Source organism: Oryctolagus cuniculus, chromosome 9, assembly GCF_964237555.1.
Source record: "Oryctolagus cuniculus chromosome 9, mOryCun1.1, whole genome shotgun sequence".
Classification (NCBI taxonomy): Eukaryota; Metazoa; Chordata; class Mammalia; order Lagomorpha; family Leporidae; genus Oryctolagus; species Oryctolagus cuniculus.
In genome coordinates, this window is record NC_091440.1 from 99,725,121 (window position 1) to 100,705,960 (window position 980,840).

General features: G+C 47.3%; 4 protein-coding genes, 1 non-coding gene and 1 pseudogene across 37 annotated transcripts; 3 read left to right on the forward strand and 3 right to left on the reverse strand.

Moving 5' to 3' along the window:
- Positions 1–14,805: 14,805 nt before the first annotated feature.
- Positions 14,806–70,567, reverse strand: DCP1B (decapping mRNA 1B). 4 transcript variants are annotated; one of them, XM_051850763.2, is made up of 10 exons: positions 70,242–70,417; positions 64,952–64,992; positions 61,381–61,471; positions 59,915–60,042; positions 38,438–38,504; positions 35,342–35,477; positions 23,098–23,226; positions 20,559–21,389; positions 18,030–18,278; positions 14,806–15,011 (listed from the first exon to the last, which is right to left on the reverse strand). In XM_051850763.2, exons 4-10 carry the CDS (start codon positions 60,009–60,011, stop codon positions 14,931–14,933), a joined length of 1,590 nt encoding a protein of 529 aa, XP_051706723.2. In that variant the 5' UTR covers positions 60,012–60,042; positions 61,381–61,471; positions 64,952–64,992; positions 70,242–70,417; the 3' UTR covers positions 14,806–14,930. The 4 variants fall into 4 exon arrangements, with proteins under 4 accessions (XP_051706723.2, XP_008258030.2, XP_069905380.1 ...); XM_008259808.4 differs by lacking the exon at positions 61,381–61,471 and having other exon boundaries at positions 70,242–70,567; XM_070049279.1 differs by lacking the exon at positions 61,381–61,471 and having other exon boundaries at positions 70,246–70,417.
- Positions 41,142–781,118, forward strand: CACNA1C (calcium voltage-gated channel subunit alpha1 C). 30 transcript variants are annotated; one of them, XM_051849894.2, is made up of 49 exons: positions 41,241–41,471; positions 213,221–213,542; positions 217,141–217,246; positions 556,709–556,848; positions 562,929–563,068; positions 591,626–591,784; positions 598,445–598,641; positions 610,409–610,512; positions 618,515–618,687; positions 649,897–649,971; positions 652,309–652,399; positions 660,226–660,252; positions 667,569–667,729; positions 668,545–668,770; positions 681,972–682,179; positions 683,094–683,214; positions 685,296–685,410; positions 686,123–686,243; positions 686,520–686,589; positions 693,501–693,633; positions 697,078–697,207; positions 698,305–698,364; positions 702,485–702,591; positions 705,835–705,922; positions 706,411–706,518; positions 707,341–707,393; positions 707,696–707,842; positions 709,366–709,567; positions 711,063–711,221; positions 711,859–711,969; positions 727,359–727,442; positions 728,045–728,128; positions 740,070–740,102; positions 743,189–743,317; positions 745,594–745,659; positions 746,808–746,899; positions 757,691–757,856; positions 758,411–758,538; positions 759,516–759,612; positions 761,533–761,635; positions 766,479–766,580; positions 769,527–769,654; positions 770,139–770,273; positions 771,615–771,967; positions 773,657–773,785; positions 776,874–776,980; positions 777,297–777,400; positions 778,525–778,860; positions 780,457–781,118. In XM_051849894.2, the coding sequence occupies exons 1-49, from the start codon at positions 41,333–41,335 to the stop codon at positions 780,760–780,762; spliced, it is 6,675 nt and encodes a 2,224-aa protein (XP_051705854.1). In that variant the 5' UTR covers positions 41,241–41,332; the 3' UTR covers positions 780,763–781,118.
- A 58,794-nt stretch (positions 781,119–839,912) lies between these two features.
- Positions 839,913–899,052, reverse strand: LOC100353846 (alpha-2-macroglobulin). Its single transcript, XM_008259804.4, has 36 exons — positions 898,860–899,052; positions 897,704–897,887; positions 896,763–896,922; positions 896,600–896,652; positions 894,326–894,346; positions 893,869–894,037; positions 893,417–893,501; positions 890,698–890,818; positions 890,031–890,148; positions 889,777–889,886; positions 888,594–888,755; positions 886,225–886,452; positions 885,939–886,002; positions 882,655–882,797; positions 881,565–881,714; positions 875,898–876,047; positions 875,353–875,425; positions 872,423–872,531; positions 866,864–867,092; positions 864,537–864,663; positions 864,157–864,278; positions 863,152–863,203; positions 859,069–859,152; positions 858,619–858,795; positions 858,320–858,407; positions 857,282–857,438; positions 856,513–856,587; positions 855,951–856,131; positions 854,943–855,166; positions 846,304–846,519; positions 846,005–846,132; positions 843,814–843,904; positions 842,690–842,758; positions 841,725–841,827; positions 840,382–840,423; positions 839,913–840,055 (listed from the first exon to the last, which is right to left on the reverse strand). The coding sequence occupies exons 1-36, from the start codon at positions 898,943–898,945 to the stop codon at positions 840,033–840,035; spliced, it is 4,374 nt and encodes a 1,457-aa protein (XP_008258026.2). The 5' UTR covers positions 898,946–899,052; the 3' UTR covers positions 839,913–840,032.
- On the forward strand, positions 853,955–858,796 carry LOC127492046 (uncharacterized). The gene is made up of 2 exons (XR_007921013.2): positions 853,955–854,274; positions 854,917–858,796. It is a non-coding gene; the product is annotated as an uncharacterized protein (transcript).
- Positions 899,053–921,001: 21,949 nt separating the features above from the next.
- Positions 921,002–948,773, reverse strand: LOC138843649 (alpha-2-macroglobulin-like). The gene is made up of 7 exons (XM_070048339.1): positions 948,766–948,773; positions 930,530–930,694; positions 928,387–928,459; positions 924,795–924,863; positions 923,808–923,910; positions 923,305–923,346; positions 921,002–922,964 (listed from the first exon to the last, which is right to left on the reverse strand). The coding sequence occupies exons 1-7, from the start codon at positions 948,771–948,773 to the stop codon at positions 922,948–922,950; spliced, it is 477 nt and encodes a 158-aa protein (XP_069904440.1). The 3' UTR covers positions 921,002–922,947.
- LOC103349050 (zinc finger protein 628-like) lies at positions 925,836–928,366 on the forward strand (annotated as a pseudogene).
- Positions 948,774–980,840: the final 32,067 nt, after the last annotated feature.

Genomic DNA, 980,840 nt, shown 5'->3' on the forward strand with positions numbered 1-980,840 from the left:
GCCCAAGGACTTGAGCCACCTGGTACTGCCTTCCCAGGCCATAGCAGAGAGCTGGATTGGAGTGGAGCAGCCGGGACTCGAACCGGCGCCCATATGGGATGCCGGCACTGCAGGCAGCGGCTTTACCCGCTACACCACTGCGCTCGCCCCTAAACTTACATTTATTTATTTATTTATTTATTTATTTATTTATTTTTGACAGGCAGAGTGGATAGTGAGAGAGAGAGACAGAGAGAAAGGTCTTCCTTTGCTGTTGGTTCACCCTCCAATGGCCACCACGGCCGGCGCGCTGATCCGAAGGCAGGAGCCAGGTGCTTCTCCTGGTCTCCCATGGGGTGCAGGGCCCAAGCACTTGGGCCATCCTCCACTGCACTCCCAGGCCAGAGCAGATTGCTGGCCTGGAAGAGGGGCAACCGGTACAGAATCTGGCGCCCCGACCGGGACTAGAACCCGGTGTGCCGGTGCCGCTAGGTGGAGGATTAGCCTAGTGAGCTGCGGCACCGGCCATAAACTTACTTTTAATTCCAGTTTCCATGAACTTTTTGAGGGACCCTTTAAAATTATCAGCAGGGGCTCATACTGTGGTGTAGAGGGTAAAGCCGCCACTGTGGCGCTGGCATCCCATATGAGCATCAGTTCAAGTCCTGGCTGCTCCACTTCCGATCCAGCTCTCTGCTATGGCTTGGGAAAGCAGTGGAAGATGGCCCAAGTCCTTGAGCCCCCACATGCACATGGGAGACCCAGAGGAAGCTCCTAGCTCATGGCTTCGGATCAGTGCAGCTCTGGCCATTGCGACCAATTGGGGAGTGAACCAGTGGATGGAAGACCCCACCCCCTTTCTCTGCCTCCTTCTCTTTCTGTGTAACTCTGACTTTCAAATAAATAAATTAAAAATAATTATTAGCAGAGAACTTGGTTTTCATTGAAGTTTGGCCAAGACAGAAATTAGGAAAATAGTGGATGTTAAATGAGTGCAATTACAAACACAATATATGCTGTTGTCTTTTTTTAAAAAATGATTTATTTTATTTTCATTTGAAAAGCAGAGTTACAGAATGAGAGACAGGCAGACACACACACACACACACACACACACACACAGATCTTCCATACCCTGATTCACTCCACAGATAGCTACTATGGCTGGGGCAGGGCCAGGCCTAAGCCAGGAGCCTGGGACTCCATCCAGGTCATCCACAGGGTGCAAGGACCCAAGCACTTGGACCATCTTCTGCTGCTTTCCCATACACATTAGCAGGGATCTGGAAAGAAAGTGGAGCAGCTGGGACTTGAATTGGCACTCATAAGAGATGCTGGTGGGACCAGTGCCATGGCACTGCCATTGCCTGCAGTGCCAGCATCCCATATGGGTGCCGGTTCAAGTCCCAGCTACTCCACTTCCAATCCAGTTCTCTGCTATGGCCTGGGAAAGCAGGGGAAAATGGCCCAAGTCCTTGGGCCCCTGCACCCATGTGGGAGACCTGGAAGAAGCTCCTGGCCTTAGATCCGTACAGCTCCGGCCATTGCAGCCAACTGAGGAGTGAACCATTGGATGGAAGACCTCTCTCTCTGCTTCTCCTTCTGTCTCTGTATAACTCTGACTTTCAAATAAATAAATACTAAAAAAAAGAGATGATGGTGTTGCAAGCAGTGGATTAACCCACTATACCTCAGTGCTGGCCCTTGTTTTCTTATCTGATGGGAATTACACAAAGAAGAATTGATCAACATTCTTGTGTAGTAGTACTACAGGCGTGGTATGTGTGGCACCGTACGTTATGTGCATTCCACGAATCAAATTGCTGTGTAACAGAGACATGCTGTCTTGACAAAATCTGGTAGTTCCCACAAAATGGCACACGCAGTCGCCACCGACGCAGTGGAACGGTTGAAGAAGCAAGTGTTCTGGTGACAAAACTCCCACACACGTTCATCAGTAAGCCAATATTGTTGTATCGGAGTAATCTGGCTACACAGATATGTGGCTCAGGACTGCTTGGCAGCAATTCTAAAATACATTTGAACTGTTCTTATGAATGCCTGGATTTCAGATTAACTTTGTGTATTCTTTCAGGGATTACGAATCTGGAAAACACTACAGAGGTGAGCTGGACAGTTAGCATATAAAAAGAATATGGGATTGATTTGCCTAGGTCTTGTGGTTTTGGTGGCATTTGCTTGCTTCTGACAATTTGTAATCGGGGGTACGCAAGGCGGCTCTGCCGCCTGCTGGATGGAGGCGGGTGATGGAGCATCCCCAGACCCTCCTGAGCAGCTCGGTACTGCCCAGCCCCTCTGCCCAGCCCTCAACCGGCTGAGCCCCAGCCCAAGGGACACAGCAAGAAAGCAGCAGACTCTGCCCCACCCCTCCACCCTGCCAGGTGTGAGTCCTGGGAAGCCCCTGGGATCTGCCCACGGGAGCCCTTTGTTTGGCCCTCACCTCTGCCTTCCCCGCCTCATGATCAAGCCCACTGGAGAAAGACATTCAACTACTCCCTCGTAAAGCAGAACCAAACAACTTGTAATTTGGAATAATTTTTTAAAATTCTAAGTAAATATTTACATTTTTCATCTTTTATTGTGGCAAAACACACACAAGACGCATTTTAAGTGCGCGGGTCAGTGTTACTAAGTAACGTCGCGGTGAACGTGGTATAGTCACCACCATAATCCATTCCTGCAACCCTTCATCTTGCCAGATTGAAACTCCATACCCACTAGACGGTAACTTCCCCTTCTCCCCTCTCTCGGCCCTCTGGGTGCTCCATGTAAGTGGACTCCTACGTCCTTTGGCGACTGGTTTGCCTTACATTGCATAGTGCCCTTAAGCTCCCTGCATGCTGTAGCATGTCTCAGAATTTCCTGCCTCTTCAGGGCTGCATAGCCTTCCATTGCATGGATAGACCACATTTTGCTTGTCCACTCAACCCTGGACGGGCATTTGGATCGTTTCTGACTTTTGGCTACTGTGAATAGTGCTACTACTAACATGTGTGGACAATAACTCGTCAAGACCCTGCTTTCTGTAATAAATACCCATTTCTATCGCTATTTTATATGGCTGACTTACGTTTTTTATCTTCTAGACAAGCACCCCCAAATTATACAAACTTCCAGTCCCACAGACTCTGCCCCTGCACCCTGTTCTAGCACCTTGCTCATGAAGGACTCTGACCTACCCTTTCTTTGGAAAAAGATTTATCACATGTATTTGAAAGGCAGGGTTACACAGAAAAAGGCAGAGGGAGAGGGAGAGGGAGAGGGAGAGGGAGAGAGAGAGAGAGAGAGAGAGAGAGAGAGATCTTCTATCTGTTGGTTCATTCCCAAATAACCGCAACGGCCAGGGCTGGGCCAGGTGGAAGCCAGGAGCTTCTTCTGGGTCTCCCACGTGGTGCAGGGGCCCAAGCACTTGGGCCATATTCTGCTCCTTTCCCAGTGCATTAGCAAGGAGCTGGTTTGGAAGAGGAGCAGCTAGGACTCAAACCAACATTCATAGGGGATGCTGGCATTGCACTCTACCACAACGCCAGCCCCTCTGATCTACTTTTTTTTTTCTTTATTTGAGAGATAGAGAGTGTACATGCTTCATCCTCTGACCTGCTCTTAATGTGTTAAGTGTGAGAATTTTCTAGAAAGTCCTATCTGGGGCAGGCATTTAGCCTAGTGGTAAACACATCAGTTAAGATGAACATATCCTGGCTGGCGCCGTGGCTCAATAGGCTAATCCTCCGCCTTTCAGCATCGGCACACCGGGTTCTAGTCCCGGTTGGGACACCGGATTCTGTACTGGCTGCCCCTCTTCCAGGCCAGCTCTCTGCTGTGGCCCGGGAGTGCAGTGGAGGATGGCCCAAGTGCTTGGGCCCTGCACTCCATGGGAGACCAGGAGAAGCACCTGGCTCCTGCCATTGGATCAGCGCGGTGCGCCGGCCACAGCACGCCGGCAGCGGCGGCCATTGTAGGGTGAACCAACGGCAAAGGAAGACCTTTCTCTCTGTCTCTCTCTCTCACTGTCCACTCTGCCTGTCAAAAAAAAAAAAAAAAAAATGAACATATCCCATGTCAGAGTGCCTGGATTCAGCCCCTGCTCTGCTCCTGATGCCAGCTTCCAGTTAATGCAGCCTACAGCAGGCAGGTGGTGAAGGCTCAAGTCATTGGAATCCTCCCACCTGGATGGAGACCTGGATTGAGTTCCCGTCTTACGGCCTTGGCCCTGGACTAGCCTCAGCTGTTGCAGGCACTGGGGGAGTGAACCAGTAAATGGGAGTGCTCTCTCGCTCTTTCTCTCTCTCTGCCCCCTTTCAAATAAATCAATTCACAAATAAATAAAAATTCTCAAAACGAAGTCCTAGCCATGCTTGTTTTGTTCATTTTACAGACACAGTGGTTGCCTGGGTCCCGCACAGTCAGCACCCCCACCCCAGCACGTGTACGTGTATTAGAATGGCGACAGGCTTCTGGAAGCCCTACCAAGGAACTACACCTTGTAAGGGCACCCTCCCCACTCAGGGCAAAATGCCTTTTCAGTAGCTCCCACCTGTGCACCACTGACTCCGGGAAATCCTGGTTTCTCCAGGCCTTGGCCTCTCTTACTGCAATCTACGACACACTAGGGACTCTGGTGGGGTGTGGGGGAGGCAGTAGGGAGAGCAGAGATCCTTCAAGCTGCATAACTTTAGGGAAGTGGCTTCTTAGCAGGAATAAAATGAAATCTGGGAGTATAGCATAGGGCTAAGGGAGCAAGCAATTCTCTTTTGTTCATTTGTTAAAGATTTATTTTATTTGAAAGGCAGAGTTACCATCCACTGGTTCACTCCACAACTGGCCCCAATGGCTGGGGCTGGGCCAGGTGGAAGCCAGGAGCCAGGAGCTTCTTCTGGGTCTCCCACGTGGGTGCAGGGGCCCAAGCACTTGGGCCATCCTCCGCTGCTTTCTCAGGCACATTAGCAGGAAGCTGGATTGGAAATGGAACTGCTGGGACTTGGGTTGGTACCTGTATGGCTTAACCCACTACACCACAGCGCCGGCCCCACTATCAATTCTTAAGACAGATTTTTGACTCTCAGAACCTTCAGGGGCTCATCCATCTATTCCTGAATTTGTAGGGTTGAGGAAGATTTTCCCACCAAGGCACTTGGCAGACTGGGAAGGTCCCTAGGCTAAGGGTTCTGCTCAGAAATGCAAATCATCTGCCTAGGGAAACTTATTAAATCATGGGAAAACTCACCCTAACTAAAAAGAGATTACTGTTACTCTTCAAATTCTAGTGAATGCGGCAACAGCAGTCAGTTTCTAGCTTTCTCATCTGCCTGTGCTCTCGTGCACTGTATTTAATAAATCTAACTGCTCGCTCTGCGCTGGTGAATTCTTTCACCGCCTGTGACAGTGGCCTCAGTCACTTCTCATGAATACTTCAAAAAAGTTTGTGGAAAAGAGAATTAACATTCACTTTGGTGTAAAAAAAATTGAAATTCATGCATATGAGAAGACTTCCAAAAATCATGAATGATGTATCTATCTTTTTAAAAAACAAAATGTACTTATGTTAAATTCCATCATCTACAAGCTTTCTGAAGCATCCTTCCTTGTAGATGTAGTGCTTTTCTTTCTTTTTTTATTTTATTTTTATTTATTTTTATTTATTTAAATTTAATTTTTGTTTTTTATTAGACAGGCAGAGTTAGACAGTGAGAGAGACAGAGAGAAAGGTCTTTCTTCCATTGGTTCACCCCCAAAATGGCCGCTACGGCCGGCGCTGCGCTGATCTGAAGCCAGGAGCCAGGTGCTTCCTCCTGGTCTCCCATGCGGGTGCAGGGCCCAAGCACCTGGGCCATCCTCCACTGCCTTCCCGGGGCCACAACAGAGAGCTGGACTGGAAGGGGAGCAACCGGGACTAGAACCGGCGCCCACATGGGATGCCGGCACCACAGGTGGAGGATTAACCAAGTGATCCACAGCGCCAGCCCTGTGCTTTTATTTCTAAGGACGATAAGAGAAAGGGTGTTCCAACTTTCTCTGGGTCAATCTAGTTGGCGTCTGCAGCCCTTTACAACATAATCACCCCCACCCACATCCATAGGGCACTTTCTGGGCATCAGCTCTTCCCCAGGCCCTGGAGATGTGTTCCCCAGGGTCGGAGTGAAGGCCAGCAGAGTCTGTGCAGGAAGTCGCTCAGCTAAAGCAAGCTCAGTGCCTGGGGAGCACTGCTTTTCCCGAGTGGCTTCCCAGAGAAAGGACTGTTCGAGCTGAGCCTTAATGGAGGAAGAGGCATTCACGAACTGGGGTCTCGGGATGGTGAGAAGGAAGCCCCCTGGGGGCTGCTCTGTATGGGCCACCCAGATGAAGTTCATGGCCATCTGGCTTCCATGGGCCTCAGCCCACAGAGGGTCCTGCAGAAGCCTGGAGGCAGGGCTGAGGGCGAGCTGACCTCTGCTGGCTGTGTGCCTCAATCCAATGCCACGGCCCCCTGCACCCTGCGGCCCCTTGAGGCGTGGTGGCCACTCCCTTCTCTTGACATGAACGGAGGTAACAGCTCAGTGCTCCTGAGTCCTGGATTTCTAAGCCCTTGTGTGTCTTCTACAACCACACCTTTCCAAGAAGTCCTTTGGTACATCGGCTTTGCCTGGTTTGCAGAGCCCTCCCCCACCCCCTGTTTCCTGCCGGGCAGGTCTGGTGGCCGCCTCCCACCCTGCCCTTGTTCCGCTTCAGCCTACTGCATACAGCAACCGAGGGCTACTCTGAAAATCTGAGTCAGCTCTTGTTGCCCTCCTGCTCGGAAGCTCCTGGTGGCTGCTCACCTTACTTAGAGGAGAAGTCAGGTTCCTGCACCTGCTGATCCTGCCTTCCCACTCCCTGCCCTACTCGCAGTGGCTCCTTGCTGCTCCCAGGGCATGGCGGCCATGCTCCACCTCAGGACCTGCCCTTGGAGGCTACAGTCCCTTGCGGAGGCTCTGCCTGTCCTGCTTCCCTATGGCGCCACGCAGCCAGGGTCTGTCTCCGTCCTTTCCTGTGGCTGTCACGGAACACCTGAGATGGGGTGATTTATAGAGAAGAGAGATGTATTCGGCTCCCAGTTCTGCTGGCTGGGAAGTCCCAGAGCACGGCGCCTGCGTCTGCTTGGTCTCCTGCTGCTTCAGCTCGGGGTGGAAGGAGGCAAGGCAAGCAGGTGCGTGCAGAAGAGACAGAGCAGCGGAGAAGCCCTGTTCTAGAGCGAGGCCTCCTCCCTCCTGGTGGAGGGCATGCGTCCACTCAGGAGTGCTCCCCCTGGTGCCCCAAGCGACTCCCACTTGGCCCCACCTCGCAGTCCCGCCCACCTGAGGACCAAGCTCAACATGAGTTTGGATGGGGACATACTCCCCTGAACCCACAGTGCAGTGAGGAGGCGGGAGGCCTGCCGGAAGGAAGGACACACGCAGAGTCAGGGACGTGAGCTGCTCGGAGCAGAGGGACCGTGTACAGAGGTGGGGATGGGGTGTAGGGAAACCCCAGGGCTGGAACAGCCAAGACAGAGCTTCGAGCGCCTGTCTCCTTGGGAGCTCCCCGGCTGCCCTCTGAAGGTGACTGTCGCTGAAAACTCGGGTCCCCAGTTGCTGCCATGTGCAGCATTTCAGTTCTTTGGGGGTCAGCCAAGAGGCCATGACTGCACAGCGAGACAAGACTGAGCCAGCCCTGGCGCTGAAGCACAATGGGTTAAGCTGCTGCCTGTGGCTCCGGCAAACCATATGGGCACCGTTTCGAGTACCAGCTGCTCCACCTCCCTGCTAATGCACCTGGGAAAGCAGCGGAAGAAGGACCAGCTGTTTGGGCCCCTGCACCCATGTGGGAGACCCGGATGAAGCTCTGGGCTCCTGGCTTCAGCCTGACCCAGCTCTCGTGGTTGGGGCGATTTAGGGAGCGAACCAGCAGCTGAAGATCTCTCTGTCTCCTTAACTCTGCCTTTCAAATAAATATCTTTTAAATAAATGGATCTTTATTTTAAGAAGACTGAGAAAAACCGAGAAGGAAAATGGAGGCAGCGGGGTCTCTGGTTTCCCCAGCTGCTCAGGAGGGAGTAGAAAGGGCTCCTGGGAGAACCTAGGAAAGTCCCAATAGCCTGTACTTCTCCCTGGTCTTGCACCTCTGTGGCCGTGCACAGGCGGACGGCTGAAGGCTGCGGGCAGCTCGCACTGGGGAGTCCACGCCAGGAGTGTCAGAAGGGCTCCTGGCCAGGCAGCCAAGTCTGCAGTGGGACTAAGTCCCACAGCCGCACGACAGCCTGGGCCTGCAAAATCACACACGCTTAAATTTAGAATTGTTCCACCGTGGCCTGGCAATGCAGTTCACAAAACCCTGGCCCTGTCAGTAAAAATAACCAGGGCCCATGCCAGCTAGAGAGAGAGGTGTTGGAACAGGCGAGGTGTACAGGGAGCAGCAGCAGGAGCCGAGCCGCCACCCCCACCCCAGGCCACAGCAGGCTGGAGGGGTGCCGGCGCGGTCAGTGTGGGGGTGTTTCCTTGGGGAGCCAGGCCAGGGTCTGCAAGGGATGGCCCGCTCAGAACTTGTGCTCTGACCCAGAAGGGCCCCTGAGTGCCTGTATGTGCGGTGCACCCAGTACCAGCATCATCCAAGGAGGGGCCCAGTGGAAAACACGGCTTCAAACTGCACTGACCTGGGGTCGCCACCAGCTCCTGCTCAGCTCAGGGAGAGTCCATGGCTTCCCCTGAGTGGTGGGGCATACGCAGACAATGCAAGGTTTTCCTGCTGAGAAACGGAATTGGAGTTTCGCATTTTGTGACTAGTCCCTCCCGTCATTGGTGAACTCGTGTTCCACGGGCTGCCATGGTCCGGGGGAACAGTCCAGCCTCCGGACCCAGCCTGGGGCCCTGTGGAAGCAGTCACAGCAGGTGGACCAGCACACACGTTAGAAGCGACAGACGCAACAGGAGACAGAGACTGGCAGTGCTCCAAGGGGCTTCCAGAAACATCTGAGGCTGATCCTCATTTTTCTAGAAATAACTGAAACCAGGAGAGAGGTCCTACCCCATTAACAAAAGAGGCAGGACCAGAGAGCCTGAACTCACTGGACAGTTTGGGCAAGGTGATTCATTTTATTTTATGTTTAAAGATTTATTTTATGGGGCCCGTGTTGTGGCATAGCAGATAAAGCTGCCTCCTGTGACACAGGCATCCCATATGAACCCATATATGGTGTCCTGGCTGCTCCACTTCCGATTCAGCTCCTTACTGACGTGCCTGGGAAAGCAGCAGAAGATAGCCCAAGTGCTTGGGCCCCTGCACCCACGTGGGAGACCTGGATGAAGCTTCTGGCTTCTGACTTTGGCCTGGCCCAACCCTGGCCTTTGTGGTCATTTGGGGAGTGAACCAGAGAATAGAAGACCTTTCTCTCTCCATCTCTCTCTCTCTCTCTCTCTCCCTCTCTCTCTCTTTCTTCCCCTCTCTGTGTAACTCTGCCTCTCAAATAAGTAAATCTTTGTAAAGATCAGGACGCCTGTAGCCCCCCATCAGATTAGAAGGATGCAGAGGGGTCAGCACCCAGGGGTAGCCGCTGAGTCTGCGGGATGACAGATTAGTGGTGTGAACGCCCCACCCAGTGGGCCAGGCAGTAAGGGGCTGAGGGCGCAGCCAGCCTGGCTGTGTGCTCCCAGCATGGTCTCAGTGCCCATCACACCTCTGACTCCCATTCCTCCCCAGTAGAATCACGGGCAGAGGGTCAAGGACATAGCGTGGTGCCGGCACTCGACGAGCACTCATGGGGCCTGTGGCCATTGGGGCCTTCCTCGTCACTGCCACACCCCCACCCCGGCAGCCCAGGCACTGTGGTGCTGGAGACCTGGTCTCACCAAGGAGCCGCGTGTGGGGAGGAGGGGGCAGTGCCACCTGTGCCGCCTTCCCTCTGCTCGCATCACAGCAGCGCAAGTCCTGGCCCTGCAGTGTGTTGGGGGACTGCAGCTAGCACTGGACTCCGCCGGAGTCTCTGCCCCCTGAGCCCAGGCTGTGTCCTGCTTTCAGGGAAGGGCAGACGGGCTGAGAGTGGCGTGTCTGCTTGGGCCTGCTTGCCCATGGCGAGGACCTCTGTCCCTGTGATCCAAGCCTCGGCTTCTCCCGGTGTGCGGCCTCCTTTCGGGTTCCTGACTCCAGCCTCCTGCTAATGCAGACCCCAAGGGGCAGCAGGTGGGTGATGGTTCAGGTCATTGGGTTTCTGCCACCCACATGGAAGACCTGGCTGGGAGTTCTTGGCTCTCAGACCTGGCCATCAGGAACCAGCAATGGGAACTCTTGGCGTCTGTGTGTCTCAAGTAAGTAAAATTTTCAAATGCAATCCTAGCTTGGCTCCTCCTGTTTGCCATCCCTGCTGGATTGTCCTCCTTGGTATTTCTCGCCCTGGCATCCCACACACCCCACTATCCCTCTGACTCTTCTCCGATCATTGTCTCCCCCAGGGCGGAGTGTTCGCTTTCTCTGGTGCCTAGATCGGTGCCTGGCCCCGGGAACTACGGAGGGCGTGACACCGGGCTGCCTACCGCGACACACAGCAAGTGTGTCCAGCCCCCATCCCCCTGGGTTTCCTAGGCGCCGGGAGCATCTTCTGTTCCTCACTTGGTCTCCATTCCTGGTAGCGCTCCCACTCCCACGTCCCTGGGAATTCTCGCGTTTTGATGCGGCAGCTCTTGGTGGGCTCCTGGATGGTGATAATCTTGAAACTTCCAACCCACGCTGTCCTCGGGGTTGAGGAGGGAGAGACTGGGTTCACAGTCATCCACCGTGCGCCGTAAAGCACGGGCGGTGCTGGAGGCTGCTGCACCCCAGGACGCTCCTGTGGCTCACCTCCCCTCCTCCCGGTGTGGCCCCAGGAAGCCGCCTGTGTGTGATTATGTTGTGCCTGTGTGTGTGTGTGCATGTGTGAGTGTGCATGTGTGCAGAAATGTGTGTGCATGCGTGTGCTGTGGGCGTGTGTGAGCACGTGCGTGCTCACACGGTGTTTGTGTGGGGAATGCGTGTGGGCATGTGCCTCTGTGAGCAGCTGTAAGTGCACTGGGTGTGAATGTGCATACGCGTATGAGCGTGCGTGAGTGCAGGTGTGTTGTATAGGTGTGTCTGTGCTCTGAAGACAGAAGCGGAAGGGGCGGCAGCCAGCAGGGGACCTGGGCCTTCTGTGGGTCCAGCCTAGCCCCTGCCCCGTTCACTTCCGGCCACGCTATGCACCTGCCTTCAGGAATGCCTGCGGGCTGCCCTCAGCTGGGCAGAGCAGCAGCAGCCTTAGAAATAAACTCAAGTCTCCAGGCTGACTGAGCCGAGTGCCCAGTGCTGAGTGCAGGGGCGGCCAGCTGTGCTGTGTTGCAGGGAGAGGCACACCAAGTCCCGGGAGGCAGCTGGAGCAGGTGGAGGGGCTCCCAGGGCTCTGCAAATCATCTACATGGCTAAGAGACACAGCTGAGACATGGTCTCTGTCCGCTCGAGGTGGCCAGGAAGCCACCGGGAGAGACTGTGCCGAGACCCGCAGACCATGAAGGGGCCCGGGACGCCGCAGGACCACAGGCTCCCAGGATGGCAGGGCTGTGTCTCTGGGCCTGGGGCACTGACCCTGTCTGCTTCCTGGGCCCCCAGGCGCCAGGTCCAGGCTGGCCTGGGAGCAGGGCTGCTCCGCCTCCTCCCTCCTATCCCAGGCTGTGGGTGGGGCCGCTGGCAGAGGAGAGCTCTGCCCCTTTCCCGCTTCTTTACCAACCGCAGGTCACCAAAGCCTTTATCGATTTTGCCCTGGATTATTTCTTAAGGCGGTCCCTTCCCCCATCCCCTTAAGAAAATCTCAGCCATGGCCTTGGGCCAAGTCAATACCCTTTCTTGCCTGGACCACCGCCCACCTCCCAGCCCTGCCCACCCCCCCAACAGGGTCTCCACAGCCCATCCTGCCCCTCTCGTGTTGCACTGCTCAGTTGCAGAGATGTAGGGGAGCATGGGGTTCCAACCGGGTCCCTTCCTGCATGGACCCAGTGGCCACTGTCCACTCTCTACAGTCCACTCTGGACTGGGCTTTCCAGCCAGTCTCTGTTTTTTAAAAAGATGTATTTATTTATTTGAAAGGCAGAGTGACAGGGAGAGGGAAGGAGGGGGAGAGGGAGAGAGGGAGGGAGGGAGGGAGGGAGAGAGAGAGAGAGAGAGGGAATATCTTCCATCTACTGGTTTATTGGCCTCAGTGGCCAGGGCTGGCCCAGGCTGAAGCCAGGAACTCCATCCAGGTCCCCCCGATGGGTGGCAGGGGCCCATTTTTGGGTCCCGAGGACCTGCTCTGCCTCTATGCCAGCCACAGTGCCCCCTCTAGCAGCCGGCATCCCAGGGCTCCAGTTAGGTTAGAACTGCAACCCGGGGAACCAGGGACACCTGGGAGTAGCACCAGGGACAGTCTCAGAATCTGGGGTAAGAGCGGGAAGAAGAAAAGCTCATTTCCATCCAGGGCCTTGGACAGCCCTTCGGATCTATTTCTTGGGCTCTCTGGAGAGAGCTCTTTGTACGAAGCAGCTCTCGTCTGCTCCGCTATACACACGACACGAGCACTCCAGCACCGCCGCCTTGAAAGGGTGACTTAGTCTTTGGTCTAAATGAATTGGGCCTGTCACTTCTAAAGGATGGAGAATCTGTTATTTTCTCAGAACGGAGCACTGTGGCGTTGCCCTAAGCGCTGGGCCGGGCTTGAGGCTGTGGCGTGAGGACCCCACAGCTCCTTTTCACATCGGGCGCCATTTCTCTCTTGTGCTTATTCAGGGCTGGAGCCCAGGAAGCAGCAGCCCATGGAACCAGCCACTCGCCACTGCGCAGGGCATCACAAGTGGAATTCATCCCTCCCCGGTTACAGCAGCGACTTTAAACTCGTAATGACGATCAAAGAGATTTTGCAAGTTTATTTATTTCATAGGCAGACTGTCAGAAACAGAGAAGGGGAGACAGAGGGGGAGACACAGAGACACACGGAGAGATTTTCCATCCTTACACGGTGGCCAGGCAGGGCTGGGCCCATGTACTGCCCCAGGCCACAGCAGGAACCTGGATCAGAAGCAGGCCACCCTGGACTGCAGGTCGGCACCCAGAGATGGAACGCTGGCAAGCAGTGGCTTAACCCACCGGGGCACCACGCCGCCCCTAAGAGACTTTCTTTAAAGGCTACCCAGCAGTCCAGCATATCACTGATTTTGCTTCCATTTCAGCACACGTGTTGCCGATGTGAACATTGCTTCTGGGATAGAAGATGCAGTCATGTCTTTCTTCTCACCCCCCACTCTCCTTTTAGGAGAGATAGATGAGAGGATTTCAAAAAGTGCATGGAAAAACAGAATTAAGGGGCCGGCACTATGGCTTAGCGGGTAAAGCTGCCGCCTGTAGTACCAGCATCCCATACGGGAGCTGGTTCAACACTTACCTGCTCCACTTCCGACCCAGCTCTCTGCTATGGCCTGGGAAAGCAGTAGAAGATGGCCAAGTGCTTGGGCCCCTGTACCTGCATGGGAATCTGGGAGAAACTCCTGGCTCCGGATTGGCCCAGCTCTGGCCGTTGCAGCCATTTGGGGAATGAGCCAGTGAATGGAAGACCTCTCTCCCTCTCTCTGCCTCTCTGTAACCGCCTTTCAAATAAATAAATAAATAAACAAACAGAACTAAGAGGAAAGTTTATTTTGGTACAAAAAATTTTGAAATCCATAGTTTTTTTTTTTTCCCCTTTTCTCACAATGTGCATTTCCCACGAACTTGTTGAAGATTCTCATTAGTGCAACCATTAATCCCAACTATTTCGTGGAGCTTCACCTGAGTTTCCTAGGTTAGCTGCTGTAGGAGAGAGCAAAGAAACAAAACAGCCGTGTCCTCAGGTCATGCACAAGGGTTAAGGGGAAGTGTGCTTCCCCCCCCCCCCCCATAAGAAAAGGCCTTCCTGCAGGAGAGCAGGGGGCCGTGTTCTGTAACCATCTGAAGCCCAGGGCTCAGAAACTGCAAGGAAACCTGGTTTCTTCCCATGCCCCCTCTACGGCCTGTCTACAGAGCAGGCCTAAGGATACAAAGCAGTCTACTGAAGCTCTATTGTTACTAATACTCATCAGGGCGGAATCCCCGCACGTGCCTTCTCTGGGGCCTGAAGAGCCGGGCAAGGGCTCTTCTGGCTTCCCCCAAAAGGAAGCTCCTCGCCGTGCACTGGAGGAATCCCTCTCCCTGGGCCTGGCCGCGTATCCACTACCTCCTGGCAGACGCTGAGCCAAGGCTCGGGGCCCCGGGCCTCTCCCTCGGCGGCGCGTGCGGCCGGCTCACTGGCAAGCAGAGGCGGGCAGGTCCTGCTGCTCGGGTCCAAAAGAAACAGCAGGAGCTGGGGTGGAGGGAGTGGTGCTGGAAACCCGGGAACAACCTTCCTCTAGATCTAGAAACCGGCTATAAATACCCTCAGCAACCGTTTCCTTTCAAAGGCCTGGGGAAAACATGCCAAGGAGATTTTTACAAATGAAAGGTTTACTTGATCCGGTAGAAGAAAACCATCATTACTTCCATAGGCTCATGAACGTCTTTGAAGGTTCACTTGTGGGGCGAGGCTGCCACCTGGCGGTCAGCACGCACCGTGGCACTAAGAGCTCAGCCACAGGAAAGCGCTCTCCGAGCAATCAGGGCTATTAACAAACACAAGCCGAGCGCTGAGCACAGTCCTCCTCAGAGGACACCTGAGAGAAAGCAGTCGGAGCTCAGCATCTACGGTGTGTCCTGGCAAAGCGCTCCTTCTACCCACTCCATTCTGGGGACCAGGTGTACTGAAGGCTGTGATTTTAAGAAACAAAAACACACTTGGTTGTAGAAAACAATTTATTTCCTATTACACATACTTGTCTAAAAAAAGGCAGAGGCGCTTCGGGCAACACTCCACGGGAAGCGCGCTGCGCTGCGTTCCGGAAGGGCCCGGGGCGCAGTCTTCACACGGCCTTTTTCACGGCCGCCTGCGTCATGCTGAAGAGATAGGCTTCGTAGATTATATTTAAGAAGTTGTCGTCGTTCTGGAAAACAAAATCAGAGACCCAAGGGAATGCGATTGGCCCGCAGGCGCCAAGGGCTTCCTGCGCCGACCTGGGGCTGACCCAGCGTTCAGCTACAGGTTGAGGGTGTCCAGCCGGCCTGGCGGTGAGGCCAGGCAGAGCTGGGGGTCTCCACCTGCCAGTGGGGGTGAGCTAAGTGCTTGCCACACACGGCACGGAGGGGGCCCCAGCCCTGTGGCCTGCGGGGGCGCAGGTTCCTTGTGGACAGCCGGGTCTGCTGCATGAAGACACCTGGCAGCTGGGCGGAGTGGGAGGAAGCCACCTGGGTCGGTGGCTGGCGGAGCTGGGCTCAGAGGCACCCACGTTGCCCACAGTGTGTGTCCTTTCTTCCTGGCATTAACTGGGACTTCTCTTGCAGTCTGCCTCATCCGACCCAGGGTCGTTCTTCCCTGAAGCTCTTCTGCCTGACTAAGCTGCAAGCGAGAACCGTGGCTCTCCCCAGTCTCTCACGGGTCTCCTACATTCTCATTCCAGTCTTCTCCCTCCCCCTCGAATGTTTTAAGGCAATTCGCCACACTTGCCCCACATTCCCCCTTGGCACCCCTCACAGACCTAGCACCACTGCCAGCAACAAAGACAGCCATGCCATCCCTGTTCCTCCTACAAAGCCCCCACCATGACACGTGACCGACACTGCACGTGGACTACAGAGGAACTGGCTCTGAGACGGATGCCTAGAACACAGGCAGAAGCACAACGCATGCTGGGAGTGGAACCAGCAGAAGAGGATTCCTAACCAGCAACGCACAGGGGCTGCTCTAGGCTCCAGAGTCTCGCAACATGATCGGAATGGAATGAACCAGAAAAAAATGATGCATCTTTAAAATTCAGGTCTAAGTTGGTTTTTTTTTTCTCTCTCTCTTTTGTTGCCCACGGTAAAGTTTAGATATGTCCTTTCTAAATTCTCATGAACTTACAGAGCTTTTAAAAAGTGGAAGTATTTTTATCCTGTGAGCTGGCAAGGCCCAGCTGTTTGCTGTGGCCCGTTTCTATCAGATGGCCACTGTGCTTTCACATTCACAGGCTGTTTCTAGGCCCCATCTTTCCATTCTCTCTAAAATAGGCTCCTTCTAAAAACTGACTTCATGGGCTATGTGGGGGGCGCAGTGCTGTAGTGCCAACATCCCATATGGGAGCTGGTTCGAGTCCTGGCTGCTCCACTTCCAATCCAGCTCCCTACTAAGGGAAAGTAGCAGAGGATGGCCCAACTGCTAGGGCCCCTGCATCCTCTTGGGAGACCTGGAGGAAGCCCCTTGCTCCTGGCTTTGGATTAGCTCAGCACCAGCCATTGTAGCAATTTGGGGAGTGAACCAGCGGATGCAAGACTTCTCTCTGACTCTAGCTCTCTCTGGAACTCTTTCAAAATAAAATAAATCTTTTAAAAAATTTAAAAATTAAATAAAAACCCTGACTTTGCTAATAGAGTTCGTGATCACTTCTCAATCGTCATGTCAACATGAATATATTGTAGGATGCTGTGGATTGAGCACATCGTGAGCACCCCCTGCCCCGCTCCACACACACAGCACTTTTTTTTTTTTTAATAGACTTATTTATTTATTTGGAGTTAGTGAGAGAGAGAGAGACAGACAGAAAGATCTTCCTTCCATTGGTTCACTCCCCAAATGGCCACTATGGTCGGCGCTGCGCTGATCCAAAGCCAGGAGCCAGGCGCTTCTTCCCAGTCTCCTATGCGGGTGCAGGGCCCAAGCACTTGGGCCATCCTCCACTGCCTTCCCAGGCCACAGCAGAGAGCTAGACTGGAAGAGGAGCAACTGGAACTAGAACCGGGTGCCCATATGGGATGCCAGCGCCGCAGGCAGAGGATTAACCTAGTGAGCCTTGGCGCCAGCCCCCCCCCCCGCCTTTTTTTTTTAAAGATTTCTTTGAAAGTCAGAGTTACACAGAGGAGAGGCAGAGAGAGAGAGAGAGGTCTTCTATCCGCTGGTTCACTCCCCAATTGGCCGCAATGGCCGGAGCTGCGCCGATCCAAAGCCAGGAGCCCACAGCTTCTTCCGGGTCTCCCAAGCGGGTGCAGGAGCCCAATAACCTGGGCCATCTTCTACTGCTTTTCCAAGCCACAGCTTGGAGCTGGATCAAAAGTGGAGTGGCTAAGTCTCGAACCAGCCATATGGGATGCTGGCGCTTCAGGCCAGGGCATTAACCCGCTGCACCACAGTGCTGACCTCGGCACTTCTTCTTAAGAACCAGTAGGTGGGGCCGGTATCATGGCGCAGTAGGTTAATCCTGACTGCAGTGCCAGCATCCCATATGGACACCAGTTCTAGTCCTGGCTGCTCCACTACCGATCCAGCTCTGCTATGGCCTGGGAAAGCAGTAGAAGATGGCCTGAGTGCTTGGGCCCCTGCACCCACGTGGGAGACCAGGAAGAAGCTCCTGGCTCCTGGCTTCAGATCGGATGGGCTCAGCTCCAGCCGTGGTGGCCTCGGTGTCCTTATCTGTGACACGGGGAAATGGGTTGAAGGAGTTATGCGAGTAGTGCCCAGCACAGAGACTCCATAAGTGGAGCTGTTTTTGTTATGATTATGTTAGAGACAAGTGGCTGACACAGAGGCGCGCCATCCCATCCTACCTAATTAACAGGTTTCAAAATTCGCAAAGCCTGCTTTTGGCAGTCACAGCATCACCTGCTTCCTTACCTGTTTCCTACTAACAGTCTGCTGGGACGCGGCTGTCGGCTGTGCTTCCCAGGGGCCCCCGCGGCGCCTCCTTAACCATCGGGACACCTCCTCTTCTGACAGGTGACAGACTGGTAGCCAGAACCCCCCCCCCCCAATGCTAAAAGCTCTTGCAGAGCTGAGGCACGCAAAGCCCCAGCTGCATCCCAGCTGGGAAGCCCGTGGGGCAAGGGTGAGCTGCTGCGGGGAGGCCCAGGGAAGCACTGCCCGGGTCTCCAGCTCGCAGTCCCGACCCGCAGGGCCCAGCTCGTGGAGGGGCCCGGGAGGGATGTGCCCTTACCTGAATGAGGTACAGCAGGGCCTCCTGAAGCTGTAGCTTGGTGAGCGGGCTGCTGGAGCCCACCAGGGGCTCCGGGCTCTGCAGGGGCACCAGGAGGCTGCTGGAGGTGGCAGGCGGTCCGTGGCCTCCCAGAGGCCAGAGCCCACCGTCCCTCTCCCTGGGCGGGGCAGAGGCGCAGTGTGCGAACACCGTGGGGGCCAGGAGCAGAGCAGGAGCGGCCGTGGCGGGGATGTGCGGAGGTGAGGCGACCTGCTTACGGCAAACACACACACACACACACACACACACACACATATAGAAGGCGCGGTAAGGAACAACTCGGTGCAGCGCAAGGCACCGGGAGACAGAGGGGCAGGACATGTTCTGTGCACACTGTTCCCAGCTGTTGTGTAACGGGCTCCTGGTCCCTTCTCCAGGGTTTCCTCCCAGGGGCCCTAGGCAGCTCGGGGTGATCTGCTGTGCCCGCTGTGCATGGAACGAGGCCTGTGTGTGGTGCTTTGTGCTGCAGGCTCGCCATCACTGCTGGGCAGCGTACACTCAGGCCCACTGGCCTGCCCGGGGCCAGCTGGCCACTGCGCTGGCCTAAGGCCCACAGTGTCCGAGCATGTGGCTCTTACGTGTTAGGGGCAGGCCCCTCAGCCCTACCTTGGGGAGCGGGGGTTGTGGGATAAGCCCCTTGCTCCTCTGCTGCCCTCACCCCTTCTTTCTGCTGTTCCAGGCTGAGGTGTGGGGACAGGCTTGGCATTACTCGGCAGTGCCAGCGACTCACCTGTCTGCGTCTAACTCACTTGGCTAACAGACCTAAAACCAAGTTCTCCAATAACTTTCTGTTACGCAAGTGACATTTTGATCCCCAGCTGAGTGACTCCTACAGCGCTCACTGGTGCAAACTCAGGGAAGAAAAAGGAAAGTCATCGATCAGCCTCCTAATACCCCAAAGAACCTGTGAGAAGGGCACGGAGGCCAGCATGATGCAGGCCCTGTGGCACCCCGCGCAGAAGGAAGCCTACAGGAGCCAGGCGGGTGAGTTGCTTGTGCCTTGGCCCTCGCTGCTGCTCCAGGGAGAGGTGCTGAGAGTGGCTGCCCCAGGGGAGAAGTGGCAGCCGTAAGAAGAGCACAGTGTGGGCTGACAAAATGTACACTTTCCTTACTTGGCTCCTGACATTTGTGAGTACTGGAAGAGAATTATACATGCAGAAATTTAAGTCAAACTATTAACCCCAGTTTTCTGATTCTAAATTACCACAGAGAGGGGGGAAAAAAAGCAAAAAAGTCTTACAAAGGGGACAATGTTCCACTGAAATGAGGGTACTCAGAGTTAGGACTTTCGATAAATAGCGAGAAGGCTCTGTCTCGACATCTCACATACACATGCACTTAGGGTGCACGCCTAAGGTCTTTACTTCCCTAAAGGCAAGATTTTCGAGGCACCGTCAGAAGCTACATGGCCTATAAAACAAGTAGAGCGCACTTCCCAGTTTTGAAACCCAATGCCTGGTCAGCAAATGCACAGGGCTCTGAGCCAGACCTGCAGGTGCTGCCCCCAGGCTGTGGTCTGCGCACTGTTCCAAGTTACTGACCGGCACACGGAGCCACCTGCCCTGAAGAATGGGATCTTTCTGAAATGGACAACATTCCCCTCTGGCACTGGGAGTTGCGGGTGGGTGGCACACGTATCCCTCTCCCGATCTTAACTATTCTGTACTGATGACCTAGGGATAAATAAAAACAGGCTGGACCTTTAAGCATTAATATGTTTCCTGTTTCCTTCAAGAATCTCCAGGATTACAGGCTCCGGAGAGGGAGGGATTTTTCTTCACCATTATATAGCACAAGGCCTGACATGCAGAAAGTGCTCAAAATATTTACTAAGTCAATGAGTAAAAGATCGTTTACTATGGACTGATAAAACAAGGTGGGAGTTGTTTGGTATCGAAGGATGACTTCAAAGCAGACTACATGGACGCTCCACCATCACAGGTGGGAGTGTTTTCCATGTCTACACTGGTCCTCACACCCGGTGACAGTATGAAGTGAGAACTCTTCAAGTAAACTACGGCTAATGGCAGGGGGCGGGAGCAGCAACCGTCCGCCCAGCAGAAAGTTAAGGACGCAATGAGATGCACGCACGGGGTTCTCAGCTCCTGCGCTGAACAGAAATGTGCGTGACGTGCAGTCCCTACAGCACAGGAGGGGAGTCTAAATTTCACTGCAGGGACAAGCGGTTGGCCTAGAGGTTAAGATGTGGGTGTCCCACGTGGGAGTACCTGAGTTCAAGTCCGGGCTCCTGCCCCTGACTCCAGCTTCCTGCTGACGCACACCCTGGGAAGCAGCAGCTGATGGCTCAAGTACTTGGGTCCCTGCCATTCAGCTCCTGGCCTTGGCCTGGCCCAGTCCCAGCTATCGGATGCATTTTGGGGAGTGAGCCATTGGAGGGAGAGCTCTGTCTTTCTGCCTAATAAACAAATACATTTCGCCGCATGACAGTGATCCCTTGTTTTATTTTTCTGGTCCTTGGTCGATAGTTACCTGAAGGAAACGAGCCTGCTTTCCTGTGCCGGATGTCGTCTTGTTGATCCAGGACTCCAAGGGCTTCCCAGTCCGAGAGCCCTGAGCTGCTGCAGGAAACTTAGCTGCCAGGGCTGGCCGGGTGGGCACAGGCAGCTGCTGCTCCTGCGGTACCACCTGCAGCTTCCTCAGTAGCTCCGGAGGGGCTGCCACCCGGGGACTGCTTGCTGGGGTGCTGGAGGGAGGGCCCGTCTGTCTAGGGAACGTGGCCCGCTCTTTCCCATGAGCCTGAGGTCCTAGCGTGTGCGGCGGGAGGGTGCCATTGAAAGATAGCAGTTGCGGCTGCGCCACGCCCTTGGCTGGGGTGGCAGCGGCGAGAGCTGTGCTGCAGCCGGGGGCAACCGGCCCGGCAGGGGCTGCTGTGCCACGGTCATGCTTGTCCGCTGGCCCTGGCGTGCTGTGAAGCTTCTCCAGCAGGGTCTGAGCTCTGCAAGCGCTCTGTGGAGCATGAGCAGCCCTGGCGGTACAGGGTGACCCAGGTGGGATGGCCGGACGGGGGCTTCCCTCTTCACGGGGCCGGCTCTCAGGCAGCTCTGACCATGGGTGGAGGTCTGCGCCCCGGACCATGAGTTTCTGAATAGCTGGACAGAGCTGCTTCTCCACCGGCGGCGACTGCCTTTTGGGTTCCTCATAGGACAGGGAGCGCACGACCCCTTGCCTTACTGGGAGCTTCTCGTGCTGCTGCTGGGCCTGGAGGGCCTGTGGGGGCTCCACGGCTTCTGAACTTGTGGCTCTGTCCTGCTTCCCAAACAGAGCTGTCAAGGATAAGTGTTGGGGTTCAGGGTCTAAGGTCTGGAAAAAATAAAGAAATCTGAAAATGGGTCCACAGAAACTCCTGAGGGGCGGGGTGGAGCCCTAGTGTGCCTGCCTGGTGATTTCTCTACTTATAAAGGATAGCTCGGGCAGCATCAAAACACTTCCTTGTTGAATGACCAAAATTTGAAGCTTCCTTCGTCAAGTGAAAAATCTGCACAGCCTTTTCCCCACAGCCCAAGCCAAGCCCCTGCTGACACCTTAGTGTATGCTATGGGTCAGACAGCACCTGCTCCTTGGAGGCCCGGGCTTGCAGCTGGGACCACTGTGGAAGGAAATTAGACACACTACCCGGGGAATAACCCCTCCAAAGGAAAGTTTATCTAACCCTGCAGACCACAAGAAGATACTGAGAATATACAGGGATGTGAAGGTTTCAGCATTCCTGGTAGTTTTTCTTAGAATCTCTAACTTGTTTGTTCCAAGTATATACCTGTAGCTTTTAAAACATTATCAAGGGGCTGGCACTGTGGCATAGCTGCTACCTGCTGTGCTGGCATCCCATGTGGGCTCCAGTTCAAGACCTGGCTGCTCCACTTCCAATCCAGTTCCCTGTTATGGCCTGGGAAAGCAGTAGAGGATGGCCCAAGTCCTTGGGCCCCTGCACCTGCGTGGGAGACCTGGAGGAAGCTCCTGGCTCCTGGTTTCGGTTCAGCCCAATTCCAACAGCTTTAGCCATTTGAGGAGGAACCAGCAGATGGAAGACCTCTCTTTCTCTCTCTCTGCCTCTGCCTCTCAAATAAATAAATAAATCTTAAAAAAATTCATCAGATAAATACAATATACCTTGGCCTGGCCAATTACCAAGCTACTCCTTTCCTACTCTGTGTCAGGCCCTTCTTCTTGGTGCTTTCTGCACTGTCACATGAAGAACAACATGAGCTTCCTGTCAAAGTCAACATATTCTGGTTTCTCTATTAAAATACAAAGAACATTTCCATAGAAAACCAATAACAAAGGGAAAGTTAAAAGAAAGTGAAAACGCCTTCTTTTTAAAAAAGTTCAATACCGGACTCTCACGAACCAGTCTTTATGTCTGTTGGTTCCATGTTCATTTTCAAAACTGATTTAAATTGATTCCTTCAAAAACCCTTTGATAGGAATAACCACGGTCACATGACACACACAGATGAAATGCAGTCAACAGGAGCCTGCAGATTATCAAGATTTGTTACAGCTGTGCCATACTGAAGACTACACACAGGGTATAAGACCTGTGATTGCATTTCCATTTTAGATTGCAAAAGCAATGGCCAGTCACCAGGTCCCAAGGGGAGTGTGAAGCCACTCCTTTAGACTCGGAGCTCTGAGAACAGGGGACACCTTCAGGCCACACAGAGCCTGGCATGATGCCTGGCCCGAGGGAGGTGCTCAGACATGTGATGCTCGACTCTGCTGCCTCCGCTGCTGGTCCCTTGGTGACCTTGGGAAACCACTGGCCCCAGAACAGGAACCCAAGGGTAATATTCCTGTCACCTCTGACAATGCTATTAGTTGTCTGTTCAGATCCACAAAGGATGGGGACAGAAAGTGGTAAATACCAGAAGTAACCATCTGAGCCCTTTCCCAGGAGGAGTGGGGAATCCGAGACCTCTCTTCCTTGGAGGGACTTGACAGCGTGCCCTGACAGCACCAGGTCCTCCCTAGCTGTTCCCCGGGGAGCCGCTGCACACCAAGGGCCCACTACCTGGCTGGGCCGAAGGATGCACGGCTGCTGGGTTTCACTGGCTTTCACTGGAATTGGTTTGATGAGATTGGGGTTGTCATGGATGGCAGACGAACTGGTTATCTGTTTCGGCTCAGGACAGGTTTTACACTGAAATGGAAAACACACATGTTACTTTTTGGTATTAAAAAAAGGCTTTAGTTTGTAAAAAAGAATATGCTTTCTTGCTTCTTATCTAATTGTTAGAAGGTTATTTTTTGAAGACTTTCTTGCATAAGGGAAAAATCCCTTCAATGTCTCTGACAGAGCTGTATTTCAGTGTAAATCAAATTCAAATTTGATTTTTACTTAGCTGTACAATTCAGAGCCCTAAAATATTACCAACATCAGCCTGACCTAGAGACACTGAGAAATGTGGATAATTGAAAGGCTATTTATATTCTTAAGCAACAGTTTAAATATATTTACTCTAATGCTTTTCAGTGATAACATAATTAAAGAAACTATTCCTTAAATAACATATCTGGACTACTCCATTGGCAGCTGACTTAAAATTGGAGAGTTGCTGAGTGTATTTAGTCAAAGCAACTGAACCTTTTTGGTCTACAAACCAGAAAGGAAAACTGACTGAAACCACTGATTTAAAAATTACTAACATCATCTTTATTTAATAAATGGCTTCGTGCATAAACAGAATAATTCAAATCTGAGTGTTCTGAGACACTCACTACAAATTAGAATTTCATAGAGAAAGAGGCAAGAGACAAGCCTCATCATTTCAAATACTCACTCATTATCATACATTAATGTAACCAACCATGCAATTGCTAACGCAGTAGGGTTCAGAACAAAAGGAGCACAGCAGTGATGCTGGGTGTCTATTTTGTTCTATCAAATAAGACAAAAATGGTACCTTCTCTACTATGAGGGTACTTCAAAAATTCATGGAAAAATGAACTTAAAAAGTATATTTTGGTTTAAAACTCTTTTGAAATCAATGCACAGTTTTCATAATACGTGTTTCCACAAACTTCTTGAAGACACCGTCTATGCCTGGATTTCAAATTCTTTTGCACTAAAGTAAACCTATCTATTCCATTTCCGTAAGTACACGCATACGGCTCCTCTACAGCATTGTGAGTTTCAGCAGTAGAGCCAAAGCCTTGGGCCAGAAAACATTTCCCATGTATCTGACATGGAATGAGCCACAAACCCAATCTTGCCCCTCAGGGACCCAAGGCTCCCTGTGTGTTTTACAGTTCTTGGAGGCATACCTTCTAATTCAAGGGTGTGGGGGTCTGGGACTTATTACCACTGTGTACACTGAGGTCTGTAAGGTAAGCCATATAGAAGATTAATTATTTTCTTCCATGAATTCTGTTAATTGTTCAGATATTTGGCACTAATGTCAACAAGGTTGTGAAATGACATTATAAGTCATCAAGTATTACTGCCAGTTCTTCAGTGGTTACCAGTACGGTTACATGGACCCCAAGATGTGGATGATCAAGACAACACAAGAATTCAGCCTTAAGATACAACCACCGCTGTGGTGTAGTGGGTAAAGCCACTGCCTGCAGTGCCGGCATCCCATATGGGTGCCAGTTTGAGCCCCAGCTGCTCCACTTTCGATCCAGCTCTCTGCTGTGGCCTGGGAAAGCAGTAGAAGATGGCCTGAGTGCTTGGGCCCCTGCACCCACGTGGGAGACCCGGAAGAGGCTCCTGGTGCCAGATCAGCACAGCTCCGGCCGTTGAGGCCTACTGGAGAGTAAACCAGCAGATGGAAGACATCTCCCTCTCTGCCTCTCCCTTTCTCTCTGTGTAACTCTTTCACATAAATAAATCTTAAAAAAAAAAAAAAAAAAAAAAAAAAAAGATACAGCCACTTGCAGAGGGTGAGCATGGAAAGCCTGTAACTTCCCCCTGCTGGTAAAAGGAAGTGAGCTGCCACTCCCTGGACTTCTTCAGGGAAGCTGAGTTCAAGCAAAGAGAAAGATTTTCCCACCCTCCCCACACCCATAGCCATAGGGGCCAATATGTTGCTTTCTCTTTTTAACAAAAAAAATTATGTATTTATTTTAAAGTCAATGAGAGAGAGAGAGAGAGACAGACAGACAGAGACATCTTCCATCTGCTGGATCACTCCTCAAATGGCCACAACAGCAGTGAGTGGGCCAGTCTGAAGATGCCAGGAGCATGGAGCATTTAAGAGACTTAAATGTAAGACTGGGGGAAAGAGAGAGGGGCCTTGTGGTACAGTGGCTAAGTCACCACCTTGGATTCAGGAATCCCATATCTGAGTGCCAGTTCAAGTCCTGTCAGTTTACTTCTGATACAGATCCCTGCTAATGTGCCTGGGAAGGCACAAGTACTCCTGTCACCCACATGGGAGAGCAGGATGGAGTTCCTGGCTTCTGTCTGGCTCAGCCCTGGCTACTGTGGCCATTTGGGGAGTGAACCAGCAGATGGAAGATTCTCTCTCTCTCTCTCTCTCTCTTTCTCTCTCCCTCCCTCCCTCCTTCTCTCCTTCCTTCCTTCTCACTCTGTTATTTGCCTTTCAAATAAATAAATGTATAAAAAACCATGTATAGAAACTGTAAAACTACCAGAGAAAAACACAGGGGAAGAGTTCCAGGATACTGGTCTGGCCAAGAAAGCAACAGACACATGGGATTACATCAGACTAAAAATATCTGCACAGCAGAGGAGGAATTAACAGCATAAGAGACAACCTATGGACTGGGAAATAATATTTGCAAACCAAACATCTGACAGAGGGTGAATATCCAGATATATAAGAAAGTCAATGGTAAGAAAACAACCTGGTTAAAAAATGGGCAACAGAATTGAACAGACATTTATCAAAAGAAGATGTACAAATGGCTGAAAGGTACATGAAAAATTCTCATTATCACTAATCATCAGGGAAATGCGAATCAAAACCATGTGGGCATAGTGTGTAAAGCCACACTGCCTGCAGGGCCAGCATCCCATTTGGGTCCAGCTGCTCCACTTCTGATTCAGTTCTCTGCTGTGGTCTGGGAAAGCAGTAGGAGATGGCTCAAGTGCTTGGGCCCATGGACCTGTGTGGGAGACCTGGAAGAAGCTCCTGGCTCCTACCTTTGGATTGGACCAGCTCTGGCCATTGTGGCCATTTGGGAAGTGAACCAGTGGATAGAAAACTTCTCTATCTCTCTCTAACTCTGCCTTTCAAATAAATAAATAAACCTTAAAAAAAAAAAAAAAAGATAAAAGGTGCCAGCGAGAATGTAGAGGAAAGGGAATGCTTGCACACTGGTGGTAGGAATGTAAATTAGAAGACACTGTGGAAAACAGTATGGGGGCTCCCCAGAGAGTTAAAAATAGATCTACCACGTGATGCAGCAATTCTACCACAGGATATTCATCCAAAGAATCTGAAGTCAGCCTGTCAAGGATATATCTGCCCTCCCATGGTCACTGCAGCATTATCCTCAATAACCAAGATTTGGAATCAACCTAAGTATCCATGAGTGGATGAAAGCAGAGAGAAAATGTGGTATATACACACAATACAACACTATCAGGCCTTCACAAAGGAGGAAATCCTGGTGTGTTTGGCAATGTGGATAAACCTGGCAGACGTTTTATTATGTGAAATGAGCCAGGCACAGAGAGACAGATACCATGTGGCCCTATCTTATGTGTGGAATCTAAAAAGGTTGAACTCCTAGAAGCAGAGGGGAGACCAGTGGTTATCAGAGTCTGGGGGCTGTGGGCCTGGGGCTGTTGGTCAAGGAATATAAAATTCCAGTTAGCAAGAATAGGTTCAAGAGATCTTCTGTGATCACAATTAATAACAGTCTATTATGCATTTGGAAGTTGCTAAAAGCAGATTTTAAGTGTTCTTGTTACAAAAAACAAGCATATGAGATAATACATATATATTACCTTGGTTTAGCCATTCTACAATAAATGCATTAAGTCAATATCATAAACCTTAATTCATAAAATTTTTATTTTTCAGTTAAAAAATATAAACAACTTAACAAAACAGAAAAGTACTCTACAGTTTGAAACAATCTGAGAAATCCAGTTTAGAGGCTGGCATGTGGCCAAGAGGGTTAAGCTGCTGCTCTGACACTGGCATCCCATACTACAGAACCTGTTCAAGTCCCAGCTGTTCTACTTCCAATCCAGCTCCCTGCTACTGTGCCTGGGAAAGCAGCGGACGATGGCCCAGGTCCTTGGGTCCCTGCCACCTATGTGGAAGACCCGGATGGTGTTTCAGGCTCCTGGCTTTGGCTTAGCCCAACCCTGGCCATTTGTGGAGTAAACCGATGAATGGAAGACCTCTCTGTCTCTCTCCCTCTCTTTCTGTCACTATGCAAGTGTGACAGATGTTTTTTAGTTTGATGTAATCCCATTTATCTTTTGTTAGTTTTGTTACCTGTCCTTTAATGTTATATTCAAAAAGTCAATAAATATTAAAAAATTATTTAAAAAGGGGGCTGGCATTGTGGTATTGCGTGTATAACCACTGCTTGTAACACCAGCATCTCATATGGGCATCAGTTTGTGTCTTGGCTGCTCCACTTCTGATCCAGCTCCCTGCTAATGGCCTGGGAGATGCAGCAGAAGATGGTTCAAGTGTTTGAGCACCCTGCCACCCCTGTGGGAAACCTGGAAGAAGCTCCTGGCTCCTGCCCAGCCCAGCACTGGCTGCTGTGGCCATCTGGGGAGTGAACCAGTTGGATCCAAGATCTCTCACTGTGTCTCCCCCTCTCTCCATAACTCTTTCAAATAAATAAATATTTTTAAGAATAAAAACTTATTAAAAAAAGAAACCTTCCAGTATAATACTTACCAAGAGAAAGGAAATTTCTTTATAACATCCCTGGCAAGTAATCATTCAGTTTCTTCTTAAACACTTCCAATTATGGGGATTCCCTACCCTATATCAAAGATTCTGAGGAGAAATCTTGTTTTCTCTCTTACCCTCTTCCCAGTCCCCCCTTGCTTGTATCTCAGAACCATTCATGACATCCAAATTTTCTGACATGTCTGCATTTGGGAGAGCAGACATGACGTGACGGAAAGGACTTTAGAAATGAGTCTTGGAAGACTGATCACATTTTGACAAAGGAAGACAGGGAGGGGACATAAGAAAGGCATGCAGGCACTTTCAGGAAGCAACACTGTTATTTTGATAGGAGTCTCAAACATTTGTAGAAGATGGGCTAGAAGACTGTTCTGAGATCACTTTACGGAAATCTTCAAGAGCCCAGGGCTTCATACAGCAGGCAAGGGCAAACCAAGATGGAAGGCAAGCGATCCTGTGGGTGCTCCCAGAAGGCTACGCTGTATCAACTGGCTGTTCATGGTCAAAGGCACAGTATCTTCTATTCTTTATCTCTCGATTAGAACAACTGATACTATGCTTATAACATTATTTGATTTTTATAGAAAAGTAAGTCTATACAGCAATTAAACAACTCCATTCCATATCAAGTCAATAACAACAAATCTGTAGCAGCGTAAAGATGGATGGAACTTTTGTTTTGACCCCTTTGAGTTTATAGTGTAGTGAGAGAGGCAGACTTAAAGGTAATAAGCGAGGAAGAATAAAATAAGCTCTATTTTTAAAACAGACTGGGGAGTTCAGTGAAAAGACTAATTATTTTGACTGAAAAAGGTTTCGGAAAACTCCACAAGAAAAGCAGCCTTGAAGGAAACGTAGATTCTGAAAGGCAAACTTTTGTTTTGAGGGAGGAATTATTCCCAGGTGTAGGATAGTATAAAGTGAAGGCCTAAGTGAAATAATCAAAAACGTGTACGGTTGTTTCTGCGTTCTTTTATGTAATGGTCAGGCAGGTGAGGCCACGGAGGAGGCCCAGAAAAACAAAGTTGATTCTACTCCCATGTCCTAGAGATGGAGGGGCAGCCACACTCCCATGGCCACAGGCTGAGGTCTTGTGGTAAGCAGGAGCGAGGGGGAAACTGAGGCTCATCTTGTTTCAGGAACCCCTCAGGAAAGGCAAGGCAGGGCATGGTGATGGGTTTGGGATTAATCTGAATAATCAGAATGCACTCTAAGCTAGAAGGGTGGTCCCTGGGCATGTGAACCCATATAGTATGGGTCAGACAGAGGAGGCCCGCTCTGGGTTGTTGAGGTTGCTTATCAGAGGCATGATCATGGCTGAGCCCTTTGCTCCCCATCAGAACTGGCTAGGCCCAAAATGGGCAGTTTCTCCCCAGTCAGAAAGGTCGAAATATTTTCACATAAAGAAGACACAAAAATATAAACAATATTACATGTGTGTGTGTGCATGTGTTTGAGAGGATGTGAGAAATAATTTTGTGTAATATCTGTATTTATTATTTATTTACCACTGTTATCAAAGGACAGAAGTTCTGAGAGGGCAGAAATGTCACCTTTTTAAAAACATTTTATTTCACAGAAAGGCAGAGCCACAGAGAAAGAAAAAGATAGAGCAACAATAGAGAGAGACAGAAAGAGAAAGCTTCCATCTGTTGGCTTACTCCACTCCCCAAGTGGCCTCAATGTCCCAGGTACATTAGCAGAGAGCTGGATCAGAAGTAGAACAATCAGGACTTGAACTCTAGCTGCCAAAATGGGATTCTGGTGTCACAGGGCAGCTTAACCTGCTGTGTAACAGTGCCAGCCCCAGGAATGTCACCTTCTGAAGATTCATCATTAGAGTGCTTGATACATGGCCGGCGCCGCGGCTCAACAGGCTAATCCTCCACCTAGCGGCGCCGGCACCCCGGGTTCTAGTCCCAGTCGGTGCTCCGGATTCTGTCCTGGTTGCCCCTCTTCCAGGCCAGCTCTCTGCTGTGGTCAGGGAGTGCAGTGGAGGATGGCCCAAGTGCTTGAGCCCTGCACCCCATGGGAGACCAGGAGAAGCACCTGGCTCCTGCCTTCGGATCAGTGTGGTGCGCCAGCTGCAGCGCGCCAGCCGCGGCGGCCACTGGAGAGTGAACCAACGGCAAAGGAAGACCTTTCTCTCTGTCTCTCTCACTATCCACTCTGTCAAAAAAAAAAAAAAAAAAAAGCTTGATACAGTACAACTAATAAGGTGCAATTAGTTATTTGACTAGTTGCCAAGTTACTAGGATACCTTTTACGAACTTCTGAAGAATTTTGAAAAATGAAGAACTAACACAGAAATAGTTGCTCTGTCTGAAGCTGGGGTTCAAGTATCTCTGTCTAGGTCCTATAATGGAAAGATAATAAAACTCTCACTTATTCATATTTGTATTCCTTCTTTATTCGGTCAGCAACCATCATGTAGCATCCACCATGTGCTGAGTACTTTGAAGAGACCAGGGATGTAAGACAAGTAAAAAGGATGCTCTTTGTTACTCAGGGTGTTCACAACAATCAAAAGTGAGTCACAGCCAAGGCAAGGGCATATGGCAATTTGGTCAATTGTCTGTAGGTCCCACTGCATTCAGGATTTCTCTGCTTCCTTGTGATATCATTTAATTTGCATTTCTGCCTACCCTCCCCTTGGCTCCATCTGGTCTCACTTTCTATAAACTAGAAAGTTAGAGCTCACAGCTTAATAGATTCAGGATCAATTCTTTCACAAGAGTATTTCAAGGTGGTGCTGCACAGTGCACAGTATATCCTACTGCGAGCCCAGGAAATCTGGTTTTCTAACTTTCCATGTTGCTCACCAGTGGACTCCAGATGGTGGCAGCCCGACCTTAGGTGGTCTCAAGTGCCCATCAACCCTGCTCATAACATTCACGTTAGTGTTGACCACTGCCTGAATCAATTATGTTACCAGGGTGTTTTAAGTTCCATTGTCCCCTCTACATTTAGTAGTTGGAATTCTTCAGTAGGGACATTTTTCACATTGACAGGGCTATGAGGATCCTCTGAAATATATACTCCATGCAGGGCAAGTACACTTCATTCATTCCCCTAGAAATTTTTAAAAAATATTTATTTTATTTGAAAAGCAGAGAGGCAGAGGCAGAGTGAGAGACAGAGAGAAATCTTCCATCTTCTGGCTCACTCTCCAAATGGCTACAGTGGCTGGAGCTGGGTCAATCCAAAGCCAGGAGCCAGGAGTTTCTTCCAGGTCCCCCATGTGGGCGCAGGAGCTCAAGCACTTGGGCCCTCTTCTACTGCTTTCCCAGACCATAGGACAGAGCTGGATCGGAAGAGGGGCAGCTGGGACTTGAACTGATGCCCATATGGGATGCTAGCACTGCAGGCAGAGGCTTTACCTACTATGCCACAGAGGTAGCCCCCACCTTAGCAATTTTTAGAGGTAGAGTATGGCATCTTAGCAACCTTCAAAGGATGGCCAGTAATTATTTTTGGTTTTGTTTTGTATTTTTGGTTTGCTTGCTCTCCTTTCTCATCAGCATCAACACTGAGGTTTCCACATTTTCTCTATGCTTCATTCCACTGTAGTCGTTTTTGTCAATGTTAGAATTTGAGGCTTTGGTCAGTGGTCTTTCAAGCTGACTATATGTCTTTTGTGACATGACCTTACTAGTCCAATTTTACCATCATAGACTTGGAATCAGAAATTCCTTTAAAGAACCCTGCTAGCTTTCAGGAGAAAATACTATTTAGAAATAACAATCTGGGTGATAGAGGGGCTTATTGCTACTGGGTTGTTGCTTATTTTCTAAGTCTTTTCAGGGGAAGAACTGGGAAATCATTCTACTTTTTATTTCTATAGTTCAGAAATGAAACATGAAATAGTTTCCACTTAATACTTAATCTTACACAGTTTTAAGTTTTTTAAAAAATATTTTATTTATTTAATTTGAGAGGTGGAGTTATAGACAGAGAGAGGGAGAGTCAGAGAGAAAGGTCTTCCATCTGCTGGTTCACTCCCCAAATGGCTGCAACAGTCAGAGCTGAGCCGATCCAAAGCTAGAAGCCAGGAGCTTCCTCTGGGTCTCCTACACAGGTACAGTGGCCCAAGCACTTGGGCCATCTTCTACTGCTTTCCCAAGCCATAGCAGAGAGCTGGATGGGAAGAAGAGCAGCTGGGACATGAACTGGTGTCTTTATGGGGTGCTAAGTCCATTATGCCACAGCATTAGCCCCTACAGTTTTAATTTTTCATTTGATTTTTTATCTTACACTGAAGTTTTTATTCCAACTACATCAACATAATTTATATCTATGATAGCTGAAAATTTTTAATGCCAATATTATGATGTAACAATAAAATTTATAATTTGTAGTTTTGTGTTCTTAAAATACACTTCACTATGATTTTTCAGTTCAAATATGTTTTGAAGTCTAAGTAATTATGTCATAATATGATATTTATTCAGTTACATATATTTATTTTAGCCAGTTTCCAAATTCTAGAATTTTTTACCCAATTTTCTAGAGAGTTAATCTTTCACTTCTCAACTTTTAGGAGCTCTTTATAAAATAGAGAAATTAATTCTTCCTGTTATTCAGGTATAAAATGTTTCAGCTTTTTAAATATCTTTTCACTTTGCTTGTGTGTGTGTGTGTGTTTTAAGATGTATTTACAGGGGCAGGCGCTGTGGCCTAGCAGGTAAAGCTGCCACCTGGGGCGCCACAATCCCATATGGGCGCCAGCTCTAGTCCCAGCTGCTCCACTTCTGATCCAGCTCTCTGCTATGGCCTGGGAAAGCAGTAGAAGATGGCCCAAGTCCTTGGGCCCCTGCATGCATGTGGGAATCCCGGAAGAAGTTCCTGGCACCTAGCTTCAGATCAGGGCAGCTCTAACTGTTGCAGTCAATTAGGGAGTGAATCAGTGGATGGAAGACCTCTTTCAGTCTCTCCTCTCTCTGTGTAACTCTGACTTTCAAATAAATAAATTAATTAAAAAAAAAAAAAAAGATGTATTTACAGGGCCGGTGTTGTGGTGTAGTGGGTAAAGTCACCACCTGCAATGCCAGCATTCCATACAGGCGCTGGTTTGAGTCCCAGCTGCTCCATTTCCAATCCAGCTCTCTGCTATGGCCTTGGAAAGCAGTAGAAGATGGTCCAAGCCTTTGGGCCCCTGCACCTGCATGGGAGATCTGGAAGAAGCTCCTGGCTTCGGATTGGCCCAGTTCCAGCTGTTGCAGCTACTTGGGGAGTGAACCAGTGGATGAAGACCTCTCTTTCTCTCTTTTTTTCTCTCTCTCTCTGAAACTCTGCCTTTCAAAAAGATGTATTTACTTATTTGAAAGGCAGAGTTAGAGAGAGGGAAAGACAGAAAAAGAGAGCTTCCATCTGCTGGTTCATTCCCCAAATGGCCACTCCATCTCGATCTCCCATGTGGGTAACAAGGGCTCACGTGCTCAGGTCACCTTCTGCTGCTTTCCCAGACACATTAGCAGGGAGCTGGATTGGAAGCAGAGCAGCTGGTACCGAAACCATAACTCATATGGGATGCTGGCGTTGCACGCCGCAGCTTAACCCACTATGCCAGCCCACTTTTGTTTTTAAAACCTTGCAAAATCATCACTTTTTTATTTTTATGTAGCTGAATTAGTCACTTTTGGGTTTTTAAGGCATAGGTAAAGATCTCCCTTCTCCTAGTTTACAAAGAAATCCACGTAAGTTTTCTAGTAACTAAATGGTTCTGTTTTTACATTTAAAGTTCTAACACATTTGGAATTTATCTTGTATTTAGGATGAAGTACAGAGTCAATTCTGTATTTTTCCAAATGGCTGTCAGTTGCCCCATTTATTTAAAACCCATTCAAATAGCTGATTTGAGGTTGCCACATTTATCATATTGTAAATGCCAAAAAAATAAATATATATGTGTGTGTGTATGTATAGTCTAATTCTGTACTTGCTCATCTGTCCCACTAGTCTATCAGGTTTTTTTTTTTTTTAATACCAATACAACCAGTTAATCCATACTATTTGGTGTGTTTATGTTTTAGAAGAGATTATTCTTTTTTAAAATTTCTTCTTTTTAATTTTTTATCTGAGAGTCAGAGAGACAGGGACTCAGTGTATGTAAGTGCTAGACAGAGCCTGTAGTTGCTGGGTCCTCCCCAGGTGCCTGTAATAGCAGAGCTGGGCCAGGCCAAAGCCAGGAGCCAGGAACCAATTCAGGTGCCAATTCAGGTGTCTGCCTCCCAGGCACAGGAAGCTGGAATCAGGAATCAGGGCTGGGAATGAAAGCCAGGGACTCTCATGTGGAATGGGGGTGTCCTAAAAGGCGGCTTAATCTTAAGGCCAAGTGCTAGTCTCACACTGTTTTAACTGTGCAGATGTCAATCTTTTAATACCAGGTGGGGCTTATTCCCCTGCCCCACCCTCACTTACCTCACCTTCCCCTCATATCCCTCACCTCCGTCCGTCCTCTACCGCCAGAGTATGGCTCTTCTCTGTCAGGGTTTTCCCAGCTATTCTCCCTCATATCCTTCTCTGCACGAACCAACTTGTCTGGCCCCCGGGAAGAAAGAAAGCAGACTGTGCTATTTGTTTGGGGATCACCTTAAACTTACAGATTTCAGAGAACTGGGACCTTTACGTTGACTCTTCTGATCCAAGAACAGGGCATGTATTTCCTATAGTTCAAGTCTATTTTTTATGCCTTTCATGAGTATTTAAAGGTTAAGCCTCTGCCGGGGACAGCATCCTATATGGGTGTCAGTTCAAGCCCCAGCTGCTCCACTTCCAATCCAGCTCCCTGCTAGTGTGCCTGGGAAAGCAGCAGCAAATGACCCAAGTGCTTGGGTCCCTGTACCCATGGAAGAGACCCAGAAGTTGTTCTGGGCTCTTGGCTTTGGCCTGACCCAGCCCCAGCCATTGCAGCCATTTGGGGAGTGCACCAGCAGATGGAAGATCTCTCAAGATCTTTCTCTCTTTCTCTCTCTCTTTCTCTCTCTCTCTCCCTCCCTCCCTCCCTCCCTCCCCCTCTCTAACTCTGCCTTTCAGGTAAATAAAAAATAAATCTTCAAAAAAAAAAGTTTTCCTCATACAAAAAATGAGTTTTGCCCATTTTTTGTGAGTTTTATTACAAAGGCTCCTACAGTCCTTTGTTGCTATTTTAAATACAGTCTTTAAATTACACAGTGTAAGTAAGACTGGTTAGGAACTCAAAGAAGCCAAGTAAGAGCTGAGGTCCTGGATACTGTGCACTATGACAAGGCTATTGATTTCCTAGGCTCCCTTTGAATCGCTTGAAAGCAAGTGGTCTTCATTTTATTTCTCATACAGTTGTACGTGAGTAGCTCTCAGGCTTTCTGAAGGACAGTGTTCTCACTGGGATTTGAGTGTGGATGACAAGGAAGGGCAAACACTCACCTTCGTGTACTCATCCTTGGCCTTGGTGAGCATGCGTAGGATATCCACTTCCTTGCCCTCCCCTGAGCTGGGGAGAACTGGGGAGGCTCCTGCTCCAGTCCCCTGGCAGGCTTTCAACTGTTCATACTGAGTCAGGCTAGAAAAACAGAGGGCAAAGTCCACACAAGGAAGATCCACTCAACACAAGTGGTTTTCAAACCATCCCAATTCTCCTGCAATTGTTTTTAATTCTGTTACAACCCTATCAGAAATAAGGCTGCTCAAGAATTCAAAGGCAACTGAGAGCTGGGGCCCTGGGTTCACCGATCGCATAGGTGAAACATGTAGGTCAGCAGCTCTTACCTGTGGGCCACACTGAGCCCACCACCCATGCTCATCGCCTGTGTCCCAAAGAATGCTGCTAACGCTGCCAAGCTCCTTTGTTTCCGGATTGCTTGTGGCTGTTTTCACACTGCACAGGCAGAGGTAAGGTGTGCAAGAGATGGACTGTGGCCTGAAAGTCTCAAAGGTCCACCTTCTGATGAAGATAATTGGCCAACTCTCAGAACACTTGAAAGGACACCATCCTTAATTATTGAGGCCACCCGATCTGGTGTCCCCAAACACTGAGGGAACTGTGGGCCAAACACAGCCTCTCCTCCCCTCATTCCAGAGTGCCTTGGGCCAAGGCAATGTTGATTCCAGCAACAGGGATCCTGGGCTTCTCTGGTAGTTTAAAAACACAGTGAAGGTTCCATTCCAATTATGAGAAGAGGGACATTTAGAAAACTGCTCAGAAAATGAGTGTCTTTGGTTGCCCTGAAAGGAGGATTGATAAGAAGCTAGCCTGCCTCATTAAGGGGACTTCAAGAAGTTAGTGGAAATCAGAATTCAAAGATGTTCATTTTGGTGAAAAAATTTTGAAAGGTATGCACAGCTTTTACACACTACACATTTCTGTGAACTCTTGGGAGACCAAGCTTACGTGCCGCAGAGTGATGTGGAGAAAATAGATTTTCCTGTTGTTGCTTTGACTTTCAACTCAGATTCTTTTATTATTGCCCTTAAGTTTATGGTGGGGGAGGGGGGAGAGAGAGATACAGAGGGGGGGCATTGTCTGAGAACTTACCCATTCACTTCTCTTTTTTTTTTTTTTTTTTTTGACAGGCAGAGTGGACAGTGAGAGAGAGAGACAGAGAGAAAGGTCTTCCTTTGCTGTTGGTTCACCCTCCAATGGCCACCGCAGCCGGTGCGCTGTGGCCAGCACACCGCGCTGATCTGATGGCAGGAGCCAGGTACTTATCCTGGTCTCCCATGGGGTGCAGGGCCCAAGTACTTGGGCCATCCTCCACTGCACTCCTGGGCCACAGCAGAGAGCTGGCCTGGAAGAGGGGCAACCGGGACAGAATCCGGCGCCCCAACCGGGACTAGAACCTGGTGTGTCGGCGCCGCAAGGCGGAGGATTAGCCTAGTGAGCTGCGGCGCCGGCCACCGATTCACTTCTAACTGGGTAAGAGGTTTGAGTTCATACAAATCAGCTGCTTATTGCTAGTAAATAATCAATTTCCTGCCCGGAGCTGTTAAGCACTTGCTGCAGAACACAGCTCATTTTAGCACAGCTTCTTGGCTGAGCTACAGGGTACTTTTTAATCTACATGAAATTCTGCTGTTGTCTACTGCACAGTTTACAATAATGCCCATGTTCTAGGAACTGGCTGTTACAATAGTAAACACCAACATGGATACACTCAATCACCATCTGCAACTTGAGCTACTCACCTAAAATTAGCTCTCACAAGCTACATTTTCAGGAATCAACCTTACTTATTAAAAGGTGTTGCTCAGTTTTCATTTCCTTGGGGTCACTTGTTAGTCATTTTGTCACCCCAGGATTTAGAGTGGAAATTGGTTCTCAGGCAGACAGCTGCACGGTCACATCCACGCAGGCAGCAGCCATCCTGTGTGTCGCCCAGGCTGAGCACCGCATGTGCAGGAACTCATTTCATTCTGAGGCTCTAATCCATCCCCACAAATAGCATGGAAACACCGCCTCACAGTGTGCGGCCTGGGGCCTACCGGCCACTCACAGAGCAGACAGCAAGCTTACCTGGGCCCTCCTCTCAATGCAATCAGGGAAGCCAAGAGTGGCAAACCCAGAGAGTTCATTTCAAAGTTCCCCAAAATGCAGAATGGGACAAATCACGGTGTAACATGACGTTAGAAGAGTGGCAAGAGACTGTCTACTGAGCAAATTGATATTCACCGGAGATGTAAAAAATGGCTGAAAATGAAGACTATCCGAAGTGCTCAGTATTTGAGACTGCGAGACAATTTGGAGCTTCAATACACGTGGCTGCAGAGTTAAAGGAAAGCATTTAGGATAGAAAGGAAATAGAAGATTTAGAGAATCTGAGTAACCTTTTAGGAGGGCTCCAACTGTTCTTCTTTTTTAAAGGTTTATCTATTTGAAAGGCAGAGTAACAGGGAGAGAGAGAGAGAGAGAGAAAGAAACAAACACAGAGATCTTCCATCTACGGTTCACTGAAGCCAGGAGCTAGGAACTCCAACTGGGTCTCCCGTGTGGGTGGCAGGGGCCCAAGCACTTGGGCTATTCTCTGCTGCCTTCCCAGGTGCATTAGCAGGGAGCTGGATCGGAAGCGGAGCAGCCAGGACTCAAACCGGTGCTAAGATAATGGGATGCTGGAGTTTCAAGTGGTAGCCTAACCGCAGCACCGCAGCACTGGCCCCCTGTGAATGTTCTTTTGACTGCTCTGACATATTGAGAACTTTTCAAAGCAAAAACTGCTAATTTACGAATGAGGAAAATATTAAGAAGAATTGCCATCTGGAACAATTTATATTATACTTGTATATATTTCCCACCGGCAGAGAAAAATGAGTTGAGTCACTTGAGATGATAAATCTTACGCAGTGAAAATATAGCAAGTCATTTCTAATGTCAGTTTTTCATTTAAGCAATGTTAAACATTTCCCTGCCCACTGTGAAAGGGCCGCTGTAAGAGATCTATTCTGTTAAGATTACAGTGTAGTTGCATACACTTAGGAATACAAACAAAAGCACCAGGGCCTGAAAAATATTTAGCTTTCAGCACTTACTTCTTCATAAGCTCCGCAATTCTTTGGCATTCTTCCTTATCATAAAACCAAATTCCATAAATGGACACTGCAAAAAACACATCCAATAAATTATGAGCATCTCCCAGACTACAACATGGAAAAAAAAACTCCTTTTCCAGCTATAGGGGAAAGAAATAATAAATTCTGTATTGAATTAATTTATTCAATAAAACTGAATAAATGAAACCAATCATTGAAGTTAAAGCTTAAAAATCAAGCATTGGAATTTTTTAAGCCCATAGAGAAATCTACATGCACACGTGCATGCACACACACACATACACACATACACACATACACATAGATATGCATACATCTAATAAAATGTGTTTTCCTTAAAAATTTAGCACCTGAACACAACAAGCATTTGATAAATGCCTCTCAAGCAAATGAACACAGATTGAAAATTAACTCAGAATTTCTAAACTTCCTGGCTTCAAGACGTCATTGTTTCTGTACTCCATTTGCACATTTCATGAACACATTCCATCTTTATTTTTAAATATTCAGAAATCTGATGCTCAAATTATGCCTAGAAACCACCCTCCCTTCTTTTCTCAGGAATATGTTAACTGAAAAATTGGCTTTGTAAGCTATAAGTTGGAATGGGGCGCAGGAAAAAATAGAATAATAAATCCCTGACTTCAAAATGTCTGTAACAGAAAATTTGCAACTGTTGAGAGATTAGATATGATAATTATGATTTAATCATTTAGTGATAAAAACAGTATGGTATCACATAGTTGCTATTGATGATTTAGTGATCTTTACCTAAGTGGACAGTAAACTTTGTATGAGTCTATCTATATCATCCTATAGTAAAGGCTAAAATTGTGCCAAAATATATTTGGAGTTGTCCAGTTGAGAATCTGGTGGTAATAATCATGTAAATAACTCATTACCTGCATATATTTTAAGTCTTTATTGAAAGTAGTAGCAATATTATGACAGGGAAACAAAAACAACAAATATACTTTTAAAATGGAAAAGTTTTAAAATGTAATCTTTCAAAACATTCAGTTATATTATTTTGTCATGAAAAGAGCTACAATGTTCTAACTGCACCACGTTTTTCTCTTGCTTACCTGACCCATGTGTAGGCTTGAAATTTCTGCTTCTCGTCAGTAATGATTCAAATATCAAAAGGTCTAAGAAATGTCTCTTTAGTGCTATTTTAAGCAGAGGTCTTTAAGAGGAACTTGGGAAGCTGAATCACTAACTTATTTCTGTAACGATCAGTGTCTCAGGGACATGCAGCTCGTTTACCTACCGGGGCCAGCAGAGCAGACCCCAGCTTTCTCCTGCTCAGGACCGCACAACGCTCTTTGACAGAAATACACACACTCCTCCCTGGCAGACAAACAAGCTTTTCTAGAAAACAGGAACATCTGAGTTCTGAAGCCGATGTGCTATGAGAGCCTTTCCATCAAAACAAAATCCTTTCATCTCAAGACCATTAAATGTGTCTCTCGAGACTTCACATTCCAGGCTGTTTGCTGTCCACCACTTCCAGCTCCGATTCCCTAGCAGAGTCCTACACGCTAACACGGATGCTCTTGTAGGACGTGCACATTGGACCACTTCAGAATTCTGCATCCGTGTGAACCTGTGTGCTGGCGGCTTTAACCTCAGCTACAATACCAGGAGCCTGCTCTGCTTTTCGGTGTTTGTGTGGTGTCTTTTTATTTTTGAAATATTTTTTTTGGTTACAGTGCAAACTTTCTTCCTTGGAGACCGAGTTTTCCAAAAGCATCAGAAGAGAAAGGTGGTAGCAAGGAGGAAAAAACCCACAGCACAGCTAAGAAACTGGAGGCCCCAAGGCAGGGAGGAGCCCAGCCAGTGGTGTCTCATCAGCAGAGTGTGTTAGTAGAAACAGTTTGGGTGGCATTTTTTTGAGGTGACACATTTGTGGCATTTACCCTAAGGTTCTCCTAAGGCGAGGATGACAAGGAAATTGCTGGCACAAATGGGAGAGCAGTCTCTCCATGTCGCTGCCGTGAGGTGACTCCATGGCAGTCAGGGAGGAAGCACCCACAATTTCCAGCCCTCGAACGGCCAAGCAGGGCCGAGAGGCTGCATTTGAGCAAGTATTTAAGACACTGTGGAGAGTGCTTTAGGACCCAACCATTTATCTCACAGATAGCATGGTTTTAGAATTAAAATGGGACCATTTTGAAATAACTGCTCTTATCCCAGTTGACGGTCCCTTTGAAAAAGTTTAAATTGTCAAGGAATGAAGCACATTTACCAGCAGTCCTGGCTCCTGAAAGGGGGCAACAAGATACAATGCAAAACTGAGCCTCATTTTTTCCCTCCCTAAAATAGTTTTGCAACTTGAGCTGCATTCCGCTGGGAAAGGGGCAGTGAATTCCATCAAAGTGCACCTTCCAGCTGCAGTTTTCGGCCCCTTGGGCCCAGGGGCTACCAGCCCCCGGTCAAGCCTATCGCCCTTGCACACAAGAGGGCATATCAGAGCAGCTCGTGGTGATATATAAAACCCAGAGCTCAGCATGCCGTAGGGAGGTGATGAGCTGACAGGCTGACAGGAACCACTACCTTCTCCTTTCAATCCAAGTTTTCCTGTAGAGTCACCAGGGGAGAGGCCTATCCCTGCACAGGCTTAGCAGGGAAGAGAAAGACAAGGCAGAGAAGAGCCAATAAGGAAAGTGTGGTTTTAGAATTCTAAAACGTAAAGTATTACTAAAACCTCAATTTGCAGCAATGCCATATGGCCATGTAAACTTTTGTGGCACTGAAATGACATTACAGGAATAGTTTCTTAGTCTTAAAAAGTTACAAGGAGAAAAGATCACCTGCAGGGTACTTGTTTAGCTTTAAAAATCACCCTGTTTTGTATACAACTGGAAACTGACAATGCTTCGAGCCCTTGTTCAGCCAGCTACGCCCGCATACCAGCCGCTGCCTAGCCACCTGTCTGCTGAAACGGAGAGTACATGTAAAGGTACTGTGGTGCATGAAGCTCAACTCAACCATTTCTACATCTCTCCTGGAGGTAAGATCCCCACCGTGGAGTAAGGAACAGGGAAGAGGAGGGTGAAATTTACTCAAAGTATTCTAGAAATACCAAGAAGGTGATTCCCCCACTCCAAGGACTCATCTCCTTGTACGTAAGCAGGACTTTCAGCAACACATTTGTGAAGTTTTGCCTAGAAGCCCAATGTCCTCATTTATGTCATTGTTTGGAAATTCTCGAAAAAAAAAAAAAAACAACTCTCAAATAAAAAATAAATTTAAAAACATTTAAACCATTTTTGAAGCAACAAGCAAGGATTATATGGCTTTTATATGGCAAAACACCAATCTTCTACTTTCCTTCTCATTCTGTGAGAAAGATGAAAGAAATCCAAATTTTTATATTAGATTTTGTATCTGAATTTTGTTGGTACACACAGACAAGATAGCAAGATAATTATATTCGATAATGATCTTTTCTAATTTTTTAAGTTCTTCAGTGGAAAAAATAGAAAGCTGGTCAATTTTAAGAGGTGGGTAAAGGGTCATTAGAGACAGTATCAGGTGTCATTAAAATTTTGATTTGAAATTGTTTCTTAGCATAGCACTTTAATTAAGTTTGGATGTTTTGGGGGGATTAATCATGTCTTATGTTTCTAATAAATTTATTTTTTATTTATGTTTCTAATAAATCTATTCAATTTGTTCAAGTCATTTATCATTTGTTCTGTATTTTATCCCAGTTACTTTTCAACTCTAATTCTTGAATGATAGCTTGTAGCCATTTAACAAGCATCTGTCTATGCTAATATTTATGCAAATTTGAAAAGATGGCATATATCCATAGTTTATAAGTGTATCAAAATCATAATTATATGAGTAAAATTTAAATGGGCCAGATATCTGATTTGGTGATGCTCTATTTTTTAAAATATGTAATTAATTCCTCAGCAGGGCAGAAATGTGTTTTTCTTAGCATCCATCAGGGAAAGTGGATAAGTTCTCTTTCCTAGGAAAACCACGGGAAACATGGCAGTGTTAAACTACACACATCTCTTCTGGGCATTTCAGGATAATCCAAATTTTACCAATTCCTTTCCTAATGTTTATCTCACAGCAGTAGAGTGACGATCTCAACGTAAGGATGGAGCGACTAGTCATACATTTAGCGTGAATACTTGTAAGGGGGCCAAACTCAGGAGTAATATTTGATTTCCTGTACTTTTTGTCTAGTTCAGGCTTTTGGAATGGTGACCACATTGATGTACACACAGCTACTGTACTCAGAAAGACTACCTAACACCTGCAAATTAGAAAGAGGGGCCCATGAGTGCACAGCTTCGTAAGCTTTGATCAATGAGGAGTCTACTCAACAAGGCTGACTTGGGGAGCGGAACTCATTTCTGCTGGTTCACTCTCTTCTCTGAAACAGACCCCTCCCTCAGACTTACAAATGAAATCCATGAAGCTTTCAAAAACTTTACAGATTTGACTGATTTCTAGACACGCTGAAAAAGATTGCAATTAGTCTTTTTTTCACACGGGGGCTCAGAAAGCAGGAAGGATGGAAGCAAGAGAGAGGACGAGGAGGTGGGACAAAGGCTAGCACGGGCAGTCCTCTGCAGCGCACATGCTGGAGCAGCTACTGTGCGGCGCCCGTAGATGGGGGAGCAGCAACTTCTGGCCAGCTCTCCGCTGACTGTGTGCTTTGCCCCATTTGGAATGTTTGCACGAAAAATGCTTGCCTTTGGCGTGCTTCTCAATGCTTTTAAAGTCATGTTCTTTCATTCAATCCACTGCCTTAGCTTTGCTGACCAAACACGGACACGTCTTGTAAAACGAAATCGCCACTGGCCACAGAGTCTACATAGCAGTGTTATCTTTGGCCCCTGGTCTGGTTCTTTTCATATGACATAGTTTTACTGCACCTCACAAATCAGTGATCCCATGGTCTGGGAACACTGCAAGGTTCTCAGTAGATGAGGAGCAGTTTCTATTTGATGGGTGACTAACACTTACAAACGTTTGGGGGAAAACAGTAGAAAATCTAAACAGTAAAAACTACCCTAATTTTTCTAGAATTGATCCTTAAAAAGTTAACGCAAAGAGAAACCTCTTAACTATGGCAGTATACCAATTTGTATTAAATTAACACATACTGTCCATCTGTTAATGAGACTTCATTAGCTTCAAAGTAAAAGATGGACTTAAACTTTAGCAAGTACTCATTCATGACACATGCATGCTATGTCAACAGACCTCCCTAATCCCCACAGCAACCACTGTCCTCTTCAACTGGGAATCCCCACTTCACCAAAGGTCAGGTGGAATCTTCTTCATTGTACACTAACTTCCTGATTTTATTTGTTTCAGAGAAAAGCACCTTTGTTCTAGAGAAGGAGATAGAACACAGTAAATAAACTTTAAAAAAAATTAGGAAGCATAAAAATCCATAGATAATAATAAATATAAATAAGAACAACACACTCTGGGTTTTTTTTGCTATTGAAATTTATACTTTCATTTTGGTCATAATCTTGGAGATCAAGCTCAAGATCTCGTAGGCCATGAGTATCAAAGAAAGATTCTCTACAACATTGTCCCCCTCTGACTTCGTGCTCATCCTTGAGGATCCAATCTTTTTCACTTTTCCAGGGACAAACCAGTCCCAACTTTTTCTTTGCTCCCAGTTTTTTTTCTTTATCTTTGTACTAAAAATAAGTAATAATTAAGTATTTACACATCTGCTCCCTCCATTAGACTATAAGCTTTTGGAGCCAAGGACTTAGCTAATGCATTCAGCATAACAACCTGCATAGACACAAAACAAGTATTTGCTGGGTTGGACTGAAATCTAAGACGCTAAGCTCTTATGCAGTCAATAACCCTTGTAATTGCTAGTAGCAGTAATTATCAATATTCTGATTTAATTAAACATCGTGGACCAGATATGCTAGAATCTTCTCTCAATTGCTTACACTTTCTACTGCAGATCACAGCATGATTATTCTCCTCACGTTGCCCCTTGCAGTCTCCTGCTAACTTCACTAAGAGTTTATTTTGCTTCAAACAATTTATATTCTTGGATATTAAGTAATGTTGATGGGATCCTGTCATCTGGATATGAGCTCCCAGAGATTATATTTTTCTATTGATCCAACACTGTGTATGCACTTATATATATTCATTTATGTACATTTATTATTATAATTTTACCATATGCCATCCTCCATGATTGACTACTTGTCAGGCCCTGACAACTAAGAGCTCAAAGAATGCCAAAAACCTGCAAAACCACATGCATCTCTCTTCATTATGGAAAAGCACAGGGCAGGGTGTAACTAACAGTACTTTAGCAAGAAAAATGAAGATATTCATATTCTGATATCTTATAATCTATTGTGTCTGATAATAATTTCAAATTTACATGCACAAGTAGTACATTATCTTAAAAATAATAAAGTTTATATAAAATGTCAACTTCAGCAACACACTGAAAATTTATTAAGTGATTCTCAGTGAAGAGAAATAAGTCCAGTTCTTGACTTTCTTACTGCTATTATGTATAACTGCAGTTAGTGAGAAAGATACAGTTAAGCTAAACATAAAATAGTATTTCTTCAGGTCAAAAATTTGTTTCAACAAAGAACAGACTCCCTCATATTTGAATCAGATGATTTAATCAAATGTTTAACAATGACAAAAATAGCTTTGCTGAGAATAGCCTAACTATAAAACACATGATTTTACAGCGCAATGGTCTAGTCAATGAGTCTGTCGCTACTTTCTGATCGAAGACAAGTGAGTCAGAGTTTCTGTACTTTAAAAATTTTGACTTTAATCTGTGAATATGGATATGGGAGATCACTTTTCCAAAAGCCCTTCATGTTGTAAACAGGTAAATCATGTTTTGGTTCTACTATGAAACAAGAGCTCTAAGGTTGTACACAGGATAATTCTAATGCTAGTTCTTGGCCAAAATTGTTTTCTCTAAAACTCCTAAGAACATGGAACAATCATAATTTTTCCTTCTCTAGGTTAAGAAGTAAATTAACCCTGATTCCAGAACTTGATTATCTGAAACTAATTTCTTGTGATTTTTTTGGATTAAAAATCAGTAATATTAAAAACAGAGTAAACATGCCACTCAATATAGCCGTTATAACCACCTACTATATGCAAAGTACTATGTTAGGGTAGGGAGATCGAAGGAATGTCATTCATTAAACAGTTAAGGAAATGAACTGAAATGCAGTTTTTCTATGCCAAGATTTAAACTTCTACTATGCCAAATTAGGTTTCCTCAAATTTAAAATATAAAATACAGTGCATCTCCAAGCCACAGCTGCCATATATGAATCAAAATAGCATTTGGATATATTGATGTTTCCTTGGTAAAACCAAGAATCTTAAGAGGCTTTACAGTTCAGAGTAAAACAAAAGTGGATTCACTTCCAATGTACTCTTACATAATAGCAGTGTATCACCATACAGGACTAGACTACACATGTGAGTTCTTCCTCTTCCAAGCATCCAGAGTATGAGGTTAAATAAGTTTAAAGATGTATATATATTTTCCCACTAGATTCATGTAAATGTCCTAGATGACAGGGCTTCAAAAAGTTCATAGAAAAACAGAATTAAAATATTGGTTTACTTTGGAGCTAAAAATATTCGAAATCTATGCATCATTTGTTCATCATGTGCATCTTCCATAAACTCTCTGAAGACTCCTTGCATATAATTTTCCTGATTATTTATGATGAAAGTACAGATGTTGTATAAATGAGGTTGTCAGAAGAGAAATACTGTTTACCCAAATTTTCTATGTGCTGATGTGGTGTATATTTCACTAAGCTATCAGGTATCACAACTCAACACAAGGAAAAACAAAACTCTGGAATCCAGAGATACCACAAAGCTCAAAAGTGCAATTCTGCTTTACTTGAGGTTTTCCGGAGCCTCCCCTAACTGATAAGATGCCAGTTCTTTTGATAAACAATCGCTTTTAAGAGTTTAGACTCCTCCCTTTCAGCATGAGTGGAGTACCACAGAGAGAGAACAAAAAAGTAATTCTAGATTTAAGGTCAGAGCAGTAAGTTGCATCACTCAAGTCATAGTAGATGTGTAATCTTAATCACATATTGGAACACACTAGCTCTCTAAGCAATGTGAGTACTAAAAAGATCAATTTTTCAGTTAGAATGGCAAGGGAGGCTTATAGACACAAAGTAAGATACAGTGACCACGTTATAATTTTTAAATTCCTGTGGCCTTCTTTCTCATTAGGAAGCACAGGCTTAAAAAGAATTCTTGAAGGTTCCCATGTGCAACCAAGCACTCCTCCCACATACTGCACAAGAGCCTATTCTGAACAGAGATGAAATGTCAAAGTCCTTATCTCCCATTCCACATTGCTTGTGATTTGAATGAGTTTATTTTGAGGATCTTCTATTGTTGGGCAGATCCTGAAGAGAAAGGTATTATATTGTTACTTCTGCAAATACTAAGTTTCTGCCTGGGAAGAATGTAAAATATTTTAGCTGTATAATTAATTACTTTGAAGATGTCTCTCAACCCTAAAGGCCTTTGGGAGTTCAACAAAATCCCTAAAGTTGTATGCAAAACAGCATGCATTTATGCAAAAGGCATTTGGGGTCTAGAAAAGTACAAAGCATAGGACAATGCCTGGCACATAGTAGGCAATCAAAAAATATTTCAGGAAGGGAGCAAAGGAAAGAAAGATGGAAAGAGGAAAGAAGGGAGGTAGGGAGGATGGGAGGGAGGGAAAAATGAAGAGAAAATTCATCAGATTCTCCAAGGTGTTTGTGACCAAAAGAGATTAAGAGCTACAATCCCAGGCTATCAATATAAATATTCAATATAAGTATCAATACAAATCCCAGCCTAGGATGGCAGAATAAGCACTCAATTATCTGTGGGCAGATAATGTGACTTATTTTCCTAGCAATAAACTCCTACAGGTTCACTTTTAACCTTTCAAATAGCTTTTGTAATTGTTGCCTTGGCTGAATCCAAGGTTAAGAAAAGAGGCGACAACTCTCAGTGTGTTAGAATTGGAATTAGAGTTTCCTGCCTGCGGATTTATCAGAGTCCTGTCATGGAAAGGTGAACTGCGCAGCTCGGCTTCGCACGTGCTTGGGAGGTGAAGTGGGAACCCGAGGAGTTGTGGGCACCCGAGGAGTTGTGGCAAGCTGGGCACCTGGGCAGGGCGTCTTCCCAGCACTGTCAGGAGCGTGCTGATGCTATCTCACGCTGCGCAAGGACTATGACACACCCAACATCGTGGCTGTCTCTTATACAGATCTGGTTATTTTCTGTGCTTACGTGGTACCACAGGACACAAGTGGAATCTCAGACCTGGCCTCTGCCTCACGCTGCTGCCTTCTCCGCAGCCCAGATTCAGCAGCCCATGAATGAATGCTTGGATCATGGCAGAGAAAACGCTTAGCAAAGGGCATTCTTAGTGAGCAACGCTGCTTCCAAATTATGACCCACTGTTGTTGGCAAATTTGACTTTCTTACTGCTATTATGTATTACGGATATGTACAGGTACATTTTAGTTGGAGTTCTGGAAGAAATTAAAGTTTGTATTTCATAAATATTTCTATAACATCCATCAAGAAAATATTTACAATTCTACTTTTTAAAAAACTAGCTTAACTGTTTACTACACAGTTTGTTCTATGCAAAGGATTTGCACAATGGGGGCTAGGCCTTCTCTCTGCTAGTAAATAGACTTTTTAAAAACCTGAGTCTTAAGAGAGAAGTGGAAAGTTAATTCCTTCTACTCAGAAACAAGATGAAGTAGCAAAGATTTTCATATTCTCAGCAGAAATAGTTTTCTCTGACATTGTAGACAGAGCAGACGTCCTAAGCAAGACAAAGAGGGCATAGATCTCTAACTGATCTGGAAACTGGAAACGCAAGCTGAACTATTTCTATCACCTTATATTACTTAAGACTTCCAGTTGAGGTCAAGCTACATGAAAGGTTTTGGTACCGTGCTGATTTAAAATACTGGAGATGTGGGTACAGGCATTTGGCATGTCAGTTAAGACACAACTCAGGAAGCTTGCATTCCGTATGGGAGTAGCTGGGTTATCATCCTGGCTCCACTCTAGATCCCAGTTTCCTGCTGATGAGTACCCCAGGAGATAACAGGTGATGTCTTGGGAGGTTGGGTCCCTGTTACTCACAAGGGAGATCTGAACTGAGTTCCCAGCTTTCTCTTTCTCTGTCACTTTGCCTCTTAAATATTTTCTTAAAAAAGAAAGGTAGGGGCCAGCTTTGTGGCACAGAAGGTTAAGTTGCAGCCTGTGATTCCAGGATCCCACATGGGTGTGGGTTCGGGTCACCTGGCTGCTCCACTTCCGATCTAGCTCCTTGTGAACGCACCTGAGAAAGCAGCAGCAGAAGCATCAAGGTTTTGGGTCCCCACACACACATGGAAAAATCGAAAGGAGTTCCAGGCTCTTGGCTTCAGCCTGGCACAACCCCAGATGTTGCAGCCATTTGGGGATTGAACCAGCAAATGAAGATCTCTCTGTCTCTCCATCTCTCTGTTAACTCTGACTTTCAAATAAATAAATCTCCTAAAGAAATAAAGGTAACAAATTATACTTAGGTATTCATTTCTTTAAAATCTTCTTTTTAAATTGAGAAATAATTTATATAATAAAGTACACATATTCTAAATTGTTCTTTTCAGTGAATTTTTAAAAAGTTACATTTATTTGAAAGACAGAGTGACAGAGAGAAAGATCTTCCATCTGCTGGCTCACTCCCCAAATGTCTGCAATAGCCAAGCCAATGCCAGGAGCCTAGAACTCTATCCAGGTCTCCCACATGGGTGGCAGAAATGTAAGTACTTGAGTCATCATCTGCTGCCCTCTTAGGTGCATAAGCAGGAAGCTGGATCAGAAGTGGAGTAGCAGGGACTCAAGCCAGGCACCCTGATATAGGATGCAAGGGTCCTAAGTGATGGCTTAACCCGCTCCACCACAATGCCTGCCCTCATCAGTGAATTTTGAGAATAATACACTCTTGTGTATCTACCACTCAAAACAAGGTATAAATCATTTTTCTCTGCTTTCTAGTCAAGAACCACAGTAAACCTATCTTAGACAATCATCTTCTGACTTCTGTCACCAAACACTAATTTCGCCTGTTCTTAGACGTCATATATATGGGATCATATGGTATACATTCTCTTGTGGATGGCTTTTTTTCTCAGCATGATTCTGAGATTCATGCATGTTAATGAATATATTAGTAGTTCATTTATTTTTATTGCATAGTAATATTCCATTATTTGGAGACCAACATCTATTTGATCACTTATGTAACTGATGGGTGTTTACATTATCCCCTGTTTTTTGTTTGTTTCTGCTATTATAAAAAACTCTGAACATTTGTGTAAAAATATTTGTGTGGACATAGTAAATATCTGTGAGTGGAACTTGGATCATATGATAATTATATGTTTAAGTTTATGGAAACTGTCAAATGGTTCTCCAAAGTCATTGTACTGTATTACTAACCCAGCAGTAATACATGAGTTTCAGTTGCTCCATATCCTAATTTGCGGTGGGTAATATCAGTCTTTTTAAATTTAGCCATTCTAGGGAGTATATGACACTCTCATTCTGGTTTTAATTTGCATATCCATCCAATGTCCAATAAGCATATGAGGGATATATGAAGGACTGCACAATACAATCAGTTATGGCAAAATGCTAACTAAAACTATCGTCAATTATCCCTTTGGAATTCCCATAATAGCTAAAATTAAAACAGCCAATAGTTCCAAGTGTTGACAAAGATATGTTGCCACTGGAACTCTTAGACACTGTTGAAGAGATTAAAAATAAGCACCTGACTTTCATAAACAAGCACACGACCTATTCCAGCTAAACAAACTCCTGACTATGACCCCCACCAGTTCCACACCTAGGCAAAAACTTAAGACTTACTATGTATCCATTTAAAAGACACAATGTTCATGGCAACTTTATTCAGCATAGCTCAAACCTGGAAATAACTCAACTTTCATAACTCAAATTTCCATCCACAGGAGAACAGATTACCACAAACTATTGTTATATCCAATAACTTGGAAGTCCTCACATTTTGGGGCTTACAGTTTCAAAAGTTGGCTTTCTCCCAGGTTTTATTGGTTTTGACTCCAGTTCTGTGACTCAGCCAACTCTTGATTCAAAGCAAGTAGATAAAGGAAGAAAAAAATAAAACCAGGAAAACTCACAACCACATAAGTTTTTCAAGTTCTGACTGCCCTTTGTTATATGCTTGTTATTTTCAAAGCCCTCCTAAGTTGTTTTGCATTCTGTCTAGAACTTAAAAAAAATTTTTTTAAAGATTTACTTATCTGAAAGGCAGAGTGACACACACACACACACACACACACACACACTCTTCCACCCACTGGTTTACTCCCCAAATGACAGCAAAGGGCCAGGCTGAAGCCAAGAGCCCAGAACTCCATCTGAGTCTCCCATACGAGTGACACAGGCCCAAACACCTGGACCATCTTCTCCTGCTTTCCTGGGCTCATTGGCAGGGAGTCATATCGGAAGCAGAGTATCTGGGACTCGAACCAGCATTCATATGGGAGGAGGATACCAGTGTCACAATCAGTGGCTTATTCAGGGGCCCACTGCTCCATAATAGTGGGCCCCTAGAACTTTTAATTGTAACAAGCAGGAGAGATATGCTGTGGTGAACTTACTCTATTTTGGCTGGTGCTAGAAGTTCAAACTCTTTGTTTTGAGGAGTTATGAAATACACCAAGAAATAGGTAATAAAAGCCTGAAGTGGAATCAAGTGTGAATGGAAAGGAGAGAGTTGCAGAATCATTCCAGAATTGAGGCTTAGCAATTGGCTTTGAAGATTGTTTACTACTACTATATACATCAAAACATAAACAAGGCCGACGCCATGGCTCACTAGGCTAATCCTCCGCCGTGCGGCGCCGACACACCGGGTACTAGTCCCGGTCGGGGCGCCGGATTCTGTCCCGGTTGCCCTCTTCCAGGCCAGCTCTCTGCTGTAGCCAGGGAAGTGCAATGGAGGATGGTCCAAGTACTTGGGCAATGCACCCCATGGGAGACCAGGAGAAGCACCTGGTTCCTGCCATCGGATCAGCGCGGTGCGCCGGCCACAGTGCGCCGGCCGCGGCAGCCATTGGAGGGTGAACCAACGGCAAAGGAAGACCTTTCTCTCTGCCTCTCTCTCTCACTGTCCACTCTGCCTGTCAAAAAAACAAACAAACAAAAAACAAAAAAAAAAAAACATAAACAAAAACACCTTATAGTAACTCCTAGTTTTACAAATGATGTCAATACAGACAGGCAATATACAAGCTTTACTCTTGAATTTCCCTACAGAAATAGTGACACACATGTTAGGGTTCTATTTTATATGTATTTCATTATAATGCTAGTATGCTGTTCTTAGGTGTTCACTGGACTATAAAAAGCCTTTTGTGAGTTGACTTAGAAACCTAACCAACTACAATATTGCTTTTGAGTGACTATTTTTCACCATCTTATTACATTCTTAATTCTAATTTTTATAAAAATACATGTACATGATTTTAAAAGTCAAACAATATTATTACATTCATAATAATAGCAGAATTCTTTTCTAGTCATTCTGTTCTTGATTACTGTTCTCCAAAAGCAGCCACAATTACATCCATGACAGTTACTTTTGTTCTTCATTTATTTTCCATCCAACCTTTCTTCTGGTATTTAAATCTTTTTTCATATATCATGTACATAGTACTTGATTTTTAGAATCTATTGCAGATGAGTTAGTTCTTTTATGATTTACATATACTCTCACACCCAAACATAGGCACACTCCCCCATCCTTCCAATACTTGTGTAATTATAACACTATTACATATTTAGTGTTTATAATTTAACTATGTAATTATTGCCATCTGCAGAGCTACATGGTATAATATGATTGCATTTCCTTTCTCCCACAATGTTTTGTTTTCCCAGGAATTAAGAAGTGTCTTCTTTTGTTGTTTGATTCTCCCTCTGTTTCCAATATTCCTTATATCACCACCAAACACTATTAAAAAGTAGTTGTAAATATCCCAGCAGATTCAGACTGTCAGTGGTAATTTAGTCTTGGACAAGCTTCCTGAAGTAGTTCATCTTTTGGCTTTAATTTAGATGGATTACCCTCCAGTTGCACAGACCCCTTCAGGTGCTCAGGGGTTATTATAGGGCAGTGCTCTACCTTTGCTGTCACAATTCCTTCACTTCCATCCTAAGTTTGGATTCCCTTTTTCCTGGATGGTTTGTGTGTCACTCACAATAGACCAAGTTATGCTGCAGTAACAAATGACAAGTGAATCTCGGCCAGCACCGCAGCTCACTAGCTCACCCCAGGTTCTAGCCCTGGTTGGGGCGCCGGTTCTGTCCCGGTTGCTCCTCTTCCAGTCCAGCTCTCTGCTGTGGCCCGGGAGGGCAGTGGAGGATGGCACAAGTGCTTGGGCCCTGCACCCGCATGGGAGACCAGGAGGAAGCACCTGGCTCCTGGCTTTGGATCAGCGCAGCGTGCCGGCCGTAGTGGCCATTTTTGGGGGTGAACCAACACAAGGAAGACCTTTCTCTCTGTCTCTCTCTCACTGTCTAATTCTGCCTGACAAAAACAAAAACAAAAACAAACAAACAAAAAAACAAATGCCAAGCGAATCTCAATGGCTTGCAATGACAAAGGCCTATTTCTTACATTTAATGTCCAGGTCACTTTTACCTCTGTGCCACGTTATCTTCATCCTAGAACCTAGGCTGACAGAGCAGCCTCTGCCACAAACACTGCTAATCATCAGGTCAGAAGGACAAGACGCAGGGTGAATCCTGAGCTAATTTTTAAAATATCTGCTTGGAAGTGACAAGTTTCACTTTCACCCACATTTCACCCGTCAAAACAATTCATGTAGCGACACCTGATTTTAACAGGGTAGACACTTGATATCCTCCTGCAGGGCAGGTCAGTGGAGTGAAGAACCAAAGCACAGATCAAATCTGACATCAACAGGGCAGAAATATCCAATCTTCTGTAGGGAGCCAGAGTTAATCACTGTGTACAGTAAAACTTCATAGCATGTTTCCTCTTTCTTGTGTATTCTTTTTCATGAAGCGTGAGTCTATGTCTTTTCTGTTTCTTTACTGCCATATCAATAGTTCCAACAGAACCAGAGGGAGTATACTTGGTCTGCCATGTTTAACCAACAGGTCACCGACTGCTCTACAGGGGAACTTTTAAAACATGGCCTATTGAGAAGAGATGGGCTATCTGTAATTGTCATTTTCATTCAATCTATCATTTTTATTATTATTTATCAGTTTTCTCAGATCCTACAATAAAGAAATCATTTTTTCTTTTTGTATATAAAAACACACAATGTAGCAAGTTAACTTTAAAACTTAGGAGAAAATTTATAAAACGTCTTTGACCCTAAATACCTTGATTTTTTTCTTTTCTGATTTGATCTAAATTACAGGCTTAAGTCTACAGTGAAACCAAGCACCTAAAATGAATTTCACTCTAGTCCTATAACCAGAGCAAAATATATTCAGCATGTTGGTCTGCTCTGATACCAACCTATCACTCTTGTCTATTACTAATTTTAAGTATTATAATATATTTTGGAAAATACATTCCTTTAAAAAAAAAAAAAGATTTATTTGAAAGGCAGAGTTACAGAGAGAGAGAGTGAGATCTTCTAGCCTCTGGCTCACTTCCCAAATGGCCGCAATGACCGGGGCTGGGCCAATCTGAAGCCAGGAGTTAGGAGCTTCTTCGCAGTCTCCCATGTGGATGCAAGGGCCCAAGTATTTGGGCCATCTTCTTCTGTTTTCCCAGGCATATTAACATTGAACTATATCAGAAGTGGAGCATCTGGGACTCAAGCATATGGGAGCATCCATATGGGATGCTGACACCACAGGCGGAGGCTTTACTGGCTACACCACAGGGCCAGGGCTGGGAAAATATACTTCTAAACTGTATTCCATATACTACAATCTTACTTAGCTGTGGAAAATACAGTAAATGGCTAATGTAGGGAAACACCATAAAAGAAGCAGTCAAATTCACCTTTTCTTTCATTTTTATTTGATAATTTCCTCTTTAATAACTGGAATACAAAAGATTCTCAACTATATTAGCACCACGCTCTAATCAACTGAATTAACTGGCCAGACATTAAATTTTCAGCTTTAAAAAGAAACTTGCAGGATGGATATCTGGTGCGGTGGTAGTCACTGCTTGGGATGCCTGCACCCCATATTGGAGTGCCGAGTTTTGAGTTCTGGCTACTCTGCTTCTAATCCAGCTCCCTGCTAATGCACTTGGGAAAGCAGAAATGATGGCCAAGGACTTGGGTCCCTGCTGCCTACACAGGAGATTCAGATGGAGTTCCTGGCTCCTGGCCTTGGCTTGGCCTGGCCTGGTCCCAGCTCTTGTTGGCATTTGGGGAATGGATCAGCAGATGGAAGACTTCCCTGTCTTTCTCCCTCTGCCTTTTAAAAGAAATAAAAATATTTTTTAAATAATTAATTAAAATTTGCTTTAAAACCTTGCTTTTTGAACTTTGGAATGTACACTCAGAAGATTAAGTATTTCTGAAAAGGCAAACTGTTCCTGTGGCATTATTCACCGCTAATACTTTGACTGCTTGAGCCTGGGGCTGGAAGTTGGGCTGCTTCTGCTTAGTGTCTCCATGTTAAAATAGTCCCAGCCCAGGGTGTGCTATGTGATCTCTTTAACCTCAGTATCACTTATGAAACAGCAACACTGCTATCTCCAAGAAGCAGCTATGACGACTACATGGGATCATCCTTATAAAGGCTTAACATGCCTAGCAGGCAGAAAACATTTGTTAAATGAATGAATGTTTAACTACATTTATTAACTAACTAAGAGTTGCCTTATATTTTAAGTTTATACAGGTCAGACCCCATTATAAAACTTTAAAGACTATAAAGTCTTTTGTAAAACAAAATAATCTATTTTGTGTTTAATCAAAATTCAAGTTACTTTCCTTATCAAACATCTATTTTGGTGGTTAATTAAATGAAGAGTTTGGGATTTTTCACCTCTTTACTCTTCTAAATTCATTCAACTCAAGAGGCACTGATTTTTTTTTTCATTGAATGAATCTAAAAATCTCTGTAAGAAGATGTACCACAGAACTGCATCAACACCACATCAGGCCACTTGAAAGATGGTCTGTGACATACATAGGCCACAGGGAAGTGCCAAGACTGCACAGATCTTGGAGGAAAAGAGTTTTTTGTTGTTGTTGTTGTTTTTTTTTTTTTTTTTTTTTTTTTTTTTGACAGGCAGAGTTATAAACAGTGAGAGAGAGAGACAGAGAGAAAGGTCTTCCTTCCGTTGGTTCACCCCCCAAAATGGCTGCTACGGCCGGCACGCTGCACCGATCCAAAGCCAGGAGCCAGGTGCTTCCTCCTGGTCTCCCATGCAGGTGCAGGGCCCAAGCACTTGTGCCATCCTCCACTGCCCTCCCGGGCCACAGCAGAGAGCTGGACTGGAAGAGGAGCAATCAGGACAGAATCCGGTGCCCATGTGGGATGACAGTGCCACAGGCAGAGGATTAACCAAGTAAGCCATGGCGCCAGCCTGGAGGAAAAGACTTCTTAAAAAACCCAGCCCCGAGTACAGTGAGGTCCCTCGTCTAAAGCATGATGAACTAATATTCTATACTTTGAGAATATGGAAACCATATGCAATTACCATATAAAATTTCCGAGTTATCTGAGCCTCTGGCAAAACCTATACTCACCCTTTCTGTGTACCTCTGATGTCAAGGGTTGATAAGGCTTTTACCAATAAATAAAGTGGAACCAAATGACTATGGCTGCAAAGGTAATCAGTATCAGATACTGAGGAGGAAAATAAAAGCAAAATGAAACCAGAAGAGTAAATGATTCATTTCCTTCCACTCTTCATTGTTCAACTGATTTCATTTCTTTTTAATGGAAATACATTAGAAACATTTTTAATATACTTCCCAAAGGTTGCCCTCAATTTGCATTCATACAATACAAGGTGTGAAAAGCAATGGAATTTAAATCATATTTTGTGGGTCTGTACACAGGTCAGTCACCTTCCTAGCCTCAGTTTTCTCATTTGCAAAAAGGTAGTGAAAATGTCTACTCTCACAAAATTGTGATTATTAAATATGGTAAAATAAATGAACATGATTATTAAGTATGAAAAAATAAACAAAAACAGAACAGTCCTGCTAAAAAGAAAAATAAATGAACCATAAATGTGAGCTATCTATTAATTTTTTAATTAAAAATATAAAGCAGGTGAAATTAATTTTAATAATTGATTGTATTTAACCCAATATATCCAAATATTACAATTCAACACATTAGTAAATATGAAACTATTGAGACTTTTCTAACCATCTCTTTCATTTTTGAACTACATCTCTGAAAACTGACGTGCTACTTTATACTCACTGTGCAGCTCATTTCTGACTAGCCGTGTTTCACATGCCCAGTAGCCACACATAGCTAGTGACACCACACTGAACAGCAGGATTCCAGATTCAGGATGAAGTTTAATATTTGTTTATTAGATTCAAACAGTATTTCCTATCACATAAACCCTGTGAGACCTAGGGAATTTATCTGTAAAATCAGTAACTATAGAGAGTTTGTGTATTTATATTTTTGGTATAGCTTATGATATTATATGTAGTATCTAAGAATGGATTAAGAAAATGTGGTATATATACACAATGGATTATTACTCAGTCAAAAAGAAGAATGAAACTCTGTGTTGGTTAACTGCAGCAACATGGATGGGACTAAGATGGTATTATGTTAAGTGAAGGAAGTAAGGCACAGAAAGACAAATACTGCATGTTCTCACTCATATGTGGAAGCTTAAAAAATTGATTTCATAGAAGTGGAAAGTAGAACAGTGGTTACCAGAGCCTGGGAAGAGTGTAGGGGAGGAGAGGGTAGAGAGAGAATGGTTAATGCATAGTGGGGTGCAGCTAGACAGAAGGAGTTACTTTTAACATTCCATAGCATAGGACAGTAGGATAATTATGGGTGACATCAATTAACTATATATTTCAAAATAGCTAATAGAATTTTGAATGTCCCCAACACACAAAGAAATGGTAAATGTTTGAGGTGATGGATATGCCAATTATCCTAATCTGATCATTAACATATTGTATTCATGTACTGAATCTTAGACTGTACTCCATAAATATGTACACTTAATATATATCAATTAAAATGAAAATGTTTTAAAATGAATTAAAATATTATTAATATTGATTAGACCAAGTTGTTTTTCCAAATTAAAAGCAATCTAAGGGGCCGGTGCTGTGGCTCACTTGGTTAATCCTCCACCTGCGGTGCCAGCATCCCATATGGGCACCAGTTTAAGACTGGCTGCTCCACTTCCAGTCCAGCTCTCTGCTGTGAGCCGGGAGGGCAGTGGAGGATGGCCCAAGTCCACCTGCATGGGAGACCAGGAAGAAGCACCTGGCTCCCAGCTTCGGATCGGCGCAGCACCGGCCGTAGTGGCCATCTGAGGAGTGAACCAACGGAAGAAAGACCTTTCTCTCTGTCTCTCTCTCACTGTCTATAACTCTGTCAAATAAATAAATTTAAAAACTTAAAAAATTAATAAACACATAAAAGAAATCTAAAATGATTATTACAACTCATAATATTCATTTTTTTTTCTTTTTTTTTTCTTTTTTTTTTTTTTTTTTGACAGGCAGAGTGGACAGTGAGAGCGAGAGACAGAGAGAAAGGTCTTCCTTTGCCGTTGGTTCACCCTCCAATGGCCGCCACGGCCAGCGCGCTGCGGCCGGCGCACCGCGCTGATCCGATGGCAGGAGCCAGGAGCCAGGTGCTTTTCCTGGTCTCCCATGGGGTGCAGGGCCCAAGCACTTGGGCCATCCTCCACTGCACTCCCTGGCCACAGCAGAGGGCTGGCCTGGAAGAGGGGCAACCGGGACAGAATCCGGCGCCCCGACCGGGACTAGAACCCAGTGTGCTGGCGCCGCTAGGCGGAGGATTAGCCTAGTGAGCCGCGGCGCCGGTCTACAACTCATAATATTCATTTATTTCATATTTACTGTGTAGCTATTTTAGGTTTTGAATTATATATTAACTTGACATATAATCTAATAATCTCAAAAAAGAAAAGAAAATATAAGCATATAAACAATTCAACCTATAAGCTATAACTGATATAACTGATAAAATATATCTTCTAGAATAGAAATATATCTTATAGAAAAGAAACAGGAACAAAAGTTTTCATTTCATAGTACCGACCATTAGTAATTCATGTTACAGTGTTAAGAGTTTTAATTTTTTTCTCTCCCCAAAATTTGACTGTATTCTCTCAATAACAGAATGACCACCTATCATGACAACTTAATTATATGTAAATATACAAGTAAATACAGAATTGTATTTCATGCATTAAAATGATGCTATAATTACTTTAAAAGATTCACTAGCGTTAAAATGTCAAATATTACTTGCATTAATTAATTAATTATTAACATTACAACATACAGTGGGCTATTCTTGTATCTTGAGCTCAAAGAGTAGGATGGAAAACATTTCTAAACTGCAAGGTCTTTTTGAAAGCTTTCTACAAAGCACAAATCCATCTACACATGTGTGCATGCACGTGCGTGCAAACACACACACACACACTCTTATACTGAATAGTATGTCATGTTTCCTTTTGTATGGAGATGCCGTGAAATGGATATACCTCATCAATCTATCTCTAAGCTGCCCACTAGTCCAACACAAGAGAGTAAAATGGAGATAGAAATCACACAGGTGATTGCCCCTTCACATCTGACAAAATCATTTAGTTCCCTACAATAACTTCAACATTACAAATGGTTATAAAATTCTTAACAACTGAAGCTCTCTGGGTTTTGATTTTTTTGTTTACAGTATATTAAAAAACAGCACTTCTAGAATATAGAGCCTCTTCCTCGAACATTTTATCAGTATTTATCAGAACTGATAAATGAGGAAAAAGTGCCAATAGCTGAATCATTAATTCTAGGTTTGGTGGCACCACCTGTGTGTCCCTCTGCTGTCTCCTGACCATGAAGTTGACTAACTCTGCTCAAGCTTAAAGTCAACAACAGGTTTATGCTGCAAAGTGGTACAGCTGCAAAGTCAGGATTCCAAGCTTATTACATTCATGATCACTAGTTTTCCCAAGAACTATTCACTTATTTAGGCATCCATTTCCCAGGCTAACAAGTGCTGAGCCTCAAGAATCACTGGTATTAAACACAAACGCAAAGGAAGACCATGCACATTTCAAGTACTCGGCCAAAGTTCAGAAATAAAGCACCCAATGTATTAAGAAAGACTTACATCTGGCATTTCTGTAGAGAAGGAAAGGGTCCTGGAGTTGGAAATCCAGGTCTTTAGTAATGGGTTCTGTCCTATTCTCCATGCTCAGCCTATTCATAATGGTGAATCCATGCTTTGGAGAAGCAGATCTAAGAATCACAAAGGGGGAGGGGAACAAAAGACACACCGTTCAGTACACCAGATTTGCAGCACACACTACCCCCGATGTGCTCGGTGGGCTGCACGTGCACCCACACCCTACATCTGGAGCATTTCTCAATCTTGTATGTCCAGGAGCTTTATACAGCAGCCTACAAACACACAGCAATGTGGCTTTGCTATTGCAGTCATCACGTACTGAGTCAAATGTAACACAACATGACCGGCATGACCATTCTTTTGGCAAAATTGAGTGGTACTTACTTAACACAATATTTTTGTGTTTATATACAGATCTCATTTCCCTATCTGGGTTATAAATATGTTTAAGGCACAAAAGATAACTACTTTTTAAAACAGATACTTATAAAGAATCTTGGTAGTTAATATAGAGTGTACATCACAGTTGTACACAGAAAATGTTAAGTGTTGGTCTGAGATTTGAGAGCTTCAAAACCTCTTAAAAGAAATTAAGCAACTCTGTCAATGAATCTGAGGAGATGTATAGCATAGAGCAAAAGGCAGATATTTCATTTTCTTCAACAACAAAGTTTATCCATGACTTCACGGATAAATAACTCTAAGTTTTGCTCAATAAAAAAATGGCATTTGTGACTTTTATTTTTCAATAGACCTTGATGCCTACTCGAGCACACAGGAAAAACCCAAATTATACAGTGTATAAACTCTAAAACCACATGTGCATTTTGTCTACCCTTGGGCGACAGCCACACAGTAATTCAACTGTGCCACTTCTGGTGACAGATCAGCACCACAGATTTGTACACTGAAACTGAAGCAAACAAAATTCACTTATTTACTTAAACCTAGAGTGCTAGGGTCATTATCAACCCACAGAAATGTTATGAACACCGGGAAGAAAAGGTATTTACAACTTAGCTTTATTTCACTTCAAACCATTTGATGCTGACAATGTGGACAAAGAAGTAGAAATAGTTACACTACCACTTACAGGATTTTCTTTCAAAACCTTCAATTTTAAATTAATGGAAAGCAATCCTTGTCTAGCTTATTTTACAAAGAGGTAAGTGGTGGTAGGGATGTAATCAACACCAGAAATAATATGACAATCATTGCAACTTAAATTCAGAGGAGCAAAGAAAATGAACTCCTGAAGAGCTCTAATCAGGAGTCCAAGTGTCCAGTTTGGAAATCCTCAGTGGATGACCCTGTAAACGCTCTTAAGAAAGGAGAACATGGGAGGGAAACAAAGAAAAGACATATTTTTAAAAATGGAATTAGGTGTTTTTAAAACAATAGTAAGAATTTGATTCTTCAAGTATGTCATTATCACAACATGATCTCACCTCTTTAATAGTACATATGGGTACCAGACTCATCTCACAGTTTGTAAAACACACCCAGGGGACAAATGTGCCAACTGCTCTAAAACAACATCTGTAAGAGAAGTCAAAAACCATCACTGGAAGTTCTACTCCCTGAACCAAATACTCCCTTTTGATTTTTTTTTTTTTTTTGTATTTTCTGTCTTCCTCTACAGAAAAATGACCTCAACATACTAGAATTTGGTTGTTTTTTTAAATTTCCTTCTTCTTTTTTTTTAAGATTTGTGGAAGCGATTAAGAAATTATGTTCTTTTTTTCCTAGTTTAATGTCTTGTTTAATTGACAGATCCACTGGAGAGCTGGAATATATTAAGAAGTACTGGAAAATATAAACCTGCATTTGGTTAGGTACAAAAGAGAAAATATTTGTATAATTTATTACTCTTCCATAGTATAAGAAAAATCACACTAAAAATCCCTAGAATTAATCATTAATACATTTTAATACATCTTTTGTTTCACTTCTTAAGAAACTAGTACTTCCTGTGAGCAATGAATGAGAACAATTTGGGGTTGGCACACCTCAGAGTTCAATCATTTGGTTTTCTTTTTTCACTTCTAAGTTCTCAAGAATGGTCATACTCTACAGAATTAATTCACTTGGTATGTTCTAGTCCTTTTGGAACACTCTGGAACTTAATAGAGGCTAATACAACAATGATTCTTAGGCATTCCCACTGCTTTTCCAAGACGCTGAATAATCTGGCCTCGTTACTTGGCTGAGAGTCACTGCCTCTCTTCCAAGCCCGCAGCTGTCTTCACATCCCAAGACCTCCCTTCTCCACTGACAACTGCCCCTGTGTGGACAGCCTGAACCTTACCAGTCTAGTGCTGTTCATACAGCTGACTCTGGGTACTTCTCTGGATACTTTCATTTATTTATTTATTTATCTATCTATCTATCTAGCAATTTATTTATTTATTTATTGACTGACTCTTCTCTGTACCCTTGCTGGCCTTAAAATCCAACCATTAGCCTTCAGTTACCTCTTTATACACACTCTTCCAGGGAACACTTGTTCTTTCAAGATTTCAACTATGAAATTACTCCAGATGACTCCAAGTACCTCAAGCCCAGACCCTATCCTGAGTGGCCAGATACTTCCATTTAAATGCACTGTTGCTCAAAACCATTATGCCAAAAACTTGAAGACCTGTCCCCAAACCAGGTTCTTGACTTCCTATCTCTCATACCCTCAAGTCTTTTGCAAAGTGTTAGTGTTATTTCTAAAAATTTCATCATCCCCTCTACACTTAGAATCTTCCAATGCCCTTTCCATTTCAACTTCATTCTAACTCAAACTCTCATCACCTCTTATCTTTCTTGCTGTAGCAACTGTCTCAATGCCCTGACGCTTCTTCTAGAAGCAATGCATCCTACAAAGTGAACTGACTTTCCCCATACATTTTCTCATAACCCTATTACTCTCCCAAACCTCACTTTTATGACTCCCTACTGGTAAGAAAATACATTTGAAAATACTTTGATATTCCAAGCCAGCAAATCCCATTACCTGCGCTATAATCTACCAAAGGGTCATTTTCCTTACAATCCTCTCAAAGCACTAGGTTCTAGGTCTCTGCTTTGGCCATTCTTCATGTAGAGACTGCCTTTCCTCTCTGTGCAAGGTCTACTTTATTCCTGAGGCCCATCAATGCTGTGGAAACTTCTACAACCACAGCAGCCCATTCACTGCTTACAACCTGCCAACTGGCATTTAGGATAATCTATTCTGTACTATGGTTTATCTTAAGTGTGAATACATGTGTAAAGAAAATACACTCATGTGTCTGTGTCACAATTTCCTGCTTCCCCCCAAAAATGGTTACTCTAAAGGATTGTAATAGACTTTCGTCTTTCATCTTCACATTCCTACTAAAGGTACTGGGCTTTAGCGAAGATATTTTACATGACTTTTTTTAAAAGATTCATTTATTATTTATTTACTTGAAAGGCAGAGTCACAAAGAAAGAGGGAGAGACAGAGAGATCTTCCACCTGCTGGTTCACTCTCCAGGTCGCGATGGCCAGGGCTGAGCCAAGCCAAAGCTAGGAGCCAGGAGCTTCTTCCTGATCTCCCATGTGGGTGCAGGGGCCCAGGCACTCAGGCCATCCTCTGCTGCTTTCCCAAAGGTATTAGCAAGGAGCTGGATCAGAAGTGGAACAATCAGGACACAAACTGGCGCCCCTAAAGGATGCTCAGCTTTTACCTTCTATGCCACAACACCTGCCCCTTTAAATGACTTTTTTTTTTTTTTTTTTTTTTTTTTTGGACAGGCAGAGTGGACAGTGAGACAGAGAAAGAGAGAAAGATCTTCCTTTGCCGTTGGTTCACCCTCCAATGGCCATCGCGGCCGGCACACTGCGGCCGGCGCACCGCGCTGATCCAAAGCCAGAAACCAGGTGCTTCTCCTGGTCTCCCATGGGGTGCAGGGCCCAAGCACTTGGACCATCCTCCCTTACCCTCCCGGGCCACAGCAGAGAGCTGGCCTGGAAAAGGAGCAACCAGGACAGAATCCGGCGCCCCGACCGGGACTAGAACCCGGTGCACCGGTGCCGCAGGCGGAGGATTAGCCTATTGAGCCGTGGTGCCGGCCTCCCTTTACATGACTTTTCATGTGAATAAAAACATGTGCCATTAAGACAACATACATACTGTGTGTATATATAACATTAACAACAGCCAGCAAAAAGAAATGACGAAAAGCACAAGTTCATTAAATCGATTCTGAAACACACACTATAAACTAGATTATGCAAGACTGAAAGCTTAAATTTTGAATCATGTTTTTTAAAACAGTAATGGGTCAGGGAAAGATGATCAGGAAAACTCCTTTCCAAATACTGATTAAATGATCTAATATCCCTTATGGTGTATTTCTAGCTCTTTAACAATGCATTATATTTGCCGGCACCGCAGCTCAATAGGCTAATCCTCCGCCTAGCGGCGCCGGCACACCGGGTTCTATTCCTGGTCGGGGTGCCGGATTCTGTCCCGGTTGCCCCTCTTCCAGGCCAGCTCTCTGCTATGGCCCAGGAGTGCAGTGGAGAATGGCCCAAGTGCTTGGGCCCTGCACCCCATGGGAGACCAGGAGAAGCACCTGGCTCTTGCCTTTGGATCAGTGCGGTGCGCCGGCCGCAGCGCGCCAGCCGCGATGGCCATTGGAGGGTAAACCAACAGCAAAAGGAAGACCTTTCTCTCTGTCTCTCTCTCTCACTGTCCACTCTGCCTGTAAAAAAAAAAAAATGCATTATATTCAAGAACTTTGTACAATGCATTTAATCAAAGGATATTTCATGCACAGATTTAAGTTTATGTACACTGAAGTTTAAATTATATTCTGAAATTAGTATTCATCAGAATATAGCCAGTAACATTATTCAGTATTCTCTCTTGCCAACTGATAATTTCAAACTAAGATTCAGTTCTTTTACTTCTCTGAAATAAAATTGCACTTGAAGAGTGACACAGCTGAACTAAAACATTATTTCAAAGACCGTCAGTTTCTTTATAACAGTAAAATGCTCTTACCTTGTATAAACAAATAAGGTTCCTTCCACATCAGTCTTTTCCTAAAAATAAAAATAAAGCATACAGCTTATGGATGTTCTCTTCATTCACACAGGCGAGAACATAAACAGAGTAGAATAGGAATCACATCCAGTTTCAAACAGGTGATGCTGCAATGTGCAACGTGAGACGCTGTTCTTAGGGAAAGGAGAAATTAGGTTGTCTGCCCCAGCTGTGGCTGTGCTGATTAACAGCAGGAAGCAGCTCTTCTGCCATCACTCTCTCTCCCTAGCAAATACAAACAGCAACACTCCTCTAGCTGAAATGAGGAGAAAACAAGTGTGCCTGTGGATTTCACTAGAAAGAAGAGACTTCCTCCATCCACCAACTTGCGTACATAGCAAGCTACACTCTACAATGCCTGCTTTTCATTATCCTTCACTTTCTTAGTTCATGTGCTCTTGCGAAATCCTGTCACACAGGAGGGCAGATCATCTGTCAATTACTCTACTCTGAATGCTGGATAGAAGGGGGAATGGTGTTGTACTGTTTTCTGACATAAATCATCTCCTTAGTGTGGAATACTTGGAGTCAAACTCTCACCCAAGGCCTCTGAAATAAAGTTAGACAAAAGTATTACACAAGAAAGCTGCCTGCGAAGACCTGTGGGCGGAGGTAAAGTTCAAATGACAGTTTGGTTAGTTCATTTGGCATGTCTTTTGCATTTCTCCAAAGGCAGGAACCCAGGTCCTGATGACAAAGTTTATCAACACAATGCGTATTAAACAGGAGTGTGTGAGTGTGTGTGTGTGTGTGTGTGTGTGAGTTTCCATTTGTTTTATTAGTCAATTACAATTCAGCACTTAAAATGTAACTTTTGCTATGTACTTGAATTTCAATATTCCACTTAATCCCCTGAAAGTTTATTAATAATATTCATTACCATAATCATTCAAAATTATGCAACTTTGGTGAAAATCATGTTCTTTAAGAAAGCATGACCTTTCACATGCTCAGGTCACTTCAGCCACTTTCTTGGTCACCCTAACTCAGCAGGTCTCAAAGCACGGGCCCCAGTTCAGCTGCATCAGCTTCACCTGGAAGAAATGCAAATTCCTGGGCCCTAGCCCAAACCTACTGAGTCCCACGTCCTGGGGATGGTGGCCAGTGATTCATTTTTCATTAAACTGTCCAGGTGATTCAGATGCATGCCAGTTTGCCTTAGTCCAGTAACATACTCTTGCCCATGGAAGTGTATTAGGAGCCACGAAAACAAAACCCACTTTAGCCAAAATCATATCAACTGTTACCAGAGGTTAGGAGTAAATGCCTATGGAAAAACATCATTTCTTAGCAATCAGACTTTTTATCTCAAGATGTTTAGTACTATAGAATGTATAATTATAAATAAGAATATAACAATTAACTTAGACAGTCTTTTCTTTAACATATTAGCTAAGGTAAGAACATAAGAGTTCATCCTGAAACTAGATTTACGATTAAGCTTAGATAAATCACTCCAATGTATTAAGTATCCTTATTTCTCAAATATGGCCCACTTGCCACAGCACTTTGAAAAACACTAGACAAACACACACACCAGGAGATTACTTGTCTTTTTCTGTAAACAAACATGGTCAGTTCCTATCTGTTGAGACACCCATTTCCGGGTGCACTTTGAGCATGAAGAACCACATAACCTCTAGCCACCACATGGTAATCCTTAAGAAACTGGCCACCACACTACAATGCTACCCAGGCTAAGAATATGTGAGCATCCCTCAAGCTTTAATTGGTGACACTGGCAAGTACTTACTAGTTCACAAAATCTTCATGTCCTCAGTTACATTGCTAGGAAACTGAAGCCAGGATGCAGGTGGTGGACTTTGAAGGATCTATGAGCATTGTCAGGATCACTCACTACAAGGCCAGAAGATTTTCCTGTCTTCCAGCATTTGACTTTGGACAGTTTGTACCTCAGAGATCCAAGAGTGTTTATATTCATCAGTGCACAGGGCTAACAGCTTCTGACTTATTCCCTTCCTTCCTTGATGTCAACAGAAATTCCTTTTTCTTAAAAAAACAAAATCTTTAGTTTTGAAAAATCCAGATCAGAAATGTAAAAGGTAGCTTTTCTTGGAATTATTCTTTAACTCATAACAAGTAATTCTTATGACTTTGTTCACAGAAAGGAACAGTTTCAGTTAATTACAACACAGGACCTGGAGTGGGTAGCCCATCACACTGGGATCGCTGCTTCATTATTCTGTCTCAGTTTCTCCACTGAAAAGAGATACCAGTGTTCACCACTCAGATCTTCGAATGAAAAAAAAAATCCTATTTTAAGCAATCAATGATACCTGGATAAAAGGGGCTTTGGAAATGTAAATTTCTGTTCTGTGATGGCTGAACCAGCTGAAATCCACTCGGTTTTCTGGTCCCTCCACAGTTATAAAGGACAACAGGTTTTTTCCTTTTCTTTCTGAGCAAAGTCAGGGTTGGTGATGTGACAAATGACTTAAGGATTTTGTAAGATCTTCCTCAGATATTCCAACTATGGAGGACTTCCATGTTCAAGTATTTAGTTTAGTTGACAGTCCTAGGATATTTTAGCTTAAAATTTAAAAGTACAAACTTAATGATGCGATATTACACACTCTACTACAAAATGCAAGTGCTTTCAAAAGAGCAGCTCAAAATTCAAAATAACAGAATGGAAAATTGTTTTGATTTGCAAATTACTAGGATTCAACAGTATTTGACAGTTTCAAAACAATCTCTATCGACTATTCTAGATTAAAATAATGAGAAAGTGGGTCTCAATTTCTCTTTCCTGATTTGTCTCCCCGTCATGGATGCAGCATCAACTGCCCAGGCCTCGTACTAACCAGGCCCGACCCTGCTTAGCTTCCAAGATCAGATGAGATCAGGCGCTTTCAGGGTGGTATGGCCATAGATGGGATGGGCTGTAATGTCTAACCCTGAGTCACTCTGGCATCCTAGAGCTCAGAAGACCCCTCTGAGGCAGCTTCCCAGGCTCCACATTTCTGCTGTCTGGGATCAGGTAACTCTTTGACCTCGGCTCTGTCCTGTGCAACGTAGGATGTTCAGCAGCTTCCCTGGCCTCTACCCTTAAATGTAAGAATGTCCCCAAGGCACTGCCGTGGCAGAGATACCACCAGGCAGAGATAACTCCAGCTGACGGCCACTTTTTGTAGGACTGAGAAGTGGAAGATAATAATGAGGAGAGTTTTGGTCTTCAGCTGACACACAGGCAAAGGGGAGTAGGTCTACTTCTAAAGCTCTCCCTTGGCCATGAGACCATCCTTCCTGTTCCTTCTCTGTCCTCCCTTCATTCCTAATTTCTCCTCCTCTGAACGCCTAAAGTCACATTCATTTATTGTTAGTGTAGGAATTCCCTCCTTTACACCCCACCTGCCTCCTTGCAATACTTTCTTCTCCATTCTCAAGAATGTTCTTTATATTTGTATTGTGTTTTCATTCAAAAGGCTCCCATCCAGGGACCTGAGAAGTGGCACGCGGTGACAGCTGGCCCCCGGCAGCCGCACTACAGTGAACTGGGTCTCTCCTTTCCTGGAGACCACAGCCTTGAAGATTAGTACTTTGAAAGAATGACCTTTTACTGAATGAATTATGCCTTGTCTGGAGGCAACAAGTCCAGGAGGCAGGAAAACGTAACTCCTGCAAACAATGCAGTGTGACACTTGTGCCTTTTGATGAGGCTTTTGTGGAAGGGCTTCATGGGTAGCTAGCACACTTCCCTGACTGTTGTCAAAGGTACCTATCACACAGGTAACTGTCAAAAGTCCACAGGAAACGATCATTATCAAGAGAAATGCTCTGTTCCCTCTGTTAACAATTCCCCAGCCTTCTCCAGACTCCACTCCCAGTGTCCAATCAGTTGACAGGATATACTGCCAGCCCCAACGGCCCCTACAGAATTATCTTACAGAGCTACGTTATAACTTCGGTGTTTTTCCACAAATAGCCATGTGTAGAATGGCTTTTTATGTATTTTTAATCACCGTGGAAGGTGTCCGCTATGTAGCTCAATGTTTTTTAAAGACTCAGGTGATAAACTCTCCTGGAAACGAGCAGGAAATAATCTCTTTCGGTCAAGTAGTATACTTCGTACTACAGATAAATGAGTATGAAAAACTCCATTTTCCTCAAGGGTTTGGCTATTAGGAGAGCAGACCTAATTCTTTATCCCCTTTCAGTAAACTTCCTCAACTAAGAACTTGAGGCACAACTCTTCTCTACCACTTTTGCTTCTTTTTCAGTGTTAATGGTTTTCAGTGAGTTTTTACCATAGGTTGCTGAGGATTCACGTTGGAGATAAGTAGACTTTTGAACGCGGGTGTTTAAAAACATATGGATTTGCCCAATAGGGATGTTTTCCAATTTTGATGTTTGTCACCAACTCAGAGAGCACATAAAAAATTCATCTGAAATCCATGCACCCAAGCTATGTTCTTTATATCGTTCCGTAACTTTAAAATAATGGCTGGGTGGTTATCAAGTGGACAGGTCCATTTTATTTGGCATCAAAACCATTAGAAGATTAAAAAAAAGGTTATTACGTTTATGTTCAAGTGGGTGGGTTACAAAATTACACTCAATTTCTGCAACAGGACTCGAGGGTCTTGCGTTCCTATCCCCTCATAATTCTGAGCAAAATTAAATTTCATCCCTCTTCTATTTCCCGGGGCAAAGCTTTGAAAAGAGCACCAAAATACTTGGGCTCCCAAACGGACTCCACTATCGGTGGGCTGTGGCGGACTCATCCTCCCAAGGGCGTCAGTCCCAGCCCCATTTTGTCTTGAATTCCCCACCGTTTGCTCTTCTCCCGGCGCTTCCCCCGAGGTTACAACTTCGGAGCCCGCCCCTTCGCCCACGGAGTTCTCTTCCCCGCAGAACGCCCGCCTTCCTTTCGTCCCCACCCCAGCTCCTCCCCAGCCAGGCTGACAGTAACAAGGCTGGGCTTCCCTTTGTGGAGCACACCCGCCTGGCAGCCTCGAGGCACCAAGTCCTTTCTTCCCTTCAGCTGTCAGGATCCCGCACCTGCCCGGGCTGTTCGCCCCCGGCCTGGGGCATCTCACAAATCTAAGTCCCCAGCTCCAGGTGGCGTCCGGAGCAGCCTCCCTTCCCCCAACCCCCCAGGCCTCGTGCCTCAGGTCACCACCATCCACCTTCCAGGGCGTCAGAGTCGCCCCGCTCTCACGGGGCTCCAGCTCCGAGGCTCCCACCCCAGCCCTGCTCTGCACAGCCCCGTCGCGCCCCCACGCACCCACTCGTTGGCTCGATGGCCGAAGGTGTACAGAGCCACCTGGCTGGCCACGTCCACGATGCGGTTGATATAAGGGTCGTGGCGCTGCAGGGCCGCCAGGCTGATGTCGCGCCCCTTTCCCACCAGGCCGCCTGCCGCCACGGCCGCCATCTTCCCTCCCGCCCCAATATCAACACGGGGCTCCCAGAAGCCGCTCTCAATAGATTGCAGAACGAACGAGCCGCCTCACAGCGGAAACCCCACGGCGACCGCCGGTCCGGGGAGGCCTTCCGGCCGCTGCCTTCCCCCACCCCCGCCGTCTTCTCCGGGCGAGCCACGCAGACATCATAAGTCGATCGCCGCGCGCCTCTCAGCGAGGATCGTTGCCAATGGTAACGACAAGCCAGTGCCTTCTGTCTGAATCTTGTTTTTTGTTCTAGGAGCGGTTTGCTTCCTTCTTGAGCCTTTAGGCTGCACCCGTGGTGGGATTATCCCTCTTGAATGTGTTCGACACCTTGTCCTGTCTTTTCTGTGGCGCTTCTGTGATGAAACCTACAATACTAAGTCGCAAGCATTAATAATTTCGAAGAGAAAGAGAACTGGGATTTTTGAATGCGGTAGTACCCAGTTCACATGGGGTCCTCGAATCCCTTGGGCCATTCTGAGACCCTTTCAGGGGCTCTGTAATTTCAAAACAACTTTCGTGGCAGTGTGATGACATTTGAGCCATTGATGCAGAAAAACAGCGGTGGCTCAGCGTGAATCAGGGTAAAGTTACCAAGCCGTGCATTTTCAGCTTAAAAAGGTAGAAAGTAGGGCCGGCGGCAGGGCACTGGGAGATAAGCCGACAGCCCACATAGAAGCTTGGGTTCCAGTCCCAGCTGCTCCTCTTCCTATCTGGCTCCCTGCTAATGCACCTGGGTAAGCAGCAGAAGATGGCCTAGATGCTTGGACCCCTGCATCCTGGTGGGAGATTTGGGTGGAGTTCCTGGCTCCTGGCTTCCACCTGGCTCAGCTCTGAAGTTGTGACCATTTTTCTCCCTCTTTCTCTGTAACTTTGCCTTTCAAATAAATAAATAAATCTTTCTTTTAAAAAGAGGAAAAGAAACAAAGCCTCTGCTACTTGAGAGAGTTCCACACAAAGCAATGAAAGCTATTACTTTTATTAAAGTTCAATCCCTAGGTATACTTCCCGTTAATATTCTGTATAAAGAGAGTACATATGCAGAAAGCATGCCTGCTGCATAACTAAGTGCCTTATTTGTCTCCAGGAAAATACTCTGCCTGAGTTGTGAGCTGAATTCGTGTTTTTTTATTTTTATTTTCAGAGGGTATTTTCTTTGCTTGAAATACCTATGAGCAAACTGTAGTTATGTAGACGTGTATTTTACAGAGATTTTTTTTGGAAAATAAAACACATCTGTCACTTCCAGACAGACCAGGTACAATTATTGTTGCCAATGTGATTTTTAAGACTTCAAGTGGGAGGCCGGCGCCGCGGCTCACTAGGCTAATCCTCCGCCTTGCAGCGCCGGCACACCGGGTTCCAGTCCAGTCGGGGCGCCGGATTCTGTCCCGGTTGCCCCTCTTCCAGGCCAGCTCTCTGCTGTGGCCCGGGAGTGCAGTGGAGGATGGCCCAAGTCCTTGGGCCCTGCACCCCATGGGAGACCAGGATAAGTACCTGGCTCCTGCCATCGGATCAGCGCGGTGTGCCGGCCGCAGTGCGCCGGTCGCGGCGGCCATTGGAGGGTGAACCAACGGCAAAAGGAAGACCTTTCTCTCTGTTTCTCTCTCTCTCTCTCTCTCTCACTGTCCACTCTGCCTGTCAAAAAAAAAAAAAAAAAAAAAGACTTCAAGTGGGAAATAGTAGTTAGAAAATGTGTATCTACTGCTAGAGCTTCACAGTTTCTCAATACTGAAAGTCTTATGATGAGATTGATAGTGAATGAGTACAAATTTTAAAATTATTGTACCATGAAAAGCCAAACCTTTGAAAGATCTGTTTAACTCAGGGACCCTGTGTTTCCCAAATGTCTAATGTCTGATTGCCCATAATCATGTATGAGTAAAGGGGCTGGTGCTCCTTTGCATTCTATCCCAGAACATACATTGACCTATTTGTATCTGATATGAACTAAAACTAAAGTTTTGTGAAGTAATACTAACAGATATGGACAGATGTACATGTATCTAGTTCACATTTTTAAAAAATTCTGCTTGTGACTCTCTAAATTGATTTCTGACCAGTTAATGATTGTGAACAACGGCGGATCATGGCAACTGGGCTATATAGAGCCAATGAGACGACTCTGATGGTTCAGTCTTGTTTAGATTTCCAGTGTCACCGAACTCTCTTTGCTCTTGAGCACATACTCTAGAAACACGCTTAATGTGTCATCTGGGCATTGGAGCACTTGTGGTTAACTGTTGAACTAGTCTTACACTCTCACTTGGCCAGCTCTTCTGATTCTGATTATTCAAGCATGAACCCACAACTCAACTTTGCATTTCCTTCACACATAAAAAAGAGCATTGCCTCCTTTCCCTCCAGCTTTTACCCCTTAAATTCCATGATCCTAAATCATGTTTCCTCTTAATTCCTCAGCCTTCCATCCTTAAAGAATAAATCCTGGCCCCTAAAGAAAAAAAAATTACTTTGTGCTCAATAGAGCAGGCAGTGCATACAGGGAACCCTTATAATATCTTAAATAGGTGTAAAACCAAAATGTCCCGAAGCCAGAGTGACCTGGAGGAGCCCAACTGTAAAGCAGTTACTGAGAGCAAATTGGCTGAAAGGCATTTGTTTGTTCCTCAAGATTTATTGCTGCTTGTTGTGGCAGTGCTGAAACTACTGATATGTCTCTCTGAGTCTGCGAGCTCACAAATAAGTAAGATGAACATACGTGGTTATCTCCGAAAAGTTCATGCAACAGGGATATCATGAGAAAACTATACGTGACGTTCGATATCTTTGCCCCAAAATAAACTTATCTTTATTTATTTATTTATTTATTGGCAGGCAGAGTTAGACAGTGAGAGAGAGAGACAGAGAGAAAGGTCTTCCTTCTGTTGGTTCACCCCCCAAGTGGCCGCTACAGCTGGTGCGTTGCAGCCAGCCGATCCGAAGCCAGGAGCCAGGTGCTTCCTCCTGGTCTCCCAAGTGGGTGCAGGGCCCAAGCACTTGGGCCATCCTCCACTGCCTTCCTGGGCCACAGCAGAGAGCTGGACTAAAAGAGGAGCAACCAGGACAGAATCTGGCGCCCCGACCGGGACTAGAACCCAGGGTGCGGGCGCCGCGGGCGGAGGATTAGCCTTGTGAGCCGCGGCGCTGGCCTAAACTTATCTTTTAATTCTGTTTTTCCTTTGACTTCTTAGTCTCCTTAAATTGTTATCCTGCTTATTGGTAGAGCATAATCAATTAATCAATATGAATCTTTTTTTTTTTTTTTTGGTCTGTGTAGAATTCATGGAGGGAGTGACATTTTCTGGTTTTACATTCTTGTATCAGAATTGGTTTCCCCCAAGTATCTCACACATTCTCAGCTCTATTCCCCTTAGCCTAGATGCCTCTTTCCAGAAACTGCCCTACTCCCCTCATCTCCCACACTATCCTTTATTTCTACAAATCCTCAGTTCACTCTGCTGCTTTTTTCTTGTGGTACATAACTCGTACTATATCAAATAAGGCTGATTTATCCAATTGGTTATGTTACATATATTTTCCCCTGAATTCTGAAAAGGATTTTTTAAAAAGTCACCATAATTAAAGAGAGTTTTTATAGAAACTCTAGTTTGAAAATAGTTACTGCAATTGACCTTTGAGCTTCTTGACAGATAAGCAAAAAGAGAAATAATAAGTATCATAATTTTAAACGTTTATTTTATTTATCTGAGAGCTAAAGACACACATACACACATACACACACACACATACCCCACAGTACCCATCTGCTGGTCCATTCTCCAGATCCCCACAATAACCAGGGTTGGGCCTGGCCTAAGGGAACAAGTAAAAAATGGAAAATTTTTTCATCTTATAACTTTAAATATCATTTAAAAAATCTCTGAAGGTTAGAAATCACACTCAGAAAAAAAGATAAATAATACTGCCATGACTTCAACATTGCATACTATTCATATCCCTGGCTCTCAGAGCTTCATTCTTTTTCTTTTACTCTTTTTTCTCCAAATGCCTAAAGCCTTGATCTTCCAGGATGACGCCAACTTCTGCCTACTTTCTACTTGAATAAACTGTGTTTGCAAAACCAGGTCATCACCACTTATTCAAATATACCAAGTTGTAGGCTTGATATTCATAAAAGGCCATTTCAAATAGGTAAATTCTTTTTTAATTCCTGTAACTTCAAGTTCTATTGGCTTCCATGATGTTGCCAAATTTGCACTGTGTTTCCATAATCCTCATTATGATACCTTAAACAAATTTGGTGATTTACAGTTTCATGATTATTTTACAATTGTCATTATGAGGTTCAATAGTTGCTAACATTGGCTTTATAAAGTTACATACTGCAATTTAAAACAAGTCTGTAGTGTGATAAAAATAATATCTGAGCCTGGGATTTTTATACCATTGCAATGATTATGTAAAATAAAATTCACCACCTAATCAGTTGAAGTAAATTGCAAGCATTTCATAGGGATTTAACTGCAAAACGTTTGACTTTGTAACCAGGTATGAACATTTGTATACAAATATAGATCGACTCTAGGGCTGGGTGTTTGGCTTTTAGTTAAGATGTCCATGTCCCATATCAGAGTGTTTGGGTTCCATATCCACCTCTGGCACCCAATTCCACTTTCCTGCTAAGGATCTGGGAGGCAATGGTAATGACTCAAGTGATAGATTTCTCCCACCCATGTGGAAGACCTGGATTGAGTTTTCAGCTCCCAGCTTCCTCCTAGCTCAGTGCTGGTGGTTGCATTTGGGAAGTGAACCAGAATAAGGAATATCTCTCTTTCTTTCTCTGCCTCTCAAATAAATAAATAAATAAATTTAAATATATACAATTATAGAACATTTCCTTGCATCAAAATAATTTCAAAGTGCAAACACACAATCTGCATTGTTAGTACTGTTTTCTTTGCTTTGTGAATAAGCTTTAAGATTTGCATTTATGCTATAATAGATGTGTTAGAATGTAGGGGAGAAAGGAGCTTCCAGGGTGCCCTTAAGAGTTTGGGATTCCAAATGGCTTAACTCTGATGCTCTTCTTGTGCTATCTGTATGAGATGTTCTTTGTATTAGAAATTTTAAAAATTTCAAAGGACAAAACAATGGAAGTCAAGAATTAACTCCTTCCCAGTGGAGAGACAGTTTGAAGCAGTGTGTGATTAGTTGCTTTCAATGCATGATTCATTTATTTTTTAAGCAGCAGAGTAGAGTAGAAAGGGCAACCCTGGAAAGGGAGGTCCATTTAACTTTCTATCCGTGAGGCCTTCAACAAGCGACCTCACCTGTATCTTGGGGATCATAGTATCTGCCCTACAATGTCACAATGCAAATGAGGTCAAGGAAGAAAATGTTCCTGAAAAAGCTTTACTATCTGTAAAATGTCCTTCAGTGAAAATATTATTAATAATGATAGTAGCATCACTATCATCATCTTCAGTGTTAGTTCTTTACAACTTTGTTGAGATACAATTCTCACAGCATACTATGTTTTTTTTTTTTTCCTGATAGAAGCCATTGCTCAAATCACCCCAACAAAGTTCTTCATTAGATACAAGGAAGATTGTAAATTCCCAAGGCAATCCATTCCCAATATTTTTATAAGATATGAGGAGTTTTCAAAAATTCAAGGAGGACTGGGTGTTTGGCCTAACAGGTAAGACACTCATGTCCTATATCAGAGTGCCTGGCCTAATATTTGCCTCTGGCTTCTGACTCTAGTTTCCCACTCTGGGCACCCTGGGAGGCAGGAGTGATATCTCAAGTGGTCAGGTTCTGGAGAACCACATGGAAGACACGGATTGAGCTTCTGACTCCCAGTCTTAGCCGCTGTCCCGGCCCCCAGCCATTGTGAGCACTTGGGGAGTGAACCAGCAGATGGTAACTCACTCTCTGACTCTCTCTTTCTCAATAAATTTTTTAAAAGTTCACAGAAAATATTATTATGATAAAGCTTCATGGATTTCAAACCTTTTGCATAAAATTAACTTTTAATTCCATTTCCCCACTAACTTTAAAGAATTATTTATTTAATTTGAGAGCCAGAGAAAGTAAGACATTTGAGGGCTGGTGCTGTGGGGCAGCAGGTTAAGCTGCAGCTGTGACACTGGCATCCCATATGGGTGCAGGTTCAAGTCTTGGCTGTTCCACATCCAATCCAGCTCCCTGCTAATGTGTCTGGGTAGGCAGCGGAGGATGGGCCAAGTGCTTGGGCCATGCCACCCACATGAATTTGTACAAAGGGGTTAAGATTGGAAACGCTGATCTGGGAGATGGAGCAGAATCAGAAGGGGTAGATGGGTGGAAGCTGGAGGATGCGAGGAAGGAAGAGACCTGCTGGGGAGGCCCGTGCTAGGGCAGGAGACAACCTGTGATGAGGCTCAGAGCTTGGCCCCGGAGCGCCTTCACTGCATTTCTGTTAACCCAACCTGCAGAGGGATGGGGTGAGCCGAGCTCTTTGGAGTGGAGAGACCAGACGTGACACTCTTTTGATCTCTCTTTGCCTCTCTCTGCCAGTACCAGAGAATATGCTCATTCCATCTCACTTTCAGCAGTCAGGCGAAGGCTTAGTGAGCCTAGGAGTTTTCTACAATAACAACACCGTGTTAGTTGCTTCCCATCACCCAGAGTGCTCTAAGACATGAGGAAGTGCCTTTAATTCCACATGACGAGATAACTGGTTTAAAATGCAAAGACCTAATTTTGGTAACTAATGGCTATGAGTCTTGGTCAAAGTGATCCGTCATTTGATGACTAAGAGGGAGGACAACACACAGAAAGGGGGAGTTGAGGCTGCAGGAGACAGAGCACCCTGTGTGACTCCTAGTGCCCCATGGGAGGGAGGTGGGGAGTTATATGGAGGCCACCTTCACGCCTCTGAAAACGCAGGCAGTTCTGTGTCCCCGCTGGAGGGAGGTGCTGTTTAATGTGGCTGATTTCACCTAAAGGAGTCTCGTCCTGGGTGAGAGAGGAAGTCTGCGGGGTGTGAGCAGATTGCCTTCACATTGACTAAGTGTGTGCTGCCCGGTTCATCGCCATAGCTCCAAGGTCATAGGATGATCTGACTTGAGCAGAAATCGCACAGTTCTGGCCAAGTCGCTTCCCTTCTCAGCGGAATGAGAAGGGAGCTTCCCGGGTCCAGAGTCTGGGGCTCTCTGCTGAACTACGCCTGTTCCCACCAGGTCTTATGAGCACTCAGAGAAGCCCAGGAACAGTCCTGAACACTCCGTTTAAGGACACATTCTACAGAGAAATTGGGTCAGGGAGGCAGCCCAGCAGGATTTGCCAGTGTTATGTCAAAACCAAGAGCTCAATGCCTTGATCAAGAGGAGGAAAAGCCTTTCTTCTTCCATTTGTGTGTTCCTTGTTCTCAAAGGAAAGCAGTCACTGTTGGGAGCAAGGGGTGTTTACCCTGCCCACTTCACGGCTTCCTGCCAGAGGTGACTGGCTCTGTCACCAGGATTTTAAAATAATTTCTGAGGGGCAGAAAGACCGAGAGGGGGAGGAAGAAAGGAGAGGGGCCGGCGCCACAGCTCACTAGGCTAATCCTCCGCCTAGCGGTGCCGGCACACCGGGTTCTAGTCCCGGTTGGGGCGCCGGATTCTGTCCCGGTTGCCCCTCTTCCAGGCCAGCTCTCTGCTGTGGCCAGGGAGTGCAGTGGAGGATGGCCCAGGTGCTTGGGCCCTGCACCCCATGGGAGACCAGGAAAAGCACCTGGCACCTGGCTCCTGGCTCCTGCCATCGGATCAGCGCGGTGTGCCGGCCGCAGCGCGCCAGCCGCGGCGGCCATTGGAGGGTGAACCAACGGCAAAAAGGAAGACCTTTCTCTCTGTCTCTCTCTCTCACTGTCCACTCTGCCTGTCAAAAAAAAAAAAAAAAAAAGAGAGAGAGAGAGAGAGAGAGAGAGAAAGGAGAGAAGGAGGGAGGTGCGGTGGGGGGGGGGTGGAGGGAAAGAAAGAGAGAGAGAGAAAAGAGAGAGAGTGTGTGCATGCCCCTATGCACTAGTTTACTCCCCAAATGCCTGCAAATGGCCAGGACTGAAACCAGGAGCCAGCAACTCAATCCAGGTCTCCCTGGATTGAGGAACGCTACCACTTCAGTCATCACAGCTTCCCTTCCAGGGTCCACGTTAGCAGGGAGCAGGAGTCAGTGGCTGGCACTGGGAATGCAGCCCAAGGTACTCCAGCGTGGGACGCAGACATCTTTTTAACTATTAGGCCAAATGCCTGCTCTGCTCCCTCTTTGTAGTTTTCTAATCCACCTGAATGTATATTGCAAATCGCCTGTGAAGACTGAGATGGCAGTATATGGGAAGTGGTCTAGAAAGAGGGTCAGGGCTTCTGGGTAGAATGTGTTTAAAGAATTTCCTAATTACTGGTTGTTGTTACAACCACTATGTCGGCTTTCACTTTGTCATTGATTTTTCTCCTTTTAAACTGATGTATGAAGCCCCAAAGGAAATTGAATTGAAAAATATTTTTGCTGAACTAAACTTAAGGTGAAAGGCTTTGGAAAAATTCTTGGCTTGGTCAGCAGTGAAAACTCTACTGGTGGGGAGTGGGGACTAAAGGGGTGACGGGAGGTGCAGTCTGTCCACTAACAGGCTGATTGAGAGTATTTCCCTGCCCCTCAAGCCTGTCACAAACAGTTTACAGTGGATGAAGAAATTATAGCTCACAGGCTAAGGCTGGACCTCTGTTTTATAAATAAAGTTGTATTGAGACACAGCCCTGGTCATTGTATTGTCCGAGGCCATTTTGCCCTACAAGACAGCAGAATAGTTACAAAAGAAATGACATGACCAGCAATGCCTAAAAATGTTTATTTTTAAATAAAGATTTACTGGGGCTAGCATGGTGGTGTAGCGGGTTCAGCCTCTGCCTATGACACTGACATGCCATATGGACACTGCTTTGAGTCCCAGCTGCTCCACTTCCAATCCAGCTCCTTGCTAGTGGCCTGGGAAACCAACAGAAGATGCCCCAAGTGCTTGAGCTCCTGCACCCATGTGGGAGACCTGGAAGAAGCTTCTGGCTCCTAGCTCTGGCTTGGTCCAGACCCGGCTGTTGTGGCCATTTGGGGAGTGAACCAGCATATAGAAGACCTCTCTCTCTGTCTCTCTGTCTCTTTCTGTAACCTCGCCTTTCAAATAAATAAAAAATAAAAATAAATAAATAAATAAAAAGATGTATTTGTTTATTTGAAAGGCAGAATTACAAAGAGAGGGACACACACACAGAGAGAGAGAGAGAGAGAGAGAGAGAGATCGTCCACCTGTTGATTCACTCCCCAATGGCTGCAATTACTGGATGGAGCTGGGCAGGTAGAGTCTCCCATGTGGGTGCAGGGGCCCAAGCACTTGGGCCTTCCTCTGTTGCTTTCCTAGGAGCATTAGCAGGGAGCTGGATGGGTAGTGGAACAGCAGGGACTTGAACTAGTAAAACCTAAAACATTTAATAACTGGCCCATTACAGAAAAATGTACTGATCTACATTATTTTTAAAACTTAGGGGCCGGCGCCGCGGCTCACTAGGCTAATCCTCCGCCTTGTGGCGCCGGCACACCGGGTTCTAGTCCCGGTTGGGGCGCCGGATTCTGTCCCGGTTGCCCCTCTTCCAGGCCAGCTCTCTGCTGTGGCCAGGGAGTGCAGTGGAGGATGGCCCAGGTGCTTGGGCCCTGCACCCCATGGGAGACCAGGAAAAGCACCTGGCTCCTGGCTCCTGCCACTGGATCAGCGCGGTGCGCCGGCCGCAGTGCGCCGGCCGCAGGCGGCCATTGGAGGGTGAACCAACGGCAAAAGGAAGACCTTTCTCTCTGTCTCTCTCTCTCACTGTCCACTCCGCCTGTCAAAACAAAACAAAACAAAACAAAACAAAACAAAACTTAGGTGTGGGGGTGGGCATTATGACTCAGTGGGAAGCCCTCGTCCCATTTGGGAGTGGCAGTTCAAATCCTGTCTACTCTGCTTCCGATCTAGCTCCCTGATGATGTGCCTGAAAAGCAGCCAATGATGATCCAAGTACTGGAGTCCCTGTCATCCATGTGGGGATGTGTCACTCCTTCATGTGGGGAACCTGCACGGGGTTCCTGGCTTCTCAGCTTTAGTCTGGAGACAATATAGATAATGATTAAGAGTGTGAGCTTTGGACTCCAAGACCCTCATGTCTAAACCTTGGAGCAGCACCACACGGCAATGTCAACCTTGAGGGGAGCACAACGTGAGGTGCCTCAGTTTCTTCTATAAAATAGAGATGATAGCAATGCCAAGCTCTTAGAGTTGCAGAGGGAATAAGTGTTTAGAGCATCAAGTGTCTGGTACAAACACAGCCCTCCACAAATGTTTAGTCATTGACTGTTGCTCCCAATAACAGTGAGATTTGTATCCTGGACAAGAGGGTCACACTTACTTCCAGAACGAGCATCAGTACTTCACTCTTGCTAAGGGCACTTTGTGCACAGTAGCAAGATGTACACATGAAAAAGGCAGGCTTGCCGCTCCCCAATTTGAGTTTATTGGTGGTGGTCATTTTAAATTTAAGTTTTTAACATTATTGCCATTGCCAGGTCAGTTACTTATTTCTGTAATGTCCTTGGGACCCTTGGAACAGGGAACACTGTAGGAAAACACAAATATGAGGGCGCTTCAAATATTAATGGGGGGGGGCAGGCATTTAGTCCAGCAGTTAAGATGCTGATGTCGGGGCTGGTGCTGTGGATCAGCTCAGCTCCGGCCATTGCTATCGTTTGGAGAGTGAACCAGTGGATGGAGGATCTCTCTCTCTTGCTCTGGCTCTACCTCTCTGTAACTCTGTCTCTCAAATAGATAAAATAAATCTTTTTTTTTTAAATGCCCATGTCCTAAGTGTCTGGTCTTGATTTTTTTAAAAGATTTATTTATTTATTTATTTGAGAGGCAGAGTTATAGACAGAGAGAGGGAGAGACAAAGATCTTCCATCTGCTGATTTACTTCCCAGATAGCTGCAAAGGCCAGAGCTGGGCCAATCAGGATCCAAGAGCTTCTTCTGGATCTCCCACATGGATGCAGGGGCCCAAGCACTTGGGCCATCTTCCGCTGCTTTCCAAGCCATTAGCAGAGAGCTGGATTGGAAGAGGAACAGCCGGGACATGAACTCATGCCCATATGTGATGGTGGCTGTGCAGGCAGAGGCTTAGCCTACTACATCACAGTGCAACCCCTGGTTTTGATTCTTGACTCCGCCTCCGGATTTCAAGCTTTCTGCTAATGCAGACCCTGGGAACCAAGGGTGATGGTTCAAGTAAGTGGGTTCCTGTCACCCTCTATGGAACACCTGCATGGGGTTCCCAGCTCCTGGCTTTGGCCTCAGCCCAACTCCAGTTGTTGAGGGCATTTGGAGAGTGTAGCTGAGGATAAAAACACACACTCTCTCTCTTTCCCTCTCTTTCTCTCTCTCTCTCTCTCTCTGTCTCTTTCTGTCTCTAAGTCCTTCAACAACAATAAAAACAGTAATTGATGGGGCAGGGCTTGGCACAGCAGTTAAATGTTGCTTGATATGTCTGCACCTGTATTGGAATGCCTGGTGTGTGTCCTGGCTACTCTACTTCTGAACTAGCTTCCTGCTATTGCACACAATGGGAGCCAGCAGATGGTGGCTTGGGTTCTTAGATCCCTGCCATCCATGTGGGAGACTCAGATTGAGTTTTAGCTCCTGGGTGCAGCCTGGCCCAGCCCTGGGCATTTGGGGGAGTGAACCAGCTAATGAAAGATGTCTCTGTTTCTGTCTCTGTGTTTGCTTCTCAAATAAAATAAAAATAAGCAAACAGAAAGTTTGAAAAAGAGAGGGAAATGGAACTAAAAGAGAAGTTTGTTTAATGCAAAAAAGAATTGAAATCCACAGATAGGTTTTTCCAAATATCCATTTTCCATGAATTTCAGAAGGCCTCTTGTATGAATTTCTTGTGTGAATTTCAAACTTTTTATAACAAAATAAACTTTTTTTCAAGATTTATTTTATTTAGTTGAAAAGTAGAATGACGGAAGGTGGAGAGAGAGAGAGAGAGAGAGAGAGAGAGAGAGAGAGATCTTTCATCCACTGTTTCACTCGCAAAATGGCCCAGCTGGGGTTGGCCAGTTAATGCCAGGGACCTGGAACTCCTGAGTCTCTCACATGAGTGGCGAGAGTCCAAGTACTTGAGAGAATTTTCTCTGCCTTCACAGGTGGATTAGCAGAGAGCTGGATCAGAGGCGGAGCAGCTGGGGTTTGAACCAGGCCTCCAATATGGGATGCCGTTGTTGTTAGGAAACTGGTGCAGTTGTGGCCAGGTGGCCACATGGCCCAGCTACCTGAACCAGGCTCCACCCGCATCCTAATGGGATTCGCTGCTCGTGCTTCCCTGCCCGCCCTCAGGCAAAGTTTTAAAAGGGCCTGTTCCTGAACACCTGCTCTCTTGGCCCTTCTCTCCTGCTCTCTCTCGGTTCCTCTCTCTAGCCTCCTCCTCTGGTCTCTTGGCTCTGCTCTCCTCTCTCCTCTTCTCTGCTCTATCTTCTCTCCTTGCTAGCTCCTCTCCTCTCTGTTTCCCTCATATTCTCCTTCTCTTTTTCCTTCGCCGCCCCTTCACTCCGGTCTGTAGGGTGTTCCCCAATAAACCCTTTCCCTTACTCTGGTGTCCGGTGTGCTTTGTGACGGCTAACATTAAGATATAACAGTTGTGACAAGCAGCAGCTTAACCCACTGTGCCACAATGCCGGCTCCAAAATCAACATCTATTAATTGCATTTTCCATGAACTTCTTGAAGTAGCATCCCTCATCTTTGCACTCTGAAGTTGCAGCAGGAGAATGGGCAGGTTCAGGACCCGAAGGCGCTGTCTTGGAGGTGCAGCAGCTGGCAGTGGCGCTGGCATTGAGGGCTGGGAGGCAGCATTTGGAGTTCTCATCTCCTTCTGAGGTTGTGGGAGAAATCATGTAGAAACCAGAGCAGTTCTCCTTATCTGTAATAAGGAGATAATGACATTTATTTTTGTGACCACTGTGAGTCTTGCTGAAAGAACTCTTTGAAACGCTTTAAGTGTTTTGATGTAATCATAAAATATGAGGCTTTAAAAGCAGGCTCTGAGCATCCAAGGAAGGCTGTGCTTTCCTGGTGGATAATGTCTGATGATGGCTTTGTTTTCTGTTTTCCTGGAGGTAATTTGAAGATTAAAGGGCAGGGTGTTTTCCACATTTCCTGTTGGTGATAAACGGCCCTTGCCAGGTCTTTGACCTTCACTGCTGGAAGGGAGACTCCTAGGAGCAGTGAACAGGACTCCAGCCAGCCGGGCTCATGTCACTAACACGGTTGCCGCCTCTGAAGGCTTTTAGTATTAATATGTTTATTAAGAATCCCAAACATTAAAACCATTGTTTGGTTTTGTTCGCTCTTATTAAGAATAACATGGACTTCATAAGAAAACAAGAAACTGTCAAAAAAGCAGACATCCTTTTTTAACCCAAACAAGCCGTGTTTAGTCTAAACCAGGAGAGCTCTTATAATAAATACAGCAGCTCATGTCTCAGCGCTTTCCCACGAAGTAGGTAGCAGGTATCGCTGCACTGCCGGCTAACCTTTACGTCAATCATTTGTGCGCCCCAGGGTGATGTTTTAAGCTGGGAGCTGGGAATGTGGCAGTATACAAGACAGGCACACCCCCTGCCTACCTGGAGCTAGAGTCCCTCTGGGGAGATCACCCCACAAGTCGGGGGGTACTACATGAGGAATTTGGGATGCCACGAGAGCATGGCCGAGGCACTAGAGACACTTCCATTTCTTCAAATGAAGTGCCAAGTACAACAGGACGAAAACAGTATGTGCTCTGCCTTTGTTCTAAGAAGTAGGGGCTGGTCCTGGTTATTCTCGGACGTCGGACTTTCCTTGGGTGGTTTGGGCTTTAGGCCTTAGAGAGGAGCTTACAGCCTTGTCTGGATGGTGCCCAAGATGTCACCCTAAAGCCACCTTGGTCCTCGCTGGCCTTGGAACAGATTGCATTAAGCAAGACCCTCCTAGAACCCTGAGAATTAGATCATTTCCTCCTGGGGACACTGGAACTCGGCTCATGTGTTCACCTATGAGAATAGGACATACTCGAACCACCACTAGTTTTTATCTGCTCAGCCTGCTCTCTTTTTTAAACTTTTTTTTTTATTTTATTTTTAGAGCAGCTGGTTAAGCCGCTGTTGGTAATGCCCACACATCCCATATGAGTACCAATTTGAGTCCCAGCTGCTCCACTTCCTATCTGGCTCCCTGCTAATGTACCTGGGAAAGGAATGGAAGATGGCCCAAGTGCTTGGGCCCCTGCACCGACATGGGACACCCAGATGGAGTTCCAGGCTCCTGGCTTTACCTGGTCGAGCCCTGGCCATTGCAGTCATTTGAAATGTGAACCAGCAGGTGAAAGATCTCTCTCTCTCTGTGTGTGTGTGTGTGTGTGTGTGTGTGTCTCCCTCTCTTTTTGTAACTCTTTCAAATAAACAAATCTTTTTAAAAAATAAATTTAAAAAATTTTTCTTTTTTTAAGGATTTATTTATTTGAAAGTCAGAGTTACAGAGGAGAGGTAGAAGCAGAGAGAGAGAGAGAGGAATCTTTTATCCACCAGTTTACTCCACAAATGGCCACAATTATCAAGGCTGGGCCAGGCTGAAGCCAGGAGCCAGGAGCTTCATCTGGGTCTCCCACATGAGTTCAGGGGTCCAAGAACTTGAGCCATCTTCCACTGCTTTCCCAGGTGCATTAGCAGAGAGCTGGATCAGAAGTGGAGCAGCCAGGACTCGAACTGGTGCTCAAAAGGGATGCCATCGCTGCAGGCAGTGGCTTTTACCCACTATACCACAGTCCCAGCCCCTTAGCTTTATCTTTATTTTGTTTAAAGGCAGAGAGTCACACAGAAAAAGATCTTCCATCTACTGTTTCACTTCCCAAATGCTTATAACAACCAGGGCTGGGCCAGGCTAAAGCCAGGAACTTGGAACTCAATCTTGGTCTTCCATGTGGGTGGCAAGGACCCAATTACTTGAGCTGTCACCTGCTGCCTCCAAAGGGTGCACATTGACAGGAAGCTGGGGTTGGGAGCAGAGCTGGCATTTCAACTTAGACGCTGAAATATGGGGCACAGAGGAACCAAGCAGCTTCTCAACTACCCCACTACATACCTTCCTCTCAACCTTCTCTTTTTCTCCTTGGTGGAGTTTCCTTTCTGAGAGTACAGCCTGGAATCTTGACTTCTTCATACCTTGTCCTACTGAGGCAGAGCAGAAGAGCCCAGGCTGGTCTATGACCAGTCCATGAACTCTGTTGTGCTCCCTATCCTTCTATCCAGTGCAGTTGTTTGAATATGATTTGGCCTCCAAATGCATGCAGATATCTATAAACCCCAAAGCCGTATATTAATCATGCTGAGAGGCTGAAAACCTATTGGATTGCATGGGATTGTGAGGGTGAGGTCTATGGGTAAATGCTGGAGGCTGAATGGGGAGAGACCCAGGCAGACACTAGGCTCTCTCACCTTTTGCCATCAATGCTCTGAGCCACCTCTGGACTCCGCCAGCATGAATACAATCCCCAGGGGTGAGCCAAGGGGCCACCCAACCTTGAATCTCCAGGAGCATGAGCCAAAATCATCTATTTCTCTTCCCAAGTGGGTCGTCTCCGGTGTCTTGTATAGTGAACCAGCTGACCGATACCCCCAGGGCTGCAGGATCACCCTAAGGAGGCCACCTGTGTTTTTCCTAAGTAGCTGCTCGGCTTTGGCTTCCTTTGCAGACAGTTTTACCTTATCACAGCCCCAGTTCTTGTGTGTAGAGACAGAAGTCCAGAGGAATGGTGGTTGCAGCCACATGTGGAAATCCCAGAAGCCCTCTCCTCACCTGGGCCTGAGGTTGGGGGTGCAGGAGGAGCAAGGGGAATTGCTGGATGTCCAAGCTAGGATTACTGCAGGAGAAGTGGTGTCAGCTACTGCTTTGTATAGAATACACTGAAGCCCAGAGAAGGTGCTTTGGGGAGGTCACATCAGCTTAGGGCTGAAAGAGCCTGGAGAAGCTCTCAGCCCTGGCCACGCAGGAGCTGCTGCGAGGCGTCTTACAAGTGGCACCCAAGATCAGAGCTCACCCACATGGGATCATCCAACTGCGATTGGGCCCCGGTAAATCTCCCCAAGGTGATTCCCAGTGCAGACTGGTTAGAGACCCACTGGGCAGCCTGCAAGGCAGCCTCTGGGCCACCAACAAGCTTCCTGGGGTCAAATTTGGCTAAGCCAGAGTGGGAACTTGGGCAATTCACTTGTCCTATGCAAGGCTCAGTTTTCTTGTTTATACAAAGAGACTGTTAGTGATACCTACTGTTTTTGCAGATTAGATAAGCAAACACAAGTGCAGCACATGGGATATATCAAGCACTGGATAAATACAAACCACCGACTTTATCATTTGGTGATGGCACAAGGCTAGGCTTCAGGTCTCCTGACAATGGTCTTTCCACTATGAATGCTTATCATCAATTCAGTGGGAAAATCACTTTTTAAATGATTCTCTTTACAAAAAAAGCTATATAAATGACCTTGCTTCTTCAACAAGGAAGAGTATTTTTTCTTTTGAAGCCCCCTTAAACTTCACTCCTGTTCAGTGTTTCCTGCTAGATATCATTCATTCATGTATTTGTTCATTCACCTGTTCTTTGACTTGTTGAATGTATATAGGTGCCGAGAACTATCTAAATGTCATCAGTACCACAAAGATAAACGCAGATTCTGCCTTCCAAGAGCTTAAAGTTTAATGGAGAAACAATACTAAAAATTATTGTAATCAGGATGACACTTGGTTTGCGAAAAAACTTTCTTTCCCTTCTTTTTTAAATTATTTGTTTATTTGAAAGGGAGAATTACAGAGAGAGGGGTGGAGGGAGAGAGAGATCTTCCACCGCTTGTTCACTCCCCAGACATCTGCAACTGGCTGAAGCCAGGAACCAGGAGTTTCATCTGAGTCTCCCAATGGGTGCAGGGGCCCAAGCACTTGAGCCATCTTCTGCTGCTTTCCCAAGCATATTAGCAGGGAGCTGGATTGGAAGTAGAGCAACAAGGACTTGAACGCCACAGTGTAGGCAGCAGTTTAACCTGTTGTGGCACAATGCCAGCCCCAGAAAAAAGAAAATTTTTTTCTTCGGAACAGTGTATCTTCCTCAAGATAAGCTGGGTGACCAAAGTACTTTTATAGAGCTGATGTTACCTAGGATACTAAGTGCTGGTTTTACCCCAAGACCTGGATGGAGTTCCCAGCCACTGTCTCTGGTGCAGCACAGCCCTGGCCATTGTGGACATTTGGAGAGTGAACCAGCAGATGGGAACTCTCTTCTCTGTGTGTGTGTGTCTGTTTGTCTGTCTGTCTCTGTCTCCCTCTCCCTCTGCCTCTGCTTCTCCCCCCTCCTCCTCCCTCTCCCCCTCCCTCTCCCTCTCCCTCTGCCTGTCCTTCTCCCTCTCAAATAAATAAAATGAAATAAATGAAGGCAGTGACACCCAAGTTTCAGAAGCATAATTCTGGCAGACGGGATCTTGGGAGGTGAAGGAGCAAGGACAGGACGTGGCCCCTGCACTCCTAGCTGGCTTGGTCCCGTGCCCTCTATTTGCCACCCCACCCTCTGCATTCTTTTCCGACTAACTGGCCCACAGAGAGGAAGGCTGAGAAGCCCAGCTCCACCCGCTTCCTCCACCGTGGCCCTTACCTGACTTGTGCTGTGTAAACCTAGCCCATTACTAAATTCTGGCTCTCTGTGGCTCTCTGCCACATGTTTGGTCTGTGTGCGTGCCAGCAGTCAGCCACCTCTGCCAGTTTATTTTTTCTTGAATAAATTCATTTTGGCTGTGAGCTCCTACGCCGTCTCCTGTGTTCTGCTCCGCTTTCCTTACATTTGGTGGTCCGCATGGGGAAGGGTATGGATATCGGCCTCTTGCCCACTGTGGTCCATCAGAAACCAGCTGCTCCTTCATCCCCAGGGTAAGAGCCGCGACCCCCACCCCACCCCCACCCCCTGCCTCCTCCAAACTTTCTTCTCCTTTCCGTGGCAAACTGCCTTGGTCACTCATCTCCTCTCCCCCTGCTTGCACTTTCTCACCTCCTGACGCGTTCACCTCTCTGCTACAGGCAACACTGGACATGATTTTCAGCCTGTGGGATGGCTGTTGTTTCCCCAAAGTGCGATGGGGTTCTGGGAGGTCTAAGGTAGACTTTGGTCCCATTCCCCCTTCCCTTTTGTCCCAGGAATAGGGGGAGACCTTACATGGCAGGAGATCTGCCGTGACGGGGGAGGGTTGTCCCATTTTTAGGCAAGGGCGCTTGTCTTAAACCACTCCTCTGGTTGCAGGAGGCTCCTGGGGGATGCCCTCAGTGAGTGGCTCTCCAGCCTCTGGACCCATCCTATCAGATCCGTGGGCTCCAAAATTTCTCACATTTCACCCTACGCCTCTCGGTTCATCTCTTTAAAACCTTGCACAATTTGGGCCTAATGGGGGAGATAAGGCCATAATGATTAATTTTCTTCTGCATTGAAGTTTGGCCTCGATATGAATTGGAAAATGACTCTAAATGGCCAAGAATTTGGTACTTTTCCTCTCAAAATTCTCTACAACCTTAATAGCAACACAGAGAAATGGCAAATGGTCAGAGGTCCCCTACAGCCGATCCTTCGTCCTCCTGCCAGGCCACCTCTCCTCGTTCCAAGTCCTCAGGCAGGAGAAAGGCCTGGAGCCTCCCCTCCAACCCTCCACTTTCCCTTCCTCCTCTTCCTCTTCCCTCGGGGATGCAGCCTTCTCAGGAACGTGGCCCTGGACTTGCCCGGTGCCCCTTTCTCCCTCCCCCCTTTCCCCTCTCTTCCTCACCCTCCTCCTAACCTTTTACCGCTCTCCCCACCGTGGGCACAGATAGTTAGTATAAAGGCTAGTAGAATGTGTATTGCTCTGGAAAGCCCCGCAGCTGGGACACTCCAAACTGCTAACACAGCGCACTGTGACCCTCACTTACATCTTCCCACCCGATCAGGGTCCACACGGCACTCTGCACCTTCCCAACAAGCAACTTCCGAAGGGACTCTGCCTGCTGCTCGAACGGATCCAAGCTTGCTTTCAAACCCTCCACTCTATCAGGGCAGGCTCAACCCCTACTCCCTCTTTCACTTCCTGCCCCCCACTCCGTTCTGTCCCCCCTCAAATAAAGTCTTTTCTACTTTGACTAGTCACCTCCTCTCCTTCTTTGAGCCTTGAAATCCTAAAACCTAACAGGAGGAATGATGGCGGCCCTCATCAGTCATGCTGGTGAGACTGATGCTGGGTATCAGCAGAAATGCTGGCCCATGGGGAAAAGAAGGGAATAGAAGCAACTAAAATGTGTTGCTTCTGGGTGGTTTTCATGTTAAAAATTTGATGGCTGCGTTCTTGGTAAATGTCTCAAGAATTCAGGCAATATCTAGCAAGCAGGCTGACTGTCAATGAGGACAGCCCCTTCAAGACATTTACGGGATTCAGAACGATATGGGATTCAGAACGATATGGGACTCAGAACGATTCAGGGGCCAGCATTTGAAGCAGCCTTGAAGACACTGTTTGGGAGGCCTGCATCCCGTTCTGGAGCCTGGGTTCAGGTCCCAGCTCTGCTTTCGACCCAGCTTCCTGCTAATGCAGACGCTGACAGGCAGCAGGTAACTGCGCAAGTGCTGCAACCTGTGTTGGAGACCTGGATGCAGTTCCAGGCTCCTGGCTTTGGCTTGGCCCAGCCCCAGCTGTTGCAGGCATTTTGGGAGTGAACTAGCAGATGGAATGCCCGTCTCTCTGTGTCTATGCCTCTCTTGTCACTCTACCTTCCAAATAAATAATTTTTAAAAAGAAGGGGCACCATTTGTTAAAAGAATGAATGAGAGATGAGTTGTCACCCTTAGAAAAACAATAACTACCCAGTTAATTTTGGCAATGTGGATCATTAAACTCCCAGAAAGACTTTTCATAGGGAGTTACGGAGAAGGGGGTGGTCTGGCTGCTGTATCCGATCCAATTATCTGGATAATTGCCAAATATCCACTTACCATTGTAAAGTGAAGATGGTTTCAGTAAATGTATCCTTTTTCTTTTTTTTTTTTTCTTATCTAATGCTTCTAAGAATCAAAACATATTTTCACTGTTATTGTTTCTGTGGGGCTAATATGACTGCGGTGGTGAAATGATTGGATTCCATTTGCCTTGTACTCCATCAAGTTCAGCTGTCGGTGGACTCCTAATGCTAGACTCGTGATTATTAGGGAGGAGGTGGGAGAAGAAGAGCAGCTGGAGGCTCCCGTTCTGGCTGGAAGGCATAGCATGCCAAATTAGAAAAAAATCATTGTTTGCCTTCTCCACTGACTCAATGCAATATTGTTGTCTATATCAGAGAGAGGTTCTGAATATTTTTTACAACCCTTTGAAATGTAAAAACCGTTCTTAGCTCAAGGGACACAGAAAAAACAGGCCAAAGGCCAGAGTTTGCAGACCCTTTGTCTAAACAATTAACACAACAATGCGTCAAGCCTGGAGGGATAGCGTTTGCTGAGCTCCCTGCGCAAACACTCTCGCTATTTCTTGATATCAAAATACCAACATGAACGTCACTCAGTGTGCTGTTAGGAAGAGGTGCACACACTATTGCACAGTATTTCGGATACACTAGATGTCCATAACTCGGAGCGCGAAGATGATGGTAAAATAAACTAGAGGGGCACTGCCAAAGGTTCATGAAAAACATGCTTTATGAAAAACCTATGTAAGGATTTCAAAGATTTTTCCAGCAAAATAGCTTGATTTTTATTTAAATTTTCCAAGAACTTTTTGCAGTACCCTTGTAATTAGGAAGTGATGAGTTTTTGAGTAAGTCTTTCTTTTGTTTCTAATATAATTTCTTTAATTGCATAATTTGGTTTTCATACTAGCCACGTTTAACAATTGACTCACAACATTTCTGAAAATGTAACCATCTTCTCTCACAAACAAGCTCAAGTTGGCCTCAACACTTCACTGCTAGGGGAAGGGAAACTGAAATGTCCAGAGGCAGCCCGGATAAAAGCAAGGGAGTGAGGAAAGATGAAGTTCATGGCTGTGAACAAACACTTGATCCATCAGTTGGGATGTAGCCAAGCATGGGTGTTGCACAAGATAGTAGCTGATGTCACAGGGCTAATTTGGGCCCTCTATCTTAATAAGCATGACTCAACTCATTAGGGAAGAAAACTCAGATCACTTTGACCAGTACCTGGCAGGGACAGAGAACTTGACTTAATATAGGGGAAATCTGATTTTAAAAACACAGCACCAGGGGCCTGTGGTATGGTGCGGCATGTTAAGCAAAGATTGGGGTGCCTGGATCCCATACAGAATATTTGGTTTCAGTCCCTGCTATTCTGTGTTTCCCATCCAGCTTCCTAATATACCTGGGAAAGCAGTGGATGATGGCTCAGGTACTTGGGTCCCTGCCACCCACATGATAGACCCATGTGGATTTCCAGGCTCCAAGCTTTAGTCTGTCCTGGCCCAGCCCCAGCTGTTGCTGGCATTTAGAAGGCAAAACAGTGGATGGTAGATTTCTCTCTGTCTTTCCCCCACTCTGTCTCTGCTGTTTAAATAAATAAATAAATCTTAAAAACAACAACAACAACAAAAAACAAAGCACTCAAAATTTACATGTGAGTAGAAACATGGGGGTATTCTGAGGTTTGTAGAAAATGGAATTAAAAGATATTTATTTTGATGCAAAAATTGAAATTCATCCATAGCTTTTTCATAATATGCATTTTTCATGACCTTTTTGAAAATCTCTTGTATGAATGGATTTCAAAAAATTTTGGACCAAAAAAATCTAGCTCTTAATCTCCTTTTATATGAGTAATTTTATATGCCCTAGTATTAAGGTAAAACAAAAGGTAAAGCTTTTCCCTTACCATAATGTTGGGTTTTTCTTTCCTAACCTAGCTTCCTCCAAAACTTACAACTAGACTGAAACCAGATAATAGAGTCCCAGATCCTTCATGCTTTTTAAAAAATATTTATTTATTTATTTGAAAAGCAAGGAGATTTTTCCAGGTCTCACACATAAGTGGCAGGGGTCCAAACACTTAGGTCATCTTCTGCCCGTTAGCAGGGAGCTGGATTGGAAGTAGAGCAGCTGGTACATGTACCAGCGTCCATATGGGATGCTGGTGCAGGAGGTGACTTTACCTGCTATACCACAACACCAGTCCCCCACCCCTCATTTTAAAAAGTTTTAGCCCTCCTTTAAACATTGTCTAATGAGGAAGTAAAATTGTCAGGTAAGATTCCTATGCATGACACTGAAGCAGGAAAGGTAGAGAGGCCAGTCTGGGTGACTGCCTACATGGAGCCTAAACTCTGAGCTTTCCTTTAAGTGCCCTGGAGTAGTGCAGTGCAGGATGGCTTGATAAGTAGGCAAGGGGAAGGAAAGCCGATAATGAGATGGGTGAGGGTAGGAAGTGGGATCCAGATGGCCTGTCATGTAATATGGAATTTTTTTTTTTCAAAATCTAGAGGTTTCAGCCAAGCCTTTTTTTCTTTTTTAAAAAGATGTATTTATTTGAAAGGCAGAGTTCAGAGAAATAGAGAAAGAGAGAGAGAGAGAGAGTGATCCTCCTTCTGCTGGTTTACTCCCCAGATGCTGGCAATGGCCAAGGTTGATCCAGGCCAAACCCAGGAATCTGGAACTCCATCTGGGTCTCCCACATGGGTGCAGGGGCCCAAGCACTTGGACCATCTTCCACTGCCAGGTGCATTAGCAGGGGACTGGGTTGAAAGTGGGTTGGGATGCCAGGGTCACAGGCAGTGGCTCAACCTGCTCTGCCACACCACCCCCAACATGGAATTTTTGGGAGGGAATCCTGTTAACCATAGCAGTCATTTGGTTTGCTCAGATTGATTTAGTTTTTATTGCCAACAATATGTTAAATATTATTTCATGTGAGATATGTACTTATATGTATTTAATATTTACCATTTATCGGTATCCTTAAGATCTCAATGGTAGGGTGATTTTATGTTTCTGTTTTGTATGGTTTGTAAACTTTCTATAGGGAGGAACCATTTGTTAAATAAGTCTTACTGTGTGGCTTTGAGGCATGAACACAGAGGACAATCTTTAAAATTGTGTTAGGGACAAACATAAAAAGGCAGGCGATTCTTTCAGAGAACTTTCAGAGAACTCTCCCTCTTCCTTTGTCTCTATCTTTTGTGTGTGTGTGTGATTTCTTAGCCCCCCGGCCCGCCCCTCCAAAACCATCTCTTACATGCACTTCTCTTGGAAGCCGAAGGAAAGGCAGGAACAGGATCCCATCAGCAATGCCTTTATTAGATATCAACAGGAGTAATTACTAACTGAGGACAACCCATGTGCCAGATACCATGCTAAGCAGTTTCAATCTCAGGAGAACTCTACAAGGTAGATACTGACCTAACCCAGATTTCCCAGATAACACAATGAGAATTAGGGGATTGAACAAGTTGCCCAGGGTGATAGCTCGTAGGTAGGAGAGATGGCATGAGTGCCTAGTGCCATTTGTCTCCAAATCTGTGCTCTGCACCTCCCTCCCTGTGTCATTTGACCAGGGTAGGCTTCCTGGCGCAAGTCTATGTGGAGATAAGCAAGAACAGAGGACTGACAGGAAGGTCCTGTGCAGAGGGGAAGGCAGGCCACCTAAGGCGACAGAGAGCATGGTAGAATGGGAGAAGGAGCCCTCTGGATGCCTGAACGACTCCTGAGTCAGTAAATACGCTTGGCTACAAGGAAAGGGTTGAGCAGGAAAGAAGAGAAGACAGAAGGGCTGCTTTGGTGGAGGGCCATGGAAGGATTAAAATTAGACATTGCAGCAACAGAATAGAAACACGAGACTGCACTGAATCTACAGACTGAGGGATGGAAGAGAGCTTGAATGCCATCTGCCTAATACGTAACTCTGCTCACATCTTGACAAGGTGGTGGTGCAGCCTCCTTGAATGCCCTTGGACATGGAGAACCCATTAGATCCTCTCCACAGACGGTGTATTAGAAAATTCTTCCTTATACGGAATCCATATTTACATACCAGCAACTTCTACCCAGCGGCCAGGAACTGAATTCTTGGGGCCATACACAAGTCTTTCACAGAATCGTTCTCACAGTAAATATGCAAATATCATTGCCTATATTTCCCCAATAGTAAAATTCTTTTTAGATACTGAGCTCGTAAATGCTCCCTAATCACTGATTAACATTCAGTGCATTTTTTAATCAACTGCCTTCCTGCTAGGTAATCATAATAGCTGGTAATAGCCGAATGCCCTCTCTTTATGCCGGTAGCTTTGTAATTGTTGTCACTTCTCCACTTCTGTCTTGGAACGGGGGAAGTTGAGGCTCACAGAGGTAAGCAAGTCTCTCAGGACCACCCAGGCTACAAGCAGAGGAGCTGGGATTTGGGACAGCCAGCTTGAATACAGGAGTAGAAAACTGGTTTTGGTCTGTTTTGTGCTTCTCTTTCAGAGTACTTGACACCGGGTAATTTATAACTAACTAAAATGTATTCTCCACAGTTCTGGAGGCTGGCAAGTCCAAGATCAAGGTGCCATCATCCACTGTGGGCCTCTTACCACGTCCTGACGTGTTGGAAGGCAGAGTGCCAGAGAAAGCAAACCCTCTCCTACACACCCTTTCCATAGCAGCTTCAATTCATTTTCTCCTTAAAATAATTTTTTTTAATTTAAAAGGTTGAATTACAGAGAGAAAGGGAGAGACAGAGATCTTCCATTTGCTGGTTCACTCTCCAAGTAGCTACGACGGTCTGGGCCAGGCCGAAGTCAGGAGCCTAAAACACCATCTGAGTCTCCCATGTGGGTGGAAAGAGTCCAAGGACTCAGTCCACCGTCCACAGCTTCCCCAGGCACATTAGCAGGCAGCTGGATCAGAAGTGGAGCAGCAGGGACTCCAAATGGGGGAGGAGGTTTAACCTGCTGCGCCATAACACCGGCCCCTTATGTATTCTTGAGGGAGGAACCTCACCTCCCAATATTGCTGCTTTGGGGATTACATTACCAACTTGAGATTTCTGGGGGACACATTCAGACTGTGGCAAGCACCTAACAAGCAAAGCATTCATTCTACCCAGTCTAATAGGAGAGTGTTATGGAAGGCGAGGCCTACCCAGGGCTGGCCTCAAGGACATGCAGCTTATAGCATGGCTGGCTAGGAAGAGTTCTTGAGTTTGATTCAACATTCTGCTATTGCAGTCCTGAAATTCTTTATAATACTGATTGTAAAAGATACTGCATTTTTATCTTGAGCTACTTCTCAAAATTTATTAACTTTCTTTGGATCTACTGTCAAAAAGAAAAGAAAGCAAGCTTTTTGTGCTGCACAGTGATCTAGTGTTCTGCAGTCCCGCAGGAGCTCACTCCCCATGCTGTGGCTCCCGACCTTCCTGCCTGGGTCAGCCCTGGTGGGCAGCTGCAGGGTGAGTGTGGGCTGTGCTGAGTGCTCTCCCTCCTTGTACCCCTAACCATGCATGGAGTGCAGGTGGCATCCTGGCACCAATGCTCTTACATTTTTGAGTTTTGTCACTTTCCACCCCTTTGACACCATGTCTCCTATCAAGGGAAACTGTGGGCACATTAAAGCCCTTGACAGGACCCAAGAGCCTCCAGCATTTCCCCAGGAGGAGCTTCTACCTGCCGCATGAGCGCCTTCTCTTGGCTAATGTGGAAGCCTGGGGCTCTCGTCCTTACCTGCTCAGGCTGGTGTGAATGCCAGGGGTGTAGGCTTCACAGAAGCAGGTGGAGGTGCAGTGTGGAACAGCAGTGGGACCATCCTGAAGTCAGCAGCGTCCCTGGGAGGCCTGCCTCCACCATTTAGTACATCCAGTCTCACAAACACGCTTTTCGAAGGCTCAGCCCCTGGCTGACGACAAAGGACAAGCTTAACATGGAAGAATACCCATCCTCCCAGCATCTGCCCTCTAAGACCAGTGCCCAGGCTTAGTTTCCCTGTGTCATCGGCCTCCTGTAGACTATGGATCCCTTCAAAGTGGCAGTAAGGGATGTGAGGACTTGTTTGTGGGGGCAGAAATTATGCACAGCAGGTTAAGCTAACACTTGGGATAGCCACATCCCATATTGGAGGGACTGGTTTGAGTACTGGCACACCACTTCAGATCCAGCTTCCTGCTAATGCATCTTGGGAGGCACCCCATGTTGACTCCTTGCCGTTTACATGGGAGACCTAGATAGAGTTCCGGGCCCCTGGCTTCAGCCAGACCTCATTCTGGTTGTTGCGGGCATTTGGGGAGTGAACCAGCAAATGGAAGATTCCCCTGCCCTGTTGCTCTGCCTTTCAAATAAATAAACAATTAAAAAACAAAAAGTTTATGGAATGGATGGTGCTGTGGTGTAATAGGTAAAGCTGCTGCCTGCAGTACCAGCATCCCTTAAGGGTGCCAATTCAAGACCTAGCTGCTCCACTTCCAATCCAGCTCTCTGCTATGGCCTGGGAAAGCAGTAGAAGATGGCCCAAGTCCTTGGGCCCCTGCACCCACATGGGAGACCCAGAAGAAGCTCCTGGCTCCTGGCTTTGTATTGGCACAGCTCTGGCCATTATTGGCCATCTGGGGAGTGAACCAGTGGATGCAAGATCTCTCTCTCTCTGCCTCTGCTTCTCCGTAACTCTGCCTTTCAAATAAATAAATGAATCTTTTTTTAAAAAAAAAAAAAGTTCATTGAAAATGAAATTAAAAGATGAATTTATGTTGATGCAAAAATTTTGATAGTTTTTTTCATACTATGCATCTTTCATAAACCATTTGAAGATCTCTTGTATCTTCTTTCTGTCTAGTTTACTTTTTTAAAATTGTTTTATTCGAAAGAGACACAGAGAAAGACAAAGATCTGCTGAGTCACTCCCCAAATGTCAACAACATGCAGGGCTGGGCCAGGTTGAAGCCAGAATTCAGAAACTTGATCTGGGTCTCCCATGTCTCACAGGTGGGTGGCAGAGACCCAGGTGCTTGAGCCATCATCTGCTGCTTCACAGGGCGTGCATTAGCAGGATCTAGAATCAGAAGTGGAGCCAGGACTAGCACCCAGGTACTTGAATTTGGAAAGCAGGAATCCCAAGTGCCATCAACTGCTGTACCAAATGTCTGTTCCCTACTTTTTAAATTAATTAGTTAATTGTTTAATTTTTATTTATTTGAAAGGCATAGAGATAGAAAACGTCCATCCACTGGACCCCTCTCATTTCTTAGAACAAGCACTGGATGGGGAGTTTAAGAGAGGTATGCAGAAGACCTGTGTCTTCATCCTCTCACATTAAGTGAGGGGTCTAATGGGGGAATGGCCAGGTTCCATGCTGAGTGTCCAGCCCGGGAATTTCATGAAGCTTCTTTTTTTGGGAATGGACAGATGTTGAGCTTGGGTCTCCTTCTCTTGGCTCAAAGCGAATAGGCTTTCAGTCAATCAGGAGATACTTGGCCGTGCCTTCTCATTTGTTGCACTGTGAGCACTGTGTCAGAGTGATCTGCAGCCTGCCAGGCAAACTCGAGGCTTGTTAGGAGAAAATTGCATAAGAAGCTGCTTTCCTGACGGCCCCGCAGGGCCAGGGAGTCCTGGCTCTGACTGTCAGGCAAGATCCACTTGGGCTGAGTATTTGTATATGATGTCCCTAGATGGGGTGGACAGATTCAGCTGCTGGAGTAGAACCTAAAATTAACTGGGAATTACATAGAAATAGGTATTCCTCTCTCTCTGTCTGTCTGTCTGTCTCTCTCTCTCTCTCTCTCCCTGTCTCAAGCAACCCAGAATTTCTCAGCATCAGCACCCAAGCCCCATCTGGCTTGTTGCTCCTCTTCCTCTTCTGCAAGGCTCCCTACCGTATTCATGGCTAGGCAACAGTGGGAGCCAAGAGCAAGCTGCGCCCACTCTTCCCTCCTAGCTCAGCTACCCCAAGCGAGTCTGTTGGAAGATGGGATACTTCTTCTTTGTTCTGGGTAGCTGGGGGTGGGGGTGGGGGTGAGGACAATGGCTATTGGCAGACAGGCAGCAGGGTTTGACACATGGTCTGTAACTATCTTGGGTCTTGCTTAAGATGAACCAAAGGGGTCACTGAGAGCATCTGCACGCCTGACTTCTCAGGAGAGCTCTGTGCACTTTAGCCTACGAACTCCTATGCAGCGAACTATGAAGACCACAGGAAATTATGGTGGCAACCCCCCAGTCCTCTGAGGAGCAGGTGCAAGCCCTTAGATGGTTGACCATGGCCATGGTTCTGGTGAGGACTGCTCTGGGATTTCTTCCTTCTCAAGTCTCAATGTGTCTTAAGACTTCCTGCGTGCCTTTATCGAAGTGTAATCTCTCAGCACTTACTTCTACAGAACTCTGCTTTGCTTCCTGCTAACATCCTCTCTGAGATGCTGTAGTGCTCAGTCCCGCCAACGTGAATTCTCTGCATTCTTTGTGGAGATCTGTGGCTGTAGTGAAGAGAAGGGGACCCACTTTGCTAGGGAGAGTTACCTCCTCCTTAGATTCAGAGAGGGAAATGACCTCTGGCAGCATGGAGACGTGTTCCACCGTTCCATGTTCCGTGTGGATCGGAGGAACTGATTCCAGGCAGACGTGTCCCTGTGTAGCCTGACACCCAGGGGGTGAGTGACGCTGGGCACTGTGTGTTAGGTCTCTGGAAGTGAACGTGGGGGTAAACTCTCCGCACTGTAACTACGCTCTGTGGTGTGCAGGAGCAGGTGATCACCTCTTGTTGAGGGCCAGTTGACTCCAGGCCTCCAAAATTGGCTCTAGGACTGTTCCACTTGTAGCCTCCAAGCTCAGCGTAGCCTGCCCGCTGGCCTTGTTCGCTCCCCCTCCAGCCTCCTGGAGTGCTATTCTGGCGCTGTCTTCCTATTCAGTCCCTTCAGCCTCTGAAGACTCAAATACTCACTGTTGGAGAAACTTGCCTGCAAAACGCCAGCCTCTGAATTTTTTTGCACTCACTCATTTTCCATTATGTTTCTTTTATTGGTCAAGAATTAATACTTATTTGTGTTGTTATTTAACATTTTGTCTATCTTCCACAGTTTGTGAAAATTTTTGGGCTGGCATAGTGGCACAGAAGGTTAAGCCTCCACTTGTGATGTGGGTGTTTTGTAGAGTGCCTGGTTCAAGTCTCAGCCACTCTGCTTCAGATCCAGTCTCTGGTTAATGCACCTGGAAAGCAGTGGATGATGGCCCAGGTGTGTGGGTCTCTGCCACCCACGTGGAATACTTGCCACACACATGGGAGAATGGGAGACCTGGCTGGAGTTTATGGTTCCTGGCTTTGGCTTGACCCAACCCTGGCTGTTGTATTTGGATGTGAACCAGTGGATGGAAGATATTTCTCTCTCTCCTCCTGCCTTTTGAATAAATATACCATAACAATGTTTCAAAATTTATTTTTATTTATTCAAAAGGTGGAAAGACAGAGACGGACATCTTCCATCTGCTGATTCACTCTCCCAAATGCCACAATAGCCAAGACTAGGCCAGGCTGAAGCCAGGAAGGGAACTCAATCCAAGTCTCCCAAGTGGACAACAGGGACACAACTAGTTGAGCCATCGCCTGCTGCCTCTGGGGTTTGCATTAGCAGGAAGCTGGGATCAGGAATGGTACCGGGGCATGAACCCAGGCATTCTGATATGGGATGCAGGCCCTCCAAATGGAGTCTTAGAACTGCTATGCCAGATGCCTGCTCCAATTCCTGACCTTTTTTAATGCATATATTTAATGGTTGTCTATTTGGGCCTTCTGTGTGCTGCCCAGGACCACCCTAGAATGACTGAGGAGGAAAACAATGTCTGAATGGTGACGGAGGGTGAACCGCCTCCTGGACTGACAAGGAATCCCAAGACCAAGGGATGAAGAGGGAAACTCCATTTAGGAATAGGGAATTTGGACAACTTACATATGGGATTCCAGACCGGGACAGATGGGCAGTCTATCAGAAGCTACAGCAAGATGTTCCTGTGCTGGGTGGCAGAGGATTTTATATGTGTACCAATTGGATAGGAGGTGGGTAGGAGTTGGTTTCACAACCTGTTTTCAGGAATGCTTTGGGAGCCAGCCCCTCAGGCATCCTGCTGGTCTTCCTGGCTTTATCAGAGAGACCTGTGATAGCAGTTAAGCTTTATGACCAGGTCAGGCAGATATGCAGGTGGTCAGTGTCCTTCTGAAACAGAGGGAGAGAAGTGAGACTCAAGATGGTGTCACTGGGATGTGCTGTCACATAGCCAGGTATAAGAAGCAGTAACAGAACAAATGAATAGCTTACTAGTGGAGGTCTGTGAAGATGCTTTGAAAGAGCAGAGAAAGTCAACTGCCTAAGAATGTTGCAAAGTTCCATGGAGGACCTGTCATTTTTATTGGCCTGTAAGATGGCAGAGAAGAGTGGGGACCTTTGCTGGCCAAGCAAAGGAGGCGTAAGGGTCCGTGTTGGGGAGGTGAGAGTTGGCCGGATACAAAGACGAGGATGAGCAGGAGGTAAGGCTGAGAAGGTGAGCTGGGCAAGATTGTGAGGCATGTGGAAGCTCTGCAAGAGCTTTGGGATCAAGACAGACAAGCCAGTTGGATACAAACTCCTGCCAGGGGATGCTTCAAGCAGGGCGAGAGCTGAGTGAGCAGCAGGCCAGCAGATAGGCACGAGGGATGGGAGTGCATTTGAGAGACACTAAATGTACTGATCAGGTTTCGGGGCAGCTTCAGACACTGGACACCTGCAGAGGCCATGTCTCACCTCAGATTCGAAAAGTATCAGTGGTCTAAGCATTATGTATACGCAATATGTGCCCTTGTGAACATTTGATGTTTCATGTTACCACCCCAGTTGAAACAACATGGACATTCTTTTTGTTTAATGTTGACTATGAAGATTTCATGTGAGAGTTTACTGCACCAGAACAAGTCTTTGCAGTGTTGATGAGCTGCCTCGTTCATGGTCAGCCTGTTTTCTTGTTAAGTACTGTTTGGGACATTGCCAGAATACACAATCAAAATGTGTGCTGTGCTGTGTTTGAAAAGAAAGCTTGTAAAAATGAGGCGTTTCCTTCTGGTTTTGTGGATTTGAAAACTGGAGCCTGGAGAGCAGCTTTCTGTCTCTTTGTTGCCATTCCCTCAAGGGAAGGCACTGTGACGGTCACTGAATTCAAACCGTGATCGGAAGGAGGGTTGGGGAAAAGGCAAACCTTTCCTGGTCTGGTCTCTCTTCTAGAATTAAACACTGAGCTGGTCTGGTCTCTCTTCTAGAATTACACACCGAGCGAGGGTGCTGGGAGAGCGGCTCTTGCATTGTGCTTGGTACTGCCCATAACCATGTAATTGTTTTCTAGTTAATTGGCTCAGATGCCACATCGTTTCTAAAGGAGATCCATCTTTCTTCTTTCAGTCTCATCCCTTCTGCCTTTCTCCCACTCGTGAGGCCTCTGCTTTAATGCCTTAAATGCTTAACAGTCTGTCTACTGATTGCTCAGTGCTCAGATGCTGCAAATAAATTACCTTTATGTTGTGGCTGCTATTAATATACTCCTGTTTATTTTGGCCTCTGAGTTATGGGTAGCCGTCTGCCTTGAACATTGCGTCATAACAATCCTATAACCTCTCCAGGCACTGCAGCAAACTTTTGTTGATAAAACGTGTATGAGTGAGAGGAGAGAATGGGTCAGCTTGAGTGTGGACATTTAAAACGGAAGTCCCCTTCTCTGGAGGTCTCTGTCAGCTGATCTCTCTAGAATGAGCATGAGAAACTCATATTCTCTCTGCTTTTTGTTCAAGTGCTCACTGACCAAGTTTAATGGTGGGAACTAGGGGACATAGCAGTGTATGAAGTTTTATGAAGAATTAAGTGGTACTACCTTGATTGATGTAAAACTCTAACAAAAAGGGGCTGTCATTGTTGCACAGTGAGTCAAGTGCTGGTTGCAAGTCCTGGCTGCTCTGCTCCAGCTCCCTGCTAATGTGCCTGGGAAGGCAGCCGATGATGGCCCATGTCCCTGGGTGGCTGCCACACATGTGGGAGACCTGGCTCCTGACTTTAGCCTGGCCCAGACCTAGCTGTTGTGGCCATTTGGGGAGTGAACCAGTGGATAGATCTCCTTCCCTGTCTTTCTCTCTGCTTTTCAAATAAATAACTTAATAAATCTTAAAGCACCCATACCAATCCAGCTTCATAATTTTAGAGAAAACACAGATTCAGAAGCAAACAGCTGTCTCCCAGGAGAGCCTTGTTGAGATGGAAACATTCAGTAGTTAGTTAGAAAGAAGACGAGCCCTTGGGGATGGTTTAGGTCTTAGATATCCTCATATGGCCTCAGAGGGATCCCCTCTTGACTGATACACAAAGCCACCAACCCAAACAAATGTCTTTGGGCAAAGTGACCGAATATCATGTTCCCCATAGTGGTAAAGAAAGCTGAAAGAGGCAGTATTTGAATGTGAGGAACCTTGGGACACCTGCACAAGATCCTGGAGGTCCCAGGACAGGGTCCCAGGAAGTGCCTGGGGCAGGCAGGGAGAGTCTTCGTCCTTTCTCCTGCACCTGAGGCCGTAGCAGTGCCACTTGAGTCTGTTTTAGATATCAGGCTTCTAAGTAAGAAGAAAGTGTTCTTTCTGCTTAAATAAAGGGAAAACAGTTGATCTAGTCCAACTTCTCATTTTATAGAAATGGATGCTGAGGGCCAGAGAAGTTTTACAATCTGAGAAAACTTAGTCTTAGCTTGTTTTTGAATTACTATAACGAAACACCAGAGGTTGAGCGCTTTATAAAGAAAAGAGGTTTTCTTAGCTCACAGTTCCGGACGTGCAAGAGCCTGGTGTCAAGAGCCTCATGCAGGTAGCATCATGGTGTTGGACATGCATAGAGGTGCCACACATGCTCATAAGTACCCATTCTTGAGGGAACAAATCCAGGCCCATGAGACCCGATCTTTTCCCATAAGACAGCATTCCACCCATGAGAGTGGAGTGAGTCCCCATGACTAAATTACCCTCCACCAGGACCCACCTCTTAGAGGTTCTGGTACCTCTGTTAGACCCTCGGAGTGAGGATGCTAACACATCGAGAGACACACCCCAGAGACTCAGACTCCAGACCAGCTAATGCAAAAGCAAGAGGATTTATTTGGCGTCTGCGCAGACGGGCCTCCTGAACTCGGGAGTCCGGAGAGCGCCCCCAGTACAAGCCACACGGTTTATATACCCACAGCAACCAATCAAAAGCACTATAGAGTCCATGCACACAGCAGTCCAATCCGCGAGCTGATCATGTGAAGGGCATGCGTCTTCTATCCAATCAGCTACGGGATCACATGGGAGGCATGCACCTCGTCGCCATTTTGTTGTTTACTTCTTTAGTAGTTCCTTTCCCTGCCAGCGCCATCTTGTTCACCCTGTGTGTGTGGGGGGGGGGGACGACTTCTCGCTCCCTTCGTTCCCCTTGTGGGAGAGCGGCGTCCCGCTTCCCACACCGTTATTTGAGTATTAGGAGGCATATAAACTGGGTTAGGTCTTAGCACAGCCAGGCACAAGTGTCGCAGCTAGCTAAGCATAGGGTCCCTTATTTTTGTAGCTGCACCTAATTTTAGCTTTGGGGGGAAAAAGTTTAGGGCTGTAATTTTAAACTTTAATTTTTTATTTGGGGCAAAGGTGACTTCTTGTTTTTAATAGTGTTAGCTTAAGTCACTCCATCTTGGTTTGATTTTTAAGGTTCTTCACCTCAACACTACCACACAGACCAAACTTCCTGAAGACGAACCCTTGGGGGATAAGCCATAGCCAAACCAGGGCAACCAGTGAACAAGATGGATCCAGAACACTGATCTGTCTACCTGTCCACTGCTCTTTACTTATCCCATTAGCTATTGGATTCCTTGGTTTAGCCAGGAACCAACATGGGTGTATCAGGACCAACCTTAGAATTAAAACTGAACCTATAATAAAATGGATCCTGCCCATGGAAACTCTAGACTTGAACCTCCTGTGCTCAAACCTCTATTCCACAACTTAGTAGTTACGTGGCCCTACATAAGTTACTTAACCTTAACCTCTGCTTTGTCATCTGTAAAAGGGCTGCTATGATGTTGTATACAGAAGCATTGAGGACAGTAGGGGGCCTGCAGTAAATACTCAATAAATATTTGATTTTATTTCAAAGTTTGGATCATGAGTCTTTTTGAATTGTGGGCTTTCCGTAATTTTCCATTAGCTACACCGTGACCTGTCAGCTTTTACCTTTCATACCTAGTATGAGGGTGACTAGCTTCATGAGTGTGTCCCTCATGTCTGTAAAAACCTGTGTTTTGGCGGAGGGAGGAGGAATGGGATCATGGACTGTTTGAACTGGAAGCTTGTCTTATGTCAGAAATTGCTGCATGAGAACTGAAGCCCCTTGCTTGGAAATGACTTGCTCAGTCTTTTTTTTTTTTAAGATGTATTTATTTATTTATTTATTTGAAAGTCAGAATTACACAGATAGAGGAGAGGCAGAGAGAGAGAGAGAGAGAGAGAGAGAGGTCCTCCATCTGATGGTTCACTCCCCAATTGGCTGGAGCTGTGCCGATCCTAAGCCAGAATCCAGGAGCTTCTTCCGGGGTCTACCACACAGGTACAGGGACCCCAGGACTTGGGCCATCTTCTACTGCTTTCCCAGGCTATAGCAGAGAGCTGGATAGGAAGTGGAGCAGCCAGGATTAGAACAGCACCCATATGGGATGCTGGCGCTTCAGACTAGGGCATTAACCTGCTGTGCCACAGCACCAGTCCTGACTTGCTCAGTCTTAGTGGGTTTTCCAAATGGGGGCAGAAGAGATACTTAATGCAATCCCAGGGAACCTGCATTCTGTCATAGAACCTTTTGCATTCATTAGACCAATGCATATGTGTTGTATTTACATTTTAAAATTTTTAAATATTTATTTGAGAGGCAGAGAGAGAGAGAGAGAGAGAGAGATCCCATCTGCTGATTCAGCTCCTAAATGCCCACACAGTGGAGGGTGGATTGGGGCCAGGCCAAGAGTCAAGAACTCAATGCAGGTCTCCCACATGAGTGCCAGGGACCAAGACACCTGAACCAGCGCCTTCTACCTTCCAGAGTCTGCATTAGGAGGAAGTTGAAATTGGAAGTGGAGCCAGGACTCACACCCAAGCACTCTTATATGAGATGTGGGCATCCTTATCAGTGACTTAATCACTAGATTAAATGCTTGCCTAATTTTTTTAAATTTAATTTTTATTTTTTTAAAGATTTATTTTATTTGAAAGGCAGAGTTACAAAGAGGTTCTGCTGGTTCACTTCCCAAATGGCTGCAATGGCCAGAGCTGGGCCAATCTGAAGCCAGAAGCCAGGAGCTTCTTCCGGGTCTGCCACGCAGGTACAGGGGCTCAAGGACTTGGGCCATCTTCTACTGCTTTCCCAGGCCATAGCAGAGAGCTGGATCAGAAGGGAAGCAGTCGGGATTCAAGCTGGCTCCCATTTGGGATGCTGGCACTGCAGGTGGCGGCTTTACCCACTATACTACTATACCGGCCCCTCTTCTAACTTTTGTCTGTGAAAATATCTACAGCACATTGTTGTTAGCCATAGCCACCCTGCTGTGTTTAGCTATAACTCAGCGCTGATCATCAACCGTTCTTCATCTCTCCCTTGCTCCTGCTCTTCCCCACTGATGATCTCATTACTCCGGTAACCACCATTCTGCTCTCAACTTCAAGATCAACTTTTTTCAAGTCCATGGATGAATGAGATTTTTCAGCACTTGTCTTCCTGTGACTGGTTTATTTCACTGTTAAGTGATCTCCAATTCCACCCATGTTGTCACAAACGGCATCATTTCATCCTTTTTAATGGTTGAATGATATTCCATTGTGTGTGGATAGCATATTTCTTTACCTTTTGTTAGTTGATGGACACTTGGGTTGCTTCCATTTCTTGTTTATTGTGAATACTACTGCAAAAACCACAGGAGTGCAGATGTGTCTTTGACAGAGTGACTTAATTTCCCTAGGATATATACCCATAGCTGGGTCATACAGTAGTTCTATTTTTAGTGTTTTCAGGAACTTCCACACTGTGTCTCACAATGATGATCTTTTTTTCTTTTTTAAACATTTATTTATTTGTTTGAAAGGCAGAGTTGGGGGGCAGGGGAGGGGAAGACAGAGAGAGATCTTCCTTCACTAGTCCTCTATCCAAATGGCCTCAACAGCCAATCTGAAGCCAGGAGTCTGGGTCTCCCACCTGGGTGCAGGGGCCCAAGCCCTTGGGCCATTATCTGCTGCCTTCCTATGCTGTTAGCAGGTAGCTGGATCAGAAGTGGAGCAGCTGGGACTCAAACCGACACCTGTAAAGGATGCCAGTGTTGCAGGCAGTGGGTCCACTCGCTAAGCTACATTCCTGACCCCTCACAATGGCTCCCTTAACTTACATTACCACCAGCAGTGTGCAAATGTTCCCTTTGCTCTGCACCCTTGCCAGCTCTTGTTATCTTCTTTTTGATAATAGCCAATCTATCAGACATGAGGTGATATCTCATTGTGGTTTTGATTTGCATTTCACTGATAATTCATGATGTTGAGCATTTTTTCATATATACATATTGATCATTTGTGTTTTTTACTTTGATAACATCTATTCAGATCTGTTATTCATTTTTAATTGAATTTTTTTGCTATAGAGTTGTTTGAATTCCTTATATATTCTAGTTATTGTATCTCTGTCAGATACAATTTGCGAGTATTTTCTCCCACTTTGTGGGTTGTCTCTTCACTCTGTAGTTAGCTTTGCTTGCAGAAGCTCTTTAGTTTGATGAAATCCCATTTGTCTATGCTTGTTTTTGCTTCCTATGCTTTTGGGGTCTTATACAAAAAAATCCTTGTGCATTCCAATGTCCTGAGGAATTTCTCCTTTATTTTCTTATCAAAATTTCATAGTTTCAGTGCCTTATATTTAGCTTTTTAATCAATTTTCAGTTCATTTTTGTACATGGCAAGAGATAGGGGTCTAGTTTCATTCTTTTGCATATGGGTATTTAATTTTCCCAGCACATTTGTTGAAAGAACTGTCCTTTCTCCAATGCATTCTCAGCACTTTTGTCAAAGATAAGTTGGACGTGGATGTGTGGTTTTACTTTCAGGCTCTCTATGAGCCTTCATGCCAATACCTTGCTATTTTTGTTTGTTTGTTTGTTTGTGTGGGGAGCAACTCGGACTAGACTAAGTTACTGGAGTTAAGACTTATTCTATGCATCTGCTCTCCCACAATATGGCGCTGAGAAGGGAGTAACAACTTCTACGCAGCTGCCTCTTGCCAATTTGATTGACTGAGCTGCAGGAGCTGATCTTGCTCCTGATTGGAGGAGAGCAGCGTACTCAGCGTGTGGGCAACCGAGTTGGGATTGGCGGAGGAGGACTATAAAGGAGGAGAGAGACGGCATGCACCAGGAACATCTAAGGGGAACATCTAAGAGGAACACCTGTGCAGCCCCCGAGAGAGCTGGCCGGCGGTGTGCCGCTCCCCTGCGGAAGTGGGGAAAGTGGCCAGGGGGAACCGCCCTTCCACGGAGGTGGAAGGGACAGTAGCCAACCCGGGAAGAACCAGCAGCAAACCCGGGGAGGGCCGAGCAGACGAAAGAACAGCGCAGGGTCCTGTGTCGTTCCTCCACGAAGAGGGGGAGCGACAGTTTGTATTTTTAAGACTCATTTCATCTGTCTGAAAGCCAGAAATACAAAGAGAGAGAGAAGTAGACAGAGAGAAAAGGGGAGAGAGAAAGAGAGAGAGAGAGATATCTTCCATCTGCTGGTTCACTCCCCAGATGGCTGCAATGGCTGGAGCTGCGCTGATCCGAAGCCAGGAGCCAGGAGCTTCTTCTGGGTCTCCCATGTGGGTGCAGAGGCCCATGTACTTAGGCCATCCTCTGCTGCTTTCCCAGGCATATTAGTAGGGATCTGGATCAAAAGTGGAGCAGCTGGGACATGAACCAACATCCATATATGATGCTGGTATCACAGGCAAAGGCCTAACCCACTATGCCCACTATGCTACAGTGCTGGCCCACCATGCTGGTCTTTTTTTTTGTGTGTTTGTTTTTTTTGTTTGTTTGTTTGTTTTTTTGATAGGCAGAGTTAGACAGTAAAAGAGAAAGAGGGAGAGAGAGAGAGAGAGAAAGGTCTTCTTTCCGTTGGTTCACCCCCTGATGGCTGCTAGGGCCGGCGCATTGCGCCAATCTGAAGCCAGGAGCCAGGTGCTTCCTCCTTGTCTCCCATGCTGGTGCAAGGCCTAAGCACTTGGGCCATCTTCCACTTCCTTCCCCCCGTCACAGCAGAGAGCTAGACTGGAAGAGGAGCAACTGGGACAGAATCCAGCGCCCCAACCGGGTCTAGAACCCGGGGTGCCAGCACCACAGGCAGAGGATTAGCCAAGTGAGCAGCCGCACCGGCCCACTGTGCTGTTTTAATTACTATAGCTTTGTAGTATATGTTGAAGTCAGGAAGTATAATGTCTCTTGCTTTGTTCTTTTTGTTTAAGATTGCTCTGGGTTTGTTGTTGTTGTTTTATAATAATTTTTTTTTTTTGACAGGCAGAGTGGACAGTGAGAGAGAGAGACAGAGAGAAAGGTCTTCCTTTGCCGTTGGTTCACCCTCCAATGGCCGCCGCGGCCGGCGCGCTGCGGCCGGCGCACCGCGCTGATCCGATGGCAGGAGCCAGGAGCTAGGTGCTTTTCCTGGTCTCCCATGGGGTGCAGGGCCCAAGCACCTGGGCCATCCTCCACTGCACTCCCTGGCCACAGCAGAGGGCTGGCCTAGAAGAGGGGCAACCGGGACAGAATCCGGCGCCCTGACCGGGACTAGAACCTGGTGTGCCGGTGCCGCTAGGCAGAGGATTAGCCTAGTGAGCCGTGGTGCCGGCCATAATAATTTTTTGATCAGTTTTTCTGGTTCTGTGAAAAATAATATTATTTTGATAGGGTTGCATTGAATCTATATATCACTCTGGGTAGTGTATACATTTTAGCAATATTGATTCTTCCAATCCTTGAACAAAGGATATCTTTCCATTTCTTTGTGTCTACTTCAGTTTCTTCCATCAGTGTTTTATAGTTTTCATTATAAAGATCTTTCAAATTTTTGGTTAATTCTTCCAATCCTTGAACAAAGGATATCTTTCCATTTCTTTGTGTCTACTTCAGTTTCTTCCATCAGTGTTTTATAGTTTTCATTATAAAGATCTTTCAAATTTTTGGTTATTAGTATTTATTTATTTTGGAAATGAGATTACTTTCTTGATTTCTTTTTTCTTTTTTCTTTTTTCTTTCTTTTTTTTTTTTTTTTGACAGGCAGAGTTAGACATTGAGAGAGAGAGACAGAGAGAAAGGTCTTCCTTCCGTTGGTTCACTACCCAAATGGCTGCTGCGGCCGGAACCACACCGATCTGAAGCCAGGAGCCAGGTGCTTCCTCCTGGTCTCCCATGTGGGTGCAGGGGCCCAAGCACTTGGGCCATCCTCCCTTACCCTTCCGGGCCACAGCAGAGAGCTGGACTGGAAGAGGAGCAACTGGGACTAGAACCGGCGCCCATATGGGATGCCGGCACTGCAAGTGAAAGATTAACCAAGTGAGCCAAAGCACCGGCCCCTTGATTTCTTTTTCAGATAATTTGTTATTGGTGTATAACAATATTATGGATTTTTGTAGGTTGACTTTGTATACAGCTACTTTATTGAATTTGTTTGTGAGTTCTGATAGCTTCTTTGGTGCAGTCTTTGGGATTTTCTATATATAAACCCATGTAATCTGAGTTCAGGGGCAACTTGACTTTCTCTTTTTCAGTTTGGAGTCACTTTATGTCTTTCTTTTGACTGATTGCTTTGGTTAGGGCTTCTAGTACAATGTTGAATAAAAGTAATGAAAGTGGGCATACTTGTCTTGTTCCAGATGATGTTACCTGTTGCCTTATTATTATTATTTTTAAAGTTTTTTTAAAAATTTATTTGAGAGGTAAAGTTACAGACAGTGAGAGGAAGAGACAGAGAGAAAGGTCTTCCATCTGCTGGTTCATTCTCCAAATGGTCCCAATGGCTGGAACTTGGCCGATCCGAAGCCAGGAGCCAGGAGCTTCTTCCGGGTCTCCCATGCAGGTGCAGGGGCTCAAACACTTGGGTCATCATTGCACTCACAGGCCATAGCAGAGAGCTGGAATGGAAGTGGAGCCACCTGCTCCAACCGGCACCCATATGGGATGCCGGCACAGCAGGCGGAGGATTAAACTTCTGCGCCACAGCGCCGCCCGCTGTTGGCTTATTATATGGTCCTTGTTACGTTGAGGTATGTATGTTCCTTCTAATTTGGTGTTTCTGTCATGAAGAGATGTGCTGAGTTTTATCAAATGCCTTTTGTGCATGTATCGAAATGGTCGTATTATTTTTGTCCTGCTTCTGTTGATGGGATGTTTCACATTTGCTGACTTGCATATGTTGAATCATCTTTGCAGCCCTAGGATGAATCCTACTTGTTCGTGGGGAATAATCTTTGTAATGTGCTGTTGGATTCCATTTGCTAATATTTTGTTGAAGATTTTTGCATTTGTATTCATCAAGGATATTGGCTTGTAGCTTTCTTTTTCTGTTGTATCCTTGTCTGGTTTTGGTATCAGGGCAATGCTGACCCATAGAATGAATTTGTAAGAAATCATTCCTCCCCTATTTTTTGGAACAATTTAAGAGGAATTGGTATTTATTCTTCCTTTAGTGTTTGGTAGAGTCCAGCAGAGATGCAATCTGATTCTGAGGTTTTCTTTGATGGGAGACTTTATTACTGTTAAAGTAACTCAATGTTACTCATCATTGGTCTGCTTAGGCATTCTATTTCTTCATGTTTCAATCCTGGTAAGGTGTTTTGTCCAGGAATTTGTCCATTTCTTCCAAATTGGATGGCATATAATTGTTCATAATAATCTAAAAATCTTTCTGTGGTGTTATTTCTGTCTCATTTCACCTCCAAACTTACTTATTTGAATCCTTTCACTTTTTTCTTGGTGTATATAAATGCTTGTCCATTTTGTTTATCTACTTAAAGAATCAACTCTTTGCTTCATTGGTCTTTTGTATTTCTTTGTCCCTAATTCACTTATTTCTGCCCTTATACTTATTGTTTCTTCCTTCAATAAATTTTGGATTTAGTTCACTATGACTTTTCTAGTTCTCTTGCAGGTGCAGTGGTAGGTTGTTGGAGATCTTTCTGCTATCTTTTCTTTTCTTTCTTTCTTTCTTTTTTTTTTTTTTTTTTTTAAGATTTACCTATTTGAAAGGCAGAGCAAGAGTGAGAGAGAAGGAAGGAGGTGGGGGGGGGGGGAGACAGAGAGAGATCTTCCATCTGCTAGTTCACTTCCCAAATGGCTGCAGTAGCTAGGGCTTGGCTAGGTGGAAGCTAGGAGGCAAGGACTCCATCCAGGGGCCCACATGAATGGAAGGGGCCCAAGCACTTGAGCCGTCTTCTGCTGCCTTCCTAGGTACATTGTAAGGAAGCTGCATTGGAAGCAGAGAAGCTTGGACTTGAACGTGAGCTCTGATTGGGGATGTAAGTGGCGACTTCACCCATTGCACTATGATGCTGGCCCCGTTTTGACTTTTCAGCTTTCATTGTTACAATCTCCTCTCTTAGTAGTGCTTTTGCTGTGCCTCAGAGGTTTTGGTATGTTGTGTTTCCATTTTCATTTATTTCAACCAACTTTTAAGTTTCTTTCTTTTTTTACAGGCTGAGTGATAGAGAGAGAGAGAGAGAGAGAGAGAGAGAGAGAGAGAGAGAAAGGTCTTACTTCCATTGTTTCACTCCCCAAGTGGCCGCTACGGCCAGCACATTGCGCCAATCCGAAGCCAGGAGCCAGGTGCTTCCTCCTGGTCTCCCATGCAGGTACAGGGCCCAAGCACTTGGGCCATCCTCCACTGCCTTCCCGGGCCACAGCAGAGAGCTGGCCTGGAAGAGGAGCAACCGGGACTAGAACCGGGGGTGCCGGCGCCGCAGGTGGAGGAGAACCGGGTTTCCTGAAACAGAGAGTGGGAATGCAGGGACAAGGATGCAAAGAATGGACCCAAGACAAATCCTGATCAAGGCTCATTTATTCAACAAATCCAGTAGTATTTAAACATGACCAGTTGTATACAAGAAGGCACACAAAAGATTTACAAATCCAAAAGACTTTTGGGGTTACAAAGAGTATCAGGATAAGGTTCTTCCTGCCTCTTCCTGAAATCTCTTTAGCCTAATTGTCTGTATCTCCATTCATATGTTTAAGTGCAAACAAAAGGGGCGACTGCCTGTGGCTGCCCACATTATCCTAGTGAGCCAAGGCGCCAGCCTCTAAGTTTCTTTAATTTCTTCCTTTTATCTCCATTTCTTAATGCAAAGCTGTTCCTCATTTCCCAGTGAGCCACCTGTTATGCTTTGGGGCCCACTTTGCTAGGCCTCCCTGCCTGTCACTGAGACAAGTTCTGGTGCCCAGGTATCAGTGCCTGGGTTGACAGCTGCAGCATCAGGAGGGAGGTGATCCCAGGGGCTGGGCCACTTGGCCCCTGGATGATGCCTGGGTTTTAGGATGCCCTTCCAGGGGCTGTCTCCTCACTGCATGTGTGCCAGCTTGTTTTCATACACTCCCAGCTACTCCTGTAGCCTGAGTAGCCTGTGCCTGAGAGGAGAGCTGTGTGGCTATGTGGGCCCCCCTGGATCTCGGAAGCAATATCCTCACACAGATCACCAGGGCCCAGTGTCATTTTGCGATGCTGAGATGTCCCATTTTTTTTAAAGATTTATTTTATTTATTTGAAAGACAGAGTTATAGAGAGAGGCAGAGACACAGAGAGAGGTCTTCCACCCACTGGTTCACTCCCCAGATAGCCACAACGGCCGGAGCTGTGGTGATCCGAAGCCAGGAGCTTTCTCCGGGTCTCCCATGCAGGTTCAGGGCCCAAGGACCTGGGCCATCTTCTACTGGTTTCCCATGCTGTAGCAGAGAGCTGAATCGGAAAAGGAGCACTGGACTAGAACCGGCACCCATATGGCATGCCGGCGCTTCAGACCAGGGCTGTAACCTGCTGCGCCACAGCGCTGGCCCCAAGATGTTCCATTTGTTAATGGGGTGAATTCCCTGTCTGTCAAGATGAACGTCTGAACTGAAGGAGATGAAAAAAGCAAGATCACCGTCTCAGGCCCAGTAGTTACTCTCTTCAGCTTGGATCTAACACAGGAATTTCTGGCAGACTTCTTTGGAATCAATTACAGTCAATTTCTTCATATTTTACATGGGTTAAAGGAATATTGTCAAGACAAAACCTTGCCCAACATAGATTTAATTTCTTTACTCTCATAAACTAAAAACTTCATAGATTATTCTGCCAAAGTCTGCTTTTAGAGCCAAATTTGTGGGTCATCTTTGGGCTGGGGTGAGGAAAGCCACACCTCCCCTCCTTGGTTCCATAGGGGAGCTGGGCAGCTCTGGCCCCTCGGCTGGTGCTCAGGTGTGCTCTGGGGTCTGCATTTAGTTCTCACATAGGCACCCACATTCTGGGTCCTTGGGTGCATATGAGGTTGTCTCGCTGACGGACTATTTGTGCTAATCTTTCCAGATATGGGCTTGGGCCACAGCAGGGCAGAGTTGCCGGGAAGGAGTCAGGCTGGGAGCCAGAGACTCGGTGGCAGCAGACTCTAGGCCACGTGCCATGGGTGGAAAAGATCAGGCAAGGTTATAAGTCCAGGCACTCTGAACTTGAACTTGGGAAAATTAGCTGTGACTGAAAGGATCACATGGGGACCAGAGGTGAGGTAGGTAGCAGCTGGAGGGTGAGCAGCAGTCTGGGGACACTACTAATGAGTGGAGGCCATAAGGTGGCAGGCAAGCTGTGTCCTGACCTCCTTGACCTTCCCTTTTGTTTTGAGTCAGGCAGGAAGCCCCAGGTGTGTTTCCTCCCTGAAGTTGCCAGTGCAATTGATGGGTAATTAACAATAGACCACCCTCAAGCCCAGCAGTTACCCAATAGGAATTGCAACAAGAGATCTTTGTTCTGTGTAAGGAAGGGAGCAGGAGACCTGAGTCTGAGCTGCCCATGGCTGTCCTTGGACCTCCACTACAAGGCAAACCCTCTGCTCTTCATCAGAATGGGAGGATCCCGCCACTGCATTGAAGATCCAGCCCAGAGTTTGTCTTTCTCAGCATCTCAGCATCTCAGTATGAGGAAACCAACACTCCTGCCCTGTGGGGGTTCCCTTGTGGGAAGCCTTTATAAAACATTTTTTTAAAGATTTATTTATTTGAAAGAGTTACAGTGAGAGAGGGAGAGAGAGGGAACAGAGGTCTTTCATCCACTGATTCACTCCCCACATGTCTTCAATAACCAGGGCTGGGCCAAGCTGAAGCCAGAAGTCAGAAGCCAGGAGCTTCTTCTGGGTGTCCCATGTGGGTGTAAGGGCCCAAGCACTTGGGCTGTTGTGCTTGAGCCATCTTCTGCTGCTTTCCCAGGCCATTACCAGGAAGCTGGATTGGAAGAGGAGTAGCTGGGACTCAAACAGGTGCCCATATGGGATGCCAGTGCTGCAGATGGTGCCTTAACCTGCTGCACCATGTCGCCGGCCCCTGTGGGAGGCCTTTGGTACCCAGGTAGGTTTGAGGTGGTTGAAGAGCAGATTGGATTCCTGGGCACACAGGTGGGCAGCATGGTGAGTAAGGGGTGAGTGAGCCTCTCAGGCTAAACCTTCCAGGAGATCATGTTTTTCTGTCTCTTCCTGCTTCCTATATCTTTTGTTGGAACATAAGAGGCCTGGAGAGTGAGTTTCTTTTTTTTAATTTTATTTAAAAAAAATTTTTTTTTTGACAGGCAGAGTGGACAGTGAGAGAGAGAGAGACAAAGGTCTTCCTTCTGCCGTTGGTTCACCCTCCAATGGCCGCTGCGGCCGGCGCGCTGCGGCCAGCGCGCTGCGGCCAGCGCACCGCACTGATCCGAAGGCAGGAGCCAGGTGCTTCTCCTGGTCTCCCATGGGGTGCAGGGCCCAAGCACTTGGGCCATCCTCCACTGCACTCACTGGCCACAGCAGAGAGCTGGCCTGCAAGAGGGGCAACCGGGACAGAATCTGGTGCCCCGACCGGGACTAGAACCTGGTGTGCCGGCGCCACAAGGTGGAGGATTAGCCTATTGAGCCATGGCGCCGGCCGTGAGTTTCTTTTTAGTTCCATCCTTATTTAAAGGGAAGTAGAGTTGTAGAATTAGTCTGCTTGGGTCTCTTTCTCTCCACCTATCTTGCTTTCCTTACCCTAGAAGAGAGGTTCTGAATGCAAAATAGAACCACTGGGGAGATCCAGAAGTCCTGATGTGGGGTGAGCATTTGTACCTAGCAGTTAAGACGTTGGTTAAGATGCCTGAATCCCACATGGATGTGCTTGGGTTCAATTACTGGCGTTTTTTAAAAAAAGATTTATTTGAAAGGCAGAGTCACACGCACACACATGCAAAGAGGGGGGGTGTCTTCCATCCGCTGGTTCACTCTCCAGTTGGCCACAACGGCCAGAGCTGTGTCAATCTGAAGCCAGGAGCCAGGAGCTTCCTCCATGTCTCCCACGCGGGTGCAGGGGCCCAAGGTCTTGGGCCATCTTCTACTGCTTTCCCAGGTCACAGCAGAGAGCTATTGGAAGTGGAGCAACTGGGTCTCCAACCAGTACCCATATGGGATGCCGGCACTGCAGGTGGCGGCCTTACCTGCTACACCACAGCACTGGCCCCCAATTATCAGCTGTTGACTCCAGTTTCCTGCTAATGGAGACTCTGGGAGGAAGCAGGTGATGGCTCAAATAATGGGGCCCCTGCCACCCACATGGGAGGCCTGGATTGAATTCTCAGCTCCCAGCTTCTCTCCCATCCTGGGGGCTATTATAGGCATTTTGGAGAGTGAACCAATGGATGCCATTTCTCTCTCTCTCTCTCTCTCTGCATCTCAAATAAATCATTAAAAAAATCATTAAAAGCAACTCTTCTGATCCAGCTAATGGCCTGGGAAAGCAGAGGATGGACCAAGTGCTTGAGGCCCTGTACCCACGAGGTAAACCTGGAAGAAGCTCCTGGCTCCTGGTTTCTGCCTGACCCAGCCTTCGGGGCCTGTTGACCAGTGGCGGGCTCTGCAGGAGAGGAGGGCAGTAGCAGACAGCTTGTGTTTAATTTTAGCGGAATATGCAATAGATAGGTTGTCTGTTATTTCTCCATCATGGGGACATGTGTGTTGCTCTGTGTGTGTGTGTGTGTGTGTGTTGCTGTGTGTGTTTGGCCAGGATAAGAGTGCCTTAGCCACAGCTACCAACTGGAGCCCTCATGCTGCAAGGGCTGCAGAGTGTTCGCACCAGGGTGAGTGGGGGCCACTGCCTCCTGGAGCCGGGGTGACCGGAGATGGAGGGCATGTTCTGGGCCCTGCTTGGGGGAACCCCTGTGGCCTTAAACACCCGTCTGTCTTGGCTTGAGCACTCTCACAGTTGTAGGTTGCCTACCAGTATGTGTATCATTATGACTCACATTGGCCTCAGTGTCACGGACATCCCTACAATGAACATCATTCCCTCTGCCACCTGCCACCTGTTGGTCTACAGCACGTAGCACACCCAGCTAGGAGGCTCCTGCCGATGCCAACGGATGGCACTCATGGACAATGGGCCTTGCTGCTCTTGAAGAAGGTTTTCAAAAAGAGAGTTTGCATCTCGTTTTTAATTCCTCTACAAACCAACCTACCAAACGCATCTTTCCTTTAATTTTTTGGAATAATTGACAAAGTGTAAAACCTGCTGAAAACAGGAATGTTCTTTGGCAACTGTGTTTGTGGATGTTCTGATGCGAATTAAACCAGCCAGTTACCCTTATTTGGTGTCCAATGGGACTGCAATATATATATATATATATATATATATATATATATATATATATTTTACAGGCAGAGTGGATAGTGTGAGAGAGAGAAACAGAGAGAAAGGTCTTCCTTTTGCCGATGGTTCACCCTCCAATGGCCGCTGCGGCCGGCGCACCGCACTGATCCGAAGCCAGGAGCCAAGTTCTTCTCCTGGTCTCCCATGTGGGTGCAGGACCCAAGCACTTGGGCCATCCTCCACTGCACTCTCGAGCCATAGCAGAGAGCTGGCCTGGAAGAGGGGCAACCGGGACAGAATCCGGCGCCCCGACCGGGACTAGAACCCCGTGTGCCGGCGCCGCTAGGCAGAGGATTAGCCTAGTGAGCCGCGGCGCCGGCATATGGGACTGCAATATTTTTATGCAGAATCCATGAAAGAGACACAGCTCAGTGGTGTTTATTGGTGACTTTCATCTCGTCCTCTGAATTACGGCGGGCAGCTCCGAGCTTCAGGATCTGGTACTCACCACCAAGCTGTATTTTCTTCCGATGCCACATGCCAGAGATGCTGTTGCCCTCTCAGGCTTGGGTTTAGAAGTAGAGAATGTGAATGCGGCTTCTCAGAAATATCTATAGAGCCGGGTTCTGATTTAATAGTCGCTGGGGTCCCTGTGCTGGACACAGTAATACAAGTCAGGAAAGAAGCGTTTTTTCCACATTAACCCTCAACTCTCCCACAGTTATTGCTTTTGGGGGGAGACTTCTTTGTGAAAAATTGCCAATCTGATAAAAAGGATTTTAAACTGAAGATAGGGGTGGGAGGGGGACAAGGCTAGATGAAGCCTGTGGGTCCGACAGGGAACTTCTGGTTTGGCGTGGTAGGTAGCTGGCTGACCCGTCCCAGGCTGTTCTGCTGGGCCTGGGCCACCTCCAGACAGGAGGCAAGGAGCACCACATTCCTTGACTTTAAAAGGAATCCTGAGGATCGGGTGGGTGGATCTCAGTAATGTGCAGAGTTCGATCTCTGGGGCCAACGGGGCCTGTCTCTGGCTCTTGGTCTTGATGCTTGTGAGATGCCCATTCTGTCACCTTCAGCCTGGTCACAAGTACCACCAGCCCTGGGATGTGAGTCTGCCCTGTGATTTTGAGTGAGGGGCTTAGAACCCAGAACACTGACTCCCCTGCCCCAAATCCAGGCCACTTTTAGGTTTTCAAAATGCTGAAGTCTGACGATACCTTTTTTTCCTGGAAAATTGAGCTTCACTTCCATTCTTCACATCAAATGTCTCCTGGGTTCTCACACTGTCCTTGTGATGCTGGGGGCATTATCTTCAGGGTTTTGAATAGGGCCCATACCATATCCTTAAGGACAGAGGTTTCCTGACAATCTCCTGCTCAAACAACAGGAGATTGAGAAAAACAACAAAACCAACTCCTTCCCATTTTGAATCCCTTCCGAGTCAAATCTCTAGCAGATGAGTATAAGATGATTAAAATGCCCATCATAAACTTAACATCACCTTAGTCGCCATCAACAGAAGTCCTACATCTAAAATGAAGGTGGTGATGGTTGCATAGCCCCGGCCGGGCCACCCTGGAGGACTGCTTCACTCAGGCAGCACATTTTGAACTGATAGAGAAAGGAGGATGAGGATGGCAGAGGATGTTAAAGCATCTCATATTTTGGCCCAGAGAAGAGATGCGTGGGGAGAGCTGGAGATAACAGTTCAGCTACACTTGTACTAACACACTTACTACTACTTAGAACAGCTGCATTTTGAGTATCTACTGCGTCCTAGACCTTGGAACATAGGAGCTCATTTTACTTCTTGCAACGATGCCATTGTTTATTATTATTCTCATTACACTGATGATGAATTGGAAGCTCAGAGGTGCCCGGTGACATGCCCAAACTCACACACGTAGTTAGTGGTAATGTTAGAGTTCAAGTTCAAGTCCTTTTAGACCCAAAGGCAGTGTTACTTTGTTTATGTCTCCCTTGTGCATGGGAAAGACAGTACATATTCTGTGATGCTGGAGAACTGAATTAGGACTGTAGAGAAGACATCAAAGGAACAGGGACTCAACGGAATGAAGAGTTCCTCGTAGGCAGCACTGTCCAGAGGCTAAAGGACAACCACAGCCAGAGCTGGGCTTCCAGGCCCTCAGAAGTCTTCAATGTGGCAGGTGCAGTGCAGGGATTATTTAATATGTAAGAAGAGGAATGAATGACTCCTAATTATCCTTTTTATTCTATTATTCTCAAGTACGTCTCTGCCTCCCAGACATGCAAGATCAAAGCAAAGTCAATATAATGTGCTGGGTCTATATCTGATAAAATTGAAATAAATCAAGGGCTGTGTCAGCTGTTGTTATTAAAGCTCATAATCTTGGGGCCGGTGCTGTGATGTAGCAGGTAAAACTGTTGCCTGTAGTGCTGGCATCCCATATGGATGTTGGTTCGAGTCCCAGCTGCTCCACTTCTGCTCCAGCTCCCTGCTAATGCTCCTGGGAAAGCAGCAGAAGATGGCAGAAGTGCTTAGGCCCTTGTACCCATGTAGGAGAACTGGAAGAAGCTCCAGACTCCCGGCTTTGGATTGGCCCAGCTCTGGCTGTTGTGGCCATTTGAGGAGTGAACCAGTGGATGGAAGACCTCTCTTTCTCTCTCTCTCTCTCTCTCTCTCTCTCTCTACGTCTGCCTTTCACATAAATCAATAAATCTTTAAAAAAAAAAAAAAGCTCATAGTGTTCCATTCATCCATCTTACTGTGAACCGGGCTTAGCAATCATGGTGCTGAATCCCACAGAGTTCCTGTCCCCAAGGAGTCTACAGGTTGCAAGGATAGAGAAACATGTCAATGGATAATTTGGTTCCATTTGCACATATAATTAGCAGAGTACAGGGAACTGTGGGTTCCTAATCCAACTGTAAGAGAAAGAAGACTTAAGGGAGGAGAAAGAGGTGGAGGCACAGAAAACCTCTCATTGAAAAGCCAGAAAGACGTGGGAAACAATGGCCAGCATCAAAGCTGAAGGGAGTGGGAAGCCACTCCAAGGCCAGCACCTCCAGCTGGTGTGTGAAGACCTTGAAGAACCCGAGGACATGTATTCTCCTCCCACCCATCCTGAGTGCCGATGTCACCTCAAGGCAAGGTCTGCCCCACCGTTCCCACCGTCCAAATCCTGAGAGAGGGATGGTTGCTGGAAATTGTCAGTTGTCCAGAGCCAGTCTGGATTCCTTATAGAAATGAGGAGATGCTTTTTCCTCTCGCTGGGTGTTAGAGCGTCGTTTGGAACAGAGCAGGACTGCTGTGTCCCTGTGTTCCCTGGAATCCCTTGGTTTTCCCCAGAATCCACTGCAGTGCACCAGACTCATATAGCAGGCAGTGGGTAGGGTGCTGTAACAAGGGGCCCAGGGAAATAGACATTTCCATTTCTTCCAACTCCCTTCTTCCCCCCAAGGCACCCCAGCACAGATGTCCTCCATGCAGATGCCTCCCCTCCTCATCCAAACAGAGCCTCGTGGGCCTTCTTCCCTCTCAACAGCTTACACTCACCTGAATACCAGTGGGGGCCACAACCCAGACTCCATCTGGGATCCCCATAACCTGGACACCCATGGCCAGGTGTGATGATAGAGCCCCCAGATTGGGCAGGTGAAGGGGGCATCTCATTATTTTCCTACCTCCAAGGCAGGACTGTACTTAAGCCATCTCAGACAGATGGTTAACTGTCCTATTTTAAAAGATCTCCAGGGAGGGCGATTTCACAATTCCCTGTGGCTGTCTGTTCTAGTATTTAATCATCATCATTACCAGAGTGTTCTTCTTTATGCAGATTCTAAATCTCTTTGGCTGTGATTTAAGTCTTCCTTCTTGAGGGTAGATGCTGTGGACCTTCTGCTTCAGGGCAAGGGTGGGTTCTGGTTCTAATTTTGCTGTCTTGGGATTCATCTATTCTAACACCCTTCTTTGGGGTTTATTTCCTTTATTGGTAAACAGGGGTTGGGTTAGGGATGGTTCCAAGGACTCTACAGCTCTGAAAGCTACGATTTCTCCATTTGAAAAGCTACGTAGGTCTCCAGCGCTTTGTGGCATGAACCTCATGGAGCTGAAAGTTGGAATGATGCCCTGTAGCCTTCTTGCAGGAGGTCCTCCTCCATTCAGTGACATGAGGCTGTAGGAAGGAGTGAACACTGGGAGGACCACAACCACTCCAAGTGGGATCGTTCATAAAAATCACCACCGGATGCGTAGCTTGCATCTACTGAACAGGAAAGGGATGGTCACACTGTGTGTACTGCTCTAAGCTCACACTCTGAGGAGCCAAGGAAATGAACAGCCGGTGGGGTGCAGTTGTCTGGTGCGTTACATGTTCACCTGCCCTCCACTCTCCTGTCTTTACAAAGCAAATGCCCCTAGCAGGGTAAGATCTTAGCCGTCATCAGGTAACCTGTAGACAACCCCGAGGAGAAGAAACGGAGCAAGTCACAGAGGGGCTGCTGATTCTGCAGACAAGGTTAGCATGGGCGGATTCAGGGGCCCGGCAGAGGGAGATTTGCCTGTTCTTGCTGCAGGCAGCATTAGTTACCTCGTTCTAGGGGAGGATTGTCAGGCACAGTTCCACCAGCCAAAGCTGGCTGAGCATCCGGGCTCATCTGCACATAGGAGTAAATCCAACTTTAGCCATGACTGGATCACATCATGGGACAGATTAATCTGCCATTTACTTGTATACTTTTACCTCCTCGAGTTCTTTAAAAGGACAGAGGGAAAAAAGACCTCGTTGTTGGGTAAGCATGCGAGGAATTTTAATCTGCTGCACATGTACATGTGAGATTGCAGTCTCTCCTGCCTCCAGGACTGGTGTCATCAAGCACTGCACTGGGCTGCTTGTCTGCTGACGGCAGTTTTTGTACTATTGTTTCAGAGTTAGCTGTGAGGTAGAGTGTGTAGGACTCAACTCACTCTTGAAATTGTTTATTATTAGCATTGGGTGCACCAAAAATGACCTTGGGCCTTGGAGGGGAAGGAGGGGATGGGCTGGCCCCAACCCAGATGTGACAACCCTCCCCCCAACCCAGGGAAGGGACAGCGTGCTCCACTCTGTGAGGATTGGGTGGGGTGCACTGCAGAACTGGTTCTCATCATTGTACCATCAGAGTAGGATTTCCATGTGCTCAGAGTTCTAACTGTGCTTTCTGGGTGAATGATTCAAAGTGTGGAAAATACTTGGGCTTTCTATGGTGCCCACCACTTCTCAAAGGTTTGAAGAATGGCAGCATCTACCTCACCTTGGAGCTAATAGGAAATGCAGGTTTTCAGGTCCCACCCACGTCCACTTGATGTGGGCAGGCCAGCAGCTAGTGAGGAGGCATGGTACACAGAGTTTATGCCACAGTCCTGTGCAGCACACACCCCACCCCATCCCGTGCTGATCTGACATGGCTGCAAGCTTGGCACACCCACTCCCCATCGTTCACCTGAGCCTCACTTCCCATCATGCATGAGTTGCCTTGATGACCACGAATGTGCTGCAGTCCCACACGGAGGCTGCAGCAAATGATACTCCATCTATGCCCAAACTTTACTCTACTTGGATATTCAACGAGGACACCACCCCCTATCCTCTGAAGGGATGACCCCTACTTTGGTAGGGGCTGCTACCCTTCTTTCCTCGTGAAGAGAGATTGCCTGCACTCATGTCTGAGTGTGTGCTGTCCCTTTAAGTTAATCCTGCTTTCCTGTACACTTTTATGTCTCCTCTTTGAATTTTTTCACGCACGGAGACAAGAGCATGCGTAAACCCAGCCAGGGTCCTCCTTACCCACAACATGCTGAATTGGAATCTGTATTTTAACAAGATCCCTGGTGATTTGTATGCATATTAAAGTTTGAGGCACCCCTGGCTAGCTCATGGGGAAATAGGGAAAATAGAGTCCTTCTGCATGGATTTTGCAGGACTGATCCCTGGCAAAACTGTGAAGCAGGCAAGGTTTTCCTTTGGGACCACACACTGTACTTTTTTTTTAAAATATTTATTTTATTTATTTGAAAAACAGAGTTACAGAGAGAGGTAGAGACAGAGGTCTTCCATCCGCTGGTTCACTCCCCAGATAGCCACAATGGCTGGAGCTGTGCTGATCCGAAGCCAGGAGCCAGAAACTTCTTCCAGGTCTCCTTGGGCCATCTTCTACTGCTTTCCCAGGCCATAGCAGAGAGCTGGATTGGAAGAGGAGCAGTCGGGACTAGAACCTGTGCCCATATGGGATGCCGGCGCTTCAAGCCAGGGCTTTAACCTGCTGCGCCACAATGCCGGTCCCACACACTGTACTTTTTAACATTCTTTTTTTCTCATTCAAGCTTCCTTCTCTATTCCCTTCTGTTCCCATTGGCCCCCTAAAAAAGATCCCAGACAGAAAAATCATAGCAAAGACTGTACACTGCACCTGGCCCAGTCCCTTCCATACTGGAGAAATGAGACATAGTTAAGTAATTCTTATGAAGTTGTTAGTGACTTAGAGACTTGAAAAGTTTTTTTCTCATAGGGATATTGCAGTCTAAAATAGGATACTAATGAATCACTACAGAACCTAAGAGTGCATTTCCATTCACAGAATTTAAATCACTGTGACACTTGTTGGAGACTGTAGCTATCCAAGGGATAAGGGGAAATTTTCTTAATCACTCTTAAGATGTTATGTGGGTGACCACTCAATCCAGCTACGAAACAGACTGGCCCTCACTGAAAAGGTGACCCCTAGAACTTTCTTGTTCAGTAAGTCCCCCATCATTCCTGGTGCTGCATCTGAACACTTTATTATTTTGATATGCTTGGCCACTGAAGATACAAAGTCTGGTTTTCAAAATAAGCAATGGATATTAAGAGAGTTTTTGATAAGCCAGAGAAACATGAAAGAAGAGAATTGTTGAGATATGATTCAAGGGCTCTTCCTGGAGGTAGCCGGCCCACATGTAATAGTGTGTGAGGGCTCTGTTGGGCAGCTCTGACACACAGTGACTGCTAATCCATGCTCAAGTTCTGCTTTATTTCCAGTGTCTGTAGGAACAGATTTGACTTGGTTATACGTCTCCTTTTTATTACTTGATCTGATTTTTCTCTCATCCAAGTCACTTTCTAGAGATCCAATCCACCATAACAGCAAACTCCATGATGGTCCTGGGCCAGGTGTTTTCAGAGGGGAATTCCCTCAACATGCGTTTGCGTCCATCAGAGCTTGTAAAAGACAGATGCTGGGAAGAGGAAATGTGTAAATCCAGGTGTTACAGATGGGACACTGGCAAATGCCAGGACTGCAAATGCTATGGGAGTAAACACACACTTTATAGGTAGGAAATTGCAAGAGCCAGAGGCTGTGAAGGATGGTCTGTGTGGCAGCCTGCCCCTTGCCTGTAACAGGGGCCTCTTATTAGTACAATTAGAGCCAAAACATTGCTGCAGAGTGCCAGCCCCCAGTAGAGAGTCTGTTTGGCTAAGTAATTCACCAAACAATGCTGAGAGGACAAGTGAAGCAATGTCCCTTAGCACTCATCTCCCTGGGGAGCCTTCAGGGAGCTTCTCCAGGAACTGTAGCTAACAGCTCAAGGGCAGCCTTTGATGTGGATACTTCTGTGAAATGATTGAGAAAAGTAGGGCAGGTCTCGGGGTCCCAAAATTCCTCCTCTATCATCCTGTAACACTCCTGAGGATGCAGCAGTAGCACTGGAGTCCTTTGGATTAACTGTAGCACCTCCAGGGATTGCTAGAGCAATCATGCATTTGTTCACCAAGTGTTAATTAAGCACTTACCATGAGCCAAACAGCGTTTTGGTAAGGGAAATTCGAAGGTAAGGAGAACATGGTTCTTGCTCTCGAGATGCTCAAAGTCTAGTAGGGACACAGAAGGTAAACTACAGAGATGTAACAGGTACTTTAATGTAGGTAACGAGACTCTGCGGGAACATGGAGAAAGTAGAACTCAATCCATGACTTTTTTTTTTTAAAGACTTATTTTATTTATTTGAACGACAGAGTGACAGAGACATAAGAGAGAGAATTAGAGAGAGATATCTGGTTTACTTCCCAAATGGACTCAATGGCCCAGGCTAGGCAAAGGCAAAGCCAGGAGCCTGGAACTCTGTCTGGGTCTCCCATGTGGCTGGCAGGGGTCCAAGTGCTTGGGTCATCCTCCACTACCTTCCCAGGTTTGTTAGCAGGGAGGAGGATTGGGAGTGCATCAGCTGGGACTCAAACTGGCACTCATATGTGATGTATGTGGCAGCTTAACTTGTTGTGCCACAATGCTGGCCCGTAATCCATGATTCTTGAGCTAAATGTTAAAGGTTAAGTAGGAGCCTACCAGACAGATGCAAAGGAGGGACTGGCAATTTGTGTGTGGTGGGGAGAAAGAACACAGGATGATTTGGGTCCACTGGGCTCTGTGGGTTGGGCGTGATCATCCCTGTGCCTGGGCTGGGGACTCTAGTTCTTTGATTCCCATGGTGGTGGATGTCCATTTGTGTAGAGAGAGTGCTTCTGGAGTTGGGGCAAGATTTGTGCAAAGGAGAGATGGAGGATGGCAGAGATCAACTCATCTACTTGGACCCTGTAGAAAGTATGACAGCACTAGATTTTTCTTTGAAGTCGCCGCCTCTTCATTCAACATTCTTTGCCATCTGGGTGCTTCCCTTCCCGTGACTTCAGTACTGAGAGCGTTAACCAGCAGATTTTTGAGGTTGGACAGCAAGCTCCATCTGTTTTTTGTTTGTTTGTTTTTGTTTTTAGCAGTCATGATTTGGGCATTTAAAAAACTATCAAAGATGGCTTCAGTGAAGGCCTTTGTATGGTGGGAAATGTTTTTAGCCCCATGCTTCCCAAACTTCCGGAACATCGATCAGTCCCAGAAAATGGAGCCGGCTCTGCCCTTCGCAGAACATCTATCTGGATGGGAACTTCACTAAATGCATTGATGTCACAGTAAATGCTGTAACTAATCTACCTACCACTCCAAAAGATTGGCTTTCAGAGTTCTAAGGGAAAATTAAAAAAAAAAAAAGATTTATTTATTTGAAAAGTAGAGTTACAGAGAGAGAGGGAGAGATGAGAAAAAGTGGGGGAGAGAGAGAGGGGTATAACCACTGGTTCGCTTTCCAAATTGCCTCAACAGCTGGGGCTGGGCCAGGCTGGGTCTCCCACATGGGTGCAGGGGCCCAAACACTCAGATAATCTTCCACTGCTTTCCCAGACACATTAGCAGGGAGCTAGATCTGAAGCAGAGTAGCTGGGACTGGAACCTCTGTTCATATGTGATGCTGGCATTGTAGGTGGCAGCCTAACCCATTGTACCACCCACCCCTTTAAGGGAAATTTTCAAGCACAAAATAGTTACTTAGGTAAAACTGCTGAAATTTGACTTTTATGGGAAATTTGGCAGGATTTGGTCATCAAGGAGTATGTGGTAAGCTGGGCAATGTGGCCATGTTGGATGCACTTGACTTCTACTTCTGAACAACCAGTTTCAAATACCCTCTCTTGAAATTCTCTTATGTAAGTGGCTTCTTATATAAGAGGTGGTGACCAACTGTTCTCTTTTTCCAATGAGAAAAAAAAAGCAAAAAATAATAAAAAGAGGTTGGAACTGTAGTTGGTGATATTTAGGTTGGACCAAAGAGAGATTATTTGGTGCAAGAATAGATTGTCAAATATGATGGAAGGTCCAACTTCTTGGTAATAAATACCCTGCTATTTCTATACTTTCCTTACAAATTATTTTCATACTAATATTTCATCTGGAACCCAGAACCTTCTCTCTTGGAGCTCTGCAATTTATAGTTGAGGGAACTGATTTTCAAAGACCATAAGCCAGGCAGTAAATAGACACAAGCTTTGAACCCAGAGTTCATTCTAATACCTAACCCTTTTGGCTTCTAGACTGTAAATAAAACCACGGCAGATTCAGATCTGTCCAATAAATCCTGACTGAAGGCCAGGACTGAAAGAATTTCTTCTGAGTCTGAGAAAAATTCAATCTTAGATAATTGAAAGGGTAGATATAGGCAGTGAAATCCCAGACGCTGCTCTGTTTGGCCTTTCTGGATCAAAAAAATCCCTAAAAATGGGATGATTCTGCCTTTGAACAAAGTACAAATAATCTGGGGTTAAAAGGACTGCCCAAGACTGGTTGGATAGCAGTGTTCCCATGGTAAGGCCCTGACCTCTAGGATGATGGGACCGCACGACACCACATTTCCTACCCCAGGGTTCTCAGGAAGTTAAACACCCAAAGGGGGAGGCACATTGTTCAAGATCATGGTAAGTAAGGATAGAAAACACAGTGAGGGAGGTGGAGGCAAGATGGCGGAATAGGAAGGGAGCACACTGATAGTCCGGGGAGAGATAGTTTAATAAAAGTGGAGATACTGCAGGTTCAAGGAAGAGTAGGGGAGGAAACAGCAGAAGAAACTCTTCCAGAACGCGTGATTCACAGCGGACCTGTGTGGAGAGCGTGGGAGCCCACAGTTCGGGACACCAGCGGCAGACTCAACACACCAGCGCTGGAACGCAAGGTGAGCGAACCTCAATAGCCCGAGACACCGGCAGGCAAGCAGAGAGAGGAGACTAGAGGGAACGACCCCCGGGGGGGAAAAGTTCACCAGGCTAACTGGAAGAGAGAGAGAGAGAGAAAAAAAAAAAAAAGGTGACTGGTACGGACACGGGTTTCTCTCTCTCTGCTCACCTCTCAAGGGCGAGCAAGACAAAGAGCAGGCGCCATCTTGGACATACGTCATAAGCAGAGCGACCTCAGGTCTGCACTGGCCCTGAGCCTAGCAGAAAACCCTGACTCTGGGCGGGGCGAATTAACAGGAGATTAGGACCTAGTAAATTTGTGGTGCTACTGAACTGAGACTGTGAAAAAAGAGACGGTGGGGGAGAGAACTCACGGAATTCACCTGAGTACTCTCCAGAGACGCTACAATTCCGTAACTTTGGCAACCCAGTGGGAGACTGAAGGAGAATTTGAACCCACTCTGAGGGCCAAACAGATTCCCTGTGTGGTCCTTGGGAAAGAGCTTCCGATCTCTGGCTCCTGTGGGTATATCATTTGCCTGCTAACTACCTCCAACTTCGTTCAGCTGTGCGGAATTACTTCCCTTTTGAATCAAAAAAAGAAAGAGAGAGAAAGAGAGATTTACCACTCCTAACCTGGGAGTGTCACCTTTGGGACACCAAACAGAGCTCTCAGGCCACACCCATCTCAAGCCCTAAGGCTCCATCAAAAACAGATAGTCCACTTAATCTAGAGTCATAGTATAACAAGAAAAAGCACCACAGTGAAGAAACCAAATATCTCCAATATGCCAAATAACAAATGCAAAAACCGAGGTAATAAAAACAAGGAAGTCACCATGACGCCCTCAAATGAAAAAGACACCCCAATTCAAGATTATGAAGATGATGACATAGAAGAAATGCAAGAAGCAGATCTCAAAAAATTGATAAGAACATTAAGAAGTTCTCAAAAACAAATTCTTGAACTACATAAAGCCTTAATGGACAAGATAGAAAATCTCTCTCGTGAAAATGAAATATTAAGGAGGAATCAAAATGAAACGAAACAATTAGTACAACAGGAAACTGTGATAGTGACTGAAGTGAAGAATTCAATAGATCAAATGAAAAACACAATAGAGAGCCTTACAAACAGAATGGGTGAAGCAGAAGAGAGAATATCGGACTTAGAAGAGAGAGAACAGGAAAGGATACAGTCAGATCAAAGAAAAGAAGAGGAAATTAGAAATCTAAAACATATTGTCAGGAATCTTCAGGATACTATTAAAAAAACCAACATTCGGGTTCTAGGAGTTCCTGAAGGCATGGAGAGGGAGAAAGGATTAGAAGGCCTTTTTAGTGAGATATTAGCAGAAAATTTCCCAGGTTTGGAGAAGGACAGAGAAATCCTAGTACAGGAAGCTCACAGAACCCCTAATAAACACGACCAAAAGAGATCCTCACCACGACACGTTGTAATTAAACTCTCCACGGTGAAACATAAAGAAAAGATCCTAAAATGTGCAAGAGAGAAACGTCAGATTACTTTCAGAGGATCGCCAATCAGACTCACTGCTGACTTCTCATCAGAAACTCTACAAGCTAGAAGGGAATGGCGAGATATAGCCCAGGTACTAAGAGAGAAAAACTGCCAGCCCAGAATATTATATCCTGCAAAGCTCTCATTTGTGAATGAAGGTGAAATAAAGACGTTTCATAACAAACAGAAATTGAAAGAATTTGTCGCCACTCGTCCAGCCCTGCAACAGGTGCTTAAAGATGTGTTACACACAGAAACACAGAAACACGGTCATCAGTATGAAAGAAGATAAAGGAAGGAAACCTCACAGCAAAAGATCACAGGGAATTCAAAGCATATATTAGAACTTATCTTTGGCAAATGGCAGGGCAAAGTTACCACTTTTCATTAGTCACATTGAACGTTAATGGCCTGAACTGTCCAGTTAAAAGACACTGATTGGGATTTGCTTTTTAACCTGATGCAATTTTAAATGATGCTTAATTTTGTTTTTAAATTTCAAATCCTAGCTCTTACCCATACATGGAACAACAATTAAATTGTACATGTAATTCGCCACTTTGCTACACTAACATTGTTCCAGGGGTACTTATGATGTACTTTTGAATTTTCTATACATGCAATAATGACATTTGCTAGCAGTTTTATGTCTTCCTTCCCAATATGTATGCATTTTGTATCCTTTCTTTGTGTTACTGCACTGTCTAGTAATTCCACCATAATATTGAAAAGTAGTGGTGAGAAAAAGACACTTCCCCCTTTCCCCAACTTAAGGGAAAACTGTCCAATTTCACTATTAAAGTTGGTTTTGGTAGATATTCTTTATCTAGATGAGGAATTTCTCTTCTGTTTCTTGTTTGCTCAGTTTTTTTATGCCAAATATCTTTTACAAAAGTTGATGTAACCATTTAACATTTTTGCAGTTTGTGTAGTATGTCCAATTTATTGATTTTTTAAAATGCTGACAGCCTTGCTTACGTGGGATAAATACCACTTGCTTGTACTACATAAAATTGTTGGATGTTACCTATTATTTAAAAAAAAGAGAGATTTCTAAAGGCAACCCAGAGGAATCCTTAATCCAGTTCTTCATTAGAAGAGATGTGCAATTCGGGACATGCTCAAGCTGACTTACCTCAAACGGTAGAGTTAGAAACATACCAGGGGATTCCAATTCAATCCCATCAAGGTGGCATGTACCAATGCCATCTCACTAGTCCCAGTGATCAATTTCTGTGCACAATTGATCATAATGATAGGACTAAGAACCAAAGGGATCACATAAACAAGAATAGTGTCTGCAAATACTAGCTGATAGAATCAAAAAGGGAGAGAATGATCCAACATGGGAAGTGAGATACACAGCAGACCCATAGAATGGCAGATGTCCTAAACAGCACTCTGGCCTCAGAATCAGCCCTTAAGGCATGTGGATCCAGCTGAAAAGCCCATGAGAGTATTTCAGGCATGGAAAGCCAAGACACTCTGGGGAAAAAAAAAATGAAAGATCTCCACGAGTGAGATCCCAGTGGAAAGAACGGGTCATCAAAGAAGGAGGTACCTTTCTCTGAAGGGAGGAGAGAACTTCCACTTTGACCATGGTCTTGTCTAAATATTATCAGAGTCAGTGAACTCAGGGGGCTTCCATAGCCTTGGAAACTCATGACAAGAGCCTAGGGTGATTACTGATGCCATAAACAAGAGTGTCAATTTGTTAAGTCAACAACAGGAGTCACTGTGTACTTACTCCTCATGTAGGATCTTTGTCCTTAGTGGGCTGTACATTGAGATTTAATGCTATAACTAGTACTCAAATAGTATTTTTCACTTTATGTTTCTGTGTGGGAGCAAACTGTTGAAATCTTTACTTAATGTATGCTAAACTGATCTTCTGTATATAAAGAGAATCGAAAATGAATCTTGATGTGAATGGAAGGGGAAAGGGAGCGGGAAAGGGGAGGGTTGCGGGTGGGAGGGACGTTATGGGGGGCAAGCCATTGTAATCCATAAGCTGTACTTTGGAAATTTATATTCATTAAATAAAAGTTTAAAAAAAAAAAAAAAAAAAAAAAAAAAAAAGAAAACACAGTGAGGACAGGAAACCTGAGACGTTCATTTACTTCATGAACATTTGCTTATATGCCGAGGTCTCCAGACTCAGCCTGCTTTCTGGAGAGTGGCAACCTGCTCAGAGGCAGGGCTGAGCCTGCCGAGGTCTTGACCCGTGCTGAACCCCGTCTGTCCGCTGTTTTGCCTGCAGATCCCCCCAGGAGAGTCTGAAAAGGTGCCTGCTTCATCATAGGGTTTCAAGTTGGCATGCTCACATTGCCACGATAAGTTTAAATGGTTGTAAACGATGCAATTTCTGGTGCTTTGTAAATTTTGACAGTTTAAAATGAAATTGTTGCATCATTCTTTAAAAAGTTTCCAATGAAATATAAACACCAAAGCTATTTGATACCTTCTATTATCTTTTCAAAAATCTACAAAAGCCCTGCTGTTAACAGTCAAGATTTTGTATCATTTCTTTTTTTCTTTGGGAACATATTTATGTTCCATTTCCGCCTAAAATTTTACCCTAATATAGTATATTGTTATGCTTTAAAGTCTTCCGTTACTTCCCCCCCTCCGCCATCTACATGGGAGACTCAGGTAGAATATTCTGGGCTCCTGGCTTCTGTCTGGCTCAGTTCCGACTGTTGCAGCCCTTAGGGCTCCTTGTCTCTTTCTATGTCACTGTGCTGTTCAAATAAACAAAACAAATCTTTGAAGAAAAAAAAAAGTCTTCCACTGATCAGATTATTACACCACTCTGCAACAAAAGGAGGTACATAAATTGAAATTTAAATATAAAAAAATTTCCTGGGACCATATGGCTTTGTGTTACACCTTTTTTTTTTGGATTGAATTATCCTTAAAAATAGGAATGTGGTGCAGTAAGTTAAGCTACTGCCTATGATGTTGGCATCCCACATCGGGCAGAGCATGGGTTTGAGCCCTGGCTGCTCTGCTTCTGATCCAGCTCCCTGCTGATGTGCTCGGGAAGGCAGCAGAAGATGGCTCAAGTATTTGGATCCCTGCCACCACATGGGAGACCCTGTTGGAGTTCCTGGCTCCTGGCTTTGGATAGGCCCAGCCCCAGCCTTTGCAGCCATTTGGAGAATGAGTCAATCAATGCATGGAAGATCTTTTTTTTCCCTCTGTCTCTGTCTCTTTCTGTAACTCTGCCTTTCAAATGAACAAATAAATCTTTAAAAATAAAAATATGTATGTGTAATTGAGTAAAGCAATTTAATTACATCATCAGCTTTAAAAAGTAATCATTAATATAAAATTAAAATTGTTTTGGCAATACATCTTTCAAAAGATTTTTGAAGGGATATGATATCTGATTGAAGAGGCTTTCTGGACAATAGTATTTTACAGATATTCTTGTTTGGTACCCTAGAGGTATTCACATTACAGGGAGAGGGGCAATGGGAGGATATAGGATGGGTAACAAATATATCTATCTTCTGAAGTATAGGAGAAGGATGCCTGTGAGGCAGGTGGGTGCCAGATTGTCCTCCAACCAGTGTTAAGATTGAGTACATATGAAAGCTGAAGCTCTGAAAACAGATTCTATCAAACCACTCACGTCCCAGTAAGGTTACTCTTACATGGTTTTGAAGATGCCCTAAACTACTCCAGATATTTTCCCAGCCCACTTGGGAAATTGCTGACATGAACTTGATACATCCGTACAAGAACCATTTGCATAAGTGATCAGTATAAATGGAGGCATAAGTGTACTACACTTCCAGCAGGTTTTAAGAGAGAACTGTGTTTTTGGGTATTTCATTTCTAGAACCAGTTGCAATGGATATTGTTACTGTTTTATCTAGAACAAATGAAAGTGGTTATGTGCTACATAAATTATAAATGCTCTCAATATTATTCCTTCACAGGATCACATGGTTACAACTTGCTCTCTTAGACACTCATATCATTGACAGATATTATGCTGATTGGAATGGAAGTTGATTCAATTCAACAGAACTTGGCAAATCCCTCGTTACACATGAGTCGCACACACAGAGTTGCTGATTTATACCACTGTCAGCATAGTCAGCCTTATATCTTGGTAATGACTTTTAAACTCTTGGGGCTGAGTATAATTAAAGTTTATTTCTTGATCATAGTCTATGTACAGAAAGGGTTGGTGGGAGGTCCTACTTCACTGAGACTCTCAAGGGTCCAGGCTGACAGACTCATCTCCATCTTCTAGGTGTACACTCTGGATTATGAGCAAAGAAGAGAGAGGCCAAAAAATTACAATGGGTCTTTCATCACTTCAATTTGAAAGTGACATGTGCCACTCTACTTACATTTCATTAGTCAGAACTAGTCCAATAACTGGGTCTAAATGCAGAGTGGTTAAGAAATACACTCTTACATGTGCCCCCAAAGAGAGGAAAAGAGAATGTTCTTGCTATCTAAACTGTAGTAAGAGTTGATATGGGTGGTGCTTTATCAAACAGCATTTTTCTATTGTTTTTTGGAGGGGAGGGAATAATTGTCAAAGCTTGTGATTAATAATAATAAGTTTATATTTACTGAAAAATGATTACATAGCAAGAATAAGCATGCAAAGGATAGAAGATTTGAACTTACTATGGATAAAGGCAAAAAGTGGTAAACTTTGGAAGAACAAAACCTGCCTTTTGAGTAGGATTTCCACCTCAGCTGTCTCTCACAGGGATTTCTACTTCTGTGGGGGCATATGAAAGGGTGGTTGGAAGTAGCCTGCAAACTATGCTAAGTTCCTGGTTCTGCCAGGCTTTACCTAGCCACTGAGTTGGAGTCACGTGACAATTTAATGATAGTCACCATTAATAAGGTTATCCCTTTTGTGGGCATCCCCTTGACTTTACTTTGTCTGAACATTTATCTATACTTATCATGGAGCATAGACCTCACTGTGAGGGCGGTGATGATGACTAATTATAACTTATCCACTCCCCACTCCCCCGCCCCTGCCCTAAAGCCCTGCTCTGAGACTTGGAAAAGGACCTATCCAACAACCTAGAATATAGGGTAAATTAGTACCAAATGTTAATGATTGAAAGGCATTTGGATTTAATGTTCTGAGACTGTAAATCTTTAGAATTATCGCTATCAGTATAGCCTATAGTCTTTTAGATTTGATATAGGGACTGCTGCAGGCTGATCCAACAGTATCTTTACAAAAGATACCTGGAAACTATCAGAGGTTCATCTTCAAAAAACACAGCTTATGGACCAAATATCCATTTTTTGTCTAATGAGGTAGCCGAGCTCCAATTTTTTTTTTTAAGATTTATTTATTTGAAAGTCAGAGTTACACACAGAGAAGGAAAGGCAGAGAGAGAGAGAGAGAGAGAGAGCGAGAGAGAGAGAGAGGTCTTCCATCCGTTGGTTCACTCCCCAATTGGCCGCAATGGCCGGAGCTGTGCTGATCTGAAGCCAGGAGCCAGGAGCTTCTTCCAGGTCTCCCCTGTGGGTGCAGGGGCTCAAGGACTTGAGCCATTGTGTACTGCTATCTCGGGCCATAGCAGAGAGCTGGATAGGAAGTGGAGTAGCCGGGACTCAAATCGGTGCCCATATGGGATGCCAGCACTGCGGACAGCTGCTTTACTTGCTACACCACAGCGCCGGCCCCTCCAAATTTCTTATTAGGCAAAGGGTCACCTGACCTCTGTCAGATTAGGAACCAAGAATGATCAAGGCTACAGAGCTCCACACTGGGGTAATTTCTGACATTGCAGGGAAGCAAGCTGGAAATGAATGCCCTGGGATTCTAAGAGGGATGCATGCAAAGTGACCATTCAGGAAAAAGTTATCTGGAGCACAGATATGAACTCTGCCATCATTTATTTATGCATGAGTAAGAGGGAGAAGAGCCAGACAGAAAGCTGAAATCCTGAAAGAAAGTAAAATCATCAAGAGTTGTATCAACAAGAAAGTTCATAACTGATGGTCAGATAAAGGTGTTTGATCTCAAGCCTGTGTTTTGAAGATGATGGAAAACTTACAATGTGTTCAAAGAAGGGTGGAGGTTCACTCCCCAGTGCCTGGAGCTGGGCCAATTTGAAGCCAGGAGCCAGGAGCCTCCTCCAGGTCTCCCATGTGGGTGCAGGGGCCCAAGGACTTGAGCCATCCTCCACTGCTTTCCCAGGCCATAGTAGAGAGCTGGATCAGAAGAGGAGCAGCCAACATATGAACCGGCACGCATATGGGATGCTGGCACTGCAGGCGGCAGCTTCACTCACTATGCCACAGCTCTGGCCCTGTAACTCTGCCTTTCAAATAAATATTTTTTTAAAAAACTGAGGATAATATTTACCAGGAAGAGTTGTGTGTGTGAGCCTGAACATCAAGGGAAAGGAGTCCCTTCTACTCATACAGTCCAGCAATTACGCTGGGCTTATTGATCATTTAAATCTTAACATATGGTCACATTTTCTACTTTATAAATGAAGGAATGGAGCCTCAGAGAGAGATAAAGTCGTTGGTAACTATTTAGGAACTGGTAAGTGCTGGGCTTGTGATTCAAATGAAGATGGGTGAAGGGATTTGAGTGTAAGTTAGGGCAATGTAGAGGGCTGAATAGTGCCCCCCGGAATACTTGTCTATGTGCTAATTCCCACGATGTGTGATTGTTGACTTATTTGGAAAAAAAAGGTCTCTGTAGATGTAATTAACTTAAGGACCTTGAGGCAACGGCATCATTCTGAATTAGCAGGTGAGTCCTCAGTCCAGTGCCAAGGGTCCTTGTCAGAGTGAGCAGGAGATTTGACAGCCAGGGGTGGAGCAATGTGACCCCAGAGATAGCAGTTGCAGCAGTGTGGCCACCAGATAAGGGTTGCCATCAGCCACCGAAAGTGGGGAGAGGTAAAGAACAGATTCTTCCCTGTGACCCCTAAAGGGAGTGTGATCCTGCAGGGTTTAGGACTTCCAGCCCCCAGGACTGTGAGGGAATACATTTCTGCTGCTTTCTTGGTAATTTGTGAAGGCAGCCCTAAGAATGAAGGCATGCGGGAATAGCTTTCGCTCTGTGATGACCTCGGAACAACTAAAAAAATGGACACAAAGGGAAGGTGTTTGGTGCAGTGGTTAAGATGCCACTTGGGATGCCCTCACCTCACATCCAAATGCCTGGATTCGAGTCCAAGCTCCAAGTCCAATTTCATCTTCCAGATAAAGTGTACCCTGGGAGGCAGTAGGTGATGGATTCCTGCCATCCATGTGGGAGACCTAGATTGAGTTCTGGGCTTCTGGCTTTGGCCTGGCTTAGCATTGGCTGTTGTAGGCACTTGGGGTAAGAACTGGTGGATAAAAGATTTCTGTTTACATCTCTCTCTTTCAAATAAAATAGAATAAATCAATAAATAATAAAATTTTGAGACGTGGACACAAGATTGGTCCAGGTCTGAACCTTGACAGAGTAGTTCCTTCTGGGGGTCAGCAGGTGCCCATGTGAAATGAATGTTCTCAGCTCCTCAGAAGTAATGAATGTTGCCATGGTGATGATTTAGCTCTTCACTTGATGTCTCTTTGCCAAGAGCCACAGGACATGAGGTAACATGTCCCCGTTTTGCAAATGACCAAACAGGGGCACAGGCTAGTGTGTTAGCAAGAGAGTACTGGACGTGGAATTACACATGGCACGCAGATTCTCCCACCAAGGGAGTCAGCCTCCAGGAGCAGGCTGGCCTCCATCGTGCTACATTCTCTCTTTGGGATTAAGTATTGCTGACAATCACAATAGTAGCCATCCACAATGTTGTTATCTTAGCAGTTTAGGCTGCTAAAGAATGAGGATTACATTCCCCCCACACTCCCAACATTCTGGCTTCCCCTTGGGACCAAAACTGGGGCTGAGCTACTAGGACAATTTTCCATAAGTGCAGTGGATAAAGATGGTGGGTTAGCAGGATCCCATCTGTCTTGTGACTGCTGCTTCTTCTTCTTTTTTTTTAAATATTTATTTATTTATTTGAAAGAATTACACAGAGAGAGGAGAGGCAGAGAGAGAGAGAGAGAGAGAGAGAGAGGTCTTGAATCTGCTGGTTCACGCCCCAGTTGGCTGCAACGGCTGAAGCTGCACCAATCCGAAGCCAGCAGCCAGGAGCTTCCTCCAGGTCTTCCCACATGGGTGCAGGGGCCCAAGGACTTAGGCTATCTTCTACTGCTTTCCCAGGGCATAGCAGAGAGCTGGAGTGGAGCAGCTGGGACTTGAACCAGCACCCATATGGGATGCTGGCACTGCAGTAGCGGCTTTATCTGCTATGCCACAGTGCTGGCCCCTCCTATGATTTCTTAACACATAGACTAAGAGGCAAGATGTAGATGTGGTGTAAGGTAGAATGTTGCCAGAAGAGGCTCATAAATATTGGCATTGTCTCTGAAGCCACTGGTGTTACGATGGGTCCTTCCAAAGAAGGAAAAGGGCCACTCTGCATCCTTGTTTACTCTCTCAGTCCTGAGTTTGGGGGGACTTTCTGAAGAGCCTTCTGAGGGAGAAAGAGAGAGAGAGAGAGAGCAAGAGAGAGGGAGAGAGAGAGATCTTCCATCTACTGACACACTCCCCAAGTGTCCACAACAGCCAGGGCTGGACCAAGCTGAAGCATGGAGCTTGGAACTCAATCCAGGTCTACTATATAGACAGCACAGACCCAGCTATTTGACCCACAACATGCTACCTCCAAGAGTGCACATTAGCAGGAAGCTATATTGGAAGTGGAGTAGCTGGGACCCAAACAAGCAGTTTAATATCGGATGTAGGCATCTCAAGGAGTATCTTAACTACTGTGCCAAATGCTCACCCCACCTCAGATGTCTTGTGTCGTAGTGAGTTGTGCACAGCTCTGGATTTGTATGGACATGGATTTAAATCCAGTTCTCTCATTTATTGACCCAGCCATCTTGGGCAAGAAGTTAATCTCTTGGCTACTGATTTACACCAGTGAAATGGGAGTTAGACTCTTTGGCAGGTCTATGGTGAATTCAGGGTGCATAGTGATACTGACTGAATCTTTCTTGTGGGGATGAAGGATGATAATAGCTCACATTAAATGAGCACATTGTGTATGCCATGTATGCTACCTGGATTATATCATTTAATTCTCACAACAATCCCGAGTAGATAAGTAATCTTTTTAGCTCCATTTTGTAGAAACTGGGGGTTGGGAGGTAATGTTAGTCATAATGTTCTCATGGCTTATAACAGGGAGAGCTTGTTTCTATGCCTGGTCTGTCTCCATAGACAGTTCTTAGCTGTGTTCACAGTGACTATCCTAAGTGTTATTAAATGACGATAATCAGTATATGAACCCAACAAATACACATTGAGAACAACTATATTTTCTTCCTAATAAAAACATCTAAGCAAGTAGCCTGTAAAAAGGTGACACTGATATGTCAGAGTTGACCATGGAAGTGCAACCACTGTAAGTGACATGGATAAGGGACTCGATGGAGGGCCAGACTTGCTACTGAGGAACACCGGAAGGCTGGTGCCTCTGCATCTTTTGATGGATCTGAAGTTGCTGTAGATCAACAGTGCCAGCGTGTGGAAAGAAAAGCCGATGTAATACAGGCTACAGTAAGGCCAAGGGGAGCCCACAAGGACAAACAGAAGCCTTATTTGTGTCTCTCCACTAATGACCTGGACTCTGACACATGAAGCTGGGACCCTTTACCACAGAGCTGGACATACGCTTTGCCCAGGACTTGGAGTAATTAAAGGAGGAGATCAGACAGGAGCTGGAGGAGCTGTGAGCCCAACTGTCACCAACAGGATAAGCCAGCAGATGGGTTACAGTGTGTGCAACCCGAAGCAGCCCCTGTAGGCATGCATAGACCATGAAAGCATGAAAGTGATGGCTCCACAAATACCTGTTGTGGACAACCTTATCCTGGAACCACACAGGGAGCTCAGTGGAACCATGGTTCTAGCATGGTTGCATTGACCCAATGCAAAAGCACTGCACTGATGTTCCAGTCTCAGGTCTCTGAGAGGGAATGGTCCTGTGTAGAGATAGAGTAAGTAACTGATTAAAAGGCATATTTAAGCTGGACCTTCTGACTTCTCTCTTCCTACTCTTGGTTTGCCAGTCACTTCTCACCTGGGATTTGAAATACCACCTCTCTATACAGGAGCAATCCTGTGAAATCCCAGAAGGTCACTATTCAAATGTACCTATCACCTTGGTGCTCCTAGCTCTCTATCAACAGCACAGAGTGGCTGGCACTTTAACCAGCTTGAAATACAATGAGGAGGATGCAGTGCATTCGGACTGGAGACCCAGGACAGGTAATTTTTGCAGATGGATGGTGGCATTTATTGCTGAGTTACTGTTGAGGTGGGCAGAGAGAGAGAGAGAGGAAGGGAAGAGACAGCTTAGGTCTATGATGGAAGAGTTATTCCAGAGAGATTCATTAGCAATATCATCCCTGGCTAGAGGAAAAACCCATTTGGCAACTTAGCTATCTGAACCGTTGGGCACAAAGGGAAAAAGAGGAAGAAAAATTGATTTGTAGGTTCACTTCCCAAAGGAAGCTGTTGTCAACATTATCGGGTGAACACCTTTTTAGTCTTTTTCCTAGTTCAAACATACACTTGTCTTTAAAAGAAAAATGGAATCATATCATATATATATATATAACATTTTGTATCTTAGTGGAAATTGTCTTTTCCCATGTCACTACTAGCCTTCCTTGATGTTGTTCACCTCTGTGTAGGGTCTCCTTCTGTGCATGCACCCTGGTTTATTTGTGCAGTGGTTAAGAGAACAGACTGTCAAGGCAGAGTGTGGGGGTCCATACCCCAAGTTTCCCAATGTTTAGGGTTGTGAAAACAGGGACAATGTTTCCTTATCTGTAATAGGTGAGGGTACTTCCAAAAATTCATAGAAAAGGGAATTAAAAGATAAGTGTATTTGGATGCAAAAATGCAAAGTCCTTGCGTTGTTTTCTCATAATATGAATTTCTATGAGGTTTTGGAAGATCACCTCATATATATATACTTCAAATTTTTCTTACATCAAAATAAGCTCATTTATTAATTTTAGTTTCCAAGAACTTTTTTTTTTTCAGTTGAAGAGGAAGAGAGAGAGAGAGCGAGCGAGCGCAATCTGCTGGTTCTCACACGTGTACAACTAGGGCTAGACTGGGCTGGATCTGAGGCTCCTGAGGCTAAACCTGGGCGCTCAGAACTCAGTCCAGGTCTCCTACATGGGTGGTAGGAACACAATTAATTGAGCCAAATCGCTGCTGCCTCCCACGGTCTGCATTAGCAGAAAACTGGGGTCAGGAGTTGGGTATCAAACCCAGGCACTCCAGTGTGGAACGTGGGTGTCTAACCCACGAGGCCACACTCCTGCCCCTTCACAAACTTTTTTTTCCTCTTTAAAGATTTATTTATTTATTTGAAAGGCAGAGTTACAGAGAGGCAGAGGTAGGGAGAGAGAGAGAAAGAAGTCTTCCATCTGCTGGTTCACTCTCCAAATGGCTGCCAAGGCCGGAGCTGAGCTGATCCGAAGCCAGGAGCCAGGAGCCTCCTCTGGGTCTTCCATGTAGGTACAGGGGTTCAAGGACTTGGACCATCTCCTCTGCTGCTTTCCCAGGCCACAGCAGAGAGCTGGATCGGAAGTAGAGCAGCCAGGACTCGAACTGGCACCCACATGGGATGCTGGCACTGCAGGCGGTGGCTTTACGGGCTCTGCCACAGCACCATCCCCTTTATAAAGTGTTTGTAGTAGCTTTGCACTCCCTTCATAAGGCTGTTCTGAGAAGATGCCTCGATGTTATTTCTTAACCAGCATTTTAACTGATTAAAACTGATTTGGACTTGAGACCCAGGACAGGTAATTTTTGCAGATGGATGGTGGCATTTATTGCTGAGTTACTGTTGAGGTGGGCAGAGAGAGAGAGAGGAAGGGAAGAGACACCTTAGGTCTATGATGGAAACATAGATGGTATTATGAAATGTTGCCATGGTATTGAGCAAGACTAATACACTGATTGCAAACTACGAGGGTACTTCAAACAGTTTGACAAAAATGCAATGAAAAGTTTATTTTGGTACAAAAAAATTTGAAATACATACATACGAGTTGCCTTCAAAAAGTTCATGAGGAACACACTATGAAAAATCTATGCATGGATTTCAAAAGCTTTTTTTTATGCCAAAATATACTTACCTTTCCATTCAGTTTTTTCCCCACAAACTTTTTGAAGTAAATGTAGTGCCCAATATTATCCTTAAATAAAAAGGGCAAAGCAGACTGCTGATGCATTTCAGTAGCCAAGGATAAATAGTCCATGACATAATACACTGATTTGGGTTCTGTTTCTGTCCTATCTCAGTCAGAATATTTAGATTATTTCCACTCTTACAAATACACCGTAATTAACAAATTCAGTGCACTCTTAATTGCTTCCAAAAGAAATATTTGTGGTCACATTAAGAAATCTTTTCCATGTAAATCCTGCACTAAATATCCATTGAGTGTCCAAGTGTCCAAAGCATTATGTTACACACAAAGAAGAATGAACACAAATCTTTCTCAAGACCTCCATAGTGTCGTGGGGGAGGGGAGAGAAGCACCCACATGCAAGTTTACCAAGCGAGGCACAAATGAAGGATTTGGGGAGAGAAGAGCAGCACCCGCCTTTAGCCAGGGAATCAATCAAACCATTCAATGGAAGAGAAAGACTCCCTCTGCTCCCACCACTCCCCAAATCCCCAAATCAGAATTCAGAGTGGTCTCTGCGGTCGCTGTGAGAACTCGTCACTGCAGAAGGGGCTATTCCGGGGCTGTGTTCCAAAGCAGCAAGGTGGGACATGGGTGTGCAGTGCAAGCCCAAGTGTTAAGGAATTTTTCTGGAAAGAACACATTTCACAGCTGAAAAGAGAAGTGAAAAATGAAACTAAAGAAGCATGAAGGTAATAAGTACTTGCTAGATTTATACAGTGCCTACCTTCACAAAGCGGGGCTATAAATCCATCATGTGACCCCCTAACACACATATACTCTGTTCTCAATTTCCTGGTTCTTGGCAAATTGTCTGCATCACATTTTTGCAGTCATTATGAACTGTTCCTCTCCTCAGCCCTAAGAGTAGGATCATAGTACAAGCATCAGTTTTTAAAAAAAAATTTTTTTTTTATTTTTTTGACAGGCAGAGTGGACAGTGAGAGAGAGAGACAGAGAGACAGGTCTTCCTTTGCCGTTGGTTCACCCTCCAATGGCCGCTGCGGCTGGCGCACTGCGCTGATCTGAAGGCAGGAGCCAGGTGCTTCTCCTGGTCTCCCATGGGGTGCAGGGCCCAAGCACTTGGGCCATTCTCCACTGCCCTCCCTGGCCATAGCAGAGAGCTGGCCTGGAAGAGGGGCAACCGGGACAGAATCCGGCGCCCTGACCAGGACTAGAACCCGTGTGCCGGCGCCACAAGGCGGAGGATTAGCCTAGTGAGCCGCGGTGCCGGCCACAAGCATCAGTTTGATCTCAGATACTCTTTTTTTTTTTTTTTGTATTTGACAGGCAGAGTTAGACGGTGAGAGAGAGAGACAGAGAGAAAGGTTCGTTGGTTCACTCCCAAATGGCCGCCATGGCTGACGCTGCGCCGATCTGAAGCCAGGAGCCAGGTGCTTCCTCCTGGTCTCCCATGTTGGTGCGGGGACCCAAGCACCTGGGCCATCCTCCACTGCCCTCTCGGGCCACAGCAGACAGCTGGACTGGAAGAGGAGCAAGTGGGACTAGAACCCGGAGCCCATATGGGGTGCCGGCACCGCAGGTGGAGGATTAACCTAGTGAGCTGCGGCACCGGCCCTCAGATACTCTTGAGCTGAGTTCAGACTCCACAGTTTGCCAGCAGGGTGACCCAGGATAAACAACTAAAGTCTCAGCTTCCACATCCATAGAATGGGAATAATCTTACAGGATTGCAATGCAGACTAAATGAGAAAATGCCAATGCAACACCTATAGTTACAACTGTCACACAGCATTTGACAGTGTCAGCTGTTAATGCATCCTAAAGCAAATGGGAAATAGTTGGAATGATGTCACTTCTTATCTTCCCAATTAGTTGAAATTTGAGTAGGAATACACCAGACTGGCAAAGAGGCCAGATTTTTCTTATAAATGACAAAATATAGAGCATTATTCACATTACTTTTTTTTTAAGATTTATTTTTTATTTATTTGAAAGAGTCACAGAGAGAGGAAGAAACAGAGAGGTCTTCCATCTGCTGGTTCACTCCCCAGATGGCCGCAACAGCCGGAGCTGTGCTGATCCGAAGCCAGGAGCCAGGAGCTTCCTCCTGGTCTCCCATGTGGGTGCAGGGGCCCAAGGACTTGGGCCATCTTCTACTGCTTTCCCAGGCCTTAGCAGAGAACTGGATCAGAAGAGGAGCAGCCGGGACCAGAACCGGCGCCCGTATGGGATGCTGGCGCTTCAGGCCAGGGCTTTAACCCGCTGTGCCACAGCGTCAGCCCCAATCAATATTCACATTACAATGAAGATGCCCAGTAAACCTTAATACCTCTCCCAGGAGCACTTACATTATTATTATTATTATTACTTTAAAGATTTTTTTTTCTTTGAAAGGGAGGGAGGGAAGGAAAAAAAGAGAGATAGAGACAGTTATCTTCCCCTGGTTCACTCTCCAAAAGGCCACCACAGCCAGACCTGGGCCAGGCTGCAGCCAGGAGTCAGGAGTTCCATCTGGATCTCCCCACTTGTGTGGCAAGGGCCCACGTACATGAACTATCATCTGCTGCTCTTTCAGGAAGTTGGATTGGAAGTGAAACAACCAGGCTCTATTCTTACTATTTTTTTTAAAAATTATTTATTTGAAATGTACACACACATACACACACACACACATTATCTTATCCACTGGTTCACATCCTAAATGCTTGCAACAGATGGGACTGGGCCAGGCCAAAGCTGAGAGCCAGGAACTCAATCCAGGTCTCCCAGGTGGATGACAGAGACTCAGATACTTGATCCATCATCCGTTGCCTCCCAGGGTGTATATTAACAGGAAGCTGGGAACCAGGGCAGAGCCAGGACTCCACGCACGTTGATAAAGGATGCTGATATTCCAAGCAGTGGCTGCCCTAGCACTTGTGTTAGACAAAGGAGTGAAGCGTTAATGCTGAAGTTTCAGGTATTAACCAGGGGACAGAGGGAAGTATTTTGATACAATGAATTGCAGCCGTCCTGAAGCCATCAGACATTAATTTATTCATTCATTCAACATGTATTTACCATCTGACAGACATTGCTCTAGTACTGGTGAGCAAAGTGCTTGCCCTCATGGGATTTACAATTTAGTGGTGGTTACAGATAATAGGCAATATAATCAATGCGTAAGTAAACTATATAGTATGTTAGTCAAGGATTAAATACCATAAAAAGTAGAGTAAGGAAGGGCGTGTGTTGTTGCATAGCGAGTAAGTCACCAGTTCCAGTCCGAGCTGTTCCTCTTTAGATCCAGCTACCTGCTAACGGCCTAGGAAAAGCAGCCAAAAACTGCCCAAGTGCCAGGGCCCCTGCCACCCACCTGGGAGACATGAATGATGCTTCTGGTTTCTGGCTTCTGCCAGCTCAGCTCCGGCCATTGCGGCCATCTGGATATGAACCAGTTGATGGAAGCTCTCTGTCTCTCTCCATCTCTCTAATTCTGGCTTTTAAATAAATGAATCAATCTTTAAAAAAAAGAGTAAGGGGAGCCTGAAAGTGTTGATGGGGATGGGCACATCACAGCACTAAGCTGGGGTGAAGTCAGGGAGAGCCCCATTCAGAAGGGGAGCCTGGAATTTGCCAAGTGGATATCTGAGGAAGGAGTATTTGGGACGTTGGAGAGAACTGGAACAAAGGGCTCAAGGGGTGTGTGTGCTTGGGGCTCTCATTCCCCCCAGTGTCAGGGACCAGCAAGGAATAGTGTAGTTGGAGCACCTGTACCTGGCCATGAGGTCAGGGGTGGGGAATCTCTCTTCCACCATGAGCCATCTGGATAGTTACAGCATCATTCGTGGGCCATACAAAATTATCAACTTAAAAATCCGCCTGCTGTGGATACACTGAATCTCAAGTCCTTCCTGCAGTTGCCTTGGCAGGGCCGGACCAAATGCTTTTGCCTGCTTTCTGGGGCTGGTGAGCCAGACGTTCCCCACCCCTTGCTGATTGAGGAAAGGTCCTTGTCTCTTTCTAAGAGGAATGAGGAGCCACAGGTGGGTGCTGACAGAGGAGTGCTGTGACCTGACCTTTTGCGTGGATTGCTCCCAGTGTACTGAGAGTAGGGAGGGGGAGGGTAGACTGGGAGACCAACTACTGCAGCAACGCAGGCCCAGGTGGTGACAGTACCAAAGCCAGGAGCCAGGAGTTTCCTACGCGGGTGCAGGGGCCCAAGCACTTCTACTGCTTTCCCAGGCCATAGCAGAGAGCTGGATGGGAAGAGGAGCAGCCGGTACTAGAACCGGCGCCCATATGGAATGCTGGCACTATAGGTGACAGTTTTACCCGCTACACCACAGCGCTGGCTCCTTGATGGGCAGGTTTTCTAAGGAACGTTAAAAATTCAGTATTTAGATACTTTGGGTTGCTCTATAGGACACTGCGGTGGCGTTGTCCGGTTGTCTGTAGTCTTGAAATCAGAGGAAAGGCCTGGACACACTTGATGCTGCACTGGCTTACCGGGGAGTGGATAGGCTCACCCAGGGAATGGGAGTGGATGTGGGCTGTAAAGGCAGGCAGGTGGAGGTTTTCCCCAATGGGGGGCTAGAGGCCCATCTGAAAGGGCTCCGGAAGCCCCACCGCTGGAGAGCCCGGGCCTGCAGGGGGTGCCGTGGAACTTGCTGTGGATACAGCCAAGGATGGATGGAGGGAAGCGTTTGCTTCTCTGGGGAGGAGGGGTGCTTGATGGATTCCTGCCGGCGCGGCAGAAATAATTCAGGGAAGTAGGTAAGGCTATGCTCGCAGAACACGTGCTCGGCCGCCTCCCAGGAATGAGCAAACCTGGGTCTGCCAGTGCGTTCCGCCATCTGGGCACCGCTGCCTCGCCTGCGCGGCTCCGCCTCCTCTCTTCCCAGCCTCGCCGCTGTCACTTCTACAACCGCTCTGATTATAGTTGATCAAACAGAATCGCGGAATCACGGCTCATTTTGCCGTTTTGTTCCGTGGCCCGATCTGCAAAGAGACTCTGGCAGTCGGGCAAATTGTAGTCCCCCTTCTTGGAATTCCACGCACAGAGGCCTTCCCCGCGTGGCCGGCCCCGCAGGGACGCGCCTGGGCCCCGAGGCTCCGGGCGGGCCCCGAGGGGCCACGGGCCGGCGCGGCGGGGCGCAAGGGGGGCGTGCCCGTGCCCCGGCCTTCCCGGCGCGCCTCCCGGGGACCTGCGCCCCTCGCCGTCCGGTGGGCGCAGAGGGCTCTCTCCGGCGGCGCAGCCGCGGGCGCAGAGCCGGTGCTCAACTTCGGGCTCAAGTCCGCCGCCGTGCGCCCCGCGCCGTGCGCCCGGCTGCTTGCGCGCCGCCGCCGCCGAGGCCACATCTGGAAGCGTTCAGCGCGTCTGCCTCCCGCGGGCGGGCGCGGGCAGGGGCGGGCGGCGGCGGCGGGGCCGGGCTGGGCGGGAGGGAGGGAGCGCGGCGCTCTCGCTCGCTCTCTCGCGCCCGCCCGCCCGCCGCCGGTGTCTCCCTCTCCCTGCCTCTGCAGAAGCTGCTCCCTGCCAGAACGGCGCGCGGCGCGGCGCGGCCCGGAGCGGTGGCGGCTCCTCCTGCCTCCTCGCCTCAGGAGTTGGCGGCTCTTTTTGACAGAAGGCAGCCGAGCCGCGGCCTCGGGGGGGTCTCGCCGCGAGCCGGCCGAGACGTCGGAGCCCGCTGCTGGCCCGGGCGGACCCCGCGCCGCCCGCCCCGGGGTCCCTCGCGCGCCCTCGCCCCTCCTTTGCGCCGCCTCGCTCTGTTTTTTCAAACGGTGTGGCCGCCAGAGGTGCGGTGCTCAATTCTTGGAAGGGGCCCGGATGTACCGAGGATGCATTGCAAGCTCACTAGAGGCGGCAGTAGTGGAAAGGAGCAGTTTTTGGTGTTTGATGCAATAATGGGCATCAGGTAATCATCCGAAGGGAGGAAGAGCTGCTGCAGATCCACGGCTTCCTCGCGTTCTGCACGAAAGCCGCCGACCTCGGAGGAGGGATTAATCCAGACCCGCTTTCTTCCCCTTTGTGGCTGCTTCTCCTTTTGACACAATTTTTTGGTCCATGGTCAATGAGAATACGAGGATGTACATTCCTGAGGAAAACCACCAAGGTAAGGCTGGACCCCGCCGCCCAGCCGGGGCTCCAGCCCGCTCTCGCCGCCGTCTCCACCCGCCCGCCCGGCGCGCTGCCGAATGGCCCCGGGGCTGCGGCCGCGAGGGGCGCCGGGCGGCGGGGAGCCCGGCGGGACCCGGGGCCCGAACAGCCGCGCGAGCCGGAGCGGAAAATCCCCGCCCCTCCCCCGGCCCCGGCGCCTCCGGAGCATGTGTTTCCTATGAAATTGCGGGCGAGGGGGGAAAAGTTCCCCAAGTGGCCGCCGCTGCCTCGCCGCCTCGCGTCGGTCGTGCTAGCCCCGCTGCCCGGCCGGCGGCGCGTGGGGGAGGGGGCGCGGGCGCTGCCGAGCCCCGGGGTCCCTTGGCCGTTCCGGGCGCGGCTGGGGGGCGCGCGCACGCACCTCACGCCAGGCCGGCGCCGCGCCCCCCGCCGCCCCCCAGCGTCCAAGGCTGCCAGGCTGCCGGGCTGCCGCTCGCTCCCCTGCGCCCCCTGCCCTGGCGGCCGTTCCAGGTGGCGGGTGGCGGGTGGCGGGTGGGGGCGGGGGGTGCAGATGTGTGGCTCCGCGCGCCTCCCCCTCCGCCTGCCGACCCCCTTTCCCTCCTCATCCCCAGCTCACCTACACCCACCCGCCTCTCCGCACTGCCATTGACCCCCAGTGTGCCCACGCCTCGAGCCTTCTTATTGGGGCTAGCACCTGAGGATGGCAGCGGTTGGAATTCGGACGCGTTGTGGGCTTTGCTTTTCCATGTTTTAAGGAAATAATGAAAGGGTGGGACCGGCTCACGCGCCTGCACACCACTGCCCAGGGCGTTCTGAGCATCGCCGGCCTTGGCACTAGTGCCACCGGCCCCCTCGGTGATGGGGAAGGGCATCCAGGTAACTCCCCACTTTCTGGAAACTTTCTCCCCCCTCCCCCACATTAACAAGTGATTATTTTCGACATTGCTCAGCGACTGAGGCTGTGATGGGCTGTAGACGGCGTGGTCCCGCTGGGTGGCTCGCAGCCTCCAGCTGCATCTTTCTTCTTGGGGAGGCTCCCTCTGTCCCTTTGGGTGTAGCCTCTCCCTTGCCTCTCCCAGGCCCCCCAGCCTCCTTGCCTGCACACCGCCTCTCCCATCTCTTCCCTGAATGCTTTCTGTTGCTTCCCAGGGTGCTTCCAGGGGGACCTGCTGAGGACCAGGCTGGAGGGAGGAGTCGTGCCCAGGTCGCTTTTGTCCACCCTCCTGCTTGATTTTGCTCCCATCTCGACTGTGTGGGGACAGGAGCATTCCCCCAGAGAGTCAGGAGCTGCCGGCCATCCTGCCTGCCTGCCTGGTTTCTGTGCATCCATGAGACTGATTCTGGGTCCAGTCCTGGGTCTCTGTGCTTTCCAGCTTGGGTGGCAGTGTGGGGATTCTGGCTTCCCTTGGAGGAATAGAATCTTGTCAACAAGGGAGATGGGGAATAGGGTGAGCCGGGGCCCTGGGGTCACAGGGGCAGCTTCCATCAGTGGATTTCTCCCGGGCCCCCATGGCTCACCTGTTCCCTTGTGCCCTTCCTAGCTGATGGAGTAGTGGATAGGAAGGAGGGAATGAGACACAAAAGAAGGGGGGCATTTTAAAGAGTGAGGATGGGTTACTTCCCCCCAGGCGCTCCAAGACTGCCCGCTCTGCCCACCTCCCCATCCTGAACAGCCCTGGGGAGAGCTCAGTAGTGCTGTCCCAGCCGTTACTACCGACGGCAGTGTGCTGTGGTTCAACAGTCACTCACATGATGATCATCCGGAATAGTTTACCGGGTTTCCCCTTAGTACAAGGCGAAGCCCCTCCTTAGCCCATCTCCCTTACTTGGATTCTTTCCTTCTGCACCTTGGTCTCTCCCCACTACCCTCATTCCACGTAAGGAGCAGACACTCAAAAGTAGGAGTGCCCACCCGGGAGAGGTTCTGGAGAAAGATGGAGGGAGAGAGAACCAGCGGGTGGCCCGGAGCTCTACCTTTGAGCAGCAAAACGCTATGGCAACCTGAATTCCGCTTCTCTGCCTGGAAGCTGCAGTGGTTATATAATTCACGGGAGCAAGTTTGTCTCCACTCCTAGATGCGGTTCTGGGTGAGAGAGCACTGGGATCCTTGTCTGTTCCCTCAGCCCGGGTTGCTTGGCATTGCCCAGGTTTTGTTTTTGGAGGGGAGGAGGATGATGGAGGTGGAGACGATGGACCAAGAAGAGCATACATGTTTACCATGTCGGGGTTGCTGTGACTTCAATAACTAAAGGGGATGAAACGTAATTGGGGGTTAGAGTTTTAGGAGACAGAGAAGCGGGGAGCCCCATGGTGGCCGCAGGTCAGTAACGGTGACCAACCAAGGAGCAGAGGGCCCAGGAGGTTGCCAGTGGAGGGGCTGTGTTTCTCATCTTCTCACTTGCAGACACTGAGTGCATCAGGCTGCCTTCCCCTCCTGCTCCCCCCCCCCCCCCAGAGGTTTGAGTGTCAGGCTGTGGAGACTGGAGGTGAGTACGTTGGAACAGCCTGGAAGGACTGGCTTCTGACCCTTGGTTACAGGCCGGGGTGGCACACTCGAGCCACCCCTCACCTCGGGTGCTCTCTCTGCTCTAGTTGCACGCCGGCCTCCCACTTTTCTGGGCTGATTTTCCGTGGCAGGCTCCAGCTAGCAAATGAATTTCTTAATAGTCAACGATTTACCAAATAAAACGTCAGAATGTCCCTTATCTGCTGGAGACGAGGCAGAGGGGAGAAACATGTGTTCTGGGAGTGGAAGACACACTGTGCTTTTCTTTTAACTACTTAGCAATGCAGCAGAATAGTAATCATCATAATAAAGTAATAATAATAATGATCACGGTTAACTCTCTTTACAAATGGTCAGAGAACAATGTTGCCTGTGCCTCGGCTTTTGTGGGTAATAGAAAGCTTGGCGTTGGCTTCTCTGTCTCAGGAGGAGTGCGTGAAGGAAACCAGGGAAAAAGGCTGTTAAGAATCAAAACATTGTTCCTAGTATTCCTCAGGCACTTTTGAATGTATCGTAATATGACATGATGGGCGATATTAAAAAGAGTCAGTTCTTACTTATTTCCGTGAAATACGTGCTAACAGTATTTAAGGGCCTGGCCGTAGACGCACATGCACATGTTGAATATGAAACGCTATTTTAAAGAGTGCATGGGGCCTTCAGGGGCCTGGGGTTTACAGAGAGGAGCACTGATAGTGCAGTCTCCTTCGACTTTGGACATTGCTACCTCGTATTCATTGGAGACCTGTTCTGGACAGGTAGAGGCTCCAGGCATAGTATTTTGCAAAAGAAGTGAGCCATGAGCCCCCTGGAGCTGTTCCTAGATGACTTAGGACTCCTCCAGTTTTCTACTTAAAGCTGCTTGAGGTGGCTTCTTCTGTGAATAGGATCTGTTGGAGGACCAGACTGAATGCATATTCTGAGGTCCTGCTGATCTTTGGATCCTCACTCCCTAAGCCTTGGTTCCTACATGATTGAATGCCTGTGAAGGAGTGAGTGCCACCCTGGCAAGGTCTACAGTGCATGTGACTTCTGCCTCTCCCAGTAGGTGGCGCTACAGGGCTTAGGAGTCAGGAAAGGGGCTCCAGGGTCAGATGTCGGGATTTTGGAGACGGGTTGCTGCGAGAGCTGTGCCTCTTTGACCAGGCCCACAGCTGCGCACACACCAGTGTGTGGTTCCATGCCACCCCATATACCAGAGGCCCTCGCGGTGTTAGGGAGGGGCCCAGATCCTTTGGTAACGTTTTATCCTTGGGATTTCTCCCGCTGCATCCCCCTCCCCCCCCAGCATCCGTAGCGTGGGCAGTATCCCCCTGGAGCCTCGAGGCAGCTTTTAGGTGAGGAGCTGAACCTGGTAGGGCTGTCTGTCGATTTTCTCCCTGCTTTCCCGTGGATGGTTCCTCAGCCCAGTGGAGATTTGCAAGGGAAAGTAACCTACGGAGTTCAACCCTTGTCAGCTCGAAGACAAGGAGACATCTTCCAAGCCTTATTAGGGATAAAGTCAGGTCAACAGCTTGGTTCCCTTTGCAGCTGAGTCTGCCCGGGTCTCCTGCTGGGTCACGGCAGAAAAGCTCTGGAGACCTCGCTTAGAAGTGATTGAGCTTGTTCTGATTTCCAGTGGTGTCTTCCAACCCTGGCGTTCTCTCCTTGCCCTGTCTTCCCTAGGTTTTCTTAGCCATGAGGCAAGTTCCCTGAGGCCTGAGAAACCCTAGCCACCGTGGTGGGAGTGAGTGAGCGGCTGGCAGCACTTGCTTCTGTCTTCAGCAATTCTTCCTCCAACTCTTCCCTTGCCTCGCCCCTGAGATCAGAGGGCAGCATTCAAACTCAGGACAGGATTTGATTTTCCAATATGGATGAGTGAAAGGTGCTAGACTGTTTGGAAAATAACCTGGAGACGGAACAACAAAACTAATTAACAAAATAATCACACTGATTTTGCCTGTTTCTCAGTTCCTTCCTCACTGTTGCCTGGATTCATGTTGGACACTGTGGAGGAGGGCAGAAGATTAATTTTTTTTAAAAGGCACGGATAATTGTTTAGCAAAGTATCAGGTGCTAAATATTTAGCGACATAAGTGCTAAACATTCTGATAATGAAGCAACACTCGCAGTCATGGCTGTTGGTATGAAAATAATTTAGTAAACACCTGTTTACATGTACTTCAGGGTTAGAGGCGTAGAAAGCAAGTGAAAGTGACAGGTCCCTCTGGGAAAATGGAATGTTTTCCACGGCTCTCTCAAAAGCCAGCATGTCCAGGTCAACTGGACCCACTGCAGAGAAAGCCCAGTGGGGAGCCTAACGCCCAGGCTCCAGGGGAAGGTGTAACGAGTCCTGAGTCCACAGCAGGGTTTCCTGACCCAGTGTAGACCTGGGCCTGGAGTGTTTCAGCAGACCATGGTTGCTTTCCCAGTCAGGAACCCCTGGAAGCTGCTTATGGCAAGACCGGATGTGGGGCCCACTTCGGCCTGCCCAGCTTGTGTGCACTGTGTGGGTGGGATCCCAGCTAGGGGGCTGGGAGCGGCCTCACAGAGCAGCAGAGTTGTCCGATGGCTGCAGATCTGGGGAGCAGGGGTTGCAGGAGATTGGGGGATCAGGAGAGGACCCAAGGACTGGGGGTCTGTTGGGGGAGTTTGGGGAACGGGTTATAGGTCACTAGAGTTCTCAGTGATACTTGTGAACTGACCCGAGCTTAAGAAGGGATTTAAGGGACATAAGGAGAGAAGTTGGGGCTGGTGTTCAGGAGTCAGAGGTTGAAGATCGGCTCTTACTTCACAGGGCCCGGGAGGTGAAAGGGGTAGTTGATCTGACCTGAACGGAGGGTGAGGAAGAAACCAAACCCCTCAGACCCTCCCCTTCCAAACCCCACAGAGAGGTACTTACGATTGCATGTTGACTTACGTGATCTTGGGTTGCATTGTGTGTGTGTGCTGGGTGGGTGGGTGGTGCAGGGAACAGAGACAAGCAGGCAGAGACAGAAGAGAGAGAAGAAGAGGAGAGGAAAGTTCTGGACTCTTAGAGGAATTTGTCAAACGGATAAATGCAATATCTCTTTGGGAATTTTTAAAAACGTTTATTTATTTCTTTGAAAGGTGAACTTACAGAGAGGGAGAGGCAGAGAGAGAGAAAGAGATGTTTCCCATTTGCTGGTTTAGTCCCCAAATGGCCACAATGGCTGGGCCAGATTGAAGCCATGAGCCAAGAGCTCCGTCTGAGTCTCCCACATGGATGCAGGAGCCCAAGCACTTGAGCCATCGTCCACTGCTTTCGCAGGTGCATTAGCAGGGAGCTGGATCAGAAGAGGAGCAGCTGGGACCCAAGCTGGTGCCCATATGGGATGCTGGTGCTGCAGGCGATGGCTTAACCTGCTGTACCACAGGGCCGGCCTCCTCTCTGGAAATTTACTTCCTAGGGTCAGAACCTTGTATGGGTAAAGGAACATTAGGGACAAACTATTTCCATGTGAGAAAATGGAGGCTCCTAAAAGGTCTACGGACAGGGATTTGACTGAAAATGTGGTCTTCAGTCTGTTTATTCTCCTGCCTCTTCTTGATAACACTTGCTGTGTGTTTTATTTTCATTCTTTATTTGAGAGACAGCAAAGACACACGGAGTAAGCTTCCAGCCCCAGTGTGATCCTCAAATGTCTGTAACGGCCGGGTTGGGTCAGGGCTGGTTCTGGGAGATGGGAACGCACTGTGCGTCTTGCAGATGGGGGGCGGGAGTGCAGTCGTCAGGGCTGTTGCTGCTGCCTCCCAGGCCGTGCAGTAGCAGGAAGCTGGAGGCAGAGCCAGAACCAGGAATGAAACCAGGGACTCTGATGTAGCATTTTGGCAGCTTAGCTGTTGAGTCAAATGCTTGTTCCTTGTGGCAGGTTAAGGAAAGCAGTGCTGAGTGTTTCTGGTTAAACGTTGTTTGACAAGCTTCTCAACCTGTCTCTACTTTCCCAGTTTTGTCTCCACCTTTGTTTTGCCTTAAACTCATTTCTGAGAGGATAGATTTAAGAATAGAGTCAGGATGGGGAGTCTGCCATTGGACAGGTTTAGAAAGAATTTCTCGGACTGATTTCTTAAAGTAAAAGTTCACATGTGTCCTCATGAAATTCCTGTGAAGTTCAGATCACTATTTTGTCTGTAAGCAGATCTGCCTCTGAGTCTTTTTCATTTACTCGCTTCCTTTCTGCCCCAATCTTGGCTTGTTTCACCCTCTTTGGCGGGGTGGTGGGGGTGGTGGGTGGTGGAGTGGAGATGAGAAGCTGAGCTGTGCGGTAGGACTTCCCTTGGCGGGCTGTTAGGAATTCTGCCTGGACTGGCCAGCTCTGCTGCTGGCCAGGGCAGGAGGACAGAGATTAGCTCCTCAGTAGGAGCCACCGGGAAGTTCAGGTTGCAGCTGGCCAGGGGACGCATTGCCCTGGACTCTACCTGCCTTGGGTGGACAGCTGCTTCTTCCAGTCTCCTTGTCAGGGTTGGTCTCCTGTTCCCAGGAGACATTCCCAGGCCTGGTGGTTTAGATTTGGCCCATGAAAGCGTTCACCTCGGCCCTTCCTCTATCATTGCCACCATCCCCACGTGTTCTGTGGTTGTCGTTGGAGACTCTTCGAAGTCATCTTCCAGAAACTGGAAGGCATTTGAGGCTGACTTGGTTTAGTTTTAAGATGGGCCATGAGCCACACGCTTAGAGATGTGGCCTCTGGGTTCCCTGGAGGAAGCCACCATCTCAGAGCACAGTGTTGCTATAATTTCATGAAATATTCAAGCCACCAATTTGCCAACAGGGGTTTCTTTTAATACACTCGGCTACACTTGGCATTGCCCACTTGAACCTAGTGGAAAGGAAAATAAAATAATCTTGTCTCCCGTCCTTTAGAGAATCGAGCCAAAATCTAGACAGTAAATGAATGTTCTCCCCTGTATTGCCTGTGGGCAGAAATGTTGACTTGATTACTCAATTAAGCTCTGTTTACTCTATAACCATTGTGCCATGTTTAGTCATTTATGTCGTTGTTTTCTTTCCTTCCAAAATAGTCCATGTTGGATTAAAACCTTTCAAAGAGATTAGTTAGCAAAAGTCACAAAGTAAGTGACTAAATAAAAATAAGGCTGTAGCTAGAGAAGTGATTTGGGGTACATTCTTTGACTTGCTCTCTGGGAGTTTTGAAGGAATCAAGTCTCACTTTTTCACCTGTAAACTGGGGATAAGCATACTTAGCTGTCAACTTCCCAGGGTCACTATGAGGTTTGAAATGGGAGAATGCCTGTAAAGCATGGTTGCCTTCCTCAGAGAGCAGAGTGGCAGAGTTTGAAAAAGCAGCGCTGGAAAACACCACTTTCCCAACACTGCACACAGCTCTGGAGGTGTTGTTGGAGGGCTGACGTTACTCCAACTCTGAAAGATAAAGCTGGAAAAACTTTGAGAAACAAGATACTAAGTTGATCTGGTTGCTAGCAGTGCAATCAAGGAAGAAGTGAAAACGTTGGCATAAAGTCCAGTGGTTTCCTTGATGGTTGTCAGCCTGCCTCTCGCCAGTAGGGTCCCAGGACTGCTGTTTCCAGCCAGAGGAGCAGGAGCAAGACCTGTGTGTGTGTATGTGTGTGTGTGTGTCTGTGTTATGTGTCTGTGCAGGTTTCCAAGGCCCTGGAGCTGTCCACCTGCAGTGCTGCCCTCTCACAGCCACGGTACCTGGCTCACTATCTTCAGCCTCAAGCATACCTTTTGTGGGTTGAGTGCCTGCAGATAGGACCACTGAGTGTGCAGGAAGGACACCACGTGGACATTTTCCAGCCTGAATTCCCCAAACCTAAATGCAGTTTCCAGGAAAACAGAAGGACAGACTGCATGGAAAAGAAAACCTAGCTTCAAAGAAGTAAATGTTGGCTTTGGAAAATAAACTTTTTTTCTCCTTTAAATCATGGAAGTACTGGATGTTTGTAGATGAAAAGGGAGTAGTTCCACACAGCTCCTTAGACACTTATCAGAACACAGAATGGAAAAGTTCAGGTGTCCCGCAGCATGGTGGGATGACTGTGGTTCACAATAACCTAGTATATATTTTAGGAAGAACTTGGAAGGGCTTTAATATGTGGCATAACTAGCCTTTCGCTTCCCCAGGCAAGAAGATCATCATCAAGAAGTGTGCTGGGGAACATGTATTTCACTTTGCACCCTGCTTTCCTCTCTGCCTCTGAATCCGTGCTCTGTGGAGCCGTACATGCTTCAGTGTTTGTTATAGAGAAGAAATTGTATTGAGGTATCACATCCGCTTTTATGTTTTAGAATGGGGCAGGAGAAATTTCTACCATTTATTGTTCTGGATGCTTCATGTGCTTTATATAATTTCATCCTTATACCAATCCTGCAAAGTGGATATTAATGACATTTTCAGATGGGGAAACTAAGGAATGAACATCTTAAATAATATGACCAAGGTCCCCCAGACAGTATTGGAACTAAGAATTAAATTTAGATCTCTTGGACTTAAAAAACATTTATGCTTTCTATTATTTCTCCAGTTAGGTGAGAGTAGAGAAAGAACCCATTCCCTGTACATATTGGGAAGACTACCTTGTCCTAGCCTTTTGGAACATTGCTTACATTCGCTTTGTTGAACCATCTACTGCTGGACAGGAGCAGTGGATAAATATCTGAATACTTGTTCTTACTTAATGGCTACGATGTGGTTACTCTGCAGAGCCCCTACACCTGGTCTCGTCCTGTAGTCATTCATTCAATCCCATGGCTCTGCCAGAGCTCTCAAGGGTTCTTCAGGTCCCTTTGTCAACCTTCTTGGAGCAGCTGGGCCAGTAAGCCTTATCATGGTGTGGTCTTACTTTACCACCCATTCTTGGGATGTCTCCTCAGTTATCTCCTTCTGGAAAATAGATCCTCAAACAAATTCCAGACAGTGCAGGAAACCATCCTGGCAGTGGAGCTCCCTGAACTTAATGCATTATTGTGAATTTTTTCAAAGATTTATTTATTTACTTGAGAGGAAGAGTTATAGACAGAGAGAGAGAGATCTTCCATCCGCTGCTTCACTCCCCAACTAGTGTAACGGCCAGAGCTGGGCCAATTCAAAGTCAGGAGCCAGGAGCCAGGAGCTTCTTCTAGGTTTCCCACATGGGTGCAGGGCCCAAGCACTTGGGCCATCCTCCACTGCCTTCCCGGGCCACAGCAGAGAGCTGGCCCGGAAGAGGGGCAATCGGGACAGAATCCTGTGCCCCGACCGGGACTAGAACCCATGTGCCGGCGCCGCAAGGCGGAGGATTAGCCTAGTGAGCCGAGGCTCCAGCCGGGTATTTATTTTTAAGTAGCTTTGTTGAGCTATAAATCACATACGTAATAGTCATCCTTTTAGAATCAGCAATTATATGGTTCTTAGGGTTTTTATAGAATTTTGAATCCATCACCACTATTTAGTTCTTAAACGTTTTCATCACCCCAAAAAGAAACTCTGTACTCACTGATGGTCACTCTTTATTTTCCACTCCCTCCAGCTCTTGGAAACCCTGAATTTGTTTTCTTTCTTTTTTAAAAATTTATTTATTTGAAAGGCAGAGTTACAAGGAGAAAAGGAGAAAAAGAGAGAGAAAGAGAGAGCCTTCATCTGCTGGTTCACTCCCCAAATGGCCACAACAGATGGAGCTGGGCTGATCCAAAGCCAGGAGCCTGGAACTTCCTCTGGTTGCACTGGTCCAAGGACTTGGGCCATCCTTTGCTGATCTCCAGGTGCATCACCAGGGAGCTGGATTGGAAGGAGAGCAACCGGGTCTTGAACTGGTGTCCATGTGGGATGCCACTGTTGCAGGTGGAGGCTTAACCCATTATGCCACAACACCGTCTTCCCTGAATTTACTTTTATTTCTATGAATTTTTGTGCATTATGGTAGCAATAGTCATTTGACAGTTTCACCATGTAGTGTAACTGTTGGCAATGCATCTCATAAATTTCAGCCCTAGGTATGTTGTCATAATCTGCATGATAAATCATCGTGTTAGAAAGAAGTACGCATTATTAGGGAGCTGGGTGTAATTTGGAGGGAATCAAGTACTTCTTTTCAAGTATATGAAAAGTGTTTTTTTTTTTTTTTTTTTTTTTTTTTTTTTTGGACAGGCAGAGTGGACAGTGAGAGAGAGAGAGAGACAGCGAGAAAGGTCTTCCTTTTCCGTTGGTTCACCCCACAATGGCTGCTGCGGCCGGCGCACTGCACTGATCTGAAGCCAGGAGCCAGGTGCTTCTCCTGGTATCCCATGCGGGTGCAGGGCCCAAGGACTTAGGCCATCCTCCACAGCCCTCCCAGGCCACAGCAGAGAGCTGGACTGGAAGAGGAGCAACTGGGACAGAATCTGGCGCCCTGACCGGGACCAGAACCCGGGGTACCGGCACCGCAGGCGGAGGATTAGCCTATTGAGCTGCGGTGCCGGCCAGAAAGTGTTTTTAAGATTTTTAAAAATTACATCAAAAAAGCTAAGTCTTCTTTAAGACCTACTAATGGTTGAAGATTTTTGATTCTTAATGTATTTTTCGTTGTGGTAAAAAATTGTGTTATTATAACCACTCTTTTTCAAAAGATTTGGTTATTTATTTGAAAGCCTGAGTTAGAGAGAGAGGGAGAGACAGAGGGAGAGATCTTCCATCTGCTGGTTCACTGCCCAAATGGCTGCAATGGTCAGGGCTAACCAAGATTGAAGTCAGGAGCCCCAGTTGAGTCTTCCAAATGAGCAGCAGGCACCCAAACACTTGGGACTCTTCTGCTAATTTTCCCAGGCCATTAGCTGGGAGCTGCATTGGAAGTGGAGCAGCCAGGATATGAAGTGGTGCCCATGTGGGATGCTGATGTCACAGGTGGTGGCTTAACCTCCAACACCACGGTGCCATCCCCTTTTATAACCATTTTTAAGTTTCCAGTTCAATGGCTTCAAGTATATTCACAGAATTGTGTGGCCATCACTGCCATCTATTCCAAAAACTTTTAAAAAAATCACTCAAATGGAAACTCTGTACCCATGAAGCAATAACTCGCCAATCCTGTTTCCTCAGTTCCTGATAACAGGCACTTCCTATCTGTATGACCTCGCCTCCTCTTGGTATTTCGAATCTGTCCTTTGAGTCTGGTTTCCTTAGTGTAAGGCTTTCAGGATTCATCCGTGTAGCATGTGTTGGAATGTTGTCCCTTTTTATGGCTGAGTAATGTCCCGTCGTAAGCCTGTACCACATTCTGTTGGCAGACACTTGTATTGTTTTCACCTTTTGGCTCTTGTGAATGACACAGCAGTGAGCACTGGGCACACAACTAGCTGACTGAGTCCCCGTTTTCCGTTCTTGCGGGTGTGGCACAGGAGTGGCATTGCTGTTCTCAATGACATCGTTTCAGTTGTTAGTGCCTGCTTGTGCAGCTCCCCAAGTTTGAATCCTGTGTAGGTGAGAAGACAGTCTCAGGAAATTCCACTGTGTCACTTGTGAGGGTCTAGTATTTCCTCTGACTTCCAGTATCTGAATCAGAAATTTGACTCTAATGGGGTGTTTAACAATCCAGCAGCTGCCTTTTGACGAGGAGTGACTGATAATATCCACGTTCCTAGAACAGCACGGGCCCGTCCATCCAGTTCATCTTTCTTTTCTGTGCTGACTGGACTTTGTAACTCGACAGGAAGTAGATGTTTGGCTCTCTCTGTGCCTCCCTGGCCTGTACGTCTTGTCCAGGCCCACGGCTGCCTGTGGACAGACATGCTCAGCCTGGGAAGCGTTGGGACTGTGGAGAGGATGGCTGCCCCGACGTGTGGTAGGGGCCAGACCTCCGTAGAACAGGCAGAAGGCTGTTCTGAACGCCTGCTTTGCTCCAAGGGTGGCTGAATTGAGTAGGGGCCTCCATGTCTAGCCTTAAAACTACCTTTGGGGAAAAAGAAGCATCCCTTGGCTCTTACCTGCTGCTCACACAGCTGTAGTCTAGGTAGCAGGAGAAGGACAGTAAACAGTGAGGGGGCGAGAATGGGGCAAAGAGGAGAGAGAAGGCGGTAGCAGGCAGTGAGGAGTGAGGGGAGGTAGCAACATGCCCTTTGCTATGGATTGATGACTGCAGTAAATGACTCTGGCAGCCCTGTTCCACTTGTGGGAGGGTTGTGTTTTTGGTAATCATTTTACTTATAAGTCATATTCCCGGCTGCATTTTTATCTAAGCCTGCTGATCTGAAGCAGAAATAAACACACACATTGTTGTCTTGGCTGAACCCACCCATCAGAGACCTGGGCACAGGGACGGAGATGCCCAGGCTTCTGGCGGTTGCAGGAAGCCAATGCACATTAATCCATCTCTCAGAAAGTTCCTCTCACGTGGGCTCTGCCTTCACGTCCCCTCCATGGTCCTGCTTACAGCTGTGGCTTGGCCAGTGACCACAGCTGGAGCTGAACAATGCTCCCTCAAGGTCGAAGCTTTTGTCCCATGTCTGGCTGCCTGAGATGTTCTGGGGACCCGAGCTCCACATCTGAGTGGAACATAGTGACTCAGACCTCATATTTGGTCTGCAGTGGATAGGATCTTGTGCCTCTGTTTTTCAATTATTTAAAAGGCAAAAATTTTTGACCTATGCCCAGCTGTCTGAAAGACCAGGAGATAAGAAGCCTTTCCCGGGATAAATTGACTGTGAAATGCCTCTGAAAAGGAGGTGTCTCGTGCCAGTTGTGATAAAAACAACCCTGAGTAGTATCCCTCTCCCTCTAGCCCCCAGAACTGAATGTTAAACGTTAACACAAAGTTACTGAGCATCTTCTCTCTGTAAGGCATTTGCTCACACAATTTCTGAAAGTGGTGGGACTTCAGGATCCCAATGATCCCTTTCTTTAAGGAGTTATAGCCACATTCACAGACACAGAGATAATCACAATTGTGATAAAAGACAGAATATGCTTGATGTTACGAAGAGGTGAAGGACATTAAAAGAAGGGTGATGATACAGTCATGTGGGAGCTTTTCATCACCTTAACTAAAATGCCTGAGAGAAGCTATAAGGAAGGAAGAAGGGTTATTTTGCCTCATGGTTTTGTTAGTTCACAGTCCAATATCAGGCGGCCACATTGGTCTGGTGTTTGATGAAGGTGGTGGATGTCAGAGTGCTTGGGGAGAGAGGATCACATGGTGAGCCTAGAAGCAGAGAGAGAAGTTGGGCTAGACATGGCTTATATGACCAACCTCTCTTGAAAGCTGTCTTCCAAGAGCAAGTTCCCAGTGACCTAAAGACCTCCTACTAGGCCTGCCTTTCAGATGCTGTGATTGGATCAAGCTCCACCTTCAATCCATCAACCATTAACATTAATCCACTGACCATTAATATGAGTTTGTGTTTAAACATCTGTATGAACTGATGTTCAAATCTTGTTCAAACCATAGCAAGTCAGCTGGAAAACATGGAGGAGCTATTTACGAGGTGGTGATATAGCTGAACCTGGAAGGGTGGGCAGAAGTGGGATAGAGAAGAGGGGTGAACTTCCCCAATAGGAAGAATGGAATAGTCAGTGATGTAGTGACAGGCATATGCATTGGATCTTAACAGCTTCAGGAGTGGAGTTTGGCTGCAGCACAGATTATGAGTTGGGTGAAGTAGTGGGGGAAGGCTATTGACTAAGCAGATCTGGAAGGAGGCAAGTAGGCAGTAGGCCAGAGATGGGAGTGAGGGAGATTCAACCCAGCAAATAGGTGGGATTCTGTCTTTGGAGACAGACAGGGTTAGCACAAGATGAGAAAAATATAGAATGGTGTTGGAGTAGGGAAGCCGAAGAGGGGCTGTTAGGGGGCTCAGGTAAGTCCTGGATCCTGAAAAGATGAGGAGACTGAGCTGAGGAACTTGAGTCTTCTCGGGATAGTTTTCATAGGGGACTTGGAATCTGAATCTTCTCACTGTCCCTATGTATATGAGTTATTCATCAGAATAGCTGGTTGGCCCCTTGAAGCTCTGAATGTAGGTGCAGAGAGCAGAGAGACTTTCTTTCAGAAGCATGTGAACAGAAGATAGCAAGCTGGGGCACTGGGTGGCTGGGGAGACTTAGGGTGGTGGAAGAGGAAGTGTGTTGTGTGTTTGCATGTGTATGTGTGTGTTAAAGGTAGGCATATGCAAACAAACTTTACTGGCTTTGTAATTTGGTCTCTCGAGGGTCTTCTGGGCACTGACACCAAAGCAGAGAGCCCATGGCCTAGAGACCTGAGGTCACGTCAAAGACACAGATGGAAGGAAACAGGTGATGGGAGGACTTGAGTGGAGGTGATGGTCAAACATCAGGCTTTTCACAGACTGTCTTGGGCATCTGGGACTAAGAACTTGCACTGCTAATCTTAGTCATGGTGCAGCAGTAGAGAGGAGCAGTGTTCTGGGCAATTCACATGGGAAGTGCCAACCTTGGGGCATACTTACCTCCATGCTCTTCTCACCTCTGTCTCCCTCCACCCTCTCATCCCTAATCCCCACCAGATCCAGCTTCCCAGCCTATGAGAACTGGCTAGCCTTCATAGAGTGTTAAGCCTTTTGATTTTATACCCTTACAATTATATCAGGATATCAAATTCCTGAGAACAGAGCTTTTGTTTCTTTTTCTGAGCCTCTCTCCCCTTCTAACCCGTGACAAAAATGTTAGAAACCACTGGAAAATCTCAGGTTGGATCCTGTTGGAGCTTTGCAATATTTGAATTTCCCTGTAATCAAGAAAAAATGATATCTTGAATGTTTTGTGAAAGGATATGAGTTTCTGGCGCCAAGGCTAAGAACACCCTTTGAATGCCACGGAAATCTACTTTGCTGGGTGACTCTGAGTTTACTCTTGGTGCAGGAAGGAGTTAATGACCAGGAGGCACTGCGCTAGTCCATGTCACATGTGCAGGGAACTCTGACTGTGGGGATCTGGCAGTGTTGGTGGACTGGAGGCCTTTCCAGGGGTGGCAGGAGGGGCAGTGGCTGCCCCAGGTCACTGAGTTGGGAAGGCCAGGCTCCTGCATTTCCATTCAAGTTCCTTGCACTGGCCAGGCTCTGGATCACAGAAGGCCAGTTTCATTCTTTTGCACTGGCTTTATTCCAAAGAGAGGTACCTTATTGACTTCTAAGTCATAGATGCCAATTTGCATGTTGTTGAGAATGGAGTATTATGCTGTCACGCTGAGATGCACAGACAGTCCAGGGACCGCAAGCCATTGCCTTTTTTGTGCTGCTCTTGGCTAGAACAGCAGCCCCAGTCCTCTGTCTGCCTTGCCCAGAAACGGTGTGTGCTGACAGCCCTTGTGGGAGTCGGCATGGCTGGCCTGGTGGCCACCATTTCACCTTGTCTGGCCTCATCTGGAAAACCTACTTGCAGAGTTTGGCCTTATTCTGATGAACCTCAAGGGCAGCAGTGACCCCAGTGTGATCTCTTGCTGGGCCTAGGCGGCAGAAAGCTTTGGGACTTTTCCTTTTTTCCACTCCAGTGAAACTTGGGGCAGAATGGAATGTTTTCCTCTGCGGGTATCGGTTGTGGAATGAACTCAGAGTCCAGATGGACAGGTTTCCTCACTCCCAGCTGCTGTCATGCTCCAGACAACTGCTCCTTGGTGTTTCTTTAGAGTTCGCCTTGCCTTTAATAAAATGAAGGAGAAAAATGCTGAAGAAACTGACCAAAAGCAAGATGTTGTTGTGTTGGGTGGAGCAGTAGAATGGGCTGGCGTCCCTGAGTGGTGGACCCTGCTCCTCTGGGGTTCTGGATGTCCACAGTATCTGGCCATGCATCCTTGCCCAGGAGACTGGCACAGCTTAGCACTTCCTCAGTGCTTGTTCCTAGGTCATGGTCAGTCTGAAAGGGAGAGGCTAAAGTAGCAATAAAGGCTACCTAACTTGTGTCTTAAAGAAGTAAATGAAGAGAAATTTTAAGCCAGAGACTCTGAGGGACAGGTTCCTGTAACACTTGAGGGCCTAATGATTACGAATTCTTTGGTTTGCAACTGCATGTGTGTGTGTGTGTATGTATGTGTAGCTATACATCCATACATGTAAGAGAGAATTTAGCAATAGTGCATGTATGAGAGATAGAAGGGAAGCAGGGAGGAGGAAAGCAGTGTGACTTGAAACCCTGAAAATACCATATGTTGTCCCAATGTGTGGCCATACCTGGGAACAGGGGATCTGTGTTTAGGTGGACCTCTTCCTCTTGCTTTGGCATTTCGCTTGAAACATTTAACTTCCTCAAGTCTGTAGTTCTGAATCTGTCACCTCCTTACCCCTTGTAAGAATCTGTTCATTTTTTAAACTCTATTAATGAATGAGTATTGCAAAGGAACTGCTTCAAATACAAATGCTCCTCAACTTAGAACAGAGTTATATTCCAATTAACTCATTGTAAATAGAAAATGCCGGGAGCTGAAAGTGCATTTAATACACCTAACCTTCCAAACATCATAGCTTAGCTTAGCCTACCTTAAGTATGCTAAGAACAGTTGTGTTATCCTACATTTGGGCAAAATTATCTAACATGAAGCCAATTTTATAATGAAATAGTGGAAGTCTTAAGTGATTTGTTGAATCCTACACTGAAAGAGAGCAGCAGAATGGTTGGATGGAGCTCACCATTAAAGTGCACAGTTGAAAGCACACTGGGCCTGAAGAAAGGTGGAGGCATTGAGCTGAAGTTAATTGCTGGATGATAGGCAGGCTGCGGTGTCAGGGCTGTCCATTTCTGACTAGAGCTGTGGCTCACTGCCACTGTCTAGCATTGTTAGATAGGATTACTCCAGGTATCACTGGCCTGGGAAAAGGTCAAAATTCCAAATTCAAAGTATGGCATCCACTGAATGCCTATTGCTTTCACAATGTCATAATGTCAAAAGATTGTAAGTTGAAGCATCACAAGTCAGGGGCCATGAGTATAGGAGGAGAAAACATTGTGTCACATAAAGAAATTGTCGTGTAGGCTGAGAGATGTAAGGTATATTTCCAATTTTACACTATGAAAGGCTGTCTTGGGAGTGGCATAGGAAGAGTGTAAAATCCTGCTCAACAACTTAAAAAGTAGCACCAGGGAAAAAGAGCTTTTGTTTCAAAGGCCCAGGCATGTCCTGGTGTCCAGGGCCTTGTAGTGGAACCACAGAGTGCTCATCTTGAGATGGAGGTCCTTTCTCTTACCTGAAGTAAGAAGTCACATGGGCAGAAGCTTGATTGCATCTTGGCATTCCTTAATGGCCTATGCAAAGTAAACTTTCTCTTTGTCTTGAATTGTCCTCAGCCGCTGTCTCTCTCTCTCTCTCTTTCTTTCTTTCTCTCTCTCTTTCTTTCTTTCTTTCTTTCTTTCTCTCTCTCTCTCTCTCTCTCTCTGTCTCTGTCTCTCTGTCTCTCTTTCTTTCTTCCTCTCTCTTTCTCTCTTCTTCAATTTATTTTATTTATTTGAAAGGCAGAGTTGAGAGAGAGAGAGAGAGAGAGACAGAGACAGAGACAGAGACAGAGATTGATCTTCCATCCCCTGGTTCATTCTGCAAATGGCTACAATGGACAAGGCTGGGCCTGACTGAAGCTAGGAGCCTGAACTCCATTCAGGTCTCCTATATGGGTAGCAGGGGCCCAAACACTAGGGCCACCTTTCACTGCTTTTCAGGAGCATTAGAAGGGAGCTGGATTGGAAGTGGGATGCTGGGGTCGCAGGCAGTGGCTTAATCTGCTATACCATAATGCAGGCCCCTGGTCCTCACTCTTGAATGATGGTGTAGTCAGGTGTAGGTTTCTGTGTTAGCAGTTATCCTTCCTCAGCAGTTTGAGGCTCCTGCAATATCTTATGGACACTGTTGCTGCTGATGAAAAGTCTGCTGTCTTTCCACATGAGTAATTACAATTTTGATTTTTAAAAATATATTCGTTTTGTCCTTAGTGTTATCAGTTTTTCCATGTTGTGTTTATGTGCGGATTAAAAAAAAAATCTTGCTTAGACTTGGTGATATACTTCCGTCTGAGGATTCATATTGTTCACTAGATCTGAAAGATTCCTTGTCATTAGCTTTTCAAATATGGCCTCTTCCCCAGTCTCTCTATTTTATTCTTCTAGAACTCTTAATGATTAAAACGCATATTGGAATACTTAAAAAATTTATGGAAAATGGAATTGAAAGATAAACTTAATTTGATGCAACAATTTTTGAAATGCATACATAATGTGGGGGGTCTTTTAAAAGTTCATGGAAAATGCATAATATGAAAAAACTAGTCATAGATTTCATAATTTTTTATAACAATATAAATACCTTTAATTACACTTCCCATAAACTTTTGGAAGTTCTTTTATATTGATCTTCCTCATTTTACCCTGTCTTTTAAATGTTCTTTCATATTCTATATTTCATTATCTCTCTTTGCTACATTCTGGGTAATTTCTTCCATTCTGTCTTCCAGTTTGCTAGTTTTGTCTTCATTTATATCTAATCTGCTATTTAACCTTTAAATATGTTTTTATTTAGGTGATTTTTATTTCTTTAAAATCAACTTTTGTTCTTTTTCAAATACTTGGGCTTTTTCATAGAGTATGTTTTTCTCTATGGTTTCTATTCTATATTTTAGATTGTTAACTTCTTTTAAAGATTTATTTATTTATTTGAAAGAAAGAGTTACAGAGAGGCAGAAGCAGAGAGCAACAGAGAGGTCTTCCATCCGCTGGTTTACTCCCCAATTGGCTACAATGGCCTGAGCTGCACAGATCCGAAGCCAGGAGCCAGGAGCCAGGAGCCTCTTCTGGGTCTCCTATGCAGGTGCATAGTAGTGCGCTGAATCAGAAGTGGAACAGCCAGGACTCAAACTGGCTCCCATATGGGATGCCAGCACTGCAGGTGGCAGCTTTATGTGCTACACCACAGGGCTGGCCCCAAGATTGTTAATTTTAAAAAACATGTATTTATAGCCTAATTCAGATTGTTGTATCTGTTTTGGCTCTTGGGGGAATACTTATCCTGTCTGTTGTGCCCATGGCTGTCACTGATGGTGGGTCATTTCCTTCTCTGGCATACACATTTTGCATCTGAGCTCATCTTCACTGTGCTAAGCACTGTGGAACTGTTGTTACAGTGCTGTTTCTCATTGGTTTCTGGTGGGTGTTCTTTGTGGTTTCACTGATCTGGAAACAGTTTTTGAGATTTGCTTCTTAATATGCAGTGCCCACAGCATACTGGTCCTATGTTTTGTCATGAGAGTCATTTTCCATACCCAGGATCTAGGTCAGAGATGAATGTAATGCGGGTGTAGACTGGCCTGAGTTTTGTCTGCACACAGGAAACATTTGAGCTTTTCTCCCCCTGTTGTGTTCAGACTCACTTGGTTGGATCACCCTTTCCTGTTCTTTGATGTAATCTCAGGCCTATTTAGCTTTCCACTCACATTCATTATCAGAGAAGTCTCATGTCAATAATTGGGACTCATTTTACAGATATTAAAAAGCTCAGTCTAATTTGCTAGAAGCTCTAATTTTATCTAAAAATTATTTTAACTTTATTTGAAAGGAGAAAGAGAGAGAGAGAGAGAGAGAGAGAGAGAGATGGAGAGAGATCTTCTATTGGTTCACTGCCTAGATACCTGCAACAGGGCTGGTTCAGGCTGAAGGCAGGAGCCTGAAACTCAGTCAGTTCTCCCAAGCAGGTGACACTTAAGCCATCATGCTGCTGCCTCCCAGTGTATTAGGAAGCTGGATGGGAAGTGGAACAGCCCGGACTTGAACTAGGCACTCTAGTGTGGGATGTGGGCATCTTAAGTGTTGATTTAACCACTGCACTAAACGCCCACCCTCCCAATTTCAACGTTAAGTATTATTTCATTTTAGGCCTTACCCATGGATTACACATTTGTGTGGGAGAAGAGAGCTGGAGCCTGATTTTGCTTCCCTTCTTTAGGCTTGTCTTTCCTTCCCTTGCTTCTGGATCTCCAGAAATAGGCCAGAGGAGAGGGATTGGGAGGAAGCGGGGCTGCTATCTATCCCTGGAGCAGTTTTTGCCTGACAATGACTGGGAGTGCTGCTGGCTGCTATGGTAGCTATCCCAGTAGTGGCTCTTTCCTAGCCACCTCTGTGGTTTCACTGATGATCCCCCTGTTTTTATTTCATTCTATTTTTTTTAAAAAAAGATTTATTTATTTATTTGAGAGGCAGAGTTACAGACAGAGAGAGGGAGGGACACAGACAGAGATCTTCTGATGGTTCACTCCCCAAATGGCTGTTAACAGCTGGAGCTGGGCCGATCCAAAGCTATCAGCCAGGAGCTTCTTCTGGGTCTCCCACACAGTTGCAGGGGCCCAAGGACTTGGGCCATCTTCTACTGCTTTCTCAGGCCATCAGCAGGGAGCTGGATCAGAAGTGGAGCAGCCGGGACTCAAACCGGCTCCCATATGGGATGCTGGTGCTGAGAGTGTATGTTTAACCTACTACATCACAGCACCCCCTCCCCCCAACCCCGTGGGGGTCTTTTATGGTGTGGGTGATGTGGTCTCTTCCAGACTCTCTGTGGTGAGTTTAATTACAACGTGTCGTGGTGAGGATCTCTTTTGGTCATGTTTATTAGGGGTTCTATGAGCTTCCTGTACTAGGATGTCTCTGTCCTTCTCCAAACCTGGGAAATTTTCAGCTAATATCTCACTAAAAAGGCCTTCTAATCCTTTCTCCCTCTCCATGCCTTCAGGAACTCCTAGAACCCGAATGTTGGGGTTTTTAATAGTATCCTGAAGATTCCTGACAATATTTTTTAGATTTCTAATTTCCTCTTCTTTTCTTTGGTTTGACTGTATATTTTCCTGTGCTCTGTCTTCTAAGTCTGATATTCTCTCTTCTGCTTCACCCATTCTGTTTTTAAGGCTCTCTAATGTGTTTGTCATTTATCTATTGAATTCTTCATTTCATTATGATTTCTCGTCACTATCACAGTTTCATTTTCTACTACTTGTTTCATTTCATTTTGATTCCTCCTTAATATTTCATTTTCACGAGAGATTTTGTATCTTGTCCAATAAGGATTTCTGTAGTTTGAGAATTTGTTTTTGAGAACTTCTTAATGTTCTTATCAATTTTTTGAGATCCGCTTCTTGCATTTCTTCTGTCTCATCATCTTCATAATCTTGAATTGGGGTGTCTATTTCATTTGGGGGCGTCATAGTGTCTTGCTTGTTCTTGTTACCTCGGCCTTTGCGTTTCTTTGGCATATTGGAGATATTCTTTGTTTTTTTCTCGTTATACTGTGACTCTAGATTAAGAGGACTGTCTGCTTTTGATGGATCCTTAGAGGCTGTGATGGGTGTGGCCAGAGAGCTCTGGTTCTACAGGGTTAAGGGTGTGCCAAAGGTGATTCACCCTGATTGTTCTCTTTCTCTTGCTCTCTCTCTCTCTCTTTTGACTCAGTTGGGAAGTAATTCCACACAGCTGAGTGGAATTGAGAGTAGTTGATGTATGAAATCTGGCCCCTGTGGGTATTCGTTTGCTTACCAGAGTCAGGTTTTTCTGCTTGGCTAATGAGGGGCACCCGCTTTACATATGCAAAATGGCGAGCACTGCTTTTCTTACGTAAAATGGCGCCTGCCCTTTGTCTTGCTCTGCTTTGTAAGGTGGGTGGAGAGAGGGGCTAAATGTCCGTGCTGGTTCCCCTTATTTATTCGATTTTTTTCTCTCCTCCAGCCAGCCTGGTGAACTTTCCCCAATGGGGTTTCAGGCCTCGTTCTCTGCAGGCTCTTTCTGCCTTTTCCCGCCAATGTCTCGGGTTACCAAGAGGTTTTGTTTCACCTCCCCTTCCAGCGCTGGCGCGCAGACTCTGCAGCTCCGGTGGGTCCGGTGGCTCCTGCAGCTCGGCTTCCACGCGGTGGGCGACCTTGCTCTCCCTGTAGGTCCTCCGAGTCACAGCCACTAGATCCGGAAGAGTTTCCTCTGCAATTTTTCCCTGATCCTTTTCCTGAGGCTACCGTAACTCCACTTTTATTAAACTATCTTTTCCCGGACTATCGGTGCGTGCCCTCACTATTCCGCCATCTTGGCTCCTCCCTCCTCCTCTTCCAGACTCTCACAAGCTCTTTCTGCTGTGGCAGCAGGAACACTTTCCCAGAGGCTTGCATCCAACTCTCTCCACTTCATCCACTCAGCCAGAGGCCCTGCTCTACTTAGTTGAGAATTGGAGTTGCAGGCTGCTGCCTGCCATCTCCCTTTCTCCCTGCCTCGTCAGCACAGCTGCTCTAGTTAGCTTCCTGCCCAGTCTTCAGGTGCCGTCTCTCGGTGTGTGTGCACCTTCTTGGCTAGGGACGACCTGGCTTAAGGCTTTCCTGGGAGTATGTCTCTGCTGGGGTACATAGGAATGTCACTTAGTGGGTGTCAGGCCAGGGGGTGAGAGGCTGGTCTGTTTTCTTGTTGGCAACCCCATCTCAAGAGGTGCTCCTTTGGCTGGGAGGAGTGGGGCGAAGCTCTAAGTCACACCTGCAGGCCTCCAGGCCTCCTAATCTTCTGGACTTTTTCTTATGTAGGCTGGATGGGCTGGTGGAGGGAGGGCCAAAGGACCATCCTGGCTCCTCCTAGTCCTGTCACCAGCTATCTATCCAGTGCTGCTGCTGCCTGAGTGCTGCCTGTCACTGACTGTTCTTAGGTCTGCAGCTTCAGCCATAATTCTAAGACACATAAGGAAATCCCGACAATGTCTGCATACTTCAGTTTTTCTATCTTTCCCTTGGGCAGGTGGGTGGAGGTTTTAGAGCCCTTTTGCTAGGTGCACTTGTTCTGGGTTCCTGGCCTTGTGCAGGATTCCAGTTCCAGCTTCTGTTTTGTGGACTGCCATTGCTGTGTCTCCCATCCCGTGGAGAACTTTCCACCCCGGGCCTGTAATCTGCACGCATCCTCCGGACTGTCATAGCTTTATCACCTCTGCCATTCTCTCAAGGTCCACATTTTCTTTTCTTTCGTGGCCTGAGGTATTCCCTTTCCTCTGTGCTCAACTCCTGGTATTCAGCATTCCTATGTGTTGTAAAGAAAATAAACCCTCCATTCCTTGGTGGTCTAAGCATGGCCTGCTGTCTTGCCAGGACTGGACATTTGCATCTGTTTTATAGACCCCCTTCTATTTCCATCATGGGATGCTGTAAAGACCACTGGGATGAGAGTGTCCATCTACTTTGAAAGTATTGATCCATTTACAAGGAAGGGGTGTTGGTGGGTATGCCTCTACCGATTGGTTACACAATTCTCCCTTGAATTGGACGTTTAGCAAAACGAGGCTTGTAAGAAGAACTCTTGGAGGCAGTGTAAAAGGTGATGTTTAAGAGCTTACGTCCACCTGCTGATTGCCTCTCGTTCGTGGAACCTAGTGACTTCTACTCTGTCCAGTGGAATTTACTGATTTACAGAGTATTTCAGGCTTTCACGATGTTACTCCACTATTTCTCATTCATAATATCATTTTGTGTGAGAAGTATACATTAGTTCTGCATTAAAATATATGTTTGGAGGAGTGGGTAAAGCTGCTGCCCGCAACACCAGCATCCCATATGGGTGTGAGTTTGAATCCTGGCTGCTCCGCTTCCGATGCAGCTCTCTGTTATGGCCTGGGAAAGCAGCAGAAGATAGCCCAAGTGCTTCGGTCCCTGCGCTCACTTGGGAAACCCAGAAGAAGCTCCAGGTTCCTGGCTTCAGCCTGGCCCAGCCCTGTCCATTGCAGTCATCTGGGGAATGAACCAGTGGATGGAAGAACTCTTTGTCTCTCTTTCTCTCTCTCCCTGTAACTCTGCCTTTCAAATAAATAAAATAAATCTTACAAAGAAATAATATACATATATATATATTTGGTACATTAGACGTCTCTTAGGAAAATTAGGTATTACTCATTCTGCTATTTTTGCTTAGGGAATCAAAGAACAGACTATCAATCATCAATCAATCAGTCAATCAACCAGTGAGTTTGGTACTGTAATAGCCACTTGGCAGAGTGTGTAAACAAGCATAACTGATTTTGACAGCCATGTATTAGGTGTCTACTAGATACTAGACAGGCAGCACTAGATATCCTGATGAATGAAACAGCTGGGCATCTGCCATCCTGTGCTTGCAGTGGGGCCACCGGCTGAAATGGCAGTCCAGTATCTCAGTGGTGACAACATAGTCCATTGTTACATTCATATGAGGGTATATTTCAAAATGTTCATGGAAAAAATGGAATTAAAATATGTAACTATTTTGGTGCAAACAATTTAAAAGTTTGTACATAGAGAAATCTTCCAGAAAATGCATGTTATAAAAAAAAGCATGCATGGATTTCAGATTTTTTCACCAAAATAAACTTATCTTTTTTAAAAATTATTTATTTGAAATGAAAAATTGTAGATAGAGAGGGAGAAGATCTTCCATCCGCTGGTTCACTCCCCAAATGACCACAATGGCCAGAGCTGAGCTGATCTAAAGCCAGGAGCCAGAAGATTCTCTCAGTCATTCATATGGGTGCAGGGGCCCAAGCACTTGGGCCATCCTCTGCTGCTTTTCCAGGTGCATTAGCAGGGAGCTGGATTGGAAGTGGAGCAACTGGGACTCAAACTGGTGCCCATATCAGATGCCAGCCACAAGCTCTACCTGGTGCACCATGGTACCGGCCATAATAAACTTATCTTTTTTTAAAAAAGATTTATTAATTTTTTTGAAAGGCAGAGTTATAGAGAGGCAGAGGGAGAGAGAGAGAGAGAGAGAGAGAGATTGATCTCCTCTGTATTGGTTCACTGGATAAATGCCAATGATGGCCAAGGCTGGGCAAGACCAAAGCCTGGAGCTGAGAACTTGATCCCAGTGGGTGGTAGAGACCCAATTACTTGAGCCATCACTGCTGTCTCCCAGGGTCTGCATTAGATGGGAGTTGGGAATCAAACCTAGTATATGAGATATGGATAGCTTAACTTTTAGATCAAATGCCAGCCTACCCCTAGACATATTTTAATTCCATTTATTCACAAACACTTTGAGATTTTTTGAGAAGTATGTCAATTCTCCAGAACATGGAAGGGTTGCATTTTTTTAAAATGAATAAATAAATAATTTTACATGGAGCTGTCGTGCATAGACTGATATCCTGTTCTCATCAAGGACCAAGGTGTTTTTTTTTTTTTTTTTTTAAAGCTAATCCAGCAGTTCACCAGCTTTTGGATAAGGAGGGTGAACCTAATATGACAGATGATTTTTTGTGGGACTGAGATGCTAGCTCTGTGTCTCAAGTCTATTGGTTGTCAGCTTCCCTTTCTCTGCCCTGTCTGTTGCTGTGGGACTCTCCCATTTCAGTCTCAGGAACCAGGGTCTTCCCTTTCACCTCTGCTGCTCTCTGTCTAAACCTGTCTGCACACAAAGGCCCTTGTTGCGCTGCTCTTGCTCACCCTGGCAGTCTCCTCCTGTCTTGGATGAGCTCTGCTCTCCCTGGAGGCCGACTTCGTTAAGAGCCAGCTCAGGGTGGGAAAATGATCCTTTTAAGGAAACAGCTAAGAGCTCCTCCAGCAGGATCCTGGCCACCTGGACCCTGCTCAGAGGGAGGCTGGAACCAACTATTTACATTTTTGTATAAATTTAAGTCGCTTTATCTTCTCTCTGAAGTATTTGCATGTTCAGCCTTTTCTGTAGTTGTGAAAGGGAAGATTTTTGTCTCCTTTCCAGGAACTTCAGGCGTCAGCAAATAAGTTTAGGAAGAATTAGTAGACTAAAATCATTCTATGGATGATTTTACTGAGGCTGTGGTTTCAAATTGAATTGGACAAAGGACTTATCAAATATGGTTGCTGGAATATTGTGTTGAAAAGGTTTCTGAGCTGTTTTCTGATCTCAGGGAAAGGGTCCAGTGATTGATTAGTGATGTCTGCTACAGACATAGGATGGAGGTAATACAAGGCAGCATACCTGCTATTTTATTTTATTTTTTAAAGTTTTATTTATTTATTTGAAAGGCAGAGTTACAGAAAGGCAGAGGAAGAGAGAGAGAGAGAGAGAAAGAGAGAGAGAGGTATTCCATCTGCTGGTTCACTCCCCAAATGACCGTGATGGCCAGAGGTGCACTGGTCCAAAGGCAAGAGCCAGGAGCTACTTCTGGATGTCCCACATGGGTGCAGGGGCCCAGGGACTTGGGCCATCTTCTACTGCTTTCCCAGGTACATTAGCAGGGAGCTGGATCAGAAGTTGAGCAGCCAGAATTCGAACCTGCACCCATATGGGATACTGGTGCTGCAGGCCATGGCTTAAACTTACTGTGCCATAGTTAGATGTGTTTTTAAAGGGGAATTAAACCTGAATGCTCCTGACTTCCAGTATAACTTTCCTGAAGGAATCACTAGATAGTACTTTAGACTTTTATGTACGTTACAAGTATTTTTCAAAAACATCTCGCACATATTACCTCATTTTATTCTCCTCTGACCCCTGTGTTTCTTGTTTTTAGTGCATAGGTAGGGAGACTGAGGCTTGGAGATGCCCTGACTCGCCAATGGTTGCATGACAAGTTGAGCTGATGGAAAATGGACCCTAGTTTCCTTCCTTCGGACCCTGAACTTCCCCTGACTCTTCTGGGATTCCCCTCTAGGAGGCGGAAATTTCCATCCAGGGAGAGGAGGCTGTATGTTGGTGCAGTGACTCAACAGAGCTGTACATTCCCTGCTTGAGAGGTTGGCCTTCCAGCAACAAGCTGATGAATGAGACCCCACTGCTTGATAAAGCACTTTGGGGCTTATAAGATGGAAAATTTCGTTTGGAAATGAAAATAGCTTGTGGCCATTCATACCCTCAAGTTGTCAGCTAGTGCTGTCTGAGTCACCTCTCACCATCTTCTGGCACCCTTGGGGGGCCTCCCTGCCGTGGCCCACCTAGAGTGGTCTGAGCTTGGCCATATTTGGCTTTCTAGAGCTGGTTGGCTTTGGAGTGCCTTTCAAGCTGCCAACACCCAAGTGAGGACCCAGAGCAGAGCATGCGTTTAAATGGCCAGGCTGTGGAGAGAGCTCAAGTGGAGACGGCCCAGGGCTGTGGGGCCATTTACTTAACATAAATCAGCTCTCTGAGTGTGAGCGTCTTAATGCATTCCTGCACTTATAAACAGTTTAGAGTCATGACAGCCAACATCTTCTCACCCCCGCTCTCTTTAGCCCAGGCCTGCATTTGGATTTGTTTCTACAACTAGGGACTTTGATGATTGCAAGGCATGGCAAGGAGACATTTTGGAGCATGAGAAGCTGCAGTTTATTGAGCTTGCACACTCTGATGAGTGAAGCCCCGCTCATCACTATGCTAAGGGCATCACATCCATGCTCCATTTAACCCTTGCCTGCAGTTGATGAGGTGGGAGCTGGTGCTCTCCCCATGTTGCAGGAGAGAAAACCAAGGTTCAAAGTGCTGAAGTACTTTGCCTGGGGTCATACAACTAATAGATGGTGGAGCTGGAATTTGTCTTCAGAGCCTTTGTGCATGAAAGCCATGGCCATGATTATATTGTTCTCCTTCTGATTTGGACAGTTTGTTGTTGGGCTTTTGAGATTTTCCTTGATTGTTTAAATAGCAGCCCATGTGCTGGCAGAACGAGCCTGTGGATACTGCGCAGACCTTCCCCAGCCTGAAGAGGGCTCACATGAGGAATGTGTGTCGTCATGGAAGTGGGGTCAGCATGATGGACTTGTCCTTGTCCCAACCACAGATTTAGGACAGTGAGAACCAGGGTCCCAGGTTCTCCTGGGAGCGGATGTGCCAAGGCTTGTTCTTGGGAGTCTGCCTATACCCATGGAACACTCACAGTCAGGGAGTCCATTTTGGTATAAACAGGGGTGGGTATATTTAGAAATAATCTCCAGAGACTGTCATCTGTGTTTATCTGCATGCTCACAGATAAAAGTCAGGGAGGTGGGTCAGTAAGAAAATGCTTGGGTTGACATCCAGTTGACACATGGCTCTTTCCCAGGGACACAGGGCAGCCTGATACACAGGGCCTATTTTAGGGCCTTTCTTTATCAGTTTGGAATTGTCACTGTCTGCACTGCAGTAAAACAAGCTTAGCCTGGATCTGCCTTTCCTGACTTGAAGAAAAGACTCAGGCTGGCCTTGGAGCTGCAGACTTCCCGCAGCACGCTCCCGTGCTGTAGGCGCTTGGTTTTGCTCTGCCCAACCCACCCGCAGATGTAACCTTCTGATTCACTGCCTAATTTAGGGCAGAAACTCGCAGAGCGATGTCAGGAGGGTCTGTTTTCACTTCTGGATATTACACATGCTTAATGTTCTTGCTTTGAACGCATTCCAAGAGGATATAATAAAAAAAGGAGTATGTACACATCTATTGCAGTGGCTGCTTGTTCATCGTGTTGCTTTGGGGACTAAACCACATTTTTAATAAGACTTCCCTCCCCTCCCCTTCTTCCCTTCCTTTCTTCTTCTCTACCTTGCCTTCCTCCCTCCTTCTTTGCCTCCTTCTCTTCTTCCCTTCCTTCCTTCCTTTGTTAAGCAAAATATATTTTTCATTCATTAGACGTAACAGTTTTCCAAAGGGTAAGGAAGGGCCCCCAAGGCCACATCTCTGGCACCAGATCTTTTGCACAGCCAAAATTACTTGTCTCTGGCTTCTCTTCCAAGTTTGAGTCCCAGTTATCCTAAAGGCAACTACACTGTGTCCAGGACCCTGGCTGTTTTCTCTGAGGCAACCCAGTTAAAGCGAACTCCTGCATTATATAGTGGGATGTCTTAACTGGGCTGTCCTGCCTAGAAGGCCCCAGAAGCCCCCTGTTCTTTGCACCTGGCAGTGGCTGTGTTTGCAGGACAAGGGGCTCTGCTCTACAGTACTTTCCACTGAGAGGGAAATTAAGAAATTGCCTTGGGCCCCAGAGGGACAGAAGCACTGGCTGGAGCAAGACAAACTATCACAATATGTTAGGACTGATAGCTGTAGCTTACCATTGAGCAAAGAGGGAGACCAGTGCTTAGTCTACTTGGTTGCTCCTGCGAGGGATGAACAGATGTTTAATTAAGGTGTGTGTCCATTTATTAGGTACAACTAATAGCTGTGTGAGTGTGGTAGATTGGTGAGAGTTTTGGGCATTTTGTTTAACTTTGAACATTGACTGACCTTGCAGGCAACTGTTGTGCATTTGGGTATCTCATATATACAAATGATATTGGGGTTCAGATTGAAAATTGGTTGCAGACATCTCCTTTTTAAAACATTTTTGTCTCCTGTCTTTTTAAGAGAAAGGAGAAATTTTAATGTATCAGTAGCTCAAGGTACATAATGTTATAGATCACAGGTTTAAATTTTTTTTTTTTTAAGAGGAAAGGAAGTGGTTTTGACTAGACTGGGCTGGGTTGGGATTTGGAAGTAAAAATAGGCACATTTCATGGAAGATCTACTGTATGCCAGTCCTTATATGAGGAGCTTCATATGAATTGTGTAATTTAATTCTTGTAATAGTCCTATACTGTTAATGAGTGTTTTCATTGACCAAAGGAGAGCATGGGTACAAAGTAACTCAGACCACTGTGGCCCATAGAAGTTTGGATTTAGGTATAGGGCAGAGGGTTTGAGATTGAGTGGCAAGAGTTATGGCCTCAGGCCTACGACAGTTGGGGAAGATGGGATGGCCGGAACCTAAAGGACTTCTTGTCCAAGAGAGGAAATGAGAAGGACCTCTTGCTGCTCTGGAATCAGCAGCAGGGCTGCTTGCTCTCTGTTCTGGGTCTGCTGTATCAATTAGGAGAAAGAAAACTCTAGTCCCGGACCACTCACAGGTGTGGAATCCGAAGTTATACTTCTTATACTTCACAGGACCCTTAGGATGAAAAATTAATATGTAAATCCAGGAAGTCGATGGCTGAATGAATGAGGAAAATGTGGTTTATCCATATACATTGGGCTGCCATGGGCTGATTTGTGCCGTGGGTTGGGCAGCTGTGTTCATTGTGTCTTCACTAGCAGAGTAGAAGGGTGATAATGATAGTACTTAAAGGTCCGTGTCTGCCTATTTCTCTCTTTTTTCCTTTTAGTTAATAAAATATCTTACATGGTAGCTCATTATTCCTCTGAAAAATACCAAGACCTCTTAGAGGTCTTCTTAAAGAGATACTAATCTCATCTATCAGCATCCATCCTTATGGTCTCTTCACCTCCCGAATCCCAGGCCAACTAATACATCACAATGGGGTTAGCAATTCAGCTATGAATTTGGGGAATAGTTCATAACAGTGGTAAGTTTCATGTTATGCAATTTTTCAAAAAAACTTCATTAATTTATTTGAAGAGTGGAATTGGGGATGGGTAATGAACAAAGAGGAGTGATAGAGGAGAAAGAGAGAGATCTTCCATGCACTGGTTCACTCTCCAAATGGCCACAACAGCTAGGTCTGGACCAGGCTAAAACCAGGAGCCAGGAACTCCACCTAGTCTCCCACGTGAGTGGTAGGGGCCCAAGTACTTGGGAGACATCTTCTGCTCCTTTCCTTGGTGCATTAGCAAGAAGCTGACCAGAAGCAGAGCAGCTGGGACTTGTACTGTCACTCCAGTATGGGATGTTGGTGTTAATAGGGGCAGCTTAATCTACGGTTTTATTGTGTTTTTGGACACAATAAAAACACAGAAATATTCTTCTCATCTGATGTGTCTGATATTCATAGTGGAGAACATATCTACAGATTAGGGTCATTAAAACTTTAATGGAAGAAACAATCCTGCATGATGATGAGCCAACAATTAAAAAATATAAATCTCATAATTAAGTGCCATGAGGAGGAGTTAGCAGGTACAACAGTCAGAATCGCTATGCCAAGACCCAAAGTAACAAGACCAATTTGAGGAGACTATAAAATAAATTTGTTTAAAAACAAAGGAAGAAATAGAAAGTCATTAAGAATAGGACCACATGAGAAAGAAAAGATTTGAAAAACGGCCCAGTTGTACTTCTAGAATAAAATAACACCTTGAAATAAATAATACAATGAATGAGTTAAAAATCAGATTAGATAATGCAGAAGGTAAAAATCAGTGGATTGGAAGTTAGATCTGAGGAAATTTGCCAGAAGGCAGCACAGAGATAGAAAATACTACATGTATTAAAGTGAAAGAATTGGCGATAGAAGGCAGGGCTTTAGTAGATATCTAAGCAGGGTTCTAGAACCAGTTTGAATGGTGGAAAGACATTACTTTAAAAGGTAATATCAAGAATATTTCGAAATTTAAGAAAGATACTGATTTTTACATGGTAACGGCATACTGAGTGTAGAGCAAGGTAATTAAAAATACATCTTCAGCCAGGGCCCTTTGTTGTGGTACAGCGGGTTAAGCTGCTGCCTGTGACGCCTGCATCTTACATGGGTCCTGGTTGGAGTCCCAGCTGCTCCACTTTGGACCTGGCTCTCTGAAGATGTGCCTGGGAAAGCAGTGGAAGATACCTCAATTACCTGGGCCCTGCCACTCATGTAGGAGACCTGGATGGGGTTCCAGGTTCCTGGTTTTTGCCTGGCCCAGCCCTGCTGGCCTTTGTGGCCATTGAGGAGTAAACCAACAGATGGAAGATCTCTCCCTCTCTCTCTGTAACTCTGCATGTCAAATAAATAAATAAAATCTTTAATAAAGAGAAAAAATACATCTCTATCTAGACACCCAATGTAGACAAAATTTAAAGTGAGAAAATCTCAAGTAAGCAGGGAAAAAGGAGATTATCTTTCTATAAACAGCAGACTTCATCAACCTTAATAGAGGACAGAAGACAATTAAATAGCATCTTCAAAGTGCTCAGTGAATATCAAACCAGAATTCAGTGCAGAGCTAGATTATCATTCAAGAATTAGGATGAAAAGACATTTTTTGCATCAACAGAGTATTTGTCTCTGAAATGATCCTTGCTGAAAGAATTACTAAGGGACACATTTAATGAAGAAGTATTAATTTTTTAAAAGGAAGACTGAAATTTAGGATGATTCAGAATGAAGGTGGTGGCAAACATTGAATGGTCAAGCGGAAGGCCAGTGAGGGATGGGGTGCGTACAAAGATTGGAATTCGAGTGTTCTAAGTCTTAGTATTTTTCAGAGGAATAAAGAGCTATTATTTAAAAACATTTCCCAATTCAAAAGGAATAAGAGAAATATGTAGACATGGACCTTTGGATGCCATCATTATCACTGAGATAGCAACTTGCATATATCGAGGTCTTGCTGGGAGCCAACATGTTTCATTTAGTCTCAAAGCAACCACACGAGAAAGGTAATGTTCTCATTTTTAGAGGCAAGAAAACAGGGGGCTTCTTTACCTTTGTGTCCCCATCACTCAGAATAATGTCCAGTGATGCAATGTGTTTGGTGGTTGTGGGTGAGCACCAAGCTGAGGTTGAAATCTGATAAACAACCCGCCCATGTCTTGGGTTAGAAAAGTGGTAAAATGGTTGTTCCAACTTGGGTCTGTCTGACCGCAAAATCTTGCTCTTTTCTCTCTGTGGCTCTGTCCCTCCCTGCTTCAGTCTGTGGCCTTTCTGGAATAGGCAGCCATTGGCTCTGCACTTCTATAAATTTATGCCCCACTTTCCCCCTCTCACACATTTGTGGGTCCGTGTGGCTTGTCCCCTTCAGACCTGATGCCTGGCTGTGTGGTTTCTGTGTGTCGCACAGCGCAGCTGAGTCTCCTTGATATTTGTTTTGATTTCAGCAAGCCTGGGCTTGCTGTCCTCCGGTTCCCGTAGTGCTTAGACTACATCGCAAGCAGGTGTTGCTAGGAAATTCAGGGATGAGCACAGCATTTAGGGTGGGTGCCTTCTCTCCTCCCTCCCCTGCACACCTGCCTTTACCATCTGCTCCAGGTGCTTCTGGCACCTTGGCCCTGCCACACTGAGCTGCTTCACTGCAATCTGGATTGAGATTCTTTAACCGAAGAACTATCAGTAAGAAAATGAGAGCTTGGGGTTGCTAAGCTGCACCAGGCCCTGTTTTAGTCACACACTAGAGAAGAGGTGCCAAGAGTGAGATGTCCCACATTCTAGGAATTTTCATTCATTTACTATATTTTGAATAAAAAGATTAACTGCTCAAGTGTATTTTAAATCCCAGATATATGAGAGGGCTTCAGAAAGTTCATGGACAGTGTGCATTGTCTTGTAACAAAATACTTATTTATTTGAGAGGCAGAGAGACAGAGGAAGAGAGACAGATGGATAGAGAGAGAGAGTGCTCCTATTCACTGATTCACTCCTCAGATGCCTGACTGGGGTTGGGCCCAGCTGACTTTAGGGGCCAGGAACTCAATCTGTGGTCTTCCATGAAGGTGACAAGGACCAAGCTGGGTCATCACTGCTGCCTCCCAGCGTGTATATTAGTGGGAAACTGGATTTGGGAGCAGAACTGTGACTTGAACCCAACATGGAATGTAGGCATCTTAACCAGTACACCAAATGCCTGTCCCCGTAATATCTTTTAAATCTATTTTCCATGAACTTTTTGATGCCCTCTCTTATGTATATGTGGGTGTGTACACACATACACATACTTAAACACACACACTGAATTGACAGATTAAGTGTGAAAATAGTCTTGTTTGGTTTGTGAAAATAGTTTTGTTTGTCTTTTTTGTCTCTTTGGTTTATTTGGTCATGGACTGTGCTATTTGGTTTTCTGAGTTGCCTGTTAATTTCAGGCTAAAGCAGTTAATAAGGTTGTCCCACATGACCTGGCTTGAATGTAGACTGAAAGGGGAGCTCTGAATGTATTTAGGTTCCTATGACTATCTTCTCACACACTGTCAGCACCCTTCTGAGGGCTTTTCTTGGTGCTTGTGGGTAGAACCAAGGTCCAACTCATATCAGGAGGGTTGCTGACTTAATTGCCAGTGTGAGCAGACCCAATGGGCAGATGGTGTCTTAAAGGCAAACAAAGGCTCTTGGCTCACTGTTGATAGAAGCTGTGTGCCCCTGCAGTCTCTCTGCTTTTCTCCAGAGGGCTTGGCTGTAGATCCCAGCACTGGCAGGGAAGCTTGTGTTGCTGTGGACTGTGTCTGGGGTTCCTAGGCTGAGGTAGGGCATTTTGATTTTCCCAGGGTGGGTACTAGAGGACCCGGTTGTACCTTCCTTAGAAAGGAGGCTGCAGGGGGTGGAAACAGCATCTGCCTTGCTGTTGGAAGCCCTGGGCCCTGTTTTGACTGTGCCTCTCCCCCCTCCACGATGTGGTCTTGGCAAAGCCTTTGATCATCGTTTCTCCAGCTGTGAACTGTTGCTGTTTGTCTCCATGTTGTAGAGAGTTGCATGAGAGGATGCGGGAGAAATGTAAACCTGAAAACATAATACAGGTATAAGGCATCGCTACCCTCAGTGCTTGGAGGATGTATTGTGGGAAGTTAATGGGCCTTGCTGTCCCACATTTCAGTGCACAGAACGATGAGAGCTGTCAATAAATATCGATTAACAGTGAGGTGGGGAAGCTGTTTGACTCAGTGTGGAAGCCAGTGCTTTATAAATTAAATGCATGCATTCATCTGGTCATTCACTGGGAAAATATTTCTTGAGTGCCCACTAAATGCCAGGCACTGGGAATACAGCCGTGAGTAAAACAAGTGGATCATGATGAGTGTTTCCTCTGGCTGTCACGAAGTTAGAAACATTAGGCGTGTGCTTTTCATAAGATTAAACTTAATTGATATGAAGGATTGTTCTTTATGCTGGCAGTATGAGAGTACTTCAAAAGGTTTATGGAAAAAGAGAATTGAAAGGTAAGTTTGGGGTTGGCATTGCGGTGCAGTGGGTTAAGCCATTGCTTGCGATGCCCACATTCCATTATCAGAGTTGAGTTCAAGTCCTAGATGCTCTGCTTCCCATCCAGCTCCCTGCTAATGCTCTCAGGAAAGCAACAGATGATGGCCCAAGTGTTTGGGCCTGTGTACCCACGTAAGAGACTAGGATGGAGTTCCTGGCTCTTGGCTTCAGCCTGGCCCAGACCTGGCCATTGTTGCCATTTGGGGGAGTGAACCAGTCGAAGGAATGTCTTCCTGCCCCTCCGAATGCTCTGCCTTTCAAATAAATAATAAACACATCTTTTACAAAAAGAAAAGTCAGTTTATTTTGGTACAAACTTGAAATCCATGCATAGTTCTTTTCATAATATGCATTTCCATGAACTTTTTGAAGACTCCATGCATATCTACCCTGTTATTTGTTTTGTGCAGTGATAGTGGTAGAAGATGGCAGATGATTTTTCCAAAATTTTTTTTACACAGTAAAATTATATTTATATAAAAGTGTTACTGGTCCTTGAAACCCAAAAGCCTGTGAACTACTGGTCAGCCCAACCTTCTGCCCAATGCAGACTTCTTCTTCTTCTTTTTTTTAAAAAAAATTTTTTTTTTTTTTGACAGGCAGAGTGGACAGTGAGAGAGAGAGACAGAGAGAAAGGTCTTCCTTTTTGCCGTTGGTTCACCCTCCAATGGCCGCCGTGGCTGGCGCGCTGCGGCCGGCGCACCGCGCTGATCCGATGGCAGGAGCCAGGAGCCAGGTGCTTTTCCTGGTCTCCCATGGGGTGCAGGGCCCAAGCACCTGGGCCATCCTCCACTGCACTCCCTGGCCACAGCAGAGAGCTGGCCTGGAAGAGGGGCAACCGGGACAGAATCCGGCGCCCCGACCGGGACTAGAACCCGGTGTGCCGGCGCCGCTAGGCGGAGGATTAGCCTAGTGAGCCGCGGTGCCGGCCTTTTTTTTTTTTTGACAGGCAGAGTGGATAGTGAGAGAGAGAGACAGAGAGAAAGGTCTTCCTTTTTTTTTTCCGTTGGTTCACCCTCCAATGGCTGCTGCGGCTGGCGTGCTGTGGCCGGCACACCGCGCTGATCCGAAGGCAGGAGCCAGGTGTTTCTCCTGGTCTCCCATGGGGTGCAGGGCCCAAGCACTTGGGCCATCCTCCACTGCACTCCCTGGCCACAGCAGAGAGCTGGCCTGGAAGAGGGGCAACCGGGACAGAATCCGGCGCCCCAACCGGGACTAGAACCCGGTGTGCTGGCGCCACTAGGTGGAGGATTAGCCTATTGAGCCGCGGCGCCGGCCTTCTTAGCATTCTTAACAGGGGCCCACCTGATTTCTACTTGGATAGTTCTAGAGCAGGGAAACTCACTACCTTCAAAAAGCAGCCTTCCAGTTTTAAATAGCCTTTATCTTCCTCCAGATTTATGTTTTATTTATTTGAGAGGCAGAGAAAAAAGAGAAGGGAGGGAGAGAAAGAGCAAGAGAGAGTGAGAGAGAGAGAGGGAGAAAGAGAGAGAGAGAACTTCCATCTGCTGGTTCATCCCCCAAATGCCCACAATAGTTGGAAGGGGGCCAGGCCAAAGCAGGGAGCCAGGAACTCAGTCTGGGTCTCCCATATCCACTACTTGAATCATCACCTGTTGCCTCCCCTCCCCGAGTCTGCATTAGCAGGAAGCTGGAATTGGAATCCACAGCTGGGAATTATGCTCAGGTGCCCTGGACCTCAGGCATCCTAACTGGCTTTTTAACCCCTTGGTCCCCGTGTCTGCCCAGCTCTCCTGGCTTTTGAAGCAGGGTACCATGGTCTGTCTAAGCTTATTTCCCAGGCTCTTGTCCCCACTTCCCTTACCCACGTTCTTCTCTCGGTGCTGGTGTTCCTCCTGCACTCTGTTGCCTGGAAGGGACACAGGGCTTCTCTGTGGGCTGACTTGTGCTTTGCTCAGCCTACTCCTTCCCTTATTGTGGGCTTTGAGTGCAGAATAAGGGAGTAAAGATTGCATTTGCCTTTTTGGAAGCTAAGTTATGCTGTTGACTCATACTGAGTTTCAGACTGACTACTAAAACCCCTAGGGTCCTTGTCGTATAAAATGTTGATAAGCCAGATTTCCTCCTACCCTATGTTTAGGCAGTGACTTTTTTTTTTCATCTAAGTGCAGTCCCTTTATAGTCTATGCCTATTATATTTCATCTTGTCAGTTTGGACCATGGTTTCAGCATATTGAGGTCATTTGAGTCCTGATTCAACCTTCCAACTTACTAGCTATTCCTCCCAGATCTGTGTCAGCAGCACATTTGGCAAGTTTGTCTTCATCCCAATTTTTAATTCAGTGTCAGAAGAGCTACAGCCAAAGACAGCCCTGGGTCACATCAGTAGAGACCTTCCAAGTTTAAATGCATCTCTGAATCAATGTTCTAGGCCTCTGTGCATAAAATCAGTATATCTGTGAAGGCGTCAATCACCAGTGTATCCTTGTGTTTTCAAACCACAAATCCTTCTAAGTCTATTACCTCCACTGATTATATGAATTTTATTTCTTTTTTAAAGTAATGTGTGTTTATTTGTTTGAAAGGCAGAGAGAGAGAGAGAGAGAAGGCAAGTAAGAGAGAGAAAGGGAGAGAGATCTCCCAACTTCTGATTCACTCTCCAAATACCTGTAACATCGAGGGCTGGGCCAGGCCAGAACTCCATTTGGATCTCCCACATGGGTGGCAAGGATTCAAGTACTCCAGTCATCATCTTCTGCCCCTTGGGTGCACACTGGGCGGCTGCAGGAGTGTAGTGGAGTAGCCACAACGTGAGCCATGAACTCTGCTATGGGATGAACGTGTCCCAAGCCGGGGCTTAACTTGTTGTGCCATAATGCCCACCCCTGAGTTCTACATTTGACTCACCACTTATGATTTTTTTAAATGAAGAGCATTTTAAATTTTTGTTTGAGAGACAGAGATAGAGTTAGAGTGAGACTGCATGCAAGAGAGAATTCATATCCTCTGATTCACTCCTCATATGCCTGCAACAGCCAGAGCTAGGTTGGGCCTAGGCCAGGAGCTAACAACTCAATCCAGGTCTTCCACATGGATGACAGGAATCCAACTACTTGAACCATCAGCACTGCCTTCCAGGGTCCACATCACTGAGAAGCTGGAGTTGGCAGCCAGAATCAGTCATTGAACTCAGATACTCCAATGTGAGATGCAGGCATTTTTTTTTAACTTTTATTTAGTAAATATAAATTTCCAAAGTACAGTTTATGGATTACAATGGCTCCCCCCCCCCCATAACTTCCCTCCCATTCGCACCCCTCCCATCTCCCACTCCCACTCCCATTCCATTTACATCAAGATTCATTTTCAATTATCTTTATATACAGAAGATCGATTTGGTATATATTAAGGAAAGATTTCATCAGTTTGCACCCACACAGAAACACAAAGTGTAAAATACTGTTTCAGTACTAGTTATAGCATTACTTCACATTGGACAACACATTAAGGACAGAGATCCCATATGAGAAGTAAGTACACAGTGACTCCTGTTGTTGACTTAACAATTTGACACTCTTGTTTATGGCGTCAGTAATCTCCCTAGGCTCTAGTCCTGAGTTGCCAAGGCTATGGAAGCCTTTTGAGTTCGCTGATTTCAATCTTATTCAGACAGGGTCGCAGTCAAAGTGGAAGTTCTCTCCTCCCTTCAGAGAAAGGTACCTCCTTCTTTGATGGCCCTGTTCTTTCCACTGGGATCTCACTTGCAGAGATCTTTCATTTAGGTTTTTTTTTTTTTTTTGCCAGAGTGTCTTGGCTTTCCAGCAGGCATTTTTTTTTAAGATTTATTTTTATTTATTTATTTGAAAGACAGAGTTACAGAGATAAATCGAGACAGAGAGAGAGGTCTTCCATCTGCTGGTTCACTCCCGAGATGGCCACAGTGGCCAGAGCTGCGTTGATCCGAAGCCAGGAGTCAGGAGCTTCCTCTGGGTCTCACATGTGGGTGCAGGGGCCCAAAGACTTGGGCCATCTTCCGCTGCTTTCCCAGGCCATAGCAGAGAGATGGATCAGAAGAGGAGCAACTGGGACTAGAATCAGCGCCTTTATGGGATGCCGGTGCTTCAAGCTAGGGCTTTAACCCGCTGTACCACAGCACTGGCCCCAACACAGGTATTTTAATCTGCCTCTCACTTATTCTTCAGGCAATATCAGCCATGCCCATGATTGATTATGACTTTCCAGTTTACTTTTTCAGTCCAGATACCTGTCTCCAGTCCACATTTAACAATTTCTGTTGGTTATCTGCAGGATGTTTTGGGTTACTCAAAGTCCTCTAAAACCTGCTTATCTTTATGTGATCACCGTTTCAGTGAGGGCACTGCTGAGTTGGCCAAGCTGACACCTAGGAGCCATTCTCCATGTCTAAGTTCTCTGCTCAGTCCACGTTTAAATCATCAGTTGGCCTCGGAAGTTCTTTCTCCTTAATATCTCCTAATCCATTGCTCAGACCTGCTTCTGTTTCACCTATACAATTGTAAGCACCTTTTGGCTTCCCAGCCTTCTGGTACCCTGTCCCCTGGAAGTGATGGCTGTTCCCTCATAGTGTGGCCTTTCCTTGTCAACCTGGACTATCCCTGTCTCTTCTGATAACCACATCCTTGAGATGTAATGTCTGCTGCTGGTTCCCAAATGATGCATTGATTCATGGCTTGCACACGGTGTTGCCCTTTACCCGGAGTACCTCTCCCACTATCATTTCTACCTTTGTCAGGTCTTAAGACAAGTGTGCCCTCCTTTGGGCCCCCATGTGCAGCTGTGGAGTGAGTGAGGAACTTTTTTTTTTTTTTGATAGGCAGAGTGGACAGTGAGAGAGAGACAGACAGAGAGAAAGGTCTTCCTTTTGCCGTTGGTTCACCCTCCAATGGCCGCCGCGGCTGGCGCACCGCACTGATCCGATGGCAGGAGCCAGGTGCTTCTCCTGGTCTCCCATGGGGTGCAGGGCCCAAGCACTTGGGCCATCCTCCACTGCACTCCCTGGCCACAGCAGAGAGCTGGCCTGGAAGAGGGGCAACCGGGACAGAATCCGGCACCCCGATCGGGACTAGAACCTGGTGTGCCGGCGCTGCAAGGCGGAGGATTAGCCTAGTGAGCCACGGCGCCGGCCCGGAACTTTTTTTTAAAGGTGTCCTAACACTGAGCCTGCTCACTAGGTAGCTTATGGTAAATGCTTGCCTGCCTCTCCCACTAGGGCAGTGCTGTACTGTTTTTCCTGATGGCCACAACCCCAGCACAGTAGACTCAGGATTTGTTAACCATGGGGATTAAATGGGTGGCTTCAAAGTCACTGCCAGTGCACCCAGGACTCCATGACCAAGAGCACAAGTAGTGCTCTTGGTATTCTGCGTCTGTGGCATCCTTGGGATTACTGGTTGCAATCTTAGTACAAAAATAACAGGGGCAGGTGTTTGATCTAGTGGTTAAGCTGTTGGTTAGGATACCCACATTCTATACTGGACTGCCTGGATTAGAGTCCCTGCTTCACTCCCCATCCCAGCTTCCTGCTAATGTGCACCTTAGGAGGCAGCAGGTGAAGTCAGGTCATTGGGTCCTTGCCATCCACGTGGGGGACCTGGGTTAAGTTCCTAGCTCCTGGCTTCTGCCTGGCCTAGCCCTGGATAGATCAAGAGAAAGCCCTGCAGATGAGAAAGCAGGGAGAGTGTGTGTGGGAGGGTGTTATGGGCCAGGCCAGGACATGAAAGCACACTGGCACTTCTGCTTCCATATTGTTGGCCGGGATTTACACACATGCCGAATCCAGCAGCCAGGGAGGCAGGAAGGTGTAGGCCGCCAGAACAGGGGCCATTCTCTGCCCTTGTACCTGTTCTTAGAGTCTGTCCTCAGGTTTCCCAGGCTGCATTCCAGAGCCCCTCTTTTCTAGGCCTTTCCCTGTGCTCTAAGCCATTTGACCTCTGTCTCCCAGCCTGGATTTTTCATCTTTGCTTGTTGCCTTTCTGTCCTCTCAAACCTTCTTGTCTGTTGGTACCTAACTCCTCCTTTGCTGACTTGTTTGAACTTGATTCCTCATCTCTCCAGTTTCTGAGCAGAATATCTGCAGCTTATTTATCTGGGCTGGGGCCCTGTGATCCTTGGTACCTGCCTGCCATTGATAGGTGTGCTCCTTGGGTGACAGCTCACCCTATTCCAGGTCCTAGGGTTCAGTCCTCTCCCTTCACTCTATGCCTTCAAGTCCTTCCTATGAGTTCTGGGCTTGGACTTAAACTCTACTTTTAGAGAAGGTTAGAGGACTTAAAGATTCACAAGGAGAGACTTTGGGAAGCCAAAAGAATCAGTACTGTGTATCTTGCGTAGGACAAGCCTGGGGGGAGTCACCAGTCTTTATATCTATGTAAGAAGATGGTTTGAAAAAATTTAAGGAAAATGGTGCTAGAATAGGTGTTCTTTTGTTATTCTGCAAAAGAAGAATGTACCTCATATTTTAGTATGGGATCTTTAGGTAAAAGACAAAGTTCCAGAATTTTGAGTTCCAGAATTTATGAATTCCAGAATTTTGGGTTATGGTTGTGGATTTTGGAGAGGAGTTAAGGAATATACTCTCCTGAAAAGCTGTGAGGTGGAGAGCTCATCTCAGGGCCTGGGAAGTGACCTAGTTAGGGAGAGGGCACAGGGGAGGAGTGAGCAAGCTCAAGATCTTGTCTCATTCTGTGATTATTGAAACGAAGAAGCCACATGTTGTGCTTTGACTCGTACCTCTTTTGAGAGATGCTCATACTTAAAGTATTTGTCTCTGGGTAATATTTCCAAATGGTTTCGGAAACGGAAGGGGTATTGTTTTGTAAGGTTTCAGAAACCACGATGCCTGGATTCCATCACCTGTGTCATCACCCACTCCCGCTGTAGGTTGCTCACCTGAGCAGGCCACTTCCCCTTCTGGTGATCACCTACTGACCTAGTGTGTGGGATGGGGGCAGGGGAAATTTGCAGGAGGTTTGGGGGAGAAGTAATTCATGACTCTAAAATGCTTTAGATTATGTAAGTACAACATTCCATGGGAATTCTAAATACAATTCTACTTTTCTAAGGTGAATTTTTTTGTATCTTGTTTCTTTCATTCTTGCCTTGAGACATGCAGCCTTTTGCAAATACTCCTTTTTAGAAATACTTCCTTAAACTTGTGTGCCTCTCTGGATGTGGGCTGAAAGAAATGACACCCACTGCAGGGGAATTGAGGAGCTAGGGAGGAGGTAGAGGAGGCTGAAAACCAGCCGTGTTAGGGCAGGACCTACCCGTGGGGGCTGTGAGCCTGTGCTCTGTGGTGGGCAGCTGGGTTTGAACTGGTGGCTTTGCACAAGTTAGTTAGTCCCTCTGTGCCTTAGTCTTGTCATCTATGATGTGGGCATAGTGCTAATGCCTTTCTGATGGACATATTGAGAGGATTAAATAAATTAGTTTGCATAACATCATGAGGACAGAAAGGTGCCTTGTTTCAGGTGGTTTTTCCTTTGCTGCTTGCTGAAGGAATGGCCTCCCTGTACATCTTTCACGGGCCCTAGGGTGGACGTTATGATTGCCGACGCCAGGAGAAGGGCCTTTCCTCTGTCCTCATGCTGGCTCCACCGACACTAGATGACCATCAGCTTGCAGTAAACGGGGTTCTGCTTGGTAGGATTTAGTGGAGTTGTCATTGCATGTGACTGCAGCACTGAGGGACGTGGGGACTCCTTACTACGGAAACCCTGCAACTTGCACTCTCTGCACGGGAATTGGGAAGGTGCTGCATGGAAGGGAGGCCGTGCTTCCGCTCCCACGTTGTTGAGCCTGGGAGTCCTGCGCTCTGGGACTTGGCACTTCTCTGTCTCACCAAAGTGAAGCTGGGACCTGTTCCTGGTCATTCTGCTTTGCTCTCTGCATCTGTGTCCTCAAGAGAGTTAACCTGTTGTATACAAGGAAAATGAGGCCTGGAATAGAGGAGTGACATTATTTGAGCACGCAGCCAATAACCATGGTGTGTCACTTACTGTCTGGGCCTCTTCCATAGCCCTTAGCCTCCTTCCTTGCCCCCTAACCCTCGGTAAGCAAGTAGTGGACCGGGCACCACTGGGGAAGAACAAGATCAACCTGTGTGAGCACCTCCTGTGTATGGAGCACTGTGCTGGGTGCTGGGTGAGCTACTGGAGTATTAAGATTTGCAGCCGCGGGCTGGCGCTGTGGAGCTGTGGGGTTAAGTTGCTACCTGCACTGCCAGCATCCCTTATCAGAACATTGTTTTCATTCCTGGGGCTGTTCCACTGCCAATCCAGCTCCCTTTTACTGTGCTTGGGAAAGCAGTGGAAGATGGCTTGATGCTTGGGCCCCTGCCACCCACATGGGAGACCCGGATGGGATTCCAGGCTCCTGGCTTTGACCTATCCCAGCCCTGGCCATTGTAGCCATTTGGGGAGTGAACGAGTGGATGGAAGATTTCTTTCTCTCTGTCACTCTGTCAGATAAATAAGACAAAATCTTTCAAAAAGGAAGACTTGTGGCCTGTCCTCTATGAGCTTATGTTTTCCCTTGGAGAGATGAACACAGAAGTAACACAGGCTGCCGTGAGTGCAGAAACAAAGGCCCAATACTGGGGGCTGTCATCCATGCTGCACTGAGAGTCCTTCGGGCCTGCTGGGATCTTCTGGTGATCTTGTATGTGAATGCAGACACTTAAAAAGTTTATACTTTTTTTTTTTTATTATGATACAAGATTATAATATACAATTTACCATCTGCATCATTTTTAAGTGTTACAGTTCAGTAGTGTTAAGTGTATTCATATTGTGAAAAAGACCTCCAACATCTTGAAAATGGCAATTCTATGCTGATTAAACAGCTCTCCTTCCCTTCCCTGCCCCCCTCTGCTTACCATTTTTGTCGGTTTGTCTACTTTAGGTTCCTCATCTAAGTGGAATCATACAGTTCTGATCTTTCTGTGATGGGCTTATTTCAGTCAGCATCATGTCCTCAGAGCTCATCTATGTTGTAGCAGGCACAGGGATTTTAGTACTTATTTTTTCCCTAAAGATTTATTTTATTTGCTTGAAAGGCAAATGACAGGGAGAAGAGAGACAGAGATCTCCTTCTCTAAACGGCTGCAACAGCTGTGCTAGATGAAGCAGAAGCCAGGATCCTGGTACTCCATCTGGGTCTCCCACATGGGTGGCAGGGGCTCAGGTATTTGGGCCATTTTCTGCTGTCTTCCAAAGAACAGTTGCAGGGAGCTGGATCAGAAGCAGAGCAGTTGGGACTTGAGCTGGTGCTCCAGCATGGGGTGCAAGCATAGCAGTCAGTGGCTTAACTTGCTGTGCCACAATGCCATCCACTTTGGTACGTTTTAAGTCTGTGTTGTATGCCTGTGTATGCACAGACCACATTTTATGTGTCCATTCTCCTGTCAGTGGGTTGTTTCATCACTTAGCTATTGTGAATACTGCTGTTGTGAACATGGATGGGCAAATAGTTCTTGGAGACCTTGCTTGCAGTTCTTCTGGATAGAAATCCAGAAGCGAGATTTGCTGGATTAAATAATAGGTCTAGTTTTATTTCTTGGAGTTGATACCATACTGTTTTTCATAGCAGCTGTACTGTTCTAAGTTCCTACTAATGGGGCACAAAGGTTCCAGTGTCTCCACACCCTCGTCCACACTCACTGTGTTCTGTGTTTAGATAATGGGGGTGGGGTGAGAGTTTATTGTGGTTTTGCTCCATGTTTATCTGATTATTAGTTATGTTGGCCATTTATATGTCATCTTTGGAGAAATGTCTACTCAAGTCCTTTGCTTTTTTAATCAACGTGCAGAGGCTTGTATTTCTGTTCTGCCCAAAGCCTCAGACATCTGGGATCAGCCTGTTCCTACAGAGACAGCCAGACCAGTCCTGCTGCAGCAGATGCTGAGGGCAGCAGGGGCTTCCTCTGGGAGAAGTCCCCAAAATGTGCCCAAATAACCAGCATCCTTGGGAGGTCATGAACCCTGCCCCGTGCCAGCTGCTGTGTTTGTGATGATTGCACACGGAGCTGATGCTGAGTGTATTGGTTGCCTGTTGCTGCTGTAACAATCACTGCACGTCCTAGTGGCTTACAACAACACAGACCCTCAGGTATGCAGGGCTGTGTCCCTTCTGGAGCCTGCGGGTGGGGAAATCTGTTTCCCATCCTTCTAGAGGCCACCTGCATTCCTTGGCCGGTGGATGCTCTCTCTGTGCAAAGCCAGGAGCGCAGCATCTTCTCTCTGCTCTCTTGTCTCCCTCTTAGAAGGAGGTTTTATCAGGCCCCCCGGATAATCCAGAATTCCCTCCCCAACTCAGAATCCTTCATCATATCTGCAGAGTTTCTTTTTAAACTTTTTAAAAAGTTATTTATTTGAGATGCAAATGGACAGAGACAGAGAGAAAGGGAGAGAGAGCTCTCATGTGCAGGTTCATTCCCCAGTTGCTCACAATGGCCCCTGCCAGGGGGCTGAAGCTGACAGCTGGGAGCTCAGTCTGGCTCTCCCACCTGGGTGGCAGGAACCCAATCACTTGAGCTGTCACCGCTGCCTCCCAGAGTCTGCACTAACAGGTCGCTGGAGTCAGGAGTTGGAGCCAGGCATTACACTTGGGCACTCAGATGCGGAACATGGACGTCTTAACTGCTAGGCTAAATGTGTCCCTGCAGAATGTTTTTTTCCCACAGAAGTAATATGTTCACAGGTGCCAGGGATTAGGCAGAGGCATCTTTGAGGTGTGGGGGTTGCCATTTAGCCCAGGATACTGGGTCCTTTCCACGCAGAGGGCTGTGATCAGAGTGGTTTTGGGACAGAGGGCTCTGGTTCCGTGCCTTCCAGCTTAGGCTTTCCTCAGGGTTAATAAAAACCGCATCCAGGAATCTTGGTCTCCAGTTTGGTTTGGCTTTGACCTGAGTGGATCCTCAGGTGAGAATGCTTCCTCTGAGCCTGTGTCCTGGGTTCTGAAAAGGAGGCACTGCACAGATGGGTCTCTCTAGCTCTGCATGGCCGAGTGTGCTTCCTTCCTCAATCTGCTCTCAGTTCTTGTTTGCTTTCCTCTCATTGCTCTCTCTCTCAGCTCAAGGAGAGACTGAGTCTGCTCTGAAGGAGTAGACGGGGAAAGGTACGTGAGGCTTTGGGGGAGTGACTCCTGGGCACCAGTTCATTGGAAGGAGAACAGTAACAGCAGAAATGAAGGGCATTAGCACAGAGCTTTACTGCCAGTCCCTACGTAAATGTCTTTGCAACAAACAAGTGAAAATATTACACGCCCTGTAAGCCTAATTAGGTCATCCGTGAGTTGCACAGTGATTTCATATGAAACTCCAATTATCTTTCATTTGCAGTTAAAACCTGATAAGGTCAAATATTTGTAAACTGGTGGCCAGATGGAAGATGTGTCTCACTGTGGCCCCCAAGTCCCAAACCAGTCTGTGACTGGTATGGGCTATTGTATTCCAGGAAGGCAGAGAGACTTGGAAGCCTGGACGTGGTGCTGAGGACAAGGCATCACGAGGTGTGTTTGTTCTCTTTAGGACAAGGGGTTCATCCATGCTCTGGAGTGGGCTGGGAGGAGTTGCCAGGTGACAGCTGGCATCTTTCGGTGACTAGGGAAGGAGGGTGTAACTCCTGGTGTCTCTGTTTATTATTGCTAATTCTAGAGAGAATGTAGTCTTGAAAAAATTAGCCTTTAGTAAGCTTGTATGGTGTTAATGCACCTATTTAGTTCTTGTTACATTATATTGTTCTTGCTTTACTAGTCAGAAAGGTAAGGATCAAAAAGGTTAAGTTAATGTGGTAAAGATCACACAGTTAAAAAAGAGGATGCTGGTTGAGACACCTGCTCCCCACATCAGAGTGCCTGGTTTTGAGTCCTGGCTCAGTTCTCAGTTCCAGATTCCTGCTGATGCACACACTGATGGCTCAGGCAGTTATGTCCCTGCCGCTCAGGTGGGAGACCTGGATGGAGCTCTTGGCTTTGGCTCAGCTCATCCCTGGCTATTTTGGCATTTGGAGAGTGAGTCAGCAGATGAGGGAACTCTTTCTTTGTATATTTCTCTTTCTGTCTTTCAAATAAATAAACAAAATAAAAAAGTAGAGAGTTGGGGCTCAAACTGAGGTGTGTATGTAATGTCTACTTAGATGTCCAATCCCCAAAGCATACCTTCTTTGCACTACATGGCATCATATCTCTTGGGTTCTTCCCTTCACCTAACACCACTGCTTTTGGGATTGTAATGTGCGAGCCATGGAGCAGGGAGAAGCCGCCCAGTTACTGCGGCACTGAGCCAAGTCTGGAGAGGCCAGCCACATGCTTTAGAAAGCTAACCTGCCTAGAGCTACCCTTTGGTCTGTCTCACCTTGGTTGCTTTGGATTCAAGTCCAAATTTGTGTGATCAAGGTCCCTGGCTGAGCACTGTTACTGGAGCACGCGCATGGCTGTGTGTCTGTGTGCATGTCCAGGAGTAGAGGCAAGGTGTGGCTGAGACCTGTTGTCCTGAGGAGGCTGTGGCGTGTTGTGGCAGGGAGAGTCTTCCCCAGCCGTGCATCTCATGCCTCCATCATCTGCAGACTCCCCATAGCCACAAGATTTGTTAGCCACTTAGCCCGTGCTTGGCACCATGGGGCTGTGAAGTGGAATGAGAGCGGGCTCCGTTCCCTGAGTTCTGCTTGAGCAGGGAGCCTTCTGGAAGTCAGTAGAAAATGCAAATGAAAGGTGTGCTTATTTTGATGCAGTCATTTTATTTGAAATCCCTTTGTTGTTTCTTTCATAATGCATATTCTCCATGAACTTTTTGAGGCCATACTTAGTGTGGGCGTAAGGGAAGCAGTGACAAGGCCATGAGCTGGTGGGCAGATGAAACTGGTGCTGTGCTGGGCCTGTGCATCCCATTCTGGTCACACACTAGTGTGCATACACTCAGGGTGACCGTGTGGCCAAGTGAGGGACTTGCCTCTTACAGCGGGCAGGTGGCAGCCGCTCTGCCCTCCCTGCTACTGATCCCTTTACACAACTGTATGATCGTTACTGATGTGGGGACAGTGGGTGGCAGCTTCCTGACTTCTTTGGCTCAACTGGGAAGTTGGACAGGCATTTGGCTGAGTGTGACCCTAGGACCATAGATTTATAAAGGAAAATGCCTCTTTCATGGCACTCGGCAACCGGTGTGTGCAGCTGCAGGCTGCCAGGGACCACTTGGCAACAGAGCTGTGTTGAGTCCATCTGTGTTTGTGCAGAGACGACATTGTTCTTCAGTAGAATACGGAGTGCACAGAGCGGGCCAAAACAGGTGCCCCCTTTCCCTGCAACCTTCTCTACGTGTGCAGAAACCAGGCAGCTCTCACCTTTAGGAAGGTGTTCCCAGGTCACCCCAAAGACTCTAAAAGTTTGCCCTTATCCCTCTTTACTGCCTCCTTGGGTGTAGTAGCACTGTTTCAGGGATTGGGAAAGCAAAGGCGGGAAGGCTGCCAAAGGAACCTGGTGCTTATGGAAGCTCTTGAGCCGCCGATTATGATTGCAGGGGCATCTTACTTCATGCACTAGAGGGCATCAGAGAGGGCCCGAAAGGGCCGCTTAACACATCAGCAGATTCCTCAGAAGCCCAGCGAGATACTGCTCGTCCCACTCTCAGGGAGCCGTGGCTATCCTGGCCCTGACCCTTCAGCTGTGTTTGTTTAGGGACAGGAGTGGCCCTGGGAAGTGTCCATCTAACTCTGAGGGTGCTCGTCCGCATTAAAGGAAGGAACTCAGGGGTGGGGAGTGGCGAGGGTGGGACCTGCCATCCACCTGGGAAGCCTCTTTCCTTCACAGTATGTTCCACGTAATCAACTCCTCCACTGCCACCTGTGGATTCCAGAATCAAAGGACCTTTGAGATCCTCTGGTGACCCCCTTCATTCTACTGAGAGGTGTCTGAAGCTCAGAGAGGGAGGGGAGCTTGTCCAGAGTCACAGAGAGCTACTTAATCAGGGAGGGAGGAGGAGACCCAGGCATCTAGGCCCTCTCCAAAGAGTGCCTCAAGAAGAGAGCCCACCAGGAGAGCCCAGCAGAGCAGGGCTGGAACCATCTGAGCCCAAGTGGAAAGTATGTGATTGTGAATGCAGACACTCTGGGCTGGCTCCGTGGTAGGGTGCCCACAGCGACCACCCTGGGGCTCAGCCCCTCCCTGTGCCTTTCCTTCATTGCTGCAGACCCCAGGGACTCAGCCTCCTTTAACAAGTAGCAGTGAGGCCAGCTAATGACTGCTGCTCACTGCGAACTTGGTATCTGACTGCACTGTGCTAAGTGTGTAGAAATGTGACAGCTGAGACTTGCCTAAGTCTGGGGGCTGCCAAATCATTAGCCCAAGCTCCAGGGCTTGGCAGCAGCAATTACAGGACAGGGACTTGGGTCTCATGTGACAGCTGCTCTGTGCTTTTAGTCGCTAGGCTGCCCCGTGGTCTCCAGGGAGGGGGCTGCCGTGACTCACTCTGCTCCCTTGCCGTTCTGCCACCCCAAAAACTCAGGATTTCTAGATCCCACACTCCACCTTCTCCCTTTTTCTTTGCTTTTTTCATAGACCAGAACCATATCCAACTTGTCTTAAATAATCTAACCCTCTTAATTACTATGGGGACATAGAGGAGAGGAACATATAAACAGGGTGGCAGAGTTATAGGTTATAGAGTCTTACGGCATTTTTACAGCCCTTGTTTCTGCTTTGTGAATCCTAGGTCCATCCTGAGATGGTAGGGCCATTGCCTTCTGCTGTTAAAGAAGAGCTTCCCCGACTCTTCCTCCTCCTCCCTTTTATCCCAGCCTTTTGGGGCAGCTGAGGCTGGGGAAGGGCCCAGGCAGCACTGTTGGTGCCTTTTGACCAACCTGGGACTTGGATTTCCCAGGACCCTCAACTTCAGTGGCATCCACTGCTCTGTGACTCTGCCGCACCCAAGGGTGACCCCGTCAGGCGATTCCTTAGCCCACCCATGGGGGAAAAGGTGTTGGAGTGGTGGGAGGAGAGGGATCAGATAGCATTGGTTCTAGAAAGTGCCCAGGAAATGTGAGCAGAAAGAAGAGCAAGAACAGCCTGGGGCACAGAGGGATGGAAAATAAATGCCTACTGGAGGGAGAGAATGGGAAGTTTCCTGGCCACCAGAGGGTCTAGGGAAAGAGCATGAACTTAAGATGCCAGGGACAGTGCAGGGTTTGGGGAGTGGACAGGTCAGCCTCATCCTAGACCTCCCTGGACGGATCTCTGGCTTGTTTTCATCGGTGGTTATGGGCATAATGTCTTTTGTCTCCTCATTTGAAATGGTCAGGGTGCTGAGTGGAAATCAGCATCCCCTCGGGAAACCCTTCTTTTTCATACCTGCTGGGCGCCAGAGCGACAGAGATGAACAAGTGGTGGCCTGCCCTGGAGATCCTCACAGGTGCCCAGAGCGGAGCTCTTGACAAAGCAGAAGTTGTGCCAAAGTGTGGGCTTGACTTCACTTCTGAGTTTGCATGTTGGCTGGCCCACGGTCTGACGCTGGATACTTAACGGCGCTTGAGAACACCGTAGATGTCTTTGGATGTGAGTCTGGTTTTACTCAGTTGTGAAGGTGTGTTTGTGTATGTGTATGTGTGATTTATTTGATATTTGAAAACAATTTATGATCCAAATTCTTTGCATCCTTCTCTGGGCCTGTGTCCCGTGCTGGGGGCTGTCAGAGGGCACTCGTGTAGGGGAGAGACATGTCCTGCCCCACAGCTCCCTTTGCGTCCCCTCTCCCCATCCCCTTCCTGAGGGGAAGCTTGTGTATTTTACATTCCAGGTGCCTTCCTTCTCTTCCTATTCATGATCAGCACAGTCTGCCTTCTTCTGGAATGTTCAGAGTCCAACACTCTGCCCTCGTTGGCTTTTTAAAATAAATGAAATGAATTTAAAACATATTTGATATAAAATGTGCTATTTTAACCATTTTTAAAGGATTTGCTTATTAATTGGAAGGCAGAGTTACAAACAGAGATGGAGGGAGGGGAGGAGGGAGGGAGGAAGGGAGAGAGAGAGAGAGGGAGAAAGAGAGAGAGGAAGAAAGAGAGAGACAGAGACAGAGACAGAGACAGAGAAAGTGAGGGCGCTTCTGTCCACTGGTCTGGAGCCAAATGGTGACAACAGCCAGAGCTGGGCAGTCTGAAGCCAGGAGCCAGGAGCTTTCTCTGGGTCCCCATGTGAGTGTAGGAGCCCAAGCACTTGGAACATCTTCTAGGGATTCCCATACAAATCAGCAGGGAGGTGGATCAGAAGTGGAGCAGCCAGGACTCGAACTGGTGCCCATATGGGATGCTGGTGTCGCAGGTGACAGCTTTACCTGCTGTGCCACAGTGCCAGCCTCTATTTTTAAAAGTACAGTTTAGGGACATTAATGGCCTCCAAGTACCTTTACCACTGGCCAGTGCTGGAAGAGTTCACCCCTCCAATCTGAAACTGCATCCAGTTATTCCCCATTGACTCCTCTCCCAGGCTCCAGCAACTTCTGTTCTATTTTCTGTATTTATCCGTGTAACTATTCCAGGTAGCATCATACAGTATTTGGCCTTTTGTGACTGGCATGTTGCTCTTAGCATGATGGCTTTAAGGCTCACCTGTTCAGTAGCATCTTAGAATTTTGTTCAATTTTAAGGCTGAATAATACCCAGTTATATATATGTGAGTCTTCCCCAAGGTTCGTGGAAGATGAAATTAAAAGATAAGTATTATTTTGGTGTGAAAAATGTTGGAGATCCATGCACAGTTTTTTCGTAATATGCCTGGACCAAAGAGTTCTGGAACCTGAGTGTGTGAGCTGGAGGGGCCTGGCATGGTGCCTTTTGAGCCTCCTCATTCCGGAGGTGAGAGCCCTGAGAGCCAAGAAGGAGGGTGACCTGCCTGAGGGCACAGAGACTCGGGGCATGGAGCTGGGACTGGAATTCCGAGCAAGCCCCTGACTTTTGCTGGTTCTCTTCCCACCCAGCGTGGGAGTCAGTGTAGCCCCTTGTGTATAGGAAGTCCAGTGTTTACCAGGGAGCGACTTGCCTCTGGGGAGATGTGCACAGTTTTTCTCTGCATTTCACCTTCTTGTCTGCCTGTCGTCTGGCAGAGGTTTTGTGGGGATTAATGAGATAAATGGCTTTGACTTTTCTAAATGAAAGAAGCATTATATTTTATACAAAGCATCGTTATTAAGTGGCCTGGGAGTCCATGGGAATAAACGCATCCTGTTTCTCTTGTTCTGCCTTGATGAAAATTAGAGACCTCTAGGAGTAGGACAAGCAGGCCTTGTGTGAGTGTGTGTGAGTGTGTGATTTCTGGTGTGCAACTGTGTAGGATGACCCCCTTGTCCATGCAGTGCCGAGCCTCCCCGAGCCTTTCCATAAGTCAGGATGCACTGTTTTCCAGGATCTCCGGAGTTCTGCAGACAGATTGACTTTCTCCTCATCAGCTGACCCCTGAATGTTTGTGTAAGGAATATAGCAGTTTTTAAGAGGTGGTTGCTTAACAGGATGATGTGCTCCCGGGAGAAAGTTGTTTGTTTTCTTAATGAAACAGCTTTCATGTTTTATTTCACTTCATTGAGATGAGGTATTCTTCTTTGGTGCCCTGAGGCTTTTTGTGTGGGATCTGCGGAATGATTCATATTAAATAATACTTCATAGATGTACTCTCCTGGAGGCTTTGTGATTGTCCTGCGAGGAGTGTGCTAGGATGTCATGAGCTCTGGTTTACACATGAGTACATTGAGGCCCAGAGAAATGCCTGTCGCCTGGTCCTGGGCAGTACTGCTGGTGGTGTGAGGGTTGGTCGCTGGAGTCAGGTACCTGCGCTCTGGACCCGGCTAGCTGTGGGACTTGGGGAAAACCACTCACCCCCTGTGTTGTCTGCTTCTGCTCTGAGTCCTTCTAGGGCTTGTGCTTTTTTGGATGGCAAATCTCAGACCTGGAGCCTGACTTGGAGTCCTGGGGTCTTTCCCTGAAAGTGCATGGCTCTGCTCATACTTGTTGGTGGCAAGTGGCTATAAAAGGGAATGGCTTTTTTTTTTTTTTTAAATTTATTTGTTTGACAGGCAGATTACAGAGAGGCAGTGGCAGAGAGAAGTCTTTCATCTGTTGATTTGCTCCCCAGATGGCTGCAATGGCCAGAGCTGAGCTGATCTGAAGTCAGGAGCCGGGAGCTAGGAGCTTTCTCCTGGGTTTCCCATGTGGGTGCAAGGGCCCAAGGACTGGGGCCATCCTCCACTGCTTTCCCAGGCTATAGCAGAGAGCTGGCTTGGAAGTGGAGCAGCTGGGTCTCGAACCAGTGCCCATATGGGATGCCAGCGCTTAAGGCCAGGGTGTTAACCCGCTGCGCCACAGCGCCGGCCCCAGAAGTGGATTTTAAAACTAAGTTGAGGCCAGCGCTGGTGCCGCGGCTCACTAGGCTAATCCTCCGCCTGTGGCGCCGGCACCCCAGGTTCTGGTCTCGGTCGGGGCGCCAGATTCTGTCCCTGTTGCTCCTCTTCCAGTCTAGCTCTCTGCTATGGCCCGGGAGGGCAGTTGAAGATGGCCCAAGTGCTTGGGCCCTGCACCCCATGGGATACCAGGAGAAGCACCTGGCTCCTGCCTTCGGATCAGCGCGGTGTGCCGGCCACAGCGGCCGTTGGAGGGTGAACCAATGGAAAAGGAAGACCTTTCTCTCTGTCTCTCTCTCTCACTGTCTAACTCTGCCTGTCAAAACAAAACAAAACAAAAAAACAAAAAACAAAACACTAAGTTGAAACAAATAGCAAAAGATCTTGCCTGTGATTCTCAGCTGATTTTCGAATCAACCCCAAACCTAGATCCTTGTGTTAACAAAGAGTCCCAGCTGGGAACAGAGGGCTCCAAATTGCCCTTGGCCCAGAGCTGAGGCTGGGATCAGCAGAGGGCATCTCGGAGGTGCAAACTGAGTGTTCACGGCACTGTTTTCTTCTCTGTGGCTGCAGGCAGATGCTCGCATTAGCCCACTGCGTGTGGATCAGGAGGCTGGGCAGCTGGTTTGCCAGGTGGGGTCCGTGTGCCCCCTCCCAGAATTTGACCATCTCCAGATGGGTGAGAATCTGGCACAACGAAACTCAACCACAGCCTTTTTCTTTCCGACTATCAAAGAATTAGATATTATGGCAGAATTTGGAATATGTACTAATAAAAGCAAAGTCTGTCACTGCCCGGCCCTCTTGGGAGAGTTTGCATCTGCTGACTCATTGGGTCGCTACCACAGTGCTGCACGGTGGGCACTGTGACCCCCTTTTCAGATGAGGAGCCTCTGGTTCAGAGAATTTGTTGTCCCAGTCACGCAGCTGCTACTGGCTGAGCCAGCATGTGGAGCCGGTCTGTATGGTTTCCACGTCCTTACCCCTAAGTGCTAGACCTCTGCCAATAAATATCACTTGTCACCGGGAGATAACCCCCGGTCATCTTTTAATGCGTTTCCCTCTAGTCCTCTATGGAAAATACTTCTTTTATGAACTTGGGGTCCTACTGTATATACTTTTTCGAACCTTGTTTCTCTTGCTTCATGTTATGCTGACAGTGGCTTATCTGTGTTCTTTAAGTTTTTCCTCAATCTCATTTTTGTGATTTTCTAAGGTTCTGTCCAATGGCTGTGCACTGAGTTATCTCGCCGGTCCCCCAAGATGGGCTTTTAGGTTATCTCTAGCTTGGCAGTTCTTGCCGTGGTGGGTGTCCAGGTCCATTGCTCGCTGGAGTTTGGGACTAGTCCTTTAAGCTCCCGAGAAGGGTGGTCATGGGTTGCAGCTGCTTACCTCTCAGTATGGGTACTGGGGACTGGCAGCTCACACTTCCCTCTGGTGAAGAGGCACTGGGCAGCGTGCAGGTGCTCAGCCTCCCATTCCCACAGGGGCTCGAGGGGTCGCAGCTGCAGCTCGGTGCTCTAAATGGGAGAGAACAGAAGCACCCCAAGCGTCTGGGTCTCTTGGGAGCCAGTGCCGTTCCCTGAGTCATCCCTGCGGCTGTGTGGCTGGGCTTTCAGAGGCAAGAACTGGAGCTAGAGCAGTTACTGCTGGTCCCCAAAGGTGCCTGCCTGCCTCAGTGTGCGACGGTGCAGGTGCAGGGCGAGTTTCAGCTGCAGCAGCCTGCTCGTCCCCTGTCCTCTCCTCTCCTCAAGAAAGGAGGCTGGGGCTGCTGTGTATACTAACACTGTGGTTTCGCAAGATGGCACTGCCTCCCTGGTTCTGGTTCTGCTACCTGAGAAAGGTGCACTCACACCATGTCTCTGCCAGAAAATGGGCCACAGCAGCCAAGTCCCCAAATGGGGCCAGAGGGCTAGGTAATTAATATTGCTGGGAAAGAGTCTGGGGACAGTTACATTTTGAGATACTCACTCGTCATTGCTCATTCAGTGCATTGCTATTGCCTCCATATCACACTCCAGGCTGTTCTGGACTGTGGGGAATTGAGCGGTGAGTAAAATAGACAGGAGTCCTGCTTCCTGGGACTTCCCTTCTGGTGAAATAAATATTCACTTAACACGTAATAGGAGACAAACATAACATGTGGTAGGCATAGTAATTTAAATACTGGAACTGCACCATCCGTGGAAACACCTGCACGAGAGCCACTGAAGGCTAAATAAGAGTTCTGTAAAAAACTTCCACGCAGCAAGTTTGTTTTGAGCACCTCCTGACAAGCACTGTATTAGGATTTCTGAGGTCACAAAGTTTGTGAATTCTTGGGAGATAAGAGAAGGACTCAAGCCTTTGAGTCTGTCGGTGTCCTGTCAGGCCACAGTGGTGCCCTTTCCTGGATTTCTGCACCCCTGGCCTGTTCCCCAGACTTCGGCGGCCTGGAGGCATTCCTGTTTCTCTGGCTGGGTATCTGCCCTCAGCCAGGACCGGACCCCTATGCTTTCACTACAAAGCCTGCGCAGGCCCAGCAGTTAAAAGGCTAAAACACTGACTTGCCCTAAACTTGAATATGTCTCCAGTGCAGGCCTGCAATTTAAGTTTGCTGTCATCAGGTGGTGCAGATACAAGAGGGCGAGAGGCCACTCCTTTCCATGTGTGGAAATAAGTGGGAGAAGCAGGCTGTGGGTATCACAGTTTATTATCTCGGGTGAGGGTAGTGGCTGTTTCTTCTCTGTTTTTCTTCCTTGTGCTCTGTGATGTCAACAGGAGAACCCCTGAGGACCATGGGGGAAATGGCATCATGATGTAGCTTTCCTAGCCAAGGTGATGTTGGCCTTGTGGTCATCTGAGGTGGTTTCCTGCCAGTGGGATTCCCTACTAGGATTTCTTTCCCTCTTTTCTCCTGCTTTCAACTGTAGCTGCACTGTAAATAAAAGCGAAGAGGTTTAGTTTGCTGGATCGTTAGAAGGTGTGAATGCCAGTAGCTTTGCCACTTTTTCAGTTGATTTGGGCCTCTGCAGTACTCTAGGTTCTCTGCCTTCCTTCCTGCCTCTTCCCAACTCATCAGGAGGATGTAGAACAGAAAAGAGGGTATTTAGCTTGGTGGTTAAGATACTGATTGAGATACCAGGGTCCTATGTTGATACGTCTGAGTTCGATACTTGGTTCTGATTCCTGACCCCAGCTTCCTCCTGCAGTGGTGATGGCTTAAATAGTTGGGTTCCTGCCACCACTTGGGAGACCTGGATTGAGTTCTTGGCTCCCACCTTTGGTCCAGCCCAGTGCTGGTCATTATGGGCATTTGGTGAGTAGACCAGCAGATGGGAGCACTCTCTGTGTCTCTGCATCACCAGTAAAAAGAAGAATAAAGAAAGAAAAGAGGTAGTTTTGTTTCAGGCAGTGCCTGAACAACTGATCTATGGAGATAGCCACATATGTCCTAGGTCCCACATCATGTCTTTGTTTTGTTATTTTTTAAAAGATTTTTATTTATTTATTTGAAAGAGTTACACAGAAAGAGAAGGAGAGGAAGAAGGAGAGGGAGAAGGAAAGGGAGAGGGAGAGGGAGAGGGAGAGAGGTCTTCCATTTGCTGGTTCCACTTCCCAACTGGCTGCAACAGCGGAGCTGCACCCATCTGAAGCCAGGAGCCAGGAGCCTCCCCCTGGTCTCCCATGTGGGTGCAGGGACCCACGGACTTGGGCCATCTTCAACTGCTTTCCCAGGCCAAGGCAGAGAGCTGGATCGGAAGTGGAGCAGCTGAGACTTCAACCAGTGCCCATATGGGATGCTGGCACTGGAGGCAGCAGCTTTACCCACTACGCCACAGCACTGGCTCCCATGTCTTTGTTTTGAAGCAGGTTTGATTACTGTGGTCATAGGCCCTCTTCTGGGCCTCCCCATCTCTTGTGACCAGTGTCTGTAGCAGGTGAGGGAAGGGAAGGCAGAGAGTGAGGAAATGTTCAGCCCGCTGGTGGACACACTCAGAAGACTGCTGTCCTCCATAGCATTCTGGTAGGAGGTCTTCCGTGTCCCAAGGGGCATCCTCGGTCTCCTCATCACTTCGGCTGGTTAGTTTCATTTGTTAAGAGTGTTAGCCCCTGAGAAAGGACTTTTGGTTTCTGTGTTGCTTGTTGGAACCTAGAATTCTTACACCTCCTTGAAAATAAGTCTTTTTGTATAGCTTGATTGTTTCCTGATCAGCAAACCCTTTGCATCAGTTCTTGGTTTCTTGTTAAAATTTTTTTTCGCAATTGGGATCAGATACGCTGATATCTTACCATGCTTGTCCCATTGTGATTTCTTCTCTACATACACCTGTCTTGTCTAATGTGGCAGCCTGTAGCCATGTGTCGCTGTTTAAATATAAATGAGTTTAAATTATATAAAATTTAGAATATGCTCCCACAGTTGTACCAGCTACATTTCAAGTGCTCAGCAGCCACTTAGGTTTTTTGATTACTTAATTGGACTGCCTTAAATGACAATGTCTTTTCTTCGTGTTGGGTGGCAGTGCTTCAGACTGGTATGACTCTCTCAAGGTCCAGACCTATAACAAGAGCTGTTGTAGCCATTTGAAGAGGTAAGACCCTTACAGGAGAGTAAGGGCTTATAAAATCATTGGAAGGGATGGGAAAAGAGGTTGTATGTTGGGTCTGTAGGAATGACTTCCAGAAAAATACCACAGAACAGATCTGCCATGGGAACTGTGGCTCTCATACAATTAGGAGGTAGTAGAATCTAGAAGCCACTGTGCCAAGAGCTGGCTCCAGGATCACACTCCCTTATCCGTGATCCAGGGATCAGGAAGAGATTGGCAGGCCCTTGCCAGCTCTATACTTATGAGTTAGACACCCTCCTCCCCTGGCTTAGTTTCAGTTCAGTTCTCCATCAGCCAGTCCCAAAGTTGCATCAGGAATTCCAGCCATGAGGTAGGCTGGGAGTTGTTCTCAGCTCTCCCAGCCCTGCAGTCCAGGAGGACACAGTGGAGGGAGGCTGAAAGAGCGGCAGAGCCATACAGTCGACCCGTCTCACACCTGCCACGTGAAGTCCAGCTGCTGACTGAGCACCACTGGGCTGGGGATGGACAGGGCCTCAGCTTATCTACTAGGACCGAGAGACAGTCTTCTCTCTGTTTGCATTTTCCAGCTACATGGGTAAAGCAAACAGACAAGGGGAGATGCATGGCCTCCTGCTTTCCAGTCTTTGGGCCATTAATGGGCAGAAAAAAGATGGTTCCTGTTTGAGGTCAGTAATTGCACTCTTAAAGGAAAAGCAGACCCCTTGTCACTACATCTCCTTGAAGTTGTCAGGAATTGAAGAGGAAATTCATTCTCAGCTCTCTCCTTTTTGGTGTGACTGCTGCTTCTTGGTCTCTGTAAGTCACTCCGGGTATCTCTGTACGTGAAGGCCATTCATGAGGCCTGAGCTGCCTCTGTGCACGGTGCAAGGTCCTAGGCTACAGCAGGGGGCTACACTGTTGAAATGGTCAGTGGCCCCACCACACATGGCTGGCTTGGGATCCCTTTATAGTGCCAGGGGTTGGGCATCTTTATTTGGGGTGGCATGGAGGCAGGGAGGTGGGGAGCACACTGGCATCTGGTATTTGAATTCTGCTTGTTCAGATTGGGGGTTTTAAGAATGAATCATTTAAGCCCTAAACTGAACTGTAAAAGGAAATCCCACAAAGAGCAGAGGGAAGAATGTTATTTTTCAAAATTAAAAAAAAATAAATTATTTTCATGTACTTGAAAGTTAGAGCAGCACAGAGAGACACAGAGAGAACTCTGCCATCTATTGATTTACCCCCAATATGGACACAAGAGCCGGAGGCAGGCCAGGGGGAATCAGGACCCAGGAACTCCATCTGGGACTCCCATGTGGGCAGCAGGGGCTCTAGGACTTGAGCAGTCATCTGCTGCCTCCCTTCTTGCATTAGCAGGAAGCTGGATTAGAAACCAAGGAGCAGGGACTTGATCCAGTGCTCTGATTGGGGATGCAAGCATGACATCACAACACCTTCCCCAGGCAGAACATTCTAAGTATATGCAAGGACGCTGTGGCAGACGAGAACTGAACACGTGTAGGCATGAAAAGAGACCAGTGTGTCAGGAATGCATTGGAGCAGGTTGAGGGGAGAGACATATGCTCAGAGAAGTGGGTTCAGCCTGTGCAGGCTTCCTAGGCCATGGCAGAGTTTGGATTTTGAGGGGATTGATTTAGCTAGGGGAATGGCAGAGCCTGGTTTTAGATTCATATTTCTAAAAGGTCACTTGGTTGCTGCGAGGAGATTAGACTGGGGATGGGCAAGAGTGGAAGGGAGAGAAATGTCAGGAGGGGCTGCTGCAGCATGTCCAGACTAAAAAAAAAAAAAAAAAAAAAGATGGTGGCCTGGAGTGGCACGTGACATGGGAGATGGAAAGCACTGTTCACAGTCTCTTTCCACTGCCACAGCCTGGAAGAGCCTGATGGCTTGAGAATGAGCCCATTTTTTGGGGCACAGATGGCCTGACTCCAGCAGCCTTCTTCCTGATGTTTACCTGTAGTCACCATCATCTTTCTCATGGCATCATTTTCATTCTAATCATAATAGCAGATAGATGCGGAGTGTTTTCTGGGACGTGGCCCTGAGTCAGGTGCATGGATAGGGCTGGATTAAAGAAAAAACACCAATTGTTTTCTTAAGGAAAACCTTCCAGGTCCCCAGCATTAAACCTTCCTAGTGTGGGATACCAAGAAGGAAGCATAAAGTGCCATCTGCTGACTTGCTTGGGCCTTTGCACAGTGGGATGACATGGGGCTGTCAGGCTGTGCTGCGGGCTTCCGCTTGTCCTGGCCTTGAGAGCAGCAGCACCTGTGTGCAGGAGGAGGGGGCTGGGCCTATCTTCAGGGGAGCTGGGCCATTTGACAAATGGGAGTCATTTTCTTATGCGCAGGGAAGAGCTTGCCATTGTGGGGCCCCTGCCTGTCTGTATGTGGCCTGATCTGCTAAGCTGCTGCTCTGGGGCTCGTTCAGGGACAAGAGCATCAGTGGAAATAGCCAAGTAAGGCAGGAGCCAGAACAGACGTAAATGGGTGGCATTTTTTCAGCTGGCAGCCAAAAGACAGAGCTTTGAATCAGTTTTATAATTTGAAAATTGGTCTCTTTGCATTGGGTGGTGATTTTGTGCTAACAAAGCTATTGGGGACACATTACTGCCTTCCCTACCTTCATGGTATTATCCTGGCTTCTGAACCATTGAGCCAGAGCTGCAGCTTTCTTTCTTTCTTTCTTTTCTTTTCTTCTTCTTCTTCTTCTTTTTTTTTTTTTTTTTTTTTTTGACAGGCAGAGTGGACAGTGAGAGAGAGAGACAGAGAGAAAGGTCTTCCTTTTGCCATTGGTTCACCCTCCAATGATCCAAAGCCACGAGCCAGCTGCTTATCCTGGTCTCCCATGCGGTGCAGGGCCCAAGCACTTGGACCATCCTCCACTGCACTCCCGGGCCACAGCAGAAAGCTGGCCTGGAAGAGGGGCAACCGGGACAGAATCTGGCGCCCCGACCGGGACTAAAACCTGTTGTGCCGCCGCCGCAAGGTGGAGGATTAGCCCATTGAGTCGCGGCGCCGGCCGAGCTGCAGCTTTCCATATCTGCAATTCTTAGAGATTTTTCCCATCTTTTTGGGGGTGAGAGGAAGATATTCGTGGACCCACAGGTCTGAGTGGGGAACATCACCATGGGAGGGGGGAAATGACTTGAAGAACAGGAGGCTGTGCTGGGCTTAAGCGCAGTCCTAGTGGAGGCCAGCCTAAGAACCACACCTGTCTCACCTGCCCTTGGCCCCCAGTTTACTGTGGCAGTGCCCTCAGTCATGTAGCAACACCTAGAGCTGCCAGGACCCAAACGTTGCAGGCTGTTTTCCTGTCCTCTGGCTAGGGTGAGGCTGACTGTCCCCATAGGTTCCCCACGGGCCTTTCCACATGTGCTTTTTCCAGATGGTGTGCTCCAGAGAGGTCCTTGGGTTCTGGGAAAGGCTCACAACAAAATAAAGTCTCCTGTGGAGTGGGGGCGGGGTGCAACACTCAGGCGTTGGCCTACTCAGGCCTGCTTTTCGCAACGCCTTGGCTCTGTGGGGATAGATGGCATCTTGCTCTCTGGACACCTTTGCCTATGCTTCAGGTAACAGGACACACCCCTCCTGCCCAGCCTTGCTGGAATATGTGTGTGTTCTCAGGACCCCTGCTGCCCTCTGACCAAGTTGGTTTTGGAAACCCTATGTGGGTTTTTGGAATTGGTGGCCGATCTGAGAGAGGGAGATTGAGGACATGTGCGTGGGGTGAGGACAGAGAGTAGAGTTTGAGTGAGAGAGGGAGCCCAGGGGAGGTGTGAGGGGTTGAGGGCCTGTCCTGAGCAGGGTCTGGGGGCTGGAAGACTGACTGCAGGGGACTATGGCTGTATTTATGTATGGGAGCCAAGGGCAGACATTCGTCCTAGAACTAAAATAGATTCTATTACATTCTGTCAATGCCAGAGAGTCTAGGAAGGAAAAATTACAGACCACAGATAAACGGAGCAGGGTGAGAGCTCCTGCTTTCTCTGGTGAACTGAGTAAGACTGGAGATTGGGCCACTTTGGACTGGGCCACCTCAGTGCAGCACATAGAAACGGGGATGCTCTTTGCTTTGCTTTACCCCAGGGTGGGTCTTGTGTGTTAGTACTGGGGCCATCAGCTCGGCAGATGCCGTTACCTGAAGATCAGAGTAAATAGGGAGGATGTTCTTGGGGTCAGAAATGCAGCCCTGTCCCTCTCAAGGCCTGTCAAACCCAGTGGCAGTGTGTGCTTGCTGCATCGCCCTGCCTGTGAGCACACACGTGTGCGTGCATGTGGAACATGTGCGTGTGTGTGAGATGTGAAGAGGCGGGAGTATAGTCTGGCAGTTGACTGTGGGGCCTGTGCTTGCTGCAGAAATCTTCCATTGTCTCACTTGGTGACCTTTAATGAGTCATGCACTCCTTTGTTTTCTTGTGTGAGAAGTGGGGCTCCTCGCGCTCCCTGGCTACGAAAGCAGCGCTTGTGCTTCAGGTGCCTTGATTAATTCACATCCACCCTCCTGGTTTTTTCGTTTGGGCTACCTTGATGGGGTCTTCCTGGTTTTATGCTTGGGATGCACACAGTGGGTGCAGGGGGGCCAGTGACAGGCTACGTAAAAGCCCAGATTTCTCATCTTAGGAAGAGTCAACTGCTCCAGGAGCCTGCTGTTCTGGTTAACACACTGTACCACTGGGGGTTTGGTAGCTGCCCAGAGCAGCTGGGACTGGGAAAAGGAGGAGGGTGATGGGAATATACAGTGAGGTAGAGGTCATGCCACGTTGAGAATAGAGCTTGAACTGGGGGAGCAAAGAAGCAATTTTCCAGGCCCTGGAGGTTGGGGTGGGGCTCTGTTTCTACAGGGACCAGATGACAGCAGTGTACAAGGCAGTTGGTCAGCTGGCAGTAAAGCAGACATGATGTGTGCAGAACATGGCATCCATGTATTTACCAGCCCCTGACCTCTGGGTCCATGGTGGCCATTGCCAATACCGTGATAGACTGTCTTCTTGAAGTATAGCATTTTGGACAACCAGGTCAATCCATCGGCCTACGAGTTGAAAATTAGTGAGACTGGGACAGCAGTCTTAGAAGTATGGCAGAAAGGACAGCCCAGCCAGGTGCAGGCTTTAAATGCAGAGCAGGCACAGGCCAGGTCTTTTTTTTTTTTTTTGTTTGTTTGTTTGTTTTGAGGACAGAGACCCAATTCAAAGGCGCTTAAGCTAAGTTTCTGAAGAACTTAATCATTCTAGTGGGTTGGAAAACAATGTTTGGAAGGGGAGGCTAAGCTGAGCCTTTAAGTCCAGCCCTGTGGAGGCCAGGCTGAGAGCCACACCTGTCTCACTTGTGCATGGCTCACATGAGGGTAATTTCAGGCAGGGCTGGGTACAGAATCCAGTGGAGATATTAGAGATCTGTCTCTGGACGGACTGTGTCTCTGGGCGAGAATGCTCTTTTCCTGTCATGTGCTTTTCCTGTGGGGTGGTGTTGGTGGCAGTGATAGGTTCTGGAAAGCAGGTCATGCCGAGAACAGCGTTATCTTGGAGGCCCAAGATAAACATTGGGAGGCAGCTGGGGGAGTCACCAAGGGTTCATCTGTGTATTAGGGAGTTGCAGATTGGGAAGGGGAAGAAGCCCAACAGCTTGGTTTGTTCTGGGACCAGCAGTTTCCCTGGAAGGAGCCTGGGTATATTGAGCAGAGAAGGTCATTGTGGGTGGGCGTGGAAGTGATGTGTATACAGCTGGGCTGGCTGCTTGCCACAGGCTCCCAAGCAACTGAATTGGCATCTAGAAGCCAAGCTCTTTGCCCACAGTGGTTCCTCATGCTCTGCGGCTTTTCTTGACCTGACTGTACACCACCAGCTGACTTGCAGGACCAAGTCTCAAGGTCATGCAGATGTTCTGATCAGGCTGAACTGATCACCTTGCAAACTTTATGGATTCTAGGGTGAGGCACTGGCCACACTGAGAAATATGTGTTGAGCACCTGTTGTGTCTGAGGGACAGTGTTGAAGGCTTTGGTGCCATTGAGCCAGAGCAGCAGAGCTACCCCTGCTAAGGACAACCCAGGCTGCCATGCATGATGGCTAGCTTCTGCCAGTCACCGTCCCAAGAGAGTCAGGTAGATGTAAGATTTCTTTCCTTTGACCTAGCTTTAGAAGTCACACAGTGTCACTTCTGTTCTATTTTATTGGACAGAACAGTTGCTAGTGCCCCACCTCATTTCAAGAGCAGGGGGCCTTGCTCTTCATTCCTTTTGAGAGGGATCTCAGATGTCAGAGGGTTTGCTGACATGATCAAAAACCATCCCAGCTTCCCTGCTCACTCCTACCCAACCAACACTTATTGCCCACATGGGTGTAAGCTACCTAGATGGGACCTTGCTTTAGGCTAAACCCCTATTTTATTGTTTTTAGATTTTTGGAACTCAGGTGTGGAGAGTAGAGTGAATGACACCCTTCAATTCATTGGACATTTGTCATCATTGATTCATATAGTGACCTTTCACATTCATTCATTCCTATTCCTTCTTATCCTCATGCCTTATTCTTTTCTTCCTCAGTTTTCTTAAAACAACCATAATATTCTGTTTAGTGAAGGCTCTCTTATTTGTGTGTTTTCTTATAATAATAAAGATGTGTTTCTTTTAAAGATTTATTTATTTATCTGAGAGGTAGAGTTACAGACAGAAAGAGAAAGAGAGGTCTTCCATCCACTGGTTCACCCTCCAAATGTTCTCAACAGCTGGTGCTGAGCCAAACTGAAGCCAGGAGCCAGGAGCTTCTTCTGGGTCTCCCACATGGGTTCAGGGGCCCAAGCACTTGGGCCATCTTGCACTGCTTTCCCTGGCCATTGCAGAGAGCTGGATTGGAACAGGAGCAGTTGGGACATAAACTGGCACCCATATGGGATGCCAGCACTTCAGGTGGAGGCTTAGCCCACTATGCCACGGCACTGGTCCCTAAAGATGTGTTTTAATGTACAGTTATTGCATTGTGTTTTCTCTTTTTCTGCACCCTTCTTTGCTCTCTAGTACCGTGCTGTCAAGCTTGCTGCATGTTCTAATGCACATATTTTGTTTCTTGTCCATCTAAGATGAGGTGGGGGAGACCAGAACTCGGCAGAGGTAGGATAGTAAAGAGATTTCTTGGCTGTCTGTCCTCAGCATCTCACCCTGGTGTTTCCAGTTGCTATCCCTCACCTTCCTGCAGTAGCTTGAAATAAGATTTTAAAAATATGGTGAGTCTGGGATCCAAAACGGGTCACTTGTGCTTTTTTTCTCTCCTATAACATGTTGTCTTTCCTCTCTTGTTGCAGGTTCCAACTATGGGAGCCCACGCCCAGCTCATGCCAACATGAATGCCAACGCAGCTGCGGGGCTCGCCCCTGAGCACATCCCCACCCCAGGGGCAGCCCTGTCCTGGCAGGCAGCCATCGATGCGGCCCGGCAGGCCAAGCTGATGGGCAGTGCTGGCAACGCGACTATCTCCACCGTCAGCTCCACGCAGCGGAAGCGGCAGCAGTATGGGAAGCCCAAGAAGCAGGGCAGCACCACTGCCACTCGCCCGCCCCGTGCCCTGCTCTGCCTCACCCTGAAGAACCCCATCCGGAGGGCGTGCATAAGCATCGTCGAGTGGAAGTATCCTTTGTGCTCTGGGCTTGGAGGGGTGCTCTCGTTCCCTCCAGAGCTTACTGGGCAGCGGCTATGTTGACAGTGCAGCGGCTTATAAACTGGTTCTCAGACTGCTGTGTCTGAGTCCCTGGGGGTACTGTTGAAATGCAGAGCTCTAGGCCCTTGCCCAAGACTTGATGAATCAGAATCTCCCAGTACAGGGCCCAGGAATGTGCTTATATAACAAATGGCCCATGGAATTTTTTTTCACATAATAAGCAACATTTGAGAAAATGAACCTATGAGGCTATGAAATAGCATCTCATATGGCCAAGCTTTTCCATGGCTCCACTCACAGGACTGGGTTCATGGTCATTGTGTGCTTCGTCAAAGCCTGCTTTCCCTCATGGCATTGGGGTGGTTTGATGACCACCTCTCCTTGGGGTGAAGGAACATAAGAGATGCAAGAGAGTAATAGTTGGCAACTCTGGCTCTTGGCTCAAGGGCCTGGGATCCCTGGTCTTGGTTGCACATTAGAATCACTTGAAAAGTTTAAAAAAACTACAGACATCTGAACTCTACCCAAGCATTTAAATATTTTATTTGAGAGGCAGAGGGGCAAGACAGAGACAGAGAGCGTGTGAACTCCCATTTCCTGGTTTTCATCACGAATGCCCACAACGGTAGGGACTGGGCCATGGCCAGAGCCAGGAGCTGGGAACTCAGTCTGGTTGCCCTAATGTAGGAGGCAGGAACTCACTTGAGCTATCACCACTGCTTCCCAGGGTGCACATTAGCAGGAAACTAGAGTCAGGAGCTGGAGCCTGGAATTGAACCTAGTTACCCCCGGTGTGGGATGCAGGCATCTTAAACGCTAAATACCTGTCCCTATTCATGCACTTGAAAAATGCTCCAGGTGATTATAATGTCCAGCCAAACTTGTCTGGAGCTTAAAACAGACTCTGGGGTGGGCATTGTGGTGCAGTGGGTTAAGCTCTCACTTGGAATGCCTGCATCCCAAAGTGGAGTAACTGGTTTGAGTCCTGGCTGCTCCACTTCTAGTTCAGCTTCCTGTTAATGTGTCCTGGGAGACAGTGGATGATGGCTCAAGTGGTTGGGCCCCTGCCACCTACTTGGGAGACTTGGATGGAGTTCTAAGCTTCTGGCTTTGGCCTGGTTTAGCTCTCCTGGCTGTGGTGAACATTTGGGGTGTGAACAAGCAGGTGGAAGATCAATCTCTATCACTCTGTCTTTCAAGTAAATGGAAGGAAGGAAGGGAGGGAGGGAGGAGGGAGGGAGGAAGAGAGGAACAGAGGGAGGGAGGAAGGAAGAAAGGAAGGCGAAAGATAAGAGAAAGAGAAAAAAAGAAAGAAAACCCGTAGCCCCACTTTGTATATACAAACAGTACTGGGGGTCCTCCAGAGGAAGTGACTTTGAAGGCGTGAGATCTGAATGTGGAATTCAAAGCCCCTTCACCTCCCAGGGTCCTGGGCTGCAGAGATTGGAAAGGAGGTCCACCCTGACCTTCCCCAGTGATGACTGGAGCCTCACAGGGAGACTCTGAGTCATCAGGTCAGTTACAGATGGGACTAGAACGCTGCCGCTCAGTGCTGGCCATTTCTATCATAAGACTTCATTAGGCAGACTGTCTCCCAGGGTAGGGTAGGAGTGTTCCATTTCATTAATGGGTTTCCACAGAAAGATTTAAAGGTCTTGTCTGGTGGTTGAAAGGTAAAAAAAGATGATCTGGTTATCAAAAGGAGTCTGTGTTGACCAAGAAGTGTTAGAATATTCCAGCCCAACTCTAAACAGTTTGCAACAGGCAGCTCCTGTAGAGCTGGCCAGTCTGTCCTGGGTGGCCAGACATGGTTTTGGTCCCCGGAGACAGGGTGAGTGGCTTGGCTTGGTCAGCCCTGCCCCATCAGGCTGTTTCACAGCTGCTCAAGGCACGATCGTGGAATAGGAGAGCTGGTGGCCCTTTGGGTCAGGTACACCAGAGAGAATGGCAGTGAGGCTCAGAGAAGCCAGGGAAGTGGCCCTAAATCACACAGCTGGCAAGCGACAGAGCTGGGTTTCAAATCCATGTGCTCCTGAATCCAAAGTCCCTGTGCACTGTGGTATGAAGTGGTTCTAGGTAGGACTGGGCAGATTCTGTGTTGGCCTGGATAGGCAACCGGATGGATGCTGGAGGTACCAGCTTGCTCCATTGGGATGCTGTGATACAGCTGCTGCTCCCAGTGGCTCTGGTCTTGGCTGTCCTCCTTGCCAGCTTGGGATCTTGGACAGGCTGTTTTATTTTCTATGTGTATAAAGTGGGGAGGTTGGGCAGGCCCCTGTGTGCCAAGTTGTGCCCATGGCTCAGGGGGAATCAGTCACTTAGATTCTTTCCAGGTCCAGAATTCGGTGACACTGGCCTTGGGTTGCCTGTGGACCCGGCCTCAATGGCCATCGATGGCTTGTGACTGAACACTGGGTTGGGCAGTCGAGAAGTCTGGGTTTTAGTCCCAGCAGGTCACTCAGGCTCTCTCGGCCTCTGAAGTTTGGACCAGACGGTCTCTAAGGCCTCTTCCTGCTTCAGAATTCCTTACCTCTGTGAGTCCGGGTTTCTCTGGGAAAATTGAGTTGGTCTCATCCCTCCTTCTCTTCCTCTTTCTGTCTAGGAAGTAGGCTGGGAGCCTTGGCCATGGGGTAGAGCTTCCTATGAAGTTTCCCCTTCCTGGCCTTCTGTTGTGGGTGTGGGTGGGCTTTGTTGGTAGGGATGTTGCATTAGCTCATCTTTATCCAAGTGCAGCCTGCCCCATATTGTGGTCAAGAAGTCTGGACGCGGGATCCTCAGAGTGCGTTGCCGCTGTGTGTCAAGGTCAGGGTGTCCCTCCAGAGCCCAGCACAAGCCTGTGGAAGTGTCAAGCGGGCCTGCTGTGGAGGCCTTGTCCACGGAAGGCAGGGGTTTTACATGTTCTGTGCTGTGCCGACCCTTGCCTAGACATACCGTGAGCATCCTGCCTTGCTCTGGGGGTCCCCAGCCCCTGGCTGGGCTTCAGTTTCTCTGGAAGCTGTCAGAGAATGAGGGAGAATTCCGGAAAGTGAAAACATACGCCGACCAAACATCTTAATTTTGCTTTCAGAGATTAAAAATAAAGTCTTCAAATGTTAATGAAGAATTTGAAAAGTTTTTCTGTCCTAAAGTCTGGCTCTCCCACTGCAGGAGTGTTTGGGTTCCCTGCCGACAGCTCATCAGCTGCGAGGGAACGGGTTGCGTGGGGTGCCGGGGAGTCCTGCCTGGGGCAGGCGCTGCTCTTTAAAAGCCACCCCAAATACACACGAGGGAAAATGAAGGCAAATGCAATCTAAATAAATAAAAGAATGGAGAAAAAAGTTTTTAGAACTCTGTGTTTACTCTGGCACGCGACTGGCCTCCACTGCTTTTGACATATTAGGAAAAATTTTGGCGGGGACCCACTCGAAGCACTTAAAAAGGCATATGTTTCTTTTCAGAATACAAGGGGCTTGGAATGTGTTGTTTAAACAAAATTCTTCTGAACTTTCTATTCGTTTCTAAAGAACATATAGATGCATGTTTGTTTCACTTGTGTTTTCGGCAGCATTCCTTAACTCCCTTCCTCAGACCATTTGAAATAATTATTTTACTGACTATTTTTGCCAATTGTGTGGCCTTAGCAATCTATATTCCCTTTCCAGAAGATGACTCCAATGCCACCAATTCCAACCTGGTAAGTGCACCGTCCTCCTGCGTCTGCTCTTAACTCGATGGAGAACAGAGCTTGGATCGCATGGATGTGAGCTGGAGTGTGGAAGAGGGATGAGAGGCACTGCGCAGCTCAGACCTGAGTGCTGTGTATTCCAACCGGCACATGTCTTGTTATGGACTGTTTTCAGAAAGAACCTTCTTGTTTGGTGGTGGTGAGCCCTGGGTGCATATGTATGTGTGTGTATGTGTGTGTGTGTGTGTGTGTATGTGTTCAGAATCAAATCCTGTGTTGAAACTGTGCTGCCCAAGTTGCAAGCACAGGTGTTTGCGGGAACGAGCCTTTATTCCGGGAGCAGTTGTTGCTTTTGTTTTCAGCGCCTTTGTTCCGATGGTGGAGTTTGCTCAGGTGATCTGCAGCCTGGCTTTGTGATAAATAACTTCTAGGAAGCGTTTAGCAAAGTTTGCTTTTGCAGCCAGGATGCATTATTGAGTTAAAAAGGCTTTATTTTTTTGGGAAAGGCGGCTTTCCATTTGGCCTGTTGCGAGGCCAGCACTGGCAATTTGGGGTTAGGATTTGTCCATGGAAAAAGTGGAGAGTGTGTTTACTTTTGGCCGAGCGTGAAGTCATTACAAAGGCCTTCGTTCCGTCTGGGCATGTGAGGAAAAGAGCTCTGGAATGCACTTGGCAAAACTAGGGCACTCTGGGATGCCTGGGCCACAGGCGCGTAGGAAAATCCTGTCTCTCTCTCCCCCTCCCCTGCAGACACACCATTACTTTTCATGTGATTTCCATGAAGTCTGTTTGGTCACCAAAGCCACCACCTTTCCCCTGTTGTCAGCACCCTCCTCTTAATTAGTGAGCTCGGACCGTCGGGTGAGGATGTTTCCAAGGGAAGCAGGAATATCAGAGGATTCTCTTTCCCACGACTGCTGGCTGCTGGTGCTATTGTGGATGAATTCTTCGTCTCGTAACCTTTGACATTTTTTTGGACCCTTTAGGCAAATAAATCCAACGGGTGTTTTAAACTTCCTTGCTGTTTCCCCCATTTTTACAATTTGCTGCAGACCCCTGTTCGGTTAGGTGTGCAGTGTGTGCAGGGCTGGTGTGTCTTGTGGCTGGGTGTGGGGCCACCTGCTGGGGACAGGTTCCAAAGGTTCCAGAGCTGGGCGGTGAGCACTGAGTGATGACGGGCAGTTGGCGGGCAGAGCACTAGCTGCAGTCCATGCAGCCATCTCGGGGTGTGACCTTGTCTCTTAACAGGCCAGAAATCTTTACTGGGTCAAGTAAATACAAGCAAAAGAGTCTTCCCAATGCAGGAGCTCCTCCCACTGGTTCTATGTCTTTTCCGCGTGCCCGCCTGCCTCCCCAAATCCCCCTGCAGCTTAACACTTAATCTACAACTTCTAAACAGGGAGCTGGTTACAAATAGATTCCATGTCTTGTTCCTGCGCCAGTGGGGCTCTGGGCTACTCCTGGCCTGGGCTGTGGTGAAAGTGGGCAGAGAGGTTTGGCTTCCCTTAGGCCCTGGAAATGGCCCCATAACAGCCCTCTCACCCCACCCTCCCCAGGAGGATTAGCAGGGCCACTTGGGGTGCTGTTTGCTAGAGAAGTCTTGGGCTGGCCAAGACCTGTTAACCCTTCCCAGGAGGTGAAGGGCCCAACAGGAGACGGGCGGGTCCTCTGAACTTGCTATGGAGCTGGAGTGGAAGTTTCTGGCGCAAGCGCTGCTGGAGGCTGGTGATTGTTTCTGTCACACTACGGAGAAAGAGGTGTCCTGCAAATAGAGGCTGGTGGTGGTCACGTAGTTTCCTTAAAATCACTGAATGGCATACTTGCAATGGGGGGCTCTCCGGGAACATAAAGGACACCTCAATAAAACTGAGCTCTGACTCTTCATTCTCTGTGTTTCACAGTGTTGCATCTTCTTGGGGCAGTGACTGCACCGCTTGTGTGGCATGAGAAGAGGTAATAGTCTGGGGCAGTAGAAAGTCTCTAAAACTGGCCGTTGTTGTGGCACAGTGGGTTAAGCCTCCGTCTGCAATGCCAGCATTCTATATAGGCACTGGTTCAAGTCCTGGCAGCTGCACTTTCGATCCGGCTCCCTGACAGTACGCTTGGGAAAGCAGCGGAAGATGGCCCTCCACCTGCATGGGAGACCTGTGTTGAGTTCCAGGCTTCTGGCTTCGACCTGGCCCGACCCTGGCCATTGTGGACATTTGGGGAGTGAACCGGTGCATGGAAGTTCTGTCTCCTTCTTTGTCACTCTGGCTTTCAAATAAAAATAAATCATAAAAAAGAGAAAACCCTAAAACCGGACACTGAACACAGCGTCTTCTCAGCTGATCAAGCACGGTGCTGCCGTGCTCCGTGGAGATGACAGCTGATGGGCTTGGGGCCCACCCCTCTTCTTCCTCCTTGGCAGGATCTTGTGCAGGTTGATGCCCCTTTTCACCTGGGGCTTTTCCCACCCAGGTCTGTCTGGACCGGCTTGTTGTCATCTGTGCCCTACCCTTGGTGAGCTCGGTGACATCTGCGAGTTTCAGTGTCTTTCTAAGCAAATTGTTCCTAAGACCTCGTTCTCCCGCTCTGTGCTCTCTTCAGGTGCTCGGGCCGATATTTCCTGCGGTGGTGAGGCCCACGGGCCTGGAAGCAGCTTGCAAGGCTGCCTGTCACCACAACCACATGTGGGGTTGACTCCACACGGTTTCCAACACCTGTGGATCGCATTAGATTTAGTAGTTCTGGGCATGGCCTAGCAATATGTATTTTTAAAAAAATTCCCCACGGAGTGGCTATAGATTCGTCAGATTTGGGAACTATGGGCTTCTTGGATGGAGCAAAATTTGAGTCTGACAGATGTGAATTCAAATCTTGACTTTGCCACTTTGCTACTTTGGATTTTAACCTGCACATCTTTAGTGTTTCCGCACCTTGGTGCTCTGGCCTGTAAAGGGGAGGTGTTGTGCTTCTGAGGGTTTTGGGGAAGAGTGAGGCAGACCATGCTGGGATGTCCTGGGGGTCCTCAAACAAACTTCAAGTAGAACTCATTCTGTCTCACACCATACAACCCTGTTCCCCCAGAGTAGTCAGAATTAACCTGAGTGGGCGCCACCCCTCTTCCTTGCCTTTGTTTGCTCAGTGATGGCCTGGGCCACCTTGCTGTCACCCAGCTTTGTCTCTGATGCATTCCTCTCATCTCTGGACCATCTGAGCAGGCATCGGTTCTAGAGAGATTTTGTTTTAAGGATGTATTTGAAAGAGTTACAGAGAAGGGTGGAGAGAGAGAGAGAGAAAGAAAAAGAGAGAGAGAGAGAGAGAGATCTTCCATCTGCTGGTTTACCTCCCAAAATGCTGCAACATCCAGGGCTAGGCCAGGACAAAGCCAGGAGCCTGGAACTCCATCAGGGTCTCCCTTGTGGGTGGCTGGAGAGCAAACACTTGGGCCATCTTCCACTGCTTTCCCAGGTGCATTAGCAGGGAGCCAGATCAGAAGTGGAGCAGCCGGGACTTGAGCTAGCACTCATGTAAGACGCTGGCCTTTCAGGCAGCAGCTTAACTTGATGTACTACAACACTGGCCCAGTCATGGAGATCTTCATTGGCAGTGTATCACGTTTAGCTTCCTTCCCGTTCTCAGAATCATTTGTTTCAGCTCTCTGTGCCTTATTTCCTTCATCTCCAAAATGGAAATCAGGAAACTAAGAGTGTCTGCTTCATCGAGCTGCTGTGAGTATTAAATGAGCTTGGCAAATGATGTTGAGCTTTTAGACGAGTGTTGTGGGAAATTATTCACGTTGGATTCGTTGTTGTTCCCGTCATTTCTGTCATCCTGACGCAGGCCCTCGCTGCCTTTGCCTAGACTGTCACAGTGGCCTCCTTTCTGATGTTCTCCCTCAAGTCTCTCCTTCTCCTGGTCTGTCTCGTGCTTGTGCAGTGTGTTCCAAAAGCCAGGCACCGTGTTCGGGATAATTCAAGGGGCAGACCCTGGAGGGAAAGGTTTGCAAATTGTGAAAGATGTCAGGATGTCGGGAAGGAAGGACTGTTTCGTTTCACCACTGGGAAGGAAGTAACGTTAGGCTTCAAGTAGGTGGAGATATTTGAGTTTTACCTCCCAGTAAGAGGAGGTGTTCAGACCAGTAGAGTCATTTCAGGTTCAGGTATGTGTGTGTGCAAAGGCCTCATGGCCACACTCCTCATGATCAGGGGATGGGGGTGGTGGTTTCCTGTGAATGAGAAGAGCCAGGTGATGGGTGCTTCATGGCCAACAGTTGGCTAAACTGCAGGCGATGAGGGGGCCCTGGAGGCTGCAGGAACAGGAGACTGCTGCTTTTGGAGGCTGGGGAAGATGGCTCAGGTGGAGGCCTCACTGTTTCCAAGGAGAAGAGGAAGCTTTCTGAAAGCCCAGATGATAGTGACAATCAGGACAGCGAGGACATGGTGCATTTAGGAGGTAAGTGTGCCTGTGTCTGTGGCCAGTTGGCTGTTGTGATGTAGGAGGGAGCCGACTCCCAGGATGGTGAGGTCAGTGGCAGGAGAAAAACCGCAGGAGGAAGGGCATTGTGAAGAGGGGCAGGGACTGATGAGGACCCTTACGGATCTGTTAAGTGTGGAGCCCGTGGAACTTGCAGATGGAGAGATCGTAGGGGCCTGGAGCTCATGAGACAGTTGGTGCTGAGGTTGGAAACTTGTGAGTGATAAGAGGGTCAGCAGAAGGGGAGGAGGCCACAGGGATGCACCAGAGCACCTGCAGTGGGGCCAAGACCACACCCTGGACAGCATATTTGGTGCAGCGGGTGGAGAAAGCGGAGCAGAGAATAGATGGGAGGAAGGTTTGGCCTGAGAGATAGGAAGAGGAATTGCAGAGAATGGAGCCTTAGAAAGGAAAGAAACAGTTTAAATGCATAACAGAGGGATGAGTTGTCAGTCTAAAAGCTTGTATTTATAGCCACTTGAGGCCAGTGAGGAGGGGCTCCACCTGGCTGTGACAGGAGCAGGGCTGAGGGCTCAGGGTGGGAGAGGATGTTGATCCACGCATGTGGCCTTCCGGAGGCAAAAAGATAGTAGATGAACAACTAACTAGTGTTCACTGTGCACTGTGGCTCAGCGGCTGAAACAGTCCCCTTGTCATGCCACAGCTCGACTCCCCAGGTCATTATGCTGACCCCTAAAATGAAGCTTGAGAATCCCTCCAGTTGTTCCATAGTTTTAAAAGAGAATTATTTATTTTCGTGGTTTTTTTTTTTTTTTTTTTTTTTTTTTTTTTTTTTTTTAGTTTGAGAGTCAGAGGGACAGAGGCAGGAGTGACCTCCCATCCCTGGCTCATCCCCAAATGTCAATGAGAGCTGGGGCTGGGCCAGCCAAAGCCAGGGATCAAAAAATCAATCCAGGTCACCCATGTGGATGGCAGGGACCTAAATACTTGAGCCATCATCTGCTGCCTCGCAAGGTGTGCATTAGCAGGGAATTGGAATTGTGAGTAGAACTGGGACTCAATCACAGACACCCCCAGTATGGGATGCGAGTTTTCCAAATGGTGAATCAAATACTGTTCCGAATGCTGTCCTTTATAACTTTTTTTTTTTTTATAAGGAGTTGCTATTTCAGAGACCTCTTTTGAGAAATAGTGGTGCACCCACAGCAGTGCTTCTCAAACCTCAGTGGTGAGGCTTTCATGTGTACTCCCAGGGCCTACCCAAGAGGTTCTGGTTCTGAGAGTCTGACAGGACCCCAGGAGTATGCATTTGTGGCAGGCTCCCCTGGTGGCTCTGGTCCGGGTGGCCATAGACTGCCCTTTAGAACAGTGACCTTGATGGTTATCACCACAGGAGGGATCCACCTTCTTCTTTCTCCACAGCCAGTCCTGCTGCCCAGCAGCTCTCTAGAATCCAGACAGAGAGGTGACCCGTGTCCACTGAGAGAGGTGTCCCACTCTGTTGGGTTCCAGGATAATCTACACAGCAAAGCTTGCTCATACTGTCGAATTCCCACATGCCTGTGTTTCTGCTCTTGGTTTCCCTTACTAATTTGTTGTCTTCCTTTCCTTTCTCCCACCTGCTTAATTTAATCCCTATTTGTTTCTCTAACGCGTTGCTTTCTTCTCTTTCCAAGAGATGAAAAATATTCCAGGACAGAGTTTTTAAAAATATCTTTCTCTCATTGTTTAAATAGAAGTCTGTTTGTTTTATGCTCCACCTAACATAGACTTTTGCACCCAAATCCATCATCTTTGTTGTCTTTTCATCATGCAAGTGAAGCATGATGAAACCTTAACTAGTCCATGGCATGACATTTCACAGTCCTGTGGTTGGCAATGCACCTGCCCTACAGGGTGTCATTTAAACAGAGCCACTGTGAACCCGTTCTCGCCATAGGCATTGAACAGTAGGTGGATGGCAGGGGGGCTGCTGAGCAGCTTCTGCCAGACAGCGATCTCATCGTGTGCGGGAAGCTCCCAGTTCTCGGCAAATCTTTATGTTCACAAGGACTTGGCTTGAGTTGAAGTAGGAAGAGAGTATATTTGACCTTTAACCTTGTGCAAAGAACAGTACTGTGTACTTTTCTAGAGAAAGAGCCAGGCTTTAAGTGGAAGTAGAGAGGAGACGCAAGGAAGAGACCAGAAAAGGAATCATTTTGGGCTGAGCTTTTCTCCTTTGTAGGCTATGAGAGGAAGGAGAGGGCCTTCAGAGGCTTGAGCTAGACTAGAAGGAGGTGGGGAGGTCAGATTTTCCCATTTGTTGCTGTAAAGCTGAAGAGTTGCACCTGAAGCTGATTGTGACTCATTGTATGTAAGATGTGTGCAGCAGTGCCCCATGCAGGCACAGGTGGGCTGCCCTCTGGAAGTCAAAGTCAGAGGCTGAGACCCGCTCCCCATGGCCTTATCTCTGGGGGCGAGTCAGGCTCGATGGCATCTCAGGCTAGTTGTTACCTCGGGAAGGAGGGAGAGGAGACCAAAAGGCTCTGCTTCCTGGCAGCTGAGATCTAGCGAGGTTGGTGAGTGGCTGTGTGCGCGAGCACCAGAGGGGAGCTCTGGGTGGCCGGGGCTCCACTCCCCACCTCACAGTTCTTTGTGTCTTGCCAGTCAGCTCAAGGAGGCAGGGTGTGCCCGAGGCTGCGAACCTGAGGCTTCCCATTCACAGGCAGTGCTGGGCTGAAGACGCCCCATGAGGCCCTGCATTGGGACCACCGGTGCTGAGAGGGGGCTTGCTCGGAGAAGTGGATAAAAATGCCGATTTGGGTTTCCTTCACCCCCGCCCCGAGCTGCGACTTCTTTTATCGTAAGGTTTGCCTAAGAGTGAAAAGTCTTTTCGTGGGGCTTTTGTACGTCAACAGTAATGATCATAGCAAAATGGGATTTATTGTTACTATCGTGTATGTGCCGTCCTAACATTCCAGATATGCACACGTTGCTGAAACACTTGCTTATAAAATGCTCTCACAGTTAATCGCAGGCAACAAGCCACCTAGCTCTTGCATTGTGTGCACGCACCCTGTTCTGCCATGCAGTCGGGGGTGGGTGGGTGCCTTGGGCGGGATGGTGGCAGCAGGCTGTTGTTAGGTGTGAGGATGAGCTTGGCAGTGCTCTGGGGAAGCGCTCTACTGAGTAGGTCCTCCTCTCGGAGACTTCCAGTGAGCTGGTCCTACTGGGACTCGATATGGGGGTGCCTTCAACCCAGTGCTGGAGCCAGGTTGCAGGCGCTGACCAAGGAGGAGACATGAACCGTGTGACCCTAGGCCAGTCACTTAGCCTCCTGTTAGCTCTCTTCTGGCAAGTGCTTAGTTGTAACGATCGCGTTTACTGAGCGACCACAGGTTGCTCGGGCTTGGCAGTCGCTGTTTCTAATCCGCATCACAGTAAGTGATGCTGTCTATTTATTTGTGTCCTCCAGGGCAGAGACTTGATCCCCCTTGTTCATTGCGGTATCCTCTGGGCTTTGAGTAGTGATGGGCACATGCTGGGCTCTTGATTCTTGTTGGGTGAGTGAATCCTGCCTGGCATTGATCGATCCCTTTTTAACTTTTTCAGATGAGGAAATACAATCTCAGAAAATGCAAGTTCCTTAGTGAGCTGTAATTTGCAATGAGGCCTGTATGAAACTGTAGCCTGACTTCTTTCCTCTGTCCCCTGGCATGTGGAGGGTGGTTGTGACGATCTAGTGAAGCAGATGTGAAAATGTGTCAGAGATTAAACACTCTGTAGCAGTATAAGCAGGTATTTTAAGGAAACCTATTTGGTTCTGTCACAAAATAAATTTAGTAAATGCTGACTTAACCGAAATAAATTATTCCAAGATTCTCCAGGTCTTTAGTGCAGCAATAATACCTATTTATGAGTTTGTACCATGTGCGGCTGTTGCCCTAAATGCTTTGTGTATATTAATGTACTTAAGCATCATAATGACTGTATGCTATGGATACTGTAATCAGCCCATCTTGTAGAGGGGGGCACCAAAGTTCAGAGCTTGGAAATCATTTGCCCTATGAAACATGGCGATGAAGCGAAGAGTACCTGTGTAGATATAAGCAGTGTGTCTCCAGATTTGGTTCTTCTTCTTATTTTTTTAAGACTTATTTATTTATTCGAAAGTTGGAGTTACAGAGAGAGAAGAGAGAAAGAGAGATCTTCTATCTGCTGGTTCACTCCCCAGATGGCTGGGGCTGGGCCAGGCCAAAGCCAGGAGCTAGGAGCCAAGAGTCAGGAGCTTCTTCCAGATCTCCCACATGAGCGCAGGGGCCCAAGCACTTGGGCTATCTTCTGATGCTTTCCCCAGGCCATTAGCAGGGAATTGGATCAGAAGTGGAGCAGCCAGGACTGGAACGTCATGACACCCATATGGGACGCTGGCATTACAGGTGTTGGCTTTATCCACTATGCCGCAATGCTGGCCCCAAGATCTGGTTCTTAACTACTGTGCAACAGCTGCCTCCCTGTCAAGGTTCCCATGATCCCCTAGATCATGCAGGGTGCTTGACCTTTCAGCACTTACTATCACGTCTTGCCAAATAGTGTTGTTTGGAACACACCTGAGTAAATGCTGCTCTGTAGAGGCAGTGGTTTAAAGCCACAGATAGGGAAAGCTGTCACCCCAGGAACTGAGGGGTTGGGAGAGAGGACCGAGCTGGGTGCACTTCAGGACGTTATTGCAAGACTGGTGCAGGGGAGAGCAGCAAAGGCCACGAGACCGGCCTCATCAGGAACACGCTGCTTCAGATTGGAAGGCAAGCTCGCTGACAGATTTGTGCTTCACCTAATGCTCATAAACCTTCAGGGTGCCTGGGGCAAGTGTTTGACTCAGTGTTTACTCACTAAATATTTCAGAGAGAGGGGAAGGCATTGTGTGCCCTGCGTTTGCCTGTGCATGAGATGAGAGGAGAGGATTCTTTGAAGTCTAAATATGGTGACACCTCTTGCTCCATTTTTATCCGTCTTTATTCATTCTAGGGGGAACATGTTCCATATAAATCCACTTCTTATGTAATGGAACCCCTTTCATGTACCAGGCTCCTTGTAATTTAAGTATATTTGAAGAACGTCTCTCTAGAATATAAAATAAAAATCCCTGGATCCTTGAAAGAAAAATTTGGAGCATATTTCTTCCTTTTTCTGGGACAGCAGATCACTGGGAAGGTCAGTGGCAGGAGCCACTGCAATACTGTGAAGCCATCGGGAGAGCGAGGAACCCCCCCCCCCCCCAAGGCCTCAGGACATGAGGGCCATCTTGTGTGTGCTCTGCCCTGCTGAGGTGTCTGCTCCTGGGCCAACCCTCTTAATTGGCTCTTCCCTCTCTCTTGTGCGCTTGGAAATTGGTTACTTGAACCCACTCTAGTTATATGCACAGCAAGGGTACATTGGTTATGGCCGAGGACTCCTTTATGAATCAAGTGCATTGGCTTTAAGTTATGGATTTTGTAACCTTGGCTTTGGCCTCATCTTCATTGATTCTCTGTAGGGTTGGTGCTTTCTGACTAAATAATAGCGAGAGTAATGTCAGTACTCGCATTGCTGGCGCCGTCCTAATAACAGCACGTGAGTTAAAGCCAGAGTCTTCTCAGCAGCCCTTGGGAGAGTTCCGTTAGAAGTGTAATCAGCCCATTTTCAAGAAGAAGAAGGGGCACAGAGAAGTGAACCAGCTTGCCCAAGGCCACACAGCTTGAAGTGGTGGTGCTGGGATTCCAGCCTGGGTGTAGGGCTCCCAAGTCTCTTTTGCTCCTAACTGCTGAGCAGTGTGGCCTCCCTGTGGGACAACAGGGAGTGCTGTGGTGCTTGAATTATCAGGCCCTCATCTAGAGGGTATGTAATTTACTGGGGGGGGGGGGGGCGGCGGGGCGGCGCTGGGGCGTAGCAGGTAAAGCCGCTGCTTGCAGTGCCGGCATCCCGTATGGGCACCAGTTCGAGTCTTGGCTGCTCCACTTCTGATCCAGCTCTCTGCTATGGCCTGGGAAAGCAGTAGAAGCTGGCCCAAGTCCTTGGGCCCCTGCACCCGCATGGGAGACCTGGAAGAAGCTTCTGGCTCGTGGCTTCGGATCGGCACAGCTCCAACCGTTGCGGCCAATTAGGGAGTAAACCAGCAGATGGAAGACCTCTCTCTCTCTCTTTCCCTCTCTGTCTCTCCTTCTCTCATTGTGTAGCTCTGACTTTCAAGTAAATAAACAAATTTTGAAAAAAAAAATTTACAAGGGGACTCCAAAACATTCGTGGAAACCTGGGATTAAAAGGCCAGTTTATTTTGGTTCAAAGAATTTTTTGAAATTCATGCATAGATTTTTCAGAATACGCATTTCTCACAAACTTTTGAAGGCCCCGCATATGTGGTTTTCTCTTCACCAAGGAGCCATGTTTGAAGTAGGGAGTGTTGTGACTGTGAAGTTGATAGGCGCATAGCAATGGAGTGGCACATAGCCTGTGCCACTTGGAAAATGTGGGTTGGGGGTGGGAGGAGGCCTGAGAGGTAGACTTGGCTTGGAGGTCCCATCTTCCCAATGTTTCCTGGTAGCTGAGATCCTCAACCATGCAGGCCCCAGGGCTTTGTCCTGAGTAGATGAGAAACTCTGGAAGGGGGATGGGGAGCCCAGAGCCAGCCTGACTTCCTGAGATAGTCCTAAAACCCAGATCCTTAAAATCAGAATGACATTTCACTCCCAAAATAACCTTTTCTTTTAAAAAAATTTAAATTTATTTTCACTTATTTGAAAGGCAGAGAGAGACAGACAGAAATCGTCTATCTGTTAGTTCACTTCCCACATGGTAGCAACATCTGGGGCTGCGCCGGGCTGGAGCCAGGAGCTGGGAATTCAATCCAGGTCTCCCATGTGGGTAGCAGGGACCTAACTACTGGGACTGTCATCTGCAGCCTCCCATGGTGCACATTACAGGAAGCTGGAGTCAGGAGTGGAGCCAAAATTCGAACCTAGGTGGTCCGATATGGGATGTGGGTGTCCCAACCTCTGCACCAACACCCAGCCTCAGGAGCAACTTGGGCCCACATCTCAACTTAGGGTCTTCTTGAGATCTCAGTCAGTATTTGTCTGATGTCCGAGCCAGGGGCGTTAGATGTGGGGGACCCCACTATGTGGCCCCCGCTATGAACAGATCCCTTTCATGGGGGAGGCATTAATGGAAGTACCTGAGTGGGCGTGGCTCTGTCGGAGGCATGAGAGCACAGAGCCTTAGCCTCAATGATAGGGCATGTGGTGGGGAGAGCGCTGAGCTGGTTTCTAGTTCTAATTCCACCACTGATGATGGCAGCACAGCCTTGGGACTTCCCTGGACTTCAGATTTCTCAGCTGTAGACTGAAGATAACCATTCCTCCATTCTGGGGTCATGGCAAGGTCACCGAGAGGCCGTACAGAAATGTTCTAGTAAACACTGGGGTCATTCTCACAATGGTGGTTACTGCTGCTGCTATTAAAACTGGACAGATATATCCCCTCTCTGAAATATTTCCTCCTTTTTTTCTGGTACTTTCCTCTGTGAACCTTTCTGCTCAGCCTCTTCTCAAGATAACTTAGAGATGCAAAAAGCGAAAGAGCTAAAAGCCAAGTTCCAAATTTAGTTCCTGACCTTTCCAAGATGGATGGTGAGCGGTGTGGCCCGTAACCTGCTTGCTGCTGAGGACCCGGCTGGGCTGTGGGAGCCTGGGAAAGCCAGGCCGGCTGGACCCTTGGCTTTGTGTGGGTGCCTGAGGCTGACCCTGCCCCTCACACAGGGCGCTGTGGCTGGAGAGTTCGTCCGGCACACTTCTGGTTTCTTCGCTGGGTCTGGTTTATCTCCAGAGCAGCTGAGTATAGCTGTAGAGTAGCTCCTTTCATGCTGTCCTACTGTGTGCAAGGCCTTGCTCAAGGCTGCAACAGAAATGTGTTGGAAGCACTGGGTCTTCTCCTTCTGGGTGCTCTGGCACAGGGTCAGAAATACAGCCTGGGAAAGGCTCCCTTGCTGGGGCCTCTGAGGCCTTGGGAACAGAGATAGGGGTCAAGAAAAGAGAAAATGTGGCAAGTTCAGCAAGAGACCCCGTGGGCTGTGCAGGGCCTTCTTCAGATCTGAGCAGAAGTGCTGTGGTGCTCGCAGTCAGGTGAGGCCCCAGCAGGGCTAAGGTGCACAAAAGCCTGTGCTTTGTGTAGATTCTGGTTGTCTGGGGGAAGGCCGGGGGCTGGGGCAGGTGCAGGTGTGATCTTGAGGGCTGGGTTTGTGCACAGTGCAGAATATAACTGTGAGTGAGCCGGGGCACTGGGGCAGGTTGATGGGGATGGCCTGACGAGGGTGAGAGTGACCCCAGCAGGCTGTGGTATCTGAGGAGTGTTCCCGAGGTTGGCTCCATGGAGGACAGACCTCTGTATGGCCTCTCAGCCCTTGCCAACCACTGGCTTTTGCATACCTAGACACACATGCAGCATAATACAGGGACTGTGCACTGGGTCCCTACCTGGAGCCTGGTCTGTGCTAGGTTCCCCCAGGTTCCTGCACTGCAGGTCTTGGGAGAATGTTTTGAGTGGGGTCAGAGGATGGATACAAGGAGGAAGGCACAGGGAAATGGGTGGTCTTGGTGTGCAGGGTGCTGCTGGCCCACCTTGCCTGCCCACTCTAAGGCTAAGGCCACATTCTAAGGTGATAGCCGATGACCCACACTGTTGCACAGTCCCCTGCCTTGTGTGTGGTGGCTCCTTTGATTATGATGAGGTATTGCTCTTGTGATGAGGGGAAAAAAAAGAAGGGGAAAGAGTCTGACCTAATCAGGTGGTCCCTTGAAAAGGGACTTGGCTCCTCCTGGTTTCACGAACAGAAAAATCAAAGTACAGGGGGATTCAGTATGTGAGAAAATCTCTGTTGCTGGCTTGAAGACAGGAGAGCCATGGAGGAGGGGTGTGAATGTGGCCTCTAGGAGCTAAGAGAGACCCCTGGCCAATAGCCAGCAAAGACCTGAATTCTGCTGACCCCTAGGAGAGCTTGAAAGAGGACTCCATGGTCCAGTGAGAACCTGCAGGCCAGCAGGTTCACCCTTGATATGTGGGCAGAGCGCTCAGCTGCACTGAGCCTGGGCTTCCAACCCATGGGACTGAGAGCCAAGACAGGGCTGTGTCTGTGTCTCAAGATGCTGGGTTTATGGTGATTCATGAAACAGCAGCAGGAAACCTGTATCCACGCTCTCTTTCCACTTCCCTCCAGTGCCTGCACTCCACAATCACTGGACTTGAGCATTGCTCCCTTCACTTTGAGGCTGTTGTTCTTAGTGTTTCCTGCCAGACTGCTCCCCACCCCCCGCCCCCGGCGCGCGCGCCCGCCCGGGCCAGGCTAAATGCTACACAGGTCCTGGGGATCTCAGCCTTGATGTCACCATTTCTGACTCCTGGAGACTGACTGTATTTGTGAACTCCTCTGGCTAACTTCTATTTACTTTTTTTAAAAGATTTATTTATTTTACTTGAAAGTCAGAGTTACACAATGAGAGAAGGAGAGGCAGAGAGAGAGAGAGAGAGAGAGATTGAGAGAGAAAGGTCTTCCATCACTGGTTCACTCCCCAATTGGCTGCAACAGCTGGAGCTGCACCGATCCAAAGCCAGGAGCCAGGAGCTTCTTCCAGTTCTCCCACCTAGGTCCCGGGGCCCAAGGACTTGGGCCGTCTTCTACTGCTTTCCCAGGCCATAGCAGAGAGCTGGATCGGAAGAGGAGCAGCCGGGACTAGAACTGGCGCCCATATGGGATGCTGGCCCCACAGGTGGAGGATTAACCTGTGCCATGGCCCTGCAGACAGCAGCTCTTTAGATGGATCTGAGCGATGGTACCCAGGCTGGGGCTTCAAGGGTGTGGGGCCTCTCTTTCACCCCACCTGGACAAAGGGCTTCCTGGGTGTGAAACAGGTGAAGGTTTTTTTTTACCCAGTGTTATCAGACTGGGTAGGCTGCTTGGTGCTGGGCCGCGAGGATTCTCCTGGGGTGCAGAAAGCTGGATCAGAAGTGGAGCAGCTGGGTCTTGAAATGGCACCCATATAGGATGCCCGCACTGCAGGCAGTGGCTTTACCCACTATGATACAGTGCTGGCCTCCTCTGGCTAACTTTTAAAAAAACATTTATTTGAGAGGTAGGGAAAGAGTGAGCAAGTAAGTGAGTGAGCAAGCAGAGAGCAAGTACATGGGCCCCCATTTGGCTGGTTCATTCCCCAAATCCCCACAATAGCTGAGGCTGGACTGGGGCTGGAACCTTGGAGTCAGGAACTCAATCCAGGTCTCCCATGTGGGAGGCCGATTCCAAACTACTTGAACCATTAACACTGCCTCCGAGGGTTTGCATAAGCTGGTGCCAGACTGCAAACCTGGGCACCCTGAAGTGGGACGTGGACATCCTGGCAGGCGGCTTAATCTCTAGGCCAAATGCCAGCCCCCTGACTCACTCTTACTCCTCCCCAAGGCTGGGGTTAGCAGTCCAAGTGGTTTCCTCTGACCTGTGTGCTGCCCCCTGTGTTAGCCCAGCCCTGTTGGTCACCACTTTGCATCTCTCGCTTGCCTGTAGTTGTCTCTCACTGCTGTAGTTTCCTAGTGCTGCTGTAACAGGATTCCATCTGGCAGCTTAAACAATAGAAAATGGTTGTCTCACAGTCCTGGAGGCCAGAATTCCCAAATCGGCTCGTCGGTGGGGTGGGCCCCTCATGGCCATTTCGAGGGAGATGCTGCTCCCACCTCTCTCTTAGCTTCTTATATTGCCTGCGGTGCTCAGCACTCCTTGGCTTCCAGACACATCACTCGTGCCTCTACCTCCATCTTCCCATGGCGTTCTCCCCTGGGAATTGGTCTCCTAGTGTCAGATTCCCCTCCTCCTGTAAGGACATCTGTGACTGGATTAGGGCTCATCCACTTTCAATAGGATGAGCTCTAATCCAGTGTAACCATGTCTTAACTTGAGTCCATCTACAAAGACTGTTTGCAAATGAACGGCCATGTATATATACGGGAGCCAGGCCTTGAACAACCTTTTTGAGGGGACCCAGTTCAATCCACAGCACACTCTCAAAGAGCGTTCCTCATGAGCAGGACTCATGCCCACACAGTGTGGAGCACAGTGCCTGCATGCAGCAGGTGCTGCATAAGTGTCTGCTGAGTGCTAGGCTGCGAGTGCTTTGCAGTGGGTGGAGTCCTGGCTGGGCTGCTGTCCATCTGTGTTAGCCGCTGTCCATCTGTGTTCACTGCTGTCGGGGTGGACTTGCCTTTTACAGCAGGGCAGCCCGAGCGACGGCAGCTTGTTTGACGGGGTGGTGACTTCCCCACCCAGGGTTTCCAATTTGAGCTCAGACCTGCAGCTCAGGACGCACTCCTCCCTCTCTTTCTTGGCTTCTCTGCCCCCTTGCCTCAGATATGTGCCCCAAAGGAGGGGAAAATGCTGAGTCAGGACAGGGGGGTCCCTGGGCAGAGGTGAGTCTCCAGGCTGCAGCTGACCCGCTGTGGCTGCTTCCTGCTTCCCAGTGACCGGGAAGGAGGGCACCTCCTGCCAGCCCACCAGAATGGAGCCTGACCTTTCACTTCCTGTTCCTAAGTCCTGCAGCTGATCAGGAAGGATGCTGAGAACCAGGCTTGCGGGGGTCCCAGCAGGGGCTTCCCTCTGCCAAGGTTCAGTCTGGACAGTAAGAAGCTCTCAGTGCACAGGTGGCGACTGTGAAGCGCTGACTCTCCCTCTAGACTCTCGCTCATGCCCGTGTGGCTGTGCTGCCCTCACCTTTTGGCAGAGGACCTGTCCCTTAACCAGAGAGTCCTGGGACAAAGACAGGCCTCACAGTTCAGTCTGGGAAGGGTCCCGGTGGGTGGATGGTTTGCAGGATGACTGCAGAGAGCCCCAGCAAGAGGATCCATCATTCATGGCTGCAGGGTGGTGTTTTTGGGACTGCAGACAAGGGGTCATGTTAGAGGAAAGACCAGTTCTCTTCATTGTTCCTTCAGGGGGACTGCTGCTGGCTTAGCACAAGACTCAGGTGTGGAGGAGACAGCACTGAGCTGGGAGGCCCCTGGTCTGGCCCAGGGTCAGCCAGCAGCTGGCTGTATGACCTGGATGGGAATCCTTAGTGTTTGTGAGTGCTTCCAGTGCAGCTGCTTTGTGCCTCACGTTCACTCAATCCTCCCAGTAATCATGGTAGGTAGATGGTACAGTTATCTCTTTGACCAAGAAGGAAACCGGCTGGAAGAGTGGGTGACTTGCCTCGGTGGTGCGGAGCTGTGACCACCCTGAGCCAATGGGAACCAGAATCCCTGCTCTAGGACTTTGCAAGTGGCTTCATTCAGCTGGCTGGGCCTCGGTTTCTGGCTCTGTAAGGTGGGGGTGGAGAGATGATCTCCAAAGTCCTTTCTATGCTAATGTGGCACAGATTGCTCCCACAAACCCAACAGAGCCAAAGCCCACATTCCAAAGGGAAGAGAGCAGGCACGATTAGTGCACAAATACTATTCTCAGGAGTTAGTCAAACAGGGAGCAGATTTTTCAAATGTAGTTGGTATTCTTCCCCTCCCAAATTGTGTAGTTTGAGGCAACCTCTAAAATCCTTTGTTGGAAAGCCCATTAGCATAGGGTGTCCTGGCTCTGAGCGGTCATGGCACCATCCAGGTACACAGAGCTCTGCTAACTTCCCCAGCCCCACCCCGAACCCCATCCCTCTGATGCGACACTCATGTCTATATCTGTGCTGTTGATTGCATCTTTAGTTTATTTATAGGTTACCTAAAGACACTTGATCATATGTTTTTAGTTACTGATATTAGCAGTGTTTGAAAAAAAAAACCCACCATGGTAATTAGTTGGTCCATCCTCTCTGTCACTTGTGGTTAGCCCCATGCGGGCCTACAAGAGCAATAACCATATAAACATGGAGAAAGCAGAACAGAGACATGTGGGGGAATCAAGGGCTAATCTGTAGGATTCTGACTGCAGTATGAGTATGAGCAGGCCAAAAAGGAAGTTGGTAGTGTGAACTGGAGAGGCAGGAAAGGTGTCTTGGAGGGAGCTGGGTCTGAGGGAGGTCTTGAAAGATGTGAGGAATTGGCTGGGCCAGTGGTCAGACTGAAGGGATTATGGGTAAGGGAAAGAGGAGACATACTTCCCTCTAGAAGGTACGATTCTGACATAGCAAAGTGGAATTTCGAAAGTTTAGCTTAAGAATGTTCTTGGGTGGTCTACATGCATTTATTTATTGAGTACCTACTATGTGTAAGACATAGCATGTATCAGATACTTCTCATTCATTGTTCAAGTACAGTTGGGTTCTAAAATATTTATGTTTGTGTTGTGGGTGTGACCACATTTGTTTTCACATTTTACTTATGCTTAGTAGTGAAAGACAAGACCCAAACTATTATCTTTATTGCCTGAAAAGTCAGGGGCTGTTGCATGAGCAGGGCATTGCTCTGCAATTACGATTGAAAAATGTTTCCAGGTAAATGGTTGTGGAACTTTTTTTATACTGCTCAAATGGCCCCTGGGTAAGAAAACTTGAGACTTGTTGAATTAAAGGGACGAACAGTGCAGAGGAAGTTTAAATCTTCATGGGAGAATAGATTATGGCTGCTGGGAGTGAGATCGCACCTCTCAAAAGGACCTCGTGAGGGTGCTGGGAGGAAGGAAAATGTACCCCAGCAAGAAGGACCCAAGCACGTTTTTGAGTTCTGTGTGCTGAGGGCAGAGAGCAGAGCAGCATGGTGCCGGGGAGACTGCGGCGCGGAAGCCACGACAGCTCTGCAGAAAGTCGGCGGGTGCTGAGCCCCTGAGTGCTTCCTGCTGTCATTCCCGATATCCGGAAGATTTTACCGCTGCTTGTCAGTTTCAGTCCTTTCCCTGTATAGCCAGCCATTTCTAGCAAAGCTTATTTTTTTCTGTAAATTATTTTCACTATTATTATTTTGGTTATGGTAAGCTTATCCTTTTGGGATCAAGAGAATTTTCTACCTGAATGATGTTTTTCTCCCCCTTTCCTCCAGAGTAGGATACTCGATTTTCGCCTTTTCAAGTGAAATAATAAACCTCTTTGTTTACTCTGGTGGGCTTTTCTCATTTTGTAAATTGGAATCAGCTTTTCTTAAATTTGGGAATTCTTGTAGATTTGAAATCTGCTCTTGGTTGCATTTATAGTGGCCACACACCTCTTCTTCATTTGTTAGCTTGTTCACTTGTTTTCTGCATCATTTGCTCAATCAGCTGCCATTTATTGAGCACCTATAATGCTCCAGCGCTGGGCAAGGGGCATGTCGATATAGATGACATTGCGTCTGCTGGCCTGAGCAGTTCACAAGCGGATGGCAAGACCGCTAGATTGATCATGGCAAATGTCAGGTATTGCCAAGGATGGGATTTAGGATGGCATGGATTTTCCTGGTATTTATCTGATTCATGCCAGGGGTGCTTTAGGAGAGGGCCTATGGTGTGAAGGTGAATTCCAGGCTGGGGTCTGTGACCTGGCTCTGCCCTTGTGAAGTCGGTTCACCTCTTTGAGCCTCAGTTTCCATCTGCTACTTAGAGCCAATTAGATCCACTTAACTCATGGGCTGTTAGGACATTATCTCTCTAGAGGTTATGTTTGTACAAGCTCCTTGAGCATTGTGGAGCATTATTCCAGTAAACCAACTCATTCAACACCAGGGGAGGTGACAAAGGCAAAGAGGGTCGTCCTGTTTTTCCACCTCTCATGTTACTGAGCTAGGCGTAGTGTGTGTGTGTGTGTGTGTGTGTGTGTGTGTTGGAGCCATGCAAGAAAAGGCCAGAACATGGTTCTTGCCCTTGAGGAGTGATGGTCATGTCGCAAGACAGGAACCCCGCTAAGGCTCATGTACTTGTAGTGGAGAGAAGAGAGAGAGCTCAAGAATCTCTCTGGGTGTTCTTTGCTCCAAAATTCTACAGCTGCCATCAGGAGAGGCTTTACTTGGGTAGGGGTGCTTGAGTTGGGTGATCCTCAGCATGAGACTTGATTGTCTTCTTACTCTCATTGTTAGTAGATATTGATTGAGTAGCAGTGTACGGCAAGGGACATACAGAGGCATTTTGGCTGGGGACTCACAGTACCTGTGTGTGGGTAATGGATGGTACAGAATTTCCTCCCTGGAGGCCGGATGAGGGAAGTGTGTGGTGCTGGGGGAAAGCCCAGGGTGGCCCAGGTCTGAGGTCTTTGGGCATGGGAAGGGCAGCTTGGAGACAGAGCAGAGCCCCCGGGAATGGTATTCATGTTTCTGCTTATTGACAGACTTTAATGATCTGTTTTCCTGTCAAGCTTGAGCAGGTTGGTTTCTACTCTCCATCCCGTATTTTGTTACCTCCCAGTGGGCACAGCACCATGACCCCAGACTCATGTAGCCTTCTTCACCACACTCTGTCTTTTTCGCAGGGACAGTTTTGTAGGAGTGGGACTGATTTTTCTGTCCCTGACTCATTCAAAGAGAATGTCTAAGGGTTAATATGACCCAAGCAAGGCTGAGTGTTGGAGGAGGAGGACAGAGGGAGGGAGGCGGGGAGGAGAATGGGAGAAGGAGAGCCAGAGTTAGTCCAGATATGGGCAAGGAGAGAGAGAGAGAGAGAGAGAGAGAGAACAAATCCTAAGAACTCTTCAGCCCCTCCAGTTAGCAAGCACATTGATTTCAGTATAAGTTATATCTACCCCAGCTCTCTCCTTGACACCCCTCACCCATCTGTAAGATTCAGGACTTCAAGGATGAGGATGGCATCTCCAAGATAGGGTGACAACCTCTCAAATGTTGTGATTCTCTTGTTTTGTGTTTCAGAAGCATCAAAGGAATTGAGCAATTGAGATAAAATTTCAAGCAGTGGGGCCAACTAGAGAGTAGCAAAGTTGAACCAGCACAGTACAGAGGTTGAAGGTGGAAATGAGCTCTGCTCTTGTAGTTAGGCCAGGCTGCCTTCCAGAAAGCTGGTTACTGGGTGGCATTAATGCAATGAGAAAATTGTTGACAACTTCCTTAGTCAACTCTGGTGAGTAAAATGCCAAGTTTAGGCAATGTAGGCTTTTAGCTGTGTTGGTATTGGCCTTATCTGCTATTTTTTTTTTTTTTTTTTTTTTGGCAGAGTGGACAGTGAGAGAGAGAGAGAGACAGAGAGAAAGGTCTTCCTTTGCCGTTGGTTCACCCTCCAATGGCCGCCGCGGCCGGCGCGCTGTGGCTGGCACACCGCGCTGATCCGAAGGCAGGAGCCAGGTGCTTCTCCTGGTCTCCCATGGGGTGCAGGGCCCAAGCACTTGGGCCATCCTCCACTGCACTCCCTGGCCACAGCAGAGAGCTGGCCTGGAAGAGGGGCAACCGGGACAGAATCCGGCGCCCCGACCGGGACTAGAACCCTGTGTGCTGGCGCCGCTAGGCGGAGGATTAGCCTGTTGAGCCATGGCGCCGACCTTTTCTGCTATTAAATACTTACCGAGGACCCGTGGCTTCTTTGTGATGAACATTAGATAATGTCCATGAACTCAGTTACTGATAAAGAAGAAAGGTGAGCTGGTGGATAGAGAAAAAATCAAATGGGGCTCAGCATTATATGCACAAGGAAGAGAAAAACGGACATGGAGGGAAGCATGTGTGTTGGCAGTGATAAAATGCCAAGGGAAGTGATTGAAAGTACCATGACCAGACTGGAAGGAGGAGAAATATGAATTAGGGAGTGAAAGGCTTCTTTCTACCATCTCAAGCCTTACTGAGGACTTTTTTTTGGTAATTAAGTATGTAGCACGTTTTCTCCCAGGTGCATCATTTTGAATGTTTTTCTGCTTACGACTTGGTTTCCAGTGATCCTGATTCCTAAGCCTGGGCTTCCCACTGCCAGTTGTGCAGAATCCTGTTGGAAGGTGGTATGCCATCTGCACATCTGGTAATAGTTAGGAGGATGCTGGGAGCAAGAATATACTTAAGCAATGTCTAGAGCTTTCAAAATTCTTATTGTTTGCATGTTCACATGCACATTCACACATACATACATTTTATATAGAACCTACCAAATCTTTCAAAAGTTTTTTTTTTGCAGGAATTAGCATCGTAAAGTCATAAATACATCTTCAAAGGGACTTCAGAGATGAGAAAGAAGCAAGAAAGCCCAAATATATCACTTTGCAGCAAGCCAATCATTCACGCAACCACAGAAATCTCCAATAAATCTCTAGTGAATTGAATTCCCTCCTCTCTGACAGTTCTTGGAAACCTCAGCTCTGCCTTTCATATTAAAATATTGCATTGAAAAGACCTGCCCCAGAGATATTGATCCCACTATTGGCACCTGAAACTTGTCTTCTAGATGCTGCTCAAAGATTGCACATGTCAGCCCCTGCCACCCACATGTGTGTCCTTTCCATGGTCAGGACAGGCTCCCTATTCTCAGGAATGCATTAGAGTCCAGGGCTTCTGTGTTCCGTCTTCCCTCTAGAAGCCTTTGATTTTTAATCACAGCATTAACGACTACTGCTCTAATTCTGGAGCATGCGTTATGCGCCAGGAACTTTGCGTTTGCACTCTTGAATCCACATAACTTTTTTCAGTTCTAATTTGCAAGAAAGCAAGGAAGCAGGTTTAGAGGCCAGAGTCACACATACGGTAAACGGGGATGCCAGGATTTGAACCAAATTCTGTGTTGGTCACATCATACAAGCCCTTGTCCTTTGCAATGTACAGAGTGTTTTTTGCATGCTTGGCTCTTCAGATACAGCATAAAATGGGCCTGGTGAGGGAAGGGAAGGATGTTCTGGTGTGTGAGACCACAGTGGTGAGCAAGGCAAGCCCCCCTACCCCGCCCCAGGGTTTGGAAACATGCTTCCTTCACCCTGCACAGTACTAGAAGCAATCCCATGGGCAAGCTAATGGTTGTCCCCGAGACGCATTTCTTTGTGTCCTTTCTGGACTAGTCCCAACATTTATTTATGCATATATTTAAAACTGTGTTTAACCTATTTGAAAGGCAGAGAAACAGAGATTGCCCATCCTCTGGTTTTGTCCTCAAATGCCTACAACAACTAGAACAAGGCCAGGCCCAAGCCAGGAGTCAGAAACTTAACACTGGTCTCCTGCGTGGGTGGCAGTGACTCAAAGACTTGATACATCACTCTTTCTATCCCAAGCTGTACATTAGTAGGAAGCTAGACTCAAGAGTGGAACCAGGACTTGAACCCAGGCACTCTGATTTGGGAGGTGGTTGTCCCAAACTGTGTCTTAACTATTGCATCAAATGCCTGTCCCTAAAGTTCATTTTTTGAACTTCCCAGTAGAGATTGCATACAGGATTTGAGTTTTCCCAGGGTCATCTGTAAAGACTTGGAAATCAATGTTTTGCATCTGGGAAGGTATAGTCCTGAGGGTCTCCTGAGCAGAAGAAACCTTGTAAGGTGGAATTTAGGGTGAATATGGAGGTAGGTCGAAAACTGATGAGTCTGCTTGATCTGAGAACGTAGCAAGGACATTTGGATGGCTGAAGTTGAGGAAGCAAGGGCAGCTGTGACACATCTTAGGGTTTTGTGCTTCGTCCTCTGTGGAAATGCTCAGATGAATACCCGTGTTCAGACTCATGGCAGGGCAGCATGAAGAATCCAGCTGAGTACGCATCCATTCTAGGCTCAAAGCCAAAAGAAAGAGAAGGGGCCTGGCAAAATATCATGGGAAATGTCATGGTCTTTTTTATTGAACTCACTTAAAAAGCCCAAGCACCATTTAATATGTTCCCTGCAAGACTGAGCCCTGTGGATGGTGTTTGGAAATCTGGAGTCTAGGAGAGTCCTGGCTGTTGGCATTTTCAGGGTGGTAGCAAGCAGGCTCTGTCTTTTCTGGATTTCAGCAGCCCTTCAATATATTTGACTATTTATTAGCTGTTTGCCACACCACAGAGTTTCTTAGATCAGGCCTGGCCTGGAGTCTCACAGGAGCTGGAAGTGCAAGGTGGGCAAGCGTTCTCTGAGCTGGAGGTAGAAAGTGGGACCTGAAGGAGGATAGAAGGACCTAAGGCTGACTCTCAGCGGCGGTGTGTGTTGCTGGCTGGGGTGACCCCCAAAATAAGGCTTCTGGTGGGGCTGTAGCCTGAGCCCTTGGTGTCGGCCGCAGTGGAGCGTCAGCGCTGACAGCAGCTCGGAGCCTGGGTGCCAGGCAGAGCTTAAGGAACTGCACTGGCTCCCTGAGCAGTAGACAGGAAGCAAGGCTAGGGGTCCAGGTTATGATAACTGGTGAGCAGTGTCCAAGCACAGACACCACAGAGGAAGGGGTCTAGCAGAGAGAGTGGGCAATAGAAAGCTGTGAGAGGCTGTGGAACATGGGCAGGGACAGTAGCAGCCCCTACAAGGGGGACAGTCACCCTCTTTGCCAGCTCAGCATCTTTCCATGTTGGTGAGGAGCCTGGACTCAGGCCCAGTTGGGGAAGAACTGGAGCTTATAGATTGACAATATAAAAATAAAGTGGCAGCAAAAGACAGGTCTCTAGAGGAAACACTGCATAGAAGAAAGAGGTAGAAGGCAGCTGTCCCTCAATTTATTAACCAACAGAACTCAGGAGGAAAAAGGGTCCCTTCCATCCCTCAATCGCCCACCATAACGGGAACAGAGCAGAGAGCAGACAAAGCACTGATGCATTCCATGATGAGGTTCACATGTCCAGGACGTGGAATGCCCACGAGAGAGGAGCAAGAGCCCTGTTCATGCCATGATCTTCTTCCTTCTTAATTTTTGAACTGGGCTGCCACCCACAGCATAGCTTTGCAAACATTACTGCATGCCCTCTACTCTAGAGAGTTAGGTGACGTTGAAATAGGTGAGGCTTATGTCATTCCCTCTGTGAGTTCTGATGGAAGGAGTGTTTGGTGGCAGACTTTGGCATGCAGTGAATACTTACTTACATGGTTGTTTTAAAGACAGTGACACAGAATTAACATTTAACCCACAAGTTTGTTTTCAGTTTCCTTCTGCTTCTCTCCTCCTTTGAGAAGTAAATATGGGGAGCTGTCTCCCTTTCCATTGTTTTCTTGATCTAATAGCACCATCTCACACCTGTGCAGTGTTGTATAATGGACACAGTGCTTGTGGCCTGCCTCTTGGGAAGACGGCATGTAAAACACAGTGGTAAACATTGTCCCTGGGCAGGTGCAAAGGGCCTGGGGAAGTCTGCATCTTTGTGTGCTGCATACTTTCCTTTGTGTTGATTGGTTCTTCTGGCTGAGTTTGATGTTGGTTTGTCCTTGACAATTATGGAGAAATGTGAGTAACACTCACAGGTTTTGTGAGTTTCCCTGAACTCTTGTAGTCTGTTTACAACAGATGCTTTAAGTAGCCTGAGATTCCTGTGGCTATGGCTGAACCCAATGTGGAAGAAATCAAGGTTTTTGGCTCATTGGACCTACAAGAAAACCTGATGATCTTCAAATCTAATTCTCTGACTTTACAGGATAAGGAAACTGAGGCTACATCAAATTATGTTCGGGTCTAAATAAAACTGGAGCCCTGTTTGCCACAGCCAGTGTTCTTTGTGTTTATTGCAGACTGAGCAGTGGTCGGTGGACGATGGGGATTTGGCACAGAGCATAGCCGTTTTTATGGGCTTGGAGTTGCGTTCATCACTCTTAAGACATTTACTTAGGTTTGGAGTAGCAGAACCAAAAATAGTATTTCCCTTTTCAGGAGCAACTCTGCATAAAAGACTTGCTGGCTTTGGATTCTGTCCCTATTACATCCATTTCAGTAGCCAGGCCATGAGATCTGGCCAGGAGGCTGGGTATGTCCCAGCCAGAGAACAAATGCTTGTCATAGACTGGGTTGTGAAGCCGGGCAGAGAGCCAGGTTTGCAGAAATGGCTTTGTATTGACGGAAAAGGGAGATTTATACCTTGTCTTGACCTCCATCACGATGAGAGTGCTACAGAAAAGTAGAGATGACAGCAGGCCACCTTCGTTTGTCTCCAGTACATGCACCAGTAGACCCACAGGAGTGCACGCTGATACACAGTGGATGAGCCAAACAGCAGGCAGGGCCCCACTACAGTAGCTTTTGACCTGCCAGGTAACTCCTGCGCCCGTGCTGCTCCAGGGATATGGCGTGCCCCGAAGAGGTCTGAACCCAACCATGGTGTGGCAGCCACCAGAATGACCAACTGTCAGCAGATTTAGACCCTTGTCTTTCTAGGGCCTTGACTGGTGTGAGACATTCAGAACTCCATCTCTCATTGCTGATTTAGTCTCAGAACAGTGTCAGCTGAGCGCTTCCCTAGATAGCCATGTTATAGTGCACATGTGATGGTGGGGTCGCTCAGAGGAAACGGGGCACAGACTCTACCTGGGCAGAAATTGCCACCCAATATCTGTTTTCCACATCTTTTATAGTAATAGAATTTTCAGCTGGGTGCATGACTCCTTGGAGTTGTGTCCTACCTCCAACCCCTGTTCCTTTCTTCCTTCCTGCTGGTGTGAACGCAGCTGTGGCAATGAGCAGTCTTAGACTGTGCAGGCTAAAGCATGCCCTAGGGATGGTGAAGCAACAATGCAGAAGCTGCCTGGGCCGCTGTGGCTGCTGGGGGACTTTCATGTGACAGAGTAAATAAATAATGCAAGCCCCTGTTATTTTGCTTTCTGTCCACCGCAGCCCAATTTGTAACTTAAGTGATACACTACTTACTGGGAACTTTGATTTTTAGAAGACAAAAACAATAGCAAAAAGGAAATGAAACAAAATACAGCAGTTGGATCAGATGGCCAAGTTCAAGTGACAGGAAAAAGGCAGGGACACCAGTACCCAGGTTGTTACTGTTCTAGCTTTTCCTGGCACCTATCTCACTTGTAGGCCTGGTGTGCTCCGTAGGACCCATGGTAGACTGTGCTGGTACCCACTGTCCCACAGACCTTTGTCTTAGGTCATCCTGGGCCTGGTTTCTCCTAGACACCGGAAGTGGTGACACGTAAGTTAAAATCAGAGGTGAAAGCTCAAGGAGTTAGTTCCAGGACAAACCAGCTTAGGGCACCTGGGCGTGCCTCAGTGTGCGGCTGGTGTGGCACGGACTGGCAGAATGAAGGGCTAGCGTTAGTCATCAGTTTTAGCGTCTGGTGAGTCAGGAAAGCAGTCTCTTCCCTTCTAGTGCCACCTGCGTCTCTTGTTCCTAGAAGAGCCGTGTGGAGCTGTGCCTTCTCGAGACTCAGAGCAGAGAACACTCACCGTATAGATGCATCCTCACAGAGCTCTCCATTTTGGGGTAGAGGCTCTCTTTTTATGGTGGTAAAATATCCATATGTTTTTTTCCTGCCCACTTTGGAGTCTAGTTCATTGGCAGTAAGCACACACATAGTGTTGTGCAGCCCTCACCACCAGCCATCTCCAGACTTTATCTTGTAAAATGGAGAGTGTGCCCCTTAAACAGTTGCTCCTTGTTCCTCCCTGTTAGCTCTGACAACCACCCTTCTACTTTCTGCCTCTATGGATCTGACTATTCCACGTATACCATGTAAGTGCGACCACACGTGTCTGTCCTTTTGCGACTGGAGCTACTTTTGACTAAGGAATGGATGCGTCCCTTGCTACTGTGGAGGAGCTGGGATGGTGTCGATGGGGACCAGGAAGACGCTGGACTAAGCGGCCCTTTTTCTCCATTGTAGGGTACGGCAGGCCTGTGCTCAATAAATATCTTCCATCATTTTATCTTTTAATTTTATGTCCTGAGAGATGAAGAAAAATAGTCTGGCTTCTTAATTTGGAGGTGCATAGGCATAGATCATGAATAAGAGAGTTGGAATGTACTTGGGGAAATATTAAATATTAACTCTCTCAGAAATCATCACAGGATCTCTCCAAGCTCCGAAAATTTTCATCCATCCTATCATGCTCCCCTTCCTCCCCCCACCCCCGCCCCGCTCTCAGAATATTAGGGAAAAATTCTTTTTAAATTCAAGAAGAAAATAACTCCCTTCTCCTCAAGGACACTCCCGCGGCCTCTTCTCTGAGCAGAGGGATTTCTATGTGAAGTTCAACAACTGAGGCCTTCCCAGAGGATTGTTTTTCCCTGAGTTTCTCCATTTAAAACTCTTGGGTTCTTCCTGACAAAGGAGGCTTAGTCATCTCTCCCCGGTGACAGGCTGCACTTAAAAAACAAACAACGAAGAAATCCTGCAGCCCACTCCCAGCACGTGCTGCTGAGTCTGGCCAGGGAGTGAGCAGGGGCTGGTGTGCTGGGAGCGGCAGTCCCGAGGCTCTGGTGATCTGCTGGTGAATCAGAGTGGGCGATCAGAAAACAGAATCTGCCAGGTTATAACAAGAACACCACCTCTAACATGTGCGGCGACTCCTTCCTGCAACCCCAGCGTCTTTCTGCTCAGCACCCCAGTCCATGTAGTCTACTTGGCCATGTCCAGCATCCTGGTGCTCACTTAACAAACAGGGACCCAGAAGCGTTAGAGAAATGAAGTGGCTGTGTTCTTAGGGTGGGGGTGGGGGGTCCATCCTGCATTCCTGGGGTGGAGGTGCCTTTCATGTCTGTTGGGCTATAAGGAGATAAAAGCATTTCTTTTTCCATTTAGGGGCATTATGGGAAGACCCTTCTAGTGCAGATGTAGTTCTCTGTGTGTGCAGTCACACAAGCACACATGGGCACACACATAGTCATACTCCGGTTTTGCATGGAGAATGTGGAGCATGAAGATACACCATTAACTTGGTGTGGGATAGATTCACCTGTAGACAACAGGAGTTAGGATGTCAGTGGGATTGCTCAGTGGACACCTGCCCTCCCCTCAGTGAACAGCCTGCAACCCAGTGGGCTTAGGAGGTGCTGTGATGTAACACAAAGCATTTCACTGCACTTGGGCTTCCATTTCTGTGGATGAAAAGGATTACCCTAAAGGATCTTTTAGGACTTTTTCAGAATTCTGTACTCTGTGAGTTTTTATTGGTATTTCCCCACCCATTCTGTGGCCTTTGAAGAAGTGACAAGAATCACCGGATTGTTTGTTTAAAGAGTTTCTGACCTCAGTCCATTGCTTTCACATGAGGAATTAATCATGGCTCACGCAAAGGCACTATAATATATTCGATAGTTTGCTGGGAGAAGAAACCGACCATGTCTTAGAAGGTATCACTGGTTCACAATCTGGCATTGCCTCTTTTCCTGGAGAAGACAAACTCTAAGACCCACCCAGAGGTGGGAGGAAGAGCCAGACATCCCTGGAAAGCCATTGCAGGGACTCTAAGAGAGAACCACATTTGACTCTAAGGATTTTTCACTTATTCTCTAAGAAATTTACTTTCTCCTTCTTTTCCTTTACATGCCACCTCCAAAGTTCCCCAGTTCCTCTTATTATTATTATTAAGGCTTCTTTTTTTAAAGATTTATTTACTTATTTGGAAAGTCAGGGTTACACAGAAAGAGAAGGAGAGGCAGAGAGAGAGAGAGAGGTCTTCCATCCGCTGGTGCACTCCCCAATTGGCTGCGCACAGCTGCAGCTGCGCCGATTCAAAGCCAGGAGTCAAGAGCTTCCTCTGGGTCTTTCCACAAGGTTGCAGGGGCCCAAGGACTTGGGCCATCTTCCACTGCCTTCCCAGGCCATGGCAGAGAGCTGGATTGGAAGTGGAGCAGCTGAGTCTCAAACCAGTGCCCACATGGGATGCCAGCACTGCAGGTGGCAGCTTTACCTACTATGCCACAGCACCAGCCCCTCATTTTTATTATTAATATTGTGAAGTGTTTTCCCTTAAAGGGCAAAGACAAACCAGTGGCTTAGGCACAGCATCATGGGTGAATCTGACAGACATAAGGTAGAGTGAAAGAAACAAAGCAGAAGAATATGTTCAGTAGGATTTAATTCGTATAAAGCTAAAATGGGCAAAACTAAGCAATCATTTGAGGTACATGTACGGGAAGTGTTACAACCAGAAAGAAAAGTCTGGAAATGATTGCAGCAATAGATAGTTGCACTTACTGGGAGGAAGCCCTCGGTGGTGACGGGGAGGGATACACGGGAAAGGGCTCTGAGAGCTGGCAGTCCTGTTTCTTGATCTGGATGGGAGTTACACGAGGGTTTACTCCATTGTTGTTCCTTAACTCCAACAATATGGCTTGTGCACTTTTCTGAATGTGTGCTATGTTTTACAAAAGTAAAATAAAGTGATAAAGAAATTGGAGAAAAAAGTCATCTGAGAATTGTTGACAAATACGCAGACTGAATGCTCTCTTCCAAAGCTGCGCCAAAATCATGGTAAAGCATAAACCACAGGACAAAATGAATAGGAAAAAGACAACAGCAGGCCAACACACACACACACACACACACACACACATACTTTTTGAGGACTTGTTTTTTTTTTTTTTTTTAAGATTTATTTATGTATTTGAAAGAGTCACAGAGGAGAGGCAGAGAGAGAGATATCAATCTTCTATCTGCTGGATCACTCTCCAGATGACCTCAACGGACAGGGCTGGGCCAAGCTTAAGCCAGGAACCAGGAGCTTCTTCCAGGTTTACCACGTGGGTGCAGGGGCCCAAGCCCTTGGGCCATCTTCCTCTGTTTTCCCAGGAGCATTAGCAGGGAGCTGGATCAGAAGTGGAGCAGCCGGGACTCAAACTGGTGCCCATATGGGATGCCGGTGCTGCAGGCTTTTATTTGTTCATTTTGTAGTTGGAATCTTCTCCGACAGCTGTACAGCTACACCTAATTGCTCCACAGGGCTACACTTCCCTGCTGATTTAGTGAGAAGTAGCCATTTCTCTAGTTTCTGGTTATGGCTGGCCTCAGTTAGGTTGATCTGCTGTTTAGCACACAGTTCCTCTACCTGATTTTTCTAGAGACTTGGGCAGTTGATTATAAGTACACACAGGTTGCACAGGCTGGGCTGTTGTGGATGAGCATGGTCTTTCCTGCTGTTTCTTTTTATTTATTTATTTATTTATTTATTGACAGGCAGAGTGGATAGTGAGAGAGAGAGACAGAGAAAAGTCTTCCTTTTGCGTTGGTTCACCCTCCAATGGCTGCCATGGCTGGCGCGCTGCGGCTGGCGCACTGCGCTGATCCAAAGGCAGGAGCCAGGTGCTTCTCCCGGTCTCCCATGGGGTGCAGGGCCCAAGCATTTGGGCCATCCTCCACTGCACTCCCTGGCCATAGCAGAGAGCTGGCCTGGAAGAGGGGCAACCGGGACAGAATCCAGCGCCCCGACCAGGACTAGAACCCGGTGTGCCGGCGCCGCTAGGTGGAGGATTAGCCTAGTGAGCCACGTCGCCGGCCCCTGCTGTTTCAAAGCAGGGTTGATGCCTGTTTTAACCCCCAGCAGCAGTGTCTTCCTCGCCCATGGAGGTGGTGGGGGCAGGCGTTAAGGTCAGAACTGAACTGAGCCTGCCAGAGAGCTTCTGGCCCCCTGGAACCCAGTAGCACTGACTGGGGAAGGCAGTAGTAGCAGTTTGAAAGCTGCAAGTGGATGGACAAACAGTGCCTGGCCTTGCAGGTGTGAGACAGCCGAGTCTTAAGTTGCAGTGGGGAAAATAAGGACTCAGGTGAACATACCACTCAAAACCCCCAAGTGTTTGAGAAGTAGTGGTATCAGGTTTGATGGAAGTGGTGCTAAAAATGGTGCTAAAATTGGGGAATTGGGTCAAAGTTTGTTAAAGAAGAAATTAGACCCCAGATACCTACTCCTATTCTGAGCAGCCAAAGAACACTATTTACCCATTTTAATGGAAGCTGGGAGAAGAGACTGACCATGTCTTGATGGATACCAGCAGTTCAAAAGCAGGGTATCACCTCTTTTCCTAGAGAAAACAAACTCCCCCACCGCCATGTCACCTTTTAAAGATTGATTGATTTAAAAGGCAGAGTTACAGAGAGAGAGAGATCTTTCATCCATTGGTTTACTCTCCAAATGGCTGCAATGGCTGGCACCGGGCCAGGAGGAAGTCAGGAGCCTGGAACTCTATCCAGGTCTTCCATGTGAGTGCAGGGACCATCATCCTCCTGCATTAGCAGGGAGCTGGATTGGAAGTGGAGCAGCTGGGATTCAAACCAGCGCCCATATGGGATGCCAGCTCTGCAGGCAGTGGCTTGTCCCGTTGCTGCACAAGGCCAACTCCTGTTGTTTCCCCGTTGTAGTGAAGGCTGGAGGGGTCTCCTCTAGCGAGGTGAAGCAGAGGCTCTCGGACTGGGGTGCTGGGGGCAGCAGGATATTCGGGGTGAGGAAGGCTGAGCTGTCCATTCTCAGTACACGCCCATGGGCCTGTGCTCTCTAGGGGAAAGATTTAAACAACCTTTAGGCAGAGTAGAAAGAGCAAAGCTGTACAGATATGCCAAGGCCTGCCTCACGGAGCAGCCTAGCGAAGCCTTGCTGATAAGCCCTGCCTACCACTTACAGTGTCCGGTCCAGTTTTTGGTATTTCACACTTAAATATGACCAGTTGACTGAAGATCCTTAAATATCCAGTGAAGCCCTTTAAAATAAAAACAAAAACAAAACACAAAACAAAACAAAACAAAAAAACAGAAACCGAAGCAAACCAGTCAAGGATGCTTATTTAAAACAGAACGTGCAGAGGCTGGTGTGGAGGCGCAGTAGGTTAACCTTCCACCTGCAGTGCTAGCATCCCATATGGGCGCTGGTTCTAGTCTTGGCTGCTCCTCTTCCGATCCAGCTCTCTGCTATGGCCTGGGAAAGCAGTGGTGGAAGATGGCCCAAGTGCTTGGGCTCCTGCACCCATTTGGGAGACCCTGAAGAAGCTCCTGGCTCCTAGCTTTGGATCGGCTCAGCCCTGGCCGTTGTGGCCATTTAGGGAGTGCACCAGCGGATGGAAGACCTTTCTCTCTCTCTCGCTCTGTCTGTAACTCTGCCTCTCAAATAAATAAATAAAATCTTTTAAAAATATTTTAAAATATTAAAAAAACAGAACATGCACAGAGAAGCTTTGAAAAAATTACTTTCTGCCTTTAGAAAGATAAGACATTATATCCCTAAAACAGAAGCTGATTGATAGGTAATAAAAAGGAACTCTTAGGAATTTAAATTTGTCTGGTGCCGCGGCTCACTAGGCTAATCCTCCGCCTTGTGGCGCCAGCACACCGGGTTCTAGTCCCGGTCGGGGCGCTGGATTCTGTCCCGGTTGCCCCTCTTCCAGGCCAGCCCTCTGCTGTGGCCCAGGAGTGCAGTGGAGGATGGCCCAAATGCTTGGGCCCTGCACCCCATGGGAGACCAGGATAAGTACCTGGTTCCTGCCATTGGATGAGCGCGGTGCGCCGGCCGCGGCGGCCATTGGAGGGTGAACCAACGGCAAAAGGAAGACCTTTCTCTCTGTCTCTCTCTCTCTCTCTCACTGTCCACTCTGTCAAAAAAAAAAAAAAAATTGTCATAGCTGAGGACCGTGAATGGTGGGAAAACAAAATTGAAGAATCTCCAGCAAAGTAGGACAAAAAATAATCAGGGATGGAAATTAGGAGGAAAAACTACGACAATTAGACACCCAGTGCAAGAAATTCAACCTGTGAATACTCAGAGTTCCAGAAACAGATAACGGAAGAAACAGAGGGGAGGGAATCACCAGCGAGATCATTCTAGCACATTTCCTGAAACAGAAGGGCTGTTAGTTTCCAGATTGAAAGGGCTCATTAAAGGCCCACACAAATGGATGAAGCTGGCCTGTGCTAGCGCACATCACCGACATTTCAGAGAAGTGGGCAGCTTGGACCATCTTAGGAGTTTCCAGAAAGAAACAGCATGCTACAAAAGATCAGGAATCCACCGGCTTTCACAGCAGCAGCATGAGAAGCTGCGAGACAATGGGGCAATGCCCTCAAATTCCTAGAGTAAAATGATTTTCAGTGGGAAATTTTACATCCAACCCAGCTATCTCCCAGGCATGAGGACAGAGAGAAGACATCCCCATACAGGTGCACTTCTGTAACAGAAAAGCAGACAGAGCTCCATGCACCTGTGCTCGGAGGAGCATCTTTCCATCAGGAGGGAGAAAACCAAGGAAAATAAGGAACTTAAGAACTAGGGGAAAACCTGAAAGAGAGGCAGATAGATTATGTGAAAGGAGCTCCTTCATGGTCATGAAAATGCATACTCAGGACGTTGATCTCAGATCATCATAATGTGACTATTGCAGAAGACCCAGGAGCAGTGAAAGAGAGCTAGGTCCTTACCTTCCGTAGTAGGGGAAACAGTAGGAAAAGCCCGTAAGGAGCATATTACCTAAGGACATGGAATTAAATGCCAAAAGAGACAGCTAAGGAGTTGAAAGAGTTTGTTGTTGGCAGGGAGGTGTGGTGGAGAGAAGGGGCAGGAAGACACCTGTGGATTTTTTTTTTCTATGAGCCTTTTAAAACTATTTGACTCTTTGAATAAAATTATGTGCACGTATAACAAATACAAATAAATGCTGGAAAAAACTACTGCTAAGTGGCTTTCTTCTCTGCAACTATTTCACATAAGCACAGTAAGAATCCCATGTTGTCCTTTCATTTATTCTGCAAATCTTTTGCTGAGCGTCTGCTCCATGCTAGTCATTGAGGCAATTTCTGTTTCTTTCTTCACTACTTCCCCCCTTGTTGCCTGTGGACTGGACTATCCTGCGGAGACCCCAAGTCTAAGGAGCTAATGATGGCCTGTCCCATGCCCTTGTCTCTTGATGCTTGCTGTGGGGTCTGTGGCTATGTGTCATGTCGGGGAAACCTCACTTGTATTTATTTCTTTCCTTCTCTGTCTTGGGAGCTTGTCAGGGTGGTGTATTTTGCTTTTTCTTCTAAGGGAGCAAAGGTATGTCCAGCCTACAAGTTCCTGGAGAGCACAGTCTGTAGTTTGTTGCTTGGCACGGTGGCTGGCACACTACGCCCTTGGTGGATACATGGGCTGGGCAGCTGTGATATGGGCTTATTTCCTCTCTCCTGCCCCTTGTCCTCACAGTGGGCCAACCATCCACCTTCTGCATCCTCAGGGTGAATGGGGCTACCAGGAGGGGCCTGTGGTCACTTCTCCCAACCCCCTCAGATTCTACTTTTGCTGTCTGCAATCTCGTTGTTCAGTGCTTTGAGTCCTTAAAGGTATTTGGAATTTAAGGAAAGTGCAAATGCTCCTAAGAGAGAAAATACTATGAACCATTATCATAGTAATTTCCATTCTGGAGTTCCCATACCTAGTATCTCGTGAAGGGCACAGTGGCGACCAGAGAGCTCTTTTTAGAATTTCAAAATGCCTAATGGAAATGGCCCATGTATTCAGGATAAGGCTGGGCACAGTCACTGAAATGTCAGATTTCTTTGTTTTTGTCGACTTGGTGCGACCGCTGTGGTTACTCCATGCTGTCTGGAAGCTATGGTTGGTAGCCCTCTCTCTTTGATAAATGTAGCAGTGGAAGAGTGAGAAGCTAATTGCCAATACGCTTATTTGGTTGACAAAATCTTGCCCAAGCAGTGCTGCTGCTGTGTAACATGGAAAAGGTCTTGGGAGTGAAGAGGTGGGGACACTGTGTGCTCCTCACTCATTCTGCTTGGCTGCTGAGCTGAGGGGCAAGGGCCCAGGCAGAGGACAGAACATGGCAGCCAAAGAACAGTGTGAGGGCATCAGAGGTCAGCTTCGGGGCTTCCTTTATCCTTTTGCAGGGGCCTGATCCACGGTACCAGTGTGGCTTACCAGGTTCCCATGTGTCCACCTCCTGCAGTGCCAGCCCACTGTGCAGCCTCATGAGGCAGAGAGAAATGTGCCAACGAGGTGACTGAATCTAGAGGGAGTGGGCACCTCAAGTTGGGAAGAATGATGGAAACTGTGGCCTACTTTCTTGTTTTGTAAAAGTCACCTGTAGTTTTCTGGGACATGGCCACTCCGATCCTGCTACAGAGGGGAGATGTGGGGGAATGACGTCGGTCTGTTGAAGGGTGCCTCCTGGCCTCCAGCACTTACCCAAGCTGGAGATTGTATACACGGCTTTGCCAGCCCATTTACCTCTTTGGTGACTCAGAGGGCAGCCATGGTCGTTGGGGAATTTTGTTTTGTTCTGTTTTGTTTTGGAAGCAGAAGCTCTCAATAAATATCCTGACCTTCCTAGCCCTTAAACCGCCACCATAGACCTTGACACTTGACTGTTCTCTGTTTGTTTTGATATGCCCTAACTTTGTGTTTCCAACCAGATTGTGCAGTCACTGACATCCATTTATTTACGAGTAAGCTTCGGTTTTCTCATCTGTAAAACAAAGATAAAATTGACTATTTTGCAGGTTTGCCATATGTGTGTGAGGTTCAGCGTTTAGTTTTGGTTCTAATTTTTCCCATCTGTCCTTCTTCCCTTCCTGGGCTGTCTCAGAGTGGACCTTACATCCAAAGAACAATAGCCACAAGGGAAAGAGATGATTGCTTTCTTATAAAGCTTGGCAAGCCCCCGATAACCACTCCCTCCTCATTTTAGAACTCCCTCTTCTCTCCCACTGAGTTGAAACCAGGTGCCTGAGGAGTAGCCTTCGGCTCATTGATCCAGCCTGGATGATTCTACCACTGTGGGGACGTGAGCCCCACCCAGTTTGCTTTCCACAGAGAGGCTAGAAGTGCAAGAAAAAGTTGTGGAAATGAGCAAGGAACAGAGGGAAATGGCCCATGCATTCTTTTTTGTATCTATCTTTTTTGTCATCCACAAAGCAAAGATATAAAAGAAGGGCGAGAATTTGGCGCAGTGCCTAAGATATCACTTGGGATGCCTGTATTCCATGTTGGATGCCTGGGTTGGAGTCCCAGCTCAGCTTCCCATTCCAGCTTTCTTTCTTTGTTTCTTTTAAATAATTTTGTTTATTTATTTGAAAGAGTTGCAGTGAGAAGGGAGAGACAGATACACACACACACACACACACACACACACAGATCTTACATTTTTTGGTTCATTCCCCAGATGACCTCAATGGCCAGGGCTGGGTTAGGCTGAAGCCAGTCCCAAGGAGCTCCTTCAGAGTCTCTCACACGGGTGGCAGGTACCCAAACACTTAGCCCATCTTCCACTGCCTTTCCTAGGCCATCAGCAGGGAGCCGGATCAGAAATGAAGCGGCTGGGATACTAACCACCACCCATATGAGATACTGCTGTTGCAGGCAGTAGCTTTACCTGCTATGCCACAATGTTGGGCCCCCATTCCAGCTTTCTGCTGGTGTGTACCCTGGGAGGCAGCAAGTGCCCGCTCAAGTGCTTGGGTGCCTGCTGTTATGGGAATACGTATCCAGATTTTTATATTCCAAGTTCTTGTACCCACAGAGATAAGAATTCAAAGCAGAGCTGCACAAGTAAGAGCAGGACTGATTTAAAAGAGAGAGCATGAATATACATTCATGTGTGTGTGAGCCACCCCACACGGAGAGCTGGGCCAGAGAACTGCCTATGAGGAGAGAGAAAGAGGGAGGAGCCCGAGAAGGATCCAAAAAGCAAAAGGGCTGCTCTCATGTATAACAGTCCCTTTTGTGGGAGAGGGAGTGGTGCCCTAATGGAATATACAAATGGGATGGAGGCTGGGAAAGGTTTAGGGTGCAGGAGGCTTTCTGGAAGTTTCATGGCACCTCCACTTGGAGCTTCCATGTGGCCTTTATGTTGTCATCTCCTTCCTGGTCCTGGATGAGACACAGGTGCATCATGTAAAAGTAGGCTCCGTGGATTGACAGGTAAGGGGTGGAGTTACAATGAAGGGCTAGAGGCAGAAATTATGAAACAAAACAAAATAAACTTCCAGCTCACCTATTCTTACCTAATGTTCCTTCCTATCTCCCAGTATCACTACCACCCATGTGGGAGACCCAAATGGAGTTCCTGGCTCCTGGCATCAGCCTGACCCAGACTCAGCTATTGGAGGCATTTGGAGAGTTCACCAGCAGATGGAAAATCTCCCTGGGATTCTTTTGCTCTGACTTTCTGCCTCTCAAATAAAATGAAAAGAAATGTGAAACAGGGAGGATGTATCTTTAAGGCACAGTAACTCTGCCCATTGACTCTCCCAGGGTGTAACTAATGATGAGTTAAAGTAGGATGAAGAGAGAGATGGAAGTGCCCTCATCCACAGCAGAGGGGGAGACACAAGGGCCTGCAGGAAGTTGCCTTCCTGAGAAGGAGAGTTTGTCCAGCCCTAAGCACACCACCTGGCCCAGGGAGGGGCTCCAGGGGGGACCCGTCATGATTAGGAGCGGCTTTGTCATTCCCAGGCTGTGTGTGCATGCTGACGTCACGGAGTTCTGAGTGAAGTGTCTCTGCCGTGTGCCTCTGTGGATCTCTCTTTTGAGACCCAACACAAAGCAGGGCCTCCCTGAGCATCTTCATAAGAACTGAGCAGATGTGTGCCCCTCCCTTGCCCATGTGTCTGAGAAACTGTGGCTCTACCTTCCCTGTTTAAAAAGAGGGCCACTGGAATGTGTGTGTTGCATTCAGATCAACCATGAGCGTCCTTGTCTGCCATTCAAGCCTCCTACCAGCCGTGTGGGCTAGACGGTAGTAGCGGTGTCACGCTCACAGTAAGGACACTGGTGCTGCAATGTTGCGGGCCCTGTGCCACGTTCCTGTGCTGAGAGAATTACGAGGCAAGATGCAAGCCTGGGCTCCACATCCAGTGCTCTTTTTGTAATCCTTGGTGCTTCTTCAGCCTTGCAGTGGAGAGCTTGGACCCAAGACTTGTTGCTTTTCTTTTCAGCCCTTGATGGGAGCCAGCATGTGTAGACTTTTCTGTTTTCCAAGGGGATGAGGAAATGGCTCTCAGCTTGTGGTGAAGGTTCAAAGAAACATGGGATCCAGAAATGTCTTCAGGCCTGGCCCAGGTGTAGAGGAGTTCGGCAAGTGAGTTCACCAGGGCTGAGTCAGGCCCTTCCTCCCCCTCTCCCTAGAGTTTGGATCGATTTTGCAAGGACTCTGGCTGCTCTGTGTGTTTCCCTTGGCCTCCAAGACATTCCAGTGATGATGATGGCTTGTCAGGGTCGTGGCCCCAGTACAAAGCAAGGGCTATTTGTGGCTGAGCTAAAACACAACTGGAGCCACCTGCGACCCAGGCTGACTTTTCAGCCCCTGGGCCTGTAACTCAGCTGAAGTTGAAAGTTCGTGTCAGCACGCTTAACAGGTAGCAAAAGTAATGTCTTTTTTTTTGGGGGGGGGGGGTGGTGCCCAAGTCATTGGAAACCAGGGTATCTGTTACTTTGTCATGATTGACCAGGCTACTTGGCTTCACATTTCATCCCCTGAGCCGGGAATGCCACTCTTCCCTTTCTATGTCTGTCTAAATCCTACTTGCCTCAAAGGCCCTGCTTTCTCCAGGGAATCTCTTATTCCCAGAATGCACCTGAGTTGGTACCATATTAAATATCCCCTTGTGCCATTTTCCGATTGTTGCAGGGGTGATAATCCTGACTCTGCGTTCTTTGGGGCCAGACACTGGCTCTGGTTTCTTTCTTTTCCCCTGGAGTGCCAGGGTGTGTTGCTTACGAGTAAATGCTGACAGATTAGTTTGATGAAACTTAGTACAGGGTCATTGGAAAAATGGAGACTTGGAAGCCTGGGACCTGGTTTGGTTACCTGGGATGAATTTACTTCCCTGTGTTAGTTTGTTTCTGTTTTCAAAAAAGCTTTATTTATTTATTTGAAAGGCAGAGTTACAGAGAGGCAGAAGCGGGGGCGCTGGGGGATTGGTCTTCTATCAGCTGGTTCACTCCCCAAATGGCCGAAATGGCTGGAGCTATGCCAATCTGATGCCGGCACTGCAGGCTGGAGCTTTAACCCGCTGCGCCACAGCGCCGGCCCCATTTGATAGCATTTTAATAGAGTTCCATAATTTATGGAATTGGGAGAGACTTACAAAAACATGGACTGACTCTCTGGAGTCTCAAATTTCTGGTGAGTGATTCAAACAGTTACTCTTGCTTTCTTTTGCCAGTGTAAACAAGCCAAACATAAACTTTCTTTTTCAACTAAATTGTGAAAAATGAAACAATTCAGTGATAAGAGACTATTTTAATGAGATGCTTCAATTTGAGGTGATTTACTAAGGAGAGTTTCTCCAGTTTGTCCTTGAACTACCAAAAACAACAGACTTACTGTTGAAATCACTTTTCTCTTTCCAGCAGCTCTGGGCTTAAGTAACTGAAGCCTTCTGAAGTATTATAGTTGGAGGTGGCTCAGTGATCCAAGCAATTAATGCTAAAGAAAGACTTTGGGTTTGAATAAAAAATTTCTACCTTGCCCTGAGATGCTGGGAAGGTCACTGACTATAACCTTAGATACCTTAATCTTGCCAATGGAATAAATGCCTTGATAGCAGGGTGTACACAGCCTGACTTTAGAGAATGGAATGGATGGACATAACCTGGCTTTAAATGTAACTTTAGCTGGTATTTTTATATTTAAGCAATAAAAAAGTATCTTGACTGAGTGTTACCTTTCAAACAACTTCTAGAGAGTCTGTGTGTGTGTGTGTATTAGCCTGAAGCTCAAGTGCCTGTAAAAGTTTCCAGCACACACAGTCTTTAAGAAACAGAGAAGTCAGTCTGATCAAAATGCCATTTAAAAAAAAATATTTATTTATTTGAAAGGCAGAGTTACAGAGAGGCAGAGGTAGAGAGAGAGAGAGAAAGAGAGAGAGAGGTGTCTTTCATCTGCTGGTTCAGTCCCCAGATAACCACAACAGTTGGAGCTGGGCTGATCTGAAGCCAGGAGCCAGGCGCCTCCTCCAGGTCTCCCACATGGGTGCAGGGGCCCAAGGACTTGGGCCATCTTCCCTTACTTTACCAGGCCGTAGCAGAGAGCTAGATCGAATGTGGAGCAGCTGGGACTAGAACTGATGGCAATATGGGATACTCGTGCTTCAGGTGGCAGCTTTACCCACTACACAGCACCGGCGCCCAAAGTGTCATTTTATGAGTGGTAGGTGACCTAGACTTGGGCCTTCCAGATCTCCCATGTCTTATCTTGATTTATATTGAACTGCATTTGAACACTGACTCTCAGAATCTGAATGAATGCTAGGAGATAAAGGAGAACAAGAAAGCCAAATTTTAATAAATACTCAGAGAGCAAAGAGAAGTAATGGAAATGGCGTACGTGCAGAGGGGCACGTAGCTCCTGAAGAAATAGCTTTGATAAAACAGAACAGGACGAACTTCAAAGAAGTATCTTCTACTCATTAATCCCATTAGTGTTCCCGTGATTTCTCGGAGATTGATCATCTCTGGGGAAATGTGCTCCATCAGGCCTGGAACTGTTTTCCAGTCCCATTAGGCTTAGCAGACATTCTGTACTGTTAGATGATGGGCTTTAGGCCTGTCTGTCTGTCTTCTCTTGCTTGTTCTCTTCCTCACCAGCCCCAGTGGGGAGCAGAGAGCTGTCTCCACCCTTAGTAGAGAGTCTGGGAGTCTAACTCATGACCCTTTGGAAGACAAACTTACATGGAAGGGGCAGGCAGCAGGTGCTCAAGTTGTTTTGATGTGGCTTCATATGGCTTTTGGTGTTTATTTAGGATTTTCATGATGAGTGGAAACATTGTCCTCAATCAAGTGCATTCTTTAAATTAGCACTAAGTTACTCAAAGAGTGTCAAAAATGATAGGAAAAAAGACTTCTCTGAAAGCTTCTTTCTTTGTCTAGTATGGTGGGCAAAGGAATTTGCCAGTTGCTAACCTTGTAAATAGCCTCCATCAAAAAACTCAGTTTTGTTATAGGTAAAATGGCAACAACAGTAATACCTCCCTTGTAGAGTTGATAGGAGAATTAAATGGGCAGCTGTGTGTTTAATGCTTAGCACCATGCCTGCCTAGCACTGTAGAAGGCACATGATGAAAGTTAGCTGAAATTATGTTCACTATTCTTAGGGGAAGATTGATTACCGGGTATGTTGGAGCCAATATTAAGGAGAATAAGACCCATTTCAGGAGAAGTGAGGAGCATGGGGAAGACTAGTTCGTAGACTTCTGAATGTGGGAATATGCGCTTGTGAGCAAATGTCTGTATTAACTTTCTGCATCTTTGCCATGTTAAGGGATAAAGGACCTATGTGAACATGTGTCAGTGATACTAAACTTTTTAATATTGTTCACTGTTACTTCATTTGTTTTTCCATTAATTCAACTCATATTTACCATCAAATTTTTCCTGTACATTGATGTTACAGGTAAAAATGAACTACTCCTTACCTTTAAGAAAGTTGAAGGAGGAAGTAACCAGAGAATCAGACAACATATTCCTGAGTGATCAGGAGGAATGAAAGGCAGATGGAAAACAAGCACATAGTATTTTAGTGAGGGGAGAAGGCTGTTTTAGGTAGAGGGTGCTGCATGTGCAAAGCCGTGGATGACAGAGCTCTGTGACATGTCTTTGTCTGCCAATTCTAACAGCTGAGTCAACTTAAGATCGAACTCCATTGATTGCCTGTTCTCTTAAGTATGGGTCATATTTGCATATATCTAGTAATTTTGGATTATGTTCTGGAAATTGCCAGTGAAAAATTGTAGAGATATGAATTCTGTTGTGTTTTTAATTTTAGCAGGCATTTGGTTTGACCTGAATACAGACACCAAACTCTATCTTCTCTGTGGTGAGCAGAAACTGAAATCTCTGATCAGTTCTATTAATTTTAGCAGGACTGCTCAAAATGTGCCCTATGCATGTACAGCTCATGAGTCAGCCAAATTTGTAGCTTGCATTCTTAGACTCACTTCTTTCAGGATTTCTCCTCTCATTTTCCAGTTGCTCCAAACTTTTTATTTTTATTCTGCAGGTTTCTATCTAGTTTCCAGCTACTGTACTTGGGGCAACTCTCACATAAAAAGCTTAAAAACCCTATCCAGTAATCTTCTCTTCCAGTTACCTCCTGCATTTGTTTGCTTGCTGGTACATACAAATAGTTATTTTAAATTTTTTGTTAAATAATAGTTAAATAACAGATACTGGAAGCAAAACACCCACAATGTATATTTTAAGAACTTCAAGTCATTCAGCATGGTTGGAAGAGTGTGTGTTTATATGTGTGTGGGGAGGTGGGCAAGGAAGAGGGATGGAGACTAGACAGACACACGTACGACTTGGAGGAAGGCAGAGACCAAATCATCCAGAGCACTGGATGTTAGGGAAAAGATCTGGACTTTATCCTGAATGCTGCCATGGAGAGCTTTAATCAAAATAGGGAAATGATCAGAAGTGTGTCTCAGAAACACTGCTTGGCATCTATATGAAGGGTGACCCAGATGGGTAGAAAGATAGTTGGGAGACTGATTGGCAAAAGAGTTCAGTTTTCTCCTCTGTAAGTTGAGAGGTTGAACCAACTGCTCATTAAGTCTCTTGCAGCTCTAATTCTCTGGTCTTCCCATTAATGCCCTTGCTTGGCCTTACTGGAGCTGGGAGGCCTCACAAGGCTGTTTTTCAGAGCACTATACACAGAGATTTGAGTCCAAGCTTTAAATGATGCCATTAGAAGAAAATGTACTTGGTGGTGTTGTGTGGCTTACAAATAGATTAAGGTAATGTGGGCAACACATATGAACTGCACCGTGGGTGGCTAGTAGCCTTTGAATTTCTCAGACCTCCTGTAACACGATAGAATATTTATTGTGATCTTAAAAAGCTGTCCTCAGAAAGAAGGTATGGGCTTATAGGAACCTGGTGGTGTGGATCTAGTGAATTAGCGGCTAAAGAAGAGTAGGACACATCCTATTGCAGGTACCTGGAGAACCTCAGGAGTTGCTGATGGCAATGTAATTGGACGTGTTTATCTTTTCCTGCTTCTGAACCAATAGTAATGTGAGGCTCCCTGCTCCTTGTAAGGGTTCCTGTAGAGCAGGTAGGGATGAGTCAGGGATTGGATGACACCAAGAAAAGCAACCGGTCCTTGCTCAGGAGGGGAGTCCAGGGCCAAGCAGCTCACCTTCAGCATGGCACATTTCTGTGTGCCTTGCCTCAGTAGGAGGTCAGGTCTTTTAGTGCTTAGGTGGCTGAGTGTACTGCCTTGCCAAATTGATCCTGCATTCGGTTTGTGAAACTTCTGGCCTCAGGAGTTGGAGAGGCAGCAACATAATTGTCGCATGCTGTTGCTTGTGTGCAACTGTGAACCAAGGCTTTCCTCCTGGGATTGCAAGACCTGGTGTGGTGAGTGGTGAATTAATTTCCTGCCTTTTTATTTTGATGAATGTCATTTTACTTAGACTTGGATGAAAGCTGTTATCTTATATGGCTCTAATGTTTTCCTCTGATCTTTTCCCAGTTTGGAGTGTATGAGTATGTTGGCTCAGGTGTTCACCAGGCATTGGGGCCTAGTGTGAAGGCGTATATTCCTTGTCCTCAGTGGGGGCCTGGTCTGAGTACCTGCTCATGTCCTTTCCTTGACTGTGTGGCTTTCTGCTCTGCAAGCTGAGCTTGTGTGTGGGGAGCAACTGGGAGCAACTCGGACTAGACTAAGTTACTGGAATTAAGACTTATTCTATGCATCTGCTTTCCCACAATATGGCGCTGAGAAGGGAAACAGCTTCTACCCAGCTGCCTCCAGTTCAACCAATAAACTGTGGGACCTGCTCCTGATTGGAGGAGAGCAGCGTACTCGGCGTATGGGTAGCAGAGTTGGGATTGGCAGAGGAGGACTATAAAGGAGGAGAGAGACGGCATGCACCAGGAACACCTGTGCAGCCCCCGAGAGAGCCGGCCGGCGGTATGCCGCTCCCCCGCGGAAGTGGGGAAAGTGGCCAGGGGGAACTGCCCTTCCATGGAGGTGGAAGGGTCGGTAGCCAACCCGGGAAGAACCAGCAGCAAACCTGGGAAGGGCCGAGCAGACAGAAGAACAGCGCAGGGTCCTGTGTCGTTCCTCCACGAAGACGGGGAGCGACACTTGTGGACACTGTGTACCTTTCCATACTGGTTCCCCCTCTTCTATCGTGTTGTGGTCACTGAATTGCACTTGGCAAAAATACCAGGAAGTGGGAGACTGTGCTTGTGGCATGTGACGTTCAAGTTAGATCACACTTGACACTTGCCAGCATCTGTTTTATTGGTTCTGATAGAATCAGGCCTATGCTTGGACTCCTCTGCTATTATTTGGGGGTGCTCTGAGGCCTGCTCCGAGTTTGTCTCTTACTTCCTTGCCTCTGTGCCTGACATTTCTTCCATTTAAGGTAGCTCACAGAGGTTTGGGCACTACCTCTAGAAATCTATTTATGAAGGGCCATTACAATGGAAAAAGTCAGTTGAGAAAGCACACTAACTTATTTATGCTGTCCCATCTGGGCACTGTGGACAGCAGAAGTGGGAGGTGGGGATGAGTTTCAGAGATTGAGGGGGAAAGAGAGAGAGAGCGCTCCAGAGAGCGCTCCAGAGAAGCATGGGATAGGAGGAAACTGGAAGTTTTCCCTGGTTGGGTTCTGGCAGGGTTTATGCCTATTTCTTTAGTCTGTTATCCCCAGCACTTAGCCCAGGGTCTGGCATGTAGTAGATGCAAAGCAAATGAAAGCCCCACGCCTAGCTGTGGCTGGCAGTTGGATCTGTGAGTCTCAGCTCTGACTCCGTGTGGCCAGGGCTGAGTCATTAAAAGATTCTTTGTCTTTTTGCATAGTGGAATGTTTGTTCAGTCTCCTTTTTAATATGACTTCCACATGATCAGGACTATGAGAGAAGGGGTGTCCATCTCAATATGGGGCTAAGCCCTCTGTTCTGGTTTACCTGCTGTAATTCAGAGCACATACCTGTGTTTAGAGGGAAAAGAGTATGTTAGAACTAGAGAGAGAGGAGTATGACCTAAAGAGAGGAGAGGGCCCAGACTGACCTGCTGCTTCGTGTTCGGTTGACTAAGCCAACTTTGCTGCAGGACTGAGTCCTGGCCCAGGATGGAGAAGATCTGCTAATGAGGCAAGTGACTTCAGGAAGATCAACATAATTAGTCAGTTTTACTGCAATGTGAATCACCACCTTAAAGACATAATGTTCCACTTTCAGAGTCAGGGAGCTGGGGCCGACTTCTGGTTCCTACTCCCTGGGGAGGAGCCCAAGTATAGGTGCTGAAAGGAAGGGGGACCCGAGTTCCTGTCTTCTACCTGTACTTTTGCTTTCTCCTGCCTGCCTCCACCCCTAAGTTCAGTGAGAAACAGGGTGAAGGACATAGCGAGCCAGATGTTGAGGTGGCTTGAAATGGGCCAGTTGGAGGCAGGTGAGTGGCCTAGCAGAAAAGAATGAGGCTTGTGCTGCTTCTCTGGACTCCTGGCACTTTGGAGGAATATTTGGTGGGCGTAGCTTCCTAGAGGGGTGAGGGGCCCAACTCGTCTTGGAGGCAGGGAGGTCTGCACTTGGACTAAAGAGCCTGCAGGATGTCTGTGCTGGGAGGAATGGATCCTGCTCTGAAAGCACTGGGCTGCATTTCTGAGAATGTTTTTCCCTGCCAGGGTCTGCTCCCTGAACAGAGGAGGTGGACACGGGCCTGGAAGACTCACTGATGTCTTCCCAGAAGGCCAGGGCAGAGGCACGATGACCTGTCGGGGTAATGAGATGTGTAGCTGCTTGGTCAGAGTTGAAGGTGTGACTGATGGAACAGAACTTGCCTTGCAACTGAACAAGTTGGCCCCCATAGAAATTGAGTCTTTGACCTTGGGATTGTCACATGTCTCTTACTCCAGCCAACTCAAAAGCAGGAGCCTGGAGGAGGGAGTGGGTGTGGCTGAGAGCACACAGCACCATTGCTGAGGAAGGCAGATGCATGGTCTCCTTGGCCAGGCTCTGCTGCTCCTGGCCTGGGGAGGGACGAACAGCCTGCTAGGTTTGGGCGATGAGCCCCAGAAGGGAGCTCGCAGACAGAGGATGCTTCTTTCACAGTGTGCTCTTCCTGGATAGGGGGCCTTAGGGACATTGCTTAAACTCACCCTTTGTCTTCCCGAGCCCTCCTTTCTCCCTTTGTCCTTTCTTTCCTTTTTTCCACAAACCTTTGTTGCCAGCCCATAAGGTTTCAAGTCCTGGAAATGCAGAGGAGAATCATAGAGACAAGCCTGACAGTCTTGCGGAAGGGAGAGCAGCGCGGCCAATGAGCAAGTCATGGAGACTTTCAAATGCCAGCAGGTGCTGGGAGGATCCAGAGGTGGTGATGAGGAGAAAGTGGGGCTGTGGCTGCGGGGGATGGGCCGGGAGGCAAGGCCTCCCTGAGGAGCTTGATTTGGGCTCTGACCCTATGATAAAGAGCCCATCGTGACAGGCCTGGGAGAAGGTCACGGTGAGCAGAGGGAGCAGCAGGTGCACTGGCCCTGGGGTGGGGAAGACCAGCATGCAGGTGGCCATGGTGCCCCAGGGGAGGATGGAGCCGTGTCTGAGGCACCGTGTGGAAGACAGCTGAGCCAGAATTGGTGGTGCTTTGTCCATGAGCAAGAAATAAACTCACGTTGTGCTGAGGCACCCAAATGCTGGTGTTTATTTGTTATGGCAGTTAGCGCCATGCTAACGAGTACAGTATGAATCATGGTGTGCAGCAGTGAGAAGACCTGGAGCAAATGTGGAAACTCCAAGGCAGGAAAGTGGAGCCAATTATCACCTCGGCAACGGGAGTCCATGCAGGAGCTAAAGGGGTGCTCATCTGGCCCTGCTGCTCTCTGCTCGAGCAAGTCTGAGCCAGAGGCTCTGTCCTGCTGTACTGTCAACTCTAAAGGCAGCGTCACCAGGAGCACTTAGCCCTCTAATGAAGCAATAATGTGCTTGTCCAATAAGTACCATATGGTTGCAGTGAATCAAGACCAAATTATCTTAGCTCTAAAAATTAATATTAATAATGATGATAATAAGATCTTACCATTTTAGATCCAGTTTTCTTTGAAAGAGCTCAAAATGCAAGCAGTAAGATACACATACAAATATCTTACCAAGTGTATCTTTGGAAGGAATGAGACCCATAGAGAAGTTGAGAAAATGGCTTCAGATCTTAAGATGAAGATCAAATCTTCCCCTTTATCTCTGACTGCATAAAGATAGCTAATCTGTCCTAGCAATTTAATGATAGGATTAGGGAAATGGGATTATCATAATGTCACTGTAGGGAGATGTAGCCCACAAAAGGGACTGGTTAATTAGCTGCTGCAGATTGCCAAGCCTGCAGAACACCATCAGGGACCAACTGACAGTCCTGGCTCTGTAGAGCCCATCCCGGTTAGGACAGGGAGTCGAGGAAGTGAACCGGGCAGTGTTGGTTGGGGTCTTGCTGGACTAGAAGTGACAGGTGACAGCAGGGCTGATGGGAGGTGTGAGATGGATTCATCAGGAAGAAGTGGGTTCTGAAAGGCATAGACCATTCAGGACAGAAGCCTGGACCTGTCCAAGGCAGAGCAGGCTGACGTGAGCCAGGTGAAGGATGGGAGGACAGGGTGTCCAGGGATGTCTTAATTGGGAGTCACAGATAAAAATGCAGGAGGTCCAGTGTTTGGCTCTAACCCAGGTCCACTTCTTCACTGACCCAAGAAATGCTGTGAGTGGCCCCGGGGAGCCTGGAGAACGTGCGTCTATTTAAATGTGAGGGGATGAGTTGCAGGATTCACAAGAGACACCAAGGAAACCAGGAGACCTTTACTTGGTCAGACCCCCATTTCCAGAAGGTTCATCACCATGAGAAGACACTTCATTTGCCTTTTATTCAACAGCGCTTAAGCAGTTGCTATTACATTCCTCCTCCCCAAAGGATCTTAAAGTCAAGATGCTCGTATAAGTTATCATCTGAACTTGGGCCACATTTGAGCAAGAAAAGGGGCATTGTTAATAATTATGAGGAAACAACAGGCCTGCATAGTCACTGACCCAGGGAGCCTGGGACAGTCACTGTACTTCTGGTTTAGGAGGTGAGGTGCCACCCCATTCAACACCAGGTGTAAGGACACGTGTGCTCTGTGTGTGCATCCAACCCGACCCCCGTCTGCTCCAGCCGTGTGGCTCCCTTCCTCCCTGGCACCCACTCCACCACCACTCCAGCTGCTGGCTGGGTGTGTAACTTAACCTTTCTGTGCCTCAGTTTCCTGATCAGTAAAATGGGGATAGCAGTAGTAGCTACCTCATAGTCATAGAGAGGAGGCAGTTTCCCGAGAACAGTGCCTGCGACAGAGGCAGCCATGCATGTGTGGCTGTTGTTAGGATCAGCTCCGGGTTTTGGTTGACTTTCCCAATCTCTTTCACTTTAGTTTCCTTGTCTGAGAAACAGGGACGACTCTACCTGCCTTTTAAGGGCCTGGAATTCAATAAAAGTTAGCCCCCCTTCCCTCTGAGAACCAGTACCAGACATCCTAGGGTGTTTTAATACTTTCCACACAAGTTCACAGATTTATTGCATAATATATTTAGACATGGTTAAGGAACATCTCACTGAAGTGATAGGACTTGCCCAAGGGGAAGGAAGCAGATGAGAGGGATGTGTGGCCTTACATGGAAAAGGTAGACAGGACCCTGATAAATGCCTGCTGATCCTTCACAGTGCTCTGAAGTTGCTGGCGTATCTGGCCTTTGTCTCAGCGTCAAAACCAGGGGGGCTTTCTCTACACCAGGGAAGGCAAGCTCTAAGGTTCATCTGCAGTCATAAAATGACGAGCTCTGTTGCTGCTGGCTTCTGACCTCCCGTTAGCATTGATGGGGCACACAGAACTCTTCTAAGCTACTTTGAATTTTATTATTACTTCATTAAGTTCATTTGCAGAACAGGAAGTCATATTTTAAAAAATGTTTTTATAATGGAAAATTTCAAATATAATCCAAGTAAAGAGGACTTATACAGTGAGTATCCATCTCCCAGCTCCAGCTTCAATAATGACTGACTCTTGCCAATTGGGTTTCTCTGTTTCCCCAGACTTTTTTCCCCCTGGAATATTTGAAAGTAAATTCCAGTGATTATATACTTTTACTTGTAAGTACTTCAGTGTACATCTCTAGCAGACAAGTTGACAAGTGCTTTTTTTTTTAAACATAACCAAATGTCTATGTCACCCCAGATAACGATAACAGCAACAAAATCCAGGAGATCTTTAATGTCATCTAGTATCAGTTCATATTTAAATTCCCCTTATTATCACAAATTGTCTTTGATGGTTGGTTTGAATCAGGAACCTAACAAGGCCTACACATTTCACTTGCTCATATGTCTTGCAAATCTCTGTTTATCATTAATATCCCACTTCCATTTTGCGTGTCCTCTGTTTGCTGAAGGACTTTTGATCTGGTTGATTACTTCCTCATTTTGTTATTTAATTTGTTCCTTTATCTTCCATATTTTCTATAACCTAGAAGTCAGACTCAGGTCCCAATTGTTTTGAAGGGAACATCAAGGAGATTCTGGTTGGGGCTGTGTCCTTCCCGTTGCATTGAACCGGGAAGCACAGGCAGTGATGCTGCCGCTGCTGCACGGGCTCCGGACCACCAGCCCCATCTCTCAGCCATTAGAGAGTGCCCCTTGGGCCTTGCCCCTCCCAGAGTGGGCATCCCTTGGTGATTGTTTGCTCAGATTCCTTACTCCATTAGAGCTTGTGAAATGCTTGTTTTGTGATTCTGTCATTCGTTTTGCATTTAGTAGCTAGGATTCTTCTATAAAGAAAAACACTCCCTCATCAACGATTCAGTTTTCCTGACAGAGCAGGACAGTGCTTTCCCATGATTTATCAGTTTTCAGAGTAATGAGCTGGTGTCCTAGCAAAGGAGGAGAGATTTTTTTAAAAAATAGATCCATTAAACAGATATCTATTGAGTTCCTACTGTATGCTGGACATTATCCTAAATCCTGATCAGTGCAGAACACCACAGAGGAGAGTCCTTGATTTCTTGGAACTTATGTTTTAGTGGAGCAAGGCAGGTGGTGAACCAAAACGTAAGTTTGAATGTTGAGTTAGGTGGGGGCAAGGGCTATGGAGACAAATAAATCAGGACTGGAGTATAGGGACTGCTGGTGGAGTGGAGGTGGCAGGATTTGGACTTGCAATTTTTATTTTTTTTAAAGATTTATTTATTTATTTGAAAGTCAGAGTTACACAGAAAGAGAGGAGAGGCAGAGAGAGAGAGAGAGAGAGAGAGGTCTTCCATCCGATGGTTCACTCTCTAAATGGCCACACCGGAGGAGTTGCACTGATCCAAAGCCAGAAGCCAGGAGCCAGGAGCTTCTTCTGGTTCTCCCACAGGGGTACAGAGGCCAAAGGACTTGGGCCATCTTCTACTGCTTTCCCAGGCCATAGCAGAGAGCTGGATTGGAAGTGGAGTAGCCGAGTCTTGAACCAGCACCCATATGGGTTGCCGGTGCTTCAGGCCAGGGTGTTAACCCACTGAGCCACAGTGCTGGCCCCTGGACTTGCAATTTTTAAATAGGGTTAAGCAGACTCATAAGAAAGTGATAGTATATATGGAGGGTTTGAGGCCAACATTGCCCCCTGCAGCTGGTAAAGGTGAGTGGAGAGAAAGTTAGTGAGAAATGGGGCCAGAGAGGTGGTGAGGGCAGATACTGTAGGGCCTTTTATTATTTTCATTTATTTGAGAAAGAGAAGAGAGAGAATTTTATATATGAGAGCAAGCACACTCCTGTCTAATGGGTTCCTCCCCAAATGCCTGCAATGGCCTGGGCCACAGCTGGGGATCCAGGGACTCAGTATGTGTCTCCCACATGGGTGGCAGGGACCAACTACTTGTACTGTCACCTGCTGCTTCCCAGGGTCTACATTAGCAGAAAGCTGGAATCAGGAGCAAAACCAGGACTTGAACCAGGCACTCTGATATGGGACATGGCCATCACAACTGGTGTTTTAATTGCTAGCCTGAATATCTGCCCCCTGTAGTGTCTTGTAGAATATTTTAAGGGCTTTTTTTTTTTTTTTTCTATTTGAATGAGACTGGCAGCTGCTGGAAGATTCTAAGGGAAATGCAAGGGAAATGCAAATCAGAACCACAATGAAGTATCACCTAACCCTTGTCAGGATGGCTATCATCCAAAATACAGAGAGCAGCAAATGCCCCTGAGGATGTGGGGAAAGGGAAACTCTTATACACTGTGGGTGGGAATGTAAATTAGTGCAGCCCCTGTGGAAAACTATGGGGATTTCTTTAAAAAGCTAGCAAAAGACTTGCCATGTGATCCAGCAATCTCACTGCTGTCTATATAGCCAAATACTTGAACTCATTGTGTCAGATATCTACTCTAACATGTTTATAGCAATGCTGTTCATAGTAGACAAAATATGGTATCAATCTGCCATGATATCCATCATCAGATGAATGGATAAAGAAAATGTGGTATATAGGGGTGTGTGTGTGTGTGTGTGTGAGAGATAGAATATTATTCAGCTATAAAAAAGAATGAAATTCTATCAGTTGCAGTAAATGGTTGGAATTTTTTTTTTTTTTTTTTTTTTTTTTTGACAGGCAGAGTGGACAGTGAGAGAGACAGAGAGAAAGGTCTTCCTTTGCCATTGGTTCACCCTCCAATGGCCGCTGTGGCCGGTGTGCTGAGGCCGGCGCTCCACGCTGATCCCATGGCAGGAGCCAGGTGCTTCTCCTGGTCTCCCATGGGGTGCAGGGCCCAAGCACTTGGGCCATCCTCCACTACACTTCCTGGCCACAGCAGAGAGCTGGCCTGGAAAAGGGGCAACCGGGACAGAATCCAGCGCCCCGACCGGGACTAGAACCTGGTGTGCCGGCACCGCAAGGCGGAGGATTAGCCTAGTGAGCCGCAGTACTGGCCTGGAACTTTTATGTTGAGTGAAATAAGTCAGACAAGAAAGACAAATACCACATCTTCACCCTTATATATGGTAGCTAAAATTTTAAGAAGCAAAAAGAAAAGATTTTAAGCAGAGCTACAACATAGTTTGACTTGTGTTTTATTTTAAGATTTATTTATTTCTTTGAAAGGCAGAGTTCTAGAGAAGCAGAGGCAAAGAGAGAGAGAGAGAAAAAAGGAGAAAGAGAGAGAGTAGGGTCTTCCATATGCTGATTCACTCCCTAATTGGCCGCAACAGCAAGAGCTGTGCCAATCTGAAGCCAGGAGCCAGGAGTTTCTTCCAGGTCTTCCATGCAGGTGCAGGGGCCCAAGGACTTGGTCCATCTTCTACTGCTTTCCCAGGCTGGATTGGAAATAGAACTGCTGGGACTTGAACTGGCACCCATATGGGATGCTGACTCTGCAGGCAGCACTTTACCTGCTATGCCACAGCGCCAGCCACTGACTTGTGGTTTTAAGAGATCTCTCTGGCTGCTTGGAGAGGAGAATAGACTCATCAGGTAAGGGCAGAACGGAGTTTAGAGTTAAAATCAGAAAGCCTTCAGCTCTGGTCAAGTTTCCTTCTGTGCTGGCCTTGCCTGGTGAGGAGGATGGAAGGTGCTTCATCTGTTTGTAGAGGAACTCTGTGTATCCACATGGCTGGATGCTGGATTACAGGAAATGCTTGCCCCTTGATCGCAGTCTTAAACATTCCTTAGCATAGCTCCTGGGTGCTGTTGAATGCTTCATGACTTAAAATCCAAGAGCAAAAACCTTCTTTCCCCAGATTCCAAACAGAACAGCTCTGTGTCCATTGTTCCCAAGAAGTAGAGTGTGTGACACATGGGGAAATGCCTCTAACTGACCCTTTTTTAGGCTGGGTTGCAAGTCTGTTAGAACAGCGTCACTGTCACTGATGAATCAGTGTTGGCTAACCACGTATGGATATCCAGTGGGAATGTCTGACATTTCCAGCGTTTCTCTTGGGGTTGTCCATTCGTCTTCTAAGGGTGGCCACTTTAACCATGGCAAGGATTGGCTCAACTAAGAGGGGCTTTTCCTTTGCATGTGGACTTTTACAGGCAGCTTGGAACACACCTTTTCATTCAAGCTGCCTTCTTGGCATCCAGGAAGCCTGTGTGTGGATGAGCATCTATCTTTGTAACTCCTGCCTATTGTCTGTAACTCCTGCCTATCACAGGCTGCTTATGAATTTATGGGTGCTTAGCAACCAGGAGAAGGTACAATGCAAGCAGCCTCTTTCCCTGTCAAGTAGCTGTTCCCCACCCCCTGCCCCCTGGCTTCTCTTCTTCTCCTCTCTGAGTTTGTATATGCAACAAAAACAACTGGGGAACCACTTAACCTCAACTTAAACAGTGACTTTGTAAATTGAAGCAAAAATTAAACTGAATCTAGTTCAAGCAGATCTTGCCTCAAAGAAAGCTTGCAAACATCCCTTCCTGTCCTTTCTGGTCATTATTGCCAATGCTCCTTTGTATCCCTCTGAGATCTTCCCCACAAGCCTAGCACAAAGATGAGACACCAAGAGAGGCCAGGAGGTGGCAAGAGGACAGGCCTCTTCAAACTGTAAGTTTCTTTTCAAACTGTGGGCTCTGCCAAGAAAAAGGAAGGGCATAGTGAGGGATGTGGATTTGCCAAGGGAGGGATATTGTGACTTAAATGTTAGAGTGCTAGTCCTTGGTAGCTTAATATCCATCAGGTCAGCAGGAGAGGAACTAGAGCCCCCATTCCCAGAGGTTTCTGCAGGATCCAGGACTCTTTGGGAAGGGAGAGTACTAGAGTTTTCTGGGTGTCTGCAAAGGACCAGAAAAAACAGGCTCTTGACGGTGTTTCTTTCTTTCTTTCTTTCTTTCTTTCTTTCTTTCTTTCTTTCTTTCTTTCTTTCTTTCTTTCTTTCTTTCTTTCTTTCTTTCTTTCTTTTTTACAGGCAGAGTGGATAGTGAGAGAGAGAGAGACAGAGAGAAAGGTCTTCCTTTTGCCTTTGGTTCACCCTCCAGTGGCCGCCACAGCTGGCATGCTGCGGCTGGCGCACCGCGCTGATCCGATGGCATGGCAAGAGCCAGGTACTTATCCTGGTCTCCCATGGGGTGCAGGGCCCAAGCACTTGGGCCATCCTCCACTGCACTCCCTGGCCACAGCAGAGAGCTGGCCTGGAAGAGGGGCAACCGGGACAGAATCCGGCACCCTGACTGGGACTAGAACCCCGTGTGCCGGTGCCGCAAGGCGGAGGATTAGCCTAATGAGCCGTGGCGCCAGCTTTGACGGTGTTTCTTAAAAATACCTGTAGGAGGCATGAACCATGCTTTTTGCATGTGATGAACTTACTCAGAGTTGATGCTGCTTGTAGGATTGTGTTCTCAGACAACCTAAGGACTCACAGATGATTGACCTGAGGATCTGAGTTGGAATCTAAGCAGTGGTCTTATAGAATCAAGACATCTATGTCCAAGGAGGTGGAGGCTAGGACCTGGACTCTGGGCCCCTTCTGAGACTTGAAAGAGTGTGAATATCTTTTCGGCCCCTGGGCATACTCTGTGAATTCCTTTCTGATGTGGTTCTCACCAGGGGGCCTTTGGGGTTTCTTGAATATACCATACTTTTAATAGCACCTGTGGGTGTACACTTCTTTCAGACAAATCCCACAGGCCCTGAGAAGAGAAAACTAACAGAAGTGATAAGGGGGTTTTCCTATGGTTAGAACAACTTTGTACCTCTTTAGTGGATTAAACTGCCATTAAAACGAATGTTTGAAAGCTTGGAGCTCAGCCTTGTATTCAAGTGTTCTCCTGTATCCCCAAGCATCCTTGGCCATTACAGGCATTCTGTCTGTTGGAACTGGGAGCACAACAATAATGCAAGAGGAAGGTGCATGGCCAAAGATTTAGGAAGTGTTCCTTGGGCTTACTTATGGTAGGGTAGTGAACTGATGGCCTTAGCTAGGCTCTTGGTTATGTGAGTTGTCCAACATGAGGAAAAGATAGAATCTTATCAATGGAGTCAGCATCCTGGATCCACAGATTCTTTTTTTTTTTATATATATATATATATAAGGATTTATTTATTTATTTTATTTGAAAGAGTTACAGAGAGGCAGAGGCAAGAGAGAGAGAGAGAGAGAGAGAGATATCTTCCATTCGTTGGTTCACTCCCTAAATGGCCACAACAGTCAAGGCTGGGCCAGGCCGAAGCCAGGAGCCAGGAGTTTCATCTGGATCTTCTACGTGGGTATAGGAACCTAAGCACTTGGGTCATCTTCCATTGCTTTCCCAGGCACATTAGCAGGAAGCTGATCCACAGACTCTTTTTTAAAAAGATTTACTTATTTACTTGAAAGTCAGAGTTACACACAGAGAGAAGGGAGGCAGAGAGAGAGAAGGGAGGCAGAGAGAGTGGAGGCGCGAGGGAGAGAGAGAGAGCGAGAGAAAGAGCACGCGCGCCACGAGAAGTCTTCCATCTGTTGGTTCACTCCCCAGATGGCTGCAATGGCCAGAGCTGTGCTAAACCGAAGCCAGCAGTCAGGAGCTTCTTCCAGGTCTCCCATGTGGGTGCAGGAGCCCAAGGATTTGGGCCATCTTCCACTGCTTTCCCAGGCCATAGCAGAGAGCTGGATCGGAAGTGGAGCAGCCGGGAATCGAACTGGTGCCCATATGGGATGCCGGCAATGCAGGTGGCAGCTTTACCTACTATGCCACAGTGCTGGCCCCAGATCCACAGACTCTTAAGGTCTGTTTGAGGTCATTGAACCCATTGCCTCATCAGATGCTTGATTAATAATTACTGCAAAAACTCTGGGCTCTGCCTACCGGAAGTTGACCCAGACCCTATTGTTATGAGAATATTATTGTAATTAGTGGAGTGCTGCTAGGATATTGGCTCCAGACGTGAACCCACAGTTTGGAAGATATTCAGAGTCAAGGATATCCAGAGGAAGCAACGGACGTGACTGAAGTTAGAAAGGAGAAGGATGAACAGGATCATCAGTAGGTCCTGAAGGAGCAGTCCAGCTGCCATGGCCATGCCCCCAGTGTATGCTCGGGTGTTAGGCAGGAAGTATGCTTCTTCTCTCATCTGATGCTTGTCTTCCCTCAGGAAGAATGCTTGCTTTCCTGACTTTGGTTTATTTACCCTCTGACCCACTGTCCACACCACTGCTGGACTGGTCTCTTGATCGTTGGTTTCTACCATGTTCCTTCTGTGCTCCCAAAGAAGCTTCCATGGTTTCTCCGTTGGCCAGAAGAAAGGTAGAACTTTCTTAGCTTGGCTTTTAAGGCCTAACTCTTTTCTCTACCATGCAGCATAAGCTTTTCAGGGGTCAGGTTGGTCCCCCAGCTGCTTCCTCAGCCAGACTTGCCTTGAGTCTTTACTCATGTTGCTGGGATGGGGAGCTTGTCTTCAGTGCCCTGTAACCTCCACTGGCATCTGTCCTAAGGTTCAGCATATGAATGAATGAAGGAAGCCTTCACTTTGAGTAAACAAACATACAGGTAAAAATCTCACCTGTATGCCAGAATCCCATGTACTCCTAAGCATAGAGAGAGAGACGTCTTCTGTCTTCCCACTCTCTGTCAGGCCAAGGGCAAAGGGACAGTGATAGGACTCAGAAACCCTGGCCCTTCATCCTCCCTAGAGCCAGCTTTTGTGAGGAAGCCCAGTGAGGCCCAAGCACCAGCAAGCCTGGCGTGGAGCCCTCTGCTTTCAGAGGAAGCAAATGTCCCGGCAGGATGAGTCAGTGGGAGAGTGGAACCAGCGTGAGTCACTCTGGGAGGAGAGGCTAAAGGATCTTCTCTGCTCAAGGATATTTTAGGTCTTGGGTTTTTCCCACTTCTCTGCTTTAGATGTAAGTTGAGGGTATGTGACTGTAGCGGATAAGTTCTCAGATGTGATGTGAAAAGCCTCGCCCTGACTGTCCACAGGGTTGCGTTCTAGAACATTTTGGCTTATAGGGAGGCAGTGAAGTGAGGGGTTAAGGGGGCTGGCTCTGGAGCCGGGCAGACTGGGTTCTAATCACAGTGCTTCCCAGAACCAGCTGGAGACCTTGTTTAATCTCTTGGTTGGGAATGTCAAACAGATCATGTGTTTGTTTCCTGAACAAGAATGTCCTGAGTGCCTCATGTGTGCCTGGTGAGTGCCTGCCCTCCGGGAGGAGCTCTGTCTAGGGGAGAGCCCGTGGTGAAGCGGGTGGCCAAGCGCCATATGGAAAGAAGGTGCTCACACATGACAGCTGTGCAGTGCTTGTGTCTCCGCATCTCAGTTTCTTCCTCTTGGGACTGAAATGAAATCATCTCACAGAGGCAGTGGCTGAGTCTCTAGTCTTGGACTGAGTCTCTGGTCTTTGAGCTCATGCTGGGAGCTACTTTGAGAACCTCTAGAAGACCACTGAGCCATCGGAAGAGGCAGCCCCCAGGCCTTCATCTGGGACCAGGTGAAGATCAGTAATGATTGTGACACGCCGGGATGGAGAGCTGAGACACACAGGAAGACGTCTGAGGCTGAAGCTTTGATTTCCAAACTCAGTTGCCCAAGCACATGATGGGAAGGAGCAGATTTGAGGGTAGTTCCCCTGAAAACAGTCCAGGTGTTGTCCTTTATTCTTGCTGTGAGCAGGGCTGCTGAAAATATGGCACAATTGCAAGCTGCATCCTTAGATGAATAGTGTTTGGCAAGGAAAAATCAGAGTGAGAGCAGTTAATATTTTGGAGATATTATAGGCCAAGAGTCCTGCACACATGATACTTAATTTTAGCTTATTATTTAATCCCCATAGTAACTCCACGGGGTAGATAGTATTGTTAGAGCCATTTTGTAGATGAGAATACTGAAGCTTGGAGAGGCCCAGTAATGGGCTGCAAGGGATCCTTTGCCCGTAATGAACAGCTGGAGGGCCCAGGCAAGAGGCACTTGAAGAGGGTCATATAGAGAGGGAGTGAACTGGTGCTGGACTACTTGCTAGTGTGGAATGCAGACCAATGGGTGGATGTTAGGGGCTCAGTCAGGAGCTGCTCAGAAGTGGAACACCTTAGGAGGCCATGAATTCTCCATCCCTGTAGACATTTAGCAGAGCTTGGGTGGGTGACGGTCAGGGTTACCAGGGAACGGATTTTGACACTGGGACCAAACTGGCCTGATGACACCTGAGTTTCTGTTGGCAGTCAGTGGTGGTACTGCCTTGCACCCAAGTGGTCTTCTCGAGTGGCATCCACAACAAGAGCCAGCATCACAAAACTGTGTGCATGAATGTGGTCAGACTGGTGGGAGCAAAGCATGAGAATCAGCTCCATGGCGCTGAGTGTGCGGCACCGTGTGTGACGGGAAGGGGCTGTGCACCTGCAAAGTTGTGTTGATGGGTTCTTTTGCTTCTGCTTCTCCTGGTCCCCACTCCTCATGCCTTTCTCAGGTCTCTGTCCTTACTGAAAGGTTTCCCCTCCTACACTCCCTAAGCTGAAATCCACTCATATTTGAGGAGATTTCGCAGCCTCTTTACATAAAGGTCACTGGTTTCTTAAAACATCGTAGTCACAAAATCTAAAGTCACTCTGGGTGAAATGGCTTCTTTCCTGAAGTTCTTATAGGGAGAAGTGATCAACTTAACCCTACACTTCTCTCCTTTCCTTGAATAATTATCCAGAAAGTAATTGTTTAGCACCTGTGTGGGCCAACACTATGCTAGGGGCTGGAGTTTCTTCCTGCCTCCTTAGTCCAAGGGTGGATGAGACAGCTGGGCAGAGGCAGTGTGATGCACCTTGGGGTGATGGCACACAGGGTCCTGGGGCAGCAAGGGGTGGGGGCACTTTCTCAGAAGTCACCTGGGTAGGGAAAGACATTGACAGAAAAGAAAGAAAGAAATTTTCTATCCACTACCCAAAGTGGTTGTAATGACTGGGGCTGGTCCAGGAGCTCAGAGCTTCATCTGAGTCTCCTGCATGGGTGGCAGGGGTCCAAGCACTTGGGCCGTCTTCCTCTGCCTTCCCAGGTGCATTCACAGGGAGCTGGATGGGAAGTGGAGCAGCCGGGACTTGAACTGGCACTCTGATATGGGATGCAGGCGTCATAGGCAGAGCAGCAGCTTAAGCCACTGTGCTACAACGCTGGCCCCTGGGTAGGGTTTTGATGGTGCTGTCATAATTAGGAGAGATTTGGATCCAGCTGTTCTGGGTTTCAGTCCTCAAGCCCTGGCATACTGGGTAACCTTGGGCAAGTTCCTTAACCTTTCTGAGCCTCTGCTGGGTACTTTTGGGTGCAGATGATGTGAATTCCATGGTGTGATTTCTACAAAGATCAAGTTAAACACATTAACTGAGGGAAGCAATTTAGCATAGGCTCACACTGGAAAAGGAATGCTCACTTCCTCCCTGACCTTGGAGGAGAGCAATGGTTAACACAGGACCTATGAGTCCCCGCAGCTGAGGTTCCAAAACTCCTGGGCATAGGTTGGTGTCCGGCTGGGTCTCATAGTTAGCAGAAGTAGTTTCTTATCCCCCGAGTTCGGGTGCCTCCTCTCAAGTGTCTATTTTAGTGAGCGTGGGAAGGGACTGCCTAGGACTCTGAAGAGTTCCCTGAGTGTGTCCAATGCAGAGCTGGGTTTGGAGACCTGCTAAAAATAGGCACAAAAAAGTGTGTGTGTGTGTGTGTGTGTGTGTGTGTGTGTTTCTGGATAGAGGCCCCTGGTCTTCATCAGTGTCTCAAAGTGCTTTATGATCCCCCCCGAAATGAAGAGGCCCTCCTGTGTGCCGTGTGCGAGGGGGCAGGAGTGTGGGCCTGGGGGTCGCAGAGAGGACGTGAAACTGTGCTGCTCTGCACTACCAGTGCCCTCCACTTCCAGAGGCTGCCAGGGAAACACGAGCAGGTGGTGGTTATGGGACTGTCTGCCAGGTAGGTGAGCAGAGAGGGAAATAGTGCCACCTTGCCAGCTCCGCTTGGCTCTAACCAGCTTGAAGAGTTGACATGGGAAAAGGTAGCAGCCTGGGTCCTATGGATGTAAAATGTGTTGTGAGTTATGTCCATTGGAGTGAAAGGCAGAGAGGGGAGGAGAGTGTGCAGGGCAGTCCATGTGGTCTGCATGCTGGTGCAATTTTTCCTTATGACCTCTTTCCACTAAGGTATCTCCTCCCCCTTCTCCATTCCACTCCCCACTGCTTGCAGTTCCTGATTCCCAGAGCTGGGGCTGGCATTTGCAGGGTTTTTGGGTATGCATACTGAAAACAGATAGGATGAGAGTGTGGGGTCTACATTGAGCGGCCCAGAAACTTGGTTTTCAACATGTCCTCTGTGGTGGGGAGCCTTGAAATTGATTGCTTATTTCCTTTATTCCTGATACGACTCCTATGATGTTGCATGGGCAGTGGGAGGAACTCTGACTTCTCCTGGAGCTGACCACTCAAGGGACAGAAGGACACAGCTGCTTCCAGTCACTGTGGAAGATTTGCTTCCCTGAGAGTCTGAGCTATGTCTGTGTGGTTTGCAGTCATTGGTGAAGACTTCGGGATTCATAGGCCTTCACTTCTTCCAGAAAGAACGAGGGACCAGGGCAACCCTACATGCAGCCTGCTTTCTTCTTCCATGTCGTCACATTCCTGCTGTCTCTACCTGCATCTGTGCTCATTAGCACTAGCATCTAAATGTCTTGTAATACACTAAGTGCTACCTGTCTCTTGGATATTTGCTTACTGACTGGGGTTGAAATCTTAAGGGATGTGGAGCCAACTTTTGTATGGGGGGAGGTGGGGCCCCTCCATTTCTCCCCAGTCAGCTGCATATACAGTGTGAAGTAGCTATAGCTCTGCCACCACGCCTATTGCCCAGCAGTGGGAAAGTTTAGATGTCACTATTGCCACCCTCCAAGTTGTTCTCTCTTTCTTGGGCTTCTAGTTCTGTTTTTTTGTCCCTCCCAGTTTGCCATTGGCCCCAAATTCCTTTCTATTTTAGTGGGCAGCAGGCAGGCGAGTTGGACAGACACAGGGAGGGAGGAATCTGCAGTAGGGAAGGGGGCAGTTCTGCACCTGCACCACGGCTCTTGGCTCCCGGTGCTGAATGTGCCTTCAGGACCTTGTTTGGCATAGCAACGCATTCCTGCCCGGCTGTTCTTGGTCAGCTCTTACGGCTTGCGTTGTCATCTATGCCACCCCCTATCCCTGCTACATCCCCATTCACATATCAAAGTTCTAACCTGTTAACTGGGAAAGTGACTAAGTATTTGGAAAGAGTGTTTTTAAAGAGATAATTAAGTGGGGACCAGAGTAGCGGCACAGTGGGTTAAGCTGCTGCCTGTGATGCTAGCACCTTATATAGTTGCCAGTTCAAGTCCTGGCTATTCCACTTCCAATCTATTCCCTGCTAATGCGCCTTGGAGGGCAGTGGAGGATGGCCCAGGTGCTTGGGCCCCTGCACCCACGTGGGAGACCTGGATGTAGTTGCAGTCTCCTGGCTTCCTCCTGGCCTATTCCTGGCCATTGCTGCCACTTGGGGAGTGAACTGCCAAATGCAAGATCTCTCCCTCTCTCTCAGTAATGCTCCCTTTCAAATAAATAAATAAATAAATCTTTGAAAAAAGAGACAATTAAGTGAAAATCAAGAGTGAAAGGTGGGCCCTAATCCAGTATGACTAGTGCCCTTGGAAGAGCAGCAAATGAGGGCACAGACAGAGAGGGAGACCTTGGCTGCTTCCAAGGACAGAGGCTGCAGAAGATTCCAATCCAGCTGACACCTTGGTCTTGGACCTGCAGCCTCCAGAACTGCGAGGAAGCCTATGACTGTGGCGTCAGTCACTTTGCCAGGGTAGCTGTGGCACACTGACACAGGCTCTTCCTTCCTGCCCTGTCTGCAGCCCTGAATCCAGGCTCACCCTCCCCCCAGGCTTCTCTGCTTGCCATGACGCCTGTAGGTTCCCTGAGAACAGCTCCAACTTTGGCAGCATCTTAGACTTCTTCCTGGCCCTAACGGGCTGAGTGCCTGGGAGACACTGGTGACCGGAGGGTCAGCGTCCCGGCCACAGCTGGACTCCTTTCTTCCGATGCGTCTCCCGGGGTCCTCATCCTGTGCTGGGCTGCAGCCAGATACAGGGCAACATCCACTGCCACCTTGGGCTGTGGTTGTCTGTGAGCTGCTCTCTGGGCCTCTCATCTGCACGGACACCTGCCCGGGATGTTAGAACTGGGTTCTTGCATTGTGGTCGAGCACGCGCCCTTTCCTGGTGCCCTTCTTGGGCTCCCGGCTGTGCCCAGCTGGCTGCCAGGTCGGCTGGGAAGGCCGTCTCCTGCTGTGCCCTGGCCTGGGTAACTGCAGGATGGTAACTGACTTATTCCCTGGGAAAAGACTGCTTGTGGCCAGTGAGCTCCTGGAGTGGCAGAAGCCGTGGGGAGAGCCCCTGCGGTGAGCGTGCCTCTCAGGCAGAAGTGTGCCTTCTGCCCAAGAAAGTACAGGTTGAGTTTCATGTTTTAGATAAATGAAGGGAGAAAAGGAGACTAAGAGAACGCTGGGGTCAGGATCTGGGAGAAAACCTGGGATGGAGACAGAAAGAGGAAAAGAAACCTGCACAGGCACAGTGAATGTGTGTGTGTGTGTGTATGTGTGTGTGGGAGAGAGAGAGAGAGGGAGGGAGGGAGGGAGGGAGAGAAGGATAGAGAGAGGGAGGGAGGGAGAGAGAGAGAGAGATAGGGAGGGAGGGGGAGAGAGAGAGAGAGATATCAGGGAGGGAGCCAGAGAGGCAAACGGTAAGCAGAGAGAGGGGACATGGAGAACCTAGAGGGTACAGTGGGTACAGTGGTGATGTTGCTGTGCATTTTCCCATCCTGTGTACCTGCCATCCTCACACAAATTTCCAGAGTAGAGTTTTAAGAACAATGTGTTTTCTTGAGTGAGTACTATATGCCAGGGATTGTATGCTAAGTCACTCCTAACCATGACCTCCTACTGTAATCCTTGTGACAATCCAATGAGGGGACTCTCATCAACCCCACTTTAAAAGGAGGAAGCTGGGGCTGATGCTGTGACGTAGTGGGTAAAGCTGCCGCATGCCACGCTGACGTCCCATATGGGCTTCAGTTTGTCTCCTGGCTGCTCCACCTCCAATCCACACTCCCTGCTAATGTGCCTGGGAAAGAAGTGGTAGATGACCCAAGTGCTTGGACCCATGCATCCATGTGAGAGACCTGGTAGAAGCTCTGGGCTCCTGGCTTCAGCCTGGCCCAGCTCTAGCCATTGTGGCCATTTGAGGAGTGAACCAGTGGATGGAAGATCTCTCTCTCTCTCTCTGTCTGTAACCCTGCCTTTCAAATAAATTAATAAATCTTAAAAAAAATCAAAGAGGAGGCTAAGGCTCAGGGTAGGTCATATGATTAGCTAAAAGAGGAGCTGGGACTGTGACCCCAAAGCTCATCCCTCTGTCACTTGGTGCCAGTCTTGTTAGCAGAAGACTCAAGCACACAGACCCCTGGGGAAAATGAATCTCAGGTTTGTGCCAGTGTCAAGTTTCATTCTCACCACCATTCTGTAACTGGGTGTTATTTTCTACACCGTATAGGTGAGGAAACTGTGGTTTGGGGAGATCAAGGGCTTGCCTGCACTTGCACTGCTCAGCTTCTACGAGGGCACATCAGAAAGCTCATGGGAAAGGAAATGAAAAGCTGTTTATTTTGGTGCAAAAATGTTGAAATCCATGCATAGGTGGAGTCTTTTTTTTTTTTTTTTTGACAGGCAGAGTTAGTGAGAGAGAGAGAGACAGAGACAAAGTCTTCCTTCCATTGATTTACCCCTCAAATGGCTGCTACTGCTGGTACGCTGCGCCGATCTGAAGCCAGGAGCCAGGTGCTTCCTCCTGGTCTCCCATGGGGTGCAGGGCCCAAGCACCTGGGCCATCCTCCACTGCCTTCTTGGGCCATAGCAGAGAGCTGGACTGGAAGAGGGGCAACTGGGACAGAATCCGGCGCCCCGACCGGGACTAGAACCCGGGGTGCCGGCGCCACAGGCGGAGGATTAGCCTAGTGATCTGCGGCACTGGCCAAGGTAGAGTCTTTAAAAAGTTCATGACAACTTTTTTTTCCAAAGTTTATTTATTTATTTGAAAGGCAGATTTAGAGAGAGAGAGAGAGAGATCCTCCATCTGCTGGTTCACTCCTCAAATATCCACAGTGGCTGGAGCTGGGCCAGGCCGAAGCCAGGAGCCAGGAGCTTCTTCCGGGTCTCCCACATGGGTACAGGGGCCCAAGCACTTGGGTCATCCTCTGCTGCTTTCCCAGGTGCATTAGCAGGGAGTATGGATCAGAAGTGGAGCAGCCAGGACTTGAACCGGCACCCATATTGGAAGCAGGCACTGTAGACAGTGGCTTAACCCACTACACCACAGCACCAGCCCCCATGGCAACATTTTCGCACACCATAACTGTACCTTTTCATTCTGTTTTTCCATTGACCCTTTGAATTGTGGTGGTGTCAGAGTTCAGTCCGGCAGCTTTTGCCCTGGTTAGGACCTCTCTGAGAAACACTGGGCACGCGGCATTGGGGTCAGCCTGGCGGTGAGTAGAGAAACTGCAGCATTGAGGGACGAGGGGCATGTGCACACTTCCCTCTGGATTCAGTGACCTCTTCTGGAAGCAGAGGGTCTGAGCAGTGGTTTCACTTGTTCATCCTGGGGGGTAGGCGTGGGGAGCTGCTAAATGTTCCCTCTCAAAAAGCAAAAAGACGGCTCTTCCAGGTGACTGTGAGGAGAGCCACCTTTTGTAGGGTGTGTGTGAGTGACCGGAGGCCCCAGGCCAGGGCATGGCAGGGACTGTGGAGAGAACTGAGAGCAGCCAAAGAAAGCAGTGGCAGTATCCAGCATGGGCGGGGACTTGGCTTGGAGTGTTTGGTCCCTCTCCTTGCGGAAAAATAACCAAGGAGCAGAAGCAGAATTGCTCTGGTGACCTCTCCTGGTGCCACAGCTCTTGGGCCTGTGACAGATGGCTGGAGGCTCCAGAGTCCCTAGCACCTTATCTTGACTTTAGGGTCCAGTCTGTTGACCCCAAGACAGGATCTGAGGCACTCCACCTGCACAGAGCTTGGGGAAGGCACCCAGGAGGGACGGTGGCCCTCAGAGAGCCATCAGCAGCCACCTGGGAGCTGTCTGTCCTTGAACCCCTTGGCTGAGCCACTGGGAAAGAGCAGTCAGAGAGAAGCAAATAACCAAACAGAAGGGCCCTGGGCAGGAGTCTTTCCTCTCAGTATCATGAAAGCCAAAACACAGAAAGAAAACTCGTTATGGACGTGATACCCTAGGGGCCACACATACTAATAACCTCTCTCTTGGCCAGAGTGGTTGGAGACCTATGGGGCCCAGGGCTTTCTGGTGTTTGGCAACTCTGCCTTGAGCACATCAGAAATCTTAAAATATATCCACAGGCCACATCAAATGGAATACATTTGCTCTAATGAAATTGGAAAGAATGGCTGTGTTTTTTATAATGTTGAGTTTTATTAAGAATAAATTATTCATTGTGACATAACCGCTATTAAACGGATAGATAATTCTGTGAGTTGAGCTGCATTTGAATAGTCAACACAGTGTTATATTTTGTCAATGTTGGGTTAAACACTAATTTTGATTTTGCAGTTTTGGGCCCCATCTCATTTTGTTGTTTTTGTTTTTTTTATTTTTAAGTGTTTTTGCAGGATATTGAAAAGCTTATAAATATGGGAGTTGAACCTACCTCCCCTAATGGATTAAATCTCTTTTGTCCCCCTATTCCCCATCTCCAGAGGGAAAGAGAGAGAAAGAAAGAGAGAGAGAGATTAAAATAAAGAGAGAGAGAGAGATTAAAATAAAAAGAGATGATTTCAACAAATTACTAGTCAATTTCTAGGCCTAAGTTACACTGAGTTCTCCAGTCCTTGAATCTCTTTTTTGGTGGTGTTTTTATAGCCATAACATACCAGAAGTCCTTGGAGAAACGAGGAGAGTTGCTGAGTACCCCATAGAGATGATGCTGGTCAGCTGCCTTGAGTCCTTTGCAGAAGGGAGGCTCCCGATTCTACATAGGAGTGTGTTCAACAGCTCAGCCTTTTACTAGTGGAGGCTGGAGAAGCGTGTATCGCGGGGCTGGCTCTCTTAGAGCCTGGGGCGAGCAGCTTTGTGTGGCTCCAGCGTGATATGGAGGCAGGATTTCTCTGCCTGCCCAGTAAGAAAGCCTGCATACAGCCAGGACAGAAACACCTTGCTCTGTGTGTGTGTGTGTGTGCGCGCACGCGTGCGCACAGATACGAAGCATCAAGGAACAGGAAGAAGCAGCTGACTTGGTGGCTAAGTGCCCTGTACATACAAAGAGAGAAGACTTCCCAGGCCGAGAGACCTTGCTCACCCAGAGATGCCAGAAGGGTTTGGTACACAGACATAGGTAGACACTGCTGTAGGGGGGAGCACCATGCCTTTCTGTGTGGGGACTGAGGCTGGGCCCCAGCTGTGCTGCCCCATATGAGGGGCCCAGGTCCAGCTTGCCGAAGTCTGTTTTGAGGTAGCAGCTGCAAACCTGAGAAAGTCTCAGCAAGTGGAGTGAGAGCCTGTGTTGGATCAGGAAAAGGGAGAGCGCTTGGGTATCCTCAGCCACGTGCTGGACCCAATGTGGAAAAAAGCTAACATAGCGTGGAGTTGTGATGGGCCCATTCAAGGGGTGTGCTCACTGAGGGCTCTCCCAAGTGGCAAATTGAATGAAGGAAGAAGGACCTCACAAGGATGTCCAAGGAGATTTACTTCTACAAGGTAGATCCCTTGATCACCGAGGTGAAGGGCACTGAAGGTGGGATCGCTGAAGCTGGCTGCCCTTGATCAAGGTGAGGGCGGAAGTGGCCAAGATCGGCACCAGCACTTCTTAGCCCCAGAGAAAGCATCATGGAGGCTGTGCCTTGTGCTCCTCCATGATGGGAGTGTCTCTCTGTGAGTAGGACCGAATCCCCTTTCTGCACCAGAAGTGAGAATCTGTGAAATCCTTGAAAATTTCTTTGAAGAAGGGAGGGCTTTTCTGTGCATAGTGCAATACCATGAACTGACACGGACTTTCCCCTTATTGCCCAATTAGTAATTTTGTACTTCAGCATGAAATGGTGTGTTTAAACATTGTCAATCAATTTAAACAAAAGATTTCAAAATACTGTAGGAAGAGCACAGTGAAAGGTTCCTGCCAGCCAGCTTCCTCCCAGGTAAGGTTTTTGTTCCAGGTGGGCCTGGGCAGTGGGAACCTAGCAGGAGAGGGAAGGGTGCTCTTGTGTTCTAACCCTCCTTTCCCTTCACCCATGCCTTTGCTTGCTTTGGTATGTTTTTGTTATTTATTTATTTAAGATTTATTTATTTATTTGAAAGTCAGAGTTACAGAGAGAGAGAGACATCTTCCATCCGTTGGTTCATTCCCCAGATGGTCGCAATAGCCAAAGGTGTGGCAGGCTGAAGCCAGGAACCAGGAGCTTCTTCCAGGTCTCCCACATGGGTGCAGGGGCACAGGCACTTGAACAATTTTATACTGACTTCCCAGGCCACTAGCAGGGAGCTGGATTGAAAGTGGAGCAGCCAGGAATCAACTGGTGTCCATATGGGATGCTGGTGTTGCAAGCAGCTTTACTTGCTACACCACAATGCTTGCTTTTTTTTTTTTTTTTAAGTTAATTATGGTAGAGTATTAAAGACATTTGCATTGGGCTTACCTGGGCTGTTTCATTCGCTTATCTATTTTCTTCATTATCCACTTAATGAAGACATAAATTTTGTATTCTAGGTGTTTAAGACCTAGAAATGAGTATAATGCCGTTCATTTCCTTGAGGTCAATCCAAGGGAGAAACATGCATTTTGGTAAAAATGTTGAGGTACAGCCTGGTAGACAAGGACAGTAGAGGGATCAACACACACGTGCTAGTAGGAGTAACAGACCTGCCCTACAGACAGCCCCATCTTGTCTTGGTGGCATGACAGGATGGAGGATTGGTAGGATGCCAACAGGGGTTACACAGGGTCCTAGGCTCCTATCCTGAGGCTGCTACCCTTGGCCTTTGGATCTTCCTCTATGTATTCAACCAATACATACAGGACAAGAAAGAAGCATGGTGGGTTGCACCTGCATTTTAGCGCCCAGGCCCACAAGCGACACCTGTTTCCTACATGTACCATTGGTCAGAACTTAGTCTGTGGCCTGTCTCCTGCAGGGAGTCTAGGAAGTAGGGCTCAGCTGTGTGTCCAGGAGGAGGAGATGCAGCCTTGGGGAAATCAGGAGAGGTGCTCTCAGCTGTGATGTCGTGGTGCTGCATGTTGGATGTGGGGAGAGCAGTCCCAGGAGAAGAGCGACTTGAGCAAAGGAGGGGAAACAGCATGGATGTGTCTTCAGACAGAGCTGGATTTAAGAGCTGGCCCGCAGTCACCAACAACGTGACCCTGGGTTTGGTTCTTTTCTTTTTTTCTTTTTATTTTTTGACAGGCAGAGTGGACAGTGAGAGAGAGAGACAGACAGAAAGGTCTTCCTTTTGCCGTTGGTTCACCCTCCAATGGCCGCCACGGCTGGTGCGCTGCGGTCGGCGCACCACGCTGATCCGAAGGCAGGAGCCAGGTGCTTCTCCTGGTCTCCCATGGAGGTGCAGGGCCCAAGCACTTGGGCCATCCTCCACTGCACTCCCTGGCCATAGCAGAGAGCTGGCCTGGAAGAGGGGCAACCGGACAGAATCCGGCGCCCTGACCGGGACTAGAACCCGGTGTGCCGGCGCCGCTAGGTGGAGGATTAGCCTAGTGAGCCGCGGCGCTGGCCTGGGTTTGGTTCTTAGGCCTCCCAAGCATTGACCTCAGCTCTTCATCCCAAGTGCTCTCTAAGATGTTGATGCTGCTTCGGGGCCCTTCCCTGGTCACTGCTGGCCTCCGTCTTAACAGGACCCTCTCTCTGGCTGTGCCCTTCTCTGTGCTCTGGATTAACCCAGACAAGAACCTGATTTTTTTCTTTCATTTGCACACCCCCACCCCCCACGCTCCTGCATAGGGCTTTGCTTCATTCAGTCTGTGCTTAAATTTTGGGAAGATGGAGGAGATTCTTGTCATTGTAATGTGAATATTGAGGATTTTGACATTTCTGGGCTTAAAAGTCCCTCAGGCATTTTGGTTTTTGCCAGCTTTGGGATCAGTGTTTTTGTGTATTTGTTGCCCTTTCCACCTCTCCCCTTTGCTACTCCTAGACAATGCCCCCTCCACTCCTGCTCTCTCTGGTCCCAGCTCAAGGTCAGCTGGGCTCAGCTCCTTTCTGCAGGGCTATGAATGTCCCTTTCAATTCAAGGGCCCGTCAGCTGTGGGTCTGACCCTGTCTCTTTCCCAAAGACGGGGGGCATGCTTTGAGCTATGTCATCGTCTGGGAAGGGGGAAGCAGGGACGTCAGTTTTTATTTTGAGTGACTTCTTTTCCTTTCATATTTACTTTGATCAGACTTCAGTTTTTGCTTCTGTACAATGGGTGTGCTGCTTTCAGAACTGCAAGAGTGTTGTGGGAATGCAGGAAGATAATGTGTAAGCTGTGGTCAACAGTAGATCCACAGTCAAAAGGCAGCTCTCACGCCCATCCCCTCAACCACCGCCCCCCACCCGCCCCAGTCTCAGTCACAGCATTGGAGGGCCACCCTGCCACTCAAGTGAAAGGTGCATGATGGGAGAAGTGAGAGTGGGTGGAGCCAAAGAGCCCCCAGCTGTGTATCTTTGTAAGGAGAGAGGCATCCCAGAAGTCTGCCAGGATGGGCGGAGGACCTTTAAAAACCGCCACATGCTTCTGCGGAAATGTTTTCCCTTCCATCCAAGGCGTGGCCCCAAGGAGGTTTCCCTGTGCAGGTCCGTTTGGGCAAGCAGTCGGCTGCTGTTAGGTCGCACACCAGGCAGCAGGGGGAGCGGGCAGTGTCTCCTTGCCAGTCGGCCTGGGAGATCTGCAGCAAGCTGGTCACCTCGGGGGAGCTGATCTGCAGGAGGGATCCTGAAGAGAAGAGGCTGACAGCGTTGGAAGCCTCCTCGGCTGCCTCCTCCTTCGCAGGAGGCTGGTGTTGAGAGACCTCCACTGTGACTTCTCCTTAGGGCTGGAGAACTCAGGGCAGCCATGAGCGGCTGGTCTCACTTGGGCAAGGGCCACGTGGATGGAAGCACTTCTGTCCCACGAAGCTGAACAGAGCCTCTGCAGCTCACCCAACTGAGGGGGGCCTTCTCCTGAAGCAGCCTGGACAGGTGTTTGGGGCCCCCCAGCCAATGCCCTGTGATTTCAGCATGGCTGTCCCTGTGAGGATGCCTACCTGTGAGGAGGGAGTTCCTGGAGCTGCCGTTCTTGGTATTCCACCTGCTGTTCCTTCCTTCTTGATGAGGAAGAAGGAGCTCCTGTGCCTCTGCTCATCTTCCTATCCATTACCTGTCCTTACCCTGCAGCCCTGTCACTCTCCTCTGAGTGCTGGTGTTACCTGCCCTCACCCCTGCAGCCCTGTCACTCTCCTCTGAGCGCTGGTGTTACCTGCCCTCACCCCTGCATTCCTGTCACTCTCCTCTGAGCACAGATGTTACCTGCCCTCACCCCTGCAGCCCTGTCACTCTCCTCTGAGTGCTGGTGTTACCTGCCCTCACCCCTGCATTCCTGTCTCTCTCCTCTGAGCTCTGGTGTTACCTGCCCTCACTCCTGCATTCCTGTCTCTCTCCTCTGAGCGCTGGTGTTACCTATCCTCACCTCTGCAGCCTCTGCCTGCAGCCCTGCCACTCTTCTGAGCGCCAGTGTTTGTCGTTGAGCAGGAATTTCAACTGCAGTGGGACTATAGGGAGCAGGGGAGCAAGGAGCCAGGTTTCCTGTTAGGACCACTCATTTCCATCAGCACAGCCCAAGGTTATGTGCTCCTCTTCCCCTTCCGCCCTCCTCCTCCCCTTCCTCATTCCCCTCTTCCTCTTCCTTTTCTTGTCCCTCCTCCTGCCTCTTTACACCCTCTCCCTCCTCTGTTTCTTTTCCTCTTCCAGTTCCTCCTGCTCTCCCTCCTCCCTCACTTTCCTCCCCTTCTCCTCCCCAACCCCCTCCTTCTTGCCTCTTCCTATCTCCCCCTCCTCTTCTTCCTCCCCCTCCTCTACTTCCTCCCTCTCCTTTTCTTCCTCCCCTCCTCTTCTTCCTTGCCTTGCTCATTCTCCTACAATCCCTTCCCCTCCTCCTCTTCCTCCCTCCCCTCCTCCTCTTCTCCCCACCCCACTCTGCTCCCTCCTGCCCCCTCCCCAGCCCCCAGTTGCAGGGTACGCTCCTGTTGACCTGTGGTGCTGGTACAGCTTTGTTCTCTCAGTCTGCTCTTGAACGGTCCCTTCACTTGGAAATTCTCGGCCAAGTGGTTTTCACTGGCAGCCTGGCCTCTCTGTGCTCCCTTGCCTGTCTTCTTCCTCCCCCTTCCTGCCCTGTGACATTTTTGTTTTGTTTCTCCACCATGAGCTCAGTATTTTAGTGCCTGGAGGGCATCATATCTGATTATGTTTCTTTCCCTGCTATCATTTTTGTTCCTTCTGGCTCTATCCCATTTTTGCAGGCAGCAACACTTGTCTCCAAAGTCTTGCCCTGCCTTCCTTACCTGAGGGAGGAGACATGGGCTTTCTCGTCCTCACAGAAGCTCTGTGATTCTCAGGGTTTGTCTTGTATCTTCTCCTGGAATGTCTGAAAATCCCATTCCTGGGATTTGCCAAGCTCTGGTCTTTTTTTTTTTTTTTTTTTTTTTTTTTTTACAGGCAGAGTGGACAGTGAGAGAGAGAGACAGAGAGAAACGTCTTCCTTTTGCCGTTGGTTCACCCTCCAATGGCCGCTGCAGCCGGCGCACCGCGCCTATCCGAAGGCAGGAGCCAGGTGCCTCTCCTGGTCTCCCATGGAGGTGAAGGGCCCAAGCACTTGGGCCATCCTCCACTGCACTCCCGGGCCACAGCAGAGAGCTGACCTGGAAGGGGGGCAACCGGGACAGAATCCGGTGCCCTGACTGGGACTAGAACCCGGTGTGCTGGCGCCACAAGGCAGAGGATTAGCCTATTGAGCCACGGCACCGGCCCCAAGCTCTGGTCTTTTGAAGACACTGGGGACACTTGATTCGCAGAAACAAATGCTAACTAGGATGTCTTTTTGGCCACAGTGGGGTCTGGGAGAGGTCTCAGGTCACTCTGACTGCATTCGAACTTTGTCTCCTACAGAAACCAGACACCCTTTCTGAGTGCAGGAAGGGCTGTGTGTGTTCACATCGCTGGTAGTGATGGCTGGAGGTCAGTGACCGTCACTCACCATGTGCCTGGCTGGGTGCGCGGCTCTGCACACACATGTGGAAAGTAACAAGTGTTCACGTCCAAGGTCTTGGGGCCAAGGGCAAGGACCAAGCCCCAGCCCCAAGCACCTCTCCACGCCCTTCCCTGTGGCAGCAGGGTTCTTCATTAGGAAGTTGTGTTTTCCCACAGGCACAAAGGACAGGCAGGGAGAGGAAGCACTCGGGTTTAGGGCCCCTCTGGTGGCCACTTGGCTGAGTCTCTGGGCCTCAGTTTCTTTGGGTGATGGGATCAGATTAGCCATGCATAGGAGAGTTTCTAGCTCTGCAAATTGGTGATCTAGCGCCTCCTGATCCCTTTGGAAAATAGTGTTGTCACAAGAAAAAAAATTCTTTCACCAAAATGTCTTCTGGTCTTGGACAAACTGAATGAGCTTAGGTTTGTGGTATTTAGGAAACCATTTCTGGGCTAGCTGGGGATGGGGAAGAAGGTGAGAGGAAACAGCGGGCAAGCAAGCTAAACAGAAGAGCAAATAATTTCTGAACTGGTTTTTCTGGGTGACACAAGATTACCTACATATCTCTGACCTTGACAGGGGTTGTCTCCTCTGGTTAGGGTCTTCCACTGAATCTCCCAAATTCAGAATTTGTATGTCAGATCTGGAAAGAGACCCCAATGTGCACTTAATTCATCCCTTTATTTTATGTCAGTCTCAGTGGAGGACCCAGCCCAGAAGCATGAGATCTGTGAGGCCCTGTGGTCCCAGCTCGTAGGGCAGCCACAGCAGAAGAGGCTCTGGGCCAGTGTTGCTCCCACGCTGTGTCCACCATGTGTGCCCTCCTTTGGGAGTGGGTCTTGGTGAATAGGGCTTGCTTTAGGAATGTGGGGCTTATAAGAGTCTTTAAGCTCTCTTCCAATAACTCCTGCTCTTGAGATTCTTGTGCAACGGCTGGGAACTGTCTTGGGACTTGCTGTTTCACTTAGAATGGATGGAGCAGGCTGCTTGGATGCCAGGTGCCTGCACCCTTCTGCTGGGTGAAGGAGGTCCTCTCTCCTACCTGGGCTGAGTGCCGGGGACTGCCCAGCTCGCTTCCACAGTTAGTTACCTTCTCATTGGGGAGTGATGAGTCCAGGATTCTTTGCTACTACTCTGGTGATGCACTGTGAAAAAGTAGTGACAAGCCTAAATGAGGTCTGCTGGGTAAGAGACTTTGCATTTTTTCACACAAAAGTCATTTGTGGATGATACCCGATTTTCATTATTAAGTTGGTGTTTCCAACTTGGGAAACTGTAAATGGCATTTAGTTTTCCAGGCTGGGCTGTTGAACCCACGACAGGGTGGAAACAGTGTGGAACTGGTGTGAATCATACGGGAAGACGAGGCGGTTGTGAATGAACAGCACAGAACTGCAGTCGGGGACGCTGCCTGCAACGCTCCTCTGGAGCCTGAGCGTGTTTTCACCAAAGAGGGAGAAAGACGTCAGGTTCATGGCAACTCTGGCAGGAGGGCTGGCGGGAGGCTGAAAGGAGGTTCTACACTTGAGCAGTCCTCTGCTCCTCCTTGGGGAGGCCTCCTGCCCCACCTTCCCTCCCACCTCCCCATGTCTTGCATCCACCGAAGCCTCTCACTGACCACTAAGAAAGCCCAGTGAAGTCTTGCATGCTTTGCACCAGAAAGCCACATGGTAGCCCAGGAAGTCCCACACAGTCTGTGTTTCCTCTTGATTGAAAAAAAATTAAGACTCAGCGATATAATGTAACTTATTATTATGTAATGAAAGCCTATTATATATAGCAATTTTTCAGTAACTAACTTAATTTTACTTATTAGTGCTCAGTTAAATCTTAGTTTGTAATTTGCTCAATGCCACTTTTCTGTAAAAGTCAGCAATTTGGAATTGTTTCATCAGTTTTGTCAACATGTCTGTCCCTCCCCCTTGCCTCAAAACATTCAAATAATCAAGATTTTTCCATATTTAAGTCACTGATGGAACAGAATGAAAGTGGGGGGTAAGTCATGTTTGAATCAAAAGCATCAAAGCCTAAATGCATTTTATTAATTTCAAAATCTCACGGTTTTGAGGGCACTTTCGTAGAAGCAGAGCTGCTGCAAAGAAGCACCTGCCGAGTCTCTTCATGAACCTGCATCCAGAACTGCAACGTGAGGTTCAGCCCTTTCCAAAACCAGCTGCGATCTCACTGGGAATGTGCCTCTGATTTTCATTTTCTGCATTTAGCAAATGGAATTCAAATTTATTTCCGGTCTAAATGAAGTTTTACCACTGGAAGGCCCTTGTATGGAAATGACCTTCTGTCATTATGTGGTTTGCCCAGCCCAAGGGATGAGTTGGCCTTGAAATCTACGAGCCAGCCCTGGAGAGGATGGCGGGGTCTCCATTCGAGGCTGGGAGTGCGGTGATGTGGGCTCGAGAGACCCCTGTGGGAAGGAAGGTCCTCTTCTTTGTGCCTGGTCCTTTCTGAGCAAATATCCGGGTCAGGCAGCGTTGCCTGACCTCCTGGAGAGCTGCCTACTCTGCCCCCTCTCTGCCTGGCCCCTGTCCCCGCCTCTACCTCTCCCTAGAGAGGTGGCTGCTGTGGAGGCCGCTGGTGGTGGCGGCCAGGAGAATTCCTGGTCTCTTGTGAGCCCAGAGGCGTCCTCTCTGAGGCTATGTAAGTGTGTTCCTCGGGCATCAGGATGACTCACTGTTTAACAATTAGTTACAGCCCGGTGTCTCGTGGGCGCTGCACGTCTGTGGGGTTGTCATCTCAGTGTTGCACAACGGTAATGAGCTTCTCCACTTTACCCACTTATGAGGGCTTCGGTTCTAAGAAATAGAAATCGAACCGGCTTTGGAGGAAAAGGTCGTTGATATTCAGTCTTCATTTACTACACTGTAGCTTGCAGCTTCCCTGAGGGTAAGGTGGGTGCTGGGGCAGGGTGGGGAGTGTGGGGTCAGACAGCAGCAGGTACAGGAAGTTACAGAAGAAGGGCGAGGAAACTCCCCCAAGCGTTGGTGCCCAGCTGCTGCCGTGGCTGGCATTCATTGTCACAGGGCCATCAAGCGGTGACCTCAGGGAGGCAGGCTGCTCTTTGGCACTTCTTCAGTTCTCCATGCGAAGAGCCCTTCTACTGGGCTCAAATGTCTCTTCGTTGTCTATTAATGGCCTAGTGTCCAAAAATCGTTTAAAAACTTTTCCTGAAATAAATATCTTAGCCTTTATAAAAGTGTTGACTGCATAAAGTCGTCTCTCCTGGTATTTATTGCAAGTGTGTCCCATTTGAGCTGTGCTGAGTGACTCCAAGTGGGTACCTGACTCTATCATATCCATGGTGTCCTGGTAGACTTTTAGGCTTGACTTCTCCCAATCCCTGTTCCCTTCTTGCCTCTAATTATACTTCAGCTCTGTTACATTTCTTTTGGTCCCAGGTTAAGGCCAAGCTTGTTTGGGCCCCAGGGACTTTGCACGTGCTGTTCTTTCTGCCTAGATTGCCCTTCCCACAGATGGCACCCACCTCTCTCCATCTCCATTATCAGGTTTCTCAAATGTTCCACAATCTGGCCACCTGTGGAATATGACACCATCTTCCGAACTCCCATTTGGTGTTCTATTACCACCCCCCCAAACCCCCCCCCCCCCCCCCCCAGTGCTTATCGCTCTCTGAAATCATCTCATTTGTTTACTGATTTCTGTTGCTCTGGTCTGCCTCCTACCAGGATGTTCTCTGCTGTATCCCTAGCACTGAGAGCAATGCCTGCGTGTGGTGAATGCATATTAAAACTCATCATAAGAGTGAACAAATGGATGCATGGGTAGGCCCTGGGTTCCTTTTTTTTTTTTTTTTTAAGATTTTATTTATTTATTGAGAGAGAGGGAGAGACAGAGAGAAAGGTCTTTCATCTACTGGTTCACTCCCCAAATGGCTGCAATGGCTGGAGCAGTGCCGATCTGAAGCCAGGAGCCAGGAGCTTCTTCCAGGTCTCCCACACAGGTGCAGGGGCCCAAGTGCTTGGACTATCTTCTACTGCTTTTACAGGCCATAGCAGAGAGCTGGATCGGAATAGAAGTAGCCGGGACTCTAACCCATGCCCATATGGGATGCTGGTACCACAGGCACTGGGCCACAGCACTGGCTCCAGTTTTTTGTTTTAAAATCCAGGCAACATTGCAGAGTTTCACGTCTCAGCCTATCTAGGAGGAAGGCTGGTGTCGTGTAAAGCGCTTCCTGGGAGTGCTCCATTCTGTGCTTTTCTGGTGTCCATCCGGATCTGTAGGGTGAATACTTCAGCAAATATGTGTGGTGTCAGGCACAATTCTAGAATGGTGGTTCCAACCAACTGATGATTTTGGCCTCCACTGTCCATGTCTAGATTTTGGTTGTCATGAGAGGCAGCAGGTTGCTCCTGGCATCTAATGAGTGGAGATCAGGAAGGCCCAGCACAGGGACTAGTGTGTGGTACAGCGTGTTAGGCTGCTGCTTCGGGAGCCTGCGTCCTATACATGAGCGCTGGTTCCAGTCCCACTTCTGCTTCCCATCCGGCTCCCTGTTAATGTGGCTGGGAGGCAGTGAAGGATGGCCTAAGTACTTGCATTCTTGCTACATATGTGGGAGACCCTTGTGGGAATTTTAGGTTCCTGACTGTGGCCTGGCACAACACTGGCTGTTGCCAGCCTTTGGAGTGTGAACCAGCGGATGGACATTCTCAGTTCCTTTCTGCCTTTCCCTCTCTCTCTGTCACTCTGCCTTTCAAATATTTAAATAAATAGAATGTAAAAAGGAAGAAGACACGGCACAGCACCCCCCTCCAACACACCAAGAAGGTGTGGGCACAGGATGTCGATAGTGTGGGATTGGAGTGTGCGGATACAGTGGTAAAGGGGCAAAGCCCTACACTCAAGAAGCTCGTGCTCCATGGACAGAGCTGGAGTGGACAGACAGTGAACCAGTGAGGTGACACCGCCCAGTGACCAGGGCTGAGGAGGAAGTGAAACGGAGCCCCATAGTTGCAGCTCTGGGAGTCCCTCAGAGCCAGCAATCAGGGAAGGCTTTCTGAGGAGGTGACGTCTGCGATGGGACTTCACAGTTGAGCCTTAGGCAGCTGTGGCTAGCCAGCAGGTCTCACCCAGGAGGATGGGCTGTATGTGCTCATGGGGAAGGGCACAGCTTCCCACGGGCCCTGAGGTTCGGATTGCTTGAAAGAGAACCCGTCATTATCTGGCTTAAATGGTGCTTTCCTCCAGTACAGGTAGCCTAGAAATCTGCTGGAAAAACAGATTGAGATGATGATGATGATGGTGATGATGGTGATGATGGGGATGGTGATGGTGATGACAATGGTGATGATGATGACGGTGATGATGGTGAAGATGATGGTGATGGTGATGATGGTTTTTGCCATATTGCATTCCTTGGGAAGAGCTGAGCTTCTTGAAAGAAAAAAAGTGTTTTTTTTTTTTTTTTCCAACATGAGTAGTTTTTTAACTTTAGACTTCATGACGAGTGGTGGTTTATCTCTTTTCTTTTTCCAATATCAGGAGTTTTACAGCTTCCTTTCTTCACTCCTGCACATAGAGTTGCAGGATAGTATATTACAGTAATAAGTCAGGTCACAGAGAACATAAGAGACTTTTCCCAGAACACATTGCTGCTTTGGGATTTTCAATAACTGAGCCATAGACTTCATTATTGTTTCCCTAATAATAGTTTGGTGTTCTTACCTGTTGAGTTCTATGGTGGCTACAGTGAAGCATAATTCACTACCATTGTGCAGCAGGTGCACTGGTAGCTATTCTTGGATGACCAGTCTTGCCGCCCCTCTTAGGAATACCTTGCTGTTCAGAGTCTTAAGTCCCAGGAACTCTGCCTCTCCATGTTCTCCAGGACAAGTCTGTAAATTGTCTTAGCTGCCAATCTTGGAAATGCCAAAGGAATTAGGTATTCATTTTATGCTACTAGAATGTGTTTATCCTTGATATAAATATAGCATTGTTTGCCGTTGGTATGTCATCTAGGCTTCTGTTGGCTGCCAGTGTCCTAACAACTCTGACCACAGAGACGACCCAGGCATCCAGAAGTATTGGGGAGGGGACCTCAAGGCTGCAGAAGTCAGCAGCTCTGCCACATGAGCAAGATCCCAGAGCTGTCTTCCTCTGTGCTCTGCCCTGGTTCGTGTAGCATCTCAGGGAGCTACCTCTGCAATCACTTGTAGGTATCACAGGCAGGGGCTGCAGTGGTGGGAGGCCATGTGAGTATCTCTGAAGGGAGAACAAACATTCCAGGGAGCTTCCAGCATGCTTCATTGGCCAAGGTTTGGGCAGATGTCTCTCCAGGGAGGAGAATGGGAGTATCTTGACTCCATCCCAAAGAGAGGGTTGGCTGCCCCCACAAAATCTAGCCCATCAGCAAGGGAGAAGATGGGATTGTGTCTGTGCAGGTGATGATTCCAGTTTTATCCCTTGTCTTTCACCAGGGGCCAGAGGATTCTGATCATTGCATTTTTCTAGCCTTTTATCATGTGAAAATGATGTTTTTCCTTTTATTAAAGAAAGAAGTTTATGTATTTGAGAGGGAGATACACACACACACACACACACACACACACAGCTCCTATCCATTGGTTTAACCACTTCCCAAATGCCCACAATGGCCATGGTTGAAGTTAGGAGGCAGGAACTTAATTCAGGACTCCCATCTGGGCTGAAGGAGCACAACTGCTTGAACCATCACCGCTGCTTCCCAGATTCCATGTTAGCAGGAAACTAGCCAGTACCAGGAATTGGACCCAGGCACTCTGATGTGGGATGCAGGGATCTCGACCGCTGGGCTCAGTGCCTGCCATCAATTTCCTTTCAGGTTATAAAGATCAGAGAAGTGATGATGATGATGGTCTCTGGCCTGTTTGCCCTTGCCTGAGCTGTGTCTTTGCGTGCACAAAAGCTGCCGTTGATAAGTTGGGGGACAGGAGTTCAGAGTTACAAGGCCTGGGAGGACATTTTCTCCTTTTATAATGGGGACCCAGAGGCTCAAGCAGCCAGGTGGTCTGCCCAGTGTCTCACAGCTCATTTAGCTGAGTTGTGCATGTCTTTGGGGCTCAAGGTCCTCCTTTTGTGTCTTCTTTTTTCTACTTTCCTGATGCTCAATCCCTGTTCCCTCCAGGTAATCAGTGCTATTGTGCGCTTCTAAGTTTTTATCTGAGTTAAAACCTGCACAAGAGCTAAAGAACTAAGTAGCAGTCACTTACAGCTCATCATGAATATTAGCTATTTTATGGTTTTCAGTTCTCACTTGAATCCTCTAAAGACCTGTAGCACGTGTTAGTAGGTGTGGAGATTATTTTGGGGGTCAGGGGATCTTTGGTTCCCTGTACTGTCTTTGTCATTTTCCTCGTCTATGGCGGTCTCCGCCACAACTAACTCAGCAGCCACAGCAGAGGAGAGGAAGGGGCCTTACTTCACATGGGGAGAAGTGTTCTGCTTAACACTACCCTGGGGCTCTCAATTTAATTAATTTTTAAAAATCTATTTGAGAAGGGCCAGTGCTGTGGCATAGCAGGTAGGGCCGCCACCTGCAGTGCCAATATCCCATATGGGCACTGGTTCAGGTCCCAGCTGTTCCACTTCTGATCCAGCGCTATGCTATGGCCTGGGAAGGCAGTGGAGGATGACCCGGGTCCTTGGACTTCTGCACCTGAGTGGGAGACCAAGAGGAAATTCCTGGCTTCTGCCTTTGGATCAGTGCAGCTCTGGTCATTGTGGCCATCTGGGGAGTAAATCAGTGGATTGAGGACCACTCTCTCTCTCTGTCTCTGTCTCTCTGTAACTCTGCCTTTCAAATAAATAAAATAAATCTTTGAAAAAAAAAAACACACACAAAAGTATTCTGACCTCTATAGTGTGATAACATAAAGGTCATTTGTAAGTCATTCAAAAAAATCTATTTGCGAGGCAGAGAAAAGATGGGCGAGGGAAGGACAATGAAAGAGAGAGAGAGGGAGAGAGAAAGAGTGTTCTTATCAGCTGGTTCACTCCCTAAATGCCTGCATTGGTTAGGTCAGGGGCAAGTCTGAGCCAAAACCAGGAGCCAAAAACCCAATCCAGGTTTCCCATGTAGATGGCAGGGACCTAATTACTTGAGCCATAACCTGCTGCCTCCCAGGGTCTGCGTAAACTGGAAGCTGATGGCAGGAGCTAGATCCCGGATTCTAGCCCAGGCCAAATGCCTGCTTCCTTGTTTGAACTAAAAATGTTCTGTGAGTAAATTATGGGCTCTGTGGTCTTCTGTCCCAAGAGCAGAGGTGAGTTGAGGCTCAAGGATAAAGGGCTCTGGGCCCTGAGAATGCTCTGTGCCCACAGATAAAGGCATGTGCCTAGCCAAGGACTCCACACCCCCAGTCAAGTCAGAGCGCTGTTCTCCGTGGGCAGAGGCTTTGCTGCTGGCAATCTGTGTGCTTGATGACAGGCACCTGGGAAGTGGCAACTTATTCTCCAAAAGTTTTCTGTGATTTTCTTTTGCATGCTGAGCCATCATGGGCATTGTAGTCATGTCCCCTGTGGGATTTAGAAAGGGACTTGGATTGTGCACTGAGGGTTGTAGCTGCATGCATCTTGTTTGAAGTGAAGCTAGTGTAGTCTTTCATACAAGGTGGCCACTTGCAGACCATTCTGACCTTTAGGTCATGGAAGCTACTGGCTGCTACCAAGAAGATGGTGCCATGCTCCCCAGTGCAACCATTAGCAGCAGTTACGGATATGTGGCTGCTTCTGCCAGTGTCTATCAGGTTGGATGCTGTTTGGTGTCTTGCCTGTCCCACCCATTAGAGTGTTCAGAGTCCTTGGCTTTCTCCTCTACCTAATTCCCTATCCCAGGTATTGTGACAAGTAAAAGTGGCTCCAGTGACTTCTTGCTACCTGCTAGGGGATAACTGGCTCCAGGTTGAGAACCTCTGAAGACAGCACTAATTAAGAGTCCGAATTGTGGGGCTTGACTTCATCATATGTCTAGGGCCCCCCTTTGGCTTCCTCTGGTCCACTGTTTCAGGACCACTCCTGAGTGGAGGGGACACTAGGTTCATTGTTCCTTGGTGTGTTCCTGGCCATCAGCACATCCTGGCTTCACCCAGCCCATCCATGAAATGAATGCTGAGGAGCCTTCCCCTCCTTTGCTCCTGCCTTCAGCTCCTGGTGGCATCACCCCTGCATTCTTGGTACATTTTTGCATCAGAGAGCTTGTTAAACAGAGCCCACAGGGATGGAATGCAGTGTTGTGACCTAAAGGATCTACATCTTGCCAAATCGCAGGGCCAGAATCCCAGGCTTTGTCCTTCAACACACAGGCCATGAGTGAGTGACGTGTGCATAGTCACCACTTCAAAGAGAAGCAGGGTTATGGAGGCTGGGAAATTGCTGGGACATCAAACAGAGCTTGCAAAACAATAATTTGATGAGTGATGAATGGATTAGAAACAGACAAATTACATTTCTCTCCGAATGCATATTTAAAACTTCTTACACATGCATGCACATATTCACATGTACTCACTCTCTGCCCCAGAGAATGTTCATCTTTTCCCAGGGCAAAGGGGTCTTGGCTGCAGGAGTTGGGGAGGTTGTTAAATCAGCTTTCCCGGCATCCCTTTCCTTCCCTTTTGGTGGCTTCAACTTTCCTAGAAGGAAGCTGTCCATGTGTACCTACTTAAAAGGCTGGGTGAAATTGGGCAACAGGATTCTGCATATCAAACTGGGAAAGTTTCTTCCTGTGGACCTGAGAGCCCAGGTTCTCACATTTCCAACCTGGGAGCTGGCTGGTTGGGGCTGAGGCTGCAGGAAGCCTTCAGTAGCCAAGGGGTGGAGCTTTGGGAGGTGGCAGGCAGCTAGGAGAGAAGGCTGCATGAGGTATCAGGTAGCCATGGGGGGCGGAGCACTCACTCTTGGCTTGGTCTTCAGATCCCATTAAACATCACTTCTTTTGAAAAGTCTTCCCTGACTCCTATTCTAAATCACCTTTCCAGGTTTTTTTTTTTTTTTTTAAAGATTTATTCATTTATTTGAAAATCAGAGTTACGCACAGAGAGAAGGAGAGGCAGAGAGAGAGAAGTCTTCCATCCCCTGGTTCACTCCCCAATTGGCCACAGTGGCTGGAGCTGCACTGATCTGAAGCCAGGAGCCAGGAGCTTCTTCTAGGTCTCCCATCTTGGGGCAGGGGCCCAAGGACTTGGACCATCTTCTACTGCTTTCTCAGGCCACAGCAGAGAGCTGGATCAGAAGTGGAGCAGCCGGGACTCGAACCCGTGCCCATATGGGATGCTGGCACTGCTGGTAGTGGCTTTACCTGCTGCGCCACAGTGCTGGCCCCAACCTTTCCATGTTTTAGCTTTTATTTTGTCCTATTGTGCTCTTGTCCCAGTTAGCACTTAAGACAGTTTGGACCTCTGTGTTGAGCTGTGTGATTGCTGTCACTCCTAGCCAATGGGATTCTTGGCTACTGTCCATGTGGTTTCCCCAACACTGAGCTGGTACTGGCTGTAAGCATCTCTGTGGAATGAGCAAATGCAATAACTGAGTCTCCTGGGCTGCAGGAGGAGTAGGCAGAGTATTTGATGTTGTCTTGGTCTGTCCCTGGTCCTGTAACAGAGCACTGTAGACAGCGTGGCTTATGATCAGGAGAAATTTATGTCTCTGTTTTCTGGATCCTGGGAAATCTGAGCTCAAGGCACCTGGGCAGGGCTGGCTTCCTGGTTCATGGATAGTCATCTTGTTGTGTTCTCCCCTAGTGAAAGCCTGCACAAATATTTAGGAACACCTTTCATGAGGGTTCTGATGCCATTCATGAGGACTTTTCTCTTGTGACCCAGTCATCCACTGGAAGCCCTGCCTCCTCCTCCCATCTGCTTGGAGCTTAGGTTTTCAACAACAGATGGATTTGTAGCTGCACAAATGTTCAGTCTATATCATTGTACCTGGACTGCATTGGAATTAGCCTTGATTTTGGAGGGTGTTAGAGAGGTAGGCAGGTGAATTGGACACACCGGGGACTACTCCGTCTGTAGATGCCTGGTAGCATCCATGGGACCCAGCCCTTCACAGGAGCATTCTGATATGTACAGTCCAGCCTTGAAAGAGACCCCGAGGGAAGCAGTCGAGTGACAGCTTATAAAATGTAGATGTGTGTTTCTGCAAGCTTAGGACAGTATGTTAAAAAAGAGCATGAGACTCTGGCAACAGGGAAACTGAGGGAGCGTGAGTGGAGCCTGCTTGCGCTTGGGAGGAGGCAGTGTGTGCTGGTGGAGAGAGCCCAGGCTTTGCAGGTGAGCCTGCAGTGAAGTCTGTGCTTCTCCACTCATGGGAAGTATGGCTCTGGGCCGAGTGGTTTATCCAGTCTGACACCAGTGTTTTTACTTGTAAGATGGGGCTGGTAATACCTTCCCTCTTTGAGAGATCATGCATCTTCAGTGAGATGATAAATGTGCCTCCCTTCCTACCACAAAGCTTGTTTCGTAGTGAGTGTCCCGGGGATGTTGATTCTTTCTTCCTTCTTCCTCCGGAATAGCCAACATGACCAGCTCTCCAGCTTACTCTAATTTCTAATTTCTCTGACCTTGTCTCATTTTTCCTTTGAATCATCAGATATACTAACTGTTTAGTCCATAACTTCACAGTGTGCATGTGTGGTGCTCTCATTGTTGTGGTAAGGGTGGTGAAGGTTTAGAAAAAATACAGATTTATACTGTAGACTCTCTCACGTGAACACATTCCTGGGAGAATACATCTCGATTTTGAATGGCATTGCTTCATATTTTATACACAGCTCTGAATAAAATGGTTATGTTGATGTTTATATAGAAAATGTTTATATTTTCAGCACCCAGACCTCAAATCAAAGACTTTATATTTTTGTATTTTTAAACTTATTTATTTGAAAAGCAGAAAGACAGGGGACACATGCATGTGTGCATGCACACACACACACACACACAGAGAGAGAGAGAGAGGGAGAGAGAGATTGATCTTTCATCTATTGGTTCACTCCCCAAATGGCCACAACAGCTAGGGCTGGGCCAGGCTGGAGCCAGGAGCCAGGAACTTCCACATGAGTTGCAGGGGCCCAAGGACTTGAACCATCTCTGCTGCTTTCCCAGGCACATTAGCAGGAATCTGGATTGGAAGTGGAGCATCCAGGACTCAAACTGAAGCTCTAATATGGTTTTTTCAGGTGGTGGCTTAACCACTGCACCACAATGCTGGCACCAAGACAACATTTTAAAGAAAGGTCTGCAGTTGTGTTTCACATCCAGTTAGCTGCCCATGAGACCCACTTGCAGGTGTGCGTAAAGCCCGCTAAGTGTCAGCAGTGGGACGTGCTGTGGGGATGTTCCTGGGCTGTGTGACTGAGTCCAAGGAACATTCATTCTTCCCCAGAGTGAGGAGTCTTGGCTGCATGTGGCAGAGTATTGGCCAGACCTGTGTGTTGGGAGGTAGAACAGGCTGCTTTCCCAATCCACAATGCTCCTGCATTCTCTTCCATTCCCCTTTTCTGGCTGCCAGCTTTCCTAGAGGGAGGTTGTCCATTTTGGCCCTTCTGCAGTCTGGGTGAAACCTCCTGATAGAATTCTGCACCAAAAACTTAGAGATCAGGAAGTACTGTGTTGAACATCTTACATACAACTTAAGAGCTTCATGATACTATGTAATAGACAATATATGGCCTTTTGATACATCTTTTAAAAGATTTATTTATTTATTTGAAAGGCAGAGTTACAGAGAGGCAGAGGCAGAAAGAGAGAGAGAGAGGTCTTCCATCTGCTTGTTCACTCCACAAATGGCTGCAATGGCTGGAGCTGGGCAGATCTGAAGCCAGAAGCCTAGAGCTTCTTTTGGGTCTCCTGTGTGTGTGCACTTCCACTGTTTTCCCAGGCACATTAGCAGGGAGTTGGATTGGAAGTGGAGCAGCTGGGACTAGAACTGGTGCCCATATGGGATGCCCTGCCTTTTGCTACATTTTAGGAAATACAATGTGTTTTGGTTACATTTAGGAAATAGTTTTTTTATTGACGTGCAGTATGTTATTGTTTTTTTCCTACTTAAAATAATGAGAAATAAGTTTGCATTTCCCAACTTACAGGAAAGAATGATTGACATGTGTCTGTTTATGTAGGGTCTCTAAATTCAAGAAGTGTTAGGGAGGTGACAGAATGAAGAACAAGAGATGAACTTTTACGTATGTAAGGTGCCAACACAAGGTGGTACCAGTTCAGTTAGGTGTTGACTGCGCAGTGCAGTCCATTGAGTCTGTGGAAATTAAAAAAAGGAAGTATTGCTATGGGGGGTGGGTGGAGTCCAGAGGCATCATGGAGAGGACCAGACCTGGGGGAACTTTAGGAATAGCAGAGCCTGGATAGGGTGGCAAATTTCTTCCAATGAACAACTCCCTAAATATCTGTAATGCACTAGGAACTGCACTAAGCATAAAATATCAGCAAGACATAAAACATAGCCTGATGCCTGCTGTGAACTGCTTTAAGTCTAAGACAAATGGGAAAACATTAATAACATGCTCTTAACACAGTTCAAGGTGGAAAAGTTATAATGTGCTATGAGAGAGGGACAGCTTGATAAAGCCCTGTTCAGAAGAGGGGAGATTACAAATCTAAGAGGGTGCCCAGGCTTTGTCTAGGGTAGTCATGTCAGCTGAGATGGTCTTAATGCAAGATATTGATGAGGGCTATACGTATTAGAGCAACAACTGGTACTACGGCCAACCAGGGGATCTATGCAGACTGTAGCCAGGCATAAACCCTTGACTTACTGTATTGTAGGAAGCATCCGGGGGCATGAGTAAGGATACCTGATTGGTGGGGGGCATTGCAAAGACTTGGGGCAACTGCTGTTGTCTAGCCAAAACAGAAGAGCTTTAATATTTAATGACCATACATCCTTACCATGCACCAGATTCAACTAGGACTCAGGGCTGGATAAACCCAGGTGTAGGTTATCTGTTTCCCTTCACCCCACCCTGAGGTTATTCTGCCTCACTTAATCTGAGGATCTGCCTTAGGGCCTAGGTGCCTGCCTATAGATATAATGGAGACACCTGTTATCTGACCACTGTACACAAGATTCTATACCATGTACCTCCACCACCCTGTCCCACTGCCACAACTCCTGGGCTTCTCCAGCATCCATCAGATAGCAGGCTTAGGTTTGGCAAGGGCAGACGACTCCAGAGCCGTGCACCAGTTGTCCTGGCTGGCAGTGTCCATTCTGGTGAGTGGATACCTGAGCAACCTGAGGTATTGAATGTCCTCCCAGCTTTGGCTCTCACTTCTCAGCTTCTTCTGCCTGTAAGAAGCCACAGACCATATGATGCTGCATTGACATCTTGGTTTTGGAAGTGGTGTACTTGAATTTATTTTCGTTGAAAAATTATCGTAAAACATCTTTAAAATTTTGTAAGCGTCCACTCTATATGGCATGAAAGAAAACCAAAGTGAAACAAACACCAATGATCCTCATGAGCAAGACATGGAAGTGGTGTGTTTGATGGTGGTGATAAGAAGATGTTCACTGGGAGAGCTATCAGGTGCCTAGAATTTCTTGGCTCTCAATAAAAGATAGTATTCTGTGTGTGTGTGTGTGTGCATGTAGCTCTGTGTGTGTGTGTGTGTGTGTGGGAAGCACGCCCCTGTGTGTGCAAGTGTGTGTGTGAGAGGGGAGCATGCCTGTGGTGTGCAGATGTGTACGTGTCAGGGGATTGTGCCTGTGTGTGTACAAGCCTGTCTATGTGAGGGAGGAAGTGTGCCTGTGGAAGTGTGTTCATGTGCAAGCAGGTGTGTGTATGGGGGGAGCATGTCCATGTGTGGGCAATTGTGTGTGTGTGTGTGTGAAGGGGGAAGCATGTCCATGTGTGTGCAAGTGTGTGTGTGTATGAGGGAAGGAAGCGTGCCTGTGCCAGTGCAAGTGTATACTTGTGGAGGAGGGGAAGTGTGCCCCTGCTGTTCTGTGGATTGGCTGCTGTTTCATCTGGTTGTTCACTGATTTGTGCTGCTATATGCACAGAACCCTGTTAGCAGCTGTTTGGGCAAGAATCAAGAATCTCTAATTAAATTTTAGAAATTCAGTTTAAGGAGCTGAAGTCTAAAATAACTGCGTTGAGCCTCAGAAAACTCATCTTTGTCAACAATCCATGGGAGAGTGTCGGCCTTTCCCAGGAGATCTGATGGGGTAAAACGCCAGTCCTGTTTTTCTGTGTTGCACTAGGTGGCCCCCTTAAAGGTGGGTTATTCATGCATTCCTTTAAAATAGTAATTGCTTGATTTTCTCCAGAGCGAAGATCCATTCAGTCCCCAAATCAAATTCTCAACTAAAATCAGAAGGCTTAAAATCCAGTTATTTTAAGTGTTGCATACTCTTAAAAATATGTGTCTGGTTCTGTTGTGTATATAAGTGGCTCATATCAGAGATGCAGTGAGTTAAGCTATATAAATTCAGTGACATGTGCCAGAGAGGAGCTGGTGGTGGTGGCGGGGCTGAGGTGGGGAGAGAAAGATTAGAGAGAGAGGGATGGAGGGAATGAGGATGAGAGAGAGAGAAAGATACACACACACACACACACACACACACTGCCTTATCCTTCTCTCCAAGAGAGTTGGGTTTTACTTTCAACCTGTTTCTAAAAATGGCAGATGCAAAGTAAGAAAAGAAGTTTGTATCTGTTGCAGGAAGGAAGGAAGGGCAGGGAGGGGAGTCAGATCTTCAGCTTGGTGTGGTTTATTTCTATCCAACCGTTTTTGCGGTGAACATCTAGGGCTGCTGCAGACTTGGAATCTGCTTGTGTTTCAACAGCTCCTTTAGGGTCATGGAGATTTCACCAGGGCCATGATGGACAATCGAAGTCTGAGTGAGGATGGGGTAGGCTGAACTGGTGACATGTGAAGGAGTGTGTATTGTCAAGTGGGATGTGATGATGGTGCTAATGACACAGCTTGTGGTTTGGCCATCTTTGTTTGAAGGCATTCAAATAACTTGCCTGGTTTCTCTTTCCTGTGGGGAAACTCCTGTTCTGAATCTTGGGAAACTGATGGGGGTGGAGGTGACTCAGATAGAGAGGGGGCTTTCAACCCTGCTCCCTCAGTGCTTGTTGCCATTTTGTGCCATATGAACTGGAAGTCAGTAACAAGGCAAACATGATCAACCTTAGACTGGAATCACAGAGGACAGGGCCCAAGTTTCAAAGTCTGGAAACCTCCTATTGATGAGAGTGTATTAGAGATACAAACTCTTTTTGTTTTTGTGTTTTTTTTTTTTATTTTTTTTATTTTTTTTTTTATTTTTGACAGGCAGAGTGGACAGTGAGAGAGAGAGACAGAGTCTTCCTTTGCCGTTGGTTCACCCTCCAATGGCCGCTGCAGCCGGCGCACCGCGCTGATCCGATGGCAGGAGCCAGGTGCTTCTCCTGGTCTCCCATGGGGTGCAGGGCCCAAGCACTTGGGCCATCCTCCACTGCACTCCCTGGCCACAGCAGAGAGCTGGCCTGGAAGAGGGGCAACCGGGACAGAATCCGTCGCCCCGACCAGGACTAGAACCCGGTGTGCCGGCGCCGCAAGGTGGAGGATTAGCCTATTGAGCCACGGCGCCGGCCTAGAGATACAAACTCTAAGCTACTTTTTCACGTGTTCAACATGTAATGCTTGCTTACCCACTGAGTGCTCCGCACATTGCTGGAGACAGTATCTGGGGTAGACTGAAGCTGGGTGCAGTGTCACCTGCTCTCTCGTGACTGGCGTTTTATTCCATAGAGAAGGAAGAATACATAAGTACGAGTGGAGGATGAGGTTAAGTTGGGAATTTGTGTATCAGGAGGGTGGCAGAACTGCCTCCTGGAGTGTGTTTCCCAGGAAGGGACATGAGCCATTCAGATGAACCCTATTCCTCCATCAGTGTCAGGGTTAACTTTTCTGTTTGTTCTGTGGTCTAGGGAAGACCCTAGGAAAACCCAGGTGTCAGGTGAGTGTTGGCACAAAGGTCAATAGTGAGACCTGGTAAGTTTTAGCAGCAAGAGCAGTAACTCAGACAGATTTCACTTTTTTTGGAGTCTTCCCAAGGCTGTCAGGTCAAGGTCACATAAAATGTGGGATGTTGTCATTTGCAGGATGTTTCACCTTGTAGAAATTAAATTCCAGCAACAATATCAAACTGGTCTGGGCTGCTCCTGGCCCTGTTTTGTGGACACGTGGTCTCACCAGTAGAGGTCTGGGTGTCTTACTTTAGTAGAGGAGGAGGAGAGAGAGTGTTCCCACCCCTGATTCATTCTTCAAATGCTTGCAAAGGCCAGAGTGGAAGCTGAGAGCTGGGAACACAATCCAGGTTTCCCACATGAGTGACCCATTCCTAGAGTTGTCACTGCTGCCTCCCAGGTCTGTGTGAGCAGGAAACTACAGTCAGGAGCCAGAACGGGGTATGAGACTCAGGCACCTTCCTTTGTGGGATGCAGGTGTCTTAACCACTAGGCTAAATGCTTGCACCCCTCTTCTTTTCTTTTCTCTTTCTTTTCTGACAGGCAGAGTAAGACAGTGAGAGAGAGACAGAGAGAGACAGAGTTATAGACAGTGAGAGAGAGACAGAGAGAAAAGGTCTTCCTTCCATGGGTTCACTCCCAAATGGCTGTCATGGCTGACACTGCGCCGATCTGAAGCCAAGAACCAGGTGCTTCCTCCCAGTCTCCCATGCGGGTGCAGGAACCCAAGCTCTTGGGCCATTCTCCACTGCCTTCCTGGGCCACAGCAGAGAGCTGGACTGGAAGAGGAGCAACTGGCACTAGTACCCAGCGCCCCAACCGGGACTAGAACCCGGGGTTCTGCCACCGGAGATGGAGGATTAGCCAAGTGAGCCACGGCGCTGGCCATCCTTCTATTACTTTCAAGTTATTTGTACAATATTGGAATACCAGAGGTATGAACTGGCATTAGATTCATGACTGGATAATACAGAATAGGGATTATGTGTTTTTATAAGTTATGTGTTGTTATGGAGTGATGGTCAGATACAGATTGTTACATGCTATCTAAAGGAGAAATTAGGCAGGTTTTGTATTTAGGTAAATCTTTTTATGATTATATATAGGAAATCATTACCACCAAAAATCTGAATTTTAATTTATCTGATTTGTTTACACCTATTCACATGATAACTCATTTTTTGAGACTAGAGACCTAGATAGGGAATAGGATTTAATTCTTAGAATTCAGAGCTTAGAATTTTAGAAAGAAGCACATTTATTTAGATCAGATATTATTACTACTTGTATCTTAAAAATTTGTTTCCTTTCTTTTTTTTTTTTAATTTTAAAAGGCAGATTGACAGAGGCACACACAGAGATCTTCCATGTACTGGTTGATTCCTCAAATGCCCACAACATCTGGGGCTGGGCCAGGCCCAAGCCATGAGCATGCAACTCCGTCCGAGTTTCTCAGGGACCCAAATACTTGAGCCATCACCTGCCGCCTCCCTGGCTGTCCATTCCTGGGAACTGAATCAGGACTGTAGCCGGGACTTGAACCAGGCACTCCAATATGGGATGTGAGCATTGTTAGCGACAGTTTAACCACCTCCCCAGATGCCTGTCCCTTGAGTTAAGATCTTCACCATTTGTCTAGAACGTTAATTCTCTTATGTTTGATCACTTGTTCTGTTCCCTCCATTCCTCCATTCACGTATTTATTGTGCTCTCTGTGTCTCAAATACCAGCACATGCTGAGGTGATAAGGGTGTTAGTTGGATTTCTGCCTTGTGGAGGTTGGCATCTGGTGTGAGAGATGGACAAAGGAAACAGATAACTCTTGGACACCATACATTTTCTCCTCTGATACCACAATCAAACCTGAAAATAATTCCATTGCTTGTCCCCTGAAGAGATTAACGCATTGCTCAATGTTTTTTGTTGTTAAAACATCCTGCTTTGGGGAATTGTTGTTGCCGTGATTCTCCTAGTGGTGGTCCTGTTATGTTACAAGAAGCTGTGAGCTGCTCATGCCACCCTATGGGCTCCTGACTGCCCCAGGTGCCCCTGGGCCCTGCGCTTGGCTAAGAATTTTCCAAGAGAGCAGGGGTCTGTTGGGAGAGAGCTCCTGCCATTTCCCATTCTCTAAGAGCCACGGATTTGGGTGACTATCTGACCGCCTGGGGTGGGCCTGTGCTTCAGTCTGGAGTCAAGGTCAATGCCCAGGGTCAGCAAGTTGTCCCTCCCAGATTTTCCCTGAGCCTTTCCTGGAGGTGCCCGTCAGGTGACCTTCAGATTTTAGGCAGCATCTGTCTCCAGGTGCCTCCCTCCTCGTCTCTCCCTCCTGCACAGTGTGTCGCCTCTCCCAGGTGGTGCCCAGGGCTGGGAGCAGCGGTGGGGGCTGGGGTGAGGAGGAGGCGAGATTGTTGCCTGTTACACATGGACATCTAGACGGGGGAAGAAACATAACAGCTTTATTTTTAGGCTTTGCTAATTCTCACTCTTCTCCTAGTTCCCTGCTACCTGGCAACAGCTCATTGTCATGGCAACACCAATGTTAATGAGTGAAGCTCTCAGTGCGCCTGTTTTACCCTGTGCTCTGTGACAGACACTGTGTGCAGCCGTCTTTCTGGCCATCACAAACAGATCGCTGGACTCCCTTCCTTGCCACTGGCCTCCCGGAGCCTGCCCCCAAGAGGAAGGAATGGAGGCAGTGTGGATCAGGGCATTGTGACAGAGGGACCTGTGACTTCACACCACCCCTTCTCCTGGCAGTGTGTTCCTGCCTGCGTGTGTCTAAGTGGCAGCCATCAGCTGGGTTTCTCATGGTGGGGCTCCTTGGGATGTGGGCGGGTTGCCCCAGCAGCTTTTCTACAGTGGGTCAGCAAGGCTCTGTGTCTTAGGTCCCAAGAGAGAAAGAGAGGGACTTGTTGCTAGTCTTGGAGGGGATGGGTGCTCACGTTGGAGCATGCTGGCCTGAACCCCTGGCCCTTCAGACAAAGAGTCTGAACATCACATGGTCCCTTCTTCTCTGGCTTTCCTCCACCTGTCCAGGGTGCCACAGTCAACTAGGGGAAGAGCAGGGTGGGCTGGCACCAGACTCCCTGCTCCTTGGTTGTTCCGTGTCTAGAACAGCAGCTGTATTCTAAAATCCGGAAGGTCCTTAGGCCAGCTGCCAAGGAGGCATTCAGGGGAGGGGCTCTGGGCTCCTGCTCACCAATTCTGTGCTGCAGGTCACTTGCTGGACCTCTCTGACACTATGTCCTCCCTTATAGGCCAAGGATAATAAAAGTGCCTACCTCTGAGCGTTGATGCAAGACTTAAACCACAAACACGCGTTTAGTGCTTCAAGTAGAATTAATATAGTCGAGGCTCAATAAACATTAGTTGTTATTGGGTCTGGTCATTATTTAATCTCCCCATGAATCTTGTGAACTAAAGATTGTTATTGTTTTCCAGTTACAAACAAGGACACCGAGGCATAGAATTTGAGCCACTGTGCAGTCACTGTAAGTGACAGCCTTGGACGCAAAGCGAAGCGTGCTCTTAGCCATCATACGGCACGGGGAGCCTGCCTGAGCTTGCCCTCTACGCCCCTCAGTGAGCTGCTCCCTTCTACTGGGAGGTGGCTTTGGGAGCTCAGGAGCGTGCCTGGCACTTAGCACTCCTTGGATAAAAGGCACTATGTGTATGCAGAGTATGACTGTCTTTGTCAAGTGTTACCTCCAGAGAGGTGGCTTTTAGCTGCTGTGGCTCATCTTGAGGCCCTGTAATGAGCACTGGAGTCAGAGCTCTGTGCAGCCACCTCTGTGTGGCCCTAGGCACAGGATCCCTGTCAAAACCACCTGCAGGTAGGCTAAGGAAGGACATTTCCACTCATTTACTCTGGCTAGCTTCTCCAAGATTTTCAGTCATGTGTACCAGCTATACATATATGTTCTTTTCAGGGTCATAGTTCTTTTAGGGGCAAGGCATTGGTGTAGCAGTTAAGATATTGCTTAGGATACCTGCATCCTATATTGGAGTGCCTGAGATGAAGTCCTTGCTCTGCCAGGGATTCCAGCTTCCTGCTAATGCAAGTGCTTGGAGGAAGCAGGTGATGGCTCAACTGGTTGGATCTCTACCACCCGTGGAAGAGACCTGAATTGACTTCCTAGCTTTGGGCTGGCCCAATCCTGGCTGTTATGGTCTTTTGGAGGAGTGAGCCAGTGGGTGTGAGATCTCTGTCTGTCTCTCTTGCTTTAAGAAAAAAAAAAGATTATATTTTTTCTTTGTATTTTCTTTTTTTAAAAAATTTTTATTTATTTGAGAGGTAGAGTTACAGAAAGTGAGAGGGAGAGACAGAGAGAAAGGTCCTCCATCTGCTGGTTCATTCCCCAAATGGCCGCAACAGGCTGGGCTGATCCGAAGCCAGGATCCAGGAGCTTCTTTCGGGTCTCCCAGGCAGATGCAGGGGCCCAGGTACTTGAGCCATCTTCTACTGCTATCCTAGGCCATAGAAGAGAACTGGATTGGAAAAGGAGCAGCTGGGACTAGAACGGGCACCCATATGGGATGCTGGTACCACAGGTGAAGGATTAATCTGCTGTGCCACAGCGCTGGCCCCTCTATGCATTTTCTTTCTTTCCTTCCTTCCTTCCTTCCTTCCTTCCTTCCTTCCTTCCTTCCTTCCTTCCTTCCTTCCTTCCTTCCTTCCTTCCTTTCTTTCTTTGACAGGCAGAGTGGACAGTGAGAGAGAGACAGAGAGAAAGGTCTTCCTTTGCCGTTGGTTCACCTTCCAATGGCCGGCGCGGCCAGTGCGCTGTGGCCAGTGCACCGCGCTGATCCGATGGCAGGAGCCAGATACTTATCCTGGTCTCCCATGGGGTGCAGGGCCCAAGCACTTGGGCCATCCTCCACTGCACTCCCTGGCCACAGCAGAGAGCTGGCCTGGAAGAGGGGCAACCGGGACAGAATCCGGCGCCCCAACTGGGACTAGAACCTGGTGTGCCAGTGCCGCAAGGCGGAGGATTAGTCTAGTGAGCCGCGGCACCGGCCTCTATGCATTTTCTAACCATTAACTCATCTATATAGTACAAAATTAGAAAAATACACAAAAGGGTATTTGGTGTAAAGGTGGCCTTCTCCCCTTATTGCCAGCCCCCAGTGCCTGGTCTGGAAGAAGATCCATGTCTTAGTGAAAATACACACGTCAATTTCTTAGGTACCCTGAGATGAACACTTGTATATTCCTGCATTATGGCCTTTTTCACTTAGCAATGTATTTGGAAAACTGCTCTGTGTCAGTGTATAATCAATGATTCATTCATTTTCATTAGAAATTCAAACACCATTGTTTTTCCTGCTAAATGAGGGCAAGGTTATGAATCATTGTGCAATAAACTTAAGAAAGCTGAACTACTGCTAATAAGTTAATAGCAATCATAAGGAATTACTGAGCATCACCACAGTAAATACTAGGATTCTTTCTAGCCCATGAAACTGTATTTTATCTCTTATTTTAATGCTGAATTTTTGTGTCACAAAACCTGAGCTGCAGGTTGAATCCAGATCTCTCTGCATCCGTATTCCTGTGCCATTTGTGGTTACACTAGGCTCCTCATGTGTAAGTATACTTGGACATGGCTCTCAGCCACAGGCCTGGGCTGCAGGTGTTATCTAGGAGTGACTATGACTTTCTGTTTTTCTATTTGGTTTATGTGTGCGCATGTGAGAGAAAGAGAGAGAGAGAGAACGAGAGGACTCTCCAATCCACTGATTCAATCCTCAAATGCCCACATGAGTTAGGGCTGGGCCAGGTTGAAGCCAGGAGCTAGGCACTCCATCCGGGTCTCCAGCGTGAGTGGAAGGGACCCAAATACTTGACCCATCACCTGCTTCACATTAACAGGAAGCTAAAATTGGAAACAGGGCTGGGACTCCTACCCAGGTGCTCTGATGAGGGATGCGGGCAGCCCAAGCCACATTTTTGCGGGCAGCCCAAGCCACATTTTAACTGCTTTGCAGAAGCCCTCTTGCCATGGTGTCTTACTTTTATTTTTATGTTTTTAAAGATTTATTTATTTGAAAGGCAGAGTTACAGAGACAGACAGACAGCTTCCATCTGCAGGTTCATTCCCCAAATGGCTGCAACGGCCAGAGTTGGGCCAAGCTGAAGCCAGGAGCTTTCCCCGGGTCTTCCACATGAGTGCAGGGGACCAAGGACTTTGGCCATCCTCTACTGCTTCCCCAGGCGCATTAGCAGGGAGCTGGATTGGAAGTGGAGCAGCTGGACCCCTATCAAGTACTCATATGGGTTGCAGCTTAACCCACTATGCCACAACACATGCCCAGCCTTGGTGTTTTAATTTAGCATGTATAAATAAAAGGGACTTGCAAAAGGTCTTGGGAAAATGGAATTAAAAATGTCTGTTTTGTGCAGAACAGAATTTTCAAAAAAAATCCATGCCCAGAGTTTTCATAATGTGTGCTTTATGTGAACTTTGTGAAGAGCCCAGGTAGTCCTCCCTCCCATCTCCCCTGCCGGCCCAGTGTTAATCCCAGCAGATACTTCCAGCTGGCACATGTCTTTTACTAATGTGTGAGCTTCTTTTGAACTCCTTCCCTTCTTTTTTTTAACTTTTATTTAGTAAATATAAATTTCCAAAGTACAGTTTATGGATTACAATGGCTCCCCCCCATAACTTCCCTCCCACTCGCACCCCTCCCATCTCCCTCTCCCATTCCATTCACATCAAGATTCATTTTCAATTATCTTTATATACAGAAGATCGATTTAGTGTATATTAAGTAAAGATTTCATCAGTTTGCACCCACACAGAACATAAAGTGTAAAATAATGTTTCAGTACTAGTTATATCATTAATTCACATTGGACAACACGTGAACTCCTTCCCTTCTGCCCTTGTGTTTCTTTCCCTAGAAAATGTGCAGGAATGCCTCAGCCTCACCTCCAGGAGGTGCTGAAGGAGAGGTGAAAACAATGCGGAGTGTCTCATCCCTGCCTCTCCCTGCTTCCTTCCCTCTCATGTAGCAGAGGGGATTTGTCTGGGTTTGGACTTAGCTCCTTGGGGGTAGGAGAGAGGTGGCATAAAAACCAGAGACAGGTGTGCAGTAGGTGCTCAACAAATGCATGCTGCATGAATGATCTAGAGACACAGGCCCGTGCTTGGCTGCTTACCTTGGGTTCCCTGTGCAGAGACAGGCTAGAAGCAGATCGGTCTGGTTGTCATGCATTAGTCAGGCCTTTGCCTTTCCCTTTCCTTGTCCTTCTTATTTCTTCCCCTCCCTTGACCGTGAGCTTGCCTGCTCATTAAAACAAACTTTGGCAGCAGCCATGGTGTGGGTGCCCTGTCTGAATGGCTCTGGGGGCTGAGCCTACTTGAGAGAGCTTGGGAAGCATTGAGAGCTGGGCCATCCAGACCCAGCTGCATTCAGGCAGGTCCTGTTCCCAGTGTGCACTGCCTTTCTCCAATGCTGGGCTCCGTCCCATCTGTTGCCACTTGCCTTCTGCAGGGCCCCCTGCACTCTGATCCTCCCCACGGCCCACCTGACTACTAGCTCAGAGCTTGCTTTCTTTCTTCAGAGCTCCTACCATGGTCTCCGTCCCCTGCATAGATTGGTACTCTATGATACTGGCATTTCACAAGGACATTCAGTCCCCTGGGGACAAAGTCAACCTGCCTGCTGGGGATCTGGGCACATCCCAGACCCTCAGATAGAGGCTCCAGGGCGGGCCTGGCAGAAGGAAAGGCTGAACCCTCTGGTCCCAGATGGGCCATTCCCTGGGGTCTCAGAGCTACTGCTGTGACCCTGTGTGGAGAGCTGTCTCCAGGGAGGCAGGGAAGCCCCAGCTAGAGCGGCAAGGCCCTGCCACTGCCCCTCTTGCATCTGCTTGTGGTTGTGGAGTTTCTGACAAAGATGCCTAGAGCTCAGCTTGCTCTTGAGGTCACAGTGCTCCCCTTTCATTGGCACCCTTTGCTGTCAAAAACTCAGTAAGCAGAGATTGTGTAGGCAGCATGGAGATGTATCCTAAGGCTAGTGTCAGATGAGGGGAGCTCATTACCGCCGGGAAATTAGCACATGGCAAACTGGACAAAGCTGCACCAGATGTCCCTGGGAAACACCAAATTAAGTTGCTGGGAGTTCAGGGGATGCAGGTGGTGCAGGACTTGGGTGCTTTCAGAGTGGAGTAGCAGGAGGTACAGGGCCTTTTAGCAGCGGGGGCACTGGAGGTGGCTGGGACCACATCTTCTGCCTCTCTCACTGTGCCTGCTGCCTTATAAGGTCAGGGTTGTAATTACCTGAAGGACTGAGTGGGCCTGGAAATACTTGCCTACCTGCTCGCTCATGTCAGCATTCCTTCTGAGAAGGAAGCCGGCTCTCGTTCCACAATCAGCAATGGAAGCCGTAGCCTGGGAAGGGAATGCTGCCTCGGAGTGTCATGCTGCGGGAATGATGTTGGTCAAACAACTACAAGAAACTGTATCTCCTACTCCTGTCAGTGCATTGGAATGATCGGGGTGGCTTTGGCAACAGACCCAGCTCCTCTGCCTCAACCCATAGGAGTTCAGACTCAGAGGTCTGGGTGGGGCTGGGACCCCCAGGTGACTCTGACGTACAGGTTTACAGGTGCTTTAAGGCAAGGAAGCAGAATGTTTGGGCTCCAGTGTGGAATTTTCTGTTTTCCAGACTGGGGCCCAGTTGGAATGTAGCCCGACTTTGGTCTCCTGTGGCATATCCTGAAAATACACTTTAGGATTTAAAAAGGTTATGTGCTTTAAAATATTTACATACCCATGTTCATATCCATATCATTCACAATAGTCAAAAAAGTAGATGCAAGCCGAGTGGTCCTCAGTGGATTAGCAAAATGTGGTTTGTATCCATGGAATGGGACTTTTTTCAGCCTTAGAAATGAATGAAATTCTCCCACGGACTGTGACGTGGATGAACCTGGAGGACATTGTGCTGAGTGAAGTAAGCCAGTTACGGAAAAAGAAATGTTGTATGATTTCACTTACAGGAGGACCTGGAAGAGGCAAATCCATTGAGGCAGAAAATAGAGTGGTGGTTCCTGGGGACTGGGAGGAGAGAGAGATGGGGAGTTCAGTGGGTACAGAATTCCTGTTTTGCAAGATCAAGAGTGTTCTGGAGATGAATGGTGTTGATGGTTAGCAACAATGCAAATGTTTTCAAGGCTGTTGAACCGTACACTTGAAAATGATTACAGGGACCAGTGCTGTAGTGTAGCAGGTGAAGCCACTGCCTGCAGTGCTGGCACTCTATATGGATGCCGGTTTGAGACCTGGCTGTTCCACTTGTGATCCAGCTATGACCTGGAAAAGCAGTAGAAGATGGCCCAAGTGCTTGGGCCCCAGCACTCTTGTGGGAGACCTGGAAGAAGCTCCTGGCTCCTGTCTTCAGACCAGCTCATTTCCAGCCATTGCAGCCACTTGGGGAGTGAACCAGTGGATGGAAGACCTCTCTCTTTCTGCCTCTGCCTCTCTGTAGCTCTGCCTTTCAAATAAATAAATAAATCTAAAAAAATGGTCATGATGATAAATTTCATGTTTCATGTATTTTACCACAATTAAAAAATTAAACTCAGATGAATATGAATTATGCTTATTTTAATATTTTGGAAAGACAGATTCTTATAAAGGAGAAAATTTAAAAATCAGCACTTGATATGCATACAGGTTCTTTTATCTGGGTTCAAATTGTTTAAACACACACACACAAACACACACAGAGTTTAGGATGATATTGCTTTGTAACCTGGGTTTTCATTTGGACTCGCTTTGGTTTAGTGCTTGTTTCTTACAGAGATGGTTCCATTTTATGGGAATCAGGGGAATAGTGAGTGTGGTGGCACAAAGTTTCTTCAAAATGTTTATGGAGAATGCATATTGTGAAAAAATAACGCATGCAGTTTGAATTCTTTGGTACTGAAGAACATATTATGCAGCTATGTATTATGAAAAAACTATGCATGAGTTTCAAACTTCTTTAGCATTTATTTTTATTTATTGGAAAGGCATAGTGACAGAGAGATAGAAGGAGAGACAGAGAGATCTTCATCTGCTGGTTCACTTCCCAAATGGTCATGACGGTTGGATCTGGGCCAGGCTGAAGCCAGGAGCCAGGAACTCTTACCAGGGTCTCCCACATGGATGGCAGAGGTTTGGGTACTTGGGCCATCTTCTACCATTTCCTCAGGCACATTAGCAGGGAGCTGGATTGGAGGAAAAGGACTTGAGCCAATGCCCACATGGGATGCTGGTGTTGCAGGTGGTGGCTTAACCCACTATGCCGCAATGCCAGCCTGGACTTTCAAACTTTTTTGCATCAAAATAAAGTTATCTTTTAATTCCATTTTCCATGAACTTTTGGAAGTACCTTCTGGTATTACTAGATAGGCAGTGTGGTGTAGACAAGTTTGAAGTCAGAATAAACTGGGTTCAAATGGCAGCTGTAGCATTTACACTCCATGTGATCCAGGCGAGTTTCCTCATTTCTGGGTTGCTTCGCCAACTGAAGATGACTTAGGTGTCAAGTTTTTACTCAGACCCTCAGGAAACAGTAGGTGTCATGGAGGGATCACATTTACCTGCTGTATTTGTTACTCTTTACTAGTCTCCCTGGACTAACTTTAGGAGGGAGAGCTGGGAAAAACCCTAATCTGAGATTTCTGCAGTCATCATGGCTGCTGCCTGGTGTTGCCTACCTGAGTATATCCTTGTCCTTTCTGGGCCTCAGCTGCTGCATCTGTGAAGTGGGCACAGTGGGCTATAGAGACTGTGGGTTCTCCCACTGCACCTGCTCTTGACAGACAGTCTCTTACTCCCTGAGCTGGGGCAGAGCCCTCTGCACAGTCCAGTCAGTGCTTGCTGACCCTGAACTTCCTGGCATGGCTGATGGTGTGGTGGTCTTGTTAGGTTAATCATTAACAACACTATCCTGGATGTGACCCACTCTCTCCATACAGGGAAAGCTGCTTGCTGGCAAACTCAACTCCCCCCTTTTTTTAGGATGTTACTTTCTTATGTTGAAATGCTTTGTTTTGCAGGAACTTGGAGAGGCCCTGCTGGGAGGCGAGGGATATTTTTTCTCCCTAAAAGCAGTGCGCAGGGGCAAAGGGTCAGATTCCCCTCTGTGACTCCTGTGGGGCTTGAAATGGGGCAGGGGATGCAGTTGGATTATCAGGACCATGGAAAGAGGTCCTGAGTCCAGCCTGGAGCTGAGCACATCTTTCAGCTGCCAAATGGAAGGTCTCTTTGTGGCAATGCTGGGAGGGAAAATCGAGTTAGGCTGGCTTGTTCCAAATAAAATGCTATATTTAATTTTGCTCTGGGAAACGTTTGATGTCCGGACTGCTGCAATACGTGAAATATATTTAAGAAGATCTGTTTTGTTAGAACAACAGACAAAAGAAAGTGGGGGTTGGCCCCAGCTCAGCTGCAGGTTTGCACATAGAAATGTGGTCACTGCAATCAGCTTTTCTGTCCTCTGGCAGCTGCTGACTGTGGGTTGACTGACCAGTGCCTAGCAGCCAGGATGTTTTCCTGCAATTTCACGATGTCTCCGGAGTTCTGTCTACAAGATGCCTTTCGAGTAAAGCAAGGCAGGCAGCAAGGGAATGGGAAGCTGTCAGTTTCAAGATGTGTGATGTGCACTTGTGTGCTTGACATGTGGGAGGGAAGGACTGGGTCTAAACTCCTGCTGAGTTAGATTCAGCAGATAGTGTCTGTCTGCACTTTTTAAAACTCAGCCTGGTAGAGTCTCACCTCCAGATTTGGGGGTTCTTTTTTTTTTCTTTCCTTTTTTTTTTTTTTTTTTTTTTTGACAGGCAGAGTTAGACAGTGAGAGAGAGAGAGAGAGGTCTTCCCTTTTTTCCGTTGGTTTACCCCCCAAATGGCCGCTACGGCTGGCACGCTGCAGCTGGCACACTGTGCTGATCCGAGGCCAGGAACCAGGTGTTTCCTCCTGGTCTCCCATGCGGGTGCCCAAACACTTGGGCCATCCTCCACTGCCTTCCCAGGCCACAGCAGAGAGCTGGACTGGAAGAGGAGCAACCAGGACAGAATCTGGAGCCCCAACTGGGACTAGAACCCCGGGGTGCCGGTACCACAGGTGGAGGATTAGCCTAGTGAGCCGCGGTGCTGGCCAATTTGGGGGTTCTGATTGTTATAAATGCAGGGGCTGTTGGCCGCTTCTCCCATCAGTGGAGGCCTGCCCCGCTGCATTTCTGGGCTGCTGGGCCACCTAGGATCTCAGAGGATGAGCCTGCTTCATACCCCCACCCATTTTCTTCCTGATTTCCCTGTGATTTTGGGGGCGATGTCAGAAAAAACTCTCATCCCCTCTTCTGCCTTTGTTTTACTTACCATTCAGAGGCCCTTACTGAAGCAAGGAGTCCAGCAGGTAGGGCTGCTGACTCGGTCCTGGAAATTTGTATTTTACTGGACCAACTAGAAGCCAAGCATTTTATTCTGTGTCCATTCATTTGTTTAAATCCAGAACCAAGTGTGTTTGAGGACTGTGCCACTCTCTTGGGCACAACACCTCTCTCTGGGTCCAGCTTTTCCAGCCTGCTTCCCCACAACCATACCCAATGGTGATGATACAGATGAGAGAGAGAAACCCAGCCTTTGAAGTGACCATGAAGGTTTTTCTTTTGGAGCACCCAAAACCCTGGAAACTCCCCCCCTCCACCTCACACCCCACAGTCACTGCAGGCTTTACTGCACGTGGGCAGGATTTTCAGAGCCTGTATCTCAAGAGAGGCCCTGGAGGGTGAGGGAATTCCAGAAGCTGTGTGGCCTGGTGACAAGGAACCTGCTGACCTTGGGCAGGGGCAAGAGAGCACTGCCCGGAGAGCACTCTCTGACCTTGGATGAGCTTGGGACATAGTGGTTGTCATGGGAATTGTAGGTGGAATGTGTTCTCTGTGGTAGCAAGGAGGTTCTGCTTCTCACAAGTTGAGGCATCACGCATCCAGGATCAGTGTGAGGTGGAGGCAGTAATCAGGGGCTGTCAGCTGGCACCCCTGTTTTTAAACTAGCAGCGCTCTGGGCTCCCCAGGCCCTGATGCAAAAATCACATATGAAAGGACTTCAGAAAGTTTGTGGAAAATGGGAGCAGATGCTTGGTGCAGTGGTTGGGGTGTCTGCCTCCCATGTCCTGGGGTGTGGGTTCAAGCCCTGACTCTGCTCCTAATTCCAGCTTTCTGCCCCCCATGACCCTGGGAGGCAGCAGATGATGTCTTAAGTACTTGGGTCTCTGCCATCCATGGTGAGAGACCTGGATGGAGTTCTGTGTTCCTAGCTTTGGCCTGGCCCAGCCCTGGCTGTTATGGACATATATAGGCTCGGTTATCTCCATACCTTTCATTTAATAAAAAGATAAATGAAAATTTAAAAATTCATGGAAAATTGTACTTAAGAGGTAAGTTTATTTTGGTGCAAAAATTTAAAGCCTATGCATTTTTTTTCATAACATATTTCAATGAAATTTTTGAAGTTCTCACATAAGCATGAATTCCACATTTTGGGGGTACCAAAATAAACTTTTTTAAAAAAAGATTTATTTATTTATTTGAAAGGCAGTTACACAGAGGCTGAGAGAGAGAGAGAGAGAGAGAGAGAAAGAGAGAGAGGTCGTCCATCTGCTGGTATTTTCCCCAGAAGGCCAGAATGGCCGGAGCTGTGCCAATCTGAAACAGGGAGTCAAGAACCTTTTCCGGGTCTCCCACGTGGGTGCAGGGGTCCAAGGACCTGGGCCATCTTCCACTGCCTTCCCAGGCCATAGGAGAAAGCTGAATTGGAAGTGGAGCAGCTGGGACTCGAACCAGCACCCATATGGGATGTAGGCACTGCAGGCAGCGGTTTTATTTGCTACGCCACAGCTCTGGCCCCTAAACTTATGTTTTAATTCCATTTCCTATGAATGTTTTGGGAAAGTGCCCTCGTGTTTAGAGTCAGATATGTGTTGGTGTCAGATATGGCTCTGTAATCCATGCCTCTCTGAACTTCAGTTTTCTTCTCTGTAGGAATTGGGACAAGGATCCTGCATTTGGGTGAAGGTTGTATATGATAATTCACGTGATACACCAAGTGGAGCATGACTGCCTTAAGGGCTTAGTAGTAGGCAACATGTACCAGCATTTCCTCTGTCCTCTGTGGTGTACATGGGGCTGATGTGGTTGGATGTGTGAGAGGGAGCTTCTGCTGGTGGGAACAGTGAGTGCAAAGACCGTGAGTTAGGATAACCTCATTGTGTGTCAGAAAACAGAAGAGCAAAGCTGGCACACAGCAAATGACCCAGAGGGTCACAGGCGAGGAGGTCGGAGGGGTTGACAAGGGATGGATCATGATGGTGATCTATAGATAGATCAACTGGTGGTGGTGGTGGGGGTTGACATGCTTTATTTCTTTATTGAAAAGGTCTTTCTGCTTGTGAGTTAGAAAATGGACTTGGGAGGGGATGAAACACCAGTTGGGTAGCAGAGATGGAGGCTGGGAGCAGGTAGAAGCAGCAGAGGTACGGTGAACAGACCCAGTTGTCCACTGAGGAGAATGGTGTATGCTGGAGGCAGAGCTGCCAGGGCTTGCAGGGCAGGTGAGCAGCTGGACAGGTGGACAAGGAGGCCCAGCGGAGGGCAGGCAGTACAGGTGGATAAATATGGGCACTACAAACATTGATTCAGTGTTTGGGGAAGTTGGATGTTCTGAGACATCCAACTGATGGCAGTACAAATAGTTACATGTTGGAGAGTGCTTTGCAAAATATATAGGCACCTTAAAAAATTCATTCCTTTTGAATTTTATCCTATAAAAATAATCAGAAACTCAAAAAAATTACTTGCAAATATGGTTGTTGCAATCTTACCCTTATTCACAGTGGAGCCAAATTTGGAGTTTGAGGGGGTCTTCAAAAAGTTCACAGAAATGCATATTATGAACAAACTGCATAAAGTTTCCAATTTTTCACACCAAAGTAAGCTTGTCTTACAATTCTGTTTTCCACAAACTTTTGGAAGTACCCTTGTAATTTATTTCCTCATTTCTTCAATCATTTGTTGGTTGAATTAGCTGGAATGCATATGAATATTATAGAATACCACTTAGCCATTCAAGTGATAATTGGAAAGATATTTAATAGCATAAGAAGATGTTCAAATGGATTTTATGTGAAAAAATGTAAAATGTTATCTATAATGTGAGTCCAATTTTATAATACATATAAACTCTATTTAAACTTCATATATTTATAGTCAAGATGTACTGTACTCTGGGAAATCTAATAAGGTGCACATTAAGCCAATTAAAAGAGTTACAAGTTATTTTATTTCTTTTTATGATCATTGATGATTATTCTAAATTTTCTACAGTAAACATTTGAAATATAAAGTTAAGAAAATACTACATTTGAAAACTGATGATGGGTGTTTTGCTATACCTGAACGTAAATCTGAATAGTGACTAAATAGTGAGCTAGTGGCCTTTCTCAATATGAGACCACATATAAGGCAATCAGTTATATTCAGAAAGTTTGTGTTGAGAGGCAGCCATTTGGTTTTAGTTTTTATTTATTTATTTACTTTTAATTATTTTGAAAAGAGGGAGGGAAGGAGAAGGAGAGAAAATGGAGATAGATAGATACACAGATACATAGATAGATAGATATCTTCATTTGCTGGGTCACTGCCCAAGTGCCTATAACAGCGGGGCTGGACCAGGTTGAAGCTGAGAGTCTGGAGACACCTGCACCCTGTGCTGGAGTTTCTGTGCTTGCTTCCAGCTTCGTCTCTCTGCTGATGCACACCCTGGGAGGCAGCAGTGATGCCTCAAGTAGCTGGGTGAACTGGCATAGGGTTCCCACCCACATGGGAGACCCAGATTGAGTTCCAAGGCTCTGACTTCAGCCTGGCCCAGCTCCAGCTATTGTGTGCATTTGGGGCTGTGAACTAATAGGTGGGAGACTTCTCTCTGTTTCTCTCTTCCTCTCTGCTTTTCAAGTAAAATAAACAATTTCTCAAAGTTTGTCTTAAGAAAAGTGTTACATTTGTGTCAGAAACTTGAGTTACAGTCTCATCTCTGCCGTTTGCTGGCTCTAGGATCACATATACTTCTAATAATAAACCTCTAATAATACATAGAATTTTGGCTTCTTTAATTTGCAAATAGAAATAAATGATGGCAATAATAAAAACAGCAATAGTGTTTTCACGGTGTTGTGAGAGTTATATGATAAGGAATGACAAATATTTTGTAAGAGGAAAAGTACAATGTAAATACTAGTGTTTCAGGGCCCCAGTCTTCACCCACAGACTTGACTGTGGGCACAGATGCATTTTTGGGTGGCTGATTCCTGATGCACTGTAGTACCCCAGAGTATGCATCTCATGCAACAGTATGGCATACTATGTCTAAGTGTTAGGCCAGTTCATTTCTGATCCCATGACCTGAAGTAAGTTGGCAATCAGGACTTCAGGTACAATTGAGTTATCCAGAGCAGCAGGCACCTGTCAAACAAGAGGCCTTCTTGTTCCCTGTAAAACTGTAAATGAATGCTATCTCGGCAGTGGCAGCAGCACCCAGAGCCCCTGGGCTACGTTGCTCGGCTGTTTGGTTACATAAACCCAGTGGAAATGAACCCGCAAAGGAGTAAAGCAGAGGCAGGCAGCAGTCAGAGTGAGGATGAAGGAGAAACGCACCACTTCTCCGTTTCAGGGAGACCGTTGCTTTCCAGTGGTTTCTAGACCCTGGGGTCTAAGATGGTATGGTCCTTCCCTACTGAAATGGACATGCGCAGAACTGCTGATGAGCAGCTCACTGGGCATCTGATTTGAATTGTTCAAGGCCAGGGATAGCCTGCTGGGCTTTAGAAGACTCACAGTGTACTGGACTGTGCACAGTTGTCCATTTCTGGATGCTGTAGTGGGAAGTCACCCCTCCAGAAAGAAGCTGTGTGGAGAATGCTTTCAGAGCTAGATCATAAAGGAGATGAAGCAGCCAGATCTGACCAGCCACAGGTGTTTTTTTTTTTTTTTTTTTGAGGGGGTGGGGGGAGGGGAGGAGGGTTGCTCTCAGCTCCACTGAGGTATAGAAAATATAGCACACACCAGTTACCATGAAGGATAACCCCCCGGGTGGAACTACATTGTTCAAGGAACCCTGGTAGTCAGCAGGCCTTTTGACTCTGAGAAGAGAGCCCTGACTGTGTCATCTTGAACAAGTGCCCACACAGCTGCTAATTCAGTGTGTCCATAATATAGGCCCTTTTGATGGAACATGCATCTTCCTTCCCATAGTATGTGACTACGGGAACCCACAGGTTGTCAGCGTATACAAAAGGATACTAGCAATAGTGCTACTGTTAGAAGAGCGTGTAGTCTGTGCCACATGCTCCACCTACAGCGTCTCATTTGAGCTTTACATAAAGCCTGGAATCCAAGAATTCCTGTCCCCATTTTGCAGATGAGGAAACTGAGGCTGTGTAATTTGCCCAGAGTCACAGAGCTGCAAAGTCACTCACCTGGAGTTTTAATCCAGATCACTCTGATTCTAAAGTTCTTGTTCTTGACTCCCCTATTATCTCGCTTCTTACTAAATTATTTTCCCAGCCCTATTGGTTTTGAATTCAGTTGCATCCGATATATGTTAATAAGTATCTACTCTGTACTAAGTGCTGCTTGGTATAGAATGCTAATAAATTGGGATTCTATCTCTTAAGAAAACTGTATATGTTATTATTTTGTAAGAGTTTAAAGTCTGAAGCAAGAACTCCATAAATAATAGTTGAGTAAATGGTTTTTGCAGAAATACCTTCTGGTTTAGTTTATAGATCTCTATGACACTGTTTTGGTTATGATGTATCCTATAAAGGGTGCACACACAAAACCCTTTGAGATTTTAAAGGGAGGGAATAAAAAAATCAGAGAATAAGAAACAAGTTGAATGAAACATTTGACATGGGTCATAGTGAATGGTAGTGACTTTGACAGGTGGCGATGGTTGAAGTTAGTCCCAGCTGACCTTGCCTTTTGGGTTGTGAACTGAACCCACTGCCTGTTGATAAGATTCTGTGTGCCTGGTCTGTTATAATTCCACTTGTCTGTGAGTTCCCAACTAAGATCTTGGAAATGGAGCTTTTATTATAATAAACATGGCTGGTCACAGGAAACCTATTTGAGAAAATAGGATTGCCAATCTTCTTCACTATCACTTGTGTGTGAATGAGTCACACACATCTGTATCTTTGTTCTAGAACTCTCTCCTGGACTTCTAATCTGCCTGGCTAAGTCTCCAAACCTTGTTCTGCAGCATTCTCTTGGACTTTAGTCTGAAATAGAGCACATTACTTTTCCATTCTTCTTCCTTCGTGAGCTTACGTATTCCGACCACCTGCTCAACACCTCATGGGGACAGCAAGGAATGACCTGTTGTACTGTAGTTTAATATTAAGGGAAATGTGTGATTTATCTGACTCTCATGTTAAAAGGTGACTCTGGAGATTAAGTTCTTTTGTTGGCTTACTCTGAGATCTTGGACAGTGGCGTAATTTTGCCATCAATTTCTTGATGAAAAAATTGCAACCTGGCTTCTTTCAAATAAGCAAAGAGCTCTGTATTGGAGATCATTCAATTACAAAGCACCTTGGGGTCGAGTCTGAAGATGGGAGGTGTCCTGTAAATACAAATGTGCTCTTGCCATTGTTGTCACAAGGGGGTGGCAATGTGAGATGTGCTTGTAAGGTAGTTTCCTGATGTTTAGCTGGAAGAGATCGTACATACCTGAGCCAACTGCTGGGGCTATTTTTTTTAAAGATTTATTTTATTTATCTGAAATACAGAGTTACATAAAGAGGTAGAGCCGTGGGTGGGGAGAGGTATTCCATCCAATGGTTCACTCCCCAGATGACTGTAATGGCCAGAGCTGAGCTGGTCCAAAGCCAGGAGCCAGGAGCCTCTTCCAGTTCTCCCACATGAGTTCAAGGGCCCAAGCACTTGGGCCATCTTCCATTGCTTTCCCAGGCCATAGCAGAGCTGGATCTGAAGTGGAGCAGCCAGGACTCGAACCAGTGCTCATATGGGATGCCAACCCTGCAGACCGGGCCTTTAACCCGCTGCACCACAGCGCCGGCCCCTATTTTTTTTTCTAACACAGTTTATAAAGTGCTTTCTGTCATACCCACATTTTGCAGGCCTGGAGAATTTGGATGTTTAAGGTTGTGGCTTTTTTGAATGAATGGATAAGCATTAGCACTCCACAGTGAAGAGTATGAAGGCTGTCAAGGCCCCATTTCTGATTTGCTTTCTGATCTCATGCAAGTCACTTCACCTCTCTGCTTTTTTGTTTCTCCATCTGTGAGACATTGCTCACTTCGCCAGGATATCTTCAATATGAATAACATAATGTGTGCAACCCTTTCAGCTGTGGCATCATTAAAAAGCATTTATTCAGCACTTGTGTAGTGTTGCACAGAGAATTATAAAGACCAGATCTCTGCTTTGCCTGCTGGATTCTATTCTAATATCTTCTCAAAAAGGCAGAAACCAGGCGACTAAGGAGAGCGATAATTCAAATGTTACCTTTTGTATTATACAAATAAAAGTAGCATAAATAATTAATGCGAAATGATACTGAAAGAAATCAGCTCTCAAGATGGGGACGATAGATGAAGTGATCACGGTTCTCCTCCGCTATCTGGAACTGATCCATGCGGGGACTTTGTTTTGTGTAAATGACATCACGAGGCCTGAGTAAGAAGGAACCCCAGTTGGGATGCGGGGAGGGCGGAGATCCTCTGCAGAGTTGGGCTTGGGGCGCTGGTATGTAGGTGTCTGTGTCTGCCTGTGCCCCCTTGAGACACAGGGGCAGACACCTGCAAGGAGAAAGGTGTGCACTTTAGAGAAAAGCTCTAAGCAAGTAGGCAGCCGCTTGTCATGTTCTGAATATCGTGGGCATTGCACTGTGGGCCTCTGTGGAATTGCAGGCCTTTGTGAAAATGAGATCCTGGCTAAGCAGGGCCCAGGGGAGGCCCTGGTGAGCAAGGCCATGATCCCTGCACTGTCTGAGTCATCGTGAGGACCTCCAGCAGGTCTGACCTCTGCCTGCCCCTTGGTGAGACACTGGGATGGCGTGACCTCAAAGGGAAGAAGACCACGTGAATTTCCCACTGCAGGGAGGAGGAAGGAAAGTTGATGATGCTATTTACTGAATTATCCCCTTCTCTTCGAAAGCACCAAAGATCTCTCTCTCTCTCTCTCTCTGTCTCTCTCTCTCTCTCTCTCACACACACACACACACACACACACACGGTTTCCTTTACAAGGGGTAGTAGGACCTATCAGGAAATGAATTAATTAGTTATTATCTGTGCTTCTCTTAAAATTTACAACATTTGACATTTAAAAAATTAGCTTTTAAGGTAGGTGAGCTAATGTTAATTATCCTCATTGTGCAGATGAGGATATCTGTAGAACTCAGAGGCTGAATGACTTGGCCAAGGCCACGGAGCCAGCGTAAATCTTAGGCAGGGGCAGGTCTTTAGCTCTGTGTTTACTCACACACCTTGCCTGTCTCTCTGGGGAGCAGCAGCCTTTGGAAGCCACCTGTGTTTATTAAAGGCCACCTGTCCCTGATGAATGTTGCATACAAAGACATCAAGCCCCATTTAAATATCTGGATTTCTTTTCAATATCTCACATTTCTGAATTCTTATTTTTGTCACTATAGCACACGGTATGGTTAAAACCTGGCTTGTTGCTATTAATAATTATGTAGTGTCACTGTTTCCTCCAAGGAGACTCAACATGGAAGCCAGTGAGCCAGGGACTTGTTCTTGCTTGTACTCGGTCTTAAGCAGCTATGCAGTCCACAGAGCGTGACTCCATCTTCCTCTCGTTCCCAAGCTCTCTCCCTGTTGGTCTTCAGCACGGGCTTCTAGTACTCTATTGGCATAAGGAGGGCTCTTGAGAAGTGGCCCATTTCAGAGCAAACTCCCTCCTAATGGCTGCATCGTGCGGGCAGTCAGCAGGAGGCACTGCACCTGGATCCCTGTCCCAGGAAAAGGAGCTCAACTGACCTTGGGCTTCCAAATACCCCAGTCCCGGGCCTCACTGCAGACCCTGCGGTGCTTGAGGCTGACACCGTGGCCTGCCTGTGCAGGGAGGCGATAGGTCCTACGAGTTTACTGCACAGGAGCCCCCCTGGGTTGGCTGCAGATTCTCCGTTCCCCGGCTCTTCCTCTTAGCTCTCACTCGCCTCTCAGAAATCCTTCCTTCCTTCCTGACTGTAGCCCAGGCTCTCCTTCTTCCTCCAAGATAGGTCTCCACCAAGACCTGCTCTCTGGAAGAATGGGTACTGCACTTCAGTGTCAGTTCTTCCCAAGAACATTAGCATTTCAAGCTTTTCAAGTGAATCGGGAACTGTGTTTGGCCGTGGGGATCTCTCAGTCAGGCGGTGGTAGTTGAGTGATTCGGTCATGGGCATTGTGATCAGAGGAATCTGAGTTTGAATCCCAGGTCTACCTGTTACTAACCTTTGCCGAGTTACTTAACCTTTCCAAATCTGTGGATGAAGATGATGATATTTTTCTCTGTACGAATTAAATAAGATTGTGTAAAGTGCCTGCTGGATCTGCTTGGCTTATGGGAGTCTCTACATTTTCACTCCATTTTCTTCTTTCCCTCTTGGAGAACTCACATGACTTCTTCAAACAGCTTTGCACATGGCATCGGGCAGGAGAAACCACAGGCCATCTGCCCTCAGTGACGGCCCCTCCCTGGCAGTGCACATCAGCTATCAGCTTGCTTCAGGTTTCACCCACAGGTCCAGTCTCTGGAACCCAAACCTCCGAAATCTGAAATGCACCCAATCCAAAACTTTTTTAATGCTGACATGAAGCCACAAGTAGAAAATTCTACAACTGATCATGGTAAAAACACAAGTGCACTGGAAATATTGTGCAACATTACCTTCAACCTATGTATATAAGGTGTGTCTGAAGCATAAATGAATTTCATATGTGGAGTTGGGGCCCATCCTTGAAATATCTCATTATACATATGCAAATATTCCAAAAATTAAAAAAAAAAACAAATCTGAAGCACTTCTGGTCCCATGCGTTTTTGGATAAGGAATACTCAACCTGTGGTGGATTTTATTAATTCTGTTGATCCTAAGACATGCATTTTCCCCACATTTTTTTCTAAGACTGGGATGTATTTTCCAGTGGATGGTATGTTGTATTCAGTTGTCATTATTTTCTCTATTATTGGTACACAAAATAATCTTATAGTCCATGAATTCCTTGAGTTGATGGAAAACCAGTTGTTGTCTTAAAAACTGAGTCCAAATTCCCTGCACCCACGTGGCAAACATCTGCACTGACCTGGTGATGCCTCAGGTAGTGTCTTCCCTGTCCCTGCTTTCAGCCATCTGTCCGGCGTTCCTGTGTGTAGAAGTTTCCAGGCCTCTGGCACACACCTGAAAGGGTAGAAATGGCAGTTAGGATAGCATTTCTGAGTCAGAGTTCAGGTGACTTTCAGTAACTTAGCTTCTGTTTGGCCCCAAATTGCCTTTGTGACTCTTGACACAGGGATTGATTCCCTGTTGTATGATAAGCAGGTTAGGCTTTTTTATAGACATTTATTGAGTGCTTTCTGTGTCAAGCACTTGACATATGTAAACTCTTTTAATTAATACAATAATTTCATAAAATACATACTTCTATATCTTCATCTTACAGATGAAAAAACCAAGGCTTAGGAGTGAATCCTTGCCTAGGTCTTGAACCCAGATCTGTCCCATTCCAAAGTGCATGACTGGAACCATTGTGCCTCACTGCCTCCTTCCCAGCCTGAGGGAGCTAAGTGATTCTTAGCACTCTGCCCACTGCATCCCAGCTGGTGGTGATGATCAGGCAGCCTAGGACCTGAGTCTGACGTTCAGTCCACTGAGAACCTGGTTCATGAGTCATATTCTCAAGATGCCCAGACTTTGGGCCCTGCCTAGTGGGTTTTCAGACTCTCCCCTAAAAGCTGTGCCCCCTCCATCTTTCTACTTCTGGTGTGGTGTCCTCAGGCCCCATGGGTGGGAGTGGCTGTGGTCATCTGGCCCCAGCCGCACCTCACTTTGTCCATTGGGATTTTCTTTCCTTTAGGTCTTAAATCAGACATGTCACAGTTGCTAGGGAAAAGCAAGGAGTAAAGCTTGATGGTTTGTCAGCTCAGGTGGATATAAAGCTAGCATTTCCAACCATGATTGATGTAGGCAGACTATGTGCTGGGAACCGTCCTCTGGCTCCCCTGTGAATGTGTGCATGCATGTGTGTGTATATAATGTATGCGTGTGTGCCGGAGTGTGTATCTGTAGGTATCCTGGGAAAGATGAGATGCAGAAGAAGCTGCCATGGCCTTAGGAGCACCCAGTCCATGAGAAAAGGCAGCAGTTTTCTGGGCTGTTTGCTGGTAGGATGGCAAGTTACCAGGGGGTGAGCTCTGAGAGACCAGGGTAACCAATGGAGGAATACAGAGTTGGGAGTTCTGAAGGGCATAATCAGTATTGTCTGTGCCTTGCTGGCTCACTTGGGGAAGTTCCTTAACTCTGAGCTCCAGGTTTTTCACCTCTCCACTGTGTGGACGTATATTTTTCTTACTGCCCCATTGGAAGGCTTAATCAGACACTCATACAGTGCGGTGCTTCACATAGACCTCAACTGGTTCCTGGGATGTCATTGGATGTCGTGGTAGCTCCACGTGTACATGTAGGAAATACACTTGTGCATTTGTATATGTGTTGACAGATTTTTAAATTCCTTCCTTGCTTCATCAAATATTGATGACCTGTTCTAGGTACCAGAGATTTAGCAATAATTAAAAGAGCCCTAAACTCTTGCCCAAAGGGAGCTTACATTATAGTAAGAAGAGGCAACAAATAAGTAAGCACAGTGCAGTTTGTTGATGATAACTGCTGTGGAGAAGAGTGAGCAGGAAAATGGGGGGAGTTTCATATTTTGCATAAAATGACTAGGGGAGGCCTCCCAAGGGTAGGCTTGGGTGCAGGCAGAGAGGCCTGTGGGGATGAGAGAACCACATGAGCAGGTGTTTGTGAACGAAGCATTCCAGGCACAGGGAATTGCAAGGACATATGATCAGGGTTAGGGGCAAGTGTGTGCGGGGAACAGCAAGGAGACAACATACCTGGAATGGCAGAGCGAGAGGGGGTGTAGGTTGGAGGTAGAGGTGGCCAGGTGGAGCAGCACTTGTAGGCTATGGTTAGGGTGTTGGCTTTCGTGGAGAAAGAGATGGCAGCCATGGAAACTTTGAGCTGAGGAGTGGCTTGGGCTGCCATGTGCCATGACAGGGTGGCTGTGGAATCCCGTGGGGGTTCTGTGTGTGTGTGTGTGTGTGTGTGTGCATGCGCATCTCCCTGGTTATCACAGGAGCTCTGCTGTGAGCTGAGCAAGTGACTCCCTCTGTCCAGAAGTGTAAACGAGAATAGACAGGGCAGGAGGCGGAAGAGGCTGGGGAAATATGGGTCACATTGTGGCTTTGGCCATTCTTTGTTTATTTCCCATCATTGTGGGCTTGGAACACTGCAGCAGGAAGTAAGGGACTGCCTGCCCCTGCCCCGGGTAACATGTCTGGGTTGTGGTGGGCTGGCCAGAAAAGGCACATGGCTGGGCTGTATGTCAGAGACAAGAGTCAGGGCATAGGGTGAGACTGGAGGGCATGCTGGGGACAAGAAGGACACCTCTCACCCTGGCTCTCCCAAGAGGCTGTTACAAGGAGCCATAAAGTTCTCAGGAAAGGCAGGTGGAGCCAGAGGTTGGCTGCACAGTCCCTGATGAGTGAGAAGTCAGAAGTGTGTGTGTGTGTATATATCTCCACTCCTTAGAAGACTTGGGGAACTTAGAAGCCAAGGGTACAACCAGGTGTCTCAAAGGCAAAGAAGGACACAGGTGGGAATGGCGAGTGAGGTCACATGACACCCACGCAGGTTGTCAGTGGCCCTGGGGCTGGCAAGTCCACGCGCCACTGACAGAGCCTCTTCCTTTTCCGGAGAAAAGAGACCTTTGCAATGAGAGTTTTCTGTTTTGATTTGTGTGGGGTTTCGTTTTTCCCTACTGTCCATTACAAAATATTTACATACATTTCCCTAAGACAAGATACCAGTAGCAGCAGCAGCAAGCTAAGTTTTGTATTTATTTTGTGCAAGTATTGTATTTATTTTGTGCAAGGTGCTGTGCTGGGTACTTGGTCTGTATGAACTCCTTTAGACCTCAGAACCCTCCTGAGGGTAGGTGGTGGTGTTTCCCCGTTTTACAGAGCATGAAACCAAGGTGGAGGACCCATAGCTGAGAGGTGCTGAAGTCATTATTCAGACTCACGCTTGTAGCTGTGGAAACTTTATTGGTTTTCCTTGTATCAGCTGTATAATCATTTCCTACCCACCGTGTGGAGTTCTGTGAAAGAGGTTTTAGAAATAATTTGTTCAAGTCCATAAAGGAATTGTGTGGTCAGAAAGGGGGAAAAGAAGCTGGCTGAAGTCCTTTCTCTTCCCCATATCCACGTGGAATGCCTGCTGGACAGCTGGCAATTTCCACTTCCTGTTTTGTGTTTTAATTGACATTTGTGCCACCCTGCGTCCTGAGGCTGGAAGGTCACTGAGGCCAGAGTGCCTGTGGGATGCATGTTAAAATTACCATAGTCTCTAAGTCAATGCCTTGAACGTAGTAGGGCTCAGTGAATATGAAAGAATTTCTGAAGTTGAATGGATGTGTTTAGTATCCGATTCTCACTGGAGCCATTCAGTTTTGAAAACAACAAAAAAGAACATGTCTGTCAGTGAAGTGAGACAGTGACCGTTGAGTGGAGCCTTTACGATTTGCAAACCCTTCCATAGCTTAGCCTCATTTCGTCTTTGCGTGCACCCTGTGAGGGTGGCAGGGCGCACGTGATTTCCCCCACTTAATTTTGAGAAAACTGAGATCAAGGACAAGTGAGCTACCCGAGGTCACTAGTGGGATTTTGGTCTGGTTTTAACGTCAGAGCAACGATCAGAACCTTCATCTCCTGATTTCCTGGTTTATGGGCAATGTCACTGCCCACACCTGCTGGGTACAGAGTTTGAACATAGGACTTTATAATATGTATTAGATATCAATAATAGGGCATTTTGTTTCCTCTCTTTCTGGTCAATTACAGACAGTCTAGATCACAATGTGATCCCGTGACTGGTAGACCAGTTGGTTACCCGTTACTACTCCCTGGCAAGATTAAATTGCTTGTGACAGAATTTAAATCAATCATGTTTATAAACATACTTCGTTTTCCTGACCTTTTTTGGGGAAGGGCATGTATTATTTTGGAATAATTTTATTCTGACATAAAAGCTGAAAAATAGCTTAGAGAGTTTCCATACCCTGTTCCTTGGCAGTGTTAACACCTTTCATAAACATAAAACCATGATCAAAACTGAGGAGTTTCGAAAATTTCATTTGGAAGACACACACACGTACACACACGTGCACACACACACACGCACACACGGAAAGACAGAGAGAGAGGGAGAGAGATGGAGATTTTCCACTCTCTGGTTTACCCCACAAATGCTCGGATCAGCCAGGGCTGGGCCCGGCTTTAGTCAGGAGCTGAGAAAGCAGTACAGATCTCCCATGTGGGTGTCAGAGATCCAACCACTTGAGCCGTCACTGCCATCGCCCAGGTTTCTGAACTGGCAGCGGCTGCAATCAGGAGATGGCAGTGGGAAGTGAACCAGGCACTCTGACATGGGATGCAGGCATCTTAATTGCCAGCTAAATGCTCACCCTGCTGTAGTGCTTTTAGTTACCCTTCAGACTTCATCTTGACCTTACCAGTTTTTCCTTTTTCTGCTCCAGGATTCAATCCTGGGCCCCACGTTGCTTTACGTCACCATGGCTCCTTGTCTCCAACCTATGTTAGTTCTCAGTGCTTCCTTGTGGTTTATGACTTTGACTCTTCTGAAGAGTCACGGGCAGTTATCTTGTAGAATGTTCCTTAATTTCAGTATGTTGCCTCTGAGTTTGCTTCCTTGTGATTAGATTGAGGCGTTGTGCTTTTTGCATACTGAATGTGTGCTTCTGGTTTTCGAAGAACTGATATGTCCTTCATAGGTGCCTGTCTATAGCTAAGTGATGTGGACTCTGCTTTCGGGTGCCATCAGCCTCCACTTAGTGATTGTAGTGTCTGTCGAGTTTCTATGCTATGAAATGGTTTTGTCTCCATTTCTAATAAATATCCTGGGGGAGATATCTTGAGAGAATACAAATATCCTGTTTCTTCTCAAACTTTTCCCCATAATTTTAGCATCATCAGTGGACTCTTTTTTTTTTTTTTTTTTTTTTGACAGGCAGATTGGACAGTGAGAGAGAGAGACAGAGAGAAAGGTCTTCCTTTTTCCGTTGGTTCACCCCTCAGTGGCCACTGCGGCCGGTGCACCACGTTGATCTGAAGCCAGGAGCCAGGTTCTTACCCTGGTCTCCCATGGGGTGCAGGGCCCAAAGACTTGGGCCATCCGCCACTGCACTCCCGGGCCACAGCACAGAGCTGGACTGGAAGAGGAGCAACCAGGACGGAATCCAGCACCCAGACTGGGACCAGAACCTGGGGTGCTGGCGCCACAGGCAGAGGATTAGCCTACTGAGCCACAGTGCTGGCCCAGTGGATTTTTTTAAATAAACTTTTTTAAAAAAGATTTATTTAGTAGAGAGAGAGAGAGAGAGAGACAGACAGACAGACAGACAGGGAAATCAATCTTCCATCCACTGGTTGGCTTTTCAAATAGCTGTAGCAGCCCAGGCTCAAGCAGGCTGAAGCCAGGAGCTTGTAAGAACTTTATCCCAGTCTCCCACATGGATGCAGGAGCCCAAGCACTTGGACAGTCATATGCTGCCCTCCCAGGCACATTAGCAGAAAGCTGGATTGGAAGTAGAGTAGCCAGGACTTGAACTGGTGTTGCAATATGGGATGCTGGTTTCAAGTGGTGACATAACCTGCTGTGCCACAATTGCAGTCCCTCATCAGTGGATCTTGGCTGCAACAGTTATTACTCTGGTGTTTATCTAATAATTTCCTTCTACATTTATTAATTTGGGTTCTTCTGTTAGGAACAGCTGTCCTTTATGCTCCGTTTATTTGTTCAATTATTAATTTATATCAGTATCATGTTTGTTTATTTTGCTCTGTGAGTTATAATCCAATGCTACTGAGAAAACCGAGATAAGAGGCAAGTGAGCTACTCAAGGTCACTAATAAGGTTTTGTTTGCAAAATCAGAGCAGAGATGATTTCCTACTTTGTGAGCAATGTCCATGCTCACACCTCCTGGCTACTTGGATGCAGGGCCCAATGATACTTGTGAAGCAGGAACAATAGGGCAGTGGGGTTGGGCCAGTTCAAAGCCAGGAACTCCATCCAGGTCTCCCCATGGATGGCAGGGGCCCAACCACGCAGGCCATCTTCTGCTGACTTCCCAGTCTCAATAGCAGGAAGCTGGACCAGAAGCAGGTACTATGATATGAGAAGCCCAGCCCACTCTCCACAATGCCAACCCCCAAAATAGGCCGTTTTGATTTCTTTCTTTCTGGTAAGTGGTGAACAGCCTAGCATAGTGCTACTCGAAATGTGATACTGTGGGACTGGCGATGTGGCATAGCAGGTAAAGCTGCTGCCTGCAACACTGGCATCCCATATGGGCACTGGTTTGAGTCCTTACTGCTCTACTTCCAACCAGCTCTCTGCTATGGCCTGGAAAAGCAGGAGAAGATGGCCCAAGTCCTTGGGCCCCTGCACCCATGTAGGAGACCCTGAAGAAGCTCCTGGTTCCTAGTTTTGGATCGGCTCAGCTCCAGCTGTTGGGGCCATCTGGGGAGTGAACTAGTGGATGGAGGACCTCTCTCTCTCTCTCTGCATCTGCCTCTCTGTAACTCTGCCTTTCAAATAAATAAATAAATCTTTAAAAGAATGAGATACCTTGACTGGCAATTTGTTGTTAATTTGTTGCTCAAGTTCTTCTGGCTCTGGCCATTGGGAGCTCTTTTGGGCTGGCGCCTTTTGGGTTGACATATCTACATCCTTTCTCCAGGGTTCTCCTGCTTGTGGACCACAAGGGCCTCTTGGCTCATCTCAGATTTTTCCTACCCTGGTGCTAGAATCAGCCAGTTCTCCAAGGAACCTTGGTTCCTTTTACTGGGGAGTGGTGTGTAATACCCATGACCTGTATACTAGGTATGTACTCTGTTCTCTGTTTTCTTATATCCAGATTTTTCTGATGAAGGAAGCAGTATGTTGCTTCCCATTTTGATGTGGGCTCCCTATCTTGTCATGGGTTAATGACCATTTGTGACTCTCAGTGATTTTTAAAGTCTAATCTGTCACCATTTACCTATGACCCCTCTGGTGGCATTTTAAATTCCATTGAAGTAAATTCATGAATCAGTAATACCCTTTCATTGGCACATTAAGCAAATCTGTGTTGGGTACTTGGTGCACCAGGCCTTGTGATAGGTGTTGGTTTTGCTCTTGTGAGTCAAGTTCTATGTCTTCCATGAAGTCTAGGAAGCATTTTCCTCTTCTTGGCTAGAATAAATTGTGAGAATTCATTTCATATTATTCAGCATTCTAAAACCTTATACATTAGCTTGGGTGATTTTTTTAGAGATTTATTTATTTGAAAGTCAGAGAGAGAGGAGAAGGAGAAGGAGGAGGAAGAGGAGGAAGGGGGGAGGGAGGGAGGGAGGGAGAGAGAGAGAAAGAGAGAGAGAGCGAGAGAGAAAGAGAGTATCTTCCATCCATGGTTCACTCCCCAGATGGCCACAATGGCCAGAGCTGCACAGATCCAAAGCCAGCAGCTTCTTCTGGGTCTCCCACATGGGCGGCAGGGGCCCAAACACTTGGGCCATCCTCTGCTGCTTTTCCCAGGCCATTAGCAGGAAGCTGGATTGTAAGTGGAGCAGTAAGGACACAAACCGGGGCCCATATGGGATGCCAGTGTTGTAGACAGAAGCTTTAACTGCTACACCAAAATGCCCCTGCCTGGGGCAGGGGGTTAAATTTTGATTTCAGTTTCACAGGTTGTGAGAATATGAAAAGGCTGTTTTCTCACACACATGGTACTTCTTAGCACCATTAAACCTTTGCACATGACTTGATTCTGACACATAGTTGGTTGGCTCTTTTAGGCTTCATGCAAAGAAGCTGAAGATGCATCCTTTGACTTGGCAAGACCTTTGGAGCCTAACAGCTCCCTCTGTCCAACATATGGAGTCTGCTGGCAGGAAAAAGAAAAACTGACTGCAAGAACTGGGCTCCATCATGAGTCTCCCTGTCTCCCAGGGGGCTGGGGATGGGGTAGGAGTTCTCCCCGTCAAATTGCTCCCAGACCCCTCAATGATCCTTTCAGCTCAAGTGTGTTTGCAGAGATTCTGTTGCTTGGGCTTAATCTAGTCCACCTACACATCAAGTTGGGTCTGTGTTCAGACTGAAGGAGACTAAGGGTAAGTCAGTTAAGGTCACTTGGACATGACTTATCCTCACTCCCACCTCGTATACTTCCGAGCTGATTCAGTACAATCTGGCATTATGCCAGTGCTTCTCCCTCTGACTGGCTATTAGCCATTTTCTTCAGATTTTTGAAAATAGAGTAAGAATCACTTTTCACAGCCCAAAGAGGTGTCTCTGGTAGGGAGTATTTTCCTGAATGGACAATGCAACCCTTTCCAACAAGTCAGTTGGCTGGACGCATCTGCTGAAAAAGATGGGAATGCCGTAAACTCATGCTAAGGCAGAGTTTTCCATTCATTCCTTTGTGGCATCTGTTAAATCGTGTCTTTTGTGTCACTGAACGAATGTGTGTTCTCTGCATGCAAAATCTGCACACAATGACTGCCCTATTGGCTGTTCTTGGGAGGAAGAGACAATCAAATGTGGTCAAGTTGATTGCTATGCACTCTGTGATCGGAAGAGTGAGGGCTGAAGAGATCACCTGCATTTGACTTAAAAAGCAACACAGGATCCAAGTACCTGAGAGTTCATTTTCCAGATGTGCCAAAGATGTTCCAGAGATAGACAACTAGATACAGGTGCTCCACAGTGTAGAGCCGTGCCCCTAGGCATCTCTGACCCTCTAGCTTTGACCCTAGTAGATGGCTGGGAGCTAGGTTATAGGCATTAATCTTTAATGCCATTCTCCATTTCCATTATGCTGCTTTTCACATAAGTCTGTGTGTGTGTGGTATGTGTGTGTGTTTTACTACATGAAATCTAGCTTATAGATCAGCCTTGTATGGCCCGTTCTGCTTGGAATGCAGTGGTCTGCTCTTGAGAATTTTAAATTAGCTGACCTACATAGCTTAACTATTTCAGTTCAAAGTAACAGTGCAGATTGGCAAGAGGTGGAGGACAGGGAGGGGAATATGCTCCTGGGAGCTCTGGTTCAGGCAGAACAATAGCAGTGGCAGGAGACTGTGGGGAGAAATCTGGATGCACAGTTGCCATGGAATCTGTGACGCCCTTTCTTGGCGGAAGTTCTTGTGATGGTGGTTTCTTGCTATCACCCTGCTATGGACCCATAGTCTCTGCGGAGTTGCACGAGGCAGCTCTCTTCAAGGCAGGGGCTATGGCAACAACACCCCTTAGTTTTCCAAACATCCATTCTTCCATCTCCAGCTCTATCAATATCTGAGTCTTTGAGGGCCAGTATTCTCTCCATCTCTGCAGCCTGCTCCTGAACAGGAAATACTGTTTGTGGTACAAGCTAACCATTCTTGCTTTCTTCTCCCCCACCTTCTCTTTGCCACTCAGAGTTCTGATTCCACAGAAATTCCTAATTAACTCACTTGCTCTACAGTGACAAGCTAGCATCTGGAGCTACCAAGTCAGGAAGGCCATTCGGCCTGGCTCCAGCCCCTTCGCACCCAGCTCAGCAGCTGGGCACCGCTCCAACCCCGGCATTGTAGGGGGAGGATGCCAAGGGCTGGAGCGACTCAGGGCTAATTGTTTCACCCAGAAAATCATGGGTTAGATATTTTTAAATTGCTGGCTTATTTTGAAGCATTTTTTTTCTGGTAGGAGATGGGGAGATCATGTATTCCCCAGAGAGGCAGTCTCTTTTACGTGCTCCCTCTGCAGTACCACTAGACCAAGATCATCTCAGCATGAGGTGAGTTTACTCAGGGCTGTGATAGAGTGAGGTGTAGTACTCTTCAGCTTCTATCTATGGGGCTCCTCAGAAATTGGGAACGAAAGCTGTGTGAGATGGGGAAGGGGGATAAAGGGATAAATGACTAACGAAGAGACTTGTCAGTCTAGCACACAGGAGCTGCAGAGCCCACTTCCAGGTTCCGTTTTTTGGTTCTTCTTCTTCCTTTTTTTAAAGATTTATTTATTTATTTGAACAAAGAGGCAGAGAGGGATGGAGGGGAGAGGTCTTCCATTTGCTGATTCACTCCCCAGATGGCTACAATGGCCAGAGCTGCGCCAATCCAAAGCCAGGAGACAGGAGCTTCTTCCAGGTCTCCCACATGGGTGCAGGGGCCCAAGGACTTGGGCCATCTTCTACTGCTTTCCCAGGCCATAGCAGAGAGCTGGATCAGAAGTGGAGCGGCCAGGACTCGAACCGATACCCATATGGGATGCCAGCACAGGAGGCGGTGGCTTCTGTTCTTGTTCACATCCATCCTATCACCTATCTACTTCCCGTATACAGAGTTGGTTTTGCATTCTTGGATTCAACCAACCAAGGACTAAAATATTTGGACACATATTGTGTCTGTGCTGAACATGCACAGGCTTTTTTTCCTTGTCATTATTCCCTAAACACTATGGTATAACAACTATTTACTCAGCACACACACTGTATTAGGTGTCATCAGTAATCCAGAGATGATACAGAATGTGTGGGAGGAAGTGCATAAATTCTGTGCAAATATGATGCTCTTATAAATGAGGGTCTGGGCACCTGTGGATATGGTCTGTAGAGGGTCTTGGAACTGGTGCTGCTAGGGTGCTGAGGGCAACCGTTGTGTTTTCCACATAACTCGCACAATTCTAAAAGCTTTACATATGTGACCTTGTTTGAGGCTCACAGGCTCATGTGAGGTAGGTATTGCTGTTATCACTGTTATGTAAGTGAGAAAACTGAAGCTTTTGAAGGTTAATACTTTTTCTAATGAGCATTTGCCTTTGGAGCTGGCTGGGCAGATTGGTCTCAGAGTCTTTTCTTGCTATATAAAGTCAATATCAATACATTGATAACGTAGGTCCCTTTCCATTCCAAATGAAAGGATTTACAGATTTGCAGGGGAGGGGAATTGAGATAGTGCTCCTCAAAACCTGTGTGCACATGAATCACTGGGGTCTCTGGTAAAATGTGGTTCTGAGATGTGGGATGTGGCCTGAGAATTCCATTTTCAACAAGCTCCCAGCTGATTGTCAACATGATGAAGTAAGTGGTGGTCCACGTGTCAAGTAGCAAAGCCCTAGTCGACTATTTCGTCTGTTCTCTTCACTGTCAGTACATTGGAATAGAGGGCTCTTTTGGCAACAGAATAATACCAGGAAGAATTTGGGATGAGCATCTAGCCTCGCGGTGAAGACTCTGGTTACGATTAATGCGTTTCCCATTGGAGTCCCTGACTAACACTCAGCTGTGGATTCTAACTCTATGTTCTTGCTAATGCAGAGCCTAGGACTCAGTGGTGATATCTCAGGTGGTTGGGTCTCTGCTACCCATGTGGGAGACCCGGAATGAGTTACCAGCTCCCAGCTGCTACCTAGCCTAGTCCCAGTGCTAGTCATTGTGGGCAATTGGGGGAAGTGAACCAGTGGATAGGCACTTTCTCTCTCTCTCTCTCTTTGCAGCTTTCTACTTCTTAAATAAATAAATGAAAAATAAAAATGAAGAAGAATTTAATGAGATGTCTACTGGAGAAGTAGCAGAGAGTAACCATTTTTAAAAGCTTTAAAACTGATTTTCCTGGGCCCTTTGTGGAAAATGTTGAGATTATATCCCCCAATTTTTTTTTTGTTTCTTAGCCAAGAGTCTTGCTTTTGTCCTCGGGTTTATAGCTTGGCACTCTGGGCTACTTTCAGTCCTTTTTTCTGAGATACTTATTAGATGCAGATCTCTCAACCACACCCAGCAGGGTCAAGGGATCAGACACAAAGTTCGGTGCTTCCACCACAGAAGCAGAATCACCATGGCAACCACTGATTTTTGAGTGTGCCTAGGAACCTGGGCAGAGCTGATGGTTGAAGTGAATCAACTTTTTCTCCGGAGAAATGCAGGGGGTGGTGTCCTGCCCTCATTGGGTTGCTGTGTCTTCACCCCTAGCGTCAGGGAGCTTCCATTTACTCTGAAGATTCCAGACACCCAAAATCTCCTCTGCCCTCGAACCCCTGAAGTTAGTTTCCATGGTGTTTCTGAGCCTAAACGTCCAACACCATGGGGATTATGCAGTGCCTTGGGGTCCTCTTGTTGCTCTGGATTGAGTTTTGGTGGATAACCACATCCGAGGCTTGCTGTGTTAATGGGTCAGCATTTTGGTTTATCTACTTACTGGTGGTGTAGGGCATATGACAAGTCCAGTAGTGAATGGGCCAGGCCAGACCAGACCCAGCCACATGGTGGCCTCGTGGGGAACCATAATTCCAATGCGTGGAACCAGTAAAGTGTGGCTTTCTGGATACGTTAAAGCAAAAAGCAATTTCTTTCACTTGGAACAATCTCTTTTCCTTTCTGTCTTTTTCCATGATGACTAGCATCAAAGAGGGCTTCTGAGTTGGATAACATCATCAGAGAAGCAGTGTGTACCTCTCCACTGAGACCTATGGAGGAGAATAAAGGAACCACAATGACCCCGTGGAATGTAAATGCTGATTATTGTTTGCTGACAAGGAAACTGAATTAAATTGCACTGAATTAAGATGCACATGCATCTTGCCAGCACCTTTCAGATATGGAAGCGCTTCAGAGGGTTGATCTCTAAGAGACGCTGAGCACTTGGCTCCCAGTGATCAATAACTGACCTCTTTTGAGCCACAACCAATGGGGAAGGATTCCCCTGGAATCTCATTTTTAATGATGTTGTCTTAAGGAAGAACTAGGTACTGTGGCATTAATCTTAACCTGTCTTCATGAGCTACACTGCTTCTCTTTGCACGCTCAATCTCTACTCTTATATACTTTCCCCAAAACATTTCAAGTGTATAAGAGTGATGGTAATAGGCTTTAATATTGAAAATCTGAAATTAATAAATGCAGTTTTGAATGCTTCTCCTATCTGTGTGTTCCTTTATGTAGTTTTATTAAAAACCCAAACAATACACTTTGTTCTAGTTCTCATCAGAGCAGACAGCATCAGGTTTGGGAGCAAGGCTCATGGACAGGAAACTGAGAAAATATTATGCAGGAAGAGGATTATTTTTTCAAGAGTAACCAGTACAGATAGTAGGCATGGTGTATCTAAAGAAGTATTTCCCATGAGGGAGTAACTAGGTAACCAGTAGACTCTGACATGATCTTCCCACAGAAATAATGGCTCTGGACCATATGCAGACAGAGATAGTTTCCTGAATTTAGAAAGTACTGGAAATGTGCTTCCTCGCCTTTGCCTTAAATATGATTTCTGAGCTTGCAGACTCAGAAATTTCCATATTCCATTATCTGACTGTCATGGTGGTCATGGGTAAAAGGTGTTGGAACTATGGTAGAAAATCCACCAAAATCACATTGACTTTTATAGCAAAATTGGAAGACTGCCTTGTGAATCATAACCAATACATAACTGATTGGTCCTAAAGGGTCAAGTTAATGCAGTTCCCAGGTTTTGGAATTGACTCACGAGGAAGGACTCAGCTGTTCTCTGGGAGTGGAGGGAATGTGGATCATTTGGTCCTTTGGTTGAAAGGTCACGTGTGACCAAGGACAGGCTTCTTGAAAAGGTGTTCACCATTTTTGTCTTCTCTGAGAAGCACAAAAGAAGGTGGTTGTACTTGCAGGAAGCACAGAAGAAGAAATTAGGAGAAAATCTCCCTGGCTTTGGCTGAAATGTGAGGATTAATGATCCAGAGAGATTCTGGAGTGCCTAAATTTTTGCAAAGGGTGGGCATTTGACCTCACAGTCAAGGTGCCAGTTCAGACACCCGGCATCCCATGTCGGAGTACCTGGGCTCCAGCTTCTGATTCCAACTTCCAAGCAGTGCAGACCAATGACTGAAGTACTTGAGTCCCTGCCACTCATGTGGGAGACCTGGATTGAGTTCTTGGCTCCCAACTTTGACCCTAGATGTTGTGGGCATTTGGGGAGTGAACCTATGGATAGGATCTCTCGCTCACACATTCTTTCTCTTGAATAAAACACAAGCTAGTGGGGAATGGAACTGAAAGATAAATTTATTTTGGTTGAAGAAATTTTATAAACTGTACATATGAGTAGTCTTCAGAAAGTTTACAGAAAGTATTATGAAAAAACTACATAGATTTCACTTTTTTTGCACCAAAATAAACTTAACTTTTAAATCCATTTTTGTTTTATGAACTTTTGTAAGTGGGCAAAAAAAGGAGTTAAGTAGACAATCAAGTGGTAGACATTATACACTGCAATGGAACCATCTGGAAGGAGGTTCCCTACAGAACAACCCCAAAGTGGTTCCATCCACATTTGCCATTAGTGGCCCGAGTGGTGGTCTGGGTTGGAATGATTCTAGCTTGTCCCAGTGACCTGAGTCATAGCCTAGATTGGGGTGACTCCAGCTTATGCCGGTTGCCTGAGGGATGTTGGGCTGGGGTGAGCTTCATCCCAGTGGCCTGAGGGGTGAAGTGACCTGGGTTGGGGTGGCTCCAGCTCACCAGCTCATAGGGCTTTCCTTCCATACATGCTTTCCCCCTATACACGTATTGTATTCTGGAAGGCAGTTGGTGGAAGCCACAGCTGGGGCATGGCTGGAGGATATGGGTTTGGCAATAACACCAGAGTGAGTTGCCGAGATTGCGGAGGGGTCAGCTGCCCAGACCGGATGGCCTTTGTGCTCCATCCCTGATGTCCTAAAGGCCATTTGCTTCCAGAGTCTCTCTCACCAGCCGTGGGGTTTTATCTCCTTTCCTGAGCAGCCTAGTTTCTCACTGGTAAGAGATTTTATTCCAACAGAGTGTTTCGGTTCCCTTCCCTGTTTTTGACTGTCCCTCTTCCCTCCCACCAGCCTCCCACTCTGCCCCACTGCACACCCTGCCTCATTTCCAATTTTAGCGATGTTACCAGGGCAGGTTTTCAGAAAGCTTGCTTCAGTGGCTTTCGCCTGGGCCATTTCCACACAGGCTGTGTGCCCGGGTACCATTCACCGAGCCTCAGCAATTGTGCCCCATCTGTCCCTCTGGCTGCAGCCACCAGGCATCTGCAGGGAGCGGCGAAGGCTGAAGATGCCCAGACAAGGGGCAGGGAGGCCCTGGCCTGCGTGACGGCTGGGCCAGGCAGGGTGGCAGAAGGATGCTCAACATCAGGGGTCCTTGTGGCCTCCACTGGTGGGGGAAAGCACAGAACATGGAAATATTAAAATGTTTTAAAAAGTTATTTGTGAAGAATTGCATTTCTTTCAAACTGCTTTCTTCCACTGGTAGGAATTGAATCAATCACCAGTGAGTGCTAAATTGCTGGATCAGTGAGAAAATATTGTTGGTGCTGACGAATCAATGCTAATTGAGTCATTAGGGCGTTATTACAAGAAACACCAACAGCTCGGTAAGATCGTTCTCTCGACTCCTGTAGTCTCCAAAGCCACCATGAAAATGCCACGGTGCTGCCTGCCCCACCGACTCGGGCGCTCCCCCTCCATTGTCGCCTTTCTCATTGGAGAGAAAGTGGATGAGGAGTGCAGAAATTTCCTCCCTTACATAAAAAGTCGTATTGGACAATTCTGAAATTTAGACATTAAGGAAGAATTTGAGAACTCTTTTGGTGAAGTCCATGATGTGTGCAGAAATGCTGCAACTTTGCAGAGGCAGGCCAGACCCAAACAAAAGCCACAGGCCCAGTTGGGCTGAGGATATGAGGCAGGACCTGCTCGGGGGCAGTGGGTACAGCCTGGACTCTCAGGTCCAAGCTCTAAGCTGGCTGGTCTGACTCCTGAAGAGGTGAGATATTTGGTGAAACCCTGAAGGCCAGTGTGAGAGCTGGATTCTCTGCCCTCCAAGCACTTGGCATTGGCCTTGCTGTGTAGCAGGTGCTGCTCTCTGCTGACCTTAGAAACCGGGTGCCGCCTTCAGCCACGTCCGGTCCCAAGCACACAGTGAAGTGACCGTGTCTGGCTTCCTCACTCCCTCTTCGTCCACCCCTCTTCTGGTCATTTCCCCCATGAGATCTCGGGAAGTTTGGAGTTCCCTTGCAGTGCTCACCTAGTCTGTCCCCAGGGTCTGGATTTCCACGGTGAGAGACCTCTCATCCCATCTTCTTGTGGGAGCTTTGGCCACTGTGGGATCCCTGCCAGGGATTCCATTTGCATTTTAGAGTTTTTGAACCCAAATGGCAGGGAGTTCGAGTATTTCTTTTGAAAGGCCCATAAGAGGCATAGTTTGCATAACCAATCTGTGCTCTGTCCCTCTGGACAAAATGAGGTGATGGCAGTGGGAAGGGGGCATTTCCCTGAGAGGCTCTGCTTTCTGATTTGTAAGCAGTTTGAGCAGCCAACTCCTCCCATGTGATGGGAGCAAGGCAGGAAGGACAGCACATTGCAAACCCACGCAGCCCCAGGTGCTGGGCTGGCTTTGTGCTCTCCTACAGATTACATCTTTTAATCCTCATAAAATTTCTCCAATCTAAGTATTATTACCCCTTACTTATTTATTTGAAAGACAGAGATTCAGAAACAGAGACAGACAGGCAGAGATATTCTTTCTACTTGTTCTCTCTCCAGATGCCTATAACAGCTGGGGCTGGGCCAGGCCAACGCCGGGAGCTGGGAACTCAGTCTGGGTCTCCCATGTGAGTGGTAGGGACCCAACAATAGGAGCTGTCACCTGCCACCTCCCAGGCTGCACATCACCAGGAAACTGGAACTGAGAATGGAGCCAGGACTCGAACCAAGGCATTCCAATTTGGGATGTAGACATCTCAAGTAACATCTTAACTGCTGCTCCAAATGCCCACCCCTCCCCATTTTTCAGTATGAGAAGACAGAAGCTTAGAATTAAGTCATTTAACCAAGGTCATGTAGAAGAGTTCCAGATCTTTCCATTTTACTATGCTATTATTATTATTGTCATTATTTTGCCTCTCCCTTTGTTCATCACCCATCAGACATACTGCAGACAGTGGGCAAGCAGAGGAGCACTTGCGTGTGGAAATGTAGATGTGATCAATCACAAAATGTGAACAGCCTGGAAAAATAGGTCAGAGAAATGACAGGACCCACTGCATCTGCTTGAATGCTGAAGTTCATCCAATGTCTTCAGAAGATTAATGAGTAAGGTGTGGAGCTGCTTTGTGCTTTCAGGGACTGAGCAGTGGCAGGTGGATCATTTTTAAACCCACCTTCTTCCCTTCCTTTCTCCCTCCACTTACAGTGGGTTTTGCCATTTGCCTTTGTGGCTCAAAAACACCTTATGCGTTAACCAGCTGTCCTTGGACATTAGTGGGAATTTTTGTGGAAGGACCCGCCCAGCTTGGCTGCAGATGCCATGAAAACAGGCATTGTTGTTTTGTTTTGTTTCCTGCTGTATTTGCAATGAACATGACATTGGCATCCAGTAGCATACATTGAGTGCTCAATACAATCTTGTTGAATAATTAGTTAGCAAAGGTTACTCATTTTTAACCATCAGCACTCTCATTTCTTCTCTCTTTCCCACCCCCACTGTCTGCCAGGTAGTACTACCACCTGCCACCCCAACCCCCACCGCTGTCATTATCAGCACTCAAACTCCTCACTCCATAATGCCATCTCATTTCTTGGTCCAGATGTCTTCTGGGCTCTCTGCCCGTCCCCTCCCCCATCTGTAAATCCCTTCCTCCAGTCACACTGCTCCCTGGTGGCCTCCTGCGGTCCCTGGCCCACTTTGCTCTTGCTGCCCCCCAGGGCTGTCTTCGTCCTTCAGAGGATGCAAATTCAAATTTCTGCTGGAGCCTGACAAGAAACATCTGTAAGTGGGGGAAAGTCTTCACCTTATCATAGAAATACACTTGGTCCCATTGCTATGTGACAACAGTATATACAAGGGTCATGATGAATGGCCACTGACACTGGCTTCCATGTTGGAGAGAGGGGACTGTGACAAACTGAACAACACTACTTCCCTAAAGGGCAGCTACAGCAGATTAGTGCTGTGGCTGTGAGCTCCTCTGATTTTTCAAGACAGGCAATTGGATCTCATGTGAAACCTACTGCTTTAGAATTTTCATTACTATTGTTTTATTTATTTGAGAGGGACAGGGAGAGGGGAGGATGAGAGAAAGAGAGAAGCATTACCTGGTTCACTCTCCAAATACCTGCAATAGGTAGGGCTGGGCCAGGGCAAGAGCTGGAGCCAGGAACTCAAGTTCAGTCCAGGTCTCTCACATGAGGGCAGGAACCCAGCTACTGGAGCCATTGGACCTGTAGTGAAGAGCAGGGGTTGGGAATCAAACATAGGAATTCCCATGTGGGACATGCGTGCATTAACTGCTAGCAAAATGCTCTGCTCCCCCTACTGCTTCTTAAATGTTGAGTGGAAGAAAAAAACTTTTTACCATCTGTGCCAGCCAAATAAAACACATCTGTGGGTCACACTGGCCTGCTAGCCTCTAATGCATGACCTCTGCTTCCGGGAGTCTTCCCAGATCACCATGTGCCTGTTGACTTCTTCCTTTCCTGGAAAGTGAAGCAGCATCATGGAGTGGAAAGACCACTGGCCAGAGACTCCAAGCACCTGAATTCTATTCCCAGTTCTGTTGCTGATCTCACTTTCCTCATTTGTACATGAGATCAGTAATATTTGACCTGCCCAATACTATATTAGCTTGACTTGCAATGTCACAGTGCTTTCATGGTTTCGTTTGATCCTGAAAAGAGTCCTGTGCACTAGGCCCTTGGAGAGTAGGATTATTCTTAACTGTAGAGGAAAGAGCTGAAGCCCAGAGAGGAAAGGTGACTTACCAAATGCCGTATGTATTCTAAATGATAGATATGGCCTCAGCACTTGGGTCTTTGCTGCATTATGAGGTTTGGCATTTTGTTTTGTTTAAACTCTTGGGTAGAAATGAGATCTTCTGCTTTGTTAAGACGCTAAGTACTGTGCAATATTTAGAAAGGAGTAAGGAGCTCGTTAATACATGCGTTCTTGCTAATACAGCATTTGCCACACCTATGCTCATAGTTTGTCACATAGTTTTACACCACAGTCTTATTTGATTATTTGTTCTGTGACAGGCTTATGTCCCCAATCTGATGTGAGTACTGGGAGGCAGGGCTGAACTGTACTGCAGTGGTGCCTGTAGAGGCACATGGTAAGCAATTGTTGATAAATTGAATGTAAGGAAAATGGGGGTGCCACCTCATAGAGAGCCATGACTTCAAACCAAAGCTAGGCTGGGCCTAAAGACACTCAGGGTCCTGGTGGCTCAGTGACTCTAATCCTTAGTCCCTCGTCTGGAGTAGCTATTAGTCAAATGTGCATGATGGCGTGTGCAGTGGCTGCCATCAATATGGTCACCATCTGAAAAGAGCAAAGTGGGAGAAAAGAAGGGAAGAAATGACAGAGTGGAAATGGTGTTTTAGAGTCAGGTCTGGATCTGACAAATCCTTGGCTGTGGAGCAACTCTATTGAGCTTTGATTCCTTCACCTATAAAATGGGGACAGCTGTATCTTCCTCATATGTGTCTGGCGTAGTTCTTGGAAGAGCAGGAGCTCTAGTGGAAGGCCCAGTCAGAAATTGCTGCATTAGTGTTGTGCTCATAAGGCTGTTGTCTGTTGGGTTTGCCAATACTGGGCATTGAATTCCTCCCTGCATTTGGAAGATGAAGTCCACTCAGTTCAAATAGTCCCTTCCAGCTGTACTTGGAGGAGCCTTTTGACTGGAGATTTTATGAAGATAATAAAGTCAAGTGGAGAATGACTGGGTGCACGTAGTGGAAAGAGAACTATTCTCAATTTACTTAAACTGTGTACAACCACGAATGTACAGCCGAGTTTTGATGTGAATTCTAGTGTCTCTTTACTAAGGAACTGGCTCAAGTCTTTAGCCAGGGAGAGGGTAGTTTCTGGATAGTTCTTAGGAACAGTTCTGCCCACTCTGCAGATCTGGCTTTGGCTGCTTTTTGCTAGGACTCTTTGCTAGGACTCTTTTGCTAGGACTCTTGCATGGTCTTTAGGCCCCCAGTGTGGTTAAGCACTCGCTCCAAGATTGTTTCAGCTATGCAAGGGGGTGGCTTTCACCCCTTCCAGTGTGCTTTGTGAAACCGTGGCTGCATTTACCTGCAGCTAGGGGTGTGGTGTCCTCGGTTGCGGCTCTGCTCTTGAACCTGAGTAGCCTGATCCTGGGTACCTTCTTCACTAGACAGAGAAGGGATTTCCTAAGGGACACCCCTGGTAAAAGCAGACCTCCTTCTTCCCTTATCCAGCACAGGCCTGGCTGTACCCCAGGTTCCTGCAGTGGTTCTGGGTTCTCTTGTCAACCACATTGTGGGCTCACTGTCACTTCAGCAGTACTCACTTCCCACCCAGTGTAGGAGCTGTACGGAATTCTGGTGTGTTGGACTCATGATGTGCAAGGCCATAAGCAGGCTTTTGAAGCTGCTCCTGAGAGCAGAATCATTGCTTGCTTTTGTGTGTGTGAGGGCTCTTGTTCAGCAGTTCAGAGCCTAACATTGAACTCTCCCCACAGAATGCTCTGAGGATTATTGGTTAATGCTGGTGAAGCACTCGGGCTATAAATGTCAAGTTTAATGTTAATAAACAGGGGGCTTAGATTCATTTATGCAAAAGAGAACTCTTCAGAATGGACATTGGAGAAAAGACTTTTATCAACAAAAAACAAACAGAGTAAACTGTAAACCCGGACTCATCGGGCCTGAGGCCTTGATCCTGTCTTCTCGCTCTGACATTCCCACTGGATTTCTCTCCTGCTCTGTAAACTCTGTCCCAATGCTGGGATGATAGCCTAATTGAGTTTGTATATTTTGATGTCTTTTAAAAATAAAAGCATCATAAAGTCTCGCAAGAAGAACTAGGCAGTGGTTAAAATGCCATATGGGATGTCCTCAGTGTTCCTGGGTTTGATTCCTGGCTCCATTTCGGATCCAGTTTCCTGCTAATGCACACCCTGGGAGGTAGCAGGTCATGGCTTAAGTAGGTGAGTTCCTACCACCCACATGGGAGACCCAGACTTAGTTCTGGGTTCCTTGCTTCAGCCTGGCTCAGCCGTGGTCTTGTGGGCACTTGGAGAATGAACTAGCAAATGGAAGATCTCTGTCTCTGTAGTTTTGCCTTTCAAATAAAATGAAAACAGATAAAAATTAAAAAAAAAAGAAAGAGCAGAGATTGTATGGCCATGAGGAGAAGCCCACACCATTTGCGACATAAGTAGAATGTGTGTTCCTACCTGGGGCTTTGCGTCTTCAGTTAATAGTATTGGCTGGAGTGCAATCCTCTGCAACGCTTCTCAGGTAGAGCCTCAGCTTGCTTATCCTTAGAGGACACTTCAGTGCATGTGGGCTCAGCCCCCCAGTGTTTGAATCTTCACTGACTGGCTAAGGAGGGGGAGGAACTAACATGTATGGAATCCTGGCCGGGAGTTTTTGGGTACCCTCGAAACCTCTCCTTGTCAAGTATGTGTCATCCCATTTAAGAGACAAGGCAACTGAGTCTCAGAGGAGGTGCTCTACAGCTTGTTCAGGCTTCTGCTTTTCACTGGGCCTCTTAAAGCCCAGTTATAATGTGCATTTCCTTTCTACATTAGGTTTTTTTTTTTTTTTTTTTTTTTTTTTTTTTTTTTTTTGACAGGCAGAGTTAGACAGTGAGAGAGAGGGACAGAGAGAAAGGTCTTCCTTCCATTGGTTCACTCCTCTAATGGCAGCTACGGCCGGCGTTGTGTGGATCCAAAGCCAGGAGCCAGGTGCTTCCTCCTGGTCTCCCAGGCGGGTGCAGGGCCCACGCACTTGTGCCATCCGACACTGCCTTCCCGGGCCACAGCAGAGAGTTGGACTGAAAGAGGAACTACCGGGACAGAATCTGGCACCCCAACTGGGACTAGAACCCGGTGTGCCGGTGCACAGGTGGAGGACTAGCCTAGTGAGCTGTGGCGCTGGCCAGTTTCTTTCTTTCTTTTTTTTTTTTTTTAAGGTTTATTTATTTGAAAGGTGGAGTTACAGAGAGGCTGAGAGGCAGAGATGCAGAGACAGAGAGAAGTCTTCCATCTGTTGGTTCACTCCCCAAATGGCTGCAATGGCTGGAGCTGAGCTAATCCAAAGCCAGGAGCCAGGAGCTTCTTCTGGGTCTCCCAAGTGGGTGTAGGAGCCCAAGGACTTGGGACATCTACTGCTTTCCCAGGCCACAGAGAGCTGGATCAGAAGTGAAGCAGCCAGGACTTGAACCGGCGCCCATATAGATGCTGGCACTGCAGGTGACTGCTGTACCCGCCACGTCACTGCGCCAGCCCCTCTACATTAGTTTCTATCCACAGAAAATCTAGTACAGATCCAAGTCCTTTCTCTATAATTATGAAATCCAGAGATCTCTGAGAAGCAAAGTTTATTGGTTGTTCATTAAACTCGCCCTATCCCGGGCCTGGTGGCATCCCATTTGGACACTGGTTCGTATCCTGGCTGCTCTTCTTCCAATCTAGCTTTCTGCTATGGCCTGAGAAATCAGTGGAAGATGAACCAAGTGCTTGGGCCCCTGTGCCCACCTGGGAGACCTGGAAGAAGCTCCTGTCTCCTGGCTTTGGATCCACCCAGCTCTGGCTGTTGTGGTTATTTGGGGAGTGAACCAGTGAGTGGAAGAGCTGTCTCTCTCTCTGTCTTTAACTCTGCCTCTCAGATAAGTAAATAAAAAGCTTAAAAAAAAAACTTACTCTATTTCAGACTCATCCAGGGGCAAAGCAGCCCTCATCTGACGTGAGCAGAGTTGTGGTCTGATTTAACCTGCGGGGGAATGGATAATCACAGGCTTCACTCAGGAAACATGTTTGTGTGGCCCCTCGTCCTGTTGTAGTGTTACACTCATTACAAGGGTCTTCAAAAAGTTCATGGAAAATACATAGCCTTTTATGTTATGCATGGATTTAAAATTGTTTTGCAACAAAATAAGCTTATCCTTTAAATTCGCCTTTCTGCAAGCTTTTCAGTGCATGAATTACTTTGCTAAAACATAAAAAATAGTGAGCTCTGAAATGCCCAGCGAACACTACCTACTTGCCATGGCTTCCTTGGTGTGAGTTCTTAGTGCCTTAACTTCTCTGTGTTACCTCCCCATGCTGAGGTGGTCATAACAACCTGGGTGAGTCTTCAGTAGGTGTCTACCGTTAGGATGGGAGAGGAAGGGCCAGCAAGGCAGAACAAGAGGAGATTCTTGGTGCAGGTACCAACAATGCAGGGCAGCCTGTGGGTGCTAGTGAGGACTGCGCAGTGAGTGCCGCAGATGACTGGAGCAGGCTGGTTGCTCAGAGCCAGGCAGAAAGAACAGATTCTGCAGGCCTTGACTGCTTGGCAGGGGGCTGGGACCCTGTTCCGTAGATAGGGCAGCAAGATGGAATTCTGAGCAGGAAAGGTATCTACTGGATAGGGGGCTTTGCTGAGGCCTCTTGAATGATGGCTCCCAGGAGAAATTAGATCCTGAATCTCAGGCTTCCTTTATCCCGCTGAGCACTGTGCTTTTTTCCTGAAACATGACTGAGTAATATCAGCAAATGTTTACCTAGAACTTCCTATACAGTAGGTGCACTCCTTAATGCTTTAGCTATTAAGTCACAATTCCATGAAGTAGATACTATTGTTATCCACATTTTATAGATGAGGGGACTGAGGTACAAGACAGGGTGGTCCCAGGAGTGGTGAATTTGGAGGCTGTGATGAGAATCAGCCACCACTGTTCCATGACTATGCTTTTTTAAAAAAGGAATTGGAAGACAGAGAATCAGAGAGAGAGCTAAAAAGCACCCCCATCTACTAGGTCTCTCCCCAAATGCCCAAAATGGCTAGGGGCTGAAGCCAAGGGTCTGGGAACTCAAGCCACGTATTCCATATGGGTAGCATGAGCCCATTACTTGAGCCATCACCACTGCGTCCTGTGGTCTGCATTAGCAAGAAGCTGAAATCAGGAGCTGGAGCTGAGGAGTGAACCTAGGCACTCTGATAGGGGATACAAGTATCTTCCCTGCCTCACTGTCTGTGTTTTTAACTGCTACCCTCTGCCTTCAGCTGTTTGTCGTGTTCCAGAAGTGAGGCTTTTTCCTGGACAACACTGCCTCCTGGGTATGGAAGAACCATTTAGTTCCATTGGCTTCAGCAAACATTCTGTTCTTCCCCTGGAAAATGTGATGGGGTGGAAGGGGTAGGGTAGGAGAGGTGGTGACCAGGACACAGCAGAAAAGGTTAGGGGTGAACACTGAAGTTCTCAAGTGTGTGATCCAACCAAGAAATGTGGTTTGGTAACTTCAAGGAGACAAGCCCTTGATTGACAGCTTGATGCACAGAGGCTGCTTCTCTGCTTCTGAATGGCTCCCATCCAGTGCCAGGCAGGCCATCTTCCCCAAGCACACACACATTTGGGTACAATCACTTCCTGATAGGCAAAATTCAAATTCTTAAAAGCTTAAGAAAAGCTAAGACTGGCAAGTGAGAAGGGCAACTCCAGTTTCTTTTCTTCAGTCCTTTGATTCATGCAAAACCTTAGTTTCCTTAAATCCATTCTGTGTTTTTTTTAACCCCAGGTTCTACCTTTATTATCCCAGAAACAAATATTTTGTCTTAAAAATATGAAGGACATATGAAGGGGGGGTGGCATTTTATAAATTCTCTTTCTCTGAGTGGTGATAAAGCATTTCCTGGATTTTGGGAGCACCTTTGCCTATTTCCATAAAGTCACCTTTGATTTCGTATATTCTGTCTCTGCCCTGTCAACACCTTAGGGTCCTATAAGTGTAGCACTCTTGCCCTTGAACTTCGTTGTCTGGGTATACTTTAATTAGCTTAAATTTGCATGTGCTAAAATGAGATATAACCTTTGTAGGAAAATTGTTCACAGATTTCTGGGTTGGGAGAAAGCACAACGGTGCCGTATTGTGATGGCGCGTCCCAGTTCAACATGGCAATGTGACTTCAGACTTCATCCTCCTGGCGGGCACTGTGTCCCCATGGCTGGGTTCCAGGCTTCCTGACCTTCCTGGTCAGCAGCCAAAGCAGCATCCAGATTCCCTGGTTGTTCTGCTCCCTATGGACTGTGGTGGCCAGAATTTGCAAAGAGACAAAAGGAAATCATTGCTGAAACTTTTTAAGTCTTTAGTCACGCACTCTTTTCTTCTAAAAATCAGGATGCTTGCCGAGCTTTTTTGCCCTTCTTCTTAATCCTCTCTCATCTCTGCTTACCTTATACCTGCTGTTCTTTCTCTTTGTTCTCCAAGGGAGAGGAAGACAACTTCCTGGGGACATGAGAGAAGGTGTAGAGGGCCCAGGCCCTTTGTAGACCAGAAGGGACTCTTATTTCCTGTCCCTTGCTCGAAAAAATTTAGTGATTTCTAGAAGTGAGCTGGGGCCAGTGTTGTGGCTCAGTGGGTTAAGCTACCACCTCTGAAGCCAGCATCCCATATAAGCAGTTTGAACCTTGCTGCTCCACTTCCTATCCAAAATACTGGTAATGCATCTAGGAAGGCAATGGTAGATGGCTTCAATTCTTGGATGCCTGTCAGTGATGTGGGTGACCCAGATGGAGTTCAAGGCTCCTGGTTTTGGCTTGGTCCAGCCCTGGCCATTGTGGCTGTTTGAAGGAATGAATCAGAGGATAGATGATCTTTGTCTCTCCCTCTCTCTCTGTAACTCTGACTTTCAAACAAACAAACAAATAAAAGAGAGCTGCAATGTGAGTATCTTTTTCCACCCCCAATTTTTTGTAACTCAGAAGTTCTATGTGTATGTGTGCATAAGTGTGGAAGCAATAGCACCCCTCCAGCCCAGGTCACTGAGGAAGCTTTACCTCAAATGTTCATTGCAACATCATTAGGAGGCACTTCCTCTGGGCTCTGTTTGCACTGTGCATTCCCGTAATCTCCACTCCCTGGCTACTTGACTCCCCTGGACAAATACAGCCACTGAGAGGTGATTCTTCTGTGCCTGACTCCTGAGCAGCTAAGGAGAGGAACAGATGGATCTGGGAGCCAGAGCTGGAATGCCGGAAAAGTCTGTGATGTCCTTCCAAGGACATCCTCTGTGCTCCTCTGTGGCTGGCCCAACAACCCAAGAGCCCTTTCCGTGATGAAGGATCCAGGGCCCCATGCCTGGGCTCCATTTTCCTTTCCCATATTTTAATTAGCAGCCTCCAAGTAAGATGTTAAACCCAGGGTGCCATAGAAACTGGCAGATGATGTGTGTTGCTAAGTGACATCCAGGACAAGCAATGATGATGCTGGGAAGGCAGTAGCTGCCGTCGGGAGGGCTTAAACAGGTGGGATTGAGGCCAAGGCAGTGCAGGAAGCTGCTGTGTCCAAAGCCTCAGTGAGTATAAACTCTGGAGAAGAACAATGCCCAATTCCACTTTGCAGAGAAGGGGCCGACCTAGCCTCTTGGCCCTCGTGCATCCTAGCATAAAGGGAAGGCTGGCCCTGGAGGCAGACAGACTCAGGTTCAGGTATGACTCTGCCACTGCTCACCAACTCTGGCAGGACCTTTCACAAGGGACTTCAGCTCCCCACCTCAGTTTCTCCATCTGTAGAAAGAATGTCAACCCAGTCCTGCTCTCTCGGGGCTCCTGTGAAGGTTCTGGCATGGGAAGCATCTGGAACAGTGGCTGGCATGTTAACAGGCACTGGGTACAGTTGGCTGTAATTACCACAGGCGCCTCTGTTCTATGTAGTGTTTGCTACATTGCATTTCTAGTGTGCTGAAGAGTCTATCAGCAGGGAGGTAAAGGCTGTGGAGGCAGACTGCCTTTGTCTGAGTCCCAGCTCTTTCGCTTGCACCTGCATGACCTTGAACCAGTTAATTAACATCTAGGGACCCCATCTTTCTCAGCTGTACAGTGAGTATAAAGTGCTGCATACTTCAGAGGGTCATAGCAAGAGAAAGTGGGTAAAGTTGAATTGATAAACCCTGACCCAGTCCTGCCTCCCATTTGCCTCATAAGAGCATGATGTCAGACAGAGCCCTACTCCTCACCTACGTCCTACCCGTGCCTGCTCTTCTGCTGCAACAGTGGAGGTGAGTAGCTGTGACAGAGACCTCTGGCCAGCAGATCCGGAAACATTTACCATCCGGCCCTTGCAGAAGAAGTTTGCTGACTTCTGGTCATGAGAAGGTTTAAGTTTGCCAGGCAGAGTAAACGTGTGGCAGGTGCTTGCTCTTAGGACAAGTGTCATCCCTTCACAATCTAGGCATCCATTGCTCCTCATGCTACCTGGTGAACCAGGCACCCATGAGTTGCAACCATTCCTTTGTAAGCATCTGGGATTTGTAGGACTCAAAGGATCTGCAAAGTTGGAGTCAGGCCTCCCTCTTCCTCTGCCTTACCTTCTCTCTGGATTTCTCCAAGACAGCGGGCCTGTCTGTCCATCTCTGTACCTGCCCCCCTCCCTGAGGTGCTCAGGCTCAGCCAGCGTCCCCTACTCCCACCCAGCCAGCCCCAACACTGAGCTCCCCTGTAGAGACACTTCCCACTCAGCTGCTTGTCACCACGGTGGATGCTCTGGAGTCATGCAGGGCCACGTTCTCCTCTCTGCCCCCAGACTTGTAGTGAGGACCATGGGTGAGGCTGGCAGTGGTGCCTCTCTGGGTTGGTGTCCTGTCTCCTGAGGCCCTTCACATGTGTGATCATGTTTGCTCTTCATGGCAAAACTTGGGGTGAGTGAGGCGGTGGTGTGCCATGAGCTGTACCTGGAGACTGACGCCAACCATGGCTGTGTATTACACAGATGGCTAAACTAGCAGACCCTGGTCCTCCAGGTGAACCCAGTCTCTCCCTATCTCTCCACAGGCCCTGCTGGCTTGAGCACTGTGGCAGTGCCAACACCATACCCTCCAGGTACTCGTTCCATTGGCTGATGACCATCAGTGGCCAGTGTTTCTTTTTTGGCTATACAGGCCATTCCTGTACTGTAGGGGTTTGTTCTGTTCTCATTGTAGACGAAGAGAATCCACCAAGAATGATTACTTGATTTTCTAGTCTGTGACCTTGAGGGGGTCTTCTTCCAAACCATTCCAGGCCTGGCTTTTCTGTCCTTGTGGAAAAAACACTATCCCATCTCCCATGTCCTGCACTTGGAACAACTTCCTGCATGAGGCAGGAGGTGGGGCAGTTTGTTCTGAGTCAGTTCAGTGTGTCTTTAGGGGAGGCAGTTATGTCAGTTGGGGAGGGCTGTGTGTGTGTGTGTGTGTGTGTGTGACAATGGGACACAGGTACAGTCATCACAAGGCTAAGTTGCTGTTGGGTAACATGGTGCTACCAATGTGTGTCTCTGGGGACTTTAAGGTAGTCAGTGGCTCCACCAATAGCTGGTCAGGGCTGTGTCCAGCTTCCAGTGTAGTCAGGTGAAAGGACCCTGTTGGCCTCTGTTGAGTCCCTTACCCATTTATAATGAAAAGCGGATGCAATAAGGGGAGAAGTAGCTCTGGTGGAATTTCTGGCAAAGATTCCAAACCAGGAGGGTTGAGCTGGTTTAGCAAAGTCTCCAAGGGGTCAGCCAGACACCCTGGGGTTTGTCCACGTGGAGCAGCAGCTGCAGCCCTGTTGTTCCCCACTGGGAACATTCCCGAGTCAGTAGAATCCTTCGAGGCAGTGCCAGTGCCATGTAACCAAGTCCAGCCTGGTCCCATGTGAGTGAATAGACATAGACACAAGTAGCTTTATAACCAAAATACCCTTTTGGTTATGTGTCTTTCTTGGAAAAATAATCAGAAACAGCTGCCCTGCCATTCTCCAGTGAATGGAATCTTCCAAGCTTCCATGAAGTGAAAACATTCAGCGAATCAGTGCCAAAAGGGGGCTGGGGTGAGAGGTAGGGGCTTAGAAGGGACTCTTGGCACCGCTGCGGACTGACCCTAAGTCACTTCCTTTCTCTGGCCTTGGGTTTTGGCGTCTGTTAAACAGGGCTAATGAAACTGCTTTCTTACTGTAACTCTGCACCGTGAAAATTTATTCTGTCATCTGCAGCCAGCTTAAGCTAAGTGGCCAGCTACATAAAACAGCTTGAATCCTTGAACATGGCGGAAGTTGTTTCATGGGTGAAGCTGTATAGCCTACTTTGTGTCTGTCCTACCATTAACATTTTTATTGTTATTTGTGAAGTATCCACTGGAGTTCAGAAGAAGCCCCTACACTGCTAAATCGAGGTGACTGAGCTCCTGTTCAAATGAGTGCTCTAATCCCCGTTAATAATGGTTTTTCCCCCTACCAGAGTTGGCTGTTTGCATGAGTGCCAGGCAGGTCTTGTGGGCTTGCTCCCACATGTGAGCATTTAGTACATCTGACAAGGAAAGCAGGTGTAAGCCAAGTGGCCTCTGCAATGTGGCCGGAGGCAAGGGCTTCTTCAAATAATCAGCTCTGATATCGTACACAAACCTTTGGGTTTCTAGGACAGCGTGGAGAGGGAACGCAAGCTGGAGGGCAAAGTGCCGAGCAGGAGGTGTGAGGGGAAAAGAAAAACCAAACAACAGAGATCTGGGAGCTTGGGAAGCAGTGAAGTCAGGCCAGAGGCTTCTTGTGCTTTGTGGTTTGTCCTGCGTGTCCCTCTTCTGTTCATCAAGAAGCAGCACAGTTCTGCTCTCTGAATTCCAGGGTTGTCTCTGCAGGTGGTGGTGGTGGTGGAGGAGGAGGAGGAGGAGGAGGCCTGGTTTGTCCCAGGAGATTATTCAGTTCTTCCCAGAGCAAATGTCAGATCAGATCAAGGCGTTTATCCATTGACAAGTGTATCCTTTGTAGGACACACCTGTCCAGTAGAGCCCTTTTCTTTTTCCCAAGCTTCTACTCTGCCCCCATTTATTTCTTTTTTTTCCTTCCCAAATCTTCTTGGATCCTTCCAAGGCCTTTTGTGTGATCCTTTAGAGGATGAACCTGTGCTTGGTTCATGGATTAGATTACTCCTGCCTTTCCTGTACACTCGAGCTAGCTTCAAAACTTGGAGGATCACCTCGCCCCCACAAAAAGAGGAAGGCCCCTTACTTGCTACTCATTGTGTTAATGTGGGCAGAGTGAGGGGGAGGGGAGGCCTGGGAGAGGGGGTACACTTTCCACTTGTCCCTGCCTCCTTATGCCCTGGATCTCAGTGGCAGGGGGTAGCATGGGACCTTATCTGATTACAGAGTTTGACAGAGCCCTCTGGGCCTCCCTTTTGAATCAGTTTATACCAAAGAAGTGTTCACCAAGTGACTGTGGCTGCTGGCTCTGGCCCTGTGGGGAAAAATCTACAAAGAGCCCATCTTTTGTTTGGGCGAGTGTGTTTAATTGTGGATGAAATATTAGGAAGCCCTTGGAGTCCATCTAAGCCACTTCTTCCATTTTATAGTTTGCTCATAATAAAGCTCTTAGTTTGATTTTGATCTGTATGCTTCCTCCATCTTATTTCTTAATTGCTCCTGAGCTTTATAGGAGACAAAAGGGACTATTCTTTATTTGCCTCCACCCAAGACCCAGAACTCCTTAGCTGTTCACTGGTGCCTGTTGAAGGCTCTCTCTGGGCAGCTCTGAGTGTGATGGAGCCTACATCTGTGACCCTTTTCTTCCCCAAGGGTCTTTGGAACCAAAGTCTACAGCTCCTATGTTTTAAGAATATCTGCTATTAAAAAAATTGTAGCTTTCCACTTTTTTCATCTCTGAAATAATGATACCTTCTTGACAGGCAGCTGTGAAGGATTAAGTGAAACACACAGAGTCACACACACTAGGTAGTCCATAAGTAATAGGGCCTGCCCCTCTGGTCCCTTGGTTTTACTCATTTCATAGTTAAATGACTCTTGCTGTCAGAACATTCATTTGGATGTCTGGAGCATCCTTCTCATTGGAGTTGAAGGTCTTTCTTTTTATCTCCTTGGGAACAGTTTACAAGCTTAATTCATGATGAGAAAACCTCATATCTCATACACCTGACATACAAGATTGTTTGAGAGAAAGCCTCAAAATCAGTAGAAGTGAATGTGGCTGCTTTTGTCACTATAACATCATACCCAAGACAAGCTATTTATGAAGAAAGGAAGTTTATTTTGGCTTACATTTTGGGAGGTTCATAGTCCAAGATCAGGCAGCCCTGTTGGTTCAGCTGTTTGTTGGCAATGGTGAAGCCTTTATGAAGAAAGGATCACACAAAGAGCCACAAAGCAGAGAGAGATAGCAGGTGGGCCTGAACCAGGCTTTTATAACCATCCATCTTATGAGAACTACCTTCCCAGGGCATGCCTCCAAGGACGTAAAGATGGCCCATTAGACCCACCTCCTGAACACCACCATTGGATTAAGTTCCCATCATGTTAGCACCATTAAACTATGACTTTGGGGGTTAAATTTCTAAAAGAGTTCAGGAGCTATATCCTGTTCAAACCGTAGCCCTAAGAGATGTGTGCTGAGTGGGAGAAGGAACAGGTTAGCGCTCCAGAGGAGGAATGGATCAGGAGCTTGGTTGTTAGTGGTATTGAGTGCACAGTGATGAGCCTTGAGGTAGCCAGTTGGCTGACCTCACTGTGGCATTCCTGAGTTTGGCTGTGCCTGGTGGGTGAGGTCCAAAAGGCGCTTGAGGTGTTCTGTGTGCATGTACAGTTTTCTGTGCCCAACTCAATGCAAAATCAACTGCTCTGGAACGTTACAGTGCGTGTCCAGCACTGTACTCACTCCTGCAGGATGTCTAGATAGGCACTCACGCTCCACTGCTCTCAGGCTGGTGGGGATGAGGATGTGAGCACAGAGGAGTCTTGAAGACCAGGAGCTCTGCCTGAGAATGAGCCTCCTGACATTGGTGAGTCTTCTGTTTCTGACCCCTGAGCAGCTAAGTGGCCCTTCCATTTCATTCTTGCCTAGCCTTCCTTCATTCCTTCTGTTCCCTCTCTGTTTCTCTGAAGCATGGATGGGAACTCTGGCTATAATCTGTATTTTTTACTTGCTTGTTGGTACAAGAATGGAGCTTTGGGATCTGAGAGAACTAACATGCAGAATTGTCTGATGTTCCCGTTGCTGTTTAGTCCTTAGCATTGTTCCCATCCATGGTGCAGAAATAGACACAGGGCCCTGGGCTCCTCACCCTCTGTGTCTTTCTGCCTTTCAAATCAATCATCAGTCAATCAATCAATCAAATGTATCAGAATTCTTCCAGGAAAAAAAAGTTTATTTTTTTCATTAAAATTTTGAAATTCAAACATAGTTTTTTTCATAATAGACATTTCCCATGAAAAATGTATTAGTTTGCATGTATTTGAAAAGGAGAGAGAGAGAGAGCAAGAGAGCATGACAGGGCTGGGCAAGGCCAAAGTCTGGAGCTGGAAACTCAATCCAGGTTTCCCATGTGGGTGGCAGTGACCCAAATGCTTTTGCCTTCACCTGCTGCCTACCGGGATGCACATTAGCAGGAGGCTGGAATCAGCAGCAGAGCCAGGGCCTCTGATATGGAATGTGGGTGTCCCAAGCATTGTCTTCACCACTGTGTCAAACTTCTGGCCCTAAGCTGATTTTACAGTTCCATTTTTCCATGATTTTTTTGAAGTATGGTCATATGTTGAGAAAGTTCCTTAGGTGATTCTGAGACCAACAGGTTTGCTTCCATGGTCAAGGGAAAGGTCTTCCATTATCCCTCTGTCTTCTCTTCACCTTGGATGGCACTTGAGGAATGATCTCTCAGCCGGTGAGTCATCCCGAAGGTCTTTTCAGTGAGGCGACATCAATCTTAGCTTCATGTTTCTTTTCTGAAGATCACACTGTCTCCAAAACACAGCCTCGACTCCAAGCAGCCACGACTCCCTGTGAACCTAAAGGCACTTTGGCTACCTGAAGGCTGTGGCTTTGGATGCTCAGAGCTTGGATGCCCTCCCTGGCCTCATTGCTGACCTGCTGTGTGACCTTGGGCAAGTCAGATTTCCTGTCTGTTTGCCATCTGCAAAATGTGGCTAAGAACTCCTGCTTCCTAATGGTTTGACTGAGTTGCTGTGAGAGCCAGTGAGATCATGGAAGGAGAGTGAATTCAGCTGCATATACCAACCTAGTCGTTAGAGAGGCACCATGGCCCAGGGCAGGGGGCTCTGAGAACGTTTGCAGGGTTTGCTAACGGTCTTGGGGTCATTCCAGGCTTGCATGTCTGGATCCAAGTTTGCTTGTCCATGCCCTTGCCTGTCTGTGCCCACAAGGAGGAATGAATGTCTGAGCTGTCAGGAGGTCCAGATGCTCTCTGGCAGAGTGAGAGGGAAATGCCAATCTTAGGAGGCTGGCCTCACTTAGAACTCTGAGCATATGGGTTTGAGGCCGCCAGGGGCCACTTCCCAGGTGACCGAGTGTGTGACAGTGAGCTAGCAGCTTTCAGGGAGCCAGAGGGGTCACTAAGGTCATTTCCTTTCTTAAGGAAGGGCAGGATTTAAGATAAGTCAGGCAGATGAGTGTCCTCCTCATGCAGGACAGAGTAAGCTTAATGACAAGTGGGGAAGAGATGCCTGGCCCTGCAGATATGGCATCCAGCAAAACAGACCTGATCCGGCCTCACTGATGATGGCGCAGTCACTCCCACTGTCTGATGCCAGTTGTCCAAGGACTGTGGTTGGGGTAGGAGGAGGGATGTCATACATTCAGTTTCCCATATCCCACCTGGGTTTGAGCCCAGGAATCCACATTTTAAGCAAGCTCCCTAGTTTACCCTTGTGCACATGACAGTTTGAGAACTAGCTACCTCCCCACCTCTTTAAAAATGTTTTAAAAACAAGTTTCATGCACTCACACACATTCATGCATGCATACACAGAATTGGAATGGTCTCACTGAATCTAGCCTCCTATGTCTGGGTTGCAAGAAAGCCCTTTTCTCCCTTAATCTGATGATATGGAAAATAACTGCTTGAATCAAATGAATTACAGTGTTGATTGAGCTTTTATTACCTTCCTAGCTTCATGCTGCTCAGGAGAGAAATATAAAAGCTATACTGCTACCCCTGATGAGCATGCAGGGCTTTTGAGAGGGGAAGACATAACTGGTTAACCAGTTAAAGGTGTGAAGGCGGTGTAAGATGAAGGGCTGAGATGCAATGCAGATGAGGAGTGAGTGTTCAGGCATACAGAAATGAAGATGTTGATGGGGATCAGGGTGTGGCCACAACTTTTCCAGCCATCCTCTGATTCCAGACTGATGCCCAGAGTCATAGTTTACTAAATAACTTTAAAGATTTTACTTATTTATTTGAGAGGAAGAGTTACAGAGAAAGAGAGCGAGAGACAGAAAGATCTTCCACCTGCTGGTTTACTCCCTAGATGGCTGCAACGGCCGGAGTTGAGCCATTCCGAGGCCAGGAGCCAAGAGCTTTTTCCAGGTCTCCCACATGTGTGCAGCGGCCCAAGCACTTAAGGCATCTTCCACTGCTTTCCCAGGCCATACCAGAGAGCTGGATTGGAAGAGGAGCAGCTGGGGCTTGAACTGATGCCCATATGGGATTCCGGCACCACAGGTGGAGGCTTAGCCTAATACACACAGCACCGACCCCTACTAAATAACTTTAAAAGAATATTCTATGGAAATTTGAGAGACCCCCATGGGGAGGGGATTGTAGGAATGTGTGCCATGGGTGGTCCTGATAAGTTACCCAGGGTGGGAACTGGTACCGTATCTTTAAACAGTCAGTAAGTAGTGTTCTTTTCCATAGCTCAGTTCTCTCTTGTGAGGGTGTAAGAACTGCCGTTCCTTAATCTGTTCCTCTACCACATTAGCTACGTGACATTGATCTCTGAAAAAGCACAGTGGCTTAAAAAAACATGTTTATTATTCATGTGAATCCAACAAGGCTGGAGGTGGCTCTGCTCCCCATTTGTTGAGAAACCATGGCTCTGTCCTCTTGGACAGTGGCTTCCAAGGCCTCCCTGGGTGTGGACCTCCATCTGCTTATCAGCCCAAGAGGATTAGAGTGGCAGCTCTTACTGGTAAAGCTTGGACATGGTGACTGTCACTTCCTCTGATATTATATTGGCTTGAAATGGGTGTGTGTGTGTGGCCACACCAGTCTGCAAGGAGGCTGGGAAATGCAGGCCAAGAGGAGAGCCCAGGAGGAAAGGGACCTGGGTAGGGTGAACACCTGTCTCATCTCTAACTCATTGCTCATGTACTTGCTTCCTGCACCACAGCCCTTTTCTCATTTTTAGTGATTTCTTCTCAGGTTCCCAAGCAGTGAGGTTCAGAACTGATCTGAACTGTCTAGTCTTGGTAATTTTCTTTTATAATGGTTCGACTGCAAAGGTAGCCTTGAGGTTGTATATTCTTTGTTTTTTAAGATTTATTGTATTTATTTGAAAGTCAGAGTTACAGAGAGAGAGGGAGTGACAGAGAGAGCAAGATCTTCCATCTGCTGGTTCACTTCCCAAGTGGCTGCAATGGCTGGGGCCAGACCAGGCTGAAGCCAGGAGCCTGGAGCTTCTTTTGGGTCTCCCATGAGGGTGCAGGTACCCAAGGACTTGGGCCATCCTCCTTTGCTTTCCCAGGCACACCAACAGGGAGCTGGAACGGAAGTAGAACAGCCGGGACTTGAACCAGCACCCATACAGGATGCGATACCAGCATCGCAGGGAGCAGCATGACCTGCTGCTGCACAGCACCGCTCCCCGATGTTGTATACACTTTATATCCATTCCCTTCTTGTGCCTAGTAGCTCCTCTTCCTCCACTTCACTTGGCCTGTCTGTTGGGCTAACCTCCATGAAACTGCCAATATTGGATTGGATTGGTTTTGACCTATGAATATGGCATTTTCATACAAGTGAATACCACGCTCTCAACTTTTTTTTTCCACTGCCTTCCCGGGCCACAGCAGATAGCTGGACTGGAAGAGGAGCAACCGGGACTAGAACCCGGCGCCCATATGTGATGCGGGCGCCACAGGTGGAGGATTAACCAAGTGAGCCACAGCGCCGGCCCCCACTCTCAAGAGCACCTTGACTCTGCTTTCTGTAATGCACTCCACCATCTGCAGTAGGCAGAGATTTCTCTGGGAATCTAGGCAGAGGGAAGGAGATGTAGAATGTGAGCAGTTTCTCTGCATTCAATGCTGTTTTTTTTTTTTTTTTTTTTCCACGCGGGAGCACGCTTTATTGGGGCTACTTGAGCGGGATGAAGCGGGAGGAGTGCGGATGTGTGTTGAGCCTGCCCTTTCCTACCTTTGGAGCAAGCCCACATCCCACTGCTTCATGAACCTTAATATCGACAAATTATTTCTGCTTATTTACCAAAAGCTTTTGCACACGTTTTCTCATTTTATTGCTTCGAGGAATTTGTTTCTGCCTCTCAATTAATGAGATAATAAAGAGTTAGGTAATCAGTGCCATCTCCAGCGTAGCTGCCAGGAAACTTAGGGCAGCGTATGGATTTAGTCAGAATCATTGAATGATGCTCTTAGTTGGCACCTTTGTATTTTTTTAAAAATATATTTTACTTTTTGATAACTCATTTTTTTCCTCACATTTTTCAAAAAGACATGACATTTTAAAAATTCATGCTCTTTTAAAAACATGAGGTCTATAATAATTAAGGGTGTTTTTTGAGCTCATAAAGCTTCTCAGCTGGGACTAGGTTTGGCTCCACGTCCAATCTAGGGCTCCTTCTGCTGCATAATGCTGCCCTTCCCCGACTGCCCGTTATGGCTTTATTTTTTAAGTAATTAATTTGAGAGGCATAGACACAGAGTGCACTCCCATCCGTTAGCTCACTTCCCAAAGGCCCACAAAAGTTGGAGCTGGACCAGGCTGAAGCTGGGAGCTAGAAACTCATTACAGACATCTTACAGAGTTGGCAGGGGTCCAATTGCTTGCACTGCTTCCTCCCAGGGTCTGCATTAGCAGGAAGCTGGTCAGGAGTGGAGCTGGGGCTTGAACCCAAGCATTCTGCTGGGGATGTGGCCATCCAGCTGGAACCTTCACAAAATGCTCACCCTGTTAAAATCCTGATCTCCTTCCTCTCCATTTCATAGAACTCAGCTTCTAAGAGAGGACAGTTTCCTATAATATTTATTATGACAGAGGCTCCTTAAAGTCACTGACTGTTTCATCAAATCCTGGTTAGTTTTGTCCCATTAAAATGGATTTTTAAGTTTTCCAAAGAGCAAAAAAGAGGGGAAAATCTCCTTTAAAAAGCAATCAGTTTGAGAGATGGATTAATAATAATGTTATGAATTCTATATGCATTAACTTGTACAGTTTGCAATTTCTAAAAATTGGCAGTGGAGATAGAATTACACGAATGAGTTCAGTGTGATTACCAGTTGGGCCCTCCCATAATTGCAAATGATTTACCTGAGTGTGGGGGAAGTCAGAGAGCTCAATATTTCTTTTGCCTGTTTTTCTTTTCTGTCCAGAGAGGAAAAAAAAAAAAAGAAAAAAAACAGGATCTACAGAGATGTCAGGAAACTAGCGTCAAGTAGTAATTCCCAAAATAGGGCCCTGAACTGGCATCATCACAATTACCTGGGAACCCATGTGACGTGCAGATGTCTCAGAACTGGGGGTACCCCTCCCCTGCAGGGGACCCAGCACTCCACCTCTGAGGTCAGTTGGAAGCCACTTGTTCATGCAGATAGTAACTAGGTAGTGGAAACACATTTGAGTAAATTAAAAATGCTAATGAGAGGTGGGTGTTTGGCCAAGCAGTTAGGACCCACTTGGGATGCCCATGTTCCATTACTGGAATGCCTGGTTTCAAGTCTCAGCTCTGCTTCCAATTCTAGCTTCCTGCTAACACATACCCGGGGAGGCAGTGGTAATGGCTCAACTAGTTGGATCCCTGCCACTCAAGTGGGAGACCTGGGTTGAGTTCCTGGCTCCTGGCTCTGCCCCAGCTGTTGTGGGCATTTGGGGAGTGAACTGACAGATAGGAGACCTCTGTCTTTCTGTTTCCCTCTCTCTCAAATAAACTAAATTAAGTTTTCTTAAATGTTAATGAGAAAAATCAATGCTTTTGTCTTAAAACAAAACAATACAACAACAAAAGACCCTCACAAGTTAGTGGTTAAAGACCAGAAATAAGCTGTTTGTCTTCTTTTAAGAAGCAAAACTGCTCTGTAGGATTGAGGTGGAGAGCCAGGAGCAGCACAAAATTTCCCAGGGTCTTGACAGGAGGAAATGGGTGGGAAGGCTTATTTCTGTTGCCCAGAGGTTGCCTTTCAGCATTGGATTAAGCGTTGTTATCAGATCTAAGAGAGTAGCTTTCTTTATATAATTTCAGGCAAGTGTTATACTTTTTTTCCCATTAAAAATCAGCCAATTAATGCAATTTTTATTTTAATCAAATTTCTTTTCAGTTCAGTAGAAAAAGCCTCAGTAACAGCATTGTCTGTGCATCCCTGATCTCCTGGGTGTTCTCTGGTCACAGAGAATTCCTCTTTCTCTGCTGGCTCCCACCAGATTGGACCCTAGTGTCCAGGGGAAAGTGGCTGCCCCAGGAGTGTCTGTCCAACAATGCCTAACTGTCTGAAGACAGCAGACACACAGCTCCTCCAGGAGGTCATTAGCTCCCTGCTATGCTAGGCATTGTAGCCTCAAGTAGGCCCTTGACTGCTACCATCTGGGGAAGAAAAGACTGGTGCAGATCACCCGATCCCAATAGGCAAAAACCCCCTTCTGCTTGTTAGGTCAGTGCCATCCTGGAGTGAGGGTAGCACAATGGTCAAGAGCATGGCATTGGGTCCACCCAGGCTCTGGCCCAAGTCACGTTCCCAATACTTGTTAGCTGTGTGATCTCCTCAATCTCAACATTCTCATTCTTAAAGTGGGGATAATTACATGTACTCTGCAGGATTGTTTGAGAATTCAATGAGTATGGCAGTGGCTCCTTTGTAGTCTTAGGACTCCTTTATGCTCTCAGTAACTCTTGAGGACCCCAAAAGAATTTTTATTTATGCACATTGTAGGTGTCAGTGTTTGATGTATTAGAAATTAGAACTCAGTTCATTAAGAAATGAACATTTTCACAGTTTTTGTGAGAGATAACTGTATTCTAAAAAAAATAAAATTTGGTAATGAGAATAACATTGCTTTACATTTTTATAAATTTCTTACATGTCTGGTTTACTAGAGGACAGTTGGGTTCTCATGTCTGTTCTATGATTTAATATGTTGCAACATCCCCTGTCATGTAGCCTTTGTGAAACTCCATTGTATATTTGTGAAAGCATGGGAGTGAAAAAGGAAAATAGCATTTTAGAATTATTATGAAAATAATGTTGGGGCTGGCACTGTGGCTCACTTGGTTAATCCTCTACCTGTGACGCTGGCATCCCATATGGGTACCGGGTTCTAGTCCCAGTTGCTCCTCTTCCAGGCCAGCTCTCTGCTGTGTCCCGGGAGGGCAGTGGAGGATGGCCCAAGTGCTTGGGCCCCTGCACCCACATGGGAGACCGGGAGGAAGCACCTGGTTCCTGGCTTCGGATCGGCGCAGTGCTGGCTGTGGTGGCCATTTGGGGGGTGAACCAACGGAGGGAAGACCTTTCTCTCTGTCTCTCTCACTGTCTATAACTCTACCTGTCAAATAAAAAAAAAAAAAAAGAAAATAATGTTGACCTCAAAGATTCACCAGAATGGCTTCAGGGACCCTCCTAGGATTCCTTAGGACTCACTTTGAGAACCAATGAGTTAATAAGTTATGATGTGTTTACTGTCATACATTGTATAGAGTAATAAATAAAATAAAAATAAAAATTATTAGAGAGCCCACCATTAACTAGGAGATATAGGGACTCCATAAGAGGGTCCCTATACAGCCCTCTCAGCCGACAGTTGCCCCTGTTGTGGCTGCAGAGCAGTGCTTGTCATGGTGTCTGGCCAGCAGGAGCCCTGAAAGTGCCTGGATGTGTTTTGGGCTGCAGCACTGGGTCGTATTCCCAGGCACTAAAGTGAGAATGGCACTAAGCAGATGTTGCATGGTCGCCTTCCCTCCTTGGAAGCAAAGCATTCATTCCCACATCATCTCGTCGGCTCTGCTGGGAAGGCCATCAGACTAGTTCTTCAGTGAGTCATGGTCAGAGCTGGGGCTCGAACCCAAGTGTCCTGACTCCCAGTGGAGCTGGACTTGAGGGGGAGCAGGCAGAATAGAAAGTGTCTTCAGGCTGACAGAGGCTTGCCAAGGGCACAGCAGACTGTTGTCAGGATGCAGCTGCTGTGGTTGGGTGTTGGAAACAGACCTTGTCAACTCAGCCCCGTAGATGCTCAGAGTCTCTGGGAGATGTGCCCATGACTTGGTCCCTCATCGGGGACTTGCAAGCCTTGTGATACTCAGCTGGCACTCCCGATCACTTCCCTTGGCCTTTGTTTCAGTCCAGAAATCATAATGCGAGCTGAGGGCTGAAAGCGGCAGCAAGCTGCTGTGTTGGCGTGCAATTTGGAAACTTTTCACTTAGCCATCTATTCAACACCTGGTGTGTTTTGAGTCCCCAGTCTGTTTCCTCCCTCATCTCCCACCAAGGGAGAAATCCAAGGAACCATTGACCAATCAGAGTGAGGGCTCAGCCTTGCAATTCCAGTAGTACAGTCTTTCTGGTGGCTGTCTCTGGCATCTGCAGTGGGTGTGTGCAGCCCTAGGTTGAGGATGAAGGGCAGGGAGCTGGGATCAGGACTCTGGCCTGTGCCAATGGCTGTGCTCGTGGCAGACCAGCATCTGTAGACAGCAGAGGCTGAATAAGCTGGAGGTGGCTGGGAGCCAGAGTGATGCTTTCCAGGACTAGGGTGAAAGTGGGCTGTCTAAAATGTGAGACAAATGGCACAGAGTACAGAAAGTTAGTAGGGCAGGAAAGAGTAGTGACAACAAGCAGATCGGAAACACAGTAAATCTGAAAGTGCTTCTTACCCCTCCTGGTCAAGTGACCCCCTAATACCCACTGCGGGTAAAAGGTACTGTTCACTCAACAGAAAATTTACCGAGTGCCTGTTGTGCGCCAGGTATTGTTGTGGATGCATCAGTAATTATGTCATTGAACAAAGCAGAAAAAAAAATCCCCTGCCCTCAAGGGGCTTACCCTTTCATGGGCAGAAGAAAATAAAGGAAAGGAGAAAATAAAGGAACAAAATAAATAAAATATATAAGGGTACTTCAAAATTTTTGTGGAAAAATAGAATTACAAAGTAAGTTTAGGAATAGGCATTTGACCTAGGGATTAAGACACTGATTAAGATGCTTACATCTCACACCAGGAGCTTCATCTGGTCTCCCATGTGGGTGCAGGGGCCCAAATACTTGTGCCATCTTCCACCGCTTTCCCAAGTGCACTAGCAGAGAGTTGGATCAGAAGTGAAGCAGCTGGGATTCGAACCGGCACCCATACTGGATGCCAGCATTGCAGGCCATGGCTTAACCTGAGCCACAATGTCAGCCCCAACTCAAAATTTCTTGGTTGCACAACCAGTCTTGAGAATGACCATTATTTGAGATAGGCAGGGGCTGATTGGACATTGGAGGAAGTTCAGGAATTGGAGTTAAGTTGGAGATCAACTTGGGATCAGATACATAAAGGAAAGGAGATCTTAGAGCCAGCCTCAAACTGTGGGCCTAACCCAAAGAGCAACCGAGGAGCCAAGGGGTTTGTACTCCCCCCCCCCCCCCCCCACCGCCTTCTCCCTGTTGATGCTGCAGCACGGGTAGCAGAAGGCAGTGCCCAAAGCCTTCCTTCAAATCAGGATGACCCCTGATTGGGTGAGAGCCCCACTGGACTTGGAACAGACACCCCATGTGTCATGTCTCCTAAGACTGGGACTGCCTCTGAAAGGGCTCCAGGGTGGCCCTGAAGAGGAACCGAGCTCTGCCTTTCCTCAGCCAGCCCTCTGGCTCTGTTCTCCCGTGCCTGTCTTCACATGACCACAGTTACCAGAGGAGCTGGGATTCGCAGATCAGGAGCCCCTGATTAGACTTGCAGAGTATCTGAGCTGACAAGGACTGTGGCCAGCATCCTGTCCAGCTCTTTCTTCCTTCAGATGAGAGGACCAGCTTGTCCAAGTTAGAAGTTTCATGACCTAGGGCAAATCAATGAAGCCTTGCAGTAGAGCCAGGCACAGAGCATTTTCCCAAATATCCTTCTTTGGAGATGCCTGTGTGCTCATTGTTCCTTCTGTTTCTCCCTGACCCTCCTCCACATGGGCTTGTTGCCGCCAGGTCAGAATTTAGGGGATGAGTGGTAGGCCTGAGGTCACCCAGCCCTTTTGGCAACCCAGCTACACATTGGATCACACGTGCATTCCCTGGCAAGCCACTCCTTCTCAAGAGCTAGCTTGTTTGAAACTGATGGTCCTTTCTTTGGCTTTGCTAATTCCCCACATCCTTGGTGGGGCAGAGTTACCTCTGTCCCAAGATGTTCTTTTCTGAATGCTGGAGTCCATCTCTACCCCATCTCAGAGCTGTCTCTACCCTGTCCGGTCCCACATTGTTCTCGTTTGCTCCCTGCAAATCCCTCTCTCCTTTCAATTGTCTGGGCTTCCTATTTCCTAACTGCTTTGTAAGCCTCTGGATTTCTCCTTAAATATCAGCCCCCGGATGCCTGCCTGATGAGCTGAAGTCATTCCTACCCTCAAGTGACCTGGTGAATGAAGCAACAATACCAGGGATTCCGGGACAGTGAGTTTGAGGATCAGCATCTTTGTTGGCCTGGTGGGTGGCCCTGGGCCCCTCGGGAAGTGGGTAGAGTGATGCTGACCTTCTGCCCAGGCTTTGGGAGGGGACTGTCCATTGCCGCACATCTGACTCCCCAACCCTCTGCCCCACAACTGACAGTTCTGCTTTACAGACCTGGAAGCAAAGTGTAGGGGCACTTGTTCCTCTTTTGTTTCAGGCAGAAATCCTAGCCTGGGGTGCTTCAAACCCGTAAGAACTTGGTGCTTCATTCCATGGCCAGGAGGGAAGATACCCCTTCTACCTTTCTGGGTCCAGGGAGGTGGGATGTTACTAAGGATCAGGACCTCCTGTCTGCTGCCTCTTTCTCCTTCTCCACCTCTGCCACCTCCTTTCCAGGCAATCAAACTCTTTCCTTAGCATCTCCAGGGGCACAGTCTTGCCTGCAAATCCAGCGTGAGGTTGGGCAGCGGCTTCTGTGCCACCATCTTTCTGTGTCACCATCTTTCTGTGTCAGAGATGCCAAAGCACAACGCTGTGTGTGATGGGAAGAGCCTGGAAGCCAGCCGTGAGATGCCAGGGGTTTTATGCTCTGCCTCTCCCTCCCTTGGTCAGCCTTCCCTCTCTCTCTCCTCTCTGACCTCAGTCTCCCACCTACAGGGAGTGCTGGGTAGGCCAGCGGTCTCTGGGGTTCCTGCTGGCTCAGATACTCTGAGGTTCTCAGTGTATTGTTAAAGGATCCTGTGTTATTTACCTTGGTATCTCTGCTCCCCTCCACTGCACACTGCTCTCTGTGCAGTAATGACATCGAAACACCCACACTCTATCTCAACAATCTGATGAGATAAACACCTCATCCTTGGACTTTGTGGATACAGGGTCACAATTCCCTCCTTCTGCTGTCAGGGAGCTCAGAAAGCACAGGCTGCCCAGAGGGACAGGCAGGCGTGTGGACTGCCATGCACATGTCATTAGGCAAAAGCACTTTCACTCTGACCCAAAGCTCCTGTTTTTTCCAAAGCTGCCTCATTCTCTCCCTTCCTCCACCTCCAGAATAATGCCTCTGGGCTTGTTGTTTGAGAATGTGCTGGGCGGGCTGGCATTGGGAGCATATGGCCTTGTTATCCTGCACAGAGCTCTGAGCTGGATGCACCAGCCACTGGCTGGGTCCTGAAGTCATTAAGCTGAGCATATTGATCCAGGATGGAGCGGGGGGCCTTGGGCCTGCTCCAGCCTCTGACACCTGCTCTCATGTTCCTTCTGCATTGACCCTCCTGCTCAGGGCACACCTGTTAGACGGGGTGTGGGGCTCACAAGGTGGCTGCTGCCAGGGCTGCCATGATGTTTCTGTGTCCCTGCTCCCTTTATGGGCCCTTAATGGGAGGCTGGAAGGCATGTTGGGTTCCCAGAGATGCAGGAGCTGGTATGATCTCCAGTGAAAATTGACCTGGCTCTGGCATGCTTTATCAATAGAAAGAGAATACGAACATCCTTCCGTTTTCTCAGGAAAGCTGTAAGGACAGAATGAGCTAACATTTGAGACTCTTAGGAGAGCTTAGAGAGAGGGTTTCTAAATCAAACACAGAGGCCATGGGACACAGACGGCAGGCCAGAGGTGCTGCAGCTGGGCAGGCAGGGCTTGCATCCTGCCACTTCCCAAAGGGAAACACCAGGGACACGTGCTTAGCTGTGCTGAGCTTCTCTTTGTTATCTGTAAACCAAGGGACAGCAAAGCTACATAGACTGCTACTGGTAATGATAATATTAGGCCCCAATTTTTCTCTTTTTGAAACCTCCATAGAATGTGGCAGAATCAAGGAGTTTTGCTAGTTTATGTAGGGTCTCCCTGGCAAGGCAGTAAGCTTCCTGAAAGCAGGGCCTGTTGGTGTCACCCATCATTTTGTTCCCAGACTCAGGTACAGACCCTGGCCCATGGAGTGCTCGGGAGGTCTTTATAAACTTGGGGAACTTGAGGGCTTTAATGGTCCTCTCTCCATTACTCCCTACAGTGAGCATATTTTATATACAAGGGGACTTCAAAATGTTTCTGCATAATAGAATTCAAAGATGTTTATTTTGGTTCAAAAATTTAGAAATCCATGTGTAATTTTTTTCATAATACATATTTCCACAAACTTTTTGAAGCCCCTTTGCGCATTTTTTAAAACATTGAGATTGGGGTTGGGGGAGAGCAAGTTTCTATCTACTGATTCACTCCCCATATACCTGTAATAGCCAAGGCTGGGCTAGGCTGCGGTTGAGAGGAACTCAGTCCAGGTCTCCCACATGGGTGAACAGTGTTAGGTTTTAGGATTTTAGAGTTTGAAGGAAGGCAAGGAAGTAACTAATTAGAGAAGACTTTTGGGGGTAAAGAAAGTGAATGTTCAGCCTGCCTGGACAGAGAGTGATCAGGTTTAAAGGCAGGCTTCCAGAATATTGAGAAAGGAAGGACCGGCACTGTTGCATAGTGGGTAAAGCTGCTGCCTGCAGTGTCAGCATCCCATATGGGCACCAGTTCAAGTCCTGGCTACTCTACTTCCAAACCAGCTCTCTGTTATGGTATAGGAAAGCATTAGAAGATGGCCCAAGTCTTTGGGCCCCTGCACCCGCATGGGAGACCCAGAAGAAGCTCCTGTCTCCTGGCTTTGGATCGGCACAACTCCAGCTGTTGTGGCCAATTGGGGAGTGAACCAATAGATGGAAGACCTTTCTCTCTCTCTGCCTCTCCTTCTCTCTCTGTGTAACTCTAACTTTCAAGTAAATAAATAAATACATCTTTAAAAAAAATATTGGGAAAGGAGAGCTGGACAAAGAGGACGTGATATAGGAACTCACAGCCAGAACAAGGTTATTCAAGGGAATGAACCTGAGAGGAGCCCACTACCAGTGTGCATACAGGATGATCATGTGGCAGAGAGCAAGAGTTCTCCGACAGACTAGGTTTATATAGCAGAAGGCAGCTGGGTCATGGCGGGGGAGGCATTAAGTGGGGCTGAGCTGGTTTGTCAAACTTGGTGGCCGGGCCAGCGCTGCGGCTCAATAGGCTAATCCTCCGCATGTGGCGCCGGCACCCCGGGTTCTAGTCCTGGTCAGGGCGCTGGATTCTGTCCTGGTTGCCCCTCTTCCAGGCCAGCTCTCTGCTGTGGCCAGGGAAGACAGTGGAGGATGGCCCAAGTGCTTGGGCCTTGCAGCTGCATGGGATACCAGGAGGAAGCACCTGGCTCCTGGCTTTGGATCAGCACGGTACACCGGCGGCAGCGGCCATTGGGGGGTGAACCAACGGAAAAGGAAGACCTTTCTCTCTCTCTCTCTCTCTCTCTCTCTCTCTCACTGTCCACTCTGCCTGTCAAAAAAAAAAAAAAAAAAAAACCGAAAAAAAAAAAAACAAAAAACCAAACTTGATGGCCTTCCTTTATGCAGGCTGGTTGGTTGGGGAAGAATACAGGAGGAACTGTCTCAACAAAGTGGGGAAGGGACTTGGGGTCTATTCTCAGTCACTAGGCAGGGTGGCAGGTGTCATAACTGAGCTATTGGAGGGAGAGAGCAGGGCGGGTGTCTGGTTGAGCCATGGCCACTGCCTCCCAGGCTGTGCATTAGCAGGAAGCTGGAGTCAGGAGCAGAGCAGGACTTGCAGGCAGATAGCTTAATTATCTAAGGGCAAACACCTACCCCCTCAACACACATATGATTATTATCCTCATTGTAAAGAAGAGCAAAGTGAGGCCGAGAAAGACTAAGTGATGGGCCCTGTGTCGCTCAGCTTGGAAGTGATGAAGTCAGCCTTGTTGCATGATACTTGTGAGGGCTTCTGTGGAAGTTAGGGAACAGAGTGTGGCAGGACAGGCCAGGGAGGAAATGACAGCACCTACCATGAAGACACAGCGCACATATCCCCCCAACAGCCCACAGAGTAGGTATTCTAGTGCCCCTTTTACAGATGAGAAACAGGCTGGGAGAGGAGCCTGAAGGACCACTCGGCTCCAGTCTGAACAGTCCAAGTGAAGGAACTGAATCATATGAAAGGAAACCTCATTTCCCCCGCATGCCTCTCTCGCCGTGGAGTGGGGTCTCTGCCTTTGTGGGTCTGCGCCCGCTGATCCCACTCGCTGAGGCTGGGACGTCTCTGACTTCTGAGGGCCACAGGAAGCAGCCGCCAGATTCCTTCCATGCGGCACATCTGGGAGGGGTGTCCCCTGCGGTGACTCTTGAGAAATCCTGACGTCCGGCTGCTTGTGCCAGCCCTGTTTCTCTGCCTGTCCTTCTGGGCTTGCAGCACTCGCCAAACATCTGCCACTGTTGAGTCGCTCACACATCAAGAGAAGAGTGGGGATTTCAAAGCAGGCTTTTTGTGTGTGTTTTTTTTCCCTCCCCTGTTGTTGTTGTTGTCTAAGAAACAGGTTTTTAGGTTCTTTGATTTCCTCCCAGAATAACAACCATATGGGGCCTCCAATTCCACTGAACAGCCTGTGCCTTTTGCAAGGGACCAGTTTGTTTTCATTTGGCATTGAACCTTGACTTGCTCCAAAATGTTTAATCAGGTGGTTTCTGAAACAGGCAGAGACCAGGGGCCAGATGATGGTTGGGTCCCTCAGAAGACAGCTTAACTTTCAAGGATGTGGCAGGAGTGGGGCTGGGAGAGGAGGAGGGTCACGGCGGACCCGTCAGTCCATGCTCCGTGGCTGGAACAAAAAACACTTTGAACCACACGGGGCTCAGACATGTTTGTTGATCGACTTATCCAGGGCCCGAGCCAGCCGCTTTTGTTCCAGAGGATTTCAGGGATTAACCAACTCCCTGGGCTTCGGAAAGTTGTCGGGAGAAAGGGAAGTTCTGAGGTGGCTGCAAAGGAAATGTGCCTGTGCCCGGGTGGGCTGGGGGTTGCAGGCAGGGGAAGGAAGGGATTGGTGTTGGAGGGAGTGGTAGGTCATGGCCAGTGGTAGAATGTCCAGTGGCTCCCATGGAGGGAGCAGTTGGACGTGTGATATCAACAGCCCTTTGAGGGCTGCTCCAGAGGCCTCTTTTTGTAAGTGGGCGTGGAGGGTGTGGACCTTGAGCCCACTGGGGAGCATCGTGGGCAGTTGGGGCAGAATGCAGCATGGCCCCCCAGTGCGGATGGTTGCTAAGCAGCGGTGTGGGGAGAGGGAGGTTTCCCAGGGAGACTGTGGCTAGAAACACCATCTGCCAAGAGGATTTCTTTCCAGAAGAGGCAGGGGAAGTGCAAGATGGTCCTTCCGGTCTTGGGTTCCTATGGGTGCTATTCACCTAGGTTCAGAAGCCCTTTCCTTCGGAGGGGGAAGTGAAGGCAAACTCAGGACTTGGAAGAAGCCAAGTGCCTTGTAAAAGCGGGGCGGAGGGACTGTCCCGCTTCCTTGGCTCCACGCCTGCCTCCTGCCCCTGTGCAGGGCCTGGGCGGCCCTATAGCACCCTGACCACAGAGACCAGAAAGGCCTGTGCCCGGCAGGGTAGGAGAGTAGCAGGCATGTGATCAAATACTCAGCCTTGGTCAAAACACTGATAGTTACAAAATGCTTCCGCCTCTACTCGGGGAAAGCTGAGCAATGAGCAAAATAACTTCAATATGCCAAAGACAGCCGCGGAGGCTGGAGGGAATGCTAATCCCAGGGCCCGACGGGAGCAGTCAGGATTAGTGCTTGATTTATAGACGGGTTGGAAGAAGTTAGCGAGGCAAAACCTGCCCATATTGTGATATCTGCGTTTGCCTCAGTGAGGCCTGAACATGGCCCCCTTGCTGTTGATGGGAGCGGCAGTGAAATGCCCGAGTGAGGTTTCTGCTGGGTTCTGGACCCAGCATCCATACGCAACCCATGGACTGTTGTATGGAGCATTTGAACAGTCAATGTGGTGATTGTCTACCAGAGTACAGCAAAAAGTTGTTGGAGAAATGGGACAGAAAGACATTTTTATTTTGGAACAAAAAGTCTATGCATAATTTTTTTAATAATGCACATTTTCCGTTAACTTTTTGAAGACCTCTCGTCTTTAGGGTGGGCTTGGGTGCAAGTGTTGGTGGAAGCAAGGATTCAACCTGCAAGTGTGGAAGCTTTGTGTTTCTTAGGGAATCTCAGCTGCATTCTGAGAACAGGCTGTGAATATTCAGCCCGTGTTCCAGTAGGAAACAGAATTCTACATGCAGGTTTCAACTGAGCAGGATTTTTTCAGGGCCTGTTTCTAGAGGGGGAAGAAAACTGACACAGGATAGTGAGGCACCCAGGGTTGGTGTGACCATCTCAGGCCTGAAGGTACTGGGAGAGAGAAGGGTGCTGCTTGAGCCCAGTGGGAGCTGAAGCTGTCAGAGAAAGGATCTGCGGAGGACACAGCCTCTGCCAGGTCCATGGCACCAAAACCAGGAGAGTGGAAAGAAAACTTTGCTTCTTTCCGCACAGGCCCTGTGGCTGTCCTGTGGGTGCTGCTCACTGGCCAAAGCATCCTGAAGGCACGCATCCTCCTTCCAGGGCACACGACAGGGCGTTCAAGAGAGGAGAGAGGAGCCCGGGAGGCGGCAGGGAGTGAGCACCTGCTTGTGATGCTGGCTGAGCTTGGCCCACACTGGGAAGCTCATCCTGCGGGGGAGAGATTGTAAAGAGGTTATCTTCATTCAGCTATTCTGTCCCTGAGACCAGCCAGTCTGCCTTTCAACGCACACTGAACAAACCACAGTGGAGCTTGGTGACGTCCCACATATGCCTCCTGTCCTGAAACATCAGCTTTTTGAGGATGAGGACTGAGCCTTTTTTTTTTTTTTCCAGTTGTAGTAACTTCAGCCCCCTATACACATACTGGTGTGCAGTGCTGGATGCTTTACAAAGCCCTAGAGCTCAATGAGTCCACATAACAATACTTGCAAATATTTATCTATTTTCACCTGAGGTGGGGTGGGGAGTGGTGGAGAGAGTGCCAGCTATCTACTGGTTTGCTTTCCAAATCCATGTAAAGGTTGGAGCCTGGTGCTGGGAACTCAATCTGCGTCTCCCATGTGTCAAGCAGGGACTCAACTACTTGAGCTGTCCCTGCTGCCTCCCAGGGTATGTATGGATAGGAAGCGAGAGTCCAGAGCAGAACCAGGACTCAAACCCAGTCACCCTGATGTGAGACATGAGCATCTTACCCAGCGTCTTAACCACTAGGCACCACAGCCATGCAACCAAGAGAGGCCTGAGTAAGGGACAAGGTGGCATTGATGGAAAGTCATTGGCCTTCCCTCTGGCTGAAGGCTGGCCATAACTGTGGCCCCACAGGGCCCTGGTCCCTGAGTGTCCCTTCTTCCCAGAGGCCATGGTGTCTGCCTGCTGCAGGCCACGTTGTTCTTTGCGTGAGGTCTGTGTCTGCCTGAGCAGGGAGCATGCTCTGGTGGATGCATGGCCACTTCCCTCCCAGGGAGGCCCCATGGTGGTGGTGGTGCAGCTGAGGGAGAGCAAAACCCAGGCCTGGTGGGCTGGTGCGTGCTCCCCCAGGGCCCGAGGTGGGGGGCTTGCTTGGGATGATAGCAGCGACTGCTCTCCCCTGTAGCCATCTCTTCCCTGGGGAGCTCACTGAGCCTTTCTCCACTGTGGGGTTCCTAGAGGGGGATGGGCTTTGTCTTCCACAGCCTCTGTGAGGTCACCAGCAGGTTGCCACTGGAGATTCCCAGGCAGGGCTGGACATGGAATCCAGTTCATGGCTTCCTGTGCCAATTTGGGTGAAATGTGGATTTTCCTCCATTCTTGTCTTTTTTCCCAGTGCTGTCCTAAATGGAAAAAAAAAAATAAATTCTGTAGATTTAAGTCCAAGGTGCCGCTGTGGAAAGCCAATGTTTTCCCTTTTGACGCAAAACAGAAACTGGAGACTGCCCTGAGTCTTGGGAAAAGTACCTGGAGGGATTCTCCTCAGAGGCAGTACGGCTCAGTGGTTACGAGCTGGACTGCCTGAGTTCAAGTCCTGGGCCTGAGTGACTTAGCCTCTTAGGTCCTGCACTTCCCAGTCCATACGGTAGGGATCAGAATAGTGTCTCCTGCTGGGAGTTGGTGGGAAGATTCAAAGGTGGACAGTGTGTTGAGTGCAGAAAGAGCGCCCCCTGTGCCATGCTTTGGTTTATTCCATGGCTCACACCCAGGCACAGCGTCCTCCTCCTGGACTCTGAGAGATAGGGTATCTGGTGGACCACCGAGGGGAGCAAATCTCCCCTACCAGCTCCTTCACCAAATTATTGCCTGGCTCCCAGACCTTTAAGGGATGTGGGCTGAGTCTGCTCCACAAACCGGCTTCCGGCTTGCCCACTGCTTGCTGCGAACCCTCTGCTCCACCGTGGAAATCTGCTTCTGGTCCTCAGACTGCTGTTTGCTTCTGCCTTCATCTTTCCTCACCTACAGCCCTCTCCTTCCTCACCTTTACTCCCAAAGCCCATTCATCCTTCGGGTTCCAGCTCACCTTCCAGGCCGCCCTGCAGTCTGTCCTCTTGTTCCTGGTGCTCCCATCCTCTGAGCTCCTGCACCCTTTCCTGCCTGCCCTGCAGGGCTGTCCCTGCTGGCCCTGCCTCCTGCCATCAGTTATCTCCTCCGAGTAAGTCTATGGCTGTCTATGCTGATGACACCATGAGCAGGAAGCCAGAGAGCAGATGTTATTAAACTGCAGACCTGTGGATTGCCTCTATTTTTTTTAACACTGTTTTAAGACGTGAGAAAGGAGCTGCTTTCTAGAAGTAGCATGCTGGGGGGTTGCACAGTTGTCTTTGTGGGTGAGTATGCGCTCCAAGGCAGGTGGCTTGTTTCAGGTCTCTCTCACTGCTCCGTAGCTATAATGCAGACACTCCTGAGGCCTCCACATGCAATGAGAAGAGAGCCGTGCTAAGACATGTCTGTCTTTTTCTAGTTCCAACTCTTCCTGGAAGAGGAACTTCACCGTAGGACCAGTGGGGCACTGTATTGATCTGTTCTGCTGAACACACATTCATAGGCCCCGGACCTGAATCAAATAAGTCCAAGGCTAAATCAATGTATAGGCAAATAAGACTGATATTGGCCCTTAAAAAGCAACTGCTTGGGGGCAGGTGTTTGGTTTAACAGTTAAAGTTCCTGTTAGGATGCCTGCTTCCTGTATCAGAGTTCCTGGGTTCAATTCCTGGCTCCACCTCCTGACTCCAGCTTCTTACCAGTGCATACTCTGGGAGCAGTAGTGATGGTTGAAGTAATTGAGTCCCTGATACCACAAGGGAGACCTGGATGGAGTTCCTAGCTCCTGGTTTTAGTCTAGATTCCTGAAATGGCCAGAGATGGGTCCAGACCACAGAAAGAAGTGATTGGGTTTCTCTGAGGAGTATCTGATGGTGGAGGAGTGCCAGGAATGCCTGGGACTGTGGCCCCTGGAAGCCACGAGATTCCGTCCCTCGGAGTCTCAAGTGTTCGGGATGGGACGAATGCTCCCATTACTTGATGTTGGTCTCCAGGCAGCCAGGCGTGCTGGCAGCACTCCCGGCCCTGAACGCCCTGCACAATTCCTTCAGCAGGCTTGAGCCTCTTGACAGGACTGACAGCTGTGATTCAACGCTTGCGCCAGTGGCAGGAGAGACGCGGGTAAAACAAGGGGGAGAAGACTGTAATTACCTCTTAACACGTTTCTACATTTCTCTGCTGTCAGAATGGTTTTGTTTTCTGATTTATTTTGATCTGCTTGAAAATTAGTTGCTGTGGCGCGTTTGGTATGCAATTGTTGTCCTGCCTGCTAGCAGACATCAGCAGCCATGTAAGCTGCCAGAAATTTTCTCTGCTTCCCCAGTGTCCATCAGGCTCCGTGTGCGTGTCGATGGCGTGGTAAAGGGATGGCTGTGTCGGCCTGACTCCTCACCATGCCCTACTGGGGGCCAGTCTCACAGGCTGTGTCTCCCAGCAGATTCTGCCCCTGTAGAATGTCTGCTGAACCTGCCACCTGAACTGTGTTGCTCTTTGCTCTTTCCCCGAGCCCTCTCCCCACCCTCCCACGCCAGTGCAGCTCCCGCTCCCACTCCCCCTCCCCAGACTTCCCTCTTGTGTGCCTTCCAACCCACGTGCACCTCTGCATTCATGCCATTCCCACTTGCAGCCCCACACAATCCCAGGTCCTGCTCTTGACCTGCCACCTCCAGCTGTGCCCACTTGCGGAGCTGTATCCATGGAACAGAGTCAGACCCACGTGGTCTCAGCCCACAGCACTGTCAGATCTTGGTGCTCTCTTTGTGGGCAAATGGCTGGTCTGTGTAATACCATGTTACATGGACCTGTCTCTCATGGCCGGGCCAGGATGGGAAGGAAGCCACCACGTTGCCATGGAAGCTATGGTGTGGGGAAAGAGAGCCAGTGCCACAGCCAGAGAGGTGCTCAGTGACCCTGGGTGTTCATCAGCTGGCTCTTTGGCGGAGGGGATCACCTGCTGCCAACACTCAAGAAACACGAGTTTTAGAACCAGAAGGGAGCTCAGACATCATTGAGCCCCCGACTTCATCATTCAGAGGAGCAATCAGGGATGTGGTCACGACACAGAGCAGGTTGGCAGTAGGTCTGTGGTAGAACCTGGATCTCTGCTGCCTTCTACCCGAAAGTGGGCCAGGGTGGTTCCACTACTGGAGCAAACAGCTGCCCATGTGCTGTGCCTGGGGGATCTGCCGTTTTCTCTCTGAGATTCCTGCCTTTACCTTTGGGGGAAGTCACGGATTAGTAAATACTTTACAACCGGAGAACCTTGTCTTCTGAAAAGACTTTACATAGGACACACAAGGGCAGGGATACCTGAGTTCAAGTGTGTGGGGGAGAATGGTTGATCCAGGGTGCACCTGCTGAGTTTTTCCTGATTCCCCAAGGAGGCCAAGTGGGCTTGCCAGAGCCTGCAGAGCTCCACAGGTACCGTGAGAAAACATTTAGGGCCTCTGTTAGCAGGGCAGATGAATAAAGACATTAACAGCCCTTACACCTTGACGTGGATGTAACTGAAAGCAGAGACCACGACTATAGGCGAATGAGATCCCCACCAGGACAGTTATGATGAGGAAAAGTTCAGAGAGGAGGAGACGATTTTCAGCAAAGGGAGGGCAGTTCAGCTGGGGTGCCCTTAGGAAGGGGGTGCCTGAATCAGGTGGTCAGGGCCCAGAGGGCCCAGAGCAGTCTCAAGCATGACCTTTACCTGCTCAGTGAAATTATGTGGAACATGCATGCCCTGACACCTCTGCCATGGCCTCGACTCTCTCTGGCACTTCACAGCGTTGCAGAGTCATTGAAAAAAACTTAGAGCACTAGGCTTTGCGGTCAGGGATGGTGCCCTTAACTAATATTGGTAGGTGACGTTCACAGTTCCTGTCTCACTCCAGAGACACTGCTCCTGCTGTGAATACTATCATCCCCATTGTACGGGATCGGGGCCCAATGGGCCATTGCTTGGATGCATCATCTGTAACAATCACTCCTCAGCTAATGTCCTGGAAGCATTTAGTTCAGTTCATTCTCTCTCCTCTGGTAGACCAAGGGTGGGGCATGTCAGGCCTGCAGGCCATATAAGGCCTGCAGAATCTTTTGGTCTGGCCCTGCCAGGACAACCGCAAGCAGCACTCAAAATTCAACAGATCTATAGCAGGCGAAATTCAAAGTTGATAATTTTGTATGGCCCACAAATGGTGTTGTAAGTATCAGGCAGACAGCAGACACACACGCCTCTCTCAGGGCTGATGGGGGAGAGAGATCTTGCTCCTTGCTTCTCAGAAGCAGCTCCCTGTCCTTTGCTTCTCTAACACAAAACCACCTTCAGAAACCCAGCTCTGCTCAGAAATCTAAGGAGGCTTCCATCAGCAGCAGTGGGGTCCTCACTCCTACTTGGCCTTCATACAGCTCTAGGAGGGTGGCCCAGCATCAGTGCTGTCTAGAATCCCAGTGCAGTGTGGCTTGAGTCTTTCTTCTCTGGGTCTTGACCAGCAATGTCCCAAGAAGCCAAGAGAGTGTCTCTCTCTCTCTCTCTCTCTCTCCCCCCACCTTGTCTCTGTAACATCCTTTACAAATCAACATGGTAGCTCCTGTCCTCCCCTCTGCCTGCCACAAATGGGTTTGTTTTCTCTGATGTTTCTTTCTTGCATGTTAGCGCTTCATTACGTGGCTTGATCTATTACACTGGCATCGAGAGTGTGGAGCAAGGGCCCTGAAGATGATACATTCCATGCAGAAACTGCCTTTAATCTGATCACACCCAGGTGTCTATGGCGTCATCACTACCTGGAGACTGGGGCACCAAGGGCTGTGGCTAGGGCCACCTTTCCTCCCTGCTGGCCTGCCCATGCCAGGGAGTGAATCCCAGGAACTTGTCTTTGCTGCTGGTATCATCGGCACAGGACCCAGAGGATTACCTGATTCTGAGTTCTAAAGGGACAAACCGGGGATGGAATTACCAAACATCATGATGTCTCTCCTGGCTTTTTTTTTTTTTTTTTTTTTGGAAAAGATGCTTTTGTTGACCAAGATAGAATTTTTATCCATATAGTAAAATTTACCCAGTTTCAGTCCATGATCTAAGAATCCTTTAGAGACAACTTTATGGAGAAATAAAATATATCCAAACTACGTATTTCAAGGATATGCTTTGAAAGGCTTTGACGTGTGTGTACACCTGTGAGACCATCACCACAATCAAGAGAGAGAGCATATCTGCACCCTCTAAGGTTTTTTGTTTTTGTTTTATTTTTATGTTAAGTGGCAGGGGGAGGGATGGGGGCTGGAGAGAGAAAGAAAGAGAGAAAGTTCCCATCCACTGTTTTACTCCCCTACTTCTTGCAGCAGTACCTGGTTGGGCTGAGGTTGGGAGCTAGAGAATCCATCCTTATGTGGGTGACAAGAACCCAAGTACTTGGGCCCTCATCACTGCCTTCCAAGGTGCATTAGCAGGAAACTGGAGTCAGGAGCAGAGCCAGGCATACGCAGGCACTGCTCTGGGGGACAGGTGTGGCTTAACCAGTGTCTTAACCACTAGGCCAAGTGCCCGTTCCTCCCTTAATGTTTCCTTTTGCTTTTGTAATCCTGCTAGCTTATGGGCCCTGACCCTCTTCCACTGGTCTCTTTTTTTTTTTGTGCACATAGTTCAGTTTATGTATTCTATAGTTCTGTATAAATGGAATCATAGAGCATGTGCTCTTTTTTGACTGACTTTTTCCATTCAGCAGAATTACTTTGAGGTTCATTCAAGTTGTTGGATATTTTGATCCCATTCCTTTTTATTGCTGAGTAGTATTTCTCTGTATGGATATACAACAACTTGTTATGTGCTTTCCTATTGATGGACATTTGGGTTGTTTCTAATTTGGGACTATTTAGATAAAGCTGTTGTGAACATTTGTGGTCAAGTCACTGCATGAACATATGCGTTCCTTTTTTTGCTGGTGAATACTTAGGAGTGGAATAGTAATGTCCTATGGTAGAACCTCATGTTTAAACTTTTGATAAGTTGCCAACCTGGTTTCTCAAGTAGTTCTACAATATTACACTCCCTTCATCGACATATGGGCGTGGCTGTCCCTTTGTCAGCCAGACAATACCTGGATGGTCAACAGTGTGACTCTTAGTCATTGTAATATGTGTGCAGTGATATCTCATTGGGTTTTCTTTATCTTTAAGGTTTATTTATTTACTTGAAAAGCAAAGTTACAGTGAGAAAGTGGGGGGTGGGGAGGGAGACAGAAGGAGAGATCTTTCATCCGCTGGTTCACTCTCCCAAATGGCCACAATAGCCAGGGCTAGGCCAGGCTGCAGCCAGGAGCCAGGCGCTTCTTCCAGGTCTCCCATGTGGGTGGAGGAACCCAAGCATTTGGGCCATCTTCCACTGCTCTTCTGGGCACATTAACAGGGATCTGGATCGGAAGAGGAGCAACCAGGACTCAAACCAGTGTCCATATGGGATGCCAGCATCACAGGCAGTGGCTTGAACTGCTACACCACAGTGCCAGCCTCTCTTTATGTTTTCAATTTGTACTTCCCTAATGACTAAACATCTAGCCTGTTCTTTGATGAATGTGTCTTTTCATATCTTTTTCCATTTAATACTTGGATCATTTTCTTGTTATTGTATTTTGAAATTTATACATCTGGCCAGCTGTTTTTCTTGATCAGATATATATTTGCAAATATTTTATCTCAGTCTGTGCTTGTTTTCGCTGTCTCACATCTTTGTTGGAAGTCATGGTCTGTGCATTGTGGGGTCTATTTCTGGACTATCTGTTCTCTTCCACTGATCCAGTTGATGTCTATACACTGATAGCACCCTTTTTATTACTGTAGCTTTACGACAAGTCTTGAAATCAGGTGCTTATTACCCCTTCAACTTTGTTGTTTTTCAAAGTTGTTTTGGTTATTCTAGGTTGTTTACATTTTCTTTTTTTTTTTTTTAAGATTTGAAAGTCAGTTGCAGAGAGGAAGATAAAGATAGAGATATATGTGTAGAGAGAGATAGGGAAAGAGAGAGGGATCTTCCATCACTGGGTCACTCCTCAGCTGGCTGCAGTAGTCAGCGCTGGGCCAGACTGAAACCAAGAGCCAGGAGCTTTACCTGAGTCTCTTGGGCCATCCTCTACTGCTTTACATAGGCCATTAGCAGGGAGCTGAATGGGAAGTGGAGCAGCCAGGACAGGAATCGTCACCTGTATGGGCTACCTGTGCCACAGGTGGTGACTTTACCTGCTATGCCACAATGCCTGTTGCCCCCCACCCGACCCCAATCTTTTGCATTTTCATCTGAATTTTATAATGTTTGTTTATTGGTACAATGAAAATCCTTGGCTTTATATATTTTTCTAAAGATTTATTTTTATTTGAAAAGCAGAGTTACAGAGAGAAGGGGAGAAACAGAGACAGATCTTTCAAGATCTGGCCAAGAGCCTGGAGTTTCATCTGGGTCTCCCACATGGGTGCAGGGGCCCAAGCACTTTGGCCATCCTCCACTGCTTTGCCAGGTACATTAACAGGGAATTGGATTGGCAGTGAAGCAGCTGGGATTTGAACCAGTGCCCATATGGAATGCCATCATTGCAGGCAGCAGCTTAACTCATTATGCCACAAGACTGGCCCTTGGCTTTATGTATTTTAAAGTGTGAATAACAGCGTACACATTTAGAATTGTTAGGTGCTCTGGAAGACCTTCTTTATCCCAGCTGATACTCTTTGCCCTTAAATTTACTTTGTCTGATAATAACGTAGCTACTCCAGTTTTCCTTTGGCTTGTGTTAGTATGATGTATCTTTCCCCATCCTATTACTTCTAACCTGTTTGTGTCTTTATATTAGGGTGGGTTTCTTGTAAGCAGCGTATGGTTGGGCTTTGCTCTTTGATTCAGTCTGAGGATCTTCAGCTCTTGCTCACTTAAAGTGATGACTGATGCTGGCCCTGGCTTAAGTTAATCATTTGCTATTGTTTCCCATTTGCCCCATAGCCTTTTCTAAAGGGAACATAGGTTTCCTTTTCCTTCTTTTTCCACCTCCTTTTGGAAAAACTGAGAAGGTTTCTTCATTCTACTTTATCTCTTTTGTTGACTTATTAGCTAAAGTTTTGTTTCATTATTTTAACAGTTGCTGTAGGGTTTATAGTATACCTTATATTATAATCATTTTTTACTTTCAGTTATTATTATACCACTTCACAAATAGCATGGGGATTTTACAATGATATATTTATACATCTCCTATCCTGCCCTTTCTGGTATTATCTTAACATTTTAATTATTTATCTATTTCTATTTGTTTGAAAGGCAGAGAGGAAAAGACAGAGACAGAAATAGAGAGTGAGGAGATCATCCTCTGGTTCACTCCCCAAAAGCCTGCAATATCTGAGGCTGGGCTAGGCTGAAGCCGGGACCTAGGAACTCAAACCAGGTGTCCCACCTAGGTGTCAGGGACCCAAGTACTTGAGCCATCACTGCTGCCTCCCGGGATGCAGGTTAGCATGGAGCTGGAATCTGGAACTGAACTGGGGCTTGAACCAGGCACTCAGTATGGCAAGGGGGCATCCATGTCTTAACACCTGAGCTAAATGCCTGCCCCCTGTGTGCTACTATTGTTATCAGCCTCACAACACATTGTTATGAGTTTTGTTGACACAGTCAGTTATCTTTTAAAGGAAGCATGTTCGCACTTACCCACTGGTCACCGTTTCTGCACTCTTCATCACTTTTTGCCCTTCCACATCTCCATCTCGTGTTGTTTTCTCTCTGCTTAAAGGGCTCTCTCTAAAGTTTCTTGTGGTGTGAGTCCGCTGGTGTCTGGAAAGGAGCCTCTATTTTTCACCTTTCTCGTTGAAAGATAATTTTACTTAGTATAGGATTCTGAGGTGACAGTTTGTTCTTTCGGTAATTTAAAGCTGCTGTTCCACTGACTTCTTGCTTATGTGGTTTCCAACAAGAATACGTAAATGAACCTTTATGCTCTGACTACTTTTGGCATTTTCTTTTTATTACTGGTTTGGAGCAATTTGATTATGATGTACTCTAATGTAAAATTTTTTTTAATGTTTCTAGTGTTTGGCATTCATTGAATGTCTTGAGCCTATGGGTTTGTATCTTTTAGTTAAAGTTGGTAAATTTCTGGCTATAATTCCTACAGATTTTTTCTGTCCCCCCCAACACCCATCCCTGTGGGAACATATTCGGCTTCTTAAAGTTGTCCAACAAATCACTGATGCTCTTTCCTTTTACTGAATTCTTTTCCCTTCACCTTTTATTTTGTATGGTTTCTATCGCTGGGTCTTCCCATTTACACGTCTTTTCTTTTTTTTGGCCATGCGTAATCTGCCTGCCTGCTCCTTTCCTTTCCTTCAGAATAACCTAGCCAGATATCCCTAGTTTGCAAAGGATTATTTTAAAACCCATCCAGAGTCTCCGTCCACAAATAGGGGAAATCTGTGGGTGACCTTCCTGGAATCTGGTAGACCTCACTCTGGAGAATGTTAGTGCTTCTGGAAACTACTTTTTGTGAGATACGAAGGCTACAAGTATGCAAGAGAGGCTGACAAAGTCTCTTACTTTGCCCACTCTTTATAGCGGAAAGGGCAGAAGAGAAGTGAATAGGAGGGAGTTTGGGTAGCCAGCCAACATGAGCTGCAGAATGCTACTGAAAATGCAGGTCATGGAAGTATCTGAATTCATAAGCTTTGATTTAGGACAAGTTAGATCTTTGACCTTCATGAAGGAAGACCATGGGGCCCTCACACTGTGCCCACAGCAGCCCATGGGGACAGCGTGTCATTGCTGTGCCAGTCTCTTCTGTGTGTTCACCAGAAGAGGCATTAATTCCGTGATCTCAGCTCCAAGCACAGGGCCTGGCGCAAGGCAGCTGCGCAGCCAGTGTCTGTTGAACTGAACTGTTACTAGCTCGTAGTCAGTGCTTCTCAAGGTTTACTATGCTGCAGACTTGCCCAGGGAATCTTCTGATTGAGGACATCCGGGGTGGGGATGCAGGATGCTACATTTGGAACAAGCACCCAGGGGTCAACCAACCTCGGGCTCTTCTTTGACCAGAAAGAGCCTAGCTCACAGAAAGTAAGGTCCTTCTTTGTGACTTGGCCACAGCTGCCTGTTACACACTCATGTAGGCCAGAAGCTGTTGGTATGGATGTTAGGAGGTGGCAGAGCTGGGCCTGTGTGGGAGGACAGGAGGGCCTGGGCCATGCTTATTTCCAAGTTAGGAGGGCTGAGTGCTGGAAGATCTTATCACCTGCTTCCTGGGGCTCCTGCTTGCTGAAAAGGAAAATGAGCAGGATACAGGGCGAGGAGGGAGCCCAGCCAGGCACATCTGCCAGCACTCCCAACTAGCTGGGCTGCCGCCGTGGGGCAGGAGTGGGCCACCCCCCACCTCGTCCCTGGCCTGTGGGAGGAGCTGGGGACGGCAGCACCAGGGATGCCCAGGGACTGATGCATTTCAGATGTTTGAGTTTCAGCCCGGGATGAGGGGCAGGCTGGGGAGTAGGAGTGAAAGGCAATTTTTTTTGTTGGGGGTGGGGTGGGGAGGTTGTGGGCAGTGAACATTTGTGCCAGCGGGAAAAGTGGAATTCTCTAGAGCACAGCTCTGATTTTTTTTTTCTTTAAGTAGCGGGAACTGAGTTACTGGAATTTCTTCTGAATTAGAAGCCAAACAAAGTTTCTTGTGGTTTCAGTTACACAAGAGGCGGCTGCCGAGACGGAATGAATGAGAGGAGGGCTGAAAGGAAGAGCCCATGAGGGGCTGGGACAGGGGTGAGCAGGGCAGAGCCCTTGGGCACAGCCCAGAACTCTTCTCCAGGGTGGGGCCCTCTGCCTGGGTACATGTTGTCAACTTTTTAGGGGAAGAATCGACTGAACCAGGATCAAAGTGAAGAAAAAAAAAAAACAACCAACAGGTTGCCAAAGTGTGGTGCAACTGTCAGACACGTACTCATGCAAATAGCAATTGTGTCCTTTGTAATTTACCATAATTCTGGGCCCTGCGCTCTATGGGGCCTTGCTTTGTTCCCTGTCCTAATGGCTTGGCAATGAGACCAGACTGGTCTTTGGCCCCCAGCCCCTAAGCCCAAGGGGTGGCAGGGAGCCTGAATTCTCTAAATGCCCAAGTTTTTTGAAATCTCCTCCTGGTAGTCACAGAATAGGCCTGGGCAGGGCCTTGTCCTTTGTGCAGCTGCCCCCTGCTGGGAGCACTTGGGGAGGGGCCTGAGGTGTGCAGGGCCACAGCATCCTGGACTAGCCTGTGTGGTGCCTGGCCTCTTTCCTCTCCTGGAGGGGCATAACAACCAGTAAGTGCTGGCGGCAGCTGGCCTCCAAGACTCGCTTTCCACCTCTGCATTCCATCCCGGCTCACGTCCCTAACAGGAATCACCCCTTCCTTGGATCCAGTGAGCTTCTGGAACTCATCATGTGAGCTCAGCGTCCAGGCTCCCCCCTGACAGCTGGGCGTGGACAATGGTGGCAACACTGGCACCATGAAGCCCCAGGGGTTACAGCCAGAGTCTGCCTAGGCCCCCCCCCCCCCCCCCCCCGGTTGTTCAGTCGTTTACCAACAGACTCCTGGTTAGGACACTTGCGCAGGTGGGGGCGGCGGGGCGAGTCACCAGCTTCCTTTCCCTGGTGCTCAGGAGCTCTGTTCTCTGACTCCTCACCCCAGGAGTGGGTCCGGCTGGTCCATGAGTGCTGGGGTGCTTGAGGCAGAGGTGTAGCCAAGCCTCACTGTCTATGTTCCTGGTCTCCACCTGCCCTCCCTCCTCCAGTCCCTGCAACCCCATCTCATGATCTGCCCTCACCACGCCTTTGGTCCTTGTTTTTCAGCCGGCTCCCACCGTGCTCATTCAGACGGAGGCTGGTGCAGCCCTGCTCAGGGGTTTAATTTACTAGTCCAAGGAATAACACACTGGTGGTGGAGTTCAGTGGTGGCAGAGGGTGGAGCTTTTCAAATTGAATATCTTCCCAGCGTTTGTCATATTTGAAATCATCACCTGTTAGAGACTCATGGGCCCTCATTTTACAGGACAGGGGCTGAGGCCTGGAGAGGTTTCCCAGGGCTGGACTCTACCAAAATTAAGGGTACCTGGCCCCATGGCCTGTCTTTGCATGCCACCATTTGTTGCCTGTGTGAATTGGGGATGACAGCTGGACTTACTGGAATAACTAGAGCCACCCAGAGCTAACTACTAATTTGTACCTGGACATTTCTGGTTTTGCTTGTCCTTTTCTTTGCAAAAAGCTTTGAACCTAGACTGGCCCATTTTATTTCCCTTGAGAGTTAATGTCAAGGCTCATCGCGGGGACAGGCATTGGCACAGTAGTTAAGATTCCCCGTGGAATGCCTGCTTCTCATACTGGAGTGCCTGATTCAAGTCCTGGCTTCCATACCTGTGAGCCTATTTCCTGCTATTGCACCCTGGGAGGTGGCTTAGGGTTATGTACTTGGATCCCTGCTATCCACTTGAGACCCAAAGTGAGTTCTGGGCTCCTGGCTTTGGCCTGGCCCATCGCTGGCTATTGTGGGCATTTGGAGAGTAAACCAGTGGATGGAAGATCCCTCTCCATCTGTATTATGCTCTGTCTTTCAAAGAAAATGAAAAAGAAAATGAAAATAAATTTTAGAAAATGTATTTTAAAATTAGGAACAAAAGCACTCCCCTAGGCCTGCGAAAGGACTTTGGTTGTTTGCATGAGAAGGGAGCAAGAACCAAGAGCTATGATTTTCTGGGGTTCTGCCCTATTCCTTTGTAATGGACCTTAGGAGGAAGGAGCAGCATCCTTTGTCCACACACAGGATCTGCAGAAGACCCAAGAGGGAGCCCTTTTGCAGTAGCCGTGGCTTCCAGATCCCTCTCTGTGATTGAGGAACAGGCCCACGAGTTCATTGACAGCTCCTGTTGCTCAGTTGTGGATTGTGTGCCAGGCATGAAGCTGGGGAGGGCTTACTGGCTGGAGGTTGTCTGGCGGGGGAGAACCAAAGCAGGAACCAAATAATGCTATCACCTGGGTGTCAGGGCTCTTAGAGAGGGAAATGTGGTCAGGGCACTCCCTCGCTCCAAGACCTTGGCTGTGCTCCTCTCTTACTGAGTGATGCTTGCGGCTGAGGGATTTTATCACTGTCCCAAAGGAATGAGTCTTAGGTGCTGACATCTGCCATGCAGAGATAGGTGATGTCCTCCGTTTCTCACAGGAGCCCCATGGAAGTTCTAGCAGGTGTTTATTCTAGTGTCCTGGAGCTACAACCCAGAGTTTGAAGCTGGTTCCTGTGTGCCTTGTGTGGCTGACTGGTGTCGATGACCCTTGCCCAGGGGGGGCCCAGTTATTTTCCCTTCCCTCGTCCTCTTGAGAAGTGAGTGACCTCTGCGTCTCGTCTCCCCGCCACGCTTTGCCTTGAGCTGGTATGCAGGTGCAACAGACTGCTGATGGCAATGCCATTTGCCCTAAGCCTCCAGTCCCTGCCCAGCCAGCTTCCCTCCGAGGTCTGGTGATTTCTTGCTAAATATGTCATGATGTCTTATTTCCCTCACTTTGGCGTTTGGAGACCCAGGTGCAAATTCTGCCTGCTCGGTCAGCTCAGAAGCCCATCAGCCAGCCGGCCCCGGCAGCCTGGCCAGCAGAGTTAGTCGCTCTGCAGTAGGCTGACTGCACCCCAGAGGGGCCCTTCCCGCATCTTCCCACCAAGGATGTCTTCCATTCCTTTTGAGCCAGCTTTTCTGTGACTGCATCTGTTCCCTGACCGCAGCTGTGTTCCACGGTCCTCAGGGATGGCTCTTTCCATCCACTTAGGGGGCGGGGCTGAGAACTCGTCCTTGCACCGTGTCCATGGAGGGCCTGTGCGTCCCATCTGTCTAGTCTCCCCCAGGACCACTCAGCCCTCTGTAAGGTCGTGAGGAAGAGCGGGCACGTTTAGCACCACGCCACTCCCAGCCACTCCGGCAGCCCCTGCTGACGGGTTCCTACAGCGCAGCCTTCGTTGCTGGAGCTGCCACTGCTAGCAGCCAAAATGTGTGTTAGGAGGGAAACAGGGACACATGGAGAGGAAGGCAGATTTGAATGACAAGTCTGTTCTCCACCATAGTCTGCCGTAAGCTTTCAGAAACGCCACGAGCTCAGGTTGCCAGCCCGGCTAGGAGGGTTCCCCTGTGCCAAGTGGGCTGTGCTGGAAGAACTAGGCCTTCCTTGAAATCCGATGCCTTTGCTTAATTAGGCACCAAACACATACCATATGAGGAATACAGCCCCCAGGCGGTGAGCGGAGCTGCGGGAGCCAAGAGCTTCCGGAGCAACGTGGGGCTCCTCGCACACAACCTCGGGGTGCAGACGGCACAGAAGGAGGGCGTGAGAGTCTGGGCTTTAGTGCCTGAAAACGGAGTCAGAAGGAAAGCCACACGGCCCAAAAGGCAGTTGTGTGTCTTCGAGAGGATATAGCTGTGAGTTTGGTGCCCAGTTGTCATCCTCAGCTTGCCGGCCTGCTCAGAGAAGGACAGCCGGGGCAGGGGAACCAGTCACCTCCAGAGGTGACCCTGTTGGATAGAGCTCACTGTTGGGACAACCGGAAGTACAATATCCTATAAGAATCTACAGGGCAGGAGTAGACGGGGGCTGCGGAATCTGATAAGCCTGTGCTGCCTGCCTGGTCTCTGGTGTTCTCAGTCCGTCAGATCTGTGCCGTGGAACAGACGCTTCCTGAGTCACTACAGTGTGCTGGGATGCAGGCTCACGGGCTGCAGCGCTAGATGAGCCAACCGCTGCCCCTGCCCGCTGTGATTTCTGTACTGCCAGAGGATGCAAGTGTATCAGGATGTCATGTGACAAACCTGTCGCTGCCATAGGTGCAGTGGGCCAGGGTGCTTCTGAGAGCACGCTGGAGACACGGAGCTCTGAAATGACGTTTAGCATCCTACGTGGTCAAGCCCAGGCTTTCTGGTTTTCTGTGTTTTCAGAAAAACAGCTTTCCTGTTTTGCCATGTACATGTTCACCCTCATTTAGCTCAAGTTACTGTCTGCTGGTGAGAGAAATGAGTATCAAGTCACAAAGATTTACTGGAGATTTGTCTTTGGAGGGCCACCTGGTCCTATGCTCTTATTTTAAACACAGAAGTACCGAAGCCAGAGAGGTTAAAAAGCTTCTCCAAAACCACGCAGCTAATTAGCAAGAAAGCTCGCACGGGAAACATGCTTTCCTGATGCCCAGCTGAGTATGAGAGGGTCTTCAAAAAGTTCATGGAAAAATGTGTACTACAAGAACAGCGAGCGTGGATCTGGAAAATTTTTACACCCAAATAACCTTTTCATTGTATTTTCCATGAACTTTTGGAATTGTCCTCATATTTCTTTGACTTCACCTTTTGAAAAATGAAGCTAATTCAGGCAAAGTTCTTATGCACTTAACGGCCAGCTGCCCTCACTCTGAAGAGTTAATACTTTAATTGGCCCAGCAGAGCTGAAGTCTGCAGGTGGGTAAGCGTGGACAGGTGGAGAATCAGCATCAAACGAGAGCCTTCTGGACAGCACCTGCCCCACTCAGCAGATGTCCAGGCAGTGGGGGGCTGGGGGTGGGGCACAGCCAAGGGCATCAGGAAAGGGACAATGGTGGGGCACTGTCCTCTCCGTCTCCCTGGGCTCAGCAGGGCAGGTGCATGCTTTGAGACTCCCTCTGAGAAGGCCTGCGGGGTGGTGGTCCCACAGGTGAGTCCTTGGAGCAGATACCTTGGAGGATAAACATGAGCATGAGGGAGGCAGTAGAGATTTGGTGCAGCAGTTAAGATGCTGTTAGGATACTGCATCCCATATCAGAGTGCCTGAGTTCAAGGCCCCACTCCTTCTCCAATCCAACTTCCTGCTAATGTGGCAGCAGGTGATGGTGAAAGTAGTTGAGCCCCTGGGGCTGGCTCCGTGATGCAATGAGTTGAACCTCTGCCTGTGGCACCAGCATACTACTGGGTTCCGGTTCAATTCCCAGCTGCCCCTCTTCCAATCCAGCTCTCTGCTGTGGCCTGGGAAAGCAGTGGAAGATGGCCCAAGGGCCACTGCACCCACATGGGAAACTGGGAAGAAGCACCTGGCTCCTGGCTTCTGATTGGTACAGCTCCGGCGATTATGGCCATCTGGGGAGTGAACCAATGGAAGGAAGACCTTTCTCTCTGCCTCTCCCTCTCATTGTCTATAACTCTACCTCTCAAAAAAAAAAAAAAATTAAAAAATCTTTAAAAACAAAAAAAGTAGTTGAGTCCCTGTCACCCATATCAATTTGAGTTCCAGGCATCTGGCTTCAACCTGGCCCAGCTTCAGTCTTTATGGGCATTTGGGGAGTGAACCAGTGGATGGGACATCTCTCTGCTTGTCTCTCTGTGTCTCTGCCTTTCAAGTAAATTAATAATAATTAATAAAAGACTGAGGGAGAAAGTGCTGGTTGGATGCAGAGAAAACACCCTCTCTGGTAGAAGAAGGTGATCTGTGTCAGGGACGTCCTGCCCCCGCCATGCAGTCCTGGATGGTGACCACAGTGAGGAAAGGAATTCTGCAGGGAGAGGATTAGTCGGGCTGTCTTGGAGAGCGCCCCGAAGAGCTGGTGCCTGATCTGTAGGACAGAAGCGTGCTCAGGGAAGGCCGACCCAGGATCCCTCCCTGTGGGGCCAGGGCTGGTCCAGTTGGTGTCAGGCAGCTGAGCAGAGCAGAGTCAAGGGCATGTGGGGGTGGGAGGGTGGGCGGGCCTTTCTGGAGAGGTCAGACCTCTCATGGGGCCTGAGATGCGTTAAAGGAATGGAACTTCCGGCGTCATTAGTGCTGGTTACAGGATCTCTGGGACATGGGGACGCCTTTGTGATGGCTTTAAGATGTCACTCCCTTCTCTTTTTCAAATGCCAAGAATCATCCAGTCAGCCCATCCAAGAAAACTGGTGGTGGTTTCTGGCATGGGTAGTAGTCTGCAGACTTGCTGTCTCTTAGTAATATGAGGCCATAACACATAATAGTGTTGTATGGATTAAAAGTATGTAAAGTACATACCAATGTGTCTGGTGCATAGGGGCCATGGAATTGTTAACCCTTGATAAGACAAAATAATTGGGGCCAGTGTTGTGGTATAGCACAATGAGGTTCAACTCATTGCACCACGAAGCCAGCCCCAAGGGCTCAACTACTTTCACCATCACCTGCTGCCACATTAGCAGGAAGTTGGATTGGAGAAGGAGCGGGGCCTTGAAGTCAGGCACTTTGATATGCTGTATGTGGTATAGCAGTTGCCACCTGCACTGCTGGCATCCCATAAGGTTGCTGATTACTGATTTGTGTACTGGCTGCTCCATTTCCTATCCAGCTCCCTGCTACTGGCCTGGGAAAAGAAGCAGAAGATGATCCAAGTACTTGGGTCTCTGCTACCCATGTGGGGGACCTGGAAGAAGCTCCTGGCTTCTGGCTTTGGTCTGGCCCAGCCCCTGCTGTTATGGCCATCTGGGTAGTTGAACCAGTGGATGGCAGATCTCTCTCTGTCTCTCCCTCTCTATAACTCTGATTAAAAAGGAAAAAAAAAGACAAAATAATAAAAAAGCCCTTCTTTTGAAACCTCCCAAAAGTTGTTTGGAAATGGAGCAGTCTCTCCATGAGGGGTCGTGGGAATCCAGAAACAGCAGTAAAACAACCAGAGTGGCGCACAGGCCCTGGGCTTACCTGCTCCAGTCCTGTCCTGGAGCCTCAGCGAGGAATTTGCCTGCACCACCTAGTGGTGGTTTCTTGCAACTACAGACTCTTTCTGGATTTGGCTCCTTGTTGGGTGGGCCACCAGGGAGCAGCAGGAAAGGAAGGTAACTGGTAGTTTTGCAACTGTTTTGATTATTTCAGATTGAGATGTTTGTAAATAGGAAGTGCGAGTCTGGAGGTTTTGTTTGGTCTTGTGTTCAGCATAAATATAGTTTTATTAAAACTTGTCACAGAAGCATCCACAGTGGAGAACGGAGCTGGAAGCAACTTATGAATGGCAGCGCTTGGAAGCGCCCTGTCTGGGCCACTTGCTGTGTCCCTCCCAAGAAGCAAGAGAGGTGAATGTAAGCAACCCTCTGCAGTCAGGCCCTTTGCCAAGAGCGTACCCCTGAGTACTACAGGGAGCAGAGGCTCACATGCAGAGGAAAGTCTTTTCCAGAAATCCCCAGGGGGCCAGCAGGAGGGGGGTGCCCATGAGGCAGTTGTGCCACATGTCACTTTGAGATTTCCTTTTAGAAACAGTTTTCCATCCAAGAAGGCAGGAAAGGACCATTTGGGCTCCTTCTTGTTCTGCTGGGTCGGATGACCTGCCCAGCTTCACACCTGCTCGGTGGGAGACCCCCATGAGAGCATCACTGGGAGTGGAACTGGGGGAGATCAATTGGCAGACATCTGTGAGCACTTCTGAGAGCCAGGCCTTGCGCTGGCTCCTTGGGAAGCCAAATAAAGCAAAGGAGCTTGTTCTTCAGACAGAGTTGAGGAGACACGCCTGGCTAAACTATGCAATAGTGAAGCAAACGATGGCCCCCCAGGACAGGGCCCTCCTTTGCGGGAGACTAGAGAAGGAAGCACACATGTGTTTAGTTGGACGCAGCTGCTCATTAAGGTGATGGTTCAGTTCTGTGCACATTCCACCTGTCATGAAGAGAACACGTTTACAGGTATTCTGCAGCGTCTGGAAGAGTCAGATTGGCTGCCATTTATCACCCCAGTCACCCTGTCCAGCGGAGAGGTCAAGAGATGGCTGTGGGAACCAGACAGCCCATATTGGAAACTTCCAGCACTTACTGCTGTGTGACCTTGGCCAAGTTGTTGACCCTGTCCATAGTCTTGTGTATTCAACAAGCAAAGACTTGCCAACTGTCTACTGTGTGGGCACTGGGGTATGATAGCAGCCAAAGTGAACGGGCTGGAGGGGTTGAGGGGCCCATCAGCACAAAGGATGTGCAGAGGAAGGTGAGCGGGGCAGGAGGGGAAGGCAGTGAGAAAACCCAGACAAAGCTGCCTTCTTCCAGGGGCCTGCAGATTGCTTGGTTCTCAAATATCTGCGCCCATTGGGCAGACCGTGTGAAGGTCCACTTGGGAACGTGGTGTTCGCGTCTCTTCCTGCCATTCTCATTCCATTTCATCTCTGCCCTGCAGCGCCAGGCCCAAGGGAGTGCTGCTGGGGGCCCGCGTGCTTGTGTGAAGGTGCACTGCTAATGAGCTCCTATAATTGCTTCTTTTCCTTTAGTTTCAGGTGTACTTATTAGTTTTGTAAGCCTTTGGCAACCCAGGAAATTCCACTTCCCTCTGCAGCTTACTTATGTCTTCCCTGGTAGATGCCCAGGCACGGATACTTGCATGTGTTTCTCGCTCTTATAAAATCAAGGGCTTGGCGGTGCATTTCAGGCTTGGGGGAGGGGGAGGGAGTGGATGGGGAGAAGGCCGGCAGCATCTGGGTACCTGTGTGCCTGTGTGGAACGTCAGGTGGACCAGTTGGCTCGCTGCCCCTCCATGCCCAGGCATGCTGACCGTGGAGTGGCACTGCCTAAGTGATGCCTTCAGTGTCTTTTGAAAACCAAAAGTGGAAGAAATGGGCTCAGACTGTAGCATGAGTGTGCCAAAGTAACCATGAGCCGGCCGCTCCAGACTGAGGTAAGACGGTGTTGGCTTATTACCACTAAGCTTTTATAAATACAAGTGATTCTGATAAGACGGCCTAAGTGTGGTCCTAGCTGCAGGTACTGGAATGAACCATGTGTCTAAGATGCCTAATTAGTGTTGGGATAATTAATATTTTTCACTCCTTAATTCTACGAGTGCCTTCAACAACTCGAGTCTTCCAGGGTTTGACCTTCAGAGTTGCCTGCTTCGGCTTCTTTGCTGTCTTTGATATGCACTTTAGTGTTCAAACCAGTTATATCCTCATTGTTTCAGATCCCTACCAGAACCTAGAAGAGTGTCTGAATGTAGTGAATAATGGGTGTTTGGTGAATGGCTAATAGATTACAGCAGCTTCTAGATTCTGTTAGAATATAATTTTTCACTTTTTCTCAAGGTGATGATGACCTCTTATAGTAACCCTAATAGTGAGTACTCTTTTGTACTAATATATTAATTTAACTGTTTGCTAACTGTCTAATAGTATGAACCAGCCATCATCAGGTGCTAATCATGCAAAGTAATTCAAGGCATAACCCTGGCCATCTGAAGGTACTTCCAAAAGTTGCTGGAAAATGAAATTAAAAGATAAGTTTATTTTGGTACAAAATATTTTTGAAATTCATGCATTAAAGGGGTCTCTAAAACATTCGTGAAAATGCATATTATGAAAAATTATGCATGGATTTCAAAATTCTTTTTTATACCAAAATAAATTTACCTTTTACTTCCATTTTTCATGAACTTTTTGAATTAACCATGGACATAAGAGTGTTCACCGTCCATCTGGTGGTTGGACATTCAAGTTGATATGAAGCTATAGTCTTCATGCAATTTAAAATCAAATAGCGGTTGAGAAGATACTATTGAAGAGCAGCTGTTGACCAGTTAGGGCAGAGGGAGTGTTTGTTGCGTGACATGGGAAGGGAGAGCTCGACAGGGACTCTTGTTGGAGCTGTGTCTTGATGGATGGCAGAATTTAGACAGCGGTAATAAGAAGGAAGTGCATAGAGTAAAGTGGGGTGTGTATGACACTAGAGATGTCCTTGAACGTCCTGATAGGGACCCAGGGAGACAGTTGGGGGTGCCCTGGGGAGCTGTGGAAAGGTCGACAGTAGGGGCAGGAGGAAGAGTGGACAGGAAGGCTGGTCAGGGAGCCCTCGCCACAGGTCTGGCGAGAGAGACAGAAAGCCACTGTGACACAGAAGTGACTCTGTGGAAGTGGAAAGATCCCCTCCATGAGCGCCACTGAAGCCCAACACAGAGCTTGAGGAAGGCCAGCGGGGCTGAGAAGCGGAGAAGCCCTGCGGCCTGGGTGGAACTTGTGCCTCCCACGCCCGGGAGGTCCAAAAGGGCTGCTGGTGACAGTGGCTTTGCTAGTTACCATGACGGATGCCCCCTACTATGGGGCACCTCTGGCAGCTGCTGGGATTGCAGACGCATTGTCGGTCATGCTGTCCCAGACAAGTCATGGGGACAACTTCCACCAGTGACCAAGCAGGGAACCCAGCAAGGGGAAGGCTGGGCAGTCTGCGTGCATGTGTGCACCCGCCAGTCAGTGTGTCACATGTGCTCGTCAGCGTAGTCTCCATGGTTAAGGGAGCGATGGCTGTGCTTGTGGTTCTGGCTCAAACGTTCCTAGGGAAGGGGTTCATTTGGCATTTGTCTCCCATCTGAGCCCCACCTCATTTTCCCTTTTGGACGCTGTCCTCTGGATCTGAGCTATCAGAGCTCCCTCCCCCCAGCAGCCTGTCATTCACTCATGCTTCTGCCGTCGTCTTCCTCTTAAACCCCTCTTTTTTCTTTCCTTTTTTTTTTTAAGATTTATTTATTTTATTTGAAAGAGTTACACAGAGAGAGGAGAGGTAGAGATAGAAAGGTCGGTCTTCCATCCGATGGTTCACTCCCCAATTCGCTGCAATGGCTGGAGCTATGCTGATCTGAAGCCAGGAGCCAGGAGTTTCTTCTAGGTCTCCCACATGGGTGCAGGGACCCAAGGACTTGGACCATCTTCTACTGCTTTCCCAGACCATAGCAGAGAGCTGGATTGGAAGTGGAGCAGCCGGGTCTCGAACTGGCGCCCATATGGGATGGCAGCGCTTCTGGCCAGGGCGTTAACCCGCTGTGCCACAGCGCCAGCCCCCCTCTTTGCTCTTGAATGCCTTTTAAAAAGTTTCCCAAGTGACTTGAAGCCTAGATGGTAAACTTCCTTAATTTGACAGGTGGCCCTTCGCTATCTTCTCATACCTATCCCCGCTGCTTTCTTTCAGGAATCCCCCCAAATGACCATGCTGATTGATGTGTCATTTCTTGTTCATATCATACCCTTCTCACCTATCACCCCCATCTAAATGCCTCTCCCCTCTGTCTTTCAAGGTTTCATTCAAACCAGGTCTCCTTCATGAAGCCCTCTGCAGCCACCCGCTACAGCAGCCCTTCCTGCACACGGCTTTGGCACATGGCGAGTGTGCATGTGTGTGTACCCCTATTGCTTTTTGGTAGGCAGGGAATTTTCTTGTGTCTCCCTGTATTCCCAGAATTCCTTAAAGATGATAGTTGTTCAGTGACGTGTGTAGATGTTAATGAATCTGGCCCAGCTGAAGGGGTCAGCATATAAAAGTAGTAATAAGATCTGCCATTTATTCATTGCCACAATCAGGCACGGTGCTAGGCTCTGTGGTCACTCTATGTTTGGATTAGGGGCACCACCCCCATGGTCTGGTATTATATCCATTTGCAGATGAGACTGAGAAGTGACACACCTTGTCCTAGTCACATGCTAGTAAGTGGCAGGTCTGGAAGTGGGACAGTGTTCTGACTCTCTTAAGCCCACCTCTAAGCTCTCCACGTGGGTCCTCTCCGCATCTCCTATCGTTTATTACAGGATGCTTTTCTGCTGCTTTGTTCTGGTGCCTGTGTTGCCTCCTTATTCCTGTGGTTGGGTTTTGCCTGCCTCTCTAACGTGAGAGCAGCCTTGGTAAGAAGCAAAGAGACTGGAAGGGATGTCACATGCCAGAGTGGTCAGAAAAATGAGGTTGCTCAGCAGGTGTCATAAAAATGGATGACTTGTGCCCTGTGCCTTGGAGTAGAGATGGAAAAATGAAAAGGGAGTGGGGAAAGAGAGCTGTTGACAGATGATGAGTGAGCACAAATGTTTATCCATGCTAATGGGAGGGGACGTGATCACTGCTCTGCCCTAATGGTTATGAGGCTCAGTCTCTTGCCTGCAAAATGTGGAAGTCAGGGAATCTGCACCCTACAGACAAAGGAACCTAGATCCCCGCCAGCCCAGAGGGGTTGAAGCTTCTCTATTTGTCCTTCTTCCCAGGTCCAAAAGACAGGTCAGAGGTGACAAAGGCATTTGCTATTCAGGAAAAACTTCACCTTGATATCGGTTTCTATTTTTTTGTATCCTGTGGATACTTAGCTAGTCCAAAATAATTTGTAGCTCCACTCTGGGACAAGTAGGAGGCTGGAGAAAGATTGCTGGGGCCCAAAGAGGGGTAGAGAGGCCAGCATTGTGAGCTAAGTGTGCAGTGAGCTAAGCTGCCACCTGCATTGCTGGTGTCCTATATCAAGTACTGGTTTCAGTCCTGGCCGCTCCCTGACAATGTGCCTGAGAAAGCAGCAGAAGAGGGCCTGAGTGCTTGGACCCCTGCCACCCCTGTAGGAGACCCAGAATGGAATTCCTTGATGCTGGCTTCAGCCTGGCCCAGCCCTGACCCTATCAGCCATTTGGAGAGTGAACCAGCATTCTCTGTCACTCTGCCTTTCAAATAAATAAATATTTTTAAAAAGGGGTGTAGGCCTAGCTTTTCTCTGCCTTCCATGGTCAATCCAAAGGAATATTTGGAGCTGCTTTTAGAATATTCTCTTCTGCTTTTAGGATATTCCCCCCACAACATCCCTGCCCCCCTGCACCAACACCACGTAATTCCTGCCTTAGGGGCTCTCTCACACTGAAAACTGCTTAAATCCTGTGCCATAGAACCAAGGAGTGAAGAAAGGGGGAAGGGAACCAGGGTTACAAGGATACAAATGGATATAATGAGCCCCCAGGTGGTGTGTGTCCACCCACAAGGAAACGTCCATCTGCATGAGGTGGACATCTCTTCCTCGTAGGCACCCACTGCCTGAATCCCACCATCATCGCTGTGCTTTGCTCCCACTATCCCATCATCTTGCAGCCAAAGAGAAAACCTGCACTCGCCAGCACCTTTATCAGAATCTCTTCATCACAGGTCAGATAAACCCACAGAACAGCGGAGGGGAGGAGAAGGGCTTAGAAATCCGACTTTTCTTGATCACATGTGGCCTGGGTCATGCCTTGGACGCCCTCCATTACTTTGTGGGAGATGAATATCCGTGATAAGAGGGAGGAGGGGAGGAGAGTGGAGCGGATGGCTCACCACAGAAGCCAGTTCTGACTGTGCCAGAATCTGAGAAGCCTGAGAAAGCTTCCTGAGTTCTGCTCCCTGTGGGCCCGAGTTCCTGTTGTCATCGTCTCTAGGGACTGGGCACACATAACCTGTGGGGATCACCACTGCAGGGAGCTGCCGTCCTGAAGACAGCAGCATTTACAGCTGATTGTTTCAGCCACAGCGTTGACTGGACTTGGAGAGGCGTTGTCCCTGCACCAGGAGGGCATTGACAAATAGGAAGTCATTGGCAGAATCAGAAAGTGGCCATTAGTGGCAGGGATACTGGCCTGATCCACTAATGCTGTTCCTCCTGCTGTTGTTTTAATTCCTCTGAGAGCTGCTGGGTTGTTTCAGGAAATGGGCTGCTGGCTTTGCCTCCTAAGAGGAGGGGCGAGCCGAGAGAGATGCCCAGGAGACCCTTCCCCACCATCGCTGAGGCTCATGGCCACGTGGGGATTTTATGAGTGATATTGGAACAGCAGTCATTCAGGTTGTACCTTTGTGAGAATCTCGGGTCCTGTCCTCTGTGTAGTGTAGCTGCTGATAGATACATCTAACCAGTCACATATGTGTGTACAAGAAGACTTCAGAAGGCTCACAGACAATGGAATTAAAAGATACATTTATTTGGGTGAATTTTTTTTCAGAAATCTACATATTGTTTGGTCATAATATGCATTTTCCACAAACGTTTTGATGACACCCTCTTATATAATATGTGTATACCTGTATGTTTTTAACAGTTGGATAGATGTGTTATGGCACTCCAGTTCTCACCAAGAAAACACACATGTACATAGGAAACACAAATAAACAGATAAGCAAAGCAAGAAGTAAGAAAGGTGACTGAAGGAGGCTGTCTTTTCTGTTTTAGGGGTCTTTATATCTTCCCCACATAGCCCCTCTTCCTGGTTCTCTGGTGTCTAACATCTGAGGGACAGAGTGTGACACAGTGTTTATGGAGAAGCCCTCAGAGCCACACAGTTCAGTTCAGGTTCTGGGGACTTAGCTCCTCAAAGCCTCTGTTCACCCATTTGAGGCAGAGGAACAGTACTTCCTGCTGCTCACTGGGCTGCTGGGATGCTTCAGTCGAAGAGAAGCTTCTGGGAAGGAGCATGGTGCCTGCCTTGGGACAAGTGCTCATCAGGGGTGTTTTACAGTGCCAGTGCCAGTGTCGTAAGTCCACATGGAGGTTGCAGTGACCCCACAGTATTCATTTGTGCCCCCTGTCTTTGAAAAGCAAAAGGTAGCATCATGCTAGGGCTCTCACATTAACTACTGCTAGACCACAGTCCTGCCAGGGTCGGGTCCTGGGGTCACCACGAGATCCTTGTGGCCCCTGGAAGGTCGGTTCCCCTGCTCTGACCACAGCTGACCCACCCAGGGTTCTCTGAAGTCCCTCTTGGCCTTGGCCCTGCTGTGTCTGGTCATCAGTTCTTGCAGGACAGGACAGCGTGCTCAAACTGACTTAGCAGATGTGACTATCTCTCGGGGACTTGGAGTGTGTGCTGGGACACACGTTCGGTTTCCCTTTCCCGATGGGGCTGAACCAAGCTACTGAGGTTATTAAAACAGTTTAGTGTTTTTCATTTTAAAATAAGCCGGAGCCCTTAAGGAGAGTCCCTACTTGCTTTGTTTATTCGAGAAAGGAGTTGTCAAAGGCCAAGGTTGAATGGCCAGAGTCTTTCATCCTACATGGACAAGTTTATGAGCTACAAGTTAGAATCACCAGGGAAACCTAAAACCACAGATGTGGGGGGCCTGGGCCCCCTTCCCTTGCTCTACCCATACTCCCTGCATGTCAGGTGTTTTTTGTCTCTTTTTTTAATTTAAGTTCCCTGAGTGATTCCAATGTACACCAGGGTTGAGGCCCACTGGGCTCAATGAAATCTATTTTCCCGTGTGTTCGGGGAGGGCTGGTGTGCTGACCAGCTGTTTCTCGTTTCCGGCTTGCTAGGTATTCAGTAAATGTTGGCTTGAGATCTCCCCTCTGGTGCAGCCTTGTTCTAATTCAGGGCCTGTGGACAAAGAAGCACGCGTGAGGCCGGTGCTTCTCAATCCTTAAAGACCACTGGAGTCCCCTGGTGCTCTTTGAGAAGGTACAGATCCCCCCCCCCCCCCCCCCCCCGGATTCACTGAAGAGCAATCTCTGGGGATGGGGATGTGGAATCTTTTATTCTAATTGTTATGAAAGCGTCCCTGAAGATGATTTGGGTAATCGGCCAGATTCAGAAACCCCTGGGAAAGGAAGACTCGGCCCTCATTTTCTGGGAAAGAAGATTCTTAAAAATATTTTGTTTATTTGAAAGGCAGAATTACAGAAAGGGTGAGGCAGAGAGAGAGAGAGAGAGGATCTTCCATCTGCTGGTTCACTCCCTAAATGGCTTCAATGGCCAGGGCTGGAGCAGGCTGAAACCAGGAACCAGGAATTTTATCTGTATCTCTCAGGGTAGGTGCAAGGACTCAAGTGCTTGGGACATATTCTGCTGCTTTCTCATGAGCATTAGTAAGGAGCTGGATCAGAAGTAGCGCACCAGGGCTTGAACCAGCACCCATATGAGATGCTGGCATTGTAGGCAGCGTCTTAACCCAGGGGCCCCAGGAAAGATTTTGTAGCTTCCCTTTTGGTCATCTTGGGGCTCTTTGGCCCACTAAGGAGACAAGGGACTCACCCTCTAAGCCTCAGTTTCATCTTTTATAAAATGGGGATCCCTGTTGTTGCCTACTTATAACCGTGACCTGAGGATTGAATGAGTTAATGCCTATGAAGTGCTTGGCATGACACACAGGCAATGTGCTCATCACCATCAGTGTCATCATTTTAACGTCTATGGAAGCTACAGGCTACAAGAGAAATTTATAAGATTTAAAGAATGGCCGGCGCCGCGGCTCACTAGGCTAATCCTCTGCATGTGGCGCCGGCACACCGGGTTCTAGTCCCAGTTGGGGCGCCGAATTCTGTCCTGGTTGCTCCTCTTCCAGTCCAGCTCTCTGCTGTGACCCGGAAGTGCAGTGGAGGATGGCCCAAGTACTTGGGCCCTGCACCCGTATGGGAGACCAGGAGGAAGCACCTGGCTCCTGGCTTCGGATCGGCGCAGCGCACCGGCCGTAGAGGCCACTTTGGGGGTGAACCAATGGAAAAGGAAGATCTTTCTCTGTCTCTCTCTCTCACTAACTCTGTCTGTCAAAAAAAAAAAAAAAAAAAAGATTTAAAGAACATGGAGTCAGTGCTTCTGACTCTGAGTCCAATCTAGAAGGAACTGGTTATGAACTTGTTTCTGAACTGGAAACTTCCCTGGGAGAGCTGGAGCAAGACCCCAGTGCGTCTCACTCAGGACTTACTTGTAAAGAACGGAAGTTGTTCTTGGGAAAACAGTGAGGTCCTGATGGTCACCCAAAGCGAATCCATCAAAGTTTGTTTATTGAGTGCGTGCCGTTTGCTCAGCTTTGTGTGTGGTGGCATCACTCATAGAAAGGGCAGCTTAGGGGAAGGCGTTTGGCCTGGCGGTTAAGATGCTGGTTAAGATGCCTGTGACCCCTATCAGAGTGCATGGGTTCCATTCCCATCTCCAGCTCCTGACTCTTGTTTGCTGCCAGTGCAGATCCTGGGGGGGCAGCAAGTGATGGCTCAAATAACTGGGTCTCTGCCACTCATGTGGGAGACCTGGATTGAGTTCCCATCTCCTGGCTTTGGCCTTGGCCTAGTCTTGGTCATTGCAACCATTTGAGGATTGGCCTGGCGAATGGGAGCTCTCTTTGTCTCTCTACCTCTCAAATAATCAATCAATCAATGAAAAGGACAGCTTTCCTTTCTTCAAGGCAATGCAGCCTGGTTTGGGAAGCACAGTTAGCACACTATGATGACCAGGAGCTAGATGAGAGGATGTGTAATTAACCGCAAAAGTGTGTCATTGGAGCTCTCCAGGGCTAAAGGATTCAAGGACAGGAACTCAGTGAGGCCTGAAGATGGCTAGAGAAGCCCCTTGAGAGATGGTGACAGGTTTTGAGTCCAGAGGCTGCCAGAAAATCCAGACAAGAACTGTCTAAGCGGCCGGCGCCGCAGCTCACTAGGCTAATCCTCCGCCTAGCGGCGCCGGCACACTGGGTTCTAGTCCCGGTTGGGGTGCCTGATTCTGTCCCGGTTGCCCCTCTTCCAGGCCAGCTCTCTGCTGTGGCCAGGGAGTGCAGTGGAGGATGGCCCAGGTGCTTGGGCCCTGCACCCCATGGGAGACCAGGAAAAGCACCTGGCTCCTGCCATTGGATCAGCGTGGTGCACTGGCCGCAGCGCGCCAGCCGCAGCGGCCATTGGAGGGTGAACCAACGGCAAAGGAAGACCTTTCTCTCTGTCTCTCTCTCTCTCACTATCCACTCTCCCTGTCCAAAAAAAAAAAAAAAAAAAAAAAAAACTGTCCAAGGAGAGGACAACAGCCTGGGAGAGGGGAGTGACAGCTGAGATGGGAGCCTACCTGCCCACCTGGGATGGACAGCGTGGGTCCCAGTCATCCTGGGACTGCATGGCCACTTCTGATCAGGGTCCTCAGGGTGTGTGGCTTCCAACAGCCGCCACAGGCCGTGGGCACACAGCCCTCTGGGAGCCGGCCCTCAGGGCTGTGTCTGGAAGCTGTAGGCACACCTGGCAGCACTGACTAGGGAAGGTGCTCTCCTCCACGGCTGCTGGGATGGGGGCAGCAGAGCAGGTGGCCTCCCTCCTCTGGCCACCATGTAGGGGACATCAGTAGATCTCTGGCTCAGAGCACCAACCCCATATCCTGCTTTCCTGACTGTGGGGTCTTCAAATATTTCCCACCTTCTAGAATTGCATTTGAAGGACATGGTTAGAGCTTAGGTCTTAGGTCCTATTGTCCAGCAAGCTCTTAGTTTTGGGTCCACAGGTGAGCACAGATCAGAGCAGAGTTTTCCCCAGAAAATCCCTGGTCTGTGATTTGCTCCAGGGACCCAGGTGAGTGGGATTCTCTCTGTCAAGTGAACATGAGAACTGCTGTAGTTCATCCCCTCCTGGAGAATCACTAAGAGCAGTTTTGGGGCTCAGTGATGTCCTACTGGGAAGGGCTTGTGTCACCCTCTTGACCCTAGAATCCTTCTTCCTGTACAGCTCCCAGGAATGCTGTACTGCCCAGAGACCGAGGCCCTGCAAGACAGAGCCCAGAGGAGCCTGAGGTGCAGTCACCTGCCCTTTCTTCTCCAAGGGAGGAGGCTGTAGGCCCTGGACACCAAGGCCAGGGTCCCCAGCCTGGTCTTACAAGGGTCCCAGGCTGGGTTCCAAGTCCTTGGCTGTGAAGCAGCTGGAAGTCAGACTGAGACGAGATTCCTAGGGGGGTTTGTGATCCTGTGAGCTGCTCACGTGGTTGGAGGTTGTTTTGAAGACATTTTTCGTTTGTTTCTGGTTCCATAATTTTGCCAAAGGAGTGTGATCCAACTGTTGTACCGGGGAACATTTTGTAAACTTTGCGTCACTGATGAGATGAAGTGCTTCTTTCTCAAGAAGAGGCTGCTTTTGAGGCTCCGTGGTTTTCATGACTGTCCAGTGTCTGTGAGCTGTAGAATGGTTGTCCCTGTCTCTCAGGAGTGCCTACCCTGAGGGCTCATTTGTAGCCCCTTCATCATCCCTGGCCCTGGGCTGGGGGCCCTCCTACTGTTGGGACACTAGAATGGATGGATGGGGGGTCCTGGGCTGGGTCTTGGTAGGAGCAGAGAATCTGACAGGAGTGAAAGGCAGTGCCTTGCTCTCCATGAGTGCCAGGCTGGCTTAAGTGCCTGAAACCAATGTCAAGGCCATCCTTCCACGGGAGGCAGGAGAACAGCCATATTGTCAGCCTCTTGCCTCATTCATACTGTCACTCCCCTTCCAAAGTCAGCAGTTCCTGGAAGTTCCTCTCCGAGTCACTCTGGCCTCCTGGAAGCCCAAGGCCTCTTCTGCTTTGCTGGGCAGGGCTGTCCTTTGCGTGTCTGTGGCCTCCCCCTTGCCATGACGCACTGTGAGCCAGCATGGGCTGGGAGTGGCATGCAGGTGAGGTACAACCACTGCCCGTCTCTGGCACAGCTGCTCTTTCTTTACAAGGGTTAACTACATCAATAGCTCGTCCACTGCAATGTATCCAGACCTACTTTTAGTGCTTTGAACATGTTGACACTTACATAAGATTCATTCAGTATATATAAACTATTCAGTAAATACTCCCTCGTGAGAAGCGTGGTATTTTGGTCTGCTTTATTTCTCTGCCCTTCACTTTCTAATTTGGGACTGGCCGGCATGTCAGCTCTGTTTGGCTGTTGGTGGCTTTAAGACGGGGTGCTCCCGCGGATACCATCGCCTGCCAGGCTGGGGGCTCGTGCAGTCCGGGAGGCTCTGCCCCACCTGCCACTGTGTGGGGATCCTCGCTCCTCAGGACCCTTTGCCAGCTTTGACGCTCCTGCTTCTGAGCAGTCTCCAAGCTCATCCGCCTCTCTGCCTCCTCCTCCTGCAGCCTGCAATGGAGGCAGGCATCAGGCATGGGGGCCTCAGGCCTTCGCTGGCGGGGACGTGGTTGAGCGTTGGAGCCAGCATCCTGTTGGCTCATGAGAGTGGCCTACCTGTTGGGAAATGAGTGCGCGAGTCAGTACAGGCTGGCGGGCTACTCTGAAGGCGTAGCATGGACCAAGGGCTTCGCAACAGCAGTGTGCCCCTCACCCACCTGCAGGCCAGAGAGGTTTCTGCCAAGGCTTCCTCCCTCACTGGCTTCTTCCTGCATCCATCTCGGTGTCCACACTTCCCCTTCTTGGGAGCACACTGACCATGGCCCACCCTTATGGCCTCCTTTTAATGTAGTTACCTCTTTAAGAACCCAGCTGTAAACGTGGTCACATTCCCAGGGGCTGGGGCTGGCAGGGGACACATTCAGCCCCTAAGAGTGCCTGTGCACGCTGTCGTCTGCATGGTGAAGGCTGCCCCATGAGGCTGAGCAGAGGGTGAGCTCGTGGCAAGAGCAATCTAGGAGAAGTATCTTTATGTAGCTCCCACAGAGGCACCCTGTGGGTTGCTGGCAGCCCTGAAAGGTGGCATCCCCCGTGACTTTGGGCAGTGATGCTGCTTTGGGGTAGAGGAGATAGGTCCTACTTGTCTTTTGACCCAAATTCCCCCTGCATGTGGGTAGTGCTCCCGGTGTATCAATTGAGTGGATAGATGAGGACAGGGCTTGTGGAGGGACTTTTTGCAGAGGGCCCCGGCTTCTCTCCTGGGGACAAGTGGTCTTTTCTGAAGCGGGAGCCATGGTGGCACATGCTGGGCTGTGTGCAGTGATTCTCCTATCAGCGCACCCGGAGTTCAGACAAAGGGTGTCTGTCAGGGGCCCTGAACTCTGGCAGCAGCGGGAAGTAAAAAGTGGAAAGGAGGGCTCCTGGAGCCGTCAGTCAGGGGTTGTGTCTGGAAGGAGGTGCAGGGGGAGCTGGGGAGGCACAGGTCCCAGGAATAAGGCTGGCGAGTGATCCAGCCCCCAAAGACTTGAAGCTTGAAGCTCTTTTCTTGCCTTCCAATTCAGGCCTCCCCAAGCAAGCAGGTGGTCTCTTTTCCAAGCAGCAACAAACCCCACTTTTGGTTACTAATCCAGCCGTGGGAAGACCCCTTTGTACAGGTTTCTTGGAACAGGTTTAATCCCCCTGTGTTGTCACTGTTCTACCTCTTAAGCCTGGGTAGATGAACCCGGTGCAGCTGGAAGGGTAAGGGCAGCTCCTGTGACCCGGTGTCCAGGGGAGGCTGACTCCTGCCTCCTTCTCCCCTCTGTAAAGGCACAAAATGCCCTTTGCTTTACAGACCGCTAAGCAAATTCCCAGAGGGCCTGGGCACATCCAGATCTCCTAACCTAGGAGCCCTCTGCACTGCACCGAGGTCTGTTCTTGCCAGGATAGCTGGTTGCTTTTAAATGCAAAAAACATTCTTTGCATCCAAATGCAGAGTTCAGGTGAGGTTTACTCAGCATCTAGGACTGGGCACCCAAAAGAGCTGCTGGGTGAAAAGAGGCCAGGGCAGGAAGGGCCAAGCCTTTGGATTAGCGAAGCAGCTGCACCCAGGGGGCCTTGCATTTTCACGGATCCTTATTGTTGAATATGCCATTCAGTTCCTCCCTGCTCATGGTAGCTTCAGGGCAGCTGAGCAGTGTGTTTCCAGGATGATGACTGCCTTGGCGTCAGCACCATCCTGAGCCACTCAGAGCACTGCTGGGCAGAGCTCCTCGGCAGGGACGCCAGGAAGCATCTGAGCATCCATCTTCCTGATCTCCTGTCCCACACACAGATGCGCGCACTGCAGGGGCCATTCTTCACCCGGTCTGCTTTTTGGTCACCTTCTGGCTCTCCCTCTGCCTTGTATCTGTTCTAAGGAACCTGGAATTTAGGTTCTGGGATGGAGTCTGAGACCACTTCATTTATTCCATTTTTTTATGCGGGAGGAAGCAGAGGCTCAGAGAGGTTGAGACTGATCCCTAAACACAACGCAGAATTGCTGGGGAAGGCTCAAGTGGAGCCCAGGTCTCCAGGTTCCCAGCCTGGTGTGCCTTTCCTCCACTGGAGTGTTTTGTTTGGTCTTCTGTTGATTTGCTACCTTCAGCACTGTGCCCATTGCCTTGACTTTCTTTCAACTGTGTCTATTTGTGGGGGCTCAGGCATGACCCAAGCCTGGTTGTCTCAGGCTGCAGGCTACAGGGTGGACATTTAGCTCTCTGGTTAAGATGCCCATGGCTCATCTCAGAGTACATGGGTTAGATTACCAACTCTAGCTCCTGACCCTGTCTTCCTGCTAATGCAGACCCTGGGAGGTGGTGGGTGATGGCTCAACTGGTTGGATCCCTGCCACTCACGTGCTGCTTGGTCTGGGTGGAGTTCCCAGCTCCCAGCTTTAACTGCAGCCCAGTCCTGACTGTTGCAGGCATTCGAAGGGTGAATCAGCAGATGGGAACTTCCTGTCTCTCTCTGTCTCCCTTGCTCTCTGTTTCTCTGCCTCTTAAGTAAATAAATATGTAAAAGAATAGGTTGCTAGTGGAGCAGACTTGTGATATTACATTAATAATACAGTCACCTTTCTGGTCTTGCCATGTGCCAGACAGCATTTTTGGTTAATTACTTCTGTTTGCTCATTTAATGCTTCTATTGACCTTCCTTGTTTTATAGTAGAAGCTGGGCTTTAAGAGTTTCAGGAACTTACTGGAAATTATGGGGCTGTGGGTGATAGAGCCAGGATTTGAGCTCAGGTGGTCTTGCTCTAGGTCTGATGTGCTTAAACTCTATGGGGAGACCCATTATGCCACTCATCCTGTTTTGCGACAGGTGGCTAGGATGTGAAACGGACTTTGGAAACTTCCAGAAGCTGTGGTTTGTGCAGAGTGGTGCTTTTCAGGCTCCTTCCAAGGTGGGAAGCATTGAATGAGAGACACAACCCACTTCCAGCCTGGGTGCTGTGAGGTGTAACCTCTGCAGGGTCTGCATGCAAGGCTAACGCAAAGCCCCCTCAAGGAGAAAGTGATGGACAGTGCTGACAGCCTGTTCCAGGCCTCTGTCCCTGCCTGAGTTACTGCCAGAGAGCAGACCAACTAGAGGGACCCTGGAGACGCCTGTCAAGTGGCTAGATTGAGTCCTAGCACCTAGGTAGTTGTAAAGTTAAGCCTTGGTGGTCTTTCATCATGTAGAATATGAACTCAAGGGAAAAGAGCCCTAGAAGCCATTCCTCTTTGCCTCTTCCCACCTGTAAATCCTCAAAATGTCAATCGTCTCCCAAAACCCACGCTCTTGAAGTACATTCAAAACTGCATCCCTATATATCACAAACTGCCTTTCCAAGAATTACTGGAGAGATTTTACTTGTAAAAAAGTGTAGTAATAATAATAATAATAACAACAACAACAATAATAATATTAAAAAGAGCCAGAGACATGCTAACTTGAAATATCTACACAAGCTGATTCACCAGAGGACTTATCAAGGTCTTTGATATGCAAATATGCAGGGGGAGGGAGAACCAATCCAGGGTTAGGTAGAAACCAAAACCCACCCCTCCAGCACACATGGAAATGAGGAAATGTTTCCAGTGCTGTTGGCACTGCCCAAGGCAGTGATGGGAAACCAGATAGCCTCCCTGGCCCAACAGGAAATCTGGACCTCACCAAACCACCATCCTGCTGCCCAGATCCTACCCGGAGCCACTGCCATGCAGCTGAAACAGAGACGTCCTCCTGCCAGCTAGCCTTTCTCCTCTCTTCTGGGGTCTGTGCAGTGGGCTTCCTGCCTGTCTACCTCTGGGGGCAAGTCTGACCTGGGTCATGGGCCCAGGGAATTAGGATGCGTGAGCTCCTGCCCTCGGGGATCCAGCAGCCGTGGCTCCATGGCTGATGCTGGTAGCGCTTGCCGCTCCTCTTTAATTTCTTTCCTGTGCCCAGGTTCTGGGTAAGATTCTTTGGAAGAAATACTTTCGTTGTTAGAAGAAAATCTGATAGCTGCTGATTTCATTTAATTCTCTTTATTTAATAATTGAGGCATATTAAAACTTCCAGATATGAGGGTCGACGCACAATCCCACAGCTCCTTGCGGAAGGCAGCTTCCTGCTTCCCAGAGCTGGTAGTCCTACCCCTGCGTGTCTCTGTCCCTCTGGCAAGGGGTGGAGATGTGTGGCCTTGAAAAGTGACTCTCAAATTTCACTGTGTAGCAGAACCACCTGCGGTACCTTCTAGACATTACAGAACTGTCTTGAAGAACGAGGACTGTGCAGGTGAGCACAGGATCATCGCCTGGGAATAAGGCTGCCTCTTTTGAGGCTCTGATTGGAGGACTGTTTCTGTGATGCTGAGCCCAGGCAGCAAAGGGCTTTGTCTGCTCTCTGGTGCATTTGAAACTCTAAGGTCCCTTTTACAGAGCAGAAGGAGCAAGCTCCTCTTGGTCAAGCCCATTTATGTAAGGAGCTGGCCACACCTTCCCAGCACACACACCCACTGGGGTAGACTGAAAAGTAGGAGAAGCAGCAGAAGTACTGGAAGCTACAGAGGCTGGGGATGGGGTGGAGGTGGTGGTGGTGGGGGCTGTTATCTAGAGGGAGGATCCTTAGTTGTAGCCCCAGAAATTATAATTCAGGAAGTTTGGGGTGGAGGCCAGGACTCTGCATTTTTACATGGTGTGGGTTCTTTCCACAAGGTTTTGATGCAGTGCATACTTGGACCCCCCTGAAGAAATGCTGACATACAGAGTAAGAGCCCAGAATGCAGGCATCACTCAAACACCTGCCTTCTAGGATGCGTGGCCAGAAACTCAGGTCCATAATTATCCACGTGGGTTAGAGAAGGGACTAAGACATCTTGGGTTTTCATGTGGACAACATGTAACATAGTGCTACACCCCAGTGTTCATTTAGAAATATTGTCTTGCTGTTGAGGTATCCGGGCACCTTATATATTTTAAGTATTAACCCTTTGTCAGATATATACTGTACAAATACTTTCTCCGATTCCAATTCCAAAGAGGCCTTTTCATTTTGTTGAATATTTGCTGTGCAGGGGTTTTGCAGTTCGGGGTGGAAATGCTTGCTTATTTTTTCTTTTGTGGCTTGAGCTTTTACGTCCTATCCAAAACAGTCATTGCCAAGACCATTGTCAAAGAGCTTTTTCAGTATGTTTTCTTCTAGGAGTTTTACAGTTTCAAGTCTCACATTTAAGTCTTCCATCCATGTTGGGTTAATTTCCGTCTGTGCTGTGAGATAGCATTCAGTTCTATTCTATTGTATGTGGATCTCTGGAAGAAGCTGTTTTCTCCCCACTGTCTTGTTGACACCCTTGTCAAAGATTAATCGGCCATATATGCTTGGGTTTATTTCTGGGTTCTTCATTGTGTTCCATGGCTGTGTCTCAGTCTTTATGCCAAGGCCACACAGTTTTGGTTACTATAACTCTGCAATATTGTTTGAAATTGGGACACATAATGCCTCCAACTTTGTTCTTTCTCAAAGGTACATTGGCTATTCAGCTAAATAACTTGATTTAAAAATGGGTGAAGGGCCTGAATGAATATTTTTCCAAGGAAGACATACGAATGCCCAGCAAGTGCATGGCTTAATGATGTTTAACATCACTAGTCATTAGGGAAACCCAAACCAAAGTGAGCTATCACTTCTCACCTGTGAGGGTGGCTGCTGTGACAAAGACAGGTGATAACAGATGCTTATGAGAGTGTGGAGACAAGGGAGCCGCGGGCTGTGGGAATGCAGGGGTAGCCACTGTGGAAAGCAATATGGGAGTTCCTCAGCGAATCAGACACAGAACCGCCAGCACCATGCAACAGTTCCGATTCTGGGTGTTTACCCAAAGGAAATAAAATCCAAGCGAAATTGGCTCTTCCATAGTCACTGTAGCATTATTCACAATAGCCAAGACACAGAAACAACTGTTTCTGTCAATGGATGAATGGACAAAGAAAACAGATTTTTATGGACATGACAGAATATTCAGCCTTTCAAAAGAAGGAATCCTGCCGTTTGCGACAGTGTGAAGTACACAGACACACACAGAGAGAACTGCTGTATGGCCTCACTTGTGTGTGGACTCTAAATTGTGTAACAGAAGCAGAGGATAGAACTGTGGTTATCAGGAAGATGTGAGTCAAAGCATGTAAACTTTGTTATCAGCTGATTAACTTCGGGGGGGGGTCTGATGTACACCATGGTGACTATAATTAATAATGCTGTGTTGTATATTTGAAATTTTCTAAGAGAATACATTACAGGAGTTCTCACCACTAACACAAAAAGTCAAGCAAGTGAGGTGACAGATGTGTTAAACAGCTCGATTGTGGTGACTGTTTCAAAGTGTCTACATCTCACTTTGTATACCTTAAATACAGTAGTCCCCACTTATCTTTATGAAGGTGTGGTAGTGCAGAATTCTAAGTTGTGTGCAATTCCAAATAGTGTGATGGATTCTCTTACCTGGCATGGGAGCCATCTCTTTGCCCAACACGTTCATGCTAGGTGGCTGCCCCTTAGTCACAGAGTTATCTTTGGTTATCTGACTGTTGTAGTGTCACACATCAGTTTAAGCAACCCGGTTTTATTTAATAATAGCCCAAAGTGCAAGAGTAGTGATGCTGGAAATTTGAATATGCCAGAGAAGCCATAAAGTGCTTTGTTTAAATGAAGAGCTGCAAACTTTTGACTTCATAAGGAAAAAAGAAACTCAAAACCAGTGTAAGCTGAGGTTGCTAAGATCTACAATAAGTTGTTGTTAATCTCTTATTATGCCTGATGTGTAAATAAAACTTCATCACAGTTATGTATGTAGAGGAAAAAACATGGTATACACAGGGTTTGGTACTGTCCACAATTTCAAGCCACCACTGGTGGACTTGGGACCTATCCCCTGTAGGTACAATTTGTATTTGTATTACACCTGCATAAAACTGGGAAAAATCAAAATATAAAAAAAGTAAAAACTACTTAAGCCTCACTCTGCAGGTAACGTTGCAAGCACTGTGCTGCGTGTAGTGAGTCATGTGGATGCAGTCGCTGCCCCCTGGGGACCTAGACTCTAGGCATGGAGCAGTCCAGCAGTGGGATGCATGAGACAGCGGGGCAGATTCAGGAAGATCTGAAGTTTCTCGAAGGTCTAGGTGGTTACAGCCAGGAGCAGTCTGGGTAGATCCAGTGCCATCTGTAATCAGAGTCCTGGTGTCCTGGGGATCTGTGAGTGAGTGATACATTTGAACCTTGTTTCATGGTCCCTAGAACTGCTCAGCTCACTCCTTGGCTATCACAGATGGCACTACCTGCAAAGGATTAGCTCATGTGATCCTTAACACCCCCATCCAATAAGCAGTGCTCTCATCCCACTTCCATGTGAGGAACCTGAGGCTCAGAAGCTAGCTTAGCCACAAACCAGGTCTGTTGACTCTAGCACCCACACCTCATTCCCTGAGCTGGAGAGATGTGGTGGCATTCCATCCCCAGCCTCCAGTCACAGAGGCTGTTCGAATGCCGAATTCTTGAAGTGTGGCGCCGACAAATGTAACTTGGCTTTTGAATGAGTGGGAGGCAGAGTGACATTGACAAATACTAGAATTTCCATCAAGTTTTGATTTGTTTAGGGAGATGTTGTAAACTCTATGGCATTGTTGACTCATTGGGAAATCTGACTTCCAAAGGAGCAAATTCAAAGTATTTTTCATGCCCTACACCTACTTCTTCAGCTCTGAAGAGGGAAATGATACAGTAGGGAGCCGAAAATCTGGAGTGGTTTACATTCAGCTCTGCCTAAAGGCAGGGGAATAGACTAGATGAAGTTGGCAAGGGCATTCTAAACATGGATGCTTTCATTCAGTGGAATCCAGTTCTCAGTGCATAAGAGGTATCCAGGATCCTGCATGCTCTGGAGGTGTCATGCAATCAGCTGGTTAGTATTCTGCAGCACCACATCAAAGGAACCAAGTGTTGCACCCAGCATCTGTCCTGTTGCAGATGGAGTTCTCTGTGAATCCTGGAAGGTGCACTTGGTGGGGGTTGGTAGATAAGGTGTGAGAAAAGGAAGACAACCCAAATAGCACAACCCAGGGCTGGTGTCTAACAACACAAAGTAACTCCTTGGGGCAGGCATTTGGTGTAGCAATTATGGCACATGTGTAACACATCAGAGTAACTTGGTTTGCTACCTTTCTCTCTCTTTCCCCACCCTCCAACTCCCTCTGAAACTTAAAAAAAAAAAAAAAAAAAAAAAAAAAAAGACAGTGTTTGTTGTATTGATTAAGGGACAGCTTTGAAAGCCCACCCCATATCCAAGTGTCTAGTGTCTAGTTCAAGTCCTGGCTCTACTTCCAATCCAACTTCCTGCAAATGGGTTCCATAGGAGGCAGCAGGTGATGGTTCAAGTTATGGAGTCTCTGTTACCCATGGGAGACACAGTTGGAGTTCCTGATTCTTGGCTTTTGCCTGGCCAGCTCTGGCTATGGCAGGCCTTTGGGGAACGAATCAGTGGATGGATGACCTCCTTCTCTCTCTGTCTCTCCCCTCCCCCATATCTGCCTTTCAAATAAATGAAAATAAATAATAACAAAAAAGGGCAGAATGCCTTAAGCAGAGCAACATTTTCCAGACCTCTAACCCTGCTGGTAGGTGTGATGCCATTCCTGCAGGCCCTTGTTCTAGGCGTCCTCTCATGCTGGTGGCTTTCCTGAGACCACAGGACATCCTCCTTGCTCTGGAGCCAGCCTGGGCCTTTCCTTACGTCCGCAATGTTGGGGAAAGCCAGTGTCCCCTCATCTCCCTCTTGAAGCAGATCTAACTGTCTCACATAGCAAACTCTGGCTGTAAATGACTTACAGATGCTGGCAGTGGCCGGTGGAATTTCATTGCCCCTGAACTGTGGTTCTGGGCTGCATGCTTCTGACTTGAAGGTAATTTGGAATGTAAACATTGCAAGGTGTGAACTGGAGTTAATTAAAACTACCCTGAATTCTGCAAGCCTGCAATGAACTGTTTACATTAACACCAAGCAAGGCAGGTCAGCTGGCATGTGTAGGAACCTTTAATTGTCCCCCTTGACCTTCAGACAGAAGTGAAATTGGACCCAGCTGACCCATTTTCCCAGTGGTGATTGTCAGTCCCAACCCAAGAAGAGGCTGCCTAACCATCCTTCCTACCCAAACAGGAGACTAACAGGGCCTGGGAAATGTAGCCCAGCATTTCATGTCACATGGAACCAACAGCAGGCATGAATCTCTACCTGATATATGAGATAGCAGAAGCTTAGCTAATCAGGGATGTGAGCATGCACATAGAGGGGAAGGGTCACAGCCATCATGGGCCTCCAGAGGAAACCATGGGTCTTGGGAATTTTAAAGAAAATATTTATTTATTTGAAAGACAGAGTTATAGAGAACGAGGGAGAGACAGTGAGAGATCTTTCATCTACTGGTTCACTCCCCAAATGGCTGCAAAAGCCAGGTCTGAGCCAAGCCAAAGCCAGAATTCCATCCAGGTATTCCACATAGGTGGTGGGGGCCCACCCTCTTGGGACATTTTCTTCTGCTTTCTCAGGCAAGTTAACAGGGAGCTGGATCAGAAGTGGAGCAGCCCAGACTCTAAACGGTACCCAGATACGAGATGCCAGCATCATAGGCAGTAGCTCAACACTGGTCCCTGAGAATAATTTTTTAACTTTATGGTGGCCTTTAAAATAGCATCATCGTTCTGAAGATGGATGGTGGTGATGGTTGCATAACACTGTGAATGTATTTAATGCTAATAAACTGTTTACTTATTAATGGCTGAAATGGTAAATTTTGTCTCATGTATTTTATTTACTAAATACACAGTTCAGACTGTGAAGGCTCTTAGGATCATGTAAACTCTGGGAACTTGTGAGATATTGCTTACCCCCTCCCCCAGCAACTCCTGAATACAAGGAGATGAAGTTGTGGGTCAGGGGAAATGTTCCACAGAGAGCCAGGGGATTTTAGGACACATATGGAAAATACCAGAAAGCCATACCTCTAGGGCCAACCAGCCTCTTACATCCCCAGTGTCTTAGGGGTGGAGACTCAGGGCAGCCAGTTTTAAGAAAAGCTGAACAGGGGCAGGCATGTGGCCTAGTGGTTTAAGATGTGCCTACCCTACATTGGAGTACCTAGGTTAAGTACCCAGCTCCAGTTCCTGATTCCAGCTTCCTGCTAATGCACCCCCCTGGGGAGGCAGCAAGAGGCTCATGTGATTGGGTCTTTGCAACCCACTTGAGAGAGCTGGGTTGAGTTTCTGGATCCTGACTTTAGCCTCAGCCCAGTTCTGGCTGTTGGGGTGTTTAGGGGAGTGTTTAGGGACCCAGCAGATGGGAGCTCACCCTATCTGCCTCTCTCTGCCTGTAAGTGGTTCTCTTCTCCACTCACTGTACCAGGGACCTTGGAAGTCCTCTGTTTAGCCCAGCTCCTAGAGGAGGAGAGGAACTTGGGACTTCTCTAGCATGCTGGTGGGGCAGGTGTGTGGGTCACTCACTGACTTCTCCTTTTATTAAGAAAGTCAAAGATGACAACACAGCACTGTAATATGTCGGTTGACTGTCATATCAACTTCGTTAGAAAACGAGGCCCGTTCCTGCTCCACCAGCAACAGAGAGATCATTTCCAACACTGCATCAGTTCATGAAGAGCCTCTGCTTGCTCTCTTCAATGTCCCCCCTGGGATGTGGCTTCCAGACCTCTTGGCATCCTGGGCACCTGCTGTGGGCTATTGTTTTGGGGGAGATGCTTAGAACTAAGCACGGACCCAGTTTGCTCAGAAGGAGTTTCACTGCCTACTCTGTTTTGATTTCCTCATGTCCAACAATATAGCCTTATGTTGTGCTCCGACTGTCATCTCACTCTTGCCTTAAATAGGCTGAGATCGATAAATAAATCTTTAGAACATCCCCTCCACCCCCTCGCCCCCTGTAACTCTGTCTTCCAAAGATGAGCCCCTGACATCTCTACATGAGTGACTGTTGAACACGAGCTGCCCAATCCTGAATGCAGATCAGTTCACTTAACCTAAACCCAGACATTTACCATGACCTTTGTTTTACTTCCTCATGCTGGAATAAGTGTGTTCGATGTTGAAGTACTGAGTCCTGACTCCCACATTCTCTCTCCTCTCCTAGCATTGGGTGTGTCTGTCTGCATCTGAGTTATAATTCTGTACATCACAGTTGGATAGAAATGTTGCCCGTGAGCAAGGGGACTGCCTTTTCTGTCCACGATGGACATCAATCACCAGTCACCGCTGCATAGGTGGAGTAAAACGAGTCTGCATGTCCCCGGCCCATCATCCAGCTTGTCTTTGTCCACTGTGCTCCCAAGCCCTGACAGTGACTCCACCCACAGGCTGGCTCATTGATACGGTTGATGACTTAGGCAGGGCAGGCTAAAGGGCAGCATGGCCCTCGGCACGTGGAGCTGTCTAGGACGTTCTGGTCATTCTGCGAACCTCAGAGACATCCCTTTGCTGTCTACTGGAGAACAGTTTCCTTGAAACTTCTCCTAGAGTAAGGGCTGTCCGTGCCCTTACTGGCAGGGCACTGACAGGGCACTGACCAGCGGGAGATAAGCTCTAGAAAGAAGCAACCTGAGGGGGAAAGACCTAGAGACTCCCCAAGAAAAAATGCCACCAGGGGAGAAAGAAAATGACAGGTTGGGTGACATTTCGTTGCATTCATTCACTTAGAGCCTCCATTCAAGGGTTTGGGGAGTGGGTTTTCCTGGCTTATAGGAAGCAGAGGCCTTTCCTTCTGCCAGAATCAGAGGCTCGCTCCCTCCCTTGCACAGCCAAGGGGTCCGCCCAGTAAGAGAGGGCCTGCCAGGCACTTTCTCAGGGAAGCTCCATTAGCAGGTTGGTTAGGACTGGGACAGACAGGGCCAAGGCGAGGACACTGTGTTCAGCTGAAAAAGCTCTTAATGCTTTTTCTCTATTGACACTTTTTCAATTAAGGAGGCTCCCTGGAGATGCTCTATCGCCTCTCGGTCTGCATGGGGCGTAACCACAGTCAGAGCAACTGCACGTGGGGCCCTCATGCCTGGTGTCTTGGTTCCTGTGGCCAGGAAAACCCAGAAAAGTAGCAGCAGTAGCTTCCCACTTGGCTGGCTCCAGGGGACAGGGCGTGTAGCTCAGGAGGCCACTGTCTGGCAGGTTCAGCCCTTTCTTTCTAAAATTTTTTTAATGATTTGTTTTTTGTTAATTTGAGAGGCATACACATGCACACACAGAGGAATGGAGGAAACAGAGGTTGTGGCTTGTCCAAGGTCAATAGCCAGGCCTTTGACCCCTCACCCAATGACCTTTCTGTTACCTGAAAAGACTCTTTGAATAGGTGTGAGGACAAAGGAGACATCTCCCTTTTCTCTCCGCAGCTGCCCTAGACCCATCTTCTGCACAGAGTGCCTGTTTTGAATGTCTAGTGTTTAAACACAGGTGCACTCGGTGGGTGTGGCCTGTCCTTAGTTATCCAGGGGATTTGGGGAAGCTTGAGTCCCTGACACTCCCTTGATGGAGATCACCCATGACCGTCTGCTTTCCTTTTGTGCCAATAATCTGGGCACGAGAGAGGAATGAATGTTTGCTTAAGACTGGATCTATGACAGCGTAGGACCAGCCTCCTTCAGCTAGACAGATGCATGCCCGGGAAGACGTGCCATCCAGTTGTGAGTATTTCCCTTGCAGCTGATTAAGAAGCCATGCTGTCCATGTACTTGATTTATGAGGGGGGAAGAGTGGGCCCGCCCTTGCTTTATGCTGCAGGCAGTTTTCATTAAGAAATGGAACTCAGGTGGACTTTCTTGTGCCCATGCCTAGCGCTGAGCCCTGGGAGCTGCAGGTGTCCTTGCATCATCCATCCTCCCTCCGAGGGCTGGGGGTGGGGGCCTGAGAGGGAAGAAAAGTCTGTTGATTGAGCACAGATTAAGCGCTAGGCGTTATTTGTTATGTGGATACAGTTGACTGAGCAAATAAGTGAATGAATGATTAGTTTCCAAATACAATTAAAACAGTGTTGCTTGCTTCCCCTGAACAGAGATCTGATCTTACCTAGAGCAGGGATACAAGTGCTCTAATTAGGCCTGGCTTTCGGCCACAGACTCTTACTGTCACCGGGCCCGGGGTGGGGGTGGGGCGGGTATGTCATCAGGCAGAGGGGCGACAACAGCAGGAAGGTGAATGTTGTGGTTCTGTGTGTGAGGAGTCTCCTGGCCTATGGGGAACCACCTTTCAGGGTGACAGGAACCTCAAGCTGTGGCCCAGGGGCAAGACCTTTGTGAACAGAGGGGTGACGGGACTCTGGGCTCCAACCCAGGAATCCAGTGGCACCACCAAAAGAACTAGCCCTGGGCCTGTTTGACTTCTACTGATGCCCCCTTACCCCTTCCAAACAGAGTATATCCAGGGAGGCAACAGGGCGGAGCAGGTAGGGATCAAATTTGGGCATTGCTACCTCTTAGCCACATGGCCTTGGGAATGTGCCTGTGTTACTCTGAGACCTCCGCTTCCTTACCTGGAAAATGTGGATATCCAGGCCAGCTCCACTGGGTTGTTTTGAGGAGTGAATCGGTCAATGTGTATCATATGCGGGGCATGTAGTAAACATTCAGAAATGCACAGTAATTACTGTTGGTATTGCAGAAAAATCTTTGCTGAGCCCCTGTGTATACGGAGATGGGCATCTGGCATCTGCTTGCTGTGTAGCTGAGGCAGTACTGACCCATTGCTCAGGTGGGAGAGTCTTGACCAGGGACTTTTGCTTTTTAGCTGCTAAGAAAGGCCTAGGATGTCCTGGGTAAAGTGTCAGGCTCGCTCTCAGGCATGGTGGGGTCATGTGTACAGTTAACAAGATTCAGAGACTGAAAGTGAAGGGGGCCGCTGGAGGCTGTGCAGAGGAGAGATCGGGCAATAAGTGTTTAATGGGGACAGAGTTTCCATTATTCAAGAGGGAGAGAATTCTGGACATGACTGCACAACAATGGCACCGTCCTAACGCTGCGGACCTGCACTCAAACCTGGTCAACATGCTCAATTTTGTATCAGGCATGCTTTACCACAGTTGTTAAAAAATGAAACAGTTGGAAACATAATGTGTGTCTATGATAAAATAAAGCCAATAAATAAACATTATTGCATCTGAATGCAGCTGAACACAGAATTGCCTTGAAAGGAGCAAGCTCTGTGGCCCAGGGCAGTGGGGCAGATCCTGCTGGTGAGCTAGTCTGGGAAGGCAGGGAGGAGGGAAGCCAGGCAGGCAGGGAGGGGACAGCTGCTACCTCTCAGGCTGCTGGCTCTCCTGGTCTAGGTGGAGAGATCCCAGAAGGCAGGAACAGACAACCCGATTCCCTTTCATTTCGTAATCTTGGCGAGGCCAGCCCTGGGAGAGGTGATGACACAGTGACTTACACTCTTGCTAGGGAATAAATCACTGCTGAGAAGGTCAGGAGAGCAAGGCCTGGGGAAACATGTGTTCCTGCACAGGCCAGGGGAGACAGAGGTGGCCAGCACCAGGGCAGAGCTCCTGGGACTGGCCCCAGGGTGCTTGGGGGGAGGGGGGAGGGTGCTGCTGGCTGGAGCCACAGGCAGTAACTGGCCAGTGGTTAGAGATGTACAGTACAGTCCTCAGCAGTTGCCTTCTGCCCTGAACCAAATGTATGCATGTTTGAAGACTTAGCAGTAGGCCCCTCCTGTCTGTCTTGTTCCTTCTGGAGCTGGTACCCACACAGTGAGATGACGTTTTGTTAGAACTGTGAAGTGTAATTACAGACCTGACAGGTGGCAACAAGTCAGGGGTAACATCTCACTCTGCAGACGCTGAACAATGACTTTAACCAAGGTGACAACAAATTCGCCCGATGTATAAGCTGGCCCTGTTGGGCCTCAAGCCAGTACCAGATCTTTAGGTGGAATCACTTCCGGTGGCAAGGGACTATCTTCTTAGGTCAAAATCTAGGGCAGACCCTGATGACCCTAAAATGAGCTGGTCTTTATCTTCATGATTGCAGACCAGAGTAGAGAGGTCCCCCTTGCTCCCTGCCCACCAGCCACCAGGGCTGGCTCTGTTTGGGCCTGTGTCCTGGGCACTGGGCTTTTGCATCTATCTGTAAGTGCAGGGATTCTGCTCCCAGGGGCTCAGCAGGAAGGCTTCTCTGAGGGTCCCAGAAAAGAACTGGGCCTGGGAGACAGCCGGGGGCAAAAGAGCGGGAGTGAGTTCGGAGTATGGCCGGCCAATGGCCTCCTCCTCCAAGTCCTTCTCTCAGAAAGACGACTGAGCTCTTCATGACAACAGCAGTGTTGTCTGGGGACCAATCCTCTGTGCCCCCAGAGATTCTTGCCTGGGAACAGGGTGGGTTCATGGCCCTGTCACCTGTGTTGGCCAGGCAGGGTTCCCCTGTGATGTGGGGAGAGGGGAGGCAGGAACACATCCGTAGCTCTCTGAGCAGGTCCTGCTCCTTGGCTCCCAAGCCAGGTCCTCCACAGGCCCAGCTGGCAGGCCCGAGAGTGCGTGCCTAGGGAGAGAGGGCCTGTCCCTGCTGGGGTGCAGCTCTCTTCCCCAGACTCATCGGCCCCTCCCACAGGCCATCGTCTTTACACATTTAATTTCAGAGGAAGTTTCTCCTCCTCTCAGCTGGGTCTGTCTACGAATTGTAGTAGGGGGCTCGCAGGGTGGGAGCTGGGCTGCCAAGGGTGAAGCGTGGAGAGGCAGGTGGGCGGCAGCTGTGGGAAGGGACCCTGAGATAACCCGGCTCAGTGGACAGCCCCCGGCGGCAGCAGGCGGCCCTTTCCATTGGTGACCTGAACTGCTGCAGGTCAGCAAGGGGCTCCATATCTCTTCTCAGGGCTAAGGAAGCCCCAGGAGTGATTCCGATGTCCACGCCAACTCCCGCCCCGCACGGCTACAGTGCATGCGCTCTAGGGCCATCTGGGGTCTTGCTCCAGGATGGGTGCATAACTCTGCCAGATGCCCTTCCGCTCTTCAGAGAGCTTCATCCCTGCTTCGAATGGACCCGGCATTAGGGACACTGAGTGTCCCCTGCCTAATGATAGGCCACCTTGTTCCTGACCCCCTGGGCTCCAGACTGCAAACTGGGCAGAAAATTGTTTTTGCGGTGGGACTGCCCTCAAAGGCTGCACTTGGGGTCTTGTGGGAATGAGCCTCTGCCTTCCCTAACTCCCTGCCTTGACCTTGCTCCTGGCAGCTGGCGTTGCCTGTGGTCCCGCGGCTACACTTCTTTCCCACGTATTTGTGGACTCTCTAGATCCACGAGGGCCATTTGAAGAGTTCACAGCAAATGTGTAACATGCAAGAACTATACGTGGAATTCCAAAATTGTTTTACACCCAAGTAAATTTATAATTCCATTTTCCATGAGCTTTTCAGTTAAAAGAAAAAAGAAAGCAGCAACCAATACGCCAGCAGCTCTGCCAGGCGGCTGAGAACGCACTCTCAGTCTGAGAAAAACACACAAACCGTTAGGCAGCACTCGCTGTAACCAGCGAGATGAGTGCGTGATTTATCACCCTTGTGCCCCTCTGCCCTGGTTCCCCTGCCTGTGGGCGCCCATGGATGCTGAAGCAGCTCAGAGCCAGGTCATCCTGCAGAGGAAGAAGGGAAGGGCCGGGGTATTCTCTCTGTGTCGCCATCACCTCTCTCTGAGGCTTCCTTTTTTCCCTGTGTTTCTCTGTGACCCACCCAGGACACAGTTTTCCTCCAGAAAGAGCCTGTATCAAATAAGCTGCTTGGAGGTTTGCAGCCCTCCTCAGACACTTAGGCCAAGGCAGCCAGGGGTGGGAGCAGCAGACAAGGGTGAAGCTTACTGGAAAACCTCAGCTCCGTCTGCACCCTCCGTGCCACGCCCCCCGTTAATGGGTCCTGGGTGAGAGCCAGACCGGCTTGGTCCTCTGCAACCCTGACTCAGAGAAGGGGCTTCAGGAGCTATGAATGCACTCTCGCTGGCACGCTGTGGCAGCAGCTGTCTGAGGGCTACGGCTGGCTGGAGTGGCAGCCGGTGATCACATATTTGTAGTTGCTGTACTTTGGAAAATTAAAGGTGTGTGAAGCAAGGCTCTTTCTCCAGCCAGTCCCGGTGTCGTTCAGGCTGCTGCCAGCGTCCATATCCGCCAGCACTCAGGGACCTCCAAGCCAGCTGCTGCACCCCTCCCCTGCCCCCACCTGCTCCTGAGATCCTCCCACCTTTCCAGGGGAGGGCATTCTTTCTGGCTTCCCTGTATGGTGGGGAAGGGAGCAGAGCAAGTACCCTCACTATTACCTTACCACTTCCTCTTTGGCCCCAAGGCATGACAGGGTGGCTTGTTCTTCCTGTCCACCCAATGAGGGAAATATAGCTTTAGAGTCCATTACTTATAAGTTGCATTAAGCTGAGCTAGTTCTTCATCTGTAAGGTGAGGACTTAACACCTATCTCAAAGGGCTCATGGGAGGGTCAAATGCAGTACTGCTGAGCCATGTGTTGACACTACTTAATCAGCTTCTTAATTAGCTCTAGTGACTCAGTACATGTTAAGCACCCACTGTGTGTTAGGTATGAGCTACTTTAGGCAACGAGGAGAGAGCTGTAAGGTGGGGCTTCCCTTTAGTGGTGTGTGAACCTGTGGGTGAGAAAGGAACAGACAAACAAGTAAACAAGAAATCGGTGAGACAGTTGAAGAGAAAAAGCCATATAAAACGAGGGGACTTCAAAAAGCTCATGGAAACTGAGTTAAAATAAAAGTTCATTTTGGCACAAAAAACTTTGAAATCCATGCAGTTTTCTCATAATATGCATTTTTTGCAAACTTTTTGAAGACCCCCTCCTATGGGGTGGTAGATGAGAGCTCTCTGAGCTGACCCTTGAAGTAAGATCAAGTCCCAGCCATGGAAGATCTGGAGGAGAACATTTTGGGCAGAGGGCAACAGTGGGTGCCAAGGCAATGCCAGTGCCCCAAGGTGGGAAATGGGCAGTCTAGCTATGCGATAGAAACTGGCCCCTGCCTCCCAGGCTAAGTGCACACTGGGTTTGTGCGAAGTCCTGTGGTGGCCCAGGTGGGGGACATCCAGAGTCTCTTCTGCCTGAGATGAAGGGCTGGGCTCCTGGGAGGCATCCTGGGTTTGCCAGATCTGTCAGGACAAGATGCAGCTGCTCACCCTCCTGATTCTGTTCAGTGACCAAAACATATTTCTAAGGACTTCTTAAGCAGTCGATGAACTCTGTACTTCTGGTTAGTGGCATTGCTGCACATCAGTGTGTACTGTTTGCCATGCAGGTGGTACCTGCTCTAGGGATGAGCAAGGGGCAGTGCTTGAGAACCCTAGAAGGGCACGCCTGCCCAAAAGGCAAATTCCCAGGTGAGCCACGGGGTTCTGGAGCCGCCCACAGATTGCAGTGTCTGCTTTTTGATGAAACTAACTGCGAGGGCTGGGAGGGATAGCACGTTGACTCCAGGCATCATGTGTTATGTCTTCCTGCCACCACCAGAGGTTTCCCCAGTGGCCCCTGATGGGCGTGGAGCTCTGCGACCACAGACCACTTCCACACGCAGCGGCTCCCTGTGAGAAGGCAGCAGACGTATCATCTCCCTTCTACAGATGTGAAAAGGAAGGCTCAGGAACTCTGGCCAACTGTCCAGGGTAGAGGTGGGCTCCATGTTCAGGACTTCCTGCCTGCCTGCCTCCCTCTCTCCCTTCCTGCCGACTGCTCGCTCCAAATCCATAACCAATCAGCTTCTCACTTTGCAATATTGCCTGATGGGCCGCCATTCAGATGGCCTGGACTTGAATCTCAGCTCTGCCACTTAGCTAGTTGTGCGGGCATCTCTTGAAGTTAACATGGTGATGAAGTAAGTCAATACAGGTCGAGTGCCTAGGGCAGTGCTTGGTCTGCAGCCAAGACTCAGCAAAAGTGAGCTGCCTCTGTTGTCATGTGCCTGGCCACCCCTTCTGTTACACTGTGCTCTGCACTCCCTGAGATTGGGCCAACTCTTGGGTCCTTCCTTTTTTATTCTCTCCCTGTATCTGCCTGTTCTTTGCTACTATCCTCAATTCTTTGCTGTTCTGCATCTTCCTCTAACCTCCTTGCCATCTTTCTGTCCTGAATGTGTGTGTTTGGGCGCACGCGCATGCATGCACGCACGCATGCACACACACACACACACAGACATGACACTCAAACCTTCCCAAATGTGGCTGTTTCTCAGCAGACCTTGCTCCCTTTATCTAGTCTGATAAATCACTTTTTTTAAAGATTTATTTTATTTATTTGAAAGACAGAGTTACAGAGAGAGGTAGAGACAGAGAGAGAGGTCCTCCATCCACTGGTTCACTCCCTAGATGGCCACCATGGCCGGAGCTGTGCTGATCTGAAGCCAGGAGCCAGGAGCTTCCTCCAGGTCTCCCACGTGAGTGGAGGGGCCCAAGGACTTGGGCCATCTTCCACTGCTTTCCCAGGCTATAGCAGAGAGCTGGAGTGGAAGAGGAGCAGCCAGGACTAGAACTGGTGCCCATATGGGATGCCGGCATTTCAGGCCAGGGCTTTAATCTGCTGTGCCACGGCACTGGCCCTGATAAATCACTTTTCTAAGTAAACTTGAAGTTGAGAAGAACTTCTTGTGAGTTCATAATCCAGAAAATTAAAACACAAAACCAAAAATACACAAGCAGCCTTAATCGGTAGTGGAGTTGTTGGGCTCTGTTCTCCCAGCGTGGCACTCTGGCGCAGGGGCCACGCATTCATGCTTACCAGACTCTGCTCCGTCTTGCCGGGGACCATAGGGAGAAGTTGCTGGAGTTCTCTTCTCGAATAGTAAAGCGATTTCAGAATCTGGGGACCTGAGTGGGCACCATGGGTGAGGATGGAGAGTAGCCTTCCAGAACGGGACTTCGTTGAACTCACAACAGAGGAGCCTGGCCTCTGCCACCCGGCTGTACTCTCCCATGCTTACCTTCCCTGGACAGCTCCCGCATGCTGAGCCTGCTGCCCTGCACCTGTCCCCAGCAACCCCCAAGGGAGCAGACTTGGCGCTTTCTCTGTGCTCTGCCGAATGATCAGGTGGCTCACTTGGTGAGTCCCTTTCTGAAGGGTCGTCTGCTTCTTGTGCTACGATGGAGCTGAGTGTTTGAACAGAGGTTTGGGGACACAACGCATTAACTCAAGAGTGGCTCTAACAGAGGTCAAGGGGGGCCTTTGGAAGCCAGTGCAGGGAGTGTTTACAACAGGTGTCAGAAGCACCCTTCAGACCATCTCTATCAGGGCTCAGGACCTCCGCTGGGTCCCCGACCCCTCCCCACCCTTCCGAGTTCCCTGCAGAGCCTGGGTGGTGTGGGAGGGAAGGACCCAGAGCAGATGGAAGCTGAGAGCGGCCTCCCCGCGCCCAGCACAGCAGCGCCTCCTGTGGAGCGAGAGGGTGCGGTTACGTAGGCAGTGGGGATATTTCACTTGAGAACATGCCAGTTGCTTCTAAATATAACCGCGATGTCCAGAGACTTGTCAGTCCTTCCCTTCAAGTACGAAAATGTGAGTCAAGCCCCACTCTGATGCTTAGGAGTGACTCACTCTAGCCTCCCTGTATCTTGGGGGAGCGGGAGAGGGGGCTGGCACCGCCTTGTTGGGAAGACAGGCGCTCAGAGGGCCCGGCCAGCCTTCAGTGCTCTGCTCCTTCTGCTTTGGGAACATTTCTGGACTCGCTATGCCCTCAGTTCCCTGGGGCCAAGAAGGGACCAGCCACACCCTTCCTTTCCAGACGCTCCGCCTGGTGGCATCTGAGGGAGCCCTGGACACTCTGGCTGGCCACACTTTGCCCCCAGAAGCCCCGCCCCCATCCTGACACTCAGTGCTGCTCAGGCCCTGCCTCCCGAAGGCGGATGTGTCCCCTTCAGCCTGCACCTGTTGGCGAGGGAGTGCTGCCAGGCCCCTGACGCTTTCAGCCTCTTTTCCGCTCTGCAATTCTCTCTGAAGTAGGAAATAGGACAGACATGCTGTTAGATTCCAAAGGTCATTAAAAATATGAAAAGGAAATAAACAGACCTCCATAAATCAGCTCCTTGGCGGCCCGCGCGGAAGGGTGCTTGCTGTGGAGATGGCTAAGCAGGGCCTGGGCACCACATGAGGTCTCTGCTGGGTCTGTCTCTCTGGTGGTCCTGCTCTCCATCTGATGAGCCCAGTCAGGAAAGTGAGTACCTACTACGCGCTGGGCATTGTGCAGGGGACTTTTACATTCATCATTTAATCATTGCACAACCCTGTGAGGAGGGAATCATCTCCATTTAACAAATGAGAAGACTGGAGCTCAGAGAAGTTCAAGGCCTAGCCCAAAGGGTGAAATTACTCAGATTTAAACCCAGCTTAGGTTCCGGAGATGTGCATAGGCAGGAACTCTCTTTCCCTAGCCTTTGGCATTCTTTGAAGCATCTGAGTGCCTGCCCTGCTCCTGTCCTCGCTCCCATCTCCCCTCCTCTCTGTGGCCCCTGCTGTCCAGAGGCACCCACTCATCTCCCCTGCAGACCCATCCCAAGCAGCCTCTGCCACGTCACCAGTGCTGTCTGCTCTTCCGCTCTCAAGATGTGTTTTCTCCAAGCCACTCACCCTGGAAGATGACCCGGGGAATGCCCAGATACAGTGAGATGACAGGCTTCTGAAGTCCTGGCTCAGCTCACTCCTGGGGCACCTCGGTGAGCAACATGTGTTTTAGCAGAGAGCTACTGGGACAGCCCTGAGAAGTAACTGTCTATTGGTTGAACATTTTTCTTTTTGGATGTGTGATATGTGGTCTGTTGGAAGGAATGCATTCACTGAAGTCAGGCAGGGATCTGATACTGACCCTCACTTACTAGCTGTGTGAACTTGCAAAAGGACACAAAATTGTAGCCCCGCACTGTACCGTTTGTCACGCAGGGACTGGACACAGCTGTGCACACCCAGCACTAGCACAGAGCCCGGCGTGCAGAGGGATCCTCAGTAAGTGCCTGTTGCTTTCCCCCCTTTGAGGGGGAAGCTTGCTTTGTATTAGGTGAGGGTGACAGCTGCCCACTCCGCTTACGTGTCCGAGCGTCCTGGCTGTGTGGATGCCTGTCTCTTCCTCTCGCGGGCACCCGGGGCACTGACCGTGTGGGTGACAGGCAGCTTTCTTGAGAGGAAGAAAGGGACTGAAGTTGGACCTCATCCTGACCTCACCGCTGACCTCCTCAGGGTGTGCGAGTGGGTTCTCCGGAGGCCACCTGGCAGACACTGCACCTGCCCACAGCCTCTGAGTGCTGTGGGAATGCCCAGGGAGAGGGCGCATGCTGGCCTGCAGAGACCCTGGGGACGGGGAAGGGGCCTCAGCACCTCATAGGGGGAGAGAGAAGGCAGGGTGAAGAGAGAGGAGAAAGGGTGACTGGAAGTGGGGCTTGGGGAGAGTTAGGGTAGAAACAATGCAGTGTGGGAGCTGCCCTTGCTTCAGGGAAACACACGGACACTGTGCTTGTTAAATATCACCCAGGAGTCCTGTTGAACTGTAAACTATAAAATCAAATGTGAATTCTAGAACTCTGCTTAAAGCAGTCTGAGCTGGGGCCTAGGGTTGGGCACTGCGACAAGCTCTGCCAGCAATGTTGAGGTGGCTGTTCTGCAACCACATTCCGGGAAGCACAAAAGCTTCATCCGGGCCCCTGAGACGCTGGAGAAAGCGGCTTCCTCACCCCTTTGCAGAGTGCCTGGGTGCCCGGCTCATTCGAGGGGCTGCCCCGTGACCCTCACACTGCAGGAGCTGTCTTCCTGCCATCAGGCGTGAGCCCCACCTCCCCAGGCTGGCTCTCCTGCAGCTGTCAGCGCTGTTCCTGGCCTGGAGGGCCCGCCTGGGTTTCACGCATTTCTCAAGGCATTGATGAGCCCATTGGTTTACTGCCTGGAACAAAGCTCAGTGTGACTCCTCATGGTCCGCTCCTCATTTCTTGTTACTCAGCGTGGCCGAGATGGGAAGCCACCTAAGAGGCAGTCTAGTCTGACGATCCTTAACCAGATGGGCATCAGTGACTCCTCAGGAAGCTCTCAGAAAATCTGCAGGACCAAGCGCCAAGAGGCTCATGACTCTATAAACTCTCTCTCTATAGTGCTGTGGCAGCTGGAATACTTGCCCTCTCACATTCACTCATGCCTTCTACTAGGAGTGTGGATGTGATGGCTGGAGCTCTAGCTACCATCCCAGACTATGAGTAGGAGACAATCAACTGTAAGATGGAAGCATCTATTCTATCTCTAGAAGCTGGGTTGAGTGGGCTGTTGTACTTAAGGGAAAAGAAATAAACTCCCTTTTGTTTGGTTTACTAAAAAAGGAAGCCTGGGTTTACCCCTTGAGAGTTAGGCTCTGGGCGTCAGATGCCTGTTCCTCTTGCTTTTTCAGTAGCTTTTTAAATTCTTTGCAGAAGTAACTCTGCTTATACTTCCTTCAAGCATATTACCAACTGAAGCACACTGCTAGGCATATGCCAGTAACCAGCAAGTGCTTGGTTGATTGAGCAATTGATTGACAAGCTGCCCATGTTGCCTCCTATTTTCTACTCAAAGAAGATGGGATTATTCGTCAGGAGTTCTAGGGCCTCCTTCTGATTCTGTCGATAGCTAGCCCTGGCTCCTTGCAGTTCACTGTGGTCATTGGAAAAAGGCGGTTTCTGACTTTCCACACCCCATCTTTCTTTAACATCCTGTGAGGCTGGCCGTGGTGGGGAGAGGTGTTTGCGTGGAATGAGCAGGAGTTCAGAACGTGTGAACCTGATTGACTGATTACGCTCATCTTGTGACGCTGCTGGATGAGGCGTGGCTAGGAAGTGGATGGAGTTGGCAAATGATGCAACAGTTTCACTAGGAGAAGCTGGTGAACTTGGAAGTGTTCCTTGTCAAAAGCAAGATGAAAGGTCAGTTGCCTCAATTTGAATATTCACAAAGGAAGATGGACTCAAAGCAAGAAGTCCACGTGACTGGATGTAGGAGGCAAGGTTACACCTGAAAACCAGCCCCCTGATGGAAAACCTGGAGGTGGCTCCTCTCATCTCTGCTTCCTCTGGCTGCCACCCAGACTCTCCAGTTCCAAAGATGAAATCGTGCAGTTTCTCTGCAGGAGAGCACATCTCCCGATGCCCCAGATAGGGGGGTCAGTTCTTTGCAAAGGGAAACTTTGATAGAACTTCAGCCAAAGACTGACAGCTCGTGTTAGATCTGCCAAAGGCAAGGCGGCTTGCCATCTTTCTCTCTGTGTGTTGAGAGTGGGGCGAGCCCTGGCTGGAGTAGCCCTTGCTCCTGAAAACGATCCTTCTGCCTGGATCTCTCAGTCTTCTCTTCTTGGTACTTGGGCAACAGAACCTGCCTGGGGAAACTCACCTGCTGTAGCAGGGGCAGTCTCTGCCTGATAGAGCTTTTGCCTGCATTTAAACACAAGTCCACAGCTTGTGATCAAAGGAGTGAAGTCACTATGGTTTAACATTTTTGTTCCTGCTTTTATTTAATTGGCCCCCAAATTGTCATTCAGTTCTGACCCCAGAATGGGTAGTAAAATGAGCTGAAGGTAGAACTCCAAGTTCCAGAGCCATCCCGGGCGGTCAGGTGTGTGCCCTTGTTCATTCAGTCCCCTCTGCTAATTCTCTTCTTGGGCCCTTTACTTGCCATCTTGGTGCAATTAGATGATGACGGCTAGACGGGGGCTTTTATTATGTCAGCTCCAATTAGAAAGTCATTTTTAGTTATGGTTAAGGTATCTTCTTTATTGTGCCATTGATCATCTGCAGCATATACTTTGACAGTGTGGGTAGACAGGACCACTCAGTGCAGCCTCCACAGAATGACTAAAGAGTAGTGCAGAGGCGCATCTGGGACCAAGTAGAATCTGTCTGCGTCGGAGGCAGGTGAAATGAAGTCCTACCTGTTGTCGCCCTGTCACCTCTCTGATTGATTTGTTCAGGAGAAACAGCAGCATGGGAACTCACAGTTTGCTGTGAGTGCCTCCCACTTCTGTGACCGAGAGCTTGAACAGCAGCATCCGCACACGAGGGCTGCGTCGTCCCTGCAGCTGCCTCTTGTGGTCCCTGAGAGATGCTGTTTGGTGACTGCATCAGCCTCTACCTTTTCTTCCTTTCTTTCTTTCTTTTAATTTATTTGACAGATAGAGTTAAACAGTGAGAGTGAGAGACAGAAAGGTCTTCCTTCCATTGGTTCACCCCCTAAATGGCCGCTACAGCCGGCGCTGTGCTGATCTGAAGCCAGGAGCCTGGTGTTTCCTTCTGGTCTCCCATGTGGGTGCAGGGGCTCAAGCACTCGGGCCAACCTCCACTGCCTTCCCGGGCCACAGCAGAGAGCTGGACTGGAAGAGGAGCAGCTGGGAATAGAACCTGGAGCCCATATGGGATGCCGGCGCCGCAGGCGGAAGATTAGCCAAGTGAGCCATGGCTCCGGCCCTAGCCTCTACCTTTTCTATCAGAATCACATCTTTTTCTCCTGAATAATTTTGGCATGTTTGATAAGCTGAATAACAGCATCAATACTCTCTACTATTTAATTTTTATGTTTTTTTTTTTTTAACTGCATGCGATTCTAAAGTACATGACCCAGAATTGGGTGCTTTGCTTTGGTATCATAATAGCGGCGTGCCATTCTCAAGGCCAAGTGTGGAAACTTGCTCATGAGGAGGGGCTCCCTGCACTGGCAGGATGAGCAGACCCGCAGGGCAGTGCACCTGCCACCAGGGTGGTGAGTCTGCGATGCCTGCCCTCATCAAGACACGCAACCACACAAGCCCGTCCTGTTCTGCACGTGCCACAGAATTCATCCTGACTCTTCAGTTTAGGTTCAAGTCTTACCCCAGGTGATGAAGTTTTAAGCCTGGGAAAGCTATAGTCCCATATGCAGTCAATGAAGTTTACATCGGAGGAGAGCAGAATTGGGAAAGGGGAAGGCATAAGGGAAAAAAAATACCAGTTAGGTTGGTACAACATTAGGACCATGGTCGTTTCTGTGGATAAAGCCCCTATGGAAAGTCTTAGGCTATAGAAGGATCTTCTGCCTCCCGGGAGGGCCACAGCAGCTGATTCTGCTCCACAGGGCTGAGCAGTCTGTTGCTGGGGCACTCGATCCCCGGTGGCAGCATGAGTTGGTTTGTGGTTAGAGGCCACATTGTTTGGAAGTTTTGTGTCCGTAACAAATGGAAGCCTACCAGTGTGAGAAGCTGTCTCTCCCTCCGTGGTGAGAAAGACTTGCAGGAGCTAAGAAAAGCCAGGTGAGCCGCTGGTTTGTGTCTCCCCACTTACACGGGGTGCACACGCACCATCTGCTGTGCTTGAATTGCATCCTCCTGCCCTCTCTCCGTAGTCCCCCTTCTCCCTCGCCCTCTCCTACAGAAGAATTTACATACATCAAGAGCACACGAGATAGAACTTGACCAGAGCAGGAGATACTGGAAAGGACCCCCCCACACCTCCTCCCATTTGTGGGAGATGTGCTGGTGTGGGATGGCTGGGATGTGTGAGCCTTGGAAAGTCATATTTCTGAGCCTCAGTTTCCCATATGAGAAAAGTAGGGGCTAACCTAAGAAAATTCCCAAAATAACGCTGACCAGCATCTATGGACTTCTTTCATGTCCTGAGTATTGTTCTCAATACCTTAAGGGTTTTGGCTCCTTTACTCCTCATCATGACCTCTGAAACAGGTACAATTATTATTCCTGTTTTAAGGGTAGGAAGGCTGTGGACCTGGGTTTGAATCCAAGCAGCCTGGCTTCAGTCCAGGGGCAAAATGCTTAGCCAGTGTGCTGTTTTTTCCCAAGGTTCTAAATTGTGTGAGATTAGGAGAGAAAAACAGTTTTACCCTGCAACCTTTATAAAAACCACTTGGCCAGATGGAGCTACAAAAAGCAATTTCTAAAAACAACAATGATAAATCAGTGATGAAGGGAAGGATTATATAATAAAGGGTGCTAGGACAATTGGTTAGCTACTTGGAAAAAATATCAAAGCCATTTAGGTTCTCATCTCACATGGTTTGCCACAATATAGTCCAAGTTGATTAAATAGATTAATGGGAAAAGAAGAAAAAAAAATAAAAGTGAATATCGAATTTCTGGCTGGGGAGAATGTTAACAGATCAAAACAATAGAAGGAATTTCAAAAGTTGATGATAGTTCCAACTTCAAAAAATTAGAAATCTTTACATCAGAAATAAAAAAGCAAGCAATAAATTTGGAAAAGTACCACAAATGTAGCATTTTTCTTAATATCTATATTAAAATAAGTATAAGGCAATAAGCAATATGAAGACCTTGATATATAAACAAGCAAAGGATCCATATAATATCTTTTTTTAAAAAAGATTTTATTTATTTACTTGACAGGTAGAGTTACAGACAGTGAGAGGGAGAGACAGAGAGAAAGGTCTTCCTTCCGTTGGTTCACTCCCTAGATGGCCACAATGGCTGGAGCTATGCTGATCTGAAGCCAGGAGCCAAGTGCTTCTTCCTGGTCTCCCATGCAGGTGCAGGGGCCCAAGCAATTGGGCCATCTTCCACTGCTTTCCTAGGCCACAGCAGAGAGCTGGAGTGGAAGGGGAGCAACTGGGACTAGAAGCACCCATATGGGATGCTGGTGCTGCAGGTGGAGGATTAACCTAGTGTGCCAAGGCGCTGGCCCCTCCATAAAATATCTTAAGAGACACTTGGGAAACAAAATTCAACCTCAGTACTGTGGGGAGCAACTCAGACTAGACTGTTACTCGAATTAAGACTTATTCTATGCATCTGCTCTCCCACAATATGGCGCTGGGAGAGGAGGAAACAGCTTCTACACAGCTGCCTCCAGTTCAACCAATAAACAGCAGGACCTGCTCCTGACTGGAGGAGAGCAGCGTACTCGGCGTGTGGGTAGCAGAGTTGGGATTGGTGGAAGAGGACTATAAAGGAGGAGAGAGACAACATGCACCAGGAACATCTATCTGAAGGAACACCTGTGCAGCCCCCGAGAGAGCCGGCCGGCGGTGTGCCGCTCCCCCACGGAAGTGGGGAAAGTGGCAGGGGGAACCGCCCTTCCACGGAGGTGGAAGGGACGGTAGCCAACCCGGGAAGAACAAGCAGCAAACCCGGGGAGGGCCGAGCAGACAAAAGAACAGCGCAGGGTCCTGTGTCGTTCCTCCACGAAGACGGGGAGCGACATAATGGTGCCGTGACTCGGATAGGAAACCTAGGCAGGGTCTAGTGTCGTTCCTCCACGAAGAGGGGGAGCGACAAGTACTAATTGTAAAAATTCTAATTTATGAAGGAATGCTATACTAATATGATCACATTTGTGCATGCATATTATGGGTATATGTGTGTATGATTATATACAGGTGTCCTTCTGTAACATACATGCATACATACATTTCCTGGCTGCATTGCTGCTGAGACGATGTAGAAGTGAGGAAACCACTGTAGCAATAAGTGAACCGAGCATCCAGATCTCGGTTTCTAAGTATCAGTCTCCACTAGAAGAGTCAAAGGCAAAGTTAGCACAGCAGAACTCGGTGTAACATCTAGTGTGAGGATGTAGTATTCATGGGAGGACAGGGACATGTCAAAGCACATAGGAGCCAGTTCCTGAGGAGTCCCACTGGCTAAATATGGAATAATGAGAGCATCCAAGTAAATGTTGATGTTAACAGGTTACATAGGAACCCACAGTTTAGTGTATTCTGATATTAGTTAGTTAATGAATAAATAAACAGGGGGAGTGAGGAAAACTTTTCTTTGGACACGATGCCTGCTGATAAATGTGGAAGCAGAAAGGTAGTCAGAGAGTCACCACTCAGCCACCATCCTGTTGCTTCAAAAGAATCATCAATGCCTGCTCAAACTAGCAGGTGCACCTCTAATGAGGAGCAGGATATTTGCATAAATGACTTATTCATTAGATAGTCATCTTCCAGTGGAAAAGCCTAGATACCCCTTTAACTAAGTGATCAAAGTTAACCTCCCTGCTCATGGGACACCTCCTGATGCGATGCCCTGGGACGGACCAAAGGCCACTCCTGTGATGTTCCTGCCCTGAATGCCTGACCTTAATCTAATCAGGAGGAAATACCAGACAAACCCAAAGTGAGGGACATGCTACAAATATCCTGGCTTGTCCTTTTCAAAAATGCCATGGTCATGGAACACAAGGACTGAGGGAACTGTTCCATATTACAGAGACATGACAACGAAATGTAATGTGTAGGCTTGGACTGGATCCTGGACTAGGTTTTTTAATTTTATTTTTAGCGATAAAGGACACAGGGTGAAATTTCAGAGCTGCAGAATAGAGACAATACTGTGTCAATGCTGGTTTCTGGTTTTGCTGATCATTCTATGTGAGAATGTCTCTGTTCTTAGAAATATGGGTATTATAGTACCATGTTTATAATTTAGTCTCAGATGATAAAGAGAAAATGTTCCTGTGTTGACATATGTGGGTGTTATGTTAAATATGTGTTTTTCTGAAGGATGACACAGCATATATGGCAACATGTTAACAACTTGGCAGTCCAGGTGAAGGGTATATGGGTTTGCCTTTCACTATTCATACAATTTTTTTTGCATTTGAAATTATTTCAAAATAAAAAGCTAAAAATAAGCCAAGTGCCTATTTTGCCTCTCGAATTAACAAGGATAAGCAATGAGAGGAGCAGAATGTGAGCATGGAGCAGAAGCTCCTGAGCCCTGTGGGCAGGGAGGACCTGACCAGATGTTTCTGGAATGCACCCCAGCCACCTGTAGTGAGAACCTTCAGCATATTCATAACTTTCAGCCCCATGCCTACACAAAGAAAATATTCCGAGATGCAGAAATGTCCTCGCAGATATCTACTTGCAGTGTTCCTTTCAGAAACCCTGCATGGAGGCAACCTGAATATTTAGCAGTGGGGGCTGGCCTGGCCCCACAATGGAATATGTTGTGCTTGTTAATGATGTCTTTGTGACAGCACGACGAGATGCTTATCTGATGCTATCCTGAGAAATATCAGAAAAAACGCACATGCAGTCAAATCTCAGTGACATTGAAAACATGCATTAAAAATCTGAGTGAAAACAAGTCAAAATGTTAAGAGTGTGCCCTTTGTGGCATTTATCCTGACTTTTAGCACTTTTCGGCACTATCAAAATTTTTATCATGAGCAAATATATTCCCGAGTCAGAAGACAACCACAATAAATGGAGTAGCAATGGCATTTTTAGTCTTCTCGTAGTCATAGGCACGTGAGGAAAGTGTGTGGATGGTACTTGCTCTCAGCAGCCACAAGGAAGCCTTCCTGGGCCTCTTTCAGGCCCTGGTTCTTGAGAAAGGGATCACGGTTTTGTTGGGGCTGAGGAGGGAGTGTGGTGTGTGTCCCTCTGACAGGTCGTGGTGGGAGGTACTACAGAAATCTCATAGCATCCTGCAATAAATAAGGAATACTGGATATCAGGAGAGATTAAATGATCTACCCTAGGCCAACAGGTACTAAGAGGTGAGGCTGGAATTCAGAGTGAAGTCAAGACTCCAAAACCTGTGCTTTCAGTCCCAACCCTGCTTGGCCTCTGGGAATGGACTTGAGGCCTTCTCCTGACATTCATCAGCTTGTTTTTGCTTCTTCCTCTTTGCCTTGATTTCTTGAAGCTTTAGTGTGAAATATCGAGCAGCCTTCTCTTTCTTGTTTCTCTCCTGGAATTCTCATCTCACCGTGGCCTAAGAGAGGTAAAACATTTGCTCAAGTGTAGGGAGCATCAGCCTGTAATCGGGTCTTCCTCCAAAGGTGTGGCACAAAGCCTTCGAGCAGCGACACAGCCTGCATCTGCTGGGTGGGCTGACTGCTCGTCCTCCATCGCCCCAGAAGGCGACCTGTGGGAGAGATGTCGTGTGGCACCCAGAGCCTTCCTGACCAAGTGACCATGACACAGTAATAATTCACACAAAGACACCATTCACTTCCTCTCGGAGGTCCTTGAGAAGATGTGTTGCTCTTTGGGATGCTCAGAGCCTGGCGCGTGTGGCACCTTGCAGTGTGCCAAGGATAAGATAGAAATTAGTACTCTTGCGAGAGCAAACCACAGCAAGAGAAATTCAGCTACTTGGCTCTGGGCACTCTTCTGAATTCCTTCCACAGGCGGTCATGCCGGCGCAGCCACGACTGCACCTTGTCTCATGCTAGGGCAGGCCGAGGAGCTAGGTCACTGCTTTCACTGCTTCCTGCATCAGAAGGTGAATTTGTCTCATTTAAGAGGGCTCTCCATGGTTATGCACCTTTCTCCTTCAGGTTACTACCAACTAGGGGAAAAGGCTCACATGAGGCAGAGTGGATGGGAGCCACTCTGTTTGTCCCGTGCCAGAGGAAGCCACTCTAAAATGAAGGTCCCTCAGCATTACTGTATCTCAGAGGTGTTTGTTAGCAGCCAGTAATACCACTGGGATTGAAGTGAGCTAAAACCAAGGGAAGGATTTGGACATGGGTTGAGTCAAAGAACTCATTCTAGGGGTGGCCTCTGGGAATGGAATAGCGGTCAAGGCAGCAGTTAAGAAGCCTGTAACCCATATTGAAGTACTTGGGTTCAACTCCCAGCTCTGCTCCCAAGAGTGGATGCCAGAAAGCTTCTAATTCAGGGACTTTTGCACATGCTTCCAAGCTAGTGGCGGCCACTCCTGAGTCCCAGCCTTATCTTGAAGATGTCCTGGAGGTTGATAGTTCAAGTGTTTCAGCCATATTGTCCTTTTCCCCACTGGTCATAGAGCGACTGTGGCTACCTGTCATCGTAGTCATTCAGCAGCTTCCCTTAGTTTCAGGCTGGGTTCTGCAAGTGACCCCAGTGATTTATGCCCCATAACCCAGTGGTCTGTGCCCAAGGCTAGCAGCCTCCTTCTGCTGGAAATCATTGAGAATTTAAAACAACAGCAAAAACAGTAGCAATTTCCTATGTCGAGCCATTTCCTTCTTCTTGCAGACAGTCTCCAGAGTTGCTTTTCTTTAGGTCATCTACTCTGTGTTAGGCGTGTTAGCCAAAAAGCTGCTTGAAATCTGGAAAGGTAGACAAGGGTAGAAGACAGAAGGCCTTGCTCCATGAGGAGCAGCCTATCAGACAGAGTAGGAGGTCTATACACTGGCTCCCTCCCACCCCAGGAAAGCATGTCTGTTCTATTCCTGCAATTGTGTCTACTCTGGGCCATTCCAAGTACATGGCAGGTGAGTCAGAAATCCTGGGTGAGAGCCCGCCTGTCATCCCCTCCCTGTGAGCATTTACTCTTTGATCATCAGAAATGCATTCGAAGATCAATGCTGGCATCGGCCTGACCCCATTGCAGATTGTTGTGGGGTCAGATAAGGTGTAGCTAAGTAAAAACCCATGGTCCATTCCGAGAAGAGATTCAGCATGATTAAGTTGTCATAACTTTGGCCCAAAAGAATACTTGCCAGTGGTGTAGATATTTTTCACCAAAAAAGTAAAGCTGAAAAAAAAATCAAGGCTGATCCCAAGTTGTTCAAGTACTAACACACACTTTGTAAGTAGTGGAAAAAGCTATAAAATTTTAACATAGGAAGAACTCAAAAGCCTTGAAAGGAAATATAAAACCACTCTTACCCCTGACCCTGCCCCCTCCAGAATAACTAAGCATCTTCTTTGTCTCTCAGTGACAAATTCCCAAACTATTTTAAGCCATGTTGATTCTCAAGGGAGAACCCAGCACCCGAGCATAGATGGAGAAGGTTCATTTTCCTGCCCACTGCTGTGAAAATACCCCTGTACCAATGTAAGGATATAGAATTTTCTAATAAAAACAGCCAGACATAATTATCCTGACTGTGTCGTTCTGTCTATTGTATCTGTCTGTCACCCTTGCTAATTCCCCAGGGGTGAGGACCAGCCTTATTGATGAGTGTAGGATAGCCTGGAAGAAGACAATTACAGCCCCTGCTGGAGTCCCTTTTACTTTACAGATAGGGCAGTAGTTGTTAAAGGGCCATGTTTGTCTTGTCCTATTTTGGGGTCCAGGTACAGGCTTCCCATTTTTAGCAGCTTTGTGGTGTTATGAATCGGAGATTTCAACCACTGGTGAGTCAGAAGGTCTGGCTGCCTGGAGATAGGTGACTCAGATGGGCAGGAATAGTCTGGGTTTGAAGGGGGAGCTTTTGTGCCTAGTGAAGAATGTAAATGAAAACAAGTGTTTCTGCAGAAAGCTATTGCCCTTCTGGGGCGGGGGTGGGGGGTTCTTTCCCCTTGTTTCCTATCATTCTCATCCCATCCTCACGGAAGAGCTGCTGCTGCTGGCAGGGGATTGGGGCCAACTCATTAGCCATTCCCTGTCCTGTGAGAGCCCTCTGTGGCATCTGGGAGGAGGTTCCTGGGTCACATCAGTCTCTAGAATAAACAAAACAGCCCCCTTTTGGGCAGGAAGGGTGGGTGAACGAGGTGAATGGAGTGCAGATGGAGAACATGGGGCAGATTTTACTATTAAGGAAGAAGAAAAAGTGGAAGCAACAGGTTGGTATTTTCATGGCCAGGCATTGGATCAGAAGTGGTATAGAATTCATTTGTCCATTCACCACCCATCCATCATGCATGTATCCATTTACCTGTTCATCCATCCTTTTTCCATCTGTCCATCCTTCCATCCAAAGAGAACTATGTACCCTTTGCTAGGTGCTAGGGGAACAATACCCACTCTGTAAAGCCTACAGTCTGTGTGAGGAAGATAGACAGGTGGAGAGGCAGTTGTGGTACAGGATCCCTCCCAAGGCCAGGGGTTTATGATTCTAAGTCGTCAGGTACTTCTGTTTTTCCAACAATCTCTGCAAGGCTCTGCTGTAGCAGAGGTAAATGAGTAAACCCACGTGGACAAAGCCAGGATCACTGTGTTCAATCCCCCTTTGCATTTCCTCCCAGCTCTAGACCCCTTTGGAAGCTAAGCCCCTCCAGACCCTCTCTGGCTATGGAGCTGAGGATCCCAGATCCCAGATATCCTAAGCTGCAACCCCCATCCTGTCCCCTGTCCGCTGTCCCCAGCCTACCGGGATGAAGATGCTTATCGTAGAAGCTGGGAGGGTTGTGTTTTCTGCAGCTGTTTAGATTTTCCAATGTTCCATGAAAGCTCCTGAATCTCTTCCCTAAATAACAAAGTCCTGTTTGGTATTTGGTGAGATGTTTGGAGCGCCATGTTCAGCCGAGCACAACTAAGCTGCTAACAAAATACTGTCTCAGCCATTTAATAATAATAGCTAACATTTGTATAACACTCTCCAGTTTAGCAAAGCATTTGGAACGCACCCAGTCTCCCAGCTCTTTGCAGCAGTGCTTTGAGATCGGAAGGCAGGGTTGTCGTGTGCACTTCACCCCTGAAAAATGGGCTCCCCAGAGAAACTGAGTAGCACACAGCTAGGCTAAACCTGGTGGGAGCAGGCGATGGTCAACTCACCTCTCCACAAGGCCAGAGGGGTGCTTCGTTTCTGGGTTTTTTTTTTTTTTTTTCCCCTATTGTAGCCTTTTTGATGTCTAGTGAGGAGCTAGTTCATTAGCAGCAAACCTCTTCTGACTTAATAGTTCAGATAATCTGTAGAAGAATAAAATGGGCATCAGTATGGGCATAACAGCATCCCTGTGGAGCCAAGAGCAAGAGGAGGCCCCAGGTGGGTGCCTTGTAGGCAAGGTGCTCCCTCAGATAGTGACCAGATGCCACCAGCAGGTCCTGGCTGTGTTGCTCAGGATGTGCTGGAGCTCAGGGAGGCCTGCATATCAGAAATGCTCCCACCCCGACTCCATGGAAGTTGGTACAATGGGAATATGGTCTCCGTTCCGCCGATCAGACCACCGTGACCACAGAGCCTCCTCTTCTGTTGCTCTCCGGAGGTTGGGAGAGGCCTCAGGGGTAGGATTCGATACACCCGTGCATCCATGGATCAGGGGCATGAGAATATCAGCAGTCTTGGTGGGGTGTACCTGAGAGTGGGGTAACCCTGCCATGCATTTGTCCTAGACCCAAGGAAATGATGGTGTCTCCCCTCCTTATCACCTTTCCCTCCTTACCCACCCCTCCCCCAAGACACCCCCAAAACCTGATCATCTTGCTGTGACAAACCGTTTGATGGAGAAAATAATTTTAGTTTCCCTCCACAGCAGTAATAGCTTCGGTTTTAATTTAGAGAATAATGTAAAAATTGTAGTTACACTAATAATATATAACCATTATAGAAACATTAAAGAACATATTTTAAGAAGGCCCTCAAAAATTCATGCAAAATGACAGGCGTCAGGGGCCCTACCCTTCTCTATGTGTATATCCTTCTGGCCTAATTTAACCGCAAACACAGAACTGCATACTTTTTAAAAAAGAATCTTGATACTATGCATACACTATATAGCCTAGTTTTTCAAATCAAATTACACACAAGTATATCTTACTGTGGCACTAAATATGAAGCTATTGTGTCATTTATTACTTTTTATTTATTAATATATACAGAATGGATTTCATGGATTTCATAGATACAATTCCAAGAATTCAATGATACTTCCTTCCTCCCTCTCCTTCTTTTCCCTTTTTCTTTTAATTTTTTATGATAACATACTTTCCATTTACTTTATAATCCCAGGCTCAATGCTCATAAACAAAGAGCTCTACAAGTAAAAGGGGTATAGACAAGGGTATGGATAGCAATCAAATCACAAGATGTCAATGTAGCTCAATACACATTTTTATACTCTGTATCATTTTAATATTTGCCCAATATTGAATTCTGTGAAGGCGCTATTGAAAGCTAAAATTACAACAAATTTAATTAAGATCTAAATTGACTTTTTTTTTTTTTTGCAATTCTAGAATTGGGTAACACCTTGTTTTTGTTTCTTTTTTTTTAAAGTTTTTTTTTTTTTTTTTTTTTTGACAGGCAGAGTGGACAGTGAGAGAGAGAGACAGAGAGAAAGGTCTTCCTCTGCCATTTGTTCACCCTCCAATGGCCACCGCGGCTGGCACACTGCGGCCGGCGCACCGCGCTGATCCGATGGCAGGAGCCAGGTACTTCTCCTGGTCTCCCATGGTGTGCAGGGCCCAAGCACTTGGGCCATCCTCCACTGCACTCCCTGGCCACAGCAGAGAGCTGGCCTGGAAGAGGGGCAACCGGGACAGAATCCAGTGCCCCGACCGGGACTAGAACCTGGTGTGCCGGCGCTGCAAGGCGGAGGATTAGCCTAGTGAGCCGTGGCGCCGGCCCTAAAGTTATTTATTTATTTGAAAGGCAGAGAGAGAGAGAGAGAGTCAGTCTTCTATCCACTGGTTTCCTTCCCAAATGGCTGCAACGCCAGAGCTGGGCCGATCCAAAGCCAGGAGCCAGAAGCTTCTTGCAGGTCTCCCACATGGGTGCAAAGGACCAAAGACTTGGGCCATCTTCTACTGCTCTCCCAGGCCATTGCAGAGAGCTAGATCAGAAGTGGAGCAGTTGGGACTTAAACCAACATCCATATGGGATGCTGGCACTGCAGGCAGTGGGATTTACCTGCTGTGCCACAGTGCTGTTCCCAACACCTTGTTTTATAAAACAAAATTTGAGTGTTCCAGTGAGCTGAGCAGAGGATGTTGGTTTTATAGCCAGGAAAGAGCTGAGGAAAGCAGAAAGCAAAAACAAAAAAGCAGAGTGATTGTTCCAAAAAGTTACTTTCCTTGTGAAGTAGAAGGAATTCCCGTCCCATGCCTGCTAACCCTGGGTTGTTGGGGGATTTGGCTCTGCTGCCTTCTCTTCTGATTTCTCAGGTGAGGTGCACGACTTAGTTTCAGTCTGGGGACTTGGAGCTGTGGTGGAGTGACTCCGGTCTTGTTTGGTTTATCAGGCTCAGTGCAGGAGCCTCATCCAAACCACTTGTCTTCCTGCACAATGGATTTAACAGGGACCTGGTGTGTTTCATGGCTTCCCTATTGAGACTGTTTTCACTACTTGTGTTATTTGCAGCATGGTGAGGAATAATCCTATTCTAGATACACCTTTAAAATATAAGTGGTAGATAATTTATTTTATATGTACCTCTTTTTTTTGTAGTTGTGTGATGGTGAATTCTGATAGTGGGATTCATAGGTGAAACTGTGTGCTTTTTTGCTGTATTTTGCTAAAAGGCACCTAAGAAATCCTGTCCAAATTTGGATTCCCAAATCGGAGTTGAAAAGCTCTTGGTCCTTCTTTACTATTCTGAAAGAGAGAAAAACAAAACAAAACTGCAAACAGACTGTAGCTTTAGTAAATGTTCTACACTCACCCTCATTCTTTTGAAACACAACCCTAGAACCACCTGTAAAACCTCAGAAAATTAGGGCCAGACCCGATCCAGGAGCATCCTTATTCCACCTGTAGTTAAGACAAACAGAATTGGGATGTATCAGTGGAATCTGGAGGATTCCTGCGAATGTGGTGATGGGATTGCTGGGGTCCGTATCTGGGAGTCCTTGAAGAAAGATCAGGCCCATGCATTGGCATCTTGGCTTCCCAGCCTGCTCTGGATGGTGAATAAAATACAGTTTTGGGGACGATTCCACCTTCAACCTCTGGGAGTCTTAGTGGAGGTCAGGTAGCTTGTTAAGAGCTTGGCACCTGACAATCGTGTTTCCTTTTTCCCTTTCCCTGTCTCCTCTGCTCAAATGAGAGACTCAATGATCTGAGCTTTGAAAACCCCTTTAGACCTCATTTTCTTAGGATTCCAAGTCAGCACAAGTCCTGTCTTTTTATGCACACATTTCAGAGCAGCTGGAGAATCCTGGTTTACGGAGGGAATGATGCTGCTGACTTTAGTGTTTTGCAAGGTAGCAGCGACCTCAGCACTCCCGTGGAGACGTCGGCTGCCCCGCCATCCCTTCCTGTGATATCATCCGCATGTCTCTATAGCAGATGTTATTAGTTGTCTTCTTGCCTTTGTGGGCTTTGTCCTCTAGGTTAGAAAACGAATTTCCTGAGGACAAGACTGCATCTGACATCTTTGATATTCCTCTGGCGTCGACTCAGGTTTGAACCTTTAGGTGCTTGGTGATGGACCCCCATGGAGGGGTAACTAATTCCCAAGTGTGCAGTTTGATTGGCAGGGACTTTATCTCAAAGGGTTGGCCTTTCAGATCCTGACCATGACACCTTCTCTGCCAAAGTTTGACGTTGGTTTGTTTTAATTCACCTGCACAATTCTAGTGTCCCCACTCAGCTGTTCACTGCATTTAACCCTCATGGACATCCTTGAGGATGGGGTGTGAATCCCGTGCTGCTCCAGGAGGTTTCTACCTGCCCTGATGGGCACAGGGGTGAGGAATATCCGGCCTGTGGGCTGTGTGAGGCCCGCCAAGTCATCTGGTCTGAGCCTGCCGAGGTGGGACTCGAAATTCAGTAATTCTTTAGCAGGCTAATTTTTAAATTGATCCTTTTGTATGGCCTGTGAATGATGTTATAAATTTCTAGATGGCTCTTGGCAGAAAAAAACATTCCCCACCCCTGGAAAACAACGAGAGTGAAGGTGCCCTGCCATTTGTCAGGGGAAAAAAACCCAAACAGATTATTTCCAAAGACTAGAGATGCAGGATGATATTAAATATTAACCACTTACAATTATCTTCAGGAATGTTCTCTTTGTTCCATCAAGCATGTGATAAGGTGTGGATGGCATTGCTGAGTTACGACTCCTACTGTATCACCCACCCTGTGGCCCGTGCCACGTGTGCCCCTCAGTGATGGAGCGCAGTTCTCTAAAAGTTTCCCCTTCTTGCTCCTGCTGGTGCCTTCTCTTTTCCCAGCCCTGTGCTGTCACTTTAACATAAAGGGAGTGAATTCGGTCACAAGGGTATCCTGAATCCCTTTTGTGTTTCCAAGGCTTTGTAAATTCACCGTGGGGACTCATCCATCCACTTCTGATTCAATCAACAAATATTTATTAGTGGGATAATTGCCAGCTGCTTTGAGCAGAGTTTCTTTGTAAGCCCGTGAATGTGATTACACCTTGCCCAGTGCCAGGCACATCACAGGTGCTCACCGCACCTTGGATCACCGCTCTCAGGGTTCCTGACTGGCCTGTGTCAGCAGCAGAGCCCCGAGGTGAACCACTGCCCTACCTCTTGGAGCAGAACACAGTGAGTGTTATGTGGTCTCGAGTGCTCAAAGCTGTGTTGTTGAGCATCAATGTGGTCGTGGGAAGATGTGACTGCTCTGTGCTGTCAGGGTGTACAGGGTCCTGTCCTTTTCCCTCAAAATGTCCAGAGCGCTGTCTTCATAAGGGTGCGTATTTCATTTTTAAGGTTTGCCTCTTTCCTATTAGACTGAGGAATATTTAAAAGATTTTTTTAAGATTTACTTTTTTACAAAAAGATTTATTTATTTATTTATTTGAAAGTCAGAGTTTCTCTCTCTCTCTGTGTGTGTGTGTGTGTGTGTGAGAGAGAGAGAGAGAGAGAGTCCTTCCATCTGTTGGTTCACTCCCCAATTGGCCGCAATGGCTGGAGTTGCGCTGATCCGAAGTCAGGAGCCAGGAGCTTCTTCTGGGTCTCCCATGTGGGCGCAGGGGCCCAAGGACTTGGGGCATCTCCTACTGCTTTCCCAGGCCATAGCAGAGAGCTGGATCGGAAGTGGAGCAGTCGGGTCTCGAACCGGCACCCTTATGTGATGCCGGTGCTTCAGGCCAGGGTGTTAACCCACTGAGCCACAGCGCTGGGTCCCTAAGATTTACTTTTTAAAATTTTTTTTGTTAAGATTTACTTATTTGAAAGGCAGAGCGAGAGCAAGGGACAGATCTTTCATCTACTAGTTCACTCCCCAAATGACCACAATAGCCAGGTCTGGATCAGGCCAAGCCAGGAGCCAGGAACTCCATCCAGGTCCCTCACATGATTGGCAGGGGCCTAGAACTTGGGACATCTGCTGCCTTCACAGGTGCATTAAGTGGAAGCTAGATCAGAAGTGGAGTAGCTGGGACTTGAACGGACACTCCAGTGTGGGATGCTGGTGTCACAGACAGAGGCTTACCCCACTGTGCCAGTCCCTGTGTTCTTCTTATCCTGGCAGTGTGTCCTTTTGTAGTAACAAGCACTTCACAAATATTTAACATTTTTCATGTGCATTATATTACTTAATCCTTTTATCAACTCTGTAAGATAGATGGGGTCACCTCTGATTTGTTGGTTAAAAGAGGCAACAAAAACAAACTGGAAATTTCAAGGGCCAGGCAGTGTGTTGGTGACCACATGGTCAGAGGGGGACGCTGGGTCTCCGGGCAGGATTTTCTTGTCTGAGTCCGGAGCTCGTTCTGTGCCAGCATCTTTCTTCCCCTGAGAGCCTGTACCGTTTCCTAGCTTGGTACTGGGAAGCTGTCAGAGACTGTGGCAGCTGGGTATAAAATGACTGGTAAGGTTTCAGAGTCTCTCCTCTGGCGAGGGTGTTTGACACGGAGCACAGGTGGTGTAGTGACCTCTATTTATTTACTGGTCATAGGTTTTTTTTTTCTTTTCTTTCTAATGGGTAAGCAAAGAAGATGGATAACAGCCGGATTGCCAGATTTAGCAAAAAAAAAAAAAAAAGAAAAAGAAAAAGAAACAACCAAACCCAGCACAAAGCAATCCAGTTAAACGTGAATTTTAGCTAAATAATATGATATGTGTGGCACACTTATAAAAATTATTGTGGTCTATATGAAGCTCATTGCTAACTTGTGCCCTACATTTTATCCGTAGTCCTCATAGAGGCAGCCAGTGGGAGGAAGAGCTATTCATGTTAAAACAAACAAAAACAGAAAAGCAACCTGGAAAAGACTTATACTTGGAGGCACATGTTGGCACTTCAGAAAGTTTCTGGAAAATGGAATTGAAAGGCAAGTTTATTTTGGTGCAGAAAATCTTGAACTCCATGCATAGTTTTTTTCCATAACAATACATTTTCATACTTTTAAAAGACTTCTTGTATGCATGAATTTCGAAAGTTTTTATGCACAAATAAACAGATCTTTGAATTATATTTTCTAAGAACTTGTTGAAACACCCTTGTATGTACCAGCCAGGCAAGGGTTAGCTCATCTAAAAATAAATTATTTTTCAGATATACTCACATTTCAGTCCCAGCTTGGGGCTTCAGCCTTGCTTGGTTCCAGCTGCTGTGGGCTTTGGAAGAGAATCAGTAGATGGAAGGTCTTTGTATGCCTTTCAAAATAAGTAAATACATTTCAAAGATGGATATCCACCTAATTTTCTTGAGTGCTCCTCACACAACAGGTGTGTTTGAAGAGGCATGGTCTGAAGTCTCCTGCCTCAAGTCTGGCATGTCCAGACCCCATGGCCACTCCCACCGAGGACGGGCAGGCAGGGGTTCCACACACTGCTTGATGCCCCCCGCTGGCAGCAGCAGGGTTGAGACCAAAGCTTCTGTTGGCTTTAACATCATACTTTCTTTTTTGTTTAAGATTTATTTTATTTATTTGAAGTGCAGAGTTACAGAGAGAGAGACAGAGACAGAGACAGAGAGACAGAGAGAGAAAATCTTCTATTTGCTGATTCATTCCCCAAATGGCTTCAACAGGCAACAGTTGGCCAAGCCAAATCCAGGAGACAGGAATTTCATCCCAGCCGGGTCTCCCACATGGATGGCAGGGGTCCAAGCACTTGGGCCATCTTCTGCTGCTTTCTTGGGCACGTAAGCCTGGAGCTGGATCAGAAGTAGAGTAGTTGGGACTCGAACCAGAGCTCTGATATGGGATGCTGTGTGATGCTGGCATCACAGGTAACAGCTTAACCCACTGCACCACAACGCCAGCTCCAAACATCATTGTACTTTCAGCCTGCATGGTTGGTTACTAAATCAATGGTGATTACAAACCCAAGGAGGATAAGTGGTATATGGTAGTTGTGGAATTAGATGGACTTAACTCATGTTTCTTTAAGAAATATGAGATTGTGCTGTGGCCCCTAGAGACCAGCCTTGGGGTTTTCCTAGCTTCACAGAAGTGTGGACATTGTTTGCAGCTTTTCCCAAATATTTTTGGGTTAGAAATGAAGCTGAGAATCATGCCAGGTCAAGTTCTCTGGCCATGAGCCTCGTGTCTCTGACTAATCTGGAGAGGAATTGCGTGTTCAGTCGGAAGCAGGAGAAAGCTAAGATGTGGGGCCCTTTTCATCGGGGGGCTGTGGGGACCTCTGAAGTGTGCTGTAGACTCAGTCTGCTGTGAGGGGCTGAGGGGGTGTGGCAATTGCTTTGGGGCACTTAGCTGTAAAGAAGGGATTACAAGAGTTCATAGAGGGGCCGGTGCTGTGGCATAACAGGTAAAGCTGCTGCCTGCAATGCCAGCATCCCATATGGGTGCTGGTTCAAGTCCTGGCTGCTCCACTTCCGATCCAGCTCTCTGCTATGGCTGGGAAAGCAGTAGAAGATGGCCCAAGTCCTTGGGCCCCTGGGAGACCCGGAAGAAACTCCTGGCTCCTGGCTTAGGATCAGCTCAGCTCTGGCTGTTGCTGCCATTTGGGGAGTGAACCTGCAGATGGAAGACCTTTCTCTCTGTCTCTCACTCTCACTCTCTGCAACTCTACCTCTCAAATAAATAAATAAATAAAAATCTTAAAAAAAAAAAGAGTCCATAGGGCCAGGTGACATTCAGATGTGGGGCAGTGCTAGGGGAAGGTATCACTGCAGGTACAGGTGTCCTCCATCTGCCAACCAGGCATTAACTCCTTAATTGCTGGATCATGGGGAGGTCCTGGGGCCCAGAAAAGAGGGCCCAAGGCATGGGAAATTTTATTTTGGGAGGGTTCATAGGTCAGTGGATATTCACTAATCGGTTTTGATATGTTTTCATAGTTTCTAAGCACGTAGTTAAATACTAAATACTTTCTTACATATATTAACTAAGAAACCTTGACAAATACCCCTAGGGGAGTCTCTTAGTCTCTCCATTTCACAGATGTTGCAACTGAAGCATAGAGTGGGTAAGCAAATTCTCTGAAATCCCAGCTGGGAAGTGGCAATGCTGGGTGGGAACCATCTGCTGGATCATGAAGAGTGTGCTCCTAACGACTAGGAGACTTTGGTCTGAACCACAAATGGCCTGCTACTGTTGCCTAAGGCTGGGTCTGGGATGACCATTAGAAATCGTTCCAGGAGTGACCCGGAGGTGGGTCCTGTTGTGCCTGAAGATCACGTATCTAGAAGGTCCCAAAGAGCAGTAGGGTGCCATGGTTACATGTTTGAACCTTCATGGAATTCTCCATTCTTCCCAGAGCCAAATTCCAAGGTCCAGGACCTGGAGGGAGGGTAACAGAAACCCACCCCAGCCCCCAGGAACTACCTGCTAGGTGAAGCCCTGGGAGTTGCCTCTGACACTCCTTTGCCCAGCAGGCTGGCCGGCTGTATTGGTAACGACCCTATAGGATGCAGAAGTCATCTGGTGTCTTTCCAGTGAGTGAGCGCCCCTCCTTGCATGGGACTGAGCCCCTGTTTTAGCCTGTCTCCCACCCTGTGATAAGCCCTGGCTCCCTAGCTACACACTCAGCACTCTCTCTGCATGTATCAGCGAGGACTGGACTGAGCGCACCCATGGTTGCCCACCTTGTCATTTGTACTTCATTTCCTTGTCACGTGTACTTTGGGCAACTCCTGAATCTCACGTGCTTGGTGTGTGCACAGAGTTCGTTGTTTCATTTCATCCTGAAGCCAACCACCAGAGCCATCATTTGGCTGTGCAAGCCCGTCTCGCTGGAGGCGGATGGACGGGAGGAAGTCAAGCTCCACATTTTTGCTGAGAGGTCTTGCATGTGGCCAGCTTGGAATCACAGAATGCAGCCAGCTCCAGGCCCAATGTGAACATGGCGGTCTCCTGGGTTTCCTCTGACCCAGGCAGCAGCTGGGCTTCTTCTGGGATCAGAGTCTCAGAGGGCAGCAGCCCAGGACTCTAGACGGGTCAGTGCACAACTCATGCCTGTGGAATTCCTGGGAGCGCCGACCTCTGGGATCCCATCCCTTGAGCCCCATCCACACGGCCAGGCCCCACTTCCTCTTTGCCTGATTTGTGCCTGAGCTTTGGCCACCAGGCCAGGCTGTCCCAGTGATGGCCCTGGTCAGCCTCTGCAGAGGCCAGGTTCCCGCGTTGGGAGCAGGTCTCAGATCCAGACCCCAGCCTCTCTCCCTCCCACATGCTCCAGAGAGCTGTGCTCATGGGAATTGGGCAGGATGCTGTTTCAAACTTCCACCAGATTCCAGGGCAGGGGCTGCAACACCCAGAGGCTGTTCCCTCCGGGGCTGTGAGTGTCCTAGAGAGTGCAGCGAGGTGACTATAGCAGGCATCCCCCCAACAGTGGACAAGCCCCTGCTCACCTGTCCTAACAGTGGGAGAGGGGCTGGGCTGGCTGCCAGGGCCCTGGACAGCCCAGCTGCTGCCCTGTCCCCTGTTGCCACCATGGGCTCTCTGCTCATCAGTAGCTATGTAAGTCTCAGACCCCAGCTTCCTTCTCCGGCTGGGCAGGGGTCCTAAGTCCTGCTGGTGGGATCAGTGTGTGGGGGGCTTGCCAGTGGTTTCCAGCCCTGGGTGGAAATTCCATATCAGGCTGGAATTCCAGCAGCACGGGCCTCTTCTGAAGTCTGCTGGATCCTGAAATGCCGTGATGATGGAATTCCTTAGAGGCAGCGCTAGGACTTTATGTTTGGATTCAGTTAGCTCCGAACAGCCACAGAAATGGCTCTCCTCTGTCCCACACTGAACTGAAGGATGGTGGCCCCAGAAAAGACTGTGCTCTTTGATGCCGTCCCCTCATCTAGCAGACAGGGAGGCTGAGGCCCACATAGAGGACAGTGACCTCCTCAAGGTCACATTGCCACTCGGCACAAGAACTCAGGCTGTGGGTTGTACTGTGGGAACACGTCACCGGAGAGAAGGCAAAAACGCTGGGAGGCTTGGGCTGGGACCCCCGTGGAGCTCTGTAGTCCTGTGGGAGCTGATGCTTGGCTTAGGAAGTGACCTTTAGCACCTGGGCTCTGGAAGCAATTGGGCTGGGTTTGAACCATACATAGTATCTTCAAAAAGTTCACGGAAACGGCAAGTGATGCAAACAGCTGTGCATGGATCTCAAAATATTTTTTACACAAAAATAAACATACTTTTAATTCTGTTTTCCACTAACATTTTTCAGACACTCTGGTATGTGAAATGTCAGTGGACTGTCAGGCAGATTCTCCGGTACTAATTCCATGGGCAACATCTTTTTTTTTTTTGCAAGATTTTTGTTTGTTTGTTAGAGAGGTAGAGTTAGAGAAAGACAGAGAGACAGAGAGACAGAGAGAGGTCTTCCATCAGCTGGTTCACTCCCCAAATGGCCACAATGGCCGGTGCTGATCCAGTCCAAAAACAGGAGCGAGGAGCTTCTTCCAGGTCTCCCACTTGGGTGCAGGAACCCAAGCACGTGGACCATCTTCTACTGCTTTCTGGGACCATACTCAGAGAGCTAGATTGGAAGAGGAGCAGCCAGGACTAGTTTACTACCCAAATGCCCCAATATCTGTGGCAGGGCTTGGTTAGGCCAAAGTTGGGAGCCTGGAGCTCAGTTTGGGGCTCCCAGGTGAGTGGTAGGAACTCAAGTACTTAAGTCATCATCTGTTGCCTACCAAGGTGTGAATTTACAGGAAGCTTGGCTCTGAAGCGGAGCCAGAACTCAAACTCAGGTACTTGATTTGAGAGGCAGGCATCCTAAGCAACTTCTTAGCTGCTGCACCAGACATCTCCCGCCATGACTCCATTTCACAGATGAGGAAGTTGAGGTAACTAAGCCTACTCAGACTCACACAAATAGGGCAACACTGAGACTTGCACCAGGCAGTCTGGCTGTAGTCTGTGCCCTTGGTCACTGTGAACACTGCCTTTAGTACTAGAAAGAGGGCGATTGGGGTAGGGGAGAGGAGGGTGGGAGAATTCCCACTGTGATAGCAAGTAGAAGAGCAATCTATGGGCTGGGTGGCTGGTTATTTCAGTGAGCAGAATGGCCTGGATGCCCAGATGTTGAATGGCAGACCACCATAAAGATGCTGCTCCCAGCAAACTTGCCTGTTATTGGCCTAAATTGCCAAGTCTCCCTTTTTTCAGCCCCTTCTCCACTGAACAATTGTTGAGTTCTACTCCCTTCAGCGGGCACACCCTACCCATCGTTCCTCTGCCAGCCCCATAGCCACAGGACACCAGAGTCTTCTGAGTTGGGAAGGACCATGGAGGTCAGCAAGCTCGCTCTGCTGCCCAGCTCAGGAGTACCTTTGGCGTGTCTTTGGCAGGATCTGTTGAATCACCAGGGGTGATGACAGCTCCTTTGCATGGGCATCCAGCTGTTGGGGAGCTCTTGGGAAACTGAAGGCTACCTGGGACTCTAGCCACTAGCCCAGCCAGGACCTCTGGTCTCTTCCCTCAGGGTCATTCTCAGGGCTGAATGAACTGCTTTGGATATCCCAGTGCCAGGACTCTCACCCTTGGGCCCTGTTGGCATTTGAGGATGGATATGTCTGTTGTCAGAGGGCTGTTCTGTGCATTGTAGGATGTTTAGCAGCATCCCAGGTCTCTACCCAGCAGATGCCAGCAGTTGTCCCCTCTCCCCAGTGTAACAACCAGAAGTGTCTGCAGCGACTGCCAGATGTCCCCCTCCATCCACCCCGTTGAGTCACTGCTCAAAATCTGCCTTGGACTCTGCTCAGAGGGTGGCCCTACCCCAGCCTCATCGACTACAGAAAAACTGCCTCTCTTCACTTTGACTCTGCTGCAGTGGCCCAGCAAAACAAGCTAGGAGTCCTCGCAACCATTTCCTGACCCCGGGCCCAGCCTGGTGTCCTTGGTCTCCCCACCAGAAACTGGAGGTGTGTGGGTGTGGAGGGCGGCGAGGGGCTGGTTATGTCTGACGCCTCCTCCCCCAGCTATCCTTTCTTGAGCCCCTATCTGCCGTGATCTCGTTTGGTTTGGTGTCGATGGTGCTGCAACACAGAGAGCAGCATGGGCAGTTCTGCTGGAGCTTGGTGTCCAGAGAACAGGTTTCCTGCCAGGAAGAGTCTGCACTTCTGTGTTCCACTGGGCTATGCCTTTTCCACGCTACCCCCAAACACACCCCACTGCCTCTTCCTCACACACCCTAGAGCTGGAAATTAGCCCTCAGGGAGCTTGGAGCAAGGGAGAGGCACCCCCAGGCTCTGCAAAGGCTTGGGGACGGAATCCAGGCCGCCTTTCTGCCTGGTGCAGATGGCTCAAGTCACCTGTCATGTTCTCTGTGGCCTGGCTCAGAAATGTGTTGGTGGAAATGTTTGCCTTCTACCCCAACGACAACGCAATCACCCATGTCCCCAGGGTCACAAAACTCCCTTTCTGTGCTTCTAGATTACTCTGCATCAGTAGCTTGGTGAGAAGGTAGACGGTGTGGGGCATTGGTCAATTACATCTGCGCCTAATGTCCCTGAACCTACACTGTGGGCCTTCAACAAGAAGCCTCTGCTGGGAAAAGTCACCCCACGTGGCTCTGTCATTTTCTCCCCGTCTTCTGCACAGGTAATGAGGTCTCCTAGGCTGCGTAAGGTTGTCAGAAGGTTTATATAGTGAGACTTCAATTGACAGCTCCTCTGGCAATGTGGTTACCCTGTAATTAAATTCTTATGTTAAAAAAAGAGAGTCTTCATCAATCACACAAAACAAGCTGCCTCCCTCTGATGTGTGCAGGTTGCAGGAAGAGTAGTTGGCAGGTGGTGGGGTTTGACGACCTCAGCAGCAGGCGCCGACGAACCCGCTCACGGCTGTTACATGCCAGTCCCCATCTCCACTTCCTCCCCAGGGGGACATGCTGATTCCCTCTGAGGACCACTGAGGAAGCACCGGGATATTTGTTGCAGGAAACAGACTCTGTGGACAGTGGAATGTCTGGGAAAGAGACCTGGTTCAGTACTACCCCTCACCCGCCTCTTGGTTGTGATGCAGGCTTTGAGAAGGCAATTAGCTATTTAAGTCTCTTTGCAAATTGGATAATGATGTGCACACTTAGTTTCTTGCAGCAGTTAGGAGGGTCAATTAGGACTTTGCAAGACAAATGCATTTTCAACTCATAAAGCATCACAAAAGGTATTGAAAGGTTGTTATTGCAGAAGAAAGGGAGGATTGAGTGGTTCCCCGTGTGCTGGGTGCTGGAGGGGTGTTGTCTGTTTGGCTGAAGTGCTCAGGGCTGTTGTCTCAGCAAAGGTGGCACCAAGCTGAGTCCTGGAAAGTGGGTGCAGGTGGACTGTGCAGAGGCACTTGCCTGTCCCACAAGTCTCCTGTGGCCTGATTAAGGGCTGGGCAGTGGATGCCTTGTGGCAGGGTGGGGCCCTGTGGCTCCTTGGCTTTGCCTCTGTGTTCCCTGCCTGTTCCCGGCCAGTAGCACTTCCACACTGCTGTCTTTGATGACTCTTGGCACGTGGTCCTGCCTGCTCAGCACAGGAGTTGGGTGCAGCTGGGAAGAAGAGCACTGTGTCTGACTCTTGGGAGCCCTGGAGCTTCCTGAGGCAGGAGGTGGAGGAGGAGGAGACCTTGATGGTCTGCTTGAATCAAGCCTGGGCCCAAAAATCAGTGGGGCGGGCACTTGGCCAAGTAGTTAAGATGCCACTTGGATGCCTGTAGTGAACTGCCTGGGTTGAAGTCCCAACTCCACTCTCAATTCCAGTTTCCTGTAATACAGGCCCTGGGAAGCAATGGTAATGGCTAAAAGCTGAGCCCTTGCCACCCATGTTGGAGCCTAGACTGAATTTCTGGCCTTGGCCTAGCCACAGCTGTTGTGGGCATTCGGGGAGTGAATTAGTGGATGGGAGATCTCTCTTTCCCCTCCCCGCCACTCCACCTCTGCCTTCAAATAAATAAAAATAAATAAATATGTAAACATTTTTTAAAAGCCTAAAGGGTTCCCAGGAGGTGTTGGGTCAGGAGCCTCTACCTTTAGATTAACCAAGTGGCCCCAGTGATGTTGGGGTCCAGGGAGAGTACTCTGACTTGGAGGGCTTCCTGGAGGAAGTGGAATGTGAACCGTGCCGCAGCCAGAGACAGGATTTGAAGGGGAGGACATTCAGGGTGGGAGGTGGAGCTCCAGCTTAGGGCTGGCGGTGGACACAGCCTGTGCTGGGGATTATGATTAGATGCACCTGGCTGAAGCAGAGCTGTGTGCAAAGAAGCAGGGGATGCCTTTGTGAGAGGCGGGGAAGGTGCCAGGGCTTGCTGGGATTCATCTGGCCACTGTGTTCACAGAGGCTGCAACACAGAGAACCTGGGCCATCACTGCCATGGTCCAGGGGTCAGGGGGAGGTAATGCAAGGGGGAGGCCACTTCAAAATGCACATGGAGTCGCCGGGCTGCTGGGAAGGACCGGATGGACTCTGTTCTCCACAACCCCCCGGAGCAGTGGAAGCCCACCTCCAGGTCGGCTTCTCGCTGTTAACCTGCCAGAGCCCCTCAATCTTCTGGCGTCCTCCTGGGGATGGCAGCCCCCTTAAGTCACTGCTCTCTGTACCTAAGCCCATTCCAAAAGCCAATGAGAAGCAGCAAGTGCAGCACACAAAGCCAAGCACAGGGGCTGCGCGCTCCCTCCCATGCCTCCAGAGCAGCCTCCAGCCACCTGAGTGGGTTGGTGACATCCAAATTTTTCTTCAGAAGGACAGCAAGCCAACTGGCTGGGGGCCGCTGCCCACACAGTCCTGACCGTGGCAGAAAGGCTCGTGGCAGTGGGAGCTTGTTGTAAACAGGCTCCGAGCATCTAGTGAGGACCAAGGCACAGGGCGAGCCAATGCTTTCCTGAACGTGGGCCTTCCTGTCTGTGGCTGTGAGAAGTGAGAGTTCCTGGCCGGCGCCGTAGCTCACTAGGCTAATCCTACGCCTTGCGGCGCCGGCACACCGGGTTCTAGTCCCGGTCAGGGCGCTGGATTCTGTCCCCGTTGCCCCTCTTCCAGGCCAGCTCTCTGCTGTGGCCAGAGAGTGCAGTGGAGGATGGCCCAAGTACTTGGGCCCTGCACCCCATGGGAGACCAGGATAAGTACCTGGCTCCTGCCATCGGATCAGCATGGTGCCCTGGCCGCGGCGGCCATTGGAGGGTGAACCAACGGCAAAGGAAGACCTTTCTCTGTCTCTCTCTCTCTCTCACTGTCCACTCTGCCTGTCAACAACAACAACAAAAAAAGTGAGAGTTCCTTTCCAGGCCACCGGCTGGTTCCCTGTTGTTTCACAGAAGAGACCAGAAACAAGGTCCGTTCTTTACTCCTGCACAGCAGGGAGAGCTGAGGCCTCCCTGTCCACAGGGTGAATTAGAGTTTGCTTTTTCTGAGCTCGGCAAGAGACTGCTGTGTGTCGGCTGTGTCTGACACCTGCGCTGCTTTCTACACACACAGCAAGCTGGCCTTGGCGTCTGGTTCCAGCCTCGTGTCCCTGGGTTTCTTGCTACCTCTCCAGCTCAGAGCAAACACTCCATCTAGGGCTGCTGGCTTTCCCCACTTCACACTGTTTTGGTGACTTGGGCAGGCTGAGGAAACGGAAAGAAATGCAGCCAACCCCCGGGAGAGCTGGGGCTTGGGTGCAGAGCTGAGTCAGTGAGACATGAAAGCTACAGCTAGCAGCAGGACTAGCCTTGCTCCTGTGCTGTGTTGGTCATATTTACCTTCTAGCACATGTGCTTTGAGATGGCCATGAGTGCTGTTTCAAATCTCTGCTGAAGTGGGTTAAGTGTTGGAACTTGCCCTCCTCCGCTGGGGGAAGGGCAAACGCATCCAGCTGGCATGTACCAGTGGTGCCTTTGTCAGTGGGTAAACTATTGAAAAACTCAGCTGCCTTGAGGTCTCAGGTGCTCCGTGCCCCTCCTGGGACCCTCTCCCCATCCCACATTTTGACAAAGCATGGTTAATGCTGTGCTGGTGTGACTCTGCTCCCACGCTGTGCCCAGGCCCCGTTCTGATGGCTGGGTGCCACATTGGCCGTCAGATATTTTGAGATGCTCTCAGTAGCCTGCAGGTTATGCCAAGTTCCTAGATTTGGGGGTCTTAGGTTTCCTACTGCTTTCTTTTTGCCTTGTTAACATAGAAATGGTATTTTCAAAAATCCCATTCACTTTCTTAAGCCCAGCCCCAATGGCACCTGGTTCCCGAAGTCCAGGGCATTCGGTGTATACTGCTTTGGTGGAGCCGACGATCTGTCACCTCCTGTTACAGCAGTGGCTTCCACAGGGGGTAATTTTGCCCACAGGGGACATTTGGCAATATGTGGAGACGGTTGTGGTTGCCACGGTGTGTGGGGGTGCTGCTGGCGTCCAGTGGGCTGAGCCTGGGATGCTGCGGAACTTCCTGTGACGCACAGGGCAGCCTCCGACAACAGGAACTGACCTGGCCCACGTGTCAACAGTGCTGAGGTGAGAGACCTGGGACTAGAGAGACCTCCGTCCTCACTGAACCCCTTCTCCTGAGCTACTGGAGGGCAGGACCTGCTACTTGTGTCTTGCCCTCCCCACTCCTCCCCGCCCCGACCCCCCAGGAACCAGGGCAGATGTTGCACTTAGTTGGACACTCAATAAATAGGGCTGAATTGAATTCATTTAGTCAAATTGAATCAATTTGAATTGAACCTAAGCTGCCGGGTAGATCATTAGGCAAATACACCAATTACCCTGGGTGGTCGCTCAATCTTTTCTTGCTTGGCACTCAGGAGGGGTACTGGTGTAGCTCAAGCCCTCAGACTCTGAACTTCTTACCACCTATAAGAACGAAGGGAATAAGAACTGTCCCTGCTAGACTCTCTTTGGAAAGGGGTTGGAAAAGTACACATTCTCACGTTGGATCCCACGGAGGGAATGTTCCCATCGTCTCTGTAGGCAGGCAAGAGGGAAGCAGCAACCCACCTTGGTGCCTTTGTTGCCCTGGGCCCTGCCCTGCTGCCCTGGGGCTGGCGGGAGCATGACCTCCTCACACCAGCAATGAATGAATGCATTCCATTCTCCATGAACTTATTTTTAAAACAATTTTCATTTATTTGAAATGCAGGGAGAGAGAGAGAGAGAGAGAGAGAGAGAGAGAGAGAGAGAGAAACAGAGACACACACAGAGAGAAACAGGGACAGAGAGATTCTCCATCTGGTTGATTACTCCCCAGTACCAGTAACAGCCAGGTCTGGGCCAGGCTGAAGCCAGGAGCCCATAACTCAATCCATGTCTCTCATGTGGGTGGAGGGATCCAAATACTTGAGCCATCACCTGCTGCCTCCCAGGTTGTGAATTAACAAGAAGCTTGCATTGGAAGCAGAGTGGGGACACAAACCCAGGCACTCTGCTATGGGATGCAGGCATCCTAAGTGGCTGTCCTTCATGAACTTTTTGATACATCCTCGTAGAAGGAGTGTTCTAGAGATGTGGTTTTATCTCTCCCTCCATCTGCATTCCCGTTCCACAGAAGACACAGACAGTTCATGTTCCTTGCCCTCGGTCACACAGCTGGTGTGCAACTGAAGACTGGGTCTGAACTCACAGCCAATGTCCTGCCCATTCTGGAACACAGCTTCCTTCTTTCCTCCACTTCTCAAATGCAGCATCTTGCAGTCCTCTTCATGGGATCCTGAAACCACCTGGTGGGGTGTTATTAAGCTCTCTGTGCAAAGAACGCAGTGATTTGTGTTATCGTTCACTGACAAAGAGCCAAAATGGGCAAGGTTAGAATTAGGGCTTTCCTTCATCTCAGGACTGATTTTCTGTTCCATCCAGAATAGCCTACCATTCCCCAGCCATACTCCCTGGTTTCTAGCAGATCCAAAACTCAGGAGAATTGCCTTGCACCAAAGTTGCTGGTGTCCCTGTCTCCTGATGAGAGGAGAGGCTGGAGAGCAGAGGTGCCTTGAAACCAGGGCTGTGTGTTGGCCACAGGCAGGCAAGGCAAGCCTGCTTCCTTATCCTGGCCCTCTTCAAGTTGAGTCTAATACGGGGCGTGATTTGTTTGGTTCATCTTCTTTCTGGAGAGGCTCCTCTTTTTTCCCTAAGTGACATCTTTCTTGAGCACACAGCTCCCTCTGCACAAGGTGACTAATCCCCTCTCCAGCTGCTCTCAGTGACTAATTAGTGAACAAAGGGACTGATAAGCAGAAGAAGCTTTGGGGCCAGGGTTTGGGATTGAACCAAAGGGAGCAGAAAAATCTTAGTTGGCTTAGGGTTTTGTTTTCGTTTTTCCTTGGAAAGAGGAATGGCAACCAAACACTGACACGTCCATACCTAGCATATTCACTCCAGTTGAGCAGTGACCACAGGTGATTCCCTGTCTCATCAGGATTGGGGGCCCCAAAGAGGTTTTCCAAAGAATATGCCTGACTCCATGGTAGGACAGCAGAGTGAGGTGCCCTCCTGCAGACGGGCTGCACTTCTTCCTACCTTGTCTGCTGCTGGACTGGCCCAGGAGAATGGTACCCTTTCTCTCTCTGTCTCTCTCAATATATATATGTATTTAAAAGAGATGGATGCATTCATATCAGCTAACATTTTTGAACATATAATTGCACCATTTCTTTTAAATCTCCTTATGACTCTTCCTATTATTGGAACAAAGAGATAGGAGCTAAGGTTTGCAGACTTCCTCAGGAATACACCTTATAGGTGGTGCTAGGAGTTGACTGTGGTCTCCAAACTCAATGCCTGGAGTCTTAGGAATTTATAATGAATAACTGCCAGTCTTGTTGGGCAGACAAAAATAACACATGCAGAGGGATTTGAAAACGGAGAAGTGCTCATTGATGAGCCACTGGGTGCTTTTGGCTTTTTGGAAGCCACACAATCCAGGTTAAGCACAACACGGCGGGCAGCTTGTGAGTGGGACACCAGGGCTCTCACCCGCACAGCCATTTCTTGAGTTCCCCTCTCAGGAAGTATTTAGATTCTGATGTCCACTTTCCTAACTTCCCAGCAAAGCTTACTCTCATGGTACCCCTCTGGGCAGTGCAAGAGCTGTTCTCCCAGGTCCCTGGAGGCTGCCAAGGCAAATTCTTCCTCAATTTCCCTGCCCTTTCCCCTGCCCTCTCTTCCCTCTGCTGTCTTCTCCCTTTCTTCCTGCTCTGCAGAGAAAATAGGTCGATAGCAAACACTGAACACTCTCTCTCTCTCTCTCTCTCTCTCTCTCTCTCTCTCTGTATTCTGTTCTGTCTCGTTCCCTTTCTTTCTCCTTCATCTCTGCCTGGCTGATTTTTTCGTATCATACCCTTGAGAAGGTTTTTTGCATCCCTTGAAAATCTTTTCCAAAGCGGATTTCTGCTTACGATGAGCTGCTGCCGTAGTCACCAGGGCTCGCGATGACCTGCGCTCTCCTCCACCCACGTCCCATCCTGTTTTCTACCACTTTCTTGGCGAGTGCGGTTGGGTGGTCTCAGCCTGCGCTGAGCCCTGCCTCTTGAAACACCTGAAAGGGAAGCAGTCCTTGCTGGCCCCTGGGCCACAGGTGGATCTTCAGCTCGCACATTCACCTTGCTGCATAACAAGCATGCAGAAAACTTCCAGAGATGATGGCGTATTTAGTGTAGTACCTTCCCTAGACTTTCTTATGCAACCTGCCCTCTTTCCCGGATTGCTGCGATGCTACGGGGAGGTTTCTTAATTTAATCCTGTCAAAATAGCCTTCGAATCCTTTATGGAGCAGGATTTTTTTTTTTTTTATTTTATCTCACAAGACACAAACTGTTCAAGGGAAGAATTGGGAACAAAGACAACTCAGGAGGCCTGGAAGAGACTTGGAGAGTATGGAAATGATTGATGGGTTGGAAAGCATAGCCCTGGATGAGGGAGGAGAAAGGGGGGGGGTACTATTTAACTGGGAGAAGAGAAGGCTGCAGGTGACCTAGTAAGAGCTGCAGCCTGGTGAGGGTTTAGGATGTGGAGGCTGCCGATTAGCTGGCTGCCTTCCCTTAACCACGGGAAAGGAAAGATTCTGAAAGTGGGGGGTAGGGAAGCCTGAAGCTGCAGGAGGAACTCATTATCACAGAGTGTGTTCAATAACGCAGAGGAGGACAGCTCACGGGGTCGTCCGGACCAGATGCACAGGACGGTGATGGAGTTTGGCTGAGAGCCGTCGGCACAGGGGTTCCCAGTCACGTGGCCTCAGGTGTGCCCAGACAGACACATCAGTGTCCCTTGGGGCATGTGTTAAAAACACAATATCCTGGGCCCTGCCCAGGCCTCCTGGTTTAGAATTTCTGAGAGAGAAATCCAGTGTCATGTGTGTGTGTGTGTGTGTGTGTGTGTTTCCAATAAATTCCCCTAGGGGAACCTCAGGCCTGGCTCACAGAGAACTAGGGAACTGGTGATATGAAGGAGGATAAATCACCTGCTCCAGATTCCTCTTCATGTCCCAGTTAAACCTCCAGCAGGTGCTTCCACCACCCAGGATCTCTTCCAGAGCCCGGGCCGCGTCTACCTCGTGGCTCCTCACTGGAATGGACCCAAGTGATACAGTGCAAAGGGGCTAGGCAAAAATGCCCATTCCTTGTGTTTGTTCTCAGCCTCACAGGGAAGCAACTGAAGGCTTAGGCTGCTGTTCCACAGGTGTCCCAGTGCCAAGGAGCCCCTCAGAATCCATTGCTGGTCTGAGGGGTGCAAATGGAATGGACGGAGCCTGGTGCTCCAGAGGTGGCTGTAACTTTGGTTTCCAGCCTCTTCTGCTCACAGCTTCTGTCGTGGAAAAGGAGGAAGCTGTACTAAATAATCTCCAAATTCCCTCAGTTCTTTCTGTCTGCTGGCTGTGGGAAGATTTCACTGTCTAAAGGGATCTGACAGAGTGTTAAGTCTTAGATGCCATCTATGTCAAAGCAAGATATGTTAACCTGGTGGATTCTTTCCTGTTTTTTTTTTTTTTTTTCATGCCTTGTCCTGGAGAGGTTGGGATGCATGAGGAAGACTATGCTAATAACCTTCTCCCCAGTCCACTTAGCCCAGGTACGGGGGCTGCTGTTTACCACGTATAACCCTACACCTGCTGTCACTTAAGTGGCAGCATCCCAGACTGGAGCTTCTGTTATTTTGCCCGAGAATAGTTACTTGTATGTTTATTTATTTATTTGAAAGGCAAAGTGACAGAGAGAGAGAGAGAGAGAGATTTCTTCCATCCTCTGGTTCACTCCTCAAATGGCCACATAATACCCATGGCTGGGCCAGGCCAAACTCAGCAGCCGGGGACTCTACCCTGCTTTCCCACGTGATGGCAGGGGCCCAAGAACTTGGGCCATTATCAGATGCTTCCCAGTTACATTTGAAAGGAGCTGGATGGAAATCAGAATGACCAGGACTTGAACCAGTGCTTCTGTGTGGAATACTGGCATCACAAGTGGCAGCTGAACCTTCTGTGCCACAATGCCAGCACCCCCTGCTTGTACCTTTTAAATGAGGAGTCTGTAATGGAAGAGAACTGCTCATGGGGGTAATGGGAGTGGGCGAGGGCTGCGATAATGACTTTGTGACCTTATTTGTTTCAGTGGGAATTACCAACTTTGCTTCTGAGCTGTTGCAAACCAGCCATACCTTGGTACTTGAGGAAAATGAAATTTTAGTATTGGTAAACTGACTCTCTGACTACCCTGGCCTTCTACTTTAGTGACCTCACCCCACTTTGGGGGACATTACCACCTAAATGAAGAGACTAGGTTTCCTCATCTCCTTCAAGGCCAGCGAGCTCTGTCCAAGGAGAGATATAAGCTAACATACTGTATGCTGTCATTTATGGCAGACTCCTTAAGAGGGAAAGGATGAGGCAGGCTTCCTCCCTCCTCCCCTCCCTCCATCCATTCATTTCTCTTTCCCGCTTTTGGAAGTGCAGTTGTAGTGGCTGGAGTCCTAGCGGCAAGTTTGACCAGAAGATGGAAGCTGAAAAGAAGGATGGCAAAGCAGAAAGGGGAGCCTGAGACTTGATGACCTTGGAGCTGCTACCTCACGCTACGGTTGTCTCCCTTCAAATAGCATTTACTGGAGAGAAAACCAAAGTTAACATTATTTTCTTGTTTCCTTTATGCAGTGGAACCAAATCTTAATAGATATGTTTAGGTTCCAGGTGAGCAGCTTAGATGGTGCAAACCAAGACCAAAAGCCAACAGCAGCCTATGCAGGTAGATACCACAGTGGAAGTGTTCAGAGCAACACACTTTTACTAGGAAGTACACAGACTTTGGAGTCAGCTCTGCCTCTGTTTGACCATGACTTTGATCAAGTTATCCTCTGGCACCTGTTTCCTCATTTGTGTGTGCATGCGTGTGCATGAGCCTGTGTCTTTCCAGCTGCACTCAAATCTTGAAATCAGAGACTGGGTTTTATTATTCTTTTAATCTCGACTATCTGAGGGGTCTTCAGAAAGTTTAGGGAAAATGCAGATTGTCAAAAAACTATGCATGATTTCAAAAAATGTTTATAACAAAATTAACTTGTCTTTTAGTTCCATTTGCTATGAACCTTTTGTTGAAGTCCTGCAGTCCCCAGCATACAATGGTTCAATTTAGGATTTCTTTTCTTTTTTTAAGATCTATTTATTTATTTGAAAATCAGTTGCAGAGAGGGAGAGAGAGGGGTGGGGGAGAGAGAGAGAAATGCAGAGAGACAGAGAGATGGAATCTTCCATCCATTGATTCACTCCCCAAATGGCTGCAATGGCCAGAGCTGCTCCAGGCTGAAGCCAGGAGCCAGAACGAGGAGCTTCATCCAGATCTCCCAAGTGAGTGAGTGGGTGCAGGGTCCCAAACACTACTTCTCCTAGGCCCTTAGCAGGGAGCTGGATTGGAAGCAGAGCAGCTAGGACATGAGCCGGGCCCACGGGGGATGCTGGCATCTCAGGCAGTGGCTTGACCTGCTATACCACAATGCCAGCCCCATCAGCTTAGGATTTCTTGACTGCCCTGCCCTGTCCAGTACAATGACATAAAAGCAAAACGCATTTCTCTGGGTGCCTTACTTCACGTTTGGGTGTGTGCCCCTTCCCGGGCTGCTCTGTGCAGTCCTATCCTCTCTGAGGAGGCTGGACAGGAAACGTGAGCACAGCTCCCAGTAGTCCAGTGGCAAAGCTGTGATGCTCGGGAGGTTAAGGGGGTTACATGCATTTTCACCTTACGATATTTTCAGCTCATGAAGTGTTTATTGGGGTGGGACCGCACTGGTAGTCGAGCAGCATGTGTTGTGGGTATTCCATACTGTTATTGAGAAAGTAGCATTCCACAGGTTGAGAATTGTGCTTCTGTGTGCACCCAGATCAGTCCTCCTCTGGCCCTCGTGGAGGAAGGAGAGAACAGGGCAAGGATGTGGGGCACCCGGCCTTGGCCTAGACTCGGGGCCCAGTGGCAGTGATAGCATTTTGCTGGGCAGGCACGTGTAACGCCTTCCTCCTCCCCAAGTGTGAAGCAGATGATAAGAGCTGGTTCTCACCCTAAGGAAACACTGGCATGAAAGTGGTTCCTCCTGTAGGTTCTCCCAGCAGCTGTGACAGCTGGTAGTCACGTGCACTGACGGCCAGGGCGAAGTGATATCGGGCAGCAGGGATGAGCTGTCTCAGGGGCAACCCTTGAAATCCTACTTAGAATTCATGTCCCAGCTCTCAGGAGGGACCAGCGCCCTCACCACAGAAACTGTCTGGGATCCTCTCCTGCCTTGGTCCTGTCATACCCTTGACTGACCTATACCTGGTCTGTCCCCAGGGTGCCTGTGGGAATCTAGGAGACTGACCACCTTCCAAGGCTCCCTGATAGCCCACCAGGTTCTCCCCGGAAACCCACCTTGTCTGCTCTGGTGCCTACTAGAGATGACTGCAGAAATCACTAGAGTGATCATTGCTTTCCCCTCTGACTTCTCTATTCCTATTTTTTTTTTTTTTTTGACAAGCAGAGTTAGACAGTGAGAGAGAGAGAGACAGAGATAAAGGTCTTCCTTCTGTTGGTTCACCCCCCAAATGGCCACTACGGCTGGCGTGCTGCGCTGATCTGAAGCCAGGAGCCAGGTGCTTCCTCCTGGTCTCCCATGCGGGTGCAGGGCCCAAGCACTGGGCCATCCTATTCCTATTTTTATTAATTCCACATCATTTTGACCTGGCACAATACCACTGTCCATTCCAAGTCCCTTACACACCTGTCTGGACAGAGCCCATGTTAGCTGTGTGAGGCCTCAGGGATGACCTGCCTGCCTTGGCAAACAGTCTTCTCTACCCTTGAAGGGAGTGTGCCCCAGGCTGCTCGGACTCTCAGTGGAAGAGTCCTTCCTCTGTGCCCAACCTTGGCAACCTCTCCCTGCACTCACCTCCTTTCTGTTCCCAGAATACTTTTCTTTCTTCCCTCTGGAGGTGATGTCTGGGTAAAAACAGATACAACACAGAGCCAGCGCTGGAGCTTAGTAGAGCACTGGAATCCTATATGGATGCTGGTTCAAGTCCCAGCTGCTCCACTTCCAATCCGGTGCCCTGCTAGTGTGCCTGGGAAAGCAGCTGAAGATGGCTCAAATGCTTGGGACCTTGTCCTTGTCACCCATGTGGGAGACCTGGATGAAGCTCCTAGCTCCTGGCCATTCGGGGACTGAACTAGTGGTTGGAAGAACTCTCTCGAACTCTCTCTCTGTCTCTGTCTCTCTCTCTCTGTCTCTCCCTCTATCTCTCTCTCTAATGCTTTCTTTCAAATAAATCTTTTTTAAAAAGCAGATATAACATACATATGAGAGTTGAGTAAGATGACTTGGAAGCCCTCGCCTCTTTTCTCCTTCGGAAGTGGGCTTCCTTCAAATGTCTTGGTGTGAATGGCTGTGTGTTCTATGCTTCTGGGGGCTGGAAGTGCTGGTCTGTACATCTTCTACAAACAAAACAGGGAATCCCAGTTTGTAAGGAGAAGGTTGAGGCTGTTTAAAGAGCAGTCAGGCCCACTTGAGCAAAGCTGCAGGTGTGCTTCCAAACTTGCCAGAGTGCCTGGAAGCCACAAGGCCAGAGCCATGACCAGGACCCAGAACTTTGAGTTCAGGGTCAGCCCCTTCCAGGAACAACCTGACCTTGGAAGTCAGCACTGGCTCCAGGGTCCCCTCCTTCCTGTGTGAGTCCTCAGACCCAATTGGGAGATGTGAGCAATATGAAGGCCATCACTTTGAACTGTTTTCCTTCCATAATTGATGTTATTCTGAAATGCTGTAGGTGAATGCATGGGATAAGGAAATATGTTTGAAGTGTTAATGCAAAAGGGAAAATGGGCAGGTAGCTCTGAGGGTGGGAAAGAGACTGAGGGGTGGCAGTGAGGGTGTGCACCTTGTTTGAAAGGTGCTGCACTGGTAGCAGGGGTTGGGAGTGAGACCATCTGTGAGTGAGGTCTACCCAATGAATGTGGTGGCCAAGTGGAGGGACTTCATCAGGATGAAACAGAGAGAAATTTTGGGTACCAGGTAGACATGTACCACAGACTGCCTGGGTGAACAGATACGGGTAATGATTTCTGAAATCAGCTTATCAAATAGCGCTGTCTTCTGCTGGAAGCCTTGTTCAGCTGGAAGCAGAGCCTCTGACTGTCCTCTTGCTGTGGATGACCGAGAGCCCCGGCTCTCAGAGAGCAAGGGGAGAAGCAGGCGGCACTCATTCTGGGCCAAGAGGAAGGGTTTTTTTTTTGGGGGGGGGGGAGGAGGCAACCCTAGAGGAAGGGGGCCAGCCACACGAGGGTTCCTCCTCCCGGAAGTGGGAGCTGTGGCACATAAGACAACATAGACACCAGCAAAGGGGATTTCAGCAGGTGCAGAGCATGGCGGTGGGGTGGACGTGGGGGTTGAGTCCATGAAAATCTCTGAAAACGAGAGTAGAGTAAGCCCAGGTTTGTAGAGAAGGCTGAGGACACAATGTGGCCTTCTGAGACTAAGGGAGGCGCAGCCCCATCTTCCCAAGAGTGGTCTACACACTGGAGGCAGTGCAACACATCCTCACAAAGGAATTGAATAAATGTATGAAAGGATTCCAGTCTGTCCTGACCAGTGTTATCCGAACAAGCGGAAGAACCTCCCTTATGCTTGCTGAACCCTTCTGGTAGTGACCTAAGTGAGATTATGGGACAGAGACAGCGGATGATGGATTTTCCTATAGCTCAGAGGCCCTAAAAGAACAAGCCTGACATTAATTCCTGGCAGACTCTTAAGATATGTTTCTTAAAAGATGACTTGTGTGTGCCTTAGAAAGAAATCAGCAGTGTTGGAAACATGCCAAATTAACTGAGTTTTCTTTTGTTGTAGGGTTGCTAGGCTCAGATTAAAAAATACTAAAGTCTGTTGGTTTCAGTAAGGAATTTAGGAGCATCTATCATGATTTCTCTGTAAAAATATAGCGAAATGGGCTTGTAATTGATTGGCCAATACTGCTCAAAGAATGTGGGATAGCAGTTTGATGTCAGTCTGGAAAGAGGCCTCCAGTTCAGTGTTGTGGATCTCAGGGCCTAGTCAACATGAACTTTCCTGGAACTGCAAACACACTTACCGACTATGTCAAAGATACAAACTTGGGAGAGATGGCTAATGCCAGAAATAGTAAAAAGCAGTTATGAAATCCACACTGGCTTCTTACTGGACAAGGAACCAAACATGCTTGATAGGCTTCCTAGGAACTTTTTTTTTCTTCAAAGATTTGTTTGTTTATTTTATGTATTTGGGAAGCAGAATTACAGACAAAGAGGAGAGACAGAGAAAGGTCTTCCATCTGCTGATTTACTCCCCAAATGGCTGCAATGGCTGGAGCTGGGCCCATCCAAAGCCAAGAGCCAGGAGCTGCTTCCAGATCTCCTCACACAGGTGCAGGGCCCAAATACTTGAGCCATCTTCCACTGCTTTCCCAGGTGCATTAGCAGGGAGCTGGATCAGAAGTAGAGTAGCTGTTACTTGAACTGGCGCCCTTTGAGATGCTGGTGCTATACACGGAGGCTTATTCTACTGTACCACAACACCAACCCCCTAGGAACTTTCAAAAATGCGGCATACAACTTCCAAAAACTTTGAAATTGGCAGTCCCTTTGTAAATTAAGGAACAGTTCGGAGCACACATGGGAATGGGTGACTTGAGAGGCACATTCCCGACATGCACGCCACATGCCTACCCACGGACAGTCCCGAAGAACTGGATTGTTAGATAAGACATGAGTCAGAAAAATACCATGAAGACGTAGGAAGACATGCAGCATCGCAGAAAATAAAGCACTCATGTCTTCCTCCTGAGACAATGAATTAATTAATCCTTAATGCTCTCGGTGACTGATATGAATCAAAATCAAGGACTCTAAGACAGCATAAAGTAGACCAACGGTGAACTTGGAACCAATTAAATAGAGCTAGGGATTAATAATTTAAAATGAAAGGTCTGGGATCAGAGAGACCTGCAAAAGAATAATAATTTTGCCACTCACTATTCATGGGACCATGCAAGAGTTATTTAATCTTTCTGAACCACAGTGAAATGGTGTGATTTCTACGAAGATTACATAGAAAATATAGATAAAGTACTCAATGAATTATAGCTCTTACCAAACTTACAGATGTTAGTCATGAGAACTGTTTACTCTGGTTAAGAGAGAAATTGGAACTTAACATTCTTTTTTGAGAACTAACAGAATGAGAAGTTGCATATGTAACATAAGATTAAATTACTAATGACATTATGGGATAGTGGAAAGCTGCTGCCCAGGATACTGCCATCCCTTATGGGCACCTGTTCAAATCCCAGCTGCTCCACTTCCGATACAGCTCCCTGCTAATGACCTGGGGAAAGCGGCAGAAGACGGCCCAAGTGCCTGGCCCACTGCCACTCACATGGGAGACCTGGAAGAAGCTCCTGGCTCCTGGCTTTGGCCTGGTCCAGCCCCAGCTGTTGCGGCCATCTGGGGAGTGAACCAGTGGATAGAAGATCTCTCTCTCTCTGTCTGTCTCTCTCTGTGAAATTCTTTCAAATAAATAAGCACATCTTTGAAAAAAAAATTACTTGTATGAAAAGATCAAAATAAAATACTCCCAAATGAAGCAAAGAAGACAAACACACAGAGAAATGTCCGCAAGCATAAAAATGCCAAAAGTAAGCTCAAATAGATTAACTATGATAATATATGTAAGTGGGCTAACTGCTCTGATTATTGAAAGCCTAAGACTCAGAGATTCAGGTTAAAAAATGAAATCCATCTATATTCTCTACAAGAGAAACACTAAAAACAAAATGATGCAGAAAGTCTAAAAATAAAATACAGTAATTATTTAGGGACAATATAAGACTAGATTTGATAAATATATTAAAGGTGTAGTGCTACAAAATAAATTAGGTGACCTCTGAAAAGTTTAGAATAAAAAAAAGAAAAGAAAGGTTAATAAAAGAAATATGATGACATAAACATGGGAGATTTTCAGATTAAGTGAATGAATGCTATTCATAGTTGTATGCTAAGAAATTTGAAAATTCTAGTTACAACAGTCTGGAAAAATATAAATTTCAGAAAATTTGTCCCAGAACACAGAAAACAAATTAAAATTAAGAATCTCTTTAGTAAAACTAACATTATTCTGAGAAAGATGTCACCAAAAATAGCAACAATAACAATGTTTTAGAACGATCTTACCTTTGTACAAAAGTGAAAAAACAAAAACAAATAAAAAATGGAATTTAATGGCTACACATGAGGTAGGATATATACAGTAAATTAAATGACTATTTGATATTGGGAAAATTATTATCATAAACACTTAATAAGCCAACTGAAAAAATGCAGCGTGCAGTACAATCCACTCTGTCCATCTCAAGCCAACAGCAGATGTTTAGGACTGCAACCCTGGAGACATTCCCTCTAAAAACAAGAACAAGGAAGGAATGTGTACTGGGATTACTGCTACCTGGCATTGTGAAAGGTCTGGAGGATACCACGAAGCAGGAAGTGGAAGGAAACATGTAAAATTGTCAGTATTTGCAAATAATATGATTACAGTCCCAGAAATTAATTAAAAATAGCTAGGATTGATAGAAAGGTAGCTGGATAGGACATAAATACTGGTGTCTTCAAAGCAAATAGCTTTTTGTGTATCAAAAATGACCATTTAGAAATAGACTGGGGAGTAATTCCTATTTATAATAATTCCAAAACTTAAAATGTTCTTAGTGGAAATACTCTTAAATACATGTGACTGCATGGAAAAATTGTTTAACTGAAAGACATCGAAGATTATTTTAATTAAGTGGAAATGTATTTTTTAGGAATGATTGAATATCAGGAAGATATTAGCTCTTTCCAGCTTTATTCATAATTTATTAAGAAATCCCAATCAACAGCCCAGGGTATGGTTTTGTTTGTTTGTTTTGATGAGAGTGGAAAGGAAGAGGATACCTGGCAAAAACCACCCTGAGTTGCTCTGGACAAACACAGGCAGAGTTCACCAAGGAAGGCATGCAGAGGCATCGTGAGGCGAGTCCTCTCCTCCTGCGGGCATGCTTCTCCCTGGTTGAGCAGATGGGTGCAGGTGAAGGAATCCACACAAGCAGGAAACACACTCTGGAACAAAGGTAGCTGATGTACGGGATAACATTTTTGGACAGAAATGTGTCTAAAAAAACTTGTGTACAGTAACAGCATTTTCAAAGTGGAAGGCTAGAGCCACACAATCATGCATCAGTGGAAAGGCAGAAGAAAATTTACTTTATCCTGTGCATGCTCTATGGGAGCATACCTTGTGTACTAGAAAACAAAATCTGTTTTCCCCTCAGAAAATCTGTTTAACATTACCTCTGATTCATGGATGGTGAAACGAACTTTAAAATGTCTCTCAAAAAATGAATTTCGGATGTGTCTTGTCTAACTGCATTTATAGTTATGAGAACCTACTCAAAGGAAACACTAGGGCCCGATGGAAGGTGGACAAGGTGGGAACACCTAATTGTTAAGTATTATTTGAAAAGAAATAATTTCACCCACCTACCATTTTGGCTACATGTAGCCAAATTAATTACAGATGTATCAAACAGTTAAATGTCAAATAATAGGCTAGAAGAAGTGGGGGAACATGAATATTTGCTCTCAGAAGTAGAACTTTTTTTTAGACATTTATTTTTTAATTTGAAAAGCAGAGTTACAGGGAGGGAGGGAGCGAGAGAGGGAGAGAGAGAGAGAGAGAGAGAGAGAGAGAGAGAGAGAGATCTTCTATCCACTGGTTCACTCCCAGATGGCCACAATGGCCAGAACTGTGCCAATCTGAAGCCAGGAGCCAGAAGCTTTTTCTTGGTCTCCCATGTGAGTGCAGGGGCCCAAGGACTTGGGCCATCTTCTATTGCTTTCCCAGGCCATAGCAGAGAGCTGGATCAAAAGTGGAGCAGCCGGGACTTGAACTGATGCTCACATGGGATGCCGGCACCGAAGGTGGTGGCCTTACCCACTATGCCACAGCACCGGCCCCAGGAGAACTTTTTCTTTTAAAGATTTATTTTTATTTATTTGACAGAGTTACAGAGAGAGGTAGAAACAGAGAGAGAAAAGAGAGGTCTTCTATCCGCTGGTTTGTTCCCCAGGTTGCCACAATGGCCAGAGCTGAGCTGATCTGAAGCCAGGAGCCAGGGGGTTCTTCTGGGGTCTCCCACATTGGTGCAGGGGCCAAAGCACTTGGGCCATCTTCCACTGATTTCCCAGGCGCATTGGCAGGGAGCTGGATTGGAAGTGGAGCAGCCAGGACTCGAAACGGTGCACGTATAGAATGCTGGATGCAGGCTGGGACTTTACCCTGTTGCACCACAGCACCAGCCCCCAGGAGAAATTTTTTGAAAATAAAATTAATGGAAGAAAGCATAAAAGGAAATATAAGCAGATTCAACAAATAAAAATGTAAAACTTTTACACACAGGAAAATTTCAGAAAATTCTAGAGTGCAAAACTGGGAAAATGTTTATTTTTAAAATGTCTAGGGACAGGGTCAATATTGCTGTTACATAAAAAGATCCTGGAAATCAACCAGAGAAACACAAATGACTTGAATAGACTTCTTGCAAAATGTAGACTACCTGTTGGTCAGTAAATGCATCTTTTTTAAAAAATTTATTCATTTATTTATTTGAGAGGTAGAGTTACAATCAGAGAGAGGGAGAGACAGAAAGAAAGGTCTTCCATCTGCTGGTTCACTCCCCAAATGGTCACAATGGCGGGAGATGGGCCAATCCGAAGCCAGGAGCCAGGAGCTTCTTCCGGGTCTCCCACACAGGTGCAGGAGTCCAAGGACTTGGGCCATCTTCCACTGCTTTCCCAGGTATAATAGCAGGGAGCTAGATCAGGAGTGGAGCAGCCAGGACTTAAACCAATGTCCATATGGAATACCAGTGCCTTAACCTACCACCACAGTGCCGGCCCAGTACATGCATTTTTAAAACCAGCCTTGCTAATAAGAGAGAAGTGTAAATTAAAAGAAGATGCCATTTTCCACTTATTAAATTGACAGAGATTTAAAAAATAGTAATACATTAGCAAAAAGTATGGTGAAATGGGCTCTCATATATCATGATATATGTAGGAAAAAAATTGGAAATGATTTAGTAATATATATCAAGGTTTTTGAAATATTCTTACGCTTTTATCAGCAATTTACAAAGATTTATATTTATATACAATGATATTCATTATAACAATGTGCATAACAGCAAAAAATTGGGGAAAAATCCAGTGTCAAAAGGGAATGTTTAAGTTGATCACCCTATAATTCATGTGATGAGCTAATAAAAAATGTTTCTGAATGTAACAAGTCTAAATTCTCATTTTACAGTAATAGTAGGATATAAAATATATGGACAGCAATATAATAGATTTTTAAAGGAAAATGAACATGCCTAATATCAGATTTTCTATGCAATATCAAAATAAATTGAATATTATGTGAATAAAAATTCCAGGCCAAAGCTAATGAGATAAATTTATTATTAGAAATGGAAAGGTATGTGCTCTGGGCCCCAGAATAAACAGGACTAACAACTATTGCATTTACAATACAAGGGTTATTTGAGTGATATGGCTGTAACCAAAGCATTGTAAGGTTGCCTTGTCAGTGTTTGTGTTTATAGTGTCCAGTGGAGGAGGAGGGGGCAGTCCGCGGCTTTCTCTGCAGGTGTAGAGCACCAAAGGCCTAAGCCTGCACGTTTCCAGCATCTCAAGAGCTTCCTCAGCTACAGCTGGCCACATGCAGCAGGGAGCGCAAGGGAACTGTTCTAACTGTTCTATGTGGAACTGTAGGGGGATCTAGGGATGTCTAACCTGGAGAGAACATTTGGGTGGCAATGTAAGAGCTGATTTCAAATACTATCCCAAAGAAGAGACATGAGATGAATTCTGAGTGACTTTAGCAAACGGAACTGGTTCCTGGGGAGGAGTTAAAGGCTGAGGAGATTTTTAGAGCTATGTAAGGTGTGGCTAGGTGTTCATCTTGCAACATAGTGAGCTCACGGGGACAAAGAATCTCCTTAAAGAGTGACACTGCGAGGCTTCATTGGGCAGAAATTGGACTGAAAGGCATCACATTCTAGCATTTGCAGCAAAATGTCTGGAACAGGAGTACAGCATGTTAAATAAAATAAGTCAAGCATGGAGACAAATACTGCACGTTCTCACTATATAGGGAAGCTAAAAAAATTGATTTTACAGGAGAGGGAGTAGAACAGTGGTTACCAGAGACAGGGAGGAGGGGAGTAGATGGAGAGAGGGTGAGTCATGGGAGCAGGGGTGCACACGGTTAGGAGAATAGCTTTTAACGTTGTACAGTACAATAGGATAACTCTGGCTGCAGCAGTTAATTGAATATAAGTAGCTAGTACAGAGGATTTTGGATATTCTCAATTCAATGAAGTGATATGTATCTGAGATGCTAGAGAGACCAGTTATCCTGACCTGGTCATTACACATTGTATACATGTATTGGAATGTCACATTGTACCATATAAATATATATAGTTCCCGTGTCCATTAAAAATAAAAATGAACTTTTTAAAAAGTAGGCATTCAAAGATCCCTGTAGCAAGAGTCTGTAATTCCATCAGCGACTGAGTGGAGGCCAAGTTGGGCAGAAAACAAACACTGAAAATTGAATAGATTCCTTAGGCCAGTGATTTTCAACCTTTACTTTGCAACAAACTCAATCTGATGACTTGTTAAAGCAGGGATTGGACCCACCCCCCGAGTTTCTGAGTCAGCAGGAATGGGGAGGATGGTCAAGAATTTGCGTTTCCAGCACACTGCCAGGTAATGCCCTGGCTCCTGTTGCTTCAGCAGTCACACTTTGAGAACCTCTGCCTTAGGTCAATGAAACAAATAGACTTAAGCTTGTAGCATAATGATATAGAAAGCCCAGCAGCAATAAATGGTGTGGGGAGTGGGGTGCACATGCTATGGGGCAACTGTCTCTCTTACCTCAGACTCTTGGGCCATAGTGTTGAAATGCGTGGAATTAAATGACAAGCTATTTGGAGGTCCATTCTTTCCAGACCCGTGTTTCTTCCCTGATGATAGGACAGCTCTATCACCAGGCCAAGCAAAGTGGCACTGATCATTAAAAGTAGCTGTGGGGAGCATGTGCTAGGTTTTCTTCTCTTTTAACTCTCTTGGACGTTGGGGAAGTTAGAAGGGCAAGGAGGAAGCTTTTGTTTTGTTGGTTAGTTGGTTATTTTTGACATGGCCCTAAAAAGAGACCTTCCTTTGTGAAGCATGTTGTTATGATAACATCAGATTGTTTATGATGTAGGAAACTGCATGTGGGCCCCATAAATTTGATGGTATCCCCAATGTCTGTGGGCAGTTCTAATGAAGATGCCCAGCCTCTGTGGTTTTCTCCATTCGAAGTGAGCCTCATTTATATGAGTTTTCAACTAATTGGTTTAGGAAATATCTGTGTTCCACCTCCTGCTGCTCTCTTCCCAGCTTAGGAAGATGCGGAGTGTGAGCCGACTGTGTCATGTGCTTAACACACTTTGGAGTCTGTTGCTATGGTGCTGGGGAGAAATCTGGTTGCCATGGCAACATCAGGTTGACTTGGTGCACCTTACAGCACAGGCAGATCTTGAGCCAGGCTAATGTGATTTCTGGTTAATCCAGGAGGGCTGGGCATGAGCAGAACTGTTCCGTTTTCCCACAACCCTCCCAGTCCTTCCCACCTGCCCTTCACTCCCCCACATTGCCAAAATCATCATAGGAATAATAATAATAAATTCACACTCCCTTTCTTTGGAAACTTACAAAAATAAACCAGAGGATTAGTTTAGTGTCCTCATCAGATGAGGATGTCATTTCGAGGATGCTGATCATATCTCCCCCTTCCCAAAGCCAGTCCACCCCTTGGCATGCTGCCTGCCCCTCTAGGCCTACCCAACAAGCCTGGTTAGCTGCTTGAGGGAGGAACTGGCAGCTGCAAAGCCAGGGTCACACCCCTGATGGCAAGTCTCTGAGCGGGACCAGGGGCATTTGTTTTCTGCATCTAGCTTCATTGCAGAGGCTCGTTAGCAGCGGGCACAAATGGACGTGGGGGCAGCCCCAGGAGAGGACACAAGTCCAGTGTGAAGACACTCCTGGAGTCCTCATCCAAAGAGAGAAGGTGCTGGCCATCTGTGTGTCGGGGGCAGCTGGCCTGCAGCTCTAGGTGTTTTCATCATCTGGACTCACTGCACAGGAGCCACTCTGACCTGATCACTCCTAACAGGCAAGGCTCTCACTGCTCCTCACACACCGTCCTTGTGTGCACCTGTGGAAAACATGGGTCCGTGTTTCTGTTTACACTACCGACAGAACACCATTCATTCATTCAGCCAGCGTTCACCAAGCTGCTCCATGTGCCCAGCTCTGCTCGCCACACTGCACACTGAAGAGCACAGAGAGGGGTTCTTCTCTCCTGGCCCCCACCTCCTGGTGGGGGAAACAGACGACCAGGTACTGGACGTCTGATAGAGTGACCTGCTGCAGGGTTCCAGGGGGGGCTGCACACGGCATGGTCTGCCAAGGCCTGTGGGGGAGTTGTGGAAGTTGCAGGGGAGCCTGCCCAGGCAGAAAGGGAAGGCCAGGGTTGCACACGCCGCTCCGGGAAGGGATGCCGGGGAGGAAGCTGGGGTCGATCCAGTCCGTATCTGTAGGGCTTGTGGGCTATGAGGAGGGACCAGACTTTGAATGATGGATGTGGGAACTGCTGAAAGTATTGCAGAAGGGAAGCGGCAGAATCAGATTTGTGTTTTTAAAATCCATCCATCTGCCTGTTAACATTATTGAATCTCATGTTCCTTGTGCCTTTCCATTGGTGGCTGTCTTGGTCCATTTTCTGTTGTGTGTGTACCTGAACACCAGAGCCTGGGGTAGTTTATAAAGAGTAGAGGTTTATGCAGGTCATGGTTCCAGTGGCCAGAAGGTCCAAGAGCATGGTGCTGGCATCTAGTTTTGGCTTCTTGCTGCTTCAAAACAAGGAGGTGGCGCCACGTGGTGACAGAGCAAGTGTGTGTCTCTGCCTCTTTGAAAGCCACCAGTCCTGTTGAGGGCACTCCATCCTGACAGCCCTGTCCAATCCCAGTGACCTCCAAGCACTGTCAATGTATGAAATGAGGGATTGAGCTTCAGCTTGAGTTTTGCAGAAGACATTCAAGACAGGGCAGTGGAGAGTAAGAAAAGCTATTTTCCAGTCCTTGTGTCCTTGAAGACAGGTTACAAGCCACACCACCTCCTTTCTCTCATGCCCAGTAAACTCAGTCCCATGTTCCTTCTCTTGTGCGTGGTGAACTTCATGAGGCCAACCTTCAGGGAGTATTCCAGGTTCCTTTGTCATAGCCTTCTAGAGTGGGCAGCACCTCGGATGTCACCAGATACAGCCCTTATTTGATAGATGGGGGTACTGGGTTGCCAAAATGGTGATGTGCCTGGGCTCACACAGCTCATCAGGGGCTGGGCCTCTGGTACTGGAACCCAGCACCTGCCCCACTCCCTACCCCATGCCCCTGAGTAGTGGTCTTCCCATGTGCACTTGGACTTACCAGAACTCAGCTTTATGTTCTCTCCCTTTTCTAATTATTCTTCTCTGCCTTCCTCTGGGCCCTACCATTCTTCCCTAGGATGCTAGAATTTTCTAGTCTTAGAATGTTGATTATGATATTTGGGAAATTTAGCCATCATTTTTGGTTCTGCTGAGGTTTTTATTGTGGTAGCAGTTGTTATTTTTCCTGCCGTCTGCTTCTGTGTTACTTGTGGCTCCCACTGGGGCCCTCCTAAATTCCCCATGCCTTCCTAAACCCTGCTTATTTTCTCATGATTGGGAATTGGGTGTTGATGTTTGTTCATTGACAACTGTGTGCACCGGGCTGATGTGTCGGGGCGGGGGCAGCCAGAACATGGCCTTCAAGGTCACGTACCCTCCGCCTGCACAAAGCCTGCACTGCCTATAGTATGTTGCCCTTCTATTGTGGTGCCCAGTCATGGGTGGGCATTCAGCAAGGATGGCTTTCCTACTCCTTGGTCTTGACAGAATGGTCAGGGTGCCCCCCCTGCCCCCACAGCTGACACCCACAGGTAGGGTCCTACCTTCATGATTTGCCCTTCCCTCTCTGTCCACTGCAGAGCAGGGCCCCTGTGCCATCCATTTAGCAGTCAAAGAATCTTATCTTAGAGATAAGCTTCAAGAGTGACACATTAGCATTAGGTGACTAAAAAACCATCTCCCATCAATGTGAACCTTGCCCATCCAAAGGCATGACTGAAAAAGCAAACAACAAGCTGAGACACATTTCCTCAGTCTCAAAGTTGTGCATCCATTAGAAGCTGGCACTGCACGTGCACGGTGGGACCAGTGGCAGGAAGCCTGCGTTTGCCAGTGTTATCTCGGATCAGCCCTGATATAAGATAGTGTTTCCATTTATGAACAGTGCCTTAACCCTTACAAATACTCTTGGGGATGAGAGTATCAGCCTAATTTTCAGACAGAGAGACCAGGATAAATGATTCATCTGTGGGCTGGGAAAAGTCAGCTGGAAACCAAGCACCTGTCCTGGGCTCACTCCTTGTATGCTGTCTGGCTGGGCTGCCACAGTGGGGCTGGGCTATACCTATGCTGGGCAAAGGCAGGGCTTGGCAAATGAAGCACGGGGCTGTGGCTCAGTGGAATGAGCCTGACTTGGGTGGTAGAAGAAGTGCGTTCTATGTCTGGCCTGGGTCCCAGTACAGATGAACCTTTAGCTTTCTTACTCCAAAGCGGAGGAGCCTGATGAGAGGTCATCAAGGGCACCTTGTGCTGGGCAGTTGTCCCACCGGATGTTCCCAGATGGACACATGTTTCCTTTCTGAGGTCAACTTCCCAGTTATAGTCACCTGTGGATTCCGTGGCCCCTACAGATGCTTTTTTACCATTGTTGTTGTTGTCATTGAACTGAATCCGTGTCTTAGTAGGGATTTTTTTGAAAGTCAGTTACACACAGAGAGAAGCAGAGGCAGATAGAGAGAGAGAGACAGACAGACAGACAGAGAGAGGTCTTCCATCCACTGGTTCACTCCCCAGTTGGCTGCAACAGGCAGAACTGTGCAGATCCAAAACAAGGAGCCAGGAGCTTCTTCCAGGTCTTCCACATGGATGCAGGAGCCCAAGGACTTGGGCCATCTTCTACTGCTTTCCCAGACCATAGCAGAGAGCTGCATCAGAAATGGAGCAGCTGGGACTTGAACTGGCACCCATATGGGATGCTGGCACTGCAGACAGTAGCGTAAAGCTACTGGGTAAACCACAGCGCCAGCCCCAGGGATATTTTTAATATATCAACCTAAGGATAATTTTTATCTCTTTTTTAATGATTTATTTTTATTAATTTATTTGAGAGGCAGAGTGGCAGAGAGAGTAGGAGAGATAGAGAGATCTTCCATCTTCTAGTTCACTCCCCAAATGGCAACAATGGATGGGGCTGAAACCAGAAGCTTGGAGCTTCATTGGGGTCATCCATGTGGGTGCAGAGGCCCAAGCACTTGGACCATCTTCCACTGTGCTCTCAGGCACATTAGCAAGGAGCTGGATCAGAATGCTAGGACTTGAACTTGTGCCTATATGGGATTCTGGCATTGTAGGTGGTGGCTTAACCTACTATACCACAATGTCAATGTTGGCCCTTTGGTAGTCTTTCTAACAGTAATGCTATCATCAACAAAAAGTCTTTACTTCTACCCCACTCCTGCCCAGGCCTATTGCATTGCCGAATGCTGGACATTGGCTGAGGCCACTGGATAGAGAGCTGTCTTCTTCTCCAGGGATGAATCCAGTGAGGACCTTACAGGCAAGGGTGGAAGAAGATCCAAGCAACCTAGAAAACTGTCAGAGAAGAACAAGAGGGAAAGGGGGCAAAAGTGGACTGAGCAGGGCTTGTGTGGTACGCTTCACCATCGCCAGCACTGAGCACAGGGCCTGGCCCAGCAGGTGTTGCATGAATGTTTCTTGACTTGCCACAGTTGCTTGGGTAGGAGTAACAGCTGAGCTAAAGGCCAGAGTGGCCCCTCCAATGCCCACCACTACTTGGGGCATGGTGTCCTTCTGCCCTTAGAAAGCACACTGCCACGGAGAGCAGAGTGCACTGGGTCAGAATGCAGGGTGGAGACCTACTGTGTGACTCGGGGCAAGGCCTTGGACTCTGAGCCTGCATCTGTAGGGACAGCCACCCTTCCTTCTCAGCAATGTGAGTACATGATACCCATGTGGGCACCTGCTGTGGGGGAGGATGGGGAAACAGAGTCAGGGTGAAGTCTTACCTGCTTTTGTGTCTCCAGCATGTGATACAGAGCTGGCACTTAGGAGGTTCTCAACAAAAAATGAGAGGGTGGTTGGCTGGATGAATAGCTAGGGGAAGTGGCATAGATATACAGAGAAATGTACAAGGAGTGCTCTGGGTGCTGCTGAAGATAAACTTCACTTGCTGCCAACGGGTTGTCCTGCCTTTTTGTAACAGGCCAGGGCACTATGCCTTACTGTGCTGTGCTGTGTCAGTCAGTCCACAGGAACCCTCTTGCTTGGGGAGGAGTGTGGAAGGTAGACCAAGGCAAGGGCACCCTGGACTCTACTTCTCTGGGTCAAACGACCCTACACCCAGAAGCATTTGTCCCAGGCACACCTTTCTGTACAGAAATCCCCAGCCTCCACCTGCTTTAACAGAGGCCGTGGGAGGTGGGGGCCCTCCCAGAGCCAGCCCAGGGCATGCTCCGCCCCCTGTCTGCCTGGCTGGAGAGGATGACAGTAATCACAGAGGCCATCTTCTGGCCTTTTCTGCCTGCCCACCTGCTGCTGCTGCTGTTGTCACGTTCTGTACTCCACTGCCATCCTCCCCTGCACTGGAGCCTGCATCTTGGCAGCCCTGGGGTAATAATTAGGGGTGGGGCAGCTCCCCAGCTGGTGTGATATTTGAGGAGGGGCCTGTAGGAGAAAGGAGAACTGGGATCCAGCCAACAAAAGGAGAAATTAAAGGGGCTGTCCTGGGAACCCACAGTTAGCATTTAAACTGCAGCATTAGTTGTGGGTTTCACCCAAGAAGCAGGGCTTCAGGGAGGGCTCAGTGGCCTCCCCCTCCCTGGCCCCCTCCTGTTGTGAGTAGGATTGATTCTGGCAAACTGGGAAGAGCCTCAGCAGAAAGGCTGAGATGTGATATCATGCCCAGGCTCAGGGAGCCAGGCGCGGGTCTTCTATGCAGTGTGAGGACAAACAGCAACAGAACACCAGTGAACCCTGAACCACCAGCAAGGCCGGGGGTGCCATCTGCTCCCAGTGCTTGAGGAACTTACTGTCTTATCCAACGTGGTTTGCAGTGTGCGCCATGCATGTGGTCTGCAGATCACTGGTGTGTCTGTGAGCTTTAGGTCCCTAATGCAGAGGGATTCCAATTGTTTCATAGACTGTTGGTGCTGTTGAAACTTCCACTTTGATTGTGAAGAGACAACTAGGAAAGACGGAAAAAACACTCGACAGCGACAGATACTGTACATGGAGCACATGCTCCGTTCCTTACTCCATGCAATCATCTTGCACACTGAAAAGGTAAGGCATATTATGCCTATGTTAAAGCTGCATAAAGGAAGCTTCACAAGCATTTTGTGGCTGGCCCAGGCTCACACAGGTAGTAAGGAGGAGAAAGGATACAAAAGCAAGTGTGTCGGAGTGCCAGCACTCTTCTCATTTCTCCACCATGTCTCCTGTGTGGGAGAGTTGGGTGAGGAGAGGTGGTCCTGAGCCTCCCAATGATTTCTTGAGCTCCAGAGCTGAGGATAGTGGGCTGGTGAAGGGATTGAGTCATCCAGAGTCAGTGGGCTCGAGCCTGGTGGTCCAGATTCTGGAGCCCAGAGAAGGGTAAGGGTGGGGTGAAGAGGTGGTCCTCAGCGGGCCTGGGTTGTGACTTCTCTTCTGCCGGGAGCAGAAGAGCAGAGTGAGACTGCATGCCCTTCTTTGGACTTGGTTTCTTCCTGTCAAATGATGACACCAGTGAGAAAGAATACAGTTAATAATCACAACTGCGCTAAAAACCACTTGGGAATGAGTGTAGTGCTAATTCTTATGAGTGGATGGTATCCAGAGGTAGAACAAGCCTTAGAAGCACAAGTCAGAAAAACAGAAACTGCTTCCAAGAAGGTTCTGAGTGTGCCAAGGGATGCACAAACCCCTCTCTGTGGTTCCATCTGAACACCCTGGTTTGGCTGGACAGATTCAGCAGCCTCCTCTGACCTCTGCAACCTAGAGTTTTTAAAACCATTTTTCCATCAGAATGTTCCAGGGCTGGTCTGCGCCTCCCATGAAACCACCTCCTGCCCTTGCCGATGACACCTCCAATCCCCAAACCTGAGCTCAGGACAAGTGGCACATGTGGGGCGGGCGTGCCAAGGCCCGTGGAAGTCATCTGCCCTGAGTAGGCATGAGGGGAGAGCATACCCTACAGAGAATTAGCAACAATAATAAAACTGGCAGAAAGCTCCTCTGCTTCTCACTGTTGTCGTGCCCCCTCCATCCTACGTAATGTCCGTGATAAAGTACGCCCCCTGCTGGGGCAGATCACTCCTGGCCCCTATGACCACCACTGTGCATACTACTAAATCTGTGTTTCTTGGATCAGTTGTTGGCTTGGATTTTCTTGGTTTTTGTATGTTTGGTTCATCATGTCAGTTGTTAGACTCTCGGAATGAGGATGCTAACACGTTGAGAGGCACACCCCAAAGACTCAGAGTCCAGACCAGCTGATGCAAAAGCAAGAGGATTTATTTGGTGTCTGTGCAGACGGGCCTCCTGAACTCGGGAGTCCAGAGAGCGCCCCCAGCACAAAGCCACATGGTTTATATACCTGCAGCGACCAATCAAAAGCACTATAGCGTCCAGCAGTCCAATCCGTGAGCTGATCATGTGAAGGGCGTGCGTCTTCTGTCCAATCAGCTACGGGATCACATGGGAGGCCATGCACACAGCAGTCCAATCCGTGAGTTGATCATGTGAAGGGCATGTGTCTTCTGTCCAATCAGCTACGGGATCACATGGAAGGCCATGCACACAGTAGTCCAATCCGTGAGCTGATCATGTGAAGGGCATGCGTCTTCTATCCAGTCAGCTTTGGGATCACATGGGAGGCATGCACCTTGTCGCCATTTTGTTGTTTACTTCTTTAGTAGTTCCTTTCCCTGCCAGCGCCATCTTGTTCACCCTGAGGGGGATGACGTCTCGCTCCCTTTGTTCCCCTGGTGGGAGAGCTGCGTCCTGCTTCCCACACCGTTATCTGAGTATTAGGAGGCATACAAACTGGGTTAGGTCTTAGCATAACCAGGCACAAGTGTCGCAGCTAGCTAAGCATAGGGTCCCTTATTTTTATAGCTGCACCTAATTTTAGCTTTGGGGGAAAAAGTTTAGGGCTATAATTTTTAAACTTTAATTTTATTTTGGGCAAAGGTAACTTCTTGTTTTTAATGGTATTGGCTTAGGTCACTCCATCTTGGTTTGATTTTTTAAGGTTCTTCAAGTTTCTTTTTTTTTTTAATATTTAAAAATGTATTTATTTCATTTGAAAGGCAGAGCGACAGAGAGAGAGGGAGAGACACATGGAGAGAGATCTTCCATCCACGGGATCACTCCCTCTGATGGCTACAATGGCTGGGGCTAGTCCAGGCTGAAGCCAAGAGGTCCATCCCAGTCTCCCACACGGCTGGCAGGGACACAAGCACCTAGGCCATCTTCTGTTTTTTCCCAGGACACATTATTAGGGAGCTGGATCAGAAGTAGAGCAGCTAGGACTTGAACAGTCACTGCTATATGGGATGCTGGTGTTGCAGGCAGTGTCTTAACCTGCTGTGTCACAATGCCAGCCTCTCACCACGTCAGTTGCATTTGTCTTTGTGGTCAATTCCAGGGTTACTACACACTGAGTTTCCTTTATTGAGGTTGTATTTGGGAAACTCCCTGGAGAATGGAAAGAAACCACAGAAGGGAAGGAGAACAAGGGAGAAAAATACTGTTTTCCTCTTCTTGTTGTTTACGTATCAACGTCACAGAGATAGTTCTATTCATTTTGGGTGTAAGTCAAGTGCTTTTTTTAACTCAGGCCTAAACTGGGGGCCTCTCTTGGCAGTGTCCCTTTAACAGAACCGGGGGAGGGACAGCACGGCAGGGACATGGAGCTGCAGAGGCACTCGTACTGTACAATTTTCTGGGTCCTGACTGATAAATTATTGTGCATCTCCCATGAGCTCTGACATGCAATACAATTTGTCCACGTAACAATGATGATAGCTTTGCTGGGCTAATCATCAAGAACCCTTTATTTAGCTCCTTCAGCCTTTTCCAGAAATCCTGAGGAACTGTTCCGTATCCTTTGATTGGTTTTCTTTTCCACATTTAGCATAAGTGGAAAAAGCTTTTAACCTTGAGAATTTTACTCACTCAGGGCTAGGGGCAAGGAGGAAGATGAGTTGTTAAAAGTGTAAAGGAAGGGGAAGGGTCTTGACACCCCTAGAAGTAGCCTACCTCCCAGGGGTGTGAGGTTGTCAGGGCTCAGAGATGGGCCAGTTCACCTCCCATTGTCCTGGTGAAAAAGCAGGGCCTGAGAGGGAAAGGACTTGCCTCAGGTCTCCTGGTGCATCTGGGGCAGAGTCATCTGGGAGTGACACGGAGCTCCTGTCTCTCGTCTGTCACATAGAGCCCTCCACCACTCCAGGATATGGGCCTGGGACATTGGTTCCCACACTTCTGTTCCCACCCCACTGGTGGTCAAGTCAAATACATGTGCAAATATGTATCCCTTGCACATTTTTTTTGTGTTGGAGTTACTGGTGCCAGAGTGTGTACTCTCAATGACAGATGCTGTTTTTGTGAACATGACTTTGTGCAGGTTCTGCGTGGCCTCAGCCTCCCTTGAACAAAGCAGAGATGGTCACTTCTGTGTCATTTTCTGCATGTGGTTTGCAAAACTTAACACAGGAAGCAGCCTATTTCTTTGCAGGCACAGTGCTTGCAGTCTGGGTAACAGAACTGCAACACAGGGACCATGGTCTTGCAACATAATTACGGCTTCCAACACACAAGCCCTTGAGGGCACCGGGAGCCACCTGTGTGTGTAGTGCCCTGATCCTTTGAGCTCTGAACCGAGTGCCAAGGGGCCCTCCACACTCAGGAGCTTGCTTACCCAGCATCATCCTCTCCTGTCAGACGCTTGGGTCCCTTTTCTGCCCAGGAAAAGCCTGTGCTGCAGAGAGCTTTGAACAAGGGTGCCACAGAGGTTTGTTCTGGGCTGAAAACTGGCACTCTGCCAGACAGCCACGTTCAAATTAAAGGCAGAATCATACCAATTAGCTTCCCCCTGTCCATGCTCTCTGCATTTATGATGTGTGTAGAGATTAAGCCTTAAACAGAAGGCACGGCCCTTTTGGGAGCCATGTGTGATGGGGAGCGGGCAGCTTCCTCATTACCGAAGGTGAGATGGATGGGTTCTGAGACGTGGATAACCTAGAGAGGGTGAGGTCTCCTTCCAAGCCAGATCTGTGTGCTTTCACCCTACAGTATGTGCGGTGGGGAGGGCTTCCAAAGTGTGTGGCAGGAAAAGGGATTCCCAGGGGTTGGGGCCTGCAGGACAACCATCTCCAGCCTTCACTTGCATAGAACAATTTGCCAGGCAGTCGCCTGCATTTCTCACTTGGAATTTCGCCGATACCTTGGTACTAATGAGTCTGACGGTCAGCAGTGCTTAAGAAAGTCTTGCAGAGCACTTGGAGGTATCCTGGGAGGAAGCAGAAGCAGCTCTGTTTGGGCACTGGGGCCTTTGGGAAGATTCTCGAAGATTCATGCCCGGGGATCACCTGAGAAGGGGAAGCCCTCTCCTCCTATGCATGCCATTGCACTCATAGGTACACCCACGTCCCCTCCCCCCACCCCATTTCCTTTATCTCCCCCACATCCTCCCTTGCACTAATTTTGAGCTCTTTACCTGGAGTTCACGGGGTCTCCAGGAGGTCCCAGAACTTGGATGGGAAATAATTGGATCTCTGTTTTCTCAGACTTCCACCCGGAGTTGGCCATGTTGTTCCTCCGTGAAGACAGGCAGCAGGCCACAGCAGCGGGAGCAACTCTGTGACTTTGTCCACAGTTAGAGATAACAGATGTCTTTATAGTACCTTAGGAGGTTGCTGGTATCTCAGCAGTGTGGATTTCCCTCATCACTATTTTGAAATTCTGGAAGTTAGATTTTTTTTTTAGTCCACTAGATTTTGTTATTTAATGCCTTAATGGAGGAGAAGCACGCACACTTTTATATTGCAAATGTGTCACTTAGACATGTTAATAACTAGATTTCAATATAATTGGTTCTATTTGCCATCCCTTATTTCCATTTCAAACATTCTGTGAAGGGATCCACAGGCATCCCCAGAGCACAGACAAGCTGGTGGACCCCTGCACCAGGCCAGTGACCCCTTTCATCCTGTGCTGCTCTGTCTGAGTCATATTCAGGGTGCAGCTCTGTACTTCTGTGAGACTCTGAGACAGAGAGGGGGGAGACAGAACTCCAGGAGATGAAGGCACCAACCTTGTTTGTGCCAAGAACTGAAAGCAATCAAATACCCTACGAGGACAGGTTCCGAACTCGTCCCAGAATGTGTTCTGCCCTGGGTACTCTCCCACCTCCTCATTAAATAAGAAAATAACCCAAGAGTATTTAAAAGGAGCTCACATCAATATGGAGGTGACTGACTTCAAATAGAGCTCATCAAAACCCTCAAATCCATTTATTTGTTCAGTCCCCTTTCAGCTGCTCATCATATCCCCAGAGCTGTGATATTAATCCCCAGGATCAGGGCTAAGAAGCTGCTTAGCTCTGGGCTAAGCAGGGCTCCAGCAAGGCCGCTAGCAGGTGAGAGGGACGGAATCAGCTAAAATGAGCTTGAATCCTGGGTTCAAGTCCCAGCACTGTCGCTGACTAACTGTATGAGCAAGGCAAGCTGTTCCCTCCATTTTCTCATCTATAAGAGGGGGTGTGTTGTGCCTCTAGTCGTGCCTGGCTGATCAGAAGCACTGAACCAGGGTAGCAGTTGCTGTCGCTACATGCAAGCTGCTCCTAGCAGCATTTGGGAACCCCAGGAAAAGAAAGGTGGGGGTGGGGGTACAAGGGTGAAGGAGGAGTTCTGGGGACTGAAGTCGGGAGGGGAGTCTGGCGGCCACACTTCATCCAGGGGTTGGGGATTTCCTTGTCATCATCATCGTCATCACCTGGGTGATAAGAGAGCAGCAGGGCACTGTTCTGGGTTTCTCTGTAGTGGTGTCCCTGTCCCAGTGTCTGGTTGAGTGAGGGGCTGGCTGTGACTCTAGAATAAGCCCGTAAACCCGTGCAGTTATAAATAGACGGCCTGAATTCCCAGACAGAGGGGAGGGGGGAAATGAGACGGCAGAATAAGTTGGGAATTTTTACGGCCTCATCTGTAATGATAATGTTAATAGCAGTCGGAGCCAGGGTAGAGAGCAGAGAGCCCTTTTCCCATGCCTTCCCCGGGAGAGTTAAACGCTCAAACCACGTCAAAACAGAGGGAGCCAAAAATACAGCATAGTGCCCTTTGCCCCAGTAGCCTTCACAGAGGAACCTGCAAAGGACCCAGGCCAAAGGGGGCTTCCGAGGCAGGAGCTGGGGCCTGAATTATCTTCTGGTTTTACCTGCCTCCTTTGATCACTTCAGAAGAGCTATTAAGCAGCAGAGACTCTTAATTGATTAGCATTTCAGCCCCTGGCTTCCCTTTCTGCCAGGGGTGCTGGTGAGCAGGGAAATCACAGATCTTTCTAGTCCAAGGTCCTGAAGAGGCCAGGAGGTGGCAGTTGCCACCCCTGCCTGCAGGACCTCTCTGAGTCTCTGGTGTTTGAAGCCCTCCAGACAAGCTACTTATTGATCACACCCCACAGAAGTCAGCAGCACCAGGAACTTCTCCTTCCACCCCACCCAAGTTCACGGCTGCTTCCTTGATGGCAATCGCTGGTCACTTTTCTTTTTCAAAGATTCATTTATTTATTTGAAAGGCAGAGTTACAGAGAGGCAGGCACACACACACACACACACACAGAGAGAGAGAGAGAGAGAGAGAGAAACAGACATGATCCATCTATTGCTTCACTCCCCAAATGGCTGTAACAGCCAGAACTCAGCCAGGTTGAAACTAGGAGCCAAGAGTTTCATCCGGATCTCCCACATGGGTATAGGGGCCCAAGTACCTAGGCCATCCTCCACTGCCTTCCCAAGCACATTAGCAGGGAGATGGATAGGAAGTGGAGCAGCCAGGACTTGAGCTGTGCCCATATGGGATGTCTGCACCACAAGTAGATGCTTAATCCACTACACCACAATGCTGACCCCCAGTCATTGTCTTTCTGTAAGAGTCTTTTGTGTTCTCGAAGATAGTCTTACTTGTTAAGTGTATTTCTGTTTTTTTAAATTTATTTATTTACTGCAAAATCACAGTGACAGAGCTGAGGAGAGAGGGAGATCTTCCATCTGTTGGTTCCTTCCACAAATGGCTGTAATGCCCAGGGCTGGGCCAGGCCAAAGCCAGGAGCCTAGAACTCCATGTGGGTCTTCCATGCAGCTGACAGGGACCCAAGCACTTGCACCTTGGTTTGCTGCCTTCTCAGGCGCATTAGCGGAGACCTGGATCAGAAACAGAGTAGCTGGGACTTGAGCTGGTGCTCCAGTTTAGGATGCTGGCATCACAGGTGGCAGCTTAACCTGCTGTGCCACAGCATCAGCCTCTCTTCAATTTCCTTACTATCTTTTCTCCAGATTGCACAAGTGCACATCTTCCATCCTTTCCATGCAAGGATGCATTCTCCTTGCCCTACCCTGAGTGTGGGTCCCAGAACCGGGCATAGAATCCATGAACAGCTTTAACGAGAGTGGGTGCAGTGAGAGGAGGCCCCCTAGCACCCCGCTGTTCCCTCCTTTCCTTCTCTCAAAAGCAGGGTGAGTATTCCTCCAGTGCCCGGCTCCATCTCAGCTCCAGTCTCCCTTCCCTCTTTTGTGTGCCTGCTCTGCTTTTCTTTCTGCGCTCCACAGTCCTGACCTCCTCCTTCTCGGAGCAGCAAGAGTGAAAGGCAAGGGCAGCTGAGGCGGAATAGGCAGCGTGGGCCGCCTGAAGCCTGAGTCTGCAGCCTGTTGCAGGCACAGTGTTTGCTCTGGCCTTGTCCAGTGCCCATGAAGGGCATTGCAGGGACAGATCAGCTCCATGGACGCCTTTCAGAGGCTTTCCTCGGCCACTGGAACAAAGCCCACTCCGTGGTTTTTGGTCCCGTAGCATTTCCTGCAAGCGTCGGTATCCAAAAGATGTGGGTGAGCCCCACTCGGCTTTCCTGGAGCCTGTGTGACGGGGTCTGGAAAGGAGCTGGAGGGGTCTGCTTCGGGGACGGGGAGCCAGCCGGCCAGGAACAAGTGGAGAAAAGAAACACGCCAGTGCTCTTGCTCCAGCCTGGAAATCACTTCCATCCCTCGGCTGGAGACGTGCAAAGATGCAGTCTGGATTTCCAGGGCCAAGGAGTCTTTGAGCCCGTAACAGGTTGTAATCTGAGTCATAAAGGGAGTTAAGAAAGTGAAAACATGAGCAGATGCCAGTGTGACGGAATCGTAGTCTCCAACCTGGAAAAGGCTCTGGGGGCCTGTTCTGGCTTGTAGGGGTGCACCAGAGATGCAGGCCCACTCTCCTGAGGCTCCTGCCCTGTACCCCTCCCACCCCCTGCAGCAAACAAACCTCTTCACCTATTTCACAAGTGATTGAGCAAATGAGGCAGTCAGAAAATAACTCCTTCAACTTTCTCTGTCCCCACCAGTAATTGCATCAGTTCCTTGCCTCACCCTTGTCTTGTCTGTGCAGTGCCTCTGCACCCAAAGGCCCGAGGACCTGCTATCATCTCTCCCACTGTCTTCACCCTGCACTCCTTTGTACCCTCCCTCTGTTGCCTTCGCGAGCTAAGAACTAACTGTTCTTCGTTAAACTGCATGGGAGATTACTGCCTTCCTCCAGCCCTGATCTAGCCCATCACTCTGCAGCTAGTTCCCTGTCTAAACTACAAACCTGATAAAATCACTTTCCTTGTAAAGTCTTAAAGTCCTCCAGTGGCCCACCTTGCCCCTAGGATAACTATCAGTTCCTTACAGTGGCTTGCAGAGCTGCACTTCTTGCCCCTGGATGCACACTGCCATCGTGTGGGGATCTTTTCAGAACTGCTACTGCCTGTGTCTAATGCCCAGGGATTCTGGATGACCAGTCTGGGGTGCGACCACTGGTGAGGAGAGCCAATCATTCAATTTTCAGGAACCTGGCAAATGGGTTGTTAAACATGGCCTTTATTAAAAATGAAATGATAGAAACTTACCATTAAATAAGTCATATTAAAAACAAAAGGTAATACTTAAATGTCCTCCGTTCCCAATTCTTTCACTGCATTTTATTGTGAACAGTGCTCTCCAGGTCATTCTCACCGACTATATCTGTTGTGTGGAAATATTACCTAATGCTGTGTCACTCATGTCCCTGTCTCCCCAACTCTGCATTCAGTGATTCCTTTTGAGGGCTGGAAGTTGGCCGTGGGAGTGTTCACGCCAGGAAAATTGACAAATGCCGGTACAAAGCAGTGCACGTGCGTGTCCCTATGTACACACAGTTGTTTTGACCTTTACATCGCTGAGTGGGGCTCAGGGATTTCCATCATTGTTTAAAAGACCCCTGACTTAATTCTCATGAACAGCCTGAGTTGATGAGCACCAGGCAGGATCTGCCTTCTCTCTGCTTGTCTCTGCTCATCTATGGAAACCCACCAGCTTCCTTCAGTGCAGCCACACAGCACTGCCTGTCGTGCCCGACTGTGTCATGTTCCTCCTTGTTCTGTGTTTTCACTACTTGACTCGCTGACTCCTCTGGATGCCCACTGCTTCTCTGGCTCCCTGACAAGCACCCGTTGATTTTTGGAGATAGTTTGATGTCTTGTCCTCTGTGAGGCTCTTCCTAGAGTCGCCTCCTCCTCTCCTACCACCCACAGGCTCACTACTTTGCCTTCCTGATCTGTACACCTTCTCACTGTGGTGCCTTTAGAACTTTGTGGCACTTGTCTACCTCCCTGCCATCAGACAGTGAGCACCCAAGGGCAGGGGCCATGTTCCGCTTCTCTGCTTTCTAGCCCTGAGCATAACGCCAGCATGGTAGATGCTCAGTGTATGATTAGTGGGTGGATGGATGGATGGATGATCCCAGGTCTCCTGGCTGTCTGCCTCACCGTACCACCGGATTCAGCCTGTCCGCGTTCCTGAAGAGGTGACTGTTCCTATAGATGTATCTGGGTCATGTTCTGTGCTTACCGCCATTCCACTCAGTATGAACATGCCTCTCATGGTTCTTTCAAGAATAAACCTTGTTTGTTGACTTACATTTAGTTTCTCCAGGTTTAGAATTCTCTCCAGTCATTAGTTATTTGAAAATGCCAACATTATCCTAGGGTAGGGATGCAACGGTACACAGGCAAGTGAGGGGACTTCAAGTTAATGGGAAATTCAGATGATTAGAAAGCCATGGCCTTGAAGTACAGTAAGTGCAATAGAAGGAAAGACAGCTGGCTCCAGGGCTACCCCTTGGTCTCTGGGCTCCTCAGATTCAGTGAAATCTGACACAGAGGAGGATGGGAAGGTGTTCTGTGCACCTGGAAGAGCCTGTGTGAGAGCTGCCAGCTGATTGCAAGAACTGAAAGAAGGTGGCACATAGCATGGGTGAGTAGTGACAGCTAGGCTAGAAAATCAGGGGCTAGGACAGGGGCATTCTTGCAAACCATTTTCAGGAGTCTGGATTCTATCCTAGAAGCAAGAGGGTACCCCCGAGGCATCAAGCAAGAGAACCACTCCCCCAACCCCCATTTCTCACCACATCATGGCATCTGTGTTAAGAGAATGCAGGCAGAGCAGTAGTCTAGGAGTAGAAAACAGGAGGAAAAGAGATTGCACCTTTGGTGGGAAAGAGGCTGTTGGAATGGATAGAAGGGAATGGATTTAAGAAGCGGGCTCATGTCCTACTTGTATGTGCGATCTAAAGAAGTTCAGCTCATAGAAACAGAGAGCAAGGAGGTAGCTGCCAGGCAATGGGAGGTGGGGAGGGTTTGGGTCAAAGGGTTATCAGATGGATATATTCTAGAGAGTGAACGTACAGTGTAGTATGATTAATGAGTTGTATACCTGAAATTTGCTCTAAGAGGAGATCTTAAATGTTTTCCCCACTTATACACACATAACTATATGAGGTGATACATATGTTAATTAGCTTGATTATGATAATCACAATGCATACGAATGTGAAAACATCAATGCTTCAGTTCTACACGACTTAGTTGTCAGTTACAGAGCTGGGAGGGGGGAGATATGTGGAGAATTGTGGATGACTGGGCTTGGCAGCGATGGTGAGGGAATACGAAGAACCTAGGATAGAGAGGGAGCGGGGAGCCCTTCACGATTCTCTTTGCATTCATGGAGCTGGCAATGTCCAGGGCATATCTAAGTGCAGTTGACCCGATTCTTGGTTTCTCTTTAAGCTTGTGCAGTTGGAGGTGTCTACATAAGAGTATGCAAGTGTAGTTGTCTAGAAGACAGATTTTTGAATCTGGACTCAGAGGAGAAGTGTGGCAGAGAAATAGAGATTGAGGGTTTATCAGAAGACGAGGAGCCAGCTAAAGATAGTCACTGAAACTGTAAGAGCAAATCCATTCGTTGTCTAGGAAGAATGGCTAGAGTAATAAGAGCCTGGGACATCTTATGACGTATCATTTTTTTAAAAGGTAAATTTATTTATTTTGAAAGGCAGAATTACTGAAAAAGAGGGATAGACCAGGAGAGAAATCTTTCATCTGCTGGTTCACTCCCCAGATGGGTCCAACAGCCTGGACTGGGCCAGGCTGGAGCCAGGAGACAGCAGCTTTCTCTGGGTCTCCAAAAACTTGGGTCATCAGCTGCTTTTCCCAGGCCATTAGCAGAGAGCTGGATCAGAAGTGGAGCAGCTGGGACATGAACTGGCACCCATATTGGGATGCCAGTGTCCCAAGCAGTGGCTTTATCTGTTACGCCACCAGACATTCCATTTAATCAATGTCCAGAGTAGGAAGAATGGTGACAGAGATGAGACAGGTTGGCCAGAGAGGTGGACTGAAAACCAGGAGAGTGTGGAGACACAGAAGCAAAGGGTACCGTGTTGGGAGGAGTGAGTGGTGAAGAGTGTCCTGTATTCGTGCGCAGGAAAAGTCGAGGAAGATAAGGAGTGAGGTGTGGCATTGGGCCCAGAGACATGTGGGTCCCTGGGGAGCTTGCCTAGGGGCCAGTGGAATGAGGAGGCAAGAGGCAAGATCAGAGAGACAAGTGTCTACATTCCATCAGGACTCTGGCCTGGAAAGGGGAGGAGGCAGACGGGGCAGTGTGTAGATCAAGGGAGGTGTTTCTGTTTTTGTCCTTTGTTTGTTTTTAAGCAGGAGAGGCAAGCTGGCTGAATTTGGAGTCAGAGGAAGATTTTTTTTTTTTAATTAATTTATTTTTTATTTTTTGACAGGCAGAGTTAGACAGTGAGCGAGAGAGAGACAGAGAGAAAGGTCTTCCTTCCGTTGGTTCACCCCGCAAATGGCCACCACAGCCAGCATGCTGCGCCAATCTGAAGCCAGGAGCCAGGTGCTTCTCCTGGTCTCCCGTGCGGGTACAGGGCCTAAGAACTTGGGCCATCCTCCACTGCATTCCCGGGCCACAGCAGAGAGCTGGCCTGGAAGAGGAGCAACCAGGACAGAATCCGGCGCCCCGACTGGGACTAGAACCTGGTGTGCCGGCGCTGCAGGCGGAGGATTAGCCTATTGAGCTGCAGCACCAGCCAAGAGGAAGATTGTTATCCTGTCCTCTGTGAATGAAAGAGAGTGACCTTGGAGTGCAATCGATGCCATGTGTCACTTGGCAGCCCCGTGTCTAACCTGATAGACGTTGGGAACTGTCAGAGATGTTTCCCTGCTTAGCTTCGTTTCATTGATAACTGCTCTGCGCATTCGCCATTGCCTCCTAATTGTCCATACTTTGGGTGCTCGTTTCTCTTCTCTTTGACAGATTGTTTAAATAAGCCTGCTGTCACCAGCCTTTCAGAGGCATCATTAATTCCATGTGTTTGTGCTCTGTTCTTGCTCCTGCTCTGCTCCAGCCCACCCGTTCCCATTCTCCTTAGCCCCTCTGGTACTGACTCACTCCACCCCTCCCCTCATCCTTTCTGGGCAAGCTCCAGCTGGTTAGAATAGATTTGTGTAATTCCTTCCTCTCGGATTTCTCATTTATCAGTTTCCTGAAAACTGTGCCTCCTATTCCCAGGCTAAGGAAATTAAAGTGGTTGCATTTTTATTATAGCTTCTTTCAATAATACCTCTAGAAATCATGGAATCTTAGATCCTTGTTCCTAGAAGAGACATTCTGAGTTACTCTGACTTTCAAATAAATCTTAAAAAAAAAAAGAATGAAATGATGTCAGTTGGGACTGTACTGGACTAGCTAAGACATACACTCACCCTTAACAGGATGAGTGTGAAGGATATAAGGACCATGAGAGAATCATTTTTGGCTAGTGTTTAACTTCAGGGTATTGCCCTGAGCATTTACTATGCATAGTCATTGTTGTAGATATTGGAACCAAAAAAGGACAGGTTTTAATCTTTGCCTTAAAAATGCACTGGGGAATGAAGACACAAATAAAATTCATCTTCATTCAGCGTGATAAGTTTTGACTTCACATTTGAAGGTGGTAGTTTTATGAACAAAATGTTTTGGGAACAAGGTTGGGAGAGGGTCAAGAATCAGAGGAGGTAACACAAGAGCTAAGCCTTGAAGAACTACCAGGATTCCTCTAGGAGCAGGGTTGCAGGGAGGGGCAGGTCCCATGAAGAAAGCAGTGGAAGGGAGAGGCAGGAAGACAAGCTGGGAAGTGGGATAGAGCCCTGTGGTGGGGTCTTAACCTTTGTGGGGCATGTTAATCTCTGCATTTGTGGTCTCTCTTTGCATGGTTGTAAGGTCTCACGCAGGGCTATGGCAAGGTGAGGGTATAGAGAAGGTCGGAGCAGGAAACAGCTGGAAATGAGGGGGAGCTGGAAATCAGAGATGCTCCTTATAGTAGTGGGGATGTGGTGGCCCTGAACCAAGGCAGGGTCAGAAAGAACAAAGCGGAGGAAACAGCTCTAAGAGATTTTGGCTGTAGGACTTGCTGGCCAATGTGAAAGGTAAGGAACACAAAGATGCCAAAATTTAACATGTCTACTTTGGAGGACCAAGAAGATGGGGCTTCCATTCATTAAACTGGAAGTAATAAAGGCGCTAAATTTTGGGCATAGGGCCTAGCAGTTAAGATGCATATAGTCCTACACTGGAGTGCCTGGCTTGATTTGACTCCAACTCCAGTGCAGACCCTGAGAAGCAGTAGTGATGGCTCAAGTAATTGTGTCTTTCCACCCATGTGGGAGACCTGGATTGTGATTCTGGTTCCTGGCTCTGACCCTGGCCAAGACCCACTGTATTGAACATTTGGGGAACCAGTGGATAGAAACTCTCTCTCATGCATACTCTTCTCTGACCTGAAGTAAAGAAAAAAATAATGAGAGTAAATCTTAAGTCTGGTGTTACTCAGACAGTCTGTGGCATATGTTTCAGTGCTATGGAACATTCCCAGGGAGGTGTTCCATGAAGAGTGATACCTACGGGTCTGAGGTTCAGAGGACCTGAAATGTCAGAAATACTGATCCCTCAGCAGATCGATTGCAGACACAGTTGCAGATGAGCTCACTCAGGGAATGGATGTGGAGTGGATTTGGGGACCAAGGGATGATCTTTGGAAAACATCCAACCCCAGAGAAGGGGGAAGCATGGAGAGCTGTTTTAGAAGGAATGATCAGTAGGTGGGAGAGATCCAGGCAGAAACCTGCTGGGGAATCCAGGAGAGAAGAGTTCAAGGAGACAATGCCCAGTGTGACCAGAGTAACTGAGAAGAGGCCACTGGATCTCAGAATGAGGTGGTCTTTGGGGGATCTTTACAAGAGCAGTGTTAGTAAAGTGACTGGGCAGGATCCATGACCGGGGCGGGGACACAGAGGAGTATAAGCTACTTCTTTCAAATATATGAGGTTAAGGCAAAGGAGAAAGTTTGAAAATTGTGGATGAGCTTGAATTTAACGAAAAGTATTTCTTTTCTGCTTAATAGAGCTTTCCATCTTTTACAGTGAAGCCTTAAAAAGTACCCACTCTTGAGTGTCAGGATAATTAGACTTAACTTGGGCCCAATGTTGTGGTACATCAGGTTAAGTAGCCACCTGCATTGCTGGCATCCCATGGGCCACTGGTTTGAGTCCCAGCAACTCTACTTTCAATCCAGCTCCATGATAATGTGCCTGGAATAACAGCAGAAGATGATCCAAGTTCTCAGGCCCCTGCCTCCCATGTGGAAGACGGGGATGAGTTCCAGAGTCCTGGCTTCAGCCTGATCCAGCCCTGGCCATTGTGGTCATTTTGGTAGTAAACCAGTAGATGGAGGATCTCTTTCTTTCTCTCTTCATCTCCTCTAACTCTGCCTTTCGAATAAATAAGTCTTAAAAAAATACTTTGTCAGGCCGGCGCTGTGGCTCAGTAGGCTAATCCTCCGCCTTGCGGCGCTGGCACACCAGGTTCTAGTCCCGGTTGGGGTGCCAGATTCTGTCCCGGTTGCCCCTCTTCCAGGCCAGTTCTCTGCTGTGGCCAGGGAGTGCAGTGGAGGATGGCCCGAGTACTTGGGCCCTGAACCCCATGGGAGACCAGGATAAGCACCTGGCTCCTGCCATTGGATCAACGCAGTGCGCTGGCCGCAGTACACCGGCCGCGGAGGCCATTGGAGGGTGAACCAACGGCAAAGGAATACCTTTCTCTCTGTCTCTCTCTCTCACTGTCCACTCCGCCTATCAAAAACAAACAAACAAACAAACAAACAAAAAAACCGCTTTGTCCTCTGGGCCTGTGCTATCTGCTACATTAGCCAAAAGCCAAGTGTGGCTGTTTAAATTCCAATAAAATAAAATTTAAAATTCAGTTCCTCAGTTGCACTGGGCACAGATCAAGTGCTCCATAGCCATCCGGCTTTTGGCTGCCATATTGGATAGCACAGAAAGGCAGCCTGTCTGTCGTCATAGCAAGTGCTACTGGGTTTTCTTGCTCTAGACTTCATTTTCCATCACCCTCTCTGCCTGGGTTTTAGAATTTAATATGGTATCAATGATACCTAGTTTCAAAACCCAATTCTAAGGTTAAAAATGTCAGATGATGTTTTTATCAGATAAACTGTAGAATTATTATAATTTTAAAATCAACATTTTCCCCCAGACATTGATCTATAATACATTGCTCCATGATGTTAAACTAGAGAGACAGTAAAGAAGAGAAAAACGTAAATTTGTGGATTCTTTCTGATGAACCATCTATATTCAGTCTTTTCATAGCTACCGTCATGACTGTTTCTAATAAGTAACCTTTGTGCACCCACAGGAACTTAATTTTTTCTTTTTTTTAAAGTTATGTGCTCATTAGGAAAATTTGGCAGCATAGCCTCTTTCTTCCAGGAAGCCACAGGGGCCCTGCTAGCTTTCCACCTGTCTGGGCACCACATACAATCCGTATCAGCTGGCACGAAGAAAAAGCATCTGATTTGCCAGCTCCTTGGATGTATCCATCGGTGGTCGTGGATTTCGGAGAACCCACATTTGGGCCCTGGGCCCGGAACAGAGTTTTCCTTTTTCCCTAAGCTGCTCTTCCCCCTCATTCTTCCCAGGGAATTTGTCTTTGCGTGATTTTTTTTTGTCTCCAAAAGGCTTCTGTTCATGATGGTCTTTGTATTGTTCTCAGCACAGTAGGATTTGAACTGATGCCCAGGTGGGAGGCACAGGATTATCCCGATGGTGGTCTCTGCAGGGGGCTGGATGATGGGGGGGGGGGGGCTTGGTCCCACCCCTCTGGATGTGTTTGTGGACCCCTTCAGCAGAATGTGGCACATCCATTTGGCCTTGCTGGTTTGCTTACATTCCTAGCACGATCCTTCATCTGCAAGAACGCTGTGCTGTGGGGAGACCAGTGTTCACTCTGGTAGAGCAGAGCACTGCAGCACACTTCCCCCCTCAGCCCTGCCTCCGACTCAGCAGCCCATGGAAGTGCACTGCTTTCCCTGCTAGCCTGAGGCTAAGGCTCCAGCTTCATCTTCCAGGAACCCTTGAGGCTCCCAGGAGCAGCAGGGCTCCAGACCATTGTCTCACAGTAGAAGCTGACAGTCTGAACAGAAAATGCACCTGGGGCTGAAGCGCCCTCTGTAAAAAACTACTAGTTGAACAGTGTGTGAGTGATTCCTGGCTCTAGACAGGACCTTCCAACATCTCCTCCTGCAGGAAGGGCCATGCCATCAGTAGTGGGGCTAGAATATGGGTTCTGACAGCGAATTCTTTTCATCTTCTGGATCTGCCATCAACTGCTGTGTGACCTTGGGTAAGGGAGGAGTGGGAAGAGCTTTGGAGCCTGGCAACCGGAACACCTCCACCTCTTGTTAGCAAACTGCTGAACTTGTCTAGAAACAAGTTTAGAATAAGTCTAGAGAAAAGTCTAGAAACTGTTTCTAGGCTTTGAAAGAGGATAAGAAGACAGTCATCCCTTAGTATCAGTGAGGGACTTGGTTCCAGGACATCACGGGTACCCAAAGCTGTGGATGCTTCAGTCCCTGACATAGATGGTACAATCTATGCACAGGCTCCCTTATAGTCCAAATCACCCCTAGCTAATATTACTACCAATACATTATAACTGCTATGTACATAGCTGTCACACTGTATCACTTAGGGAATAATGACAAGAAAAATATTCTGTACCTGTTCACTAGAGGTGCAATTTTTAAAAATATTTCCAATCCATGTTGACTGAATCTGTCAGTGTGGAACTCGTGAATTCAGAGAGCCAAGTGTTTGTGGTCCTTTCAAAAGTTTATGGAAAATGAAATTAAAAGGTAAGTTCATTTTCGTGCAAAAAGTTTTTGAAATTCATGCTAGGAGATCTTTAATATGTTCTTAAAATACATATTATGAAAAATTATGCATGGATTTTTAAAATTTTTGCACCAAAATAAACTTATCTTTTAATGACATTTTCCCATGAACTTTGTATGGTACCCTTTTACATACTTTGCAGTGTTGTAGTGGAGGTTTGATTGTGTATATCAAATGCCTAAAACAGACACTCTGTTAGTTTTAGATCCCTCATTCTCCCAGGTTTAAACTTTGCTGGTCTTGGTCTTCATACCCGAAAGGTTCCAGGATTTACAATTCTGTCCCCAACATCCTTGCAGGGTAGGATCCGTGTCTCTGAATTAGACTGAAAAGGGAGACTGGAAAGGAAGTAACACAATTTTCCAAAGTCCCAGTGCCAGTGCCAGTCGCAGACCAGCATGGAGGCCGAGCCTCTTACTGCTCCTGATGTGGCTTCTTCCCAGTGTGAGCACAGTGGCTGCTCCCTGTCTCCTAAGATAAGCCTGGACACAGCCATGATAAACACCACCTTTAGAAGGAAGGGCTTGAAACAGTAAATGTGACTAATAGGATGTCTCCATTCCTTGATGTTTGAGTGTCAAAGGAAGAGGTGGAAGAGATCCGAGGATACCTTTAAATGTTAAACATTTTACTGAGCTACAGAATTCTAGAAGGGCCTGTTGCCTGGAGAGAATGGCCATCTTCTCTCCTTGGTGGAGAGGATCGTGTCCACTTCCTGTCTGTGTAAGTGTGAAGTCTTTCCAACATGCTTGAACCCTGGGTGCTTGTGCCTGAAGCCTGTTTCCTGGGTTCACACAAGGAAGTCTGCATAGATGCCTTGAGGGAGTGGCTGCAGGAGTGGAGGGATGGGGAGAGGGGGCCCCTACAGGAAAGGCCTTTCTTACCCAGGGCCAACAGGATCAGGAGCTAGAACTAGAAGCACCAGCCCATCTGTGTCAGGTTAGAAGTTTCAGTGGTTTATTTTCCCATCTGCAACAAGGCCTGTACCATGAGCTACACCTTTAGATTGTGGTTTGGTTTGGATCTAAATTCTATGCTTTCAGTGGACTAATTTCCATGTTTATAACTTAAATTTTTTTAAGATTTATTTATTTGAAAGGCATAGTTACAGAGAGGTAGAGGCAGAGAGAGAGAGAGCGAGAGAGCGAGAGAGAGGTCTTCTATCTGTTGGTTCACTCCCCAGATGGCTGCAACGGCTGGAGCTGGGCTGATCTGAAGCCAGGAGCCAGGAGCTTCCTCTGGGTCTCCTACATGGGGGCAGGGACCCAAGGCCTTGGGCCGTCTTCTACTGCTTTCCCAGGGCCATAAGAGAGCTGGATTGGAGGTGGAGCAGCTGGGACTCAAACTGTCACCCATTTTGGATGCCAGCACTGCAGGCAGCAGTTTTCCTGGTATGCCATGGTGCCAACCCCTATAACTTGAATTTGTTTTCCTTTTTCTTAACTTCCCAGTGATTTTTTTTTTTTTACAGGCAGAGTGGACAGTGAGAGAGAGAGAGACAGAGAGAAAGGTCTTCCTTTACTGTTGGTTCACCCTCTAATGGCTGCTGCGGCCAGTGCACTGCGCTGATGCGAAGCCAGGAGCCAGGTGCTTCTCCTGGTCTCCCGTGCGGGTGCAGGGCCCAAGCACTTGGGCCATCCTCCACTGCATTCCCGGGCCACAGCAGAGAGCTGGACTGGAAGAGGGGCAACCGGGACAGAATCCGGCGCCCCGACCGGGACTAGAACCTGGTGTGCCGGCACCGCAGGCGGAGGATTAGCTTATTAAACTGCGGCGCCGGCCATCCCCAGTGATTTTTAAAAATTTTTGTGTTTTTTTAACTTTTTAAAATTTAAGATTAACACGAAATACCTAAGGACTATAGTGCAACATTTCAAAAGATAGAAGCACTGTAATCCGGCCTTGGCAGGCGTTTCCTTTACTGCAGATTCTAGTTACCCTTCTGTTCTGTGAAGCATCACAACCCACCCCCTTCACCCTGTATTCTGGGGCCCATCAGCCAATCCCCCTATCCCTCACCCTTCCCAGACTCTGGTAATTGGTATTGTAGCTTCATATGGACCACACACACACACACACACACACACACCTTTTAACCTCCACACATGAGAGAGAACACGTAGTATTTGCCTTTCTGTGTCTAGCTTACTTTACATAATAAGCTCCAGTTCCATCCATTTTGTTCCATATGTCAGGATATTATTCACTTTTTGGCAGAATAACATCCCATTATCACATTTTTTTCTTTTTCCATTCATCCACTGATGGACTCCTAGGTTGATTCTGTGTCTTAACTATTGTAAATACCAATGCACTATATATGAGGGTACAGGTATCATTTTCATATGCCGATTTCACTTCCTTTGAATATATTCACAGAGGTGAGACAGCCAGGTCATTTGATAGAGCTGTTTTTAGTTTCTCAGTGAGATTTCCATATGAAAATTCCTAGCCTCATTGAGCTGAATAAAGGGAAAGGCTTTTTTCATGACTCCCAAGAAAGTCAGGGGAATCAGTGCGCCTCTAGTGGCCATAGGCTGTAGTTACAGGGAAAAGGAGTTTTCCTGGAAAAGCAAAGGCTGCTCAATTGCCCAGCAAAAAGCAGATTTCCCAGCTGGAGCAGTTTCTTTCCTTTTTCCTGAGTTTACCATATATGCCTTATGCAGAGGGATGTGTGTGTACATCACCGATCCCTGTGATTTGAGAAGTTAGGAAGTGAGCAGGGAGCTGATTTCTGGTTCTGTCTTTTGCATTTATATTAGCACAGGTCTGGGCCGCCGTTAACACCCGCCTTCTTTCAAGACTCTAGGCACTGTCACACATCACCTGAATGAATCCTTTCAAGCTAGAAGCTGGTATAAGGGCCCTCCGTTTTCAGAGAGAAAACTGTCAGGCTCACATAGTGCCTACTGCTCTGGCTGGCCAGAGACTGGGCGCTCATTGCTGTGGTCTGTTCTCCTGACACTGAACTTCAGAAGTGCATGGCCCTGGCCAGTAGAGGCATTCAGCCGACACAGGAAGTGCATGTGAGTGGTATCTTTGGTACAGTCTTGGCCATGGTGTCCAACACCTGCTTGAATAAACAGAACTTCTAGGAAGCAGGGTGCTTTTTAGGGCTCTGGGTTATTTGCTGGGGTCTGCCTGTGCCATGCTGTGTGTATCTCAATGACATGCATCTGTTCTCTAAGCCTTCTGAAATGGGGAACAGGAGAGGTGAAGAGAGGAGTCATGCTGGGAGATGTGGAAATTCTTGCAGCTTGATTGTTCCTGCGTACATGACTAGCAAAGCCGTCCCATTCCCTTTCTTAGTCTGCCAATGCAGAGGTTGCCTGAGCAAAGCAGGCAGTGTTTTCTCTCTGTGAGTGGGGGGTAGAAAAGTAAGCCTGCTGAACAAGAAGCTGGGGCAGGCTTAATGGGGTCTGTGGTGTGGGGAATGTGCTGAACTTTGATTAAGCTGAGCAGTGGCCTGCTGCCCAGGCTTTGTGGTCCTCCAAGTCACCAGCTGAGGTCCTGAGTCGTAGGGCCACTGTGAACAGGGTGAGTTGTTGTTACCAGGACTAGCCCTGTCACCACCTATTAAATTTTCTGGGGACCCAGCAGCCCCCCGCCTGTGGCCTCCTCCTGGCCCAGAGCTCTGGCATGAAGCTAGGCCTCTCCACTATTTAATGTTTCATTAGTGGTTTTCCAAAGGCATGGGTCCAAGCTTGGCTGAGTCACTGCGTTCGGAAGTACGTGAACACTTAATAAACCCAAACTGTTGAAGGATCCCAAACCCAGGAAGCTGGTCAGTTGGAAACCCAGGCTGGAGGCCCTGGGAAAGCTACTGCATTGTCTCAGCTCTTTTCTTGTCCAGATGCTTTTGGGCCACAGATCTGTCTCTTTCAGGCTGTCCAGCCTGGTCACAGTTCTCAACATTTGGGTTTCTCTAGCATCTTTTCATATCTGGTGGGAGCTCTGGACACTCTCCCTGAGAGAATAGACCCATGCACACATATGCAGTATTTTGCCTGGACTTGCAAGGCATTCATGAGCTACACTCCAAGAAGCATCAGTGGGTCTCAGATGAGATCCCAGTGCTAAGGAACATTGCTTTCTGGCTTGGGCATGGGGCTTGGGGAGTGTTAGCTCACTAAAAAGGGTAAACAGAGTTTGTGTTCTCTCAGTTTTCCTTCATCCCCTTTGGAAAATTTCAGGAGTTCTCGAGTCATAGTTTGAAGGCTAGATCATTAAAGTCCACAGGCATGAGTGGCAGGTTCATCCCAGACAGAGTAGCTTCACAATTGTGCAGAGACCCCAGGAGCAACTCAGGTGAGTCACAGCAGGGGCTGGGGCTGTGGTTTTCGGCTGTTTCTAGCGGTGGCAGCCAGGCATGGAAGAACCACACAAGCTTTAGAGGCAGCACGCCTGCATCCAGATGGTCACTGCTGTGGATGGGCCATGTGGTCCTAGGGAAGTCCAGAGGCCATGGCTCTTTCCAAGGCAGCAAAGTGTGTGGTTGCAGGGGAATTAAGGGGGGCCGAATGTCCAGCACAAAGTGGGAGCTGATGGTAGAGAGAGCGGGGTTCCTGAACCCCGTGAGGGTGGAAGCACACTCCATGGCATGGCAGCAGGGTTAGAGCACCCGCGGGGGGCTCCCTGCTGGCTTCTCAAGTCATAAGCCTTATGATGGGGGAAGTGGGACGGTGCAGGGAAAGCAGTTAGGTGGTTGGGCAGCTGCCCATGGCACGCAGTGTGCTTTCTGCCTGAAGTGAGCTGGGTGGGCTGAAGGGAATCTGAACCCCAAAGGGCTGAGGTAGAAGAACTCCTGCCCTTCCCAAATCTGCACCATCAGATCCAGAGCAAGCCCAGGGCTGGGATAAGCTCATGCCTGGCTGGAGAGGCCATCAGGAGGGAAGCTGCTGTGTGTGGCCTCTTCCAAAGGTCAAGGGAAGGCTTCTCACTTCTGTGCACTAGACGTTAATATGCACACTTCTGAAGTCATTCTTAGCATCTTCTGAGTTCCTCTGGCCTTGTCCAAAGCCCAGTAGTCAAACCTACTTAGAGCTCTGAGCACCTGTTCCACTTCCCTCTGCCTCCCCAGCTGAATCCCTGACCCCTTCTTGAGGCCCATGGCCAAGAAAATTGTATTGGTCTTTACTTTGTGAATTTGTGTCACTGAATGAGCCCTTCCAAACGACATCCTCCTGCGTTTGAGCCCTTTGCAACTGTGTCCCTGGAACACCCTGAGATGCTCTGACTGTGAAGTGGAACCAGGGAAGGGGCCAGAGCGGGGGCCCAGGGCTGTGAGTGTGGGACCTGCTTGTGTTTACACAGGGACAGCACATGCCCTATCCCTGTGTCCTCTGAAGTCTCAGCCGAGCAGAAACAGACCTCAGCTGTTCTGCCACTGTCTGCAGAAGTGACATCTGCACTTGTGCCAGGCTCCACAGACCCCCAGATGCTCCCAGGTGCTGTGGCTACTTGTCTGGCACTGTTGTCTTCTAAACAGTCCTGGCCTGTGTGTGTAGGGGGAGAAGGGGAGGCAAGGAGGCACTCAGTGAGGCAGAGAACTGTGCTAAGAGCATGCCGCGAACCAGGTGTCCTCAGGTGCGAGGTGGACAGGGTGGGTCCTGGGTGCCTGATCGTCCCCACCTTCCACAGCGGTGCTGTCTGGAATGCCAGGTCTGGAGGGAGGCTGCCCATGCTGCTCAGTCTTGCGGGAAGAAGTAGAAGTGTGTGGGGTCCGAAGAGGAGCAGGTGTCGTGTCTAGAGCTGTACCACACAGGTCTTGTGCCCTACATGCTGAAGGGGGCTCAGCAGGTTTGGAAATAGAAGAAGAGCAAGGAGGCAGATCATGTTCTTACCTGGAGACTAAAGAATTCATAGAACTCTGTTGCTGGAAAAGCCAGAAGAGCCGTTGTGAGGGCAGGTGGAGGAAGAGACGTGTGGAGGGGCTGGCTGGCTCCGGCCACCTGTGATTCAGGGACTGTGTAGCCACGCGTTTGGCTCCCTCTGGCCATTCTCTGCCCAGCACTTGGGGTTCTGAAGACATGGATGTGAATGGATCCTTTAACACCCCATAACCAACAGGTTGAGTCCATGCGCCTGAGTGTGCTACTGAACACCCCCAGAGTGCTGGCCCTGCCTCCCTGGGCTGCTCGCCATCATCAGCCACCTTGCAGTCATTCAAAATCTCTGCCATTCCCCAAACTGCCCCGTAAGCTTTGTGCCTATCCTGTTTGTCTGCCCAGAGCTCTCTTCCTCCCCTCGTTCTTGAAGGAGCCACTCGAAAGTGACCTCTTGGTGCTTCCTCCCTCCCCCTCGTGGCCTTGCAGATCCAAGCTCTCCCCTGAGTCCTGGCTCCCACGGTGGTGAATTCCCCTGAATTCATTCACGAGCACAGTGCCTGGTTCACAGGACACGTGAGAGGCCAGCCGACTCTGGTTTAGTACATACTGTCGCCTCCCCCATGAGATTATGCCTGGGCTGGCTTCCAGGGCTCGCTCTGTTCCCAAACCTCTGCCCTTCTGAGGCCAAATGGCCATTTCTTCAGTGACCTCCTAGGAGCCTTCTGTCTAAGTGGGTGGGTAGAGCAGGAGCCACAGCCCGCCCGCTTTGACACTACACTTACTGGCCTGGCTTGTGGGGGTGGAGCCGGCAGCATGTGCAAGGTAGAGACGTGCAGTAAGGGGAGGCACCACGGAGCTGGGGGAAGCCTTAGGCTCCTCCGTCTTGAGCCAGATGTTCAAGACTGTGGGTAAGAAGAGGCCTCCAGCCCACACTGAGACATAGCTTTTCCTCATCCCTGCTTCCTGTCCCGCCCATCGCTATTGCTGGTTCTGTGCTGATTAACAGGTAACTGGCATCAGTTCCCAGTGGCCGATTCGCTCTCCCGTTTGCTTCTGCTGATCTCCTCTGGAAGAGGGTGAAGGTAGCCGGCTGGAATGAGCTCCCCAGGTCGACCCGAGGTGGCCCTAGCAAATCACCCAGGAGAACCTTGCAGTGGCACGAGGACCAGGCTATTTAATGCCTCACCACAGTTTTGCACAAAGAGCAAAGCTTAAAGGATTAGGGCTGGGCTGGTAAAGCAGGAAGACTTGTCCAGAGCATCTGAGCAGGCAGGGCTAGCAGAGGGAAGGCTGTGTTTTGTTTTGCAGGGAGCCAAAGAGAAGAGTGATTTGGCTCCGGGATCTGTCAAAGAACAGAACATGAACATAAGGGAAATGCAAAGGACAGGCTGCTCCAGTGACAACGTCTTGGGAAACGGGAGAGCCCAGGGTGTTCAGCCAACTTTGTCACCTAAGCGGGATTGCTGTGAGTGATCCTGAATATGTTATTCCAGCACCCAGAGGGTGGCGAGCTATGTCAGTACTGAAGCTGACTAGATTGGGCATTAATCATGCAGTTGGCAACGGCCCTGACAGATAGGCCTGGAGCAGGCTAGTGGGCAGAGGGGCTGCCCCACGTCGGGTGAGCAATGCCAGTGCCCAGGGAGGCATGCTCACCCTGAAGGCAGGTGCTCCACAGCGTTTCCAGCAAGGGCCGGGCCTTACCCTATGGCTCAGAGGCTGCTGTGGGGAAGCAGGCAGCCCCCAACCTGGAGCTCCAGGTGGCTTTATGAATCAAATGGGGCACCGGCTATTTGACCTTGAACAAGTGACTTGACCTTGTTGACCTGAATGGTTCTTGCTTGTTGAGGAGGGAATGGGAGGTTGGAGGGGCTTGAGGATACTTGCCCAGGCTTTTGGGTATGGAAGGAAGAAGGGGCTCTAAAGGAGACCTGGGGACCCCTACCCCTTAAGGGTTCTTTTCTAGCCCTAGGCCAGAATCAAGAGAAAAATCTTCATGGCTTGGCGACTCATTCCTTCTTAATAGCACTGGGTGTTCCAGAGCCTTCCTTGGAGCCCTGTGGGCAGTCTGTGATGAGCCAGTGGCTCAGGGGCAAGGGTATCTCTGGAGAGACAGAGTTTCCCTGAAGCTGTGGGGCCTCCAGAATCCACAGTTGGTTGGGCATTTTACTCCAGAGTTCCCATTCAGAGAGATCGAGTGGGCAGATTGGGCTCAGGGGAATCGCATGATACCTGAGGCTCTCAAATGGATTCTGAGATGCGGCGTCTGTGCCCAGCCACAATCAATGCCACAGAGCCCAGAAAATTGAGCTTTGTGAGTGGCTTGACCCCCCCATCCCAATTCGCCAGCACGGTTGTTAGTAAAAAGCTGCTCATTGAGTCTTCAGATATTAAAACAACCCAGAATCAACCCAGTGTTCAGAATCTGGATCCTGACTTTCCTAAGTCTGTCGGCATTTTGGAGATGCTAACGCCAGAGTGTGTGCCTTTAAGCTTATTTCCCTCCACAAAAGACAATGAGTCCTGCAGCCACCTGAGCCCCCTTTTATTTTTAGAAGATGTATTTTATTTATTTAAAAGACAGAGTTACAGAGAAAGGTAGAGACAAAGAGAGAGGTCTTCCATCGGATGGTTCACTCCCCAGATGGCCACAGTAGCTGGAGCTTTGCTGATCCAAAGCCAGGAGCCAGGAGCTTCTTCTGGTTCTCCCACGTGGGTGCAGAGGCCCAAGGACTTGGGCCATCTTCTACTGCTCTCCCAGGCCATAGCAGAGAGCTGGATCAGAAGAGGAGCAGCCGGGACTAGAACTGGCACCCATATGGGATGCCGGCGCTTCAGGCCAGGGCTTTAACCTACTGCGCCACAGTGCTGGCCCCTCTCAGCCCCCTTTTAAAAATCTCACTTCTGAGAGACAAAAGCAAAGGTGGAGGGCTCCTGAAACGAACTTAGGAAGCCAGGGTTAAGTGCTCACCATTGTGCAGGGTCTCACCAACCCCATTTTACAGAGGAGAGAGCAGAGGCTCTGCCCATGCAGGAGGACCGGTAGCCTGGGATGCAAACCTAGCCTTTTAGCTCCAGAAGTCAGTCTTTCTTCTGCAGCTCCTGCCTCTCTCCCATCCCTGAGGCCAGCCCAGAGGGAGGCACTCAATCTTAAGGAAGTGCTCCCAGCCACTGCAGGAGGCCTGTCTTCCGCCCAGGGTATCCTTAGGGTCATAAGGACCTGGGCCTTAGGGCCTACTCCACATCCACGCACTGTGTGTATGAACTCGGCCTCACTGAGCCTCCGTGGGTTTCCTCTCTATAACGTGATAACCCAATAGGGACGGTGTGAGTATTGAATCAAGAGCTTAGTGCAGTGCTTTCTCTGAGCAACTCACACAGCCCAGGGGTCCTCCTTATGCTCCTGGCGGTGCTCTGCTCGCACTTCAAGCACTCTTCGCTCTGCTTCCCCTGCCTCCCCCAGGGCCCCGCTGAGTCCCTAGCCCCACCTTGGTGCTTGCTGGAGACCTGGCAGCTGCAACCACAGGTCCTGTTTACTTCTGCTCCCAGACCACACCTGCCCCAGCCTCCCCAGCATCCTGCCTGCCCACTGCCCTCATGGCCCCCTCATTCTCCACCCTATGCTTCTCTGGAAAAAATCGCTCAGACACAAGTCCTTCCCTAAGCCTCTCCCAGTCACTTCTTATGACCTCTCAGGGGAACTGGGCTGCCCCTAGAGCCACCGCAGTGTTTGGTGCAAGGCATAATCATGCGTGTACTACTGCATGCATTTTAAAAGATTTTAATTTATTTGAAAGACAGCAAGAGAGATACTCAAAGATAGACAGAGCTCCCACCTGCTGGCTCAGTCCCCAGAATAACTTTTTCTGCCGCTTAGTAGAAGCCTCATGGTCGAGATTGGAAGAATGGGAATAGAAGAGGTTCAATTGTGATTTGAAGAAAGGGGAAAGGTTGCCTTTTTATTTTTCTTGCTCCACCATCATCACCACAATCCATTCACTTGGTATTTTATGCACATGGTCCTATGATAAGCACTGAATCAGAAGAGGTTGACAGACCTGTTTTCCAGCTTCATAATTTTCAGATCGAAAACCCGACTCACCAATGAGGACTTACACTGTACCTTCCCAGATGAGCACCAGACACATTCGTGTCGCACACTTGCGATAAAGGACACATTTTCGTGTCCATGGCCAAACTGACCTATGACGTCAATAGGTAGGACAGGTCTCCCCTGTGGGCAGATGGGGAAACTGAGGCAGAGTATAAGGTTCTAGAGCTGGCAGTCATGAGAGCAGCTTTAGGTCCCTGCTGGCTGCACTGTTCATGGTGATACAGAACAGTTTGGGAGCTAGATGCCTGGGTGTGAAGCTCAGTCTGCCCACTTTTTCAGTTTTGATTCCTTGGCAAGGAACTTAACCTTTCTAAGCCTCCATCTCCCCGTCTTTAAAATGGGTATCGTGCTTGTTTCATAAGAGGATCGTTATGAGGAGTGCAAGAGTTGATATCTGCAAAGCAAACATGCACCCACCATGCACCTGGATGTTTGTAAAGTAAAAACACACACCTGAAAAGGCACAAGGAGTTTTTCGTACGATGCCCTCTCTTGTGTACCTCCAAGCCTCTCCACAGTAAGCAGGAAGGGAAGAGAATGCCACAATCCTTCTGTTTTATAAAGAAGGCTCCAGGTATGGAGTGAGCCTGGGGAAGGTGGGTTGGGGACCTACTATTTAAAACCCTAGTCTAGCACATCCTGGATTAACTTCTTACGTGGACATTGCATGTCCGGGCCTCTCGTTGAACACAAGCTTCATTGCAGTGTCTCGGGAATAAGATGAGTGCTAACTTCAAATGCTGGAACATCCTGCCTGAGAAACCTCGATGTCCAGCCTGGTTCTGTAACTCTAGTGAAGTGGGATAATTACCCAGGCAGCCCCTGGCCTTTCTGACTGTTTATCTTATTGGCTGGCCGCACACCAGGCCTTTCTTGCAAAGCTTCTCCTCTTGTTGCTGGAGTTTTAAGGATAAGGAAGTGAGAGTGACGAGGCTGTGTTCACTGTGGCCAGTTCAAAGGGGCACCTCCATGTGTTTCCAGAAGCTTGGGCTGGGAGTGGGTATTTCTCTGGATGACAGAGCCAAGCAGCTGAAAGGGAAAGATCAAGGTAGCACTGCAGGCAGCATACATGTGCTATCCCAGGCCTTCTCATGCCATTTACTGCTGTGTGGCCTCAAGTAAGGGGCTTACCTCTCTGAGCCTCAGTGGTGCTGTGAAAGGGGAATTTTTTAAAATATTTTTTAATTTATTTTTTATTTAGTATATATAAATTTTCAAAGTACAGTTAATGGATTACAATGGCTTCCCACCCCCCATAATTTCCCTCCCACTCACATCCCTCCCATCTCCCGCTCGAAAGGGGAATTTGAACACTGGCTCTGTGGAATCGTTTATCAGTCTTAGAGGTCACACTGATGTAGTGATCTGAAGATAGGCAGTGGAGTGTGGCATAGCTTTGCATCACCATTAGCAAGGCGCCTTCAGCTCCCATGCTCAGAAGCAGCCTGGGGGCCCCCGGGGTCAGGGAGCTCCGTGTTCAGGTCCAGAGCAGGGAAGTTCCGCTGCACTGCCCAGTCCCTCCCACCTCCACACACATTCCAGAACAGCATGCCTTCGGAGGGCTTTTACTCTCAATGATGATTTGCACTGTAATCACTTATAATACCTTATGTGTAATAGGTTCCTTCAGTTCTTCCCAATCCATTTGACTCTCCTAGGAGCAAGTGTTTCTGTTGTTTGGGTTTTGAGTTTTCATAGGGGTTGGAGTTGAAAGGACCATCCCATCACACGGTCACTGGTGGTAGGGAAATTAGAACAACCTTATAGGGGAAGGGGAGAGAGACTTGGGTATGGAGGAAGATATAGAACCAGGGTGATAAGGGACAAGTCACAGTCTCCCCAAATTCCCGAGGTCACCCTGCTTCTAATACTCTTTTTTTAAGATTTATTTATCTATTTGAAAGGTAGAGTTACAGAGACAGAGGCAGAGAGAGAGGTCTTCCATCCGCTGGGTCACTCCCCGGATGGCTGCAACGGCTGGAGCTGTGCTGATCCGAAGCCAGGAGCCAGGAGCTTCCCCTGGGTCTCCCACGTGGGTGCAGGGGTCCAAAGACTTGGGCCATCTTCTGCTTTCTGAGACCATGGCAGAGAGCAAGAAAGGAAGTAGAGCAGCCTGGACTTGAATTGGTGCCCATATGGGATGCTAGCATTGCAGGCAGCGGCTTTATCTGCTATGCCACAGTGCCAGCCCCTTCTAATACTATTAATGCCTTTCTGACCACCCACTGCAAAACCCTCATTAAGTTAAAGCAGGTACAACTCCAAGCCAGACTCTTGCACTCATCACTAACCTGGTCCTGGCCGCACGGCTGTGTGTGTGTGCCTGAGCGAGTAGCTTCCCTTCTATCAGATGAGAGGGCAACTGCCGAGTGATGGGGTTGGAGGTGGGCTGAGGAGGTGAATTTTGAAGAGCTTGGTGATGGGGTGGTACGACTCCTGTGCCCACCTTGCCTCCCGGAGCCCCTGTGAGTCCCTGGGCCAACACAACAAGGCTGCTCTCCCTCCCCCCTTTTTAATTAATTTAAACTCTTTTGATTAAGTGACAGCTTTCATCATTCCTGGCAGCTGTGGAGAGACAAGATAATTTATAGATGCATTGATACTATATGATTAGACAAGTGCAGTAAACAACAGACAAGAAGGTGACTCTCCCAACCTGAGGGCCCTCCCCCATCTCTGCAGTCCACCCTCTGCCAGCCCCAAAGTGAGTCCCAGGTAGCTGTGTGCACATCCCTCATGGGCTCCATGGAGCTCGGTGTTCCCTGGCACAGGAGCTGAGGGCAATGCTCTGTGGGAGCTGCTGTTGGCCCTCAGACCACAGCTCTGCCCCGGTGCCTCGGCAGCTTTCCCTGAGCTATTTGCAGTTGGGGGTGATGCACGGATCCCATCCTGGAAGCTCTTGAGATGTTCACAAGGCAAAGTTCCTTGCTCGTGTCCCAGGGCACACCTGTGGGCTCGATCCAGCTCTGGCAAGGATAATATTGATAGTTTCTAAACTGCCCCCAGAAAGTGCATGTCTGTCGGGGTTGCGGCCTCCTTGAGAATGTGCTGGTGAAGCCCGCATTGAGGCTGGCAGTTCAGATGCACACACCAGAAGGCCTGGGTGCTTCCTGGCTTCAGCGCCTGTCTCCAGCCTCCCGCCAGCCCAGACACTAGAAGGCAGCAGTGATGGCCCAAGTAACGGGGGCCCTGCATTGAATTCCCAGCTTCCGGCTTTGGCCTGGCCCAGCCCCAGCTGTTGTGGCATTTGGGGAATGAGCCAGCAGATGGGAACATGCTTCCTCTCTGTCTCTCTGCCCATCAAGTAAATCAAGAAACAGAATGTGCCGGTGTTACCCCTTCCTCGTATTTTCTGGGAATGTTCAGGAGGATCTGCCCAAGCCTCTTTCTGGGAGGCTTTCCCTCCCACGTGCTCTTTTTCTTAGGGTGAAGGTTGTCCTCTTCTCGCAAGCACCCCCACCCTGGTAGATGGTGGTTAGTGGTCCACTCAGCAGGCGCTTTTCACAGGTGGGGAGCTTGCTCTGTGTATCTATAACCTGTATTTTCCAGGCAAAGTCAAATCGGTGACACCCAACCACGTACAAACCTGAACAATCACAGGGTTAGTGGGAAGGTGAGCTGTCTCACTCCTGATGTCCAGCTTGCTGGCTGTGCCTCTTCTGGTGTGGGTGCTTCTCAGGGGCCTGCAAAGGAAGAACTGGGCTCCCCAGCCTGTTGAATGACATGCTCTGGCTTCCAGAAGATTCAGTGGCCAAGTACGCACAGAGAAAACTGATGTATCTTGTCGTCTTCTGGGAGGCTGCTTGCTAACATGGGAAGGCATGGAGCAGTTGAGATTCCCAGGGACAGGGGACCATCGGTAGCTGGTTTTGTGTGTGTGGCTTTTCTTTGGAAGAGCCAAGCATGAACAGGCAACAGAAGAGAAGGTGGGTGCCAGGCATGCATGGGCCTAGTTTCCCTGGTTTCAGGATGTAGTAGATGACCCGTAAACACACTGCTAAACTGCAGAGAGAGAACTCCGTGCCTCTATTTCCTCTGCCTGACAACCTGAGCTTGCTGTTGTGGATTCCTAGAAGGAAAACTAAGCTACTTCCTGTGGAAAATCTGGAAAAATTAGAGAGAGGTACTGATACATTCTGCTGACCTTAACATTTTATTTTTTGGAATTTTTGTTTTTTAATAGTTATAGATCCATAAGAAGCTTCAAAGACAGTACAGAGTACCTGCTGACCCCCCGCCCCCCTCCCATGGACAGATCTTATGTAACTATGGTGCAATGTCAGAACCAGGCAGCTGACATGGGTATATGTGTGGTGTGTAGAGTCACGTGTCCACCACAGCAATCAAGCCCCAGAGCTGTTAGACCACTTCCGAGGGTTTCCTTGTGTTACCCTCGTAGTCACATCGGCTACCCACCTTGCAAACACTATTTTGTTCTCCATCTCTGTCCCTTTTGTTGTCTCAAGAATGTTATATGTAGAAATGAATTTTTTCCCCTTTTTGTGGATTACTTGAATGTTTTTTATTTCTCTCTAGTGTTTTTGAGTGTATCTTTTTATAATTCTTTTCTCTTGGTTGCTCTAAGTATTGCGTGATGTACACATAATGTATCAGGCTCCTGGTATTTCATGTTCTCAGTTCAAATGAGACACAGATCCTTTTTCTTCCTTTACTCTCACTCATTTATAATATAGTTGCCTTAGATATTTCCGTCCCATACATGACGTGTCAGAGTTACGACTTTTGCTTTCAACTGTCAGATATAATTTAGAAAACTCAAAAGGAGATGGACAGACTTTTATGATTACCCATATTTTAGATCTATATGTTTTCTTTCTTCCCAGTGATCCAAGATTTCTTTTTCTTTTAATCACTTCCTTTCCTTTTAGAGAACTTCCTTTGCCACCCTTTTAGGGCAGGTGTGCTAGTGACAAATTCTCTTAGCGTCCCTTCACCTAGGAAAATATCTGCATTTCCCCTTCATTCATGAAGAATATTTCCACTGTATATAGAATTTGGGTTAACAGTTCTTTCTGTTTGTCACTTGAAAAATACTATGCTATAGCTTTCTTTCTTTCTTTCTTTTTTCTTTTTTTTGACAGGCAGAATTAGACAGTGTGAGAGAGAGACAGAGAAAGGTCTTCCTTCTGTTGGTTTACTCCCTTAATGGCCACCACAGCTGGCGCTGTGCGCCAATCTGAAGCTAGGAGCTGGGTGCTTCCTCCCGGTCTCCCATGCGGGTGCAGGGACCCAAACACTTGGGCCATCCTCCACTGCCTTCCCGGGCCACAGCAGAGAGCTGGACTGGAAGAGGAGCAACCGGGACAGAATCCGGTGCCCAACCAGAACTAGAACCCGGGGTGCCAGTGCCGCAGGCGGAGGATTAGCCTAGTGAGCCGCGGCGCCGGCCTATGCTATAGCTTTCTGACATCCAAGGTTTTTGAAGAAAAATCCAGTATCATTCAGATTGTTCTCCCCCTCTTCATTTCTCTTGTACTGCTTTCAAGATTTTTTTCTTTGACTTTAGCACTCAGGAATTTGAGTATGATCCATCCTTGTGTGGATTTATTTGAGCTTATCTTATTTGGGAGCTCACTCAGCTTCTTAAATCTGTAGGTATGTGTCTTTCCAAAGTTTGGGAACTTGTTAGCCATTGAGTATTCCTACAGCCCCCACCCTCTCTCCCCTCTCCTTTGGAGTCACCAAATGTCGGATGTTTTCTTATAATCCCACAGGCCCCTCAGACGCTGCTCATTTTCTGAAGACTGTTTGCTCTCTGCTGTTTACACTGGTGATCTCTGTCCTCCATTATTCTGCCTTCCAGCTTACTGACTCCTTCCTGTGTTGTCTCCATCTTGCTATTGAGCCCATCCATTGAGTTTTTTAAATTTCATCTGTTGATTTGCGAGTTCTCCAATTTCCATTTAGTCTTCCTTATGTCTTCTGTGTCTTCGCTAAGACTTTCTGGTCCTTTCCTGACTTACGGTTCTTGTTACTTTATTATTTGAAGTGTTCTTCTAATTGCCTGTTGAAACACTTTCTGTGGTAGCTGCTTCAGAATCCTTGTCAGAGCTTTCTAGCTTCTGATGCCTGTTGATTGTTTTTTCCCAAGTTGACAGTTTCCTGGATCTTGGGAAGATGGATGATTTACAGTTAAAACCTGGATATTCTGAGTATTAGGTTGCACGAGACTCTGGGCATTTATGTAAAATTTTGTGTTCCAGCTGGTTTCCCTTTGATACCGACTCAGCAGGGAGGCAGAGGGTAAGGGTGGGGGTCCCGGCTTCCCACTCAGCCTCCACGGATGCTCAGCACTCCGAGGCCTCCTCATGACTCTGGTGCTAGTCCAGGCTCCCTGTTAGGCCTCTGCTGATGCCACTGTGACTGGGAGGAAGCGGGGAGTCTCAATGCAGCCTCAAGGACACCGCAGCGGGGAGGGAACTCATTACCACTTGGCATTGGTGAAAGTCCTATCTCTCCATTAGGGGTGGGAGTTCGGTTTGCTCACGTGGTCTCCACTGACAGGGTGCAGGTGCTGGGAGGTCGGGTTCCACTCGTGGGGAAGAATATCCTGACAGCACCCTACCGGGAGGTTTGGGTGCCTTCTTACCAACCTGAGGAGGGAAACTATACTCCCCTCTTGGCCTCTGCTGGCGGAGCTAGGGATGCAACCACCATTTTTCCTGTGGCGTTTGGCTTGAGTGGAATGGTTATTTTCTAGTTTTCTGCTTAATTTAAAAATAAGCACAAGGCTTGAATAAATATTTCTCCAAAGAAAATACTTAAATGGCTAATAAGTACATGAAAAAAATGCTCAGCGTCACTAGTCATTAGCTAAATGCAAATACAAACCACAATGAGATAACATTTCAGATCCATTAGGATAGCTATTATCAGACAGACAGAACATAGTATGTGCTGGACAGGATGTACATATATTGGAACCCTTGTGCATTGTTGGTGGGAATGTAAAAGAGGGCAGCCACTATGGAAAATAGTATGGCAGTTCTTCAAAAAAGTAAGCCTAGCATTGGCATGTAATCCAGCAATTCTGCTTCTAAGTATATTCTCAGAACTGAAAGCACAGACAGGTATTTGCATACCCAGGTGCACAGTGACATTATTAGCAATATCCACAAAGGAGGAAACCCAAGTGGCCATCAAGGGAATGGATGAATCGGTAAGCAAAATGCAGTGTCCACTGACAGTGGAATATTGTTCAGTTCTAAAAAAGACAAGAAGTTTTGATGTGTTCTACAACATAGCTAAATCTTGAACACATTTCTTTTTCTTTTAATCACTAAGTGAGATAAGCCAGAAACAAAAGGAGATTGTATATAAGATACCTAAAACAGTAAAACTCAGAGACAGAGAGTAGAGTAGTGGCTATGAGAGGCATGGTGGGAGGGATGGGTAATGAGGAGTTGATGGGCAAAGAATTCCCATTTGGGATGATGAAAGCCTTGGGAGAGGTCTAGGGATGATGGTTCCACACCAATAGGAATGGACCTGATGTAGGATAAGTATGCACGTAAAAATGGCTCAAATGATAAATTTCTTGCTATGTATGTTGTACCACATTTTTTTAAAGAGGGTCTCGCTTTGGCTTCCTCTTCCTGGCTAAACAGAGAAGATTTTAGTGGATCTTTCTTTTTTTATTTTTCTGTCCCAATTGGTGTTTCATGGTTGCCCAGAACCACAGGAGCTTATGGGTCTCTTATGCTGTGGGTTTTGTCAGCATCATTCCTCGGGCCCTGAGTGTCGCAGACAGTTGCCCTTCTCTGCATCTTCCAGAGTCCTTTTGTGTATTTTATATATAACACCCAGGGGTTTTGCTTGAGCATAGTGGGGAGAGTAAGGGGAAATATGTCTCCTCCTTAATTCCAGAAGCAGAAATTTCCAAGCTGCTTTATTTTTTTAAACATTTATTTGAAAGGCAGAATTACTGAGAGACGAGGAGAGACAGAGAGAAAGAGAGATCTTCCACCTGCTAAATGGCTGCAGTGGCTGGAGCTGGGCCACACTGGAAGGAGCCTGGAGCTTCTTCTGGGTCTCCTGCATGGGTGGAGGGGCCCAAGCATCTGGGCCATCTTCTGCTGCTTTTCCTAGGCCATTAGCAGGCAGCTGGATCAGAAGAGAGCAGCTGGGACTGTAACTAGCACCCATATGGGATGCTGGTGTTGCAGGCAGAGGTTGAACCTACTACACCACAATGCCAGTGCAATTTTTTTAAAAAAATCATTTGTTTATTTTAAATTCAGAGTTATGGGGGGCGGGGAGGGAGGAAGAGAGAAATTCCATCTACTGGTTGACTTCCCAGGTGACACCAGTGGCCAGGGCTGCTCGAGGCCAAACCCAGGAGCCAGGAGCCTCATCTGGGTTTTCCACATGGATGCAGGGGCCCAAACACTTGGGCCATCCTCTGCTGCTTCCCCAAGTACATTAGCAGGGAGGTAGCTGGATTGGGAATGGAGGGCCCAGGACACACCCTTATGGGATGCTGGTGTCACAGGTGGTTGCTTTGCCAGATAAACCACAATGACAGTCCCAAGCTGCTTCATTTTATGCAAAGAATACACTGCCCATGTTTCATTTTGTGTTGCTAGTGAAGTCTCACCCATTCCAACTGGGTAGCTAAAGCCTATAACTGAAAAAAATCTTCATTCTTCACAGGCAAGGGCTCCTACTTCTGTAGCCTTCTGTTACTATTTCTAAACATTTCTAGGGCAACATCTAAGATGTCAAACAAGGAGCAAGTTGTCTGTCATCTGCCAGATCATTTCCTTCCTCAGCATCTCCTCCTGCGGGCCCCAGGTGTATCTGCCTAGTGTCCATTCACAATCACAAAACGAGTTTACTGTGCTTGTATTGATGGTTCTCTCTCTTCTTGTCCTGTTAGTTTCTTCAACTCCCATATCTTTTACCCTTTTATTAGCATACATGATTATAGATGCTTATGTTGGAGCATCCTTTTTTTCTCAAAATAGCTACTGATGTTAAAAGCACTCCTTGGGGAGAACGCACCTGTGTGGCAGTAAGGGCGAGGAGCTTTGAAGGAGGGCGTCTGTGTTCTAGTCCTTGCTTTATCACCCACCAGCTGGTCGTTCCGTCGTGTCTGACAGGTGAGCCTCAGGTTCCTCATCGTGACGGTCGGGGGAGTGGAATGAGGTCACCCCTGGGGACTGTCCTGCCTGAACCATTGTTAAGCTCAAGCCACTCCACACCCATAAAGTCAAAGACAGAATCAGACCAGAGGATGGAAAACAAGGAGTCCCCGTGGTCTGATCTCTTGGATGATTGCCTGTGATGGATGGGAACCTGCAGTGACAGTCTGTGTAGAATTTCCATCAAGGCTCCCATTTTTGGTTTCTTGCCACAATTTTTAACTCTTATTGATGATTGTGTGTGAAGTAATACCCAAATTATTAATGATTTTTTTCTCTCAAAATTAGTTACTTAGTCACAGGTCTTCTTCTTCTTCTCCTTTTTTTTTTTTTTTTTTTTTTTTTTGGACAGGCAGAGTCAGTTAGAGAGAGAGATAAGAGAGAAAGGTCTTCCTTCCGTTGGTTCACCCCCAAAAATGGCCGCTACGGCTGGCGTGCTGTGCTGATCTGAAGCCAGAAGCCAGGTGCTTCCTCCTGGTCTCCCATGTGGGTGCAGGGCCCAAGCCCTCCCGGGCCACAGCAGAGAGCTGGACTGGAAGAGATCTTCATTTTTAAGATTTATTTATTTATTTGAAAGTCAGACTGAGAAAGAGAGACAGAGAGAGATAGATAGCTTCCATCTACTTGTTCACTTCCCAGATGCCCACAACCGCTAGGTTTGGGCCAGGCCAAAGCCAGGAACCAAGAACTCCATCCAGATCTCCCATGTTGGTGGCAGGAACCCAAGTACTTGGGCTGTTATCCGCTGGCTCCAGGAATCTGGTTCAGGTGCAGAGAGTAGCTGGGACTGACACCTGGCATTCTGACATGGGATGGGGCTTCCCAAGTGGAGGCTCAAGCCACTGGACCACAACACCCGCCCCTCAGGTCTACTGTCTGTCTTTCACCTCTTCCTGCCGGTCTCCCCACAGGGTCCCCTTCCTTCCTGAATCTGAAGTGCTCACCTCAGTAAGTCTCCCATGCTCCCTCCATGCACAGTTTCCCCTGCCCTGCTCTTGGGAAAGAAAGAAGCCAAGTCAGGACCTGCTGTCCATCACAGGAGACGGAAGCAGTGCGGGTGTGATGCTCAGGGTCCCTGGGGATCAGGGGAGAGAAAGAAGTAAGGCTGCAAAGAAGATGAGGTGGGAGAGGATGGAAGAGCATGAGGCAGAACTAATAGAGTGGAGACATGGATGAGCAGGATGGCTCCAGGAGACGGGAGTGCAAACAGGAGCATTTTCTATCAGGGTACGGATGAATCATCCTCACCTGTCAGCCACCAGGCCTCAGCCAGCTGGCAGCCTTGGATAGAGGGATTATGCATCCTGCTCCTATTAAAATCTGCCGGAGGGGCAGGGCCACTCTCCAGAGCAGCGCGGCTTGGCCAGGCGTAACGCCCGTGGGGACTGCAGAGTCAGCATCACCTAAGTCACGGCAGGGCACTGTTGCAGCAGCCCCACTTCCCTTTGCTGCAGACAAGCTTCCCCTCACCCACAGCGTGAACGGCCCTCCTGTCCCAGCCTTTGTCTCCCTTGCTGTAGGAGCTTTTCAAGAACTGCATCCTTGCAGAGAACTTGCTGTGTGACAATTCTTATTTTCAAAGGACCACGCTTTCCATGAATCACATTGTGCAAAGGAAACCAAACTCAGATGTTTAAAGTGGATAACAGAAAAAAAAAAAAAGTCTGGCTTAAAAGCACGTGGACCCTGTGGGGGATTGTGTGTGTGTGCATGTGTGTATGTGTGTGCATATGTGTGTGCGTGTGTGTGTGGGTGTGGTGTCTGTTTCCCAGGAGAGAGGGTGGTGCCCCATCCTTCCTTTGTCCTTGCCACCTCCTTCTGTCACGTGGACTTTTCCCATTTTCCTATCCCTGTACCACTTTGCAGAACAAGAGGCCCAGCCCCTTCCAGATGATGTCCTGTTCTGTTACTTTTTCAGAGGGGCCCAGTGTGCCCTTTTGGTTTGGGAAAAATCCCCTAATTTTGATGCTCCTCAGTCCTCCCCAGGTGTGCATGTGTGTTGGGTGTTACTGACACCTCTTCCCAGCCTCTGAAGCCTTGTGGTCTGTTGGGTGCATCCACCCCTGGGGAGGAAGGCAGGAAGAAAGAGCAAGATGAGAATGGAAATAGATCTTTCTCTGGGTTGTCACAAGAAGAACTCAGCTGGTTCATGGCAATGGGACCTTTAGGGGACAGGACTCTTGGAAGGCCTGGAGAATGGGGTCTGGGGTTGGGGGCGCACTAGCACATTGCATTCTGTTTCCCACTGGATGAGACTGGCAGGTAATTACTACAGAAGCCTGTGGGCACAGATGGCTCAGTTACCTTTGTGTTCAGAGACCTTGAGAGCACCGGGGGTCAGAGCTGGGATGGTGATTCCACTGGTCTTCCGAGCCCTAAGCCTCTGGCCCTGCTACAGCCACCAGTGGCAGCCGAGAGCCCCTGGCTGGGGCCTTGAAGCTATTTCAGAAACCAGCCATGCCTTTTGCCTTTCAAACCAAGAACCTCAGAGGTCCCCTGAGCGTACTGAGATGAATTCCAATGCGCAAAAGATGGCAGAGCCCCTGAGTGTGGAGTGTGCACACCTGTGTGTGTGCACATGAATGTGTGTGTGCATGTGCACATGTGTGTGGATTAGCCATGCAAGTGCCCTGTTTGCCCTGCGGCTACATCCTGTGACCCCTTCCACTGTGCCCCGAAATCCATCCTCTGTGAGCAGACCTTAGAAAGCTTCTCCTTCCTTCCAAATCTGGGCCCCCAGGGAACCCCAGGTGTCTCTTTCCTTCCTCATGGTGAGACATGGCCTCAGGAAAGGTGGAGACATCTGGTTTCAGACAACTTTCCCTGCCACATCTGCCCCAGAGCTTTCATCTGGAGCCAGGGAAAGACTTTCTGGGGTCCAGAGCCATCTTCTTGTCCTTGTGGCCCAGGTCCCGCAGTGTCCCCAGCCTTCCCCTCCTGCACAGCCTCAGCCCCTGTGGCCACAGAGAAGCAGGGAGGCTGCGAAGCTGACTGCATTTGCTTCAGGGCTTGAAAGAGCACTCAGCTGCACCTAAGGAAACCTGGTTTCTGGTCCTAGGTCTGCCTTTAGTTCAGGTTAACTCAGCCATCTCCAGTGGTAGGTGCTCAACAAATCATCTCACTTTATTTGTTTGTTTTTGGGGGACCAGGGAATAAATATAAGGGGACTTCAAAAAGTTCATGGACAATGAAATTAAAACCTAAGTTTTCTTTATTACTAAATTTTGAAATTCATGCATATGTGGAGTCTTCAGGAAGTTCATAAAAATATATATTATGAAAAATATGCATGGATTTCAAAAAATTTTTGCACCAAGACAGAGTTTTTTTTTTTTAAAACTTCAGAGAGAGAGAAATAGATAGAAAGAAACAAGCAGAAAGAGAGAGAAAATCCCTATCTGCTGGTTCACTTCCTAAATGTCTACAACAGCAAAGGCTGAGCCAGGGCCAAGGCCAGAGCCAGGAGCCACAAACACAATATGGGTCTCCCCTGGGGGTTGCAGGAACCTAATTACTTGAACCACTACTGCTGCCTTTCAGGGTCTATACTAGCAGCAATCTGGAGTCAGGAGTCAGAGCTGTGACTTGAACCCAGATACTGCACAGTGGGGCCAAACGCTCACTCCTTAAAATGTTTTAATTCTGTTTTTCTGTGAAATTTTGAAGTCCCTTTGTAAATATGTCTTGATGAATATGTCAATAAACGCATATTTAACAGATGCCTATAAAATGTACTTAGTGCATTTTTAAACAATCGAAATCAGAATGAAGGGATTATGTTGTAGGGAAAAAGCACTTGCATACTGGTCTCAATTACTTGTTGAGAACCAACATGCCAATACTAGGAGACAATGTTCTGGACAAAATAAGATGTAGCATCACTGAGAAAAGACTTTGAGAACATGTAATTCTACCCAAATCTAACAACTGAAGATGTAGGTAGAATAAGATTTAAAAGATAAAAGATTGAAAGATATATTCATGAAGCCACTTAGCTTTTGGGCTCATCCATTGCTTTCTTGATGAATGAATGAATGAATGGGTGAATCAATGAATGAAAGCAGTCTGACCCATGGGAATATCTCCCACTCCATTCCCACCCCTGTGTCCCCCTGCCTGTGCCTTCCTCTCTGCTGTTTGAGTAGCCATGTGAATTTATTGCTCCTGCCAAATGAAGTTGCCTGAGATGGAAATGTTAATTTATTGGGCCAGACATGTGTCGGCACAGCCCTGATGAAAAGCACCCACACAACCTTCCATAGCCCACTGTCCTGAAGCTACTTACGGGACTGCTGCACTGCAGAATGGGTGCACTGGAGGTCTCAAGGCTACTTTGGCTGGATCCCTCCTCCTACCACCTCAGCAAGTCCCACTGCCCCGTCACTAACTTCACATGGGCCATGTGGGCCCCGGAGCTTCCTTGTCTTCTCCCACATCTGTGTCTGCTCAAGGTGCTTTTCCCCTTAAAAGGCTGTCCATTGTCACTGAAGCCATTGGAACCCTGCGGTCCTTTAGGACCCAGCTCAAATGCCAGCCCTCTGTGCAGCCCTCCTCTGCTCTGCACTAGACACAAGCGCCCTCTCTTCTTTCTAGGCACTTCCTTGTTCTGTCCTTATTTGAATATACATGATCTTCCTCCCCCTGCTGAATCATATCCCCTTAAAAGCTATGACTCTCAATGAATGTTTAAGTCACCCTCCACGTGTCCCCACGCCCAAAGCAGTGCTCGCATGAAGGAGGTCCAAGATGCTGTAGTGCAGACAGAATGGGATTCCCAGAGAGTCTGGCCAAGTGCTCATCCTGACTCCATCATTTGCTCCCCTGGGGGTCTTGAATAAATTGCTTAGCCTCGGTTGGTTTCCCCGCGGGTGGGATGGGAATAACACTCATCACCCATGCCTGGAGAGCTGCTTCATTTACTGTGTCTGCACTTGTCCTGTCACCCAACATATGGTTGCCTCTGTCTTTTTATTCTCCCCTCAATGCACCTACTATGCTCAATATTTCTCTTGAAAGGACTAGTACCAATGCAGCACGGCCTCTGAGCTGCTTCTGCTTCAGAACTGGAAATGGGAATTCTACTGAGAAGATCAAAGGGTTGCCTCATGTAGAAGCCATGGGAAGGGCACCTGTGGATGAGGGCCTCTTGATTGTGCTCAGAGATGACTGAAGGGAAGGTAGGGCCTTGTGCGGCCAAGTGGAAACCAAGTTAAGCTGGGGTCCTTTTGCATAGGTCAGGTTCCCACCTACCAGTGTCCTTGGAGAGGTCAACAGCAGCCTTGAGATAACAGAAACGAAAAAGAGTTCTGTGGTCTGAGTGTCAACATGTTCCATTCTGAAAGGTTCTGAGAAGCCCTGCAACAAAGAAACCCTTTTACCTTTGCTTCTCCTGGTGTTTCCCAAGTTTATTCAACTTCTTGCTGGACATGGGTGGCACTGAGCCACAGGTATGGTTCTAGCCCGAGGGTGTCCTTGGTCTATGGGTGACCTTGGCCTCAGGTGGGCAGAGGCACTGAGGTCACCAGTTTTTTTTTTTTTTTTCTGCAAAGGAAACAGACAAAGGGCCAGTGCTTTCCCCTGGTAAATCAAAGCAGTGCTCCTCACCTCTGGTTACCTGTCCAGATCCTGGAGTCAGGTGGGTAGCAGAGGTGTTTTGACTTCATGCCCAGCAGGGTTCTGTGTCCCAGGCTCTCTCCTGCAAGTCACAGTGGGAGCCAGGATACACTTGACATCTTACCTGTGTGTGTGCTGTGGGCTCATGCTTCACAGGTGCACTGCCCCCACCATTGGGTTCTTACTCCAGGGCATTGTGAACACAAGGACCTTGACCCTGAGTGTCCCTTGGTGTCATTAGCTGGCCCAGACAGGTGTTGCACTTTTCTTTCTTGCTTTTATACATTTTCCCCTTCCTGGCTATTTGCCTCTCTATCTCCCTCTCTGTTTTTCAATTTTCTTCTCTAGCAATCTTTATTTATCTTTTGACCTGTCATCTATTTCTTCCTCCGTGTCCAGTCTTCTTTGCCCAAGTTTCTGAATCCATCCAACACCCCTGATTTCCTTTCTAAGCCGCTGCTGGTAGCCACACAGTGCCCCTGCGCAGCCTCTTCAAGGTGAGCTGCTGTCCTGAATTCTGATCCCTACAGTGAAATGTTCAGTCTTTCCTTCCATGTGGAAAGACTTCACAGTATGTTCTCCAAGCCCATTGAAAATGAAAATACAAGCTAGCAACAGCAGCAGGACTGACAACAAAATCATGGCATGAAGAAATAAAAACCAGTGACAGATTGGAATATGAGCATCATTGGTGCCACGAGCCTGAGGCTGCCAGCTCACCTCTAATTTGATCAAGGGGCACTGGCATCACAGATGGTGGCTGTTAGTGGCCAGGGCATATCCCAGCGCCCAGGGTCCCCTCGCTCTTTGCATAGTCAAGAACCACTGTGTTGGCAATCATGGGAGCACAACATATGTAAGTAATGACTCCACCCTTCCTGCTTCTTCCTTTAGCCCGTGCTACCCCACCATTCCCCTCATCCCAGTGGGGGACAGCTGCCTCTTTGCTGGCTGTGTCTTCGTCTGTCCCCATTCCCTGCCCTTCACCTGCCACTCTCCTCTGGCACACTTTGTAATTCTTACTGCTCTCGGTCCTGCTGGCTTCGCTTCTGCTTCTGGCCCTGTTCTCTCTGCCTTCCCTTTCTGGCCCCTCAGAGGAGCCCAGGTTCAAGCTTTCTTGGGCCAGGGTCTAGGGAGGCACAGGGTTTGGGGAAGCAGGACACCCCTGTAGGTGGAGGGCCTATCCTGCTGTGACCTTCGGATCTGAGCCTCATCTGCAGAGACGTTGGCCTTCAGTTTCTTTATTTCCCTAAAACAGCCATCACTATTTTTTTAGATCTTTTGTTTGCTCATTCATTTAACCTTTTCTTCTCACTGGACTGTAAGCCCCGTGAGAGCAGGGGTCTTTGCACTCTGTGAACTTTTCCTTTCTGTTCTTTTCTGTTCTTTCTGCTCTACTGTATGCCTGGGGCCTGGGAAGGGCCAGGAAGTGAGGCAGTCTCCATTGGAGAGGAAGAAGGGAAGGAAGGAGGGAAAGAGAGGGATGGGGAGGGAAGAAGGAACTGGAGGATAGTTGTATTATTTGTAATTTTTATCCAGGGGATCCTTGTGTAACAGATCCATGGGGTAGCTACTACTGTCTCCATTTTACAGATAGGGAAACTGAGGCATGGTATTGAAATAACTTGGCCCAGGACAAGCTAGTAAGTGGTACCTGGCTGCAGAATCAGGTGAGCTCAGAGCCTGGACGAACAAGTGCAGGCCGAGAGCTGCTGCTGTCCGGCAGGACTCTGTCCACTGAACTGGGACCATCTCCAGGAGGAGCCCCAGGAGGCGAGTTCATCTTTACTCCGCCTCTGGTGAGAGTCATGGTCACCTACATTTCGTATTTGTCCTAACCCCCGGGAAAGGCATCACCACCATAGTCTTTTACATATGATGGCCAAGTCTCAGATTGGCTGGGAGACTGGCCAGGGCTCACACAGCCAGGAAGAAATAGACTGGGTTCAAACCTGAGTCTTCATGCTGCTTGCCTCCCATCTGAGACACTCCCTTTGAAGGCAGCGATGCTCCCCTCTGCTGTGGAAACTCCTGTTCCACACATCACCCGAACATGTTTGTAGTTGAGCAAGCCTGACCCTGTGCTCTCTTCTATTAAGTGTGGAGCATCAGGCTTCTGGAGAGGGTGTTGGCAGCGCTGGTCCAGGGGGGACATCAGATCCAGCTCATGCTGTTTCGATGTGAATGGCTTTCCTGGAAACGGGACTTCTGCTGCCAAGGAGTCTTCTCACACCAGTGCTGTGCTTCGAGTCCCAGCTGTTGCTCCCCTGCAGAAACTGCCAGGAGGCGGGCCCGCCTTGCGGTCCCTGTACGGTGTTCAGCTGCTTCCAAGGTGTGGCTTCAGATTCCCACAGTGGATCCACCTGCAGCTCTCAACAGCGTTTTTAACACTGATGCTGGGCCTCCTGGGCATGGCACCGCCTTCTCATAAGAGCTCCTGACCCCAAGACCCAGGTTCAGCCACAGCAGAGGGGGTGTCCTGACTAAGGCTGGGACTGGATATCTCAGATGTGTTGTGGTGGGGCCAGGGCCTAGAGCCCGCTGTGCAAGGGCCACTTCCCCACTGCCCTGTTATCCCCCACATCCTACAGTTCACCCCCCGCTGAACTTAACTCAGTCTTGCTCTGGACACTACCAGTGTTTCTCCAAATGAGGCCACTTTGGCTACGACCCTGCCCCTTGGCATGCCGGCCGTAGCCCAGCTGGGCACACATCCACAGTCAGGCAGAATGGTGTGTGTGTGAGAGAGAATGTGTGTGTGAGCATGTGGGTATGTATGTGGATCAGTGTGAATGCATATGTGAGATTGTGAGTGTGAGAATGTGAGCATGTGTGAATATGAGTGTGCATGTGAGTGTGAATGTGCGAGAGCCTGTGACCATGTGTGAGCATGAGTAGGAGTGTATGTGTGTGAATGTGAGCAAGCGTGAGTGTGAGTGTGGGTATATGTGTAAGTGTAAATGCATATGTGCAAATGTGCACATGTGTGAGCATGAGTGCATGTGTGTGTATGTATGTGTGTGTGAGAATGTGAGCATGTGTGAGCATGAATGTGAATGTGTGTGTGAATGCCTATGAGAATGTGAGCATGAATGTATGTGTGTGAATGCATGTGTGAGAATGTAAGCATGTATGAGAATGTAAGCATATATGTGTTTATGTGTGAGAATGTGAGCATGAATGTATGTGTGTATGTGTGTGAGAATGTGAGCATGTGTGAGCATGAGTGTGAATATGCACGTGTGAGAATGCCAAGTGTGAGAATGTGAGCATGAGTATGATCATGTGTGTGTTGAGTGTTGATGTGTGTGAGAATATGAGCATGAGTGTGTGTGTGTGAGTGTTGATGTGTGTGAGAACATGAGCATGTGTGAGCATGAGTGTGAATATGCATGTGTGAGAATACCAAGTGTGAGAATGTGAGCATGAGTGTGTGTGAGTGTTAATGTGTGTGAGAATGTGAGCATGAATGTGTGTGTTGATGTGTGTGAGAATGTGAGTATGAGTGTGTGTGAGTGTTGATGTGTGTGAGAATGTGAGCATGAGTGTGTGTGTGAGTGTTGATGTGTGTGAGAACGTGAGCATGAGTGTGTGTGAGTGTTGATGTGTGTGAGAACATGAGCATGAGTGTGTGTGTGTTATTGTGTGTGAGAACGTGAGCATGAGTGTGTGTGAGTGTTGATGTGTGTGAGAACATGAGCATGAGTGTGTGTGTTATTGTGTGTGAGAACGTGAGCATGAGTGTGTGTGTGAGTGTTGATGTGTGTGAGAACATGAGAATGAGTGTGAGTGTTGATGTGTGTGAGAACGTGAGCATGAGTGTGTGTGTGAGTGTTGATGTGTGTGAGAATGTGAGCATGAATGTGTGTGTGAGTGTTGATATGTGTGTGAGAACGTGAGCATGAGTGTGTGTGTGTTGATGTGTGTGAGAATGTGAGCATGAGTGTGTGTGTGAGTGTTGATGTGTGTGAGAATGTGAGCATGAATGTGTGTGTGAGAATGTGAGCATGAGTGTGTGTGTGAGAATGTGAGTATGAATGTGTGTGTGAGTGTTGATGTGTGTGAGAATGTGAGCATGAGTGTGTTTGTGTGAGAATGTGAGCATGAGTGTGTGTGTGTGAGTGTTGATGTGTGTGAGAACATGAGCATGAGTGTGTGTGAGAATGTGAGCATGAGTGTGTGTGTGTGAGAATGTGAGCATGAATGTGTGTGTGTGAGTGTTGATGTGTGTGAGAATGTGAGCATGAATGTGTATGTGTGTGAGTGTTGATGTGTGTGAGAATGTGAGCATGAGAGTGTGTGTGTGTGTGTGTGTTGATGTGTGTGAGAACGTGAGCATGAGTGTGTGTGTGTGAGTGTTGATATGTGTGAGAATGTGAGCGTGAATGTGTGTGTGTGTGTCAGTTGAGGTGAGGGAGCATTTGCTTGGGAAGGGAGTACCAAGGAATAAAGAGCTCCAGAGCAGGGCGGGGTGTGGAGCCGCTCCCAGCAACCACACCTTCTTCCTTTCCTTGCCTGCTGCTTCGCTGCCCTCCGTCCTGGGAAAGTGCTTTCCTCCTCCTGCCAGGGTTCTTTCCTGAGAGACACTGCATCAGGGAGACGCTGCTATCTTGTGCCCCGCTGTAACGACTGAGGTGGTGGGCAGCCACGTAGGACTGGTTGGGGCCACCTTTGTTAAAGCTGGGTCCTGATAAAGGAGAAGCCACTGGTGGCTATGCTGTGGCCTCCAGCTGGTTGCCTTCTCCCCTCTCAGGCCATAACTGGTTGTCTTTGTCCTGAAGCAGGTGCACACTGGTCCCAGGTAGGAGGAGAGTGCTACCATGGGCCTCCACATTAACCAAGTCCCTTCAGGTGCATCCTCTCCACGGAGAGCCAAGTGATCCCTCACTAGCCCACGGTCTGTCTCTCTCTGTTTCTCTTTTTAAAAAGATTTATTGTATTTTTTGAAAGTCAGAGTTATAGAGAGAGAGAGAGAAAGAGGAAGAGACAGTCCTGCCTCTCTCATGATTACATGAAATGCACTTGTCTTTCCATCAAATCCTGTGAGTTAAATTAAAAATGGTCATAACAGCTGAGATGGCAAACTTACAAACTAACAGAGTTAAAGACAATCAGAAGACAACTACATTTGCTGTTAAATAAAATTCTTATACTCCCAACCCAAAGTGTCAAAAAATGTAAAACTTTGTATAAAACATTATAGGAAACATTAATATTTATGAAAAATATTATAATCAGCATTCCCAGTGTCAACTGGCTTTGCCACAGTTTTTATGAGACAATTTGCCCAATTAACCTAACAATTAGACAACTTTTGAAAACTTTGTTTCATTGCAGAGAAAGCATAAGGTCAAAGAACAAAAATGTCATGATCAATATCATAAAGCAAATTAAAGGCAATGCCCTGTGGAACTTTTCATAGCTGAAGTTTCAATTGTTAATTACATCTGTCTCAATTCCTTTTTGAGGGACAAATGGGTTTCACTGTGGGAGACAGAATTATCTGAGAGGAACTTTCAAGATGTGGGAAGAACTCACCATAGCCTAACTAGAGGGGTCCAACATTTGATTCCATCTTGTTGCAGGATGTTTTCTGGCCAGTAAGCCTTGTGACTTCACTTTTTGTCTCCTAACTGGTCTCTAATATACTGCCATTCCCTGCCCCTTGTTATGCTGTCCTAAGATGTGATGAGCCTGGAAGTGAAAGAGATGCCTTCCTCCATTCTTCTACTTGGGGAAATCCATCAACAATTGGACTTTAATGTTTCAGTGTTGCTATCTAGAAATGGAAAATGCCTATAAATCTTCTTTTTTTATTTATTTTTTATTTTTTGACAGGCAGAGTGGATAGTGAGAGAGAGAGAGACAGAGAGAAAGGTCTTCCTTTTCACCCTCCAGTGGCCGCCACGGCCAGTGTGCTGCGGCTGGCGCGTGGCGCTGATCTGAAGCCAGGAGCCAGGTGCTTCTCCTGGTCTCCCATGCGGGTGCAAGGCCCAAGAACTTGGGCCATCCTCCACTGCCCTCCCGGGCCATAGCAGAGAGCTGGCCTGGAAGAGGGGCAACCGGGACAGAATCCGGTGCCCCGACTGGGACTAGAACTTGGTGTGTCGGCGCCGCAAGGCGGAGGATTAGCCTATTGAGCCATGGCGCCGGCCCCTATAAATCTTCTAAACCAGGAATCAAATGCAGCCCGTTTAGTTATCAATGAGTAAACAAATTCTTCTTCCACAATATTCTTTAACACATTTGTAATTGGCCAATTAAACTACCAAAGAAACTGTTCTTCAATATGAGGAGGACAAAGAGAAGAGGAGGAAGGAGTGGGAGTGTTAGCACACATGTGTTTCTTTGGGCTGTTATGGGCCAGTGGAACAGAGAGAAAATAATGGGAGAGTGGAAAATAACCCAGTGGCAGTGACGTCCCTTCTGCAGACAAGTCTGTGGACCAAAGGAGAGCCTTGGTCTTTTCATACTGGAAGCAAATCCTTTCTATTGCCTTTCTTCCCCCACCCCGCCCTTCTCTGCCCCAATCCTGTAGGAAGATGAGCCTGACAAACTGTCCTTCCAGGCTCATGGCAGTTCTACCCACAAAGACTTAGCTGGCCTGGATGCCCTGGGAGACTCACTGATGTGTTTTCCAGTCCAGTCTCCACCTGTGAGCCATGTAATTATTACTAGTGCTCTCTTTCAAAAGTGCTGTGTTCAAATGATAAATGATACAGTCAGCTTGTGCATAGTGCAGGGAGAGGTAGAGTGGTAATTCATATGTCAGTTCTTGTGGATTGACAGTAGCCGCCCAGAGTGCGGTGCTGAGAAGGATTCTGGAGTCATGGTGTGGTTCAGCAAGTCAAGCTGTAGCAGCAGCTTAGCAGCATCTGCAGGGGGCCAAGTAAGGCAGGAAGCAGCGCTTCTTGGTGTGGTTGTTGAAGGTCAGAAGATCTAGACGTCAGGCCCAGCTCTGCTGCTGCTTTCCTCATTTCCCTGGTCTGACGTAGGAGCAGGTTATGTGTCAGGTCTCCTTCAGTTTCATGATTCTAGTCTAGACTTGTCTTGAGTGGGAACTTGTGATGGATGCCGTGTGAGCTCCCTGCCATCGCTAACATCATGTGAGCCTACTAAAATTTTATGGAAAGTTCTCTCTTCTCCGGCTTGGATCTACACCGTGGGACAGCTGGTAACTAGTATTTCCATCGTGCACTTTACAGAGTGCTTTCGTGTATGTAATCCCAGCCACATGACTCAGGCTTTCTTTTCATGATCTAGATTTTATAGATGAATAATTTAAAGCTAGGAAAGGTCAGGTGACCAGAGTTTGGGCTCAGCCTGCCTGAGTTCAGACACTTGCCATAGCACTTAGAACCTGTATGGTTTGGACAGTTAACTTCATCTTTCAATGTCCCAATGCCTTTATCTATAGGTTAGGGATAACAGAGTTACACCATAGTGGTGGTGTGGGGGCTAAAGGAAATAATCCCTGTAGGGAGCCTGGAACAGTGATTGGGAGATGGGATGCATGTAATGGTGTGAGGTGCTACAAGTGGTAGAGGTAGAAGTAGTGTTGGTAGTGTAGTAGCTGCCATAGCCAGTGAATCAATGGCGTCATTAGGACTCTTCTGAGACTGTGTCACCAGGGTCCAGATGTGATCCCACAGTTCACTGCACCCTGTCTACTTTAGGATTTAGAGCCACAAGTCCAAAGCAGTAGGCCTAATAATGAGAAACACAAGGACCCTGATTATGGTGGTATTTTACCCATCTTGCACAGAGAGAACTGTAGCTGGCAGCTGAAACTCCTCCCTTCTCCACCTTGCATGTCTGAGGTGACTTCAGAGGCAGAGTAGCTGGTCATTCAGGTCACGGTTCTACTTGGGCACTCATGCCGGGTGCTCTGCCTCTCCCCTTCTCTCGGGCCGGTTGCCTGATATCAGTGTCCTTGGTAACACATACTCATTATGTGGTTCTATACTGGTCAGAGATTTCCTTCAGTCCTTCACAGCAAGGTCTGGTGTTTCATTAGTGGCAGCACCATACCACAAACTGATGCCCATGGTGCTGTGTTGCTCTAGTTTCAATGGTCCCCACCGATTTTAAGCCATTTGCAAGAATTTCCTCAATTAGCTGAACTTCAAGGTGATTCAGTGAATGCTCAAGGCTCACAACTGCCCACCTGTGTCTCAGGTGGGAAAAGAAGATCTAAGGTGGCCCCAGAGGGCAATGGAAGGAAGGAATAGGTGAGAAAAGGAAAAAAAAGACGAAACCAAAGGAGAGTCTAGGAGAGAATGGCCAAGGACTGAGCTGTCTGTACCCAATATGAGAAAGATTTCTTCTTCCTTGGATGTTTTATGTCCTGGCAAAATAGATCAACTGGAATGGGTGAATGGTCTCAGGGGCAGGGCGATGGAGAGCCAGGGTGGGAGTGAGTTCTCAGGTTGTGCTAGGAGTGGAACCCCAGAGCGTGTCTAGCACAGAAACCCATTTCCCCAAGGGGTCCCCGAACCAGGACCCTTCTGCTGCCTCTATTTCCTGGTTGCATTGTCAGGGCTCAGTGTGCCCTGCTGAGCAATGGGAGGAGAAGTTGAGGGAAGCCCATCTCCCAGGAGACCAAGCAGGTGTAGAGGTTGGTAGGGGTCAAGAAGGAGGCAGTCCTCACACCAAGGAAAGGCCAGGTGTTTCAACACTGCCACAGGACTGTGGCCTTCCGTGGGCTGCCAGCAGCTCCTCTTCATTCCGCAGGAGGATGCGCGGCTGCTGGGTTCAGTTGGGCCCCAGTCTGCTCTGCAGGAGAGAAGGAGAGGCCAGCAAAGGTAGAACAGTGTATACACAGCAACCTGGAGCTGAAGCAGCTGCTGGCCCTGAACCTCCCCTGAGAGGGACAGATCTGTGACCACTGCCAAGTAGAGTAGGACCCCCAAGCACCAAAAGCAAACAGTTGGTTAAGTAACTGAAAATTCACCTATCCTGCTACCAAACAATGTAAGGTTATTGAAAGTGATCCTGTAGCTACAAAGCGGACAACGCATAAGATGTTTAAAGGCTGTTGTTAGACAAAAGTAAAGGAGGTCCTAAAATCACTTGGGGGGGCAGCATTCAGTGCAGCAGCTAAGATGCCACTTGTTGCCTGCATCCTATATCAGGGTGCCCGAGTTCCAGTCTGGACTCCACTTCTGATCTAGCTTCCTGCTAATGCACACTCTATGAGGTGGCAGATGATGACTCAAGTACTTGAATCCCTGCCATTCATGTGGGAAATCTGGTTTGAATTCTTGGCCCAGTCCCAGCTGTTACAGGCATTGGGGAAGTGAATCTGCCAGTGAAAGATCCTTTTCTGTCTGTCTCTGTGCCTTTCAAACCAACATAAGTAAGGAAAGAAATTAATTAAATAATATTTTGATATTATCACAATTTTGGAAAAGCACACATGCACACACACATGGGGACAAAAATGAGCAATATTTCACTTTCTTGCACTTAACCGTTATTCTCAATAGGTGTGTGCAGGATTACCCTTATTTACTGTGTGTGTGTGTGTTTGTGTGTGTGTGTGGTTTCAGCACTTTCTTACATTTCTAATATGAAATTTGTTACCTTTGCTATTAGAAATAAGATGGCCAAGATTATAAGGAAAAAATGGGCCCAATTGAGGGAACCTTAAGGGGGCTCAGAGCTGTGACCTCAGGCAGGATCTTCAGGGAGAGAGCAGGGACAGCAAAATGCGTGTCAATGACTCCTTACTGGCCATTTGAGGAGAGCATGGGAGCAAGGAACCTTGGCCTTTACCTTCTGCACTTCAGTCCTTAGAGCTCTTGCTTTAAAATGTACTACCCTCCTTTCCACCAGGGTTTAATGTGTTCCTCATTTGCAATGCTAAGCTTTTTATCTGTTTTCCCCCTCAAAGCTTTGTACTTCCCTGAAAGACCTAGTGAAGGCTGAAAGGCACAGGAAGCCTGGATTATCAATGCCAGTGACCAGGAGAAAGGATAAGTTACAGGAATGAGAAGGGAAAGTTCTAGAAAGCCTCAGGAGACTTGGGAAGTCAAGTCATAATTTGGCAAGTGTAACTGTCTGCCTGGTTTTGGTGGGCCTCTTTGATTTTTCCATGGTCTTTGTGCAAGGGAACAGGTAACCCATCCGCATGACCTTAAATGCATTGATGATGGGACTGAGGAATGAGCTTATCCTTATGGATACACAGCCAGGATAGTCCTCAGAGCTGGGCAGAAAATATATCAGTGAGAACTGACCTATCATGTTATTTTCAGATATCTCTTGAGTGTCTAAGACCCATCAACCAATGAGCAATAACTAGGCCAACTTGTACAAAATAGTGGGTTAAAAGCTGTGGGGTCTGAATATAAGACCAGTCTTTGCCCAAGAAGGACTGGCAATCTAATGGGGAAAGCAAGATGGAATAAACCATGTCAGGTTAATGTCATTAGGAATGGTTTACAGCAGTAGGCAAGAAATGCCACAAGGTGATCAGTGTGTGATTAATGGGTTAGCATAGAGGTTGAGAGCTGAGTCTTTTAGAATGAGTGAAATCTATGGAGAAGGTAAGCAGATAAGTCAGGCAGGAGCAGAGAACCTATAATTTAGGTAAATTCTTAGAGATAGGAAAGCCCTAGTATTCCTGAAAGACAGTGGGAGGGTGTAGAAAGCCCATGAAGATTGGGATTGGAGAGGGAATGTATGGTTAGCTTGTGCTGCATGACTACCCCATTCTTAGTGGTTTTACACAGCAACTGTTTATTTAGGTCACATTTCTGCAGGTTGGTTGCTTGGATTGGACTCATATGGGTGGTTCTTCCAGACCTAGCAGTTTTCGGCTCATCTTGGTTGGGTTGTACAGGCGTCTGCAGTCAAACTGATGGCCTTGGCTGGGGTGGCAGCTGTGACTGGGTTCTGCCTTCGTGTGTTCTCATTCTGAGTATGCTGTCTTGGGTGTGTTCGTGTGGTGGGAGAGTTCCCAGTGTGACAGGACGTCCAGAGGCCCAGGTTTAGATGTTGCAGTCTCCCTTCTGCAGAATTCTGTAGATCAAAGCATTCTGCAGAGTTCTGTTGATCAAAGCAAATGACAAAGTCAACTCGGGTTCAAGAGGTGAGGAAATAGACCATCCTGAGGGGGACAGTTGCAAACTGCCATGGCCACTTTTGCCATTCTCCATAGATGGATTGGTTGGCTTGGGTGACAGACCAAAGAACAATCTAGTTGGAAGGACACAGAAAGTATGCACAAGCCAGAGATGGGAGGGGCTGTGTTTCCCACATGCCATTCTGCTGAGCCACACCAGTCTGCAAGGGGAGGTTGGCCAACCTGCAGCTGGGTGAGAGAAACAAGAAGGATGCATGTGAGTGCTGGTGACCAGGAGGGCATCCGGGGTTGCCGACTGCTTTTTGTTCTGCAACTATTTCTTCTTTTTAAGAAACTAAAAGGAAAATCAATCTTCATTGTTTTTACTATTTCTACTTGGCAGAATAAAAGTTGGTGACCCTCTGTCCATCCTTAACTTTCCTTTGGTATTTTACTGATGAGTGAAGTCTTCATGAGGACCTGGGAATCACTGGAAAGATAATTATTCCCAGAAAGCAGAGCTAGCTCACTTCTGACCTGCACAATCGAGGAAGGCTAAAAAGCTATGCCATATCAGCTTCTCTTGATCAGAGCAGACCCTCAGCCCCATCACTTCAGAGCTTTCAAGCCAAGAAACCCTTCCAAAGGAAAAGCTGTCTTGTACTGCTTGCAAATAGAAAACCAGTGTTATTTTTTTTAGAGAGTACTTTCATAAGACTGACTTATTCTTGGTTCAACACTGCCTGCCTACAGAGTGCAGCCCGAATTCGTTTCATGGACAGGTGAAGCCTGCCCTGACTGGGTCTCCACTGCGTTCCCAGCCTCTGGATCATGCCTCCCTTCTAGCCCCCACCCCAGCCATGTCTAAAGCTTTTTGTGCTTGAACAGGCTATCTCCCTCTGACGCTGGGCCAGCCTGTGCCCCTTGGTGTTCTATTCTACCACTCCCCAGCTGTCTGCTAAAAGCCTTCCTCTGCCTGCTGTGGTAAGCCATGGCATTAATGTCTGTGTCCCTCCATGTGTAGTTCTACTTCGGAGGGTCGTTAATCCTACCCACCTGCACTGCCACCTTCCTGGGGACTTGTCTCCCTACTCTTTGTGTGCACCACAATGTGTGGCACCTTGAATTCACCCCATTGTGTCTAAGTGACACAGTTAGCTGGTGAGCTGAGCATGGGGTGTGAAGGTTACTGGGACCAGGGGGTAGAATCAAGGGGCCTTTTGTGGTGCCAGTCGTGTTTGTCATGCTGCCCACTTCTCTGTGCTCTGAGACTGTGCTCCCCTCAGACTCACAGCCTGAGGGGAAGTCTGCCGAGTGGCTGCACATTTCACTAACACCAGAGACATTTGCTGCTGCACTGTTCTGTGGCATTTTTTTCAGCTCCAGGTGTTGTCTCAGTCCATTGGGGCTGCTACAACAAAATACCATAAACTAGGCGGCTTATCAACAGCATAAGTTTATTTTTTATGGTTCTAGAAGCTGGGAAATCCAAGATCAAGTTGTTGGCACATTCGGTACCAAAGAACGACCTGCTTCAAAGATGGTTGTCTTTTTGCTATAACCTAACATGACAGACAGAAGGACTGAGCTACCTCTCTGGGGTCTCTATCATAAGGAAACCAATTCTATCATGAAGGCTCTGTCCTATGACCTAAGCAACTTCCAAAAACCCTACCTCCTCATACCATCATCTTGGGCCCATCACAGGCAGTGATCCTGTTGTTTAATGGATCTGCTGGATTATACCTCATCCCCTGAGTTAGCAGGCATGTGGTCTTCTTTCTTAAGATTTGTTTTATTTATTTGAAAGGCAGAGTGAAAGAGAGAGAGAAAAAAATGGGAGAGAGAGACTTAATAGAGAAAGATAACTTCCATCCATTGGTTCATTTCCCAAATGGCCACAACAGTCAGGGCTGAATCGGGCTGAAACCAGGAGCCAGGAACTCCATCTGAGTCTCCCACATGGGTGGCAGGATCCTGAGTACTTGGGCCATGTTCCACTGCCTTCCCGGGCACATTAACAGGAAGGTGGATCAGAAGTGGAGCAGCCAGCACTGAAACTCACCATTGTGCCACAATGCTGGCCTCAGGTGTTCTTATTTATAACTGGAATCCAGAGTCACTAAATGTCTTACCTGAGAATCTGCAATTAGTTAAGGGTAAACCGATCCAGATACCTGGACTCAAGGTCCAATAGTCTTTTTTTTTCTTTTTTTATTTATCTTTTCATTTTTGTTTTTAAATTTTTTTTTGACAGGTAGAGTGGACAGTGAGAGAGAGAGACAGAGAGAAAGGTCTTCCTTTGCCGTTGGTTCACCCTCCAATGGCCGCTGCAGCCAGTGCGCTGTGGCCGGCACACCGCGCTGATCCGATGGCAGGAGCCAGGTACTTCTCCTGGTCTCCCATGGGGTGCAGGGCCCAAGTACTTGGGCCATCCTCCACTGCACTCCCTGGCCACAGCAGAGGGCTGGCCTGGAAGAGGGGCAACCAGGACAGAATCCGGCACCCCGACCGGGACTAGAACCCGGTGTGCCGGCGCCACAAGGCGGAGGATTAGCCTAGTGAGCCGTGGCGCTGGCCCTAAAATTTTTTTTTATTTGACAGGTAGAGTTATAGACAATGAGAGAGAGAGACAGAGAGAAAGGTCTTCCTTCTGTTGGTTTATTCCCCAAATGGCTGCTATGGCTGACACTGCGCCGATCCAAAGCCAGGAGCCAGGTGCTTCTTCCTGGTCTCCATGCAGGGGCCCAAGCACCTGGGCCATCCTCCACTGCCCTCCCCGGCCACAGCAGAGAGCTGGATTGGAAGAGGAGCAACTGGGAGTAGAACCTGGTGCCCATATGGGATGCCAGCGCCGCGGGCTGAGGATCAACCAAGTGAGCCGTGGTGCTGGCCCCCCAGTAGATTCTTTTAACAAGCCCTGAGATTCTGTGCTGGAAACCATTGCTTTGAATTTGCTTCTCCCAACTGGAATGCTCCCATAGTGCTCTCCAGAAGCTTGGGAGCTTGCTAGGAATCCAGATTCCCAGGTCCTCCCTAGAAGATTCAGATTCTGCAGATTCAGGCACCATGGAGGCTATATTGTAAAGGATCCCCAACACTTTTAGGGAGTTGTCAGAGAACATAAGTTTGGTGTCAACCATTAGAATCCAACCTCCTCCTTTAGTGCATGGGAAAAATCAGGCTCATATAGGCTATGTACCCTACCCAAGGTCACCCAGCTTGATAAGGATGAGACTAAAATTAGCAACCAAGAGTACTGGCTTCCAGGATGATCCTTTTCCTGCCACAGCTTGCTCATCTCCCTTGCTGTGTTTCCAGAGGGAGAAAAAGTCAACAAGAGACAATGTGGAAGCCAGTGATCCACAGCCGTGTTGCTCTGTGCTGAGAAGTTGCAAATACAAGCTTGGACACCAGCTTGGGGCCAGGCAGACCTTGGCCTTGGTCCTGTAAAATGAGCATAAGGCTCATACTCACCTTCCTGGGACTGCTGCATGGTTATCTGTGTGAAGCACTGAGCTCAGGACCTGGTCTGTAGCAAGGTTGAGCCCTTTTGAGAGGCGATCGCCAAGTTCATCTTCATTTGGGAAACAACTCATACTCACCTTCCTGGGACTGCTGCATGGTTATCCTGCTGGGTGGAGAGGCAGGGCTGTGGTTGGGAGTGAACCACGCTGATTTACCAGGGTAGGAAGTACTGGAGGGCTCCTTCAGAGCAGGGGCTGTGTCTTCATATCGCTGGTGCCCTGTGCTTACCCCAGTGCCAGGTGGACCTTGAATGCTTCCACCTGGCTCAGGAAGTGGCTCAAAGGTCCTGAGGTCCAGCCTCTCCTGCCTAAAGAAGTATGCTCTTTCCTCCCCACCCATGCTGTTAAGTTCTTGATGCTGGGAACAAATAGTGAAAGTGAGGCCTTAGCATGAGGACATGGGTCCCACTCTTCATGTCCCCACGATCTTGCTTGACCTTAGGGAGATCTCTGTTTCTGCGTGTTTCAGTCTTGGCTAAGAAATCAGGACTTCTTGCTTCTTGTTTCCTGTGTTTTAGATTGTTTTCCTTTTTTGTTGATTTTTATAGCAATGATAATTCATATTTGCATAGCACTTTGACAGTTATTAAATATATTAATAAAGATTATTTAAGTTTCTTCTTTAAAATTCAGCATATCCCTCAGGTAGGTCTCACCATCCCCGTTTTACCGGGGAGAAGACTGATGCTCAGAAAGCTAAAGGGATGTGCCCAGGAAGCGTGGTGACAGCAGACCAGCACCTGACTCTGCGTCCTGTGGTTTTGGCTGGGCTGACACACAGGCAAAACCCAGATGCTGGCCTCTGGAAGGGCCTGGTGTAACGGGGGAAGTGGGCTTTGCTCACGGTGAACTGTAGCTAAAGCGGAATATTGCTGTAAAAAGGGTCCTCCCAACCCCAGTCCTATCAAGAACAGAAGTGTTGTGGAAGTTCCAACATTAGAGCCAGTGCATGTTCTGAAAGGCGAGGGAAAGACGGAGATGCAAGATTCTGTTTCTGAAAACAGGGAGTATGTGAACCACCATTGTTACCCCATCATCTATTTTAGGCAGCTCTGTATCTTTGGGCAAGTGCCTCCCCCTCTCTGTACCTTATTGTCCTCATCCTGAAAATTGAGGCATTGGGCTAGATGAGCCCCCAGGTATCTGTCAGTCCTGACAGGTGCCCATGTCCATGAAGCACAGAGCCTGTTGGTATCTGCAGCCTTCTGGGTAAGGAGCTAGAACATCAAGAGGGCAAAGTAAGCAGACCCAGTACTGGAGGAGGGAAAGTGTACCTTTAGAGACATAGCCTGGGGCCACTGAGGCAGGATAAGTTCCCATCCCAGCCACCTGCACCATAGGCGCCTGGCTGCCTGATTAAGCCTCTTGTTTTGTGGTGTTTAGTGTGCATGTTCAAGTTGCAGTGCTGTGTGGGAAGTGTGTCCAGCTGCTGCTCGTGGGCATTTCCTGAGCTGATGGTGCTACTTGTCAGAATATTCAAAGCCCAAACAGACATCCAGCCTGGTGGGCCCAGTGGTGCACAGGGCTCAGGTTGATCCTGCACAAGTCAACCCCTCCTTGAGGGGCCATAAAACCTGGAGTAGTCTTAGTCCTGTTGTAGCCAGGTGTCTAGGAAGGTGAGAGAGTTGGGAAAGATGTCAGAGAAGCTCTGGGATTCCCTGATCCATTCTGCCTTGACAAGTAGCCTTACTCTGGTTCAAGTCCTCCTCCACCCATCTACCCATTCATCTTGCCATCCATCCATCTATCCATCCACCCATCTACCATCCATCCATCCATCCATAATCATCTATCCATCCATCCCTCCACCCATTCACCCATGCATTTATCCAATCATCCATCCACTCACCCATCCACCCACCCATCCATCCATCCACCCATCCATCCACCTACCCACCATCTATCCATACATCTACCCATTTACAACCTGCCCACCCATTAATCCCCCCATCCACCTGCTAACTCACACATTCACACATCCATCCATCTATCCATCCACCCACTCACCTGTTCATTAACTCATTCATTAATTCATTCAGTCATTCATTTTGCCTCCCTGTCACTCGTGAATATGAAGATACCCCATGGCACGAAGAGCTGTGGTCACGTGTGCTTGGAAGAAACATGGTCTAGTTCTCTACCTTCAGCTTGAGTTCCTGAAGTCATGGTTAGTTGACTCCCTGGTCTCCACATAGCCGTACTGCATAGCCTCAGGAGGCAGCCACTTCTTTGTTGGAGAGCTGCAGCCCTACAGGGTTCTTCTGTCCAGACAAAATCAGCCTCCTCTAATTACCACCCATTGTCCTGCTTCCTTCTTCCTGCCTTCTGGAGCCACGTGGATTAAGTCTGATCCCTTCAAGGGACAATCCTCAAGCCCAATGCTTCCCCAAGTGTGGGATAGGTACCTCTGATGGTGTGTTAGACAGCTTTGGGAAATAGACAAACACTTGTAGTAGGCATTTTCACAGTTACCTTTTACTGTGGCAAGCAGTAATAGTAGAGCTTCTCATATACAGTTTTCTTTTTAAATGTTTAAGGAAAGTGAGTTGATTTGAAGAAAAAGTGTTAAGAAAAATATATTAAGTAAACAATGCTGCAGATGCATGGATCTGATGGAAATTGTAATGGCTTTGAGAAATGCTGCATTGCGCCGTCCCTCACCAGCGTCCCCTCGTGGACCTGTTTCCTCTCTCCATTGCTTCTCGAACCCACAGCTTTGATGTGATCCACCCACCATCTTCTGTCACCTGTATACATTTCCACTTCAATATTGCAGCTTCTCTTCCTCATATCACGTGTCTATCATGTAGCCCTCCCAGATACCCTGGACCTCTACAACTGCTAGGAGTAGGGAAGGGAGACATTTCCTCAGGAAACACTTAGGAGATGTTTCCCCTTAGTCCTGAAGGAACTTCTTTTTTTAAAGATTTATTTATTTATTTGAAAGGCAGAGTTACGGAGAGGCAGAGGCAAATTCAGAGAGAGAGAGAGAGAGAGAGAGAGAGAGAGAAGTCCTCCATCTGGTGGTTCACTCACCAAGTGGCCACGATGGCCAGAGCTGGACTGATCTGAAGCCAGGAACCAGGAGCTTCTTCCAGGTTTGCCATGCAGGTACAGGGTCCCAAGCACTTCGGCCATCTTCTACTGCTTCCCTTGGCTATAGCAGAGAGCTGGATCAGAAGTGGAGCAGCCAGGGCTTGAACCAGCACCCATATGGGATGTCAGCACTGTGGGCGGCAGCTTTACTCACCATGCCACAGCACTGGCCCCCTGAAGGAATTTCTATAGGAAGCTCTTACCTCCATTTTATAACTAAAGAAATGGAGGCATATGCAAGCTAACCCCTTAGCACATTGTCCAAGGTGCAGTGGTGTGGGAGGTCTAGCAATTAAACTCAGGATCATCTCCTTCCACGCCATCCATAGCATTCCCACCACACCAAGTCACCTTTGACCTGGGGGCAGATAGGGGAGCAGAGGTTGTCTAGCCAAAGACTGCATTTGACAGACAAAGAAACTGCAGCGTAGCAGGCTTACATGACACGGCCGAGCCACCTCCTGCCCACTGGCCAGCCCTGCTGTTGCTATGTGCAATCTGTTAATGTGTGCAATCCTTCCACTCTTCCATCTGCCCTGAGCAAAGTCTCGCTGTCCTGTTTGATAGTCTCCTCTGGCCCTCCGTGAGCCCTCATGTTCTCCGAATCTGTCCTCATCTGTTCTCTCCCTCTGCTCTTTCCCTCTCGTTGTGTCGTTCCTGAACCCTCATTGCATCACTCCTGGACTCTCTCATTCCTGCGCCACTCTACCCCATTTCAGTCTAGCCCATTTGAAGGTAGCTTTTTATATCTATTTTCCTATAACATAGTTTGGGATGTGTCACTCTTGGGTCAGAAGCCATCATCAGTCCAAGTCATGATGGCCTTTGAATCCCAGGTGAACATCCTCAGTGTGAAACACAAGCTCTTCCTGTACTTGGGACCTGCCTTAATTTAAACCATAGTGCAAACCTTCTGGCAAAAATGGTCTTCCCCTTGCTTCTAGGTAACTTGCATTTCCCACATGGAGGCCCCTTCCCCTTACCAAGGCTCAGCCAGCAGTCTCCTCCCTCTCTCCATATCTGTCAGCTCACCCAGCTCATACCGCACCTGACCACTAGTCCCTGGCAAGGCATCTGTGCTACTCATTTGGCAAGGAGCACGTGTGACTCTGTTGTAGTTCTTTCCATGATGCATATCCTGCACTTTGCTTGGACTTTGAACCCCTGGAGTGCAGAGGCAGTGTCTCATGCCATCTGTAATCATAGTCCTTGACTTTAGTAACACAGATATCCCCTCCACTCGCCACATCGGCAGTGCCTCCATGTCCTGGTAGATGCTTCTTGTTTCAATTCACACAGTGGGGTCAGGGAAAGGGTTGCCAAGGACCAGGGCCACCATCCACTGGCACAGCGAGGACTGGGCAAAGGATAGCCTGAGACATGCAAGCATGTTGTAAACCATGAAGACCCATGGAGCGGGGCCAAGAAAGCAGCCTCATGGCTCCCGGCATTCCCCCAACCCTTCCCACATCTGTGCTTCCTCAGTCCCTGGCGCTGTGTAGGCACTTGGGGAGTAGAGGAAAATCATGGTGTAGCTCTCACCTTAGCACTCACATCCTGAAGGCAAGAGAGAGGTGGAGTATACTTCCTGCTCTTAGAGAACTCACCAGACAAGCAGTTGTGTATCCATGACCTGTAATGTGCCATCTATCAATGTCCCAAATGACCAGACAGACTGGTTGTAAGGCCACAGGCCACAGCAAAAGGAGACTAGAAGGCCTGGGGAAGTCAAAGCCATCCTCCAATAGGAGGAGGAATCTAGGTATCCTTGAAGGAAGGAAGAACATTCTAGATGAGGCCGGAATGGAAGTAGGGAGATGGAAGCTAGCATCTTAGCAGAAGTGATGTGTGTTGAGAGGAGACAAGGTGCATATGTGGGGAGATAATGATGCAAGCAGAGGAGTTGGGGCCCAAAAAGCCAGGAATAGGGAATGCATGTATGTATGAGCAGGGAAGCATTGTGGTCAAAATGAGCTTCCAGACAGTTCCTTGCTCAGAATGTCATATTTTTAAAAATTATAATCAATTGAAAGAGAAACAAAGAGAGGAAGTGAGAGAGAAAGCCCTCTCACCTGCTGGTTTACTCCTCAAAGGCCTACGAAGGCTTGGATTGGGCTGGGCTGAAGCCAAGAGCTAGGAACTCATCTAGATCTTCCATGTGGGTGGTAGGGCTCCAATTACTTGAGCCATCACTGCTGCCAGCGTCGGCATTAGCGGGAAGCTGGAGTCAGGAGACAGCAGTGGGATGCAGGTGTCATGACTGATGTCTTAACTGCTAGGCCAAATGCCTGCTTTGCCTTTAGACTTTGAAGATAAGAAAAACCTACACCATGGAGGGAACTACCAGGTCTGCATCCCCATCTCTGTCTGTAAGCTTCTGATGCTGGAATGTTGACGGGGCTCCTTCCTTGCCTCCCTGCCTGGCTTCTTTGGCCCCACAGTCCTGTGCTATAACAGGAACTAAGCTCAGAATTACATGGGGTACCCTCTGATGGGGATTTAGGCTGATCTCTGTAGCTCTAGTCTGAGAACATAATCTGAAATAAGCACCTCACACGCAGGCTGCAAGCTAACCAGAGGCAGAGCATTTGTCTTCCAGTGTTTACGAGCTCTTGCCTTTTCTGGCTGAGCAAGACTGAGCTTAGTTTTAATGAGCCCAAATGGCTGATACAGGGCGGAAGCAGCGAGCAGCATGGTATAAAGAGGCAGAAGAAGTGGTGATGAGTAGACAGCAAACAGAACACATCCATAACTGAGCTTTCGGAAGCAGGTGCTAGGAAACTCAGCCCCTCAGAAAGGAAATTTTACCATACATGGAGGAAGCCCCAAATTAAGTAACACAAAGTCGATTAACTCATTGGTCCAAGGACTTTGCCTAAGCTCTAATTCTTTCACCCTTTGCTCTTTGCCACCCTCAGCTCATTGCTCTTGACCTCAGCCAGTAGTCCTTGTCCCATTGTGATTGCCACAGCTTCAGACTTCAAACAAGACAGAAATGGGTGATTGTGGTTCTTTCCTGCCTGTGTGCCTCTCTCTCTTTTTTAGCCAGCGAGAAAATTCCTTTCAAGGCACATGGGCAGGGTTGGGACCAAGCCTCTTCCGCACGGTGGAGAGGAAGGGCATGACTTCAGAAAGGTGGATGAGTAGAGCCGGCAGTGCTTCTCGCCAGTGCCTGTAAAGTATGGCCAGCAGTGGGCAGAGACCACAGGAGCCCACGTGGTAGCCAGCACATGGTTCCCTGCAGCTCCAGCTCCAGATGCAATCCACGGGAACACACAGTGCCCTGAGCCCCAGACACCGAGTGTCAAATGAATGCTTGACATCACTGGACTCCGCACAGGATTCAGGCATTCGGTGTAGCCCCAGCAAGGCTCCCATGCCTCTTCTTTTCTGACAGAGGTGATGAGAAGGAAACTGATGGAATCCAGCTTTCTCTATTTCCACAAAAATGGGAAAGCATTTAACTTTGAGTGCTAGCTCCATCACTCATGAGCTGCATGACTTAGTGGAAGGTTACCTGAGTACTTTGGTTAGTTTGTTTATGTTTATGTAGGAGATGACACTTAGTAACCATCATGCAAAGTTACTATTAGATAAGAACTAAAACACGCAGGCTTAGACTTGTTAATGATAATGGTGGTGGTGATGGTGGTAGTGATGGTACTGGTGGTGGCAGTGATGATTATCGTGGTGGTGATGGTGTTGATGGTGGTGATTTTAGTAGTGGTGGTGATGGTAGTAGTGATGGTGATGATACGGTGATAGTCATGGTGGTAGTGATTGGGATGGGATTGGGATGGGAATTGTGAGGAAGAGGAAGAGTTGTAAGGAAGAAGAATTAAAGAAGGAGAAAAGTACCAATTTTGCCTAACTCATAGGGCCATTATGAGACTCAAAAAGAAAAATGGTTAAGGGGACAGGCATGTGTCATCATTTAAGCTGCTGGTTAAGATACCCATGGCCCAAATCGGAGTACCTGGTTCAGTTCTTGGCTCTGGCTCCTGACTGTAGCTTCTTGCTAATGCAGTCTCTGGGAGGTAGCAGCAAAGCTCAAATAACTGTGTTCCTGCCACCGACATGGGATACCTGAGTTGCATTCCTGACTTCCAGCCATTGCAGGCATTTGGGAATGAACCAGCAAATTCGGGTTCTCATTTTTATCTGTTTTCTCTCTGTCTCTCTGCTGACAAATAAATAAATTTAAGAAAAACTTTTTAAGTGGCTGAGAAAGTACCTTGTGAACATAAAATACTATCCGGTGAGTTATCACTGTGGTGGTAACACAGGTTGGCAGATCTCCTGTAGCCACAGATGCCTCTGCTCCTGAGGAACCCTGACCAGCCGCCTCCTTCCTCACACCCCATAGCTGGCATCGGTCGCCATGAGAAGCAAAGGACTGGCCAGTTCCCAGAGACACGGGAACTTCTGAGGCTGTAACGGACCTATTCTCATAGATCTAGGGCCAAGGAGGGAGGCAGGGCAAGGATGCCTGGAACACATGGAAACCAGCAAACACATAGAGAGAAGGTTATGGTTTTGTTTTGTTTGTAAGTGGCTTGGGTAATGGAAAGCAGCTGTAGGGTCCCGCGTCTCTGGTTTTGTTAAAGGGAGGAGATTAAAAGAGGACAGTGACTTGTGCCACCACCCAGAGCCAAGACAGATGATGTGGCTATGAGGGAGAGGAGGTGGAGCTGGGATCCCTGGGTGGGAGAGGATGTGTCTACTCCACGAGGTGCCTTGAGCACCAGTTTCTGTGTGTGCAGGTGTGAGGCTGTAGCAAGGACGGCAGCTGCCACTGGACTGACCCCTCTGTGTGATTCCTGCTAGTCAAAAGTATCCCTGGTTAGGAATAAGTAGTCCTGCTTTGTACCTGGAGAAGCCAGGATTTGGAAGGATTGTATAGCCTTTGTCATGGGTACAAAGCTGGGTGCTAGGTGTGTGTATGTGACTCCAGAACCCTTTTCTTCTCTCACTTTGCCATTCACTTACAGATATCTCTTAACCAATGCAGACAAGGGCACGTACTGTTCCTGGAAGGGAACAGTATAGAACGCACACACAGATGATATGTGCCGTGTGGGTCACACAAAGAAAGGGTACTGCAGGTGGAACTAATTCCACCCTTTCATGTCTCCTGAAAGGGGAGACAGGTAGGGATTGAGAAGTCCAGACAAGGTGATGGCAGCTCTCATGGAGGGGGAGAAGGAGTCTTCCAGGTGGAACCATGACATGCATGGGAAGGGCATGAGATGCATTGTCTGGTTTGAGTGTGGTGAACCTTAGGCATGGCCAGAGCTCAAGAGGCAGCCAGGGGGTCGGCTAGGAGTCATCTGTGATAGGACTTGGAACCATGCTACCGAGGCCAGGTTCTATTTTAAGGCCAGAGGGGTTCCACTGGAGGCAGCAAAATCACCCAATGTCAATAAATCCATTAGGAAGCTGCTTCAGTATCCAAACAAGTGGTGACGGCAGCCGACTGGGAACAGGTCGCCAGAGGAGGCAGAAGGATGGGGTCCTGCTCCCCTGGACCAGCTGTTGAGCTATCGTCTCCAAAGTGCGCAGTTAGTAGATATTTCAGGCTACTGCCACACCTTCCCCCACATGGGAAATTACAGACTAGCTCACGGGTCACTAAGCAAATGCCCCATTGTCCCCAGGAGTCATTCAGCTCTGACTGGTCATATCTGTCACCCTCTCCCCACTCTATTACCTCTAAAGGAAAAGTAAGATGCATGAGCCACAGTGAGCTCCTTGGAGAGGAAGGGGCTGTGCCAGGCTCCAACAGCCAGTGCTGTCCAGTGCCAGGACAGATAGCTTGTGGGAAATGGCAGCCCTGGGGTGGAGGTGAGTGGAGAAGGGGCTGCTGCCCTGCGTAGGAGACTGACTCACGTGACCTTTGTGCTTCCCTGCCGTGCCAAGACGTGATGCAGGCAGCAGTGTGGCACATGTTGATAGTTCCTTCTGTCTCCTTCACATGCAAGACACCAAGTAGAGAATTCAAAGGGGATGCTCCTGTGCTATGGGAGATTATAGTTAGAGGCTCACAGACTAGAAGGTCATGGGGGTGCTCAGAAACACTGTGTGGGGCAGGAATTACCTGTGAGAGGTCAGCACTGGTCATGTGTCTGGGCCAGGGCAGCGGGCAGTGAAGGACAGGCACCTGTGGCCGTCCTTGGAACTGTGGTGTGAGTGCCTGTGCTGCTGTGCTGGGGCCCTGACGTGAGGCTGGCCTCTAGGGGAGAAGCCATGAACGCAGGCAGGTGGTCTGGGAGTCACTGAAGTTTAACAGCAGGGCAGCACAGAGAAGCAGGCTCTCGCTTCTGTACCATGAAGTGTCCTAGTTACTCTTCCAGCTTGTCGTACCCTACAGGCCCAGCAGTATCCGGAAAGGCACTGTGGCAAGTGGCATGGGGCGGAGTAGCCCCTCAGGAAATGTTTGTAATATATTGAATGATTACCTAGGAGGAAGATTGAAGAGTGAGGAGCTCAGGGGTTACAGCTTCTTTGTCTCTTGGCTCAAGCATAGGCAGGAGGCTATATTTGGAGGTCCGATTGAATGGTACTTAAGTTATGAAACAATCTGGAGTACCGCATACTACCTGAAGTGTTGCTATTGTATTGTCTTTGTGCCTTGTACTGGGATGAAATAGTATAACTGAATTGCTCATCAATTCTCTTTGGTGTGGAATTCTTGGCAGTTTTGATAAGTACACATAAATTTAAGTGGGTACACAGGTGCACACGAGCTCTCATGTTATGGATTCTCCTATCCTGGGTCTGTTTCATATCTGATCGAGGCCTTACCATGTTCCAAACAGAATATTGGGCATCTCACATTCTACCATGTATGTGTGTGTGCTGCACACATGTGCATTTGTGAATTCACAGGTTTGTCTGTCTTGACGGACCTGATCCTAAGAGATCTATGTTGGCATGGTTTCTGCTCACAATGGGTGTGTGTTTCCCTCAATGCTTAATACTCTTATTAGCGAAGGACAAATTCTTTTATAAAATCTTCTGTTGACTGTGGCCCTCAAAACAGTACATGTGAAGGAGAGGAACTCTGCTGCATTCCGGGTCCTGGAATCCAGCTGTGCCTTAGGTGGAGCCACCTACAGACCAGGAATCAGCATCCTCACCTTCCAGACAGTTTTGCAGGGACACAAGAAAGCACCAAGACTTTTAGAAATGATGTTCAGAGTTACAAGGAGCACATACAAAGCCATGATCCCTTGTTTCAAATAAAGTCTTATGTAGCACCCAGTGTATAAAGTGGGTAGCAGTCTTCTAGACTGGTCAGTAGGAGGTGGCTATGAGAGAACTTCAAACAGTTCACGGGAAAATGGAAACAAAAGACATTGATTTTGGTGCAAAAATTTTTTGATGTCCTTATATAATGTTTTTCAAACTAGGTAGTTTCCATGAAGACCCCCTTGTAGGCATGGATTTAAAATAATTTTTGCACCAAAAATAAACTTATCTTTTAATTCCATTTTCCATGAACTTACTAAAGTACCCTTCTACTTCTTTTCTTGTGTATTCTCTGTCCACACCCCCATCATATGGACTCCTGGACTGCATTTCCTGTCTTAGAACCCTTGGACAACCGGCCTGTGGCTTAAAATGGCACTGTTGGATTAGAGCCCCACGGAGGCAGCCTCCTGCTTCATTCACCTGCTACCCGCAGTGTGTGGAAGCCTGGGACTCTCTGCAGCACCCCGCTCCCCTAAGTCTGTTTACAGATGAGGACACACAGCCAGCTGGTACCAGAATCAAGATTACTACCATCAAGGGATTATTGATTCTCTGTCCTCTAGGAGCTTATAATAGAGTGGAAAAGTAGGAGAGGTGATAAGTAGACAGTCAGGTAGCCTGGGCTGTTTAGTGCCCAGCTGCTTGAGTGCTCAGAAGGCATCATGACTCCTGGAAGCAGGGCTCTCTCCACTGAACTCTTCTCAATATTTCAGACAGAAGTGTGACCGGGGCCCCCATTGCCAGCAGTAGGCCTAAAGAAATGAGCAGGAAAAGAGGAAAGGAAGGAAGAAGAAAATGGAAACGGAAAGGCAGCAGTAAGGGGAAAAATCATAGTAGGTCAGAAGAGAAAGCGATGGGGAGGAAGGAGAGGTGCCATGGGGAGGCACAGTTGTCTCAGCTGCCCTGAGGCAGGCAGGTCGGATCCTCTACCCCTACTGGAGGATCAGGGTTCTCTGGGAGCCCTGGCGTGTTCCTCCCAGCCCATTTGCAGCTTTGCTAGCTTGGCAGTTTCCAAGCTATGGTTCTGTGCTTTCTCCTGTGTCTTGCAGCTTTTCAACCTCCTCTGTCCTTTGCAACCTTAATCTAGACTAGTAGGCATGAGAATCTGTCCATCCCAGGCTGGCTTCAAAGTTTCCCAGTTCCCAGGATCACAGAAAGGCTGATTGACATCTGAGTATTTGGTGCATGTAGCCACCCAGGAGCCAGGAGAGGAGAGCACATGGGTCTCTGCACTCAGGGCTCAGGTGCGAGGTGGACCCGAGGCCCCTGGGGCATGGATGAGCATATCGTTTTCTTTTTTTTTTTTTTTTTTTTTTTTTTTGACAGGCAGAGTGGACAGTGAGAGAGAGAGACAGAGAGAAAGGTCTTCCTTTTGCCGTTGGTTCACCCTCCAATGGCCACCGCGGCCGGCGCGCTGCAGCCAGCGCACCGCGCTGATCCGATGGCAGGAGCCAGGAGCCAGGTGCTTTTCCTGGTTTCCCATGGGGTGCAGGGCCCAAGCACCTGGGCCATCCTCCACTGCACTCCCTGGCCACAGCAGAGGGCTGGCCTGGAAGAGGGGCAACCGGGACAGAATCCGGCGCCCCGACCGGGACTAGAACCCGGTGTGCCGGCGCCGCTAGGCGGAGGATTAGCCTAGTGAGCCGCGGCGCCGGCCTCGTTTTCAAACTTTTTCCCTCCCTGCTCCTTTCTGACTCACCCTTAGACGTTTCCATGGCAACAAGATAAACCTTTTGAAGGGACTGAGCAAGTCATTTCATTTGTTTACGTTTTCTAGGTAATTCTGCAAGGGCCTGCACGCCTTAATGTCAGAGTGAACTACACTGCTATTTGCAGCACTTGGTCAGCACACGCCTGTGCTGTACGGTGGGTTGTCAATGAAAAGCAGCTACCCCCCTCCGAGATTCTGGTCTGGGCCCTTTTTCCTGGCTCCTGGAGCCTTTCAGCTTCATGTCAGGTCCTTAAATAACTTAGCATAAGGAGACTGAGACTGAACCTAGATATATCTTTGTGGGCAAATGGGGTCCATCCCCTTACCTTCTTCACCTGCACAACCCTAGCCCCTCAAGATTTAACGCAGAGATCCTTACTGGGGGAAGCCCATCTATAGCCAACTGTGTTTGCCTCCAGAACGCCATACACCTGCTATGCTGGAATCAGCTGTCCCTTTGCCCCCTTTCATATCAGGAGATCCTTGAAGTCAGTTTCTGAGCCACTTCTCTCAAATCTCCAGTACCCAGCCCATAACATAAATGTGTTTATGACTTGTCTGTGAATGTCGGAGTGAATGATTTGTAAGGATGGTGCTTCTGGTCAGCTATGTGTTACTTTCCATGGTGTGGGACAAATGTTACATGATAGGGTTAAGGAATAGTCTTTATTGGGAGAACTCACAAAGGCCAGAAGTCAACAAGAGAAGCCGCAGATCCCCCATCCTCCTGTCTCATCAAAGATGTGAGTGCAAGGCCCCCTCCTCTGTGGCACTCTCAACAGCCAAGTAAGAAAGGAAAAGCAGCCTTGTCAATGAGGGAATAAACAGACCGCCTGGACTGGGAGTGCCAGCTGTTTGAAGGAGATGTCTGAGAATGCCAGCTTCCCAGGACACAAGACCCTTTGAGCCTTTGGAATATTGCTGTTCTTCCTGCTAGAGAGAGGAGGGATTCTGTGCTTGGATGCTGCCCCTTCCAGAGGGCTCATTGTCTAGACAACTCAGACAGGGCTCCTGGGTGACTTGCTGATGATTTGGCTGGTTGTACCATAGCCTCATGAATGAATGAGTGGGTGGGTGGATGGATGGACAGAAGAATGGATGGATGGATGAATGGAGGATGGATGGATGGGTGGGAAGTGGATGGATACTTGTGTGAGCAGGTGGGTGAGTGAAGGAAGTGTGAGAGCCATCAGCACATACATGAATACGTGAAAGCACCTGACGCCTGGTCAGTGCCCAACTTGTGTTCGTTTCATTTTCCTTTTCTTCCCTTCTCATCCCAACTCCAACTTGACAAGTGTCCTCCACAGTGTTTCTGGGGGTAGCAAAGGGAGTGCCCCTGTCGTCTGGTGCTAAATGAGAAAGCTGTGAGCCATCGAGGTGGGGGCGCGGGGGTGGTGAGGAGACTGAGGCTGAGCAGCTTTTCCAGTCTGGCCCCTTCCCTCCTCCTACCATCCACAAACGTCCTCAGCTTGCCTTGTTCCCTTTTGTAACATATTTTCCCTTTCAACAGTATCCTGATGTACCTTCTCACCCAATGCCACTTGATTTTAAAAGATCATAGGCTCCCACACACTGTGATTTGTCCTTGGGTCATGACCTCAAAGCAGCTAGTGTCCCTAGCCCCACTTTATGGTACTAGGATGGGTGGTGACAATTCTGCTTCTGAGACCCCAATTGCATCTGGCCCCACCACCCCCTTCTCATTGGTGCAACCTGATCTGCGCCTTCATCAGCTCCCGGGCCAGAGGTTCTTTAACTTCAGGTTTTTCTCAGAAATTGCCTGTAATGCACATTTCCGGGCACCGTAGCTGGGAGCTCTACTTCAGTAGATCTTGGTAAGCGCCATCATTCTGCAGTTTTTGACTTTGCATCATCAAACTGCTCACCCTAAACTGGGCACCATGAGGCCAGCAGTTGCCGAATGTCCAGGGATTGGAGAAGAGTGAAGGGCGGCCCCTGGCTGGCTGAGCTCTCCCCGCAGAGCTGCCCAGCAGGCCCCCAACGCCCCGCAGTGCTCCTTTTCCAGAATGTGGTGGACCAGGAAGTCTTCAGGGAGCTCCTTCTGCCTGGGCAGAGGAGGGGATAAAGGTTTGGGGTTCTGAGCCGAGGGCTGGGGATGGGCCTGCCAGGCTTTGGGAGGCCTGGGACACAATGCTACAAGTGTTTTGTGGCTCCCTAGGGAGAGCCAGGCTGAGGCTCCTGCTGAGATGAGCAGTGGAGCATGAAGGCATCCAGGCAGCCTCTGTCTGGTGGGGCCATTAGGCTCTGTGCTGGGTGGGGGGTGTGTGTGCAAGAAAGCAATTAGTGGCGAGGGAAGCGCGTGAGTCTGTGCCCAGAATGGGCTCGCTCTAATTGAGCCAGCGAGTTTGTCCTGTTGACTGCTGTCTCCCAGGGACGGGAGCCGCATCCTTAATACAAAGCGCTTCTTCAAGGCAGCAGGAAGGGAAGAGACTGCCTCCCACCCCTTTAGAAAAGACAGAGCCTTTTCCATCCCTACCCCAACCCAGAGCCGGCCTCCATTCTCCAAATGCTGATTTTCTCTGTGGACCTAGTCTCTGGCTTTGAACAAAGAGTTTTATTCTCCCAAAGATAGGGGCTGCCAATTTCTGGTGTCTGTGAGCAGGTTAGCTCTGTTTGGGCTGCTGTAGAGAAATCAACATCTCAATTTCTTGCTCTGCCGTTTCGGAGGGCTCGGCCAGTGCCTTCCCGAGCACCAAGGCTCTTACCTTCAGCCGCTGTTGATGCAGAATTGCAGCGCAGTGGCCTGAGGTTCCGCTTCACGCCTTCTCCACGTCCCTGTCATTCATATACTACTTCCCTTTAAAGCAAGACAGTGTGACCGTTCCCTCTGACAAGGTGCAGTGAGGTGCTCACTGATCAAATAAGATATTTTGGAAAAAATGTTCGATTTCCCCACCACCCTAATATTTACATCTTAACAGGTAATCTTTGAATGCAAAAATAACCTTTCATTCCCAGTAGATTGGAGCCCTCCTGGCAGAACAGGTTGTGGAGTTTAAATGTGTCTTGGGGGTCTCACCCAGAGTCCGCCTAGGTACGACCTCTTCCACTTATAGCCACATGCTGTTATGTGTTGAGAAATGCATCTCAGGTGATTTTGTCATTGTTCAACTGTCACAGGGTGCACATACACAAGCTAAGATGGCCATGACATCAGTAAGCAAGCTGGTCTTGCGGGCCCATCAATGTATATGTTGTCCGTCCTCGACTGAAATTTTGTTATGCAACGTGTGGCTGCATTTGTGAGATCTGTTCAACCAGAACTTTCCAAATCCCCAGCCTAATGATTTCCTTTTCTCTTTTTGTTTCCTAGGAACGAGTGGAATATCTCTTTCTCATAATTTTTACTGTGGAAGCATTTTTAAAAGTAATAGCCTATGGACTTCTGTTTCACCCCAACGCTTACCTCCGCAATGGCTGGAATTTACTAGACTTTATAATTGTGGTTGTAGGGTGAGTATAACTGTCTTTCTGTTTTCCATCATCTTTTTCCTTCTGTATTTATAGCTCTTTTTGATTTGGTCATAACTGTTCTACTGGCCTTCAGGCAAGATGAAAGGATCAGTTAAAAATCACTTTGAATTCAGACTTTCTCCAAAGGGAGAGAGAGATTACCTAAGAGGCCCCTTGCCTCCTGCTCCCCTGTGCATGGAGGTGGCAGGAGTGGGGGGGGGGGAGTGAGCATGTGCACTCAGCTGCATCTAATTGCTCTTAATGGAATCCTGGGCCCCTGCTTAAGGACTTTGTTCCATTTCCGGCCACATCTGGGCCGACAGCCCCTCTGCCCAGTTTCCCTGCTGTGACATTGAGAGGTTCAGTTCTTGCCTCTAAGGTGGGGGCCCTCACCGAGCTGCCAGGCTGTGCCTGTGGTCCACAGGATACTCATGCATGATTCCCCGTCCCCTCTATCACCCCTATGGTGGGCCTTGTTCTGGGACCCCCGGAAACCAGGCTGCTCAGGACATGTGGATGAGAAGAGAACAAGGAACCATGGAAGGCCAAGGCAGTGGCAGCCAACTTGAGCCAAACATACCTTCCCCCTGACATCCTGCCCCACTTGAGTAAGAGGCTTTTAACAAACAGCAAAAGGGATCTTCAGTACAATTTAGAAGTGAGACTTTCCTTCCCAGGAAGCTAGGAGCTTCAAACTGATTCTCCATGAAGCCTTTGTACCTAACAGGCCTGTGCGTGCAGCGTGGGACACGGTTCACTGAAATGCAGCTGCTAAACTCCAGCAGCTCATCTGCTTGTAAGGGGGGGGGGGGGCTTTCCAGAAGAAGCTGGCTCCTTGGAGCCCAGCCCTTGGGACTCGGGGCATGGTGGGTGCTCAGGCAGCAGCACCCCCTGTGTTCCCAGGCTCTCGAGGGTTCAGTGTGAAGACCAGGTTGTCAGGAGGCTGTGATTCCAGGAGGAGCCGGTCTTCCTGTGCTAGCCCCATGGAGCCCTCGGCGCCTGATGCTGATCCCATGGGTGCGCCCGGCCTTTTCTGTAGGAAGTAACGCTGGCCGCATCGAGATGATTTCCCGGCGATTTCCTTGGCTCCGGCCGTCTGGGTGGCTCATGACAGTTCTCTGCAGCTGCGCTGGGGTTCTTTTCTGTGCTGTCTTACTTCACTTGGCTAAGCAGTGACACACTCTGGCCACCTGAATATCATGGGCATTTGGATGACATGCCTGGCACTAAGGCCTGGGGGTGAGGAGAGGTTCAAGTCAGAATAAGCAAAGAGTGGCTGAACAAATGCCTGGAATTAACTCAGTAGACTGCAGCAAGGGTCTTTTAGGTGGGCTGTTCCCAACACCCCTACATCCTTTTTTAATGGAGCCTCTTTCTCGAGGTCTCAGTCTCCTAGGTCCCTGCCACACATGCATTGAAACAATTTTCTTCAGGCCAAGAACCTGCCATTTCTTCTGTTTTTGGGGTGGGTTGGAGTTAACTGTACTGTACCCCATTCCTGGCCTTAACTAAAATGTGGGGGATGGAGACCAGAAAGTCAGGGCAGGCATCAAACAGTTGCCCTGAGAGCGAGGGCCAGGTACTTTCCTGCTCAGTGGCACAGGGAGGCCGCGTCTTGCTGGCCCACGCCTGTCCCATCTGCAGCTCGTTTGGATCTGGCTGCGTCCCTGTCACTGCAGCTGCTCCCCACCACCATAGGGGCAGGCTCTTTGTAGGGTCAGCCCCTATGCCTGTCACATCTTCCTGGGGTCTGGGCCATGAGACCGAGGAAGGGGCGGAGACATCTAGATCGGGCACTCTGAAAGACACCCCTGTGCAGCGTTCTAAGCCCAAGCCGTTAGGATGCCAGCCAGCTCCTGGCTTAGCTGTGGCTGACCATGACCTTTTGGGTTTTATTCTTCACTGATCTCACACTTGGCCAGATTGATCACCTCATTTCTCTTCTCCAGGGGTAGTGGTGCTGGGGCTCCCCCTTGGTCCGTCGGTCTGAACCGCAGCTCATGTGATATGAAATGGGTGCCCCCTTGCCTCACTGAGTCCCGTGGGACACATCTGCTCTCCTCGGCCCCTCCTCTCTTGTTTCCTGGGGGAAGGTGCTTTCTAGCTTTCTTCAGGTCCTGTCTGAGTGGCCTGGGACAAAGAGGGCTTACCCCCCTGGCGCTGAGTGCCAGGCCGAGAGCAGCAGATGGCAGGAGGCATTTCCTTCCAAAGTGGAAGCAAACTGCTTGACGAATGTGGAGGGGCTGCTGGAGGCCAATGGGATGGCCTCTCCCCACCCCAGCTCGAGAGCGGAGAAGTCCTTGATCAGCTCCACGTTCAGTGCAGAGCCCTTGCCTCGATCCCTGTCTCCCTCCCAGAGTGGAGCCTTTCCGAGGACCCAGGCTCTCCAGAACCCCACTGTCCTCTGAATGGCTCTACTGCCTGGCTCCGGGGCTGCCACGCACCTGCTTCCTGGAGATGGCACCCCACCAAGTGTGCCTCAGAAGCCAACCCCAGGTACCAGTGAGCACGAAGCAGAGTGTGGCCTCGTCAGTGCTGGCTCGAGGAGAAGTGTGGCAGCCACTGCAGGCTAAGCCGATGCCACCTGTCCCCACGTCTGAGTTTCTACCCCTTCAGGATTACAGCAGACGCTTCACAAAAAGTCTCAAACTGGGGTCGGGGTTAAAGAGGAGGATGCCGTCTCGTCTCTGCTCCCTTCTCTGAAGAGCATTCTGTGGACATCTCTCGCCCTGATACTCAATGTTGATTGCTCCCGGGAAGTGCCGGGAACAAAGTCTGGTCTGGATTTGCTGTGCTGTTGGACAAACGTGCGAGCCAGCCTCCCTGTGTTTCCACGTGTTTCAAGGATCTGGCCTTCATGGCATGGCAGGGCCCACTGCCCCCATCCTGGCAACTTCTGCCTGGGCTTCCAGGCCTTGCCGACCAATGCGGGAGACCCTCACCGTGCCAGGCTGGGAGAAGGAGCCATACAGCTGACAGTGACTTGGGATGTGTCTGGCTGGGGCAGGCAGAACCCATTGTTCAAAGTCACAGTCAGACACTGCTCTGCCGTCTCTGAGGGAGAAGAGACTGAGCCCCAGCCACTCAGCTCTGGCCTCACTGCCCGAGAAGTCCACAACTTCCAAAGAGCACAGTGTGACCATCCTGTGACTGAACCCCTCGGCCTCCGGCCTCCGCTGCACCTGGCCCCAGTGCCCCGAGGCAGGTCATTCCGGGAGCTCAAGCCCATCACTTGAGGAGCTCAAGCCCATCATGAGACATCTTGGCCCACAGTTCCTGTCTGCTAAGGGGCCCCCGTTCTGCTACTGGGGCTTCCTTCTTGATCCTGTCCCCCACAAGCCATCACACATTCAGGAGCCAGCAGAGGGCCAGATGCTAGCTTTGTGAGCCCAGTAATATCTGTGCCAGCAGTAGTCACCCACTGCATAATGAGCGTTTGGGTCAGCAGTGGGGCCCAGACCCATCGGTGGTCCCATCAGATCACGTCCCTTAAAACTGCAGGTATCCTGGTTTGCATAAACACACTGGGTGATGTTCGCACAACAGAATCGCCTACGGAGGCACTTCTCAGGAGGTGACCCCTGCTGTTAAGCAAAATGTGAGGTACCCAGGTCTGGCCATAGTAGGAAAATAGCAACATGCGAAAGAGCAGGTGGAAGTGAATCTCAATAAAACTTTATTTATTTACAAAATTCATGCTCTAAATCCTCAGCTTCTGGCCATTCCGAATCTTCCTGTTCTGGCTCCCCACTGAGGGCCTTGCTTCCCAGGCCGCCTTGGGAGGGAGCCACTTTCTCTCCCAGATGCCTCACTTCACTAGGCCTGGGGTTAGGGATGAAGGCTGCCTCGCTTCCTCCTTGGTTCTGCTTGCAGGCCATGCCCTCCCTGAAATCCCCCAGTTTTGATATTTGTGTCATCATACCTTCCACTCTGCAGACCTGTGGGTCCCCCCTCCTCATGCCCTGGGGATATTAGCTCCCAGCTCGCTCCAGCTCTCCTGCACTCGGTATCTCTGCCGCTGTGCTGCCAGCAACTTCCTGGTTCCTTGATACCTTCTTCTCCTGGGATCTGGAAAATGAGTAAATTTTTTAAATGCTGTAATATCTCCCATTTAAAAACAAAAAAATACTGTCTTGATCTATACCCACACTCACTTTTCAAAAAGATTTTATTTATTTTAGGGGCAGAGTGAGAGAGATGGAGAGACAGAGACATAGACAAAGAGATCTTCCATCTGCTGATTTACTCCCCAAATAGCTGCAATGGCCGACACTGGCCCAGGACAAAGCCAGGAACTCCATTCAAGTTTCCCTTTTGAGTAGCAGGGTCCCAAGTACTTGGGCTACCTTCTGTTGTTTTCCCGGGCAGCTGGATCAGCAGCGGAGAGCCAGGACTTGAATTGGCACTCTGATATGGGATGCTTACTTGCAGCTTATCCCACAGTACCCACCTCTCTGCTTGCTTTTACAGCAAATCTCTTGGGAAAATTCTCCATGTAATAGCCACTTGCCACATGTGGCCATCTGGCACTTGTAGCTAAAATATATTGAGATATCCCACAAGTGTATAGTTAGTACAAAAACAAACAATGCCAAACTTTCTCAATAATTTTTATATTTAATACATGTTGAAATGACAATGCTTCGATTATGTTGAGCCAAATAAAATATGCTCTTACAATGAGTGGCACCCTTTTAAATGTGTCTGCTGTAACAGGTAAACGACGTTGGTGGCACACATCTGTGGGTCCAGCCAGCTCGCCTCAGTGTCTCCAGCTTCTCCTGTTCTGTCGTGTGCTGATATCGGTTAAGCTTTTGTCCTCATCATGTCACAAGAGCAGATGCTTTCAAGGACCCTTGCTGGTCTTCATGTTGCCAAACCACTGGTCACTTTCCCGTCAGGGTACCGGCAGCATTTGGCACATTGGCCGTTGTCTTCTCACCAACCTCCTTCGCATGGACACTGTTCTCCCTGCCTCTCCTCCTGCCCCACGAGCCATGCTGTGTCAGTCTCTCCAGCTGCTTTCTTCTCTCCATGTCCCCTCAGCTTTGCAGTGCTCATTCCTTCTGTATCCTCACCTTCTCTCTCACCTCCTAGGCGGCTTCCTGTGATCTGAACTTAAGCACAATCTGTACAGCTACCACATTTTTGTCTCCAGCCTGGACCTTCCCCGTGACCTCCAGACACAATGGGGTCACCTCCAGGTGCCCATTCCGAGATCCATTCGCCGACTCCAGCATCCAAGAGCCCACAGCAGACTCTTGCTTTCTGTTCCAGAACTTTCCCTCCCAGTCACTCAAGCCTGGGCTTTTGGAATCCTGCTTGATTTCGCTTACTCTCTCACCTCAGCTCTAGCCCCACAAGCAAGCTCACCAGCTCTGTCTTAAGCTAGTTCTCTGTCTCTGTCTCCTCCGCCTGCGGTGCTGGCATCCCATATGGGCGCCGGTTCTAGTCCCAGCTGCTCCGCTTCCAATCCAGCTCTCTGCTATTGCCTGGGAAAGCGGTAGAAGATTGCCCAAGTCCTTGGGCTTCTGCACCCATGCAGGAGTCAGGGAAGAAGCGCCTGGCTCCTTGGCTTTGGATCGGCACAGCTCCGGCTGTTGCAGCCATTTGGGGAGTGAACCAATGGAAGGAAGACATTTCTCTCTGACTCTCCCTCTCACTGTCTGTGACTCTACCTCTCAAATAAAATATTTAAAAAATAAAAAGAAAGAAAGAAAGAAAGAAAGAAAGAAAGAAAGAAAGAAAGAAAGAAAGAAAGAAAGAAGTGAGCAGAGAGAGTGTGTGGATCCTGGCACCCACGTGAGTAGGACCTAGGATAGTGTGGAGAGGCTCAGAGGACGCTCACCTGTTTTGCCCTTGGGTCAGGACCTGCCCAGGTCCGACAAAGCCAGATGTGCCTTCTCGCCTGGCACCGTGCCGTGGATGAACGGCAGGTAGCCTGCGGCCAATCACGGAGTGCCGTGAACACAGACTTGTGGGGCCTGCTCCTATATTCCAGGTCGTGCTCAGACACTGGGAGCCCAGCTGGGCAACAAAGCACTGTCCTGACAGCTCCTTCTCTCTTTCTTCTCTTCTAGGCTTTTTAGTGCAATTTTAGAACAAGCAACCAAAGCAGACGGGGCCAATGCCCTAGGAGGGAAAGGGGCTGGATTTGACGTGAAGGCGCTGAGGGCTTTCCGCGTGCTGCGCCCCCTGCGGCTGGTGTCTGGAGTCCCGAGTAAGTAAAGCTGATTGCCCTCTGCAGGGCTGTCTTGTCACCCACCGCCTTCTGCTTTCCTTCGGGAACGGCAGAGTCCTTTGTAGAAGACACTCCTATTATATAAAAGGAAGGTTTTTAAAAACACGAGTTTTTTTTTTATTTCAAGAACGGTGCTCCGATGTAAGTGTGTTAAACACACAGTGGTCTCAGCTCTTGCACTCACCTAGGAAAAGTTCAAAAGGATCACCCAGCCAGCTCATGACAGTCTAATGACCCCATGGCTGTCTGAGCCATCCCCAAGAGGCCCTGGCTGGGAACTGAAAGACTTGCTGCAGAGGCGCCAGGTGAGCACAGCCAGCGAGGCCCCGTGGGTCGCAGGGCGTTGCAGCCAATGGGGTGACCTCCACGGTCTGTATCTTGCCAGGGACTATGAGGGAGGCATCAGTGGATGTTCTGAAGGTGCCGGCCCTTTCCTCCCTTCACCTCTGGCCTCGGGAGCCCTATCTGGGGATGTGCCACCTGCCATGGTGAGAGCTGGCTTTTCCTGAGGAGTGAAGAGTGTTCGGCTCTCAGAGTGAAGGGCTTTGAAGAGCCTATCAGGATCAGCCACAGAGACTGCCGGCATTGTGTCGCCCCTCCAGGAGCGAGGTCCACTGTGGACATGCCCCGACACTGGCACTGCAGCGCTGGGCACCCTGCACCTACCCAGCAGACCCCAGCCCAAGTTGCTAGCGAGCTTTTGGTGAGCTCCTCCTCCTCTTCCTTGTTCAACTAGGGCTGTCGGAGAATCATTCTGGACTCGCTTCCTGAGATTTTGTACCCTCCGGTAGATTCAGCCGTGTTTCTGGGCTGACTCATGGCTCAAGATAGGAGACTGAAAACTGCACAGGAACTAGGCTAGCTTGGAGATGGGGTAGGGACAGGAAAGCAGAGAGTTCTCGGCTACATAGGCTTTACAATCCGTACCATGCATTGAGGGCATGATTATGTTTATGCTGCTTGGTGATATCTCTTTGATTCATGAAGTGATAGCAGTGTCATGGGCCTTATGTCAATCTGTTCATTCCTTTTTATACATGCATGGGTTAGCAAGAAAGAACTTCCCATGACTTTCAGTAGCTAGCAGCACAGCTGAGTCTGGAACCAGGCCTCTTAAACTTCTACACCAGTGCTGTCTCCCGCAAGACAACACTACCTCGTTTAAAGAGTAAAGTGGTATGAAACTCTTGATTGTCATGGATTTTTACACATATATCCTTATGCCTCTTTGATTATAATATAAGCCTCTTGAAGCCCAGACTTGTACCTTAAATTGTCTCTGATACCTGCACAATACGTAGGTTAGTCTCTAAACAAGGGAGGAGAATTTACTGAACAAATGAAAGCCAGAGTTAAGCATTTTTCTTTGCAGTGGAACTCCCTGAGCAAAGCCTATGGCTTATCTCAAGTGAAAAACGAGCATAGAGCTAAGCCACACAAGTGCAATTAAAGCAGACTTGCTCTATCTTGCCTTAATCATTCGGGGGTACTTAGAAATGCAATGGTATATTTGATACCCAAGACCAGATTCCCCTTTTATGATGCCTATGATTATTGGGTTTTCTTGATTAATCAGTCATAACTAAATAGAACAAAATCCGTGTGAGAGAAGGGAAAGTGAGAGTGGTGTTAGACATGACCTTAAGAAGCCTCCGATAGTATAGCCCATATGTCAATGATAGGAACTATGAATTAATCCCAGACTTCAGTACTACAATGGAAATAATGACTCCTACCCCTTTATGTTAAATCCAGGCTCACAACTTCACAGCATTGTGTTGAGTTTTAGGACATATCGTAAGCAGTGAACATGGCTCTCTCACTTGAGGAATCTGACAGTCTAATGAAGAAGTCTGTCAGTCAGCTTTTGCTGCAGGAACAGACAATCTCAAACTCTTCCTGCCTTGAAGCCAAACGTTTTTACCTGGCTTGCAGTACATGAGGGTGTTGGTCAGCTCCAGCTCTAATAGAGTCAGCTTGGGTCTGGCCTTGACCGAGTTCTATGTGTCTTGCAATTTCAGAGCTCAGGTGGACTCAGCAGCTCCTTGCAGGCTGTATCATGCTCCTGGCAGATGACAGATACTCACAACGCAGGCACAGAACTAGCTCACACCAGCAATGTAAAGTTTATGCCTAAATACAACTTGCAATGTAATTGCTCATATTCTAACAGCTTAAACCATTCATATGTCTGACCTTGGAGATAAAATAATAAAGAAGTGTGATTGGCTCCCCACATCTACAGATTCTGCATCTATAGATTCAACCAACCATGGATCAAAATTTTGGGGAAAATGCATCTGTACTTTTACAGATATTTTCTTACCATTATTCCCTAACCAATACAGCATAATAGGCATTTACATTGTACAAGGTGTCATGAGGGATCCAAGAATGATTCCAGCCTACAGGAGAATTGCACCAGTTATATGAGAATACTGTGCCAATTTCCATTAGAAATTTGAGCATCTGACAATTTGGGTATCTCTGGGAGATCCAGGAGCCAATCCCTCATGGATGCTAAGGGACGAGTCTGCAAGTACCCACAGAAAAACATTGTCAAATAATTATGGATAAATAATGCAATCTGCTGCAAAGATCCTGAAATACTGTTATCAAGAGAAACAGTTACAGTAAATCCTCTAATCCAGCGATTCTTAATTAAAGATACATATGGTTGAGTCACTCGTGCTTCAGGACACTAAAAGGGGAATTCAACTGGATATAGTATCAAGGGTTCCACCAGAGAAACTTTCTGAGGCAGGTACTTTGCCTCCATCTGCATTAAATAATGATGGAATTAAAAGGGTACTTTGAAGAGTTAATGAAAAAAATGAGATTAAAATTCAAGTTAGTTTTGATGCAAATGCTTTCTAAAGTTTTTCCATAATCTGCATTTCATAAATTTTTGAATGCATGGGTTTCAGATCTTTTTGAACCAAAATAATCTTTTAATTCCATTTGCCTTGAACTTTTTGAAATATCCTTGTATTGTGATATCAGGAAGAGGTAATGTTCCTTGGAATTATGTAATCAAGAAAATGAAGATGGGATAGAGCACCTCGAATCCAAGACCCCCATGCCCCCTGCCTTGTGGATTAGGCAGTTATGTTGTCATTAAAGATGATGACACTGAGATGATTTTGCAGTTGTGGACAGCCTACCGATAACTCCACATTTCCATACAAGACCAATGAACGTGTCTTGTATATTGTGGGTCATGAATAAAATGAGAATGGTTCTCCTTGGATCTTAAAGAAAGGGCTTATCCAACCATTCATCCTTTCTCACTGGGGTAGTGTCTGGGCAGCTTTTTGAAATAATGAAGTCTGTAGAAGGTCAAGGTGAATAAGTGCACTCCAGTTTGGTTGGAATCATCAATAAAAAATGTCAATATTTCCTACAGCTAAAGGAATAGCTCTTCTATTTCTTATGACTTTAGGTTGTCACCTTTTGTATTTCAGCAAAACATCTCCAGTTCCTATGTCTCCAATTCTTGTTCTCCCATTCTCTCTCTTTTTTTTTTTTTTTTTTTTGACAGGCAGAGTGGACAGTGAGAGAGAGAGACAGAGAGAAAGGTCTTCCTTTGCCGTTGGTTCACCCTCCAATGGCGCCGCGGCCGGCGCGCTGCGGCCAGCGCACCACGCGGACCCGAAGGCAGGAGCCAGGTACTTATCCTGGTCTCCCATGGGGTGCAGGGCCCAAGGACTTGGGCCATCCTCCACTGCACTTCCCTGGCCACAGCAGAGAGCTGGACTGGAAGAGGGGCAACCGGGACAGAATCCGGCGCCCTGACCAGGACTAGAACCCGGTGTGCCGGCGCTGCAAGGCGGAGTATTAGCCTAGTGAGCCGCGGCGCCAGCCTCTCCCATTCTCTCTTGAATCCACTCCAATCAGGCCTTCTCTCCCACTATTACACCAAATATCTCTTGTCAAGACCGCCAATAATCTCCACCTTGCTGAACCAATAGCCGGTTCTCCCCTGCCACTTTACATGATCTGGTTGCAGTGGGAGCCGGTCATCCTTTGAATCACCATTGTCCCTGGCTTCTGGGACACTGCTCTTTCTTAGCGCTGCCCTAACTTCACTTAATTTCCTTCTTGGGATCCTTTACTGGTTTCTCTCTCATCTTCTTACCCTCAAAACTTTGGAGAACCCAGGGATATTGGACCTCTTCTCTATGTGCTCTCTTCTCCTAGCGACCATGTTCAGTCTGATGGCATTAAAGATCACCTGTCCATCTTCTATTAACATCCAACTATGTGTCACCAGCACAGACTGCTGCCTTGAACTCCAGACCTGTGTCCTTAACTGCCTACTCCATTCCTTGAAGGAGTCTAAGAAGTGTCTTGAAACAAGCATACCCATAACAGAACGCACCACTTCTCCAAATCTTCCCCATCTCAGTAAATGTCAGCACACTCTTTCAGCTTCACAGGCCAAAAATCTTCAGTTGATTTCCAGTCTACTAGGAAATCCTATCTTCCATACCTCCAAAATATATTCAGGTTTTGTTACCACTTCCTCACTCACTCCAGTGCCAGCCACCATCATCTCTTACCTGGATTATCCCAGGATTCTCTGCTAACAGGATTCTGTGCTTTTACCATTGCCCTTTGTCACAGCCCAGGCTTAACACAGCAGCCAAAATGATCCTCTTAAAATCTAAACCAGATCATGTTGTTGCCCTGCTCAGAACCCCTCAGGGTTTCCTTGGCTGAGATTGAGAACTAAAGTGCACAGGCCCTAAGATTTCACCCTTCTCTCCTATCTGACCTTTTGCTTCCTTCCACTTTTACCCCCCTCCCTCCTCACCAGCCCCAGTGCCCTCCCTGCTTATTCCTCTACCATGCCAAGTTCACTGGGCCTTTACAAGCGCCATACCTGCTGCCTGCCCTTTATGCCCACCTCCCTCAGTCTCTGCTGAGCTCTCACATCCCTGCCCTCTGCTGCCATCCTCACATTCCCTAAACCCTTCCTTGCTTCACTTGTGCATATCACGTGTCACCATCCATCACACTGTGTATTTACTCGTTTCTTTATTACCTGTGCCTCGTGAAAACACGACCTCCGTGAGGGCAGTAGTTTGTGTTAGCTTTGCTCTCCGCTGTGTCCGCAGCATCTGCAACAATGGTAGATAAATATTAACAGACGCGGTTGCTCAGACCCTGCTGTGGTGTGGATGTTGACTGTCCTCCACAGGTCCATTGTGTTAAAGGCCCGGTCTCCAAGGTCTTATGTTCATGAAACTAGGAGGGTGGGACATCGATCCAGTGAGGGTGTTTGGATGTGGAGCCTTTGGGAGGTGATTGGATTGGATTAGGCTGTTGGGCTGCAGCCCCATGATGAAATCCTCGTGGCTATTTAGGAGGCCACACAGACAGAGGCAAACACCCTCCCTATCTCTGTGGGGTGACCCCTGTGTTGCCACCTCGGGACTTGAGAGCCATTCCTGTGGCTGAGTCAGTGGGACCACCTGATTTGCACTTGAATCTCCAGAACCATGAGCCAAAATACACTTACTGGTTTTCTTCATACTCTGAGGCTGCCTCAGGTATTTCAGTGGTGTGACAGTAGGCTGACTCATACAGACCCCATCGCTGGGTGACAGAGCTACCCTTGGCAGTTAGTAAGAACTAGCAGTTGTACTCAAATGGCATAATGCAAAAAGGCCTTCCCTCCATATATGTGTGCCTCTTTTATTTAGTCTTTCCAAAGGGTCTTTGCTTTTTTTTTAAGAAGAGTATATTTTAAAATTATTTATTTATTTATTTTATTGCGAGGCAGAGTTACAGACAGAGAGAAGGAGAGACAGAAAGATCTTCTGTCCGCTGACTCACTCCCCAAATGGCCTCAACAGCTGGAGCTCAGCCGCTCTGAAGCCAGGATCCAGGAGCATCTTCCAGGTCTCCCACGTGGGTGCAGGGGCCCAAGCACTTGGGCCATCTTCCACTGCTTTCCCAGGCCATAAACAGAGAGCTAGATCAGAAGAGGAGCAGCCGGAACTTGAACCAGCACCCATATGGGATGCTGGTGCTACAGGCAAAGGCTTAACTTACTATGCCACAACACCAGCCCTCTTTTTACTTTTTAAAAGTATTTATTTATTTCAAAGGCAGAATGTGTGTATGTGTGTGGGAGAGAGAGAGAGAGAGAAATGAGGGAGAGGGAGAGAGGGCCACAACAACTAGGTCTGGGTCTTCTTCCTGATTTGATCTTCCTAACATCTGTGTGCCATGTGGGCATAAACAGAAGTGGCATGTGTAGAAATGCCAGGTGCTGTTTCTTGTTACAGATCATTGACTGGTGGTTTTCAACACCTGAAACTCTGAACCTGCAGTGTTAAAGGCCCAAAAGGTTGCTGTTATTTTATAACCATGTATAGCCATTTTCAATGCCATTGAAATCTTACAGTCAAAGATTATCGAGGGAGAGAAATGCTTGTGAGAGTACAAGTCCATGAAGTCATTTATGCATTTATTCAACAGAATCTACTGAGTATCTCCTTTATGTAAGCGTTTGCTAACCAGAAGTGAGTCAGATACTAAGTGTGTTCTCAGAGTGCTTGAAGTGTAATTGAAGAAAAAAATGTTCCTAAAAACAGTGGCATAGAATAAACATTGGAAATACTCTCCCTACAAGTGTAGGTAATGATGTACTGAGCTGTACAACAAGAATGCTTTGGAGATGGTATGCTTTTGGGATTAGGGACAGAATCAGGAGAGGCTTCTAGGAGGTGGTAGCATTTGGGATATTGAAGGATAAGTGAGGAGAGGCATTCAACAAAATTATGAAAGGGAAAGAGAATGATTGTGGCCCTGGAGACACACGCAGTCAGGCTGCAAGGTTTAGGGTTGGTTACACTGGACTAAGAATCAGACCAACTCTTTCACCAAAATTCCATGTAATTCAAAGATTCGGTCAGGTTGCCTCATAGGGACTCTTCCACAGGAAAGGAAATCGGTTCACATTTGATGCTTTGAAGCATCTCCTGTGCCACAGCAGAAGTGCTGTGAACACACACATTGCACAGAGGATAAGCCATATGGAACAATAAACATTGCACAATGAACATGAACAATAAATATGGAGAGTTGTGGTTAAATATTTGCAATGTATATGCAGGGAGTGCATTTGTTTGCGGAGCAATAGCGAGGGGTCATTTCCTCTTTCCCATATCATCCCATATGTCCTTCAGGAGAACTTTCAAGAGAGGCTGTAACAAAGGGAGCAGACAGATGGAGGTGAAACTGTGTCTTTTAGGTTTGCGAGGGCTTTGACAAAAACCCAGAGCAGCGCAGCCTTGCTCTGAAGGTGAAGGCTGTGGAACAATCACCTCGGTGCAAGACCAGCACCAGTCTTAGAAACATCCTCCCTTCACTGTCAGCATCGCTGCACACGCTCCACAAGCCAAGCACCAGGCAAGGCACTGGGACCCAGAAGGAATGGGATGCACTCCCCATTTGTTGAGCTATTCGAATGCTTTAAAGACATCTAATGAGATATATTTTTCCTAGTGTGTGAATTGCGATAAGCTCAGCATTGTGAGGATATCTCTTTCCTCAGCTAAAACTGTTATTTCTGGAAATACATAGAGTAGGAAAGTGATTTGTTATTAAACAAAGATAAGAAGGAGCGTTGAGGTCCAATGTGTTCAGAGGGGTCATACTCTTACTATTTTTCCTGGCTCAGATTCGAGCTGTGTCCTAAAGAGAAACCAGCACTAGTCCATTGGCAAATATCTCTTGAATGGATACCTTACAGAAAGACCCAAGACACAGTGGTTTTCAACAAGAGTTCTTGACTCAAATTGTCTGGTTTCTCCTGCTTACTCACTTTGTAATCTTGGAGATGCTACCTCTTGTACCTTAGTTTCTTCTATGGAATGGGAAGAATAAGAGAAGCTATTATGTGTATTGTTCAGAACACTAAATGAGTTAATGCATGCAGCACACTTAAATAGCACCTTGTCTATAATAGGTGCTCAGGTAAATGGTGGATACTATAGCCTATCATACTTGTGTATAATAGAATGTAAATGAGAAATAGGTGGCAACATTGCTAATGAGAAATTAGATACACTTAAAAAGATAAAGACTATTGAGTTACCTATTAGTCTGGACAGAAAATACCAGAGAGGTGTGTATGTGGTGATTTGACTTGTGTAATGTGGCTTCCAAGGGAGAGTTTCCCATGGATTGTGTCAGTCTGAACAACTTTAATGAAGGAAGTCTGGGAGGCTTATGTAGAAGAAACAGGATGGAAAAGGAAAGACATTTAGGGGTGAAAACTTCATTTGTTTGGGTCACCAGTGCACCAGTCAGCATCTAGGACTGTGCCTGGAACAATCTGCTGATGGAGAAGCAGGTAGAGAGAGCAAGGTGAGCAGAGACCGCAGGGAGCAGCCCTCAGTGGGTGCTGGATGCCAAGCCAGTGGCCTGTTAGTAATGTTCAGAAGGCTGCGCCATGGAGAGGCAGCCAAGTGTCCTGGAGCTCTACTATAGAATGTCAGCCCTGAGGATGGATCCTGATTTCCAGGGAAGTTCATTAACCCTCCCTGGACCCAGCTGGCTGGTGGCAGTGCTCGGGGAAAGGCAGACCAAAGCAGAACACTGTTGTCTCTCCCACACAATCTCCACTCCAGAGGCCATATCTGGAGCTTCCTGCTCTCTCTAGACTACTCCAACAGACGATCTCAACACTAACTTTTTGACTATGATTGACAGAATATATCCTTGACTTAGAAATTCCTGCAGTGCCCAGGAGCTCAGGGGACCCACACCCATCCCGCTGCATGCAGTTTTCTTCCAGGATGATCAGCTGTGAAACTGGCCATGCTGCTTAGCATGCAGTACCAGTGAACCAGACCCACTGCAGGCATGGCGGACCTACTAGAAACCACTTCCTGGAGTGTTTTCACGTGTCGGTTGTTCAGAAGCAGTCTGGCCATCCTATGTTCTTTCTATCTGAGCACCCCAGCACAGCTCCCAGGCCAGCACTTCCTGGCCCGGAAACTTCTCCACACCAAGGGAGGGAGGAGGAGGGCTCTGCGCTGGCCATGGTCCTGAAAAACACTGTATTCATTGTATTTCAACCCAAGTGCCATCCTCTGTTGTATTTAAGGACCTGGAGGAAACTGGGTGTTGAAGATCTCCCCAGAGTGGAGGCTCAAGTCCATACTGCCTCACTCCCATCCCTGGCTGTCTCCACTGGCTGTGCCATCTTCCTCTGGACTTCCCTTTCACCTTGGTCAATGTGATATAAGCCTCTGAAGTGTCAGCGGGATGCAGGTGGCTGCTCGGGGCCCAGCATGACAGGGGCGGAAGACTCCCCTCCCCATCCCTGCCCCAGCCCTGACCTCTCCGTGCCTGGCTCATGGCCTTGGCCCCTGTTCTCCCTCTGGATCCATGTCCATTGTCTGTACCTGGATTGCCCACTGGTCCTCCCTGCTCCTCTCCCACATTCGCCCTCAGCCCCCGCCCACCACAGTGCCCCTTTTCAGGCCTTCCTGCTATTTGCCCTCACCTCTTTTCCCCTTTCCATCTCCCTGGACTTGGTCTCATTCTCTTATTTTCTGTTCTTCTTAATCTTTTGTGCTAAATGGATCCTACATAGAACCTAAATCCAAGGCAAAGGGACACTTAGAAGATGACTTCCAAGGACAAGAGTGTGTGTAGGGGACACCCATTAGTCCATCCCATACTCCACTTCTCAGGCACCTCCCTCTACTGGTCACCCTACCCCCAAATCTTTCTTCAGCATGTTCTAGGTCCCTTCTCAACCACGTCTTTCATTGGAATGGGAAGGAAGCAGATCTTGTCCCCACATCGCCTCTGCCAGTCCTCCTGAATCAGAATGTCTGGATGGGAAAAGACCTTAAATGCCTAAACCAGCCAAGTGTCCATCCTACAGATAGCACTGCAGCCCAACAAGTTCAATGGCCTCAGAATCACCTGGCACAGATGACAGGACTCTCTGTGTGTGGATCCTCTAGCTTTGTGAGTGCACAGACCCTGCAGGAGGGAAGGCAGCACAAAGGAATGTCTCTGCTCTGGCAACAGCCCTGAGCTGGTGCTCTGACGGTGAATAGAGCCCTCTGGAGGAAGCTACAGGCAGCATGGCCTCTTAACATTCTGAGCAGGTTGGTTTCCAGAGGAAAAATCCTTGTCCATGGTGTATGTCAGGCTGGCCTGCTTTGCTGTGAGGAGTCTGAAGTCAGCCCCCTGATGCACACTTGCCTTCTTTCCTGTGAGAAATAGAACCACAGAAGAGCACCCCATACACCCTGCTCTGGTCCCCCATGCCTTCCATGTTCATGGCAGCCGAGAATAGATGCTCACCCTTCCCCACACAGCCTTCCACTGCAGGCACATAGCCCTGTGCCCCCTGTCTCTTCTGATCAGGCAACTCCTGTTCCTGTTCTTTGAAGACTGCCTGGAGCAGGAGCCTGGGGATACAGTTACAGTGCAGGCTGTGCTGCCAGCTTCAGTCTTCCTGCTCCCCACTTTGCCTCTTTCTCCATCGACAAAGTGAGATGGATGATGGATATACATGGAGAAGGCTGTGGTTTTGCTGGGAAAGCCCCAGAGTTTCTAGCAACACAACTTCTTTGAAACCTACCTTGTAAAGAGCCCAGCGTCAGGCAGGAAGGAACGAAGGATGACCAAGTGTGGCGCCATCAGTTAAGTCACACAGTGAGCGTATTTCAAAAGTGCCCATCTCTGCTGTTGTACAGTTTTACAGAGAGGTTCCTGAGTATTGATAATGGCCTGGGATGAAATTGGAGAAATCTGTATTATTTGGTGTTCTAGCTACAGTGGGGCATAGAATAATCATGACAGAGGATGCATCCAATCACCCTGTGAAGTTTCCTATTTACTAAAGTGCCCAGGCATTTCCCCAATGATGAAAATGTCCCATTTTGATTTGAGAACAAAATGTAGGTGGTGATAAATGGGGAGTTTGCCAGCACTGGGAAGCATTATTCAGCATCAGACTCTGTGAGAGCTTAATGAGCTGATGAATTGGCCCAGTGGTCTGGGAAGAGGGGGACATTATCCCTAATTCAGCAATGGGCAAGGACAGACCCAAGTGCCTCTCGCAATTGATGGGTGGCGATGGTCCCTGTGTCCTGTGGTCACAGGTCTCTTGGGTATGAGCAGAGCCCAGTTGTCCCTAGCACAGTGGAATGTCCTTGCTCCTCTGCTGTAGGGTGTCCTGACTGGCATTAGAGACCAAAGATAGCTCATAGTGTGGTGTGTTTTGTGTATGTTCAAATGGCTTGTCAACCCCCAGGGGGCTGCAGAAGCTGAGAAGCGGCGCTATTGCTGCCTGGAATCTTGGGATGAAGTGGGAGGCACGTGGGCCTGCAGGTGAGGAGGCTGGGGACCTGAGTCACGTAACCTCTGGTTCTCAGTTTCTCCATCTCTGAAATGAGAGGATTAAGATGTGCTTGCTCTAAAATCCTTCCAAGCATTATCATCGGAGAGCAGTGACCTGGGGGTTTCCTTTTGAGTCACTAATTCTAGACCTGAGGTGGTCACGGGCAGGACAAGTCCCTCTCTCTCTACTCCCAGTATGGTGGCAATCTTGCAGCCCAGTGGCGGGACGGTGGTCATATAATCAATCAACAACTACTTGTTAGCATGGCCATGGGCCCAGGACCATGGGAGGTGGAATAAACAATCGCAGAAGATAGACCAGGCTTGGGAAGTCAGGATGCTCCATGGCTGATTCTCTGGCCCTTCTCTGCAGATACCTGAATGAGAAATAAGAACCAAGAACAAGGAGACTATAACCTAATTAAAAATAATGGTAACAATAAAGACTACTTAGACTTCTAAGTGACCCAGGTTTTCCTAACACCGGGAAGAAAAATGAGGAGAGAATGAAATGAAGATACATGGGCGTCAGTGTCCCGTAAAGTGATCGATACGCAGAGCAGAGCTCCGTGAACTGTCATTCTTGTTTGTTCTCCCAGCTTGATTCATGGCAGTTGGTGCTGGAGGACACAGGCGCTGGAGACCCACACCCAGGTTCAGATTCCCAGAGCGGCCACTTGTTAGTCTGGTGCCTCGCTTTCCACATCTGTAACATGGGGGCCTCCATGCTGGATTTACAAAGTAACTATTGAAGTATAATTGATATTCAATGACATTATAAAGAGGGTGACTCTGCTTAGCTCTTTTTTACAAGACCAGCCATACTCTAATACCAAAAGCCAAAAAAGACACAATAATAACCCCTAAAACCCAGTATCCTTGCATAGATGCAGAAGTTCTCAACAAATATTAGCAAAATGCATACTTTTAAGAAACTTTATCTGAAAGCTGGAGTTAGAGAGAAGGTTGTCCTTCATCTGCTTGTACATTCCCCAGTGCAATGGCCAACTCTGGACCAGGATGAAGCCGGGAGCCACAAGCTTCTTCCGGGTCTCTCACATGGGTGACAAGAGCCCAAGCACATGGGCCATCTTCTGCTACTTTTCCAGGTGCATCAGCAGGGAGCTGGATCAGAAGTGGAGCAGGCAGGACTCAAACCAATGCCCATATGAGATGCAGGTGTCGCAGGTTGGGGCTTATTCTGCTATGCCACAACATTGGCCCCCAAATCCACACATTTTAAATCCAGTCACAAACATAATAACCTTACATGTTCAAATCGTATAGTTCCATTTATCCAACCCTCTATTTATGACACATTTTTTACTTATGTAAGCTATATAAAGCTCACCCTACATTATTATCACTTGGCTTTAAACAACCAGTTGTCTTATAAGTAAACTATCAGAACAAATACAACATAGTCTTCTGTGTCTGCCTACTTATTTACCATTTCTGGTGCCTGTTTTCTGTATATCCACCTTCCCTCCCTTACCCTGTGGCATATCCCATAGCATAGTATAATTTAGGCCCAATACTGATGAAGTATTTCAGCTTTCTTTTATCTGAAAATGCCTTTGTCCCATCCTCTTCTTGAAAGTTTTTGCTGGCTATGGGGTTCTTAGTTGACAGGTAGTTTTTTTCTTTTCTTCTCTTTCAGAGCTTTAAAGATTTTGTTCCATTTTCTTCTGGCCTCCATTGTTTCTGATGAGCAGTCATTTATATTCCTGTCACAGTTCCCTTGTTCATAATATTTCTTTTTTCACTGAATGTTTTTAAGATTTTCTTTTTCTCTGTGGCTTTTAGCAGTTGGATATGCTGTGCCTCATTGTGGTTTTCATTGTGAGTATGTGTGTGTGTATTTAAAAGAATCACAGAGAGAGGAAGACACACACACACACATACACACACACACAGAGGAATATCTTCCATCTGCTGGTTCATTCCCCAGATGGCCGCAATGGCCATCACCAGGCCAGACTGCAACCAGAAACTTGGAAATCCTGCTAGGTCTCCTGCATAGTTGTCTGGGGCCCAAAGGGCTGGGCCATCCTCTGCTGCTCTCCTAGGCATATTAGCAGGGAGCTGGATCTAAAGTGGAGCAGCTGGGACTCGAACTGCTGCTCACATTGGATGCAGGTATCTCAGGTGGTGGCTTAACTGCTGTGCTGCAACACCAGTCCTTGTTCTTATATTTTTCCTACTGGGAGTTGATGGAACTTCTCAGATCCAACCATAGAGTTTGGGGAGTTTAGGGCTGTGATTTCTTTAAATACTTTTTTTCTGCTCCAATTTCATACTTGTCTTTCTGGGACTCCTGTCTATCTGCTCCCTCTTTAATACCATAGACTGACTTGTTTCATTGATTATGTTTTCTCTTAATTTATGTATATATATGTATATAATACTAATAAACATTATTACTAGCATATTATAATTGTATAATAATATTTTTATTAAAAATTGGGGAACTAACTCAGCTGTTTTAAAATGCTTCTCTGCTAAGTGTGACATCTGAACAATCTCATCTGCTGTTGTCGGTTGCCTGCTTCTTTTCTGTATCACATTTTCCTATTTCTTCATAAATCCAGGTAATTTTTTGAGGACTAGTGGGATCATGGATAATATGTTGTAGAGACCGAGTTCTTTCATCTTCCTAAGAGTGGCCTCTTCAGCAGGCAGTCCAATGACTGGGTGATCACCATGAACTTTGGCTGGCTTGGTTTTATGCTTGAGGGCTGACATATCAAAAGCCCAAAGCCATCAATCTCCAATTGCTATTTCCCTTCAGATCCAACCCTGCCTTGGTTTTAGAATTTGTCAGGTCTTGCTCTAGGTCGAGCCCCTTATTCCCAAGTTGTGCCCTTTCCGGTGACTCAGTCAGTTACCCAGGCTGTTGTGAGACATTAACTAGATCTGTCCATGGGCAGGGGCAGAACTCCAGCCTCCTGACTCTGCCCTTTCCCCAGCATTGATTAACCTGTGCTTTCTCTTGTCTGCTGTCAACCCCATAGCAGCTTCTATCTGATATGCCTCAGTGGTTTCACTGCGCACACGTCCAACCTGACCCTAAGCCCACACAGACTTCAGGGGCCTCTTGTCTGCCTCGCTGCCTTAGCTGTCTCCTTCGCATGCCCCACTGTGCCACGTCAGCTGCCGACATTCTGATCAGATTTCTTCGTTTTCAGATCAACGGGACTACAGTGGCCTGCTTGGATTGTATCCCTTTGTGCGACAGTCAGGAAATTGTTCACCCTATGAGTTCATTTCTCTTAGAGATTATCCTCCTGTGCTGGTTTATGTCCACTTTATGAAAACAGTTTCCCCCATAATTTCATCCAGGTTTTAAAATGTTTATGATGAAAAGGCTAGTATGGTGCCAGTTACTCGAAAATGGGAGTTAAGGGAAGTGTACTTGATTTTTAAATCTCAAAATAAATGTTTAATGTGTTAGCAAATGTAAACTGTTCCCTGTACATTGTATATTTACTATATCCTACATCATATGGCATATAATATAATGAAGTGGTATAGTTTTGTCATATATTAATTAATTCATCACACCTTTATCAAGTACTTACTGTATATAAGACACAGTAATAGTTGGAGGAAGGAGAGGTACTAGATCTTTAAAAAAAAAATGGGGAACTAACTCAGCAAATCTTAGAGCCAGGGTGGATTTTCTCATCCAATATTTTCATTTGAAAGATATTGAATCCTAGACCAAAAAGGATACATGGTTTGTCAAGGTCACACAGCTATAAGCAGAAGAAGAGGAAATAGCTGGGCATGTTTTCCCCCACTAAATTCCAAATATATTATTTTTAAAGCTGAACATGATGTGTAAAGATTTTTTTCCCTCCGTAGAAAATATGATCAGTGCCAGAGTCTCTGTTGATACAGTCGTGATTGGACCAGAATGAATAAATAAGTAAGGCTGGTCTGCTAAGGGCATATTTGAGTTGCCTAGAAAACTTAGTGTTGGTGTAGAGTCACCATTGGCTGACACAATGGACAAGGATGGTTCTTGGTTGCACACCTCCTCAAGAGCAGCCAAGTGAGACAAAACTGGGAGTTGCCTGGACTTAATAGTATTTTATTGGAACAGTAGATATGCAGGGACTTCACAGAGTTCATGGAAAGTGAAATTAATAGATAAGCTTATTTTGGTACAAAAATTGTAACTTCAAACATAGTTTTTTCATCATGTGCATTCCATGAACTTTTTGATGACCTCTTAAATGCATGGATTTTCAAGATTTTTTGTACCAAAGTAAGCTTATATTTTAATGACATTTTCTATGACCTTTTTTTTAAGTCCCCTCATATAATCAGGACTATCTTAGGAACACATCCAACCTGATAACTTCTTAGTGAGTATTTCATTTGCCACCAGAAACATGGAGAAATTATGCTCCAAGCTCCTGGCTTCAGCCTGACTGAGCCCTGGCTGTTACAACTTTTTGGGAGTGAATCAGCAGTTGGAAGATTCATTCTCTCTCTCTCTCTCTCTCTCTCTCTCTCTCTCTCTCTCTCTCTCCATTGTTCTACCTTTCACAGAAGCAAGTCAATAATTTTTTCTAAAGTGTGGGCCAGTAGTCACAGCCTGGTGATGATGATGATGTTGATGCAGTTAGCACTAGCACAGCCATAAATATAGACAGAAGTGTTTGTTTTCAGACTCAGGTGTGACTTTGGGTGAGGAGGATCCAGCATTAGTGAGGGAGCTAGAGTCAGAGAATGTCTGTGTGACCCCCGCCCCCTCCTAGAGTAGACCGGTTGAGTTTAGAAGCCTCCAAGTAGCGTGACTCCTTCTGGCTTAATGGGTGGGTGATGGTGGACATGGAAAGCTGAAAGTCCCTTGCCAGCTGCTGCAGCCCAATGTCCTAGCTGCAGACACCTTCCGTCTGCCCCATCACATCCACTCCCATCCTCCTCCACTCTGCTTTCTGGCCCGAGGGGCTGACCACATGGACTCCATGCAAGGCTTCCTTGCCCCCCAGTGTTGAGATGGGTTCAGTCAATGGAGAGCAAGCAGGACCTCAGCAGGAGGGAGTTGGGGAGGTCAGGTTCTTCTGTCCCCAGGCCCTTCCCTGCAGGTCGTTTTGGACTGGCATTGTCTCAGCCACTCCAGATGGTCCTTGCCATAGAATGCACTCCTTCCTGCTCACTGCAGCCATGTCCTGCAGTCACTTCTTCAGGCCTAGGGCTGGTCATAGATCACTGCTGTGGCCACCTCCAGGCTACCACATTCTCCCTGTTCTCCCTTGTGGCTCTTATTACTTCTGCCCTGTGCCTCCACAGAACACATCAAGCACCTCACATTGTATTAATCTGAGCATGCCACTTGTTTCTTTTGGGAACCTACTGTTTGAATATTTGAAATCTGTTGTCATGCTTCCTGCAAATGCATTCTGGGTACTTACTACTTGGAGATCATTTAGAAGAGGAAGTGGAGTCACCCTCTAGGATGGAGAATTCCTGGCAGTTTCTCAGCGGGACATGGTTGTGATGAAAGCAACATTTAAGGAGGAGCTATGGGGTCATGGTGCAGAGTGGTTGGATTGCAAGGGAATTAGACAGGAAGCACAGCCTACCAATCCAGGCAAGAGCAGTAAGGACAGCAGTGTCTACAGAAGAGAGAGCAGATATGATGGATGCTGTGGATGGAGAATGTTGACAAAGAAGCAAGCAAGGGTGACTGCAAGGATTTTAGCATTGTGGGGACCAGTTTTAAGGAGAAAGATATGAGTTGAGGTTTAGATTTGAGTATCATGAAATAGTGGAACAACCTGGTAGAAATATCTAGTATGCTTATGGAGAACATGACTTGAACTCAGAGGAGGGGGGTGCAATTTAAGTGCAGGGGCCAATGTTGTGGCACAGCACGTTAAGTGGGCACTTGTGACACTGGTATCCCAAATTGGAGTGCTGGTCCAAATCCTGGATTCTCTGCTTCTAGCCCAGCTTCCTACTAATGGATCTGGGAAGGCAGTGGAAGATAGTACAAGTGCTTGGGCCCCTGCCACCCTCATGGGAGATCTGAATTGAGTTCCTGGCTCTTGGCTTTGGGCTGGCCCAGATCTGGCTGTTGTGGCCATTTGGGGAATGAACCCGTGAATGGAAGATCCCTCCCTCTCTGTTGCTCTTTCGAGTGCATAAATAAATCTTTTAAAAAGAAAATAAAAGTGGGGTGAGGGAGTGAACTGAATGAATTTGAGTGAGAGTTGCATGAATGGTAGAAGATAAACTGAATCAAAGGACCAAAAGAAGCTTTGCCTGGGGAGTCACTTCACATGTCCGTTTATCTGGGAGATATTTTCTTGATTTCCCAGAATTCATTCATTCATTCTCTCTCTCTCTCTCTGTCTCTGTCTCTGTCTCCATGTTTGGGCATAATTCTTAGGAATATTGTCTCCTGCTTTTGCAATTGGCTGCTTTCCTGCCTGTCTTCCCGTCCAGCCCACATCTCCTCAAGGGCAGGATTGCATCGCTTTTATCTTTGTAGGATTCCCCAGATGCAAAGGGAGTCAGAAGGGAGGGGAGGAGTAAAGGAGGTGAGGAATTAATTATAGAGTTGGAAGAGAACTACAATTGTACACTGTCATGTAGTCAAGGAGAGCAGCGAGTTTAGAAAAGGAAGGAGAGGAGTAAACAGTATCAAGTAGATCAAGGGAAATGGTGGCCAGAGAAAGGCATGGACGGACCTGTCAGAGTCTGTAAGTGATCTCGAGCATGCACGCTTGCTAGGAGTGGTAATGGCAGAGGGAAGATGCATGTGGCGCCGTTCGTCCTCAAGTGACAGCCCTGGATTGCAGTCATCAGAGCTTCCTCCATAACTCCGTTGAGTAGCTTTTATTGCTGCTGCCATAAAAGAGAGATGCCAGCATGTATCACTTACACTCCCTGGTGGTGCGGTGTAGGCGAACGTCTCCCTGGCTCCCCCTCTGCAGCAATCGTGTGTTTATCAGATATCCTAATAATAAAATGTGGTAAACAACCCTGTAGCACCCTCGCACCCATCAGTGTAAAGCATGTTCTAAAGCCAGCACAGGCTTCACGTGCTTTACCGATTATGCCAATTGCCCGAGACAGTGACAGGCCCAGGACCACCCCTGTGAAAACCTAGTGTCTGCTCGAGAGCAGCTCAGAACCTCAGCCATGCTGGACAGGGCAGCTTCTGCCTCCCACGAGGACCAGGGCCTGGCTTCTCAAGACATAGTCATGGAGCGGCAACATTGGTATCAGCAGGACGTGGTTAGAAATGCAAGACCGAGGGGTGAGTGTTGGGTGCAGTGGTTAAGTTGTCTGTGGTCCATACGGCAATGCTTGGGTTCCAGACTCGGCTCTGCTCCTGACTCCGTATTCTGCTACATACTGGGAGGCAGCAGATGATGATTAAATGCATCTCTGCCACCCACTTGGGAGACTCAGATTGAGTTCCTGCCTCCTGGCTTCAGTCTGGCCCAGCCCTGGCTATTGTAGACATTTGGAGATCAGCAGATGGAAGATCTTTGTCTCTCTGATGCTGCCTCTTCTCTCTCTGCTTTTCACCTAAACATAAATAAGTGATTTAAAAAAATAAATACAAGCCCAGACCTTACTGTAGATGGACCAAATCAGACTCTGCCTTTTTAAAGATTTATTTATTTGTTTGAAAGGCAGAGTTATAGGGAGGGTAGGGGGGAAATATAGAGAGATCTTCCATCCACTGGTTCATTCCCCAAATGCCCACAACAGCTAGGACTGGGCCAGGCCAAAGCCAGTAGTCTGGAACTCTATCTGGATTTCTCACATGTATGGCAGGGGCCCAAATACTTGGGTCATCTTCTTTTGCCTTCCCAGGCACATTAGCAGGGAGCTGGATTGGAAGTGGTGTAGCTGGGACTTGAACCGGTGCTAAAATGGGATGCTAAAGTCACAGGTAGCAGCTTAACCCACTGTGCCAGAATGCTGGCCCCAGAATCTGCCTTTTAACAATACCCCAGGTGACCCCGGTGTACATCACCTTAAGAGTTCCACTAGAACCTGACTGTCCTTACAGTAATGATGGCTGTCACTTATACAGCATTTGCTGTAGCCCAGGCATTGTTTGGAATACTTCACATGAACTCATTTGTTTAATTTTCACAGCGACTTTCTGAGGCAGACACTATTATCATCCCCCTTTATGATGTGGTCCAAAGCTTGTGCAGCGCTGTGTGGCAGAGATGTGATGAGTCAGGGTTCATGTGTCCCAGGGGTCCTATGTCTCAAGCACTGCACTGCCCTTTCTCTCCTGCCTCCCACAGTGACTGGCAGGGTGCATCCTAGGTGCTCTGGAGGTCCACCGATGAAGAATGGCAGAGCTGTCCGTGGTGCCCCGGGAGGGCAACCTTGACCCTTAGGGAAGATGTACCTGGTTCTCTCTGTTAGATGAGGGAGAAGCCCTCCAAAAGTATTTCCTTAGAGGCTGCGACTGAAGAAGAAATGCCATGTTCTAGATCCCCTCCTGGGAGAGGTCGGTCGATGTTTTATCTGCACCTGACAAAGTCTCTCCCAAGTCCAAGGCCCATGGGGCAGTAGGGCTTTGGCGGGCACAGTAGGGACACGGCTCTTCACTGTTTCAAGGATAAGTCCATTCCTTCCACGTGGCCTCCGGTTCTGAGGCCAAGGGCCCATGAGGAAGCTTAGAATTTGCCCACCATCGAGTGACTCTATCATTTTGTTTGCATTGTTGGAAAATACAGGAGGCATAACTCGCTTTGGTGGGACCAGCCTCTCAGTGAATCATCTGTAGCTGCTTTCTCTGCTTCTGCCAGTTTAAAGCAAGAAATTGTTTTCTAAAACTCTGAGGGGGTGACCTTAGAGGAGGGTGGGTCTTGATTCCTAACTCCAGTCTCAGATGTAGGAATATGTCTTTTTTAAAAATAATTATCTGTATTTATTTTATTTGAGGGGGGGGGAGGGAGGGAGGGAGGGAGAGAGAGAGAGAGAGAGAGAGAGAGAGAAATTCCCCATCCATTGGTTCACTTTCCAAATGCCCACAACAGCTGGGGTTGGGCAGGCCAAATGCAAGAGCCAGGAACTCAGTCCAGGTGGGAGCCAGGTGGATGGCAAAGACCCAGTACTTGAACCATCATCCCCTGCTGCCTCCCAGGGTTTTCATTAGCAGGAAGCTGAATTCAGAAGTGGAGCCAGGGCTCTAAACCAGGCACTCTGATGTGGGATGCAGGTGTCCCAGGTGGTGTCTTAACCTCTGAGAGAGGTGTCTGCCCAGCATATGGCTTCTTATTTTGTTAAGAATTTGTTTATTTCGTTGAAAGGCAGAGTTATAGAAAGAAAGATCTTCCCTCCATTGGTTCACTCCCCAAGTGGCCGCAATGGCTGGAGCTGGGCTGATCCAAAGCCAGGAGCTTCAACCGGGTCTCCTATGTGGGTGCAGGGGCCCAAGGACTTGGGCCATCTTCTACTGCCATAGCAGAGAGCTGGATTGGAGGTGGAGCAGCTGGGACTCGAGCTGACACCCATATGGGAAATTGGCACTGCCAGTGGCAGCCTCACCTGCTGCGCCACAGTGCCAGCCCCAGAATATGTCTTCTGAATGACAGCTGTGAGGCCTGGGAGAACCCTGGCTGCACCCGGGGTGTGGTTATCACATTTATAAGAGTTGACTCTGAGTTGCAGCCGACTGGAAATTTCTTCCCATCAGGATTCCATACCAGCTGCTTTGCACATGGAGCCACGTTCTCCACAGTTGGGTTGAGTCTGCCAAGATATTGTAATTAAGGGAGACCCCAAAAAGCCAGCCGAAAAGCAGAGGATTCTTGGTCTAATACTCTTCCTTCCCCACTTCCTCTGTGGTGTGGGACAGGCACCATCTCCGCCGTTTGGCAACTGAGGCAGTTGTGGGAGAGCCTTTCTCAGGTGCTTCCTGAATGGTCTCCCTGGAAGTGCAAGTGGTTTCTGCTCCCTCTGAGGTTCAAACTGAAGCCACGAGCTGGTTTCCCAGGCCTCCTTCCGGTAGTTTCTTTTAAGTGGCAAAGTCAGGAGGAAAACCTGGGGCTAACCAAGGTGGATGTCCTGCCAGTCCCCAAGGCAGCCTCCCCGTCATCCGGAGCCCCAGGCTTCTAGCTCCTGCACTCACCTGACCCGGTCATTTCCGTCCTTTGGCCTTTGGGTCGAGTGTCCCTTCCTGAAAGCCCTCCGTCCACTTTCCCTGTCAAAGGAGGGCCCTCGGAGGGCAGGGCCTGGGAGTCTCTTGTTTGTCACTGTGTCCTCATCCCTAGCACAGTGAGTGACCCCTGGAACACAGCTCTGTACATACTCTCCGATCTGTGAGAAATGTATACCCTCCATCGCTGTCACCCTGAATTTCTCTTTTCCTGCTGCAGTCACTCCCAGTGTGTTTTCCTTCTGAGTTCTGTCTCCAAGCCCCTTGGCCCATTTCTGTTGCTTCCCAGGACTGGTCTGGAACCATCGAGTCTGATAGTTGGGAACAGGAAATGTTCTATGTGGAATCTGAATTCTGAGGTCAAACTAATGGTAGCAAAGAGCTCCAATTTTGGAGACTTCAAGAATTTCTTCCTTTCCTCCTCCCACTTTATGCCAGAAGTAAAACCTGGATTTGAAAGAGGGAAGAGTGGGGTAGAGTTCAGCAGAGAAAAGCCCAGCCCTTGAGCTGCACTCTGGATCCAGTGCCATTGTCCACACCACCTGTCAGCCCCAGTGAGTTTTCCTTCTCTTTCTCAGGCTCTTGCTCGTATAGTCAGGGTCAAACTCTTCCCAGAGCAGAGCAGTTGGTTACCAACACAGGGCTTAGTGACATGCCCCTTTATAAAGAGTGTGTGATCTGTCCCCTGCCTGAGTCTGTCACAGTGGCCTGTCTGTAACAGGTTGTGCAAGCACTGACTTCAGCTAGCCTGGGCAACCCCACAAACATCTCAGCACAACCTAAGGGAAAGGTGCCAGGTGCTGCTTCCTGTAACTGAAGGTTTCTTTTCCCTTAAGGATAAATGGGATGATTTATATGTATAGGTCCTTTCAGCCTGGAATGTTCAAGTTGGACCTCAGAGAGAGTGCAGGTTTCTGTCTGGGGCCTTCCAGCAATGTAAGAGGGAGACAAGGAAAAGCCACAAATGCCAGCAAAACTCCACCATCGCCCTTCTCCTCATACCAGTGTGTGATGATGCCACGTCCCCAAGCCCGTCTCCCTGGGGCGCTTCCTGAGACCCACCACCCAGCAAGGGAGGGTCACTGGACACAAGCTACAAATTGGCAGAGACTGGATTTCTGGATTATATGTTGTCTGATCCCTGTGTGGAACTGTGTGGTCCAAATTTTCCAGTATAGTTCTATATCCTGTTTTCCTCCTGAGTACACATGTGAATTCCCCGTCCTGATGTAGGGCTAGGAACAAGGACTCATCATGTGTACCAGCTGATAATGGTCTTGTATTCACAGGGCTTTTTGCAGCCAGCCCTGAAGAAGGGCCCCACTGTTGCTTACCTGCCCTAAACGTGACCTATCTGAGGAGGACATTTGGGTGAAGAAATGTCACCGAACGTTTTCCAAATTAGGCATGGGCTGGAGGAACTCTTTCTGGGATAGCTGTGAGCCAGTCCCAAGGAGAAGCTATTTAACACACAAGCCTTGAGAGCCAGACTCTGTATGGTGGACTGAACAGAAGCAGTGCCAGCCCTGTGCCTTCAGATGCCAGGTTGGCTTCTGCCACCCTGTGTGGGCAGGGAGGAAAGCAGGCAGAACCTAGGAGCCTTTCCTAGACAGGGCTTGGAAACGTGTGCTCACCTGGAAGCTCTCCCACCTTCCTGGCAGATGCTATAAGCCTGTGTTAGTGCTTTATGGATACAGATCTTGGGGCCTGAGAGCCAGACCAAGAGGTCTAGCGTGGGGGTGGGGTAGGGCATTTAGTACAACAGTGAAACTCGAAGGCCCTGGAGCCAGACCACTTTGTCCTGAGCCCCATGCTCCACTCACTTCGTGTGACTATGGGATAGTCATTTCACCTCTCTGGACTCACTTCCCCATCTTTAAACTATGGTCAGTAATAAGACCTGCTTTATTGAGTTGTGGCAAGAAACAAATGGACCAATCTGAGTAAAGTATTAAGAGCTGCAGCTGGCCCATGATAGGTCTTGAGAAGGTGTTCACGAGGTTGCTGGGGCTTTGGTATTCACGAGCAATCCTTCACGCACTGGCTGAGTCCCCACCGGGGCACTTTTCTCTCAGGAGCTTTTTCAGTCAATGCTGAATATCCCTGAAGATGGGGAACCCACTCCCTCTTAAAACTCTGCACTCCACCTTCAGGTTGGTGTGCTTTTTGGGCGGCTTCCAATTGTGTTGAGCCTGTCTTTTCCAAATACTTTCAGATACTTCCTGGGTGGTTCTAGCTGCAGTCCTGTAGTCATGCAGAAATCATCTAACCCCTCTTCTTCCAAATAGCAGCTTAAATCAGTGACTTAAATCAGTGACAATAGACTTTGCACTCCTCACTGGTATCTTTCTCCCATCCTCACAAATCTTGTCTTTTCCTGACAAAGTGTCTTCAGTTTGCTGTGCTGCTCATGGAATTATGCGGCTTCCAATTCTGAAAGCGCTCCGTGTTTACAAATGGGACTTAGGTGCTTGTTCACTGAGCTCCTGCTATGTGCCTGAGAGCCAATGAGAAGACATGGCACTCAAGGAGCTCCCAGTTAGGCAGGGAGTGGCATTGAAAGCAGGGAGAACAGCATGCGCTGAGATATGAGTGCAGGAGGCCCACTGTCGGGTGGCTGGGTGTGCTGCTGGCTGGGTGTGCTGCGCAGGTGCAGGTGTCACTTGGGAATTGTATGAAAGCAAATTGAGGAAGGAGACAGCTTTACCTGCTTGGGGAGTCATCAGAGGACTTTCAGAAGTGACACATTCCTGTATGTACTTTAGTGACAGCATTGAACAACAGCCTGAGGGAGACCAGTTAGCCCAAGGGTAAACGCCAAAGGGATGGAGGAGGAAAATGAGTCATGGACCAAAATGTCCAAAATGTATACAAAAAGGCTAACAGCGGTTGTCTCAAGTGAGTAGGATGAGTAATTGCTTTTCTTTCCCTGTGTTTGCTAATTTCTGTGTAATTAGTACTTCTATTTTCTCTATAATTAACATGTATTATTTATGTAGCAAAAATCATTTTTTCATGTCTAAAGATACTTCAAAATCAAATCAGCAGGATTTGGTAGCTGATTGGAGGGAGGAGTCGAGGAAATCCATGTTCTGGGAGGCGGGAACACGAGGAACGGAGTATTACTTGGGAACTCAGTGGCACCCTTGGCTGTTGAAATGAAGTCCACTGGCTGTTTTGACTCCCATTTGGCCTCTTCACAGCCTGTTTAGCAGCCTCTGTCCTACCCCACAAGCCCTGAAGCTCACCTGTCATTAATATACCTCCCTGAAAGCAGACCCCATTGGCAGCAAAGCCCACAGCACCCCAGGGGAGCAAGGGCATTTATTTAGATGATGAGTGCTGTCACTGCTTCCCTGAATACCTGCTGGGTACTCTGCCCCAAGCCAGGCTGCGGGGAGAAGAGGGTGAGAGGAGTATACACAGTCCCCATCTTCACAAGTCTCAGCCTGATGCAGAGTTTTAGAATCACGCTAATTCACAAGCATTTCAAATGGAAATGAGTGCTCCAAAGGAAAGGAAATGGCACCCAGGTCATTTCTGTGGGCTGGAAGTTTGGGAAGGGGCTTCTGGGGTGAGAGCTAAAGGGCAAGCTGGAGGGAGTTAGAAAGAGAACTTCCAGGCAGAAGGGATGCAGCTGTGACAGCCATGTGCAGAGAGGAAATCAGTCACAAGTCCTCCAGAGGCGGGCGGGTACTGAGACCTGTATCGTTAGGCGGTGGCGGTGCTGTGCTAATGTCACAGTGTGCACTTGGGCAGACCAAGATGGTGTGGGTCAGTCACCCGAGGTGCCTTCTTGGTGCAATCAGGAGATGGAGAAACACAAGATGTACGAGGCTGCGGTCGGTTAACACAATATATTGTTTTGCAATGAACTTTTTCTTGTATAGGTAGGAGTATGTTCTAAAAGAACAATAAAAAATATAGCAAAGTAATACATGTTTGAGGAGATAGATATGTTTATCTTGATTTGGTAATTGCACAATGCATACATGTATTGAAGCATCCCATGGTACTGCAGATATATGCATGATTTTTGTATGCCAGTTAAAAACTTTCAAAATATATTATATTCAATGCATAAACCAGAAGCACAGTCATTTGTCACCACGATCAGGAATTATGTCCTGTACCTACTTGTCAGTGCTTTTAAGGCTGAGTTTTTGGCTGCATCACCACGCCCATGGGAGCAGTGCCTCCATTACCAGGGCTGTAAAGTCACTAGGCAAGAGGAATTTTTTTTCAGCTCCATTATAATCTTATGGGGCCACCATAATGCATGTGGCTGCCGTTAACCCAGCTGTCCTCCAGCATGGAACTGTGTGGCATGTTTGGGTCTCTAACAGGAAAGCTGTTTGACTGGAGGCCAGAGAGAGGGGCTGTGAATAGGCTGGGAAGGGGTGGGACCCGACAGGACAGATTTTGTAGGGGCACCAGGGATTTGCAGTTCTACCCCAAGAGCAGGGAGTCATTGATGGTTTTTGGCAGGCTTGGAGGCAAGGAGAGCTCTTTTGCTGGATCCTACTTTACCTGCCCCACCCACCACTTTCTTGCCTTTTGGGGGCCCTAAAAAGAAGCTCCCTGCTGGCCTGGGTAGCTGGGCTTCGAGATTTCCCTCCCTCTTCCATGAGTAGTGCTTAGGACCCTCCTCCCCCCAGCAGACACCTCTGGAAGTCACTTTGCAGTTCTGTTTTCTCCGTGGCTTCGCATACTTTAACACTAATGTGTGTACACCTCACTAATTAATGGAATCATTTGGATCCGAAAACATCTTGTTCTAATGGGAAGCTGCAAAGCACTCTCGTTAATTCACAGGTAAAATTATTCCAACTTTTCTCTTATTTTTTTTCTCTCCCCAGCTTGGCTTAATAGCCGGGGGGAATTCTCCTAATGAGCTTGTGAAAACCATCCTCCAGAACACAGAGCCCCAGTGACTGCCCTGGGATCAGGGACAGGGAACCCAGCCTTTGTCTGCCCAGTGAGGAGGCTGCACAGAATGCCCAGGCAAAAATCCCTCAGCTGAGGAGGTGGAAGAATGGTGTGGCTGGGATGAGGGAGCCCTGAGAAGTGGCTAAGTCCTGTGAAGACAACAGCAGTGACTCAGGAGATGTGGTTCCAGGGTACATGTGTGTCCAGTGTGACTCATGGGATAATTTTCCACACAGCCAGCATAGTGGCAAGGCAAGGATACCTTCTCCACTCCTCTTAGGCTGTGGCTACTTGGTGTACTTGCTGTGGGCAGGAAGCTCACAAGTGCTTCTTGGGGCTGGGTAGAATCTGGGGGTGTCTTCCTGGTAACAACCTCCCTGCCATTTGCCAATGAAGATCCGCAGCTTCCCCTTTCAATGAGTCACACTCTTGGTGCATTATTTATGATATGGTTGAGCTTACAAATCAGGAACTCCTTTTCCCCACTAGACTGCTGTCCAGCTACATGGGTGCTGGAGCTCACCAAGACCCCTGTGGCTCCCTGGGCTTCTCAGTCATTCCTTTTGTCTCCCTGGAAGGACCTAAACTTTTGTAAAATGCAGTAATATGTACACAACAAAGCATACCATTTTAACTGTCTTCAAGCATATAATTCAGTAGAACTACATATGCAGATGTACATCAAAAAGTTGTAGACAAGGAAATTAAAAGATAAATTTATATTGGGACAAAAAACTTTTAAATCTATGTACAGTTTTTTATATTGGGTGTTTCCACAAACTATTTGAAGACCCCTCGAATGAGTAAATTTCAAAAAAAATTTGCACCATAATAAACATCTGATTCATTTTTCCACAAATTTAATGAGGTCCCCTCATATTCATATTGTTGCTTAACTATCTCCCATTGATTTCCAGAACTTTTTTTCATCTTCCCAAACTGAAACTCTCTACCTACTGAGCAGTAAGTCCCTTTCTCTGGGGCTATTGTGTCCTTCCAGCATGGGCCGTGAGACAGCGTGACCGGGGAGAAATCTATAGGAAGGGTGGTCCAGTCACACGCTCCAGATCTGGTCCTCAGCTGTGTCATGGAGCTCTCCCCACCCGCGTGTCCTGGCCCGTGGGTCACTCTCGACACACGGAGTGCCCTGCCTCACAGTGCCGAACAGCCAGGCTGATGATGTTTCCTAGCAGGTGGGTCAGCCAGGTCTGCCATAAGCTCTGGTAATCCCACCTTGAGTAATGAACAAGTCCCTTGAATTGGTCAGCTTTACATTACTACAACAAAGTACCTGAGAAAACTAACTTTGTAAAGAGAAATGGGTTATTTTGGTTCATGGTTTTGGAGGTTTACAGTCCAAGATTGGTGGCCCCATCAGTTGGGCATTTGGTGACTGCATTCTTGCTGGCCAAGTCCCCAAGTGCCATAGAGCACCATGTGGCAAGAGATAGTGTCTATGTCTCTGCCTGTGAAGCCACCAGGATTGGCTCACAGGGCTCACGCTAACAACCTAATACAATTCAATCACTTCCTGAAGGCTCCACCTCCAGACACCATCATTGGATTAAATTCCCACCTTCTTAGTACATAAGACTTTGGGGGCCAAGCCTTTAACACATGGGCCTTTGGGGGACATCTAACAACCAAACCACAGCATCCCTGCATGGCTATCTGTCAACGTGAGTTCTGACTCTGTGGAGATACTGCTGTTGGAGAAAGATGTTCAGTTGTCTCTAAGATGGGAGAGTAGAGAGTTGATGGTTATAGCTGAAAACAACATGTTCTTCCTTTGGAAGTACAGCCTCTGCCCGTCCTTTTGTTTGGATGTGTCTCCAAGACTGATTTGGAATGAGGACAACCTGGATTCAGAGCCCCACTCTGTCACTCACTGGCTGTGTGACATGGAGCCTCAGTTTCTCCATCTCAAAACCACGGCTGTGCTGAGCCCCTCAGGAGGATGTGTGAAAGAGGTCATGTCCATTTGGCCCTAGGGTCTCTACACTAACCCAGGGCGCAGTGTGTGTAAGCTGATATTCTCGCTGTTGTTTCTGTTTATGATGCTCACACTGCAGGTCTCCAGGTGGTCCTGAACTCCATCATCAAGGCCATGGTCCCTCTGCTGCACATTGCCCTGCTAGTGCTGTTTGTCATCATCATCTATGCCATCATCGGCCTGGAGCTCTTCATGGGGAAGATGCACAAGACATGCTACAACCAGGAGGGTGTAGCAGGTAAGAAGAGGGCTCTGGGCTGGGGTGGCAGGTGCTCAGGGGTCATGGTGTTCTCATGGCTGCTCTCCTGCAGCCCATGAGCTGCCTTCACACTGCCAGCCATGTCCAACAAGGGCCCTCCTTCAAAAGCCCTTGTTTCCCTACCGTGGTTAAATGGGAAGAAAACATAAGTACCTTTCTCTGTTGATTCCAATGTTTCCTGAAAGTCTCTGTTGAAACAGCCAAATGCCAACCTAGTCCAGAACCATTAAACACTATTGAAATGAGCTCCATAATAGGAGAAACATTTAAAGAATTAGGAGCCTATCTTTTATCAGTCTCTCACTTTGTAAGCCAAGCCTTGGATATCTTGGATACCTTACGGATCAGAACTGACTGGTGACTGTGTGCTCTCCGCCCGCACTTGGAAGTGGCTCGCTGTCAAAGCCCCTTCAGGAGGCAGTGCTGCCCTCGGCCAGTGTCCTTTCATCAAGACCCTGAGGCCTTTCCCTTCTGCCTGTGGATTCTGGGTCCTCTGCAGTTAATGTTTCCCCTTCTCTGTTTGCAGGCAGAAGCCCCCAGACCCCCATCCCAGGGTTGGGGAAGAGGGGAGGGGTGGAGTTGTCCCCTGACCAGCAACCGAACTTCTTTTTCTCAAGGCCAAGGGTTAGCCCAGCCTCTTGACTGCTCATTCCGTTCCTGTTTGAGACTTCCCTCTTCATGTTCCTCCCATAAATCAATATATTTCACAGGCAATGCAGGCTCATTAAGCGCATCCCTGAGTAGCACTGGACGGTGGGCTCGTGGGATATGCTACAAACTGCTGTCTTAAGTTACTAACTTCTCAGCTTGACCTTTAAAAAACATTTAAACAGAAATTGACAAGGCTTTTAAAGAGACATATAAAGCAGTGTAGCACAAAGAACTTGTTGGAAAAGATCCCTTGGCTCACAGGGGTTAGCAGTGGTCAAGGTATATATGATGGTTTTTTCAACAACAGGCTCTGCCGGCTTAGTGTGTGCGGCATCATGGCGGAGGGGCATCTGCCTGGGGCATTGAGGGTTCTTCTGTACTACTTCTCTTCCCCTTCAGCCAGGCATTAAACTGAAGTTGCCACCTCATACTTTGGGGAATAAGGAGCATGAGCATCTATTCAGCAAGGAGTGGAGTGGATTGTTCATAATCAGAAACCAAAATACCTGGCATGTGTAGTCCTGCTTGACTTGGTGGATGCACTCGGCACCTGCCGGCTGTCTGGGTCATTGTCTCATGCCCACAGTCTGAAAAAACAAACCAAACCTGTAAACTATGGTCCCTGAGTCACACGTTCATGTTTATTGTTTTGAGGGAAAATCTAAGAAGAAACTACTTTTGCACTCTAGGGAGAAGATCCAAATGACTTGGGTCATACTTGCATAAAATCTACCATCCTGTTTTCAAAAATAGTATCCCTTTAAAATTGGAAAAAAGCAGCTTTTGCCTTGAGCTGAAATATTGAGATTGTTCAACCTTGCTTGAAAGAACACCAAACTATATAATGAATCATATTTCTTCTTCACTTCAAATCCTTCCTTTCATTTGATGCAATCCAGCTGGCTGGGAATGAATGCACTTGTATTAACTGCGTAGATTTGTGAGAGCTCATTCCAAGACCTCCTTATGAACTGAGTGTAGTATGTCTGATGTGTATGCAGTTTGGACCCAAATGTACCAGAGATGCGGATTCCCCTTCAGTGCACCAAGGCCTGATGACGGGGCAGGTGGAGGGGAGGGGGCGGGGGTGACTCTCAGCAAGACAATAGGAGCTGGCGCAGTGGCGGCATTCTGCCGTGGAGCCGAGCGTGACACCCCCGCCATGCAGCCCGGCATGTGTGCACCGTGAAGCCAAAGGCAGCTGCTCCTGAAACTCAGCTGATTTCTCCCTTTCTCTTAGGAAACAGTGAAAGTATGAGGGCGCCTCAAAAAGTTTGTGGAAAAATAGAATTAAAATATAAGCTTTTTGATACAGAAAAGATTTTGAATCCATACAATTTTTTTCATAATACACATTTTCCATGAGCTTTTTGAAAACCCTTTTTGTACATTGATATTTATCCAGAAAATGAACTTATCATTTAATTCCATTTCCATGAACCTTTTGAATACATACTCCCCCCCCCCCCCCATAAACCTTTTGAATACATTTCCATGAACCTTTCGAATACTTCATACATCTTCTACTGGTGCCGAATTCTCTAGGAGCCTATGTGAACAAGAAACCTTGAATATTGGTTGGAAGTCACTGGACTTTGTTATTAGGGTCTCAGTGGCCTTAAACACCAAGAAACCAGAATGGGAAGCTCCTGTCTTCAATGAGTGGGTCTGGTGGACACGCCTCCCCAAGCACCAAAACCATTCCTGGCCTCCTCTACTCTTAGGATAAAGACCAGGCTTGGCCTCACCAATCGAAGTTGTCGCTTTGTCTTCACCCTGCAAGTTCAGGAGATAAACAGGCTCCTATCATGGAATTACCATCAGCCAGGAGAGCCAGGGTGTCAGAGGACAGCAAGAGAAATGTTCCCAAGAGAGGAGTCATGCCAGGTTCCACCAGAAAGGTGACTTCACTGTTGTGCATGGAGCCAGGCTTCCTGCTGGGAAAGGGACCTAGGACTCTTAGCTGCGGAGTGTGCTGCCCGATACTGTGCAATGAGAAGCTCACTCACCTCCTCGTCTTTGGACCTGCCATCTGAAGGTGACCTGGAGACGCAGTCCGTTACTCCCAGCGGAGCACGCCATTGTTCACATCAGGGCCTCATCCACTCACGCACTGACAGCCCTGATGAGCAAGGAAAAACACACAATGGCTCTGGGCATATTCAGTGAGCCATGGAGTAGAAGACCAAAACCCTGCAGTGTTGGAAACTAATCCCATGTATCTTGGAGAGCTTTGTGTAACCTTTGCACTGGGTGGGTGGTGTTTGGTTAGCTTGTTAGATTTCCTGCTTTGGATTGAGTGAACATATTTTCAAAAAATTTAGATCATAGGAAAGAACTCTGTGGGTCCTTGTTATATAATCTTCTAATGGAATTTACATCAAATTCTCCTTTATACACTTGGGTATTATTTCACAGACTGGGAATGCCATGCACCATAGATTTCAGAATACAGTGGATTTAAAGCCATGTTGCCTGTACAGTCCATGTGCAGAGCTGTGGAGCCAGCCAGAGGCACCATTGTTCTGCAGGCTGTCCTTCCAGTGGGCAGTCCCCAGGGAAGGTGGCCTCAGAAGAGGCGACTTTTCTCTAGTCCTTGGGGCATCTGTGAGGCACATACTTGGTTCCTCAACAAATACATCACCATCTGCCGGTACTTTTGTTTCTGCTTGTCCCATCTGTCTGATGGTGCTCTGAGCCCGGTCACTCTGAACAGCTCTCCCAAGCACAGTTATCACCCATGAGTTGGACAAAGAATTGGTTGGCAAAACCTGGAAATGAAATCATCCTCCTTAAAGTTGGAACTTAAAAAAGTAAATGATTTTGTCTTTGGTGATTTCTCCTTGGAACCCCTAACTGGAGCTCCCCTGGGATTTCATGCTCTTGTTGGTATTAATTGCATTTCGAAAATCTCTTCTAGTGTTTACTTTTGTTATTTCACTGAAAACTTTAGTTGCATTTTCCACAATGATGCCCTCTTCATTTCTGCTTCAAAATGTAGAGCCAACGTTGTTTTGCTTCCTTCTCCCACCTCACATTCCCACCTTCCTCCCCGGCACTTCGTGACTCTGCAAAAGAACGCCAGCACATTTGTGTCTTGAAGCTAATTTCCCCTCACCCTGGAGTACATGTTGCTGGGACCTGCTGGTTAGTGTGTGTGCACATTTTCCCAGTGTTCCATTAGTGCTTTTTATAGATACCTATTTTTACTGGCTCATCACTGCTTCTTAATTGTTCTCCAATCTTTTTTATTGTTGTTCAAGACAGATTTAAAATAGCAGAGCCACACTTGAGCCTGTAGATAATCTTTCTGAATCGCAGTCCTTTCTCATTTATTAATCAGATCACGTCCCTCTAGTGCCACTTTCTCTGTAAGCGATATTTGTGAAATCCACAGATACGTTTTCCTTCTGTGAGAATACTTGCCCTCTGCCTGGCAGCCTTCCCCTTCTCCTTGGTTCTGCTGTTGGAGGGGATGCAGTCAGATCAGTAGTCACAGTGAGGGGGAGCAGCACCTTTATTCCACTCAAGCACAAAATGTGAGAAAAAGAAATGCACGTTATTGGTTATTTTCACCCTCTTTTTGGCCTTTCTCATGTCACTCCAGCACTTTCATCACATTAACTGGAGACACCACTCTGGAAAGCTATTTCCAGAACGAGTGAGAACCCAACAGAATTTCTGATCTATCTAGTTCTTGGTTTTACAGTGTCTCAATTCTCATTTTCTTAATGTACTTATTGTCCACTTTTTAATGTATTATTTACATTTGAGATTCATTCACTTTTCATCTCTTTTTATATCATAACTTCCAAATGTCTAAAGATTTCACAAAGTCATTAAAAAAATTGTGAATAGAAGGCTGCTTAATGCAGCTATAGTAATGGAGCCCTATTGGGAACCAGACCTTGGAATAAAAAAATGGTGTGGACGCTGTCATTCTCTCAAGCACATTAGGGACCAGTAATGCAGGACTTTCATCTTGCTCATCCAGCAAAAGACTCACACACAAGATTACATGGCAGGCCAAGCACCAGGAAGCAGCATCATTCATAATAGCTCAGTCCTGGAAACAATCCCAACTCCTGTCCACCAGCAAATGGATACACGTGCTGTGCCTACACTGCTGGACAATGCAAGGAGCAGAATCCGCTGATAGATGCAGCAACACTGACGACCTCAATAACATTATGTGACGTGAAAGAAGGTGGACCCAAAAAGTCATGTAGTATGTGATCCCATTTGTGTGACATGTCTAGAAAAGGCAAAGCTATGGCTAGAGAATGCAGATCAGGTTGCTAGGAGCTGGGGAAAGGAGCAAGAACTGACTGCAAACAGGTACTCCGGGTTTTAGAGGACGATGGAAGTGTTTTTAAATGGATTATGGTGATTGATGAACAATAATTAATAATAATGATAATAAATGACTAAGTGTACATTCACATTGATGAAGTCTAAGGCATGCAAATCATATTTCAATAAAACTGACAGAGAGAGGAGGGGGAAGAAGAGGAGGAAGAAGAAGCCACCACCACTGCCACATATTCTTTCAGCCACAGAATTCACTCTGTTCTTCTAGAATTATCTCAATGAAGGATTAATATTTCTCTTCCTGTCCTCCTCTTGACAGTGAGCAGTCTCAAATTTAAGCCACAGTCTGAGGAATAGCCAACTGGCCAGTAGTCTCCAGGACAGAGCCTGTGTCCAACAGGCAAATGTACTTACTTGTGATTGTTCTGTTACATCTGAAGCAAGGAAAGATCCTGGAGAGCTGCTGTCTCTAAATGAAGACCGACAAGCAAATCTGTCCCTGTTTGTCAGAACTGAGGTCTCTTCTGGTTGCCATTGGCATCACTTTCTACAAGTACAGGACAATGTCCTTAATTTCACAAACTGCTGTGAACTCCATGCCTGCTACAGCTGGAGCCAAGATTGTCTCAGTATTTTACCATGATGAAAGTTCTTAGAGCAGTTAAGTCATCTACATTTTCCAGCCATCTCCACAGCACAATTAAAAGCCACACCTCGGCTTGCCAGTTTGCTCGTCGCCATTCTGCACAGGTGGAATCAGCCCAGGCACTGTCTTTAGCTGCAGACAAGATGTTCTGCTGTTTTCTGAAAGAGCCTTGTCCGTATCTTGGTAATCATTTCCCTTTCCTCTGCTGCCACTCTGACTTAATCAGAGGTCAGGGAAGGATTATCTTTTTCTTTTCCTGAAAGGCATTAACACTGGAAAGCAAAGGGCAGCACTGCACGGCTCTGCATGACGCACGTGAAATACAGCCAGGAGTATGTGCATGCATAGATTGTAATAAAGACTGCTGTGGCTGAGGTTTCTCCCCTACAGTTGAAGTTCATGTTTTAATCCTTCATCTGTGAAAGGCTCTACTATGAAGTGACTTGTGGTACTGCTTCCTATGGCCTGTGATGGAACCAGACTCATATGGAGTCAGAAGCATTATTGGATGGCACCAGTGGACTTACCGTGTGAAGGAGTCTCCAAGTCAGTACAAGTCCAGCCCTCGCCCTGGAGTATCTATGTATCTATGGATACTTCCCCTCCAGAAAGAAAAGAAGCTGTGGACTTCTCATCATTTTCCAGGACAGTTTTCATTTGAAATGGTTGCATCATTATTATTTTTCGAATGGCCATTTGACCAAGATGCTGACATGTTATAATAAATGGGCATTAGTCTTACTATCTTTGAAATCAATGACTGAAGTCAAAATACAGTTTTACAACAATTTGTTGAAAATGCTGCCCTTCAAAATCTGTTGCAGCCTAAACTGAATACCTAGTTCCTTGTGCTTTTAATTCCTAAATGGAAGAACTAATTAAAACTTGTTCTGCATTATGGTTGCTGGGGCCACCTTACCCATCTCATCCACCTTCTCCTATCACGTTTCTCTCTAACTCCTTTTCTTCTTTCTCTGCCCATCTCCCCATCCCTTCTGCTTCCTCCTCCTCTTTACCCCTGGCCATTGGAGATGTCCCAGCAGAAGATGATCCTTCCCCTTGTGCTCTGGAGACGGGCCACGGGCGGCAGTGCCAGAACGGCACCGTGTGCAAGCCTGGGTGGGATGGACCCAAGCACGGCATCACCAACTTTGACAATTTTGCTTTCGCCATGTTGACGGTGTTCCAGTGTATCACCATGGAGGGCTGGACCGACGTGCTGTACTGGGTATGTAGCTTGAGATGGCCAGCAGAGGGCAAGGAGTGCACAGGCTGCAGGCCTTCCCCTGACACCTCCCTTTCCCCTCTCCCCGTGACATTGGGGTCACTTACACATCATGATGCAATGGTTGATGAGTGTCTTTCATTTCTTCCAGGTTTTGCCCAAGAAACAAAGCATGACACTTTCACCCTAATGTGTCCTCTATCCCTGACCACCAGTCCTTAGAGAAATGTCATCTTTCATTTGGGCCAACCATAGTGTGAAACACTGGCATGTGGTTAGTGCTCAGTGAATGAGTTGGCCAAACCTGGCACAAGGTTCTGTGCAACTCTTCTTCCCATTATGCCTCCTTCCCCACAAGAGAGCCAGAGGGCAGAATTATGAATCCTTAGGGATAAAAGGGGAAACCAGGCCTGGTCATCTAAAAAGAAGCCATCTTATTGAATTGTGTAACATTATGGCATGCTGCTATATTTTTATTTCTCATATTAATCTTCCCTTAATTTGAATGGTCCATCAGACAACTGTATTGTCATCATCTTTACTGTTGACAAAACACTCTGCTGGTTATGTGATGCGTGTTTAGAAATACCACTTCCTGCATGCCAACCAGCCAATAGTCTATCTCCTTTTACTTTAAAGATGCCTTTTTATTATACATCAGCCAGAACTACTTTGCCAGCCTTTGAGCCACTGAAGTGCCAGATCTGTATACAGTCTATCCCATAGGCAAATACACACTTCATATTTGAACTGTCTCCAGTCTGGCAGAGGCAAGTCCATTATCTGTAAAACCTCCAGAAAATATATTCTTTGTAGTATCTCCTACTTCAGCATGAGAAATGACTTGCCAGAACCCAGTGTTGCTCTCCAGAATTTGGGTGAATGAAGCTTGTTGCCAATCTTGAAAATACCATCTCTCCCAGAGTTTTGCAAATAGTCAAATTTATTTGGCCATCATACAAACAATCCAAGAGCTTGCTTAGGGAGTAGTGTCTACAGATGAAAGCAGGGAAGAGTGAGAGGGAAGGGAATGCTTTCCCATGGAGCAGAGCTGCCAGAGAGATGGGAGACAATGCCAAGAGAGGTGTTGACTTCTTCCTGAGTCGGAAGGAAGAGTTTTGTAACAGTGTAGAAGATGTGATGCATACTATGATATTTTCTACATTTTCTATAAGCACCATGTCCTATTGATTCAAAAACCTGTCTTTCCAGTTTTTACCTAAGGGTTGGCATGCCAAAACCCGGTACTGCTATGAAATTTGTTTCTCTCTGTCAATGACGACTTGAACTCAACAAACATAGGTTGAGTGTCCTTGCATGCCAGAGGTGCCACTGGGCACTTAGGAGCCAGTTGTAAATAAGATCTAATTTAGCCTACAAAGCTCAGTCTAGGGAGGCAATGAAATTCTAAACTGAATAATCATGGTGCGACTGGAGGCTATCCCATGGCAATGTCAATGCATTGTGATGCTTTCAGGAAACAAAGGTCAATTCAGCTGTGCCTCAAACTAAAATGAAATATTGGAGAACATTTCTCAGATGTATGCTCCATCAGGACTTGATTTTGAATAATCTGCAAGACATAGAGAAGGAGTTGAACTCATTATACTTGAGCACATTTATTTTATTTAGCAAAGCAGATCAGATTCCCACGTGGCCCTAGCCGGTCTTTCTGCCTAGGATAAGTGGCCAGCCAAGGACAGAGCCATCCTTCTGCAGATGGGCATTGTGTGCTGATGGGCCAGAGAATGTGTGATTGTATGGGACTGCACTTCCACAGCATCAGATTGTGGGCAGGGTAGCACTGGGTGGATGGGTGTTGGGTTGGGGGAATAGGTATAATTTACTTTGCTGATGGCCCTGATGTATTTTTGTGATCCTCCTTTATAGCTCCCTCCCTTTCCCCCCACCACAAGTTGTTGATACCCCACCAGCCAGATGTGACCCAAAGAAACACTGTCATAATGACAGCCAGAGTGGGGAATGGGAGGAAGCACACTACAGCAACTACCAATTTTCCGCAGCTGTGTTGTGCTTTCTCCCCTGGGGTGTGTGTGTGATAGAGCTCAGACTGCACATGGGAAAAGGGTCAGAGGTGAAGGAACAGGAGAGGCTTGGGGGTCATGTCTCTCTCTCTGATTTTCCCAGCACCTTTCCAGAATGTCACAGTACATGTGTGTGTGTGTGTGTGTGTGTGTGTGTGAACATGCACACTTACACATTCCTAAAACTGAAACAGAGCCCCCTCTTTGGTTATTCATGGTAGAAATCCCAGCCCAATGCGCCTGCTTTCAGACTGTTTGTCTAATTGTTTGGCCTTCTCCTGGCCCTTTCTTCCCTCTCTCTCATCCTTCCTTTCCTTTCAGCATTCATCCTCCTTGCTTAAAGGCCTGTATCTCTAACCTATACTCTCACATCTCAATGTATTTTTGCATCAACTGTGGAGCTTTCTAAATAGAAAAATACCCAGATCTCTCTCCAGGCCATTGAATTAGAAGTTCCTAAGTTAGGGCCCAGGATCTGCATTTTGAAAAAGCTCTCGCAGTGATTCTCAGATTCAGGCTGAAGTTTGAAACCCCTAGAAATGCAACATATTGAATTTGCATGGTGCTGCTGTCATGCCACTGGATTTGAACCTATCTAGTTCCCACAGAGACTGGGGAAATGCGCATTTCCCTTTGAGCCCAGAGGGCAAATCTAGAAGACTTGGGAAAGAGCAACCATGATTTTCAAGTATAGTAACAAATAGCTGGGTTCATGCTAAACCTCCATACAGATGGGTAGAAGTTTCTGAGGAGAGAATGGGTCATCGAACCATTCAAGAAGAATTTGATTCCATCACTGAGCATGGCTGGAATAGGAAGGACCAAGGAAGTCACTGTAGCAAATGGTGGGCACCTGCCTTCTACTGTCATGATATTAAGTCCATTTCTCTTTCTCTGTGACATCTATCACTGCATTTCATTGTTAGGATTTGGGAGACTTAGTAGGCTAAAAATAAAATTAAACTTAGTCAAGTAGTGCTTGAACCTTGCCCTAGCTATGAAAGCCATGGGCCATGCATTGGCTGGAGACCCCAGTAAACTGAACAGTTTGCTTAGAACACTTCTTGTCTTGTTCCTGGAGTTTGCAAATGACAAGGAAAGGACTGGTGATTCCCGTGATTTGGAAACTAAACCAAAATTCAAATTTAGGAGGGATTTTCTTTGGAAATGACTTGTTAAGTCAAAGCCTCTGCATTTACTCTAGATTTCCAAGTCTCTAAAAGTATAGTAGGGAAAATGTGATTAGATAAAGAGCACTGGCCCTTAGGGGTAGTGAAGCTCCAGAAAGGATGAATCCAATTTTGTGTAACAATTTCAGTTGTTTCCATTTCCTCTTTCAGATGGGCTTTAAAAAAAGCTTTTTTATTTGAAAAGCAGAGTGACAAGGAGAGGAGGAAAGACAGAGGGAGGTGGGGGGTGGGGGGTGGGGTGGCGGCGGGCTTCCATTCACTGGTTCTTTCCCCAGATGGCCACAACAGCCAGGACTGGGCAAAGCTGAAGCCAGGAGTCAGAAACTCCATTCTCCAATACAGGTGCCAGAGGCCTAAGTACTTGGGCCATCTTCTGCTGCCTTCTAGGGTGCATTGGCAGGAAGTTGGATCTGAAGCAGAGTAGCCAGGACTTGAGCCAGGACTCCAACATAGGATGCTGGTGTCTCGATGGTGGCTTAATCCACTGTGCCACAATGTAGGCCCCTAGGTGTTTTTTTTTTTTTTTAACCAAACATCACTAGCCTTCTGCACACAATTCAATACTGTTTGTCCCATATATTTTAATGTGCCTTCTTAATGACATACAAAGCTACTGAATCAAGTTTTTCTGCAAGACCTGAGGACTAGGGTCACTTTGAAAATCTGAGCATTCTCCCTTCTACTTAGCATCCAGATCACAGTTAAGTAGCATAAACTTCAGTCAAGTAAATATCTGTTCAGTGCTGACTGTGTGCCCATCACTGGAAAAAGCCTTTGGTCATGGGAGGCATAACTCCATGGCTACTGACCTGGGGCTTGGAACACCAGAGCAGCTGGCATGTGAGGATTGTGGCACAGGGAAGTAGCTGTGGCGCAGAGTAGGCGTCATGCTGAAACACAGGTTAATAGCTCTTTGGGGAATCTAGATGCCTGAATAACTCTTCATTAAGAGAGAATTCTGTTGCTGTCTGCTCACCCAGTGCCCTTCTGATTAGGGTCCCTGGGCATGTTGCACACTGTACATGCAGTAGGGCACTTCTCGTCTGTTTTCCTGGATTCTAGCCCTACTACCCCATCAGAGCCATGCTCTTCCTGACCCCACCCATTGCCTCCCTAATGGGTTTCTCCACCATCACTTCTTTTACTGATTTTTTTTTAAAATCAAAAATTGAACTTAAAAAAGGCTAGAAAGAATTCTTAATGAGAAATCACGTAATGGGAAGAATTTCTTTAGAATCAAAAATCATGTCTTCCTTTGTGTCTGGGTATAATTTTGGCCAACAAACAGGAGACGTTGGGAACAAGTTAGTTCTTAGTGAAGGTATTCCCACTAAAGACATTCACATACACAGGACAGCTACTAAACTCTGGTCTTTTTTTAAAGATTTATTTATTTATTTGAAAGGCACAGAGGCAGAGAGAGAGAGGTCTTCCACCTGCTGGTTCACTCTCCAGATGGCTGCAATGGCCAGAGCTGTGCCAATCCGAAGCCAGGAGCCAGGAGCTTATTCCAGGTTTCCCACACAGGTGTAGGGGCCCAAGGTCTTGGGTCATCTTCTACTGATTTCCCAGGCCATAGCAGAGAGCTCTACTGGAAGTGGAGCAGCCAGGACTTGAACCTGTGCCCATATGCAATGCTGGCACTGAAGGGGATGGCTTTACCCACTACGCCACAGTGCCAGCCCCTAAACTCTGGTCTTGGTGCTGCTGGTATATTTCTGATTTAGAACGAACATCTTTTTTATCCAAGAAGGTTGAATTTGGATGTTTTACCCTATTTTTTCACCACTCCATCTTGTCTTCAAAATTCCACCTCTTTTCACTACATAATATAGAAAATGAGTCTCTGAAGACACAGAAAAGCAGAAGTGGTGGTGCTGTATTCTTCTGAAGCCCTTGTAGGCAAAGTAAGGAGTGGAGAGAACAGGCCTCACATGGCTCAGAAACAGCAGCCTCGCTCTTCACCAGGTCCCAGAGCAGACACAAGGTCAGGTCACATGGGGGACCAGGCAGTTCTTAACTTCCAGTCTGCCTCAGTATATTACCCTACCTAGTGCACATACTGCTTAAAACGGAGACTCTGCTTTGTCCACAATAAACGGGTGCTTTATAAACACTTCAGTGAAGGGCACTAGCAGCTCTCAAAGCCATTATGTGTTTAGTTGTTGGGTTTTATTTTACTCATTTCATTGGGATTAGAGGAGTCCTTATTATTCAGTAATTCAATTTTGAAAGCGTGAGTATGACCGGGTTTCCAGGACTGAGTGGGGCTGAGCACGACATGGCAGCGTGCTCCGTGAGACTGGAGGTGGCTGGGCAGAGGCACAGAACTCTCTGGAGGCCGTGGGATTTGGCCAGCTTTGAGGCTAGATGATGAGCAGGAAAGAAGGTTCCTATACCTAGTGAGCAAGCTCTGTCACTGTGCAGGATACTGCATAGTCCAGAGATCATGTTCTCTCAATAGACCCAAGAAATTGCTCGACCATTCCAAATTACCCTTGGTATCTGAAAGGTCCCCAAGTAAGTCACAGGCATTGTATGCAACCCCACACCCTGTTGGCAGCCCCTCTGGCTGTGAGCTGTCCCCTACACACACTGGGGACTACCCTGTCTACAGCTCCTAACCTCCCACATGGTGTCACTATGTGATGTCATCTGATTTCAGGGATTTTTTTTTAATACATGGAGGAGTTGGTTGTGTAGGCTTGCCATAGCGTTAGGAGCCTAATGTTCTCTTCCTCCACATAAGCCAGGGTCTTCCTATTTCTCTGAGACATGCATGGATTTTCACCATATGATAAGCAGGTGCTAGGTGGAAAGGAGTCAGGTGAAATCTGTTGTCACTCTGAAGCTCAGTGACCCATCAGATAGGCACTTGTGTCCTAGCAAGCAAAGTGACAAAGGTGTATCAAGCCATTGCCCTGGGCTGACTGGCACTCAGGGCATAAGCAAAGCCTGTCATTTAATGATTTTCCCTGTAAGGCACTGTCACTTTTATCGGTTTACACATCCTGCTTTTGATGGCTAATGGTTTGTCTCCTGTCAATAAAGCTGTTTAGTCTTTTTATCAAGAATCTTGTGGGAAAAAGTATATACAACTTAGAACTCACAGAAATCAGCCAGGATCCAGAGTGACCTTGAGGGGATAGGGACAAGGACTGTTATTCCTTCTGTTTTTCTTTTGGGAAAAAAATGGAGAACCTGAAGTTTCAAGACTGGGGTTCCCTTAAGAAGCTTAATCCTGGCTTCAGAGGGGCCTTTGGTATTTTTCAGCCAGTGTTACTGGAGCCCTGTCTGTAGCATCTGGGGACAGGAAGGCTGTGTGCTTCAGCAAAGGGCTCATCCTGTTAGCTCTTCAGAGGCCCTGTGGCTGAAGACAGTGGACATCAAAGCACTTCTCTATGTGCCTTTCTTAGGAAAGTCACCGTAGTGATCAGCATTCTCATTACCACTATGAAGTGACAGAGACAGCTAACTTATAAGGAGACAAGTTTTATTTAGCTCACAATTTTGGGGTTTCAAGTCCAGGACTGGTTGGGCCCGCTGGTTTGGCCTCTGATGAGAGTGCTGGATGTCAGTGGCAGAGCACATGCAGAGGGAGAATCACGTGGCGAGCCAGTGAGGAGAGAGATTTGGCCCTGAGTCAGGGTTTATAACAACCCTCACACAAGAACTGCTTTCTGAGGGCATAACCTATGACCTAAGAACTTCTGTTAGGTCTCACCTCCTAAAGACCATAATTAGAGTCAGTTTTTACCCTCTTACCACCATTAAATTATGATCTGGGGTTTGAAGTCCTGTGTGACTTTGGGAGACAAATCATATTCAAACCAAAGTAGTCACGAAGCTTTCTTTGTTATAGACCTAAGAAATGTCTGGTTTAATGGTTTGAGATCTATCGCCTTTTCATCCCCAAATAGAGGTGTCAGCAATCTGGGTCACTTTTTAAAAATATGCCTTTATTTATCCTTTCCCTTCATAATAGCTCCATTCCAGATGATTTGAGACATCAATCTCATCACTCCAGGCATTGCCCTACTTCAGAGTCACCCAGCATTGCATGTTCCCTACCCAGTCTGCCCCCAAAAGTAGGTGGCCCAGAATGAGGAGGAAGCAATAGAGAAAGCAAAGGGGGCCTTTCTTTTCAAAACAGAGCCAGGCAGACCAGAGAATCACCATCTGGAAGCTTCCATAATGGATCACCAGGGAGTTAATGAAGTTCTTAGGACCTCTGAGAGCTCTAATCTGTCATCTGTCCTTCTGCCTCCCTCTCCCCACCTATCATCCCCTCCCTCTTTTCAAAGATTTACTTATTTGAAAGGCATAGTGAAAGAGAAGGAGAGAAACAGAGAGAGGTAGGTAGGTCATCCATCCACTGGTTCAGTCCACAAATGTCCACAACAGCCAAGTCTGGGCCAGGCCAAAGACAGAAGCCAGGAACTTGATCTGGGTCTCGCACATAGAGGGCAGGATCCCAAGTACTTGGGCCATCTTCCACTGCCATTAGCAGGAAGACTCTTTAGCAAGAAGCTGAATCAGGAACAAAGCAGCTGGGTCTCAAACCAGCACACCAGTATGGGATGCCAGCATCTCAAGTGGTGGCTTAACCCACTGCACTGCATGCTGGCCTCCCATTCCCCTCCTAGAAACTTGAAGAGAACAAACCCATAGTGAAAGAGGAGGCCCAAGCGAAAACACAGGACAGTGTGGAGAAACAGGCTGTGCACTCCCCCAACATGGCCCTGGCTATCTATGGAGGATGATCTTGAGGACTGTAACACATCTGTTTGAGATCCCTAATGATGTGTGAGGCCCAAAGGCCTCAGAGAATTTCCAAGATTCATTGGTGCACCGTTGTGGCCTGGGGTGGGGGTGTTGTTTGAGAATGGCAGTGTTCCTGAAATTTAGGGCATGTGAGGAACCTGTGAGGGAGATTTCATTTCAGGGAGGTTGGCTGTGCACCAGCCACCCCCTCCCACTCACCATCTGCCCAGGCTCCAGAGGCAGCTCCGGGAGCACACTGGCTCCTCCCACCTGTCCTGTGGAAGGTGGGTCTGCAGTCCAGGGACAAGCAAGAGGAGTCTGCTTTCCACCATGGGTCCCCCACCCACACACATGGAGAAAGCACAGAACAAGCATGGTGGTCATGAGAGCAGGTCAGGAACACGAGGCCTGGACTTTGGATTCGGGAGTTGTTATCTTGTGAAATTGTGTGCAGAATGCTCAATTATATGCATTTTTTCTAGTGAGAGATCATAGTTCTCTTCAGCCTCTCCAGACCTCCCTCTTGTCACCCAAAGATAAGGAAGCCCCAGTTGGGAGGAAATGGAGGGGATTGTTTCTGACTGTTACAGTCAGGATTTAACCCAAGAGAGGAAAAGCTACAGGAAGACTCAGAAGCTTCGCATGGCCTTGGGTTCCATAGCAGCTCTGCCCAGGCAGATGCCTGGCACTCAGGGTTCAGGGCTGCTTGTGGTCCTGTTGCTTGTGCTGTAGCATAGAGTCCAACACAGAACACACACCTCCCACGTGGTCGGCACTCAGGACACGCTGACTGGACATATGCGGACTGTGATATCCCTGCTGTCACATAGAACCGAAGGCTCATCTCCCAGTTGTCAGAGCACTGTGAGATACACATTCCCTGCTGTTGCACGGCCATTGTGGCCTCTGGCCTCAGACTCATCATGGCTCCCTCTGGTCTCCTGTCGTCATTCCTTCCACACCTTGTATTGTAAGTTTTGTTTGTCTTCTCCTGGGGATGAAGCCTTCTAAGGAACTGCCCTCTGCTGGTCTGACTAAAGGAAGGTTCCCCGCTCCCTGAATGAGGACAGAGTCTGACAAAGACCTTCTGCCCTTCTCCTGACAGCTGCTGTTTGGCTGGATATTTTAGTAGCTCAGCCACTGGGAAAATCCTCCGCCCCGTAACCAGGAAGACTTTACAGCTGTAGGCTCTATTTTTAACAATTGCCAGTTTCCCAGGAAACCCCTGTTCCCATCTCAGGATCACGTGGACTCGGCTTCCTGCTTGTGCCTTCACTCCTTCTGCCTTCTGTGACTCCCCCGTCCTTCCAGGTCTGGCCCTTGTTGATTTCCACCTCACACAGTCCCTATTTCCTTTGGGCTTTTTTTAAAAGATTTATTTATTTATATGAAAGTCAGAGTTACACAGAGAAGGAGTGGCAGAGAGAGAGAGAGGTCTTCCATCCACTGGTTCACTACCCAGTTTACTGCAACAGCCTGAGCTGGGCCAGGCCAAAGCCAGAGGCCAGGAGCTTCTTCCAGGTCTCCCACGTGGGTGCAGGGGCCCAAGGACTTGGGCCATCTTCTACTGCTTTCCCAGGCCATAGCAGAGAGCTGCATAGGAAGTGGAGCAGCTGGGTCTCGAACCGGTGCCCATATAGGATGGCGGCACTGCAGGCGGCAGCTTTACCTGCTATGCCATAGCACTGGCCTTTCTTTGGGCTTCTGTAACTGTGAATACTTACTCCTGCAGTTGCATTTACCACCCTGTTGTGTAGTTGCCTTCTATGCACCTGTATCCCCTACCAGCAAGGGGTGCCTATTGCCCCACACACTTAAGCCCATTCATTCACTCAACAAACATGTACTGAGTACCACTCGCATGCAAGGTACTCTTCTTGGCACATGGGATTCACCAGGAAACAAAAGAGACCCAAACTGCTTATCCTCTTGGAGCTACATTCCAACACAGAAGACAGACAAGAAGTAATAAATACAATAAATAAGTGAACTATGCAAAGTGACAAGTCCCAGAGAAGAAACAGAGCAGGGTGTGTTTGGAATGGAAATGTTTGATGAGCTCACACTAACCTGAACTTAGTTGTGACGTTGTTACAGTGAACATACAAGAGAGGACACTAGAAAACATCTGTAGAAAATTCATATTCAAAAAAAAAAAGGTGCCCTGGATTTCAAATGAATTTGCCCTAAAATAAACCCATCTTTCAATTCCCTTCTTTCATGCACGTTTTGAAGTCCCCTCCTCTGTTAGGAACTCTTCCCTACTAACTTCGTTCAGTCCAGTTTCGGCACAGTATTTGCACTATGTTGGGTGGGTTTCTCTAGTCAAAGTATGGTAATACCTGCTAAGTATTAGTGGGTTTGCCAAGGACGAGGGGATATGATGCTTCAGACTAGGTAGGCTGTCAGCACTTCTCAGGCATTTTTATGCACAGCACACAAAGAACATGAGATGTGTCCATCCCACTCAGGCATACGAGCCTAAGATGAATGGAGGCTGAGGGCATTATTATCCCAGCAAATCGTATTCACCTGAGACTCAAGAGGCAGAATTCATGGCGGTGGCTATCACATTTCAGCCCCTGTCGAGCTGTGGGATGACTGATAGGCAGCTTTGTGAGCCACGGTGAGATCTTGGGGACAGAGCGCAGCTGTCTGTCTTGCTAATCCTTCTCCCGAGGGATTCCACTGCTATTGGCCCATGGGATCACACTTGGAGAACCAATGACACAAATCATTCAGGGAACTCCTGCCTCTTAGGGATTTGGATTTCCATAATCTAATTTCACAGGGACAATGTTGGGGTTCATTTTTAGGGAGCTAGGCCTAAAAAAAAAAAAAAAACAGTACTTGCTTGCTCTATGACTTTTCTTCATGGCCACGCGCTAGGCAGTGTTGGTCTGGTAAATGTCTACAGCTGCTTCCTAGGGACAAGGGCTTGAGGGGTGGGGGAGGGGTGGGGAGCCCCTGAGTGTATTGCTTGAACACTTGTATGGTGTGGATGCTTCCCTCACCAGCGTTGGCCAGTGTCAAGCTACCATGACTAAGTGAATGTGGAGTCGGGAAGAGCAGTGTGCAGCGAGCTCCCCACAGCTGTAGAGGCACCACTGCCTCGAGCGTCTCCACCCTTGTTAGTTGCAGGTCCCCATCGTCGTCACCTAGGCTGCGGGTCCAAGTGCAGGGCCTCTTCTCTGAGGACATAAACCAACAGGACTGCTTTTCCTATTCTGTCACCTGCAGCACCTTGAAACCCTGAGGTTGAACCTCTACATTCTGGGCCCAGCCAGTGTCCGGGCAGCAGGACCTTTAGGAAGATACCTTTCTTCTCCCCAAATCCTCTAAGGCTTCCAATTTCCCGCTCAGTCTGCAAGAACTGACACGCTGTAGACATCAAGGTCAGCGTGCCTCAGGGCGCAGCAGAGTTAAAACCATCCCAAGCTGAAAGAAATTATTTTTGAGGTGACCCACCTTCTTAGACAACTGAGTAGAAAACGGTGGAGACATTTGCTTTTCCAGGAAATGAACCAATAGAGAACCAGACGCGAGTCCTCGGGAGGCAGAGCTTCCAAAGGCACTCTGCAGTTCAGGCCAGGGTCACGCAGGAGTAGTTTGTAGATGATGATAAGAGTCACGGTGGATCGGATCCGCGAGAACAGAAGTCGAGTTTGGCCCCATTTGTCTGCTCCAGATGCGTTCAACCCCGCTCTGCCTGCTCTTTGCTGTAACTCAACTCTGCTCTCTCTCTTTCCTGCCTTTCCTTTACCTTTCCAGATGCAGGACGCTATGGGCTATGAGCTACCCTGGGTGTATTTTGTCAGTCTGGTCATCTTTGGATCCTTTTTCGTTCTAAATCTGGTTCTCGGTGTGTTGAGCGGGTAAGCTGACCATTTCTATGTCCCCCTTACAATGCAGCCGAGCAAGGTCCCAGGTTCCACCGTGTCCATGGCCAGGATCCTCAGGGATGGGACCCTAACAGGCCCAGGAAAACCAGGACAAAAAGTCTCCATGCAAGCACGAGTTCTGACCCATTGACTGGGCAGGCTATTTGGCCTCTGATTTGCACCTAGAGGATCCGCGGGTCCCGGCGCTGCTCGGGTCAGCGTCTGGGGAGCCAGGGGCTGGCGCTTGGCCGTGCTCGGTTGCTGTGTGTGCCTCACTAACTATCATTCCATTCTTCCAGGTCAATGATGCCGTAGGAAGGGACTGGCCCTGGATCTATTTTGTTACACTAATCATCATAGGGTCATTTTTTGTACTTAACTTGGTTCTCGGTGTTCTTAGCGGGTAAGCAGGACCAAGGAAAAAGGTCTCGATTTTTCCATTTATTTTTATTTATTCTTTCTGCTATTCCTGGCTCTATTCTGTTTTTCTGGGATGATGAACCTGGGATAAGGGGTCACCTGGGGAGCCTTGAAGTGAATGTCCTTGGCCTGGCTGCGTAAAGGGTCAAATATACAAGAATAGTTGGGGCTGACAATGGAGAGGAGCTTTGGCGAGAGCTGCCTTGTCCCACCTGCCTCCTGCTGATGCTTGCCACCCACTCCTAGCCCCAAGTGGCTGTTCAAGTAGGCAAGCTGCTTCTCTTGTACTGTAGTGACCACGGCCCCAGGAGTCCTGTGGGGAGGCCCTTGAGTGGGGAGGGTTTGGCAGCAGGAGTTTCCGGTAATATCCACAGACTGTGTGCTTTCCATAGAGCACCCTTGCAGTTAAACACTTGCCTGAGCTCTTGAACCAGTAACAGTGTGTGGCAGGCTCATAGCAAAGATTTCAGATCACTTTTATTCAGAGGTGAATAGACCAGAGTAAGAAGAGTTTAGTTTAAAAAGATAAATAAGCAGATACAGACAGGAAAATCTGATTCTCTTCAGTTTAATTCCCAGGCTGAACGATCCATCTCAGGTGTTTCCTTTTCTCAACAGAAAGGGGACTTTCCTGTTTAAATCCTGAGAGTAGAGGAGATAGAATACACTCCCCTTTAATTTCTCTAGTTGGCTGCAAGTGTAAAATGTGTCTAATGCCAGACCTTGCTCCTATGACACTAGGAGTAGTAGAAGTAGCTTCCGGTTGCAGCATTGAGCTGCCCAGAGGACAGCCACCTTTTCACTGTGGAGACTCATGGGTAGTGCCCGTATTTCTCACAAGGCCATACCAGCCACGCCAAGGCCTGACACTTAAATGCTCCTGGCGACCTGCTCACAGGTGACCCTCTGCTGCCTTTGCTATGCTGGGGGCGGGGGAGGGGTGGTCAACGATTTCTGCTCTGCTTGAGACAGGTCAGCTACTGTGAGTAGTCGTTCCTGGGTATCTAGGGACGTCTGTGCTGGGAGCAGTTTGGGCATAAGGAGAAAGATTTCTCTTCATTTTCACTCAATGCATAAACTGGGAAGGTTGACTCCTGCCTCCTACAGTGGCCTAACATCTTGCAGGGTGTTGGGTCCACTCTTGGGAATGGGGGCAGGGAGGTGGGAGAAGAAACTGCTCCTTCCTCACCCCCTCCCACAGTGAGTAGTCTGTAGAGACCTTGAGGATGTCACTTCTTTTGCCAAGGTGAGCCCCCCAGAGCCTAGAACCTTCCACCAGGGATAAGAAGCAATAAACAGGACTACATCAGCTCCTGATCACTGCCTGGAGGGTAGAGGGAGTTTCATTTTTGTGTCCCAACACAAGAAAATGCCCTGCATTTCTATATAAACCTGCAAGACAGGTTTGGAAAAAAGTCAACCTCATCGCCCCCACTGGAAACAGGAGTTTGTTTATCCCAGCTCTGCGTTTGCTGGGTGCTTATGCTGGGCCCCTTCCCCCTCTTAAACTTTAGTTTCCTCATCTGAAAAAATGAAGATAATAATATCAGTTCTTGAGTGGTTGTAAGGAAACAATGAAGTCACTTATGTTAATTGTCCAGCACAGTGACTGGTAGGTATGTAGTAAGTGCTTAATAGTGATGCTGCCACTGCCATGATTCCTCTCCATTGGATGCCTTTCACAACAGGGATTATTGACTAGAATCATCAGATATCAGAGCTGCTGTGGCCTTCCTTTTAAAGAAGAACATAAGCCTGGAGATGTTTGGTGGCATGTGCACCATCACTATGTTAGTAAATAGCACAGCAGGACCGGAGCTGTGGTCCAGCCTGGCTCTCATCTTCCGTCAGCACCCCTTAGCTGTACAGTGAATGAGTGTCCATGTAACACAAGCCAGCATTTGAGACGTTAAAAAACCTGGCATTGCACTTTCCTGCCATAGAATTTAGGAAGCAAATCTGGTCAAGTAACGTCCTCTTTCCCCAGAATCAGAAGTGGAGAATGAGGACTGGCCCCGGAGGGCTTCCTGAAGCAGAGTTTCTCCTCACAGCCAGAGAAGTTATCTTCCTGGCTAAAGCCAAGAAGGCAGTGACTGTGGCTGCCAAGTGTTAGAGAAAAAGGCATTTTGAAAGCCGTGTCTTAGCCTGACTAAGTTCAAATGAGGTAGGGTATCTAAGAACCCTTTGCCCTAAACCTGGCACATATCAATACTCAGAAACCTTAGTTGACTCATTAGAGGAGCGTGAAGGCTGTTTGACCTCAGAACCCATGGGTCTTTCAGTCGAGACATTGGCCTTTCCTGGAGACCTTCCCAGCACCTGCTCCCTGACCCATCCAGAAGCTGCAGGCTGTATCCTGCAGTTCCAGGATCGCTGATGGAACATCTGCCAAGGTTTCCAGGGCTTCTGCCAAGCAAGAGACATCTGTGGGCAAGCAGCTCCCCTTCCTGGTGAAGAGGCCTCTCTCCTCCTTTGCTGAGGGCTGCTGCTGTAAATGGGACAAAAGCTGGACGCAGACTTGGCCAACCACGTAGTGGTAACAGTGTCAAGTCAGCCAGGACAATGTATAGCAGCCCGCCCATCCATGGTTTCACTTCCTGTAGTTTCACTGGTCAACCATGGTCCAAAAATATTGATGGAAAATTCCAGAAATAAACAATTCATAAGTTTTAAACTGCCCTTCTGAATACCATGATGAAATATCACACTGTCTCACTGAGTCCTGCCAGGGACATGAATCATACGTCTGTTCAGCAAATCCTTGCCCCCCCACCCCACTGCAGCCAAAAGAGAGACCACGCACACACAACTTTTACTACACTATTGATCATTGTTGTTAATATCCTACTGTGCCTAATTTATAAATTACACTTCGGCATAGATGTGAATGTATAGGAAAACACTTAGTGTATGTAGAGTCTGGTGCTGTCCACAGTTTCAGGCATCCACTGGGGGTCTTGGAACCTGGCTCCCACAGGTAAGGCCATCTGCCATCATGGGCACCATAAGAATGAGGTAAACATCTGTTTACCCATGAGTCATACTTCTGATTAAGGCAACCTAACAGAAGCATTCAAAAAAGGCTTGGAGACCCATGAACTTCATTGTTGCCATGACAGCCTTGTCCATCACTACCATCCTGCACCAGGCTCGGCGATACTTTCTGGGAGATTGACTCATGCACTGCTCAGGATAATTCTGAGGGAGGTGCTAGTCAGCGCTCCATCCCCCAGGGAAGAAAAGTGAGGGTTAGAAGGTGCTAGCAGGTGAACGGTGGAGTTCCACTGGAGCAGCGTGAATCCACAGCCTGTCTTCCTACCCTGCATGGTATACCCTTCCTAGACTCATTGACCATGCAATCCCATGTTCTTCATTATGTGGGGAACGGGGAGCAGGAGCTGTGGTAGGAAGGGTAAGGGGCAGACAGGCAGCAGAAGCGACACATAGACAGACCACTGGACGCAGTGAGTGAAACCCGGAAGAGGCCCAGGAGGAAGCTGCAAAGGCACCACCTAGCATGGCCTTGGGTGGGTGGGTGGGGAGGCAGCCTGCAGATCGCAGTGGCCCTTGGAAGAGAGCACAGCCACCGAGTCAATGGCTCTGCAGCCTTGGGAGAATTCTGGGACTAGGGGAGGAGTGTGACACTTGACATCATGAGTTAATATTATTTTACAGCCCAGCACATCCTCATAAATCATGTCTCCAGTCACTTGGGAAATGATTAATTTTGCCTTGCGTGTGCATGAAGGTAAAGAAGATGACGCTCTTTAAAGCGTCTGTTCAAGAGTAGAAGTTAAGAGGGTTTGGCCACCAGAGGGCTAGGTGTCCTTAACCTGGAGCCCTCATGTATTCAGAACACCTCCTTTCTGATAAGGCCAGATGCAATTAGTGTTAAAAGTGTATATCTCTTGGAATTTTACAAAAATGCTTCCACATTCCTTGTCTATCGGGACTCACATCCACCCTGTGCAAGTTACAGGACTGGTATTAATAGAGATAACGATCAGACTATAATTAATTTCCCCTCCAGAAACTTCAATCTCCAGCCTTTAACAAATTAAAATGACAACAGTGACAATGAAATTCTTGCAAGTATACTTGAAGCTGTAATGATGTTGAAGCCTCTGGACTCTGGTTCGTTTTGGTTTTTAGAGGGCTACATTTATGTGGCTTCCACTGGCAAAAGGCCAGGAGGATCTATTCCATGGGGACTTGACCCATCCTTTTCTTACTGGGCGATGGGCACACCTAGGGCCTGAGAAAGCTTATCTAGCACACGTGTTCTCCCTGTGAGCACGTCTTGGCCTTCACAACCCTCTGTTCCTTAGGAACACCAGACGGCACTTCAACATCATGTGTGATGGCCACTTTTAACAGGGGAATCACCCACAAACAAAGCACAAAATGTGCAGAAATGCAAGGCACTAAATAGACTGTAGAAAGCACCCCTGTTTATATCATGAGAGAGTTTATAGTCACACCGAGAAAGGTAGAGTGTAGCCTTGTGTGAGCTCAGCTGGGAGCAGGGGACTCTATGGCCACTCCATGCACATACACAAATGACTGTGAAAGTGTCATGAGGATTGATTCTGGGCTTCCAAATAAATTTCAGCAGGCAGATAAATTCATAAGCATGGAAGCTACAGATAATGGCTATCAGCCAAATTGGTTACCTGTGTGGTCTATATGGATTGGATTTTCTGCAGCCTCTCCCTTGGTGTGCTTTGTGTTACTGTGCACCAACTCCCAGCCCTCCACTCTATCCCTCATTTTTCCCTGTTGATGGGAGATGCACTTCTGCCTTTTGACAAATCCCACAGCTGTGACTGATTGTCTTGCCCGCTTTGGTCCCTGGGCCCAGCACAGCCCATCAGGCTGGGGCTTTATGTCTTCATTGGCCTGGTCCCTAGAGCTGCACATGGCTGGCATCCAGGCAAGGAGACAAAGAGAGCCAGACATTGCTGCCCAGCACATCCTTTACCGCGTGGAGTCTGGGGAGGGGAACCTTGGCTCCCTTTGCCTCCAGCCCCAAGCCCGCCTACAGCCCACCCTCCATGGGAGCCAGTGCCAATCTGGCGGTGCCCCTAATTCTTCCCCCAGACACATCCTGCTGCTATGACAGAAACATCTGAAGGTCAGTCCGAGTCATCAGCACCCTCATTTTCCTTTTCTCCCCATGGATGTTTCCGTTGGTTCCTCATAGATGGCAGCTTTCATTCCATGGGGCAGGTGCTGCAAAACAAGACTGGGCCCAACATCTCGACTCCAGCTGGATCCCAGTTATCCCCCCAACTACAAAAGAAGAGTGAGTAGAAGGTTTTTTTTTTTTGACAGGCAGAGTGGACAGTGAGAGAGAGAGAGAAAGGTCTTCCTTTTTGCCGTTGGTTCACCCTCCAATGGCCGCCGCTGCCAGTGCACTGTGCTGATCCGAAGCCAGGAGCCAGGTGCTTCTCCTGGTCTCCCATGCGGGTTCAGGGCCCAAGCACCTGGGCCATCCTCCACTGCACTCCCTGGCCACAGCGGAGAGCTGGCCTGGAAGAGGGGCAACCGGGACAGACTCCGGTGCCCCGACCGGGACTAGAACCCGGTGTACACGCCGGTGCCGCTAGGCGGAGGATTAGCCTGTTGAGCCGCGGCGCCGGCCTCAGTAGTTTTGTAACCAGAATTTGAGCCCTCTGCGAAATCACCCAAAAAGTCCAGGTGAGCCCTCAGCCATTCACCACTTAAGCCGCAGACGCACTCCAGAGGTGAGGGACCCAGACTGCCAATGAGTGTAGGCAGAAAGAGTCTGGAGAGGGGCCTTGAAACATGAATTTTGGAGTTGGCTCATACAGGATGAGCAATGCTCTATGAAGTTGGCTGTCCTCAGAATGCATGACCAAGCCCCTGGGAGGCTTGGAGTAACAGGGCATAAAGGTTTGGGGGGAGGGGAGCTGGCATCTTCCCAGCAGGAAGGGAACAAAACAGGGCAAGGCTCCCATCTTCATTGTGAGCTGTCAATCCAGACTCCGCCCTGGCATGAAGCTCCCTGGGAAGGAAATGAAGGTACCCGTCAGTTGGCAGGAAGCCCAAGAAATAGCAAGTTCAATCCAATTAGAATTGGATTCAATCAAATTTAAGAAGAAAATTCAATCCAAACCAGAGCATCATTAAGGCAGCAGTTGACGAGAACTCATTAGCTTGAGAGCCCCATGTTCCCCCAATTACGGAGTTCCCCAGACCCCTCCCCAGCCCCAACCCCATTTCACCATGAAAACTGTGCTCTCCCAAGTGGCACAAGCGGATGTGAACACTAGACAGTTAGGTGCTGATGGGACATGCTGCGTGGTGGCAGACTTAGCCTTCTGTCTCCCTGTTTGTTGGATGTTTGGCTTCTGCAAGAAATTCCTTCAAGGTGGGTTCAGCCTCTTGTGCTGCTCCAGGCCTTTACTGGTGAGAGAAGGTGGAGTCATGGCTCCAGGAATAAACCTGGATGCCCAGTGCATGTACACACACACACACACACACACACACCCCATTCCAAAGACAAAAGCACTGCTATACACCTACTTTAGAAGAAAAGGCAAAGCCTTGCTTTGGATCGAGAACAAGCCTTGTTGGTTGTTGACTTTTGCTGCCAGCCCTCTTCTTGCTCAGAAAGTGCAGTTGGAAATCAGAGAGAAAATGAGAGTCATAAAAAATGGAAAAGAAATCACTATTCTCTTAGAAATCATTCAGTGGGCTCTTCTAGCAAATCTGAAACCAGATCCAATTTCTATGCATTACTACTTTAAGCTGAATGCATCATTTAACTTTGATGTCATCTTAATTTTATGTATTTTCAGATTCTTATTGGGTTTTTTTTTAACCAAAAGGGCAGCTCCAGGACATTTTCTTGTGCTGGGAATCCTCATTCATCTGCATGTGGTAAAGAGCCTCCTCTAGTTCAGAGATCCCTCCAGGCATGCAAAGAGGGCAGGTTGAGCTTGAGTCGCTCTGGTTGTGAGAGCTTTCCTGGTTCCTGCATCAGTGAGGTCCTGCAAAATAGTTACCAGTCTCTGAGAGGAAGCAAGCTCCAGTTTGTAGCATTTGCCCATTTCCCTGCTGTAAGCGTTCCCACCATGGCCGATCTCAAGCTGCCAACAGGACATCACTGAGGCCAGAGGCGGCAAGTGACACGCACCCTAGCTCTGTGGACCCTGTGTGAGGGAGCGGACTTTGGCACACCGCTTGTCCATAACTGTTGTGGGTTTTTTAGTTACTGTTTGGAAAAAAAAATTTTCGAAGTCTTTGGGGGGACATTTTTTATTAGAAGGCAAAGCCTATAATTATGACCTAGAAAAAAGGGAAATAGTCTTCAGTCATGCCCTTGGACCTCATGCCTTTGTCAACCATGTCCCCCTCAGTGACTCCTCCATCTATTTGAGAATAGAAACAAAACCTGGGCTGGCCAGAGAAAGCTGTCTGTGGAAAGTCAGGGCGTGTGGCACCTTTCTCCCTGCAAAGCAATTAATACTCTTCTTTCATCTTATCTCCACCTCTCCTCCTATGCCCGACCCCTTCTCTGCTCCCCCGCCTTGCCTGCTCCTCTCACCAGAGAGTTTTCCAAAGAGAGGGAGAAGGCCAAAGCTCGGGGAGATTTCCAGAAGTTGCGGGAGAAGCAGCAGCTGGAAGAGGACCTCAAAGGCTACCTGGACTGGATCACTCAGGCAGAAGACATCGACCCTGAGAATGAGGATGAAGGCATGGATGAGGAGAAACCCCGAAACAGTGAGCACCCATCCTGTGTCCTTGGGCCGGGTTTTGGAAAAGACAAGAGACAGCAGGAAACTCTTACCACCACCTTTCTTTGCAGCCTGTGGTTTCTCTTCCTGGAGTAACAGTTGTCTCGTTGCAATCATTCGCTACTCATGGGAATTAGTCACAGATGGGAAATAATTGCTATTGTCACTCCTTTTAGAATCTTTGACCTTAAAAGACACTTGAGATTGTGAAGTGAATTCTTTTTTTTTTTTTTTTTTTTGAATCAGACATCCTCCTCTTCCTCCAGGTTCCAGGTTTGTTGGAAAGGAGACATTCTTATCAGGCAGCTATGTGGACAACTTTATACCTGTGCAGAATCGCCAGCACCCTTAGCAGCACGCTGTTAGGCAGTGTTGAGGTTTCTCACAGGAAAGAGAGTGGAAAGTTTCTCTCTGGGAGGTTAGACGTAAGGGTCTGGGGAGACACAAAATGGGAGGATGGGAGGCCCAGAGGAGTTTGGCAGAGTATAATCAAGGTGACAGAGAAGGAGCCTAACCTCTTCTTCTGATGTTTTATTAGGCTGGTGGCTGGATAGACTATTGCTGGAATAGACAGGAGAGGGACAGATGCTATTGACTCACCAGCGTATTAATCATGTTGAATCATGGAAATTGAGGCTCGTATCAGATTAGCCCAGTGATTTTCAAACTGGTCCCTGGACCAGCAATATCAGCATCACCTGGGGCCCCCCGCAGGCCCCCTCACTCCAGATCTCTGGAACGAGGCCCAGCAATGTGAATGTGTGTGTGTGTGCACGCGTGCATGTGTGTGTATGTTAAGATTTATTTATCTATTTTAAAGGCAGAGTTAGAGAAGAAAAGAGAGAGAAAGGGAGAAATAGATTTTCTGTATGCCGAATCACTCTCCAAATGCCCACAGCAGCCAGGTCTGGGCCAGGCCAAAGTCAAGAGCCAGGATCTCCATCAGGGTCTCCCACATGGAGAACCCAAGTACTTGGGCCATAAAATACCACCTTCCAGGCACATTAACAGAAAGCTGCATCAGAAGTATGGAATACATGGGACTCCAATCACACACCCCAATATGGGACACAGGTGTACCAAGCAGTAGCCTAACCTGTTGTACCACAGTGCATACCCCAGGAGTCTGTTTTAATAATTCCTCCAAGTGACTCTGATGTGTGGCTAATTTGAGAACCACTGGGCCAGCTCTGATTATACTTTGTATCATTTGGACTTGATTTCTGTGACTTTAATCATACCCTTTGCTCTGTCTTCTATATGCAATACCTTCCCATTCATTTTAATATTTGGATGGGAGCATTTCTGTCCAGCCTAGTTTAGGAACAGGTTCTTGAACACTGAGCATCCAGAAAAGTCAAGGCACCAAACAGGTTAAAGGGCTGATTAGGATGTGCACTATATGTAGGCATGCAAGTAAAGATAGGAAGCCAGAAGCCTTTCCTGGGGGGGGAGGGGGGGCTAAGGTACACACTAGAAGAAGGGGTAGCTGGAGGAAGATGGGAAGACAACCAAAGATGCTAACAGCATGCAGAATCTCTGCTCCCTCATTTCAGTGATTGATTTAATAAATCTATCAGTTACTCCCTTTCTGATAACTATGCTCAAGGTACAAATACAGAATTAAAGCACACGAATGGCAAAGGACTGGTAACAACATAATTTAATAACCCAAGGAGGCCTTCATGCTTTGCTAAGTAGTTTTGCAAGTTGGAAAATGGGGCCTTTGATGGATTAGAACAATGAGAAATGATGCCATTGAGGGTCTTTCTGGGAAAATGCCTGACAGCTTCTATTGTGCTGTGGATGGAACTGCAGATCAGTTGATTAGTTGGTGGCACTGAGTGGTATAGTAAATAGATAAATTGGCCTGTGAGCTGCACAGAAGCTTATCTCTACAACGTAGGGATCGGTATCTCAGCTCCTTGCTCTAGCTTAAGTCAAAATGGGGCCTCTGGCTCGTGATTAATGGCAATGAGCATTTTTTCTGCATGTGCTATTTCAAATGTGTGCTACCCACCACTTGCTTAGCAGCCAGTCACGATCCGGGGAGACACATCATTATTCTACTCTCTGCCTACAGTAAGAGCTTCCAAGGGGGAAGTGTGCTGTTTCTCCATCTTGCCATGCGCTGAGTAAATTCCAAGGAGACTTTCCAGCATGGTGCACCATCTTGGCTGCTGGGGCCATCACACTGACAGGGCTCCTCTACCCAGATTTCTGGCCAAGCTTTGAGAAGAGTATAGTGAACTGCCTACCACAATCAAAAGTCAGTTTCTGCCAAGACTGTCATAAGTCCAGTTAGGGACAAAATGTGACTCTGGAGTCTTCTGCTCCTCCCTGCTTGTGTGGCTTCCTCATGGCTGGAGGAGCCTTGTGGATCCATTTTTGTCCTTGGCCAGCCTTGTCCTAAGAGGCCTGGAATGGGAACCTGGTTCCTTCATTAGTGGAAATGCTGGTTGAACAGTTGCAGGGACATGGGGAAATGGGTTGACCATCTAAAAAAATCAGAGGGTAGAGAGTCAGATAGATACATGCAATGAAACAGAATGTGGGAATCCTAGGGGTGGAGCCAGGAAAAGAGTTGAAAGGGTTGTCTTTCACGTACATCCCACTAAAAGTAGAGTTGATGTGACTTAGTAACTAAGGAGTTGTGCCCTGATAGACTTGTAGAAAAGTCAAGTCTGTGGCTTGGCAACTTATCTTTAGAACTTCATAGTTGGCCCTTTGACACAAATCAGGGGGGAGTGCTGCTATGGGGAGATGAGTGTTTCCAGTGGTATAGGAGTCTGGTCTTTGAAATCTTTGAATGGTGGTGTATTTCTAAGTAATGGGATGATATATTTTCCAATTCTTGTCAGCTCAAAAACTAGCTAGTATTTTAAGAAGGAAAAAAAGCATAATCATTCCGCCTGTGGTTCTGGTGACTCTGCTTTTACCTGGAGTGTCCTCCCTCTCCTCACACACCCGGTGCCCCTGGTGTATGGCACTCACCAGACAGAGGTGGCTGCTGTGCAGGCAAGACTCAGTGTCACGTCTTACATGGTGGCTGAGCACAGCTAATGGGAGCCCAATTATTCAACTTTCCTAGGAAAAGCTACAAGAGCCACTGTGGAAGTAGAAGAGACAGGACTTGGGAAGATAGCCAACCAAAGCACATGATTGGGAGGCATTTCCTTAAATACAGTACATAAAATGGCCATCAAATTATGAACAACCATATATTCCAGTCCATCCATCTATCCATCCTGCCCCCCCCACCCCCGTCTCTCCCTCTATTCATTCACAAATAGAAGGCTGTTCCTGCCAGGCACAGTTCTAGACACCAGTGATATAGCCACAAAAAAATTGTAGTCAGAGATCCTTGCCCCTGTGGAATTTCTATTCTGGGGGGAGACAGAAAATATATTTAAATAATGTGTTGAAGAGTGATAAGTACCCTGGAGAAAGGTGAAAGAGTGCTAGGGGCACAGAAGTGTTGAGAGGTTGTAATTTTAGATCTGGTAGCCCCCAGGGAAGAGCCCGCTGGGGAGGTGGCAATTGAATGAAAACTTGAAGACGATAAGGAGAGGAACCATAGAGATATTTAGAAAAGGAGCAATGCGAGCAGAAGGGAGGCCAACACAAGCGCCTCAAGGTGGGAGCATGGCAGATGTGTCCAAGGAACAGAGAGGAAACTAATGCAGCTGTATGGTGGGGAACATGGTGGGGAGTGGTAGAAGTCCAAGGGAACTGGAATATAATCATGTAACTTGCTCTGAGAACTTGGCTGGGAGTGAATAAAGTAGCCTTTGGGGGTTTTATGCAGAGAAGGAACATGATCTGACATGCATTTAGTAGGATCCTGGCTGCCATGAATGGAGTGGAATGGCGTAGCAGGGATCTAGTTAGGGAGCTACTGCCTCAGGAGATGATAGTATCTTGTGGAGGTGATGGCAAAACTTCAGAATGACGTCATTTACTGACATATCAGATATGGGATGTGAGAGGGGGACAGAGAAGTGAAGGGAACTCAAGGGCGATTGTCCTGAAAAATGGTAGCAGTGGGATTGCCCTTTAATGGTACAAAGAGGACTGTGAGAAGAGTATCAGGAAAGTTGGGGTGGGTGTTGTGGTACAGCCAGTTAAACCACCACCAGGAAGGCCCATGGGCCATAACAGAGTACCTGGAATCAAGTCCCACCTCTGCTTCCGAACTCCTTCTGCAAATATTCCTGGGGAGTAAGGTAACGGATGATGACTCAAGTACTTGAGTTCATGCCACCCACATGGGAGACTGAGATAGAGTTCCTGTCTCCTGACCCACTTGGGAGACCCACATGGAGCTCCTGTCTCCTTACTTCAGCCTTGCCCAGCCCCAGCTGTGTCAGGCATTTGAGGAGTGAACCAGAAACGGAAGATCTCTGTCTCGTACTTTCTGTTGCTCTGGCTTTCAAATAAATAAAATGAATAAATTTACATTTTAAAAAGAATATCAGGGAAGTCATTACAGACATTTAAGTTTGAAATGCTTATTGGATACCCAAGTTGAGATTCTGAGTAGGCAATGGAAGAGATCTGCGACTGAATTAAAATTTGGGGAGTCAACAACATAGTGAAGATATTTAAACCCAATTGTCTGGGTGAAATCACTAGGAAATGAGTGTAGACAGAAATGAGATGAGTTCCAAGAACTGAGCCAGGGGCCCTACTGATGTTTGGGGATTGGGGTGATGAGGGACAAGCCTCCAGAGAGATCTAGAAAATTTCCAGAGAGCTTGGAGGAAAAGCAGAGGAATGGGTGTCAGTGCTGCCAGTGGTTAGGTATGGTGAAGCCAGTAGACTTAGTGGCATGGGGGTCACTGGAACTTTGACAAGGGCTGTTTGGTGGAATGATGGGGGGCAAAAGCTTGATGGCAAATCAGAGTCTGACTTTGTGAGTCTCTTGAGTCTATATTCTTCCTACAATGGCACTGAGTGTTTCTCTGCGGACCTTCTGTTCTGGTAGTGTGGTCTAAGCACCAGCTATCGGAGGAATTTAGCCATGACTAGACCAGAAGGGGAGAAGAGGAGACTCCTATCAATCCAGGGCACCCGTGACCTTAAGGAGGACACTGTCTAGAGCCCAGCCCTTCATTATGTCCCCACCTACAGGCATGTCAGTACTTGGCCTTGCCTCTGCAATTGGCAAAGGAAGACATGATACTCAAGAGCCATCTCGGAGCCAAAAAGGCAGAAGAGAAAGGGGCATGCGCAGGCACCATCGCCCTGTGTGCAGCTTCCAAAGTGCTACAGCCTCATGGATCTTGGCTTCCATGCCTCTCTTCTCTTGGGGTAAAATCTGGGGTAATTTGAGGTCTCATCACTCTCATGACTGCTGCTTCTCCTCCAAGCTCAATAGCGTCCTCCTTGAAAGTGCCGTTTGTAAGACTATCACTGCTGCGCAACGACCACGCACTGCTTCAAGGGATCAGGTCCATTTTCCAGCTCCAATGTTGCATCTGTTCGAAGGCCAGACATTAGAGGGAGAAGTCATAAGGAAGGGGGCAGAGTGGGAATTTCTTCTTTCTTTTTCCTCCTCAGGATGAAAGAACACATGTATGACATGTCTGTTCATTTGGAAATCTCTCTCATGTCATTAAGGCAATTTAAATATAGTCCTAACCATCTAAAGCTTGCAGTTTAAGACAGACACTTATGTGGCTGCACATATAAGAGACAGAAAGACGATGGAACCAAAACACAGCATTTCCACCTCAATAGGCAGAATTAAATATTTACACCAGTGGTATTTGGTATGTCTCACAAGAGCCACTTTTGCAATCATCATTAACCAACAGAGCCACATGGCTGCTGAAAAACCCTGCAGAGCCGAGGATAATTCATTACTAAAATACAGAAATTTGAGGACTTGTGAGAGCTGCAGGTTGCTCACGAAAGGGCCCCATGTGGCTTGCAAGCAGTAAAGTGAATTTCACTTCTCTATATTATATATGTGTCAAGAACACATGCTTGGTTATTTAATCTTTTTTTTATTGCATGCTAATCCATGCAATCAGTATTTATCCTGGGCCTACCTCATGGCCAGGCTGACACATGTCTAGGTGATTACAGCTGAATCCCATGAAGTACCTGGCTCAGTCTACTTGAGATAACACATTACCTTTTTTGTTTCCCTTGGTTCTTCCTTTGCATTCTTAAATCATCATGCTTTGGAGGGCTGCCCTGACCCTGTGCCGCTCAGAGAGGGTGGATGCCTTCATATACAACCCAGAAATTCCTCCTTTGCCTCCAATGAAGTCTCAGCTGGTCCTAATCAGAGCCCTCACACTTGAGTGCTGGGAAGTTACATTTGAGGTCAGGTGAGCCAACTGGAGCCCGAGTTGGAAAATAACTACCTAGACTAATTGCTAGAGAAGCCAGCACTGAAACTCAGGTCTTCCAATTGTCCCAAACAGGACTCTGCCCACCACACCATGCACATCCCTGGCTAACGCATTCCCTAACTCTCTCTCTTTCCATGTTCCCAGGATTCCTGGGGCACATTCTGTACCTGTCTTATGGAATTATAACTGCTCATAGCATCCTGTCTGCCAGGTTACTCTGAGGGGCCTTGGCGGGGCTACCTAAAACTCACTGTACTTGCCATAGCCCAGGGCTAGGGAATGTTCTAACACATAAAAGCCAAGTGTGCCCAAGTGTGTGTGCGAGCTGTGATGGAGTTCTGGCAAGGTGTCCTTCACCTGGCGCTGAGCTGGTAGAATAGGTATGCTCAGACTATCCCAGATTTGAGTAAGCTCATCCTTCTGTTCACAGTGTTTGTTAATGAACTTCCTTTCAAAGTCATTTCCTTTAGCGAACACATTTGCATCTCAGTCGCTTTAAGTCACTCTCCATTCTTGGAAGTGGCACTGGAAAACAAATGACTAGGCATGGAGGGCTGGTGGCCAAGGCAGAAACGTTGAAATGCTGTGGGAAGTGTCCAGAGTTCCTAAGAAAGGAGATCATGCTGTACCTTGAAGGCAGTGGTGGTTAGTGGGGGTTTCTCTACCCTGGGGCTCTGCGGTGAGACCATTGAACGGAGTCTTGTGGTTCTGGTAGTAATGATTCCCAGTGGTAGGTTCCCAAGCACTTGGTGTTGTGCACAGTCCCTCCTTGGGTGGTCAGTGATCTAGATGGGGCATTTTCAGAGGTGGTGCATCCGCCTTGACCACTGTCCTGTCTGACTCCAGGGAGCCGAAGAGCCGCCTCTACTCCATGGTGAGTGTGCAGTGAGCAGTACTCATGCCATCCAGTCTCAATGAGCTGTCAAGCATTTCCAAAAGCAAAACCCACATGCCAGTCTTCTCATGGAATGATGGTTGTGTGCTTCTGGAAGGTTGCGAGGTGGGAAACACATAGCGTTTGAACGAGAGCCTTCTGTGGCTTGCCTGTGGCTGGCATGAGATCAGCAGATCTGCCCAGTGGTCAGTTCACCTGTCCCCTCGGGAGGCACATGAGTGATGCCCCCAGTTCACAGCTCACACTCAAGACAGAAAGAAGCTCTGCATCCCTGTGGAGCTCAGGACCACGTGGGGAGGATGCAGGGAGCAGAAACTGCCATGCTCAGTGCAGACACTAGCACTCACAGGGCTGTGACTTTAGGGGAATGCCCCAAACCGAACCCTAATAACGAGCCTGGCAAACTCCAGAGCGCAAATGGTTCTATTTGTGATGGAGAAGAGGGTCAGCACCAGCTGGAAAGGTGCCAGGGGAGGGACTCTTAACCCTTTTCAGTTGCCTGCCTTGACCTTGGTCTAAGGTCTGTGGTTCATGTGCAGCAGTGTCGAGGGCCCATGGTGTGGCAGGGGCCGGGCCAGTGCCATGCAGACAATGGTTTCTGAGGGCCAGAACTTAGCAGGGAGCCACGAGGGCCTCTCCTGAGGTTTGAAGCTGGTGGGTGGGAGTTACATTCCTGGGCTTTCTAGCCAGCCACCCTCACCACTCCCAGCAGGGTGGGGGTAGGGCAGGCAGGCTGTTCACCCTTGAACATCTGAGCGTGGCTGTGAGTTCTCGGCAGGGAGGGTTTGGAAGGCCCTCTTCTCCAGTCCAGGAGCGGGGCTTGCTCTGTCCCCCAGCCAGGTTTCAGCCCGAAGCCAGGCATTCCCAGCCCACTGCTCTCTCCGGCAGCTTCACCATCTTCTCACTGAGCCAGGCTGCCAAGCCCTCTTCTTCCTCCTTACTTCTCTCCCTTTTCATCTGTGACCCCCACATTGTGAGCAGATCCTGCGTTCTGATCAGTTGCCCTGCCGTGTTGTCTTCCCATTTTCTATACCTGACTAGGGGCCTGGACTAGGAGCTACCTCACTGCCTTGCCTCCCATGCAAACCACAGGCAGCCAGATTAGTATTTCCAGAGATGACCATGCCATTCCCTTGTTTGAAAGCTCCAAAGTCCCTCCATGGCTGCCATGTAGAGTCATGGGGGTCCAGGTATCTCTGCTGTGACCCCAGCCAAATGGCTTAGACCTTCTTCCTCCCTGCTTCCCTGCAGCAAATCAGACAGCTGCTTCTTTTCCCAGCACCCCTGCAGCTTCCCTGCCTCTGAACCCCGATGCATGTCTCCCCTCCCTGCCAGGATACGCCCCCCATGGACTCCCACCCAGCCTTGCAGCCCAGCATGGAGAGCACTGCTTGGCAAATGCAGTACAGAGCGTGCAGAGAATTTCTGTCTTATAGCCAGCCCTACACGCTTACCTAGTTGGTGAATTCATCTTTGTCTCGTCTTAGGCACACTTTGGGTAGGCCCTCGAGAAGGTGTTGTGCTTGACGATGTGGGCAGAAAGGACTACAGTGTTGAGAAAGTGGGCCTAGAAGGAAGGGTTGGAAGGAAGTAGAATGGTGAGGCCACTAGCAGAGGCAGCTGGGAAGTCTGTGGAGCGAGGGACAGCCTTCCTCACTCCTGCCTTCTCTTTTTGAAGTAGAGTCCTTGTTATGTAGCTCATGTGGAGCCAGGTTTTGGATTCCGAGGTTGGGTAGTGGGCACCCATCAGCCTCCAGTGGGCCCTTCAGGGTGAGAGGGCAGAGGCGTGAGAGGGGACATACCCTCTCCTTTCACAGAAGGTAGGCAAGGCACAGATCATCTCCTACGGGACAACTAGCCCATTTTGTAGAGGGGAAAGCTGAGACTCGGGAAAGTTCACTGGTCTGTGTCGTACAGTTGGGTAGGCCTCAGAAGGTGTCATACCAGTTATAAGGCCTGGCTGTCTCCTTTGGACTCAATTAGAGGAGGTCATTGGCCAACCTGAGTGCTCGGGAATGGGATCCCTGCCTTGGCAAGTACAGTCAAGGAATGTGGTAGAGCATGTCTCTTGATGCAGGATCCTGCATTGCCATGGAGTCTTCACTTTGGAGTCTCTGATCATCCTGGGAGCCTCAACACTGTGGGGGACCTAGGAGGAGGGGGTCTTTTGACAAGGGGCAGCCTCAGAAAGAGGCTAATATATGATGTCTTTGGACAAGTCTTGTCTCCTCCCTCAAAGCCACGGGGCCTTTTGGCAGAAGGATCTGCCTGTGCTCACTTAGTGATTTGATTTGGGTCTGTTTTTCTTTTTAAACTTTTATTTAGTAAATATAAATTTCCAAAGTACAGCTTATGGATTACAATGGCTTTTCCCCTCCGTAACTTCCCTCCCACCCGCAACCCTCCCATATCCTGCTCCTTTTCCTATTCCATTCACATCAAGATTCATTTTCAATTATCTTTATATACAGAAGATCAATTTAGTATATATTAAGTAAAGATTTCAACAGTTTGCACCCACACAAAAACATAAAGTGTAAAATACTGTTTTTTTTTTTTTATTTTTTTGACAGGCAGAGTGGACAGTGAGAGAGAGAGAGACAGAGAGAAAGGTCTTCCTTTGCCGTTGGTTCACCCTCCAATGGCCGCCAAGGCCGGCGCGCTGCGGCCGGTGCACCGCGCTGATCCAATGGCAGGAGCCAGGTACTTATCCTGGTCTCCCATGGGGTGCAGGGCCCAAGTACTTGGGCCATCCTCCACTGCACTCCCTGGCCACAGCAGAGAGCTGGACTGGAAGAGGGGCAACCGGGACAGAATCCGTCGCCTCGACCAGGACTAGAACCCGGTGTGCTGGCGCCGCAAGGCGGAGGATTAGCCTAGTGAGCCATGGCGCTGGCCTCCTGGCACGTTTCTAACTCTACCATTTGGGGCCAGTCAGCTTGAGCATGTCCCAAATTGTACATCTCTTCTGTCTCTTATTCCCACTCTTATATTTAACAGGGATCACTTTTCAGTTAAATTTAAACACCTAAGAATAATTGTGTGTTAATTACAGAGTTCAATCAATAGTATTAAGTAGAACAAAAAATTTTTTTAAATATTTATTTGAAAGTCAGAGTTACACAGAGAGAGAAAAATGCACATACACATACACACACACACACACACACAGAGGGAGATCGAGAGAGAGAGAGAGAGAGAGAGAGAGAGAGAGGATCTTCCATTGCTGGTTCACTCCCCAAATGACCACAATGGTCAGGCTAGGCCAAAGCCAGGAGTTAGGAGCTTTTTCTGGATCTCCCACATGAGTGCAGGGGCCCAAGCACTTGGACCATCTTCCGTTTTCCAGGTGCATTAATAGGGCGCTGGATCAGAAGTGGAGCAGCCAGATCTTGAACTGGTGCCTATATGGGATGCCAACACTGCAGGCGGTGCCTTTACTTGCTACGCCACAACTGTGGCCCTAAGTCTGGTGCTTTTTAAACATTGACGCAGATGGGAGCAGAACGTAGCTCAGCAGAGGGATTGCGGGAGATGAATCTTCCTAAATTTCTCTCTGATCTCCTCCCTCCAATCATTAGTGCTCAGCCACCCTCCCTTCTGCACAAGGAGGTGAAAAGCACACTACACCAACATGTATCATCTGTCAGAAGGTCACTTGCTGATGTGGAAAATGTCATTGGTAATGGAGGGAGATTAGGCTCGCACTGTTTTTCCATCATTGGACTGTGTGGCGTGGGAGGCTGACTTGTGGTCCACGGAATCTGGAGTCAGAGGAAAGAATGCAGAAGCTGGAGTCATGGACCTCAGAGGAGTAGACACTGAGTGTTTGGGGGACCTCCTGGAGGCACACACTGCCAGGCCACATTCACACCTCCTATGGGTTTGGCAGACATTGGTGCATTCATGTTTAAGTGCCCACTGCACACTCAGAATTCTAGGAGGATAAAACCCAGTCTCTGCCCTGACTTGAAGGTGAAACAAGATACTGTAGTGAAACAGAGAGGAGAGCGTTTGGAGGAAGGTGGGTGGGGGACGTCTCCCCAGAGAGTGGTGCTTGAAGAGGCCTAGCAGTCAGCATAGGCTCCTTGTTGAAACAAGCGCCCCCTAGATCCAATCTCAGTCACTTGAACAGTGGAAATGTGGGGTGGGGAGTTGGACTGCACACTGTCTTCAGGTTCAGGGCACTTCCCTCACGTGACATGGCCCTGGTCCTCTGCATCCAGCCAACTGAAGCGGGGATGAACAAGATGCTGGAGGTCTTAACAGCCAGGTCCAGGAGTGCAGGTATTACTTGCTGCCACGCTCTATTGGCCAGAACATAGGTACCAGTTTTGCCTACCTCCCAGGGTGCCTGGCAAATGGCATGTAGCTAAGTGCCCAGCGAGACAAAAGGATTGGGGCTGAGTGGACCCCTAGCAGTGTCTCTACCACAGATTGGTCCCAGGTCATATGGACAAAAGGTTGAGAAAGGACATTCTGAACTCAGGAGACTACATGAGCAAAGTAATGCAGCTAAAATAATTTTTAAAAGAAGGCAAGAGGGGCAGGCATGTGGGGCAGTCATTAAGATACTGCTTGGGATGCCCCCTGTCACATCAGTGTCTGGGTTTCAATTCCAGTTCTACTTCTGATTCCAGTTTCCTGATAATGTACACCCTGGGGAAGGGGCAGCTGGTAGTAGCTCAAGTAGCTGTGTTCCTGCCACTCAAGTGGCAGGATTGAGTTCTGTGATCCTAGCTTCAGCCAGCCCGTCTGCAGCTACTTCTTGTATTTGGCGGAGTGAACCAGTGAAAGGAAGAACTGTCTCTCTCTTTCAAATAAATACAAACAGATTGTAAAAACACATAAGGAAACAAAACGGAAGTGTGCATGTTTTGTTGTGACTTCAGGGTGCAGAGGGGAGAAGCCAAAGATCAGGCCAGCATGGAAGACTGAGACCTGGCCCAATAAGGGCCCCGGAGTTACACTTTATCCTGCAGATAAAGAGGAGGCTTGGAAGGGATTTAGGCAGAGGAACGGCAAGTTCACTCTGGAAGGTTCACTGTGTGACTGGTTGGGAATGATGGGTTGGAAGGAGAGAGAGGCTGGAGGTGGGGAGACCCAAAGAAAAGGCCTGGAAGGCCTGAAAGTGGTGGAAAGAGGCCCACACCCAGCAGGAGAGTCCCAAGGCTGGCAGGCCTCTGAACACTGCCCTGGAGTCTCCAGTATAAGGAGCTGTGCTTTTCCAGTGCTAGGTTGGTGGAGGGGTTACAGCAATGGCATGACCTTGAGGGCTTCCTCCCACGAGTTGTTTTGTCCACTCAACAGTGGAAGCACTGTCATGGCCCTTGGCCCTTCGCTGTTCAGAGGCCCCTTTTCTATTCATGACAATAAACATCCAACAAGCCAGCCCCTGTCCCTACAAGGTGCATATGTTAGAATTCCAAGCAATGCCATCTCATTTAATCCCCGCCCTGATGATCATGTGACTGGTGGGGAAAAAAAGGTGAACAGCAACACTGAACATGGGGCTTGGATGATGCCAACCTTCAGGAGCCTTGCATGGAAGGAAAACACAGGCCCGCAGCTCACGTTCCCAAGGAGAGTCATGCCCTTCTATCATATGCAAGATTCTGTTCTCTTAAACAACTGTAATGCCTGCTATAGGTACTGGACCATTAATCACTGTGATCACTTTGTATGGCAGCCACTTGATGAGATACGAATGAGGCCTGATCAGAAACAACAGAATTTGCTTAATAAAGGGGGTGATATGAGGGGATAAAAGAAGTTCTTTAGAACAGGAGGCAGGGGTGGGTGTTTGGCCTAGTGGTTAAGATGTCAGGACACCTACATGTCATATCAAAATGCCTGTATTCCACTCCCATTTCCAGCTCCTGATTCCAGCTTCCTACCAATGCAGACCCTGGGAAACAGTGGTGATGGTCCATGTAATTGGTTTCCTGCCACCTACATGGGAGACCTCAATTTAGATTCTGGCTGTCATCTTATGCAGGCACCGGAGGATTGAACCAGGGATGGGATATCTATCTATCTATCTATCTATCTATCTATCTATCTATCTATCTATGCATCCATCCACCCACCTACCTATCTCCTTATCTCTCTGAGCCACACATCTTCCAGCTGTGCTTTACCGATGGGCAGTGCTGTTGGTCTCTAATCTTGGGATTTAGCAAGACAATTATCTGGGCTTTTTGTTCCCAACTGATCGGATTGGTGCTTTTAAATTCAGTCTCTCTTAGAAATAGACAGGTGTCAACACTTTCTCCAAATCACATGCTCAAAGGTTGCATAATGGGACCTGTGCAAGCCCCTCCTGGAACAAAGCAGGCAATTTTTTTTCGTTTCCAAACATCTGACTTTGAACCTGAAGTTGGACTTTCTCAAGAAGGCCATACGCTTTACTCCTCCTGCTCCTCATGTGGATCCACCACCAGGACTCACACCTGCAGCAACAGAACCATCCATCCCTCCTCAAAAGAAAGAATGAGAAAAAAAGATATGTTGACAGGGAAGTTCCTGAGTCTTTAGTTATATAGCTGGCAGATGAGTAGTCTCTGCTGAGAGCACCAAGGTAGACCAGATGTCCTCTTCCACTTACTGTTCTGTTTTCAGATAGCCTAAGAGGTAAGAAATGAAAGAAAAGATGGATTTAGCTGTTCGTTCTGTCATAAACATATACAGTCATTGCAACTTGGACTTAGTTCATATAACCCCAGCAATGATCTGCTGGCGTGACCCAGTAGGTAGATGAATTGGATAAGAGAAGTTTAGGCCAGCGCCCTGGCTCACTAGGCTAATCCTCCGCCTTGCTGCGCCAGCACACCGGGTTCTAGTCCCGGTCGGGGCGACGGATTCTGTCCCGGTTGCCCCTCTTCCAGGCCAGCTCTCTGCTGTGGCCAGGGAGTGCAGTGGAGGATGGCCCAAGTACTTGGGCCCTGCACCCCATGGGAGACCAGGAGAAGTACCTGGCTCCTGCAATCGGATCAGCGTGGTGCGCCGGCCGCAGCACGCCGGCCGTGGCGGCCATTGGAGGGTGAACCAATGGCAAAGGAAGACCTTTCTCTCTGTCTCTCTCTCTCACTGTCCACTCTGCCTGTCAAAAAAAAAAAAAAAAAAAAAAAAGAGAGAGAAGTTTAAAGGTTTATCCTTTCCACAAATATAGTTAGTTAAATTTTGATAAGATTATTCAGTGTTTTGTTTTGTTTTACAAATAAGGAAGGATATTAACATTTTTTTATTGTCTAGACAGAGGCACCTTTGCTGCTCCCTAAATCAGATTTTAAAAATTGCTTGCCTGGCCTAAGATTGGTTTTAACTGACATACCCTGTGCTTTATTCTGGGGACTTGAGTGAGTGCCTGGTTCACAGGGACACAGCATCCCAAGATTAGAGATCAAGAGAAGACAAAACCATAGGCCAGAGGTGTGAAAGAATTACTACAACTGCACGGTGCGTCTTGCCTGGAAATGATAGAATAAATCTGTTCTCAGTGACTGCCTGAAGAGGTGAAAAGCCTCAATTATATGCTTGACAGGCTGACTTTAAAGGAAAAAGCCTTTGTTTACCTCCTCTATTCCAAGCTCAAATCAGCCTGCCCAACCATTATCGCTCATCTCAGTGACTCATGGGATATAATGATGGTATCCAATGTCAGGCCAGTTATGTTAACAGAATTCCCTGGAAATAACAAAATGCAAGTGTACCCACACACGTACTGACACAGGCTCACACAGACCCGACATGGGGGCCAGAAGAAACGGAGGACCCTTTGTAGTCAGGAGATATCACAATTATGATCTCACTGTGCTTATTAATATTTGCTAAGATCAGCTGTGTCCAGCAGTGAGCTGAGGCTTGGGCGTGATATCTCAGAGGCTGAAGAAAAGATCTCTACTGTCCCTGAGGGGAGAGCACTGGGCTGCCATGAGAGGTGCCCAGTATGAGAGGGGCCCCCAAGCGCCTTGGCACACAGATCACTCAGCCCTGCTACATTGAGTAGGAGGTTATGGCGGTCTGTCCCTCACGATCAGGCAGAATGCCCAGGTTGTCAGCAAGAAGGAACTAAGCCTCTGTCAAAACTGCAGAGGTTCTTCTCGAAAATCATTTCCATTAATTATAATCTCCACAATCCCTTAATTAATTATATTAATCCATTAAGTCATACCCCTTGATGAGATGAGTTGAGAGTACAGCACTACGAGATAAATGGCTCTCATCTTTCTCTCCTTACAAGATGCATGAGTGTTGTAGTGGAACTTCAGGAGCCTACAGACAACCTGACTTCAATAACCAATTGGCGATTTGCCTTTCCCAGCTGCCTTGTCTGTGAGATCAGGGGGTCAGATCAGACAGCTGTTTCTGTAGTCCTGAGTTGACATGCATGAGTTTTAGCCCTAGGAGTATAAGCCAAACCTGGAATGTTCCAGTCCATCAGACCCTAGAGGAATTTAGTTGATTCTTGAATGCTGCAGTCCCTAGACCCCTGGAATTGCGCTGGGTCTCCTACAAGATCGCCTGTACCCTGAAAGCCAAGTCTTGACTCCAAAGATCCATTGCACGCTTGTGTACACCCTGCTCTTTCTGTATAGAAAGTCGTGCCCCACCATCTACTGTATGTACTTCAAAATGAGCTCAGCCATCTCCTCCCTCTCTGCCTTGCCTGCCTTCCCCACCCCCTCTTCCCTGGAAGAGTCTCCCTCTTTTGTGCTCCCCAAATCCCCATTCCATACCTGCATAATCATGCTTACTGTAAGCCATCAACTGTGTCTACAGGTTGATCTCTCTCAGACTAGCTGCTGAGTTTTACTTTCTTAAGGGTGGGGAACTTTATTTTCCCAACACCAACTGAGCCTGGTGCAGAGGCAGTCAATGAATGTTAGTTGCCTAAGGGGTGAGAAATTGGGCAAAAGTAGTACAGACTTGACTTGGAAAGTCTTAGGGTTCTGCTTCTGGGGACAGATGACTTGTGCCTTCTTTGTCACTATGTCATATTTAAAACCAGACTGGGCTAGATCTGGTCCAACAGAGTGTATATAATGAGCTAGACACACACATTAATTTTTCATCTGCCATTTCTTGTTTATTAACATTTTAATTTCAAGGAAGACAGGACTATTCCATGATGATTTTCTTTATGTATGCACCTCTTTTCCCATTTCTTCTTTAAATAAGAGGTGTTGGAAATAATCCTTCTTTTATTCTATCTGAAGAAGGCCAGCTAACCAGCTGAGAGTAACAGGAAGTGGTTACAAGACAGCCAGCAATATGTTCCAGGTTGTTTCTTGAGGACCAGAAAGTGGGCTGTGTTTGAGGCTTGGAAAGGTCAGTCCCCTGCAAAGAGGGCAGAGACTTGATTTTCTTCACTATGTGGCCTTCAGCGCAACGCTTGCTTCATTCACTGGCTGTGCTGGAGATTTATGGAGTCAATGTTATCACAAGCTGAGACTTAATAAGATCTCAACTGTATCTCCTGGATGTAGTGGAAAGCAACCATTTTGGTAATAAATAGAGAACAGCATCTAATTTGTAAATTCTTCTTTCCGTTGCTAAGTATAATCAGATCAGTGAAACTGAAGGGAATTGTTGATGACCAAAAATTATTTTCCATGCTTTAATCTGGCCAGGAAACATTACTCCTAATGGAAATGGCATGTTGCTCTGGCCATGGTAGAGGATGGCATTTGTCATTAGACTAACCCAATTGTTGCATATTAAAAAAAATACGTTTAGACCAAAATCTATTTAAAACCAAACTGGAGCTGAGGCCCCACATTGCTCTCTTACTGGTGTCACTGGCTCGTAGAAGCAAAACACTTCCCAGCTAACCCGCTGAACTCCGCAGCACTGATCACCCTGAAGACTTCATCTGGGCTCTACGGAGAAGCCTGAGGGAGGCCAGCTGGGCCACTGGGGTGCCCAAATTGTTGTCACAAGCAGCCTTCTATGATGTGGCAGAAAGCCAGTCAAAAGGACAGAACACCGTCTCTGGCAGGGCCGTGGTTTCATTTAATTCAAGAGGTTCAAAAGGGAGGTGAAGACAACTGTCTTGCAGGTTGTGCTTAAACATTTTTTCCTGATTCGTCATCATGGGAGAATCTGATGAACTGCTTTCTCACAAGCCGTTCGCATTTCCAGGGCAGGGGCCATGTGGTAGGTGAGCTGCTGTTGGCACACAGTAGGAACTTCATGAATATTCCATAATAAGAATGACAACAGTGATGAACCCATCTGGGAGGCTGATGGGCCCCGGGGGAGCATGGTTCACTGCAGCCATCCGTGGGCACTGGCCCTGCAAACACGCGCGTCATCACCAATTAGTGTTCAGTCTCCAAATGACCTTTGAGATGCAAAGTAAGTGATCCTCCCTGAGTCGTCTTCTCCCTGATCTGCACTTGGCTTATACATTCCCCAAGGAATATACACAAGAGCGCTTCACACACACACAGAGAATTGTTATTGAATATCCTGAACCAGAGCTACCATTTACTCAGCCCCTCTGCTCACCTGTACTATCTTTAATCCTCAGCATTACCATTTGCAGACAAGAAAGATGAAGTTCAGTTCATTTACCCAAGGCCAGGTGGCCAATGGGAAGCTTGTGTAGGCTCACACCCAGGCACCCCCTGTCTGACTCCAGCACCCACCCAAAGGTATCCCGGTAGACCCCCACGATAACAAGCCTGCTGATAGGAAGAAGGAACGGAGAGGAAAGAAGTGGTAGAAAGGAAGTCAGGAGACCTGGTTGCTGTACTGGCTCTGGTACTAACCAGTTCTTTGGCCTGACATAGCCTTTCCCACTCTGGGCCTCCATTTCCTGTGTAGCAGTAATAGCCAAAAAACCTCCAGTTGTCTAGAAGTCCTTGACTATTCCAGTCCCCTTGACACTCCCTTGGTCCCTTTCTTTTGGAGTCCGGTGTTCCAGCACTGCCAGGGGCTGGCCCAGGAAGAGGAGGATGCTTTCACTCTGCACGTAGCCGTTCTCCCTATATCACCAGGCAGTAGGTGTCCCTAAAGAGGAAGTGCTGGCTACCTAAGAACTTCGGACATCCGGCAGCAACCTCTTTCTCCATGATCCATCTAGAGCCAGTATCCTGACAACTTTGTCTTTGCCTTGAAATCTCAGTGCTGGTGGGGGTGGGAGGGGGTGCAGAAGACTCTCTCTTCCCCCTCCACATGCCCATCCATGCTCAAATCTCCTCTGCAATGTCTCTAGTATGGAGTCTCACCCACTCCTTTCTCAAATGCATGGAGGTAACGCTTACCAGGTCACAAGAAACCCCTTCCATTTTTGCGCAACTCTAATTGTTGGAAAAATCCTCCCTTCTTTTGAGTTGACACCTGCAGCTGTTTAAGGTCCACACCCTGGTCTGAGGTGTCATGGGTGCAACCCCGTCCTCCCAAGGGTGCTGTTAATTATCCTTACATGGTTAATTATGCTAATCGCTTTTCTGTCTTTGCCCTCCCTCCTGCCTTATGTTTCCACTATGGGACATGCTTTGTAGGTTGTGCCCCACCTCTTGTCTCTTGTTCCTACCTGTGACCTTAGGCAGGAAGCACTAAGCCAGTCAGACAATTTCCCTTACCAGTCAATGGGCCCATGTTAAGGAGGAGACTAGAACTTTGGACTCCTGCCTCTGCCACATACAGTTGCTAGGAGACCTCTCTGCCTGCTTTGAACCCTGCATGAATGCAGCCCGCCTCCCCTCTCCCCAGGGCTGATACCCATGCTAGGTCACTCCCATTGCACCCCCACCGTAATGTTAGGATCCAGACTTGGCCACTGTCTCCTTTCCACTTTCCCCAAGACAGACAGATTCCATCTTCAAACCTGTTCAGCTGACTGCCCAGATAGTCAAGACTCCTGCAAAGCAATAGAGTGACTTGACCCTGCCCAAGGCCCCCTCGCCCCAGCCGTTGTCCTGCCAATACCTGCACATCACACAGTGAACACAACCCACACCTACAGGAAGGGCCTTTCTGTAGCCCAACCACCACAGCCAAGACTCTGTCCAAGCACCGGAACCTCTGTTTTCCTGTTCTTCCCTCTCCGTTTCCCAGGCCACTGAACCTGTGGTGTGGATCCTCATAGAATGGGAGGCTGAGATGGAGGGAGGTGACAGGGAGGTAGCGGTGTGCCCCAGGCAGCGGGGCCCCTGGGAGCCCAAGGTCAGCGGGCTCCCACTGAAAGCAGGCTTCAGGATCATTAGCATTCCTCCCTCCTGCCAGGCCCCAGGTCTTTTGCTGTTGAAGACAGCGGCTCCGGTTCTCTAGGTTTCAAAAACCACCTTTTGCTTCTAAAGGAAGAAAGTCAGCCTCTCCAGCAAGCCCAGCTCTCCCGAGAAATCCTCAAGGAGCTCTGAGACCAGCACGGAGACAGAGGCACGGAGGCTGAAGGATCCTTTGATTCAGATTCGGTGTGGGGAGGAAGGCTCTGGGCTGATCAGCACAATAAGGAAAGTGACACTGCCCACGCGAAAACAGAGCTGGCGTGGCGCTGGGTTCTCTTTCTCCCTGCTCGGCTTGGAGTCACCCCAGCTGCTGTGGGGGTGGGAGTACCCGCTGCCCACCAGTGGCCGTAACATGGCCATTTCCCAAAATAGCATCAGAGGGAGGACAGAGCTCGTGGTGGGTGGCCCAGTGTGTGTGTTCTAGACCCGGCTGCAAAGAAACGGAATGAATGAAACAGTGGTTTCTCTGGCCCCTGTCCTGGTGGCCCTCCTTCCTAGCTCCCCTTCTGCAACAGAGGAGGAGGAAAAATGAAAGAAAGCAGAATTAGATGTGAGCTGCAGGACCAGCCACTGTGTACGGAGTGCCTCTGGGGACTGCAGCGGAAGTTAGAGATCAGGCTCCCAGCTGGGAGCCCGTCGCCCTCCAGCTTCCCAGGCAGATCAGCTTGGTGTGACCACAGGTGCCCGAGAGAGCAGGGCAGTAGCACTGAAGCCAGCAGAGAGATGGGGCTAGGGAGGCCTTAAGTCCTCTGTGCCCTTCATCAGCAGCTGTGTAGGGCGTGGGTGGCTGGGGAAACAGCAGGGGGCTGAGGGCAGAGAGGCCCGGCACCCCCTCCTTGCTCCCAGCTCCATTCCTCCAAAACCTCACTTTCCTCATCTGCAGCTGTGGAGAAGACGCCGTCCCTTCCTGTCTGCTCTGGCTGTTGTGAGCAGGCACCTGCTTTCACAGCACACGCGGCTGCACGCTGTTCTAATGTGCAGAAAAAGAATGTGTTAGAGCGGATCTTCAAAAAGTTCCTGGAAACTGCATATTATGACAAAAACCATGCATGGCTTTCAAAAGCTTTTTCTTTTGCACCTAAATAACCTTGTCTTTGATTCCGTTTTCCCACAAACTTTTTGAAGTAGCCTTGTAAGTGAGTCCTGCGTTACAGAGTTCAATGCTGACCACTTGGTGCAAAAGGCATTCTGGGACCCTGCATAGGTCTTCATGAGGGAGGGATGGCTGGGGGGTAAGATAGGCCCACATGTGTGGCCGAGCCTGGGGAGTGCAAGAAGGAGGCAGCAGGGCAAGACCCACCATCCCCTGCTGGCTTCCTGCGTGCATCAGGCCCTCGTCCAGATGCTGTCCAAGCTGGCCTGTGGAGGGCGTGTTCTAGAGCCACAGAGTCAGGCGTGCCCCTGCCCTGGAGGATGAAGGCTGAGCAGAAACTCGCCTGGAGTTTGCTCGCCAGAGTGAGCCCATGTTCCCGAGGGCCTTAGCGGAAGTTACAGGCCAGGACTGTGTGTGGTAAGGGACAGGCGTGGGCTGATGGGTAACATGAAGCTGAGCAAGACTCCTCCAGCCCATGGGAGAATGAGGTGTGGGCCCCCCAGCTCCACCCACCCCTTCTCTGCTTGTCTAGAGTCCCCTCCGGGGGCCCCTCGCCAGCATCAGCAACTTGGCGTGCCGTCACCTCACAGCAGCCCTCTCCTGTGAAGCTCAACTTACTTGTTCAAAGGCAGTGAAGGTCGTAGCCATCTCGCAAAGCTGCCAGCAAATTCCTCGCGAGCCTTGCTTGGAAACGCCAGCTGACGAGCACCTCCCGGTCTGCGAAGGTGCTCAGGCTGCTTGGGAAGCATTTCTGTCTCTCTCCAGTTCTCGTCCTTTGGTGCATAGTCCTTGTGGAGCTACTCTGGGCAAGCAGTGTCTTCCTCCTGCAAGACAAGGCTTCAGATACATGAGTCGGGGCTGAAGTTGCCTAACCTGATTGTTATAAGTGGAGCCCTTCTGGTTCCTTCAACTGTTCTCTGTGAGCCACGGAGCATGCATGCCCCCCCCCCCCAAACCTGGTGCTGGCCACTGAGCCTCTCACCCCGTGGGGCCTGCCTCGGGGGAGAGGGCAGCTGTACCTTCCTGGCTCTTGGCACTTAGCGGTGGCCCTGGAGATGCATGACACCGTCCTGCTGAGTGGCCTCTCAGGGGACGTTGTCATTTATTCACAGCAAGGACTCGGCACACAGGGCCAAAGGGGAGCAAAAGAACAATGGCAAGCAGTGGGCAGGCAGAGGGGGGCAGGTGGTTGAATGGGAGTGAGGGCCCCTGCAGAAGGGGGCAGTGGATTCGCACTCGGGCAGCTGCCCGTGAACTCCCTGGTGAGATCCTAGAGCAGAAGCGGCACCATGGGGTTGTAGCTACAATGACTCACTCGCATAAGCAGTGTTAACAGAGGCAGCTTCAAGATGTAAGGCAGCGGCTTCCTTGCCTGCAGGAAGGGGCGACAAGCCTGAGACCCTTCTGAAGAAGTATTGCTGCTTGCTCAAGCCAGCCCCCCCGCCGTGGTCCTTCAAGGTAGTGCTGGTGCCCTGTGCAGCCTCCTTGCAGGGAGTCTGCCCTGGGTCGAGATTGTCTCATGCAGCGGAAAGCCAGGAAGAGGAAGAGAGAAAATGAGGGCCATGAGTTCTCTCTAGCTGTTGTGAACAGCAAAGAACAGGGTGCAGAGTTCACAGCTTGTCCACAGAGGAGCACGTGAATACTGGACAGGAGAGGGATCCGGGGCCTGTGTTCAGCTGGGTGCCTTTCTGTCCAGGCAGGTGAGAGAGGTGGAGGGAGGTGCAGAACACTACCTCTCCCCTCACTGTGTGACCCCAGCAAGTCACTGGCCCTCTCTGGACTTTGGCAGTGCTAGCTGTAAAGGAAAGGCTGTCTCACTGTGAATACCCCTTCTGACTGTACAGTGCAGGTCCCACAGAGATCTCCATTCCCAGAGGAACAAGTAACGTGCCCCAGGGCACCCAGCTCCCATGTGCTCCAGAGACCATGGGCCGCAATACACTGTTCTGCTTACTGCCTTCGCCTTCTGGGCTGGGATATACAGCAGGCAGCCTCTGCCAGCACCTCCACCTGTACTTCAAGCCCTGCTGCTCCTCTTAGTGACCCAGCTCATCCCCAGGACTGGCTGCCTGTCTGCTTAGGGTGTTGGAGAATTATCCCTCACATATGGCAGCTAAGAGCACGGATTCAGCGTCAGATCTGTGTGAGTGCAAATCCTGGATCATAACTGCTTGCTTTGAATAAATGACTTAATTTTCTGTAAAATGGGAACATGCAATACCTCCCTCATAAAGTTCAATCAGTTTCTGTATGTAAAGTGCATGAAAGAGTAGCTCACATAGACTAAGTGGTAAAAAAAGATGCTTCTTTTTTTTTTTTTAAGATTTATTTATTTACTTGAGAGACATAGTTACAGATAGAAAAAGGGAGATACAGAGAGAGGTCTTCCATATGAGGGTTCACTCCCCAAATGGCCTCAATGGCCATTGCTGAGCCAATCCAAAGCCAGGAGCCAGGAGCTTTTTCCAGGTCTCTCACCTGGGTGCAGGGGCCAAAGTACTTGAGCCATCTTCTACTGCTTTCCCAGGTCATCAGCAGGAAGTTGGATCATAAGTGGAACAGCTGGGATTTGAACCAGTGTCCATATGGGATGTCAGTTCCGCATGCAGATACTTAACCTACTATGCCACAACGCTGGCCCCATGATGTTAAGATAGAAATGACTCACTTTGCTGTTATGCCCTGTGAGAGGACAATGCCTTGCAATGTGGGAACGACCATGAGATGGCACTGGTCTGGAGTGGAGACAGATGAGTGGAACAAATCTCCATCTCATAGCATAGCACATGGGTGACCATCTAGGAACCAGGAAAACCTAAGCGAATTTTTACTTAAAAGGATGGCTTTTCCAAAGGAGCTTTACAGCGAGGCTACTGTCTTCCATGTCTAGAAGATCTCCATCCCTTCCCTAAAGGCTACAGGGGATCTGGGTCTTCCCTCTGGGGCGTCCCACCCTTCCTGTGTTTTATCCCAAAGCCACCAAGGGCCCAAGAGAGCTCCACGCTGCCCTGTCAGCCCTCATGGAGGGGTGAGCAGGAAAGGCCAAAGTTCAGACTCTGCCTCAGCGGAGCTCCCTCTCCTGCCTCCTCCTGCCCCTGCTGGGACTCTCACTCTCCCGGGAGTAACCTAGGTGGCCTGACTCCACCGTCATAATGGAGAGAAATTTTCTGCTTGGGAGCGCTGGATGTTTATGGCCTGCTGAGATGGCAACGACCCTGGTTTTCTTCTCTGGGTTATGGCTGCAGATCAAGGACAGGTATTTCTGCTTCCTCCTAGTTTATTGCTATAATAATAATTATTAGGGTGCCACATCATGCTTATATTGTGTTTTTTTAATAAGGCCACTTTGTATGGCTTCTTAATATTTAATCCTGTTTCATATTTATTTTCTGATGGCTTGAAATCAACCAGAGTTTAATTGCTCATGTGGAGGAAGCCAAGCTGGGCTGGGCTGGCAGGAAGTTGCTGAGAAGGTTCTGGAAGCTGGCGGCCCCTCTCAGCTCAGGCGGGCTGCAGTGCCTGCAGACTACCTTGCGTTCTCTCCTTTCTCTCCTGCTGCCTCTTTCCCTTCCCCCTACAATCTGCTTTTCTCTTATCCCACCCCTCACTTTCTTTCCCTTAGAAGAGACCTGCAGCTGCTCATGTAGTTCCGTTTACCCATGCACAAGATGGAGAAAGTGAGACCCAGCATTACCACGTGGACTCTCAAAGCTACTTGGTTTCAGGGCCGAGCAAGGGCTGTCTTTGGTGTTTTGTGTACTCACAGTACTGAGGGGATGCCTCAGACTCGGTTAGACACAGAGCTATGAAGAACTCCTTCCCCCATTAAAGGCTGTATGTGATCAGGTGCTTATCTATCAAACTATAGAAGAAATAACTGTCCACGTCACTTTTTTTTTCTGCAAGAGGTAATTAAGTCAGATGGAATGCACCCTTGTTCCTCCCAAAAGAGCCTCTTGGGGCAGTCTCCATGACTGGAATGTTCTGTTCCGTTCTCCATAGGGCTAAAGCAATCCTAACATCAAACCTGCATCACAGTTCTTAACAGTAATTCAACATGCAGATACAGGCATGAGCACAGTTATTCCAGAGGTCACCTGACCGTGGCCGGGCTCAAGACCAGTCATTCTGTGCCATTTACCAGCTTTTTCTTTGGGAACTAACTTCAACTTTGGAGGTCAACCCTTTCACCTGTCAGTAAGGAAAACAGTATCTACCTTATCCCCACAATAGAGGTGTATCAGTCAGGGTCCCCACAGAAAACAGGGTTCTCTTAAACCAGATGATTTACAGAGAGTTTACTAAAAGTTACAGGCAGGGTTTAAGGAAGCCAGCAAGGATGGCGAAGGGACAAAGTGAGGGAGCAGGTAGCAGAGTCAGAGAGAGTAGCTATGCAGATAGGGTCATGTGGCCAGACCTGTGGCCTTCCACAGCCAGTGTAGCCTGACACTGCAAGCAGAGCCTGGAGCATATTCCCATCCTCACCCTTCTCAGAACCACCAGTGCCTCCCACTGGCCCACCCCAGGAAAGGAGAATACACTGATAGAGCTTACGGAGGCAGCCCCTGTAACAGAGCACAATGAGAAGAATGGAGCAGGACAAAGTCCAGCACGGAGGTACCTTCAGACCACGTTAGAAGATAGGAAGTGTGCTTACCATAGTTCTGTATCCAGTACCACTAGGATCAAAAGCGGAGTCCAGAGAATTCCAAGATGGAGTCTCTGGCCTTTGAGAAAGCTCTATTTAGTCGGAGACAAACCTAACACTTGTGAAATAACAACAAACTAGCAGAAAAACATCAAAATTAGTTCGTAATAGACACAAATATTTATGGCATTTACCATTTTGCAGAGTTATTTTGCAGTGTTATTTCACTTAATCCTCACCAGGAGCTCTTGAAATAAATAATAATGTGTCCTTGTTACAGATGCAGAGTGCTGAGCTCAGAAAAGTTGAATTACTTACTCAGAATGACACAGTTAGGAAAGGTGGAACTGAAACCTGAATCCCAATAATTTTAATTAGAATCCCCACACACCCGAAGGTTCTAGGTACTCACAGGAGGCTTGGGTGGTCCTGGGAACCACCACAGACTAGAACTGGGCCTCCAGGAATGGGTGAAATTTGAACAGATCCAGGTCAGCAGGCTCTTTAGGCCCGTACATATTTTAGGCTCTGCAGACAACACTGAGTCTCTCCAGCAACTCTTTGTCTTTGCTGCTATTTTAGCAAAGTGGCCATAGATGCTGCTTAACCAAATGGGCATGGTTGTGTTCCAATAAAACTTTATTCACAAAACAGATAGCTGGCTCTATTTGGTTCTCTGCTATGCATTGTGGGTTGAATTATATTCCCCATGAAATTCATGTACTGGAGTCTCAACTTCCTCCTCTGCCTACTTATCTCAGAGTTTGACCATATTTGCTAACCCTGCAAGTGGACAAGCAGTCCACAGAGAGGGCATGATCCATGATGCCATGTATACTAAACCCCAGAGATTCAAATATGACACACGCAGGGGGCCACCTGACTTGGTTGGAGAGTTTATGCAGAAAGCACTGGAAAATCAGAGAAGACAAAATGTTGTAGTCAGTGGGAATTGCTACAGACCAAGTGACTGAACTGATGTAAATTGATTTCCACACCTCTAGAGGCTAGAAGCCAGGTGGTTCTTTATGAGGGCCATGAGGGAGGGATGAGTTCCAGGTCTCTCTCCTTGGTTGTAGGTGCCCATCTTCTGCTTATGTCTTCACTTGATCTTCCCTCTTTATATCTTTGTGTCCACATTTCTTCTTCTCAATAGGAACAACAGTCAAGTGGGATTAGAGCCCACTCTCATTATTTCATTTTAATTTAATCACTTTTAAAGACCCTATCTCCAAATATTGCTACACTCTGAGATATGGGGTGAGAGTAGGAGGTTGGACCTCAGCAGATACGTTTCCACTAAGACCTAATTCAACCCCTAACAGATAGGATGGCAGGGAGTTTTGGATTCTAGATTAGTCAGTGAGCTAGGGAATTAAGAATCTTCTTGCTTGTTAGCCATAACTCTGATTAGTACTTAGAGAAAATAAATATTAATTATATTACTCCTATGCAAGGAAATATAATAAAAATGGGCATCCAGTCAAGTAAATTATTCAGTTCCATCCTGTAGTGCAATGCAGCCTGGGCAATTAGATCCCAGCAGGCTGGCTAACCCAGGATGCAGCCCTTTGGCTCTGAATGGCATCCCACCACATTGGAGAAGTTCAGGTTGGGTGAGAAATGCCTTCAGTACATTCAGCTTCTGAACCCCAGCTACTGCCTGAGATGTCCAGCCCCAACGTTCAAGCCTCTACCAATGGGAGGAAGTAAAAGATTGACAACAATTGATGAGTTCTGTGACCTTGGAAAATGGGCTCCCAGCTATATTCTGAATAAAGACTGGGCATTTCCTTTAGGAAAGCTCCTGAGAGGCCAGCCATTGCCACCACCAGGCACATCAGGACATCACACAACTAACACCTTTGTAAGAGGTGACTGAAGGTTTCAGAACTGGGCAGATAGCTTCATCTCTTCTCCAAATTCACTCTCACACATGCAGCTTTGCTCTGATGGATCAATCAGTCCTGATGCATAAAAAGATCTGAGGAAGAGCAGGGCCAGAAAGCTTGTATGTGCATGGCCTTCCGGGATTGGAAGGAGGGGAGACGGGATACAGGGAAGGGAGGAGGAAAGAGTAAAGGAAGGAATACCAAAGAGTGTTTTACTCTGTCCTTCCTGGATTTATTACTAAGTTGCCCTAGTACAGATGCTCTGGCCCTCAACCTTTTGCCAAAACCCTCCCTGGCTTTATTTTTAGTCATGGGGATGGCTTTGGCCATCTTTGGATGTGCATATCACAGCATGCGTGCATGGTGGTGACTAAACGAGATCTACTCTCTTTTTAAGGAGGACATAAGTGTGAACAGACTGGCCCAGCGTGGAACATTTTCACCACTTGGAGACTTGTTGGAAGCAATGTATGGAATTGTCCAGAGACACTTGTTCATTTTATAGAGAGTTCACTTCCTGTAGGGGAAAATGAGGAGGATGTGCCATGAGCTTAGTCTTTGCTGTTGACCTCAGCTACAGAAAGCCTGGCCAGCTGATCTATGCAGCCAGACTTGCAAAGCACCACCCGGTGCTTCATGTCCAACTCCCAAGTTTCAGTGAGTGAATTCTCAGAGGATTGCCAAACCCAGATGTACCATGGAATACCAGGCATCATCATGGCTCAGGCCAAGGGCCCCTCCCCAGCTTCATTTCCAGCTTTCAGGTGATCCCATGGAGAAGGTCACTTCCTGTAATCTCCCCACAATCTGTAGAACTGTTCTCCAAGCAAATCCGGGGATACATCAGTAGCTGTAAGACAACAACAGTGTATCTCCACGGAGACACAGAAATAGTCTAACTAAGGACCATCCAAGCAAGAGTGGCTGCTAAGAGTAGATATTCGGTAGGGGCTGAAGAAGTGATTCAAGGATGTTGTCAGTTGTGGCAAGACAGAGTCTATGTACTCATTATAATCATTGAGGACATTACCGAAAATGCAAGGGCACTGCCCATCACCTGCAATGGCCACTGTTAGTTACTTTTTAAAAGAAAATATCATCTTTATCTGGGATATTCTCACCAGAAGCTGAGACAGGCCAGCCCAGGGACCCTCATCTGGTAGCTGGAAGTAGTGAAGTTAGGAAGTGGGAAGGAAAACAAGCTCCCCCTTTAACTTTCTTCCCTGGCATTCTCCTTCCCAACTTCATTCAATAATAAATCACAGTGTATGCTACAGAGGCTAGGCCATTATGTCCTTGTCTGCGGATGGGCACTGCCAAGGGCATTGGAGCAAGTTGCCTTTAGACAAAAGGTGCCCTCAGGCATCTGGGTTCTTGACTATTTTTCTGCCTTAGTTTCCAACACATCATTTGAATGACCAAAAGAGAGGAGAGGCTTTCTTTCTATATATCCCATCTGTGGAATAAATATCCAACATTCATGATTCTAGGCTTTGAGCAGTTTGGGTATTGCATGTCCTAGTTTTCCTTTAAAAATCAGCTCCCACACTACTGTCTAATATCTTTGTAAAAGATGCGTGAACCTTGTCTTCATCCATTTTATTTCTTCAGTGCTATGGGATGAACTCTCACAAATGAATAGGCACTGGTCTGTTCATGCACTGCTCCTTGCAGGTGAATTACTTTCATTTTCAGCAAGGAGTCTCTAGATGTATGTCCTGACCCAGAAGAGCAGCTCTGTGGATACCAATGCAGGCCATCGATGGGGGTGATTTAGACACTTTCCACATTAATGGCTGTCAACTTTGCACACATGAAAATCCAGCCCTGGACCACTTCCATTACACATTAGCTGACCATGTATTTATCAACCTCCTTTTGTTTTTAAAGTTATTGTGCGGTTATTTCTAAAGTTGAACAAGATGAGACATTGTTTGTGTCGAAGCCAGAAGCTGTACAGTATTTCTTTATAGAGTCTGAATGTCCTCAGGTCCCTCTCACTGACCAGGGCTCCTTTCCCCTCACACAACCACATAAGCAGACAGAAAACTCAGTGACTGGTAGTCTTATATTTACCCTTTTGCACCTTGAAATAAAACACCACTCAGCGTGAGATGCTCACTTCAGTAATTGTTGGCATTCTAAATTAAGACACACCTTTCTCTAGGAGAAAAACTTGAACCAAGTCATTCCTAACTCTCAGTGTTTTCTCATACAGGATTCTTAAGATGCTTAAAACTAGCCGGCGCCGCGGCTCACTAGGCTAATCCTCCGCCTAGCGGCGCCGGCACACTGGGTTCTAGTCCCGGTCGGGGCGCCGGATTCTGTCCCAGTTGCCCCTCTTCCAGGCCAGCTCTCTGCTGTGGCCCAGGAGTGCAGTGGAGGATGGCCCAGGTGCTTGGGCCCTGCACCCCATGGGAGACCAGGAAAAAGCACCTGGCTCCTGGCTCCTGCCATCGGATCAGCGCGGTGCGCCGGCCTTGGCGGCCATTGGAGGGTGAACCAACGGCAAAGGAAGACCTTTCTCTCTGTCTGTCTCTCTCACTGTCCACTCTGCCTGTCAAAAAAAAAAAAAAATGCTTAAAACTGTGCTCCTGATTGTGAAGTTGCTGTTTAATCCACACTTTGGATTTTAAAGATCAATGTGTTTGAGACATGACCCTTTACACAGATTAAAAACACAAGGTTATTTCAAAAAATTCTTGAAAAAAGAGCACTTAAAAGATAAATATATTTGGGTACAAAGACATTTTGCAATCCATGTATAGTTTTTTTTAATAAACATTTTTCATGAACTTTTTGAAAGTCCCTAATATGCATGGATTTCAAATACTATTGAGCCCAAATAAACTTATCTTCATTTTCCACAAAGTATTTCAAAGCTGTTCTCTATACTGCTGACTTTTCTTTCACAAACCAGTCTTTAGAATTCTAACAAGCAACTTTCAAGGAAGTCTTTGAACATAATCTGAGCAGAGGATGAAATTAAGAAACAGCTAAAATGGGGGTTGGCCTTCTCACCCTTTCTTGAAACTGATAGGGCCACCCACCCATTCCTCATCAGGGCATGCACTTGCTTTGGTAAGTGGGTGCTGACTACCCACCCCCATTGGTTGCTGCTCCCCATTAATAAGCTGTGATTACTCTATGTCCATCACTCATTCTCAGTGCCGTCCATGGTAGTCTCAGAGTTCGTGCTAGTTAATGCTCATCCTACCCAAGGAAGTGGGAAAACTCTTTCTGAGAAATCAGCTAGCACCAGAGCTCCAAGTCCACTGCAGAATACAGAGCCCCTCCTCACCCCGTGCAGAAGTTAGGGTCTTCACTGCCTCCCTTAGCACCCTCCTCTTCTACCACAGCCCAGACCCAGTTCTCTCTTATTTACAGACCTCCTGAAAACACCAGGCAAGTTAGCATCTGCTTTGCTCATTTAAACTGCTCAGAAGCAGATACATGCAGGTTTTGAATCTGATGCTTGGGATGGGCCTTTATTGCACCAAACCAGATGATTGAGCTGGACAAAGGGGCAAGTGGATCAGTGAGCTGTTTTTCCACCTGCAAGGGAGGTCATCCAGTTGTAAGTGGTGAGGGAGCCCCTGAATTTACTACACATGGAAGGTTTTCAATATGGCCCTTGGCCACTCGGAAGGGATGGAGGGGACACTAATGCTATGATTTTCGTGTTACCTCTGGTGAGTCTGTAAATGGGGTACCTCCCTAAGGAGGTGGCTGGGACATGTGGCAACCACCCCCTAGGAATCCTGCTCAGTCACTAATTAGATACCAAAAGCCTCTACTGGAGTAACTCCTCCTCCACAGAATCCATCATTTGTTCTGTGTTGTTAATTTGTGTGATTTGGGGTTTTGGTTCTATTTTCTTATGTTTTCTTACATGTTTTGGTTTATTGCTTTTTAAATTTTTGTTTGGTTTATTTTCGGAGATGAAAATGAATGTTCTATGTGAAAGCTGAGTTCCTTGTTTCTTTCTTTTACCCGTGGCTGACTGCATGTTCTCTATTGATGTCTTGTTCCTGGTGCTTGACAATGACCATCTTGTCTGTGAAAGGAGGCACTCCAGCGGGCTTGCATGCCCAGAAGAAAGGGAAGTTTGCTTGGTTTAGTCACTCCACAGAGACCCATGGTAATGCTCCCCTGTGCTCTGTGTGTGTGAGTGTGTGTGGGTACCTACCAGACTGGAGGGGAGGGCATTTTTCTTGATGGCTTGTGATGTGGTGGTTGTGTTTTTGTGAGTCTTTGTGAGGGGATGGTAACAAGTCCCTCTCAGAGCCTCTTCATATGCATGGAATCAGCAGGTGTGATACTCGGCAGCAACTTTTCTCGATGCAGCCCTTCCTTGGGTAGTGCAGTCCAAGATCAAGGTCACTGTTAATGCAACTTGGTACCAGTACAAGCAGTGCCTTGTGGTTATTCCTGATGCCCAGGCCTTCCCACCCCTATTTGTTTGTCTTTCTAAACCTAGCACCACTGCCATCCCAACTCTCCATTGCAATGTAAGGGGCTCTCTAGGAATGAAGCGTTACAAAGCCAGATGGCTTCCTATCCATGGCTCAGCTCTTTAAACCATAATGCCTGGGGAGTTAACAAAACCTTAGGTCAGAGGTGGCTGGAGATAGATGTATTGAAAGACTGAGACTCTTCAATTTTGTGACTTCTTCCTTAGTTTGGATTGAATGAGGGTCCTGGCGAGCTCTGAAGGTCTATCTTCCAGATCCCAGTGCTAAACCCACCCCTGTGTCTCACCAGCTCCCTCAAACCTTGGGATACAAAGTTAATGTAAATACTGCAAATTGTTTACCAGCACCACTGCTAAACAATTCACTACCCTACAATGATGTTTCCAGAAACTGCTTTGGTTTTAAGTTCCTTGTCCTGTCCTAGGGTGTACTGTGAGGAGTTGGTCAACACTGGGACAATCAACATAAGAATAGTAGAGGGGACAGATACTTGTCCCCTGGTCTCAGTCCTACCCCAGCACATTGTGTGACTTTGGCTGTCACATCCCGTCTTAAGGCCTCACTCTCCTCTTTTGCGAAGTGAGGGGGACAGGTTAGAGCTGGGTAATTTCTAATGTCTATCCAGCTCTCAGCTTCTATGTGATGATGCTCAGATCCCTCCACTGTAAGGGAGTCCTAGGTTGGAGAGGTCTCTTGTGTGACAGTCAAACAGATGGCGAGTCATGAACTTTGTGTTTGTATGCTCTATGTTCTTGATACAAGTCTCTTCTCACCCACCTGGTTTATCTTCATCCAAAAGAAAACCAGAAAATCCACATCCATCTACGTTATGCATACATTCAGTCTTTTCCTGGGCTGTGGCAGCTCCATGGGGACTCGTGGCCTAAAGCCACACCCTCACCAGTTGCAGATTCTTTGGTGATTTCCTCAGCCAGATGAAGAGTTCTGTTCTGGAAGTAGAGCTGAACTAAGGCCAATGATGTCATATCCACTCTAAAGAAGAAGAGCTGGCAAAATCAAGGAACTTGTGTCATGTTGAAAGGGTGACAGAAAGTGAAGAATTCTTTAGGTTAAACGTTTATTTAGAAGAAAAATCATTATAATAAGAGAAACAGTTGCTTTCGAGTCATCAAACTGGATTCTAAACTAGAAAATTCCTGCTAACCTGGAAATCCAGCCTACAGTGGCCTGGGGAAGAGGCTGGAGATTGACTAGCCAGGTTGGCTCTGACATTAGATGGTTTATAGCTCAAGTCAATCTGTTGAGATGGGAATGTCAGGGTTTCTGAAAGGGATGATTGTACCCCTGGTAGGCTGTCTTCAGGCCACATTCAAATTTAATTTAATTTTATGCATTCCACACTTATATTCTTGAATTTCTAATGTCTGCAGTGCTGGTTGGAATCTTATAATGGGATTCTAGTGATGGCCATTCATGTCAAGCTCTCTATTTGAGAAACAGTCTTAGATGTGATTGACTCAGGACCCAATGTGCACTACAGGAAAAGGGGTCTTCTCCAAATCCACCTGTCCCTTCTACATACAAGCCAGACCCTAATCTTGGTGATGGAACCCCTTGGAATTGGTGTGTCAAAAGAACCAATGAAGACAAAACCTTTTTGTGAAAGCCCCTCTTTCTATGGAGAATGGTAGATGCAAATGGAAATGCTTCCACAGCCTTTTTTATGCAGTTGAGTTAAGGGGAGTGAAAGCATTGAATGGTCAGTTTTTTCCTAGATATGCCCTGCAGAGTAAACTGGTTACCAGATGTCTTCCCATAGTCCCGCCAGTTTACAGTGTCCTTGAAAAGCAATCTTTCCCCCAGACAAGCAGCAGGTATGACAGTCAAGGAAACCCAGGGCTCAGCCCCCATAGATTGTTCAGGCGCCTTCCTCCCAACCTGTAGTCCGGCTCAGGATTGCGTGTGTTGCAGACTAATGCTCTCCTATCCCGTTTTTCTCCTCACCCTCCACATCTTGCTCTGCATCCCTTTGACTCTTGCAGTGAGCATGCCCACAAGTGAGACCGAATCTGTCAACACTGAAAACGTGGCTGGAGGTGACATCGAAGGAGAAAACTGCGGGGCCAGGCTGGCGTGAGTAGGCACGGCGAGCCCAGGGCTGGGGCATTCTCTGGGGGTGGGCTGGGACGCATGCTTGTGCAGGCTGAATGGGTTGGCTCATTCCTTGGAAGAATAGAGTTAGATCTAACCACAGGAAGCAAAGCTCAGGTGGTTGAGTGGTGTGGGGAGAAGAGAGCCCAGGCATCGAGGATGGCTCTGGGGTTGAGTATGCTGTGAGTCTTAGAATGATGTTAGCCTTCCATTCAGCACTTGTTGGGCAGGTCTGGCTCTTGGATTTTGAGCTCCTTTTCATCAGATCAGAGTCTTACAAAGCATCAGGAGGGTCTCTAAGGTCTGTTTCTGTCCAGTCCCTCTCTCCCCCTTTCACAAGAGATGACCTTGGTCACTCCTACTATGATCGATGACCTAGAAATAAAGCAAACAGGTAAGAAAATACCCTGAGAGATGAAAGCATTTTGGTCCTTATGTAAAATGTTTAGTTATCCTCCTAAAGAAGGGACACAGAAGTGCCTAAAATGTCCTTTCGAATTAATGGAAAATTCACCTGTGCTTAGCCTAGAATGAGACCAGTCCCTCCTATAACCAAAGCCCACACTTAGGTGTTTCTATCTACCCTTTCCTTGTCGAATCCAGACCCGCGACTTCTGTGAGCTCGCTCTGGACTAGAGGTGGGCGGGTGAAGGCACAGGGCAGAGGCAATGGGAGCAGTTCCCATGTGAATTCTCACAGACGCAACCATTAAAACCAATCATGTCCGTGAAATACCTCCTCACCCCAAATGAAGGGGAGAGGGCTTAACTGCCCAAAATCAGTGAAATGCTGCTTAGCTATCAATGTTTCCAAAACAGACGCTGGAGATTGCATTTGTTTGCTGTCAGGTGGCCGCACTGACCTAGAGTACGAAGCCTCCTACCATTCAGGGTCCGCTTGGCAGAGTGACAATTGCTTTTCTTGTTGCCCTGAGGTACAAGGTGGTAAATTCACCCTGGTAACAGTGAGGAACAGCCAGCAGAAGGCCCTGACTAGAAAGAGTCCCAGTAAGATGAGTTTTTCAGTCGCCCCTGCAAGGGAACCACATCTTGGCTCAGCCCCTGCAAGTGGCTCAGTAGCCTGGGCCAACCCCAGCCTTTTGAAGGGTGAGCTGTTGGTCGATCTGACCATAGCAGTGCCGGCCCTGGGAATGGCCGTTGAGCCACTGGAGGAAGAGGACTGAGGCGGACCAGCTCTTGCCGCCTGTTTCCAGGGCACAGGGAGCCTCAGCATCACTCACTCTGACAGTGGCACCAGGGAGTCTGCACTGCAGATTCTCAGCATTGTTGGGAAGCGATTATTGTCAAAATGTTGTTAAAATACGATGCTAATTACATTTTTAAGCAGCAGTCCAAAGCTCTTCCCTCTCCTCTTCTTTTGGAATTATATACAACAAACACTGGAGTTTCTGGAAGTGGGCCCCAGACAGCAACACTATGGAAAGGCATTAGGAAGTCTTCAAAGTCCATAAGTTCTAGGCCTTTCTGTTGTCTTGACACTGAGAGTAGGATTGTAGAGAAGACGGCCAAGGACCCTGTGACTCACTTTGGGGCACGAAGTCCCACACCAGGAGGCGCCAGGGAGCTGGCACCAGGAAGTCACTTGGGAGTGTGAGGCTTTGTTGGAAAGACAACATGATTGTCCCCTGCAGAGGGAAGCTGGCAGTTTCTAGTCTATCCATCACTTCCTTGGAGCGTGTACCCCACAAGCTTCAGAGTACTGTAGAAACTCTGCCTGTTACCTCTATGCGTTCCACACCTATTCTGTGCATACAAAATACCCAGCACAGCGCCAGAATTATAATATGCTCTTCATAAGCCATGGCCTTTCCTCATCTCCCTAACCTTCCCACCCCACTCCAAACCATGATGGGATGGGACTGCCAACATTCCTTATGAGAGAGACAGCACAAGAAGCTCATACAAGCTCACAGTCTTGTGTGATAAGGTCAGGGTAAGGACTTGCAGGCACTGGGAAGGCCTAGGAGGTGATAGTTCCTGTGGGGCTCAGGGATCAGAGGGAAAAGAACTGTGAAATGATATTTTGTTGGCCGGCGCCGCGGCTCACTAGGCTAATCCTCCGCCTAGCGGCGCCGGCACACCGGGTTCTAGTCCCGGTCAGGGCGCCGGATTCTGTCCCGGTTGCCCCTCTTCCAGGCCAGCTCTCTGCTGTGGCCCGGGAGTGCAGTGGAGGATGGCCCAGGTGCTTGGGCCCTGCACCCCATGGGAGACCAGGAAAAGCACCTGGCTCCTGGCTCCTGCCATCGGATCAGCGCGGTGCGCCGGCCGCAGCGCGCCGGCCGCGGCGGCCATTGGAGGGTGAACCAATGGCAAAAGGAAGACCTTTCTCTCTGTCTCTCTCTCTCTCACTGTCCACTCTGCCTGTCAAAAAAAAAAAAAAAATGATATTTTGCTGGGAAGGCAGCAAGTGGGCAAGGGAGGCGATGAAGAGGAATGAGCCTGCAATGTTTAAAAGAGAAAATGATAATGAGACTGCAATAGAATTTGAAGCAGGTGCCCAACTTGAGGGATCTGTAGGTAGCATAGGGTCTGTGGGATGTGGAGATCCAGATCTCTGAACACAGATAGAGGCAAAAATATGATGTGCTCAGCATGAATACTACCAGTGAGATGATGTGGCATGATTGGATGACAGAACAGTAGGAAGCAGACCAAGGGCTCAACCTGACACACAGAAGAGTAAGACCAAGAGGATATAGATAAAAACATGTTAGGAGGACAGCAGCATTGGCCTGGAAGCCAGGGGAGGAAGAGTTTTAGGACAGGGGTATTTATGAGAGTAATTTAAGCTGTGGAAAATGGAATGAATGTGTAAGTATTTTAGTGCAATTTTTTTTCAAATTCATGTACTTTTTTTTCATGATATGAGTTTTCTGTGAACTTCTTGAAGATTCCTCATATCCATGGATTTCAAAAATCTGGAACACAAGCATGAATTTATCATTTTTTTTTTTTGACAGGCAGAGTGGACAGTGAGAGAGAGAGACAGAAAGGTCTTCCTTTGCCGTTGGTTCACCCTCCAATGGCCGCCACGGCCAGCGCGCTGCGGCCGGCGCACCATGCTGATCCAATGGCAGGAGCCAGGTACTTATCCTGGTCTCCCATGGGGTGCAGGGCCCAAGCACCTGGGCCATCCTCCACTGCACTCCCTGGCCACAGCAGAGAGCTGGCCTGGAAGAGGGGCAACCGGGACAGAATCCGGCGCCCCGACCAGGACTAGAACCTGGTATGCCGGCGCCGCAAGGCGGAGGATTAGCCTAGTGAGCCGCGGCGCCGGCCATGAATTTATCTTTTAATTCCATTTTCCATCACCCTTCTGAAGTGTCTTTGTATTTGTCTGTTCACCCACAGTGCTCAGCGGGGTGCTAGGCAATGGGGGTGCGTGGCCTTAGAGAACATGGCCATGATGCCTTTGGAGCTTACAGCCGAGCAGGAGGTGACACTCAACAAATAAAGAGGGGATCTGGATTGGAATTAGGGTTAAGAAGGAAAAGTAAAGGTACTGGAGTGTTAAAAGCAGAGGGACCTGTTAGGATAGGAAGAGCTTCTTTGAAGAGCTGAAGGAGGGACAGTGAGAAAGAATGTTCCAGTGAGAGGGAAGCAGCTGCCTCCAGGCCCGTAGATCTGGCCAGGGAGAGGAGAGAGCGGGGGACAAAGCAGGAGACAGACAGGGGCTGTAGACCCCTTAACAATCATAGTCTTTGTCCTAAGAGTATGAGGTGTCATTGAAACGTTCCAGGAGCAGGGAACTGGTTGGGGAGGTTGGTGTGCATCCTTGGAGGATTGCTGTAAGGTTAGAAACAGCATGGGTGGGTGCAAGACACAGGAGAGCAGGGGCAGCAGCAGTTACCCCTGTGCAGGACGTCGGGTTGTCTTTGTGCAGAGGTGCTAAGAAGTGGCTGGCTTGGGGGTTCTGGAGCCATCTTGACAGACTCTGAAGGTGCACTGAGGTGCGGCTTGGTCAGTTTAGGAAAGAGAGGGGTGGAAATGGGCCAGCATGGGGCAGTCACTCCGTGCGGGCTCACGGAAGGGGAAATGAGAGCAGGCAGTGTAGAGAGGCACAGTGTAGACAGCCCCTTTCTCTGAGCAGCCATGGGGCTGGATTGACCTTTGCTTTCCAGGTGCTCTCAGCAGAGGCTGGGGGCCCCGAAGCTGCCTGCAACAGCTACTGCACCAGGCAGCCACATTCATCTCTTTGACTCGTTGGGCTTCCATGTAAGATTTCATCAGCATTTGGCCACCTGAGAAACTGCATACCAGGGGTCCAGGAGGTACCTAGGGTCCCATCCGGCTCTCACCATCTATGGTTCTGTAGAGAATACGGAATTCAAAACAGAGGGCTGTTGGTGGAATTCAGACTGAGGGATCTCAATCATCTCATCCCAGAAAGGGAAGGTCAGGTGTCGCAGGAGCATGACGGGCAGTGCAGCGAGTCACACTGAGGTCACTAGACGCTCACTGCTCAGCGTGGAGGCTGCAGTGGCAACTGACATCGCGAATGTGGCGTAACCTCACGGAGGAGTTCAGTGGCCTAGGAGCACTCAAAACAGACAGTGGGGTGAGCCAGAGTCAGAGGTTAGCCACACAGGCACAGCAGAGGGTCCAGGTGATATGGGGTCTGTATGGTAGTAAGGGGCAACCTTGCCATGCCCTTGGGCCCATGCTGAACCTTAGAAGTCGGGTCTGATGCTAGTGCTGGTGTCTTGGAAGGGTGTGACCAGAGGACCTGAGGACGGTGGAGATTGAAAATGAGAGATTGAGAGTGAAAGAGCAGCAGGGCCAACAGGAAAGCAGACCCTGGCAGGGACCCACCTGGTGGTTGCAGCAGAGCCGTGTGGAGACAAGGTCTAGGATGTGCCCTTCCCAGCTATCACAGCCATGGTGGTGATGGAGTTGTGGGGTGCAGGGGCTGAGTCAGATGGCTGCCGACGTGGATGACGACTGCAGTGCCATCCGATTATGGTAAAGGCAATTCGGGACAATTCACAGAAATACTATTTCACACAGCAGGTAGTAATCATATGGTGCTCATTACTCTGAGAGGGAAGCCTGAAAACATAAATAGCTACCAAGAAGTTCAAGTATTTGTCAAACAATGACAAATGCAAACTGAGTAACTAAGCCAAAAAAAGTTGTGAGTTGATCTGTAATTTTGAATCTCAATATCAGAGAAGCATATGATGACCTTCCAGAAGCTTTGTTTTGGAAGCCTGGACAGAGAAAGTATCTTGGGTGGAATGAACTTTGGTTCCAACTGAGTAGGGCTGTCCTGATGGTCTCATGTGTTAATTATTAACTTTTTTCCTTGCTCTTCAAGAATCCTCTTAAACATGAGATAGGAATGATGGCTCACTAGGATGAGTGATGCCCCAGAACTCTTTGGAGCAAGTTCTATGTGCCCCACTGGGCCTGGGAGAAGCTAGAGACCTCTGCAGCTCTTGTAGAGACTCTAGAAGTCGGTGAGAGGAAGCATGTGCCACTGGTTCCCCAGCCTGGCATGAGGAGGGGCGCAGCCATCCCCAGGATTCCCCAGGCTCCTGGGCTCCCCTCCTCACACTGCAGGAGCAACTTTCCAAACCTCCCACCAGGAAGCGAAGGGCTGCCAAGAAACCAGAGTCCCTCTATTTCCATGAAGCCAGAACCTACAGTCATCTGCCCCTGTACCCCTGTACAAGGGGAGGATGTGAGAAGCAAGGCGTTCATACTTGACTGAGTTCTAACCTCATCTCTCCAAAGGCCTGGAGTTTGCCTTCATCTCTGGGCAGCTGCTACTTAAGCAATACCTCCCCTTGCCTAAGGAGAGCTGTCTAAGCAATATGGTGCTCGGCACCTCCACTGATCATTGATAAAATGTGCCAGTCACTGTTAATGTGTTTGTTTACTTATTTCTTTATATTTGAAAGGGAGGGAGGGAGAGAGAGAAAGAGAGAGAGAAAGAGAGAGAGAATGTTCCATCCATTGGTTCACTACCCAAATGCCCATAACAGCTGAAGCTGGACCAGGTTGAGGCCAAGAGCTTCAATACAGGTCTCCCACCGGAGCAGCCCAGACCCAAGTATTTGAACTCCCACCTGCTGCCTCCCAGGGTGTGCATTAGCAGGAAGCTGGAGCAGAATTGGAGGTGAGACTTGAACCCAGGCACTCTGACATGAAATGTTGGCATCCCAAGTGGCAGCTTAGCCACAGCACCACAATGCCCACCCCAAACATGCCAGTCATAAAAAGCAAAGAATGTTTCAGACCCAGTGAGTTATGTTCCCAGTCTCTTGAGGACAGCAACAAGGACAGCAGGAAAATCGGTCTTCCTGTGTGCTGTTCAGCCTTGACCTCATGGACCTATAACTGAGTGGATAAGAAGGTCATGCCCGGTCTCCCCCCACTCCACATGTGCAGAATGCCAAGCAAGGTCTTGTGCTTCCTGAGCGAGCTTGAACTAGCATGGCATTTAGGATGGCATTTCAGCCTCCCCTGGCCCTGATCCTGCCCTGGGCCCGTGTCCAAGTTGCTTCCTTGGGGATACAACACCCACAACTAAGGTTCCACACTAGGAGGTTTCAGGAGCCCACTTTGGCTTGTGAGCCACTTGGCTGAAGCGAGAGTGAGCTCTGCAGGGAAGGGCACTCCTCAGAGGAACACGGAGACAGGGCCCCGGGGCCAGGCAGGGCTGGGGAGACAGAGTGACAAGGCTGTCACTCTGGCTTATGTGGGACACCGAGGGGAGCAATCTGCCAAAAGGCAAGCCTGGACCAGGGAGGCTGAGGGCCCCAGCTCCTCAGGGGCCCTGCAAAGAGGGGAGAACCCGGTCCCCCAGCAACCCAATTAGCAGCAGGGAGACGTTTGAGTCCCCCTAGGGCTGTGGCTCTAAATAAAAATGCTGCCCTGGGCTCCCAGGACTCCTCCCACGCGCTTTGTTAACTTGTGATTAAGACCTTCAGGCCTAGCAGGCCGTCTTTGGGGGAGGGAAAAGGTTGTTAGCTAAGGGTTCTGAACAGTAAAGGCGTTTGGCTCTGATTCTCTGTGCCCCAGAGATATAATTATCTCATGCACGATGGCTTTGCCACCTGTCACATCTTCTGCTTTAATTTCTTTTAATAAAAAATAACCAGAGGGGTTGCTGTTTTCTGGCTACGTGACACAGCTCGCTCTCTGCCAGGTTGGGACAAACTGCCCTGTCCTCTTTTCTGCCCGGGTCGCTCCTTGTCTGTGGCTGTCGTCGCCATCCCTTCCTGTCTGACCTGCAGCCTCTGTCTGCTGGGCGTGCTCGCTGCACCGGCCGTGTCCACAGTGAGCACCAAAGCCGAGCCGACACGTGCCTTCGCATTCTGGACTCCAGTGCTCTTGCTCAGGGCCTCCCTGAAGGTTCTGCCATCCCCAGATACCCTTAGAGCAGGCTCCTGGCAGGCAGCAGGGAGGGCCACGCCCACCCTGCTGTGCCCGTGCCTGCGACTGTCCCCCTGGCGGATCCTTTGTCTTCATAGAGGCCTTCCCTGCCTCTCTGGCTGTGCCCCAGCTGCAGCTCTTCCCAGCCTGACCTCATGGAGAGGCCTTGGCCACCGGGGGATGTAGTGAGAGAGCTTTCTGTACCCAGAAGGTGGCAAATTTGGATGCTCAGCTGGCCCAGTCTCTACATTGGTCTTCTTTCTCTCTGGAGTGGTTTGAATTCCCATTGCGCAGCCTTCCAGTGTCCGTGTGTAGTCACCTGGGGGAACATCAGACTTAGCTGGGGTGGTTTTTAACAGAGGAAATGCTGTGTCTGTCCTCTGATAACGTGTCCATTTTCTCTTTCAGCCACCGGATCTCCAAGTCGAAATTCAGGTGAGTGTGCGCATCACTCTTCCTTCCTTCTCACCATCAGCGCCATCCTCAGCCACTGTTTGGGTGGCCCAAGGTAAAATCTGCCCGTTCAGAGGCAGCAGAAGGGTTGGTCTTCCACAGGAGTAATTGCTTTCTTTTTGTTAGCAAGAAAAGTCTGGGAATCAAATCGGGACAGTAATATTGAGGTGTGTGGAATTATTGTCTTAGACTGGAAGTCATTTGATAGCTCTGTCCCTTGGTGGTTACGACCCAAGGGCTGAAGTCCAGTGAAGATAAGGTGCACCTGCTTCGTGGGGCTGGGGCGCGGTGAGACATGAGCCATGAGGACAGAGACTGGGCTGCATGTTGCTGCTCTCTGACTACCTCAGCAGCTTCCAGACGCGCTGGGGTCTTCAGCCCCTGCCTGCCTCTCAGCCTCAGCCCCTGTGCATCCCTGCAGGTCCCCTCCTTCTTGACTACATGCCTCCTTGCACTCGCCCACGAGTTCCCTGTCCTCTTACACGTGGAGCCTTGCCCCTCCCCCGATGTCTTCACCCAGAGCACTCAGACTTGCACCACCAGTCCCAGCTGTGCCTGCATCTGTGACACCTTCTGCACACTCCCCAGGGGGAGTTTACTCGCCCCTGCCTGATTCCCACAGTGCTTTGCTGCTATCTCTAGCACAGCCCCCCCCCCCCCCCCCGTGATACCCTGAAATACCAGCTCCTGGGCCTGTTCCCCCGATAGGCTTTGTCTGCATGTCTCAGAGACATTACTTCCAAGCAGCCTAGCCCAGTGCCTATCCTATGTGGGCTGTGCATACATGCATGTTGAGTGGATGAATGACAAACACGTGGCGTGGGGATGCAAATTTACTCCCAGGAATCTTAGACCTGCCTAAAGATATTGGCTGTTTATTTTCCACGATGGATCTAACCTTGCTTCCTTGGCTCACCCGGGATGTAGTGGGAACGTAAGTGCCGCTACGTTCTAGTCTAGGTGGGTAGGGTTAATGTGTGATCTCTCATCTTTCCCCTTCCCCAGCTCCCCTGTGGGATGGATCTGGATGCGTGAGGGTGAGGGACTTTGAATCCCAGGAAGCAGGGCCTGGTGAGGACACAGCAGGGGCTTCCTAAATATCTGCTGAGTGAGTGAATCAATGGTCTTTCCCCAGGGAGATAACAAACTTGACACAGATTCAGACGAAATGTCTAATTTGACAGCCAAAGCTGAGAAAGCCTGTTGTGCTTCAAACAATTCCAGAGTCTCCACCCTAATGAGAATAAATACATTTGAAATTATTTCCAAAATATTACTTTTATTATGTGCAAATGAGTAAATCGTGAAGGAAGGAGGGAAGGAAGGAGGCAGGAAGGAGGGAGGGAGGGAGGGAGGAGGAAGGAAGGAGCGAGCTATCATGATCTGGAGGATGGAAGAGGGAATTACATTTTTGTAAAGAATCTCTCAAGCTGCCAATTGCCCAGAACGCTCAGGGTTATCCAGGGATATGTGGTATAACCTGCATTTTTGAGATGGAAGGGAAGAGCAGTGGCACCTCTCCTGAGGTCTCTGCTTGGCTTTGAGACCCTGCTGAGCCTGCTATAGAGCAGCCGTTGGCCCTGACCTCTCACTCTGGGGAGAGTTCCTTCTTCTAGAGCCCCCAATCATGATATAGCAGAAATACGGAGAGCAGATGCTGTATTCCCAAAAGGCTTTTCCTAGTTGCTGCCATGAAGCCCATTTTCAGATGAAGAGACTGAGGATCAGAGAAGTCCAGAGTCACATGTTTCATGTACATCCATGTCAGAACTCACACACAAGAGGCCTGCTGCTGTTCACCATGACAGCTGGTGGTGAGGCTCTGTCCGGCAAAACTAAGCCCTGTTCCTGCACAGCTGTTGTATCTTGGGTACAGTCACTAGCACTAGAGCAGTGCCTCTGAATAGAAATAGAATTTCTTGTGAAAGTTTTCTAGGAGCAAGTGTTTGGCATAGCAATTAAGATGCTGCTCAGGACAGCCAGGTCCTGTAATAGAGTGCTTGGGTTCAACATTGGGCTTCCAATCCCAATTTCCTGCTGATGCACACCCGGGAGGCAGCAGTGATGACTCAAATAGTTGGGTCCCTGCCACCCACATGGGAAATCTGGATTGAGTGAGCCCCTAGTTCCTAGTTTTGATACTGGCCCAGACTCAGGTGTGGGGGTCATTTGGGTAATAAAGCAGTGGATGGCAGCTTGCTTGCTCTCTCACTATATACATATATATATATATATTATATGTATACACAATATATATTATATATACACACATATATGTACACATATACACTCATATATGTATATATGATGTTTCTAATAACTGTTCAAAATTTTAAAGGATTTGATAGTTCATATATCTAAAACATTATTATTTCAACTTGTAATTAATGGGAAAAACTTAGTAAGCCCTTTGACATCCTTATTTTAAACTAAGTCTTTGGGATCCAGTGTGTATTTTACGCTGACTGCACATCTTAGTGTGGACTGGCCCCATGTCAGTGCACACAGCCGCATGTTGCTTGGGGATACTGTATCAGACAGTGTGATTCTAGAAGTTCCAGGCAGTCGTCTGATTCAGATTCTGTGGATTCTAGTTGACATCTAAGGCTGGCAGCAGGTTGAAAATACCAACAAAATTATCAGCACACTCTTAATTATTTTCTCTGTTGAATGAAACTGTTTAACAAAGAGAAATATGAGGGGTCTTCAAAAAGTTCCTGGGAAATGTGTGCTGTGACAAAAATACAGGTGAATTTCAAAAACCTTTGCACCCACATAAACTTATCATTTAATTCCATTTTCCACAAACTTTGTGAAGTACCCCTGTAATCAACGTTGAGTGTCAAACGGGCCTATTCCACCTGTAAAACTGAGTGGTACATTGTGGCTTATTTAAGAGAAATATTAGAATGGAACTTTTGGACAAAATTAGTAGATTAATGGACTTATTATATTAAGGCAATAATGGAGTATTTCCTAGTATTTTCTATCAGCAAGGCCCAATTCACATTTGTCCCAGTCTCCAACAGCCCATTTTTATGAAAGAATTAAATCTCATGATTTTCTGTGTTACTTGTTCTTGGTCTCAATCAGTAGAAAACAGAAACTTCCTCTAGCCTCCAGAGAGAGCCTGCAGTGCCCACCGATTTGATGTGGTCCGCTGTCCGAGATGCCCACAAGCAGTGATGGGCCAGGCAGACTACTGTAGGAGCTCTGGCCTCCTCATCTCCACCCTCAGCCCTGAGTCTCTGGAGCCTCATAAATCTCTGTTGTCTCCACTGCTGAGCCAACCTGTCAGCCCTGAGTTCTGGTGTATAAGATGGGACTGTGCAAGCACCAGGGGTCAGTGGCACAGATCTCGCTGGAGAAACAAGAACCATGACAGTGAAAGCTAACTGACAACCCAAGGAAATGGGAAACCTCTCCTAGCTTCTCCACGTGCTCAGACACCTTCTATTGTGACAGCTTGCTTGGCACTCTCTGCAGGTTTCATGCAGACAGGGACTGCGCCTGTTGCATGAACTGTGGACTCTCTAGCCCATGGTAGGTGTTTAGTGAAGATTTCGTGCACAGGTCACGAAAATTAGTGATGCAGACAGTAAATGCTCTGGGAGTGCCACATGCTGGGGAGACTAGAAAGTTTATCATGGAGATGTTGAGGCCCAAGCTGAGCTTTACAGGGTGGGCGAGTGTAGGAGGCAGAAGGTGGAGGCCCTGATACTTGAGGGACCGTCTATACAGCAGAAAGTCAAAAGCCAGGCCCAGAGCTGGGCGAAGGGGGCAGAGGCAGGGCTGCAGTGGTGCAGGAGCTCAGAGAAGCCCAGTAGACCCATTCGCCTCCATCCTTCTCTGTCTGCACGGGGATGGTTCCGTTAGTAGAGCAAATGGCTTCCAATCGGTGTGAAGGGAACGTGACTGGAAGGCAAGTTTCTCCTCCCTATTTTACCACTTAATTTCTGGATCTTCCGTGAATACGTAAACACAAATAAATTTACACATTCCAATAAAACCATTACATTTATTATACAGTAGGAAGTGTTGCCAGGAAACCAGTTGTCAAGCAAAGCTATATTTTGAAGAGTGGGAGGTGTGTAATTATCTTTAAATACTTTCTCTGGATAGTAATTACCCCCACCCCCACCCCAGCCCAAAACCCACGTGACTCCCTGAAGGGCCCTGTGCCGGAGCAGCCCCCTGTCACTGGGGTGTGGGGGAGGGTGGCGGGCCTGGCTGGGCCCGCTCCTCTGGGAGCCCCTGCAGAGCAGGTCCAGAGCCATGTGACAGAGTGGCCAGCCCTTGCAGCACTCCACATCGGCTGCCCTGAACTTGGGGGAAGTGGTGCTTCAGGTCGTTGGTGTTCAGCTGACTCTAGGGTGGGTGCCTACACACTATAAAAGAAAGCAACTGTGATTGCTTGAGACACCAAGCAATTATCAGTGATTTCTATAGTGAGACTGTGTATTTAAAATAGAGTCTTTGCAACCACAATGTAGGCTATTTAAGATCAGAGATGAGTTTGTCCTGAAAATTCATTTTTCAGGAGAAAAAAAAAATACCCTACCAAGTTTCTGTACAACATAAGAAGCAGGGCAGTGCTCTGCCCAGGGAAGGTGCTCAGCCTCAGGAACTGGCGGCCGTGGAGTCGCTTCTCGCTGTGGAGCACCTACAGCTCCCTGTCCCACGCCTTTGTCCCTCTCCACACACGCACTGCTCAGATCGGGGGTGCGATGACCAGAGATGACAAGCATCCCAAGTGCGTTTGGAAGCTGCAGTTTTCTGACCACTTGGTGTTTCTTCTCTGGGGAGGGAATTTTTGAGTGTCCCTGAGAAGGCCTGGCGCCCACTGTCAATGGCATTCAAGCAGCCCGCGACCCACGGGTCGGATCAGAACATCTCCCAGGTGGCTCCTTGCCTTCCCTTCCCTTCCCGCCCCGCTCTGCAAGCTTAGCCAAGGTTTGGTACCAGGATGTTCTACAGACCAGGCAGACATGCAGATGGGACCAAACTGTCCCCAAAGGCAACTTGGCAGGTGGGTGCAGGGATCCACTTCCCTGGCATCCCGGAGTGTGGGCTAGTTGGAGGGACGCCCGTTCTGGAAGTAGAAGAGTAAGGCTTGACCCCCATGACCGGTCTTATGCCTGCTTTGGACACACTCGCATGTGGTGCTGCCTGGCCCAGGGGCCTGGAAACAAACACACGAGTGGCAGAAGTCTCACTTCACTCACAGAGTCTGCTGTTCCACCTGAACCCGTCCGTGGAGGAAGGGCCTCTGCAGGGGTTCATGGTCATCTCTGGCCAGAAGGCCAGAGACACAGATCTAGAATATAAGGCCTGATTCAGTTTCACTGCCCTACAGTTGAAGGCCAGCGTTCACATACTGATCCTGTACTCCACACACAAACATGCACACACCTGAAACCGTTATTTTAGAAAAGAGTTTCCTTACTAATTAAAAACAAAAAAAAAAAACAGCATCCTTATGATATGATCTGTGCTGTGATAGTTTCTGTCCTAGTCATTTTTCAGTGCCAGAAATGACCTCCTGGGTAGATTTCACAACCCACTTGTGAGCTGCAGTATGAAGTCTAAAAATCTGCATGCTTAGAGGATGTCTCCTTGACTGGGGGAATTTGTAGATTGGGACTCATTTTATGGAAAACTATAGTCACAGATTCTGCTTTGCTTCTTTACTGCTCCAGCAAGTGGGTCTCTCTGTGTGCCCTGCAAGCACCCCCAGTCCCCATCCAGAGCCGAGCATGCCCCTGCTCATGGCGGCCTCCCTGTCTGGGGCCCTTCCTGTGTCACTCAGCCCTCTCCTGGCTCAGGGTGTCACCCTTGCAGATCACCGGGGCTAGAACTTCTGGCAGCTCCTTCCATACTTTCCCACCTCACCCTGGGTATCTGGTCAGCTCAATAGCCTACAGATCCTGCCTCCGAAATTGCTTTGCCGTTACTAAAGCGGCTGCCGTTATTGTCTCTAACCTGCAAAACCAGAAGAGTCTTTTTCGTGTTGCCCCTGACCCAGAAGCTGATAGGGGGCTGTTTTTGTTGGGTGTTTCAGTTTCCGAAAATCAAACCCGACTGTGTCCCCTCTGCTGCCACAGCCCTAGGCACAGCCTTGTGCTGCCTTCCTCCTGCACCTCTCTCTGCTTCTCTGCTTTGCACAGTACAAGGCGCTGATGAAACGTGTCATCTGCCCAGTTACCAAACCAGCTAAGTTCTCTCTCTCTATCAAGAGCATGGAACTTAGGATGAGTTATAAGCCCTTTTATCATAGAATGACAAAATGGGACCGATGAGCTTCATGGTTCACAACCATAATTACACATTAGAACACTCTGGAGACTTTGAGAGTACCCAACCCACAGAAATTTATTTGATGTTGGGGCCTGGGTACAGGTAAGGTTTCTTTTTGGAGGAAATGGCTATAGTTTTCTTGGGAAATCTGTGCATAACCAGGTTTCAGAATCACTGACAAAGGCCCTGAGAGATGTGGGAGCACTTTAGGGACCGTGGATGAGCTGAAGACGTCTGAAAAGGCGTGTGTGTGTGTGTTGGTGGGGAGGGTCTCTTGTTTTCCCAAATAAAGGATACACACTTTCAGTTCCTCCAAGGATTCTATAACCCATAAAAGCAAAGCACCTCTGCTCCTGCTTGTCCTTTACTTTGGAGGCGGTGTAGGGTGAGGTGCAGGAGATCGGCTGGGGAGAAGACCAGGCCTGGCCCTCGCTCCGTGGTATTAGCCCAGGAATCCCCACCCGCCGTGGTCGTTCATTTTCTCCACTGCAGTCAGGGTGACACCTGCCTTGCAGAGTCATTTAAGGAACCAGTGAGACGTCCTGAGCAGGACCGGATAGGCTGGGCATGTTTCAGGCGCCTTAGCTGCTGCTGATCCTATCGTTAACAACGCCGCAGTTACTAACAATGCTCTTAATACTTGCAGTCCCACTGCCAACAATGCCATTAGTAGAAGGCATTTCCAGTTACGAGCACCTTCAGCTCTAGGCAGATATGCTAGGTGGCGTTTTATCGATTCCCACCACAACCCTGTGAGATTGGCCCCAGTCCCATTTCACAGATGACAGGACTGAGGCCTGGAGAAGTTCAGACACACCCACCCCCCTGGGCCCCTGCAGCACTAATGAGTCAGTGGGGCAGCCCCACTCTCTTGCAGGAAAGCGTGCCCCCTGGCCACTTTGCTCTGGCAAGGCCAGGTGGGCTAAGGGTGGAAAGCAGCCCAGGCGGGGAAAATCCCATTTCCTAGCCAACCCCACCTTTCTCTGCCTCCCCTTGCGCAGCCGCTACTGGCGCCGGTGGAATAGGTTCTGCAGGAGAAAGTGCCGCGCAGCGGTCAAGTCGAACGTCTTCTACTGGCTGGTGATCTTCCTGGTCTTCCTGAACACGCTCACCATTGCCTCTGAGCACTACAACCAGCCCCACTGGCTCACGGAGGTCCAAGGTGAGCCCCAGCCCCGGCTCAGTCCCCTCAGGACTGAGTCCCCCGGGAGACAGAAAAGCAACCTGTGGCTGTGGCTCTTGGCAGGTGTCAGGCTGGAGTCTCTGAGGGCCTGGTGGCTCACAGGAAAATGCCCAACCACAGTAGGAACAGACGCGGCTCACCCGACTGGGCCCACGCCATCTGCCTGCCCCCACGGTCGCCATTGGGTCCAGGTGGTGATAAGGACATGAGCTGCCGCTTGTTTAGCTAGCTCAGACCCTTGGCTGCCAACTTCTCAGAACGGATTTTCAGTGCCCCAGGCCTTATGCAGACGTGCAAAGATGAAATGTGCAAACGGGCAGGAAGTGCAAAGCAGAGGTCCACGCCTCGGGAGCTGTCCTCAGGAGGCCAGGGGAGGGGACGGTCGGGAGTGTCATACTCCCAGCAGAAGAGGGTCCCACTGACCACTCAGCCCTCGGCATCCCTGCAGCCTGGGGATTGCACTCCAGAATTCTGGGAGGCAGCTCGGTGAAGAGGTCCGGCTCAGGCAGGTTGGACTGGGCAGATCACCACCCTCTCTGGCCCTCATCTCGCTCTGTGTGGACAAAGGAAGTGCCCGCAAAGCCTTCTGGGCCGGCAGCTGCTCGCAGACACTGCACTTCCCAGGGTCCCTTTCCCACAAGCTGGGCTCCTGCAGGAGTGGGCAGCCTGGGTATCCCTGGAGATGGGAGTGTTCTTCCACTGGTGGTGGTGTTGCTAACAACCCTTTCTGTCTTCCCCCTCCCCATCCCTGCTTGGATCCTGCTGCTCTCGGGAAAATATCCTCCCCCGACAAGACACGGCCAATAAGGCTCTACTGGCCCTGTTCACTGCCGAGATGCTGCTGAAGATGTACAGCCTGGGCCTGCAGGCCTATTTCGTGTCCCTCTTCAACCGCTTCGACTGCTTCATTGTGTGCGGGGGCATCCTGGAGACCATCCTGGTGGAGACCAAGGTCATGTCCCCCCTGGGCATCTCTGTGCTGAGATGCGTGCGGCTCCTGAGAATATTCAAAATTACAAGGTATTTGGCTCCCTGTTGATGTTTGGAGATGGGACTGGGGAGAAGTTCTTTGGGAAGGGAAGAGAGGAGGAAAGGCCTAGGTGGGAGAGTGGCTATAGTTTCTAGAAGGTTCTGCCCTCAGCTCATATGCAACAGAGGGTCGTTAATAATTCGGAATTTCACTGGCTGCTAATATCAGAGGTTCTACTCAGTGGCGTAAACAAAGTAGGTTTATTCTATTGTATGAAGGAAGTCCAGAGACAGGCAGCCAAAATGTCTTCAAAGAAGGTGTCAGGGACTCAGTCTCTTTCTGTCCCTCACTAGCCTTGGTGTTGATTCTACCCCAAAGGTCACAAAACAGCTCTAATTCAAAGCAAAAAGAAGAAGAAAAGGGGCTGATGGGGGCGCCCTCCCAGCTGAGTTAGCCTCTCTTACCCCAGACACACCCACTAGCCTACACTCAGAACAAAATACAAAAAGTAATATGTGTTGGTGAGGGCATGGAGAGATTGTAGCCTTTGCACATTGCTAGTGAGAATGCAAAATGTAATGCAACCACTGTCGCTCCCCCTCTTCGTGGAGGAACGACACAGGACCCTGCGCTGTTCTTTCGTCTGCTCGGCCCTCCCCAGGTTTGCTGCTGGTTCTTCCCGGGTTGGCTACTATCCCTTCCACCTCCGTGGAAGGGCGGTTCCCCCTGCCACTTTCCCCACTTCCGCAGGGGAGCGGCACACCGCCGGCCGGCTCTCTCGGGGGCTGCACGGGTTCCCTTAGATGTTCCCCATAGATGTTCCTGGTGAATGCCGTCTCTCTCCTCCTTTATAGTCCTCCTCTGCCAATCCCAACTCGGCTGCCCACACGCCGAGTACGCTGCTCTCCAATCAGGAGCAAGTCCTACAGTTTATTAGTTGAACTGGAGGCAGCTGTGCGGAAGCTGTTTACTTCTCTCCCAGCGCCATATTGTGGGAGAGCAGATGCATAGAATAAGTCCTAATTCCAGCAACTCAGTCTAGTCCGGTTTGCTCCCCACAACCACCATGCAACTGTGGAAAACAGTGTGGCTGTCCCTCAGAAAAATAACAAATGGAATTACCATATTATCCATCAATTCCACCTCTGGGTATGTAGTCACAAGAGTGTGAACCATGGTGTAGGACAGATATTTGTACCCCTGTGTTCACAGCAGCATTTTTTACTGTGGGAAAACCTGGAAACAACCATAGTACCTTATGGTTAGTGGATAACAAAATGTGGTATAAGCAAGATGAAATATAGCCATACAATGGAATATCATTGTGCTTTTAAAGGAAGGGAGTTCTACAGTGTGCTACTACAGGGGTGACTCTTGAGGACTGAGTGAAAGAAGCCACTCACAAAAAGACAAGTACTGAGACAAGTACTGTAGGATTCCATGTATATGAGGTACTTGGAATAGCCCAGGCCGCAGAAGCAAGGGCAGGTGTTTGATTCAGTGGTTTAGATGCTACTGAGGACACCCACAGCCATATTGATGTACCAGAGTTCATGACCTGTCTCCGCTTCCCATTCCAGTCCTGTAAATGGGCACCCTGGGACGCAATGGAGATGGCTCAAGTACTTGGGTCCCCACCACCCAGATGGAGTTCCTGGCTCCTAGCTCTGGCCTCACGCAGAGTGAACCAGTGGGTGGAATTCTCTGTGTGTCTCTCTATCTATGTCTCTCTGCTTTCAAACCAGTAAAATAAAAATAAACTACAAATCACAGTAGACAGTAGAATGGTGGACGGGCACGAGGAGGAGTTACTATTTAATGGTTAGATTTCAGTGAAAGAGTTTTTGAGAGGGGTGGAAGTGGTGCTTTCATAGCACTGTGAGTGTCTTTAGCATCACTGAATTATATGCCTAGAAATGGTGATGATGGTGATTTTTGTGCTGTGTCAGTGGGAGGAACAATGTCTCCCAGAAATCTCACCAAGGGCGGCTGTTCTCATTGGCTGCCCTAGCTGTTAGGAAGACTGCGAAGTGAGGCTTTTGGCTGGGCTTTTGCTACTGCAAATGCAGTCAAGATCCATTAGCTGTGGAAGGAGCCTGAGGGACATGGTGCTACAAATGGCTTTCATCCCTCCTTCACACGTCCACCCCCTCTCCATCTGTCTGTCCATCTGCCCACCCAAAGACTGCAGACTCCCTCACTGTCCAGGGCGGGCCGAGATTTTCATGATGAGGATGGGGGTGGAGGCATGGGGAGGGGGCAGTGTGCTCTGGGACAGTTTTCAACTGGGTTGTGATCTGTTTGAGGCGGTGAAATCAATTTATTGGATCACAGCCATCATTTTTACAGCTTTATTGAGATATAATGCATATACTATACATTCACCCCTTAACGTATACTAGTCAGTGTTTCACACACACACACACACACACACACACACACACACTGCTTTGCAGCCATCACCACACTCTAGCTGTGGGACATTTTCATCACCCAAAAGAGAAAGCCCTCCTGTGCCAGCTCTCGGCGACCACTGCTTTACTCTGCCTCTTGATTTGTGTGCAGTGGACAGTCTGTGTCAGTGCAGACATGTGGTGTTCTGTGTTGTTTCAAGGTCCTTCTGTGCTGCAGTAGGTAGCAGTACCTCAGTCCTCTACTGCATGGCTGAGTTACATGTTATGTCTGCATTCCTGAGTGATGAACATTTGGTTTCATGCTAACTTTTGATTACTATGAATGATGTTGTTATGAACATTTAGATCCATGTTTTTGTATACCTGTATGTTTTCTTTTCTCTTGGATATATACCAAGGAGTGCTACGTCTAGGTCATGTGGTAACTTTGTGTTTAAGACGTTGAGAAATTGTTTTCTAAATAGACTGGACTATTTTACATGCCCACCAAAAACATACAAGGGTTCTAATTTCTGCACCTTCTTGCACCCATTGTTTGCAACAAAGGAATGATATCGAATAGAAGAACATTGGAGGGGCTCATGTGTACATAGCACTGAGATCTGAATCTGATGTGCGGTGTAATATCTGTTTCTTCCTGTGGATGGCAGTCAAACAGAGAAGAAAAAATCGCAAACACATGGAAGGGGGCCTGTTTTCTGAGGTAGCAGCCCCCTCTTCTTAAGAATCTCTACTCTGGGGGCAGACATTTAGCCTAATACTTAAGATGCCCACATCCTGTATCCCTGTATCAGTGTCTGGGTTCCATTCTTGGCTCTGGCTCCTGACTCCAGCTTCCTGCTAATGCTGATGCTGGGAGGCAGTGGTGATGGCTCAAGTGATTGGGTCCCTTCCAACCACTTGAGAAACCTGGATTGAGTTTGTGGTGCCTGGCATCAGGCCCAACCCTGGCTCAGCCCTTTCCATTGTGGGCATTTGGGGAGTGAACCAGCATCTGGGCTTTCCTCCTCCTTCTTTCCTCTTCCTCCTCCAATAAACTAAAACAAAATAAGATCTCTGATTAGGGACCCAACAAATCTGTGCTGTGGGGAGTCTTTGGTGGTCATCACACTAACGAAGGTTGGCACACCTAGCCCAGTGTCCTTCAGAACTTGGCCGAGTGAGTCAGCTGGCCCTGCAAAGCATCCCATGGTATTTCTGTTCTCTTCACACTATTCTCAGCAACCACCCAGCACACACACTGCTGTTACAGATGATCCAGTGAGACAAGGAATTTAAAAGTGTTGAGTTCAGTGGTGGCCATTTGGTGCTGTAGTTAAGAAGCTGTTTGTAATGCCCACATCCCATATCAGGGTGTCTGGGTTTGGGTACTGGCTCAACTTCTGCCAGCTTCATACTAATACACACCCTGGGAGATAGCAGATGATGGCTCAAGTAGTTGGGTCCCTGCTGGGCCAGGCTGAAGGCAGGAGCTGGGAACTCCATTCAGGTCTCCCAGGTGGGTGGCAGGAACAGACTACTTGAGCTATTACCTGTTGCCTCTCAGTGTGTGCATTAGCCAGAAGTTGGAATCTGGAACAGAACCAGGACTCAAACCCAGACACTGATACCAGACATGGGCATCTTAGCCAGTATCTTAACTGCTAAGCCAAAAGCCTGCCTCATGTACACGGAATTTACATCCATATGTTTAGCACTTCTGAACAACAGCCTCCTTCCCCATCTCCTCCCAAAAAAGAGCTCTTCCTAAAAGTCCTGAAAATGTTGGCATTTCAGGAAAATCCTTGGTTTGTAGTGAAAGTATTAGAAACACTACTGACACTCATCATTAACATATGTCAGTGCTTGCTCTGTGTCAGATAGCATGACCCAAAAGCTTACATTTGTTAGCTCCATTAACCTTCACAGTTTCCTGTAAGGGGGTGAGGGAGAGGATAGGTTACTACCATTATTATTCTTCCTATTTTGCAGCCTAACAATGAACAAACTATGTCCCATATCCGAGTACCTGGATTTGATCCCTAGCTCTAGCTCCTGACACTAGCTTCTTCCTAATGTGTGCCCTGGGAGGCAACAATTGGCAGTTCAAGTAGCTGAGTTCCTGCATCCAAGTGGTAGACCTGTGTTGAGTTCCTGGCTCTTGGTTCTGACTCCTGGCTTTGGCCAAACGTCATTCTGAGTATTGCAAGCATTTGATGAATGAACCAGAGGATGGAGTGCTCATTCTTTACCTCTCAATCTCTCTCTCAGATAAATAATAAGTAATGTTTTAAAGGCAGGTGCACCAGTTTTCAGTTACTGTGTTCCCAGCCACTCCTTGAAACATGGGGCCAACAGGTCACACTGTCTTGTAGTGCCCGTGAGACGAGACTTCAAGAATGTCACATATGGAATCTTATGGATAGATAGATGGTGATTTTACTTGCTCCCCCTGAGGTCTGGTACAAGCTTTTTTTTTTTTTTTTTTTTTTTTTGACAGGCAGAGTGGACAGTGAGAGAGAGAGACAGAGAGAAAGGTCTTCCTTTGCCGTTGGTTCACCCTCCAGTGGCTGCAGCGGCCGGCGCGCTGCGGCCAGCACACTGCGCTGATCCGATGGCAGGAGCCAGGTGCTTCTCCTGGTCTCCCATGGGGTGCAGGGCCCAAGCACTTGGGCCATCCTCCACTGCACTCTCTGGCCACAGCAGATAGCTGGCCTGGAGAGGGCAACCGGGACAGAATCCAGCGCCCTGACCAGGACTAGAACCCGGTGTGCTGGCGCCACAAGGCGGAGGATTAGCCTAGTGAGCTGTGGTGCCGGCCCACAAGCTATTTTTAACTTGGAGTTTTCAGTGCCTCTTAATGCTCAAAAGTCTATGCATTGGGGTTTTGTGGTTTGTTTTTTTTTTTTTTTTTTAGATTTCTATAAAAAAAGAAGCTTTGCTGTTAGATATTGTTATACTATCTTGAAGAGATTTAGCACTCATTCTATTTTTAATCACTAATTTGTCTATTTCTAATATGAAAGTATTGCCAAAAAACCATTTTTCAAAAGCTGATTCTTTTGAAAATTTTTATTTATTTATTTAAATTTTATTTGAAAGGCAGAGAGACAGTAAGAAAGAAATGACAGACAGGCAGAGATACTTCATCACTGATTCACTCCCCAAGTGTGTACAACAGCCAGAGCTGGGCCAGGCCAAAGTCAAGAGCCTGGAACTCCATCTGGATCTCCCACATGGGTGGCAGGGGCCCAAGTACTTGAGCTGTCATCTGCTACTTCCCAGAATATGTGTTAGCAGGAAGTTGGATCAGAAGTGGAGTAGTCCGGACTTGAACCAGGTACTCTGGCCATTTATACTGCTGCACCAAACACTACCCCTCAACAATTATCTTTGTTAGAGAGCTCCTTGGAGTTCTTCCATAAGAAGGATTAATAGTACTTTCAGATCTCTATGGGGTTTATACACAGAATAATGTTATTATCTAATTGGAAGTTGCTTTGACAAAGGCTATTATCTTCCTATTTTCAAGTCTCCAAACCTTCTTGGGACTTTGGAAAACAACAAAAAGGCCGACTGAGCTGGGAAATCGCATGTGTCCTCTGGACCTCGTCCCCAGCCACAGGCATGAGCTCAGTGCAATCCAGTGACCACGAAAGTGCCTAAAATATGGGCTGCGTGTGGACATTGTGGTCCCTTAAGCTGAGCCTTGAGATGGGTCACCTGTGTGTGGTCCTGACATCAGACACATATATTTCTCCCTCTTCTTTTTAAAATCCCCCAGAAACATGTTGTAGCGTCTTACTATAGTCCCTATGCTTTAGAAGCATTTTTTTTTTTTTTTACAATGTGGTCTGAACCCATGAATGTGATTCTTAAGCTGAGTTGAACTCATTAAGGATAATCACAATGTAGAACCTCCCCTACAGAGGCAGGCCAGTGACCCCTAGAGAGTTCCATGCTGGTGTCCTCAGGACCTCACTTTGAGAACCACTGCCCTATTTCCTGCTGTTGTCCTTTGTCCATTTTCTTATCTTAAAAAATAGCCCTTTGTAATGGTGAACTGCTATGAATTCAGCATTTGAAATGTATTAATTTCAACCTGCCCTCCCCCCGCCCATGCCTTTGCCAGAGGCCCAAGAGTTGGGAACACCAATGTCAACAGTGGCCCTCAGCCATGATGTCACCACAGTCAGTATGTTCCCAACAGTTGAGCAGTGTGTGTAATAAATCATTTGTAATTACTGCAAGCTTAAAAAATAGTTTTCATTTCTCTTTTTAAAAATGTTTAAAGTTTTTTTTAGTTTTCAAATTCAGGAATTTTTAAATTTTTGTCATATTCACATTATATGTAGACCCTATATGCATGCATATATGTATACTATTTTTATTGAAAACAGGGCTATTAACATCACAAAGTGAAGGGTTCATGACAGGATCCAAGCACGGCAGATGGAAGGGTTATGTTATCATGTACATGGTATGATTCATTGAGGCACTGTTTATGACTAAATACCAAATGACATGACATCCACACAATTTTTGTATTCTAATATATTAATTTCCAAAAATAAGAGAAAGCCTGTGAATTTATCTTTCTGGGTCTGACTTATTTCACTTAGCATAATGACCTCCTGTTCCATCCATTTTGTTGCAAATGTCAGGATTTTACTTTTTATGGCTGAATAATAGTCCATCATGTGTATAAAACACATTTAGAAATAAAGTAAAATAGCGTGTTGTCTTTGTGACATCATCACTCTTAGTCCATGACATTCTCAGCTGCTTTTATGAGTGGATGTGGCTGGCATGGACTTCTGACCCATCCATACTGCCTGGTGAGACCAGAGGTCTTGGCAGGATCGTTGATAAGCTGAATTTTCCGTGTGCTTACACTGTGTGTGTTGTCACAGTCTGAAAGCACCTTGCAGAGCATACTCTGTGTGTGTGTGTGTGTGTGTGTGAATATCTTCCATCCCATGTGGCTCATGAAAACTAAATCCCAGAAGCCCTGCACTAGACTGCAAGTGCAGAGCTGCCTTGTGCATACTGCTGAGGGGCACAGTGCTATCAGTGGGATAGGGGAGAATAAGGAAGACAAAAGCCCTACTCCTGGAAGAACAGAGGGGCCTGCACGTGCCCTAAGTCTTTGTTCTCTTTGGGTAAATTGCCCAGAGCAGCAGGCCTTCCAGCTACATGATGGGTGGGGTGCTTTCTCCTGCTGTGAGGTTTCAGGGTCCCTAAATGTTGCTAAGACTCAACAGCCAGTCGGTCTCTGTGTCAGTCCTGTCTGATCCATCACTCTGTAAGGAAGAAGAGGGGCCTCAGGTAGGTTAAGTCTGGATGTGCCTCCAGGTTCCTAATCACATCCCATTATTCATACAGTCAGCTTGGAGCGCCAAGGATCCCCCCTGCACTTGCTATTCTCCCCCCTCTGGGACCTGTGACAGCCCCTCATTTTTCCAGCTCTTCCCCTTCCCAGGCCCTGCAATGGGAGCTGGGACTGACTCAATAAGGAGTCACTCAGAAATCATGACCACCGTGGAGCTCCACAGAGCCCCAAGGTGAGAGCCTTCTGCAACTCTTCCAGGCTGTGAATGCCTCTGATTCTCTGCCAGAGTCTGGCTGTGGGCCTCGGCCCCACTCCCCCTCTCCCACCACCCTCTAGCCTCCACTCTTCCAATGGACCCATGGGGCCTGTGAGCTCAATGAGGGCCAGTGGGAAGGAGGTATACAGTCGGCCCCCAGTATCCTGAGGGGGTGCACACAGATACCAAGCTCCACAGATGCTCATGTCCCTTGTATAAAATGGTATAGCATTTGCAAATCACCTGCACACAATTTCCTAAACACTTCCAACCTCCTCTAGACTACTTGTACCTACTACAGTGCAACTGCTATATAAACAGTTGCTGTATGCATTGCTTAGGCCTGCAGGCGTGGGGAACCTTTATCTGCCAAGGGCCATTTGGTTATTGATAGCAATAATGATCCATAGGCCATACAACTTTATCACCTTAAAAATTAGCCTGCCATAGAATTTTTGAGTCCCACCTGTGATCGCTGTGACAAAGCCGGACCAAATGATTTCACAGGCCTCATCACCCCTGGTAATGACAAGATAAGGTCTAAAGAGACACAAGTTTTCCCCCTAAATATTTTCATTTCACATCTAGTTGAATGTGCAGATGGGGAAAGTATGGACAAGAAGGTCAGTGTTTTGTGTTTGCCCAGTTTTTGGCCAAGAATCTATGGAGAAGGCAGCTCAAACACAAGAGCTGCATGCTGGGCACGGGCCTAGAGGGCGGTTATTCTCTGTGATGGGGGCTGAGTGTATCACCTCCTGGGGACCAGGAAGATGCTCGGGAGAGGACTTGAATGTGCTCCCTCCCCATTCCTGACACTTTCATGGCTGTAGGGCACAGCTAAGTGACCCTGAGGAGCTCCTGGTCCAGCAGTTCTAAGGGGCACCCTCCTACAGCCACCCCAAGGTCAAGGCCAGGCTGCCTTGCTATTTGGCCAGGTGCAGGCTCTATGTGACCAAGGCATCAGATGCAAACAGGTTAGACAAAACCTGTGAACTTGTTAGCCAAGCCAGGTGTGACTAAGAGTGAAGTTGAGGGAGCAGAGGCAGAGACCAACAGGAACTCAGCCAGTGGATGAGGCTGTCACCCCCAGGCTGTTCCAGACACTCACCTAGACAGTCTAGAATTCTCTGTGTTTTCTTCTGGCCCAGAATATGCTTAGTTCAGCCTCCTGTTAAACGAATCCCTCCAGGCCTTATTGAGTCTTAAAGGACCAGGGCTTCCCTCTACCTGCTTCCCAGGTCATTTCACCTAACTCCCATTCCTCCTGGCTTCATCCCCTCCCATGAAGTCCACATCTCACAGACTCATCCCGTGAAATTTACTTTATAAATATTCTTCCAATAGATCACTTGCCAGTGAGACTAAGAGGATTTTGTCTTTACCTTTCAGGAAAGGAATGACTGGGTCAGGTATAAATTTAGTTATGACCCTCTCTGCAATGGAGAGGAAGGACAGTGAAGCATTTGCAAAGTACCCCAAAGTGGTTGGTGCTGGTTTTTGAAGATATTTTATTTATAGAAAGTTCAAGGCTCTGTTCTATACCTAGAATAAAGAGAAAGGACCACACTCTGAGCTCTTTGAAGCAAAAGACTCATGAGATGAAAGCTCCAATTCAAGGAAGGCAAGGATCTCTTTATATTGCAGAAAAGGAGGTAGCAATCCATAGAGCCTCAAGCTCAGAGATAGACTTAGAGGAGGAAAAACAAATGAGGATAAAAGTATACGTGAACAGATGATGGTAACTTAAACCCAGAGAGGCAGAGGAGAATGGTAGCAAAAGTGAATGGGTGGTGAGCAAGCGACAGAACCTACAGGAAGGCTGTTGGGCATGGGGAGATGTTTCCTAACAAAGAAGGGGATGTGATTAGAAGCCCTCAAACATAAATAGATGGGTGTGGTTTGGGTAGACAAACGCCTGTGCTTTGAAGAGAATGATTCAGAGTGGCCAGAGGATGGGAAAGAAAAGTTGACACCAAGGCGGAGGGTGGGGTGGGTGGAGCATGTGAGGAGGGGAGGGGCGCCTCTGCAGCTGGCCTGCACTTTGGGCCCTGTGAACCCGAACGCTGAGTATAGATCTCTGTGGGTGCCCTGAGCCTGTTCTGAAGTGGTGATAGTGCTCTTGGCTCAGGTCTTCTCAGTCCTCAGTGTGCCATGACCAAGACACCGTGTACTTGAAGTGGCTCACTGTTGGCATGTGGGTGTGTGATTTCATATCTTGGACCCTTTAGGATCAAAGCTTCAGTAAGTCGTGGTTAACGTGCCATTGACCACTCTACCTTGCTACCAGCCAGTCTTCCTAAACAGGAGGGAGGTTCTGGTACGTGAGAGGCCATTGTCTCATCTCAGGCCATAATGGCGCTGCCATGGAATCCAAAGGATGCGAACGAGCTCAGAGTGTGAAGATCTGTAGGGCTACCAGCCAGTTCCCCCATGTGGTATTCCGTGTCACTCCACCCACCCGTCAGGCTGCCGCCTGGGCACCTACAAAACTCCTTTCTATCAGCGATAAATGAAGGCCCAGCTGCTTGAGCCAGCACTGCTGCCTCCCAGAGTCTGCATTAGCAGGAAGCTGGAGTCAGGAGCCAGAGCTGGGAATCAAACCCAGACACTCCAATGTGGGATACCGGCACCTTCACCACTAAGCTGAACACCTGTTCCAGTTCTCACTTTTAATAGAATCCTTGGCCATTTTCAGCCTCCCTTGGCCATCCCTGCTCTTACGCTGGTTTCTCTGCTGGCCCCTGTAGAGTGTCACTACTTGCCACTGCTCATGCCAACCATTTCAGAATAGAGTTCTCCGCTAGTGGATGGCTCAGTTTGTTTCTCCACCACAGCCGCCTCTTCCCTAGAAGCCCAGGCTCTCTGAGAGGCTCCTCCCTCAGGAGATGCCCCTCCCACCTCCCCTCCCCTCTCTGCCTCCTACACTGGTCCACACTGCCAAACTTCTTCCCCATTTATGAAGACTTCCTCTGTGGATTCAGGTGCTTCCTGTCTCGCTACCTTGAGAGATAGGACAGAGAAATGAGCCTGGGTTGAGTTATTTCCCTCCTGTCCATGTACCTCATGAAAATTAAGGCTCTACCCTCCCACAGCCATTAAGACTTTTCCAGAATATTCCATGACAATTGAACATGATACTGTGGCTCTCCACAGGGCTCTGTGACCTTAGTCCACATGCAGAAGCCTTCCCATGTGGTTTATTTGGAAATTTTTGTTATAAACATGCTCTAAAATTACTGGTTCCTTAAATAAATAACTGCTACAGTTGGAGCTTTAATGCTCATGAGGCACCAGTGAGGGCTGGGCTGGCTGCATGGGGCTCCGCCAAGCCCCAGCTCCATGGTCGTGATGTCACGGTTCCAGAGTGGGACTGGGGTTTAGAAGATGAAGAAGCTCCCCAGCTGGTTTTGATTTCCAGGCAGGTTGGGGAAGGCTGCTTTGAGCTTAGGAGCAGAGGGCATTGTACCCCAGAGAGTTTTTCTTCCTTCCTTCTTCAAGCAGAACACTTTGCCCTCTAACCCATTAGGACCCCACACAGCCCATCACACATACTGGGTTATGCAAAATTGATTTGGGGCCAAAGATGGGGAAGACAGAGGAGAAGCCTCTGGGCTCAGAGCCTATTTGGATTAAACAAGACTGTCACAAGTAAGTAACATTGCAGAGTATGCCTAGAACACATACAAATAAATGTAGATTAACATTCTCCTGCAGAGGAGGAGTTGTGGCTGGCAGGTAAAAGGGAGAGGAAATGAATTTGTGAAGGAGAAAGAGTGGGCAAGGCTGCAGCTTCTGGGGTAGGCTTTGAGCCTGGTGGTAAGATGGCTGCCTCCAACACTGGAGTGCCTGGATTTGTTGCCTGGCCCTGGCTCCTGCCAATGCAGACCCCAGGACACAGCAGTGATAGCTCAAATAGTTAGGTCTTTGCTACCCATATGGGAGACGTGGATGGAGTTCCTGGCTCTAAGCTTCAGTCTCAGCTCAGCCCCAGTCATTGTGGGCATTTGGGGATTTGGGGAGTGGGCCAGTGGATGGGAGCGTGTTCTCTCTCTTTCTTTTTCCCTTCCCCCCAATAAACCATTGGCCCATCTGCTCCTGCACTTAACTTGGGGGTATTCTCTGGAGAAGTGACTGGACTAAGGGCACAGCTGTGGGCTCTGCCATGGGGTGGTTCACACATCATCCACTTAAGCTAGTGATGAGCTGGGATCTCTAATGGGGGAAGTCAAAAGTCAGTGGCTTGGAAGGCCAGCCCAGGAGCCATAGGGAAATGCGATTTTTCTGGTTTTTGTACTTGCTCCCAGCAGGGACTGTATCCCTTTTGCTACAGTGCATTTCCTGGTCCTGAACTGACCCTTGCACAGGTGCCCAAGCCACTGTCAGTAGCTGTTAGTAGGTTCCCCTCACTCACTTTTCCCTGAGAAAGGGATTTCCCTAAGCTATGGTGAGCGCCTCTGTATTAGCAGAGGAAGGATTGCTGGTCCTGCTCCAAGGATTCCACCTGAAGCCGCTCTCTGCTTGTGGCAGAGCTGCCTGGGCCACTCACGGAGGACATGTATGTTGACCTGTCCCCCGAGGCTGTGACGGGTTTGTTACAATCTGAGACTTCCTTCTCAGAGTCCTGTGGGATCCTCATTGAAAATCCAGATTTTTGGGGCCCAAACTCTAGCTACTGAATCAGAATTTCCAGAAGACTAGCTTTTACCCAACCCATACTTAAGACAGTAAACGTGGGAAACTTTGCTCAAACATGAGTGACCTGACTCGGGTCCCTGCTGGACAACTGTTGCCCAGGCTCAGTTCAGACTGGCACTCTTGGGAAGAAAGTGCTTTGTTTCTGCTTGAAGCCCAGCGGCGGAGTTACTAACCCTCAGCCACTATGTGCTGGGGCTTTTCCTGGGCAGCTGAGGGTTACATCATGTAATCTTCCCAGTAGCCCAGTGGCATCTCCATTTCTCAGACAGGGAGGCAGAAGGAAGTGGGGGAGCTAAGGGACTTGTCCAAGGGTGATGCAGTCAGCAGGCTTGGAGCCCTGAGTCCCTTCTCCTCCAAGTTACACATCACTGGTCCCGAGATGGGAACCGACAAGCTCCACACTCACCCACACCCCCCCTCCCCATCCTGTCCCCACCCGGGGAAAGGGAAGAGCAGGGAGTGGGAACCTTCTTGGGACCTGTAGCAGCGGACAGGCAGGGAGTTATGAGGAAGGATGGGCAGGCGGGAGCCTGAAGGGAAAGGCAGCTGACCTCCCTCCCCGTGTTGGGCTCCAGGTACTGGAACTCCTTGAGCAACCTGGTGGCCTCCCTGCTGAACTCGGTGCGCTCCATCGCCTCCCTGCTCCTGCTCCTCTTCCTCTTCATCATCATCTTCTCCCTGCTGGGGATGCAGCTGTTTGGAGGCAAGTTCAACTTCGATGAGATGCAGACCCGGAGGAGCACGTTCGACAATTTCCCGCAGTCCCTGCTCACCGTGTTTCAGGTACAGTTTCTTCCGGGAGGGTGGCAGAGTGCTAAGGAGGTGGGGAGGGTGGTGGGAGGGGCCTTGACAAGGTAGCAGGAAGCCTGGCCTGCTGCCGGGCAAGCAGAGCCAGCCTGGGCAGTCATCCCTGACGGGCCCTGGGTCCCCTGTGTAGTGTCCCCTCCTGCCAGCCCCATGGAGACCCCCCCCCAGGGGGCGGGGGTGTTGGTGGTGAACTGTTACGGGAGAAATCTAAGGGAGTAGCTTAAAACTTCACTCTACGCCATGGAACCCTTGGGTCAGATAAATTCTGCGTGAAGCCCTGGCTGCTCTTGTTGGGGGAGGGGAGGCTGGAGGAGCTCTGACTTGGCTACTCACACACTTGCCCCAGGGAAGCAAATATAACTAGTCCTTCAAACTTGTGATTTTGTAGTGATCTCGACTTAGGGAAAAACTTTCATGGCACTTACTAAACTTGAAACTGATTTGGTTTATAGAGTAAAATGAAAAATAATGTAGGCGGTACCAAAAACCTTAAAGGTAGTACCCCCATGACTGGTGTTTGGGAAAAACTGGCTGGTGCAGTTTAATACGATCTAAACAAATGCATTCAAAACAGTAAAGGGGCCCAAAGCCCAGCCCGAGGTGTGGCTCCCGGGGTCAGCTCATGCACTGTGTGTGGACAGTAGGAGGGGTTTTGATCAAATAACGATGCCTATAGCCACACACTTTGCCTGAGGATAGCATCAAACTCACCCAGGTTAATAGCTCAGAGCCCCTGGGGTGGAGACCTGGGGGCCAGGAGGAGGGAGAGCAGATGAAAAGAGACTTTGGACATTTTTATTAACATAGAGGGGCAGGGCAGGGCAGGGGCGTTTTGGGGTTTGCTGTTGGTCTAACGCTGTGTCCCTTATTGGTGGGAATGTGTCATTCAGATCCTGACCGGGGAGGACTGGAATTCGGTGATGTATGATGGGATCATGGCTTATGGCGGCCCCTCTTTTCCAGGGATGTTAGTCTGTATTTACTTCATCATCCTCTTCATCTGTGGAAATTGTATCCTTTGCTGCTGACCCCAACCCCTCTGCCCGCGCCCCTCAGCCTGTGGCACAATGCCAAACTGGTGTGCCTGCTGGGCCTAGCACGGGACACAGAGCACTGGGTGTCCCGGCGAGCTGGGGGAGGCTGTTCTGGGGAAGAAACGTGTCCCAGACTAGGGCTGCTTTGGCGGTGGAGGTGGGCGTGGGTGGAAACCTCAGCTTTGGTGTGAGGATGCACATTTCTGTTCCTGAGCCGGTTCAGGCTGCATCATTGCTCGACTCCACAGGCGGGTTCTGGTGTTAATCTAGGTGAACACCGCCCCCTGGTGTTGTGGTGTGGGCAGCTACTCACCCAGAGGCCTCTGTGGAGTTGGGCACTCCGCTTCCATGGGGGGCTGTTGCACCTGCTCAGTGAGGGATGACCAAGCCTTTGTCCTTGAAATGACCTTCATCTCTCCTCCCTGCTTTACCCTCAGTGTCCCTCCCTCTGAAGCTGCTCCCCAGGACGTTTAGTCACAGGCAGAGCAGCCCAGGCTTCCGCAGGCAGACTCTGCAGACACTCCCTGAGCTGGGCCACGGGAGCACTATGTCCAGAGGCGGGGAGGGAAAGTAGAAGAGCGCTGGCCAGAGACTCAGGAGTTAGACAGCAGTTCCAGGTAAAGCACACGTAGACAGTGAGGCCTACAGACAAGGCTTCCCACTGGCCAGCTGGGCGGCCTCGGCAAACCACAGGCTCTACCTGAGTAACTGAATTGTGGTCTGGGATGAGCATCCCTGATCCAAGAATCTGAAATCTGAAGTGCTGGAAAATTGGGAACTTCTAGAGCTCTGACCTGATGCCACAAGTGGAAAATTCCACACCGTGAAACTTTGTTTCATGCACAAATTATTAAAAACCTGATATAAAGTTTTCTTCTGGCTATGTATCTGAGGGTACTTCAAAAGGTTCATGGGAAACTGAAAAGATGTCTGTTTTGATGCAAAACACGTTGAGAGCCATGCCTAAGAGAGATCTTTCAAAAGGTCATGGAAAATGCATATTGTGAACAGCTATGTAAGGATTTCCATTTTTTGGCACCAAAATAAACATCTTTCAGTGCTGCTTCTCCACAAACTTTCTCAAAGTACTCTTGTATAAGATACATTATGAAACATAAATGAATTTTGTGTTTCGACTTAGGCCCCATCCCCAAGATAGCTCCTTAGATCTATGCAAATATTCCAACATGCAAACAAAAAAAGTGGGCTGGGGGACAGGAATCGGAAACACTTATGGTCCTCCCAACCATTTTGGCTAAGGGGACCTCAGCCTGTAGTAGAGTAACAATAACTGACTGCTACTTAGGAGATCATTCTGAGTTGTTGTGGGATGATGCAGACAAGGCCCCTGGGGTCTGCACTTCCTGGGACGAGCCTGTTACCTGCTTGGGTTTCAGTTTCCCTATACGAGAAATGATGGGGATGGCTGGCACCTGGGGGTAGAGGTCAACAACATGAACTTGAAGACCCTGTCCAGCTGTACTTTCTCTGAACCTGTGTTTCTATTGTTGGGGGTGAGGGAGGGAGGCAGGGTGGGAAGAAGTGGGCAAATAACTGCTTTGATTTGGAATTCCCAAGCTCTGGCCAGCTCCAGGCAGACCCTCCAAGGGTCTTTGTATGTGTGGGTTCACATAGAGGCTTGGTAGAGATGCCAGGCTACCTACTCAGTGCCAGTTATAATAACCACTTTTAAGAGCATTCTGTCTTCTATTAGAGACAATACTGTTGACAGTATCAATCACAGCAGTTCTCTCGGGGGACACCCAACAATAAAACCCCGCAATTAAAGAGCAAGGCAGGGCTTGCTACCTCACTCCCACCCCGCTCCAACCTGCAAGCTTGCCTGGTCTCAACCTTGTAGGATACTCCAGGTGGCTAATAGGGTTATGGAGAAGGAAAGGGAGAGGGTCACTGTTGGGCTTTGTCAAAGTGGGTCAGTGTCAGGCTGTCTTTGCTGGGGAACTCTACCCCTGTGTCTCCTGCTTCTTCCTTGTCCCCTATGCCCACCAAATACCCCCAAGGCCAAGCATCATTTTCTTTAAGAATGGACACAAACAGATATCCTACTGAATGTGTTCTTGGCCATTGCTGTGGACAACCTGGCTGATGCTGAGAGCCTTACTTCTGCCCAAAAGGAAGAGGAAGAAGAGAAGGAGAGAAAGAAGCTGGCCAGGTAACCCTCTACACTCACCCAGGCCAAGGCCCCAGAATCCCAGTTCTGGAATACGTTCCCACTGGAGGGTCAGGGAGGCTTGGTGCTGGCCCCCGATCCCTTCACTCCTAGGAGGGCCCTGGGCCTGAGGCTTCCTGCAGTAACTTGGGCCTCTCTCCAATTCCTGGGTGGTGCTCTAAAGAAGGACCGTTGTGGATTGCAGTCCCCACCAAGGTGTTGCATTTCCCCCACCAGAGAAGCCATCAGAGGTGGTGGGAATGTAGGGTGGGGAAGGAGGAAGGCAGCCCCCTCGGAGGGGAAACAGAATCACAGCTTTCAGAGCGCTGCCTCCTCGGTGTTTTCTACTTCATTTCCAGTGATAAGAAAGCAGGAGTGGGCCCTGCATTGAGTGTCCCGTCAGTGTCTAGGTGGGACAGTCATAGGCCACGCATCCACCTGGCACCGAGTAGTGTTCCTCCAGGAACCAATCCTAAATGAGAGCCAGAATCATTCTTGGATGAATGAACTGGAGCAGCGGCTGGAAGGGGCCCATTGAGTGCCAGGCAGAGCCAGGTGCAGCCCAGCTCAGTGGCACTTGTGATTAAGTTGCACACGCAATGTGCCCTGGATGTCCATGCAAGGACTGTGCTCCCGCTAGCCCAGTAGACCCCAGAACAGCTCCTTGCCACCCCAGTAAACATCCATTTCTCTTTTCCTCCTGCTGACCGGCCAGGACTGCCAGCCCGGAGAAGAAACAAGAGGTGGTAGGGAAGCCGGCCCTGGAGGAGGCCAAGGAGGAGAAAATTGAGCTGAAATCCATTACAGCTGATGGAGAGTCCCCGCCTACCACCAAGGTGAGTCGCCATCTCCTTCCAGGAGCTGTGGCCACTGCTGAGGGAATGGGGGCCACGGTCTTCCTAAGAAGACAGAGGGAGGCCACTCGGTGGGAATAGAGCCGATGCACTTGGCTGACTCCAGGCCTCTGCTGGTGTCTGAAGAGGATGTCTCAGGTGACAAAGGCGGGTTTTTGAGCTCAGCCACTGATTGTTGTGCAATTTCAAGGCTACTCTGAGCCTCTAAAACTGTGGAACTTATCTAACTTCTTCTTCTTCCCCTCCTTGGCTGCCTAGATCAACATGGATGACCTCCAGCCCAATGAGAGTGAGGATAAGAGTCCCTACCCCAACCCGGAAACCACAGGTACCGGTCCCACTGCCTGACCTTGAGATGGGAGGTTGAGGGTAGATATGCAAATTCTAAAGCCATGTGCGGACAGCCATGAGTTTGGGGCCAGTGGCTCCAGGTTCTCCTTGCCAGCATGTGGCACTGTTAAATGTCTCCTGTCTCTATACTTATGTATTGCCATGATTATCTGAGGGAAAACTTGGTTTATGGTTTCCACATAGTACCAACACTAGGTTAGATAAGATTACAGTTGAGCAAGGCTTTTGTGCTCTTTGGAAGCTGGCTTCTATATACCTGCAAGGTTTCCTTATATTCTATGTTGGTCAAATCATCGTTTCCTTGCCTGATGTGTTAGTATAGCACCTTTTGCTGTGTTCTGCTCTCTTTGTAATTGTGGCAAATCTCACGTCTGCCCTTGCTCTTACTCAGCTGGGTGCAGGGATGGCTGCCACCACCGGCGTCCCCCCTGCTGATTTGTAAAGTTCTTTCAGGTCTCTTCTTGTCCAGAGAGCTCTTACTGACCCCATCTTCTCATGATACGTGACTGGGCAGGGAGTCCCCTTTCAGGGGGTGTTAATGTCAGAGGTCAGAGGTCCTCCCCCAGGCTTTACTAGCTTTGCTTCCTGCAGCCTCACATCCTGTCCAAACCCCAGACTTGCCCTCCTCTTACCTAGAATTGCAGATACTATCATCGGCTTCAAGCTTGAAGTCAACAGCTCGGGGTCAAGGCATTTCCTTCTCTGTGTGGACCAGGCTGTGTCTGGAGGGAAAGCCAGTTAGGTGGCAGAAAGCCTTCTCGCTGTACCTGTTCTCTGCTTACGTGCAGGGACACCAGCAGGCCTCTTCTGTTGTCCTTGGGAAGTAGGCTCCTCCTGTGGGCTTCCACCCTCACCCGTTTCCACTCCCACAAGGGCACAGGTTGGGTGCCCTGGGGCTTGGACAGAGAGAAGAGCAGGAGGGCTGCTTCCACGTTGGGACCCTTTGAAGTCCTAAAATCCTTTGCAGGGCAGGCTGAGGGGGCCAATCTTGCAGACTTGGTAGACACACGGGGAGGACCTCGTCTCGGCCCTGAATCAACAAATGAACCAAAGTGCCATTCTGTAAATAATTGGGCTAAATTGAATATGGACTGGGAAATAAATGACTGGAGATGGTTTTTGTTAATCTTGTTGACATACTATTATTCTAGCTCTGTTTTGAAAATGCCAAGCTGTCTAAAATGTTGAGAAGTTACTTTTTGAATGTTCCAACAGCAAAATAGGGGAAGCGAAGAAGATAAATGAAACAAGATCAGCACAATGTCAGTGATTGTTAAGGCAGGGTTTGTGGAGGTTTCCTATAGGAGTCTGAACTCAAGCATCTTTTTGAAGTTTAAGGAGATGGACAGTGGTGACATGAATCCCAGGTTGGCCCCGCTCTCTCCAGCACGCAGCTTCCTGGCACACAGCAGAGGGGACATCTGGATCTGAAGGTCTCCCCACAGCCCCCACCCTGCTGCAGTCAGGCCTCAGCCTGTCCCTCCCACGTGGCTGTGGGGCAGACCAACATCTTGCATCTATGACAATAATCTCAAATTCTATTATTCTAAACATCCTCCTGGCTTTTCTCCTCTTTGTGGCTTTAATGAAATCAAAGAGAAGAATGTCAGGGACACAGAAAGATGGATGATGACAGTATTGTCACCATGGTGGCCATCACAGAAGCATCTCTCTGATGACCCAGCAGGCTTCGTGGAGTCTTGGAATGCCTGTGCTTTTGAACAGAAAGCGATTCCCACACTCTGCTAATGCCTCAGGATTCTTAAGCTATTTCAGAATCCCTTCTCTACCCTACTGCACACCTTGCTTTCACTTCTGTTCATCCCACATGTCTCCGTGCCTTTGAGACCTCCGGTCCATAGATAATTGAGGCTGTCCTGCCCTCGGCTTCAGGACCAAACTGTGGTCATTGACATGAAGAGGTGGAAGAAACCTTGGCAATGTTCATTCACTTAATAACTGCTTACAAAGCATCTACTGCAGGCCAGGTGGGGTGCCAAGCCCCAGGGATACAGCTGTGGGCCAGACAGAGATGGGTCAGTGGGGAGAGAGATAAGAGATAAGAAAGCAAAGCAGCCAAAGAGGTAGCATCAGGTGTTGTGAAGATGATAAAATCCAGGGCTGTGTTTGGGTGTCTGGGAGGGGCAGGCTGCTTTGTGTGATTGAGGAAGACTTCTCTGCAGACATGACTTTTGGGCTGAAACCCAAATGATTCCAGGAAATCAGAGGGAAGAGCTGTCCAGGTAGGGGACCAGCAGGTGTGGAACCTTAGGTGGAAGCCGTGGTTGTGGAGTGCTCCAAAGAGGGAAAGTGCCCCTGGCAGCGAAAGGACAAAGGCAGAGCGCCAGATGGTGAGACTGGGAGGTCAGGCAGGAGCAGAGTGGGTAAGGGGGTGACCTGAGCAAGAGCCGCCCAAGTCGCCGGGCAGAGGAGGACTTTCCCATTCAAGGTCTCACGGAAGAAAGGACAGCTGATGGTGAGCAGCAGCACTGGGGGCAGGGAGGAGAGTGTGCAGTGGTCCAGGCGAGGCAGCAACACGGCTGGGTGACAGCTCAGGGAGTGATTGGATTTGGGGCACACTTTGCAGGTCGGGCCGACTGGGTTTGTTAATGGCTTGGATGCTGGAGAAAGTGGAATGAGGGTGACTCTGGGATTTTCCCAGCCACTAAAGAGAAGAGACCTTGTGCAGAAGCTGCTTCCTCCGCTTCGCTCCCTGCCCTCCCACTGCACTGTCAGTGTGTTATCCCTTTCCCACCACACGTCACCCTGTCTCTGCCAGTGAACCCCGTGCCTCGTTAAATGCCCGAAGTTCCTGAAGGACCAGAGCCACTGCTGTGTCTGTGCGGGTCAGTGCTTTGTAACAGTCATGAGATGTTTGCCACTGATGCTTTTATTCTCGTTGGCTATGAGCACAGTCACAGAGGGGAAGACGACTACCCAGAGGGGAGGGGCGAGTTCACCGAAGACGAGGACCACAGTTGGGAGGTTGAGCTGGGCAGAGGTTTTGCTTGCGCAGATTCTAGCCCTGTTGTTGTCTAAAGCAGCAGCTTCCCCCTTATCACTTTTTCCAACACCTTCCCTTCCCCCCATCCTGGAGAACAGAAATGAAAAAAATCCCAAAGGGGCCGGCGCCGCGGCTCACTAGGCTAATCCTCCGCCTTGTAGCGCCAGCACACCGGGTTCTAGTCCCGGTCAGGGCGCCGGATTCTGTCCCGGTTGCCCCTCTTCCAGGCCAGCTCTCTGCTGTGGCCAGGGAGTGCAGTGGATTATGGCCCAAGGGCTTGGGCCCTGCACCCCATGGGAGACCAGGAAAAGCACCTGGCTCCTGCCATCGGATCAGCACAGTGCGCTGGCCGCAGCGCGCCGGCCGTGGCAGCCATTGGAGGGTGAATCAACGGTAAAGGAAGACCTCTCTCTCTCTCTCTCTCTCTCACTGTCCACTCTGCCTGTCAAAAAAAAAAAAAAAAAAATCCCAAAGGGATTTCTCTGGCATTCGGGAGCAGAAGTCTAGTGGTTCGCTTGCTAACCCCAAAATGAGCTGTACCAGGCCTTTTCTGATCTGTCCACCTTCCTCCTTACCCATAGTAAACACTAGGAATGGCATGGCATGCTGTCACATTTCTGCCCCTTGACAAGTTTGAGTTTGCCCTTCAGAAAGAGTTTCCTCATATATATATTTAAAGATTTATTTATTTATTATTTATTTGAAAGTCAGAGTTACACAGAGAGAGGAGAGGCAGAGGCAGAGAGAGAGGTCTTCCATCTGATGGTTCACTCCCCAGATGGCCGCAACGGCTGGAGCTGTGCTGATATGAAGCCAGGAGCCAGGAGCCAGGAACTTCTTCCAGGTCTCCCACGTGGGTGCAGGGGCCCAAGCACTTGGGCCATCTTCTACTGCTCTCCCAGGCCATAGCAGAGAGCTGGACAGGAAGTGGAGCAGCCAGGTCTCGAACCGGCGCTCATATGGGTTGCTGGTACTTCAGGCCAGGGCGTTAACCCACTGCACCACAGCACCGGCCCCAAGAGTTTCCTCTTAAGCATTTGGCTTGAGTTGCAACTGACGTGTATCTGATGGCGTAACCCACATGCCTGCCTCTGCAGAACTGCCCAGTAGTGCGGTTGGCCAGTGCAGCTGCAACAGCACACAAGCTTCCTTGCTAAGAACTCAGAGAAACATAGCACTAGGAAATATGGCTTTCTAGAAACATGAGCAATTAAAATAAGTATAAAATTACCTGTGACTAAATTGTCATAAATAAATTGTCTTGGATCATTTAGAGCAAAACTAAAAATACAAACACCTAGGCAGGAATTTAAAGTTTTTCTCGATTAAATTTCACTCACAAATATTGTGAGGTAGGCCAACTCTGGTTTTACTTATTCTGCATCAAGTAGACTTGTCTCTTCCATACCAAGGTTGGGATGTCAAAAATCGATACTCTTGGCCTGTATGCAGATTTCCGGCTTGCACCTCTCTTCTGCTGGGAGTGTCAGTTGCCTTGCTGGTCAGCTCCAAGTGCCCGAGGGAGAGGGTCTGAGTCACACCTGTATTCCCCTGGGCCTCCCAGACAGCCTTGATGCCCTAAATGCTTTGCGCTTAACAAAGAACAACCACCTGGCTTTGTTTTAACCTGAAGAAGAGGGAGCACACAAAGGCGTGGCTGGCTCTGCAGATGAGCTCCCCAAAACTGCCTTCTTCCAGCCAGATTGCTCTCCACTGGATTCTCCTTTGGCAAAGCCTCCCTCCTTATGAAGGGTGTGGTGGCCCCATCATCAGCAAGAGATAATGGTTCCTGTGCGCCGGGCATGGCCTCTCACTCCCAGGTCTCCAGCACGTAGATGGGTCAGGTACCCTGGAAATGAGGTGTCTGTCTGAGGCTTTGTGTGTTAATTGCCCAGTGAGTGTGGGGGTGCAGAGTGTTGCTGGGGTTCACAGGAAGGTCACTCTCTGGAGCACAGGTGCTCAGGAGAGCTGGGTAAGGGATGCTCTCTGGAGAAGGGGTTCTTGTAAGCTCTGCTGCAGACAAAGGTGGAGAGAAGTTCAGTCCGGGAGAGAGCAGGTGGGAAGATGAGAGCCCATAGTGACTGCGCTTGTTCCCTGGGGCTGCCAGAACCCGTTAGCACTCACTGGGCATTCAGCCTCGCAGGTAACACATTAGCCCGGACCCCCACCTCCTATGTCAGATTGCTTTGATTTGATTCCTGGCTTTTCTCCTGACTCCAGCCAGCTTCCTGCCAGTGGAGACCCTGACAGTTAGTGGTGATATCTCGAGTCTTTGGGTTCCTGCCACCCACGTGGGAGACCTGGCTTGAGTTTCAAAGCCTCCTCATTTCTTACTCAGCCAGTCCTGGCTGTTGCAGGCATTTGAGGGGTGAATCAGTTGATGGAAGCATTCTCTCTCTCTCTCTCTCTCTCTCTCTCTCTCTCTCTCTCTCCTTCCCTCTCTCCCTCTCTCTCTCTGCCCCTATCCCACACCCCAAATTAAAGTTCTTACTTTACCACCCATTGGACAACTTAGAACAAAAAATTTATTCTCTCACTGCTCTGAAGCCTGGAATTTCAAAATCAGGGTGTCGGAACAGCGCTCCCGCGAGGCTCTAGAGAAGAATCTATATTTGCCTCGTGCTGCCTTCTGTGCTGGCTGGCAGTGCTCGGCTTGTGGGTGCATCCCTCCAGTCTCTGCCTCTGTCTCCACAGGGCCCCCCCTTCCCTGCATGAGCCGTTATCTTCATGTCTCTCCTTATGAGGACAACCATCAACAGACTTAGGGCCCAGCATGACACCAGCATAGCTAATTGCATCTGCAAGGACTCTGTGCCCCACGGATGTCATGTTCAGAGGTCCTGGGTGGACATGCATTTTGAGGGGACACTATTCAACCCACTGCAGCGAGCATTTAGGGAGTAGTTGGCTGTGAGGAGACTGTTAGGGAATACTCACAGGTAAGGATCAGGCTGAGAAAAATGCCAAGTGCTGATTTATAGGCTCAGTCTCTCGCTGGGTACAGATAGTTATACAAGCAGCTATCACTTACATAGCAGCTGTTCTGTGTCAGGCTCGGTTCTAAAGGAAGCTTGTGCTGCTATTATGATTCCTTCCTTGATGGATAAACTGAGGCATGGAGAGACTCAATAAAATGCCCATAGCCAGAAAGGAAAGAGCCACGATTAGGATCCAGGTTTCTGGCTGGAGAACTACTGCTCTTAAGTCCCATGCCGTCACTGACCCACTCGCAGACATCTCTGCTGATGTTCGACCAGTGGGCTGGCTGGTGCATCCTCCCCTGGGCAATATGCTTGCAAGGGAAGGAGTCAGTGGCCCAAATGAAATGCGCTCACTGATCTGGAGGACAAAGGAGCTTTTTAACTGGTGACAGTGCGTAAACTTCTGAACAGAGGGCCTGTTGAGGGCAGGGTTTATGTCCTGTTATCCCTGCATAAGTGAGTTTGTTTGTTTTTGTTTGTTTCTGATCTTTCCACTTGGAGCCAGGTTGGAGGAATACCACCTGACAATATCCTGGTCTTCCCTGGTCACCCTCTCTTGGGTCTTCTAGCCAGGATGTCTGACCAGCCCAGTTTCCTGGGTCTGAGGGGTTCTTTGTGATGTGGGATTTCAGTATGGAAGCTGGATAGTCCTGGCTGAACCATGGCGAGTTGGGCATCCTACTTATATCCATTTTACTGTGTACTGCCAGGAAAGCTTCTCTCTAGCAGAGATGAGCTCCAGCAATACCCACGCAACAGACAGCAGGGTGTCTGTCTTGGCTGGACCTCTACATTTTCAGGGATACAAACGATGTCTTCATCCTGCCTCTGGAAGTAGATGGCACAGGGATAAAAATAAGTGGTGCGGCGGAGTCACTTCAAGAGCTGCTGCTTTTCCTGCAGGAGAAGAGGATGAGGAGGAGCCTGAGATGCCTGTCGGCCCCCGCCCTCGGCCACTCTCCGAGCTGCACCTTAAGGAGAAGGCCGTGCCTATGCCAGAAGCCAGTGCGTTTTTCATCTTCAGCCCCAACAACAGGTACGCGAGGATGGCGAGGGAAGGCGGGACTCTGCTCTGTTCGTGGTACAAGCCAAGCAGATGCCTGTGTCTCCCCTGAATCTCTAGGTGGAACGTGGGCTCCTCCCAGCTCCCCACTCCTGGAGTAAACAGACGTTGGTTCAGGGAAAACAGCCCTGAATTCTGAATCAGACAATCTGTGTTCATTCTCCTCTCCACTGTTAGAAATGCGTAAACTCAGCTTCTTTTCTTTGCTGATTATCCTTCTTAGTTTACCAGTCTTTTTTTATTTATTGACCAACAATAATTGTACATATTTCTGGGGTACAGTGTAATATTTTGATACATGCATACATTTTTAATGATCATATTAGGATAATTAGCATCCATAAAGTTAGACAGCACCTTAAACCTCCTGCTGTGTAAGAGAAGGACGTCAGGCTGTTTTAACTCACTTTTCTCCTGACTTCTGTTACTGTTGATTAGCATCTTAGTCCCAGCCTTTATTTTTCACCCAAGATAGATGTCACATTATTATTATTATTATTATTATTCAGACAGTGTGTGTTTGGATTTACATGTAACTTACCTTTTTATTTGTTTACCATTTAAAAAAATAAAGACTTATTTATTTGAAAGACAGAGTGGTGCACACACACACAACACAGGGAGAGAGAAAGAGAGAGAGAGAGAGAGAGAGAGAGAGAGAGAGAGAGAAAGAAAAAGAGAAAAAAATCTTCCATTCACTGGCTCACTCTCCAAATGGTCACAATGGCCCAGACTGGGCCAGGCTAAAGCCAAGAACCTGAAACTCCATCCAGGTCTCCCGCATGAGTGGCAGGACCCTAAATACTTAGGCCTTCTTCCACTGCTCTCCCAGGTGCATTAGCTGGGAACTGGTTTAGAAATGGATATCCAGAATTCAAACCACCACTCATATAGGATGCAAGTATTGCAGTGCACCACAACAGTAGCCCCCTACCATTTTTGGGGGGGGGCGGAGAGGATACATCCCAGCCCATCCTTCTGTAAGCATTTTCTTTCTTCCTAAAGTACATTCTTTGGAAATTCCATTAATTCCTTTATGGAAAATCTACTTGGCCTCTCTTTATAATTGCTCTCTCTGTTGTGTATAGAATTTTAGATTGATAGGTTTGTCCCTCAGCACATTACAGGTGTTATTTCACTGTAAGTTCGCTGTAATTACAACAGTCACCCCTCCGTAAGTAACCTGTCTTCATTTGTAGCTGCCTTTGCTCTATTGTTGGCCTTGATCTGCTGCAGATTTACTACTATGTCTCCTGGCATGGGTTTCTTTCTACTTATCTGGCTTAGCATATGTTATAGCTCCTAGGTCCATGTATTTATATTTCTCTTAAGTTCTAGAAAATTTTCAGCCCTGATCTTTAAATACTGCCTCTCCTGAATTCTCTAGTCTGTCCAGCTGTTGGTCCAGTGTTAGACCTTGTCCTCCCTATCTCTTAATGTATATTTACTTCTGTATCTCTGTTTCATTATTCTGGGTGATTTCCTCAGATACGCCATCCAAGTTCTTAATTTTTTTAACTTTATCTGTACTACTGTTTAAATCAGTTTTTTTTTTCTATTGACAATCCATTGTATTTTTTTCATGTAAGTCCTTTATGTCATTAAAAATTTCAAATATCCATAGTATCCAATAGTTGTAGTGTCAGGGAGGAGAATCTTAATCACTTACTTGTTTCCTTAAAAAAAAAGATTTATTTTATTTATTTGAGAGGCAGAGTTACAGAAAGAGAAGGAGAAAGAGGGAGAGAGAATGAGAGAGAGAATCTTCCATTCACTGGTCCACTCCCCTGATGGTCATGACAGCACTGGGCCAGGCCAACGCCAGGACCTAGGAACTCCTTCTGGCCTCCTACAAGGGAGACAAGGACCCAACCACTTGGGCCATCCTTGGCTGCTTTCCCAGGCACATTGGCAGGGAGCTGGATTGGAAGTGGAGCAACTGATACTCAAATCTGCGCTCATATGAGAAGCTGGTATCACAGGTGGTGGCTTGAGCCACTGTGCCGCAGTGCCAGCCAGTCGTTTCTTCTGGTTTCCTATCTTAGTGGCTTAGCCTGTTCTGTGTGTGGTGATCTTTGGTTGTGACCTCAGTGACTTCAGTCCTGAGGACTGAAATCGGGACTGGGGAATCTTTCTTCTCCATGCCCGTTGGGGAAGCTGGCTCAACCCAAGTCCCAGGCTTCCCAGACCTGCTTACTTTCTCGACTGCACTGCTGTTGTTAGCATCTATCCTCAGGCAGCCCTGTTCTTCCCAGCTGCCCAAACTCAGACCTTAGCTCAGTGAGTGAATGGGTGAGTGGGTAGGTAGGTGGGTAGGTAGGTAGGTAGGTAGATATGTAGGTAGGGGGTTAGGTAGGTTGATAGGTAGGTAGATAGGTAGGTAGGTAGGTAGATATGTAGGTAGGTAGGTAGGTAGGTAGGTAGATATGTAGGTAGGTAGGTAGGTAGGTAGGTAGATAGGTAGGTAGGTAGGTAGATAGGTAGATAGGTAAGTAGGTAGGTAGGTAGATAGATAGGTAGATAGGTTGGTTTGAAAGAGAAGATCCCTGCAGCTGTCTCCTCACTCTCACAAAGCCAGAAGTGCCTCCAAGGTTTTGTCCTTTCCAGGCTCTGCAGCTTCTCAGACCGTTTAGGCAACTGTAATGCCAGGAGCACAAGTCTGAAGGCCTGGGCTCAAGCCCTGAGTGCTCCACACTGCAGGCTATCTCTCTGGGCAGCCCCTGCCTCCCACATGTCAGTGTCTTTCTCTGTGACAATGAGAATAACCTGCCTACCTCCCATCCTGCACTGTCATCAGGGGTAGGACGTACCCAAGCCACCCATGGCATGCAAGTACCAAGCACTGTTGGTGCTATCGATGAGCATGCAGAAGCCCAGACTGGTAGTTCTTGGCACCTGTGCTAAGGTGTGACCTTGAACTGAAGGTGTGAACTTGAAAGCTGTAACCTAGGGGCAACCCATCTAGCCAGAAAGTGGACTTCTCTGGCTCTCGGCTTATGCATCTCCAGTTAGTGCTGTTGTTTCCTGTGCACAGAAAAGAACAAATAGATCTCCTAAACGGATGTTTCTTCAATGATAGGAAAAAGAAAACTCCAAACAAAAGTCAGTTGATAATGTCAGAGCAGCATGTGAAAAGTCGGATTCCCAGGAGTCTCAGAACCCTCTGAAAGGTCAATGGTAGCTTGCCGCCATGAAAGGGCCCACGAACCACCCCGGTACCATGGCGATGCGCATCACGGGGATGGGGCTGGGTTCTCATTACCAGCGGTGGTGAGATTTTAGCTGGGGGGCTACCCCCAAACCACAAGCACGTTTTGCAAACCGAGACAAAGAACGGAGGGGCGGTGCTCCTGAGACCCCAGGAGCTGCTTCCCCTGTCTCTTCTGACAGCCCTCTCCTCCTCTCCTCCCTGGGCAGGTTCCGCCTCCAGTGTCACCGTATCGTCAACGACACGATCTTCACCAACCTGATCCTCTTCTTCATTCTGCTCAGCAGCATTTCCCTGGCTGCCGAGGACCCTGTGCAGCACACCTCCTTCAGGAATCACGTACGCACCCCCCTTTTGTCCTCTGCGCCCCTTCCTTCTCGGAGTGTCACCACACCCAGTGCTGCTTGTTGCCGGCGTCATTGTCCTGTCGGGAGTCCAGGTGCAAATCCCATAAACATCTCTCTAAGGGATTAGAGCTTTGCTGGAAACCCACCCTGGGGCCACCAGCAAGTGCAATCGTGGGCATGAGCTGGTTTGGGAAGTGACAAAGTTCAGGGCGGCCATTGCTCTGTGGATGTTCCCCAGGAAGCTCTCGTTCCCTATAAACTTGGCACAGTGCGGCCCCTGGCTGCCTGCCCTGTTCTTCCTGGAATGTTCTGACCAGAAGGGGCCATTGGCAAACAGGTGCTGGTGGCAAGGCCCAGCCAAGAGGAAGGAGAGCCTGGTGGTCTTCTGTAGAGCAGAACTGTATCTGGAGGCCCACCCAGGGCACTAGTGGGCAATGGTAAAGGCTGGAGTCAGAGCCTCAGGGCTTCATCTGATCGATCCCAGCCTGGTGGGCTAGAAGAGAGTGGCCCGCTGATCTAGAGCCATCCCCATGCCGACCCACTCAGCAGTCCTGAAGCTGGCTGGGGCCAAGGCTCTCTGCCCAAGGTTAGAGGTGTTGGTCCTTGCTCTGACCTGAGATATAATAAAGCGTGGACCATCCTCAGCCCGGATGTGCTTCACCTGGAGGGTGCTCCTTCCCCAGAGGATGTGGTGGCACAGATTGCAACCAACACAGGACACCGGCTGGCTCAGTCTCACCAGCTTAGGAGCCGAGCATTTGGAAGCTCCCTGCAAAACAGAAACAAAAACAAGTCCACCCCCTGCCCTCTTGATGTGTCCCAGTGTTCTGATTTGAGTATCTTGGTTAATTGCATTAATAAAAATGCATCCAGCCAGATGCGCTCAGACCCGTTACCAGCTGAGGCCTGCACTGGAAACTCACATATCTGGGGGCTCGACACAGCACCCCTGAGCTGCCTGGGACCCCATGCACAGGAAGGGCGCCTTGTTTGAAAGCGGGGTTCCTTTGCTGGTGAACACCCACTGACCTCCCCTCTCATTCTGCTTTCTCCCACCCCTGCCCCATCTTGTTTCTTTTTGTTTTGCAGATTCTGTTTTATTTTGACATTGTTTTTACTACCATTTTCACCATTGAAATTGCTCTCAAGGTAAAGCTCCATCCCCCCTCCCCCTCTCTTCCTGGCCTTTCTGCTGCTGTCTGTCTGGCTAACACACACGCTCCTGCTGGTGTTGGGTTCACTCTCAGAGCCACTAATCCGATTATGCTTATTTTTCAGATCCTAGGCAATGCAGACTATGTCTTCACTAGTATCTTTACATTAGAAATTATCCTTAAGGTAAAGCAACCTGAGCGACACATGCTGTCCGCCTCTCTCTTTGTGTACCTGTATGGCTGTCTCCTTTCTCTCTTCTGTCTCTCTCACTCTCTTTGTTCTCTCTCAAGCCTGCAATTGCAAAAGTTATTGTCCCTCGCTTTGGGTTGTGCTCTGGGCCCAGGCTCGCAAGCCGGACACGTGTGTCCCTGAGCCCCTCCTTTCTGGCTGCCCTCAAGCAGCTCTTGTCTGGAAGAGGCAAGCAGCTGCCAATGTTGCCCTTGAAGCTGCCACGTCACTGGTTGGCCCTGCGGCCCTCAGCCGCGCCCCTACACACAGGAGCACACGCCGTCGCTGGCTCCTGATGACAGAGCCCTGCTCAGAAGCCTCCTGGCCTCCTCTCCCCAAGAATGCCACACAACCTCAGAAAGTGGACCGCTCTGGGCCACCAAGAACTCACTTTACTGCTCACTTTGGATGGCCATCCATACCTTCCTCAGGGCATGGGGCAGACCTCAGAGCTAAGCTAGGATTGGGCAAGATTTGGAGCCAGAATCCCCACTGAGGGCTGTCAGCAGGTGACAACAGACTGCTCCTGACTCCTCAGGCACCTGCTGAGAGTCCTGGTTACAATGGCCTTTGCCTAAGCACAACCGAGGGAAAAATGTATTGGGAGCTAAGCGAGATGAGAACCAGGTGCCCATAGGATCTTGGGCAGCCAGGTCCCTGCCCTGCCGGCGGCTGACCCAGCTCACCCCTGCCTGTGGAGCCACTACCCCGCAGGTATCCTGCAAGCGGGCAGAGCCCCGTCCGAGCAGCCCTGGATGGAGGATTATTTCTGGGTTTTCCTAGCACACTTCTGAGCCTCTAAAGCAACGCATGGCCAAGCGCGTTCATCTGAGATTCAGGTTGTGAGTGTGAGACCTTGGGTCACGTGTGCCTCTCCCAGAGCAAGGGTCTGACTCAACTAAAGGAGGCTTGCCTGGGACCGCCCAGCCCACAGAGCACAGACTCCCCATCCCGGTGGCAGGTGTGAGCCGATGTCCACACCCGGCTGGGACCACTTTCTCTCCTGGGGAGGCTCCCAAGCCCCGCCCAGCCCCTTCATGGAAGTGACTTCTGTCAGGGGCAGGTGCAGACTGAGTGGGCGGTGTTCATGGGGCTTCCACCCGGCTTCTGTCCCTGGTTGCAGCAAACCAGGAGCACGGCATGGAATTTTCTTTCCAGCTCAGGCAGAGTAGATCTGACCGGGCCCCGGTTCCCGGAGGTGGGGGAGGGGGCCTGAGCTGCTTTCCTGCCTGTGCTGAGGTGCAGCGATGGGAACCCCTTGTCTAGGCTGCGCTGCTTTTCTTCCTGGGCTTCAGACTCAGAGAGGCCAAGTTCTTTCCCAGGACAAGCAAAGCCTAGGCCCACTTCTCAGTGCTCTTGTGGGCTTCAGAGGTGCTGTTTCTCCTGCAAGACCGCCCTGCAAGTGGAAGTGAGAGTCTTCCATGGCAAAGCCTTCCCTCCCCTTCTCCCCCTCGCTCTTCTGGTCTCTTTCTTGCCCAGCGTGCTTCTGAGCACAAACCCGGTCCCCAGGCCTCTTCCTGCACCTCCTTCCTCCTGTGCCCTCTGCCTGGTCTGGAGGCCCAGCCTCGTGCCGCAGCATGGACGGCAATTGCTGTCCACCTGGGAACGCTTGGCCTTGACACTCGGAGGCTTGTAAGATCGCATCATTGGCCTGCGTGTTGCGAGGACTGTCAAGTAGAGAAGGGGAAGGCAGAAAGAGACGAATGCATAGAAATGCAAATGCAAAAGACAAGACGCCTCTAATACCAGAAGAGCTGCCCTTAGAGGAGGCACTAGCCCCCGGCAGGACAGGGCCCTGTGGCTCCCTGCCCTTCCCACTCGAAGACATCATAAGCCTGTGTCCCATTCCCTTTCCCTCTCCCAACTGGAAACACCCCAGTAATGGACCTTCCCTGGGTAATGACTTAACCTTTCAGAAACCAGGAATAGGTAGGTGGCAGTCAGAAAAAAGGCAAGGAAGGAGGCTCTGCGCGGGCCCCTAACGTGGCTTCTTTGTCCTGCATGCCACTGATGATTTTCAATAAATTCTGTTTTCCCAGCATCCACTTGTTCTTTCTCCCATGGCCACTCTTCCTGGGTGTGTCCTCCACCCTGCCCCCATACACGTCCATGTGCTTCCTGAACTGCTGTCTCATTCAAGGGTCCCTTTACCCAACAGAGACCCAAGCCGAAGGACAGCAGTTGGCCCCCGTGAGCCCCATGTGTCCACCTCCGTGCTGAACACTGTTTGCTGAATGCACAGGGCTCTGTTGGACCCCAGCAGTTGCTCGGAGGGTCCAGGCTAAGAGTCAGGAGAGCTTAGAGCCACACCTCCTGTAAGATGGAAACGAGGTGCTAGGGAAAGCACTCAGCCTTGTGCAAGCTCAGGGGCGGGTCTTCACAGGAGCCTCCTGCATGCCGTCTCTGGGGTCCCAGCCCACTGAGTCGTGCCACGCGACGCGAGCCCTTTTATGTAATACACCTACTTCTAAACATTGTTGCAGAACACAGGTGCCCAAGTCCCCTGTGACCCCTGCTGTAAAAGATAAGTGGAAAGAATTAGGTTGTGAGGACTATTTCTGTCCCTCTCCCCTCCGTGTTTGCTTTAGAATTGCTCTGCAGGCACCCTGCACGGGCATGCTCTGATTCCAGAGAGATAAGCTGCACCCCAGGTGACCGGGAGCGGCTCTCAGCTTCCCACCCGTCCTCAGCTTCAGATTTTCCCCTCTGGCTGACACGTCCTCCCTGTGGCCTTTGACAGCCCTTCTCCTGGACGCCTCCCCCCCCCCCCCCGCAATTCCAGGCAGCCAAGGGGGAAAGCAGCTCTGCAGGAGGCAGCCATGGTCTAGTCCTCGGATGCTCATCGTCACCTATGTGGCCTCCTTTTCAGAGTTTTTAGAGGGGTTCCACGTTGTTTCCTGCATGAGCCTCACAGAAACAAGGCAATAAAGGGAGCTCAACTTGCCTCATTCGGGAAGAATCCAGAATTCAAACCGCAGCTGCAGGGGGGAGAATTGCCTGCAGGGCAGAACCCCACGTGTGTTGCATGCAATGACCCAGTAGATGATGCTTGCAACCCTTTCGGGTAGATATTGTCAGGCACACTGAAGTCTCTTACTGCCCAATAAAACACACAGGGTGGGGTTCAAAGCCAGTGGTCGTGCTCTGAACCAAAACCGAACCACATCACCCCCTGAACACACTGCTTCTGCCTCTAGAAAACAGGCAACCTAGAAGTCTAGACTGTTTGGCAGAGCTCACCAGCACCACTTGCTGGAGGCCAGGAGGTGGAGGGTGCTAATAACCGGAGTCGTTGGTCCAGCTTCTCACTGGGCACTAGAGTGCCCAGTGGTCTCAGATTCCCAAAGACTGGGGGTTTCTTGGGACACGGGGCTGCCACTGATAGAACCAGTTAAGTCCTGGGCAAATCAGAGCAGTTGCTCAGCCTCCTGGGCACTCCCCCACCTCAGTATTCTCAGCTGGCCCTGAGGACAACAGCATTTGGAAAGGAGGTTGAGACATGTGCATACAAGGGACACCAGCCTGGGGAGCATCAGCAAGGGACTACTGAGGGTTGGAGCCGTGGACTTGTGACGGAGAAAGCAGCAGAGAACTAGAGAGGCTGGTGGGGGCCGTTTGAGAGGGCTTTGACTCCAGGACTGAAGAACCCAGCATGGTGTGCTGGGTGCAGAGGCCACCTTTACCTCTGGGGCTGGGGCCATTCCTTGCTGACCGTGTGATGGTGCAGAGCCCGTCTTGGCATCGTGTCTCCTTCTTTAGTCCTTCCTAGTCCCCAGAGGCAGTGCCTGGGTCCCTCCTGGATGCTGCTGTGGGAGGAAGGTAGGGTGGGGGGTCTCTGGAGCATGGGCCAAGTCACCCTCACTGGTGTTTTCCTGTCCCCCTGCAGATGACTGCGTATGGGGCCTTCCTGCACAAGGGCTCTTTCTGCAGGAACTACTTCAACATCCTGGACCTGCTGGTGGTCAGCGTGTCCCTCATCTCCTTCGGCATCCAGTGAGTAGGGCTCGCTCAGCCCAAGATGGGGGCGTGCGGCTAGGAGGGGCTGTGAAAGAGGATAGCCCAACTCCAAGGACCTTCCTGCAGGGCAGTACAGGATGACTGTGATGTCACCGGGGCAGGGCCTTTGAAGCGCTACAACATGGTGGCTTTGATTTCTTGTCCCCATGTCCTCAATGGTATGGCATTTGGGGGTGTGTTGATGCAGCAGAATAGGTTGAAATACCTGGATTTTGCCAGGGCTGGGCCCAGTTACAAAGAAACTGTGGTCTTCATTCTCTTCTTGCCTTCTCAGCCGTGTGCCCAATCCCTAGGCTTCCCTTTAGCTGCCAAGGGCCTGCCATTGCCTTGGCCTTCCCTGACCCTCTGGCCCACCCCCTCTCTCTTTCACCTTGTTCTCCAAAGTACCTGTGGGGGACGGGGGAGATGGTGTGAGTGAGATAGAGAGAGAGAGACAGACAGACAGACAGACAGAGAGAAACTGCTGATTCTCGTCTTGGCTGCCCAGTAGTGTCACTTGGCTAGCTTTACAAAACAAATATCTGCCCGGATTCCAGGGCCAGTCTTTTATTTAATTGCACTGGGGTACAGTCTGGGCTGGAGGGGGTTTTATAAGCTTTCCAGGTGATTCCCCTGCACAGCCGAGGTTGCAAACCTTTCTCCGATCTCACGACTAATTCCTGCCTGTTTCTAAGAGCTGATTGTGTTAATCCTGCACTTACACATGCATGTTCTTAGAAGGGGAAAAAAACAAAGCAAGAATCCTGTGAGGTAGGCAGGGCAGGTAATGTTATCATTGTTTTGTAGATGAGAAAAGTGAAGTTCAGGACCTTACGAGATTTACTCAAGGTCATACCAAAGGCAGAGAAAGGCTTAAGTTCTGCAAGGCTTGGGTCTTCCTCCCCAAGATGTTTGCATGGCCGGTGGAGATAGGGTGGAGGCTGGGGCCGTGGAAGGTGAGACCCTTTTCTGTGATCATCAGTTACCTTGTCCTAAATCTTCTGCCTAGAAACTTCAGGGGTAGATACCTTGAACCAAGGCTCCTCCTCTTTCACCTGTTTCCCACACTTGGCTTGAAGTCCCTTCCATGTGATTCATTGCAAACTGAGCGCCTCCCAGTGCCTCCCAGAGCTACTGTGGTTAATAAGCTCCCCCCCCCCCCCCCCCCCCCCGGGTAGGACCTGGCACTCTGGAAACCATCCAGACACATTGCCAGGGAGCCTGGGGGTCTTGCCTCTCCTGAAGAACAGGAGCCTGCGGCTCCCAGAATCTCTGTCTTGGCCTTGGCCTCCCCACTGCTTGGGACCTGCTGTGTGGAGACCATTGGAGTCCCCAAAGTGCTGTAAAGCAGTGTGTCACATGGAAGTGTGACGGGCACCCCCCCAGGGACATGTGTTGGAGAGGAACACTGGAAAACAGCCTCCCCACACCTGCCACTCCAGCCACGAGGCCAGAGGGGCCACCCTTGCCATACAGTACCAGGTCTCAACAGGCACAGAAATAAAAGCCGCTGTCTGTTCAGTTCTTAAGAAAAGGGCACCTCAGCACTGTGGCTTATCGGGTAAAGCCACCACTTGCTGCACCTGCATCCCATACGGGTGCTGGTTCCAGTCCCGGCTGCTCCACTTCTGATCCAGCTCTCTGCTATGACCTGGGAAAGCAGTGGAAGATGGCTCAAGTCCTTGGGCCACTGAGCCTCCATGGGAGACCTGGAAGAAGCTCCTGGCTCCTGGCTTTCTATCAACCCAGCTCTGGCTGTTGCAGTCATTTGGGGAGTGAACCAGTGGATAGAAGAGTTCTCTCTCTCTCTCTCTTTCTCTGCCTCTCAAGTAAATAAAAAAAATCTTTAAAAAAAATAAAAGGAAAGAAAAGGGCACCTCAAATGGCTCATGGAAAATGGAATTCAAAGATAAGTTTATTTTCTGAATTTTTTAAATCCATGCTTACAAGGAATCTTTCAAAAAATAAATGGAAAATGTGCATTATAAAAAAAAGAAAAAAAAAAAACTATGGGGGGGCCGGAATTGTGACGTAGCTGGTTAAACCTCTGCCTACAACCCCAGCATCCCATATGGGTACCGGTTCTTGTTATGGCTTTCACTTCTTCTTCTTTTTTTTTTTTTTTTTTTTTGACAGGCAGAGTGGACAGTGAGAGAGAGACAGAGAGAAAGGTCTTCCTTTGCCGTTGGTTCACCCTCCAATGGCTGCCGCGGCCGGCGCACTGCAGCCGGTGCACTGCGCTGATCCGATGGCAGGAGCCAGGTGCTTATCCTGGTCTCCCATGGGGTGCAGGGCCCAAGCACTTGGGCCATCCTCCACTGCACTCCCTGGCCACAGCAGAGAGCTGGCCTGGAAGAGGGGCAACTGGGACAGAATCCGGCGCCCCGACCTGGACTAGAACCTGGTGTGCCGGCGCTGCAAGGCGGCGCTGGCCCTGGCTTTCGCTTCTGATCTAGTTCCCTGCTAATGCACCTGGGAAAGCAGCAGAAGGTGGCCCAAGTGCTTAGGCCCTGCCATCCATGTGGGAGACCTGGAAGCTTCAGGCTCCTGGTTTGGGCCTGGCGCAGCCCTGGCCATTGCAGCCATTTAGGGAGTGAGCCAGTGGATGGAAGATACCTCTCTCTCTCTTTCTGTAACTGTGCCCTTCAAATAAATAAATATGTCTTTTTACAAAAAGAACTATACATGAATTTCAAAATATTTTTGTACCAAAAAAAACTTTTCGAAGTGCCTTCAAAAGTGCCAAGCCCACTGCAAATGATTCACATAAAATTCCCATGAAATTCTTGCAACAACCTTAAGAGTTGATTATGCTCCATTGTACAGATGAGGGAACCGAGGTTTGGGAGGGTTAGGCAGTGTGTCCTCGGTGACTCAGCTGGCAGATGGCAGTCTGGGTGTGAGCTAAGGTTTGCCTTGCTCTAAGTCCTCTTTCTTTGACACAGGGATGCCCCCTTCCAACAGGGAGCGCACCGTGTTGCTGGTGATGCACGGTGAACTGCTTCCCAGGTGGCTTACTCACCAGCAGGAATGGCCCTGTCACAGGCAAGCTCAGGGTTCTGAGGGCGACTGTCCCATTCTGTGGCCGGAGTAGAAAGTCAAGAATTGGCCCATGATGGGAAAGTCCCGAGACACAGGTGTGCCTGGGATCGGCCTGTCAGCATACCTCCTCCACACGTTGTTTCCTGCTCCCCCAGAAACAAGAGGAGCTTAGCACGCTACCATGTTTCTCTCTCCCAGGTCCAGCGCGATCAATGTCGTGAAGATCTTGCGAGTGCTGCGAGTGCTCAGGCCACTGCGGGCCATCAACAGGGCCAAGGGGCTAAAGGTGAGGTGGGCAGGCCTCGGTGGAAGCTGAGCCCGATGGAGGAGATAATGGGCAGGCCAGGTGTCTGCTGGGTGGGGGACTGGACTTAGTCCCGGTTCAAGGCCTGGTCCCGTGATGAGCAAATGAACTCAGCCACTCCAAACCTGAGTTCCTAAGTGAAGCTGCAAAGGGGAGACCTCCACACAAACCTAGTGTCCCCTCAATGAGGAGTCCCCTTATATTCCTACCACCATCAAGTTAGTAGTAGAGCTTCTGTCCCTGTAGTCACCTGGAATCTCACAGGGGACTTTGTTCCACCGGGTTCCATTGCTCACTCACTACTGTAGGAGGGTTGCTTTGCCTCATTGAACTGACTTCTCCACCTTGAGGCAGAGGGGCTGCTTGTACTACCTCCCCAGAGAGGCCCATGGCACAGCTGAAGGAAGCTCAGGCTGCAGGTGTCTTCTGAAACCACACCCCCTTGCCCTGGCCCCCTGTTCCCACCACAGCACGTGGTTCAGTGTGTGTTCGTGGCCATCCGGACCATTGGGAACATCGTGATTGTCACCACGCTGCTGCAGTTCATGTTCGCCTGCATCGGAGTCCAGCTCTTCAAGGTAAAGTCTTGGCTCTGCTGCCTGCCCTTTCCATCAGTATTCCCAGGAAAGGGACCCGGGAGACACAACAGAAAGTGGACGTGGCCCAAGTCGTATTTGGAGTGAATGCAGTGTCCAGCCACAGCCCGCCTCGAGCCTCCCAAAGGAGAGGAGGAGGAGAAAGCCAGAAGGAGGCACTGCCCTGCCAGGCCAAAGGCCCGTCACCCTCCCAGCTTTCCTGCCCTCACATCCCTGCCCTTCCTTCTAGCAAGAAGGCGAGGACTTTCCTGTTCTAGAACCACGTGCCAACCACTTGCTTAACACCTGCAGCCAACACTTCCTCTCTACAGTGGCACATTCACCTTCCCTTGTAGCTCTCGGAGCCCTGTGTCTGTCCAGATAGCTCCCTGGCTGAGCCCTCCCCGGGGTCTTCCTTGGCTTCTGCTCACTTCTGCCTTCAGCCATTCAGTCCTGCCATTCTCTCACCTAACGCATCTCGACCTGCCCTCCCTGGCCCTCCATGGATTCCCTCCCACCTAATTCATGCCTCCAAGCCCAACTCCACTCCCTCCTTCCTCACAAGACCTTTCTGAAGGTCGGCTCTCAGGGGTTGGACTCCCCTTTGCGGAGTCCCAGTGGTACTGGTAGCACTGCGCGTCTCTACTCTGTCTGCTTGCTTATGTAAGTCATGTTTTCCACATCTGGGTTCTGCTCTTCTTGTGCTTTTTAATTCTGCAATCCCAAGCTCAGCGCTGGGCTGAGTGATGGCCACTGATCATTTTTGTGATTGCTTCATTGATTAATTACCATCTCTAGTCACTTTGTTCTTCTTCTGACTTCCAGGGGAAGCTGTACACCTGTTCAGACAGTTCCAAACAGACTGAGGCTGAATGCAAGTGAGTACAGCCTACAGGGCCAACAGCACCACGCTGGTGAGCTCTGGGGAGCCAGGGACTTGGCCTGGGAAGAGGGACGGTCTTTCTCCCTCATACAGAGCAGCAGCAGGACTTCTGCCCATGTGCAGTATGTGCTAACTATTCTGGAAGGTTCTGCCCACTGAAGTTCTCTCCAGTGGCTGGAAGTGTGAGGTTGAAGCCCATCCTGTCCCATCCCATCCAGCAAGCCAGGAGTCATTGGTGGGTTAGCTGCAAAGGGAGATGAGAGGCCCCAGAAGTGACTCTTTCTCCTCCTCTCTCAGGGGTAACTACATCACCTACAAAGATGGAGAGGTTGACCATCCCATCATCCAGCCGCGCAGCTGGGAGAACAGCAAGTTTGACTTTGACAACGTCCTGGCAGCCATGATGGCCCTCTTCACTGTCTCCACCTTCGAGGGCTGGCCAGAGTGAGTCTACACATCGAGGCCCAGCTGCCTGGCAGGAGAGGGCCTTGCGCCACTCCCCACGCTGCGCTCCCACCCTTGCAGAGGTCATACTTACTGGTGGCCTCCCCAGGCCATGAGCGTGTGCTTCTAGAGCAACCTGTGAACCATACTGACTGCTGATATTTATGAGGGGACGTCAGAAAGTTCATGGAAAATAGAATTACAAGATAAGTTTGTTTTGGTCTAAAACATTTTGAAATCCATGAACATAAGCGGTCTTCAAAAAGTTCGTGGAAATGCATACTATGGAAAACGTATGCATGGATTTTAAAACTTTTTACACCCGGTACACTTGCCTTTTACTTCCACCTATCCAAAAACTTCTAGAAATACTCCTTTGGGTTCTTTCTTGATAAGATGTCCACATTTATGAAACTCCAGCCAAAAATGAGCTTTGTTCTTGGATCACTTTATCAGGGGTCTCTGTCATTGCCCTACAGCATCTGGGAATGAGGACTGGGAAGAATTTCTCCAGTTTTTGGGCCCCTTGATTGCCATCACATTTGATCCCAAAGTGCACTCAAGATGGCAGAGATAACAGAGATGTCTCTGTTTCATTAGACTCTACCCCGGTCCCCCTAGAGGAGGCCTTGTCTGTATTCACAGTAGGAAGTGAAAACTGATATAAAAGCCTGGGTCCCATCCCCCTGCAGAGGCTGCGCCTTCTCACCTGGGCCAGCCTGTTGGTCTTTTATACTGTGTCACCTCCATCAGGCAGCTTTTCCATCAGGAGCTCCATATATCTTTGTATAGGCACCTGCTTTTCCCCAGTAGGTATTCCAGGGAAGTTACAATCAAAGTGTCAGAAAAATCTCAGTATTCTGAGTCAGTGACAGCACATGGATCTTATATGTGAGTCACTGTAGGTGATACCTAGAGAATAACCAAGTACTGTGCCAGGCACAAAGGAAGGCAAGGAGATGATCCCTGGCCGTGCAGAATAGCCAGCGTAACTGGGCACACAGCCCAGGCCCTGATGAGTGGGACTGCCTAAGGATGAAACCGAGCCCGTGTTCATGATCTGAAGCTTGTGGGAAATGTGAGTAATTTTATCTCCATGGGTATTTGCTCTCAGCTAGATTTATTTCACGTTCTCCCTGACATCCTCTGAGTCTGTGCCAGTTTGCAAAGCTGTCTCAATATTTACCAGTTTTTCCACATTTGAAATTGATGTCCATGGCTCATGGTGCAGTTCTTTCCGGTTTCATATGCATTCTGTCACTAACTCACGAGGCAGGAACGCCAGGGATTATTGTCTCTATTTTAAAGATGAAGGATCTGAGGCTCAACGAGGCTAACTGATGCTCGCAGGGTCACACGGCCAGAAAGTGACAGGGCTGGGACCGGAGCCCAGACCTGGCTCCCCAGCCTTGAGCTGTTGCTGGTACCCCCATCCCAGGGACCCTGGGGGCAGCAGTGCTATCCTCCTACAGAGGTAACACTGCGTTTCCACGTCCCTCTGTGGGGCCTGTCTCCTCCTCCAGGCTGCTGTACCGCTCCATCGACTCCCACACGGAAGACAAGGGCCCTATCTACAACTACCGAGTGGAGATCTCCATCTTCTTCATCATCTACATCATCATCATCGCCTTCTTCATGATGAACATCTTCGTGGGTTTCGTCATTGTCACCTTCCAGGAGCAGGGGGAGCAGGAGTACAAGAACTGTGAGCTGGACAAGAACCAGGTAGCTCCCCAGCAAGGAGGGGAGGAGGAAGGCGCAGGGAAAGCAGGGCCCACGAAAGCCATGGGCACAGCTGAGCTCCTACTGAGAAAGGGGCCACGGTCAAGGCAGAGATCCATGTGGATGCCAAGGTCACCTGTTCTCTTCTCAACCAGAACAGGGCTGCGGGTCCCACAAATCTCAGACACAGTGAATGTATTCCACAACACATTTTCATTAAGTTTTTACTTAAGGAGACTGTCAGATGGGCTCTGTGGGGGCGGGGGGGTCCTTATACCCTGTCTAGACATGGACGAGCTAGAAAGCACCCAGGTGGTTAGATGAAGAGGGAGGAAATGAGGACGAGAGAGTCCTGAGAGTTGTTGGTGTGTGAAGCAGAAAACTGCTCTGGGAAACCACTCTCAAATGGTTACTCAAGTCAATCATAAAGACCAGTGCAAGAAGGGGACAGCAAGGAGGCTTAAGTGGGAGGAGCTGTGCTGCCAGGCACCGTGGCGGGCTCCCTTATTAGCCTTTGCAAGGGGCTGGCCGCTCCATTGGCGAACAACAGGGCTCTGCAGGTGGGATGCAAGTGCAGTCACTGGGGTTAGCGCCCCAGCGAGAGTCCCACTCGGAGGCCCACTCTGTTGGTGGCGGGAATAGAACCCTGTCTGGGACTGAGGACTACACAGAAGGGAGGAGGGAGTGCAGTACACTGAGCCCGGCTCCACCCTAATGAAGCCCAAAGAACCCCTCGTGGGTTTTGGCCTCCACATCTCAGCTTGAGACTCATCCTTTAGACTTCTAGGTGGACTTTGGACTGGAAGGAAGATAAGAAAAAGAGAGAGGCCAATTAGAGAGTGTAGATAAGAGATGGTTAGACCCTGGTCCAGCTCAGGTGAGCGACAGCACAGATGAGAAGCTGCAGGGAGGTGAAATCGGGAAGGCTTGGGGGCTGGATGTGGAGGGTGAGGGTGAGGCTGAGGTGACTCCCTGCTGCCTGATTTGGGGATCTAGGCATAGTGCAGAGAAATAGACTAGGCCGTTGCTGGCATCCCAGGAACCTCATTAACCCCAGGGCTCCTCCCCATCAGTGAACTTTGTCGTCTGACCTCGTGGACACTGGCCAATGAGAAGGGTTGATTCAGGATGGAAAAGAAAAATCAAGGCAAGAGGTTCCCCCAGGAAAATCTGTGACATAGTTCATGGGAACATGTAGGTAGTGAGTAAGTATTTACCACATGCTGACTCCCTGCAGACATTACCAGGTTGAAACAAGGAGATGTGTGCTCCTTACCTGTGATATAGATAAGGAGATTTGACCGGCAAGGACTCTGTCTTGATTAAGGGAGTGATGGAAAAAACCAGAACATTTCCCAGCTAGATTCCTTCTCTGACTTCCAGAGGTGCAAGAACTCGTTCACATCGCGCCCTTCTGTGCCACCCCCCACACATCATGCAGGTGACTAACCCCATTCTCTCCCATTGCCACCCCACCCCTCCGCGGCCTCCCTCCCAGCGGCAGTGCGTGGAATACGCCCTCAAGGCCCGGCCCCTGCGGAGGTACATCCCCAAGAACCAGCACCAGTACAAAGTGTGGTACGTGGTCAACTCCACCTACTTTGAGTACCTGATGTTCGTCCTCATCCTGCTCAACACCATCTGCTTGGCCATGCAGGTCAGTCCAGGGGGAGTCTGCTCCCACGGGGCCTGCAATGGGAGAATGCCATGGGAGGCTGTACAGTGTGACAGAGCTGCATGACCATCTCAGTTTGTCACTTCCCCGATAGCAAAGAGAGGCAGAAAGAGCAGAGCTTGCCTCTTCCCCTACGAAAGGCCCAGGTCCCTTCTCGAGGGTGAGCTCCTTTCTGAGACCTTGTGAAAGCATCCATAAGCCCCTGCGTTGGTGAAGTGGTGGAGGTGGAGGACAGAGGCCTTGAGCGCATGTGCTCACTGTTGTCAGTAAGGCAGGGGGCGAGGAGGGTCACCCTAGTGCCACCTGCATTCAGGCGCCTCAGCTTGTGCCTGAGCCCTCTGGAGTGTCAGAAGTCTCCACAAAGTCGTCATAACCAACCAGAGAAGGAGCACAGAACTCTACCAGGCTGTTCCCAGTACAAAAGGAGGGGATTCTTCCTTCCCTAGGCTCCTGCCACCTGGCTACCGACAGGCAGCTGCGTGGCCTTCGGGGGGGGGGGGTTCTGTCCAAAGAAGGTCTCAGTTGAGATGAGGGCCTCCACAGAGACTGGACAGCACATTGTGAGGAGTAGGGCTACCCAGGCCTCACCTTCATGGTTCCTCTCCTCCCTTCCACTCAGCACTACGGCCAGAGCTGCCTGTTCAAAATCGCCATGAACATCCTCAACATGCTCTTCACCGGCCTCTTCACCGTGGAAATGATCCTGAAGCTCATTGCCTTCAAACCCAAGGTAGGCCTCTGAGAAAGTGTCCGGTTCACAGGTGTTGGAGGAATGGACAGGAAGGAGCTATGGAGTGCAGACATTGAGAAAAGCAGAGTGAGGGAGGGGCCGTCATCAGTGACGACATCCCTTCTCCCACAGTACAGGCTCCAACGCCTACACCTGCCAAGAGTTGGGCCAGGCCAACTTTTTGAAACAGAATCTCACTCGAGGTCTTGGCCATGACTGGTGTCACAGGAAGCAGATTCCTGCCTGAGCTGAGCTTTTTCTTAGAGAGACAGGCGATGGCCCTTTTCCTTCCATTTCCCATCCTGTGCCTGGCCCCAAGCCCCAGGAGATAAGATAGAAAATGTAGTGCCCACAGAATGGCAAACCAAACCTCTGCAGGCCTCCCCTCCACACAGTCTCTGTCCTGCCTTCCTCCCTTTTTATTGGCTGTGCAGATCCACCTCACGGAAAACCTCAGCCAGGCCTGCCTTTGCTCAGGGCTTAGGGATGCAGCCTCCAGGCTCTAGCAGTTCCCTGCCTCACCATCCCTTATACCTACCTTCCAACACAGGAAGAATAGGTACTGTAAGTTTTCTCTTCTTTGCTGCATGCAGGGGAGAGAAGATTAGAACCATGGGCTGGAAGAGGTCAAGTAGGGAAGACTGGATTCTCTGTCTCTTTGGATTATCTGTGCCCTTCCTAGCCTGCCTCACTCTCACTGTCCCTGGGTCTAGGGGAAACAGACTGCTGTGAGCGGTGCCTTTCCCCTTTGTCCTCTGTAGACAGATCAGTCATGGCAGCACCGGCCTGGGTTTCAGAGGGAGGCGCCCGCAGCAGCTCAGTGCCTCCCAGCCACCGCAGCACCCTCTGGAGCAGTGGAGAGGAAGGCTTGTTTCCGCGAGACTTGTGCACTTACTGACTTGAGCTTTCTGAGCCTTCTCTTTGCATCCCTTGCTGCTTCTCCCAGCCACAACACAGATCAACGGGAGGCAAAAAAGAAGAGTTTGTGGCTATATATCTATTTTCTGTTTAAAGTTTTACATCCCAGAATTGACAGGAGGTGGAGGGTCCTCTTGGGCTGCTGGATCCATGTTCAGTAACAAGATGTCCATAGCCTTCTGTGAATATGCAGCTAGCATTTTGACGGTGTGCCCTGTCCTGCACACACATCACTGCATGTAACCCTCATCCCCACTGCAGGGAGGAGGAAGGTGAGGCTGCAGCAATTAAGTGTCTGACATTAATTACATCACTATTATGAAGTGGAAGAACTGAGGCTGGAGCCTAGTCCCTCTGACTTTACAGTGGATATATATTTTCCACCACACCAAGCTGTTAGCAAGCGCTTTTCAATGTCAAGTGCTCTCCTGGGGATGTCTCAGAAAGAAAGGAAATAACCTTTGAGCGACTTAGAAGACAAATGAGATGGTGTTCTTACAATGCTGTCTCTTCCTCACTCAAAGAACGCCTAGGAGCGTTGGCTAATTTTCAGAGAAGAAGACTCCGAATGGACATCACTGGGTGATGACACTGGTACTGTCCTACCTCCTCCAGAGAAGAAAATAGTTCTTTTTCACTTTCCCTTCAAGACTATTCTGTCTTAGGGTCCCAACCTAGGAAGGACCATTGAAGTGCCTTCTATAAGGCCTGTAGTCTCTCTCTCTTTTGACACATGTCCAGATTCCACGTCCCAGACTCCAGGAATACTGGAAGGTTCACCACCCACAGCAGCATGACCCAGTGAGGCTAGGAATGCAGAATCACTGCCAAGTTGAGCTTTAGTCTCAGATGCCAGCGTCTCAGTAGGAAACTGGCATCATTTCATCTACTGTCATGGGACATATGGTTTAAATATTTCAAAGCCTTGAGTCACCCCACAGTTGACTCAGCTGTGTTTCTGCTGTTGGGTGCCCAAGGCAGCCTACAGAGGCTAGCAATGGCTTTCTGAATCAGGTCTCAGGAGCACAGGAGGTGGGTGGGGCACCCTGCCCCAGGAAGCACATGAAATTGACCCTGCAGGAACCACAGCCTGAAACACTTTCTACCTACGTCCTGCAAATCAAGGAACAAACTAGTTTCCTAGGAAGTAGCCAGTTGGGGTGGCCTCAACTCTAAGTGTCCCCTGGTGGCCTCAGTCTCTAGTTTTCTGTAATAAGAAGAAGAGGAAGCAAAATAAGAAAGACTTTCTAAAGATGGTAGAGAGCCTCCTGGGACCATTTGCATTTCCCACATGCCAGGGTCAATCTATGCCATAAGCAGAGAATAAACTGGCTCAATCTTCCTGTTAATTCTTCCAAAGGGACTTCTGGCAATAGATGGTAAAGGCCATTGTCTCTGGTTGGCCAGAAAAGGCTGGGAGTTGGGAAGAGCCCCGAGGGGAGCCAGGTCTCCTGAATCTTCATTAAGCTATGTCTTCCCTTAAGAAAGAACAGCCCCAAACAGGCAGAAAGCCAAACCAGAAACCATTGAGCACTGGTGGAAATCTCTCACTGGATCTGTCCCCAGAATGAGTGGGCCCTTACCAGTGACCTGAACGAGGTGAACTGCAGCTGTCCTAGCTCACCCGTCACCAGGCTCCAGTTCTGCATGTTTACATCACTGGCATGGTTGTTGGTACACCAGAGCAGTGAGTTCATACTTGGAAGCATTAGCTGTGAAAGCATGATTAGGCAGCAAGGATGGAGGAGGCTGACAAAACTGTAGTCAGGGAGAAGTTATCCAAGTTGTCACTGCTCAGGTTTTCTTCTGTATCCTAATTTTAGTCTCGTGCTTGGTTGGTTGCTTGATCCATCAGTTGGCCAGTTTGTTCTCTTGCTTCCTTTTTTCACTGCTTTCATGGTGGTTGATGTTCCCGATCTCTTCATTTCTATCCATTCTCCCATAACTCCATGGAAAGTGGATTCACTCCTAAATCCAAATGCCCAATTCCTTGAATTCATCCTGTTCACACACAGACAAACACAGGTGAATATAAATCAATGTAGAAAGCTTCAGTCTGCAACAAAACTTCTATAATCTGTGGAGACAGCATGAAGAGAGTGGGGTAGACAACGGTAGTGCTGATTCGAATACCTGATGGCAATGCAAAAGAAGTACCTTCCTTGGAAGTGGGAGATAGCTACCTGTAAGCAACTGGACGATCCCTGGGTCCCACATGAGTCAGTCTGAGAAAGTTTTGCTCTATGGATAACAAAACAGCTGGCTTGTCCTCCTGTCACAAGCTGAAACTCATCAGCCAATACAGGAAAAAAAATTATTTGAGATATCCTTTCTAAGTAATAAAAATCATCTACTGGGGCTGGCACTGTGGTGCAGCAGGTTAAGCCATCATCTGCCATGCCAGCATCCCATATAAGCACCAGTTCAAGTCCCTTTTGCTCTACATCCTATCCAGCTCCCTGCTAATGTGCCTGGGAAAGTAGTGGAAAATGGTCCATGTTCCTAGCTCCCTGACACCTATGTGGGAGACCCAGATGGAGTTCCAGGCTCCTGGCTTCAACTTGGCCTAGCCCTGACTGTGGCAGCTATTTGGAGTAGTTGGGTGCAAAATATTCTCTCTCTCTCTCTCTCTCTCTCTTTTTAACTCTGACTTTCAAATAACATAAATAACTTTTTGAAAAAATTATCTATTGCCTAAGAATAAGTCTAGCAGAAAGTAACTAAGATCTCTACAGAGAAGATTATAAAGTTTTATAGAGAGGAATTTTGGAAAAACTCATAACTAATAAGAAATATATTGATGAATTGGGAGACTCAGTAAGAGTCTCATTTCTCCTCCAACTGATCCTTGGAGTCAATACGATCCCAATCCAAACTCCAAATCAAACCTTATCTGAGGTGAGATGAGGGAGCCACCCAGCAAACCTTCTAGGCCAAGGAGGATGAGCTGGGTGCTCCTGAGGCATCGGCCCATTCGGGCAACTCAGGTATCACTGTGGAGTGAGAGAGTGCAGGAACCTGGTACAGGAAGCCAGGCTAGTCATAGACAAGCCACTGTCAGCTGCAGATTTGGGGACCAGCAAGAATGAGGGTGTCTTTTGTTGCCTGGGGTTTGCTGTTGACTGTGCCTCCATAGGGATGACCAGGGAAGAAGAGCTAGAGGAGGCGATGAGATGGAGGCGAGGCTACAGCTTCTCCTCATCTGCCTGGGAAGATAGGGGTTCACCCCAAACGGAAGGTTCCAGCTGCCCTCGCCCCTGGGGGCTCCTTCATGGCTCATGGAGGGTGGAGAAGCAAGGGCTGCTGCTTTAGGGACTCACCTAAAGAATAAGTGTCCCTGATTTTGACCTATTCTTGGGTCTTTTTTAAAAATTTGAATGGTCTAAAATTTATTATTCTTATTTATTTGAAAGGCAGAGACAGACAGACAGAAATAGTCAAACACGACTTCCATCCACTGGTTTACTCCCCCACATGACCACAACAGCTGTGGCTGGGTCAAGGTCTGCTATATGGATTGCAGGGACCCTAGGTACTTATGCCGCAATCTGCTGCCTTCCAGGGCACATTAACAGGAAGCTGATATCCAGAGAGGACTCAAACCTGGTCCTCAGATGTGGCATGTGGGCATCTCAAGCCTCTTCTTCACCATTATGCCAAATGCTTCTTCCCATTCTTGGTTCTTGTTGACCCTCCAGCTCACTATCTTATTTATCACTGAAAACTTTCTGTTCAGCCTGATATTCATTTTCCAATGTAAAGCAAAGCCATCAACAAATACCTTGACCAATCTTATATCAATTCCTACACTTAGAGTAAGCAACACAGGGAAGGGAATGACACATTAAGTGCCTATGAAGAACCAGACACTGGGCTCTATGTTTTATTCCTTATCTCATTCAATGCTTAAGACAGGTAGAGGTCAGAGAAAGACTAAGATTAGTGACATGTCCAAGATTGCAGAGCTGGTTTTTCTGTTTTGTTGTCTGTAATAAACACTTACTGTCCTGTTTATTATCTACCCCACACTGCTCTAAGCACCTGAACAAATGTGAGTTCAGTTAAACCATCATAAAAATCCTGAGATTTTAAGCCAAGCTCTCCCCTACACCCCACTAAAAGAAGACTTGTGAGCAGGCTGGTTGTTGCTGTGCCTTTGGTGGGTCCTCAACCAATGTGAGTTTCTTGCCTATAATCGGAGGAAAAAATGAAAGCAAGCTATTCCTAAGTAACAGCTCTATGGAGCTGACTGCATCCCTTGTTCCTAGGCCCTTCCTCCTCTGAGGCCCCTGCTCTCCCCTTACCTCTCATACGGCCCTTCTGTCTTTGGCCTCTATGTTTCCTTGGATTGGCACTGACTTTCTGGATTTCTTTCCAAATCTCAATTGACAGCTGCTTTAGGAGAGGGGGAAGTCACCATATAGGTGAGTTCAGGGCCAAGAAGCCACAGCTTGATACACACTCATATTCACATGTATCCATGTGTGGGCGCACACCCATTTTCATGTCTCCACATATATGCACACACACGCACATATTTGCATCAATCCATGCACACACACATATGCCACACTTATATTCATGTGTATATATACACACACATACCACACACATCCATTTGCAGTAGAAAAATTTGCAAGTTGTGGATTCAAAAACCAAATTGCTGAGTCCCTTAAAGACAAACTCTCCTACTCATTTTTGTGTCCCATGAGAAACCTTCAGTGAAAGCTAAATGCTTGCATGTATGAACATTCTAGAACTGGAGAACAAGAAAAAGGAAAGGGCGTCAAAATGTGAGTGTCAGAAAACATTAGGATCATTGATGTTGCATTGGTGCAGAAATCTCTTCACCCTCCTGCCCCGTGTCCCAGAGACTCCCCGTCTCTAGAGGCAGCTCTCTACTGGCTCACACTGCATCGAAGTGTTCCTCTTGGTGGCTTCCACTCACCAGTACTTCTTTGTACTTTCTTGGAAAAGAAATCCTTGCCCAGGAGGGAGCCAAGGCAGGGGCTCCTCAGGGCTTGCTGGGCATGTGCAAGGCCACCAGGGTCCTCTCCCTTTCCAGCTGTGCAGGATGGAATTGAGGGCCTCATGGTTCCCTACGTGGGGTTCTCAAGACAGACCTTCTGTACTGCGCCTCCCTTTTGCTAAGAGTGTCTTTGGTGCAAATATACTAGGTAAAGGGAGAGTAATACCCTTGCCCAGGCTGGTGCTTTAGCCAGGGGTAGGCTCAACAATTGATCTCAGCCCGGGGGGATAACCCTGGCCACCAGCAAGAAATGCATAGATCTCTCTCTCTCTCTCTCTCTCTCTCTCTCTCTCTCTCTCTCTCATTTACTTATTTATTTGAAAGGGAGAGAGAGAGAGAGAGAGAGAGAGAGAGAGAGCACTCCTATCCATTGCTTTATTCCCCAAATGACCACAATGGCTGGGGCAGGGGCAGGGGCAGGCCCAAGCCAGGAGCCCAGAACTCCATTGGAGTCTCCCACGTGGGTGGCAGGGCCCCAAGCACTTGGGTCATTATCTGCTGCTGTCTCAGGTGCATTAGCAGGGAGCTGGATCAGAAGCAAAGCAGTCAGTATGAGACCCAGTGCTCTGATATAGATGCCAGAATTCCAAGTGGCAGCTTAACCCGCTGTGCCACAAGTAGGCCCCCAAATGCACAGCTCCTGTAATCCCTTTTGAGGAAGGCATTTTCACCATGAGGTAGGCATTCAAGGTACTGGGAAGTGCCTTGAAAGCTTCTCTGGGAGTGCGGGGCCCTGCTACTCCCCGCTGCATCCAGCTCTGCTCTGTGAGGAGGTTTCACAGAAGTCTTATCGTGGTGACTGAAGAACAGTGGAGACCACGCCAGGCTGGGACAGTCTGGGAGGCCACTCTTGGATGATCTCACATGGCAGCTGGGCCTGGGAGGAGGCACAGGTTTTTATGACTTACCACGGGGAAATGGTCAAGAGCGAGGGCTCCATCTGAATGCAGCCCGGGGCATGGGAGCCCCGAGGAGGGGATGAGGGTTGGAAAGCAGGACCGGGGCACACCCAGGACTTGCATCGGGAGCTGCTCAGGGCTAATCAGCCGGGAAGAGTCACTCTATCCTGGCCCTTTTCCTTCCAGCAGGACGGGATGGTCTCTGGTGCATCCTTCCATCCTTCCAAATGCTAGCACACAGGAGCACCTTGCACTTGTTAGGTGTCCTGTGCATGTCACCTCCACAAGACAGAACCAAAGTTCGCCTGCACAGTGTGCCTGGCTGCCATGGAGGGGGCCCCAGCACCAGCATCCCAGGAGGAGATCCCTTCAGTTCTCTTCCCAGTCTCAGTGGTGACCCCTGCTGGCCGCCGGGGAGGGAAGCAGAGACAGCGGCCCCTATGCCCACATGGCCACCCTCTGGGGTGGTGCCCAGCAGGAGCTAGAGCAGGGTCCTCTCTGCTGGGGAAACCCTGGGTCGAGTGGGAGGAGGTGGGTTTCGTGTGCAGACTCAGCACCGGTGGTGTGGAGTGCTCTCCGGGATTGCCCCGTCAGCTCTGGAAGTCAGTGCTTACAGGCTTCCTGGAGGAGGGAACCCTCATCTTTGGGTTTATATAACTGCTTTGCCATAAGCCGGTTAACAGCCCACAGGAAACAGTTTTAGAAGTCTGCAGAGGCATCCCTGTGATCCCAGGAGGCAAAACTGCCATCCAGTTTTTTAGGGGGAGGGGCTGTGTTGTGTCCTGCCCGGGGAAGGATTATCCTGTGTGTCCTGGCAAAGCGTCTGGGAGGTGTTGGTCACAGGGGGGCCTGTGATGGGTCATATGCAGTGGAAGCCAATTCCAGGGTCCTCCTCCAGGGCTGGCCAACTGCCAAGGTTTAGCACAGACAAGACCACCGGACAACACAGTTTGCCTTGTGGGACTCAGTATTTCCTCACTGATCTGGAATTTTCCACTTAGAAAACCTTAACACCAATCAAGCATATTTTCTTTTAGAAATCGTGTGGAAACTTAGAGGTATTCTTTAAGGCCAGTGGTACTCGGTCCCTTCTAAACCCCAGACCCTTTATGTGATAAATACTTAGGAAGACCTCCTTAATTGTCCTTAAATAAATCCATGGGAAACTGATACAATTCACATGTATGCATACAATGCCAAAAATATAATTCCTTTCCTACAATGCAATGAGGAAAGATTGTGCTTAGTAGAAGCAAGAACATTCCACACACAACAAAGTAGAGGATAATGAGAGAAGACCTGAGACCTGAGAATAAGACCTGGTCACACCTGTGGGGCCTTGCTTGCAATTAGCACCACCCCCGGAACATCTGCCATACTTCCTCCTTGGGCAGAGCTGCCCCACACATTGCAGGACATTGAACATGCACGCCCCCGCCCCCACCCAATATGAAGGCCAGCATTGCCTCCTGGATCCCCTGTGATGACCTCCAGTCTCCTAACTGTCCCCATTAGGAACCCTGCCTCCAGCTGAAGAGGGACTTCATTCAACTCCTTTGGAGGTTATAGTTGAAATTTTCTTATCTACCACACCTCCTGCCATCAATGGAATCCATAGGCCCAGAAATGCACCACAAGAGTAACATTAAAAAGCACAGTAGGGTAGGCATTTGGCCTAACAGTTAAGCCACTGGCTGGGATGCCTGCATCCCATATCCACGTGCATGGGTTCCAGTCCCAGCTCTGCCCCAAGTCCAGCACCCTGATCACGCAGACCCTGGGAGGCAACAGGTGTTGGATCGCTCAAGTAGCTGAGTTCCTGGAACCCTGTGGGAGACCTGGGTTGAGTTCTTCCCTTCCTAGCCCAGCCCTGGCTATTGCAGACATTTGGGTTCTCTCTTTCTCTCCCTTTCTCCCTCCCTCCCTCATACTTGCCTCACTGTCTCTCAAATAAATAATTTCTTTTGTTAATTTTAAGGCATAGAGAAGGGAAAGGGAGGCAGACAGCTGGGGGTGGATTGTGGCACCTCCTTCTACACCCCAGCCTCTGAGAGCAGTACAGGATGAAGAGCCTTAGGCCGTGTGAGGTGTAGGCCATGTGCCTGCTTCTGGCTGCCTGCCTTGCAAGTTGGCGTTACCCTGATTATTGTTTATTTGTGGAGTGCCCACAGGCTACTGAGAACAGGCAGGCACACTTGGGCTGGTGGGGAGCAGCTCGGACTGGAATTTGCATATTCCTAGCAACATTGTGACAACTTGCTTTCCTGCCTGGGTTTGAGCACTGTCAGGTTACTGTGAATGCTAAAAAATAATTACAGGACTTCCACAAAGCCTTCATGCCGGAAGGGCAGTGTTAGCTATTACATGTAATTGTTTAATATGGAAAACCATTCATACCGTCTAGAAAAGCCCAGTGGGAGAGTGCCCTGCGGTGCCCAGCTCCATCCCTGCCCCCGGGAAGGCCGTAGGAACACAGGGAAGAGGGATTCCGGCTTGCCCAGGGGCTACCGCATGAGCTCCACCTGTTTCGAGGGCAGGAAGGGCTTTCCATGATGTGAGAGGCAGCAGGCAGTGCCACCAGCAAGGCTGAAAGAACCAAGCTTCTCAGAGAGCCAACAGCATCAGCTCTGACAGCCCTCTGCGCAGGTGCACTCTCTCTGCACCAGGCCCCGTGGGAATTCACAAGCTCCTGATAAAGCCCTGGAGGGCACGGGGTAGAACCACTCCCATTTTGCAGGTCAGAAAGCTGAGATGTGGAGAGGTTAGGTCCCCTGCACACACAACTCGCGGCTCATCTCTGCGAGTGAAGGCAAAGGGTGGGCTCATTCCTTTCAGCAGGACCAGACCCACCCCTTTGCCAAGCAGTGAGTCCTGGACAATCAGCTGCACCGTGGGAGCTGTGAAGGCATTAGGCAGGAAGGGACCTGGCTGGTGTGGGTCTGGAATGCTCTAACCAAGGCCTAGTTCAGCTGAGTTGAACTATGAAATGATTCAGGGCAGGCTGCCACGGGTCCAAGCTTATTACAGCAAAGGCATGGGACTGCTGCTTGTCGCCTCACTCCCAGAAATGCCTCCTGTCCGTCCTCCAAAGAGCCCGTGGTGATGTGCCCCTGACCTGCAAGCTGCCTGCATCTGGCACTGTGTCTTCCTACCTCATCCAGCTGCTGGGATGCAGCCGTCCAACACCCCTGCCCTGGAAGAGGCTCTTGGAGAACTTGCTCGTTTGTACAGCACGGGCAGGCGGGAAACTACCCCGAAGTTCCCAATGGCCCCAAGAAGAGCTTAGCACAGAACTTGCTGCTCTCTCGGGAGGTCCGGCTTGTTCCGAGCATGTCTGTGTGCTCAGGATGAGTTGATAAGGAAACGAGGGAGTGAGCACGTGCACGAAGGCCTTTGCAACTTGCCTGGAGAGGAAAGTGCTCAGTTCCAAAGTAAAACCAGAGCAGGTGGCGTCCAGGAGCATGCCTCCCCCGGTGGGGGCTAAGCTGCCTGCGCCCTGTGTGTCTGCAGGCGCTTCTGCATGACCCCAGCACAGGACAGGCTGGGCCCTGACAGGGGAGCACCCAGCTGGGCGCTGCTTTCTCTGTTAGAGGCACTCAACTCCCTGACTGCCGTGATGTTAACTGACGTCCTGTGTCACACAGTTCACGTTACCTCTGCTTGCTGTCGCTTTCCATTTGCGTCCCACCATACTGCAGGGATCAACCCGTCACTGACACACGCCAGCCTCGTGCCACTGCTGTCAGACCCAGTTGCTCTCCCTGGGACCCAGGAAAGATCAGTGTTTTCCGGAACTGGGCACGGCCTCTCTCCCGCCCTTGAGTGAAGCCATCTTTACCCTGCCCCTCCCATCTTAGACTCCCCCCACCAGGGGGCCTTGGCTACTTCCTCTGCCCCCATTCCCTGCCCACAGCTCCGTCGCCAGGTGCTTGGGTTCTGCCTCCTTTTGTGTACCCAGCCTTCCCTCCTCTCTCTCCTCCATCCTTTCCCTCTCTGTCTACTCTCAGCTCTCCCCTAGGGCTGCCTTAGCACACTCAGGGCTCCCTGTGGCCCCAGGAGGGAGGAGTCCTGGGCAGGTGCCCCCAGTAGGCAGCTTCCCCAGCAGGGGCCAGGCCACATGACCTGGTTTCCTCTTCTGTGTGCCTTTGCTTTGGCAGGGCCATATGAGGCAGATGATGAGAGTAAGCAAGATGGAACCGGGAACAGAAAGAGCAGGTAATGGCAGAAAAACACCATTTTTCCCCCTCAACTTCTCTAAGAAGAAATGGTGCCACCAAGGGTGCAGATGAGAAATGTGTGCCTTGTCTCGTGTTGCTGCAGAAAGAGAAGGAGCCAATGGCTCTAGAATCCCAGGGCTTAGGCGTGCCCTGCTCTTGGACATGAGAGACAGGAAACGAGCGCTCCGGCAGCCCAGCCTCTTCTTCCATAGCCTGTGGCTGTGTCTTCCCTGGTGGGGACAGGGCTGTTCAGAAACTCAGCAGGTGTAACAAGAGTTCACCATGTAAACCTGCCCGTGTCGCCAACCTCGGGTAGTGCCAGCAGACTTCATTCCAGGGAGTCTCAATGTTCATCACCCGGAGGGAGGGCAGACAAGGCCTTAGAGACAAAGGAGAGCTCAAGTTTCTAGAACCTTCCACACACCTAGACTTGACTTTACCCTGTGCTCAGTCCCACACCCAAAACTCAGCCTGTGAATCTGACTTGATCACGAAGCGGGCAGATGGACTCGGGTTCAGAACAACTGTGGTTAATGTTATGCAGAGTGTACTTCACACCAGCGCAGTGCTAGGTGCTTTGCATGTAGAATCTCATTTAATACTCGCCTTACCCCTTTGACTTACCCTTTTTTTCCAAGTGAAGAAATCAGGGCACGGAGAGACCATATCATTTGCTCAAGTTCATCCAGAGGTGGGATCTGAACTGTGTCTGCCTCCGAGACCAGGCCCTTAGCCGCTGTGCCACCTTTCACCTCTGTCTCTGATGATGCAGCTGAGTCAGGGCACAGGTGATCCCAAAGAGAAGACAATCCAAAATCCCATGTGTGAGGCCTCCGAAGGTGCTTTTGCAGCCAGGGTTCCTTCCTGAGTTTGTCTTGGTGCCTCCTCTGCAGTGTTTGCCCAGCCCATGGCCGTGGGAGCAGCACCAGAAGGGACCCTGGCCAAGGGCGTCAGCACCTGCAGAGCAGCACGTGGCCCCGGATGCTCAGGAGACCTCCGTGGGGCTTGGGGAGGACAAGGAGAGGCTTCCAGCCATGCAGACACCATCCCTCTGCAAGGCCGCCTCCGGGCTGTGAGCAGGCGGACGTCAAGAGGTGTGGTTTGCCATGTAAAGGAGAGCCAGGCAAACTCTTTCCCCAGCCCTGGCTTCCCAGCCATCTGGGACCCAGTCACCAGGGGAAGACAGAACGACAAGGATAACCCGGCTCCCGGTCACAGTGAGGCCATAAGGATAAGAGTCTATGACTTCTTCCCTCCCTCCCTTCCCTATGACACCCGCAGGCCCCAATTTCCATTGGTTCCCACAAATCAAGGGGTGGATAAAACAGATAGGGGTGTGAGAAAGACAGACACCAAGGCCTGTCACTCCAGAGAGTGTAGAGGGGGCATACCCCTCCCAGGCCCCAGCCACTCAGGGATTCAGCCTGGTGTCTCCCTTGGGCAAGCTGTCACTCTGGGCAGAGGTGTGGAACAGGAGGCAGGAAGGCACTGTTGAAAAAGGGGAGGGGAGTGGGTTGAAGGGAATGGACCAGAAAGCTGCAGCTGATGCTGTCTTCGTGGTCCGGCTTGGAAGACTGGTGGGCTCAGTGGGACGGAGGGGTGGGAGGGCGGGTGGATGGCGCCTCCTGAGGGGACCCTGCCCGCTCTCCTACACCTGCTCCCTCCCCCCTGAGGGTCAGCTGTGCCTGAGTTTCACTCAGAGTGGCTTCACAGGGAGCCCCTTGGCAACAGGGGAGCGGCTCTGTTTTCTGCAGCTGGTAGAGAACCGCTGCTTGGCACAGAACAGAGACATCAACCCAGAGTCTCCAGCAGCACAGCTGGTGATGCCTGAAGCGTTTATCCCCACAGAGTCCGGCCAATCCCACGCAGGCTCGCGGTTGAGGAGGCACTGACCGCCTGTTCAGGCACAAGACGTCCCAGAGAAAGGGCAGCCGGGGATGCAGGACCAGGAGGCTGGCAGGCTCCCCTCCGTGTCGCACCTTTTCCCTGCGCTGGGGTGGGCTAACCTGTGTGTGTCCATCTGGTTTTCAACACGGAGCTTTGCTCTGCCCTCCGCCTTTCTTCCTGCCCTTTCTCCTCTCTCAGAGGTGTTGCAGCCCAAGGCCAACTCACTGCTTTTGTTTCAGGTCTCTGGTGGATGAAAAGACCCCAACTCACCCGCCTTTCTTGAGCACTGGGACTCCCACCTTCCCGTGCCTGTCCTGCCCTCACCCCCGAGTAATGTTCCATCACCACGTTTTCTAGGTGGATGCTGGGCCTTCCGGAACCTGCTCTCGTTCCTGTTCCTGTGTCTGTCCCTTCTCTTCCCTGACCTCTTTCCCCTGCCCCCCTTCCTGGAATGGCTGTACCCTCCAAAAAGGTATTCTTGTCTAGAGATAGCCCCCTGTGCCTTCCAAAATTGGATTTTCTGACGCACACCTATGTGTCTAGCTCGTCTGGGGGTCTTTTCTCCCCCAGAGTCAGGGTTCTCCTTTGGCCCTGGGAGTGCTGTCTGGGAGGGGATGGTTTGTGCTGCCCGGAATGTGTGTGATTCCAATTGGACAGAGGCAGAGGGGAATCCCCCCTCTTCTTCTCCCTCTCCTTCTCCCTCTCCTTCTCCCTTTCCTTCTCCCTCTCCCTCTTCCTCTCCCTGGCTCTGGGTTATTCAGAAAATACTCTGGGAAGCCAACAAGAAAGCCAGGATTAAGGCTGACCCTCACCTAACCCACGCCCTGGCCAACCAGGGTCTCTGTGCTGCCGTTTGTTTTCTTTTGGCAGAAATGCCTGGGAACAGAGAGGCCCCTTTCCCTGGGACCTGACCTCCCACCCTAAGCATACCAGCCCCAGGGCTGGAAAGAGGGCATGGCTGGGAAGTGGGAAGTTCAGGGTGCTGGCGAGAGGCAGGAGGAAGGGAGGAACAGAGAGGCTTGGCTCCTGTGACTAGCAATCTGGACAGGGAGCATTGGCAGCCTTCCAGAGCGCCGGGGCAAGATCTGGGAACTTCTCAGAGCACCCTTCAGCCTCAGAGGACAGGAAAAGGCTGGTCTGCTCCACCACTGTGGACAGCTCTGCCTGGTCCCCTTTGCAGGACATTCCTGGAAAAAGCTAAAGGAGCAAATGTCCTTTCTTGAAGAGGACAGCACCCCCCTCATCGGGGAATCAGTCCTGGCCCTGGGCTTTCCTGCACTGTGTTGCCTGCCCCGCTGGGTCTCACAACATTGCTCCCCAGGCCCCACAGCTCCCAGGGAGGCGAAAGGTCCAGGCCCACAAAATCCACCTGCTCTTGGTGAGGAGTCTGCCCACGCAGAACTCCATGGCGCCTGGGACAGCCTTGTCATTGGTTGTCCTGTTGTCCAGCTACCTCAACAAAGTCTTTCATTGAACATTTGTCTCCTGCCTTATCCAAATACAGTGTAAAACAAAATCCATGTCTGTAGGATAAAGGGGTAGAGATAGGACACGTGCCCTTCTAGGTCAGGATGCTCCCACCCACCCCTTGCCAGCACCGTGGCTGTGTCACCTTTCTAAGAAGCCAGGGTCCCCAAGCCCGGTCCCCAGCCCACCCCTGTCAAGCCTGTCTTCAGGAAAGGCTTGGGAACGTGTCTTCCTGTGGGTGGTGTTTATATCCCAGTGTGACCGACATCAGTGTGATGATGCAGGGAGACGCCCCCTGGCTCTGTCTGGAGCCATCTAAGTCATTGCCAGACCGTGAGACTGACCTCGACCCCGTCTGCTCTCAGCAAACAAAGCCTTTGCCGGGCAGCAGTGTCCCCTGAGACACTGGGCGTGTCCAGGGCAAGAGGAGGGGTGCCCTGGCTGGCTCGTGGGAGGCAGTGGCTCCGTGACCTGGACCGTTTGATATTTCCAAGCTCTCCGTGAGTGCCTGTGTGCCCAGATGACCTGGCCATCCTCCTGGCCTCCGTGCTGAGATTCTGGTCCCAGCGTCGCTCATAGGCCCACAGCCGGTACCATTCTAAGGGGTCCCATTCCCGTGTCCCCTCCCTGCAGACAGGCCTTCTGGTGGAAGAGAACAGGGGGCACAGGAGATGCTGAGCGTGGGCTGCGAGGAGAGCCTCGCCCTGCCCGGGCTGGGAAGAGGAGAGGGCCTCTGTGCAGGAGCCGTGAGGCGGGCTGGGTCTGTGAGCAAGGCAGCACAGGACAGGAGGGCCGGGCCGGGCCGGATGCCACCTGCGCGCCCGCTGGGCCCTGGGCCACAGGGAGGACGCTCAGACCTGGAGCAGCCGCGCTGAGGTGCCTGGACAGTGATTCTGATGGTGATGTTGCTCTGTTCTTGTCTGTCTAATATTCCTTTTTAATCCCCATCCTGCCTGCCCCTCCCTTATGTAGGGTTACTTTAGTGATCCCTGGAATGTTTTTGACTTCCTCATCGTAATTGGCAGCATAATTGACGTCATTCTCAGTGAGACTAATGTGAGTATTACTCTGCCCTCCCCAGGAAACCTCCCCCTCCCTCCTCCTCCTCCTCCTCCTCTGCCTCTGTCTCTCTCTGGCTCTCACTCTCCTCCCTCGTGCTATGATTTATTTTTTTTTAATTTCTTGCTCTGACCCGCCTCCAGTCATGCTTTTTACTGAGCCTGCCGTCGTGCTGTGGGGGAAAAGTGGGAGCCGCTCCTCCTTTTTCCCACCGGTCCCAGCTCTGCCCGGCCTGGCCTGGCCTAGCGCGGAGCTGTGCCCAGGGAGGCGCCGCCCGGCTCCCTGCCCCGGCGGCCACAGGCCCGCGTCACGTCTGAACTAACCCAGCTTTTGTCAGCCCTCTCCACTCCGCGAAAAGCAGGTTACCCAGGTTTGAGCCGCCAGAACTGTACAGTGGTAAGAGATGATTTAATATGCCCACGTAACCTCTTTCTTTTCTCATTTTTTTCTCTTCTCTCCCTTTTTTCATGCTTTCTTTTTTTCATTTTCCCCTCTCCCCTTTTGTTTTGTTTTTCTCCTTTGTTGTTGGTTTTTTTTTTCCCCCTCTCCTCTCTCTCTCTCTCTCCTCTCTCTCTCCTCGGCTTCTCTGCCCCATGCAGCACTATTTCTGTGATGCATGGAATACATTTGACGCCTTGATTGTTGTGGGTAGCATTGTTGATATAGCGATCACCGAGGTACACGTAAGTACACGGCGTGCACCTAACTGGCCGTGCTCGCTCTAACACTCATTTGTCTCTCCCCGCTTTATTTTTTCCCCTTCATATTATATTTTCTCCTCCCCACCCCATTATTTTTCTTTTTAAAAAAATTTTGTTTAAATTGGTTCAGAGGATTTTTTTCTCGTTGCTTTATTTTGACTTTTTTTTTTTTTTAAACTTTTGGAACGCGTCAGGGCTTCCTGTTTCCTTTTGCGTTTTGATTGCTGCATCTTTTTCTCTCCCCCTCAATCGGCCTGGCATGAGTCACACTGTATGGGAGGATGCAGCTGTGTGAGCCACGGAGTGAGAAAATCCTGGGGTGTTTATCATGCCTAGGCAGCTGCTGGGGCAGGGACTCAGACCTCTGCCAGCCCCTGCCTGCCCCTCAGGACCACTGCCACCCCCGCCCCCCACCGCCTTCTCATCCCCCCCACATCCTGAAAAGGCTCTCCCGCAAACAGAACACCTGAATTAAGGCTAGGGCTTTGCCTGTATTGTCAGCCTTAGGCCTCCCTCGCCCAAAGACGACTCCATTATCCTCACCTTGAGCAGGCTGTGTTTCAGCTTGGCATCAGCAGCCCGTGCAGGCGGCCTGGCCCCTCCAGGCTCCTTTGGGAGAGGATGGCAGGGCCACTGTGCTCATTCCCTTGCTTGTGCCCCTCCTCTCTGGAATGGCAAAAGAGCCGAGGTTGGGGGTCTATAGGTGGGCCTTGTCTCCCAGGGGCTGTGGAAGTGGGCTCCCTTGCACCTGCCTGGTCCCTCTGCACTGACTCCCACTCCCTGACTGCTCACAGCCCCCCTCCTGACTCCCTGGCCTGACAGCCCTGTGCCCCAGGCCTCTGGCCACCTCCTCCTTCCGAGAGTTGCGTCCTCCGATACAGTTCCTAGCAGTTCCTGCACATGTCTTTTTGTTACCTGGCATGTTTAAATCTTCTCTATCTATAGGCAAGCCCTCCTGCGGTTAGTCTTAACCATGTGTTGTTTAATTTGTTTGTCATGATTTTTTCCTTAATGAAGAGAAACTTGGTAATGTTTGCATAAACGTTTGATGCACTGAACCATTGAGTAACAGCTCAGAGAAGATACTTGAGAGTTTTGACTTAAGTTGTTGGAAAGTGTCCCAGTGACCACCCCCACGTCCCCCCAGTGTCTCTCTGATGCTCCCAGTTAGTTGAACTGACCTGTTATCAGCCTAGAAGTCCTGCGTGCTCCCCTCACAGCAGGTGTGCCTTGGGAGGAGGTGGACACACTTTCCATACATCCCCTCCCTGCTCACCTTGCAGCTCCAGCTCCACTGCCCCCTGTCTCTGAACATTGTCTTAGTTGTGTGTGTGTGTGTGTGTGTGTACATGTGTACCCTCTCCCTTGACTTCTTCTGGTAAGTCCTCAAATCATTAAACAAAGTCAGTCTTCTTGCTGATGTTCTGAGTCTCGCTCGACCTAGACCCCTGCCCCTGCTTAGGGGACTCCCGGTTTTGCAGGCTGGACAAGCCTGTGATGTGGTGTCCCAGCTGCTATCCAAGCCTGGGAGTTTAAAGGCCAGAGTTGCTGTGCTCAGAGCTGGTGCCAGGCAGTGATCTGCATAGGGGGTTCTGGGGTGGACAAAAACAGGGAAGAAATAACAGTTGGGCTCTGCTCTCAGAGAATCTCCTTTTACTAATATTATTTTTAAAAATATTTATTTATTTGAGGGGCAGAGTTATAGACATAGAGAGGGAGAGACAGAGAGGTCTTCCCTCTGCTGGTTCACTCCCCAAATGGCCACCTGCCCAAAGCTGGGCCCATCTGAAGCCAGGAGCCAGGAGTTTCTTCCGGGTCTCCCACGTGGGTGCAGGGGCCCAAGGACTTGGGCCATCTTCTGCTGCTTTCCCAGGCAGATCCAGCAGACAGCTGGATCGGAAGAGGAGCGTCTGTGACACCAGTTGGTACCCATATGGATGCGGCAAGGCAGGCAGAAGCTTAAACTTACCACACCACAGCGCCAGCCCCAGAGGGTCTCTTTTTGGCAGAAAGTAGTGCAGATCCATGTGAACCCCTGTGCAGAAGGACTCAGCACCACAGCAGGAAGCTACAGGAAGGGGACAGCAGCCAGCACTCCAGGTGGCAGAGAACCCATCTCAACCCCAGGGGCTCCTGGCAGGTCCTTCTCACTGTTGGCATGGCCTATAGCTGTCCACCTGTGATTTCCTCTCAAAGGATTTGCATGTTTAATAGCAAAATTAGAAAGAACAAAAAATTCCTAGAATATAGAAGGTTTTACAGAAAAAGTAGCTAGAGGAGAGAGGGGTGGAGTGGGTATAGGACAAGAAGGAAGACAAATTGTCAAGCAGATCCTTATGTATCTATATATTTTTAACATTTTTTATTTGTAAAGCACAGAGATGGAGACAGAGAGATATATAGACAGAGAGCTCTCTCTTATCCACTGGTTCACTCCTCAAAGGCTGGCAAGAGCCGTGGTTGGGGCAGGCCAAAGCCAGGAACCCAGAACTTGGGCTAGGTCTCCCACATGAGTGGAGTGGGGAGACCCAAGCACTGGGAGCATCACCTGCAGCTTCCTGGAGCGTGCATTAGCAGGAGGTTGCAATGGACAGCAGAGCCGAGATTCAAACTCAGGCACTTCAGCGTGGGCTGTTGGTGTCCAAAGAGCCGTCTTCAACTGTGTGCCAAACGCCCACCCTGGCATCATGGTTTTCTACTTGAAATTCACTTTTCCACTTGATTCACTTAACTATTAACTGTGAGCCTGGCAGGCAAGAAATCTCATTTGCCATTTGTGGATGTTAGGACTGGTGATAGAGTGTTACCCCCTCCTGCCCAGAGCTGGGTCCAGTCATCCCCGGGGTGGCCAGCTCACCTTGCCCTGGGCCAGAGGAACCTCTGTCTCTGTAATTCCTGGTCTTTGATAAGGGTATGAACCCCACAGGTCCCTTTCTGGCCTAGTCCCATCTACCAGGGATTATTCAAGCTTTGCTTCCTGTAAGTTATATTTCAAATAGCTGTAGGGCTTGGGGTTGGCTTTCTTAAAATTTCATCTCCTAAGTAAGAAGTCATTGCTCCACCCACCCTTGGAGGGTCTGAGCCTCCTGCCCTCCCAGTGGGTGTGGGAGGAGAGGCCCCCGGGCTGAGCAGTGGCAGGATGGACTTGGTAGGAGCAATGCATGTCTGGAGCTTGGCCTGGCCATGTCCATTCAGCTCCAGAGTGGAGACACGAGGCAGACACCTGGACACACAGATCTGTGGTGCGGGTGCAGCTTCACCCACACGTGGTGGCATTCAGAGCGGTGATGCCAGAGGGGAGTGCCAAGGGAGAAAGGAGCCAAGAGGTCGCAGGCAGGGGCCTCAGCATGAAGAGGGGACGCCCTGTGGTACCCAGAGCCACCACGTGTGGAAGCTGCTGCTGTCTCTGGCAGATGCCTCTGAAGAGCTGCCCAGCGTCACAGGAGGGCCCCCTGCAGCCCCACCTTGTCTGAGTTAGTCTGAATTCCGTCTCAGTGGCCAGGACCCAGAACCACCCTCCTCCTCCCCTCTAAGCTGCCTTGTTCCAAACCGGGATTGCCCCGCTCTGTGTGCCCTTCGAGGTCAGAGTGCAGCTCATGTGGCTCAGAGGAGCTTCCGGCCTTGGGTCTAAAATCCTCCGTTCCAGAAAGAGGACCAGGGTTGTATCTGAAAGTCACTGTGGCATCCAAACTGCCTCCTAGTGTCATCCCAAGTCCAAATCCATGTGGGTGCTTGGGCCCGGAGCTTGGCCCAACACTCTTCTCTCTCATTCTGGAGTTTGAAGTATTTTAGAAAAAGAAGGTGCTCAGAGGCCTGGTCCTTGCATTGGTAGACCTGGAGAGGGGCTCACGCTGAGGATTGAGAAGCTTTGCTTATGCCTGTGGCTCACCTAGAAGCACAGGTGACAGGGGACAGTTAAGCCCATGCTGTGGGCCTCCAGCTCTTTGGACAAACATGAGGGTTGGGGGGCGGGGTGGAGATGGCACTACAGGATCCTAAGCTGGGTGTTTTCAGATGGCTGGAGACAGGTGCTTCATCGTCCCCTCATTGCCTTGCTGGCTTCCCCTCAGAAAGCTCCCAGGGCCTGTGGGCATCAGCTCACGTGGTTTCCGTACGGCTCACATGGGGATGCTCCCAAGGGGAGGCGCAGGAGAGAGACCTTGGGGAAGAAGCGCGGGCACATAGATCATGTGGAGGCCAGGCCCAGAGGAGGAAAACTGAGGGATTTCCTTAGGCGTAAAGTGTCTGGTCCACCACAGTGACTAGAGCAGGAAAATAAAGCTAAGTAATGGTGGCACTGACCGTGACCTTATTGATTAGGAGCAAGGAGGGGCAGAGAGGAGGAGGAAAAAGAAAACGAGGAGAGGAGAAACAGGAAGGCATTCTAATGCCGAGTGGCCCAGTGTGCCACTCCTGAGTGCCTGGGTGTGAGTCCTGGTTCAGGCTCTACCAGTGCATTCCCTGGGGTAGCACCTGATGGCCCAAGTAGTTGGGTTTCTGGTCCAGCCCAGCCCCAGTCATTGTAGGAGTGAGAGTCTCTCTCTCCTCTCTCTCTCTCTCTCTTTCTCTTTCTCTCTCATAGTGAAAGAGAGAGACAACTGCTGTCTGATTAGAGTGTGTATCAGGCACCGTGCCAAGGACATGGTACCAGGATGAGCTTGCTGAACTCTGCTAGGGCTTACTCTCCTTATGAGGAGATGGAAGCTCTGGCAAACCTGGGGCTCAAATCCACGTGTGTGGGAGAATTGCCCCTTGCCGACCGCTGGGCCAATCTAGGCTCCGTATGGCATTGCCAAGGGGTGGGGACCGGAGGCCCTCGGTGCTCACAGGTCCTCATCCAGTGCCCTCCCAGCAAGTGACCTGGGCCAGAGCTGCTTAGCTGAGCTTCTCGATGCCTGTTGGAGCTACTGGGGTGGAGCAAGGGAGGCCACAGTGCCCTTGGAATGCCCGGGCAGAGAGCAGCAAAGGAAGCACCAGGCAGCATGCACTCCCCTTGCCCAGCGGACATCTGCAGCTTGACAGAGGGGCAGCAAGGAGTGGGAGGGAAGCATAGGAGAGAGGAATAAGGCACGGTGGCCTGGGGTCAGTTGCATGCCAAGGACAGACATATCCAGGGGCTGAGCACGAATCTGCCTTCCCCTTCAGGCCTGGAGCCTTCCACCGACAGGCACCACTCCCAGTGAGTGTCCCTCCCTGGCTACCCATGGAAATGATGAAGCAAGTCTGGCTCCTGCCCTGGCATCCAGGCCCTGAGTCAGAGAGAGCTGCTTGCTACACGGCCACCCCTCGGGGCTGAGTCAGCGCCCTCACCCGGCTCCTATCCTCAAGCCACACCCCTCACACGGGGCAGCAGGCCTGGCGCCCTCTCCGTCTGCTCCCATGGCTCCATCCGCCCCTCCCTGCCCCTGCCCCTGCCCCTGCCCCTGCCCCTGCCCCAGCAGAGAAGGGACTTGAGATGTGCTGAGGGAGGAAGCTGGGAAAATGCGGTCAGAGAGTAGATCTGTCCCAGAATGCGAGGTGGACACAATTGCAGAGCATCCGTCCCTGAAATGTGTGTTGATCGCCTACTTTGTGCCAGAGCCTCAGGATCTGCTTACAGCTGAGGCACAGAGGGCCGGGGGCAGGAAGTGGCTTGCTGGTTTCTCCAGCTTTTCCATGGCAGGGCCGGCCCAGAACTGGGCCCCGGACTCCCACGCCCGTGTGTGTAGTTAGGGGCTGCTATGTGTGCTATTGCCCGACACTGCGTGGATGGCAGTGGTGGGCGTGGCCTGAGATAGTTCCAGGGTAGATAGATGGGGTCAAGGTTGCTGGTCTCAGGGCAGATGGGTGGGTGGAGTTCACCCTTGACCTCTCCCCTCACTTCCCTTTTTGATTACTAGAACCCTCCTCTGTCGCCCTCAGAACCCCATTCCAGCTGCTTCCCAATTTGAGCACCATCCTTAACCCCTCCAAGACAGCAGATGCCACCAAGGGGTTTGATTTCAAAAGGAAGAGATTCCAACACACCAGTTCACACTGAGCTACCCCTCCAAGAAATAACTTTACCTTTAAAGAAGAGAAGGCAGTGCGTACTCTAAAGGTAACACATTCAGGGTCTCGGGTCAGATGTCAGCCGTGGGACACCTGCGTGGGGAAGGAGTTTTTGTTTTGGTGTCTTCCCACTCTGCAGCCTTCCCATCATTCTGCAAGGGCAGTTTTCTGTTCTGTTTAGAAATAAAGCAAAAGAACATTCATTCCCAGAAGGCAGACTCACATCTGATCATCGGGAGGGGTCTCCAGAACTAGGCTTCCCCAGGGAGCCGAGGCCAGCTAGGGTGGAGGGAAGAGAGCCAGGCCTGATACAGTGGCCTAGGACAGTTTCCCCAAAGTCATTGCCTTGAGCCGTGAGCTGCAGGCTTGACCCCAAAGGTCCACGGGAGCTCTTCTTCCTCGCCATCTTGTATTCTGGTTCTTAGTTCCGTTGTAGTAGATGGCCCGAGTGTCCTGACATGGCTATGGCGAGCCCAGGCTCCCCTGCCCTCTGCCTGCTGACCAGCACCGCTCCACCTGTGTTTACTCCGTTGTCTTCCCTTAGGCTCATCTTTGAGACTCCCATCCAACTCCCTCCTTTCCTATAAAAGTGACTGAAAAGGACTCATCATGACACGCCCCAGGGGTTGTCCTCAAGGCAGTGTGGCTTGCTTGTGCCAGGCTGGTGTCTGTCACTCAGTCTTTACAGCTCAGCAGGCTGCTGCTGGTGGTTTCCAGACCACTAAGGGACCTAGCAGACTCCGTGAGCTGGGAGTGAGCAGGAGGGCTGTGCCGTGGACAGGTTCAGGAAGGCCCAGGTGCCTGCCAAAGTAGGGCGGCTTCTGTCGCCTTCCTTTCCCTGTCCCGTGTAGTGCTCCTGCCCTAAGACTCACCTGTGTCTGTTCATTAGCTGTTTCTTTCCATTTTGGGTCTCTGTGCCTGCCTGCACTTGTTCTATTTGTCGTCTTATCTATCCTTCTGATCTCTCTCTCTCTCTCAGTTTGGAATTCTTTGATATTGCTAGCACTGCCAACAAGCTGATCTCACACGCTCATTCTTTGTGGGGCTTTTGTTGTTGTTCTTTTGTGTGTCTGAATGACCGGCTCGCGGTTGTCCTTCCCAGGGACAGATAGAAACATCCTGGCAGTTTTGTAGTCGGCCCTGTTTAGTGCACTTCTGGCAGGTGATAGCACCTGGGAGCCATCAGGTTGCAGGTGAATAACACAATGACTCCTGGGGCTTAAGCCGCTTCCAGCCACATGAGCTGGCGGCTGTGCTGCTCCTGATACAAGCCGGTCACAGTGGTCAGCCTTGCATTGTTCTGCACAAAAGACAGAAGGAGCAAGGGAGAGCCAGGAGCCAGCAACTCCCATGACCTGTGCCTCCCTCTGAGTCACCTTGAAGCCAAAGACCCCCTCCAGGGGAGTTCTGAAGGGGCAACACCAGAATGGGCCTGGCCCTAGAGACACAAGGGGGTGTCCCCTCCCAGCCGGAATTTTACTGAGAAACATGACGAGGGCCAGTGAGGGGCAGCTGCTCACCTCCCGGCTGTCTGCCTCACCCTCCTGTTCGCCATCCTGCCCCATCCTGGCTTTCATCCGGCCTCCCTCTGCGGAGCTCGCCCCTGCACCCACCCAGCTCCGTCTCCACACCAGCACTGCACTGCCAATTCCACTTCCAGCTGGCTCCTCACCGCTCAGGCTGCCCCCATCAGCCCTCCCACCTGAAGGCCATTGCACCCCAGGCTCTGCGTATCCCAGGTGACGTGCGCTTGCTCGCAGTGCTTCTCTCTTGGCAAGTGGGCTCCTTGTTCAACCTTCCGAGGCTTATTGTTGGAAACCTGTTTGCCTTTGGCTGTCCTGAGATTCCTTTTCCTGCCGCTGTCTCTAAGACCCAGTGTCTCCCAACTCCTCCACAAAGACGTGGCCACACTGGAGTTTCTGCACTCGCCCAGCATGTGTACACACACACACACACACACATACACTTAACCTACCCTGATGGCCCCTGGGGGGAGGCAGTGTCACACCCAGTTCTCTCCAGCTACCAGCCTGATGACTGTCCTCCCAACCTAGAGGAACTCTGGGTCTCACCAGCAGGGCACAGCCCCTCAGTCTTCCCCATCCCCACCCTCGTCCCCCCACATGACACTCTCCCGACAGAACTGGGTGCTCTGTCTCGCAGAGGAAACTGGGATGAGAGAGGAGGCAGTGAAGGCAGAGGAGTGCATCTTGGTTGGGATGCAAGGGGAGCTGGCTGGGCTGAACCTCCCGGGAGTTCGGAAGGTACTCTGTATCAGACACAGCGCCTCAAGTTCTGGACAAAAAAACAAGGGCTCCGTAGCAGGGCAGCCAGTTGGAGCCCTACCTGCTCCTGTGACACTGCTTTGATCCCGACTTCAGGGGCCCATGGAATCGCAGTGGCAGCCATTGGGTCTGGACAGCCGTCCTCTGGAGCGCTGGGAGTAGCCCTTCCTTGCAGTAAGGTCACCTTCCTTCCAAGGTCAACAGGGCAAGGGGAGTGCCATCATGGCCTGTGGTCCCTTCAGAACACGCTCTGGCTCCTCATCCCCAGAGAATCACCTGGAAGACAACTCAGCTGGGTATGCCAGCCAGCCATCTCGCACCCAGGCCCTGAATTCCTAGTCACCCTTACCTCCTAGGCATACTGGGTAAAAAGAATCATTTTTGAACAGGACGTTTGTGTATGGTCAAGAGCCATCTCTCAGCGACATTTTGGTTCTCCAGGGCAACAGTGTAATCTCACAGCTGGGAAACACATGCCAGGGATTCTGAAGCCATCCTCTTGGGAAAACCACCCCACCCCTGCCAGCCTCTGGAACTCCCTGAGTTCATCCCTCAGCACCTGCGGGTGCTCTAGAGTTAGGACCTCGGTGAAAAGTCACAGTGAGTGCACGCCAGGAGCCATGGCTCTGACCCTGAACTTCATTCAGAAAGACCGTTTTCCAGAGATGATCTCTTGTTGGCTGCCTAGTACTTTCCCTGTCGCCAGCGCCAGTTACACCAATCCAAGGAAGTCTGCATAGATACGTTGAAGTGAGGTGGCTGGTTTTGCCTTTTCTATTTGCCCTGTGCCTGTTGTCTAGAACCATAGCCAGGACTCTGACCACGCCTGACCCCCGCCTCGCACATGGAACAGGAGCTTTATTTCAGTGTATGCCAATTGCACGAACAAATTAATTGCCTCAATAGCATGACATCCTCAAAAACTGCCAGCCCCTTAGGGCACACAGCCAAGCGAGTTCTCTGACTTGTTCCCAGTTTTCTCTGAAAGAATTGACTGCTCAGAACTTTACTCCATGCTAGCATCAGGGGGAAGAGCATTTGTAGAGCATCCAGAATGTTCCAATTGGGCAAGCAGCTCTGTTGCCGCCCTTAGAGGTGGGGGTCTCTCATACAGGGAAGACCCCCAGGTTCATGGGGCTTTAGTCTTCAGGGACTCTTACCACTCCTCCTATCCCTGCAAAGTCCAGGGAGGAAGAAACTATCAACTCAAGGCCCCTAGGAGCAACTCTAAGAAAGAGTCTGAGCTTGGTGGCACAAGCACTCCAGGCTACTAATTCTGAATTTCAGTCCAAACGCAGAACAGCTGCTGCGTGGCCTCCCAAGGCCCTGTACTCGGCATTCATGGAGAGTGGCACACAAACACAGTCCCTGGCTGATTGCTCAGCTTGAGGCACCATGGGTCCTCCCAGGGCAGTCCACACCTGCAGCCGCGTCACCCAGTAGAGGTCCCCCAGGTCTGCAGGGCATCAGCAGAGCCGGGGTTCTCACAGGGCAAGGGCTGTGTCTTGGGTTTCTCTCTGTTGTCCCCAGCTAGAAATCCCTCAGTGAATGCTCTCTGGTTTGGCTATGAATGTTTTTTATTTTCAAGACCATAGTCTTGTAAACATATCCCACTAGAAAATGGAAAGTGTGTCTTAAACAGCATGGCTTAAGGCCCAAGGGCAAGTTCATCTGGGCATCTCTGGGTTCCCCCCAAGCGAGGCTCCTCGAGGAGTGGTTGATGCCTGGGCTGGGAACCCACTAGGGATCCCAGAGAGCCCTCCTCCCTCCTCTCCACTGCCCTCCTGGCCTCTTGTCTCCTGTTACAGGGACTTACCAAAGAATCATTAAGTAAATACCTATTACTGGAATAATAAAATGCAACCAAGAGGATTAGAACAGACTGAAAACTAAATATTCACATAATAAATGATTTAAATAGATGAAATCTTAAATGGGAGCCACGAGATATTAAAAAGCAACAAGGGAAAAGTGAAGAGAACTTGTTAAAAATCCCAAATGCAGCGTACTGCAGAAGTAAAGTGAAAGTGTTCCCGTTTTCAGTTGGGCCGGGTGAGCCGAGTGGGTGCTCTGATTGGCCGCAGTCTGTCTGATTCAGGATGGCACGTGCCCAGGAGTCTTAGAAATCAGGGGTGGCTGTGATGGTTTTCAGGGTGGATCTGTGCCTAATACCCTGGCACTGTGTGTAGTACCGACAACCCCGCCTCGGCCGCCACCTGAAGCTTGAGTGACAGAGCTGCTTAGCCACTGACATCAGCCAGAGGGACAGGAAGGAGCCAGAGGAGACCGCAGGGCGACTGTCACCCAACCGCAGAAAAGGGGGTTCAGTGCTTTGACAAGACGCTTCCCGTGTGCGTGTGTGCATGTGTGTCCACGTGTGTCTGTTCCTGTGTTCAGCCTCAGCCCCGAGCCAGATGCGAGCGGCCGCCGCCCTCCAGGCCTGTGCAGCTGGTCTAGCGGGTATTCTGTACATGACAAGAGGAGTGTCCCTTTTCTTCTGTCCCCCACCTCACGCTGTGATCCGCCATTTCCAAAATAGGGCCCCAAACAGCTTTGGGAAACAAAAAGTTTGCTGAGAAGTCTGTGGCCAAAGAAGCATTCAGGCTGCAAGCACAAGTCTAGTTATGCACATTTTCTTCCTTCCGAAATCCATCACGCAGTTCCCTTGGTTGTGACCTAGAGAAACAAGAGCAGCTGTTTGGAGGTAGAGGATGCAAGCAAGCTCCTAACAGCTCAGAGGGTCAAGATGAGTCAGGGGCTGTGCTCCATGTGCTGGGCCCCCAACAATTAGGGCATCTTCCAGATACAGGCTCAAGGGACTGGCTGAGAGTTTACCCTCCTGAGGCCCGTGCCCTTAGCTCCTGCCCCCAAGTGAGGTCAGCACTCAGACCCATGACAACAGCCTCTTGGAGTGTTGATAACCATACCCCAAACTGTGTGCAGGGCGCCCAGGTTTTTAAAAAAAGTCATCACACATTCACTATTTCATGCCAGTAGCCAAGAGTGTGTGTACCTGTCAACTAGGAGCCAAGTGAGACCATCTCCTCTCTAAGCCTAAGCTTTAAGATCCAGACCCTGCTAAGGAGGACATTGGAAGCCACTTCTTTGGGTTCTCTGTGACCAGGAGGCTTCAGTCTGCCCCTGAACCTGAGGGTCGCCACCCTTGAGTTCCTTTGTGTGGCTGTGTGTGCACAGAGGTGGTCCTCAGCATCAGCAGGGTCTTCATCTTTCAGCTGGCAATGCTTGGGGTAAGGTCAAGTGCAGGGAGCATAAACCCTCCAAGGTCATCGTAGAACCTGTGGCTAACTAGGGAGCAACACTTCCAACCACAAACTCTGGAAGACCTTGGAAGCTCGTCTGTAACAGGGGCGAGTGATTTAATTCATCTCCAGAGATGCCCACAGGTAGGAGAAAGCTGGCTGTGAGGCCTGGTGACACAGAGCCCCAGCCGTGGTGACGTCCCTGCCAGGCCCATGCTTCTGTGTCCTGTCACTTGCTCCTCTGGCCCTCTCCTGCCACTGTGTTACTCCTGTGTTAGCGAGACCTAGAGTGCTGGGCGTCTTCATCGGGACTCATTACAGCTTATCTCTGTCTGCCTTTCTTTAAAGCCAGCTGAACATACCCAATGCTCTCCCTCTATGGTAAGACTGACCCTCCAGACCATGCTCCCAGCTTCCGTGGCCCCCGAACACCCCCACTCTTACCCACCCCAGCCTCAGAGACTCTTGGAGCCCAGCCTGGCTCCCCATGCATGTAGCCACCGTGGCTGTCGTGTGCCTTGCCTGCCTGTCTCGTGTGAGCTGTGAAAATGCTGTTCGTGTCTTGGTTGTCTTTGAACCCTCCCAAGCTCCCTTGGGGCGGTGTCTCTGTGACTAGCTAATGAACCACTGGGAGAGAATGGACCTGGGGGCCATTTCCTGTTAAACATCCCAAAGAATCTGCCTCCAGCCTTTATCTGATGTGGGAGATTTGCAGAGGGCACCCGGGAGAGCCTTGGTAGGGAAGGGGAGGGAAAAGAGATCACCTAGCCAGGAGATGGACAGATGATAGCTTAATCAGCATCTGAGACCAGCAGCCTCCCAGGTGCCCTGTGGTGACGGCCACCAGGAAAGTTTCAGTCACCCCAGCCACATTACTGCTTGCATTTTTCTAAATTCCAAGTTCATACCAATTAGGCTGTGCCCAGTGTTGTGCAGCAGGCAGGAAGCACAGAAACACACTCAGTTGATGGGACCACTCCTGATGTCGGAGCCTAGAATGCACTCTGGCTCCAGTGACAGAGGTGCCACTCAGGTGACCTTCAAGTCTCCTTGGAGCAGCCTCCTCCAAAGCAGCTACCATCACACATTTCTCATCAGGCCTTTAGAAGGTCCAGGGGGTCGCTTCCCTAAGCCCCAAAGGTCGAGAGGTGAGATTCGGTGAGTGTGTGGTATGCCCCAGTGCAGCCCTTCCTAGGCAGGCCAAAAGGCTGCAGGGAAAGCTGCCCCCTGGCTTCTGAACCCAGCGCACAGGGGCTGCCCTGGGGACCCGCTTGTCCATCAAATGGCGAGCTGGCCGCGCTCCTTCTGGGGCAGTGTCAGGAGCTGCAGCCGCTGGGGAGCTTGGAGTTACAGAGTGGCGCTCTCACTGCAAGCCAGGCTTTTGTCCATGGTGACTTCTAACTCAGCAGATCCAACGGTCTCAGCGGCGCCCTGGACTCAAACTTGCGACTCCCATGGCTGAAGTTGCCCGCTGAAGCCTGTTCTTTTCCGTCAGATCCTTTCCTGACCCTGGTGGAACTGACACCTGCGTTCCAACAGCCTGAGCCTTCTCCATATGCTCTTGTCGGGGGACACAGGCTCCTTTTAAGGGGAGAAGACAGAATTGCGTGCAGAAATCACCTGCCACAGGTGATAGAAATACGGAGAGAAGGCGCTTTGTTCGGAGACCTCAAAATACACAGGCAGGCTCGGGCCCCGGGACAGAGCAAGGGCCGTTGCCTGCTCCCTCTGTAGTCCCTGTGGCAGACCAGCTGGCTGTCCCCAAACACCTGCAGCTCTCTCTGGCCCTGTCTTGCAGGGGACGGGAGCCCGCTCAGGTTTTGAAATATGAGGGTCTTTACCTAAGCTCATGGGAAGCGTGCATTATGAAAAAAATGGGCATCAATTTCAAAATTGCACCAAAATGAGCTTTCAGTCTCACATTTCTGTGGACGTTTCAAAGCTCCCCATATAGCAAAGGGTTTGACTCCTCTCTTGGAACACCAGGCAAGGGCCCTGGCCTGGCTTCCCTGGTGGCCTCCAGCCCTGCCGACCTAGGAGAGCTGCCTCTGAATTTTCTGGCCTCCTTCGTGGGTCCCTGCCCTGAACAGGAGAGAGAGGAATGGTCTCAGAGGCTGTGCAGGTATGTCAGTGACAGTGACAACAGGTGGCCAGGACAGGGTGCAAAGGCCCATGGGATCCGGCCTCCAGTGTTTTAGTGCTTAGTGGGGTTTTCAGGGGTGTAGCCAAGGTGGGGCTATTGTCAGGGAAGGAAGGGTGGACCTAAAAATAATGAAAACTAAAGCAAGAGGAAAAGGGAAGTGAGACGCAAGAGGGCCAGAGTGCTTCCAATAATGTGGGAAGCACAGGGTGGGAACAGGCAGGGGCACCTCCAAGGATCCATTCTCTCCCGGTGGGTGCCAGCAGGGCTGGGTGAGCTGCACTAGCTCCAGGGAAAGGACCAGTGGCTCCATCACGGGTTTCTGCCTGGCCGGCCGGTGTGGACAGGGGTGGGGGTGGGGGTTGATCCATGGTGTGCTCAGGTCTGGAGGCAGAGTTTGACAGTGTGGCCAGTCCTGCCCCAGAGTCCTGATCAAGCTAGTGCCCAAGCCCCCGGGCTCCTTCAGGTCCAGCCGCTGAGGGTGGGTTTTGGCCAGCAGACCCAGGACAGCCTGCACCTTACAGTCCCACTTCCTCTTGCCTCGGCTTTAGTGCCTTCAGGACTCCACTGAGGAGTGGAGCTCTGAGCCACACCCCTGCGCCCTTGACGAGGGACTGCCTCCCTTCCTCCCCTGCCCTCTGCCCCAACCCTGAAGGATCCTGTGCAGCCTGCAGGTGGATAGAAGGGCAGGAGTCCCGGAGAAAGGCAAGGGCCAGAGACCAGGCCTCTGCCCAGCTCCAAGCCACTCCCCGCCCCTCCTGACCCCGGAGCCACTGGAGGCAGGGGACCCAGAGAAGGCTGAAGCTCCAAGCAGCTGGGAAGTGAGGACACTTCAGCCGGTAGCATATCAGGCCCCCCAAAAGTAGTCATCCCCACTGCCTGCCTCCTGGCAGAGCCCAGTCCTCCTCAAGTGCAGGACCCTCAGCAGAACTAGATGGGCCAGGCTGGGGTGCTCCTTGGCACCACGCAGACTCTGGGCCTCAGAGATTCTAAAGCATCTGGAAGTTCCTGATGGAATTTCCTGGGCCCCTTCAGGGAGCCCAGAACCAGGTATTAAAGGGAAGAGGGTGACGGGAAAGCCAGGGCTGTGAGCATGGGGGCGTGGGCACAGCCTGGCTCTGCAGAGACCGTGCTGTGCTGGGCTGTCCACCCGGCCAAGGTGGTTGTCTGGGCCTCCGAGGCTGCAGACAGGAGCCAAGGAGTCTCGTGCAGCTGAGCCCTCCCTGCCCTGCCTGCCCCACCCAAGGGCCGTGTCTCGGAGTGGGCCCACCCCCTCCTGCCCCGCCCCCTCGCTGTGTTAACTGCACCTGTTGCCGATGGATTCCAGAACGCAGAGGAGAACTCCCGCATCTCCATCACCTTCTTCCGCCTGTTCCGGGTCATGCGCCTGGTCAAGCTGCTGAGCCGCGGGGAGGGCATCCGGACGCTGCTGTGGACCTTCATCAAGTCCTTCCAGGTAGCTGTGCCGCCTGCCCACGCCCGGCCTGCCTGCCGGGGGCCCGCTCTCAGCAACGGCCCCGGGAGCAGAGAGCTGCAGGCCCTGGACCATCCTCACGGCGCCACTCATAGCCACATGGCAACACCTTGCTTTCTGCAGTAAGGGGCCCAGAGTAGCTCTGGGATTTTCAAAAGCAGGCTCCTGGAGCCCTCAGATCCACCCCCACCTAACCCAGAGTCAGTGTCTTTCTTTGTAGTTATTTTCTGGACAAAGGGGTTTGTGGCATGAAACAAATTTGAAGAACAGAGGCCCATATCATCTGCTAAGCTCCCTGGTCCCCTCCAACTCTGGCATTTTTCCAATCTGGCCGTCACCTTCCTCCCAATGGGCATTTCTGCTGCCTGCTCCTGCGTCTCTGACTACCCAGGTTCTCACCATCCTGTTGTCACCCAACTTGGGGAGAGTGGTCCCTGCGTATGGGCACAGGATTGCCTAACTGCATGGTTCATTCCCTTTGCTCAGTCCTCATTTTCCATCTGTAAAAACAGAATAATGATCGCTCCTGGCCAGCTCGAAGGAGAGTTATGTAAGTCTGAAGTTAAAGAGAAGCAAAGCTGTTAGGTCACTTGAATTCCTGGAAGATGAGTGTACAAACCTCTAAATCTGGCTCCTTGCCTCCCTGGCTTGGTGCCACAGGAGGGTTTCTCTCCATCCAGGGACATGCCGCTCAGGCTTTCCAAGCAGTGGCGGACTGACCAGCAGTGTCCTCTGCTCTGGCAGGCAGGCCTGGGGGTGGTGCTGGTGCGGTGGATGCAGCCAGGGGGCAGGTGCTCTGCCACCAGGTGCCTGCCTGCTTTGGAGGCCCTCCCCAGAGCCCTCTAGGCACCAGCAGTCAAAGCCCTCAGCCAGGCCACACCCCTTACAGCCAGACCCCCTCCAGGCGTGCTGTCAGACCCTCCAAGATAATCAGCCAGTAGCTCCCCAGCCCAGTGCCTCTAGAGGCTGACAGCTGTGAGTGGCTAAACAGCATCTCCCCACCCCCAGTATTTCCCTGGGCTGGGAAGAGGCAGTAGATAGGGGGTGGCCAAAAGGAAGCGACTAGAATGTGGAGTAGGAATGTCAATGAGACAAGAAAGCATCGTGTGGGCTCACAGTGCCACCTAGTGGTCCTGGGCAGCTGGCTAAGCAAGGGGCTTGAGTTGGATGCTCACACATAAAGGGTACTGAGGCGCCCTACACCTCTCTCCAGAAGTGGCGGGGAGACGAAATCGTCTGAGCTACTGGGCAGATCATATGTTGAGTTGAAGAAATGTGTGGAACCCCCACTCTGTGCAAGACATTGCACCACACGCTTCATATGCTTTATTTTTTTAAAGATTTATTTTATTTATTTGAAAGAGTTATAGAGAGAGGTAGAGCCAGAGAGAGAGGTCTTCCATTCTCCTGGTTCACTCCCCAAATGACTTCAATAGCCAGGGCTGAGCTGATCCGAAGCCAGGAGCCAGGAGCTTCTTCTGGGTCTCCTACATGGGTGCATGAGCCAAAGGACCTGGGCCATCTTCTACTGCTTTCCCAGGCCATAACAGAGAGCTGGATAGGAAGTGGAGCTGCCGGGACACGAACCTGCGTCCATATGGGATGCCGGTGCTGCAGGCTGGCACTTTAACCCACAGCGCCACAGCACCGGCCCCTTCATATGCTTTAAAGCATATGGAGGAAAAATTACACACCACACAACTCCTGAGAGGTAATTATTGCTATTCCCATTCTTCAGATGAGGAAACTGAGGCTGAGAGAGGTTAAGCAACAGGCACAAGCTACAGAGTGGCAGAAAAAGTTGGCGTCAAGATCTTCCTTCACACTTATTCGTTATTCCGTGTTCTTACTACAATAGTAATACCTGTTCACCACAACTGGTGGAGCAACAGTAAGCCACTCCCTGTGTCCCCACCGTGAGCAGTGTTCAGCCCCCACCGCTTTCTCCTTGCTGTACGTCCATCGGGTCGGAGGCAGCCTTGCTCATCTCCGTTGGTTTACTATGGTGGGATCACGCCGTATCTGTCACTCTGCGCCTCCTTTTCCTGGCCCACCACACTGCTGCTCAGCGGGTTAAATCTGAGCTGAAGTGAGAAGTCAGTGCCCATTCCCAAGGCCTCCTCCCAGTGCCCGTACGTGGGTGCCATGCTGGCCGCAGGCAGCGGCTGCTGGCTGCAGAGATGGGCGCGGTGCTGCTGAGCAGGGACCCGGCCGGCCTCCCGTGCCGCCTCACCACGGTCACGTCTGCTTCCTTCCAGGCCCTGCCCTATGTGGCTCTTCTGATCGTAATGCTGTTCTTCATCTATGCTGTGATCGGGATGCAGGTAGGCAGGGCCACCCGCTGCTGGCCCCAGGGCCGCCTCCTTGTCTTCCAGTTTCCGGCACCACCTCCCTGCCCTTCCTCCTCTGCCCCTCACTCTTGCTGGCTGAGTTCCCCAAGATGGGTCTCCTCTAGGTAGAGGGGTGGCTGGTCAGTTATGGGCTATGTGCAGAGAGCTTCCTTCCCATGGCCCCAGGCCTGGGTTCTGCCCTTGGTACAGGAAATTACTCCTGAATTAGACCCAGCCTTTTCTCAAGAAACAGCGGGAAGGGTGTGCCTGACCAGATGCCCTACTCTGGCCAGGTCTGGTGGCCCTGAGGGTGACTGCCTACCAGTGCTGCTCAGTGCAGGCCGGCGACTGGGAGGGCCAGAAGGCAGGCCTGTCCCACCAAATGTGTTGCAGTTTTTTGGGGGTCTTCCCTTCTTCCCTCGCAGACTCCCCTTGCACCTTCTCCTGCCCCACACCCAGAGCTCCCAGCCTCTCTCCAGGTCTCTGGCTGGGTCCCCAAGGTCAGACACAGGAGGACCTCCCTCTGCCCACCCCCACAGCTTTGAGCTTTCCCTCCATAGCTCCTTCTGCGTGCTCAGTGCAGAAGGACCCAAGGGCTCATGGGCCAACGCCTTTTGAGATCACCCTGATACCTGACAAAGAGTGGCTGTTTCTAAGGTGAGTGTCGCTTTCACAAAAAGATCAGGGAGAGAGGAGACCTTGGGTTTCAGAAATGAAATGAGGTTGCCTAAGCCCTGGATCACACATTCTGTATCACCCCAAAGCCAAGAGCTCAAGCTGGAAGAGTACATGGACATACCGAGCTGACACAGCAGAGGGCAGAAGGCAGTGAACCCCAGGAGCTGCCCAGAAGGAGGGTCCCCTTCTAAGCAGCCCCAGCTCACCTTGGGGTGCAGGGACCTTTCCTGAGGGTCAAAGACACTGCTCCTCTTTCCCTTGTGCAGGGGAAGGAATTGGGATCAGAGTCTGGGTGGGCAGCAGATGCCTACCAGGTTGCAGCGTGAGATCGTTTGCCTTGTATGTCAGCCAGTCCCAGAGACACCTGTATCCCCCAAAGAAACCACTGACCGGACCCACAGTTGGATGTTAGGACCCTCCGTCTGGCCGCAGGTCACCCAGTACCTCTTCCTTCCCCCCATCAGGTGTTTGGGAAAATCGCCCTGAACGACACCACGGAGATCAACCGGAACAACAACTTCCAGACCTTCCCCCAAGCTGTGCTGCTCCTCTTCAGGTGGGTCTCCAGGACACATGCACACACTCACACTTGCATGATGCAGCCTGGGCGGAGAAGCAGGGCGCCGTCTCCCCGTTTGCAAGCCTCCCCTCTGTTATTCGACGTGACTTTCCCTCTGTGACATACCTGCTGGCCACCACTGAAACCCCTTTGGAGACCAAAAAGTCAAACCCTAAAAACACACTGGCTGGGAATCTGTATGGGCTCAAGGCCAGGCCTGCCACACACTGGCTTTCTGACCTTCAGCAAGATACGGAATCTCTGGTCTCAGTTTCCTTGCTAGATAAACACGGAGGTAGAGCCATTGGCCAGTGCCTGCCGGTTGCTGTGCGCTGAGTTTTATCTCCACGTGAGCCAGCCTCAGGTTGTGCCGTCCACCCCAGGTCTGTCCCCGAGGAACCCAGATGCAGAAATCCTCAGCAGAATGCCATCACCTTAGAAGGCTCGTTTATCACAGACAAGCAGCGTCTGAACTTGGGGTGCAAGGATGGTTCCACACACACAGATCAGTAAAGGTGATGGCAGCACAGTAAGACTGAAGGGCAGAAGCCATGTGAGCATCTCATAGGCGCAGAAAAGCATTTGATGAAATTCAGCATCTTTTCATGATAAAAGCCCTTGGCAACTGAGGCAGAGGAGGAATGCTCTTCAGCACAATAAAAGCCACCCGTGGCCAACCCAGAGCAGACAGCAGACCCAGCGGAGAGTTCAAAGGTTTTCTTAGAAGATCAGGAGCTGTATAAGCATGGCCATTCTCACTGTTTTTTCTTTTTTAAGATTTGTTTATTTATTTGAAAGAGTTAGAGAGAGAGCGAGAGTGAGAGTGAGAGAGATCTTCCATCTGCTAGTTCACTCCCCAAATAGCTTCAACGTCCTGAGCTGGGCCAGTCCAAAGCCAGAAGCTTCTTCCAGATCTCTCACATGGATGCAGGGGCCCAAGCACTTGGGTGCATTAGCAGGGAGCTGGGTTGGAAGCAGAGCGGTAGAGACTCCAACTGGCACCCATATGGGATGTTGGCGCTGCAGGTGGCAGCTTTACCAGGTACATCACAATGCCAGCCCCCATTCTCACTTACTGTTTCTATGCAACACAGGACTGGAAGTTCTAGTCAGAGCAATTAGACAAGTAAAAGAAATAAAAGGCCTCCAAACAGGGAAGGAGGAAGAGAAATTACCTCTGCAGTTCTATGGTTTTATATGTAGAAAACTTTAAGACTCCATTAAGACATAGGTAGAACTGACACATGAATTCAGTAAAGTTATAGGATACAAAATCAACACAAAAAATAGTAACATTTATTTACACTAACAAGGAACAATCTGGAAAAGAAATTAAAATTAATATCATTCACAGTAACATAAAAATACTTAGAAGTAAGCTTAGCCAAGAAGGTGAAATATCCATATACAGAAAACTATAAAACATTAATGAAAGAAATGTTGACAACACAAAGAAATAGAGAAGTATGCCATGTTTATGGATTGAAGAGTTAATATTGTTAAAGTGTCCATACTACCCAAAGTTTTCTGCAGATTTGGTGGAATTCCTATCAAAATTCCAGTGGCATCTTTCACTGAAATAGAAAGGGAATACTAAAATTCATATGGAACCACATAAGACCCCCAAATAGTTAAAACAATCATGAGAAAGAAAAGAAAATTGGAAGTATGATGCTACCCTCAAAATTAGTAACCAAAATGGCATGGTCACTACATAAAAACAGACACAACTGACGTAACATATTAGATTCCAGAAACAAACCCATGCATTTCATCCACTGAGGTTCAACGAAGGAACAAAGAACACACATGGGAGCAGGAGTTTGGCACAGTGGTTGAAACACCGTTGGGATGTACAGCAGCCCACATCACAGTGTCCAGACTGAGTTCTCATTCCAGCCTCCCGTTAACATACATCCTGGGAAGCAGCAAGTGAGGACCCAAGTGTTTGTGTCCCTGCCACCCTGTGGGAGACCTGGTTTGACTTCCTGGCTTCTCGCTTCAGCCTGTCCCAGCCCTGGCTACCACAGGCATTTTGGGAGTGAATCAGCAGATGGGAGCCACCCCAATTAATAAAATTAAATATAGTTTCTGTTTAAAAAAAATAGAGAGAAAATGAGGGAGGGAGGGAAAGAGAGTGGAAGGGAGGCAGCAGGCAGGCGGGCAGACAGGCGGGTGGGCTGGTGCTGTGGAGTAGCCGGTAAAACCATTGCCTGCAGAGCCAGCATCCCATATGGGCGCCGATTCGAGCCTCAGCTGCTCCACTTCCAATCCAGCTCTCTCCTATGGCCTGGAATAGCAGTAGAAGATGGCCCAAGTCCTTGGGCCCCTGCACTCGCATGGGAGACCTGGAAGAAGCTCCTGGCTTCGGATTGGTGCAGCTTCAGCTGTTGCTGCCAACTGGGAAATGAACCAGCAGATGGAAGACCTCTCTCTCTCTCTCTGCCTCTCCTTCTCTCTCTGTGTAACTCTGACTTTCAAATAAATAAATAAATATTTTTTTTAAAAAAAGAAGAATATGCAATGGAGAGAAGACAGTCTCTTCTATAATGGTGCTGCCAAAAAAGAAAAAAAATTCTCTCAAAAGAATCAATTAACCTCAGACTTCAAAATTATGAGGAAAATGTATTTTTGAACCTAGACTCCTACATAGAATCTAATCAGCATTCAGAAACATAAGAACCAAGAAAGTTATTCCCTCATAAAACCCTTCCCTAAGCAGTTACACAACAGTACTCTTCCATGAAATGAAAAGTGAGTCTAAGAAATAGAGTATGAAGATTAATAGCACAGGTAAAGATATGATAAAGTTTATGGTTATGAGTTGTATGAAGTGTAAATAATTGTTCAGAGAAAATATCCACAACTTCAGTCACAATTTGGCAGCATAATCCCCTATTATGCCGGCAAATAGGGAGTGAGAAGGTAGATGAATGAGAAGCATGAAACTGTAATAAGATTCTTCTCTTCTTTGGGGAGAAGAAATTGATACTATAATTCTATATGTAACTCTTTAAAACAGATTTTTGTTTCATTAATTTGAAAGAGTGATAGAGAGAGGGGGTTCTCCAGAGGAAGATATCTTTGATCTGCTGCTTCACTCCACAGATGGTCCCAAGGCCAGGAACTGGGAGCTCCATCCAAAGTGTGTATAAATAGAGCCGGCGCCGTGGCTCAATAGGCTAATCCTCCACCTTGCGGCGCCGGCACACCGGGTTCTAGTCCCGGTTGGGGCGCCGGATTCTGTCCCGGTTGCCCCTCTTCCAGGCCAGCTCTCTGCTATGGCCAGGGAGTGCAGTGGAGGATGGCCCAAGTGCTTGGGCCCTGCACCCCATGGGAGACCAGGAAAAGCACCTGGCTCCTGCCAGGATCAGCGCGGTGCGCCGGCTGTAGCGGCGGCCATTGGAGGGTGAACCAACGGCAAAGGAAGACCTTTCTCTCTCTGTCTCTCTCTCTCACTGTCCACTCTGCCTGTCAAAAAAAAAAAAAAAAAAAAAAAAAAAAGTGTGTATAAATATATATGTTAAATACTTGAAATTCAGGCCATGTGTTTGTCACTGAGGTTAAGATGCACTTGGAAGGCCTGCCTCACATATGAGAAGGCCTGGGATCCAGGCCTGGCTCTGCTTTCCATTCCAGCTTTGGCTCTTGTGCACCGTGGGAGGCAGCAGCAATGGATCAAGTGCTTGGGTCCCCGCCACTGTGTGGGAGATCTGGGTTGAGTTCCCAGCCTCTGGCTTCCATCGGGCCTGACCCTGGTTATTATGGGAATCTGGGGAGTGGATCATTGAATGGGAGCTCTCTGAGGTCTCTGTCTCTCACTTTGCCCTTTAAACGCAATGAAAAGCTACATTTAAAAACATTTAAGTATATTTAAATATCAACCACTAGAAAACAGGGAATGCAATATATATATTCCAAACCACTGGTGGGGGGTTGGGGAGTGGACAAAAAAAACTTGGGCAATTCATCAAAGGAAGGAAATAGAATGTGGAATTTAGAACAGTGTGGTAAGATGGCAGCAATAGGAGCAAAGATAGTCACAGTCACTAAAAAAAAAATGACAAATTTCTCTGTTAAAACATAGTCTATGTTGGATTTAAGAAATGTAACCCTAGCCTATTTATTATAATAGATACAGTAATTTAAGATGCCCTAAAGGGAATGAAAATAAAAGGATGGGGAAGGAATACCAGATGGTGCTTACACTATAGATGTAGTAGTAGCAGTATCAGAATAAAGAGAACTCCAAGCAAAACACATCAAACAAGATGAAGAGGTATAAGAAAAACGAGAATTTAGAATTGTCATAAAACTGACTGAGCCCAACTATGTAATTTGGAAATGAATCAGACTTTGATAGAACCATAAGGAAAAAATACACACATGTGCATAAGCACACAGTGGAAGATTTAATATACTTCATAAAAAATAACAGATCATGGGGCTGGCATTGTGGCACAGTGGGTTAAGCCACCACCTGCGATGCTAGCATCACATATGAGTGCCAGTTCGAATCCTGGGTGCTCTGCTTCCTGTCCTGCTCCCTGTAAAATGTGCCTGGGAAAGCAGCAGAAGATAGCCCAAGTACTTTGGCCTTTGCCACCTACCTTTGAGACTTGGATGGAGTTCCAGGCTCTTGGCTTTGACCTGCCTCAGCCCTGGCCATTGCGGGAGTGAACCAGTGAATAGAAGCTTGCTTTCTCTCTCTCTCCCTCCCTCTGCCCCCCACCATATAACTCTACCTTTCAAATAAATAAATAAGTCTTTAAAAAACCAGATCAAATGGCAAAAAAAATCCACATACCTTTTGAGCACCCAGAAATATTCATAAAAATTAGACCAAATTTAGGTCATGAGAAGAATTTGATAAATTCTAACAATTCTGACTTCAATATAAGTAAATCGGAAATTAACCATAAAACAATAGCCCCTCCAAATCATCCCCTTAAAATACTTCTTATTCTAAGTGTATCAAAGCTGAAACTGTAAACTATTTAGAAATATTACTCTAAATATTACTATTTAGAGTAATAGTACTGTGTCTTAGGCATATGAGACACATCAATCAACACCAAAGAAAACAGAGCCCAAAATTCATCTATTCCATAAAAAATTTTATAGTAAAGAAACCAATAAATGCAAAAAGGAATCAAAATATAACCCCAAGTTATAAACATATACATTTCTTTTAAAGCTTTAAAACTAAAAACAAAACAACATAAATTAACCACATATAGAGCAAAAAATAGATTTCATCAATAAACTCTAAAGCTAATTTTCTGGGAAAGATATATAAGAAAACTTTCATCAAATCCAATTGGAAAAAAGACACAAGAACAGGAGTGCAAAAATCAATGTAGTTAGAATGTAGACAAGAGAATTTTACACTTTTTTTTTGTGGCAACCTGGAGATGATCAGTTGCCTCAAGATGAAACTGGGGATCTCCTGCCTGTGCTTGTGGGAGAAGGACGTGGCCACCAAAGTTGGCTGCAGACACCTTGGGCAAAGAATGGATGTCGTGAAAGAGCTGACAAATGAAGCTTCCCTGTGTCGTGTGACTGTGTGCACCTGCTACGGATAAGGGACATTCCTGTTAGAAACCAAGGAGAACTGAAGAAAGAACGGGTGGATTATGAATCCTAGCTTTCTCAGTTTTGTTGTACAAATAGAAAGGAGAGGGATATTCTGGACTCAGTAGTGACGCCATGGTGCCTCATCAGCTGGGACCCAGAGAACAATCTGCAAACTCCTCGGTCTCTCTAGAAATGGTTCCAAGCTGTTGTGCAGAGGCCGCTAAACAAAGACTGGAAAAAGCCTAGGAAAAATGCACGTAAGTCTCATGTCTTGTTACTGTACATGTCCCGCAGCAGAGACACAGGGGCATGCACCAAGAAAAAGTGCACACCATGACAGAAGGAAGAGCCCAAAGGATGTGTTAAACTTTTGGCCCAGAGAATGGAAACCGAAGAAAAATGCCATGGGAAAATTGTCAAGAGATGGAGGCTGTCTTCTCTGAGAACCTTGGTCTCTGAGTATGAGTCCTGTCAAAAATAAGGTTTCCTAGGAATAACAAATAAATAAGATCAACCCTCAAAAACAAACTACTACTACTACTACTACTACTATTAACCATCCTGTGGCAGACTTTTTAACCTGCTGGTTATGACATCATAACCAGTAGCTATGTTCAATTTTTGGCTCCAGATCCTGTCTCTATTTTCCCACTAATGCAGACCCTGGAAGGCAGCAGTGTTGGTGCAAGGACTTGGGTTCTTGTTACCCACATGAGACACCCAGATTCAGTTCCTAGCTATTGGTTTCAGCCTGGCCCAGCTATGGTCACTGTAGGCGTTTGGGGGAGTGAACCAGCAGATAGGATACTCTCTCTCTCTCTGTTTCTCTCTCTCTTTCTCTCTCTCTCTCAAAAAGATAAATAAAAATTTAAGAAAAAACAGAAGAGAGATAGAGAGTATTATGAACAAATTTATGTCAATACATTAAGAAATCTAAATGAAGTGGATACTTTTGTATAGGAAAATAGGAATCACAAAAATCCTTAGAATAAATTTAAATTGAAAAGATAAAGTCTCAGCCTCCAAAAAGACCCAAGAGCCAATATTTTCCTGTGTGGAGCCTACCAGACTGTCGAGCACGAGGCCATCCCTGTGTCACCTGAGCTCTCCAGGAAAGAGAGACGGGGACACCTCCCTGCTCATCAGCACACACTGATGCCGACAAAAAATGAGAAAAAAACGCAGGTTGTACATACGAAAACGTAGAGGCGTAACTGCTGTTTGTTGGATAATGCAAGTAGAAAATTCATGCAAATCAACTGAAAACACTTTAACACAATTAATAGGATACTAATAGAATAAAGACAACATGGTACTGCAAGTCTTACCCCATACTATGAGAAAAACTAAACCAAATGATAAGAATTGGAGAGGAAAAAACAAAATTAAATGGCAAAACCTGATTGCCATGGTAGAATATACAACTGCAGAAAATACGGAAACTACAGAAAACTTAAAACTAGGAGTAGAGTTTATTTAGCCTGTGTATAAGACATCGATTCTGTTTTCTTTCCATCAACAACAAACTGATACAACTCTTAAACTAGACCATTTACAGTGTGCAACAGATACCTAAAAATAACTTAACAAATTTTGTAAAAAGTTTGTAAATAAATTTTGTAAAAACTTTAAAAACCGATGAAGTCAAACTACATGGAGAGGTATACCACAGTGGATTTAATAGCACAAAGATGTCAGGATTCCCCAAGTTAATCTATGTTTTAATGAAATTCTATTACGATTATCAACAGTTTCATTCATAGAAATTGACGCTCCATTGCTAATGTGTCTGTGGCATTGAAAAGAAAAATTAACATTAGGACAAACTTGGAAGAGCAAGCTGGAGCTCTCCCAGGGCAGCAAGTGGGGGCAGTGTGTCGCTCCCCCTCTTCGTGGAGGAACGACACTAAACCCTGCATTGTTCTTTTGTCTGCTCGGCCCTTCCCGGGTTTGCTGCTGGTCCTTCCCGGGTTGGCTGCCGACCCCTCCACCTCCGTGGAGGGGCGGTTCCCCCTGCCACTTTCCCCACTTCCGCGGGGGAGCGGCACACCACCAGCCGGCTCTCTCGGGGGCTGCTCAGATGTTATCCGGATGTTCCTGGTGCATGTTGTCTCTCTCCTCCTTTATAGTCCTCTTCCGCCAATCCCAACTCTGCTACCCACATGCCGAGCACGCCGCTCTCCTCCAATCAGGAGCAGGATCAGCTCCTGCAGCTCAATCAAATTGGCGAGAGGCAGCTGTGTAGAAGTTGTTTACTCCTCTCCCAGCGCCATATTGTGGGAGAGCAGATGCATAGAATGTCTTAATTCCAGTAACTTAGTCTAGTCCGAGTTGCTCCCCACAGCAGTGTAGAATCCTGGTGTTAAGACAGATGAGGAGGGGCTGGCACTGTGGCATAGTAGGTTATGGATGCTAGCATCCATATGTACATTGGTTTGTATCCCAGCTGCTCCTCTTCCCATCCAGCTCTCTGTTTATGGCCTAGGAAAGCAGTGGAAGGTGGCCCAGGTGCTTGAGCTCCTGCACCCAAGTGGGAGACCTGGAAGAAACTCCTGGCTCCTGGCTTTGGATTGGCCCAGCTCTGGCCATTGTGGCCATTTGGGAAGTGATCCAGCAGTTGGAAGACCTATCTGTCTCTCCCTCTGTCTGTCTGTAACTTGACCTCTCAAAAAATAAATAAATCTTAAAAAAAAAAAAAAAGGAACAGTCAAGGAAGCCCATGCATTGCAACAGAGGCTGCCACAAGACCCAGGCATCTGTAGAAATACAATTTATATAAGAAGAGATATCTCAAATCAGTAAGTAAAGGTGTGCCATTCAGTAAATAGTATTCGGAAAATTAATTATTCAGAAAGATAAAAGCATATGCATACCTAATGTTGAACACAAAAATATAATTCAGGTTTATGAGTTAGTGTGAAAAATAAGACTTTAGAACCTTTTGAAAAATGTAGAGGAAAATACCTTTGTGACCTAGAATAGGGAAGGATTTTTTTAAAAGATTTATTATTTATTTGAAAGGCACAATTATAGAAAGGGAGAGACAGAGAGAGATTTTTTCCATCTACTGGTTCACTTCCCAAAGGGCTGCAATGGCCAGGGCTAGACAAGACTGAAGCCAGGAGCCAGGAACTTCTTCTGGGTCTCTCACATGGGTACATGGGCCCAAGCACTTGGGCCATCCTCCTCTCCTTTCCCAGATGAATTAGCAGGGAAATGGATTGGAAGTGGGTCAACCTGGACTCAAACTGGTACCCATACAGGATGCTGGCATCATAGGCAATGGCTTTACCTGCTATGCTACAATGCTGCCCCCCACCAAATGGGGTTTTTAAGCAAGATGCAAAAAGCATAAAATGTAGGTGAAAAAAAGGAATAAAGAAGAAGGAATTTGGCTACATTGAAATTTAAGACTTAGATTCACCAAAGTATGCTACAAATAGAGCAAGAGGCAAGCCACAGACTGGAGGAGGATACTTGTAATGCATATAATTACCAAAGGATGAATATATGAAGAAAATATAAAAGATCCTACAAATTGAACAACCAAAATAACCCAGAGTCCAACAACCCAAAATATGAACATGCAGTTTAACTGAAGATAAAATTCTCGATTCATTTTAAAACAGCCATTAAATATCATTGCCACTTACTGTATGGATGACATTTTTTTAGAATTCACTACTAATACCACAAGTTGATGCATCTCTAATAACACATCTCCACACTGATGATGGGAGTCGAAACTGGAAAAACACTTGGAGAGTAAGAAATGCCTGGTACTGGTGAAGACACATGTACTTTCAACTAGCAGTTCCACTTCTAAACAGATACCTAAAGTGTGCACGTTTATTTCAGTGTTGTTTGTAATAGAAAAGGGGGCGGGGGCACGTTGTAGCACAGTGGGTTAAGCCACCACTTGAGATGCTTGCAATTCCATATTGAAGTGCCTGGGATCAAGTTCAACCTCCACTTTTTTTTTTTTTTTTTTTTGACAGGCAGAGTGGACAGAGAGAGAGAGAGAGACAGAGAGAAAGGTCTTCCTTTGCCGTTGGTTCACCCTCCAATGGCCGCCGCGGCCGGCGTGCTGCGCTGATCCGATGGCAGGAGCCAGGTACTTATCCTGGTCTCCCATGGGGTGCAGGGCCCAAGCACTTGGGCCATCCTTCACTGCACTCCCTGGCCACAGCAGAGAGCTGGCCTGGAAGAGGGGCAACCAGGATAGAATCTGGCGCCCCGACCGGGACTAGAACCCAGTGTGCCGGCGCCGCAAGGTGGAGGATTAGCCTAGTGAGCCGCTGTGCCAGCCTCAACCTCCACTTTTAATCTAGCTTCCTACTAATGAGCCTGGGAGGTCTCAGATGATGGACTTTGTACTTAGGTTCCTGCCACCCATGTGGAAGACCTGGGTGGAGTTCCTGGCTCCTGACTTTGACCTGGCCCAGCCCATGCTGTTGTGGGCATTTGGGTAGTAAATCAGCAGGTGGAAGGTCTGTCTGTCTTTCCTTCTCTATCATTCTGTCTTTCAAATAAATAAATAAAACTAAAAACAAAATTCTAAACATCCCTTAACAGGAAGGTAGATTTTTTAAAAATTAATTTGAGAGGCAGAGACAGATAGGGCAGGAGCTCCCATGTGCTGGTTCATTCCCCAGATACCCACAGTCAGCTAAGACTGGGCCAAGGCCAAAGCTAGGAGCCAGGAACTGAATTCAGGTCTCTCATGGGTGGCAGGAACCCAATCACTTGAGCCCTCACCACTGCCTCCCAGGGTCTGCATTGGCAGGGAGCTGGAATCAGGAGCTGGAGTTGGCTACCAAACCTGGGTACTCTGCTGTGGGAAGCAGATACCTTAATTAATCACTAAGCCAAATACCCACTTCTGGATTTTCTTAATGCTGTGTTTATAGACTGTACTCCTATATAGCAGCTAATATGAAGGCACTAGAGCTAAAATATACCCAGATGGCTAAACCTCAAAAATTTAACACTGATAGCAAAAAGGATGAGTTTATAGAAAAGGTATAATGTGTCGCTGTTTAAAACTTCAGAACACTCAGAATTATGCTATATATTTTCATCTTTTATGACTGCATCAGAGCATTCACACTCATTCAATAATTCCCCATGGGGAGGGGGCAGGGGGGCTCCAGCTGCATCTGTGAGTGAGGTTGGCTTTAGGGATCTTGGGTTCTCTCACCTCTCCCTCAGGTGTGCCACGGGGGAGGCTTGGCAGGATATCATGCTGGCCTGCATGCCAGGCAAGAAGTGTGCCCCAGAGTCTGAGCCCCACAACAGCACAGAAGGGGAGACCCCCTGCGGCAGCAGCTTCGCCGTCTTCTACTTCATCAGCTTCTACATGCTTTGTGCCTTCCTGGTAAGCCAAGGAGGGACTCAACAGTGACGGGGCAGCCCAGCACCTTGGTCTCTGCAGCTCATGATCAGGGTAACCCCATCAGAGAAGCTGACTTCTTAGGAATGCCCAGCCACACAAAGATACAGGCAGGAAGCCCTGGGCCAGAGCAAGAGCAAGTTCAGCCAGCATCTTTCTGTCCATTCTTGGCTCTTGTCCTGGTGGGGTTGTCCCAGAGGACAGAAGTGATGTATGGAGGCCTAGAGGGAGCTTACACTCTTTTGGAACCTTGCTGAGGAGTGAGGAAAAGAAGATAGCCTGTCCCAGCAACGTGGTGTAAGGGAAGATGTCCAGCCTACATGTGGGCTCATTACATACAACTCTCAGGGGAGCCAGGTCAAGTTTATGTCCAAGAGATATAGGATCTAGGAGCTGCTGTTTAAATGGCGACATGATGCTGGGATTTAGAGATTTTGGCTTCTGCTGAGCAAGGGCACTAGCTGGCAAGGTAGATTCAAGAGGCAAGGGTGTAGGAAAGTCCTCTTCAAGTGCCTCATTTTACTCCTTGTTCTCTGCAGATCATCAATCTCTTTGTAGCTGTCATCATGGACAACTTTGACTACCTGACAAGGGACTGGTCAATCCTTGGTCCCCACCATCTGGATGAATTTAAAAGAATCTGGGCAGAGTATGACCCTGAAGCCAAGTGAGTGTCCATAGGAAAGCCTGATGTCTCACACTGAGAGAGTGGAGTGAGGGACCAGATCTGCAGAAGGGTTCAACACAGGTCAACACCAGGTGCATGCACTGGAAACGCTGAACTGCACCAGACCTCAGAGGGGAGGGCCAAGGGCCATCAAGAGAAGAGGAGGCCAAGTACCTTTGAGTCTGAAACACAACCATCACCTGCAGTTGAGTGGATGGATAGGGGATCCTAGTGTCAGGAATGAATACCAAGGACCGATGGTCCCTAGCTTACCATGGCTTGGCTTAATGATCTTTCAAGTTTACAGTGGTGCAAAAGTGATGCACATTGGGTACAAACCATACTTCAAAGTTTGAATTTTGCTCTTTTCCTGGGCCAGCAGTAGTCAGTAGGATCCCTTTTATCAGTGCTAGGCAGCAGCAGACAGTGCAGCTTCCAGCAGTGACACAATCTCTACCTGGTGGTAGAGTTCTCCACAATGTACCATGTCACGAATTTGCTAAGCGACATTTGGTAGATTAGGTATGTTAAGTGCATTGTTGATTTACAGTATTTTCTACTAGTGATCAGTTTATTAGGACATCACAGCTTCATAAGTCAAGTAGAGCTCTGTTCTATTCTTGCTTCAGGTCTAAGAACACTCTCATTAGTCAGTCACCTTTGCTTCACACTCACTAAATACCTTTTGGTCATATTGTCAGGTGATTGAAGCAGCAAGCACATATTGAGAATTTAATTGCAGTGCTAAAATCCCTTCCACCTTGAACATAGCACTGACACAAAATTGTTCATTAAAATCTAAACACCTTTGTATTGGTTTGGGAGTTTTACCTTTCAGTTGTGCATGGCCAGTAGGGCTCCACCATGGAGAGTTCTTCCCATACATGGGCCCCTAACTCTCAGGGACCTGTGATTCCTGGGGTGCTGGCAGATTCTGGGGCCCTCTGATGGCTCTTCCTCTCTTCTTCTTCTTCTAGGGGTCGTATCAAACACCTGGATGTGGTGACCCTCCTCCGGCGGATTCAGCCCCCACTGGGTTTTGGGAAGCTGTGCCCTCACCGTGTGGCTTGCAAAGTAAGAGACGACCTGAGTTCATTGGCAAATGAGAAAATAGGAGGGGCAAGATGCTGTTTGTCTTGTAACCCTTTGAGTGAATAAAGATAATATTTTTGGGACCTAAAAAAAGTAAGTCTGGGGCAGGTTAGATTTTACGGGTCCTTCTAGACTCTGTTGAGGCACAACTGAGTGAATGCCCTAAGTCTGAGTGGACTCTGCACCCCGTCCTGAATAAAAGACTTGGTCAGCTCAGCAGGCTGGGTCACCTGGGCATCTTGGGTGGATTTCCTTATGAAGGAAAGAGGTTTATTTTGGCTCATGCTTTTGAAGGCTCACAGTCCTAGACCAAGCGGCCCAGCTGGTTTGAAATCTGGAGGAGTTTTCGCTGACAGAGGCCCAAGGCGGTGCAGAGCACCACATGGCAATAAGGAGCACAGAGGTGTCTTCTATGTCTCTCCTTATAGGGCCATCATCACTCAATCATGGCCTCATCCAATCCAATCACCTCCCCAGATGCCACCTCTAAACCTTTGACTGGATCAAATTCCCACCCTCTTAGTGCCATTGACATAAGCCTTTGGGGGAAATCCAAACCATAGTACCAGAAACTTCCTAGTCCGCAGTGCACAGGTTGGGAGGTTTTTTGTTTGTTTTGTTTTGTTTGCCATCTGAGAGCCATGCATTGGCTTCAGACATTTGTGAAGCCCTAAAATGTATGCAAAAGCAGTAAAACACTCAACATCCTTACCAGGCAGGGGCTCTATCACTTTTATCAGATTCCTGAATGAATCCAAGACCAAAAAAAGGTTAAGACAAACATCCTCATTTTTAGACACATCACTTGTCCTGAGCGTGAGACCCCCTACATGTGTGCACCCAGGCACACCATGCGGCCCAACAGCAGGAGAGAGTCACCCCCATACTCTCCCCTGTAATTCCAGCTGCCATGTCACTCCCATTGTCACCATTCTAACACCCCGTGCTGGGTCAGAAACCAAGCACCAAAGAAGAGGGGGTAGAGTCAGAGAGCTGTAGAGAGGAAGAAACACAGACGGCAGAAAGATTCAACTCTGTAGATAATCCACTTGTGGAAGGTTCACTCGAAAAGATTGTACGTTTCCCCAAATCAAAATTAAATGTGAGCTAAAGCTAAAACATGATGGAAAATAAGAGTAGAGAAGAGTGCCCTGTGGCCAAGGCTGAAGCCCAGCCCTGCTGACCTCCCAGTGAGTCTGGGCAGGCTGTGCTGGGCTCAAAGCTTCCCAGTTAACCCGCTATACAGTTCTGTGAGGGTCACAGGGTCCAGTCACTGAGGAAAATTATAACCCCTCCAGTGCTAAGATTAACAGGAGGCCACCATGGGAGCTGACAAATAGTGTCTTTGACCACTCCCTTTGCACAGATGCTGTAATGAGCTTCATGCAACCCTCCTGACCCCTGTGTGTGCTGTGACACCTTGCAACAGTAGCGCATTTTGGGGTGAAAGGAGGGAAGTTGGGGAGATGATCCTGGTCCAGCTGGATGTGGAGGTATGCTTGTCAGTAGTCAGAAAGAGGAAGCAGTGCATCTCCTCCGAGGAGCCTCCTGTTTCCGTTTGTCTTCTCTGGGCTTTGGATGAATGCTGCCTGGCAGGCGGGCACCCTGCGAAAGCCTGGTGTGCAGCTGTCTTTTGTCGCAGCGGAGAGCACGCTGTCTGTCAGAGCAGACAGCTAGGCAGGGCAGGGGAGGCTTAACGTTGTTCCGAGGGAGAGAGCGTCTAACGGGGGTGCATTCCATCCCTGCCTGAGCCAAGATGCTCCCCAGAAAAGACTTTGAATACATTTCAGTTTGACCCACACTCATACCCTCCCAGCATTCCCCAGCCCTCACGGTTCTATAGGCCCTTTGAGAACCACCTGCCTGCTGTGGTCGCCAGCTCTGCCTCCTCTTCCCCTCCAGCGCCTGGTCTCCATGAACATGCCTCTGAACAGTGACGGGACGGTCATGTTCAACGCCACCCTGTTTGCCCTGGTCAGGACAGCTCTGAGGATCAAAACAGAAGGTAAGGGTCACCTTTGGGCCACCAGGAGACCTGCTTGGAAGACCCAACAGGCCAACGAGGAGCTCAGCAGGCGCTGGGTGCTGCTGGGCCCTTCCTGTCCCATGCAGCGTTGGTGCAGGGAGACAGGGCGTGTGTGCTCCAAGTGCACAGGGACTGGGACCGCTCATGCTCCCTTTGCCTCTTGAGCAGCCTCACTGCCTCCTGCTTCCATATTTGGAGCCCTGGCTTTCCCTCGGACCCAAGCTGTTATTCTGGGCGATGCCTTGAAGCCGGTCTATCTAGTTCCAAAACCTGGAGGGGCCCAGCCTCACCACCAGCAGTGCATGGGTCTCTCAAGAGCTCAACTCCCTTTTGAAATGGAAAAGACCTGTATTGGGAAGGGGACATCATGGCAAGTGGTGGCTGTGCTGGAGGGCGTGGCCTGCTTTGTGCAGCTAAAGGTGAGGGTGGAGATGCCACCTGGGCGCCCCCTTTCAGACTGATCCCCTGATCATCCCATGGAGGGGTCCCTGCTACTGTGCGCCAAGGCGTCCCATGGGTTCATAGCCGCCATGGCTGCGGCAGGGAGTCTGCTGCCCTTAGTGGCTGTTTCTGAGCCACTGGGTGGGAAAAGCTGTGTGACAGGCACCTGTGCTGCCATTTCTCTCCAAGAGCTTGTCACCCACTGCAGCGTGTGGGCCACCGGCCCCCGCCCCGGCGTCCATTGCGGGGCCTTCTCTGACCCAGCAGCAGGGGTCATCCACTTGTAGCTGAGGTTTGAAGCCCATGGGCACAGCGATTACAGAAAACACAGATGAGGCAGAATGCGTTGTCCTTGGCCTTCTTTCATTTCAACTTCAGAATCTCGGCTGCCAGTCAGCGCCACCTTCAGTGGAGATGGAATGTATCCCAGCTCTGTCCCTAATCGCAGGCCTGTTAGTCATTTTCTCTGACACTTCTTGCATTTCTTCATTTGTAAAGCAAAGAAAAGTGAGGACCTGCGGGAATTTAGTTCAGCAAGTAGCCTGAGAGGTGCCTCCTCCCAGTAAAATTCTTCCAAGAAGCAACAGAAACATCAGAAACTAAGAGAAAAGAGAACCAACCCAGCAAGAAACGTGGTAGAATGATGAGCTAATCTTTCTTTTTTTTAAGGATTTATTTATTGGAAAGGCAGAGTTACAAAAAGGCAAAGGCCAAGAGAGAGAGGTCTTCCATCCAGAGGTTCACTCCCTAAATGGCTACAATGGCCAGAGCTGCGCCGATCTGAAGCCAGGAGTCAGGAGCTTCTCCCGGGTCTCCCACATGATTGCAGGGGCTCAAGGACTCAGGGCATCTTCTACTGCTTTCCCAGGCCATAGCAGAGAGATGGATCAATCAGGATTCGAACCAGTGACCACAAGGGATGTCGGCACTGCAGGTGGGGGCTTTATCGGCTAAGCCACAGCGCTGGTCCCTGAGCTAATCTTCAAAAAAAAAAAAAAAATAGGAAATAGGTCAACTGCTACTCCTAAACTACAAAGGAAGCAGAGGCTAAAATGCCAATACAATAGCAGTAGCCAATGCAATAATTCACTCTGAAATGAGTATAAATAGATGTACTTTAAAAACAACTAAATATACATTTAATACACACATGGTGTATTAACATAGGAGAATCATAACATAACATAACATAACAAACATAACATAGGAGAATCAGAAGGAAGTTCTTCAGTATATTAATACTGATTATTCCTGAGTGGTGGCTTGTGCCTTCTTCCTTACCAAGTTTTCTGCTATGAATATTATTGCACTTATGTTCTATGGAAACGGTTTCCCTTTCTAAGGGAAGAAGGAATAATGACTTCTGGAAGGAATATGCCGTTGAGACTTAAGGCTTGATGTCACTTCCTGAGGCAAGTTTTTGCTCCATGGCGGAGCATGAAACACTGCTATGCACAAGTCAAGATTCAGCAATGCTGGCGCTGCACCAACAGAACAAACTTCATGGCACCTGGACAGCGCCAGCTGGGACAATGCGAAGGAACTACCCAAAGGGGGTCAAACACAGATGGCTAAGCTTGAGGTGCGAATTCCCAAGACCAGGGGCCAAGTTAGCCGCATGCAAACTACAGCTGAATTGTGAGCTAAAGAAAGTCTTGTCCACACAAAGATGTCTCAGAATGTCTACCAAGAGTGAGCCCTTACCAGAAACAAGGCCTCCGAAACCTGTTAGAACCCTAGGCCGGGAGGGAAAGGCACACTCTTGGAAGTGGCCAGGAAGAACTCTGAGCAAATATCTGCCCTCAGCCCTCAGCCCTGAGGCTTTAGAGAGCTTTAGGGACTGGAGAGAGCTGAGCCTTCTGCAGGGACCTGGAGCCGTTGTCGAAGTCCGGCAGCAAGGCAGAGAGGCCTTTGTCTTGCGGCACGGAAGCAAAGTGTGTGGAGTAGAAGCATGACCTACATGTCGGTGACGTTGCACAGTCACGCAGATCCTGAGGCCTGAAATGATATGAAAGACCCTTTGGGAGGATAAATCAGTTTCTTTTTTTTTAAAAAAGATTTATTTATTTATTTATTTGAAAGTCCGAGCTACACAGAGAGAGAAGGAGAATTTGGGGGGGGGGGTGGTCTTCCATTCACTGGTTCACTCACCAATGGGCCACAATGGCCAGAGCTGCACTGATTCAAAGCCAGGAGCCAGGAGCTTCCTCTTGGTCTCCCGCATGGGTGCAGGGGCCCAAGGACTTGGGCCATCTTCCACTGCTTTCCCAGGCTATAGAAAAGAGCTGGATCAGAAGTAGAGCAGTCAGGACTCGAACCAGCGCCCATCTGGGATGCTGACATTGCAGGTGGTGGCTTTACCCACTATGCCATAGCACTAGCTCCGATACATCAGTTTCCTAGGTCTACCATCACAGGCAATCCCAACCAGGGGAGCTTAAAACTAAGAAAAGGTTATTCTTTGACCATTCAGGAGACCAGAATTCCAACATTTAGGTGTTGGTGGGGTTGGTTCTTGAGAGAGAATCTATCCTTGCTTCCCTCCTGGTATCTGATAGTTACCAGCCGTGCTTGGTGTTCCTGGGCGCATGGCAGCACCACTCCAGCCTGTGCTTCCACCACCACAGGGCCCCCTTGCCCTTGTGTCTGTGCATCTTCTTACAGGGGGCCACCCTAGGCCAGCGTGACCTCATCGTAACTAACGTGGGAAGACCCCATTTCCTACTGGGGCCACATGCTGAGGTCCAGGTAGACATGAATTTGGAGGGGAGGGAATATTATGCAACCATAATATTTCTGCATTATTTATGCAGCTCTCTGGTTGCATGTGTCATAAATCACTAAGTACCTTAACCCCAAAGGGAACTGAATGCCTCTCTAACTGGAATGCCAAGGAGCATTCTTCCAGAGACTGTTTGTATGAGGTGCTCAGATGAGGAGTCCGGGAGCCCATCACCCCCTCTCTGCTGCCTTCCAGGCACAGAGGCAGGTTTGACCTCAGGCAGTCTTGTTCTGCACTGCCTGTCCTCTTTAACTGCAGCAACCACTGCCTCTAGTGTCCTGTGGCCACCAACGAAGCACCACACTGCTTTTCCCTGAGTGGCTCTCTGGTCCATGAGTGCAGCCATGGCGTGGCCGGGCTGTCTGCTCAGGATCACACAAGACCAAAATCAGGCTGTGGATGAGGCCGCGTTTCCTTCTGGAGGCTCTCGGGCAGTGTCTGCCCCCCGGCTCATTCAGGCTGAGGGTGAAATTCATTTCTCGCTGTTGCAGAACCAGCGTCCCCCTTCCCTGCTGGCTGCTGGCTCATAGAAACTGCCTGTCTGTCTTCTGCTGACACAGTGGGTCTTGGTTTAGGTTTCCGTCCCAGCCAGCCAAAGCCGAACTCTCCCACTGTCCCTCCGCCCCAGACTGGAGAGGACTCCCCGCTTTTAATGGGCCCATGTGATTTGGTCAGACCACCTAGATCATCTGCCTGTCGTAAGATCCTAGGCGCCATGGAACATAACCCCATCATGGCAGTGAAGTCTGTGCTACTCCCAGCTGCAGGGATTAGGTGCCCTGTGGAGACTGGGGGTGGGGAGCACCTTAGAGTCCCACCTCTTCCACGCTCTTTTGTAGCTGCAGGTTCTGAGCATTCCTCTCCCCAGCCATAACTCCCAATATCCCAGAGGCCACATGGGACAGGCACCAATGGAGCCTGTCTGTCCAGAAGAGGAAGTAGACTCAGAGAAAATGCACAGCCCCAGGACCCAGTGTCTTCGGATTTCTGCTTTTGCTGTGAGGTTTGGCCACCTCCTCCCTATGGGAGACTGGGAGGGCAGTCTTCACTGACACAGAGGTGCGTTCACGTGTGGGGGAGACTGTCTTTCCTTGTGATCACACAGGATTCCTGTGCATCCCAGGGAGGCCCAGGAGACGTGCCGCTCCGGGGAGCCACCCTCTCTGCTCTCCTGGTGCTGGCCATTGGGGCTGATGAGAGATGTCTGGCCAGGCACTGCTGGGGCAGCGGCTCAGACCCAGGGCCACCCACAAGAGAAGCAGCATGAGATGTGTGGGACCCCAGGGGCTGGCCTCAGCAATAGGCAGGGAGGAAGGGAAAAGCAGTGCTGTTGCACAGGACACAGGAGGCAAGGAAGGTGGAAGGAAAATTGAGAGAGAGAGAGAAAGAGACGAAGGGCAAGAGGAGGGAGGGGGCCACAGGCAGCCTGGGGTAGGGTGTTGCGGAGCAAGCAGTGAGGAAAGAAGAGACACAGAAATTGGGCTTCTGGAGGGGCCACTGCCGCCATCAGTGGCCCCCTGCTTTGTGCAGAGGGATCCATCCCATCCAGGGCCCTCCATGGGCTGATGACCCTTCCTCTTTGCACCTTCCCTTCCTCAGGAAACCTGGAACAAGCCAATGAGGAGCTGCGGGCCATCATCAAGAAGATCTGGAAGCGGACCAGCATGAAGCTGCTGGACCAAGTGGTGCCCCCTGCAGGCGGTAAGTGCTTCCTGGCTGTGTGCCCTGGAGCGCTCAGCCACCCACATTCTTTCTCTGCCTTCCTCTCCGTGGGCTGTAGCATCATTAGAAATGTGGACATAGGCCCCGAGAGTCCACTAGGCTTGCAAGAGCTCTGCTTTCTCCAGACCCTTCCTGTGGGGCTCAAAGGCCCAGCTGGTTAGAAGGGACAGGGATACAGCATCCTACGCCAGCTCAGAGCCCCACTGTCACATGGGGAATCTGCTGCAGGCCTGCAGGCCATGGACAGGCACATGTGTGCAAGTCTGGCAGAAATTCCCAGGAAATCCACAAAGTATAGGCTTCCCCAAAAGCCACCAGGCTGACCGCTCTGGGGGCCTGGAAGAAGAATCCTCTGAGATCCTGCCCCTCTTGTTTGAAATTTTTTTTATTCTTCCTAGAGCAGTGTTTCTCAGCCTCATCAAGTTTGAAGCACTTTTTCGTGGCAAATTCTTTTTATGAAGATACTCCAGAATGGGAAAATGGGATAAAGAGAAAGGTTTATCTTTGTGCAAAAAATAAAAAATAAAAAACCTTTGCCTACATTTTACATATTTTCCACAAATTTGTTGAAGACCCCTTGTATTGTTACCTACAAGAACGCCAAATGAAAATCAAAGATAGCATAATATTCATACACATAGAATTTCCAAAATACTACTGTAATGCCTTAAGTCTAATGTAAAGCATTCTATAAGGAAATATTTTCAGTGCAAGCTGTATTTCAAAATATTTGTGGGATATGGAACTAAAAGGTAAGTTTACTTTGGTGCAAACCAATTTTGAAAACTGTGTGAGGGGACATAAAAAAGTTGATTAAAAAACACATGTGATGGAAATACTTGGTGTGAATTTCAAAATTGGCTTGTATCTCATGCTTTCATTTTTTTTTTAAAGATTTATTTATGTGAAAGGCAGAATTACAGAGAGGCAAAGAGAGAGAGAGAGAGAGAGAGAGACAGACAGACATGGGTCTTCCACCTGCTGGTTCACTCCCCAGATGGCTACAATGGCCGGAGCTGGGCTGATCCGAAGCCAGCGGCCAGGAGCTTCTTCCGGGTCTTCCCACATGGGTGCAGGGGCCCAAGGACATTGGCCATCTTTTATTGCTTTCCCAGGCCATCGCAGAGAGCTGGATCAGAAGTAGAGCAGCTGAGACTTGAACCAGTGCCTGTATGGATGCTGGCACTGCAGGTGGTGGCTTTACCTGCTAAGCCACAGTGCCAGCCCCTGTGCTTTCATTTTTCCACAGATGTTTTGAAGTACCCCTCGTATATAAATGTTCAGGCACGGCTGAAATGTCAGAAGTTGTAACTAACTGATAAGCTGCTCCCATGCACCTATTTGTCATGAACCAGTTCGTGTTTAAAGGAAGTAACACAAAGCTGAGTATTGTCAGCACTTTACATTCTTCATCTGCCAGGAAGGGCTAAACAAATGTACATACGGGATGTAGATGAGTGTGCACGCATGCACACAGGCGCGGATGCAGAGTGACCATGACTGTGACAATAGTGGAGGAGGTTCAGGTACCAAAAGAACACTGCCATCAGGGAAACAGTTTTTTCCAAAATGTGAACCCCTCTTGGTCAAGTTCAGACAGCAGAGTACAGTCTTCCACCAATTCACGCAGCAGTTGCCTTCCTGCAAACCTCCAGGTGTACGAAAACCATGCAGGAAATGCTCCAGGCTCATAAGTAGATGCTTAGCTCAGATCATTATGAACACGTTGCTTTCCCAGACAGGCATCTGGTACAACGCGTAGGTGCCATTAGAGGACAGAGCTGTGATGTGCTTAGGAGTACATCTGGAGCCACTGAATGCCAGGAGACCCCCAGGTCACTGGGGCCACCAGAAAGCATCCCGTCCTCTTCCGAAGCTCTCCTGAAGAGGTGATTCACCCTGCTGAGAGCCGCTTCCCAAGGGAACGCAGGAAGGGGCTGAAGCTCACACAGAGGCAAGAGTCACTTGATGCTTCGCACCCATGATTTTATTTCATTCTTGTAACATTTCTATGGCATTTTTTCAAGGGGCATGATTTCTTAGAAGAAGCTGAGTAGCTGGCTCAAGGTGATATGGTGAGGACAGAGCAGATTCAGGAGTCAAATCCAGGTCTCAGAGAGCCTGGAACTCCACTTGCCCCACTATGCAGGTCCTTCCCCTGCCCCCCCCCCCCCCCCCCCGGCTACCCTGGACAGGGACCTCCAGGGCTTTCTCTCCCACACGGAAGTGAGGGGCTTGTGAGATGGGAGGCCCTTTCCTGCTGTGGACTTGGCTGGTCTTGAGGGATGGTGGGGTGCAGGAGAGCCAGGCGAGCCCCCAGATCTCACCCAGCCAGCTGTCGCCTTCACTGGAAGCTGCGACACAGCTGCTCTTGGCCAGATGTGGTCCCCATACAGCTTCCTCATGCTCTAGCTCACTCCCAAGACAGACACTGACTCTGTCACATGGAGTCTTGGGTGGCACAAAACCCATGCATCTGATTTGAAACAAAAACACAAACTCCAAGAGGAGGAAAGCCTCCCTTGCACCAAGCTCTCTCCCTCCGATCTGGAAGCATAACCTTGCTTGCAGTCAGGGCACTGGCCAGCCAGTGACTGGCACTTGAAGCTGTGGAATCAAATGAGAGCTAGCAATGGCAGGTGAGAGAGAGAGAGAGAGAGAGAGAGAGAGAAAGCATACATTTACTATTTGCATCAGTTGTTTACAGGAGGAATTTCTGGGAAAATGCTCAAGAAGCTAATTATCTGCTAAGCTATCTGCTGGAGGTGGTAGCTAAGCAGAGGGCTTTGGTGGGAGAACCCTTTCTGTTTCTGTCTGTGGGCCGTGGGCATGTACTGCCTCCCCCAAAAATCACTGTGAAAAAGTCAAAGAACACGTGGATGCCCCCTGTCTGCCTCTGACAGCCCTTCCTCTCCTCTGTCCCAGATGATGAGGTCACAGTCGGCAAGTTCTACGCTACCTTCCTGATCCAAGAGTACTTCCGGAAATTCAAGAAGCGCAAAGAGCAAGGGCTTGTGGGCAAGCCCTCCCAGAGGAACGCCCTTTCCCTGCAGGTGAGGGGCTGGGGGCTCGAGGGAGGGGTCTACACCCCAAGGAAAGTCCTGACCTCTGACAGAGTCCCAGGGTTTTCCCAGGATGCCGGGGGCCCTGCCCCTTCCGAAGAAAACTTCCTGAGAGCTCCAGGCCTCTCAGGTAGATGGGGGGGGGGGTGGTGTAACCCCTTCCCTCCTGTAGTCCCTTCACGCACACACTGCCCTGAACAGTCCTGCCTGCTCTCAGGAGTACAGCACTGATCCCTTCTGGACAGGTGAATGGACTCTGCATGGACCCATTCCCTAGTGCAGGGAGGGGGTTCAGGGAGCCATCCTCTGGTTTGCACACACAGACACACACTCTGGAGGTGCACCTGCCCCATGGAGAAGCGGTGGTGTGGGTGGCTGGGGCCAGCAGCGGCAGGTCCTGGTGCTGGGTGGTAGTGGCTGGCTGGGAAGCCTGTGGAAAGGGTTTGAGGTCCTCACGGAACCCTCTGCGTTCCAGGCTGGCCTGCGCACTCTGCACGACATCGGGCCTGAGATCCGACGGGCCATCTCCGGAGACCTGACAGCTGAGGAAGAGCTGGACAAGGCCATGAAGGAGGCTGTGTCTGCTGCCTCTGAAGATGACATCTTCAGGGTAGGTGGCCGCCACAGGCGCGCCCCTTCATTTTGCAAGGCCCTCAGCCCAGTGGCAGACTCCTCCCACCTGGCCTGGCTCAGCCCTGCCCCTTGGCTGAGCCTGGCTCCATCTCCAGCCAGGGCTCCAGGGACATGGTAGCTGGTCCTGGGTGTCACTGGCTCTTGGGGAAGGGGGAGAGAGCTGTTTTCCTAAGGACACATTTCCAAGGTGAACTTCTTCCACATAAGAAGTTGCAAAGTGATAGCTTCTGGGCCACCTTTAATCTGCAGACCCATTTTCTTGGCCATTATTCGAAAATCTGGCAAATTCAAGCAAAAATCCAGACTTTTGGCTTCTCTTGGGCAAAAAAAAAACAATCAAAAGATTTTGGGCTGCGTTCCCACGTGGCAGCAGAGGCTGGAACGAAGTGGCACTGCCCTGTGAGACAGAGCGTGTATACTCCAGGTGAAGAAGCACCCCCCCCCCCAGCCCTCCTTCTCCATCGCTGGAGATGGAGGCCACCTGACAGGTGCAGTCACGAGGGCTCTGTGGGAATGCCAGAACCCCAGCGTCTGGCTCTCTGTCCTCCTCAGCACCCCTGCCTCACCCTGAAGGCGTTTGGCTTCAAGTCCTTCTATAGCAAGGGAGAATCTGCTCACCGTAATTGTAGGGGGGCCCTGCCCACGCCTGTCTCTGCAGCCCCCCAGGCCAGCCCCCGGCTGTGGATCAGCCCATGCTGCCCATGGCTCATGCTCATCCTCACTTCCATGAGCTGTCCCTCACCAGGTAGTCTCAGGGACCTGGTATCACATTACCAGTGCCCCGACAAGACCCCAGAAACCACGACTGCTGACTGCTCCGCCAGAGCCCAGAGACATTCTCAGGTCAGGGCCGCCCGCCCACTCACCCAGGACAAACACAAACAAGGAAGGAGTGCACAGGGCCGGAAAGAGAACACTGCTTCCTAATTTTCAGTGTCCCAGAATCCCCTAGGGAAAGGAAGCCATGGTGGCATTGGCGCAGGAGGTAGCTTCTGCTCCCTCGTTTCCTAGCTTCTCCCTCTGGGAGCTAGTGGGCTTTTCCTGTGGAAAGTGAGAGGTACAGTCTCCGGCCCTCAGCGCCTACCGTGCACCGTGCTGTGGAGGACAGCCACCCCACACTGTCCCCAGGACACAGCCCGGTCTTCAGGGGCTCCGCTGGGAACTCCCAGGATGGCTGTCACCCTCAACAGCTGCCCTGTGTGACTGGTTCCTGGGATGGGCAGCCAGGATGCTGTGTCTGCTCCCTTCCTCTCCATCTGCCTTGGAGGTAGGGGTAGCTGAGGGGCTTCTCCCCCCGCCCCCCCCATCTTGTCTACAGAGGGCCGGTGGCCTGTTTGGCAACCATGTCAGCTACTACCAAAGTGACAGCCGGAGCGCCTTTCCCCAGACCTTCACTACGCAGCGCCCACTGCACATCAGCAAGGCTGGCAACAACCAAGGCGACACCGAGTCACCCTCCCACGAGAAGCTGGTGGACTCCACTTTCACCCCCAGCAGCTACTCGTCCACCGGCTCCAACGCCAACATCAACAATGCCAACAACACTGCCCTGGGCCGCCTCCCCCGCCCCGCCGGCTACCCCAGCACAGTCAGCACCGTGGAGGGCCACGGGTCCCCCTTGTCTCCTGCCGTCCGGGCACAGGAGGCAGCATGGAAGCTCAGCTCCAAGAGGTAAGCAGGGGGGTGGGGCACCCAGGGCTGCTGCCAGGGGCCAGGTGGAGGAGGAGCACTTAGTCCCAGGCTGGCCTCCCACCCCGCAAGTTTCAATAGAGGCTGTAGCCCTGGACCCCCTGCGAGAGAGGTAGGTGCTAGGGTGCCTCCCAAGTCCTGCCCTTGGTTGAATGGGCTCAGGACGAGTTGGCCCGGCCCCTGACAATGCCTAGCATACAGGAAGTACTCACTGAACACCTGGGACAGAGGTGTGCACAGGGCACGGAAAAGCTGGCTTTGCAAGGGACGTGCAAGTGGCTGATCCTTGCCTGTCCTGGTGGCCTCCCTCCCTCTTCCAGAACCTTCAAGGCTTCATTCCTGGCCCCACATTCTCCCCCACTCACCTCTTCTTCAGGAAGGCTCCTTAAGTCCGTGTTAGCGTGTCCGTGTAGATGAAATGACCTCCTGTGCAGGATGCTTCCTGTTCCTCAGGCGAGAGCGACTGCCAGAGAGGAGCTAGCGGGGGGAGGAGCAGAGGTTTTCCTCCCCCACGGAGACACCTGTCCATGAAACATAACACATGCAGAGCACTGAGCACATCCTAAGTGCTCACTAAACCCCAGTGCTCTCTCCCCTCACCACTTTTGGTAAAAAACAACCTTCAGGGTGCTAAGAGGAGAATGCAGCCAGCACTCTGGAGTCCTGGGCCTTGTCCCTCCCGCCAGAGCTCGAGGCAGACGGTGGGGGCTCTGGCGGCAGCTTCACTGTTGCTGAAAACAGACAGTGGTCCCAAGAAGTGGTGCTGCCTGCCTGCTGCCATCCCGTGTGCTCCTCGCCACGCCCACTCCACGCGCCTTTCCTCCCACTCCATCTGGAGCCCCTGACATCTCATCTTCCCTCTGACCGTGGCGGGGGACGGTCCACGTCCGCCCTGGAGAGCTCTGCCCAGTCTGCCCAGGTGCTCTGTGAGCCCATGGCCAAAGTGCGAGGGGGAGGGGTACACTGGGCTCTTTCCCAGATGCCTCAGGGGGCCTGAGAGCAGAGTGGGCTCCGGCACACAGAGTAGGGAGGAAGACAGCCAAGCCCAGATGAGATGGGCAGAGCCCTGAGCCTGGAGCGAGGAAGACGCTGTTCCAGAGAGAGCGCGTCACAGTGCAAGCCCCCGCTGGGCTCGGCAGGGACTGAGGCCCACCCCCTCTGCTCAGTAGGACACAGCCCTCCGCATGAGGTGTCCTCTCTGGGCCTTCACTCCAGGGAGCCAGCGTCAGAACCAAATCTGGCAGACCACGATGCCGGGGACTTCTCAGCTGGCCAAACGTCTGAAGGCTCAGCCGTCTGCAGCACGGGGTGGGGAGAGCCCTCTCTGTGCCACTCTGTCCTGGAGAGGACAGCCCAGGGGCCCAGCCATCCTGCGAGCAGCAGCACAGGTCATTCCAACTTTACAGGAGGGGAAACTGAGGCACGGGGTAGGCTGAGTGACTTGGGCCAGAGGCTGAGTGGGTCCCTCTCCCACCAAGAGCCTCAGCCTCAATCTTGATGCTTCCATGGCTCCCCGGCTTCATCGGCAGCTGCTGGGGGAAGAGGCCACAGCCACTGTGTGTGTGTGTGTGTGTGTGCACGCGTGTGCATGCCTGTGTGGCCCCTTCTTGGCTGGGAGAAAGGAAGGAGAGCTGACGGTCCCTAAGCTTTCCTCCGCCTTGGATGTTTTAGATGCCACTCCCAGGAGAGCCAGATAGCCATGGCGTGTCAGGAGGGCGCATCCCAGGACGACAACTACGACGTGAGGATCGGTGAAGATGCAGAGTGCTGCAGTGAGCCCAGCCTGCTCTCCACAGAGATGTGAGCCCTGCTGCCTCCTGGCCCAGGCGGGCCCCAGCTATAGGGAAGCAGAGATCAGAGAGCAGTCCTGCCCACTCTGCACCTGCAATCACTTTAGGGGAGGGAGAGGCCACCCCCAACACACACACAATCCCCTTTAGCTGGGTCCTTCCTCGCTATGATTCGCTCCTGGGAAAACGGCTGACCGTCTTTCCTCTTTGGCTGCAAGCAGCAGCCACAGCACATACATACGTACATCTACAGTTAAGTGTTTCGTGGAGCTACTGTTCTAATAATAAGGCTGCCCAGTGGGGGCATTTGAGATACAGTGGTTAAGATGCTGCCTGGGATGCCTGCATCCCACAGGGGAATGCCTAGGGAGCCCTGCTAGGGCGCACTGTGGGACACAGCAGGTGACGGCTCAGCACTTGGGGCCCGGCTGCCCTGTGGGAGATCCAGATTGAGTTCTGGCTCCCAGCTCTGCGCTGGCCCACCCCCAGGTGTTGCAAGCATTTGGGGAACGAATCAGCACGTGCTCTCTCTTTCTGTTTCAAATAATAGCAACAACTTTTTTAAACAGAAAAGCTGCCCAGAAGAGGGCACTGCTGGCAATCTGGAACTGAGGTCTGGATTCTTGTTGGATTGCTGGAGGCGAGCTCTGGTCCGCAGATCTGGATGCACCTGAGGTTGTGGCAGTCTGTTGCCCAGCAGAGCACAGAAAATATCAGTGTCTGCCGTGGCTGAATTGCCAACACGGATGCCTGTCTACCGTGCCTCCTTATAAGATGCACTGATGGCTATGGGTGGCATTCGGAACAGCCTAAGATGCACTGTTTGGGATGCTTTCTGGAGAGCACTTTGTGCCTTTTAGGTTTTTTTTTTTTTTTTTTTTTTTTTTTTTTTTTTTTTTAGGGAAGGTGGAGGATGGATGTGTGTGGCTGCAGAGGCAGGAGTAGGACAAGGACACAGGCCCCCAGGGAGTGGCGGGAGAGGTTGAAGAGTAGCAGAGCCACCTCCTTGTCCCCTGATGTTATAAGAATCCAGCAAGTGAGGGAAACTGTGGAAAGAGCAGCAGGACCACGACTCGTGACAAATCAGTTAACCCCTGTGCCTTCATGTCCAATCAGCAGAGGGGTGAGGGGGCGAAACACCTGCTTTCTGACTCAGTGAAACACGGTGCATAGGAAGCCTGAGGTCCTCTGAGGGTCCTTAACAGATAATACTCTCCTAATTGGAATTGTGAATATATTTTCATTTTATTTGAAAGACAGGGACAGATAGGCAAAGAGATCCCCCACCCACTAGTTCACTCCCCAAATGCCTGTGACAGCCAGGAATGGGCCAGTCTGAAGTCAGGAGCCTAGAACTCAATCTGGGTCTCCCACATGGGTGGCAGGGATCTAACTATCTGAGCCATCAGGGTGCACATCAGCGAGACACTGGACTCAGAAGGGACAGGACTCAAAACCAGGCATTCTTACTTGGAGTACAGGTGTCCCAAGTGGCATTTTAATCCCTGCACCAAATGCCCACCTCTAAATTAATTTTTTAAAGATTTATTTTACTTGAAGGTCAGAGTTACAGAGAGAGGAGAGGCAGAAAGAGAGAGAGAGAGAGAGAGAGAGAGAGAGAGAGGTTTTCCATCCCCTGGTTCACTCCCCAATTGGCCGCAACAGTCGGAGCTGTGCCAACTCAAAGCCAGGAGCCAGGAGCTTCTTCTGGGTCTGCCACATGGGTGCAGGGGCCCAAGGACTTGGGCCATCTTCTACTGCTTTCCCAGGCCACAGCAGAGAGCTGGACAGGAAGTGGAGCAGCTGGGTCTCGAATTGGTATCCATATGGGATGCGGGTGCTTTAGGCCAGGGAGTTAACCTGCTGCGCCACAGCACCAGCCCCTAAATTAATATTTAGATAATGCAAATTACTGCATGGTTACATATCCTAGAAATCAGGAAAAGCGCAGGCTGCGTGCTTGGTATCCGGGAGTTCTGCTGAGTTAACTAACTACAGTCCACACTCAAGGCTGTTTTACAAACTGGTTTGGAAGCCGAGAGGATCTCAGACAAGAAAGATGGTTGGCAACTGTCTAACTAACTGCCCACAGAGTGGGGTACACACTGAGCTGCACAGGCATTCTGAGAAGGGGCGGGGCAGGGTGACTGTGATGGTTATGATCCAAGCTCAGACAGAAGCTGGGTCTACAAGAGCAGTGGTGGTTTGGATAAGAAGGAAATACAATAGGGAGGGCTTGCATGGTTGAGAAGAAAGGAGCAATGCATACAGATGATTGTAGATTCAATGAACATCTACACATCAATGCATGGAGCAGGGGTGTGCTCGGTGGTGAAGCCAGCACACCCCTGTCCACCATGTAGGGGAGCACTGGGGACAGCGTCCAGGGCCTCACCTGTGGCATGAAGGGGTGGATGCAAGCCATGCAGGCCAATGCACGAGGGGCTGTGAAGTCCATGGAGTGTGTTGCAGCCCAAGCCTTTTAATAAAACCAAGCAGACGAATGTAGACTAGCAACGTGCAGAGTGCAGGGAGTGCCGTCGGGTGCGTTTCCTTCCATTGGGTCTGTCGGGCAGGGTGCCCGAGGTATTTCTTGCTGGGTTCACCCTTGGAAGGGTTGGCGGCCACCCACCAGACACCCCTAAGGCCCCTCTCCACCTCGCTGCTGACTGGCTGCATCTTTGTCGCGAGCAGCTGCTGAAATGCACATGCAGGGGGATCTGGGAGCGGGGGCGGCGCTGGGGCTGAGGCCGAGAACAGCCTTGGTAAAGAGCGTTGGCCTTTGTGCACACAGGAACCTAGGCCACTCTGAAAGAGGCACAGGGGCCTGGAATTTTCTCCAACTTTCTCACTACCTTTGTCCCAAGAGTGCCTCCTACTGCCTGAAGTCAGAAATGCAGGGCTTACCACTTGGGCAGTGGATGGACAGCCCCTTGGGCCAACATCTGTGATGTCGGCCCCCCCTCCCCAAACCTGTCCATAAGCACCCCCGGGTGGGGAAGGGTGGGCGTTCCCCTCAGCAAGGGAAAAGGCAAAATGGTTTCTGGGGACGAAAGCTCTGAGCTCCAGGAGTGAGCCCCGAGAATTCTGTGTTCCAGGCTCTCCTACCAGGATGACGAAAACCGACAACTGGCGCCCCCGGAGGAGGAGAAGCGGGACATCAGGCTGTCTCCAAAGAAGGGTTTCCTGCGCTCCGCATCACTGGGTGAGCACACCCCTGGCTCTGCAGAGGGCGCTGGTGGTCACCCTGAGATGCCTGGTCAGGGACTCCGGGATGGCCCGGGGTCAAACAACATCCAGGCAGTGGGCTGGGCAGACTTCCAAAGTGAGAAGAATGATTGCAAAGACAGGGTGTGCTGGGGTGGGAGCTGGACACACGTGCTCCGCAACGCCTCAGAGACAAAGCAAGAGGCAAACAGGAAGGGTGTCTGAGCCCCAGACCCTGCTCCCACCGGGTTCGGAGCTGTCACAGCCCTGTCCTCTCTTCCTGCCCTGAGCCCCTTCTTTGGCTGGCTTTGTAGGTCGAAGGGCTTCCTTCCACCTGGAGTGTCTGAAGCGGCAGAAGAATCAAGGGGGAGACATCTCTCAGAAGACAGTCCTGCCCCTGCATCTGGTCCACCACCAGGTAGCCCATGATACTGCACTAAGCCACCACCCAACAGTCTAGGCCGTACTTAAAGGCATTCAACTGGCAATCAAAGCTTATAATCACCCTAAGACAGCCAGCTTGGTGTGGCCAAGTTGATATCACTTCAGCTCAAAGAAATCCACCATTTTGCTTAGCCTGTGGAGCGCTGCCCATGTGTGAATGATTTCTACTGGGCTGTCCACAACACCACACATAGCCTTGTTCTTCCTTTAGGTTCCCAGGCAGCCAGGAACCCCATCGGGAGCTGGGGCCGGGACAGGGGGAATGGCAGGAAGTGGGGACATCATGCTTGCTATTTTGGAAGGCGGTTTTAGCAGCTGGTTCCACCCATCTGTTCTTATCACGCTGGTGGGCAAGGCATCCTTCCTTACCTGTATCTGGCCCCTCCAGCCACCCAGTGTCGCCCCCTCCCACCACACACCACAGCAGAGCAGCAGACGCTGTGGGGCCGAGTCCTGACCCAGCGGTGATGCAGGCCACGGCCCTCGGGCTGCCCAGCAGCAGCCAGGGACACGGGACGCAGACGCGTACATGGCTTCCTAGCAGCGCAGTGTAAGGCTTCTGCCATGGCTCAAAGACAACCCGAGCTAGGGGTTGGCAGGGTTCTATTCCTCGTCCTTGCTTTTCTTTTCTTTTTTTTCCTTTTTTTCTTTTTTATAAAAGTCAGAATAACGAGTACTGGCTTGATCTAGCTCCTTGTGATGGACATCGAACTTCTTCACAGACCTTGATCCTCACCCCAACCCGCACGGCTGACTGACAGGGCATGCGTGTCCTGCATTTAACATACAGTGTAGGGTCATCGCTCACAGTCTACCAAGAACAAGAGGATTCACAAGTACAGCAGATGATCCTGATTCCACTCAATTGCAGCTTTCTGAACTCACAGAAGGAAGAGATCACTTCAGGCAGACTGAGTTGTGCAGAGATGTATTTTGAGATTATGGAAACCTGGGCCAGGTCTCGATGAGCTAGGGCTCAGAGGGGGTCAGACAGATGGGGTGTGTGTTCCAGGTGGGCAGAAGTAACTGCAAGACTAGAGGCCTGCGTCCCTTGGGCCCCATCGCTCCTAGTAACTCGTGCTTCTTGTGTGTCCACAGGCATTGGCAGTGGCGGGCCTGAGTCCCCTCCTGCAGAGAAGCCATTCCCCCACCTCGCTCCCCAGGCCCTGTGCCACGCCCCCTGCCACACCGGGCAGCCGAGGCTGGCCCCCACAGCCCATCCCCACCCTGCGGCTGGAGGGGGCCGACTCCAGTGAGAAACTCAACAGCAGCTTCCCGTCCATCCACTGCGGCTCATGGTCTGGGGAGAACAGCCCCTGCAGAGGGGACAGCAGCGCCGCCCGGAGAGCCCGGCCCGTCTCCCTCACTGTGCCCAGCCAGGCTGGGGCCCAGGGGAGACAGTTCCACGGCAGCGCCAGCAGCCTGGTGGAAGCGGTATGTGAGTGTGGGCTGCGGGGCAGAGGCAGGGGAAGGGCATGTGGACTGGAGAACTGAGGAGGGGGGAGACGCTTCCGTCCCCATAGACTGAATGTCATCTCCCTGACCGCCACTTTCGGGGACACACGGAAAGTGATGGGCTCTCATGGCTTCTGTTGAGGAAGAAAGCACTGGGTAACACAGCCAGTGAACCCCGAGAAACGGGCCTCAATGTTCAGGGACCGCTCAGAACCCACACACAAACCTGGGCTGCACACACACACACACACACACACACACGGTGGCCAGGGAGCTCTGGAAGACTGTGGCAAATTAAACTGAGAATTTTAAAGCTTGGATGCACAGCCAGGTTGGAGCGCCATCAGTTGAGAACACGAGTGCTTCTGGCTGCCCAGTCCAGGGCATCTCATGCAGTCCTGGTGCCACATTTTAGGGGGCCTTTCACAAGCTGGTGCAAACCCAGAGGAGGGTGACTCCGAGAAGGAGTGGCTTACGAAGCTGCAGTTCTCATCTCACACCCATCACGGGCACTCGGCCAGAAAGGGTTACAGCCCTGGGCAGGAGGACGGGGCAGCTGGCTTAGACTGACAGGCAGGCTGATTTCAGCTCCTTTCCAATGAGCTCTGCCAGAAGGAGGGGTCTTTCCTAAAAAGTAGGAAACCTCCCACCACAGGACCTAGGTAAGCAGACAGGGCCCGCCAGGCCACCACGCTGCCTGCAGGAGGTTGGGAGTTGAACCAGGTGACTTCGAATGTCCATTCTGATTCTGCTGCTGGCCTTGTGGCCCTTGACTCATTTCACAAATTTCTGCTGGGCACCCGCCTTGTGCCGCCCGGGTGCTGGTATACAGTGCTGATACAGGGCTGCTGCCTTCCTGAGCTCTCACTGTGGTGAGGAGAAGCAGGCACTAAAACAGGCATGCAGGAAGGAGCCGTGCTCCGGAGGAAGGTTAGGTGATGAAGACGGGGAAGGGAGCAAGACCCACTCACTTTCTCCCACGCCTTGGCTTAGGAGCTGATTCTCCCAGGCTGGAGGAGCTTTGGGGGTCACCAAGGGCCCCTTCTGGGCAAAGCAGGGCCAGGTGCAGCCATGGTGTTTTGCACTTGTCATACGCCCGGATCCTCCTGCCCAGGAAGGCAGCCAGCTGACAAGGGGTGGGTGGCACAGGTTAACAGTTTCCCAAAGAGGGAGTGAACGTTTCTTGCAAAGAATAATAGGAAGGCACATGTTGGGGCCAGAGGGAAGCGAAGAGGCCAGGCTGCAGTCTGCCTCTGAAACAGCAGAGCAGGGCCCTGTGGCTCCTATGTGAGCCCAGTGTCACGTCTTTGCTGGCGGCTGCAGACACCCCACAACTTCGCTGCTCTGTCCGATGCTCCATCTCTACCTCTTTCCTGAGAGCGCCGCCCCTCCCCCAAATACACGCAGCCACACGGTATACACACATGCCTGCCTAGACGCATGGACACTCACACACATGCATGTGCACAGTGTCCACAGGCGCGCGCGCACCCCCCCACCCCCCCGCTACCTGAATCCGCCCACCCGAGCAGCTCTAACGACGCTCCCCTGTGGTTCTCCCCCACGGTTCCTCAGGTCTTGATTTCCGAAGGACTGGGGCAGTTTGCTCAAGATCCCAAGTTCATCGAGGTCACGACCCAGGAGCTGGCTGACGCCTGCGATCTGACCATAGAGGAGATGGAGAACGCGGCCGACGACATTCTCAGCGGGGGCGCCCGGCAGAGCCCCAATGGCACCCTGTTACCATTTGTGAACCGCAGGGACCCGGGCCGGGACAGAGCGGGGCAGAACGAGCAGGACGCGAGCGGCGCATGCGCCCCAGGGTGCGGGCAGAGCGAGGAGGCCCTCGCGGACCGCAGGGCCGGCGTCAGCAGCCTGTAGGCGCCAGGGCCGGGGGTGCGGGTTTTTTATTTGTCTCAATGTTCCTAATGGGTTCGTTTCAGAAGTGCCTCACTGTTCTCGTGACCTGGAGTTAACCGGAACAGCGTCTTCATTCATTTCTGTTGGGACGAGACGCAGGCTGGGAGGTGTGGAGCCCTCTGTGTCCGCAGAGGCGAGGAGGGGGCGGCGGCCGCGGGAAGGGGAGAGACCCGCCCTCGAGCTCTGCTCCAGGCGCGCCCCGGGCGGGAAAGAGAACCTCAGCTTTCTGCGGTGGCCCTCGCTCGCCAAAAGGACCCTGAACCAAACGGGTGTCTTTCAACTTTGCTTGTAAAAAAAAAAAAAATCATTTGCACATATTCTGTATGAGCCTCACTGTCTCCATAGAGCCGGGCCCTGTGGACTGGGAGAAGGGCGCAGGGCAGGACTCGCGGCGAGGACCCCAGCGCGCCCAAGAGGGGCAAAGACGCGCAGGAGGCTGCGGAGCGGGAGCGGAGAGCGGGGCAGCCTCGAAGCTCCGCGCCGCGCCCGGGGTTATCGGGGGCGCTGCCCGGCCCACGCCCACCGCGTCGCGCTCCGCACCCGCAGCTGCTCGTGAGGGGAGGCGCGTCGCTGTGCTGCGCGGCAGCCGCGGTCGCGGGGTCCGGGCCGCCAGCGCGCAGCCTGACCAGGTGGTGCTGCGCTTCCGTCGAGCGCTGTTTTGTTTGGTGATTTGCCATGTTTTTGACAGCATGTTGCGGTTTTCAGTTTTTTTTTTTTTTAATCGTTATCATTGTTTTCCCAGGATGAGGGGAGAAAGAAGAGCGTTTATAAATTTTGCGGCTACCCATCTTCCTGCTTTCACTTTTGCATATGTAAATCTGGCTTGGTTTTATTGTATTATTTAAAGGCTGTGGGTTCCTTTTCCCATGGAGAGAGGGTTCCATAGAAGCCGCTGTGGGAGTTTTACCAGCCATTGTGTATGCCCCCAAATTTGTTACCGTTTCCTGGGGTAGTAACGGTTTTTTTCTTTTTTCTTTTTTCCTGGTTTGGTTGCGATTTATAATTTAAAGGTAATTGGCAATGCACTTGATACGGTCTTGCACATATGGGTGATTGAGTTGGGTTCTGTTTTATGCTGGGTGTTTGGTGGGTGCAGAAGAGCGGCAGCATGTCTAGGGGTGTCTGCGTGTATGCGTGCGTGGGTTGTGTGCGTGTGGATGTGCACCCACACAGCGTGCCCGGACACACAGGTGACCACGCGCTTCCTTCTGGTTTAACTGCGAGGAGGTCAGAATGTGGGGCCATTTGAAAGCAAGAACAAACCACTGTCTCTACTTCTGAAACGGGAATCAGTAACTCTGCATCTTCTGTCCCACAAGATATGCAAAAACAATGCAATAATATTCATTTTAAAAATACAATTGTGAGTTGTGTTGGCATTAACTGTATTTAAACAAAACAAATTTAAGGGAAAAAAAGAAGGCATTTTGCTTCAATATATTCCGTGTAACGTTTTATTGCATTGATAATGTTTCTGTTGAAGAAACTGTTATACTTGAATTCAGGTCAGTTTCAGTATTTTTCACATATTTTTTTAAAACTGAATTGCAATTGTGCCAAGCGAATATAATGAATTGAATTAAGTTTGTTTTTGAATTCACTTCTTGTATGTTTTGCTGCATGTAAAGTAAATAATTTTGTATTTGGAGTGTGACAAGCTTTACCTTTGAACTCAGAAGTGCTTTTCTATATTTGGCTGGGGGAAGGGAACTCTTCATTTGTGCCATGAGCAAAGGTATTGCCGATGTAAGTCTTCATTCTGCTCTGCACCAACAGGTCTGGCCATCACTGCTTTGCATATCTTGTGTTTGCCTCCATTTCCCTCAGTTCTTCCTGAATCACAAGATAAGTAGGTTCAGAACACATCTCACTTAGAGAGACCAGGGCATGGCTGATTCCACTCTTCACTCTGTCCACTGCTCTGCTTCTTGGATTTGCAACTCCCAGAGCAGCCCGTCCCCGTGTGCTACACAGTGGCATTCTGATTGGCTTCTTTGTCCCTGGGCTGGTGTCTGCACCCCTACAGAAGAGTTGGTTTCCTTTATACAGTGCCCACTGACTGAGAGCATGAAATCAAAGCCAGGCTGGATGGCCGGGAGCGGCTCCTTTGCTTTTTGACCACTGCTCTTCTCACACACAGCAGGGCCTAGAGAAAGTCACCTGGGTGAAACCTTGGTTCACCAGAAGTCACCGCGATGTGCTCACTTCTCATTGCTTCCTCCTCATGCAGCAGGACTGTCTCCAGGCCCACCCTAACTTACGTGGCAGCTGTGGAGGGGACCTGGACAGGGGGAGGAGGCATCAGGAGCTCACAGTGGAAACAGATTTAGTGGGGCTATGTCTTATGCCCATTTACATAGACTGAGGACATCATCCGATTGTTGCTATGTCCTTCAGATATATTTCAACCATGCTGGTTGAAATGTAACAGATTTGCGGGACATAGGCCTCAATGATTCACCAAGAAATTACCCACTGAATCTCTTCCATTGCCAGTGTTCTGGTAACACTTCTTGGCACATCTACAAGCAAGCTAGAAATTAAAATAGTGGACAGTCTGTTCCTCAGTAAAGATGAGCTGCATTGCCATAGACTGATTCATGGTAAAGCACAGATAATCCCAAGTTGACATAAGTTCTAGAAACAGTTTCCTCGTGGTTCTCCATGCCCAGTCCACCCACACTTTCATGATTCCTTCTCAGTGCCGTTAAGGCCTTCCAGAAGTTAAGGTTAGCTGTCGTCCTTGGCCCAATTTCCTGAAACTTCTACCACTGTGCTGTGAAGACTTTAATGACATTGGAGAGGAGGCTCTCCTGGGACATCTGGTTCCTGCTGTGCATTTGGCTCCTACCTTGGAATGTGGAATTTTGATTGACCCAACACACATACACGTTCACTCAACCTTTTCATGCTGCCTTCTCTTTCTTTAGAACTTTTCATCTGCATCCACAAGGCTCCGTAGCATAGACTACAGGCTGTGCTTGTGCCAGCTCCTCCTAGGGACCTGCCCAGCAGGATTCCCTGCAGCACTCACACCCACTGCCTTCCTTCTCCTTGATGGTCACCACTGGCAAGAAGATCAGAGCAGCCCTCATCCCTGCACTGCGCATGATTGGCATGAGCAGGGACGAGGGCACACTTGCCCTCTACTGCTGGAGAGGTAGGGGAGTGCAGACAGAAGTTCCCTTTCTAGAGCACTGGGGCTTTCCTGGGCTGACCCCATGGTGATGCGGGCCATGATGACAGTGGTACTAGCAGTAGTGGAATCAGCAAACCATATCCACCATGTACTGAGTGATGTTTCCTTAACCCTGAGATGGGATTCTCTCCAGGACCTTGTTAACACAGTCATCGCCTCTTCAATAGGCCTTCCCGACCACCCCTGAGTGGTGGGAGAGAAGCAGTCTGTGGCTGAGGACCATGAGTCTTGAAGAAGTGCAGTTTGAAAAACTTAGTTTTTATTTGTCCTCTCAACAGCCATGCATCTTTTATTTTCACACCTCAGTCTTTCCATAGTTATTCGTGTGCCTGGCCATGTTAAGCAGAAAGATTTTCCACTGTCTCTTTTCCACCTGTTCTTGAAAGCTTCTTTTTTTGTTGGGGCACAAAGAGCTTTCTCTGTAGGTTTTGGTTTGATTCATAAGTTTGTTCCTGCCTGGATTCAGAAACTATTGGGTATTTTCCCTTCCATCTTCTTAGCATGATAGGCTTCTGTCTGACTGGGAGAACCAAAAGCAAAGGAGCAAGGCCAACTCTTTTGACCTCCCATGTTTCTATGGGTCCAAATGCCAGGTGCTGGTTGAGAGTGAAGCTGCCTGCCATTTCCTCATGGTCATTCTCTACCCAGAACATTCCTGCCCATCTGGCTGCTGATGGCAGGGCAAACACAGAAGTATATGAAGGCACTTCCAAAAGTTCGTAAAAAATGTATTAAAAGAAAAGTTTATTTTGTGTAAAAAATTTTGAAATGCAAGTGTATGAGGGATCTTCAACAAGTATGCAGAAACTGCATATTATGAAAAAACTATGCATGGGGTTTTCTTTGAACCAAAAATAAATTTATTGTTTAAATTCTGTTAAAATCTGAGAACTTCTGGAAGAGCTTTCATATGTTTCAGTGCCAAAGTTAGTGTCACTCCGATGAACAAGATGGAGATGACATGTTTGGAAGTCATCACCAGGGTGACGGCTGTTTCACAGAGGAGGAAAGGGTACACCCATTCCTCCTGAAGGCAGAGAAGTGAAACAAGGTTGGCTGTAGGGCAGAGCTCTGGTGTTTAGTCCTTTTAGCCTCATCAAACCATAATCATACACGTGGCTAAAAGGATAGTGGCATCTCTACCCCTAGAGGCCTAGAATAATTGAAATAGGTTGTCTAGGAGTTAGTTTATCAAAGAGACTGGAAGAACTCTTTAAGCCCTTGGGAAGTAAAAGACATGCTGATATTGAGTCTAGACTGATTCTGATTGTTGTTTCTTTTTTATGTGTTTGTTTGAGAGAGTTGAGAGTCAATGGATAGAAAAAGAGAGAGCTCCCATCTACTAGTTCCCACAAGGGCCAGGACTGGGCCAGGCAAAAGCTGGGAGCTGGAAACTCAATCCAGGTCTCCTACATGGCAGGTGCTCATCATGGCTGAGTCAGCATCCCCAGCTGGGAATCAAACCCAGGTACTGTGATGTAAGATGCAGCATCTTACCACTAGCCCACCCCTGACTGCAATTTTAAAAGCAGACCTGGCTCTAGTGACAACTGAGAGGCCTGGAGGACAAACGGGGAATATTTTGACTCCCTGTGGGCCTGTTTCCATTTTATGGAGAGCAATGTCCACTTCAGCGGCCCATAGTGAGCAGTGTGGTAGAGGCTAGTGCCTCATGGATTTACTTTGGACAATGACAACAATGAAATCTCCCTCCACCCTGGCCTGGCAGGTGTCTGCTGTGCATGCCGCATGCACCCCCTCAGGTTACCCAGCAAGCAGCTTGAACCAGGTTCCTGTCAGAAGCAGCAGGGAACCTCCAGTCTGGCTCATGGTGCAGCTCTCAGTCCCCAAAGTCCTGGCTTTCCACAGCTGCATTTTGAAGAGAGAGGGAGTATTTCAAAAACATTTGTGGAAAATGAAAATATAAGCAGAGTTTGTTTTGGTGTAAAAAATTTTGAAATCTATGCATAGTTTCTTTTCATAATACAGATTTTCCATGAATAGAAGAATAAGAATTAGAAGACCCATCTTATAAGGGAAGAAGCATTGTATGCTTGGGTGTGTGTGTAGGGGGGGATTTGTCTCCTCCCTAAGAGTTTGGTCTCTTCCTGCCTCCTTCCAGCCCTGAGCTGTCCCTCCTCCCCCTGACTGATGACAGGGACAAAAAGTTCCAATGTGTAGACTCTTACAGTATCTTTGTCAAGCCACTTTAAGTTTTCACTTTGTTTATTTATATTTCAAAGCAACGGGGTATTGCTTTAGGAGTCAGATACCAATAGAATAGACAAATGGATTTCTAGCAGATTTCCTCATTGCCCACCACACACACACACACAGGCCCCAAGTGCTGGGTCTGAGCTCTACCTATATGGCTTCTTCCATACAGGTGAGTCCTGTGTAAAGAGATACAGGGAGAGCAGACCCACATCCTTTGGTGGGAATAGTGCCATCTGAGCTATTGTTGTGATTAGGAAATAAATTTAAATTTAGCAACATTAGGGGGAAAAAAAAACACTATCCCTAAAACCACCACTCCTTCTTCCTCATGATCCGCATCACATGAAGGGGTAAGACACTTGTCCTTCTGGGATATCAGAAATGCCTTTTACTCAAGGGTCTGAAAGGGAATTTGAGCTTGTGGCTGCATATATGAGCCACAGCAAGTCCATTCTACCCTGAGTCAAACCAGAGTCAAGCTTTACTGTGAAGACCCTCTTAAACCTCTACTAACAATAAGGAAGACAAAAAAAAAAAGACTAGAAAATGGAAAAGGTTGGAAATGTTCCATTGTTAGAGCCATATTCTTTCCTTGCAGAGCAGGTGGTGGCTGTTTCCAGGAGCACCCCTCTCCTTGCTGACATATCTCATGCATCCCAGCTTTCAGAACTTTGGCACTGAACCTGGTGTGAATCTGCTGTTTACTGAAAATCTCCTGTGTAAAAATCACTCAGTTACCACCTACTAAGGTCCTTAGCAGTGAAAGTTCTGGGTGGAAGAGGTTGTAGGTATTCCAAAAGGGTCATTTATATGAGAAATGTGGAAACGGACAGAGTGATTCTTATTCAGTGTCGAGCCTGAAGAGTTCCTTTTCTGGTCTCTTAGCCCTCAAGTTCAGGAGCAGGTAGATAAGGAAGAAGGGAGTGAGCAGGCACTGGGGTAAACAGGGCTTGCTTCCCATGGGAACCTGATGGGACAAGTTTTAGACCTCCTTGATGAAGTCTCTCTCGAGTCTTTAGTCAGGAGAAGAGAGAAGAGAAAGCTCCTTTCTGTAGTCACAAGAAGAGCAAAAGAGAATGGATGGGTCACTGGGTCCTATACAAAGCTCCTCACTTTATGACCTCTCAACGTGGAGAAACTACACCCACGCTAAAATGGGAGGGGGTACCTTAGAGGGCAGATGATTTATTCACAAGCAGTCCTGTGCCAGGGGATGCTGCAGAAGGCAGGTCCAGTGGACCAAAGGTTGTGCCCTTCTGCTTCCACACCATGCCATCCATGCATCAGCTGCATCCCATTCCTCAAGCCTGAATTCCATGGCCACTCTGTAGCTGCACCATGCCTTCCCATCACATAGGTTGTTTCCAGAACCTCATGGGCACAAGGTCCTGTGCTGAAATAAGCCATGGGTAACAAAGACATAAGTAGGTTTGGATGCCTCTGTGATGACAGAAATGTGGAAAAACCCAAAAGTTCATTAATAGTGACAGATCCCCAGGTGGTGAAGCACTGGAATGTCTATGACTCTGCTGTTTATTTTAAACACCAGGGCTAGAATGAAAACTGCCCTCCATGTAAAAGGCTCCAAAGGACATCCCTGCAGCCTTCTCCTGTTGTCCTCTTGTTCAGGCCACCTTCATGCCCCAGCTCAATGTGTATCACATCTTTTTGCAGAAAGGTATGGAAAGATGGAGAGTGCCTCCACTGTCTTCATCCCCCATGCATCTGCACACTCCTCCAGGCTCCACGACTTCACAGTCTGATTGTTGTAAATATTGTTGTACAGTTTGTAACCGTCAAATAACCCCATTGTCAAAGGCTTTGCCTGCTGCGCCTTCTCACCCTTGAGAAAGGCCAGGGAATCTAGAAGGGGCAATCTTTCAAGGAGAGCTTCAGGGTCATCTCTGTGTGAGACACTATTGTATATTCCTGTAAGATTGCATTTTTATCTAAGGAATGATGTTATTTAAAAAACAAACAAAAATCACAAAAACAAGAATTGCAAATAAATTTCTTAACAATGTCTACACTGGTTTAATTGTATCTTCCCTCTTCCATATTCTTTGTTTCCCAGAGGTCATAAAACTACACCCAATTATTTCAGTTGTCTCAGATCCTCCACATGAGAAGTCTGGAGAGAAAATGAGGAATCTGAGCCCGATGCTAACACCTACCTTCATTTAGCAATTAATCTTTTTACCAACTTCTTTCTTCCAATTAAAGGGTCAATAGAAAAATGGCCAAAAGTAGTTAAGGGAATGGGATGTTAGGAATTAAATGGACATCCAACAAAATGGAACAGCTATCCACCAAATAACTGGGAAAATACTAAACTGGTTTTGAATGAAGGGAAGAAGGAAGGAGGGTGGGAATGTAAGAGAGAAGAGAGAAAATACCATGTAAAATGCCTTGAGGATTACTGGAAGTGAAAAGGGGAATTTTTCCCTTGCCACTATAACTTAAATTCACTTAGACAAAACTTCCAGAATAATTTCCTAGGTAAAAATAATTTTTGCCAGAAAATTCAGAAAAGAAAGCTGAGTAAGCGGCACCAGAAGTCTGTCTCCCCACCTAGACAATAACTGCATGAGCAGCATCTGTTTTAGGTTAACAGTTCTGGTACTCTGGAATCTATTGAAGACATGCCACTTCTAGGGGAAGGCTTGGACTATAAATCCAGGTGAATTTTGGCTCATCTCAACTCTTATCACAGTAGCAACTCCACACCTCAGCACCAAGGCAGGCAGCTGAACATTTGTTCCAGGAGTAGTTTACATACAGTTTGTAAGGGACCAAATTGGACAAATAGTAGCCTGTCCCCCAAATTTCAGGGATCTGTGCCTAGAACACAGGTGAGAAAACAGAGGTGGGAAGCCCTAGTTACTGCATCATCTCCATTTTTGTAAACCCCTCCCCCACCAGCTACAATAATTTACAGAGAATTTAAACGATTCACACACTTCCCCCTTCAGTTTTCTTTTTTCATGTTTGGGAGGCAGATATTATAGACTAAGTCATTCAAAATTAAATGTATATATGGGGGAAATTTAAGTAATTTCACACATCCATGTAAAGATGCAATCTTTTCTGAAGAAGACCTGAAGAGAATTTAGGTTTAAAACACATGCAGATCCTTGGCACATAGGCAGCCTACAATAATTTTTTAAAAAGATTTGTTTATTTTTTACTTGAGAATCAGAGTTACACATAGAGAGGAGAGGCAGAGAGAGAGAGAGAGAGAGAGAGAGAGAGAGGTCTTCCATCCTCTGGTTCACTCCCCAACTGGCCACAATGACCGGAACTGCGCCGATCCGAAGCCAGGAGCTTCTTCTGGGTCTCCCACGCAGGTGCAGGGGCTCAAGGATTTGAGCCATCTTCTACTGCTATCCCAGGCCATAGCAGAGAGCTGGATCAGAAGTGGAGCAGCTGGGACTAGAACTGGCACCCATATGGGATGCTGGCATTTCAGGACAGGGCATTAACCCACTGTGCCACAGCGCTGGCCCCACCTACAATAATTTAAAAAACAAAAAGCAAGTCCTACAGAGGGGGGAAATCTAATTCCCAGAGTTACCACATTTTTAAATTCAAATGTATACTTTTCAGCAAAAAAAATCTCAAGGTATATTAAGAAACACATATTAAGGCACATTAGAAAAGTGTGTTCCATTCAAAGAAAAGAAATACAGAAACTGTCCCTCAAAAACACTTGATGGCAGATCTACTAAACAGACTTTTTTTTTTAAAAATATTTATTTATTCATTTGAAAGGCAGGGTTAGAGAGAGGCAGAGGCAGAGGCAGAGAGAGAAAGAGAGAGAGAAAGAGAGAGAGAGACAGGAAGGTCTTCCATCTGCTGGTTCACTCCCCAGATATCCACAATAGCTGGAGCTCTGCCAATCCAAAGCCAGGAGCCAGGAGCTTCTTCCAGGTCTCCCACATTGGGTGCAGGTGCCCAAGACCTTGGGCCATCTTCTATTGCTTTCCCAGGCCATAGCAGAGAGCTGGATTAAAAGTGGAGCTTCTGGGACTTGAATTGGCACCCATTTGGGATGCTGGCACTGCAGGTGGCAGATTTACCCACTATACCACAGCACTGTTAAACAGACTTTAAAACAGCTCTTTTAAAGATGCTAAAAACAAAAACAAAGGAAGACATGGATAAAGTCAAGAAAGTGATATATGAACAAAATGGAAATATCAATGATGGGAGTTAATACCTAAATAAACAAAAAAATTCTGGAGCTGAAAAGTTCAATAATTGAATAATTCACTAGAAAGATCCAAAGGCAGAATTGAGTAGATAGAAGTCAGTGGATTTGAAGAAAGGATAATAAAAATGATCAAATCTGAGGAACATAAAGAAAAAAATATTGACAAAAGGTAAACATAATCCAAGAGGACATTGACAAGCACAATAACATACATATATGGGAATCCAAAAAGCAGAAGAAAGGGAGAAGGAAGCAGGGAGAATATTTGAAGAAACAATGGGTGAAAACATCTCAAATTTGGTTAAAGACATGAACATAAACATCCCCAAATCACAACAAACTCCAAAAAAGCTGAACACAAAATTTCTGCATCAAAACACATGAGAATCAGACTTTTGAAAGGCAAAGACCCAGACAGAATCTTCAAGCAAGAGAAATATGACTCATTACCCAGAAGAAATCTTCAGTAAGGTTAGCAGCAGGTTTCTTACTAGAAACTTTGAAGGCCAGAAGCAGTGGGCTAATAAAATCCAAATGCTAAATAGAACAAGAAAACCTGTCCACCAAGAACCCTATATCCAGAAACACGGTCTCTCAAAGTGAGGGAGGAATTAAGACCTTTCCAGATTAAACAAAAGCCTATGGAGCTTATTACTATTAGACCTTCCTTGCAAGAAATGCTCATGTTGGGTAAGGTAAAATAAAAGAAGACCAAACAGTAACTGAAAGCTGTGTGAAGAAATAAAGATACCTCTAAAGGTAAATACATGAGTAATTTTAGCTTATTGTAACAATGGTTCATAGTTTTCTTTTCTTTTTTTAAATTTTATTTTATTTATTTGAAAGACAGAGTTACAAAAAGAGGTAGAGCCAGAGAGAAAGAGAGGTCTCCCATTCACTGGTGCACTCCCCAATTGACCGCAATGGCCAGAGCTGCACTAATCTGAAGCCAGGAGCCAGGAGCTTCTTCCAGGTCTTCCACATGGTGCAGGGGCCCAAAGACCTGTGCCGTCTTCTACTGTTTTCCCAGGCCATAGCAGAGAGCTGGATTGGAAGTGGAGAAGCTGGGACTGAACCGGTGCCCATATGGGATGCTGGCGCTACAGGCCAGGGCTTTAACCCCCTGTGCCATAGCGCCAGCCCCATATTTTTATTTTCTACATACTTTAAGAGACTAAAACTTTTAAAAAATATTTTAATTTTAAAGGTAGTATTGCTGTAACTTTGGTTTCTAACTCTATATTTTGTTTTCTACAAAATTTTAAACTGTGGCTGGCGCCATGGCTCACTTGGTTAATCCTTTGCCTGTGGTGCTGGCATCCCATATGGGCACTGTGTTCTAGTCTCAGTTACTCCTCTTCCAGTCCAGCTCTCTGCTGTGGCCCAGGAGGACAGTGGAGGATGGCCCAAGTGCTTGGGCCCCTGCACCCGCGTCGGAGACCAGGAGGAAGCACTTGGCTCCTGGCTTTGGATCGGCTAGACCTTTCTCTCCGTCTCTCTCTCTCTCACTGTCTATAACTCTGTCAAATAAAAAAAAATTTTTTTGAAACTAAGTCATTTAAAATAATCATTAGTTTAGGCTTTGGGGCACACATTGTATAAGGTTGTTAATTTTGTGACATCAACAACCAAAAAGGGTTGGATATAGAGTTATAAAGGAACAGAATTTTTCTATGTCATTGAAGTTAAATCTGTGTTCAAATTGAATTTAGAGTGCTATAACTAGGATGTTAAATGTAATCTTCATGGTAAACACAATGAAAAGAGCTACAATATATACACAAAAAGGAATGAGAAAAGAATTTCAATGTTTCACTACAAAATTCAATTGTACATAAAGGAATACAGTAATGCAAGAAATGAAGGATTAAAAAATTTTGATATATAAAAATAGCCAAATGATGGAATTAAATCTTTCCTTATCATTATAATCACATTAAATGGGTTAAACTCTTCAATCAAGGGTTAAATTGGTAGGATGGATTAAACAGCATGAGCTAATGATGTTATATCTATGAAAACTTCACTTAAGATCCAAGGTACAAACAGACTGAAAATGAGGGACAAGAAAAGATATTTATGAAATTTATGAAATTAATAACCATAAGAGAGCAGGAGTGGTTATATTAATACCCACAAAAATAGACTTACATGGCAAAAAGTTACAAGAGACAAAGATATTATATGTTAAGAAAAATTTCAATTCAGCAAGAAGATAAAGTTATAAACAGTTACACACCTAATAACTATCAAAATATAAAAAGCAAACACTGTTAGAAATCATAGGAGACATAGTTCTATAATAATAGTTGGGTACTTCAACAACACATTCTCAATAATGGAAAGGACAACTGGAAAGAAGATAAATAAGGAAAGAGAAGACTTAACATAATAAACTAGCTTTACCTAGCACAAGACATAGACCATTCCACCCATTAATAACAGCATACATGTTCTTCAAAGTACATATGGAACACTTTCATGGATAGACTGCATCACATGTTAGTGTATACATTAAGTATCAATAAATTTAAAATTGTATTTATTTATATTTATTTAAAAGGTAGAGAGACCAATGTGGACAAAGAGGGAACTCCAATGTATTTCTTCAATTACCAAAGGCCACAATAGCCAAGGGTGGGTTAGGCCAAAGACAGGAGTCAGGAATTCAGTTCAGGTCTCTTAAGTGGGTTGCAGAGATTAGAATGCTTGATATATCACCTGCTGCCTCCCAGGATTCACAGCGGCAGGAAGGTGGTATTGGAAGTAGAGCCAGGAATCAAACACAGGAACAACCAATATGGGAAGTGGGTACCCTAAGAGACATGCATTTAACTGCTGTGCCAAAAGCTTGTCTCTCAATAGGTTTTACAAGATCCATATCATACAAAATGTTTTCTTCAACCACAAAAGGATAAAATTGGAAATAAATAACAGAAAGTTAGAAAATTCACAAATTATAGAAATCAAATAACACAATACTACTAAACAGCCAGTGGATAAAAAAAATCACAAGGGAAATTAGAAAATATTTGGAGACAAATGAAAATAAAAGCACAACATTCTCAAACTTATGGAACACAGTGAGAGCAGTTCTAAGGAGGAAATGCATAGCTATAAACTATTACAAATCAACAACCTAACTTTACCAGTTAAGGAATTAGAAAACAAAGAACAAACTAACAAGGGAAGAAATAATAAAGTTTAGTACAGTCATAAATAAAATAGGGGGTAGAAAATCAATAGAGAAAATCATTGACACCAAAAATTGCCTCTTTGAGAATATCAGCAAAATTAAATAAACCTTTATCTAGATGGAATAATAAAAATGAAAGCCTTCCAAATTACTAAAATGAGTAATTAAAGTGAGAACTTTAGTACCAATTCTACAGAAATAAAAAGAAATATAAGAGTGTACTAGAGAGGCCGGTGTAGCAGGTAAATCTGCTGCCTGCAGGGCCATCATCCCATATGGGCACTGGTTCTAGTCCCGGCTGCTCCTCTTCCAATCCAGCTCTCTGCTATGGCCTGGGAAAGCAGTAGAAGATGGCCCAAGTTCTTGGGCCCCTGAATCCACATGGGAAACCTGGAGGAAGCTCTTGGCTCCTGGCTTTGGATCGGCACAGCTCTGCCTGCTGCAGCCATCTGGGGAGTGAATTAGTGGATAAAGACCTCTCTCTCTCTCTCCCCGCCCCCATCTCTCCATCTCTCTCTCTTTCTGCCTTTGTGTCTCTGTAACTTCCAAATAATAAAAAAAAACTTAAAAAAAAAAGAATGTACTAGGAAGAATTTTAAAACAACAAATTGGCTAATCTGCATGAAATGAACACATTCTTAGAAACAAAAGCTACCAAGACTAAATGATGAAGAAATGGAAAATCTGAAATGACCTATAGCCAGTAAGGAGATTGAATTAGTCATCAAAAATCTCCTGATAAAAAAATTCTTGAGAGAACTGCCAGGTAGGAGGTCTGGGTTTGAATCCTGGCTCCAGCTCCTGATTCTAGTTTCTTGCCAAGGCAGGCACTGGGAGGCAGGTGATGGTTCAAGTGACTGGATTCCTACCACCCTTATGGGAGACTGAGTTCCCAGTTCTGAGCTTCAGCTTTGGCCCAGCCTCAGCAGTTGTGGGCATTTGGGGCTTGGGGGGTGAACCAATGAATGGCACCCCCTCCCTCCTCCAAATAAAAATAGATTAACTAAATAAAATTTTGAAAGCTTGGACCTGATGGCATCACTGGTGAATTCTATGAGATATTTAAAGAACTATCATCAGTCTTTCTCGAACTTTTTAAAAACACTGATCAGGAGAAAAAACTTCTGAACTCTATGAGGCCTGTATTACTCTGTTATCTAATCAGACACTACAGTAAAACTATGTGCCAATACCCTTTATGAACACTGATGTAAAAATCCTGAAAAAATACTATAGAAGTGAGTTCAGCAGGATATTAAAAGAACTATATACCATAACTAAGTATGATTTACTCCTAGAATTTAATGATGGGTCAATACAAAAACTCATCAATGTAATACATCACATTAACAGAATGAAGGAGGGAAATGTGATTATTTTAATTAATGTAGAAAAAGTATTTGACAAAATTCAACACTCCATCATGAGAAAGACACTTGATGTAGTAGAAACAGAAGAAAACTGCCTACTATGGTAAAAGACATACACAGAAAGCCCAGGAGGAACACCATATAGCAGTGAAAGACTAAAAGCTTCTCCTCTAAGATCAGGAAAAAGGCAGCGATTGCCTTTTTCCACTTCTGCTCAGCAAAGTTGTGGAATTTCTAGCCAGAGAAATGAAGTAAGAAGAAAAGAAATGCAGGTACCCACATTGGAAAGTAGAAAATAAAATTACTCTGTCATCTTCTATGTAGAAAACCCTGAGGATCACACACACATACAACCACACAAACACACATGTTAGAACTGATAAATGAATTCAGCAAAGTAGTAGGATACAAAGTTTACAAAAACAAATGTGTGGGGAAATTAGGCACAGGAGGCAATTCAAAGATGGTGGCTGAAGGGAAATTAGGCACACATGGCAATTCAAAGATGGCACCCAAAGGAAGTAAGGTGGGCAGTACCCAAAGTCATTTACCACCAAAGCTCATTGGCCGCGCAGCATCAAGGGAGGTGACGACAACTGATGAAGAGTGTACAGACATATGGCTGGTCCTGTAAAAAGTCACCCTGTAAAATGACCTTTTAAGTAATTGGTTGGTCCTTAAGCCCTGCCCCAGTAATCATGTGGTCTTGTGCTTTAAAAGGCTTTGCCATGTGCCAATAAATGGAGTTCTTGCTTGCTTGACTTGTCTCCCAGCTGTGTCTGACTGTCTCCGGGATCGGGAACGGGCAAGTGGCACACTTACCTTTCTTCGGACCCAGTCCATCCTCGTTTGGGTGAACTAAGACCCAGCACAAATGTGTTTCTATATATTAAGAACAATCTGAAAAGGAAGTTATTAATTCCATTTACAAAAGCATCAAAAAGAAGAAAATACTTAGGAAGTAACTCAATCAAGGAGGTGACAACCCTAAAGCATCGCTGAAAAGGAAAAAAAGACATAAATAAATGGTAACATATCCCATGTTCATGGATTAGAAGGCTTCCTATTATTAAGATGTCAATATTTCCCAAAGCAACCTGAAGATGCAATGCAGTCCCTATCACAATCACATGACACATTCTGCTGGAACAGAAAAACTCATCCTAAATTTTGTGTGGAATTTCAATAGATCCCCCATAGCTAAAACAATCCTGAAAAAACACAAAGCTTAAGGATTCACACTTCCTAATTTCAAAACTTTCTACAAAGCCACAACAATCCAACCAGTATGATAACAACTAAGATAGAAATCTAGATCAAAGGAGCAGAATAAAGAGCCTGAGATTAACACTTACAAGTAAGATTAATTGATTTTTGACAAAGATACCAACACTATATAATGGGAAAAAAACTGGCCTCTTGAACAAATGGTTCTGTACAAACTGGACAACCACATGCAAAACAATGAAGTTGGATGCTAACCAAAGGCCTTATACAAAAATCAACTCAAAGTTGATGAAATATAGGCCTAAATGCAAGACCTGAAATAATGAAACACTTAGAAGAAAATGTATGGCAAAACTTCACAACACTGGAGTTAGCAACAATTTCCTGGATGTGACACCAAAAGCACAGGCAAGAAAAGAAAAAAAATAGGCTACATAGACTTTATGAAAATTAAAATATTTCCTATGTCAAATGACACTAACTACAGAATAAGAAGACAATTAACAGAATGGGAGAAAATATTTGTAAATTATATACCTGATAAAGAATAAACATCCAGAATTTATAAAGACCTAAAACTCAGTAACAACCAAAATTTAAAAAAAAAATGGCTAAAGGACTTGAATACATGTTTCTCCAAAGAAGACACCCACATGACCAGTGAGTACAGGAAAAGATGCTCAAAATCACCAACCCTTAGGGAAATGCAAAAAATTTCAGTGAGATACCACCTCCTGGCTACTGTTAAAAAACAAAAAAACAGGCCGGCGCCGCGGCTCACTAGGCTAATCCTCCGCCTAGCGGCGCCGGCACACCGGGTTCTAGTCCCGGTCGGGGCGCCGGATTCTGTCCCGGTTGCCCCTCTTCCAGGCCAGCCCTCTGCTGTGGCCAGGGAGTGCAGTGGAGGATGGCCCAGGTGCTTGGGCCCTGCACCCCATGGGAGACCAGGAAAAGCACCTGGCTCCTGGCTCCTGCCATCGGATCAGCGCGGTGCGCTGGCCGCGGCGGCCATTGGAGGGTGAACCAACAGCAAAGGAAGACCTTTCTCTCTGTCTCTCTCTCTCACTGTCCACTCTGCCTGTCAAAAAAAATAAAAAAATAAAAAAAAAATAAAAAAAAAAACAAAAAAAACCAAAAAAACAGAGTAGGCATTGGTGAGGGTGTAGAGAAAATGGACCCCTTGTGCACTGTTAGTAGGCATTTAAATAGTGCAGCTAGAGCAAGCATTGTGATACAGCAGGTTAAACTGTTGCTTGCAACACTGGCATCCCATATTAGAGTGCTGTTTTGAGTTCCAGCTGGTGTTGTCCCAATCCAACTTTTTGGACTTTAAAGTGTCAGGGAAGGCAGTGGAACATGTTGTAAGCATGTGGGCCCCAGCCACTCATGTGGCAGATCAGGATGGAGCTCCTGGATTCTGCTTCAGGCTGACCCAAAACTGGCTGTTGCAATCATCTGGGGAATGAACCAGTAGATGGAAGATCTACCTATCTATATCTATCTCTCCCTCTGTCACACTGCCTTTCAAAAAATAAATCCTCAAAAACAGAGTTACTATATGGCCCACCAATTCTACTCTCAGGTATATACACAAAATAATTGAGAGTGGGGTCTTGATGAGATATTTGTACACCTATGTTAGTACCACCATCCTTCATAATAGCAAAACTGGAAATTATCTAAGTGTCCACTGATTGATAAAAAGATAAGCAAAATACACATATTCAGACTTGAAAAGGAAGGAAATTCTTTAATATGCTACAATAGGACAGTATGCTAAGTGAAATTAACTAATCTCAAAAAGGCAAATGTATGATTTCACATACAAGAGGTACTCCATGTAGTCAAAAATGATAGAGTCAGAAAATACGATGGTGGTTGTCATGGGCTGAAGGTGGCGGGGAAAGTAGAAATACTGTTTAATGGGTGCAGAGCTTACAGACTGAAAAGAGTTCTGGAGAAGATGGTAGATTATTGCACATTATGAATGCAGTTAATACCACTGAACTGTATACCTAAAATGGTTATGATGATCAGTTTTATGTTTTATGTATTTTACTACATTTTTAGAAATTGGAAAAATGTCTTTCTTAGAAACACATGTGTGTTGTTTGAATATAGTCCTAAGAACAGAAACTCTCTCCCTCTATCCCATTGATGATCGAGTCTGAGAATGATAGGACATGAACCCGCCTCGCTGTTTCTTCATGAGAACTTCGTACCCCCAGAACCTGAAATCTGGAGTCTAGAGTTGTATGAGAAGAAAAGTTCAAGGGCTAGAGAGAACAGCAGAGGATCAACCTCTTCTGACCTTGCTGCTTGTCACAGTTCCAAGGACAAGTCAGGGGGGTATTCCATGGGACCTATTCCACCAGATTACAACTTGCCATTGAAAGCGATGAAGTGCACAAATGGCAGCTGAACATGATCATCTAGGCAGCCATGATGACAATAAGGATTGCGCAGTAGACTCAGTTTTCCTGAGTATACTGAGCACTTACAGAATGGAAAAGACACAAAAGCTCAAGGTCACAGTCTGAGAATAGAAGTGTTTTCTAACATATAGTGACAATCCTAATAAGATTTCATTTCTCAGAACAATAGGACCACTACTGCTGAAATTCAAACACAAAATTTAACTATGTAAGTATTGGCTACAATAGCAATTGAATTCACAGGCTTTACAAGTTTTCCATGGGAATGTTGGGGCACTGATAGAAAAAAAGCAAGATCCTGAAACAGAGAATTGGAAAATCTGAAATTCAAAGTTGAGAATCCCAAAAGTCTAAGTCATTCAGCATCCCACACAGTGGGTATGTTTTGCCACTACTACCACAACTAGCCTTTTTTACAGGATGGGTGGTGACTTTGGGTGTAGCTGCTGTCCCAGATGTGATCTTTCTCAGAGCAAATCATAACCTCTTCCACTTAGTATACAGTTATATAACTAGCTTGTGCTTTTTTCCCCTCCACACCAATCTGCAAAAGCTTTCTAGAAGTAGACTACTTTTATCTGACAGGACCAAAAGTACTTCCACAGTTTCATCTATATCAACTGTTTAGCTTTCTGACAAATTACAACCCAAGAAACCCAATCACATCAATGATGTCAAAACATCACACTGGCCTATATGTTTATAACCTTATGCTGGTTCAATGTCAACAGTAGGCAGGAAAGAACAATTTAAGGGTATTAGTAAGATGTAGAAGACCTCAGAAAGTGGAAGATAAATACAAGAATTGGGAACCCACCAGCTAAGAGAAGTTTCTGGTAATCTAGTGCTCTGGAGCATGTTGAGATGTCTCCTCCAAGATGAAGGTTAAGTTGCTGCACCTTGCACTACTTACTGCAACAAACAGGTGCAGTGCTTGGTGGTCTTCTTTGTATTTTGGAAAAAACTAGTGTCCCGACTTCAACTTAAGTCACCTATGGGATGACAGTTCTGAGTAAGGATCAGAGCAAAGGAAAGTTCTGTAGCAAGCCCAGGTTGCAATGAGAGTTGATTTTCACTGACTTTACTACTCAGCTGATCCACAGAACAGCCATAGCTCTGCATATTTTCTTGTGTACAGATTTCTTGAGCCCATGGAGAGCCTTCAAAAGACTCCCAGAGGGTTGGATGTTCACACAGTTATTAAACTGCTGCACGGGAGACCCACATTCCATATGAAGGTGCCTGGGTTGAGTCTGAACTATTTGGCTTCTGACCCAGCTTCTGGCTAAGGCACCCTAGAAGACAGCAGATGATAGTGCAACTACTTGGGTTCCTGCTACTTCCTTGGAATACCCAGATTGAGTTCTAGTCTCCTGGTTTTGGCATAGCTGAGCATTGCCTGTTGTAGGCATTTGGGGAGTGGGGCACTGGATGGAGGCTAGCTCTCTTTCAAATAAAATGAAAAGAAATATCTTTTTTTTAACTTTTATTTAATGAATATAAATTTCCAAAGTACGATTTATGGATTACAATGGCTTCCCCCACATACGGTCCCTCCCACCCACAACCCTCCCCTTTCCCACTCCCTCTCCCCTTCCATTCACATCAAGATTCATTTTCGATTATCTTAATATACAGAAGATCAGCTTAGTATACATTAAGTAAGGATTTCAACAGTTTGTTCCCACACAGAAACATAAAGTGAAAAATAATAGATGATTTTTTTTAAATGATGATGAAATCAGATCAGACCTATTGTCATGTTTAATCCCAGTGAGAGTCAAGTTGGGAGTTGATAGTTTCTTTCTTTCTTTCTTTCTTTCTTTCTTTCTTTCTTTCTTTCTTTCTTTCTTTCTTTCTTTCTTTTTTTTTTTTTTTACAGAGGATCAGTTTAGTATGCATTAAATAAAGATTTCAACAGTTTGCACCCCCATAGAAACACAAAGTGAAATATATTGTTTGAGTACTCGTTATAGCATTAAATCTCAATACACAGCACATTAAGGACAGAGATCCTACATGAGGAGTAAGTGCACAGTGACTCCTGTTGTTGACTTTACAAATTGACACTCCTGTCTATGGCATCAGTAGTCTCCCTATGCTCCAGTCATGAGTTTCCAAGGCTATGGAAGCCCTCTGAGTTCTCCAACCCTTATCTTGTTTAGACAAGGTCATAGTCAAAGTGGAGGTTCTCTCCTCCCTTCAGAGAAAGGTACCTCCCTCTTTGATGACCTGTTCTTTCCACTGGGATCTCACTCGCAGAGATTTTTGCCAGAGTGTCTTGGCTTTCCATGCCTGAAATACTCTCATGGGCTTTTCAGCCAGATCCGAGTGCCTTTAGGGCTGATTCTGAGGCCAGAGTGCTATTTAGGACATCTGCCATTCTATGAGTCTGCTGAGTATCTCACTTCCCATGGTTTTTTTTTTTTTTTTTTTTTTTTTTGACAGGCAGAGTGGATAGTGAGAGAGAGAGAGAGAGAGAGAAAGGTCTTCCTTTGCCGTTGGTTCACCCTCCAATGGCCGCCGCGGCCGGCGCGCTGCGACCGGCGCACCGTGCTGATCCAATGGCAGGAGCCAGGAGCCAGGTGCTTTTCCTGGTCTCCCATGGGGTGCAGGGCCCAAGCACCTGGGCCATCCTCCACTGCACTCCCTGGCCACAGCAGAGGGCTGGCCTGGAAGAGGGGCAACCGGGACAGAATCCGGCGCCCCAACCGGGACTAGAACCCGGTGTGCCGGCGCCGCTAGGCGGAGGATTAGCCTAGTGAGCCGCGGCGCCGGCCACACTTCCCATGTTGGATCACTCTCCCCTTTATTTATTCCATCGGTTAGTGTTAGCAGGTACTAGACTTGTTTATGTGCTCCCTTTGACTCTTAGTCCTTTCATTATGATCAGTTGTGAACTGAAATTGATCACTTGGACTAGTGAGATGGCATTGGTACATGCCACCTTGATGGGATTGAATTGGAATCCCCTGGTATGTTTGTAACTCTACCATTTGGGGCAAGTCAGATTGAGCATGTCCCAAATTATACATCTCTTCCCTCTCTTATTCCCACTCTTACGTTTAACAGGGATCACATTTCAGTTAATTTTCAACACCCAAGAATAACTGTGTATTAATTACAGAATTAAACCAGTCATATTAAGTAGAACAGACAAAAAAACTACTAAGAGGGATAATGTATTAAGTTGTTCATTAACAGTCAGCGCTATGCTGATCAAGTCACCGTTTCCCATAGTGTCCAATTCACTTCAGGAGGTTTCCTTTTTGGTGTTCAGTCAGTTGTCACCGATCAGGGAGAACATATGGTACCTGTCCCTTTGGGACTGGCCTACTTCACTCAGCATGATGTGTTCCAGATTCCTCCATTTTGTTGCAAATGACTGGACTTCATTGTTTCTTACTGCGGTATAGTATTCTAAAGAGTACATATCCCATAATTTCCTTATCCAGTCCACCGTTGATGGGCATTTAGGTTGGTTCCAGGTCTTAGCTATTGTGAATTGAGCTGCAACAAACATCGGGCTGCAGACTGCTTTTTTGTTTGCCGATTTAAATTCCTTTGGGTAAATTCCAAGGAGTGGGATGGCTGGGTCGAACGGTAGGGTTATCTTCAGGTTTCTGAGGGATCTCCAGACAGACTTCCATAGTGGCTTGACGAGTTTGCATTCCCACCAACAGTGGGTTAGTGTCCCTTTTTCCCCACATCCTCGCCAGCATCTGTTGTTGGTAGATTTCTGAATGTGAGCCATTCTAACCGGGTTAAGGTGAAACCTCATTGTGGTTTTGATTTGCATTTCCCTGATTGCTAGTGATCTTCAACATTTTTTCATGTGCCTGTTGGCCATTTGGATTTCCTCTCTTGAAAAATGTCTATTGAGGTCCTTGGCCCATCTCTTAATTGGGTTGTTGGTTTTGTTTTTGTGGAGTTTCTTGATCTCTTTGTAGATTCTTTTTTTTTTATCTTTTATTTAATGAATATAAATTTCCAAAGTACGACTCATGGGTTACAATGGCTTCCCGCCCCCATACCGTCCCTCCCGCCCACAACCCTCCCCTTTCCCACTCCCTCTCCCCTTCCATTCACATCAAGATTCATTTTCGATTATCTTAATATACAGAAGATCAGCTTAGTATACCTTAAGTAAGGATTTCAACAGTTTGTTCCCACACAGAAACATAAAGTGAAAAATAATAGATGATTTTTTTTAAATGATGATGAAATCAGATCAGACCTATTGTCATGTTTAATCCCAGTGAGAGTCAAGTTGGGAGTTGAGAATTTCTTTTTTTTTTTTTTTTTTTTTTTTTTTACAGAGGATCAGTTTAGTATGCATTAAGTAAGGATTTCAACAGTTTGCACCCCCATAGAAACACAAAGTGAAATATACTGTTTGAGTACTCGTTATAGCATTAAGCCTCAGTGTACAGCACATTAAGGACAGAGATCCTACATGAGGAGTAAGTGCACAGTGACTCCTGTTGTTGACTTTACAAATTGACACTCCTGTTTATGGCATCAGTAATCTCCCTATGCACCAGTCATGAGTTTCCAAGGCTATGGAAGCCCCTTGAGTTCTCCGACTCTTATCTTGTTTAGACAAGGTCATAGTCAAAGTGGAGGTTCTCTCCTCCCTTCAGAGAAAGGCACCTCCCTCTTTGAAGACCTGTTCTTTCCACTGGGGTCTCACTCACAGAGATCTTTTTGCCAGAGTGTCTTGGCTTTCCATGCCTGAAATACTCTCATGGGCTTTTCAGCCAGATCCGAATGCCTTTAGGGCTGATTCTGAGGCCAGAGTGCTATTTAGGACATCCGCCATTCTATGAGTCTGCTGAGTATCTCACTTCCCATGTTGGATCACTCTCCCTTTTATTTATTCTATCGGTTAGTGTTAGCAGATACTAGACTTGTTTATGTGATCCCTTTGACTCTTAGTCCTTTCATTATGATCAATTGTGAACTGAAATTGATCACTTGGAATAGTGAGATGGCATTGGCACATGCCACCTTGATGGGATTGAATTGGAATCCCCTGGTATGTTTCCAACTCTACCAATTGGGGCAAGTCAGCCCGAGCATGCCCCAAATTATACATCTCTTCCCTCTCTTATTCCCACTCTTATGTTTAACAGGGATCACATTTCAGTTAACTTTCAACACTTAAGAATAACTGTGTGATAATTACAGAATTAAACCAGTCATATTAAGTAGAACAGACAAAAAAACTACTAAGAGGGATAATGTATTAAGTTGTCCATTAGCAGTCAGAGCTATGCTGATCAAGTCACCGTTTCCCATAGTGTCCATTTCACTTCAGGAGGTTTCCTTTTTGGTGTTCAGTCAGTTGTCACCGATCAGGGAGAACATATGGTATTTGTCCCTTTGGGACTGGCTTACTTCACTCAGCATGATGTGTTCCAGATTCCTCCATTTTGTTGCAAATGACTGGATTTCGTTGTTTCTTACTGCGGTATAGTATTCTAAAGAATACATATCCCATAATTTCTTTATCCAGTCTACCATTGATGGGCATTTAGGTTGGTTCCAGGTCTTGGCTATTGTTAATTGTGCTGCAATAAACATTAGGGTGCAGACCGCTTTTTTGTTTATCAATTTAAACTCCTTTGGGTAAATTCCAAGGAGTGGGATGGCTGGGTCGAATGGTAGGGTTATCTTCAGGTTTCTGAGGAATCTCCAGACTGATTTCCATAGTGGCTTCACCAGTTTGCATTCCCACCAACAGTGGGTTAGTGTCCCTTTTTCCCCACATCCTCGCCAGCATCTGTTGTTGGTAGATTTCTGTATGTGAGCCATTCTAACCGGGTTAAGGTGAAACCTCATTGTGCTTTTGATTTGCATTTCCCTGATTGCTAGTGACCTTGAACATTTTTTCATGTGCCTGTTGGCCATTTGGATTTCCTCTTTTGAAAAATGTCTATTGAAGTCCTTGGCGCATCTCTTAAGTGGGTTGTTGGTTTTGTTTTTGTGGAGTTTCTTGATCTCTTTGTAGATTCTGGTTATTAACCCTTTATCTGTTGCATAGTTTGCAAATATTTTTTCCCATTCTGTCGGTTGTCTCTTCACTCTCCTGACTGTTTCTTTTGCAGTACAGAAACTTCTCAATTTGATGCAATCCCAATAGTTAATTTTGGCTTTGACTGCCTGTGCCTCCCGGGTCTTTTCCAGAAACTCTTTGCCTGTGCCAATATCTTGAAGGGTTTCTCCAATGTTCTCTAGTAACTTGATGGTGTCAGGTCGTAGATTTAGGTCTTTAATCCATGTTGAGTGGATTTTTGTGTAAGGTGTAAGGTAGGGGTCTTGCTTCATGATTCTGCACGTGGAAATCCAATTTTCCCAGCACCATTCATTGAATAGACTGTCCTTGCTCCAGGAATTAGTTTTAGATCCTTGATCAAATATAAGTTGGCTGTAGATGTTTGGGTTGATTTCTGGTGTTTCAATTCTGTTCCATTGGTCTATCCATCTGTTTCTGTACCAGTACCATGCTGTTTTGATTACAACTGCCCTGTAGTATGTCCGGAAATCTGGTATTGTGATGCCTCCGGCTTTGTTTTTGTTGTACAAGATTGCTTTAGCTATTCGAGGTCTCTTGTGCCTCCATATAAATTTCAGCACCAATTTTTCCAGATCTGAGAAGAAGGTCTTCGGTATCTTGATTGGTATTGCATTGAATGTATAAATTGCTTTTGGGAGAATGGACATTTTGATGATATTGATTCTTCCAATCCATGAGCATGGAAGATTTTTCCATTTCTTGGTATCCTCTTCTATTTCTTTCTTTAAGGTTTTGTAATTTTCATCGTAGAGATCTTTAACGTCCTTGGTTAAGTTTCTTCCAAGGTATTTGATTGTTTTTGTAGTTATTGTGAATGGGATTGATCTTAGAAGTTCTTCCTCAGCCATGGCATTGTCTGTGTATACAAGGGCTGTTGATTTTTGTGCATTGATTTATATCCTGCTACTTTGCCAAAATCTTCTATGAGTTTCAATAGTCTCAGTAGAGTTCTTTGGGTCCCCTAAGTAAAGAATCATATCATCTGCAAAGAGGGATAGTTTGAGTTCTTCCTTCCCAATTTGTATCCCTTTAATTTCTTTTTCTTGCCTAATAGCTCTGGCTAGAACCTCCAGAACTATATTGAATAGCAGTGGTGAGAGTGGACATCCCTGTCTGGTCCCAGATCTCAGTGGAAATGCTTCCAACTTTTCCCCATTCAATAGGATGTTGGCCATGGGTTTTTCATAAATTGCTTTGATTGTATTGAGGAATGTTCCTTCCATACCCAGTTTGCTTAGAGTTTTCATCATGAAAGGGTGTTGTATTTTATCAAATGCTTTCTCAGCATCTATTGAGATAATCATATGGTTTTTCTTCTGCAGTCTGTTAATGTGGTGTATCACATTGATTGTTTTGCGCAGATTGAACCTTCCCTGCATACCAGGGATAAATCCCACTTGGTCTGGGTGGATGATCTTTCTGATGTGTTGTTGCATTCTATTGGCGAGAATTTTATTGAGTATTTTTGCATCTATGTTCATCAGGGATATTGGTCTGTAATTCTCTTTCAGTGCTGCATCTTTTTCCGGCTTAGGAATTAAGGTGATGCTGGCTTCATAGAAAGAATTTGGGAGGATTCCCTCTTCTTCAATTGTTCTGAATAGTTTGAGAAGAATTGGAGTTAGTTCTTCTTTAAATGTCTGGTAGAATTCAGCAGTGAATCCATCTGGTCCTGGGCTTTTCTTTGTCGGGAGGGCCTTTATTACTGTTTCAATTTCTGTCTCAGTTATGGGTCTGTTTAGGTTTTCTATGTCTTCCTTGTTCAATTTAGGTATGTTGCATGTGTCCAGGAATGTATCCATTTCTGATAGGTTTCCCTGTTTGCTGGCATACAAGTCCTTGTAGTAATTTCTGATGATTCTTTTTATTTCTGTGGTGTCTGTTGTTATGTTTCCTTTTTCATCTCTGATTTTATTGATTGGGGTCTTTTCTCTTCTTTTTTTAGTTGGTTGGGCCAATGGGGTGTCAATTTTGTTTATTTTTTCAAAAAACCAGCTCCTCGTTTGGCTGATTTTTTGTAATGTTTTTCTTGATTCAATCCTGTTGATTTCTTCTCTGATTTTAATTATTTCTCTTCTCCTACTAGATTTGGGTCTGGTTTGCTGTAGGTTTTCTAGGTCCTTGAGGTGATTTGAAAGCTCATCTATTTGGTGCCTTTCCAATTTCTTGATGTAGGCACCTATTGATATAAACTTCCCTCTTAACACTGCTTTTGCTCCATCCCATAAGTTTTGGTATGTTGTGCTGTTATCCTCATTTACTTCCAGAAAGTTTTTGATTTCTCTTTTGATTTCTTCTATGACCCATTGTTCATTCAGGAGCATGTTGTTCAATCTCCATGTGTTTGCGTATGCTCTAGGGATTCCTGAGTTGCTAATTTCCAACTTCATTCCTTTATGGTCTGAGAAGCTGCATGGTATGATTCTAATTCTTTTGAATTTGCTGAGACTTGCTTTATGGCCTAGTATGTGGTCAATCCTAGAGAAGGTTCCATGTACTGCTGAGAAGAATGTAAAATTTTTAGCTGTAGGATTGAAAGTTCTGTAGATATCTGTTAGATCCATTTGGGCTATAGTGTCGTTTAAATCTACTGTATCCTTGTTGATCTTCTGTCCTATTGATCTGTCTATTTCTGAGAGTGGAGTATTGAAGTCCCCCAGTACTATTGTATTGGGGTCTAAGTCTCCCTTTAAGTCTGTTAACAAATCTTTTAGATAAACCGGTGCCCTGTACTTAGGGGCATATACATTGATAATTGTTATATCTTCCTGTTGAATTGATCCCTTAATCATTATGTAGTGTTCCTCTTTGTCTCTCTTAATGGTTTTTGTGGTAAAGTTTATGATGTCTGATATTAAGATGGCTACGCCCGCTCTTTTTTCATTTCTGTTGGCATGGTATATCTTTTTCCAGCCTTTCACTTTCAGTCTGTATGGATCTTTGTTGGAAAGATGTGTTTCTTGTAAGCAGCAAATAGATGGGTTTTTCTCCGTAACCCAATCAGCCAATCGGTGTCTTTTAACTGGACAGTTCAGGCCATTCACGTTCAATGTGACTAATGATAAGTGGTAACTTTGCCCTGCCATTTGCCCAAGATAAGTTCTAATATATGCTTTGAATTCCCTGTGATCTTTTGCTGTGAGCTTTCCTTCCTTTACCTTCTTTCATATTGATGACCGTGTTTCTTTGTTTCTGTGTGTAACACATCTTTAAGCATCTTTTGCAGGGCTGGACGAGTAGCAACATATTCTTTCAATTTCTGTTTGCTATGAAAAGTCTTTATTTCACCTTCATTCACAAATGATAGCTTTGCAGGATATAATATTCTGGGCTGGCAGTTGTTCTCTCTTAGTACTTGGGCTATATCTCGCCATTCCCTCCTAGCTTGTAGAGTTTCTGATGAGAAGTCAGCTGTGAGTCTGATTGGAGATCCTCTGAGAGTAATCTGACGTTTCTCTCTTGCACATTTTAGGATCTTTTCTTTATGTTTCACTGTGGAGAGTTTAATTACAACGTGTCGTGGTGAGGATCTCTTTTGGTCGTGTTTATTAGGGGTTCTGTGAGCTTCCTGTACTAGGATGTCTCTGTCCTTCTCCAAACCTGGGAAATTTTCTGCTAATATCTCACTAAAAAGGCCTTCTAATCCTTTCTCCCTCTCCATGCCTTCAGGAACTCCTAGAACCCGAATGTTGGGTTTTTTAATAGTATCCTGAAGATTCCCGACAATATGTTTTAGATTTCTAATTTCCTCTTCTTTTCTTTGGTTTGACTGTATCCTTTCCTGTTCTCTGTCTTCTAAGTCCGATATTCTCTCTTCTGCTTCACCCATTCTGTTTGTAAGGCTCTCTATTGTGTTTTTCATTTGATCTATTGAATTCTTCACTTCAGTCACTATCCCAGTTTCCTGTTGTACTAGTTGTTTCGTTTCATTTTGATTCCTCCTTAATATTTCATTTTCACAAGAGAGATTATCTATCTTGTCCATTAAGGACTTCTGTAGTTCAAGAATTTGTTTTTGAGAACTTCTTAATGTTCTTATCAATTTTTTGAGATCTGCTTCTTGCATTTCTTCTATGTCATCATCCTCATAATCTTGAATTGGGGTGTCTTTTTCATTTGAGGGCTTCATGGTGACTTCCTTGTTTTTATTACCTTGGTTTTTGCGTTTGTTATTTGGCATATTGGAGATATTTGGTTTCTTCACTGTGATGCTTTTTCTTGTTATACTATGACTCTAGATTAAGTGGACTATCTGTTTTTGATGGAGCCTTAGGGCTTGAGATGGGTGTGGCCTGAGAGCTCTGTTTGGTGTGCCAAAGGTGACACTCCCAGGTTAGGCGTGGTAAACCTCTCTCTCTCTCTCTCTCTCTTTTTTTTTTTTTGATTCAAAAGGGAAGTTATTCTGCACAGCTGAACGAAGTTGGAGGTAGTTAGCAGGCAAATGATATACCCGCAGGAGCCAGAGATCGGAAGCTCTTTCCCAAGGACCACACAGGGAATCTGTTCGGCCCTTAGAGTGGGCTCAAATTCTCCTTCAGTCTCCCACTGGGTTGCCAAAGTTACGGAATTGTAGCGTCTCTGGAGAGTGCTCATGTGAATTCCGTGAGTTCTCTCCCCCACCGTCTCTTTTTTCACAGTCTCCGTTCAGTAGCACCACAAATTTACTAGGTCCTAATCTCCTGTTAATTCGCCCCGCCCAGAGTCAGGTTTTTCTGCTAGGCTCAGGGCTGGTGCAGACCTGAGGTCGCTCTGCTTATGACGTATGTCCAAGATGGCGCCTGCTCTTTGCCTTGCTCGCCCTTGAGAGGTGAGCGGAGAGAGAGAAACCCGTGTCCGTACCAGTCACCTTTTTTTTTCCCTCTCTCTCTCTTCCAGTTAGCCTGGTGAAGTCCCCCCGACCCGGGGGTCGTTCCCTCTAGTCTCCTCTCTCCGCTTGCCTGCCGGTGTCTCGGGCTATTGAGGTTCGGCTCACCTCGCGTTACAGCGCTGGTGTGTTGAGTCTGCCGCTGGTGTCCCGAACTGTGGGCTCCCACGCTCTCCACACAGGTCCGCTCCCCTTCCAGCGCCGATGTGTGGACTCGGAGCCCTGGACGTCCCAAGTCTCCCCGCTGTTGTCTGTGTGGCACACACTCCCCTTCGAGCACTGGCGCGCAGACCCTGCAGCTTGCACAGCTCGGTCCCACGGCTTGGCTTCCGCAGCTCGGTCCCGTGGCTCAGTCCCGCGGCTCGTCTTCTGCGCGGTGGGCGACCTTGTTCTCCCAGTAGGTCCTCCGATTCACGGCCACTGGATCCAGAAGAGTTTCCTCTGCAATATTTTCCTGGTTCTTTTTTCTGAGGCTACCGTAACTCCCCTTTTATTAAACTAAATTTTCCCGGACTATAGGTGCGTGCCCTCACTATTCCGCCATCTTGGCTCCGCCCCCAACATGTATAGATTTTAATAGAAAATAATTCGTTGTGCCAAGAACCAGGAATATATCAAAGGGAGTGAAAAAAAAAAAAGAGAATCAACAGACATTAAAAATGAGATGACAGGGATACTGTTACCTTTGGACAAAATTTTAAAGTACCTGTGATAAAAATGCTTGAATGAGCACGTGCAAACACACTTGAAACAAATACAATGTGTAGCTCAACAAACAAACAGAAACTCACAGCAAATAAAAAGAAGATACAAGGAAAAACCAAATGGAAACTTTACAACTGGAAAATACAACAAAAACTAAAAGCTCTGAAGGCTTCACTGCAGAATAGAAAGGAAAAAGAAACAATGCGTCCACTGCGCGACAGTGCTCCAAGGAGAGTGCACACCACACAGAAAACAGCGGGGAGACTTGAGACGCTCAGGGCTCCGAGTCCACACATCGGCGCTGGAAGGGGAGGTGAGCTCAATAACCCGAGACATTGGTGGGGAAACGGGGGTCAGAATCTAGAGGGGGGCCGGAAAGTGCAGCAAACTCACTACCGGAAAGAAGGAAAAAAAAAAGCTTCGGGGTTTCTCTTCCCCCTAACCTTGCAAAGGTTACAAGCCTGCAAGACTTGAAGAATTCCCAAGAGACAAAGAGCAGGCCTCCTCTTTGGATTTACATATCAGTGGGGGAGAGTTAAGGAACTGAGTCACTACAATTCAGTAGCCTAGGCAACCCAGTGGGAGTCCAGAGGAGCCAAAGACTGGAAGCTAAATACCATCAATTCTGCACAGCCCTGCCCTGCAGTGTTACTTACCCCCTGAATAAATAAAATAAATAAATAAATAAAAAGAGAGAGATTTACCACGCATAACCTGAGGGTGTCACCTTTGCACACCCTTAACCTGGAAGAACCAGGCAGAGCTCTCAGGCCCCACCCATCTCAAGCCTCCAAGGCTCCTCCAAAAGCAGGCAGTCCACTTAACACGGACACAGTATAAAAAAAAAAAAAAAGAAAAAAAAAAGCGCACAGTGACGCAAGAAGAATTAACTATGCCGAGTAACAAACACAGAAATAGAGGGAGCAAGATCAACGATGACACTATGATGCCTCCAAATAAGCAAAACACCCCAAGCCAAGAGTATGAAGATGATGAGATAGAAGAAATGCAAGATACGGATTTCAAAAAATTTATGATAAGAACATTTAGAAGTTTTCAAAAGCAAATCCTTGAACTACAGAAATCCTTAATGGACAAGATTGAAAATCTTTCTCGTGAAAATGAAATTTTAAGGAAGAGTCAAAATGAAACTCAGAAACTAGTAGAACAGGAAAGTGTAATAGTCAAGAGAAATCAAAATGAAATGAAGAGCTCAATAGATCAAATGACAAACACATTAGAAAGCCTTAAAAACAGAATGGGTGAAGCAGAAGAGAGAATATCGGACTTAGAAGATAGAGCACAGGAAAACATACAGTCAAACCAAAGAAAAGAAGAGGAAATTAGAAACCTGAAAAATATTGTTGGGAATCTACAGGATACTATTAAAAAAACCAACATTCGAGTTCTAGGAGTTCCTGAAGGCATGGAGAGAGAGAAAGGATTGGAAGGCCTTTTTAGTGAGATACTAGCAGAGAACTTTCCAGGTTTGGAGAAGGACAGAGATATCCTACTACAGGAAGCTCATAGAACCCCCAATAAACATGACCAAAAGAGATCCTCACCACGACACGTGGTAATTAAACTTACCACAGTGAAACATAAAGAAAAGATCCTAAAATGTGCAAGAGAGAAACGTCAGATTACTCTCAGAGGATCTCCAATCAGACTCACAGCTGACTTCTCATCAGAAACCCTACAAGCTAGGAGGGAATGGCGAGACATAGCACAGGTGCTAAGAGAGAAAAATTGCCAGCCCAGAATATTATATCCTGCCAAGCTCTCATTTGTGAATGAAGGTGAAATAAAGACCTTTCATAGCAAACAGAAATTGAAAGACTTTGTGGCCACTCGTCCGGCCCTGCAAAAGATACTTAAAGATGTGCTACACTCAGAAACACAGAAACACGGCCATCAATATGAAAGAAGGGAAAGGAAGAACACCTACCAGTAAAAGAGCATGGGAAGCTCAAAGCATATACTAGAAAATATTTCCGGGAAAATGGCAGGGCAAAGTCACTACGTATCAATTGTCACATTGAACATTAATGGTCTGAATTCTTCAGTTAAAAGACACCGTTTAGCTGACTGGCTCACAGAACACAACCCAACTATTTGTTGCCTACAAGAAACACATCTCTCTAACAAAGAGGCATGCAGACTGAAAGTGAAAGGTTGGAAAAAGATATTCCATGCCAACAGAAACCAAAAAAAAGCAGGTGTAGCCATATTAATATCAGACAAAATAAACTTTAATACAAAAACTGTTAAGAGAGACAAAGAGGGACACTATATAATGATTAAGGGTTCAATTCAACAGGAAGATGTAACTATTATAAATGTATATGCACCTAATTACAGGGCACCGGTCTATTTAAAAGATATGTTAAGGGACTTAAAGGGAGATTTAGATTCCAATACAATAGTACTGGGGGACTTCAATACTCCACTCTCAGAAATAGACAGATCATCCGGACAGAAGATCAACAAGGAAACAGCAGATTTAATTGACACTATTGCCCAAATGGATCTAACAGATATCTACAGAACTTTCAACCCTACATCTACAGACTTCACATTCTTCTCAGCAGCGCATGGAACCTTCTCTAGGATTGATCACATACTAGGACATAAAGCAAGTCTCAGCAAATTTAAAAGAATTAGAATCATACCATGCAGCTTCTCAGACCACAGCGGGATGAAGCTGGAAATTAGCAACTCAGGAAACCCCAGAAAGTATGCAAACACATGGAGACTGAACAACATGCTCCTGAATGAACACTGGGTCATTCAAGAAATCAAAAGAGAAATCAAAAACTTTCTGGAAGTAAATGAAGACAACAACACAACATATCAAAACTTATGGGATACAGCAAAAGCAGTATTGAGAGGCAAATTTATAGCAATAGGTGCCTATATCAAGAAATTGGAAAGGTACCAAATAAATGAGCTTTCAGCGCACCTCAAGGACCTAGAAAAACTGCAGCAAACCAAACCCAAATCTAGTAGGAGAAGAGAAATAATTAAAACCAGAGAAGAAATTAACAGGATTGAATCCAAAAAAACATTACAAAAAATCAGCCAAGCGAGAAGCTGGTTTTTTGAAAAAATAAACAAAATTGACACCCCATTGGCCCAACTAACTAAAAAAAGAAGAGAAAAGACCCAAATCAATAAAATCAGAGATGAAAAAGGAAACGTAACAACAGACACCACAGAAATAAAAAGAATCATCAGAAATTACTACAAGGACCTGTATGCCAGCAAACAGGAAAACCTATCAGAAATGGATAGATTCCTGGACACATGCAATCTACCAAAATTGAACCATGAAGACATCGAAAACCTAAATAGACCCATAACTGAAACAGAAATTGAAACAGTAATAAAGGCCCTCCCGACAAAGAAAAGCCCAGGACCAGATGGATTCACTGCTGAATTCTACCAGACATTTAAAGAAGAACTAATCCCATTTCTTCTCAAACTATTCAGAACAATTGAAGAAGAGGGAATCCTCCCAAATTCTTTCTATGAAGCCAGCATCACCTTAATCCCTAAGCCAGAGAAAGATGCAGCACTGAAAGAAAATTACAGACCAATATCCCTGATGAACATAGACGCAAAAATCCTCAATAAAATTCTGGCCAATAGAATACAACAACACATCAGGAAAATCATCCACCCAGACCAAGTGGGATTTATCCCTGGTATGCAGGGATGGTTCAACATTCGCAAATCAATCAATGTGATTCACCACATTAACAGACTGCAGAAGAAAAACCATATGATTATCTCAATTGATGCAGAGAAAGCATTTGATAAAATTCAACACCCTTTCATGATGAAAACTCTAAGCAAATTGGGTATAGAAGGAACATTCCTCAATATAATCAAAGCAATTTATAAAAAACCCACAGCCAGCATCCTATTGAATGGGGAAAATTTGGAAGCATTTCCACTGAAATCTGGCACCAGGCAGGGATGCCCACTCTCACCACTGCTATTTAACATAGTTCTGGAAGTTTTAGCCAGAGCCATCAGACAAGAAAAAGAAATCAAAGGAATACAAATCAAGAAGGAAGAAGTCAAACTATCCCTCTTTGCAGACGATATGATTCTGTACTTAGAGGATCCAAAGAACTCTACTAAGAGACTATTGGAACTCATAGAGCAGTTTGGCAAAGTGGCAGGATATAAAATCAATGCACAAAAATCAACAGCCTTTGTATACACAAGCAATGCCATGACTGAGAAAGAGCTGCTAAGATCAATCCCATTCACAATAGCTACAAAAACAATCAGATACCTTGGAATAAACTTAACCAAGGACGTTAAAGATCTCTACGATGAAAACTACAAAACCTTAAAGAAAGAAATAGAAGAGGATACCAAAAAATGGAAAAATCTTCCATGCTCATGGATTGGAAGAATCAACATCATCAAAATGTCCATTCTCCCAAAAGCAATTTATAGATTCAATGCAATCCCAATCAAGATACCAAAGACATTCTTCGCAGATCTAGAAAAAATGATGCTGAAATTCATATGGAGGCACAAGAGACCTCGAATAGCTAAAGCAATCTTGTACAACAAAAACAAAGCCGGAGGCATCACAATACCAGACTTCAGGACATACTACAGGGCAGTTGTAATCAAAACAGCATGGTACTGGTACAGAAACAGATGGATAGACCAATGGAACAGAATTGAAACACCAGAAATCAACCCAAACATCTACAGCCAAGTTATATTTGATCAAGGATCTAAAACTAATTCCTGGAGCAAGGACAGTCTATTCAATAAATGGTGCTGGGAAAACTGGATTTCCACGTGCAGAATCATGAAGCAAGACCCCTACCTTACACCTTACACAAAAATCCACTCAACGTGGATTAAAGACCTAAATCTACGTCCTGACACCATTAAGTTATTAGAGAACATTGGAGAAACCCTTCAAGATATTGGCACAGGCAAAGAATTTCTGGAAAAACCCGGGAGGCACAGACAGTCAAAGCCAAAATCAACTATTGGGATTGCATCAAATTGAGAAGTTTCTTTACTGCAAAAGAAACAGTCAGGAGAGTGAAGAGACAACCGACAGAATGGGAAAAAATATTTGCAAACTATGCAACAGATAAAGGGTTAATAACCAGAATCTACAAAGAGATCAAGAAACTCCACAAAAACAAAACCAACAACCCACTTAAGAGATGCGCCAAGGACTTCAATAGACATTTTTCAAAAGAGGAAATCCAAATGGCCAACAGGCACATGAAAAAATGTTCAAGGTCACTAGCAATCAGGGAAATGCAAATCAAAAGCACAATGAGGTTTCACCTCACCCCGGTTAGAATGGCTCACATACAGAAATCTACCAACAACAGATGCTGGCGAGGATGTGGGGAAAAAGGGACACTAACCCACTGTTGGTGGGAATGCAAACTGGTGAAGCCACTATGGAAATCAGTCTGGAGATTCCTCAGAAACCTGAATATAACCCTACCGTTCGACCCAGCCATCCCACTCCTTGGAATTTACCCAAAGGAGTTTAAATTGATAAAGAAAAAAGCGGTCTGCACCCTAATGTTTATTGCAGCACAATTCACAATAGCCAAGACCTGGAACCAACCTAAATGCCCATCAATGGTAGACTGGATAAAGAAATTATGGGATATGTATTCTTTAGAATACTATACCGCAGTAAGAAACAACGAAATCCAGTCATTTGCAACAAAATGGAGGAATCTGGAACACATCATGCTGAGTGAAGTAAGCCAGTCCCAAAGGGACAAATACCATATGTTCTCCCTGATCGGTGACAACTGACTGAACACCAAAAAGGAAACCTGTTGAAGTGAAATGGACACTATGAGAAATGGTGACTTGATCAGCATAGCCCTGACTGCTAATGGACAACTTAATACATTATCCCTCATAGTATTTTTTTTTTTGTCTGTTCTACTTAATATGACTGGTTTAATTCTGTAATTATCACACAGTTATTCTTAAGTGTTGAAAATTAACTGAAATGTGATCCCTGTTAAACATAAAAGTGGGAATAAGAGAGGGAAGAGATGTATAATTTGGGGCATGCTCGGGCTGACTTGCCCCAATTGGTAGAGTTGGAAACATACTAGGGGATTCCAATTCAATCCCATCAAGGTGGCATGTGCCAATGCCATCTCACTAGTCCAAGTGATCAATTTCAGTTCACAATTGATCATAATGAAAGGACTAAGAGTCAAAGGGAGCACATAAACAAGTCTAGTATCTGCTAACACTAACCGATAGAATAAATAAAGGGGAGAGTGATCCAACATGGGAAGTGAGATACTCAGCAGACTCATAGAATGGCAGATGTCCTAAATAGCACTCTGGCCTCAGAATCAGCCCTAAAGGCACTCGGATCTGGCTGAAAAGCCCATGAGAGTATTTCAGGCATGGAAAGCCAAGACACTCTGGCAAAAAGATCTCTGTGAGTGAGATCCCAGTGGAAAGAACAGGTCTTCAAAGAGGGAGGTGCCTTTCTCTGAAGGGAGGAGAGAACCTCCACTTTGACTATGACCTTGTCTAAACAAGATAAGAGTCGGAGAACTCAAGGGGCTTCCATAGCCTTGGAAACTCATGACTGGTGCATAGGGAGATTACTGATGCCATAAACAGGAGTGTCAATTTGTAAAGTCAACAACAGGAGTCACTGTGCACTTACTCCTCATGTAGGATCTCTGTCCTTAATGTGCTGTACACTGAGGCTTAATGCTATAACGAGTACTCAAACAGTATATTTCACTTTGTGTTTCTATGGGGGTGCAAACTGTTGAAATCTTTACTTAATGTACACTAAACTGATCTCCTGTTAAAAAAAAAAAAAAAAAAGAAAAGAAACTATCAATTCCCAACTTGACTCTCACTGGGATTAAACATGACAATAGGTCTGATCTGATTTCATCATCATTTAAAAAAAAATCATCTATTATTTTTCACTTTATGTTTCTGTGTGGGAACAAACTGTTGAAATCCTTACTTAAGGTATACTAAGCTGATCTTCTGTATACTAAGATAATCGAAAATGAATCTTGATGTGAATGGAAGGGGAGAGGGAGTGGGAAAGGGGAGGGTGGTGGGTGGGAGGGACGGTATGGGGGGGAAAGCCATTGTAACCCATGAGACGTACTTTGGAAATTTATATTCATTAAATAAAAGATAAAAAAAAATAAAATAAAAAAAAAAATAAATAAAATCTTTAAAAAAGGAAAAAAAAAAAAAAAAAAAAAAGAAACAATGCGTCCACTTGGAGAGAAGGAGCTAGGCTGGGTCTTGCTCAATCTACTCCCACAGCCTTGCTTTTCTTTCATTCCCATTCCACTCTGGGACACTGGAGCACAGTAGCAAACTGTGAGATGTCCAGTCACACAGCTGACCCTAGACACATGAGGTCCTCAAACATAGGCATCTGACAAGGGGCTGTGTTAAAGTAACAGATAAATTGCTTGGTAAATGTATGGAACAGACTGAGTTCAGGATGCAATGAAAACTGAGAAATTCCACAGACAACTAATGCAATTTATGGAAGCCAAGGAATCCCACAGTGCTGGCATGGTAATGGGCTGAAATGAGACAGTGCAGGCTGAGCGATCATCCCCACATGACTAAATATCACTGTGAATGTCTATGTTTTGGGGGTGGGGATGCCTGAGGCTGGGATCTTACATCACCAACACTTTCACAACACCCAGTGAAACACTGGTGTCAAAAAACCGCTAGCCCATCGCAAACTGGTCCATATCACTTATTAATTATTTGCCCTGAGGCATCCTGGGGCCCTAAAGGCCATGCCTCCAGGTGCCCCTCCTGGGACTTGACCAATGGTGGACCCTCGAGGGTACCCTCCCCAAAGACCAGAGATTTCTAAAGAACAGGGCACCACAGCACACAAAGGAAATGTGACTTTTACACAATAGCTTCTGCACCCCGTGCCCAGGTAAGGAGGCAGAGCTGGAGTTATGCCTGGAGATTGACTGTGAAGAAGGAACCAGGCCAGAGCACTGGTCTGCAGAAATAGAACTCCTCATGATAGTCCCAGGCTTTCTGGGGCTACTGCCCTGCCTGCCTCCACCTACCCCAAATGGAGAACAGATCTCTACCATTTACTCCAAGACACAGGCTCCACACCAGGCATGCAAAGGAGCTGTGGCTCCACGTGGCTTCCTGGGTTACTGAGCCCCGCATACTGGCAGCACGAGTACAGAGAGCAGCTGATGCAGACTGGATGGGCACCGGACAGGGCCAGGTCCCTGGCAGGCAGTGGCTTGGGCCCCAGGAAGAGGATCCCCTTGGAGGTAACTGCTCCGGATCTGCGGATCCCTTCTGGGTGATCTCAGTGGAGTTGAAGCCTGGAGCTGCAGGGACTCCAATCCAAGCCTGAGGACACTCTCCAGAGCCAGACACAGGGTGGGGTCTGTAGTCTCCACTTCCACTTCTCTGTGGCCAAGGCTGTGGGATGGGGCGTGTTTATAGACTTCACATTTTGGAGCAATTTACAGGCTTCTGCTATGTGTTTTGGAGCAGGGTGTGGAGGATTTCACAGAACCAGACTTTTCCCTCCAGGGACATGGCCCTCCCCACCCAGCCACTCTGTGGCCCACTGAGCTAGAGTCTGCTCTTGGGGTGCAGGGCACTGCCAGGTTGGGCTCTGAGAGGGGTGGGTGTGGATGTCAAGCACCCTGGGGCAGCAGGCCCCCACTGGCCCTTGAGTTACCATGGATGCTCATGCTCTACAAAGCAGTCCCTGGGGGGATGGGTGGGAAGAGCAGGGCAGGCCAGGCCCTTTCTACTCTTGCTGCCTGGACCCAGCATGGGGAGAGGCAGCCTCGTCAGGGAGAGGAGCTGACGACCCCAACGGCCCAGTTCTTCTCCCCCAAGTTCCATGTCCTCCTACCGGCCAGGGGAGCATAGCAGCCACCCCAGAGCCTAGCCCAGATAAAGAGTACGCCCAGGATTGGGTGCAGGGGAGCAGGCCCCTTGCTCCTTGCCATTCCCCTGCCTCCTCAGGGCACTGTCCCTGCGAGCTGGCAGCCTCTGTACTGGATGACACAGGCCTGAACCCCCTCCCTCCTCTGACATTTCTTCTCTCTGAAACAGGCACGAAGGGGGTACCCAGTTCCCTCTCTAGCCCCGAGGCAGAGAACAGTAGGGTAGGCTAGACGACTCTGTCCCCTACCCCCCAGGGGCATTCTGCCCTGGCACAGCCACAGAACCTGTGCCCTGCCCATAGTAAGGGAGCCTAGACATTGTGGCTGTTGTGGAAGCCAAGACATCACTGTCCCTTGTGTCCCTGTTGTGGCCCAGCTCTGTCCCAGAATTCCAGAGAGAGGGGCTCACCCAGCCTGCCTGTAGGACACAGCTGTCTTGTGGAGTCAGGGCCCCTGGGAACAGGATGAGCTGGGCCAGGGTTCCAGGTGCAGCAGGTGCTGGGCACCCCCACCACCCAAATACTAAAGGAGCGAAGACCTGCCCTGGGCTGGAAGAGCTGACAAAGGCACTGGGGGGAGGAGGCTCCCTTCTGCCTTAAATGATGGCCAGACATGGAATGCCAAGACATCATGGCCAAAAAATGATCTAAATGAAAGATCTCTGTGAGTGAGATCCCAGTAGAAAGAAGGGGCCATCAAAGAGGGAGGTACTTTTCTCTGAAGGGAGGAAAGAACTTCACTTTGATTATGGCCTTGTCTAAATAAGGTTGGAATTTGTGAACACAAGAGGCTTCCATGGCCTTGGCTATCCATAGCCTCAGGTGATTACTGACATCATAAATAAGAGTGTCAATTGTTAAATCAACAACAGGAATCACTGTGCACTTACTCCCCATGTAGGACCTCTGTCCTTAATGTGTTGGGCTTTGAGAATTAACAGCAAAAGTGGTCTTTATATAGTACATTATACTTTATGTGTCTGTGTGGGTGCAAACTGTTGAAATCTTTACTTAGTATAGAGTTGATCTTCTATATATGAAGATAATTAAAAATGAATCTTGGTGAAGATTGGGATGGGATAGGGAGTAGGAGATGGGATGGTTTGCGGGTGGGAAGGTGGTTATGGGGGGAAGAACTGCTATAATCCAATAGTTGTACTATCAAAATTTATATTTATTAAATAAAAGTTTTGTTTTTTTTTAAAAAAGATTTATTTTGTTTATTTGAAAGACAGTTACAGAGAGAGATAGAGAGAGAGAGAGAGGTCTTCCATCCTCTGGTTCACTCCCCAGATGACCACAACAGTCAGGGCTACGCTGATCCAAAGCCAGGAGCCAGGAGCCAGGAGCCTCCTTCGGGTCTCCCATGTGGGCGCAGGGTCCCAAGGACTTGGGCCATCTTCTACTGTTTTCCCAGGACATAGCAGAGAGCTGAATTGGAAGTAGAGCAGCCAGAACTAGAACCCGTGGCCAAATGGAATACCGGTGCTTCAGGCCATGGCTTTAACCTGCTGTACCTAAGCGCAGGCAGGCCCCTAAATAAAAGTTTTCTGTTAAAAATTAATTAATTAATTAATTAAATGTAAAAAATAATGGCCAGAATCAGGGCTGAGTAGGAAGGGGATCCACCCGCTGCCCTGTCCACTTGCCTGCCCAACAAGGAGGCACTCTCACAGCTGCCGGCCCAGAATCCAGTATGTCAGAGCGCAGTGCTTCCCAGTGTTCAGCAGAGGCTGTTTGACCCGAGATCTGGGTTTCTCTGTGGATTTGACTGTTTTATTCAGAAGTGCCTTCTGTTCCTCTGGGCAAAAGTAGACTTAAGAGCTTTGTTTATTTTTTAATTTTTATTATTTTTTTAATAAAAGCAATTGATGCCAGTGCTGTGGTATAGCAGGTAAAGCCACCACCTGAATTCAGTGCCATATGGGCGTCAGTTTGAGTCCCGACTGCTCCACTTTGGATCCAGGTCTCTTCTATGGCCTGGGAAAGCAGTAGAAGATGCTCCAAGTTCTTGGGCCCCTGCAGCCACGTGGGAGACCCAGAAAATGCTCCTGGCTCCTGGCTTCAGATTGGCACAGCTCTGGCCATTGCAACCAACTGGGTAGTGAACTAGTGAATGGAAGACCTCTCTCTGCCTCTCCTGTTCTCTCTGGATAACTCTGACTTTCTAATAAATATATAAATAAATGTTTTAGAAAATCTAAAATGAAAATCAATCCCTATCCTTCATGTACAAAGTGAACACAGGGGTACATTTGGCTTAGCGGTAAAGATGCCCAATCCCACTTCAGCTTCCTGCTGATGCAGACCCTGGGAGGCAGCAGGGGATGGCTCAGGTAGTTGGGTTCTTGCCACCCACGTGCAAGACCTGGATTGATTTCTTGGCTCACAGCTTTGACCTGGCCCTGCGAAGGCCACTGTGGGGATCTGGGGAGTGAACCTGTAGGTGGGGGCTGTCTCACCCTGTCTCTCTGCCATTCAAATTAAAAAAAGAAGTAGAAACAGCATTAATCAAAATAAATTTTGGATCAAATATAGACTTCAATGGAAATCATAAAATCACATAATATAAAGGGATATGTATTACATGTGAAATCTTTTCACATAAAAAGGATATTTGTTGAACTTGAGAGGATGGAGAAACCTAAGCATGACAGGAAAGGCAGAAAGAGTCAAGGAGAACACAGAGAGATCGAAACAGGACCTTGAGCTGCAGCTTGGCCTGGGCCTCCTGAACAAAGCTGCAAGGCTGACGACAAAGAATGGGTATTTGCAACATGAATGACAGGCCCAGAGTCCATCTCCCAGCTGCCTTGTTAAAGAAAGAGGCCTCACAAATAGGTTAAAAGAAGTGATGGCCCTATGGATTACCAGGCAAAGCTGCCGCCTGTAATGCCGGCATCCCATATGGGCACCGGTTCGAGTCCTGGCTGCTCCTCTTCTGATCCAGCTCTCTGCTGTGGTGTGGCAGCAGCAGAAGATGGCCCAAGTCCTGGGGCACCAACAATCCAAAGGAAGCTCTCTGCTACTGGCTTCGGATCTGCACAGCTCTGGCCATTGCAGCCACTTGGGGAGTGAAGCAGCGGATGGAAAACCTCCGTCTCTCTCACTCTCTGCCTTTGCCTCTCTGTAACTCTGCCTTTCAAATAAATAAATAAATCATTAAAAAATATGTTAAAATAGGGTGAGACAGACAGATGGAGAGGCAGAAAGTGAGAAGCACACACACATACACACAGAGTCCAACAGAGATGGAGGCAGAGAGGTAGAAATAGATACTCCAGACACAGACACCAAGAGAAGAGCAGAAGCAAAGCAGAACAACAGGGAACTTCATAAGAACCCAGCTAGCCTGGTCTTCAAATCTCAAGATCTCCCTGCCCCTCCCAGGATTAGCCAGAGCTAAGGCTACAGCCCCACTCTGATCTGTTCACTCCCCAAATGGCCTCAATGGCTATGGCTGGGCCAGGCAGAAGACAGGAGCCTGGAATTCCATCTGGCTCTCCCATGGTGGGAAGCAGGGGCCCAAGTACTTGAGCCATCTTCTGTGGCGCCAGCACACCAGGTTCTAGTCCTGGTCGGGGCTCTGGATTCTGTCCCGGTTGCCCTTCTTCCAGGCCAGCTCTCTGCTGTGGCCCAGGAGAGCAGTGGAGGATGGCCCAAGTGCTTGGGCCCTGTACCCCATGGGAGACCAGGAGAAGCACCTGGCTCCTGCCATCGGATCAGCGTGGTGCACCGGCCGCAGTGCGCTGGCCGCAGCGGCCATTGGAGGGTGAACCATCGGCAAAAGGAAGACCTTCTCTCTGTCTCTCTCTCTCTCACTGTCCACTCTGGTTGTCAAAAAAAAATTTATTTTATTTATTTGAAAGACAGAGTTACAGAGATAGAGACAGAGATAGAGGTCTTCCATCCACTGGTTCACTCCCCACATGGCCACAATGGTCGGAGCTATGCTGATCCAAAGCCAGGAGCCAGGAGCCTCCTTCGGGTCTCCCACATGGGTTCAGGGGCCCAAGGACTTGGGCCACCTTCTACTGCTTTCCCAGGCCATAGCAGAGAGCTGAATTGGAAGTAGAGAAGCCAGAACTAGAACCGGTGGCCAAATGGGATGCCAGTGCTTCAGGCCATGGCTTTAACCTGCTGTGCCACAGCTCCGGCCCCTAAATAAAAGCTATTAAAAAAAAAAGGAAAAAAAGTAATAAAAAATTAAATGTAAACAAATAATGGCCAGAATCAGGGCTGAGTGGGAAGGGTATCCACCCACTGCCCTGTCCACCTGCCTGCCCAACAAGGAAGCACTCTCGCAGCTGCCGGCCCAGAATCCAGCAAGTCACAGCCTGGTGCTTCCCAGTGCTCAGTAGAGGCCATTTGACTCAAGATCTGGGTTTCTAAGTGGATTTGACTGTTTTATTCAGAAGTGCCTTCTGTTCCTCTGGGCAAAAGTAGACTTAAGAGCTTTGTTTATTTGTTTTTGTTTTGTTTTGTTTTTAATAAAAGCAATCAGGGCCAGTGCTGTGGTGTAGCAGGTAAAGCCATTGCCTTCAGTGCCATATGGGCACCAGTTTGAGTCCTGGCTGCTCTACTTCCGATTCAGGTCTCTTCTATGGCCTGGGAAAGCAGTAGAAGATGCTCCAAGTTCTTGGGCCCCTGCAGCCACGTGGGAGACCCAGAAAATGCTCCTGGCTCCTGGCTTCAGATTGGCACAGCTCTGGCCATTGCAACCAACTGGGTATTGAATCAGTGAATGAAAGACCTCTTTCAGCCTCTCCTGCTCTCTCTGGATAACTCTGACTTTTGAATAAAGAAATCTTTTAAAAAATCTAAAATGAAAATCAATCCCTATCCTTCATGTACAAAGTGAACACAGGGGTACATTTGGCTTAGCGGTAAAGATGCCCAATCCCACTTCAGCTTCCTGCTGATGCAGACCCTGGGAGGCAGCAGGGGATGGCTCAGGTAGTTGGGTTCTTGCCACCCACGTGCAAGACCTGGATTGATTTCTTGGCTCACAGCTTTGACCTGGCCCTGCGAAGGCCACTGTGGGGATCTGGGGAGTGAACCTGTAGGTGGGGGCTGTCTCACCCTGTCTCTCTGCCATTCAAATTAAAAAAAGAAGTAGAAACAGCATTAATCAAAATAAATTTTGGATCAAATATAGACTTCAATGGAAATCATAAAATCACATAATATAAAGGGATATGTATTACATGTGAAATCTTTTCACATAAAAAGGATATTTGTTGAACTTGAGAGGATGGAGAAACCTAAGCATGACAGGAAAGGCAGAAAGAGTCAAGGAGAACACAGAGAGATCGAAACAGGACCTTGAGCTGCAGCTTGGCCTGGGCCTCCTGAACAAAGCTGCAAGGCTGACGACAAAGAATGGGTATTTGCAACATGAATGACAGGCCCAGAGTCCATCTCCCAGCTGCCTTGTTAAAGAAAGAGGCCTCACAAATAGGTTAAAAGAAGTGATGGCCCTATGGATTACCAGGCAAAGCTGCCGCCTGTAATGCCGGCATCCCATATGGGCACCGGTTCGAGTCCTGGCTGCTCCTCTTCTGATCCAGCTCTCTGCTGTGGCCCAGGAGAAGCAGCAGATCGTCTAAGTCCTGGAGCCCCTGTACCTGTGTGGGAGACCCAAAGGAAGCTCCCTGCTACTGGCTTCGGATTGGCACAGCTCCGGCCATTGCAGCCACCTGGGGAGTGAAGCAGCGGATGGAAAACCTCTGTCTCTCTCTCGCTCCGCCTTTGCCCCTCTGTAACTCTGCCTTTCAAATAAATAAATAAGTCTTTAAAAAATAGGTTAAAATAGGGTGAGACAGACAGATGGAGAGGCAGAAAGTGAGAAGCACACACACATACACACAGAGTCCAACAGAGATGAAGGCAGAGAGGTAGAAATAGATACTCCAGACACAGACACCAAGAGAAGAGCAGAAGCAAAGTAGAACAACAGGGAACTTCATAAGAACCCAGCTAGCCTGGTCTTCAAATCTCAAGATCTCCCTGCCCCTCCCAGGATTAGCCAGAGCTAAGGCTGCAGCCCCACTCTGATCTGTTCACTCCCCAAATGGCCTCAATGGCTATGGCTGGGCCAGGCAGAAGACAGGAGCCTGGAATTATATCTGGCTCTCCCATGGTGGGAAGCAGGGGCCCAAGTACTTGAGCCATCTTCTGCTGCCTTCCCAGGCACATGAGCAGGGGGCTGGATTGGAAGTGGGGAAGTCAGGACTCAAACTGGTACCCATATTGGATGCCAGTGTCACAGGTAGAAGCTTAACCTGCTGTGCTACAGTGCTGGCTCTGGACCACACATCGTTAGAAAAGTCCTGCCTATCTCATGTCTCCCAGCTTTTGATGGATATTAAATGGTAAAGAGTGCCAGACTGCACTCTCCAGCAGAGCAAGGGGCAGCCATTATGTGTTGCTGTGCAGTGGGAAGACGTGGCCTTTAGCTGTCACTGAACACAGTGGGGGTGGGAAGGGGCTGAGAACACTTCCCCATTATCATTTCAGAGCCCATGGACAGCTGCCTGGCTAGACAGCTGCTACCTTGTCTATCTCAACAGGAGGACACCAGCGACTAAGATCAATCAGTCAATAGAAAAACAACAGCATCAGTTTCTAACTGTAAAATATGCTGTACAACTATAACTGTGTCTGTAGAATCAGTGGAAAGACCTAGAAGTGCCCAGGAACAAAGTTTGAGCAATCTATCTTTTGAATTGATACACATTTAACTTTGATTAGAATTTTTAAATTAAACAAAAAAGAAACAGCTGTCCAGCACTTTCCAGTGTTGCCAGCGGTCAAGGAAGGAATTGAGCTGTCCCAGTTAATTAAGCAGGGGTCACTGCTCATTGTAAACAACACTTAGTGGGCTGCTAGGGAAGGAGCCACAGTACAGGTTTAAAGGGCGGCAGGACCTCCAACCGAGTAGGATCTGAGAGCACCCATTGCTCTGTATCTGCGACCCATCCTCTGTGCATGAGAAACAACTCAGCTCAATGAGAGAGCACCACGGCTGCACCTTCACTATCCTGGGAGAGTCCACGGGCTTCTCCAGAGAGCTAGAGGGAAGGCAGATATTGCGTTCCTTCACTCATTCCTCAACTCATCCACAGCAGAAGCCTCTGCAGGATGACAGGAGACCCAGAGTGGGGGTAGGGGTCCAGCTCAGTGTGGGGCCAGCACCCCAACATGCAGGAGGGGACTCTGGAAGCATGTGGAAAGTGGCATGAAAAGGCAAGTGTATTGGCGTAAAGGATTTTGGAAATCCATGCAATCTTTTTCTTAGCAATCCTATAAATATTCTTATTAGTATAATCCTTCATTATAATGAATTTATATGTGGAAAAACGTGCATGATTCTCAAAGATAAATTCTCTCATTCATAAAAATGCCTTTCTTCCTGCAGTTAAAAAGGCACTGATTCTACCAGTCTATGTTTTACTGACACTATCTTCCTTTTTGGGTTACTTTTTCTATGTCTGATGTTTACAGAACATGACAGATCTGGCTTCTGCAAAATATTATGATTTCATGTGTTCCTAATGTCAGCCACCAAAGTCCTTGTTAAGTTATTTACTGTATCTTTCAAATCATTATTGAAATGTGTTTTTATATAATTTATAAAACATCTTATATCAGATAGCCCCAAAGTCATATAAAATATTAAATAATACAGTAGCAGTAGCTTTGGCCTTAACTAAACTTAAACAATTCTAGAAATGTCTCTCCATTTAATATTAACTTGAAACATACAAAAATCATATATACATGAAACATACTATGTCTAAAATATTTCTGATACTTTAAAAGATTAATTCTTCCAACACCTTCCATATTGACATAGAATTAAAACTATTAACCAAAACACCAAATTAAAATCAAATAATTCTCTAAATACTGAGAGTCACAAGTGAAACCTGATATGTTTTCCTCTCTACAACTCTGCTCAAAGGAAAACCCTGAGCATAAAGTCCTGGCCCTCCTCTTCGCTTCTGTCTCCTCCCCCAAAGGGGAAGGCTAGTTCTCTTATTTTTAGCCCAGCCCTAGCAGCAGCAGCAGAGACATCACTTAGGAACTTGCTAGATTTCCTCTTCTTGGCCCCCACCTGTTGTGCTGACCTGAGTCCAGCAATCTGTGTTTCTCCAGGCCCTGCGAGACAGCCGACCCTTTCCTAAAGTGGAAGAATGGACGTCCCAGCCTGGAGGCTTCGGGGACTCTGAGCCAGAGGAGCCAGCTCCTCGCTGCTCTGAAGCCGTCCGTGGAGAAGACACACACACCTGCACCAGGTCCCGGAACCTACACCAGTCCTCGGGCCTCCTGCCTCTCAGCCGGGTCAAGGTCTCCATACTGGGCTTTATCACCGCGCCCTAGAACACACCTGCTCCCCCTCCCAGGGCCGGGGAGCCCCCTTTCTGCCAAGGGCCATCTGGACATTATAGCATCCTCCGCAGCCACACAGGTTGTCAACTTATTGGAATTCTGAGCCCCAGCTGCGGCTGCCTGGGCAGCACCAGGCCACAGGATTTCAGGCGCCTCAGACAGCTTGCGGGCCCTCCTTCCCGCCCTAAGATCACTTTCTTTAGAAGTCACTTCTAGCTGTCTGGCAGGTCCTTCTCTTCTAGGCGCACAAACCAACAAATATAAACCAATTTATTAATAGTAATAAACCCAAAACCCATCCTTACTACCCCTGCCTCAAAGACGAATGGGGCATCAGGCAGTCTGGTTATGAGGAGAGGTCACTGCCACACTGCTTTCCAGGCATCCTTAGGGGACTCCCAATGACCAGAGGTGGAGGAATGGCTGGTGGGCGGGTACTCGATTATGCAAAGTAATCAACTGCTCCAGGGCATTCAAACCCCTGGTTCATGTGGGGAGGCTTCCTGAAAGGACACCTCCAGAGAGGTGAAGACCACAGACCACCTGGGGAAGCCCCATAGGCGCCCCTGGCAGGCGGCCCCTTCTGCAGCCCAGAGCTGTGCAGACAGCTTCAGGAATGTCGCCAGCAAGCGGAGCACCTCGGACTCCCGCGCCGCGTCCCGCCCAGCGCCTGCTTCCCTGTCCTCCCCCGCCTTCCCGCTCCAGCTCCTGTCCCAAGTATTCTCTTAGCTGGGAATACCAAGACAGCGAGTGGCCAGCCGCTGCACTCCCGACTGGAACCCGGTGAGCGCGCACACCTGCACGGCCCCTGCCGATCCCACGCACGCCTCAGCCCCCGGGACTCGGCTCACCTCCCAGGCCGGTCTGGCCCCCGCGCCACCTGCAGTGCCGGCCGCCCGGCGTGCGCTGGCCAGCCTCTCCCTGCAGCCCCACCCCGACTGCCTTCCTTTACTTTTCTATGGCCGCGCGTCTCCACAGCGCTAAACACCGGACATGGTCCACACTCTTCCCTCGCGCCGGAACACGAGCTACAGAACCGGAGGACCCCGCCCCATGGGACTCGCGGCTGCCCCGCCCCTCGCGTGGAGTCCTCACCTGTCCATCACAACGAAACCGCTTCCCGCCGATGGCGCGCCCAGTCCTTCACACACAAGGAGCCGCAGCGCTCAGTCATCACGAGCGCTCCCGCCGGAGACCGTCCGTTCTCACCTGTTTCTCCCCCGTCCTCATGCAGCTCCGCGCTCAGCCTCTTCAAGGCAGCACCGCTTCCAACCGCCAGGCCGCGAGCAGCCGCCAACGCGGAGCGCGCGACTGACCACGTTTTCGCTGCGGCGCGTGTGCGCGCCGGGATTTTCAGGGACGCGGGTTCCGGCGCGCCGGGGACCCGGCTCTGTGGAGCTGGTGAAGCCCGGAATCCCCAGGTCTGACGGTCGGAGGCTGTGGGCTGCTCAGTGACTGGACCCCTGGGCCTGGCGCCGTCCTTCACCCCTCCGGCCAGGGCACAGATGTGCAACCGACCGTCCGCCCCTGAGCACGACAGTCCCCTCACTGGATCCGCCCCGGAGCGCCCAGCGCGGAGGCCGAGCCTCGGGGACCCTGAGTTGGGCCCCCGGCCTCTAGAGCGGCGGTGCGTGAGGCGCTCGGGCCCGCGCTGCTCGCCGCGGCCGCGGCCGGGTGGTGCGGGAGCCCCCAGTCGCGAGGGGAGGCGCTGCCGAGGGGCCGGGTCTGCGGCGGCGTCCGGACCCGCGGAGCTGCAGCCCTGCCCCGGGACGAGCACGCCCGCAGACCCGAGAGCGCCACCCAGCACCTGCACCCCGGCGGGCGCGGGTTCTCCCGAGTCCCGCGGGGCGCGAGCTCGGCCGCCCTCAGCCTTTCCGAGCGCCTGCTTCAGGAAGCGCCGGCGGAGAGCGGTTCGTGCGCCGGCCGCGGAGCGGCCTGAGCGGCCAGCGTGGCTGCCCTGCCAGGGCTGGGACTCTGGGAGAGCCGTGGGGCCCCGAGGAGACTTCGCGGAGAAGAGCCGGTTCCCCAGCCCTGAGACAGCTGGCAGCGGAGATTACAGAAGGTGACTCGGGTCAGTGTTAGGTGTCCGCTTTCAACTGCCACCGGGTGGGGTGGTGAGGGGCAAGGGACAGACTCGAAGTCACTCGAAAAAGTTCAGGGAAAAGGAAATGAAAGATGTTCGTTTTGGTGCAGACATGTTTGTTCATGGTACACCTTTTCTGTGAACTTTTTGAAGACTCCCCCAACTCTCCATGGTCTTGGGCTGTGGTGCACCGAAATCCTGAAGGGGCCTATACAGTCAGTTTTACCTTGACAGTTCGAGTGACTGGTGTGTTCCAGCCTGGACATCTGAGTCTGTTTTAGCATCACACTAATGGCTTGAAGTGGCTGTGGTCAGGTAAGTTGACACCGCCAGAGGATAAACTAGGTTTGACCCTATTGCTTCAAGCTCCTTCCCTCTCCCTTCTCCACACACTCCTGGGGTAGGATTCCCAGGTTTAAGAAGCACCAATGATCCAGTGCTGTGGCATAGCGTGTAAAAGCTTGTCTGGGGTGCTGTCATCCCAAATGGTTCAAATCCTGGCTGCTCCACTTCAGATCCTGCTCTCTGCTATTGGCCTAGGAAAGCAATGGAAGATGGCCCAAGTCCTTGGGCCCGTGCATCTGCATGGTAGACCAGAGGAAGCTAATGGCTTCTGATCGGCACAGCTCCAGCCATATGGGGAGTGAACCAGCAGATGGAAGACACCCCCCCCCCCGCCTCTCTTTGTAACTCTGACTTTCAAATAAGTGAATGAATGTAAAAAAAAAAAAAAAAAAAAAAAAAGCACCGTTGGAGGAAGAATAGATAGTGAGGGTCATGAAGGATAGCCTGGATCTATTTTTAGAAGAATGTTTTAAACAGCAAACTAATAAATGTAGGCCTCAGGTAAGCAACTTGCTTGTCCCTGAAAGGTTTGTGAATGAAGGAGTGAATTGGGAAAGCAGTGTCTTGGAAATACGAAGCTCAAAGCAGCATGAAGGGCGTTTGGCAGGGGTGGATATCAGTAGCAATAGTGGAATGTGCAATCTACTGGAGAAGGCAACAGGACCTTGGACCTCAAGAGTGGCACCAGGTATTTAGAGAACCGAGGCACTTAGCACCAGACTGTAACCTGGGTCATGTCACTCTGCCATCCCCTCACTCCCACCCAGAGGCCTATAATTAGCTACTTCCTCCTGCTTGCCTTGCCCTTCACTGTTCCCTCTTCAGCAAGAATCCTGATCTCTGCCTTGTTCTGGATTTCACAGGAGCCACAGCCCCTTACATGGCCTACAGTCCTGACCAGTCCAGCCCACACCTCTTCCCATCACTCTACCCAGAAGACCTTTGTTGTATCATCTTCTGGGAACCAGGCATGATCTCCCAAGGCTGAGGCCAAGGTTGCAGTGCTGGGAGGATCCAGCATGGGGATTCAGGGACCTCCCTCCCAAGTGTGGTTGCTCAGTGTTGGCTGAGGATAAAGAGTGAAGATGCAGTACCTGAAGGACGACATCTTCCTCCAGACCCCACACCCCCACTTGACCCACAGAGCCTATTTCTGGGTCCCAGCATAAGTGCTGCAACCTCACTTCCTCAGAGACTCACCTGCAGGGAACTTGCAGCCTCTTCCAGCGCCTGAATGTGACTGCTGGGGGAAGTGTGCCAGGACATCTGTGTGAGAGGTGACCAGCTCATCACACTAGTCCACTCAGCCTGGGCCCCCTGCAGGCCTATGGAATGGCCAGAAGGGAATCCCCAAACCTCCTCCCTATGACTCTCCAGGTCGAAGGGGTTGGCAGAAGGTCAAAGTGCTCAGAGCCAGCCCAGAGATTGAGGCTGAGAGGGTGGACATGGCAGGAACAGCTGAGACTGGGCTCTTGAAAAAGAAGCCAGAGGGAGGGCAGAATGGTGCTCTGCCAGAGACGGGGAGGGGGGAGGGGGGATCAGGGCTGGGGTTGGCAGAGCATGGATGAGTAGTACCTTGACCACCTTGGTATTATTTCTGTGGTGTCTGTTGTTACGTTTCCATTTTTAATCTCTGATTCTATAGATTGGAGTCTTCTCTCTTCTTTTTTTTAGTTAGTTGGGCCAATGGGGTGTCAATTTTGTTTATTTTTTCAAAAAAGCAGCTTCTTGCTTGGCTGATTTTTTTGTAATTTTTTTGGATTCAATCCTGTCAATTTCTTCTCTGATTTTCATTATTTCTCTTCTCCTACTAGATTTGGGTCTGGTTTGCTCTAGTTTTTCTAGGTCCTTGAGATGCGCTGAAAGCTCGTTTATTTGGTACATTTCCAGTTTCTTGATGTAGGCACCTATTGATATAAACTTTCCTCTTAACACTGCTTTTGCTGTATCCCATAAGATTTTTTTTCTTTTTTTTTTATCTTTTATTTAATGAATATAAATTTCCAAAGTACGACTCATGGGTTACAATGGCTTCCCCCCCCATACCGTCCCTCCCACCCACAACCCTCCCCTTTCCCACTCCCTCTCCCCTTCCATTCACATCAAGATTCATTTTCGATTATCTTAATATACAGAAGATCAGCTTAGTATACCTTAAGTAAGGATTTCAACAGTTTGCTCCCACACAGAAACATAAAGTGAAAAATAATAGATGATTTTTTTTAAATGATGATGAAATCAGATCAGACCTATTGTCATGTTTAATCCCAGTGAGAGTCAAGTTGGGAATTGATAATTTCTTTTTTTTTTTTTTTACAGAAGATCAGTTTAGTGTACATTAAGTAAAGATTTCAATCGTTTGCACCCCCATAGAAACACATCCCATAAGATTTGATATGTTGTGTTGTTATCCTCATTTACTTCAGAAAGTTTTTGATTTCTCTTTTAATTTCTTCTATGACCCATTGTTCATTCAGGAACATATTGTTCAATCTCCATGTATTTGCATACTTTCTAGGGTTTCCTGAGTTGCTAATTTCCAGCTTCATTCCACTGTGGTCTGAGAAGCTGCATGGTATGATTCTAATTCTTTTAAATTTGCTGAGACTTGCTTTATGGCCTCGTATGTGATCAATCCTAGAGAAGGTTCCATGCACTGCTGAGAAGAATGTAAATTCTTTATATGTAGGGTTGAAAGTTCTGTAGATATCTGTTAGATCCATTTGGGCAATAGTGTCGATTAAATCTGCTGTTTCCTTGTTGATCTTCTGTCCGGATGATCTGTCTATTTCTGAGAGTGGAGTATTGAAGTCCCCCAGTACTATTGTATTGGAATCTAAATCTCCCTTTAAGTCCCTTAACATATCTTTTAAATAGACCGGTGCCCTGTAATTAGGTGCATATACATTTATAATAGTTACATCTTCCTGTTGAATTGAACCCTTAATCATTATATAGCGCCCCTCTTTGTCTCTCTTAACAGTTTTTGTATTAAAGTTTATTTTGTCTGATATTAATATGGCTACACCTGCTTTTTTTTTTGGTTTCTGTTGGCATGGAATATCTTTTTCCAACCTTTCACTTTCAGTCTGTATGCATCTTTGTTAGAGAGATGTGTTTCTTGTAGGAAGCAAATAGTTGGGTTTTGTTTCTTAAGCCAATCAGCCAATCAGTGTCTTAACTGAAGAGTTAAGTCCATTAACGTTTAATGTGACTATCGATACATAGTGACTTTGCCCTGCCATTTTCCCAGAGATATTTTCTAGTATATGCTTTGAGCTTCCTATGCTCTTTTACTGGTAGGTTTTCTTCCTTTACCTTCTTTCATATTGATGACCGTGTTTCTGTGTTTCTGTGTGCAACACATCTTTAAGTATCTTTTGCAGGGCTGGACGAGTGGCGGCAAAGTCTTTCAATTTCTGTGTGCTATGAAAGGTCTTTATTTCACCTTCATTCACAAATGAGAACTTAGCATGATATAATATTCTGAGGTGGCAGTTTTTCCTCTCTTAGTACCTGTGCTATGTCTCGCCATTCCCTCCTAGCTTGTAGGGTTTCTGATGAGAAGTCTGCTGTGAGTCTAATTGGAGTTCCTCTGAGAGTAATCTGACGTTTCTCTCTTGCACATTTTAGGATCTTTTCTTTATGTTTCACTTTGGTGAGTTTAATTACACCGTGTTGTGGTGAGGATCTCTTTTGGTCATGTTTACTAGGGGTTCTATGAGCTTCCTGTACTAGGATGTCTCTATCCTTCTCCAAACCCAGAAAGTTCTCTGCTAGTATCTCACTAAAAAGGCCTTCTAATCCTTTCTCTCTCTCCATGCCTTCAGGAACTCCTAGAACTCGAATGTTGTTGTTTTTTTTTTTTTTAATAGTATCCTGTAGATTCCCCACAATATTTTATAGATTTCTAATTTCCTCTTCTTTTCTTTGGCTTGACTGTACCCTTTCCTGTGCTCTGTCTTCTAAGTCCAGTATTCTCTCTTCTGCTTCACCCATTCAGTTTTTTAGACTTTCTAATGTATTTGTCATTTGATCTATTGAGCTCTTCATTTCATTTTGATTTCTCTTCACTCTCACACTTTCCTGTTCTACTAGTTTCTGCATTTCATTTTGATTCTTCCTTAAAATTTCATTTTCACGAGAGAGATTTTCAATCCTGTCCAATAAGAATTTCTGTAGTCCAAGGATTTGCTTTTGAAAACTTCTAAATGTTCTTATGATAATTTTTTTGAAATCCATATCTTGCATTTCTTCTATCTCATCATCTTCATAATCTTGGCTTGGGGTGTTTTGTTTATTTGGAGGTGTCATAATGTCATCGTTGATCTTGTTCCCTCGATTTTTGTGTTTGTTGTTTTTTGTTTGTTGTCTTGAGTCGCCAAGGCTATGGAAGCCTTTTGAGTTCACCAACTCTGATCATGTGTAGACAAGGTCGTAGTCAATGTGGAAGTTCTCTCCTCCCTTCAGAGAAAGGTACCTCAGCACTCTGGCCTCAGAATCAGCCCTTAAGGCAAGCTCAATGCCTTTTTACATCAACTATCTCTATAATACAAATATTTGTTAACTTAGTGATATCTTTTGTGTCATGTGGGCTTTCTTCTTTATTTTAAATTATTTTCTCTTTGTTTTTGTCTGACCAGATTCTTAAAAAAATACTTTTACTCCAGACCAGAATTCTTTCTTCCACTTGGTTTATTTTGTTGCTGAAGTGCTCAATTGTATTTTTTATTACATTGACTTAAGTTTTCAGTTCCACAATTTCTGTTTGGTTCTTCTTAATTATTTCTGTCTCTTTTTTAAAATTTATTTTTAAGGAATACAAATTTCATAAGTACAACTTTAGGAATATAATTATTGTTCCCACCATACTCGCCCTCCCATCTATACTCCCATCCCTCCTCCTCCTCCCTCTCCCCTTGCCAGTCCCATTCTGAATTTTTTTATTTTTATTTTTTTTGACAGGCAGAGTGGACAGTGAGAGACAGAGAGACAGAGAGAAATGTCTCCCTTTTGCTGTTGGTTCACCCTCCAATGGCCACCGTGGCCAACGCACTGAAGCCGCGCACCGTGCTGCTCCGATGGCAGGAGCCAGGTGCTTCTCCTGGTCTCCCATGGGGTGCAGGGCCCAAGCACTTGGGCCATCCTCCACTGCACTTCCCTGGCTACAGCAGAGAATTGGCCTGGAAGAGGGGTAACCGGGACAGAATCCAGAGCCCTGACTGGGACTAGAACCCGGTGTGCCGGTGCCACAAGGCAGATGATTAGCCTGTTGAGCCATGGCACTGGCCCCCATTCTCCATTAAGATATATTTTCAATTAAGTTTGTACACAGATGACCAACTCTGTACTAAGTAAAGATTTCAACAATTTGCGCACACCCACACACACACAGTTTAAGAACTAGTTTTACAGTTAACTCTCATAATGCAATTCATTGAAGACAGAGGTCCTGCATGGGGAGTTAGTGTGCAGTGACTCATGTTGTTAATTTAACAATTAATACTTTTATGTATGATGTCAGTGACCACTGCAGGCTCTTGACATGAGCTGCCTAGGCTATGGAAGCTTTTTGAGTCCACAAACTTCATCAGTATTTGGACAAGGCCATATGCAAAAGGGAAGTTCTCTTCTCCCTTTAGAGAAAAGTAAATCCTTTTTTGATGCCCACTTCTTTCCGCTGGGTTCTCACTCACAGAGATCCTTCATGTAGAACATTTTTTACCACATTGTCTTGGCTTTCCATGCCTGAAATGCTCTCATGGGCTTTTCAGCCAGACCAGGAAGCGTTAAGGACTGATTCTGATGTCAGAATGTTAAAGTGATTATCATTCTATGAGTCTACTGTGTAGACTGCTTCTCAGTTAGAACATTCTCTCCTTTTAAATTCTATTATTATTATTATTACCAGGCACTTGATCCTATTTATATGATCACTCTAAACACTTAATCCTATATGTTCACTTGATTTCTACCTCCTTATTGAATTTTTTATTCATACCATCTATTGCTTTCCTCATTTCTTTAAACTATCTTTATTTCTTGCATCTCAATGAGTTTCCTTAGAATTATTATTTTGACTCTTCAGGTATTTCATATATTTCCTTCAGATCAGGATCTATTTCTGGAGAACTATTCTGTTCTTTTGAAAGTGTCATGTTCCTCTGCTTCTTTGTATTCCTTTTGCCCCAATTTTTATATTTGTGCATTCCTTTTTTTTTTAATGGAGCAGGTTTCATTTGAAACTAATTTTTTGTTTAGATGGAATGTAGAATGAAACTTAGGTTGTTGCTTTGGCCTTGGTTCTGAGGTGAGCCCAGAAATGTAGCTTCTTTTTCTTTTATTTAAATATTTATTTATTTGAAAGGCAGGGTGACTGGGAGAGAGAGATAGAGAGAAGAGATAGAGATGCTCCATCTGGTGATTCATTCCCTAAATCACCATAAAGGCCAAGGCTGGACCTGGCTAAAAGCAGGATCCAGGAGGTTGGAACTCCATCTGAGTCTCCCACACAGGTGGCAGGGTCCCAAGCACTTGGACAATTCTTTGCTACTCTCCCAGGCATATTAGCAGGGAGCAGGATGGGATGGAGCTGGAGAAGCTAGTACTCCAACTGGTACTCTTATGTGATGCTGCCATAGCATGCAGCGAGTTAACCTGCTGTGCTACAACACTGGCCCTGAAATGTAATTTCTGAGTGACTTCTTCAGCAGTAATCTGTGTCAGCAGTGTCTGCCAGTGCCACAGTTGTCTAGTCTGCATTAGCTTGTGGAGCATGTAGTATGACTTTGAAGGTGATGTGTACTTTCAAAATTATGTGTCTTTAGTCCCTGGAGAATTGGGCATATGATACACAGAATGGTCTGTCTCTTTGTCCATTCAGGTAAGCCCAAATAATGCTGGGACTTGTGGCACCTAAAGTTATGGCTCTTAGACTGCGTGAGGTGGATAGGACCTTTCTCAGATTCTCTATTTTGTGTGACTAATACTGGGGCTTATGGTACCAAGATCCCAAGTACCAGAACTGGGAAGACACAAAAGAGAGGAACTTACTCCAGTGCCACAAGTTGAATACGGGTTATTCTAATGAATGCATACTGGCAGATATCAATCTAGAGCAATAGAATGAAGGTAGATGCTTCTTTGGGTCCCAACAGAGTATGTTCAGGTGACTCTGAGGAATATAGTTCCCCCTGGGTTATAGATTAATGATCACAGCCCTGGAGTTGCAGGAAACAGTAGGGTCCCCAATCCAGCTCTCACAAGGGGAATGAGAGTTATGCTGGAGATTGTAGACTGGCAGTTAACAGCCTGAAGCCAAGGAATGCAGATAAGGCCCTCTCAATCCCACAGGTGAGTGCCAGTTACTCCCGAGACTATAGTACCAACAGCAATAGTCCTAGAGTTGAAGGCACAGAGGGGACTTCCCCTAGTTCCCACGTGGCAGGCAAAGGTGGCACTGGGGCCTGTGTTCTGGGCTCCAGGCAGCCTGTGGTAAAAGCTGCAGAAGGGGGTTGGTGAACAGCCCCAAGAAACCCAGGGGGAACTTGATCAAGCAAGTATAGCGCCATGGCTGTGCCCAGAGCTCCTGCATTAGGTCTGCGGAACTCTCATAGCTAAGGCTGCCTCACTACAGCAATATAGGGGGTTGTGACACTTTCTGCTTACCTCTTCCTGGCAAGATGACATCTCCTTACAGGCCAACTGGGGAAAGGGTGGTGGATGTTGGCACTGGGTGGCATGCTTCATGTCCCTCTTTCTACGGGCCCTCAGAGTCTCTGTGGTGTTAGCAGATCTTGCCATTTTTTAATCGAAGTTTTTCAATTAGTCTCCTCAATTCTAATGTTGGATATATAGAATCCTTTTGCTGGCAAGGTGGCATCCCTCAGCTGGGGAGCCAGGTAGGAGCTATGGGTAGTGACAGTGGGCAGCAGTAGTGGCATGCATTGTATTTCTCTCTCTGCTCCTTTGTGGGGTCTCTATGCCATTTGCAGTTCTTGTCACTTCTGCACTGAAGTATTCCTTCAGTCTCCTCAGTTCTAATATTTTATATATAAAACCCTTTTCCCAGCAAGACAGCACCCCCGGAAGGGGTGATGTGGTAGGAGTGGCAGAAGCAGTGGTGTGCTCTCTCTCTCTCCCTCTCTCTTCTGTTTTTCGAAGTTCCCATGCCATTTACTGCTCCACTCGTTTCTTTGCTAAAGCTTTCCCTCAGTCAAGGTACTGGAAATGCAGTTCTTCCACTTTTTCTGAAACTTTTTTTCTAGCTGAGGTGGATAAAGATCCTCTCTATTAAGCCATCTTGATCCCTCCTTCATCGTGACTTTTTTTATTTGACAGATAGAGTTAGACAGTGAGAGAGAGAGAGACAGAGAGAAAGGTCTTCCTTCTGTTGGTTCACCCCCCAAATGGCCAGCACAGCTGGCACTGCGGATCTGAAGCCAGAACCCAGGTGCTTCCTCCTGGTCTCCAATGCGGGTGCAGGGGCCCAAGGACTTGGACCATCCACCCCTGTCTTCCCAGGCGACAGCAGAGAGCTGGACTGGAAGAAGAGCAACCAGGACTAGAACCCAGCACCCATATGGGATGCCAGCGCCACAAGCGGAGTGAACCATGGCACTGGCCCCCATAGTCTGACTTTTGGGAAAGTTTCCTTCAAGTTTTGGGCAGCAGTGGTCCTAGTCTACAAATTGCACATACTTCACCTGGGAAGGGACAATTGCTACATGGTGACACCTGCAGGTCCCAGTCACAAACTCACCTGAAGGTCTCCCAGATGTCCTTCCTACTTCTCTGTCCCTCACTCCATTTTCACATTTATTTCTTTTCTTTGAACACAACTCTTCAGTGCATTCAATCTCTTCCCATCCTCTGAAATATCAAAGGAAAAGACAACTTTCTCCATGCCCACCATAAAGTAGCACAGGGTAGCAGAGAAGGATGTGCAATTTGGAGCTAGAATGCCCAGGTTCAAATCTTGCCTCCTTCATCAACTGGGGATTCTAAAAGTTTCTTAACTTCTCAAAATCTTTTACTTGTACTTTTGAAAAATGAGATGAATAATAGTGTCATAGTGTGATTATGAGGGTAGAATTACACAATACTGATAAAATTGCTAAAGCAATGCCTAGTAGATAGTGTTTACTCATTATGGCTTTTTAAAAAATGAAGTTAACCCTGCTACATCTTTTTGTACATTGACATTTTCTTACTTCCTCAGAAACCATCTTCCATGCGTAGTTACCAATTTTCCCAAATAATTTCAGACTCTATCATGCATGGAAGTGATAGCCAGAGAGTACATGTTTGACCCAAAGTCATGCAAATGGGTAGTGGCAATTTTAGGCTAGAAGTCAGGCCAACTAATTTCTCAGCCAGTGAAACTACTGTGGTGTTATTATATGTCCCACCTTAACATAACTTATTTTATACCCAGTTGCTTGATCAGATGTCTTATACCATTCTGAACTACGGAATGCCTATCTGGTCAGGCTAGTCATTTGACCTGGCATTAAAGGTCCTTTGTAAAACATGTTTCCATTCAGAAATGTTTCACATTCTTCTTGTCAATAAACTATTATCAAAAAAAATTGGGGGGGGAATAAAGCTTTCTTGCATTACAATTATATTACTTTGTATATTCTGAGGTTCTATAGGATTGAGGCTGCTTTGAATCACTCCCAATTTTACCCTATGAGGTCTTACCTCTACTGAATGTCATTATTTGTTCACTGTAAATACAGGGTACAGGGCAAGTCATAAGTGAGCATGGGGTAAATTTCCATGGAATGAAGAAAGAATCAGTGGTAGAGATTCCTTAGACATGCATATTTATTTAACAAGCTTGTTCATTATCTATACTGCAGAGACTAGACAATCCTTTTAAGGGTTGGTCTGGAGATTTCAGGAAAACCTTGTTAAGAGAAATGAGTCTCAAACATTTGATTGCTCTGTGTCTGTGGAGAGAAGAGGAAAGCACACAATATGAGTTAGAACTTTTTAAGGAGGGAATATAATTATAATTGGGTAAGGATATCAGGGCTTGTTAAAAGAAACTGAACTGGCAATAGTTGAGAATGGGATCCATCAGATATTAGCCTTAAATAAGTATTAATTCTTCTGATATAGGAATTAGAGAAGTCTTCCAGAGTGTTAATGCTCTACTCCCAAGATGTACATTTCTGTATTAAAAGGCAATGTGAACAATCTGAGATCAATTCAAAGATGTAGATGATTTTATGTTTAGGAGGAGTGGTTTTGACCTTCAGTGCAAATGACTTGCCTGTGTTGCAGGGGGCACTGTATTCAGCAAAAGCTGCTTCATCTGAAAGAAACAACAGAACAGCTTGAAAATAGGAGCTGCAGAGGGACAGAGTTTTGTGAGAGGCTTTGACACATTAGGACTGCAAACTGTCCTGAGTCACAAACTACACAACTGCAGAAATGTCAGCTTTCTAGGGAAATAGGAAATTTCTACTTTTGATATCTTTGATATACTCCTAGGAGAGAATCACTGTGGGTATGTACACTTTCAGTTATCCTTCCATATTTGGTTATTTTATTCTTTCTTCTTTAAAAAGGATTTGAAATTTATTTATTGAGAGAGAGAGAGAGAGAAAGAGAGAGAGAGAGAAAGAGAGCACAAGAGAGAAATTTTCCATGGTAATTGCTGAGGCCAAAGTCTTGAATGAGCCAGGAATTCAATCCATCTCTCTTCATGTGGGTGGCAGGAGCTCAATCACTTGGGCCATGACCCAGGATCCACATTAGCAGGAAGCTGAAGTTAGGAGCTGTAACTGGGAATGAAAACCAGGCACTCCAAAGTGGGACACAGGCATCTTAATCACCTGGTTAAATGCCTGCCCCCATAAAACATCTTATATTTTTCTCCTAGTCTGAAACACGTGGCCTGTTCCTCTCCACCAATCATAATAATAGCCATATTTTAGTCTTCAACTCAAAAGTTACTTTCTTTGGTCTTAGTGTGATCACTTGGGTTTTGATTCACTCCATATCAAATCTCCTTTTATAATTACTTGTATGCTATTACTCTTCTTTATTGACTTTCATTGCTATATTATCTTTTTTTTTACAGGCAGAGTGGACAGTGAGAGAGAGAGACAGAGAGAAAGGTCTTCCTTTGCCGTTGGTTCACCCTCCAATGGCCGCTGCAGCCGGCACACCGCGCTGATCCGAAGGCAGGAGCCAGGTACTTATCCTGGTCTCCCATGGGGTGCAGGGACCCAAGTACTTTGGCCATCCTCCACTGCACTCCCTGGCCACAGCAGAGAGCTGGCCTGGAAGAGGGGCAACCGGGACAGAATCCGGCGCCCCGACTGGGACTAGAACCTGGTGTGCCGGCGCCGCAAGTGCCGCGGTGCCAGCAACTTTTAAAAGAGATTTATGTATCCTTTTGTAGCACTTGTTTGTAAAACTCTTGGAATATTTTGCATCATTGATAGTCTTATAGATCATTTTTAGAGTAGTTTTATAGGCCAAGAAGGCAAGAAAATTGTCTAGGTGACAGAATAAACTGCAAAAACAACTTAAAAATATTTACCACATTCTAATTCCTTAATTAAGAATTGGTACTTTATTTAGGATTCTTTGTACTATCTTACTCACCTGTCTCATAGTAATCATAGACTGTCACAAGTGCAGGTTTCAGGTTTCTTACAGGGATGTCTTGCAGAACAGTAAAAGAAAAGTTCAACATCTGATTGGTAACCTGAGAAAGGAAAGAGTAACACTCTAGAACCTGGGAGACCTCATTTTTTTCCTTTTACATGACTCTGTTTCATCCTCTGAGAAATAATTCTAAGTTGGCAGATGATGTTCACTTTCAACCTCACTGTGCCTCTAACTGTTCACACATGTGGTTGGAGACCAGGAGTCAAGAGTATAAAACTGAGCAACTAGAGCAGAGGGTCCAAGAGCAGTTGAGAAATTTATGTCTCTTAAATAATTAAAGTAATCCATATACCCCCATAATGTCCAAAGAATGACTCAGTCCATAATAAGAGATCAATTATTTTTAATGTCAGATTGACTCTAAACATATTAATATGTACAAATTATTCAGGAAGCAGACATTCCTTGGGGTGGGGTTCTTGTTTTGCTCATGAATTCAATGCATTATATTATAATAAAACTTTGATTAATATATAGAGAGTGATAGCATACTTGCCATATCCATGTATATTGTCTATAGATAATCTATCTTCTAATTTTTCACACACATATATGTTTAGGTCTGTTGATATAATCACCAACCAACCCTGGGAATGCTTTCTGTCCTTAATCATCACCTCTCGATGTGGCTTCTAGATGATCAGGCTTGTTGAAAAGGGTGTAAGCAGAAATACTCATATTCTCATTTTATTATAAACAGTGCATACCCACTAGCTTCCCTTCATTCTCAGGGAAGCATGCACTGAGGAGAGAGAATTGAAAATATCATCTAGTGAGAACAGAGGGGATGTATGCACTTTCTCACAGTCATTCTTATGACTGATCTTCACATGCCATATGCCTCTCACCTAGAAAGATCAGTAACCTGAGTGTTTTTAGGGAGTCGGTGGGGCTCTCACCTGTTCCAAATAAATCAAGACATTGTTGTTGCTCACTTCTGCCCTGCTCACATGGTTAGATCTTGTAAGCTGAGGAAAAGTAGAGAAATCACCAATGTTACTGATAAATGAAGCCTCTGAGGTTTAAAGAGACGAATGTCCTATCAGACTGAATTCAATAGAAAAATGAATCCAAGATTAAACTTCCCTAAAAGAGTTTGTCTGGTAAAATGAAAATATAGTAAAGAAAATTGTTACTAACACTACATTAGATACAAAAGTTTGACTAAGTCATAGATATTTTTGACTTTTGCTTGAAGATAAAAGAGAAGTATCCTCAAGTTGGATAGTTACTCCTCTGAGATTAGATATGATGATATATTTCTTTACTCTAACTGACATTGATTTCAGTTTTCTCTAAATTTTCACAGAATAAAGACTATAACAGCAATTTTGATATTTGATGCTATCTAACCTTGAGATGTTATTTAACAGTTTCAAATTTCCATTTGCTCTATCCTTAAGTAGAATACAGGATTAATTGATTTACACACGATTGTTATATTTCTTTGTATTGACACCTAGCACAATGTTAAATGTATACTTGGTATCGTGTAAGTTCAATGTTCTTAGATTAGGACCAGTGTTCCTTTGATACAGGTTGACATCAATAAAATTGATGGAACAAAGACAGTAAGCCTCAGCTGGTCTTGCTCACTGCCCAAAAGATCCACAAACATTGGAATTAATTCCTTCCCCTTGAGTTTCAATTGGGTCTCATACCCTATTGCCTTCATACCCTGCCCAGCATTCTTTTCCAGGTTCCCAAGGCCCTACCCCATTGCAGGAATCTACCTTTGCCTGCTGCCTCCTACTGCCACCCCCATTCTTAGCCCTTCTAAAATATAAAAAGGCCCGGCCAGCCCCTGGGGGTCAGGGCCTTCTGCCACATGTTCCAACCTGTGCACACTGGCAGTTGGTCACCCACCTCTGCAAATTTATTTTCTCTGAGTAAATTTGGCCTGGCTGTAAATTCACACACTGCCTCCTCTCTATTCTGTGCCTGTTTTCCTAACAAGAATGCTATGGCTATGGTCTTAAACTGGGGACATGGGAAGCCCAGTATGTATGTAGTGTCTACTTACCATTTTCACTGTTGGTTTCAATGGGATGAAACCAGATATCATTTTTATATCAACAATCACCATGTTGGAGACTTGACGGCTTCCTATGTAACTATAGATACAAAAAGGAAAGAGATACATTTCACTCTATTTTGAATCCTATCTTCTTTTAAGTTCCAGAATGAGTTGTAAAATTTTATCATAAGTTTTCTTTTTTTTTTTTTTTTTTTTTTTTTTTTTTTTTTTTTTTATCTTTTATTTAATGAATATAAATTTCCAAAGTACGTCTCATGGGTTACAATGGCTTTCCCCCCCATACCGTCCCTCCCACCCACCACCCTCCCCTTTCCCACTCCCTCTCCCCTTCCATTCACATCAAGATTCATTTTCGATTATCTTAGTATACAGAAGATCAGCTTAGTATACCTTAAGTAAGGATTTCAACAGTTTGTTCCCACACAGAAACATAAAGTGAAAAATAATAGATGATTTTTTTTTTAATGATGATGAAATCAGATCAGACCTATTGTCATGTTTAATCCCAGTGAGAGTCAAGTTGGGAATTGATAGTTTCTTTTTTTTTTTTTTTTTTTTTTAACAGAAGATCAGTTTAGTGTACATTAAGTAAAGATTTCAACAGTTTGCACCCCCATAGAAACACAAAGTGAAATATACTGTTTGAGTACTCGTTATAGCATTAAGCCTCAGTGTACAGCACATTAAGGACAGAGATCCTACATGAGGAGTAAGTGCACAGTGACTCCTGTTGTTGACTTTACAAATTGACACTCCTGTTTATGGCATCAGTAATCTCCGTATGCACCAGTCATGAGTTTCCAAGGCTATGGAAGCCCCTTGAGTTCTCCGACTCTTATCTTGCCCCAATTGGTAGAGTTGGAAACATACTAGGGGATTCCAATTCAATCCCATCAAGGTGGCATGTGCCAATGCCATCTCACTATTCCAAGTGATCAATTTCAGTTCACAATTGATCATAATGAAAGGACTAAGAGTCAAAGGGAGCACATAAACAAGTCTAGTATCTGCTAACACCAACCGATAGAATAAATAAAGGGGAGAGTGATCCAACATGGGAAGTGAGATACTCAGCAGACTCATAGAATGGCGGATGTCCTAAATAGCACTCTGGCCTCAGAATCAGCCCTAAAGGCACTCGGATCTGGCTGAAAAGCCCATGAGAGTATTTCAGGCATGGAAAGCCAAGACACTCTGGCAAAAAGATCTCTGTGAGTGAGATCCCAGTGGAAAGAACAGGTCTTCAAAGAGGGAGGTGCCTTTCTCTGAAGGGAGGAGAGAACCTCCACTTTGACTATGACCTTGTCTAAATTTTATCATAAGTTTTCTAATAATCCTTAGGACCTTCCATCCCTGGAAATAGGTAGCCTTTACTGCCAATATGAGTGATTCTCAAAGCATTCCAAACACACCTACAGGATTTCATTAAAACGTAAAAAGCAAAACAAAAGAAAAGAGCCAAAAACAAAAATAGATGCCCAAGCACAGATCTCGAAATAATTAATTGAACCTCTGAGAGAGTCTGCATTTTTAAACAAATTGTACAGAGTATGCTAACCAGAGTTTGGAATCTCTAGTGTATGCCATTTCTTTGCAACTTACATTATTAATATTAATCATGATCTTTTTCTTCATGTGAAAATTATCTTCATAACTAACCTATCATATTCCTTTAGGTAAGAGACCATATCTCTGTTCATATTCTAGGTAGCTTCTTGAATATAATTTATCTTAATAGGTTTTGCTTTTATGAAATATATTGAACTTATTTGTCTGTTGATGGTTGATCAAATTGTGAACATTATTTTCTCTTTTCATTCTAAGATGCATCAGATGTTGTACTCTTGTTCTATTCCCAGTAGAGCTATGAAGAATGTTATTAAATCTTACAGAATTTTAATAGAACAGGAAGACTTTGCACTAGAGATAAAGAAGGATGAGCCATGTTTTAGAGTTATTGAAAAGAATTATTTGTTTTTCAACAATGAAAGTGGGTACTAAGAGCCTTGGAGGCAGATTAATTAGGGTTTATAAACCTACTAATTCTTCACTGTACACAGTGGGGAAGCAATTTTAATGAATAAGGCAAAAACTTTATGAGTTAATTTAAGTATACTTGAGGAGTTCTTGGTAGCTGATAGTCTCACAGCTACATAATAGAGACAGATATTCTTACCTGACATTTATTGATATCTGGAAGCTTGTGTGGGCTTTGGGTCCATCACAGGTGGGGGGTGTAGTCTGTACTTGGAGATCGAATGCAGATTCTTTCTTCTCCAAGAAAACATTGTATTTCAGAGCTGTCTGTTGGATTGATAGATACAAAGTAATTATCTCCAGTCCACGGCATCCCTTAAACTGACACCATTTCATTTCTCTTGACTTGCTCTTTCTTTGTGAGGGTCATAATAAATTGAGATTCCATTTCCAGGAGAGGGTTACAGTTGAATATTTTCAATTTCTCCCGAGTCTTACCTGAATATACACACATCCTTCTCCTGACACTGTTATGTCATACTCTCCAGGAAGGTCTGGCAATGAGACCTGCTGTAATAACAGGCGATTACTGTTTTCTACTTGGAAGTTTGTCGAAAATGTTCCCAAAGACTGGATGGCCACTTTCACTGTCTCGGTTCTAGCAAAAGTAGCTGCTCCATATCTGGACAAAGCATGGAGAGCCACCACCGTGTCCTGAAAGAAATTAGTGTAAAAATCCAAGATAATGTCATCTTTTAGGGGCATGAACCTTCCAGAGTCCATTTTTACAATTATAAATGTGGAGCAGCCGGAGCGGCCGAAGCCGCGGGAGCCGCAGAGTCTGTGCACCAGCACTGGAAGGGGAGGAGGAAAATTGAAGAAGCTCAAACTGCCTCAGTAAAACTTGAGCAAACATCAATCTCTGGAGTTAAGACTTTGGTGGACCTGCGTGGAGAGCATGGAAGCCCACAGTTTGGGACGCCAGTGGCAGACTCCACACACCAGCACTGGAACGCGAGGTGAGCCGAAACTCAATAGCCTGAGACACCGGCAGGCAAGCAGAAAGAGGAGACTAGAGGGAATGACCCAGTGGGGAAAAGTTCACTAGGCTACTAGAAGAGAGAGAGAGAGAAAAAAAAGTGACCAATACGCACACGAGTTTCTCTCCACTCACCTCTCAAAGGTGAGCAAGACAAAGAGCAGGCACCATCTTGGACATATGTAATAAGCAGGGTGACCTCAGGTCTGCACTGGCCCTGAGCCCAGCAGAAAATCCTGACTCTGCGGGGGGGGTGGTGGTGGTGGTGGTGGTGAATTAACAGGAGATTAGGACACAGTGAATGTGTGGTGCAACTGAACTGAGACTGTGAAAAAAACAGATGGTGGGGGAGAGAACTCACGGAATTCACGTGAGTAGTCTCCAGAGACACTACAATTCGGTAACCTTGGCAACCCAGTGGGAGACTGCAGGAGGAGAATTGGAGCCCACACTGAGGGCAGAACAGATTCCCCGTGTGGTCCTTGGAAAAGAGCTTCCAATCTCTGGCTCCTGTGGATAGATCATTTGCCTGCTAACTACCTCCAATTCTGTTCAGCTGTGCGGAATTACTTCCCTTTTGAATCAAAAAAAAAAAAGAAAGAAAGAAAGAAAGAGAGATTTACCATGCCTAACCTGGGAGGGTCACCTTTGGCACACCCTTAACCTTGAGGAACCAAACAGAGCTCTCAGGCCACACTCATCTCAAGCCTCTAAGGCTCCATCAAAAACAGACAGTCCACTTAATCTAGAGTCATAGTATAACAAGAAAAAACACCACAGTGAAGAAACCAAAGAATATCTCCAATATGCCAAACAAACACAAAAACAGAGGTAATAAGAACAAGGAAGACACTATGATGCCCCCAAATGAAAAAGACACCCCAATTCAAGATTATAAAGATGATGAGATAGAAGAAATGCAAAAAGTGGATCTCAAAAAATTGATAAGAACATTAAGAAGTTCTCAAAAACAAATTCTTGAACTACAGAAATCCTTAATGGACAAGATAGAAAATCTTTCTCTCGAAAATGAAATATTAAGGAGGAATCAAAATGAAATGAAACAACTAGTAGAACATGAAACTGTGATAGTGGTGAGAAATCATAATGAAATGAAGAATTCAATAGATCAAATGACAAACACATTAGAGAGTCTTAAAAACTGAATGGGTGAAGCAGAAGAGAGAATATTGGACTTAGAAGACAGACCACAGGAAAGGATATAGTCAAGCCAAAGAAAAGAAGAGGAAATTAGAAATCTAAAAAATATTGTGGGGAATCTACAGGAAACTATTAAAAAAACCAACATTCGGGTTCTAGGAGTTCCTGAAAGCATGGAGAGGGAGAAAGGAGTAGAAGGCCTTTTTAGTGAGATAATAGCAGAAAATTTCCCGGGTTTGGAGAAGGACAGAGACATCCTAGTACAGGAAGCTCATGGAACCCCTAGTAAACATGACCAAAAGAGATCCTCACCATGACACATTGTAATTAAACTCACCACAGTGAAACAGAAAGAAAAGACCCTAAAATGTGCAAGAGAGAAACATCAGATTACTTTCAGAGGATCTCCAGTTAGACTCACAGCAGACTTCTATCAGAAACCCTACAAGCTAGGAGGGAATGGCGAGACATAGCACAGGTACTAAGAGAGAACAACTGCCAGCCCAGAATATTATATCCTGCAAAGCTCTCATTTGTGAACGAAGGTGAAATAAAGACCTTCCATAGCAAACAAAAATTGAAAGAATTTGTTGCCACTCGTCCAGCCCTGCAAAAGATGCTTAAAGATGTGTTGCACACAGAAACACAGAAACACGGTCATCAATATGAAAGAAGGTAAAGGAAGGAAACCTCACAGCAAAAGATCACAGGGAATTCAAAGCATATATTAGAAAATATCTTTGGCAAATGGCAAGGGCAAAGTTACCACTTGTCAATAGTCACATTGAACGTTAATGGCCTGAACTGTCCAGTTAAAAGACTGGCTTAAGGAACAAAACCCATCTATTTGCTGCTTACAAGAAACACATCTTTCCAATAAAGATGCATACAGACTGAAAGTGAAAGGCTGGGAAAACATATACCATGCCAACATTAATGGAAAAAGAGCGGGCGTAGCCATCTTAATATCGGACAACATAAACTTTACCACAAAAACTGTTACAAGAGACCAAGAGGGGCACTATATAATGATTAAGGGTTCAATTCAACAGGAATATATAACAATTATCAATGTATATGCACCTAATTACAGGGCACCGGTTTATTTAAAGGATTTCTTAAGGGACTGAAAGGGAGACTTAGACCCCAGTACAATAGTACTGGGGGACTTCAATACTCCACTCTCAGAAATAGATCAACATGACAGAAGATCAACAAGGAGACAGTAGATTTAAATGACACTATAGCCCAAATGGATCTAACAGATATCTACAGAACTTTTCATCCTACACAGAATGCATTTACATTCTTCTCAGCAGTACATGGAACCTTCTCTAGGATTGACCACATACTAGGCCATAAAGCAAGTCTCAGCAAGTTCAAAAGAATTATAATCATACCATGCAGCTTCTCAGACCATAAAGGAATGAAGTTGGAAATTAGCAACTCAGGAATCCCTAGAGCATAGGCAAACACATAGAGCTTGAACAACATGCTCCAAAATGAAAAATGGGTCATAGAAGAAATTAAAACAGAAATCAAAAATTTTCTGGAAGTAAATGAGGATAACAGCACAACATACCAAAACTTATGGGACGCAGCAAAAGCAGTGTTAAGAGGAAAGTTTATATCAATAGGTGCCTACATCAAGAAATTGGAAAGGCACCAAATAGATGAGCTTTCAATTCACCTCAAGGATCTAGAAAACCTACAGCAAACCAGACCCAAATCTAGTAGGAGAAGAGAAATAATTAAAATCAGAGAAGAAATTAACAGGATCGAATCCAAAAAAAAAAATACAAAAAATAAGCCAAGCAAAGAGCTGGTTTCTTGAAAAAATAAACAAAATTGACACCCCATTGGCCCAACCAACTAAAAAAAGAAGAGAAAAGACCCCAATCAATAAAATCAGAGATGAAAAAGGAAACGTAACAACAGACACCACAGAAATAAAAAGAATCATCAGAAATTATTACAAGGACTTGTATGCCAGCAAACAGGGAAACCTATCAGAAATGGATAGATTCCTGGACACATGCAACCTACCTAAATTGAACAAGGAAGACATAGAAAACCTAAACAGACCCATAACTGAGACAGAAATTGAAACAGTAATAAAGGCCCTCCCAACAAAGAAAAGCCCAGGACCAGATGGATTGACTGCTGAATTCTACCAGACATCTAAAGAAGAACTAACTCCAATTCTTCTCAAACTATTCAGAAGAATCAAAAAAGAGGGAATCCTCCCAAATTCTTTCCATGAAGCCAGCATCACCGTAATTCCTAAGCCGGAAAAAGATGCAGCATTGAAAGAGATTTACAGACCAACATCCCTGATAAACATAGATGCAAAAATCCTCACTAAAATTCTGGCCAATAGAATGCAACAACTCATCAGAAAGATCATCCACCCAGACCAAGTGGGATTTATCCCTGGTATGCAGGGATGGTTCAATCTGCGCAAAACAATCAACGTGATACACCACATTAACAGACTGCAGAAGAAAAACCATATGATTGTCTCAATAGATGCTGAGAAAGCATTTGATAAAATACAACACCCTTTCATGATGAAAACTCTAAGTAAACTGGGTATGGAAGGAACATTCCTCAATACAATCAAAGCAATTTATGAAAAACCCATGGCCAGCATCCTATTGAATGGGGAAAAGTTGGAAGCATTTCCACTGAGATCTGGTACCAGACATGGATGCCCACTCTCACCACTGCTATTCAATATAGTTCTGGAAGTTTTAGCCAGAGCCATCAGACAAGAAAAAGAAATTAAAGGGATACAAATTGGGAAGGAAGAAGTCAAACTATCCCTCTTTGCATATGATATGATTCTTTATTTAGGGGATCCAAAGAACTCTACTAAGAGACTATTGGAACTCATAGAAGAGTTTGGCAAAGTAGCAGGATATAAATCAATGCACAAAAATCAACAGCCCTTGTATACACAGACAATGCCATGGCTGAGGAAGAACTTCTAAGATCAATCCCATTCACAATAACTACAAAAACAATCAAATACCTTGGAAGAAACTTAACCAAGGACGTTAAAGATCTCTACGATGAGAATTACAAAATCTTAAAGAAAGAAATAGAAGAGGATACCAAAAAATGGAAAAATCTTCCATGCTCATGGATTGGAAGAATCAACATCATCAAAATGTCCATTCTCCCAAAAGCAATTTATAGATTCAATGCAATCCCAATCAAGATACCAAAGACATTCTTCTCAGATCTAGAAAAAATGATGCTGAAATTCATATGGAGGCACAGGAGACCTCGAATAGCTAAAGCAATCTTGTACAACAAAAACAGAGCTGGAGGCATCACAATACCAGATTTCCGGACATACTACAGGGCAGTTGTAATCAAAACAGCATGGTACTGGTACAGAAACAGATGGATAGACCAATGGAACAGAACAGAAACACCAGAAATCAATCCAAACATCTACAGCCAACTTATATTTGATCAAGGATCCAAAACCAATCCCTGGAGTAAGGACAGTCTATTCAATAAATGGTGCTGGGAAAATTGGATTTCCACGTGCAGAAGGATGAAGCAAGACCCCTACCTTTCACCTTACACAAAAATTCACTTAACATGGATTACAGACTTAAATCTACGACCCAGCACAATGAAATTATTAGAGAGCATTGGAGAAACTCTCCAAGATATAGGTACTGGCAAAGACTTGTTGGAAAATACCCCAGAAGCACAAGCAGTCAAAGCCAAAATTAACATTTGGGATTGCATCAAATTGAGAAGTTTCTGTACTTCAAAAGAAACAGTCAGGAGAGTGAAGAGGCAACCAACAGAATGGGGAAAAATGTTCGCAAACTATGCAACAGATAAAGGGTTGATACCCAGAATCTACAAAGAAATTAAGAAGCTCCACAACATCAAACCAAACAACCCACTTAAGAGATGGGCCAAGGACCTCAATAGACATTTTTCAAAAGAGGAAATCCTAATGGCCAACAGACACATGAAAAAATGTTGAAGATCACTAGCAATCAGGGAAATGCAAATCAAAACCACAATGAGGTTTCACCTCACCCCAGTTAGAATGGCTCACATTCAGAAATCTACCAACAACAGAAGCTGGAGAGGATGTGGGGAAAAAGGGACACTAACCCACTGTTGGTGGGAATGCAAACTGGTTAAACCACTATGGAAGTCAGTCTGGAGATTCCTCAGAAACCTGAATATAACCCTACCATTCAACCCAGCCATCTCACTCCTTGTAACTTACCCAAAGGAATTTAAATTGGCAAACAAAAAAGCGGTCTGCACCTTAATGTTTATTGCAGCTCAATTCACAATAGCTAAGACCTGGAATCCACATAAATGCCCATCAACAGTAGACTGGATAAAGAAATTATGGGACATGTACTCTATACAATACTATACCACAGTAAGAAACAATGAAATCCAGTCATTTGCAACAAGATGGAGGAATCTGGAAAACATTATGCTGAGTGAATTAAGCCAGTCCCAAAGGGACAAATATCATATGTTCTCCCTGATCGGCGTCAACTAACTGAGCAGCAAAGGGGAAACCTTTTGAAATGAAATGGACACTATGAGAAACAGTGACTTGATCAGCTCTTGTCCTGACTGTTGATGTACAATGTAATACTTTATCCACTTTAGTATTTTCTCTTTGTTTTGTTCTAGTACTATTGGTTAAACTCTATGATTAACACTCAATTATTCTTAGCTGTTTAAATTTTAACTGAAAAGTGATCCCTGTTAAATATAAGAGTGGGAATAAGAGAGGGAGGAGATGTACAATTTGGGACATGCTCAATCGGACTTGCCCTAAATGGTGGAGTTAGAATCATTCCAGGGGATCCCAATACGATCCCATGAAAGTGGCATGTACCAGTGCCATCTCACTAGTCCAAGTGATCAATTTCTGTTCACAATTGATCACACTGATAGGTCTAAGAGTCAAAGGGATCACACAAACAAGTCTAGTGTCTAACACTAGCTGATAGAATCAAAAAGGGAGAGAACAATCCATCATGGGAAGCAGGATACACAGTAAACTCATAGAATGGCAGGTGTCCTAAATAGCACTCTGGCCTCAGAATCTGCCCTTAAGGCATTCGGATCTGGCTGAAGAGCCCATGAGAATATTTTAGGCATGGAACGCCAAGACACCCTGGAAAAAAAAAAAAAAAGGAAGACCTAAATGGAAGATCTCTGTGAGTGAGATCCCAGTGGAAAGAATGGGGCCATCAAAGAAAGAGGTACCTTTCTCTGAAGGGAGGAGAGAACTTCTACTTTGACTATGACCCTGTCGGAATAAGATCGAAGTCGGCGAACTCAAAAGGCTTCCATAGCCTTTGCAACTCATGACTAGAGCCTAGGGAGATTACTGATGTCATAAACAAGAGTGTCAAATTGTTAAGTCAACAACATGAGTCACTGTGTACTTACTTCTCATGTGGGATCTGTCTTTAGTGTGCTGTCCAATATGAAGTAATGCTATAACTAATACTGAAACAGTATCTTACACTTTGTGTTTCTGTGTGGGTGCAAACTGATGAAATCTTTACTTAATGTATACTGAATTGATCTTCTTTTTTTAACTTTTATTTAATGAATATAAATTTCCAAAGTACAGAATATTGATTACAATGGCTTCCCCCCATAACGTCCCTCCAACCCGCAACCCTCCCCTTATCCACTCCCTCTCCCCTTCCATTCATATCAAGATTCATTTTCGATTCTCTTTATATACAGAAGATCAGTTTAGCATTCATTAAGTAAAGATTTCAACAGTTTGCTCCCACACAGAAACTGAAATGATCTTCTGTATATAAAGATAATTGAAAATGAATCTTGATGTGAATGGAATGGGAGAGGGAGCGGGAGATGGGAGGGGTGTGAGTGGGAGGGAAATTATGGTGGGGGGGAAGCCATTGCAATCCATTCACTGTACTTTGAAAATTTATATTTACTAAATAAAAAATTAAAAAAAGAAAAATTCAAAATTTAAAAAAATAAGTAATTCTTAAATAATAACATGAAGAAGAGCTTTATAATTCTAGTTTTCTCAATGGTTTCTCACTCTCTTCATTAGTAACATTCTGTGAGCATGTACTTTACACCCCAGAATATCTTTCTTTTTAGATACCTTCTTGTTTTTCATTAAAATGGCACAGTGCTGTCCTTCAGATAGTAGGACTGGCAAAAGGAAAAACAAGCACATGGAGTGGGCTCCATTTCACCAAGCATCTCTGAAGGTAAGTTCTGCCATGGATGCTCAGAATACTTGCAGTAGAATTTATAGGTATTCCGTTAGAGTTTTAGAAGTAATATTTTCTAAGGTTACATGTGGCTGGATGATACAGTCAATGGTTAATAATCCTGATTGACCCCTGATGGTGGGAGGTGAAGAGCGGAAGCATGAGTTTCTATTATTTGGAGAAAACTTAAAAGGGACCTATGAATAAATAAGGAGAAACTTTTAGCAGAGGAGGGAAAGAAGGTGCAGACTGGAGCACCGGGAACATAAAGCAGTAAATGTTCATACATCATTTCTTAGACAACTCATCCCTCTGGTTCAGTTTAAGGGATCACTTGTAGTATTATAGGCATTCCAGACTTTTTTGATTTTTTGCCATTGTTCACAATCCAAGGTTTGGTTACCACATAAAAAGGTCTGAGGGGACAACCCTGCTTCAATAAGTAAGGTATAAGAGTACTCCAGTGGGCTAGAATAGGGATTGGGGTGAGTTACTGAAGTGTTTTAGGTTCTTTTCCTTGTTTCTGACAGACTCAAAATACTCATCAATAGCCTTTCATGTCCTTTTCTTTCTTACCCTTTCTCTTACTATTACTCATTTATTTTGTTCATTCCTCCCAACTGCACCCTGACTCTACAGGACAAGAATGTTGTGGAACCACAGACCTGGGTGGAGGAGAAGCCGCCGTGGGCGTTCTGCTGCTTTGTGATCCACTTCACAATGAGCTTTGCAGTAGTCAGGTCCTCTGAGGCTGGGGCAGGCCAGGCAGTGAGGTGAGCAAGGAGCACATAGGACGTCATCTCCACCTCAGCAGAGGGAGCCCGGGGGTGGAAGAAATGGCCCTCTGACGACTTGGGTTTCTGAGGTCGCTCCCAGTGAATTGAATCATCTTAATGATAAGAATAACGCAAGAATGAAAATCATTAATATTTCATGCATGACTCTAAAAGCCTATGCTTTTATTTAGAAAGAAATAACAAAAGCTGAAGTAAGGGGTTTTTTTTTACATCAATCAAAATATCTCTAAATTTATTAATCCAGAAATTAATCCAGAATAAATTGCAAACTTGATAAGATCAAGTGTGGTTGATCAAAACATTGAGGACAGAGATTTATAAGACATGAAGCAAACTATTCTCAAATATTATTTTTGTAGGATTAATAAGGAAAAAATAGCTGATATGATTCCCTCTTTGACTCCCTCACCTACACCCTAAATTTATTAGGTCAATATTTTTATTTGAAGTTAAATATAAAACCTACCAATTTATTTTAGGGAGTCGTAATAGAACTTGTAAAACATGAAAACTACTATTATAGATGACCACTTATCTGCTACAGCCCTTAGTATCTCAAACGACCCTGACTTGTATTCATATATCATAAAAAAGTATAAATATGAACTACACTTGTCTTTGTAAGGAGAGATTGATAGCCCTGAAGTCTCCTATATTATTATTTTTATTGATATTGTTCTCTATATAACAAAATATTCCAGAGAAGGCATGGGGATTTAGGGAGTGTTAATCTCCCAATGGGTGATTCTGCATGTGAATCTCAGCATTTCATAGGGGTATAGGCCAAAAGAAGATTCTTTTCAGGAATTCAAAAATCTTCCCCTTTTCCCTTGAGTGGAAGTAGGTGGGGCAAAAAATATTAAAATATGCTCTCACCTTCCTTTATAGCTTCCTCATCAAGTGACTTGAGTACTTCATTCCTTCGGCCCTGGTTACCTGCCAGGGCAAAAGCATAGGCCAACAGTGCCTTGGTGTAGACGTGGCTGCCATTGGTCTTTTCCTGTGCTGTGTTCCAGGCTGACTCTAGGCAAAACAGGGCATTGCGAACCACAGGGTCCTGTGAAGGGAGAACAGGGTACCTTCAGCTATGTTAAAGACTCTAGGATAGGAGGTAACAATGCGTTTGAAAACTACTTTCTCTCTCTCTCTTCCTCCATCCATTCACCAGCCATCTTTTTAGAAATCACCCCCCCCCCCATTAGGATCCCATTAAATGAAACTGATAATTGTGCGACCAGGGGCCATGTGTTTCTGATTAGTTTTGGCACTTGATCCTGGATTTTATTGAACAAGTAGTTTCTTTTTGGTGGAATTAGGCAGATGCATAATGACATGCAAAGGGAAAAGTTGTCACTTGGCTTGGAGAGGAGTGGTATTATAACCCTAATTCAGTAGATTCCATAGCAGTTGGAAAACTGGAGAAATATGTGATACCCACAGTGACTGGGAGAGGAATTTCCAGAAGGGCAATGGTGATATAGGCAGAGAGGGTCACTTCATCATCTACTCCACCCTGTAAATGTAAGAGAGGGAAAGGGAGATAAATTCCACTTTCAGAAACCCTTCAAAAGTTTCTTCTCTTCTGATGGCCAATCTTCTATGAGTCTTTGGAATTTATTCTCATCCATATATTCACTGTACAAAGCACACTTCCCACCTAGGTCCCATTTCTTTCTCCTCAGTGGTATGCAGGTTTATCTCCCTACCCTATTGCTCTCCTATACTTTCCAGTCCTTTCCTTTAAGAATTCCCTTGCCACTTCTCCTTAGATGCTTTCATCCTTCAAGAAATTGCCATGGGTTAGGGATTCAGCAGGTTTATGACTAGTTCAGAAAATAAATCACCTGCTTGGGGGCTGGTTTTGTGGTGCAGCAGGTTAAGCTGCCACCTGTGATGTTGGCATTCTATATGAGCAGCGTTTCTACTGTAGCTGCTCTACTTCTGATCCACCTCCCTGCTAGTGTGTCTGGGGAAGCAGCAGTAAATGGTCCACGTGCTTGGGCCCCTGCCATCCATGTGGGAGACTCAAATGGAGTTCCAGGCTGCTAGCTTTGGCCTGGTTCAGCCTTGGACATTGTAGCCATTTGGGGAGTAAACCAGAGAATGGAAGATCTCTCTTTCTCCCTCTGTCTTTCCCCACCACCACACTCTCTGCAACTCTGCCTTTTAAAAAAATAAATAAATCTTTTAAAAAACAGAGCAATCACCTTCATGGCATTGTTGAAGAGATTCCCAGAACTCCTGAAACAGCCATCGTCCTTTTGCTTCTGAGAAAGCCAAGTGAGGGCTTGGGTAATGTGTGCTTTGTCAATGAAGGCAAAGGGTTGTGCTTGGGCAAAACTCTTGAGCACAAAGGCTGTGAGCCTGGTGGAGAGAGAAAAGTGATTGTTGGAGTTATTTGTTGTCATGCAGCACCTTCACATGCCCAAGCTTCATCGCAGGGCACCCCACAAGACTCGTGAGTCAGTATGAGATGATCTGAATGTGTGGGGCTGGGCAGTATCTGTTTGCTACCCCAAGACACTATTCTCTTTCTCTGGGCTCTGCCTGCCAATAATCCATTGCCAACTTGTTTCAAGTGCTTCCTGATTTACTTCCAGTTTGTTTTAGGTGCTTAGACTTGGCCTTACTTGTTCATTTGGTTGACTTACACACTCATGTTAGGTTTTATCCCTTCCATTGATTTTCTATGTAGATGAGAAAACCCTTCTATTCTAAAGTTCCTGCTATATAGGCTAACCTTGTGGAAATATTTTTTTTTTTTTGGCCAGGAAACACTAACTAAAAACTAAATATAAGCCCTTTCCCCTGCCTTCCTTCCTGTCCCTTCTACCAGCCTCCTTTACATGTGTTGTCTCTTACTTGCCTATGTATTTTACCTCAGAAGAATAGTATTATTTAATGCAAGGAGGTACTAGGAAGAAAGGCTTTTCTAGTCTCAGTTTCTAGCATTTCTGGATGTGTAAAAATACCTTATGTGTGGCCATTTAAAAAAAAAACTTGTAATGAGTATTAGAGATATATAACAAAGAATAGCTTACTGTATTCAGTGAAAAATATATTTTGAAATTAAAGCAGATAAACCCTGAGATAAGTCTCAGCTCTGCCACTTATTCATGCAACCTAGAGATGGCACTAGGCACAATTTTCTACCTCTGTAAAAAGAGGCCCATACTGTCTAATTCATAGAGTTGCCATGAGGAGCAAGAGTTGTACAGGTCTGGCCGATAGTACCCTTTCATTACCAAGTGTTGCCTTCATCATTGCCATTTTTGTCTCCAAAGGCGCTGTAGGAGCCATCTTTGTGTTTGTAGTTCAGCTGTTTCTGATAACCTGAGATGGAAAGTTTCAGATGGTTCATGAAATATCAGTGACATATCAGAGAAAGATGGGATCCTCCTATGTTTAGACTAATGCCAGAAAAGCCACCCATGTGCCCTGGCCTCTCTTCAATGCAGGGCCCTCCAAGAACCCATTGAATGTGAAGCCTACTTGTGGAAGGAATATTTACAATCAGAAAGTGAAGTGTCTGCTCCTTACTCACCAGCATTGAGAAAGTTTATGGCCTTGGACTTGAGCTCTGGAGTCAGTTGGTGGGTTTCATTCAGATATTTCAGTACATAGATATTAGGAGCAAAAAGGGCAATGTTCTGTTCACCACAGCCATAGGGCATCTGGAGGAGACTGTGTGTGTTTTTTATAGGAGAGCCTAAAATGTCACCTGAGAGCGAAAGAGGAGAAGTCAAAACAATCATAAATGAACAGAATCATGAATCAATATTTAGAGTCATTTCTAAAAGTCAGCAGATTTGAAGGAACTAGAATTTGAGAGGAAGGTCAGGTATACTGGAAGCCAAGTAGAGTGAGGAAAAGTTAGAGATATGAGCAAGAAGTCGAAAAATTGAAGTACTGTGAAAAATTATATTTGGAAAAATACAATAGGAGTGGTGGTGGCAGTGGCTGTCTCAAATCCTCTGGGGACTGAATGACTCACCCAAAACAGAGACAGAGGCTCTGGCTGATTCTTTCACTACTCCTGGTGGAAGCTTCAGGGCCAATTTTTCTGATACCCCAGCATCTTGGTAAACAAACAAATCAGATTCATAAAAGATTATCTTTGATGTTGGTATTTCTGAAAAGTCCTAAGGAGAGTGGTTTTAGCAGTGAATATTAAACTTGGAATTCATGCCTCCTTAATACTCCAAATTTAGATTTCTTGGTACTGAGGGGTTTGCTAACCTATGCCTCTTTTTTTATTAACTGATTACATTGAATAGTACGGCAACTGCACCAAAGAAGACTCCAAGTTTTCTTAGGTTTTTTGAAGTCTCCTTAAATGTAATGTGGACTGATACGAGATTGTATTTCTTTGCCTCAAATTTTAGCTATGTACAAATGTATACTTAACACATCAGAGGAAGTAAGCAAGTAAATCAATGGTGGGTACTTGGCATTTTTCAGGGGTTTTCTCTGTGTGGCTGTGATATCAGTAGATTTTAGTAACTACTCAGGAATCATTTTCTTGGATGTTCTTGACATGGGTGTGTATGTGTTAGGAGTGGAGGAGGTTGATAGGTACATGAGTTTGTATTCATGATTATCAGGAAAATCAGAATTGAGGAATGGTAAGGGTATGCCTTGTTCTTCTCTTGTGTATTCAGAGACAAACATTATTTGTCGCTCCCCGTCTTCATGGGGGAACGACACAGGACCCTGCGCTGTTCTTTTGTCTGCTCGGCCCTCCCCGGGTTTGCTGCTGGTTCTTCCCGGGTTGGCTACTATCCCTTCCACCTCCGTGGAAGGGCAGTTCCCCCTGGCCGCATTCCCCACTTCCGCAGGGGAGCGGCACACCGCCGGCCGGCTTTCTCGGGGGCTGCACGGGTTCCCTTAGATGTTCCCCATAGATGTTCCTGGTGCATGCCGTCTCTCTCCTCCTTTATAGTCCTCCTCTGCCAATCCCAACTTGGCTGCCCACACGCCGAGTACGCTGCTCTCCAATCAGGAGCAAGTCCTACAGTTTATTGGTTGAACTGGAGGCAGCTGGGTAGAAGCTGTTTTCTCCTCTCCCAGCGCCATATTGTAGGAGAGCAGATGCATAGAATAAGTCTTAATTCCAGTAACTTAGTCTAGTCCGGATTGCTCCCCACAGATCCCCCTTTCTTTTTATTTTTTGGCGTTGATACGCGCCTGTCTTCGGTGTCCCGCGGCACACACTCTGCTCTACTTGCTAGAGTTGCCACAGGCTCTTACAAGTCCTATCAATCAGGAAAACCGAATCCGGGTCCTCTCTTCGCCATTGTGAGGAGGTTTTTAGGCGCTGATGCGTGCCTGTGTTCGGTGCCCTGCAGCGCATGCTCTACTCTGCTAGAACTGCCTGCAGGTGCTTACAAAACCTATCAGGCAAACCGAATCCAAGCCTTCTCATTGTCGTATTGTGGGGGAGACTTATTAGTGTTGGTTCGTGCCTATCTTCGGTGACCTGCAGCTCATACTCTGGTCGAGCTGCTTGCTGGTGCTTACCGCCTTAAATCAGGCAGACCGAATCCAAGCCTCCTAATTGTTGCATTGTGGGGAAGCCTTACTGATGTTAATTCGTGCCTGTCTTCGGTGACCTGCGGCGCATAAGCTGCTAGCCGCCCAGGTGCTCATCGCCTCACTTAATCAGGCAGACCGAATCCAAGCTTTCTCATTGCCATGTTGTAGGGAGGCCTTTCTATTTCTCTATTTCTCTATCTCCGGGCATTCCTATTTCTCCCATTTTACTTCTATCTTCCAACATTCCTATTTCTCTCATCTTACTTCTAAACTTCTGTTTCTCTTATCCCTGCAGCTTCCCGGCGCCTCGCCCTGCCGGCAGCTTCACGGCTCCGCGCAGCTTCCCGGCGCCTCGCCCCGCGGCAGCTTCACGGCTTTGCGCGGCTTCCCGGCGCCTCGCCCCGCCGGCGCCCGCCCCGCGGCGGCTTCACAGCTCTGCGCGGCTTCCTGGCGCCTCGCCCCGCCGGCGGGTTCCCGGCTCTGCGCGCACGCTCCGCGGTCTCCACGCACTTCGCGCCCGCACCACGGCCTCGCGCCAGCCCCGCGTTTCCTATCTATTCACGCCCTGTGCTCTCTCTGCACGCGGCGGCTTCCGCGAATGTTTCCGCCACCACCGGCATTCAGTCCAAGTTCCCCGGACTAACCTGGCGAATCCTGGTGGCCCACGTCTCTGCCTCTGGTTCCAGATCTTCGCCTCTTGCTCCCCGGGGTGACTTGAATTCCAAGGTGGCTTATATCTCCGCCTCGGCCTGCACTTGCGGCTTCATCCTCCCTAACATTTTTCTCTACCTGGTATGTTTCCTTAAGTTTTCTTCCAACAATATTCCTCTCATTTCTCCTGGCTTCTCCCCACAGTCCGTATCCGAGTCCAAGCCTCCTCCAGGTTTCACTTTCGCTTTCAGTCTCCTAGCTTCCCCGCCATAGTCCGCATCCGAGTCTATGAAAGCTTTCACTTTCGCTTTCAATCCTAACTTCTTTCCCACAGTCCATATCCGAGTCTATGCCTAGGCTTTCAATAGCTTCTTCCGGCACCTAGGCTCTTTGCTAGTCTCTCTCTCCGGTATTTTCCCATTTCTTCCCGTTTCTTCCCTCCTAAGTTTGCTATCCGTCCTAGGTTTCCTATCCGTCCTAGGTTTTCTATCCGAGTCACGGCACCATTATGTCGCTCCCCGTCTTCATGGGGGAACGACACAGGACCCTGCGCTGTTCTTTTGTCTGCTCGGCCCTCCCCGGGTTTGCTGCTGGTTCTTCCCGGGTTGGCTACTATCCCTTCCACCTCCGTGGAAGGGCAGTTCCCCCTGGCCGCATTCCCCACTTCCGCAGGGGAGCGGCACACCGCCGGCCGGCTTTCTCGGGGGCTGCACGGGTTCCCTTAGATGTTCCCCATAGATGTTCCTGGTGCATGCCGTCTCTCTCCTCCTTTATAGTCCTCCTCTGCCAATCCCAACTCGGCTGCCCACACGCCGAGTACGCTGCTCTCCAATCAGGAGCAAGTCCTACAGTTTATTGGTTGAACTGGAGGCAGCTGGGTAGAAGCTGTTTTCTCCTCTCCCAGCGCCATATTGTAGGAGAGCAGATGCATAGAATAAGTCTTAATTCCAGTAACTTAGTCTAGTCCGGATTGCTCCCCACATTATTCTCCAGCAGTTCCTTCATACTTTCTACCTATCACACAAAAGCCTTTTATGACTTTCAGTAATTGTAAAATAACTTTCTCAAATGTATGACGTGTAAATGTGATGCAGGTTCATCAGCTTTGTTGAAATCATTACTTCATCTTATCTCTGCTTTGTTAACTTTCTTATTATAATAGATTTAGTTCATGCATAAAACACTTTTATTCAAATGATCCATTCTTTCAACAAATATGTATTGAGCAACTGCTTTGTGCCAGTTGCTGTTCTTGATACTGGGAACACAGTCATGAACAAGAGTAGATAGAAATCTCAGCTTTTGTTAAATTTATATTCATCTTTTATGATAAACTCCTAAAGCTTCTTTTGAAATGGTTAGTTTGGGATTATGCATACAGTAGTAAAAGAGCAATTAATACCACAAAAATGAGAGAAAATATTATGCTAACTGTATTTTCATGATTTAGTGCATTTAATGTGTGAAATGTCTTTGATTATAAAGACATAATTTTTATAAAATTAGAAATATATGTCCCTTCACCAAACATTCTATATACTTTTCCCATTAGTTTAGGTATATTTTCATTCTGACCACTTCTGCCCTTATTTGTGCTGGGTGAAGGGATTTCTATACACTTGAGAAAAGAGCTAGAAATGAGGAACTGAGATGTTCCAGGTTGAATCCTGCTTTTACTATTGATTGTGATATAAATATAGTTACGGACCTTGATGTCCTATAAGACTCAGTGACTTTATTTATTTTACAAGAGAAAGAGATACAGTGTCCTGACTTTCTCATAGGAATATTGCAAAAAAAAAAAAACCAATTAGGTCATTGATGTGAAAACAAATAAGTTTGTAACTTGAAATGTTCTGGTCTTCATATTGTTGTCATGAATCACTCTTACCTGATACACAGAGTAAGGAATTGAAAGTATGTTCCATCTTGATTCCCTCGGGCTTGGGTGGAAAGAAGAAAAAGAGATCAGAATGGACTGAGCATCCAAGTAAATAAACATAATTGGAATTTTGAGAGCATGTCCATAGCTTTATTATGTGTAAAGTGATTGGTTTGAGTTAGACAATTTCTAATTTCCATTACATCAGTGAATGCCTAAAAGTTTGACATGTTTGAAATGTTGAGGAGCCTAGTTAATAGGGAAGGGAATGAGGAAGGGTAATGAAGAGAAAAAAGTGAAATTGTGGGGAGCAACTCGGACTAAGACTGTTACTGGAATTAAGACTTATTCTATGCATCTGCTCTCCCACAATATGGCGCTGGGAGAGGAGTAAACAGCTTCTACACAGCTGCCTCCAGTTCAACCAATAAACAGCAGGACCTGCTCCTGATTGGAGGAGAGCAGCGTACTCGGTGTGTGGGTAGCAGAGTTGGGATTGGTGGAAGAGGACTATAAAGGAGGAGAGAGACAACATGCACCAGGAACATCTATCTGAAGGAACACCTGTGCAGCCCCCGAGAGAGCCGGCCGGTGGTGTGCCGCTCCCCCGCAGAAGTGGGGAAAGTGGCTAGGGGGAACCGCCCTTCCACGGAGGTGGAAGGGTCGGTAGCCAACCCGGGAAGAACCAGCAGCAAACCCGGGGAGGGCCGAGCAGACAAAAGAACAGCGCAGGGTCCTGTGTCGTTCCTCCACGAAGAGGGGGAGCGACAGAAATGAATAAGGAAAAGCAACTGATACAGAATATATCTAATCCAGCTTTTAGTTAATGAGAAAATAGCTAAAAGGCAAATAGAAAAACAAAACAAAATTAGTAATTTAAGACATGAACTTGTCACATGTTGTGAAATACACAAAGTTAAAGTATTATTCCTACAATTCTATTTTACTTGAAATTATAGACAGTCAACATTGCTCCATTTTCTGGTCTCAGTAGGAGAAGTCGGGCTTACCCACCTCAACTAACAGGAGTTTGACAACTGTGTCTGACTTCTCAGTTTCAGGAACTGTAGCCATCTCATTACCACAGAGGTCTGGGGACTGTATTGCTTCTGCACTCATGGAGAAATTCACATTCCCTGAAACAAATGGCCTGCAGACATGAGCTTGGATGTGCCACGGACTTGGCATTCTTTCAGTCTCCAAGATCTATGGGGGGTGTCAAGTTCTGTGAGAAATCCATGGGCTTGCTCCTTATTTAATCTGACATGTACGTGGACAGAAGCAGCATTGACCAGTCTTCTGCTTTTGTGGCCCAAACAGGAGAACCTCATTTAAGGAGCCTTCATGCTTTCATTATCTTTGAGTACAGAGAGTCTCAGAGCACCTTCACTCACCTAGAGATGTAGGAGTTACCAACCAGGACAGAGTTTCCCTCTCATTTCCACAGAGGCAGTAAGAATCTTGTTCTTTCTGCACTGGGATAGCTGTGAAGTCAGGAGAAGCTTTCAGCTGCACACTCACCTGTAGTCCCACATGGGGAAGAGAGATAAAAGAGATGTAACTTCCAAAGGGCAACACATTTATGTACAGGATGGGGCAAGTGAGGAAGCCTGAAGTGAACCTGGGTGTTCAAAAGAGATGAGCAGTTTTTTTTTTTTTTTACAAAGTGTAGTGTTGAAAATGACACATGAGCTGAACGTATTTACATGAAAATGTTGTATGGATATTATATAATATACAAACATATGTATTTACACACATATATAGGTAAATATATTTATTTACATGTTGATTTTGGCACAAGAATGGAAGGGTAGAGAAAGCTAACTAAGGTATGCCTATCCTGAGGAAATTTCCCCACTGGCTCAGACTCATGAGAAATCTCCTTGTTTACTCTGTTGCTAGTCTAATTGAAGTTCTTTCCCTCATTTTTTTTAACCTGTATTCATTCTTTGGTTAGAGACATACATTCCAATTTTTATGTGTACAGATACTTTGGGGCTATCAGTGGCTCCTGTCAAGGTGTTTTGCTCAGCAGACACATAAGATGCTAAGAAATTGTGTTAAATATGGCTAAATGTGGGTCCAGCCCTGTGGCATGGAGGGTAAAGCTGCCACCTGCACCGCTGGCAACTCATATGGGCACCAGTTCAAGTCCTGATTGCTCCACTTCCGATTCAGGTCTCTGATATGGCTTGGGAAAGCAGTGGAAGATGGCCCAAGTGCTTGGGCGACTACACCTATGTCAGAGATCTGGAAGAAGTTCCTTCTCCTGGCTTTGGATCAGCTCAGCTCTAGCTGTGCAGCAATTTAGGGAGAGAACCAGAGGATGGAAGACCTCTCTCTCTTTTCTCTCTGTAACTCTGTTTTTCAAATAAATAAATAAATAAATAAATCTTTAAAACTAATAAATAAATATGGCTAAATGTGATGGACATTAGAAAAAAGATACAATGAAAATATCATGGAAATTTAGAGCAAGACAGGATATCCAATAATGGGATTGAACCTCACACAAAAATCTACTCAAAATGGATCGAGGACCTAAATCTATGACCTAATAAAACAAATTACTAGAAAACATTTGGGAAACTCTGCAAGAGATTGGTATAGGCAAAGACATCTTGGGAAAGACCCCAGTAGCACAGGTGATCAAAGCCAAAGTTGACAAATGGGATGCTATTAAAAGGTACCCTAATCCACTATTGGTGGGAGTGTAAACTGGTGCAGCCATTGTGGAAGATAGTAACAAGATTCCTCAGAAAGCTGAAAATAGCAATCCCACTCCTGGAAATTTACCCAAGGGAAATGAAATCAGCATATGAAAGATTTATCTGTACACCCATATTCATTGCTGCTTAATTCATGAAATAAGTAAGGTATGGAATCAACCCATATTTCCAACAACTGATGACTGGATAAATAAATTATGGCATATATACACTATAGAATACTACCCAATGTTAAAGAAAAGAAATCCTGTCTTTTGCAACAAAATGTATGCAACTGGAAATCATTATATTTAGTTTAGTAAGACAGTCCCAATAAGACAAATATCATGTTTTCCCTGATCTGTGGTAACTAATAGAGTACCTAAAATGTAATGTATTGGAGTGAAGTTCACATTTTGAGATTCCATCATTGTTTACAGTCCTTGTCTCTATTGATGAGGAACAGTATTTTTTTTCCCTTCATTGTATTTGTTGAATTCTTTACGTAGTGTGTAGGGTTAATCTTATGAGCATAAAATAAACTGCAAATAGATCTTTGTAAATTAAGAGTGGGAATAGTCATTTTGGACATGTAACAGCTGCATCAGCTCATGTCCATGTGCCCAGCAACCAGCGGAGTGAGATGCCTGAGCCTGGTTGGGAGAATTGACAAGGTCTGGGTGCCCGTAACTGGGAAAACATTGTGGCTGCATGTGAAGGTGCAGGATGTGGCTGGGTCTTTGGGCAGTCACTGTGGGAGGCTCCACATGCTTGGGACTCCCAGGAGGAAGGAGGAAGAAGGGTGGGAGCACGGGTGGGGGGAAGGGTAGGGTGGGAAGAATCACTGTTCCTAAATCTGTATATGTGGGATGAATGAAATTCATATACCTTAAATAAATGTTTTTTTTAATTAGAACACAATTCCACAGTATTATAAATAAGGGATAAAAGCCACATCAAATCAATTTTTCTTTTTCCCTTCTATCCATACTTGATTTGGGAGTCCTTACCCGTATGCATTTGGGAAGATAGTTTAATACAGTGGCCGTGAGTGTGAAGGCTTCTCCACGGATCACAGAGTACGGTAATGTGAGCTCCACAAAGAAGGGCTTGAAGGCTCGGAGAGAAGCAATGGGAGACAGACCAAGTCCAGTGTCATTGGACAGGCACAGGGCCTCTGCTTTCCACTCAGTGATGGTATCAGGAACTGTAGCTTCTACTTCAGCCATTCCTGATGAGCTGGGGAGGATGACAATGTGATGAACAGAAAGTAAGTGAGTATTAGTTATTTTTGAGACAGTAATTGATGAGTGTGATCTATTACCTTACTTCTGAGTCCTTTCAAAAGAATTAAAGAAAATGCACAGTTTAGTAAGGGCCCATGATGGAAAAATAAAAGGCATTTAAATAGTTCTGTTTCCCCTACTATGATCACATCATCCACATCACCTAAAAGTCTATACTATTGTTTGAAATCTGAATATGGATTTGAACTTGTCATTGGTACTTCCATTTCTAAAATGCAATCTGAGAAATCCATGGATTATAATTCTATAAAATGGTTTAATCCATGAAGAGTTGCCTTAAATTTATTTTTCAACACACTGTTCCTGAATATTATTAAATTTAGAAAGCTAGAGAACACACCAAGATGGCAGAATAGTAGGGAGCTTACTGCTCTAGTCTAGGGAAGATAGTTTTAAAAAATGGTGAAGAAAGCCCAATCTCAGGAAGGGTTAGTGAGAAGATGGTAGAGGAAACTTCATGCAAATTAGAGAGACACTGTGGACCTATGTGGAGGGTGTGGACACACACAACTCAGGACCCCAGCAGCCAAGAACCTCAGTACCAGCTTTAGAGAGTGCGGTGAGCCCAGACTACAGCAGCCCAAGCCATTTGTGATAAAGCTTCTGGAAGAGCCTGGCATGAGTATAGCTTGGAGCCCTGTGGGGGACAGTGTACCTGCCAACCTATAAGGAATAAAGGGGGGCATGTTTCTCTCTCCCTGACCACCAGCACTGGCATCTTGTAACTAGCTGAGAGAGGGTGGGTGTCATTTTGGACATGTAACAGCTGCACCAACTCATGTCCATGTGCCCAGCAAATAGCAGAGTGAGATGCCTGAGCCTGGTTGGGAGAATTGACAGGGTCTGGGTGCCTGTGACTGTGAAAACACTGTGGCTGCATGTGAGGGTGCAGGGTGTGGCTGGGTCTTTGGGCAGTCACTGTGGGAGTCTCCACGTGCTCCAAACTCCCTGATTCCCTGCTGAGGGTCATTGTTGCAGAATGTGTGCTCAGACTGAGGACTACATAAATCCTTTGTGTGGTTCTTGTGGCAGTGTGAATGAATATTATACCCACTGGGGCTAGTGACCAGGCATTGATTTCCTTGGAGGAGAGGAGATGAGAATGAGATTATGCCAACAGAGCAGATTAATCCTCCCCTTTGATTAAAAAAAAGAAGAAGAAGAGTTTTACCATGTCCAATTTGTGTGTCACCTTGGACACTCCTCTTGCCTTGGAACACTGAACAGAGATCCCTGGCCACACCCAGCACACACCTCATGGTATTCACTGAAAGAGCAGACACTGCACTAATCCACAGAGGCATAGTCCAATGATAAAAGCCGTGACAGGGAAAAAAGTCCCTACAAGTATTTCCACAAATATCAAAAATAAATGCAGCAACCCAAGAAACAAGAACAAGGAAGATAACATGATGCCTCCAAAGGAACACAACACTTCAATACTAGAATGTGAAAATAAAGAGACTGAAGAAATGCCAGAAAGGGAATTCAAAAAATTGTAGGATTACTTAGAAGTAATCAGAAGCAAATCCATGAATTAAATAAATCCATACATGACATGAATGAACATTTTTTCATGAAACTGAGATTTTAAAGAAAAATCAAAATGAAATATTAAAATGAAGTATTTAACAGATCCAATAAAAATGCGGTGGAAAACCTTAACAACTGACTCAGTGAGGCAGAAGAAAGAATATCCGAGTTAGAAAACAAATCTCTGGAGATATAACAGTCATACTGAAAAAAAAAATAGAAGAAGAAACAGGGTTAGAGCTTTATGGGAGATTATCAAATGAACAAACATATGGTTCTTAGGAGTTTCTGAAGACATGGAAAGAGAGAAGGGATTAAAAGGACTTTTTAATGAAATAATCACAGAAAACTTCAATAATTTGGGGAAAGAATGGGGTGTCAAAGTACAGGAAGCACATAGAACACCTCATAGACATGACACATTGTAGTCAAACTCTCCACCATAAAACATGTATAATTTGGGACATGCTCAATCTGACTTGCCCCAATTGGTAGAGTTAGAAACATACCAGGGGATTCCAATTCAAGCCCATCAAGGTGGCATGTACCAATGCCATCTCACTAGTCCAAGTGATCAATTTCAGTTCACAATTGATCATAATGAAAGGACTAAGACTCAAAGGAAGCACATAAACAAGTCTAGTACCTGCTAACACTAACCGATAGAATAAATAAAGGGGAGAGTGATCCAACATGGGAAGTAAGATACTCAGCAGACTCATAGAATGGCAGATGTCCTAAATAGCACTCTGGCCTCAGAATCAGCCCTAAAGGCATTCGGATCTGGCTGAAAAGCCCATGAGAGTATTTCAGGCATGGAAAGCCAAGACACTCTGGCAAAAGATCTCTGTGAGTGAGATCCCAGTGGAAAGAACAGGTCTTCAAAGAAGGAGGTACCTTTCTCTGAAGGGAGGAGAGAACCTCCACTTTGACTATGACCTTGTCTAAACAAGATAAGAGTTGGAGAACTCAGAGGGCTTCCATAGCCTTGGAAACTCATGACTGGAGCATAGGGAGATTACTGATGCCATAGACAGGAGTGTCAATTGGTAAAGTCAACAACAGGAGTCACTGTGCACTTACTCCTCATGTAGGATCTCTGTCCTTAATGTGCTGTACATTGAGGCTTAATGCTATAACGAGTACTCAAACAATATATTTCACTTTGTGTTTCTATGGGGGTGCAAACTGTTTAAATCTTTACTTAATGCATACTAAACTGATCTTCTGTAAAAAAAAAAAAAAGAAATTCTCAACTCCCAACTTGACTGTCACTGGGATTAAACATGACAATAGGTCTGATCTGATTTCATCATCATTTAAAAAAAATCATCTATTATTTTTCACTTTATGTTTCTGTGTGGGAGCAAACTGTTGAAATCCTTACTTAACATATACTAAGCTGATCTTCTGTATATTAAGATAATCGAAAATGAATCTTGATGTGAATGGAAGGGGAGAGGGAGTGGGAAAGGGGAGGGTTGTGGGTGGGAGGGACGGTATGGGGGAAAGCCATTGTAATCCATAAGTCGTACTTTGGAAATTTATATTCATTAAATAAAAGTTAAAAAAAAAAAGAATGATAAACGTGAAAAAAAAAGATTCTAAAATGTGCATGAGAGAAATGCTAGATTACTTGCAGAGGCTCTCCAATTAGACTCATGCTGACTTTTCATCAGAAACCCTACATGCTAGGAGAGAACAGTGAGATATATTCCAAGTCTTAAGAGAAAAAACTGTCAACCCAAAATACTGTATCCTGCAAAGCTCTCATTTATGAATGAAGGTGAAATAAATGCCTTCCAAAACTAAAAGATATTGAAAGAATTTGTCACCACTTGTCCAGCCCTACAAAAGATGTTTAAGGATGTGCCTTACACAGAAACACAGTCAACAGTATGAAAGAAGGTGAAGGCAGAAAATCTCCCAGTAAAAGTACAAAGGAGTTCCAAAATAAACAATAGGAACCTTTGTGGAAAACAAATGAACTTACTCTGGTTTTTCTTCTGTATAGTTCCTTAGATTTCGGAATATTCTGTTACTGGGAATCTGGCCAAAATCTGCTTTAGAATCTTTTTAAAAAGAATGCATTGGTTATATTGGACCATCTCCCCCCACCCCCTTCTCTTATTACATACCATTTGTGTGATTACAGTGTTAAGTCTTAGTTCCTATGTCTTTGGGCAGAAGAGTATATCAGTTATCTTAAATGAATTTTTCCCTGTCTTTGAAGCTCAGTCCATAAGTGTGTTGTTGCCACAAAGGAAAAAAACTTGGGTTTGCGTTACTTGAATACTTGAAGACAAATTGATAAGACACATTATGTAATGAATTAGGTTTTTATTTCTGGATAAAACTAGAAATGAAATAAAGATTTGAACTACTTAAAGGATGAAATAATGATAGCGCTTATAAGCACTGTGAACTTTTTTGTGTTTGAGGCATCCAAATTTCAAGTGTTCACTAGATTTTTCTCCCGAAATTCTGCTTTTCTTTTCTGTGCTTCATGTATTTACTTCTATTATTGATGTTGTAAAACAGTAGAATTAAAGTGTCATTATATCTGTGTTCATTATGAATCCCATAGCTTTCTAGTTAGGAAAAAAATAGTCTCAAAAATAGTCTTAGTGTCATTTTTTTGGTTAGTATTTTACCCATTAATGGTATTTTAGACACCTTTAATCATTTTAATAAAATGTCTATAGAAATTCAAAACATTACATATTAAATTTGAACTAGTTAGTGAAGAGTTAGAAAAAATAGCTTATTGAGGATGTAGAAGTTCCATTGATTAAATTTCAAAATTTTTAATAAAAGAACTTTCAGAGATAGGTTGAGATCTGATGGTATCTATTAAACTAGCTCCTATGATGTGGAACGGACCTCTGGAAGCAATGGAAGACATGTTAAAGCACTTAACTTACTTAGTTGCCATGGTTGTGGTTGTGGTGTGCTTGTATTTTAATACAGGTAGTGACACACTGACACTTTCGTTGCCCAATAATCTAGAGTAGTATAAAATGAGTAATTGTCACTGCATTAGCTATAATGTTAAATTGGCAAGTTGTAGCATGAGGCTTAAATCTGTATTTCTCAAATGTGAACCATAGTAGTCTAATGCTTCTTTGTATAAAGTACAAATGCTAAAAATAGTCTCAGCACTGAACATGTATTAGTACCTCTCAAATGAATGCAACCGTTTATATAAGTGTTTCAATATGCTCCAGAAAGTATCTGAGTCTCTGTGATTTTGTTAATCTGTTTGGTAATGAAGATACTTGCTGTTTTTTTGTTGTTATTATATATTTTCATGTTTAAATTTGAATTTTTACATTTTTATTACTGTTAATTTAAGTACAATTTGTTCAATGGTTAAAATGGGGTTGTTGGTGAAGAAACTTAAAAAGACCCTCATTCATGTAATGGCTTAAATCAAAACTACCTTTTATGTTCTATGTTCATACATTTTTAATGATCCGTATCTCTGTTTAAATATAAGTGATGATGTTTAAAATAAAATAAAATTAAGTTAAACTTTAAAAAGCTAGCAATTTCTGGTAGTATCAGGAATACAAAGATTTATGATTGGTGTGTTGATACACTTACAGTGAAATTTTATAAATCAGCCTTCTTCTGCCTTGAAATGACAGAAACTATTTAGGAAAATAGTTGAAATAATGAAACTATGTACACACACCAAAGCAAATCATACAAATGGAAGTTACTCACTTTACCACTACCAATTCCCAGATCCAGGTTTCAGGAAAATAGCTTCGCGCAGTCTTAGGGAGTGTTAATGGTGTCATCCTCTCATTCAGTTTTGTATCAGCCACTAGAACTATCAAAATGTGAGAAAAAAGTACACTGCTTTGAGACTATTTCCATGCAGTGTGATCTGAACAAATAATGTGGACAAATATTCAGTTTTCCTGCTTAAATTAAAATTTTAGGAAAACTGTACTTGGAAAAACATATTGAGGCACTCATTTTCTGGGTGGCTTGAAGGTATAAAATCTTGGAGAAAATAGAACCTTGTGTTGGTGGAGCCAGAATGAAAAATGGTGCATAGTTTCTGGGTTGGGGCAGTTGGGGTAGCTTCCAAAAAGACAGTAAAGGGGCTGGTGCTGTGGCGCAGCAGGTTAAGGCATCAGCTGCAGCACTAACATTCAATAGGGGCATCCATTCAAGCTCAGCTGCTCAACTTCCAATCCAGCTCCCTGCTAATGCACCTGGGGAAGCAACAGAGGATGACCCAAGTGCTTGGGCCCTGCCACCCATGTAGGAGACCTGAATGAAGCTTTGGGCTCCTGGCTTTAGCCTGGCTTAGCCCTGGTTGTTGCAGCCATTTGAGGAGTGAACCAGCAGAAGGAAGACTTCGCTCCTTCTCTGTAACTTTGCCTTTCAAATAAATAAAACAAATCTGTAAAACCAACAAAGAAGAAAAAACAAAAGACAGTAGAACTTTGGACAAAATGGAGACAAAAATCAAGTTCCTATCAAGTGCATTTCTTTGGTAGGGCAAAAGAAATATATGACATAGAGTATCTCTCTCTCTCTCTCTCCCTCCCTCCCTCCCTCCCTCTTACTGTCTGTAACTCTACCTTTCAAATAATAAATGAAAATATAAAAAAAATCTAAGAATTCCCTTCTTGAGTTGACTTATTTTCAGAAATAATTTGTGAAGAGCAGATACAATAGGAGATTCCTTACATGATTCTTTCCCCATACATTTCTCATTCAGAGATTTCTGTATTTATACAGTTTCATTTCTCCAGATCCTTCTCTGGAATGGCCAGCAATTTCTTTACTTGGTCTCTTTCTGTTTGACTTTAATTCCTCAATGTTTTCTGATGTTTCACTCCTCCATTCACAAGCTTAAGCATCTATGGGAACCTGATAATTTATCCCATAGGTATGGTAGCCATAGTCCCTAAGCCCCCTAATGGTTTTGGGGAACTATAAAAATGTTTTAATTTTTTTCCAAACAATAACGAAAAAATGTATATAACCCAGCCTGGATTATAATTGCCTTTATACCCACACATACATAAAATATTTTAGTATATATGTATATATTTGCATAAATATGTAAAGCAAAGGAATTCTAGTAAACTTGAACATCCTAGAAAGATTCCTGGATTGAATATAGTGTTTTCTGGACATAGACTCCTGTTACTATTTTCTTCTCTCTTATTCTTTATCCATAAATCAAATTATATATTTATCTTCATGATCCAATTATTTTGAACCTATGTTGAAAACCAACTGCTATTTCGAATGCATGTTATAAAATTATATTTTGGAACAAAGGAATGCTGTTTGGAAAATGGGTTGGTTATGCCCTGAATTTACAGGCTAGTAGCACTTTAGTATCTGACTACAGACATCACTTTAGATATCAAAGGCTATAGGAAATAATTCTTTAAATAGTCATTATCCCTCATATAGATTATAATAGCACCATATAGTATATGAAATGAATATCTTATAAAATATTATTGTCTAATGTAAGGAGGGAACTTATAAAAGAATTATTTTGATTATTTCATTGTGTTAATGAAATTAAACCTGAAGAAGAAAATTGATTTGCTCTGTGCTGCACATCAGGACTTTTGGCTCCTGACACAGTCTTCAAAATTTTTTAAAAAGATTTTTTACTATGCCAACAAAGATAGCTTAGTGAAAGATGACATGTTGAAAAGGGTGGGTAGAATTGGAGGAGAAAATGCTTGGCTTTGGACTCTGCAAGTAAAGAGCCTGGAACCAAGACTAAACATGAAACATTTAGGATAGGATTAGGAGATAGAGAAAGTACACTTCATTTATATGTGATTGCTATATGTGATTATTGCAAATTTCACTATAATTTGACTTAAAGCTATATAATTTCTTCTAATATCTTTTTCTTTGCTTGAAATGTTTCCTTTTCCTCTTCTGGCACCTTCTGTGCACATGGGAAAGTTCTCGTCATTCCGTATGAGCTATTTCCTCTATGTAATGTTTTCATACTTCTCAGGATTATTCTCTTTTCAACATTTTTTATTTTAATTTTATTTTTTTCTAATTTGAGAGAGAGAGAGAGAACAAGAAAGACAGGTAAGGGAGGGAGTTCCCATCTGCAGGTCCAGTCCCCAAGTGCCTGCCATGTTGGAGCTGGGCAAGGATGAGGCTGGGAGCAGGGAACTCAATGAAGGTCTCCCATGTAGGTGGCAGGGATCCAATCACTTGAGCCACCATTGCTGCCTCCTAGGGCCCACATTAAGAGGAATCTGAAGTCGGAGGCCAGTATTGGATGTAAAACTCTGGTGCTGTGGCATGGAATGCAGGTATCTTAACTGCCAGGCAAAAAGCCCACCACGTTCTCTTCTCATGTATCCTTTGTACACCTATTGTAGTAATTATTTATGTTTTATCTTTTTGTCTTTTTGTTTGTTTGATTTTTGCTTATTGGGTGGCAATGTAGTGTCCAATAGATCAAAAGATTTGTTTCCACTGGATCTGCTACTTACTGTCATCATAACTTTGGGCAATTAATTTATACCATGTAATTGCAGACTCCGTCTTCCTCATGTAGACAATCTACCTGCCTTACCATGTAATTGTTATCATATTTGCTTTATTTCCTTTACTTTAAAACATAAACTGATTTGTTATTTTACCTGGCATTGAGTAGAAAGTACATAATTTGGGATATTTGATCTTCAAGTTAGTGAATACCTTTAAGCCCATGTCCTGGAAAGACAATGATTACTTGATCAAACATAAATATTTAAACATTTTGAAAAAGTCACATTTTGTAAAAAAAAAAAAGGAATACCCAATCCATGCTGTTATATAATTTATACAAGTTATTATATAACTTTTCTATAAGAAAAGTTAACAGAAAACTGAATCAAGTAGTGGAATAATGGAATTTTATTTTCTTAAGACTCTTCAAATGTTGTTACTCATGTTCTTTAGCACAACAAAGCTGAGCATTGTAATGCTGAGTGAGGAAAGGATTTATAGTCCAAAATTCATCCTGGCCTTGGCTGTGCTCTGATTATCTGTTAGCTGAGTAAGACACTAACCCTCACTAGGCCTCAGTTTACTCAGCAGGAAAATGAGAACTTGCAATGAGCATGTTAAAACATTCTTTACCAATGTGATCTTCTATTAATCCTAAATAATTTATAGAACTCTAATGGCTCATAATGGGTTTTACCTTTACAAGACTGTAGAGATCTTTTTCATTTTTGTCTAGGATTTGGTATGGTAATGTGTCAGTGGAGACATGTCTGATACAGTCTTCTTCGTCTTCTTCTTCTTCATCTTTTGTCCTGACAATAGCTTTCAGAAGTGCCAAATTATATACCTATAAAATATGAGAAAACAAGTGGCAATGTTTTCCTGAGCTTTCTTGGATAAGCTCAGTAAAAAGAAGTAATGTGGCCAATGCAAATCATTTCTTCAGTGTGTTTACTACCTATTACAAAGTTTTTATAGATATTTTCTTTTGAAGAGTGCTTTGTCCTAAAAGTGTTTACCATATTCAAGAAAAAAAGTGTTCCAAATACTGAAGAGTATCAGAAAGCATCAAGAGAATGCTCAAATTCTTATATTGGAGGGAAATAATTTTACAGTAATATTATAACAGTACAAAAGGTATTAAATATAAATATAGACAGTTAATATATAGAATTTCACTACATAAAAGGTGACTAACCTAGTTTTATGGATATTACCCTTAAGGAACATACAATTTTAGTTAGGTTTATGATTGGAGTAGGTAGAAAGCAATGTTGCTACTATTAAAGCTTACATCTACCCATTTCTACCTTTGTATGTAGAATGGAAAATGAATTTCCTGTTCTAAATAGTTACATAAACAATCACATATCATCTATCTGTGTCAGATCAGTGTAGTCCAAGATACTATCCAATGATGTTCCATAATTCTCTGTTGTCCCATATGTGCTCAATTATGCGATCTTTTTCTACCAAATTATTGCTCAGAATTTTTTTGTATTTTGGTCCTTGCAATTTTTTTTGTCATGTTATAGAGCATTGCCTTTTTTTTTTTTTTTACAGGCAGAGTTAGATAGTGAGAAAGAGAGACGGAGAAAGGTCTTCCTTCCATTGGTTCACCCCCCCCCCCCAAATGGCCACTACGGCTGGTGCGCTGCACTGATCTGAAGCCAGGAGTCAGGTGCTAGGTCCTGGTCTCCCATGCGGGTTCAGGGCCCAAGCACTTGGGCCATCCTCCACTGCCTTCCTGGGCCTCAGCAGAGAGCTGGACTGGAAGAGGAGCAACCAGAACAGAATCTGGTGTCCCCAACCAGGACTAGAACCCAGGGTGCCGGCCCCGCAGTCGGAGGATTAGCCAAGTGAGCTGTGGCACCAGCTGAGCACTGTCTTGATTACTTGAGAGCCACCTAAGTTGTCTGAGATAGGACACTATAACAGTCAATGTTTATGCTCTGGCTGGTCATTCTACGCAAGCTCCTAGTAGTGCTGATTCAGATAGAATTAGACATTTGGGTCATTAGGTTTTCATTTTTCATAAAAGTACATTCTCACAATTTTCAGCATATAAACAATTGATTTTTTAAAAAATAGTTAATATAAAGAGAACAGATTTCTTGTATTTCATAGCTATAGTCTAAGAAGATAACCATATTTTCTCCATTCCACTCTCCCTCCCTCCCTCCATCTGCCTTCCTTCTTTTCCTTTTGTTTTTTAAATTTTTGCAAAAATATAAATCCACTATAATCACATGCTTAGTGTACCACTAATCATAATATTCAACAAATAAAATGTAGAAAGACAACACTATTAATTTTTTTTTAAATTTTTTGACAGGCAGAGTGGACAGTAAGAGAGATAGACAGAGAGAAAGGTCTTCCTTTTGCCATTGGTTCACCCTCCAATGGCCGCCGCGGCTGGCACGCTGTGGCCAGTGCACCACGCTGATCCGATGGCAGGAGCCAGGTGCTTATCTTGGTCTCCCAAGGGGTGCAAGGCCCAAGCACTTGGGCCATCCTCCACTGCACTCCCTGGCCACAGCATAGTTGGCCTGGAAGAGGGGCAACCGGGACAGCATCGGGCACCCCGACTGGGACTAGAACCTGGTGTGCCGGCGCCACAAGGCGGAGGATTAGCCTAGTGAGCCGCGGCGCCGGCCAACACTATTAATTTTTTCTATCTTTAATAAAAGTTGATGTTTAAATTCTTCAAAATTATGTCTTAATTATTACGTCTTAATAATCCAAGCTATAATACATGAACTTAGAGGAAACTGCAAGTGATGTAGCTGATGGAAGAATGTCATATCTTAGCAACTAAACAAGATACTGATGGGGCTGGTGTTGTGGCATGGTGGATTAAGTCATTGCCTGTGAGGTCAGCATCCCATGTCCAAGTGCGAGTTTCAGTGCTGTCTGCTCTGCTTCAGATCCAGCTCCCTGCCAATGCACCTGGGAAGGCAGCAGAAGATGGTCCAAGTACCTGCACACCTGCCACCCAGTGGGAGACTGGGATGCAGTTCTTGGATCCTGGCTTCTGCCTAGCCAAGCCTGGACCATTGTGGCCATTTGGAGAGCAAACCAGTGGATGGAGGATGGATCTCTCTCTCTCTCTCCTCTGTCTATGTCACTGTGCCTCTCAAATAAATACATCTTTTTTTAAAAAGAAAGTTACTGATGAGGCACAACCAAGTTTGCCAGACAAGACCACAAAAAGTCTCAGGATTTGAAGATAGAGTCCCTTAGAAGGCAGGGAGTGGGGAAGGACGCAGAAAACAAGGAGATAAATTGAAAAACAGTACACCAGTGAAATGCTAGCCCAGTTTCCCACTTAGCTCCAGAATGCTAACTGCCTGTCATACGTCTCTTAGGGAAGAGTTAGTTCCTGGGACAAAATGGACACTCAAGAGTAATAAAGTAAATGCCTTCAAAACTTCCACTGATAATTATTTTCTAACTAAATTTCTGTACTAAGTCAAAGTATTTTTGAACATAAGTACAATTTATTTATTTATTTAGTTTTAATCTTTCCATCAATGGCAATTTTTAAAATTTATTTGCATGCATTTCTTGGGTTCTGCTTTAAAGCATTTTTAAAATATTTATTTATTTATTTGAAAGTCAGAGCTACAGAGAGAGAGAGAGAGAGAGAGAGAGAGGGAGAGAGATCTGCTCATTGTGCACTCCTCAAATGGCTGCAAAAGGTGGGGCTGGGCCAGGCCGAATCCAGGAGCCAGGAGTTTCTTCAGGGTCACCCACGTAGGTGGCAAGGTCCCAAGCGCTTGGGCCATCATCTGCTGCTTTCCAAGGCACATTAGCAGGGAGCTGGATTGAAAGTGGAGAGCTGGGACTCGAACTGATGCCCATATGAGATGCCAGCATTGCAGGCAGCAGCTTAACTGCTATGCCACAATCCCTCTCCTAAGTTGAAATATTGATTAATTATTAGAGGAAATACAGAGATTCATAGTCCCCCCCCCCCCAATTTTACTTCCCAGGTCTTCTTCCTCAGGACGTCACCACAAAAGGAAGAAAGAAACAAGGAGGAAGTCACAAGATTCAGGACACAATAGATGAAACCAGGAGAGTGCTGAACGGGATCCTCAAGAATGAGACTGAACAATTGGCCTAGAGAACTAAACATGACCCCAACAGGAAAAACAAGCAAAGCTGGCAGAATTGAGCTGGACAGTGTTTAACAGAATCATTAGGAAATGTGAAGACAGAGAATGAGTGAAGGGGGTGTGGGTGCAAATACATAACTAAGGCAATGATTAAACTCTAGGAAAAATAAAAACAAGAAATACAGTCATAACACACTGCTTGGTTTCAGGATGAACAGTATTTATAAGGTTATAATAAGGAAAATTTACTAAAGATTTAACCTAAATTGTCATATAACTGTGATCATTGGCAAAATGAGGAGAGAACAGGAGAGGAACAATAAGGATTGACATGCTGATTTACTATGATGGAAATTAATAGATAATGTTAAAATTATGGAGAAGGAAATAAATATTAGAAGAAATACTGATGCACCAGAAGACAGCAAAGCACAGAGTGGATCCACTAGAGACCCACACATGAGCTGATCCGTATATTTTTCAGCGTCACTTTGAACTGTAGGATTCACTGCGTTTAATTTCTGGGAGAGTCAGGGAATTGGGCATTAGTTGCCTGGCTCCTTGCAATGAACATTGTAAATAAACCCCTCCCCAGTCCTCTCCTCCACATACCCACACACAAAGGAAGAAATAGCTAAAATGATTAAAAGTACATGCTTCTGAGGAATGCAATGAGAAAGGGTGATGAGGAGCCAAGAGACATTATTGGTCCTGTTTTCTATTTTGTGATAACCCTTGTGGTACTATTCTCATTTTTAAATAAAATACATCTGTTTCTCCGGTTAAATAGTTACTCAAGAGATCTTCTATTGTAAGTATGCTTCGGGGAAGTAAACATAAAAGTGACAAATGTACTAATAGGTTTTCCAAAAAGTCTACTACACATGAAAGAACCTGTCACTTCATAAACATTGAGTAAGCCCTGCTTTAATCTCAGTAACAGTGATTTCTTGCCTAACACTTTATAAACATTTATGTATAAACCTTAAGTTTTAAAATATACTAGCAACCAGTACCAATAGGAATTCTTGATTTTTTTTAAATTGGAAATATCATAAACTACTCTTGATAAATGATAATATTAACACAATATAAAAACCAATGGAATTTTCACATCTTCATTAGGCCTATATAAAATAATTGGAAATAGTTAATTTCTATTGTGCTGTTGAGAATTTTGAAAATAAATTTGAGAACATCCTTTTTAAAATTTTTTTTTATCTTTAATTTAATGAATATAAATTTCCAAAGTACGACTCATGTGTTACAATGGCTTCCCCCCCATACCGTCCCTCCCACCCACAACCCTCCCCTTTCCCACTCCCTCTCCCCTTCCATTCACATCAAGATTCATTTTCGATTATCTTAATATACAGAAGATCAGCTTAGTATACCTTAAGTAAGTATTCTATTTTAGGGTTCTTTGAGATTTGTAAGATTCTATTTTTATAAATAGAATGGTTTTCATTTTCCAAAGATCAATATTATTCTAATAAGCTCTGTACTGAGTGTCTTAATGAAAAAAGTAAGTAAAATGTGCTTTGAGTCATTAGTGAGATAGCAACGGAATAATAAATTATAGTATAGATAGAGTACCTGAAATTAGGTACAAGTTCAGCAACTTGGTGGTTGTACAACTTTCTGTTTCAGTTTGAGTACATGGCTAAATTTTTCTGAACTATAACTTTACATGTTACAGTGACAGTGACGTATCTTTAGCATTGAATATGATAGCATGTTTAAAAACTTTGAATAGTAAACCCCAAACAAATGCAAAGTGTTTTAAAGTATTACTTCTTTTAAAAAGCAAATTTGAGATCAATTCAAAGTTTACTTGGGCAAGAAAAACATTACAACACTCAGCAGCCATCCTGACCAAAGATGGCTCTTTTGAAAGTTCCCTTTGCAACGTTGTGAGCTAATGACGTTAAGGGAGTACCTGATTGGGGCAGTCTGGGTTTGCCTTAATCTGCGTATAATTTGTATTGGCTGAGCTTTCTGTTCCGTGATTGGCTGAGGCTCAGTTGCTTAGCTGCAAGAGTAGCTGCATTAGGTTAGGGCTGGTTTGCGCATTGTAGTTCTGGAGAACTAAGGCCCCTTTGGGTCAATTCATCCTTCGAATGTGGAGGCTGGTTTAGGCCAATTTATCGCGGTTCAACACTTCCTTTTCTGAGCAGGGGTTTCTCCTTGCTCTGAGCCCCTCAGGGAGGCATTTCTGACACCTGAGTGTGATGGGAACCCACCTTGAATGCGGAGAGCTCGGCCTCGGGCTTCATGAGCAGCACGCTTTTGTCCACGGCGCGGAGGGCACAGAGGGATTGCGGAGAAGCCTCGACTCGCAGGTGGGTTTGTGAGGCCGGGAGACCTTGTGCTGGGCTGAAGCCCAGATCCACCTGTGAGGAAAGAGAAGTCATCAGGAAAGCAGGCTACGTGTTTTGCCATCTGAATGTCCCTCACGTTGAACACATTAGTCTGCTAATTTATGATTGTCAGAGTTCAGTTAGTTTCTTTGTTTCTTTTCATGAAAGTTCATTGAGCAGTAAACGTACGAGCCAGCACATTCTGAAACAAAAATTAGGCACTTGGAATGATAGATATTCTTGTTGATTACATGTAAGGACAAATTGTATATCTGACTATATTGCTCCTGGTGAAATGTCAGTCATTCTAGTTGGAGATCATCCTCTCTCTAACCATCTATGCGTCTTTAACTGTGCTCCCATTTCAATGAGGAGAATGAAAGGAAAGGCAAGGACTGGGTTTTCAAGGATGCTTTAACAAGTTCACAGAAAAGGAAATTTAAAGATAGTTTTGTTTTGGTGAAAAAGTTTGGGATCCATGCCTATGAGGGATATTTTAAAAGTTCATAGAAAATGTGTACTGTGAGTAAGCCACTTCAGTGCCCAATACGGCATGATTGAAAGTGGGCTGGTAGAAATGCACAGTGGAGTAGCGGTCGTCTGGAGTTGTGGAGAAGTGGAAATGGAGATGTGTTAGTCAAAGAGTGCAAAGGTTTGATTATATTGGTGATCGGTTCTGGAGGTCTGCCTCTAACAGTACTGTGTCAAGTCCTTAAGAGGTTAGATCTTCTATAAGCGTTCTAGTCACACATAATCACAAACAATAAGATGTGAGGGGAAAATAAATGTCTTGAACCAAGAGTTGGGAATCCTGGATGCTAGTTCTGATTTGTCTTAAAATGATGTGACTTTGAGTGAGTTATGACATTATCAGGGCTTCAGTTGTCTTCACCTGCAAAGTAATCTGTGTCATTCTTAGACTGGTGTTTTCATTTTGCTTGCTTTTTCTAAGTTTAAGAAATAAATCACCCACCTTGTTGTGAAGACAACGTTCAATCTCCAGTTTTGCAGAATCCCCAATCACTTCCCCATCAGGAAGAACGGCATAGATGAGCAACTCTGCCAAGGGAGCCAAGTCTGTCTCCACAGGGACTGACAGAAGAGAATGGCCTTTCACTGCGGCACAGAGAGCATGAGAAGAGAAGGTTATGGGCCAGGAAGGTGACTGGAAAACCTGAATGACTGACATGCCAGGATTTGGGGGATTGTATCTTTACTGGAGACATTCTTACATCTATTCTGTAGTTAATGCTGTAGGTGTGAATGGTGTGTTTAAGATGTGAAAACAGTAGCACAGATTATCTTCTACCAGGAATCTTTTGATTTTCCCTTTTCTGTTTTGTAAAGAACTTACTTTCTTCATTAATTGATTTGAAAGACACACACACACACACACACACACACACACACAGAGCGAGAGCGAGAGAGAGACAGGAAGAGAGGAAGAGAGAAGCAGCTCCCATCTCCTGGTTTACTCCCAAAATGCCTGCAACATCTGAGGCTAGGTCAGGCCAAAGCTGGAAGCCAGAAATTCAATCCAAGTCTTGCCCATGGGTGGAGTCTTCCCCATGGGGTCCAACTACCTGAGCCATCACCTGCTGCTTCTCGGGATGCACATTTTCAGGAAATTAGAATCAGGAGCAGAGCCAGAACACTCACTCATGTGATTGGGGTGCCTCAAGCAGTGTCTTAACTGCTGTGCAAAACACCCTTCCCAATCAAGAATCTTTACTGTTGATAAAATTCATCTATGTCGGTGCAGGCGCTGTGGCGCAGTGGGTTAACACCCTGGCCTGAAGTGCTGGCATCCCATATGGGTGCTGGTTCAGGTCCCAGCTGCTCCACTTCCAATCCAGCTCTCTGCTGTGGCCTGGGAGAGCAGCAGAGGATGGCCCAAGTGCTTGGGACCCTGTGCTGCATGGGAGACCTGGAGGCGTCTTCTACATCCTGGCTTTGGATCGGCGCAGCTCCAGCCATTGCGGTCAATTTGGGAGTGAACCAGCTGATGGAAGGCCTCTCTCTCTCTCTCTGCCTCTCCTCTCTTATGTGTAACTCTGACTTTCAAATAAATAAATAAATCTTTAAAAAAATTCATCTATGTTATTAATCACTTCTGGATAATGATATAGTAATTTCCTGTATCTTTTAAATCTTAGCAATCTTAAATGCAATCAAATAGAAATTATTGTTTTATCAAGTAATAAAGGAAGCTACATGACACTATATTTATAACTCAGATAAGAAAAGGGAAGGGGCTGCTGTGGTGGCACAGCAGATTAAGCCTCTGCCTGTATTCAATATGGGCACTGGTTCAAGTCCTGGCTGCTCCACTTCTGATCCATCCCTGCTAATGCACCTCGGAAAGCATCAGAAGATGGACCAAGTGCTTGGGCCCCTGTACCCACGTGCGAGACCAGGAAGAAACTCCTGGCTCCTAGCTTCAGCCTGGCTTAGCCCCAGCCATTGTGGCAATTTGGGGAGAGAAGTGGCGGATAGATGATTCTCTCTCTCCCTCTGTCTTTCCTCCTCTATATGTAACTCTGTCTTTCAAATGAATAAATATAAATTTAAAAAAGGTAGGTAAATAGAAAATGATGATCTAGCACTGATGGAACCCAGTAATAGGACTAAAAATTATACATTATTTTGTGGAAACATTCAACAGTTAGAAGTGCATATATATTTATTTTTTAAAGCCTCTTGTATGAGACAAAATTTCATAGTATTTACATTTCTCAAGTGAAAATTTTTTGTGTTTCTGTTCAATCTGAGGCTATAAATGGATCTCCTAATGATGAACTCTATGATCTGTATTTATTTTTAAAAGAGATTATTTGACACATTAAATAGCCAACAGGATGTTAAGATTGGGCAACAGCAAGTATACATTTGAACACATTTGCTGAGCCCCTACCATGTATCAGTTCACTGTTCTGGGCAGTTGGAATGAAACTGTGAAATCAGACCAATAAAAGTCCCCGACTACATGCTGTTTCATGTAGAAACATGTGGAAAGAAAAAGGCAATAAATAAACTGACTGTATAATTAGATGATAGGAAGTATGTTTTCATTTGGTAAATCCTATGTAGAAAAAAATTAGGGCAGGATAGGAAGAGAAGGGCATTGTAAATACCAGTGTTTAATAGCAGATTATGTTTTAAAATTTTTATTATTAATTTATTTGAAAGGCAGAAGGAGAGAGTGAGATAGACAATCTTCTTTTTGCAAGTTTACACCCCCAAATGTCTGCAACATTTAAGGCTGAGCCAGGTTGAAACCAGGAGCCAGGAACTCAATCCAGTTCTCTCAAGTGGGTGGCTGGGACCCAACTACTTGAGCCATTACCTGCTGCCTCTCAGGGTGTGCATTAGCAGGAAGCTGGAATTGGAAGCAGGGCTGAGACTTGAACCCTGGGCTCTCCAGTATGGAATGCAAATGTTCTAAGCTGTATCTTAACTGCTGTGCCAAATGCCCACTGCTAAATTACAATTCTAAATTGTCCAGAGAACATGATAATTGAGTCAAGTCTTGAAAGAGGTGAGCAAACCAGCCATGTGGACATTTAAGGAAAAAGCATTCTTGGAGAGAGATAAGGCAGTAAAAATAATGTGTGATGGCTTTGGAAGATGTTCACATCTCTTTAAAGGAAATTCAGGGATACTTTAAAGAAACCTAAAGAAACAGGATATGTAGATCACTGACTAGAAAGATCATGATCCGCCTGTTGGAGTGGGAGACTATCTCATCTGCATTAAATTCCCCATTTTGAAATTCCTCTGTGAAACATATGTCTTTGTCCCATCTATTATGCTTTATATTTCTGCTCTTTTTGGTCATTTTTTATTATTCAAAAATTGGTATAGCTAAAGCAGTTAAAGGATCAGATAAGTAACATCTAGATCTCACTGGAAAAAGAAACCAAAATAACACATTTTGCCTTTTTGGTGTTGGCCTTGGCATTACTGCATAGATTACTCATTTTAGGTATCCATGCAAGTATTTTATTTTTTCATTTATTACAGCTTCAGAGATAACTATTTACTAGTGCTGATGATGTTCAGTGTGAGATATTTGAGATTTTATTGACATAACAGCCTACACTGGTGGCAGGATCTTTCATTCTGAGTATTGGAGATGCTTAATGGGGATACACAAAAAGAACTGCAACATCCCTATTTTGCTCAGCTCTGGATGATCCATTGGTGACTTACGTACAGGGTACAGTCAGAGGAGTACTGGGAGATTGGGAAACTCACATGCTCCTGGATCCACAGAGAGAACATGGGTTCCACTTCGGATGATGCTGCCCTTGGCCATGATCTTAAAAGAAAAAGGATTTTCCCATTCATCACTACGTTTATCATGAGGCCTGTCTCCCATATCATATCCTCATGGTTGAGATCAAGGTCAAGGCAGTGATATCCAGCCCAATGACAAAGTCCAGTGTCAAGAGAGGCAGGGTACAGAAATCAAGGGATTTTGTAAATTTTTTTGCCTCATGGACCTCTTGTTTCTATTCTTCAACGTGGAGTCAGCACTCACCAGGTAATAGAAGATGAGCTCCTTCAGCTCCCCCAGGACCTGGGCATTCAGGATATAATGTGCCTTAGCTGTATGTGTTTGGCCACAGGGCAGGGCACCAGCCACAGGCTCAAGTTGGACATAGCTCTTGTTTAAGGAGAAGACATGCTTAGCTGTATGACGTGCATCTTGGTGTACTTCATTCATGCAATGGAAGGGCAAACAAGGTTCCTGCTCCTTGTAGTAGGCCTGGGAAAACAAAAAGAACTATTGTGTTTTGGTCTGCTAGTTACCAAGACTTTCTCTCACAGGCCGCATATGCTTGCCCTCCCATCTGACTGAACAATTAGAAATTTTGTGCTTCTTAGTAAAAATGGAAGAAATGTCCTCCATTCTAAATAATGAACTATTAAGTGAAGTAAGTGACAGTATCCTTCATTTACAGAAGATTTTGGGGGAGATAATAGATTAATGAATAGGGAAAACTGAAGAGTACCTTTTGTGTAGATTATTTACCTAGACAGGTCAGAGCTAGAAACACTAGGATAGCGCACTGGAGAGAGTGTGATACTTAGATTTAGCAAATAGATTTCTCTATCCAGTAGGGTGTACTACAGTTGGATACATAAGTAGTGGAGGCAATTCATAGCAAATGCTACCACTACTGTGATATCATAGACTACTCTTATAAGATCTCTTCAAACTCTATGTCCTAGAACCTTGCAGAAGATGTTTTAGTGGCGATTGTCTCTATGTACCTATGCAGAAATTTGCTCCTTAATATTTCAGAATTTAGGTGGCCCAAATCCTTGGGCCCTGCACCTGCATGGGAGACCTGGAAGAAGCTCCTGGGGCCTGGCTTTGGATGGCCCAGCTCTAGCTATTGTGACCATTTGGGGAGTGAACCAGCAGATGAAAGACTTCTGTCTCTGTCTCTGCCTCTGCCTCTCTGTAACTCTGCCTTTCAAAAAAATAAAATCTTTTTAAAAAAAGAAATTCAGTGAAAGGCAGAAAAGTTATGGCAGATTCGGGATTTGAATTAGGTTTGAGCAATTCAGTTATTTTTGATGGGCTGATATCCTGGCGTTCTACTTGGTTTCAGCATGTGATTTTTAGTTTTTGGTTTTTGTGTATTGTTCATTTATTTGTTTTTTTAAAGCCTTGTTCTTAACTTTGAAACAGTCTGATCTCTTGTATTTTCTTGTTTTACCTAAGTCACAGATGTGTTGTTCCAAAATGATGAAATTAAAGCCAAAATAAACCACCTAAATGTGTTGAAGTGAAAAAAAAATAAAAAAAATAAATAAATCTTTTAAAAAAATACTACTTCAGGATTCATCTTCCTTTTAACTGCTATTCCCCAAAGATTGTGTGGTCTTTTCTGGTCTTTTCTCTCCACTTTCATTATGCTTCATTCATACTTTGATTATAAAATACACAGCTCTTATATTAGTACTTTGTGGAGTTTCATAAAATGATATAGCACCATAAAAATGTGAAACATGATTATTTTTCTTATCAGGCACTAGCACAGTGCCCAGGACATACACATATGGGAGGAACGTTTGTTGATTGAGAAAATGAATAAATATATCCTATATTTATTTCATGTATTTGGAAGACAGAGAAACCCAGTACATATAAACAGGAAGCTGGATTGAAAGTGCAGAAGGGGCCAGCATTGTGGCATAGTGGACATGACACTGTCATCCATTGTGTGTGCTGGTTCAGTGTCCCAACTGCTCCACTTCTGATCCAGCTTCCTGCTAACGGCCTGGGAAAAGTAGTGGAAGATGACCCAAGTGCTTGAGTCTACCAGCCTTATGGGAGACCCAGAAGAATCTCCTGGTTCCTAGCTTTGGCTTTGCTTGGCCCTGGCCCTTGTGCTCATCTGAAAAGGGAACCTGCAGATGCAAGATTGACATCTCTCTCTCTCTCTCTGCCCCCCCACCCACTTTGATTTCAAATACATAAGTACACTTAAAAGATAAAGAAGGAAAGTGAGGCAGGGACTGACTCCAGGCATTATGATATAGGATGCCTCTGTCGCATGCACAAAATACCTGCATTCCCCCATTGTCTATTCTCTATTGAGTAAACAAAACATATTCTTTTACTTTTTCTTTCTTTGAAAGTATAGAATAGAGAAATATATAGCAGAATAAAAATAAAAGAGGATGACTGCTGGTGAAGAATGTAATATTTAAGTAATAGCTTCATGGTATGAGCATTTCTGTACTCCTTATCCTAGTGCTTTTATTATTCCAGTATTCCCATATTTCACCCTAAAACAGCTCAGTTTGGAACATGAATATCTTTTCTGGGGGAATTGAATTACAGTGCTGTTACCAAGCTTCTCCTTGCTTTTAGGTCCTCACTTCCGGACTTACTCTGATGATGAGGATGTTGCTAGTAGCGTGGATGGTGTTGACAGAGAACTGTGCCAGGCCATGCTCATCAGTGGTAGCTTTAAGGAAGAAGTTTGCACTGTGAGCTTGGATGAAAATGGTTTCATTTGGGATAGGGACTCCTTTTCCATCCTCTAGGCGTACCTGTAAATGAACAGTGAATAGAACTGTAGATTACACTTGACAATGTCACCTATCAGGAATTCAAGAGAAAAATTTTTTCTGATATTGTGTAAAGGCCACACATCAATCTCATGTTACCTTAATTCTCCTTTTTGTCCCAGCTTGAGACTTTTGCCTCTTCCAAATGTTTATCATTGAAATTCTGCAGTGTTCTTTTTTTTTGAAATTAAAAGCAGAGTAGTACTTGCTAACTATCCTGAAAGTGATTTAACATATTTGATGGTACTTAAAAGTGAAATTAAAAGATGTACTCATTTTGGTATGAAAACATTTTGAAAGCCATATATAGTTTTTTTTAATAATACACATTTTCTGTGAACTTTTTGAAGACACCCCATATGCAGAATCAAAACTATAGAATTCTAGTACCAAAGAGCAATGTACATAAATATCTTTTCTTTTTTGGGGGAACCATACAAAAAACCTACCAGAAAACATTTCTGTTGATAATTCATTAATCATTAATTACTGATAACATCAAATGGTCACATGTTATTGTTTGTTTCCTGTCACATAAGAGTATTATTTATCACACATCCACTAAGACTCATGTCCTTAAAGACACTACTGATGCCTTCATATTTATCTGTGCTTCTATCTGAGAGCACTTAATCATCAGTGCATTTATCATTTGAACTAAGAGTGGCAGATACACTAAGATACTTCAATAAAATTGACAAAAGAATTGCCAGTAATTACAGATATTAGATAATATCTATCAAGAAAGGAGGGTTAGAGATAGTGTGGATTTTTTATGAACATTTAGTCCCTGTTACTTAATGACTGAGGCATGGTAACTCTGTGGGGCTTATAGATTTCATGAGCACCATCAATCTGTCTGAAGATCTTGCATATGTAGTCTTCTGATTTTGGTCTTATGAAGCAATTGATAATGATAACCAGGTATGATCTTGAGTAGAAAGGCCTGTATTACTTGGGTGTTAGATTACATGAAACTTACATGAATCGTAAATCACTTTACCTGTCCAAAGACTGGAATACCTTGTCTAAAGTATTTATTCACTTTCACAAATGTGACTTTGGTTATGATTCTTGTGACTTCAATTATCCCAGTTCCAGTGAATTCTAGTCCTGAGAAAGAGATAAAAAGAAAAACAAATGGAGATGAGCCACTTGCTTTCAAATTATTTCTTTACTTTCTTTGCTGTAATCTCACGAAGAATAAGGCATCCATATTCATGGTGTTGTCTCCCATATTTTATGTAACCCACAAACCTGTCCCCTCCTCTTTAATCTTGGCATTCACTTGAAGCTTCCTAATTAAATATCTGGAATCCTTTAATTGGAACATACTGGTGTTTACTTGTTGTGTGAGACAGCCTTGGCTGTATATCTGATAAGCAAGAAAAACAAAGAGAGAAAACAAAATGAAATGCAGGTCAGAGTGATGGTCAACCCAAACCAATACATGAGGTCTTCTTTAGAGGAAATCAATCAACTGTCTTGTGGTTATAATATAGACTATTGGGAAAGAGCATGGTATTCAGTCCTAGCACCTGACTGCTGTATGCCACGATTGTGAAACAGTTATGTTCTGTTTTCTGCTTTCTCCTCTATAACAGAGTGATGATAATAATAATACTACCTACTTCATAAAGCTGTTGTGATGATTAAATAAATTAAGACATATAATATGTTAAAACGTTGGTTGGCAAGTTGTAAGAACTTAATAACTATTAGCTATTATTTAAAGAACCACTATCACTGCTTATTTGTGACTATGATTTAGATAATCAGTTGTAATGTATGGAATGTTCCTTTCTATAGTAGTGGTGGTGGGACTACGATCTTTTGCTATATGGATATAGTTCTTCTGAATGGGATTCTTGTATTTTATAGTGATTCTTGGAGGTTAAAGAGCTTCTGAATAGTTTTCACTCACCTGCTGGCTGACTTCCTTACAGGGAAGATTTATTGTGCTTTGATCCCTGTTCAGGAAATGAGAACCGTGTGGGCATATACATATTGTTACATGTCCTGGGACAGGCTTCCCATAGGTATATCTGTCACAAGAAAAATATGTAGAGACAAAGGGTTTTCCACAGAGCACAGACTCACTGCCTTCCCATTCCTATTTCACATTGTCAGTTAATCATACATTTACTGTATAGTTCCATAGTGTTAACAGCAAATGGACTGATGCTTGATACTTAACTGTGCACTCAGCTTTTTTTCTAAGGGCTTTCCCTCTATTAAATAATTTCATCCTCTTAATAACCTCATGAGAGAGATGATGTTGCTTTTTCTATTTTGTAGTACTGGCAGATGAGGTACACTCATCTGGCTGGCAAGAGGGGAAGTTGAGATTTGAGTTCAGGCAATTTAATATCTGACCAGTCGATGCTGCCGCCTCCCAGGCTTTACAGTATATGGCTGATGGTAACTGGAAGGGTGGCTCAATAGATTGAAAAATATTCCCTAACAAACCCTGAGTACCTCCAAGTTTATCGTAACCTTTCTCTTTTCCAGTTCTTCCATTTACTCTTTTCAAAATGTTTATTTTTTAAAATTTATTTATTTATGTATTTGACAGGTAGATTTATAGACAGTCAGAGAGAGAGACAGAGAGAAAAGTCTTCCTTCCATTGGTTCACCCCCAAATGGCTGCTATAGCTGGTGCTGCACTGATCCGAAGGCAGGAGCCAGGTGCTTCTTCCTGGTCTCCCATGCGGGTGCAGGGGCCCAAGCACTTGGGCCATCCTCCACTGCCCTCCTGGGCCACAGCAGAGAGCTGGACTGGAAGTGAAACAACCGGGACTAGAACCCGGTACCCATATGGGATGCCGGTGCTGCAAGGCGGAGGATTAACCAAGTTTATGTTTATTATAAGGGACAGATGTTTGGCCTAGTAGCTAAGACACCATTTAAGATGCCCATATCCCATGCTGGAGTATCTGCATTTGAGTCCCTGCTCCAGTTCCTGATCCAGGTTCCTGCTAATGCAGATCCTGGGAGGTAGCAGTGATGACTCAAGTGATTTGGTCCCTGCCACCCATATGGGTGACCTGGATTGAGTTTCTGGTTCCTGGCTTTGACTCTGGCCTAGCCCTGGACAGCTCAGGGAAAGAGGAAATGAACAAGTGGATAAATACGCTCTTTATTTCCCTCTCTGTACACCCATCTGTCTGCCCCTCGAGTTAAAAAAATGTTTATTGTAATATCTCATACCAAAACTGAGAAAGCAGGCTCTCCTGTATTCGACCCTTAGGTAGATGTGTGAGTTACCTCTGCTATAGGAGGATTTGGAATTTTTATTTCCATGATTGTAGACTTCAATAGCAGTTTCAGATTTTTTAATTCAATATTCTTATTTTTCTGATAGCTAAATGCAAGTTCAAAGAAAGAAAGTAATATGCTGGGGTGGTGTGGTGGTGGGCATTGTGGCACAGTGAGTTAAGCTGCCACTTGGGACTCCTGCATCCCATATTGAAGTTTGTGTCCTGGCACCTCTGCTTCTGATCCAGCTCTGCTAATGTATTCTAGTGGGTGCAGAAGATAACTCAAGGACTTGGGCCCTTGCCACCCACTTGGGAGACCCAGATGGAGTTTCTGGTCCCTAGCTTTGGCCTGACCCAGCTGCCCAGCTATGACCCTTGAGTGTTGTGGAGATTTGGGGAGTGATTCAGAGGATGGAAGGTCTCTTTCTCTCTGTCTGTCCATCTCTCCCTCTCTCGCTTTCTCTCTCTCTTCTTCCAAATAGATATTCATTTTTTAAAAAATAACTGAAAAAGAAAGTAATATGCTTAAAATCAAAATACTTAGTGACAGGTGCTAGATTTACAGCAAGGGCTGGGAACTCTTAGTTCTAGGCTGTTTCTACTACACCTCGATGGTTCAGAATGACATCACATCTGGTGTGTGATTCTCTTTCCACATTCTATTGAGAGGGTCTTATCCTGTGCCTTTGTATCTCCAATGATGCGAAGTCTCTTTGCTGCCTAAGACATTTCATTCCCTCACGGGAAAAACTCTGCCATTATCAGAATTACCCAAGTTGTTTCATCATACCACAAAGTTAAACAGCAGATATTTGGGGCAGTCATGGGTATAAAGCAGTGATTTTAATGAAGAAAGAAAGAAGAAAATCATATATCACATATTCTTACATAGAATAAGAGGATGGAATAATATCACTAGAAATACAGAAGTTTAATGCAGAAGGGAGTAGAGAAAGGATGGATAATGGGTACCAAAACACATGAGTAATTAGTTCTTGTGTTCTGAGCACAGTAGAGTAACTGCAGGGTACACAATTTATGACTTATTTTAAACTAACTAGAAAAGAAGAGTCAGTGATTTCCTAGCACACAGAAGTGATAAATGTTAGAGGAGGTAGAAATGTTTATTGTCCTGATTTGACGACTTATCTTCTGTGTATATATTGAGTTATGACACTGTACTCTACAACTATGTACAAATGTTGTGTGCAAATTAAATTTTTCATAAAGATAGTGTAAGAAAAACACAGGATTTCATAAAAAGGAAGTTCTAGAAGAAGGAGGAGAGCTACCTCAGGAGTTTGTACAAGTTTTTATGGTGCATGCAAAATATTGTCAGTGTTTGACATTACCAAACAGAGCAAAATACAAAAATGAACTCACATTCCACACACAGACACATTCACTTCTTCCTCCAGTATGGTGATTACCTTTGGCACTTTTACTTGCACCTCAAATTTGGGAAGCACTGTTGAAAGAGTAAAGAGAAATGGGGCAGGCTGGCAAGTTATTTTTGTTGTTCCCTAAATGATAAACCAGTGCTCTGAAATGGTGACTTTATACTTTGAAGGAAAATCCAGGAAGTTGATAACATTGAGTGGTCACAGAGCATGTTAGTCCTTGGAAATCATAGAGGCTTCCATGGAACTAAGAAAAACATTTGCAAAATCCCAAAACTTTTATGAGTTTTTGTGTTCATGGGTGAGGTTTCTGGTTGGAATCAGATGAAGTCCAGCCTCTCAATGGAGCTTTAACACATTCACATGGATTCACACCCCAGCAACGAGAAGCTTATGAGACCTCCACTTTCCCTCCCCAGCCTTCCCAAACCATACCAAATTCATCCACGGTGAAGGAGTGCTCTGTTCTCATTCCAGATTGTGTTAGTATCACTATCTTGTAGGAACCTAGAATGGGCTCTGATGACAGGCTGAAGGACAATTGCTTAAGACCATTCTCTGATTTGACATTCTGCCATTGCATAATTCGATTCATTCTGGGATCCTGAATATATGAAACTGGCTATTACTTATCAAAGTAAATAAAGAATTTACAGACAGTAATGCATTGAAGAATGAACTGCTGTATGGAATCATTTGGGAAAATTTTAATGTTTTTCCTTAAGCAGAGAGAGGTAGAGGCAAAGAGGGATACAACAACTCAGTTCTCTAGAATGTTTGGGGATTTCAGATATGCACATTGCCTTTGGAATATTGTCATGACCTTCCAAACAGCAGTTTAGTTTTAGTGCACTGGTTTCTCTCTGAATATGGAATATGTCAAATTTCTTACCTCAATGAAAACCAATGGAAACTATAAAGCAAAAGAAAAAGAAAGGTGAGTTCAGAAGTCTTCCTGATATGAATACAGCAAGCTCAAATAAACTTAAAGAACTGGACATTATGACTGGAATTTTAGCTAAAATTCAAGGAAATTAATGTAAAAAAGGGACTTGCAAGGCAAGACACATCACCAAAGGAAGTTAAAAGTAGAAGCCCAAGAACTGACTGAATCAACTATGTTAACAGTAAAAAGGGATGTTAGAATGGAGATTTGGGGTGACCTTATGAATAAGTTTCTCCGGCATACTGTGTGATCCATCCCTAGACAAAGTAGTCATATAATTTGTTGTTCAAATCAAAGAAATTTTTGGAGCATGAGAGGGGGTACTGATTTTAGTTTTTCCCAGGTAATTATAAGCTAGGGGCTGTTGTAGGAAACCAAGGTGAGTACTTACCCTTTTTTTTTTTTTTTTAAAGTTCTAAAGTTTTATTGATTTGAAATGCAGAGAGAAAAAGAGAGAGAGAGAGAGAGATCCTCCATCTACTGGTTCACTTCACAAATGCCTGCAATAGTTAGGGTTGGGTCAGGCTGAAGCCAGGAACCCAGAACTTTATCTGGACTTCCCACTTGGGTGGCAGAGACCCAAGTACTTGTGTCACCACATTCTGCCCCCAAAGGTTTGCATTAACAGGAAGCTGGAATCAGGAGTGGACCTGTGACTCCAATCCAGGTACTCTGGAATGGGACTGCAGACATCCCATATGATGTCTTCACTGTTGTGCCAAATGCCTGACCCTTTAACTGGATCCAACACTCAAAACTGAAAAACAAAAGTCACTGAAAAAATATTTTTGGTAAAGTGCTTAGATCTAGGAGGATATGAACAGAAATAATCAATAATTTGAAAATAATATGAAAGGTCTCACTCAAATGTGCTTAATGTATGAAACATAGACCTAAATATTAATAGTTAAAAAACATAGAAATCAGTAAAATGTACATTCATATTTATAAAAAACAAAAAGAAGCAGGTGAAAAAGAATAATAAGGATGAAATCATAGTTCAGGAATTAGGAAAGAGAAAAAGGAAAGAATAAAACCATCTAAATTATCTTTGAGGAATAGAATGAAATGATTACAGTCATTTGGGGGAAAAAAACAGCAGATTGGAAAAGCTCATTTTCTCCCTCTCTCTCTCTCTTTCTCAACTCTGCCTTTCAAATAAATAAATAAATCTAAATAAAAAGTAAGTTATTATCCAACTTTCTTAGAAAAATGGGAAAAGGCAAGCCCAGAAATCTAGAAACAATAATTGAAATGATACAACAAATCTAAAATAAATATGACTCTTCATTTGAAGGCAAATAAATAATTTTCCAGGAAACATAAATCACCAAAATTTCTGCAGAAAAGATATTAAGTAAAAATATATGGGGCTGGTTTTGTGGCACAGTGGTTGAGCTACCCCTTGAGATGCCAGCATCCCATTTCAGAGTGCTGTTTTGCATTCCAGATAATTGGCTTCCAATTCAATTTCCTGCTCTTGAGCCTGGGGAGGCAGCAGAAGATGGCCTAAGTACTTGAGTGCCTCCAACCATGTGGGAGACCCAGATGGAGTTTCTGGCTCCTGGCTTCGGCCTGACCCAGTCCCGGCTATTGTGGCCATTTGGGGACTGAACCAGAGGATGGAAAATCAATCTCTCTCTCTCTCTCTCCTCTCTCCCCATCCCCCTCTTCACCCCTGCTCCCAACTATCTCTCTCTCTCTATCTCTCTCTTCTCTTCCTCTTTTTTTGTCACTTTGCCTTTGAGATAAATTTTAAAAAAGAAAATTAATTTCAGAGCTCACAATTAAGCACTTAAAATAAATCTTCTGAACAATCTAATATGCAAATATAAATGCAAACATCACATACTATGTTATTAACATAATACCCTAGAAGGCCTCATGATTACAGCAGTTCACTCAGGCAGTCCAGAAATTGTCCTATATGAGGACAAGCATTCACTTACTTGACGGCAGTAATAGCCTTACAGTCACAGAATGACCATGGTGTCATCTCTCTGGCAATCCTTGGTTCTCTACTTGTGTTAGGTTTACTGCGATTGATTTCAGATTTGTTGAAGTAGAAATATCCCTGATAGTCTTTTTCCCCTTGCTCTCTACTGACTTTAGTTCCCCAAACCACTGATATTTTAAAAATTGGTGGAACAATTGAATTTATAATACATATTTTTGTTGAACTTTATGGATCACACTTGTACACATATGTCAAAGACTCACCAGTTCATGCAGTGGTCGCAAATCTTTATTCACAGAGACAACTCGAAACTCAACTGAAACAGAGAATTTTTTCCTATGAGGACCAGAAATCATGCCTGTTGGGTGACAGGCGAGGGTGATTGTCTCCTAAGTTCTACAATGTTCCCACCGTGGATCTTCTTACCTGACTGGCTTGGCTTGTAGATTGGTTTGTCTGTCTGGACAAAAACGATGCTTTCTGTGTTCTTCACCCACACTGTGGAACGCTTATGAAGCTCATGTGTTGGTCCTCTTATCTTGAGCAAAAGTTCTCCTGTGTCCCCATGAAATGAGGATCTTGGGAGCTAAGAGCAAAAAGGCCATGAGAACCTCCATAATCTCTCCCGTGGGAGGCCTTAGTATCTAGTCTTTACCTGTTCTCCTTTGGAAGCACAAGAAAATAGGAGGCAGGGTGCAGTATTTATTATTTAAACATAATGTAGAGCAGAGGAAGTCAGAGATGTAACAAATGAAATCTAGATTTCCATGTGCTTTCACAGTAGCGATTAAAACATAGTCAACATTGCAGAGTAAATATAATCAAAAAGTAGATTCAATCCCAAAAACCATGAAGGAAAAATGAATATGCTAATAGTGGTAAGAATGATGTCTTGAGGTTGTACTGGCTGAAGAAGAAACTGGAAATTTCCCCAGGATATCAATTATATATGAAAGACTGGGTCCCTGTTAGTTCTGATATATTTCAAAGTTTGTGACTCACTACCAGAAGATAGCTCCTGCTTTCTTGGGCTAGTAGGACTTTTTAAAAGGGGAATTAAATAGAAAATTAGCATATTTATAAATGCTATTTTCCTTCATTGTAGGATAGGAAAATCTACAATTTTTTTTCTTTTGTAGGGGTAGACTCTCTCTCTAGGTTTCTCTTTGAAACCTAAATTAACTCTCTGTTACTTAAAATGAATCTCCATGTCTCTGACCATTAGAATCTGAAGAAAGGAAGGAAGGGATAAAGGAAAGAAGGGAGGAAGGAAGGAAGGAAAGAGGGAAGGAAGGAAGGAAGGAAGGAAGGAAGGAAGGAAGGAAGGAAGGAAGGAAACAAAACTTGGATAGGTCATGAGTGCTCACCGTGAAGGAAACACAGTGGAATAAGTCCTTGTCAGCCACGAGGTCATCAAACAGGCTTATTGTTCCACTATGGGACACTATGGAAGCACTTACAGTCACAGTCTCATTCAGGTGGCTCAGAGAGAGGCAGCATTTCTCAGGAGTCTCAGTGTGAAGTGGGTAGGGGAGCAGCATCATATACTGCCTGGAAGAGAAGAAGTTCAGGGCAGTAGAGGATGAATACCCATGATTGTGGCTTTATCCCACGCTTAGCTCTACACCTGGAGAAGGCAGACTAGCAGCATATAGCATGAGTGCATGACAAAGAAATGATTCAACCTCTTTTCTGATAGTGGCAAAAATTCAACTTAGTTGGTGCTACCGTACTCACAGTTGAGGGGGGTATGAAAGATGTGCTTACCTCACTCAACCCCCAACACTAAAATTCCTGAACTTAATATTTTTGTGAAAGATTTATTTATTTATTTATTTGAAAGCCAGAGTGAAACACAGAGACAGAGAGAGACAGGAAGAGAAAGAAATCTTCCATCAACTTATTCACGCCCCAAATGGTGCAACAGCCAGGGCTGGTCCAGGCTGAAGCTAGGAGCCCAGAACTCCATCTGGTTCTCCAACATGGGTGGCAGGGGCTCAAGTAGTTGGACAGTCATCTGGTACTTTCCCAAGCACATTATCAGAGAGCTAGATCAGAAGTGGAGCAACTGGGACTCAGCAGTACTTTGATACGGGATACAAGTATTGAAGAGACAGTTTAACCCACTGTTGCAACATGCCAATCCCCCCAAACTTAGTATTTTAGAGAAGAAAATGGAAGGGATAATTATTCAGTACATTAAATAGTGAATTAAGATTACTCTCACTTGCCATATTTAATTCTTGAAGAGTAACCCAGTGCTCCCTATTGCACAAGACTGAATTTGAAATGTCTCATGATAAGTCAGTTAAGTGATGGATCTGTTTATTCACTTTAATTGACCATTCCACATTATAGACTCACATTAAAACATTTCATTGTACTCCATAAACATGCAATAACTACTTGACATTTAAAAAGCAAAAAATAAAAAGGAAGACTATTATAAGTGGAGATTTTGGGGGATGTTTGTTGAACCTACAAAGAAGGGGCGTGTGAAAGAGGACCCTGCATGGTACTCACGGTACTCTGTAAACTGAAGCAGCTGCACACAGGAAGGCAAGAAGAATTAGAAAAAGACATGGCAGGGCACGTCTGCCTTTGTCCATGGTGCATAGACAATGCAGGAGATTCTAGAATGTGCTGTCCTCCTCCTTTCAGTCAGCCTGGTCCCAGAAACTGCCCTGAGGCACTGGGATTTTGTCGCTTTATGCAGACACAGTGTGTAGAATTTGGCCAGCATTCCCTGTAGGGGTCATTGCTCTTAGTGGTCACCAGGAGAAATCCTGATGGGCTCAGGAGCAGTGCCAGCATAGTTGCTGTTGGCAGTAAAGGGTTGTGGGGGTGGAAGTCCATGTCAGAGTCAGTACCGACTTCCTTTGTCTTTGGACCGGCTTTCTCACCCTCAGCAACTGTTGACATGTAGCTCTGAGAAGCTTTCATTGTGAGGTACTGTCCTGTGATTGTAAGATGTTCTGCCTGTACTCATTTGAATCCAGTAGCACTCCCCCAGCTGTGACAACCCAGATCATCCCCCTTCCTTCAAGGAGACCACTGACTTAGAAAGTCTTTCTAAGAGGTAATTAGTTCTCCCTTCTCTGGCCATTCATGTGCTACATCCATGGCTCTTTAAAACAAACGGTAAAGGAGAGACTGAATGTGGAACTCTGAAAACAGTTACCTAACCCATGTCACTATGCTGCAACTCAATCGCTAGAATAATAATTTTCTAACTCTCTCACATCACAGCTTAGTTGGAAACTGATGCATGCATAGTGTACAACCAGGCCAAAGCAATTTCTGGCAGAAAGATTATTTCTTTGAAGTCTCGGGTATTACTCTTTGGGATATACATTAGTCCTTTCTGTAATATATTAATGTACTAGCTGGGAAGTGAATTTGTCTTTTCCTTTTAGATGATGTAGACTCCCCATTTTGCAGATCCCAAGAAAATGTTCCAGGGAAGGGAAATAAATTATTATCAGTGGAAATCTTGAAGTATTAAGTGGCAGCTGGTATAAAAAAAAAAAGACAGTGGTGAAGGCTGGAGCTATGGCATAGCGGGCAAAACTGCTGCCCATGGTACCAGCATCCCACATGGACAAGGATTCATGTCCTGGCTGCTCCACTTCCAATTCAGCTCCTTGATAATACACCTGGGAAAGCAGCAGAAGATGCCCAAGTCGTTGGGCCCCTGCACCCACAAGGGAGACATGGAAGAAGCTCCAGGCTCCTGGCTTTGGATTGCTCAGCTCTGGCCATAGCAGCCATTTAGGGAGTGAACCAGTAGTTGGTAGACCTCTCTCACTCTCTCTACCTCTCTCTGTAACTCTGCCTTCAAAAAAAAAAAGATTTAGTTTATTTATTTGAAAGGCAGCGTTACAGAGAGAGGTAGATACAGAGAGAGAGGTCTTCCATCCACTGGTTCATTCCCAAGATGGCTGCAATAGCCAGAGCTGCACTGATCCGAAGTCTGGAGCCAGGAGCCAGGAGCTTCTTCCAGGTCTCCCATGTGGCTGCAGGGGCTGAAGGACTTGGGCCATCTTCCACTATTATCGCAGGCCATAGCAGAGAGCTGGAACAAAAGAGGAGCAGCCGAGACTAGAACTGGCACCCATATGGGTTGCCGGCACTTCAGGCCAGGGCTTTAACCTGGGGCACTGCAGCGCCAGCCCCTAAATAAGTAAATCTTTAAAAGACAGTAGTAGGAGGGCATGTAGGGTGAATTAAGAAGATGGAAGAGAAAATAAAAATTTTCTCTATCAATTACTTGCCTCAAAAAAGCTCCAGTCAATCATAAATAAAAAAGTTTCACAAGTCTGTGAACCTGTTTGTTCCAATTCACCTATTATAGTAATTGCATTTGTTCATTCATTCATCAAAGAGTCGTTTAGTACTAAAAGCAATACATGTGTTGTACTTAGGGAACATTTCAAGAAAGGTACTGTTTTTAATCCTAGAGGATAGTGGAGGAAGTTATAGATATAATTCCATGAACAGACAATAATGAGACAATATAGTAAATGCAAGGAGAACACCCAAACAGGTTACTGAAAAACACCAAGGAGAGCATATGATCCAATGTGGAGAGAAGGAAGAAGGTAAACATGGTTATCCTCTTAGAATTGTGCCTATGAGATACATGAAATTGGATCTATTTATATGAATAAAATCTTTTAAAAATACCAAAAGCCAGTGTGGATAATGCATCCTGTAGGATTGCTGTGTGTGTAACAGGAGGTCAGGTCTTTTTCTTTTCAAGTTCAGGACTCCAGGGAAGTAAGCAGTAGGAGTTAGGAGTCCTCCCTTTCCTCTGCCTCCCATAGTAACAGTCACGATTACCAATCTCCAAGGCTGATAAGGCAATAGTTGCAAGTCTGCCATCAGTAATAGCACAGGAAGGAAGTCAGCAGCATCTCTAGAAAACATAGATTCTTGTTTTGGATTAACTTTGTGAAACTCTGTGGAAGCAGGGCCACTATAATCGATACAGACTACAGTTTTGGAATTCTTATTTCATCAGATAAGTTCTCTGGTTAAACATTACAGATGGAGAAGGTAGAAATAAAACAGAAACAATCCAGAACAAGAGGAATCAGGGAGCCAGATAAAGGACAATATATGTTATGTCTGTACCCTCAGCAAGTCTCTGCTTCAATGTCAGCCTCTCCTGGATGTCTCTCTGTTTCTCTTTTGACCTGGAACCATTTGTTTGGGGTGAACAAAAAATGGCCAATGTATGAGAACTGGCTGCCAAAGACAGAAGATGCTGTGAAACTGAAGAAAGAGAAGAAACCCAAGATCACACAGAGCATAATTTTCTAAGGAGACATGAAGATGGGGCATGGTCTGAGGCAACCATGAGACAATGGATTACCATGGGCTTCAGTCAGGAATTCAATTCCTGAGACTGGCCCAGCAAGACAAGCTGACAGGTTCTCTTGGTGACTGTTTATCTCCTAAGGCTGGAATGAGTGTTTGGGTTTCCTAAAAGAAAAGATGGTGGTTAAGGCTCAAATGGCTGCAATGTTCAAGATGGCTGCCATCACATCAAGCTGAATCCTTGCAACCCTCCATCTCCCAGCCTCATCTCCTGTTTCCCAGAGCACTAAACCCTTCTTAGATGCAATGTGATTTCCTTGCTCCCTTTGCTTTTCATCTTTCTCCTCTCTCTAGAACAGAAACTCCCTGAAGGTGGGGCATTTTGTCTGTTTTATTTCCTACTGGACCACAGTGTTCAATGAGTAATTGTTGAATCAGTAATGTGATTGACACGAAACAGGAAGCAGAGTATTTGCAATTGAAATCAATTAAGGATTATTAAATTAGATGTTGTAAATTAATGTTGGACAGGGTTTCTCCCATAATGACTCCCAGTGGCTGGATTTCCTCTCCTCTCTTCCTGCATTCCAACCTCAGGGTTCACTGTATTGAACTCCATCCATTTAGATTACACAAGGCTATGTTTAGCTGCACTTTGCCTGAGAGCTACAGCTGTAGAGGGACATTTTGTCTGGTTAAATATTGACCACCTTCAAGAACAGGAACCTCAGTGACCAGATTGGATCAATTTCCCCTTTGCAGAATGTCACCCACCTATATTACATTGACCTTTGTTATTTTGATGGAATTAGAAACTAATCCAAATGCCCAAAATGAAAAACATAATAATCATTTCTCAGGCCATTGCCACCAATTATAGCTAGTATAATTTAGATAATTTCATTCACTTAGAAAAATGAATAAAAATCAAATATTATGGTGTTGGTTTCAACATGTGAAAATTACAATGTTCTTTTCTTTTTAACTAATTTTTATTTGAAAGACAGAGTTACAAAATGAGGTAAAGATAGAGATGTCTTCCATCCTTTGGTTCACTCCCCAGATGGCTGCAATGGCCATAGCTGCACCTATCGGAATCCAGGAGTCAGGAGTCTCCCACACGGGTTTAGGGGCCCAAGGACGTGGGCCATCTTCTACTGCTTTCCCAGGCCATAGCAGAGAGCTGGATCAGTAGAGGAGCAGCTGAGACTAGAACCCATGCCCGTTTGGGACGCCAGTATGTTAAACCGCACTGCCACAGCACGGGCCCCAATCTTACTTCTTTAATAACTTACCAAAAAGGAGTGAAGCCCATGATTCAGTGAGAATAATGACTCATTTAGTCCCCTGAAAAATTTCTCACTAATGAAATTTTGATGTATTTGTCCCTTAACATTTCTATAAAGGACATTGTAGGATATCTTCTGAGACAGTCCACAGTACAGATCAGTTATGAAATGGCAAATATTTCATAAAGATTTATTTATTTGTTTGAATGTCAGAGTCACACACAGAGAGAAGGAGAGGCAGAGAGAGAGAGAGTGTGAGAGAGAAAGTCTTCAATCCACTGGTTCACTCTCCAGATGACCACAACAGCAGGAACTGTGCAGATCTGAAGCCAGTAGCCCGGAGCTTCTTCTGGGTCTCCCATGTGGGTGCAGGGGCCCAAGGACTTGGACCATTTTCTTCTGCTTTCCCAAGGCCCAGACAGAGTGCTGGATGGGATATGGAGCAACCAGGACTGGAACAGGCACCCATATATGATGCCGGCACTGCAGGTGCAGGCCTCACCCACCAAGCCACAGCTCTGGCCCCAAGGCAAATATTTAAAAAACTGGATTCTAAATCCAGGCTTTATTTTTATAAATTATTTTTTCTGGGTTGTAAGGCAAATTCAATACACTGAATCACTGAACATTTCAAATGAAAATCAGTTGGTTTTACTTTTTGCCCATGGTGGCCCATAATCTTTCCACTGATTTTGCTGCAATTGTTTGTTTCCTGGCCTGGTTAGGTGAAATTTGCCATTTATGTGTAAAGGATTAAGAATTTCATTTAATCTGCACTCCCATGTTTCATTGCAGGACTGATCACAATTCTGTGTGGATAGAAAAAACAATATAAATATATATTTATATATATATAAAACATACAATATATTAATATTAGGTAACACAATCATCTATATTGTATATCAATTAATTATAGATTACAATATGCTGCTCCTCCGCACGCGGAGGAGCCGCACCGGACCGGGCGCTTGTTGTTCCCTTTTTTTTTTTTTTCAAGTCCTTTCTATAGTAAAGCAAGAATAAGTAAACAGCAAACTCCCAAAGCAAGAATGAGTAGAGAGAAATGAGAAAGAACGAAGTAACGAACTTCCCCGCGAACTCTCCAACGCACTCTCCAACCAACCCACACCACCATGCCGTCTCCCTCCTCCTATATAGTCCTCCTCCACCAATCCCAACTCGGCTGCCCACACGCTGAGCACGCCGCTCTCCTCCAATCAGGAGCAAGTCCTACAGTTTATTGGCTGAACTGGAGGCAGCTGTGTAGAAGCCTCTTTCTTCTCTCCCAGCGCCATATTGTGGGAGAGCAGATGCATAGAATAAGTCTTAATTCCAGTAACAGTATAGTCCGAGTTGCTCCCCACAGATCCCCCTTTCTTTTTATTTTTTGGCGTTGATACGCGCCTGTGTAAAGTTCAGCGTGATCTTCATGCTATTGACTGTCTTGTTTGTCGTGCTACTTCAGAGTTCGTTGAAAAATGTCCCATATTCCAAAGATCCCACGGATTGGTTATTCATTGTTTTCTTCCTCAAATGGAGTTTTCTTCTTCTAGATCTTCTGCTGGTAGGTTTACCAACCGAATTCTTCTCTCAGGGGTCCATATTGGTTGTGCCGCACCCTGTGGAAAAAAACAAACGGTGCCTCGTACTCTTCTGAGTAAGGGGAACGGGCCTTTCCATTGGTTGTCCTGTAAATCCTTCCACATTACCCACTGTATTGATTCCTTATCAGCTGATTGAGCATGCATTTCTGCAGGTGTTTTACCGTTCTTTTTCTTGTTCAAAAAATTAATTTTATAAAGAGCTAGGGCCAAGGCATCCTTGTTGGATGTGGCCATTTCCCCTATTCCCCCTTTTTGTTTAATTATTAAATTTTTTAAATATAAGTGAGCGCGTTCTACCACAGCTTGCCCCTGTGGATTGTATGGAATACCGGTAATATGGGAGATTCCGAATTCTTTCAAAAATGCAGCAAAACGATTTGATGTATACGCTGGACCGTTATCCGTTTTGATCACATGAGGAACTCCCCAGGCTGCAAAAGCCTGCAAGCAGTGTTGGATTACTTGTTGTACTCCTTCTTTATTCATAGCTGTGGCCATAACTATGCCTGAATATGTATCTACAGTGACATGAACACAGCTTTGTCGCCCAAAAGAGGGGATATGTGTAACGTCCATCTGCCAGATATGTCCTGGTTTAAGGCCACGGGGATTGGCTCCCGCAGGAATCTTTGGAACTATGGTAACAACGCACTTTTCACAGGATCTAATAATATCTTCTGCTTGCTTCTGGGGAATATTAAATTTAAAACTTAAAGTGTGGGTGTTAACATGCCATTTAGAGTGATATTCTTTAGCTTGTTCCAAAGCGGTGCATGCAAGCAAGAATCTTGAATCTGCCATCATGTTTCCTCGAGTAAGTGGGCCAGGTAAATTAGAATGAGCTCTTATGTGGCCTATGTAAATAGCATGCTCTCTTTGATTTAATAACCCCTGAATTTCACTTAGATAAGAATAGACTGAGGAGGATTTAAGAATAAGGCACTGTGTAGCGAGCATCTGAACTGCATTCACCACATATGCACTATCAGACAAAATATTCATGGGTGCACTCTCTCTGCGTAATACTGTTGCGATAATAGCTAATTCTGCATGTTGTGGAGAAGGGGATGCTGTTAAAACAAAATATCGTTGATTGTTAAATATAGCTGCTCCTGTTCCGCCTTTAGCTCCATCCGTAAATACGGTAACTGCCCCTTGAATTGGATCCCTTCGCACCTTCTGCACCCGTTTTATTGAAACCTGTGTGCAGAAGTTAACAAATGGATGGCGAGGGTAGTGATTGTCAATCTCTATTTGTAGAATGAGAACTATGTATGCCCATTGCCAGCATTCCCTTGTAAAGGCTTCTACTGCCTCTTGAGCAAAGGGAACTACACATCGCTTTGGAGTCTTCCCCGCCATTTCTGTCGCCTTTTTTATTGCTGTTAATATTAAATCAGCCACCGCAATGCCTTGGGTGTACAGTACACGCGGTGCATGTGAATGTGGGTATACAAACAACAAGGGTCCTCCTTGCCAAATGACTGCGAAGGGATACAGCTGTTCCATAAAAATTAATATTTCTAGGGCTTGTTGTGGATCACATCTTTCCATCTGCATTGCTTTAATTTGTTTTTCAATTTTCTGTAACGCCAAGCGGGCTTCTATTGTCAATCTACGAGGGGAATCAAGCTGGGCATCTCCTTCTAAAATATTGAATAATGGCATCATATCTTCGGTAGTTAATTTACAATAGGGCCTCAACCAATTTAAATTGCCACATAATTTTTGGAAGTTATTAAGGGTCTGTAACCCATCTATTGCAATTTCAAATTCTAATGGGGTTACCTTTTCAGAAGTTACTTTAAGTCCTAAGTACTGTACTACTTCCCCTTTTTGTATCTTCTCTGGCGCTACTTGTAACCCAACTTTTTCCAAATATAATAGCAGCAGCTTATATGATGGTGTCATGGCCGCACCTAGGCCTACTAAAGTATTATCTCCTGGCTGAAGGGGCCGTGACTTCGGCCAATCATTTTCCGAAATTATACTTACATCTGCGCCCATGTCTAGCAGGCCCTGAATCGACTTTCCTCTAATGGTTAAGGTCCACAGAGGTCGATCTGCTAAAGATAGGGACAAGGCTGCAAATTTCTCCCCTTGGGGTCCATGAACATCCTGCGCTCCAATCATGATCAGTATTTGAGCCACAGGTTCTTCTGGCTTGATTTGAATAATACCCTTTGTAGATTGTATTAGCACTTTTAACTTATCAAAAGGTAATTGAATGACTCCGGTAATGACCATTAGGCCTCTCAAAGCATTTGTTTCTTTTCCTACGATTATTCCAAGTCCGTTATGCTCCGCTGAAATTGTTTCTGCCCTCACCTCTATGGCTTGTGGCCCCATTTGAGGTGTTAGTACCAAATATTCGGTGGCTCGTAACTCTGCGCGGTAAATATTTGGTTTTGGGACCGTGGCACCCACCGATTGTTTTGGCCCCGGGGTGCAGGGGCCCACATTCCGTTTTTTTGCTGTTGTCCATATACACCTGATCTTCTTATGGGGCCCAGCTCATTTGGCATCCTCAGGGGATTGCCTGCGCTGTTCATTTTAAAGTAACATTCACTGACCCAATGATTCCCTCTTCTACAGCGTGGGCAAAGGCCTGGTCTTCTCGAGTTCTCTATGCCCTGCCGATCTCGGGCTGGAAATTTGGCCCTACATTCCCTCATTAGATGCCCTTCTCGACCACATCTAAAGCATATTCGTCCCCTCATGTTCTGTCTAAATTGTCAGGTTACTGCTACTGCAGCATGTGATCCAGAAGCTACATCATCCATGACATCCCTACAGATTTTCAAAAAGGTAGGGATGTCTTTATGCTGCCATGGTCTAAGAGCTTCACGACATGTTTTATTGGCCTGTTCATACGCCAATCTTTTGACTAAGGGCATTGCTTCTTCCACAGTTTCAAAAATGTTTCCTGCTGCTTCCATTAATCTGTTCACGAAGTCAGCGTAAGGTTTGGTAGGGCCCTGTACTATCTTAGTTAGGCTGTGTCTTACTTCTCCTTTTCTGGGTATCACCTTCCAGGCTCTTCTTGCTATCTCTCTCACTTGTAAGAGGACAGCTGTTGGTAATCGGGCCTGCTCATCGGGATTGGCAAATCGCCCTTCTCCATTTAACATTTCCTCATCCCATGCTTGATTCCCTGCTTGATAGTTCTGCTTTGAATATTCTCGCGCAAATTCTTTATAAGCAGCTAACCATAAGAGGAAGTCACCCCCGCCTAACACCGCCTTTACTAAGTTTCTCCAATCCTCAGGTATTAGGCCTTGCTGCCCAATGTTATCAAGGATTGCCTGAGTGTAACTTGCATGGGGCCCATACAATTGTACTGATTGTTGCAACTCTTTAAGTAATTTATGGTCAAGAGGCGTCCATCCCCTGTTTCCCTGTTGATCCTGAATTACAGGAAACACCTGGCCTGGTTCCTGGTACTGCTCCCAAGCAGGTTTTCTATAAACAGCTCCCCTTTGCTTGTTTTCGGTTCTTGGCCTTTCTAGCTCCTCCTGGATACCTACTCCCTCCATCACTCCTTCTTCCTCCCACTCTTCTTCAATCTCATGTGGAAAAAAGGGGCTTTTCTTTACAGGAGGAAACTTTGGTAGTACCAATGGGCGATACCGGGGTGGTGATTCATCCTTTATGGTTGAATTTGCCAGCCTTGTATGGCCAGGATATATTCTTGGCATCTCTCTCGGGGGCAAGGTTCCCTCCTCAGCTTCCTTCTCCCCCCCATAAGCTTCCTGGCTCTCTAAATCCTTCTTTGATTTTCTTCTCACTTGTTCGTTACAATAGTTGCTCGCCTGGCTGCCCTGCCATAATTCTTCCTGCCGTTCACTCCCCTCATTAAGCAACAACTCGATCCCTTCCGTGGGGTTCTGAAGCACCTGATCAACGAGTTGCCACAGCTTCAGCACTTCTATCGATTCCCCAGCCTCGCGCAATTTCCGTCCCACCTGCCTCCACTGCTGTAGAAACCAGGGGGACGTCTCTACGACTGCTCTTACGAATGCATGAATTTTCCTCCCCCCTCGTTTCCCTTGCTTAGAGGAAAAGCTGCGAGGAGGTGGGGAGTAGGAAGAGAGAGAGAGAGAGAAACCATATTTAGCCCATGGATGATCTTTAGGGAGAAACAGAGGATGGTGCCCAGCAGGAGGAAGAGGTAGCCAGTGGGCAAAGAGTAGCCAAAGAACTCCATTGTCTGTACCGTCTGTGACATGTTGGAGCAGTGGGCGTAATGGAAGACTGAGTCTCCCAGATGTTCCCAGTTAATACCTCCTTCCTAGCTTCTAATTTTCTTCCCCCGCGGCTTTTTTCCTAGGTTCTAACTAGCTTTTCACCGGCACTCTTTCCGTCCGGCCTTCCCCTAGGCTCTTTGCTAGTCTCTCTCTCCGGTAATTTCCCACTTCTTCCCGGTTTTTCCCTCCTAGGTTTCCTATCCGAGTCACGGCACCATTTGCTGCTCCTCCGCACGCAGAGGAGCTGCACCGGACCGGGCGCTTGTTGTTCCCTTTTTTTTTTTTTTTCAAGTCCTTTCTATAGTAAAGCAAGAATAAGTAAACAGCAAACTCCCAAAGCAAGAATGAGTAGAGAGAAATGAGAAAGAACGAAGTAACGAACTTCCCCGCGAACTCTCCAACGCACTCTCAACCAACCCACACCACCATGCCGTCTCTCTCCTCCTATATAGTCCTCCTCCACCAATCCCAACTCGGCTGCCCACACGCCGAGCACGCCGCTCTCCTCCAATCAGGAGCAAGTCCTACAGTTTATTGGCTGAACTGGAGGCAGCTGTGTAGAAGCCTCTTTCTTCTCTCCCAGCGCCATATTGTGGGAGAGCAGATGCATAGAATAAGTCTTAATTCCAGTAACAGTATAGTCTGAGTTGCTCCCCACAACAATACACAATTGTAGCTTATAAGTATAAATATTTATTATACATATAGCATTATGAAATAGTGAAATTGTTAGAAAAAACTTCCACTCATTTATTACCATTTAATTTTCTTGCCTATTACTCTCATATAAGTAGTAAATTTTAAGTCTCTAAGTATTGCTTTTTAGTTGTAAAGAACTCAACATTTAAAAAACAAAAATCATATATTAATATTTATATATATTATATACATGCATGTTAAAACAAGTTAAGGTACCAAAACAGTATGTTATTGCATGCTGAAGGTTAGAGAAAATAAGGATAGTTTCACACTGACCACCTGAATCCTTCTACTCCCTTGTTCAGAGGAGAGATTACTGTTAATTTACTAAGTTTCTTTCCAGAAAGATTTTTCCCTTCTTTTAAAAAACAGCTAAGTCATATCCTATTACAGGTGAAGTGAAAGTCCTCTTGGCTACCTCTGTCTTCATCTTTCTCAAAGTGGCGCCATAATGGGTAAAGCTGCTGCCTGCAGTGACAGCATCCTGTATGGAAGATGATTCGAATCCCAGCTGCTACACTTACAATCCAGCTCTCTGCTATGGCCTGAGGAAACAGTAGAAGTTGGTCCTTGGCCCCTGCATTTGCATGGGCCTGGAAAAGGTCCTGGCTCCTGGCTTCAGATTGGGACAACTCTGGCCATTGCAGCCATCTGGGGAATGAACCAGTGGATGGAAGACCTCTCTCTCTCTCTCTCTCTCTCTCTCTCTCTCTGCCTCTCTGTAACTCTGCCTTTCAAATAAATCTTTAAAAGACAATCATGGGAGGGCATGCAAGGTGAATCAAGAAGATGGAAGAGAAAATAAAAATTTTCTCTATTGATTGCTTGCCTCAAAAAGTTCTAGTCAATCATAAATACAAAAGTTTCACAACTCTGTGAACCTGTTATTTCCAACTTCACCTATTATAATAATTGCATCTGTTCATTCATTCATCAAATAGTTTAGTACTAGTTTCATCAAACAGTTTAGTACTAAAATCAATACATGTGTTGTACTTAGGGAACATTTCAATAAGGTAGTATTTTTAATCCTTGAGGATAGTGGACGAAGTTATAGATATAATTCCATGAACCGCAATGTATAGTGAATGCAAGGAGAACACCCAAACAGGGTACTGAAAAGCACCAAGGAGAACATGTGACCCAGGATTCAAAACATGGAGAGCACTCCTTATAAGAAGTTAGAAAAAAAGCTGAGCTTACAATGAATGACTTGACGTTGTTCAGATGAGGGCTATGAACTACAGGACCAGGAAAAAGCACCTAGGAAGGTATAGAGAAAAGAGAAACTCGGCATATTTTGAGATCAGGAGGCATTTCATGAGAGCAACATTGAGTCAAGCCAGCATTTGAATGTAAAGAAGCCTGGGGGCAGGATGTTAGATTATAAGCTGAGAGGGTTCAATTTCTGAGACTAGCCCAGCAAGACAAGCTGACAGGTTCTCTTAGTGACTGTTTATCTCCTAAGGCTGGAATGAGTGTTTGGGTTTCCTAAAAGAAAAGATGGTGGTTAAGGCTCAAATGGCTGCAACATTCAAGATGGCTGCCATCACATCAAGCTGAATCCTTGCAACCCTCCATCTCCCAGCCTCATCTCCTGTTTCCCAGAGCACTAAACCCTTCTTAGATACAATGTGATTTCCTTGCTCCCTTTGCTTTTCATCCTTCTCCCCTCTCTAGAATAGAAACTCCCTGAAGGTGGGGCATTTTGTCTGTTTTATTTCCTACTGGACCACAGTGTTCAATGAGTAATTGTTGAATCAGTAATGTGATTGACACGAAACAGGAAGCAGAGTATTTGCGATTGAAATCAATTAAGGATTATTAAATTAGATGTTGTAAATTAATGTTGGAAAGGGTTTCTCCCGTAATGACTCCCAGCAGCTGGATTACCTCTTCTCTCTTCCTGCACCCTAGCCTCAGTGCACACTGCCTTTGAACTCCATCCATTTAGATTACACAAGGCTATGTTTAGCTGCACTTTGCCTGAGAGCTACAGCTGTAGAGGGACATTTTGTCTGGTTAAATATTCACCACCTTCAAGAACAGGAACCTCAGTGACCAGATCAGATCAATTTCCCCTTCTCAGAATGTCACCCTTCTATATTACATTAACCTTTTTTTTTTTTTTTTTTTTTGACAGGTCGAGTTACAGACAGTGAGAGAGAGAGAGAGAGAGAGAGAGAGAGAGAGAGAGAAAGGTCTTCCTTCCTTTGGTTCACTCCCCAAATGGCCGCTATGGCTGGAGCTATGCAAATCCGAAGCCAGGAGCCAGGTGCTTACTCCTGCTTTCCCATGTGGGCACAGGGGCCCAAGCATTTGGGCCATCCTCCACTACCGTCCTGGGTCATAGCAGAGAGCTGGACTAGAAGAGGATCGGCTGGGACTAGAACCTGGTGCCTATATGGGATCCCGGCACTGCAGGTGGAGGATTAACCAAGTGAGTCATGGTGCCGGGCCCCTACATTAACCTTTGATATGTCTTTGGAATTAGAAACTAATCCAAATGCCCAAAAGGAAAAAACATAATTAATAATAATTTCTCAGGCCATTGCCACCACATACTTAGTTTATTTTGAAATGACTTTTATAATTTATATAACTTCATTAACTTAGACAAATGATTAAAAATCAAATAGTATGGTGTTTGGCATGTGAAAATTACAACCTTACTTCTTTAATGACTTACCCAAAATGAGTCAAGATCATGGTTCAGTGAGAATAATGACTCATTTATTCCCTGCAACATTTCTGACTATGGAAATTTTGATATATCTGCCCCTTAACATTTTTGTAAAGGACATATATAGGATATCTTCTGAGACAGTCCACAAGTACATATCAGTTATGAAAAGGCAAATATTTTATAAAGATGGGGCCAGTGCCATGGCTTACTTGGTTAATCCTCTGCCTGCAGGGCCGGCATCCCATATGGGCACCGGGTTCTAGTCCCGATTGCTCCTCTTCCAGTCCAGCTCTCTGCTGTGGCCTGGGAGGGCAGTAGAGGATGGACCAAGTGCTTGAGCCCCTGCACTTGCATGGGAGACAAGGAAGAAACACCTAGCTTCTGGCCTTGGATTGGCACAGTGCCAGCCATGGCGGCCATTTGGGGAGTGAACCAATGGAAGGAAGACCTTTCTCTCTTTCTCTCTCTCTCTCTCACTGTCTATAACTCTACCTGTCAAAAAATTTTTTATAAAGATTTATTTATTTATTTGAAATAGTCAAACACAGAGAGAGACTGAGAAATGAAGAGAGAAAGAGAGAGAGAGAAGTCTTCCAACCACTGGTTCACTCCCCAGATGGCCACAACTGCTGGAGCTGTGCAGATCGTAAGCCAGGAGCCATTGGTCTCCCACTTGCATGCAGGGGCCCAAGGACTTGGTCCATCTTCTACTGCATTCCCAAGGCCATAGCAGAGAGCTGCATCAGAAGTTGAGCAGCCAGGACTTGAACCGGCGCCCATATAGGATGCCAGCACTGCAGGCAGCAGCCTCCCCTGCCACACCGTATCACCAGCTGCAAGGCAAATATTTAAAAAACTGGATTCTAAATCCAGGCTTTATTTTTTAAATTATTTTTTCTGGGTTGTAAGGCAAATTTAATACACTGAATCACTGAACATTTCAAATGAAAATCAATTGGTTTTACTTTTTGCCCATGGGAGCCCATAAGCTTTCCATTGATTTTGCTACAATTCTTTTCTTTCCTGGCCCAGTTGGGTGAAATTTGCTATTTATGTGTAAAGGATTAAGATTTTATTTAACCTGGATACCATGTTTCATTGCAGGCCTAATCACAATACCAGGTGGATAGAGAAAATAATAACTCATTTTACATATATATAAACATACAGTATATTAATATTATATAACACAATTATATATTATATATCAATTAATTATATATTATAATATACAATTATAATACCCTCAGTGCTCACTGCCTTTGAATTCCATCCATTTAGATTACACAAAGATATGTTTAGCTGCACTTTGCCTGAGAAAATGTCCCTGTGGAGGGACATTTTGTCTGGTTAAATATTGACCACCTTCAAGAACAGGAACCTCAGTGACCAGATCAGATCAATTTCCCCTTCTCAGAATGTGACCCATCAATATTACATTAACCTTTGATAGGTCTTTGGAATTAGAAACTAATCTGAATGCTCAAAATAAAAACATAATAATCATTTTTCAGGCCATGGCCACCACACACTTATAGTTAGTTTATTTTGAAATGACTTTTATAATTTATATAACTTCATTAACTTAGAAAAATGATTAAAAATCAAATAGTATGGTGTTTAGCATGTGAAAATTACAATCTTACCTCTTAATGACTAACCAAAAAGGAGTCAAGCTCGTGGTTCAGTGAGAATAATGACTCATTTATTCCCTGCAACATTTCTGACTATGGAAATTTTGATATATCTCCCCCTTAACATTTTTGTAAAGGACATATATAGGATATCTTCTAGGACAGTCCACAAGTACAGATTAGTTATGACAAGGCAAATATTTTATAAAGATTTATTTATTTATTTGAAAGTCAGAGTCACACACACACATACACACACACAGAAGGAGGGACAGAGAGCGAGTGAGAAGTCTACCATCCACTGGTTCACTCTTCAGATGGCCACAGCAGCCAGAGCTGTGCAGATCTGAAGCCAGGAACCAGGGGCTTCTTCCAGGTCTCCCACGTGGGTACAGAAGCCTAAGGACTTGGACCATCTTCTATTGATTTTCCAAAGCCATAGAAGTAAGCTGGATTGGAAGGGGAGCAGTCAGGACTTGAACCGGTGCCCATATATGATACTGGCACTGCAGGTGGCAGCCTCACCCACCACACCATAGCGCTGGCCCCAAGGTAAATATTTTAAAAACTTGGATATTAAATTCAGGCTTTATTTTATTAAATTATTTTTTCTGGGTTGTAAGGCAAATTCAATACACTGAATCACTGAACATTTCAAATGAAAATCAGTTGGTTTTACTTTTTGCCCATGGGAGCCCATAAGCTTTCCATTGATTTTGCTAAGTTTTTTCTTTCCTGACCCAGTTGGGTGAAATTTGCCATTTATGTGTAAAGGATTAAAAATTTTATTTAACCTGTACTCCCATGTTTCATTGCAGGCCCAATCTCAATACCGGGTGGATAGAGAAAATAATATCCCACTTTACATATATATATAAACATACAATATATTAATATTATATAGACAATTATATATTAATTATGGATTATAATATACAGTTATAACGTGATTATATATATTATGCATATATTTTTATAATAATATATAATAGTGCAATTGTTAGAAAAAACTTGCAACTCATTTATTACTATATAATTTTCTTGCCTATTACACTCATAGCAGTAGCAGTTTTCAGATCGGGACAGCTCTGGCTGTTGCGGCCATCTGGGGAATGAATCTATGGGTGGAAGACCTCTCTCTCTCTCTCTTGCTCTCAATCTCTCTCTGCCTCTCTGTAACTCTGCCTTTTAAATTAATAAATCTTTAAGAGAAAATGTGAAGAGCAGTTAATTCATTTTTAACTCCTGTAGAGTGTTATATTTCACACTGTACTTAATATATTTTATTTAGCCATAAATCATTTAATATGCAAATGTAGTTTCCAAATTTTTTCTATTAACATAATTGTGTAGTGAGGATTCTTGTGTAACTGAGCCCCATGCTTTATAGTTTTTGAGAGATTGTGTTCGTCCCTATATCTCTTCCTTAGCCTACAGCTCCTATTATTAGCTTAACTCATGTGAATGGAGTAACACAATTGCCCTTAGAGTTAATGTCTGAATGATGACCCCTAATGATGGCCTCTATTCTGAGAGCTTTTGCTAGAATTCACTGAAATTTTTTCATCACCCCCCATAGCTAACATTCTGCTGTTAGATTTTAGTTGAGATGTTTTTCAGGAAGTTCAAGTCCCATCAAAGAGACTAATTGTCTTTCTCTCTTTTTTTTTTAACAAAGTTTTATTTATTTATTTATTTATTTATTTGGTAAATTACAGAGAGAGAAGGAAAGACAGAGATAGAATCTTCCATCCGCTGGTTCACTCCTCAAGTAGCCACAATGGCCAGAGCTGGGTCAATTTGAAGCCAGGATCCAGGAACTATTTCCAGGTCTCCCATGAGGGTGCAGGGGTCCAAACACTAGGGCATCTTCCACTAGTTTCCCAGGCCATAGCAGATAACTGGATAGGAAGAGGAGCAGCTGGGACACAAACAGCAACCATATGGGATGGTGGCAATGCAGGCAGAAGCTTAGCCTACTAGGCCACAGTGCTGGTCCCAGTGAAACTAATATTCAATCTGCCCTTGGACCTAAACATGTTGGAGCCCACCTTTGCTGAAAGAAACATGCTGGCCACATCACTAACCAATCTAACAAAGGCCATGTGCTGCAGAAAACCAGAGGCCCACTGTAAGCTGATCATGCACTGTTTATATCCAACTTTAAACTATACGGTTCACTGCCTTGACTGCCTTGACTAGTCTGGGAATTAAGTGATAGCTGTCTGGCTCCTTGTTCTGTGCTCTGCAATAAATGCCCATTTTCCCTTCCATGCTCATGGATTGGAAGAATCAATATCATCGAAATGTCCATTCTCCCAAAAGCAATTTATAGATTCAATGCAATACCAATCAAGATATTTAAGACCTTCTTCTCAGATCTGGAAAAAATGATGCTAAAATTCATATGGAAACACAGGAGACCTCGAATAGCTAAAGCAATCTTGTACAACAAAAACAAAGCTGGAGGCATCACAATATCAGATTTCAGGACATACTACAGGGCAGTTGTAATCAAAACAGCATGGTACTGGTACAGAAACAGATGGATAGACCAATGGAACAGAACAGAAACACCAGAAATCAATCCAAACATCTACAGCCAACTTATATTTGATCAAGGATCCAAAACCAATCCCTGGAGTAAGGACAGTCTATTCAATAAATGGTGCTGGGAAAATTGGATTTCCACGTGCAGAAACAATAAGCAAGACCCCTAGCTTTCACCTTACACAAAAATTCACTTAACATGGATTACAGACTTAAATCTACGACCCAGCACAATGAAATTATTAGAGAGCATTGGAGAAACTCTCCAAGATATAGGTACTGGTAAAGACTTGTTGGAAAATACCCCAGAAGCACAGGCAGTCAAAGCCAAAATTAACATTTTAACATTTGGGATTGCATCAAATTGAGAAGTTTCTGTACTGCAAAAGAAACAGTTAGGAAAGTGAAGAGACAACCGACAGAATGGGAAAAAATATTTGCAAACTATGCAACTGATAAAGGGTTGATAACCAGAATCTACAAAGAAATCAAGAAACTCCACAAGATCAAAACAAACAACCCACTTAAGAGATGGGCCAAGGACCTCAATAGACATTTTTCAAAAGACGAAATCCAAATGGCCAACAGGCACATGAAAAAATGTGTAAGATCACTAGCAATCAGGGAAATGCAAATCAAAACCACAATGAGGTTCCACCTCACCCCAGTTAGAATGGCTCACATTCAGAAATCTACCAACAATAGATGCTGGCGAGGATGTGGGGAAAAAGGGACACTAACCCACTGTTGGTGGGAATGCAAACTGGTTAAGCCACTGTGGAAGTCAGTCTGGAGATTCCTCAGAAACCTGAATATAACCCTACCATTCAACCCAGCCATCCCACTCCTGGGAATTTACCCACAGGAAATTAAATTGGCAAACAAAATGCAGTCTGCACATTAATGTTTATTGCAGCTCAATTCACAATAGCTAAGACCTGGAACCAACAAATATCATATGTTCTCCCTGATTGGCAACAACTAACTAGCACCAAAGGGGAAACTTGTTGAAGTGTTCTCCTGGACAGGTGACAACTAACTGAGCACCAAAAAGGAAACCTGTTAAAGTGAAATGAACACTATGAGAAACGGTGACTTGATCAGCCCTCACCCTGACTGTTGATGAGCAACTTGATATGTTATCCCTCTTAGTATTTTTTTGTTTGTTCTACTTAATACTTTTGGTTGAATACTGTAATCAATACACAATTCTTCTTAAGTGCTGAAACTTAACTGAAAAGTGATAGCTGTTAAATATAAGAGTCGGAATAAGAGAGGGAAGAGATGTGCAATTCGGGACATGCTCAAGCTGACTTACCTCAAATGGTAGAGTTAGAAACATACCAGGGGATTCGAATTCAATCCCATCGAGGTGGCATGTACCAATGCCATCTCACTAGTCCAAGTGATCAATTTCTGTTCACAATTGATTATAATGATAGGACTAAGAGCCAAAGGGATCACATAAACAAGACTAGTGTCTGCAAATGCTAACTGTTAGAATAAAAAAGGGAGAGAATGATCCAACATGGGAAGTGAGATACACAGCAGACCCATAGAATGGCAAATGTCCTAACAGCACTCTGGCCTCAGAATCAGCCCTTAAGGCATTCCGATCTGGCTGAAAAGCCCATGAGAGTATTTCAGGCATGGAAAGCCAAGACACTCTGGGGAAAAAAAAACCTAAATGAAAGATCTCCACGAGTGAGATCCCAGTGGAAAGAATGGGTCATCAAAGAAGGAGGTACCTTTCTCTGCAGGGAGGAGAGAACTTCCACTTTGACTATGACCTTGTCTAAATATGATCAGAGTCAGTGACCTCAGGGGGCTTCCATAGCCTTGGCAGCTCATGACAAGAGCCTAGGGTGATTACTGACACCATAAACAAGAGTGTCAATTTGTTAAGTCAACAACAGGAGTCACTGTGCACTTACTCCTCATGTAGGATCTCTGTCCTTAGTGTGCTGTACATTGAGATTGAATGCTATAAGTAGTACCCAAACAGTATTTTTCACTTTATGTTTCTGTGTGGGAGCAAACTGTTGAAATCTTTACTTAATGTATGCTAAACTGATCTTCTGTATATAAAGTTAATTGAAAATGAATCTTGATGTGAATGGAAGGGGAGAGGGAGTGGATAAGCGGAGGGTTGTGGGTTGGAGTGACATTATGGGGGGAAGCCATTGTAATCCATATTCTGTACTTTGGAAATTTATATTCATTAAATAAAAGTTAAAAAAAATAAATGCCCATTTTCCCCACTATCCAAAATATCTATGTTAAATTATTTAAAATAAATTACAGACATTATAACAAGAGATGAAACATTGGGAAAGGTTCTATCAATAATGTTGTTATTTTATTCAATAAGTAAAGAACTGAGTGACTGCAAGGCTAGCATTATCATCTAGAATAAAGGTGTTAAGTTTCTTTCATAGGAATATTTGATGGATTAGGGTGAAAGTGTGCTATTTGATTTTGAGGAGTTGGGGAAAGAGGGAGAGATGAAAGAAGAAGGAAAAAAAAACAAGAGTAGGAAATATTTTTCACAAAAAAATATATGAGAAGTATTTGTTATTTAAGACCAAAAGATTATGTGGTGGAATATGTTTCACTGCACTTGATAGAGTAAGCATTCTTTCTCTTTATAGGTTGGCAGTTAGTGATTCAACATTTCTTCTTAGTCTCACACTTTCATTCATTGATTAGTTTAATTTTCAGGGAAGTAAATGTATTCACATACTTCAATGATGAAGTAACCTAAAGCCATATTTACTATTTGTCTCTTTCCCAATTCTGAAAATATTACTTAGTTCATCATGTTCAAAAAGGTAGGTAAACATTTTTAGTAGTTGTGTGTGTGTGTGTGTGTGTGTGTGTGTGTGAGAGAGAGAGAGAGAGAGAGAGAGAGAGAGAGAGAGAGAATCCATCCAATCTTCATGGAAATGCAGAATATGAACAAATGTTGTTTCTTCCCCTACTCTTTGTCATCCCAAGGGTTTATACCTTGTTCTGTGCTCTGCTTTTCTTCTTTTCACATTAATCCTGCAGTATTTCTGTGTCAGTAAAGGGAGTGTGTACTCACTCTGCTTTCAGCCACACACTTTGTTATTGTTTAGATGTTTCTCACTTCTTTCATATTGTAGATTGTCATTCACTAATTTGCCAGGATCAACTCTTCTATTTATTAATGTGTTCTAAAAATTTTTTAGAACCATTTATAGTTACAAGGTAGACGCGAATACTTTGAGTTACTATCAGAAAAACCCGACACAAATGCATGCCTTCCTTTGACCAAGTGGCCCAGTGTGGGGAATATGGAGATGCTGGTTAGGCACATATATGAAAATGTAAGACAATAGCACTTTATTTTTCAGAATAATATACAAAAAATATAAACTCCTATATAAAGGTGACCCAGTAGATCTTTTTTCCTGTCATAACTCCTTATATTTTTGAAGAAATAAATCTCAACTCGCAAAATCAGATGTAGAAGACATATTAATCCTGAAAATTCTACCTAATTTTAATTTCAAGATTCCCATCTCATCATGTTGTTCATAAACTCCTTTACAGTTATTGTTAAGCTCCTTCCACAGGATCATTTCTGAAGGTCGAGAGTTCATTAGGACAGCACTTTTCACATAGTATTATAATGATCCAACCAAACATTTTTGCTTTTACTCAGAAGTGAGTTGTTTTTTTAAAGATCATGTATTTGAAAAGCAGAGTGACAGAGATTGGGAGAGACCGAGAGATCAATCTTGTATCCACTGGTTCACTCCCTAAATGGCCAGAATAGCTAGGTCTGGTCCAGGCCAAAGGCAAGATCCTGGAATTCCATCCTGGTCTCCACATGGGTGGCAGGGGCCCAAGTACTTCAGCCATCTTCTGATGCTTTCCCAGGAACAGTAGCAGGGAGCTGAAATGGAAGTGGGGCAGCACAGACTCTAACTGGTGCTCCAATATGGGATGCCAGAATCAGAAGTGGCAGCTTAATCCAGTGCATGACAATGCTGTCCCCAGAGGTGAGTGTTTATAATGAAGAAATCCAATAGTTTAAAATTTTGTGTTATATAATATAATGTTTTACAAAGTAGACAGTTGGTAATTGGTTTTACAAGGGCAGGAAGTGTGTAACTGGTTCCTGTTCCAGAAATGAATCTTCTTGGTTAAAGTGATGTAACTAATGATTTGCAACAGATTTAGAACATTTACAGCCAGGATTTCCTCATAAATAAAGACAAAGGGACTAGAACTAAGTGATCAGATGTATTATGATCTTGTTGACTTCCTTCCTTAGCCATACTCGGATTTCTTTCACCACATTCTGTCCCCTGGTTTGTTACTTACCTTGAGAGCTAATTATAATGTTTTTTAGTCTTGAAATGTATTTCCTCTTGGTCTTCTTGTCTGAAGTGGGCTGGAGATGCAGCATGGTTTGTGGTTAGGAGCACGGACCTGGAAGTGAGACTCCTTGCTGCTGAATTCTGGCTCTGCCAGTCCCTTGCTAAGGCACTTGAGAAAACGAAGTCTCTCTGTGCCTCACTTTCCTGATTTGTTAGAGTAGTGTTGATTTCATGGAGTTGATGTTAGTATCTGTGAGGTGCTGAGAGTATAACCTGCACAAAAGTGAGAGTTCTGTTTTTTAACTTGAGGGGTGGAGAGAGAGAGAGAGAACAAGAGAGAATGAGAATTCTCAAGCACTGATTCATTTCCCAAATGTTCACAAGAGCCAGGGCTGGGCTGGGGCTGAAGCAGGAGTCAGGAATGCAGTCCAGCTTTCTGTCATGGGTGGCAGGGACCTAACCATGGGTTCATCACTGCTGCCTTCCAGGATCTGCATTCAGTAGGAAGCAGGAGGTGGGGGTCAGAGATGGGCATTCAAACCAGCACTCTGAAATGGGACTCAGGCATCTTAACTGCAGGCTTCTCCACTGGGCCAAGCATCCATCCTCCAAATAATGGTTTTTATGTTCTTATTTTTTCCCAGCCCAGAGATAGAACTGAGCATTGCTTGAACTTCAAAGTCCTTTTGAATTCTCAGTTTATGTTGCTCACACTTGCCTTCTGTTAAATTGAATATTAATTATCCTTTTGGTGCCAAAAGAAGACTAGGGCTCCTAGGACTGCCCCCAGAGAATATCTTGACTCTGAACCCTCCTATCCTAACCCCTCCCTAGAACTTCTGCAAACTCTCCTGAAACTTCTTTCTCCCCTTCCACTTAATGGAAACTGCTTTCTCCCCATCCACAGTTACTGCAAGGAAAATAAAGTATCTCAAAACAAGAAAGAGAGAGAAAGACAGAAGACACTAGAGATGACGATACTAGATCCTGTGAGAGGGCTGATTTCTGCATCTGAATATCTCCTTCACTTCATAGCTATCCTTTCATCCTCACTCCAGAGAAAGATGCTTCAATATAAAACTCATATTTGGCTTTGCTCACATACATTCTTTCTTGCTTTGAGTATGTCATCCATTATTGAATCTGAGACCCAAGGGTGAAGACCCATATTGGTCAGTGGCAAATTTTGGTTCACTTAAGGCACACAACTCCCAGTTTAGGTCAAGTACCAACTAGTTATGCTGCCTCTCAAAATAATCTACCTTGTATTTCTAGGACAGGGCATTTGACATAGCAGTTAAGATACCACTTGAGATCCCTGAATCTTAGGTTTGAGTGCCAAGGTCTGAGTATCAGCTATTCTGCTTCCATTCCAGCTTCCTGCTAAAGCACATCCTGAGATGCAGCAGTTGTTAGCCCAAGTACTTGGGTTCTTGCTGCCCATGTGGGAAATCCAGAACAAATTCTAGGCTCCTGGCTTTGGCCTGCCTCAGCTCCAGTTGTTGGCAATCTGCAGAGTGAAGCAGCAGATGGAAGATCTCTCTCTCTTCTTTATTGCTCTGCATTTTCAAATATATAAAAACTCATATATTTCTTCCTTTTAATGTGCAAAATATTTCCTTGCCATGTCTTTCATTTGCTCATAAAAATCCACTCTGACTTCTTCTGTGAGAAGTTCCATAATCAAAACCACTTTTGTTCTTTTGTCATACATAATCCGATACTTTTCTTCTTTTCCTGAAACCCCTACATGACACCTACTCAGAACAGCACACCTGGTTTTTACCTCTGATGTCCCTCAGCCTTTGTTGCTATGTGATTTAATCTCAGTATTCTATTGGGAATCATATGGAAATATAAGCAAAAGGTTTACTGAACAAACAGTGATAAAGATTGATCAGAAAAAGGTTTATTCATTAAGTCTGTTATTACTATTTTATTTTGTTTAAAGAATACAACTTCATGCATTTAATATATGCAGATTCGGGAACATGATGATTCTTCTCCTCCACCATGCCTCCCACCCATACTCCTGCCTTCCTTCTCCTCCCTCCTCATTTCCCATTCTTAATTCTTACAGAGATCAATTTTTCAGTTAATTTTTATACTCATAAAATTAACCCAACCCTAAGTCTTTTTATACAAAAATAGTTTTTTTTCTGATGTCTTTTTTATCTCATGTCTTGAGAACAGGGATACCAGTCAAGCACCTGTCATTGATATGGCCTTCAAGCATTTTCTCCATCTGTGGTGGAGAAGGAAAAGAAAATTCAGATGGACTTGCATTTCTGTGAGCAAAGACTATTCCTTCTCTTTGTTCCAGGTAACAGTGTGACTCAGGAAATCCCAATAGTTTAGTGGGAAGTGAGCTCTATGGCACATTATTACCCAAGAGACCCTCTGAACCCTCTAAGATTTTGACAGAATCACTGGTATTCTCCAATACATGTGTTGTTCTATAATTGTATGCAGTACAAATAGCCTGAGGTCTATGAAGCATATTTAACCAAAATTTTGAGAAGAGGAGATGTGGGGGACAAGCCAAGAAATTCTGACTGCATTTTGAGGGCATGGGAATCATTTACCTTTGCTGCAAGGAGCATTGTACTCAGCAATTGCAAACTTATCTAAAAGACAAAAACCATTGTTATCTAAGAGGGAAAACAGACATCTGTGGGATACAGGCCAGTGGAGGAATCTTTGTTGTGGAAAGAAGTATAATGTATCAGAAACATTATCATCTTTCACTTGATGCTCTGATTGCTGCTTTGTATTGTCCTTTCAAACACAATGTATTTTGTCCCTATTCTTGATTGATAGTTCAGATGTAATATTTATTTAAATCTTATGTTTCCCTACAGTTAATTTATCTGATGAAAAGAAAACTGAATGCCCTACAGTAGTTGATAAATTTACAGTGTAGGTAATTTCTACATTGTATATAGAAGACAAAAGTGGAGAATCACACTTAATGGAGATAAAATGAAGTGATAAGAGAATTTAATTCAATAAATAATCCCAATGCTCTTCTCAAATTCAATTTCTGTGATCAGCATTTAATTGCCATGTGACATTCACTCTTACTCACCTGTCTCTTGGTAATCATAGACTTTCACTATGGCTGGCTTCAGATCGATTACTGGAATTTCTTGCACAACTGTGAAGGACAAGCTCAGTGTTTGGTTTGATACCTAGAAAGCAAAAGGGAATTAAATGATCTTCCTGGAACCTTTCTTCTCTCTTTGAGCAAATTTAAGTATTCACCTGTCTGGGTAAAAGAACTTTATCAACTAATAGTCTACTGTGAGGTTCTTATATCACACAGAAAGCCCTCAGAGTGTATAAGAAATTCCCCCCAACAACTTACTTCTTAACTAACATATCTCATATGTCCCTATAAATACCAATACCTATCTATTCATAGAGAGTTAATGACACATACTTTTGATTGGTTGCCTATCTGTGTTCATTTTTAACTATCCAGAGATTTGGTACAATTTCACTTCTGAAGCTTGTAGAAATACTTCCATAGACTCAAAGACATATATGAAAAGTTGATCATTGCAGCTTTGTTTCAGTTTTGTAAAATTTACAAACCATAATTCCAATCAATATATGTTTGGATAAACTATGATACCATGTGTATCTAGAAGATCAGATACGTTTATTGGTGGACTGGTCTTAGTATTTTATGGTCCAAGTCCTTAGTGAGCTTGACAGTATTACACCTTTCATATTATTGGTGGGGGCTGCAGTTACAATAATTGACTAGTCACAGTGGTTACTTCCCCACATTGATTAGTATCTTCAAAGTAACTGTGGATATCATGAGCACATTTTGTGGAGAATTTCTTGCTCAAGGGTCTTAGAAATATTTACATCCCATTATTATAAGTCATTTTACCAAGGTGTAAATATATAAAATGAGAGGAGAACATTCATTGGAATTAATATTGGAAATCCCAAGTTTCTAGCATGGAGGAGAGGTCTCCTCAATGCATTCATCGAGTTCCAGGTGACTCGTGAGAGGGATTCTCACACAGAGGTTTTGTGACTATACTGTCAGGGCTCTCACCTTATCCAGGTAAATCAAGACATGGTTGGTGCTCACTTCTGTCTGGTTCACATGGTCAGATCTTTCGAGCTGAAGACAATTCAGACACCACAAGTATTAATAAATAACATTCACTTACAAAACATCTGGAGGATCCATAGAAAAGCAGATTTTCTTCTTACCAACATGCGCCTGGGGATATAATTCCTTCAAATTACCTTGTTTACCTTTTGCAAGCAAAGAGGTAATGTAGTAAAATTAAAAATAAAGAGCAATTTGATTGAAAGGTTTAATATTGGTATGGCACATGACCTAGGTGTGAAGTGGATTGTCTGAAGAAAAAATAAATCAGGGTGCCTTGTGATGGGGGCCGCCGAGAAGCAGCACGCCCCCGTCCCCCTCCTTGGCCCCCAGTCCCACATGGCCTGAAAGGAGCCAAGAGCCACCATAAAAAAATGGGGCTCCTGAGACAAACCGTTCCAGAGACGGCCTTGGGAAATGGGGAGTAAACCGGTTCACAGAGAAAGCAGTCAGCTACTAACCAGAGATACACAAAACACCTGCCTTGTAGATAAGCCCCTTCCCTACGCTTGCTCAAGGTTAACAAAGAAAGCTGCAAGGCACGTAGCAACCTATTCCTCTCTCCTAGAAACCCCCTCCCCTAATGTATCCCTTTGACCTAGTACTTTTCCACCGACATTACCACTTTTAGACTGCCATACAAGGCCCGCTACTGAAAATTATCCAATGAACTTACGCCAGCCTATAATATGTTAATTTTGTGGTTTTGCCCTTTAAAAGCTGTGTGAGATAGCTGCTCGGGGCTCCTCTCGCTTGCTTGCTGCTTGCAGCAGTAGAGGGCCCATTTGTACAAATGAAATAAAATTACCTCCTGTTCTATTGCATCCTCTGGTCCGGAGTCTGTGTTTCTGGGATCGTCACAAGAGGACACCGCTTTTGGGGTCCTACAGGCCGCTGCCGGGGCGCCCCCTTTCCGTAGGCCCCCGCGGGAAGGCCATGGGGCTCCCCGCCCTGGTTCCCTGGGTCGGGGCCACAGGTGCGATGGTCGGCTCCCTGGGGACATGGCGCCTGCCTCCACTGTGGACGGGTCCGGTGAGAAGCGAGGCCCCGAGTCCCCGCCGCTCCCGCAGCCCAGTATGGGTGTGTGGAGTTCAGCAAGTCGTTCTGCTGGTCCTCGTGGCTGCTGCACCACCAGCACACGCACACGGGCGAGTGGCCCTACAAGTGCCCAGACTGCCCCAAGGCCTTCAAGGGCTCGTCCCTGCTGCAGATCCACCGCAGTGTGTACATGTGGCTCCGCGCCTTCACCTGCGGCCAATGCAGCCTGGCCTTCAAGTGGTTGTCCCACTAGCAGTACCACCTGTGGCAGCACACGGGCGAGCGCCCTTAGGCCTGCGGCGTCTGCGACAAGAGCTTCGCGCTGGCAAAGTCCTGGTGACCAAGGACTACCTATAGCCGCCCAGCCCGCCCGCGCCCCCCGACCCCCGCCGCCGCCCCGGCCCCTGGTGCCCGAGTTGTTTCTGGCGGCCACTGAGACCAAGGTGGAGCTGGTGTACCGCTGCCATGGCTGCAATCAGGGCTTCGGCAGCGAGGAGCTGCTGCTGGAGCACCAGCCATGCCCCAGGCCCCAGGACACGCCCCGTGAGCAGCCCAAGGCCGACCCTCTGGCGTCGCTGGCCCCCGGGTCCTCTCTGCCACAGCCCGCGCCCTTCGCCGCGCCCGGCTTTGCCTGCCTGCCCCGCGGGAAGCCCTTCCGGACGGTGGCCGGCCTCTCCTGCCACCAGCACAGCCACGGGCTGGCAGGTGGGCAGGCCTTCCGCTGTGGCAGCTGTGATGGCGCCTTCCCGCAGCTGGCCAGCCTCCCGGCGCACCCGCAGTGCCACGTGGAGGAGGCGGCGGCCGCGCGGCCGCCCCCGCAGGCCGAGGCGGCCGAGGCCACCTGCCCCCAGGAGCCGCTGGTTCCCGCCGCCCCGCCCCGCCGTCGCTGGCCCCGCCTGTCCCGGCCTCTGCGGAGCGCCCCTACAAGTGCGCAGAGTGCGGCAAGGCCTTCAAGCGCTCCTCCCTGCTGGCCAACCACCAGTGCGTGCACACGGGGCTGCGCGCCTTCACCTGCGGCCAGTGCGGCCTCACCTTCAAGTGGCTGTCCCACTACCAGTACCACCTGCGGCTGCACTCGGGCGAGCGCCCCTATGCATGAGGGGAGTGCGGCAAGGCCTTCCGCAACACGTCGTGGCTGCGGCGCCACCACCACGTGCACACGGGCGAGTGCCCCCACGCCTGCGGCGTCTGTGGCAAGAGCTTCGCCCAGACCTCCAACCTGCGGCAGCACCAGCGCGTGCACACGGGCGAGCGCCCCTTTGCCTGCCCCGTGTGCGGCCGCGGCTTCTTCATGGCCGCCTACCTGCAGCGGCACATGCGGACGCACGCCCCTGGCGGCGCTGCGGACGCCGCAGCCCCAGCGGCCGGCCTGCATGCGCCTGCCCCGCTGGCCGCCGCCTGGGCCCCGCTAGCCACGCAGGACGTGCACGTGCTCCCCAACCTCCAAGCCACGCTCTCCCTGGAGGTGGCGGGGGGTGGGGAGAGCGCGGCCCTGGCCCCGGCCCCGGGCCCAGCAGCTCCCAACTCTCAGACATTTCTCCTAGTGCAGACCGCCCAGAGCCTCCCGCTGATCCCCAGCAGCCTGCAGCCCCTCACACCCCGGCCCCGCCCGCACCCCCCAAGCTCATCCTGCTGCCCTCCGACGGCGCTGGGGCCCGGTGCGGCCGCGGGAGGCCGTCTGAGCGGGCAGTGGGGAAAGCTGGTCAGGGGGCGGGAGTCATGTGGCTGCCAGGCCCTGGAGGTCTAGGGGGACAGGGAGGGGGCTTTGCAGGCGCTGGTGCGGGAGGGCAGAGTCTGATTGTGCTGCAGAACCTAGGAGGCGGGGAGGCAGGGCCGCAGGAAGTGAGTGAGGTCCAGCTGCAGGTGGCCCAGGAAGTGACCACGGTGCAGCTGCAGCCCGTGGCGGGCCAGCTCTCGGGTTCCAGCGGGGCAACTGTGACAACTGAGGCCCCCAACCTGCTGGTGGTGCAGGTGGAGCCGCAGAGAAGGTGCTCAGGGGCCCAGGCCCTGGGAAGGCGGGGGACGCGGAGGCCAGCATGGGGGTGGTGCAGGACGTCCTTTTCGAGATGCTGCAGATGGACGAGGGGCTGCAGGGCGTGCTAGTGCTGAGCAGAGTCAACCGGGAGCAGGCCCGGCTGTGTGTGCAGGAGGTTGAGACCCTTGTCCCTGGCCTCAGCGAGCCGCCCGCCCCCGGCACGCCCTGGCAGAAGCTTCTTATCATCCTCAGCGCCCTAGCCAGCGAGCTGTTGGAGAGCAGCAGCACCAGGGGAGGCGCTGCTATGCTGCAGCTCCTGGCCCCTCTGCCGCTGCTGCCTGACCCTGTTGCTGCCCCTGGCGGGCTCCCAGCTGCTCCCCGGCCCAGATGGAACAAGTGGTCCCCACAGGAGCTGGGCTGGCGTCTGACCCCGCAGGTCCTGCCCTCCATCCAGATCCTGCAGACCCTGACCTCCATCCAGCTGGTGTACATGTTTTGAGGCCCCACGGGTGCCCGCACCTGCCTCACGCAGACCCCACCTACACACTGCAGGATCTGTGGGCCAGTCTTGGTTAATAAGGATCGCGGATTTCTAAAAATAAAAAAATAAAAATAAAAATAATTAAATATCCTAAACTGGAAAGTTACCCATAATTTAAGGTTCAATTCCCATTCTATTTTTCATGAGTTTGTTTGCTTTAACTTAGAGTAATCTCATTTTAAATAAAAGTTTAAAAAAATAAAAAATAAAAAAATGCCAATGACTTTCTTCACAAAGCTAAAAAAAAATAGACACTAAAATTCATATGGAGACACATATGATCCCAAAGAGCTAAAGCACACTTAAGCAATAATCAATACTGGAGGTACCACAATACCAGATTTCAAGATATACTACTGGGTTGTTATCATCGAAACAGTCCGGCACTGGCCCCCAAACAGACATAGACCAATGGAACATAACAGAAATTAACCCATGTATCTATAACCAACTAATCACTAGCAAATGACCTAAAATAATTCCCTGGAGAAAGGAAAGTCTCTTCATCAAAAGGTGGTGGGAGGGCCAGCGCTGTGGCGAAGTGGTTTAAGCTGCTGTCTGCAGTGCCGCCATCCCATATGGGCACCGGTTCAAGTTCCAGCTGCTGAACTTCTGATCCAGCTCTCTGCTATGGCCTGGAAAAGCAGTGAAAGATGACCCAAGTCCTTGGGCCCCTATACCATGTGGGAGACTCGGAAGAAGATCCTGGCTCTTGGCTTCGGATAGGTGCAGTTTCAGCCAACTAGGGAGTGAATGAGTGAATGGAATACCTCTCTCCCTTTCTTTCTTTCTCTCTCTCTCTTTCTGCCACTCCTTCTCTCTGACTTTCAAATGAGTAAAGTATTAATAAAATGGTAATGGGAAAATAGATTTCTCAATGCAAAAGTATGAAACAAGACCCCTACCTTATATCCTAAACAAAAATCAACTCATAGATCAAGAATCTAAACACCTGAAACCACTAAATATCTTTTATATTTTTTTAAGATTTATTTATGTACTTGAAATTCAGAGTTACACAGAGAAAGAAGGTGAGGCAGAGAGAAAGAGAGGCCTTCCATCCACTGGATCATTCCCAATTGGCCACAATGGCCGGAGCTGCATAGATCTGTAGCCAAGTGCCAAGAGCTTCTTCCGGGTCTTCCATGCGAGTGCAGGGACTCAAAGACTTGGGCCATCTTCTACTGCTTTCCCAAGCCATAGCAGAGAGCTGGATTGAAAGTGTAACAGCCAGGACTCGAACTGGTGCCCATATGGGATGCTGGCACTGCAGGCGGCAGCTTTACCCACTATACCACAGTGCTGGCTCCATGAAACCACCAAATTTCTGCAGGAAAACATAGAAGAAATGCTGTAAGACACTGCCCTAAAGAAAGATTTCTTGGAAAGACTACAGAAGCACAGCAAATAAAAGCAAAGAGAAGAAACCAACAGAATGGGAGAAAAGAATCCCAAATCATGCATCCAAGAAAGGATTAATATTCAGGATATATGCCAAGCTCCAGAAACTTAAGAACAACAAAACAAACAATCCTGCTCACTAGTGGGCAATGGATAAGAACAGGTATTTTTCAGAGGATGAAATACAAATGGGGGCCACTGCAGTGGCATAGCAGGTAAAACTGCTGCCTGCAGTACTGTCACCCACAGGTGCCAGTTCATGACTGGCTGCTCCACTTCTGATCCAGCTCTCTGCTTTGGCCTGAGAAAGCAGTAGAAGATGGCCTGAGTTCTTGGGCCTCTGCACCCACCTGGGAGATCCAGAAAAAGCTCCTTGCTCCTGACTATGGATCGGCACAGTTCCAGCCTTTGCAGAGAACTAGGGAGTGAACCAGGAAATGGAGACCTCTCCCTCTCTCCTCTCTCCTCTCTCCTCTCTCCTCTCTCCTCTCTCCTCTCTCCTCTCTCTCTCTCTCTCTCTCTCTCTCTCTCTCTCTGCCTCTCCTTTCTCTCTGTGTAACTCTACCTTTCAAATACATAAAGGCAGTGGAGGCTTTCGAGGATGCAATCAGGGGATTTTACCAGAGGGGAAAATCTGCATTTCCCACTGAATTTGAGTGTGGCCAGGAGGGTTGAGGCTGAGCAGCCAAGTAGGACTGTGAGGTGCTCACACATTCTTACCTATCACAGACTCTGGGGTTCACAAGGCAAGGCACCTGCTGGTAGCAGATTCTGGGAATGGCTGTGTTCCCTCCAGGGACTGGGAGGATGGTAGGACCAAGAAAGGATTCTCTGCAACCCAAGACTGTGAGAGCATCGCTCACTGTGACTGTAGGAGATCTGTGACTTCACAGTAGGATGTGGGGGCAGGGTCACTGGGTTTCTGGGAAATCACTGAGTCTGGCACCAGAAGCTCAGAGCTCCCTAACTGCCCATGGGAGGTCAACACAGAGGGATTATGCTTCCACTGAAGACTGCACAGATCCTGTCTGTAGTTCATGCACCAGCATGGATGAGGGTCATACCAAGGTGGGCTGAACTTGGGCACTGACCACCATGGAAGAGAGAAGGTGAGGTTGTGATTACCCTAGCAGATGGGATCACATTCTCCCCCTGCTGACAACAGAAGAGATCTAGCATGCCTAATGTGCATGTCACCTGGGATTCTTGCCTCATCCTTGAGCACTGACCAGGGGTAGACACTCCACTAAGCCACAGAGGCATAGGTCAAAGATAAAATGCATCAGTGGAGAAAACCAACAAGTTTTTCACAAATGCCTAAAATAAAAGCTGAAATACTACAAATGATAACAAGGAAGACAACATGACTCCCTCAAAGGCAAAGACAACAACACTTCAATATTAGAGTGTGAAAACAAAGAGATTGATTAAGTGCCTGAAAAGGAGTTCAAAAGAAGGATCACTGGATTTCTCAGAGGAAAGGAGAAGTAAAATCATGCCCACTTCTGTTCCAGTACCAGGCTGTTTGATTATAACAGTCCTGTAGTATGTCTTCAAACCTGGTATTGTGATGCCACGTTTTGTTCTGTTGTTTAAGATGGCTTTAGGCCAGTGCCTTGGCTCACTAGGCTAAATCTCCGCCTTGTGGCGCCGGCACACCAGGTTCTAGTCCCAGTTGGGGTGCCGGATTCTGTCCCGGTCGCTCCTCTTCCAGGCCAGCTCTCTGCTGTGGCCAGGGAGTGCAGTGGAGGATGGCCCGAGTCCTTGGGCCCTGCACCCCATGGGAAGAACCTGGCTCCTGCCATCGGATCAACGCGGTGCTCCGGCCGCAGCACGCCGGCCGCGGCGGCCATTGGAGGGTGAACCAACGGCAAAGGAAGACCTTTCTCTCTGTCTCTCTCTCTCACTGTCCACTCTGCCTGTCCAAAAAAAAAAAAGATTAAAAAAAAAGATGGCTTTAGCTATCTCAGATCTCTTGAGTTTCCATATGATTTTTAGCAATTTTTTCTATATCTGAGAATAATGTCATTGATATTTTGATTGGGATCTCGTTGAATCTGTAAATTGCTTTTTTAGTATAGACTTAACAAAGGTGATAACAGAATACACAGGTGGAAGCCATCACTTTAATAACAGCTACCAGGAGAAGAGGATATCGACATGCAGAAGGAACCTGGACTCCCTTGTCTCCCATCACGTTAGAAATCAATTAAAAAGCACTAGAGACTGAAGTGTAAATCCTGAAAATAATAAACTGTTCAAATAACTAAGTTAAATGCTATGGGATACTGCAATGCACAAGGATTTGTTGGATAAGACCCCAAAATCAAATGAAACAAAAGCAAAACAGAAAAATGGGATCACATCAAACAATAAAGTAAAGGCAAGAATCAACAGTCTGAAGAAAAAACCTATACAAGGGAAGAAAATATTTTCAAACTACACATCTGAAAAAGGGTTAATATCCTACATATATAAGATGCAAACAACTCTACACCAAAAACAAAAAGGAAATAGAGAATCTTCAAAAGAAGACTTACAAAAAGTCAACAGGTATTGGAAAAAAATTCAGTACCACTAGTCATGAAGGCAAAGCAGACCAAACAGCAGGGAGCTGCCACTTCAGTCCACTTATGTTGGCTACTATTAAAAAGACAGCAGCAACTAGTTGTGGTGTGGATATGGCAGAAAAGGAACACTTACAAACTGTTGCTGAGGAGTCAAGTTAGTACAGTCATTATGTAAAACATTATGGAAGTTCCTTAAGTGATTATAAATAGAACCATTGTACAGTGAAGCAGAAATCCCATTACGTGGTACACATCCAAGCGAAATGCAGTCAGTATACCTATACACATGATGTAACATGATGAAAATCAGTATACCTGATACATGATGTAACTCAAATGTGGACTCTACAACATTTCAGCTCATAATCTGAAGAAAGAAGGCTGGCTACCAGAGACTGAGGTTAGTAGAGGGGAAGCAGTGATGGGGAAAGGTTGCTCAACAGGTAGTAAGTTAGAGGAGAGGAGAGATAAGCTCTGCCACCTTATTGCACAGTAGGCTGGCTGTAGATAATGATAGCCACTCTGTGTTTCTGAAACATAAAAATATTACAGCCCAAATAACTATCAGCTTTAAGGACACAGATATGCTCATGCTGATTTGAAAATTCCACAATATATAAATGTATCAACACATCACATACCTATAACACAGTCTACAATTGATGTCCATGTTAAAAAAGACTCACTCCAGGGATGGTATTGTGGCATAGCAGGTTAAGCTATAGTGTGCAGCACCAGCATTCCATATAGGCACTGGTTTGAGTCCAGGCTGCTCTAGTTCAGATCCAGTTCCCTTCTAATCTTTATGGAAAAGCAGTGTAATATGGCCCAAGTCCTTGGGCCCCAGTCACCATGTGAGTGTCAAAATTTGAGGCACACAAGGTGGTACAGTTGCACTCCCACTTTGTAAAATATACATAGCACATATGAACACAGACACAGAAGGTATGAAATACCTTAAACTATTCACACTTCTACTTTTGTAGCATTATTCAGGTGTATTCTACTAACATGACTTTATTTTATTGTGATCAACTGTTCTTACAATAACTTTATTATAGATGTAAAATTTAGGCATTCCATCCTATGACCTTCCCAAAACAAGTAATTCTTTTAAAAAATAATGAATTCAATTCCAGCTCAAGTTCTTCTCCACAGAAATGTAACCAGGAGCCAGCAGTTTGTTGCAGGTCTCCTGCATGGGTGGAAGGGGTCCAAACACTTGAGCTGTCTTATGCTGGTTTCCCCAGGCCACTAACACAAAGCTGGATGGAAGTGGAGCAGAGAGGACACAAACCATCCTCATACAGGATACCGGCATTACAAGCAGCAGTTTTACTCATTATGTCTCAAGGCCACCCACAACCTAATACTTAAAAACAGTGAAATTAATAAACACTTGAATTCTGTTTTTTTTTTTTTAATTTTCTATGCAAGGGATAGTTTCCATCTACTGCTTCACTTCACAAAGTTTCTTAAAGGCTGGGGCCAGGCTAATAGCTGTTGCAGTTGATTTCTCAACAATGTTGCAGTGGATTCATTTCTGAGAGGAGGAGTGTGGTGGAGGCAAGAGGCACGGAGTCACCACACAGACCCCGGGAGTCAGGTGAAAGTGGGCTTGAGGCAAGAATCCTGCAGACTTGTTTATTTCAGTTAGTACAACAGCTTATATAATCAAGACCAGCCAATCCGGTCAAGGGGCGGTCTATGCCCCAACCAATCACAGCCTGTTGCCAGGCAGTTTCCAAAGCCATCCAATCACAACCTGTTGCCAGTCAGGCTCTTGTTGCCAGGCAGTTTCTGAAACCATCCAATCATGGCCTGCCATCAGTCAGGCTCTGTTGTCATGTGGTTTCCTCTGTTGTCATGTTGTTTCTGAAGCCATCTAATCATGGCCTGTTGCCAGGCAGTTTCTGTTGTCAGTGGCCATCTTGGCATGACCTTTTCACCTCAGTGGCCATCTTGGCATGAACTTTTCACCTCAGTGGCCATCTTGATATGACCTTTTCACCTCATTCCACCACATTTCCCCCTTTTCGCTTATTTTTGAGCAATGGGAGGCATGAATTTTGGCCATACCATTGTTGACCCCGTTTCCATGTGGTCTCCATCACAGTTGTGCCTGTCTTAGGTTGTCCCCCAGGGGATCTTACGCATCATTGACTAACCAGTGCTCAAATCGAGAGACCACAGGATTGCTTGCTCAGATAGGGGTAGGAATGAGGAACAATGGTAATCAGGAATGGCATGACTGCACACAGGCTGTGGGCCGTCTGAGTGGCTGACCAGAGTTAGTGGGGTACAGATAAACAGTAACAGATGTGGCTATGGGCAGTTTCTCAGGATAGGATGAAAGGGCAGGTGCGTCTGCTAACAAGGTGGACTCTCAGTCTTGTTCAGCTGATTCTGGTTGGCTGTCAGTTACAGGCTTGACGTTTCTGGCTGGTACCCAAATGGGCTGTTCCACATTCTCTGGAAAGACACAAGCATATCCTCAATCTTTGGTGAGCAGAGGGTGTGGTCCTTTCCATTCTCCTGTCAGGGGGTCTTTCCACCTAACCATAGGGGCTGGGGTCTGGGATGGAAAGGATCCCCAGTGTTTATAGGCTGGGCTGATCCATTGGGAATCAAAAGTAAGAAAACTGATAGTGAAAAGGAAGCTTTGGGTCTGAGGGCATATGATTTTTTTTATTTTTTTGGATAGTTTGACTTCTTCCTTCCCAATTTGTGTCCCTTTAATTTCTTTTTCTTACCAGATGGCTCTGGCTAAGACTTCCAGAACTATATTGAATAGCAGTGGTGGGAGTGGGCATCCCTGTCTGGTACCACATCTCAGTGGAAATGCTTCCAACTTTCCCCCATTCAATAGGATGCTGGTCCTGGGTTTTTCATAAATTGCTTTGCTTGTATTGAGGGATGTTCCTTCTATACTCAATTTGCTTAGAGTTTTCATCATGAAAGGGTGTTGAATTTTATCGAATGCTTTCTCTGCATCTATTGAGATAATCATATGGTTTTTCTTCTGCAGTCTGTTAATGTGGTGTATCACATTGATTGATTTGTGAACATTGAACCATTCCTGCATACCAGGGATAAATCCCACCTGGTCTGGGTGGATGGTTTTTCTGATGTGTTGTTGTATTCTATTGGTGAGAATTTTATTGAGGATTTTTGCATCTATGTTCATCAGGGATATTGGTCTGTAATTTTCTTTCAATGCTGCATCTTTCTCTGGCTTAGGGATTGAGGTGATGCTGGCTTCATAGAAAGAATTTGGGAGGATTCAATCTTTTTTGTTTCTTTGTCTTTGTAAGAGATCTTTAATTGTCCTATGAGTTCTTTCAATGATTGCCTGTCCCTGTGGGTTGTATGGGATACCTGTGGCAGACTGTATGTTCCAAGATTTCAGGAAGGAATTAAATTCCTGTTATATGTACGCTGGCCCATTATCAGTCTTTATGGTCCAGGGAACACCAAGGACCAGCATGGCTGATTTAACCGCCTTCCTCACATACTAGCCTTTTCTCCAGATTGGGCTGTTGCAAATACAGCCTTTGAATAAGTATCTACCACCACATGGACAAACTTAAGTTTACCAAAGGAATTAATGTGGGTGATGTCCACTTTTCATAGCTTATTAGGAGCAAGGCTTCGCGGGTTCACTCCTGCTTGTTGCAGTGGGCCTAATGGGGCGAGGGGTGCACAATTCTTGCAAGAATGCACTAGGTGTTTGCATTGGGCTCATTGTTAGCTCTGGGAAAAGCAATTTTATGTTGTTTGCTGACATGAAATTTTTGGTGTAAAATACGGGCTTGTTCTAAGTGTCCAATGAAAGCCGTGTTGCAGGAGATAAGACGATCAACCTTTCTGTTGCCTTGGAAAATAAAGCCAGGTAACCCAGTATGTGATCTTACACGTGAGATATACCATGGGTATTTTCTGTTCTCAGTTAGCTCTTTAAGTGTTGTGAACATCTGGTCAATTGGCTTATTGGTTGGGTTAAAGACTGCAAAAGGGATCGTCTTTGCTACCTGTACTGAATATTTGCTGTCCAAATATATATTTACCAGTCCATATTGGCTAAGGAGTAGAACCTTGACTATTGCTCTTATTTCTCCCAACTGTGCTGATACCCTGTGGGGTTCTACATGGATCTTATCTTTTTCTGTTAAAGATTTGATCACTATTCCAAACAGTGACTTGTTGGCATCAGTAAACGCACATGGTGCCATGGGTGTAGGTTGATTAGCAGAGAAAGCATGTTTTGGATAGTCTATTTCTAAGGTTTGTAGTGTATGGAGTAGCCTGTCTGCTGGCAGGTGATTGTCAACCTGTCCTGGGAAATTTATCATTAAAGTTTGAAAGAGCGTGCTATTCTGCATCAATGTTGACAGTTCTAAATGTTATAGAGGTAGGACCACTATGTCTGGCTCTGTGTTAAATATCTTATTGGGGCCAGTGCTGCGGCTCAATAGGCTAATCCTCTGCCTGCAGCACAGGCACACCGGGTTCTAGTCCCAATCAGGGCGCTGGATTCTGTTCCGGTTGCCCCTCTTCCAGTCCAGCTCTCTGCTGTGGCCTAGGAGTGCAGTGGAGGATGGCCCAAGTCCTTGGGCCCTGCACCCGCATGGGAGACCAGGAGAAGCACCTGGCTCCTGGCTTCAGATCAGCGTGGTGCGCTGGCAGCAGCGGCCATTGGAGGGTGAACCAACGGTAAAGGAAGAACTTCCTCTCTCTCTCTCTCACTGTCCACTCTGCTTGTCAAAAAAAAAATATCTTATTGGTATAATATCTTAATTTAAGTCCCATCATAAGGATGGCATCTACTTTGTTTACTATTTTACGACAATCGCTCCAGGCTATGTGCGCCCAAAAAAGTAGTCCATGTTGTTGCCAAATAACTCCTAAGGGGGCCTTGAGGGTAGATATGGTTAAGGCAAATAGAGGCACCTGAGCGTCATATCTAAAGGTTTTTAAATTTGACAACTGGGTGTTAACCTTTTCTATAGTGGATTTGGCTGCTGGTATCAATATGATTTTTGAAGAAGGGCTGTTTCCCTTAGTCAGTAAATCATATAGCAGTCTAAGTTCTGCAGGTGTTAGGGGAAGGAAGGGCTTCAGCCAAGTGATTTGGCCACACAGTTGCTGAAGTTCATTAAGTGAGTATTTATGCTTGACTTTTAGGTTTGGGCCCATTGGAGATATATGGGAGGAGATTTGATAACCCAAGAATTGAAAGGGAGGAAAATGTTGTACCTTTTCTGTAGCAATAGACAAACCCAGGAATTGTACATTTCTTACTGTCTCACTTAGACAGGCATTCAGAGTTGCTGCATTCTTGTGAGCAAGTAAGATATCATCCACATAATGTATGACCAAGCACTGATCTTTAAGTGTGCTGGTCACATGAGAAACATATCTTTGGCAAATGGCAGGGCTATTTTTCATGCCTTGTGGGAGTACTGTCCACTGGAATCTTTTTTCAGGGAGCTGAAAATTGGGCTCCTATACAGTAAAGGCAAAGTAAGCCTTATCCTGCTCCACAATGGGAATGGAAAAGAAGCAATGTTTGATATCAATGGTAACTATGTGGTATCCGTTAGGAATGGCCCCTGGATGGGGAATGCCAGCCTGGAATGTTCCCATCTTTTTTATGTTTTTGTTAATGGCTCTTCAAATCCTGTAGAAGCCTGTATTTTCCCTGTTTCTTTAGTATCACAAAAACGGGCGTGTTATGAGGGCTACTGGAGGGTTCTATGTGTCCCTTTTCCAATTGTTCCTGTACCAGTTCTTTAAGGATGCTAAGTTTGGGTTGTATCATTGGCCACTGCTCTACCCAGATGTTTTCTGTTTTTTTTTCCCATTCAATGGGGATTGGGCTTGGCTTTTGTATGAGGTGGGCAGTGGCCCCTAGAATTGGGGGTGAATCTTACTTGTAGGTTCTCCATTAAAGCTGTTGGCTTGTGGAGATTTGTGATCCATAGTAAGGACCGCTTGTATTTGTGAGAGCACATCTCTCCCCCATAAGGTCATGGAAACCTCAGCAATTAGTGGAAAGATGGTTCCTGTATCTCCACTGTCATTTCCCCACATTACAGGCATGATGACCTGATCAGCCAATTTTAATCCTCCAACGCCTTGGAGGTCAGGTTCGGGTGCTGTCTTCCAATGTTGCATTTTTCTTGTGTCCCTAATTTTTAAGACAGTAACATCTGCTCCCGTATCAATTAAACCCACAAAGGCAATGTCATCTAAATATAGGGTCAATTTTGGCCTCAGATTGAAGATGGGCATCGACCAGTTAATGGTGGTGGGACTCCTTCTTACTTGCTGGGCTGAGGGCCACCCCACTGGGAGTTTAAAGGCTTGGTCTTGCAATCTTTTGCCCAACGAAAGCTTTTTTTTACATCTGGGACACAGCATTTTGGACTTGCTCCATCTTTCAGTGTTTGGGTGGATTCGCCATAGGTGTCCTATCTCTTGGCATCCCTAGCAAACTGGAGGGTCATTAGACTTCTTTGTGTTCAATTTGTTAATGGCTGCAGTTAGGCTGCAGTATGGGTGTATCAGCATAGTAGCCTCCTTTGTGGCTACTATCCATTTAGAAATGACTTCATTATGGACTGGGCGATTGCTGCTTTTGCCTCTTTGGTGGCACCTTCCCAAGCTAATTGGTTGACCAAATTGTCTTGATCGGGGCCAGGCAGTAATCTTTTCTCTACTGCCTCCAAGACTCTGGCAAGGAAATCGGGGAACCATTTGCCTGGGTCTTGAACTAGATTTCTAAAGAGCTGACTATATTAGGAGGATTTATATTTTTTAAGGCTTTAAGTGCCAAATCTCTGACCTGATCAAAATAGGCAACTACTCTAATGCGGGCCTGTTCATGAGGATATATGTAGGTGCCATGGCTTGTAAGCATGTCAAAGGTTACTGCTATTCCATAGGCAGCATAATTCCTTGCCACAGTTTCAGCCTCTTCCTGATAGGAAGCTTTCCACTGTAAAGACTGTGGTCTCGACAAACATGCTTTGAGCAGTGCAATCCAGTCAAAATGAGTTTGAAGGCTTGCTGCCCATTGTGTGAGCACTTGTTCAAAGTAGAGAGAGTCAGGACCTGACTCTTGAGAAGCCTTTTTTAGCATGGAAAGGTCATTTATGGGTGTTGGAATCCAGGGCCTGAATTCTGTATCCGCTCCTACATTAACAGCAAACGTGCAGGTGGGATGGGGTCTAGCGGCTGCCCTAAGAGCTTGGGGTGTCCAAGTACTGCCACAAATGTGGGGATCCTCACTGGGTGCAGATGGGATGACCTCACATGAGTTATTGTCTCGAGGTCCTCTAAGTTCATCCCACAGGTATGTGGGGGGTGGCTGACTAGGCATTGCTACATTGTTTGCTACCTTGTTTGCTACCTTGTATGCTACATTGCTATTTTCACTGTCGGAGCTCTTTCTCTCTAAGTCATCAACTGTTGTCTGTGAGACATGGACCTGGAGTGTCAGGCTCTTATCACTCACAGATTCACTATGTTTGTTAATCTGCATGGGATTCTGAGCGGGGGGGTATTTTTCCCATGTCTGAGTGCTTAAGAGTGGCACAGCACACCAACTCTAGCCAAAGGAAAGACACGAACAGCACTGCTGCCATAACAAAGCAAATTCCTAGCACCTCAGCTGTTGATGGCATTTTGCAGGAGGTTTTCCTATGTTAGACAAACAGATAGTCGTGTATCAGATCGTATGTCCTGTGCTTAGAGGGGGACTTCCTTGATTCGTTAGGTCAAGGCCGTATGCCCACATGGTGTCTCTGGAGTGTCACCTCTCTTGAGTGAGGGAAGATGACTTGGTTCCGAATTCTGGGATGATCAGTCCCTTATGTGAATTCGCCGAGCAAACCAAAAGTAAAAGGAGGAGCCAAGAAGTGATGTACGATTCTGGGCAATGTGTGCCCAACTGTTCAAATGAGCATTATGGGTATTATCCATTAAACAATCACATACACAGTCACAGCTGTAAAGGCTGAGCATTCTCAAAGACTCCCAACCTTGAGAAGCAGCCACAAGGCACAGTGACGCTTGCTCAGTGCTGTCCAGGAATCCAGATAGCATGCTGAGACATAATCCTAGAGATGGACATGGAACAACATTCAGTACTGCACAGTCAGAGGAGACCACACCCAAGGTGGGACTCCTGTCCCCTCCCAAGGGCAATGAGGAGCTCCCTCCTATCATGAGTGTCAACAGAGGCTAAGAGTGGAGCCTGAATTTCTACCTGCCCTGGATGTAATGAGGCAGTGCCTCCTCCCACCACAGCTGAAGCAGAATCAGGAAAAAAAAAATAAAAAACAGTCAAATGTAAGATGTAAATCAGATGTAAGTTATCAAAAGAATAAAACATGTATAGGTGTGAATAGAAAATAAATCATTGTGCCAAGAACCAGGAATATATCAAAGGGAGTGAAAAAAGACAATCAACAGACACTAAAAATGAGATGACAGGGATACTGTAACCTTTGGACAAAGATTTTAAAGTGCCTGTGATAAAAATGCTTGAATGAGCACTTGCAAACACACTTGAAACAAATAAAATGGGTAGCTCAACAAACAAACAGAAATTCACAGCAAATAAAAAGATACAAGGAAAAATCAAATGGAAACTTTAGAACTAAAAATACAACAACAAAAACGAAAAGCTCTGAAGGCTTCACTGCAGAATAGAAAGGACAAAAGAAACAATGTATTCACGTGGAGAGAAGGAGCTAGGTCGGGTCTTGCTCAATCTACTCCCACAGCCTTGTCTTTCTTTCATTTGAATTCCACTCTGGGCCACAGGAGCACAGTAGCAAACTGTGAGATGTCCAGCCACACAGCTGACCCTAGACACATGAGGTCCTCAAACATAGGCATCTGACAGGGGGCTGTGTATTAAAGTAACAGGTGATTTCCTTGGGGAGTGTATGGAACAGACAAATTCAGGATGCAATGAAAACTGAGAAATTCCACAGACATCTAATGCAATTTACAGCAGCCAAGGAATCCCACAGTACTGGCATGGTAATGGGCTGAAATGGGACAGTGCAGGCTAAGTGATCATCCCCACATGACTAAATATCACTGTGAATGTCTATGTTTTGGGGGTGGGGAAGCCTGAGACTGGGATCCTATAGCACCTACACTTTCACAGCACCCAGAAAAACACTGGTGTCAAAAAGCCGCTAGCCCATCACAAACTGGTCCAAATCACTTATTAATTATTTCCCCTGAGGCATCCTGGGGCCCTGAAGGCCAGGCCTCCAAGTGCCCCTCCTGGGACTTGACCAATGGTCGGCCCTCGAGGGTACCCACCCAAGAGAGCACAGATTTCTAAAGACCAGGGTACCATAGCACACAAAGGAAATGTGACTTTCACACAACAACTTTTGCACCCCATGCCCAGGTAAGAGGGCAGAGCTGGAGTTATACCTGGAGATTGACTGTGAAAAAGGAACCAGGCCAGAGCACTGGTCTGCAGAAATAGAACTCCTCACGCTAGTCCCAGGCTTTCTGGGGCTACTGCCCTGCCTGCCTCCACCTACCCCAAATGGAGAACAGATCTCTACCATTTACTCCAAGACACAGGCTCCACACCAGGCATGCAAAGGAGCTGTGGCTCCACATGGCTTCATGGGGTACTGAGCCTTGCATACTCACAGCACGAGTGCGGAGAGCACCTGATGCAGACTGGATGAGTCTGGACAGGGCCAGGTCCCTGACAGGCAGAGGCCTGGGCCCTGGGAAGGGGATCCCCTTGGAAGTAATTGCTCCGGTTCTGCGGATCCCTCTTGGGTGATCGCAGTGGAATTGAAGCCTGGAGCTGCAGGGACTCCATCCAAGCCTGAGGACACTCTCTGGAGCCAGACACAGGGTGGGGTCTGCAGTCCCCACTTCCATGTCTCTGTGGCCAAGGCTGTGGGATGGGGTGAGTTTGCAGGCTTAGCTTCATTGCTGCTCTGTGTTTTGGAGCAGGGTGTGGAGGACTCCACAGAACCAGACCTTTCCCTCCAAGGGCACGGGCCTCCCCACCAAGCCAGTCCGTGGCCCACTGAACTAGAGTCTCCCTTGGTGTGCAGGGCACTGCCAGGCTGGGCTCTGAGAGGGGTGGGTGTGGATGTCAAGCACCCTGGGGCAGCAGGACCCCACTGGCCCTTGAGTTACCATGGATGCTCATGCTCTACAAAGCAGTCCCTGGGGGGATGGTTGGGAAAAGCAGGGCAGGCCAGGCCCTTTCTACTCTTGCTGCCTGGACCCAGCATGGGGAGAGGCAGCCTGGTCAGGGAGAGGAGTTGACGACCCCGACGGCCCAGTTATTTACCTCCAAGTCCCATGTCCTTCTACCGGCCAGGGGAGCACAGCAGCCACCCTAGAGCCTAGCCCAGATAAAGAGTGCGTCCAGGATGGGGTGCAGGAGAGCAGGCCCCTTGCTCCCTGCCATTCCCCTGCCTCCTCAGGGCACTGTCCCTGCGAGCTTCCAGCCTCTGTGCTGGATGACACAGGCCTGAACCCCCTCCCTCCTCTGACATTTCTTCTCTCTGAAACAGGCACGAAGGGGGTACCCAGTTCCCTGCCTAGCCCTGAGGCAGAGAACAGTAGGGTAGGCTAGACAACTGTGTCCCCTACCCCCAAGGGGCCTTCTGCCCTGGCACAGCCACAGAACCTGTGCCCTGCCCATAGTAAGGGAGCCTAGACATTGTGGTTGTTGTGGAAGCAATGACATCATTGAACCTTGTGTCCCCGCTTTGGCCCAGCTCTCTGCTATGGCTTGGGAAAGCAGTAAGAAGATGGGCCAAGTCTTTGAGCCTCTGCACCCACGTGGGAAACCTGGAAGAATTTCCTTGCTCCTGGCTTCAGATTGGCACAGCTCTAGTCATTGCAGCCAATTGGGGAGTGAACCATTGGATGAAAGACCTCTCTCTCTCTCTCTCTCTCTCTCTCTCTATCTGCTTTTCCTCTCTGTATAACTCTCACTTTCAAATAAAATAAATAAATATAAATGACCTAAAAGAAAGCTCTCTGTGAGTGAAATCCCAGTGGAAAGAAGGGGCCATCAAAGAAGGAAGTACTTTTCTCTGAAGGGAGGAAAGAACTTCAACTTTGATTATGGTGTTGTCTAAATAAGGTTGGAGTTTGTGAACACAAAAGGCTTCCATAGCCTTGGCAGCCCATGACAAGAGCCTCAGGTGATTACTGATGTCATAAATAAGAGTGTCAACTCTTAAATCAACAGCAGGAATCACTGTGCACTTGTTCCCCATGTAGTAACTCTGTCCTTAATGTGTTGTGCTTTGAGAATTAACAGTAAAACTTGTCTTCATACAGTACATTATACTTTGTATGTCTGTGTGGGTGCAAACTGTTGAAATCTTTCCTGAGTATAGAGTTGATCTTCTGTATATGAAGATAATTAAAAATGAATCTTGGTGAAGATTGGGATGGGATAGGGAGTAGGAGATGGGATGGTTTGCGGGTGGGAAGGTGGTTATGGGGGGAAGAACTGCTATAATCCAATAGTTGTACTATCAAAATTTATATTTATTACATAAAAGTTTTTTAAAAAATATTTATTTTGTTTATTTGAAAGACAGTTACAGAGAGAGACAGAGAAAGAGAGAGAGGTCTTCCATCCTCTGGTTCACTCCCCAAATGTCCACAATTGTCAGAGATGCGTTTATCCACAGTCAGGAGCCAGGAGCCTCCTTCAGGTCTCCCCTGTGGGTGCAGGGGCTCAAGGAATTGGGCCATCTTCTACTGCTTTCCCAGGCCATAGCAGAGTGCTGGATTGGAAGTAGAGCAGCCAGGACTAGAACTGGTGGCCAAATGGAATGCTGGTGCTTCAGGCCATGGCTTTAACCCATAGTGCCACAGTGCCAGCCCCTAAATAAAAGTTTTCAATTAAAAAAAAATTTTAAGAAATTAAGAATTAAATGTAAAAAAGTAATGGCCAGAATCAGGGCTAAGTGGGAAGGGGATCCACCCGTTGCCCTGTCCACCTGCCTGCCCAACAAGGAAGCACTCTTGCAGATACTCAAGTGACACAGACACCAAGAGAAGAGCAGAAGCAAAGCAGAACAACAGGGAACTTCATAAGAACCCAGCTAGCCTGGTCTTCAAATCTCAAGGTCTCCCTGCCCCTCCCAGGATTAGCCAGTGCTAAGGCTGCAGCCCCACAGCCTTACAGTGAACAGTGATCTGTTCACTGTTCACTCTCCAAATTGCCCCAATGGCCATGGCTGGGCCAGGCAGATGACAGGAGCCTGGAATTCCATCTGGTTCTCCCATTGTGGGAAGCAGGGGCCCAAGTACTTGAGCCATCTTCTGCTGCCTTCCCAGGCACATGAGCAGGGGGCTGGATTGGAAGTGGGGAAGCCAGGACTCAAACTGGTACCCATATTGGATGCCAGTGTCACAGGCAGAAGCTTAACCTGCTGTGCTACAGTGCTGCCTCTGGACCACACATCGTTAGAAAAGTCCCACCTATCTCATGTCTCCCAGCTTTTGATGGATATTAAATGGTAAAGAGTGCCAGACTGCACTCCCCAGCAGAGCAATGGACAGCCAGTATGTGCTGCTGTGCAGTGGGAAGACATGGCCTTTAGCTGTCACTGAACACAGTGGGGGTGGGAAAGGGCTGAGACCACTCCCTCAATTACCATTTCAGAGCCCATGGACAGCTGCCTGGCTAGACAGCTGCTACCTTGTCTATCTCAACAGGAGGACACCAGTGACTAAGATCAATCAGTCAATAGAGAAGCAGTGGCATAAGCTTCTAATTGAAATATGCTGTACAAATATAACTGTGGTCTGAAGAACCACTGAAAAGACCTGGAAATGCCCAGAACAAAGTTTGAGCAATCTAACTTTTGAATTGATACACATTTATCTTTGATTAGAATTTTTAAATTAAACAAAAAAGAAATAGCTGTCCAGCACTTTCCAGTGTTGCCAGCAGTCAAGGAAGGACTTGAGCTGTCCCAGTTAATTAACCAGGGGTCACTGCTCAAGGTAAACAACACTTAGTGGGCTGCTAGGGAAGGAGCCACAGCACAGGTTTAAAGGGAGCAGGACCTCCAACCGAGTAGGAACTGAGAGCACCCATTGCTCTGTATCTGCGACCTGTCCTCTGTGCACGAGAAACAACTCAGTTCAACACAGAGCACCCCGGCTGCACCTTCACTATCCTGGGAGAGTCCACGGGCTTCTCCAGTGATCTAGAGGGAAGGCAGACATTGCGTTCTTTCATTCATTCCTCAACACTTCCACAGCAAGGGCCTCTGTGCGATGACAGGAGACCCAGAGTGGGAGTGGGGGTCCAGCTCAGTGTGGGGCCAGCACCCCAACATGCACGAGGGGACTCTGGAAGCACGTGGAAAGTTGCATGAAAAGGCAAGTGTATTAATGTAAAGGATTTTGGAAATCCATGCAGTCTTTTTTTTTTTTAGCAATCCTAGAAATATTCTTATTAGTATAATCCTTCATTATAATGAATTTATATATGGAGAAAACGTGCATGTTTTTCAAAAATAAATTCTCTCATTCATAAAATTGCCTTTCTTTCCTCAATTAAAAAGCCACTGAGGGGGCAGCACTGTGGATCAGTAGGTTAATGCCCTGGCCTGAAGCGCCAGCATCCCATATGGGTGCCGGTTCTAGTCCCGGCTGCTTCTCTTCTTATCCAGCTCTCTGCTATGGCCTGGGAAAGGGGAAGATGGCTCAAGTCCTTGGGCCCTGCACCTGCGTGGGAGACCCAGAAGAAGCTCCTGGATCTGGCTTCAGATTGGCGCAGCTCCGGGTTTGGAGGCCAACTGGGGAGTGAACCATCGGATGGAAGACCTCTCTCTCTCTCTCTGCCCCTCTTCTCTCTGTGTAACTCTGACTTTCAAATACATAAATAAATCTTTTTAGAAAAAAACACTCATTTTACCAGTCTATGTTTTACTAACAATACCTTTCTTTTTGGGTTATTTTTTCTACGTCCAATGTTTAGAGAACATGACAGATCCAGCTTCTGCAAAATATAATGAGTTCATGTGTTCCTAATGTCATCCACCAAAGTCCTTGCTAAGTTATTTACTGTATATTTCAAATCATCATTGAATTATTTTTATATGATTTCTAAAACATCTTGTAGCAGATAGCCCCAAAGTCATATAAAATATTAAGTAATACAGTAACAGTAGCTTTGGTCTTTTTTTGTTTGTTTTTGTTTTGTTTTGTTTTGTTTTTGACAGGAAGAGTGGACAGTGAGAAAGACAGAGAGGTCTTCCTTTACCGTTGGTTCACCCTCCAATGGCCGCCGTGGCTGGCACGCTTTGGCCAGCGCACCACGCTGATCCGAAGCCAGGAGCCAGGTGCTTCTCCTGGTATCCCATGGGGTGCAGGGCCCAAGCACTTGGGCCATCCTCCACTGCACTCCCTGGCCACAGCAGAGAGCTGGCCTGGAAGAGGGGCAACTGGGACAGAATCCGGTGCCCCGACCGGGACTAGAACCCGGTGTGCCGGTGCCACAAGGCGGAGGATTAGCCTAGTGAGCCGCGGTGCCAGCCAATTTTGGTCTTAATTAAACTTTATAAAAACCATTCTACAAATGTCTCTCCATTTAACATTAACTTGAAACATACAAAAAATCATATATACATGAAACATACTATGTGTAAAATGTTTTCTGGTACTTTAAAAGATTAATTCTTCCAACACCTTCCATATTGACATGGAATTAAAACTATTAACCAAAACACCAAATTAATATCAAATAATTCTTTAAATACTGATAAAGTCACAATTGAAACCTGATATGTTTTCCTCTCTACAACTCTGCTCAAAGGAAAACACTGAACATAAAGTCCTGGCCCTCCTCTTCGCTTCTCTCTCCTCCCACAAAGGGAAAGGCTAGTTCTCTTATTTTTAGCCCAGCGGTGGCAGCAGCAGCAGAGACATCACTTAGGAACTTGCTGGTCTTGGTCTCCACCTGATGTGCTGACCTGAGTCCAGCAATCTGTGTTTCTCCAGGTCCTGCGAGACAGCAGACCTCACTAAAGTGGAAGAACAGGTGTCCCAGCCTGGAGGCTTCAGGGACTCTGAGCCAGAGGAGCCAGCTCCTTGCTGCTCTGAAGCCGTCCGTCCGTGGAGAAGGCACACACACCTGCACCAGGTCCCGGAACCTGCACCAGTTCTCGGGCCTGTTGCCTCTCAGCCAGGTCAAGGTCGCCACACTGGCCTTTATTACGGCGCTCCTAGGACACACCTGCCCCCCTCCCAGGGCCGGGGAGCCCCCTTTCTGAAAAGGTTCATGTGGACATTTAGAGCATTTTCCGCAGGCCACACAGATTGTCAACTTGACGGAATTCTGAGCCCCAGCTGCGGCTGCCTGGGCAGCACCAGGCCACAGGATTTCAGGGGCCTCAGACAGCTGCGGGCCCTCCTTCCCGACCTAAGATCACTTCCTTTAGAAGTCACATCTAGCTGTCTGGCAGGTCCCTCTCTTCTAGGCACACATACTAACAAATATAAACCCACTTATTTTCAGTGATAAACCCAAGACCTATGGTTACTACCCTGGCCTCAAAGACTTGTGGGGCGTCCCTCAGTCCAGTTATAAGGAGAGGTCACTGCCATGCTGCTTTCCCGGCATCCTTTAGGGGACTCATAATGACCAGAGGTGGAGGGATGGCTGGTGGGCAGGTACTCGATTATGCAAAGTAATCAACTGCTCCAGGGCATTCAAACCCCTGGTTCTTGTGGGGAGGCTTCCTGAAAGGACACCTCCAGAGAGGTGAAGACCACAGACCACCTGGGGAAGCCACACAGGCACCCCTGGCAGGCACACATCTGCAGCCCAGAGCTGTGCAGACAGCTCCAGGAATGTCTCCAGCAAGCAGAGTACCCTGGACTCCTGCACCACGTCCCGCCCAGCGCCTGCTTCCCTGCCCTCTCCCGCCTTCCTGCTCCAGCTCCTGTCCCAAGCCAAGAGTCTTCTCAGGTCTCTGAGCTGGGAATACCAAGAGAGAGAGGTGGCCAGCCGCTGCTCTCAGGACTGGAAACTGGTGAGCGCGCACACCTGCACTGCCCCCGCCGATCCCAAGCACGCCTCAGCGCCCAGGACTTGGCTGACCTCCTAGGCCAGTCTGGCCCTCGCGCCACCTGCGGTACTGGCCGCCAGGCGTGCGCTGGCCAACCCTTCCCTGCAGCCCCACCCCGACTGCCTTCCTTTACTTTTCTATGGCCGCGCGTCTCCACAGCGCTAAACACCGGACGTCGTCCACTCTTCCCTCGCGCCGGAACACGAGCTACAGAACCGGAGGACCCCGCCCCGTGGGCCTCGCGGCTGCCCCGCCCCTCGCGTGGGGTCCTCACCTGTCCATCACGACGAAACCGCTTCCCGCAGATGGCGCGCCCAGTCCTTCTCACACAAGGAGCCGCAGCGCTCAGTCCTCACGAGCGCTCCCGCCGGATTCCGTCCATTCTCACCTGTTTCTCCCCTGTCCTCACGCAGCTCCGCGCTCAGCCTCTTCAAGGCAGCACCGCTTCCAACCGCCAGGCCGCGAGGAGCCGCCAACGCAGAGCGCGCGACTGGCCACGCCCCTCGCCGCGGGTGGTGCGCGCGCCGGGATTCTCAGGGGCGCGGGTTTCGGCGCGCCGGGGGCCCGGCTCTGTAGAGCTGGTGAAGCCCGGAATCCCCAGGTCTGACGGTCGGAGGCTGTGGGCTGCGCCGTGACTGGAACCCTGGGCCTGGCGCCGTCCTTCACTCCTCCGGCCAGGGCACAGATGCGCGACAGACGTCCGCCCCTGAGCACGACAGTCCCCTCACTGGATCCGCCCCGGAGCGCCCAGCGTGGAGGCCGAGCCTCGGGGACTCTGAGTTGGGCCCCCGGCCTCTAGAGCGGCGGTGCGTGAGGCGCTCGGGCCCGCGCTGCTCGCCGCGGCCGCGGCCGGGTGGTGCGGGAGCCCCCAGTCGCGAGGGGAGGCGCTGCCGAGGGGCCGGGTCCGCGGCGGCGTCCGGACCCGCGGAGCTGCAGCCCAGCCCCGGGCCGAGCGCGCTCGCAGACTCCAGAGCGCCACCCAGCACCTGCACCCCGGCGGGCGCGGGTTCTCCCGAGTCCCGCGGGGCGCGAGCTCGGCCGCCCTCAGCCTTTCTGAGCGCCTGCTTCTGGAAGCGCCGGCGGAGAGTGGTTCGTGCGGCGCCCGCGGAGCGGTCTGAGCGGCCAGCGTGGCTGCCCTGCCAGGGCCGGGACGCGGGGAGAGCCGTGGGGCCCCGAGGAGACTTCGCGGAGAGGAGCCGGTTCCCCAGCCCTGTGACAGCTGGCAGCGGAGATTACAGAAGGTGACTTGGTCAGTGTTAGGTGTCTGCTTTCAACTGCCACCGGGTGGGGTGGTGAGGGGCAAGGGACAGACGCGAAGGCACTCGAAAAAGTTCAGGGAAAAGGAAATGAAAGATGTTCATTTTGGTGCAGACATGTTTGTTCATGGTACACCTTTTCTGTGAACTTTTTGAAGACTCCTCCAACTCTCCAGAGTCTTGGACTGTGGCGCACCGAAATCCTGAAAGGGCCTACACAGTCAGTTTTACCTTGACAGTTCGAGTGACTGGTGTGTTCCAGCCTGGACATCTGAGTCTGTTTTAGCATCACACTAATGGCTTGAAGTGGCTGTGGTCAGGTAAGTCGACACCGCCGGAGGATAAACTAGGTTTGACCCTATTGCTTCAAGCTCCTTCCCTCTGCCTTCTCCACACATTCCTGGGGTAGGATCCCCGGGATGAAGAAGCACCATTGGAGGAATAGAAGGTGAGGGGACAGGAAGGGTAGCCATGATCTGTTGGCAGAAGAATAACTGTTACAAGCTTTAGGTTTTTTTTTTTTTTAAGGATTTATTTTTCTAATCTACTTAAAAGACAGTTACAGAGTGAGGTAGAGCCAGAGTGAGGTCTTCCATTCCGCTGGTTCACTCCCGAAATGACTTCAATAGCCAGAGCTGAGCCGATCAGGAGCCAGGAGCTTCTTCTGCGTGTCCTATGTGCATGCAGGGGCCCAAGGACTTGGGCCCTCTTCTACTGCTTTCCCAGGCCATAGCAGAGAGCTGGATCAGAAGAGGAGCAGCTGGAACTCAAACCGGTACCCATATGGGATGCTGGCTCTGCGGGGCTTTAACCCGCTGTACCAGAGCACCAGAACTGTAAGGTATTTTCAATAATAAAATATTATTATCTTTAAATATTTATTTTTATTTATGACTTAAAAGGCAGAGCTGCAGAGAGAGAGAGAGATACCTTCCATCCACTGTTTTCACTCTTCAGATGGCCTTAGTCCCAGGACTGGGCCAGGCCAAAGCTAGGAGCTGGAAGTTTCATCTAAGTCTCCCACTTAGGTGCAAGGGCCCAAGTACTTGGCCATCTTCGCTGCTTTATAAGGCACATTAGCAGGAAGCTGGATTCAAACCATCACCCATATGGGTGGGATACCAGTGTTGCAGGAAGCAGATTAACCCACTACAACCACAACACCAGCCCCTGAAGCATTATTATATTAGCATCTTTGTAAAATTTTTTACCACAATACTTTTCCATTGAAATATATTTCTATACTCTGTAATTTCCATTGTGATTTAAAACAAATAACTTTACTTCTTACATATAAAGATATTTTGCTTTAGATGCTAATTATTCTCGCATAAATGTAACATAAGATCTGCTATAGAGCTGCAGTTCAGACAGCCACATATCTGCCCTGGATTCAATTCTAAACAATGCCATCATGGACTAGTCCACTAGAGGTCACTGAAGCTAAGGTTTCCCCTTCAATAGCCCCAACTCCCTTCACCTTTTTATATATATATATATAATTTATTTTGTTTGAGGAGTACAACTTCATGCATTTAATATATACAGATTTGGGAACATGATGTTTTTCCCCCTACCTCCCTATCACTCATACTTCCTCTTCGTATTCTTATTTTTCTTTTTTTTACAGAGATCAATTTTCAGTTGATTTTTATACTCATAAGATTAGCCCTACACCAAGTAGGGGGTTCACTGATTAATGTGAAGGGAAAGAAAAAAGAAGTAAAGGACAAAAGCAAGCAAACAAACAAGGAAAATATTGTTCCCCTACAGTCAAGGAGTTGGCTGTTCAAAATCATTGGATCTCAAATTGTCAGTTTTGCTCCTATAGATTCCATTTTGACTATTCAATTAATTACCACAGATCAGAGAGACCATCTCATATTTGTCCTTTTGTGACTGACTTATTTTCCTAAGTATAGTGGTTTCCAGTTGCATCTGGGCAAGTATCTGGTGTAGCACCCAGGTTGGGTGTACTAGTTTTCCTCTGGTTAACTGGATGCAGAACAATGACCACTCTGTTGGTGCAACCACACTTTCTCTTCCAGGCTAAGGCGTCCTCAGGTGTTAGCCCTCAATGTGTTTAACATGCATCCACAATGACACACATATGATCTGCCCAGCCCCTATTATATGCACTATTCTCTTTCCTATGAGGTGTTGTAGGCCACTAAGGAGCTCTGAGAGTAGAATGTAGCTCTCTGTGATTGCCCAAAATGCAGCCACACCCTATCTCCTTTCACAGGATCACCATTTTCTTCTCAGTCTCAGCACCCAAGGCTCTCAGGGCCAAGGAGTGCAGGTGAAGCCACTCCACTCAGCCCATCCTGACAGCAGCCCACTGAAACGAGTCCTGTCCTCCCAACCAGATTTGATGCCAGTGAGATACCGGGGTTTTCTCTCTGCCAAGATCTCTGGGTCACAGGCGTGCACTGTACCCACCAGCCACAGACAGACTTGCTCATTTCACAACTGTGCTGGGTGCTTAAGAGGGCCCCGCAGGCTGTGCTTCCCTTCCAAGGGATGGTTCCTCCTCAGTCTTGATGGCGGGTGAGTGCAGCTGGCAGGCAATGGTGGCCACCTCAGAGGGTTGCTCCTGTGCTGCTATGTGTGCCCCTGCTGACTGGGTGGAGGGCAACTCTAAGAAATGCTGGGTGCTGCACACAATCTGAGGTGGCCACTAAGTGCCTACGTCCAAAAAGGGTGCTGGCCTCCCAACATGGTTGCAGGTTGCTGTTGCAGGAGGGAGGAGGGGACAAACAGAGAAGCCCTACTTTTTTTCCTTTACTCCCCTCTCTGGGCGAGCAGTCACCCTGCTGTTCCGAGGGATCTCCAGTGGATGAAGGGGTACAGTTCACCAGGCTTTGCCTCTCAGCATGGGCCCTGGAGGCCGATCTCTCCTGGTTTACCAGGGCAGGTGGGCATCCACTACCCTGATCCAAGTTGCTGGGTACTCCATCATCTCCTATTAAATGCACTTTTAGTTGGAAGCATTTCCACTGAGATCTGGTACCAGACAGGGATGCCCACTCTCACCACTGCTATTCAATATAGTTCTGGAAGTTTTAGCCAGAGCCATCAGGCAAGAAAAAGAAATTAAAGGGATACAAATTGGGAAGGAAGAAATCAAACTATCCTTCTTTGCAGATGATATGATTCTTTATTTAGGGGATCCAAAGTACTCTACTAAGAGACTATTGGAACTCATAGAAGAGTTTGGCAAAGTAGCAGGATATAAAATGAATGCACAAAAATCAACCGTCTTTGTATACACAAGCAATGCCATGGCTGAGAAAGAACTGCTAAGATCAATCCCATTCACAATAGCTACAAAAACAATCAAATACCTTGGAATAAACTTAACCAAGGATGTTAAAGATCTCTACTAATGAGCATTACAACATCTTAAAGAAAGAAATTGAAGAGGATACCAAAAATGCAAAAATCTTCCATGCTCATGGATTGGAAGAGTCAATATCATCAAAATGTCCATTATTCCAAAAGCAATTTATAGATTCAATGCGATACCAATCAAAATACCAAAGACATTCTTCTCAGATCTGGAAAAAAAATGATGCTGAAATTCATATAGAGACACAGGAGACCTTGAATAGTTAAAGCAAACTTGTACAACACAAACAAAGCCAGAGGCCTCACAATACCCGATTTCAGGACATACTACAGGGCAGTTGTTATCAAAACAGCATGGCACTGGTAATGAAACAGATGGATAGATCAATGGAACAGAATAGAAACACCAGAAATCAACCCAAACATCTAATCCAGCTTATATTTGAGCAAGGCTCTAAAACCAATTCTTGGAGCAAGGACAGTCTATTCAACAAATGGTGCTGGGAAAACTGGATTTCCTCATGCAGAAGCATGAAGCAAGACCCCTACCATACACCTTACACAAAAATCCACTCAACATGGATTAAAGACCTAAATCTACAACCTGACACCATCAAATTATTAGAGAACATTGAGGAAACCCTGCAAGATATTGGCACTGGCAAAGACTTCTTGGAAAAGACCCCAGAAGCACAGGCAGTCAAAGCCAAAATTAACATTTGGGATTGCATCAAATTGAGAAGGTTCTGTACTGCAAAAGAAACAGGAAAGTGAAGAGGCAACCAACAGAATGGGAAAAAATATTTGCAAACTATGCAACTGATAAAGAATTAATAACCAGAATCTACAAGGAGATCAAGAAACTCCACAACATCAAAATAAACAACCCAAGGACCTCAATAGACATTTTTCAAAAGAGGAAATCCAAAGGACCAACAGACACATGAAAAAATGTTCAGCATCAGTAGCCATCAGGGAAATGCAAATCAAAGCCACAATAAGGTTTGACCCCACCCCGGTTAGAATGGCTCACATACAGAAATCTACCAACAAGAGATGCTGGTGAGGATGTGGGGAAAAAGGGACACTAATCCACTGTTGGTGAGAATGTAGACTTGTAAAGCCACTATGGAAGTCAGTCTGGCGATTCCTCAGAAACCTGAATATAACCCTACCATACAACCCAGCCTTCCCACTCCTTGTAATTTACCCAAAGGAAATTAAATTGGCAAATAAAAGAGCTGTCTAAATGTCAACATTTATTGCAGCTCAATTCACAATAGCTAAGACCTGGAATCAACCTAAATGCCCATTAACAGAAGACTGGGTACAGAAATTATTGGATATGTACTCTATAGAATACTATACAGCAGTAAAAAAAACAATGAAATCTGGACATTTGCAACAAAATGGAGGAATCTGGAAAACATCATGCTGAGTGAAATAAGCCAGTCCCAGATGGACAAATATCATATGTTCTCCCTGATCGGTGACAACTAACCGAGCACCAAAAAGGAAACCTGTTGAAGTGAAATGGACACTATGAGAAACAATGACTTGATCAGTCCTTGACTTGACTGTTGATGAACAACTTCCTACTTTATACCTTGTAGTATTTTTTTGTTCTACTTAATAATATTGGTTGAACTCTGTAATTAATACACAGTTATTCTTAAGTGTTGAAACTTAACTGAAAAGTGATCCCTGTTAAATGTAATGTGTCAATAAGAAAGGGAAGTGATGTACAGTTTGGGACATGCTCAATCGGACTTGCCCCAAATGGTAGAGTTAGAAACGTGCCAGGGGATTCCAATCCGATCCCATCAAGTTGGCATGTACCAATGACATCTCACTAGTCCAAGTGATCAATTTCTGTTCACAATTGATTATAATGATAGGACTAAGAGTCAAAGGGATCACATAAACAAGTCTAGTGTCTGCAAATACTGATAGAATAAAAAAGGGAGAGAATGATCCAACATGGGAAGCGGATACACAACAGACTCATAGAATGGCAGATGTCCTAAATAGCACTCTGGCCTCAGAATCAGCACTTAAGGCATTCAGATCCGGCTGAAAAGCCCATGAGAGTATTTCAGGCATGGAAAGCCAAGACACTCTGGGAAAAAAAGAAGACCTAAATGAAAGATCTCTGTGAGTGAGATCCCAGTGGAAAGAACAGGTCATCAAAGAAGGAGGTACCTTTCCCCGAATGGAGGAAAGAACTTCCACTTAGACTATGACCTTGTCTAAATATGATCAGAGTTGGTGAACTCAAAAGGCCTCCATAGCCTTGGCAACTCATGACAAGAGCCTAGGGTTGTTACTGACACCATAAACAAGAGTGTCAATTTGTTAAGTCAACAACAGGAGTCACTGTGCACTTACTCCTCATGTAGGATCTCTATCGTAAATGTGTTGTACATTGTGATTTAATGCTATAACCAGTATTCAAACAGTATTTTACACTTTGGGGTTCTGTGTGGGTGCAAACCGTTGAAAGCTTTACTTAATATATGCTAAATTGATCTTCTGTATATAAAGAGAATTGAAAATGAATCTTGATGTGAATGGATGGAGAGAGAGAGTGGGAGAGGAGAGGGTTGCCAGTGGGAGGGAAGTTATGGGGGGAAAATCCATTGTAATCCATAAGCTGTACTTTGGAAATTTATTTAAAATATATATATATAAATTCACTTTTAACGGTGTATGATCATGTGAAAGCTACACCAAAAAGATAAATTATTGATAAATTGTTGATACTTCCACATTTTTCCTCACACTAAGGGACAGTTGCCTGAAATCACATCTTCTTTATCCCACATCAAGGTCATTCTACCAATAGCACCTCACAAGGAATACATCAGTCATGAGGATTATAGCCAAGACCACAAATTCCAGTTTTTGGTTATCATCACTTAAAAATGATAGCCCCTTGGGGTGGGCACTTGATTCAGTGGTTAAGATGCCATTCCACATTGGAGAATCTGGGTTCTAATACTGGCTCTGCTTCTGAATTCCAGCTTTCTGCTAATGTGCATCCTGGGAGGCAGGGGACAGCTTGGCTTAAGTACTCTGGTGCCTAATTCAGTAAGGGAGATGCATATTGAATTCTCAGCTACTCTCTTGAGTCTAGTCCAGCCCCAGATCTTGGGGACATTTGGAAAGTGAACCAGCAGATGGAACAGCAGGGAGTGTGATCTTTATCATCATCCAGATAATATTTTTCAAGCCTCTACTTGTCTAAGAAAATTTAAGGAACTGCTGAGGAAGTTTAAACACTTATTTCATCACAGACATAAAAATATTTAAGCAAGGGGGCTGGTGCTGTGGCATAGCAAGTAAAGCCACTGCCTGTAATGTTGGCATCCCATATAGGCACTGGTTCAAGTCCTGGATGTTCCCCTCCCATCCAGCTCCCTGCTAGTGTGCCTGGGAAAGCAGTGGAAGATGGCCCACGTGCTTGGGTCCCTATACCCATGTGGCAGTCCTAGAAGAAGCTCCTGGCTCCTGACTTCTGATCGGCCTAGTTCCAGCTGTTGCAGTCACTGGGGAGTGAACCAGCGGATGGAAGAGATCTATCTATGTCTTCCACCCTCTGCAAGGAATTCTTCCTTTGGAATGAAATAAATCTTTAAAAAGATATTTAAGCAAAACCCTAGGAAGAGAGAACAGAGTTACATTTAATACACTGTATCCTGAACTCTAATCATGCATTTTAAGCTCATTTCTGCAGGGTTAAGTCTCCTACTTCTTTGAGTGTTCCTGGTGTCAATTCTTTGCTACCCACACAGCATATACAATAGCTGGCCTATATGGGAAGGCCCCATTAGAGAATCTGTGAGTCAGTGGGGAATGTCACAGTGGGTCTCCTATGACATCACCAGGACTGGGAGGCGATGTTTAGCAACCAGTTCCTAGAACGGTTAGCCACTACCTGTGGGAGCAGGAAACCCATTTTCTTAGCTTCCTAGTGGATACTGTTGTTAGCATTTGCCTAGATTCCATGAAAAAGATTAAAATCACTGAATTTCTCCACATTTTTATCAAAATGTCAAGTGAGAAAGATGGTGAATCTGAATTAGAAAAAAATGCCAAGCAATCCCCCACCATGAGGGGAAACCCCAGGAACACTGCAGATGTTCCAGCGGCCCCGATGCTTGAAATCCCAGCCTCCGTACAGGACATCATCTCTCAGATTGAGCGAGCAGAGGCCATTTGAGCCAGAGAGGTAGGAAATGAACCAGAAATATACAGACATCAGTAGACATCAGCATCAGTAGCCATCAGGGAAATGCAAATCAAAGCCACAATGAGTTTGACCCCACCCCTGTTAGAATGGCTCACATACAGAAATCTACCAACAAGAGATGCTGGTGAGGATGTGGGGAAAAAGGGACACTAATCCACTGTTGGTGAGAATGTAAACTTGTAAAGCCACTATGGAAGTCAGTCTGGCGATTCCTCAGAAACCTGAATATAACCCTACCATACAACCCAGCCTTCCCATTCCTTGTAATTTACCCAAAGGAAATTAAATTGGCAAACAAAAAAGCAGTCTGCACCTTAATGTTTATTGCAGCTCAATTCACAATAGCTAAGACCTGGAATCAACCTAAATGCCCATTAACAGAAGACTGGATACAGAAATTATGGGACATGTACTCTATAGAATACTATACAGCAGTAAAAAAAAAAAAAAAACAATGAAATCTGGACATTTGCAACAAAATGGAGGAATCTAGAAAACATCATGCTGAGTGAAATAAGCCAGTCCCAGATGGACAAATATCATATGTTCTCCCTGATCGGTGACAACTAACTGTGCAACTAAAAGGAAACCTGTTGAAGTGAAATGGACACTATGAGAAACAATGACTTGACTATCCCTTGTCCTGACTGTTGAGGAACAACTTCCTACTTTATACCTTTTAGTATTTTTTTGGTACTACTTAATACCATTGGTTGAACTCTTTAATTAACACACAATTTTTCTTAGGTGTTTAAATTTAACTGAAAAGTGATCCCAGTTATATATAAGAGTGCTGGCGCCGCAGCTCACTAGCCTAATCCTCTGCCTTGCGGCACCAGCACACTGGGTTCTAGTCCAGGTAGGGGTGCCGGATTCTGTCCCGGTTGCCCCTCTTCCAGGCCAGCTCTCTGCTATGTCCCAGGATGGCAGTGGAGGATGGCCCAAGTGCTTGGGCCCTACACCCCATGGGAGACCAGGATAAGTACCTGGCTCCTGCCATCGGATCAGCATGGTGCGCTGGTGCAGCGCACCAGCTGCGGCAGCCATTGGAGGGTGAACCAACAGCAAAAGGAAGACATTTCCCTCTGTCTCTCTCTCTCTCACTGTCCACTCTGCCTGTCAAAAAAATAAAATAAAATAAAAATAAATAAATATAACAGTGGGAATAAGAGAGAGAGAGGAGATATACAGTTCAGCACATGTTCAATCGGACTCACCCCTAAGGGTAGAGTTAGAAACATGCCAGGGGATTCCAATTCAATCCCATCAAGGTGACATGTATCATTGCCATCTCTCTAGTCAAAGTGATCAGTTTCAATTCGTAATTGGTCATAATGATAGGACTAACTGTCAAAGGGGTCACATAAACAAGACAAGTGTGCTAATACTAACTGATAGAATTAAAATGAGAGAACGATCCAACAAAGGAGGCGGGATACACAGCAGACTCATAAAATGGCAGATGTCCTAAAGAGTGCTCTGGACTCAGAATCGGTCCTTAAGGTATTCAAATCTGGCTAAAAAGCCTGTGGGAGTATTTCAGTCATGGAAAGCCAAGACACTGTGGCAGAAAAATGACCTAAATGAACAATCTCTGTGAGTGAGATCCCAGCGGAAAGAAGAGGCCACCGTCGAAGGTGGTACCTTTCTCTGAAGGGAGGAGAGAACTTCCACTTTGACTAAGTGGAAGTTAGTCAAACTTGGCACCTGCTCTATCATCCTACCCTGAGAAACTTCCCATAGCCAAATTCACTACTGTTTTATACCCCCACTAGCTCCAGTCAGCCACTGAAACGGCCCACAGCCTGTGTGCAGTCATGCCATTCCTGATTACCATTGTTCCTCATTCCTACCCACTTCTGAGCAAGCACTGCTGTGGTCTCCCATTTTGAGTGCTGGTTAGTCAATGATGGGTAAGATCCCCTGGGGGACAACCTAAGACAGGCACAGCCGCATATTGAGACCACATGGAACTGGGGTCAACAATGGTATTGCCAAGAATCATGCCTCCCATTGCTCAAAAATAAATGAAAAGTGGGAAATATGGTGGAATGAGAAGTCCATGCCAAGATGGGTGCTGGCAAGGGAGCGTCAGCTACTCAGGAGTGGCTTTGCAAACCCCCTGGGAAACCACCTGGAAACAGAGCCTGCCTGGCAACAGGCTGTGATTGGATGGCTTCAGATACTGCCTGGCAACAGGCTGTGAGTGGTTAGGGCATAAACCTCCCCTTGACCAGAGTGGCTGCCTTGGCTATTTAAGCTGCTGTACCAACTGAAATAAATGAGTCTGCAGGCTGCTTGCTTTCACCTGACTCCCCGGGGTCAGTGTGGTGACTCCACTCTCCTCCTCTCAGAAGGAATCCATAACAATTGAAAAATGGGCAAAGTATTTGAATAGGATATTCACGGGAAATGAAATGCAGATGGCTCTGATGTCTATGAAAGATACTTAGCCTCACCCACAACAAAGCAATACAAACTAAAACAAGGAGATTCCACATTTGATCTATTGTATTGGCAGTGAACAAAAAGTGTTATACCCCATGCTAGTCTTTTTAAACATGTTTGTTCATTGGGGTGGACATTCGACACAGTGGTTCAGGTGACACTTGGGAAGCTCGCCATCATGTGTTGGGGTTCTTGGGTTCCATGCCTGCTTCCTGTGCCCAGTGCAACTTCTTGCTGATGCACACCCTAGGAGGCAGAGGTGATGGCTCAAATACCACCCACTTGGGAAATGTGAATTGAGTTCCTGGCTCCTGGTTCCAGCTTGGCCCAGCCCAACTGTTGAAGGTATTTGGGAGAGAAACTCACTGGGTGGGTGAGAGATTCTCTCTCTCTGTCTCTCTGCCTTTCAAGTAGGTAAAATGAACAATTTGTTAAAAAATTAACTTCTCTTTTTAAAAATGCTCATTTCAAAGCAGAAAAAGAGAGACAGAGCAGGAACTCCCATTTGCTGATTATTCGCTCAAATACCTGCCACACTGAGGGGGTGGTCCATGTGCTGAACTGTGAGCCGGAACTCAACCAGGACTCCCATGTGGTTGACAGGAACCCAGTCACTTGGCTGTACCTCTGCCTCCCTGGATCTGCATTAGTAGGAATCTGGAATCAGGATGGGGAGCCGGATCCAGGGATTCAACACAGTTACTCTGATATAGGACATAAGTATGCTAACAGGCTGTCTTACCTGATAGGCCATCCATCAGTGTCCATCTCCATTTTTAAAGATCATACATCAACTGCGGTAGTTGATTTGGTCTAGCCGGTTAAGTCACCCATTAAGCTAGTGGCTAGGATGCCCATTTCCATACCAAAGTGTCAGGGTTTGATACCTACTCTGCTTCCTGATTTCAGGTTCCTGTTAATGCAGACCCTGGGAGGCAGCAGTGATGATGCAAGTTGGGTCTCTGCCAATTTGAGGAGACTAGGATTTTATTCTTAGCTCTGAGCTTTGGCCCTGATCCACTTCTTCCCCATGTGGGTATTTGGTGAGTGAACCAGGAGATGGCTCTCTCTCTCTCTCTCTCTCTCTCTCTCTCATTCTCACTATCTCTATCACCCTGTATCACAAATGAATTTTAAAAATGAATGTCATTAAACATTATTTTTAAAAGATAAATAAAAATCCTACATCGTCTGGTGAACTGAAGATGAAAAGAAACTCAGAGTGACCAGCAGGCATCTCTGACCTTTAGAAGTTGATCTTTTGGAGATCAACCATGATTCACAAAACATGCCTTAGCATCTCTGCTTGAGATATGAAAGAATGAAATGGATCTTGTTATTTGCCATCTCTTATTCACTTAAAAATGTCTCCTTTTGCTGTCTTAAACAGGCTTCCATCCTACATACCTTCAATAAAAGGTTCTTTCACAATATACAATCTGACAAACACGAATATACTTCTAGGGCAAGGAAGGAGGATATTTGATATCAGGACTGTTCAGGAAAAAGCTGGGCATAGATCAGCTAGATCATTGGAGAATAATCTACCTGGAGCACTGGATCAGCCTGTAGGTAGTATACTTGTGAAACAGGTATCCTAGCCAAACCTGGTCTGTGTGAAGGGTCTTGATGATGAGATTCCTAGCTGTTGTGTGGAGTGGGTAAAGGAGTACATTAATTTTTGAGGCCCGATTTAATAGCATCAGGTTCTTCCTCTGAGCCTCCATGTCAACAAAATACATCCTCCCTTCAAGCTATTTGGGATAGGAAAGGGGCACCATCATTTTGTCTTTGTTGACGTCTGAAACTGGCTTCATGAACCGTGGTGTATCTAGAGAGGGGTATTGGGATTTCGAGGCCCTCTAAGAAAGAGGTTTCTGTGATATCTTTGATATCTGAGGAGTGAGAATAGGCAGTGACATTCTAGGCTTCAGCCGAGTGTGCAAGATTTCCTCGTTAGTGAAAGGGACCCATGCCGGTGGGGACAGTTGAGGAGTGATGGAAGCAAGGGCCATTCTCGGCCTCTTTCAAGTGTGCAGGACCCCCTCATTAGTGAAAGGGATCCATGATGATGGTGTCAGTTGAGGAGCGAGAGAAGCAGTGATGTTTTAGGCTTCTGCAGAGGGTTCAAGGTCCCCTCATTGGTGTAAGTGATGCATGATGTTGGCATGCTGTTTCTGGTGAAATGGCACTGAAGCTCCATGGGTGAAGAATCCTAGGGTGTTTGGGTTTCTGCAGAAGGCTTGCTGGCAATGAATGGAGTGACATCTCTCTTCCAACCTGGAGGACTGGGTTGGACCAATGGTTGATATTTCTGAGAAGCAATCCTTACCAGTCCTTTCTTCCTCTCACAAGAGGGCACACTTTTCTGGGGCATTCCAGCAGCTGATGGGGTCCATGATGTGGAGGGATGCCCGGAGCTGGGAGCGATCCATGATGGAGAAGCTTTGCCAGGAAAGGTTGGTGGTACCAGATGTTGCACAATGGAAGAAGGGGCCTGGAGAGAGGGGGGCTGCCCAGTGGAGACAGGAGGCTGGTGTGCCAGAGGCTGTGCAGAGGAGGGTCCAGACTCCAAGAGCTCTCCAGGGAAAGAAGATGGCCTGGAAGCCAAGAATTGGCCAGGAGAGAGAGGACCATGGAGACCTGGGCTCTTTGTAGAGATGGATGTTATTCTAGATTTTATAGGCCACCTGGGAGTGAGCAGAGCCTTCATTGCTGGAGGTGGCTGGGCAGTTTGAGGAAAGTCCTTCTTAGGCTTCGCAGCCTCCAACTCAAGGGGCTTCCCTGGAGTAGGAAGGGCCTTGTCAGCGGTAAGGTGGGCCCCCTAAGTCTGGGTGGGGTGAGGGGCCAGAGTGGTCCCCAGGGCCTGGGCCTGCTGGGGGTCCAGAGGGGTTCCCAGGGCCTGGGCCTTCTGAGGGGTCAGAGTGGTCCCCAGGGCCTGTGCCTGCTGGGGGGTCAGAGTGGTCTTCAGGGCCTCTGCCTGCTGGGTGGTCACAGTGGTATCCAGGGCCTGGGCCTGCTGGGGGGTCAGAGTGGTCCCCAGGGCCTCTGCCTGCTGGATGGTCAGTTGGTACCCAGGGTCTGGGCCTGCTGGGTGATCAGAGTGGTCATCAGGGCCTGGGTTTTCAGAGGAGTGAGAGTTTTGTACTTTGGGTGGGGCTGTGGGTAAACGGGAGGTGCTCCAGGTTGTGAGGACTTGGTGAAGGGGGGAGCTGCATTTGTGTTCAGCTCCAGCTGTGTCTCTGTCTTCAGGCCCTGGCTCAGCTTCTCCAGGACCACCTCTTGCTGCTTCATTGATCCCAGTATCTTCATGTCAGCAGTAGCTTCCAAAGGCCCAGGACCCATTTGTTGATGGTCTTCATGTGGATGGTATTGTTGTCCCAGCAAGTCTGGGGTCAGTACAGCTGGGGCTTTAAGTAAAAGTGAAGAGCCCCACTTTATCTCGGAGGATTTGATCTTTTTTATTTGAGACTTATATAAAGTATTTTCCAATTCCTTGGCTAAAATATTGTCTATACTGTCTGGTGTGTCCCCAGCCTTGGTATTGGTCCTGGATGTGGGCACTGATGTATATTCTTGCTGGCCTGCAAGACCTGTGGTTTGAATTAGCTGTTCATAGTTTTCTTCTTTCTCTTGCAGTTTTTGTTGAAGCAGCTTGTTTTGCTCACTGAGGTCAGAGATCATCCTTCTGGAGAGCTCTTTTTCTGTTTCATACTTCTCAAAAAACATGCTGCCACTTACAATGTTAGAAACATTGACTTGTTCACACACAGCACTCAAGCCTTTGGAAAGATTTAATATAGTTGCTGAGATATATTTGATTGCAGTGTTTTCCATTTTGTTGAACATTGAAGAACATATGAGTTCTTGTAACATACATTGAATTTCCAAAACCTTGGTGTTGGTTGTAAATTGATCAGCAATCATTTGATCTGGTCTTAGTGCAAGGGCTGTTGCAGGTCGCTTTATAAATCTGTGTTTCCATGTTTTCCATAGAGCACCTCTAGATACTGGAAGGAAAAAAAGGAAAACAAAACAAAACAATGAGATCGCATTGCTTCTTTTGTGCTGTGCTCTGTGTCTAATTAATTTAGCCCAAATGGACAGGTAACCATCCATTGAAGATTAGTCAGAAAACTTTAACTATGATGCTGGCCTTGTGCCATACCAGATTAATCCACAACTTATGACCCTGTCATCCCATGTTGGAGAGCTCACTGGAGTCCCAGATGCCCTGCTTCTGATCCATCTCCCTGCTAATGTGCCTAGGAGGATAGTGGGGGAGGGCCTATTTCCCAGCCTTTGTCACCCACATGGGGATAAACTAGATGGAGTTCCAAGCTTCTGACTTCACCCTGGCCTAGCCAACTGGGAAGTGAACCAGTAGATGGAAGATCTCGTTCTCTCTGTGTCTCCTTCTGTCTCTGTCACTCTGCCTTTCAAGTAAGTAAATCTTTGAAAAAAGAAAAACAGAGAGAAATCTGTAGCTCTACAAGTTTTGGTTTTAGAATCATGTTTTCTTACAATCACCCAGAGTTGCTTCCAGAGTTAAGGAGATGATCTCAGTTGTGACATCATTAACTCACTTTTACTTCAACTTTGGGATTAGATAGAATGCAAATCCAACTTTCCCCTGAGTTTGGCTATGCTTGATGTGTTCAGTTTTCTTGTTTGGTTCCCATCTCCCTTTTCTACCTTTTCTTACTGTAAGAAACTTTGATGCTTTCAAAAGGGCCATAAATCAATAGACAGAAAATATATTGAATGGCTGAAGGAGAAACTCAGCAACTTTCCTCCCACAACCAATGACTGAAGTGTCTGGGTCCCTACTGCCCACGTGGAACACCTGGATTGTCAGACATGTATGAAATGCAAAAGTCCCACAAGATCCAACTACAGGTAACACACCTTGGATTCAAAGAGACAAAGAGGTCAGAAGTAAAGTGATAGAAAAAAGATACACTTTGAATATGTGGGAGCTGCAGATTACATAATATCTGACAAAACAGGTATCAGCACAGCAACAATGGTTCTAGAGACAGCAAGGGTCAATATATCAGCAAGCTGTAATGATTATAAACATACAGCACACAGCCAAGCCCCCAAATACACAAAGACTGACGCAATTTAAGGGAGAAGTAGATAACAGTCATAGTGTGGAGGAATTCAATTTCTCACTGTCAATAGTGGGTGAAACATGGGCCTGTGTTGGGGCCCTCTGATTGGATTTCAGAGCTCTTGAAAGGTACTGAGAATCATTTAACATGTGGAGTTTTATGGTCTATAAATGATACTTCCACCAACCTGCATTTTGAGAAAAAAAAGAAAACTCCATTTGCAAAGTCACAAAACACAATTACCTGTTTTGTTCTTCTGTGTCTTCTTATCATTAAGGAAAGTGGTGCTGATGCTACATAGTTGACATTGTTCTCAATGGCTCCCAGTGTTTCTGGAAACATCTCCATTTGTACTATCCAGTGGTAGTGTTCTTCAACATCAAATGCAGTTATGTCAGACAAAATAACATCTTGAAGAGAGGAAAAACATTATTTTGTGCTTACAAATAGATAAGCATAACCATATAGCTTTATAACATCAGGTAACTACTAAATAAATTGTATTCAGGAGTATAATCATGGCTATCATGCATTTACTGCTATTCAGAGGCTTTTCTCAATGAAACAGGTAAAGATTTGGAGGAAGAAAGCTCAGTGATAAGTCTTATGAATCAAGTTTTTGAAAGGTATCTGTTTGGATTTGTTCTTCAACTCCAAGGAAGTCAGTGTCCAAAATAGAAATAGATGCTTTTATGTTGGGTGTCTAAATGTAAATTGACCTGTTTGGGCAGTTTTCTAGTGTTTCCTAACCCCCATTACATGGAATTTCTTGTAAGGAGATGAAATATTTTAAACAAATGGTGAAGGGCCCAGCATTGTGGTGTGGATTGCAGGATTCTCCTGATTCTAATATCAGAGTGCCAGTTTGGGCCTCAGCTGATCTGCTTGTAATCTCTCCTCTTGTGAATGTGCCTCGAAATGCAGCAGAATATGGACAAAGTACTTGGGCCCATGCCACCAGTATGTGAGACAGGGTGGGGTTCCAGGCTCTTAGCTATAGCCTGGAACATCCTGGGCCATTGTAACCATTTGGAGAATGAATCAGTGAATGAATCGTCTATCTGTCTTCTGTCTATCCATCTGTCTATCTATATATCCCTGTTTATCTCTCTCCTTCTCCAATCTTGCACCCTGCTAATGTGCCTGGGAAATGGCCCAAGCTCTTGGGACCCTACCACCCACATGGGAGACCTAGAAGAAGCTCCTGGCTCCTGGCTTCAGACCAGCCCAGTTCTGGCCATTGGAGCCACTTTGGGAATGAATCACAGATGGGAAATATTTTCTGTCTCTCTCTGTCTCTGTCACTTTGTAAACATTGGCAGGGTCAGCTAGAAACAGTAAGGTAGATGTTACTGTTTTTTCAAAGACTTAATTATTTATTCAATTGTCGGAGTCACACACACACACACACACACACACACATGTTGGAGCTGAGTGTTCCTGAAATCTCTAATGCCTTCTTGCAGAGATGCACAGACTACACATCTGCACCCTCACTGGCTCCAGACCACTGCAACCCATGCAGGCAATGCCCTTTTACTCTTCTGTCCATAGAAAATATGTATCCAACAGAATTACAACAGAAGTGAAGTCTCAAAAAAGTGACTGCTCCACCAGTTGTATAGACATTATTGCTTTACAGAAACATAACCAAGGCCTAGCATTATGCTACAGTAGCTTAAGCCACTACTTAAAGTGCAGACATCACATATTGGGGTGGCAGGTTGGTTTGAGTCCCAGCTGTTCTGCTTCTGATCCAGTTTTCTCCTAATGTGCCTGGGGAGGCAATGGAGGATCTCCTGTAACCCCTGTTGGCAATCCAGATGGAATTCCAGGCCCCTGGCCTGCCCCATCCCTGGTTTTTGTGGCCATTTGGAGAGTGAAGCAGCAGATGGGAGATCTCTCTCTCTCTCTCTCTCTCTCCCCCCCCTCTTCTCTCTCCTATCTATAACTTTATCTTTCAAATAAATAAATAAATCTTTTTAAAAACAGAATATGAAAAATAAGATGATAAAGACAATTCTGAAAACAGCAAAAGACAAGGAGCATCTAACATGCAAGGACATTTGATAAGACTACCAATGGATTTCTGAACAGAAATAATACAGATCAAGGTACAATGGCATGATATGTTCCAAGTATTGAGGGACAATCACTGCCCACAAAATATTTACTTGCAAAGCTGTCCTTGAAAATTAGAGTTAAAGACTCTCCTAGGAAAACAGAAGCTGTGACATGAACCATAACCCTTAGCCCCTAACCTCAACCACTTCCTTTACAAATTGTCCAAAAATCCACAGTCAGGTTTAGCCTACCAGTTAGCTCATGCTACATCATGAAACTGCCTTACAATAAATTCTAAAAGTAGTTCTTCATCAGAGAGTCAAGTATACTGATTAGTAACATGAAAGTATAAAACTCACTTATGAAACTGCGTACACAGTAAGATCAGTATGCTTTAATGCTATAATGGTGGAGTGAAAATCATTTATGTCTTTAAAGATGAAAGGCAAAGCTATTCAAAATAATAATGTCTGTGACAATTTGTTAAGGGAAACACAATATCAAAAGATGTAAATTGACCTCAAAAACAATGTAGAAGGGAAAGTAAACTGTAGAATTTTTTCTAATGTGGTTAAAGTTCAGTTGTTATCACCTTAGTATAGCCAGTTTTACTGTAAGGTGTTCTATGTAAGTCTCACAATGCAAAAACTATAGTAGGTAAGGTGTTTAAATTTGCCCAAGTAGTGAAACCAATAAGATACAGCTGCTTGCCACAGGGGATAGCTTACAATTATCCATTATCATTCTCCTAAATCCATATATGTCTCACTCTCAAGTCAAACAGGCAAGTTGAATGAGGATATGATGAAAATCACCACTGATGTACCTTTGTGTTAGACTTACTTGTTTGGTTGAAAGGCAGGGCCATGGAGAGAAAGAGGAAGAGAGAGAGATCTTCAATCCACTGATAGAGCTTCTGTCCACTGATTTCCAAAAGGCACAACAGCTAGGGAAAGGCCAGGATGAAGCGAGGAAAAGGAACTTCATCTGGGAAAAAGCAGTGATGTCTCTTCTCTGTTTACTCAAATCTATAGTGATGGTCCTAGCTCCCTCAACTGTGAGCCCAAGTAACCCTCTTTGCCCAAATAACCCTCTTTGCTTTGTAAAGACTGCCTGCCTCAGACATTTATGATAATGGAAAGCTGAATCATACTTAAAGCTTAATACGAAATGGATGGTAGACATGCATGTAAAATCGCAAAGTGTGAAACTCCTAGAACATAGGAGGAAAAGTTTGGGACTTTTGGTCAGGCAAAATTTGCATGTGTGCCACACCAGAAACCTGATGCAGAAAACAAAATGAAAAATTGGGTTTAGAAGTTCTGTTCTTTGAAACACACTATTATTAGAATGAAAAGAGAAACCAGTGAAGGGGAGAAAATATTTATAAATCATCCAATAAGAAGCTGCATTCAGACTAAATTCTCCAGACTGAATGATAAGACTATATACCACTCAGTCACTTAGTTTTTTAAAAAATGTGGGCAAAATATTTAACCACCCAAAAAGACATACCCAGTGCAGATAACCCCATGGGAAGCATCTCAGCATCATCTATATGAAAGTGCAAATGGATACAATTATATCACTTTTGAGTGGATGATAGTTAAAAGATTGACCACAAAAAGTGTTGATGAAGGTGAAGAGCAACTGAAACTCATATATTTCTGATGGGAATGTAAAGCAGGATGACCACATTTCAAAGAGTTTGATGGGTGTTTTAAAGACATCAATTTGTTTGAAAGGCAGAATTTCAGAGGAGAGAGAGGAAGGGAGAGGGAGAGAGGGAGAGAGAAAGAGTGCTCTCTGAAGTCTGGGCCAGGCTGAAGCCAGGGGCCAGGAACTCCATGCTGGCTCCCTACATGGGTGGCAGGGCCCAAGAACTCGGGCCATTCTCTGTTGCTTTCCCAGGCACATTAGTAGGAATTTAGATCAGAGGAAGAAAAGCCACCATATAAGATGCTGGCCTCCCAAGAGCAGCTTCACCCGCTGTGCCTTAGCTCGACCACAGGTGCTGTATTTCTTAACTGCTTGATTAATTCTGACAAGAAGAGATTGATACCAGGTTGGAGCTTTATTAATCAAAGAATCAGAGTCAAGTCACATCATTTGTAGTCTGTTACCACAAAGTCAAATGTCATGAAAACACAGTGAACTTTAAAAAGAACCTACCTGTCCTGGAAAGATTTTTAAAAGTGCAAGGGTGGGCATCTAGCATAAACACTTCAGACAGGTGTTGAGATGCCTGTACCCCATGGAGTGTCTGAGTTTGAGTCCTATTTCCACTCCCCATTACAGCTTCCTGCACAAGTGCACCCTGGGAGGCAGCAAGGGATGTCTCAAGTAGTTGGGTCCCTGTCACCCACCTGGAATACCTGGACTGAGTTCCTGGCTCCTGGCTTCAGCCTGACCAAGCTCCAGCTATTATTGGCACTTGGGGAATGAACCAGTGATATCTCTGTCTCTGTCTCTATCTCTCTATCTCTCTGAAATAGAAATAATTTTTTTAGTGCGCAGTCTGTATATTTCTGGTTCATTTCCTACCTCTCTAGCTCAAACGGCCTCTGCTCGTTCAATCTGAGAGATGATGTCCTGTACGGAGGCTGGGATTTCAAGCATCGGGGCCGCTGGAACATCTGCAGTGTTCCTGGGGTTTCCCCTCATGGTGGGGGATTGCTTGGCATTTTTTTCTAATTCAGATTCACCATCTTTCTCACTTGACATTTTGATAAAAATGTGGAGAAATTCAGTGATTTTAATCTTTTTCATGGAATCTAGGCAAATGCTAACAACAGTATCCACTAGGAAGCTAAGAAAATGGGTTTCCTGCTCCCACAGGTAGTGGCTAACCGTTCTAGGAACTGGTTGCTAAACATCGCCTCCCAGTCCTGGTGATGTCATAGGAGACCCACTGTGACATTCCCCACTGACTCACAGATTCTCTAATGGGGCCTTCCCATATAGGCCAGCTATTGTATATGCTGTGTGGGTAGCAAAGAATTGACACCAGGAACACTCAAAGAAGTAGGAGACTTAACCCTGCAGAAATGAGCTTAAAATGCATGATTAGAGTTCAGGATACAGTGTATTAAATGTAACTCTGTTCTCTCTTCCTAGGGTTTTGCTTAAATATCTTTTTAAAGATTTATTTCATTCCAAAGGAAGAATTCCTTGCAGAGGGTGGAAGACATAGATAGATCTCTTCCATCCGCTGGTTCACTCCCCAGTGACTGCAACAGCTGGAACTAGGCCGATCAGAAGTCAGGAGCCAGGAGCTTCTTCTAGGACTGCCACATGGGTATAGGGACCCAAGCACGTGGGCCATCTTCCACTGCTTTCCCAGGCACACTAGCAGGGAGCTGGATGGGAGGGGAACATCCAGGACTTGAACCAGTGCCTATATGGGATGCCAACATTACAGGCAGTGGCTTTACTTGCTATGCCACAGCACCAGCCCCCTTGCTTAAATATTTTTATGTCTGTGATGAAATAAGTGTTTAAACTTCCTCAGCAGTTCCTTAAATTTTCTTAGACAAGTAGAGGCTTGAAAAATATTATCTGGATGATGATAAAGATCACACTCCCTGCTGTTCCATCTGCTGGTTCACTTTCCAAATGTCCCCAAGATCTGGGGCTGGACTAGACTCAAGAGAGTAGCTGAGAATTCAATATGCATCTCCCTTACTGAATTAGGCACCAGAGTACTTAAGCCAAGCTGTCCCCTGCCTCCCAGGATGCACATTAGCAGAAAGCTGGAATTCAGAAGCAGAGCCAGTATTAGAACCCAGATTCTCCAATGTGGAATGGCATCTTAACCACTGAATCAAGTGCCCACCCCAAGGGGCTATCATTTTTAAGTGATGATAACCAAAAACTGGAATTTGTGGTCTTGGCTATAATCCTCATGACTGATGTATTCCTTGTGAGGTGCTATTGGTAGAATGACCTTGATGTGGGATAAAGAAGATGTGATTTCAGGCAACTGTCCCTTAGTGTGAGGAAAAATGTGGAAGTATCAACAATTTATCAATAATTTATCTTTTTGGTGTAGCTTTCACATGATCATACACCGTTAAAAGTGAATTTATATATATATATTTTAAATAAATTTCCAAAGTACAGCTTATGGATTACAATGGATTTTCCCCCCATAACTTCCCTCCCACTGGCAACCCTCTCCTCTCCCACTCTCTCTCTCCATCCATTCACATCAAGATTCATTTTCAATTCTCTTTATATACAGAAGATCAATTTAGCATATATTAAGTAAAGCTTTCAACGGTTTGCACCCACACAGAACCCCAAAGTGTAAAATACTGTTTGAATACTGGTTATAGCATTAAATCACAATGTACAACACATTTACGATAGAGATCCTACATGAGGAGTAAGTGCACAGTGACTCCTGTTGTTGACTTAACAAATTGACACTCTTGTTTATGGTGTCAGTAACAACCCTAGGCTCTTGTCATGAGTTGCCAAGGCTATGGAGGCCTTTTGAGTTCACCAACTCTGATCATATTTAGACAAGGTCATAGTCTAAGTGGAAGTTCTTTCCTCCATTCGGGGAAAGGTACCTCCTTCTTTGATGACCTGTTCTTTCCACTGGGATCTCACTCACAGAGATCTTTCATTTAGGTCTTCTTTTTTTCCCAGAGTGTCTTGGCTTTCCATGCCTGAAATACTCTCATGGGCTTTTCAGCCGGATCTGAATGCCTTAAGTGCTGATTCTGAGGCCAGAGTGCTATTTAGGACATCTGCCATTCTATGAGTCTGTTGTGTATCCGCTTCCCATGTTGGATCATTCTCTCCCTTTTTTATTCTATCAGTATTTGCAGACACTAGACTTGTTTATGTGATCCCTTTGACTCTTAGTCCTATCATTATAATCAATTGTGAACAGAAATTGATCACTTGGACTAGTGAGATGTCATTGGTACATGCCAACTTGATGGGATCGGATTGGAATCCCCTGGCACGTTTCTAACTCTACCATTTGGGGCAAGTCCGATTGAGCATGTCCCAAACTGTACATCACTTCCCTTTCTTATTGACACATTACATTTAACAGGGATCACTTTTCAGTTAAGTTTCAACACTTAAGAATAACTGTGTATTAATTACAGAGTTCAACCAATATTATTAAGTAGAACAAAAAAATACTACAAGGTATAAAGTAGGAAGTTGTTCATCAACAGTCAAGTCAAGGACTGATCAAGTCATTGTTTCTCATAGTGTCCATTTCACTTCAACAGGTTTCCTTTTTGGTGCTCGGTTAGTTGTCACCGATCAGGGAGAACATATGATATTTGTCCATCTGGGACTGGCTTATTTCACTCAGCATGATGTTTTCCAGATTCCTCCATTTTGTTGCAAATGTCCAGATTTCATTGTTTTTTTTACTGCTGTATAGTATTCTATAGAGTACATATCCAATAATTTCTGTACCCAGTCTTCTGTTAATGGGCATTTAGGTTGATTCCAGGTCTTAGCTATTGTGAATTGAGCTGCAATAAATGTTGACATTTAGACAGCTCTTTTATTTGCCAATTTAATTTCCTTTGGGTAAATTACAAGGAGTGGGAAGGCTGGGTTGTATGGTAGGGTTATATTCAGGTTTCTGAGGAATCGCCAGACTGACTTCCATAGTGGCTTTACAAGTCTACATTCTCACCAACAGTGGATTAGTGTCCCTTTTTCCCCACATCCTCACCAGCATCTCTTGTTGGTAGATTTCTGTATGTGAGCCATTCTAACCGGGGTGGGGTCAAACCTTATTGTGGCTTTGATTTGCATTTCCCTGATGGCTACTGATGCTGAACATTTTTTCATGTGTCTGTTGGCCCTTTGGATTTCCTCTTTTGAAAAATGTCTATTGAGGTCCTTGGGTTGTTTGTTTTGTTGTTGTGGAGTTTCTTGATCTCTTTGTAGATTCTGGTTATTAATTCTTTATCAGTTGCATAGTTTGCAAATATTTTTCCCATTCTGTTGGTTGCCTCTTCACTTTCCTGTTTCTTTTGCAGTACAGAACCTTCTCAATTTGATGCAATCCCAATAGTTAATTTTGGCTTTGACTGCCTGTGCCTCTGAGGTCTTTTCCAAGAAATCTTTTCTAGTGCCTATATCTTATCAGGAAGCTGAATCAGAAGCATAGAGCCAGTACGTGAACCATGTACTCTGCTATGGGCTACAAGAACCCTAAAGAATGGCCAGCTAACAGAATCCTAAAGATCTTATAACTCAGTCTGCACATGACAGAGGATAACTGAAGAACCTTTCTAGGGCAGTGAAAGCCATTCATGTGGCTGATGGATCTAAGGGGGAATAAAGCTTCATGCACATCTGTAAGCTAGAACAAAGGGCATGCACCTAACTCCTGAAGGAATATAAAGGTGGTAGTGAAATTACTACTGCAGGGTTTCCCGTTGTCCTAAAGGACACTCTGCCTTGGTGGAACACTATAACTCCAGTTAACTAAGGGAAAGCTGTGGGTTTTGTAATTGAAAGTGGATTCACTGACCTTTTTAACAGTAAAAACCAATAGGGCAAAGGAAATGTGAATTTTGTAGGGGTTGGGTGGGCATTCAGCCTAGCAGTTAAATATTCACATCTCACCCCACTGTGTCCCTGGGTTCAATAGCTGGCTCTGAGTCTGGATCTTGACACCATCTTCCTGCTAATGTGAACCCTGGGAGGCTCTGGTGATGGCTCAAGTAATTTGGTTCCTGCTCACCATGTGGGACACTTGGTTTGACTTCTTGGCTCCCAGTTTTGGCCTGGCCCAGTCCCAACTATAGAAGGGAACTCTCTCCGCCTGTCTCTGTCTCCCAAATAAGTAAAATTACAAAAAGAAACGTTTGTGGGAGACTCAAAATGTCTAATCTAGAATTGTTTGAAGAACATTACATGAACAAGGTTAAACCACATGAAAATATATTACTCAGATTTGGTTATGGAAATCAGGCAGATTTTGATTTAAATGTCTAATTTTGAACCTCTCTGAGATGCAAATGGGATGTCTCTACTAGGAATGCAATGATATTTGCTTCAACAAAGAGTAGAGAGGATTGGTGTATAATTTCTAGTGCTTGATCTGACTCTTAGTAGATATTCAGTAAATGCAAATCATTATAAATGTAAAGCAGATAAAAAAAACCATTCTTTACAATGGGGGCAATATGTTATCAATACAAATGGCATTGGCTAAGAGAGTGGAAACAAAAGGTTAGGAGGATGAATAGCCTTGCTTCTCTCTGCTGGGACTTTTAAATACAGAGCTAATTCCCATGGTTCTCCCTAGGCTGAGTATCAGTATTTCAGAATGAATTATCTCTAAATATACATGAAACATACCTAAAATGAAATGGAAAAAATGTAACCAAGTAGTGAAATATTATATCAAAAGGGAAAAATGATGGGGGGAGAGATCTCAAAAGAACACATATGTAGTAAATAGAAAATGATAGGGCCAGCGCCATGCCTCAATAGGCTAATCCTCTGCCTGTAGAGCTGGCACACTGGGTTCCAGTCCCAGACGGGGCACTGGATTCTGTCCCAGTCGCTCCTCTTCCTGTCCAGCTCTCTGCTGTGACCTGGGAGTACAGTGTAGGATGGCCCAAGTCCTTGGGCCCTGAACCCACATGGGAGACCAGGAGAAGCACCTGGCTCCTGGCTTCGGATCAGCGCAGTGCACTGGCCGCAGCGGCCATTGGGGGTTGAACCAACGGAAAAGGAAGACCTTTCTCTCTGTCTCTCTCTCTCACTGTAGACTCTGCCAGTCAAAAAAAAAAAAAAAAGAAGAAGAAAGAAAAGAAAATGACAGAAAACATGTGGTATGAAAAAGAGGCTTATGGGAAAAATAAAAGTTAATACATATTAGTATTATATGATCCATATATACATCAGGTTTCAGAGTATTAATTATATCTACTCATAAAAGAGACCTAAAAGCAAAGAAAGCAAAGTTATTCTCTCTAGGAAGAAAAGGAAGGGAGGGAGGAAGAAAGAAGAAAAAAATTTTTATTTTTAATTTAAAAATTTGTATTTAAAAAATCTTTTTAAAATATTTCACATACACAGATTTTGGATCATAGCAATACTTCCCACTCTACCATGCCTCCTCCTTCTTGATCAGTCCTTCCTTTAATTTTCATAATGATCTACTCTCACTCTATCTCATACTCATAAGATTAACCCTACACTAAGTACAACACTCAACAAATCGAAGAAACAATCACTGTACCTCAACAGTAGAGACAAGGGTCATAAATAATCACTGCATCTCAAAATGTCAATTTCACTCATATACATTATATTTTTGATACTCTATTAGTTACCATAGTTCAGGGAAAGCATACAGTATTTATCACTTTGGGACTGGCTTATTTTACTAAGTATAATGGTTTCCAGTTGCATCCATTTTGTTGCAAAAGAAAGGATTCATTCTTTTTTATGGCTGAGTAGCATTCCATAGAAAGGCAACTTTTCAAACAGAATTTTGGGTAAATTGTATGGATTCACCTGAGAGAATATATCAACACACACACACACACACAAAGATAGGTAGGTACTTCATAAAGTCACAGCAAATAGTTATAACCTTATTCAGGTGCAAAAAAATTTCTAAAGTTCATTCATATGACTCCTAAAAAGTTCATGGAAAATGATGCATAATATGAAAAAAGTAGTCATGGACTTCTAAATGTATATATACTGAGGAAAATAATCTCTATTACCCAAAAAACATTCCAAACTCTTTAAAATACCTGTGAAGATGGGGCTGGTGCTGTGGTGCAGTGGGTTAATGCCCTAGCCTGAAGCACCTGCATCCCATATGGGCTCTGGTTCTAGTCCCGACTGCTCCTCTTCCGATCCAGCTCTCTGCTATGGGCTGGGAAAGCAGTAGAAGATGGCCCAAGTCCTTGAGCCCCTGAACCCACATGGGAGACCCAGAGGAGGCTCCTGACTCCTGGCTTTGGATCCACATAGTTCTGGTCATTGTGGCCAACTGGACAGTGAACCAGCAGATGGAAGACCTCTCTCTCTCTCTCTGCTTCTCCTCTCTCTGTGTAACTCTGACCCTCAATAAATAAGTAAATCATTTAAAAAACCTATGAAAATCTTCCATAACCCAGCCATTTTTGTTCCATTCTCTCACTACATCTTGACACATTTTCTCATATCTCTGTGTTCTCCCAGACTACTCACCACCCCCAATGTAACTGTCATTTTCAGCTTGTTGGTAGTATTCTCTAGTTTTACAGATTCTATTTATTTATTTATTTTAGAGGTAGAGTAACAGATAGTGAGAGGAAGAGATGAGATAAAGGTCTTCCTTCTGTAGGTTCACTCCCCAAATGGCCGCAATGGCCAGAGCTGCCCAATCTGAAGCCAGGAACCTGGTGCTTCTTCCTGGTCTCCTATGTGGGTGCTAAGGACCAAGCGCTTGGGCCATCTTCTACTGCTTGCCCAGGCAACCTGAAACTCTTCATCCTCTTCTTCCCATGCTGGTGGTTAGCATAATGGTTTTCAAATTTTAGTAAAAGAAAATTTACCTGAGGTTTTGTTGAAACTGGAGATTCCAAAAGACTATCAGCAAGATAGTGACTCAAAAGGTCTGGGGAAGCACCCTGGAATCCGTACTTCCAACAAGCACCCCAATGATGCAGTCCAGGTGCCCAGGGTCCACACTTTGGGAAACACCCATGTTGCTTTATGGAGAGAGAGAGAGAGTATAACTTTAGAAAAAATGCTGAATTTGGCTCAGATTCCTTTTTTTCTCTCCTGTAGAAATGAGAATGGCAAAACTTGAGAGATTTTAAATCTTCAAGATTTACTTAGTACATTCCTAAAAATCTTCATCGCATGAGCATTTGGCACATTGGTTAAGATGCACAATGGTGTGGGTCCATTCTACACACATGGGAGACCTAGTAAGAGTTCCTGACAATGGTTTTGGCATGCGACAGCTCTGGATGCTACTGGCATTTGGGGAGTCAACCAGTGGATGGAAGTGCTTTCTGCCTTTCAATTAAAATGAAATTTAAAAGACTTTAAAGCTTTCCTTATTACTCTTGTATTAATTATGCTTTCTTTTTGCTCACAGGGCCTTGTTTTCTTTTTGTTTAGCATTTATTCATTGTATTTTTGACACAGCTAATTGATCAATCACTATTTTCATTTATAAGTGCTTTGGCACTCTGGCCTCAGAATCAGCCCTTAAGGCATTCAGATCTGGCTAAAAAGCCCATCAGAGTATCTCAGGCATGGAAAGCCAAGACACTATAGCAAAAAGTGACCTAAATGAAAGATCTCTGTGAGTGAGATCCCCATGGAATGAAGGGGCCATCAAAGAAGGGGGTACCTTTCTCTGAAGGGAGGAGTGAACTCCCACTTTGATTATGGCCTTGTCTAAATAAGGTCAGAGTTTGTGAACTCAAGAGACTTCCACAGCCTTGGCAACTCATGACAAGTGCCTCGAGTGATACTGATATCATAAATAAGGGTGCCAATTTTTAAATCAACAACAGAAGTCACTGTGCACTTGCTCCACATGTAGGGACCCTGTCCTTAGTGTTGTACTAGGAGAAGTAAGGGTAAAACTAGTCTTCACACAGTACTTTATACTTTATGTGTCTGTGTGGGTGCAAACTGTGGAAATCTTTACTGAGTATACAGCTGATCTTCTGTATATAAAGAAAATTAAAAATGAATCTTAATGAAGAATTGGATGGGAGAGGCAGTAGCAGATGGGATGGTTTGTGGGTGGGAGGGCGGTTAAGGGGAAAGAACTGCTATAATCCAAAAGTTGTACTTTTGAAATTTATATTTATTAAATAAAAGTTTTCTATTAAAAATGTGAGTGCTTTTGATGATTGGACATTGTCTTTTAATAATTGTATTAAGTACTTGCTACATGTCTTACACATCAGTTTTTTTAAATGGAGAATTGTGCCCATTGAGACAATTTTTTAAATATACATGTATTTAAACATTTTTACATATTGAAATGACAAGCAATGCTTTTGAATGCTAAGAAACTGAATTGTTAATGAAAATTCAGTTGCCATTTCAGATGTCCGAAACAGCACTCTGGCTTCAGAATCAGCCCTTAAGGCATGCTGATCTAGGTGAAAAGCCCATGAGAGTATTTCAGGCATGGAAAGCCAAGACACTCTGGCAAAAACAAAACAAAACAAACAAACAAAACAACAACAACAACAACAACAACAAACCTAAATGAAAGACCTCTGCGAGTGAGGTCCCAGTGGAAAGAATGGGTCATCAAAGAAGGAGGTACCTTTCTCTGAAGGGAGGAGAGAACTTCCACTTTGACCATGGCCTTGTCTAAATATGATCAGAGTCGGTGAACTCAGGGGGCTTCCATAGCCTTGGCGACTCATGACAAGAGCCTAGGGTGATTATTGATGCCATAAACAAGGGTGTCAATTTGTTAAGTCAACAACAGGAGTCACTGTGCACTTACTCCTCATGTAGGATCTTTGTCCTTAGTCTGCTGTACATTGAGATTTAATGCTATAAGTAGTACTCAAACAGTATTTTTCAGTTTATGTTTCTGTGTGGGAGCAAACTGTTGAAATCTTTACTTAATGTATGCTAAACTGATCTTCTGTATATAAAGAGAATTGAAAATGAATCTTGATGTGAATGGAAGGGGAGAGGGAGTGGGAAAGGGGAGAGTTGCGGGTGGGAGGGACATTATGGGGGGGAAGCCATTGTAATCCATAAGCTGTACTTTGGAAATTTATATTCATTAAATAAAAGTTAAAAAAAAGAAAATTCAATTGCCATTTAGATTATTGGAAGTTTATTCCCATAGGGAAATAGATTAATGCCTTGTTAATAACAGAAACAAAAACCCTGTTCCCATCCCATCCCATTCCTCTCTACATGCAAGAGATGATGTGAGGAATGAGGGAAATGAAGGCAACAAGGGATGATGTGAGGAACGAGAAAACTTAAGCTCCTTAACTAATCAAACTAATCTTTGTCAATTTTTTTTTCAAGAAACTACATAATCCATCGAATGAAAGCTACCCAAAACACGGGGAAAGGTTATGAGATGCAGAAACTCTATGTCATGCTGAGCAAAATTGATGACTATCAGAAGTGGGTGATGCATGTCTGGACTGAGAAGCAGAAGCTTCTAGAAGAGAAATGGAATCAGTACCTGAGGAAAATGATAGCCTTATTTAGCCAGGTAATCTGTTTTCTGTTCCCTGTCTGCAGTGAGTTATGACAGAAAAATGAAAGCCCTACGTTTTAAAAGTTTAACACAAACCAGGAGAGACCACAAAAGCCACTTTTCCAGGAATGTCTTAACAAATTACCACAAACTTGACACTACAGTGTGGGGAATGTTCTGCCATGGACCAGACAAGGTCCTTGAAATCATTTGGTTTGGTCCCAGCAAGGAAACCACAGGCAAGACGTGCAATTTAAGGACTTTATAGCAGGATAATTTTTAAGTTTACAATTTTCTGTGGCCATAAATGATGGCATAAATATCCAAATGCCCCCTGGAAGAATACAAGGTTCCCCAAGGCAACCTGCCATGGTTCCAGAGGTCAGAAATGTGTGAAATCAAGGTACTGTAGGGCTGGTTTCTTCTGGGTCCTCTGAGGGAGAACTCTGTCCCATGCTTCTGTCCTAGACTGTACTGCCACTGGAAATCCTTGGTATTCCTAAGCTTGCAGCCACTAAACTCCATCTTTGCCTCCATCTTCCAAATGACCACCTCAGCATGTGTGTTCTGGTTTCACTTTAGTCTCTTTGGAGGTCACATGCCATCAGATTTAGGACCCAGTGACATCTTGGTTAACCCATGATGATCTGACCTTGAGATCCTCAACTAAATTACATATGTAAAGAGCCCTCTTCCAAGTAAGGACATTTTCAGAGGTTCCAAGTGCATACAGCTTTTGAGATGATCCAACCCACCATTATACCATGACCAGTGACACTGCTAGATGGACAACAGCAATGCTTGATAGACCTGTACAGGAGAATGGGTGTGAGTTTCAGAAACGTTCAGCTCCTTCCTGGTCATCCCACCTCTGCCTGGCTCCAGAGGTGAAATGTCTTGAAGTCACTGCTCCCTAATCCTGGGTGGTTACCTTTCTCCTCAATACTCTCAGGTGGCTGGGTTTACTCTCATGAGTTTACATGAAGGGAGACAACTTGCTTCCATGGCACCAGGCCAGACAACCCTGTTCAAGCTGGCATCCACTCACTATGGCCTAGTGCACCTTCTCAGAAAACCGCCAATATGTTTTGGGCATGACAGTAGACTTCCAAAGCTGAGATGCGAGTTTTTCCCCTGGGATTATGTGTTTGAGAGCTCCTGGCACTAACTGAAGTTCTAACAAAAAACAACACAAGCTGGAGTTCTAGGAACATTTTATATGCAATATTATACCTCTGTTACAATAGACCATGCCTCACTTCTAGATTTGGCAAATATGGCCAATTGTGCATGGAGCCCAGCAAGATGGGTTAGATGTGTCAGCCATCTGACAGGAATCACAGGTCTAGGGCATTTCAGATGATGAGTAATGGTCTGAGTCCAGGAATGTTGGAATCTGAACATACTGGTATGAAGGCACTAAGAAGAGACCGTGAAAATCAAAATGGATAAGAGGGCAGATAGGAATGAATACCTTACACTGAATCGGGGTGATCCTTAAGAGGACTGGCTCTGTAACCAGATTATCTGGATTCAAATAACTTTCACCACATGCTAGCTAAGATACTTGGACACCTTGAGTTTTCATAGAATCAACATGGCCCAAACCAGGAGCCAAGAAATTAAACTCTGGTCTCCCACATGGGTGGCAGGGCC

Bases quoted from the DNA above. Each gene is read 5' to 3' on its own strand.
- CACNA1C (XM_051849894.2), top strand. From the start codon at position 41,333: ATGCTTCGAGCCCTTGTTCAGCCAGCTACGCCCGCATACCAGCCGCTG. The intron at 652,400-660,225 runs GTGAGTAGGCAC...TTTCTCTTTCAG, and splicing joins AACTGCGGGGCCAGGCTGGC to CCACCGGATCTCCAAGTCGA. The intron at 770,274-771,614 runs GTAGGTGGCCGC...TCTTGTCTACAG, and splicing joins CTGAAGATGACATCTTCAGG to AGGGCCGGTGGCCTGTTTGG.
- DCP1B (XM_008259808.4), bottom strand. From the start codon at position 70,391: ATGGCGGCCGTGGCGGCAGGCGGCCTGGTGGGAAAGGGGCGCGACATC. The intron at 64,993-70,241 runs GTGCGTGGGGGC...TTTTATTTTTAG, and splicing joins GCCATCGAGCCAACGAGTGG to GAAAAGACTGATGTGGAAGG. The intron at 23,227-35,341 runs GTGAGTGTTTGC...TTTCCATTTCAG, and splicing joins CCAAGGATGAGTACACGAAG to TGTAAAACCTGTCCTGAGCC.
- LOC100353846 (XM_008259804.4), bottom strand. From the start codon at position 898,945: ATGGACAAAGGCAGACGTGCCCTGCCATGTCTTTTTCTAATTCTTCTT. The intron at 864,664-866,863 runs GTAAGGACTCCC...GTGGGACTACAG, and splicing joins ATCTTCCCAAATGCATACGG to GTGAGTGTGCAGCTGAAAGC. The intron at 856,132-856,512 runs GTGGGTATCACA...CTCCCTTCACAG, and splicing joins AAATTCCTCTCCCAGTCACT to GACCCTGTGGTTCGCAATGC.
- LOC138843649 (XM_070048339.1), bottom strand. The intron at 923,911-924,794 runs GTGAGAGCCCTG...TTTGCTTTCTAG, and splicing joins TCTTGATTTACCTGGATAAG to GTATCAAACCAAACACTGAG. The intron at 923,347-923,807 runs GTGAGTAAGAGT...TTTGTCTTTTAG, and splicing joins CTATGATTACCAAGAGACAG to ATAAGTTTGCAATTGCTGAG.